This window comes from Kogia breviceps, chromosome 2 (genome assembly GCF_026419965.1).
Source record: "Kogia breviceps isolate mKogBre1 chromosome 2, mKogBre1 haplotype 1, whole genome shotgun sequence".
NCBI lineage: Eukaryota > Metazoa > Chordata > Mammalia > Artiodactyla > Physeteridae > Kogia > Kogia breviceps.
The window spans coordinates 56655341-57685000 of NC_081311.1; the positions used below are offsets into that span (position 1 = coordinate 56655341).

Below are 1029660 nucleotides of genomic sequence, written 5' to 3' on the forward strand. Positions count from 1 at the left end.
TAATGAAGGCACGTGGCAAAACAGGCAAATGTTATAGCAGGACATGAATTGAAAAATCAGGCTCCATTCTCACTGACAATGTAAGAGGTTATAAGGTGGCTGTTACCACCTTAAGTGTGATTGTGGAAAGAAATAGAGACCGCTCAAATTAGAACAAGCAAAGGCTATTTATTCCCAGCTTGCTACAGCAAAGGAGTCAGCCATCATCACTTGCCTTTGGCGGACACTCAAAGGCAGGTGGTGGAGTGAGAAAGCTTTATAGTGGAAAAGGAAAGTCTTCAGGTATGCCCTGATCAGAGTCTGTTAGCCTGGGGAAGCTGTTAGGTGGGTTGACTGGCAATGGGGCATCCTCTGTGTTTGGTTCGGAGTGCGTATTTGGCTTTCTCTGGTTGGTCCTACTAAGCTGGAAGCTGGGGCAAAAATTAGGGAAGCTGGCAGGCATTGATCAAGTCGTGACCGTTTGGGGCCAAGTGTTAGAAGGGTTGTTTGGCTTCCGGAATTAGCCATTAAATGCAGCTGCTGGCTTAGAGGAAGTTAGGGAATGAAGAAACATCAGGAATATTCTTCGAGACAATGACCCAGTCCCTTGGATGCAACGTATGAAGAAAAGGTGTTTGTTGGGATAGATGGGTGGAGGGCCTGTTTTAAATTAAAATAATCTCTAAGAGACTTTTGTAGTCAAATACAAGAAAAAAAGTTGTAAGAGACATTTGGAAAACAATTGAGATTTGAATATGGATTCAGAGTTAAAAGACATTAGGGAATTGTTTATGATGTTAGGGTGCCAAGGGCATTGTGTAGGGGTTATGTGTGGTGATGCAAGCTTAACTCTTTGGAGGTGCAGTGTCTGATTTCCCTTGAAATGGTTCGGGAAAACGTAGATGATGCAACATGGCAAAATATTGTAGTTTTAGATCTAGATGGTGAGTACCTGGGTTTTCATTGTAGAAAAGCAAGCTAGGCTATGTTTGAACTTACAATAACGCTTAGAATGGAGTCTGTTTTGATCTAGCCTTATTAGTTCTACTTACTTCATGCAACCACCATTATAATTTATACCTACACAAGCAAAAAATAGATTTGTGTTTCCTTTCATATTTTTACCTAGACAAAATCATAACCTAACTACTTGGGTTCCCCCCCCCCACCCAATGCCATGGGGTTTTTTCCATATCAGAGTATGTGGATCTGATTTTCTTTTTATGACTACACACAGTATTTATTTGGATGAGTAAACTTTTTTTTTTAACCATAGATTTAATTTTAAAACATAGACTTAGTTTTTTTTGTTAAAAGCATTGTCTAATTCTACTTTCAAAGAAACTGTGAAGGAGGTGTTAATGGAAACAGGCTGGTTGCTTGACCAACGATGCACAGCCAAGTAAGAGAGAACCAAGTGCTGAAGCCACGTTCGTGTTGTTTCCAGAGCTCTAGAAATGGGGCTCATAAAACGAGGGCTTTCTCTAGCAACCCCCTTTGGGCACTGATTTATCTTTGGCCTCTGAGAGACTGATCTGTCGCCTGGTGTATAATTTGGGGGCACTTACTTGATCTAGAGTCGAAAAACCTCAACTACTGTTTTGTATCTAACAATGGATGAGTTACTTTAAACAATTATCTCTGACTTTTAGTTTCCTTTTCTGTGAATGGGGCTACTACTTCCGTACAGTCAATAAGATAATATCTTTGAATGATGAAGAACAAGCAGAGACCACTGCCACCAGTAGAGACTTTGTCCCACACAGTGCACTACTCTCATTCTGATTCAGGTTTCTTGCAAGTGTGTCTGGCAGAGGCATCTGCCTGCCTCTAGCTGCAAGGGAGCCTGAGAAAGCATATTTGGATGTCTAGCTTGGAGGGGCAGGACCCACTAATGTGAGGACTTTCCCAAATAGAGGAAAGATATTCACAAGTTGAGCAGCTCCAAATATAACAAATCTATACCAGGAATCTAAATGTCTTTAAATAAATAATGGTGCGTGCATAACATGCAATATCATGTGGCCATTTTATAACATATTTTGAAGAACATTTAACAGCATGTGAAAATGCTCAAAATGTTTTATGAAAATATATGCAAAACCATACACTGAGGATGGTCTCAATTTTTAAAAGCATGCATAGGGGAAAAGCCTTGTGTCTATTTGAGTCCCCTGAGAAGCAGGTGCCAACATGGGATTAGACGTGCAAGAGGGGGATGTGAAGGATGAGGGGGAGGGAGTTGGGCATGCAGAAAAGCCTTCAGACTGGAGGCAAGCCTGTCTCCCGTGAAAGAAGAGAGGAAGGAAGGGCTGAGTAGGAAAAGCCTCAAACCGAGGTGCAGTTCAGAGAAAGTCTCAGCCAGGCCAAAGGCCCTGAGCAAAAGCTGCTCTTTAGAAGAGGCCCGTGTTTGGCAGGAGTGGGCCAGCCCTACGACCGACCTGTGCCGCCGCCCAGTCACTGCCTGGGAGCAGCCCAGGGGAAGCGTGGCCTCAGGGTCACGGGGCTGTAGCTGGAAGCTGTCAGTCTGGGGGACTGTGTGCCCATAGCAGGCTCTCTTGAAGGAGAGTGAGAGGCACACCTCCCCGGCCACCACAACACGTTGATAAAAGGAGGGTGACTTTTGAGCAGTGCTTTGCACACAAGAAATACCATGTAGCAAACGACAGTCATTACAACTGCCTGAGTAACCCATTTGCTACTCTTTTGAACCCGATTGCTGGGAAATATCACGCGTGTGCACAGTGTACATAGATTACAAGTGTGTGGACAGCAATCACCCGGCAAGCATCCGTGTAACCAGTGTCGGGTGGAGAGCAGAACACTGCCAGCCCCATCCCCGGAGCCCAAGCGGTCCCCTTCTGTGGACACAGGGATGGCCCCGGGTGGTAGAGCAGTTGCTTCTGTGCTTCCTTAATAGCTTTACCACCTGCGTTTGCTCTCTTTCCCCATGTACCACTGTTTAAAATTCAGTTTGTAATTTGTTTTTTATGAAAATTTGCCTTAAAAGAGAGTGAGAAGGTTTCTGAAAACACTGAAGCTGTTTTCTTTTCTACTGTTCTTTAGCTTTGAGCTATACGTCTTGGTGCTTTGGACAAGTGAGGGTCAGTCATCTGGAAAACTAGACCATTTGTATGGAGGACCTCATTTTGTGATTCTGATTTTAATTAACTCAGATTTCAAACTCTCATGTCTTCTGAGGGTTTCTTCTTCTATTAGGCAGATCCCACCATCCCTGAGTTTAGGTTCTGTGGATTATAAAGATCCAGAGGTAACTCGGGGACCCTTTAGAATAAGCCAGATCCTAAAATGTCAGGACTTAAAGGAAACTGGGGGCTTCCCTGGTGGCGCAGTGGTTGAGAGTCCGCCTGCCGATGCAGCGGACACGGGTTCGTGCCCCGGTCCGGGAAGATCCCACACGCTGCAGAGCGGCTGGGCCCGTGAGCCATGGCCGCTGAGCCTGCGCGTCCGGAGCCTGTGCTCCGCAACGGAGAGGCCACAACAGTGAGGCCCGCGTACCAAAAAAAAAAAAAAAAAAGAATTTAACTAGAAGGGACTGCTAGAAATATACCGTCAGTTGCCTAGTGGAGTATATGTATTTTTCAAATGTTGTATCAACAAAGCTGCAATTTTGAGGTGTCCTGCTACTGCTGTGTGTAGGTAGGAGCCCAAGTCAGGATCTTTGCTTGGGGGAAAACCTCCCAAGAAGCCCCTCTTAGCTGTATCCATGTGAGATCAGTGGCAGCCTTGCCTCCGTGTGTGTAAAAGGTCTCGAACAAAACTTCCAAGCTTCCAGGGACCAGGTGGTTCAACGTGCATTCCTCTGGGGAGGCAAGTTACTTGGATTTGCCCTTAGCCTTAAGCCTCTGCAGCAGAAAGCCACTGTGAAGAAAGGCTCTCCAGGGAGATGATGTCATGGTGAGGGCTCTGGCTGGCCCCAAGGACAAGCTGAGGACACGACAGAGCCGCTGAGGGTACATGGGATCTTGGTATCTGCTTGTGACCTCGGTGGGGATCTGAACCGTCAGGAACACCATCCTATTTGTGGGCAAGAGTGTGTCTTACTGTTCGGGGGCCAGTGGTCAGAGGCAACATTGTATAGAAGCAGCAGAAGTCATGGAAGCTAAAAATGGCAGCGGATGCCCGATTCTCGCCCCCAGGAGGCTTGGGAAAACAGGCTGAGCAACCTCGGGATTCCTGGGCAACTTTAGGGTGATAGTTGGAAGAGATCCTGGGCAGGCCTACTAATCTGGAAAGCAAAAGGTCAGGCATAGGTCTACATAAAAATGCTACAATAAAATGTACTGCCACCGTGATTTCATAGAGCAGGCCAAATGCTCACACAGAGGTAGGAGATAGACAGTCGGGTTCCTCGAGTCCCTGGGCTATCCTCTGAAGACATTGCACAGTTCGGCCCTACAGCAAACCCTGATGATGAATCCTAAGACTTTTTAGGGAGACATGATGCTGGGCTTCAAACATCTGAAGGACCATTAGAACCGGGCCCAAGGAGAGAAGTTCCCAGAGGGAGAGGAGATTTCTGCTCAGTGTGGGGAAGAGCTTCTCGACCACTGCACCTGTTTCATGGTGCAGCGCAGCGCTGAGACCCCAGGCTGGGCGATGGCTGGCCCGTGAATCAGGCCACGTGTTCCCAATACTGCCCGCCTCACCCTGGGCCCATTCCTGGCTGGGTTTTCAAGTTGCCACTCCCAGCCTACACACAAAACTAGTCTGGGGAATCACAACAGCTCCAGACGCCATTCCCCAGATGTTCCTCCATGACTCCTTTCAGGTGGAAGGACCCCATGTCCAGGATGACATGGGACCCTTCTGTCTGCTCTCTGGGCTCCCCAGTCCCCAGGGCAGGACTGCTTCCATCAAAGGGAACCCAGTATGAGGCAGACTTCAAATTCTCTCCTGCATTGACTCTTGGGAATGCATGTTTGGGTCCCTGAAGATAAGCCCTGTTGGGAGAGGCTGAGAACACAGCCTAGAATGACCAATTAGTGCCTACTTCTTTTTTTTTTTTTTTTAAACATCTTTATTTGAGTATAACTGTTTTACAATAGTGTGTTAGTTTCTCCTTTACAGCAAAGTGAATCAGTTATACATATACATATGTTCCCATAACTCTTCCCTCTTGTGTCACCCTCCCTCCCACCCTCCCTATCCCACCCCTCTAGGTGGTCACAAAGCACAGAGGTGATCTCCCTGTGCTATGCAGCAGCTTCCCACTAGCTATCTAATTTACATTTGGTAGTGTGTATATGTCCCTGCCACTCTCTCACTTCGTCACAGCTTACCCATCCCCCTCCCCTTGTCCTCAAGTCCATGCTCTAGTAGGTCTGTGTTTTATTCCCATCCTACCACTAATCTCTTCATGACATTTTTTTTTTTAGATTCCATATATATGTGTTAGCATACGGTATTTGTTTTTCTCCTTCTGACATACTTCACTCTGTATGACAGACTCCAGTTCTATCCACCTCATTACAAATAACTCAGTTTCATTTCTTTTTATGGCTGAGTAATATTCCTTCTTAAAAATGACTTCTTAATGAAGTCTTAATGACATTCCTTGGAAGTAAGACAAACAGCAGCAAAGAGGATTGTTTCCACCCGAGGCTGCCTTCTAGAGAGAGACTTAAAGAATGACTGACACCTGCTGTCCTGGCTTCCTTAATAAGCCTGACTAAACTACTTGTATGAAATTAGTGGGAATTCTGACCTAGCTTAAGGTATGTATATTGAGTAAACCATTTGAATTTTCTCTTTTGTATGACGCACTGAAATATTGCTGAAAACAGACATCCCTTCTAGATGCCAGAACTTATTCTTTCTTTCAAGCCAAGGGAGTTGGTGTTAAAAAGGATTCTGCCTCTGAATCACTGTGACCTTGATAAAGTCACCCCAGTTCTTTGGGTCTCGGTTTTCCCATCTGTAAAAATAGGGTTTGGGGAAAGGGAACATGGAAGACTCCCCCCTAGGTGAGCAGTCAGCCTCGTGAGGAGTCCTTGACGATGTGGAGTCTGCGGAGGAGCCTGTCGCCAAACTGATGCCGATTGCCCACCGGCTCAGGGGCTGCTCGCCCTTCGGATAAGGGTGGCTGGCACTCTGTGTGATGGTAGTGATGCCTCTTGGCCTGGACTGGGATGGGTTTAGTTGGGGTCATGGGGAAAGTCGTTCGGGGTTGAGCTGGGTCTCAGAATAGGGTCTGCCTGTAGGAGCTGCACTCTGACTAGGGCTCGGCCTCCCTCCTGCATCCCCTGTGCTTAGCTCCAGAGCCTTAGAGCAGAGCTGGCACTCTACTGTCTCCCTCCCCAAGGCCTTATTGTAGTAGGGGCGAGGCTTCCACTTCACTGGCTAATGTCCTGCTGAGGTCCAGTGGGCTGAATGAGAGTCTGATTATGACTCCTACACTTTTTCAGGACTTTAAGACACAATTTTGTGAAAATAAAGGCACTTCCCTGCCCAAGTTATACTGACCGGCAAAAAATTATTTCTGATCCATGATACATTTTGAATTAAACATACCCCTCTGAACTTATAACAATATGGCCTGAGTGAGCTTCACTTTCTGATTCTTTTTGAAATTGGATTTTTTTAAATCACAGAGATAACATATGCTTACTGTGGAGCATTCAAATAACACAAAAGAGTATAGTGTGAAGAAGCAAAGTCTCCCTTTGTTTCCAGAACCTTCCAGAACGCTCCTTTCCCACTGTGACAGCTATAAGAGTTTGGTGGGTACCTGCCCAGATTGTCCCAGTGCTTTTACATGCGTATGGTCTTTTTACACTTACGTGGGATCATACTTTACTGTATTACTTGCTCTTTTTTTTAAATAAAGCAAACGAAATTTATGTGAACTCACTGCAGTAAGAGAGACCATCACTTTGACAATCTTAGCAGTGTCTCAGAAGGGGAAAGTCAGAAGTTGGGTAATTGTAAAGCTTTGGCTCTAGGCTCAAGTGATTGGAAACTCAGATTGGCACAGTTCATGGGACAATAGTTTAGGATTGGTAACAGTGAGGCGAGAGTCTCGAAATGAGTCTTGATAAGTACATTGTAAATTAGTTTGCAACTGACTTGAATAAATTGACTTGTAGGAATTTTTCTTTCTTTTCACCATTTCGGGCACTTTTTGTTTCTTTGTGGAGATCCAGGTTTCCATCTGGTATCATACTCCTTCTGCCTGAAGAATTTCCTTTAACATTTCTGTAGTATAGGTCTGATGACAATGACTTTTCTTAATTTTTGGTGACATGTAAAAGTCTTTCATCTTCTTTAAAAAAAAAATTCAAGTGAATTTAATGTCATATTTTCTTTGTGGTAATTTTAAAGCCAGTCAGTGTTTGTGAAGCTACTTCTGAGGGTATTATCTGTTAATGACATAGATATGCCTTTTCACCGTGTTCCATACTATAAAGCTTAAGTACCTGTACTTAGTTATTTCAAAGCAAGGAATTATTTTTTTGTCTCTGATTTTCTCTGTCTTTTAAAAAACTGAGGTGAAATTCACATAACATAAAGCTTACCATTTTACAGTTACAATTCAGTGGCATTTACTATATTCACAGTGTGTACAACCATCGCCTCTGTCTAGTTCCAAAACATTTTCATCATCCCCAGGCCGTCAATCCCTATTCTCCCTCCCTCTAGCCCCTGGCAACCACTAACCTGCTTTCTATCTCTATGGATTTACCTATTCTGGATATTTCATATATATGGAATCATACAACACACGGCATTTCTGATTTCTTTCATGTAGCATAATGTTTTTGAGGTTCATCCACATTGTAGCATCTATCGTACTTCATTCCTTTTATGGCTGAATAATATTCTATTGTATGGATATATCACATTTTATTTATCCATTCATCCATTGATGGACATTTGGGTTGTTTCCACATTTTGGCTATTATGAATAGTGCTGCCATGAACATTATTTTACAGATATCTGTTTGAATACCTGTTTTCCATTCTTCTGGGTATATATCTAAGAGTGAAGTTTCTGGTCATATGATAATTCTGTGCTTAACTTTTTGATGAACATTTATTTTTTTAAAGAAAGAAATGCAAAATTTTATTTGAGTCAAATTGAGGATTATAACCCAGGAGCAGCATCTCAGAAAGCTCTGAGAACTGTTCTGCCGTTAGAAGTCAAGGCACAGTCATATAACTTTTTTGAGACAGAGGGCTGTACATTAAATGATGTATTATTGACAGTTTACACACCTCAGATTTAAGTGTCATCTTGGCCCCTTACAAGATCAAGAAGGAATGTTATCTTTTTTTTTTTTTTTTTTTTTTTTGTTGTACGCGGGCCTCTCCCTGTTGTGGCCTCTCCCGCTGCAGAACACAGGCTCCGGACGCGCAGGCTCAGCGGCCATGGCTCACGGGCCCAGCCGCTCCGCGGCATGTGGGATCTTCCCAGACCGGGGCACGAACCCGTGTCCCCTGCATCAATAGGTGGACTTTCAAGCACTGCGCCACCAGGGAAGTCCGGAATGTTATCTTTTAAGGAGTTGTTTTGTTGATGCTGGGAGAAGGTTACTCTTCGTGGTTGAGTAGGTTCTCATCTTCCTTTTTTAAAAAATATGTGTTTATTTATTTGGCTGCATCATGTCTTAGTTGTGGCTGGTGGGACCTCCGTTGCCATGTGCAAGATCTTCGTTGTGGCACATGGGATCTTTGGTTGTGGCATGCAAACTCTTAGTTGCAGCATGTGGGATCTAGTTCCCTGACCAGGGATCGAACCCAGGCCCCCTGCATTGGGGGCTTGGAGTCTTAGCCACTGGACCACCAGCAAAGTCCCTCATCTTCATTTTTAAAAGATGTTTTCATTGTCATAAAATTCTAGGTTGATAGTTTCGGGATTTTTTCACTTTCTGCTTTAAAGATGCCATTCTGTTGTGTTCTGAGTTGTCTGGGTTTATTTGGTATATGATTTGTTGCCATTAATTTTAGAAAAATTTTGACCATTAGTTCAGATATTTTGTATGTTCTTTTTCTTTTCAACTTCTATTATGCTAGACTGATGTTATTCCACAAATTTTTAATGTTGTCTTCTGGGTATTATTTTTTCCCATTCTCTTTTCTCTTTGTGTTTCAACTTAGATTATTTCTGTTGACCTGTTCTTTGAGTGTAATGATGCTTTCCTCAGCTGTGTATAGTTTGCTATGAGCCTGTCAAAGCAATTCTTCATTTTTGACATTAGTTTCTTATATCTAGCATTTCCATTTGACTATTTTACAGTTTCATGTCTCTGCTGAAGTTCCCCATCTACTCCTGCAGGTTTCCACGTTTTCCATTGGATCATTTAACATATTAATTGTAGTTATTTTAAATTCTCTGATAGTTCCAAGATCTGGGCAATCTCTGAGCACAGATCTGATGATTACTTTACTCTTTTGATAACAAGTTACTTTATCTTTCTTTTAAAATGTGTCTTGACATTTTAAATTTAATGCTAAACATCATTTTAGAAGACTAGAAGAGACTAGATAAGCAGTATTTGTGCCCAGAAATGGGCATGCCTCTTCTGTCAGGTTATTAGTATGGTGCGTGGAGTCAATCTAATCATGAGATGGGCTAGGTTTTTATTTTTTTAGTGATGTCATTCCCCCGGTATATCACAGACTTCAGATTCCTTTAGCAGTGGGCTGTTGTTAACTTCTGCTGAGAATGGTGTCTGGGGTGCCAGAAGGTTTTTCTCAGTGTTCCTGCTGTACCATCAGGTTTGAGAAGTCCCTGCATACCCATGACACAGAGAGGGGGTTTCTCCATGCATTGCCTCTCCTTCAGTGGTAGACTGATGTTACTTATTACTTGGTGCCAGGTTCATGCTGGGAGTGGTAGAGGGGGATTTCTGTTTCCCTGGTCATCCTTAGTCTTAGACAGGTTCTGTGTATGTGGATTGGGGATTGGGGTTTTTTTCCAGCATTCCCTCTTCTCTTCCTCAAGGCAGCCAAACTCTGCCTTGTATCTGCAGTTGGTCATGGGCGGAAAAGAGTTTCCTGCTGCTCTCCTGGTGGTAACAGATGTGTGCTTGATATAAGCCTAGGCTCTGGAGTTCAGAAGGGTTTGCTTTTTCATTGCTGCCTAGTATTCTAATAGTTTGGGTGTGTCCTAATCTAGTTCATTATTCCCTTACTGATACAGACATTTTTGCCATAAAACATTATAAAAATGGTGCAAGCCACTTTATCTACCATGAATGTTTCCCTAGAATAGATGCCCAGAGTGTAATTTCTGGGTTGAATGGTACACAGTTTAAAGTTTTGTTAGATGAAAACTGAATTCCTTGATTTTTCTTTTACTTACTATATTTATCTTCCTTCAAATTAGTATATATAAAAAAAGCTTTTATCAGAATGCCAATATAAAAATTATATGTGCCTCTGATATAGAAAAAAGGAGAAATTGTCATTTAATGGGGTTTTTGCGACATTGCCATTCCCTGTCCTAAAGCACTATGTGATGTTCTTACCATCCCTCTTGATGTCTCCTCTGTACGCCCTGCTGGTTAAGTGCAGAGCCTCCAGGTCTCATTCTCTGATGGCCTGGACCCTGCTTGGAACACCTGTCCCTTCACACTGCTTCCAGAGCACCTCAACCCTTATCTCTGTGATGGCTAGTGACAGTTCAGATCTGTTTGAATTTTTTTATACCATTACTTTAATTTTAAAAACATGCTTATGATCCCTAGTTTATATCATAGTTGAGAATATTTAGCAACACCTCATTTGTATAAAGATTCTTTTACCTAGCAACCTCAGTTGTCTGAAACAGTCAGAAAAAGGAAAAGGAAAAAAGCAGTGAAAACAGATGCCACAAAGCCCATGCACTAAACTTCATGACACTGCATTTAAAAATCCCAAACCCGGGGCTTCCCCGGTGGCGCAGTGGTTGAGAATCCGCCTGCCGATGCAGGGGACGCGGGTTCGTGCCCGGTCCGGGAAGATCCCACGTGCCGCGGAGCCTGTCGTCCGGAGCACAGCAACGGGAGAGGCCACGGCAGTGAGAGGCCTGCCTACCGCAAAAAAAAAAAAAATAAAAAATAAAAAAAAAAAAAAATCCCAAACCCTTCCAGGCAAAAGTGTGTTTGAAATAGGCCTTGACCTATGTGCATAGCCTCTGGTAAGAGGACAGGAAATGAGAAGCAGTCTCTGGGGATAACTATCAGAAGCCCAGCTCTCTCTGTTCTGTCTCTTGGACAGCCAGTCTTCACGCTGGGCTGGGTGGACCGGGTTGTTATTTATGGCCTAAATCCGCATTGCCTCTTTCATCCAGGGACCCACTCAGTCCTGGGTGATGGTGCAGATTTGGATTAGAGAATCCTTCCTTGTCATGTCCCACCCTCCCTGGTTCCTAACTGGCCCTTCCAAGTGCCAGTCATTGCTCTTATTCATTGAACACCTGCATGTGCTGGGCACAGGGGAACAAAGGTGAATAAGACATGGTCCGTCCTGAGGAGCTCACAGCCTTGTGGGGAGGCAGGCCTGCCACGCAGCTATGCGTGGACGCCTGGGCGCCGTGGTAGAGCTCTGTTGAAGATTGTTCCAATTCAGGGATTTTTCAGCTGTCCTGTTTAGGCTGGATATGGGACAAGGGCAGGCCCTAGGGCCACGATGGCTCCTACAGGCAGGATCCCTGAGTGCTTCTGTCTGGGCAGAGGTTCTGTCAAAAGATGAGTGATAAGCAAGAGATAGGCAGTGGGCAAGTGTTGTAGCCCATCTCTGCAGAGAGAGCCCCTCCTTGCCAGCATCATTTGAGCTGGTGGGGGCCATGGTAGTTGAAAGAAGGTAGAAATGGGGCAAGGTGGTGAATTGCTTGTCTGGGGAAAGGGATTCCCTTGAGTTGAGTGAATTTTGGTCAAAGACACCCCTTCGAGACATGTCATTCTGCTGTGATGCCCTAGTCGGGGGGGGGGGGTGTCTCCCAAGGGCTCACCAGCCTTATTGGTTTGTGTCTTTTCTTCTCTTTTTTATTTTATTTTTTATTTTTTATTTTTTATTTTTTTGGCGGTACGCGGGTCTCTCACTGTTGTGGCCTCTCCCACTGCGGAGCACAGGCTCCGGACGCGCAGGCTCAGCGGCCATGGCTCACGGGCCTAGCCGCTCCGCGGCATGTGGGATCTTCCCGGACCAGGGCACGAACCTGTGTCCCCTGCATCGGCAGGCGGACTCTCAACCACTGCGCCACCAGGGAAGTCCTCTTCTCTTTTTTAAAGTCACTTTTGGGACCCCAAAGGACAAGGACCATCAAAAGGGGACACTGACCGTAATGACAGAAAATTACTTCCATCTGTCTGAGCCAGTTTTAGAAGTTTTCACAGGGAAGCTAAAACTTCCTGGATGACAAATGAGACAAGTGAGAAGGATTTGCTGCACCAACAGTGGGGCTGGGCGGGAGGGGTAGTGAGGGGAGTGCAGTGCAGGTAGAAAGGCCAGGAGGGCCAGGGCGTGGATGGGGTCAGGAAGGAGCCCAGCTTTAAGGATGGTGGGACAAAAGCATGTAGAAGGGAGAAAGTGGGATAATTAATGGTGACAGACAGAAATGTGGCGTTTTCCCTGGGAGTCTAAGAATTTCACAGCAATGAGTGAGGGGACTTATATAATCACATTTGTGTTTCAGAAAAGCTCACGCCAGGTTAGAGCTAATGTTTGTCTATTTCAGAACTCAAAATACTCCTTCCTGGAACTCCCTGCTTCCTCCCTTCTCTTCCTGGCCTCCATATCTGTAAACATTGTTTTGAAAGGCTACGCACAGTGTGCCGTTTGGGCTCAAGGGGCCAAGTCCAGCGGCAGGAGGAACATCACTTCAGAGAGACTCCACAGGAGACAAGGTATGATAATAGCAGAAGAGACAGGGTCTGTGGTGCCCCTTCAAGGTTAGGGCGGCAGCCGGGGCGGTCACTCTTCCATTAGCATTTGGAGTGGGAAGAGGCCTTGAACCCAAGCTGATACCGCCTAGCTGCATTTCAGCTCCTGCAGGCTGTCACTTTTCTAGAGGCCCTGTGCTCTGGGCTCAGCTCTCCAAGCACGTAACATCATCAGCTCAGTCATGGCAAAAACCTTCATGGAAACCACAGTGGATCAGGGTGGGAAAAAGCTTCACGAGAAGAGCAGTTGGTATCATAGGGTAACTCGTGGCTGACAAGTGTGGGGAGAAAACATAAGCCAAGGGGTGGGGACCTGTGAGCCCTTAGAAGGGGCACTGCCATCAGTGCCATGCCCATTTCAGGGTCTCCACCTGGACTGCCAGCCCTGGTGGCTGTGGGTAGAGGGTTCAGAGCCTGCCCCATCTCAGGGCTCTCTCTTCTCCTCCTCCCACATGCCTGCCTTGAACGTGGACTTGCAGAGTCGGGGATTTGTAGGTTATGCTGGGCGGGGGGAGCGGCTGTCACTCCATTGCCTCTGGACGGACCCTGCTGTGTTATCGCCCAGGTCATGCACCCTCCAGCTGGCTTTCTGATGGAGCGCTGACAGTGTGCCAGGGTCTTTTCTAAGAGCTCAAGATACAAGGGTATTGAATCAGACATGGGCCCTGCCTTTGAGTTGCTGACAGCTCCCTGATGATCCCGATGCTAGGAGGGTTCATCACCCTCACACAGAGAGTCATGGGGAACGCTCAGCCTCTGTCAAGACCGGAATGTGCACTGCATTTAGAGATGAGCTCCCAGCAAAAACAGGCCTTTTACTGAGCACCACTGTCATCTTCTGTAAGCTTGAGATTGCAAACAAATGTATATGTTAGTTAGGGAATCACTCAGTGTAGTTTAAAACAATGCATGGGAATTAGCAAGGATTTAGTGGTTACTCTCAGGGAGGGAGGGAATAGACTAGGGGAGGGGCACACAGTTCTTAGGGCCTAATTCTGCTGCATAACAGGGGCAGTTGGTATCCCACAGCAGGGGCATCTTGTAGCTGAAAAAAGTGGGGGAAGGTATAAGCCAAGGGGTAGATTGTTTATTTCAGTGTATTACCGCCTGGACTGTGACCTCATCTTTAACAGGGCTTTATCTGTGGGATCCTTGTGAGGCCTGGCTTGTGGGTGGGTCCTGTACAGAGATATTTAATTTGCTTCTGCCGGTTAACCTAGGGACATCATCGGCTCAGTGTCAATTTTTTGAGTTCCCCAAATATGAGGGGAGTATGTATTTCAACTCCAAAGACTCTGAGTCCTAGACCTTGGTTAAGAATTCTCTGGGGACTGTCTTCCCGTGTGAACTTTTCTAATTTCCCCTTTACCTGAGAGTAAGTATTGCTTTTAGGGAGTCTCAATTTTCTGTGTCTGTGTGAGGAGGGTGTTGGTCCCAGCACCCCCTGTCAAGGCCAGAGGCTCTGTCTCCTCTCCCTGCATGGGCGCTGAAGGTCAAGCTTCCTAAAACGTAGCCCTTCCTACCACATTCTCCCACCTTAGGCAGCTACATACGGCAGCTGTTTATGGTCAGTGCTCTGGACTTCTGTTCCCTTGGTGCTCCAGCCCCTGGGGGTGTTTCCCTTACCTTCTTGCAAGCTCAGCTATGCATTAAAATTAAGTTTTCTAAATTATACCCAACATTTTCTAGGTGTTTTGTTACAGAAAGCTCTTCTGGTTATCCTGTTTGCCCTCATGCCAGAATAGAAGCCTCATGGGCACGGGCATCTTACTTTAAAAAAAAAGAAGATCTGGGGCTTCCCTGGTGGCGCAGTGGTTGAGAATCCGCCTGCCGATGCAGGGGATACGGGCTCGTGCCCCGGTCCGGGAGGATCCCACATGCCGCGGAGCGGCTGGGCCCGTGAGCCATGGCCGCTGCGCCTGCGCGTCCGGAGCCTGTGCTCCGCAACGGGAGAGGCCACAACAGTGAGAGGCCCGCGTACCACAAAAAAAAAAAAAAAAAAAAAGAAGATCTGAACCATAAGAGTAAAATAGTTGGGTTTGCTAGAGTTAGGTAGGGGTGTGTGGGCATTCATACTCAGTATTTTTTAGTTTGTTAAAACATTTCCTACTCAGTAAACAGAGAGATCCTACTTCATATCGAAGGCCCCTTTCTGTTTCCAATTAGGAAGAGCTTTAAGTCTATGAGCCAGTTTCCCCCTGCAGCAGGAAGGGTAGGATTCTTTGCTGTGAGAAATGTTTCAAGGCTCAGGACAAGGAGCTTGGCTTTGTGGATACAGGGCAGTAGAAGTTACAGGCAAAGTCCCTGGGACCTTAGCCCCTTATCTCTGGCTGAAGGAGTAGGAGCTGATTCAACACGCATCACCGGGTATACATTCATCTGTCTAAGAAGTAACCAGCTCTTCTCGTCAGATGGGCCATCTCTCCATCAATATGGGGTGTGACCATTTGGGGAAATGACGGCAAACCCTCATCCTACCCGCAGCCTCAGCATCAGATCGTACCCTGGTGGCCAGGTGGGGAATAAGTGGCAAAGTTAATTTGATTGCTACTTCCTTCCTTCTTCTGATCCCTCCTTGTCTCCACTTTATTCAGGGCAGGTAAATAAAACTCCTAAAGAGACTAAAGGCATCCAAGGAGACACAGAGTCAGGATAGTTAGATGTGGCATCTCCGGGAATACTACCGTCTCTCAGGTATGTTTGGGAGGTCTGCAGTGAATCGGTTTTTTTTTTCTTAAAAGTGTGAGGACATACTGCTTGACTAGCAATTAAGAGGAAAATCAAGCCCTGTCGATTTCAGATTGCCCTCCAAAGTGGCTACTTTTAAATGCATGTGTTATACACATTCACATAAAAAGTACAGGAAAAGGTATCATGAACCAAGGAAATTGAAACACATACTTCAGTGATAGAGGTTAAAAAAAAAACATGAAGGAGATCGTCTCTATTCATTTTAAATTACTGCAAAAACAGCTCTCGTGAGCTCGCTGCTAAGAAAATGTCTTCAAGGTTGAATTTGGGAATTTCAATTCACTGAAATATCTCGGAATTGTTGCCCATTCCTCCTGGGACCTTGTTGCTCCTGTCTGCCCACCTCTGGTCCTCGTTTCCCCTTCTTCGTTTCCCATGTTTTCTTCTTGGCGAAGCCTTTCCAGATAGAGGGAGCAGCACGTGGCAAGTCAGGAGAGCTTCCCCGTGGTCTCACATCACCTTCCCAGGGGACGTCTTCTGTGTTTTAACACAGCTGCCATTGGTAGGGCTGTTTCCTCCTCCTAGTAGCCGAGGTCTTGGGGTTGAAGACGATTTCCCAAATATCAGGTTGCTTTCTAGCAGCTGGCAGTTGGCAGTTATCTCTTAGGGCCAGGTCTGCCCTCCCCCTCCTTCCATTCCACTGAAGCCAGCCCCTCAATCACTTAGGACTCAGATCCAGTCCCACCTTCTCCAGGGTCCAGGAGCGTTGCCCCAGCTGTGCCTCCTCTCGTAGGCATTTCACCGTTCTGAGAAGTGGCATCGCTTTTATGGTCTGCACCACTCATTTTACTCAAGGGACCCTTGACCGGAGGACAGTTGTGGCCTCTGGGAACACTGTTCTGTTCAGACAAGTCTGCCATTTGGGGAGGAACATGAGTGGAGTGGAGGAGAAGTAAGGGGATATGCACATGACAGCGAGTCACTTGAGCAGAATACTTTCTAGAGAACAACACAGTGACAAATGTCACAGCCAGCCCCCACCTGCACCTCCGCGTTGCTCATTTGTAGACACAACAGACCCTGCCTTACTCAACTAGTTTCACCTCTGTCTCTTCTCTCTCGAGATCCTAAATTTAATTCTTCGGAGGGAGGGAACACTTTCATCTTTTACATTCCTTTGACACCTAACACAGGGTTGGGTGTGCCAGAGGTTTACCAACAAATGCATGTTGAATGAATGAATGAATGAATGAGTGCTCTGAGTACCAACGAAGACCTCTGTTCCTCAATTCCCAGGCATCAGGTGACCATCTCAACATCCATAGTTGTTTTTTTTTTGTTTGTTTGTTTTGTGGTATGCGGGCCTCACTGTTGTGGCCTCTCCCGTTGCGGAGCACAGGCTCCGGACGCGCAGGCTCAGCGGCCATGGCTCACGGGCCCAGCCGCTCCGCGGCATGTGGGATCTTCCCAGACCGGGGCACGAACCCGTGTCCCCTGCATCGGCAGGCGGATTCTCAACCACTGCGCCACCAGGGAAGCCCCATAGTTTTTTTTTTAATCACCTCAAATTCAGGATGTCTCAACTTCTCCTCTTCTGTTTTTTTCCTTTGAATCTGCCCTCCTTCCTGACTTTCCCAGAAGAACCCTCAATAATTTTGGAATCCTTCCTCTCTTGGTACCTAAATCACCAAAGCGCATCGAGTTGGTTATTTTCTTTTGCTTCCATACAGCCACAGCCTAGGTTTAGGCTCTTATCACCCAAGCCTGGACTCTTGTAAAAAGGTTTCTGCTTCATTGCCTTGTACAATTCAACTGGGCTAATCTTCCTAAAACATTTCTTTATTCAAGTCACTCAACCACATTTAAAAAATAAAAACGTTGACGGGGCTTCTCTGGTGGCGCAGTGGTTGAGAGTCTGCCTGCCGATGCAGGGGACACGGGTTCGTGCCCCGGTACGGGAGGATCCCACATGCCACGGAGCGGCTGGGCCCATGGGCCATGGCCGCTGAGCCTGCGCGTCCGGAGCCTGTGCTCCACAATGAGAGAGACCACAACAGTGAGTCCCACTTACTGGGAGGAAAAAACAAACAAACAAACAAACAAACAAACAAAAAAACATTGACGGCTCTCGTAACCAGCAAAATACCATTCAGATGCCTTAGCCTGCACTCAAGGCCTCCCCAGTCTGACTAGCTGGTTCCTAGCCTCCCTCTCTACCTGTACTTTGCAAAGTTCCTGTCTGGCTGGACTGGTTTGCTCACTGGCTCCCCCAGCAGGTCTCTGGCATTTTTACATCTCTTTCTTACATCTCATCCTGCCACACTGCCCTTTTTGTTGGGTCTTTCCAAAGGCTGCCCGGTCAAGGCTCAGCAAGTTCAGGTCCCATCTCTTTAACCCCTTTAGCGCCAGCCACTTGCAAAGACCGCAGGCTATTTACCCTTGAAGTTTTTGAAGCTTAACCTTCAGGACCCCACACTCCCAAGCTCTGGGCCTTATTTTATTTTATTTTATTTATTTATTTATTATTTATTTATTTATTTATTTTTTGCTGTACGTGGGCCTCTCACTGCTGTGACCTATCCCTTTGCGGAGCACAGGCTCCGGACGCACAGGCCCAGCGGCCATGGCCCACGGGCCCAGCCACTCCGCAGCATGTGGGATCCTCCCAAACCAGGGCACGAACCCGTGTCCCCTGCATCGGCAGGCAGACTCTCAACCACTGCGCCACCAGGGAAGCCCCTGGGCCTTATTTTATATTTGTAATCTTACGTTATTCTTCTTAGAGAAGATCTCCCAATTTTGTAAACTTCCAGCCTCCACCAAACCCACACCCATCTCTGCTCCTGACCATGGGAAACTCAGTTGCTGTGTAACTGATCACAGTTGCACAGCAAATGAGTAACTGTGGGGCTGAGTTTGCTTACAAGTGTCTTATTACAATAGGACTGGAACTTCTGGAAGCTCACAGCTCACAGTCTCCTATTTCTTTTACTTCCGTTTGGATCAGAGCCCCAAGAGTGTGTTGACATGTATTTTGTGCAAAATTTAAGAGCTCCTGGATGGAGCAGAGACATGGACGGTTTTGCCCTTGGCAACAAGAGACATATTGTTGGGAAGATTAAGTACACATGATTATGAAAGGAGGAGGGAAGGTAAGTACCGTAAGAGAACTACACATAGTGCGCTCCTGGGCCTGGTGTTGTACCCACAGTATCCCCACATCCCAGCAGGGTATCCCGGATATGCTGGGAGGGGGCAGATCAGCAGCCAGGCCTCAAGACTGACAGTAAGGTAGTGGGGGGAGGCTGAGCTTCTTCCTGGTGCTGGGCCTACCACCCTCCAACCCTGGACCCCTTCACAGTAGCTCATGAGGCCCCGTGTCCCTGGCCTTGCCAGCCAGCTCCTTCCTGGCTTCCCCAGCAACTCGTGGTCCGAGGTCAAAGTGTTTCCCAGGCTAGCTTGCCAGTGTGCCGGGCTTTTAGGAGAGCACTTAACTGCTTTTGCTTTTGTTTCTAAATCCCTTTCTGTGCCCATGCATCGATTTGAGTTTGTGAAATCAGTGAAAGCAAAACACCAAATCTCTACAGTTTTCGTTGGACAGACAGAAAAAGGGGAGAGAACTTGGGGAGAGGCCCTATGTGTGTGGGGTTTTGAAGTTAAGCTTCATTAGCTTCAAGGCTCTAGCCTCTAGTCAACCTCGTTCTTCCTCGTGAGCTAAACTGTTCCCATTTTCCTTGATTTGAAACCCCTCACTATCATCTCTTTGAAGAGTTCCCTTTGCTACAGATGCTGAATCCCCATTTCAAGTGGAAAGAAATATACGGAGAGGCTGTGGCTTGCTGTCTTGCTTGGGAGTCAGGAAATCAATTTCCTTTCCTGAAAAATTGGTACTTATGCTGCCTTCTACTAGGGAAGTCGAAGAGTCTAATGTCACCCATCTGCTCCTTTCTCTGCTTTCACTGCCAAGCAGCTCAGAGCTGCATTTTGTGCGCAGTTAGTTAACTCCAGTCCCCTGAGGCTAATTCTTTGGGATTTTATTTCTCTACTCCCTGTCTACCACCTGGCTCCCCCCCCACCCCGCACTGCCCCCCATTTTGTGTTAACAAGCTTTGGTTCTGTTATATTTTAATAGATTTATATAGGTCAGTTTGAAGCTTTTGCTGAATCCTCATTTCACCATTCCCCATGCCTTTTCATCTACTCCCTTTATGAGAAACCTGGGCCCACCCCCAGCTGGGGACCCATGGTGGCATAGCTTTCTTCCCTTCAGGACTGAGAAGGGTTTTCTCCTCAGCAGTGGCTTCTCATGGTGGCTCCTTCCATGCCTGACAGCAGCTCTGAGGCCTGCTTCCGACCCAGCTTCTGAAAAACAGCTTTAGGAGGCTTTTGCGTTTGTGGGACCCATGTTAGGCCCTGGCTCCCTAAACCCTTGAAAGGACTGCCTGTTTCCCCCTTTCTCCCCATCTTCCAGCCTCTTTCCTGACTTGGGAAGAACTGCACCTGAGGACGGCTTCTTTGTAAGCTCTTCTTCCTTGCCTTCCTCTCTCTACTGGTGACTTGGGCCTGGGAGGTGGGGCCAGTCTCAGCAGGCCTGGTTGCCCTGGCAACATGGGTGGGGCTAAGCCTACCAATGGATGAGAGTTATTCAAAAACTCTCAGTTGGTCTGCACCAATTAGAAAGGTTGCCAGGGCAGCAACTCTAACGACATTTCACAGATGAGGATCGTGGCTTGATCAGAGTCGTTCAAACTGGGATTAAAATGAAGAAAGTGTATCATACTATCTGCCATGATAGCTCCAGTATCACCTCCTACTGTAAATTGGAAATGCCAGGCCTGAGAAAATCTCAGAGATGCGCTCACCAGATGGCCAAACACGGCCTTATTCTGATCCAGGAGAAAAATCTAATGCCACAGTCCACTTAGAGCAAGTCTTCCAAAGTGTGGACTTGAGGATGCCTGAGTCAGAATTATCTAGGATGCTTGTTTCAAATGTCAAGTCCCAGGCCCCCTACTTACTCCTGGGGATGGGCCTGGGAAGATGAGTTTTTAAACAAGCTTCCCAGGTGACTGCTGTTTTGAGGACCACAGATTTGGGGGATGATATATCTGCATATATAGATATGCAGGAATGGGCAGAAGATTATAATATTTACAGTTAATTTTTAAAGATCAACTTTATTGAGGTATAATTTACATACAATAAAATATGACCATTTAAAATGTATAGTTTGAAGGGCTTTGACAGATGTTTACACTTTTGTAACCATCATCACAATCCAGATAAAGGACTTTTCCCTCATTCAGTCATTCCCCACCATTCACCCCAGCCCTAGACCCACTGATCTGCTTTCTGGTCCAACAAATTAGCTTTACCCTTTCTAGAGCTTCATATAAATAGAATTATGCAGTGTGTCCTCTTCTGTATCTGACTTCTTTGCTTAGCATGTTTTTGAGATTCATTCATGTTGTTGAATTTATCAATAGTTTGTTCCTTTTTATGGCTGAGTGATAGTGCATCTAAGACTAGGCTCTTAGTCTTGATATACAAGACTCTGTGTATATACATTCACTTGATTTGGTTTGGGTTGTTTCCAAATATTGGCTATTATGAATAAAGTTGTTATAACCATTCTGCAATCCATCCAAAGTTAATTTTTGTGTATGGTATGAGGAAAGGATTGAGTTTCCCTTTTTTTTTTTTTTAACTGTACGTGGGCCTCTCACTGTTGTGGCCTCTCCTGTTGTGGAGCACAGGCTCCAGACGCGCAGGCTCCGCGGCCATGGCTCACGGGCCCAGCCGCTCTGCGGCATATGGGATCCTCCTGGACCGGGGCACAAACCCGTGTCCCCTGCATCGGCAGGCGGACTCTCAACCACTGCGCCACCAGGGAAGCCCTGAGTTTGCCTTTTTTCCCCCTCAACTAGTAAAAGTGTATAGTTGTTCCTGCACCATTTATTGAAAAGACTCTCCTTTCCCCCGTTGAAAGTCAATGGACCGTATTTGAATGGAGTCCATTTCTGAACTTTATGTTCCGTCAATCACATGGCTTACCCTTAAGCCAATCCCTCACATTGTTGTTTTTTTTAAAAAAATAATTTATTTATTTTTGGCTGCGTTGGGTCTTGGTTGCTGAGTGCGGGCTTTCTATAGTTGCGGCAAGCGAGGGCTGCTCTTCGTTGTTGTGCGCGGGCGGTGGTTTCTCTTGTTGCGGAGCACAGGCTCTAGGCACGCGGGCTCAGTAGTTGTGGCACGTGGGCTCAGTTGCTCCGCAGCACGTGGGATCTTCCCGGACCAGGGCTTGAACCCATGTCCCCTGCATTGGCAGGCGGATTCTTTTTTTTTTTTTTTGCGGTATGCGGGCCTCTCACTATTGTGGCCTCTCTGGTTGCGGAGCACAGGCTCCGAACGTGCAGGCTCCGTGGCCATGGCTCACGGGCCCAGCCACTCCGCGGCATGTGGGATCCTCCCGGACCGGGGCATGAACCCGTGTCCCCTGCATCGGCAGGCGGACTCCCAACCACTGCGCCACCAGGGAAGTCCACCCCCCACCCCCACATTGTTGATTACTGTAGCTTTATAATAAAACTTAAAATCAGGTACTGTGAGTCCTTCAGATTCTATTTTAGGTTCTTTGCATTTCCATGTAAATTTTAGAGTCAGTTTATCAGTTTCTACAAAAAGGCTGCTGAAATGTTGATAGGGATTACATTGAATCTGTAGATCAATTTGGGGAAAATTGACGTTTGGTAATATCAAGTCTTTTAATCCACAAATATGGTATATCTATTTATTCAAGTCTTTTTAAATTTTAGGATTGCTTTGTAGGTTTTCAATGTGCAGATCTTGCATATATAGTTTTGGCTGTTCTTATATCATTTTCCAGTTGTTTGTTGCTGGTATGTAGTATATGGAAATACTATTGATTTTTGTTTATTGACCTTGTATCCTGTGACCTTGCTAAACCCTTATTAATTCCAGTAGCTTTGTGATATGTTCTTAAGGATTTTCTACATTTACGATTATGTCGATGAATGAGGACAATTTTACTTCTTCCTTTCCAATCTGTATATCTTCTTATTTCTCTCTTCTTGCTTTATTGTGATGGATAGGGTCCTCAGTAAAATAATGAATAAAACTGGTAAGGACATTCTCCTGTTCTTAGGGGAGAAAGCATTTTATCTTTCAGCATCCTGTGTGATGGTAGCTGTGGGATTTTTGTAACATCTCACATAACCACAGTACAATGATCTGAAGCAGGAAATTGACATAGATTTAGTACCATTAGTGAATCTGTGTACCTTATTCAGATATCACCAATTGCCCCTCTAATGTTGTTTTTCTAGCCCAAATCCAGTCCAGGACCCCACTTTGCATTTCATTGTCATGTTTCCTTTGTCTCCTCCAGTTTGAGACAGCTCATGACCTTGGTACTTTTGTAAAGTGTTATTTTGCTCAGTGTTCCTCAATTGGCTTTGTCTGATATTTTCTCCTGACTAGGTTGAGGTTATGCAGTTTTGGCAGGAACACTGCAGAAGTCATGCTGTGCCTCTTAGTGCATTTTATCAGGAGGTACAAGGTGTCAGTACATGTTATTACACGTGTTGTTAACTTTTTTTTTTTTTTTTTTGCCGTGCGTGGGCCTCTCACTGCTGTGGCCTCTCCCGTTGTGGAGCACAGGCTCCGGACGCGCAGGCTCCGTGGCCATGGCTCACGGGCCCAGCCACTCCGCGGCATGTGGGATCCTCCCAGACTGGGGCATGAACCCGTGTCCCCTGCATCGGCAGGCAGACTCTCAACCACTGCGCCACCAGGGAAGCCCTTGTGTTGTTAACTTTTAACATTTGCTTAAGGTATTGTCTGCCTGGTTTGTCCAGTGTAAAGTTGCCATTTCCCTTTTACAATTAGTAAATATCTTCTGGGGACATTTATTTTTTTGGAATTTTAATTTTTTTATTTTATTTTATTTTTTTTTAACATCTTTATTGGAGTATAATTGCTTACAATGGTTTGTTAGTTTCTGCTTTATAACAAAGTGAATCAGCTATACATATACACATATCCCCATATCCCCTCACTCTTGCGTCTCCCTCCCACCCTCTCTATCCCACCCCTCTAGGTGGTCACAAAGCACCGAACTGATCTCCCTGTGCTATGTGGCTGCTTCCCACTAGCTATCTATTTTACATTTGGTAGTGTATATAAGTCCATGCCACTCTCTCACTTCGTCCCAGCTTCCCCTTCCCCCCCACCCCATGTCGTCAAGTACATTCTTGAGTAGGTCTGTGTCTTTATTCCTGTCCTGCCCCTAGGTTCTTCATATCCTTTTTTTTTTTTTTTTAGATTCCATATATATGTGTTAGCATACGGTTTTTGTTTTTCTCTGTCTGACTTACTTTACTGTATGACAGACTCTAGGTCCATCTACCTCACTACAAATAACTCAATTTCATTTCTTTTTATGGCTGAGTAATATTCCATTGTATATATGTGCCACATCTTCTTTATCCATTCATCTGTTGATGGACACTTAGGTTGCTTCCATGGGGACATATTTTGAGACCAATGAAATATCTCCTTTTTATCATACTTTTAGCATCCATTGAAAGGCTTTGCCAGAAATAATTATTACCATGGTATTTCCCAAATGATTTTCTATTTTCATTTCTTCTACATGTATAAATTGGAATTTTACTGAAAGGAAGAGCTATCCCTTCTCCTTCATTTATTCATTATAACAGTGTGGACTCATGGATATTTATTTCATTCTATGGGTTATAATCCATTACTACTCTTATATTTTCTTATTTAAAATATCCCTGACCTGGCCTTTGGTAGCTCCTTCAGTTTGGTTCCTGACAACTTGACATGCTCCCATCATATATGTGATTTGGATTTTTTTGGTCACTAACTGATATTCCCCCTGCTTATGGGAAGCACTTTCTTTCTTCTTCATATGCCTAATTTTTTTTTATGTATGACATTTAAAATCTTGTGTTTAGTAGTGCTTTATTTTGTTGCATTACTTTAAAGAGTGTTTGGTTTTGTTGTAGCAGACAGTTAAGATACTCATGGTTCATATCAATCCTTTTCAAGCTTATTCTTTAAGTTTTAAAGAGCAGGTCTATATTTTCCTGTACTGTAGGGTTATTTTAGCCACACTATTAGGACATGACACTTATGTGATTTCTACTAAATCCCCTATGTATTCAGCAAAGTTCCTCCACCTATTGTAGGAGCTAAAATGATTCCCAGCCTTGTGTGAAGTCTGAGAATTGTTTGGCTTAGAGCTCCCTGGAAAACTGTCTTTCCTTGTTAGTTGTTTTCTACCAACCTCATTGAGTTTTATCCTATGCATGCTCAGATTTGTATTCAGCCAAACATTTAGACTCCTCTGCAGATTTTTGGAGCTCTTGCTCTGCAAAGCTCTCTCCTCTCCAGGACTCTGCCGTGCAAATTCTAACTGCTTCAGCCTCTCCATGTAGTAAAAGCTCATTATGGTGTTAATTTGCATTTCTTTGATGGCTAATGATGTTCAACATCTTTTTATATGCTTATTTGTCATCTTTATATGTTCTTTGCTGTAACATTTCTTCATGTCTTTTGCCCATTTTCTAATGGGATTATTTGGATTTTTTTATTGTTGAACTTCGAGCATTCTTTATATATTTAGAGATGAGTCCTTTGTCAGATATGTGATTTACAAAATTTTCTCCCAGTCTATAGCTTGTCCTTTCATCCCTTTAACAAAAGGTTTTCATTCTGATAAGTCCTGTTTATCCATTTTTTTCTTTTCTGGATTGTCATGTCTAAGGACTATTTTTTGGTGTTATGTCTAAGAAGTCTTCACCAAGCTCCAAGTGCTGAAGATTTTCTTCTGTTTTCTTCTAGAAGTCTTGTAGTCTTACATTTAAATCTATAACCCATTTTCAGTTACTTTGCACATAAGATGTGAGGTTTAGGTCAAGGTTCATTTTTTTTTTTCCTACAGGTGTCTTTTAGTTGCTCCAACACCATTTGTTGGAAAGACCATCCTTCCTGCATTGGATTGCTTTGACATTGAAAAAAATCATTTGGCTGTACTTGTATGGGGTTATTTCTGGGAGCTCTATTCTGTTCATTGATCTTTGTCTGTTACTCCAACAGTATCACACAGTCTTGATTACTGAGCTATGTAATCAGTCTTGAAATTGGGCAGAGTTATTTCTCCCACTTTATTCATCATTTCCAAAACTGTTTTAGCCATTCTAATTCCTTGGCCTTTCCATATACATTTTAGAATAACTTGTCTATATCTGAAAAAAATCTCCCTGAGATCTGGATAGGAATTTCTATCTACATATCTATCTATGTATCTATGTATCTATCTATCTCAACACTCTGTTGAGTGTACTAATCCATGAACATGCTATGTCTATTTATTTAGAACATTCTTAATTTTTTCATCAGCATTTTTTGTTTTATATTCAGTCATGTATGTTTGTTATATTTACACTCAAGTATTTAAAATTTTTTTAAGCAATTATAAATGGTATGATATTTTTTAATCTCAGCTTCCATAGCTATATAGTAATACAATTGATTTTTATAAGTTGAACTTGTATCTTACAATCTTACTATTAGCTCTAGGAGATGGGTGTTGTTTTTTGTTGGTTTTGTTTCGGTATATTCCCTAGGTTTTCTATGTAGATTATTATGTCATCTGCAGATGGCACAATCTTATGTTTTCCTTTCTGATCTTTATGCCTTTCATTTCCTTATTGTATGTTATTTAAGCAAACTGGCTAGAACTTTCAGCACCATGTTGACTAGCAGTGATCAGAGCAGACATCCTTGTCTTGTTCCTGATCTTAGGGGGGAAACGTTTGATCTGTCACCATTAAGTATGATGTTAGCTATAGGGTATTTTTTATAGATGTTCTGTTTTTCAGCTTTATTAGGGTATAATCTCAAATTAAAATTGTATATATTTAAAGTGCACGATGTGATGATTTGACATACTTATACTTTGTGAAATGGTTACCACAATCAAGTCAACACAACCATTACCTCATATGGTTACCTTTGTTGCTGTTGTGAGAATGCTAAAAGTTTACTCTCTTAGCAGATTTTAAGTACACAATGTAGTGTTGTTAACTATATTCACCATGCTGTACCATTCTCAGATCCCTAGAGTTTATTCATCGTATAACGGCAGGCTTGTGTCCTTTGACCAGCATCTTTCCATCTGCCCCTGGTAACCGCTATTCTACTCTGTTTATATAAGTGCAACTTTTAAAAAAAGTTTTCACATATGAGAGAAATAATATGGTACTTGTCTTTCTCTGTCTTACTTATTTCACTTAGCATAGTGCCATTGAGGTTCATCCATGTTGCCGCAAATGACAATATTTCATCCTTTTTTATGTCTGAGTAATTTTCCATTGTATATGTTATACCACAGTTTATTTATTCACTTATCCATCAATGGACACTTAGGTTGTTTGCATGTCTTGGCTATTGTAAATAATGCTGCAAAGAACATGGGGCATGTACATCTTTCCAAGTTAGTGTTTTTTTCTCTTTGGATAAATACCCAGAAGTGGAATTGCTGGATTATATGGTAGTAATTCTATTTTAAATTTTTTGAGGAAACTCCATACTGTGTTTCATAGTGGCTGCAGCAGTTTACCTTCCCACCAACAATGCTCAGGATTCCCTTTTCTCCACATCCTCACCAACACTTATTTCATATCTTTTTGATGATAACCATTCTGACAGGGATGAGGTGATATCTCATTGTGGTTTTGATTTCCCTCATGATTAATGTTGTTGAGCATCTTTTCATGTATTTGTTGGCCATCTGTGTCTTTTTTGGAAGAAAGTCTATTCAGATCTTCTGCCCATTTTAAAATCAGATTGTTTTTTTACGACTGAAGTGTATGAGTTCTTTGTATATTTTAGATATTAGCCTCATATCAGATATATGATTTGCAAATATTTTCTCCCATTCAGTAGGTTGCCTTTTCATTTTGTGATGGTTTCCTTTGCTGTGAAGAAGCATTTTAGCTTGATATAGTCCCACTTGTTTATTTTTGCTTTTATTGCTCATGCTTTGGTGTGATATCCAAAATATCATTGCCAAGACCATTGTCAAGGAGCTTTGTCCTTATGTTTTCTTCTAGGAGTTTTGTGGTTTCAGTGTTATGTTTAAATCTTTAATCCATCTTGAATTAATTCTTGTGAGTGATGTAAGATAGGGGTCCAATTTTACTCTTCGGCATGTGGTTATCCAGTTTTCCCAATGTCATATATTGAAGAGCTTCTCCTTTCCCCATTGAGTATTCTTGGCTCACTTGTCAAATATTAGTTGACCATATATGCAAGGGTTTATTTCTGAGCTCTTGATTTTGTTCCATTTGTCTTTGTATCTATTGTGATGCCACTGCTGCACTGTTTTGATTACTATAGCTTTGTAATATAGTTTGAAATTAGAAAGTGTGTTGCTCTTTTTCCTCAAGATATTTTGGTTATTTGTGATTCCACACAAATTTTTGGATTTTTTTCCATTTCTGTGAAAAATGCCATTGAAATTTTGTTAGGGGTTACATAAATTTATAGATGGCTTTAGGTAGTAGGAACATTTTAACAATATTAATTCTTCTGATTAATGAACATGGGATATATTTCCATTTGTTTGTGTCTTCAATTTCTTTCACCAAAGTCTTGTTGTTTTCAGTGTACAGATCTTTTACCTCCTTGGTTGAATTTATTCCTATCTTATTGCTTTTGATACAACTATGAATGGGATTGCTTTATTTCTTTCTCAGATATTTCATTGTTAGTGTACAGAAATGAAACTGATTTCTGTATGTTGATTTTGTATCCTGCAACTTTACTGGATTTGTATACTAGTTCTATGACTTTTTTGGTGGGGTCTTTAGGGTTTTTTATAAATAAGATCATATCACCTGCAAACAGAGACAGTTTTACCTCCTCCTTTCTGATTTGGATACATTTTATTTCTTTTTCTTGCCTAATTGTTCTGACTAGGACTTCCAGTACTATGTTGAAGTGGTGATAGTGGGCATCCTTGTCTTGTTCCTGTTCTTGGAGGAAAATCTTTTAACTTTTCACCATTGAGTGTGGTGTTAGCTGTGGACTTGTGATATATGGCCTTTATTATGTTGAGGTATGTTCCTTCCATACCCAATTTGTTGAGGGTTTTTTATAATGGAAGGATATTGAATATTGTCAAATGCTTTTTTTGCATCTATTGAGATGATCATATGATTTTACATATCATTTTATTAGTTGGTATATCACATTTATTGATTTGCATGTGTTGAGCCATCCTTGCATCCCAGGGATAAATCCAGCTTGATCATGGAGTGTGATCCTTTTAATGTGCTATTGAATTTGATTTGTCAATATTTTGTTGAGAACTTTTGTACCTATATTTATCAGGGATGTTGGTCTCTAGTTTTTTTTTTCCTTGTAGTATCCTTATATGGGTTGGTATCAGATTTCATTCTGGCTTCATAAAATGAAATGTGTTTGGGAGTGTTCCCTTCTATTCAGTTTTCTTGGAAGAGTTTGAGAAGGATTGGCATTAATTTTTCTTCAAATGTTTGGTAGGATTTGCCAATGAAACCATCTGGTCCTGGGCTTTTCTTTTTTAGGAGGTTTGATTACAGATTAGATCTTCTAACTCATTGTTGGTCTGTTCATATATTCTGTTTCTTCATTATTCACCCTTAGAAGGTTGCATATTTCTGGAAAGTATTACACCTTTCTAGGTTTTCGAATTCACTGGTATATAATTGTTCATAGTAGTCTTAGGATCTTTAGTATTTCCATGGTATCAGTTGTAATGTCTCCTCTTTCATTCCTGATTTTATTTATGTGCAACTTTTCTCTCTTTTTTCTTAGTCTAGCTAAAGGTTTGTCAATTTTATCATTTCCAGAAAAAAGAAGCACCCCAGTTCTTTATTAAGAAGTTCCCCTTGGACTTCCCTGGTGCTCCAGTGGTTAAGACTCCGTGCAGGGGGCACAGGTTCGATCCCTGGTCGGGGAACTAAGATCCTACATGCCGCAGGGCACGGCCAGAAAAAAAAGAAAGGGCTCAATAAATGTTAGCTGTTACTATTTTCTAAAAAAAGAAGTTCCCCTCTATTAGTATTCTGAGAGTTTTTAATCATGAATGAGTATTGAATTTTGTCAGATGCTTTTTCTGCATCAGTAGATCTGATCATATAGTTTTTCTTCTTTAGCCTGTCAATATGGTAGATTGCATTGACTTTCAAATATTGAGCCAGCTTTGCACCCCTGGAATAAACCCTACTTGGTCATAGTGTATAATTTTTTAAACATATTATTGAATTCCCTTTGTTAATATTTTGTTAAGGATTTTTGAAGGATATTGATTTTTTTTTGGCAATTTGTTTGTTTTGTTTTGGCATCAGAATAATACTAGCTTGATAAAATGAAGTTGGATCTTGAAGAGCCATATGCACCTCTCTATTAATTGTAGTATTATTCACAATAGTCAAGATATGGAAACAAACTAAATGTCCATTGATGGGTGAATGGATAAAAAATTATATTTATATATACAATGGAATATTATTCAGCTATAAAAAAGAAAGAAATCCTGCCATTTGCAACAACGTGGATCAGCCTGGAGGATGTTATGCTAAGTGAAATCATCCAGACACAAAAAGACAAATATTGCATGATCTCATTTATATGTGGATTTTAAGAAAGTAGAACTAATAGAAGCAGAATGTAGAATGATAGTTGCCAGGGACTGGGGGCTGAAGGAAGTGGGGAGATGTTAGTCAGAGGATACAAACTTTCAGTTATGAGATGAAATAAGTTCTGAGGATCTAATGTACAGCATGGTGACCATAGTTAACAATACTCTATTGTATACTTGAAATATGCTAAAAGAGTAGATCTTAAGTGTTCTGACCACACACACACACACAAAAGGTAACTATGTAAGGTGATGGGTGTGTTAATTAAATTGATTGTGGTAATCATTTGACAGTGTATACATGTATCAAATTATCATGTTATACACTTTGAATATATACAATTTTTATTTGTCAATTATACCTTAGTAAAGCTCAAAAAAATGAATTGGCAAGTTTCCTCATCTTCTCTTTTCTGGAAGAGATTGTGTAGAACTGGTGTTAATTCTTAAGTGTTAGGCGGAATTCAGCGGTGAAGCCATCTGTGCCTGGAAATTTGTTTTTGGGAGTTTTAAAATTATGAGTTCAATTTCCTTAATAGTTACAGGGCTATTCAAATTATCTGTACTGTATTGGGTGACTTGTGGTAGTTTGTGCTTTTCAAGGAATTGGTCCATTTCATCTAAGTTGTCAAATTCATGTGTGTAGAGTTGTTTGTAGTATTTCCTTATTATTTTTTGAAGTCTTCTGGTTCTGTAGTGATATCATCTGTTTCATTCCTGATATGGATAATATATGTCTTCTCTCCTTTTTTCTTTGTCAGTATTGCTAGAAGTTTGTTGATTTTATTGAGCTTTTCAAAGAGCCAGTTTTTTATTTTCTATGTTTTTTGTTTTCAATTTCATTTATTTCTGCTATTATTATTATTGTTTTCTTCCTTCGGCTTGCTTTTGGTTTAGTTTGCTCTTCTATTTTTAGTTTCTTATTATGGGACATTAAACTATTGATTTGAGGCTTTTCCTAAATGTAAACATTTTATTTAGTGCTATAAATTTTCCTTTCAGCACTGCTTTAGCTGCATCACACAAATTTGGGTTATATTGTATTTCCCCTGTCATTCAGTCTAGTGTTCATCCTTTGGGCCAAGGGTCAGTAAACCTCAGTATAGGGACAGATAGTAAATACCTTAGGGTTTGTGGGACTATGACCTTTGTCACTCCTACTCATCTTTTTTTTCCTTATAACATTTTTTTAAAAAAACTTATTTTTTAGAGCAGTTTTAGGCTCATAGCAAAGTTGAGAGAAGGGTACAGAGATTTCCCATATACTTCCTGCCCCCACATTATCAACATCCCTGACCAGAGTGGTACATTTGCTACAATTGGTGGATCTACACTGACACATCATTATCATCAAGAGTTCATAGTTTACATGAGGGTTCAGTCTTGGTTTTGTATATTCTATGGGCTTGGACAGATGTATAATGACGTGTATTAAAGTATTATACACAGTAGTTTCACTGCCCTAAAAATCCTCTGTGCTCTACCTACTCGTCGCTCCCTCCCCTCAACCCTGGCGACCATGAATATTTTTATTGTCTCCATAGCATTGCTTCTTCCAGAATGTCATATAGTTAGAATCATATAGTATGTAGCCTTTTCAGATTGGCTTCTTTCATTTGGTAATATATGTTTAAGATACCTCTTTGTCTTTTCACAGCTTGATAGTCCATTTCTTTTTGGCTCTGAGTAACATTCAGTTTTCAGATATACTATACAGTTTATTTGTCCAGGTACTGAGGGGTAACTTGGTTGCTTCCAGGTTTTAGCAATTATGAATAAAGTTTCTATAAACATCTGTGTGCAGGTTTTTGTGTGGACACAAGTATTCAATTCCTTTAAGTAGGAACATAATTGCTGGATCATATGGTAAAAGTATAACTAGTTTCGTTAGAAACTGCCAAACTGTCTTCCAAAGTGTCTGTATCATCATTCTACATTCCCAATAGCAATGAATGAGAGTTCCTGTTGCTCCACATCCTCACCAATATTTGGTGTTGTCAGTTTTCTTGATTTTGGCCATTCTCATAAGTGTATAACATTTTAAAACTGTACAACCATTCTTAGCTTGCACACTATACAAAAACTGGCTTGTGGAGCTATAGTTTGCCAACCTCTGCTTTAGACCCATTTCCCACCATTCACTTCCCGAGTATGTCTATAGCCTAGAATGGTACATGTCCTGGCTGCGCTTTTTTACTACTACTACTACTACTACTACTACTACTACTACTACAACAACACACACACACACACACACACACACACACGCGCACACACACACACACACAGAGTTAATGCCTTACTTCTTCCAGTTTCTCTACAACTTTCTCTTTTTTCAGGACTCATTTCAGTTCTTACGATGACTTTCATGAAATTTGTTCTGTCTGATTCATTCTACACCTGACTCTCTTTCAGAAAACTTACTGCATATAATTTTGCTAACACTATTTTATGCTGAGTGCATACTGCCATGATTTACCACTTTACTGTTCCAGGTATCTTAATTTATTTCTGCAACTAGATTGTAGGTCCCTGGAGAGCTAAGATTTGTCTTAACAACTGCAATGATAACAATGCTTTGTTTTAAGACAACCCTTTTCTGGTTTATAAAGTGTTCTTGTGGCCTTTTTCTTTTTAGTTCATCAGAAGAACCTTGTGAAGCAGTCTGGGCAAGGAATTTTATCTCTAGTTGACAAATGAAGAAACTAAGGCTCAGACGGTTGACATTGTCCAGGGCTCATGACTAGTAAATGACAGATCTAGAGTCCAGTGTTGGCCATTTGCTGCGTCAGCACGCTGACACCCAGCAGTGGACGGGCACCCTGAATGCCCTTGGTCCAGCCTGTTGAATGAATGCCTGATGCTGAGAGTCTTTGTCCATTTCCCTGGTGGTGTCATCGAGTCCCCCACATCCATACCTCTACTTCCTCCGCGCTTCCCCTGCTCTGTTTTCTGCTGCGTGCTACTGTTATTTTAGGGAGAATTTGGGCTGTCACCCTCTAGGAAGAGATTCTCAAAGTAGGAACCTTGATGCTTTCATATTTGGAAAATTTTTCTCCAGAGAAAGAGGGTTCAGCCTGAAGTGTGCTCATTACCTGGAACTGTTCTGGGCTAGAAAAAGGCCACATTCCAGGGGAAGCCTTATCCCCCAGGGATATTTTACAGCTGCCCCGTGGAGAGACCTTCCCCACTGTCACCATGTCCTCCATGGGAGCGCACTGAGGGTGGGGGACTGGGCCTGTTGGGCTCTGGCACAGGAAACTGCCTCTTTCATAGTGTGGTCTCTGCATTAACAGAGGAGATGTTGGTGGAAAAACCAGGGATGGGGTTTTCACAGCGTCAGCAAGCAACTTGGCAAACATGGGAGTGAAGGCAGGCCTGATCACCTCTGCTCTGCAGCAAAGACCCCGTACCTGTCCCTATAGTGAGCCCAAATGCCTTACACTTAGAAGAAGTTCTTCAGCCTGTGCCTGGGATTTCAGAATGACCATTTTCCCTCTGGACGCCCTAAGCCCAGGCCTGGACCTGCCTGGTGAGGGGCCAGTGGCCTTGCTCTTTCCATGCAGGCGTGGCTCCCATAGGCTTGCCCACCTCTACCCCAACCCCGGAGCCAGAAGACAGCCTGGGCAAGATAATCGGCCCTGCTGGCCGTAAGTCCAGCTCCCAAAGGTAGGACTTTAAAAGGAGAAGCTTGGTGAGTTCCCTGATGGTCCAGTGGTTAGGACTCGGCACTTTCACTGCCATGGCCCTGGATTCATTCCCTGGTTGGGGAACTAAGATCCCCCAAGCTGTGTGGCGTGGCCAAAAAAAAATAAAAGGAGAAGCTTGTCTGGACTCAGGCAAGGAGGCTCCCTGGAGCACATGACACACATACTCAGGTCCTGAGGGGCCCTTTCTTTGGGGTTCAGCAGTTATATATATATATAAATTTAATTTATTTTTATTTTTGGCTGCATTGGGTCTTTATTGCTGCGTGCAGGCTTCGTTGCTCCACGGCATGTGGGATCTTCCCAGAGCAGGGCTCGAACCTGTGTCCCCTGCTTTGGCAGGCGGACTCCCAACCACTGTGCCACCAGGGAAGACCTCAGCAGTTATATTAATTCAAAGAGGACACAGCGTCCTGCCTGGATAAACTCATTTTCCTTTAAGGTCCCTTCCTTTGTTCAGTCCTCTACAATCCATTGTTTCAGTCATTCGAGTCTTCCTGACTTCCTCCTCCTGAAGTCTCTGAGGGCTGGAGACTTTGGGGGGAATAAATAATAAATGATGCTACTGAGTGCTGAGTTCAGGTGACACTGTTCTAGGTGCCTACCTCGCATTAACTCAACCCTCACGACAACTTCCTGAGGCAGACACTCCACTTAATCTGGAATTTTCGGAGGAGCCCTGCCTGCTTACCAAAGCACGCAGTAGGGCAGGAGCCTGGAGTGGAGCTCAGGCCTGTGCCCTTGACTCCCACCTTCTACTGTGCCTCCAATCTGTATGTCGATCGGGGAGATTAGGTGCAGATAGAGAAACCAAGCCTGGCTGGGATAATCATCAAATGGATTTCTGAAGGCTAAGTGGGGCTTGTGAAACCTCTGAGAGGATGGATTCTGGCTGGACGCTCCTGACCCCGTTTCTGTCCCTACACACTCGGGAAGACAGTGTTTCTCAGCCTACCTTTCAGTTAGGCCAGTGGAACATGGGGGGAAATAATGTACAGCGCTTCCAGGCCTGGCCCTAAAAGTTCCCGCCAGATCCTTGGCCTTCATTCTCCTGTGAGAGGGAGTCTGGGACAGGGGAGCCACACTGTAGAAACAGCTGGGCCCTGAGTCACCGCTGGGACGAGTGCTGCCCTGCGAGCTGCCCAGCCTGCATGGAGCTGCATGTGATTGGGAAATAAACTCACTGCGTGAGCTGCTGAGAGGTCAGCGCTTGTTTTCTGGAATGACCTAGCCTATTCTGACCAATAAAGCTAGAAAACTAGGCTTGGTGCCTTCACACTCAGACACAATGCCTTAAATCATATTCCAAAGCTGCTGCCATGGAGATAGCAATGCTACCGCTGCCAGCGTAGATACACTGACTTACATGACCGCCACTGTGACAGCAACCAGTGGACACTGTGGATGGAGCCTCTGCTGGGCCGCATCTGGAGAGCGGGGGCTGCCTCCCACCTGCTCAGGTAGTGGAGTCTGCACAGCCTAGATGGTTATGATGTGGTAGTCCTGCCCTCAAAGGGCTAACTGTCCAGTTGGAGGAGTGAGAACTCATAAAAGTCCACTGTAACAGAAAAGGAGGTGGTGAGTCTGTGAGAGAAGAGAGATGCTGGACTCTGATTCCTGCAAAGAGAGAAGCTTTTAGGTCAGGATGAGCGATTGTATGTGCTCTTGGGTTTCTGGGATATTGTCTAAATCTGTGTCAAATTAAGTCACTATCTTCTGTAATTTAAGAGCCTAAGGAAAAATATTGAAGATAAAAGTGGGCACAAAAATTATATTTATTAACAACAACAGAAAGTCCCTACAACCCCAAACTCAGTGTATGTATAGATATGGACGTACACACTTCACCCTGCTCTCTAAGTTCATTAACTTCCTCCCCTTCTGGACAGCCTTATTTGGCAGAGTGAAGTGAAAGGCAACTTTATTTGTTGCTGTGACTCTAAGCCATTACATTTTTTCAGGTCTTTTATTAATGAACCCAAAGTACTACTCTTTTTCTGTCGGTACTTTCATTAATGACACAATAACAGCAACATCATCAGTGACTCTACTGCTATTCTTTTTTTTTGCGGTACGCAGGCCTCTCACTGCTGTGGCCCCTCCCGTTGCGGAGCACAGGTTCCGGACGCGCAGGCTCAGCGGCCATGGCTCACGGGCCCAGTCGCTCACGCGGCACGCGGGATCCTCCCAGACGGCGGCAGGAGCCCGCGTCCCCTGCATCGGCAGGCAGACCCCCAACCACTGCACCATCAGGGAAGCCCCTCTACTACTATTCTTTTTTTTTTTTTTTTTTTTTTGCGGTACGCGGGCCTCTCACTGTTGGGGCCTCTCCCGCTGCGGAGCACAGGCTCCGGACGCGCAGGCTCAGTGGCCATGGCTCATAGGCCCAGCCGCTCCGCAACATGTGGGATCTTCCGGACCGGGGCACAAACCGGCGACCTCTACATCAGCAGGCGGACTCTTTTTTTTTTTTTTTTTTTTTGCGGTATGTGGGCCTCTCACTGTTGTGGCCTCTCCCGTTGCGGAGCACAGGCTCCGGACGCGCAGGCCTAGCGGCCATGGCTCACGGGCTTAGTCGCCCCGCGGCATGTGGGATCTTCCCGGACCAGGGCACGAACCCGTGTCTCCTGCATCGGCAGGCGGATTCTCAACCACTGCGCCACCAGGGAAGCCCTTTTTTTTTTTTTTTTTTGCGGTACGCGGGCCTCTCACTGTTGTGGCCTCTCCCGCTGCTGTGCTCCGGACGCACAGGCTCAGTGGCCATGGCTCACGGGCCCAGCCGCTCCGCGGCATGTGGGATCTTCCGGACCGGGGCACGAACCGGCGATCTCTACATCGGCAGGCGGACTCTCAACCACTGCGCCAACAGGGAAGTCCCTCTACTACTATTCTTGATCGTCGCTTATTGCGTTCAGTGTCTGTTAGTGTTCTGAAAAAAAATTCCATTGTGTTAAAATGCTCTTTCAGACAGGTTTAATGGCTAAGACGGAGGGCTGTTAACATGGACTTCCCCACACACATTCTTGTTTTTTCGTACCCACCAATCATTCATTCTGAAGTCTACTTCCCTGGTTAATAACGTAAAACATTACATTCATTAGTAACCATTTAAAATATAATCCCTGACAAAATTATCACCATATTAATTTCATACTTTTGTTATATGCTTGTGTTCCCAAATCTTCCTGGCTCCCTTGAAGGTTGCTATTCTGCAGATCTTAATAAAGGACAGCAAAAGGCAGGAAACCAATTTTATGGAGCCTAAATAAATTATGGGACATCTCCCAGTGGAAAACTACATATTTGTAGAAAATAGTGAGGGGATGGCTCGTGTTCTGATACGGAATGATCTCCAAGATATATTAAGAAAGAGCCAAGCACAGAACAGAGTATAGAGAATGCTCCCATTTTTGGTGTAAAGGAGATGTTAGAACGTGTGTTAGCTTGCAAAAGCATGAAATACCTCTGGGTGGAGGTATACAAGAATGAGGAAACATTTATTACCTGTTGGGGCAGGGGGAAATTGTGTGGCTGAGAGGCTGGGTTGAGGGGGAGAATTTTCAATGTATCTGCTTTATTTTTACACCCTAAATACTCCAGTGTGTATTTGCTAAGTGTGAGACCTTCTCTTACGTAACCACCATGCAATGATAAAAATATGGAAATTTAGCATGAATATACTATCATCCAATCCACAGTCCATATTCTGGTAGTTTCAGCTGTCTCAGTAATGACTTAATAGCCGTTTTTTCCTGAGTCTAAGACTCAACTCAGGAGCATATGTTGCATTTAATTTCTTTTAATGTGTATTTTAGTTTCCTTTAATTTGGAATGCTTCCTATGCCATTCTTTCTTGTCAGCAGCAGCAGTGATTAAGCCTCTTTAAGCAGCTTCTCAGGAATGCTGAGACATTGTCTAGAGGTAGTAAGTGGGAGCTAGAATAGTAGAGCCTGAGGGATGGCTTGTCAGCTTCAGCGTGGTTTGTGGCCTAATATGTGGAACCCTTTTGAGGACTCCTTGGAATAGTGGAGTTCTTCTGGAGAGGGTGAGAATATGCTCCTGGTGCACAGGGATGGGTGGGTGGGCTCACAGTCATCATAAATTGGGTCCAAGTGGAAATTTAACCTTATTTTGGGGGCACAGGCCGGTAAGGCTAGGTGACATTCAGATTACATTCTTAGGTACATTTATAAGGGGAGGTTGTCTATACTTTTCATTAGAATATTTTTTAGGCTTTTTATTATGTGACATTTTAAACACATATAAAAGCAGAGAAAACAGTTTAATGAACCTCCATGTACCTACTCACCACCTGGCTTCGACAATTATCCTTCTTCCATTAAGCTCTCCTTCTACTTTTTTCCCATGAAAAATTTTAAGTAAAATCCCCCATATGTCTTTTTTTGTTTGTTTTTTTTTTTTTTTTTTTTTGCGGTATGCGGGCCCCTCACTGCTGTGGCCCCTCCCGCCGCGGAGCACAGGCTCCGGACGCGCAGGCCCAGCGGCCATGGCTCACGGGCCCAGCCGCTCCGCGGCATGCGGGACCCTCCCGGACCGGGGCACGAACCCGCGCCCCCCGCATCGGCAGGCAGACTCCCAACCACCGCGCCACCAGGGAAGCCCCCCCCATATGTCTTATCTTTTTACCTTCAAATACTGCAGAATATATTTCCAACAGATAAAGGACTTTTTAAAAACAGGACATGCTACCACTTCATTATTACATCTAGTGAATTCATAATATTGTCTTAATAAAATCTAGTATCAGTGCATATTCCATTTACAATCTCTCATGAATGTCTTTTTGCAGTTGGTTTATTTGTACTGAGATCTGAATAAGAAGCCATTCTGATGTGGTCCTACAGGACAGCAGTGGAGGAAAATAGTCCCAATGGGCAGAACTTTACCCAGTGCAACTGGCTATTCATTTGCCTGAAATTAGAGGTGACCAGAGGTATGGATCTACTTTGATTCATGGGCAGTGGCTAATGGTTTGGCTGGCTGGTCAGGGACTTGGAAAGGACACAGTTAAATGATCACAATGGGGAGGTTCTGGGGAAAAGGTGTGTGAATACATATCTTTGAATGACCACAGAATGTGAAGATCTGTGTCCCAATGGTCACCTAAGAGTAATTATACAAGAGAAATATTTTGGTAATCAGGTGGATAAAATCATCTGTTCTGTGGATGTTAGTTACTTTCTTTCCCCAGCAACCTCTGTCCTTACAAAGGCCTCATGATCGAAGTGGCCAAGGCAGCAGTGATGGAGACTGTGCATAGTCTCCACAACAGGGACTGTCCACCTCCTAAAGTCTCTGTCTACAGTCACTGCTGAGAGGCTAACCTGCCAACAACAAAGAGCAACACTGAGCCCCCAACATAGCACCATTCTTCAGGAGAATCAGTGAGCAACCTCCTTCATGTAAGGGGTGGTATTTTAATCTCACTGACACAGACACCTTTCCTGCCTGCACTATTTTTTTCCCAAACTGGTATCCATGCACTGACAAAATACCTTATTCACCAAGTTGTTATTCCACCTTGCATTACTTGTGACCGAGGAACTCATTTTACAGCCCATGAAGTACAGCATTGAGCTCGCGTTCATGGAAGTCACTGGTCTACTGCATCGTCTTGATTACCGTAGCTTTATGGGAAGACTTGAAAATCAGGTAGTGTAAGTCCTCCTACTTTGTCCTTCCCTGAAATAGTTTTCTGGCTATTCTAGATTCTTCGCATTTTCTTATAACTTTTAAAATACGCTTGTCAATTTCTACCAAAAAAACCCTGCTGGGATTTGAATGGGATTATGTTGAATCTGTAGGAGAATTTTGAGCGAACCTACATCTTAACAATACTGAGTCTTCCAACCCATGCACATGGCATAGCCCTCTATTTATTTGTCTTCTTTACTTTCTCTTAGCAATGTTTTGCAGTTTTTTGGTATACAGGTCTTATGCACCCATTCTGTTAAATTCATTCCTATTTATTGTATGGTTTGTGATGCTACTGTGGCTTCAGGCTGGGCTTCCAGAAGGGCTATGACTTCTACTTGGACTAATGCTGGGGCTGCTTTGACTCTGGCTCCTGGCCGACTGCCGCCGTGTCCAGGCTCTTTTGCTTCCTCCATCACTTCATTGTTCGGTTCCGTAAACGAGTTTCCTCTTCTCTTACAGATTTGTTACTTTCGCTATCACCTTCATTATAGTCTGGTTCAATAGCAGCTTCATCAGTTTCTCTAGTTAAGTTGGAGGAAGGTCAAGAGGAGTGGCTTAGCTGGGGTTTAGGCTGGATAGCATTCCTGCTAATTTGCCCATTAATCTGCACATTTTCAATCTGTGTCTGGTGGGTTAAGAATATGTAATATGTAATGTATTGCTACTTGATTCTTTGTCGTCCCTTGTTTCTAAGATGTGCTTCTCATGATCCTTATAAGGATTTTTATCTACAGATTTTGTCTCTTCACTTGAGCATTTAGTGTCATAAGTGGCTTGTGATCATGAAATTTTTTTTGTCTCCAGTGGGAATAGAAATACTTTTTGGGGGAATGTTCTATTCTTTTTTAGGCAACTCTTTCTCTTCCCTCAGCTTATATTTCTGTTGACATGCAGGAGCTATAGGTTTTTTTTTTTTTTTTTTTTTTTTTTTTTGCGGGCCTCTCACTGTTGTGGCCTCTCCCGTTGCGGAGCGCAGGCTCAGTGGCCATGGCTCACGGGCCCAGCCGCTGCACGGCATGTGGGATCTTCCCGGACCGGGGCACGAACCCGTGTCCCCTGCATTGGCAGGCGGATTCTCAACCACTGCGCCACCAGGGAAGCCCTATAGGGTTTTTTTTTAATAGATTGAGAAAGTTTCCTTCTATTCCAATATTTTGCTGAGAATGTTTTTTTAAATCATAAACAGTTGTTTCGTTTTGTTAAGTTTTTTTCATCTCTGTTGGTAATCATGATTCTTCTCTTTTATTCTGTTAAATTCTGTTAATTTTTCTCTCTTATTCTGTTTTTCTCTTTTATTCTGTTATTCTGTTTTATTCTGTTAACTACACTGATTTTTTTCAAATGTTAAGCCAACTCTGGATTCCTGGGATAAACCCCACTAAGTCACATGTAGTATCCTTGTTATATTTTGCTGGATTCAATTTGCTAATGTTTTGTTAAGGATTTATGGTCATGAGAGATATTAGCCTGGAGTTTACTTTTCTTATAATAACTTTTTTTCTTATCAGGATTATATTGGCATCATAAAATGGATGTGGGAAGTGCTCCCTTCACCTCTTTTATGAAAGTGATAGTGTAAGATTGGTGTTATTTCCTTAAATGTTTGATAGATTTCACCAGGGAAGCCATCTGGACTATTTTTTTCTTTTTCTTTTTCAAAAGAATTCAATTTTTTTCGTAGACATAGTATCATTTAGATGATCTCTCTTAAGTCAGTTTTTATAATTTGTCCCTTTGAAGGAACAGGTAATTTCATTATGTTGATGAATTTTGGAGGCATAAATTTGTTTATATTATTCATTTTTATCATGCTAGTGTTTGTAGGACCTGTAGTTTTGACTCCTCTTTCACTTCTGATTTTGGGTTTTTCCTTGGTAAGTCTGTCACAATTTTTAAAGACAGCTTTTGGTTTAATTGGTTTATGCTACTGATTGTGAATTTTCTATTTCATTATTTTTATTCTTGCCTTCATTTTCTACTTTATTTATTTTGGGCTTAAGCTGCTCTTTTCTTTCTACTTTCTTACTCTGAAAGCATTTAGGTTGCTTTTAGGCCTTTTTCCTTCTAAGCACTACTTCACCTATTCTACAATTTCTTTTTCTTTTACACTCCTACTTGTGTCTGTTCCTGGGAGGGCACTGAGGAATTTCAAAACCTGAGCAGCTGTAGCCCCCTCTACTGTGTCTCTTCATCAGATCTTAAAAAGGGTTCTGTGAGTTTTGGACTATTTAAAACCAATTAAGTGTGGATTTTTATGTAATTTCTTACTGAATCTACCAATTGTATCCTTCTACATTAATAAGACCTAGAGCAGTTGACTGAGTGTTCTAGAGGAAGAAGTTTGTGTTTCAGATTTTGTCTACTCTCTCCTGCGTCAGAAAAGTTGTTGCTAAAAAGGGCCTCTCTTGTCAGCCTCCTTTTTCTCTTCTAGTTTTCTTCATGTGAACTAGCATAAACTCTAGCTGTACCCAAGTTTTTTTGGTGTGCATTAAGGAAACTACCTCTTCATACTCATCAGTTTTGTTAGAGAAATGGGCTTCTGGATTTGGTTCCAATTCAGTAGGATTAAGAAGTGGAAATATATTGAAATGAGGATAAAGGGCATTTTAAATGATATCAGAAATCCTATTTGATGAAATAAGGGCAAGTTAGTTTCTGCTCCATTTCCCCCACATCCCATTTTAAAACAGGTGGCCTTTTAAAGACAGATGTTTTTGTGGTAATGGACATTTGATACATTAGCCTTCCTGGACTTGCTCAGCAGGGATACAAACCTTGCCAAGTGACCTGGGGGTGTTTCCCCTGAGTCAATTTAGCAATTAAATATGGAGAGGAAATGGATAATCTTATAGTCTACAGATGTCAGAGGCTTCCTTCTCACCCGTTCTCTCACCCTTTCTCTCTGTATTTTCAGTTTATAAGTCTTTTTGAAAAACGTTTGGACTTCCATTTCCAGGATATAGAAATTCTCAAGAGATCATTACTCTCTTTGTGACAATGCAAGTAATCTGGATGTACTGCAAAATTTTAGTTGTTAAAAATCCACCGGAATTTAAAATGAACTAAATTCCAGAGTAGAAAGAGCCCTTGCTAGGAGAGTGAGACATGAGGCTGCTTTCATCAAAGTGGTATGACGGATAGAAGAGCAGACCCATCATAGACAGGGGATTTTTGAATGTGCATTGAGAAACTAGCTGAACAAGCTAAAATTTCCATGAGCTGGCATGATGTATTAAAATCCCACCCCCAAACTTAAATGCTAAATGGCATCTATCTGCCAATTCTTATCTGTAGGGCTTCACTAACTGCATGACCATGGCCTGGTGAAGGTGGAGGACAGGAAATGAGGGTGGATAGAGATTTCTTTTGGAACACTCACCTATTGTTTCCTTCTAAGTCTTCACTGAGTACAAAACAACGGCAGGGACAGGAAGGAGGATAGGGGGAGAACCCCTCAAGGCACACATGCCCACCAATTCTTTACCAGTGAGCACACAGTCAAAGGTAGAAGACATGTGAAAAAGCAGGAAGATGTGACCCATAATCAAGAGGAAAAAATAGCCAATTGCAACAGAACCAGGAATGACCCAGATGTTGGAGTCAGCAGACAAAATCTTTAAGTATTATAACTGTGTTGAAGTATTTACTGGAAAAGATGGGCAAAATGAATGAAGAAATGGGAAGTTTCCACAGAGAATCTGAAGCCCTATAAAAGAATGAAATGGAAATTCTAGAACTGAAATGAAAATTTTAATTGAAGGCCTTACCAGCAGACTAGATACAGCAGAAGAAAAGATCAGAAACTTGAAGACAGGTTAATAAAATTTATCCAAATTAATGCATAAGGAGAGAAAAAGTAAATTGAATTTAAATTAAATTTTAAAAGTTATAGCAGAGTTTCAGAGAACAGTAGAACAACATAAAACACTATAATATTTACACATTTGGAGTCCTTCAAAGAGAGAAGAGAGAAAATGGGGCAGAGGGAATCTCTGAAGGGATTGTGCTTGAGAATTTTTAAAAATTAATGAGAAATACGAATATATTAATTCGCAGATTTTAGAAGCCCATGAAAACCCAAGTAGAATAAATATAAGGAGGTGGCTCAGTGGTTAAGAATCCACCTGCCAATGCAGGGGACACAGGTTCGAGCCCTGGTCCAGGAAGATCCCACATGCTGCGGAGCAACTAAGCCTGTGTGCCACAACTACTGAGACTGTGCTCTAGAGCCCACGAGCCACAGCTACTGGGCCCTCATGCCACAACTACTGAGCCCACGCGCCTAGAGCCCATGCTCCACAACAAGAGAAGCCACCACAAGGAGAAGCCCGTGCATGGCAAGAGTAGCCCCTGCTCAGTCGCAACTAGAGAAAGCCTGCACGCAGCAACGAAGACCCAGTGCAGCCAAAAATAAATAAATAAATAAATAAATTTAAAGAAATAATAAGTATAAGGAAAACCATACCAAGGCTCATCATAGTCAAACTGCTGAAAACCAAAATTAAAGAGAATATCTTAAGCACAGTAAGAGAAAAAGGACACATACATTTAAGAATACAATAATAAGAATGATGGCTGACATCTAATAAAAACAGTAGAATCCAGAAGACATTGGAATGGCTTCTTTAAAATACTGAAAGAAAAAAAATCATTCAAAATACATACTTCAAAAATGAAAAAAAGTTAAAGACATTTTCCCACATAAAAAAGCTGAGAGAGCTTGGCTCTAGTAGACTTTTATTACAAGAAATCATGAAGTTCTCAGGCTAAAGGGAAATTATTTTTACAGGAAGCACAATTTTTCCCCATTATTATAGTATGATTAGCATCTTTGCATATAGTTGTCTGAACTGCTGAATATTTTCCTAGGATTTATACTCTAAAGTGGAATTACTAAGGACAAAGAATATGTTTAGAAATGTTATGTTACAACAACAGGAACTACTAGTAAGCTGATCTATCTCTTTGCCAATTTTTCCTCAGTACAGTCAGGGCTAATGTCAGTCTGAACTCACTGTGAGTTATAAGTTTAAGGAAGCTTATAATTGCAAATAAAGCGTATCAGTCTTATTTCCTTTACCACTTCAGAAAAGTCTTCAACTAAGTAGGCAGATACAGACAACACTTTAAGACAATGGTCCTCAACTCCCTTTGCACATTAGCATCGCCTATTCATATGAATATTATTAATTCTTAATACATGAAAGTTTTAATGTGAATTGATGTGAATTCAGTTTAATATGAATCCTCAGGGACAGTCATGGGCATCTATATATCTATATTTTAAAAAATTCTCAGCTAATTCCAATGTGTAGCCAGGCTTAAAGGACCACTGTTTTAAAATTTTAAAATGTTTGGTCAGTGTCTAGTAGACAAATGAATTTTAACTGTTGACCTGTTAAGTACCTTTGATCTTTGTTTTCTTAGGACTTGGATTTACTTCTGATCATGGTTATACTTCAAAACTAAGGTTGATGGATAAAATGCTCAGTTCAATTTGAATTTCAGATAAACAGCCAATAATTTTTTAGAGAAAGTAAGTCTCATGTATTGCAGGTGACATGCTTATCCTAAAAATTATTGGTTGTTTATCTGAAATTCAAATTTAACTGGGTATTTTGTATTTTTATTTGCTATATCTGGCTGCGCTTATCATAGTTATACTTCAGGATACAGCCTGATTTTCTGTGGCATTCCCCAGCTCTTACCAAGGACTGGTGTTGGGACTCTTTGTTATATGAAGAGGTTTGTGTTTATAGTAAGTTTCAGGTTCAGATTCTCTCTGCCCAGGACAGAAAACTACATTCATCAGCCTTCTGAAATCAGTCCACAAAGAAACTTTCAACACACTCCATGAGGTCTTGGTGGCCCCTTGGCTTGTCCTAATGTCTGTTGTGGAAAGCTTTTACTTGGTGTAGGAGGGGGTTCCTAATGGCCATAAGGTATTCAATCCCCTCTTTAGACATAGAAAAAGAATCTTCTAGCACTTCTGCCTGCCAGTGAACAGAACATGTGCTATGGAGTAGGCTTTTGTTCAGACAGTAGTCCCCGGAACCCGTTAGCTATGAGTAGGTAAGGGGAACTGATGCCCATTACCTCAGGAAAAGGGTACAACAGGGCATGTTGTTTGTTTTGTTTTGTTTTTGAGCGTGTGTGTGTGTGTTTAGAAAATGCTCCTGGGGGCTTCCCTGGTGGCACAGTGGTTGAGAGTCCGCCTGCCGATGCAGGGGACACGGGTTCGTGCTCCGTCCTGGAAGATCCCACATGCCGCGGGGCGGCTGGGCCCGTGAGCCATGGCTGCTGAGCCTGCGCGTCCGGAGCCTGTGCTCCGCAACGGGCGAGGCCACAACAGTGAGAGGCCCGCGTACCGCAAAAAAAAAAAAAAAAAAAAAAAGAGAGAAAATTAAAGAAAAAGAAAATTCTCCTCCTCCCTCTAGTAGTAAATCGCAGAGAGGGTAGACCAAATTGTACAAGCTGCCCTGGGGTAGGCGGGTGTGTGTGGGGCGGCTCCTGTGGGGGGGGTATTTAGACCTTAAGTTCAGTGGCTCCTTGAAACTTGAAGTTAGGGGGACCTGGTGAGGTCAAATGACACGGCCCTGCCCACCACATTCCGGTAGGGAAGAACCCCAAGGGATCCAGAAAGAGACCAGCCAGAAAGGAAAGGGGAGTCTGGAAGCCCTGTTGGATTCAGAGGCCCCCACCCCCAGAGTGATTTGATGAATGATAGCTAAGTGCGTGGATAAGAACTACAGAAGAGGTGAAGTCTCAGAGCCAGTAAGAGCATCATGTCATCAGCAGACCACCTGAACCAACCTTGTAGGATTGACTTTCAATAGCGACACCTTGTGGCGGCCTCTAGCAATGGCAGCAGAGAGCTGAGCTTTTTTCCTTGTCCACGTAGCGCCAGGAAGCGGCACCCAAGGAGTAGGATACTTAGTGCAGGGGAGGAGGGAGGGCTCCAGAGGGAGAGCCTGGACTTCCTGTAGAGAAGGGTAGCTGGGTGCTTAGGCAATTATGGCAGGTGGTATACTGGGTTCACATCCTAGTTCTGCCTCTGTGAGGAGTTGGCAAGGTACTGCATCTCTTTCTGCCACAGTTTCTTTATCTGCAGAATGAGGATAAAAATAGTACCTATCTCTTGAGGTTGTTGTGAGGGTTAAATGAGTTAATGCATGCTAAAATAGTGCCTGGCACATAGTGAGTGCTCAGGAAACTGTGCAGGCTGATATTGTTGTTAGGAAAGATAAAAAGAGATGAGATGATACTGGTGCCCAAGTGAGCTGACGCCATAAGCTCAGAGGCAGAAGCCTTGATTCTCACTTCGCAGATGATGCAGCTGACTTTCAGAGAATGAAAGTGACTTGCTCAAGAGCATGTCGCATGATTTGATGGACAATGATTTGAACTCTGGTCCTCTGATCTGACTTGTGTTTCCTGAAAGCTTGAAATTACCTAACCTAAAAACCAGGTCTCTGTGATTCTTCAGGCACGATTGGAGTCAGATCCAAAGCTATTTTAATGGCAAATGAACCTGAAGCTGAAGTGAACCACACAGAAGAATAAAAGCCCCGTTTATATCACCTCTGATTTGTTTTCCTTGCTCCATTGTTTCTTTTCCATCTTCAGTGCTTCTGCCTTAGTGTAACCCTCATGTCTCAGCTGGACTCTATAGTCATCTCCTAACTGGTTTTCCTCCTCCTGGTCCTCCTCCCCTCCACACAGCTAGAAGGGTGGTCTTTCTAAACTGTACCCCCTCTCGAGGCTTCCAGTGTCTGCACACCTCCTCTGAGACTGTCCAGACTGTTGAACTGTGTGTAATCAAACCCCAGTCTCCTCAGCTTCTTTTCCTGCTACTCTCCCAAGAGCAGGTTCTCTTTCTTTCTGTAACCAAAGCATTTGGACCCTTGTACAGTACCACTCACTGTGTTATATTTTAACTGTTGTTTGCACTCAGTGGTTCCAGGAGACTGTGAATTCATTGATGGCAGAGATCATATCGGATCTGCTGGTGTCCCTCAGTGGCTGGCACGGCACCAGGTTAGGAAGTGTTGATGAATGGGACACATCATCCTGGGGCTCATTTAGGATACAGAGGTGGCCATTCCTTGAGTTTAGGATCAAATGCAACTCTTCAGTGCATCATGAGTATTATGAAAGGGATGGGAAGAAAATAAATGACCCTTATATACTATATTGATGTGCCAATTCTATATCTTTTAACCTAAAACATTGCAGTTTGGTCTTTATAAGAGCTCTCTAGTCTACAAGCAAAACAAACAAAAAATTTATCATTGCCAGAATTTATTGAGGTACGTTGTGGTGATATCAGCAACTGTTCAAGTTGGAAAGCTTAGGCAGGTCCCAAATGGCAGTGAGAAGCCAGAGCCCTGGGGCATTCTGAGGGTTTCTCTGGGCATGCTCGGGTGCCCGCAGCAACCCAGCAAGTCTGCTAACCAGACTCCCTGGCTTCAATCCAAGCTTAGTTACACTGGCTGTGTGACTTTGTACAACGTCCTCAGCCTCTCTGCGACAATTTACTTAGCTATAAAATGGGGATAATAATAGCACCTCTCATAGTGTTATTGTGAGGTGTTAATAGCTACAGAATTCTCAGAACAGTGTCTGGCAAGTAGTAAGCGCTACGCTACACACGTTAGCTCTTATTACTGCCAACCCAGGAAGCTCAGTGCTGTTTTTCTGAAAACTGGGTACCATACGATCAGATCTGTCCCCTGAGTGGACTAGTTCATGAGTAAATGTGCCCCCTTTTCTCTGTCTATCGCTTGTCTCACCACCTTTGCTTCTCGTGGTGTAGTTGGGAGTGCTTTGGGTTTTAAGACAGGAGGGGACCTGAGCTCTGGATCCTGGTTGGCGCCTATCAACTGTGTGAACTTGAGCAGTTCTTTCATCTCTTGGGGCCCAGGGTCTTCTGTTAAATGGATGGTTGGACTAAGGTGATTGCTAAGGATCTTCCAGCTTGGGATTCTTTGATGCTTCAGCTCTTCCCCCACTGCTACCTCAGAGCTGACCATTCATCAACCCCTTAAAGAGAGTGGCAGGGGGGAGCCCCCTTCTGGTGCGGCCGAGGGAGCCTCAAGAGCGCCAGGCTCCACATCACACCGTAGAGATGTGATGCCAGATGCTCAGCCTGTGGGTCCTGCCTCCCAACCTGGGTTCTGCTGAGGCAGAGGATCCAAGGGTTCCTGATGGGTTAGGTGATGATCACTCCTTGGGTGTCCAGTGTGGGACTCGGAGATCTTGTCCAGTTGCCAGTTAAGCAACATTTCAGCAAGACTAAAGTTGCTTAACTGGCAACTGATGGCAGCCCATAAGAGACTGAGACTGGCCTCTTTTTTTTTTTTTTTAACATCTTTATTGGAGTATAATTGCTTTACAATGGTGTGTTAGTTTCTGCTTTATAACAAAGTGAATCAGTTATACATATACATATGTTCCCATATCTCCTCCCTCTTGCGACTCCCTCCCTCCCACCCTCCCTATCCCGCCCCTCTAGGTGGTCACAAAGCACTGAGCTGATCTCCCTGTGCTATGCGGCTGCTTCCCACTAGCTATCCCCCCTACGTTTGGTAGTGTATATATATGTCCATGCCACTCTCTCACTTCGTCACAGCTTGCCCTTCCCCCTCCGCATATCCTCAAGGCCATACTCTAGTAGGTCTGTGTTTTATTCCCGTCCTACCCCTAGGCTCTTCATGACATTTTTCTTTTCTTAGATTCCATATATATATGTTAGCATACGGTATTTGTTTTTCTCCTTCTGACTTACTTCACTCTGTATGACAGACTCTAGGTCGATCCACCTCACTACAGATAACTCAATTTCGTTTCTTTTGATGGCTGAGTAATATTCCATTGTATATATGTGCCACATCTTCTTGATCCATTCATCTGTTGATGGACACTTAGGTTGCTTCCATGTCCTGGCTATCGTAAATAGAGCTGCAGTGAACATTTTGGTACATGACTCTTTTTGAATTATGGTTTTCTCAGGGTATATGCCCAGTAGTGGGATTGCTGGGTCGGATGGTAGTTCTAGTTGTAGTTTTTTAAGGAACCTCCATACTGTTCTCCGTAGTGGCTCTATCAATTTACATTCCCACCAGCAGTGCAAGAGGGTTCCCTTTTCTCCACACCCTCTCCAGCATTTATTGTTTGTAGATTTTTTGATGATGGCCATTCTGACTGGTGTGAGGTGATACCTCATTGTAGTTTTGATTTGAGACCGGCCTCTTGCTTGACGTGCGCTCCTCAGATGCATAGCACAGGGCTGGATGCACTGTAAATGTTCACTAAATATTTTTGAATAATGGTAATAAGCCCGTGGTAGGATGTGGCTGCTGAGAAACCTAATGTCATCTCAGGCCGCATTAATAGAAGCATGTTAAGTAGAAGGAGGGAGGTGATAGCCTCACTGTTGCATGCTGTAGAGACCTTATCTGTCGAACTAAGTTTCATTTTGGTTACCCACTAAGGCTCCATGAGAGCTGGTGCTTGGCTTTTTTGCTACTGTATTGCCAATAAGAGCATTGTACCTGTCAGATACCAGACTTGCAATAAATCTGTTGCCTGCCGGACAGGGGGAGGTCTTGTTCTCCTTCCAGATTGCAGGGAGGGTTGTCGGCCTCATGAAGAGCAGCAGAAGTAATTGGTGGATATCTAACCCACCTACACAGCAAACCCTGAGAATCTTCCCCAGATATCTGAATGATGCACATCTGTGTTTTCTCCTGCCTAGCTAACATCCATTCCCCCTTTTAGTCACAGTATCCTGACTTTATTTTGGGAATCCCATTGAGGACAGCCCTGTGGGACTTGTTGATTCTGTTGAGTACAGCCTGGGTGGGACCATTTCTCAAGGAGCCCTGGGCTCCCCGTCTCAGAGTGACACACAACTCGGGCTAGGTTTTTCCAGAGCGGTGGCTCTCACAGCATGGATTCCGGACCAGCAGCACCAGCCCTGCCTAGGAGCTTAGTAGACGTGCAAAATTCTGGAGTCCTACCTCAGAATCAGACACTTTGGGTGTAGAGCCCAGCAATCTGTGTTTTAGCAAGCCCTGCAGGGTGTTCTGATGTTAAAGTGGGTCTTATCGTTATCTGAGGGTTGACTCTTGATTCCACCCAAACACTGAAATCAGTTGGCACCACGTTTTCCACTGGTGGGGAGTGGGGTGTGGGGACTCGGGGGGTGTGACCCTCAAGACACTGCCCAAAGGCAGAAACAGAGACCCAGATGTGGAGGACAAACGTATGGACACCAAGGGGGGAAAGTGGCGGGTGTGGGGGGGGATGAACTGGGAGATTGGTATTGACATACATACACTGATGTGGATAAAATGGATGACTAATAAGAACCTGCTGTATAAAAGATAAATTTTTAAAACAGACACTGCCCAGGGGTTTTTGCTCCTAAGATCTCTGGAACCTGTCCTGTCAGGGACCCAAGTCTTCAGATTTTCTTCAATTCTGTGAGCTTCCCCAATCTCCAAACAAGTTCTTTAATTTCATTCTTTCAAAAAAACATTTGCTTCAGTTAGCTAGAGTCAATTTCTGTTTCTTAGAATCAAAGAGCCCACTGACACTGGATGGGAAAGATTTGGTCAGATGACTCATGGGTCCCTTCCAGCCTGGCACATATTGAATGAATGAGTCAATAAATGACAGATTGATGGAATTGAACCAGATCTCCTCTAGTCCGAGCTCCAAGAGAAAGTAAAAGTAGGGCCGGGGGAAAAAAAAAAAAAAGAAGGTGAAGAGTGTGACTCGGTACAGACTCCAGCCAGAATCAGAAGCTTCTTCCCTAGACCAGGATTTTCGAACAAGCACTGGGAAACCTGCCCCAGCAAGAGCTTCTTTATTGACTGGCCAGTGACCTTAGGAAAGTCGTGTAACCTCCCTAGGTCCCATTTTTCTCTCTCTGAAGGAGAAGATTATTCTGTGCTCTTTGCTCATCCCTCTTCTGGAGCTAAATTAAAATGCCTGTGTGACTAAGAGCTGCCTTGGGGAGGCCCAAGTGGATGCTGCCTGTTGGGCTCTGTGAGCGATTTGACGAAGCAGTCTCCATCTTGGTGACTGGGGCCAGATGCTTCAGCACAGACCCTGCTGACTCATCAACAGCCCTGCCTTCCCGAGGGCTGGGCTGGGGTCAGCTCTGAGCTAGTACCATCTGCCTTCCCAGAAGCGCCCTGCTGGGGTGGTGCGGTGGAGTGTGGGCAGGGCAGGAGGACTGGATATTTAGGGAGAGCACGCAGGGGTTCTAAAGGATGGGGAGTTTTTGTAGCTGGTGTGAAAATTCACTGGAAGTGAGACTTTTCTAAGGAGAAATTGGATAAATGAGTGTCTACACATGGAATTCAGAAGGGTTGTGAAACTCACATACATTTGGAACAGGAAGTGTTCAAAAGCGCCAGTTCACGATGTTTTCATGGCTGTTTGGGGGCCGTCTGGGGGGCTGAAGAACCAACCAAAGTCAGGAGCCTGGCAGCACTGCGGTTTGGAAGGATGGGCTAACAGCTCTCCTATCTTTGTGCCCTTTGGTTCTCCGTCTGTACCTCTCTCACCCTCTCTTTGCCTCTCTGTCATTCTTCTTGGTCTCCCAGTCTTCCGGTTTCAGCTTCTTGTTTCTGCATCCTGCCTTCTCTGCAAGAACTCATTTTGGTTGCAAATGACTGACACCCAATCATAACAACTTGGGGACACAGAGAGGCTTTATTGGCTCTTGGAATCAAGTCCTAAATTTGAGCAACCAAATCTGCCAAAGGGGAGACTGCAGCTAGACTTCAGGAATGGCTGGAACCAGGGCTTGAATCTGCTGGCAGTCTCATCTTTGCTTGTCTCTGTGTGCTGGTTTCACTGTCTCTCAACGCTGACTAGCTTCTGCCACATTGTGCATGGGAAATACGGCTGCCAACAGGGCCCTTGGCTCATCTTTTGCAGTTCCCACTACTGGAGAGGGGCTGGGCTGGTTTTTACTGTCTGGATCCCAAGTTGAAGTAAATAGGAAACTCAATTGACTAAAAAAAATCATAGCTTCAAATCATGACTGTCCTAGCTCTGCCAATGACCACTGGGTGACCTTGCAAAATTTACTTTGCCTCTCTGAACAGCAGTTTTCTCATCTGAGAAATGGGGATGAACACAGTTCCCAGATCGGCGGCAGTTATCGCCTGGTAGTTGGGAGTAGAGAGGCTTTGGGGCCAGACTGCCACGCTCCAATCCTAGTTTTCCTACTTAGAAGCAGTGTGACCTTGGGCTGGTCCCTTAACCTCTGGGTGCCCTGACTTCCTCATCTCTAAATAGGGGCAATAATAGCACTTACTCATGGGGATGTTTGAGGATTAAATGAGTTCGTGCACCTAAAGAATGTAGAGTAATGAGTGCATCTCCCAAGCCATCAGTGCTGCCATCTGTTCCTTGCTGCCTCCCTCCCTAGCTCTTGATGACATTTTTGCAGGGTCTCTCCATGGCTGCTGCTTAAGTAGAATAGACGGTGACTGGTGAGCCATCCTCTCCTCCGCTGGTTGCCACTCTACTCCTTTCTCTGCTACTCAAGAACATGAGTAAGAACCAAGATGTTCTTACAGGAATAAATCTGAATCTCTTCTAATTTACATTTTAAAAGTTAATCATGCTTGAGCCTTGGTTCCCTATTATTATTATTATTATTATTATTATTTTTTTTTTTTTCAGTACGCGGGCCTCTCACCGTTGTGGCCTCTCCCGTTGCGGAGCACAGGCTCCGGACGCGCAGGCTCAGCGGCCATGGCTCACGGGCCCAGCCGCTCCGCGGCACGCGGGATCCCCCCGGACCGGGGCACGAACCCGTGTCCCCTGCATCGGCAGGCGGACTCTCAACCACTGCGCCACCAGGGAAGCCCGGTTCCCTATTATTAATGGATTGCTTTTAAGGATGGATTCTGAGCACTGTGTCAAGTGTTCCACATCCATTATTTAATTTAATTGTCACAACAACACAGCAAGGCAAGTGTTCTTCCCCCTCTTGTACAGATTCAGAAAATGCACCTCAGAGAAGAACAGTAACTTGCTAGAGGTCACGCGTCTGGCTTATGGAGAAGCTGAGACTCAAACCTCCTTGTCCAGCTCCAAAGCTCATGCGTATGCTCAGCTCCTGTCTTAGAGACACCTTCTGCTGGAGGCTGAGCCGGGCCCTCCCATCTGCCTGTCTCTCCTCTCTACTCTGAGTCTCAGTCCTTGTTTTGCACATAAGCTGATCCTCTGCTGGCTGGGGTTTCGTCTTGTTCACCTTTGCCCTCCTCTGGCCTGACAGCTGTCCCCAACTAGATGATAGACTTTGCGTGCCGTACGTTGTACCTGCAATCTCCATCCCCCTCACATCCCTCCCAGAGGTCAGGGGACATGGCAAGTGCTCTGAAAAAGCCCCCTGGCTCTGGAGACTTGGGTGGAGGAGGCAGATGAAAAGGAGCGTGTCCGTCCCGCTCCCCTCCAGGCGATGGCGCCAGTCTGCAGGCCAGGCCTGGTCCCGGAGCCGCTGTCCCTGGCTTAGAGGGGGGCAGCACAGCCCCAAGCCTCCTCAGGGCCCCCGTCTGGAGAAGCACCAGTTATTGGCATTATCTGTGGGATGAGCGGCAAGGAGAGAGACCCAGGGGAGCAGCAAGACAGTAGCATGGAGTGTGACCATTCGTGAGCCCCGCCTTAAAGTGCAGCGAGGGCTCAGGGCTCCTGCTTTCTTGGGGGACAGCCAGGATGGCTGTGCAGCCCCAGCCCTGCAGTACTCAGGGAGCTGGGCCCCTCTGGCCCGGACGTCAGGACTTTTCTAAGCCTGAGATGCTCTGAGCACAGCCTGCATCCTGAATGCGGATAGTAAGAAATAATAACTGAGGCATATCCCAACCCGGGGCTGGGTATGTGCAGGGGGTGGGATGGGGAGAGGACCCTTGGACCCAGGCCCCCAATCACAAAGGGCCACAGATTAGGCTTGAGACATAATCTCCAAATCAGAGCATGTGTACGATGAGGGAGCTCCCCTGACAGGGTACAAGACAGGCCAAAACAAGTCCAGTTGTTAAATATGAGCGCTTACGATGGACCATCATTTTTGTAAGGCAGTTAGTTATCACATGTCTTCATGTTTGTGCATGCCAGAGGCCTCAGAATGGCAGAGGCCTGGCCTCCACCCGCCTCTCAGAGCCCAGGGCGCTCAGTGTCCCCTCCCCCGCCTTCGTTCTGCACAGGCAAACCCGAGGCCCTGGGCCCATGCCCGATTGGTCTTCCCTCACATGGCAGGAGGGAGCTAAGTAACTCCAAGGTCCCCTGTATCTCTATTTCCTTGAAAAATAAAATGCAGAACACTTCTCAGAGATGTGGGGCTTCTGAGAGTCACCTAAGTTAGGACTACTATTCATCCATTCACTCATTCGGGAATGACTGGTCACTGCCATGTGCCAGGCCCCCCTGTCAGGGACTGAACCCGACAGATACTGCTTCAGTGGGATCTGAGGTTTAGTGGGGGAAACAGACAATTGAGAAGGCAATCCCCACACCGTATGAGAAGTGCTCCAATGGGGGAAGTACACATGGAATATCAAGGAGAGCTTCCTGGAGGAAGAGGCACCTAAGGTGATGGGAAATTAGCCAGGCTTGAGAAGTGAGGGGTGGGGTTGGACACAGGACTTCAGAGCCTCCTTGTTTAGCTGGGGCAAGGCCTGCCTCTTTCTCCTCCCTTCTTGGCCACTCATTGCAGGGACCCATGACCCGGGATGGCAGGAAGTCTGTTTCCATCTGTCCACGTCACTGCAGTGTCTTGTGCAGAAGGGTCAAGAATCTTATAAAAGCTGTCAGCCCTCTCCACAGGAAAAATATATCCGTATGAGTCCACCCCCAACTCGGCGCACACTGCAGGGTTCCGCGGCGCACAGAGAAGCCTGGAGAGGCCCCATGGATAGAGGCAGAAGAGGTGGTGCGTCGTGCTCTACTTTGGGAAGCACCTCCCATTCTGAGCTGCCCGCCTACCAGCTCCAGTGACTCTGACACCGAGGGTCCTTTCTGCTGCCTCCCTTGTATGGACAGGGTGGGGAGGGGGTGGAGGTGCCTGGCTTCTCTCCTTGCTGCCCTGGCACAGCTCTGCTGGGTGGGCCTCCTCCCCAGGGATTCACATGTTTTTGGTGAAGACAGGCCCCCTTCTTGGCCCCCAGTAAGCGCCCACAGGATGCCTGGTGAAACAGCATTTGCAAAATGCAATGGGCCCCACCGGGGCTGGCACGACTGGGTGAGCTATGCCTGGCTGGGCCGCCTCCCTGCTTCTTCATCTGGGGACTCAGCAGGACAGGTTCCGCGCTCACATCTCCGGGCCACTGTGGGCTGGGGCTTGCTCTCTTTTGTCCTGCTGTTTGTTCAAGGGCCCTGCAGCAAGTCCTGGCAGAGTGCTGAGGATGACCACGGGTCTTTTTTTTTTTGTGTGTGTGTGTGGTACGCGGGCCTCTCACTGTTGTGGCCTCTCCCGTTGCGGAGCGCAGGCTCCGGACGCGCAGGCTCAGCGGCCATGGCTCACGGGCCCAGCCGCTCCGCGGCATGTGGGATCTTCCCGGATCGGGGCACGAACCCCCGTCCCCTGCATTGGCAGGTGGATTCTCAACCACTGCGCCACCAGGGAAGCCCGACCACGGGTCTTAATAGCAGAGATTCACGGTCATGACACCAGGCCAGCATCTCATGCTCTGAGGCTCTGTGTCCCAGACCAGAGGGCAGAGAGACGCAGCACCTCGGAGGAGAAGAAGTCTCAGGGCTCAGAGTGAGAAGGCTGTGGTGCTGGCCTTGTTGTGCTGTTACTATCTGCTGGGTTTGGAAAAAGTCCTTCAAGCACTGTATGGACCTTAGTTTCCCCTTGTATAACAAAATGCTAATATTCACCATGACTTGGGGACGCTATGAAGGTAGGAGATAATAACAGCTACCAGTAATAACAATAGCTGCCAGTAATAACGATAGCTGCCACTTATCAATGCTTGCCATGCCAGCTTCCATGCTCAGGACTTTCCATACGTGAACCATGCACGTGGGTTATATGCGTGAGCCTTTGTGAGCCATCTACATATGGAAGGGCACGTGGCTACTGAGGGGAGGGGATGAACACTGTCATGGGCTCGCCAGACATAAGTGAGCCCCAAAGCAACCTCAGGCCTCCTGTGCAAACCTGGACTGAGTTCATGTCCTCTCTGGTCCTCAGTGTTTGTCAGTGAGGAGGCTGGGCCAGACCACCCCTAAGGGTCCATCCAGCGAAACAGTCTGCAGAGATGCAGAGGGAAGAGAAAAAAAGGAGGAGAGCAAGGTTAGTGATGACGGGGGAAGATGGGGACCTGGTCCAAGATCTGACTCCCTAAGGGACCCAACTTGCACTGATCCTCTTCAGCAATGATTCTCAGCCCCAAGGAGAGTGTGGTCCTTAGTGGCAGTGACTCAAAATCACGGAGGGCCTTTTGCAAACGAGCACACTCTCCGCCCCTTGATAGTGGGGATGCTCCTTCTTGGGGGGTCCGCCGCAGGTGTCACAAACAATAAAGGTGGACTCCGGCCCCAGGCTCTGTGAAAGTCCTGGAAGGACCCTTAAAGCTAATCGAAAACCTTACTGAACACCTTGCCCGCCCAAACCTAGGTCTGGTGACCATTGTTCACTGTTTGCAATGTTATTAATATTCACAAAATGCCCCACAATCCTCCCCACCCACAATTTCATCTTCCTTCTCTTTGCAATTATTTCCCATCTCCTGCCCTTCTCCCCGACCCAAGGCAAGTAAAAATAAGAGGCTTCATTTAACGAGCACCCACTGTGCGCCATGCACTGTGTTAAGTGTGCATTGCCTCATTGAAGGGCTCTGTGAGGCTGTGTCATCATCATCACAGTAATCTGAGACACAGGAAGTTTAAGTAGCTGGTCTGAGGTCACACTTAAGGAGTAGCAGAGCCCAGATGCAAAGCCAGGGCTGTAAGACTCTACTGGAGAGACTTTTTTTTTGGTTTTTACTATCCCTTGTGTTGATCTGTCATGGCCAGTGTTCTGCTTCTGACTTAAGGTTGGTGGTGATGTCTTCCCCAGGACAGTGGCCGGTCCACATTTTGTCCCTCCTGCCCTCTTGCCTAATAAAGCTGGGGGAACCCAAATGTCCCCAAGAGAACCACAGGCAAGTCAACTGCTTGTAGCCTCCACCTCTGGCTCAGGGTCAGCCCCTCCCAGGCACAGCAGGGCTCAGACTTTGGGATGAAGGAGGCTGAGAACAGTGGGTGGAAATGGATGTGTTTCTTCCTGTTGGCATTGTTCCCTGGGTGTGGGGAGGACTGAGGAGGAAAGGTAGGAGGGGGAGGAGTGGGTCCTCCGAGCATCAGGTTAGCTCAGTGAGCTTGTCTGTGTCTTCTTCAGGCCCACAATGATGGCCCTGTGCCTGGCAGACAAGAGAGAGGCCCGGCGACACCCAGGGAGCAGGTGTTCCTGGTGCCAGTCGTTACCTTCCTTTTGGGGAATCCTTCCTATCTCGCTCAAGACTCACTCTCCCTGTCTCTTAGGAAAGGAGTGATATAGCCCATTCACAATACAGAACAAAGGGCAGTCAGTGCCTCACAGCTCGGTGCTCCCCAAGGGTGGTGAGAGGCAAGGTGGGAGCTGCGTTGCAACTCTAAAGTTAAGGGAATGGCCTCCATGGGTGGAATATCAAGTGTCAGTGAGTGGCCTGGGGGAGGGTTATTCTGAGGCTGAATGCTGCTGCTGCTGCTGTTCTCAAAATATGTTTATTTAGCTTTTAGGTTTAATTTGCAAATGCCTACCTTCAGGCCCATACTCAGTGGATTCTCAGCAGACTCTCCCAATCCCCTTGATCACTGACTTCTGGTAACCCTGTGCTCTGGAAACCCCTCCCTGGCTCCTCCACGGGTGTCTCCACTAGCAAGTAAGATCCCCTTCCACATCTCCATTGTTGGGGGCTTGGTTCTGGGGGCCACCCAGTCTGTGATCCCAGGCCCAACGGGGGCAGAGGGGTGTGACTTGGGGAGACCACGACCACTGCCCTTTCTGCTGTCAGCCCCAAAGCCTTGGTTTCATCCCTAGTATGTTGTCTGTAGTATGGGCCACACCTCCAGGTCATCGGGACACCTTCTGCTTGGCAATCCACACGGGCAGTGTGCTCCAGTGGAAAGGGCACTGAACTCAGAGTAAGGAAACCTGGGTTTGAGTCCCATCCCTGTCCGCCATCTTTCTATCATGTGATCTCGGAGCAAGTTGTTTTACATTTGGGGCTCTCAATTTCTCCTCTTGACCCACTTTGAGAGAATCAAATGAGATAGTAAAAGTAAAAGTACTTTCAAACTGAATAGGACTTATGTTGGCTAGGGTGCTTTCACTGACCAAGTAAAAGAAAGCAAAATTCAAACTGGCTTACATAATAAAGGAGATATCTTGGCTCCTATCATTGGAAAGTCCAAAGACTGGGCAGGTGTTGGCACCATGGCTTCTCTGTGCTTCTCTCAGCTCTGTCCTCCCCCTGGTGCTGGCTTCATCCTGAGGCTCGGACTGAGGTGGCTGCAGGAAGGAAGCCTTGTTCTCACTACAGCCACAGGAAAAGAGAAAAAGGGATCCTTGAGGAGGGAAATGTTTCCCCAAGTCATCCACCACCTGCCCTTGTAGATCCCAGGTCTGAATGGGGTCATGTGTCTGTAATGGTCTCTGGGGAGGCCCCCAGCAAGTAGCACTCCTTATCTCCGTCTGAGTCATTCAGATTTTGATATATAAAACAAAAGAGTGAGACTTCCCTGGTGGTGCAGTGGTTGAGAATCCACCTGCCAATGCAGGGGACATGGGTTCGAGCCCTGGTCCAGGTAGATCCCACATGCCACGGAGCAGCTAAGCCCGTGCACCACAACTACTGAGCCTGATCTCTAGAGCCCGTGAGCCACAACTATTGAGCATATGTGCCACAACTACTGAAGCCCACACGCCTAGAGCCCTGCTCCGTAACGAGAAGCCACTGCAATGAGAAGCCCGTGCACCACAACGAATAGTAGCCCCTGCTCGACGAAACTAGAGAAAGCCCGCGTGCAGCAATGAAGACCCAACACAGCCATAAATAAATAAACAAATAAATAAATATCCTTCTTTAAAAATAATTAAAGAACAAACGAACAAAAAAAACAAAAGAGTAAAATACTACCTTTAGTCCTGTATTCTTGGAGGCTGTAACCTAGTGTAAGAACATAGCGGACCTGCTTCCGGAAAGCTGCTGTGCCCTTCCCTGGGATTCCCAGGTCATGGCTGAAGCTCCAGTAGCCATATTGTGGCCTTGAGGGTAGAAGCCACCTTCCAAGGATGGCAGAACAGAAGGACTGAAGGAGCCTGAGCCTCTGATCATTTCAAGGAACTGCCACACCAGCTTGGGCTGTCTGTCTCTGACTTCTTTTATGTAGAAGAATAAACCATTAGTCTATTTAAGCCACTGGGCTTAAAAAACTAGGTACCCCTGTGCACATTTTTTTAAGTTGATATCCAAAATTTTTGATAAGTTTAAATAGTTGCAAAGGATGTAATTCTGACTTATTTGAAACTGTTAACATTCTAAAACTGTCACATCACTTTAAAATGTATTTAAAGACATTAAATTTCATAGTAATCTGATATCATCATCTATTTAAAAATACATGAACAAACTCTATGTATCTTACAGAATTTCTTTCTAACATATTTTTAATGCTTGAAAGTCTTTTATAGATTACATCTTGTGTCTCTGCAATAAAATTAAACACACACACAAATTAAAATTTTTTTTTATTTCTTGTGATCATATATCTCCAAAGATTGAATATGTGTCCTGGATTGAGCCATATTATAATTTTTAAAATTAATTAATTAATTTATGGCTGCACTGGGTCTTCGTTGCTGCGTGCGGGCTTTCTCTAGCTGCGGCGAGCGGGGGGCTACTTCATCGTTGCGGTGCGCGGGCTTCTCATTGCAGTGGCTTCTCTTGTTGCGGAGCACCGGCTCTCGGCGCGCGGGCTTCAGTAGTTGTTATTACAATTTTAATGAATATACAATTGAGCGAAACAATATTAGTGGGACTTCCCTGGTGGCTCAATGGTTAAGAATCCGCCTGCCAATGCAGGGGACACGGGTTTGATCCCGTGTCCCCTGGCTCCCACATGCTGCGGAGCAACTAAGCCTGCGCGCCCCAACTACTGAGCTTGCGTGCGACAACTAGAGAGAGAGCCTGTGTGCCACAAACTACAGAGCCCATGCGCCCTGGAGCCTGCACGCCACAACCAGACAGAGAAAACCCGCACACCACAACTAGAGAGAAGCCCACGTGTTGCAAGAAAGATCCTACATGCTTCAACAAAGATCCCACGTGCCGCAGGTAAGACCTGATGCAGCCAAAAATAAATAAATAATAAATAAATCTTAAAAAAAAAAGAGGTAAGCACTAGGAAACTTTGCTCACATAAGCAAGTAAATAGGAATGGACATATTTTATTATAAAGTTGTCATATATATAATTCTTTGAACTTTTTATGAGTTACATGCTTAAAAATCATTTGATATACATCAAAAACCATTTTTTAACATTACATCAGCTAATAGTTTGACTAAGTCCTCAAGTTTTGTTGAAAGCAAAGAATTAAGAATCATTGATTTGCAAAGGATTTGCAACCCAATCATTAGAGTTATTCATGTTCTCAGTTTCTGGGAATTATATCAAAAAGGCGGGCTTCCCTGGTGGCACAGTGGTTGAGAGTCCGCTTGCCGATGCAGGGGACACGGCTTCGTGCCCCGGTCCGGGAAGATCCCACATGCCGCAGAGCAGCTGGCTCCGTGAGCCATGGCCGCTGAGCCTGCGCGTCCGCAGCCTGTGCTCCGCAACGGGAGAGGCCACATCGGTGAGAGGCCCGCGAACCGCAAAAAAAAAAAAAAAAAAGGCTATGTGCCAAGACCTATCAAATGACTATTAATTACCATCTCATTCCTTTACAGAGGGACATATGTTTAAACTGATACTCACAAAAAGAGCTGGGAAATATCCAAACATAAATTTCAGTTTACCCTTATCATCGTAATATTTTTGATGAAATGCTTTTGTCTCAGTGAAAGCTTTAAACATATTTTCATCTAAACCTTGGAAAATGTTCATCAGATATCCTAGGTGGCAAAGCTAGTTCTCATTGCCAAACCAATTAACCAAGTCAAGTTTACTTATTTTGAAATATGACACACATTCAGAGAAGTTCACTACGTAAAACTTTATGGGTCAATAAACAACAAACAAGCAAACACACATAATTATTGCTCTTTGCCAGCATCCCGGAAGCCCACCTCATGCTTATTCCGACTCACACTTCCCCTCCCTTTGTCCTAGAGGATTCCACTAGTCCTGACTTTATGGTAATCATGGTTTTCTTTTTTCTAATTTTTCCATGTACATACTCACCCTTGAACAATACTGTATTGCTTAATTCTGATTTTTTATAAATAGAACCTTACTGTATGTTTTTAAAAAATGTGTGTCTTAACATTATGTTTGAGAAATCCATGCATATATTTATATGCAATGGTAGTCTGCTACATTTTCATTTTGGTATAGTTGTCCATTGTACAAAGTTATCACAATATATTTATCCATTCTGCTATTAATGAACATTTGAGTATTTTCCATTTGGGGATTATGAGAATCATGTTTCTATGAATAGGCATTTTGTTCCACCTAGGAATAGAATTGCTGAGTTCTAGCGTATGCCTATCTTCAATTACAGTATGTAGTGCCAACCTGTTTTCCAAAGTGGTCGCACCAAAATTATACCCCTACTCTCATTATGAGAGTTCCTGTTTCTTCACATCCTCACTCACACTTGGATTCATCAGTTCAAGCAGTACACATTCATACGTTTTTGTATCTCTTGTATATTTGTCATTCTTCGTACTTTTGTACTTCTTGTACATTCTGGTGGGTATATAGTGATATTGCACAGTGATTTTAATTTGCATTTCTCTGATAGTGAATGGGGCTGAGCTCCTCCTGTGAATTTCTTGTTCAAGACTCTTGCCATTTTTCTACTGGAATGTTTGTTTCTTGCCGTTTTGTAGGAGTTCTTTTTGTATTTTGGATATGATCTCATCATCAGTTGTATGTGTTGCAAAGATCTTCTCCCTCTCGGTGGTTTGCCTTTCCAACTTTTAAATGGTTGTTTTTGGTGAAAATGTTCTTAACTTAACGGGGTCTGAATAGCAATCTTTTCCTTATTTGTTACTGCTTTTCGTGTCCTGATAAGGAAATTTTCTCCTACACTGGCTCCATGAAGACAGTCTCCCATATTATCTTCTAGAAGCTTTATTGTTTTCTTTTACATTCAGGTATAGAATACACCTGGAGTTGATTTTTGTATGAAGTGTGAAGTAAGTGTTGTTTAATACCCACCTCCTGTACAGATAGCCAATATTCCAGTTTTAGTTATCAAAATATTGTCCCTTTCTCACTCTTTTATAGAGCCACATTTGTTAAATTGTGTGTGTGTATCTCTGTGTGTGTTTGTGTGTGTGTGTGTGTGCACATTGCAGGGTATATGGATTCTCTGTTCTATTCTTTGGATCTATTTGTCCAAACCTGTGTCAAAACACTGTTTTAATTACTGTGCTTTTATAACAACTCTTGATGTAAAGTAGAGTGTGTTCCCCCAACTTCTTCTTGAACATCTTGGCTATTGTGTTCATTTAGGTTCTCCAAGAAGCAGACACCAAGATGGTATTAAAAATTAATAAATAACTTTTATTAAGGGAAATGTTTATATGAGAGAAAATAGGAAGGGAGCTTGCTAAGGCTGGGAGAACTGTCAGACTGTAACACAAGTCTGATTCCAAGTAAAGCGAAGAGAAGATTGGGAGGAATCTTTCTAGGCTACTGTGCAGTCAAAGAAAGTCTTGACCAGATTATTGGGGATTCCTAGAGCCAAAGATGTGCATCAGAAGGGTCCTGTGTCTCCCAAGAATAGGTCTGCTTTGGTATCCCTGAATGCATTCACTGATTGGCTGGGAGCAGCCCATGAGAGGTGTGGCCTCAGCACAAACTTGGTGATGAATCTCCAAACAGTAGCTGGGGCCTTTGGTCAATTACCCTCCCTATAGTTGGAGGTCTCTAAGATACAGTCATGGCTAACACAGTCTACCCTTGTGGTGGGCAGATCTACTTCTCCAGACAGGTTTAGAAAACAGCTCCTATAAGTTTCCCTATTAAGATTTGATCAAGATTACATTAAATCTATGGATCAGTTTGGGAAGAGTTATCTTAAAATATAGGTCTCCCAATTCATGAACCTGGTATACAGCTTTGTTGATTTGCATCTTCTTATATTTATCTTCATAGTGTTTCATCATGTTCTGCAAGGTCTTTTAGTTTGTTAGATTAATTCCTAGATATTTGATTTTTTCCCCTCTTTGTTGCTGGTATATACAAATGCAATTGATTCTTGTATATTGATCTTTTATTGAGCAACTCTGCTAAAAACTCATTATTAATTCTGACCATTTATTTGCACATTATTTTGGATTTTCTCTGTATACAATCAAATAATCTGTTCCTGGTTTTTTTATTTCTTCTCTTTTAATCATTATGCCTTTTATTTCTTCTTCTTGCCTTACTGCACTTGCTACTTCCTGTACAGTGTTGAACAGAAATGGACATATTTGTCTTGTTCCGAATCTCAAAAGGCCAACTTTCCACATTTTATTAGTAAATTACATTATGTTGTATACTTTTTGTTTACTTCCCCAGATTCATTCTCCACACTTTTCCCTCTGCATTGTGCTCTGGGAGGCAACTTACAGAGAGTCAATGGTCTCCATTGCCCTTTCCCTTTAGATTGGTTGTGGCCAATCTAAAGACACTGATGTGAGATAGGGTGGGGAGGGAGGAGAACTGAATTGTGGTATTTATGCCCTATACTACCTCATTTCCGTGTCATGTAGATTTGGTGTGTCCTTCTACCAAAGGCCACAGCTTATGTCATGTAGCCTTCTCCCTGTAGCCACTTTTTCCATTTTATAGTAATTGCTCTCTTCTCTTCCCTCTTCAGGTCCTTTCACCCATTTACTAGCCCAGGATGATACATTATCCATTGTTAACTTCTTTAAATTCTATGCCATCTATGTAAACAGTTACTGTATAAAACTCTCTTCAGGACTTCCCTGGCGGTCCAGTGGTTAAGATTCTGTGCTTCCGCTGCAGGGGACACAGGTTCAGTCCCTGGTCGGGGACCCGAGATCCTGCATGCCTCGAGGTGTGGCCAAAAAAGCAATTTGCTTTCAGCTGGGTGTCCAGAGCAATTGAAGTTTACTGTACATTGTTATGTCGGTTGCCTTTATCAGATAAGGGAGTTTACTTCTATTTCTTTTTGGCTGAGGTTTTTTTTTTTTTTTAAATGTGTGAATCGATGTTGAATCTTCTCAAATGCTTTTTATGAATATATTGAGATGATAACATGATTTTTATCCTTTGTTTTCTTAATGTAGTATATGGCACAATATTAAATCATCTTCGTATTCTTGGAATAAACTCAATGTGGTCATGAGTTTATACACTGTTGAAATTAACTTGCTAATATTTTATTCATGAATTTTGCATTAATATAATATTAAACCTCAAGAACAAGATTTGGCCTGTAGTTTTCCTTTCTCATACTGTTTTTTGGTCAGTTTTGGTATCAATATTTTATAGGCCTCATACTATGAGTTGGATTATGTTTCTTTTTTTTCTAATATCTGGAAAAATTGGTAAAGATCAGTGTTATTTCTTTCTTTTTAAAAAATTTTATTTTGTTGTTGTTGTTTATTTATTTATTTATTTATTTATTTATTGACCATGCCATGCAGCTTGTGGGATCTTAGTCCCCTGACCTGGGATGGAACCTGGGCCCTCGGCAGTGAAAGCGCAGAGTCCTAACCACTGGACTACCAGGGAATTCCCCAGTGTTATTTCTTTTTATTTTTTTATTTTTTTTTTTTTTTTTTTTTTTTTTTTATTTTATTTTTTTTATTTTTTATTTTTTTAACATCTTTATTGGAGTATAATTGTTTTACAATAGTGTGTTAGTTTTCCCTTTACAACAAACTAAATCAGTTATACATACCCACATGCTCCCACATCTCCTCCCTCTTGCATCACCCTCTCTCCCACCCTCCCTATCCCACCCCCCCAGGCGGTCACAAAGCACAGCGGTGATCTCCCTGTGCTATGCAGCAGCTTCCCACCAGCTATCTAATTTACATTTGATAGTGTATATATGTCCCTGCCACTCCCCCACTTCGTCACAGCCCACCCCTCCCCCTCCCCATATCCTCAAGTCCATGCTCGAGTAAGTCTGTGTTTTATTCCCGTCCTACCACTAACCTCTTCATGACATTTTTTTCCCTTAGAGTCCATATATATGTGTTAGCATACGGTATTTGTTTTTCTCCTTCTGACTTACTTCACTCTGTATGACAGACTCCAGGTCCATCCACCTCATTATAAATAACTCAGTTTCATTTCTTTTTATGGCTGAGTAATATTCCATTGTATATATGTGCCACATCTTCTTTATCCATTCATCTGTTGATGGACACTTAGGTTGCTTCCATGTCCTGGCTATTGTAAATAGAGCTGCAATGAACATTTTGGTACATGAGTCTTTCTGAATTATAGTTTTCTCAGGGTATATTCCCAGTAGTGGGATTGCTGGGTCGTATGGTAGTTCTATTTGTAGTTTTTTAAGGAACCTCCATACTGTTCTCCATAGCGGCTGTATCAATTTACATTCCCACCAGCAGTGCAAGAGGGTTCCCTTTTCTCCACACCCTCTCCAGCATTTATTGTTTCTAGAGTTTTTGATGATGGCCAATCTGACTGGTGTGAGATGATATCTCATTGTAGTTTTGATTTGCATTTCTCTAATGATTAATGAGGTTGAGCATTCTTTCATGTGTTTGTTAGCAATCTGTATATCTTCTTTGGAGAAATGTCTATTTAGTTCTTCTGCCCATTTTTGGATTGGGTTGTTTGTTTTTTTGTTATTGAGCTGCATGAGTTGCTTATAAATTTTGGAAATTAATCCTTTGTCAGTTGCTTCATTTGCAAATATTTTCTCCCATTCTAAGGGTTGTCTTTTGGTCTTGTTTACGGTATCCTTTGCTGTGCAAAAGCTTTTAAGTTTCATTAGGTCCCATTTGTTTATTTGTGTTTTTATTTCCATTTCTCTAGGAGATGGGTCAAAAAGGATCTTGCTGTGATTTATGTCGTATAGTGTTCTGCCTATGTTTTCCTCTAAGAGTTTGATAGTGTCTGGCCTTACATTTAGGTCTTTAACCCATTTTGAGTTTATTTTTGTGTGTGGTGTTAGGGATTGTTCTAATTTCATACTTTTACATGTAGCTGTCCAGTTTTCCCAGCACCACTTATTGAAGAGGCTGTCTTTTCTCCACTGTATATCCTTCCCTCCTTTATCAAAGATAAGGTGACCATATGTGTGTGGGTTTATCTCTGGGCTCTCTATCCTGTTCCATTGATCTATATTTCTGTTTTTGTGCCAGTACCATATTGTCTTGATTACTGTAGCCTTGTAGTAGAGTCTGAAGTCAGGGAGCCTAATTCCTCCAGCTCCATTTCTCGTTCTCAAGATTGCTTTGGCTATTCGGGGTCTTTTGTGTTTCCATACAAATTGTGAAATTTTTTGTTCTAGTTCTGTAAAAAATGCCAGTGGTAATTTGATAGGGATTGCATTGAATCGGTAGATTGCTTTGGGTAGTATAGTCATTTTCACAATGTTGATTCTTCCAATCCAAGAACATGGTATATTTCTCCACCTATTTGTATCATCTTTAATTTCTTTCATCAGTGTCTTATAGTTTTCTGCATACAAGTCTTTTGTCTCCTTAGGTAGGTTTATTCCTAGATATTTTATTCTTTTTGTTGCAATGGTAAATGGGAGCGTTTTCTTAATTTCACTCTCAGATTTTTCATCATTAGTGTATAAGAATGCCAGAGATTTCTGTGCATTAATTTTGTATCCTGCAACTTTACCAAATTCATTGATTAGCTCTAGTAGTTTTCTGGTAGCATCCTTAGGATTCTCTATGTATAGTATCATGTCATCTGCAAACAGTGACAGCTTTACTTCTTCTTTTCCTATTTGGATTCCTTTTATTTCTTTTTCTTCTCTGATTGCTGTGGCTAGAACTTCCAAAACTATGTTGAATAAGAGTGGTGAGAGTGGGCAACCTTGTCTTGTTCCTGATCTTAGTGGAAATGGTTGCAGTTTTTCACCATTGAGAACGATGCTAGCTGTGGGTTTGTCATATATGGCCTTTATTATGTTGAGGAAAGTTCCCTCTATGCCCACTTTCTGCAAGGTTTTTATCATAAATGAGTGTTGAATTTTGTCAAAAGCTTTCTCTGCATCTATTGAGATGATCATATGGTTTTTCTCCTTCAGTTTGTTGATATGGTGTATCACATTGATTGATTTGCGTATATTGAAGAATCCTTGCATTCCTGGGATAAACCCCACTTGATCATGGTGTATGATCCTTTTAATGTGCTGTTGGATTCTGTTTGCTAATATTTTGTTGAGGATTTTTGCATCTATGTTCATCAGTGATATTGGCCTGTAGTTTTCTTTCTTTGTGACGTCTTTGTCTGGTTTTGGTATCAGGGTGATGTTGGCCTCATAGAATGAGTTTGGGAGTGTTCCTCCCTCTGCTATCTGTTGGAAGAGTTTGAGAAGGATAGGTGTTAGCTCTTCTCTAAATGTTTGATAGAATTCGCCTGTGAAGCCATCTGGTCCAGGACTTTTGTTTGCTGGAAGATTTTTAATCACAGTTTCAATTTCAGTGCTTGTGATTGGTCTGTTCATATTTTCTATTTCTTCCTGGTTCAGTCTCGGCAGGTTGTGCATTTCTAAGAATTTGTCCATTTCTTCCAGGTTGTCCATTTTATTGGCATACAGTTGCTTGTAGTAATCTCTAATAATCTTTTGTATTTCTGCAGTGTCAGTTGTTATATCTCCTTTTTCATTTCTAATTCTATTGATTTGAGTCTTCTCCCTTTTATTCTTGATGAGTCTGGCTAATGGTTTATCAATTTTATTTATCTTCTCAAAGAACCAGCTTTTAGTTTTATTGATCTTTGCTATTGTTTCCTTCACTTCTTTTTCATTTATTTCTGATCTGATCTTTATGATTTCTTTCCTTCTGCTAAATTTGGGGGTTTTTTGTTCTTCTTTCTCTAATTGCTTTAAGTGCAAAGTTAGGTTGTTTATTCGAGATGTTTCCTGTTTCTTAAGGTATGATTGTATTGCTATAAACTTGCCTCTTAGAACTGCTTTTGCTGTATCCCATAGGTTTTGGGTCGTTGTGTCTCCATTGTCATTTGTTTCTAAGTATTTTTTGATTTCCTCTTTGATTTCTTCAGTGATCACTTCGTTATTAAGTAGTGTATTGTTTAGCCTCCATGTGTTTGTATTTTTTACAGATCTTTTCCTATAATTGATATTTAGTCTCATAGCGTTGTGGTCAGAAAAGATACTTGATACGATTTCAATTTTCTTAAATTTGCCAAGGCTAGATTTGTGACCCAATATATGATCAATCCTGGAGAATGTTCCATGAGCACTTGAGAAAAATGTGTATTCTGTTGTTTTTGGATGGAATGTCCTATAAATATCAATTAAGTCCATCTTGTGTAATGTATCATTTAAAGCTTGTGTTTCCTTATTTATTTTCATTTTGGATGATCTGTCCATTGGTGAAAGTGGGGTGTTAAAGTCCCCCATTATAATTGTGTTGCTGTCGATTTCCCCTTTTAAGGCTGTTAGTATTTGCCTTAGGTATTGAGGTGCTCCTATGTTGGGTGCATAAATATTTACAATTGTTATATCTTCTTCATGGATCGATCCCTTGATCATTATGTAGTGTCCTTCTTTGTCTCTTGTAATAGTCTTTATTTTAAAGTCTATTTTGTCTGATATGAGAATTGCTACTCCAGCTTTCTTCTGATTTCCATTTGCATGGAATATCTTTTTCCATCCCCTTACTTTCAGTCTGTATGTGTCCCTAGGTCTGAAGTGGGTCTCTTGTAGACAGCATATATATGGGTCTTGTTTTTGTATCCATTCAGCCAGTCTGTGTCTTTTGGTGGGAGCATTTAATCCATTTACATTTAAGGTAATTATCGATATGTATGTTCCTATTACCATTTACTTGTTTCGGGTTGTTCTTGTAGGTCTTTTCCTTCTCTTGTGTTTCTTGCCTAGAGAAGTTCCTTTAGGATTTGTTGTAGAGCTGGTTTGGTGGTGCTGAACTCTCTCAGTTTTTGCTTGTCTGTAAAGGTTTTAATTTCTCCATCAAATCTGAATGAGATCCTTGCTGGGTAGAGTAATCTTGGTTGTAGGTTTTTTTCCTTCATCACTTTAAATATGTCCTGCCACTCCCTTCTGGCTTGTAGAGTTTCTGCTGAAAGATCAGATGTTAATCTTATGGGGATTCCCTTGTGTGTTATTTGTTGTTTTTCCCTTGCTGCTTTTAATATGTTTTCTTTGTATTTAATTTTTGACAGTTTGATTATTATGTGTCGTGGCGTGTTTCTCTTTGGGTTTATCCTGTATGGAACTCTCTGTGCTTCCTGGACTTGATTGACTATTTCCTTTCCTATATTAGGGAAGTTTTCAACTATAATCTCTTCAAATATTTTCTCAGTCCCTTTCTTTTTCTCTTCTTCTTCTGGGACCCCTATAATTCGAATGTTGGTGCGTTTAATGTTGTCCCAGAGGTCTCTGAGACTGTCCTCAGTTCTTTTCATTCTTTTTTCTTTCTTCTGCTCTGCAGTAGTTATTTCCACTATTTTATCTTCCAGGTCACTTATCCGTCCTTCTGCCTCAGTTATTCTGCTATTGATCCCATCTAGAGTATTTTTAATTTCATTTATTGTGTTGCTCATCGTTGCTTGCTTCCTCTTTATTTCTTCTAGGTCCCTGTTAACTGTTTCTTGCAAATTGTCTATTCTATTTCCAAGATTTTGCATCATCTTCACCATCATTATTCTAAATTCTCTTTCAGGTAGATTGGCTATTACCTCTTCATCTGTTAGGTCTGGTGTGTTTTTATCTTGCTCCTTCATCTGTTGTGTGTTTTTCTGTCTTCTCATTTCGCTTATCTTACTGTGTTTGAGGTCTCCTTTTTGCACGCTGCAGGTTCGTAGTTCCTGTTGTTTTTGGTGGCTGTCCCCAGTGGCTAAGGTTGGTTCAGTGGGTTGAGTAGATTCCCTGGTTGGGGGGACTAGTGCCTCTGTTCTGGTGGATGAGGCTGGATGTTGTCCTTCTGGTGGGCAGGTCCTTGTCTGGTGGTGTGTTTGGGGATGTTGGTAACCTTATTATGATTTTAGGCAGTCTCTCTGCTAATGGATGGGGCTGTAGACCTGTCTTGCTCTTTGTTGGGGATAGGGTGTCCAGCACTGTTCTTTGCTGGTCCTTGAGTGAAGCTGGGTCTTGGTGTTGAGATGGAGGTCTCTGGGAGATTTTCGCCGTCTGATATTACGTGGAGCTCGGAGGTCTCTTGTGGACTAGTGTCTTGAGGTTGGTTCTCCCACCTCAGGGACACCGCCCTGGTGCCTGGCTGGGGCGCCAAGAACCTTTAATCCACACGGCTCAAAATAAAAGGTAGAATAAATAGAGAGGAAAGAAAAGGAAGGAAGGAGGGAGGGAGGGAAGGAAGGAAGAAAGGAAGGAAGAAATGAAGGAAGGAAGCAAGAAAGCAAGGACGGAAGGTGCAGAGGAAGAAAGGGAGGAAGGAAGAGAGGAAGGGAGGAAAGAAGGGGGAAGGAAGGAAGAAAGGAGGGAAGGAGGGAAGAAAGGAAGAAAGAAAGGGAGAAGACAGAGTAGTATAAAGTATAGTTATTAAAATAAAAAATAATTATTAAGAAGAAAAATTTCCTTTTAAAAAACAAACAAACAAACAACAAAAAAAAACCAAAAAAGCAAACAAACAAACAAAAAACAGAAAAATGGGTCGGTCTAACCCTAGGACAAATGGTGCAAGCAAAGCTATACAGACAAAATCTCACACAGCAGCACACACATACACACCCACAAAAAGAAAAAAAAGGGGAAAATAATAGTATATCTTGCTCCCAAAGTCCACCTCCTCAACTTGGGATGATTCGTTGTCTATTCAGGTTTTCAACAGATGCAGGGCACTTCAAGTTGATTGTGGAGCTTTAATCCGCCGCTTCTGAGGCTGTTGGGAGAGATCTCCCCCTCTCCTCTCTGTTCGCACAGCTCCTGGGGTTCAGCTTTGGACTTGGTCCCGCCTCTGCGTGTAGGTTGTCCGAGGGCGACTGCCCTTCGCTCAGACAGGACGATGTTAAAGGAGCAGTTGATTCGGGGGCTCCAGCTCACTCAGGCTGGGGGGAGGGAGTGGCACGGGGGCGGGGCGAGTCCGCGACGTCAGAGGCCGACGTGACGCTGCACAGGCCCAAGGCGCGCCGTGCGTTCTCCCGGGGAAGCTGTCCCTGGATCCCGGGACCCCGGCAGTGGCGGACTGCACGGGCTCCCGGGAAGGCTGGTGTGGAGAGTGACCTGTGCTCACACACAGGCCTCTTGGTGGTGGCAGCAGCAACCTTAGCGTCCGACACCCGTCTCTACTGTCCGTGCCGACAGCCGCGGCTCGCGCCCGTTTCTGGAGCTCCTCTACGCGGTGCTCTTAATCCCCTCACCTCACACCCGAGGAAGCAAAGAGGCAAGAAAAAGTCTCTTGTCTCTTCGGCAGCTCCGCGCCCGGTTCTAGGGCTCCTTTAAGCGGCGCACTTAATCCCCTCTCCTCGCGCCCAGGCAGCAAAGAGGGAGGAAAAGGTCTCTTGCCTCTTCGGCAGCTCCAGACTTCTCCCGAACTCCCTCCCGGCCAGCCGTGGCGCACTAGCCCCCTTCAAGCTGTCTTCACTCTGCCAACTCCAGCCCTTTCCCCGGGATCCGACTGAAGCCCGAGCCTCAGCTCCCGGCCCCGCCCGCCCCGGCAGGCGAGCAGACAAGCCTCTCGGGCTGGTGAGCGCCGGTCGGCACCGATCCTCTGCGGGAATCTCTCCGCTTTGCCCTCCGCACCCCTGTGGCTGAGCTGTCCTCCGCGGCTCCGGAGCTTCCCCCTCCGGCGCCCGCAGTCTCCGCCCGCGAAGGGGCCTCTAGTGTGTGGGAGTCTTTCCTCCTTCTCGGCTCCCTCCCACTGGCGTAGGTCCCGTCCCTATTCTTTTGTCCCTGTTTATTCTTTTTTCTTTTGCCCTACCCAGATATGTGGGGAGTTTCTTGCCTTTTTGGAGGTCCGAGGTCCTCTGCCAGCATTCGGTGGGTGCTCTACAGGAGAAGCTCCACGTGTAGATGTATTTCTGATGTCTCTGTGAGGAGGAAGGAGATCTCCGCGTCTTACTCTTCCGCCATCTTTAAGCCGTCTGTTATTTCTTTTTAAATGGTTAGTTAAACTCTACGTGGAGGGCAAATGAACCAGAAAACTGAAGCAGTTCAAATTTATTTGCACTTAATAACATAGCCTCAAATAAATAAGTTAAAAATTGACAAAAAGGGAAAAAATGACAAAGACATTACTGTAGTTCTCTAATAGATATGGACTTTTAAAAAAAGCATAGCTGTGAAATCATCATACCCAGCTATATTAACACTAGTTCCTTATTGTCATCTACTACCTTGTCCAATTTAAGCTAACTGTGGTTTGTCTTGGTTTTATCATCATCTGCCTGAACTTTTCACTTGGTTGGTGAACTCAGTAAGAAAGGGCTGCAGTGGGTGCAAACGACCCCTAAGGCTCCATCTTAATACCAATTGCCTAAATTGGCTAAGGGTGCCCCTTCACATGCTGGTCTCAGCCCCTTTTCTTGCCTCTAGACCGTTCAGGTGAGTGACACTCCCTGGCAATTGACAACTCTCGTGAGACATAGTAATTCTCACCTGGGGAAGACAGGCACAGCCCAGCAAGGGCTGGGGGTGGGAGGAGGAGGTGTGGGTGGATTAGCAGATCTCTCTGCTGGAGACGGGTGCCTCCCTCCACCCCCTCCCCACCCCCAGGAAATCACCGCTTGACCCAGCCTTTCCCAGAGTGTGGACTGAGTGACGCAGATAGTACACAAGATGGTTCTAGAAGGGACACAGGCATGGCTCTGATAATAGCGTCTCACAGCGCGAGATAGTTATTCCCCTTTTCACTCTCCTCAATACTTCTGAACACAGTAAGAAGAGAGTCTCGTTTGGTGTTTATAAATTTTCAAAACTGCTCTAACCTTTGTTCATCTCTGTCTCTGACAGAGAGAAAACTGGACTTCAGGCAGGCAGTGTCTGGTTAATAATATTTAATAAATTGTTTGCTTTTCTTTGTGTTTGTTTTTGCAGTTATCTCCTAAGTAGCAGCTAACAGCAGGTTACAAGCATTGTTGTGAATTGATTCTCACCAACAACCCTATGAGAGGGGTTCTAGGCCCCCATTTTTCAGTTACAGAAACTGCAGTTCAGAGAATTTCAGTAAATACCCAGAGTCACAGGGAGGAAAGGGCCGAGCTTGAATTCAATCCAGAACCCATGTTCTTAGCGGCTACTCCATACCATCTCCTTTGGGACAGTGATGCTGTTTCCTTTAAAAATTCTTCAAATTAAAGTGAACCAATTTAAATATTAATTCTTAAGTAAAGAGTTAAAAAGTAGAGGTACTAGTTGAAGAGAGCAAAAATTGAGACAGAAGTCCTGGGAAGATCCAAGTTTGGGAAATATCAGCTTAGCCCAGGCTCCACCATCCTGTCCCAAGGGCTACAAGTCTCTGGCTCTGGTCTGGGTCACAGCCAGGACTCAGTGCAGAGCTGGCTGGGCTGCAGGGAGAAAGCAGGGGCCCATTCTGGTCCCTATTTAAAAGCTGTTGCAGGGTAGCCCATCCTGGATATGGACCGACATATTCTTGTATCTCTTTTGTATTTTTTCACCATGAAATTGAATAATATGGGATATGATGGCATACTGTGTGATAATATAATACAAGAACACAAACCAGGGCTTTTCCTAGCAAACCTAGCCTAATGGTGATTGTGAGGTTGAATGAGTTAATACATGTCAAGCATTTAGAACAGGGCTGGCACTACATATGTGCACTTAGAAGGATGTTTGGCGTGAGGATGGTTAAAAGAGGATGAGAATGGGTTGAGGGCTGGGGACTAGGGGCTCTCTGGGTCCCCGAGGAAACAAATCCTTAATGAGCTCCTACCGGTGGCAGCTCCACAGTTGATCTGTCTCATGTGTTTCAGGACTTGCTTGGTTTCAGGTGGTTGCACAGACCTGCAAGGGCCAGCTGGGGAAACACCGAAACAGTCTGTCCTGGCGCCTGAAGAAGCAGCATCTGATGGGGCTGCCACGCACCACCAGAGGCAGGATTCCACCTCCAGAGGAGTGGAACGTTAATGAGTTCCTGTATCAACATTCATCAGATACCTGTCCTGTGTTGAGAGCTGCACTAAGCTGGCTCCCGAATCGAGGAGTATGTATCGTTTCCAGAGATGGGTACCATCAGGCAGAAGTGGTCTCTTAAAGCTGGAAGAAGGACTTCTCTGGTGGCACAGTGGTTAAGAATCTGCCTGGCAATGCGGGGTTCAATCCCTGGTCCGGGAAGATCCCACATGCCGCAGAGCAACTAAGCCTGTGCGCCACAACTATTAAGCCTGGGCTCTAGAGCTGCGAGCCACAACTATTGAGCCCATGAGCCACAACTACTGAGCCCGTGAGCCACAACTACTGAGTCCATGTGCCACAACTACTGAAGCCCGTGCACCTAGAGCCTGTGCTCCGCAACAAGAGAAGCCACTGCAATGAAAAGCCCACGCACCACAACGAAGAGTAGCCCCCACTCGCCGCAACTAGAGAAAGCCCGCGCACAGCAACGATGACCCAACACAACCAAAAATAAAAAGGAAATTAAAAAAAAAAAAAAAAAGGCAGGAAGAGATGGATTCTTGTATACCTCTGAATGAGTCAGCCTAAGACCAAGAAGATGGGATTAGGCAGGAGCCCAGGTTGCCCAGTAAGACCAGGTGCCGGGAGGTGGGATGTGTTTCCATTCACCTGCTGGGCCCTTATCTTTTGCAGAGCTCTGCAGGGTGCCTACAGACCTGCAATTGGTTCAAGAGCAAGGCCTTGTATAGAATGAACATGGGCATGGCACTTGCTAGTTATCTGACTCTGCACAAATCATTTTATCCCTCTGGGCCTCAGCTTCCCCATCTGTAAAATGCAGTTTGTTATAGTACCTCCCTTCCAGGGTGGCTGTGTGGACCAAATTAGATAAGGCAGGAAGTGCCTGGCACTTAGCAGGTGATCAATCAGTGATAGAGTCAGATCACTGTTATCAGCAGTGTCATCTCTTCTGTACTGAGGGCAGGGCAGGGCTCTAGAGCTTATTTGACAGGTTACCCCAGGACACAGGCTGCTAAAGGACAGAGCCCTATTTTCAAGCCCCAGTGCCCCCTACACTAGGTAATATGTTCCAGGTATGAGGTGATGTCCAGCCTAGGGGTCCTCTGAACTGACCACGAAATGAGACAATGAAGTTCAGGACCCAGAGGGTAGCCTCGGACCCCTGTATGCTCAGATAAACAAGGATTTGTTTTGTTTGCTTTATGTCACCCCTATGGACAAAAATGTGGCCAAAGCATTCATTTGGGCGTGGGCAGGGGATTAGTAAACTAATGAAGAGGAGCGTTGCACCTTTGTGGCTAAAGCTAATCATATAGGTTTTAAATGAGATGTTCCTTGAATTTCCATATGTGTGTTAGATGCACAGAGGCTCAGGAAAAAGTCTTTTATAGGGTGAGACCTACACTGACAGTTCAGCGTGAGGCTCTGGAATCGCACTGCCTGGGTTCAATTCCTGGCTCCACCACCTACGAGCCAAGCTGGGTGGCTTTCTGGCAGGAATCAACCTCCTCATGTGTAAGACGGTGATGATAGCGGCGTCTGTTTCACAAGGCTCTTCAATTCAGATGAGGCTTAATTGAGGCTGTGCTGTATAATGCATTTAGCACAGGGTCTGGCAAACAGGAGCTGCTCCATAATGATAGCTATTACCATATTTAAGACACAGAATCTCACTTAAACTTATAAGATATTATCTTTGCAGGCCAAATATCAACAAATTGTTCTCTCCAGTTGTAGACATGACTGATAGCTCAGTCTGGAGCCCTGGTGTCTTAAGCTCCTAGATGCCTATTACCTTCTGGAACCCAGCCCCTGCCTCTTGTGTGTCTTTATATCCCCCAGTCTCCACCCCCTCCCATCCTGCCCCAGGCCCAGTGCTTAGCACAGTGGGGGTCTCCATAATGCCTGCTCTCTAGAGCTGAGTATGCCATCCATCACGTGGGGGAGGTGTTCCAGAGGACCAGCACAATGACAATGCCTGAGTCTGGGGCCAAGGAAAATGAAGCCAAGGAGGACCCTGTCAGACAGACACCTGGCTGTGACTTCAGCAATGCCCTTTTCTGATTAAAAGTGGTGCTTTCAGGGAACTTTCCAGGCATGTCCCATAATTGATGGGATGCTAACAGCACACAGCAAGACTTAATACAGCTGACATGGGTAGGTCATTTAGTCCCTTCTGACTCAATTCTCATCTCAAAAAAATAGGAATAAAAAATACCCGCCCCTTTAAGGTTTTGTAAAGACTGTTTCTCTCTCTGTCTCTGTCTCTCTCTCTCTGTTTCTCTGTCTCTCTGTCTCTGTCTCTCTCTGTTTCTCTCTCTCTGTCTCTCTCTGTCTCTGTTTCTCTCTCTCTCTCTGTCTCTCTTTCTCTCTGTTTGTCTCTCACTGTCTCTGTCTCTGTTTCTCTCTCTCTGTCTCTCTGTTTCTCTCTCTCTGTGTCTCTCTCTGTTTCTCTCTTTCTCTCTCTCTCTCTCTGTTTCTCTCTCTGTCTCTGTCTTTCTCTGTCTCTCTCTGTTTCTCTGTCTCTCTCTGTCTGTTTCTCTCTCTGTCTCTCTCTATCTCTGTCTCTGTTTCTCTCTCTGTCTCTGTTTCTCTCTCTCTCTCTGTCTCTCTCTGTCTCTCTCTGTTTCTCTCTCTCTCTGTCTCTGTCTCTCTCTGTTTCTCTGTCTCTCTCTCTGTTTCTCTCTCTCTCTGTGTCTCTATCTCTGTCTCTCTCTGTTTCTCTCTCTGTCTCTCTATCTCTGTCTCTCTATCTCTGTCTCTCTCTCTCTTGCGTGCGCACATGGTTTACTAGTGATGAATTTTCCATCTTTCATCCTGACAGGCTGGTGGGAAAATAGGAGAGCCCAGAAGTCCGTTTTTCCCTATGTTAATTCGATCCTGTAAAGCTCCCCTCTTGACCGCAGCCTCTGGAAAGAAGGGGTCGGCATGCTGCTTGCTGGGCGAAAGGAGATGGATCATTAAATATGGTGGTGATGATCCTGGTGATTCATCACCCCGGTAGGGTGACGTCAGCCACGTGGGAGATTCATGAGCTAAAGGTAATCCCTCTCTAAGGGCAGACACGTCAGAGGCAGATGCAGAGCGCAGCTCAGGTGCTTGCTGTGAGAAAGAAGGGCCTGCTCATGACTCCATCCCCCCACCCCCCACTCCTGTGGGGTCTGGACAGCTCTAGCTCAGCTCTGATTCGTCAGGACTCTAGTGTCCTCTGGGCTTTTGGCCCTAGCCAAACTCCAGTTTCTAGCCTTGTCGTTTACAGAGCTGTGTCACAGGGACTTCCCTGGTGGCTCAGTGGATAAGACTCCGAGCTCTCAATGCAGGGGGCCCGGGTTCGATCCCTGGTAAGGGAACTAGATCCCACATGCATGGCTCAACTAAGAGTTCGCATGCCACAACTCAGGAGCCTGTGAGTTGCAAGGATGGATTGAAAGACTCTCTGTGTGAAACCGCGTTTACATGTTTAAAGTGTCAGAATGGACTAGAATATTGTCATTGTTAGACCAGAGTTTGTCCCCTTCAGAAAGTTTGTCCTCTCTAAGTTGGGCCTTCAGCATCTCTGGCGTCTTCCTGGAGCTTTTCCCTCTTCCAGGTCTGTCCTTACCCCCAGTTCTAAGGCTTTTCTCTCCCTCTGGGATGTGAGGGAAGTGAGACTACACCTCAGAATGGGGAGATTCAGAACTTTCTGCCCGTGGTCGTCTCGCTGCTCTGTGTGACCTTGGATGAGTCCCTTACCCATTCTGTCCAAAACCACCGTAGTCTCTGATGTGAAGGTCGCCCTGCCCCGCCGGCCACAGGGCTGGGAGGATCTGGGAGAGCCTGTGTGTCACAGAACCTGATTCAGTCACCCGATGTCAGGAGCGCTGTAGCCACAGTGACTGACAGCACAGACGCAGAACAGTTTCCTTCACTGAGAATGTTCTGTTGGACAGCGCTGCTTCTGAGTTTAATATTTGTTCACAGTTTTTTTTTCTTTTGAGTTAAAACTTGCATACGTTGAATCTTATCACTCCAGAACGTTCCCTCATGTCCCATCCCAGTCACTCCACCCCCAACCGCAGAGGTAACTGCTGGTTTTTTTGTTTGTTGTTTTAATTAATTTTTTTTTTGGCTGCATTGGGTTTTTGTTGCTGTGCGTGGGCTTTCTCTAGTTGCAGCGAGCGGGGGCTACTCTGTTGCGGTGCGTGGACTTCTCATTGCGGTGGCTTCTCTCGTTGCAGAGCATGGGCTCTAGGCACGCGGGCTTCAGCAGTTGTGGCTCACGGGCTTAGTTGCTCTGCGGGATCTTCCTGGATCAGAGCCCGAACCCGTGTCCCCTGCATTGGCAGGTGGATACTTAACCACTGCGCCACCAGGGATGCCCTCAAGTCTCTTTTTCTTTCTAAAGTTTTTCAGTTTAATTGGATATATAATCATATCATCTGCAAATCATATTACATCTGCTTCCTCCTTTCTCATATATGTGCCTCTTCTTTTTCTCCTTATCTAAGTGCACTAGCTTGTCTTTCTGGGACGATGTTCAGCAATGATGTTGGTGGCAAGAATCGGCCAACCAATAGGAGGGGGTCTTTCGTCCTCCCTTGGCTGCCATCAGACTCTCTCAGGGGAAGGGAGTTGGCGGTGGGAGGCCTCTGTGGACAGGCAGTCCTGCTGCAAAGGCCCTCCCTGACCACGCCCTACACACCAGGAACCCCAGCCTCCCCAGCTCCCTAAGCCCCACCTGCTCCACCCCTCATAGCCCTGCTCCCATGGCATAGGACATATTCACTGTGTCTCTCCTCCAGGAGAATGGAGGCTCTTCCAGGGCAGAAACAGGTCCTTTGTTTTCCTCCAGCCTAGTGCCCTGCCTGTCACATAGGAAGCACATAATCTGTATGTGGAAGGCAGATAGACTTAGGCTGTCTCCTGTAAAAAATGTCCTTCCAGGGGCTTCCCTGGTGGCACAGTGGTTGAGAATCCTCCTGCCGATGCAGGGGACATGGGTTCGTGCCCCGGTCTGGGAAGATCCCACATACCACGGAGGAAAAAAAAAAAAAAAAAATGTCCTTCCACCCAACCACCCCTCCCATTTTTTACAGCCCTTTCTGGTAACAAAGCCCTTTCATATACTTTATCCTCTCACTGAAAACCCTGCCAATGTTTCCTTCTTAATTCTCTTTTTTGCAGATATGGAAAAAGAGGCTCAGAGAAGTTAAGCAACTGGCTCAAGGTTGCTCAGCTAATAAATGGCAGAGCAGGATCCTGTCATAGCCTTCTGGTTCTTTCCATTGAGCTGTTCTGCTGCTTAGTCGACCGTCCCTTGGGAAGCAGCTCTGGAGATCTTCCATCTTAATAATGAAACGTGACTTTTAAAAAAGCTGTCAGCACAGGGGGAAGAAGGGAGTGAGTGAGGGAAGTTGTGCCCCCCCCCAGAAGTTGCTGCTGATTTTGCCCCTGCCAGCCAAGGGTAGGTTTGTGTGGGTGTCTGGGAATATGGGGTAGGGCTGGGGGTGGTAGGGCTGGTGGGTGAGAGGGGTGGCAGCCTGGGCAGTTCTCAACTCATTACCCAGATGAGCTGCCATGTCTTGGAGCCCGGAGAGTGATCCTACGTTGGCCACTTGGGTTGGTGGTTCTATGGAGGGTAACGCAGACCTCTGGGCGCTGGCCACCAGCCCACCCTGCACACGCAGTCCTGTTCTAGCCCCGTTGGGATGGCACAAAGGAGAGAGGAAGTGCACCCAGTCCTTACTCTCAGGGGCCCACGTTCTGAAGAGAGAGAAATAATGTAGCGCCTACTATGTGCCCGGCCAGAGGCTGGCCACCTCACTTCCATCACATTTCACTTAGTCCTCGCCTCAAATCAGGAGTGAGCTGTAAGGATGCCCATGAACAGAGTCGCAGAGAGTGAGGGTTACAAGTTCCTCCCCCACACCAGTGTCAGAGCTGGAATTCTAGCCCTGGGTCTGCAGCGCCCGTGCTCTTTCGTTGCACCTTGCTGAGTTTGCTAATGCAGACAGAGAAATCCAGGGTGGCCGCGCTGGGCCCCACCAGTGGACGGAATCTGGGAGGTTTGTCCGGAAGGCGAACTGGAGGAGCATGCATGGCCCTGGGGAAAGGCAGAAAGGAGGCTAGAGCAGGCTCTGAGCAGGATGGGTAAACAGTTTGGTCTGGCAGGAAGGAGAGCTGAGAGGGATGAAGCCCAGGCTCTGTGTTAGAGGGTGATTTCTGAGTCAGCAATCCTGAAGGCCACGTTCCCTGAATGCTGACCTTGGCAAAATGGTCATTAGCTACTTTTTCATCCCCTTCCTCAGCCCAGACTGGCTTCTGATCCCATGAGGCCTTTGTCCTGCCCCGATGCTGACTTGGAGACAGCGCTGCTGGTGGCTTTTTCCTTCCCTGGCCTGGTACAAGGCCTCCTGGTGTCATTGACTCCCCTCTAACCAAGCGAAGTGGAGCAGCGATCCTGAGTGGTGGCCCGCCGTTGGGCGACTCGATTTCACTATCAGGATGGAAAATCTTCAGGGGTTATTATTTTCCAAAGGGCTGGCCACCTCCCGCCCCCATCTCCATTAGTGGCTCCTTAAACGCCATCCAATATCCTGGTGAAGATCGCTTTGAAACCAAATCTGGTGTCCCCCGCCTCGCCTTAATCCCTGTAAGCCTCCTGACCATTGCTGAGAGCTGACCCAGCACTGGCCCCCTGCGGCTAGATCCTAAAATGACTTGGCTTGGGAGGTGGGACAGAATGAAAGTGGAGGCTCACGCTTCTGGGATGGACAAAGAGGGATGAAATCTGAGGCCACTGCCCTTAGGAATTTGGCTCTCCTTAAGCTGTAGGGAACAAGTGATCCCCAAATGCGGACACCCTCAGCAAGCATGAAGAACACCCCGCCAAGGATGAAATTGACACAGAAGAGTCCTGCCACATTGGAAGATGGGGTTCTAAGCTATAAAACAAGATTGCAGGAGCCAGTTCCCCTTAAACTTTCCTGAGGCCAAGGGCCTCATTAGCTTCCTAACCCCTGTCTGTTTTACCCCCAACTCTTTAATCTACCCCAGAGAACAAGGACATCAGATTAACGCCCTGGAGACCTGTCGTGTTTCTCAGCAAGATTTACACACGCGTCCTCTCTCTCTCTCATCCCTTCTCTTTCCCTCTGCTCACTGAAGACCATCCTCCCAGCTTCTACCCCCTGCCTGACCCCTTCCTCTAGGCTAAACCCAATGTCTACTTCTCCCCTAGGTCTCCGCCGATGCACTCTCTGTTCTCAGAATGCCAGGAACACTTGGAATATGATTTTATCCTCCTGCTGCTGTCACTCTTTTTGCTCCTTGTTCTGTGGGCACTGCACACTTCTCTCTAACTCAGTGACAAACTCCATGAGGACATGTGTTCTCCTTCTCTGTTATCCCCCTGTGCCTACGTCAGGCTCGGCACTTGATTGAGAATTTTGAACACTTGATTGAGAATACTTGATACACTGAATGCTTGATTGAAAATTTTGGTTTCCTATCTCAAGAAATCATTCCCAGTTGCTTAAAAAAAAATCCCCAAAAAACAAACCCAAAGAAGGCAAAATAGAAGGAATGTAATCAGGAAGTGTTGGGATATTTTTCACAAGATGTTCTAAGAATGCCTGCCTCTGTGTACGTGTGGGCGTGCTTGCCCTCAAAGATATACACGTGGTACTTTGGATCCAAGGCAAAATTAGGCTCATTAAGAAGATGCTTGCTGACCACCTGCATATGGATGCACCCTCACCGTCCTGAAACTGTCCTCATTTGAGATGCTTTTCTTTGCATGTGTAACAAGCTCACAGTGACGACAGGGGGCTGAGGCTGGAATGCCTAATGAGCTGAGGATTAAGAAATGATGTGATAGCATCTCACAGACTGCAATTAACACACGGCCTCTATTATGTCCTATCAGAGCCGAGTCTTCTTGCTGACAAGTAATTCCCCCAAATAATCACTTGTCTTTCAACATCGTGATGCGAGGACTAATTGTGCAGAACTCTCGCCTAGAAAGGCTACTGGAGCAATTTAGGGACAATTACTTGGGGCCCGTGGCTGCTGGGCACAATTACCTGGACTTGAACATGTTGTGAGTGAGACCAAGCAAGGGGAATGAGGCCTTGGCCAGGCATTAAGGTGGCACCTGCCCAAAGCTGCTGGCTTCCTAGTGGGTTTTCTCAGAATTAACGTGATGCCCTAGAGTAGACGAATCAGGCTCTCATCAGGAGGATTTGAAAGGACTTGGATCATTTTTTTTTCTTAGATGATGGTAGTCTGTAGACAAATTAGAAAATATAGATAAACAACAAAACCACTACCAACATCTTGGTTATAGTATAGTCACCGTCATCACCAGTACCACCACCACCATCATCTTCATTGTCAGCAAAGTTGTTACCCTTTAAGAGCTTATACTCCATTCCACATACTTTGTGAGGCACCTTGAATATGTTATCTCTAGGTCTAACAATAATCTTACGAGGGGGGTAGTCACAGTCCCATTTTATAGATGGGAAAACGAAGACTCACACCTGTCCCCACTCACACAGAGCAATAGCTTTTAGAGGTGAAATTTCAGTTCAGGTCTCTGTGTCTAAAATTTGTGTTGCCATGCTTGTTTTTGTCCTCATCTTTAAGGTGGGATAAGGACCGTTTCTCCTCTACGTAGTTGTGAGAGTTGAAGAAGATGCTGAACGTGGAAGCTTTGCAAACTGTAAAGTCTTGAATAGGTTCAGGGCTTGTTAGGCAGTGCCTGGCATCCATCCAGGTACCATACCCAGCTGTCGAGTAAATAAGCAATATTCATTGAAGGTGTTTAATTGGTTCTCATTGAGAAGATGAGCATGGGAAGGTCTGTTGAGTGTTCTTCTGGGTAAGGGGAAGGAAGGGAGAGGAGCAAAGCTAAGTCCACGGCATGGACATCATGAGTTGAGAGGAAAGAGAATGACTCAACCAACTGGAGTGGCGATTGCTGCGCAGTGGAAATATCCTGATCCTGCCGGTCAGTCACCCCCAAGAAGTACTTATTCAATATCAAGATACTGTGCTTAATAAGCCACTGTGGCCTCAAAACAAGTTCCCTAGTTCCTTTTCCAATCAGATTCTCAACTTCTTATATAAAAATTCTAGAGCCACCGTGGGTGCTGGGGAACAGGAGGGCTGTAAGTTTGAAGTGTGGAGTGAGCACAGGTAAGGGTCTAAGTGTGAGAGATAGACCAGAGCCAAACTTGAAGTGATGTTCTCTCTGCTTCTGTGTCTGCCTTCCTCACTGCCTCTCTCGCCTTCCTTTCATTCTGCCTCTTGATTTAGGAAGTATGTGGAATTCAAAAGCTTTTCCCCTCTCGTGTGTGTCTGAGTGTTGGAATCAGGAATGGGTTCTAGTATTGAAAGGCAGAGGTAAAGGGGCCCCGATATCCTAAATGTCTACCTAGTACGCCAGCCAGGTGACCCGCCAGGCTTGGACGCTGAGCTCTGCTCCCATGTTGGAGATCCTGATGGCAACTTGAGAAATTAATTGAAGTTCTGTTAGGCAACCCTCTGCCAGGGCACCTCTCCAGCCTCCTGTGGCTTCTGCATTTGTCTTGGAAGATCACCAAGCCAGGAGTGGAGTTTGACCAAAAGTAGGTGGAATTGACTCATAAGGGCTAACTCAGGCAGTCACTACCATCCAAAAAAGAAAAGAGAAGGTGGATGTGGAGAAAAATTAGGCAGAATCAATAAAGATGGTACATTTCTGGGAAGAACTTACAGCCACAGCCCGGGGAGGGCAAGGCTGGCTATGTCCAGAAACACCTATCCTCCTCCACCTGGGACCACGGAACCTGAACTTGACCTCTACATCCATACACCGTGTAGGAGAATCCTCCAGGCCCCAGTGCCGAGCCACCTGGATCTGTCCTGGCATGCACAAGTAACCCAGCTGGTGATGTCATGGGGGCTGCTCACACCGACCAGGTGTCTTGCAACTGGCATCGCGACCCTGTGGTTAGTGAACTGGGAGAAGCAGGGAGCCAATGATGGCTATTCTGCTCACCGGTGTTCGGTGACACCCTTAGAGGAGACACCAGTGGCCATGAACTTTCTTTCTTGGTGCTGTGTTCCGTGCATCAAAGACCACTTCTGCCTTCATTCTTGAGATTGTTGCTGGGCTTAATAGAGAAGGGGGTGTTTGTGGGCATTTGCTCTAGGGAGGTTTTTAGAAGAGTGATGTGAGGAGGGAGGATAATGGATGGAGGAGATTTTCTCCATGGGAAGGGACGAATGAAGGTTTAGGAAATTGAGCTGCTGAGTTGCAGTAGTGAACGCATACTTGGATAATTTGAGCTGCAAAATCACATGGGACAAAAAAAAAATGTGTGTAGACATGTAATCTAATTGGAGTTCAGCACCAGGAATCTGCCAACCTGTTAACCACTATCGATTAGTGGATCTCAATGCTGATGCTGTCACTCGCCCACAGGCAGTGGAGTCTGCAGGGATTTCCAGGGGAAGAGAGGAATGCTGTACTCAGTGTCTCCTCCCTGTTCTATGGCACTTTGTTCCTCTACTCTGTCCTGTCCTGCAAACAGGTTATCACAGGAAAGAGAGAGAGATCTCTTCTGGTCAAAGTGGGACTTGCCCCCTGGAACGTGAACTTCAAAGTTATCATACCCCAGCTTAATTCTCTACCTAAAGATTGAGAGGGTGTCTCCCTAATATCCCACTTAGATGGGCTCACATGAGGTGAACCTCAGAAGTAGCACACTTAAATAACAGAATCTCCGGGGATTCGGCCGTGGAACCCTATCAAGCCCTGGTCCAGGTCTGACCCAGCCAAGAGTCCAGTGGTGGTGCCCTCATGGGTCTCCACTCTGGAGTGAGACGTCAGGAACCATTTCTTTGAGCCCCTGACCCAGGGAGTCCCTCACTTTTCATCCTGTTCCCTCAGCCTCTGTGTCTATCAAGTTCTACCTGTTCCTCAGCTGTGTTCCATCTCTATGTTTCACAGGACAGGAACCACTCTCTCCTTGCCTCCATTGTTCCAATCTGTCAAAACACTCGATGAGGCTCTAGAAGTCAAGTTTTATGAAGGATGTGTGAAGAATGATGGCATGTTCCAACCGGAGAAGAGGAGATGCCAGAAAGAACCATCATCACTCTCTTCAACCCACTGGTAGGTGGTGTGTGTACCTGGAAGGGTAATCAGATTTTGTGTGGCTCAAGAGGTAGAACTAAGATCCATGGGTGGGAGCTGGAGGGGGACAGGTTCCAGGTCAGAATAAGGAAGTTAGCAGCTACAATAGATAGGAGCTGAGCCATGGTTCAAGCAGCTGATACTGGAGGAAGCTGGCCCATCATTTACATTATCTTCGTCTTCATCATCTGTATCATCATCACCATTTACTGAGCACGTACTGGGTGCCAGGCCCTCTGCTAAGCACTTCACCTGCATGATCTCAGTTAGCGTCCCTTCTGTGTACTGTCACCTCCTTTTCTCTCCCCATCCCCTAGCCCCTCTGGCTTGTAGTTTTGGAGAGGTTTGGAGATTGGAACAAGGAATCTGGACAAGGCTTGAGAGTCTGGGGAGAGATTGGTCCTGGTAAGGAGGTGCTTACCGAACTGTAGGGCTTAGGAAACAAAGTATTTTCCCGTTGCAAAAATAGATTCACCCTTCTGTATCTGATAAGCGGGCCTTGTCCTTAGTGGAGTGAGCAGATAAATGTGTCCTTTGGCTCAGCCTTCCCTTTTTGATCCTCTTAGCTGCACATGCCATGAGATATACCATCATCACTCCCCTTTCCAGCATCCTCCACCCCAACCTGCATGGAAAGCTGCACATAGAAATGAGTTATGCACCAGTTTATGCGTAATTTTAAGATTATGGTTTCCTCTTCCAGGGCAATTGTTTTCTACCAAGCTGATTTCTCATAATACGATGAAGATCTCTGTTCCCTTATTACTGAAAGAATGTTATGGTTCTGAGAGCAAGTGAGAGTATTTCAGGGGGCTTGGCAGGGGGCTTGGTCCCCTTCAAACCGTGCTACATGGATAAGTGACAGGACAGGATAAGGATGGATAGAAGGAAGAATGGGGAGTTATTGTTTAATGGGTACAGAGCTTCAGTGTGTGATGATGAACGAATTCTGGAGATGGGTAGTAGTGTTGGTTGCACGACATTTTGAATGTACTTAATGCCACCGAATTGTACATTTAAAATGGTTAAAGTGGTAAAAGTAAAGAAACAGCAGCTAGGGGCTTCCCTGGTGGCTCAGCGGTTGAGAGTCCGCCTGCCAATGCAGGGGACGCAGCGGCTGGGCCCGTGAGCCATGGCCGCTGAGCCTGCACGTCCAGAGCCTGTGCTCCGCGGCGGGAGAGGCCACAACAGTGAGAGGCCCGCGTACCGCCAAAAAAAAAAAAAAGAAACAGCAGCTAGTCATAACATTTGGAGACATGGGGTGGGTAGCTAGCAGGAGAAACAGTGAAAGTGTTCAAAGGGATAGTTTCTTTGTCAAAATCTTGTCCATTGCTGGAGGAGGTGCAAAATGGTGCAGTCCTGATGGGGAGCAATTGGCAACATTGATCAGAATCACAGATGCTCATGCCCTTTGATCTCACTGCTATTTATTCTATTTATTCTAAGAGCGTGCTGCTCTTGTACAAAATGACAATGGACAAGGGTCTTCCCTGTAGCAGTGTCGGGAGTAATGGAAGGCTGGCCTTGGGAACAGCCCACGTGTCCACCCAGAAGGTGCTGGTGAAAGAAACTCGGATAGAGCCACACCGTGGAATACAATTTAGTTGTAGAATCTGTCCATAGTAAAGATTTATCGTAAGGTAAAAACATCAAAGAATAGAATAGTGTAAATAGAATGCTACCTTTGTGTAAGAGAAGGGAAAATAGCTGAACACATGCATATTGTGTGTGCATAAAGGAACACTGGAGGGAATTCCCCAGCGGTCCAGTGGTTTAGGACTCTGCACTTTCACTGCTGAAGGCCCGGGTTTAAAAGACAAAACAAAAAAAGGAACGCTGGAGGATACATAAGAAGCTAAAGAAAGTGGTTGCCTGAAGGAGCAGCAGTGAGGAAGGGAGTGGGTGGACAGACACAGGTGGGCACTAGACTCTCATTGTGTATTTGTATATTGTTTTGAATTTTTAATTGAATGAATAAATTACCTAGTTAGTTTTCCTAAAAAAAGAAAGGATGATTAGGAAGGCCCTTTGCAAACTCTAAAACACGCTACAGATATAAGAAGTTAATATGAGAAATAATTATGATAATAATGCTTTAACAGCTACTATTTCTAGGTGCTATGCTAAATACTTTATGATCTTCTTTGTTCCTTATGCAATGATCTTCATTTTTATAGATGGGAAACTGGCAATCAGAGGAGTTAATTAGATTGTCCAAGGCCACGCTTCTAGAAAGGTGCAGAGCTGGGATTTGAACCCAGATCTGTCTGCTGCAACACGTGGCTCTTGACTGTGCCATACGTCCCATCATGCCATTGCCCCATGGTAGATTTTTCTTACACGAGAGCTTTCTTTATTTTCCACACTGCCAGCGCTTCTCCTGGCATTGACAGGGCCATTTTCCAAGTAAAGCTCTACCCTTAGTAGTCTTCTATGTGCCATTCTTGGAAAAACCCAACACCTTGACGCTGCCAGTCGGCCCCAGGCCATGTAGTCATCCTGTCTTCAGGAGGTATTTTTGGTTGCAATTTTCTTACATTATCCGGAAGGGTGCCATGATTAGGCACAACAGTTCTTCGCGGTTGCTCCTCACCTTCCTGAAACGTCCAGCCAGGACCACACTGGCTCCACCGCCTAGGATGGAGCCCAGGAGCAGGTTGTTATGGAACACGTCTTTAAAGCGGTTAACGATTTAGGAATGACTTAGCAATGAAGGCATTATGCACACATACGCACAACAAAACCTTCTCCTGTGTTCAGACAACCTCAGAGCCGTGCACTTAAACCTGCAAATAGGGCTGAGTAATTACATAGTCCCAGAGGAGGCCGCACAGTCAAATGAAAATTTGGTTGTAAAAATAATTAGATCACAGGAGATTTAAAAATAGGGTCCAGCGGTAGAGCAGCAGGCTGCATCCTCAAATGACTTCACAGAAGGGACCCCAAGTTGAGAGTAAGTTGAGATGCAGAAGCCCTGGTGTTTGGCAGATGGAAATTCCAGGCTACATTGCCCAGGGCACATGTCTGCTGCTGGTGGGATTGCCAGAGGGAAGGAGAAGCCTTTTCAAAAGATTCCATCACGGAAGTTTGCAGCCTGAGAATGCCTGGCGTGTTTCCATAAATGGACCCCAAACCACCCTTTCCCCAGTACCATGCTTGATGACCTGTCTCTGCCACAACAGTTTATACATTTTTAAAGTTAATGGTGCTCTGTGCCCAGAGAGCGAGGCAACTGACGTGCAAGTGCTTCCCTGGAGGGGTGAGTTATGTGATGTCTTGTGGAAACTGAAGGACCAGTTTGTTTCAGGATAAATGGCCTTATTGTGTTCTCTTTTTCTTGTCTCAGCTGATTTCCCACAGCCAGACTAGCAGGTTTGGGCATAGCACTGGGGTAGGAAAAAGAAAAAGTAGTGTTTTGTTTTGTTTTGTTTTGTTTTTGGCCACAACTCTCAGCCAAGGTATCTCAGAATATCATCTCCCCTTAGGCCATCTTGTCAACCCAGGCTCCGAGCACGGGGTGACAGTTCAAGTCTTCCTGACTAAACCAGCGTTTCTAGACCTCTTCCTGGTAAAGTTTGTTGGTGGTGGCCTGGCTTTTCCTCTCAGTGGTGGGTATGTGGAAAGCCCATGATACTTCCTACAAAGATGTCTAGGGTGGCCCGTGCTTGGATGGGGAGAGAGAACTCTGATAAACAAGTCCCTGAAAGTAGATACTCTGTCTGACCATCTCGGTGGGGGGTTGCATCAGAAACTTCGGAAGTACTGGCACCTGTGTTGCTCTCGGGCACAGCTGTGGCCTGTTAGTGAGGCCGGGAGGTCTCCCCTGGTTGGTGACAGTTGGCATTTGTCACTCCCATTGGCCTATGCTGGGAGGAGTTTCTCTTTCCTGTAGCGACTTTTAGTAAACACCTCACTGAGATGCTGCTTCTGCAATTTTGTGGATCTTTCATAGAGTTCCCAGCCTGCTTCCTGGCAGCTCTTTTTTAAAATGAAGTATAGTTGATTTACAATATTGTGCTCATTCCAGGTATACAGCATAGTGATTGAGTTATTTTTTTCAGATTATGTTCCATTATAGGTTATTACAAGATATTGAATACAATTCCCTGTGCTATACAGTAAATCCTTGTTGCTTATCTATTTTACATAGAGTAGTTTGAATCTGTTAATCCCATACTCCTAATTTACCCCTTCCCCCCTCCTTTTCCCCTTTGGTGACCATAAGTTTATTTTCTATGTCTGAGTCTGTTTCTGTTTGTTTGGTTTTTTTAAAATTAATTAATTAATCAATTTATTAGTTTTGGTTGTGTTGGGTCTTTGTTGCTGTGTGCGGGCTTTCTGTAGTTGCCGCGAGCAGGGGCCACTCTTCGTTGCGGTGCGTGGGCTTCTCACTGCGGTCGCTTCTCTTGTTGCAGAGCACGTGCTCTAGAGTGCACAGACTTCAGTAGATGTGGTGAGTGGGCTTAGTAGTTGTGGCTTGCAGGCTCTAGAGCACAGGCTCAGTAGTTGTGGCACATGGGCTTAGTTGCTCCGCGGCATGTGGGATCTTCCTGGACCAGGGCTTGAACCCGTGTCCCCTGCATTGGCAGGCAGATTCTTAACCACTGCACCACCAGGGAAGCCCTGTTTCTCTTTTGTATATAGATTCGTTTGTACTATTTTGTAGATTCCACATATAAGTGATACAGTATTTGCCTTTCTCTGTCTGACTTAACTAAGCATAATATTCTACAGGTCCATCCATGTTGCTGCAAATGGCAGTATTTCATTCTTTTTTATGGATAATATTCCATATATATATATATACACACCCCACATCTTCTTAAGCCAGTTGTCTGTTGATGGGCACTTAGGTTGCTTCCATGTCTTGGCTCTTGTAAATAGTGCTGCTATGAACATTGGGGTGCATGTATCTTTTTGAATTAGAGTTTTTGGGTTTTTTTTCCAGGTCTATGCCCAGGAGTGGGATCTCTGGATCATCTGGTAACTCTACTTTTAGTTTTGTTAAGGAATCTCCATACTGTTCTCCATAGTGGCTGCACCAATTTACATTCCCACTAACAGTGAATGAGGGTTCCATTTTCTCCACACCCTCTCCAGCATTTATTATTTGTAGACTTTTTGATGGTGGCCATTCTGACCAGTGTGAGGTGATACCTCATTGTGGTTTGGATTTGCATTTCCTGACAGCTCTTTTAAGCAAAGTGTTCCCATATTCCTAGAGTTGGGAACTCACTGTAGGGACAGTTACACCTGGAGCTTCTTTCTCCCAAAGGAAATGTTACCGGGTTTGCAGAGGGAATTCCGCAGTCCTTGGTGATCCTGTCTGATCCCAGATGGCCCTTGGGAACAGCTCCAATTCTCCTTCTTGTGTCCCACTGTGGTGTGGGCTAGCCAGGCGAACCAAATCCCGTGGATAAACTGGGTGACCTGCTGCTCCCTGGGATGGGGGTACAAATCGTCTCCATCATGGCCCCCAGGTTACTTTCTGTTGGTACAGCAGAGTCTTGTTCAGCAAACACAACTGAGGTATGAGTGCAGATGTCAAACTGGTTCCAAGAATTTATTTATACTTTCACTCTCCAGGATAGACCTCTCCCACTCTTTTCTTCTGCTGATGTGGTGCAGGTCTTGTATGTCTGCTTTAGGGAAGGCAGGTCTGATGGCAGTAGCTCCCCAGATACAGGAATATTGGTTTCCCACAGGTGGCCGCTCTCCTATTCACACTCCATCCTCCAAGGCAGGCTTCTCAACACTATTGGCATTGTGGACCAGATAATTCTTTGTTGTTGGAGGCTGTTGTGTGCATTGAGGTATGTTTAGCGGCTGTCCTGGGTTCTACCAACGAGGTACCAGAACCAACACCCCTCCCCACTAGATGTGACAACCACCAATGTCTCCAGACATTGCTAAATGTCCCTGGTGGGGGGTTGGGAGTGGGGTGGCGAAATCACCCTGGTTGAGAACCACAGCTCTAGTGATGCCTGCTCGGGGTTCCCAGCAAAGGTCACTCCACCTGTGTTTGGTTCTTTGCTCATGTTCCTACCATCAGGGATGCTTCTCTCCTCCCCAGGGAAGAAGCCACCGGATCCTCCTCCCACTGAAACTTTCTCTCCCAGGAATCCTTCCCTTACCACCCACTCCTGCCAGCGTTCACACAGGACCTCTGCACGTTTCTATGGTAGCTTTGACCATGTTAGAGTGGCCATTGCTTACGCATCTGTCTGAGCTCCTAGGGATCCAGGACAGGGTCCCTAGTCTAGTTTGTAGCCCCCGTGGCCAGTGGAGTACTTGGCACATAGCAGGCGCTCAGCTGAGCAGGAGCCATGAGGCTGTGACCGCAGACCATGGGGTGTATCCTCACTTGAGGGTTGGTACATCTGGTCACTTAAGACGGTCACGTATGCATTGGCCCCATGCTTTTGAAGTTGATTAAATAGCATGCAGTACTATTTCTTGGGGGTAATAAAGTTCTCTTCTACTCTTGCCGAGGTAGTTCTTAACCCCCTTAATTCATGAAGTGCATTCTTCGTGAATGTACTTCAGGGGGCCTGCAGAGCCACTGAAAGTTCTGTGTATAGGTGCAAACAGGCATTGATTTTTTTCCCCCCTGGGGGTGGGATCCCATAGTTTTCATCAATCTTCCAGATTTATCCATGAGTTAAAAACTGTTACAAAAAAACACCTGTTACAAATAGTTGCTTTAGCCAAAGAACCGAGAGCTAACAGTCTAAATACCTACTACTGGCTCAGCTGAGGGCTTGTGGGAGACACAGGGACGCCCTAGACTCAGACTAGCTATGAAACAATGAAAGATGATTTCAGGGCTGAACTGCACAGTACAGATTATCAGTGCAAAGGGGTTCTAGACAGGAGGATCAATTATGATGCCAAGTTCACTGGTGTCTGTGGAAGACACTGGGAAGGTCCATATGCTGTAGGGTTGTTGACTTTCAGGTTCTTTGTTCCAAAACTTTTAGTGACTAGGAAGAAAAGTGGTTAATTATCATTATTTGTGATCACTTCTTTAACATCGATTCATATATACTAGAGAACCTGCTGTATACAAAGTTCAGTGTCTATTACTCGGAGAGAAAGTACAGCTTTTTTAGAGGAAAAAAAGCTTGGCTTCCCATTGGCTCTGCCATGTGGGAGCTTGGGGCTTTGGACAAATACTTCACCTCTAAGTCTCAGAATTTCATCTGTAAAATGATGATAATGAAATCTAGTTTTGTGGAACCCATCCTTGTGTCAGTCCCCTTCTATCGGAGAAATGCCCCTTCCCTATACTGGTCGTGAGGTTTTAATTGTGGGTCTTGATTAGAATACCCTACGTCCCAGGCTAGGTAGACACTTGACCGATGCTGTCACATCACAGTGGTCTGTCCTCCTGAGCTCACTCGTGGGCTGGGTGTGAGGCTGTGACTCAAACTTAGCCAGCCAGAGCCCTTCCAGTGGGAGGGCTTTTTTTTTTTTTTCCAGTGGAAGCTCCATCTCGGTCCTCACTTTCCACTTAGACTGATTTAAATTGAGGTGGTTTTCTGTAACAAAGTACCTACATTGTGAGGTTTATCAAAAAATAGAAATAATATATAGAATAGTTAACAAGGTGTCTGGCATCTAGATACTAAAAATATACATTAAAAAAAATAACAACAACAAAAAAATAACAAAAAATAATGTTACAATTAAGAAGGATCTCTATTTACCCCGTGTTTGAATTTGGGCTCCTGAAATGTGTTAGGTACACCCTTCTTTTGTGTCTTTGCTCACGCAGTGTTCTCTGCTTGCAATGGCTGCCCCTCTTCACCCACCAAGACACTTATGTCAGTTCTACTTATTCTTATCTTAAAGTCTATTTTGCCTGATAATAAAACAGCCAAACTGCTTTCTTTGGGTTAGAGTTTGTCTGCTGCGTCTTTCCCCAGTCCTTTACTTTCAGCTTTTCTGGATCTTCAAATTATAGACGTGTTTCTGGGAAACAGCACATTCCTAAATAATTTAAACCCACTCAGGTGATTGTTTCTTTTAACTGGTGGGTTGAATCTATTTACACTTACTGAAATCTCAGATCTGTTTGAATACATTCTATCATTTTTTTTTTTTATTATTTCTGTTTATCCTACTTTATGCTGCTCTCCCCCACCCCCTTTTCTGCTTTCTTTATTTGCCTTTCATCCCTCTTTGATTTGGGAGCGATCCATTCCATTTTTATTCTTTCAGTGGTTACTCCTAAAATTTTAACATGTTCACTGGACTTAATCTCAACTTGATTCATACCTCTAACCCTCGTACAGACAAATCTAAGTATCTTCATATGGTCAACCGTGTTGCACACTCTCTAACATGTTATTGGGTCTGGTATTTTGGTTCCATCTTGTTTTGTCCTGCCCAAATTGGTCATTAATATTGCTGTGGCTGTTTTAGAAATTAGTGCGTACAGACTATTACCCGTGTGGTAGTCAATATCTTTGCTCATCAGCGTTTCTTCTTCATTCCTCCCTTCTGTGTTCCGTTTCTTGCCCCCTGAAGTTCATCCTTCAGAAATTCTTTCAGGGAGAGTCTGTTGGTGACAGATGCTTTCGGTTTTCATTTGTCTAGAAACATTTTATTTCAGCCTCGCGGTTGAGTCACAATGTAGTTGCGCACAGAGTTCTAGGTTGACAGTTATTTCCATTCAGTCCTTTGAAGATACTGTTCTGCTGTCCCTGGATTCAGTTTTGCTGTTGAGAAGCCTGCTAATTGTCATTCCTCCATAGGTAATTTCTCTTTTCTCTGTTGTTGCTTTTCATATTTTACTCTTTGACATTGGTGAATTATGGTTTCTCTACAAAGCATCTGTAGGGTTTGGTTTTTTTATTTGTCCTGCCCAGAACTTGTGCTTCCTGAATTTATGAAGTCTTGTTTTTCATCAGTTCTCAGCCATTATCTCTTTGAATATTATCTCTCCTTATTCTCCATGATCATTTTCTGGAACTCTCACTAGATACCATATGATAGACATTCTCCTTCTATCTGCTCTGCCTGCCAAGTCAGTGCTCTTATTTCTATCTTTTTCTTTTTGTGTACTGAATTCTGGGTGTGTTTCTCAGGTCTATTTTTATTTGCCTAATTCTTATAGTCCAACCGAGTCTAATTTGCTATTTATCCTAATCACTGAGTTTTAAAATTTCAGTGGCTATTAAATTTTTTTTCCCATAAATTCTTTTTGGTTCTTTTCCAAATCTGCTTGTATTTTGTTCCATTGCATTCCATTCACTTTTTCTATTTCCTTCTTTTATACCTTTAATAATTTTTAAAATTAATTTTTATTGGAGTATTTTTGCTTTACAATGTTGTGTTAGTTTCTGCTGTACAGCAAACTGAATCAGCTATACGTGTACATATATCTGCTCGTTTTTGGATTTCCTTCCCATTTAGGTCACCACAGAGCACAGAGTAGATTTCCCTGTGCTATACAGTAGATTCTCATTAGTTATCTATTTTATACATAGTAGTGTATATATGTCAATCCCAACCTCCCATTCATTCCACCGCCACTTCCTCCCTTGGTATGCATACATTTGTTCTCTATGTCTGTGTCTCTATTTCTGCTTTGCACATAAGTTCATCTGTACCATTTATACCTTTAATAATTTAAAATAACTAATTTTATATTCTCTCTTATTATTCATTTACCAGAAGTTCTTGACAGCCCTAGCTGATCTTGCTTTCCTTTTATCTATTGACATTTGCCCCGATGTGATTGTTTTTTCATAGGTTTTGAAATTTTGGATTGTGAATTCCTATTCAATGAAGCTTTATCTTTGGGAATCTTTCTCATTTTGAGTTGAGGATGTGTATCTTCTTTTACAAATTTTTTTTATTCTGGTCAATTAGTAAGCTTTAATGTGTATACCAGATGCCCAGCAAAGTCTTGTCTTTGTTGATGATATGTACAACTTACAAAAGGATAAATAAATCTCCTTACCGCCCCCCTCCTTTTACTGGTAGTGGACCTGTTTCTCTTCCGCATTCCCTCTAAGCATTTTTGCTTATGAATCTGAGATTTTCACTGTTGTAGAGACATACATTCGTGGGACAAGAGAATGTGGCTGGCCTCAGGAGAAATGAGCAAAAGTTCTGGAAAGGGGGAAAAGAGGATGGAACAATCCTTCAGTCGCAGGAAGAGAGAAAACATTGAACAGGAAACAAAGAGGAGTAAACAAGACTACCGTCATCTCTGGGTTGAGAGAGGGGAGCAAAGACAAGGGTAGTATGCTAACACATATATATGGAATCTAAAAAAAAAAATGGGTCTGATGAACCTAGGGGTAGGACAGGAATAAAGACGCAGACGTAGAGAATGGACTTGAGGACACGGGGAAAAGGGGAAGCTGGGACGAAGTGAGAGAGTGGCATGGACATATATACACTACCAAATGTAAAATAGCTAGCTAGTGGGAAGCAGCCGCATAGCACAGGGAGATCAGCTCGGTGCCTTGTGACCACCTAGAGGGGTGGGATAGGGAGGGTGGGAGGGAGACGCAAGAGGGAGGGGATATTGGGATGTATGTATACGTATAGCTGATTCACTTTGTTATACAGCAGAAACTAACACACCATTGTAAAGCAATTATACTCCAGTAAAGACGTTAAGAAAAAAAAAAGACAAGGGTAACATGACAAGGGACCAAAGAGGGGGGCAGTTATCTCATGTGTGGAGGATAAGAACTTGGAGAAAGTGGGAAGAGGTATATACCATGTTTCTGCTTTTATTAATGATAGCAGAGCACAGTGAAAAGCCAAGAGTTAACCATGTACCAGGGACTGTGCTAAGAGCATTATCTGGATTCTTTCCTTTGATCCTCATAACAACTCATTGAGGAGGCACTTCTATTCTCCCTAATACACAGATGAGGACACTGAAATTCAAGAAGCTAAGAAGCGTAACCCACACCCCACAGCCAGAGAGAGGAGCAGAGCTGAAATTTGAACCCAGCTCTGTGCAACTCCCGAGCAGGAATATGTAGGCACTTCAGGGCTGAGCTAGCACTTGCACTGGGTTATGATTCAAAATACTTTAATATAGGTGGTAGCTCCTCCAGGGAACCCACATGCGGTGGTAGGGAGAGCTGCCGAGGATGGGGAGACCCCGTTTATGGAAATTGTCAAGAGCACAAAGCACGTGGCACGAGGTGGGTGCTTAATAAATATTTGCCTAATAAACAAACAGGTTTTTTCCTTTGTAGAATTGGGGAGCTGAGTCCTGGAGCAGTGGAATAGGATGTGTTAGGTTGAGAGGCTTTCCTCCCCGGCTTCTCCCGTGGCTTTAAAGTCCTCTTCAGTCACCTGGAGAGACCAGTGTCCTGGTCCTTTTTCCTGGTGAGGAGGCTGGGCTGGATGGGATTTTTTTTTTTTTTTTTTTGTGGTACGCGGGCCTCTCACTGTTGTGGCCTCTCCCATTGCGGAGCACAGGCTCCGGACGCGCAGGCTCAGCGGCCATGGCTCACGGGCCCAACCGCTCCGCGGCATGTGGGATCTTCCCAGACCGGGGCACGAACCCGCGTCCCCTGCATCGGCAGGCGGATTCTCAACCACTGCGCCACCAGGGAAGCCCTGGATGGCATTTTTTTTTTTTTTTTTTGCGGTATGCGGGCCTCTCATTGTTGTGGCCTCTCCCGTTGCGGAGCACAGGCTCCGGACGCGCAGGCCTGGCGGCCATGGCTCACGGGCTTAGTTGCTCCACGGCATGTGGGATCTTCCCGGACCAGGGCACGAACCCGTGTCTCCTGCATCGGCAGGCGGATTCTCAACCACTGCGCCACCAGGGAAGCCCCTGGATGGCATTTTTGAGAAGCATGTCATACTGCAGCTGACACAGTGATGAGGGGCTGCTGCCTGGCCACTTGGACACTCGCTTGGCTGGGTGACCGTTTCTAGATATCGATCGTGCCGAGTCCTATGATTATCGGTCTCCATCTTGGTGACGAGAAGAGACCACCTAATGAAGGGAGTCCTCCCTTGTCTCCATCTCCTGCGCACACAGCCCAGGCTCACCCCCAACCACTGTGGACCCCGAGTCTTTCGGGTTGGAATGTCCAAACTGTAGGGTCTCCTCAGACCTGTGCTTTGCAGGTAGGCCCAGCGTCTCAAGTATTCATTCTCCTGGGAAAGGAGAAAACCCAGAGTGATGGGAGTTAGGAGGGTGGGGCATAGTGTGGGAAGGTGCACTGCCAGGAATTTGCCACCGGGATTCTGTGTCTTTCCTTTAGAAGGGAAACGATTTATTTCTTACTGCAGAAGCTTCGGAGCCCCCTTATACTACAGCTGCAAGCTGTCTGCTTTGCCAGGGAAGCAGAGCACCCAGAAGAGGCCACCAACTGGGCAACTGTGTGTCCCTTTGTCTTCCTTGTATCTCTGGTCTCCTTATTGTCCTTCCTTCCCTCCCCCCTCCCTCCCTCCCTCCCTCTTTGTGTCTTTCTCTCTCTCTGTTCCCATCTCTCTCCCTCTCCTTCCTTTAACTCTTCCTGTTGTCTCTCCCTCTCCTTCTCTGCTCTTCAAGTCCCTCTCCCATGCCTCACACTTTGCTTTCTGTGGACTTTTCCATCGCTCCACCCACCTCCTAACGCCTTCTTTCCCTCCAAAGGCACAGCACGGCACCAAGTCCTCTGTCCTCCCTTGCCCCACCATATGCCCTGAGAAGGTCCTGGCTTGCCTGAAGCCCCAGGGCTCATACCACAGAGGTCCTTCAAAGCTCCCTTCTGGGCTTCAGGCTGCATCCGGGCTCCAGGGAGAGGCCAAGGAGCTGGGCTGCCAGATGCACCTGCTGAGTTTAAAGTCCCCCACTGGGGAGCGTTTCTTGGGCTACCTTGGATGCCTGGCCCCGAAGGGTGCCCAGAGGCCCCGATACTGTGGGGACGAACTCCCTGGGTGCCTGCTATCAGCCTGGGGGGCCTTCTGAGGCCCTCTGTGCTGACCCACCGCAGGGGCTCCCTTGGCAGCGGGCTCCCAATGGAGCAAAGGGCCCCATGGGGCTCAGAGACCCAGATCAGCATTTTAAAGAAAGGTCAGCCAGAAGGGATTTCTGAGACCTGCTGGGAATAGAGGGGATGATGGCCAGGGAAGTTCACCAGCCCCAGGCCCCCAGCAGGCCCATCTGCTGCCCAGGTGGCATTTGAGAGGGCAGGAAAGGCACAGATAAGAACGGGGGAGAGTTGGACTCCAACTTCAGCTCAGTCACTGGTGAGCGAAAATTTGGGCAGGTTATATAATATTTCCAAGCCTCACTTTCCTTCCTTTCAAAAGAAAAAGTCAGAGCAAATGATCTCTAGAGTCCTTCCAGCTCTAGAGTTAGGATAGTCCCAGGAGGGGCTGAGGGCTGGTTGACCATGAGGCTGACATTGTCCACTGACCCCAGGAACAAATACCAGCTCTGTGTGTGACTCCGGATGAGGCGGGTACATAACCTATTTGAGCCTCAGTTTCTACATCTGTATAGTGGGGGTAATACCTACTTATGGGATCCTGTTAGAATTAAACCAAGAAGGAAAACACAGCACTTCTCGAAGGATGAGCTGTGTGGCCCCAGGTGGTATACAGGCTGACTTTAGCTCATCCTCCATCCTGGCACTCAATGACAAAGTCAGGCCCTGCTCAATCCTTTCTCAAACCCTGTTGTCACGGAGACAGTTGGAGTGACTGCAACACGTCGATATCACCCGCCAGCTTCTCCGTTTAGCAAAGGGAGTCAGGGCCTCAGAGTAAGGGCTGGCTGTTGACAACATCAAGTTCTGACTTGATAACATCGTTTTTATTTATTATGTCTGTTTTTACACTTTCCTTCTGTTTATTATTTATTTCTATGTTTGTATTTTATCTTATTTACTTTAATTTTATTTCTTATTATTTATTTACCTTCTGTGCATAGCAATGCTGGTTTTCCACGAAGGTAGTGTTATAGAATATCCTTTTGATATAAATTTGAGTAGGTAAAAGCAATCAATTGGAGACAAATATTAAGTCATAGTACAGGCAGCATGATGATATGGTAAAAGTTGTGAAGGCAATATAAGAATTGGGGGAAATGTTTGCATTAAATCTGGGGACATGTCAAGTGCTTCCTTTGGTACCTGACCTCTTTAGTGGGTAATCGTGACTATTCCTGCCCTTGAAGGAAGGGCGTGTACTGCCACATGGCATTTCTCTGCCTGTCACCTCAGCTCCCACCTAGTGCTGATGACACCGTCTCCCCAGAGTGAGCCTTCTGGGCGTTGCAGTGTGGGGATAAATCCTGTTCAGTCTTTAGATTGGTTCTGATTCAAATGGTCTCTTCCCACTGAGTTTAATGGGAAGTCATTTCAATGGGTCACCAGATTATGAACCATTGAATTTCTACACTAATGATGAAGGGCTTGGAATTCCCATTTGAGCCATTGTACTTTAACCAGAACATGTATTACCTTCTGAAGTAAATGCCACTTATGCATATCAGCCAGTATGTCTCAGTATAGTGTCACCAAGACAGATCTTGACAGAAGAGTCAGGAGCAAGTGAAACCAAAAGCTGTTAAGTCCATGACTATCCATCACCCAGGGAGTTCCCAGAATGGTTAGGACAACTTGTGCATTACTTTGTTCAACTCACAGCTTTCAACTTTGTTACAAGGAGGGAAGAACAACATGAGATTTACAGATAAGCAAAGGGATGTTTCTGTAAGCCTGCAATCCAGCACAGCGACTTGCAGGGAATGCATTTAGCACAGCATCCTGGGGGTCCCCGGGGCTTTCTGAATGCAAAGACTCAGCCATGTGCCCCGGGGGTATCTGCCTCTAACAGTCTGCTCTGTCCCAGCTGCATAGTGCAAGGGATGCCTACTTTTTGCATAGTGCATACTTTCTAGAAGTATCTAAAGTATCCAAAGTTTGTGCTCATATAAGCCTATGTCAGAGGTCCCCAGGGAGGAAGAGCTGGCGCCAAACAGCTTCAGCACCTGGAGAAACCAGAGGTCACTGCTCTCTGTGTTTGGACTTGTAGGCACTGGCACAGCACTCTCTCTGGATTAGTAAGACAACTGTGCAGAATTCCCCTTGGTGGCAGACTCAAGGACTCAGCTTGAAACATGGCAAGCTCCTTCCATAAAGACTTGTAATGAATTTTCCTCTTGAACTCAGCCACCAGTTTTTGGAGCTGTGTTTCCTTAATGACTTATTCTTCTGCGACTCCCAGGATACTGCTGGATTGGAATTTTGTCTTATTTTGTTTGTTTTTGCAAAAATATTGCAAAAGCAGAATTTCTTGGTTTCACACAGGTAGCCTTAACTCTCATTAAAATACCATGGTTTATAATTTGTTAAACCATTAAATTATTATCTCATCTTTGGGAAGCAGGAAGCTTGGCAACTGTGGGATAGATACTAAAGTTGAAGAAGGGATGTGACTTCAAGGGGGGCCAACTGTCAGTGTGAAACAAAGTGATCCTGCTCTGGGTAATGTTAGGCCAAAAGCAGACATCCACGGTATGAGTCAAAATGAGAAGTCAGTGAAACCCACAGAGATGTCTGACTTTTGACTCATCTCTCCTTATTCTCAAGAGGGTTTGTAAGTGGGAAGGATGGCCTCAGCATTGTCCTTTTTTGCCAAAGTGGCAAGAGCTTCTAGGCGGAGGCAGGATTAAACCCCTTGATTCATCTGCAGAGTCCATCCCGCTTATTTTTATATTTTTTTCTTTTCTTATTTTTTTCCTTTGGCTGCACTGCACAGCATGAGGGTTCTTAGTTCCCCGACCAGGGATCGAACCCGTGTCCCCTCCAGTGGAAGCACAGTCTTAACTACAGGACCACCAGGGAAGTCCCTCCATCCCTTTTATAATGTAGTCAGTCGAGTACCTTGGAGCACGAGGGATGAGGAGTTGAGTTCTAGGCTGCCCAGATCTTGAACCAGAGCTTTCGCAAAGATCAAATCAGGGACCTTCTAAGCAAAGGATGAGAAAGTCTATTGGTCTGGGAATCAGAAGAACAAGTGAGGAGTACCGAGGAGAACCTCTTTCCTTTGGTGCCTTCTTTTCCCACTGTGAAAATGGGTGGATGAATTTTTGCCCTGCTTACCTCCCGGAGGCAAGGTACACAGTACTGATGTGCTGATGGGGTGACATTGCTCACAGAGATGAAAGGGAGGTGGGAATTTCCAGAAGTCTGATGGGATGGAAGTGGAAGACGAATTCTAAGCAGGGCATCGTCCATGAGTTGGGCCTACTTTGACCCAGCCATGGATGTTATCAGTAGTTTAGGGAAATGAAGGCTACATTCTTTCAGTTTGTATATTGGCTGGCATTGGGAACAATGACTGAGAAAGATATGCTGGAACCACAGACACTATTTTCCCCAGAACCATTGGCTTTCATGTGTGAGAAAAGGGGAGAATTTTCTGTGGGTGCCATGTCCTGGCTCCCAAATTCTTCACTCGGAATTGGCTGATATGAGGTCCCTGATATAGGGGAAGGCTGGGAAGTAGCTCACAGGCATGTTGGCTTGGACATGCACCCTCTCTAGAAGACATGTGCTGGGGTTAGGAGTAAGAATGTCTGTGGAAATCTTCAGGGCATATTTTTGACTAGTATGAATCACTGACACAGGTTTGGGACTTATTTAATAAGTTTTGGAATAACCTAAGTGTCAGCAGTATGCCATCTAATAGAATATTATTCAATTATTTAAAAAAAAGTATCTATGATATTTAATGACATGGAGGAAAATGCTTACAGTGTAATGTGAAGGGAAAATAGAATAAAAATTAGATGTTCATTCTAACCCTAATTTTGCAAAAATACACACTCAAGAAAACACATGAAGGAAATATATAAAAATATCAATAATGGTGGGAGTTCCCTGGTGGCTCAGTGGTTAAGAATCCACCTGCCAATGCAGGGGACACAGGTTCAATCCCTGCTCCAGGAAGATCCCACATGCCCGTGCGCCACAACTACGGAGCCTGGGCTCTAGAGCCCGTGCTCCGCAACAGGAGAAGACACCCAAATGACAAGCCCTCGCACCGCAATGAAGGGTAGCCCCCGCTCGCCGCAACTAGAGAAAGTCCATGCGCAGCAACGAAGACCCAACGCAGCCAAAAATAAATAAATTTATTAAAAAATATTAATAATGGTTATCTGTTAATGGTGAGATTCTAGGTGGCTTTTTAAATTTTTTAACAACTGAAAATAATAAGTTCCTTTATTAAGAAATATATTTTGGCTGCTGTTCCAAACTACAAGATAACAGTGACAAAGTGACAGTTTTTTCCCCCTCTCACTTAGTAGGGTGAGCTAAACAACCATGGGCTGATGTCCTAGCTCTTTGGTGTTTGGGGGACCAGACTCCTTCTATTTGTTGCGTGCTAAAGAGGCAATTATTCAACCTCATGAACTAAGATCACATCCATATTCCAGCCAGTGGGGAGAAGAGATGGGAAATAGAGGGCATGTCTCTTCTTTTTAACCGTACAACCTATAGAGTGCATGTAGTATCTGTTCAGATTCCACTGGCTAAAATGTAGTCGCATGGTCCACACCCACTGCAAGGGAAACTGAGAAATATAGGTTTTTTTTTTCAAATTATAGATGGGTTGATAAGGATATAAGGTCAACAGATAAAAGGCAATTATATTTGTATATATCTAGGTGATTTTTATACTCTTTTATGAAACTTTATGAGTCTGAATTATCCTTATAAGTAGAAAAATATATTTATAGTAAACAAACCCCTCAAAGCTTTGCTCTCTGAGTCCCTCTCTCCATCCTAGGGACCAGTGCTCCCTTCTGGTACTCAGAGGCCCTTGAGCATGGTTTCAAGGGATGTGCTGCAGTGGCCTTCTTCTTTTGTTATAAATCACAAAGAGATAAATTTCTCCAAAGGTACAGTCTCTTGTGATAACTCGACAGATCTAAGCCTCAGTTTCCTTGCCAGTAAATGGGAGAATAGCTACTGCCCTTTCTGACACTACAAAGAGATGATAAAGACTAGGGTGAGGAAAGTGAGAGTACTATTAGCTGTTCAGAAGATATCACAGTGGTAATTTAAGGAGTGTTAGGTCACCAATAGTAGTTATAGCTTAGAAGATCTGACGTCAAAATCGTGGTAACAACGTGAACCCTGTTAGCGCCTTTATCACAACAGTGTATTTGCTAGTTGGACTGACAACTGGATAATTAATATTATTGTGGTTGTAGATTTCTACGGCAGAGTTTTCTCTTTGGAATTTTCATATCTCAAATTTCTGTTTTAATAAGCCCCTTTTTTGAACATTCACAAAATAATGTCATGTGCCAAGAAGAACCACCAGAGGGCGCTAAATCACTTACAGAGTTCACCTGGCTTCTTCAGAGCGGAATCACCCAGATTTATGTCAAGAGTATGGGAAGTAGATCTAGGCCTGAAAAAAATGAAATCTATGTACGTTAATTGTGATGTTGGGCCGACATTTAAGTAACTAAGCTTCTTTGTTCTCCTTGACTATTACTTCAGTCTCTCTGCCTTTTTAGTTTGTGTGTTCATGCACTTTTATTTATTTCTTTTAAATCGGTTGGGATTGTTCAGAGTAGAATAATTTAGACACGTGAAACCCCAGTGTGCTGTGATGGCTGCCAGAGGCACATGTTGACATGATAAAGAGGCTGCCCTCCTCACTGAGAAGCTTATAAATGTGACTAGAAATAAATAAGTGGCTTGTATTGTTTTCAGAACGGGGTAGGTTGGAATTTCTACTTTCCTAAAGACTTTCAGTTCTAGTGCAATGGCTCTGAATTCCCAGCCTGCAGACACACCTACAAGAGGTGAAATGCACTGGGGCAATTTGTAGGTGCTTCTCTATAGCCTTCACATTCCCAAGGCCATCCCAGGGAGTGGGAAGGTGGGGAGTGGGCGTGCGTGTCAGGGTTCTGAGGGCCCACCGGCCTGGAGCGGCTCTGTAACGCCCTGGAGTCTGTCCACACCCAGCAGTCTGTGGGTCCATGTGGCCTGACGTGTAATGGCTGCAGCAGAAGGCAGAGGCACTGTGTTTCAGTTTTCATCCCAACTGAGGGGCCTCATGGGGTGCAGGACAGCAGTGTGGGTCAGGGAGCGACAATCTTGCCTGTACCCACCTCCCCCCGCTACACAAACACAGGGACTGGCTTGGGGGTGGGGTGTGGTCAGAAGCTCTGATCTGTGTTTGGCTGCTTGTTTTTGGGTCACAGTAATTACAAAGAAGATCTGTATGTTTTCTTTTTCAACCTTACAAACAATCCTTTGAGGTAGGCAGGGCAGTTCTTATTTTTATTCCAATTTACAGATGAGAAAGCACAATGAATGAAGTGGTACCTAAGGTTCCCTTTAAGTTTGAGGCCTAAATTGGTGAGGTCAGGTGCCAGGTTTTCTGAAGTCTGTGGTTGGTAGGGAAGTAGCGGGAGAGCCGGGCCACGGCCTGATGAGGTCTATTTCTGGTGGGTGGTGGTGAATGGTGGCCACTCTCTCCTTTGGTGCCCACCAGTCAGGAGGTGGTGAGGACTGGGGATTGTAGGAATAGTAGTTTCTTGACTTTGATGGTGAGGGTCTCTGAGAATCCTGACTAAGCCTTGTTTTTGTGTAACACGTAAGTTGCTACAAGCTTCAGTCAGCACAGGGACGAGTGATGAAGAGAGCAGAGGAGATGATGTCTCAGGGGCCTCCCAGAACCTCTGGAAGAATGATGAGATGATGAAGGTGATGATGGAGGAGAAACACAGCTGGGGCGATAGAAGTCACAGCAGTCAGTGGCCTCTTGCTACTAGCCCCTGGACTGGTGTCTGAAGGGAACCCAGGCTGTGGGGAAAGTCCAGGAAAGCCTGGAGGGCATTCATTGGTTTGTGGAAGCTCAATTATAGGAGGGGAGGGAACCCATTCTGGGGGTTTCATATCCCACTGGGGAGACAGTCCTATCCTTTGCTGCTCTTTTCGTGTTATGGGTGTTTTGTTTTGTTTTGTTTTGTTTTTTTGGCGGTATGTGGGCCTCTCACTGTTGTGGCCTCTCCCATTGCGGAGCACAGGCTCCAGACGCGCAGGCTCAGCCGCTCCGCGGCATGTGGGATCTTCCCGGACGTCCCCTGCATCGGCAGGCAGACTCTCAACCACTGTGCCACCAGGGAAGCCCGGGTGTTTTGTTTTTAAATTTCAAATCTAAAATGTAAGGAAAGTCCTTAACTTTCCTGGCATATGCTGAGGCCCAAAGGCAGCAAAGTACAGCCATTTAGAAGGCTAATAAATCAAGGAACCAAAGGGCCTCAGCCACCTTCTTGCACATCCCCCGAGCACTTCTGGGGCTGATCCCCCCAACCCAGTGCTGGAAAGGACCCAGGGCCTCTGCATGCATGGGGCTGATGCGGCAGGGATGTGCTCAGAGTGGTTTCTGAATGTGGAGGACCAGGCTGCGGGTACCATGTGGGTGCGAGACAATTTCACTTTCTGGAAAATATTGTCTGGAGCTCCCTTTTACATACTGCTTTTGAGGACCAAACACTTAAGCACTCTTACCTCATTCCATTTCCCCTTTGACTTTGTCCTTGACTGTACTAATGGATGTGTGTCCTGAGCCCAATGAATGTACTCTGAATCAAGCAGGAGAAGGAAGCTTCAGACATCCCCTTGAGCCTCTCTGCTGAGGAGCATGGCCTCCCTTGCCCCATCCTCCCCTGCATCCTAGGGCCTCCAAGGGCAAGGGGAGGGGCTGAACTCTGGCTCAGGCAGAAACAGCACAGGCCTATACAGTGAAGGATGCTAACTTGGCCTTCACCACAGAAAGGCCTGAAAGCAACCCGAGAATTCCAATTAGGCTTAAACTGATGAGCTGGAAACTTTGGGGAAACCACTGTGGGCGATGAGGGGAGAATGTGATCATCTTCCTTTTAATTAGTGCTGGAAAAATTTGTGGTCCAGCTGGTAGCATAAGGAAGGGCAGTGTCCAGAGGGAGCAAAGGTTGAGAGTATCAGAAGGGGGATTTCCCCTGGTGGTTAGGGAGAGGCTGCTGAACAAACCCAGACACCTTCTTCACCTCTAAGTGGGGAGGACAGAAGACCCTAAATGGGGAAAGGTGGGCTTTAATGGCGCTTGGAGCTGCCCTTCTCATACTGATGGAGTCTGAGGCTGAATAAAAGGGGAGTGACATTAGGGAACTCTGCTGTCTATAGGAGCTTTCACTGTCCCTGAGGTCAGGTCTGCCCTGCCCATCTTTGCCTACTCTCTTAGGCAGCCTCTGTCGCTTAAAAAGGAAAAGGCATAAAAACCACCTGCTGCTGTCAAAGGCCACAGACCACCTGCCAGGCCCCTGCATGGCCCTGCTTTCCAGAACACAGGGGGGCACTGGGGCACCTAGGAAGGCGACAGGGAAGAGTGACAGGGGTTGGTAGGGGTCGAACGAGGGTGTGTATCCTGGAGAAGGGTCCTCCTCACTCCCGAAGCCCGAGGAGCTCGGGGCATGCGGCCTGTGCAATCAACAGCTGGTCACTTCTCCCCTCCCCACTGGGGGCTCCTTTGGGAGAAATGGCCTGCCACGGGCGCCCAGACATCCTCCCCTCGGGTCCCCCAGGGCGCTCGGCTGGGGTCGCAGCACCTTGGAGAGAGGTGTCGGGTCCCGCGCCTGGATTTGGGGCTACCTTTCGCACTGCGGCTCAGGGGTGCGTGCCAGGCCGTCGCCAAGGGGTCTGCCGGCCCCCTGCCCAGCTCGGAGCCGAGGCGAGCCAGCGCGGCGAACCTCCTCCCCTCCCGTTCGGGCGGCCTGAGCCCGCGCCCGCTCCAGTTGCTGCAGCTGCTGTTGCTGGCGGCTGCGGGGAGCGCGGGGCGCGCGCAGGAGAGGCTCAGGCGGCGAGGACGGAGACGAGGAGGAGCCTGAGGAAGCGGGGAGGAAGATCGAGCGAAGGCCGAGGAGGCTTGGCGGCGCGGCGGCGCGGCTCGGGGATCCCGGGGACATGGGCTAGCGGCGGCGGCGGCGGCGGCGGGCCGGGCCAGGCGCGGTGAACCTGCAGCGGCCCGGCGCACACCGGGGCGGCGAACGGGAGCCGAGCGCAGCCGGCAGAGGAGGGCTGGCGCGGGGGCGCCCGGGAGGGGGCTGATGAGACATTATTAACGAGTCGCCGCCTAAGAAGCCCAGGGCTGCGGGCTAGCGGCGCGGGCTAAGTGCGGGGAGGGTCCCGGGCCGGAGCGCGGCGCAAACGCGTGGCGCACCGCGGGCGGGCGGCGCGGCGCGGCGCGGCGCGGAGGGCAACCGGGCCGGCGCGCAGAGCTGGGGCGGGCCCTGGGGCGGCCCGTGGCGCCCCCTCGTTCTCGGCGCTCTGGGCCCGCGCAGCCCGGGGCTAGCGGGGCTCGGGCCGGGGAGGGGAGCTGCCTGCGCGCTCCGTCCCCCTCCCCCCTGGGCGGGCGGGCCGGCGGCCGGGGGGAGGGCGGGCGGCGGCGGCGGCGGCCCGCTGTATATATCTCCGCGCACCCCGCCAGGTCGCGCACAGCTCCCCGAGCCCAGGCGCCTCCCCGCCCCCTCCCCGCGCTCCGCGGCGGCGGCGACAGCAGTAGCAGCAATATGGCTGTTGATGGGTGTTCGGGGTGGCGCTGGCGGCGGGAGGAGCTCCCCCAAGCCCCTGCGCCGGCTGCCCGTTGCTAGCTATGGCAAATGGTGGCAGCGGCGGCGGCAGCAGCAGCGGCGGCGGCGGCGGCGGAGGCAGCACTCTTAGAATGAGTAGCAATATCCACGCGAACCTTCTCAGCCTAGACGCGTCCTCCTCCTCCTCTTCCTCCTCCTCTTCTTCCTCCTCCTCCTCTTCCTCCTCGTCCTCGGTCCACGAGCCCAAGATGGATGCGCTCATCATCCCGGTGACCATGGAGGTGCCGTGCGACAGCCGGGGCCAGCGCATGTGGTGGGCTTTCCTGGCCTCCTCCATGGTGACTTTCTTCGGGGGCCTCTTCATCATCTTGCTCTGGCGGACGCTCAAGTACCTGTGGACCGTTTGCTGCCACTGCGGGGGCAAGACGAAGGTAACGCGCGCCCCGGCGCCTCCCCCCTGCGCCAGCCCCGCCGCTTCTCGGCGTCCCCTGCAGCCCACCTCCTCGCTTCTCACAGCGCCGTGCCTCCCTCCGTCCCTGCCTGCCTTCCCCTCGCCGCCTTCCCTTCCCTCCGCTCTCCTGGCGCCCGCCTGTTGGGGCTTCGGGCGGCGCGCCGGGGGTGAGGAGTTGCCCCCAACCGGTGCGCTCCGAGACGCGGACGCCCAATCCCGTTCCCTTGTTTATTGTAGGGTTGTTTGTGGCTGCGGCTGGGGCCGGGGTGGGAGGTAGGGAGAGCCGACTCAGCGGGCACCGAGCAAGCTGGGGGCCGTTCGGTGCGTGTTCCGCGCGGCTCACCTGCCCGGGCTCGGCTCCTTGTGGTGGGCGAGGGGGAGCACGTCAGCCCGCACTTTAGAAACCTGTTGGGGAGATGAGTTCGTAAAATCAGAAGGGCAGGAAAATCCTTTGAGAAAGGGAGGACATCTTTTGGACTAGGGAATCCCAGGGGAGGAACATGACCAGAGGACGTGCGGGGGACCTGGAGGGGCGAGAGAAAGTTGGGGAGATGCATCCCAGTTTTGGAGGCAACCCGCGATGCTGCCACTTTAGGAACGTGGCGAGGTCGCAAAACTGATGTCCCCTCCCTCTCCGACTCTTGGAGCAGACCCCCACCCCCACCGCAAGTTCTTCGGCATCTGTATTCTCGCCCCCCTGCCACCGCCTTCAGGTCCCCGGAAATGCCCCCGGCAGCGTGGAGCTAGAGCGGGAGGTCCGTCCGAGAGCCCGCTGAGGCCGAGGTTTTCACGCGAGCCTCCTCCCCGACGGCTTTTGAGGTGGCTGGATGTCGACTTAAGCTATTCCTGGCGCAGAGACGCCCACCAGCACCGAGGCTCACTACACCTTATGTATGGTTGCTAGGCTGACTGCCTGGTCTGTCGCCGTCGTGTCCCTAGAGATGTTCCCCCCCCCCCCACAACTGGCTGAAGGTGAGAGGTGGTGGGCAGTTTTTCATAGAAAACTGCAGGATAAAAAAGAAAGAAATGGAAAAAAGAGTGACCAAGCTGTTTTCTGTTTGACTAATTTTTAATCTAGGGGACTAACCAGCGCCAGCATTTTCAGAGGGAGGGAAGCTCAAAGGGGAATAGGAACAGTGCAAGGCCGTGGCACATCTCGGTGGGAATGCTCACACCTTTTCTAATAAAGTTAATCCGAGGATACCTCAAACTTCCACGGGGCACAGCAACTTGTAGCAGCTTCCTTAATTACTACGGGGAGGGAGTAGGTAAGATGGGGGCTATGGGTGACACACAAGGGTGAAGGGAAGCTCTCTCTCTCTCTCTCTCCTGATCATTAATTATACATTGTGTTGGGTGCTGGAGCTCAGCTGTGTTTTGTGGTAGCACATTTGTGTTTTGGAAAATACTGGTGTGTTGGAAATAAGGGAGAAAAATAAAAGCCATCGTTCGCTTCCTCCTCCTCCTACTTCTCTGGAGACCTCCAGATGTTAGTGAGTCAGTTTTCTCTGGAGTTACCTTCTTGGCCATAGCAGTTTCTCCTTACTTGTCAAGGTGGAAAGCCACCCACATTCCAGAGAAGCCATTAGGTTAAGCAAAATCCTAACCCTGAGACCCCCTAGACCCAGCCCCTTGCCTAGCCCTCCTGACCAGTGCTTATTCATGTAGCCTTCTTATTCACACATTCCCTCTCCTCTGCCTCCCCACCAGTCTTTAAGTCTGCGAGTGTTTTTCCTTTACTGAGATTCCGTGCTACCCTTAGAGGTAGAACTTGTAGTTGCATTCATCTCAAACGTTTTCTAGACTGAGTGATTTTAGGGAACTTTTTAAACGATCTCCTTATCCTTCAGGAACTGGGTAGGCTTGATCATAATGAAAACTTTTTTTCAGTGAGTCAAAATAAGTTTCAGTGTTTTTGTGATCCTGGGGTTTTAAACACAGCTTCTAAAGTCTTTTTTTACTCTAGGGGGTACATCAGTGCTACTGCAGTGCTTCTGATGAAATGCTGATTGGATCGTTCACATAAAGAGTCTCTTTCTTAAATGATGACCAAAAATAACCTCTGTAAGTTTTCTCAAGAAAATACGTTTCTGGCAATGATCACTAGAAAGAAAACAATCCCTATATATTAGGCTATATTTTGCAGCTCCAAGACGTGCCGAGTTGACTAAACTGGAACTTTCTACAAAGAATCATCTGGGACGAGAGAAGCTTGCAGTTGGTTGGGAAGATGTGAGGCCAGTATAGAATGAGATCACGTCACTTGGTACCATTAGAGTCCCCTTTAAAACATGCCCAGAATCTCTTAATACTTGTTCCTTGACTTGCTCGATTAAACAGTGAGTGTAGCGATCTCATTTTGACCAGTAGTAGTTACTTAGGCCTTTTATAAGCTTTTCTTTCTACTCTTGAGGTCTGTATTTTTTACTGCAATCATTCTTTTTTTTTTGTCCTTCATTCTTTTCGCTTTCCAAGTATTTGGTAGTCATCAAGATGCTGTTCAGAAGAATGCATTTGGCTTCAGTTTGGAATAATTATTTTCGTGTTGGGTTTCTCAAGCAAACTAAGGCTGCTTTTCCTTAGTATTCTACAAGCCCTCAGATACATTCACCCTGATCCTGGTTCAGCCCCAAGATGGTTTGACCCAGAGCTAGGGTCCAGAGGAAGGCTGGTCTTTTTAGCATCTGAAAATCTAGGGGAATAAGTTTCAGCAGGAGCTCCAGAATCACAAGCATTTGGCCTCTGGGACTGCACCATCCTTTTTGATTAAAGGAACCTGAAACTGGATGTACCTCACGAGGCATCTCATCCTTAGCTCCTTTGGCCTCCGAATCTCAAATTGTGAATGACTTTACTATTCTGAAAGGAATAGTTATGTGGATTTCTTTAGCAAATAAAGAAGAAAGAGAATCCAATTTTCCCCCATTTGGGAATTTGGGCACAGTCATTCCAGTACTATATTCTTTGCTGTACTTTTTCACATCATTGTTTGTTTCTCTGTTGGGTTTCATCAGAGCCCTCTCTTTACTTGGCCGAGACGTTTCAAGGTCTAAGCCAGTCGTAGACTGTAGTGAACAAGGAGCGGCTCTGGCAGCCTGAATAAGGTTGTGACCTTGAAGAAGTAGTTTAACCTCTCTGGTCTCTTTCCTGGTGTGTAAAATGTGGGATTGAGTTCTCTGAGTGCTAATGTCCCTTCCTGCTGTGGGACTCAGTGGAAGACAGTAGGAGTTGGCGATCTATGGGTAAAGTTTCTAGCTCAGAACATGTTCTGTAACTCTCCAGACTCGGAGTGCTTATGTGTCTTTATTTCCATCTTCTGCTCTTCCTCCAGCCCACAATCTGCTTTTCTTTAAAAAGCCTGGGGAAACTGAGGCCAGCTTCCTATGGAGCTGTGGTTTGCAGTGGGTCATAGACTCATCCTGCTGTCTGTTGGAGCTGTCCTCCCTGTAGAAGTTTGGGCTTGATTAAGGTTGGTCTGCATATAATGAATTATGGAGGTTTGTCTCCATGGCTGTGTCTGAGAAAACAACACGTTTTCTCTGTTAGACTCGTGACTAATATAAACGTCAGATCCCATTACGGCTTGGTAATTACCCAGGGTCTGGCCTGACGCATCATCCAATCAGGGCTGGAACTTCAGTGCCTCAGAATTCTTGATTCCAGATTGGCCCTGGTGCCTCATCTCATCCTGGAGATAGTCTGCATCGGACGAACTTCAGATGCCCCTTCGGATCACTGAGGGGGGCCTTGGAGAAGTGCTCAGGTCCCAGGCACAGGGGCATTCCAGGTGACCTTCCCTTGTTCTGAGAACTTTTGCTCCTTGTTCCTGGCTCTCCCTGTGAGAAATGCACACTTCCCTAGAGATGCTGCAGTCAGACAGACCCGAGTGCAAATCATGGATTCCACACTTGTTAGCTGGGCATCTGTGACTGGCAGCCCTGTTAAGCATGGTTTCTTCACATGTAAGAAGAGCATAATGATGCTTGCTTTGTAGAATTCTTATAAGGAGTGACAGTGCTGGGTATACAGCACCCAGGAAATGCCTGGCACTTAGCAGGCCTGTAAATGGGAGATATCATAGCTCCACAAAGTGGCAGGTTTTACATTTTCTCCTCAATTCCTTGAACTTCTGGCCCTGGAAGGGCACAGACTACAACAAATAGAACTTTTGAACCAAAAGGGACCTCTAGACCCTGGAGTCAATTGTCCTTGGGTCAAACAGCCAGTTAAGGTCAGATTGAGATTTGGGCTCATAGCTCTTGGCTGTTGCAAGGCTGGCAGGTCGGGGAAGGGCAGCCTAGGAGGGCTCCATGGCTGAGGGCTTGGCAGGATGGCCAGTGCTTTGATGGCGGGCAAGTCAGTGGATGAGCATGTCATCGTGGGGCTGCAGGAGCTGCAGACCTAGCAGAAGTGGAAGGTTTGGTGGACAGGGGTGGCTGTCTAATGTCCCTTGAGAAAGGATGAATTCCACCCCCGTTCTCCCCAGTCCAGAGCCCACAGACCTGTTCCCCTGACGATGTAACAGTTTCCCCACCAGGGTGCTCTCTACTCAGACCAGCTTTACCCTGATGGCCTCCAGAGTAGTATTTCCCCAAGTGTGTTCTGTGGAGCACTTGCCCTTGCAGTTACCTTGTGAAACAAAATTGTAAGTCAGGGCATATCTGCAACCCCCACTTGCGGAGTCACATCATGCGCTGGGAGAAATCCCAAGGGAGAGGAATTGGTTAAACTGCTCTTGGCCGTGCTCACTTTGAGCAACAGGGCCTAGATGTCACGCTCGCCGTGTAGCACCCCAAAGTCAGCCTGTGACCTTGGGCAAGGACGTCACCGCTTTGTGCCTCAGTCTCCTCATCTGTAAACTGGGGGTCCTAGTAGAGCTCAGCTCTTTGGGGTAGGTACTCTCAGGGACCCCACTTTATAGCACTTCCTAGGAGGACACTGGTGACTGCAAGCTATGCGTTGACCCTACTTCCGGGTGCCCAGGGGCCTTGTCCAAACATGCATCAGGAGGAAAGCAAGAGCTGCCCTTGTGTTTGGCCTGGGGGAGAAAGGATTCCAGGGGCAAGGCTCACCGCTATCTTCTTCCCTGGATGGGGACATTCACTGTGTGCCTGGTACAGAGAGTGCTTACTTTGGGTATCTCTTTCTGACCAGGGCAAAAGGAGCCTGGTGCTGAAGCAGTCAGGTTGGCATTGGATTCCAATGCCAGGACCTCCTTCCCAATGTGGGCAGCAGCGGTGTCCCAGCTCACAGTGGCAGTGGCCGTGCTAGCCTGCGAATCACAGCAGCCATCTCCACCTTCCTGGGGCTTCAGAGCTGTGGAGCCCCTGCAAGGATGCCTCTGTGGTTCCGGTGAGAAGGGCTGTGTGTGTGCCGTGATGCCGCAGCTCCTGGAGCCCTGCGGGGAGCACTGGTCTCCATGAAACTTGCTGGGGGGGTCAGGCAAGGTCAGCGTCCCACAGGACCTCTGAAATCACACAGCCTTTCTGTGCACAGCAGGGAGCAGATCAAGAGAGTGCCCTTTTTTGAGATGCTTCTGAGTGGGTGGAACCCTGGCCCTGGGCACAAGGAGAAGGAGGCTTGGGGGCCCCAGCCTGAGAGGCAGGGGTGTCCCAGCACTCCGGGGAGAAGGCTCAAGGGATGTTCAGTTGGGGTATTAGATCTGTCCCTCCCATGGCCAGAGAGCATCTAGTCCGTCCACTTCTGGGGCCTCTCGCACCTTTACATGTACACGAATCACCTGGAGAACCATTAAAATGCAGATTCTGATCCAGAAGGTCCAGGGTGGGGCCTGAGACTCTGCATTTCTTTCTTTTTTATTTTATTATTTATTTATTTATTTATTTTTTGCGGTACGCGGGCCTCTCACTGTTGTGGTCCCTCCCGTTGCGGAGCACAGGCTCCGGACGCGCAGGCTCAGCGGCCATGGCTCACGGGCCCCGCCGCTCCGCGGCACGTGGGATCTTCCCGGACCGGGGCATGAACCCGTGTCCCCTGCATCGGCAGGAGGATTCTCAACCACTGCGCCACCAGGGAAGCCCGACTCTGCATTTCTGACAAGACGCACGTGATGCCAATGCTGAGCCGACCATGCTTTGAGAAGCAAGGATCTGGTCCTTGCCTCAGTCTCCAGGCAGTCCCTCTCTGAAGACAGGGCTGTTTTTAAATATGGAAATTCTCAGCTCTTCAGCAGTGGGAAGGGATGAGAAGAGGAAGGTTCCCTGTGCCAGGAGAGCCAGGTGGAGAAAACTCGGCTCAGGCCTCTCCGCGTTGCTGCAGTTCAGCCTGGGTGCTCCCTTCTAAAGCTGATTGTTCGGGTGTCTGCTCCCTAGGAACCCACAGCGCTGTTGGTTAGGGGTTGGGATGTGGAGACCAGAGCAGCATCCTGCAGATCTATGGGGGTGGGGTCTGTACGTCGCCCATCGGGCTGTGGGCTCTCCTTCGTGGCAGTGGGTCACGCTGCAAGGGGACTTTCCGCAGTCCCGGATGGCAACTCAGCCAAACCACCTTCTTGCAAAATTAGAGGCTCGTGGTGGAGCCAGGGCTGCACTGTGGCAATGCTCCGGGAAGCCAGCTGTTGGCCGCTCCCTCCGGACTGGTTGAAGTCAGGAGGCAGTAAAACTGCCAGCCTGATTTTCCATAGGGACCTCAGTGGGCTTTTCCAAACGCAGGGTGCAACGTTGAAAGGATTGGGCTCAAGACCTGATCACGGAGTGGGGAGAGACATGCAGCACTGTGCTGTGCTACCCTCCAGTGGTACTTCTCGAGAATTCCAGCAGATGAAGCTGGAAGTAGCTCCTTTTCTCAACATACTGTCAGGGTTTTCACAGCTCATACTGTCAGGACCTTTTTCCTGGAGACGTGCTTTTTGGGTTGTTCCATCGTCAACGGGGAGAACCTGGAATAAACATTTATCAGGAGCATCGTCAGCTTAAATGAAGGCCTTGGCATGATGCCCGGCACACAGTAGGTCCTCAAATACATCCTGTGGTCATTAGTGTTGTTGTTTTGAGTTTTATTACATAGGGAGTTCATCCTCTGTTCCAGGAACCAAGCTAGGTGCTAGGGATAAAAATAAGACCCAGTTTGTTTGATGGAAGGGATAGAAAAATTCAGTTATCTTCTCATGGGGTATGCACATGTCTGGTCTCCAAGTTGCCTGCAAACCCCCTGAGGGCAGGAACTGAGTCATATAAATACAAGCACAGATATATGTTGGGAGGGCCCTTCCACAGTGATCTGTGGGAGGCTGTGTGGGAATGTTGTAGGTGCAAATACGTTTTGCTGCTCTTTTGGGTAATTTGTTAGACGCTATGGAGAAACTGGGCGAAAGGGATGGGCTTGACTCATTTCTGGATTTTAATTATTCATGCCACCCCGGTCTCCCCTGACCTGTGGGTAAGAAGAATTTGTTCACGATGAACACTTGTTCATGAGGTAGATGAGTCAGGCAGGAGGCAGAAGGACAGCTTCAAAAGGATGGCTGCTTGAAGATGGAATTTGCTTTGTTTTTGGTATTATTGGGGGCATTATGTCTAATTGCCAATTTGGAAATGTAATTGGCACTCCGGGTCCGGAAGGGATATACTTCACGTTGTCAAGCCGAGCCTCTGAATCATCTCCCTATAAGATCTCATTACCTGTATGACTAATGCTTCTTTACATGGACAAAAGCAGAATTATTTCCAACATCTCATTTACTTGGTATTCTTTACGCTGTTTCGTTGGCCTCCCTACCAGGTTTTCCCGGGGACCAGATCTGGCTGACGCTGGGCGTTTCAAAGGTAATTAACAGGAACGGTGTGTTCCTTCATTCCGCTCTTCATCCTTTCCTTGATCTCCTTTCTTTCCTGGTGATTCCCGCCAAGTCCAGGAGCAGGGGGGCTGAAGTTTGCAGGTTAGTGGACAATGAATAGAGGCTTGATCTCGCAAGCTGAGAAGCACGTGGAATTGTGACATCACAGGGGCAGAAAGGTGCTTTGGGGTCGGGGTCCTACCTCCTCCCCAGCGCCAGTGCTGGGAGCCCTCAGCCCCATCTCCAGAGGGGACAGGGGTGTTCATGGCCTTCTGAGGCCACCATTCCATGGGGCACAAACCCACCTAAGCATGAATGGAAGAGTCTTTCTCCTTGCGCTAACCCCTCTTTGCTTCTTGGCTGTTTCTAGGACACACAGAACATGTCTTGGTAGGTGATAGATTTCAAACTCTAAATCCGGCCCAAGAAGGCCCAGCACTGGGTGGGGTTTAAGTGTCAGCAATATTCTTGAGATGTAGAATGCCCTTAACTTTTGTTGCTACCGTGCAAGCCACCTTCTTTTTCTCTCTGGTGACTGCCCGATGTCCTTCTTCCCCAGGGGCGGGGAGCTTTCTCCGTGCCCTCTTCCCCACGGTTTACACAGCAGCCTGTCCTGGCTGTTGGTTCTGGTGGTTTGTCCTGTGCAATGTGTCAGGTCTTGTCAGATGCTGTGGGTGAGGATTTGGCCATCCCCGAGCCATTGGGTCGCCTCTTTGTCACTGGAATATGCCCAGTGATCCCAAAGTTCAGCTTCTTTCAGAGTTTAGTGCTGGGCTTGGCTGAGAGCAGATGTGATTTGGGGGCAATACCAGGGATCCAGATGTAGAGTGCAGATCCTTTGTTAAGGAGCCCGCATTGGACTCTGCTTTGTGGGTGTTGGCTCTTGCCAAAGGAGAGAGAGCAGACAGTGATCTTGAGCTTCTTTTTGGATCATTTACAAATACAGCTGCTCCTAGAGTTGAAGATTATTCCTCTCCACCTGCTCATCTTATCCCTTCTTCTCTGGGCTTCTATACACTACTGCTGCCATTTCTCCTATTTTGCTGAGCAGAAAGAAACCAGAAAAGAAAGAGAACATACAAGAGGGGAGGGTGAGGAAGGGCAGGGGGGAGAGGGAGATGTTCACACAAAGAAAAGTAGAATTTCTCGTCTGGGAGCTGGAGGTTGGATAAATACATAATTGGATGGATTTTGTTTTTAGTTCCTTCCCCTTTGTCTTAATGAATAAATCATGACAAATGACCTCATGCCTAAGGTGTGCAGCATTAGCATTGTATAAAGACCAGTGGAAAGAGTGCTTTCCCTTTCGGAACAGTTTAGCTTTTCAAGTGAGTTCCCTCTAATGAACTGCTAGCGTGGGGCCTGTGTGGCCCTGTGGCCCAGACACCAGGGGTTATAAGGTTTCTGGGGGCTCTTCCTCTTCGTGTACCTGTTTATGCAGGAGCAGAATTCTTCTCTTTGGGAGAAATTGCTGCATGAGTTTGTTTTCCCTTTACATGACTTTGGAAAGTAGACTTTTTTGTGGCTCTGGAAGGGGAAAAAGTAGATGGACAATGATTAGCAAATGGAGAACTCAGAGATAAGGGCCCTTAAGGCTCAGAGGAAAGATTTGGAAGATGAAAGGGTTTATCTGAGGGCCGGGGATTTTCATGACCAACATTAGCTGGCCACCACTTAATACATTGTTTTTCTTCTTTGTGCATCTGGGAGCACTTTCCTCCCAGTGCATAGAGGAATTGCTTTAGCTACCCATAAATTACGGCCGTTTCCCTCATAGATTGTGGCAGCCACAGCTGACCAGGTGGTGAGACTCTTGAAGAGTATAGGAATGGTGTCTCGAGCTGAACCCATAAGAGAAGTCAATAATTTGCCTGTCTTAAAAAAGAAACCCATTTCTAACGTTCACGTGCAACCCTATTTTCCCTGTAAGATTTCTTTTTCAATTTGTGTTCTACACTTTTGTCCTTAATCCTAAGTGTATATATATTCACTGCAGAAAATGTAGGCAAGACAGAGAGGTGTTTAAAGAAAAAAAGGACACCTCACACCCACCAGGATGGCTACTACATCCAAACCCAGAAAACAGCAAGTCTTGATGAGGATGTGGAGGAATCGGAACCCTGGTGCACCGTGTGTGGGAATGCACCGTGATGCAACTACTGTGGGAAACAGTATGGTGGTTTGTCAAAAAAATTGAAAATAGAACTACCATATGACCCAGCAATTCCACGGCTGGGTATATATCCAAAAGAAGATACTTGCACATCCCTGTTCATAGCAGCATTATTCGTAATAGCCAAAAGGTGGCAACAACCCAAATGTCCATTGATGGATAAATGGATAAACTAATGTGGCATTTACCTGCAGAGGAATATTATTCATTTGGAAAAAGGAAGGAAATTCCGACGTGTGCTACAACATGGATGCACCTCGAGGACATTATCCTAGGTGAAATAAGCCAGTCACGAAAGCACAAATACCGTGTGATCCTACAATACTTATATGAGGCATCTAGTTGCACAGACACAGAAGTAGGATGGTGGTTACCGGGGGCTGGGGGAGATTGTTGTTTAATGGATATAGAATTTCAGTTTTGCAAGACGAAAAGGTTCTGCACAATAATATGATTATACTTAACACTACTGAACTGTACACTTAAGTTGGTGAGTTGATGCCCTGTTTCAGATGACCACAGTTTCTGTGGCAAAGGAGAGGGTATCTGATGGGATCAGTAGCTTCTGAAATACCTGCCTCTCCCGCACATCGTAAGCAGCTAGCACATCAGACCTGCTGAATAGTCTCTTAGGTTATATAACATTAATCAGATTATGCTACTGGAGCCATGTATTAAATTTGAACTTGTCACACAGCTACATTACATTAACACTTCATAGATCCACAGAGTGGTAGGAGGTAGTTTTTGGGTGTTATTGAGCAAATTGGTGATGATGGTAGGACTTGACGAGGCCCGGACAAAAAATACTTCCTTAGACTTTCTATATTGTAGTTTAACTCTTATTGGAGGGTGCAGACATCTTGCAAGTATTCCTTACAAAATGAACTAAAAATTTAAGACCGTAGTTTTTGTATCTGCAGGACCAAACAGTTGATTTATGGCCATGAACCAGATAGGACAGAGATTTTTGAAAACTCTGGGAAGCTTTTCATTTTCCAGCGACAGGCAATGCAGGCACTCTGTTCTTAATTGGTCCCTTCTTTAAGTCAGGAGCTGAAATGTCATCATGCAAATCTCTCCTGAGTTGCATGGAAACTAATAAAATCACGAAGGTTTCTATTTGTACTCTATGAACACAGACTGTAATGAAACTGAAACAGCTATCTCCAGGGATGATGCTATTTTAAATGCTAGGCAAGGCTTGACAGCAATTTTAATGGTGAAAAGAGAAGCCAGCAAGTGAGCGCTTCCGTTCTTTCCTCCCTGCCCCACCAGTGACTTTTCATCTCTGCTTCTCTTTGCTTCCTGACCTCTGAAAGAATTCACTTAAAACAGAGACCTGTAGGGCTTCCCTGGTGGCGCAGTGCTTAAGAATCCGCCTGTCAGTGCAGGGGACACGGGTTTGAGCCCTGGTCTGGGAAGATCCCACATGCCACGGAGCAGCTAAGCCCGCGCTCTAGAGCCCACAAGCCACAACTACTGAGTCTGCGCACCCCAACTACTGAAGCCTGCGTACCTAGAGCCCGTGCTCCTCAACAAGAGAAGCCACCGCAATGAGAAGCCTGTGCACTGCAACAAAGAGTAGACCACACTTGCTGCAACTAGAGAAAGCCAGTGCGCAGCAGCGAAGACCTAACGCAGCCAAAAATAAGTAAAATAAGTAAATTTATATTAAAAAGAGAGCTGTAATTGCTAGGACAGCCTGTCTACCACCTGTTTTATTTTATTTTATTAAAAAATATTTATTTATTTGGCTGCACTGGGTCTTAGTTGCAGCACGCAGGATCTTCTTTGCTGCTTGCGGGATCTTTAGTTGCAGCGTGCAAACTCTTAGTTGCAGCATGTGGAATCTAGTTCCCTGACCAGGGATGGAACCTGGGCCCCCTGCATTGGGAGCATGGAGTCTTAGCCACTGGACCACCAGGGGCGTCCCTACCACCTGTTTTAGAAAACAGCACCTGATTCTCAAACTTTCTCTCTTGGCCTTTTCTCTCCCTCTTCAGACATTGCATTGATCTCCACACTTACTGTCACTTTTGTTTTGCTAAGTCTTTCTATATGAACTGGAGTAACTGGCTTTTTAGGGAAAAAAATTAATAAACTCTTGAAAGTAGTTAACTATGCATGAAGCACTCTTTTAAAACTCCTTATGTTTATTATGGTGTTTAAACCTCAACACAGTCCTGTGGAGTGAACACCTTTATGATTCCCAGTTTACAGATAAGAAGACTGAGACATACATAATACTTTTTTTTGGGGGGGGTAACAAACTTTGAGTGTTTACTGTGTGTCTTGTAGTTTCTAAGCTCTTTATATTATTTAATCCTCACAACAACCCAGTGAAATAGGTGGTATCATCATCCTCCCTTTACAGGACAGAGGCGTGGAGAAGTTGAGTGACTTGCCCAGGGTCACACACTAGTGAGGGAAGAGCCAGGTGTAAATCCAGGCAGGTGGGCAGTGGAGCTCACATGTCTAACCCCTGCACTGTTCACCTACAGTCTTACGTCATACCTCCTGTAGTGGTAGGTGGGCTCTGCTCAGCTCATCCCTGTCACGGAGTGAAGGAAACTCTGAAGACATAGGACTGAGGGGAGGAGTCATTGTGTGGAACTCAGGCGTCCATCCTTAGGTTAGATGTGAGATCCCTTGGGCAAGTTCAGAGAGTTCTGTACTATCCAGATAGAAATGAACCTTAAAGGTTATCTAGTCCTTTTACTCTCTCTATGCTTTGGTTTCCTTTGCTGGAAAGTAGGTTAATTCACCTTTTCTCTACCTGGTAGGCAGGTGTGCTGTGTGCAGTTGTGCAGGTTGCTCACTGCACAACTATAGGGCTGCTATGAGATTCACATCAAATAATACATGATTGCACTTCATGAACCAGGGCACATATACCATATCCCTGTGCTGGGGGGTAGGTGGAGGCACAGAATACTTATTGGGGCATTTTTCTGAGTATCAGTCTTCCTAGAAGTTTTGGATAAAAACATAGTTTTAATATTAACACATATATGGAAGTTATTAGGACAGTAGGATGCAGAATTCAAGCATATTTTAAAAACCTTGAGAGGGGCTTCCCTGGTGGCGCAGTGGTTGAGAACCCGCCTGCCGATGCAGGGGACACGGGTTCGTGCCCCCGTCTGGGAAGATCCCACATGCCACGGAGCGGCTGGGCCCGTGAGCCATGGCCGCTGAGCCTGGGTGTCCGGAGCCTGTGCTCTGCAATGGGAGAGGCCACAACAGTGAGAGGCCCGCATACCACCAAACAAACAAACAAAACCTTGAGAGGTATGTGTGGAGTTACGGGGACACTCATACGCAGAAGAGCGCGGAGTAGTGAAATAGTTTGACACCCACCAGCAAAGGCTTATCAGTAAACTCTGAACCGAGCATCCTAATGTGGAAAGATGCCTTATTATTCCCACATGCTATTTGCTCATATCTCAAGCTCCAAAACTGTGTTATTAAAAGAATGGAAATTCTATGAAAAGCAAATAAATATCTCTGAATTCCCTGGTCTGCTATAAATAAAGTGCATTTTGAATGTCAGTGGGACAGAGAATTTAATCTGCACACTGAGAAGGAGGTAGTGGTAGCTTATTCAGTGGTTATGAATCTTTCCCTTAGAAAGATCGATTCCTTGCCCCTCTCCACCTCCATGGCCTGAAAATACATTATTGTATCACATTATGGATTTCTTTCTAGACCATTGGGCATTGTGGCCTTGTGCCTGCCAAACCCCATGCACAGACTATTTGCTAGAGGAGACGAATGGGTCGGTCCATGAATTTTTATGAGCGTGGCTGTCCTTTTTCCACGGACACAGGGTTGTGTAAGACATCATTCCCTCCTTCGGAACACCAGTAGCCACACTGCATTATTCCAGGGGCGTCATTCACATCACAGCCGTGAATGATGCCCCTGGAATAGTGCCGCGTGCAGCTCGCACGTCCGTACACGTGACTTTTCTGGGCATCTGGCTGGGTGGGTGTAATAGTCACACGAGAAATTAAAAATACAGTGTGAGGCCCGTAGTTCTTCACGGCCAAACAAGTAAGAGAAACATCAAGAACCTGAGATTCAGGAAGGGTGGAGAACACTGAGAATCGGTCCGAGTGGGGTGGCCAGAGAGAGCCCACTGGGGGTGGGGGTGTGTGCAAGCGGACCCAGCCTGCCCGTCCCTAGGCCCAGCCCCCAGGGCAGGCTGCTTCCATGACTTCCGAGCACTGTGATGTAGGAGGCCTCCCTGGCCCCTATGCTTGTTCTTAACCTGAGCCTTTGAGACGGGGGAAAGCTCGGGTGCCATCCCATGAGTGTTCCTAAGGTCCGTGGACAAAGAATAGCAAGACCCCGAGGATTTGGAGAAGTCCTCTGTTGCTAGCTGTGCTATTTTTAGCTCCTTCCCACGGCCCCTGCTGTCTCCAGGTGTTTGTCCGCAGAGCACCCTGTGCCTGCCCAGAGAATATGGTAGTGGGAGAGCCCGGGCCGGCCTGCTAGGCTGCAGCTGTCCAGCCACCAGGCCCAGTGGCCGGGCTGGGTCTCGGAGGCTGGCAGGCTGCTGCTGGTTCTGGGTGAGGAGGCTGAGCCCGAGTAACCAGGGCCACCGTTCACCACTCCTCCCCGAACCCTGGTGCGTTGGACAGACTCAGGGGCCTGGCGATGGGCCGGCACGGGCGGGCGCTGCTTCCGCTCTGGAGCTGCCTGACCGTGTGCAGGGCGCCCAGGCCTGGGCGACATGCCTGGCCTGGGAAATGTGGAGGTGGTCTGGCCCGTTCCGCGGCTGGTCCAGACGTGGTAGAAGGCCGGTAACGACCTCACGGGTGGCCCGCCCCTTCCCTCCCAACTCTGCGCTCTGCCTCCCACGTCCTTCAAGGATGGCTCATGTGCTGGGAAGGTTAGCTTCCTGGGAAGCCTTCTCTGCTCACCTGGGTCAGGGCTCACCCTCTCCTCTGATACGCCCACCTTGTGCTCTCCGTCGGCGTGAGCATCGTCCATCAAATGCTCTCTGTGGACGGGGCTGGTGGTTTTCCTTTTCTGAGCTCCTGTGCCTCCTCCAGGTCGTCCTGGGGAGTGGGCAGTGGGTGTTGGTGGTCAGTAACAGTGTGGCCTTCTCTTGTCTTCAGAGAAGGCCCCCAGTGAGCCCTGGTATTCATGCTTTGGGGTAGTGGTCCCTTTTGAATCAGGGCTGGCTCCGTGACTTGCTCGTAATCAATAGAACATGGTGGCAATGATCCTGCAGTTTCCAAGACTAGGTCAGAAGAACCCTTGCAGCTTCCCTCTTGGCCTTTTGGAACACTGGCTGAGGAGAAGCCAGCCGCCGTATAAAGAGGTCTGACTACCCTGAGAGCACCATGTTGTGAGAAGTCCAGGTCACTTGGAGAGGCCTGGAGGATGTGCTGCCTTGTGGGGGTGGGGAGGGAGACTCTCCAAGGGGCACCAAGGCACCGGACATGGTGGGAAGAGTCCCTCTTGAAAGTGAATTGTCCAGCCCCAGCTGACATGAATCAGAGCTGAGCCAGCCAGTGCATCCCTCCCTGAATTCCTAAAAAGCATTAACAAGATAAAATGATTGTTTTAAGCCACTGTACTTTGAGGTGATTTGTTATGCAGCAGTAGATGATTGGAACAAATAACTACTATTAAAGGGTGGTCCTTCCACAAGATCTGGCTCTTGCCCTCTCTCTGGGTTCCTCAGACTGTCTTCCCAAGCTCCCTGCACCCAGCCATATAGGACTTTCTTCACTTCATTAAACTTTTTGTTTCCATACCTCTGGGCCTTCACACATACCATCCACTCTAGATGGAATTCTCTTTCCTTATCCTCTGTCTCCTATGCCACTTAGCTGAGTCCTGTTTATCCAGTGATGTGCTGCTAAGTGTTTAATCTCTAGGAGGGAAGCCCCGATTTGTTGCATTTGTCAGTTCCCATGGTGTAAGTACTCTCACCGTGGCTGATTTTAAGATATCAGCATGATGGCACAGAACATGGAGGCAGGTATGTTAACCACGTTATGTGGAGGCTGAAGCTCACAGAGGTTTACTTTCTTCTGTAAATCATGGGCAGGTGTGGATTCTGGTCTGCTTGGATTCAAAGACCACGCTCTCTCCACTCTCCTCCTTTGTTCTCAGGAAGGACCTGGAGCCCACCACGAGCACAGGTAACACCACTGCCGGGCTGTCCCGTTTCTTCTAGACTAGAGGTCCTTCCATTGCTTCTCTTGAGTTGCTGCTGGCTCTTCCTCGTGCTTTCCACACCTAACCAGTCACAGATGCTAATTTCTCTCTTGGACCATATTATGGTATCTAGATTCTTCTGTGGTGCATGCAGTAGTCACGGAAGCAGTGAGCTAAGAGGGGCCTATGAGTCTATTTTGAGTCTTGATTAACAAAGTGTATTAGGCTAGGCCAGCTGCTGTAATAAGCAACCCCAACCTGTCAAGGACTTAATACAGAAGTTTATGTATTGCTCGTATAAAGTACTATTGATAGTGTATGTGGAGGTTTGGGGGGATGGGGTAGGGACTTGCTCCAAGCAGTCATTCAGGGTTGGCTCCTTATACCTGTGGACCTGCCATTTCTAGGGGGCCCCTAAGGTCTCTGCTGAATCCCCTGTATCCATCTGACAGATGCAGAATGAGAAGTAAGGATCATGAGGTATGGTTTTGTGAAAGTAGTCCTGGAAGTCATTCACATCACTTCTGCCCGCACGGTCCAGTGGTCAGAACTCTCACATGGTACCTTAACTGCAAGGCATCCTGGGGAAGGTAGTGCACCCAGGAGGAGTAGGAAATGGAATTAGAGAACACCCAGACGGCAGAAGGGGCTCCAGAGTGCCACTGGGTGAGGGCTTTTGCTGTCCATAGCTGGCTCTGCCATAATTAACGATGACCAGATGACCATGGCCCAGTAGTAACTCTGGATGTTAATACTGAATATTAATATTCAGTGTTGAAATGGAATATTCGGAATATAATACCGAATATTAACACGGGGTGCTATAAGGCATCACACACGCTGTTGAGCACTCTACATGCTTTAGCTCACGTAATCCTCTCAAAAAGCCTGTGTCGTAGATATTATTACCATTATCCTCATTTTATAGCTGAGCAAACTCTGTGGCTTGCAGTGGGTATAGCATGTGTCCAAGGGGTGTCACTTAGTACGTGGCGGGACTCCATTCAAACTTAGAATTTTCTGGCTTCAGAGTGTTAACTCTTAGCCACTTCCTCGCTGCTCTGGGGTTCCCTCAACTCTCCCCATTCTTGTCCCTGCCTTCAGCTTGTAAGCTACTCTGCTTCCTAAACACCTTCAGAAACAAAGGGACCAAGGGGCTTAAATGCCTCCTCCCTCCACATCCCAGGGAGAACAAAGAGAAAGACAATGTCACCAGGTGACATTGTCCCTTGTTCTCCACCAGGGCAAGGGGTGGTGTGAATTGACATCCTCCCTATGATGTGAAAGGATTGTCCTCCCCTCAGCTGTCTCCCGCTTTGGGTATTACCTTGGGCTCTTTCCCTGGGACGTCAAAAGCAGATGCGGGATGAACGGCAGAGGCTGGTTCCCCGGTCCCTTGCCTTCCCCCACCGTGGTGAAGTGCTTCACCCTTGGAAATATCACTTCCCTTTAGCCCATTCCATCCAGTTCAGATGTCATGTTTTAGCAGAGTGAGTTCAGGAGTTCACTGCTGAGACAACAGGGGATATTGAACGTGAATAATAACGTGAGTGATGTGGCTGCTCTTTTAAAACCCAATGGAGGGAACCCTCTTGCACTGCTGGTGGGAATGTAAACTGATACAGCCAATATGGAGAACAGTATGGAGGTTCCTTAAAAAACTAAAAATAGAACTACCATATGACCCAGCAATCCCACTACTGGGCATATACCCTGAGAAAACCATAATTCAAAAAGAGACATGCACCACAATGTTCATTGCAGCTCTATTTACAATAGCCAGGAGATGGAAGCAACCTAAGTGTCCATCATCAGATGAATGGATAAAGAAGATGTGGCACATATATACAATGGAATATTACTCAGCCATAAAAAGAAATGAAACTGAGTTATTTATAATGAGGTGGATGGACCTGGAGTCTGTCATACAGAGTGAAGTAAGTCAGAAGGAGAAAAACAAATACAGTATGCTAACACATATATATGGAGTCAAAGGAAAAAAAATGTCATGAAGAACCTAGGGGCAAGAGGGGAATAAAGACACAGACCTACTAGAGAATGGACTTGAGGACAAGGGGAGGGGGAAGGGTAAGCTGTGACAAAGTGAGAGAGTGGCAGGGACATAGATACACTACCAAATGTAAAATAGATAGCTAGTGGGAAGCAGCCACATAGCACAGGGAGACCAGCTTGGTGCTTTGTGACCACCTAGAGGGGTGGGTAGGGAGGGTGGTAGGGAGGGAGACGCAAGAGGGAAGAGATATACGGGGATATATGTATATGTATAACTGATTCACTTTGTTATAAAGCAGAAACTAACACACCATTGTAAAGCAATTAAACTCCAATAAAGATGTTAAAAAAAAAACCCAAAAAACCAATGGACCGGAACGTAAGTATCCAAATGGACAACATCTCTCATTCCAGTTAGCTGGATGTAGTTAGCAAGAGCATGCCCTCTGGAGCCAGGCTTTGTGGGCTCCAATCGTAGTTCGCTACTTGCTGACTTTTAGACCTTTAATGAATTGCCTACACTCTCAGGGCCTCAGTTTACTCACCTGGAAAGTGGGACTAGTATTAGTAATCACTTCATGGGGTTGTTGGGAGGATAATGTGTGTTAATTACTTAGAGTAGCATCTGGTACATCACAAGTGCTAGATAAGTGTTAGTTATTATTGTTATTTCACTTTGGTCGCTTTTGGGAGACTGACTCACCCTAACATGGACCGTGACAGTCACCTCCTAGGTGGTCACTCTGTTTTCCAGAGGGATGGCTGGCATGTCTGTCCCCCTGCTGGGATGTAGCCTTCCTGAAGTCTGGGACTCTATTCTGTCCATCTTTGCATCTGTGGTGCTTGAGATTGGAGGTCCTATGCAAAAGTTGCCTGAAGTATTGTCCCCATGTTGAGGGCTCCAAGATGACAGGGACCTTTTTATGTTTATCTCTGTTTCATTAGCAACCCACAGCAGTATCCAGCATCACAAAATTCTTCTCGTATAAATGTAGGACTGAACGAACAAATGGTTTCATCCTTACTTGGAAAATGAAGGTCTCTCCTTGGGAACAGGTTGGTGGTAGCATCGGTGCGTTCTTTTGAATGTTTCTGGGGTGACATCTCTCAGCATTTGAAAGTCAATTTGATTTTAGAAAACTGTCCAAGGGAGTTTGCAGGCAAGTATAATGAACAAGAGAGGAAGCCAGTGTGGGTAAGGTATTTCTGGTCTCTCAAATGTGTAATTATGATTGCATATAAGAATCTGAAAGTTCTGGGTGGTGTGTAAATTACCTCTGTAGGCGATTTCCAAAGAAAAGTTCTGGAAATGCTTTGAGTTTTGGCAGCATTGGAGCAAATGTGTCATTGCCCCTCCCCCCTCCCCACTGCAGGGGGGCAGCACTCGTTTATTTATTTATTTATTTATTTACTTTTGGTGGTACGCGGGCCTCTCACTGTTGTGGCCTCTCCCGTTGCGCGGAGCACAGGCTCCGGACGCGCAGGCTCAGCGGCCATGGCTCACGGGCCCAGCCACTCCGCGGCATGTGGGATCTTCCCGGACCGGGGCACGAACCCGCGTCCCCTGCATCGGCAGGCGGATTCTCAACCACTGCGCCACCAGGGAAGCCCAAGCACTCGTTTTTGAATGTTAACCTTTGGCCTCTTTAAATACAGGCTTGTGAACTTTATAGCCTAGCCCTGGAGTTGGACAAAAGTGGGCTTGAATCCCAGCTCCACCTTGCACTAGCTTGGTAGCTGTGGACAATTAACCTTGGCAAGCTCACTCTCTTCATCAGTGAAATGTGAGTATTGAAAATACCTGCCACGTAGGGTTTTTTGTGCAGGTTAAATGAGATGATCACCTTGAGCACTTAGTGCGTCTTTGGTGCTAAATCGATGGCTCCTGTTATGATAAGATGGAATGTTATTTTGACCCCTCTCCTCGATCCGTAGCCATGGATGAAGATGCCGCTGAGATGAGGAGGAAGAGACCGTTTGAGGGTTCATGGTAGCCAGGGGCCAGCAGTGAGTACCAAATGAGGGTTGGATGAGACAATTCCGAGGGTCCCCAGTGTTTTTGTAAGGATTTTGGTTTTGCCTCTATGTGTTCTGCCCTGCACCACCTCTTTCCTCCACCTCAGCAGATGGAGATAATAGCAGAGGGATAAAAGGGATGGAAAGTGTTGGAGGGCCCAGAAGGAGCTTCTACCAAAAAGGCTGAGGGTCTGCGAAGAGGCTTTTGAGTCTGGTGGGCTCATCTGTCTTCTCTCCTGGGCAACCTTTCCATCCTGTGAATGCCCACAGGGGCCCAGTGAGCTGTGAATGGACCAGGGAACCTTTGGGGCTCTAAGGGCCAAGAAGAAGGCCCTTCTCCAGCCTCAGCCTTCCTGCCAGGGTTACTTGTTATTTGAGTTTCCCCCATTGAGGAACACATGTTACTGCTGCACTGAGGCAGGCCAGGTGCCTGATTTAAGGTTTATATAACCTCTAGTATTTGTCCTCAGACTTCTTCCTCCATTGGGGATTATGTATTCTGAGGCACCAAAAACATCTTTCTGTACACCGAGCTCCTCCAGGAAGACTTCCGGATCGTCTTTCTTTCCCCTCCCACGCCCTCTTATCTCAAGTGTATCCGGCCACGGTCACTCAGTTAAGCAAATAGTTTGTTTTTCGGCAACTTGTCCTACACTGGGGTGGGCTCTGAAGAGGATCCCCCGGGCATCACTCATGGTGGTGCTTCCTTGGGGGAGCCCACAGTTGATTTGGGGCTGAGGGGGGGGACGGACATGGGCGTTCTTTCTTCCGCCTCTGCAGTGAGGTGGGAAGGGTGTGGGATTTGGGCGCCAGAACATGGGCTCAGCTCTTGCCTTCCGCACTGATGGGCTGTGTGGTCTTGGGCAAGTTGTCTGCTTTCCCCAAGCCTCAGCTTCCTTTGCTTGTAAGATGAAGACCACAGAGAAAGTTCTACCTAGCACATGAGAACTAGTCAATAGATAGTGGCCACCATGTTGATTATGGATCCAGGTGTAATGATGTCATTTATCAGAAGCAAATGTATTCAAGCCACCATGAGTCACCTTATACAAAGCACTGTGTTAGGTGGGGGATGGAGAGCAGCCCCAGAGAATGCCACACTGCTTCACTTGCCCAGCCCTCTGGCTAGATTTTAAGCTCCTAACTCCGGATCCTTTGGGATTTGGCACACGCTGGCCTGTGGGCTTCATTTACCTCTGTATCCCCAGAACCAAGCATGCAGCCTGACACAAGGTGGGCACTTGGTGGAAATTGGCGAATGAATGAACAAATGGGCATTCAACAAACTCCTCCTGATGAGTTGACTAATAATGCGCACTGGTTACATTTATATTTTGGGCACTGAGTCTCTTTCTTGTCTGTGGCTTCTTGAGCACTGAGGGTATTTAATTCCCTCTTGAAGCTGAGGTTGAACCTTTCAGGACACCTCCACCAAGAGGAGACAGGCGTTTGTCCAGGCCTGGGTGGTGGCAGCGGGTGGGCGCCTGGGGTGAGCCTTCAAAGGCAGCCTCTCCCCACCCCACTTGGCCGTGGCTTGGTCCGGTGTCCTGAAGTGTTCTCACGGCCGGCTTCCCCAGAAGAAAGGGTATTTTGTGTGCTCTGTGTGTGTGTCAGACAGCAGCTTCCCTTCCACAGACAGCCTTTGCCTGTGTTTGCTAAAATGACAAATTCGTTCTTTTCTCCCCCTGCTCCACCATCTTCTCCTTTCATTCCCCGCGTGAAGGGGCCTCTGTCGGGCCAGCCACCGGCTCTGGTGAGGGGAGCCGAGTTCCTCATCACACTGTGCTGAACAGAATTACCGCAAATGGGACGGAGAAGGCAATTTTAGCTCGAATGCAAAAATCCTGTCAGAGAACAGAGCGATCATCATTTTTGTTTTGGGGGGGGGTAGGGATGACCGCACAGAGGAGAATCAAGGCATCTGTTTATACTAATTAACCCCTAGGTGGGAACTTATGCTGCGTGAGCCAAGCCACGCAGTTTGGGTTCCCCTTGGAACCCAAACTCGGCCCAGATGCCTCCCTGGGCTTCCTGATTTACTGTTACCCCCATTGGGTCTGATTTTAAGAGGTTTATTAAAAAAATTATTTGGCTGCGTTGGGTGTTTGTTGCTGCACGCAGACTTTCTCTAGTTGTGGCGAGCGGGGGCTACTCTTCGTTGCGTTGCGCGGGCTTCTCATTGCAGTGGCTTCTCTTGTTGCGGAGCACGGGCTTTAGGCGTGTGGGCTTCAGTAGTTGTGGCATGTGGGCTCAGTAGCTGTGGAGCACGGGCTCTAGAGTGCAGGCCCAGTAGTTGTGGCGCACGGGCTTACTTGCTCCGCGGCATGTGGGATCTTCCCGGACCAGGGCTCAAACCCGTGTCCCCTACATTGACAGGCAGATTCTTAACCACTGTGCCACCAGGGAAGTCCCGGGTCTGATTTTAGACAAAAGCATTGTTTCGGGCCTGATTGGCTTTGAGTTCTTTAAGGAGGCACAGTGTGTACTGAAGAGAGGCACAGAGCACCTGGGGTGGGGCCGCTCAGTTCCGGTCAACTAGGGTTTATTGGGCTCCTGGGAAGTTTTAAACCCTGTACTGCAACTGGGGGAAGGTTGAGCCAGGGGAGTTGGCATTTCTTGAGAGCTTAAACTGTGTCGTCTTCTGAGCTGGCTGCCTTGCAGCTTAGCTGGTAAAATTTTCATAGCAACACTGAAGGGCAGGTGCTGTTCGGGAGCTTAGACTCAGAGAGGTTAAGTCATCACTCCAGGGTCACACAGACCTCCCAGGAGGTGGAAGAGAGACCTTGAGAACTTCCAGCCCTATTGTGGGGGAAAGAGTTCCAGACCGTTTGTAGTTTATTCCCACAATAAACAGTTATTGTCTGCCTCTGCCTGGTGCAGGGGATCCAGAAATGAATCAGCCCCAGCTTTGTCTTCCTGGGAGCAAACAGCCACTAGAGGAATCTTCACCTTCATTGTTTTGTTTGGGGCCGGGAGCTGTGTCAGGGATGTGTGCGGGGCAAGGCAAGGAGGTAGAGCCTCATTCTCAGTGGTGAGAGAGGAGGGCTCCTCCTCAGAATGTCACATTTGAAACATGCCTTGAAGGATGAGAAGGAATCTGCCAGTCTTTTCGACTTTCGTTTTCGTTTTTAAAATTGAGGTCTAGGGTTTCCCTGGTGGCGCAGTGGTTGAGAGTCCGCCTGCCGATGCGGGAGACACGGGTTCTTGCCCTGGTCCGGGGGGATCCCGCGTGCCGCGGAGCAACTAAGCCTGTGAGCCATGGCCGCTGGGCCTGCGCGTCCGGAGCCTGTGCTCTGCAACGGGAGAGGCCACAACAGTGAGAGGCCCGCATACCGCAAAAAAAAAAAAAAAAAAAAAAAAAAAAATTGAGGTCTAAATTCACACAGGGCATGCACAGATCTTAAGTATTGAGGTGAGTGAATTTTCAGATATGTATGTACCTGTGTAACCTCCAGTTCTTGGAGGCAAGAACGCCGCATTGCGTTCTGTGTTCAGGCAGAATGATGAGATGCCCGTGAATTCCTCTGAGGAATTCAGGGGAAATGGAGCTCGATGATCCTCCACAAATCTGGTTTCCATCATAAGGGAAAGGAAGATGAATATTCATGGATCTTGATCTCTTTCTGTATCATTTACATTTTGCTTTCTCTGGATTTGAGGCTCCCACCTGCCCCTGGGTTCTGAAGAATAATTGTTTCACGGATCACATTCTTCCTGCCTTGGGAGGAAAAGGGGAGAAGAAAAGAAATTAGGGGAAGAGAAATTGACTGCATTCCTTGAATAGTTTAGTCAGCTTTGTGCACCCGTCTAAGGATACTCTGGTCTCTGGCCACATACATGGAATGTGTACGTTGTCTTTGGGGTTTGTGGGAACGAGGCCTGGTACTGAGCCAGATGTGCTGTTTCCTCCATACCTTCTCAGAAGGAGTGTGTTTGGATCTGGTCCATGAGTGGGACCAGAGGGAACCAACCAGGAGAAACCGGAAAGCCGCCAGGACTCCCATCTCTTTCTTCCTTGAACCCTTTTAGCTTTCAACGTAGAATCACTTAAATCATGTAAGGAGGCAACTATATGCTTGACTGTTTTGCAGACCTTGATCTCCTCTGTTGGGTTATGATCACATGCCTTGTTCTTCTCTCGTACTCCTCCCCCTGCTCTCCTGGTCCTGTCTGAGCACACAGTAAATCACCCCATGGGTGCTTGTTGTACGCACTGATTTTAGTGTCTTTGGTGAAGTTGTCTGTGGTTTGCTATTACAGGGTCGTGGAATTGGATTATAAGGTGATAAGCTGATATCTGGTTACAAGCCAATGGTATTCATCTCTAGACATCTGGGTGCACATTGACCCTGGTGAAGAGCATAGGACAAGTTGAGAAAAAAAATCGCAAGAGCTCACACTTTTGAGAAATTGCTGTGTACCAGGCCCAGAATGAGGAGTTTACGTAGCTGAGTCAGTTATGATGCTTTTGATCGCAAGTAGCAGAAATGATGACTTTAATTGGCTTAAACATTTAAAGGACTTCATTGGCTCATGTAATTAAAACGGTGGGTGACTTCACGTGAGGCTTCATCCAGAGGTTCAATGATGTCTCCAAGGACCCAGTTTCTTTCTGTCTCTCCAATCTACTTTCCTTAAAGGTGGCCTCATCTTGAGGCTGCTTTGTCTCTGGGTTCCAATATGGCTGGCACAGCTCCGGAGGGTACGTGTTGCTATGTTCGTGCATGGCAGGAAATACAGCACCTTTATTCCAGCATACCTTGCACAGGTCCTGAGGGTCACTCTAATCAGATAGGCTGAGGCCAGGGGGTACGGTCAGAGTCTTCAGAACATGAAAGATCCCTGAATGGAAAATAGGGTCTGCAAGGAAAGGGGAAGATGGACGTTTGGAAAGCAGTCAACCAAAGTCCCCTACACATCAGGGTCGAATTTCATCTTCACAGCACTCTCTCGAGGTGGGCACCGTTACTACTCCCATTTACAGATAGGGAAACTGAGGTACAGTGAGGCCAAGTAATTTGCCTGAGTGCACACAGCTCGTGGCTTGAGCCAGGAGTTGAGCCTGCAGTTCTGACCGCTTCTGACTCTGACTCTGACTCTGACTTCTGACTCTGAGCCTGCTATTCTGACCGCTTCGTGGCATTTTTCTTTTCTTTTTTTAACCAAGATAAAATTCAGCCTTCTAGGGCTTCCCTGGTGGCGCAGTGGTTGAGAGTCCGCCTGCCGATGCAGGGGACACGGGTTCGTGCCCCGGTCCGGGAGGATCCCACGTGCCGCGGAGCGGCTGGGCCCGTGAGCCATGGCCGCTGAGCCTGCGCGTCCGGAGCCTATGCTCTGCAACGGGAGAAGCTACAACAGGGAGAGGCCCACGTACCGGAAAAAAAAAAAAAAAAAAAAAAAAAAAAAAAAAAAAAATTCAGCCTTCTAACGTGCACAATTTCAGTAGTTCTTAGTATATTTGCAAAGTTGTGCAACCATCACCATCATCTAGTTCCAGTTTCATCACTCCAAAAGGAAGCCCTGTACCCATGAAATGGCTGTCACTCCCCATTGCCCCTCCTCCCAGCCTCTGGCTAATCTACTTTGTATCTCTGTGGATGGGCCTAATCTAGACTTTTCATATAAATGGAATCACATAACATGTGGCCTTTTGTGTCTGACTCCTTTCACTTAGCCAGCTAGCTGGTTTTGACTGGAATCTGCTGTGCCTGACCTCAGGATTCTTCCTTCCCGTCTTACCCATCGTGAAACGGACAGGGCTGCTGGTGGGCTGGGGAAGAAAGAGATTCTGTGCTAGAGAGAGACAGAGAGAGGGAGAGAGCCTCCGCAGATGGGCTCTCTGTTTAATTTTGGGGAGCCACCAGGCTGGGGCTCTGTGAGGGGGGTCTCTGTACCCCAGTATCTTCCAGAGGTACACAGTGAGGGATCATTCTGCTTTCTCGAGCACCCCCACACGCCAGGCACTGTTTGAAGCCCTGGGGAGAACGGTAAGGAAAAGGGCTGGGGTGGGGTAGGAGTCACATAATCAACAATCCATCAATAAATAGATGAGAAAATTGCCAGTGGCACAACAGAGAAAACTGGGGGATGGGATCAAGGTGCTTGAGGGGCTACCTTGGTGAGTGGCCAGGGAAGGCCTTTCTGAGGAGGTGTCATTGAGCTGAGACCTGCTTGAGGATGGAGGCGGCCGGGCAGAATTGGGGGGGCGTCACGTGCTCCAGGTCGAGGAGCGGCCGGTGTGGGCCCCGAGGGTGGGGACTGGGTGGAGGTGATGGTGACTCTGCTACCTTGTTTCCACTTTTCCCAAGTGGTGCCTCCCTCACTGGGACCTTCTTTTACCTGCATCTTCTGTTCTGAAAGGGTTTGAGCACTGCCAGAAGGTCATGGTGAGATTCCTCCCTGAAGGCTAATGACCTCTGTTTGGGGCTTTATCTCTATGTGTTTTGAGACTCGAGCCCAGACTTCCTCCTGTTTCTGAGTCAGACCCGAGGGTGATGATCAGCTGTTTGTTTATTTAATTTATTTATGTTTTAAAGAAAAATGTGATCATTCAAAGACTTTCATGCTCTTTCTCTTTAAGTGTGTTGTCGTCCAAATTCCAGAGACTGTTGGCCTAGTCTAGATAAACACCCGATGTCACTCGCCCCTGGGAGCTCTGTAGGCTAATGTCTTGAGTCCGCCCTGTCGCTAAGTGGAGACAGAGGGGAAGATGAGGTTCCTGCCTTTAGGGAGTCTGTATAGTCAGTAGGAAGGACCTGACACACAGCATAAAACCCATACCCCAGCAGTCCTGGGATGGCTTGTTCTGGCAGAGATGGGAAATAAAGCAGTTCCGGGCAGGGGGCATCGGGAACGTGCCTACCATGGGTGGTAGTGGATTCAGGAATGAACGAGACATCCGCCATCCCTGGCTTCAGGGCCAAGTAATCCCGTTGTCAGGGCCTGATGGAACAGGTCAGCTCCCTCTCCTATAGACATGTGCGTGCATGGGCTGGAAGCTGCAAGGATGGGGAGGACGTAGAGAGGCGGATGGCAGCGTATTCTAGGCCACAGGGACCCTAGGAGGGGAGATGGAGGAGGGGTGAGAAAAACCAGAAGCCCTAGGAGGGCAGGGACGGGTCTCCGTTGCTCATGGCTTAACCTCCAGTGGCTAGTATGGTGCTGAGCCTGGAGAAAGCGCCCTCCCTTCTTAGGTGGAGTGTGTGTGTGTGTTAGTTTCCTATCACTGCGATGACAGATGACCATACGCTTAGTGGCTTTAGATATACCACAAATTACTCTCCTCCAGTTCTGGAGATCAGAAGTCTGTAATCGGTTTCACTGGCTGAAGTCAAGGCATCTGCAGGGCTGCTTCCTCCTGGAGGCTCTGAGGGGAGCATCCTTTCTTTGCCTTTTGCAGCTTCCATCAGCCTCCTGTGTTCCTTGCCCTGTGTCTTCTTCCTCCAGATGCCAAGCGCATCACTGCGGTCTCTGTTTCCACCATCATATCTCCCACGATCTCTTCTGTAGTCAAATCTTCCTCTGCCTCCCTCTTGTCAGGCCCCTTGTGAGCACATTTAGCCCCTGGATAGGGGCTACTCTCCCCATCTCAACAGCCTTCAGTTCATCACACCTGCAGAGCCCCCTTTGCCATGTAAGAAGCCTTCTCACGTCCTGGGGATTAGGACATGGACATGGCAGCGGGGCATGCCGACCACAGCGTGTAAAGGAATGATGTTTTTAAGGGAAGGAGAGGGTAGGGGACTCCAGGAAGCGCGTGCAGCAGGGGGATATTCCCTCTCCAAGACCCCACCCAGCTACAGCCCAGGGACATGGGATTGCAAGGTCCTCCGAGGACCGAGCAGCACCTTGAAGACAGAGGTAAGGAGAACAGTCCTCCCCTCGGCTGCAGCACTGCCTTGCTCCTCCTGGGCTGCCCCGCCTCTCCCCATTCTCACCTCTGGGTGAGACTAGGTTGCTTCTTCAGTCTCAGAAGCATCCTACTCACACCCTGTTCCGACATTCAGCTCCTTCCAGACTCCACAGTTCTTCTTCCTGTCTTGTTTCCCTTTCTATCTGATAAATCCCTGTAAGTATTTGCAAAAGGTTGCCTAAAGATCTCGCCCTGGAGGTGTCCAAAGTACAGTGTCGCATGCCCTGTCGGGTCAGGTGAGTCAGACTCCAAGCTGGCCAGGGTGATGTATTGGAGGCAAACAGTCACAGGGAGGGAGAATGGGGCAAAGCCACTGCCTTGGCCGGCTGCAGGTGAGAGCAAGGGTCCTTGGGAACGTCAGCATCCCCAAAGTTCTCAAGGTGGCACCAGCACCACCAAGATGGCTCTTGGCAAAAGTTTGTTGGCCGAACATGGTAAATCACTGGTGGCTCGGCCTGCTTTAGAAAGGGAGGGCTTCAGGTCACCAAGGGGGCCCAGTGATGGAGTGGTGCTGTCTGCTCATTTCCTCTCGACTTGGGGCCCCAGAAAAGACTTAGGAAGAAGGGAACTGCCAGAGCAGACATGTCTTGACTCTAAGGAGGGGGCGCCATGTCAAGGACCTTTGGGTCCCTGTGCGTTTCTCTGGAGGAAGGGCTGGTACCTGACCGTCTCATCTTTTCTTTACTGACAGTAGGGGTGGGACGCAGGGCAGGGTGACCCTAAAGTTAGAGCCAGTCTGGCCTTTTAGCAGTTTTAGCTGCAAAGGGATGAGGGCAGGGGAGGCCAGGGGGTCTGGGGAAGGGTGGAGGGTGGAACCTGAGGAGGAGACCCAGGCCACAGCTCTTGCGCTGTGGCTGGAAAATGGTACAAGTGGACACATCTGTGGCTGTGTCCCCAGAGGTGGGGTGGTGTTGCGGGGAGTGTAGATTCAGCCCTGGCCCTGCCACTTACAGCTGCACGACCTTGGACAAGCTGTGTATCTGTACATGTTGGTTTTCTGTAAGATGGGCCTCTCCCTCGTAGAGTGTGCGCCCATGCAGTGAGCTGATACCGGGGAAGCAGGTGGCATTTAGGAAGCACCCTAAGTATGAGCTGCTTCTGTTAACATTGTCGTGTTTCTGCGGCCCCATGGCCTGCAGGCCTTTCTGGCCTCCAGAAAGGGGAGTGGGAGATGGTGCCCGCCCCCTCCCCCAGCCGTGGCAGAGTATGGGGAGGCTGCTCAGGCTCACTCCCCTGAGACACTGCTGGGGACTATCCCAGCAGAAGCCAGACGTTGCCCCAGAAGCCCACATGCCCTGTGTGTGGGGGGCACTTAGCAGAGGGCTGCCAGGCTACCAGGCCCCATCACCCGGCCTCTCCAGGGGCCGTCAAGGAAGAGGGACGTGGGCAAAGCCCATGTTTGGAGACAGACCTGGCTTGGAGACCAGTGCAGTCCCTCCGTAGTTCTGTAACTTCTCCAAGCCTCAGTTTCCCCATCTGTAAGGTGGGAATCATGCCCAAGTTGCTGGGGTGCTCTTAGGCTTAAGGAAAGATGAGGGTGCCATTCACGGAGTCCTTCCTGGCAGCAAGCAGGGCGCCAGCTCTTTCCTGTATTATCTGCTTGCCCTTCTTGCAGGAGGGCCGCCTGTGCAGCCCGTGGCAGCTAGTGAGCACCCAGTGAGGGACCTCTTCTCCCAGGTGGCCTCAGAGGACCTTGCAATCCCGTGTCCCTGGCAGCAGCTGGGTGGGGTCCTGGGGACGGAACATCCCTCTGTAGCTTACTTGCTCCAGATGCTGGGGTGGCTACTGTTAGAACTGCCCGTTTTTATGGCTGTTTCCTTGTGTTCAGCCTCCGGGCTGTTTTATGGGTCACTGTGTTCTTAGAGCCACACCTCAGGTGGGGCCAGTCCTCTGGGATGCCGCAGAGCCTCTAGGGGCCAGTGGCATATGGTGGCCACCCCGAGCTGCCCGTGAAAGGAAGGGGCTGGGGGAGGACCAAGGCCATAAAGCCAGGACCTAGGGTTTCCAGTCACCCCGAGACCCTCAGAGAAAAGCGTTGGATTTCCAGGCACCCACCTCTGATGAGAGCCATCTGCTAATGTTTAGGAAGGGCGTGACTGCCTGGTTTGTGTGCTCTGACATCAGGTAAACTCAAAGGACCTGAAGGGGAGAATTTGATAACTTTTATTTTATTTTATTTTATTTATTATTTTTTTTTGCGGTACGCGGGCCTCTCACTGCTGCAGCCTCTCCCGTTGCGGAGCACAGGCTCCAGACGCGCAGGCTCAGCGGCCATGGCTCACAGGGCCCAGCCGCTCCGTGGCACGTGGGATCTTCCCGGACCGGGGCACGAACCCGTGTCCCCTGCATCGGCAGGCGGACCCTCAACCACTGTGCCACCAGGGAAGCCCTGATAACTTTTAAAAAACTAATAAATGCCATGCCTGCCAATTGTTTTTTTGAAGAGGCTTATTTTATTTTATTTTTTTTCAATTCCTGTTTCTCTGTTCCTCACTGTCCTTGACAAGAAAGGCTTTTTTGTGTGTCCACTGTGGTTTTACAGGGAGCAGTTTGGTGCAGGGTTAAAGGCATGGGTTTAGGGTCAGACAAATTGTGGTCTGAACCCTGTCCTCCCCGCTCAACAACAGCTTTGACCGTCATCACCCGGCCTAGAGGAGTGTTTACTTGGCTGTGAGCAATTACTTCCTAGGGGTCAGGAAGAGTCAATGTCCTGACATGTGTGGGGTAGCCCCAGACAAACAAGAATTGCCCAGCTCCCAGTGCTGGCAGCTTCCTTAGAGAGACGCTGTTAGCGGGTCCCCAGTAACATCTGGCGTTTATTGCACACTTTTATGTGTGGGGCACTTTTCTAAGAGCTTCAGATTAGCCCTGTCAAGTAGGAAGTGTTTTATACTCCTTTTAGAGATGGAGAACTGAGGTTCAGTACCTCGTCCAAGGTCACCATGCTGGGAAGGGATAGAGCTGGGATTGGAAGCCAGGCAGTCCGCCGCAAGGTTTGCACTCCTGTCGCCAAGCTGTATTGTTCTGAGGCTGTTCTGTCTTCAAGAGACTACGGTTCTGCATGAGTATCGGGCAGCCCTGGGAGTGGGGGTCTGCGGAAGGGGCAAGAGGTGGCCCTTCCTGCTGTGTAACGGGAGAGGGTGGGTGTGAGCTCAGGCCTACATGTTGCGCCAGCTGTTCTCTACCCACCCACTTTTGACTCCTTCCCCTAAGCAATGGCCAGGACCCCAGAGGGTAGGGGTGGGATGTCCAATCATTGAATGAATCTGCATCCCACCCCCCAACCCAAGCCCCACTAATATAGATGCTCGGTTGAGCATCTACATGTTTGATTCTCAAGCTCTGGACCACATCCTTGCAGTGGGACATCTGTCCCAGCCTCCTGATCAGTGGAGATGTTTTTCTCAGTCCTGGACCCTGGCTGCCTTCCTGGTGCTGTGGAAATCCATGCTGAAGTGGTGGAGAAAGGGAGGCAAGCATGATCGAAGGAAGCCCAGAGGGAGGCTGGCCCTGCAGGGACTCCTGAGAACTCCGGCATCACAAATACCAGGGCCTGTTGCTTTATTTTTAGCAGTTTGAGGGGCCCTGAGGGTAACAGGGGGATGGGGGAATCCTATTTTTTGCTCTGTCTTGCTAATGGAACCTAGAGCAGTTTTTATGCCTGGTTTGTTTTGCTCTGAAGTCTGTCCTGCCTCCAGCCCCACACTGTATTTTTCCTTCGACACAGCGTGAAGGAACACGAATGATGATGTCACCCTTCGGGCTTGAGGTCTCCCCTTCCTACCAGCTCCCACTTCTCCTAGGAGGAAGGTGGCCGTCTCTCTGATTTCATGCTCTCCCCCATCCTGGGCTCCAGCAAAAGCAGCCAGCTTTTCTACCAGATGAATGAATGTTCCCAGAGGTGTTTCCTGGGACTGCTCTGAGAATGTTCCCATGCCTGCCTTGGTTGCTTAGAACCCTTGAGTCCGTGGCAGGGATGAGGGCTGTTGCTTGGCAGGAGGGGCCTACTGAGGTCTGGACAAGTGAAGGACAGCATGTGGGGTGCTGGTCCCAAAGCTTTAGGACTGCTTGGAGTGCTCAGGAGATGGGGACCCAGTGCAATGGTAGGATGTGAAACAGGGAAGCACTTCCTAACTTAGTACACTCATTTTTTCCCTCTCCACCGTCAACAGTAAAAAAAACAACAACAACAGCTTTATTGAGACATCACTTATATACCATAAAGTTTACCCATTTAAAATGGTTTTTAGTATATTCACAGAGATCTGCATCCATCACCACTATCTAATTCCAGACCATTTTTATCCCCCCGCCGAAAGAAACCCCTTATCCCTGGGCAGTCACTCCCCATTCCCACCCTTTTCCCAGCCTGGCAGCTGCTAGACTGCTTTTGGTCTCTATAATTTGCCAGTTCTGGCCATTTCATATAAATGGGATCATACAGTATGTGACCTCTCTGATCTCCGTGTCATGCTGCAAGAGTGAGCCTCATGTCCTTTTCTCTGAGCACTTCTGTCTACAGTAGACACGAGAGTCATCAGAACCTGAAAAGTTAGTATCACAAGGACATCTTTCTCTCCTACCCCAGGCTTTAGTGCCCTGGTGGGGATGGGAGACGCCATCATATTTTGCTGTCATGCATTGGTGAGTTTCATGTGCTTCGCAAGTTGGAATAAATTCAGAAGGCCATCAGCCAACTGGAATGGTGAAACGTATAAAGGATGGTTCCATTCTCAATGCCCCTTAGTGTGGTATAGTTTCGATGGGAAGCAAGGTTAGTTTCTTAGGTGGCATGGATCGTCTTGCAAACAAAGGAGCAAGGGCTGGGCATCTACTGTTCATTGCTTGGAACTCAGTGCTGCCTGGATGTACACATTAGCCTGGTCTGTGCCATCTGCTTTGGCTCTTGGTCCAAATAACTGGCTACATCTCTTGACCAGCTTGACTTTGGCCATGTCCTCGAAGTCCAAGAAATTGCCTTGAGGTCCACATGGTTTCTGGTTGAGGCACCGGCCAATAAAGCGGCCTTGATGCTTACCAGGGCCTGTGGGGAGGGGAGGCCCCATGGTGATGACCTCTGACAATAAACATACCTTTGGAACTAGGCTCTGGCCTCCAAATGCAGGAGCTGCTTCATCCTGGGGCTGGTGGGAATGAGCTACCAATAGATACTTTGGTTCCTAGATTATATAAGAGGTACACATGTGTACTCCAAGGGTTTAAAGGTGCGAGTCTAAGGTGATGGCATCATTTGTGCTTGATTGGCCAAACCATGGGCTGGCTGCTTCCTTATCCACGTCACCAAACAGGTACGGAGTGCCTGTCACCCACTCATCCATGCCACAAACTTGGCTTTGAACATAGGTTTAATTGTTGCTGCTTTTTGATGAGATGTTTGCAATTGTCCTTTCTTTTCACCCACAAGGCCTTGGTGGGGATGAAGATCGGGATGGTCCCTGGTGTCCTGGGACGTGAATGTGTTGGTGCAGCCATGGGAACTTGGGCAGACCCTTCATATGTGAGCCTCTCTGTCAAGAGCTGTGAAGCTCAGATGAGATCATGTTTCTGAATATATTTTGGAAAGGTGGAAAGGGCTGGCCGTAAAGCCACGTGGTCAGACCTCCTGTGCATGAAGGGCCAGGATGAAGTCTCTCCTTTGCTTGGCAGAGGAGAAAATTGCCTTTGCTCAGTGGGAGGGACCTTTGACCATCTCAGTCTGGGGAGAATCATTAAGTGCCCATAGGTGGCTATCGCTGTGTTAGGCAGCTTAACAAGTGGTTTCATGCCCTGTAGCAGGGGGCAGAGTGGTGGCATGGAGGGGGCGTAAGGGCTGGAGCAGAGGCCCTTGTGCATACCTGGCTCTGTCACCTTGAACACGTGTGTGTGTGTGTGTGTGTGTGTGTGGTAGCAACTTCTCTATATATCCTAATACCTAAAAGGGCTATTGTGAGGACTGAGGAAATGTGTGTAAAGTGCTTGGAAATGCTCAATAAATCCTGCTTGCGGCTCCTCCTTTTCCTTTTGATTGATCTGTTACCCTCATTTCACAAGTGGGGAGACCCTGGGCCACTCTTCATCTTGTGTAACAATAGCGTGGGGTGGGGCATTCCCACCTCTGTTTAAATACCCCCCGGGAGTGGGAAGCTTACTCCCCACCGCGGCACCCTGTTCCAGTTGGAAACAGTTTCATGTGCATCTTGGATTATGCTGAGGTGGATGGTGAAGTGCTTACATTAAAATAATGGCTGTTAATCTTGAGAAAATGATATGATTGACCCCCTTCCCACAGGTGTGGGATGATTTTTCATGACATAGAGGTGGGTTGACAGTCAACTTTGTCTTGACTTGATGTCTCCTTCATAACAGGTGAAGGCCTGGGGCATTTTAGGGACTGGTGAGCGTTCGGGATGGAGGTGGAGGAGATTAGCTTAGCGAATTGTAGGGTTGAAGAGAAAAGGTGGCCTTCAAGAGAGCACTGGAGCCAAGGTAGGATGACATCATTATGACTAGGGTCACAGGCTTGCACTTGACCATGAAAAATCAGCATTGGGTTGGGGTGTCCAGAGCTGTGCAGTCCTCTGTTAAAACACATTAAGGACCTATTGTATAGCACAGGGAACTATACTCAATATTTTGTAATAAGCTTTACAGGAAGAGAATGTGAAGAAGAATATCTATCTATCTATCTAACTGAATCACTGTGCTGAACACCTGAAACTAACATGATATTGTAAATCAACTATACATCAGTTAAAGCAAAAAACAAAAAAACACATTAAGGGGGAGACAACCATGAGATGATCTCTTTAATTGCTGAAAAAGCATTCCAATATAATCCAGTTGACACTTCATGAGAAAACATCGCAAATTCGGCACAGAAGAGAACTTTCTTAATTTGGTGATGGATAGCTACTAGAATCTGTAGCCAATGTTATTCTTAATAGATAAACGTGGGACAAATTTCCTTCAAGTTAAGAATAAGATAGGAACGCCCACGATTACCTCTGTTTGACGCTGGACTGTAGGTCCGAGCCAGTGCAGTAAGACAAGAGAAAGACAAGAGAGACACGAGCCACGGACAGGAGGAGATAAAAGTGTCATTATTTGCTGGTGATCTGATCATCTGGCTAGAGGAAATCCTAGACTCTGAATCTATAAATTATTACAAGCAACAGAGTTCGGCCAGGTGGCCAAAGGTCAAGTATGAAAACGCATGCCTTTCTCGTAGACCAATGGCAAGTAACTGGAAAACAGAGTAGAGGAAGCCAGGGCTCTGTGTAGTGTGAGGGGTTTTGACATTATCCACGTGGCATCCATGGTGGCGATTGTCTCCTTACTTGTCTGTGTACAGTGCAGTAAAAGACAGATACCTTTATTTTGATTTTCACAGGGGAGGAACCTGTGACTCTGAGAGGTTAAAGTGACCTTGCCCAAGGTCCCTCTGTGCATAGGAGGCAGCGCTGGGACCCGGCTTCGCAGGGAGATCAGTGCTCCTTCCCCTGTGCTACTCTCCACCACCCTCTTGAGACCTCACCTTCTGTACCAGTTGGTCTCGTCCTCCGTTGCCCATCTCTAATAGAGGCAGAGCTGGGTGGGGGCGATGGCCCAGAAGCATTCATACCAGGTTAGAATGTACTCTGTGATTTCTTTTATGAGCAGCAGCTTGTCCTTCCTAATGTGCTTATGGGTGAGATGCTGGGTGGGGTTAGCTTTGAGGGTGCCCGGCCTGAGATGGGAGGAGAGAGGACAGAGGCCAGCAGTTGTTGGGTGTGCTCTGGGTTCCGTCTCTCTCTATTTTGACTTGCCTGCTTTCCACTGCTTCCTCTTAGTCCGGTTTACATCTTTGCTTTCTTATTTCCTTAAATGCCTCTTCAACAATTATAACAATAACATACGTTCACTGCAACTGGTAGAATAATAACACAGGAGAAAAGGTAGTCCTGTTTCTTCTTTGACAGCTCTCTGCTGCAGCTTCACCCACTGGTGGTAAAAGCCTCATAGACATTCTCCCAGTCATTTCTCCTGGTGCAGACAGGATTTCCATTCCTTCAGTGGGAATTGACAGGCTCTGTGCTAGATGCTGGGGTTACTATAGTGAGCAAGAGACAAAAATCCCTGCCCTCGTGGAGTTTACCATCTAGAAGGTGGGAATATCTAATAGTGAAATGTCTAAAGTGTCAGCCAATGGTAAGTTCTGTGGAGAAAAATAAAGCTGAAAAAAAAACCCCACCCCACCTTGTAATTTTTTTTTTTTTTTTTTTTTGTGGTATGCGGGCCTCACTGTTGTGGCCTCTCCCGTTGCGGAGCACAGGCTCCGGACGCGCAGGCTCAGTGGCCATGGCTCACGGGCCCAGCCGCTCCGCGGCATGCGGGATCCTCCCGGACCGGGGCACGAACCTGTGTCCCCTGCATCGGCAGGCGGACTCTCAACCACTGCGCCACCAGGGAAGCCCCCACCTTGTAATTTTGAATGAAGAGGTCAGGGTAGAATTTACTGAGAAGGCAAATTTTGTACAGAGACCTAAAGGATGTGTGGGAGACATGAAGATCTCTGGGGAGGACCAGTGAGGCTGAGGGTAAGTGCAAAGGCCCTGTGCCCGGATTGTGCCTGGTAACGCACTCCGTCAACTGGAGCAGAGTGTGTGACAGGAAAAGAGGTAGGAAATGAAGTCACAGGGAGAGGGGGTAGGAATTGGAGGAGGGAAGACTGTGCAGGGCCTTGTGGGCAAAAAGGGCATCTTATTATGCTATTTTCCCTCACAACTTGCTTTTCTTATTTAATAGTGCATCACAGACATCCCTCCAGGTCCACAGATAAAGATCTCATTTTTAGAAACAATTGCCAAATATTCATGTACCATAATCGATTCAGCCATTCTCTTAAAAAATTTTTTTTACTAACTTTTATTATTTTTATTTTATCTTTTTATTGAGGTATAGTTGATTTACAATATTATATTAGATTTAGGTATACAACATCGATTCAAAACTTTTATAACTTATACTCCATTTAAAGTTATTATAAAATATTGGCTATATTTCCTGTGTTGTACAATGTATCTTTGTAGCTTATTTATTTTATCCATAGTATTTTGTACCTCTTAATCCCCTCCCTACCCCTGTCTTGCCCCTTCCCTCTTGCTTCTGCCCACTGTCAGCTGTTCTCTTTTAATGGGCTTTCAGGTTGTTTCTTTCCCCACTAAGGCAGCGCTGTAATAAATATCTTCGTGCATGTTGCCTTCCGTTCTGGTGCTTTTATTCTACATGTTGGAGTGTGGGATTTCTAGGTCAGGGGCACGTGTATATTTAATTTTAATAGATAGTGTTAGATTTCTCTCCAGAAAGGCTGTAACTGCTTTCTATGATAGAACTGTTCCTAAGTCTCAGATGGCTCGCTTTGTACACAAGTTGCTAAATAGCTACTCTGAAAAGAGGGGAAATCACACCTACCAAAAAAGGACAGCCCTGGAATCCTTCTTCTGGTGGGAAGGTGTGTGGCCTTTTGGAGTGTGCTGCTGGGAATAATATCACCTGCTCCTTTGGGGAGCTTGTATTTGATGGCTGTGACGTCAAGATAGCCGAGAAGATGAAAACACAGCTGTTGCTGTGTTGTTTGCATTATGGCTAATTTTCCATATGCTGAAAACAAGCACAACAGCAAGGAACAGCGTGGCCACAGATTCGCACCTTGTCATGGGATACCGACTCCTGTTCCTGTAGCATCTTAAGGGTAAGGCTTCCTCCTAGTGTCCCATCTCGTGCGCCTGTGAATGCTGGTAGAATGGCGGTGGGCATGTGCTTGCCCCCCGCCCCCATCCCCCCCCAGCATTCCCAGTGGGATCTCGTAAACTTTGAAGCCGACTTCTCGTCTGCTTTATTGCTGTATGTACTTGGATGATTTGTACTGTTGCACATTCAGGCCGTTTCCTGTCTGTTGCAATTCAAACAATGAATAATCTTGTGCATGAGTCTTTTGGCACATGTATGAGGATATCTGTTGGGTAGATTTCTAGAAATAGAACTGCTGAATCAAAAGGGATTTGCTGCTTATGTGTTGATAGATATTACAAAATGGACTTCCCTCTGGAGAGGGACTGGTGTCCCCATCCGAGAGTGCTGTCGGCCACACGGGGTCTTGTCGCACGTTTTGATTTTGCCGGTCTGATGTGTGAGATGTTGTATCTCATTGCCATTTCATTTTGTATCTATTTCTCAGGAGTCAGGACAAACATTTCATCAGACCGGCAAGAGATATTTCTGTTTTATGTCTGTGAACCGTCTTTCAGATCCTTTGTCCTTCTTATTTTCCTGGTGGATTCTTAGTCCCTTATCTGGCCCCTTCTAGCATGGTCTGTCCACATTATGAGGACCTGTAACCCTCTGATTAGATAACCTAATCTGTCTGACTAGTTAGAGGTCGATCCACATCGCCTTTATCATCAGGGGTGAAAACCTAGGTGTTGGAGAAAAGGAGCTACGTCTCAACAACAAACTCAATCATGGTCGCCTTTGGGCAAGTGTGTGTATTGACTCTTCCTCAAATAGCTTAACGCAGACATAACAGAGAACTCTTTGACCCTGACGTCCATCAGCCTGGGAACATCTTTCATGTGGTCTCATTTTTATCCTATCACAGGTTTGAGGAACTCTGAGGAAACTTGGTTGTTTGTCACTATAACGTCTTTCTCCATTTGCTTGAATTTACAAGTAGCTCCCTTGCTGGAGTTTTTGAAGCAGTGACTCCACTGGGTCACTATACCAGTCCAGCTGGCTTACCTGCTATTGCCAACGACCCCCAACTTCAATAACTTAACACAATAAAGGGCATCTTCCACCTCTGTGATATTTATTATTAACACCACGAGAGTGTTCCTGATGGGGCAACCTCCCAAGTGTCCGGTCAAGGATCCAGCCTCCTTCTGTCTGTGCCTCTGCCCTTTCTAGGTCCCCAGAGGCTGCCTCTGGGTGCCAAGCTGCCAGAGGGGAAAAGAGAGAAGAGGATTGTGTGTGGGAAGGTTTCATGGGTCAGTTGCTCTGCCCACACGCCACTGGCCAGAATTCAGTCTTGTGTCCTGATTAACCGGAGACAGGCTGGGCGGTGGAGGCCAGCGTGTGCCCCGGGTGGTCAGTCGTGACCCCAGGTGCCTGGTGTGCCATGATCTCTGAGCACTATGTGGGACTTGAAAGTTTCCAAAGTGTCTTCTCAAGTGTGATCTCACTCCATCCTTTGACAGTTCTGCAAGGGAGAGGTAAAATGGATGTTTTTAACCCCTATTCAGAGCCGAGGAGGCCACGGCCCAGGGAGGTTGGTATCCTCCACAAGGTGGGGCACTTAGGTATGGACACAGGTGCAGGGAGAGTGGGCTCAAGAACAAAGCTCTCACCTGGCTGGCCCTTTCTGACATGACACCAAGCAGTCACCTACTCTGGGCATGCCTGAGCCAACATTTGGGCGTGGGAGAACGGGGCCGTTTGTCAAGGGGACGGTGGAGGCTGGCCCGAGCGTATCCTCTACCCTGGTGTGTGGTGAGAGGGGAAGGTGTCTCTCACCCTTTGGACATACCAGCCAAATGGCGAGGGGTGACAGCACTGCTACTGGCAGGAAGGCTTGGCCAAGGTGGCCCACGTAGGACAGAACCGCAGTAAACCTGGCACCTGCAGGGGAGCTGTCCCTCACCTTGACATTGTCCACCGTCCCTTTCTTATCATTTGCCTGGGACAGTAGCGTGGAAATTGGGGCTCTCCTCTTCACACTCCCATTTCCTTTTATTTAATTATTTTGCAGCACCTGATGCTGCAGTGAGATCAGCATGTGAGCCGTGATATCTCATCTGTTCTGTTTTGAGCAGCAGGGAAGCCAATGTGGGATGATGCCGTCACCTCCCCTTTGAGTAAGGACTGTGCCTCCAAGGGTCCACTGGGTGGACCGAGCACACTTTGGATGCTTTCTTCTCCAGGGTGGACGCCTGGGTTTCCTTGTAGGGTGAAGGACCTTGAACTAACCTGGTCAAAGCCTATAGGGACAGAATCATAGGTGGATGCATGGATCATCGAGGTAGCAAAGACAGCACCAAGCTACAGAAAGAAGATGAGGTGTCAAGAGGCCACTGTGCAGGACTTGGCACTGTCAGGCCTAGCTGAATGGGACTAGAAAACCACTGAACTTGGTGTTCTCATCTGTGCAAAAGAAATAGCATCTTTCCCATCATTCTCACTGGTTCTTATGAGGATCACATGAGATGATAATGTGTATAAAAGTGCTTTGTAAATGGTAAAGCATGCTGCAGTATAAGGTATTATATTAATAGTGACAGCTGTCCTTTGCAGTGGTGGTGATTCATTGGGGGTCAGAGCTCTCATCATTGTTACCGTTACTGCCCCACATTGTACTTCAAAGCTGCAATTACTATGTGCAGTTTCCTTTGATACTTAATGATCATGGAATGTTAGTACTGGAAAGAATCTTGGGGATTACCTAGTCCAGCCTTATCACTTTGTATGTGGTGCAACATCTGTGGAGGGGAGGGACTTGTCTGAGGTCCCTGGAGCCCGAGACTCAGACCTTCAGTGCTACAGAGTGGGCTGTTGTGCTCTTTTGGGTCAGCGATGCCCTGTGCTTTCTGAAGAGGCTAGGAACCAGGAGCTTTGGGTGGGATATTTATCCTTAGTCGTTAGGTGGAGTTGCTGCTCTGACTCACGTCTGCTGACTCACACCCCACTCGGAGCTCCACTGCTTGAGGTTCTGGGCGAATGGGGACAGTGCTCTGAGGAGAGGCTCAGATGCTGAGAGAGCTGGGCATAAGGTCCAAGAAAGAAGGGATAGGAACTGAAGTGGTTTGCCAGCAAGGAAAGGAGACCAAGGCAATTCCAGAGCCAGGCAGGCAGAGGTGCCCCTGCTCCTGACTGTGGACCCCACCCTCCTTGTGACTGTCTGTCTGTCCTCCCTGGGGGGCACCAGCCACCAGGGCACTGTCAGGAGGCATAGCTGCAGGATGGGGAGGCCCCTTCTGGAGAGAAGACTGAGGGATGCTTTAAGTATTCAGAGGACAGTCAGGCTTACTTTAGATAGAATAGGGACCAGTGGGAGGAGGTTCTGGCAAAGCTGACTCTGGCCTCGTATTCATTATTCATTCACCCCTTAGTTGAACCCTTTACTGCTTCCAGGTCTTGCCCCCATGTCGCCTTCTAGATGAGGCCTACAGGAACCCTGCTGTTCCAGCATGTGACTTGCACCCCCATGCTTTGACCTCTCTTTCTGAACTGGATTCACCATCCAAAATGTACTGAAAAATTGCAAGTTCATACAGAGAGCTTCTGTCTACCCTTCACCCAGTTTCCCCTGATGTTCACATCTTAAAGACCACAGAAGGGAGCAAGGCTGGAAACCAAACATTGAATGTTGGTATAATGCTACTCTCTGAACTACAGACCTCCTTCAAATGTCACCAGTTTGTCCACTCACGCCCTTTTTCCTTTGTAGGGTCCGATCCGGGATCCCACTTTGCCTCTCCCTGACACATCTCCTTAGTCTCCTCCAATCTGTGACATGACTTCGTCTTTTGTGACTTTGACATTTGTGAAGAGCCCTGCTTAGTTATTTTTGTAGACTGTCCTCCAATTTGGGTTTGTCTTATGTCTTCTTGTGGTTAATACGTACTGATTTTATTTACTGTTTATTGGGTCTCTCCCTGAACTGGATTGTTGGCTCCCCCAGAACAAGCATCCTGGCCTGTTTGGTTCGCTGATGTACCCCAGCCCCCACTGGAGTGCCTGGCACACGTGCTGCATTGATATTGGTCAAGTGACGGTTGAGGTGATGAACTCCCCAGCTTTAGCCAAGCACCTGACCTGGAGTGAGACAAACCCAGAGCAGCTGGGTGCCGGCAGAGCCTTGGTAGGTGGCTGGGCTTGGTGGGCCCTGAGGCCTCTTCCAACACTGAGATTCTGTGATTTTATAATCAGATTCTGTGATAGATGAGCTCAAGTTCATAAAATTCCTCAGGCGTTACCTGAACAGGTGCTGGCTGTGGAATCCTGTGCTGGGCACCTAGGATCCAGGCTCTGAAGTGCATTTATATCCCCTGTGGGCCAAGAGCCCAGGGAAATGCATGAGAAGGACCAGTGGCCATGATGCAGACAGTTATTGGTCTAGAGTCTGGACTCTACATCAGTGGCTCCCAAATTCCAGCCTGGTTCAGAATCATCCAGCAGACGCTGTGAAAACACAGATTTCTGGGTCTTACCTGCGGAATTTCTAATTTGCTTGGTCTGGTGTGGGGCCTGAGAACTTGCATTCCCAACAAGTTTCCAGGTGATGCTGATCCTGTTGGTCCAGGGACCCCACTTTAAGAACCGCCGCTCTAGATGTTCAGAGGAGAAATAGGCCACTGCCAACGAGCAAGGACCAGGAAGGCTTCACGGAAGAGGAGGTGAGGCTGGAGTAGGGTGGGATTTACACTGGTGAGGGTGGGGCTTCAGTCACGCACAGCTGTCACATGCAAACCGTGGGTGCCTTTTGCCTGCCTTTGCCCTATTGGCCTCTGGCCTCACTGTGGCCTTGTCTGGCCTTCTCGGTACCATGAGCAGTCTTGGCCGGGGAATCTGAGCCCGCAGAAGAGGAGTCTGACTAAGCCTTTGACAAGAGTTGACCTTGGCTGGCTTGGATGGAGTCACTCTAAGGAATGGATGGGCCCCATATTGCACAGGCTGTCTGGATGTGTTTATTTGCCTGGGCCGTGCCCGCTGCCTGCTGACACCGTCAGAGGTGTTGCTGTTGGTCTCCGTGGCTCTATTTCTGTTTTCCTGTCTGGCACCAGCTCAGCGGGGGCAGATGAGGTGTGTGGCTACCCTTGCTTTCTTTCTGGCTCCATGTTCTTCTTGAGGCTGGCCCTTGGTCAGGTAGAACATTTAAGTCTCACTAGAGTATCTGCTGTGGAAGCAGATGGGTTCTTTTCGGGAGAGAGAAATTCTGAAGGAGGAAGAAAGCCTTCAGGGAGATAAATAATTAAATTATGTTTGGACTTAACACACAGTGATGATAGGAATGTTTACACGTGTGTGTGTGTGTCTTTAAACATCCAGAATCATTTAGGACTTTTAATTCCTTTAAGTGACATTCAAAAATTGGTGTTAGAGGTGAGGGGAAGCATCAGCAAGCTTGGGGAGGCCATATTGCTTGTGCTGTTGGGACACCCTGGGCAGGAAGGCAGCATGTCATCCAAATCATAGAACCACAGTTGGGACAAGAGGGACGTCAGGGTGCTTCTGGTTCAACCCCATCATTTCAACCAAGATCTTGAAAGGCTAGCTCTGCTCAGATGTCACCTCCTCACCTATCCTTGGGCAGACCAAATGGCTCTCTCTTTCTTCAGTGGACCAAAGTTGCTTTATAACAGACTTCTCTTATACGTAGTTGTGTATAGGATCAGGGATCAGCAAATTACAGCCTACAGATGCAATCCAGCCCACTGCCTATTTTTGTAAATAAAGTTTTATTGAAACACAGTTGTGCCCATTTGTTTATGTATTGGCCACGGCTGCTTTTGCACTACAGTGGCAGAGGTGAGTAGTTGCTACGGAGACCCGATAGCCTACATTTTTGACTGTCTTGGCCCTGTATAGAGAAAGTTTGCCAGCTCTGGCACCAGAAAGCAAGCTCCTGGAGGGCAGGAATGGAGTTTCATTTACCTTTGCATCTTCTTTTCCTCACTCATAGTAGGTGCTCAATACATATATGCTGACTGGGCTTGAAAGGTAGTGGGTCACTTGGTCAGTGGTTGAGTGTGCAGGGCTGGAGCCACCCCCTGGCCTCCCCAGTCTTCATCCCACTGTTGGACCACTCTGTGCCCCAGTTTTCTGTTTGGAGAAAGAGGATAATATTGTCTGACTTGCTGAGTTCATTGACTTACAGTGAGGATAGAGCAGAACACTAGAAGACAATTCTAGTAAGAACTGCAGGGCTAGCTTCCAGTCTTCCTGATGATTCTAATGTAGCTCAGCACTGGATTTCTCTTTCCGAAACTCTTGCATTCTGGGTACCAACCTCTCAGTGGCTTCCTTTTGCCTATAGGCAAAAATACACAATGAGCCTTTTGTTCATGACCCTTTTTTTTTTTTTTTTGCACTCTTTTTAAAAAAGTTTTATATCTGAGTACAGTTGATGAGCAATGTTGTATTAGTTTCAGGTGTACAGCAAAGTGATTCAGTTATACATCTACATGTATCTATTCTCTTTCAAGTTTTGTTCCCATTTAGGTTACTACAGAATATTGAGCAGAGTCCCCTGTGCTATACAGTAGGCATTCATGACCCTTCTTATTTTGACCCTGACCTGCCTGTCTTGATCTGTCACTCCTCCAGTGCCACCTGCTGCATCCAGAATTTTCTGCATATTTATTGTTCCTTTACCTGGGACCCTCCCCCCTCTCCTCTTCCTGCTTCTCTGCTCTCTGGTCTTGCAGGTCCCCCTTATGCTGACCCTGCTAGAGTCCTCTGACCTTGACCAGCATGAGTGACTCTCATTGCCACCCAGTGCAGTGTTTTTTGTTGCTGTTTTTTAATCCTTGTTGATGCTTGTTAAAAAAAAAACAAAAAAACCCAGAAGCCCAGACCCCAGACCCATGGACGTAAATCTCTAAGGGTGGGATCCAGGCTTCTTTTTTTTTTTAACAAACTCCTAGTATGGTTATGATTGTGACTGAAGTCTGAGGAATGCTAGGTTAAAATAGACTGCTTTGCAGTAGTAATCTTTTTATGGGACTCTGTTTTCTCTTCAAATAAACTAGAAACATCTTGACAGCAGAGCTGGGTCTTATTTTTTTTCAGAGTAGCACATTTATATGGAGATTAGGGCTGGGAGGTGGTTTGTTGGGGAGATTACCCCCTGCATCTGGGAGACGCTCTGTAAATGTTTGCTTGTCGATCGAGACAAGATAGGAAAGTGCTCGGGAAAGCAAAACAGGTTCTGCAAAGCAGGGGGTTATTCTCAGGAGCAGGCCTGATATATACCTTCTACTCATTCTGTAGAAGATGGCCTCCGAGCCCTGGATGCTTGGTAGCCCAGACACAGAAACGCAGCCCCCCCCCCCGCACCCCCCAAGAATGCTCACCAAGCAGAATCCTGTGCCTCTCCCTAGCTTTGTTCTCTTCACTTTGATCTCCATAGGCTGATGCGAAAAGACTCCTTTTTTTCCTCCGCCTTTGATTTATCCCAATAATGCAAAGCCACAGAAGTGCACGCTGCCGGGGAAAAGTTTGCTTGGATGTTTAAGAATGTAGAAGAGGGTTTAGCTTGTATAATGAGTTTTGCTTTCCCATTTAAAATGCTCAGAGAGAAGTGCAAACGTTTCATCTCTGCTCAGCAAGTTCTACTGCCTGTTTACACAAGCCTGTCCTCTGCGTCCTCAGAAAGGGCTTCTTGCCTTCTTCAGGGTGTGACACCACAACCTCGGTGCTGGGTCTCCAGGCAGACACAGTGTTCATGTCTTCTTTCCAGTTACGTGGCAGGAAGGTGATATTTCAGAACAAATAATCAAACAGTGCTTTGTTTAGAATCATTGTGTGAGGTTATTTAGAACACGGTGTTGCCTTCATACTGTGAGAAGACAGTATGTTTATAGACCACCCATCAGGGTTGTAAACCTGAATCCTGGTTAAGGCTCTGTCTAACTGGAGTAGACAATTCTTAGTCTGTAGTGGAAAGAGATAAAACAATAAAAACCAATTAAATAAGAACAGGACTAGGAATCAACAGTGAGGGCCGATTTAGGAGAATTCTCTATACTTTCTTAGACATTTACAACCATCGAAGCTTATATGGGAACCTTGACTTTGGCAGGCAAGTTCTTCGATGGCATGTGGATAAAAACTTCTTTCTCCAGTTGTTTCGTTATCAGCATGTTTTATGTGGGGGAAAAAATGTAGGTTCTAGAACTGGCTCCCCTCCTCGCTCATGATTTTGCTCCATTAATAGTAGGCTTAATCGTTCCAATTTATTATATTAGAGGCTTATTGCTTAATTTAAAAAAATTGAATGGATTATTAGCTTTCTAATAAACAGTAACATTTACTGTCTACTGATGAGGGCGCAGATCGTTTAATTTATTACTGCATCCCTGTTTGTTCATGAAACGGAGCACAAGCTATTACCTATCAGAAACTGGGCTTGTTGGCTGTGCTCCTGTGAAAGTGGACAGCAGGGGAGGGGTGGTCTGTGTAGGACCCAGGATATGTTTCATGTGGAGCACAAGACGAGGCTGTCAAACCTGGGACACTACAGTCTGTGTCTAAATGCTAAAATCAGTTTTTCTCTGTCGTCACCAGAACCAAGAGCACGGGTGGGTATAGCTCAGTGGAGTGACCACGTGGTGTTTCATTGAAGACAGATCTGGCATGGAATCTCTCCAATGATGGCTGTGAACTGACTAGTTTCAGAGTTGCAAGTGGAGAGTGTTACACGCCGATTTCAGAAAAGTGTTGCATGAAAATTGGAGCCCTTTAGTATATAGAGGGGACAGAAAATGTGTGTTGATAAACACATTGTTTGATCTGGACATTCAATTTCATGGTGATAGAAAGTGTCCTTGGTCAAATTGGCTTCTATTTTTGACAAAAATGAGGTCCTGGAAGGCCAGTCTGGCTCATGCGCTGTGAGAAGGAGGTTTCAGAAGGGAGTTTTGGTGTGTTCCCCCGCCAGAAACAGCACTGCTCTAATCGTTTGATCGCTGGAGGCTTGGTGCTGGAGAATGAAAGCATGAGTGAACTCAGTCTTTGTCCTCGAAGGGTGTGTAGTCTGATGGGACAGACAGCACACCTGCAAAGAAGGGTGTAACCAAAGGTGGTCAGGACCTGGGTTCTTGGATGCCAAAGACCTCCGAAGACAGGACAGGAAAGCCATTCATCCAGAGAACTCAGGAAGCATGTAAGCTGACTTACAAGGATGGGCATCTGAGCCCATCCTTGATGAATATACATTTTATAAACAAACAGAGATGGACGAGGTAAAGGGAACAGAAAAAAGTGATCATGTGCACAGCTTGTTCAAGGCAGGTTCATGAGTCTTTTTGGAGAGCCTGTTATGTGCATAGAGCTCCATTCAAGTGAAAAGAATGAGATAAGAGCTTGGTATAAAACCAAGCAATATTCCCTGTACTTATCTCCACTCCTTACAGAAATTATTGAGAATAATAAACGTTGTCTTTAATTGCGTTAATTTATTTGATCATGACAGCCACCCGCTGCAGTAAGAATCATAACTGTTCTCACATTTTTGAAGAGGAAGACGAGATGCTTGCAGTTAAGTGACTTGCTTAGGTTCACGCAGCCGGTGTGTCATGAAGCCAGGGCTCACAGGTGCTAGCCTGACCCTGGAGCCTGTGCGCTTGGCCACGGCCCCATGCACTTCCACTTCTCACCCCGCGGTCCAGTGATTCACTTGTCTACCAGAATGTGAGCAGTTTGCGAGCAGGGATGCGGTTCTCTCCTCTTGGTTCCCCCGTCGTCCAGCAGACTGTTCCGCACGTGGCCTGAGCTTGGTAAATGTAGGCTGAGTCCAAACGATGTGCTCAGCTCAGAGAAGGCTAGGGAGGGCATTTCCGGGTAAGAGAAGTATGCGAACAAAGGGCCAGAGTGGGTAAGTGACAGGGCAGTGCACGGGATGAAGGAGGCTGGTGTCCCTTGGACAGGAGCATGGCGTACAAATAGGGAGCTGGAGGCGTTGCTGGAGAGGTAGCTGGAGGCTGTGGTGGGTCCTAAGGACCAGGGAGTGCTGGCTTTTCTGGGAATTTCTCAGGGTCTGAAGGATGGGGTTAAATCTCCAACCTCGGAGGTGACAGCAGATGGCCAAACCCTTCCTCAACTCACTTGTCGGTGTCTCTATCAGAGAGAGAGGCTGAGACTGAATGACCCACAGCCTGGATTCCAGGGAACATTTTCTTGGTTACAGACACTTATGGAACAACTTAAATGTACCACATTCTTTTTTTTTTTTTTTTTTTTTTTTTTTGCGGTACGCGGGCCTCTCACTGCTGTGGCCTCTCCCGTTGCGGAGCACAGGCTCCGGATGCACAGGCTCAGCGGCCATGGCTCACGGGCCCAGCCGCTCGGCGGCACGTGGGATCCTCCCGGACCAGGGCACGAACCCGTGTCCCCTGCATCGGCAGGCGGATTCTCAACCACTGCGCCACCAGGGAAGCCCAAATGTACCACATTCTGTGGCTAGAGAGGCAAAAGAGGATTGCTCACAGACTAATGCTCTTATCACATATATATTGGTGCTTGTTGTTGAGGGAAGACTAGGTGGGTGGAGGGGACCAAGGCTGGCCCCAAGGCATTCAGGGGGCTATAAAAGAACCAGCTCGTAGACTGACAGCAATTCTCTGATCTTGAGTTGCTGACTGGTACAGTACCAAAGATCTGCTCTCTGGGTGTTTTGTAACTGAGCTAATCACCTGAAGAGATCACCCAGTTGTCACCAAGTCACGTCCTTGGTAAAGGATGATAAAGCATGACAAACGAAAGAGGAAACAAGTTAATCATCCCATCCCATAAATCAAGCCCCTGCAATGTGTCATTTGTGAATGAGGCTTTACTTTTCAGAAATGGAAAATTCCTTTGCAATCTGCACCTCCTCAGTGTCTCCTACTTGGATGTGGTCATGACTGAGGGTTGGAGACCAGGCCTTTAGGAAGTGGGGTTGAATGTGTTGGCCTTTCCTGTGGAGCCAGTGCTGAGGCTGAACTTGGAAGGTAGGTGACAAGGATGGGCTGTCTCTGGGAGAACCCCAAAGAGCAAAGAGGCAACACCCCTGTCTTCTGCCACAGAGCCAAGGAGGTTACCCCAAAACTCAGGACTCACCTTGACCCTGCTCTGCCTGTGTGGAAAGTTAAGTCACTGATCAGAGAATGGTGGACCAGTTTCCCTCAAAGATGGTTTCTTTGTCATGAGACTGATTATTGTGTTACAGATTTCAGATCTTAGAAACGTAGAGCAGCATGGGCTCCAAGGCCAAAACTGTTATTATCATTTCTTCTTGGGATTAGAATCTCCAGGTATTAGACCAGTCCCCGGAGATCCTGCCTTCTGCACTGGTGTCCCCGTGTGAGAAATGGTACCCACCCAGGCTCTGTTAAGCCTGAATTTGCCAGGACCTGGATTCCAGTACCACCTGTGTCCCCATCCATCTTTCTGTGAAACTTGGCCAGTGATATACATTAACCTGATCTCTGATGCTCTCCAACTGCTCAGAATGGAGTCACCTGTGGTCAGGCCACGATGGGGCTGAAAGGAAGAAACCCATCCCGGGAGTCCAGGGAACAGAAGCAAAGGGTCAAGACCAAGGCGGAGTGGGCAGAACCACAAGGGCCAGGCTCTGAGTGGTCAGAGGTCAGCCAGAACAGCCCTGCTCATGAGTTTGGCATGGAGATGCCCATTAACCATGACTGTCCTGGACCTGTGAGTGATATTTATAGCCAAAGGAAGATCGGAGGCCCACAGTGCTGCTGAATAAAGCAGGAGGGGATGGAGATGCTGGAATTCTGTCACCTCGCCAGAGTCAACTTTGCCTTGAAAATTGGCAGGTGGGGCTGGTGGCCAGGCATGGGTGCAGGCGAGGCACACAGGAAGTGGGGCCTCCCCTGCTGGCCGCTTGCCCCATGCTTTGGGGCCATGCCCCTAGCTAAGCAGTCACATGTCTGTTAAATAAAGTTGGCTGAGAGTCTCATCTTAGCTAGATGGAACCAAACACCTGGGTGTCTGCCAAGACCTCAACCACTCAGGTCAAGAAGGCCCCCCAGAGGGGCATGGCTCTGAGAGCTGCCCTCGTGGGTGTCCTGGCAGGGGCAGGTGCTTCCTTGCAGTTGGTCAAGAGAGGGCAATACGGCTTGCTTGTCTTGGGGATTCCAGATGGGAGTGATGTAGGGTGTGGCAAAGCAGAGGCTGCTTCCTGGCGCGTGTGCATTTCTTCCAGCTCCTAAATTCCACCTTGAAGATAATGATATTAATACTAATCGCTAGCAATTGTTAGGCTCTTATTCCACGTATATTAACACATTTACGCCTCATAACAACCCTGTGTGGAGGGCCTGGTTGTTTGTGTTTTACAGAGGAGGAAGCTGAGGAACTAGGAGGCTAAGTGACTTGCCAAGGGCACTCGGCTAGTGAGTGTCAAGGCGGGGGGCGGTGGGGCGGGACAGTGGAGGGTAGGGTTGGATTCAACCCCAGGCCCACTAACTCCAGAGCCGTGCACCAGGCTCAGTGTCAGTGTCTATGACCTTGAGGATGGGCTCTGCTTTGGCCCTGGTGGGGCTGGGTTGAGGCACGTTTGTTCTTGCTGGAGAAATTGCCAATCTTCTCAACCCTTGAAAAATGTGAGAAGTGGAACCTCAGCGCCGTATCCCAAGGGCATGTCTCCTGGTTTGCTGAATTTTTAAAAAGAGGTTTTACTTTCTCTTTCTTGCCTGGTTATAGGAGACGGATGAAGGCCTGTAGAACCAGTCTTTGTCCTGGCTCTCTCGCCTCCCTCCTAAAACTCAGATGCTCTTTGAAGTTCTCCCTTCACCTGTCTAGGGGTGTATGCACCTGTAGTCAGAGCCAGAGAGCAGGGCTGGACTGGACAGGGCAGGTGGTCCCTCCAAGGCTGTCCTCCATGTGACCCCTGTGAAGCATTCCCAGTCACCAGCCCGAGGTCGCTAAGGACTAAATGGGGATGGCCACGTGAGGAAGGATGCCTGTTCCCCAGGTAAGGAGAGAGTGGTGGAAGGGGGCAATTTGGGCTCAAGTCTGTGTGGCCCAGGCCCCTGAGCCTTTGTTCAGACTGGGGTGTCAGATGGATCCTGGTGTCTGTGCTGGCTTTGCCTTCTAGCAGCCTGGAATCAAGTAGGTACTTCACAGATATAATTTCTAACTAAGCATGGTCGGGCAGGCAGGTGTTAGAGTCCAATGCCTGGGGTCACTAGTAAGCCACGTGACCTGAGCCACTTGGCTTTCAGCAGGACCAGCTACATAACTTACAAGGGCCAGTGCAAAGTGAAAATGCGAGCCCCTTGTTCAAACACTATTAAGATGGTGACTTAAAGCAAGCATGGGGCCTTTCTAGGTGCAGGGACATGTGTGACTACACAGATTGTACTCAGTTTTCCTCCTTGTAAATGGGGATAGTCGTATATCCTTCACGGGCTTGTTGTGAGGTTTAAAAAAGATAATAGGGCACTCAGAGCATTAGGCCACAGGGTGAAAGCTGGGTGTGTGTCAGTGCACTTTGCTAAGTGCAGTGTCACAAATGTATAGCCTCTTTTTGAGCAAAGGACTGTGGAAGGTGAAGGGAACCTCGGTAATGACACATGAAAATTATGAGAAATTCAAATTTCAACATCCATAAATAAAGTTTTATTGGAACACAACCATGCACATTCATTTATGTATCTTCTATGGCAGAGTTGAGTAATTGCACAGGTGGTTACAGAAAAGTTTGCTGACCCCTGAGGTGTAGGATAAAATTAGGCTTCTCGGCACAGCACCTAAGGTCTCTGTCACTGCCACCAGCCGCCAGCCTGCCTCCCCACCCCTACCTCACTTCTTTTGCCCTTTATGCTCTTAAGAACCCCCAACCCTTTCGAGGTCCCTTGCATGGGCCATTTTCACCTCTGTGCTCTGTCCCTTCTTTTATCTCCATCTTTGCCCTTCCTTGGCTGGACGTCACTGACTCATCCCTGCAGAAATCATCTCCTCCAGGAGGCCTTCCTGATCTGCGTCTCTGGTTTAGTGACACCCTGCTCTGGGACTCGCTGTTTGGAAAGGAAAATATAGAGAAGCCCGAGAGCTTGGGGGTAGGGAGCTCAGCACAAGGGAAGCAGCACAGGGGGTGGAAATGCCTCACCCAGTGAGCAGATGTGGATGGGGTGGGACACACCACGCCCTTGAGGAGTGGACACGTAGACTCACAGACTGTGGCTCTGTCCCCGTGGGGCTTCCATTCCAGTGGGCGAGACAATGAACGGGAACATTGACACACATGTGAGGAAGAGTTTCCAGTGCTCATTCGTGCTCTGGAAGCAGGGTAGGGTTGGTGGAGGGGCGGGTGGTCTAGATGAGGAAGCCAGGAAGGCCTCCAGGAGGTGACGTCCAAGTCCCGAATGAGGCAGAGCACCGGGCAGACAGGAGCTCTGGAGGGAGGGGAAGAGGAGGTCTCTTCTGATGCCATTCCTCCCCTTCCGCTCTTTAGCCCGAGGAGATGGTGAGAGGCGGGGAGTGCTTCTCTCCTCCCCAGGCCCAGAGCATCAGCAGCCTGAGGAGTCACGCCAGGCTCCCAGGTCAGAGCCCTCCCTTGGGGGTGGGCTGCTCCTTCCATTAGGCCCCTCCCCAGAGGCTTCTGGCATTAATCTGAACCCCGGGACTTAACCAGCAGCCCCTTTTTGCGGTCTGGGGAACGACTCTAGGAACTTCAGCCTCAGACTCAGTGCCACTTCAAGAGGCAACACCGAAACCCAGAGAAGTTGGGTCCGTTGGTCACTGGGACCAAGCAGAGCCAGCACCGGTATCCTGGGCTCCTGACCCTCAGAAAAAAGAGATCACTCATCTTTTGACTTTACTGGGGGGAATACCAGGAGAAATCAGTCCCCAGGGTTGAGATAGGCCGGTAGAGGCCATTGGGAAACCCTTCGGATCCACACACCATCCAAGAGAGAGGCCCGGTGGCCAAGACAGGCTGCTTCCTTGAAGAGAATCCTCCCACGTCTCACCGGTGCTCTTGGCTGGAGGTAGCCCGAGGCGCTGTCCGAAGCTGTTGGCCTCTCATCCCCACTGGTTTAATTTAGCTCCAGTCCTGTGGAAGGCTGTGCTAATTATAGCCCACTGGCCAAGCTGGGAGCTATAAATAGGGCGGGAAGCACCTGTTTGGTCGTTAGTAGGCATTTATCAAGGTACCTACAAAGGCTTCAGGCTTTGGGCTGGGCCTGGCGTGGGCACAGAAAGCACCTAGAACCCTGGAACCTTGCTCTCAATATGTAAGGGCGTCAGAGGGAGCCAGTGTGAACAGTGCGGGCGGGGGCAGGTCTAGAGCGCGCTTTGGGCGCCAGACTGTGAGAGCTCAAATCTTGGCTCTTCACAGCTGTGAGACCTTGGAGAAGTTACTCAAACTCTCTGTCCTTCAATTTGTTTCATCTATAAAATAAAGCCTTAATAATATGTACACAATAAGGATGCTGTCCCATTAAATGAGTGTATGTGTAATATATTGTACATATAGATTTATATAAGTATTTACTCCTTATAATACATAATTATTCTATTATATAATCTAATTATATACTTATATATATATATATATATATATATAACGTATGCATATATATGTATACATATTTAGAAAAGCCTGGTATCTTCGGTATAAGAAAATTATTTATTGTTTATTACTGTTTGAAATGGCATGTGGACAGTCATACACCACCTGCCCAGGAGTGACCATCTTGTGCAGAAACTTTGATCTTGGAAGAGTGCTGAGTCTAGGGCCCGCCCAGCCTTTGATGACAGGGTGCTGTGTGACAGTTAAGAGTATAGATTAAATTTCAGCTCTGTTACTTCCCATTAGGCATGTTACTTCCCATCTGTAAGTCTCCATTCTTCATCAGTAACACGGGGCACCATGATAATGAGCATTTCATGGAGTTTTGTCAGGACTAAATGAGATGAAACCTGTAGAGCACTTAGCACACTGCCTAGTACACAGTGTCTGTTAAACAGTGTAATTCGTTATTGTTGATCCTCCTCTTCTCTGATGACTTTGGCTATGACAGCATCTCCAGGCTAATGTATTTATGTCCCCTGGACAATGGGGCCAATACCTTAGTGGGCAGAGGGCAGCAGTCCTGAGATGCCCCAGCCTGAAGATGGGAGGCTGGGTGGTCTTCCTTTGCAGTGCTCTTATCCAGCTGTTAGCGCCTCTCCTCCTGGGCCCCAGGGCACCCTCTCTTAACAATGCAGTTTGCTTCCGGTGTCTCTGTCCTTGTGCCCCAGCTGGGTTCTGAGTGCCTAGCCCTGGACACAGCATGGGGTGGGAAGCATGTCCCAGCGGAGAGATGTGTTTGTCGTGACAGAGGAAGAAGGGTTCAAGGGACGGGGATTGTCTGCTTTGTATGGAGAGAGGCAAGGGGTGGAGGTAGGGACAAGATACCTGGGAGCCCTCCTGGGAGAGGGACCCTATTCGTTTCATCCTGTGCCGCAGAGCAAGGATATCAGGTGGAAGTGTCAAGGAGTCTGAGTTCCATTACGGAAAGGGCAAGTTGCTGGGCCCTGGGCCTGCTTGAAGGAAGAGGCCTGAGTGGAGATATGACCTGGCATTTAGCCAAGCTAGTCAAGGCATGCAGCATGGGTCCCACCCCACACCTACCGAGCCCCCATCTGATTTTTTTTTTATGTACAAAAGACATTTTATATATATATATATATATATATATATATATATATATATATAATATATATGTATATTTTAACTGCTTTACAACTTTGTATTAGTTTCTGCTGTATAACAAAGTGAATCAGCTATACGTATACACATATCCCCATATCCGCTCACTCTTGCATCTCCCTCCCACCCTCCCTGTCCCACCCCTCTAGGTGGTCATAAAGCACCCAGCTGATCTCCCTGTGCTATGCGGCTGCTTCCCACTAGCTATCAATTTTACATTTGGTAGTGTATATATGTCCATGTCACTCTCTCACTTCGTCCCAGCTTACCCTTCCCCCTCCCCATGTCCTCAAGTCCATTCTCTACATCTGTGTCTTTATTCCTGTCCTGCCCCTAGGCTCTTTAGAACCATTTTTTTAAAGATTCCATATATATGAGTTAGCATATGGTATTTGTTTTTCTGACTTACTTCACTCTGTATGACAGACTCTAGGTCCATCCACCTCACTACAAATAACTCAATTTTGTTTCTTTTTATGGCTGAGTAATATTCCATTGTATATATGTGCCACATCTTCTTTATCCATTCATCTGTCGATGGACACTTAGGTTGCTTCCATGTCCTATCTATTGTAAATAGAGCTGCAAATGAACATTGTGGTACATGACTCTTTTTGACTTATGGTTTTCTCAGGGTATATGCCCAGTAGTGGGATTGCGGGGTCATATGGTAGTTCTATTTTTAATTTTAAGGAACCTCCATACTGTTCTCCATAGTGGCTGTATCAATTTACATTCCTACCAACAGTTCAGGAAGGTTCCCTTTTCTCCACACCCTCTCCAGCATTTATTGTTTGTAGATTTTTTGATGATGGCCATTCTGACTGGTGTGAGGTGATACCTCATTGTGGTTTTTATTTGCATTTCTCTAATGGTTAGTGATGTTGAGCATCCTTCATGTGTTTGTTGGCAATCTGTATAGCTTCTTTGGAGAAATGTCTATTTAGGTCTTTTGCCCATTTTTGGATTGGGTTGTTTGTTTTTTTGATATTGAGCTGTATGAGCCGCAGCTCTCTATATTTTGGATATTAATCCTTTGTCAGTTGCTTCATTTGCAAATATTTTCTCCCATTCTGAGGGTTGTCTTTTCATCTCGTTTATGTTTTCCTTTGCTGGGCAAAAGCTTTTCAGTGTCATTAGGTCCCATTTGTTTATTTTTGTTTTTATTTCCATTTCTCTAGGAGGTGGGTCAAAAAGGATCTTGCTGTGATTTATGTCATAGAGTGTTCTGCCTATGTTTTCCTCTAAAAGTTTGATAGTGTCTGGCCTTACATTTAGGTCTTTAATCCATTTTGAGTTTATTTTTGTGTATGGTGTTAGGGAGTGTTCTAATTTCATTCTTTTACATGTAGCTGTCCAGTTTTCCCAGCACCACTTATTGAAGAGGCTGTCTCTTCTCCATTCTATATCCTTGCCTCCTTTATCAAAGACAAGGTGACCAAATGTGCATGGGTTAATCTCTGGGCTTTCTATCCTGTTCCATTGATCTATATTTCTGTTTTTGTGCCAGTACCATATTGTCTTGATCACTATAGCTTTGTAGTATAGTCTGAAGTCAGGGAGCCTGATTCCTCCAGGTCTGTTTTTCTTTTTCAAGATTGCTTTGGCTATTTGGGATCTTTTGTGTTTCCATACAAGTTGTGAAATTTTTTGTTCTAGTTCTGTGAAAAATGTTATTGGTAGTTTGATAGGGATTGCATTGAATCTGTAGATTGCTTTGGGTAATATAGTCATTTTCACAATATTGATTCTTCCAATCCAAGAATATGGTATATCTCTCCATCTGTTTGTATCATCTTTAATTTCTTTCGTCAGTATCTTATAGTTTTCTGCATACAGGTCTTTTGTCTCCTTAGGTAGGTTCATTCCTAGATATTTTATTCTTTTTGTTGCAGTGGTAAATGGGAGTGTTTCCTTAATTTCTCTTTCAGATTTTTCATCATTAGTGTTTAGGAATGCAAGAGATTTCTGTGCATTAATGTTGTATCCTGTTACTTTACCAAATTCATTGATTAGCACTAATAGTTTTCTGGTAGCATCTTTAGGATTCTCTATGTATAGTATCATGTCATCTGCAAACAGTGACAGTTTTACTTCTTCTTTTCCGATTTGGATTCCTTTTATTTCTTTTTCTTCTCTGATTGCTGTGGCTAAAATTTCAAAAACTATGTTGAATAAGAGTGGTGAAAAAAATAAATAAATAAAGGGTGGTGAGAGTGGGCAACCTTTTCTTGTTCCTGATCTTAGTGGAAATGGTTTCAGTTTTTCACCATTGAGGACAATGTTGGCTGTGGGTTTGTCATATATGGCCTTTATTATGGTGAGGAAAGTTCCCTCTATGCCTACTTTCTGGAGAGTTTTTATCATAAATGGGTGTTGAATTTTGTTGAAAGCTTTTTCTGCATCTACTGAGATTATCATATGGTTTTTATCCTTCAGTATGTTAATATGGTGTATCACATTGATTGATTTGCATATACTGAAGAATCCTTGCATTCCTGGGATAAACCCCACTTGATCATGGTGTTTGATCCTTTTCATGTGCTGTTGGATTCTGTTTGCTAGTATTTTGTTGAGATTTTTGCATCTATGTTTATCAGTGATATTGACCTATAGTTTTCTTTTTTTGTAACATCTTTGTCTGGTTTTGGTATCAGGGTGATGGTGGCCTCGTAGGATGAGTTTGGGAGTGTTCCTCCCTCTGCTGTATTTTGGAAGAGTTTGAGAAGGATGGGTGTTAGCTCTTCTCTAAATGTTTGATAGAATTCGCCTGTGAAGCCATCTGGTCCTGGGCTTTTGTTTGTTGGAAGATTTTTAATCACAGTTTCAATTTCAGTGTTTGTGATTAGTCTATTTATATTTTCTATTTCTTCCTCGTTCAGTCTCAGAAGGCTGTGCTTTTCTACGAATGTGTCCATTTCTTCCAGGTTGTCTATTTGATTGGCATATAGTTGCTTGTAGTAATCTCTCCTGATCCTTTGTATTTATTCAGTGTCAGTTGTTACTTCTCCTTTTTCATTTCTAATTCTGTTGATTTGAGTCTTTTCCCTTTTTTTCTTGATGAGTCTGGCTAATGGTTTATCAATTTTGTTTATCTTCTCAAAGAACCAGCTTTTAGTTTTATTGATCTTTGCTATTGTTTCCTTAATTTCTTTTTCATTTATTTCTGATCTGCTTTTTATGATTTCTTCCTTTCTGCTAACTTTTTTTTTTTTTTTTTTTTTGTTGTTGTTGTTGTTCTTTCTCTAATTGCTTTAGGTGTAAGGTTAGGTTGTTTATTTGAGATTTTTCTTGTTTCTTGAGGTAGGATTGTATGGATGTAAACTTCTCTCTTAGAAGTGCTTTTGCTGCATTCTATAGGTTTTGGGTCATCATGTTTTCACTGTCATTTGTTTCTAGGTAGTTTTTGATTTCCTGTTTGATATCTTCAGTGATCTCTTGGTTATTTAGTAGTGTATTGTTTAGCCTCCATGTGTTTGTATTTTTTACACTGTTTTTCCTGTAACTGATATCTAGTCTCATAGCCTTGTGGTCGGAAAAGATACTTGATACGATTTCAATTTTCTTAAATTTACCAAGGCTTGATTTGTGACCCAAGATAGGATCTGTCCTGGAGAATGTTCCATGAGCACTTGAGAAGAAAGTGTATTCTGTTGTTTTTGGATGGAATGTCCTATAAATATCAATTAAGTCCATCTTGTTTAATGTGTCATTTAAAGCTTGTGTGTCCTTAATTTTTTTCATTTCGGATGATCTGTCCATTAGTGAAAGTGAGGTGTTAAATTCCCCTACTAATATTGTGTTACTGTCGATTTCCACTTTTATGGCTGTTAACATTTGCCTTATGTATTGAGGTGCTCTTATGTTGCGTGCATAAATATTTACAATTGTTATATCTTCTACTTGGATTGATCCCTTGATAACTATGTAGTATCCTTCTTTGTCTCTTGTAATAGTCTTTTTTTTTTTTTTTTTTTGCGGTACGCGGGCCTCTCACTGTTGTGGCCTCTCCCGTTGCGGAGCACAGGCTCCGGACGCGCAGGCTCAGCGGCCATGACTCACGAGCCCAGCCGCTCCGTGGCATGTGGGATCTTCCCGGACCGGGGCACGAACCCGTGTCCCCTGCATCGGCAGGCGGACTCTCAACCACTGCGCCACCAGGGAAGCCCAATAGTCTTTATTTTAAAGTCTATTTTGTCTCATTTGAGAATTGCTAGTCCAGCTTTCTTTTGATTTCCATTTGCACGGAATATCTTTTTCCATCCCCTCACTTTCAGTCTGTATGTGTCCCTAGGTCTGAAGTGGGTCTGTTGTAGACAGCATATATACAGGTCTTGTTTTTGTGTCCATTCAGCCGGTCTGTGTCTTTTGGTGGGAGCATTTAATACATTTACATTTAAGGTAATTATCAATATGTATGTTCCTATTACCATTTTCTTACTTGTTTGGGGTTTGTTATTTTAGTCTTTTCCTTCTCTTGTGTTTCCTACCTAGAGAAGTTTCTTTAGCATTTGTTGTAAAGCTGGTTTGGCGGTGCTGAATTCTCTTAGCTTTTGCTTGTCTGTAAAGGTTTTAATTTCTCCGTCAAATCTGAATGAGATCCTTGCCAGGTAGAGTAATCTTGGTTGTAGGTTCTTCCCTTTCATCACTTTAAGTATATCATGCCACTCCCTTCTGGCTTGCAGAGTTTCTGCTGAAAGGTCAGCTGTTAATCTTTTGGGGATTCCCTTGTATGTTATCTGTTATTTTTCCCTTGCTGCTTTTAATGTTTTTTCTTTTTATTTAATTTTTGATAGTTTGATTAGTATGTGTCTTGGTGTGTTTCTCCTTGGATTTAACCTGTATGGGATTCTCTGTGCTTCGTGGACTTGATTGACTCTTTCCTTTCCCATATTAGGGAAGTTTTCAACTATAATCTCTTCACATATTTTCTCAGTCCCTTTCTTTTTCTCTTCTTCTTCTGGGACCCCTATAATTCGAATGTTGGTGCGTATAATGTTGTTCCAGAGGTCTCTGAGACTGTCCTCAATTCTTTCTATTCTTTTTTCTTTTTTCTTTATTCTGCTCTGTGGTAGTTATTTCCACCATTTTGTCTTCCAGGTCACTTATCCATTCTTCTTCCTCAGTTATTCTGCTATTGATTCCTTCTAGAGAATTTAAAATTTCATTTATTGTGTTCTTCATCATTGTTTGTTTGCTCTTTAGTTCTTCTAGGTCCTTGTTAAATGTTTCTTGTATTGTTCCATTCTGTTTTCAAGATTTTGGGTCATCTTTACTATCATTACTCTGAATTCTTTTTCAGGTAGACTGTCTATTTCTTCTTCATTTGGTTGGTCTGGTGGGTTTTTACTTTGCTTCTTCATGTGCTGTGTATTTCTCTGTTTTCTCATTTTGCTTAACTTACTGTGTTTGGGGTCTCCTTTTCGTGGGCTGCAGATTTGTAGTTCCTGTTGTTTTTGGTGTCTGCCCCCAGTGGGTAAGGTTCGTTCTGTGGGTTGTGAAGGTTTCTTGGTGGAGGGGACCGGTGCCTGTGTTCTGGTGTATGAGGCTGGATCTTGTCTTTCTGGTGGGCAGGACCGCATCTGGTGGTATGTTTGGGGGTGTCTGTGAACTTATTATGATTTTAGGCAGCCTCTCTGCTAATGGATGGGGCTGTGCTCCTGTCTTGCTAGTTGTTTGGCATAGGGTGTCCAGCACTGTAGCTTGCTGGTCGTTGAGTAGAGCTGGGTCTTAGCGTTGAGGTGGAGATCTCTGGGAGAGCCCTTGCTGATTGATATTACATGGCACTGGGAGGTGTCTGGGGGATCAGTGTCCTGAACTCAGCTCTTCCACCTCAGAGGCTCAGGCCTGACACCCAGCTGGAGCACCAAGACCCTGTCAGCCACACGGCTTCTTCACAATTAGTTCCGTTTTCACACTAGGCAGAGGGAAAAGACATCTTTAGATGTAACAGCAGTGAAATAGCTCTGTGAGGCTCCATTTCTTAGATTTCTTTTCCTTTTGTGATTCATCTAGTTCCACTTGCTCATAGGGTGTTTTGTGCAGAGGCCTCATACCCGGCACTTCAGACCAGAGTTCCTTGTGGGAAACTCCCCCATCTGATTTTTAACAAGGTGCTCAGCTGTGGGCATGGAAATTGGAGGAGCCCTGTTCTAGACCAGTGCTCCGTAAGCCAGGAGCCACTTTTCCCAATCTACCGCTGGGAAAACTCAGGCTATTATGGGCCTTGAGCCTGGTTCTCAAAGTTCTGCTTCTCTCCCTGGGTCCCCGGGAAGCACTGATTCTGTCCTGGACCAGCAGCGTCAGGCCCTCACCTGTTAGAAATGGAAATCCTCAGACTCCCCTCCAAAGCTGGGGAATGAGAAGCCCTGGGGTGGGGCCATGTGGTGGCATGTTAACCATTCCTCTAGGTGGCTCTGAAGCACTTATGAGTGTTGGGAACGTCAGAAGCTCCCCAGGTGATTCTTGTTTGCGGCCGGGATTAAGAACCAGTGCTTTAGGCCCATGGACTAGGCCTCAGTTTTCTCAGCTGTATATTGAGTAGAATAACCCCCGTTTCCCTACCGGTGCAGTGAAAGGGCCTGGGGGAGCCTTTCATGTAGCTGTCTGGGACTTGGAAAAGCACACAGCAGGAGACAGGCTTCCATCTGTCAGGAAGGGTGCACCGAGATTCCTGTGCTGAGGGGAGGCGGGGTGGGGTGCCCACTATGGCCTTAGGGGTGGAATTGTAACATGGTGGCTGGCTGATCCAAGTACTAAAGTTCTGTAAAGACGATCCCCTGCTTGCTGCAATAGCTCTGCTCCGGGGAAGGAGATTGCTGTTTCCTTGAGAGCCCAGTGTAAGCTGCCCTCGCTGCCCCCAGTGCCTAATTCTGGCTCTTGCTCTTAGTGGGGTCCTTTGCTCAGTGTTGGGGAGACGATGAAGCCTGCTCCACCCCGGGCTCCCTTGGATGAGGATGGGTGGGGCCTGCTGCGGAGCTGGGCCCCCTGCCTCTGAGTACTGGTGGTGGCAACAGTGAGGTTTAGAGAAATATTTACCCAAAGAAATACCTCTGCTATGCCACTGCCCGTCTCCCAGGAAGCTGGGTAACAAACAGAGAGTTCTGGTTGTAGTTTATGGTGGGGTTGAGCTGAGCCTTCCCAGGGCTGGGACAAGGCAAGGAAAAGGGTGGTGCTTATGGTCTCCAGTCCTAGGCCCTGCAGTGGCTGGCATCTCAGGGCTCATGGAAACAGCCATTCCAACTACGAAGGAGGAAGCTGCATGTATGTTTTACGTTGGCTTCGAAACCAAATGTGGAATGTAATCATAATCTAACGTTAAAAGCAAGATTGCGTGCTGCTTCCCACGCGCCTGGAGGTGCTGTTCTAAGTGTTACCTCATGTGATCCTCAACCACCACCCCATGACCTATGTGCCATTATTTCTCCCATTTTACGTAAGCACTTGCTCCTCAGGGGTCTGTGATGGTCAAACTCTGCTACTCGCAGATGGGGAAACCAAAACCCAGAGGTTAGGTACGTGCCCAGGGGTCATAGTGAGTGACCAGCAGAGACAAAATTAGAAATCGGGTCCTAAACATCAAAGCATATGTTGAAAAACAGAGGGTTTAGCGAAACCTCTTCTTAATTTCCATTCGGGAATGACTTAACACAGAATGCCTGGATTATGTAACACCAGAAAAATAATTCACAGGATATTTGTTCTGAAAAGATTTACGGGAGATCGTCTAACACAGTGTATGATCAGGTCACCCAAGATGGCTGTTCTTTTGCTCTGTGTGTATCCCCTGCTTCACCTACATTCTACTCACCTGACCTTCCTACATGCTTTTGCCCCCAGCCCCAGCTAGTGATTGTCCTAATCTTTAGGTCAGAACAGCTCCACCTGTAACTTATCAAAGGAGCACGGAGGGGCGTGCCCCTCTGTTAGTTTCCCTGGTAACTGATGAGCGAACCTGATGTCAATTATCCCTATAAGAGGGGGAGGTTTCCTTTCTCCTTCTGGGAGAGACGCCTGCCGCCATGTTCTGTCCGTCGTCTGCTGTGCACAGTGGAGGTGACGCTCCCGGACCTTGCTTGTAAGTTCTGCCCTAGCCACTAAGCCGTTGACGTCCCTGTCCCTGTCACTGACTCTGGGCTCTTTCTTCGGTCTTGTACCCGGGCAAGCTCAGGCCTCGCAGGCCTGCGGGGTGCAGCCCAAGAATTGGCGGCGTCGGCCCAGAGACCGAGGAAACTCCCGTGAGTGCCGAGGTGTTGGGAAAGAAGGGTGGGGAGTGGAAGGTTGGGCCTGTCCACGACCGTGTGGGGCTCGGAAGTTGCGGGGCTCATCGTGGGGTGGCCGTCCACTGATATTACCAAACACGGGGTCTGGCGGTTCGCCGCCCAAAAGCCAGTAAGGAGGCAAGGTTGGTGGAAAGGAAAGTTTGCTTTATTTCGGAGGGCAGACTCCTGTCTGAAGACTGATTTCCCGCCGCTGACAACCGCTAGACAAGAGCGCTTATAGGCGGAGGGAGGGGGGCTACATGTGGCAACAGCACAGTTTGCTTTGACGGTCGTCTTGAAATCCATCGTGCGGTGGTTTGACCAGCATCATCTTGATTGCTTTAAGTACAGTTAACCTTCTGTTCCAGGGTCGGTTTGTTCCCATTTCTTTGGGGCTAATTCTCAGATTTGTGGCTGCTTATGTCCTGCCTGTGGTCTGGTCATCACGTCGTTAACTTCTTCCACCTGGTGGGGGTTTCGGCATCTACAAAACTCGCAGGATACGGCTCAGAATATTATCTATAGCCCTTGAAGAGCAACCGAAGGTCCTTGTCTGTGCTTACTAACCTGTTTTTGTTTTGTCCTGTTTGAACGCTTGTCTTTGCTTTTCCGTTTTCTCACTTCTCTGATTAAAGTTATTCTTTGGCTAAAGTTTTTCTACAGACAAAAGGCAGGTGGAGGACATGGTGGGGATGGACCATAGGTCCTACTTCATTGCCCTAACTTATGGAGCCCAAAGTTTGCAGGGGAAGTTCTGCGTTGGCTGTCCACTAGTATGGGGGGCCCTGTGGTGGCTGTCTTTGATGAATGGGGGCTGCCAGGAGTTGTGGAGAAGAGTGGCTCCTAATGGCTCTGCTGTTGTATCAAAGTGAGCCTTTTGTAATTAGCTAAGCTAGCTTTCTAGAAGGAATTGGTATTTCCCTGCTTGTACCTTTAAGATGTAAATTATCTACCTGGGCTCTCAGGAACTTTAATCGTACATGATCTCTAAGAGCAAAGAAAAATGAGAGAAGTCTTAAAACTCTAGGAATAATTGTTTTGGGAATGTCTGTCTATAATAGTCTCTGTAGATACTGGTAACTTGAAACTAAACTAAGTTAAATGAAGAGAATTCATTGACTAGCTGGGCTATTTCAAACAGGAAAAACCTTTGGAATATTAATTGCTGGGTGGGTCCAAGTTTACTGGCCTTGGTAGGGGAGGAAGGCTAAAGTGTAAGTTTTCCAAACGGGAAATGCTGGTATGACAAACAGTTAACAATTACTTGCTTCTTAGTTTTTGCCAGAGATTAAGATTTTTAAGGGTTAAGATTATCAGTCATCTTTCTAGTTGTAACCAAGTCTCTTTATTGATTACATTGTAATCAGGTGTTTAACCGTGCCTTTTTTAAGTCTTCTGTCAGATATAGATGTTGTACTTCGATGCTTTTGAGAAGGTCCTTCATCTTCAAGAAGATTCATAAGAAGGACTTTTGACAAGTACAGGTCTGTGATAAATTTCAGATTATACTGCTGAACTGGGTAAGAAATTAAAGAATTCTAATGGAAAACCTAGTGGCTTCATTAAAAGTTAACAAAGGGATTTGTTACTGAGTGAACTGTTGAATATGGTTATAATTTTTATGGTTTTTGTCTGGAGTGTTACTGGTTTTGACCTGTTTTCCAGATATACGGAAGCCTTTCTGCTCAAGTTAGTTATGACTTAACAAGAGTTGGCTAAACCCCACCTGTGGGTAGAATTGACACATTTTCCTTTTCTCTCTGCCGGGTTCCTCCAGAAATGAGAGACCCTTGGGTTCCCAGCAGCCTTATCAGGCTAATGGTAAAAACTGTCTCCTGGCATATGCAGGAATCTCATGTTTTGAGAACCTCTAGAAGAGAGAGACCCACCCAGGTGGAGTCTGTTGGCTTTCCTGGCCTTGAGAGGCCTCTTGGGAATTCAGCCGGAGGCTCCATCTGAGGAGTTCTGTGAGAGCCAGTTTGGGGGAGCTCTGTGGTCAATTGACCAGAGTTAATTTACAAACAAATTAGTCTTGATTTGGCTATGTTTGGTGGAGATGAGGGTGATTTTAGAGAGAAAAATACTGTGTTTCAGTAGGTATTAAAATTCTAGTTCTGCTAATCAGACTTTCCAGTGCTTTCAGACTTTTAATGTGACTGCTGACACCTGGCTAGGCCAACAGTATTTCTTTTAGAGCCAGGGCCTTCCCTTCCACATGGGGGTGACTGGGTTTGTGAAAACCAGGGGTGGCCTTACCTTCCTTATAACTGAACAGGGCCCTTTTGCCATTGACTCCCTCTCCATTGACCCCGTAAGCACTTGGCTGCAGAATTTCCCCACATGCTGGCTAATGACTGTTCTGAGCATACTGGGTGTACAAGGTGTACTCGGCATACTAGGTATCGTACTCTTGATCCTCTCTGGCGGCTGCTGTCTGCATTGTGTCTGTGGTATCTGGTGGCAGTGCCCCCTACGTACCTGACGCCGGAGATAGGGCAGAAGAGGGGCGGACCAGGGATGTAAGGGCCATGCAGGTTATGTAGGGGGGAGAAATGTATGGTCAAGCCTTCCAAGATGGCTGTTCTCTTGTGCTGTACATCCCCTGCTCCACCAGTGTTTGCTTCACACTACTTACCTGATTGACCTTCCTACGTGTTTGTCCCTTCCCCAGCTGGTGATTGTTCTTTTCAAAGGGGGCGGTGAGGGGTGTGCCCTTCTGTGACCTTTCCCAGTAACTGATGAGCAAACCTGATGTTAATTACCCTTATAATTGGTAACCTCCCCCTGCCCCCGCCCCCCGGGAACGAAGGCTGCAGCCACTTCAGGCTCTGCCTTCCACCGCACATGGTGGGGTGTCGCTCCAGGACCTTCAGATGTGTAAGCTCCCCTGTCCATTAAACCACTGATGTCTCTGTCACTGACTCCAGGCTCTTCAGTCTTGAAGCTGGTCAAGTACAGGCCTTGCAGGCCTGGGGGATGCAGCCCAACACACAGTAAATTTGAAAGATTTTAGACCATGTCCCACAGTAAGAAACACATTGTACAGTGTGTGTATATATATGTAATGTGTATATTACATGTATATGTTTATATTGTTGGATTATATTTATGCCTATGTATGTCCGTATATCTATATAAAACATCGTTCTATCTACCTACGTGTATATATGTAATCACAGAAACGGAAGTTAAGGGAATAATGGCTTCTTACCACATGGACCAACTTGATGTTTGTTCTGTTCCAAAAGATACTGCTCATAGTGGATTATGTAGATTTCGTGATCAACTAGTGGGACATGTCCTTCCATTTGGGAATTAATGGTGTGGCCCAGCTCTCTCATGCTACAGGAGAGGAAGCTGAAGCTTTGCCTCATTACATATGAGGCACAAATCTGGGACTAGGGGCCAGCTTTACTAATTGCCATACCTACCCTGTGCTGACCCTCCCCTACCTGAGGCTTTGCCAAGAACCTTCTGGAGCCATTTGACTTGTTCTGCAGTTTCGTGCCCACTCTTTTCCTTCTCTCGTGGATGCACTGTGAACCCGAGGCTCCCAGGCCTGGCCAGGCTCTCTCTGGCCAGCACCCGTCCCAGTGCTTTGCACCTCTGCTGGTCGCTGTTCTTTTCTGCCCCTTCTGAGAACCAGAGTGTGGTTTTTGAGATGGAATCCCAAGATATGGGGATGGTGGAACTCAGTGTAGGCATTTTGAGAGAGAACTCATTTATCTGTGTCCACAACCCATCGTTCACATTTCCAAAATTCCCCAAGCTCTGAAAAGTGAGAGTTTTTACCTATTGTGGAGGCAAACCTGCCCTGAGCTGATACGGGGCTGATGCTGGTCTCTGTTCACACAGCTCAGTGCAAAGAGCCAGACGTGTTCCGAGCGTGTGGCCCAAACCCCACAGATACGCCTGATTTATTTTCTAAAATCTGAAATAGATTCCCGTCCCAGGGTAAGGGATTGTGGACCTGTGGATATATTTGACGTATGTGTGTGAGTGTGTTATTGATTAATCAATGAATGTTTATTGAGAGGAAGGAGTGCTAGGTGGCAGAAAGTGCAGGGGACCAGTTATCAGAAGGTTGCCTGTTAACAGCTACAAAATGAAGCTCAGAGGGTTTTTTGAGGGTGAAGTGAGTGATGGCTATGAAAGCATTTGGGAAACTAGAGTGGTTCCTACCTGTGTAAGGTGTCTGGGGCAGTGCGGTTTCTTTAGAAAATAGAATTGTCTCTAACAACGCACTTCCAACTTAAAGGCCCGTGTGTGTGTGTGTGTGTGTGTGTGTGTGTAGGCTGCAAATGTGTCACTTATTTTGCTGAGCCACGGATGAGGAATAACAAAGGAAAATACAGTGAGACAGGAGTGTCTCTGCCTTTGTTGTAGTTTCTTCTCACATCTACTGTTCTATTTCTTTCTTTGTTCATTCTTCTTTGTAATATTCAGATGTCCTTTCCTAGAGACTGCTGACTGCACACAATCGTGCACTTTTCTTCCTTACTGTTAGTCTTGTAGGTCATTAAAACTTCGCTGCTGCTTTTTTTTCTTTCCCAGTAAAGTCAAAATTTCAGTTTTTAAAGCTTCTACTTTCGAGGGCCCTGGGAACTCTGGGCTCCTGAGACTAGAGGACGGTGTATCCAGTGTTCATTTAGCTACAAGAGGCAGGCTTTGAGAAATACTCTGATATGTCTAAAAGAAATCAGGCTGAGTACGTCAGACTTCAAGCCAGGAATGGAAGTGTGGCTTTTACCAAGGCCCAGGAGACCAAACTTTAGGCCCTTGCCAGGTGGGAAGTTGGAAGTGAGAGTTCTGCCTAAAACCAGCCCCTCCAGGCGGGCTCCATCCTCAGGAAACAGGTAGTCGGCAGACACCTGCCAGAGAGCCGAGGGAACACACCAGGGGACTTGCCTGTTTTGATTTTTGGCTTGGGGGTGGGAGGATGAAGCAGTGTCTCAGGTGAGAATTTGTAATCGTAAATCTGCATTCATGCAGTTCAGCTTTGAGTTTGTACTGCCTGTGTGGCCCAAGAAACCCCAAGCTGTGAAATTAGTCTGATAAAATTTGGGGTTGGTAGTGCCCCATTGTGTCTGTCAGAAGCAAATGAGAATCATCTCTGGAGGGCTGTACCCATAGCTCAAGCTCTGAAAGACTCCTATAGGTAAAACCCCCCTTCTGACACAAGTTTTTACCCTCAATTACAGAGCAGATGAGGTAGCAAGTCCCCATGAATGAAAGTCAGCAGAAACAACAAACAGAAGAATCAGACCCCCAAGGGTTTCAGATAGAAGACCAATTGGATATATCTATATAGTGTCTTTAAAATGTTAATAAAGTAAAACAAGTTGAAAAAAAATGAGCAGGAAACACTATACTAATTTTAAATCTATATAAATTTGAATAAAAACAAATAGAACATCCAGAAATGAAAAATATAATTGAAATTGAGCATACACTGCTCACCGTTAGGTATGTGCTTTCACAGGTTCTTATTAGAAACATCAAGATAGCAATGCTGAATAAGGATACATCAAAGAACATTGAAAATGTTAATTTGCACAGTTTTGTACGATTGAATGCATTATAATAGAAAAAAGACGTGGAAGCCAGGCAGTCTTTCATTTCATGGCTGTGTGACCTTGGGTTACTAGTTAACCTCTCGGATTCTTGGTTTCCTCTTGTGTAGTCTGACCCCACAGGTTTGCTGAGGGTTCAATTAGATAGTTTTTTGCAAGGGTCTCGATTTCCCTTTTCCCTGCCCTTCCTTTGATTCTGGAGACTACATCTCTCCCCCACCTCCCTCTCCCTGGGGAAGGGTCCTGCAGTTTCCTATTAATTAAATTAGCTCAAGTGAATGTGAGGGGACTGTGTCATAATAGCTGAGAGTTCCTCCTGGGACTTGTACGTGTTCAGGAGCTACACACATTCAACTGGAAGCTCGTGGGGGAGTGTGGGTGCTCTATAAGGAGGGGGCTGGGATGGTTGAAAGGCAGGCCGCCAGCCAGAGGGGTCAGTTCTAGGTAGCAAGGCTTTGGCTAGGCCTCCCATTCCAGGGTGGTGAGGGATGGCGGGGTTCTGACTTTGAGACGGGCCTGAGTGTGCTTAATATGCCGACAGATACGGCCTGCAAATCCTATCCCCAACTAACCTAATCCCGGCCCTTGGGAAATCTGAATTTTGCATTGAACTTGAACTCTACTTCAGGGCTCAGGCCCAATCTGTTACAGTGCCGTGCAGGCATCATGTGTCCTGTGCTCTTGGTCAGCTCTCCCAGAGAACAGGACCTGCCAGGACTGTCCCAGGGCCTGAGTGCCTTGGACCGTGGGGAGGAAGAGGGCAGATGGCAGGAGCCTGGTAGGGGTGTCCAGAGCTTCTTCCCTCCCTTTCTCTCTCCTTGCTTTTCTCTTCGCCTCTCTCTCCTCTTTTCACTTTCTACCCACACATTCTTCTTTTTCTTTCTCTCCTTTTTTTTTTTCCCCCTTTTATCTCCCTTCTCTTCTCTCTCTCTCTGGCTGAGAAATGCAAGAGTGTATTTTTTTCATTCTGGGAAGTGAGTACAGTGAGAATTTGGGGGGTAGGTCTCATCTGGGCTTGGCCTGGACCCAGGACAGTGCTTGGCACACGGTTAAGATGTTAGAAGCTGTCCAGTGGGGTTGTCCTGGACCTCGGAAAAGCTTCTGGATCTTTCCTGGTGTGAGTCCAAGTCATGGCAATGGAATTCTACCCAGGAAGGGAAGTTGTGAACCTGAGCAGCGCTGGCCTCAGGGAGGAAATGGTAGGTCCCCCCTCCCCAGTGACGTGGGCCCAGCCAAGCCTTGGAACGAAGCATGGTCAGGCCTGTGGATGACGTCATCTGCCTTCCGTGGGACAGCTGCAGCTAGCAGGACACTCAGAAAATGCCAGCAGTAACTGGAAACTTTATTTTCAAGTGCTTCCCACAGCATTCGCAGATGACGAGGCGTGTTTCTGCCATGAGACTTTTCAGGTGGCTGCCCTGGACACCAGGGCGATGTGAAGCCCCCCATCTTCCCTGGGGCAGGGCTCCTGGGGGTGGGATGTAGGGACATTCCCCAAAGGGCTTGCAGTTTTATGTCAGTGTGATTCCATTTAAACAGGTCTTCAGAGCCCATGGGATCCATTCCTAGGCAATGCTTTTCAAGGTCTCTTTTTGCTCTTCCATGAAAAGTGTTTTCTTCTTATTCACCTATCTCTGCTGCCTAATCTTCCCTGTGCAGCAGGTGAACATAAGAGAAATGAAGCAGAGATTTAGAGAAGAGACTATTCTGTGGAGACTCAGCAGCTGCCTTGCCATATCTGAAGGTCTGTAATGGGGAAGAGGCATCGGCTCGTTCTGTGTGTCCCCTGATAAGAGAATTAGGGCTGTGGGGAGGCCTATTTCATCTTGGGATTCCAGTGGGGGTGGGAGCTCACATTGCCGCACCTGCTACGGAACAGCCGCAGTGCAGTGCACTTGCTCATAAGCCTCAGGTGTTAGAGACCGTTTATGCTTCAGCAGACAACCTCTAGCACAGAACCCCGATAGTTACTAGTTACTGGCCACTTATCAGTCGGGCCCAGTGCTAAGTGCTGTCCTGATCAACTCATTTCATTCTCACGACTCTTCCGTTGGGTGGGAATGATCATTAACATCATTTTACAGATGGGGATAATTGACTCAGTCCAGTGGCCCAAGGTCACAGGCTGGTAAGTGGTAGGGGACTGAGTGGAATCAAGGTAGTCTGACGTTGGAGCTCCCCTCCCCCTAGCTCTTAAACTACCGGGATTTACTTCTCAGCATGGTTTTAGTGTGGGTTGAACCCGCCAGCCTTTTCTTGCACACTTTTTTCTCTGCCCTCTTTTTATTGTAATCCTAACTGTCACATTAACCTATTAGTTTCTTCAGTTGTTGAGAAGATACCCCTTTGGGAAACTGCTCTGCTGAGAAAGCTCTGTCCCTGTCTCAGTGTTCAGCTCTTTTAAGGGAGCGCGTACTATGGGAGCTGTCATCTAAAAATGGGCTGGCTCCGCGCTACAGGGATTCAGGAAGGGGAAGGTGACCACTTGCGGGAAGCCGGTGCTGGGTGTTGGGCGGGAGGACTAGGGGACAGCTGAGGTCCAGCCAGCGAGGACAGTCACTGAGCAGGGGCCTTGATGGGGCTCCCGCTGTCATAGAGATGGTGCTGCCAGAAGTGTGACTCAGCTTGGGGAGGTGGTGGCACCCCAGCCCTTCTCACCACCTGCCTGAGTTATTGCAGTTGCCGCCTGGCTGCCCTGCTACGTTCACTTTGCTCCCTTCTTCAGGCTGCCCTGAGTGCAGCTGCCAGATGAATCTCCCAAATGCTGATTTCATGATGTCACTCTGAACTCCCCTTCCTCCCCGCTGTGCTCAGAAGCCTGAGCTCCTCTGCCCTCAGACCCCCCTTGCCTTTCCCATCTCCCCTTCCTCGTCTGTCCCCCACAAACCCTACTCCACCTGGCTTGGTCTACACAGTGCCCTGAACAAGCCCTCCTGACACACTTTTCCTTATCTGAGGTTCCTTCCTCCTCTCCCAGGTGTCCAACTTCCTTGTTCGTTCGGGGCTCCGTTCATTCTTTCATTCACTCAACACTCCTCCGTTACGAGGTGACGCAGGGCCAGGAAAAGGCTGGGAAAGCAGACATAACAAGACAGGTCGCCTGCCCTTGAAGAGCTCTCAGTCTAGGCTAGCGGCACCTATGGGAGCGCCTTTGATCAACGCGGTGAGAGCTACTCCAGGCTGTGTACAAAGCCTCTTCCAGGAAGCCCTCAGATTGCTCCATCACTGTGAACTCATCCTTTGCTGGAGTCTTATAGATCCCAGTCTCTGTTCTCTTTCAGTGCCTTGTTTTCTGCCCTGAAAAATTCACTTTCTTTTATTGGCAGTATCTCTTGGACTTTATCCTAAAGGAACATACCACGGTGCTGCACCATGTGCCTATTAATAAGAATATGTGTTTATATTGGGGTCTGATTACGAAATATGCCCCTGATTCTTGTAGTAACAGTATGGGACAAGCAGAACAGACATGATCAGCCTCGGTTTGCAGAGTGGTAAGGCACATGGCTCACAACTGGCGGAGCCTAGACTGGGGCCTGGGGTCTTACCTTGTGAGTGCCCCACAGCCTCACAGAAGGATGAATGGATGCAGTCCCTTCACCGTGGACTCCCCCCTAGGCCTGCAGTGGGTGTCAGATGTAAGTTAGGGTAGGATGAGAGAGTGGAGAGGAGAATCTTGCAACTGAAATCCAGGGCATCCATTAAGGAGCAGGGAGGTACATGGGGGTGATCTAGCCTTGTTAGATAAAGGGTGCTCCATTCTCCTAATTCTTATTCAGGCGTTTCACTTCTCTTCCTCCATGGAGACTGAGAATAGCTGATGGAGCTAGATGAGGAGGAATAGGGAGGTGGGAGGTGGGGCTGGACTTGGATAGCATGGATGAGCAGAGCCAGGTGAGCAAGGCCTGGGGACAGAGGCAGTCAGGGGGCCTGTCACCTCTCCCTGGAGTTGCACGAACCCTTGGGTTTCCTTAGCACCCAGAGAGGAGGAAAAGCTTCAGTCCCGACCACCTAGCTTAAAAGTTTCGAATTCTATGCAGTTCTTTAAAGTATTTACTGGAACTGAAGACAAGGTAAATAGAAAATGGAATTCCAGCTCCCTCTTGCCTTGGCTATCGGTTGTTGGTTTTGCAGTTATGGTGAAGGTGCTGCCTCTGGACACTAGCTGGTTGGAATGCTCGGGCTTTTGAAGCTCAGCTGTTTGAGCTACCTACGTGTTTAAAAAAAAAAAAAAAAAAAATCTTGCCTTGCTTTAACAGGAACAAAGTGTGTTTCTTTAGCCCAGGCATGAATCAAAAATAGTTGGTTTTTTTTTTTTTTTTTCCCTCAAGTTTAAAAATAAAAAAGTCACCTTTGGGCTGAGATCAAGAATGGAAAATTTCAGGGCATAAGAGTAACTTTTTTCCATCTGTTCTGGCAAGGGACGTTAAGGCATTTTGATGGGAAGTGGTGTGTAAACGTCAGTTGTGAGTCCTACTACGTTGCTGCTTTGCAGTGTCTACTTGGTTAAGGTCTCCTCAGCAAAAGGCCCCCTCCCTCCTCCTGGCCCAGCTGAATATGCAGAGTGTAGGAGAGATGTGTGTAATTGAATATAAGCAGCTAATTGGAATAGGTAAAGGAGGAGGTTATTAAAATTAATAGAAGCTTCAATTTCTACAAAGCTGGTTTTATCACATAAAGTATGGGTTAGTACCCCCAAAAGATTAATTACTAAAGCTCTAGATTGGGTAGTGACAAGTGTCTAGAGAACTGTCAGGTCTAGGGAATTGAATTGGCAAGTGAGAATAAGGATGGGGACAGGTCTGAATTTTTATTAGAAAAAACATTCTGGGTAGTCCTTGATTACTGTAGTTAATTTTGAAGTGTATTATGGTTAAAGCTTTGCCTCTTAGGCTCTAGTTTTGCATTTCAATATTAAGGTATAAAGAAACTGTTTTATGTGTGTCAATTTTACTGTTTCTGACCACATCTGAGCAAGTAAACTTTGGTGCAACAGACTCTGCCTCAGATGTTAATTCTAAAGTTAGAAGCTGCCTCCAGTGGATGCTGAAGTCGGTCACACAAAATTCAGGTGCTTGCTTGAAAAATCCCAATACTCGGGAGGCTGGCACAGTCTCTGGTGGAAACTTGGGCAGCTGAGCCTCCCTTAGGATCCCAGGATTATTAGGGTGTGGCATGTCAGCTGTGGACCAGGCTCTAGATATACACATCAACACATGACTTTTGCTGAATCGGCATGCACAGAGAAAAGACAAATCATGATGGACAAACCCTCAAACCACCAATCCAGGCCCCCTGGGTTTCCATCTCAACTTTGTTACTTACTGGCTATGTGACCTTGGGCACAATGAGGCACAGCAGCCTTGGTTTCCTCATCAGTAAAATGAGGGTGTCTAATCATCTATGCTCTATGGTCCTTTCCAGATCCCAACCCTGTAATTAACAAGCCCAAGTTCAAAGATCCAAGTAAGAGCTTTAGCTCTTCCTTACCTGGGCTGTTTGTAGTGATCAAAATTGATAACATTAAATTATTTTTATTGGTATAGTTGATCTACAATGTTGTATTAGTTTCAGGTGTACAGCAAAGTGAATCTGTTATACATATACATATATCCACTCTTTTTTTAGGTTCTTAGATAGGCCATTGCAGAATATTGTGTAGAATTCCCTGGGCTATACAGTAGGTCCTTACTAGTTACCTATTTTATATATAGTAGTGTGTTTGTGTCAATCCCAATCTTCCAATTTATCCCTCTCGCCCCCCCCCCCCCCCGCCTCCCGGTAACCATAAGTTTATTTTGGACATCTGTAACTCTGTTTTGTAGATAAGTTCATTTGTAGGCTCTTTAAAAGATTTCATATAGGGCTTCCCTGTTGGTGCAGTGGTTGCGAGTCCGCCTGCCGATGCAGGGGACACAGGTTCATGCCCCGGTCCGGGAAGATCCCACATGCCGTGGAGCTGCTAGGCCCGTGAGCCGTGGCCATTGAGCCTGCACGTCTGGAGCCTGTGCTCTGCAATGGGAGAGGCCACAACAGTGAGAAAAAAAGATTCCACATGTAACTGATATATTTCTTTGTCTGACTTCACAAAGTATGACAATCTCGAGGTCCATCCATGTTGCTGCAAATGACATTATTTTGTCCTTTTTTATGGCTGAGTAATTTTCCATTGTATCTGTGTACCGCATCTTCTTTATCCATTCTTCTGTTGATGGACTTTTAGGTTGCTTTCTGACGACATGTTTTTTAAAATGCCCCTTCTGGTTTAAACAGCCATTGCCTTAAGCTCTGGGATTGCCTTCCTCACTCTGGCTCCTTCCTTGACAGCCTCTGGACCCCCCCTGAGGCCAGCTCCTAAAAGGCTCAAGGTCTGGCCGTGCAGGGGGTCCTCCTCCTAGGCTCACATCCATCCTGATGGTCGTGGCCCTGACTGACTTGTCATTAAACATCTTGACTGTCCCCCTGGCTTAGGAGTACAGTTTCTGGGTGGACTCGGCACAAACAGCAGAACTTTTCTTGGTCTCTCTTTCTGCACCTGAACATAGAACCACTCGTAAGCAGTAGAGTGGAGGGAATTGTGAGGGTGGGTTTTGAAGTGGGACCACCTGGGTTCATGTCTTGGCTCTGCCACCTGTCAGCCATGTGATCCTGGACAAGTCATGTAGCCTTTCTTTCCTCAATTCATTGCCTGCAACATGGAGATTATAGCAGCACCTACTTTATCGAGCTGATGGTGAGATTGAAAAATATATGAACTACTTAGAATAGAATAAACATAGAAGGGATAGCTCTGTGTGCATGCATGCGTGTGTGATCTCCATATATGCACCTGTATCATAGGGCTTTGCTGTGTTCTGTATCGAGTGAGATAATGTGATGAGAAGGAAGGAGTCTTTCACCTGTCTCAGGCTCTCCCAAAGGTCATGCTCTCCTCATTTTCCCAGTGGATGCAGGTTGGGCCTGTGGGGACGGGGAGGCTGGCTAAAGAGCTCTGGTTCCTTTGCTGAAGCCTTGGCTTGTGGGAGGGCCTAGGCTCCATGGCCCCCCGGTTTCCTAGTGTCTTTAGGGACTTTGGAGGTGCAGGCAAGCGTGCTCAAGGTGGAGGCTGGGTCCAAACCTCACTGCCCCACCTCTCCCCCCCACCACCCCAGCCTGGCTGTGGGCCTGGCAGCCCTGGAAGTATGTCTCTCTTAGAGTGTCCTGGTCAGGGTCAGGAGGTCCAGTGCTAAGGTTTAGTCTGCAGGCGAATGTCATAACGGCACTAGAGACCGCTTGAGTGCAGCTCTTGGGGGCTGAAGAGCCAGCTACTTTAGTGTCCGCGAAACCCGACACCTGCATCCCGAGCCACCGCCACTTAGAAATGAGGGCCGCAGACTGCGTGGGCTGGAAGCCACCTCCATGTTCCTGGTGTAGGTCATGCTGATTCTCTGGTCCCGGGTTCATCATCATTGATAGGGTGGAATTAGCTAGATCAGGGGCTTCCAAACTTTTTTTTCCCTTGGGACCTACAACGAGCGATCCATTTTCTTCTTCAACCCAACACGCCCATCCATGTATGTAGTGAAAGGTTTCATGTAGCAGCACTTCCTATATGCAATGGTTTCTATTTTCTATGCTGCTAGGTGGTTTTCTGTTTCAGCTGAAAAATGCCAACTGTGAACTATTAAACTGATTCTGTGACCTGCTCATGGGTCATAACCCGCAGTTGGAAAACATCAGGTTAATTGAGAGTTGAGGGCCCTCGAGTGCTGTGTGCTGTCTGTGGTCCTGTTGGGACAGCACTGGGGGAGCAGTGGCTTCTGGCTGTTGGGACAGAGACTGTGTGAAATGTCTAGTGGATGATACCAACCAGATTTTTAATTCCAGAGGTGGAGCCAGGAGCTGCTGCTTCTGTTTTGGTCTTTTCCTCGAAAACAAGTGGGTATTTACGTAGACTCCAAGGTTACAATACATGTAGGGTAACCAATTCGGTCCTGGAGAGGCATCCACCTGCCCCACCAGGTGGTGACTCTTGAGTTGCTGGGAAGGTCTGGGGTCACAGGGGAGGGGTCAGGGTCATGGTGGTGGGCATGCAAGAGTTTGGAGCAGAAGCTACTTAACTGACATGTAAAAAGTATTTCAGTATTTTAACACTGGTAGTGTGCTGCACCAGTGCAGACATCTGAATTTCAGCCCCGGCATATGCCCTGTTGCCTTAGGTTGTCTTGAAGAGACCACCATTATGGACCAGCTGAGGGTGGTCTGAATGCCTCCTGAGTGTTGACAGGGCATGGGCTGACCAAGGGCATGGAGAGTGACTGGTCTTCTGGGGCTGAAGCCCCCAGGCAAAAATAACCCATCAGGCCTTTTCAAGCATGTGGCCAGAAGTCAGTCACCACATTTCCCGGTGTAGCATTGGAGCCTTAATATACACTGCTGTGTTATGATGAAGCTGTATCAGCGGCTCTCCATCTAAGGCTTTTAGGTCACAACTACTCTAAAGGAAGAAAGACTCATTAGAAAGTGTATTGCTTGGGGAGGCCCTGAGGCCCAGCAAATGGGGACCTGCCAGGAGTTCTATGGAGACGCCTGGCTTGACCCTTACGTCCGAGCCTCTGCCTCTTGGGTTTATTTTGTGTCTCTGCTCTCTTCCACCTGGATGGGAAGAGATCTTATTTGGAGTTCCAAGACTGCTGTTGAGATGTGGCAGTGTTCTCAACTGGTAAGGGCAGGCCTAAGGACAAAAAGGTAGACGGTTAATACCAGCTGTACTGTAGGAACCTATCTTCTTGGAACTGGCCAGGAGCCTGGCTTCTCTCCCTTGGGACACCTGTTATCTAAGGCACTTTCCAGTACTGCATTGGAGCTGGTGAACCACGGGTCGGAGGTCTCAGTTGCTCTCTTTCAGGGCTTTGATGGGGTCCCCTCCCCCAGCATCATTATGATCAAATGGATCTGATGAGATAGTTGTCTACTCATGGCTGGGAGGGGAGTGGTCCTCAGCACACCCCTGCCTCTAGGAGTCTGTATGCTGAGGGAGGTGCCACCCGGGCATCACCTGACTCCTGGCACCTGACCTTCCATTTGTGTTCTTGTTTTTGTAGTATCAGAATTACAGACATTCCACGAGTGACCTGCCAGTTACCTGCCTGGAGACCTTTTCTGAGCCTTTTTCATTATCCTGACCAGGGGGCTAAGAAGACTCGCTTCAGAGCTTTGTTGTGAAGATGCAGTGAGATAGAGAATCTAAGAAAGCTTTGCAGATTATTCAGCTCAAGGGGAAAGAAAATAATTTAATTACTGTTGTGACTGTTTAGCATTTCTTATCATCTGAGTATCCAGATGTCTCATTTGACCGGTGCAGGCTTTCTATAATTCCAGTCTGGGATGTTAGCTTGTTTGTTTAGAGAATGATGTAAAGAGAAAAAAAAATCACTTCCTGGGCAGGCTGAATTTCTTAACCTGGCCAGATGCTGACTTTTCTTTTGAGAACATGGAGGAGGGGGATCCCGAATCTCCCAGCCCTTCTTCTGGTAGTATGTTATTACTGTTTTTTTTTTTTCCTACATTTTCTGTTTATCTCTGGAAACCCTAAGGAGGATGAGAATTACATTATCCATCACTGCACAAGAGTCTCCCATGAACCACATAAGCAGTATTGAACTGCACACCTGTTTCCTATAAACCCAGTCGGGCTAATGGTATAGACCTGTTTCTGTCACCTCTGGCTGTCTGGGTGTTTGTATTTATCTACACGTTCTTCTTGCCCGGGGCACACGCCATATAGGAGAAGCTTGTGCCCTCCCAGCTGGTGGATGCCCGTAACTCATGAACTCAACATTGAAGGACCAATTGTGGGCCTTGATTTATAGTGCTTCTGAAAGCTTTGAGGCAGGATTAAACTGCTTTTGGCAGTGAGTGACAGCTGCCAGGATTGAAATAATGAGCCCGGAGCCCCCGATTCTCTGCAAACTGCTCTGGAGTTAATTTCCTTGCATAGCTCTTTTTCCCTTCCAAAAACCTGTCTCTTGTGCTGTTCTTTGCTTAGTATATGTCACAACCATCTCTGGCTCTTTTGCCGGACTTAATTGCCAGAATTTTCTGAGTGAGTTATTTATTTTCGTCTCCAACCAACCAACTATTGCTGCTAGAGGACCAAAGTGATCATATGCTTGATTGCCTCCATGACTTTCAGTCTCCATCCTGGCAGGGCCCATAGGAGATGGGTTGGAGGCATTGGGGTATGATTGTGCCTGTGGTCAATGGGCTGGAGGCTGGAGCTGGGGCAGTGCTCCAGCATTTGTGTCTTCTTAGGATGTTTTTGGCTCCCAGATGTGCATCCCAGCAGCGTGACCATTGGGTATTGACGGAAGATGGTTCCCTGGTGTTGGGCATGGGTCACTTGGCTGGGTGTGTTCATGCTAATCTTAATCCTCAGTTCTGGATGGATCTGGTCCATATCTCCAGTGTCCTGGGTTCCGCTTGATGCAGCATGATCATGGCCTTGAGACGAATGAAGAGTGGAGGCCCTGCCTCATTGTATCAGCATCTTCCTCAACAGCACAGCTACTTCTGTAGGAGCACCTTAGAGGTGACAGAAGTCTACCAGCTGAGTTACGATTTTTAAATTTTTCCTAGTCACTTTGAAGGCTCTCATTCCATTTTTAAAGAGGAAGAAACAGGCTCAGTGAGGTTGGGTGATGGGCCTAAAGTTCCCCAGATGGTAGGTGGTAGAAAGTGGCTTGAAACCCTGATCTGAAACCCAAGCTCTTTTCCTGGCCACACCATGTATTCACTCTGGATTCTCGTCCAGGCCTCTTTGAGAGGAGCTCAAAATGCTTTAGAAAACCTGCATTTCGCTATTGATTCCTTATCAAATATCAGTGTTTGCTTAAGTTAATTCTTGGGTAGTGATAATCAAGACTGTAATAGTTCATTGGGATTGACCTGGATGGTTCCAGAACAGAACTGGAGGCCCAAAACAGAGCCCAGATTTCTGGCTTCTCTGGTACCACCTGCATCTCTGGGTGCCCCCCTCGTGGGGTGTGTGTGTGTCCAAGGACCACAGGGGAGCACAGTTTGGATCTCTGTACTGTGCCCTTTTCATCTGTTTAATTTAACCTCCAAAGCGTTACACCACCTTCTCGGTGCCAAATGGAAAATGATGTTTTTATATTGCTTCGTACATCATTCTTAACTCCAGCCTGGGGGTTGGGATCTTGGAACAATTCAAGATGCTCGGTAATGGGCTCTGCTTACAGCTATGAGAAGCTCTTGGATTTTTTTTTTGTCATTAAGTTGGCTGAACCAGCAGAACTTACGGTTTTACAATTGCTTGTTTTACGTTCAGTTCAGAAAGACAAGCTTTAAAAAGCACGTGACGCTGAAGTGTCATTTTAGTAAATGTTTTTTTTTTTTCTGTTAAAAGAGGTTGAGGCTTCCGTGGTGGCGCAGTGGTTGAGAGTCCGCCTGCCGATGCAGGGGACACGGGTTCGTGCCCTGGTCCGGGAAGATCCCACATGCCGTGGAGTGGCTGGGCCCGTGAGCCATGGCTGCTGAGCCTGCGTGTCCGGAGCCTGTGCTCCACAACGGGAGAGGCCACAACAGTGAGAGGACCGCGTACCCCCCCCCCCCAAAAAAAAAAAAGAGGTTGACTCTTCCTTGATTCTGATTTTCAGGTTCTCTCTCCGAGGTCTCCATTTTTTTTTTTTTTTTTTTTTTTTCTCCTGACTTGTGGTGATTTCAGTTCTGGATACTCCTTATAAGAGTCAGAAATGACCTTTGATACATAGAGTTTTATTTGGGTTCAGATCGAGGCCCAAGAATCACTGGAGGCGTTGTGTTTGACTCTGCCATATAGTCGCCTGGCCTGTGAGGAAGGGTCCTGCTCATCCTTCCCCTAAAGACATCAGTCATATCTCACCAACTCCCAGTTATGACCCAGACACCCAGCTCACTTCCCTGGCATGAGTGCTCTCCCCTTCCCATCAGGGGAATGCCTGATAAATGCCTGTTTCTGTGGCGTACACCTGTGTGAGGCCTCAGGGAGGCCTCTGTTGCTGGCATTTGACCTCCTCCTTTCCACTTCAGACTTTTCAGTGGGGCTGGGCTGTGCAGCCATCTGTAAGCTGAAAACCATAGTGTCCCCTTTGTGGCAATCACCAGAGCCATCCCTGGAAGGAGAGGGTGACTTCTGAATACACATCTGCTGTCTGGGTGATGGCTGGAGTAGGTGAGCTGGCTAGGTTGGACCGTAGGGTCCTGGTCTTTCCTCAGTGCTCCACACGTGTTGTCCTCAGAGGAAGGGGTCTTCCCTGAAGGATCAAGGCTGCAGCAGCAGCTGAAACCTGGCTGGAATCTCAGAGCATCACTGTACTCATCAAAAGCATTGAATTAAGCCTGCCTCTCAGTAGCGTGGTGTTCCAGTCGCTGGGCAGGATGAGTTAAATTGGAGACTGTTCCTGGCCCGTGTGTGTGTGGCTCCTAAATTTGGGTGGTACTTTCCTGGAAAAAGCATTGATCATGGGGCTCAGGGGCTTGGGATCCAGTTGGCTTCTACTCTTTGTTTTCTCTGGGTCTCAGTTTTCTCATCTCTAAAATGGGGCCATTAGAAACTGGGTGCAAAACCATGACCCTTAACGTTACACACTATTATAGGTCAATATTACATCTCAAGAAAGCTGGAAAAAAAATTTTGGTGTTTCTGAGAATTTTCTACTGTAGTCTTTAAAAAGGGAGAGAAGGATGAAGGTGAATCAGCCCCACCTCCATCTCTTCCTTCAAATATAGCAGCAAAATCCAAAGTCACCCACACTGTGCAAAACATTTAATAAACTTGTGCAGGGTTTTCTGTCCTTGCATGATGTGTGTTTTATTCAGTATAAAAATTGTGTCCTCCCTCCTTTTTTTTCCCCCCCCTTTTGTCTTACCCGGTTACATGGGGATCTTTCTTGCAGCTTTGCTAGTGGAAGAGATCTGTTGGCAACTTTCAGCAGGTATTCTGTGAATTGTTCCACATGGAGATATACTTTTTGATGTTTTTGTGGGGGATGTGAGCTCCACATCCTGCTCCACCATCTTGGTCTCCTGCCCGCCATCTTTTTTTTTTTTTTTTTGGTGGTACGCGGGCCTCTCACTGTTGTGGCCTCTCCCATTGCAGAGCGTAGGTTCCGGACGCGCAGGCTCAGCAGCCATGGCTCACGGGCCCAGCCGCTCTGCGGCATGTGGGATCTTCCCGGACCGGGGCACGAACCTGCGTCCCCTGCATCGGCAGGCGGGTTCTCAACCACTGCGCCACCAGGGAAGCCCTGCCCGCCATCTTTGAGTCAGTTTTGTACTCCATCAGTTTGTCCCATGAATGGCTGTGTTGATCCCTGACGTCAAAACCTTGGGGGCCTTACCTCTGGGAGGCAGAGCTTGGGGAGCAGGACGTGGGACATGCTTGGATTGGAGGGGGCAGCATAGAGTACCCCCCAGGGACTACTACCTCCTCTGCTTCTCTCAGGGTCTTATTCTCACACTGCTTTAGCATCTGTCCTTTCCAGACGTAACGATTATGTCCCTATCTTACCTTGAAAATTCCCCACCTGGGAAAATGTACCCAGAGGGAGCATACGCAGCCCTTGCCACTCCCCAGCCGCCTCCTGCCTAGACACAGCCTGAGTCCCTGGGGAGAGGCATGCCCGACTCTGAGATACTTGCTCGGGAATGTTTTCCAAGGCCTCTTCTAGCTCTTCTGTTCTGTGGGTCTCCACGAGGTCACACTGCCAAGACGGGCATGCTGACAACTGTGTCGATGGCACAGCAGGTACGTTCATCCAAGAGACAGAAGAGAAAGCAAGGCAGGAGAGAACAGTGTGAAGTCCCAGAGGAGCCCGAGGCCCCGGGGGCTTCCCCGTGCTTCCAGCAGCAGAATGAAGACAGCTCCGGAGGCCTTGGCACCCCTGGGGAGCAAACATGCTCAAGTCTACCCTGTAGGCGTTGAGAGAGACAGCTCCAGCCAGAACCAACATGGGAGCCTCTGGGGAGACATCATCCAATACCGCCTGGGAGCAGGGCCAATCCTCCATCTTTTCTGACCCCCCCATCCTCCCCACCAGGTGCACCCAGACTTCCCCCAGAGGCAGTTCTGTCTCTGCCTCCTCCTCCTTTTTTCTTTGCTCTACCCTGGCCCTGGTGGTGAGCAGATCAGCCATGAGCATCATTGCCCGGCTCGGGAGAGCCTCTTGGATGGCTAGGGTCAGGGTGCCTGCACGGCCCCTGAATCTTACATCTTTCTTCATCTTTCTCTCTCCCCTCTTAGCATCCTCCTCTTTTGAAAGAGAAGCTGTTATCTCCCTGGATAAACTAGCACTTTCACCCTCCAGCATTGGCAGTGGAGAAAAATACATGAAGTGGGCAAAAGGTAGCTGAATGTCGGTGACTGTCCAGTTTTACCTGTTTCCTGGGGAATTTCTCAGCTCTTGCTGCTACCACCAAGATACCAGTTTTAAGGGGGCACCATTTTCCTTTAACTATGGTGACCCAAGCTTGAGGCTATGGTTCTTCCACCTTTGCTTAATTCCTTTTGCACGGTCACACCAGGTGTGTTGGTTTGGCCTCCCAAAGGTGGTGTACAGATTGTTTTAAATTTTTTAATTTAATTTTTATTTTGTATTGGGGTATAGTTGACTTAGTGTTGTGTTTCAGGCATATAGCAAAGTGATTCAGTTATACATATACTTATATCCATTGTTTTTCAGGTTCTTTTCCTATACAGGTCATTACAGAATATTGACTAGAGTCCCCTGTGCTGTCCTAGTTGATTATCTATTTTATATATAGTATGTATATGTCAACCCCAGTCTCCCAATTTATGCCCCCCACCTTTCCCCTTTGGTAACTATAAGTTTGTTTGTTTGTTGTGGCGGTACGCGGGCCTCTCACCGCCGTGGCCTCTCCCGTTGCGGAGCACAGGCTCCGGACGCACAGGCCCAGCGGCCATGGCTCACGGGCCCAGCCACTCCGCGGCATGTGGGATCTTCCCGGACCGGGGCACAAACCCGTGTCGCCTGCATCAGCAGGCAGACTCTCAATCACTGTGCCACCAGGGAAGCCCCCATAAGTTTGTTTTTGAAGTCTGAGTATGTTTCTGTTTTCTAAGTAAGTTCATTTGCATCACTTAAGATCCCATATATAGGTGATATCAAATGATATTTGTCTTTCTCTGTGTGACTTCACCGAGTATGATAATCTCTAGGGTTGGTCCATGTTGCTGCAAATGGCATTATTTCATTCTTTTTATAGCTGAGTAATATTCCATTGTATACATGTACCACATCTTTTTTTTTTTTATTTTTTTATTTTTTTTTTTTTTTCGGTATGCGGGCCTCTCACTGTTGTGGCCTCTCCCGTTGCGGAGCACAGGCTCCGGACGCACAGGCTCAGCGGCCATGGCTCACGGGCTTAGTTGCTCCGCGGCATGTGGGATCTTCCCGGACCAGGGCACGAACCCGTGTCTCCTGCATCGGCAGGCGGATTCTCAACCACTGCGCCACCAGGGAAGCCCAATGTACCACATCTTTATCCATTCATATGTCAATGGACATTTAGGTTACTTCTTGTCTTAGCTATTGTAAATAGTGCTGCAGTGGACATTGGGGGTGCATGTATCTTTTCAAATTACAGTTTTCTCCAGATATATGCCCAGGAGTGGGATTGCTGGATCATATGGTAGTTCTATTTTTAGTTTTTTAAAGAACCTCCATACTGTTTTCTATAGTGGCTGTACCAGTTTACATTCCCACCAACAGTGTAGGAGGGTTCCCTTTTCTCCACAGATTGTTGTCCTGTAAATAGGACATCTGTCACCTGAGGCACTGAGTACCAGGCACCTGGTCCCTTCTTTGGCTTCCTATGGGGCTGGAAGGACCCTCCAGGGACATTTTTTTCCATTCTTCTTCCTCCATGCAATACTGTACCAGTTACATTCTAGAGACATTATTTGCTCTTAAATGGTCTCAAGAAATAAGCCCAACCACTTCTGAAAGTTTTTCTAAATTGAGGGTTGCAAAAAAAATTTTCTGTGAAGGGCCAGTTAGTAAATATTAGGCCTCGTGGGCCATGCTGTTGCAGCTACTCAAACGTGCCTTTGTAGCATGGAATCAACCGTAGACACTACGTAACAGTTGAGCATGGCTGTGTTCCAGTAAAACTTTATTTACAAAAACACTGGGCCATATTTGGCCCATGGGCTGTTAGTTTGCTAACCCTTGTTCTAAATGATCGTCTTTGGGGTCAGCCCATTTCCTTTGGTCTTGCTGATCCTGAGTACTGCCTGAGTCAGATCATCCAAGGGGAAGGCAATTCCATGTTGACTTCCCAGCCTCTGCTTCGAAACTCTTCTCCTAGAATACCTGCTCAGGAGAGGGCCTGGGAGGTTCTGGGAACATGTGCCTTCCATGCAGAGGGCTAACTGTGTATGGAAAGGTTGGCTGTCACCCCCAAATTCCAGTTGATCTGGAAAAGCCATGCAGAGGTGGGCCTGAGTGGGGGGCCCAGTCCTGGGTGAGGCTGAATTACTGTAAACGCTCAGACACTTGGGTTTCTGGCTCCATACCCCTTCCCTGCCTTCTTAAAGCCAAGAAAAACGAAAGGCAAGGCCTGTCCAAACTTGGGCATAATATTTAAGGTTTAGTGGGTAAAGTGAAATATAATTGACCAGTTCCACTCCCTCAGCTGAGCCCATCTGATTCCTTAATAAATCATGGTGGGGATTGCAGGGGGGCTCTTTAGTAAACTTGGGGTAGACATCTGGACTCCAGGAGGTTAGTGGCTTCTAAGAGGCAGATTCAGCATGATGTTTTTCAGCTCATCTTTGCACAAGTTTTTTTTTTTTTTTATGGAGATTTGAATGCTTCCACCTAAACACCCTTGCTGTTAGCCTCTTTCATTTTGACAGAGGCGTTTTCTTCCTCTACTCTGATGGATTATCCAGGCTGGGCTGGGTTCCTGTGTGGAGTTATGGGCACTCTTTAGGGGAAACGTTTGGTGTGGTAGGAAGATCATGGTTTCTGGCACTAGATTTATGTCTTGGCTGTGGGTCATTTCTTGTAATGGTCCCAGGCAAGATCCTTAACCTCTGAGCTTTAGGCCTCACCTGCACAAGAGGGTGATGACACCATCCCCACTGTTGCTGGAGGACTGAATGGGGGTTGGTATGTGCACTCAGTAGGTGCCCTATAGAGGAGAACAAAAATTCAGTTGTAAGAACCAGGTCTGGTTCAACTATCCAGGTCTGTTTCAACACCTTTGAGGCTGTCTGTGCTTTCCTGACAAGTAACCCCCCAGCAGTAATATTTTTGAACTGTGAAGGAGGCCTGAAAGGGCCGGCTACTGCACGGTGAATGGGCATTTCTGAGAGTTGGCCTATCCCTTTTTCCAGTGAAAACAGGCAGTTTGGGAGCCAGGCAGCATCAGGGGGAAGGGGCATGTGTCTGAGAATCCTTTTTTTTAAACATCTTTATTGGAGTATAATTGCTTTACAGTGGTGTGTTAGTTTCTTCTTTATATACATATACATACATGCCCATATCTGCTCCCTCTTGCGTCTCCCTCCCACCCTCCCCTATCCTACCCCTCTAGGTGGTCACAAAGCACCAAGCTGATCTCCCTGTGCTATGTGGCTGCTTCCCACTAGCTATCTATTTTACGTTTGGTAGTGTATATATGTCCGTGCCACTTTCTCACTTTGTCCCAGCTTACCCTTCCCCCTCCCCATATCCTCAAGTCATTCTCTAGTAGGTCTGTGTCTTTATTCCTGTCTTACCCCTAGGTTCTTCATGACATTTTTTTTCCTTTGACTCCATATATATGTGTTAGCATACGGTATTTGTCTTTCTCTTTCTGACTTACTTCACTCTGTATGACAGACTCTAGGTCCATCCACCTCACTACAAATAACTCAATTTCGTTTCTGTCTATGGCTGAGTAATATTCCATTGTATATATGTGCCACATCTTCTTTATCCATTCATCTGGTTATGGACACGTAGGTTGTTTCCATGTCCTGGCTATTGTAAATAGAGCTGCAATGAACATTGTGGTGCATGTCTCTTTTTGAATTATGGTTTTCTCAGGGTATATGCCCAGTAGTGGGATTGCTGGGTCGTATGGTAGTTCTATTTTTAGTTTTTTAAGGAACCTCCATACTGTTCTCCATAGTGGCTGTATTAGTTTACATTCTCACCAACAGTGCAAGAGGGTTCCCTTTTCTCCACACCCTCTCCAGCATTTATTGTTTGTAGATTTTTTTGATGATGACCATTCTGACCGGTGTGAGGGGATACCTCGTTGTAGTTTTGATTTGCATTTCTCTAATGATTAGTGATGTTAAGCATCCTTTCATGTGTGTGTTGGCAGTCTGTATATCTTTGGAGAAACGTCTGTTTAGGTCTTCTGCCCATTTTTGGATTGGGTTTTTTTTTGGATATTGAACTGTATGAGCTGCTTGTATATTTTGGAGATTAATCCTTTGTCAGTTGCTTCATTTGCAACTATTTTCTCCCATTCTGAGGGTTTTCTTTTCATCTTGTTTATGGTTTCCTTTGTGTCTGAGAATCTTGAGACATAATTTTCTTGTGTGAACTTTTCCAGAAGAAAGGGGCAGGAGTGATGTGGGACTCTGGATGTTTTGGAGTACTAGCTTTGCAGAGCTAGTTTTTAAAATATTTTTTATTGATGTATAGTTGATATATAATATGTAAGTTACAGGTATACAATATAGTGATTCACGATTTTTAAAGGTTATACTCCATTTATAGTTATTACAAAATACTGGCTCTATTCCCCATGTTGTACAGTATTTCGTTTTATACATAATGGTTGGTACCTCTTTTTTTTTTTAATTGGAGTGTAGTTGCTTTATGATGTGTTAGTTTCTGCTGTACAGCAACGTGAATCAGCCACATGTATATGTATATCCCCTCTTCCTTGGATTGCTTCCCATTTAGGTCACCACAGAGTATTGAGCAGAGTTCCCTGTGCTGTACAGTAGGTTCTCATTAGTTATCTGTTTTATACACAGTAGTGTGTATATGTCGGTGCCACTCTTCCAATCCATCCCGCCTTCCCCTCCCCCTTGGTGTCCATACGTTTGTTCTCTATGTCCGTCTCTGTTTCTGCTTTGCACATGAGTTCATCTGTCCCACTTTTCAGTTTTGCTCCTGTCCTTGTACTGGTGTTTTTATGGCCTCTTGGGGGCCGAAGCGTTCCCGTACTCCCCTGCTGTGAGGCACCTTCTGTCCACACACCGCATGCTTGCTCTGCTCCCTGTGTCCTGAGAGTCTGCGCTGGGCACGGGCTACGCTCCCCTTTTCCTGGCCGGTGGACCAGGGCTTTCTGCAGGGCTTCCGGGCTGCCCACGGCACTCGGGGAGCCAATGGGGGGCAGTGAGCTGGGAGTTCAGTGGAGGAGGGAGGCCTTGCAGGCCCAGAGAGGGGACAGGACGAGGAGGAGGGGCCGCGGGGGAGGAAGATGGCAGTCGAGATAAGCTCTCACTTCCACAGAGAGTGTGTGATCCCAGACAGCCTCACACAGACTTCCCTCGAAAGGAGAAGGGAGTGAGAAAATGTAATTTTAGTGTCTGGCTTTTGACCGACTCCCTGCGGCGGTTCCTTCTGGGCTGTGGCACTGAGTGTCTCCCTTCCCCTGCGAGGGTCGGAGGGGCCGGGATAAGTGAGTTCAGATGTCTCCTGGGGAAAATCTGCCAGGAGGAAGTGGAGAGTGATATGTGTGTGCCCTAGGGGCCTGGGATGTCAGGACATGGAGGTGACATCAAGGACACTGTGGGAGAGGATTTGGGGACAGGGTAGTGGGGTCGGCAGCCCAACTCAGTCTGGACTGAGCTATATTGGGTCTCTGTTCCTCCCCCGAGGCATCGGGCGATGTTTTCCAGGCCCTGTTCCGTGGCCCTGCTGCCAACACAGGTGTGCATTTTGGTGGAGGCCTACCGGCCTCTGTGCAAAACTAAGGCAGTGGAATCTTTCCCTGGAACGGAACCCTGCTGGGAGGTGCGCAGTCCTGGGAGAATGTGTTCCGGGCAAGACCTGGGGGGGGCCTCTGTGCCCAGCTGCCTTGTGGCTCGTGGCACAGGAGATGCCAGGCCGTGTACACTGCCCGCTGGACGCCTGTTGCATCTGTATGTGAAAATCGGACTCAGATTATAAACCAAAGCGAGCCCTCTGCCAAACCCTGCAGCCCCCTGTTAGCCCAGAGAGCACTTGGTGATGGCCTAGGGCAAACCGACTTTACGTTTTCATCCTACTTTCCGTCCCCTCACTGCCAGCTAACGCGTGTTAGGGGAGTAGAATTTAAATACCAGTCAGTGGAAAAAATATTATTCAGAAGATAAATTGAAAAATGCATATAATACACGTCTGTGCCAGATATAAATTACTTTATCCACATCACTACACCTGTCCATTAACCTGGAAGAGTTGCCTGTGGCATGAAACTCTCTTGGGAGGTCTTCCCAGGGAGCCCAAGTATTGGGAACTGTTGCAAGTGGAACTTAAATGGTAGCATACAGATAAGAGCATCTTGGAAACTTCGTGATTTTGTTTAAATTCATCTTTCAAAAGGTTCTTCATGGATCAGGAAAATATGCCATCTTTGCCCTGTATCTTTTGCGTCTAGTGTGGTGATGGCCTGGGGGAGGAAGGCTGGGTAGTTGAAGGTCTCGTGATTTTTGTTTTCCTATATTGGAAGGCAATGCTGTATGGAAAGGGGTTAGACTTTTTTGGTGTGTCCCCAGAGAGCAGAGTAAGGTGGATGTTGGATGAATACAAGGCATCACTTTCTAGCAAAGCATTTTCATTAAAAACATGGACTTCAGAGTCAACTGGATTGTGGCTTGAAAGCCAAATCTAGCACCTACTAATTGGGGACCCTCGGGAAAATTCACTTCTGTGGGTCTCAGTCTCTTCAACAGGAAAATGGGGAGAACTGTAATGAAACACAACCTCATGCTCTGAAGATGAAAGGGGAATGTAGAAGAATATGATTAGCTCATAGTTAGGGCAATTCAATAAAGAGTGGGCATTATTTTTTTTCTCCTAGTTTTTTTTTTTCCATTCTTTTACTTCCAACCTTGTCATATCTTTTTAATGCTAATGTATCTCTTGTACACCCCATATTCATGAATTTCTGTTAATCTAGTTGATCACTGGTACCTTTTTAAAAACATTTTATTTATTTGGCTGTGCTGGGTCTCAGTTGGGGCTCATCAGCTCCTTAGTTGCGGCTCGCCGGCTCCTTAGTTGTGGCATGCAACTCTCAGTTGTGGCATGCGTGTGGGATCTAGTTCCCCAACCAGGGATTGAACCCAGGCCCCCTGCATTGGGAGTGCGGTGTCCCAACCACTGTGCCACCAGGGAAGTCCCCAAGAATGGGCATTAGTGCTAGAACGTAAGATAGTGAGGGTAGCAGCGGTAAGAAAATTAGCTGTACTATAAAATTAAAGTTGCCTTGTGGTGCTGCAGTGGGATGGGGCAGTTGGCGGGTAGTGAGTGCATCATCATCCCTGGAGGTTTTGGCAGCGGGTGGGAGGCTGGCTTCTCAGGAGTGCTGCCTGGAGATATATGGGCGAGATTTAGGAGTCACTGCTAAGTAGGTTCAGTGGTCCTCAAACTTGGCTGTGACCATCTCAACCACCTGAGAGGTTCTTTTTCCTCTAAAACAGTTGTTTTTGAAAATATGCACTACAAATAATTCAACACCAACATTCATAGAGGAATTTTAAAAATAATAATCTCAGCATCTCAAAATAACCATCTTGAACAGTAAGAGAAAAATCACTAAAGAATCTTTCTATGGATATACACAGCTGGAAGGATTCATAGATCATAGATTGGCAGGAATAATTTTGGAGTAATAGGATCACACTCTACATCCTAATTTTAACGAAGAGTATTAATTTCTTTGGCTTAATTTTCTATTAGGACACATCTGAAGGAAGTGTTGAGCTCTGGGTAAATATTTCTTCATTGAAACAGATTTTCTAAAAGATCTAAGATTATGAAAAATATTAAAAGGTTGGAGTCATTAGTTTTTAGAAAAAATTTATTGAAGTAGAGTTCATTTACAGTGTTTAATTTCTGCTGTGCAGCAGTGATTCACTTTCTGTTAACTATTTTCAGTTTTAGACTTGAGTCCATACTATAAACGATGAAATTAGCATTCATATACTTCTACTTCCTGCCACTGCCTTATTTTAGCAATGGTATTGTTTTTCCATTGTTAAGGTTGATAATATTTAGTAAGTCCCATAGTTGTTTAGTCTCGAGCCTTTCCCCTATGTAGGAATTCAATTTTCACTTGTATTATTTCTGTCTCCAATTTATTCAGCAATCTGAAATGGTGTTATTTTGGTCTTCAGTATGCTTTCTTTGATCTAACTGCTTTGTAATCTAACTTTTCTTGTTTTATTGAATATGTATTCTGATGAATTTCTTCTGTAGCATTAAGCACTAGTTGGAAATTTCTTCTGTTTCTTTGGTTTTAGTCTTTCAAGACAGGGTTTTTCATCTTCTGTATGTCATGTTCTATATTTTTCCCCCTGTAGTATGTGTATACGTACAAGTGCCGTGATATTTTTTTAATTTGCTTATGCTGAATGTGGGTAGCTTTGTCTGGTCCTTCTAATTGTTCTGATACCGTGGGCAAATGCTTTATGACTCCTTTTGGAGCTTATCGATAAACCCCTGCCTTGGTATCTGAGCTGCAATTTGACATGGTTTCTGATGTCTGATGTGGGGAACATGGGCATCTGGGAGGGTCAGGGCTCAGAGCTGTGTGTTCCTTTGGGTAGGACTACATTCTGCTCTCCTGAGATTTTGTTAAATGTCCTATTCCAAGGTTCATTCCACCCATGGGGGATGTACCATCTTCCATGAGGAGGTGCCCTTGACATTTAGATGATCCCCTCAGTTAAGCTTTGAGCCCTGGTGTCTATGCTTCTATGAGGGAGATAGAGGAGGGATCCCGGACTCCTCACACACTGTTTCATAGTCCTCTTCCTAGCAGTTTCCAATTTGTCCCCTCATCTCTTTCCCTATCGGGTCAGAAAAGGGAAAAAAGAACAATGCAACCATAGCCTGCTTCTGTCCAAACATGTAGTAATGAGTGAGAAGTCTCATGATTTTGGCCTCACCAGTAATGCTCCTGAGGGGTGGGGTGGGGACAGGAACCTCCAAGTCATGCCAGATCCTCTCCCCACAACCTCGCCCGGGCCTTCCCTTTTAGATGTTGGTGGCATTCCTTGTTTGATCACTGCTGGTTTTCCTCCCTCCGTTTTGTTTTCTTTTGCTTAATTGTAATTGTGTGTTGGGACAGGGAATTATTGCGATCTGGCTCCACTCTGCCTGCCTTCTCTAAAAGACTGAGTATCTTTTGAAGAATATTGTTTCCCATGCTAAAGCAGATACATTGACTCAGACTCCCCTAGGGTTGGAGCACAGGAATCTATATTTTAACCAAGTTTCCAAGGCAGTTTTAACAGTCAGCCAAGTGTAGGATCCATTTTAAGTTTCCTATAAGAGTCTTTCCACCCCTAAGGTGCTGTGATTCATTCTGTTCTTTGAGAAACAGGGAGGGGGAGTTAGCAGCGGGATTCTGGCAGCTCTTTTCCCAGATATTCTCAGTCGTGGTCTCCCCTCATCATGGAGGAAGGAGTCACATACTAATTATTTCCTTTTTGAATGGTAGGTAGGAGGGATGAGGTTGGTGGGTCATCTAATTCCTGCTTTCCACAGTGACCTAAAAGTACCCTCTGTCTTTTAGAAGACTTGCCTTTGAGTTTGTTACAGATAGTTGTTCTCGACTGTGTTAGGATCACTTTACAAGCTTTTAAAATACTGATGCCTGGGTCTTACCCTCAGAGGTGCTGTGTTAATTGGTCTGGGATGGGGCCCAAGTCACTAGCCTTTTCTTAGAGCTCCCCTAGGTGTTCTAGCTAACTAACCTGCTTCCAGGATTGAGAACCAATGGTTTGTTCTTATTTCTTTTTTTTTTTTTTTTTTTTTTTTTTGTGGTACGCGGGCCTCTCACTGTTGTGGCCTCTCCCGCTGCGGAGCACAGGCTCCGGACGCGCAGGCTCAGCGGCCATGGCTCATGGGCCCAGCCGCTCCGCGGCATGTGGGATCTTCCCAGACCGGGGCACGAACCCGTGTCCCCTGCATCGGCAGGCAGACTCTCAACCACTGCGCCACCAGGGAAGCCCTGTTCTTATTTCTTTAGTGACTCATGACCCTTTCTCCATTTCCTTTACTTACCCTCCAAGCCTTGGTTATGGAACATGTATTTTCCACCCACTAAATATTTCCCAACGTAATGTTACTTGTCACAGTAGAGTGTTCTGGTTGAAAGCGTGGGCTTTGCAGTAATAGACACCTGACTGTGGATCCTCTTTGTGCCCCTATTGCCTGAGTGACCTCGGGCAAGTAACCGAACCTTTCCATTCCTCAGTCTCCTTGTGCAAAAAAGGGATTTCAGATCTACCTTGTGCCGTTTTGAGGCTTGTTCTGAGGACCCACCCAGATTAGTTTTGAATGACATTAACTACATGTTATACCAGTTTTTTTTTTTTGTTTAGTGCTTGCCTGGTATATTCTGTCTCCTTATTCTTAGCCTTTTAATAAAATTTTGTTTTAGATTTGTCTCTTGTAATCATCTCAGTTGAATTTTGTTCAACTTTTAATCCAATCTGATAATTTGTCTCAATAGGTAAATTTAATTTGTTTATTATAATTGCTGATATTTCTGAGCTCTTTTCTACTGTTTTATTATGGGTTCCTGTTGACTAGTTTTTTTCTTTGCTCTTTGACCTTTCCTGTCTTATGTGGACGGATGGTTCCACATCCGTTCCTTTTTTTCTTTGCCGGTTCACAAGCTGAAGGTCACACTATTCTCTTAGTGATTTCTCTTACATTCTTAGCATACATACTTAACCAAAAATTTTTCTAGGAACATTGAAAGTGATAGTATTATTAATAAAATACTGTATATAAAGGATGCACAGTGCCTGACAGTCATTAAAATGCATATTAATTTCCACTTACTAGTTTCGCTCTTACTACTGCCAACACTACAGTTAGCATTAATATCATTTTACCCAAAGAGCTGCTAAGCATCATTTTTATCCGTGAGTACATTGTCAAGATACTGAACATGATGAGAATTATTCAGAAGAATTTCTAGTCTGAATAGTGATGGTTTTTCCCAAAGAAGGGTCTGTTAGGTAGGAGCATTATGTCTCGGTGCCTTTTGTGTCTGGGCTCATGACAACATCTTTTGGCAGGAGTCTTCTCATTTACAAAATGTTACACTGAGTGTTCAGTGAGAGAAATCTTTTCAAGTGCTTAGCACACAGTAGGTGTTCAATAATCGGTCACTGTTTTATGGATACCAAGCTGAACTTCCCTTTTCAAACATCTTAGCCTTGACTCATTATCTTACCTTGTTCACCTGAAAGCCAGTTCTGGGTGAGTGTCCCTCTGGCTCTGTTTGCCTCACTGAAAGCTCCTGTGGGCTGAGCATTGTGGTAACTGCTCAGCGCCACCTGGTTGGGACACAGCCAGGCAGGAGGCAACGCAGCACTGGGGAATCGATCATTCTGGGAGGAATTATTGGTGAATTAGTGGAATACTGCGAGGGACAGTCCAGATGGAGGTAGGTGTAAAGTAGAGCTTTGTTGGATGGAGTTGTTTCTGCACAACATATTCATCTCCTTGGGGTGGGAGAAAAAAGAAACAGCAGCTCCTCGCCACTCTCCGGAGTGGCAGGTGGGAGAGGACAGGTGGGAGTCTGTGGGCCCCCTCAGCTGGCTTTTTTTAGATGTACCATCAGGTACTGCAGCTGTATCCCTACTGCTCCCCGGTAATGCAAAGGGCAGATTACTAAGCAGGGCTGGGCTGGCAGCGAGCTTTGCTCTGTTTTCCCTCAGCGGCTGCAGCGTTCCCAGAGGTAGCTGGTGCAGATACTCTGAGAGGGGACGATGTCCATGCCCGGTGCCCACAGGCTGAGCTCAGAACAGAGAAGCATGCCTAGGAATCCAGCCCGTGGCTCCCCAGTGCCTGGGTCGCCTGCCTCTGATGGACCCTGGAAATAGCAAGATCCTGTCGTAGGGTGAACCTGAACGTTGGTGGATGAGGGACCTTGCCAGAGCCAGGTCTCATCCCTGAAGATGTCTTCCAGATCGACCCATTAGAGGACAGAGTTCCGGTCCCCAAGCCTCAGTTCTGCTTTATGTCCACAATATACTGTCTGGGATGGTCTAGGCCACTCACTTATCCTGCCTGGGTGTTTGTTTGTTCCCTAACCTGTACAATTAGAATTACAGGTATTTAAGTGGATCAGGGGTCAGGAGTTGGGACCTGGGTTTTAATTCCAGCTCCATCACTGCGTGACCTTGGATAAGCCATACTGACATGGGTGCTCCACCGTCTGTAAAGTGCAATGTAACAACACCTGCCCTGGCTACCTGGGCCAGGGAAGTTGGGAAGGGCAGGTGAGAGAGTGGCTTGCCAGGCTCTGGAGTTGGGAGAGAGTTAAAGAGAAGAGGGTTTCTTGGGGTCATCTGCTTCTTACCTAGGGTAAGGAGAGCTGAGATATGGATGGTGCAAGTCACAGTTCCCAGCCTCTTCCCAGGAGTCCTTCTGGACTAGCCAGCCTGTATTTGAATCTGTCCAGCCCCGCGAGTAGATGCAGGACCATGACTGGAGGCATGCGGGAGACAGATCACTGCTCTGCAGGAAGAGGGACCCTCTGGCCGAGCATCTTAGTCTTGGAGGTAACTTCTGCTAAGCAGGGACTCGGTGCCAGGGCCTGTGATAACCCCTTCTCTTGCAGAGTCCAGTATCCCACCGAATCAGCATCCTAGTAACCAGCGCTTCATAGGCATGGACCAGTCAGACTAGATGCTGCCTGTGGAGCTAGAACAGGATCCTAGAGACTCGCTGTTGGGTCAGGCTCTAACCCTTTAGTCTTTAGGCTGTGGAAGATCCAGTGGGGTCCATGGAGGAGGGAGCAGGGTTGGCACACTTGGGGGCTCATAGACTGGGAACTCATGATCTGGCTGGGCTGTGGAGAGCTGGCTTCATATTAGCCGTGGAGTTTGGTACTGGCACGCTTCTAGATGGATATGAGGAAACTGAGGTTCAGAGAGGTTAAGTGACTTTGCCAAGGTCACACAGCTAGTAACTTGGGATTTGAGGTCAGGTCTGGCTAACGAAAAGAGTAAGCCGGGGGTAATGATACCAACAAAGGCCCTAGGGTTAGAAGGGGACAGAGAAAAGGGCTTATGGGGCTGCTTCAGTGGCCAAAGAGCTTGGCAGGGAGTCCTGGCCCGTAAGACCACAGTGGGAGTTCCTGGGTGCTGCTGGCCAAGGGTGAGAGTCTGAGTATGTATGAATGTGTGTGCAGAGTCTAGGGTATAGCATGTGTATAAAGTGTGTGTGAGTAGGCTGTAGAGTGTAGCTTATGTCTAGAGTGTAAGTGTGTGTGTGTGTGTGTGTGTGTGTGTAGGGTGGGGATTGTGTATGTGTAGGGTGTAGAGGGGGTCTAGAGTTGTGTGTGTGTGTGTGTGTGTGTAGAGTGCCTCCCAACGGCCCTGCTCTGCCAGCAGCTTGCTCATCCATCATCATAACAGAAGCCCCATTCCATTCCCTCTGAGCCCCACCAAAAAATTAGAGTGAAGGAGAGCCATAAAGAACATTCACGCCTGCAGAGGATCAGGCAGCGTTTTACGGTCCCAGTGGCCCATTGTGATGATTTGGGTGACAGTGGGGCCAGCGTTGCCACCAGAACTCTTAATGGCTCCTTAGGAACGGTTATGTTCTGAATAACAGATTGTTTCCAGTTTCTCAGTGCTAGGTAGATTTTTTTTTTAAGTATATATTCTTTTTAAAGCAGAATGGAAGGAGGAGGAGATTGAGAGATTTCAGGTATCACAGAGTCAATTCTGAAGCTCTCAGACGAAAGAGGGTTCTGAGTGATTTTTGTACTTTGGCAGTCATGGGAGGATCCTAATATGGAAGACACTTTCTAAACAGGCTCACGTGCCTCTGACTGTGGAAGAGAACTTCTCAGGCCCTTCTGGGGCTTTGTCCATGGTTTGGGGAAGGTGGGCCAGTGGGGAGCTGGCGGGGATGGGCCTTCTCCTGTGGCATGGCTTGGGCACTGCAGGTTCATCTTGATTCTGCTGAAGAGCACACATCCCTTGAGTTGGCATGTGGTGAGGCATGGCAGAGGATGGAGCAGAAGGTAGGGCATTTCTTGTCCCTGGAACTAAAAGTGAAGAGGGAGGGTGATACGAAAGAGAAGCTTGGTTCTGGAGAGAATTTGCAGATCTTGGGAGTGTCAGAGTTAGGTGACACATTTCCTGCCAGCTCTGGGGTTCTGTGTGTTCCCTTGTAGATTTTAGAATCGTTGCTACCCAGTGTTTAGGGCCGTCTCTGGGAAATAAAAATGAACCCAAAATAATGTGCACAGGGACTTCGCTGGCAGTCCAGTCGTTAGGACTCCACGCTTCCACTTCAGGGGGCACGGGTTCAACCCCTGGTCGGGGAACCGAGATCCTGCGTGCCTCGCGGTGCAGCCAAAATAATAATAGTAGTGGTGATAACAATAATAATAATGAGCACCTCAAGGAAATGAATGAGGGTCAGTAAGCTTTTTTCCATTTCCTTCTCTGTGCTAGTCATTATCCTTGGTTGTCCAAATTGCTCAGAAGTGAGATACCATATTTGCCCCTAGGACCACACACTCAGCCCCTAGGACTCACAGGAAGCTATGAATTTGTTTTCTGTTTCTTAGTCATTGGCTGCGTTGAATTATGTACCCTCCCTGTATCCAACAGGAAGCATCGTCAAGATGGCTGTGGAGAGAATGGTGCGGAGTTTGGCTGTTAGGAGGAAACTGACACTACTAACTATTAATTGAGGAACTACTGTGGTGGTCTAGATAGTTGATTTTTAAAGTCCAGGTGATGACCTTGTCAGATGGGCGTCTCCCCACCTCCAATTGACAGTGTAATGGTAAAAGCATGGGGGACAGACTGCCTGGTTTCAGTACCCTCCCCCCTGCCCCCACCAACTAGCTGTAGCACCCTGAACAAGTTACTTAACTCTCTCTGCCTCCACTTTCTCATTTCTATAGTGGGAGTGATACTAATACTACCTACTGCCAGTCTCATAATACTGCTGTTGCAAAGAACAGATATGTCCTTAGATGTAAGGCCCTTAGCTTTAGTATCTAGCACATTCTAAGTGCTAAAATACATACATATATATATATATATATATATATATATATATATATATATATATATATATATATAGGTTTTACTCTCATCAGTGAGGAGATGGGAGCTCGGTGAGGTGAGGAACTTGCCTACAGGTCGTTTACTGGTACCTGAAGGAGCTGGAGTTCACACCCAGCTTCACAGGGAGGCGGAGAGTAGGGATCACGCCCCAGCCTTGGCCTCGGCCTGCTTCTACTCTTACCAGCCAGATAGGGGAGAAGAGGCAGGATCTTGACGTTGGAGGTGACGTGGTAGAGAGCGGAGAGGCCCTTTGTCCTCGGGGGCTCAGTCTCAGTGGCATTGTCTTCAGCGCATTTTGAAGAACACTGGGGAGAAAGGCCACGGCAGGATGTAAACCCTCTGTGAAAGCCGTGCTCTCAGATTTTAACAGGAAAAGGAGCTGGCTTCCCTCTGATCCTAGAAGCCAGCTCCCAGCCCTTACCTGAGGGAAAATTCTAGACCATTATCCCTAGACACAGAGTAGTTTTCAAACTGAATAATTACACACAATGCACCTGCATGGTGCGTTTTCCTTTTCTTTGTCTTTTTTTTTTTTTTTTTTTAAAGCTGAAGTAAAGCTTCTATCTATATTTTCAAAAAGAAGGTGATAAACTTGTTGACCCAAACCCGGGAGGCCGAGAAGTGCTGGATGCATGAACAGGTACATGGTGGCCATTTGGACTTTTGAGCCCTGATAGGAATTTTGTGGTATGTTAGTGTTTCTTTCTGGAATCAAGATTCACTCAGTGCACTGATACATTGTTGGATACTGGAGTGTGTATATGTGTGTAGATCTCAAGTGATTATAATGATTTCATGCCTCACCTTCATATAACATCTTCATGTAAAGATCGGTGCTTGGGAGAGTCCCACAACCCTAATAGCAACCCTGTAGGTTATAGGTTGTAGAGTTAGGCTGTAAGTATGGGTGTAGGTTGTGCTTGTAGGTTATAGGTATGGGCATAGTTTGTAGTTAGATATAGGCTATAGATTATAGCTTGTAGACATAGGTTGTACATGTGCATTGTAGGTATGTTATTGGTTGTAGATATAGATTGTAGGTTGTAAGTGTAGGTTGTTACAGGTGTAGGTTGTAGGTTATTGATGATAGATGTAGGTTGTAAGTTATAGGTGTAAGTTGTAGGTGAAGGTTATAGATTGTAGGTGTATGTTGTAGGCTCTAAGTATAGGTTGTAGGTGAGAAATAGAACAAAGCACTTTTCAATTCTCAGAGTCACATGCCTTTGGAAACAGACAGACTTGAGCCTAGAACCCAGATTGTTTGGTGTCACGATCCCTGATCTTTCTGGGTTATCTGTTCCTCCTTGAGAAATGAGATATGTTTCAAAGGTGGTGTTTATTTTTTGCTGTTGTAAATACACATAAACATAGAGGAGGGACCTTGTCTCTGGTTACCTTTTGATGGATTTCCTTCAAGCCTCTTGGTACAGAATTTCAAATTACTTCAACTTCCTTAGCTATGACTATACTGTTTACCCAATTTTGTATGCTGCCTCCCCTCCCATTATTATAACAGACATTTTCTGTGCTGTTACAAGTCTAATATTTTTTGTGACTGCATGCTATTCAGTGTGGCTGTACCACCATCGCTTAGCTTTTCTCTTGAGTGGGGTATTTAGGCTGTTTGTACTGAGTGGCTTTCTAACTAAGGAAACAGCAGTCATCTTAGAGCTGAGTTTTCTTGAAGATGGTATCTTTAGAATTCCAGGGGTGATGTGGAGCTGGGTGTTTGTCACGCCCAGGAGAGGCTGGGGAAAGCCTGGCCTGGGGTTACATGGCCGCCTGGCTCAAGTGTGCCCTTGGCAGGGGCTACCCGCCCCAAGGCCAGCACTAGGTAGTATAGTGGGCCAGCCTTGGGGTCGATGGAGTGAGAGGGGAGAGTTCTCCCTTCTTTAGGCAGGAATAGGATTTTCAGGCACAGAGCTAGGGAGAATGAACGCCTCTCGGGGATTTGGTTTTTTAGAGGCAGTAGAGGTGGGCACAGGGTGGGAAGGAGCAGCCGTACATTTATGACCTCCCCACATTTATCCCTCTGGTATTTCTGCTCTGAGTTGTCAACAAGTAACAGGCAATTCTCTCCCACAACCAAAGCTTAAGCAGGTGACGATCTATCCTCCTGTGTCAGGGCTTGGGAAACCCTACTCTGTGCTCATCAGCGGGATCTAGAGGGCGGTGTTTCCAGGTTTCAATGAATATAAAAAGATCTGGGAAGAAATATACTGACCCTAGTTCCTTCCCACCCAGTGGGAGCATGGTTTGTATGGGGGTGCGTCTCTCTTTTCATTTGCTGCTCAGTCCCTCATATGCTGCCAGCCTCTTGCCCTCCTCTCTTGGTCACATGGTCCAGAGAGCCCCCTGCCCTGCAGGGGACAATATGCCCTCTTTGACACATCATGGGGAGGCTCAAAGGCATCTCGATGGAGACAAATGATGTGTTAGCACATGCCTGCTTGGGGAATCCTACTGCAGTTGACATATTGTGCGACGCCCGGCAGGGTTTGTATCATGCCGAAGCGCATGGCAAGCCTCTTCTCTCTCCCAGCGCCAGTTCAGTGCATTTCCCCCCCAGTTGCTGCTTTTTTAGGCGATTATTTCTGATGCATATTGACTTGTGACTGGAAAATGTTTGAGAGGGATAACGAGCTGGGTACTTTTCTTCTTCATTTTTCTTTGTTATTGTTGAATTCATACGGGTAACTGGGTTCTCCACTTACACTTCATTGATTCCTGAATTTAGGGGATGGCTCTGTAATTGACGATTTCCTCCACCCATTGTGGCGGAGAGCAGGACTACACCTGTGGATGCTGACTGTGCTGGAAGCTGTTCCACTCCAGGACCAAGGTTCTTGTCTGAGACAGGGGCACTTGTGCCCAGCCCTGGCTCGATACAGCCGAGTGCTTGTGGGCAAGTCCCTCACTGCCTCTTGCTGGGCTCCGGTTTTCCCTTGCTGCCCTAGCGGGTATCAGACCAGATGACACTGGGGTGCTGGCCCTCCCAGTTCTTACAATTTCCAGGCTGGGGTGGAAGCCCTTTTCTTTGGTGGCTTGGTGTGCGAAGACCCGGGCCTTTCACAGATGACATTCACAGATGACACCACCGACCCTGTGTGTGGTCTTGCCATTGTTTTCCCAGGAGGCCTGATAGATGTGTGCTGAGTCACACATAGGCTCAGCCAGAGTCCCTTGTGACTAAGCTGTGCGTTTTCAGGAGGACTGGCAGGGCTGGTGGTGCAGCCTTGGGACTGGGATAGTCTGAACCCAGTGTTGCCCGGATGGGGAATAACCCGTGACCTTGCCCGTGTGGGTGAGGGGCTGCACGTACTGACCTCACCTCCTCCCCATTCCGGTGCCCTTGGCTGTCAGCTCGGCTTATGCATAGCTGAATTGCTCTTGCTTCAGATTATCATGGAAAATCTTACTGTCTAGTTCTTAGGACAGGATTAAGTAGAATAGGTGTTAAAGGTTGCCAGCCTTATTTACAATCTCTTGACTTTTTATTCACCCCTGTAGGCTGTAGACAAGCCGGATGCTTACAAGAGTGGCAGAGACTTGGCATTTGGAATCGGGCACACCCGAGTTTGAAGCCCAGCAGTGATGCTTTGGGCTGTGTCGCCTTAAACACGAGCCTCCCTGAGCCTCTGTTCACCTTCTGTAAATGGTAGAAAATCACATTGACCTAAGAGGTTTGCTGGTGAAGACAGAGTGAGCGAATGCTGGGGTTTGCAGCATCCTGACACCCGTGGGATGCTTTTAGGTGGGACCCAGATGAATTTCTTACTATAGTTGTGTATCTGAATACGCTCATGAAAAAATAGAAACGGCACATCAGAGCTCGTGATTTCACAGATATTATTGCTTAGGACATGCTAATTTTACAAGAAGTGAGACAATTTAAAGTTGATTTAAAGAATAACGGGCAGTAAATTTTAGTGCAGGGCAGGCAGACAGGAATCAGGAAGGTGGGCGAGTAGGACGGAATTTTGGGTACTACCGAGCTCTGTTGTGCTAAAGATCTCATATAGAATACATGGTAGGAGCAGAGTCGGTGTGTCTTTGCTTTCTGTCTGCTCCTGGTTCGGGGAAGGTGGAGGGCGCTGGTGTAAGAAGCTCAGAGAGAAAAATTGCCGGTAGCTCAGCTTTGTGTGTTGCATCAGCCTGACAGGGGGTGCTCTCCACTCCTGGCTGTGGGTCCTGCTAAGTGAGTAAGGACAAGACAGCCACTTTTCCAGATCCTTCCAGGCAGGTGTTAGTCATTAAAGAATTAGAGCCCTCGAGCTAGAAGAGATCTTTCAGACAATCTACTCCATTTTATAGAGTAGACTTTGGTGATTAAAAAAGTTATTTTACCAAAAAAAAAAAAAAAAAAAAGGACCCAGAGACATAGACTTAAAGACACAAGTAGTTTGTGGAATGGCTGGGACAAATCTTCAGGCGTTTTTCCCTGAAGATCTTTTTCCTCTGCTGCTTCCCATCATGGGCAATAGCTTCATTGTTTGTAGTGTGTTCTCAGAAGAGGACCCACCTGGACTCAGATGTGTGTGGATGAAAAGCGTTGCCTGCCATGTCAGCAAACAAAGGATGCTGTGGCGATAAAGCCATCTGCTACTACCACCTCCCCCCATGGCGAACCTGAGGGGGACTCAGGATGGGAAAGAACAGGATACTGGCCGTAGACAGCTAAGGTGCATATCAGAGGAATAATTTCAGTGAGCCCAGACTCTTGCATCTACCCATACATAGAAAAGCGCTAAATTCATTAACTTGAGATACCTGGTTTTCTTTAACTGTTATCTTTTGATGTTCCAACTACCTGGTCTTTGTTGCAGAAACCCGCATATGTCCCGGCTCCTTCCTTACCTCTTTGGAGCCGTCCCTCAGAGCTCTCTGAGAGGCTACCTCCCGGGCTTGAGTCCTCAAAGTCTGCCAAATAAAACATAGTTCTCAGCTTTTAGGTTGTGCATTTTTTTCAGTCGACGTGTGTAAGTCCAGGACCATGAGATCTACTCTTCAGCATTGCCTGTGTTTCTGTGTTTCTCCCATTGGCGAGAGGATTGGAGATCTAACGGTTTAGACCTCGTGGGAAGGAGAGGAAATGAATTTTAAAATCACAAGGGTTGGCTTTTTGTGCCTGCAGTGTTGCAGACTAACAGTGTGACCTGGGGCTGCTGCCGACCTCCCAGCGCCTGAGTTTTGTCCTCTAGAAGATGGTTTGACTTATGCAGGTTTGAATGACAAGATGGGGGAAAGCCTAGTGCCTGGATCCCTCGGTCAATGTAGTCGAGACTGAGGTCGATCTGTCAACTGTAGACTGAGCTCATGACCTCCCGGCTCCCCAACCCACGACTTTCCTGACAGAGGCTCCTTCTGGTGCCTTGCATTGGCCTGGTCCCTGTCAGCTTGGGGACTCGTAGTCCTTTTGCCTGGGGAGGTTCTGGCACGATGGGTGGCGTGGGTTAGGTTGTCTAGGAATTGAATCTCCCTTAATTACACTACTTATTTCCTTTCTCAAGATTTCTAGATAATAGTCTGTAATTTTAACTCAGTCATTCATGTGTGTAATTATCTTGGGCTAGGTTCTAGGGATGCAAGGGTGAATTAGATATAACCCTTGCTTGGAACAAACTGTCAGGTCGGGAGCGCTGTCGGGAATGCACAGAACATTATGCTTCGATGAGGATAGTGTGGGGTGCCGAGGTGGGGGACCAGAGGAGGAAGCCACCTAACCCAGCCTGGGAGAAGGCGGCAGGGAGGGAAAGGCTTACAGATGAGGCAGGGCCTGAACTGGGTCCTGGGGTGTGAGGGGTGTCGCATGCCGTGCTGATGGTGGTGGGCATGCAAGAATAGTCCCTGAAAGGCCCGGAGGGGACAGGCTGCAGGGCATAGGTGAGAAGCCCAGGCAGCGTGGTGCAGGGAGTGAGGAGGTGCAGGCAAGAGTACAGGAATGGAACTCGGCATGGGACAGGTACCCCCCCAGCCCCCCCCACCCTGCCCCCCTGTCCTCCTAACCCCCCATCAGGTAGGAGGTCTCGGGGAAGAAGGGTCTGCATGCTGTGCCGTTTCTGAGTTCTTATTTTTTTGTGTTGCAAAATATACATACCATAACATTTGCCATTTTCGCCATTTAAAAATACATGATCACAATGTTGTACAACCATCACTGTCATCTAGTTTCAGAACTTTTTCATCACTCCAGATGGAAACCCCATACGCATTGGCAGTCACTACCCATCTCCTCCTTCCTTTCGCCCCTGGAACCACAGATCGACTTTCTGCTTCTATGAATTGACTTATTTTGGATATTTCATATAAGTGGAATCATACAAATATGGCCTTCTGTATCTGGCTTCTTTCACTTAGCATAATGTTTCTAAGGTTCATCCATGTAGTATGTGTCAGAATTTCCTTCCTTTCTATGGCTAAATAACACTCCATTGTGTGGATACATCATGTTTTGTTGATCTGATTATCTGTTGGATGGACATTTGTGTTTCCACCTTTGACTGCTGTGAATAGTGCTGCTATAAATGTGTACACATTTTTATTTTAACACCTGTTTTTAAAAATTAAGTAACTGATTTTTGGCTGCGTTGGGTCTTCTTTGCTGCACACGGGCTTTCTCTAGTTTCAGTGAGTGGGGGCAACTCTTCGTTGCGGTGCACGGCCTTCTCATTGCAGTGGCTTCTCGTTGCGGAGCGTGGGCTTCAGTAGTTGTGGCTCGTGGGCTCGGTAGTTGTAGCTCCAGGGTTCTAGAGCGCAGGCTCAGTAGTTGTGGCTCGTGGGCTCTAGAGCGCGGGCTCAGTAGCTGTGGTGCACGGGCTTAGTTGCTCCGCGGCATGTGGGATCTTCCCGGACCAGGGATTGAACCCATGTTCCCTGCATTAGCAGGCGGATTCTTAACCACTGCGCCACCAGGGATGTCCTTAACACTTGTTTTCAATGCTTCTGGGTATATGCCCAGGAGTGAAATTGCTGGGTTGCAGTGGTAATTCTGGGTTTAACATATTGAGGAAATTGCAGGATTCTTGAGGGTACATTTTGGCTCCACCCTCTGCTCAGGGTCGCGCCCTGCTCACGTGTGCTGTTAGGTACCAGCTCTGAGAGATGGACTGAACGGTTACCCTGTGCCAGGCAGGGTTTTGCATCCTCACTAGTAACCCCAGGAGGTGGGTGCTGTTCCTGTTCCCGGTTTTCAGATGAGGAAACTGAGGCTCAGAGTGGTTGAGCATCATACCCAAAGTCTTGCTGCTGGTGAGTAGTGGATCTGGGTCTGAAACCCAGACAGCATGCCTCCAGAGCCTGGTCTTGCTCTCACATACCCCATGATGCCTCAGGATGGCAGTGTCCACAGATGAGGTCACAGGCTGAGCCACGTGGGGGCTGGGTGGGGCTCCTGTTGTATGGTGGGAGGCTGTGTGCAGCGTGGAGCCCTCAGGAGCCCCCTGAGTGTGAGGGCCACCTGGGGCCCATTCAGCTGTACCCACACCCTTGGGTCTTTTTTTTTAAAACCGTGTGCCTCCACCCCGCACCTTGCTGCCAGCCTCAACACCGTTCTCCCTTTCAATAAATGAAAATGGTCTGTGGGCTCTCCTAGAGGTAATACCGTAGGAAGCCCCTGCCTGCCTGTCGGTTCAGTAGGGCTGGGGGCAGGGGTGGGAGGGAGAGAGAAAGCTGTCCTCCAGCAGATCTGCGGACAACCCAGGGGACCATCAGGCCTGTTGCAGAGGTGACTGAGTCGGGCTTGGGCTCTGGTGTCTGAGGTCTCCCCAGCCCCTGTGACTGTCCACAGCACAGTCTGCTTCATCTGCTGTTGTATTAGCCGCACTTACAGAGGCTACTCCACGCTGGGACTCTTAAATGCTTGTTGAAGAGCCCTTGCGTGTTCCCCTGGCTGAGGCTGAAGGTGGGGAACCCCGGGAAAGGGACGGCCCTGGCCTGGGAGAGGGGGAAAGCCCTCTGGGAAATGAAGGGGAAGCCCCAAACCAGTTTGTGGTGTGGGAGCTGGCCCAGATTATGGTTCACAATGCAAATCTGGGAGCATGCCAAGGGCCATATTAATATGGCATGAGGCAGTAAGGGGACCCGCAAGCTTGAAACCGGAGCTCTGGCCTAGAATGGAACTGAACAGCGAGCCTTGTCTTAAAGGGACATGACATGCTCCCAGAAGTATGTGCGACATTATTTCCCTCTAGTGCTGTTTACTATATTTGCATACAATGCCCCTGAAGGGTTTAAAAAGGAAATGGCAGTGTAAGATGGGAGGTGGTTTTTTTGTTTGTTTTTTTACTGCACATGGTAGCAATAACAACATTTAATGCTGTTTGACTTTAATTATTGTTTCTTTTTGTTACCTTGGTAAGAGATTGAGGGGAGGTGGTGGGGAGAGAGGGGGAGAGGAGGAAACCTACCTCCCTATGTCTGTCCTCTCCCTGATACTTTGCTGAAATCTGTCTCTGCTAGACCCATTTAGAGGTGAAATAAAACGAATAACTTCAAAAGCTCAGAATCACTAATACAACATAGAATTCTCTGTTCAGAGTGTCAATTTGGACTCTTCGGCTCTTGTGATTGAGTTCATGGCTGCGCTCATTGTTTCCATGGACAAGGGCAAGTCAGTGCTGTTTCTTGTTGGAATATTTGGACCACTCACATTTTTCTGGAAACCAAGCAACTACAGAGTGCAAATGTCTGGATGCTCTTGGCTTATGAAGAAGAAAAGGAATGGATGTCAGGGATTCACTTGAAAGTGTAACCTCCATCCAGATGGTGTCCTAGAGCATCTTCCTAGACACTAAAGGAAGATTCAGCTGTGTATAGTATAGTTTTAGTGTTAAGTTCATTTCAGAATACTTCCTTTCTTTTCAAATTGGTGGTCCACTATGGTCATTAGGATGCTTTTGGCCACACGTCATGGGAAACGCTGACTCACACTTCCTTACTGGTTAAGCTGATTTATCTCCCATAAGTAGAACAGAGGTGGTTGGGGTGAGGGCTCTCCAGTGTGAATGGCTCAGTGGCTGAGTGATGTCTGGGGCCCTGGCTCCTTCTGTGTCTTTGCTCTGCTGTCCTTAGTGACAGTTTCACCCTAAATCTGGTTCCTCTCTAGGCTGCAGAATGCCTGCAGCAGTTCTAGGTATCACATCTGGACATAGCAGTGTCCAGATGGGGACCACCCCTTCTGTTGAGGGCTTTATAGAGAGAGGAAACCTTTCCTGGAAGCCCCTCCAGCAAGTTCTCCATCTGTCTCATGGACCAGAACTAGGCCAATTGTCCACCCCTAAGTCAGTCGGGGCAAGTGGGATGGGAATGCCCACTGATATTGACTACGTAGGACCTAGCAGCTGGCGAGGGAGTGGGCTCAGCTTGCCTGAGGCCCAGGGCAGTGGAGAAGAGTGGTAGGAACCTGACAAGAGAGGGCCAGGCTAAAAAAGAGGAAGAGGGTGATGTGTAGCTGTCTCTTTTATCCATAAGTAGCAAAAGGCAGCTCATTTACCTGAATGTACAGGGCATCATGGAATGCTAGAACTTAGAAGGGAAATAGAGACGATCTACCCCAGTCCCTTCATTTTACAGATAAAGAAACTGAGCCCCAAGAGTCAGGGCAACTTGGCCAAAGTCATCCAATTCACCGTGGAAACCAGGTTCCAACTGTGTGGGCATGGTGGGCCGGTAGGGGTGTTCTGGCTGATGTTACACAGCTTGTGGAAGAGGACCAGAACCCAGGGAGGGAGAGTGTTGGCAGGCCTTCTGGAAACTATTTGTAGGGCCCGTCAGTTTCATTCAGTGAATGTGTCGAGCCACCACTGAGTCTCTAATCCTGCTTTCTCTGGGTGCTACAAGGAAAAGTACAGAAGGAAGCCTCAAGGTGTCCACAAGAGAAGTCCAACCCACGAGGGCATAGCCAAAGCTGGTATGTGTTCTCCTCTGGGGACACTTCTCATTTTGTTCTCACTTTTCATATTCTCACTTCCCGATTCCAAGGACTTGCAACAGATTCTAGAACACAACAGGCACTCCATAAATGCGTGTGGAATTGCATCAATTAAAGCTGCACGAGGCCCAGAAAATGTTGATTTCATCTTATTTTAACCTGTACAAGGCGGCTATAAAATTAAGTCGTGGTAGCAATTCTCTAGACAGGATTTTCTAAAGAAAAATATTAAACCACCCACCTTCGGGAAAGTGAACGTGTTTGGCCTCATTTGGGGGCTGTGTGTGGGTCTTGATGGTTGGGCAGTGACCTTGCTAGGGAATCGGGCAGTGATGTGGGTGCAGCCTGCTGGTGCTGAGAAAGCCTGCAGCTCGTATCCCTGCAGGTCATCCATGACTGCCCTTGACCCCAGTGTCTAGAGGAAGTGTGTCCTCCTCTTGCCACCTGCATAATCCTCAGGGCACTCCTCAGAGCCTTCTCATTGTCAAGGTGGCTCTGGTTGTCTATTGCGGTCTGCTGTCAGTTGCGGAAAATGTAGGTGGGGGAGTAAGCTGGTGGACAACTAGACCCAGATCCTTGGTCCCTGGGTTCCACCCTAAATAAAGCAAAAAAGCAACCCACAGCTGCCTTAGTGTGCCTGGCATTTTCGTTTTCTCCTCTAGAACCGAGGCACCATGGCTATAAATCATTCAGAACTCAGAACATCACACCCCCCCCACACCCCGCCCCACCCACCATGTCAAGGTTTCTAAAATCAGGTTCTGGTTTCTGTGCGATCTTGAGAGTGTCATCAGAAGCTCCAAAATATTTGAAGGTTCCCAGAGGAGAAAGGAGTAGACTTCTTATTCTGAGAGAGTATAGTTTGCACATTCTTGGCTCCCTCAGCATTTGGATTCTTGAGTCCGGTCAGTCTGCGGAGGGGGAGCGAACACCGTCAACACTTCTTCTCTAGTCGTGCAGATGGAAAGTTCTCTGCATCTGTTTTATTACTCATGAATTCCACGTTCTCTGCTGACGCCTCACGTGGCCCTGCTGCTCGCCTTTGTGCGATGGAGACCTGTCTTGCTTTATAGGTGGTAACAGCTGAGTTCTCTGTAGAGTGAATTTTTATAAAACAAATCCTGTTCTCACATCAACTTCAGTTGGACAGTGAAGGTAAATTTCCATGGGGGGAAATATGGTTTAATCATTTCTTTTTTTACTCTTTAATTGAACTATAACAAGATACTGAAAAGTGACCATAAATACCATAAAGTCCAGGTACCTGTGCAAATGGACCACACCCAAGTAACCTACACTGAAATCAAGAAACGGAACATCTTCAGAATGTCTTGAAATACACATGCCATGTATCTCTGGTTGTTTATGTTCTCTCTGGAGCATTTCTGCATTCCAGTGTTCACTCCTCTGACACCCACACACCTGCTCATCACAAGACTGGGAATTTCTCTCCCGCATGGGGTTACCTGGCTTGCATTTCCTATGTCCCAGCTTCTGTCTTTGTCTTTTTGTATGTGTATTCATATGCCTCCATTTTAAGCAAACCCAGCATATGAAAAGCCGTATTTACCAGTGAGATCAACTGTGGGCAGCCTTATTTAACACCAGTGTTGCTTTCCATTTAAAAAGTGTTTTTTATTACTGTTCAAAGGGGCGAACTCCTCTCTAGCATTTATAAAATGATTCACCTTAGGAACCCATAACTATTTATCAAGCAACTACTATGGGCCAGGCATTTTGGCAGATACTTTGTGTTTATCTGCGATGTGAGTGCAGTGGAGACGAGATCAAAGGTTGAGTAAGACATGGCTGCTCTTAAGGATGTGCCAGTCTAGGGGGAGACAATGTGCTTGACCGTGAACTTGCTACATAAGCGAGATATCAGAAGAGTTATGGGGGGGGGGGAGGGAAAAACCACCCCCACCTGAGGGTGGGGAAGGGGACATGTTAACACAACAGCATGAAGACGTCACTCTGACCATTGATGGAACTCGCGCTTACATTTCTGACATGAACAACAGGGAAAGGAGTCTTACTGTGCTTTGAGGGTAGGTGCTGCTGTTTAATGCATGAAGCTGACTCAGAGGGAAGATGGGGGGTTTATTACAGGAAATTAGAACTCTCTGTTAGCAGTTCTGTAAGTTAAAAATGGGATACGGTGGGTTTACTTAAACAGTTGGCTGCCCTGAGACCCATTTCTCGTGCAGTTGGCAGCTTGGCAGCCTTTGAACCTTTGGAGATTGTGCTCCGAGGGCAGAGGCCGGAAGCAGGACCTAAGCGAGGCTCCTCAAGCTCTGCGCCCTACAGATCCCGCCCCACTGCCGGCTGCCTCTAGCCTTCCTCCTGGGCAGCAGCAGCTGTGAGGTGTTGGTTGAGGGGCTGTTGCTAAGAAAGCTGTTTCAGCTCGCCTTGTCTGACGTGTGTGTTTAAATTAGCATCTTTCGATGCAATTCCCAACAGCTATTCGATTTTGAAGCTACTAGGGACTTGGGGGCAGGTGGGGAGTGTTGAGGCGGAGAAGAGACGATTTGAAAAGGCAAAACATCTTGGGGGTGGTGTTTTAAAAAGTTAAAGGAAAGAATGGCAGCCGGGAGAAGTGCAAGTGGCAGGCATGGCTGTAGAACCCCTCTGTAGGATCACAAAATGCCCCCTCCTCTGCCCCAAGACGCTAGAGGAGGCCCCGAGGAGCCAGTTGGAAATGGCTTATGTGGGAACATATGGAAAGCCCTGAGTCCCCCTTAAGGTCCCCAGAAGTCAGTGTATTGAGTGAGGATTTGGGATGGGCATATCTGACAGATAACCCACCTCAAAGGTAAGAGGGGTTGGGTGTTTGGGAATCTGGATGTGCTACCGGGGTGGGTGAGTGTCATTCATCTACCCAGTCATCACTCCCATCGGACCAGGTGAAGAAGGGGAATCTAATAATAAAAATGATGATGCTTAAAACAGATAATGACAGTGCTCACATTTATTGGGTACCTCCTGTGTGTCAGGAACTGAGCTAAGAACTTCTTATCTTTTAAGTTGTCCTATCCTTCTAGCAGCTCTCAGAATTGGTTCTCTGGTACCCCATGGTTTACAGGTGAGGGAACTGAGGCACAGAGAGGTTAAGTTACCTGCCCCAAGTCAGCACAGCAGCAAGTGGCAGAGCCGAGGTTGAAATCCTGGCTTCCCAGCATTAGGGTGCATGCCTCTAACTTTGCACTTTGCTGTCACCAGGAGCTAGGTACCAGAATGGAAACTGAGGAAACCAGATGAGAGTAAGAACGTGGAAGGGGAAGACAGGAGATAGGGCTCAGAGAGGTTTGCTGAGTTGAGGATGGTGTCTCCTGTGGCTTTTTAAAGGTTGCATTTGGATGAGAGTGACACAAAGGTGTCAGTCTGTCCTGGACATTATCTGCCCCTAGAATCCTGTTCACCCTGAACATTCCAAGCTATTGTATACCTCAGGGCCTTTGCATGTGCTGTTCTCTGTGGCTAGAATGATTGTTCTACCTACTTTTTGTATGCTGGCTCCTTCTCATTGTCATGTCTTAGCTTAAAGCCGCTGGGATAGAGAAGCCTTCCTGACCATCCAACAATACTCATTCAACAAATATTTATGGTGTGCCCATGCACATTATTCTAGGTACGTGGAATGTAGTAATGACACAAATCAGTAAAGACAGATCAGTGCTCTTAAGGAGCATAATGTATTGAGGGGAGACAGAAAATACGTAATAAACACACCATGTAAGAAAAATTTTTGCAGTGTGTGATACTGTTACTCTCTATTTCAGCAGCCCGTCTGCTTCTTTCAAAACCCTTAGCAAGATTTGTAATTATTTTCTTTGTTTACTTGATCCTTGTCTCTAACCTCCCGTGGTAAGTCCCATGACGACAGGGACCTTGGCTGCCTTGGTCACCGCTGTATCCCAAGTGCCCAGCTCAGAGCCTGACCCATAGAAGATGCTCAGTAAGTGTTTGCTGGGTAAGCAAATGAGAAATAAAGCTCTTGGCCCCTTTGGGGGAATAACCGTACTGAGAAGTTTGGAAGAATTTTTTGCGGCTGAGCCTTTTGGGGATTTGATGTCTTCTGGAGGCCAGGGTGGTTGGAATAACTGATACCCGTGCCAGCACGGGGACATCATCTGAGCCTTGGTTCATGCCTTTCCCTCAGGGCAGTCCTGGAGAAAGTCTCTTGGATTCCTCACAGGTTGCCTCTTTAAAATGGGGACGGTGAATGCCTTCTCCTCTCAGTAAAGGACAGGAGAGAGGGCAAGGGGGCAGGCTTGGGGTGAGCTGGCTCCCGGGAGCAGAGGAGTGTATGGTGTGGGATGCCCAGTGGCTTCCCCTGGGGTGAGTGCTGCACTGAGGCCAGGCCGAGGGACAGTGGAGGACACGCCATCCTCGTCTCCATTCCTGGGTTGGCGTGGGGACGAAAGAGCTCACATCATTGTGCTTGAGATGGTATTACACTCATTAACTTATGATAGAAGCTAATTTTAGGGAGCGGTGCTACATGCTGGATGTCATGCCAAGCCCTGTATGTGCGGCCTCTCACTGAGTCCTCGCTGGCACCCGTGTGGTGTGGGAACCTGCCAGGTGAAGGGACTTGCCCAAGGTCACACAGCTGGTGGAGCTGGGAACCCCAGCCCTGCCGGGCCCAGACCTCACCCTATACACCCCCCCAAACATAGTCCCTTTTCTTGTTTTTAGTGTCACCAAGCAGAAGGCAACTGCATTGTCAGAGACTCCTAGCTTGAACCTTAGAAAAAAATTTTGCATTCTGTGTTTCACCAAGGAAGGCCTTGACCTGTTGAGACAATAGAATTGCTTGGCTTTATAAGCACTCGTGTTATTGTTCTTGCTATTACTAATAAAAGCTATAATAACTCAGTCTTTGGGTTAGAGAAGCAGCAGGAGGAGCTGAGTGGCCTTGGTTGGAATGGTTAATACTCTTTTGCATTCTCCTCTCTATTATCCAGGCTAAGGGGATGAGAACAGGTACCCGCAAATAATCATGAAAACAATTGATTATCTGCTCCCTGGGGTGTTGACTAACAAATAGGGACTAAGCCTTTTATGAGGCTGGCCTTCCAATGTGACTCCCTTCCTGGTGATCTTTAGCAAGTGCAAGGTGGGAGTTAATCTCTGCTCTGCTAGTCAGGGTTGGAGAAGCAGTTTTTGCGCTGACCTTTCATCTCAAGTACAGATGGTGTGTGGATCTTGTCTGCAGCCAAGGTGGAGCTAGTGCTGTTTTTCCCCTTTCTAAAGTATCTTGGGTGATGGAGCAAGTTGTTTTAATCCCCCCTGAGTATTTTGTCGGCTGTGCGGCTGCATGGAAAATCTCAGTGGGCCGGTCCAGGCCAGCCCCACGCCAGCGTGTCTTCGAGCTCTTGCGGGGCTGACGTGGCGTGCAGCTTGAAGGGAATGGTAAGGTCATAAAGGCCGGGGACGAGGGAGTGGACGGAGCCAACGGCACTGTCGGGTAACGTTATATGGAAGATGAAATCGCAGCGTGGAGTCGTGAGATGCCAGGCAGGGGAAAGAGACCTCAGCATTTTCCATGATTAACTTTCTAATAGTAACTGTGTGTGTACAGCCGGTGCTTAGCAACTGCGAGATGATCTCCCCGGAGTGTGCATTAATACAGGCGCACGTGGCTTCCCACCATGGTTGGGTTTTCCCTATTTTGCTTCTATTGCCGGCCCACTGAGCCATCGGGGAGGTCATACCACAAACCTGCTGTCCCTGATGGCAAAGTGGGCAGGCAGCTGAACTTGTCGTCTCTCTTAATTGATCTATTCCCTCTCCCTGAAATCCCCAAGCCTTACGTGACCACAGAGCTCCCTCTCAGCAATAAGGCAGAAAGAAACATGCTGAGTGAGGTTACCCAGAATTGGGCACAGAGCCCCCGGGTCTCCCTTCTGGTCCTGTGCTCTGGAAAGCAGCCCCTTGCATTTTCTCTCCTGTCTGCAGTCCCCTCCACGTACAGGTGATGGAGAGGCTGAGAACACCTCTTAGGCATTTGTGTCTTGTGTCGTGGCCTGTTGGGGGGGGCACCCCGTGAGCCCTAGCTCAGCAGAAAGACCAGCAGGTCGTTGCCCCTCTGAGCCTGGCTGTTTCCAGAGGCTGCGATGTGTAGCTAGTAATGAAGTGCCCGTACCCTGCACTAGTGCTTCTGTTGCTTCCTGGAATCTCCAGCGATCCAGATCTATGTGTTCGGCCTTGGTGCAAAATCACTAGGAGCCTGGGCTCCTTCCGAGGGACGCCAGTGTCCCCATGCCCACGGAGCCCAAGACACCCATGCTTGGCGTTGGCCTGTGTCCTCCAGGGGCTGATTTGATTGCCCGGTTGCAGCTATGTAATTGCCTTCTGGTCCTTTAATAAAGGAGGGCTGGGTTCCGGTTACATTATCTCCTGAAACAGCGTGGTATAGGTCTCGTGGCAGGAAAGGGAAGGAGAAATTCTTGCCGTAGGACCCAGGGCAGAGCCCTTTTCATCCCCATCTTTGTCCCTCCAGCCGAAGTTTGCAGCAGGAGGAGAAAGCAACAGCACCTTCACCCACCAACACACCTTCCCTGCGTTCACACTCGTGTGCACACCCACACATGCTCACTTGTGCCCACATACTTCCACTCCCCGATCTTGCACGCTTGCCCACACACCGGCAGCTCCCCAACCACACCTCCGTGGTGGGCCCTGTCCCCCTTGGCCCACTACACACTCAGATGCTCACCCCATACCCGATCGCCTCACATGGGCATCCCCGCTATATCCTCTTGCACTTTGAAGGGGTTCCTTGACCGGCTTTGGGGCACCTGAGCCACAGAAATGTGATGAGACATGAGAAATGGAAAGTTCTGCAGGTGTCCTGCTCACCGATAGCAAAGGAGGGGGGAGGAAGAGGCAGGGGTCTCGGCTGCTTCTCGGGAGTGTCGGGGGCTCAGAGGCTTTGGCTTCGTGCGGTGCTTCTGGGGGAGGATCTTGCGTTCAGTTAGCCAACGTTTGTTGTGCCCCACGGTGTGTCAGGCACTGTCCTAGGTACTGGGGACACTGCAGAGAACAAAGCAGATGCAGGCCCTGCGCTCCTGGGTTTGCGTTCCAGCGGTGGAGACAGCCCGTAAAAGGGATCTTTAAACAGGATAAGTCAGTTGGTGTTAGGTGCAAACAGACAAATAAAGGTGGGAAAGGGAAAGAATAGTGATGCGGAGGGTGCTGACTTACACAGGGCAGTGAGAAAAAGCTCTGTGGTAAGGTGAGTTTTAAGCAGATAGGTACTGGGGAAGAAGGAACAGCAAATACGGATGTGTGGAGGGGACCTGGGAGGGCTGGAACGCAGAAAACCTTTGCTCCTTGATGCTTTGTCTGCCTCAGTGCTGCAAGGGGCTGCTTCTGTGTTGTGAGCTATCTGTGTTGGCTGCGGCCACGACCAGATGGAAAGACCTGGCCCTTCCCTGGAGCAGCTCCTGGCTAGCAAGGTGGCCAGCAGGATGCATGAAGGTTGTGCTTGCCCGAGAGGGATGTGCCTGGGCTGGTGGACCCAGGGCCTGGTAGGCGGGCACTGCATAGGAGGCAGCTCTTTAGAGGAGCTGATACTTTACAGAATCTTCAGGAAGGAGAGGAAATAGCCTTGAATGAGAGGAAAGAAAAGACATTGCCGGCAGAGGGGGGTGACCCACAAGGATTTGGGAAATGCCACCCGCACGATGTATGGTGCGGCAGTGCTGTTTACGCCTGCAGTCCTGCCGTGTTTGTGCCGGGCCAAGAGGGGAGCAAGACAGGTCTAAAACATGTCCCCTGGCAAGCGAGCTGACGCCGTCACGGGGCAGGTCCTGAGGCTGCCTGTCCCCGTCTCCGGTGCCCAACTGGGAATGCCTGACCCTCACTGCTCCCCATCCTTCCTGGTCATCATTCCTGGCTCCTTCCTCAAAGTGGTGGGGGCCAAATTTCATGTCTCATCGGTTGGATCTCACCTTCTGGCCGGTGTTGCTGTTTGAGAGGCAGGCCAGGGAGGCCTTTCTGGGGAGAAGCAGAGAAGGATGGAGACCTCTGTATCTGCTTCTCAGACTCCAGTCACCCCCCTCTCTTTTTCAGGGGGTACAGACTGGTGGTCTCATAGCTTTATGGGTTATTTCTTTTTTGGCATTAATTGCCTATATTAACAAATAGTTTTTCCGATTTAAAAAAAAAAACTGGGTTTCTAGCTTTCCTTGGAAAAAAAAGATGGAAGATGGACACTTAAGGGCCTGTGTTCTCGTGGTGAGGATTGGTGAGGGAGAGCAGCTACGGCCCCTGCCACGCAGAGCCCCTTTCTTGCCATAGCAGCCTGGTTCCGGGGGGCCACACGGGCAAGCTTGCACCCCATTTTTTGCATTAAGGAAACAAACCCAGGATTGTGCTTCTGCAAGTTCTGCGGGATTGAGCCCTCAAACTCTTTTTTTTTTTTTTTTTTTTTTTTTTTGTGGTACGCGGGCCTCTCACTGTTGTGGCCTCTCCCATTGCGGAGCGCAGGCTCCGGACGCACAGGCTCAGCGGCCATGGCTCACGGGCCCTGCCGCTCTGCGGCATGTGGGATCTTCCCGGACCGGGGCACGAACCCGTGTCCCCTGCATTGGCAGGCGGATTCTCAACCACTGCGCCACCAGGGAAGCCAAGCCCTCAAACTCTTGCAGGTCGTTCTCATTTCCCAAGTAGAAGCCAGTGTGTGGGAGCTCCTCTCTCTGTTGACCTGCTCTGGGACAGCTGGATGTCATTGTCTATCAGGAATAATGGGGGAGAAGTAGGAGTGGGCAGGGCTGTAGACTGCATTGTTGAAAGACACAGCCCACATCTCTCGGCATCTGTAAAAATGGTGCCTGGTTGTGGGTCAAGATGTGAAGGTCAGAGGTCCCTTCTCAAAGGCTGAGCAGAGAGAGCTCATGGGTACAGAGGGTGGGGATGCCAGGGAGGCCTCCTCTGTTTCTCCCCAACTGCCCTCTCATCCCAGTCCATTCACCAAGCTGGGTCCCCAGTGAGTCTTGCTAGGAAGGAAGAAGACGTGACTGAAAAGGTCAGGGTCCAACCAGATGGTCATCTCTCGCCTGCGCCCCAGAGCACTGGATTCCCTGTGGCTTCTGGGATTCACACATGGTCCGTTTCAGTAAGTGGGCAGCCCGGGGGTGGGCTGGGAGGACGCACTGCAGTGGGAACTTGCCTGTTGAGTCTTTACTGTCATGGGGAGCCTTGTTCTGTTCTGTGGTCCGTGCTCTGAGAAGGAGACTGAAGTCACAGCACCTGGGCAAGCTGCTTTGATGGGACCACGTGTGGATTAGGTGTCAAATGACCACCCGGAGAATGTGCCAATGGGGCAGCCAGGACCCAGAGCAATTTGCTTCCTCCTTGCCAGTGCTTTCCAGGGTCTGGTGTTGGCCTGCGGTTTTTGGTGAGACCTGGCCTAACTCTGAGGGCAGACCAGCATGTCTTTGGGTACAGAAGTCTAGCAGGTGGCACTGCCAGGCCCTCTGGACTTTGAACAAGGGCTGATGCGCCAGCGTGGGTGGTGGGAGGAGAAGCCACACGCTGCCCGCCGCCGATGTTAGTGGGGAGGCTCCAGGCCTGGGTGCCAGGTGGGTAAATTGATTTTCCAGCCTGCGGAACTTCTAAAGATAGGCTTGGGTGGTGCTCTCCTGGCACCGGGAGTGATGGGCCATCTGTGAATCACAGGCCCGCCTGCTGTGGGAGTGCAGGCTCCGGGCAGGCAGCACCGTGGTGAGACGGACCCACATGCAGGAAAGGAGGGCTAATGCAATGAGGGGTGAGTCAGCCCTGCTTGCCAGGCCTGGGTCCCCTCCCAGGCCACTCCGAGGAGGGGTTCTGCTGCCTGGCTCCGGAAGGGTTGCGGCTGCCTGTAATTTACGTGGGTCCTATGGCTGGGTGGAGCAGATAAAAGCCCTACTAGAATTAAATGAATCGTCAGTGTGGTTTGTGCTTCTCTGGCCCACAAGCCTCGTATAGTTAAGAAAATGGATTGCTTGGTTTATTTTTTAAAACACCGTTTGAAGTCCCTCCACGTTCACCCTGAATCATCCTTTCTCCCCTTCCTTTTCCACGCTTTTTTTCTTTGAGCTACTTGGTTGGCTCTTTTGGGTGCTTGTGACACACACATTTATGCAGCACTTTACAGTTTGCAAAGCACTTTCAGGCAGCACGTATTTCCTGAGCTCCTTCTAGGTGCTGGACAAGTGCTGGGGAGGCAGCCCTGAATAGACGGACACCGTGCTTGCTCTCAGGAGGTGGGGATAAGCTATTACTAGTAACACGTAGGGAGACAACAGTGTGAAGTGATACCACGTGTTTCTTTAGGATGGTTGGGGAAGGGCCTCTCTGAGGAGGAGACATTTGACCAGAGAGCAAACCAACCAGGTGGAAATTTGAGGGAAAAGCCTTTCAGGCAGTGGCAACAGTGAGTGCAAAGGCCCTGAGGTAGGAATAAGCTGGCTTGTTTCGGAGACAACAAAAAAGCCACTCTGAACGGAGTTTAGAGCACGGGAGAGGGGAAAGTGCTGTGGAAGGAGGAGGTTGCAGGGGCTGCGTCTTGTACGGCTTTGCAGGCAATGGTGAAGAGTCTGGAATTCCTGCTCAGTGTGGTGGGGCGTTATTGGAAGGGTTTAAGTAGCCACGCATGTGATCCGATGAACATTTTTAAAAGCTTGCTCTTGCGGCAGTGAGACCAGGAAGTGAGGGTGGGAGTGAAGCAGAAGGACATATTAGGAAGGCTACTGCACTTACCTTGGTGAGCTAATGATGTGACCGTGGATTGGACTCTAAGGCTCATTTCAGATAATCCATCTCCATCTTTACAGCAGCCCCAGTAGGGAGAGAAAGGAAAAACAGGTTCAAAGGGTACCAATGACTTGTCCCATGGCCAGTAAGCAGCAGGGCTAAAAATTGCCACCAGAGCCCCTGTACGGGGACTTCCACAACTCTCCTCACCTCAGCTGTGGTGTCTCAGGAGGTCTCCCGCCTCTCTTGCACGACGTGATGCTGGGTCATGAGCAGGAGTGGGGAGGGTCCCTGTAGCCCCTGTATTAGTTTGCTACAGCTGCCGTAACAAATACCACTGACTGGGTGGCTGTTTGCAAGAAAGAGGCAGAGCACTCCAGATTGGTAGGTGGCAAGTTACATAAGCAAAGGAACTTACAAACCAGGCTTGCCTTGGGCGGCCTCTGGATGAGTAGATCTCCCCACCTACCCACCAGAATCTTAAAGTTTCTGTGGAGGCCTTAACTGGGTTTAGTCACATACACCATCCAGATGGTCTCAACACCTTGCTCTCTCAAGGCTGTGTCCTTGGAACAGCTCCCACTATGGGAACAGTGAGCAGAACATACATTCTAAGGACAGAGGAAGGAGTGAGGAGCCTCTGATTGCCCGGGTGCAGCTCACGGGTCAACTGGCGGTCATGTCCTCTCCATGACCTCCTCCAGCAGTGGCTTAGGCAAAAGAAGTTGATTTTCGCATGATTCTGGAGGCTGGAGGTCTGAGATCAAGGTGTCAGCGTGGTGGGTTCCCTCTGAGGCCCCTCTCCTTGGCTTGCTGATGGCTGCCTTCTCCCTGTGTCCTCACATGAGCTTCCCTCTGTGCTTGTCTCTGTCCTCATCTGCTCTTCTGAGGACACCAGTCATATTGGATTAGGGCTCACTGTAATGAACTCATTTTAATTAATTACCTCTTTAAAGACCCTGTCTCCATATATAGTCATGTTCTGAGGTCCTGACAGTTAGGACTTCAACATGCTGATTTTAGGGGGACAGACACAAATCAGCCCTTAACAGCCCCTATCCTTATAGAGCCAGCTCGGCAGGCAGCATGGAGTTTACACGAGATGCTCTCCCTTGAACACTCGGGACCCGTACTCGGTTTGTCTCCAGGATGACGATTGGCCAGCATGAAGATATTTGCAAGTGTTCACATGCAAGAGTCCAGTCCCGGTGCCATAAGCATGGGAGGGCAGATGGTGTCCCCAAAGAGAGCAAGTGCCTTGTGTTTGTGCAAGGTGGTGGGTGGGAGCAAAAACAAACTACGGCATCTCTCATAGCCACCTCACAGCACACAGATGATGAGCTGTTTGCCAGGTCAGGTGGTTAAAGAGCAAAGTTACCATAAAGAATATCCTTTTTTTTTTGAGCACTTACTAAGTGCAAGGCACTCTCCCAGTCATCCTGTATGCCTTATTATTATTATTATTTTTGTGATACGTGGGCCTCTCACTGTAGTGGCCTCTCCCATTGCGGAGCACGGGCTCTGGACGCGCAGGCTCAGCGGCCACGGCTCACGGGCCCAGCTGCTCCGCGGCATGTGGGATCTTCCCGGACTGGGACACGAACCCGTGTCCCCTGCATCGGCAGGCGGATTCTCAACCACTGCGCCACCAGGGAAGCCCTGTATGCCTTATGTTGACTTCACAGAAATCCTGAGCTAGATGATATCATTTTTATCATCCCCATTTTAGAGATGAGGGAACTGCACCTTGGTAAATTTTAGTAACTTGTTTGTGCTCCTTTGGCTGGGTGGCAGTGGAGTGGGGATCGGCACAGGCGCTCCTTTCTGGTCCCAGAGTCTATCAGACTCCTGTGAAATGCTTCTTTTAAGAACTTGTCCCAGAAGAGAATGGATGTTTCAAGTTTTGAGTTAGACTTGATTTTTGTGGTGTTGCAGAAAGTAGACAGATTTCATCTATGTCCGGTGTTTAACTTACATGTGAGGAGTTTTTACAGTCAGTGTTGCTCAAAGTGGGGTCCGTGGAGCAGCAGATCAGCATCACCTGAGAATATGTTAGAACTACAAACTCTCAGGCCCGACCCTGGGTCTACGAATCTGAGTCAGAATCTGAGGCTGTGATCTATCCCGCACTCTGTGGTTTAACAAACTCTCCAGGTTATTCTCATGCTTGCTCAATTTTGAGACCACTGGTCCACATCGACCCCAACATACTAGCAGGAGTTTGCATTTGGAAATCCAAGGCTGCGTATCTTCAAGGAGCCAGATTTCAAGCCTTCACATAGGATGAGGACTTTGCCAAAGTCGGTTCTATGTGATGTTAGTAGGTGTTATGCCAGAAAGGCGTTTGTGGTCAATGTTTGAGAACTATGGGTTTCTTTATTGCAGACCTTTAATTGTTGATTACTCTTTTGCTCTTTTTGTGGAGGTACTGATGTTAGTGTTTCCCAAAGTTTAGTTGACCATGAAATCCTTTTTTTTTTTTTTTTTTTTTGTGGGAGCAAATAACAGGACTAATGTTTGTGAAACGTTGCACTCCCTAGAGGCTTCTGGGGGAGATACAAGTGATTGAATTGGGATCTTCATGATGGTGAGTTTCAATCAGTAAAGTAAGCAGTATTTACTCGTAGGTGTGCTGTGTTCCTTCCTGTGGCAGAAGCTACAAATGATTCCAGAAATGAATAGGGGTCATTATTAAACACCTCCTCTGTGGCAGGCAGATTGCAAGGCCCTGCAGCTTTAAGGGGTTGATACCATCAGTCTCGGTTACCAGATGAGGAAAATGAGGCACAGAAAGGCGAAATTCCTTGTCTTACAGCTGGTAGGTGGTGGAGCTGGGACTTCGTGAACCCCAAATCACATCCCTTCCTCTTTCTGTATCACCGCATGAAGCTTGGTGGGGGAGGGAGGCAGGAGCCGCTCTTGGAGCAGAAAGCCAGACCCTGCAAGTGACAGCTGGGAGTGGATGCTGTGCAGGATGAGGCCCTAGGAGGCCTGAGGCCCTGCAGCATTGATAATAGATGAGGTGGGCAGCATTTGATGAGCCTTCAGCACAGTTTTCAAAAAACAACAGTAAGTATTTTTCTGACTTAAACGTAACACATGCTCCTGGTAGGAAACTCTAAAAATACAGAAAAGTATAAAAATGCATACCCATTAAGATGACTTTCATTAAAAAAAAAAACGGAGAATAGTTGAGGATGTAGAGAGATTGTAACCTCTGTGCATTGCTGGTGGGAATGTAAAGTGGTACAGCTGCTAGGGCTGTTGCTTAGAAAATGAAGCATAGAATTACCATACGATCGCACAATTCCACTATTAGGTATATACCCCAAAGAAATGCCAACAAAGATATTTGTATGCCTGTGTTCATAGCGTTCCTCACCGTAGCCAAGTGGTGGAAGCAACCCAAGTGTCTACTGACAGAAGAATGGATAAGCAAAATGTGATTATATACACTGGGATATTAGCTTTAAAAAAGGAAGGAGATTTTGACACATGCTACAACATGGGTGAACCTTGAAGATACTATGCCAAGCGAAATAAGCCAGTTACAAAAGTACACATATTGTTTGATTCTACTTATGTGAGATTCTTAGAGTAGTCACATTCCTAGAGACAGAAAGTAAAAGTGGTTGCCTGGAGTGAGGATGAGGTGTGGGGAGGGAGAGTTATTGTTTAATGGGTACAGCGTGTCAGTTGGGGAAGATGCGTTCTTGAGACGGGTAGTGGTGATGTCTGCATAACAGTGTGAATATACTTAATGCCACGGGACTGTCCACTTAAACATCTTTAAAATGGTAAATTTTATGGTATGTGTATTTGACCACTACGTTTTTAAAAAGTATAAAAATGAAAGGAACTATTATACCCCAGAGACGATTGCTGTTAATATTTTGATGTTTCGTATCAATCTTTTCTCTGTGCATTTAGATGCATACGGAGATCTTTTCCCATTTCATCAACACTTCTTTGAAAGTATGCTTTTTAGTGATGCATATTAGTTTTTCAAGTAGATGCACCGCAATCTACTTAAACAGATGGCTAACCTATGTAACCGTCTCCCTACTGTTGTTTCTCTAAGTTAGTTTCGGTTTTTCAGTGTTAGACTGTGTTTTAGCTAAGGTTTGTATATGTCCATTGTCATTCATATCAATCTTTGTGCATTTAGATGCATATAGAGATCTTTTCCTGTGTAATCAACAGTTCTTTGAAAGTATGCTTTTTAGTGATGCATATTAGTTTTTCAACTAGATGCACCGCAATCTACTTAAACAGATGATTAATCTATGTAACCGTCTCCCTACTGTTGGTCCTCTAAGTTTCGGTTTTTCACTGTTTCAGGCTGTGCTTTTACCTAAGGTCTGTATATGTCCATTTTTATTCACTTCAGATTGTTTCCTTAGGACAGACTCCTAGAAGTGGAGAAGTGCATGTTTTTAAGAATCTCTGTACGCCTTGCCAAGTTGCTTTCCGGAAGGGTTGTGCTGCTCTCACGTGGTCTCACCCAAAGTGTGTGAGAAGGAGTGTCTTTTCCCTTTAGCTTTTTCCGCCTTCCTGGAAGGGGGAGCCTATAGGATGCAGAGGGGGAGGGAGGGGGAGGGGAGGGAGAAGGAGGGGGAGAGACAGCCTGGTCCCTGCAAACCTCAGAGCTGGGTCTTGGCCTGTGCATGTTTTCTCTTGGGCAGTGAGTGGGCACCTGGTTAGTGAGCCAGGCCAGGGCTGATTAGTGCTGTGAATGGCCAAGGGTTCTGAGCCTGCCTGTGGGAAAGAACAGCCGGTTCAGGGATAATCCCTTGATTTTGGCACTGTGGTTCCAGTCTAGAGATTTTTATCAGGGCTGATTGCCAGGCCAGTCCTGGGCTGGAGCAGTGCCGGCAGTGTGCTGAGCCAGTCAGTTGGGTTCACTGAGCCTCTCGATTTGGCCCTCTGATCTTATTTCGGTGTTGGGGCCGGGAACATTTGAAAGCCATCTCCATGTTGCTTTTCTCCAGTTTACCCTGGTATTCTGTTTGAAGGAGTGAGAAAACAGTGCCCACTTTCTCGTGGACATTTTTCTATTTAATGGGGAACTAAACCAAGTTGCAAGCATATATATCTTCCTATGATGTTCCATATAGTCATTTACCTTTTGAATGAAAGAAAAAGAGAGGCTGCAAAGCATTTTCTGTTTTTTAAATTTTAGAAGTGTTTTCGTGGATTGTAGGAAAAAAATGTTTGCTTAATTACCCCAGCCTGTTGGGGAACTAGTGCGCTGTTCTTTATTCTGAGCTGACAGGATTAACATGGGTCTGGAATGAATGGCTGGTTGCTCTGGAATTAAGCTCTGTGATGGGTGGTGGGAGGGGCTTAGAATTCTGAGCCTGGGAGCTGGCTTTAGAGGAAGAAATCTATCTCCTTTCTTTTAATGTCCTTCTCCCTTTTTCTCTCTCCAAACATTTAAAAGTTCCCCCCCCCCATACTTGGGAATGTCAACTCTGTTTCCTTGGTTTCTCTGTGTATGTAGGAAGTCTCCCAACAACGCCCTCTAAAACATCCTTTTGATTTTGGATTGTTGTTGACAGGAGTGGGGCTCCCTTGAGCTGCACCCCCTGGATGTGGAGACGATGGAAGGAAACAGGATAAGTCATGGGCCTGACGATCAGGTCTGTCCAAGGAGGCTCACTGTTGGTCTTTTCAGATCCTTCAGAAGAAAGTCTTACTAGCTTTCTAACCCCCCATGAGCCAGTGGGGTTGAATTCACCAAAGAGGGATGGGGAGCCATGCCACCATTTCCGAAGAGGTAATGAGAGAAAAGAGTATGTCTCTCCCAGGCAGCATGGTTTTCAGGACCAGCTTTCTCTGTGCCTTTTCTAGTCTGTTGCCACATCCTAGTGATTCTCCCTCAGTCGTTCCCTGTGTACATTGCTCCTCTCCATTGCCTAGTTCAGGCTTCCATTGCTGCTTGCTTGGACTATTGCAGTAGTCTTCCAGCTGGCCTTACAACTTTCTCATTTCTGATTAGTCAGACATCTGACTACCCAATTAAACTTTCTAAATGTTAGCTGATGATTTCACTTTCCTCATCAGATACTCTTTCCTGGCTCCTCACTAGCCAAAGGGAAACAAGAAGCCCAAACATCTTTTCTGGGTGTTCAAAGATCTCCATAATTCCTCCCTGTCTCCCCTTCCCCTTTATGTCCCTGTCCATGCACTTCTGTTTCCTGCTTCATGTGGTAGCATATTCTGTCCTTTTTTGTTCCCTTGTCTGTTTGCCCCTAAGTCCCACTGATATTTCATAACGTGGGTCCAAAGCCAGCTCTTCCAGGATGCTTGCGTTTTTGGTGCTTAAGCCAAAAGTCATCTCACCCTCCTCTAACCACCACCCTCCTCCTCCACTCCCTCGCTTAAAGCACTAAAATTTTTGGACCTTTTGTTAGTTTTCTGAATACTGGTCTTACGTCCTCGAGTTTTGTAAAGCTCTGATTCACTGTTGCGTGGGGGTGCCTTGTGCATGGCAAATATGCCATAGTATTTGATGAATAAAGGTACAGGTGACTGAGGGTGTCTGGTGGTGATCACCCTTTATTTTCACCCTGCTCTCACTTGGGCTGGTTCCTGCTGGTGACAACTTGCTGCCCAGGTACCACTTCACTTACTAAGCACACTCGTGTATTTCCAGACATGTAGTAAGGGGCAAGCGGGTTAGCGATTCATGGGTAGGTGGAAGAGGTGATCGCCTTGAGAGCTGCTGACTCGGCCACCTGCTGCTAACCTGGGGGGCACCTCTGGGCTCTGAATCAGTGAGTGGATGGCACGAATGAACAGTTGGTCATAGAATCTCAGGGGACCCAGATCTTCTGGATCCATATTTCCCAGCTTTTAGAAGTACACAGCCCAGGGCCTCATGGGGAGTGCTAGAGCCTCAGTATAAACATGGCACATTTTCCTGGAGAACCAGTTCTTCTTGAGGGTTTAGGGATACATATTCTTTAATATTCAATCACAGTTATCACTGGGAGGAATGCAAACATGCAGGTATTTTAAAAGAGAAACTGTAACACTTTAAAGAAGCTTCCTGCCTGCGGAAGGCTTGCTTCAGTTTCCAGCCCGGGATCTGAGGTAGGGAGGTCAGTGTTCATTCTTCTCACCTGCAGGGGCTGTGATGGAAAAATCTGTAATGATTTGGCTTGTTCAGCCACCCCTGCACCTGGTTGCTTGCTAGTTTCCCCATCACCACCTGCCTCCCCACCCCATGGCTGATCTTCAGCAGAGTGTAGACTGTGATGGAAAGTTAGACTTGGGGAGTGCACAGAGCTGGGATTGAATCCCTCCAGCTGTACAGACCCTGGATCCAGATGGACGTCGGGGGAAGGGACATTGGTGCTCCGTCTTGCCAGAGGCGAGACATGAATGCTGGAAACATGGTAAGACTGAAAAGTACATGTGGAATAAATTACATAGCTAGGAAGGTGTATGCCCATGGGGGTCAGTATGAGAAAAACGCTTCTTTCCAGCAGGAACATAACCAAAAAAAAAAAGGGACAGTTGGAAGCACTTCAGCTCATGATGCCACTCATTGGTACCGGCTTCTGGAGAGACCCTCCAGGGGCAAATCTCAGCAACCTGTGCTCCTCCCCTCCTTGCACACCACCCATCTCTTAGGTGTGCTGAATGTTGCCTGGCTGTGTGACCTTGGGCAAGTCTCGTGCCGTAGTCCTCAGTACCTGACTTGTAAAATAAGTAAACACGTAAAGATGCTGTAGCAAAGTTTTTTGGTGCTTGATACCTTGTGACTGACCCTTCCTGCACTGGAGAATCCCACAGCACTGACAGCAGTTCCAACATGGGAATGGACCGGTCATTGGCTCCCTGGGGTTTTCTGAGAAACTGTTTAAAGAATGCCAGCTTCCATGCAGGCAGGGACATGCCTGATTCACCCTGTAGCCTTACCTGCTGGAGCAGTTTCCCACGCAGAGTAGGTGCTGGGCTGGTATCTGATGGCCGGATGCAGGAAGTAGGTCCATGAACATAGGGGGGGCAGACAGGACCCAGAGGATGTGCTCAGAACCTCTGAGAAACTTACTTGCTGAAATGGTGTGAATTTTATGACCTCTTCAATTCGAAATAAAGCTACCAGGCTTTTCTGGATCCGTCTTTAGGAGCTTAAACTAAAATCTGGGTTTCGTGGAATGCTCTACCTGGGGTGGGTGGGTGGGTGGGAGTTCCCACATCTAGCTGTGTCTAGAGTGTATGCGAAGTGACCTTTCTCTCCAAGCCACTGGTACTGGGGGGAGAGATGAGTGTGATCTCTCTTTAAGGTGTTGAACTAACTTTCTGAGCCTTGGAAGAAAGAAAGAAACTTCGATGTGTATTAAAGCAGAGTTTGATGTTAAAATTTGGCCAATTCACTTTTTTCTTTATAAATCAACATCAGCCTGGCTATATCCACAGCGTTCATTTCGGCATAATGAAATCCTTCATTATTGTTTCATCGTGAGTTTTCAAGTTTGAGCAAACTAAAATGCCTTTGCTTATTTTAAAATGCCCAGGTAGATTGGAATACTGTGAAGACATATTAGAAATTAATTTCATCATTAAAGAACAGAGTTAAAAACAAAAAACCAATGTTTGAGGGGATGAACAAGTCAGTCTTTGAAAGGCAGGCTGCCATGCTTCTTCGTGTAGATTGCTTTCGTTGGACCAGTAATTACTTTTAGTTACTGGCCATCACCTGTTTACTAGTGAATCACTGACACTCTCAATTGTGTATTACCATTTATGTATTTTCCTCACATGAGTTTGGCCTCCTTCTCCAACAGACTTTTTCTTAAGTATAGTAGACTTACCATAGTATGTAGTACATTGTTTTCAGGTATACACATATGATTCAATATTTTTATAATTACCCACCATATAAAGTTATTATAATGTTATAGCCTATATTCCTCATGCTGTATTACATCCCTGTTACCCACTTACTTTATAAATGGTAGTGTAGCTCTTAATTCCCTTCACCTGTTTCACCCGTCTCTCCACCCCCTCCCCTTTGGCAATCACTAGTTGGTTCTCTGTATCTGTGAGTCTGTTTCTGTTTTGTTATATTTGTTGGTTTTTTTAGATTGCACATATAAATGAAAACATAGTATTTGTCTTCCTGTATCTAATTTCACTGAGTGTAATACACTCTAGGTCCATCCATGTTGTTGCAAATAGCAAGATTTCATTCTTTTTTATGGCTAAGTAACATCCCATTGTATGTATGTCTACCACATCTTTATCCATTCACTTGTTGATGGGCACTTAGGTTGCTTCCATATCTTGGCTATTGTAATTAATGCTGTAGTGAACATAGGGGTGCATGTATGTTCAAATCAACGTTTTCATTTTCTTTGGATAAATGACTAGAAGTGGAATTGCTAGATTATATGGTAGTTCTATTTTAAATTTTTTGAGGAACCTCCATACTCTTTTCCATAGTGGCTACACCGATTTATATTCCTACCAACAGTGTATGAGGTTGCCCTTTTTTCCACATCCTCACCAACATTTATTTCTTGTCTTTTTGATGATAGCCATTCTGACAGATGTGAGATGATATCAGTCCCAGGTGTGATGTGTCTTTTGTGCCTTTGTGTACCCTATGTATTCATTACTCAAAAAAACAAAAAGACTTAACGATTCCTAAGGTGAAGAGGTGATAGTTTCCCCTATGAAATATCCTTTTATACTTCCCTGAGATACTTGAAGTGGCTAGGTTAGTTTTCATTCAGAAGATGGATTTTATTATTACCTTTTAAATGAAGAAGTCTGTTACTACTTCATCTCCTTCCTTAACCTAGAAGGTTTGGAGTTGATGTATCTGCAGCGTTTTAGCCAGCAAGAGTCTTCACTTGTCTATGCTTCTTTGATAGAGTTGCTAAGTGGTTTTAGACAAACCAAGTTGAAAGGTCTGTATTATACACTCATGATGTTTACCTTCATCATTGTCATTGAGTTTTTTTTTTTTTAATTTATTTTATTTTTGGCTGCATTGGGTCTTCATTGCTGCACATGGGCTTTCTCTAGTTGCAGCAAGTGGGGGCTACTCTTCGTTGCGGTGCGCAGGCTTCTCATTGCGGTGGCTTCTCTTGTTGCGGAGCACGGGCTCTAGGCGCGTGGGCTTCAGTAGTTGTGGCTCGTGGGCTCTAGAGCACAGGCTCAGTAGTTGTGGCGCACGGGCTTAGTTGCTCCGTGGCATGTGGGATCTTCCCGGACCAGGGCTCGAACCTGTGTCCCCTGCATTGGCAGGCGGATTCTTAACCACTGCGCCACCAGGGAAGCCCTGTCATTGCGTTTTTTATTACAGTGACTTCTATTCAGTATCTATGTGGGGGTGGGGAGGGGTCCCTGGAGCTTTACCCATGTTATCTCATTTAATCCTCACAACAGCTTGGCAGGCAGATATTATTGCCACTTTCGAGGAGGGAAAAATGAGACCCAGAGAATTTAAGTGTCCTGCCCAATTACACAGGGAGGTTAATGGTAAATGTGAAAATTGAACTCGGTGAGGTGGCAGTTTAGGCTTTGCCATCAGACAGACCTGGTCCTTTTCTTGATGTCCGTGGGGGTGCCAGAGTTGTAGGGGCCATGTTCTCTCCTTCCAGATCAGACGCAGCTGGAAGTCTGAGGGTGAGCCAAAAGGTATGCGGTTAAATCTGAGCCCCGATTCCTCTGGGAGATCCTGGTGGAAAAGCGCAGGGTTAGACGAAGTTTTCAGAGAAGGCTTCCTGGAGGGAGAGGACTCTTTAAGGGCCTAAAACATGGGAGCTTTGGGGCAGGTAGGGTGAGGGATGGGCATTTTGAGTGGAGGAAATAACCCGAGAAAGGGTTCAGGGGCCGCTCGCTCAAGCATTCTGGCCTCAGTCTTCCCGTCTTCCTGGGTACGTTTAACTAGGAATGAAGCAGTAAGAGAAGCATTTCCTCCACATGAGAAAAAGTGCTATGAAGAACAGGCTTTTCCGGTGTCAGGAGCATGATTATCAGTAGGAATGTCGGGTAGAAAGTTCCTTTGTGACTTTCTCCAGGCGCCACAGCTGTTGTGTTTCATGGTAACCTGATACAGTAGAAAGAAGTTTCTGGCGTCCTCAGATGTGTGGTTTAGTCTTCGCTGGTAGATTTTTCTGCTGTGTGGCTTTGGGGCTGCCCCAGAGCCTCTCTGTGTTTCTTGGGTCTCACTTTCCAGATCAGGGGTTAACACTGGTTATTTCCTTGGGCACTTCGTAGCTCTAAAATGCCTGAGTGTATGATCTAATCGTGATGACACGCAGTAATAGTGAAATCCCTGCCATATCTGAAATTTGAATTACGTCCTTATGAGTGGAAAAATTGTCTCCTGGGACATCTTTATTTAACTAGGACATACCTGACCCTGAGCTTACCCTGTGGTCTGAGGCCTCTGCCTGCTGCTGGTCCCTCCCCCCTGGGTAGCAGTGCCTGTTTGGTATTTGAGGGCTGTGTCCTGGGACATGCCTAGGGCTCCCCTGTGTGTTGGCTTTCTTTCCTCTGCAGAGACCAGGGTCTGGGAGGCAGGGTTGGAGGGCAGTGTGGGCTAGGGAAGGAGGCCCTGAAATGACAAGCTCAGTGAGTCACTGAGCGTCTGCTCCAGCTGCAGAGAGTCAGGGAGGGGGTTATGGCACTGCCTCAGGCAGCAGGCAAGGGACCATCCATGAGATGGCATTGGTTCATTGTCAGGGGGTGGCACATCCTTCCAGGGCACAGGCTCGGAGGAGTGGGTGCAGAAGATTCACTGAACTTGGAGGCAGGACAGCAGCAGGGTTCAAGGGGGTCTCTGCTGTGTATCCCTGAATCAGAGCGAGGGCCGTCAAAGTGAGATCATGCAGGCACCATGAGTGCTTTACAGAAGTGATCTTATCCCATCCTCACAGCCATCCCAAGAGGGAAGCACTATTATCAGCCTCAGTTTGTGGGTGATGAATCTGGGGGCACAGAGAGGTTAAGCATCTTGTCAGAAGTCACCCAGCGATAATTGGGCTGAATGCTCCTGGCCCTAGGAGCCTGTGGGCGTAATCACTGCATCAGTCTTAAACTTGTATTAGAAACACCTGGAGAGCTGGGTCCCACCCCCTAGTTTCTGATTCTGATTGAGTCTGGGATGAGCCTGAGAATGTACATTTCTACTAAGTTCCCAGGTGATGCTGATGCTGTGGGCCAGGGACCACATTTTGGGAACCACTGTTCTATACTCATCTTCCCCATCCCAGTCTCCTTGCCTGTGAAATGAGAGGGTTGGAGTCTCCTACCGTGAATGCCATCCTCTAATCATTCATAATTATGTTGAGTTTTGGCCAATTTAATTTATGACAGAGCAGTAGCAGTTTGATCAACTTGCCTACTGCTACTGTGTTTCTGTCATGTCTCCTTTTATTTTTGACAATTTGCTGTTATATGTTTTGATGCTTTCTTAGTCAGTGCATAAAGTCCCTGACTTCTAGACATTCACTTTGGATTATACTCTTTGTTAATATAAAACCTCTTGTTTTGTCTAATATCTTTTTTTCTTTAAAATTTCTATATTTGGATACCAATGCCTCCAACATGGCATCATTCCTTTTACTTGATTTCTGCTAACATATTTTGGTCCATTCTTTGAATTTTAACCTCATTTTATCACTTTGTTTAGGGTACGTTTTTTAAAAAATGTTTTATGTACTTATTCACCATATATTATACCATATGTTTTATAGTATATACGTGTGTGTGTATTCTAAAAGTGACTGTGTCTTGGCTTGCTTCTGTGTTTTTTTTTTTTTTTTTTTCTGTAGTACACGGGCCTCTCACTGTTGTGGCCTCTCCCGTTGCGGAGCACAGGCTCCGGACGCACAGGCTCAGCGGCCATGGCTCACGGGCCCAGCCACTCCGCGGCATGTGGGATCTTCCCGGACCAGGGCACGAACCCGTGTCCCCTGCATTGGCAGGTGGACTCCCAACCACTGCGCCACCAGGGAAGCCCCTGTGTGGTTTTTTTTAAATGTTTCTTTGTAGACTCCTTTGTCTTGAAAAAATGAACCATTTAAAATTTTGTTTTATACTTTTTTCAGTACGTTAGAATGTTAGCTCTACCTTTGTTGCTTCTCAGATGCTTAAATTGTTCTGCAACCATAATTTGCTAATGGTTAATGTCCAGAATGAAACAGCCTCTGTTGACTCCCTACCATGTGAGGTAAATAACTATAAGCTTTTCCGTCTTTTCATCCCCCACCCCTATAATGTTACATTCATGCTTTTAGTGTGTAATCTGGTATTTTAAATCTCTACTGTGTTATTACTATGTTTTTTACCTTGTTTTCTCTTTAAAGGAGTTTTAATTTTCATTTGGTTAGTGATAATATCACAGTTATAACAGTTATTTAGACCTACTGGATTTGAGTGTTCATTGCCAGATCTTTATTCCCACGGGCATCCCCTACTATTGAATTCCTTATTTTGATTAATGTCTTGGTCATAAATATGAAAAGCTTAACACCTATGGAGCCTGCCTGAAAAATTTATTCTGATTTGTTGCGCTTTCTTTCTTCCAGTATGAATGACAACTTGGCCCTGTTGTTGAGTTTTGCAGAAGCCAGATACTTGCCTTGGTTTTCTTCCTTTCATAGGTAATCTGCCATCTTCTGTTTGGATGCTTTTATGTCTTCATCATGAAATAATTTAATAAACATATACCTAGTTGTCAGCGAGCCTTTTGACATTCAGACCTAGGTCTATCTTCACTGTTAGAAAGTTTTCTTGTATTTTCATTTCAATTCAGTTCATTCTGAATTGGCTGCCTTTCCTCTATATCTGCCATCTTTTTGTATAACCTGCTGTCTTAGATCTTACAGTATTTCTGCTTACATCTTTGTTGTTCTTCATTTGGGGAGTGCTTTTTAAATTTGTCCTGTACAATGCCTCTTGTTTTAAAGTAAGTTCTCTTAACTTTTATTGCATACAGAGAATAGATGGTTTCTCAATGCTCCAGGTATTGTAGGAGTTATTGTGTACTGAGAACTGTGTTCTAGGTACTGTGCTAAGCTTTTGCATGCTTTACCCCCATATAATCCTTAGAACGAGTCTGAGAGGCATGTGCTTTGAGTGTCCTTACTCACTGTATAGATTGGAGAAAACAGATGCTCAGAGAGGTTGAACGCTGCTCAGCCTCACCTGCTAGTGAGTGCTGGGGCCAGGGTTCAGGGTCATCCAGTTTCACAGCAGAGGCTGTGCTCTCGGCCACGATGATAGATGCCTTTCCAGCCAGTAATTCTTTTCCAAATCTCTTTTTCTTCATTTTGAGTGCTATGTTCTCTGCTTTTTGTGTTGAATGCTTTCCTAGCTCTGGTGGAAGGTTCTTGTGTCTTTCATCCATGAACGTGGACAGTGTTTGCCCGTAAGTCAGGAGGGGCAGTTCTCCTGGGTCCCTTTTACTGTCCAGCTCACCGCTGATACAGTGTTCTTCTCGGCTTTTCCATCAGAGCACAGGTTGATGAAGTGAGGTCTTATAAGATCCAGCAGACTGTAAGGCCAAGCGAATGAGCTCGAGCTATGAGTCGTTCCAGAAGAGAAACTTAATCCGTGTGATATTTCTTCCTTGCGTTCGGTAAGCCCATTGCATCACGAACCAACTGTTTACATCTGGCTCGCTGTTTGACCTGGCCACTGTGCCAGGTACAAACTGTGCTTGGACTTGTGCTCCTTCCTGGAGCTGCCACCTGCCATGTCAGGGACGAGTCCCTGCCCCCAGCCGGTTCTCTTCTTGGCGTGTCTGCCATGTGATTACTGGGGCTTCCCAGTGCTGTGCTGAGGCTCCCTCGTGACGAGAGGGACCTGGTGTGTGTGGCTTCTCTGCCCTGTGCCTGGCTCACCGTCCGGTTCTGTCCTCCAGTCTGGGCAGCTCTGCTGCGTGGGTCTCTATGGCCTCCACTCCTGGTTGCCCAGCCGTTCTGCCACTTCTCACTTCCCCAGCTGTGCTGCGGCAGCACAGCTGCCCCAGGGGCCCACTGCCTTCTCTCTTTCCTCATCCCCTTTTCCCCCCAGAGATTCTTTCAGGTTTCTGGCACAGGACTGGCACCTATCCCAAGTTTCCTGAGCTGTGCAAGTTCCCCAGGCTTGCTGTACTCGTTTGGTTACGTCAACAGGAATCTGGACAGAAGGGCATTACAAGCGTGTGCCAAGTTGCCATGGTGACTTGTCAGTGGACAGTTCCCTCTGAGGCTGGCTGAAGGGCTTTTCTTCCCTCCATTGGCTGTGCTCCTGGGGGTGGGGGCAGGTCACTGCTTCTGCTTGACTTCTCCTCTCCTTACCTTCTACTTGAGTCTTCCAATTTCTCCCTTTCTCTCCACCTTAAGTCTTAAGTCTTAGCAGGAGAAGATGACTAAGGCCTCTGGATTTGACATTGAGTTGGATAAAAGCCATTGCAGCCTCAGCTGCTGTGACTCTGTGGCAGCACTGGTCCTGGTGACTGAAGTCAGGTAAAACTACGCTCTCTTTTAGGAGATCAAGAGACTTTCTAATAAGGAGTAGGTCCTTTGCCAGCTTTGCTTACACATCACAGGCTCTCAGGCTAGGAACTCAGGGTGTAGAAGCCTGTCTGGGGGTTTCTGGAACCCAGAGGTGGATGTCCTCGTGTGGCATTGATTCATTGTCGGGAGGCAAGAACAGCAGTGTCAGGAGTAGACAGTGTGTGTGAGCTCGCTCACTCACTCTCACAGGGTGTGGACTTGGTGTACCATTTCCAAACCCATCTGGCTCAGATGCTAGGCACGCTCACATCCTTGAGGTTTAGTTGATTGACAGTCACTTCTACCAAGGTACCTGACGCTCGTGAGGAATCAAATGTGATATGCAAACAGCCTTCGCTCCCAGGCCAAGAAAGGATGATCTTTCCCCATTGGATGTTGATTATTCATAAATGACAGTTCATAATAAAGCACTGTCTGCTTTCAGAAAATTCATTAAGCATGTTGGTGGCATTTTTCAATGAAAACTAGGACAGAAAACCAAGAGGGGGCACGGTCAGATCAGTGGTTAACTCCTGGGCGAGCCTGAGGTTTGCTCTGAGATGCCGCTTGCTGTCATGCATTGGCCATTATGTAAAGACCTGGGTGGAGCGGCGGGGGGGTGGGGCCCTGGTCCCTTCGTGTGCTTCGCCAGCAGAGTAGATGGTGATGACCTTGTGAAGAGAAAGAATCAGGGAGAGCACGGTCAGTGGGTGGGGGGCTGGTGGGAAAGGGGTACAGGAAGCTCAAGGAGGGGAAGACATTGAGTGGATCTTTGGAGAGGTTGAGTTTGAGGTACCCACGAGATAGCAGGTACAGACAGCCAATAGGCAGCAGGATTGGGGAAAATATGTCCACGGGGGTGCAGTGGGTGGCACCAGCCTCCTATTTAGCCCTCTGGGAAACCCACTTTACATTTTGGAACGTCAGTTACCTTCCCTATAAAGTGAGAATGTTCAGAGCTGCCTCACAGTGCTGTCATGAAATCAAGTGAGCCAGTAAGTATAGTATTGCTTTGAGTGCCCGCTGTTCTGGAAGGGTGCTCAACATCTCTTCCTCAAAGAGTGCTGTTTCTGGAATAATCTCTGTAACAGTGACGAGGAGTTCTCTTCTTTGGAAGGCCTGGCCCCCGTTGAGGATTTTGATGAGAAGGGTAACAGGTAGATGGGTTTTTGTTGTTGTCTGTTTTTGAGGTAGCAGGGAAAGGTCTGGAATCCAGGATGGAACTGAGGGCTGGCCAGGCCTTGTGGTCAGGTGGGCCACGCGAAAAAAGTCTAAAAACCAGAAAGGCAGGACAGGCCACGGAGACAAGGGAGCCTTGTTAAGCTGATGGGCGGGATGTCAATGGCCAACAGCCAGTCTTCACAAGTGTATCCTCTTTCCCAAAACATGTAAAACACAGAACCACAGAGCATAGGGCACTTCCAGGGTACAGCTGCATCGAGGACAGTTCAGGCACCCCGGGGCCAGGGAAGTGGAGGCGGGTGAGAGTCATCAAAGCAATCTTACTGGAGACTACGTGCCATATAAGACTGTCCACACCCAGTGAGCCTTCTTCTGAGGCCTCCAAGGAGAGGGCTATGCTGCTTGATCAGAGTGATGCTTGCTGAGAATCTCTGGCAGATGGTCTCAGCCAGTCTTGGTGGCAGCAAGCTTCCCAGGGAGGAAGACTTCCAGAGACTGGGAGCCTTCTGGGAGAAACCAGAGGCAGCAAGGCAGAAACGGCTCAGCAGCCCTCTGCTTCCTCCTTGGAGAAACCAGATGTCTACCTCTGGCCTGAGGTTTCTTGCCACCCTTTGCTCAGCCCCTTGGGCTGGGGCCAGAGCATAGCTACTGTGTCCACCTGCACCAGCCTCTAGGGCAGCAACTTTGGCTTGGGCTTCCTCGTGGGTGTCTCAGGGGAACATTCCAGGGAGTTTGCTTTTTCTCCCTTTCACAGGTGAGAAAACGGGGCCCGAGAAATCAAGGGCCCTTGTCGGCTAATGTTCTTGTTGGAGCACTCACCAGGGGTAACAGGGCAGGCCGTGTTCTGTCCTCCGGGCAGTAGGCAGCCATTGGGGGCTGAAGAGCAGGACAGGTGGTATGACTCAAGGTCGGACAGTCTGATGCTGGAGGACACAGAAGGGAGACAGACCAAGGTCGGGGCAACCAGCGAGGAGTCTGTCTAGTGATGCAGGCACGAGGCCACAAAGTACTGTGCTGGGGTGGAGCTGGGAAGTTTGTTCAGATGTCTAGCCTATTTCTTGGGGCTCAGCCCCAATATGTTAATAATGCTAGGAATTCTAACTTGGCTTTTTAAAAGACTGTTTTTTCTTTGGCGAACCCAAGTATTGTAAGTTGAATTATGTCCACCTCCAAAAGATGTTGAAGTCCTAGCTCTTGGTACCTATAAATGTGACCTTATTTGGAAATATAGTCTTTGTTTTTTATTTTAATATTTTTAAATTGAAGTATAGTTGATTTACAATGTTGTTAATTTCTGCTGTACAGCAAAGTGATTCAATTATACATATCTATACACACATTCTTTTTTTTATACTTTTCCATTATGGTTTATTATGGGATACTGAATATAGTTCTGTGCTATACAGTAGGACCTTGTTTATCCATTCTATATATGAAAGCTTACATCTGCTAACCCCAACCTCCCGTTCTATCCCTCCCCCAAACCCTTGGCAACCACCAGCCTGTTCTCTGTCTGTGGTTCTGTTTCTGTTCCATAGATAGGTTCAGTTGTGTCATATTTTAGATTCCACATATAAGTGGTTTATATGGTATCTGTCTTTCTATTACTTAACTTCACTTAGTATGATAATCTTTGGGTCCATCCCTCCATGTTGCTGCAAATGGCATTATTTCATTCTTTTATATGGCTGAGTAATATTTCATTTTGTATGTACCACATTTTCTTTATCCATTCTTCTGTCAGTGGACATTTAGGTTGTTTCCATGTCTTTGCTATTGTGAATAGTGCTGCTGTGAACAGAGGGGTGCATGTATCTTTGAGTTAGTTTTGTCTGGATATATGCCCAGGAGTGGGATTGCTGGATCATATGGTAACTCTATTTTTAGTTTTCTGAGGAACCTCCATACTGTTCTCTGTAGTGGCTGCACCAGCTTACATTCCCACCAACAGTGTAGGAGGGTTCCCTTTCCTCCACATCCTCTCCAACATTGGTTATTTGTAGGCTTTTTAAATGATGGGCATTCTGACTGGTGTGAGGTGAATACCTCATTGTAGTTCTGACTTGCATTTTTCTAATAATTAGCAATGTTGAGTATCTTTTCATTGGCCTATTGGCCATCTTTAGGGAATAGTTTTTGCAGATGATCAAGTTAAGATGAGGTCATTAGGGTGGGCCCTAATCCAGTATGGCTGGCGTCCTTATAGAAAAGGGAAATTTGCACGCAGAGAGGCACACAGGGAGAATGCCACGTGAGGATGAAGGCAGAGATCAGGGTAATGCACCTACAAGCCAAGGGATGTCAAAGATGGCCAACAAATCACCAAAAGCCAGGGGAGGGGCATGGAACAGATTCTCCCTCACAGCCCTCAAAAGGATCCAACCCTGCTGACAGCTTGATCTCAGACTTCTGGCCTCTAGAATGTGAGGCAATAAATTTCTGTTGTTTAAGCCACTCAGTGCGTGATATTTTGTGACAGCAGCCCTTGGCAAATGAATACACCAAGCTTTCCAGACCCCATTTTTCCACGCCCTGGAAAACTGCTTCCACTGATGTCAAGGGATCATTGTGTGACCTCCTGACCTGGTAAGCCCTTCCCATCTGGTTGGCAGAAGCTACTCTCTGAGCCACAGGGAATCCAGGTAGCTCCTATGGTCAGAGGCTGCCAATTTCATAGCCTGCCCTTGGCCCTCAGCTCAAGAGGGGCTGGGAGATGAAAGCTAGGGCCTTGTTGGGGAGTTCAGTCTGGTCTGCGAGACACGCAGACAGAACAGAGGCCACTTTTTAAAGTCAGGTGCTATGTGGTGAGTTTCTCTGGCGTTCAAAGTCTTCTGCGTGGTTATCGCATTCTACTGAGTGACTGGGTCAGTTGTGTGTTTATCCCCCCCAGCCCTGTATTGATTTTTCAATGTTCGATTCCATCCCCTTTATATTAGTTACAAGGTCCCCGAGGGCAAAAACCTCTCCCTGTCTTGTTCACTCGAGCACAGAGGAAGCCAACATTTGCCTGGGGCTTGCCTCCTTCAGCAGGCCCGTGTAGGGTGTTTTATCAGCAGCATCCTCATGGTGCAGGGGAAGAAACCAAGACTCCAGGGTGGAGTGACTTCTTCACTGTTTCACAAGCAGAGCTAGACACAGGGGTCCCCCGGCACACAGTAGGTTCACAGGAAATGTGTGACTTGGTTGGCACCATATCAGAGTTGCATGTTTAAGGCTGCCCTTAGTGTTCCATAGGTGCCAAGCTCATGTCCTTGGCGAAGACCCACGAACCGTCAAGGACAGGGATAACCTCTTAGCTGTAGCCCCTGGGCTCCCAGCCCTGCTTGGGCACACACTCCCCTCCTGTGCTGACTGACAGGCATGGTGTCAGTGTGCGGCCTTTTGCAGGCAACGGTTGGAGGGTGATGAGCTTTACAGATCTACCCGCTGCCTAAAATTGAACCACACACATAATTCACTCAGCGTACTTGCTCAGCCGGCCCTGCCTTCTCTCTGCCATCCAGCCTCCAGCTCACGCTCGACACCTTACAATTCTGGACTTCTTTAGCATACAGTGGCGTGGCCGGATTGTCCCAAATTCCTGACCTTTGGGCCTTGGGTCCCCATGGGTAGCTGGTTGTCACCTGAACAGCAGGCTCTGGCCCAAGGTGAGGCTTCTCCAGTGTTCTGCAGCCTCTCCTCTGCTTTTGAAGCACGGTGCCTGCCTGGGGGCCGATGGAGAAGGGGATGAGAAGCTGCCCCTCCACCCCGGAAGGGGCAGGGCTCCTGGCCTGCAATCAGGGCCCCCCACTTAGCCTTGCTTGAAACCGACAGTTGTCATTGTTTCCGTTTAAAGGACCCGACCCAGTGCCAGGAACTGCGGGGGTGTGAAAACACAATTGCTATTTCTAGAGAGACAAGACCAGCAGAAGATTCTAGTTAAAACTCAGACTTGTGTTCAAGTACCATTTCGAATCCCTCTTTACTAGCTTTGATCTGAGGTGAATGATTTCATTTCTTTTAAGTTCTTTGTAAACTTTTACAAGGTTTCTGTGAGCAGTCGCATAGCACTCAGCACATTGTAGGTACCCAGTAAATATTACCTTAAGGTACTCTGGCCCCTCCATCTCCACTGCAGTGATTAGAGCTGACCCAGAGACAGTGCCTGCTGTGTGCCAGGCACCTTTAAAGGGGCTTTATAAGTGGTAACTCATTTCATCCACACAGGAGCTCAGGGAAAGACCGAGGCACAGAATGGTTAGAAGCAACTAACTGTCTAAGGTTCCAAGGTGCGAAGCTAGGGTTTGATGCAGGCAGTCTGGCCCCTGATCTGTACCTTTAACCACCACGCTCCACGGCCCTGCTGAGACCGACCTATGGGATCTTGGAGAACTTCCTGATAACTCAGTTTCCTCATCTTTAAAATTGGGATGATGCGGGTACCAGTTGGGGACCCTTAGGAGAAATTTTTGAGCTTTGTAAAGGGTTTAGGAGGATGCCTGGCATGTCCTAGGCACTCAGTAAATGGCAGCAGTTCTTTCAATAAGAAACATATGTGCACAGGTGACCAAAAATGCAAAGTGTCATATGCAGGACGCCCACAGGATGATATAGCTCTTTTATTATAGGTGGATAGAGTGTGGAACTCAGCGTGGCTGGATTAGGAGAGATGGGGCAGGGATGTTCCAAGGGAGGGGGTCAGCTTGGGCAGCGGAGGTGGGAAAGCAGAGAGCCAGGAGGCCAGGGTGCCAGGAGCACAGTCTATGTGGGAACGCTGGGTTTGGGAAGTCAGGCTGGGGACTTTGGCTGTGAATTTTGACCTGTGAGCCGTGGGGAGAGACTGAGGGTGTCTTATGGCGGTGAAGACGCCATCATGCTTATGGCAGATCATTTCAGAGTCTGCTGGCCTGTTAGCAGTTGGCTGTCATGGTTGGGCGGGACTCCTCATTCATTCAAATGTGCACCCATCTCTGGTGAACAGAGCAGTATTCACAAAGGGAGGGAACAGCAGGGCACATGGGATGCTTGCCCAGTCCTGCCATCTGCTATCCTAAGGGGCTGCTCCCCCGATCCTGGACACATCCAAGGCTACGAGTTTACTGCCTCTCAGCTGCTGTTTGTGTCACAAATGCCTGTCCCACAAGGGGCATTAAAAATATCCCAGTGGCTAATAGCATTTCTCAAAATAACTGCTTGCAAAGTGCTTTGCTGGGGCGAATGGCTACTAAAATTGGACTCCCTGGAGTGAGTGAGTGAGTGTGTGTGAGTGAGTGAGAGAGAATTTTAAATCCATTTCCCCCTAAGTGAGGCCCACAGTTGGTGCCCTTTTGTTCTGTGATTCCTCCTGTTGTCACTGGGTGTCCCAGAGCCCTGTTTACCGGCTCGCTCCTGCCACGCCCTCTTCCAGCCCCAGTCCTTTGCGAACTGGAGCGGCTGCTGCCCTACATTGCCTGGCTGTCCTGCTGCTCCGAGGAGCAGAATTTTGAAGAATCTTGGTGGGGCGGGGTGGCCTTATTGTGGCAGCGGCCTCATTCCTTGGTGTGCCAGGTAATAATAGCATATGCGGTGGGGGGAATCTTGCTCAGTGCGCAGTTCAGGGGGGAAACTGGGCCACAGAACAGCCAGGCAGCCCTCAAGGTGCCCTAGTAACGGAGGGCACAGAAACACAATTTTCCAGGCCCTCATTCCCGGCCGAGGCTCTTCAGTGGTCTCCAGGACCGGTCCTTGGGGGCACCAGGTGATCAGGTCACACAAGGCCAATCACTTCTTTCACTCATAATACAAAAGGGAGTGAGGGTGTCCTTAGAGCAGTTACAGAAACAAAGTGAATAGGCACTTGGGGCGGGGGGGATTTGGTTGAAGGACAAAGGGAATTTGAGAGCCAGAAGCAGGTTTTCCCTTAGGTTATAGCTGCATTGAATGAGGTGGGCCTCAGTGTCCCCATCTTTGAAATGGAACATTCAGTGACTTATTGAGCAAGCATCTTTTGAGTGCTTGTTGGGGGCCTGGCTCTATAGTAGACACTGGAGTTACAAAGAGTGGTTTAAAGTAAAAGCCAGCTCAGGAAACGTTTACAAGCCAAGTGTGCTGTGTGTGTGTGTGTGTGTGTGTGTGTGTGTGTGTGTGTGTGTGTGTGTGTGGCAGCTCCACAGGGCCCGGGGTTCTGTGTGGTCCAAGGTGAGAAATGGCCGCTGCATCGCTGTGTCTTCTGGCCTTGTATCGTCCCTAGAGATTTGGGTCCTGGAGATGAGAGCCTTATGAGTGTTTTTACCAGAAATGGAGGCCCAAGGAGGAGTGAATTTCCCATTCCCCGTAGGAGAACTGTATGTGATGGAATGTTTATATAGTAGGAGGAGTACAGGCTCTGGAGTCGGGTGGACTCCCTGACCTTAGGCTAATAGCTTAAGCTGAGGGAACTGACTCCTGGCAGGGGAAAGTGACTTGCCAAGGTCATGTCTGAGGTGAATGAACCTGGGACCCAGAACTGAGTTGGTTGACCAGAGGCCAGGCCTTTTCCTGTTATACCTTGGTGCCTTCATTTCATTGTATGAAGCAAATCATCAACTTTAATCATGCTACGGAGATCTTATTTTGTACTTCATCACTTTCAAGTCACTTTCTCTTGTGATCTCCTAAGTCCTGCTTTGGGAAAGCCAGATTTCCATATTCTGGGCCTGCTGATATAGAAGGGTCGCTAGATTTAGCAAATAAAAATACAGGATGCCCAGTTACATTTGAATTTCAGATAAGCGAGATACAATTTTTTGTTTTAAGTTATGTCCTCTACAATATTTGGGACATACTATTTTAATAAATTATTTCTTGTTTATCTGAAGTTAAAACATAAGAGGGTATCCTACTTTGACTTGGAAACCCTACGATCTCTACCCAGTGCCCCAAGATCACACACAGGCTGTGGGGCCTCTCTGCCCCTGCCTGAGACTTCTGGCGTTACTCAGAGGCCCCTCTGCCTGGAGGGGGGAAGGTGGTGGAAAGAGGAGGGTGGCCCTGAGCATGGATCAGGCATCCCCGGCTCCTGGCCCAGGTGTCAGGGAGGGACTGGCCATCCACACGGGGCTAAAGGGAAGTGGCCTGTAAGCTGAGAGGGTGGCCGAGATGTCCCTTTTTTTTTTTTTTTTTTTTTTTTTTTTTTAATAACTGGAGAATAGTTGAAGTGAAGTGTCAGCAAGCGAGCTGTGTCCCTGGAATACGAGGTCTGGGGAAGTCCTGGCAACTTTACTCCTGAATTAGGAGCAGGGTCCCCTTTATCCCACTGGCTTCCTGAGAACACTGCCACCTGGGCCTGAGGAGCACCCGGGCTGTGGGCACTGGCTGCTCAGCTGGGCCACGGCACCTTCCAGGACTGAGGTGATATCCCTGTCTGGCCCTTGGGCTCTGGGTCTGTTCCCTGGGGTTGGAGCCCGGCAGCTGCAGTCAGCTCAGGGGAGGATAGGGCAGTGGGATACGCCCACAGAGCTGCCTCTGAGCTGCTGAGCCGAGCTGCTGCCAGCTCCTGTAAGCTCAGCCTGTTTGTTTAGAAGAGGCCTGAGAAGGGGGAGGCTGTTAACAGGCTAGGTGACAAAGGGACGCTGGCCTGGCTGCTCCGCCCTCTCAGCCTCACCCTGCCCTGCCCCCTCTACGGGTCCTGCATCTTTGTCTTCGCCGGCCCAGACACTGGGCTCCAGAGCAATTAGAGGTCAGCTGCTACTCTGCCTCATTCCCTCCAGCTCCCCACCCAGGGTCCAGGCTTGCTGCTCCTGGGTGTCAGGATGCTGTCTCTCCCCTCTCCGCAGAGCAGCTTCCTGTTGGGGGAGTTCATCCCCGCAGCCGTTCCTGGAGGGTGAGCAGTTGGCCATAACCTTGATATGGTGGCTTTTCTTCATGTTGACCGGGAACAGCTTTTGAGGGTCTTCAGGGGTAACAGATTTACCATATCGCCTGCCATATGGTGGACATCCATGGGCCACCTGAGGACCAGTGGCCTTTGCTGTGTAGGTGCATAATAAGTGCATGGTGAACCAATACATGAGAGAGAAAAGCACAGTAACTCCGTATGTAGGAAGTGTCTGATGATAAAGGTTGAGGCCGCTGGTTCTCAAACTTGAGCGGGCATCAGCATCACCTGGAGACCTTGTTAAAGCAGACCAGCCCCAAGTCAGGATTCCTGGCTCCATAGTCGTGGGGTAGGGACCAAGACTTTGCACTTCTAACAAGTTCCCAGCTGACACTGCTGGTCCAGGGCCACACTTGAGAATCACCAGCTAAAATGATTGCCCTTCTCAAATGCCTTGCATTTCCATTCGACTTTTATTAAAATATTCATTAAGTAACTAATTAAACAAATCTTCATTGACCTACTGTGTCCCATGCACCAAGTTTGGGGGATAAACAGATAAAAATGGCCTCATGGAACCCAGTGTGCAACAAGGGAACTGCACATTAAAAACAACTGCCGGGCTTCCCTGGTGGCGCAGTGGTTGAGAATCCGCCTGCCGATGCAGGGGACACGGGTTCGTGCCCCGGTCCGGGAAGATCCCACATGCTGCGGAGCGGCTGGGCCCGTGAGCCATGGCCGCTGAGCTTGCGCGTCCGGAGCCTGTGCTCCGCAACGGGAGAGGCCACAACAGTGAGAGGCCTGCGTACCACCAAAAAAAAAAAAAAAAAAAAAAAAGCCAGCTAATCTAATTGGGAAGTACAATTAGGAGTACAGGAGAAGGGGCAATTGGGAGGGACCTCTTCGAAGGCAAGTGTGATAGTGTTTCTTTCTCTCTGTGTATTGCACTTCTGTGTGGTTTGTCTCCCCGGTTGACCTGTGAGATCCCTAAGGAAAGAGTGTGAGGTGATTTTTTTTTTTTTAACATCTTTATTGGAGTATAATTGTTTTACAATGGTGTGTTAGTTTCTGCTTTACAACAAAGTGAATTAGCTACACATATACATATGCTCCCATATCTCTTCCCTCTTGCATCTTGATCTTCCTTTTTTAAGTGTGTTCTAGTTCTGGGGACACCATAGGCAACCAAAAAAAAAATGTCTTTGCCCAAAAAAAGACATGTTGGTATCAAAGAAGTGAATGCCTAATGGTGGAATTTCAGACCCAAGTGTTTGTGGGGGCCTACAGATTTGGATTCTATTATATATGCCTACTTCTAGGGCTGACCTGACAGAGACCAGCTTAAGCAGGAGGGCACCCTCCCTGGTCCCCAACATCAACTCACTGCCTGAGTTCATGGGGAATGCTGCAGGATTCTTGAAACCTGCCATGTTCTTAGAAAGCTCATTTCCAAGAGCGTTAAGTGGTCCTGAGCTGAAGCTTAACTGGGGCTTGTCTTGGCCTGAGGGGAAACACTCTCAAATCAGGGGAAGAGGCCCAGGTAACTTTCTTTCTTCACAACTTTGGGGTCTGAGGAGGGACGAAAGCCCCTCCGTGGTGACTGCTCAGAGCTGTGAGCTCCAGTTGGAAGGTGTGCTGCTTGTTCTGAACAGGGCCAGGAGAAACCCTTGGGCCTTGCCCGGGGCCAGAGCTACCTTCCCTGGGATTTTTTCCTCCACACACCCTCACTGTGTCCTCTTTGGCTTCAGGAGTAGGAGACAGGAGCAGAACTAAGCCTGTCCTCCCCATCCTTCATCACAAAAGTATTCATAATAGCTCTTACTGCGTGTAGAGCACTGTTCTTTAAAAACACCTTAGGTTCATAATAGATTGAAAAGGGTTAAGAGAGGTGAAGAACAGTCAGTGTTGTTGGAGCACACGCCCTCAGACACAGTTCTGAAACACTCTGCCTGTGTTCCTTCCTTTAGTCTTTAAAACAACTCTCGGAAGTGGAGGTGCAGTTGGCCCCATTTTAAAGAAAAGAATACTGAGGCGGTGGGAATTTGAGTACGTGTCCCAAGATCTCTCCAAAAATAAAAGGGCAGCATCAGGTGTGGATTCCGTGAGACTCCGGAGCCTGGGTTAATTGCTGTGCTGTCCTACTCCAGACGATAGTGGGGAGGGGCAGGAGGAAGATGAAGGCGAAGATGAGGGCGGAGCAGGCTTTGATTTGTGCTCTCTGCTCCTCCTGGACCCTGGCCTCCTCCATATAGAGTCTGTCCGCCTGCTGCAGCCTACATTAGCCCCTCTTTCCAACCTCTGTTTTGACCTGTTATGGACATTTAATTTGGTTGGGATGATGATGATTACTATTATTACTATATCTCTATCTTAGTACGATGGCAAAGCCCTCGAGAGCAAGCACTGGCCTCAGGCTCCTCCCTCCTGCCCTCTCAGGACACCTTATAGCAGAGGTCAAGGTAGGGCTGATCAACAGTCTGGCTCACCCAGAGCCGGTACCTGGTCCACACCTAGGGTGACCAATCATCCGGTTTGCTTGGGACTATGGTGGTCTTAGCACTGCAAGTCTGGCATTATGGGAAACCCCCGAGTCAGTCCTGGGCAAACCAGGACAGGTGGTCACCCTATACCTCATTTGACAGATGAGGACACTGGTGCCTGAGGCGAGGGGGGGCGGTGTGAAGCGTGACCGGAGCCTCACCATGGTTCTTGGTGGAGGCTGGCTCCAGGGGCTGCTCCCTGGTTCCTGATCCAGTAGTCTCTCCTCCTGCAGCCTCTAGAAGTGAGGCTTGGTCTCCTGCTCTGCACTTTTAAGACACAGCTTTTATAGGCAGCTGCTGTCTTCTCTCTGGATTCCCTGATGTTTCTCATCCTCTTTTGGAAAAAAACAACCCCCAAAATCAAGAAGCTTTGGCTAAAAGCTCCTGGTGGAGCACTTGTGATGTGCTAGGGGTTTATTGGGGTAACTCTTTGAGGGGCAGTATGTGTGCTCTAGGGGCTTATATTTAGTGAAACGGAACTCGTTCTTCGTGAATCACACAGTGATTGTTCAACAGGGGCAGGGGGCAATTGACAGGTTCTCACGCTCAGATCCTGGAAAACCCTGAATTCTAGGCCAAAACTCTCCGAAGTGGGATGTACAAAACTGTCCTTTGGAATATGGGAAGAAAATATTAAAGTATCGATTTCTATTTCTATGATCCTTTTAATGACTTTCTGCGTACACTTTATAGTGTATGTAATATTCACATAGAATGGTGTGTGATGCGTGTACATATGCACACATGGGCGTGTATGCTGATGGGGGCTGCTCTTCCAGAATGCTCCCCATACTTCTAAAGAAGAGCTGTTTTAATGATGAGATCTCTTGGCTGGAGGATAGATGTTAGAATCTGTTTCAGCAGGGGGAGGTCCAGATGAAGAGAGTATCGGTGTGAATTGGCTTAGAACATCCTCTGTTGATGTTTAACTGAGGCAGATGGTACTTGAGTGCCTCCACGGATGGTGTGTACCCTGTTTATGTTAACACGTCTCAAGAGAGTGGTTCTGTGCACCACAGAGGTAGCTTCCTGCAATCAGCTTCGTATACCTTGTGTCATCACATCTGGAGCAGGATGAACGTGTTAGTTGATGAGTGATAGGAGGCAGTGGTTGATAAAGCAGTGGTTCTCCAAGTGGGCTTTTCAGACGGACAGCCTAGAGAATCACCTGGGAAGTTGTTTGAAATGCAAATGCTTAGGCTTCACCCCAGACTCCTGGAATCAGAGACTGGGGGGTGGGGGCCCAGCACACCTCGTTGCGGCCAGCCCTTCAGGTGATTCTGATGCCAGGCAAAACTGAGAACCGCTGAGATACCCTGGCGGGAGCATGGGGTTTGAACCCTGGCCCCTGCTGGCTCTGTGGCCTTGGGCAAGTTACTAGTGGCCTTCTAGGAGACTTGGTTTTCCTATCTGACTAATGAGGGGTGTAACACCTCTTTCCTAACTTTAGTATGAGAGTGGAAATAGGAGATAATTGGTGTAAAGTGCTGAGCACCATGCAGAGCAAATAGGAGTGTTGGCCTCTGTTATTGTTTTTCCCATTAATTGGATGGGGGTGGTAGCAGCTTCTGTTTATAAAAAAAAAAAAAAAAAAAAGCCCAGAAACATCTGGTTCCCAAATTGCTTCCCTCGCTAGCTCTGTGACATTGGGCAAGTTGGTCTCCTTCTCCATAAAATGTGCCTAACCACACCTGTCTATCAATAATAGGATCAAGTGACATGAGTGCTTTGTAAAATATCCAATAGAAATTTCTAGAGAGTTATTTATTGGGGTGGCTTGTTCTTTGTCCTCTTGGGAGATATAGCCCCTTTTCCCAAATAATAAAAAACCAGAAATCTCACCATGCAGGACCTGCAGGCTGGGTCCCAGAAGGCTTTTTTGCCCCCAGGACCACTTTATTTTTTTTCTCCGTGCCATTTCTGTTCCCTCCCATCCTGATCCTACCCACCAAATCCTGTCTTCAGCTTGCTTTCCCTTGTGCTCGGATGTTGAGCCCCTATTAAAATGTCAACCGCAAGCCATGAACACTGCCTGGCTTCCTGGAGGAGGGGAGGGTGGTGGGAACTGTCCAGCATGTCCTTTTGTCATTACGATAATTGCTTGGGTGGGCCCTGCCAAGACATCAAATAAATTGCCTCCTTCCCTAAGTGTCTCAGTGCTGTTTTTTGCAACGTGAATTGTCCCAGTGCGGAGATAAGCTTTGCTCATAATTTCACCAGATTCTTAAATGAGGAAAATGGGTAAACAACTTTCCCTTCCCCACACACTCCCACTTTTTTTCCGTGATGGTGTCCAATGACAACACATCCATCACCAGAGAGGCCTGGAGCCAGCCAGCACAGGCTGCTGGAAGGCTCCTGTCTTCTCCCGAGTGCTGAGGGACCCGAGAGGGTGTCTGCAGAGCAGAGATAGAGCCAGAGAGCTTGGGGAAGGAGAGCCCTCCACCCTGGGATTTACCATCGGGAGGCAATAGCTCTTCTCTCTGGGAGGAGAGGCGTGCCGCTGTCCTCCTGGTCGCCTGCCTCAGTGAGCCACACATTGATGAAGTGAGGGCTTAGGTCATAACCACGACTCCTCATTAGGCTGTTGGTGAATAAGGACAGCAGGAAAAATGAGTTGGGCTGTGCAGTGGCATTTGTTTACTTTCCTAGCAAAAATGCCGAGACATCCTTCCCCTGGAAGCGTGGAGGGGAGAAGGGTCAGAGTGGAGAGATTTCTGATATGCTGTTAGTGGTGCAGCCAGTTAAAAAGAAATTAAAACAGAAATCTCTGCCGGCTGCTGGAATGCAGGCATCTCCTCTCCTGACCCCTCTAAACCCTTGAACAAATTAATTGAATGCATGTTGACTGGGGGGGGGGGATCAGCTCAAGGCTTAGATACCAGTTCTTTCTGTGGTGGGCAGAGAGGGGAGGGGTGTGTGTGTGTGTGTGTGTGTCTCACAGCGGGTATGGGGGTGAGTTGGGGGGCAGTTCAGAAACTGAAAGGACATTTGAGCATTTTGGGGTAGAGGAGACAAAATCTTCTGGAATTTCATCTTGAAGAGAATCAAAGGACTGGGAGGGAGACCCTCTCTAGCCCTGGAGAAAAGAGTTTTCAGGATGTGAAGCACTCATGCCTCCAAATTCTTCTTTGTAGGCTCCCAAGCCTCAGGGCTGAAATGAGCATAAGGACGTCCTTTGTGACTGAAGAGTCTTGCTGGAAGGGGGAGGGAAAGGTCCAGAATGGTTGCATGGTGCTGTCAGTTGGCAGGGAGATGGACAGGATGACTTTGCCCTTTTGCCGTGTCACACGTTTGTTCAGAAGCTTTCTCCCCTGTGTGGTCAGGTGACCTGGGAAAGAGGCAGAAGGACGAGGCTGCTTCCCCTTCCTGGGACCTGGACGTTTTGGGTCACCTGGGTTCCTCCCTGATCTCGTCAGGTTCTCAGCCTGCCTTCCCCACAGCCTCTTTTTGCTTTTCTAGATTCTCTCTTATAGAACTTAGAAAACAGCAGCTGTGGCCCTTTGGCCCAGGGATCCAGGACGAGCATATTATCGGGGTCAGGGTAGGTGAGCAGGCATGGAGCAGAGCCTTGCCCTGTCTGCTTCTGGCTGCTGCTCTGTCCCAGGGACGGTGGTGGCCTCCCTGGCAATGCTTCTCACCACACACTGAGCCATAAAAAAATTCAGCTGCAGGGTTACCAAATACTTATCTGCCTGATGAATGAATGCTTGCAGATTCTTAGGAATTCTCTGCTCTGATTAAATAAAATTGAAGGAGGGGAATTGTCTTCTCAGCACTTCAGCAAAAGGCAAGTCAGGGTGGTTACTTTCTGCCTGGGATTTGTCCCTGGGAACAGCTGGCGTCCTGTAGAACTCATCTGCTTCATGGGTCATCACCGACTCTATACTACAGAGTTCTGGACTTTGCCCAGGTTGTGGTCAAGAAGGGTAGCTCTAAGACCAGTATCCCTTTACAGCTGGTAAAGCAGTGTCCCATCGGATCCCGACTCAAATGTCCTCAACCTTGGGTAGCGTTCTGTCTTCATTTTCCTTACCTGTAAAATGGGAATGATAGTAATGCCTTACTTAAAAGATGATTATGTGATATATATCAAATGCCTCACCTAGTAGGTTCTAAGAAATTTTCACTATGATTGTTACTTTATTTCTACAATACCGTGATTGAGTATCTCCTTGGATTTGGAAAGGCATGATTTTGGAGGCCTGCTTTGTAGGCTGCTGCCTGCAGTTTCTAGGAGTTATCGATTGATCGTTCCATTAGCATGCCCGCTTTTTGTTCATTTATTCATTAATTCAAGGCTGTTGGGTCCATTCTTTAACAATTGGACCCCTGCTCTTAAGAAAAATATGCTTTCACTGGGGAAATAACACGTTTACACTCTCTCCGTATGTGTGTGTGTTCTAATACGTTCATCATGCAGGAAGAGAAAAGGTTCATAACGGTTGGGGTTACTAGAGATGGGGTTATTAGAAGGCTTTACCGGGAGGGGAAACCTGCATAGGGCAAGGCATGAGGCCAGCACTTAGGAGAAGCCTGTAGCAGCCCCTGTGGTTTCAAAAGGATTTAGAGAGGGGAGTCACAGCCTACTGTGCAGCAACTCTGAGGCAGGCTTAGGCTTGAAATATACAATTGCAGATACAGTCTTCTGCCCCAGGCCTGTGTTTGCTGAATGTCCTGCCCCTGGAGAAGGGGGACCAGTTCCTTATTTGCCTGGTGTGTTTAATAGTATGGCAAAAGTAAACACACCTGTGCCTGAGTGTCTTTGGCTCAGCTGTAAGAGCCCCTCTGCTGCAATCTAGGAGGGAAACATGGTGCGTGGGATGGGATCATACCAGAGTTTGAAGACTGGGATTTGCCTGCTGGAGCCCTGGGTCACCATGACATACCCACCTGCAGGTCAGAAACTGGAACTGGATCCCTTGGGCAGATGGGAGGCAGCAGGGCCAGCCCTTCCCTTTCACTGGCCTGTACCAGCCCAGGTCTGGTGGGAAGGAAGGGACACATCCTGATGTCTGAGTGGTGCCCTGCGGCTTCTTCGTTGGTGGCTCTGTCCCGCTGGGGGCAAATGCCAGCGTCACAGTTGATACCCCTTGGTTCCCTGGTTGGCGAAGCCAGCGGGTCCTGAGGGATGTGCATTCGGCTTTTGTCTTGGTTGAAAGCCAACGTGTCCCAAGGGACCATTCTCCTCGTGAGCCTGTTCAATCCGTCCATCGATGAGCAAGTATGAGCAAGTATTTTCTGAGACTCAAGGTGTCAACTACTGAAAAAAAAGTCTCCCGGCCTGGCTCTGTAGGGGGCACAGGAATTATCAGGCCGGGATGGCCTCCTCTACCCAAGGAGCCTCCACTCCAGTCAATCGAGGGAAGCGAGAGAGAGAGAGAGAGACACAGGAAAGGTTCAACAGCAACTCGTACTGGCCTCACAGATGAGAGATGCATGGGCAGCAATTCAGATGTCCTAAAGCAGGACCTACTCAGTCCAGAGCAGGAGTGACTGGCTGGCCAATGGGGCAGGGGGTGGGGTGGGAGGTAGGGGGGAGCCTGCCTGTGCTCAGCATCTGTGTCTCTTTCATTAACTGCTTACTGTGAGAAGAGTGAAATTCTGCATCTTTCCAGACCCCAATGAGGATGCAAAGTATCTGAGGACATTCTTTTCTATTTCCTAGTCCCCTCCTACTGCCTTCGGACGTCTTATGGGCACGGTGCAAAATATTTGCAGAGAACAGAAGAGTGCAAAGTGGCAGAAATAAAATCGTTCATAATCACACCAGAAACATCTATTCTTCACATTTTGCTTCATTTTCTCCTAACAATGTTATCATGCTTTTTTCTTCATAGTGCCGAGATCATAGACTACATGCAATTTAGTGTTCTGCTTTAATCCTTAACATCGTCATATTATCAGCATTTCCAGGTATTACTGAGACTCTGTAAACATATCTTTAAATGGCTTATATGTCGTGATTTGGATACTCACCCCTTTTCTTCATATTTCTCCTTTCATTTTTCTTTTTTTTTTGTTATCATAGAATTACACTGGATATCTTTCTACAGAATTATATACATTACTTCATTTGTTCACTTATTTAAAACACTGAGTGTCTGCAGTGTGCAAGACAATGTGCCGCTTAGCCACGAGAGAAGGGCTCTTAGAGTTGGACATCGGGAATGCTACGGAAGGACTTAGGAGGAAACCATCTGAAACAGCAAAGAGGCACATAGATGCACTACTTAAGAACATGCAGTTTTGTGGTGCTGGTATCTGTAGTCACTATCCCTGGCTTGTCATAGGACCATGGGCAGGTTAATTGTTCTGGGCCTCAGTTTCCATGTCTGTAGTCACTATATGGGTTTGAAGCTGCTTCCTGCCTCCAGCAGTCTGTGGTTCTACCTGGAAATGTAAGATCACCCAAGGGGCCCTCTTTGCCGATATCTCACTGAGGCTGTGTTTGGAGCATTCCTGGTGCACAGATGCTGCTGATGGGCCTGGACATAGCCTGTCATCTTCCCTGCTTGGCCGTGATCACAGTGTTCATTTGCTCAGCTTTCTTTTTGCATAAATAGTTGAGGTCTTGACTGCAGCCCAGCCCTGTTTGGAATTAGCACAGACATAGTAGAGTTTTATAAAACTGTGAGCAGAGCAACCTAGGAAGGAAGACTTCACCAAGTGCTGACATGCCAAGAGAGAGGTTCCCCTTTAAAACTGGATCAGGGGGCTTCCCTGGTGGCGCAGTGGTTGAGAGTCCGCCTGCCGATGCAGGGGACACGGGTTTGTGCCCCGGTCCGGGAAGATCCCACATGCCGCGGAGCGGCTAGGCCTGTGAGCCGTGGCCGCTGAGCCTGCGTGTCCGGAGCCTGTGCTCCACGACGGGAGAGGCCCCAACAGTGAGAGGCCCGCGTATCGCAAAAAGAAAAAAAAAAACCAAAAAACTGGAGCAGGGTAAATCTTGGACATAGGGGAGGAATTCGTAACACGTTAAGCCCATGATAAACTTGGAGAATGCATCGTCCTGAGAAATGTCAAAGGCAGCAAGCTGCAAAGACTTTAAAAAGATGCCATAAAATTAAAGGCCAGAGGGTGTCTGGTACCTGCAGGGTGGTTTTTTTTTTTTTTTTTTTTTGGCGGTACGTGGGCCTCTTACTGCTGTGGCCTCTCCTGTTGTGGAGCACAGGCTCCTGATGTGCAGGCCCTGTGGGCCCAGCCGCTCTGCGGCATGTGGGATCTTCCCGGACCAGGGCACGAACCCGTGTCCCCTGCATCGGCAGGCAGACTCTCAACCACTGCGCCACCAGGTAAGCCCTGCAGGGTATTTTAGTTGGGTGGTTTTTTGTGGCAGTTCCCTAGACCCCCAAAAATGGCCCCCTAATTTATGAGGTATTCTGTTTATAAATAGCATGCTTGAGACAAGCTTGCATGTTTAAACAGGGACTGAGAGACCAGCTAATTTCCTAAAGATAGCAGTTTCTCCCTGGAGAAACTTTGCTAGCTCAAAGCACTTAATTTTTAACAATTCACATGGAAGTATCTGGTTCAGGGGATTGACCGATACTCAGCTAACTCTTGAATGACTGGGGGATCCAACTATAAATGCATACAGCAAGGAGTGTGGTTGAGTGCAGGTATCTAAGTCATAAATGACAAAGTGACATCTCCTATCCCTTATTAATAAAAGACATCCTTAATCTATCAGGATGCGCTTTCCAGCTAAGCCAAGATGCAGGCTCAGCGTCCTTAACACAGTGCTCTAAGCGGCTGCTACCAAACAAATGGAGTTCATTTGCTCCTGGAGTAAAACCTTCTTCTCATTCCTGGGCAGAGGGGCATTCTTTCTCCTATGGGCAACACCATATAGGAAGATAAATCAGCATCTAGAAGCTTCCTCGGTAAGCACGGACATGTGGTAGACTGATAAATTTCCTTCTTCTAGGGATGGTTGTCCAAGGAATTGGGTGCCATCTTGCGTAAGACCAGTGAATGTGGAAAAACATAGATATCCTTTTTGCTGTCAGTCACCAGAATGAAGACTGGTTCATATTATGATAATGCGTTATGTTGTAGGCACACCCCAAAGGGCCTACCCCTGTGTTTTGTCACATGTTCTCCATAGCAACACCTGTGGGTTAAGCAAGGTTGGTATTGCCTCTGTGGAGCAGCTGATGGAGGCTCAAGGCAGATCAATGAACTGCATGAGGCAAGTCACACAGCTAGTTTTCCCTGGAAACCAGATGTTCCTGCCTCCAGGTGCCAGTTATCTTGGTATGCCTTAAAATTTTTTTTAACCTGTCGAGTTTGTGCTAACATGACTTCCTCTAGGGCAGGCTCATGTCTTATTTATTTCTCTGTCTTTGACTACTTTTCTACCCCAATCCCAAGGACTAGGACTAACACACAGGAAGTGCTCAAGAAAATATTTATGGTATATAAGTCAGCAGATGATTCGTTTGTTCATTCATTGATTCACGAAACAGGGAGCTGCCCCTCCCCTTCCATGCTGGCCTGTCCCCTTCCCTTCTTGGAATTAGCACAGACATAGTAGAGTTTTATAAAACTGTGAGCAGAGTAACCTAGGAGGGAAGTCTCTTCACCAAGTGCTGACATGCCAAGAGAGAGGTCCCCTTTAAAACTGGAGCAGGGTAAATCTTGGGCGTAGGGGAGGAATTCCTGAGCTTTAATCACAAGAGCAGCTCTGGCTGGGAGGCTGCCCGGGCACATGCATCTGTGCAGCCAATGATGACATTATCTGTTCACTGGAGGCTTTCTCCCCCACGAAGGGGCTAGTCCTTAAGTCCTTATTTGCAGCCCTTGACAGCAGGAGCCACAAGCTTCTAACCAGCTCAGGACCTGGGGTGAGATCTGCTTGGGTCCCGAATAGAGGGATCTCTGCACAGAAGGACTTCCAGAAGAGTGGCAGCACCTCTGCTTCAAAGGGTGGAGGACTGGGGGAACAGGGATCCCCATGCTTGGCGCTGGGGCAAGGCATCAGGAAAGAGGCCCAATACCAGGAGGTGTGGAGGGGTAGGAGGTAGACTGGATTTAGGGCTGGAGGGAGGGGTAGGAGGGCCAAATAGCTTAGCTCCCCAACCCCTCTCTGGACCATCTTTGTTTTTCAGTTATAATGTGTCCTTTTGGGGATGGTCTTTGGATATGTGCTAATTATAAATTGTCCTTCATTGCATTCCGAGAGTTCTAATAATTAGAATTTCTAATTCCAGTCCTCTGAGCTGCTCCCAGCAGCCTCATCCTGTGAGAGGAGCACTTGACACATTTGCTGTCCTGCTGAAAGTCACTGCAGGAGGCCAGCAGCATGCGGCCTGCAGGAAGGATCCGGATTTAGGGAGCAGGCATGGAAACCTTTCCCCAGAACCTAGTACAAATGTCCCGGAAGCTCTTCTCTTTGTGGTCTGTTGGTTTTTAAAGAGGAATATTTTCAAGGCAAATGGACAGGGCAGGGTGGTCTAAGGAATAGGCCCCTGGGCTCTGGTCCTAGCCTGGCCAGAGCCTGTGGGACTGTGGTCAGTGAACCCTTTGGACCTCAGTTTGCTCTCCTATAGACTGAGGGAATCAGATCTGTGATCGCCCAGGGCCTTACCAGTTCTGAGATGATTTGAATCCATGATATGTGGAAATCATGATTTCTTACTTGGAGCTATCAGATCCCATAGTGACTCTGCCTGGGTCAGCCACATGACTTCACTTGCATGCAGTTTATTAAGAAGATATTAAATAACTTGGTTCCAGGTCAAGATAAGAGCCTAAGCCTTGTGTTTTTTTCCTACCCTACCTCATTGTCTTGCTTAACCTCCCCCTAGCCTTGGTTTCTTCGTCTGTAAAATGGGAATGATAATACTCAGAAGACAGTTTCAGGAAACTATGTAAAATGCAAAGCACTAGGCACGCATGAGGGCTCTTCATATGGTCACTGCGGCCTTGCACCCATCCTTTGGAAGAGGTGCTTTATGGTTTCTTCACTGTCTCATCCCTCACAGGGCTGCTCTCCTAGAGATGCTTTAGGAGAGCAGCCCTCATAGCAGTTCGGTGCCCAGGATTGTGGTGGGGAGAAGATGGGCGTTCCAGGTCCTACTCTAACTGAAGACTCACGCTGCCTTGCCAGGGAGTCACCTTGTGGGAACTCAGACGTGGATGTTAGTCCTGAGATAGCCCTAGGAGTACACCCTGCCTTCTTGCCCACTGGTAACGGTGAGCATGCTTGGAGAGGTAAGATGTTTTACCGGTACACAGCGTATACACTCTTGTTACTTTATTTACAGATAGGGGTAGGATATGGGTAAGGTACCCAAGGCCATGCAACCAGTAAACCGAGAAACAAGACAGGGGCAGGTCAGGAGTGGAAGCTTCCACCTCCAGGAAACAGCCCAACAGCCCGATTGCATCACCCTCCACCCTCTGTGCGCTTCTCTTGCTGTTGTCACAACCTGCCCTCCAGGTTTGTCCCGTCAGGGCTCGTGCCCCAAAGCTGCCCTTGCTAGTTCGTATCCTCAAGCCTTAAACTTTCACGGAGAGAGTGTTAGTGCTGGAGGGACCCTTAGATGTTGTTTGGCTCATCTGTTTCAGTTAAGTGTTGCTGGAATGGGGGCTAAAATGATTGAGTGGCTCCATGACCACATAGCCTGTTGAAATAGCCTGGGATGACCAGCTCTCCTGATTCAAGGACCCTTGAATCCCTTGCGCGTTCTCCTATACGCTACTGCCTTTCTTTCCTTGAAATTCCGTCAGGGGTCATACACTGGTGAAAGTGAAGTACAAGGCTGTTTTGTTTGGCTGATCTGTATGAGAAAGGAAAAAAAGAATTTGAAGTCTCTAGACAGGACATGCAGCACACTTCCCGTATTAGTCAGCTCGAGCTGTGGCAACACATACCCCAGATTGGGTGGCTAGAGGACAGACATTTATTTTCTTACAGTTCTGGAGGCTAGAAATCTGAGATCAAGGTCCTGGCAGAGTTGGTTTCTTCTGAGGACTCTCTCCTTGGCTTGTAGATGACTGTCTTCTTCCTCTGTCTTCACGGGGTCTTTCTTCTGTGTGTCTGTGTCCTCATCTCCTCTTCTCATAAGGACACAGGTCAGGTTGGCTTAGGGCTCACACTAGTGCCCTTGTTTTAACTACTCACCCCTTTAAAGACCCTGTCTCCAAATACAGTCATATTTTGAGGTATTGGGGGTTAGAACTTCAACATATGGATTTGAAGGGGCCGATTCAGCCCCTAACAATCCTTCTCATATTACCTTGTGTCTGATTTACACCATTTGGGCATTTGCGTCCAGCTCTGTCTTTATGGGGGTCTTGGTGAATGATGAGGAGAGACCCCAGAGTGGAATGAGCATCCCAGGGGCACTGGAAAGGGGAAGTAGAAGGGGCTGCTCATGACCCCCCCCCCCTTTACTCCATGGACCTGCTCAGTGAGAACAGAAGGATCCAGTCTACTCAGAACACACGCCTTTTGGGGCCGATGGGGGAGCTGGTAGTCCTTCTAGGGAGCGTAGCTGATTAAAGTAATCATATTAACTGGCTCTTAAAGAGACGTATTTATAGCCATGGTGACACATTAAGGATCTAATTTGGATCAGGACTCTGGGAATCTTATTTTTAGGCCCAGAGGAGAGCCCTGCAGGCAGGTGACTAGGAGGTCTCCCAGGGACTTTGTGTTTATTCTGTCCCACTGGAGACTCTAAAGGTTGGAAGAAATTCACAAGGTCCTGTCAACGCACCCTTCCACCTGGTGCTTGAATCACTGCTCCAAGTGTCCCCACCGAGGGACCATCCAACCTCCTCTTAAATGCCTCCCATATTCCATCCAAGATGGCCATCCTGTCCTAGGTAAGCGAGGAAGAACTTTCTTCTTTTTAAAATCTTCCGTCTGCTGGTCTGGGTCCACCCCTGGGGGTGGAGAGAATATATCCCCCTATTTGGCAGCTCTTCAGAGGCCTTGGAGACAGGGCTGAAGGTCTGCTGGCCGTCGCTGCTCGGGGCTGATGACCCCACTTCATCCTTCAGCAGCTCCTCTTAGAATATAGCTCCTCTAAGAATATAGTTCCACCTTGTGTTTTTCTTTTTTAATTAATTTTTGGCTGCTTTGGGTCTTTGTTGCTGTGCGTGGGCTTTCTCTAGTTGCGGCGAGCGGGGGCTACTCTTTCATGGTGGTGCACAAGCTTCTCATTGCGGTGGCTTCTCTTGTTGCGGAACACGGGCTGTAGGCACGTGGGCTTCAGTAGTTGTGGCACATGGGCTTCAGTAGTTGTGGCTCACGGGCTCTAGAGCACAGTCTCAGTAGTTGTGGCGCATGGGATTAGTTGCTCTGTGGCATGTGGGATCTTCCTGGACTAGGGCTTTAACCCACGTCCCCTGTTTTGGCAGGTGGGTTCTTAACCACTGGACCACCAGGGAAGCCCTCCACCTTGGTTTTTTGAAGAATGTAAATGTTCAGTTCTGGAGTCCAGGACCTTCCCCAGGGCCTGCCTCATGGGACTGCTCCAATTCTGGATCCAATGAAACTTGGCCATTTGTAGTCAGCTGGCCTTTGTTGAGGAATTTTGGGGAGAACAGGCTACTTCTAAAGAGAAATCACTCAGCAGGTGCTTTCTGTGTTATTGGCTTGGTGAGGAGAAAGATGGAGACTGAGGATTTTGATAGAGGGGGCCTGACCCAGGTGAGGGGCAGCGCTGTGCCCCTGTGGGGACCCACTCAGGCCACAGCACTGAGGGGATTGGCCAGAGAACCCTGATGTGTGGTCCTTTTGAGAAAGGAGCACCTGGGCAGCTCTGGTTTGCACATTCCACTCTGCCCACCCTGAGAATGATGGAACCCCTTAAGCCACACTTGTGGTGCCCCTGACGGGGGGAGCCTAGGGTGCATCTCGTGCAAGGCTGTGTCCCCTGGATCACAGTGGGCACCCACAGCGTCACACAGTGAATTACCTTTACTTGAGCCCCAGCTCTGCAGCTGACCCACTCTCCCCGAGACCTTGAGCGAACATATCCTCACTTCCCGGACCTCCAGCTTCTCCCTGCTTCCTTTGTTGTTTTAAGGCTGAAACACGATGATGCCTGTGAATACACAGCAGCTCCAAAGTTCTCCACAAACGCCACCGATGGAAGATTGGGAAGCTGCCTCTGTGTGCACAGATACTTGTGTTTTAGTGCCTAACAGCAACGGCACAGAAAGAAATAGTTTTCAGATGTGGGAAAGTCAGACTTCAGAGGATATTTTGTAAAAGCTGTCATAGTATAGGATTGAGCTGGTGGTCCAAATACCACTTTTTCTGTTTCTTTTTAAAGCCCTATTTTCTATTAAAGGCAAGAAAACCGTGTGCGTGTGTTTGTGTGTGTGCATGCGTGTGTGGTGTGCATGTAGTGCATGCGTGTACATGTACTACATGCATGTGTGCGCACGTGTGTGTATGTGTGTGTGCATGTGTGTATTCTTTGGACACCCCGGGAATGTTCCCTGTGAGCAGGAATGCCTTCTTGCCCACGCCCCCTCCCAACCCCGGTTTCCTCCTCTCACCTCCTCAGCTGGCATAGTTACTCACATTGCCTAAAGGAACGCAACAGAAGAGTCCAAGTTTCGGGATAGACAAACGGCTGGAAATTGCACTTCTCAGGGAAATGGCTTTTGGTGACTCTTCTAGAGAAATTCCTGTCATTTGAAACAAGATGAGAGTTTCCCAAGGTAGACGCCAGCAAGATGGCAGATCCTGTGGGCTGGCTTTTAAAAAGGATTAAATGAGTCGTTCTGTATGGCTGGGGTTCTCATCAAGTGGCTTCTTTTCAGTCTTCTGCTTGGCTTGCCGCTGAAAGGAAGGTTCAGGAATTAGGTTTTTCTTGTCTGTCCTCACCATAGAGCCACCGCTGTGAGGTCTGGCGGTGTTCCCAAAGAGAGTCTGGTCCGGATGTGTGGCCTTCGGTTTACGTTTCTGGGTGAAGCTCCTCTCTTCGGCTCACTCTTCCTCTACGTGGAGACTCCCTCTGGGTTCCCCACCGCCCCAGTCCTCCCTGTGCAGTGTTTAGTGAGGGTCTTTAATGATGTGGTTCTGTGGCATCTCCTCCTTGGTTTGCTCTGTCAGATTCATTGCTGGACCATCGAGTCAATGAGCTCAGGGCCTGGGTCCATCTTAGTCGTTGCTGTAGTCACGACGTAGTGTAGGCTGTCCATAATCACTTGCGGGATAAGTGAACATATTTCCATTTCTAACATCCTCTGCAGAATGGGCACACGGGTGAGAGAGCTCCACCTGCTTCTCTCTCCCTGTTCCCTGCAAACAGTCTGTGACTAGTGGAGAAACTGGCCCCTGGGTTTCTGACCCAGCCGCCAGATCCTACATCCCTCCAATAGAGGCACAAGTAGGCACCTGCCCTTTGCACCCTCGCTCCCCCTGATGGATGGGATTAAAAGAATCTTCATCGCATCATCAGGTGTTCATCTGCTCTTAGCTGATGAAAATGGGGGGAAAACAATTTGCATCCCCGGACAGCCTGTTCTTGATGCAGTTGAAGAAAGACTGAAGAGCTCTCCGTGACTTGCTGGCTTATGGGGTCCTATTTTTGCCTCAAACGCACGGTGAATTGCTGTCTCTCTGCCACCAACCATCAGCTGGAAAATCCATTAACAAATTAAAATGCCCTTCAGAGTCAGATCGGCTTTAGTTTCTAAATGACCTTACTTTTCATCACCAGTGCCGTACAGGTTTGGAAGCTTCAGCAGTCGCCGAATCTCGTTACTTGCTGAGGCAGCAGAGAGCTGGGGTTGTACAGTTGGGCCAAGCTTCCAGGTTCATGGGTGATCCCCTCTGGAAGCCTTACTGGTTTCTGAGGGTCTTTGTGTCCCCTTCGTTCACTGGCCGGTCCCAGGTGATTTCTCAGTCAGCTTCACGCAAGTTCCTACCCCAAGAGTTTTCCGTCACTGCCAGCTAACTTATTCTAGGTCCTCAGGAGTTCCTTCTGGTGACTGTCGGGTTCGGGGGCCTTCTGCAAGACAAACTGAGAACGAGACACAGTTCTCAAACCGCCACCAACAGGCTGGGTTATCCTTGGGTGGTTAGAGAGCCGTCCAGAGCCTTGTCAGCCCTCCAACTCATCCCAAAGCAGAGAAGCCCTCCCTCTCCAATAAACTGGAAGGCCAGGCCTCTCATTCTCATAATTTGGGGATTTGGATGTTGTGTAGCTGTTTTCCTATCACCTCTGTTTTCTGGAGCTGCATCCTGTGTTGTCTAACTTTGATAAGCTGGAGGAGAATCAGGCTTCCTCTTGGGGCCTCCGTGGTGTTGGGTGGGGAGAGAGTAGGGTTAGACAGGCAGCTCCTAAAACAGCGCTGAGGGGCAGCGACAGCCAGCCAAGAGCGAGGAGCAAAAAGGAAGGTCCTGTGAGTGCAGGTCTGGGGGTTCAAACCGCTTTGCTTTGAGGGACTTGGGGTGAGAAGGGGTCGTTCGGAGAGAGGGGGATTGTGAAGAACTTGGGCTTGCCTGCAGAATTTATCGTTCTGCTTTCTGCTCACACAGAAGAGTGAGAGAAAACAGTTTGCCAAGACCAGGCTGGGTTAAGGCTCCGTGTTAGTAAAAAGTGTAAGAAACATTTATCGGGCACCTACTAAGTGCCAGGAACTGGGTACTCGGCACAACTCTGTGAGGAAGGCCCGAGTATTATCTGCATTCTCCTGATGAGGAAAGTGAGTCTTCTAGGGATGCTGTAACGAAAACCACAGACTGGGTGGCTTAAAGCCAACAGAAATTAAATTTCTTACAGTTCTGGGGGCTGGAAGTCCGAGATCTAGGTGTCAGCAGGATTGGTTCCTTCTTAGGGCCGTGAGGCAGGGATCTATCCCAGGCCTGTCTCCTGGGCTTATAGATGGGCCTCATTTCCCTGGGTCTTCACATTGTCTTCCCTGTGTACATGTCTGTGTACAAATTCCTTCTTCTCAGAAGGACATCAGTCATACTGGACTGGAGTCCCCCCAAATGGCCTCATTTTAGCTTAATCACCTCTTTAAAGATCTTATCTCCAAATATAGTCACAATCTGAGATATGGGGGGTTAGGACTCCCATGTGAATTTTTTTAGTGTGGGACACAGTTCAGCCCATTACAGGCACAGAGAGGCTAAGTAGCTTGCCGGAGGTCACACAGCTACAGGATTAGAGTTCGGGACAGTCTGACACTAGAAAGCCCTAGTTCTGTCCATATAGGGGAAAAAAAAAAAAAAAAGGAAGACATGCCAAAGCAGGGTTATGCAAATTGTGGTCTATTTTAAATGTTTACCTGACTCCTATAAAGGAGTGCCTTTGAAAAGAAAAAGAAATCGAACACAATATGATCTTGATATTCAAAGGATAATTACTTAATATGTAAACTTAATATTAATCACTGGAGTATTACAGGGGTGAGGTCTGGTAACAGGATCAAGTCTGAACTTGATAGGCAATGGTACCTTTTCCTCAATCCATGAGTGCATCTCCTTGGATGCATATGTAATCTCCTCAGGGATAGCTTTGAGGTCTACATTCGAGGCCCCCTGTGAACGGAGAACTTGTCTAGTGGCCTTCTGCACCTCCCTGCCTGCTTCAGGTGGCCTTTCTGAAACTTCGTGATTCCCCAATCTCTGGTCTGGAACCGCTGTGCTCTGCTCCCTCCCAAGTCTGGCAACTGGGGTTCTGGTCTCAACTCTGCCAGGAAGCAGCAGTGAGTGACCTTGGGAAGGTCAAATGTCTCCAGCCTACCTTCCCTGTCTGCAAATGGAGGTGTTGGAATAAAAGGTGACCTTTATGGGCTCCGGCAGCTCCAGACATCCCCACGACTCTGATGCTGTGACTAAGAGCTCTGTCATTCGATTCTATGGCTGCACATTAAGCAAAACTGAATTGCAATGTGTGGAACCCCTATTGGGTCATCCTCGATGGCACCCAGAACCCCTGGGTCTTCTAGTCGCCTGGCGTGACATCCACCGAACACTTCTCTGCCAACATCATTACGGATGACTGTGAGGGAGACAGATCTTCCATAGTGAAAAAACGCAATCAGTCAAGAGGGCTTGGTTAAAGCAAATGTATTTGGTGTGGAACCTGTCCTATCAACAGTGTAGCAATAGCCTCTACAATGTAAGATTTGTTTTAACAGATGGATGTGTAAGTCCAGGAGCCATGGGAGGTGAGTGTGCCTGTCAAGCAGAGGTGGCAATAGCTTTATCACATGGTGTCCTTCAGTCTGGCCCAGGGGTCACCCAGAGATCTTGAGAGAGGCTCTGCCTTCTTCCAGCTGGGTTTTCCCTGTGCTCTATCTTTCTTTTTTCCTTTTCTCTATTTTTACTTTGTTCTTCCTCTTCCTTTTCCTTTCTTTTTCTCTCCTCCATCCCTCTCTCCTTCCTTCTTCCTTTTTTTCTTGTGAATCCTGTTTATGTGATTTAGGCTTCACTTTCTCCAGGCTTCCAAATCAGAGGTGATAACTCACCTCACTGGTGGGCCTCACCAGTCCATGTATCATAACGTGAACGCCTCTGCGCTATGAAGGGGCATCACAGCATAGGGAACTCTCTTGCGTAGGTGGGTTATCTGCTCACGTTCTCCCCTCTCTCTTACCTCTCTGGCCCCTTACTATCTTACTGGAGTCAGATTTACCCTGTCTCATGCACTACTCTTTCTATAACTGTTGATGCTGTCAATGATTGACTATAAAGCATACTGACTCCTTTCTGGAAAGTCATTACAACTGAACGCATACCTGATATTTATGTTTGTGGGCTTGGTTGATCTTTGTCTCTCTGGAGTGTAAGCCCTTTGAGGACAGGGAACCTCTCTGCCTTTCCCACTCTTACACTCCTGGAGCTTTGCACAGTATGTGGCTTATACTAGGTACTCAGTACACGTTTGTTAAATGGGTGAGTGAGATCATCTGGGTTTTCTAACCACCCTAGGTGGTAGGTGGGTGGGTATGTCAGTCTTCTCTTGGAGCTGAAGGAACACGTCAGATAGCCGGGTGGCTTTCCCAAAGCATCCCCACTAGCCAGCAGATGACACAGGCCTGGGCTTGTTCCATTCAAGGGGACCACAGTGACACTGGTCCCTCTCCTGCCTGTGGGGAGCTTCCTGTCAAGTTGGGGAGATCACGTGAAGGGTCATGTGAGGAGCCTGTTCTCATTTGTGTGAGGGGTGAGGCGCGGGCAGCCAGGCTTGAGAGAGGCAGGGAGTTCTGAGCCAGGGGCGGCGGGTCAGACCTGAGCCGCACGGCCTGTCGTTGCCTCCCCCTTTGGCAGCTGTGGTCAGTTCCTGCTGTTCTGGCCAAGGGTGTGCCTTTGCTGGACTCCCCACCTCCTGCTAGCTGAGCCTCCACCAGAGCGCCTGCTGGGGTGGCCTCCTTCCCTACCAGGGCAGATTTCAGTCTGTCCTTTCCCTCCCAGCATCCCATGGACACCTCCGTAGGTGTGGACTGCCCAGTCATGGGTGAGGGGCACCATGCGTTAAGACCACAAGACCACCCCTGCTGAGGGGTGGAACTGGAAATCTGGCAGGGGCTGGCCACTCTCATAATATAGGCCCAGGAAAGGCCCATCCCTAAAAAGGTTTTGTTTGTTTTACATTGGAGGAAGGTACCAACGCTCATTAGATGCCTGCTGTTTGCTGGGTGCCAATAAGATGCTTTGTATACGGTATCTTATTTAATCCTTCCTACAGCCCTTTGAGGCTGGCACTGTTATTATCCCCATTTTAGAGATGAAAAAGCTGAGGCTCGATGTGTTGAAGTGACTCACCCAAGGTGGGCGCAGCTCTTAAGTATCAGGGTTCGGATTCACACTCAGGCTCCTCCAACTCCACACGCCCCCTCAAGTACTTCCATGATACCATGATGCTTCCTAAGACATGAGAAAAGCTAGGCAGCTCCAGAAACAGGGGTGCCATCCTGAAGCCAGAAGGGAGGGCCTGGACAAGATGTCTTTCTTTCCATTTGCATTAAAATGTGCTTGTAGCTGTAGACTGTCTGGTGCCTTTGGGCCAGTGGCTGCCAGCTTTGCCCCTAGCTGAATCTCCAGCCTCAGAGCCCTTCCCACAGCCCGGGAAGACCAAGCAGTTTGCTCCCAGCATTCTTGGAAACCAGCTATGGGCAAAGAACCCCGTTTCTGCTGAGTTCTCCCTGCTACTTCCAGCCTCACCAGAGACCATTTTTGGGCTCCAGGTAAGGGCCCAGAAGGATCCAGGCCTGGCCTTCTCAGAGTTTAATTTCTGGGTTGCTAGTGTGTGTGTGTGTTCCATTTTGGGTATACTTATGTCTCTTGTCTGGTTTTGGTTTAGAATTTGTGCCATATCCCTTTGTTCCTTTCCCCTGTGGGTTTACACAACACCATAGGCCTGTGTATTGATAGAAGACAGGTGCTTGGCCAGCTCAGCCCCTGGAGCTAATGGAGGGAAGCAATGAATTAAATGAAACCAGATAAGCAATAATTTAGAGACTTTCTATCTAAGCCCTCGGATGTAATTTCCTCCCATGGCAGATTTATCTTTTCAATTCTGTTCAACTCAGACCAGTATTAGCATGGCTTTCCCCTTACTGTTCGCATACCGGTCTGGGTTGGCTGCCAAGGACATGGGTACCCTGAAGTCCCGAAGAGAGTTTGCCTTAGAGGACAGGGCCCGGCTCCTCCTTTTGGCCCTGCCTCTCACTGGCTGTGTGACTTCGACTCACTCACTTAACCTCTCTGAGCCTAGGAAGCCTCATTTCTCAAATGGGTATTCAGTAGTGATACCTGAATTATGTGTAGGCAAAGGACAGTGCCAGACCTAGGATTTCTAGATGAAATGCTCTAGCTTACTTAGCATGCCTCAGGTTTGTTGCTTTTCCGTCAGCAAGAGGCTATGTCTTTTTTTTTTTTTTTTTAGCCCCCACCTCCTTTTTTTGAATTGAGAGCCATTAAGGTTTAAAAGTAATTAGGAGGCTATCTTCCTGGCCTCCGTGCATCCTTCAAGTATCATCTCCTGACCTCCCTCTCTGTGCACTAATATCGTCCAGAAGGGGAAAGGGTAGGATTCCTGGTAGGAATGGAATCATTACTTGTAAAAGCCCTCCCACGTCTCCAAGGGCTTGCAGGTGGAGGATCTGACATAAACCTCCTGGAACCCCTGAGAGAGAAACAAAGCTCACTCGCCCCATAGCCCAGATGAGGAAACTCCAGTTCCCAGAGACTTCAAGCAATTCCCAGAAAATCACACAGCAATCTGATGGCAACAGCTGGGCCAGAATCAGGGATTTTGACTCCCGATCTGGTGCTTCTCAACCTTTAATGCGTTCAAGAATCTCCTGGGGATCTTGTGAAAATGTGGATCAGGAGGTCTGTGGTGTGGCCTGAGATTCTGTATTTCTGACAAGGGCCCAGGCAATGCTGATGCTGCTGATCTGTGGACATGGCTTGGAGGAGCAAGGGACTCCATAAAGTTAGGAGGCTGGGCTCTTTGCAGCCCGATCAAGTGGAGTGAGCTCTCCTGTGTAAAACTTTCGCCACCTCCTTACTGTTTTGTGTACCCTCAACTCTTTCCCGAGTTTTCTTTCCCTTGTGCTGGGAAGGCCTGGGCTGACTCCCCAGTGCTTCCCGGGCCATTTTCTCCAGTTTCATCTTGCTCAGGTCGCACCTCAGTCGGTTTCTGGGGGGCCCCCTGGCTCACAGGCCTGCTGCTCTGGGCTCACAGTCCCCAGTCCATGGAGAGTCGACGCCCGAATTAACTCCCTCTCGGAGCGATCTGCCACCCGGAGTGCTAACCCAGTTTGTATTTTTAGAGTGTGCTCCATCAGTTACTTAACTTGCAGAGCGGCTCCTCCGCTAAATGGAGAGGTACCGGAGGGGTACCGGCAAGGAATGTTCTTCCTCAGGCTTTTGCGAGCTGCGCCCTCCTCCTTCCCATCTCTCCAGAGGTCAGAGTCCTTTTTCCTAGGCCCTGCATCCTTATCATTTAGGATTGAGAGATTATCCACCCCATTTGGTAGATGTGGTGTAAACATTGAGGCCCAGAGCGGGTGTCGGGTCAGGCTCGGGCTGTGCCGTGTGATGGTGCCAAGAAGTAGGACTCCTGAGCCCTTCACCTCCCCGCCGGGGAGAGGTCATGGCAAAGGGGCATCTTCCCAGGCGGAGCAGAGCCAGGCTCTCTCTGAGCCACTGTTTTGCAGACGGGGTCTGAAGGGAGGTCAGTGGGGGCCGTGTCCCGTGTCCCCCTCAGGTAGAGTGAGTGCCTGGCTCTGATTTTATTTATAAAGTTCAGCTGGAAAATCCACACGCTGGGAGACAGACGCCAGGGCCACTTTTAAAAAAAAATTTTTTTAACATCTTTATTGGAGTATAAGTGCTTTACAGTGGTGTGTTAGTTCTTCTTTATAACAAAGTGAATCAGCTATACATATATCCCCGTATCTCTTTCCTCTGTGTCTCCCTCCCTCCCACCCTTCCTATCCCACCCCTCTAGGTGGTCACAAAGCACAGAACTGATCTGCCTGTGCTATGTGGCTGCTTCCCACTAGCTATGTGTTTTACGTTTGGTGGTGTATATAATGTCCTAGAAGCCAGGGCCACTTAAGCCTGTGGTTTCTGCCACACCCTCCCCACCCCAGGGGACCTTTAGACTGCAACTCCAGACAAGTGGCCAAATGACTTGGTTTGAGTTTCATTAGGTCTCTGCCACCCCCGGCAGAGGTGTTAATGAGTAGCACCCTGCCAGGAGGCCGGCAAGAGGCAGACTGGTGTCCAGGCTGGTGGGGCCGGGGAGGCCTCTCTGGGTTGGGGGCAGAGAGCTGCTTTGAAACTCAGGGGTGACACGGCCAGCAGCTGGGCCTTCTTAACACAGCTCTGCCCCTGGACCCAAGGCCCCTGGATGTGACGACGTCACCTGTTCTTCCAATTAAACACGAACACCAGCTGTGTTCACAGCACCAGGCAGGATGCTAAGTGTTAAAGTCTTGGAGAGGAGAGGGGAGGGGAATGAATAGGGCACAGTCCCTTTCTGGGAAAGCACGCTGGGTATGTCTGTAAAGGTAAAACCTAAAAGCATCGGGCAGGCTGTGCATGCGTGTGTGTGCGTGTGCCCGTGCATAAAGGTGTGTATGGGTCTGTATGAGGATGTAGGCATGTATGGGGATATGTGTATGTGTTTGTGTCTTTTCAAGTGTGCATATTTGTGTTTATGTGTGTAAATGTCTGTTAGTGTGTATGTTTATGTGTTAGTGTGCATGTGCTTGTGTGTTTGCCAGTGTGTGCATGTATCTGTTGGTGTTTGTGTACCTATGCGATCATATGTTGTGTCAGTGTCTGTGTGTATGTGTGCATGTCTGTGTGAATATTTGAGCCTGTGTGTGTTTAATGTGTGCCTGTGTTTGTGTCTCTGTATGCATGTGTCTGAATTTGTGTGTCTGTGAGCTCACTTTGGATGCGATGCTGGAAATGGACAGTAGGTGAATGGTAGAGAAATCTGCACCCTGTCCCATCCAGTATTGTAGCCTCGCTAACCCTAAGACTCAGGACACCCCGTGTCTGATCCTGACCCTCACTGTGTGACCTTGAGAAAGCCACTTGGCCTCTCTGGGCCTTCCCTACCGATAAAAAGAAGACACAGAATCATTTTACAGGAACCATTAAATTCTGCAACTGAACAAGTTACTCCACAAATGGCAGCCTAGGACAAGTATTATGATAGAAGAGCAAGCACAGTGCTCTGGGTTTTGAGAAAAGAGGGAAGGTCTGGGAAGGCTTCTTGAGCCTTGGTCTTGAAAGATGAGTGGAGGGAGAGGCAGAGGAAACAATGCAAGGAGAATCTGAGAGGGAAGGGGGCACAGCACACTTTACTCATTCATTTAACCAACATTAATATAGCATTTACTATAGAGCAGGCATTGTTCTAAGATAGAGGTTGGCATTTTCTAAGAAACGGCCTGCTGGCAATCTGGCCCACCCCCTGACTTTATAAATAAAGTTTTATTGGAACATCCATGCCCATTTATTTACATATTGCCTATGGCTTGCACTGGGCTCCAGGGGAGAGTTGAGAAATTGCAGCAGAAACCACATGGCTGGCAAGGCCTAAAATACTGTTTGGCTCTTTACAGAAGAAGTCTGCTACCCCATTCCAAATCCTTTACAAATGTGGACTCATTTAATCCTTATAATTTGAGAAGGTATTATTGTACCCACTTTACAGATGAGGAAACTCGAACTCAGAGATATCAAATAATGTGCCTTAACTGCACACAGGAGGTAGATGGGATGTGAACCCAGGTGGTTGGGTTCCAGAGAGCCCGAACTCTGGCCACCGTGTTGTGCTGAGAGCAGCCCCTGGAGAAGAAGAAGAAGGCTGAGAATATGTTGAGTGTTGGTCTTCAGAGCACTACCTTGACCTTGCTAGGCTTTGAACCAGGGCAGTGATATCTCAGAGCTCTGCTTTGGAAATTGCCATAACTTGAATATTCAGGGACTAGCCAGCCAGGTGGGGGTATCGGTCTCCAAACTTTATCTCTTAAGTTCTAGATAGTTCTTGGAGGCAACACTTGCCTGCCGTTGGCTGGGCACTTCTCACAAGGGTTTCTCCCTAAGGCTTCCTAATTTAGTCATTATTGGTCATTGTTTGTACAGTTGCCATGTGCTATGATCTCCGTCTTACTTGCCTGTCGTAGATCATACATGCTTGGAAGGCCTGAGTTGTGTCTTTCTTGGTGTGTTGTCCAGGGGAGAATGGCTTCTCGTGAGGCGGGGGATTCCAGGGCCACAGTCCTATCAGGACTGTATCCAGAGGGCCTTCCACAAGAGCAGAGAGTCATGAGCAGGAGGGACCAGTGATGGTAGCAGATGCTGTCAGTGCCCTGCCCGTGTTCCCCAGCTTTCTCCATTCCTATCCCGCTCAGCTGCTCCTAATGTCAGCACCTCCCATGCTTCTACCCTTGCTTCCTGGAGCTAGAGTGAGCCAGGACGGCTGGAAGTGCCCAGGGGCAAAGCCCCCAGGAGCAGCCCCAATCATAGACTCCGATGGGAGTATAAATACCCCAGATTCTGGCCCTCAGGTGGCACAGCTCTGAGGCATGTTCTACCCCAACGCTGCCCACAGAACTTTCTGTGATGATGGAGATGTTCTATGTCTGTTGTCCAATATGGCAGCCACTGGCCCATGTGGCTGTTGAGCTCCTGAAATGTGTCTCATAAGACTGAGGAACTGAATTTTTAATGTTAAGTAATTTTTATGTAAGTAGCCAGTAAGCAGGCACCAGCATGGTGCCTGCTGTGTTGAGCAGGGCCACTCTGCGGTGCCTCCCAGGGGTCCCCGGCAGGACTGAGCCCCCGGGAATGTCCATCTCCGGGTCCTGTCATCAAACTCTGCATTGAATCTCACCTCCCCCCTCCCTAACTGGTTCTTCCCTGGAATTGCTACCCAAATAAAGTATAGATCTTCTTTGATCTTCTATGATGGGGTTACATCCCAGTAAACCCACTGTGAGTTGAAAATGTCCTAAGTCCAAAATGCATTTAATACACCTAACCGACTAGACGCCATAGCTTAGCTTAACCTACCTTAAACGTGCTCAGAACGCTTACATTAGCCTACTGTTGGGCAAGATCATCTAACACAAAGCCTGTTTAATGATAAAGTGTTGAATATCTCATAATTTATTGAATCTTGTACTGAAAGTAAAAAAAAAAAACAAAGGGCTTCCCTGGTGGCGCAGTGGTTGAGAGTCCGCCTGCCGATGCAGGGAACACGGGTTCGTGACCCGGTCCGGGAAGATCCCACATGCCGCAGAGCGGCTGGGCCCGTGAGCCATGGCCGCTGAGCCTGAGCGTCCGGAGCCTGTGCTCCGCAACGGGAGAGGCCACAACAGTGAGAGGCCGGCGTACCGCAAAAAAAAAAAAAAAAAAAAAAAAAAAAAAAAAAAAAAACAGTAGTAGTTGTGTTCAGTGTGGTAAGTGTATCAGTTGTTTACCCGTGCGATTGGGTGGCTGACTGGGAGCCATGGTTTGCTGCCACTGCCCAGCGTCATGACAGTATCGTTCCATACATGGCTAGCCCAGGAAAAGATCAAAATTCAAAATCTGAAGTATGGTTTCTACCAAGTGTTTATTGCTTTTGTACCATCGTAAATTCGAAAAATCATAAGTTGAACCATGTCAGGGACCACCTGTATTCCTCCAAGCCATATGAAATTGCCCTTTTCATTCGGTGAAAAAAATGTTTGAATGTCAGTACTCTCATGATTCAGTTTGCACTGAAGTCCCCACTTTGGCTCTGCGTCTGGGGGAACCCAGCCTCACACATGGGGTGTCGAGGTTTATCTTGGTTCCCGTGTGCAAGCCGTGGGAGGGCGGTTGAAGTCATTCCCTGCTCTCGGTTCCAATTCCGGCTCTGCGTCAAAGTAGCTGTGTGGCCTTGGGCAAGCCACTGACCCTCTCTGTGCCTCGGTGAGGATGCTCCTGCCTGCACGTCTGCCCTACCTGCCTTGCCGAATGGCTGGAAGGAACAAGGGAGATCATGGAAGGGGCTGTTCATTAAAAGAAATGAGCACAGTGAGAACGGAAGGTACCCTCCTGTGTGGGGCTGCTCCAAGGTGCAGGGTCCCAGCTGTACTCTCTGGGTGGAAGGATGCCTGCTCATGGATGACCGAATCTAGGCAGTATGTGTCTTTGATGCTATAGGACTGGCACCCCTGGCTGCCCCAGGCCTCCCGATGGGAGTGCCTGAACCTGCCTTTGTGCACTTGGGTCTCTTTGGCAGGGAGCACTCAGCAGCTAGCATGAGCTCCTGAGCAGGAATGCTGGGAAAACTCACCCTGGCTGCTGTTAGATCAGGGAAGGGCCACGATTGAACGGATGGCTGCTGAGAGCCTCACATTTGTTTCACTTGTCCACAAAGTTGTAAACAATTTAGCTAGGTGGTGGTTGTGAGGCTTTTAATTTTCAGATTTTTTCCTGAAATGACACTGGACAGGACAGGGGCATTGTGCTTGCTGGCATCGTGGGTTTTCCTAGCTCCCTCCGTCTTCTTGAACTTCCTAGGGGTTTGTTCTTTCAACTCAGACTGACCTTTCTCAAAGCTTAGAGCCTTCCAGAATGCCCAGGCTGGAGGGAGGCCGATCCATCAGGGACTTTCAGGAAATCTTTGCTCATGCCAATAAGTGTAGTAGATGGAGTTTATATGGGGAGCTGAGTATACAGGTGTTGGAAGACATCCAAAGTCAAGCGGGAAACAGAGAGGCAACCAGGAAACCGCAATAGCGGGAAGCTGCTAGCATCCCTAGGGCTGGAGAGACAGTGGGAGCTGGTTTCCTGGAGCCCAGGATCCAGCAGCACTTGGAGATGTGAGCCCTTTGGAAGGCCTGCTGGCTGGGACAGGACCACAGAAGGAGGGGCTCCCTGGGGAGGGCAGGAGACTCGGAGGTATTAGATCCACTGTGGAGACACCACCCAAAGCAGCAAGAGGTGAGAGAAGCACCCTGGTTTCTCTTCTTCTTACAGGCGTAATAGTCTTCTACCTGGATTCCTATTGGCCAGACCTACCAGAAGGCAGAGGAAGGGAGCCAGGGGAGTATAGAGGAGGAGTCAGGACTGGGGCTGAGGGCAAGCAGGCAAAGACTAGCATGGGGGCCTGAGGAAGAGCCTTAGGGTAAGATATTCTCATCCTGGGGCCTATGGATGAGCTTCGAAGTCTGTGCACCTCTAGGAAATGTAGGTACTATTTTTCTGTGTATGCTTGTGCATTTTGCTGGAGTCAGTGTCTTTCTTCAGATTCTCAGGTTGGTCTGAAACCACCAAAAGATTCAGCATAGTCAATAATCCAACCATCTTGTCTTATGCTTGGGAAATCTAAGGGCACAGATAAACACCCACAGGTTCCTATTCTCTTGGTTCCTATATGTATACATATATCTAGATATCTCTATCTATTATATATACTCTAAGTGGCTGTGGGCCTTCAACTGTCCCAGCTGAGCAAGCCTGTTAGGGAAAGTCCCCTCTCTGCTCTCTGCTCCTCCAGAACCAGCTATGTGTCTCCTCAGCCTTCCTGATCTCAAACACACAGGCATGCTCCTGCAGCCCGTGGCAGCCATGCTCCAATCTGCATCCTGGTCTAGGTGCACCACACACTGTGTGGGGCAGGCAGAGCTGGCACTGGAAATAGAACCCAGTTCTCCTTCATGCAGTCTCCTTCCTTCAGTAAACATGTGCCTTACACCTACCATGTGCCAGGCATTTTGTTAACTAATTCATGGGGAGACAGTGCTGATCAGGAGAGATGAGGTCCCTGCTGTTATGGGGTAGACATAGAGTCAGAAAGTAAACCGAACAAAAACTCAAGGTAATTCCTGGTTGTGATAAAGGCCAAGAAGATAACAGAAAAAGGTGATGGGATAGAGTATTGAGAGTGGAGTGCGGGAGCTAATTTGATGGGGGAGGCCTCTCCTAGGAGATGTGAAGGAGAAGAGGGAGTCAGTTTTCTAAAATCTGGAGAGAGAGCATGTCTGATGGGAATAAGGGCCAGTGCAAAGGCCCTGGGGTGGGAATGAGGGAAAACAACAACAAAAGTGGGCCAAATTAGAACTCCTGCCTTTAGAGTTTTTGACTAGTCTGACATTCCCTGCCCTGCCTCATGTAGAATCTTCTTGCTTTAATGGGTGAATGAGTGGCAAAGCACCCCTTCCTTAGCCAAGCCCTGTTCTTAGCAGGGTGTCTGGCAGGTGGCTGAAAGCTGGCATTCTGCCTTCTGAGACCGTGGCTGAATTTTTCTATTCTCTCTGAGATGCCAGGAGGATGGCAGATTGTTTCTGTTCAGGCCATCAGTTGCACAAAAGCCCCGAGATCAAAGAGCACGGGCTTAATTTATTTTATTTTGCAGAGGAAATCATGCTTCCTTGGATTGAAAGCTCTGAAGACTAAAAGCTGAATGGAGAAGGGGGGATTTTGGATTAAATGAATGGGCTGTCCGGCTCTGACCCCGTTTCCACCCAGCACAGCAGTGATGGGAGGGAATTGCATTTCGGCGCTCTCTGTGTTGGCCACGGGGCCGGTCACTTCTCCAGCCTGCCCCTTCCTGGGGTACAGGCCTTCTGTGCTGGTCAGGCTTGCTGGAAGTGTCCTTGAAGGGAGCGCATGAGGAGGGGTGGAGGGTCCCAGCGTGTAACGGCCTCATGCCCTGCCTGAGTTCATCTTGGCCCCTTTAGGCCTGCCTAACGCTACCCTATCCCCTCATCAGTGAGGGCAGGTATAGATCTAGGTGAAGGTCACTTTAATTTTTTTTATGAACCCACAAAGTGTGAATGAATTGGGAGGAAGATCCTCTGGCCTGGAAAGAAGCATCAAAACAGGGAATTCTGAGGAGGCCTGGAGTGGGGAGGGCAGGGGGCATTCTGCCTCATCGGTGTGACCAGTTAGGGCTGTGATTGCAGTGAGTGGGCAAGATGTGTCCACAAGAGGCTTGGTTCCAGGAGTCCTGGGTTGGCTGCATGTTTCATTAGCTGGGTGACCTGGAGCAGGTTACTTGGTCTCTTTGAGAGGTCTTGGCTTCCTCACTACTAAAATGGGGGTAGTGATACCTGTCCGTCGTCCTTCGCAGCATTGATGTGAGGCTCCAAAGGGGTATAGGGCTTGAAAGTGCTGCCAGGCTCATAGTAGGTACTATCTGTTTGTTTAAATGAAAGCATGCACAAATCACTGCAAGAGATCAAAGCTGGGGCTTCCCTGGTGGCACAGTGGTTAAGAATCCGCCTGCCAATGCAGGGCACATGAGTTTGAGCCCTGGTCCGGGAAGATCCCACATGCTGCGGATCAACTAAGCCCGTGTGCCACAACGACTGAGCCCGCGTGCCACAACTACTGAAGCCTACGTGCCTAGAGCCCGTGCTCCACAACAAGAAAAGCCACCGCAATGAGAAGGCCATGCACCACAAGGAAGAATAGCCCCGCTCGCCACAACTAGAGAAAGCCTGCGTGCAGCAACGAAGACCCAATGCAGCCAAAATTAAATAAATAAAATAAATTAAAAAAGATCAAAGCTGGTATATTATTCTAGAACTTCATGACTATTTGGAACCAGGGTTCATATGACAATAACAGAGAGGAAGTTAAGGTGGATGGTTACAAGGTACCCGTGGAGATCCCCCATCCCAGGGGCTTGGCCAATTCTTTCGGGCGCCCTCGTTGCAGGATGATGTGTCTTGGGACAAATTGCAGACTGCCTTGCTCACATAGGATGGGTACCTTTGAAGCACAACTGGGGTGCTAGTCCTGTTCATGGATGTCTTGCTCCTTTAGACTGTTTTAGAAAAGTGTTCCAAGGAGGACCATAAAAGAGAATAGAGCCAAGAGTGATGGAAGGCTCCAAACATGGCATTTTGAGTCTGTTCCATGAATTAAGTAATTACATAATTAATCACCAAATGAAGAAGGAAACGATGAAGGCATCAAGGGAGAACACATTCATATGCAGTGATTGCCAGCAAACTCAGATTTTAACATACCCTTATGAACAAGGGATGAAGGATCGTCTATGTTAGGGCTGATTGAAAGAGGTTCAGCACAGCTTTAACACAGAATGAAAAACTGGTGAAAACAGCTAAAGATAGCCACAGACCTTTGTACAACAGTAGGCCCAGGGTTAGACGATGAAGAGGATGGGATATAGTATGTCTACTCGGGAAAGGTGACTGTGTTAGCAGAGAAACAAAATGGAAAGTGAGCATTTCTGTGCTTTCTCTCTGTCGTCACCTAGAATGACCCTCTTTAGAATGAAAAAGAGCAAGTCTGTTTCAGGGAACTGGAGAATCACTTTAAAATGCAGTTCTGGGTCCAGGTGAGTTCTGTGGCAGGGTCTTGAAATACAGTGTGGATGTGATGGTAGAGTTGCTGGGGAAGCGGGGGGAGTCTTTTGATTGATCTTTTTATTATGGGTTATATTTCCCAGCTCCTTTGCTTGCCTGGTAATTTTCGATCGGCTGCCAGACATAGTAAATTTTACCTTGGTGGGTGCTAGATATTTTAGTACTCCTATAAATATTCTTGAGCTTTGTTCTGGGACGTGGTTAAGTGACGTGGAAACAGTTTGCTCCGTTTGGGTTTTGCTTTTAAGCTTTATTAGATGCGTTAATCTAGGACTAATTTTTTTCCCCACTACAGAGGGAATAACCAGTCTGATCACCTGTATTAGTTTGCTAGGGCTGCCACAAAATATCACAGATTGGGAGGCTTAACAATGGAAATTTATTTTCTTACAGTTTTGGAGAGACTAGAAGTCTGAGGTCAAGGTGTTGGCAGGCTTGTTTCTCCTGAAGCCTCTTTCCTTGGCTTACAGATGGCTGTCTTCTTGCTGTGTCCTTATGTAGTCATCCCTCTGTCTGTGTAATGGAATATTACTCAGCCATAAAAAGAAATGAAACTGAGTTATCTGTAGTGAGGTGGATGGACCTGGAGTCTATCATACAGAGTGAAGTAAGTCAGAAGGAGAAAAACAAATACCGGATGCTAACACATATATATGGAATCTAAGGGGAAAAAAATCTCATGAAGAGACTAGGGGTAGGACGGGAATAAAACACAGACCTACTAGAGCATGGCCTTGAGGATATGACGAGGGGGGAAGGGTAAGCTGTGACAAAGTGAGAGAGTGGCATGGACATATATACACTACCAAACGTAAAATAGATAGCTAGTGGGAAGCAGCCACATTGCACAGGGAGACCAGCTGGGTGCTTTGTGACCACCTAGAGGGGTGGGATAGGGAGGGTGGGAGGGAGGGAGACGCAAGAGGGAGGAGATATGGGAACATATGTATACGTATAGCTGATTCACTTTGTTATACAGCAGAAACTAACATACCATTGTAAAGCAATTATACTCCAATAAAGATGTTAAAAAAAAAAAAAAAGAAAATAAAAGGACTTCAGCCCTATTGGATTAGGGTCTACCCTAATGACCACATTTTGAAAAATTATCCCATTAAAGACTCTATCTCCAAATATAGCCATGTTCAGAGGCGCAGTGTGGGTGGGGCGCGGTGGGTGGGTTAGGACTTCGACGTCGGAGTTTTGAGGGAACTCAGCTCAGCCCATAACAGTGTTTTTATTTTTGAGCTTTTCTGCTCTGGCTGGTGCGACATGACCTATTCCCAACCCCACGCGAGTTCTGGAAGATGTTCTCTGTGCTCCTTCAGAGTGTTTCTCTCCCCAACCTTGGGTACTGAGTCTCAGTACTTAGCTAAAGACTCAAGGGGGCCTTTCTGCTGGTCTCTGGAGTGTTGTCTGGACAGCTGTCTCCTCTCTGGTGCCCTGCCCTGTGAACTCTAGGTGCCTGGGCCTCCCTGGAATCCCAGCTCTGTCCAAGATCCCTGGGCTCTGCCTGGGCCCCTTTCTCTGTGCCGTAGCCCAGACACTCCCCAGGCTGGAGGCTGCAGCAGTTGTGGGCCTATCTCATTTGTTTGGCAGGGATCTCTGTCCTGCCCTATCTGGGCTCCAGTGTCTGCAAACTCTTGTTTCAAGTGTCACGACTGATTTCTGTAGTTGTTTCAGGAGAGTGGGTAAATCTACTCCCTGCTACTTCCTTTGGGGAGTCTTTGAATTGTGGGGAGTCCCTCTAGTGTTCCAGAACTTCTTGTTGTTTCTGGTATTTCTCAGTGGGTGTTAGAAGATGGGTTCTGGAATTCCTATTCTAATGATGTTGCAGCTTATCACTGGGAACAATGTTTGATTGGATGGTTAAGCCGAGTGCTTGTGAGCCCTTGGAGATGCAAGTGGTGGTCGCAGGAGCCAGCCTGGTCTCCATACACACAGGTCAAGCTGGACCTGCCAGTTACGAAGGAGCCAATGTCAACATGTAGGGCTTTCTTCACCTTAAGTCATGGCTATGAGTTTTTTACTACATACCAGGATTTCCTTTGTGCCAGGTTTTGTGTTTATAGCAACCCTGTCAGGCAGGTGCCAGCATCCCTGTTTTCCAGGTGAGGAAACTGCAGGGTGCTGAAGGACATTTCCCAAATCTAATGTTTGAGCTCAGTTCTGCTGGCCCTTAAACAGGTTGCTGTATTGACCAACATCTTCATCAGCATCTTGATTAGGGAGTATCCAAGAGCTGGAACTTCAACCCAAATCAGCAAAATAAAAACAGCACATCAGATGCAAGGTGAAGCCTCCTTCTTTGTCCCTGCATTGAGTTAAGAAAACATCCCCAGAAGCAGGTGGCAACTAAATACTTATTCCAGGAAAAGGCCTCATTTTTAGAAGGGAACTTAGAGATTATTCAGTCCGCAACTTACAGCTAGGGTTGCCAGTGGCCAACAGCTTTTGTGGGGGTGTCACTCTCATGGTATGGTGGTGTCACACCAGCTTCCCTGGCAGAATTTCCTCTTGGTGGCCCCAGTCTTCATTGTGTGAAGGGGCTTTTCGTATGATGAGTGTGCCTTTTCTAAAGTGTACAATTATCCCAGTAGCTGGATGAACACAACCTTGTAGATTATAAATAAATCATCGCCTCATCACCGTCAAAATGTCTTTGACGCTCGGGGGCTTCCCTGGTTGCGCAGTGGTTGAGAATCCACCTGCCAATTCAGGGGACACGGGTTCGAGCCCTGGTCCGGGAAGATCCCACATGCCGCGGAGCAACTAAGCCTGTGCAACACAACTGCTGAGCCTGCGCTCTAGAGCCCGTGAGCTACAACCACTGAGCCCACGTGCCACAACTACTGAAGCCCGCATGCCCACAGCCTGTGCACTGCAACGAAGAGTAGCCCCCGCTCGCCTCAACTAGAGAAAGCCTGTGTATAGCAACGAAGACCCAGTGAAACCAAAAATAAATAAATTGAAAAAAAAAAAATCTTTCATGCTCCAATTAAATTAACGCATTTACTTTATTCTCTAAGAAACTTTTCTAAAAGTTTACCCTCATGACTCCATGTAGAGAAGAACCCTGGTTAGATGTCAACTGCTTTGCTCTCATAGGCGCCTGCCTCACTCTCTCCTTTGAGTGTGACTCCCTCCGTGTGATCCTGGTGCCTGATCGGGGGTCCCGTGTGTGGTCTGGGTGACTGCACGAGGCATGAGCAGCCTTAACCCATTGTGTGGGGGGACCCAGACTGAACCAGGTGGGGGGCAGGCAGGGAGAAAATCAGAGTCTGGTAACTTCTTCCTTCCAGCAGCCAGGTAGGGAGTGGTAGGGGAGGGCAGAGTCTTGCTGAATTTTGTTAAAAGAGCACTTTGCTCTCTTGTAATGCAGATCATGTCCAGAACACCAAACAAATATAGGATCTGTGCTTTTATTTTCACTCTCAGCAAAGTTTTGGTGGGAAGGAGGCATACATTAGGTGGGGTGTTTTGTCAGAGTCATGGGTGTTCCACCGAAAATACGTGTTAGGCCTAGTTGCCTGTGGTGAAAAGATCTGTGAATTTCAAAAACAAAAAACAAAAAAACAAAACTTTTGTGGAAGTACACAAACTTCTGTTGACTGCAGGTTTGTCATTGAGCTATATGCCCTGGGAAGAAAAAAAAGCAAGCACACAGGTCTCTGGAAATACAGGTGCCCCGACATGGCAATGGCTGGCAGCCTTGCCCGTAAGCAGGAGGAGCAGTCACTAAAATATGTGGTCCACATGCAGAGACTGCCCACACCTGGGCAGGTGAGCGCCTGGCCTCTGTTTGAATACACCCAGAGTGTAATAACCCAGTGCATTCGCCATGTCTTCTGGAAGCCGTCTGTGTGCCCCAGGCTGGAAGTGAGCTTCCTTCCTCTGTACCGCAGTCGTCCTTCACCTATATCTCCGCCATTAGGGCTCTGGTCACTTTCTGCCTGGGTTTGAGTTACATACCTTCTTACCACCTTATCTGGTCTCCACCCTCCTTTGAGGGCCGGGCCCAGGACCAGGTCATCTTTGTGACGCCTTCAGGGCTGTGCACGTAGCAGATGCCACCTCTTGCGCTGGTGGGACAGAGCGCCTTTAGGGTCCAGTGGTTCCTTTTTCTTTTTTTTTTTTTTTATCTGCCTAATGTCCAGCCAGTGTATTGCCCAGGGTGAAAAATAAGAGGATGATTCTTCCCTGTTTGCTTCTGGGGTGTCTCTGGGTCAGGCGGCCCTTGTATTTCAGGGGCCCAGGGCTGATGCGGAGTGGCGTCAGCTGGGATTTGGGCTCAGCCAATGAGGGTTTGGGTCTGTTGCGTTAGCTGGCTTTTTGTCATGGGTCTCATGTGACTCCTTCCCTCCCTCGGACTCAGGACAGTGTGACCCTTTGTGTGGATCTGAGGTAGGACATGACTGGTGGATCTCTGAAATTTCTAAGATCTATTAGAGGCAGTACATCCTGTTACTAATAGGATGTCTTAAAGTTGGAAAATGAAAAAGAGGCTTTTTATAATAATTACATGTTTATGATATGAAACTCAGAAAATACAGAAATTTTAAAGAGAAAGCAATCTCGTGTAATTCTGCAGTGCAGTGATCATATTTGGGTGTATTTTATTATAATGAAGTATTCTGAAAACGTGATCAGATCATACGATATGTAAAGCTTTAAAATATATTTATTATTTAAAATGTAAGTAACATATATGGTAAACATTCAAATGATTCATGAAGATATAAAATGAAAAGTAAAAGTTTTCTGCCCACCCATCCACCCTAATCCCTGAAATTTCTCTCCAGAGGTATCTGCTCTTCAAAGATTATTTTATATCCCTCCATGGGTTTGGGAGAGGGGATGTGGAAAAAGAAATGCATATACTAGCTTTTATAATCCCCAGTAGTTAAAGCTTATTTGTTACTTTTTGAACCTAGAAATACATAATGAGCATTTCCTCCTGTTGCTACTGATGTTTCAAAAATATTTTAATGACACCACCACAGTCCGTCATGAAGATGTCCCATCTCTATTCTCTGTGGGAGATTTAGTTTCTTTCCAGTTTGTTATTAAAAGTAATGCTTTAAAATAAAAACATATTTGCATATAATTTTGCTTTCCCCCCAGCTTATTTTTTTAGGACGGATTTCCAGAAATGGAATTATTACAGTAAAGGACAGAAACTTCTATGGCTGTTGATAAATACTGTCAAATTATGATACATTTTTTTCTATAGAAATAAGACCATTTTTCTCGCCCATAAATTCTTTTTGATGTTTTGAAGATTAAAAATGTAAGACCTGAAGACCTGCTGTTTATAAAAAAAAAATTCAAACACAGAAGTATTTGCAGTGAAAAGTAAAAGGCACCCCTCCCTCCTCAACCTCCCATATCTACTCAGAAATAGGCCCTGATAGAGCCAAACTGGGAATTGGATAGACCTGAATTTGAATTTGGATATTACTGCTCATTAGCTGTGTGATGGTGGGTTAATTATGCACTCTCTGGGCTGTGGTTTCCTCATCTGTAAAATGGGTGTGCCAACAATTGCCTCGTCAGGAGGAAATGGGTGTGTGCAGAGGTAGCCACTATTATCGTTACCGTCTTTGTTGAATGACTGATAGCTAGTTTCTGTGTGATGTGTAATCCACAGACTCAGTCTGAAATTGTGCTGAAAAGCAATCCACTCGTTCTGATGAGTGCTGGCCCTTCTCCGCAAGAAAGCTTTTAAATTTGAGCTGATGGAATCACAATGCTGTGAGCTCCCCAAGTAGGGGGACAGTGTTTCCAGCAGCTTGGGGAGCTTCAGCTGTTCCACTGAGCTTCGGTTTGTGTCCTGGTTTGGTCCTCCAGGCCCTTTGAGTAGCAGGAAATCATCACCCCATTATTAGGATGGATACCCTGGCTTACTATTCCTGAGAAATCTGACGTTAGGAAGAGAAGAGTCAGGCAAGAGAAGTCCCAGCTTAGATGGGCACTCACTGAGTGTCCCCTTGAAGTGTCAGCTTACTCAAAATTGTAGGCATGACACCATAAACCCTGCTGTTTATGTAGTACGAAACTCTGCACATATCTTTAGTAACACTAAGCCTTGGGTGGTTTTAACAGCATCTCTAATTATAACCTTTTTAACCTTTACCACGCTGCCGCGCCATCCTGATTCAAGTGTCAACGGTGAGCGAGGCAGTTTCACCCAGTGGTGGCAGTGCGGATGAGAAGGGGCCACTGAAGCTGACCTTCCGGGAAAAGAAGGTTGAGCCACTACTTAGAAGTCTGGGGACCCAATAGACCCCTGTCCTGGATCCCAGGACCCAAAACATCCCATGTGGTCCTCAGGCTGCACTTGTGAGATGAAAGAGCGAGGGTCCGGTGTGATTCTGGGGGAGCCAGAGGAAAGCGTTTTCTTACAAGGGTGTTTCCGTTTCATCGGGCTCAGCAACGTTTTGTCAACCTGATCAACAGCTACTCTGAGTGGGCCTGGGAGAGGGGTGTGTGGGCTCTGTGAGAGATCTGTCAACAGGTGGGAACATGAAATTATTCCATCTGTTTGTTAGACGTTTATTGAGCATCTTCTATGGGAGAAACCAAGCTTGTCATATTAATGGCCAACCACTGAATACTAAGAGAGTGTGGGCACTGGTGACGGGTTCTGTGGAGATGGACCCGAGTTTGGACTCAGGAGGTTTAATAGGGATCAACCCCTGTGAAAGGAGGGGCGGAGGCAGGAGTGGCCACAGGGGCGAGAAGAGAGCTGGTACAGGCTCCAGCAAGCCTCGGCCAGCCCAGCATGGTTCTTAGGGTGAATATTGCCCAATAAAGTTGGTCCCTTTGGGCCAGAAGGGCTGGTCCTCTGTCTCCCCACCTCACCAGATGCTGACGGTCCCAGGAAGGGTGTGATCTTGGGTGAAGCTACTCCCTGCAGCTGAGGCTGACCCTGACGGAGCCGACAGCTGGAGGCTGTGTGCTGACCCCCACCTCCCTGGAGCTGGGTAATGCATCCTTCCTTGGCGGGGTATGGGGCCAGGGCATCCCACAGGCAGGCACAGCTGAGGGTGGAGCTGGAGCTCCACCTGTACCATGAAGGACACCTTGGGCTTTGGCTATCATGGAGGAACAGGGAGAGCTTCCAGGGAGGCAGAATGGTGTGGGCAAAGGCATGGAGGTAGGAAAACAGCGCATCTCGAGCCAGAGTCAGCATGAAAACCATTGCAGCATGGGCATCTAGGTAGAGACCTGTCAGCACTGAGAAATGGCCCAGGGGGCCACATCTTGTGTGTGACCTTCCCAGTTGTTTGCTCTCTAGTGAGCCTGTAAAGCCTGTTATTTCCATCACCTTAATGGGATGTGTCTTTCCAAGTGCCCCGGGATGGCCTTTGCTCCGTGTCCTCCAGCCTGTTCACTCGGGCAACTGGGGAGATTATCTGCTTCTTTCTGTGCAGAGCCTGGATTTTCAGGGCTCAGACTTGATGAAGGTGGAGGTTGACTGCTGGGGCAGTGGACCAGGGCCTTGAGCATCTCCTTGACCTGGCAGCTGATTTTGGTTCACCGCTCTTCTGAGGTGGGTGTGGGGGATCCCGATAGAGCACCCCACCTTCCGAGAGTGGAGGGGCTGCCCTTGCCCTCTGACCGGCATCTAGGAGAAGCCGCCAGCCAGGCGATCGTATTTGCTGGGCATCTCATAACCCCCGCAGATGAAGAAAGACTGGTCTTTGGCCTGACGGCTTGGTTGTTTTGATTCCTGAGACAGCTCTGGAGCTGAGGGTGTTTTGGTAGGTGGTGACTCTGTTCAGCTTCACTGGTGGTCTGGGGATTTCCTTAGCCAGGCTCTTGAGGCATTAGGGACGGTAAGGAAAGAGCACGGGGACAGAGAAGCATCATCCCTTGAGACAGCTTCCCTGGGCCCAGCCAACTCCTTCCCGGCACCTGCCTTCCTGCTCGGCATCCTCTTCTTCCACTGTTCCTCTCCCAGCCTCCCGCCTTCCCCTGGCTTTCTAGCCCATGCTGCCACTTGGCCAGTGAGGTCCACACCTTGAGTCCTTGTTGCATGAAGTTGGATTTCCTCTTGAGTGTCCTCAGTGGCCCTGGCTTGGGTGCCGTCGTGGTATTTTGGGATTTGACAAAGGAGGAGAGATGGAGTGGCCTGGTGGCCCATTTGTGGTTAACTTCCCTCCTCCTTGATTGATGACTGCAGTGACATGTGTGGACAGCAAGCAGGTCCCCAGTGCAGCCCCATGGGATTGAGTTTCCCGAGTTATTCCATATCGGCCGTCAGGAAGCCAGACCGCTGGCTGCTAAGTGTGCCAGCTTGTACCTGCATGGTGTTTGGGTTTCAGCCCCTCCCTTGCTCCTCCACTAAATGCTCCGTTCTCGTAGGAAATGTTGCATAGCTAAAATAACTACTCCACAAGTGTAGTGGTAGAAGTGTCTGAAGGTAAAGTTAATTAGAAATTTTCATTGAGGGATCTTGTTGACATTGGTCCTTCCTTGATTTTGTTTTTCTGATCTACAAATGAACTGTAGGGATCTTGGTACATTTTTAAATTTTCCATATGTACTTGCATCGTGTGTTTGTGTGTGTGTGAGAGAGAATTTTTCTATGGAAGATCCTGAATGAGTGTTTCCCGTTAAACTCCCAGCCCAGCTCAGCTAACCCATAGGGCCTGCATCAGCTCAGCACACAAGATATTCTTGGAGCTGGCCTTGATAGAACTCTGAGATACTCGCCACATTTTTTTTTCCTGTGGTTTTGTTCTGAACTGGAGCAAAGCTTGTTTTCTCTGTCTAAATACTGCTGGGTGGTTTTTGCTTTTAGGATTCTGTATTCTGGGCCTGTTTAAGGCGAGCCTTGGGCATCTCATAGATGCTCCTGCGGCTGCAGTTGTGTTGCTATAGAAACCCAATCTCATGGCTTGGCGTGGGGCCTTTTTAGTCCTCCATGTGCTGCCCCTGACCTGGGAATAACGGTGATGGTGACCTCTTTGCTCCCGGCCTGAGTCGGGAATTCCCTGTGCCAACCAGCAAGGCTTTTCAAGGCGCCGAGCATGGTGACCACTACGGGGAGTCGGGAACTCTTGGGGGAGGTTTTTCCCCTCGTTCAGAGGCAGTCTTCACCTTCGGACAAGACGCCCAGCTGCTCCGTCAGGCTCAGCAGCGCTCACGGGGGCAGGGAGCCGTTGTGCCTTTGGGGCTTCCTGGGAAGCCTGCAGGATAACCTCTGGGGTGGTTGGGAACACGGGCTGATAATCACCCTAGGGGACAGCCTCCCCCTCATAACATGGAGACGACCAAGGCATATCACGTGGCATTTTATATCTCACGAACCAGCTGATAGGGTAGTGAATATAACTGCCGTGTGTCGAATTAAGGTGGCTCCAAGTCAGCTGACAGGTGCCGTTTCATTAGTAATTCCAATCAGAGGTGTTAGTTACTATCTAAGGGTGTAGCGGCTTGGCCACCTACACCACACTTCATCTGGCCGCCTGAAGCTTTTGAAGAAGAGAAGGGAAAGGTCTCTCTCGTCCCTGCAGCTCATCCTTGGAGAATTTACTTCGGTGAAACATTGGGTGATTCTCAGGACTGAGTCTTTCCCCAGAGCAGGAGGAGTCTGGACAAGTCACCGCAGTAGTTCCTCAGGTGGGAAAGTCTCGGCCCTATTAAGCTGCTACTATGTGCTTGTCACCTTTCTAACGTATATCCTTGTATTCTCGAAACAGCCAACTGTGCTGGTCCCATTTCTCAGCTGAGGAAATGAGGCTCAGAGAGGTTAAATGGATCACCAGCGTTCACCCAGCCAGGAAGTGGCACAGCTAAGATTTGGCTCTGGTCTCTCGTTCCAAACCCCGATCCCTTCAGTTCCACCTTGGAGCCAGTGCAGGGCCAGGCAGACCTGATTCCTTGTGAGCTGAGGTCTCCGTATTTCTCGAGGGCTCTCACGCTCTCTGATGGGCAGGTATCTTACCCTGTCCTCTGGCTCCCAGGAAGCCCCGCCTCGATGAATTCCCCTACAAAGAATTTTCCAAGCCACAGCCACCACTCATAAGTGGCTCTGAAAATGACCACCAGGGATTTGGTGATGGATCTGAAGGAAGTAAGTGTCTTTGGATTCTGTGGATGCAGGGGCTTCAAGACCAAGAGGAACAGAGCCCCTGCCAGCAGGAGCATCCCAGGAGCCTGCTGGGACCACTGAGAAGACCTTTCTCTTGGGAAAACACGTGTTATGGAGGCAGTCCGGCCCCGCAGTGGGGGACTGGTGGCCCCCAGGGCTTTTTCTCTTGCCTGGTTGCCCTTCTCTGTGTATCCATACACTTCTGGGTCCTGGGTGACCCTGGGCTGTCACCATGGCATCCGTGTCGCTGGGCAAACACATCCGCTGAAAACCAAACATGTTAGGCAGGAGTGTCCTCCCTACACCTTGGCCACCTGTGCAGAGTGAGCCCCCCTGCCCGGCCAGGACGGGAGGAGGGGACAATGCTGGGGTAAACAGCAGGTGTCCGACACTTAGGGAAATGGGTTCAGATTCACACTGGAGAGGATCTGGAGCCCCAGGTACAGAGGTCGAATGTGCTGCTTCCCGTTGCCACCTGCCCTACCTCTGGCTTGGGGAGGGGAGGGGGGAGGGAACCAGCCACTCACAGCGCTGAGTCAGTGCCTGCGTGGGCGGAGGGTGGTGGTGGTGGATGAAGATAAAAACTGCCAGTGGCACTCGTAGGGAGCAATTGCCACGTGCCAGGCTCCAGGAGAAACCCCTTAGGTGCTCTCTTGCTGGTCCTCATAAGTAGCCCTGGGAGGCCAGTGCCCATTGTACAGTTGAGGAAACGGGCACGCCGAGCCATTAAGCCACTTGCCCAGCGTCTTCTGGCTAGTAAAGTGGCAGATCCAGAAGGCCAGGCCGGGCTCATCTGACTTTAACCCTGGGTCCCCCTGGGTGGTCGGGGCTGGAAGGACCACTTAGGAGCTGGGGCAAGAGAGGGCTAACGTATGGAGTGCAGGCAGCCCGGCTGGGAGGGTGAAAGGACCAGTGGGGCAGCAGTGACAGCCAGCGATGGAGGTGACACAGGTCCAGATGGTGAGGGGAACGGGGGTGCCCTGGGACCGGGAACCCAGGCCGGGTGTTCCTGCTTTGCATGTTCGCTTGGCTTACCTCCTGGGTCTGGGGAATTTACTCCTTGGGGTGGCTGCTGTAGCCTGGGAGTGGGTGGGGCCCAGAGTGCAGGTTGAACGTGAGCACAGCGGGTGGCAAAGAGGAATGGCCTTGGGTGGCTGGAGCCACGTCTTGACCGCATGGGCAAGGAGGCAGCTCAGAGCACATGGACCTTTCCAGTCTCCTGGGGAATCTCTTTCCTGACACCCCAGCCCCCTTTAAGAGCTATGAGTGGCCAAGCCATCTCCACTGCTGGTTCCTCGAGCAGAGGAGGCTCTCCAGCAGAACCCCCAGCTGTTCTGAAACCGCGTTCTGCTGTTGTGGCCTTGATAGAGTGACTGGGCCCCCGCCATCCCCCCTCTGCCAACTGGGGACCCTATCTTTGTATGCGAGACAGAAAAAGTCTCAACCTATTGTCCAACCCTTCCATTTATAGCCACCAAATAATTAAGCAGATTAACCTGTCCTAGATCATCAGAAGGGGCCACCTGGCTGGTGGGCTATGTGGTGAGTCTGCAGGGCTGCCACGTGGCTAATAGGTGGAGAGAGGAGAGTTCAGAAAGCCTCTTGTTGATGTTCACGCTTCATTTCTTCCCATTGTGTGTTTGGTCAACAGAAGGATTAAAAATAGCACTTAGAAGAAAATTCTGTCCACTGGATGTGACCCTGGGGGGCTCTTTATATCATATTTGCTAGCTTCTCAGCTAACACAGTGTGCTCAATTCTAAACAGCCCTAGGAAGAAGCCCAGCAGAAGACTTAAGGTGTCCCCCTCCCTGGTTGGGTCTTACTTTCCTTTGTCAAAGACCCAAGGACTCCTTGGCCAAAGCCTGTGATAATTCATCAGGTTCCCCCCTTGGTACCCCCAGTGTATGCAGTGTATCACCTGAAGACATTCTGGTTATGATACTTCTCTACCCTCACTCCAGCTCCTCCATGGTTCCCTATTACCTAGAGGGTAAAGTTCAGACTCTTGGCTTGGCGTCTGAGACCCGGCCTCAGCCCACTCTTCTGACTTCATAACCCTGCTCTTCTAAGCCACCTTCAGACATTCAGGGCTCCCCACGTCTCTCGTTAGGGGGGCTGCCTCTCTGCATTTTGACTTCTGCTGGGGTCCTCTTTCACGTCCTCTTTGCCTGTTCCGATCCTTTTCACCCTGCACAAGCCAGTTCACGTTCAGTCTCCTGAGATTTTCCTCCAGTCTTGGAATGATCTCACTTTTTTTTCTGGACCTTTAGAGCAATTCTGTCCAAACACTTTCATTTGGCAATTGATCATGTTCTGCCCGGCAGTATCTTCCCCACCATTATTTCAAAGAGTTATTTAAATATTTCATCAGCGTTTAAATCTTCATATTTGTCCTGCCGCCTCAACTGGACTGAGTTTTGTTGGAGGGTGAAGCGAGGGTTGTAGGCTTCTCCAGCAGGCAGCTGAGTGTGGCCGTCGCCCCGCACAGATTCCGCAGCCTCCTGTGTTTCATGCTTGCTCTGTTTCTTACTAACCACAGGACCTTAGGAAAGTTTTAACTTCTCTGTGCCTCAGTTTTCCCACCTATAAAATGTGGATAAAAATCACACCTACCTCAAAGAGTTTGTAAGGATTCAAAAAGGCAAAGCAGAGCTTAGAACAGGGCATGGTAGTGTCTGCTGAGATCTTTTGTGTGCCTACTTCTCCTCCACCCAGCCCCAGGCCACTGCCATGGACATAGTTGGACAGGCCAGATTTGTTTATTTATTTATTTTATTTGGCGTCTGGTCATTTATACAGATGAGAAAGCTGCAGCCCAGTGAGGGTAGGAGGGTTTCTTAAGGTCACACAGCAGGAAGGTGGTGGAGAGCCTAAGGTGGCAGGACGGAGACTCCAGTGCTTCCAGGGCCCCCAGGCCTTTCTTTGCATATGCTGCCCCATTGAGGGGCTTTACTTTATAAGGGGCGCTGAGAAAAAGCTTATTTTATGCTTGAACACCCTTCCCCTGGAGCAGATGGCCTGGGGTTGGCAAGGATACCACTGCCCTGCAGGACTCCAGGGGGAATCCTTCACATCATATTCTATGGGAACGGCCTCTCCTTGAGGTGTACAAAGAGGCCCTGGGATGGGAAATTTCCAACAAGCCTCTCATCGTACTCCTGGGCATGGTGATGGAGCCCGAGGCCTCCTGCAGCTGGAAGACACACAAGCATCAGAGCCTAGGGGTGCCATTCATCCTGCTTGGACAGGTTAAATCCTCTGAAGGTAGAGGCATGGCTGTTCTTTCCTATATACTTCCCATCCTTCCGTCCCCTGGCTACTTTCTGAAAGACCCCTCAGGGCTTGGGGAGGCATTTCAAGGTGGTGAGCTGTTCCCAAACACCTTCCCTGCCTGCTTTGTGCCAGGGGAGGAATCAGAGGCTGGCTGGGGCATGTGGTGTGATGAGGTGCACAAGGGTTCCAAGATCGATATTCCCCTTCCTGCTCCCCTAGCCCAGGAGGGAATGAGGTGAGGGGGTTCAGAACTGGCAACATCTGAGCTAAGCCTTGAAAGTATTTTCCAGGCTGCTTTTCAAGTGGAGCCAAAGGTGCTAACTTTCAGATAGATTTGTGATAAAGCAATACAGTAAAATATGAGATTCATGAGAGAATCTAGGTGGTGATTATTCAGGTGTTCTCTGTAAAATTCTTTCAACCTGTGTCTTTCAAATTTTTTGTATAATAACACATTGTGGGGAGAAGGAGTGAGGACTTTGTAGCCAACTGTCCATGTAGCCAGTCCCTGCTCTGCACTTTGCCAGCTCTGTGGCCTTGGACAAGTTACTTAACCTCTCTGAGCCTGCTTCCTCATTTGTAAAAATGAGGCTAATCAGAACATATTTGAGGGTGGTGAGATAGCGCATTTGAAGTACTTTTTAGGCAAAGACTTATGACAGTGACTGATGCGCTTACTATCCAACCAATAAATATCAGGCATTATTATGATTATCGATTAGACAGCTTTGTTGGGATGGGCTCTTAGAAGAGTACTTTGGATTAGGCAATTAGAAGGTTATTAGTAACCCGAAAGAACAATTCTAGGAACATGGTGGGGTGTGGAGGAGAAGCCAGAGAAGGGGTTTCAACAGAGAGGAAGGCGGTGGAGAAGTCAAGGCAGTAAGTAGAGACCTCTCTTGCAGAAGGCTTGTTAGAAATTGGAGAGAGCGCTGGGGTGAGAGCTTGAGAGGAACAGGAATTTGGGGGACAGAGGAGACTTTGCTTGTGGGCCCACAGGAAGAGAGAAGAAGGACAGGAGGGAAGGAAAGTTATAGACGTGCTGCCTCGCTCCTGACGGTGTGGTTCCGAGGGCCAGCAGCAGCCGCGCCACCTGTGAGGTTAGAAAAGCAGAATGCTTGTGCTCGTTAGGGAAGCTCTGAGCTGGACCACACTGTCAAACTGCTGGACGGGAAGGGCGTGGCCAGGCTCCGGGCGGCAGGATGCGCAGATGCTCAGTCTCGCAGCCTGAGTCAGGAGGCAGAGTCAGATGGTCCAGCCAGGCATTTTGTCACCTTTCCCTGGGGTCAAGGAACCTCAGATGGGGCCACCCGGAAGTGTTCTGTTGCCCTTTCTCTTGTCAGTCTGCTCTGACAGAAGCGGTGTCTTGGAGGAGCTGCGGGGCCAGTGCTCCTTGCACTGTGCGGTAATAAAGCAGGGGACGTCTAGCCGGCGGACCTGACCCTCTACACTTCTAGGGAGTTTTGGAACATCTAATCCAGGGAACACTTCCAGGGTTTGTGCCATCTTCAGGGTGTCTGCGTTTTACAAATTAGATGCCAACAGGAAAATTGAATGTCCATATGAAGGTACAGATTTCTAGCTTCTCTTGAAAAAAATCAACTCATCTGGCCACATGGGACCTGACAGTGATCTGGATCTGAGTGGCAGCTGTCTCCTTGGCCTGGGCATATGCTCTCTAGGTCACCATCGTCCCTGCTGACCCTCTCAGTCCTATGTCTCCAGCCTAATCCTTTAAAGCATTTGAGTTCGTCACCCCTGCTGTCATGCAGCCTCTTACTTTTAGGAAGTGGCCAGTGGCCAGCCAGGTGAAGGGACATGCCCAAGGTCACCCGTTTTGTCCACAGAGCACAGTCCTGGATCCCAGTGCAGGTCTCTTGCCTCTGTATCTTGTAGCCCCACCCTCTGTGGGTTTCTAGGCTCTGCCACCAGAAGCCCCATTCAATCTTTTTTAAAACATTTATTTCTATTTATTTTTGGCTGCATTGGGTCTTTGTTGCTGCGTGCAGGCTTTCTCTAGTTGCTGCGAGCAGGGGCTACTCTTTGTTGCAGTGTGCGGGCTTCTCATTGCATTGGCTTCTCGTTGTGGAGCGTGGGCTCAGTAGTTGTGGCGCACGGGCTTAGTTGCTCTGCAGCATGTGGGATCTTCCCGGACCAGGGCTCGAACCCGTGTCGCCTGCATTGGCAGGCAGATTCTTAACCACTGCACCACCAGGGAAGCCTCCCCCCTCCCCGTTCAATCTTTATGAAATCCCACAAGCCTGCTCCAGTGGCCGTTGGTTTGGGCTCTCAGGGGCCCAAACAGTTGCATTAGGTACTGTATGTACAACTGTTTTATGAAATTATCACGAACCAAGTTCCCCTTGGTGAGTTGCTCTGAATTTTCTATCCACAAATGTTCCTAGACCTTTTCACTCCAAAATTTTACCTGTTGAAAAACCTATTTAATAGGAACTTTAAAAGACATTTGAAAAACCAACCGTAATCCCACCAGCATAGCATAGCAGCTGTCCTGTCTTTCATGTTTTAAAAAAAGCTTTTAGTCACTGAAAAAACTATTCTTCTTTTTATCCTGTGCCACTGACAATATATATTTTAAGTCAACTTCCTGCCTTCCACCCTTCTTCCCTCCCCTCCCCCTTTTTCATTCCCTTTCCTTCCATCCTTCCTCACCTGATAACCTCTGGGTAACACAATGCTTCCATCCTACATTCAGAGTTTATCTACTGAAGGAGGATACAGTCACCCGAACCTGCTCAGAAAGCGTCCCAGGCCCACCCTTGGTAATGGAGCTCTCTGTTCTGCCGCCTGGCTGACCAGATAACTTCCATATCCTTGGAGGCAGAGGAGGAGAAGCTAGGCCTTGGGTGAGCTGGAAACACCTCTCTAGCCCTTGCTTTTCCATCTCAAGTGTCACATTTTGGCTGAGGGATTTTGTGTGTGTGTGTGTGTGTGTGTGTTGGATAGGACTGGAATGGTAGAGTTTTAGGCATCAGGAACCCCTCCCTTTCTAGCCTGGTATATTGAGGTAATTTTCTTTTGATGCTTCTGACCCATAATAAGTTGTACACTTGATATAGTCATCTTTACTATGTATGGCATTCTTAGCATGTATGTATGTTCATTTCAAACAGTCATTGAATTGTATGCCAGAAGGCATATTTCAGTACACGGTCATAATAAAATGCAAATGGCACTTCCCTGGGAAGACCATACTGTGTGCTGCTAGGAACAGCCCATGCTTTTGGTGCTGTAGTAGCTGTGTGACCTTGTGTGAGTTACTTTACTTCTCTGTGCTCAGTTTTCTTTTCCATAAAATGGAACTGATCGTTCCTAACCCTGCTGGGCGGGTTACTTAAAGAAGATACAGTATGTAAAGCACTAAGCAGAAAGCCAGCAAACAGAGCAGGGATTCCAGTTCCCTCCCCCTTCCTTTCCTTGCAAGTTTTCTTTAGAGCTTGAGAACCTGCCAAAGAGTTAATAATCTGTTAACACTTAAGTGTTCCAGGGAAGCTCAGACTACAAAGGACTGCTTTTCCAGAGGGAAGAATCTTCTTGAAATGTAAATAGTCAACTCCAGTTGAGGTTTTTAACTTTGGTAAGCCTCTAGTTTAACCTTTTTTTTTTTTTTTTGCCCAGTTCTACCTGAGATTCTGGAACTCTTCCCCATTTGGGTCTTGATTGATAAGTGTGCAGCTTGTGAAGGTCAGCTTTGCTGGGGTCTTCCTGATTTTCTTAGGAATGGACTTTGGACTGGGCAGTTGTACAAGCCTCCTCCAGCAGCATTTAGGGGCTTCTGGGGATCCGATTCTGGCTTCCCTTTCCGGTTCAGACATGCTCTTCACCTGCCAAGACTGATTCACTGCCTCCATTTCTTGGGGGTCCTTTGGTGGAATTCCAGTCATGGTCTAAAATTGGGAATAAAATCATTTAAAAAGCCCTCTCGTTCTTCAGGATTCTGGGTCCCCAGCAATCGAAGGCTGAGGATTCTTCACTCTGTCACTGCCTGCTGGCTGAGCTGGGCTCTTTCTCTCCCCTCTCTGGTCTTTTTTGTCCTGGTTTGCTTGTAATCTGAAGCCTGTAGGATATATTTAACCTTGGGGAGCTGGAAAATTTGGAAACCTAAATCAGCTAGCAACCCAGTGTTGTTTGAGCATTGTCTGACATCCATGTGCCTGATACCTTTGACGTTAAGTCATAAACTCGTGGTGTTACAGATTCTGGACATAGACGGAAACGTTAGTTCAGGCTTCAGGGTCTCTCGAAGTGCGGGAAGCACACGGTGGGTGTTGTCGGTACCTTCCAGTGATAGGTGGACAAGACCTTGGATCATCAGGCAGAAGAGAGTCCCTTTTCACTTTTCTTCCAGTCCTGATTATCTCAGGGAGAGGGTCTCATTTTGGTGTTTTGAATACCTCTCAACGCTCTGCCATATTGCTTTTTTTTTTTTTTTTTTTTTTGCCATGTCCCCTTTGAACAAAGGCACGGCCAACCTCAGGCCGTGAGCCTTTCCTGGCAATGGCATCTATCTGGAATTTCCTGACCTGATTTTGTTGTGCATTGTGGTTATTTTGAAAGTTATCTTCTGTTTTTTCATAAGTAGCATCAGTTTTTCACATATGGCAGTGTTATAAGGTTTTATTAAAACATATTTAATTAAAAAATGAGTCCGCTTAAAGAAAAGGCTTAAGAAGTTAATGGTGCTGGTGGCATGCAGGTAGGGCAGAGGTTGTGATGGGTAGATGTGAATAGTTTAGGAGGCACTGACTGAGTCCTTCTCCTGGATTAGCCCCCAAACTGCTGACCTTGACTCCATTTCTGACCTCACCATTGACAGATCATATCGGGTTAGCTTCCCCCAGCCAAACAGTTCCTTGAAGGTGGAGGCACTGTCTTTTTCATCCTCGTCATCCCGTGCTCCTCACAGGTACCATGACCTATTGTTATCCAGCTATTTAACACACATATTGAGGGGCTTGTTCTGGTTCTGGGGGTCCAGGAGTGAGAGCCAGCATGTCTCTGGCTCGCAGGGCTTGAGAACACTTGAGATGCTGTGTTGAATGTGGACAGTCTTCCTATGAAAGAGTTCCTGCTCCATTCGTAATGACCCAAAACACACCTCACACAAACAGGTTGGCCTCTCCACAAGGAGAGGGTTGACCTGGCATCTCGACGTTGGCTGAGAGATGTGTGTGGGGACGGGGTTCTCAGTAATGGCTGCTTCTCCAGAACATGATATCACTGGGTTCTGGTTGCCTCGGACTCTGTTCCACACTCTCCGGGACCAGGATCCTTGCCCAGGAGCTGGTCAATGCGACAGGAGGGTTACGTGTTCTGGTGGAGGCTGATTTCTTATCAATCGCTTCTTCCGTGGGGGAAATGGTCCCGAAACTGAGAGACAGACGTGCCGCAGATGTCAGAGGGTGTGCTTGGGCCCCTGCCCTCCTCAGTGCTCCACATGGCTCCAAGGCTCGCCTTGCTGTATTACTTCAACGAGGCAAGTACTGTCGTTGTGTGGTTGGGAAGCAGGAGGAAGCTCACACTAGCTGATGATGTGGGCATACAAGTCCTCTGTTGGGTGAGGGAGGGGTTCCTTTGAGGCGATGGCACATCGGTGCCAGAAAACGTTTAGTGGTGCTTCCCAAAGAGGAGGCATTCTCTGGCTGGCTGTGGCTCTGATTGCACGGCAGTTAACCTTTGTGGCCTGGGATCCAGGCTTGGGACAAGTAGAACATTGTGCTATACTCAGGCTTGATGTCCCTCTGTAGGTTGGTGATGCCAGAATGATCTGTCAAAAAATAAAATCACTTTCTTTGAAAGATTAAAGCAGGCATTACGATCGTCGCCTGATTCTCGAGTCCCTGACCTTCCTCAGTTTTGAAATATGAAGTCATTGTTGCTTTCGTATTATGAAGAGACTTAGCTGATCTTTCCTCACCCCTGACCCTACTCTATCCCTGACCTTGACCCCTCCATGACCCTCACTCAATCCCTTGCCTCACACCATTCTTCACACTATCCCTCTTCCGCATCCCACCCCTGGCCCCTCTCTAAATAGTCTCTCTCACCCACACATAGGATAACAAAGTCTGTTTTGCGTCTTGCTTAATAATAAGAATGTTGAAAGTTTAACACTTTATTTTTTAAGTTGTACTAGAATGTCCCAGCTTTGAGATGACGTAGTGTGGGGAAAAGGCTGGATTGAAAGTGGGGGCCTTTGAGTTCCCTGCTTTCTGGGCCTGGCAGGGCCACCACCTTGCCATGCTTAGTACCTGGGGCCTTTCATGTTCATGGGGCTCTGTTTTCTCATTGGCCGTGAAAGGGATTTGGGCCAGACGAATGAGTCCCTTTATTTCCCGAAGTCAGTCTGCTCCTTGGTGCGACAAAGGATGCCAAAGCTAATCTCCAGGGCCTCTTCCCATTTTAAAGTTCTGTGAGTGTCTGACTCTGGGTGTTTGGGCTGAGTTCCAAAGGTGTGAAATGAGGAAGTAAAATCAGGATAACGGCTTGTTGTGGATGAACTTCATGAGGAAGTTACCATAATAAAGCTCAACAAGTGAGCAGGGCCGTCTTCATCTTGTTCACCGCCGTAGGCCCAGCCCTGGGCCTGTAACAGTGCCAATAAAAACAGGCTGATGGAGTGAAAGAACACGAGGTGATTGTGTGAGTTTTGTGCGAAAAAGGTAAACGAGCTCCAAGGAGGCAAAGTCCTTTTGGCTTCTCCTTAAGCATGACCTCACCCTAGTGACTCGAAGGTGCCGGCATGGGAAAAGGAAAGAGAGCAGTAGTGAAGATGTGGCTCTGAGTATGGAATCCTACAAGTGGGAGGCGCTGGCTGTGTGCTCTTCCAGTCCAGGGTCCCGGCCTCCCAGTCCTTCTCTGTCTGTTGCCTAATAGCACAGACTTTGGGGGGAAGCTGCAGATAGCCGGCAGTTGCTGCTGCATTCATGTTGCAGCTGTTGAGACACCCGTTGGCTGCAGCTGCCCTGGGGCTGAGCCCTCAGCCTCCACTTAGTGGTCTGCGGTCACCGCTGGAGTCTTCAGACTGGCTGGAGCCGAGGTAAACCAGCAGAGGGGTCCCAGGCTTGCCCGCCAGCTTGGAACCCTCCCCATCCCCTGTCCTTACACCCCCTCTGCTTGGAAAGTCACAAAGGGCCGGGAGCAATCCCTGAGGTCCTCTTCTGCTTCCCAGGGCTGAAAGAGTATTCCTGGGATGCCACAGGCCTAGAGAGAATTGTATTTCAGTCCTCGTGCAGAATTGTAGAATGTCACAGTGTCGGCCGTTTCCCTCTCCATACTTTTTTTTTTTCCTTCTTCTTTTTTTTTTGTGTTACGTGGGCCTCTCACTGTTGTGGCCTCTCCCATTGCGGAGCAGAGGCTCCGGAAGCACAGGCTCAGCAGCCATGGCTCACGGGCCCAGCCGCTCCGCGGCATGTGGGATCCTCCCGGACCGGGGCACAAACCTGCGTCCCCTGCATCGGCAGGCGGACTCGCATCCACTGTGCCACCAGGGAAGCCCCTCTCCACACTCTTTTGATTGTCTCGCAGTCCGAGAATGAGCGCCATCTATGGTCCCTCCAGTGTTCGGTCTGGGCAGCCGAGACCAGCAGGAGAGTGAATATCAGCTGTATTTGGTTGGGCCCAGAGGGGCGGGAAGCTGGCGCCTTGATACACTGCCTCTAGGAGGGCCACCGGGACAGCTGATCTGAGCTGGAAATTGATGTCTTAGCTCCTGGAACTGATGCAAGTGGGGGACAGTTCAGAGGAGGGGGCAGCTGCTACCCCTAAAAAGAGTAGTTCTCTGCAGCCTGGAAGGCCAGGGTGGAATGTGACCTAAGAAAAGCGTGAAGAGGGCAGAGAGGAGTGGGGAGGCTTTATTGTGATTCTTGGTGATCTGTGAATGGTAATCAAGGCATGTTGATGGTCAAGGCCTTGACCTTTGTCAGTTAACATACTCCCTTCACCAAACTTAATCAAAGCCCACTCTGTGCCAGCCCTGATATGAAGGTGCATTGTACTGAGACAAAGATGAATTAGGTTGAGTGGCTCTGGTGGGAATTGCACTTAGATAGGCTGGTGAGGCTCGTGTGGATGTGATGTTGAGTGGATGGCTTCCCCCTGCATCCTCCATGGTCAAGGTGATCCCCTTTGTGAGGTCCTCCTCGATTCTGCCTCCAGAAAGTGCCTGTTTGGTTTCTTTTCCTGGGGAGTGTCGTGCTGATACTTGACTAGCTTTAGCTTTCCAGGTGGATGTTCTCAGTGGTGTTGGTAGAACCCAATTGTGAGCTTAAAAACAAGGGGCTAATTAGTGGGCCAGAAGCTGTGAAGAACACCTAATTAAAATAGAAGGCATTTGAGTTGAGCTTGGCAGTGTAGGTTAGGATCCTGAAAGTCAAAGGAGAGGAGATGATTCCACAGTGAGGGAGCAGCAGGAAAAGAGCACAAGTGCATGGTGTGCTGTGGGAATGAGGCCTGGGCTGCCAACACAGAGGCACCCGAGGGGCAGTGAGACTGGGAAAGTGGGCTGGAGACAGCTGGTCAGGTCTTTAAATGCCGAGCTAAAGACTCTGGACTGAATTTTGCAGGAAAAGGCGATTTTGAGGGAGGGGCATCACGATTGGCGATTGTGCCGAGAGAAGCACAAATGGGCAAGTAGAGACTAAATTGGTGAGGCAGGAGCTCAGGGACGCTAGGACGGTTGCGACAATGAGCTCCTGGGTCAGGACACGACGGGAGAGGATTGCTGCCGTGGACCCAGTGAGGCAAGGCCTGAGCTAGCACCACGCGGTGGAGGCAGGTAGGTGATGTGTGTGATATTTGGAAGTAGAAGCCACAGGCCATGTGTACCCAGCAGCAACCTGGACACTACTGCTGACAGCGACATTATTTAGAGCATCTTGGGAGCCAGGCACTGTGCTAAGCCCTGTACATTATAATCAGGTTGAAGGGCAAGGACCATGTTGTATTCGTTGCATATCTCCCATTTTGCTGTTGTGTTGTAGGGGTTCATGACGACGAAGCCACAAAACCAGTCGTATCAGTGAATTCGTGTCCATTTTACAGTTGAGAGAACCGAGGCCTAGGAAGGGCAGTGAGGTGATAGAACCAGGCTAGTACCTGCAGGCCTCCGGACTCCCCGTCCAGTGTTCTTCCCGTGTCGTTAGTTCCCGTTTGAAGATAATACCTTCTTTTTGAAGCCACTGTCAGCTCTTGCTTTGGCTCTGACTTTTTTTTTTTTTTTTTTTTTTTGCTGTACGCGGGCCTCTCCCTGCTGTGGCCTCTCCTGTTGCGGAGCACAGGCTCCAGACGCGCAGGCTCAGCGGCCATGGCTCACGGGCCCAGCCGCTCTGCGGGATGTGGGATCTTCCCGGACCGGGGCACGAATCCATGTCCCCTGCATCGGCAGGCGGACTCTCAACCACTGCACCACCAGGAAAGCCCACCCGTGCATTTTTAAATGCTCTCCTGCCTTTGGAGGAAGGTCCTTGAGAACAGCCGGAATCATTAGGGTGCTTAGTCATCTGGCTCAGCTCAAGGGGACCCAGGATCTCGGCTCTGTTCTCAGTAGAAGTCCTGCCACGGGGGCAAAGCCAGAGGGCAGCCTCCCTGACCCACCAGGGTGCTAGGCCTGCATCCTCTTGGTCCCTGACTTGTTAATGAGCTTTGATTGCTTGTTGCACACCTACTGCATATTCATTAGGCACAGTGCTAGGTGTAGATATGTATTTATATCTATATCTATAGAATATATATTCTACATAATATATAAATATATATTTATATGTATGTAATATAAAATATATACACATATAAGAATATATATTCTTATTGATGTGTTCTTATTGATAAATGTATGTTAATATATTCTTACTAATTCTTACACCCTGGAAAGAGAGGCTATATTTTATTGTCTGAGAACCGCCTGTGAGCATTCCTTCTGTAAATTGTTGAATGAATAAGTAAATATAGGCCTTGATTTCTAATCCCAGAGACCCCTTATGGGGATATGGCAGATCCCTGTGATGAGAGCACACGCCCACTGCCAGCCTGCCTGAGCTCAGCTTGGCTGCTTTTTGGCTGTGTGACCATGGCAAGTGCCTTGACTTCTCTGTGCCTCTGAGTCCTCATCTACAGAATGGGAGATGTTAGTCCTAGTTGTAAGGATGAAAAGGATGAGTGCAGGTGCATGGCTTAGATTCATACCTGGCCATAGCACGTGCTTTATATGCATCAGTAGTAATGTACCAGACATATCCAACATCTCACAAAATCCTCTCAAACTCCCTGCAAAGCGTCTCTTATAATTTTTATCTTACAGCTCAGACACTTGAGGTTTTGAAGGGTTTAGTAATCTGCTACAGTTTGCGTGGCAAATTTAGATTTTACTATAAAACAAAAGAAAAAGTGAGGCAGATTTGTACTCTATGACAGCATGCCATTTCTCTGGCTAGATTAGTTCTCAGTTCTAAGTCAGAGGCAGAGATGTGGATGTTCCAGAAGTCCACTCTCCTGGCCAGAGACTAACGTGCCGTTCGTGGGTCGACTGGACATTTGAAATTAGATGCTGGTGTTGGAAGGGATGAGGGAGGGGCCACTTAACTTCCAGGTTTGGGGAGGGGAGTTACTCTGCTCAGTCCGTCTCAAAGAATCAGACCCCTCTTATTTCTCAACGGCCTCAGAGGGGGAACAGCATCCTGAAAATCTCATGATCTGCTGCAGCAGAAAATACGGTCTTGACCCACCTGTGAAATATCTGAAGGTTTCCAATTTCACAACAAGTCTGTGAGCAGCCAGGCCTGGGTTGGCATAGATTGGAGAGGCAAAGAAGGTGTTTGGTTCTTTCTCTCTCTCTTTTTTTAAATTGCTGTGGCCTCTAAGCTTGAGAATACAGAGTCCCCATCCCCCGGTGTCCCCTTTCTCTCCATCAACAGTGACGAGCTGTGTCCACATTCCCTTCCTGGCACCTTCCTAAGGTATTGGGCACATAACTGTGTCTGCCTCTTTCGAGAATAAAGATTATACCCCTTATTTTTCCAAAAGGAGAGGGGTATAATTTGTGACTAAAACCAAGGTGCTCAGACTGTGAAAATATCTACTGCTTGGACTTTTCCCTGTGGATTAGAGAAGGCGTTTCTAGCTCAGACTCAGAGGAGAAAAAACTCTTCGTTTGTCAGCGAGAAGCCCTTTATGAGTGTCTCCTAGTGAGAAATGGGACCAGTGGAGCCAGGATGGGGGAAAACCAAGTCTCCTTAGTTTATTCATTGACTCTCTTTTTAGACTAGAAAATAATCACATGCTTTTGGCCAAAACCAGCCCTGGGGCAGGAATCCAGCAAAACATCATACTAATCAGGTAATCTAATTTCCAAAGAGAGACCCTAACTCAAACTCCCCCCAGCTAGCGGAGATGACAAAAAGATCAGAGAACAGAGGCCCATTGTTCCCTTGAAAAGGTCATATGGACACCGAGGAAGGTTAGGGCTTGGCCAGAGCTTCATCTGGGTTCTGTGCATGTGTGTGTGTGTCTCATATCTGTGATAGTGAGAAACACTGTATCTAGGGGAAAGGGTGCTACAAAGTGGGTGGCTTGAATAAACAGAAACTCATTCTTTCATAGTTTTAGAGACCAGAAGTCCAGAGTCAAGGATTCGCAGGACCATGCTCCCTCTGAAACCTGTAGGGGAAAATCCCTCTTTGCCTCTGTCTAGCTTCTGGGGTGGCCGTCCATCCTCAGTGCTCCTTGGCTTGCTGCTGCATCACACCAGTCTCTGCCTCTGCCATCCCATGGCCTTCTTCCTGTGTCTCTGTCTTCACATGGTGTTCTCCTTCCTGTTTTCCTCTCCTTCTTTCATAAGGACACACGTGATACTGAATTACGGGCTCACTTGATTGCATCTCCGAAGACCTTATTTCCTAATAAAGTCATGTTCACAGCTGTGGGGTTTAGGGCGTAAACAAATTTTGCGCGGACACAGTGCAACCCACTACATGTGCTTTGCTTGACTGCTGGAGAGAGGGGTCAGGGTTTTTTCTGCTAGTGTGAGGAGATGAAGAAGTTGGGGTTTTCCTGCCGATCATGAGTCCCTGGAAGGAGGAGGAAACCTCAGGTGGAGGACTTAAGCCTTGAAGGTCCTTTTTTTCAGATCTGTGTTTGCCTAAGTGGGGTCCCGAGACTAGTAGCATCAGTTGAGAACTTGTGAGAAATGCCACATTCTTAGGCCCCACCCCAGACCTATTAAATTGGAAACTCTGGGGTGAAGCCCAGCCACCTCTGTTGTAACAAGTCTTCTAGGTGGTTCTGATGCTATAGTTGAAGAACTCTTCTTTTAAATTCTTACCTTTTGTCCTCGCTGCAGTGCTTTCTAATGGGATTGCCTGTGGATGCTGGTAGATGTTTTGGGTTAAAGTAGACAGTTCTTTCGTCAAATGAGTTTGTATTGGTCTAAGTCAAACAAGTTCCTTGACTAGTTCTGAGCTTTTGATAGGCTTTATGGTCCAAACATTGACAATTTCCAGGAAGGGAAACAGTAGCATTTCCAAATTTCATTGATAAAAGAACTGTCCTTTTTGTGCAGAGTATCCCATTGGACTGGTGTTCTGTAGAGTACACACTGGGAAACACTGCTCTTATCTGCATGTGAATGCATTCAACAGACTTTTTAAGAATCACCTTCTAAGAACCAGGCCCTGTGGTGGGGGAATATATCAGTGAAGACAGTCTCCCTCTCCCTGGAACTGAGAACTTGTGCCAGGACTGGCAAACGGCAGGCCAAGTCTGCCTGGCCATCTGTTTTTTTATGGCCTGCTAACCAAGAAGGGTTTTTACATTTTTTAAAGATATGAACAAATTTTTAAATGAAGAATATTTTATGAAATGTGAAAATTAAATGAAATTCAAATTTCAGTGTCCATAAATAAAATGTTTTTGGAACACAACCACTCTCATTTGTTTACATTTTATCTCTGACCACTTTTGTTCTATGGTGACAGAGTTGGACATTTGCCAAAGAGATTTTCGGCTCTGATAGAGTCTAAAACATTCACTATCTGACCCTTTACAGAAAGTTTGCTGACTCCTGGTCTCCTGAAGCAGAGAGGCTGTGGACAAGTATTTGTGGGTGCCTTGAGTGTTCTGGAGGAGGACAGGGATCCCATGACCAAAGAGCTTTCCTCACTGATGGTGGAGCTGGAGGGGCCGTTAGGGAAGGCTTTCTGGAGAGAGATCTTAAGGATGAGTGGGAAGTCTGGAATATGACTGGGTGGAGAAGGTTGTTAAAGGAAAGAGTACATGCAAATCCACGAGTCATAAAAGAGAACCACTCATGGAAGGAACGGAAGAAAGTCCAGCATGGCTGGAGAATAAGGAAGATGAGTCCGAGAGTGGTGTCATACGTGATCAGATGCCAGGCAAGAGCCAAACATCCGGAGCGTCCTTGAAGGCCATGCTGAGGGTTTTGAACTTTACCCTGAGAGCAGTGGGGAGTCATAGAAGAGTTTAAGCACAGGAATGATATGAGTGATGGAAACTTTGAGAGATCTCTCTGGCTTAGTGTGGAGGATGAATGGGGCACTGGAGCAAGAGTGGACACACCTTATAAATAATTATGAAGCTTAGCAGTCGATCAGGAGAGAGAAGGTGAAGGTGGAGAGAAGTGTGTGGATTTGAGATGCAGAGGCTTTCTGTGAGGCTCACTGCCCTCCTGCTGGGCCCTGTGATGGCCTGAAGAACCTTCTTTCCTACGTGCTGGGCCCACATCCTGTTGGACCTGATTTATTAATAAGCATTGATTGCTTGCTGCACACCTACTGTATGTCCGTTAGGCAACAGTGCTAGATGTACAGATATATTTATGTAGAATATAAATTTATATTCTATAGGTGTAAGAATAAGAATACATATGTTTTTGTTATATATATTGATATTATATAGATGTAGATATAGATATTTATCTAGAATATATATTTATATTCTATAGATATAAGAATTAACATATATATTCCATTGAGTGTATTCTATAGACTATATATATATATTCTGTAGATGTGAAAATTAGTATCATATGACCAGGTATCTGACCTCAAGATTCTTAGTTGGGAGGAAAGATGGATACTTGAACATAATGAGGGCTAATAACCAAAGGAACAAGTAACACTGAGGGGACAGAGTAAGAGTCGAGTGGACATCACTGGGAGGTGTTAATTCTGATGAAGAGATCTGGAGAGGCTTCGTGGTGGAAGTGGTTTTAAAACAGAGTCTTGAAGAATGTGCAGGATTTGGAAAGGTGGGGAGGTGTAATTCATCCAACTGGAGCAAAGCAGTGGACTTGTGACAGTGTGAGGTGTGTACAGTGAAGGGCTCGGGGAGCAGTGTGGCTGGAATGGGTGATGATTGGAGGCTTATGGAGGGTGAAGAGGTGCTCCTGAGGCTCCTGTTCTGGCTTGGAACTTGACCCAGACTCCTGATTACTTTAATGTTCTTGCCACCTTAATCGAGGCTGTGCTGAGGCCATGAGCAGCTCTCAGGAGTGAATCGGCAGGGCAAGGGAAAGCTCTGTCTTTCTCTGATGACCAGGGGCCTTGTGTACCTCATTTCATGACCTCCCAAAGCAGGTGTAAAGGATAAAAACACATCCCCTCCCCATGACCTTGTTTACAGGCTCAACCCCTTGCTTCGAGCCCACAGAGTAAACTGTTGTATCAGCAAGTCCTCTGGGGGAGGGGGGTTCCTAGCCCATTCATTCTATGGCTGGTCTGACTGTGCTTCATCTCTGCTTCGACTTTCTTCTTCTGGGGGGTGCCTGTCCCGGCTGTGGCTCAAAACCAAGGACTTGGTCATCTGTCCTCCGTCCTTCCTTCCTTCATTCCTTCTTCTCTCCCTCCCTCCCTCCCTCCTTTTTTTCAAAACAAACAACTTTTAATTGAAGTATAGTTGATTTACAATGTTGTATTAATTTCAAGTGTACAACAAAGTGATTTAGTTTTATATATATATATATTATTTTTCAGATTCTTTTCCATTATAGTTTATTACAAGAGATTGAATGTAGTTCCCTGTGCCATACAGGTCTTTGTTGCCTATCTATTTTATATATAGTGTGTATCTATTAATCTCAAACTCCTAGTTTAACCCCCCTTCTTTCCCCTTTGGTAACCATAAGTTTTTCTACGTGAGTCTATTTCTGATTTCTGTTTTGTAAGTATGTTCATTTGTATCTTTTTTTAGATTCCATGTATAAGTGATATCATATGATATTTATCTTTCTCTGTCCAACTTCACTTAGTATGATAATCTCTAGGTCCATCCATGTTGCTGCAAATGGCATGACTTCATTCTTTTTTATGGCTGAGTAATATTCCATTGTATGTATATGTGTGTGTGTGTATATGTATGTATACATACTACATCTTCTTTATCCATTCCTCTGTCAATGGACACTTAGGTTGCTTCCATGTCTTGGCTATTGTACATAGTGCTGCAGTGAACATTGGGGTGCATGTATATTTTTGAATTAGAGTTTTCATCTTTTCCAGATATATGCCCAGGATTGGAATTGCTGGATCATATGGTAACTCTCTCCTTAGTTTTTAAAGGAACTTGCACACTGTTCTCCATAGTGGCTGCACCAACTTACATTCCCACTAACCAAGTGTAGGAGGGTTCCCTTTTCTCCACACCCTCTCTAGCATTTGTTACTTGTAGACTTTTTGATGATTCTGGCCATTCTGACTGGTGTGAGGTGGTACCTCATTGTGGTTTTGGTTTGCTTTTTTCTAGTTATTAGTGATGTTAAGCGTCTTTTCATGTGCCTTTTGGCCATCTGTATGTCTTCTTTGGAGAAATGTCTATTTAGGCTTCTGCTCATTTTTTGCTTGGGTTTTTTGCTTTTTTCTGATATTGAGATGTATGAACAGTTTGTATATTTTGGAAATTAATCACTTATCAGTCACATCGTTTGCAAATATTTTCTCAAATGATGCAGCTGACAAGAACTTTCAATGAAGTCCTTTCTGGTTCTTGGTCCTGTTGTTCAGGGCTGTGACACAGGGTTATTTGCAGTCTGAGTCTTCTGTCCTGTGCCAGAAGATACTTAATAAATGTGGGTGATGATGACAGGTCCCTTAAGAACAGTTTGGCTGATGTATTTTTAAAAGACTTCTCAAAAATTGTGAAATACAACAAATACACAGAAAGGTGTATAAAACATGAAAGTAATAAAAGTGAGTAATCATGAGAAAATTCATGTAACCAACTGGGTCAAGAAATAGAATATGCCGGTATCCCCAGAATCTTCTCCATGGGTCCCTTCTCCTTGTCTGGCTTCTCACCTTTGATGCATCAATGCTAAGAAATCCTAGTAACAACTCTCTGTCTAGCTTCTGGTCAGAAAATCAGCTGCAGAAGAAGAAAAACAGAGCCTTTGGGATTCAGGCAACCGTCTGACCTTTCTTGCAGAGCTGCCCACACAAAGGCGGTCCTGTCTCCATGAGTTCTAGGGGCCCGGCTGACAGTTGTTATGGAAACGTGGGCTCGCAGGATGCTGGCTCAGGTGATGGCCACAGCACTCAGACAGGAGCTCCCATCCTGTAGCGCTCTTCTCTCCTTGCAGTTGTTATATCCTTATAGTAGGAGGCTTCTGAGGTTTAAAAGACGCTTCCTCTCTCGTGTTACCTTTCTCCTGGTGCAGCCACACCTCAGCATGGTAGCTGGAGCACTAATGGAGGGAGAGAGTGTTGCTTTTGGTCCAGGGGAGATGGTGGGTCCTCAGGTGAGAATATAGCAGAACTAAGGGTTCAGTAATAATTCACTAACAGACTTGACTTGCAGCCTTCTGACATTGTTTGCCAACTGCTTTTTCTAGCAATGGCCTTGGGCGCCTCTCTGATTAGAGTTTGTGTCTGTGGAAGGAGGCCCATCTGAATAGGCACGAGGGGAGAAACAATTTCCATCAGAAGAGAAGGCTGAAAGGCTTTGCCCTGTCTTCCGGGAGAAAGGCATGTGTGCCTTTTGAGATTTCAATTCTTGAATCACTTCCCCCAGTAGCTCTTCAATGTTTATACTGGGTGCATCGCAAATAAGATTTGCAAATTCAGAAAATTGGGGGCATAGGGAGGGCTTCTGTGGGGAGGGAGGCCCCTGTGTTAGCGAGTATGTGGGTTGCACACACTTTCTTTTGGCTTCCTGTTGACTATTTCTGACTTCATCTTTGGGCTGGACCTGCTGCTTTGTCAAGTGTGCCCTCCTAACAGAGGTCCGGAGACAGGGAAAGGGTGTGGGTGCCCCGGGGGGTCGCAAGCCGCCACGTCCAGACACTCCGTGTGCTCTGTCTGGGTGGAAAACCTCATCTGAAGCCAGACTGAATCACACCAGTTTCTAAGACATTCTTCAACCATGTTAGGCAAAAGAGCCCCCCGCTGACATGCTGGGGTAGAAGGAAACCTGATATAATTTTGGAAAAACCTTCTCTGAGAAAGAAGGTTCTCACAGCCGCTGAGCCTCTCCCCAGTGTTCAGGGTTGGAGGGGGTCCCAGGCCACAGGGAGGAGATGGATGGGTCCAGGGGTGCCAAGGGAGAGCTGAGGCTTTGCAGTGCTGGGGTGCTCGCCTTTCCTAACTCCCAATTGAAGGAAGGAGAAGCAGTTGTCAGAACCCGACAGAAATAGAAGTCCCCTCCCCTCCCCCCGGCTGTTGAATTATTGTCATTATTTCACACTAACAGCCAGGCCAGACTCTATTGTATTTGGCTGCTGTGTTGGAAACCCAGATCCAGACTAGGGTTGTGGGAACCCAGAAGCAGGGGAGCCTGGGGTTTCAGAGCCCAGCCAGGCCTCTGAGGCCGGTACAAGCTCAGAGCACAGGGAGACAGGCTCCTCTGCAGACCCGGTGGTCTGAGCCTGGGTCCTCACGCTGGGCGGCTGGTAGCATTGCCGGGTCTTGAGTAAATCTGTATGCCTGGTCACTTGGCCATCTTCCTGCCTCCCAAGGTCTGTCTGACCTGCTAGGCCTTGGTTTCCTGAATGAGGGACATGTTCCGCATTGGGAAAGGCCGTGGGGGACGACCTCATTGTAACAGCTCTTTTGACCTGAAGCCGAAACAACATCCAAGTTCAGCAAACGGAAGAGGTAGAAAAATATTCAGTTGGTGAGGTCTATAGGCACATATTGGATTAGGTCCTAAATCGTGGTGGAAATCTTCCTGGAACGGGACAAATCCTTTTGTAAACAAGAACATTCATCTTTTTTTTGACTGACGTGCCTGGTGAGGCATGTGCTTCTCAGAAGCCCAATGACATCTACTCTTGTTTGGGATTTAGTGTTTGTATTTGAAAATGTAGCTGCTCTAAGGAGCAGCAATGTGGGAGCCAGTGCTCCCGTTCAAGCTTCAGGTCATGGAAACTGGCCTAGTTGAACCAGGACATCAGTGGTGCCGGGAAAGGGCTTGCTTTTCCAGTGCCTCCTGAGCAGACTTTTAATTTACTTGATCAGTACATAACCTGTTAATCACTTGCTGTATGCCACGCACTCTGGCTATTTAAAAAAAAATGGACCTTGACTTCGAGGAGCTTTCAGGCTGCTTGGGGCAATCTGACATGCATGGATGAAAAGGCAGCTAAGGCTGCCGGCCAGGGCCTGTGCAGTGTTGAGAGAGAGGAGTGTATTGTGGGCCCTGGAGTCGGGACAGGGGGAGCAGCGGGGGTCTGTCACCAGGAAGACGGCTTCACTGGGCCCCTGGGGTTTGATGTAGCAGGATGAAGATGGGTGGAGAGAAATGCAGAGGGCATCCCAAGGGTGGGAACCGCTGGCCCAAAGCTGTGGAGGGCCAGGTCCTTTGAGAGAAGCCTGTTGGGTGAGGCGGCTTGGGGAGGAGCAGGCAGGCCTGAAGACCAGGCCGTGGGAGTCTGAGTTGTATGCTATGGGCAGTGGGGACTGGGGAGAATTTTGAGATTCCAGAAAATGTGAACAGAGTGAAAACAAAGCAGAAGAGAACAAACCCCAGAATTCTTTCAATCACCTTTTTTTTTTTTTTTTTTTTAACATGCGCTTAAATCTCCACTATGTGCTGGCCACTGTTCCAGGCTCTGAGAATATGGAATGAGCAAATCCGGCCAAGGCCCTGCCCTCCTGGAGCTTACCCTCTAGTGGAGATTGATGGGGAATAAGCACCCCCAGGTATAATGTTTAGGCAGTGGTAATGGTTATGAGGAAGAGTGCAGCAAGCTAAGGGAATGGTTTAGGGCTGTGGTAACAGTGGCACTGTTTCTGGGGAGATTGTTTTAGGTGCTGTGCATTTCCTGCTACAGACGCAGTGAGGGTTTCAGAACTCTCAGTGAGGCTGGGAACTCAGGACCCTGTGGTGTGACCCTGAGCTGTGAAAACTGATGCATTCCCTTCTCCCCTGGTCTCTGGGCCTGTACTAGATGAGCTGTTGGAGCCCCGAGGGACCTCGTCTCCGTCCCCTGGGTCCTACCTTTCCTGGACCCAAGGCTGTCCCTGTTTGACCTGACAGACACACTCTGGGCTCCATGTAGGGGGACCTGGCTACTATGAGGATGGCCTGTCTGGGCCTTAATTTCCCCTCTGTAGCATGAGGACTAGGTGAGTGGTCCCTAGACTTTCCATGGGGCACTCAGTTAAACTTTAAAAATCATAGAGAATTTCACAGGGTTGCCAGTTGTTTATTTTGACAGGCAAGAAAGAAACCGTCAGATGCCAGCTCTACCACCATTGTCATGTCATTCAAAGGGCATGTTAATATCCAACCAAGGAGTGATGACATAATGTCAAAGAAAAGGACAGTTCTTCCCTGGGGAGGAGTGTTGGCTGTCTTTCACTGACACACATTACATTGTGCTGCTGTTTTCCATTTCCACACTCTGTCCTGGAGCAGCACTGCTGTGTGGACCACGGGACCAGAGGGCCTGAGAGCCAACCTCCCAGGATGCTTTGCTGTGGGGAGCCAGATCCTCTTCCTGATCCTCAGGTGGCGATGGGCTCCCTTCCTTTTTCTGCTTCTCCCCCTCCACTGTCTCTCTCTCTCTCTCAGTAACTCCTCTCCAGAAGTGGGGACTCTCCAAACTGTCCTGGGCTTCTTCTCAGGAAGTGGGAGAGAAGAGGAGCCCGTGATCTCCCTGACCAGATGAACTGGTCCCTCAGACATTGAAACTCTGCGTCTTCGGGTAGGATTCAGTTGTTCCCCGGTCATGTTCACATCCTTGTTTTGACTCCATCTGCCTTTTCCCCACTAACTTGAGTCATACAAGTTAGCTTGGCTGTGATTTGGAGACTTCTGCTTTTTTTTTTTTTTTTTTTTTTTAATGAAAATGAGGGTCTTGGATTTCCTATGGGTCTTAGTTATCCATATCCAGTCTGTCTTGTTTAGAAACAAAGCTGGCCACCGCTTTGGTGAAGAGGAGAGAGGTGGGGTTTGCTGTCTGGCAGATCTGAATTCCCGTCCTGATGAGCTCTTTATTAGCTGTGGGATCTTGGGTAGATCATTGTCCGAGGTCACCTAAGTGCCTACTCTGGCACTTAGTGGATAATACTATTTACTGAGCTCTCACCACCTGCTTTGCCTTCATCATCATGGTTGCTCCTCACAGAGGCTCTCTGAAGAAGGTATCTGCAAGCCCGTCGTTTGGTTGAGGACCCTGAGGCTGGATGGGGTGGAGTGACATGTGCCAGCTTGCATAGCGGGTACGAGGGGAAGCCAAGAGGCGGACTCCGGGGGCAACACCTGTGCCTCCCACCATTCTTGCACCGTCTCTCAGCCATGTGTGGGCCTACCCAGTCTCTTATATGAACAAGCTGTGTTTCCTTGCAGAGGCCCCCAACCCTTCTATGACCCTAGGCTTCTTATTGAAGGGAGGGAGTCAGCCTGCATAAGTTCTCAGGTCCCTCACAGCTCTGACCTCTACAGATCTATGACTCTGAGATGCATTTCATTAAAAAACAAACAGAAAAACAACAACACAGTTTTTTGAAGGGGTTTGAGTGCTCTCTTTGAAACAAGAACTCACACTGGGTTGCTTTCCCATACAATGCCAGATTCTTCCTACAAGGAAAAGGGATTTGTATTGAGCGTATGGGCCTGAGTGGGATTTATAAGGGCTGCTCCGCTAACCGTAGACCTTCAGAGAGCCTCAGAGCCTCAGTTGCTCATCTTAAAATGGGCATAATAGTGCCTAACTTGCAACCTTGTTAACAGGGTTAACCAAGAGAATACAAGGCATTCAGAAAGCTACATCCATTATCACTCTTTCTGTGCTTATGGTCCTGACTCAGACTTGCCTGCTATGGTTACAAGTGCTTCCTCAACTGGAAAACAAATGTGATTTTTGTCTTCTGACTGGGGCCCCTGTGATAGTTTTCTTGCATCTGTGGTTCTTGAGCCATTCTCCCAGGACAGGGCAGGCTGCCCTGCAGAATGGCAGCTCAACCGCCATGTCTTTGCAGGTGAGCAGGCAGCAGGCAGGCTTGGAACCGGCCCGGTCGCTCTGGCCGAGGGATCAGAGCTGAGGTCTCGGCTAATCCAGTTCCAAGTCTCTGAGGTCCACATAGTGAATTCTGGACTGTCACTTACATGTTCCCATTTTATTAAGCTAATTGATTGAGAAGGAGGTCTTTATTTTGCAGACGTGGTGTATTGGCTGAGATGGATGCATCAGTCCTGAAGTTTGGACTGATGGGTTGATTTACTAATTTTAAGCAGCAGATGTGGCCATTTGAGAACACGTCTCACCACGGGATATGGTGTGTAATGGGTCAGTTTATTCCCAAATTGGCACCCCTTCCTCTAGGCCATTTCTCCAACCCCCTCTCCATACATGGTTGATTATAACCAGATGTCTGTACTACAGAATTTTGTTATTCAGAAGCCATAGGGTATAAGATGGTTGTTTCAGTGCTAGTAATAGCAGCATTTTATAAGGAGATTCCATCTCTTCTTTGTACGTTTTGCCTATCCTGAGGCAGCAAGGAACAGAAAAAAAGACATGGCCTTCGGTCTTAGAAGAGGCTGGATTTAAATTTCAGCTCTGCCGCTTACAAGATGAGTGATCTTGGCAATGACCCAACCTCTCTGAGCCTCATAACATTCCTACCTTGCAGGCTTGTTCTGAGGATTAAATAAGATGGTGTAAAACTGCCAAGGAGAGAACATGGCTTGTAGAGACAAGGAGTCAAGGATTTCCTGAGAGCCAGCTGCCTCCCCTTAGTCCCCAGGGCACCGGTGAGCAGCTTAGAATGGCCCTGAGAAGGGCCAGAAAGGACCCCCATCCTCTCCCAGCATCTTACACCGCTGGGATGGTGCAAGTGCAGGACTCGCAGTCCAGATGTCAAGGTCAGGCGGTTTCAGAGCTAGACAGAACCTTGGGGAGCGTTTACACAGCCCCTTTGAGTTTGAAGCAAGGAAACCTGAGGCACAAGATGGTCATCGACTTGTTAAAGGGCACCTGGCCGTTTTCTGCTGTCACCTTTCTCCTTCCGCGGTGACCTGTGTCTTCACACACAGCACGGGGGATTCCTAGAAGTGAGAATCTGGACACTGCCCCTGGAAAGCCATAGCTAAAAATGCACGTGACGATGAGGTGTCTTAACAGGCAACACGATGGTTTTTTTTTGACATCCCAGAGCAGTTGGCTTTGTCCGAGCTTCTTTTTCAGCTCCTGCAGCCTGAATCTGTACTCGCCCTGCCCCTTCCCTGGATGTGTAGCCTGTAGTTAGCAGATGCAGTAGCTGTCGGATGGGTTCCTCTGGCACAAACCTGGTACCCCATGTGCACGTGGGGTCCCGGGGGCTGGATGAGGAAGCTGCAAGGTGCAGGGGGAGGCTCCGTCCTACAGGGAGAGGTCGGATCATCGGAACTTCCCAAGGGCAGAAACCGATTCCACCACCCGCGGACGGCAGTTCCCGGTGGGGGCCTGAGTCTTCTGGTGCCTCGTTTCCCCGTCCCTGAGTGCCAGAGTACTTATCTCCTCCCTTCTCTCCCTTTGTAGAACTCTCACTGTGAAAATCCCAGCTGGTGGTGCCCACATGCTGCTTTATTTGCTTGAGCTGCTTGAGGTAATCGGCCTAATCCCTCATACACAAGGATTATCGGTACCTGGGAGAATCCCAGGGCTGGGCCACCCTTCCAGGATATGAAAGAAGCCGTTGGGGGCAGGGGAGGACATTTTCCTCTTGGCCGATTTCGAAGGGGTCGGGGCGGCTGGAGGACCGTTTCCCAGCCGTTCGGCCTGGCGAAGACCTGAGGCAGAGGGACAGGATGGTGGCCTGCACGGAGGTCCCGGAAGCCCAACGGGTTTATAGGTGTTGATGCTCAGGCGTTTCTGGGTCTTAGGGCACAGGACGCCATCATCATTGCCATGAAATAGAGCCTCTTCTAAAAGCTAAAACAGGCCTCTGGGTTTTTACTCCGTGGAGTTCAAACGTTTTTTTCCTCAGAAAACCCCTTTACTCAGGTGCAGTCTAGCACAGAACCTTAACAGGTGAAAACTACGCAACGTAGCGGTGCTTTGATTTTCACGGGGGCCCGGGGCCTTGCCGCCTCCGCCATCCCTTGCTAACCCCCTAAGGCACTTGAGAGAACACAGCGCTGGACTCTGAGGGACAGAAAACTATGGGTTTAGCCCACTGTTTCCCCTCATTTCCCAGATGGGGACTCTGCTCACTCAGAGAGTGTTAAGCAACTGGCCAGGCCCACAAAGCGTGTGCCTGGCAAAGCCGGGGCTAGAATGCAGGCCTCCTCGCTTGCAGCCCGGAGCTCTTGGCCCTGCTACTATCCTTCTAATAGGAGACGAGGACCTCTGTACTCTTGCTTTGTGGTCCATTGAGGGCAGCTGCACGCCAGGCTGCAGGGTCGGTTTTGCTGGGTGAGAGGGGGCAGGAAGAGGCGGGGAGCTGCTGCTGGGGATGGGGTGAGGTTGGGGGTCTCGGGCAGACTGAAGCAGGCTCCGTCAATGCAGGCTCAGGAGAAACGGCTTTTTGATGTCGACCAGGGAGATTTGAGGACAAAGTGAGACCGTGAGACACCGGGGGAAGACAGGTGGAGGTTTCCGGGTCCTTCCTTTCCCCACAGCCCTCTGGAAGTTGAGCAGCCAGGAAATGCCCCAAGGCCCTGGGCAGAGAGAGGTGCAGGCCTGGGGCTCCCAAGGACGGGAGATGCTCTGGTCGCCGTCAGTGCCCCACCCCTCGGGTGCCCCAGGCCCTGCAGTCTTGGGCCAGGATTCCCTGTTAAGGATGCAGACAGCATGAGGGAAGCCGGGAAGCCATCTCCTCCTTCAGCGGCATCTGTAATAGAGAACCTCAGTGCTGAGCCAGGAGGGCTCACAGCCTGTCAATTCGACCACGTTCATTTCCCATCTGCCGCTGTGCTCCATGCAGGCTGAGCTTTGGTTCCAAGCTGGTTCTTGGTAGAGAAAAAGAACCGTGTTCCTGTGTCCTTGTTTTAACCACCCTCTTCAGGCACAGGGACCTTGAAGAAGGGTCTCTGCAGTACACGTAGTACCCAGAGGTGGGCCGAATTAAGTGTTCCTGATGGTGACAAACCTCTCCTGGGCACTTTGTGACAGCCCGTAATCCTTCTGTGGGCGTTATCCCTGGGAGGAAGTCAGCTCAGGTGCTTGTCTCCTTTTGGCGCCAGACAGAGGGGTTTAAATTCTGACTGTGTCTTCCCGGGCCAGCTGCTTAACCCCTCATCTGCAAATGAGCGCATTCGGATCCACCTCGTAGAGTCACTGGGCCGGTGCTCGGAAACGGTGGCTGGTTATTGTCATCATCTTTCCTTATTAGTAATGTTATCTATTCTAGTTACCGTGCTTGCCAGCAGTTGACTTGCCATCTGCTACAACTCTCCTTCCCTCCTTCCCTACTATTTATACTTCTATCCTCCCTCCCTCCCTCCTTCCCTCCCTCCTTCCCTCCCCCCCTCCTCCTCTCCTTTCCTCCTTCCCCCGTCCTTCCTACCTTTCCCCAAGATGTATCAAGTGCTTACTTAGTCTGAGCTCATAGCGTTTCATTGTTGAGGATACAGCAGTGAACAAAAGAGACAAAAATGTTTCCCCTCATGGAGCTTACAATCAATCAGTGATGATTAAAATGTTCAGGCTGCCAGCTGGTGGGATAAATGCTCTGGAGAAGCGTGGAGCATAGATAAGGGGTGATCGGACCGAGGAGGGGTTGGAGGGCCGGGGTGTCATGTTCAAGGGGGTGGGCAGGGAAGTGCTCACCCATACGGTGAGGATTTGAACAGAGTGCGAGGTGAGGGGGCAGCCGTGGCTGTCTGGGGGCAGGGGAGCAGCCAGTGCGATCAGCCCCAGCTTGGAGAGGGCCTGGAACATTCTGGCAGCACAAGGAGGCCAGTGCAGCTGGAGCGAGCAAGGGAGTGAGTGGGAGGCTTGTCGGATGACGGCAGGAGCAGGCAGACGGGGGTTGCACTGTGTGAAGTCTGTGACTTGTCCCTCAACTGGGATGAGAAACCCCAGGAGGGGGTCGGCATGGCAGCGACATGATCTGACTTACATTTTGAAGCGTAGCTCTCCTCCCAGGCAATCTCTGCTTAAACAACTTGCCAGATCTAACTGAAATGTAACTAAACCCGAGGCAGACTTGGAGCTTTGCAGGGAGTGGGTGGCCTCAGCAGGGATGATCAAGGTGACTCTGGAATCATCCTCCATCCCTACAGGTGTGGTGCCCGGGGTGGCCCTGGCACGTGGGGGTGAGTGAGCCCAGCTGGGCAGGAGCGGCAGAGGCTCATAGGGAGGGTGTGGCCAGCACAGCGGGCCACCTGGAAGGACTTGGCAATGCCAGCATTCTGTTTGTGCCCAGGGAGATAACCGGGCCCTGCCCAGCAAGGTGCAGGCAGGTGGGGATCTGAGAGTTGAGCCACGATGTCATCTTTGCCCACCCTTCATAAAGAAGTTGGTACTTTGAGAAAGTGCTGCCCTCCACCTTACCCCAGATTACATGGCGGGATGTATCTCTATTTACAGAAGAGGCTTTGGGAAATGAAATGACTAGTCCAAGGCCATCCAGAAAAGCTGGACTTGGGTATCTTTTGATCCTCAGAGCTCTTCCTACCACACCACAGACTTGAGGCTCCCAGTATAGTGGATCCAGTGAAGGAAGGGTGAGAGACAGGCAGCCTGGATCTGAGGAGAAGCGGTGGGGCCCCGGGGTTAGCACCGGCCTGCTCTCCCACGCTGAGCCAGGGCACCTCCCACTGCTGGGGAAAGCTGGGACGTTTGAAGATGAGACGTGTTGCCCTGTGGGGCTCCCACACCCAACCCCCATACCAGGCCAGGTGGAGGCTTCCGCATGCCCTGGGAACGCTCGGGCTCCGGATTGCAGGCTGGCGAGGCAGGGATCTGCTTGGGAGCGATGGGTTCCCTTGGGCTAGATTTGGTGGAATCATCCTCTCGGGGAGGCAAAAAGAGGGAAGAGAAAGTGAGCCAACTGGGGGTTTGTGTCTTGGCTTGGTGGTTCCCAGGTAGGCAGGGTGGCACTGGGCGTGTGACTTCCCTCCAGGCCCTCCATATTCGGGGTTGGCATCTGAAGGCATGGCTGAGGTTCCGTCTCAGGCTTTGGTCTTTGACCTGGTGCTTCGGGGGAAATGCCCAAACATCCAACAGGTATGTGTCCAACAGGACAGTGGGCACCTGGCAGGTGACTATGGTCCAGTCAGGCCTTTGGCCGCAGGGGACATAGTAGGGGCGAGGCCCTCCGTGGCCATGTCAGAAGTCACTGAGGGGGATGGGGAGAAGGCAAGAAGGGGTGAGGCCACGTGCCCAAGCCTGGCCTGTGAGAGGCTGCCCGTGTGGGCCTGCGATGGCAGGGGGCTGCCGGCCACCCTGCTCTCCGGTGTCCACGCAGCCTCCTGTACTTGCACCCTTGCCCTACAGCCCTCCCCATCCTCCAGTCCAGGCTCTGAGATTAGAGACTGTCAAGTGTTGTCCTCAGGAGGCAGCTATGGCTTCTTTTGCACAAGACTCTGGTGGGAGAGAGGGCAAGACGGAGCCTCCGGAGGGTGGCTGCGACTGGACCTCCGCTTTCCAGGACATCCCCAGGCCCCGCCCAGTCTCATCTTTTCCCTGTCCCTCCCTCCTCCTCATTCCTCTCTTCCCTCAAAGGCATCCTTTTCTCCATTTCAGAAAATCTCTGATGGTCTGTTTGAGGCTAGGGTAGCTGGAGCCTGTAACTGGTGGGGTTCTCTCTTACACTCAGGGCCAGTTCACTCGTGACACCAGGGGGAGCCTGTCTGGCCCAACTCGGGAGTCCTCCTGGCAGAGTGGCGGGATCCTTCTCTACAGTGGGAAGTGGAAGGTGTGGGGATGGATGGGCGCCCACTTTGCGGGGCACGGGAGAGAAAGCAGTGCACTGGGACCCAGGGGGCAGCCTCCCTCTGGTCCTCAGTCGCCTCATCACAATGGGAAGTTGATCTAATGGAGCGTAGAGTCAGAGGGATCTACGAGGTCACTTGGTCTAGGGATGACTCTCTGTAGGAATCCCTGCCCCCAATGTCCTGGGGCAGTGCCACACAGCTCCTGCTGGAACCTGTCCAGAAGTTGGGCGTCTTACGTCCTGGTGGGCTGTTACCTAGTTGAAGCCTCATAGCTGTTAGAATCGGTGCTCATTTATCCTCTGTTCTGTAATTATTTATCACGATGTCCCTCCCAGAGCCCCCAGTCGACGGTGCGGTTTTAACTGAATATCCTGGAGCCAACCCATCCCACAGAAGCTGTAACTACCACATCCCAAGCCCTGTGCTAAGCACTAGTGCGTTGCTTATCTCACATAAGCTTCACCACCACCTTCCTGGGGTCTGCATGCCTGTCCCCATTTTACATGGAGGAGGCTGAGCTTGTGAGCTAACACGTCCCAGGTAGCCAGCTTGTAAGTGGCAGAGCAGACCTAAGCCCAGATGGGCTTGCTGCTTCCAGCGCGAGTTCTCAGACTCTGTGTGCCTTCCCCTGAGAAATGCCTGCTCTCAGTCGGCCTGTCTGTAAAATGGGGATAATTCCACCTGCCTGTCGTATTTATTACAAGGTCTAAGCAAGATAATGCAGAGAAGGCACTTAATTTTTACTTGCTGGCCCCCAGTTCTGGCTTGGTAAATGGTGGTCAGTCGCTATTGTAATGGGCTCTGTTCCTTACCAGTCCTCCCCGCAAACCCACCCCGTGTGTCTCCAGCAAGACCACTTAACCTCTCTGGGCCTCCACCCCCTTTCTCTGGAGCAGGAGTTACACCTGCTCCCGATGAGGGTTGCTTGGCCAGAGTGAGGTCAGTGGTGCAGAGGGGCTTTCCCTCCAGGCCAAGGAGCGCTGACGTGGTGGCCTGGCATCAGGCTCTGTGATGTGCTCGCCTCCCTGCTCCCCCAGTCCTGCCCCCACAAGTAATTAATTACACTCACAACATCTTGTGTAAGCAAATAATAATGAGAGCATTATCTCCCTTTAGTCTGTGTTTTTCCTTGCCTATCGTAAAGTAATTAAAATAATGAATGACTTGTAAAACAGTAGGTAAGAGGGCTGGCGAGAGAGCCTTATCTGCCGGTATACCTCTTGTGCTCTGAATTACTGATGCAGTGAAACCACTGTGACTGGAGAGGACTCCGTGATGCCCGGCGCTTTGCATGCCGATCCCCTCCTCCAGGGTCAGCCAGGTGGCTGGGGAGCCTGCACCCACCGGATTGAGGAGCAGAGAGCTGGCTGGTCCTCCCCAGGCTGTGTCCCTGGACAGGCTCAGAAATGTCTCTGGGAGGCACCGCTCAAAAGGAGCCATAGGAGCCTCTGATTTGAGGACCTTCTCTTCGCCCTGATCTCTTGCCTGTCTGGGCTAAGGGAGAGACCAGGATTGAGCTGAGGGTTACGATCCATGTTCCATTTCACATCGGGGCAGTGATGATCAAGTCAGGTCAGAATGATTACAAGCAGTGGTGCTCGAACTGGGATTCCCAGAGCAGCAGCGGCAGCATTACCTGGGAACTTGATAGAAACGGGGGTTTGGAAGTGGGGCCCGGCACTCTGTGTTTCCACAAGTCCTCCAGGTGGTTCTGACACTGAAGTTTGAGAACCACCCCTAGAGTGTGTGCGCTTCCAGGAGAAGAGGGAGGTGGTGACACGAATTCAGGAGACATGTACTGTGTTCTAATCCGGCCAACCCCTAGGGGGCAGGCAATATTGTCCCCATCGTACAAGGGAGGGGCAGGAGACCTGCATCTACACCTTCGGTTACTGAAGGGTGCCACGCATCAGGGTCTCTTTCTCTTCCAGGACTCCCACTTGTGCAGTCTCCACGTGGCTGAGACTCGGGGCCCTAACAGGTCATTGGGACTGGCCTTAGGTGGCTTGGGCAGCTGGCTCCACAGATGTCAGCAGGCGGTCCCCAAATATGCCCACCCTGTGCCCCTGCCCCAGGCCTCCTTTTGGACTGTTGCAGCGCTGGGGGGCCCAGTACACTTGGAAATTAAACACGAGCGCCTGGTGTTACTGATGCCCCCATCAGTTTGCCCAGCCTCCCTGAGTTGGGGTGGCTGGCGGGGAAGAACCAGGCATCAGGAGCAGCTTCCCGCCTGCCTACAAGTCCCCAGGAGGATGACTCACTCAGTGCCTCCCAGCTCTCCTTTCCTCGTTCTGGCCCACCCCCTCTCAACTGCAGGTAGATTTTCACCTCTGCCTTTGGATTTTCCTCCTCACTGCAGTTCACAATGATCACCAGGGTCAGTTTGTTAATTAATTCTAGCATTTTAAATGATAAACATAATTTTGCTGGCATCTTTTTAAACATCTGTGTCTGCAAAAATATTCTCAGTGGTCATTTGAGTAGGGGCCCCGGTTACATTTAAGTTTTAGGCAATGAATGTGTTTCTAGTATAAGTATGTCCCATGCAATATTTGGGACATACTTATACTGAAAAATTATTTGTTTATTTGAACGTCAAATTTTGCCGGCAACCCCTAAGTCCAGGCTCTATAGTCAGTGAGGGGCTGACGGTCATAATCCTTTTTATTCCTTCTTTCATATTTATTGAGCCAGCCATATACTAGCCTCTCTTTTAGGCACTCAGGATTCAGCAGTTGGGGGAGACAGACTGTAAATGAAATAAGTAAGAGAATTATGGGGTGTGTTAGAAATTTTAAGTGCTTTGGAGAAAAACAAAGCAGAAAGGCAGTGCTGTCAGAAGACAGTTGGAATTTTAAAAGGGTAGCCAGAGAAGAAGTATTGAAAAGGTGATATTTGAGCAAAGATTTGAGAGAGGTGAGGGAGTAAGCCATGACCCTCCGTGGGAGATGAGTATTCTAGGCAGAGGGCACAGTGCATGCAGAAGTGTACAGTCTAGGACCCCATGTGGGGCTCAGTTACCTGATGAAGTCAGCCTTGATCCTCGAGCACATTTTTAGCTACAAAGGGGAGTTTATTTCCTCCTGTAACTAAAAAGGTCTGGCATGGATTTCAGGCACAGCTGGATCCAGGTGTTCAAATGATGACATCAGTATTTTGCCACTTCTCCTAGTTTCCTCTGTGGTGGCTTCATTCTCAGGGAAGGATTACCTTTTTTATTCTTCTAGCAAAAGTCCCAGGCTTGAGTCATACTGGGTTGGCATGGGATCACATAACCATCCTTGGCCCAATTGCTGTTGCCGGAGGGATGGACTGGTCTGATTGACCAGTCTCCATTCCTGGAGACAGTGTGGACCTTCAGTCTCTTTTGAACCCCACAGACTGAGATGAGGAGATGGGGATTTATTTTAGGAAAGTAGGGTGCATCTGTGAGAAGGGTATGAAGGCTGGGCAGGTGGAGATTACAGAATGCTGACCTCACTTCCTGTCTAGCCACTCTGTGACCCTAGACAGGATGGTTTCCTTCCTGAGTTTTATGACTTTTTTCTTTAAAATAAGAAGAGAATAATTTTATTCTTCTTTCTTTCACAAAGATATTTTAAGAGGAAACAAAGGAAAGATCCTTTTTAAAAAGATTAAAAAAAAACAATCAAAGCCATAATCCGTCCATTCTTCCCAACCCCTGTACCTTCAAACCAGTGCCCACCTCAGTGGGGGCCCGTCTAGCTTTGATTCTTTTGGGTAGGTTGTGTTTTTTAAATCCACTTGGTGGCTAGTCTCAACCCTTGTTCTGTCTGTTGCCAGGAGGCCCAGAAGATTAACAATGGCTCAAGCCAGGCGGATGGCACTCTCAAGCCAGTGGACGAAAAAGAGGAGGCGGTGGCAGCCGAGGTCGGCTGGATGACCTCCGTGAAAGACTGGGCGGGGGTGATGATATCTGCCCAGACGCTGACCGGCAGAGTCCTGGTGAGTTCACAGCTCCCTCCTCACACGAGGAAGTCTGCTGTCTGGTCCGTGATCTCTCTGTTTATGGGGATGTGATGTTTTCGCTGGGTCTTCTCCAGGCCATTGGCTATTGGGAGGTGGGGGTGAAGGGCGAGTGCTTACATGTGGTCATACGGTCATGTGGGGTCTTTGTGCACAGCTGAGCCAGTGATGTGTGGGGCATTTGCAGAGTGGGCTACTGTTTGGGGCAGAAAGGGTCTGTTGGAGAGGATGTAGAGCATTTCCTCTGCTTGCAGAAGAGGTGTGCACGTGTACACACACATGCACGCAGCGGGTCAAAGAAACGTGTGCTCAGAATTCTGCAGAGGCTCCATAAATGCCGGAGTCCAGGGAGTTCTGAGTGAGTGAGTGTGTGTGTGTGTGTATGTGTGTGTTTGGTGGCCTTCTGAGGATGTTACTGTTGTTCTCTGGCCTCCATAGTTTTCTAGTCTCCTACCCTGTGTGATCAGGATCCTGCTCCTGGTAGAAAACCTCAGTCATGCTGGTAGTGAAACTCGTTGGCAGCCCACCTGAGACTACTGGCCCCGTGTTTGGAGCGTTGCTCGTGTGACCTTACTTCTGAGGAGGCTGTCTCCTAGCCCCACCTGTAGCCTAGGCTCATCCTGCCCCAACTCTGTGCATTTCCCGCATTCTCTCCGATCTGCTAGTGTGGACCTTGGCTTCACTGACGGGCCTCCTGAGCTCCTGCTTCTTGGCAAGGCTTGTGGGTGGGACAAGCCTGTAGTGACCAACCATCCCTGTTTACCTGGGGGGCCTGGGACATGGTTCTTTTGGTGCAAAGACTAGGAAAGTTGTGGGCGAACAGGCACGAGCCGGTCACCCTGGTCAGGCCAGGTTCCTGCCGTAGGTGGGCTCCTTCCCTGGGTAGCCCTGTCCACCAGCTTTCTTGAGTCTGATCAGAGTCAAGAGTTTCCCTGAGAAGGATGTTGCATTCCAAATAACTTGTGATTCTGGAAGCTGTTTTGTATGGGCTGCCCTTCCTGGACCTGATGCTGGGGCACGGTCACGAGTCATTTGGCTCAGAGGTAGAATGAATGGGGGTGTCCAGATGGTTGGGGGGATCAGAGATCAGGCAGGGAAGCTGGAAGATAGACGCCATCGCTCTTGACGTTTCATGGCAAAAACTCAATGGAAGGTGACCGTAGATGTTGGGAGATGGTGAAATTTCACCCATCAGAATCCTTCTTGGGGGGAACTCTACATTATGTTTGGGATAAATAGCTCACAAACCGCTGGAGGGAAGGAGTAAGTCACTGAATGTCATGCTTGAGTCACAAAGATGATGGCCAAAGAGGCTTCAAGGAGAACAGGGCTCTGTTAACTGAGGGACCACTGGGAGCTGAGCCTTCTGAAGAATCTGGGTATGAAGCCCTGGCTGATGTTAATTGGTGGCAAAATAGAAAGTGGAGCAACTTAAAGCTGGGATTTTGGAAAGGAGGAGGGAGAAGGTGGTGAGGCCAGTTGCCGTGTGGAGGAAGATGGAGGAGGGGGGGACAGTCTGGGTCGGTGGGACCCACGAGAGACTGGGCAGTCCTGAGTGTCTCATGAGGAACTGAAGGTGGCTAGTTGTGGGCTGTGCTGTGTGACCGCCACCCTCCTCTCCCCTCCAGAGCCTTCTGTAAAGTCCCTGTTGCTTTTTCGCACTCGTGTGTGAGTGGATTCTGTGTGGAAAACTTAAGGAGGTTGAATTCTAGGTCTGGGCATTCACATGGGATGAAATAGAGGCAGTGTGTTCTATATGTACGGCGGTGATGGATGGGAAACAGCAGACAGTTTGGTTGTACACATGTGATGCCTGGTGCTTCCCTGTGGCCACTGAGGACCGATTCTGATTATCTTCTTCAACATCATCTAAGAGATACACCTAAGAGATACTGAACACCAGCTCTGGGCCAGGTGCTTTTTCATCCCCGTGAAAAACAAGGGATGATCCTGATTCCATTGCATCGTGGATGGAAGCTATCGAAGGAGTGTCTGGAGGAGAAATGCTAGGAGTATACACAATGCGTGTGAGTGTGTGGTGGGGAGGCCCCTGTGGGGAAGAAGGGGGTCAAGAAAGCCTTCACAGGGCTTCATGGGGGGAAAGCCTTTGAGCTGAAACTTCCATTTCAAGATGAACCGAGCACATTTGATGATAGAGACAATAACAAAAATGAAAACATAGCCGAGCTTGAAAACAAGGGGCTACTTAGTGGGCCAGACGTTGAGAAGAACACCTAATAAAACAGAAGGCATTTGAGTTGAGCTTGGCAGTGTAGGTTAGGATCCTGAAAGTCAAAGGAGAGGAGATGATTCCACAGTGAGGGAAGCAGCAGGAAAAGAGCACAAGTGCATGGTGTGCTGTGGGAATGAGGCCTGGGCTGCCAACACAGAGGCACCCGAGGGGCAGTGAGACTGGGAAAGTGGGCTGGAGACAGCTGGTCAGGTCTTTAAATGCCGAGCTAAAGACTCTGGACTGAATTTTGCAGGAAAAGGCGATTTTGAGGGAGGGGCATCACGATTGGCGATTGTGCCGAGAGAAGCACAAATGGGCAAGTAGAGACTAAATTGGTGAGGCAGGAGCTCAGGGACGCTAGGACGGTTGCGACAATGAGCTCCTGGGTCAGGACACGACGGGAGAGGATTGCTGCCGTGGACCCAGTGAGGCAAGGCCTGAGCTAGCACCACGCGGTGGAGGCAGGTAGGTGATGTGTGTGATATTTGGAAGTAGAAGCCACAGGCCACGTGCACCCAGCAGCCACCTGGATGCTACTGCTGACAGCGACATTATTTAGAGCATCTTGGGAGCCAGGCACTGTGCTAAGCCCTGTACATTATAATCAGGTTGAAGGTCAAGGACCATGTTGTATTCGTTGCATATCTCCCATTTTGCTGTTGTGTTGTAGGGGTTCATGACGAGGAAGCCACAAAACCAGTCGTATCAGTGAATTCGTGTCCATTTTACAGTTGAGAGAACCGAGGCCTAGGAAGGGCAGTGAGGTGACAGAACCAGGCTAGTACCTGCAGGCCTCCGGACTCCCTGTCTAGTGTTCTTCCCGTGTCGTTAGTTCCCGTTTGAAGATAATACCTTCTTTTTGAAGCCACTGTCAGCTCTTGCTTTGGCTCTGACTTTTTTTTTTTTTTTTTTTTTTTTTTTTTTTTGTGGTACGTGGGCCTCTCCCTGCTGTGGCCTCTCCCGTTGCGGAGTACAGGCTCCGGATGCGCAGGCTCAGCGGCCATGGCTCACGGGCCCAGCCGCTCTGCGGCATGTGGGATCTTCCCGGACCGGGGCATGAACCCATGTCCCCTGCATCGGCAGCAGGACTCTCAACCACTGCGCCACCAGGGAAGCCCAGCTGTGACATTTTGACATTACTGTCTCTGAGCCAATTAGATCCTGAGGCTGCTTGACCTGATTCTTTTAATATTTGTGTGGACAAGCATGGTGCACCCAGGCCTCCTTGCCTGGGACTGCCCATGAGGCTAGCTGCTCTCCGAAGGTCTCCTTGGAGAAAATGCTGCCTGGGCTGCTCTGTTGCAGTCAGGATGGAGCAGTTCCACTGCCCAGAGAGCAGGCAGCTCAGAGTTCAGGCAGTACCTTCAGAACAGGCCTCTCTTGTAGAGAAGGCAGGTCCTTGCTCTGAGCAAGGAACCGATTTCATATTGCAGGCTCCATGCTCAAGGGAAAGTAGCTCTGCCTGTTCAGAACTCAAAGCTGTGTTTGTCCTGAACTGCCCCAATGTTTATCCTTGCAACAGTGGGACTCAAGCGAGACTAGACACCAGCTGTGCAGTTTCCCTTTTCCATGTTTAATGTGTTTTCCTTGACACACGGCTCAGGAGCTTGGGCCCTCCACATCTGGGCCCCTTTCTCACCTGTCTTTGTCACAGATGAGAGTTTCAGAACCAGGGCATGGTGGATAAGGCACAGCTGGGGAAGGATTCTCCAAGACAACCTCAGCGTATCAGTAGATTCACTGGTTGTCTAGGATCTCTCAGATGAGCACATCATTCATTCAGGAAGCATTTATTTGTCACCTGCACCAGGCACTATTCCAGGCTCTAGGCATAGGGCAGTGAGCACTAGAGATCCAGGCTGTGAATTATTTACGTTGATAAACTAGATCAAAAGTTGTAGAGCTCAGTGTAAACAGTGACAAATGTGGGTCACCATTTGCAGGTGCTTTTAATAGTTAACACTTGGAGCTTCGTCAGCAAAGTGAGCAACATTCCTTGACCAGTTCGCAGAATAGCCTGTCTTTGTCTTGTCTCTCTCCTCGGCACTCAGGCTTAGCTTTACAAAAACAGCAAGACTGCATAGGGCCTTCTCTTGGAGCGATGGCTGAGGGATTCTGTATCAGAGTGCACCCCCGAAGTGTCAAGGATTACTGCTTCCCTTATCTTTTTGTAAAAGTAAAAATATTTATTATTTTCTGAGTGTTAAGTTGGTGTGTGCTTAATTCAAAATTTGGGATACCAAATTTTGATCAGTTTGATCATTTGATATACCAGATGATGATCAGTTCCACTTTGGGATTTGGAGTTGGTCCACAGTGAGGGACATTTCAGTGTTGCAGTAAATGCCATTGCGATGCCTCCCGGCTGTTAGGGTGTTGCTGGGGACTTTGTTCACTACATCTCACGTTATCTGCTTATGCACAGACGTGGCTAAGTTCTTTGTGCCAGGATTGCTGTGGTCCTCCTGGTGAACCTCCAGTGAAAAATCTAAATTGGGAAAGGGATCCTGGCCCTTTTTCTGTAGTGGCTGGTGGGAGCCAAGTTTGTGGCCAATTGAAAATACACAGCATCTCAGGGTTTGCCTTCTATGTATTCACAGCCTCCTGGCTTCGTCTTCAAGTGTATTCTCTCATTTCCCTTTTGCCTCCTATTTGAACTTAACATGTGTGTGGTTATATGCTCCATAGAGTTTTGTGAGCCGAATGAAATCTTTCTAAGAGTAAGGCACTACAGGCAGACCTGGGAGATATTGCAGGCTCGGTTCCAGACCACTGCAATAAAACGAGTATCGCAATAGAGCAAGTCATACGAATTTCTTGGTTTCCTGGTGCATATAAAAATTATGTTTACCGTATACTGGAGTCTTAACTGTGCAGTAGCATTATGTTTTAAAAAAAGGCTATACATACCTTAATTAAAAAATACTTTATTACTAAAAAATGCTAATCATCATCTGAGCCTTGATCGAGTCATTTACTAACATCAAAAGATCACTGATCACAGATCATCATAAGAAATGATGAAAAAGTTTGAAATATCGAGAGAATTACCAAAATGTGACACAAAGGCATGAAGTGAGCAAATGCTGTTGGAAAAATGGCACCTATAGACTTGCTTGAGGCGCGGTTGCCACAAACCTTCAATTTATAAAAACAAACAAACAAAAACAAAAAAACACAATATCTGCGAAGTGCAGTGAAGCGAGTTATGCCTGGATATATAAATAAAAAGGGCAAGAAGCACACAGAGTGGGCTTTTGTATTGTTTGGTTGTACTTTATAGAATCATAGGCCAATATTAATATTAGAGATAGTCTAGTTCAGGGTTTAGTTTTTCTGTAATGGGCCAGATAGTAAGTATCTTAGGCTTTGCAGGCCATAGAGACTGTCACAAGTATTTCACTCTGCCATTGTAGTTTTGAAAGCAGCGCAGACAATACATGGGTGTGAGTGTGTTCCAATAAAACTTTATTTATAAAAACAGGTGGTGGGCCAGATTTATTTCATGGGTCATAGTTTACTGATTCTTGGTCTAGTTCACCTCCTCATTTTATAAACTAAGAAATTGAAAGAAAATTTTTAGGAAGTGGTTTCCTAAGACAATATAGTATAAGAGTGACACTACCAGTGAGCCATTTATAATGGGGAAATTTATTGACATACAGATACATACAAATAAATGTAGGTGCACACACACTCATACTATCTCCATTAACACCTTGTTTCTGAATATTCATATTAATTTCCACATTAATCTCAGAGCGACTGTCTCCTTAAAAAACTATGTATTGTGGACAAGCATGACCTCATCTCCAGGTGTAAGCAAAATCTATAAGTGGCTGGGCTGTGTAGCTGCTCAGCCCCTGTACAGATGCAGTCTTTTGTGCTCACTTCAAAGACTGGTCTTGCCAATATAGCTGTTAGCTCCTTGAGCAAAGATAGAGCCTTTAGAATGATTCTTTTTTGCTTATTTTTCTCATATTCCCATGCTACTACATTTAAATATTGCTCCAGGAAACATACACATTTAATCCATGAGCTGAAAATATATGCTACTTGCTTTACTGTCTGGGGGATGATTTGTTGAAATAAGTAGGAAGAAAAATGCCAGTCTTTCCCTTTATCTTCCTAAATATACTGCATGTGTGGCATTTTATATTAACATAGTATGCATAGCCTGGACCATTCTCTCCTTATCTCCTAGGGCCCCAAAGAAAATATGTAACAAGTACGCCTTTCAAAGTGAAATAATCCTATTCTTCTAATAGAGTTAAACAGATACTTTCAATGCTGTGCTGTTTGCACCTGAAATTGGACAAGTTGAACAAAATGGAGGGCACATGGGCACAGCTTAATCATAGGTGACATCAGTGACTTCGTTTCTCTCTTTAGGTGCCTCATGGTCCTGGTGACAGTTCTCATTAGCATCCTCTACTTTTTGTTTTCAGGGGTGCCTGGTTGCAAGTTCACACATACCTCACATTTCCGTCTCACTCTCTCTTCCTCACCTCTGCTCCCTTCCCTTTCCCCCTCCCCTTTTTTTTTTTTAAAACATTATAGGCAAATCTACATAAAATGTCTATATCCCCTGCAGATGATGCCCTATGTAGCAGAAAGATCATAGGTTGCATGGGCTTGTAGTTTTACTAAGAATGCCCCCATAGTGAACAGGTAGATCCTGCTTTATGTGCAGTTGGGAATAAATTGAGATCTTGTTTGAGTTCATTTTAACTCTAAGTGAGGCTTCTTTTAAAGGAACCGAGTGGTAATCCACCCCCTCCCAGGACTTAATAATGGCTCTTTATTTTATCCTGTGCATAAATAGAGTTTATATTTGGGGTATGAATCAGTAAATCAAAGAAGGTATGCTTTATTTGTATTATTAAACATGAAAGTTTGTCTCTGATGAAAGGCGCACTAGATTGCACTGGATTTGTTACCTGGGACCCAGCATCATGGGGTGAGAAAACAAGTCAGAGAAGTCACTTGAATTCAGCCGGAACCCATGTGTAGGTAGTGAGCTGCCTGTCACTGGAGGTGGTCAGAGAGAGGCAGGATCTCATTTGGTGGCGCCGTTGCTGATGGTTGGTCAGACTTCATCCTCATGGCTTTAGTTAGGTTATACAGAAAACTAAGAGGTCAGAGATGCTCCAGAATAAAAACGATTACCCGGAAGTTGAACAGACTTCGTTTCTTATCCCCGTTTTGAGATTGTCCAATGTGTATCAGCATGTGAGGCTCGAAGAAGTCCTGCAGTAAGAAAGCAGAAAGACTTTGGCCCAGCATCTCCCACTCCTGTTTTACCATGAGACCCTTTCCCCATGAAACATCTGTGGGCATCACAAAGGACACACTTTGGGAAACATTTAACCAGCCCAGGGATTGTCAAACTGTAACCCATGGGCCAAATCTGGCTCACTGCCTGTATTGTACAGCTCACAAGCTCAGGATGGTGTTTACATTTTTAAATGGTTTTTTTAAAAAAATCTAAAGCATGTTCTCTGACATGTGAAAATTATGTGAAATCAAATTTCAGTGTTCATAAACAAAGTTTTATTGGGCCGCAGCCATGCTCATTTACATATTGTCTGTGGCTGCTTTTGCAGTGCACTACAGCAGCAGAATTGAGTAGTATCCACAGAGTCCAAAATATGCCACCCAAAAATAGTCACTGTTGGGTCCCGAAACTGAATGCATTTGCCAACTCCCAATCCAGATCTTCAAGTTCCCCGTCCGCTCTGTGACTGGCCACTGTAAGTGGCCAACAGGACTTGCTCCCATGATTCAAGGTGGTGGATAAGATGTACCATCTAGCCGCTTCTTACAGAGACCCTCCCCATTTACTTCCACAAGCTCAATTAAATGATATGGTAGAGATGGGGACACAGAGGCCAGAGCCAGGTAGCCCCCCAAATTCCACAGCTGGCTCAGCATAAGAATTACCCCTTCCCAAGGTCAGTGGAATGTGTCTGGGAATTCTCCAGCAGGGTCACTTTCTGTCTCCCCCTCCACCTGCCTGCATCTCCTGCAGTCAGTATCCCCAAGGCCCCTCCCGGTAGCCCAGTGTCTAGTCCCTACCATGGAAGACACCCCTGATCCAGACCTGCAGGCCAGGTGTCTCAGCCGTGCCAGCTGCTGGACTGTGCTTCCAGTCTGCAGGCCATATGCTCAATGCGCCAGCCTCTTCAGCATGTTCTGTAAAGAGCAGCTGTTAATTTTTACTAGCTGGTGGGTTGGCTCCTCTGGCCTCCCGCCGTGAGAATGAAGGAGAGTTTCAGAAGTCAATCCTAGCAGAGTTCTGGAGAGAGGAAGAAACTCCGGGCACAGGAGCGGCTTGATTCGTGCCGGCTGTTCATCCCTGGCTCCCATGGCCTCTGGTGGCAAGTATGGGGTTGGCCAGAAAGTTCGTTCGGGTTTTTTTTCCCTTACGGAAAAAGCCGAACAAACTTTTTGGTCATCCCTATACTTACGCTGCTGCTGCTTCTCTCCTCTGGGGATTTTGCTGGGAGTGGGTGTCTGTTTTGTTCTTCTGTCTCATCCATTTGTTTGCTTATCCATCTATGGCCTCTCATCCATCCATCCATCCAATCCACATTATTTCATTGGTGTTCCCTGGCACGCAGAACTGAATGTAGCACCCAGTCAGTGGATGCCCGATAAATAAGGCAGGACACTCAGGGCTTTCCCTTGTCTCTGTTCACTCTGTTTCAGCTTCTCTGTCTGGGCTGGGAGATAAGAGTCCTGCCCCTGGCTGATCCAGCATCATCTGAATCGGGGCTTTTACTCTCTCTTGCTCTCCATCTGGCCTGGTGTCTCATTTGATTGGAACCAACAAGAAGGATAGGTGGAGCACTTAGCATCCCCAAATCGCCAGCTCCTGCTTTTCCTCTCTCCCGGGGACGTGCATCCTTGGGAAGGGATGCCTTGGCCCGTGGAGGGCTGCGATGTGTGGTACTTCAGGGCAGTTAGGAACCCAGCTTCTGCAGTCATTCTGCTGATTCTCAGCTCTGCCACCATGTAGGGCTTTTCCTCTGGGCTAGTTGCTTCATTTTGGTGCCTCAGTTTCCTCATCTGTTCAATGAGCATAATACTAATCCCTGCCTCTTAATGATGTTAGGAGGATTTGATTCATCAACATATGTAAAATGTTCAGAATAGCGCCTATTACGTGGTTAGTGCTTAATTAAACATTTGCTGTTATTATTTTTGTTATTATTGAGTGAGCATAGTCACCATGTCATGGAGGAAACGTGCTGGTATGCAGACACACAGGGGTAGGGAGTGGAGGATAAACCCTTTCCTGTGACAGGGATGGAGCAGCCCTTAGACCTCACCAAACCTCAGATGTCGTCTCAGAGTGCTGAGCTACCTCTGGGCATGGCCATCTGAAAAGGGGTCTGAGTATCCCAGGATCTAGGCTTGGGTCCAGCCAGCTGATGATGTTTGGTCCATGCACACAAGTCAGGCCCTGTCGTTTCTGAAGCTGGCTCATACCAGCCTGACTCATCATCGTCCAGTCAGCCAGGAAATTCTCACTTCATATAGCTGTCCTAAGCTGGGGCGGGGGGAGGCGCGGAGGGCTGGCTGGGCTTTCCCTGGGAGCTGTGCATTGTAGGCACGGGTGTCACAGGAAACACCCTGGCAGTATGACAGATGAATCTTGTGGAAAGAGGGTCAAGTGTGCTCACTGTGGTTCCTGTATCCAGTCATCCCTGGATGTGGGGTGAGACCGACAAACACAGAGCTGGTTTCAGAGGGCACGTCAGCACTCTCTGATGTGGGGAGATGTCTTTAATGTCCATTTTGGCAGGCAGCAACCACAAATCCGTTGGAAGGACGCAAGGAAGTGTGTTACGTCACTAGAAGATAAGGACACACGTTCTACTGTACATGCCAGGCATCTCCTCTGAGCCATTCATCCATTTTTTCAGACATTCCTGGAGCACCTGCAAGGTGTCAGATGCTATTCAAGTCACTGGACACATATTGGTTCTTCTAGAGAAATCTGTAAAGTGAAATCATCCCAAGTGGTGAAAGTGAAAACGTTATGTTGCATTTTGCTACAGTGCTTCTGGGTGGCAAGGTTTTTGAAGTAGTTTGGTGATAAATCAGAGTCTGTGACCTCTCCATCCATCCTTGGACGGGCCTGGGGGCCCAGGTCTTCTAATCCTGATCATATATCCTGTGTCTTCCTGCTCCTGGACACGAGGGACCTGAGTTTAACATTATATGACTAATGTTAAACTAACTCCCTCCCTCCCTCCCCCTTCCCTCCCCTTCTCTCCCCCTCCCTCCCCCTCCCTCCCCCTCCCTCCCCCTCCCTCCCCCTTCCTCCCCCTCCCTCCCCCTTCCTCCCCCTCTCCCAGCCAGTAAAAGCTGGCGCCCCCTGGAGGCCTTGTAGGAAACAAAACACCTGTATTTGGAGCCACCATCTTGGGCTGGGACACTTTTCTCACCTAGCTTTTCCCCCAGGGCCTTCGGGGAACGCTGATGGTATAGCAGCCCCTATTTGTCAGAAAAATATCCTTGTGGACTGCGACTCTCCTTGGAGCCTCCACTTCAGCTGTGAAGAAGTTTGTTTAACAGGGAGACTCAAAAACAGATGATGATGACAAAGTTACCAGCCACTGTCGTTGCTGGGAAGCACATGCTTGGAAAGTCACACTTGGGACCACAGGCGAGCTGATGCTTCCAAGTTTACTTACTAGGCCATGTTTCGGAGGAGGCAGACTGACTCGTGCCTCCAGGCCCCAAACACCCCAAATTCGTACACTAGAAGCCTCATTTTTAGGTACAGAATGAGGCTTTTTCCAGAAAAACAACTACTTGAGAAGAATGACAACAGAAATCCACCATTTGCCCTAAAAATTGTTTTGCAGAAAATGTTCCCGTGTGTTTGAGTAGCGAGGGAACTAGGACAGGACATTTGCTTCTCTGTCTTTAGGAAATTAGGGCACTTGAAAACTCAATTAAATGCACCCAGGCCTCTTAAGCACCAGGGCTATCTTTCTGCTCGTCTAATTAACTGTAGTTCATAAAATTGGCCCCGTGCTGACATGGAAGGCACTACAAAGCTGAGGATCCAGGGGCCTGAGTGGAAGCTTGGTTCCTGCTTCACAAGCCTCTGGGGACACAGATCTTTCCTGAGGACATCCGGGTTACCTGTCAACTGTACGTGCCTCCTTCCAGGGCAAGCAGACCTCTGGGCCTTCCTTGTTTGTCGGAGGTGGGTTAATCGGGACAGTAAATGGGCTCGGCATACTGCTTTCTTGTACCTGTAGAGAAGCCAGGATCCAGAGAATTAATCTGAAGGGTTGAGAAACCATCACCTTCCCAGTCTGCTTTAGTGAAGAGGCTGAATTTTGATCTTTTCCTCATTGTTCTCTTTTCAGCTTTTTTTTTTTCTTTCTCTTTGTTTCTTGGTGGCTGTTGAGGAAGCAGCTGTCCTAAGGGGAACAGGGAGCCTCTCATTGAAAAGGAGAGAGGAAGACAAGCCCCTGTTCCCACATCAGCCTCCCTCAAATTTCGGCTTTGCTTACACTAAAAATAGCTGGAAACGGAGGCCAAAATGACAAAAAAGGGGCATTTCACAGGGTGGAGGCTGCCGGCTCCCTGGTGGCCACATGAGGCTGCTGGGTGTGTTAGCCACTGGGCCCCAACTTGCACAGGAAGGCGAGGGGTGTGGAATCCCATTGGGAGGGGGCCAGACCATTCTTCTTCTGTGTCATGCGAGATCTATCTGGAGTTAATTCTACTAGCCGGGCACTCACAGAACCTTCTGCCTGGGCTTATGGCCCAGGGGTGACAAATAACTTCCTGTGAAGGGAGAGCGGCTGATTTCAGGGGCTGCTTAATCCCACAGACCCCTGCATGGGCTCCCGGGGCAGCTGCCATGAGGCGGGCGGTTTGGTTTCTTGGCCACCTTTGACCTCTGCAGGAAGAAAGCTTAGATCATCGGAAAGAAGGAAAAGAGTTTACTCACCTAGCTTCACTCAGTGTGTCAGTCTGGGCCTTGGGGATTGGTGATGGTGTTCGAGATCAATTTGGGATATGAGAGCAGAGGTGAGCATCGCTTCCTTTCACCTGAGGAACTGTGATCAGCAGAAAACTGTTCTTTTTTTAAAAAAATAATTTTTTAAATTAATTTTTTTATTTTTATTTTTTGGCTGCATTGGGCCATCGTTGCTGCGCACGGGCTTTCTCTAGTTGCGGCGAGTGGGGGCTACTCTTCATTGTGGCGCGCGGGCTTCTCATTGCGGTGGCTTCTCCTGTTGCGGAGCATGGGCTCTAGGCACACTGGCTTCAGTAGTTGTGGCACAAGGGCTCAGTAGTTGTGGCTCGTGGGCTCTAGAGAGTAGGCTCAGTAGTTGTGGCACACGGGCTTAGTTGCTCCACAACATGTGGGATCTTCCCGGATCAGTGATCGAACCCATGTCCTCTGCATCGGCAGGCGGATTCTTAACCACTGCTCCACCAGGGAAGTCCCAGAAAACGGCATTCTTAATTTGGGCTCTGACATGACATTTCTGGTGACCTTGGACAAGTCCATTCCCTTTTAAGGTTTTGATGTGTCTGTGGATAAAATGAGGGAGTAGCAATAGTCTGTTCCCTTGAGTCCAAAATGTTTCTATGTTTTCTCATTCCCTTTACTGTCCTGCAGTCAGCAAAGGCAGCAGGGGTCTCTCAGACCTGTGGTGCACTTGGCAATGTGCTAGGCACTGGGAGAGCTGCAAAAGGAGAAAGAATAGTCCTTTCTTAACTGCCAGAGCAACTGGAGAAATGCAGGAAATAGTCAAGGACCGATCCTGCCTGGCCCTCCCCTGGCTTTGTGTTTCATTAAATAAAAAAAAAAAAAAAAAGAAACTATCCTTGTGTCATTAGGCCTCTGCCTGTCACTTGTCTCCTGTGTTTCTTTTCCTCCTGGACTCCTTTCCAGGTGCATGTCCATATGCAGAGAAGGGAAGCATCTGGCAGCAGGAGCAGGGCCTGTGACCGTGGAGTTGGGCAGGAGGGAGGATGCCTCGGGAGGAGGTGTCACATCCTAAAGTTCCTCCCTGGAGAAGTTGGCTTCTTTTAAATCATTTCAGTCTTGGCTACCCCTCCTTGAGCCACCTTCCGATAGTCAGAAACCTCTGAGGGCATCACATTTTGCCTTGGTAACCCCCAGGCACCAGAAGCCTTCTTTCCGATAGAGCAGCCTCTGCTTGGGGCGACCCTGGTTGAGGTGTGGCCTCTGTCCTTTGCTGTTTGCATCACTTTGATGGAAGTGCTGCTGGAGAAAGTCTGAGTTCCTGCCAAGTCTGTTCCTCTTCTGGGCAGAAGCAGCTCCATCTCTTCCTACCTGTAAACGTTTCATAAGAGGCATGTTTATTTAAAATAGGGACTCTGGCAGAGGCCCCCGGGAGGGGTTGAGGAGCAAGGAAACGTTACCATGGTGAGAGTCATTTTTTACTTTGGGAGCAAGGTAACTAATGTGCCCAGGGGGCCGGCGGGAGCTTCCAGGCTAGCCCCCAAATGTACAGCAAAGGTGTGAATAATGTGGGTATTAGTGGGTTTGATGTTGCAGAGTTTCCCCCAGATGAAACTTTATTTCACGTGGACTTCTTAGATGAGCTTGAAAAACAACCACAACAAATCCTCATTTTGCTGCCTATTTCAAGCGTTTCCAACTTGATGAACGTGATTTAAGCAAAGACTGTCCATATCCTTGGGAGTTAGGAGTGAGCCCTTCCTAGAATGCTAAATGACTAAACATCATTGTTCCTCTTATCTGTTGTGCCTGATTTGCAAACAAGTAGATTTCTCTGGGGGTTTTTCCTAGAAAGTTTCGGTGCTGAAGTTTCATAGGTCTCTGGACCAGAGGGAGTTACTGTGCCGGGGGCTCAGGGTTCTCTGCAACAGACCAACCTTGTAGAGGCAGTTCAGCAAACCACCCTTCCAGCCTCGAAAAATCCAATTCTTCTTCCCCAGGTTACGGTGGAGAGATCCAGATACAGAGAACAGAAATAAATAAGTAACCCGATTCTCTTTCATGTAGCTCTCTTTTAGACACAACCTCTGGTGTTAATTATTTCTGCTGTAGATTTTGTCAGCCTTGGAATCCCAGTCCTTTTGCCAGAGGTGATATATTTTAGAGATGAAAAATGACATGAAAAACAATCTGCTTTCCTGAAAGGTAATTTTGTGTACATGAAACAGACACATTAAGCCACTTACAAGTGAGATGTTTGTTCTCGGGGATTTGGAGGAAATCTGAATTTCTAACTCTGGGCTCTTTAATAATTTTCAGAAGAACTGAGGGTAATAAATGTCTTTGGACTTCCCCAGGCTGTCTTTTCTTCAGTGATCTCGAAGCATTTGAAAAGGAACAGAATTCTCTACCTTGATGAAATCCTTAAGAGGAGAGAGGGGACGTTGGCCCCAGGAGGAGCTTTTTAGCAGAATGAGGGAACCTAAGGTAAAGAGGTCCAAGAAGAATGTACATGGTCACTTTCGGAGCTTCAGACATGGGTTTAACGGAAGGGCCTTCCAGCCAGTTTGTTTCTTCATAGGCTTGGTTGCTAGGGCTTGGATAAAATACCAAGGAGAAAAGGAAAGAGATAGACCTTAGTTAAGGTCTATCTTAAGGGTAAGGGTATCTGTAATGAGAATACATGTGACATGCAGCATTTTATAACTGTGCTGGTCAAGGATTAGGAGAGATCTAGTCCAGGGATGATGAATAGGTTCCGTCTCTGGGACCCATTGTGATTAATCAGTAGTGGTTACTGAGGATGCTTTGCTGAAGATTCAAGGCTCAGCAACAGAGAAATAATTGGGGCTACTGCTCTACAGAATGCTGTGATTGATTAGTGATGTCTGCCATGAGCAATGGCTTGGAGGGTGGCAGTACCAGTGTTATTTCTGCCTTATTCTGCCTTAGTTATCTCTGTTCCCTATCATTTTCCCTGAAGTTTACTTTGAGTGATTTAAGTGAGGCTTGTCCATGGTCAGTCAGTCCCAAGCAGCAAATGGTCAAGAACCCATGTTTCCTGACTCTGTCTAGTATTTGATACCCTAGCTCCATAGATTAGATCTCAGAGGAGCAGCAAGTTGTCAGCTTCCTGGATGAGACTTCTTTTTTTTTTTTTTTTTTTTCTTCATATTGCAGCCTGACTTCATATTTTTCCATCTGGAGACTTTCTTTAGTGTTTGGAGAGGTGGGAGGGGGTAGATTTCAGATCCACAGTGATCCTGCAAACAGAAATGCAAGCACAATTTTCCCATTTATTAGGTCTACTCTCAAAACTCTTCTAGCACAGAGCACAGGTTGCTTACAGTCCTCCCTCTGCAAAGCTTTCCCCTCAGCCCACTCCCAGGGTTCCTTTCTCCCCATCTCTGAAGATGCCTTTCTCCACATCCCACTCCCCCTGCACCATAAAAAGCCTTTGGTGGGGGGTTGTTCTGCCATCATTTCCTCTCTTGCTTCAGAAGCCTCAGCTGCTTTTTCTTCCTGTTTTCTTCCTTTATGTTTTATCTCTTCAGGTATTCATGCTCACGTCTTAATGGCTATGCTTGCAAAGATAAATACATTTTGCCTCTGACCAACAGCAATTTCTGCCCTGACTTGAATTGAGAAGTCTGTAAGCGTTGCTGGGTGGGAACAGCGGTAGAGTCCTCAGCTTCGTCCTGGGGACCGTAAAAGTTTGCTGAGCGTTTATTGCCTCCATCAAGATGAAAATGGGATTCCAAGCCTTCAAATATGATAGATAAATAATAAGGAAGACTCTAGCTTTTGTCAGAGCAAAGTTCTCTGTACCAGTTTTATAAGTCTACCAATTATGTCATTCTCTGGCATCTATTTCATTCTGATGTAAAAGAGAACCTTCTCTATGGACTCATGCAACACTGTGGCTGGATAGACGATTTCAGACAATTGGTAGATCTTGGGAGAAAGCTGACAAATCATGTTCTTAAGCCATAACTCACCCCCACACTCCTCACCCATTCCTTAATTCTTGTTCCTTCCCTTCTGGTATGATGGGAATTGGAATAGAAAACTCCAGTAGCTGTAAGGCCCAGGCTGGGTTTAGATTCTGGGGTGGTGATTGGTAGGGCACTGTAACAGACAGGACTGCAGTTTGAGGTACCAGGCTGTCTTTCACCTTTGAGGTGGCTAGGATTCTTTGTCACAGTTGAATTTGCCATCTTGGCTTCAGTAACCAGCTGCATACAGATGGGAAGAGCTCAGCCTACATTTCCAGGCACTGCTTCGGAGAGCCCCATGTTTCACCTTCACAAGTTGCCCCTGTGCCACTCTGGATGGCTAGGGAAGTGTCCAGCGAGTGCTCCCTAGAGCTTGTTTCTAATTTGAATGATTTTGTGGGAGACTGATATAGACATCTTACATCATAGCAGTAGCCACGTCCTGTGGATTTGCCCTCCATGCTTCTGCCTCCATTGTCCTGGTTTAGACCCTGTGACCTCTTCCTTGACCCATTATAACAGCTGCTGTGTCACACTCCCCATTTGCTCCATCTCCTCCCTTTAGTCCACCTTGCATGCCATTGTCAGATGAACTTTCCCTGAAGCCAGCTTTGCTTAGGTTCCCCCATGGCTCAGAGACTTTCAGTGGCATCTCATGGCCTGAAGCCCAAACTCCTTATGCAGATGGTCAGAGCTGACCATCATCTGGCCCCCCACTCTCTTTCCATACAGCCTTCCCTCTCTTCTCCAATGTTCTTGTGTGTTCAAATCCCACTACTCTTTAAGATGCAGTGTGGGGTCTTCCCCTCCTCTGTAACTCACCACTCTTCAACACTATTCACATACACTTGTGCAGGTGACCTATGTGTCCTATTAAAGGCATCACCCAAGTGGTTAAGAACACTGGCTGCAGAGCCAAGCTGGTCGAATTTGACTTTTGGTCTGCCATGTACTAATGTAACCTTGGGCCAGTGGCAGTCCTACAGACAGCGCCTATTTTGTAGGATTATTATGAGGACTCGGTGAGCTAATATGTATAAGGTGGTTAGAACAGTAACTGGCACACGCTCAATATTATATAAATTGTTTGTTAAACAAATACAGTAAACGGTAAATAACTTGAGAATAGGAAGCATGTATTTTAATATTATAATCCCCTTTGTCTTGCAGTGGGCTAAAATAATCCTGAGCCGGATTGCTGTGAGAATGAAATTAAAAGAGAGGGAAAGCACTTTGTCACTTCTTCGTTCAACTGATATTATTGAGTATCTGGAAGTACCAGGCACCCTGCTAAGTAGTTGTTAATGATCAAAATGGAATGAGATATTGTTTTGAATATTCAAGGAGCTCACAGTCTAGGGAAAAAGAGTTGTAAGTCAGTATCTAAAGACGTTGATTATGACCATATGGAAGACAAGTGACAAACATTATTCTGTTCTCATTCCCATGTTACAGATGAGAAAACTAAGGCACAAAGATTTTTTTAAAAAATTAATTCTTGATTGAAGTATAGTTGATTTACAAGGAATTTAAAAAATAACTTAGGAAAGACCATACATCCAGTAAGCATCAGAATGGGAATTTAAACCTGGGTTCCTGTGACCTGATGGCCTAGACTCTTGCCACTGTACCATGGTGCTTCTCATTCATGAATGAGTGAAGGAATGAATGAATGTGTGAAAGAATACATTGGACCATCCCAAAGACACATGGCTCTGGGAAGAGATCATTCCAGGGATTCGCCTTATAGGATGAGTTCTCAGTCATGTTGGAAAGATGGTAAACCCCTGAAGTCATGAACATTTGTCTAGCCAAGTACTTCCTATGGTGGACTGTTGGAGTGATTTATTTCTTCCGTTTTGGGGGCCACGTCACCCCTCTTGTCTTACCTCGATGCACTCCAGGCATTTATCTCTGAGGCAAGGATGGTTTTAGTTTCTGCTCCTTTGGGTAATACCCAGGACAAAAGGTGGATGTGACAATGGAGAGAACCGGTATATTACCATTCCCTCTCTAATGTTGCATCATAACGGGACCATTTGGAAGGTTTCCATAGGTACAGGGACAATGCCTCTCCACTGGGCTTCATCAGCCACTGAATAATCAAGACGTCAAGGTAGAGTCTGGAGCGAGGCTGGCTGGTTTCCATGGCAACCACGGCTTGCCTCAATCCTGCTCACACACTTCCCGATTTCCACGCAGGCATGTGTTTGTTTATTATTGGCTTAACCCGAGAGTGCTCAAGTGGCTATGTAGGTGCTGTCTGTACCCTCACTGCTGAGGTCACCCTCTCAGTTTGGAGATGGACCCACAGGTAGATTGGCCAGAGGCACAAGATTTGCCGCACCAGGAAACGCTCTCCTTTAGGACCTAGATCTCGTGCTGACGTCATCATGGTGATGGCGATCGGGGGTGGGGAAACTTAGAGATGCCCGTCTAGGACCATTAGAGTCAGATGCCATGTAGAGTCTTGCAATGAATCACAGACTGCCCTGGAGAGCTGATGGTGATGTGTGTACCTTTCATAAATGGATGGCGTGTTGTTCTTCCCTGGGGATGCCCATGGGCTGGCTGAGCCTGCATGGGCTGGAGAAGCTCTGGTCATGGCTTTCCAGCATGGGAGCCACTAACCCCAGGTGGGTAATGATCATTTGAAATATGGGCAATCCAAATTGAGATATGCTGTAAGTATAAAATTTAGTACAAAAATTTAGTATGAAGACTGCAAAATATTACTGATACTAATAATTTTTATATTGATTTTATCTGAAAAGGATAATATTTAGGATGACCTAACCAGAACCTAATCTAGGTTAAATAAACTTTATTAAAATTCACTTGTTTTTACTTTTAAAAAATGTGCTCCTAGGTGGATAGGGGTGATGATTTTACAACAGTGTAAATGTACTTAATGCCCCTTCACTGTTACATTATAAATCGTACATTATATGTTTTACCACAATTAAAAGAAAGCAAAAAGGGGACTTCCCTGGTGGCGCACTTGTTAAGAATCTGCCTACCAATGCCGGGGATACAGGCTCGAGCCCTGGTCCGGGAAGACCCCACATGCTGCGGAGCAGCTAAGCCCGTGAGCTACAACTGCTGAGCCTGCGCCCTAGAGCCCGTGAGCCACAAGTACTGAGCCCACGTGCCACAACTACTGAAACCTGCACGCTTAGAGCTCGTGCTCCGCAACAAGAGAAGCCACCTCAACGAGAAGCCCACGCACGGCAACGAAGAGTAGCCCCCGCTCGCCGCAACTAAAGAAAGCCCGTGTACAGCAATGAAGACCCAACGCAGCCAAAAATAAATAATTAAATATATATATGTATATAAAAAGAAAGCAGAAAGAAAAAAATGCCCAATGGGAAAGGAACCCTCTCTTCCAGGCCTCTTTCTTAGAAGTCTGGACCATTTTTCCAAAATCCCGCAGGACACCTCCCCATTTTATCTCATGAGCCAGAATGGAGTTACATGCTTGGTCCTAAACCAACTGCTGGCAAAAGAATTAGACCACCTGGCTGGCTCAGACTGACTAGGGCTACCGAAGAATGAGGGCAGGGTCTCTGTGATGTGTCACCCGCATCCCTGAAGCAGGGCTCTCTAAAGGAAGGTGGGTAGCCAACACTGCAGCCTTAAAGCACAATGTACAAGAAAAATCAATGTATGTGAGCTGCGGGTAAAAGCGATTTAAAAACTTCTTTCTCCTACTTGGAATATTATTATTTGTCTTTAAATCTGGCTACAATTGTGAATAAATCAGTTAAGTGCCCCCTAAATTGGGCATCCTAGAAAATTTAGAATTTATGTACGTGGCTTGTATGATATTTATTTTGACGGGGCTGCTCTGTAGCATTCGTGGCTAAACATGGGGTCTGGGGTAGTCTCTCCTGTTTGTAAAGTTTGTGACCTTGGACAGGCTGCTTTACTGGGTCTCGTTTGCTTCGTCTGTAAGATGGGAATAACAGTAACATCTACATCCTAGGGTTGTGAGCTGAGCTGATACATGTAGAGCACTTAGAACCGAGTCTGGCCCATAGGAAGAACCTGAGAAAGCTCAGCTCTCATCAGAAGCAGGGGAGGGCCAGTGGCTGTTCCAGAGCCTGCTCATCACAGCTCCTCCAGCAGGCAGAGTGCTGACTCTGAGAAGCAGAGGAATCACCCCACAGGGAGCTTTTAATAAGAGGTGGCTGATGAGTACCTGATGGACGGCTTTCCTTCTCTGGATGGGGTTGGCCCCCAAGTGACTCTTCCTGGATGAAGGGTCTCCTCCTGAGTCTTGTATCACCTTTGAGGAAAACAGAAAGGGAAGTAAAAGATCCAAAAGAGGAAACCCCTCGTTGGGTGCCGTCTCATCAGGACAGGTCTGAATTAATTGAACTCAAGCCTACTGTGCTCCCTCACTTGGCTCCCGGATGAGCTGCTGCGTGAAGCTGGGTTGCTCAGCAACCTTGCTCTCAGAGTCCACTTTCTGACCCTTTTTAGGAGCCCTCCCTATCAGGAAGGTGTCTGAGGGGGAGGCATGACCTGCCTTTCAAGTTGTTTCTGCGTCAACAATTGAAGAAAATAAAATCACAGTTAATGTGTGTTTGCCCTCGCGATTGTTTGGGACACGTGGCGGATTTGAAGGGACCTCCGGGGAACGTCGGGGTGTTCTTTACGTCATTGAACCCTAGATCACAGTCATTTGGTCTCGATGAACTCTAGTCTCATTTCAAATTGCTACCTACTGCTTAGAGAAATAGAATTTCAGTGCTAGGAGGTACCATACAGAGTATTGCAGGGACGGAAACTGAGGCTTGGAGGGAGCAGGCTATGTGCCCATGTTTACACAGCAAATTAGTGTCATTTTTCTGAAGGAGTTTTCCCTATATTTTCTGTAACGTTCAATCATTTTGAAATAAATTTCCTCTATTTTAAATTGCTCCTATTTCCTATTCTCTGCATCTTTTCATTTTTCTTTACAAACTTTGCTTATTTATTTTATTTATCATCTATCTTCTCCCATTGCCCCTAGAATTCCTACTAGCTCCTTAAAAGCAAGGATTTTTGTCTGTTTGGGTCATTGCAGTATCATTAGCATCTAGTTCCTGGAATATAGTAGGTGCTGAATGAATGAATCTGTTGAAGGAAGGGATGAGAGCTAATGGGTCTCAAAGATCTAGCTAGTTCAGAGTCCCTGGAGAGAAATAGGAAAATCACTTCCACCCCAAATGGCACTCGAAGGTCAGAAAGGCATAGAGTTGCCCAGGACTAAGTTATAAATAATCGCTCTTGAAGAGATCCTTAAGTTTTGGAATTTTGTGCTCTTTTGAAGTAGAGAAGTCATTTCCCATCATCATGTTCACTATACTGCTTGATGTACAGAGCACACAGGGTGGATGCTTGGGGCATCATTCCTTCAAAACAGAAGGCGTCTTTCCTATGAAGTTCCAGTAGGGTTTCACTAGGTCAGGGAAGAGACGCAGGTGTTCCATATGAAGGGATGCTGGAATCAAAGCTGTGAACATAGAAGCCTGCTATGTGCTAGGCTCTGAGCTGACCTGTGGCTTACGTATGAGTTCATTTGAGGGAATAAGCGTTCGTGAGTAGGAGAGGAGGGAGAGAAGGATTAATATTTTTTGGTGGGTTCCTAAAATGTGCTTTCATTCTTTGGAAAGGTAGGTTGAGCAAGAAAGTAATGCAAGAAGAGAGTCTTTTCAGAGGGCTCTAGATGAGAGGATTCCTTTGTGAGGGAAATGAAGGAAGGAAACAGAGGTGATTCTGTGGCTGAACCACGGGCTGAATGAAGACCTGAAATAAGAGAAGTGCTTGTCAAAATCAGCGTCCAGGCTGGGGTTCCTAAGAAGACTGGTGGGGAAGGGGCTGACCAAGCGGAGGGCTGGGTGTGGAAGCCCAGGAGGAGAGGCAGGGTAGAAAATGCGGAGTGTTCTTCATGTGGGCTACGAGAAGAGGATGGCTCTGAGTATGATGCCTTCAACCTAATGCAGAATTTTCAGATGATGCTATAAAACTTCTGAAATACTTTGAAAAAAAATGTACACTCACACATTCCTTCTTTTTCTCCCTCTGAGATGAACTCTAACCCCAGCTTATAACAGATGCTAACATTCATTGAAGATTTACTAAGTGCCACATAAGATGCCAGGTGTTTTCCCTATGTTACCTCTTTAATCCTCAGATCTCTACCATGAAGCGAGTACCATGTTCATCCCCATTCTATGGACCCTATAGGTGAGGACACTGGCATGGGGAAGCTGTCACTTGCCTTAGTGGCGGCTCTGATAAAAATGCTCACCCATGTAGACCTGAAATGTTTGCATGAGAAACGGTGGAGCATGGGGTTATGGGACAGCGAGGAGGAGCTGCTAGCCCTTGAGCTGGATGTAGTCTTGATACGATTTTATCTCATTAAGGAAGTAGTTACCAAGAGGTTACATACCCTTTAACTCCTGTAATTCTAGATCTGTAAGATAGCTTTAAAAGCTTTTAGTGTTACTCTTCCAAAATTAGAGGTTGCTTTATGAAAATTTCTCTTTATTTCTCATTTTACTGTTGTTCATTGGGTTGATTTTTTTTCTGCTTACTTTTGTCCGATTTTCTCCTTTCTGCATCCTAGAGGGCTTTCTCAATCATTTCCATCTCTTTCTTTTGTATCACTCTTGTTTTCTCCTCTTAGGTATTTATCCAGCTGTTTTCTTTACTTTTCCCTTTTCTCTCTGTACCTATTAGTATCCCTTAAATACCCATGAAAAAGAATTCAAGTGTGTTCTTATTGCTTATTGAATAGAGAAGAGTTTTATGCTTTAATTTTAAAATTGTTGATGATTTACTACGTCTCTCTTTTAAATACAATAACATTAAATTGCTTTTTAACTTAATTAGTATCAGAAGAATATTCTGATTCCCTAGTGGACTGTGTCCTTGTTGGGGGCGGGGAGGAAGACTCACAGCTGTCTGTTAAACAGAATTTGGTCCATTATCTTTCTTATTACTCCATTTAACATAGAAATTGTTAAACGACTTTTTTTTTTTTTTTTACTATGTCAGGGGAAGGCCTTGTTATTCCCCAAACATCAAATAAAACAATGTGAACCAAGAACTTCTGAATAGAAACAAGACAATCACCAAGGGTTTCATCAGCATCTCATCTTGGTGACTGTAATTGAACAATGAAACCGAATGTATGCGTGAGGGCCATGGAATGAAGCTTTTAATTTGAATCCGAGGGTGGGGTGAAGAGCTGTCATTTACAACATGACACAAATAATCCTACAATGAATAATAATGCCGTCTTTGAAATTACTTCCTTACATCCTTTCTGCCAAGTGATCACCATAGATTAGTTGGTTTATAATGAAGATGAGAGTGCTTTATATTTGCATACAGTGACCGTTCACTTGTCAAGGTGTTCTCTCACTCGCTATCTTGTTTGGTATTTGAGGGTTTCAGATGTCCCGGAAGTAATGAGATTGAAACCAAGATCTCTCTTTACAATGTGGAAGCTGAGGATCAGAGAGGTTATGTCACTTGCCTTATGATATACAGCAAATCAACAATGACAGTTGACTTATTTAATCCAGGTCTCCAGACTCCAGAGCCAGGGCTTTTTCCTGAACGCATATGGCGGAGGTAGACCTCATCCTATCCATTGTGCTGGAAGTAGAAAACAGAACTCAGTGAGGTTAGCTCACCAGCTTTGCACCCCTCACCTTAGCAAGAGACAGATTACTCCTTCCTTTCCCTGAAGAGTCGAGACAAAAGCAAATGTCTTAAACTCTTCCTAGCTGAGCCTTTGGCCCACCCCAGACACTTGTGAGATGCGGATGGGGCGATGAGGGGGCGCAAACAGAGGAATCACAGAAAAGCGGCATCCTCACCACCTTGGCCAGATCCCGATGAAACCCTTCCTCCTGGAGGGGGAGAGTCAGTGCATTTATTTTCATGCCTTGACTCCAGGGCACCCTGGGGCTGTGGTGACCAGCACTGCTTCTGGTGGATGAGGACAGAGTGCTCTCAGAGCTATGCCTTATTTTCTCAGATTTTAAGCAGTTTAAATGCTGGGGACTTCTTTGAACTCCCTCTCTTCCTCACCTCACTGCCAGAAAAGAACTTGCTGGCATTTTATTTTATTTTATTTTTTATTTTTATTTTTTTCGGTACTCGGGCCTCTCACTGTTGTGGCCTCTCCCGTTGTGGAGCACAGGCTCCGGACGCACAGGCTCAGTGGCCATAGCTCACGGGGCCCAGCCGCTCCGCGGCATGTGGGATCTTCCCGGACCGGGGCACGAACCCGTGTCCCCTGCATTGGCAGGCGGACTCTCAACCACTGCGCCACCACGGAAGCCCACTTGCTGGCATTTTAGATCTCAGTGTTCCAGTGCTTCATTTAAAAAATGAAGCATTTCATTTTTTAAAAAGTTAAGGAAAAAACACAAACGTATATAGCAGTTAATAAGATAATTATTTTGAAATTAGACATTTATTTTCTAGGAAAAAAGGTTTCTGGCTCTTCTGGTATTGGTAGACGCTTCCTCCTCCCTCAGGGTGACTTTCCAAATAATGCCCTGAGGTGACCATCCTTCCTCATTTACATTTATCTGAGCCATTCAAGGTCCTCAGTGATGCCTGGGATTACAAAGTGGGTGCTGTCCCATTGCAATGCTCCACCTGGTGTGTTCCATTGCTTCATTTATCTCTGCACCCAGTACTGACTCTCCCAGCTACAAGGGGAAATTGAACCTGGTGGCTTTTGTGGTGGAGAAGGTCTACAACACCCAATCTCTACCTGAAACTTCCCAGCCCCTGTTAGAATACAGCTGGGTACCCTATTTCCCTGGATGGGGGGCTTCGCTCGTGTAGAAGTACGGCCCTCAGGGTGGTCAAAGCACCCCCCATGTGCCCTTTTGCTTACCCTGCTGTCTTGGCCATGCCAGCAGCAAGAGTGCCCAGGACCTAGAAGGGCCAGGACAGCATCCTGTCTGGGCACACGGGGTCTGGGTTACTTTGGATTTAGCAGGCAAGGAGTCTTGTTCCTGACGTGTATTCAGTCAACAAATTCAAGGGTTCTGGTAGGCTGTGTCCTTGGGAAGCAGACTCTGAGACAAGGTGAGTGTGCTTATCAGGAGTATTTATCAGGGAGTGTCCATAGGACCAGTGCCCATAGGTGGAGGGCAACAAGGCAGGATGGCATGGAGGTTGGCCTGTTGCAGCCTCAGCCAACCCCATGGAGAAAGCTGGAACTAAGATGTTTTGCCAGCATTGCCATGGGATGAGCTGAAATGGGCTTCTGTTTCCTCGCCCCAATCGGTCATAAAGGAGTTGGGCAGTCCCCAAAGGGCATGACCTTGAGCCAGGCAGCTCTTTGCAGCTGAGCAAACTCTGAAGAGGCTACCCACAGCCCTCCCAGCAGCTGGGCAACAAGGTTTCTCATGGTTCAGGCGCTGTGTTGAGCCACTGTGGGTAGAGTTGAAAGGCTTGTCTCTGTCTCTAAAGTGCTTGACGTCTTGTGGCTCAGACTCCAGCGTGATGGATGCCATCGTGGAGGGATGTACCTAGTGCTGCTTGGTAAACCCACACATGTACCTGATCCTCCACAGCCCCAGGACTCTCCTCAGCATAACTGTGAGGTATACGCTAGCGCCCCATTTTGCTGATAAGGAAAATGAGGCTCTGAGATGTTGAGGAACTTGCAAAGGTCATACAGCCATTTGGGGAAGGCATCAGGATTCAAACTCAGGTCCAACTCTGAAGGCTCTGGGCTTCCCTATATTCAAAATTGCCTCTGAAATTAGAGCCAGCAGGGTTGTTGCGATTGTGAGGGTTCAGTAGCCACCCCTTGGCCCTTGCCCAGCCTCACCGCTGTGCCTTTGCTCCAGCCGTTACCCCGCCTGGGATGCCATTTCTCCATGCTTCCTCCAAGAAGCCTTCCCCACTTCTCCAGCCCATGGGGCTTCTACCTTTTCTTGTTTTTTGTTAGCTGGCCATAATTATGTTCTCTGTTCGCTGCACTTGCAATGTTCTCATGTCTTCTTGAGAGGTCTGTATGTCTCCTACCTCATGTACCTGTGAAAGCAGATGTGGGGCAGACCAAGGCATCAGCAAGTCTGAAGGAGACCAGTGATCCCCATGTTTACTGAAGGAGGGAGGCCAGCATTAAAGGCTTTTGAAAGCAGGTCTGGTTAAAACCCAAAGGTTCCAAGGCCTTGATGTCCAGCCTCTGTGACCTACCACTTAGTCAAATGACTAAGGACGTGTTAACAGGGAGAAATGTGTAAATGTTTAGAGAGCAGTGAGTTGTGAGCTATAAATGGCCCTGGCATGTTTATAAGAAATGAGCAGTCCAGAAGAGAAACCCCAATACCTTTTTTTCCCCTTGGATAGAATTAGGGAGTGTTCTGGTTGTGAAACATTTGGGCCTTGGCAGTCTTTTGATGTCGCGCCTTGTGACAACTGCTTGCAGAGTGAGCTTAGGCTAGCTTCAGTTAGCTCGGGGCCACGTGTTCCCGAAGGTAGGCTAGAGTTCAGAGTAGATTCCCTTAGTGGCTATTTGCAACTCCACCATCCGAGGGTTTAGAACTCTGGTCATTGGAGTGCCCGGCTTTGACACTGGAGGAGAGTTTGTCTCTACTGATTTTCCGCTACGCGTGGTACTCCAGGTCTGGGTGATTGTGGAGAAGCATCCAGTGAAGGACACTTAGGGTGATGCTCACTAAGACATTGACATATATCGGGACCCATCAATATCTGTTTCCATCTCTGTCTGCCGCCATCCATCCTTCCTGCACCTTCCTCAGCAGCCTGCCACTGGGCTCCCTGGTCACTGTGCATGTCCCCCTCCTCCTGCCTCCGGTCCTTTCTGCCACCAGGGGTTCCTTCGGCCAAGGATGCTAGTGTGACCTCTTTCTAAATAGTCCTGCTCGAATCTTCAGGGGCAAACTCGAAATGGCACCTCTTCCACAAAGCTTTCCTGGACCCACCAGCTAGCAGCGATCGCTGCCTCTTCTAAATGCCATTTCAGTCAGTGAGATTCGGTGAGAAAGTGGGAGCCATCTTTGTTTTGTATCAGCTGGCTGGGTGGCTAGGTGAGTAGACAGGTGAAGAGATGAATAGAAGGAAACATGGGTGGAGTGTAGTGTAGTGCCTCCTGTTTAAAAAAAAAAAAACACAACGTTTCAGCTTTCTTTATCTCATCTGTCAGTGGGACTAGTAACAGCAGCACCTACCTCATTGTGTGAGAATTAAATGGGGTAGTGCTTGATAACCTGGCGTTGGATGAGTGTTAGCTATTGCTATTGTTATTTTTGGAAATAACTCCATAAGATGTACAACCCGATGAGAAAATAATTCTTTTGAAAATTCTGTACTAAAATATACAATTTCTAGGGCTTGTATTTCCCCGTCTAGACTCACTCCCTTATGTTACTGATGAGGAAACAGAGCCCAAAAGAGGGAAGGGAGAGACTTGCCCACACTCTCAGAGTTGGTGGCAGGCTTAGTGTTAAAATATAATTTTCAGAAGTTAAAAATGTGACTCATACAAATATAGAATGTGCACACATCAAAAGTTTCATTTAGCTCCCTAATGAAGGAATCAACAGAATAGCAAAATGGAGTTATAGGTGCTGGGGAAAGAACATTGGAATAGGATTGCTAGATTAGATATAAAACTAGTTAAATGTTTTACAGGGCCATAAAATCATAAACTTTGAGATTATCTTTTCCACGGAACAGAAATAATTTGCATTTCTACTGGGCAAAACTCCATCCTTGAACATGCAACTTCACAGACTCTGAGCCTTTAATCGAAAGTAAACAACAAATCAAAGGCACTTTCCCCTATGTAATTAAATATTCCTTGGGTGGCTGTCAAACAGTGCCCCAACTATGACATTGAAAGGATGTGCTGCCTTTCTTGTGCTTTAATCCTGATGATAGAGCCAAGTCTTCTCACCAAACCCACTCCTCCTCCCTCCTCTTTCTGCTTTCTGCATGGAGTCTGGGTCCTCTTTACCACTTCCTCATTGGCAAAATGAGGAATGTAATACCTCCCTTGTGGGCTGGTTCAGCTCGTATATGGCTTGGCATTGGGCAGGTACATGGCAGAAGGTCACATAGTCCCAGTGCTGGAGGAGCATGACATCCACAGGAGAGGCAGACTTGTGCACCACCGTTTGGCAATGGCTGGGACTGGAAGAGCAGAGTGCTACGGGAGCCTAGACAGAGGAGTTGGTTGGCAGGGGAAAGGAAGAGAAGGGACCAAGACAGGGATGTTAGATATGGAGTTTCCAAGCCCCACAGATCAGGTGGTTGGTGAAAAAAAAAAGGCAGGCATGGTTGACCAGGTGAATGGCCTATGCAGAGACGTAGGGAATAAAAAATAAGGTACTTTTCATTGAATGGATCTGTGTTGAGCTTCTGTCATGTGCCAAGTCCCGTGTTTGACCCTGGGGTATGTGAAGGGAATGGAGGAGATGGGGACACTTATTGGTGAAGTAGAAGACAAATCCTAGTCCTTTTGGAGTGTTATAGGACACCGGAGTCTTGGGTACATTTGGGAGAAGGGGCGAGAGGTGGGGTGGTGTGGAGACCAGTCAGGCTGGAGAGATGGGAGAGCCTGGCCTTTAGCTGAATGATGATATGGATGATAACCCTTGACCAAATAATTCATTTTTGGCTAGAACCTTCTTTATGCAGAGCCTACGGCTGCCCTCTAGGGAAGGTGAACACGTGTAAGCAATGGTGAACTCCTCAAGAAGTTTACAATTTAGCTGGGGAAACAGGACACACTCACAGGAAAAGCCAACAGTGTGTGATGGTGGGTAAAGTGGCTGTTGCCTCAAGGCTCTGGGGAGGAGGGGAGCTCTTTGTGGCTTGGGTGGTCAGGAAGATTTTCCAGAGAGGAGACCCTCTTGATTGGCTTGGGTAAACCAAAGAGCAGGGAGGCATTCTGGGCAGGGGAATGGCTCCCAGTAGAGACCTGGAAGCAGGAAGCTTTTCCAGGATTCCTGGGGGAAGAGTTTGAGCAGGTGCGATGGGCCAGGTGGTAAAGCACCATGAGTGTCCAGCAGAGGAACCAGGGTCCACATTGTATCTTGTTAAAAACTCAGATGCTGTTAGGGGCTAGGAAGGTCATGCAGTGAGGGAAGAGGGCCTGGTAGGGGCCTTGATCAGTGGAGCGAGAGTCTTCCCAGGGGAAGGGAGCAGCTGCCTCGGAGCTCTAGCCAATGTGGCCATGTGACCAGTTTGTGATTTTTCAAGGGAAGTCAGAAATCTGCATTCTGGTAAAGTCTGTTGGTTTTTCACATGTTGTCAACTAAGTGAAAAAAAAAAAAATTGAAGTCATTCCATGGGTCAACAAATAGATGTGACCTGCGGGGCTCCATCCTGTCACTTTTCTGCAGGCAGTGTGATCATCGAAGGTCCTTACAGCCTTGGGTGCCACAGGGCAGGTGGTGGAGGGAAGAGGGGGTTGCTGACCTGGAGAACTGAGCAAGGAACAGACAGCTTCCATTTTGGGACCATGTGCAATTGTGGCCAGGGGTCACAATACCGAGCAGGGCTCAGCCTGACCAGGAACCACAGCCCCAGAACAGAAGAAAGACTGAAGGAAAGGGAGTGAGGTGTCTGGTTCAGAGTTGGGTGAGCAGTGCAAATCCAGTTTCTTTTCTTGTTGTCTTTAAAGAAGCCTGGATGGTGCTGCTGAGGAGGGCAGGAATGGTTCAGGGTCTTCATATGGTGGGATTGTGAGAAAAGCGGTAGACTGTTGAGTTGGGAGGTCAGGGTTGTAGGAGTTCCTGCTGTTTACGGGGTACCCACATGTGTCAGCCACTTTGTGCACTTTCTCACTACCTCTCCTAATTCTCCAAGCTGCCCGGTGAGTAGAGAATTCTGTGACTTGTTCACAGTCAAGGTGACAGAGCTGATCAATGGCCAGGCTGGCACTGGAACCCAGGTCAGTTGATTCCACAGGCCAAGTCCTTTTCCATGGACGCCACTACTGCTCCTGGTGCATGCTGTGTCCCTCCCTGTGCTCCATATCTCACCCATTGACCTTGGATAGGTCATTTCCACCTCCTCACAGAAGAGCAAGAGAGGAAACCTCAGGGTTTCCTGACGTTGCTCCAACCTCAGGGTGCCATGCTTCTGCAATTGAAGTATTCATATGTTGGGATTTTATGATTCTAAAGGCCTTTGAACAGTTAGCTTCAAACAAAGAACTAGGAATCAGAGATGTGTCATCTTCAGATAGGCAGTGGCAGCAGTGTTGAGAATGCACTTGGCAGCCCTGCAGGAAAGAATGTGTGCTCATCATTCTTGGAAGGGCTTTTTGTAGGAAATAGGTACAAGGGTATCTAAAAAACAGATATTTCCGCTTGGCTGTCGCCGAGGCCCCAACCTGGGGGCCTAGCATGCAGCTTCTGCTGTTTTCATCATTCTGCCCTTCTGTCTTCTATGAATGTTCATAAACCCCCCAAAGGACCTGCAACTTCAAAGAGAAATATAATTGATGCGTTAAGTCTATTTTTGGCTGGCTGGGGTTGGTGCACATCCAAAATGAAAGCATTAAGTTTTACATCTATTTTATATCAGCTCCTCTCTCCCCCAAATCCATTAAAAGATAACAGAAACAGAGCTGTCTTCAGACAACATCCAATTGGTTCATATTTGGGGGACCAGTATGTCATGTCCCACCTTGCTGTAGCTGAGACACGCATTTAACCTTTACAAGGAGCCACAGAAAAAGGCACAGCAAAACTTCCTTTTGCCCTTAGAGATTAGAGGAGGATTTTTCTCTCAAATATGGAACTGTTTTTCTGACTCAGCAGGAGAAGGAGGTGGATATGAAAGCAAAAGATGTTCCCTTGCCTTGAAGCAAGTATTCTGGGTCATGGATCTTATTGATCAGGCTTATGCAATTGGACATTTCTCTTGTACCCACACATGTTCTCTCTCTCCTCTATCTCCTGCTGCCTCAGTAACTTCCAGAGAGATTTGTGAAGGTAGGAGGCAGCCAGAAGATGGGCTTCTGGAATCTTGCTGCACTTACTGGGTTGGGTGGAGAAAGGCAATCCTCAAGGAAGCACATTGGACCAACAGAGGGAGTTGGTAAACCCGTCAATCAGAATTGTTCCTTGAAAATTCTCAGGTAACTCCTGTCCTCAGGTGATTCTAATGTGTAGTGGGGCAGAGAAGCAATGGACCAATGGCCTCAATCAGACTGACTTAATGTGCATCAGCCAGAGCCATGGGAGCCCAGATTCTCATAAGCCCTCGCCTGAGTCTAGAGTAGGGGTTCACACCTGTCTGCTGCTTGGAATCACCTGGAGAACTTAAAAAATTTCCAGTGTCTAAGCCCACCTTCAGAGATTCTTACTCAATTGGTCTAGTTGGGACCCAGGAAGCCGCGTTTTGTGAATCTTCCCAGAGGACTTTGTTGTGATTTCCACTCTAGAGCAGAGTGCTTCTCAAACTCTGATGTGCAGAGTTTACATGGGGATCTTGTTAAAATGAAGATTGTGAAGACCTAAATAAATGACAAGACATACCATGTTCATAGACTGGAAGACTCATCAGTAAAGATGTCAGTTCTCCCTCAATTTCTCTATAGCTTTAACACAATTCTAATCACATTCTAAGCAGGACTTTTTGTAGATAAATATAAGCTAATTTCTAAATCTATATGAAAAATCAAAGTAGCTGGAATAGATAAAATAATTTTGAGAAAGTATATATTTGGAGGAATCACATTACCTGATTTTAAGATTCATTACAGACTACAGTAGTCAAGACAGTGTGGTATTGGCAAGGGAATAGACAGGTAGGTCTGTTCCTACATGTCTATATAGAGTCCAGAAATGGGCCCACAACAAATATGCCAATTGTTTTTTGACAGAGGTGCAAAGGCAATTTGATGAAGTAAGGATGTTTTCTACAAATGGAGTTGAAACAATTGGACATCTGAAAGAAAAAATATATATACCTCGACCTAAACTTCACAGTTGTACAAAAATTTACTCAAAATAGACCACATATATATAAAAGTAAAACTCAAACTTTTAGAAGAAAACGGGGATATCTTTGTGGCCTGTAGTTAGGCAAAGAGTTCTTAGACATGACACCAAAAAGACAATCCATACAAGAAAAATGGATCAATTGGACTTCATCAGAATTAAAAACTTTTGCTCTGTGAAAGACTATTTTGAGAATGAAAAGACAAGTTACATACTGTGAGAAAATACTTAAAAATCACATATCTCACAAAGGACTTTGTATATAGCCAGGGTATATAAAGAACTCTTCAGATTTCTCTCTTTCTTTCCTTTTTTTTTTTTTTTTTTTTTTTTTGGCCGTGCCTCACAGCATGCAGAATCTTAGTTCCCCAATCAGGGATCAAACCCACACCCCCTGCAGTGGAAGCATGGAGTCTTAATCAGTGGACAGCCAGGGAGAACAAATGGGTAGATACCAGATGGGGAGAAAGGGTGGGGTGGGATGAATTGGGAGTTTGGGATTGACATATATACGCCGCTGGGTATGAAATAGATAACTGACCTGTTGTGCAGCACGGGGAACTCTACTCAGTGCTCTGTGGTGACCTGGATGGGAGGGAAATCCAAAAGGGAGAGGATATGTTTATACATATGTCTGGTTTCCTTCACTGTGCAGTAGGAGCTAGCACAACATTGTAAAGCAACTATACCCCAATTTAAAAAAACCCACAAAAACTCTTAAAATTCACTAGCAAGAAGACAATTAAAAAATGGCAAAAGACTTGAACGAACACTTCATCAATTGTTAGTGTAACAATTTGCAAAGCACTTCATTGGAACTGGCTCTAGACTAGGTTAAGAGGGTCCAAGGAAGACAAAATTGCATTATTCACCTCAGTACAGTCTGTCAGAGTTTTCTACTTTTCTCAAAGCTCTTATGTATTATTCTCTTTAGATACCCTACGTTTTTGTGGAATCCTAGGCAGGGGTTCATCTCCCTATCTTACAGGTAATAATCACGAGACCCTGGACAGTTAAGGTCATAGAGCTTGTTAAGGGAAGAATAAGGAGGAAGCTGATTTCTCACCCACCAGAGTGCCCGGGATCCCTGTGAGAGGCATGTCAAGTGGGCTGAATCTTCACAGAGCACAAAGCACAGGCAATATAGGTTCTCAGGACTCTTCCGGGGAGTCTGCTGCAAGCTCACACACCAGCTCGAAGATGGCAGTATCAAAGGCTGGATGGAGGTAAAGAGCAAGGGAAGGGGGAAAGAAGAGAGGAAACCAAATGTGACTCAAGTGTAGGTTCTAGTACACGATGACTCTTTGTCAAGTGGCAAGTCTGCTGGAAGTCATACACTCACCAACTCCTAATTATCTTTCCTCTGTCCCCAGTTAGAGGAGGTCCTGCATGAAAGTTGCAGTGTTGAATGAGAGGTTCTTTAGCGTCAGACCATCTAGGCTTCACTCCTCCTGCAGCTGATGGCTACCTTGTTGAGGGATCTTGAACAAGTCAATGAAAGCCTCATCTCTAGATGGTCCCTGGAAAGGGTATCTGGGTTGTTCAACGTTTGGGAGTGGAAGATGTCCGGGAATTGCCATTGCCTGCCCTGGAATGGCAGTGAGAGGAGCCAGGGACCTCCAGGACAAGGGGGACCTATTTCCTAGGTTCCGGCGTTGGGGTGTGACATTTCATGCCTCTGTCATTTGCTCCAAGCGTCATTGCCCTCAGTTGTGCTTTGGTTGATAACCTTAGTTGATTCTTCTATGCAGACGGCTCTTGCACCTCAATTTTCTTGACAATGACTCCTCAACAGTAGCTTCCTTGCAGCATACAACCTCAATTAATCCTTAGTTAAAATACCACAGAGATGAAAGCCTTTTTTCCCTTGTTCCCTTTTTCCCCCAGAGCAGATTGGACTTTGTGCAGCTCCCTTGGAAGAGGAGTCAGCTTTGAAAGCAGGTTCAGATTCTAGCCCAGTTCCTATTTATTTATAGCCCAAGTTATTTCAGCAACTGCTGTCAAGTAAAAACTCGGGTGAGAGGGAGGTAAACATGCCAGTTCTATTTCATTGTCCAAGCAGCCCTCTCTGATGTGACGGAGGAACCATGCCGCGCTGGGGCTGATCCTGTCTGCTGGAGGGTTGGAGACCAACACAGTTAAGACCTACTCCCCATTCAGTCCTGGGTATTCAAGTTATTGTCGCCTCTAATATATGGTGAAAAAAGCAAGAAGTTATGAGCCAGAGCATCCAATTCTGGCTTGGCCACTTGCTGGTTCCATGACTTGTGAAAGCTACTTAGCTTCTTGGAGTCAGGATTTACCCATTTAAAAATGGCAGCGTTACTAACTACAAACACAGATGAGCTCATATAAGCCTCCAGGACAGTGCTCGGTAGACAGTGGTTTCTTAATTCCTCGTTCACTGAAGCTCTTTGAATGAATGAAGTCAGACCGTGGAGAATGGAATGAATAAATGAACACATGTGTTCATCAGAGATCATTGAGAATCTGCTAGGCGTCAGACATTATGCAAGCCGGTGGAGAAAATTCGTTTTTGTCCCTGATTTCCTAGAGCTTACGTGGTAGGGAAGAAGAGGACAGTGAACCCAGAAAGGTACAATCATACATATTGATCAGTCTCTTTTTAAAAGACCTGGAAGAGAGAAGAGGGTGGGGGTAACTTGTCCTGGCGAGTAGTTAAGGGAGTTGAGGCAGCAGCCTTTGAGCTGAGACCAGCAAGGGGGATGGGAATTAACTGGTAAAAGAGGAGGGAGAACAAGTGTCCAGTCCTGAGCTGTGCGTTACTCAAGCAAGGAAAAATAAGGCCGGGAGACCCAAGTGTGTTGAGCAAGGAGGGGCCTGGCTGAAAGGAGACTGGAGAGAAGGGTAAGAGCACACAGGCCTTGCATCTTATCCTGGGTACCCCAGAAAGCCGTAGAAAGGTTTTAAACAAGGAAGTAATGTAATTCTGTGTATTAAGACCAGTTGAATTGAATAAAAGTTTATAAGAATACAGTGCCTTTTTATGAGAAGAGCGCATGCTCTCAGTGCTCAGGGCTGGCCTAAGGCAAGGGTGGTGGCCGCTGATGATTGTCTTTGGTTCTCCCTGACTCTGGTCCTTTATGGAACTAGGGACAGGCTCAGCCTCTGGGGTCTGTGGGGTTCTGCCCATCTGAAGCTATAGACTTTCCCATGTCTTGGGAATCCCTGAGAGTGGGAATCCAGAAGATGTCAGCTGTGTGGCCTGAACTGGAATTCCAGCTTGATCATTTGATTCCGCTGTGGCTTCAGCTGGAATAAGCTGGGTTGAGGAAGCTCACCATGTATTTTTCAGGGGGAAAAAAAAAATTCTTTAGAAAGTTGAAAGACTCTCAGTATTGTGAGTCACCTGACAGCATAGGGTTAGAATTGTCTGCCTCTTGGCCTAGTGATCTTGGTGCTTTTGTCCCCCTACTGGGAGATAAGTCAAAGTAAGCCAGCTGTGCCTCTTTCCTCCCACTGATGGGAGGACCCCAAACACTCTGAAAGGGGACGTATGTCCCCTGCACCCACTTCAACCTGATCTGTGGAATGGCTTGGCCTAGAGAGAAGCAGGTTCTCTTTTCCCTGTGTTCTTCCTGTTTGTTTCAGCAAAGAGTGTCCAGGGAGAGAGATTCATCAAAGGCCCATTGGACAGATGCATATCTCTTTATAAGCTAACCATCCAGGGGAGAGTCCCCTCTAACTAAGAGGAGGGCATATGGCAGAATGAGATAAGGGGAACTCAGGCAGACAGGCAGTGGCTCCTGGGTCCTGCAAGGCTGCCGCTGCCCTATTGGCTGGCGGCCAGGCCTGAGGCAGGACGTCGGCCACGATCCATGCAAAGAAGTTCTCACATTTATTCAGAGCCTGCTGTCTTCTGGCCTTTCCTCATGCCATCACATTTATCCTTCTCAGTGATGTACCAATTTTAGATGGAACAACTGAGGCTCACATAAAGTGCCCAAATTCACATGGGCAAGAAGGGGTTGATATAGACTCAATGTTTGTGTCCCTCCCACACCCCAAATTCATGTGTTGAAATCTAATTCCCAGTGTGATGGTATTTGCAGGTGGGGCTTTTAGGAAATGATTAGGGCATATAAGGACAGAGCCGTCATGGGATTAGTGCCCTGATAAAAGACACCCCAGAGAGCTCCCTTACCCTTTCCACCATAGGAGGACACACAGAGAAGATGACCATCTGTGAGCCAGGAGGCAGGCCCTCACCACATCCTGAATCTGCCGACACCTGTACTTGCACTTCCCAGCCTCCAGATCTGTGAGAAATGTGTGCTGTTTAAACCACCCAGCCTATGGTATTTTTGTTATAGCTTCCCGAACAGACTAAGACCCAAGGTAGAACTGGATTTGGGTGCAGATCTTTCTGGCTCTTTCCACGTTGTCTCATAGACCATTCCAGCTTCCTATTTGTGTGTGCACGTGGAGGAAAGGGTCCGTGATGCGGTCCTCCCAAGCATGTCCTGATGCTAAAGCAGTGTGCTTGGGTGGGGGCGGGTGCAGTGAAGGGGCATTGGATTGGGAGGGTCTGAGTATTGCCTTTGGCCTGTCAGCAGGCCGTCATTTTCTCCCCAGTGAAGCAGGGTCAGCATACCCACCTTGCCAGCCTGCTGGGAGCCTGTATGAGATAATGGATGTGAAGGATCTTTAGGGAGGAGAGAGTGCAGGAGAGGAGGCTGAGGTGCAAATGGACAGCCAGGACTGCCAGCAGCCTGATGGGGGAGAGCCTGGTCCTGGCTCAGCTCCAGGGGGATTCAGGATTGGGCCATGCTTTGCCTGGGCTGGGTCAGAAACAGCGTTTCCTGAGCCCACGTCACCAGTTTCCATTTGCACGGTGGAGGGAGTGCCGGGGCCTGCTGCTCCTGCCTGGCCACACCTGTGGGCCCTCTCATCCCTGCTGCTTCGAGCCCAGAATTAGCCGGGGGCAGCTCTTGGCCCGCAAGGTGGACCACACGGGCTGGCTTTGAGCAGTGGTCACCCTGTCCTGTCTGGCCATAGAAAGTCCCTTGAGCTGCTCCCAGCTGGAGCCAGTGTTCCCGCTGATGACCTGGACCTTCGGCCCCTCCAGCTTGCCGCCTCCTGCTCTCACCTTCTCCTTGCAATTTCTCTGCAGCTGCAGTGGGAGGTGGTGGAACAATTAGATGGCAACACCCTTCCAATTGCCTCTAATCTTCAAGCTCTCAGAATCTCATTAGTTCCTGTGCTTTCCTGCTCTGCCTTCCTGTTCTTTGCTGCAAGCATATCCAGGGGCCAGCCAGTTACCTTGTTGCTGGGGGAAAGATGGAACCCCGGGCATGTGGCATGGAGACCTCCCCAGCAGATAGGTCTTGGGTTTGGGAGCACACACCGGGACTCCTCCAGGCCTGTCCCACTTCAGGCCCACCTTCTTTTTCTTGTCTGCCAGAGCAAAGGGCTCTGGATTCAGAATTAGGCAGCCTGGGGCCTGGTCTGAGATACGTCCAAACTTGATGATAGTGATGATAGTGTTACAAATAGCACTTAAAATAGCTGTCATTTACCACTTGCCTATTTTGTGCCAATTTAGACCCCATGTCGTTTCATTCTAACAGCATCCCTGCAAGACAGGCATTAGAGCCACCTTACAGATGAGAAAGTTAATGCTCAGAGAGGTTGAGTGATTGCCCAGGTCAAACAGCTGGAAGGTTACTGAGCTGTGGTTTGTGCCCATGTCTTGGTGACCCCAAGCCCAGCTCTGTCCACCAGGGCGCGCTGACACATGACTTCGTGGAGCCCCAGGTCGCTCACTTAGAAGCCCCTCCAGGGCTGTCAGGGCTCCAGATCATTCCAGTTTCCCTCACCCTGGCAGTGAGGAGGCCCAGCCCCCTGACCACACCAGTGTCCTGGCTCCTTAGTTCCTCCCTCATCCTCCATGTGTCTGCACAGAGCCCCACTCTACGGCTGTCTGAGCTGGGCTGTGGGCTTTGGAAAGTGCTGGACATGGAGGAAGCTCAAAGCAGCTCGACCCAGCTTCTCCCGAGTTTCCCTTTGGAGGCCTGAGAAACACATCTCTGAAGTGGATAGGAAGGTGAGAAGAAGCAAGAAAAATGGGGAAAGGAAGACTAAAGACCCCAGAAGTGCAGAGGGCGCCCATCTCCCCAAGTGCTCAGGGAAGTGTCCATCTTAGAGTGGCCTGAGCCGGGGGAAGGGCAAGGGCGAGGGGAAGGAGGGGGTGCCCTCCCTGGTGCTGCAGAGGCCAAGGTGGAGTGAGATCCTGCTAGCCTTGACTCCGTACTTCCCTAAGGTCAGTAGAGACCCAAACCAGGAAGGCTTCCTTAGCCTGGACAAAGCCCCACGCTCTGCCAAGAGCTGGGCCTCCCCATACTTGGGAGGACTGGGAGGCCCAGCAGCTCTCCATCCCCTGGGCCCACAGAGGAGACAGTTGTTGGAAGCTGTTCTCTCAGTCTGCCGTGGCTATCCTGCTTCTCCCCCAGGCCCCCATCCTTCCTCCAAGGCCCACTCGCTGTCACCTCCTCTGGGAAGTCTTCTCTGCTTGCGCCAGAATCATGGCTCCAGACCTTATTCTAGAACATCTGTTACATTGCAGTCTACTTACCACTTTATATATGTTTTCTCCTTTTCTCTAAGATAAGACTGTGAACTCTTAAGCCTGGGACAGTCTCTTCTTCTGTGCTTAGTCAGTCCCATGAAATACTTAAAAAAACCCTGGCATAATTGAGCATACACAGTGAGTTTATACTCTTGTGTACTTAGATTATTTTCTCTTTCTTTGTCGTAGGTATTACTAATTATTCTTATTATTGTTTTGCTCTTAGTTGTTTCTTTTTTACAGCTTTGCTTCCCACTGCTTTTCCCTCCTTGGCGTTTATTTGTTTATTCAATAGACAGCCATTGAGCAACTACTACGTGTCAGGCACTGTTCTAGATGCTGGATATGCAGAAATGAACACTTTTTAAGTTTTATGCAACTGGAAAGCACAGAATTAGGGCTGACTTAGGGTGAGGCTTAATTCATCAGCTTAATGATGTCACTGCTGGAGCTGAGATCCCCATGGGAGTTCCCCTGGGTGTTGAGTATTTGAGGGGCCTTTTCCTGGGCACACCTCAGGTCTTTCTTGAATGAGTGGTACATCTGGTAATGATTGAGGCCATCCAGGCTCACACACGCTTGTTCCTGCAGTTGGCGCCTCCACCTAAGGTTTCATGAGAACACTCTTTTTTTAGGGGAGCAGGTGTGTGGTGGCTTCTGGATCCCAGACACTGTCTTCCGAGGATTCTCCGAGAATTGCACCTCTCCAGTCTGGTTTGGCTGAGGCTGTTTTTGTCACCCCCACAGGGCTGTGTTGTTTGTTCCTGGAGCAGAGAGACATCTGTCATCCTCGCTGAGCCTCGACAGATGCCACATTCAAATAAGCAGCACCCGTGTAAACACTCGCACAGCAGCAACAGCTTTGTCACGGCCACCCTGGCTCAGACACTGCACCCTCATTTACCTGCCCTTCCTCCTGCCGGAGACACCTTGCTGTACCTCCCTGCCAGCCCATGTTCCCACACTGCAGGTACAGGACCAACGGTACCTGTGTGTGCTGAGACGCCCAGCAGACTTGAGCAAGAGGGTTTGAGCCTAGGAGATGCGAAGAAGGGTCTCTCCGCAGAATTGCAGGTTGTAAGCACCTGCTGGGCAGTGAGCACATCTCCGCCTCTCTGGCTTGGAACGGGGCTTGGATGGTTGATCCTGAGCATAATAGGAAAAGCTCACAGAACATCGCCTCCTCTGGGATATGAACGAGTCTTCCTAGAAGAAGCGTCTCACGTGGCCCTTGTTATCTTCAGGAGCGAGAGCTTAGGGAAATGGTGCGGGCACACACTGATAATGGGGCTTACGTTCAGTATTAATGAGGAATTGAGGATGCTCTGCCCATATTATGAAAGAGGGAAGGCTTGACTGAGGATGGCTTCTAAAGCAAGACGTATATGAGGCAGCTCTTACATGAAGAGAAGGACGAGGGTGGTAGGAGAAGAAGCAGGCATACCTTCTTGGACAGTTGTGTGAAAGTCTCGCAAATATTTTTTTTTTTTTTTTTTTGGTGGTACGTGGGCCTCTCACTGTTGTGGCCTCTCCCGTTGCGGAGCACAGGCTCCGGACGCGCAGGCTCAGTGGCCATGGCTCATGGGCCCAGCCGCTCAGCGGCACGTGGGATCTTCCCGGACCGGGGCACGAACCCGTGTCCCCTGCATCGGCAGGCGGATTCTCAACCACTGTGCCACCAGGGAAGCCCTCGCAAATATTTTATAATGATGTAGAGCATTTCCTCTTTATAAAATCATCCTAGTTTTTGCTACTTTATCACTCCCTCCCTGTGGGTGTAGCAGTAATAACCCTGAAAAGGCATCTGTGGACTTGTTTTGGAAAAGCCTAGGTTGAATGTAGGGGTAGTAAGGAGTATCCTCCTCCTAGGCCAACTCCTGGAGGGGGAGGGCAGCCTAGCAAAAGGGCCTTTGAGAGGAGAAAGAAGAGGTGAGTCCGGGGATGGAGGGTGGGGCAGTCATTTGCTAGGTCCTAGGCAGTATCCCGGTGCAGTGTCCTAGGTGGGGCGACGGTGGGGGAGATACCGGTTCATAGATAACATCCTGCTCTGGTGGTTGGGCGTGGGAAAGTGCGGAAGGAGACTGGTAACTGGATTCAGCCAGGTCTACTCGGTCAGTAAGTGCTACTCTTTACCATGTATACTTATGGAAGATCCTAGTGGAAGAAGACTGGTCTCATTGTGAAAGCTTCCTGGAAGGACTTCTGATGAGTGTGGTTATATCTCAGCTAGAGTTGTGTAGCTCTGGGATGATGGAGAACAGTATGGAGAAGTACCGGTTCCGTGGCTGTCAGCTGGGCTGTAGGGCGTCCTCAGGGCTGGCTCTCAGCTGACCCTCACCACTCCTCCTTAGACCGCCCCCCTCTCTGAAAGAGCTCTTCTACTTACATATTTTTCTTATATGGTGCTTACGCTTAAATATTTTATTTGGAAAAGGGAATCGGGAACTAAAACATTTCTTTGTATCCTGAATCAGATCATCCTCAAGCTTCCTCTGACTCTAAGCTGATTTTGTGACTTGCTGTTTCAGAGACCTCAGCCCGCTTCGCCTCATCTTGCTTTTTATCTTTAGGCTCCCCTTTCTTTCTTAAGCTGACATTTGAATTCCTAAGTGGTTCTTTCTGCTTTTCTCCAGATTATATTTGTGACTAATCCTTCTCGTGTTGTTTTAAGTAATGGAGAGAATCTGACTTCAGCAGTAAACCTGAGAGCCTTCTTCATAACTATGGAAGTTTCTGGAATCTACAAAACATTCATTTGTGCCCAAGAAACTGAAGTTTAAGAAATACTGGCTTTTCCCTTAACTTAAATGACTGCCTCCCATGGGGAATCTAATTTTTTTAAGAAAATCGCATATTCCAATAAAGGAGATTCTTGGATTGGATAAACAATGATGCTGTTTACTTAAAAAATGATTCTTTATTCAGCTATAGAGAAACCTGGGGAATAGAGGAGGAGAAGTAGCACTGAATGGAATTTGCAAGACTAGATTTTTAAATCAAGGCTCAATTTGTCATCTCTCCTTTTCAGTGAACCCTACATAAGCAGAGTTAATCAGACCCTCTTCTGGACCCTTCGAAAGCCCAAGAGTGTCAGGGTGCAAAGCCTGGTTGGAAAGGGATGGAAAGTCTTACCAGCAGGAATGCGTGTACTGTCTGGGATTTTTTTGTATGCAAATGAGAGAAATCTGGTTCAAGCTGCTTAAGCACAAACAAAAATAAAAACAAAGGGAAAGGGCTTCCCTGGTGGTGCAGTGGTTGAGAGTCCGCCTGCCGATGCAGGGGACACGGGTTTGTGGCCTGGTCCGGGAAGATGCCACATGCCACGGAGCGGCTGGGCCCGTGAGCCATGGCCGCTGAGCCTGTGCGTCCGGAGCCTGTGCTCCACAACGGGAGAGGCCACAACAGTGAGAGGCCCACGTACCACAAAAGAAAACAAACAAATAAACACACACACAAAAATAAACAAAAGGAAAGGGTAGGGAGGAATTTGATGACTTTGGTAACTGAAAAGCCCAGAGGTTAGGTTTGGCTTTTCTTTTAGCTGACTCCAGGCACTTGAAGGATGTCTCTTAGTCCCTTTTTCTCACTGGTTCACTCCATTTCTCCTTCCGTCTCACATTTCTGCCTCTGTGTTGGTTTTATACTTTCTCCACGTGGGATCCTGCAACAGAATCAAATGCATTTCATATTCACTTCTTACCCTTAACTCTCAGTGGAAAGACAACTTCTCTTTTACATACAGAAGTTCCAGCAAAAATCCCAGAACTGACTCTCACTGGAACAGGTTGGTTCACATAGGCTTGTTTTTGAACCAGTTACCATGGCCAGGAAGATGGGTCTCCTGCTCTTATTGGATAAACCTGGTGGGCACCCACTCCTGCAGCTGGGACCCATGCTGAACCACAAGGATTGAGAGCGGGCGATTGTTTTGTTAGCAGAGGGGCAGTGGGTGCTAGGCAGGTAAAGACAATAGCTATTCACTATGCTGTGGTTGGTTAGGTAGGTTAGAGGAGCCAGCCCTGGGGTGATCCATGTTTGCCAGCCAATCCTGCTAGGCAGTGTCTTCCTGTTTGGTTACCTGCAGCGTATCTCAATTGTTTGCATGGTCTTCCTGCCGTCTTGCTCCTAGATACTGGAAATTAGGCAAGCAGAACCTAATTTACCACTTGGATCTGATGTATATAAGACCAAGGCAAGCTCTGTGCCCACACTTCTTCCCCAACTGTAGAGATAACAAATCACTTCCACGCAATATGATTAATATTAATTATTGGCCATCAATTGAGAGCTGATAACTATTGGAGATTTAAGAAATTATCCATCCAGTTTTGTCTTTGAACTATTTAATTTTATTAATTGAACAATTTTTTATGAAATACTTACAGCTGCCTGTTAATAAGTACTTACTATGTCCCAGGCAGTTGTGTGAGTGCTCTGTAAACATCAAGTCAGGTCTTCTCAACAACCGTATGAGAAGCACACTTAGCCCTATTTTGCAGGAGAAGAAACAGGGTCAGAGCGTTCTGTGACCTGTCAAAGGCCACGCAGCCTGGAGCGGGCAGCATGCTTATGTGCTTGTGCTGGGCTTGACGCTTATGGGAAGGATGCGTAAAGCCGTGGTTCTCTGCCTTTGAGCAGTATGGAACTGCTGTGTGTTTATCGTTACATAAAAGAATGAGTAATATGCTTCTTTGGGCATAAAAAATAAAACAGAAGGAAGTGATTAATTTTGCCTGAGTGTAGTCTCGGAGGCAGGAAGGGACATTTGAGCTAGGCCTCGATGAATGAGGAGGAGTTTCCCATGGGGGTACAGTACAGAGGGAATTGGTCCTTTAACTGAGTAATGCATCAGTTTTGTATGAGATGGAGCTGCCCGTTTTAGGAGGTGTGATATCACCTTGGACTCTGCCTTCTCATTTTACCACATGGCCAAAGTATTACACATTTGTGTAAGTTCAGATTCTTTCCTTTGAGAAGAATAGAAACCCCAGTGCCAGGTGGATTAAACAATAAAGGAGATTTAACGACTCGACTCATTGAAAATCACAGAATTTGGGCTGGTGTGGGGTGAGCCTTCATCTGCTGGTTGAGCACTCTCACCCAGGGTCTGGTTTCTTCCCATCTCCCCGTTCTGTCTTATGAAATGGCATTTTCATCGAATGCTGGCTCCTTTTAGAGCCCTACAACGGCTGACAAATCTCCTGGAGCTGTGTGCTTCCTTGGTTATGCCCACCTGGAAGGAAAGGTGGTTTTGTCCCAGCATTCCCAGCCAAAGACCTGAGAGTCACTCTGATTGGACTGGCTTAGGTCACAGGCCCAGCCCTGAGCTGATCACTGTGGCCAAGGGACAGAGCCCACTGATGGAGTCAATTTCTTTGGAACTACATGAATCCTCAGATGAGATTTTGGGGACTGATGGAAGGAGGAAGTGGACAGTGGATGCTGGGAAAGCTTTAAAGAATGTTCACTATGGCACTCAAGTTTTTATATTCTCTTTCTTCCGAGCGGTGAAGGTGGCATATACCTACCGCACATTACCTTGGATGCTCAAGCTCTGGGCTTGACCTTGGGCAATCTGGTCATGAACTACCTTTCGTCTCTCCCTAGTTTGTCTTCTGGACCAGCTTGCTTTGATTTGGCCTGAGGACACCCACTCCCTATTAGACTGTGATGAATTTTGTGGACAGACCAGGGTTCTCTGGGTAGGATGGCATAGATACCACACCAAATGGTCTAGAACTTCACAGCAGCTGATTTCTGAGGCCTTTTGCAGAACGTCTTTCTTAAAAGAGGGTAAAAAAATCTGCCACAGCATTTTCTAAAACTCTTGCCGACCTCTAATCCCACCACTCTCTCCTTCCTAGTGGGGTCGCTAAATTTATTCTCAGTCATAGAATGGCAAAAAAGGGGGCTTCCCAAGATGTCTTGCACTGATGAGAGGAAGAAATATGCAAGGCCACTAGCCAGAGGTGGCGGATCATGGATTAAACTGAGGCGGGGTGGCTCTAGAAAGGCTGGGTAGTTGGAGGAGAGCAGGCCCAGTCTCGAGATGAGGTGCTGACCCTTTTTAAGAGGCGGTGTGGGTGTGGCGTGCGGAATGCCGACTGTAGCCAGACTGCCCGAGTCTGAGCTTGTTTCCAGGCTGTGCCTGGATTCATGTCCCGGTGCTGCCATTTACTAGGCCTGGATCAGGAATAGTCACCAGGTTCCTTCTTCCTTTCAAGGGGGGTGTTTTCTGATGTGTCCTCTTGCCATTTGGCTCCCAATCTACTTGGGAGGGTGGTGTCTGTCATTTTCTCTCTTTGGCCTCAATTGTTTCCTCTGTAAAATATGGATAAGAAAAATGTCCACATTATAGGGTTGTTGTGAGGATTAAATGAGTTAGTATGTGGAAAACACTTGGAACAGCGGCTAGTTAACACAAGCGGTGAGGATATTTAGGTATGTCTTGTATGTCTTGTAGGGCTGCTGTGAGCTTTACAGTCATTACATATATATTGTCTGGCCTGTAGTAGAAACCTGATAAATGTTAGCCATTATTAATAATAATTATGTTGATTGAACTGCTTAATAATTGTGTGAGTCATTGGAATACAACTTGATCATTTCTGGGGTGTTTGCTGCTAATATTGTCCCCTTGGACCTCACACCTACTCAATGATGGGGCTCCTTCTTTTGTCCAGTGGATCTCAGGAGAGGGTTGAATGCCTTCCCAGGGTGTCCTAATGGGACTAGGACAGGACCCATGGAGAGGAGTTTCCCTGTCCTGACCTTGTCCCCTTCCCGTCCCCACCTAGCCTGGGGGCTTCCCAGCCATGTCTCAGGGCCTCTTTTGAAATGCATGTGGTTCTCATCTGTAATACCCTGCTTGTCCCATTAATCTCCTTTTAAGCTTCATGAAAAATACAAAGGGCTGGATCAGGAAATAGTCACCAAATTCTAATTTTGCATTCAGGGGATTGTTTTCCAGGGACGTGAAGAGACTGATGTTTCCCGTTTGGCATTTGGTTTCCCAGCTAAGTCGGGGAGAGCTGTCACCTTCTGAATTATCTACCACTTTACAAGGTTGCGTCTGTATTTTGCATCTCATGTGTCTGGACCTTTTGTTGCTTCTCTATATGCTCCTCTTCCTACTGAATGTCAAACTGTACTGCCCAGAGGGAGCACTAAGAAATTTCTTTTGATACGACCTTAGAGCAGCAGGAAGCCTAGAATTTCAGGTACCCACCTTATGCATATTCCTTAGACCCTGACCACAGAACAGTGCTCACTGCAGAAAGAATAGTGTTTCTTTCTTTCTTAAAAAAAAAAAAAAAAGGAAAAACAGGAGAAAATGTTTATTTCTATGCACACAGGAGCCAACCAAAAAAGTATCTAACATGTTAAATGGTGCAAGTTAAAGGCTTATAAATCTAACTTAATAGGGGGAAAGGGAGAGGGGAGAATTGGCTTCTATGGGAAGAACAGATAGGTTTCTTTCTTTCTTTCTTTCTTTTTTTTTTTAAGCTGTGCCTCGCGGCTTATGGGATCTTAGTTCCTCGACCAGGGATTGAACCCAAACCCTCAGCAGTGAAAGTGCAGTCCTGACCACTGGACTTCTAGGGAATTCCCACAGATAGGTTTCTTCTGGAAAGATAAACAGGTTCTTTGGAAAACAATGGGATATAAAGATGTTTGTGGTAATATTTGTCTGTACATGGATGAGTGGTCTTTGCATCTCCTTCAGGGTTGTAAAACACCCCACGGAAGGGATTTATGGTAGGTTTAGAGTAGTGTTTCTTGGACATACTCTCTCTCTCCCTCCAAGGTCCTGAATTCTAGATCAGTTCACTGTTTAATATGGTAGCCACTCACTGACTATGGCTATTTAAATTTAAATGAGGGCTTCCCTGGTGGCGCAGTGGTTGAGAGTCTGCCTGCCGATGCAGGGGACACGGGTTCGTGCTCCCCAGTCCGGGAAGATCCCACATGCCGCAGAGCGGCTGGGCCCGTGAGCCATGGCCGCTGAGCCTGTGCATCCGGAGCCTGTGCTCCGCAACGGGAGAGGCCACAACAGTGAGAGGCTCACGTACCACACACACACAAAAATAAATAAATAAAAATAAAATAAATAAATAAATAAATAAATTTAAATGAAATTACAGGTTCAGCTACCCAGTCGCATTTGCCACATTGCAGGTGCTCAATAGCCACAGGTGGCTAGTGGCTACCGTCTTGCACAGCACAGAGAAGGAACATTTCCATTGATACAGGGAGTTGTGCTGGACAACATTTAGCATAAAGGAGAAAGGGAGAGGGAACTGGCATATGGGTGTTAGCGTTTAGCTACAAAGTACCACAGACCAACAAATATTAAATATTCCTCTTTTTTGGGCTTCCCTGGTGGCACAGTGATTGAGAGTCTGCCTGCTGAGGCAGGGGACATGGGTTCGTGCCCCGGTCCGGGAAGATCCCACGTGCCGCGGAGCGGCTGGGCCTGTGAGCCATGGCTGCTGAGCCTGCGTGTCCAGAACCTGTGCTCCGCAACGGGAGAGGCCACACAGTGAGAGGCCCACGTACCTCAAAAAAAAAGAAAAGAAAAGGTTTAAATATTCCTCTTTTTTAACTCTCTGCATCTATTTCCCCTGCAATTTACAAGCACCAGGAGAAATGAGAGACTATTGTTCCCTGATCTAACATAAACATTCCATGAAAATGGGATTTATTTTCTCTTACAGAGAAATATAAATGCATATTTTGTTACCTAATATGAACAATGAGCTTGGACAGCATATTACATGTGTTTCAACCCATTGCTGACTGGTATGCATGTGGCCAGAAAGGCAGTGTAGAACCTTGCTTATATTAGAGAGAGAGAGGGGTTCAGGAAAACTACTAGATATTAAATATTTCTGTCCAATCAGAACTGTAACATTTTTGTCTGTTGACTACTTGGTGGGCAAATCTACTTAGGACAACCCAATCTACTAATTCATCTTAAAAAGCATACATCAGAGGGGTTTCCCTGGTGGCACAATGGTTGAGAGTCCGCCTGCCGATGCAGGGGACACGGGTTCGTGCCCCGGTCCGGGAAGATCCCACATGCCGCGGAGCGGCTGGGCCCGTGAGCCATGGCCGCTGAGCCTGCGCGTCCGGAGCCTGTGCTCCGCAACGGGAGAGGCCACAGCAGTGAGAGACCCGTGTACCGCAAAAAAAAAAAAAAAAAAAAGTACACCAGAAATGAACAGACATGCTTTTGATGATACTTCCTGCTGTTTCGTTGCTATTAGTAAATTACCAGACACCACCAGATCAAAGAGATAAACATCATTGCATGAATATTGCAAAAAGTCTGTGGATCTCTTGGGGACCCACCAGACCTAATTTTGAGAATGACTAATTTAATCAGTTTGCAGAGTTTAATACACATACTTGGACAAGGGTTCTGAATCCTTCTGTCCTTGGGAGGAAGGAAAAGCAGAGGGGGGCACTGGCTGGCTGGGCTAACAAGAAAGCACAGGAGGATCCAGGGCTGCCCCTGAGAGCTGAGGTCTGACGGCCAGAGCCCAGCGCAGGGAAGGGCTGATATCCTGCCCAAGACAAGCTTATCTGGCAGTGGCTGGAGCCTTTGGTGAGTATGAGGGTCATTGTGTTCCAAATCGTCTGTGGTCAGCTTACCAAATAGGCTGGTGTCTGGTGGAGAATATCTGTAGAATTGTCCAGAGACCAGAAGTCTCAGGACAAGAGGGTAATCTTCTGCATATGTCTTTGTAGTCGTGAGCTAATTATGGCATTTTGGGAATTTCAACCCCTGGTAAGGGTCATCTTTTTGGTGCCATTTGACCTTTAGTCCCCTCAGAATTGACTGATGACATTGAGATGAGAATTTCTTGTTACTGATAAAGCTCTTAAAAGATTTATAATACTCTAAAAATATCACAGTAATAAGCATAATAATATCTCTAGACTTTTGCAGCCTTTGAATAAAGTCCCCCCCCACCTCTGCAAAGCATTATCCTAGTAGTTTTCAAACTCTCTTGGTGTCGGTGTCCTTCAAAATCTGTGCAGATGAAACCGTAGCTAGGACCCAATGTATAGTGCAGATAAAAGTGGAGTGTGGCGAGGAGAGAGAAAGGGTAGAGCCCCGCTCACTGAACCTCTACACCCCCCGCCGCAGACCCTCCCCGAGCCTTTGAGTCAGCCCATGTCCCCAGCGAATGATCCAGAGCATAGCCCAGTAAGTGCTCGTGGTCAGCCGGGTGCGTGTTCTGTCCTCCTGTCATCGCAGTGACGTGGTGCCCCTGGAATTAGGGAAGAGGCTGATGAGAGAGTGGCCCGCACACTGGCCCCCTTCAAGGAGGGTATGTCGTGACAGGAATGCAGTGGAAGGGACTCATCCAAGGTCACTGTGGGGGTAGGGTCTGGATTCTCCAGAGGCTGTTTTCTAGAGTAGAGCATGTACTCATAGAACTTGGCTCCTTAGGCTCATAGCATTCTTACCTCGTAGGCAAGGTAGAATTTTTGAGCACTGGCCTCCACGTAGCCTGTCTTCAAAGTGGCTGTGTGCTTCACGCAGGGGTTCTGTTGCGAAGACCCTCAGGAGATTTTCCAGCCTACCTTGAACTTCATCCGGGCTGCTCCAGTTCCTCTTGCTTTGCAAACGCAGGCGTGGGCATCTGGAAGCCCCTGCTGTTGTCATCCGTTGTACTCGTTTGGCTTCTCACTCTGCCACCAGGAACAAAACAACTGCAGTCATCGTGTTAGCAGGTGCATTTGGCTCTTGCACATGGATGAATGAACGTTGTCTTCCAAGGACTCTTTGTCTCTAATGTGTCATGTGCCAGTGCCTCAGTCTTCTTGCCTGTTAAATGGGTATATAAATAATTCTGTGTACGCTGGAAGATTAAAGTCTTTAAAAATGTTGATTTTAGGTCCAGAGAGTTGGAATGGCTTGTCTCCATCTTAGAGCCAGTTAACTGCCATGCTCCATAAAATATCATTACTGCTCTTGTTCTGAACCTGAAAAAGAGAAACCAAAACTATGACCTCTTGTCTAAACTTTGTTAATGATTTTCAGATTGACTCTATATGCCAAAGAACTGCTGATCACTTTCTTACAGGGGAAAGCTGATGATGGGGAGGAAAGGAACTGAGTTTATTTACTGAACCTGGTTTCCCTGCTGACTCACCCAGGGGTTGGGAACAACATCCTGAGTCTCCATATCCACCATAGAGATGAGGGGGGATGTTACCCTTTTGCCCAGCCAATGGGGGATGGGGTAGACTTCCAACGATTGCATTAAGAAAAAGTGAGTTGCAGAGCAAAGGAACTCCTCCTCGAAGGCCAATTCAATCTTAGTAATCTTATGAAAAGCCTTCCTGGTTTAGAATCAGCTCCAAGAAATTTGGCACTGGATTTTAGATTTGCTCAGTGAGAACAAGAAGGAAGGAGATGCTGCTTTTGTCTGAAATTCCAGGACCTTCCTTTGCAAGGCCAGCAGTGCAGAGATATACCCTAAAGAACAGTGGCTACCTGTTCTTGGAATGGAAGCAATTAATTTGGTCTAATTGTGGCAATTTCTAGGAGTCACTGGGAAATTCAGCAGGTAATGGACGTGCTCCTGTCTGTCACATCCCTACTGGAATATTCAGTATTCTCCTTTTCATACTTATCAGCTAAGTGAATTACAGAAATACATTTCAGGAACCTGCTGGGGGTAAGAGCAGGGATATAAAAACCGCCTTCTTTCCCACCAGACGAGTCCCAACAGTACAGGTAAATGTCACACTTGTGTTAAAAAAGGCCACTGATTCCCAGCAGGCTGTGAGCAGGGCCTCTGTTTCCCAGGACTGTGCCAGGCTCACCTCCTTTTCCTGATACCACCCCTTGTTGGGGCCTCCATGGGTCTTCCATTGGGTGAGGGGCTTGTGGGTGTCCAGGTCTGCAGGCAGACACGCTTCTACAGATCTGGATCAGAGGACAAAAGACAGAGGTTGAAGGACATTGGGCTGTTGTTCATTTTCCCTTCTCTCTCTTTTTGCCTTATGCTTAGTGTTTCCAGCAGCTGATGGGGGACTGTTCTATCTAGAGTAAATGATCCAGGTGTAGTATTTCTCACACCCTATTTCAGAGCATACTGGTGCCCCTCAGATGATGGGAAGGCTGCATATTCTGTTTTCCTCTTGGTGAGTTTCATGCACATTTACCTTAAAGACCGTGCAAGTCCTGTAGTAAAGTGACCTGGACGAGCTTGGCTCTGTTTATCCCAGCAGTTCCCAGGCCGACCAGGTTGCTGGGGTCTTGATGTTGCTGTCCTGGACTGCCTCATCCTTTGAATAAAGCTCAGGTTCAGCCAGGTAAATAGCAAGCTTGGAAGTTTTCAGCCTCTAGTTTTGTGCCTTTGAGCAAGTTACCTAACCATCGCATGCCTCCGTTTCTTTATCTGTAAAGAAGATGATGAAAAGTACCTACTTTATAGCGTTGTCATGAGAATTAAGTGCTTCAGTTAGGCTCTTAGGACAATTCCTGAAATATAATACGGCCTATATTTATTAGCTGTTATTATTCATCTCATAAATTATTATTTTCTAAAGGCTTTTAACACTGCTGAGTATTGTTATTGTCGTCTTTTCATGTCACAGAGCGTGGCATAGTATAATAATCCTACCTTGGGTGAAAAGATGGCAAGGCACCATTGTTTTATTTAAGCCTCATGGCCGTCTTACAAGGAAATTGCCGTTGTCCTGTTTTATGGCAGAGGAAACAAAGCATACCTGAGCGGTAGAGAGACTGGTCCTAAGTCACACAACACATGGAGGATTCAGAGTCAGGCCGGCTGGCTCCCCAGCATCTCTGTAGAGCTGCCTGTCAACCAGCCCTTGATGGCGCCCAGAGACAGGAGGCTGGTGTCAGCTCTGGTAGGAGGCACCCTCCCAGTGGGTCCTCCTCATATGGCAAGGGAGCCCTCAGTTCAGATTCAAATTCCGCCCCTCCCTAGCTGTTTGCCCTTGTGCGGGTTGCTTGACTTCTCTGATCTTCAGTCTCCTCTGCTGTAAAATGGAGAAGGTAATATCCACGTCTTATGTGCACAGTGAGGCTAATGTGCACATGCTGTGGGAGGGTCATGTACTACAGGCCCAGCGTGTCATTAGTGCTCAGTCAGTCTCAGCTCACAGTGATGCTCTGCATTGGCTTTGCACCAGGCTGCTTTACATGCATGATCTCGTGTAATCCTCTTGACACCACTGGGAGATCTGTACTCTTCATTTTTCAGGTGGGGAAACTGAGGCTCTTTGCGATTAAGTGACTTGATCAAGGTCCTAAGGCCACAGATTATGAAGTTGAGGTTGAAACACCAGCAGCCTTACTCTGTGGAAACCCCTTTCCCCATTCATCTTCTTCAGAGCCATGTGCTAGGATGCTTACAGGGCTGCTGTGTGTCCGTGTTCCTTGGTCAGCAGTGTAGACTGGCAGTGGACACTTTAATCATGTCTGTGTAGGACAGTGCTGTCACTTGGGCTTGAAGACAGTGTTCTGGGCCAGGAGAATAAGGTGGAAGTCTAATGCTGTTTCCCTAGGAAGGATGTACCAACTCTGGTCTTGGGTCCAGCAGTTCCGTCAGAGATGGTGACGCGTTCATGTGCGCATGCTTGGCTGGGTCAGAGTTCTTTGCCACAGTACAGGACCCAGAAACCCCAGTGAACTTGTTTACCTATTTAACAGTCCAAGTAACCAGAAGAGACACCTTCCTACAAGGTGAACTGAGGACGTCCTTAGCCAGTCTTTTAGCTGATTGGGGAAGAGCCCAAGCATTGCAGCACGATGAGAGAGAGACTGCACAAGTTCCTAATCTGAATTCTCCAGATAAGCTCTAGTTAATAATGATTTCAAAACCATGGATGCCCTTCAACTTGAGGAACAAGAGCAAAACCAATGACCAGAGGTTCAGATGCAAGACAGGAGGAGGGACTCTTTCAGAGTCCAGGGAAAGAACTCAGGGTGGGTTATTAAGGGAGTATTGACTTGGATGTGCTGAGCAGTTGGAATGTTTCTGTTTCCTAGACATGAAAACACACTTGACTTTGCATGACTGGGCTTTAAATTGCTCAGTGAAGCGTCACTTGGTGTTGGCCGAAGTCTGTAAAGACCCACAATTTGGGAAGAACTGTTGCTGCAGTATTCTCATGTTTCAGGGATGGTTGTGGAGAACAGCAAGTTCCATCACTCAATGGAAGCACATTTTCTCAGGATATCCCTACTCTACCTTCTTTGGCTCAGGGTCCTGTAAGCATCCCTGTGGGGAATGGGAGTACATACCCAACGGTGGTCAGTACCTGAATGTGCCCAAGATTTGGGTCCGGGGGGATGGAGCCAGGTGCAGCTGTGCAGCCATGGGGGTGAGGGATGAAGGCAGAGCCGAGGCTGGAAGGGAGTGGGGCTGTCTCCCTCATTCGTTGATCCAGTCAGCATTGACTGAGTACCCACCATGTGCCAGGTGTTGTTCAAGGCATGGGCATAAAGCCGTGCCATGGGGACAGCAGGAGGGAGGGCAGGGCGTGCTCCAGTGGGAGCTGAAGACCTGTATGATGATGATGCTTCCTTAATAACTCACTTTGGTTCTTCTCTACTCTCAGAGCCAATTTAGCAGGAAAAACACTTTACTTCTTCCTTCCCTCCCTCCCATCCTAGCATCTAGCATTTGGTATTTATTTTGCCTTTGTCCGTCGGACTGAAGGGTGGACACGGGCGTGAAACCCATAACTTCATCTTTTTGGATTCAGTTTCTGAATGGAGTGGCGGGGCAGCGGGGGGCGGGGGGCGTCTTCCAGACCCGCCGTCAGCCACGTCCTTCTCAGGGGAAGCACCTCCCCCTGAATCTTGGGTTTGGTTTTTCTTTCTGAAGGAACTGAGTCCATGATTGCAGATCAGGGCGGCATCACCTGGTAAAGTGGAGCCAGGAGACGTGAGCTGGAGAATTGAGGCACAGTTCTAAGTGTCAGGGGAGCAGGGTAGGTGTGAGGGTTCAACCGAATCATACATGTAGAGAATTTAGAACCATGCCAGACATGTAGGGGGTCCAGGAAAAGTTGGAAACAAGTAACACTGGGAAAGAAATCAGGAAACCCATGGCAGTCATTCATTTAATATTCATACATTCAGTCAAGAATCATTTCTTAAAAACCTAAGTCAAAAGAGCATGGGGAAAAAAAAAAAAAGAGCATGGGTTCTGGAGCCAGATTGCCTGGATTCAAATCCTGGCTGTTTTATTTACAGCCTTGAGCTGTAACCTTAAGCAAGTTTCTTAATAATTCTCTGTGCCTCAGTTTTTCGTTTGTAAAATGGGAATAATCAATAATAATAAATTGAGGTTGTAATAAGGACTAAAGGAGGTTAGGAGTTATGTATGTTTATTAGTATCTTTTTGTTCATTTGTTCCATTGCTCTTCATTGGTCTGGTGGTGTGATCTAGCCAGTGGAGACAGGCAAGGTCCCTGCTTTTACCAGTCTTATATTCCAGTGGAAGAGCCAGATTATCAAAAAAGCAAATAAACTGATAAATAATACATTTTAAGATAGTGATAAGTGCTCTAAGGAAACAAGAGAATCCTGGGAAGTGATTGATAAGGGGTGAGGATCAATAATACACAGAGACGGCGAAGGGAGACGGAAAGACCCCCACAAAGATCATTCTGTTGAAAAACATGAAATACGCAAATTTTTAGAATTTATCACATACCCACACACAGAAGAGGAAGGGAGAGAGTACTCCTTGAGCCTCCAAGAGAGGCAAGCAGGATGAGCAGTCCCAAATAAATACAGTTAAATAAAGATTGATTCTGGGGCCAGACAAGCTTCAAGATAATTATTTCTCATGGTAGTGAATCATTGTGTCTCACAAATGAATTCATCTTTTATGTGTTCAGTTCCAAAGGTCCTTGATAGATGGATTAATCCTCCTTTTCACCTGGCTTCCTTCACCTGATCCCCTCACCTCCTTGAATTGGAATGAAGGGCTGTTCATTTGGAAAAATCTGTTAAATCCCAGCTCCTAGACTTTGCACTCTGTCTGGCTTGGGTTCTGCCTCTTAGGGCTTGAGCCCTCAGCCATCTCTGCTGTCTCCATTTGTGCCCCCTTTGGGTCTGTAGCTGAGGCAGGAAAGCTCACCAGGTGTTCTAGTGGCTCCTGTACCTTTCCCAGCTCCCACAGTTGTAGGAAGGACGTGGGAACCTAGGAGCTGGGCAAAGCATCACTTCCAGGCTGAGGCAGGGGATGCCCATGTGGTCCAGGGCAAGATGGCAGAGCTTCCGTCAGCCTGGCCCCCATCCCTTTGTCTTCATGGGTGGGTGGAGCAGACCCTTATCCCCTTGTCTTCGTGGGTCACTAACTTCCTGGCTTCTCTGGGCTTGAAGGACTTGTTACTCCTTGTATTTTGTAGGCATTCAAAAACCTCTGCCAGCGTGTTGCTCAGCCTTGAATAGGCCTGCTTCTCTTAAAGTTAACTTTTCCCCTCTTAAATCAACTTCCACACCTCTTCCTGCCTAATCCCTGTATCTGACTTCCCTGCTTTATTTTCTGTCTCGTATTTGCCATTCATATGGTATTATCTTATTTAAGTGTTTATATATTTTCTGTGTCCTCTCACTAGACTATAATCTTTCGTCTGTTTATACATCACCGTCTTCTCGGTGCCTAGAACAGAGTCTGGTGCAAAGAAGATGCTCAAAAAGAATGTGAATGAATAAAACAAAAAAGCAGACTCACAGATCACAGAGAACAAATGAGTGGATCCCGAGTGTGGGAGCAAGAAGGGGGCAGGGGCAAGACAGGGATAGCGGGAGAAAGGGTTATTGTGTGATTATATGAAATCATGTGTGCAAAACTTTTGAAAATTGTAAAGCACTATAGCATTTAAGAATCTTTAATTTGGTTTTTTAAAAAGTGGAGGGCTTCCCTGGTGGCACAGTGGTTGAGAGTCCGCCTGCCGATGCAGGGGACACGGGTTCGTGCCCCGGTCCGGGAAGATCCCACATGCCGCGGAGCGGCTGGGCCCGTGGGTCATGGCCGCTGAGCCTGCGCGTCCGGAGCCTGTGCTCCACAACGGGGGAGGCCACGACAGTGAGAGGCCCGCATACCACACACAAAAAAAAAATGTGGAAAAAAAAATGTGAATGAATGAATGCCATTTGCCAGGGAGGCATCTCCCCTCCTACCTGCCACTTCTCCCGTCCCCTTTCCCCTTCTTCAGGGCTCGGCTGTGTTGACTTATTAGGCAGTAGAATGTATGGTCAGGACGATGCACTTCAGAGCCAGGCTGCTGGGGCTTCAATACAACGGGCCAGCTTTATGACCTTGGCCAAGTTCATCTGTGCCTCGGTTTCCTCATTTATAAAATCCGAGAGGAGCAGTACCTAATGCCTAGGATTGTTTTTCAGATTAAGTGAGTTAATATATGTAAACGGCTCAGAAAGTGCCTCACTCATAATAAGGGGCCTGTCCCCTTGGCAGCCCTATCAGTAACCTAGAGGACTGGCCTTACTGCTCACCTGGGAGCCCTTGGGATCCATTCAGCAAGAAGATACAGCCACACTGAACCCTGGTCCTTAGACCCCATCCAACCTAGGGAAGTGGTCCCTGAGAAAAGTGATGACCCGGATGAGGGCAGAAGGTCCTTTTCTCAAGGTTAAAGCTCTCCATGGCACACGGAGGCCGCATCCTCAAGGCGCTGTCCTTTTCCCTGTCCTTCAGCAATATTTCCATAACGTTACTAAAAAGTGAGGTATGCTGGCCAGATGGGTGACACTTTCCAGTGATGGGGCTTTGCTCTGCTCCTCTGGGCACGGAGAACTTGTTCAATTACGTACCACCCCTGCGAAGGGCCCAATCACAGGCACACACATTAGCTTCTGCTTATACCCTTGCCGAGTCTCTCTTGACAGGAAGGAAATGAATTTACCTCGTGTCACCTCTGTAGTTTGCAAGCAGCCCTGGCTTCTGTGATAATAGCACCTTTTGCGTTTTGTGAGACCAAGCAGGAAATGTTCGCTTGGTGACCAGCCCTTCGTGGTCTGCGTGTTCAAGCCTGGAGGTGGCTCGAGCTGATAGTTTGTGCACAAAAGGCATTTGGAACAAACTGCCAGCACAGAGTAAGTGCATAGGGAGGCTAGCCGTTGTTCGTTATTATGGGTGAGTTGCTTCCCTCACCAAAGGGGGAAGTTGGGGTGCTGTGGAGGCCTAGAGAAGCAGGCAGGGAGAGCGGTCTCTGTGGGCTGGGCTACTTTATGTACAGTGAGCTTCTTGAGAGAAGGAATTCTCCCTACCATACGGTTCTGAGTTCTGCTTAGGAATCCCCCAGCAGGCCAGAAAGGGAGATGGGAGTGAAGTCTGTGGATGCTGTGGTTCCTTCCAGAGCTCTCAGGCTGAGCTGATAAATCTAGCCTCGAAGGGAGTGTGATTCCTGGTGAAGGGCAGCAGCGCTCCTCTCTCACCAGCCCACGCCCTCTCCACTAAAAGCCCTGACCCTTGAGCAACCTGTCCGGCGGGAAGCCACACCTCCTCGCCCACCCCCTCACAGCACTTAGGAACACAAGGGCTCTGGGGGACTTCCATCCAAAGAACTATGCCTGAGAGCCCGGGAGGGGCTTTGCCTTGACCTGGAAGAGGACAGGATTCCATCAGCATATCTTTTGGGAAATTAGCAAACCAGTATTTCCCCAACCATTTCCTTGGAGTTTGCTGTTTGACTTTTTTTTTTTTTTTTTTGCTGTACGCGGACCTCTCAGTGCTGTGGCCTCTCCTGCTGCGGAGCGCAGGCCCAGGGGCCACGGCTCAGGGGCCCAGCCGCTCCGTGGCACGTGGGATCCTCCCGGACCGGGCCACGAACCCGAGTCCCCTGCATCAGCAGGCAGACTCCCAACCACTGCGCCACCTGGGAAGCCCTGCTGTTTGATTTTTGAAGTGGATACATTTCCTGTCTCCAGTGAATTCCTGGGGGCAATGTCAGCTTGTCCCTGTGTGGATGGGGCCATGAGGTCCTGGAAAGCACTAGCAGTTTGGTCTGATCTAGGTTCAGAGGCTGAGCAGAGGCTGGGCACTACCTCTGGGCCCTTTCCTGCCCTTCGTAGCTGCCCTGGCTAGGCGTCCTGGGACACAAGGCACATCTGGAAGCTCCACTCTTGAGGGAGGGCACGATGGTCTCCTGGAGGTTTGGGGCCCAAGGTCCATGGGTTCCACTCATCCCCTGCCCCCAAGCCCACAGCCTCAGCCAAACCCAGTAGTTGTAGCAAGAGACTGGGTCTGGCCTGTGTGGGGACCTGATGTTCTGCTTGTAAGGAATGAGATCTTCAGAAATTGGGAAAACCAGGCAAACTGCCATGTCCTTCCACTGTGAAAACAAATGGGAGTGGGGGACGAGGGAGGGGAGAAGTCAGAAACAGAGACACCTGCAGAGAGATGGAGGAGGGGAGAACTAGAGAGACAGTAGGCAACAAGAAAACTTCTTGGAAAAAGAGTCAGACAGTGAGACAGACAGACACACAGGAAGGAAGGTAGTAAATGGTCACGTTAGCCATGAAGTACATGCTGAATTAGGTACCAGGCGCCGAGATGAGCTTTGCATATTATATCTCGTTAATCTTCACAACAGTACTATTAGGGTATAAGTGCCATTCTCATTCTCTTTTTTATAGTAAAACAATGGACATTCAGAAAGGTCAGGTGTCTTATCTAAGGTCACACAGCATTTGGTGGCGATTCAGGACTAGAACCTCGGTCCACTTGACTGCAAAACCCATATACTTATCCCGCTGCAGGGATGCCATGACCTTGGGAGTGTGGCCAATGTGGCAGAGCACCTCTGAGCCCTGTTGCATGCCCAGACAGTGAGAGACATTTGGCACTCTTGTTTGTAGTAGAGATGTACTTGTAAAGAGACTGCAGGGAAAGCAGGTGGGGGAGAGTATTATGCATCTCACCTTTGACCCCTGTGTTACTTAGGATGCTTTGGGGGAACCAACAGAGAGAAGCGTTTTTCTGCACAAAAAGAAGTCTAGACGTAGGTAGCTGCTGCTGCCAGTTCAGCTGCTATATCGTGTCAAGGCTGACCTCTTTAGGATGTCAAGATTCTCTGGCTTTTCCCTCATGGTCACAAGATGAATGGGTGGCATCAGACTTTGTGTGTATTTTAGGAAGAAGAGGGGGAAGGGCAGCATCAGGTTAAGTCGTTCCCTCCTCCTTGTTATCAGCCTTCTTCCCATGCAGAGTGTATGACATGGCCATCCATAGCTGCAGAAGAGGTGATTAGGCGGGCTTTAAGCCTCTAGGACAGGCAGGAATCCGCCTCGGGTGAGCCCAGCTACAGTGTCTGCCATATTCCAACAAACCAATGAAGCCCACACCCAGGGGTAGGCCTCCCCCCGCACCTCTCTGCCCCGGGGAGCAGGGGGCAGCTCCTTTAGCTCCAGGGAAGTTGCAGGCGAGCCTGGACTTGTGGCCTCAGCTGGGTAGAGGCAGGGGCACTCAGCTCCTTCCAGCCCTGCTGCTGCTGGAGGTGGGGATGAGCCCCACCCTGTCTGTCATGTCTGGAAAACCAGGACTGGAGTCTCTCAGCTCTCCACTGCCTGCTTTCTCGGCAGCCAGCTGCACGGCTCACGTCCCACGAGAGGCAGCAGATTAGATCAGTGAAGGAGTGAAAAAGCTGGGAAGGGAGCGGAGGAGGAATGAATGTGGATTTGACAGAAGTTTCGAAAATATCATAGTATTGATTTGGAAGAGACACGGGAGAGGAAATGTAAGAGACGGGTGGTGAGAGGCTTGCCTGAGCTGGGCGTGAGAGAGGCTGCCTGTTTTTTGCTTGGAGGTAGCATCCGACCAGCGTTTCTCAACCAGTTTTTCATTGCTGCCTGCCTAGGGAGCCTTGTTGTACATTTTTTTCCCCTAATCATCATCCCCCCCGTCCCCCGATGAAATTTAATTAATTAATTTTATTTATTTATTTTTGGCTGCATTGGGTGTTCGTTGCTGCGCGCAGGCTTCTCATCGCGGTGGCTTCTCCTGTTGTGGAGCGTGAGCTCTAGGCTTGCGGGCTTCAGTAGTTGTGGCACGCAGGCTCAATAGTTGTAGTGTGTGGGCTTTAGAGCGCAGGCTCAGTAGTTGGTGGCGCACGGGCTTAGTTGCTCCGCGGCATGTGGGATCTTCCCGGACCGGGGCTTGAACCTATGTCCCGTGCATTGGCAGGCAGATTCCTAACCACTGCGCCACCGGGGAAGCCCCCGATGACATTTTAACATCATAGACACACAGTATATCTGTTTACATACTGTATCTATATCTGAGCTTATACCTAAGAGGAGTGAGGTGCTCCCCCCTGGCCCCCATACCCGTTTTTGCCTCCTTGGAGGAGATATGCCCCATTGAGAATATGTGCACTAGACACATCTCTGGGGGACACATATGGGCTTCCTTGGGGAGGGGAAGATCTGGCCCCACTCTCTATGCTCGGACCTACTTGTGCAGAGGAGAGTGGGGAGGAATCTCCCATTTCTTGAGCAGCTGTTATGTGCCAGGCATCAAGACAGGTACTCTAGAGACATCTCACCCGATGGGTCAGAGCTGTGACCCCATTTCACAAATGAAGGCATCAAGGTTCAGAGGTGCACCCCTCCTTTGAAGAGACCAGACTTGCCCAGATGAGCGAGGTGACACTCTCCCTGTGACAGGGTATGGCTGAGTGTCAGATGGGGTTCAGAGCTGGTGAGGTAAGGGAACAGAATGGGCTGGAGTCGGTGCTGGCGCTTTCTGGAGGAGGTGGATGGGAACAGGCTTTGAAGACCCAGAAATGAGAAGGGGAGGCAGGCCAGGCAGTGGGGACAGCAGGGAGGTAGGAGGCTGAGGGCCTGGGTGGGACCCTGGCCGAAGCTGAGGATTCTCACTAGGGAGCTGGGGGAGCCCAGGGTGGAGCCATCCCAGGCAACAAGCGGAAGCCCCTGGGAGGCCTGTTTATTCTACGGGGTCTGGTTGGAACGTGGTCTTGAGCCAGGAATCCAGACCCGATGCTGAGCACGGTTGGCAGGCGGCATGAGGACATTTTCTTCATGGGTTAGGGCAGGAGATGCAGACATAAAAGGCAGGAATCGGGGGTTCCTAGCTCAGAAGATTTTGGAAATTGGGTGGTCTTTTCAGAATGTCCCGGTAGGGGAAATCTCTGAAAGAAAGTAGCAGAGTCTGTGACTGAAAAAGACTAGAATCTTGTTTGCTTGTTTTCCAAAGACCCTCCGGCTCACTCACCTTTTCCCTTACAGGGTGATGTACCTCTACAGCACACAGGTAGTTACCTGGGCTCTTTGGGATGTGGTGATCAATGAGAATGGGCTCCTGTAGCAAACAACCCCCAAATCTCAGTAGGGCGGGGCCACAAAAGTGTGTTTCCCACTCATGCTCTTGCGCTCCGTGCTTTATACCGCATAGGCTTCCGGAGCCTGTGTTGTCTTTCCCCAGAGCCTTATTTTCACATGTGCTCCCATTGGTGCTGCAGTGGGGGAAGAGAGTGCGGGAAGGATTGTGCACAGCTCTGGAAGTTTCTGCCAAGATGTGACTCCTGCCACTTCTGCTGACATTTCATGAGCCCTCGTTGGTTTCCTGGCTTAGCCTAACCTCAGAAGGGGGCAGGGAAACGTAATCCTGCATGTGCCCATATGTGAAGAACAGGAGATATTTGTGAACAGCACTAAGGATGACCTTGATGGTAATAAGGAAGGATGAAGATATTAAACTGATTTTTCAGGACCGAGGAGAAATCCTTTTTCCCTCTGCGTTCTCTCTGTAGCGCTCTGATTCCCTCTCCATTAATGCTCGTATGTGCTGTTTGGTAAATATCTATTTGTTGCCCCAAGTAAAGTTAAAACACCTAAGAGCAAGGAATATGTTGAATGAGAGGCCTACAAATACTCATTGAGGACCCACACACTGTACCAGGCATAGTGCTGGTAGACAGAACAGAATCCCAGTTGCTCAGGGCGGTGCGTCTCATGAAGGTGACAGATGAGTTGCCTCTGGCTTCCAGGACACCCTGGGCATGCCTGTGTCCTAGCACTAGTCCAACCGCTTGTTGACTGACTCGCTAGGTTAGAAATGGGAAGTGGGGTGGAGGAAGCTTCCAGAAGAAATGGCCCGTGAACCAGTGGCAAGCACAGCCCCACACGTGGCAGGTATGTGATGCGTTCTTTGCCTTCACAGTACTTTCCTTGTGTGATGGCTCATTCGTCCTCTTATTCTGCCTGTTCCTTTAGGTAAGGCGGGTCCTGCTTGTGCTAGTGAACAGGTGGCTAAGCAGTCTCAGAGTTGGCCCATCAACCTGGTCGGCTTAGTTCCTTAAAGATGGGAGCTCATCTCTCTGGCTCTGTCAGCTGAGCTGTACCTGTCAAGTTCAGGCTTCCCATCACTCAGCTCCCAACGCTATCCATCAAATGTTCTCAAATTGGTGGAGCTTAAAAATGACAGCCATTTGAAATTGAGTAGAATTCAGTATTATTAAAATAGCATTCTAAATTTTAATCTTGTGCACTGACTCTTTAATAGCTTCTACTTTTGCTAAAAATTATGGGCCATGCTCACAGACATTCAATCTAAATACTGTCAGGCAAGACTGATTTCTCTTCCAGTATCACCAGATTCTTCCTTTCTCCCTCTCTCACTCTCCCTCCCCCCTTTCTTCTTCCCTTTTTTTTTTTTTTTAAATTTTAAAGTACTGAGTTAATTTTTCACTGCTTGGTGATTTGACAGGATAAGAACTATAAGAAAGAGAGCATATCTTTATTTACAGCCCCTTTATTCTTTATCTTCTGGTCGTTGGCCTGCCTTCCAGTCTGTCCGTTGACGGGGGAAGGCAGGCTCCCCTGTGGAAGCCAGATAATGATTATTTTCTTCTGGGGCTTCTTTTCTCATTGTCATGATACCAAACAAGTTTAGCAATCGGTACTGGTGCCCTACCCACACATGCTCTTTCAATATTCAGTCTCTTTGTACTTGCCAAAGTCTCCCAGGAAACACTGGCCCTTTATGAAGGATGCCTCTCCCTTCCTGATGCATCCACTACTATTTTTCTTTCCCACCACCCCCTCCACCCCGCCCCCAACGGCTTCCTGCCCGGTTATCTTTGTCCTCTCATTCTCATCCCAGTTTCTCACCTTGAACCAAGATTGGGGTGGGAGCCATGGGGGGTGGGATCGATAATGGGGAATGGACAAGGGTGATGGTGATAGAGATGAAAATGATATAATAAAGCTCATATGTCATGTTGGGGCCATACTACAAAGGTTTGAAAAAACCATGCAAGATGAAACGGTTACATTTCTTAGAATAATGCTCCTCAAGTACATCTTAATTGCTAGATTAATTTACACATACAAAGATCCAGGCTATATGGAGCAGAAATATCTTCAGTCATTTCTATTTAGAGATGGAGCCATTTTTTAAAAGTCTTATGATTGAAGCTCTCCCAAAATGTTTCGTGAACTGTTGCTGTGGGCCAGTACTAGGTAACGGGGCTATAGCGGTGAACGAATGAGATAAAAATCCGTGCTCTTTGGACCTTACACAGTGTGTGAAAATAAACACATTTCCAAGTAAAATGTGTGTAGGTCAGGTGGCATAATAAGCAGCCCGGAGAAAAATAAAACCAGGCAAATGAGAGGAGGTGCAGTGGGGTCAGGTGGGTGACTTGCAAATCTTCCCTGGGGCATCATCGAGTAAATAACAAGGGATCAGTATCTGAAGAAGGTGAGCAAGTCTGTTGGGGCTCACTTTATCTTCTTGTTTCAGTAATTCACCTAATATCGTGTGTCTTTTATTCATTTATTCATTCAAGAGATACATGTGTTGAAACCCTTTTATATGCTTCCGGCAGTTGTGAGCTGAGAAGTGGGTTCTACCTCTCAAGGAGCTCATAGCTTAGTCTCAGAAGCAGGAGAAATGTGCCAGTTACACATCACACTCACATCCTCTTTAAAGCAGATTCTCGATTAGGCAACACTTCGGCAGCTGCAGAGTGACTTTATAGTATTCTCAGGTAACGCAAGTGCTTCTCCTCAGAAATATCCTCTAATGCAGGATGTACTGGAGCTGTTGCCCGGGGAAGGCTGTTGCCCAGCCTCCCTCTCAAGAAGGCTGGGTCCTGCAAGCAAATGTTGTGAGGCTCTCGTTATCATTTTGAGCCCAGAATGAGTCGAGGGCTAAAAATGGCGCAATTTCATTGCAGTGTGGTAGTTGGAATTTATGCACAAAGTTTATTTTTGAACTGTAAGCATAGGACTGGTTTGAAGTGATGTGGTTTGAAAGATCTGTGGACCATTTGCCAGGCTATTCTTGGTGCAAGTTGTGCCTCATCCTTTTAGTCTATTAAGAGGGGCACCAACAGACCCTCTGTCCAGGGCAGTGTAAGGTATTAAGACTCACATCCTCCTTATTACACCTGTGCCTTTACTCTTTTACCTTCTGGAATTGGCTGGTAGAATCAAGACCCACCTTGACCATTGTGAAGCCATCCTGGAGCTCCAGGCAGGAAACAGAATGAAAATGATATGTTTACTTTAGGTTTTTTGTGGCCTCTCCCGTTGCGGAGCACAGGCTCCGGACGCGCAGGCCTAGTGGCCATGGCTCACGGGCTTAGTTGCTCCGCGGCATGTGGGATCTTCCCGGACCAGGGCACGAACCCGTGTCTCCTGCATCGGCAGGCGGATTCTCAACCACTGCGCCACCAGGGAAGCCCGATATGTTTACTTTACTCATAGCTGATGAGTCTGCATTCTCTTTGTAAGGGCCCCACCTGGTCAAAGAGTGAAGAATCGTTTTTTGTGTTAACTTCATCTTCGAAACTAGAAAAGTTGTCTTTAACTAGGTTAAGGCAGAGACTCATCGCTAGGTGAATCCAGGATCTCTCTGAGTTTGTCTGAAATTTGGAAGCTAAGACAAGGCTAAATGTCTCTCTTCTGAGAGCCACGTGCTTGTGGTTTCTGTTTCTCTCCTTTCAGTCTCTAACCTGTCTTTTCCAGCCTCCTCGCTGCCATCCCACAGATACGTTCCTAGTTCCCTGTTACTCCCAAACTCTCCTGGCTCTGCCTGGTGACCCCACACATGCCCAGTGTTCCATACCTGGTGCTCTGGGGAGGGAAGCAGATGGCGGGGCTGTCTATCCTGCCGCCCCGGGAGGCAGGTGGAGGGGCAGCTAGAGTTACAGCAGCAGGTGGGGAGGTGGGGTTTCAGGGCTGAGCCTGAAGGAGATAACAAATCATCCACGACCCTGGGGCAGAACAGCTCACCTGGAACCAGCCCTGCTGGTGGAAGGTGGCAGCAGCTGGGGGCTGCTTCAGCCTCCTGAGCAAGCAAAGAACAACATTGGGCGGGTGACTGGGAGTTGCTGTGTTTATGGATTACCACTCATTGCTCACCACCTCATGTCTTTGCAAAGGGTTTTTTTTTTTTTTTTTTTCCCCACATGTTTCTTTGATTCAGGGCAACTTCTCATTTCTCCCCTCCCCTCGCCTCCCCTGGCCAACTCCTGTGTCCCCTTTAGGTTTCAGCTTTGAGCTAAGCGCCCAGAGTTCAAGCAGAGTGCCCCCTTTCTCTGTGCTTCCACAGCTCCAAGCTCTTGGCCAGTTACACTACTTCTGAATTTGCCTCTGTAATCCTTTTCCCACACTGGGTGGTGACGTCCTTGGTGACTGGGACTGTGTCTTGTCCCTCTTTGTATTTCCAGGGCCCCGAAAAGTATATCTGGGGCTGTGACTATTTGTAGCCTTGAGTAAATCCCATCTATGTTCACGATATCATTTGATTAATTACAGACTTCTTTTGATGATCCACTAAATGAAAGGGCGTGGCAGCCTGGAAAAGCCAAAAGAGCAGATGATCCAGAATTGATTTCTTTAAGGCGTTGCAGCCTTCCATAGGGCAATCTAGGGGGAGGGGACAGATTATCTATCTTCTTGATCATTGCCATATTTATTAAATAAAAATTAGAATATCGATGGTGTTTAAATATCAATAATTATACAATGCCTTTCACTGCCTCTGTCTTCAGCATCATTTCATCCTTATCGGTTCCAGTCAAGATGGACAAGATTGTTTATGGAAATGGATATGTTTCATTCATTGACCCACTGTTGCCATGATGCCCTATAACATAAAGCACATTTTATAAACTGAACATAAGGATGATCAGGATTATCGAAATTATTAGTTATTATATTCTTCATGCTCAGATCTGCTGCCAGTCAGTGTTAGGAGCCTGGGAGTATGCCAGGCGGGGTGAGCCAGGCCAGTATGGGATTTAAAAGTTTTCCAGGTAAGTCACATGTGATCACTGAGCTCTTTGCTGTTCAAGCAGGTGCCTGGCAGGTACATCAGGGAGGATGGAGGGGGAGGGGACAGTAGGACACCAGCACTTGTTTGAAGCCAGTCTATGTTACTGCCTCCTTTAGTCTAGATTCTATGTGGCTATGAACACTGGGAAGAGAACTGAGCTAGACTGAGAGTGACGGTAATGACACCAGTGTCATCTTATTTAGCTCCATCTCTGTGCCACGTTAGTGTTCACCCTTCAGCATTCTGAAGGTACTGTTTCCATTTTACAGATGAGGAAAACTGAGTCCTCATAACTGAAGTCCCCTTTCCTACGTCTTGCAGCTAGTAAGAGGTGGAACTGGGATTCAGAGTTCTCCCCAGCTGCTTTCCCACACTTTTCTCACTAAACCTTGTCCCCTGAAGAGCCAGCCTGGGCTGTCTTGAATTTGCTGTTCACTGGTAGCTGTGTGACTTGTAGAAAGTCACATCACTCTCTGGACCTCAGCTACCTTTTCTGTATAATGGGGATGACACTAATTGTCTGCTTTGGAGGGATGTTGAGAAGATTGAAGGAAGTAAGGTGCATGGCAGTGTTTAGGAAAGTGTTGTGGCTTCAGGATCAGATGGGATCCTTCTCATTGCTTGTCTTCCATACTGACTGCTGAACTTCCTGGGTCATGGGCTGGGAACACTGAGCATTCTTCACAGGAGCCAAGCTTTTGGAGCCTGGGCTTTGGAGGTCTGCACAGCTTGTGTCAGCCTTGTGAGCCTGCTGAGCTCCTCTGGAAGCTGACAGAGTGATGGAGAAGCAAGTGGGGTGTGGTCTCAAGCATGGCTGAGCAAGGGGTGGTGGAGAGTGGCTCTGTTGTGGTGGGAACTGAGGGAGCTTAAGCTCTCCATGGCTTTTAGGGGAATTGTGGCCTTTGTGGTTCTACTGTCTTTCATTTTAAGAAATGTCCGAGTTCTTTTTATGTTGAACTCAGTGGGTGGGTGAGTAAACAAACTTTCCCATCTCTTATCTGTCTCCATCATTTGCTCAGGAGGGGGATAGAGGAAGCTGATAATAGGAGCAGGAGAAGGAAGGACATCCATGCAAACCAGGATGCAGGAGGGAAAAAGAAGCTTTCATCGTTGTTAAGTGTGACTTGGAACAATAATAACAATGAACACCATTATAATATTAATAATAATATTTATACTTGCTGTGTTCTTACAATGATAGATGTACTTCGTAAGCAGTTTAGGTGTATTACTTATTTAATTTTTAAAGAACCTTATGAACTGAGTACTATTTTATGATCACTTTTATAGATGAATGAAATGAGACATGAAGAGGTGAAAGAAATTGCCCCAAAGTGCCTCCTCTTAGGTGAGGAGTTAGCTTCACTCTTGATAAATATTCTCTGCCATCTCTTTGCAGTAGGTAAATTAGAGAATAGAAGAATTAACTCATTTCAGGATAGGAGATTCATGTTGCTCAATTTCTTATTATCCAGGCCAACAGAGGGGAGCCAATGATTCCCCAGGTAATTTATGTTAGCTCTGGTATGCATTATGAAGTTCTTTTTGATGATAAGTTTGGAGTCAGGAGCACAGTAGGTGGGGAAGCCCAATTACTGAGCCAAAACACATTTATTCTCAATAACTGCATTATTTGAACATAATTCCAAAGAGTCTCTCTCCCTTTCCGCCTTGGCAATCTCTTCGAAGTCGTGACTTCCTACCAGCCTTTGTCCACTTGTCTCTTTCAGGACCGTGGACAGGGGCCTGGGTGTTGGTGTGGGCAAACATTTTAGTTAAGCTATACCCATGTTCTTGGCTCAGTTTCTTTTCCACGGGACGTTTTTCTAAGCCTTATAGAAAGTCACACTAGCATCTTCTGAGTACACACATGCTGACATCAGAGTGTACGATGCTTTAAACAGTTTCCAAGGATAATCTGCAGAGTGGGTAATGGGCCTTTTTCTGGCTTTATTGGGACTTGATGGGCTTGATCCTTTGCCTTACACTGCGGCCTGCCTGCCTGAGATTTTGGTCCTACAGTGTGGTTGGTTCTAAAATCAAAGAAAGAAATAAGCATGTACCCATTCTTCAGTATCATAGGTGATGATAATATAAATTTATCGAGTGCTTGTTGTGAACGAGGCGATGCCTTGAGTACTCTGCATGTTTTATTTTACTTAATCCCCACAAGCACAACAGTCCTGGGCATTGTGGATATCTATTGCAGTTTTATAGATGAAGAAAACGAGACACAGAGACTAAATGGTTTCCTTGAGGTAACCCAGTTAGGTCGTGAACAGTGGAGTAGCGTCCGTACACTGATCCTTGGGGTCATCTTGTGTGTACTCCTCTGGGGTCCTCAGAATAGAAGGGCAGGGATAGCCTTTTCTGGGCAGAAATGTAGGAGATGTGGTCGTATTTGATGATAGGACTGATGCTCAGTCCCTTGTTCTGCTAATGATCCGAGCTTGTCCAGACAGGAGGGCAGTGATAACTCCAGAAGCCAGGGGTGGCAGGTGAAGTTGCCTTAGGAGTCATAGGTGTGGGCCCAGAAGCAAAGATGGGTGCGCCGTGCGGAAGGGTTAATAGGCACCACCAGTCGGGATCATTTTGCTGCAACATCTGTTGCTAACCCACTGCTGGGAGAGGGAATGTCAACCCTGATACTGCCTGGAGTAACTTTTAAAACCGAAAACATTCGCATGTTGCAGTGAGGACTGGTGTCCTGTTGGTTGGCTGACATAAATCCCAGTTTCTGCTGTTTCCCCACTGGTGTGTTTGCATTTGTGTCAGGCATACTGGCAAGGGATGACCCATATGGATGGAGGGCCAGCTCAGTTTGGTGTCAACTAGTCTCATTAATAACTACAGAACTGCAATATCATTACTAGATGGAACCTCAGATCCTTCTCGAAAACTCATTTTTATACAGCAGAGGAAGCTGAGTCCCAGAGTGGGAAGGCAGGACTAAAAGTCAGTGTTTGACCACCCCTAATCCGATGCTCTCTCCATGACTATGCTGTCAAACCTGCAAACATGATTAATATCAATAACAAAATATTATCAGTGGTATTAATATTATCAATAAAGCTTCCACCAAGGGTTAAGCATTGGGCTGTATGCTTTGAAGTTTGTCAAGACAAAGAAAGCAGTGGTCCTTCTGTCAAAGAGGGGATTGAAAATTTGGGGTTTGAGATACTGGGAAAAAAAAAAAAGATATCACCGTTATCATCACCACCGTCACCATCAAAGAAACCTATTTTGAGCACTTATTATGTGCCAGGCACTATGCTGTGTGCTTTATTTATACTGTGTCTTAATTTAAATTTCATGGCAAACCTATTATTAACCATGGTTACAGATTGGGTTCAGAGGCGTTAAGTAACTATTACAAAACCTTCCATTATGAAGCTCCACATGGGAGATGCAGTTAATCAGGTACACTAGATGCTTAGAAAAAAACAGAACAGTGAAGAGGCTTCGCAGAGAAGGTGAGACTTGCAGGGGACTTGAGCTAAGCTGCAGAGATTGATTAGGTTGGTGAAAATGAAGAGGATGGGCAGGACCCTCTAGAGAGTGCAGAGCACCTGAATGGTTTTTGGAGTGAAGAAGGTGGAAGGTAGACCGGGGAACAATGTGTACAATGGTCTGAGGAATTAATGAATGACCTTCCAGTTGCCTGAGCACATTCCCTGTTCCAGGCCTCATGCAAGTGCAAAGGTGGCCCTGGGCATACAGAGGTGAGAGAAACAGACCTTGCACTAAAGAATGGGGGAGAAGACCCTGAAATAGACAGCCATCATCCTGACGGTAAGGGCTGGACAAGGCGCAAAGTTGAAGGGGTCATGGGAGTTCTGCGGAAGGGCATCAACCTGAGACCTCGATGGCTTGCTGACGGATTGGGCTTTATATTTAAAAGCCAGAGGGATAGCCAGGGAAGGATTCTGAGTTCGGGGGTGACCTGGGCAGGTCATCCATTTGGGGACACAGTGCTGATCCTGTGGAGGAATGCCTGGAGACTGTTGGGGCAGTGCAGGGAGCACAAAGTCCCAACTGGTGATGGTGACTGGCCTTGAAGGTCATCGTGTCTCCTTGTGTGCCCGTTCCCTGCCTGTGAGCAGGACAGGGAACACTTCTGTGAGTGCCACCCCTGGCATGGTCGGCAGCCAGGGCTGCAGCCTGAAGCCCAGAGCTCCCCACAGCCACATCCAGAGGCCAACAGGGGATATTACTCCACACGAAGGCTGCTTCCCCTCTGCGGCTGAGCTGGGGGCGCGTGCATTTACTGTGCCAGCCATCGTGCCCTCGTCAAGTCCCAGTGCTGAGACTGGGCGGCTGCCAAAGGGCAGGCTTCCGGGAGACCGGGCTCACTGTGGGGGGAAGGAGGGGAGGGACGCAGCTGGTGCCAAGAGAAATATTAACTTGACATTTAGCAAAAGAGTGAATCCATTTACCGCGCTGCACCAGTGAGGTGTTTGCCTCCTGAGTCACCTCCTGTCTTCCTATTGTCTTTCCTCTTCCGTGGTCTGACCCAGCTAAGGTCTTGGCAGTTGAAATCAGCATGATAATGAAGGAAAGGCTTCTGGTCGGTTCAAAGTTAACATCTCTCTCTCCTTGTCTCTCTGTCTCTCTCTGTCTCTCTCTGTCTCTCTCTGTCTCTCTCTCTCTCTCTCTCTCTCTCTCTCTCTCTCTCTCTCTCACACACACACACACACACACACACACACACACACACACACACACACACACACACACACCCATAGGATCACCAGAGCTATAGTGATTTGTTCAGAAATCTGCCTCTCCCTGGCTCCTTCTTTGATAACCCTAAATTTGCAGCTCCAGCCCAGACAACTTGGGACACTTTGAAGTGCTTCCACTTTGGCCTGGCTTTTCAGCTACTAACGAAACCCATTTCCAGGCAGGATGGAGCATTGATTGAACTCTTGCTGTGTACCTTCAGGAAAGCTAAGAACATGACAAAAATCACCTACATAGCCATACAAGGATTTTAGTATTTACAGGGCTTTTGCCCTTTCATCATCTCCCAGTGGCTTGGTGAGATGGGCAGGATGGGTGCCATTCTCGCTGCAGAAACTAAGACCTGGATACTTACAATGTGCCGGACTCGGTACTGGGTTCTTTCATTGCATTGCATGGACCCAGTGGGGTGGGTCTAGTTGTCCTATTTAATAGATGAGGAAACTGGAAGAGTTTGGGAATTTTCTCAGCTGGGCAGTCCAGAGCTAGGAAGGATGCTATATCTACCTGACTCTGATGCTGCCATCCCACTCCTGCAGGGAGCACGGACCAGTCTGGAGAGTGGGCAGTGTCCTGGGTGCCATGCTCTCTGGTCCCATCCACTCTGGTAGCCTGCGGTGGTGCGTGGTGAGTCCAGGTGTTATAGGAGGAAGAAACATTCCTTTTGCTTCAGTGCCCACCCTGCCCCCAGAACCTCCAGAGAAGATATTGCTTCTTATCCTCTTGTCTTGCAGAAACTGGATCATGGCAAGCATCTGAATACCTACCTCAGGACCAGTCAGAAGCTCATAGAAAGCTCAAAGATTGAACTTTTCTTCAATCACTGAGTTATCACTCTTAGCTTTCCAGAGCTATCTACACATTCATATTACCCCCTCTCACAGCTTAGTAGGTACATGATAAAGCTCTTGCTGCAAAATTATGTTATTCAAAAGTGATGGCCTTGAGCTCAGTTAGGGTATAAGAAGCAAACCCACACATCCAGAGCAAAGTGCTGTTCTTTTGGACCCATCCTGTGCCTGTGTCCGTGTCCAAATGGGTTCCCAAGTTGGTAGTGGAGTGGAAAGGCCAGAGCTTACCATTGACAAAGGCTTTGTTCGTTCGAGTCTCTTCCCACCTCAGACCCATTCTTCCAAGCTCATCAACACCCTGCCAGGGAGTTCCACTTGTCACTAAAGGGAAAATCAAACTCCTGGGAGCTTTGGTTTCCAAATGAGAGGACCAGTCACTTCTATGAAGTGCCAGTCTGTTCTCAGTATGAACACCAGCCTCAGACCCTTTGCCCTCCATCAGAGGTTGATGGGAGCCCAGTGGTCTGCTGATCTTAGTTTGGTTCAGCTAATTACTTGGTCCTGGCTATCATTTTGAGACTGAATAAATAAGTCCTACTGCTGGTGGAGAACTTGTATTTTTGTCCAGTGCAATGGCTGCCAAATATGGTTGTTTATTAGGACTATCTAGGGGGGTGTTTATTACTATGCAGATTCCTGGGAACTGCTCTACATTGAGTACATTAGAATTTCTAGAGTCTGTATGTATTTTTGACATCTCAGTCCTCCTTCCAGTGTTTGGGGAACAATGACCTCATTTATCTGTTGGCTCCCAGGCAGAGGAAAATTTTGCAGCGAGATATCCTCCCAGTTGCTCACTCCGTCTCTCACGCTGACAACTGTTATTCTCCTTTTGAGGAGCAGGGCTCTCATCAATAGCTCAAGGTGACTCTCTTCTGGCCCATCTTCTCTTTCCAAAGCACAAGTGGTAGTTGCGTATGGCACTTGTAGGATGCTCAGAGGACAAAGACAAGAAACCTTTGGGTTCAAACAAACACACCTGTGCCACATCCCCGGTGAGCTGCCCAGTGTTCTGTATCCCCTTGTTGCCTCTGGTGATGATTTCATGATGAACTTGGAGCACAGACTGGAATTCAAGAGTTGCTAAGTAGATAACAACATACTAAAGTGTCCCAAGACTGTAAAGTGCTAACCATCGTGGAGAGACATTTCATGACCACCACATAACCATGGATTCTCCCATTCTTCCAAGGCCTCTTGCAGTTGGGTGGACTAAGAACAGAAATGACATGTGTCTCTTCCATCCTGAGTCAGTGAAAAGCCCCTCCCTGCTTCCCCGTGCTCACTCTTACCCTCTCATGGCGATCGCAGAAGCTGTGTGTTGAGATGGTAGAATCACATGATGAAACCAGCCTGGATTCCTAGTCATCTCTTTTAAAGAAGCTACCTTGGAGAGCCACCAGACCCAAAGTGACTTTGCATGAGTGAGAAATAAATGATGAAAAGTTAAGTTTTGGGGAATTTCGAGTTTCTTTGTTACTGCAGCGTAACCTTACCTATCCTGATTAATGGGCCTCGTATCATCTGCAAGCCGACTTCCCTCGTGCATGAAGCTACTAGTTCTCAGTATTTGTAGGTTCCTTCTCCTCCTAAAGACTGAAGGGAACCAGAACTTTCTAGGAACCCTTTCAAGCTGCAATAGTGATTTACTGAAGCAGAAAGAAGATGGTTATTCTGAGCCACAGAAGAAAAAAAAAACAAACTTAGGACTGTTGTCTTCCTCCCAAAAAGGAATTAGAAATACAGGCATAGGGACAGGGACAGAAAAAAACAACACTGCCTGATCTGGTGTGGACGTGTTCTTTGAAAGTATTAATTGTGCACTCATGATGTTTAAAAATATTAATTTAAATGCACACAGCTTGTAAGTCTCTTCTTATTCTGTCTGCTGGATGACTTGGGACAAAGCTAGCTGAGAATTAATTAATGAGTAACTAGCTATGACCTGTGGCTGACAAGATCCTCAGAACTTGGGCTTCTTTGAGCTGCTTTTCTACCTGTGGGAGAAGAGGTTTCCTATTCAGGGGAATTTTACCGTGTAGCAGAATTACCTAATCTGATCCTTTGTCCTCTGACAAGGGCAAAAGTCGCTTATTTAGGAATGGATACTCATGTGGTATTCTTGGAGCTGTGTGTAAGAGGCTTACTTGGCGTATATGATAGAATGATGTTTAGTGTAAGGTACTCAGGAAGAGGTCTTTTGTGCATCATAACATCAGAATGGTCTTCTTTCCATTGTGATCCATCGCAAAGCAAAAATTTCCACTGTGAGTAATGCATCTCTTTACCTTAAAGATACATCATCCCCAGAAGTGATCTGATTAGATCTAAATGCCTTCCTAGGGAGAGCAAAGTAGTAAGTCATTAACAGCATAAATATGAAATTTCTTTAGAAAAATCCCTAAGAGAATGGACAGACACAGTCAGATCCATTTTTCTCTTCAAATATTTTCTCGGGCCGTTTCTCTCTCTTTTCTCCCTCTGGGACCCCTATAATGTAAATGTTAGTGCACTTGATGGTATTGCAGAGGTCTCTTAAACTGTCCTCATTTCTTGTCGTTCTTTGTTCTGCTTAGCAGCAGTGTTTTCCACTACTCTGTCTTCCCGCTCACTGATCCATTCTTCTGTATCATTTAGTCTACTGTTGATTCCTTCTAGTGTACTTTTCATTTCAGTTATTGTATTCTTCATCTCCGTTGGGTTGTTCTTTATATTTTCTAACTCTGCTGAAAAGCTCTAACTTTTCGCTCTGTGCATCCATTCTCCTCTCGAGTTCTTTGATCATCTTTACAGTCATTACTGTGAACCTTTTCTCAGGTAGATTGCCTGTCTCCACTTCACTTAGTTCTTCCTCTGGGGTTTCATCTTGTTCCTTCATCTGGAACATGTTCCTGTGCCACCTCATTCGGTCTAAGTTGCTATTTGTATTTTCACCTATGTGGTAGGTTAGTTACGTTTCTCGACCTTGGAGAAGTGGTCCTCCGTAGGAGGCATCCTGTGCGTCATAGCAGTGCACTCCCCTCTCATCACTCAAGCTGCGTGCCCTAGGGGTTCCTCCTAAGAGGGCTGCGGGGGTCCTTCTCTTACGGCAAGCTGTGTGGTTGGTCTTGTTGGCTTGGTTGGCCCTTAGCTTGGTTGGTCGTCAGGTCCTGCCTTGTGTGGAGGCTGCTGGCTGCTGCAGTGGTGCCTGGTCACAAGGTGGCTGGTTGCTGGATCCTAGGGGGCCCCGGGGTGAGTGCTCGCTCACTGGTGGGCAGACTTAGGGTCCCGAAGACTCTGGGGCTGTTGCCCACCCACTGGCAGGTGAAACCAGGTCCTGGGGTTAGTACCAGACTACTGGCAGGCAGAGCTGGTTCCTGGAGTCTGGCTGCAGGGCCCAGGGATCCCAGAGCTGGTGTCAGATCACTGCCAGGTGTGGGGCGGGAGGGTTCATGTCACAGTTGGGTATGGGGCCCGGGGTGTCCTGAAGGTTGCCTTGGCCTGCTAGTGGGTAGGGCCATGGCCCAGCTGATCCCAGGTTTGGGTCTGGCCTGTGTTGCGAGATTGTAGTTTTCTTGCTTCTGGAGTCTGCCCCCTGATGGGTGAGGTTGGTCTAGATGCTTGTGCAAGGTTCCTGGTAAGAGAACCTTACCTCCCCTGGTGGGTGGAGCTGGGTCTTGGCCCTCTGGTGGGCTGGGCCATGTCTAGGGGCATGTCCAGAGGCAGGTGTGGGCTCTTTTGTCTTTAGGCAGCCTGTCTGCTGATAGGTGAGGCTGTGTCTTCACCCAGTTAGTTGTTTGGCCTGAAGTGTCCCAGCACTGGTGCCTACAGGTTGTTGGGCAGGGCCAGGTCTTGGAGCTAATGAGCTAATGGCATCACCAGCTTGTGAGGTAGAGGGAGCTCCCAGATATGGTCGTTGCCAGTGTCTGTGTCCCCAGGGTGCCCTGCACAGGCCCCCCACCCCCTACGACTCTCCAGAGCCAGCAGGTAGGTCTGGCCCAGGCTTTTTGCCCTGGGTCCCAGCGCACATGAGGTTTTTGTACGTACCCTTTAAGAGTGAAGTTTCTATTTCCTCCAGTCCTGTGGGGCTCCTGCTGACCTTCAATGCCAGATGCTCTGGGGGCTCATCTTCCCAGTGCCGGAACCCCGGCCTGGGGCGCCCGATGTGGGGCTCAGAACTCTCACTCCTGTGGGAGAATCTCTGCACTATAATTATTCTCCAGTTTGTGGGTCACTCACAGGGGAGTATGGGATTTGATTACATTGTGAGTTCGCCCCTCCCACCCATCTTGTGGTTCTTTCTTTAGGTCTTTAGTTGTGGAAGATCTTTTCTGGTAAGTTCCAGTCTTTTTCCTCGATGGTGGTTCTGCAAATAGTTGCGATTTTGCTGTGTTTGTGAGAGACTGTGAGCTCAGTCTAACTGGCCGCTGTCCCGTCAGATCCGTTTTTATGGAGGATGTGAAATCACGAGGTGAGCTGCTTAAGGACAGAGTGTGGCAGGGTGAGCCATGAGCAGGATGCTGCAGTGAAGGACCCAGGCAGCCTGAGAGCTCTGACCTTGGACAGGGAAGTGCATTTGGGCCATAAGAGGTCCAAATTTGTTCAGGGTAGGCCATGGGTGCCTGCCTTGGTTTGTCATAAAGGTCCTGTGGGGTCGGGTTTTTTTTTTTTTTTTTTTTTTTTTACATTAAACACAGGCTTCCTAAATGTTTTAGAGCTGTGTTCAGGTTTTTTTCCTGTAACTTTCAGGCTGGAGTCATGTCATATCATATATTGGTCAAATGATCTGTCTGCTCTTCTCAGATGTAGTGGGGTTGACAGGTAAGAAGGAGAGAGAAGTGAGGCAGGGTCCAAATCAGAAAGTGCTTACCTTTGTGGATCCTGGCCGGGCGAGTGGCTGGGAGGAGGGCAGGAGTGGGTAGGCCTGCCAAGGCTCTGACATTTGTATGTTGAGAAGGGTTTGGCCCAGAGACACAGAGTGCCACCAGAAAGTTACCAGAACTCCTCCTTCCTTCTGTTCCTTCAAGTTTGCCTGGGGTCCAGGCATCAGCTTTAGAGTTCAAAGCCACAGACAAATTCAATTCTTAGGGAACTGTTCCCTTCCTTTCTTACAGAAAAACCTTCATTAAGTTTTGGGGATATCACCTCCCTTTTGAAGGCATCTCATATCCAAATTAATCCCACTATTTCTTGTGTCCCCACTGTGTTGACATCCACTTTCCCATGGCACTTACCAGACTGTGTTTCTTTTGGGCCAGTTAGAAGCTCCTTCTCTGGAATTCCCCTTGGGGGGTCTCTGCCATTTCGTTTAGAAAAAAACATGTTGATGAGTCTTGAGAACAAGGGGTGAGACCTCAAGGAGAACGTTCAGCTAACAAAAGATACCATCAACTGCCTTTTGCAGAGTGTGGATTCTGTTACCTGGAGGTTCTTATTTGTTTGGTGAGCACCAGAATTAGTTGAGTAGGCAGTTTGCCTGTAGATCAGGGCAGGGCTGAATTGTCCTGCGTCAAAGAGGCTGTGTCAGTCAGGTTAGGCCGTGCTACGCTATAGTAACAAACAGCCCTGGCAGTGGCATAACACAAGAAAGGTTTATTTCCTGCTTCTTACATGTATAATATCAACCACAGAGGAGAGGGGGGAGGAGAGAGGGGGAGGCTCTTCATTAAAGTCACTCGGTGAACCAAACTGAATGAAGCTCCATCTTGGCATTTACTTCCCATATCGTCCCAGCCTAAGATAATGGTACACCTCTAGATGGAAAGCTTCTATCCAGAAATGGCACACATCACTTTGCTTATGATTCATTGGTCAGAGCAAGTCACTGGCCACACATAACTTCAAAGGAGACTGGAAGATATCCACCAATTGCCCAGAAAGAGGAAAGAATTGCAATATTTGTAAATATCCCTAATGATGTCCATAGAGGTGAAGCTCAATCTAGTGGGAAGGTGAGGGTCAAGGGGCTTTTGGAGGGAGATTGAGGGACTTAGGCTTCTCAGGACCATGTTTCTACCTTAGGGGCTGTGTGGGGAAGGGTCAGGGAAGGAATCCTTGGTTGAACCATGGCCTAGAAGGAACTGGGTAAACTCAACATCTCCTGTTAGACCCACTTGTCATGAGGTACTGGATTTAAATCCCTTCTCCACCTTACCTGTGAAATCTTTGAATGGTCTGTGTTGTTCCCTAATGCCTGTGTCTGGGAGCATGGGGTGGAGGGCAGGGCAGGAGGGAAGGTGTCAAACAAGTGCCACATCCAGGATGTAAGTCATTCAGGGCAAAACCAGAGGCTGTACACACGGCACCAGGCACTGGATAAACCAGATGGCCGCCATCTGAGTTAATGTACCTGTTATGTTTCCTCCTAGATCATAAATTCCTCAAGGTCAAGGACTGCTACTTATCTATATGCATGTCCCCTGCAGAGCACAGAAGTACTCTGGATGCAGTAGGTGCTCAGTTGCTTGCAGCTGGTTTGTGGGTGAACGAGTAAACGAGTGAGTGTGTTTCTGCCTCTCTTCCCTGTGCTCTGAAGCCATGCTGTGGACCGGCAGCCAGGGGAGGATATGGGGCGGACCAGAAAAGGTCTTCACTCAGGGAGCAGCTCTCCTCACTCCACATCCAGCCTTAACTTCTAACCCTGTTAGAGGAACGAAGGCTCCCACTGCTCTTGAAGTGGGATATAGAAAGCTTCCTCGACTATTCTCGCCTGTGCTGATGGACATTTGGCTCCAGAGGGTGGCTCCACCTGTACGCCGAGAGGTGGATGGCAGTGTTGGGGCCCTGGACCAGGACATGGTTGGGGGATGGGAGGCAGCGGAGTGAGACACATGGGTGTTGAGGGTAATGGATAGGAGGCCATCGCTGAAATACCTTCCTTCACTTACCCACTCATTCATTCGTTACTCACCCCTTCATTCATTCATTTATGACGTCATTCATCCCCTCTGTCATCCGCAGTGATAACATAGGATAGTGCACATGGAGCTCCTGATACAATGCCTGGCACCTGATGTGTGCAAGTAAATGTGTTTGCTCATTCAATCATCAGCAATATTTTTAGAGTATCTGTTTTGTACCAAGCATTCCACCAGACTCTGGGAAGAGAGCAGAGGACAAACAGACCAACAAAGGTCTCTTCTCTTATGGAGCTTGCATTCATGTGGATAAATGGGGTTGTTATTATTTTGAAGTATTCATGATGTTCTGGGAGTCCATAGAAATTGACAGTATGGTCTCGCTTCTGAGGGAGATTAAAAACTAGTGGGAGGGACTTCCCTCGTGGCACAGTGGTTAAGAATCTGCCTGCCAATGCAGGGGACACGGGTTCGAGCCCTGGTCCGGGAAGATCCCACATGCTGCGGAGCAACAAAGCCCAGGCGCTACAGCTATTGAGCCTGTGCTCTAGAGCCCGCGAGCCACGACTACTGAGCCCACGTGCCACAACTACTGAAGCCTGCGCGCCTACAGCCCGTGCTCTACAGCAAGAGAAGCCACTGCAATGAGAAGCCCACGTGCCGCAACAAAGATCCAATGCAGCCAAAAATAAATTAATTTAAAAAAAAATTTAAAAAAACCTCCAAACTAGTGGGAGACAAAACACAGGAGGCACGTGGAATATAAAACACAATGAGGAAGCCTGTGAGGGGCCCCAAGAGCTGTGTGGGCAGGGCTGTCAGACTCTGGGTGAGGGAGCGCTCTCCATGGGCTTCACTGCATGCTCTGCAGGGCAGAGAGGCAGGGAGGGCTCTGCTGGGGGTGGGACAGGGGGAGGGGTGAAGGGGGGTGGATTCTGACTGCAGACTGTTCTACCCCTTCCCAGCTGTGTGACTGTGGGCAAGTTACCTAACCTCTCTGAGCTCCGTTTCCTCCTGTAAAACCTCATAAGGCTGATGTGAGTTAATTTGTGAAGCTTTTGGAGCACTGCCGGATACGGAAAACCACTTTATACAGGCTTTTTTTTTTTTTTTTTTAATCAATACATGAATAAAGGTTGGGGGGCGAGTGGGGATCCATATTGGAAGGTGTGGCCGGCCATGTGGAAGAGAGCCCTGAGTAGCCCTGAAAGATGATGGCTAGACAAGAGCCCGCTCGGATGCCCTTCCCCAAGGAGCCATTTAGTTCCCTTCATTCGTGCCTGTCCCTCTCCCTCCTCTGTCTTTTTCACACTTTCCTGTCTATGGTCAGTATCTAGTTCACCTCTGGACCCCCGGTGCCTAGCACAGTGCTAGAAAGACAGATGGTATGTCAAGACTGTACAATGACCAATGAATATCCTCTCATCAGTGTCACTGGACTTTGCATCGATTTATTCAGGAACCAACCTCTGTCTTCCGGGTCCCCAAACTCTCACCTGGGGGCTTGAGGCTTGCAGCCTAGAAATCCTGGTATTTCTCCAACTTCCCCGTCTACTGAATGTCATCCCATCACTGACCTCTTGGTCTTTCTCTGAGCCTCCCCCAGGGCACAGAGGGGAGGCAGGTCTCCCCTTAGCAGGATACCCCTCGATTCGTGGCAGGTGATAGGTGGGAGGTGGGGCCGGACTTGTGGGAGAGCAGGGGCATCCCAGCAGCTATTGCCACATTATCCTTGGATAGTTCGTTTTCCTTTCTGTCCTCCTGAGGCCAGTAGTAGTAATAGTAACCATCATCATCATCACTGTGACAGCAAAGAGGGTGGAGTGTTCCCTCGTAACCAAGCACTCTTCTAAGTACTTTACCTGCCTTGAAGCAGATGTTCCCAGTGTCCCATCCACATTCCTATGGCCAGTCCCAGAGGTCTCTTGAGGGTGGATTCTGAAGGTGGACTTCGTCTGCACAAGTGCCTCCCTGCTTCTCCTGTCCGAGGGTGCTCTGTCTCCGTGAGAGCCAGGCCTGAAGTGCCAGCAGTGACCCTTTAGCAATGATGGGTGGGTTAGTGGAACAGATAACCCAACTCTCACCCTCAGTGGGACAACCCCCCTTGGAGAGCCCCTGGAGAGACTGAGCCCCGGTTGCCCACCGTGGGAATGGAATAATCGACTCATCAATGCACCCATCACTGGTTTCCTCCCTTGTCTGTTTCACCTCCCTACACCTTCCGTTTTTTGCCTGGAGCATCTTCCAGATAAATTACTTGTACCAGGTGTTGGAGCAGGGCTCCTTTTAGGAGGAATTCTGCTGAAGACTCCTATTATTATCCACATTTTATATATGCAGTAAAAGAAGTAACTTGCTGAGGTGACACAGCTGGTAAGGGGTACAGCCAAGGACTGAACCCGGCCCAGGTCCAGAGTCGCTGTCTCTAATGACTGTGCAGTCCCTCCTCTCCTTCCGACTGTGACTTTTGAGTCAGGTGCTTCAGGCTGTTGGCTCCAAGTCTTGGGGCCCCCAAAGCAGACCAGAATTGCCCCTACATCCCTAGCTCGGTTTCTTTGAAAACAGTCTGAGCAGTAATGCTCCATCTGGTCCAGACAGAAGCCCTAGTCCCTCCTTATTGTGTCAAGGAGCTGCCAGCCCCTTCCCCCCTTAGTGTTTGCTGGCAAGACACAGTAAAAGCATTCCTCAATTAAAGGCGCAGTGAAATGACACTTGAATTCTCTGGGGAACAATTCTGCTATGATGGATAAACATGTTAATTACTCAGAATTTAACCTCCAGCTGCTGCCTTTGCAGAGCTTTCTCCTCTCAGCCTGAGCCTGAGGCCTGGTGCGGTGGACTCTCCGGGAGCTCTCTCTGGCCCCCAAAACCTCCCCATCCCTGCACACAGCCAACACCCAGTAGACAGTAAGTGGAGAGATCCAGAGCATGGGCTCTGCATGCTAGATGGCTTGGGTTCGAATCCCAGCTCTACCACTCATAACCCATGGATCCTTGAGCAAGTACTTCAACCTTGCTGTGCCTCACTTTTCCTATCTATAAAATGGGTTGCTGTGACGATGAACTACTTTAACATTGGTAAAGGATTTAAGGACTTTGATGCTTCTGCGCTGTGAAAGGAAGTGTTTGCTGTGCAGATAGCCGCTTCGGGGGCCCAGCTCTCCTCCTGCAGGATCTGCTGGGTTCTTTTTTCTTTAACATCCTCACTACCTTGCTCCAATCTTAGTGAACTTGAAATTCACTTTTCCCTGAGCCTAATTTCACCCCTCCCAAAGGAGAGTGGAGTGAGGCACATTTGCAGTCTTTTAGGATGTGAGTAGGCACTGACCATTTGTTCACTTGTATATTCAACATTTAAAGTGTGCCTACTAGGTGCCAGGCCCTACAGCAGAAGCTGGGGCTGCATCCTCCAGGCAGACGTGGCCCGTCTTCTGCCTTTCCTACAGAAAGGCGGAAGCACAGGGAAACATGTGCTGCAGCCTGGAGTGGTGGGTGGTATGACAGAGGCCAGAACATCCCCCCTGGTGGTATCCCCTGCAGCATCCCGGTGATGCGGGCAGCACATGGCAGTGTGGGTTTTGGAATCCAGTCATAGATTCCAATACCCACTAAGCGTCTTTGCCATGTGATCTCAAGCCACGCGTTTAACCTCTCTACCCCTCAAGTTCCAGCTCAGAAATGGGGACAGTAATAGGGCTGAGCTGATAGGCTTGTGAAAATTCAGACAAAATCTCAAGCGTAGTCACTGAGAAAGCACTTTGTAAGTGTCAGCCAGTAGGATGACACCGATATTGTTAAGGATAACCTCTGTAAGTGGGAGTGTCCTCGCCTAAAAATAGCGCCTCCCTCACTGAGCTTATGGTAATTAAATGAGAAGATGGGTACAAAACATTTAGCACTTTCTGGGTGCAAAGCACTGCCTGGTGACATTTACTCAGGGCTCTTTTTGGCCAGTGCCCCTCCTCTCTCGGCTCCTACCTCACCTGGGGGCGCCCCACCTTTCCGTTGCAGCCCCAGTTGGGCTTCATATTCCGCAAGGAGACTCCAGCCTTCAGGTTGCCTTGTGCAGAATCATAAACTTCTGGGCTCCCCAGGCTGGAAATGTCTTGCTGCTGATGGGATCATTAAGAGTGCCAGCCAGATCTGATCTCCGTATTCGGAGGTTTATTAATATCACCTCGAATTTATCTTCCCTGATGGGGAAATTTTGTCAGCATCTGATAAAAGCGAAATACACAGCAGCCTTGTGCCAACAAGAGCCCTTTCTCTGTCATCAGCTGTTAGCAGAAAGCTAGTGCAGCAGCCTGCAATGGGGCTAATGAAAATGGAGGTGGGGAAGAGAAATGAGTTTTGTGTCTTCGGTGCGGAACTTGTGGACTTCAAAGCTCCTCCAGGGGTCCCCTCCCACAAACTGGGCTGTGAAAGTCAATTTCAGAGCTGCATCTCCCTCTGAGAGCATATGCCTCACCCTCCAATACCCATCTGGACACCACACTCCCGATGAAACCATGCTTGTCCCCTCTGAACACTTCCGTGCATCCTGCTCACCTTCCAGTCTAGGATGCTACCATAAAAGAATATCAATGAGTGGAGCTGGCTGCCGATGAGAGGAGAAAACAGCATCTTGGAGGAGTGTAATAGGGCTTCAGCGAGAAGGATGCCGAGTTGAACCGCTGAGAAAGTGGGGCCCTTAGCTTGTGTTAGCTGAGTCAGATGGGATGTATCTAAGCGGGAAGATCCTCTAGGGCAGAGGAATCAGGTCGTGATTCCAAGGCAGTCTTGAGTTGTCCTGCTGATGACCTGGCAATAGGAAGCCGGAGGTGGTAGGCAGTGTCTGGGGAGGCTGGACTGATGTATGGTGCTGAATGGAGGAGCAAAGTGCTTTGGAAGCTTCTAGTTCAAAGGCATTCTTAGTCCAGTATAAAATGTCCAATGCCCTCATTTTACTAATGAGGGCAGGAAGCCCAGAGAGGGCAAGCTGTGTGTCCAGGATCACACAGTAAGTCATTGGTGGCAGGGCTAGAACTAGAATAGGTATCTGGCTTCCCTGTCAAACAGTCTTTCCATCAGACTGTATTTGTACTTTTCTTCCATATTTGGTTAACTTGAATTGAACTTTTTTACCTGCCAAGCACCTGTTAAGCAGGGGATGTTCTTCGTTGACCTTCACAACAGCCTTGGGGAAAAGATGCTCTTGGTGCCTTCTTTTGACACTTGACATCGTGGGGCTGGGAGAGTTTAAATGACTTGCCTAAAGCCACAGGCTAGTAAGTGGTGGATTCAGGGCTCCAACCTAGCCAACTGGCTCCAGAGCATTGCTTACAGTCAACGGTCCAAACCAGTGTTTCTCGAAGTGGGATGCCTAGAGGAGCGGTGTCAACCTGGGAACTTATTAGAGGTGCAAATTCCTGAATCAGAAAATCTGGGGGTGGGGCTGGCCATCTGTGTTGAGTACGTTTGAGTTGATCTAAACTATTTCAGTCATAAATCTTCCCACTTTCAGAGTGAGTCTTCCTTCCCATGCTCTGTAAACCAAATTGCTGACTTATCAGGCCCGAGGAAATTTACAAGGTAGCTGCTACTTCTCAGCAGCCCAGCTTCTGGTGGCCTCTTTTAACAGTGGAATTATTCCAGAATCCTGGGTTTGGCATAGGTTTTCCGGCACACAGAGGGGTTAAGTGTGCCTCTGAGCTTGAAGACAGCAAAACTGTCATTGCTGAACCTTCTGTTGGCCAGAGGGGATTCTGAGAGTCCCATCTGATTTCCTGTGAACTTGGACAATCTGGTCTAGTCAAGTGGAAAATTAGCAAACTGGAAAGGAATGGGACACAATTTGAGACCAAATGTTCAAGGCAACCAGGGTGCTGCCAGACTTCTGAGCGTAGATCTTGTGAAGCCATTAGGAATCCCATACTGGAGATGTTTTCTTCTTGATTCAACAGATACTTCTCTTGCACCCACCAAATGCCAGGACTGGGAATAGAAAGATAGAAAGATGAAAGGATGTGGTGGGACCCACAGTCTAGTGTGATTATCTAGCGGTGGGATTCTCTACTGGGGAAAGTACAGTGGCTTTTAGTTGATGTGGTTGGTAATGTCTAGTTAATAGAGTGTCATAAAAATAAATTCCCTGATTACCCCATTGGTGATCATTGATACTGCATACTGATGAAGGCAGCACTTTTTTGGTGGTGTGGGATAAAAACACTGCAGTCCAGTGAAGGAGGATCTGATGAAGACTTCATTATTTAATGAACCATGTCCTTGTAAACAGCTGTGGTATAAACTAGCCAGGACAGTTATGCACGTTGGATTATGTCTGCAGTAAATTGATTCTACTTTATTTGATTAGGTTGGTTCTTCAAAGACAAATTCTTCCAAGTTGGGTCGGGGGAAAAAAAATCGCCATTCAGACTTTGCTTCTAACCTTTAATCTTTGAAATGCTTTTGCTCTCCAATCTTAAGAGGAAACACCTGATGGCCACTCTGTTATCAGCAAGAGAACCAAGAATAATTACGTGTTTGCAATAGGAATTGGCGTGCTCTGTACAAGACTCACACAGTCTTCTCTGGATGAGCGTGCCCACAGGGGCAGTAAGAGACAGGCCAGAGACTGACCACTCCTTCGTGAGCCCCCAGAGCAGCCAGGCTTCAGCTCACCAGGCCGTTATCTTCCTCTACATAGAGTCAAATATAGGCCCGCAGGTGGACATAATGAAAAGAAATGGGATTGACGTGAAATTCTTCCCCCAACCCCATTCTGCCATTTTCAGCGTATTAGGCACTATCTCATTAGTCCATGATGCATTAGTAGCTTGTGAAAATGAAGTTAATGGGTCATCACCAACATCAGTAAAAAATGAAAAAGAGTAAAATAAAATATTATAGTGCATCTCAATATATTACTCATAGTAAGAGTAAGTATTGCTTCATGAAACTGTATTTTGGTTTTGTGTATGTATGGGCATGGGTGTGTCTATGTGATGTGATGTGTTCTGAACCGTGCTGGAATTCCCAGTGTCTCTGTAAGTGGAACAGGTGACTTCTGGCTGAAATGCATTTCCTATAACAAGAGGAGCCCAGAAAGGCTAGAAAATCACTTGTGCCAGATGTGGTCTCTAAGGTAGTGAAACCAATGGATGAATATTGGAATCATTAGTGGTTTTGGACTTGTTAAGACAGGGTACACCCAGTACACTTAGCCTAACTACATGTGATGCATTCTGATCTATTCCATTCCCATTCCCATTTTATTTATAAAATGTTTGTCGAAAATCATTAGGTAGATCAATTTCATGACCCACCAATGGGTTACAATTTAAAAAAACCCCACCAGATTAGGTTACATTCAAATTCCCTTTCAACCCCAAATACTGTAAAACCAATATAAATCACCACTATATTAGGGTGTAAAATTCTGTGTGTAGCAGACTCTTAGATAAAGTTGTTTTTAACCTTCCTACTAGCTCTGTGTGGAGTGTTTCCTGCCTTTACTGTATGTTTGCCTTTACTGGTGAGCCTTTTCTTTTCATAATTACCTTGTTCTAGTTGTGGCCTTTTCTTCTTGGCCTAGTCTGGTTGGTTGCCGGGCCCTGCCTTGTGAGGATGTTGTAGGCTGATGGATCTTGATGGGGCCCCGGGGCTAGTGCTGGCTGGCTGGGCAGAGTCAGGGTCCCGGAGACCCTGGGGCTGTTGCCCGCCCACTGGCAGGTGAAGCCAGATCCTGGGGTTAGTACCGGACTACTGGCAGGCAGAGCCGGTTCCTGGAGTCTGGCTGCAGGGCCCAGGGATCCGAGAGCTACTTTAAGATCATTTGTTCGTGGGGGTTCCTGATATAGTTGGCTGTGGGGTTCGGGGTGTCCGGAAGGTTACATTGACCTGCTGGTGGGTAGGGCCAGGGTCCAGCTGGTCCCAGGGTGCGGTCTGGCCTGCTTTGTGGGGTTGTAGTTTTCTTGCTTCTGGAGTCTGCCCCCTGACGGGTGAGGCTGGTCTAGAGATTTGCTTTTGCTTCGGCTTCCTGGTGGGTGGGCCCATGCCTGTACCCTGGTGGGCTGGGCTGTCTAGGGGGCGTGTCCAGAGGCAGGTTCTTTAGTCTTTAGGCAGCCGGTCTGCTGATGGGTGGGGCTGTGTCCTCACGCAGTAAGTTGTTTGGCCCGAGGTGCTCCAGCACTGGCGCCTACAGGCTGTTGGGTGGGGCAGGTCCCAGGTTTTGGCTAATGAGCTAATGGCACTGCCAGCGTGGGCTTCTGTGCTAGAAGGAGCTTTCAAGTATGGCTGCCGCCAGTGTCTACTCCCCAGGGTGAGCTGCAGCTGCCACCGCCTCTCCAAGGAGACTCTCTCAGGCCAGCAGGTGGCCCAGGCTCCTAACAAAGAATTGCTTTTGCCCTGGGGCCCAGTGCACATGAAGGCTGTGTGTGCCCTTTAAGAGTGATGTCTTTATTTCCCCTAATTCTGTGGGGCTCCTCAGTTAAGCCCCCGCTGACCTTCAAAGCCAAATGCTCTGGGGGCTTGTCTTCCCCATGCAGGACCCCCCCCACCACCACCCCCGGACTGGGGAACCCAATGTGGGGCTCAGAACTCCCACTCCTGTGGGAGAACCTCTCCAGTTTGTGGGTTGGCCACCCAGGGGGGATGGGATTTGATTACGAGTCTGCTCCTCCGACCCATCTCGTTGTGGTCCTTTCTTGATGTCTTTCGTTGTAGAAGATCAACTGAAAACCGTCTGTTATTAATCAGTCATTGGTTCACTTGCTTGCTCATTCATTCCACTTATTACTTACTATGTACCAGATACTGTGCTACACCATGGTGATATAAAGTTCGTAAAGTAGATAAAACGTGGCTCCTGCCCTCAAAGAGTTTGTAGTTACAGGGACACTGAGTAGGTTTCCTGCTTGCCCTGAGGCCCATAGGGGAGGAAGGACCCTTGAACTTCGTCTCTAGCACATTCTCCTCGATGTTCCTGGGTGAACTATTTGGCCCTAAAGTCAGTCCAATAGCAGAGTTTAAGATGCTGCTCTTAATAAAAACTAAACTCAAGGGCTTCCCTGGTGGCGCAGTGGTTGGGGGTCCGCCTGCCGATGCAGGGGACACGGGTTCGCGCCCCGGTCCGGGAAGATCCCACGTGCCGCGGAGCGGCCCGTGAGCCATGGCCGCTGAGCCTGCGCGTCCGGAGCCTGTGCTTTGCAACGGGAGAGGCCACAACAGTGAGAGGCCCGCATATCATAAAAAAAAAAAAAAAAAAAAAAAAAAAAAAACTAAACTCAAAATGAACACATGTTGGGAAACAAAGGCTGGCTCTGGAGGCCCTGTCCCCTCTTGGTCCCTCTCAAATGTGTCAGGAACCCTAATTCCTTGGGTATTGATTAATTTCCTATGTAGACCACTGATCCCGTGGACTGACTTGTAGGGACTAATAAGATAAGATGACTCAGAGTTGGGAGCTAATCAGATTTCTTTTGTATAGACTCGCTTTATGCTAGGGTTTAAGGAAGGACTCTTGACTTGAGTCCTGGAAGTGCTATGTTTAAACATCTCCCAGATGGTTAGGGGCGAGCTGGGCCCAGGAGGGTGGGGGGCACTGGACGTTCCTTAAGGCTCCTGGGTAGTGAGAATCCCATCCTCAGAGGTCCCTGTCAGTGTTGACCCTTGAGGGTGACCACATGTCAGTTTAGAGTCGTGTCCTACATTTTTTTATGGTTATTTTATTGCCCTGCAAGACTATATGCTCCTGGAAAGGAGCAGCTCGCTGACTAGGCTCCATCACTCCGTGACTCTGAGTTGCTTATCTTTCATACATAAAATGGGAGCAAGTCCGCCCCCCACACCCCCACTAGCAGGCTCGAGGGGAAGGCTAAGTGACCACCTGGCCCTCAGGAAGGGCCGTTACCCTCTCCCTCCAGCCCGTGCCGCCCCTCAGAAAGCCAGCACTTGGCACATGGCTTGTACCCCCAACCTGAGGACTCCCTTTCCTCCCCTCAGTCCAGCCCTGGAAATATCACCGTGTCATTAGACCTCCTGACAGCTTTCATCCATATTTCTCTTTTTCCTCTTTACCCTCATCACATGCTCTACCCCTCATTCTACTTTAGGCCAATCAGCCAGAATTACAAATACTTCCCCAAACCTGAGGGGCTATTGGAGTTCACAGCTCCCTGCTTCTGCTTGTGGTTTACCCTTTGCCTGGGGGCTTCCCTCGCACGCCCCACGATCAGCTCACCCCAGCACTCTCCACACTGAACAGAATGACCTCTTTGTGTTCTTCTCTCGTGAGTTTCTTCACTTGCTCAGTCACAACAGGGGCCAGCCCCTAGTGAGCCGTGCACAGCTGAATTTGAGGGTTGAACCTAATCATGTCGTCGAGGTGGGATGCGAGTGGCTGGGTGGGGTGACATTCCCACTAAGTTGCCATACCGTGGCTTGAGTGAGCCCCAGGAGACCCATGCACCCCAGGAATGTGTGAGGTGGGCCCACTGAGATGATCTCCTCCAGAGCAGGCCGTAGTCAGGGAGGTAGCATGGCTTGGGGATGGAATAAGGTTCTCAGGCCTCTGAATGAGGCAGACAGAGTCCCGTCCCGTGGAATATGCTGTGCTAGTTTATGTCTCTTACACTGAGGGCTACAAGACGAGGGAAGGCCATTCCCAGTGACTGGCCCGGTTAGGTAAGCCATTGGATTCTGTGACATTGAAGCTGGAAAGGTTTTGCTGGATCACCTCTAGTCCAGCCCTCTCCCTTTACGGATGAACAGGCCGAGGTCCAGAGCTAGGGCATGACCTGCCCGAGGTCAGTGAGAACTATCACTGCTAACATGTGGGGTGGCAGCTGCCTGGGCCGAGAGGAAAGGGGGCCTGTTGCTACTTCTCCTCCCGCTAGTTGCCAACGTCTTTCCCGGGAGCCAAAGAGACAGGGAGGAAGCAGCATCCGTTGCCATGGAAACCAGCCCACAGCAGGAGCAGGCTGCTCTCCCCGCTAACTGCAGCTCCTTTAACAGGCGCTGATGCTGGTTCTGCTGCTGGGCCTTGCTAGGGGCGCTGGGACCCGTCACCACATTTTCTAGGAGAGAAAGCTGGAGGAACACGTCTAACATAAATGGGACGGGCTTAGCAAAGTGGGCCACAGTGCCCTGTGCCATTCTTTTTGCTTTCTCACACCAGCTTCTCCTCTGTCAGAGACTCCAAACAGGATTTAAGGAACTTTTTAGAAAGAGATCAGCCTTGAGCCGGAGTTTGGCCTTCAGATGCCAGAACTAAACTTCTGAACTGCCAGCAGCTCTGCCTGGAAGGGTCTGTTTGTCAGACCTGCCAGAAGAAAATCTAAAATGAAGAGTTGGAGCTGGGGGAAAGAGAAAAAAGAAAAAATTTACTTTGCTTTCAGGCATAGTTAAATCTCCTAAATGAACCAGGAGTTAAATTGGGGCTTTAAAAATCGATAGGCTTTCATGTTTGTGTGGGACCGAAGAGTTCAGGGGTTGGGAAGGGCCTTATTAGGTCATCTCATCCACCTCTCTGCCTCCAGGCCTATTCTAATCCCTCTTGTATATACAACTCCGGAGAAGATGACATCATGAGCTCCCACAATAATTTGTTCCACTGTCTAACAATTCTCGATCTTAAAACCACCTTCCTTACAGCAGGGCCAGATTCCTCCCGCTGCCTCCAAAGCTTCTCTGTCTGTGGTCCAATGCTGCTCAGAAGCAGCTGGGATTTTTATGAAATGAGTGTGGGCTTGGGCCTATCGTCAATGTTCAAGTCTTGCTGTTTCCACTCATAGGTAAAATGACCTTGGACAAGCCACTTAACTGTTCCAAGACTCAGTTTCTTAATTTAAAGAGGTCAGTGTGAAGGTTACAGGAGGTAATACATGCAAATATACCTAATACGGCACCTGACATTTAGTGACGCTCAACCAAGGGGCCGTGTTTGTTGGCCTGGGGGTGCTATGGTACCAGCACCTTTTGGATCAAGACCTCAAGTATTAACCTTTCGGTTGTTGGATCATAGAGTTGTTGGGGGGATGGGGAAGTGGGGCAGCTGAGGGGAACCTCTTGGGGCTTGGCCATTGACTGTTTGCCAACCATCACAAGAGGTTTCAGTATTTTAGAGGGCTGTTTGTTTGGTGGAGCCAGTGCATCCTGTGTAAAGGATCAGCCCTGGTGGTGCCTTCAGAGATGCTAAGCAAACCCCTACCTCCACGTCTTTGTGCCACTGGTACCCCCCCCCCACCCATGCCTTCACTGCCCTTTTGAATCCCACCCAAATGACCCAGCTCAAATTCAACCTCATACATGACTTCGATTCAGCTCTAAACCCATAAAACTCATGGCCTGCGTTCTTACTCCAGGAGGGAAGAAAGAGGGAAGGTTGTTTGTGCGTGACCAATTGAGCCATTGGCTGAGTCAGGGGATCACAGAGCATTCAGCCTGAGAATCATAGATGAAGAAACTGGGCCAGAGAGGGGCAGGGGCAGGGGCAGGGGCAGGGGCAGGGGCAGGGGCAGGGGCAGGGGCAGGGGCAGGGACTTGCCCCAGGCCATCCCAGTCATCAAGAACAGGTAGAACCTCGGTCTCCAGACCCACCGCCTAAGCTGCTTGTCCAGTACCCCGTGAGTGAGGCTGTTCCTTCAGCCTGGAATGAGAACAGAGTCAGCCCCCACCCTGTGTAGCACCCTCCTACCCTAGCACATGCTTGCTGAGTCACTCGGAGGGGAGGCAGATAAGGGAAAAACACACACCTTTTTGGAGATGGCATGCGTCAGTTGGGAAAACTGAGGCCAGGCAGTAAGAGTGAGTAAGGTCTCCCATGCAGCTCCCCTTCCCCGTACTCACACAAAGGTTGGAGTGCTGGGGAAATTAAAAGCATTGGTGTCATTCATACCCACCTGGGCAAGGGGGCGAACTTTCAACCACATTCTGGATGGGTGAAGTTTTACTATTGATTAGATACCTGCTTGGCTTAGCTTCTATAGAACCTGTTTCAAATGGAAATTCCTTAGACAGACTGGTTCTGCTGTCAGGGAAGTGCTGACCAGCCTCTGAAGCACCTGGATTACAGAAACATCTGGAGGGGGTTATTCAGGCTAAGAGGCTATGAGATAAATGTGTTTGTGTGTGCATGTGTGTCTACAATCCCTTTTGCTGGCTGCAAATTCTGTCATTGCATCATGGAAAAATTGCTTCCGAAGGAAAGTAGCAGGTGCAAAGATGCTGATGTTGGAGCCATTGAGGAAACAGTTTTGGTCACCAAAATGCTGTTTATGCACTGGGTTGGCACGTGATTGGCGCAGATGGGGAAAAGACCGTGGAGATGGCCAGGCTTCTTTGGGTGAGGGACACAGAGTGGGTCCTGGAACAGTAGGGGACGGAATAGGATTGGGAAACATGTCGCTTTGGAGCACACAGGGTTGGAGTTCAAATCCGGACTTTGCTGCCTTCCAACTTACTGGCCTTGGGCAATTCCACAACACTTGAGGCTGCCTTGTGGGTAGGGGCTCAGTGTAAATTCCAGGTTCCTTATCATGGGGCTTCCAAGGATAACTATAGCTGGGTACCTCAGGGGAAAATGACCCAGAGTTTTGAGCCTTTCAGCCTCAGGCATCAGAGTCAACTCGGGAAGAAGTATGTATGGTGGTGGAGAGACCTGCACATAAAGTGACCCCTTGGGCTGCCATTGTGGCCACATCTCAGGGTTAGGAAACTGCCAGCTGGTCTGCTTCATTTGCTGAGCTCTGACAAGGCAGCAGCCGGAATCATCTTCTTTGCTGGAATCTGGAACAGCTGCTGGGATTTAATAGTGTACTGAGAGGAATTACCTGGAATCACAGCAGGCATTAAGAAATGGGAATGCATTTCTGTAAGCCCAGCTAATGGTTGAGTGAGAGAGAGCAAGGTCTTTCCTTCCATGGGGGGTGAGACGCGAAAAGGACTGCCCTGTGATTGTGCTCTAAGTATATATAAGCAGCGATTTCATCTGGGTGGTGCTTGGCATGGGACTCGGGCCAGATAGTGTGTGAAAAGGAATGACTGAATCTGGTTGGGGGACCTCCTTTTAGGTTAGTTGCTCAAGGAAGCCACCGTCTCTGGGCATCTAGGGAGTGACAGCTGTCTTGGCCAGTACATGAGGACAGCTGTGGACGGCACAGTGCTCTGAGCCCGTTTTCCTGCTCTCTCTTCCTGGTTTATGTGGCATCAGAATATCCCATTGGTGGGCTTCCCTGGTGGCGCAGTGGTTGAGAATCCGCCTGCCGATGCAGGGGACACGGGTTTGTGCCCTGGTCCGGGAAGATCCCACATGCCGCGGAGCAACTAAGCCCGTGAGCCATGGCCGCTGAGCCTGTGCGTCCGGAGCCTGTGCTCCGCAACGGGAGAGGCCACAACAGTGAGAGGCCCGCATACCGCAAAAAAAAAAAAAAGAATATCCCATTGGTGTCTTCTGTTTTAATTCCATTCCCCAATATTTAGTTGGCACTCCCATGGGACATCACCCTGCTGGGTGTACCGTGCCTGTCTTCTAGTGGTTTAAAGTCTTTTGGGGAAATGTGATTAATGAACGTGCAAATATTAGACAACAATAAAAGACAGTATAAACTATGGTTATAAGTAGAATCTAAGCAGGATAGATATGTATAGGGCCGATGTAAATGTCCTTGGAGCTTAGAAGAGGGAGAAACTTCTGAAGTCTGGAAGAAGACTGGCTTATAAAACCAGAGGCCTGCCCAGCTGATTGGAAAGTGCACCTGTTGCAGGGGGCCATGCCCCTTCTGCTGACATGGAATTTGATGAACTTTGAGCCTGAGGCAGTAACAGAGCCTGGGTTTAACAGAAGGAAAGGGGTTCTGCCTCTTCCTTTTGCAAGCTGAGAGTTTCATCTGGCTTGGGGACTGCTTGGATTTGCCATACATGTGCCATGGTGGCCTGGATAGGTGGCCACTTGACTCAGTACCGAAACTGGCTGCCGAGTGGTTTCCAGCTATGACTCTGGCTAATGAGATTGGATTCAAAGTGAGTTGCAGATCATTGAATGTCAGTGAATGATGGCCATTTAGCTCTTGTGCACCTCCTCTGCCCTGCCCTGTGTCGTGCCGAGCACCAAGAGATCCCAAGCCGAGGGTGACACCCAGTCAGTCCAGTCTCCTAGGTGTCTCTGTGGTCCATTTGCTCCTCACCTAGTTCAGGCCACCATCACTTCTTGTGTTGACAGCTACAGTCATGGCCTAAAAATCTGCTGACATTCCCTCCTCGTTACCCCTCCCCATCCAATCCATTCTTCTAACAGTGGCCAGGGGACCTTTCTAAAAATGGTTTTCTAATCATGTTAATTCCCTTTTAGAAACTTCATTTGTCCCCATTGTACTTACAAGAAAATCCAGTCTCCTTATCACATGTCATCTGCTCCTGAACTTTTCTCTTTCTCCATGTGCTTCTCATAATGTAATTGCAAAACAAAAAAAACAACTGGCCTCTACCCATGTGGACCCCTCTACTGGGAATGTCTCCCCTCTCCTCATCCATCCCCCACCTTTTGCCTGGCTCCCTCCTGTTCATCCTTCATGAGCTTCATCCCTTACCAGACCAAGATGCCTGCTCCCATCCCATACCTCACAGCTTGCTGAACTTTGCCTTTGAGGCATCTCATGAATTGCCATATGTTATCTGTGTAGTTTTTGTTTGTCTGCTTGTTTGACATTTAATGTCTTTTTCCCCTCCTTTCCTCTTTCCAACCCCTCACAAGGTCCCTGAGGGCAGGGACCCCCATCTTGTTGGCTACTCCTCAGGACCTAGCTCATAGCCTGCAATTCAGCAGGATTTGGCACATGCTTCTAGAGGTGGTGGAGCCTTTGGATTTCTAGAGCTTCCTCGTAGGTTCCCACCATGTGTCCTGTGGACCAGGGAACCACTGGAATTGAAATGAGCTCCAGGCAACTCAGCCAGATGTTTCTGCCTTTAGATGAGCTTTATGCCCAGCCGCAGAGCAGAAGAAACTATGTCGACTCATAAAGCGGGCAAATTTATAGTGGAAATCGGTGGGAGAGAATAAATATGAATCCCCATGATGTCAGTTTATGGGCTGCTTTATAGATTGTAATCACCCATTTAGAGTTTACAGGCTATTAATTTTGTTTGCAGAGAGCCAGGACGCCTGGGGACAGAATTTATAGGGCTACGTGTGGTGTCAGACATGTGGACCCAGGACTTCAACCCCTGAAAGGTTTTGGAAAGAGAAGGATAAGCAGTCTTTGAGTGGTTGGGACTCAGGGCCCTTACCTCTAGCTCTCCTCCTGGCCATCAGTTTCTAAACATTGAAAAACAATTTTGTTCACTGTTTTATTATTTTAATTTTACCTTAGTCTTCAGGGGCCCTCCTTCCTGCAAGCAAAGTGGCTATGTGGAATTTCGCATTCAGCCCTTTGTAGAGAGGGCTCCCCTTCTGAGAGCTTGAGGAGGTCTGAGGAGAAGCGGTGGTGGGTTGGACGGAACTGGGTAGAATCCAGTTCTACCCCTCAGCGTGTGATCTTGAGCCAATTTTTGTCGTGAATTTTTTGAACCTCCTTTTCTTCCTCTGTAAATTGTGACCCCTGTCCCCAACCTCAAAGGGTGATTGTAAAGGTAAGGGGAGATGAAACAGGAAAAGTACTTGGTACTCAAAAAGATTTATAGGTAATAAAATGATAATGATGATTGCTGTTTTGAAGTAAGCCTGGTTCAGTGGGAACAAAGTATAAGCTAAGTGTCAGGACAATTGGTCCCAACTCTGGGTGACCTTGGGCAAGTTAGCCTCCCTGATCCCAGATTCTGCATTAGTGAAATGAAAGATTTGATCGTGTAAGTGACGCTGCTCAAAGTATGGTCTGTGGACCAGTATCACTAGGTGACTTGTCAGCAGTGGAGATTCTCAGGCTCCACCCCAGGCCCTCAACTCAGAATCCTGTGAGTAGGGCCCAACCATTCACATGTTAACAAGTTTTCCAGCTGGTTGGTGGGTACAGTGAAGTCTGGGAAGCATTACTCTCTGGTAACTTCCGGCTCTAACACGCCACGTCCACAGCCCTAACATCACATTTGATGATGGCTCCCCGTGAAGCAGTCACCCCCGGGGCCTTCCTCCTTGGGGTCTTGGACCGAGGTGGCTTTTGGCAAGAGGAGAACAGAGTGGAGCAGGAGAATGAATGCAGGATTCTAACTCAAGACTCAGTTGGGATTTGAACCCAGGTTGCCTGATGCAGCCTCTGACTGTGGAGCCACTACTTTGTTGCCTCTCAGTAGTACGGCCCTTGCCTCCTTCTTACCTAGTGACCTTGACCAAGTTATTTGTACTCTCTGGGCCCCATTTTCCTCATCTGTAAATGGGGAGGACCGGGACCTCTTTTATAGGGTTGTTGTGGGGATTACATGAGTTATGTGAGAAAAGTGCCTCTAGGGCCTGTACCTCACCAGCACTGGGTATATTTGCTGCTGATATTACCATTAGCATCCTCCCCCTCCCTCCTCCTCCTCCACCTCTTCCCTTCCTTCCTCCTCCTCCTCCTCCTCTTCCTCTTCTTCCTCCTCCTCCCCCTCTTCTTCCTCCCCCTCCTCTTCCTCATCACTGCTTCAAGAATATAACTATATAGGTCTTTGAGTAAAATGGAAGGTATGAGAGGGGCTTCCCTGGTGGTGCAGTGATTGAGAGTCCACCTGCCGATGCAGGGGACGCAGGTTCGTGCCCCGGTCCGGGAAGATCCCACATGCCGCGGAGCGGCTGGGCCCGTGAACCATGGCCGCTGAGCCTGCGCGTCTGGAGCCTGTGCTCTGCAACGGGAGAGGCCACAACAGTGAGAGGCCCGCGTATTGCAGGAAAAAAAAAAAAAAAAAAAAAAGGAAGGTATGAGATTGGAACTCAAGTTTCCTAATTTGCTCTGTGACCTTGGGCAGGTCGTTGAAGCTTAGATGGTAAAATGGCCTCATCTCTAAAATGGGAATGTTTATTTATTCTGCTGGTATTTACCGTCTATCAAGTGCTGACACTGGGCCAGGCCTGGGCATTGCAGCATGGGGCAGGCAGATGTGGTCCCTGCCTTCTCTCTGCCACTTTTTCTGAGCCCAGGGATCGTGAAGGGATTTGGTAAGATCATACATGCGAAAAAGCCTATCATGGTTGTTAATCATCATCATTTTACCAGCACAGACGCAAAGCATGTCTTGGAGTTGAACAGTGTTGACCATTCTTGTGCTGATGGACCCATTAGAAAGAGGAGGAGGCTTTGCCTGGACAGCAGTAGATATACTTGCTTCCCAGTAGCCTGACCAACTCCTGTACCCTTTGCCTAGAGGGCTTCCCCTCCGTGTTTTGGGCAGTCATTGGAGGTATTCCTCCAAAAGCTGATGCAGAGGTGAGCCCATGTCAGCCTTTACCAGGTCTTCTTTGAAGTCTTTATTCTCTGCCTGCACACGTTCTATCTTGGAGGTTTCTTCGGAGACCAAATTAGGTGCATGAGTGCATTAGGTGACTCTGGAGTCTTTGCATCAAACAGGAGGTTGGAGCTGCAGAGGGGCAAAGGATGGGAAGGTAGGTCCTTTAGGTGGTGTTGGTTGGATTTACTTTTGAGAAGGTGCTTTAAACATTTATTGCGGGAATTGTACTTGGCCTTGCCCTCAGCCTGCCTGTATGCAGATGAGGTCTGCCTGTTGTTTAACTCTGGGCGATTAGAGGAGGGAGGTAATGACATTTCCCCTAATGCCGCATTTGAGGTGCAGCAATCCTGCCAGTCTCTGGGGTCTGCAAGAGCCCAGCTCCTTTTGGGGAAAGGACCATACTTGTCAGGGCCGCCCTGCCCCAGCTCACCTTGCACCTTTTGAGTTCAAGTTTGGGCTCCGTGCTTTGAGCAGGGATCTGTTTCTTCCGTTAGCCTAGGGCTTCATAGAGTGCATGCTTTGGGCTCAGCCCTCTGCTAGACAGAGGAGGAGAAAAAAAGATGCCATGGGCTCTGCCTTCCAGGAGTTTGCTCTCGCACTGGTGAGGTGAACCAAAGTCACAGAAATAATACCACTATTTTCACGAGGTGTAATGTAATTTATGATTTGCGTGGCATAGGCAGAAGGAAAGAGCCTTGAGAGCTGGGGGATATGGGAGGGCTTTGTGGAAGACATGGTGCTGTAGCTGGACCTGATGGATGGAAATACAAATGGGTGGGTTTTCCTGGGAGAGAATCAGGCAGATCCAGGCAGACACTGGGTGATTGATTAATCCATAACCGTAGCACTAGTAGTGGGTGCTTCACTTCACCAGTGTAGGTGTGCAAACAAAATCATTTCTAGTTTTTTTTTTTTTTTTTTTTTTTTTGTGGTGCGCGGGCCTCTCACTGTTGTGGCCTCTCCCGTTGCGGAGCAAAGGCTCCGGACGCACAGGCTCAGCGGCCACGGCTCACGGGCCCAGCTGCTCCGCGGCATGTGGGATCTTCCCGGACCGGGGCACGAACCCGTATCCCCTGCATCAGCAGGCGGATTCTCAACCACTGCGCCACCAGGGAAGCCCCTCATTTCTAGTTTTTAATCTTCTAATTAACTGAAATCTGACTAAGTTTCATCTACATGTTTACCTGGGGGGGGGGAGTTCCCCCTACTCTGGGTTGGGCAAAGCTGTTGGGTCTCAGAAAGCACCCAGTCCCAGGCTTCTGGACACTAACATGTGTGCACCTGGTCCTTGCTGAGATTCTTATTGTGACATCCGAGTCCTTTTGGCTTTGGGGCTCTGCTGCATCTGTGTTGCCCACGGAGCATGGGAGTTTGTGGGCAGACAGGAAACTTGTATCAGTGGTACATCCTCCCCAGGGTACCATGAAGTCACCCCCTCACTGCTGTCTCACTGCAGCCGGAGGATGTGAATCTCTTGCTCACCTCCTACTTCTCCTTAGTCTTCTTCTTCCTCTCCCTCTCGTGTGGTGCTCCCAAAAGTCCTCTCCACCACCCGTCTCTTTTATGAATCCCAATGAACCAGAAGAAGGGCCTTTGTCATCAAGCCACCTATATTTTCCCATCTGCAAAAATCTTCTTGTTAAAACCGCTTGCTAGATGTGAGCAGCCTACAGGGAACACAGACATAAATCGGTGTTTCTGGAACTTACGCCACCACACATTTCAGAGCCAGAAGAGCAGGAGTAACATCTGTTAAGTAGCTGAGGTCGATCCTGCCCTTTGGGCAAATGCTGATTGCTCAGGCTGTTCTGGATTCAGGTGCTGAGTTCTTCAGGGGCCAGGAAGGACCAAGATCAGGCAGCTGGCCACCATCACCTCTGGGTGACTTAAGACAAAGGCAAATACTTCTTTGACCCTTCACCCCAAAATGTCCTCCCTAAGTCATTTTACCATCACAGCACACATTGGCCGTGCCTGGAAGACCCATTCTCCAGAACCAAGCAAGTAAGGAGAGAGTCCTTCTCCAGCTGGCTGTCAGTGTTGCCTGCTCCTGGCCTTAGGCACTGACTGAGGAGATCTGAAGGACCAGGGCAGAGAGTGTGTGGAGACCCTGGTACTCAGAGTCCTTCTCTTGTGGAGGTGAAGACAGGAGTTATGACTCATAGTGAATGGGGGGACTTGAGTGGGATCATTTCCAGAGACCTTAGAGCCTCTAACACATGCTGGTTAGCTATTGCTAAGCCATAACAGATGGCAAGATAATATTATTTTTCCAATCATTTGCTAATCACATTCAGTTATTCTCAAATACCTCCCCTAGTTGAGGAAGATGCCTGCAGGGTGAAGATTGTGGCCTCATTCTCTCTCTTTCCTACTTTATCTTCTGCCATTTTCCCTTCATATATTTCTGGATGATGAGACAGTCCTGCTCCGTGAGAGGGGAAAATCAGGCAGCTGCGGTGTGATTTGAAGGACCCATTATGTTCCTGTGGTCCATCAACATGTCCCATTGATGCCTTAGCAGTGGCCTGAAATGTCCATGTTTGTTGCTTCTTTGGGTCAAGGCATGAAGACATCTGTCAAACTGCCTGCCTTATCTCTGATATGGAAGAAAAGAAAGGATGATAACCTAATTTAATATGAAAAGTTAATAATGTGTTGAAGTCAGTAGAGCTGAAAATGAGTAGATTGAGTGAATATGATTCTCAATATTATTGCTGATAAAGAAACAGTATAGTTTCATGCTTAAGAGCACAGACGCCCAAGTCCATGGGCTCAGTGTCTGAATTCACTAGATTGGACAAGTTACTTAGCCTCTTTGTTCATTAGTTTCCTCATATATAAAATGTGGGTGATATTAGTACTTATATCATAGGGTTGTTAATAGATAATACTCTTGGGTTAAGGTTTATTTATTTTATTATTATTATTTTTAACACCTTTATTGGAGTATAATTGCTTTACAATGGTGTGCCAGTTTCTGCTTTACAACAGAGTGAATCAGTTATACATATACATATGTTCCCATATCTCTTCCCACTTGCATCTCCCTCCCTCCCACCCTCCCCATCCCACCCCTCTAGGTGGTCACAAAGCACTGAGCTGATCTCCCTGTGCCATGCGGCTGCTTCCCACTAGCTATCCTCCCTACCTTTGGTAGTATATATATGTCCATGCCATTCTCTCACTTTGTTACAGCTTACCCTTCCCCCTCCCCATATCTTCAAGTCCATGCTCTAGTAGGTCTGTGTTTTATTCCCGTCCTACCCCTAGGCTTTTCATGACATTTTTTTTTCTTAGATTCCACATATATGTGTTAGCATACGGTATTTGTTTTTCTCCTTCTGACTTACTTCACTCTGTGTGACAGACTCCAGGTCCATCCACCTCACTACAAATAACTCAATTTCATTTCTTTTTATGGCTGAGTAATATTCCATTGTATATATGTGCCACATCTTCTTTATCCATCCATCTCTCGATGCACACTTAGGTTGCTTCCATGTCCTGGCTGTTGTAAACAGAGCTGCAATGAACGTTTTGGTACATGACTCTTTTTGAATTATGGTTTTCTCAGGGTATATGCCCAGTAGTGGGATTGCTGGGTTGTATGGTAGTTCTATTTGTACTTTTATAAGGAACCTCCATACTGTTCTCCATAGTGGCTGTATCAATTTACATTCCCACCAACAGTGCAAGAGGGTTCCCTTTTCTCCACACCCTCTCCAGCATTTATTGTTTCTAGATTTCTTGATGATGGCCATTCTGACCGGTGTGAGGTGATACCTCACTGTGGTTTTGATTGGCATTTCTCTAATAATTAATGATGTTGAGTCTTCTGCCCGTTTTTGGATTGGGTTGTTTGTTTTTTTGTTATTGAGCTGCATGAGTTGCTTATAAATTTTGGATATTAATCCTTTGTCAGTTGCTTCATTTGCAACTATTTTCTCCCATTCTGAAGGTTGTCTTTTGGTCTTGTTTATGGTATCCTTTGCTGTGCAAAAGCTTTTAAGTTTCATTAGGTCCCATTTGTTTATTTTTGTTTTTATTTCCATTTCTCTAGGAGGTAGGTCAAAAAGGATCTTGTTGTGATTTATGTCATAGAGTGTTCTGCCTATGTTTTCCTCTAAGAGTTTGATAGTGTCTGGCCTTATATTTAGGTCTTTAACCCATTTTGAGTTTATTTTTGTGTATGGTGTTAGGGAGTGTTCTAATTTCATACTTTTACATGTACCTGTCCAGTTTTCCCAGCACCACTTATTAAAGAGGCTGTCTTTTCTCCACTGTATATTCTTGCCTCTTTTATCAAAATAAGGTGACCATATGTGTGTGGGTTTATTTCTGGGCTTTCTATCCTGTTCCACTGATCTGTATTTCTGTTTTTGTGCCAGTACCATACTGTCTTGATTACTGTAGCTTTGTAGTATAGTCTGAAGTCAGGGGGCCTGATTCCTCCAGCTTCATTTTTCGTTCTCAAGATTGCTTTGGCTATTCAGGTTCTTTTGTGTTTCCATACAAATTGTGACATTTTTTATTCCAGTTCTGTGAAAAATGCCAGTGGTAGTTTGATAGGGATTGCATTGAATCTGTAGATTGCTTTGAGTAGTAGAGTCATTTTCACAATGTTGATTCTTCCAATCCAAAGAACATGGTATATCTCTCCATCTATTTGTATCATCTTTAATTTCGTTCATCAGTGTCTTATAATTTTCTGCATACAGGTTTTTTGTCTCCTTAGGTAGGTTTATTCCTAGATATTTTATTCTTTTTGTTGCAATGGTAAATGGGAGTGTTTTCTTAATTTCACTCTCAGATTTTTCATCATTAGTGTATAAGAATGCCAGAGATTTCTGTGCATTAATTTTGTATCCTGCTACTTTACCAAGTTCATTGATTAGCTCTAGTAGTTTTCTGGTAGCATCTGTAGGATTCTCTATGTATAGTATCATGTCATCTGCAAATAGTGACAGCTTTACTTCTTCTTTTCCAATCTGGATTCCTTTATTTTTTCTTTTTCTTCTCTGATTGCTGTGGCTAGAACTTACAAAACTATGTTGAATAAGAGTGGTGAGAGTGGGCAACCTTGTATTGTTCCTGATCTTAGTGGAAATGGTTTCAGTTTGTCAGCATTGAGGACGATGTTGGCTGTGGGTTTGTCCTATATGGCCTTTATTATGTTGAGGAAAGTTCCCTCTATGCCTACTTTCTGCAGGTTTTTTATCATAAATGGGTGTTGAATTTTGTCAAAAGCTTTTTGTGCCTCTATTGAGATGATCATATGGTTTTTCTCCTTCAGTTTGTTGATATGGTGTATCACATTGATTGGTTTGTGTATATTGAAGAATCCTTATATTCCTGGAATAAACCCCACTTGATCATGGTGTATGATCCTTTTAAAGTGCTGTTGGATTCTGTTTGCTAGTATTTTGTTGAGGTTTTTGCATCTATGTTCATCAGTGATATTGGCCTGTAGTTTTCTTTCTTTGTGACGTCTTTGTCCGGTTTTGGTATCAGGGTGATGGTGGCCTCATAGAATGAGTTTGGGAGTGTTCCTCCCTCTGCTATCTTTTGGAAGAGTCTGAGAAGGATAGGTGTTAGCTCTTCTCTGAATGTTTGATAGAATTTGCCTGTGAAGCTATCTGGTCCTGGGCTTTTGTTTGTTGGAAGATTTTTTTTATCACAGTTTCAATTTCAGTGCTTGTTGTTGGTCTGTTCATATTTTCTATTTCTTCCTGGTTCAGTCTCGGCAGGTTGTGCATTTCTCAGAATTTGTCCATTTCTTCCAGGTTGTTCATGTTATTGGCATAGAATTGCTTGTAGTAATCTCTCATTATCTTTTGTAATTCTGCAGTGTCAGTTACTTCTCCTTTTTCATTTCTAATTCTATTGATTTGAGTCTTCTCCCCTTTTTTCTTGGTGAGTCTGGCTAATGGTTTATCAATTTTGTTTATCTCCTCAAGGAACCAGCTTGTAGATTTATTGATCTTTGCTATCGTTTCCTTCATTTCTTTTCCATTTATTTCTGATCTGATCTTTATGATTTCTTTCCTTCTGCTAAATTTGGAGTTTTTTTGTTCTTCTTTCTCTAATTGCTTTAGGTGCAAGGTTAGGTTGTTTATTTTGAGATTTCTCTTGTTTCTTGAGGTAGGCTTGTATAGCTATAAACTTCCCTCTTAGAACTGCTTTTGCTGCATCCCATAGGTGTTGGGTCATCGTGTCTCCATTGTCATTTGTTTCTAGGTATGTTTTGATTTCCTCTTTGATTTCTTCAGTGATCACTTCATTATTAAGTAGTATATTGTTTAGCCTCCATGTGTTTGTATTTTTTACAGATCTTTTCCTGTAATTGATATCTAGTCTCATAGCGTTGTGGTCGGAAAAGATACTTAATACAATTTCAATTTTCTTAAATTTACCAAGGCTAGATTTGTGACCCAAGATATGATCTATCCTGGAGAATGCTGCATGAGCGCTTGAGAAGAAAGTGTGTTCTGTTGTTTTGGGATGGAATGTCCTATAAATATCAATTAAGTCCATCTTGTTTAATGTATCATTTCAAACTTGTGTTTCCTTATTTATTTTCATTTTGGATGATCTGTCCTTTGGTGAAAGTGGGGCGTTAAAGTCCCCTACTATGATTGTGTTACTGTCGATTTCTCCTTTTATGGCTGTTAGTATTTGCATTATATATTGAGGTGCTCGTAGGTTAGGTGCCTAAATATTTACAATTGTTATATCTTCTTCATGGATCTATCCCTTGATCATTTTGTAGTGTCCTTCTTTGTCTCTTGTAGCAGTCTATCTTTTAAAGTCTATTTTGTCTGATATGAGAATTGGTACTCCAGCTTTCTTCTGATTTCCATTTGCATGGAATATCTTTTTCCATCCCCTCACTTTCAGTCTGTATGTGTTCCTAGGTCTGAAGTGAGTCTCTTGTAGACAGCATATATATGGGTCTTGTTTTTGTATCCATTCAGCCTGTGTCTTTTGGTGGGAGCATTTAATCCATTTACATTTAAGGTAATTATCGATATGTATGTTCCTATTACCATTTTCTTAATTGTTTTGGGTTTGTTCTTGTAGGTCTCTTCGTTCTCTTGTGTTTCTTGCCTAGAGAAGTTCCTTTAGCATTTGTTGTAAAGCTGGTTTGGTGGTGCTGAACTCTCTCAGCTTTTGCTTTAACATATATTTAGAGCAGTTTCTGGAATATAGTAGGTACTACATAAGTATTTGCTAAAATGCTCTTGCCCAAGGTTACACAGCTTGTCTTTGAAGACCTGAAATTATAATTGCACTTTCTCAGGACCACATAGATTTTTAGGAGCCAGTCGTTTAAATCTAAAGGAATGTGGCCAAGACATTTTGATGGGGTGGTGTGGACCAAGGAGGGCTGGTGAGGAAGTTCTCTGTCAGAGCACATTAGAACACTCAGGGAGCTTTTGAAAACCCCAACTCCCTGTATCAGTTAAATCAGAATCCCTGCAAGTGAGGCCTGCTCCTTAGTATCTTTAAAATCTCTCTCAAATGATTCTGATGTGCAGCCAGGGTGTTGAAGTAGGGGTCTACAGCTTCATAAGTCTTATAAAAGTTGCCTTGCCATCTTGTTGAAATAGCTTCTATTCCTCAGCCCCAGCTCTTCTGACTCCATAGGCTGAGCGCCAAGAATTGGCATTTCTAGCCAGCTCCCAGGGGGTGCTGGTGCCCCTGTTCTGGAGGCCACACTGAGTGGCAGGTTTAGAGCCTAGTATTGGAGGCAACGTGCCTTGTTTGGTCCACCCTGGAAAGTTGTGGCAGCCCAGTGGCAACATAAGATTTACACTGACATCTCATTATGGATTTTTCTAGAATGGGGGTTACACGTGGGGAAGTGGAAAGCTGGGTTTAGTAGTAGAAGTTTGTCAGAAGTCCCTGCAGGGAATTCCCTGGCAGTCCAGTGGTTAGGACTCTGTGCTTCCAGTGCAGGGCACATGGGTTTGATCCCTGGTCAGGGAACTAAGATCCCGCATGCAGTGCGTGCGATGCGCCCCCCCGCCCCACCAAATAAAATAATAAATAAATAAATAAATAAAATTGCAAACTTGTTTAAAAAAAAAAAAGTTGTCCCTTCAGTTTAGGAAAGTGACCTCATTAGACTTCAGAATCTAATATGAGACAGTGATTATTAAGCACCTACAGTGAGCTAGGCCCTGAGGGGATAAAAGGAAAACAAGACTTGCCATGAAGGAGTTTACAAGACACACACCCTTGAAAAGGCAGACAGCTGTCTTAACAGCTCAGTGAGAGACAGAGACAGCTCTCTCATATCAGAAATGGTGAGAAGGAACAGCCAATTCTTGTTCCCTCTTCTAACTGCCATCATAAATGAATTCATTCAATGTTCGTAGCATAGTGGGTATTATTATTTCATTTTTGAAGCTGAGGCCAGAAATTGACGCCAGAGAGGTTAGATAACTTGCCCAAGGCTACACAGCTTCTCAGCGGTGGAATGGGGATTTGACCTCAAGATGGGTCACAGGACATCGTTAGTTAAGTGCTTAAGGAACAGTGTAGTCAGGGAGCAATACAAAGGTGCAAAAACAGAATTCTCAACCAAGAGCTTCCGGAATTCATTGAAACACCCTGTTCCACAGGTCTGGATCTGTGGGTGGGGAGCAAGTTGCTCCACCTTTTGGTGGAAAGGGGCTTGGAAGTCAGAGGGACTGGGGCTGAATTCCCAGGTCTGTGATGACCTGCCTCCTGGTGACAAGGAAGTTAAATGGGAAACTACTATATAAAGGACCCAACCCAACTCCTGGCACACATTGTGCCTTCAGTATTTGTTAGCTCTTCTCCACTGGGCCCACTGCGACTCTCCTCCCCGGCCCTGGACTCTGGGATGAGAGGCCACTCTGCCTGGCTTTAATTGGTTTTGATTTGCCCCTGAGCTCCCCGGGCTCTCTGGGACCCTGCTTTCCGGTGGCTTGAAAACACTAAGCCATTGTGAGATGTTTGCATTATTGTGATTTAAAAGCATCTTGGATGCCTCTTGTAGCTTTTGCCAGTTTCTCAGAGAATTAAACATTTAGTGCCCAATCACAGTTTGTAATGTTGGATGCACATGGAATTACATGCACACCCCCGGGGGGTCAGTTAAAGTCCTTTGGAAGCCAGCTCACAGTAATCCATCAGCACAGGGTGGTATCTTTGTGGTTGGTGAAATGAGGAATGTTTATAATTTGGTGGAGTGTACCTCTGAAAGGAGAAGATGGAGGGAAAACAAGGTCTGCAATAAAGGGAAAAGCTTGGCGTGGATGCAAGAGGGAAAACAAAATCCCTCAAAAGTGGATCTTGTTTACCTAGAAACAGATTTACCTAAAATGTTAGAGGAAATTTGCTTCTGACGATTATCCTTATGGTTCACCATTTCCTTTGTTTTTTTTTAACATCTTTATTGGAGTATAATTGCTTTACAATGGTGTATTAGTTTCTGCTTTATAACAGAGTGGATCAGTTATACATATGTTCCCATATCTCTTCCCTCTTGCACCTCCCTATCCCACCCCTCTAAGTGGTCTCAAAGCACCGAGCTGATCTCCCTGTGCTATGTGGCTGCTTCCCACTAGCTATCTATTTTACGTTTGGTAGTGTATATATGTCCATGCCACTTTCTCACTTCGTCCTAGCTTACCCTTCCCCCTCCCCATATCCTCAAGTCTATTCTCTAGTAGGTCTGTGTCTTTATTCCCGTCTTACCCCTAGGTTCTTCATGACATTTTTTTTTCTTAGATTCCATATATATGTGTTAGCATATGGTATTTGTCTTTCTCTTTCTGACTTACTTCACTCTGTATGACAGACTCTAGGTCCATCCACCTCACTACAAATAACTCAATTTCGTTTCTTTTTATGGCTGAGTAATATTCCATTGTATATATGTGCCACATCTTCTTTATCCATTCATCTGATGATGGACACTTAGGTTGCTTCCGTGTCCTGGCTATTGTAAATAGAGCTGCAATGAACATTTTGGTACATGACTCTTTTTGAATTATGGTTTTCTCAGGGTATATGCCCAGTAGTGGGATTGCTGGGGTCATTTGGTAGTTCCATTTGTAGTTTTTAAAGGAACTTCCATACTGTTCTCCATAGTGGCTGTACCAAGTCACATTCCAACCAGCAGTGCAAGAGTGTTCCCTTTTCTCCACACCCTCTGCAGCATTTATTGTTTCTAGATTTTTTGATGATGGCCATTCTGACCGGTGTGAGGTGATACCTCACTGTGGTTTTGATTGGCATTTCTCTAATGATTAATGATGTTGAGCATTCTTTCATGTGTTTGTTGGCAATCTGTATATCTTCTTTGGAGAAATGTCTATTTAGGTCTTCTGCCCATTTTTGGATTGGATTGTTTGTTTTTTTGTATTGAGCTGCATGAGCTGCTTGTAAATTTTGGATATTAATCCTTTGTCAGTTGCTCCAGTTGCAACTATTTTCTCCCATTCTGAAGGTTGTCTTTTGGTCTTGTTTATGGTATCCTTTGCTGTGCAAAAGCTTTTAAGTTTCATTATGTCCCATTTGTTTATTTTTGTATTTACTTCCATTTCTCTAGAAGGTGGGTCAAAAAAGGATCTTGCTGTGATTTATGTCATAGAGTGTTCTGCCTATGTTTTCCTCTAAGAGTTTGATAGTGTCTGGCCTTATATTTAGGTCTGTAATCCATTTTGAGTTTATTTTTGTGTATGGTGTTAGGGAGTGTTCTAATCTCATACTTTTACATGTACCTGTCCAGTTTTCCCAGCACCACTTATTGAAGAGGCTGTCCTTTCTCCACTGTACATTCCTGCCCCCTTTTATCAAAGATAAGGTGACCATATGTGCATGGGTTTATCTCTGGGCTTTCTACCCTGTTCCTTTGATCCATTTTTCTGTTTTTGTGCCAGTACCATACTGTCTTGATTACTGTAGCTTTGTAGTATAGTCTGAAGTCAGGGAGCTTGATTCCTCCAGCTCCGTTTTTCATTCTCAAGATTGCTTTGGCTATTCGGGGTCTTTTGTGTTTCCATACAAATTGTGGAAATTTTTGTTCTAGTTCTGTAAAAAATGCCAGTGGTAGTTTGATAGGGATTGCATTGAATCTGTAGATTGCTTTGGGTAGTGCGGTTCACCATTTCTTATGGCATCCAGAGAGCATAAAAGTTGTCTTGCATTCTTAGCAATGGTTGGTTTGGAGAATTAGATCATTTGTAGGTCAATATATTTCCATGAAATTTAAAATAGGTTAATATCCAAGTATTTCAGCTTAGCTGTCTAGGAAGAAGAAGGGATCTTTTTCTTTTTTCTTTCTTTCTTTCTTTTTTTTTTTTTTTTTTAAAGTAGGTTTCCTCATTTCCTAGCTTAAATTTGCCTTCAAGGTCTTAACCTCATCTCAAAACGAAAGAGGCCCTGTCTGAGGAAGAAGCTGTCCTTTTTTGTAGTGCTTTGTGACCTAAGTTAGTGAGGCCTGCTGTTCTCCTGGAATTTGGGAGGAGGCTGCCAGCTATTGTTAACTGCCAGGCTGGGCGGGGGGAATCAGACATCAGATGGTGATGAGATGGACTAGAGTTGTGGTTCTTAATCCTGGCTTCATCCTGTTCCAATCCTCTGGGGAGCTTTTGAAAATCCTGATGCCCAGACCCCACTCCCACTAATTAAATCAGAACCTCTGGGGTGGTCCAGCTCCCGAGGATATCAGGGAGCAGTTGGGGCTGAGAACCACTGGATGGCATGCCCCTCTTACCAGGCTCCTAGGGGTTTGGGTTTGAGAGCACTGCAAGGGGTTTGGAGGAGCTGGGGAAAGAAGGAGATGCTAGCTGGGTGGCACCTGTTTCTCCAGGAGAGCTGGACTAAGCTGCAAAATTCCCCAAGAAGAAGGGAGTCTTGAAGGAACATTGCATCTGTTGTTATGCATGAAATGGTCATTAAAATATTTCCTTCCGGGAATTCCCTGGTCCGCCAGTGGTTAGGACCAGCGCTTTCACTGCCGGGGTCCGGGTTCAACCCCAGGTCTGGGAACTAAGATCCCCCAAGCTGCGACGTGGCCCCCCCAAAAAAATAATAATAATAATAATAAAAACAGAATAAAATATTTCCTTCCTAAATTTCCTTGATTCTAAAATATAACGCTGGGGTGGCGACTGGCTCCCGAGTCTGAAAAAAATAAAATAAAATAAAATAAAATAAAATATAACGCTTAGTAAGATGTACCACTGATTTAATAACTGCTTTTTTTGGATGAAAGGGATAGGACAAAATGCTATATTAAATATGTATTAAAATATGCATTGATGGTAAGATAAATCTCTACTTCACAATCATTCTGTGTTGGAAAATGTGACTCTTGGAATTGATCTAATAACATAATGAGACTGATTCAAATACATGTGCTCATTTAATCCTCACGACAATCCTTCTAAATAAGTGCTACCGTCTTGTTTTATTATGGGGTAGGGAGTTAAGGAACAGAGAGGTTAAATAATCGGATCCAAGTCACAGAACGGGTCAGTGATGGAACTGGGATTGGAATTGAATTTTGGTTTTCAGAAGTAGCACAGAAAATGTAGTGAGAGCCAAGGCTGCACGTTCTCAGGTTTCTCTCCTTCTTCAGAGCCCAGGGAGATGGCTTTCCCTTAACGAGGCAGGACCCTACTATACAGTTGCTCCTGTTGTGTGCTGCACAAGGGTACATGGCTGAGGAAATGAGTGGGTGTGAAAATCTGGTTTGAGTCCCTCACCAGGCCCTGAGCTCAAAGGGTTTGTTTCTTCTAATTCCACAGGGGCTCAGTGTGAGCTGGTGAAGACTTGCCCTAGGAGAGGAGCCAGTGGAAGTGAGTGGGGCCTCTGTCCCCCTTCCCGGTGGCTCTTTCACTTCTGTGCACGGCTCTGTGAAGAATCAGTGTAGTGGACCTGTTTGATGGAGGAGGATGAGGGAGAAGGAATTTGAGGTGCTTCAGGCTCTGGGGTGTTTGCTGCTGTGCTTTCAGGAGAAAGTCTGTGCTTTCGCTGGCAGTTTGCTCCAACAAGCATGGTGGAAATGCGGGAGAGCGGTGGGCTGACCGGGAACCAACAGCTCTGAGTTCCTGACCCCAGGCCCTCTGGCGCAGATTTCGCCTCCTTTGTTTTTCCCTTTTCTTGAGAGCTCCTTGAGGGGAAGGCAGACTGCATGTCTTAGGAGCTGCATTCCAGAACAACCAGGGTAATGGAAAGTACAAAAACAACTTAAACTCGTTTTCAAAGCTTGATGAGTTGCACCGACTTCTCAGAAAGCGTCCATTTGGACCCAGAATGTGATGTAACATTTTGCAGCTCACTGGAGGAGGGCCAGTGGGTTACACAGCTCCAGGCATGGGCTAGATGGGAAATCCAGACACTAGCCTGGTGAGGGAGGCCTTTTTGCTGCTCATCTGGGCTGGTAAAGCAGCAGCTCCTTAAGACCCTCGCTGGAAGCCTTAAAACGTTGCTCTGTGGGGAGAATTTCAGACTGGGGGGAATGTTGAATCAACACATGCAGCTGGCAGTACAGTGATGTTTCAATGAGGGATGTGGGTGGCTGCAGAAAGCGGGGTGGGTAGGGGTTGGAGGGTGTGGTCCCTATATCACATTCCCCAAAGCACACAATCTAAATTATCACAGTTTGCAGGCTCTGCAAACGAATGTTTAAAAAAAGCCCCCAGGATCCCCTGTGCAGTAAGCCTGCGTGACTGTAGAGCCAACTGGAGAGCAGATGTATGTAGGGAAAGAGCTACAACAACAACAAAATTGGTTATTCCAAAGACTGCCTTATTACTCCTTAAACAGGGAGGCCCATCTGATGCTCTGGGGTGCAGATTCCTTGGGTGCCTGGAGGGTGGGTGTTGAGGATCATCTCTGCCCTGCTGCCCACGGGGAAGATCTCCTACAGACTGTCCTCCCTGCCCCCCCACACAATGGGAGCCCAGAGTGGCTGTGGGTTTGGTGTTCATCGCTCCAGTGGGCACTGGAAAGGGCACCCCTGGATGCTGAGGCCCCTTCCTCTCTAGACTTGCTGGCCATCAGGCAGAGAGTGACAGGGAGCCTTAAGTGAGGGGACCTTTGGGAGGTCATCTGATTCAGTAGGGCCTGAACTCAGCTGGCTGTTAGAATCACCTGGGGATTTTTTTTTTCAGTAGAGTTACACTCCACTTCCTCATTACAGGATGTTTTGTGGAGCCTAAACTTCCATTTTTAATACACTTCTTGGTTATTTCTTTTTTTAAAAAAAATTTGTTTAGGCTTGCAGCATTTCTTCTCCTTTTTAAAAAATATTTATTCATTTGTTTGGTTGCACTGGGTCTTAGTTGCGGCTCGCTGGCTCCTTAGTTGCGGCATGTGGACTCTTAGTTGTGGTATGCGAACTCTTAGTTGCAGCATGCATGTGGGATCTAGTTCCCTGACCAGAGACTGAACCCGGGCCCCCTGCGTTGGGAACTCGGAGTCTTATCCCCTGTGCCACCAGGGAAGTCCCGCTTCTTGGTTATTTCTGATGGTTTGGGTGGCCCCTCTGAGAACTCCTTCCTCCTGACTCAGACAGGCATTTGAGGCCCCTTAGTTTTCCTTGTTGACAAGCTTTCTCTGGCTTGCAGAGCACACTAGTTTACAGTCATTGTTGAATTCTTCTGAGACAATTCATGAAGCTGGTTTGGATGCCCAAGTAGAGGTTGCTGGTTTTGGGTTTTTTTTTTTTTTTTGGACAACTTCGAGGGCCTGCCTTGGGAGGAAATGGTAAGCTGAAGGCCTTTGGGATGGATGCCAGTTGGTGCCCCGAGGGTTAGTCAGCATCACTTGGTGTCGCTTCTGGGACCGCTGTGTACATTCATTTGGGGGCCAGTTAATGCACAGCTCCCTTCATTTGGGTTTTCCTTTTGGAGTCCAGGCAGGAGAAATTAACAAAGAGAGGAAGTGCATCTTCCTTTTTCCACACCTGTGATGTTCAGATCCTGGCAATAAAGAGGCTGAGGAATGGGAGAGCAGATATAACCTGGCTGAACAAGCAAGTGGGTTTTATTTCTTTTCAACCCTTCCTCTGATAGGTAAAGGCTGTCTGGTTTTGTACCATCTGTCTTAAAGCACGGCCAAATTAATTATGTGTGTATTCAGAGCTTTACTAGTCTTGCCACCAGACACGTGCTCAGTGCCTTACAGTTTACAAAGCGGGTTCACGTACTAATCTCCTTGGACTTGATGAGATGATGATTCAATGGGTTATAATTCACCAGAGCAGCACCAGGCACCGTACATGGCAACCATGGAGCTTGGGTGAAGCTGTCACTTGCATGAAAGAAAATGATAAAGGCTTGTGTTCCCCAAAGCAGAGGAAGAAAAAATAGCTCTAACATTTCCATTGAGGTTCTTGCTATTATAATATATCTTTAGCTCTTTAATAATCTCGTGTTTAAGATACCTAAGAATTTTGGCAACAGCATCCTGTAGATGAAATGTGGATTGAGATAAGTGATTGGGCTCCACGTTGCATTATGTTGGTTATGGTAGAGCCACCTGTTGTGGCTCTGTTCTTGGGACAATAGACAGTGGGACTCTGTGTTGGGTTTTGGGGTCCTCTGGAAGCCAGAAGGCTGTGATTATAAACTCTGCCTCCCACCGTCTCCTCTGTATCTCAGCAAAGCCTTCATCGCAGAGACTAGGTCCTCAGTCGCATAGTGGGGGGTGGTCTTAACTTCTGGAACGACGAGACAGGTCTACATCCTCTTTAGATGTCTTGCGTGCAGTCAGGTGAATGGTTCAAAGGCAGACAGAAGTTCAGATTCACAGTGGGCTTCTCCAGAGCCCCTGAAAGAGCTTTGCTTCTCTCCATATGAGCCCCCTAGACATTCCTCTTATGTTTTATAACCCCCATTAAGCAGGTTGGCATGTAGGACCTCTCATCTGTTTCCTTCCTATCTCCAAATCACCTGCTTGAGAAATGGGATTGACACATGCTAGGGTAGAGCTGCCATCCTGTTAGGAGAGTAGCAGTTAGGCCTGGTGGATGCTGAGTTCACCCCAGTGGGGGGCTGGCGACGGCGGCTGTATCAGGCTGACTAAGGGAGATGTTTGTCATTCGTCAGACTTTATTGTAACTGAAAGTTATGGAAAAGTTGTCATGTCTCCAGCAGAAAGATCAGTCAGGGCTAACGAGCCACCACTTGGGGTAAGCCTGTCCGATTGTCCCCCTTCTGACACGTCAATTAGACTGTTTTAAAGGTATACTTCTGTATTAGTTTCCACTTGCTGCTATAACAAATGACCACAAACTTAGTGTCTTAAAACAAAAACGAACTTATTATCTCACCGTGCTGGAAGTCTGAAGTCTAGAATCAGTCTCACTGGGTTAGAATCGAGGTGCTGGCAGGGCTGGAGGCTCCGGAGAGTACATTTCCTTGACTTTTTCAGCTTCTAGAGGCCGCCAGCATTTCTTGACTCATGGCTTCTTCCTCACATCCCTCTGATCTCTGCTCCTGTTGTCACATCTCCTTCTCTGACTCTGAGCCTCCTGTTTCCCTTTTATAAGAACCCTGTGATTACATTTAGTGCCCACCTGGATAATCCAGGATCATCTCCCCCATCTTAAGAGCCTTAACTTAATCACACCAGAAAAGTCCTTTTGGTCATGTAAGGTGACATTCACAGGTTCTGGGGATTAAGATGTGGACATCTTTGGGGGACTGTTATCCTGTCTACCCCAACTTCCAGTCAGTGATTTCTCTGTTTTATTCACCAAAGCCTCAGGGAGAGCTGCATTTGCTCTTTTAAAAAATTATTTTTAAGAGATAAAATGTACTTGCAGAAAAACCAAAGAAAACCCCAAAAACCTATTTAAAAATGTGTCTTCACCCCTGGTTTGTAGTGTTCCATTTCCCCATTTCTTCTTCCCAGAGGTGAAAGCTGTGTTCATTATCATTTTTCTAGTGTATCCTTCTGGTGAGAATGCATGCATATACAAGTATATATGCACACATACATGTGCATATCTGTATAATTCCCATTAAAAAAAAACAACGATAGCTCATTTTCATGCTACTAAACTTCTTAATGATCTGTTCATAGCAGGATTTTGTACCTACCCTTTTTAACAGCTACATAGTTTTCCATTGCGTTGATGTATCAGAATATATGCTACCAGCCAGCCCCTTGTTCAGAGACCTTATGGTTGTTTCTAATCTTTCGCTGTAACAAACAATGTTATAGCAAGTGCCTTCTTACTTTTTTTTTTGCACACGTGTGCCAGTTTATCTTTGGCGTAATCTCCTACAAGTGGCATTGTTGGATGCCAGGTTATGTGCATCTTCAACCTAGATAGTTATTGCCACATTGCCTTCCAAGAGGAATATATCAACATGTACTTGGAGACTGTGGCCCCTGGGTGTGGCCAAATGGCAAGCTCAGCAGGGCCCTGCTGTGTCCGTTCCTGATCACCCCTGGGACACCTCACTGTAGACTTATTTCTGACCAATTCCACCCTCACTCTGCAGTTCAGTCCAGGATTTACGAGTCACCCCCCGCTGGGTCAACCACTGCAGACCTGGACCCAGAGTTGCAACCAGGAGGGACATGGCCGTTCAAAAGTATATTCACGAAGAATCCCGTTCCAGGATAGTATGTCAAATGCTGGGGACATGACACTGTCTCTTTGAAAACCACCGATTGCTTTTGTCTCTCCAGATTGCTAGAGCCAGACAGTGTTGAGACTTTGACTTGAGGACCAGGGTGGTGGACGCTTCTGGAAGGAATGGACCTGAAAGAGGCACTGCATGTGCCAGAGATTGCAGCCCCGCTGGCTGCCTGGGGCCAGAGTGCTTGGATGTGACACAGCTATTATTTGTGAAAGAGATTTGATGCTTCGTTAGAGAAAAACCGTGTACAGAAACCCTGTAGAGGTTTCTTAATGGCACTCTGATTAAAGGAGCAAACAACCTAAATGCCAGATTAGTAGCATTCCGGGAAAGAAGGCGCGATGGGGATTGCGTTTCTCTTTCCTCCTTTCCCGCAGCCTTGTTTGGCAGCCTACATTTGTCACTTTGAGCAAATGAGAAAGAGGCTGGCTGATGTAGCAGAGAAAGAACTGGGAAGCAGAGCAAAGCATTGCTAGTCCAAGGGGGCAGGTGAGAGAGTCTGACTCCCAGAGTCTGGACAGTCTGGTGGACCACCTTGGCATGCAGAGGTGTGCTGGCGTGCACCTGTCTTTCCACCAGGAACCTTCCAAAATGGTTGACAGGGTGGGGTGAGGGGCAGCCGTCAGGACCTTTGGGTGACAGGCTGTCGTGCACGCAGGTGTTTACCTCTCCTCTCCTTTGACCTCAGAACACACTGGAGCTGTTATCAAGGGGACCAAAACCCGTTTCAGGAGCTGTGGTTGTCCCCTCTGTCCTCCTTTGTGCACGTTGATTATGGCGATGGTTAGATGTCTTTTGGAAGGGGTAATATATCTGGATAGGGAAGCAATTTGGGGGAGGGGGATTTGAGAATCTCTCAATGGGCAATAAGGGACATTCTCTAATACCTTGGCCAAAGCGACTGTGGCTCTTGAAACACACCAAGCTTGTGGTTGCGTCACGACCTTTGTCATGCTGTTTCCTCTGCCTGAGTGCTCTTCCCCTGGTCTTTCATAGGTAGATTCCACTATGTTGTTCAGATCTTGGGGAGATGTCCCCTTGCCATTGGATATAGCCTGTGCCCCTGACTCTTGCCACTTTGCTCTTGATTTCCGCCATAACCCTTAACACAGCCAGGAGCTACTATTTATTTGTTAATTTGATTGTTTTCTTGCCCTTTGGGTTTTTCCCCACTGGAATGTAAGTTCTAAGAGGGCAGCGATCTGGTTAGTCATCTTCAATGCCTGTAGGGGTCAGAGTCCAGTCAGGAAAGCAGGGTGGATGAGAGAGGGAATTTAATGTGGAGAGCAGAAAGGTCAACTAGGCCACCACAGGACCACCCAGAGGTTAGGAAGAGAAGAGAACCTGGGCCTGGAGGGGCCAAGGATGGAGATGGTGATTCCACTTCACTGCTGGAGGCACCGCCTGATGGAAAGGGAGGAGGAGAGGAAGGCAGCAGAACAAGCCCTGGCCAGCTTCTCCGTCCCTCGGCCCTCTGGCGCCCCTAGTGCTCCCATTGGCGGAAGCCAGCTGTGAACCAGTTGTCAAGGCTGCCACCAGGGACACATACAGTCTGTGGAGGTTACCCGCTGTCACCAAAACCACGGCAGGGGAAAGGTGGGGAATCGATCTGAGAACGCACATGACTGGCACCTTGCTCCATCCCCAGCATCTCTGGGGTCCTTGGCACGTAATAGGTCCTCAATAGGTTGCTGTTGAATGGATGAATGAATGGCATACACCAGTGCACACATATCACTACTGATATCAGTTCTAATTGGGCGGATCCCTGTTAAAAAGCCAGACCCGAGAAGGGAGCAGCTCTGAGGCCCTGGCCTCATGGGTTCTAAGCCTGGTGTGTCTTCTCTCTCTGCTGCCCTAGTCCCGGGTTGGGGTGGGGGAGGGAAAAGGATTCTTATTTCTGAAAATAACTTTCTTTCCTGAGTCCTTTAATCCGAGCCCGCTGATTCTTTTATATGTGCAGAGTTATGTTACTTGAGGAATTCCTTTGAAGACAGTTTTAAACTCTCCTTCCTTCGTTCAGTTTTAAAATTTGTAACGTTTGGGACCCTTCCCAGAGTCCTGGATTTATACATGGCCTCAGGGTGTTAAGGGACCAGAGCTAAATCCCACATTCCCTATGATCTCTGTCTGGTGACCTTGGGGGATTGATTCAACTCCTAGGAGCATCTATTTGTCTGTAGGGTGGAACGCCTTGGGGGGAACATGAAATAATGAAAGAAACACTCCAAGTAGAGCGCTGGCACAGATGAGGCTTGATAATGTTGGTTCCTTTCCCATTCCTGCCCACCCCCCCAAACTGGGAGGTGGCCCAGGTGGCCCCTATTCCAGGTCCCACCCATGGCTCGTCCCAGCTTCTGCCTGGATTTTCAGTTTTCCTCCTGCTGACTCTCCTCCATGGAAGAGTTTGGTTGGAGCAAACGCAGTGGTTGGCCACTTATTAATATATCTCCTTGTCGTTGTGACACTTTGCCCTGCTAAAGGAGTGATTGTACGTTTTCCGTGAATTTGTCTTTAAGGGTTTTCTGCCTTTAAAAAAACCTGTAGTGTGCCTAAACTGATTGATGTGGGTAATCGATGGAGTGCGTGTGTTTCCTTTTTCTTTGTTTGCTCTTTCTTTCTGCTGAGGTGGTACCTTTTGCTGCCTTACCTCAGAGTTCTGCTCGAGGATTGAATGTTGAGCTGCAACAATTTTTCCCATTTCAATGTTAGGGTTGACACTGGTTGCTCCCTAAGTACCTTTTATTATTGGAAATCTCTGCAGGTTCAAGTCCAGAGACTTTTATTTAAGTCTCTAATACAACAATGATGCCCACCTGTAATTAAGACATTTCTGGAAGTTACTTGGATTGAATTGCAGACTGGAAGGTGACAGCCTGTGGGAGCTGGCACGACGAAATTCATGGGAAAGAAATGCACAGGAAGCTGTAGTTTGGGAGGAAAGTGGTGTAGGGCGTATGTGTTTAACTTCCTAAGATTTCTCTCTGAATCGCTAATACGATGGTAGATGCAGGGTGTATTTTAAAAATGCTGTACGTCTGGTGAACATCCCGTGTGTCAAATCTCCTGACCATCGTTCCACAGCCACTCCTAGTCAGCCTCATGAGACACTGCTGAAAAATATGCTGCAGCTTTCCAAACAGTTAACCTCTCCCCTGTCAATTTGCAGGATGGGGCTTAGTCAAGCTTGTGATGACACAGCCTCTTCCAGGCTTTGAAGAGTACTGGTTAAGTCTTTTTGTCCCCTGCTCTTCAGAAGCAGAGTCATTGTGTTTTTCTTTGTGAGAGGCACCATCAGGGCTGTCAGAAAGTGGAATTTCCCACAAGACTAGAATTTCATCAGGTTTCCTTCATGACCTTAGTACTTTCAGCTTTAAGGGACAAACTTGCCCTATTTTGAGTGTTGAAGGAAAACAGCTAACTCCCAATTACGGGTCTGTGCCCTTAAGCAATTGTGAAATAGCATTTAAGGTCATGAAGAAATAATTCTCCCTCAGGTGCCCCTTTCCACACGTGAAGGAAGTGAAGTTCTAAGGGCAGCGGTCCTGGGCTGCAGGAGTTGGGGGCACCCAGGCCCTCAGACCCTCATCTAATGGGAGGTTGTAGAGCCTAATTTGACTTCTTTCTCCAAGCACTCTCTTTCCTATTACATCTTCCATGTCCTTTTTATTTTAAAAGCACTTTAATATGTTATTTCCTTTAATCTCTCCTGCAACTATATCTGTTTAAAGTTATGATGAGATAATAGTATTCTAAATAGGACTCAATTTAGAAAAAGAAATGTGAAGAAAAGTCATCTTCTGGGAGAAAACCTATTCATGGGCCTTTTACACATATTTATTTTTTATACTATCATAGAGTAAAATGGACTCCCCCCCCCACTTCTGTGTATAGGTCTACGAATTTTAACACATGCAGAGCTGCATGTAATGACCATCATAATCAGGTTGCAGAACTGTTCCTTTATCCCATAAAGCTCCTGCCTTCCGCCCATAGCCCCTGGCAAAACCACTGGTCTGTTTTCCATCACTGTAATTGTCTTTTTGAGAATGTCACATGAGTAGAATCCTCCATATGTGACCTTTTGAGGCTGCCTTGTCTTATGGGCCTCTTTTGATTGACGTAGATACTCATCCTTTGGGGTCATCTGTATCATTATTTCCTCCTTTCGTTCTCAGCTTGGAAGCATTTGAGTGGTTCCCTACAGTAGCACTTACTCAGGAGTTGATAGAGGTTTTGGTAGAATTGGTAGAGGTTGATGGGCAGCTCTGAGACCTTCACTTCTGTCCCAGACACTGACACCTAGTGGGCCCTTGGTAACTTCCGGCTGCTGTCCGTTCGTCTTACATAAGTCAGGTGTAGGCTGTGTGCCTGGAGGGAGGCCAGCTGGAATTCCAGGTGCCTGCTGGTAATTAGAATATTATGCGCTCAGCCAAGTGTGCTGGAGTCACGTCACGGGGCTGCTCAAACACAGCCCACACGCTCGTTGTGGTGGCAGCAGGAACCGCATGAATGCCCTAGGGAGCCCCGTGCCTCTGGGGCCAGGCTCTGCCAGGAGAGTCGGGCTGTCTGCATGGGGCGAGAGGCTGCTCGGTTCAAGGCGGAGAAGGCCCTGCTCCGGTGTGGATGCCTGCCAAAGGAGGTGATTGGGAGACTTGGTTTGGTGATCTCGATCTGACAGCCAACAGGAGACACCCCAGGAGCTGGAGGAGATAAGCCCGTCAAGATCCTCCCAGCTGTTTCAGGCCCAGCGTCGTCACTGTGGAGAGGCAGGGCTTTGGTCCTTCCAGAAGGGAAGCGAGCACGTTGCAGCATGCTTTCTCAAAGCCCCAAGGAATCATGGCTTTAGCCTGCATGGAACCAGCCGGTGTTGTCTGGTCAGCAGATACGTGTCAATCTGTCTTCTTGTTTAGCCAGCGGGTTGTGTGCACTTTTGTGACACAAGCCTCAGGTTGTGTTATGGAATCCCATCTCTTGGTCTCTCAAAACAAAACAAAACACCCATGTTGAAATGGGGGCGAGAATAGCCTTTTAGTTTAAGCCTCAGATCTCCTGTAATCAACAATCTGTCAGTCGAATGGCTATAACTGATAGCTGCTATTAACCATTATTGAGAGGCATACAGTGGAGTCGTTTAAGAGCAGGCCTCTGGAGCCAGACCGCATGGGTTCCAAGTCCCACCTAGGCCTCTGGCTGGCTGGGTGACCCTCAGGCAAGTTGTTGACCTTTCTGAGCCACGGTTTCCCCACTTGTAAAATGGGGATGGTAATAGTGCCTCCTTCGCTAGTCAGTACATGGAAAGCAACTAACAAATACCAGCCTTTCACCGGAAGTTAATCTTGAGGACTCTGTGTCTGGACTCTTCACCAGGGTGTTGCCGTGTTCAGATTGAAAACTGCTCATGAGTCTAATAGTCTCACTCTTCAGAGAAGAAAGCTGAGGTCTACGAAGGCTGAGTGATGTGTCCAGGGGCAGAGCCAGGGCTAGAGACATCCCTTGGCTCTTCATCCCTTTCTTCACAATGCAAAACAGCAAGCTGATGATCTGTGTAAACCGGGCACTTGGTTAACTGGAACTCTCCATTAACTTGGCCTCTCATGCCTAGTTAAGACGAGAGTAATTAAATTTTAGATCGACAAACCCAAGTCACTGGAGGAGGCTGTCACTCTGGTCGAGTTTTCACGCTAAGCATATTTTTACGGGGCTTATTCATCTGCGTGATGAGTGCCATATATGGCATGTGGAGGAGTTCACGGTGAACCGGAATGTTTGCTAAGCAAGAACTTGGTGTTCTGTGACCAGGAGAGGTAACGGAGTTTACTGCCACTTGATCCCCTCGGCCAGCCCATCTGGGTGAACTTGTTTCTCCCTGGTGTTGCTCTTTCCATCAAATTGTTCCAGTGACTAACAACCTGGTTTAGTGATGACAAGTTTCTTAATAGAGGAGCTCAAGATAAGGCCGTGTAAGTCCCTTCGCCCTGAGAGTTTGCTGCCTGCCTGTTGAGTGATCAGGGACCTGTCAGCTTTGTGAGCTGACGTGTGAGGCACTGGTAGTGGGGAAAAGTACTTGCTGTGCTTTCAGCTTGTACACGTGTTCCTTCCAGGGACCCTCTCTCTCTCTCCTTGCAGGCGATACTCATGCCAGCTTCCATCTAAAAAAAAATTAATGCCTTTGACTTAGAGATACATTTTCTTAGATGCACAGAAGGTGTTTAGAGTTTTGGGTTTTGCTCAGTCTACGAATCAGATAATTCCCTTTGTCCATCTGAATGATCTGTAGTCAAATTTAGAATCCCAGACTGGGATTTCCTGTCGCTGATGGAGTTTCCAGATGAGGGGACATCATCTACCATTGCTAAAGTGAATGTGACGGACAGGAGAGGAGGAATGAACGTGGGTTCAGAGCCTCTCCGCGCACGTATAGCGTCTGCTCTCCTGGGGCAGGCTCCGTGAATGCAAGGATTGTTTGTCGGGTGCTTCTCAATTATCTGTGTAATACGTTCCGACAAAGCAGAAGTTGATTGTATGCACAGCAAAGGGACTCCCTCCACGTGTGTGTCTTTGCTTTTTCATTCATCTTATTAGAGGGTTGCAAACCCTGAAGCGTGAATTAACTGGGTCTGTGGCTGAATGAGTTGAGATTTGCCGAGCAGGCCCATTCAGGAAACCGTCCTCTGTTCCCTTGCTGTTTACGGTGTACAGACACCCTTCCTAAGTGAATGTGGCGTTTGTATTGGATGAAAGCCGTAGCTCAGGATGAAACGTGATTACATGTCTACTTTAATCCTCAGCAGGCAATGCTTTCCACTTAGGGTGTTTTAAAGGACATGTGTACTGGTGGACTCACACGATATTTGGGTCAAAGGCATTTGTAGACAGAGATGGAAAGTAGGAACCATCAGCTTAGAAATCTAACCTCAGGAGAGATGGGGGTCTGACTGAGGATGAGGATGCATAAAATTTAAGTAGCCCACCCCCCATACATACATATATATGTGTGTGTGTGTGTGTGTGTGTGTGTGTGTGTATATGCACACCATCTCTAGCCAAATTTACACAGACTTACTGATAACCTAATAACATTGCTGTTTGCCAGGGGATTTCACAGGTCTATAAATTTCATGAATTCTAATGTCTCACTCTGCAATTTTAGAAACGAATGGGCTACAATTAATTGGGAGCCTTTCTTCCAAGGGAGTATTGGAATCACTCTTAGCTGCCATGCAACACTGCTTGTTTATCCATAAGACCCCCACAAGTTGCACCAGAAGTCACTCTAGATGACACTGTGAGAGGTTAGTGTTACCAGGATTTTAGATGACCGTTGTCCCAGCATCGGGTGTTATAGACTCAGTGGTGAGAGGGTTATGTTTCCTTTTACATTCTGTTTACCACCGGCTTGGTTCTGTCATATTGTTAATGCCTCTCTAAATTGTAGTAATCAGCCTCAAGCTCTGAGTCTTTGCTGGGGTAACAGTATCAAGATAGAATCTAGATGATCTGGGTTTTCCTTTTTCCTATATATTAATGGTTCCTTTCTAGTTAAGGCAAGTGAGACGAGCTTTCAATTCCTGACAGTAATATAAAGTTCCATTTGAGAAACACATTTCGAAAGATGCGGTTTCTAGAGAAAGATTGGGACTTCCCTGGTGGCACAGTGGTTAAGAATCACCTGCCAGTGCAGGGGACAAGGGTTCAAGCCCTGGTCCAGGCAGATCCCACGGCTGTGGAGCAGCTAAGCCCGTGTGCCACAACTACTGAGCCTGCACTCTAGAGCCCGCGAGCCACAACTACTGAAGCCCATGTGCCTAGAGCCCGTGCTCCACAACAAGAGAAGCCACTGCAATGAGAAGTACACGCACCGCAGTGAAGAGTAGCCCCCGCTCCCTGCAACTAGAGAAGGCCAGCGTGCAGCGAGGAAGACCCAATGCAGCCAAAACTAAATAAATAAGTAAATAAATTTATTAAAAAAGAGAGAAACATTGATAAATAATTGTGCAGGTGGAACCCGGTTATAACATGTTGTCTGTTGGGATAGGATGTGAGTGATGGAGGTTAGGAGACCTTGCCATCGAAGATGATGAGTGCTCTGATTTTGGGGGGTGGGGAGGACAGTGGGGATGGGCTCCTCTCCCACCTTGTAAACATTGCCACCCTTTCCAGCAGAGAAACGCTGATTGCTAACCTTTAGAGGCTAAGCAAGTACCTTTCCTACGTCTCATGTGATCATCCAGATAACCCCATGAGGTGTGTATTGCTACGATCCCTTTGTTTCAGAGATGTGGAAGCTGGTGCTTACCGGTGGTGGCTGACTTTTCCAAAGACACTTGACTGGGAAGGAGCGGAGCTGGCATTAGAACACAGGCAATTGGATTCCAGATCCCCCTGCTTCACCCTTAAGCCACATCCCATTTCACACCTAATAACACCCCAGGCAAATGACCAGGGAAACGGAATAGGAGAAAACTCTAGGCATTCCAGTTTACTACCTGTTGGCAAACTGAGTTTATAGTGAGGAAAAAGGAAAACACATTTAAAAAAGAAGAGAGAGAGAGAAAATACCAATCTAAAATTAAGCAGTTGAAACCTGTATGTAATCCCCATGTGACATCTTAATTTTCACCTCCGTTTCACTGTCCCTTCCCTGTTTCCCTCATGCCAATGACTGTTAAAGATCGATGGATATTCTTGAAATTCCTGCTTTGCTCATTAATGGTTAGATTTGATTATTCTTTCTCTCAAGTCTGGACCACCAAAGCCTTTGGATTTGAAATGCTTGGCTTGGCTATCTGCCAGTACTTATACATTGATGCGAAGGTTTTTTAAACTTTAAATGAGGGATCCTTTTGCAACTTTGCTTGATTGAGAGTCTGTCAGCAGTATTCTTACATATTTAGAATGGCCATCGTAGGATAATATATGCTGTCTGTAAATATACAGGATGTTCAGCTCAGCTGAATGCATTTACTCTTTTTTTAAAATAAGTTTTGTGAGTCAATTTCAAGACCATCAGGATATTACTTAATGTTGGTAGATTTTTTTAAACCTCTAAGAACATAATTAACTCATTTTACAAATTGTTAATGCTTATAGAAACTCACGATAAATGAGACCACTTAAGACCATTTCATAAGAAAGCAGGAAAAGGCAGCTTGTTAATGCTGGCCCCATTCTCTGATATTGTGAGAAATGAATGTTTATCACTAGTTGCTGTAACCTTCTTTTGAGAATTCTTTAGAAGGCAGTTACATATACATTTACAGAGAAATAACGCTGCAGTTGAGCTCAACGTTTTTAGCTTTAACAGTCGTAACAAACGGGATTACAAAACCATGCCTCATCAGTCAAAGATATGTTTGAGTTGGTTCTGCTCAGTTTTTAACATGCTTGTATCACAACGTTGCCCATTTTGAGAAATACAGAAAAGTATCGATGGTCAATTTCAACTTCTTTTCGGTTGCATTTTACTCTGCTCTCCAAGAGGCCTGCAGGATTTTGGTCTGGGTACTTTAGTTCTAGTTGCTTACTATGGGGGTGTATTTGCAGCTAAGAGTTTTAAAGTGTACCCCTAGTCACCTCTCCCAAGCCAGCAGGACGTGTCCTCCTCTTCCCAAGCCCCGCATTTCACCCCTCTCATCAGCGCTTGGGCTCTGTCATGTTGGCTTTGTCCCATTCTCCAAAGGTTTCATACTTTCTCGTCACTGGGCTTTCTTTGCACATGCTCCTCCCTCTGTTTAGAGGATTCTTGCTCTTCTCATCTCCCCCTCGAGTGCACATCTTTCACCTGGATAGCACCCATGTCTCCTGCAGATGTCAACTCAGGGGCAGCTTTCTCGGGAAACTTCCCTTCACCCTGTTCCTTTGTTAGCGGCTCTCCTAGGATTGTGCACTTTCACACTCTCATCTCCGATTGGGTTCACTCATTCCTTGAGGGTGACTGGGGGATGAGTGTCTACCTCCGTCAATAATTTACGTTCCCTGAGGGCAGCTGCAGTCTAGCTTTTGCTATAGTTTTAATCCTCCTCAGCATCTAACTTTGTGCCCAACCCATAATAAGCCCTCAATTAAGTATTTGTGGAATATGTAAGTGGATACGAGTGTCGGCCAACCTCTGCCCTCGGTGTCAGGGAATCCAGCTCTCCATCACCCCCCTTCCATTCTCGCTGGCGTGGCCTCTGATTTTGATCTAATGTGGCAGGTATGTGAAGGGACCAGATAATTCCTGGCATTCGCTGGAATTTATCGGGAACTCGACAGGAAGAGTGTCCATCCCTGTCAGTCTGTACACCGTGTGTCACTGTCCTGGTCCTGGCGAGTTGGGGGACCACTCAGGTTTCTGCCAGGGCAGCAGGACCTCCAGGCTGCAGTGGACTGGCTGATCAGGATATGGAACTCTGCCTCTTCTACCTTCTTCCTCAAGCCAGGCTGTGGTGGTTTTAAGTTCTGTCTAGATAGCTTGGAGATGGTCAGGAGAGGAAATAAAGTCTTACTGAAACTACTGATAAAGAAAGAAGAAGATGCAAGTGAAGAAAGGAAATGGACATTTATAAGCTACTCACTGCGTTGCAGGCTGTGTGCTGGTACACACACCCATTGTTTCCTTTCCTTCGTCCATCATCACAGATGAGGAAGTGGACAACCAACAAAGAGAGGAAGGGATCTTTAAACGTAGGCCTGTGTGGCTCCAAAGCTTGTGTATTTTCCACTCTACATGCTTCCAAACTTCTGTCCGCCCTGGTCTGATTCCAAAGGTAGGGAAGCTCATACTGCCAGAGGTGGGAGTGTATTTGGTCCCAGGGCCACTTGTGTCTCTCATCAGTCTTGTTATTTGCAGACTGGAGGCTGGGAGGCAGCTGAGAAAGGCGGAATGGGCAAAAATTATTCCACAGCAGGAGCCTGTCCTCCTCCAATTCCCTGGCCGTCCTCTAGTCAACAGTCTGACGATGTGTGAGCTTAACTTAGAGAATTCAAATACACCTGCCCTGCATGTGCAAGCGTGCGCACACACACACACAGGCACACACACACACACACACACACGTGACAGGTACTTCTCTGAGAGCCAGTGGGTTAAAGATCAAGAAAGGCTTCCCAGAGCAGCACTTGGCTTGAGAGCTGACGGATGGATAAGAGATCTGAAGAGAGAGGGGTGGGATGAAGGGGGTCAGGGAGAATGTTTCAGACAGAGCGAATCACATTTGCCCAGGCCTGGTGGAATGTGGAGGAAGGCAGACCTGAGTCACCGAGGAAAGGCCATTGTAGCTGGAGCTGTAGAGGGAAATGGAGCCTGACCTGGATGACAGGGCAGTGACAGGGACTCAGTCTGCACAGATCTTGTTCTGCCATCTGTCAGGCAAAGAATAAAGGGGGTGAGGAATTGGATCTAGGAGATGGAAGGAAAGTGGGAAAAAGTTGAGGCGAAAGGTTGCGACCGGAATTGAAAATAGTGTTTCTAGGCGTATTTAAGGATAGCCAGTAATAAGGGTTGGGCCAGTGAAGCCTAACAATGAAGCTAGCTTTCCTGTTAACCTGCCCTGAAGTCTCCCTTCCCTGAATGCCCGGTCCCTTTATCATCATCAGTCACAACATCCAGGCACATCGCTTGGGATGTCTTAGGGAAACTCCTTCGATTTTCCTCACAACCCCCCAGCCCTAGGCAACCACAAATTTATTTTTTATTTCTGTAGATTTGCCTATTCTGAACGTTTAATCGAAATTGAATCACACAATATGCGATCTTTTGTGCCTGACTTCTTTTACTTAGCACAGTGATTTCAAATTTTATTCATGTTGCAGGATGTAGTATCAATTATTCCTTTTTATTGCTGCTCTGCTACTTCTTGACCCCCCGAGGAAAGCATTCAGTCATGGGGCAGTTGTCAGTCAGTTCCCACGTGTGGTTGGAACAGGGTGCCACAGAGTCAGTGATTGTCTGCAATGCATTTGGACCCCCATGGTCTAGATCAGGTCAGCGTGGACACAAGCCTCTCAGTTCCTCTCTTGCCCTGCTGAGCAGCAGCCATCTTTGAGCTGTATATTCCTGTTAATGATTCTGGGTCTTGGGCTATGAGTATTCTTTCTGTCTGGGCCGCCATGTGCAGTTTTTGTAGGTTGAGCACTGCCCAAAAGTGCCCAGCTGAAGGCACAAGAAAGGGCTCAAATAAAATCTGCATCCCACTTGCCAAGCCATGAGCTCTAATTATGGGGCTATATTTCATCCAAAGGAGGAGGGGTCCTTTTCCTAACGCCCACAAAACTTTGTCAGGGCTTCCAGCAGGGGTGCCCTGTCATTGGCATTTGTCAGAGCTGAGATCTTAGGCCCAGTTAGCATGTCTTATATTTGAGTTAAGATTTAGATAGTGACAAGATAGAGCATGAAATTACAGGTATATTTCTGATTTATGGATTTGTTCCCAAAGAAAAACATCCCCTGCTTTGTGTTTGGAGATCTGCAGCTCTGTTAAGAGCAAGAGGGATTTTCAACCTCTCTGTTTTCTCCATCAGTTCTCATCTGAGTTCTGACATCTCTTGCTGTTCCCAGCTGTGTTTCTAACTTTGGGGTAGATCATTTCTGTGGTTGAACTGGTGTTACGAAATAATTTTCACAACAAGGGTAAAATCATGACTGTCGGATATCAAAATGAATACATGTTAAAGATTTTCTTCTACTTCCTAATCCGTGAAGGAATCAGGCAGATGTTATAACCGCTTGAAAAGAAGAGACACATTTGTAGATCAGAAATATAAGAATGAATGTGCATATGTGCCCAAACTGTTTTTTCCACAGGGGGGAGGGAGTAGTCCATTGAACCTCTCTTCGACAGGACAGAATTTACATGTCTTTAGACAAGAATTATTTGCATTACTATCATTTATCTACAATTTACAGAATTGCAAAGTAGCTTTCATACAGTCAGAATCAGATAACCCAAAGGGGTGTTCTCTAGGGTCTGACAATGCATCTTTTTCTATAGAACCACACATTTTCCCCTCCACTGGTGATTCATGGCATCTCTGGCACATTGGTGCATGTAGATAAGCTTTTATTGTTCCATTTGAGGTTTCAAGATGAGGACAGTGTTTCCCTCAGGTCCCAAGTGGCCTTCGGTGGGTGGTGTCCTTTGTTGGAGGAAAAAGAATCTGGACGTTCTCAAAGACACCGAGGTTGGTTGAAAGAGCAAGGGTGAGATGCACAGGAAAGTTTGAAGGGAGGAACCTGTTAGACCAGAGACTGGGGACTAAGGCCTGTTTTTTATTCTTAAAATAATTACACACTTCCTGTGTGACCTTTGGGCTTGCCATTTATCTCCCTGCCTCTTTGAGACAGGAAAATAAGTATTATTTGTAAAGTGCGTTGAGTTTCCCTGATGAAAGGTACCAGTTAGCCGGGAAGTGGTGTTATTACTTTGTTCAGCCTTGCCCTTTGTATTCCTGCTGGGTAGATTTGTCTTCCGTCTCCTCTCTCTCCCCACCGTTAATTTCCACTGTAGCAAGTGAGGCCCCCGTCATGGGATTAAATATTTTCAATGGCCGCTTTGGGATTTTTCCATTTACCTTCGAAAAATCTGTTAGAAAAAAAGCCCCAAACATCTACCCCAGTTTCTTTCCTTTCCTTTAGAATGTTTAAGTAAATAGATGATGGAATAATTATTCTAAGTGTAGTAGAGTGTCACATTGTCTTAGAAAACTTGCTATAAATTCAAGATTAGTCTTGCCACAGCTTTATGGAATTCTTCAGCTCTGCCAGGCAGGACTTTCCTGCCCCAGTGCTGCAGGTGGCGGAAAGGAAAATGTTGGAGCTTCCAAAAAAAAAAAAAAAGTGGTGACATTTCTGAGACCTACAAGCCTAGAAATGACTCCATTACTATTAATCACAAGGGGATCTTCAGGTGTATTTTTACTCCATGAGAAAAAGCCACTGATTTCGGAATGTCTATAACCTTTTCAGTGTCATGCGCTGTGTGTCTTCTCAATCAGCTTCCATTCACCAAAGTGACTAGCAGTGGGGTGGCTCATAGTGGCTGGAAGACTTATTCTCCTTTTGGCTATGCTGCTTTTCTAACTTTGCTGTCCCTCAGTTTTCCCTCCGAGCTGAGGTCATATTCTGTTACAAATTGAGTCACGTGATTCTCAACTTCTACCACTTCAAATCCCTTGTACCTTGCTTCAGTTGCTAAGTTGCTTTGGGTGACCCAGTAAGGCACGGAAAATGATTTTTGTCTTCATCGCCGTGGCAAGTTTCCTAATACTCTGCTGAGGCTGGACTTTGGAGACTGCTTTGTGATTTCCACACAAACGTAGGAGTGAGCAGCAGCATTTCAATCCAGTGCACTGAATATTCTCTGCTTTACAGGATACAGTGCACTTAGGATTACATTTCCCAGTTATCTCCTTCCTTCTTCCACCCTCCCTCCTTCCTTCCTTATTTATTTACATCTTTATTGGAGTATAACAGCTTTACAATGGTTTGTTAGTTTCTGCTGTATAACAAAGTGAATCAGCTATACATATACACATATCCCCATATCCCACCCCACCTTGCATCTCCCTCCCACCCTCCCTATCCCACCCCTCCAGGTGGTCACAAAGCACCAAGCTGATCTCCCTGTGCTATGCGGCTGCTTCCCACTAGCTATCTCTTTTACATTTGGTAGTGTCTATATGTCCATGCCACTCTCTCACTTCATCCCAGCTTACCCTTCCCCCTCCCCGTGTCCTCAAGTCCATTCTCTATGTAGGCATCTTTATTCCTGTCCTGCCTCTAGGTTCTTCAGAACCAGTTTTTTCTTTTTTTAGATTCCATATACATGTGTTAGCATACGGTGTTCGTTTTTCTCTTTCTGACTTACTTCACTCTGTATGACAGACTCTAGGTCCATCCACCTCACTACAAATAATTCAATTTCATTTCCTTTTATGGCTGAGTATTACTCCATTGTATATATGTGCCACATCTTCTTTATCCGTTCATCTGATTATGGTCACTTAGGTTACTTCCATGTCCTGGCTATTGTAAATAGTGCTGCACTGAACATTGTGGTACATGACTCTTTTTGAACTATGGTTTTCTCAGGGTATATGCCTAGTATAGTGGGATTGCTGGGTCATATGGTAGTTCTATTGTTAGTTTTTTTTTTTTTAATTTAATTTAATTTTATTTTTATACAGCAGGTTCTTATTAGTGATCAGTTTTATACGCATCAGTGTATACATGTCAATCCCAATCGCCCAATTCATCACACCACCATCCCCACCCCCCTGCAGCTTTCCCCTGTTGCTGTCCATGTTTGTTCTCTACATCTGTGTCTCAACTTCTGCCCTGCAGACCGGTTCATCTGTACCATTTTTCTAGGTTCCACATACATTCGTTAATATATGATACTTGTTTTTCTCTTTCTGACTTACTTCACACTGTATGACAGTCTCTAGATCCATCCACGTCTCAACAAATGCCCCAGTTTCGTTCCTTCTTGTGGCTGAGTAATATTCCATTGTATATATGTGCCACATCTTCTTTATCCATTCATCTGTCGATGGGCATTTAGTTTGCTTCCATGACCTGGCTATTGTAAATAGTGCTACAATGAACATTGGGGTGCATGTGTCTTTTTGAATTATGGTTTTCTCTAGGTATATGCCCAGTAGTGGGATTGCTGCATCGTATGGTAATTATATTTTTAGTTTTTTAAGGAACCTCCACACTGTTCTCCATAGGGGCTGTATCAATTTACATTCCCACCAACAGTCCAAGAGGGTTCCCTTTTCTCCACAGCCTCTCCAGCATTTGTTGTTTGTACATTTTCTGATGATGCCCATTCTAAGTGGTGTGAGATGGTACCTCATTGTAGTTTTGATTTGCATTTCTCTTATAATTAGTGGTGTTGAGCAGCTTTTCATGAGCTTCTTGGCCATCTGTATGTCTTCTTTGGAGAAATGTCTGTTTAGGTCTTCTGCCCATTTTTGGACTGGGTTATTTGTTTTTTTAATACTGAGCTTCATGAGCTGTTTATATATTTTGGAGATTAATCCTTTGTCCGTTGATTCGTTTGCAAATATTTTCTCCCATTCTGAAGGTTGTCTTTTCGTGTTTTTATGGTTTCCTTTGCTGTGCAAAAGCTTTGAAGTTTCATTAGGTCCCATTTGTTTATTTTTGTTTTTATTTCCGTTACTCTAGGAAGTGGATCAAAAAAGATCTTGCTGTGATTTATGTCAAAGAGTGTTCTTCCTTTGTTTTCCTCTAAGAGTTTTATAGTGTCTGGTCTTACATTTAGGTCTCGAATCCATTTTGAGTTTACTTTTGTGTATGGTGTTAGGGAGTGTTCTAATTCCATTCTTTTACATGTAGCTGTCCAGTTTTCCCAGGACCACTTATTGAAGAGACTGTTTTTTCTCCATTGCATATCCTTGCCTCCTTTGTCATAGATTAGTTGACCATAAGTGCGTGGGTTTATCTCTGGGCTTTCTCCCTTGTTCCATTGATCTGTGTTTCTGTTTTTGTGCCAGTACCATATTGTCTTCATTACTGTAGCTTTGTAGTATAGTCTGAAGTCAGGGAGCCTGATTCCTCCAGCTCCGTTTCTCTTTTTCAAGACTGCTTTGGCTATTCGGGGTCTTTTGTGTCTCCATACAAATTTTAAGATTTTGTGTTTTTGTTCCGTAAAAAATGCCATTGGTAATTTGATAGGGATTGCATTGAATCTGTAGATTGCTTTGGGTAGTATAGTCATTTTCACAATATTCTTTCAATCCAAGAATATGGTATATCTCTCCATCTGCTGGTATCATCTTTAATTTCTTTCATCAGTGTCTTATAGTTTTATGCATACATGTCTTTTGTCTCCCTAGGTAGGTTATTCCTAGGTATTTTATTCTTTTTGTTGCAATGGTAAATGGGAGTGTGTCCTTAATTTCTCTTTCAGATTTTTCATCATTAGTGTATAGGAATGCAAGAGACTTCTGTGCATTAATTTTGTATCCTGCTACTTTACCAAATTCATTGATTAGCTCTAGTAGTTTTCTGGTGGCATTTTTAGGATTCTCTATTTATAGTGTCATGTCATCTGCAAACAGTGACAGCTTTACTTCTTCTCTTCCAATTTGTATTCCTTTTATTTCTGTTTCTTCTCTGATTGCTGTGACTAGGACTTCCAAAATTACGTTGAATAATAGTGGTGAGAGTGGACAGCCTTGTCTTGTTCCTGATCTTAGGGGAAATGCTTTCAGTTTTTCACCATTGAGAATGATGTTTGCTGTGGGTTTGTCATATATGGCCTTTATTATGTTGAGGTAAGTTCTCTCTGTGCCCATTTTCTGTAGAGTTTTTATAATAAATGGGTGTTGAATTTTGTCAAAAGCTGTTTCTGCAGCTATTGAGATGATCATATGGTTTTATTCTTCAATTTGTTAATATGGTGTATCACATTGATTGATTTGCATATATTGAAGAGTCCTTGCATCCCTCGCATAAATCCCACTTGATCATGATTTATGATCCTTTTAATGTGTTGTTGGATTCTGTTTGCTACTATTTTGTTGAGGATTTTACATCTATATTCATCAGTGATATTGGTATGTAATATTCTTTTTCTGTAGTATCTTTGTCTGGTTTTGGTATCAGGGTGATGGTGGCCTCATAGAATGAGTTTTGGAGTATTCCTTCCTCTGCAATTTTTTGGAAGAGTTTGAGAAGGATGGGTGTTAGCTCTTCTCTAAATGTTTGATAGAATTCACCTGTGAAGCCATCTGGTCCTGGACTTTTGTTTGTTGGAAGACTTTTAATCACAGTTTCAATTTCATTACTTGTGATTGGTCTGTTCCTATTTTCTGTTTCTTCCTGGTTCAGTCTTGGAAGTTTATACCTTTCTAAGAATTTGTCCATTTCTTCCAGGTTGTCCATTTTATTGGCATAGAGTTGCTTGTAGAGTCTTTTAGGATGCTTTGTATTTCTGCTGCGTCTGTTGTAACTTCTCCTTTTTCATTTCTAATTTTACTGATTTGAGTCCTCTCCCTCTTTTTCTTGATGAGTCTTGCTAATGGTTTATCAATTTTGTTTATCTTCTTAAAGAACCAGGTTTTAGTTTTATTGATCTTTGCTATTGTTTTCTTTGTTTCTATTTCATTTATTTCTCCTCTGATCTTTATGATTTCTTTCCTTCTGCTAACTTTGGGTTTTGTTTGTTCTTCTTTCTCTAGTTCCTTTAGGTGGAAGGTTAGATTGTTTATTTGAGATTTCTCTTATTTCTTGAGGTAGGCTTGTATAGCTACAAACTTCCCTCTTACAACTGCTTTTGCTGCATCCCATAGGTTTTGGATCATCATGTTTTCATTGTCATTTGTCTCTAGGTTTTTTTTGATTTCCTCTTTGATTTCTTCAGTAATGTATTGTTTAGCCTCCATGTGTTTGGGGTTTTTTTTACATTTTTTTCCCTGTAATTCATTTCTAATCTCATAGCGTTGTGGTCAGAAAAGATGCTTGATATGATTTCAATTTTCTTAAATTTACTGAGGCTTGATTTGTGACCCAGGATGTGATCTATCCTGGAGAATGTTGCATGTGCACTTGAGAAGAAAGTGTAATCTGCTCTTTTTGGATGGAATGTCCTGTAAGTATTAATTATATCTGTCTGCTCTATTGTGTCATTTAAAGCTTCTGTTTCCTTATTTATTTTCATTTTGGATGATCTGTCCATTGGTGTGAGTGAGGCATTAGAGTCCCCCACTACTATTGTGTCACTGTCGATATTCTCTCTTATAGCTGTTAGCAGTTGCCTTATGTATTGAGGTGTTCCTATGTTGGGTGCATATATATTTATAATTGTTATATCTTCTTCTTGGATTGATCATTATGTAGTGTCCTTCTTTGTCTTTTGTAGCATTCTGTATTTTAAAGTCTATTTTGTCTGATATGAGTATTGCTACTCCAGCTTTCTTTTGATTTCCATTTGCATGGAATATCTTTTTCCATCGCCTCATTTTCAGTCTGTATTCATCCCTAGGTCTGAAGTGGGTCTCTTGTAGACAGCATATATATGGGTCTTGTTTTTGTATCCATTCAGCAAACCTGTGTCTTTTGGTTGGAGCATTTAATCCATTCACATTTAAGGTAATTATCAATATGTATGTTCCTATTACCATTTTCTTAATGGTTTTGGGTTTGCTTTTGTAGATCCTTTTCTTCTCTTGTGTTTCCCACTTAGAGAAGTTGCTTTAGTGTTTGTTGTAGAGCTGGTTTGGTGGTGCTGAATTCTCTTAGCTTTTGCTTGTCTGTAAAGCTTTTGATTTCTCCATCGAATCTGAATGAGATGCTTGCCGGGTAGAGTAATCTTGGTTGTAAGTTCTTCCCTTTCATCACTTTAAATATATGGTCCCACTCCCTTCTGGGTTGTAGAGTTCCTGCTGAGAAATCAGCTGTTAACCTTACGGGAGTTCCCTTGTATGTTATTTGTCATTTTTCCCTTGTTGCTTTCAATAATTTGTCTTTGTCTTTAATTTTTGTCAATGTGATTACTATGTGTCTCAGCCTGTTTCTCCTTGGGTTTATCCTGCCTGGGACTCTCTGCACTTCCTGGACTTGGGTGGCTATTTCCTGTCCCACGTTAGGGAAGTTTTCGACTATAATCTCTTCAAACATTTTCTTGGGTCCTTTTTTTCTCTCTTCTCCTTCTGGAACCCCTATAATGCGAATGTTGTTGCGTTTATTGTTGTCCCAGAGGTCTCTTAGGCTGTCTTCATTTCTTTTCATTCTTTTTTCTTTATTCTGTTCCACAGCAGTGAATTCCACCATTCTGTCTTCCAGATCACTTATCTGTTCTTCTGCCCCGTTTATTCTGCTATTGATTCCTTCTAATGTAGTTTTCATTTCAGTTATTGTATTGTTCATTTCTGTTTGTTTGTTCTTTCATTCTTCTAGGTCTTTGTTAAACATTTCTTGCATCTTCTCGATCTTTGCCTCCATTCTTTTTCCGAGTTCCTGGATCATCTTCACTATCATTATTCTGAATTATTTTTCTGGAAGGTTGCCTATATCTGCTTCATTTAGTTGTTTTTCTGGGGTTGTATCTTGTTCCTTCATCTGGTAAATAGCCATCTGACTTTTCATCTTGTCTGTCTTTCTGTGAATGTGGTTTTTGTTCCACAGGCTGCAGGATTGTAGTTTTTCTTGCTTCTCTATTTTAGTTTTTCAAGGGACCTCTATACTGTTCTCCATACTGGCTGTATCAGTTTACATTCCCACCAACAGTGCCACAGGATTCCCTTTTCTCCACACCCTCTCCAGCATTACCTTCCTTACTTTTGTTGGGGTTTTTTTGTTTGTTTTGTTTTGTTTTGTTTTTTGCGATACACGGGCCTCTCACCGCTGTGGCCTCTCCTGCTGCGGAACACTGGCCCCAGACACGCAGGCTCAGCGGCCATGGGTCACGGGCCCAGCTGCTCCGCGGCCCGTGGGATCCTCCCGGACCAGGGCATGAGCCCACGTCCCCTGCATTGGCAGGCGGACTCTCAACCACTGCACCACCAGGGAAGCCCACCTTCCTTACTTTTGATAGATTATTTCCCAGCCATTCTAGCCACACTGATCATCTGTTTCTCACTTCCTAAGGCTTTTATTATCTGTCCTACTGATAGTTCCATTTAATCATACACAATCTGATATGATTGTTAGGCTCTTTTTTGGGTATTCATTTTGTCAGTCCATGGGACATATATATTCATTAAAAGAGAGAATCATATTTTGTTTCTCTTGTGTCCTCTGTAGCACCTAGCAGGTAGCCCAAGTTACTATAGGTGCTGAGCAAATTCTTTCCAAGTTCTTAAATGCACATGGCATTGGCTAGACATGCACTAAGTAGACTGTCACAAAGGTCAGAGCATGCTGATTGTATACATATAATCAGCGAGACTGACTTGAGAAATAAGCCATGCTTTTGTTTTGAATGGGGGTGGGGTCCGTGTGATTGAGCTAGATGGCATTTATTAATGGAAGGCTATAACCCTTTAATTATTTAGATGGAAAGGAAACATCTCCAACATTCTTTTGTCCCTTAGATGAACTCTTAGAAACTAAAAGGACTCAACAACCCACTTCCGTGGGGGTAACTGTAGATTTCTCAGGCAGCTTTGAAAATCAGTACCTGCCCACTGACCCACGGTGCTTTGGGTCAAGTGCAGAAGCAGGGTGACCAGTTAGGAGAACAGTGAAAGAATCTGGTGCCTTGGCGTTCGTTTGGTGCAGTGGGAGTGGGGAGAAGTGTGATTAGCTGAATCTGTTTAGAAGGTGTAGAGCCACTTATGTGGATAAATGATCAGGGCCTTTGCAGTGATGCCAGAATCCAAAGAATGAGCCCCAGGAGGAATGTCACCCTCAGTTTGGAGACACTCCCTGTCCCTGGAGGGGAGGTGTCAGGGGCAGATCTTGGGGGCTGGTGTCCGTGTTGTAGTCAGTCCCAGCTTCTCTGTCGGGTTGGCATGTGGACTGTGCGATCCTCTCAGCTACTTTTCTGCCTGGGGAGAGAGCATTGATCATTCAGAAGTTCAAAAATGTATTGGCTAATATTAAAAATAGGAAAAAGAATGCGGTAAAGTTCTTTTGTTGTTGTTGTTGTTGTACGTGGGCCTCACTGTTGTGGCCTCTCCCGTTGCGGAGCACAGGCTCTGGACACGCAGGCTCAGCGGCCATGGCTCACGGGCCCAGCCGCTCTGCGGCACGTGGGATCTTCCCGGACCGGGGCACGAACCCGTGTCCCCTGCATTGGCAGGCGGATTCTCAACCACTGTGCCACCAGGGAAGCCCGGGGTAAAGTTCATTTTAATAACACATTTTATTTAACTCAATGTATATCCAAAATTCTACCATTTTAACATATAATCTGTATAAAAATTATTAATGAAAAAAAGTGCATCGGGCTTCCCTGGTGGCGCAGTGGTTGAGAATCCGCCTGCCAATGCAGGGGACACGGGTTCGTGCCCCGGTCTGGGAAGATCCCACGTGCCGCGGAGCGGCTGGGCCCGTGAGCCATGGCCACTGAGCCTGCGCGTCCGGAGCCTGTGCTCCGCAATGGGAGAGGCCACAACAGTGAGAGGCCCGCGTACCACAAAAAAAAAAAAAAAAAAAAAAAACCCAAAAGTGCATCGGCTAATCGACAGTCCCTTCGTCCTAAGCCCAGCCACATTATGGAAAAGCTAACAGTACACCTCTGCTTTTCACATTAGTCAGCTTCTTTATTGTGTGGGGCTGGGAACCTGTGCTTCTGGCATAGAGGTCCAAGGGATGCTTCTTCCTCTTAAGATTTGGCTCGGAGCTCAGCCCTGCAAATGTTGCTGGTGGATGGAATGGACCGAGATAACAGCTTCTCACCTCCTCCTCTGTTCCCCTGTGGGACAGAGGGCTTTTTCCAGGGGAAGACAAAGCTCTCTCTTTGGCAAGGACAGCTTGCTGAGAACTTCTTAGCAGATCCCAGGACAGAGACCACAAAGAGAAGGGATGAACCAGGCAGCTGGCAGACATCTCAGGAAGGAGTGGCGGGTGTAAAAATGTCACCTCTGTGCCATTGACTGCTGTGGGATGTTGAGCCAATGAGCCAACGGCCCTGGGCCTCAGTTTCCTAGCTTATAAAGTGGGTGTGATAGTAATAGTGCTATCTTCTGAAATGTTTTGTAGAGATTGAGTTAATATAAGTAAAATATTTAGAAGAGTTGCCAGGCACAAAATATGTATCATATACATGTTGACTGCTATTAATATTATTTATGTCATATGTTATATATTTATTGTATTGAGTTGTTACAGAGTTATTATGTTATTAGCATACCCCCAAGCCAGGCCCAGTCACTAGCCTTTTGTTATGGATTTGGTCCAGGGTGGTTTCTGGATCAGTCAGTCTTGCACAGATTTCCCTCCTCGTACAAACACCTCGAAGTGAGTGCCTCTTACACCTAGATCTGTGCCGGAAACTTCACATCCCTGAGCCACACACCTGCAGTGTCTGTCACAGGGGTGAAGAAACAGAAGCCCAGAGGGTTAAGAAACTACCAGGGCCACACACACAGGTTTAAAATGAGGTCTTCTGACTCCAAGCCCAGCCCCCTCTCCATGGTCAGCATTGACAATGCCAGGTCAGCGAGTGTTTGCTCATGTCCTCTGCACGCCCACTGAAGTGGGAAGCACTCTCAGGCAATTATTCCCGACCTGGATCCAGAGTCTGAGTTTGCAGGTCTGAGGTTAGGCCTCGGCATCTGCACCTTAGCTTCAGAGCATACTCCCGGCACACAGTGGGAGGTATATAAAAAGGATGACCTCAGCTCCCGAGCAGTCTGGTCATGGAAGTGATCATCTAATTAAATTAAAGGGCATAGCAGGCACTGATTCTGTGCACATCTGCTGCGCCTGCTCTGAGAAGCAACCCGGTTAACTGGTGAGGTCGTGATACACATTGTCCATGCTCAGAAAAGGATGATGTCATGGGGACAGGAGTGGCTAGAGGAAGGTTCATGAATGGAACTCCACAGACTGGTACGATTTGTGAATGTGGAGGAGAGGGGCGAGGACAGTGCGCATGGTGACACCGTTTGAAGAAAGGTTCAGAGGTGAAAGGAATATGGCATGTGACAGGGCTGGTGAGGACCCCTGCTGGCATTTCCCCCCTCTCTCCGGTGAAACTGAAGACCTTCCCTGCAAGAGAAGGCTGTTTCACGTTGCCTTCTTGTGCCTTCACCAAGGGGACCCTAGGAGGAGAGATGGAAGGGGGGAGCATAACCTCACCGTTTACTACAACGAGAGGCAGAAAGGAGGTTGCATGAATGGATTAGATCTCGGTGAGTGCTGGACCTCCCTTGCCGTTTTCTCTTTCCTGGTGACAGCGTTACATGTGCCTCTCTTCTCACTCTCGTCCTTCTGCTGAGTGATGACTATACCAGTGTAGCTTGCTGAGATGTTCCTGCAGAAGGGAAGGATGTCCCTCTGTTGTGTGGGGTTTGGTGTGGTTTTATGTCTCTTGCTTGTGAGTAGCTTGGCCAGGTGTGCCCTCTCTGGGGCAGCGGCCCCTGAGTTGAAGGCAGACCCTCTGGGCATTTCCCTTCCTTCTTTGTCATCCATCCTCCTAATTTTGCCTCTGTCTCCGATTCATGGAAGGACCCTGGACAAGTCAATTCCTCAGTGGGTCCCAGTTTTCTCCCCTAAAATTCAGGCCCGGAGCAAGAAGATAAAAGTTAACAGTCAATGACTTTTTTGAATCCTTGGAACTGTCTTTGGTGCTCAGTTTTCTTGGCTTTGAAACTTCCTTCCTCACTATTAGGTTCCTGAGCAAGGCCCAGATTTCCTGGGCTCATTCTGCTTGGAAACCTTCTGCTAGACTGGTGCTGGTTAAGAAGTCTAGAAGTGAATCCTGATACCCGCGGCCATCCCTTCAGATCTCAGTTGATGAACTTTCAGTTGCTGAAGGCTCTCTGAGGTCTAAGGTCTTCAAATAGGAAGAACCTGCGTCTATGTGGTTGACCTTCCCTGACCATCCAGTGATCATCCGTGAAAGAGATTCTCAGGTGCTAAGCCCTTCTGTACGCAAGGTAATCGTCGCCAAGGTTTTGCACTGAAGAAAAGATCTGAACAGGGACCCCGTGATTAGTCACTGTTGTCTTAACTGCAAAGGAAGCCACAAGCATCACTTTCATCTAGAGGGAGAATCTCCTGGCACGGCAGGCACCTTGGCAAGCCAAGTGCCACCCCCATCTTTATCTTTATCATTTCCCTTTTCAGCTTCTTCCCGTCAAAGCTCACCACGAGGTCACCTGTGGTGGTGAGGTTTACTATACAATAGAAAGGAAACCCAGTGGCACTTGGCTAACAGACCAAGCATACTCCATGTCCTCTGATAATCGATAATTATTAGTCACCTGCGTTCTCCCGAAGTCTGTACCCTTGCCTCCCTTTTGTGTCTCTGGGAGAGCAAATGGAGCCAGGATTAAGCAGCCAGGGTTTGTGAGGCCCAGTGTGCTTTTGTTTGTGCCTTTGGCTTATGGGCTGTCTTTGTTGGATGAAATAGTGGGCCTTCCACTAGGCATGGCTCAGCAACTCTGCTGGTGTCTGTGCTTTATTGAGCAATAAATTAATACAGAGCACTGCCAAGAAAACAGATAAATGGATAGGACAGCAGACACATTTTTAACAAGGAAAATGGCTTTGTTTCTTACTAGCGTCATTTAAATGATTAGCTCGGTAATTGTGTGTTCCTTGATTGGGGGTGGAGGAGGGGATCCTGATTAAACACATGTATGGGAGCAACTGTGTGGGCATCCTCCACGGATTTAGGGAAGAGGAGATTTGTTTAGTATCCTAGGTCCTGGGAGAGGCTGGCATTTTCATCATGTGTGATACAAATCCTGCCTGGGTTTTAAGCCTATAAATAGCGTGTGGTTCACGGCTGGCTGTACCTACAGGCTGTGGTCAGGATAGTCACACTTGAAGAAGTTAGGAGAAATCTTTTCTCATTTGTCACGGTCATTAACTGCATCCCCTGATTCATAATGGCAAGAGGGAAGGAGAAAGGAAAAGATAGACTCCGTGAGAGGAAGCTCCTTGTTTGTAATGCAAATCTCAACAAAGCCCGGAGAAATTTTAGATGTCATCATAAAGGTGAACCTTCAAAACTCAAGAGAAAGGCAACAGAAAAAAAAAAATGTCCTTCCCTGTCCTGCATGTACATATAAACATCACATTGTGCATATTTTGTCATAACTAATTTCTAGAAAGGGTCCTCTCCCCAACAGAATATCAGCTGCATAAGGGGGCTCTGTCCCTTGTTCTCTGTGATGTCCCTCCTGCTGGGAATGTTGTCCATAATATAATAGGAGGTCAATACATACGGGTGGATGAGTGAAATCATAAGTGGACTGTTTTCCACCCTCCAGTTCTACCCATTATTCCTTAATAGCTTAACCAGACTTATACCAGCTCCTTCCCCAACAGCTCCCAGCTGAATGACCATGCTCCCCTCTGCTCACCTGATTAATTCTTTTCTTTTATATTGGAAATTGAGTCCTTGCTGTGGACCATCTTTTCCATGGTCTCAATTTGACATTAAAATCTTAGAGTATTGATCTTTTTAAGATCCATTTCACAAACCTTTTCAGGTTGCTGTACAATTTTTATCTGCGTTTCTCTAAGAATAGATGAGTTGCATAAATGTGAATTCATCTCGCAAGTATAATAGCTTATCATAATAGACCCTTCATGTAATAAGTACATCAGAACATAATTTAGCCTTTATGGGATTTTTTTTTTTTTCTGCTTCAAATGATTGGTTTGTATATGCTTAATCGTTCAGAAACGCATGTGACCGACTGCCAGATTTTTGTTTTAGAAAGACAGAAAGAGAAGAAGAATGGGAGGGAGACAGGAGGACAGGGAATAAAAGAGAAAGAAAATATAGATGTATATTGATATCCCTGTCTTTATTGTAAGTTCTGAGGACTTATAGCTATCTTATAGAAAATATTTACAAAAAGTAGGTGTCATAGGATTGGAAATTGAAGAGGGTAGACAAATTGATGCTTTTGTTAAAACAGAATGTATCCTGGTGATTTCTGATAAAGGGAGCTTTTCAAGTTTTCTCATCTCGGGTGCTTATAATGTTCCCATGTATCTCTTCTTGGTAGGGGGCTTAAAAGAAATGGCAGCTCTTTGCCAAGGATTTGCTTTGTTGGAACAAATCATTTGCAATAGAAATGCATTTACTAAAATAAGTGCCATTTTAAATGTAGCATGCTGTACCCCTGGCAAAGAATCTTAAAGATGACTCAAAGCTTTTTTGAAACACTGCCATGTAATTAAAGAAAGCTGACTTAATGATCTAACTTTTTTTTTTAAAATGATCTAACATTTAACAGTATTCTTTACAGTTTTACTCTTGGATTGGAAAATAGTTGCAAAAATAGCTTCATTTAATTAGAATGTGAAACATAACACACATACAGCTGTGTGTATATATATTTACTTCATTTTACAAATTATTATTGGTAGAAATAGTCCACCTTGTGTGACCAAAAAAATTAATTTAGGGACTGTGTTTTATCCTTCCCATTCATTCATCAACAAGTATTCATTGAGGACATGCCTTATGCTGGGCATTAAGAGGAATGTAACATTCAGAACACAGCCTCAAGGGGCTTGTACTGTAGTTGGGGAGACAAGACACATACACAAAAATAGTTAACCATCTATATCAAGTAGTATGGAATAAAGTGTCCTCAGAATGTGAAAACTGATATGTGCTTTGGAACATCAAGCAAGAAGAAGCAGGAGAATCTATACATCAAAGGGGGAATTCCTATATAAAGCACTTACTATGTTCCAGCCACTGATCTGTGTGTTGGGGAATAAAGCAGGGGCGATACAGACCATATCTCCGTCCTTACAGAGTTTATCTTCTCTCAGGGTTAGATAAGCAATGAACAAGTAAAGAAGTAAAGAGACAAAGTAATTTCAGCTCAGGGAATGATAAGCCAACAAAGGAAATGAACAGTGTGAGGGGACAGGCCAGTGCAGTTGTGTACCTGTGTGCACGGGCTCTCTCACTAGCACACCCATGACACAGCTTTTAGGAAGGATTGTCAGGAAAGGCTTCTATGAGGACCTGACCTGAGCTCAGACCTGAATAGGGAAGGGAGCCTGCAGATGGGTGGCATTCTATCCTTGCCTTGGAGGACCAGCAAGACATGGTTTGGAGGATGGGAAAGGGACAGACATTCTGAAACATTTCTGAGCCTGGGGTTGCAGTACTTTGTGTAATGTAAGAACTCAGTAAATATTCCTTGAGTGAATCAATGAATGATATTGTCATCTAGAAGGTTGGTAGCTGTTTATAGGTGAGGGTTTTTTTTCATCTTCCAGTAAGATCATTCTGGAATGTACTATTCAGTGTGCCCAATCGGCAGACATCGTGATGGAAATTTATTTATTTAACATTTATCGATAGCGCACTTACTACGTGGCAGACGCTGTCTTGAGTGCCTTACAAATATTAACTTATCTCATCCTTATAACTCTTTGAGGTAGCTGCTCTTCTTACTCCCCTCTGATGGATGTGGGAACTGAGGCATAGAGCGTGATCTGCTCAAGTTCACATGGTGGTGAGTGTCTGAGTGAACAGTTCTAGCCCTTAACCATCATGTTCCTTTCCACGAGAGGAGGGACCGACCATCCGTGTCACTCAGGACACTTCCAAGCATTGTCATCCTGGACTGGTAGAAAGAGAATGGGGACCTTTCCTAATTGTTTAAGGGTCTAGAGCTATGCTACCCCAGAGGATTTTCTGCAAGGATGAAAATGTCCTCTCTGGGTGCTGTCCAATACAGTGGACACTAGCATGTGTCTGTCAAGCTCTTGAAATGTGGCTAGTGCCACTGAGGAACCGAGTTTTCAAGTTTTATTTAACCTCAATTAATTTCAATATAAACCTCAAAACTAAGGCAATATAAAATATTTTTCTGTTAAGCACAACTTTGTTGTTTTAGTAGGACTACTTTGCACTAAATGTAACAAATGTGGCATCCCAAAAGAAATTGTTGTATTGCAGTGGGTGTGTTGGGTGCACAAGTTGTGTTTAGTATCTCATTAATAATTTTTGATAATAATTGCATGTTGAAGTAATGAATGAACGAATTCCCTCCTTGATGTACAGATTCCCTTGCTTGATGTTCCAAAGCACATATCATTTCTCACATTTTGAGGACACTGTATTCCACAATACTTGATACAGATATTTAACTATTTTTGTGTATGTGGTTTATCTCCCCAACTAGACCACAAGCTCCTTGAGGCTGTGTTTTGAATGTTACATTCCTCTTAATGCCCTTAAGTGTTTTGGATATAATGGATTAAATAGGAAATATTGAAAATGTGAATATCACTTAAGTTTTTAAAAAATGTGTGTACTAGGAAACTAAAGATTACAAACGTGGCTTGAATTCTATTTCTGTTGCATGGCACTGGCCTACAGTTCACCCTGATGCAGCTGCATAGGGTGCTTGAACAGATAGGAGCTAGCTATTGTGTTTAGGTAGACGTTGAGCCATCATCCTGATGAGCTCTTCTCCAGGGACTTCTGGGTCCTTACTGTCCTCATTCCTGTCCCCAGTTCCCAGAGACCAACATGTGCTGCTGTTACTAAGGTTTTGCAGACGGACTGCCACAAGAAGTTTGTGGAAACTCATACATTTACATGACCCTCGTTTGGCTGAAAAAGATGTGGATTTGGTTGGAGCTGGGGGCTCTCCAAACCAGACCCTACTTACACCTTCTGCTCTTGCCTGTTTCCTGGCAAGGACTGAGGCCCACATTGCCACTGGCAGGAAGCAGCCGTCTACCCATCCGCATGCTTGAGGGCCGAACCCTATACCTGGACCCAGAGGTGCCAAGGAGCAGGGGAGGAGATGGCTGTGCTTGCTCCAGGGACCCTGCAGAGCCAAGGAACAGGCTGCCAAAAATAGTCAGGCTACTGATGCTCAGATGGCAGGAAATGGTCCAGTCAGTGCCAGGCTCTGGCTCCATCCTAGCCGTCACCCTGTCATCTGTGTCCCCCACCACCCTGAGGTTCAGCATGCCACAGCCTCCCTGCTGGCCTTGGGTACAGAAGAGGAGTGTGGGTGTGTCGGGGGAGAGGCGGGCCTCCTCAATGACTGGGTTCACTGAGGACTGCTCTTCCAGGGTCGCTGCAGTGGAGATGCTGGGGAATCACGTAGTTCCCCATGCGCCAGCACAGAGCCCTGACTCTCCGTGTTGGGCTTCACGGACCCATACCCTCAATTGTCATTGCGTGTTTCTGCCCTAGGATGCCTCCCAATCACTGCTCAGGTGACCACAGATTTCAGATACATGCTGTCAGTGGCTCTTAGCCCAGGCTGCACACTGGAATTACCTAAGAGCCTTATTTTCTAATACATCAGAAAAATACTGATGCCTGTTCCTTCCCCTCTGAGATGCTCATGTCATTGCTCTGAGGTGCAACTCGGTGATCTGCGTTTTAAAAACTTTTAAGTTCTTCTTGCCAGGGAGGAACTGATGCATTAAATAGACCTCTCTCCAAATGTGTCAGAATTACAGAGTATGGGGGCAGGGTGTTGCTTGTTGAAAATGCAGAGTTCAGAGCCCTTCCTCAGACCTTTAGAATCAGAATATTTGGAAATGTATTTTTTTTTTTTTTTCCGGTATGCAGGCCTCTCACTGCTGTGGCCTCTCCCTTTGCGGAGCACAGGCTCCGGACGCGCAGGCCCAGCGGCCATGGCTCACGGGCTTAGTTGCTCCGCGGCACGTGGGATCTTCCCGGACCGGGGCACGAACCCGCGTCCCCTGCATCGGTAGGTGGACTCCCAACCACTGCGCCACCAGGGAAGCCCTGGAAATGTATTTTTAACAAACAGCTTCAGTGGATCAAAGAGATACCTGCATTTCCATGTTCATTACAGCATTATTCACAATAGCCAAGATATGGAAACAACCTAAGTCTCCACTGATGGTTGAATGGATAATGAAAAATGTAATAAATGTCTATATTTATATATCTGTCTACAATGGAAGATTATTCAGCCATTAAAGAAAGAAATCCTGCCATTTTTAATAACACGGGTGAACCTGGAGGAAACTATGCTAAGTGAAATAAACCAGACACATGAAGACAAATACTGCATGATCTCACTTACATATGGGATCTAAAAGTCAAACTCACAAAAGCAGAGAGAGTAGAATGATGGTTTCTAGGGTCTGGGTGATGGTGGGGTGGAGGGCCGGGCAGATGTTGGTCTAAGGGTACAAACTTTCAGTTATCAGACGAATAGCTTCTGGGGGCCCAATGTACAGCATGGGGAGTATAGTTAATTATGCTGTATTGCATATTTGAAATTTGCTGAGAAAGTGTTCTCACCACCCACACAAGAAAATGGTAACTGTGTGAGGTGATGGATGTGGTAATTAGTTTGATTGAGGTAATCATTTCACAGTGTACACATACATCAAATCATCACGTTGTAAACCTTAAATATACACAATTTTTATTTTGTCGTTTATGCCTCAATAAAGCTTAAAAAAGAAGCAAGCAAAATGGCATCGCTAAGTATTTGCTCCCATCTCTCCCCTCTTTATTATTTTGTGCGGAGAGCATGTGACAGTGACACAGGCCCGAACTCCCCATGAGTTAGAGTTCACCGTGGGATCAGGGGCTGCGTTGCTCTTTTCACCAAGAACCAGTTTTGAGAGCATGCTGTGTTAGATGCTCCTCCAGCGTGCATGTGCCACTTCCCATGGCCTCAGGAACTGGTTTTAATGGGCTGCTCTTGATCTGACATCTTGATATCCATTTTTCTTCTTCTCAGCATCCAGTGATTCAGTTGGAGTGGATCAGTCCCCATCATCTCCAGCAATGAATTAGTCATATTCTGCCATCCAAGACCTTTTTTAAGAAAACTCATTCATTAAGGTAGCACAGGCGTCGTAGAAAGGCTACCAGCTTCTGTCTTTCCTATGTCTTTCCTGTATTGTGCAGATGGCATGAGTGTCATGTCATACAGTTTCCTGTATGAGAGAGAGAATTTGTAAGACATAATGGAGGTTTTAGACATCCTCATTCACCTGTTGCTGGGTCAGGTATATCAGGTTATTAAACAGAGAACAAGAAAATTTTCTGGTGTGTCTTTAAGTGTTCTAAACCATCTTTTCCCATCTTCTGGATATTTAACAGCCAGTGTGTCAGAATGCATTAGGCCTCTGCAATCATCCAAGTGTCTTAAATTGGATGACCATACTCTTTGTCCTCTGCAAAGAACACCCCTGAGAACGAAAAGGAGTGTTCTTAATAATTATTCCGGGATACCAGGCACACTGGGATGTGTAGTCAGCAGAGGCCTAGAGACCTAACACAATCTCTGCTGTAAAGATCTTCTAATCTTGGCTTATTAAAAATGGGATCAGAAGCTGATATAATAAGCAAATTCCTTCCATGGTATTCCTGGCCGGTGATCTCCTGCATCTACTTGAATATCCCCAGGGACAGAAAGCTCAGTATTACATATAGCAGCCTACTCCATTATTGGATGATCCTTACTGATTAGAATGTAATAAAAGAATTTTCCAATATGGGGTATAAAACTGGAAGATATGCTAATAATGTATAGTAAAGCAGTAAACATAGACTGTCCATAGCGATGGGAGAGAGGGTTGCTTAGAGTTTGTGGGGCCAGTGGAGTCACTGACTACCGTTTGTGTCCTCATTTTTTTTTGGGGGGGGGTGGTCTCCCATCACAGGCCTCCAAGAGCACTTTTCAGCCTTGATGCTTGTTCACTAAGGAACTCAGAAAAAGCTGATGAAACTTCAGAGTTCCACCAGGGAAGGTGTGATGGGGAGCGTTTCTGGGACCTTGGAGACCTCATAATCCCAAAATCAGGAAGTAGCTTTGGCGTCTTGGGTTAAAAGAACAAAGGCAGGGAGCCGAACATGGATTTGAGGCCCAGGTCTGCCTATTTCACGGTATATTTAAGCTCCCCGTGCCTCAGTTTCTCCACCTTCAGAATGGAGATAGCTCTTCCTTCTTGAGGACGGTGGGTCTTCATTCAGCTCGGTGTGGTCAGTGTTTCCCCTGCCCTCTCTCCATGCTGTCATGGAGATGGGTAGCACCATCTGGTCCCTCTTTTCACTCAGCAAATACAAATGGGACGGTGGTTCAGAAGCTTTGGACGTGCTGTTTTCTGTGTGTGAAATGCTCATCTTATTCTAGTTAATTCTTTCTCATCCTTCTTCCTCAGGGACGTCTCCGTGGACCCCGGGTCAGCAAAGCTCGCTTCTCCTCCTCGTTAGCGCCCTTCTCGCCATGTGCAGTTTTTACTTGTGTGTCTGTCTTTCCTATAGGCTGTGAGTTTCATGCAGGCAGGGCCCGCTTTTATTCTCTGCTATATATCCAGGCATTGCATATAGCTTGCTATGCAGTAGTCCCTCAATAAACGTTTGTGGAATGACTAAGGGAATGGTGGGGACACAGACGTGAATGACATAGTGTCTACCCTCAAGGAGATCATATTTGAGAGAATGAGAAGAAAACTGGTGATTATAGTAGAGAATGGGGAAAATTCCTCAGTCAGAGTCTCCCCAGACTCCTTCAGACGCCCCCCTCAGTGGAGCAGCAGAGGAAGGGTACTTTTGGGAGAAAGACTAAGAATTGTCACCCTACATGCATCTGAGTGGCTTGATTTTTCTTTTCTTTTTTAAAAAAAAATTGATTTATTTTTGGCTGCATTGGGTCTTTGTTGCTGCACGCGGGCTTTCTCTAATTGCAGTAAGCAGAGACTTCTCTTGTTGCGAAGCACGGGCTGTAGGTGTGCGGGCTTCAGTACTTGTGGCATGCGGGCTCAGTAGTTGTGGCACACGGGCTTAGTTGCTCTGTGGCATGTGGGATCTTCCAGACCAGGGATTGAACCTGTGTCCCCTGCATGGGCAGGTGGATTCTTAAATGCTGCGCCACCAGGGAAGTCCTTGATTTTTCAATAGAAAAGCAAACAAAAAAGAAGAGGAAAAAGAAACAAGGCTTAAAAAAATTTCAACCACCCTGTGTTGATAGCATTTACAACAAAATCTACAAAGGCAACTTAAGTTGATCAGCGTGACTGCTGTGGGAGAGATGGTGTCAAGCAGACCCACATTTTTATGAAGGTGGGGCAGACCAGCGACTGCCAGAAGGTTCTTGCACGGGTGGAGCCCAAACAGAGGGCGCTGGTCTGTCCTCCCTCTGTCTTAGACATGTCTGGGGAGAATGGGCAGAGCCATGGCCTTTGGTTCCTTTGTTTTTGGAAGCCATGTTGGCAGCTGTTCTTCTTTCACACTGTTTCTTTCCAGCAATAAAGGAAATCGTTTTTTGATGAGCTCCCATTTTCCCTTTGTGGGACTATTGATATATTTGGAAACCAAGTCTCCTCAGCCTTTACAAATCTATAATCCTGGGTGGAACTAGGACTTCAGAAATCTAAGCCTACATATTGGAAATGGGTATTTGTTTATAAATTTATTTTTGTCTGCGTTGGGTCTTTGTTGCTGCATGCGGCCTTTCTCTAGTTGCGGCGAGCGGGGGCTACTCTTTGTTGCAGTGTGCGGGCTTCTCACTGTGGTGGCTTCTCTTGTTGCAGAGCACAGGCTCTAGGCGCGCGGGCTCAGTAGTTGTAGCTCGCGGGCTCTAGAGCACAGCCTCAGTAGTTGTAGCGCACGGGCTTAGTTGCTCCACGGCATGTGGGATTTTCCCACACCAGGACTCGAACCCGTGTCCCCTGCACCGGCAGGCGGGTTCTTAACTACTGCGCCACCAGGGAAGCCCCCGGAAATGGGGGTTTTAGTCATTTTCTTAGCAGACGTGACATCATATACTAAATTCATGAGGTAGCTTTCTGTGGGGGAAGATATGTCAACTTAATTAAAGAAAAATCTTGCTGGCATTGACTAGCACATCAAACTAGAGTGTGAAAATGGTTTTGAATAATGTTGCAAGATAAAGAGTTCTAGCCAATTTTGTTTTTCCTTCCAGAAGTCTTTGAGGTATGTTTTTATAGATATTTTAAGGGAAATTTGTCCAAATAGTGCATACCTAAAATAACCAATTTAAGATGTTTTTCCATCCATATTCAAAAAAGAAAGAATATCCTGAAAGGATAAACTTTATTTATTTATTTATTTATTATTTTATGAGGGTTTTAAAGCAGGGGTTTCTCAAAATATAGTCGTTCAACCGGCAGCCTCAGCATCACCCGGATCTTGTTAGAGATGGAAATTCTCAGGCTCCCACAGAATCAGAATCTCTGGGATGGGTTCAGCAATCTGTGTTTTAATAGGCCCTGCAGAGAATTGTGATGTGCGCGCAAGATTGAGAACTGCTCTTAGGCTGGGGCACAAAGGTCTCAAAAGGCTTTTGATGCTAGGAATCTCATCTTGGTATCTGTGATCCTGCCTTGCAGAAGAATGAAAGCTGACGTTCATGTTGTATGAAACAGGGGCCTTCTTCTCCAGCTTGGTATCCCCTTCCAGCTCAACCCCGAGCCCATAGTGGACACTCAGCAGATGGGTGCCATGAATGAGGGAATGGAGAACGGAACGAGGAGTTCAGGGGAGTGAACGGAGTGGATGGAGAGGGGAATCTGCTGATCAGGCTGGGGCTGAAATGCACTGCTGGTGGACTTCCCTGGTGGCGCAGTGGTTAAGAATCTGCCTGGGAGAGAGGGAGATGCAAGAGGGAAGAGATATGGGAACATATGTATATGTATAACTGATTTACTTTGTTGTAAAGGAAAAACTAACACACTATTGTAAAACAGTTATACTCCAATAAACATGTTAAAAAAAAAAATATGTGGAATCAAAAAAAAAAAAAAAAAAAAGAATCTGCCTGCCAGTGCAGGGGACACAGATTCGAGCCATGCTTCATGAAGATACCACATGCCATGGGGCAACTAAGGCTGTGTGCCACAACTACTGAGCCTGCGCTCTAGAGCCCACGAGCCACAACTACCGAAGCCCGCGTGCCTAGAGCCTGTGCTCCGCAACGAGAGAAGCCACCACAGTGAGAAGCACGCGCACCGCAACGAAGAGTAGCCCCCGCTCGCCGCGATTAGAGAAAGCTGGCGCTCAGCAATGAAGACCCAACGCAGCCAAAAATAAATAAATTAATAAATTTTAAAAGAAAAGAAAAGAAAAGAAATGCGCTGCTGGATTATGACAACAGAGCCCACAAACCCCGAGAAGGTGCTGGTTCTCCCAACATGGAAACCGAAAACTTGTCTGTAAGAATTCAGTGGTAAATATACAAAATATTTTTTCTTTTTTCCTCTGAGTAAGAGAAGGAGGGAGAGAGATCAGAAGCGGACAATCTCTAGTGCCTTCTCTTTGGAGACATGGATTTCACTCGGCTGTAGAACCTAATGAAAGGTACTTGCTAGTTTCATTCTTAGCCCAGATAGTGTTTGCCAACTCCAACCCATTTGTTATGGTCGACCAGGAGTCAGTTCTACAAAGGAGAAAATGCAATGTGATGCTTTCAGAACCAAGTCGTGCATATCAGTGGCCACACCTAGCATGGGTGGGTAATGGGTTCTGAAGCCTGGTCAGTGTTGGTGTCAATGTCATAATTTCAGTTCAGTGGCTGTTCATCGTCTTTAGCCAACTCCCTTGGTGTTGAGGGGCTTTGATGCACTACTTTCTAGGGTGCATTCCAGTCCTTTTTAAAAGCCACCCCTTTGGCGGCAAAATCATTACTGGAGAAGAAGGAAATTTTAGGTTGTTTCTAGGTGTGACTCTAGGGTCCCACTAACACACTGAGGGCCTGTGATCAAGTCATTACTGCAGCTTGGCCTTGAGGTTTAGACTTGGAGACCCAGTGCCTAGTCCATTACCTTTTAGAGGAAATTGTTATGTGTTTTTAAAGTGGTTATAAGCCAAGGGCACACTCCTGTTATTTATTTTCTTTTTTTTCTTGTGGTCAAGGGCACATTTTTAAAAAACTCTCAATCATGTCTGGGACTTTAGCTACAGTTATCGGAAGACAAAGTAGGTTCTGGCTCCAGTCAGCTGCCTGACACCTGAGAAAGTCATAGCCCACTTTGTGCATCAGTTAAAGATGAGGATGGGAGGGGGAGGGGAGGGTGGGGACTCATATGAGGTGTCTATGGCTAAATGGGGAGAGATTCTGGAAACTAAAGGAGAAATTCGAATTAACTAAGGGGTAAGGTCAAACATCTCAGGCAAGAATCACATGTATGTAATACAGGTTTCTTGGAGATAGCAACTGCTATTGAAAGGAGAGATGTTTGTATCACTCTGAGAAGGTGATTATATTTGAGATTTGAAATATATACTGCTGGATTCCACTTGCAGGTTCTCAGAATTTTTCTTCCATTTTTTTTTTTTTTTTTACTGTAGTAAATACACATAAAATAAGATTTTATCATTATAGCCATTTCTAAGTGTACAATTCTGGGGTTTAAGTACATTTGCAATTTTTACAACTATCATCACTTTCAATTTCTTTTTCATTAGCACAAGCAGAAATTCTTTTTTTCCCTGGTTTTGTAAATAAAGTTTTATTGGTACACAGCCATGCCCATTTATTTATGTGCTGTCTCCGTTGGCTTTGCACTATAGCAGGGGTCCCCAAGCCCCGGGCCGCTGACCGTACCATCAGTGGCCTGTTAAGAACCAGGCCACATGGCAGGAGGTGAGCGGTGGGTGGCGGGCGAGCGAGGAAAGCTTCATCTGGCTCCACATTGCTCTCCATTGCTCACATTACCACCTGAACCGTCCCCCCCATCACTCGAATGACTGCCTGAACCAGACCTCCCCACCCCCAGTCCGTGGAAAAATTGTCTTCCATGAAACCCATCCCTGGTGCCAAAAAGCCTGGGGAGCACTGCACTATAGTATCAGACTTGAGTAGTTGTAACAGAGACCCCGTGGCCTGCTGGCCTAAGATATTGACTATTCAGCTCTTCATAGAAGAACAAACAGAAATTCTATACACACTAAACAATATCTTTCCATCCCCACCTCCTCTGCGTCCTGGCAACCCCCCCTTCTACTTCTGTCTCTATGAATCTGATTGTTCTAGGTGCCTCGTATAAGTGGAGTCATACAGTATTTGTCCTTTTGTGTTTGGCTTATTTCACTTAACAAATGTCCTCACGGTTCATCCATGCTGTAGTATGTACTAGAATTTCCTTCCTTTTTAAGGCTGAATAATATTCCACTGTATGTACAGACCCCATTTCGTTTATCCATTCATCCGTCAGTGGACATTTGGGTGCTTCCACCTTTGTCTGCTGTGAACTTGAGTGTAGTACAGGTGGCTGTTTGAGTCCCAGCTTTCAATTCCATTTTTCTCTTTAATATACTCTAAGAACTGGCAAAATTTGAAAAGTAGGGCAAAGATGGCCATAAATTTAGTCCTTAGTGACAATAAGTGGCAACTGGTGACCTGACAGTGCCACAGAAGTTTTCTCATCCTATGAACCTAATTAAATTAACAGTCCAGTTGGCCAAACTCACATGCACTTAAACCAGACAATTTCTGAAAAAGCTCATTAGCTGCAATCTTGGGAGCTCCACCAGCGGATGGAATGTTTTCCCCTGGGTTTTTCAATAATTAGACAGGAAAGGTCTTTCCAACTTTAGACCTCAAATGGAAGATTTTTGTCTTGTTTGCCAAGGCAACGGTTTTCATGCCATTGGTTAAAATATGCAGAAATCAACCTTTAAAATTTTATGATGCAGTGGCATAAGATTTCAGTGTCATTAACCCTCAACTCTCAGGAAGGACACAGGTTTTAGGGAAAGTTGTCTGTCTTAATGTTACTATTGCTTTCCATCATTTCAGTTTCTTATTTCAGTTCTGAAAAATTTAGACCTTAGAGGAACACATTGAACTCTTCTGTATTTTTAAGTTGTGCAGAATGAGATGAGCATGGTCAATGAAATCCAGGATGTAAGACAAATGACCTTCCTGTGACAGCTGGGGACACTAGCCTGCAGAAGTTCACACAACTCACACTCAACATGAATCCTCAGAGGGGAAGAGAGTAGGCAGTTGACTTATAACTTTAGGTCCCAGATTCTTCTTTGAGGAGCATAACAAACCAAGAAGAAGCCAGACCCTCCGTATCTATTTGTATTAGTCACTTTCTCCTCCACCCTCTCCAGAAAGCCAACTGTGTACTTAATTTGTATACCAGCAGACGCATGGTTTATAATAAACTTGTTCGTAGCTTACACTAAGGAGGAGCCTTATTATTTTCCAGGTCTTCTCTGTATCTATAGTCATTTTGAAATTACTGCCTAATTTGAACATGGACAGAGACACATTGCTGGGAATGTAGTTGGTAAACAAATATTGACAGATGTCCAGCATTTGTGATTAATTAGCAGAGTATCCGTTTGTCTTTGTGTTCTTTGTTTTTTGTGTGTGTGTATGTACATACATATATATATATATTCATGTCCCATTTATGCATTTATATTTATATTATTTTGTATCATGCCCCCTCAGGACTTGGGCTTCCCTTTGTTCCCTCAGATTCCTAGTCCTGATCCTAATCTAAATTCTCAACCTCTTCACATAACACTCCTGACATCTCCCATCTCAACTGAACCTGTTTTTCTTAGAGCTGTAGTTTCCCTCACTTCTCTGTATGGAGGTGGCTTGTTTCTCCATAGCCCAGGGATCACTGGACACTCTGGCCCTCCATTGCCTCTTCCATCCTGTGCAGACCCTTTTCTCTTGAGGCCCCTGCCACCTGACTAAATCCCCATTCTAGCTACTCTCCCTGTTGGTGTCATCTACCGACCTCCAGGCCCCTCTGGCCATCAGCTTCCAGTCTGTGCACCTGAATGTGCTAGCTGGCCCCTGTGTATCCCCCATCCTTGTCCTCCTGACTGCAGTGATGTTCAACCCCGCTCCACTTCAGCAGGGGTCCCTTGGATCCTGCCATCACAGGGAAGGATTTAAACTCCGAAGTCCCACGCAGTGAGGGTTCATATCCTTCCAGCTTTCTTTTTCTTTCACTGCACCCAGTCTCCAAACCCATTCTCCAGTCTTTTCTCCGTATGCTTATTTATTTAACAAATGTTGATCGAGACACTTTGCTAGCTCCTGGGAATTTAATGATGAGTAAAAATGGATATGCACCCTGTGTTCATAGAATTTGCAGTCCAGTAGAGGAGAGAGGAATTAATCAAACGATTAGACAAAGAAACGTAAAATTGCTCCCGGGCTAAGTGCCACAAGGTACAGACTGTGCTCATGGGGGACTTTCCTATATTATGTGGGCAAGGAAGTGATGATGGAGTTGAGATCTGAAGGATGGATAGTCTATGAGGGGAAATAAGTCTTCCAGGAGGAAGGGAGTGCTTGTGCAAAGGCCCTGTGGTTGGGTGGTTAGGGGTGTGTGCACACACTAAATAAGAACTGAAATTTCCATTAATTTGGGAGAAAGTGTGAGATAAAGCCAGAGAGGAGGAAAAAGGCCAGAGTTTTCAGGGTCTTCTAAGCTGTGTCAGGGATGTTTTTCTTCATACCAAAAGCCATGGAAATCATTTGCAGCAATTGAGGGGGGGGGCCTTGCCATTTTATATCACGTGTCCTGAAAATCCAGTCCATTCTGCACTGAGTATGACTTTATAGTATTGCATTTTTGGAAACACCAGATTTGAATGCCCACAAAATCACAGGCATTTTTTTGGTAACTATATTCTTTTATTACTTTAAAAATTATAATGATTGAAAAACTCCAGTCAGTATATTCATCCAATGAAATTCTTTTTTTTTTAACATCTTTATTGGAGTATAATTGCTCCACAATGGTGTGTTAGTTTCTGCTCCACAACAAAGTGAATCAGCTGTACATACACACATGTTCTCAGAGGCATTTTTACTAGGCTTCCTTACATTTGCATAAAGCACAGTTTTACTCTTATCTGGAAGTCCCATGTATTTTATTTTAATGCTATAAGTCTAAATTCCGACTGCTGAAAGCTCCTTTTTTCTCCTTCCTTTCTTTCATCTCCTTCCTTTTTTTCGTTGCACTTCAACTATCGTTTGGAGTCTTGGTTTCCAGTGAATCCACTTGCGGCATTTTTGTGTAAGCACTTAACGTAAGTCAAATGTAATGTGCCAGAATGTTAGGTTGGAAACTTAGGGGACATTTGGCTGTTTAAATGGCGCTGTCAAAATATTGGTTTTATACTTTACAAATCTTTTGTTATTTAGGATAACAAAAATACCTTTTTTGGTAGCAAGATTATGTCTTCTCCTATTGAGAACAGCTAATAGTTCAGGGATGAGAAAAACATACTACTAATCTTGCCATATAGTGAAGAAAAAGAAATCCTTTCCCTTTTCCCTTGAGAAGAGATTGAGACTTACTGTGAGCTTCTCAGGGTAAAACTGGCAGAAACATAGGCTTTTTAGAGAATCACCGAGGTAGGAGGAGAGGGGGCTGTGTCAGACCACCACTCAGTGCCCTGTAGCGACGGCAGAGTTGAGGCACAGACTCAGGAGGCAGCAGCTGGTGGGTCTAGGTTTTTAGTTTTGTGAGATGAAAAGCTACAGGGGCAACTAACTGTGCTACTGGAGACGCAGACTCTGAATCCGAGCGTGCATGGAGTCCATGCTTGTGGTTTTATGAAAGAAGCAAGCCTCTCTGACACAGATCAGCGACACATGCTATTGCCATCTTATAATATAATTATGCAGACATGTCATACAGTTGGCATAAAAGAGCTCTGCCTTTTCAAGCCAAACATTTTTCATCTTTCAGTGTCTACAGTAACCTGTCAAGGTCCCCATTGGATAAGCATCTGTTCTAATCCCACCATTTCACAGATTGGGAAACTGAGTCCCAGAGACATTACGTTATGTGCTCGAGAGCATGCTGCTTATCGGCGCAGAGTGGAGATTCAAACCCAGGCGGGCCTCCCTACTGGAGTCCTGCGTTCTCCCCGCCACGTGCCAGCCACCCCATGCACCTGGTGTCTGCCCTTCCCTGGAGCAGCCGGGTGGACCTGGAGCAGCAGGAATTCTCCCTTCCTCCTCCTTGGTTCTCCATTCCCCTCTTCCTCTTCCACCGTGGGAGTTTGCAATGGCGGTGGTGTTATTTCTAGGCCCCCTCCTTCCTTGGACTTCGCAGAAGTGTCTATTTATATGTGTAGCATTTATAAAATTCACAAGGACTCCTGAGTAATTTAAACTTCTGGATTCCATGCTCGTTGAGGGCAAAGATCAGGCCTGACTTAGCTGTTTCAGTTTTCTATTTCCCTCTCTCTCCCTCTGGACCTCAAGCAGAGGTCCTCAATAAAGGTTGATTGTAGAGTTGTTAAATTTGCCAGACCAAACATTATAATTTGGATGCTGGAATGATGTTCTCTCTCATAAACAAACCGTCCCCAGATTGTTTGGCCTTGGGAGTCCTCATGTCTTTTTTTTTTTAATATATAGTGAATTTTATTGTGTATAAATTATAGCTCAATAAAAAAAAGTATTGTGCCTTTGGGATCCTATATCAAAAATTGTTCATTTTCTGAGGGGTCGCTGCTGCCAGTAGCTGGCTAGGCCCTGATGAAACATGCAGAATAATTAACTAGGGTCATTTGTTCTGCGGTGAGCTGAGTAGAATGTGTAAAACCCGCTCAGGAGAGGATTAATTCATCCTCCTCTCTGTATTTTTTAGAGTACTCCTCGCGCGATTCTCAAAGTGTGCAGGCCTCATACATATGTTCTAATGGGCTAATTGTTAAGGCGACATTTGTAAATTAATCTCTGACTTGAGCTAAGTGGTTTTCTCTAACGGGTTTGATTCAGTGACTCCCATTCTTGGCCACACATCAGATTCACCGGAGGAGCTTGTTAAAAATAGAGATGTGCAGCCTCCCCCTCACCCCAGTTCTCAATTATCTGGTCCCCCAGTCAGGTGAGGGCTTTTAAGGAAAGCTCCTCAGGTGATAGGATTTGAGTGGCAGCAACCTTTGTGACCCTCTGCTCCAAATCCATGTCTGAAGGCCCATGTAGCCTTATGTGTGGGTTTGAAAGCATTTGGGCCTGAACACGAAAGCTTGAAACCAGGTTCTAGAACAGGCAGTATCTCTGAAGAGCCAGCTTGCCAGATTCATTCACCTCCGTCTCGCATCAATGGATCTGTCTTCTCCTTGGGGAGCTTCAGTGACCCGAGGGAGGATATTCTGTGCCTCGCCATACTGTTTTGCATTTTTCTGAACGTTCCAAGACATTTGGAAGGTTTTCAGGGTCTGCTCGAATTTCCATCGTGAAGATGGCTGTGTCTTTCTCCTCTCTGCTCGCCATGTATTGTCAGACTTTTGTTTTTATATAATTTTCCTGCTTTTTAAATTTTTTTTTTTTTGGTGGTACGTGGGCCTCTCACTGTTGCGGCCTCTCCCATTGTGGAGCACAGGCTCCGGATGTGCAGGCTCAGTGGCCATGGCTCACGGGCCCAGCCGCTCCACGGCATGTGGGATCCTCCCGGACCGGGGCACGAACCCGTGTCCCCTGCATCGGCAGGCGGACTCTCAACCACTGCGCCACCAGGGAAGCCCTTTAAATTTTTTATGATTTATTTATTTTTTTGGCCGCCCAGCACGTGGGTCTTAGTTTCCCCGATCCAGGGATGGAACCTGCGGCCCCTGCACTGGAAGCATAGAGTCTTCCCACTGGACTGCTAGGGAAGCCCCATATCATCAGACTTCTTGTGTCAGGTGTTGGGGACAGGCATTCTTTTAGTATACTGTGTGTGTGTGTGTCTGTGTGTCTAGCATTCTTCCATACAAACACATGTCATGTTTGATCTTAGAGTTTTGAAAATAGATGACTCACGGGCACCATTGTCCCAATGACATTTATCAAACTGCTTTTGATTTTAGGAATCTGGTACTCTATAAATATCACTCAGGACTCAGTACCACCACACAGCATATGGGTGTTTGCAGTAAACCTAAGAATATGGCAGTTAGCACTACACCAGGTAGCCAAGGTGATTTGGTGAACCCAGACTACCAAGAGTTAGGAAGGCTGGCCGGGCTCTCATGACAGGCGCAAGGTGTGCCGAGAGGGACTGCTCACCTCACCCCTTGTGTCAGACTGTGTCCGCACACTCTCGTTTGCGACAGTACTTTGTAAAGTGCTTGGTCACCGTTAGGGGTGTTCTGCGACTCAACTGCTAGATGGCGAGTGTTTCCCGGTCCCTTTTCTTGGTCTCCTCTTACCATGTCCGTTGGGCTGCATTGCCCCTGGTCCCTGGGACTGCAGTTGCCCACAGAAGGATTCCCAGTGGCCCTCCCCCTTAATGAAGGGATATTAGAGTAGCCATAACACGTCGGAAGAAGGGACGCTTTGAGAAGGAATTGGCTGTTGAGACGAGAACCTCTGTTGTTCCTGCCCTTCCCTAGCTCCTCCATTTATGTATGTCCCATCTAGTCCATATCTTACTATATATTGACTCTACCTGTGCCCTACAATTGAGCACTAATTGCATAATAGCATAGGACTCATCTGTGTAAGGGTTACTGCAGAAAAAGAGCATATTTTATGACTCCAGGTGGATTTCTTCCTTTTGTTTTTCCTAGGGCCTTGTGCATAGCAAATGTGAAATACTTAGGTGATTATTTGGGGATGCTCTGTAATGTAACCATTCCCACTTAGGCTAAACTCTAATCAGTTTGTATAGTTGGACTGAAGTGTTTCATTTTTAGAGTAGGGTTCTCAGACAGTGGGGTGTTTGCCAGAGAGAGAAAGAGAGATGAGAGATGCAAGATGAGAGAGAACTAGCCCTTTGCTAGGGCCCTGTAGAAGACTCATCTCTGTTGGATTCCTATTTTCATGGCCAAATCCAAAGGATTGATTCATTATCTGCAGCACCTGGATCCGGGTTGACAATGTCATCAAGCCTGACATGATAAAGAGCCATTTAGCAAGTTTAAAAACCGCACGCATGGTGGCCTCGATACTGAGAAGCAGGTCCTCCCCCCTCACATTGATCATTTCGTGCCTGGAGGCAGGTGGGTGGGGGATGAGGATGGGACAGTTCGGACACCCTGTACCTCGTTGACAGTCTTCCAGCTGAACGTGTGGACCCAAGAATAGGTCCACTCCTCAGAATCTTCAGCTCCTGGGAACTGTGGAACCATCTTCCTCCTGGGTTTTTCTCCCTCCCTTATCCCGTCAGAGCGATGCTGATATTTGACTTTGCATCTGAAGAGAGCAAGAGGCCTCCCCTCCCGTCACTGGCTGATTTGCTTAAATAAGCTGTACATTACTCCCCATCACAGAGGCAGCTGGGACCCATTAGTGTCAGCTACTTTGTCCCCTCCCATGCTGGGAAATCATCATCGTTGCAGGAGAGCTTAGATTTTTGAGCCCATTTCAGAATGATGCAGATACAGTATACAAGAACTTTTTCCCTTTCTTTTCCCTTTCTCTCCTCCCCTCTCCCCCATCCTCTCCCCTCATCTTCTCTCTAGCTTTTAATGGCCTAGGCCTGCACAGCCCGCTCTCAGAGAAGCTCTGTACTCACGGATGCACATACACATACACAGAGCCAAATTGACAAGAGATTAGTCTTGCATCAGCTGTTTATGAATGAAGAAGAGGTCCTTCCCCTCTGATCTGGCCACACCACTTCTCCTTGCAGCATTTTGAGAATGAGGTCAGGGCCCAGATCTAACTGCTTAATGTCTCAGAAATAGCAGCACAGATCAAAATTAATCTTAAGCTACTTGATTTGCTGCCTCATTCAGATAATAGAGGGAAAAGCAGAGGCCTCTTGATGTTTTTGTTTGTTTTTGTGTATAACTTTGCAAGAAATGAATGAATGAATGAGTGCATGTGTGAGGATAGAGGCTGAGGTGAGCCTGCCAGGAGGATTAGCCCTGGGCCGAGGGTAATAACTGACAGACTGCAGGAGTTTCCTTGGATTCAGCTGGAGCCCGTTTCAGTTTTTAAAACAAAATGGAAGAATAAAATCAGCCCCGGTGGTGTATTGTTTTAATACTTCCTTTCATAAGGGGAATTCATCAGATGCTATGAAGCCACATATTCCTTTTATAATATCCAGTTGTTTCAACTGTCAGTTGTCTGCTTTGTAGCCCACCATCCATGGAATGGATATAGCTCCATGGAATTTTGTAATGTTTTAAGTGAATATGTATGCAGAGTTCATTTTCTATCAGCCAGTTTGGCTCATGTGCATGTGAACATACACACACACGCACACACACACACACATACACACACACGACTCCATCATGCCTAATCGTCACATAAATCGAGACTCACCTCTATCCACCAGCCAGTGCCACAGGGATGTCAATTTGAAGATATGCCGAAGAGGCTGACACTTCTCACACCCTTCACCCTGCAGTCCCTTTAGGATATTAGCACGTCTACTAGATATTTATTGCCCCCTGGCATTATGTGTGATGCTGGCGTTTATTTTTTTGTTCTCAAGCTTCATTGTTGGCTCTTGGCATCTTTTATATTTTTGTACATCCTTTTAGTTGCACTCCTAGGCTCCTCTGTGAAGGCGTAAATAAAGAAATTAGAGTGTGGAGTGAGGACAGAAGTGTCAGCATCAGCCTCATCTGCTGCATATTCGTTTGATGGACTTTACTGTGACAGGTATCCTTTGAAGGAGATGCCAAAACTGTCTTTTGTATCAGTGGTGATTAATTTTGAGTGAAGAGTGTAAAGAAGAACAACGTTGTCATATACCTGGCCAATCGTATTACCTAATTTGGCTTCCTGCGCCTAAACTGTCTCTAGAATACCCGAGAAGTAGTACAACCACATGCCGACACACACGTTCATGCAATGAATATAAATATGCATACATACGCATATACGGACATTTATACGGACACCAAATTTGTGCTTTTTTTTTTTTTTTTTTTTTTTGGCGGTATGCGGGCCTCTCCCTGCTGTGGCCCCTCCCATTGCGGAGCACAGTCTCTGGACACACAGGCTCACAGGCCATGGCTCACGGGCCCAGCCGCTCCGCGGCATGTGGGATCCTCCCGGACCGGGGCACGAACCCGTGTCCCCTGCATCGGCAGGCGGACTCCCAACCACTGCGCCACCGGGCAAGCCCAAAATTTGTGCTTTTTGATTAATATTTCTTGTACAGAAACTGAAAGTAAGTTAGTAAATTAGTGTTTGTTTAGGGTCGGTGGTAGGAACAGGTATTAACTGTTAATGGGCAGGAGGGATTTTTCCAGGGTGATGAAAATGTTCTGAAAGTAGATTACACTGCTGGTTGCATAACTCGATAAATTTACTCAAAGTCACTGATTGAACTGTACACTTAAGATGGGTGAATTTATGGTATGTAAATTATACCTCAGCAAAGCTGTTAAAAATTGATGTTCCCTGTCTCTGAGTTCCTTTGGGGCCTAGGTTACATATAATATGAAAAATTGTATCACTGCAATTTTTTTACCTGCTTTTTTCCCACTGAAGTGTGTTGACTTCAGCTGCAGAGAAGCTGGACCCTGAGATAACAGGGCCAGATGAAACCCCAGTGCCCAGGGATACAAAAGTCTGCCCTGCGCCCTGTTGGCCAGCAGTGAGGTTGCTGTCCACTGCGAGGTGAGGAACCGTGCGCAGGGAAGTATGCGGGCGCAGCAAGGGGACGACGTTGCCAAGCAGGCCCCTGAAAACACCATGTTCCGAGCTGCAGCTGCATGTGTCCAAAAAATAAATAAGCAAACTTCCCAGCATTCAACTCTTAACTGATGGTGTTTTTCTCTTCTTTTGCAGGTGGTCTTAGTCTTTGCTCTCAGCATTGGTGCACTTGTAATATACTTCATAGATTCGTCAAAGTGAGTATTCAATTATGTTGTCTTGCCCTCTTCCCTAAAACCATCACGAGCCTTTACATCGATCAGTTGATTTACTTTAACACCAACCTCTGCAAGAGCCTCCTGAATGTGGAAGACTTTTGGAGGAAGGCAGGGCTGTCTGTGCGGATTTTCTGAATGGGAAAGCAAGCTCTCACGAGGAAGACTACTTTGATTATGCTGGCCTAGGAGGGCGGGAGAGGAATCTGAGGTCATCATACCTTTTCCCTGGGTATTACTGATTTTCAAATAGTTGTTTCCTGGTGCAGTATTTGCACTGAAGATGTCAAGAGGCCAAGAGGGCTCTGATGTGAATTTGCAGCCTCTGAGAGAGTCATGGTGTCCAGTCAGTGAGGGTCTGAGCCATTCTTGCCATGGTGGTAGGATCCTTTTCTTGTGAGGGTTTCCAAAGCTTTACTCTTATTGGAGGTCAGCATAGAAAGCCTGATGCTCTCCTTTGTGCCTGCCAACTGAATATTCAGCTGAAGCATCACTGGCTGGTGCTTCTTGACTTGTGAAGGTAAGGAGATGGGATGGAGGAGTTTGTGATGACTCCCAGAGGTGGAGGCCCATGGCCATCTGACGTTTCCTCTAGTGGACACTCGTGCAGACCCCTGAGGTGCCAGCTGAGTGAACTGGTGCTCTGGGCTGAGCCTGGGGTGGGGTCTGTCTGAGCCATGGATGGGAAAGGCTTTGAAGGAGGCAGAAGGGGGCACTGAGCAGAGCTGCTAGGTGGCAGCCAGTTCTGCCCTGGTTCCTGCACGTGTCGCCCCCTCGGTACATCGTTTGTTCCAAATGTTCTGTCACAAGCTTGAAGTTGAGAGCATTTGGGAAACTGGAGCTGAGCTGGTCTGACTCCTTTCTGTGGGGACATGCACCTGATACCTGGATGGTGGCCTTGAGCTCTTTGCCTACATCATCCACTGTAAGAGTGTTTTTGATTCCCTGAGCCCTCACCCTGGTATACCTGGTTGTTGGAGTTTGATCTGAGGAAACCTGTTTGGTATCCCTGTTGGCTCAGAGCCTGGTGTGCTTGAATTTTGAGCTTAGTGTTCTTTTTCTGTGGCTCTTTTTCTGTAGTAATTTCATGCATGTCTAAACTCTGAATTTCTCAGAGTTACTGGTCACCAGCCAAAGGATTTTGTGCATTTGGGTGTTGAGCCAAAATCATGCCAAGGAAAATAAAGAGAACATCATCACCTGTCTCTGGGAACCAGCCACATCTAGAATATCAGCGGTCTTTCAGCCCATGCCCATGTACAAGGCTGGGCTGCCCTTGCCCATCTTAGGTGGAGGGGCCTTTAAAAGTCCTCCAGGAGTTGAGATTCCACGCACTCTTCCATCAGCTCCTCCTGGCCGAGAAAGAGAAGAGTTTTTTTTAAGTTTGGAAAACTCCAGTTGGTATGTCATTGAAGGTAAGCCCCATTTAAATATCTCCTCTTAATAATTCTTGATCATATTTGAATTGAACCAAAGATCTTTTAAAGCCCCTGGTCTTACTTCTCCATTTTCTCCCCAGGGGTGAGGAGTATTCTCACAAGTCATGGGGTGCGTACGCTGCCAACTTCTGTGCCGGGGCTCAGAAAGTAGTTTCCGGCATGTAGTCTTTGAGCTCCAGCAGGCAAACCCTTACGTGGAGGTGAGTGTGGTGATGGGCCAGAAGGACAGATGCCTTGGCGCCTTCTTTCCTTGTCTCTTCCTTTTTGCTCCTCTGTATTTCTCAGAAATAAAATGCTCTTGTAAGATGGATTTGAATTGTGTCCTTTTTTACAGTCTCCACTATGGGGAGATCTTTTGCTCTGTAGTTCTTGGTGTTCTCAGCTCCACATGAAAGGAGGGAAAGGAATAGACTCTCCCAAGGCAAGACCCTCTCCCCTGGATGCCCTGCACACCACTTCAGTGTCCTTTGGATTTAGTTGTGATTCTGCTGAGCCTGGGAAAGCCAGTACTGGGAACCCTCTCTGGTTCTGGTTTCTTTTATGGACTTGCCAAGAGTCCATTCTAAGGATGGACTTTCGGTCCTGTGCTCAGCTTTTCCCAGCAAAAATGCCAAGAATCTGAGAACCAAGCCTGTCCTCACTCTCCCTGGGGACTATTCTAGCCTCATCCTAATCTCAGTCTTTCTTCTCTGTCACTAAACTGAGCGGTTTGGCATAGTGAGCCTTTTTGTTTATAAGAAGATCTTATGTTTATTTGTGTAGCCCTTTCTGCTTTTCATTGGAATGGCTACATTGGGTTCTGAGGTCAAACCCCAGGAGTTTGTCCTATGGGGGACCTCATCAGCATCGTCAGTACCAAGGGTCTGCTGTCTTCCTGGGGAAAGCCAGTAAGGATGCTTACTGTGTAAGTGAGGGGATGAATTAAAGTAGAATCTAAAAGTTACCTCCACGATAAGCCATAGATTCATTCCCAGGAATGAAAAAAGAGCCCGTTAGATAAATTATAATCAAGCATAGTAAACAAGAAGTTCTATCCACATATAAGATGCAAATGAAAAGCGGGTAAGAAAGCAGAATGTAAATTCTTAAAATTCATCCCTCCTTTTCATTCAAAACTGTCGCCGGTTTTACACACTCGTGGTCTGGCTGGCCATCTGGGCATCTGGGAAAGAGAGCTTCGAACGTCTCTTGGAAGTTACGCTAAATCATCACCTTGGAAAAAAGTACCTCGTATTCTTCAGATGAATTTTAGTTAGTATTTATACTCTTCAAATAAATAAATCAAAAGACAGTGCATAGGCTTTCCCTTGTGTGAGCCTAATTGGGCAGACATGGTCCGTGAAATGGCTTGTCTCGGTGAGTTTTAACCAAATTGGTGGGGAATGCCCCAGCAGCGCAAGTTCAAGATGTGAGGCTCTCTGACCTAGCCCTTTAAATAGGGCAAGGAACGCACTTTAATATCGAAAACAGGCTCTGTTGGTCGGCTCTGCTAACTCACTGTCAGGGCAGGCCAATGCAGGTTGTATGAGTGGACAGGCAGTTCAGATCAACATCATGATTGGTGGGTTTATGATTTTCTTAACCTTTCAAAGCTTATTTCACCATCAAGAGGCAGCACGTAAGTCATTTCCAAAGACTTCTTCTCCCAAACTTCTTTCCTTTTCCATTGTTAAGTCAGGATGGATCCCTGAGTAGGTCTTTTACATTCAAGGGTTTGGGAGGCCCTTCTTTGGGTGTAATTTTCTTAGAGTGGTCACCCCAGAAGAGTCACTTGTGCAGCCTCAAGGGATTACTATCTGGCCGAGACAGATTGTGCTCAGAGCTCCTCGATTGGAAAGCCAAAGAGAATGACATGAAACTATGTTAACATTATGCTTCTTCATCCCAGCAGTAGACTTTCTAGAAACACCCAAGCAGAGGGAGATGTTCCACCCAATCTTTGGATGGACACAGGTGTCAATTCCTTAACAGACACGGAGAAGCATTAAGCCCACCACACACAGTAGTATCTCTCCAAAGACATTAAATGGCCACACGAGGCAGATACTATCCCAAAAAACTCCAGTTCTTTTTCCTTCCAGTTTTATTGAGATATGATTGACATACAGCCCTGTAAACTTAAGTTGTACAGCATAATGATTTGACTTATGTACATCATGAAACGATTACCCCAATAAGTTTAGTGAACACCCAGCATCTGATATAGATACAAAATTAAAGAAAAAGAAAACTTTTTTTCCTTGTGATGAGCACTCCTAGGATTTACTCTCTTAACTTTCATTCTTTTTAAAGGTGCCCAATTTAAGGCACTCCAACTTCTAATTTTGACATCTCTCGATACCTACACCCCCTGCGTTACTCCCACATACTCTGATCTTGTGTGAAGCAAAGATTTTTTAACAATTGTACAACGAAGTCAGAAGTGCCCCGAGACGCCCCGTGGGTGATAATGTCACCATTGCTGGTCCCATCCCTGTCTAATTTCCTCCCTTTGACATAGGATCAGTAATTCTTCTCTAATAGATAAAGAAAAAAAAAAGACTCAAAGATGTCAGTGTGAGGGCAGGATTCATGGACTGCATAATGCATCAGTTCCTGCTGCTTCTAGAATTTCAAGGGAAGAACGTTGGAAGAGGTAGAGGCTCAGGGACCTGGGTATTTGCATTTTTTCCCATGGGTATTCTTGGAAAGGATGACTCACCTGTGTGAAGATATTCATCCCTTTGATTCATGTTTAAACTCCACTACTTCTTATGCTGCAGTTCAGTGGATTATGAATATTTAACGTTGCACCCACTGAAAATGAAGGTCAAGTCCTGCTCACTGGTGACTTCAGTGCTGGCTTGTGTCTCTAAAAGGCATGCTACCTGCTGTGAGCAGAGTAAAGCTGAAAGGTTATACATTGTTAAATTTTTCCTTAATGACTTTATCTGCTCCAAAATGGCTGGTACACAGTGGGGGCACCTTCTGACTTCACCGGTCTTTGCTCTTGGCTTCTGGTATCAGCAGTGCTGTTTTGGGGGGTATGGACATTAGGAAGGGGAAGGGAAAAGCAGCACAAATTTTGGAGAGCATCCAAAATTTGGACCAGATTCCAGGATGACAGTGGTGTTGCGATGTGAAAGGGGCCTTCCCCCAGTCTTTAGAATTTTACATTTGTACTCAGTGATTCATTCATTTTATATCAATTCATTCATTCCTTCATTTGAGACAGCTTCAGTGTGATCATGCTGAATATTTTCCACACGGTCAAATTGCTTGAGGTTATGGTTAAAGAAAACTATCTTTAAGATTGCAGTAGAGGGCTTCCCTGGTGGCGCAGTGGTTGAGAATCCGCCTGCCGATGCAGGAGACATGGGTTCGTGCCCTGGTCCGGGAAGATCCCACATGCCGCGGAGCAACTAAGCCCGTGAGCCATGGCCGCTAGGCCTGCGCGTCCGGAGCCTGTGCTCCGCAACGGGAGAGGCCACAACAGTGAGAGGCCCGCATACCGCAAAAAAAAAAAAAAAAAAGGAAAAGAAAAGAAAAGAAAAAAAAGATTGCAGTAGAAATTGACCAGATTGTTTGCATAGTCTCTAAAAATAACATGGGCATCATTGATGTAATGGGATACCAAGAGCTTTAACAGAACTGGCTAGTTACCCCACCATTTTACCTGCCCAAATCTTCACACAGCCAGGCTCTAATCCCTTTGCCTAGAAATTCTCCTTAAAAGGGAAGAGAGGGGGCTTCCCTGGTGGCGCAGTGGTTGGGAGTCCGCCTGCTGATGCAGGGGACGTGGGTTCGTGTCCCGGTCCGGGAGGATCCCGCATGCAGTGGAGCAGCTGGGCCCGTGGGCCATGGCCGCTGGGCCTGCGCGTCCGGAGCCTGTGCTCCGCGACGGGAGAGGCCACAGCAGTGAGAGGTCCGCGTACCGCAAAAAAAAAAAGGGGGGGGAAGAGAGGGCCGGGTGGTGGAGGGAAGAACATTCACTGATCCTGTGCTGTGTCAAGGTATAGCGCTAAGCACTTTAAAATGAATTATATGTACGGTCTCATTAAATTCTCCTAGCAACTTGATAGGGTGGGTACTATGACCTTTCCCACTTTACAGATGAAACTGCAATATTTGCCCAAAACCATGCAGCTAGTAAGTCGTGGAGCCAGGATTTGAGTCCATGTGTCTGAAGGCACCTCTCTTCCAAGTCGGGAAGTAAAATTCCAGAAGTGGAAGTGACTATGCGGGTCCAGTGAGATGTTTCACGAGAGGTCACGTAACTTCATCCTGCCAATTCATCTGTCTTGTTTTTCAATTGTTCTTCATCTCCCCATTTCGCACCTTTGGGGCCAAGTCTGCAAGGCAGCTGTGCTCAGGAGGGCCCTGTGAGTCTTCTCACTGGGACATGGGGCATGTGGGCCATGTGCTATCTCATGTCTGTTTGGGCCTTGATTCATTTCCTAAACTGTGGCTCTAAAAATACTCTCTTCCCTTTCATCTCAGTGGGGGGGGGGGGGCAGCATCTCATGATGGACTAAGGTCTAGTTAGCAAAGAACAGGGAAAGTTGATCATGTCTTAAGGACCCCTCCGACTTAAGGGATTCTTTCCCGGTGGAAAGCCCTTTTGCCCTCCCCATCCTTACCTAGGTCTCTGAGCCAGTTATTTGGCAGACTAAAGTACATAACCAGAGAGGCTCTGCTTCCCCATTAGTTTCTTTTGTCTCTTTAGAGAGTTGCAGGGTATAGTTAATTTGTTACAGTGGTGCATTGTATGCTTACAGAGTTAGTTAGTGCATTGTGTGCATATCAAACCCGTGGACTTTAGGAAAATTTGATCCCAAGGAGGTTTCTTTGGAGGTCTTTGAAACCGTGTAAGATATCCAGCCTCCACCTCGTCTTGCACACAGGTGTTGACCTCGTAGTGGGCACCTGACAGAGCTGTGAGGACAGTGTAGGTTACTTCCACGATACTGCATTGTAACCTGTAAAGGACTGTGAATGCTACTTTCACTGTCAGCATTAGCAAACCCCCTGCCCCATAGCAGGAACAGCTGGGCAGCCCGTGGCATCGAGAAGGAAGCTCACCATTTTATTCTGGACCCAGCTCCTTTATGGAGCCTGATCTTTCTGGTAGTGTTCTGAGAAATCTGCTCCAGCTCTCCGCCTTTATGCCCTTTTCGAGAAGTTGTGGCATGCATTTAACCTTTGTCGAGGAAGTCAACACAAATCGCTGTGGGTGTAAAGCATCTCCGTATTCTTTCTTTTTCCTTTTAAAATACTCCCCCCAGTTTTCTCCATCCCTCACTGACATTTTTACTGCCAGGCTTTGGTTTGGAAAATTATGGGTAGGGAAAGTTCAAGGGCAGGATGTTCAGAACAGCACTGCACATCTGTGAAGGGAGCACGACAGGAGAGCCAGCAGCAGTTGAAAGAATGGCATGTCAGATGGTGGAGGAGGCGAGCCCACTGCAGGCTGGGGGAAGAGGAGACGCCTTCGGGGCAGAGAGGCTGTAAATAACTCCCAATGGGAGGTCCTGTCCCCTTTCAGAATTTAACCTTGAATGGTAACCCTTGATTCTCAGGCATGGGAGCAACCCGAACTCAACCATCCTACCTCATCTGGTTTTGCAAATTGCCCTTCTTTCATCAGCGGGCTGTAAACCTGGTAGAGAAGACAGGTGTGCCAAGGGAGTAAGCGCTCTTGTTCCTTCTGTCTTCCACGCTGTGCAGTGGTCTCGTCTTCCTTGTTCACTTCTCACTTTGAGGGAGACACAGAGGCACCGCATGCGACCGCACTTAGAAGCACCAAGGGAACTGCTCATCTTTGGCGTTTCCTGAGGCAAAAATCAGGGGCTGTTAGGAGCGGGAAGGAAGATGGAGCTAGACCTTCCAGACTTACTGCAAAAGACAACTTTAGAATAAAATGCTAGAACTTGAAGAGGCTTCAGAGTCCACCTGGTAACACTGTTCCCTGTGCCTCAGGGTCCTCTCCTGCCGAGTGAGGGCTGAGTGACCTTCTCAAGGTCACTCAGCCAGCCAGGGGCTGAACTAGAGCCAGAAGTCAGAGCTCTTCCTGCCCAGTCCAGTCTCTTCTCTACTTGATCTTTTGGTTTCTTTCTACTAAATAAAAAATGAATAAAGATGTGATAGTGAATATTATCCATTGACTAGCAGTGCCAATAATGACCTTTTACGCAATTTTGGAGTTTCAGACTGTTATCTTGGGGGAAACTTTAGGGACATGGAAAAGAACAAAGATAACCCCAGGTGGAAAAGACCAAACCCAGCCAGGTGGGTGCTTGGGAGATTAGTTATTTCATCCCTATGGCAAGAGGCTTTGAATTTCTTGATTTTATGGTCCTGCTTTTCTTTCTTTCTTTCTCTCTCTCTCCTCTTTCTTTCCTTTCTTTCTTTCTTTCTTTCTTTTTTTTTCTTTTTCCTGTACTATTTCAGAGGGGAAGTAAGAGTTCAGCTCTGTTGTGGAAGGTTGACCAGGCTGAATGCATTGGTCTCGGCTGTTTGGAATTTGTTACACATAACTTTTGAGGACATTTTGCCCCACTGCTCATTTGTTTCTCCTATGAAAACACTATCTGATAACTATTTCTATAAATCCATATCTACTCTACCCTCCAAAATTAGAATGAATTATTTCTTTTCTTTTCACCACTCTCTAGAATTTAAAAAGAAACCTTTGGATTATCTGATGCTCAGCCCTCTGGCTTTTTTTTTTTTTTTTTTTTTCTTTAAAAAGAATGATTGTTTCAGGGCAAATGAAGAAGATGCATGCCCTTTAAGACCCAGTTAGCTATCTATGTCTTCTGCAATTAACATGTGTTTATACCACCAGAGGGCTGGATCTTCTCCCCATTGCCCAGCTCTGGTCCTTTACCTAAAGCCGCAGCCAGACATGCATTCAGAAACTGCCAAAAGATCAGTACGGAAGCCAGCTGGAGGGAAAGGTTAGAGCTCAGAATGGCTTAAGCCAAACACAGGGACAGAACTCATGCTTAACACAGGCATGGTTATGCTGAGGTGTGGTGTTGACAGGTAGAACTTCATCACGGGTTTTATGAGCTGCACACAGACGTGACCTCTGCCTTTATTTTTATTTCTCTTTTCCTTCTTCCTGACAGCCTGACAAATTAAAGCTTTGGGGAGACCCTGGTCAGTGATGACGTATTTGTGTTGTAAAAATAGAATCCATTGCAGTAAGGATGCCCTTGGGACTTTTTGGATGTACATGTCACTGTTCCCAGAATTTGGGAGAAGGGCATGTGGATGTTTGTGTGTGCATGCATGTGTGTACGTAGGGGACAATCCTGCCCCACCTATAAGTGGATGGGAAAGCATAGCATGGGCGGATTGGCCACCAGTCTCATCATAATAACAGAGATGGGGCTGAGAGCCATGTACCTTAAAGGTATCAATAAAGTAATAGGTATATGTTAAGTACTGACTGTGTGTGAGACACTTTTCTAGGTATTGGGGGATTTCAAATACTATGGATAAGGCTAGATTTTTTTCCATTAAGACGTTTAAATTATATATATTTTCACAAGGTTCAGGAAGTCCAGCCATAAATATAGGAAAAATGAGATAACAAGACAAGATAACAAGTGAGGTATCACTAGGCTATATAGCATCAATTTCTAACATGAGCTTTGCTGACAATAAGTGCTGAAGGTTCAGAAGCTGAAAAGATAGCTGGATCTTATAGAGTGTTTGGGCCCTGGGGAGATTTTGAGTTGAGGAGACAGAAAACTCAGTCTCCTCCCCACCTCTAGGAATCCATAAGAGGGGCTCTCATTATGGCACACACTTTGGCCTCTTGGATTTTGTTTTCAGTATGTGCTGAGTGCAGCGAAGCCCTGCCTTGAAGTTGGCCACTGAGATTAAGGACTGAGAATGCTTTCAGAATGGCATAACAGAATCAGAAAAGCAAACTGTCTCTAGTGGTGGTGATACCTATTCTCCAGTTGCACATGATGAAAACCTTTGGACACTTTTTCAGAAGTGGCTGGCTGAAAGGCAGCTGCTCCGTCTTTTTGAAACTGAGGTCAGGGTGTAATGTGCCTTACAGGGACCTCATTTATGAATTTGCCACGTGCAGAGCATCCAGGGGCATGGGGGGATGACAGTCCTGGTTAAGTGAGGTCATGCTATGGGCAAACCCGCCATGGCTCAACCCGAGATGCTGGCCTGGAGACCAGCATTTGCCTGGAGGGGCTGCATGGTGATTTTCATGGGCTCTAGGTACTTTTGCCTTCTTGGGTCTCTTTCTCCAAAAAGAATATTAAAAGTTAGGGCTTCCCTGGTGGCACAGTGGTTGAGAGTCCGCCTGCCGATGCAGGGGATACGGGTTAGTGCCCTGGTCCGGGAAGATCCCACATGCCGCGGAGGGGCTGGGCCCGTGAGCCATGGCCGTTGAGCCTGCGCGTCCTGAGCCTGTGCTCCGCAACGGGAGAGGCCACAACAGTGAGAGGCCTGCGTACTGGAAAAAAAAAAAAAAATTAAAAATAAAAAAAAGTTATGTTTTACTGCTGTGTTCCTATAAAGATGAGTATAATGCAGGCTAGAGTCATTATAACCTATTCATTGTTATATTTATTTTTTTCTTCTGGTTTTAAAGAAATTGGAATTCATCCATTTTTGTGGTTGGCTAGAAGTGTGGTGGGCCCTCGGCCCTGGGTCTGCGGTGCCTGATGGAGAAGTTGGCTCTTTTTCCTCCCCTTCCTGTTAGCCCCAACCGTCTGGAAATTTTCACAGATAAGAAAACATGCCCAGGGACAGACGCCTCTTACCACACCCCTCCCAGTGTCATCTAATCGTTTCAGATGAGAAAATAAAACTAAACATTCCATTTCAAACCACGCCTTATGATTTGGCTTTGGGAAATATTAACGTCAGCAACCCATCATTTAATAAAAAATGGCACCCGTGGATATGTCAATTTTTAAAAGAAAACCGAATAATCTTGCTTTCCTGTTGCGTTTTGGAGACACGTATGCTTTGTCCATTCTTATATCTGAAAATGAGTCTTGCCAGTGTAAGAGGTCTGTTCACTGAAAGTACCACAGTAAAAAAGAACATTTCCTGCCCTGAGGTTTGCAAGCTTAAGTAGAAAGGGGTGGGCAGATGTTAGAAATGAGGCAAGCAGGTATGTGAGGGCCCGGAGGAGCTGAGAGCCCGAGCCTTCCCTGAAATGACTTCCCCGCTCCGGCTGGCTGTCCCCAAGCAAAAATACAGCCTTGTACAGGCAGATCTTCCCCTGAGAGAGAAGAGAAGAAATTGGACCTTCATGTTGGATCTTCAGTTTTAAACTATTGCCCATGACTCCACCACTTGTAAAAGTACTCTATGGGCCAAACAAAACACCTCCGTAAGCCGTTTTCAATCTCTATTCTAAACTGTCTCTTTTTCTGGTCTTGAATTAGCTCTGCTCTCTGAGTGCCAGAAAATATTCTTAACTCTTGGACCTCTGTCTCCCAAAAAGGGGCCCTGCTCTCTCCATGGTGAGGAGTCCTTGGTCTCTACACACCCCAGCTTGTTTCCCATTTAACACATCTTCCAACGCTGCATAAGTGAATGTCCACCTTTCTCTAGGCAAATACTGTATGTCATAGCAATAAATCACCCACAGCTTACTGTAAATCCCCAAAGCCACATATCACTAACTCTACATCAGCCCTGAAAATAACGTCATTAGGACCTCATAAACATACACTCTGTTTATTTAAGAACTGCAAGAGTTTTTTAAACATGGTTGCTAAGTCACAAGAGTGTATTTTCCAGGACATAAATGGAAGTGAACACAACTCCCTTAAATTGTCAGATTCTTTATAAGAAAAGAGGCCCAAATCTGTCTGTTCTACTGGTGTATTAACCTGACCAAAACAGTTGATTATACTAAATGTGTCAGTGTTGATAATTGCTCGAGACTATTTTCTGACTTGCTCGGCTAAATGGGCACATTGCATGAACCTTGCTTTAATTTCTAACATATGTGGGTATAAAAGCATGGGTTAACATAGATAAACCCTAGCTGTAGTTTCTTCACCCTTAAAGTTCCCAATTTGCTGAGCGTTAGGGTCAACTGATGAAACTCTTATGGCCCCTTCAAAAACAAAACCAAAAACATCTGTGGACTTTCTTCCCAGATACGGTCTCAAGTCTGAGCTATATCGCTATCTCCTGACTTTTCACTTTTTACATGGAAACTTGGCAGTTAATTTTAGGATAGCATTAGGCTCTGCTTCAATATAGAACCCAGAGCTCAGATATTTTCAGAGCTGGAAAAGAGATGACCATTCCATTATGATAACCCTGATTCTAGTAGAGCTGCTTCATCAGTCTGATGTCCAAATGGAAAATACTCAGACTCCCTTTCACTGATCATTATTCTCTCAGGAGGAAACCATAGGTAGGCCTCCAGGGTCTGTCTACCTATTAGATGTTGGAATCTACAGTAAGGCATTTGTCCTTCTCAACAAAGATATTCTACCCATGTTCCTAGTCATGCAGACCTCCTATTCAGACAGAGTCCCCATTTCTTCCTTTGAGAGCTGGTGTTTTTACCTCGTCCTCCCGGCCCCCTCAGAAAATGCAGAAAATGAACCCACAGCCCAGTTTGAGATACACTTGATCTTGATGCCCTAGAGGGAACTGCAGGGTCCTTATGTAGAGAAAGGTGAAAACATGGGGCTGTCGGATGACTCCACCTGGCACATGCTTTTTCCTCTTGTAGCAGGAGCAAGTGGGCCAGGGGTGCATTAAGGATTTTGCCCTCTTCATAATAGCATGAACAGGAATAATAAGGCAGGGTCTGTAAAGAGCAGCATTAATAATTGAGATGTGCTCCGGGCAGCCATGCAGCCTGGCTGTGCCTTCGAGCACAGTCTGTTATCAAGTACGTGGTGAGGCTGGTGGGTAGGCAAGGAGGGGGCACGTGGTGCCTGTGTGTCTCATGCATGCGTGTACCTATGCTTGGAGGAGGACAAATGAGTAACAGGTGGCAGCTACGGCAAGTAAAATGATAGAAAGCGCTGTGTGTAGATTACTATGTATGATGGTGGTGGTTCTTTTGTGGGTCAAGCACCTTTTTGGGGATTTGATGAGCGCTATAGGAATTTTTGCCTGCCAGGGACCCTCGAGTTGGTCCATGAACCCTAAGCTAAGGATCTCTGCTCTGTAGATGACCCTTGGCTCATGTGCTCACTCATTCCTGTTTCTTGTGTCATTAAGATCAGGTGGCAGGCAGAGGGCAGTCTTCATAGCCAAAGATTAATCGGAGATTGATTGAGAACCCTCCCCCTTCTGTCATACAAAACATGTCTCAGGGCTTCCCTGGTGGCGCAGCGGTTGAGAGTCCGCCTGCCGATGCAGGGGACACGGGTTCGTGCCCCGATCTGGGAAGATCCCACGTGCCGCAGAGCGGCTAGGCCCGTGAGCCCTGGCCGCTGAGCCTGCGCGTCCGGAGCCTGTGCTCCGCAACTGGAGAGGCAACGACATTGAGAGGCCCGTGTACCGCAAAAACAAAACAAAACATGTCTCAGTGTGAGTTTCTCTGCAGTGGATATCTCTTCTTCTTCTTCTTTTTTTTTTTTTTTAACATCTTTATTGGAGTATAATTGCTTTACATTGGCGTGTCAGTTTCTGCTTTATAACAAAGTGAATCAGTTATACATATACACATGTTCCCATATCTCTTCTCTCTTGCATCTCCCTCGCTCCCACCCTCCCTATCCCACCACTCTAGGTGGTCACAGAGCCCGGAGCTGATCTTCCTGTGCCATGTGGCTGCTTCCCATCAGCTATCTATTTTACGTTTGGTAGTGTATCTCTTCTTGCGTCATACCTTTTCCCCCCACTGCTTTGGAAATCTTGAAAATGTAGGGGCAATGCTAATGAGACTAGGGAAAGGAGGCCCTAGACTCCCAGCTATTCCTTTAATACCAGGCAACACAGAAAGCAGTATGTAAAGCGGGATGGGTCTATAGGGCAGAGCCTAAATACTCTTTGTTTTCTGCATCTCTTATACATTTTTTTTTTTGTGTGTGTGTGTGTGTGTGTGTGGTATGCGGGCTTCTCACTGTTATGGCCGCTCCCGTTGCGGAGCACAGGGTCCGGACGCGCAGGCTCAGCGGCCATGGCTCGCGGGCCCAGCCGCTCCGCGGCATGTGGGATCTTCCCGGACCGGGGCACAAAGCCGTGTGCCCTGCATCGGCAGGCGGACTCTCAACCACTGCGCCACCAGGGAAGCCCAGCACCTGTTTTTAGGGGAAATTTTCCTCCTTGATCTGTGAGTGAGGGATGCACATAATCTCCAGCCAAAACCACTCCTTCTGAGACCCAGCTCTGGAGCACCAGGACCCGGGCGTCGTTGGGGGGTACCCAAACAGACGCACAAAGCACCTGCCACCTCTCCGCAAGGCTGTGACTCTTCCCCACCACTGGAGAGTCACTGGGGACCATAGTGGGTGCATCCGACCAATCTTCAGACCAGTTTGACAGAAAACAGAAGAGGGGCTTCTGAGAGAAGCCCCATCTCCCCTTAATTCCCTGCCTCCTTTGGATTTCTTGCTGCCCTCACCTGTCTCCAAGCTGGTCGACTGTGACAGTTTAATTGGTTCAGGGAAGGCAGGATGGGGAGAAGCAGGCATGGGTGACTGGCCTTCTGGAAGAAGGAGATTCCCCGGAGATGAATGAGGGGAACCCTGACAGACAGGCTTCAGAGGGCTGCGTGCAGGCAGAAGGTCACTGACCCTTGCTTGAAAAGAGCATTAAGTGAAGAGGAGACTTTTGCCAGCTCTCTCCTCCCCGAGCTGACCGGGCTAGGATTGTACATTCCCGTGTGTCGTCGATACCTCGTCCACTGAGGGGCGGGGTGGTCGGCTGGGGGCCTCTGGCTGGGAATGAGAATGGGTGGAAAGGAAAGGCAGTGCGTCCAGTGGTTAGCAGCAGGCTCTGGAATCAGACCTTCATGGACTTAATCCTGGTCTACCACTTTAGTGCTGTGTGTCCTTGGGTAAGCTGGCTAACCTCTCCCAGCTTTGTGCAGTAGGGTGAAAACGCTGCTGAGGGATGATGCTAATGCCTTCCTTGGAGCAGTGTGTGGTGAGAACTAGGTGATGCCTGTAAAAGCTCTTAGTATACTGCCCAGCATGAAAGTGGCCAAAAAAGCATTAGATAGGATTGTTACTGTCCTTTTGAGGTTTGTTTTGAAACTTTAAATCAGGTCTTTAAAGAGACACGATGTGAACACATTAAAGTTAAGGGGACAGAAAAACCCAAGATGTATTGCAAAGCAGCGACGTGATTAATGATCAAGGTAGAGTGGGCAAGACCTGAGTGTCTTAAAATTGCAAAAGTCTCAGCTCGTTACTGATTTGTAAGAGCGTTAGAGTGGGCCCCAGCAATCATCTTTAAAAAAAAAAAAGGAGATTGAACAGCCTTAGATAAAAATATTGCTCTGGAAGGTCAATGTGCTTATGTGACACTTTTCTTTCAGTAATATATACAGATCTGCATATACTGTGTAAACATAAGTATGTCCTGGTTTGTGATGTAAGATATATTTCTTCCTGTGGGTTTTGCTAGAAAGCAGTTTGAGAAACACAAGCTTTGAGTCCAGAAGAGGGCATGCTTTCTGGGCTGCAGTAATTTAGGGCATCTTCAGGTAGGAAGGGAGACTAGGTGTGGGTCCCCAGGCATGGGTGGAACTTAGATAATACAGAAGAAGGGGAGAGGGTGAGCAGTCCACAAGACCACTCACTTCTGACACCAACTGCAGGTTCAGGGAGCTCCCCACACCACCCCCAGCTTTGATAATCTGTTAGAAGGACCACAGAACTCATTGAAAGCTGTTATGCTCACAACCAGTTTACTACAAGGAAAGGATCAGCCAAGTATGTGTGTTAGCATACGGTATTTGTTTTTCTATATATGGAATCTAAAAAAAAATGGTTCTGATGAACATAGGGGCAGGATAGGAATAAAGACACAGACCTAGAGAATGGACTTGAGGATACGGGGAAGGGGAAGGGGAAGCTGGGGCGAAGTGAGAGAGTGGCATGGACATATAGACACTACCAAACATAAAATAGACAGCTAGTGGGAAGCAGCCGCATAGCGCAGGGAGATCAGCTGCATGCTTTGCAACCACCTACAGGGGTGGGATTGGGGGGATGGGAGGGAGACGCAAGAGGGAGGAGACATGGGGATATATGTATATGTATAGCTGATTCACTTTGTTATGCAGCAGAAACTAATACAACACTGTAAAGCAATTATACTCCAGTAAAGATGTTTAAAAAAAAAAAAGTGAAAAAAAAAGAAATCAGCCAAGGGAAGAGACTCACAGGGTAGACACAGGGAACATACCAAGCCCAGAGCTTCCACACTGTTCTCTCCCTTTGGAGTCATGGCAGTGGCACTTTTCCAGCATTGATGTATAACAGAGTATGAGGAATTTTGCAAACCTGGGAAGCTCACTGAACCTCAGAGTTGTTACTGGGACTCAATCACATAAACCGGGGTGACTGCTCACGTGGCTGACCTTACTCTTCAGCTACTTTGGAGCTTGACAGATTCCACGTGACCCAAAGCTTCCACGTATATCACACGGTTGGACTTCCTTGTGTGGTTTACCACCCTCCCCCTGCTTCCAATCTTATTGTTACTACCTACCTGATCCAAGACCCCCAGGCAAAGACTTTGCTCAGACATGACATCCCAAGGACTGAGAGAATGCCTCCCAGCAGCTGAGGGCCAAGGGAAGACTTCTCTTGGGCAAGGCTAACATCTTTACAGCAGAGTCAATGGGGGGACTGGGCTGGCTGGAGGGAGGGGTCTCTCTTGGAGAAAACTGGGGGTGGGTCTTTCGTTCACACGCATGAATAGTAGAGGAGAGGGAAATACTACTTTAGAAAATGTGGTGTTTCCCGGGTCTGTTGATGTCAGCAAAATCACCATTGAACGTGATTATCTGTCCCCTCAGTCCCCATGTACACCCAAGCTGAATAACTTGTCAGGTGAGCCTGAAGCTGGTAAAATGAAACTGGGCACAGGGACCAGGAGGGGGGCTGCTGGATGCATGCTCCCCACGTGACCGAGCTGCCCGGGGTGCAGTGGGCCTCTGATTTCACCCCATTTGCTGCCATCTCAAAGTGACCAGGAGTCTTCCTGTGCCCTGTTCCTCTGCAGACCCAATGGATGGGTCTCCAGGTGCCCTTGGCAGCTTTGGTAAGGAGAACATCTGTCTCCCTGCTTCAGTTTAACTTCCCTACTGGAAGGCTTGATGAGGTCAAAACCAGAAAACACTGAGACCTCAAGCTGGGGATAAAATGCAGATCCGGTGTATCATCAGGCCATGCTGCCTGCTTGCCACCTGACAAATGAGACAATCTCCAGCCAGGGACAGTTTGTAATTATGCAATCAAATTAACTTGGATTTCAGCTTAATGAAGTGCTTAATGTCCCGAATGAGGCCGAGCCCTAATATTTAGAGAAACAAGCTGGACCCCAGGAAAGCAAAGAACAGACTTCAGTTAATGCCTATTAGTATTAATTGTGCTTGCAAAATAAACCTTTTCAAATATTCATCCTCTCATGTGAGGCAGTCCAACAGTTTTGATGTATTTTTACTAAGGGGTTTTTCTGCTGTGGCTCATAAACAAGACGGTGGAAAGAACATTTTACTGGAAATGTCTGTTGAACTCTACATCTTAGGGCATATTTCTTAACTTCATAGGATTTCAGCTTTCTCAGTTGGACAATAGGAAAAATTCTCCTCTCTTTCTCTGAAATTCCCATTTTTCCCCCCTAGAAGTGTTTTGTTTTAGTTAAAAAAAAAACCCTGATACTCTGAAGGCAGGTAAACCTGGTTACAAATCCTGACTCTGTCACTTACTAGCTGTGTGACCTGGGGAAAAAAGTAACCTCTCTGAGCCTTTGTTTGCACAACTCTAAATATGGATAATAATCATTCCTGCTTCTTAGTTCTGAGAACAGTAAATGAGATACTGCACATAAAGCACTTACTACAGGACACAGGACATACTGGCACTTATTAAATCTGATGATGATAAGATAAATGTGAAATTATTTTCAGTATGAATTATACATCACTAACTTGGTATCAGTAATTTTTTTTTTTCTTTCATTAAGATGATGATTTCGGGCTTCCCTGGTGGCACAGTGGTTGGGGGTCTGCCTGCCGATGCAGGAGACGTGGGATCGTGCTCCGGTCTGGGAAGATCCCACATGCCGTGGAGCGGCTGGGCCCATGAGCTATGGCTGCTGGGCCTGTGCGTCTGGAGCCTGTGCTCCTCAACGGGAGAGGCCACAACAGTGGGAGGCCCGCGTACCGGGAAAAAAAAAAAAAAAAAAAATGATGATTTCAATAAATATTTATTGAATGGGTATTATGTGCCAGGCACTACATTAAGCACTGGGCACTTACCGATTGTAGTGTCAGAGGGAAACGGGCAATAAACACGTCGACAAATAAATAAATAAGTTGATGATCATTGCTGGGAAAAAATCAAACTGGTAATGGGAAAATCAAGGTTTCTTAGCTTTTTTTGTGCTGAGGACTCCTTTGGTGGTCTTGTGAAGACTATGACCCCATCTTTCAGAATATTTATAAATGCATAATATAAAAACATTGGATTACAAGAAAACCAGTTATATAGTTATCAGAATATATAAAAAAATTCATTATTGAGTATGTGTGCTTCTTGATTAGTGCATTATCAAGACCAAGAGCAACGGTTCTAATACCCCTATAATTTTAAAGTAGGATTAATGTAAATGACATTTTGAGATATCTGCTTCTGTTATAATCGTATATGTAACTATCTGGGATTTTTTATTGATAAGAAAGTTAGAAGTATCATTAATACTCTTCTAGTTTGTCATTCACACATATATACATATATATATGTATATATATAGAAATGGCAAATTTGAGTTAGAGGTTCATAAAAGTAAAGGTGTAATTTTTCTCATCCAAGTTCACAGACTTCCTAAATATTATCCAAGGACTTCTTGGGAATCTGTGGCCCCTGGGTAAGAACCTTTGCAATAGAGAGTGATTTGTGATGGGGGCTGAGGTGTTTTACTGAGAGATGAATCATGTGATTTCTGCTTTTAAGAAGCCATTCTGGACATATAGATTAACAGAATTGAATTGAGAGTTCAGAAATAAACCCATACATCTATAGTTGATTGATTTTTTTAATAAAGGTGCCAAAATCACTCAATGGGGAAAGAGTAGTAGTTTTTTAAAAAAGGTGCTGGGACAACTGGTTAGCCATTTGTGAAAGAATGAAGCTTGTTTGACCCTTACCTTACATCATATACAATATTAACTCAAAAGGGATCAAAGACCTAATGTAAGAGCAGAAACTATTAAGCCTTTAGGAGAAAACATAGGGGTCAACATTTGTGGCAGTAGATTTGGCAATTAATTCTTAGGTATGATACCAAAAGCATAAGCAACAAAAGAAAAATATAGATAAATTGAGCCTGATCAAAATTTAAAACTTTGGGTTTCAAAAGACACTACCAAGAAGTGAAAAGCCAACACATAGAATGGGAGAATACGTTTGCATATCGTATATCTGATGAGACTTGTATCTAGAACACGTAATGAACTCTTACAACTCAGTAATAAAATACAACCCAATGAAAAATGAGCAAAGAATAGATATTCATTAACACATTTGTCATCAGGGACTTGCAAATCAAAACCACAATGAAGTACCACTTCACACATACTAGTATGGCTGTAATAAAAAAGATAGCTCATAACAAGTGTTGGCAAGGGCAAAGATGTGGACAAACTGAAACCTCTGTAAATTACTGATGGGAATGTAAAATGATGCAGTAGCTTTGGAGGGCAGTCTGGCAGTTCTTCAAAAAGTCAAACATGGAGTTGCCGTAAAACGTGGCTATTCCGCTCCTAGGTATATACCCCAAAGAAATGAAAATATATGCTTATGTAAAACTTGTACCTGAATATTCATAGCAGCATTATTCATAATAGCCAAAATGTGGGAACAACCTAAATGTCCATCAATGGACAATTGGATTAACATAATATGGTATATCAATGCAATGGAATATTATTTGGCCATAAAAAGGAATGGAGTACTGATACATGCCACAACATGGATGAACCTTAAAAACACTGTGCTACGTGAAAGAAGCCAGTCACAAAAGACAACATATTATATGACTTCACTTATATGAAAGTCCAGATTAGGTAAATATATAGAGACAGAGGATAGGTTAATGTTTGCTTTAGGCCTTGCAGAGTGGGAAGATTGGGAATTGATAGCTAAAGGATTTCTTTTCTTTTACTAAATTTCGGCTGTTTTATTTTTATTTTATTTACTTTTTAATGTTTATTTTTAAATTTTTATTTTATTTTTGGTTGCGTTGCGTCTTCTGCGTGCGGGCTTTCTCTAGTTGTGTCGAGTGGGGGTTACTCTTCTTTGCGGTGTGCGGGCTTCTCATTGCAGTGGCTTCTCTTGTTGTGGAGCATGGGCTCTAGAGCTCAGGCTCGGTAGTTGTGGCACACGGGCTTAGTTGCTCCGTGGCATGTGGGATCTTCCCGGACCAGGGATGGAACCCGTGTCCCCTGCATTGGCAGGCGGATTCTTAACCACTGCGCCACCAGGGGAGTCCCTAGGGTTTCTTTTTTGAGGTGATGAAAATGTTCTAAAATTGATTGTGGTGCTGGTTGCACAACTCTGTGAATATACTAAAAACCATTGAATTGTACACTTTAAATGGATGAATTGTGTGGTATAAGAATTATAACTCAATAAAGCTGTTAGCAAAAATAGTCATTTTGAGTGTGATGCAGAGAATAGAGTATAAAGCACAAGATTTTTTATCTTGCAAAGAGAGTATTTGGGAGGCTGTTTCCTTAGGCCCAGCTGAGAGGGTGATGTCTTGGGCTAGGAGCAAGGCAGTGGAAGTGGTGAGCACATACTGTGGGGTATCATGGAGAGAATGTGCTGTTTAGTTGAAAATAGAAGTCAGGAGTGACTTCTAGGTTGTGAACCTTAATAACTAGTATTTTCCTTATAGAAGACCAGAGTTTCAGTTCTAGTCTGTAGAAATATTGAGAGGATTAGTGGTTAGACCTGAACACTACAAAATTTCAGAGAGCTGGGTGGCAAGGTATTATCATCATCAATTTCATTGTAACTTTTAACAGGGAAGAATATTCATTGTGTATATGCACACACACATATTTACATGCATACTCATGCATTTAAGGCAAGAACATAAAAAGCACACACTTCAGAAAGCCAAGGCAGGGCAGAAAGAATGAACTACTGACCTCACTACTTCTCATGCCAATGCACATTTGTTCAATGGAAAGAGATCAGCGTAAGTAGGAAAGGATCTATTCAAGAATTTATGTATCTCAGACATGTTCATCAAGCATAATGTGTCAGTACTCTATTCCTTTTTATGGCTGAATAATATTCCCTTGTATGGATATAACACATTTTGTTTATCCATTTATCTGTTGATGGACATTTGGGTGTTTTTCACCTTTTAGCTATTGTGACTAATGCTGCTATGAACATTTGTGTACAAGTATTTGTTTGAATTCCTATTTTCAATTCTTATATACCTAGGAGTAGAATTGGTGGGTCATCTAACAATTTGAAATTTTTGAAGAATCCCTAAACTGTTTTCCACAGTAGCTGTACCATTTTACATTCCCACCAACAATGTGTGAGGATTGCAATTTGTCTACATCCTTGTCAATGCTTGGTTTTTTTCCTATTTTTTTGTTTTGTTTTTGTTTGCTTATAGCCGCTATTCTTTGTCTTTGATTTCTGGAGTAAAAGCAGCTTACCCCCAGCATTTGATTTCCACCCTGGTTCATGTGAGGGGGTTTGCTCCATCTACCATGACAGTTTTAGGAGTGGGCCAGCAGGGCAATGTGGGAAGAGCAGGTCTGCCTCTTTCTAGGAGTGTGACCTTGGGCAAGTTATAATCTCTGTGAGTCTTAGTCATTTCGCCTGTACAGTGGCCATGATACTACCTACCTTAACACTAAGGTGAAGGTATGAATAACTTCCTAGCACATGCCTAGAAGATAGTAGGCTGAATAAATTATCTTCTTTCTCAACAATGAATACCGATAGAGGGAAAGGGATGGATTTTATATAATCTGCTTTTAAATTCTTAGGATTTTGGGTATTGAACTTTATCATAGAGTGTTTTCTTTGCAGTGGGTTTCCTGCCAAATCCTTGATTAAATTAATACTGATTTCTTCCCCCCAACCCCCGCCCGGTGTGCGGGCCTCTCACCGCTGTGGCCTCTCCCGCGTGCTCCGGACGCGCAGGCTCAGCGGCCATGGCTCACGGGCCCAGCCGCTCCGGGGCAGGAACCCACGTCCTCTGTATCGGCAGGCGGATTCTCAACCACTGCGCCACCAGGGAAGCCCTACTGAAATTTTAATATATTTATTCTCTATATGTGTACCTGTTGAGGGGGGTGAGAGGGATGAATCTGTATGACAAAATCAGGAAGATAAACTGGGTTACCTCTTGATCTTGAGATTCCTCAGGTGGGTGAGCGATCTTTGTTTACTTTCCAGTGTCCATGGTTCAGGATGGACTTGGAGTGGTTATTGATCAGAACATGGCCTTCTTATCATTCTAACAAAATGAAAAAGCTGTGGCCCACAAGCTGCTTCATTAACTTTGGAAAAGTCAGCAAGTATTTATATTACTCATGATGTAAACCTGCATCCCTACATAAACATTTCAGCTACATCTTCTAAGTAACACCCACCAATAAGTCGCAGCGATACCGTTTTCATGGGGGATGTTTTTTTCTCTTGGTCTCAGGTGCTGTAGGTCCTCACATGGCAAGTGCTGAGGGGCACTCCTCCCTTGGGGTTTGGCCCTGATGGAGGGAGGTGCCTCGTGACTACAGGTGGCTTGAGCTGGAGTTTCTGATCACTGGCGGTGGTTAAATAATGGGAAGAGAATGAGAAAAGCAGGAGGAGTGTTTAGGCCCAATGCCCAAATAGCTCAGAGCGTGGTAGACCAAGGAGACACCTGGACAGACTAATAATTTTGCATGCCTTCAAATTGATATTCTTTACATATTTAGTAAATATTTATTTAGCAAAGAGACTAAGCTTCCTGTTGGGGAAGAGAAGGAGGGGAGGAGGAAAACTGCTGCAGAGGTACCTCTGAGGCTCTGGCCAGCCACCTCAGCAGTTCAGAGAGCCTCTGTTGGTCTTTGAATTTGTCCTTACAGAGTCTTACCTCTTCACAAGTGGATTGTCCACGTCTTCTTCCTAATCACGTGTAGTCAGTACTGTTGCTGATAATCCCATTTTTTGATCGTGTTACTTTTCCAGTGATCTCTCAGGCATCTTATACATTGAACCCCAGGACACTGACCGGTTGGCCCAGCCCCTAATTCACCTCTGGCCGAGAATTTTCCAAAAACTTCTTAATGAAATGCTTACTCTGTGGCAGGCATTGTGCTCAGCCCCGTGTAAATGTCACCTTAATTCATCCTCACAGCAGCTTGTAAGGTGGACGACACTAGTATTACCCCCATTACAGGTGAGGAAACCAGGGCACAGAGAGGTTAAAGTGGCAGCTAGGATGTGGCACAAGGAGGATTTGAATCCACATCTTTAACTTTAATCCCTACATTTGTCTTGGGCAAAATTGCATATTATTTCTCTCAAAGTCAGGATTCTAGGTCCTCTGATAATGATAACAAGTGAAAGCAGTTTGGGGACAATTTGATCCTAAAATATCACACGTACCAACCCTAGTGATTTATTTCAGAGCAAAAATGGTTATAATCGTGAAGTATAAGTATACATATAATATAATTCTTTCTGAGAGCTGGTGGGAGCTACCCATGTATAAAGGTGGTGCTGTTTTAATTTGGTTGCTAGGAAGTGAGCATTGTGGCATAATTTGCATTCGGCAGTACTCTCCAAGTCCCTGACTGACCAAAGCTTTAGAATGATGGGACTCTGAAGTTCGCAGGCATCTTCGGGGGCCTGGTGAACCTCAGAACCAGACCCTGGGTTTAGTCAGACGCTCAGCAGAGAAAGTGATTGATCGCTTTTCCTATTGCAGCTAATTACCAAAAAAATGCCAAGAACTTAACAGGGAAAATTGTCCACCTTCTGCTTTTCTCCATGGACTTTAAATTGCTTGATATTCTGTCTGTTTCCAGGGTGTTGACGTCAGTGTTAACGGCACGCACAGAATAATTATTGAATATGCCATAAACTCCATGCTATGGTCTGGCAAAGGAAATACTGCCCCAGGGAAAGGGGAAGTTGGATTATATAAAAAAAGCAATAAGCTTTTCCTTAATTACTCCCTAAGAAGGAGAATTCTAGCTTTTAAGATAAACTAAAAGTACAAAAATAGCATATTTTGTAATGAGGGAGGTGCATCTCTCTCTTAGAATACTAAAATTGTTTTCTGGACATTGGCTCTTTGTAAAACGGAGACCATAAGAATCTCCAGTTATGGCTCCAGGAGTGTGTGGCCGTCCCAATATCCCCCCCACCCTTTTATCTGAAGCCCCTCCTTCTGGGGTGAACAGGTTTCCTCAGAGCCGATATGATGCATTGCTCTTCTCTCCTGAAAGCATCAAGTCCTGGGCTGAGCAAGGGAAAGATAAATGACTCTCTGTCGCCATGTTGTAAGTTACTCAGTGCTAGTTGTCAGTTTTTTTCTCCCTGGGAAGGGTTTGAAATGAGATTGTTTTCGACAGACTGTCCATGATAAATGATTTTCTGAGTAAGAACTTGCTTTCAGTGCTGAACCTCACCAAATCACCCTGACAAATGTTTGTGGCTGCGGGGGACCTTCTGTTGCCATCTCATGCTTGGGGTGGGGGGTGGGGGAGTGGGAGGCTTGGATCTCCAGGCAGAATGGGTCCCATAGGCTGTCTCCTGGGTGAAGTCAAAAGAGGGACAGGGATCTTTGTTTCTGGGCTGTGCATTTCCTCAGCTCCTTTCTGCTGATGTTAACCTTTCAGCTGAAAATCCAGAATATTCGAGATCTGAGAGAAAAAGTGGATAGACGAAAGGAATGGACACATCTGTTAGTTCTGGGCTCTGCTGTTTCCATGTTAGGAGTGAGGCCACTAATATCAGTTATAAATAGAACAGCGATATGTACACACAGCGGGGGCATGAACCTTCTAGGCGATGTTTTCAACCTCTTATTAGTCTGTGACCCTTCCTGAAAAATTGTAAAAAGAGCATGCTCTCCTTCAGTATTATTTAGCATTTCAAAAGAGATTAAATACCATGTCTAAAGTCACAAAGGGCTGGAAGAGCATGCCTGTTGCAGCTGTTCAGAGCCCTCCTTCCTCCCCTAGATTCTGGGAGAACATGGGCCTCCTGCGTGATGGTTGCATGTCTCTTGGCAACAGAGGGCCCAGGGCGTTGGTAGGAAGGTACCTCTAGAGCTAGAATCTGGGGTCTGAACGGCAGCATCACAGAGTTGTTTAGTCAGGGCCCACGTGAGATAACGATCCTTCAGGAGGGGTCCATAGTGCTGTCTGAGCTGTGGACGGGACCTCAGCAGTTTCGGTTTCAGAGGAGGTTGTTCCCCTCCTGTACGTGGGCATGTGGCCACCGTGGCTCCTTGGCTGCCTGCCGGGTCCTGGTCCTGAAGTCACAGGAGGAGGGCCACAAACGCCTCTCCAGTGATGGTTACACAGTGGCCCACGGCCCAGGCCAGCACTGTGCGCTGCCTGTGGCCGACAGCAGGAGTGTCCCAAGCCTCCCGCTGCCTGGGTTCAGAGAGGAGACACAGTGGGATGCTATACTGAGGGCCTGTGCTAGGGAAAAACTGGCTCCCAGGTGGGTGGGGGCAACAGCACACCCCAGAAAATTACTTGGGATACCAGTTGGCTTCTGTTGTGACTTCAGAAGCCAGGCCTATTGAGAGCTTGCCCGTCATGGTGGTCTCCTGGGGCAGGCGGAGCAAGATGGGCCATGCTCCCCCTCCCCACCTAGTGCTTCCTGAAATGATACCCCATCTTCCTAATAGCCCCTTTGTACACACACACATGGGTAAACTGAGGCCTGAGAGGAAATGTACATGCCAAGACCACCCGGTTGGTCAACTTCAACGCCAGCCTGTTTTGCGGCAACATCCATTCCCCTCTGTCTGTCCTCACCCAGCTCGGATCCTCTCTGCTTGGTGTGCCCAGTGACGTTCTCCCCTCTCTCAGGATGCTGCAGGGGAGGTACTCAGCAAGGCAACATCGCTAGTAAAGCTGAGAGTCAGTAGCCTAGCACTGCCTACTGGGTTGACACTTTTCATGCATCCATCAAACATTTATTGAACCTTATTATGCACCAGGCTCTGTGCTGGGTGCTGGGGCCACAGAAGAGAATAGAAAAAGTTTCCTGCCCCTGAGGGGCTCATAGTTTCAAATGGAATCTGAAAACTGATGGTAGTGGTAATAACAACAGCAACAGAAGTATATTGAGCGCTTACCCTGTGCTCGTCCGCAGTCGAAGCATTTCCTTCTTATCAGCGCATCTAAGTCTCATCACTATCACCATCCTCACTTTATAGGTGAGGAGGCTGGGGTTCAGAGAAGGTAAGGTGCTCCCCAAGCACCACATCAGTAATGGGTGGCACCACCGCCACCTGAATCCTGGGAGCTCCAGCTCCAGGGATGGATGCTCTAAACTGGCACTCCAGCGGAGGTGGGTCTGGGACAGGGTGCGTGTAAGGGCAGGGAGTGGTCAGCACCTTGGTGGGTGAGGAAAAGCTGCGCCAGGGAGCTGATGCTTGAGCTTGGGTCCCGAGTCTTCCCAAGGTGTCCTGGTCTTTGGCATCATGCACTGGGCTCAGGTTCAGGTTCTAGGTGCTGGGATTGCCCCACAGCCCTTTCTTGTAGTGTGAGGACCCTGCAGAGGAGGCGAGTTTTCCAGTGTTCTCCCTCTAGATCCAGGGACTTGGGAGCTGTATGCAGAGAGGAGAATTTGTATATCTATGTGCTCAGCTCTGTTTTCAGAACAGACTTTTTTTTTTTTTAAGTCACCATAGTGTGGGATCAAAAGCCGTTTAGGGGCTTCCCTGGTGGCGCATTGGTTGGGAACCCGCCTGCCGATGCAGGGGACACGGGTTCGTGCCCCGGTCCGGGAAGATCCCACGTGCCGTGGAGCGGCTGGGCCCGTGAGCCATGGCCGCTGAGGCTGCGCGTCCGGAGCCTGTGCTCCGCAACGGGAGAGGTCACAACAGTGAGAGACCCGCCTAGCACAAAAAAAAAAAAAAAAAAAAGCCGTTTAGGAACCTCTGAGAAGTAATGCGGCTCCTCCCCCAAACTGGGGTTAAGAGTCACGGGCCTTCGACCATGCCTTGTTGGTTAGAATAGAGATTGGAATAATTGACTCTCTGTTTTGGGAGCAGACACATCTAGGGCTTATTAGATGAGCTGAACCCCAGGTGTGTCTGGGTCCGTGGAACCGTAACATCCCAGATGTATAGCAAATATGGCAAAAGGAGAGAGACAGAGGCAGAGACCGAGGCCGACCAGCGCACGGGAAGCTCCCCTTTGTCTGTGCCCCAGCTTTAGCAGCAGGCCGATAGCAGAAGCGTGGCAGGGAAAGCTGTCCAGACCCTTCTGTGAGCACCAGGTTCGTGCTGGGAGAGGCAGCTGGCTTGCTCAAGGACCACCCTATTCTGGAACTTGTCTGATGTCAGGTGGGTATACCAAGTAGCGACACTTCCCATATCCCTACTGTCCCGAATCTCTGGCTCGTTGGGCTGTTTGGTTCTGCAAGTGAGCCAGCATCACCAAGGTGCTCCTCTTCACTTTGCCCATGATCTCTCACCCTCCTTGAAAATGTGCCGCCTCGGGAAGTGTGACCCTCGGTCAGGGGACAACCCCCCATGGCCTGACCCTCCTGCCTTCTGGGTTTCCTTCCACCACGTCTCCGTGTCCAATCAGGAAGTTATCCTAGGAGATCACCACTGTCATGTGGTTCTCATTCTTGCTTCATCCTGGGCACATTCTCACTCTCCTGCCCTCTCTTTTAAACTTGTTTTGTTAAAGGCAGTTTCTTTAACTGGAGAGTAAGGCTGAGAAGTAGGACTTTAAAGATGACAGTACAGGTGGGCAGGAATCACCTGAGCAGTGCCAAGGTGAGCAAGTGGCTGGGTCAGTATCACCCAGAAAACCAACGTAGTCTCTCACAACATGGTCTGATGAGAAAAACTATGACCGCTATAAATGGCTTCCAAATTATAGTTCTTCATAGCCAAAGAGAAACGTCATATAAGTATTTAAATGCAGTTCAACTCTGCAGTAGCATACACAGACCAGATCCAATTCATAACATAAAATCAGATATCTATCTAGAGAACGGCAATCAGCTCCAATCCCTGACCTCATCCCAGCTAATTACACTAAAGGATTTTTTTTTTTTCTTTTTTCTGGGAGTCAGGGCAACTTTGCCTTGGGAAGCAGAAATGCAGAAATGGGGTCCTCTTGTCCCCATTGTTTTCCTGGCCTTATTTCCCTGGAATCTGGCCAATAAAACAGGAGCCAACTAATCAGGATGTTTCTGGAATTATTGCTGCTGTTCTGGAAGCCCCAGCAGCCAAAGGATCTAGAATCATTCCGTTGGTGTTCACCCCAGAGGGCCAGCTGGCTCAGGTAGAACCAGGCTGTCTTTGGGATGGAGAGAAGATGTGATCTTGCAGCAGGACCCCTGGTGGCTGTCTATGCGGGCTCCCTCGGGTCACTTTAGTACCTTTACAGTGATGCAACTTCACATTTTATGTGACTGAAATATTCAGACCTTGCTTATCATATTATGTTGGGTGGGAGGGGGCGGTAGGTTAGAATGGGTGGGGAAGCAGAAGGTTGGAGGTTTATTTTAAATCAGATTGGGCATTTCCCTATGAGATCCATAAAAATGATTATAAGCTAATACGGTGCTCAGAAAAGAGGGCTCCTACTATCTGATTCTTGTGGATTTCCTAGGGACCATCCCAGCCTGATTATCTTTGTAGAATAGTGACCTTTATCTGTAACAAAGCCTGAGATGCACCTCCCAAAGACTGGAGAGCAAGTTCGCTGCTAATGAGCCTAGATTCACCTTTTCTTCTCCTGTAGAGAGGATTTTCATTTTGCTTCTTCTGTAGATGAATGCTATGTGCTTTCATGTATTATTTTGTTTAATCAATTAATAATCCTGGAATGAAGATGTTATTATGACCATCATTTTACAGATGAGGAAATGGAGGCTCAGGGAAGTTAGGATGCTGGTCTAAATTCATACAACCTGTAAGTGGCAGAGCTGGGATTTGAGTCTGCCTGGCTCCAAAGTCTAGATTCTGCCACTTTGCATCATAAATGTCCTTGTGATGCAGTGGTTAGGTGTGCATGGAGTAGTTCTTTAATGCTTAATGCCCTTTTTTTGGAAGGTGGTGGTAGACATAGACCTCCCTTTTTTTTTTTGAAATTTTTATGAAAATTGTATGAAGTTATGAAATTTATGAAAATTGTAGACCTGTGGGTGGGCGGGAGAGTCAGGGTACACCTTGACCCCACAGTTTTGCACTCAATTTCCAGCAGTCTAGGGGACTGTGGACCCCGTCTGTGGATTTAGTAGGCCTAGGGGAGTCCTGGGATCTCAGGTTAAGCTAATTAGGGTTTGGGGAGCTTCATTAAAAGTAAAAGATTCATGGAAATCCCCTGGCAGTCAGTGCTTGGGACTCAGAGCTTTTACAGCCAGGACCCAGGTTCATTCCCTGGTCTGGGAACTAGGATCCCACGTGATGCGTGGTGCGGCCAAAAAAAAAAAAAAAAAAAAAAAAAAAAAGGTAAAAGATCCATTAACAATTTTTAAAGAAAACGATTGGGTGGTTGGAAGACCATTTCCCGAAATTTCCTTTTGGTTCTTTAGGAATAAAGAGCAGGGAAGGAGAAGGAAGATGGAGGGGAGATGAGAGAAGGGGAGAGGAAGCAGGCTGGCTGGATGGCATTAAGGAATTATCCAGCAAGCAGTAAAAGCAATTTGCACTGTGAATAATTAAGGTTCTTCAGCCCCTCCGGAGTTGGCTGAAGCACCATTCACAAGCACTTTCTTCTTTCAGGTTAAAATTAATTGGAGTGTTGGTTTATTTATCTTTTCCCTCAGTAAACCAAATGATTCATCCTGATTTATAAACTTTCCACCTATGCACTGTCTGTTAGGGCCAGTGGGGGTGAGTGATTGATGATTTGATTGTACTCCCCAGGGCCAATGTTTGCAGAACCCAGACGCAGGTGGCCGGGTTACTGACCGCTAGAGACTTCTCAGAGCCTGGAATCTCTAGTTGCTTTGAAAAGGGAAAACAGCTGGCCTCATGAATGTGGGTGTCTTATATGTCTTCAGGCACCCTCTTTTGTAGAAACTGCAATATATGGCTAAAAAGGGTGAGGAGGATTATAGACCCAAGAGCTTGGGGGTTTTTATATTTCAATATTAGAGTTTCATACCCACCGGGAAAGATGCTTAATACAACTCTGCTTCTTGTATTTAGAGAAGATGCTCGGAGAAGGTCCCCCTAATATTAGAGTGGCCCATGTAAACGTGCACCACAACAACACAGAATTCTTTCACGTGGCTTATCTCCTCTGCTAGAAGTTTGTAATCTCCCGAGATTTCAGAAATAAATGAGACCAGGAAACATATTTCAGCTCTGAGGAGGTAGAACACCCATCCCAGATCCTGTCGGTCAGCCTTCTGAGACAGTCCAGAGGAGACCTGACTCTGCAGTGATCCTGAGAGGCCTCGGAGCACATGGCTGCTGCTGTGGCTCTAGATTCTGACCATGTGGGGTAGACTCTTTCCTCTAGCCCTGCCCAGTGGAATGACCTTGACAAGAAAGACTAGAGGTTAAAGCACAGCTTTGGCGGCCAACTGCCTGAGTTCACATCCTTCCTGACCACTCACTGGCTTGATGAACTTGGTCTTAGCCTCTTCTCTGTGCCTCACTTTCCTCCTCTGTAATAGAAAGATAATAACATAAATCGTAACACAAACAAGGTTTTTATGAGGATTAATTGAATCAGCATATGGAGGCACTTAGAACAGTGCCTGCCATATTTAGAGGATTAGAACTGTGCTCTCAAGGAATTTTAGTTGTTGTTATTATTAAAAAAAAAAATTTTTTTTTTAATTTATTTATTTTTGGCTGCACCGTGCAGCATGTGGGATCTTAGTTCCCTGACCAGGGATTGAATCCATGCCTCCTGCATTGGAAGTGTGGATTCTTAACCACTGGACTTCCAGGGAAGTCCTCATTTTAGATATTATTGTTATCATTTAGACTCAGGTTCTCCACTTGTAGAAATGTGCTGATGATACTGGGGTTGTCTTGAGGATGATGAAATAATGCAGCCAGTGTGCTGATAACAGTGCTTGGTCAGAGCATTCCTGCTCATCAGTGATTGCAGCAGTGGTCATAACTCCAGTGACAAGAAACACATCAGTGGGTCTTGGCAGTTCCCACTTGGATTAAGACTTGAGGTTGCTGGGAAACCTTGTAGCATGTCAGAGCCCTTAAAAATGTTGATCTTGACCCGCCCTGTCCTAGGCGGCTTCAGTCAGTGCCAAAGCTTACAAGACCTGGACAGTATGTCTCTTGGCACCCAAGATGCCAGGTCTGCCTGGGTATAGGATTTACACATCTATCCACCAACCCTCAGTTTGGGCACAGAGAGCCTGAGTGCCTGTGTCCTTTGTGTGTTAAGTTTCTAGTAATAGGGCTGGTAAAAAAAAAAAAAAAAAAAAAAAGCTCACTGGTAATAGTGCTGTTGAAAAAAGTTCACTGGTAATAGTGCTTTGAAGAAATGAATGTATTAGGGTTCTTCTTAGAAGAATGATTTTAAGATTATATTATGCTGATGGAAAGCAGAAAATAAAATCAATGCTCCTCTGTAGGCCTTGTGCTCTAGAAGGGTAAAATTAATTTATGAAGCATATCTGTGAAGCAAAGGCTCCAGAGCCGTGGCTCCACTACTAATTCTGGTGACAGCAGCAATGTAGAGGAACGATGGTCACTAGATGAAGAGACCCCGACAGGCGCTACAAGAGCAGAGGATCTGAAAGACTTGGGGATGGGTCTAAAAAGCAAAAACACATTTTAAAAAAAGGAAAAGGTCTCATAAGCATTGAAATCTGACCCGCAGGAGAGCAAGGACCTTCTTGAGATCATAGGTATTTGTGGGCTGTCAGTGGGATTGGGCAAAGCTAATTGCCTCTGTCTCGTTGATGTGGTTGAACCACAGGGTGGGCTTAGCTCTGAAGGGCCTTCTTCCTTCTTCCTGGGCTAAGGAGAAAATGCCCATAGGAGTCAGGCTGGACGTAATACAATAAGAAGTGGTGGGGACTGGGGTCACCTGTCTACAGGGGACACCCACTCAACTGTAGTGAATTATTGCCCAGTAGGAACATGGAGCAGGTCTTTCAGATCTTCTTTTTATTCAAGTGATTCTGGAAATAAAGTTGTTGGGTTTTTCTTTCTTTCTTTTTTTTTTTTTTTTGATGTAATACTTATGATTTTAGAAAACCATATGGTTGGCCATTTGGCAACCTTTGACTCAGACCAGGGAGCTAGCTTTGTATGTGCAGGGCAGCCGTTGGTGTCATCTGGGAACAGCGGGCTATACTCCTTCAACTTTGGCCACCACCCCCTCAGCTGTCAAAAGAGAAGGGCTCACAGCTTTTGGGGGACCTGATGGAGATAGTCTTATCTTCCAAGCTTCTCCATCCCATCACTGCCAGTGGTGGTCCTAGAATTCCATTCCAAAGCTTACACTTCTCATCCTTTTCTGGAAAGCATCCCTGCAGCCCTTCCATTAAAACATAATGGAAATTTCTATTATAAATAGGGTGACAGGTACACTTTTAGTGTCTTTCAAAAATATTTTGGTCTCATGATATTCCTGTCCACCAAGGACCCAAGGGAGTTATGGGATGTTTATGTAGAGGTGGGCCCCACTTGAGAAGGAAGAAGAAAAAAAAACAAACAATTCAGAATGGAAATTGGGAGTTGACTATTCTCAGCACAAAAGGATTTTTCTCATTATAAAAATTTCCATCCCAAGGTTCCATCACAGTGTTCTTGTTGAATTTACAATAGGATTTAGTTTATAAATCAATTTGATCTACACATAATTTTTAGCAAAACATCTGCAGCATAAATTGAGGTGCACCTGCACTTCATACCACTTTTTTCTCATTTTGTTTTTCATTTTCCACTTTGGTCTGTCTGTGTCATCTTTAAGTATCTCTATGTTTTCGTTCTTATAGTTTCTGGGGACTTCAAAGCAAACCCACATATTAAATGTAGGAGGCCAGAAACACTCTCCATAATTGGATAAATGGATCATAATTCCTCTTTCTTTAATATGTACCAGTTGTTGGGAAGAGATGATCAGGGAAAAAGTGGGGGAATGAGATGATGGAGATTGATCTGGTATCTATAACCTCTATAGCCAATACTGAGAAAGTAGGGTTTATCAGAACAACTTCAATAACATAATGGAGGCCTCTGCTCTCAAGATTTTCACATATGAACTTTTCATTTGTGATGATGTGGCAGAGTGGAGTCTTAGAGACAGGGCTTAAAATCCTGGCTTTTCTAGGTACTAACAATGCAAACTTTCTGCGGCCCATTTTCTTTTGTGTGAAATGGGAGCATAATGCTTTATCTTGAAGTATAGCTGTTGAGGATTAGATGAATGATGTGTTCAAATTCAAAGTCACCTACAAAGCCAGTGTCCAGCTTATAGCACTCATTTGATAAATGTTGGTTCTTTTTTTCTCATGAATGAGTTCATGGTGAATGAATTCCTTCTCAGGAAGTAATTCCTATTTAGAAGGCTTTTGGAGCTGATGCCTAGAACTGAAGAAAGCTACATCTTTCATTAATTTTAAGATACAGTTTTCTCCCATAGTTTAATAACATCTTTAAAATCAAGAAATGTCTTTATAATTGATGGTTTCTTAAGGCAATAACTGGCACATTTTTTCCTTCTTGGGGGCACATAAAATAGTGGTCCATCTTCTCCTATTGATGACAACTTCGATTCAGTGAAAATGAGTATTTATAGTTTTAAAGGTGAGGCTATAGTTATACTTTACATGTGTAACGTACAACTTCCTCTTCACCTCCTCCCACTCCTCTTCCTTCTTCTTCCTCTTTTTCTTCTTCTTAACAGTTTTATTGAGATATATCTCATATACTATAAAATTTAACCATCTGAAATGGTTCAGTGGTTTTTAGTATATTCACAGAGTTGTGCAACTATCACCACAATCTACTTCTAGGATATTTTCAACACCCCCAGAAGAAACTCTCTATCCATTATCACCCATCCCCCAACCCCTGCCCCCAATCTTTCCAACTGGGACAACCACCAGTCTGCTTTCTGTCTCTATGGACTTGCCTATTCTGGACATGCCACATAAATAGAATCTTATAATACATGACCTTTCGTGACTGGCTTCTTTCACTTAGCATATTGTGTTCAAGGTTCATCCATGTTGTGGCATCCAAATAATATTCCATTGTGTTGCTATACCAAAGTTTCACCATTTATCAGTTGGACATTTAGGATGATTCCACTTCTTGTCTATTATGAATAATGCTTCTATGAGCATTGGTGTACAGGATTTTGTATGGATATATGTTTTAATTTCTCTTCAGTATATATCTATGAGTGGAATTATTGGTCATAAAATGTCTTAGCTTGGGCTGCCATTACAAAATACCTTATACTGACTGCTTAAACGACAGAGAGATTTATTGATTACAGTTCTGAAGGCTGAGAAATGTAAGATCAGGATGTCAGCATGGTGAGAGCCCTCGTCTTGGCTTGCAGACAGGCACCTTCCTCCTGTGTCCTCACAGGGCAGGGGAAGAGAGAGAGAGAGAGAGAGAGAGAGAGAGAGAGAAAGAGGGAGAGAACAAGCTCTCTGTATCTCTTCTTATAAGGACACCAATCCCATTTTGAGGGCCCCACCCGTATGACCTCATTCAAACCTAATTATCTCCCCATCTCCAAATCCGGTCACGTTGGAGTTTAGGGCTTCAATATACCAATTTCAGGGAGACACAATTCAGTCCACAGCATATGTATCTCTATGCTTAACTTTTGGAGACCCTTTGTATTATCAGCTCTGTTCGGGCTCCAGTTTTTATAGTTACCCTTATGAGTTTACTATGAGTCACATAATCTGCAGCTCATAGGTGCTAACACCATGGTCATTCATTTATTTATTCAACAGAAACTTAATTACCTGATCTGTGCTGGATACTATAAATCAGCAAGCCAGTAAATATGATCAGGGAACATTTATAAACTAGTGGGGGGGGGGCAGGCAAAAAAAAAAAAGCAAAAATAAAACAAAAATATTTTAGAAAAATTTCTGTTTTCATGCCCTGAAAATAAAAGAGGAGACCAGTCAAACAGAAGATCGCGGTGGCTTGACATAATGGGGTGATAAAGTAGGGAGTTAAAGAGAATAAAGACATTTTGGGCAAGACTCACTAATGGACGGATGTGGAGCAAAGGAAGAGGAGGAACAAAGGATCCTTCCAGATGTTTGGCTTGAATAACAGGTGGTGCTGTTTACTGAGAAGGGGAGAGCTGCATTGGGAGTAAGCTGTTTGGGGAGAAAGCAGGGTTTTTGTCATGGATATGTTAAATTTGACAAATCTGTGAAACATGGAAGAAGGGATATCAGGTGGGAAGTCGGATCCAAGAGTCTCGAACCTGGGAAACACTCTGGGTTGGAGTTATACTTTCAGGAAATAAAAAGATGATTTTGAACTCATGGGATATGTGGGATCATGCAAGGGAAAGAGGAGAAAGTGGCCCAGGGTGGAGAGAGGAAGGTCTCCAACGTTTAGAGACTGGGCAAAGCAGGAGCAGCCTGGATGGGAAACTGAGAAAAGAACACGTGACCCAGGAGGGTGGGATGATGGAAGTCAGGGGAAGAGAGTGTTTCAGGGAGGAAGAAGTGGTCCACTGCCAAATGCTGCTGAGACATCAGGGAGGACAAGGGTCCAGGGTCACCTGCAGAGTTTATAACACTGGTGTCGTTGGTATCCTCGACAAGGGCAGACTTAGCAAGTGGTAGGGAGGGGGCCAGTGTGAGGTAGACGGAGGATGGAGCTCTTGTGGGAATTTGACTGTAAAGACATTGAGTCGAGAATCTGAGTGGGATGTGGGATCAAGGGAAGTTTTGTTTTATACAGTGGAAGACAGCTGAGCACGTGTATATTTTGATGCCAGTGTTCCAGTCGTGAGGGAGAGATGGCTAGAGCAGCACAGACAGAACAAAGCTGAAAGAGCATCATCCATGGAGGGTGTGGCCTTTTATAGGAGGAGGGGAACTTGAGCCACTGGATGAGGTGGCAAAGAGGAGGGACTGGACTGCTGTGAGTGCTGGTGTGGAGGGCTGCTGGTAGGAAAGAGTGAAACTCGATCTGATTTCACGAATTATTTTTAATGACAATATGAAGTGAGGCCATCAGCTGAGCATGATGGTGCAGAAAAGGACATGAGAAGTTAGGGAGGAGAAGAGAAACTATGAAATAATGGGAGATTAGAAAGCAAACCAATTCAAGAAAAATAGCAGCTTGCCGGTTAATAACGAGTGTCAGTTTGCAGTGTAACATCATGAATGTAAAGTGAACCCAGTCACTTCAGTTGTGTGGTTTTTATCCAGGAAATTTCAGCTACCCAGGAGCCCATGGGGAACAGAGGAAGAGTTAAGACCATCGTGGGGAAGGACTTTTGTTAGGGATGAAGGGTGGCTCCAAAGGGATGATGATAAGGCTGGACCGTGGAAATTAGGCTGGATGAAGAGGGGCGTGAGATGAGGCAGGAGCAAATGGCTGGCCAGGGGCTTGGGAGTTTGGAGGTTTCCCTGAGGTTGAAGAATGATGACAGTGGGGACTCTTGAGCAGGTGAGCCCAAGAGGTAAGAGGTCATGGTTGAAGAATGGGATGTTTGGGCTCATGGTATCAGATGTGCCACAGGCGCTGTTCCTAGCCAGGTCCAGAGCATGTCCATGGAAGTGGATGGGTGGCATGCAGTACAGGGAAAGGTCACAGATATAAGCACAGCAAGGAACTGAGAGGCCAACCTTTCTGATGGTTCATCTATGTCACAATTATCAAGACGATGAGGGGAGGTGGCGTGGATGGGGAAGACCATGAGCCAGGAGCTGGGTCCTTAGTCATGCCCCTTAGATCCACTTGTAATTGTGTGTGTGATCAGGATACGTTTTGCCACCCTGTTTCTTGTGCCTTGAATGCAGCTTCGAATTTAAAATCGAGGTACAGGAATCAGAGTTTCAGAAATTCAAGTCCGTCCCTTGCAGCCCCTGCTTTATGTTTTAAGGGTGGTTGTTTGGATGACCTGTCCTTGGAGATGTGGGTGCTTCTGCCCTCACAAGTGGCTTCTTCAAGCCTCCTCTGCTGCTGCCTTTGATTTGCACTAGAACATAAACATCAAAGATTTGATTAAGGAGAGAAAGAGGAAAAGAAAATCTAAGCCCAGATGCTGAAAGGTACCTTGCAGGTCTCCATCCTCAGCTGCATTCCACGCATGTAGGACCAGAGCTGGTTTTGCTCTTTTGCAGTGTGCCCTGTGAACGAGACCACATTGTTATTTACACATCATAATTGTATCGTTGCACGTCATAACAATGGGATTTCAACAGTTATTATTGTACCTTCTAATTATGTGACTACTCAGGCTCTCACCAGTCATGTAATTAGGTTTAATTACATCAACTGTGCAAATAAATGATAGTCAACTACAAATTACTTAAAATAAAATCCAGAATTGTGCCTACGTTGGATGTTGCCCCCAAAACAAGGCAAGAAAACAAGTAAAGGAGGAAGGCTTATGAAACCAATTAGCAAGTAAAAGGAATGATGTGTTCTGGACAGATCTTTAAGGATGATGGTAGGGAATCAACTTGTCTAGAAGTTTGCTGTCATATTTTCCTCGAACAGAGTGTGCTGGTAAGAATTGAGGACGTCAAAGGCAAGAATATTGATACGCCTTTGCCACGCCCCAGAGCAGGTAGTTTTTATTTCTTTAGTAAGGAAAGGGGGAAGGGGAGAGAAAGGGGGAACAAAGGGGAGGAGGTTGATGAGAGAGAGAGAGGGAAGCGTAACAAATTTGGCCTTTTGTCATTGAAAACAGTACAGTACGATTTAATGTGGAGCCCAGAATCAAATAAATTTGAACAATTCAAGTTTATTATTTAAAACTTGCCTTTAGTCCTTATCTACCTCACTCTGGCATTTTTGACTTTCTCTTTTCTTCACCCTTGGTTTTGTTTTCCAAACTCCTTCTGAGGTTGTTATTTGAAGTTAGAACTTTAGGGCCAAGAGCCTGGCATGGTCTTTTCAAGACTAAATTTGTGAGACCAAAAATTAATAGGAGAGACACCCAATGTTTGAAATATGGAACACAGAATAAATGTAGCACTCATGATCATTTTTCATTTGCATTGTCTCTAGCTGTTGGATAGTTTTGGACTGGGGTGCTGAGATCAACTTGAAAACTGGGTGCTGTATCACAGGGGACCAGTTTGGTTTTGTTTTTGTTTTCTTTCCTGTGGAGGCATCTCAGAGTAGTGGCCATGTCTGAAAGTAAGTTTTCTGTGGCTCAAGTCTCAGAGCCAGAATTGAGAATAGTGGTAAATGTCACAGTGTTCTCAGCTTCTGAGAAGGGCTACCCTGGTGCTTCTAGAGAGGAGAGGCAGAGAGCTTTCTGTGGAGGTGGGAGCTGCACCCATCTGGGTGCAGTGAGCCAGTGGGGACTCTTGAGCAGGTGAGCCCAAGAGGTAAGAGGTCATGGTTGAAGAATGGGTTGTTTGGGGTCATGGTATCAGATGTGCCACAGGCGCTCGTGCGCCACAGGCGCCCATCCCAAAGGATGGGCCCGCCACCTTTGTGCTCCAACAAAGGGATATAATTGGTAGGTGCCATTTAAGCACATATATACTTAGGGAAAATTACCCTCTGGGCTTGGCCGAGTACTGCATAACCACCGAGCACCAGGCTTGCTCAGCATCTGCTCCGGGACCTTACAGCGGTTGACAGGATGAGGATTACTTCAAGAGTACCCATAATGGCTGGTGAGTGTACTTGACACTGCTATAAAAATAAGACTTGATGCTGCTGAGGGTTAGATTGGGGGGTCAGTGTACTGGGTTAGCTCTCCCCTGTGCATTAAAAATGAACAAACTGCATAGCTACAATAGCACACATGAGGAAAAACAAAGTGTGTTTAAATCTAAAACGAAGGCATATTAATGCATTCTCTTCTCTTGTGGGTTCTTCTATGGAAGCCCCCATATGGACAGTGGAAGCTAAGGGACCTTAATCTAGACATATTCATCTGTCCCTTGGTTTCTCCATAATCCCGGAATTGTGTTTCACTTTCTGTGGGGCTATGATGGCACTCATTCCTACATGGAGGTTAATGCCTGTTAAGTTCAACCCACAGCTATGGAAAGTGGCACCCAGGAAAGGGCTGTACAGTTGTGTTGGAAAGTTCAGCAAGCGTGGAATTGGAACTAAGAGAGAGGAGTTGGGCTGGAACTTTGGGGCCCAAATATCTCTTTCCCCATCTCTCCAAATCCACCCGATCCAATAAAGTGAAGCCAATGGTAATCAGCGGGTTTGCAACAGTGTGCCATTCCACTCTCCACTTCTCAGAAACTTAGTGTGAAATGGAAGATGTGCTGATATTAAGCAGCCAAAGCTATTTTCTAAATGAGAGTAGAAGAACCTAGGGGTAGGACAGAAATAAAGACGCAGATGTAGAGAATGGACTTGAGGACATGGGGAGGGGGAAGGGTAAGCTGGGACGAAGTGAGAGAGTGGCATGGACATATATACACTACCAAATGTAAAATCGATAGCTAGTGGGAAGCAGCTGCATAGCACAGGGAGATCAGCTCAGTGCTCTGTGTCCACCTAGGGGGGTGGGAGGGAGACGCAAGAGGGAAGAGATATGGGGATATATGTATATGTATAGCTGATTCACTTTGTTATAAAGCAGAAACTAACACACCATTGTAGAGCAATTATACTCCAATAAAGATGTTAAAAAAAAAACGCATAAGCAGTTTGCACAAGTCAACTTGCTGAGCCGTTATAATCTGCATCCCAGATTCTCAGCCCTGCACTAGCCTAGCCGCTCCTGGTTTGTTCTTCTAAACAAATTCCATTGCAAAGATTCAAGTGCGCTCTACTGATGGGTAAAGGCAAGAGCCAGGAGCTAGCTTCAGAATCCTACAGAGGCACTTCCCTACCTAGGCATCTATGGTATGCATGCAATTCTGGCGATAATACGCTCAAGGAAAGACATTCTACAAAACGCATCTCATAAGCGCAGGAAGCACCACACAAACTGAACAGGTATTAGCAAAGAAGGGAGGGGAGGGACCCCACATGGCCAGTCACCAGGAAGCAGCCATTTCTACAGCCAGTATTTATCAGATGGTCATGAGGTCAGGTGATGGCTTAGCTAGCTATCATTAAGGGATTCTGACTTTAGTTCCATTTTCCTCTCTCTAGGACTGTAAGCAGTTTCTGTATTTACTGAGAACTTACTATGTGCAACGATTACTATTTTACTCAGCACCACTGTGATGTCCTCCATTTGATGGATGAAGAAAGGGGGCCTCACAAAGTTTAAACATGGTTACTAATTGGGACCAGAATTTGAACTCCTGGTCTGAATCCAGAGTTCTTTCTCTTCACTCCAAAATGATGCATTCCTGTTATATGCCAATATCTGTGGAACCCTGGATAATTCATCATTGTAAGCACATTTTAAGTATGGGAGATTGGCATGGGTGGGTTCAAATTTATTTAGGGGCACTTTTTTATTAATGTACATAATAAGAAGGGCTTTGGATTAATAGGCTGTCAATTTCTTCTTCACATAACCTAGGAAGGCAATTGACAAGGAAATGTTCTGTTTTGCCTTCAAGTGAGATTGGAAGTATGTGATTAAGTGTAAATCAAAAATTAGATGTCAAACATCTTTCCAGGTGCATATATTATAGACTGTTCAATTATCAAGGGACTCCTTATGTTGGAATAAGAGAGATGAAAATCCCGTGATGTGGGTACAAAAGTCATATATACATAGGAAGTGAGGTGGGAGCAATCTCATGCTAATAATCGTGGTTTGACAAAGGAAGCACTATTATTAACCAGAGGCTTAATCTTATTGAGGTTGAGATAGGACTTCAGTCCTCTCTCCCTCCTTCTTCCCTACCTCTTGCCTCCCTCCTCTTTCCCTCTCTCCTCTCTCCCTCCTTATTCCCTCCCTGCCCCTCCCATTCCCTCCCTCCCTCCCTCCCTTCCTTCTTTCCCTTCCTTCCTTTGGACCTCCATTTATTTGTTTATTCATTTGGCAAAGTTTATTGAGTCCTACCACGCACTATGTTCCAGGCACTAGTTTAGGCTCTGGTGAAGCAATGAATAAAACAAGTTTTCTGCTTTCATGGAGCTTGCATTCCAGTGGCAGTGGACAAAAATGTGGGGATTTGGAGGAACAGAAAAAAGATTATTATGGTTGGATCTTAGTGGGCAAGAGAGATAGTGATGTATGGAGAAGGAAACTTACGGCAGAAACAGAGGAGTTCCACTGTGCAGCGAGACCTGCCCAGGACAGATGGAAGCTTGGCTCCTGGCTTCACATTTAACATCATCAACGGGAAATGAGCTAATAAACCCTTACTAGGTGCCAGTGACTATCTAAGCGCCCGTTAGATTTTAACACAACTCCACTCAGTGGATTTTAAAACATCTCTACCAAGTTGAAAAACAATGAATTCAATGTCAATAATTCTAAAAAATCCTCTTATGGAATTAACAGTGAGGACACAATGACATTATGTTTTTCATGTTTTGGGTTTTTTTTCAGTTTTTAACAGTGGTGATACTGTTCTAATGTAATGGCCTTAGCACTCATCCATACTTTTTTAAAAAAATAATTAATCAATTATTAATTTTTGGCTGTGTTGGGTCTTTGTTGCTGTGTGTGGGCTTTCTCTAGTTGCGGTGATCTGGGGCTACTCTTCGTTCTGGTGTGCGGGCTTCTCATTGTTGTGACTTCTCGTTGTGGAGCATGGACTCTAGGCACGCAGGCTTCAGTAGTTGTGGCACGTGGGCTCAGTAGTTCTGGCTTGCGGGCTCTAGAGCTTAGTAGTAGTGTGTAGTAGTAGTGTGTAGTTGTGTGTAGTAGTAGTAGTAGTAGTAGTAGTAGTAGTTGTGGCACACGGGCTTAGTTGCTCCGCGGCACGTGGGATCTTCCTGGGCCAGGGCTCGACCCCCTGTACCTTGCATTGGCAGGCAGATTATTAACCACTGTGCCACCAGGGAAGCCCCATACATACTTTTTTATTATTTATTTATTTATTTATTTTTCCCTTGCGGTACGCAGGCCTCTCACTGCTGCGGCCTCTCCAGTTCCGGAGCACAGCGCGCAGGCCCAGCGGCCATGGCTCACGGGCCCAGCCGCTCCGCGGCACGTGGGATCCTCCCAGACCGGGGCACGAACCCGTGTCCCCTGCATCGGCAGGCAGACTCGCAACCACTGCGCCACCAGGGAAGCCCCATACTTTTTTAAATGCAGAAAAGTATTTTATATTTAATGGGATTGTTTTTAAGCTTTAAATTAAACTAGTGTTCTTCCTATTTATTGTGAAACTGGCTCATTTGCAGATGGGTCCACTGAATGGATCCATTTGTTTTGTTTGCTCTGTTCACACTATGATATCATGCTGTTCATAGTTTCATCTGAGCTAAAGTGGTGTTTTGATTCATAGAATTTTGTTGCTGCTCATAATAAATGAATATCATTACATCTTTGCTTCTCTGCTGTTAGCTCACACATAACTACAGATTGTCTTTAGAATTGCTTACACAGAGCACCGTGTTTCAGAAGCTAGTGACAACTTTAAAATTTTTTACAATTTCATACAATTTTAGAAAATAATACTGATTTTTAAAAATCCATTTACTATTTAAGGAGAGAGATGGCTAGAAGGAGCTGTCCATCAAAATATATGCTGGTTTGAGAGGACAAATTAAAGGGAAAGTCAAAGTTAAATGATTTAAATGCTTGGTTCAGAGACCATCTCTAAGGGAACCTTCACCACATGTGCAGTCTGGAGTGATAGCTGTGATAGGACTGATCTTCATCTATCTAAGACTGCATTAAATGTTACTGTATTTTTCGGAGGTTAGAACGCATTATATTCAGCACTATTTGAAGAGTAGAGCATGTTCCATATCCAGTAAGACTAGTCTGTTTGCAGGCACACCTTTGGGGTTCAAATCCTCATCTGAACTCACCCCCTGTGCTATTATGGGGATCCTTAATTTGTCTTTTCTTACTTCAACACTTGATTCTTTGGATTGAGTTCCTGGAGAAGTGGTTAAGCAAGTGTGACCTGTGTTGATATCTCTGGATTTTCAATTTATGCTGCTAATATGCTTAATGTCAAGTTTGGGTCAACCTTCCTGATCCAGAGCACAAAATATAGATATCATCTGAAGAAAAGAGAGAAGAATGAATTGAGACTCCGGTCATCTCTATGTATTATTTCCATCCTGGCCTCCCTGCGATAGAGGATAATACTCATCTAAAGAGAAAAATACAGATCCATTAGTTTGAGAGAAATGAGTTTTAATTTAGTCTTAGGCATTTCATTTTGTGATAGCTAGTAACACAGAGAAATCAAATGCCCCAGTGGAGAACCTCCTACCGTAGGATTCAGAATCTCCTGTAACCCTCTCAGGGCTTTGGCTTTTCACAGCTAGTGGGTCAGTTGGCTTCAATGAGTGGTGAATCTTGCTATCTCCAAGACCATTCCCATTCTAAGGCTTAGAATCTTCTCCTTCCCACATCTTAGGGCAGATAAACTGTAACTCTCCTGGAACATAGGAGGAGTCTATAAATTAATCTTTTGAGGACACTGCATCTACTAGGCATTGTCGTAACATCATGGCTGATGTAGTAATTGTCATACTATTTAAGTTCTCAATCCATACAGGATCCTGGGGCCATTTAAAGTCAAGTGAGAAGTTGGGATTTCCCTAGTAGGCTTGGCACTCATCTTGGTGCTATTGGATTGTGATCAGTTTTCTCCAGATCCTTCCATATCCTCGCTCTATCCTTTTATGTTTTTCCTCTTCCTTAAACATTTGTTGAGGGTCTACTACTTGGGCACTGTGCTAGCAGGAACACAGACATGGAAAAATAACCCCCCAGCCCCTGCTTAGGGAGCTCATGATCTATAGCAGAGAAGGGAGAGAGATGGGCAAACAGAAAAATGACCACTGAGTGAGTTATGAGTGCCACAGTGGAAGCACCCATGAAGAAAGGGAAAACCCAGAAAAGGGCTCAGTTACCTCCAGGCGAGGGGGGGATTAAGGAAGGCCTCCTGTAGGAGTTGACCACTTCTGTGTTCCAAGGTGAATAAGTAAAAGTTTGCAAGTGAATAGCATGGGTGTGAAACAGAAGGGTCAGTTCAGCAGCCCATTCTTTCTTAGCTGGTGTTCATTCTTACAGATGCCGGATAGTTCTGTAAATTTTCTGTTTTCCATTGGTTAACAAATTCCTAAAATATATATATATTGCAGTTAGGATAGGACACTTCTTCATAGTAGGAGCTTCTGGCTCCTCAGGGAATGGTTTGAATAACTCATTTGTTTCCAGTTTGAGCTGTTCTGGTTGTTTGTCCTTTAAACAACTAGGGGAAGATGGAAGTTCCAGACTCTTTATGAGCCCAAGCCACCTGCAGGTTATAACTGCGTTAGCTTAACAGCAAGGCCACATCTTCTATTTCAGGGAAGATTGAATTGGCTCTTCCTAGACATTCATTTGTGAGGCTTCAGTTTGAGGAGATTTTATTCCTTGCACATTTCTCCATTTTTCTTTTGTTTTAAGGGAAGCTTCTCAGAAAGATAAAACAGTTGAAATGTTTCTTGTAAAGTCATTGGCATTCTAAGGATCTATCTTTACTGCCATATTTGGGCCTTGACTTTACTTCCAATAGAATTGCCTAGGAGAGGCATCATTTTAGTAGGTAGAGTGGATAGGTACCCTTGGGTGATTTGGGGGATGCTGCAAAGACCTCTCTACTCCAAAATATCTCTCCTTCTAACTTGCAATTTACCTGAAATTCTACAATTATGAATTCATTCTTAAAGCCTTTTAGGTTGTTTTTTAAAATCTAAATATCTTTTCATATCATCTTGTACCTTAATTGAGCAGGTCTCGGTTATTGGCTCCTTAGTATGGGAAGCACTGAGCTCCAGGAAGGGAAAAGGAGAGGCTGAAAAAACAAGCAAAAGGATAGCTTAGTCCAGGACCAGCCTTAAGTGGGGGAGGTCATTATAACATCAGCAGCATTACTCAACATAACTCGTTACTTGACATCTGCTTACCTGAGGAGATTCCTGTGGGTTAATTCTAGGAGTTTCCTTATCACATTAACTATATATATATATATATATATATATATATATATATATATATATATATATACACACACACACACACACACACACACGTATGTATGTATGTATATATATATATTTTTGTGTGTGCGGTACGCGGGCCTCTCACTGTTGTGGCCTCTCCCGTTGCGGAGCACAGGCTCCGGACGCGCAGGCTCAGCGGCCGTGGCTCACGGGCCCAGCCGCTCCGTGGCATGTGGGATCTTCCTGGACCGGGGAACGAACCCATGTCCCCTGCATCAGCAGGCAGAACTGTCTATATTTTTTGACAGTTGATTCTGTCTTGAGAGATGGTCAATGAATATTTGCACAGTAGATAAATGACATCTCTGCCTTAGCTGATGCTCCTCTAAGAAAGGGAGGAGGGTAGCTAATATTGATTGGCATTGCTAGTCTCTCTTGTACCGCTTCTGTATCTTTTGGAATTAAACACATTACTACACAGATAGCAGGGGCCAAAGAAATGCTTTTTAAAGAAATCACTTTGTATATAATTTTTGAGCCTCCTATCACCACAAATAGAATACTAGCCTGACATCTGGCTAAGGTAAAATGAAGCAGACAAATAACTGATTATTTTGTTATTATAACTTGATCTTGAAATAGTTTCAAGAAGTTGCAAAACAATACAGAGTTTTTGTGTACCTTTCCTTCATTGAGAGTACTGCATATTACATAGCTGTAGTATGTGGTTAAAACCAGAAAACTGACATTGGCACAAAATTTTTAACTCACATACTGACCTTTTTTGTGTTTCTGCCAGTTTTTAGAAGCACTTTTTTTTTTTCTGTATAGTTTGAGGACCTTTTATCGCATGTTTTTATATTTTTAACCTCCCCAGTAAGAATACAGAACTCTTCCATTGGCACAAAGAAATTCCCCTATGAGAAACTAAATTTTAAAAAAGATCAATAAATTGAAAAATATACACCAACATTTCTATAAGGTCACATTAATGAATTTTAAAATTAGTACTAATTAAATTAGTACTAATGGTACGAATTTTAAAATGACAGATCAAGGTTTGAAAGCCACTAGAAACTTGTAATTCAATTGACTACTTGTGAATATAGTATATGTGGGGTTTTTTTTTAATCACTTTTTTGACTCTCCAAATAAAAGCATCTTCGAACCTCAGTCACTTCTGTTGATCAAGATGGAAACTTGCTATCTACGGAAAAGTTTTTCTTACCGTGTCATGTTCATCTGAAACCACAGGTGGATGGGTTCATATGGATGTGCACACAGTTATTACTGCTTCTTGGCAGGAGCACAGGTTGGCAAAAGGAGCAGGTGAAGCAGACCTACTTACTGAGTTTTTGGGGAAGACATTTCAGAACATGGGCAGGAGCTCTTAGCTCTTGCGATTTTCTGGTTGGTTTCCATCCGATAAGTACCAGGAGGGTAACCTGGGGAAGGTGATGCGGCCCTAATGCTCTACTTCGTATTGTGTAGAAGAGTTAGGGCTAACACTTTCTCTGCTCATTTTCCAAAGAACTTGGTTAGCAATGCCACCAAATCCTCACACTCCACTGCCTCTTAAATGCCTGGCAAATCCTGTGTACATTGAGGCTGCTACAAGCATGACAGACTGTTTTTCCTTCACAGAGTCCTGTTCTTTATGGGTTTCGATATCCTCAGACCCCAGAAGGTTGCCTAAGAATATGAATTCTGGGAGGCGTAGCTTTCTTTTGGTTTGAGTCAAGACAACAAGAGGGAAAAATATCACTTCTGATAGTATGCTTTCACTTTAAAAAAGGGAAAACATACCAAGTATGTTTGATGCTCACTTAACTTTCAAGGAGAAGGGTCGTGGGGACTCTGTACCCTCAGCTGATGAAGCAGAAACAGTAAAGTTTTGTTTATATGGTGTTGTGACCATGTGATCCTGCTTGTCCGGTGGATTTTCGTTTGTTCCAAATCCATTCTCATTTGGAGTTTCCGTGAAGCTAGGACAAGTGTACAAATGCTGACACGGAGAAAATGAACCCTCTGCCCTCAGACTTGTGCAGAAAAAAACATGATAAACTAAACTCATAGTAGGAACACAGACCTATCACACTCTCTTGAAATGAGGCCATGCCTTCCCAGTTGATCCTGACCATTTCCTTGAGTGTCTGCTAAACAGCACAGTAAAAGTCGCTTTAGAGAATATCAGTCTGTTTCCCTAAACCTAGCAGAGTGCAGGTTACAGAAGAAGAAGTCTGGAGAAATTTGTTGAATGAATGTACAGACTGTTATCTTTTTGTTCAAAACTATAGAATGTTTTTGAAAACATTCAACTTAAACTTTAAGGTTTTTAATCAATAAAAGGGAAATCAATTGTCGTCAAGTGGAAAGAGCCGCACCTTGAGGTGTGAGAAAGGGGGTGCTGGGAGGAATCTACTGGTGTCCTTCCATATATTCCAGGGGTCCTGGTGGATGTCCAGCTCTCCCTGAGCACGTAAGCTTGAGAGCATGCCTGCTCATTCGCACGGGGCCTGAATCCCCTCTCATGGCTGTAATCACACATGCAGGAAAAGTGAAGGCTGAGCTCCAGAACATTTTAGGAGAAATACTATCTCTGGTCAGCACCAGGAGGGAGAAATCCACCATCCTTTGAGTTGTGTTCAATGTGTCAGGGATCACAAGAGGCAAAGCGGGGAGGAAAAAAGAAAACAGATGTTATGTAGAGTAGGCCGTTCCCAGGAAAGCAGTCCTCAGGTATGGCCTGTGGCCTTGGTATCAGAGGGGGGCATGATGGGCCCCTGCTGAATCAGTAGTATTTTTATTTCTTTAAAAAGAACTTTAAACTCCTGTTATTATTATTTTTGCTGTTCAATCGATTTTGATAAAAACACTTTCGGGAAATCTCACCTGTAATTAAGTTTCCATGAAATGGTCAAGGTATACGGGGTGAACTCACTTCTGACCTGCCTTGCATGCTGAGATGATGAAAACATGGCTCCCCTTGGGAGTGGGTTTAAATTCAGAGTCATGGGTGGCTTTCGGGGTCACAGTAGCATAGAGTTACCTATGCTTGCACCACCCTGAGCTTTCATGACTGTTGGGATCCTTCAATGCCATGTTATGCTTTGGGAGTCACCATGAGCTCTGTAACCAACGTGTTAAGGATGTTGGCTCTTAACTGTCTGTATTTATCTGACCAGCTCAGCTCTGCTTCTGTAATGAACCATAACCCAGGAAATCATGGTGTGTATCTTCATGTAACTGATGCATTGCTTCTCCTGAATTTTCAAAACATCAATGTTAAAGAGCCTAATGAGGTTATTTGTTGACACAACATACATTATAACAAGACCTGCATATGAAAGGATGGCCAGGGAAACCATCTGGTCAGAGTAACGACCAGTTCTGTCCTCCCCTTCCCTCCTCTGCCTCTCCCCTCCTCATCCCCAAAGCTGCCTCTTTTCGTGCGTAATGCCAGTGCTCTGTACAGTGTTCTGTTTAGAGTGGTTTGAACATTTTTCTGCCCGTGTCCTTCATTGCCGAAGTAACTCCCCTCTCTCATGTCGACTCTTACCCAGGAGCCGCACTGCAGACTCTCTGATGTAGGTCTTTTCTGCATGGCAGCTAAGGCCAAGCTGTGATTTTCATTGCATGATGCAACGTCACCCTTTCGGTTGTCGCCTCCAGGTTAACCAGATCCTTTCCCTGCACTGCCCATGCATGTTGCGTTCTTCCCCCAGGGCCCGGACCTGAATGTAGTGAGTGCCGGGCATGCATGGAATTGAAGCGGCGAGCATTCTAATACAATGAAGTTCTGGGGTCTAAGGTTCTCTTTGCATATCCTTGAGGGCCCCCAGTTTGCTGTGATATCACAAAGGCCTCTCAGTCCCTTGAAAAATCTAGCCTAGAACCTTGGGAAAGAGAGAAATGAATCTTCTGTTTTTAAGGATGTGCTGAGCAAAGGCTAACAGCAAGGAATTTTGAAGTGAGGGTCAGTTTTCCAAGTAACAACTTACCTACAGTCCTATAGATAGATGCCCAGCTCTGCATGGGTGGGCCCAAAGTGACCAGAGTTACAGTACCTTATCGCATCTTTCTGAACATTATTACCTTGTTTGCTTTTGCTTAGATCCAATAATTTAGATGTAATCTTTTGCTTAGATCTAAATGTATATACTTAAAAAAAACATCTTTAAAGCTAACTGTCCTGGGGAATACAATCATGGACCTTTCTCTTAAATTATTGTGTAAACAGGAATGCCACTAATTCAACTTTAAAAGACATGAGATGGTAGTACTAAAAAGGAATATCATGTTCGTTGAAGCCTGTTGGTGTTGTATTTACATTATTAATTTGTAATTGTGATCATTTTCTCTCTTTGAAATATATTTTTGCCTTAGGGCTTATGGCTTTCTTTAAAAATGTTCTTTTTTTTTTTTTTAACATGTTTTTGTCTCCTCGTTTTTACTCTCATTTATTCTCAGAAGGAACTTTTATATAGCATACTTGTCAGGGTATGTTTTCTTACTGGAATTTTTTTGTTATTTCATATAAATAGAAACATTTTAGATGTACGCTGGCTGTAAATTGAGAAAGATGACAGCTGGGCATTAGCACGCTCTGATAATCCTAGGGTATGAATGAGGGTTCCTAGAGATTCCTGTTGGTACTAGCTTGCCAGCACCCATTAGATTAAAACTATGCACTAAGCAGTGATAATGACACAAAATTGAAAGCTTTGTATCCTGTCTTTATTTTTCCCTCATGAATCGTGATTTCTGCATATCTGGGGGATTTAGCAGATTGAAGCTTTTGCCACACCTTTTTCTCCTCTATTCTGTTAAACATGTCCTACTCGCCCTATAGAAATAGGCTTTACTTAGAATTTCATAGCATGCCCTTTTGGTAGCCAGCATAAAGGTCCTTTGAATGGAAGCATTTCCCTTTCTGTAAGGAGCTTAGATGGAATTATTGTGCAGACCTGTGCAGAGCGGGTGATGCTGACCAGCATGTTGAAATGCTCTCACTTGCCCAAGCTTTCATCTGGGAGTTTGATAAATGAAACAACTGATCCTTCTTGTGAGGTTCTTCAGCAGAGACCCATTCCTCTTTCTCTGAAAAACACAGTGCTTCTGGATAACATGAAAGGATTTCTGAAACCCAACATAGAGTGAGGTAAATGGATCCATTTATAGAGACAAAGGAGAAAATCATAAGGAATCAGATTTCTCAGGGCTTCCCGAATCCCTCCCAGAGATGGTTTTACAGTGATAGGGAAAACAGTTCCGGAGAAAATCAAAGATATGGCAATAGAATTAAAAAGAGGACTTGCAGAAGGAAGGAAGGAAAAAGAAACTTCACCCATTGAACATGTAATTCATGATATTCCTTTCTAAATTTGGATCTAAAACTCAAGTGGACACCACTGATATGGTAGAAAGAGCTCTTCTTTTCTGAGGCATGAGCAGAACTATTTTGATAAATAAGTGATTTCCAATGTTAACTGGAAGCAAGCAGGAAAGAAAACAATGAAGGAAAAGAAATGTTCCAAGAGATAAGAAGTTGTTTTCATGAAGTAGTTAAGAAGGGTATTAAAAAAGTGTATACTTGAAGATAACGCTTGTGAAATCCTAGGATTTAACAAGTTGTTACCACTTTCCTTGCTAGTGATGATGATTTGTTTCTAAGGTAACTTGATAGTCCAGGGTGACATTGGTCTCCATGGCCCAGGTCGCTTTGTGGCATTCCTAAGGAGTGACGTCTGCTTTGTACTCAGCAGACTCAGGACTTCTAATCGGCAATATCTCAGGCTCTCCTTTTTGGCCGTGAGGCTGCTGGGCTCTCAACAAAACTCCTAAATAGGAATACTTGCAAAACTTTCGTGCCTCAGCTGTCGGCCAAAGACAGAGCTAAGACACAGCTATTTTAATTCCTTGTGTAATAAAGGTATAATTGTTTCCTATGCCAGATGTCAGAGAGACGTGTACCAGATCTTTCTCTGTGTCTTCTTAAAAAAAACAAATGAAAAAAAAAAAAAAAAAAACCCACAGGATGTCAGAAATAAAGCTATCATAATTATTGCTTTAGCATCACATATACATCCATGTGTAGCTTTTACACATGGATGTATATATATATATACATATATATATATATATATATTCACCACCAGCGTCCTGGTGGTGAATATATATGTTATGTGACAGTGTTTTCTAGTCTTCAAAGTGAAGTGACAGGTAAATGGGACAACTGCTCTTTACATAGATATTTTTTTCCCATTATTTTTCCTGAAGAGTCTTGGGCCTCCTACAGTTGGTGCCTGGTAGGTCCTCAGTGTTGGCATTCTTTGTCACTGTAGCCCTTTGAAGGAGACCACTGAGGGGACTGCTTGCCATTCTGCTTGGGTTCCGATGTGGCTGGGGGAATAGCAGGGTTGAAACTGTAGTAGGTCTCTTAGGCGGCCAATGGAATATTGAATTTCATCAAAGAGAATAGGAAGGGGAGCTGTCTCATGCATCCTTATTACACCCATCTGGTTAGACTGCCAGACTGGGACCCAGTACAGGCTTCCCCACTCTAAGTCCTGGCAGGTAGACACACAGCAAGGAGGCATTGCCAAGGTCAGGCTGTCCAGGTGTACTGAGATTATGTTGGGGAGGAAGACAGGGATGGAAATATAGGGCATAAGCTAAATGGGAGATGAGTGAGTGACCTGGAAATGCCCAGAAGAGTCCAAGACAAACATCTGGAGAAGAAGACTCAGAGAAGAATTTTGAAGTCTGCACCCAATAACAGCCCAAAGAGGTCCACGATGATTTGAAAACCTGTTATGCTGTGGAAATCCCAACCCACCTGCCCAACCTTGCCCTTGATGGGCCAGCCTTTGTCAACAGAGGGATCATGCTTTTTCTGAGGAACCTCTCTGCAATCAGGAGAGCTTCTTCTGTGGGGAGCTTTGAGGCTGAAGCACCTTGAGACTGTGCCCCAGGCTGTTCCTTAAGGATGCTCTCTCCTTAAGAAACAAGCACACCAGGCAATTGCTCCTCAATGTCTAGAACCTGATGATTGGTCATTACTAGTTAGAGATGGTTGTTTACGGGCCTCTTAAGGCAGGTATGATGACATTTAACATCCAGGGAAAAAAAGGCATTGGAGGCAGAGGCAGTGGTGGGATGAATGCTCAGTTCTTCCTTCCTCAAGTCTAAGCTTTCATAGGCATGAGAGGAGTAGGGCTCTAGGGTTCAGAGGTACTGCCCCACCTCCCCCATGCCAGGCAGTATGTCTGGGTTCCTTCTCTCCATTCAGACCTGGGACTTCTTTTTGCCCCCTTCTTCTCCCCATTTCTAATCACCCCACCCAGGCTGTCCGGTTTTGTGGATGGCCCCAGAGTGAGGTTGGAGTTGGATGGAGAGCAGACATCCATGCTGCAAGGCTATGGATATGCACACAAGTGTGTGTCCACCCATGGTTACCACCCCTCGCCTGTGCATGGTTCACTGACCCTGCCCTTGAAGAACTCAGTCTGTTTTGTAATATTTGTGCGTGAGTATGTACGCACCAAGGCTGTTTGAATTATGTACTCCATCATGTCCTTCCACTAGAAAAACAAGAGTTCACTATAGAAAAACTGGCTCGAGTCAGTGGAGGTAGGGAAACAAGGGAGTAAGAATCAGTAGGGACAAGCCTCTTAGATAGCCTCATCCACCAGAGGGCAGACAGCAGAAGCAAGAAGTACTAAAATCCTGCAGCCTGTGGAACGAAAACCACATTCACAGAAAGATAGACAAAATGAAAAGGCAGAGGACTGTGTACCAGATGAAGGAACAAGATAAAACCCGAGGAAAACAACCAAATGAAGTGGAGATAGGCAACTTTCCAGAAAAAGAATTCAGAATAATGATAGTGAAGATGATCCAGGACCTTGGAAAAAGAATGGAGGCAAAGAACGAGAAGATGCAAGAAATGTTTAACAAAGACCTAGAAGAATGAAAGAACAAACAAACAGATGAACAATACAATAACTGAAATGAAAACTACATTAGAAGGAATCAATAGCAGAATAACTGGGGCAGAAGAACAGATAAGTGACCTGGAAGACAGAATGGTGGAATTCACTGCTGCGGAACAGAATAAAGCAAAAAGAATGAAAAGAAATGAAGACAGCCTAAGAGACCTCTGGGACAACAATAAACGCAACAACATTCGCATTATAGGGGTTCCAGAAGGAGAAGAGAGAAAGAAAGGACCCAAGAAAATGTTTGAAGAGATTATAGTCGAAAACTTCCCTAACGTGGGACAGGAAATAGCCACCCAAGTCCAGGAAGCGCAGAGAGTCCCAGGCAGGATAAACCCAAGGAGAAACAGGCTGAGACACATAGTAATCACATTGACAAAAATTAAAGACAAAGACAAATTATTGAAAGCAACAAGGGAAAAATGACAAATAACATACAAGGGAACTCCCGTAAGGTTAACAGCTGATTTCTCAGCAGGAACTCTACAACCCAGAAGGGAGTGGGACCATATATTTAAAGTGATGAAAGGGAAGAAGTTACAACCAAGATTACTCTACCGGGCAAGCATCTCATTCAGATTCGATGGAGAAATCAAAAGCTTTACAGACAAGCAAAAGCTAAGAGAATTCAGCACCACCAAACTAGCTCTACAACAAACACTAAAGCAACTTCTCTAAGTGGGAAACACAAGAGAAGAAAAGGACCTACAAAACCAAACCGAAAACACTTAAGGAAATGGTCATAGGAACATACATATCAATAATTACCTTAAACGTGAATGGATTAAACGCTCCAACCAAAAGACACAGGCTTGCTGAATGGGTACAAAAACAAGGCCCATATATATGCTGTCAACAAGAGACCCATTTCAGACCTAGGGGCACATACAGACTGAAGGTGAGGGGATGGAAAAAGATACTCCATTCAAATGGAAATCAAAAGAAAGCTGGAGTAGCAATACTCATATCAGACAAAATAGACTTTAAAATAAAGAATGTTACAAGAGACACGGAAGGACACTACATAATGATCAGGGGATCAATCCAAGAAGAAGATATAACAATCATGAATATATATGCACCCAACATAGGAGCACCTCAGTACATAAGGCAAATGATAACAGCTATAAAAGAGGATATCGACAGTTACACAATACTAGTGGAGAACTTTAACACCTCACTTACACCAATGGACAGATCATCCAGACAGAAAATTAATAAGGAAACACAAGCTTTAAATGACACAATAGACCAGATAGATTTAATTGATATGTATAGGACATTCCATCCAAAAACAGCAGGTTACACTTTCTTCTCAAGTGCACACGGAACATTCGCCATGGTAGAACACATCTCGGGTCACAAATCAAGCCTTGGTAAATGTAAGAACATTGAAATCATATCAAGCATCTTTTCCAACCACAACGTTATGAGATAAGAAATCAGTTACAGGGAAAAAAAACCTTTAAAACACAAACACATGGATGCTAAACAATGTTACTAAATAACCAAGAGGTCACTGAAGAAATCAAAGAGGAGACCAAAAAATGCCTAGAGACAAATGACAAGGAAAGCATGATGATCCAAAACCTATGGGATGCAGCAAAAGCAGTTCTAAGAGGGAGTTTTATAGCAATACAGTCCTACCTCAAGAAATAAGAAAAATCTCAAATAAACAATGTAACCTTCCACCTAAAGGAACTAGAGAAAGAAGAACAAACAAAACCCAGAGTTAGTAGAGGGAAAGAAATCATAATGATCAGAGCAGAAATAAATGAAATACAAACAAAGAAAACAATAGCAAAGATCAATAAAACTAAAACCTGGTTCTTTGAGAAGATAAACAAAATTGGTAAACCTTTAGCCAGACTTATCAAGAAAAAGAGGGAGAGGACTCAAATCAATAAAATTAGAAATGAAAAAGGAGAAGTTACAATGGACACCGCAGAAATACAAAGCATCCTAAAGATTACTACAAGCAACTCTATGCCAATAAAATGGACAACCTGGAAGAAATGGACAAATTCTTAGAAAGGTATAACCTTCCAAGACTGAACCAGGAAGAAATAGAAAATATGAACAGACCAATCACAAGCACTGAAATTGAAACTGTGATTAAAAATCTTCCAACAAAGAAAAGTCCAGGACCGGATGGCTTCACAGGTGAATTCTATCAAACATTTAGAGAAGAGTTAACACCCACCCATCTCAAACTCTCCCCAAAAATTGCAGAGGAAAGAACACTCCCAAACTCATTCTACAAGGCCACCATCACCCTGATACCAAAACCAGACAAAGATACTGCAACAAAAGAAACTTATAGACCAATATCACTGATGAATATAGATGCAAAATCCTCAACAAAATAGTAGCAAACAGAATCCAACAACACATTAAAAGGATCATACACCATGATCAAGTGGGATTTATCCCAGGGATGCAGGGATTCTTCAATATATGCAAATCAATGTGATACACCATATTAACAAATTGAAGAATAAAACCATATGATCATCTTAATAGATGCAGAAAAAGCTCTGACAAAATTCAACACCCATTTATTATAAAAACTCTCCAGAAAGTGGGCATAGAGGGAACCTTCCTCAACATAATAAAGGCCATATACGACAGACCCACAGCAAACATCATTCTCAATGGTGAAAAACTGAAAGCATTTCCTCTAAGATCAGGAACAAGACAAGGTTGTCCACTCCCGCCACTATTATTCAACATAGTTTTGGAAGTCCTACCACGGCAGTCAGAGAAGAAAAAGAAAAGGAATCCAAATCAGAAAAGAAGTAAAACTGTCACTGTTTGCAGATGACATGATACTATACATAGATAATCCTAAAGATGCCACCAGAAAACTACTAGAGCTAATCAATGAATTTGGTAAAGTTGCAGGATACAAAATTAATGCACAGAAATCTCATGCATTCCGATACACTAACAACAAAAGATTAGAAAGAGAAATTAAGGAAACAGTCTCCTTCACCATTGCAACAAAATGAATAAAATACCAAGGAATAAACCTACCTAAGGAGGTAAAAAGAGCTGTACTCAGAAAAGTATAAGACGCTAATGAAAGAAATCAAAGATGACACAAACAGGTGGAGAGATATAAGAGAGATACCATGTTCTTGGATTGGAGGAATCAATATTGTGAAAATGACTATGCTACCCAAAGCAATCTACAGAGTCAGTGCAATCCCTATCAAATTACCAATGGCATTTTTCACAGAACTAGAACAAAAAAATCTTAAAATTTGTATGGAAACACAAAAGAGCCCAAATAGCCAAAGCAATCTGGAGGGAAAAAACTGGAGCTGGAGGAATCAGACTCCCTGACTTCAGACTATACTACAGAGCTACAGTAATCAAGAGAATATGGTACTGGCCCCAAAACAGAAATATAGATCAATGGAACAGGATAGAAAACCCAGAAATAAACCCATGCACCTGTGGTCAACTAATCTATGACAAAGGAGGCAAGGGTATACAATGGAGAAAAGACAGCCTCTTCAGTAAGTGGTGCTGGGAAAACTGGACAGGTACTTATAAAAGTATGAGATTAGAACACTCCCTAACATCATACACAAAAATAAACTCAAAATGGGTTAAAGACCTAAATGTAAGACCAGACACTATCAAACTCTTAGAGGAAAACATAGGAAGAACATAAATCATAGCAAGATCTTTTTTGACCCACCTCCTAGAGTAATGGAAATAAAAACAAAAATAAACAAATGGGACCTAATGAAACTTAAAAGCTTTTGCACAGCAAAGGAAGCTATAAACAAGACAAAAAGACAACCTTCAGAATGGGAGAAAATATTTACAAACAAATCAATGGACAAGGATTAATCTCCAAAATATGTAAACAACTCATGCAGCTCAATATTAAAAAAACAAATAACCCAATCCAAAAATGGGCAGAAGACCTAAATAGACTTGTCTCCCAAGAAGACATACAGATGGCCAAGAGGCAGATGAAAAGCTGTTCAGCATCAGTAATTATTAGAGAAATGCAAATCAGAACTACAATGAGTTATCACCTCACACCAGTTAGAATGGGCATCATCAGAAAATCTACAAACAACGAATGCTGGAGAGGGTGTGGAGAGAAAGGGAACTGTCTTGTGCTGTTGGTGGGCATGTAAATTGATACAGCCACTATGGAGGTTCCTTAGAAGACTAAAAATAGACTACCATATGGCCCAGCAATCCCACTGCTGGGCATATACCCAGAGAAAACCATAATTTAAAAAGACACATCCACCCCAATGTTCATTGCAGCACTATTTACAATAGCCAGTCATGGAAGCAACCTAAATCCCCATCGACTGATGAATGGATAAAGAAGTTGTGGTACATATATACAATGGAATATTACTCAGCCATAAAAAGGAACGAAATTGGGTCATTTGCAGAGACTTGGATGGACCTAGAGACTGTCATACAGAGTGAAGTTAGAGAATAACAAATATCATATATTAACACATGTATGTGGAATCTAGAAGAAAAAAAAAGAATCAGTTGGTCAGGACTCCTCAGACAGTTTGGTGAAAACTGAACCAGCACTCATTTGGCAAGACTCTGTTTTATGTAGTAGCTTAACTGTTTTATTACATAAAAGTTTCTGGCAAATATGAACAGTAATTCCACTTCGTTAACAACTGTGATTGAAATAATTGTAGTCTGTAGGTAAGCTGGAGAAAACAAGCATTAGTGGGTAGGTTGTCTTGGACATCATTCCAAGAGTCCAACAGTGAAGAAATACATAATCTATGGACGTAGAATTGGAAGAGATGTTTAGAAGACCTATGACTGGTTCATCCTCCTGCCTCTCCTCCACATCCATGCTAAGCCAACCAGGCAAATGAAACTCTTTCCTCTGCTCAAGACCTGGAAAGAGGAGAATACACAATGTTCTGTGGCCCCTCATTAAAGTGACTCATGGCTTTCTCTGCCAGGAAATCTTGGTTAATTATTTAGTATTTATGAGACTTGTATGGCTGCCTTCATGGAAATATCGTTTTTCAGGTGTTTCTTTTTTTTAAATATTACCCAAAGTTAATGCTGTAATATATAGAATCACACCAGATGTCAGCTCCCTGCAAATCCTGTTGGGCATTTGAATTATATCACAATACCTGATAAGGAGGCAATAAAGCAGATACAAAAATATAGAATGTGAAATAACTGATTCTGTCAGTTTTTGTTCATTTGGATGATTGCCTTTTGGGGCATTTTTCTACAAACAGTTCTTATTGTCGTTATTGTTATTACCTTGGTTTTTAAGATAACTATCACTTGTTCAGTAAGTAGTCTTCACTCATTATCCGATTTCATTCTGGCAGCAGCCTTTGAGGTTTGATCCTTATCTCCAGTTTCCAGATGAGAAAACCAAGGCTTGGAGAGGTCAGATTGTGTGCCCACAATCGTACAGCTAGTAAGTGATAGAGCTGGGATCTCTTCCACTGAACTCCAGAACTACCTAAAACTGCTAACCACTCTTGAGGTCAACTCACATTTTGCTTTTAATTTACATACTTGGGTGCATTAGTGAATGAAAAGATTCGGGATGAAGATGAGGAGGGGAACCTAAGCTCAGATAGGTATATTGAAATTTTTTGAGAAAATTTAGAAGCGCTCCATAAGAAAGTGACAGAGATTTCATGAAAACAGATGGTCTGTGTGTTTAATTGAGAAATCCAAAGTGTAAGGAACTGACATCTTTTGTTCTCTCCGACAGCGATCTGTGTCACTTTCTTTGTCTCCTAGAAGAATGCTTAATTATTAGGACTCATCATTCAGGTAGATACCCTGAGCCATAGAACTGCTTTGAAGTCTACTGCTGTCATTGTTCCAGGGTTCTCCAGATCACTCAAAGCTCAAGAAGACAGAGCACATAGGATTCCAAAGAGTAGTGAGGGTTTATATACTACCTGTCCTTTTGTTCCAGTTCATTTCAACATGACCCTAATGAGGAATATGCTTGTGGCTGTTGGATTACATCTCATCAACTGAGCAGAGGCATAATTAGAAGCCTGCTGCTGTCAGAAAGATTAATAGGCCGATTGATACAAACCCATAAATGAAGATTTCCCAGCAAAGCCATTTAACCAGCTGGCTGGAGATCATGATACAGCAATACTGCAAGTAACAAACAGTGTTTTCTGTTCACATTAGAACCATTGCAAGGTCTAAGAAAAGTGTTTTATGATAAAAACAAAGGGCCCATTCTGATGTTATTATCATTAGTATTGATTAATGATTGAACAAAAACTTACCCATCAGCAATAACAACATCTTAGAAGATAACCACTTCAAGATGTTCTATGATAAGATCACAATGATGGTGAACAGAAGAGGCCAGTTTGTGTTTGGTAAAACTAATAAAAACTACACAACTTACTGAATACATGCCCCACCCAGTATAAATGCCAAAGCACCCAAATTGGAAAGATTAGCTCTTAAGTACACAGCTCTGTCAAGGGAATTAAAATGTAGGCACTGGGAAAAGCCACCAGATAGAAAGCTTTCAGCTTGGATCCATTCAAGACCTGGGCAGTCCTGAGGTGCTGTCCAGTTTAGAAGACAATGTTCTACGTAAAGATTCTTGCTTTCTCAATGACTAATTAGTATCACACCATTCACACAAAATCCACTATTGTTATTAGCTTGCAAGATATTTTTGCGATACCTAAAATTATATGAATGATAAAATTGATTTCTAATTTGGAGTACATTGTAAAGATTTGCCTCCCTTTTAAAATGTCTTGGTCTCAAATATTCTGATTAGCTAGGTGCTTTTATTTCTATTTTGTGAGCAGGAAAACCAAAGCACTTTGCTTGTCTGATATATCCTAATGTTATCAGGAAAATCTCAAATCACTTAGAGTTACTACCTCTCATTTGCAGGTAGGTTTCTTAATATCCATGATTATATAATGTCATTTTTCTATATTGATTGAATGGAATGGGATGCAAAGCTTATTTATTGTCTAATCCATGATTAGAAGTGTTAAAAGTATCTAAATATTATCATCCATTACCGTATTCATTCCTTTTCTTCTAGAATAAGAGAGGCTGAGGCATCCATCTTTAGGCAGATGGATAACGAGGAGTTATTTCTCTATAAGCAGAGGAACTTAGCCTTAGCAGATAAGGTCAAGCTTCATGACACCACTACCATTCAGGATCCCAGGAAGGACTTTTGGGGATTAGGAATGTCCCACATGACAGTCTTTACAGAGGAGGGTTAGATACAGGTTAGAGAGTTCAGCTTTCTCTGAATTTTCCCAGACCATTTGATAAACACATACATGTTTTTCTAGGGCAGTTTTACCTCTTCCCTCAGTCAGTCATACCCCATTGTCAACCTCTGTTGCTTTTATGTAAGCTCCATGGCAGGCCCTGTAGATAGCAGATACCATTCTTATGCTTCTTTTTCCTCTCCAAGGATATGGCAATTTATCTGGAAAAGTAAGGTGGTATGGCACAAAGGATACTGGGTCTGTGTCCCAACTCCACCACTTAGCTACATGATCTTGGGTAGGTTTCTGAGCCTCTCCTTCTCTTTCTGCAAAATGGGGATTAGAACAAAATGTCTGCTACTATATATTTTGCAAAGTTGTGAGGACCAAATGCAATAGTATGTGTAAACTTTATACAATTGCCAGGTATTATTATATTGAATTGAATGAGGATTAACATTCCGAGACAGTTAAGAATTCCTTGCTCCTAGTGCTATAAGAATTCAGAGATGGGAGAGTTCAGTAAGGGCAGGAATAATTGGCCATGCCATGCCTTTTGGTTGGCCTTGAAAGCTGCCTGAGGTTTGAACACAAAGAGGGAGGAGCGTTTGAAGAGGCCACAGCAGAAGCGTAGAGTTAAAATTAGGAATATGGGGGGGTGTCACATGCATGAAATTATGAAGATACCAGCTTGTGGCAGCAAAGGGCTTTGACATGGAGCATGGTTGAAAATGGGAGATATAGGGTGAGGCTGGGTTTTAGAGGTTTTTCTCAGCCAGACTTGGAATTGATGCATGAGGCAGGAGAGAGCCATGATGGTGGATGAATGACACCTTTTAATTAAATTAATCCGGCAACATTGCCGAGGCGAGACTACGAGAAGAGTCTGGAATCATGAAGCTTATTGTATTGATTCACGTCTGTAGCGTGTGGGCCTGAACTCTGGTGGTCCATAATCCTGATGGGAATTGAGAAGGCTCCATCCAATTTAAAAAGGGACTCACCACAAGAGTGAGGAGAATTTAAATGTTGGAAATTATTTCACAAAGTGCTGTTCTGTTCCTCAGCTAGTCCCTTCCCTCCCATGTGGTTATTTATTAAATTATCTCGGATATTTGCTGCTGCTGTTCCTAAAATGCTTAACATCTCTTTCTCTCTCATAAATGATGGTCTCCATAATCTCTCCCAGTCCAGCCCTCATCATTTTTTCCTTTTAATCTTAAACTAAAAATGTGCTCCTCAGGCACTCTCTGGTTGTTAATTCGAATGTCATTGGTGAAGCTTGCATGGTGGCATTGTAATTACTTCCCTGTATTGTCTTAATTCCCCACCGCCCCCATCGCCCTGTTCACATCTGAAAATGATAGTCTCTGTTCAACCCCTTGATCTCAGCACTTAATTCAGTGGTAGGCAGGTGGTTGTGTGGGGATGGGCTTGAATGCTTAATCCTCTTTGTTCAGGTCTGAATAGGAATCACCTTGAGCAGCAACACCTGTAAGGAGTGTGTAGTTGCAGGAAAGTTCTTCAAGAGCTGTGGTTCTCAAAGTGGGGTCCCCAGCTGAGCAGCAGCATCTGGGAAATGCAGATCCTCAGGACCCCATACCAGACAACTGTATCAGGAGCTCTGGGGTGGGGTCCACCAGTGTTTTAACATGCCCTCCAGGTGCTTGCTAAAGTTTGAGAAACACTGTTCTGGAGAAATATTTTCAAAGGGTTGGAAAGCCAGCCTCAGAGAGTTAGGAAAACGGACTTCAGAAAGTCCCAGGGAAGTTTTAGAGGCTGAGAAGAGGCAATTACATCCTTCTTGGAGATGATACGGGCATCACAACTGCTAGAAGTGAGATTTTTGTCCTTAGTCCCCTGCCCCTTAAAAGAAAACCTGGGTAGTCATTGCTTGCCTCATGCTTTGGAAAGATAAGTTCTGAAGTCAGTCTTCAAGAAGGACTGTTGGATCTTCCTGCTCAAAGGTCTTCGTGGGATACTGTATTGTTAAATAGGTGAAAAAAGAGATATACTTCCCACTTGGGTGAGTATCATTTTCCTCTGTAGAGACCTCTAAATACTTAGGTTATGTTTACTACTTGATGGTCAAGAGGAAACAAGGGTTCGTATTCCAACCTCTGTTCTATGCTGAAAGTTTATCCCATCAGGAGCAGCTTTTTATTGAGGTTCTTTTGAAGGTGCCCCAATCATAGAGTCCTGATCAAAATGCTAAATTTGCCTAAGGTTTTAGTATCACAGTTGATCCATGGACTATGGGAGCCTAGTAATGAACAGTCCATCAGCTTACCAAGTATCTTATCTCCTCTAATTAGTAAGTCATTAGTTAACCAAGAGCAATTTAGGGAAAGTCAGTTCTACTACCAGGAGTAGTGTTTTTATTGCATTTCTTAAAACTCTTATTTATTTATTTATTTTCTGTTGGCAACATAGGTCCATGAAAAGCCTGTTCTGATGCGGGCATGCCTCATCAGAATGGCGATCCAAATTTAAGTGTGTAATTCAGAGTCACTTTCCTTTGTAGAAAAAAAAATAAAGTGATTTCTAGCTCTTAAAATTTCTAGACGAGGACCTCTTCTATTTTACACAAGAAGGAAGAGGAGTTTGTATTTCATTCTCCATCCTACAGTGAGCATTAATCATTAAGATAAAGTCTCTTTGGGAGGAAAATAAATCCTGGCTGATATGGCCAATCCTTTTGCTGTTTAATTCTGTATTTTCTTTTTGTAAAAGATCAATGAACTTCTCCCTGGGTTGTTTCCATTTGGGGAATGAAATGATGGGGCTTTAGAATCTCTGCTCTGTGGTCTTTGATTGTGTGAGTCCATGGACTAAAGGCACTCAGAGAACTTATCTTGGAGGGGATCCTGATAAACCGTTCTGATGCCACTTGAGAAAACTAGGCAGGACATTTCTCCTTGGGCTCTTATGGCAAGCAGGGAAGAGCTGAGAGAGATAGAAAACAGACTCCCTGATCACTCTGGTCCTACTGGGTTCCTGGGGGCTGGCCCTCTTCTGTTTCAGAATTTCCTGGTTCTCTCCCCCTTCTTCATCTGAGTGAAGTGGCTCGTGTCACTGGTGAGCTTCAGCCAGAGGGAAAGCCGCCAGCACCAGCAGCATAATTTACTTCCTTTATTGTTTCAGCTCAAAGTCTAAGGCTCAAGGAATGATATAAAAGGATGATTAAATCAGTTCTCTAAAGTTTTGAAAGAAAGACTAGAGAAAAGGTCTGTTATGGTTTCAACATTGTTCTCTGTGAGTCAGGAGTGCTGTTGAGGTATATTTGTCAACAGAATGTCCTTTAGCATCAGGCCCTCTCATTGCTGCCTTTAGGGCTGGGCAACATAAGAGGGAACAGCAGAAATGACAAGGAAGTCAAGAAACAGTGCAAATAAGTTGTTACAGCCTAATTCCTTATACTCTTTCAAACATCTACTTCCATTTGTGTCGAACCGAAATATCCTCAATGGCATTGAGCTAACATCTCTTCCCCCACTGTTCCATTCTCTTCCACAGCCCAGCAAATACTTTCCCTGCTCGATGTATTTCAAGGTTACTACGAAATTAACTACAGAAGCAATGGAATTCATGGGAGCTAGGGAACTCATAGGACCCTCAAATATACCACCAATAACTATTGTGAGAGCAATAGTAAGGTTATTGTGTGGCCTTGGTGAAATGATAGTGGGTTTTCCATAATAGACTTGAGAACCAAGACTTTCTCTCCATCCCCTAAATTGTGTATACATCAGTCTTGATGAAAACGAATTTATAATGCACAGCTAAGTCACTGCTGGCACAAGGGAAGATGTGAGTGCAATACAGTATTTACCAACAGAGCCCCCCAATCCTCCCCCCCACACACACACTGTTTACTCTTCACTACTTCTGTAGCACGTCACACCAGTGGCTTACATAGCACAGAGGTGCATTGTCTCTTCATCCCTTGGGAACTGTAGTGGACTTCTGGTCAACCTAGTTCATGTACTTCTTTTCCTTGCAGCTAGAGTAGCTAAGAACTCTGACACACGTGGACCGCGTGGGTCTTGTTCTTGAAACAAAACAAAATGCCATCATGGCTTGGGAATTGTAGAAGTGTCACTTGTTAACTCCAGGCCTGAATTCTCCTTTTTTCATTGAATCAATACCTGAGTAGGAGACCAGGCCAAGAGCAGGGTGGGCTGTGGTGTTTAGTCTCTTTTGCTCCTGCCTCCTTTCAGCATTGGACTAAGCAAACTCCATGCTGTTTTTCCTCCCACTTTCCCTTAGTGAAAACCTAGCATTTGCCATTTCCTTTATGCAAGAACTGTTTTTCAGTGTTGGTTTTTTGTTCACTCCGCTTAGTTTGTAAGTGCAAATGTAGATTCCTCTTCATGCTTGTCTGGAGGGTTTTCCACATATTTGTGATTTGGGAGATGACAAAGGGCATGTTTGACTTGTAATACAGATGAAGAATGGATAAATCCGGTGCATGTAACATGATCGGAGAGTCCCACAGACTGACTCACCCTGCCTTTAAGTGGGCCCTGCATTCTCATACTGCACAGATTCCTGCCTGTTGAACAACCAAGCATTGCCATTACAGAAGTACAACTATACTAACTGGTATTGTGTACAGCGATTTCCAAAGTGGTGATACTCGGAAATCCTCCATCCTGCACTTCTCAAGCTGGTCCTTTCCTGGCCTGGAGGTCCATGTTGCTTCCCATCTGGGGAAAGTATTTTACTTCTCTCCATCCTCCCTTCTCTCCCTCACCTCACCTTCTTGATGTTCCTGGCCTGAGTGGTACCATTTGCTTACTGATAACAGTATACTGTGACTTTTCATTCACAGCTTTGAAAGGCTTATGAGGCTTTCCTGCCTCCCACCCAGCCCAAACCTTGGGACTTTTCACACTCTGATCCTCTGATCAGTTTGATGCAGGAAAGCATATGGAAGCCATGTACCAGTTTGTATTGTCGTACACTTTTGAACTGCCTACTCTTGAACAAAGTAGAGTGTGCTGGGGATTTGCATTGGCTGCTTGATACACGCAAAGGCAATTAACCTGCATGCGCCCCCCCCCAAAAAAAAAATTAACCCTTAGAGTACTGCTTCAATATATTTGTTTAATGGTCTTGAATTTTACCAGTTGGGCAATGCTGCTTTCCCCAGATCAGAGTGCTGCATTTAAGTCCATATTGAGTCTAGCCAGAACATCAACCAGGATCCTCTCCTCCACAGCTTTCCTGAGATGCTCCTGGGTCCTTTCTTAGTAATCAACTGATGGCTTTTAAAAGGTCTAAAACCCAGCCATTATGTTTAATTGAAAATGGGCTTCATTTCTAAGGTGCTGGAGAGTAGGAGGGACTGCTTTTAGCTTACGTTTGTGTCCTCTAAAAGAAGTCAGTTCTTTAAGGGTTAATATGAAATTGAGGAATTTGGTGCTTTCTTCTGCTTGTCCTTCCTCCAAGGTGTCTGCATGATCCTCTTTCTATTCTTAGGTCAACTGTTGAATGATGATGAAAATAATATATGTATAAAACGATGGAAACAAATAAAAGAACAAAAGACTGTATGGTTGAATGGAAAGACCCCTTGGCAATGCTTGCTTGATGATCACAGGGGATAGAAAGACCAAATGTTTCATTTTATGAACGTTCATTTTGTCCTCTACCCCAAGCACCACCACTGCACAGCAATGTGGAAGACTTGACGATGCTTTTCATTTACCTCTTGCTTTTTCTTCTTCCTGTCTAATAGCCCAATAGAATCCTGCCAGAATTTCTACAAAGATTTCACATTACAGATCGACATGGCCTTCAACGTGTTCTTCCTTCTCTACTTTGGCTTGCGGGTAAGTTTGAACAACACTGCCCAGTAGCACAATGAGGCATGCGAGTCTTATCCCCAGGGACCATTCCGTATCAGCCATCTGGTCCCGCAGGCAAGATGAAGCCCAGTGTTTCCAGGGGAGACGATAGATCCGCGTTCTGATTTTCTGTGCGAGAGCCCTTTCCTTAGCTCAGCATTTCCTGAAGTACGTGTTAATTTTGTTCCGCGCAGAAGAAATAGGCATTGAAATAACTATTACACCTCTACTGGTCTACTGTTTTTCATCTCTCTAGTCACGCATGAATGCGTGGTTACCTTAAATAGGAGGGAAAAAAAACCCTTCTCCTCTTAAAATTATGCTCATCAGTGCTCACTTAGCTGAATCCTGAGAGAACAGTGAGTTGTGAGGGTTGAATCAAGGGGCTAGACTGGTAGAATTTGCGGCGGGGGGGATTTATACTAGACCCTGTATATGAAGGGAGCTGTACGGAGTGTAGATTACAGAGATTGTGTGCGTGGATGAATGCATACATACATGCTTTATTTATAGTTATATTTACATTAGAGACTTTAAGAAAGATGAGATAATTCAAACTTCCCTACGATGCCGTTGAAAACCACAGAAAAATATACTACCTGATCTTTCTCCAAGGCTAGCGTAGCTTACAGTCACTCTCTAGAAAAGACTAGAGAGTGTATGCAAATTCGAAGACAAAAATAGCATGTGATTGGTGTAGATATAAGAAGAACATAAACTCTCCCTCCAGGCCCCCGTGAAAAGCCAAAACGTACCTACCCTTTGGCAAAAGAGTACAGTTTGAATGCCGGCACCATGCTTCTCATTTTTTTTTTCTCTCTCTCTTCTTTTTTCTTTCCCCCAGTTTATTGCAGCCAATGATAAGCTGTGGTTCTGGCTGGAAGTGAACTCTGTAGTAGATTTCTTCACGGTCCCCCCCGTGTTTGTGTCCGTGTACTTAAACAGAAGTTGGCTTGGTAAGTCAATCTCCCTTCCTTCCTTCTTACTGGTTTCTGAGCCATGGCTGAAATATAGAATCAGGTGCGTCAGAGGACTGGGAATCCACAGAAAGAAAGTTTTGTGGATTCATACGAACAACTCCTGGAGTTTTAGAAGCTGATGGTGAGAGTCCTCTTGGAAGCAAGCACTGGCCCAGAAGGATGTGTACAGCGAGTGCTTCAGAGAATGTTTTATCATTGTTGAAGCCCAGGGGTCATCACTGTCACATCCAGGACGTCTCCATTCATGGTTCTGTCACTTTTCATTCAACTGGGAGTCAGGACTGGATGAAGAAGCCCATGGGCACAAGGCCAACTTTCTGAGTAGCTGATTCAGGTGCCCCAGAAGGTCTGCCTGCCAAAGTTAGCTTCTGTCTGCTTCTTAGTTTTGTGATGAGTAGGTCCTGCATGGTTTATTTATAGTTGTGAGTTCCCTTGTGGGGTGGGAGATAAGGTAAGTCTCTAGGGTCACCCTCACCTTGAGGGAGATCAAGCTCCTTTCCTGTGTTGCAGGAAGAGCTTTTGCTGGAGCTGTGTTCACACCTCACTTCCTGTGTCTGCTTGGCAGGTCACTTCCTGTTTCAGGATTAGGATAATCTGGTGGGAAAAGGAACTAGCTCAGAGGATGGTCATGACAGCCAGAGGCTTAGAGAGACAGCTTCGGGGTTCTCTTTGCCACACTGAATAATTTCCTCAGAGTGTTCCTGCTGTCACGGGTCTACAGGGGAAGAGGGGAGACTGAAACAGGTCTCAGAGGACTAGTTGTGGGATCCTTCTGTCTTTATTTTCAGAAATTTTTGGTCTTAACCTATTTTTTTCAAAGTAATATATATATGTATACGTGTGTGTGTGTTTGTGTGTATATATATATATATATATATATATATATATATATAAATAGTATCAATATTCAAAGATGCATAATGAAAATATTAAGTGTCTCTTCCACCTGCATCCATCACTGCCCTCTCCCTGGGATGCTTAGCGTTATAGACTTTCACATCTTTCCTTCATGCTGATTTCACCACAAACAAACATGGATGTGCACACATAACAGTGTTTTAGAGGTGGTGGTCTTTGTACAAAATCATTGTATCAGTCACATTGCACTGCAGTTTGGCTTTCTTACTAACTGATAAATGACAGCCATCCCTTCAGCTCTTTAATGATTCGTTTTATGGCAATTGCACAGAATCCCGTACGTTGCTGTACTGCATTTATTGAGCCATGGTCCAAATGATGCACCACATGATTGTTTACTTTTCTGCTATAAACAGTGGCCTAGTCAACACTCCCATCCACATATCTGTACAATTCTATCTCTAGAGAGAATTCCTGGAAGAGGACTTGCTGGATCAAAGAGAATGTACATTTTCATTTGTGAAGATATTAATGGAGAACTTTTCAAAAATGTTGTATCAAGATATGCTTCTGCTAGCAGTGTGTTTTGATGTCCTTGCTAGCGCTGTATAATTTATTATATACCTAGTATCAAGTATTTTAAAAATAAGTATCTTTTATATACAATGTATGCAGTAATCACATACATACATGTATGTGTGTATCTCTGTGTGTGTATCTTATTTGGATTCTATTTTCTACTAGTTTTCTCATTAGCATTGTATTCAGTTGCTGAGTGGAAATGTTTTCCTTCCTGATCTGAGGGGTGCTTGCTTAGATGGGGCTTTCTTGCCAGCACGATGAGACCATTAGAGCTGCACACCAATCTGAGAAACATCCTGAGTGTGTGCTTGCTAATTTGCTCTGGTGCCTGGGGTCCCAGCCATTTCAGCTGAGCTCTTAACCAGCCTTGTGACCTGAGGAACTCACTCTTCTTCCCTCAGCCTGTTGTTTTTCATCTGTGACATAGAGGTTGGGTTAGACAGTCGCTAAGTTTCTTTCATTTCAGAAAATCTCTAAGCCTCTTGCATCATTCATGGGAAATTTGAGGAAATTTGGGATCTTGGTTGTTGCAGAGGACTGAGAAGTTAGTGAATTAAATCACCAACATACCTGGGTCAAGATGACGTATGGACTGCTCACCGGGGCTCTTTCTAAACCATCCTGTTGTGAAGAGTTCACACAAACACACCCCCCAAACAAATAGACAAGGAATGAAGGAAGGGAGAGAAGGCAGAAGGGAGAAAGAGAGTGGGAGGGAGGAGAGAGAGAGAGAAGAAGGGTGGAGGGGGAAAAAGGAAGAAGGAAGGAGGAAGAAAAGGAATCTGCCTTCTCTTCCTGGCTGGGTTCTAATGCCTCTGTGCACTTGAACAACCACTCACTTTTCTGGACCCTCAGTTTTCCCACCAGAAAAATGGGAGGTTTAGACTGAGTTACCTTCCAGCCCTCATACCTCCTGAATCTGAACTTTATGTCGGGGTTCCTTGTGGTCCTAGAAGATGGAGAGGACCCCTACCTGACTGTGGTGGAAACATCCCTTCTCTGCAGCTGGTAGGGCTCGCCCCAGGTCAGGGTGCGGAGCCGGGTGTCCTTGCTGTGAGTGAAACACTCCCTGGAATCTTAGTGTTGGGAGGGCTTGGGTGTTGTAAAAAAACAACCCAGGCCTTTCTGTGGATGATGTCATCCTGATTTTCGGAGGTGTGTTCTGATCTAGTGAAAATCAATCTGAGAGAACAGAAAAATGGAAGAGAGAGAAGAGAGAGGGTAGGGGAGGGATAAATTAGGAGTTTGGAATTAGCAGATACAAGCTACTGTACATAAAATAGATAAACAACAAGGACCTACTGTATGGTATAGGGAACTATATTCAATAATCTGTAATAAACCATAATGGAAAAGAATATATATGTATATATATATACATATATATATATAACTGAATCACTTTGCTGTACACCACAAACTAACACAACATTATAAATCAACTATAGTTCAGTTAAAAAACAAAAGAGGGAGAAAAGAGTAATGAGACACACTTTGCTTCAGTTGTTGTTGCTCTTCGAAAAAATATGCTCTAGAGTGTGCTTTAATTTGTTCGTGAATTGAACAATGTTTATAAAGCAGCTACTATGTGCTGGGCACTTTTCCAGATGATTAGGAAACAACAATGAATAAAATAAGCAGCACCCCACCCTCTGACATTGCAGTGGGGGAAGAACAGGAAACAACAAGCCTAATAAATAAGTAAATTACATAGTATGTTAGGAAGCATAAGTGCTATTGAAATTGGAAACAAAGACCAGCAACCTTTGGGGCTATGAAATAATAATAACAACAACTAATAACCTTTCTCCTCTTGCAGGAGAAAACATCTTTAATGGAATACTTTTGGTTCTTTGGTAACTAAGCCCCCTGGGTAAAATCCCAAACTGGTCTGCCTGTTATGGAAGAGAATTCAATATAATGATATTCAAGGAGGTTCCTGCATCTGATTTAATACATGGATTATTACACTGTGAAACAATTATTGTACCGGTGAGCTGCCAGAGATAAAATGAACATTCCCATGAGGTATGGCTTATAAAGTAAAAGGAATAATCCCATCAAACAGGGCATTTCAGAAAGTGCTGCCCTCCTCTTAGAAAATGAAAAGTACTGCCTTTACTGGCTGAGGTTTGGGACAAGATGCAGGAAACTGAAGTCTGTCCCAGATCTGCACACACTTCTTGAGACTGTTCAGGAGTAGAGGGCTATGCTATATAGCTGGCACCGTGGAGGATAAAAAGTGAAATGAACACCAGGCTCCCCCTCCCCCCCGCCCTTACCTTTTCTGGAGCATAACTTGCATCACGTTTGATTTCCTATTCTTAATATATGGTTGCGTATTGTATAGTACAGTATTTATTTACTTTTTTGCATGCATCATCTTAGTGCATTGGACAGTATATTACTAAAAACAGCTAGTATTAATTCTAGCTGGGCTATGTGCTGGGCGCTCTGATAAGCCCTTGCAAACGTGAACTCAATCCTCATAGTAAACCTATGAGGTAGGAATTATTGTCTCCATTTTACAGATAAGGAGATGGAGGCTCAAAAGGAGTTAACTTTCTTGTCCAGGGTCCTGCAGCCTGGGAGTAGGGAAAGGCGTGCTTTACCCAAGATCTGGTCTGACTTCTTGTCCTTTCTCTTAGGCTGCTCTTCTGCCTCTGTCCTTACCCTTGAGAGATTTGGGGTTTTGAGGACTGGGTTGGGAATTACTAAGCAGCTTTTGCCGCTTTATGTTGGCATCCCTCTATTTCATCCTATCTCATAGAAGCTTCACTTGAGGCAGGCAGGGAAGGGAAGAGATCTTGCTTAAAAACACACATAGCTCGTGTCTCCTTTTCTTCTCACTTTTCCTCGTCTACCTCCAGTTTCTAGAACTGCCATTAAGACCAGGGAAACAAATAGAGCTAGCGTGCAGTCGCCTGAGTCCCAGGGTACCCTAGCAACTTGGGGATTGGACCAGCTCCACCTGAGAGGAGGAGACGGTAACCGATATATAGGTAGATACTGGGGGCTCCTGCAGGTCCTAGGTCAGTAGAGCTAATTGGATTGGTATCATGTTCTGGCCTCCACCACCTCGATTCACATCGTGCTCAGCCACTTGCCAATGGGTCGCTTTGAGCACAGTCACTTTCCCTGTCTTAAACTCAAGTCTTCTCACCTGTCCAATGGGGATAATAATAGGACTCACCTCAAGGAGTTGTAGTGGGGGTTCAGTGAGGGAATGAGTGACCACATACATAGGACGAGCTTCATGAACAGAAGCCGTGATTATCTCCAGCCTCTCTTTCTAACCTCCCTATCATATTTTAAAGTCCCAGAGAAGAAAACAAACCAGAATGGAACCAAAAATAAGGCAGTGGATGTGAGGACATCCATGTCAGCAGGCAGCAAGTCGCTGCTTATTTTAATTCCTGTTCCCACACACTCGCTTATTCACAAAATCCTCACTAAAATAAATGTACCTTGAAATGAGAGATGAATCTTATTTTGAGACTCGAATAACATGCTCTGGGGAGAACACTTTTGTCTGTTTGTCTCATTCTTGTGGGAACTATGTCCCCAAGGTAGGTCAGTGGGCTGTGCCTCCTTTGTTTATTGATGTGTTTTTGTTGAGGGTCATCTTGTGGGGTTATTAAAGGAAGAGAGTGGAGGAAAAGATAAGAATACACGCACCAGCCAGTCATTTAACTGGCTGTTATTGAGCACCTACTGTGTGCTCAGCCCTGGGATAAGAGGAACACATGCTTGCTTGGCCACCTCCTTTCTTAGTTTTACTGTGATTTCCAACATTGCCCCCTCTTCTCTGACTGATGAAAGTAGGGTATGGTGAACAGCCCCAGTCACTGAACTGTGGTCAAAAACTAAACCTGCTTCTCTAGTCTGTGTTAGACCTGGCCTCAGACCCTTTAGCAAACTCTGCTGGAAAATAGAAAACTCTGCTAAAAAATAGAAAAACGAGTTAGTGCTCAGTCATAGGGCAATTAAAATGATGTAGAGTATCTGCTTATAAATATATGCCCGAGCAGTCCCTTTTTGTGTCAAAAGGTGATAAAAACAGGACTGTTAAAAAAAAAAAAAAAGTACAGGTCCTTAAAAACAACAACAGCGACAGGACAAAACATAGTTCCTGTTTGAGACCAAGGTTTCAATTTAGTTTTGGAACCAAAATAAACACTCATGCAACAACAGCAGGTAGCACTATCAGCTATATAATGACGTCCGAAGTTGCGAGGTCCAGGCTGTACGGGCCGTGGCAGTTCAGAGAAGAAAGAGCTCACGTGGGTGGAGGAAAGCGGGGAGGCGTCGAGGGGCTGGGGCTCTGCTGAGGCTTGTGATGATGGGTGAGACAGAGTGGGAAGCAGCGAGCATTCTGTGCAGGAGAGGAGCCTGCCCTGTCTGGAGAATGGCAGGGGCCCACGGATGGTAATCCCACCTGAGATAAAGTGTTTTTACTGCGTGCCAGGTATCAGCCTCACAACCCTGCCAGATGGATGTGTTTCTGTCCTATTGCTGCAGGAACAAATTGCCACAGATGTCGCGCCTTAATACAACACCCATCTATTATCTTACAGTTATGTAGGTTAGAAGTCCAACATAGGTCTCTCGGGGCTAACATAAAAGTGTCTTCAGGGCTGTGCTCCTTTCTTGAAGCTCTAGGGAAGATTCCATTTCCTTGCTTTTTCCAGCTTCCAGAGGCAGCCCACATTCCTTGGCTCATGGTTGCTTCTTCCATCTTCAAAGCCAGCCACAGTGGGCTGAGTTCTCACACTGCATCTCGGATCTTTCTTTCAGTCCTCACCTCTCTCTGCTTCTCTCTTCTGCCTCCCTCTTCTACTTTTAAAGACCCTCGTGATTGCATTGGATCCATCTGGATAATCCAGAATAACCTCCCCATCTCAAGGTCAGCTGATTGGCAACCTTAATTCCCCTGCTATCTTAGTTGCCTTTTGCCATGTGAGTTATCATATTCACATGTTCTGGGTGCTAACATGAACATCTGTGGGGGCATTATTCTATCTACTGAAAGGGGTATTCCTATTATTCCCATGCTGCCAAAGAGGAAACTGAGGCTCATAGAGGGTAAGTGACTTGCCCAAAGTCATAGAGAGCCAGGAACTGTTAAGTTGGGACCCATGCCCCTGTTCAGACCTGTCAGTGGCTCTACATAGTGCTGTGGGGTCCAAAAGCTCTAGTAGGCATTTAGGGCCCTCTGTGCCCTTGACTTTTTGCACTTTTCCAGCCTATCATGGGAGGAGACTCACGGGGAGATCTTGTTTGGAACCAGAGAATTTACCCCTCCCTGCGTTTCTATCTAGCATTGAGGTTTTTTTTTTTTTTTTCCCCTTCTCTTGGGAACAGATGAATTACTAGATAGATATGCCTGTTATCATTGTACTTAAGCAAGTTACAGAGATCTGGGCACCCCTTCCTGTGAGGCTGTAGTAACCGAGAAGAACGTGTTTGGTCTGCATATCCTTTGCTTAAAAGCCCTCTTTCCTTAGAGCTCATGCTTTCTTGCTTTTTTTGGAATTTACTTAAGAGTACAGAGAAATGGAATTGGAGAATGCCAGATGAGTGAATGAGTTGTGATGGTCTGTCACCATTTTCCCAAGGAAAGCATTGTGTGGGGTCAGAGCCCCACTCTCCCCTTTAGTGATCAGTCTTTCAGGGGGGCTCGGCTGAAGGGCCAGGAGTCTCTGTGTTGTCCATCCACTTTCTAGGGCGTCTCACCCCAAGGCCCCTCTTTTGCTGGAGGAATCCCACAACAGGTGAGGTGAGGTTCATATCAGAACCTTCATTAACTAAACTCTGCATTGGGGGAGAGTAATCAAGAATGAAAGCCTTTGGCTGGTTTCACTTTCTGGACATCAGTAATTTTTAGTGTATTGCAATTCAAAACAAAAACAAAACAAAACACCAAAAACGGAGTGTGACTTGGGCAGAGAGTGGAGGCCGGTGCCAGGCACTCAGCCCTGCCTCTCCTTCTGCTTAGACTTCCAGCTGCAGCCCCACCAGGCTGTATCTGCCCTGCTCACCTTCCCTCGTCCCTGCCTCAGGAGTGAGTTTTTTTCCCTGCTGCTCTGAATATCATCTCTCCCCTCAGGAACGCACAGCTCTAACCCTACCTCCTATGGGAAGCTTTCCCATCCTCCCAGCTGGAATGAATTCTTCCCTGACCTTTATTTCCTTTGCTCTTGCGATTAATGTTGTAAGAGCTGTATAATCAGTCTGTTTTCTACTCTCAGTTCGAACTCAAGTTCTGTGGGTATTGTGGCAGAGACCTTGACCGTCTTGTGTTTTTGCTGTGTTCCCAGTGTCTGGAATGGTGCCTGACACACAGTTTGTGCTGTTGAATGAATGGGTGTCTTCTTACACTAATGATAGTAATGAACTTGATTGCTTATTAAGAGCAGGCACAGGGCTCAACATTTCGTAGGCATTATCTCAGTTAGCATTTACAGCAACTCAATGAGTAAGTACTGCTAGTCCAATTTTACAATTTAGGAAGCTGAGGTTTGGGGATTAGGTAACTTCCCCAGGTAGTAAATGGAGGATCCAGGACTCAGCCCAGGTCAGTCTGATTCTGGAGTCGGTGCTTTAAAAATGGCTAAGCCAGTGGTTCCCAAAGTGTGGTTGCCAGACCAGTATCATCAGCATCACCTGAAAACTTGTGAGAAACGCAGATTCTTAGAACCCAACCCAGACCCAGTGAATCAGAAACTCTGAGAGCTTGATCCAGCAATCTGTGTGTTTTACAAGCCCTCCTGGTCATCCTGATGTCCACCCAGTTTTGAGAACCACTGTCCTAGTCTGTGCTCGGGTGGTTTTCAGATTTGGTTGTCTCTTAGAATCCCTGAAGAGCTTTTAAAACTCACCATGTTCAGTCCAAACCTCCAACCAATTAAATGGGAGGATCTGGGTTGGGAGTGGGGGAGTGACTCAGGCTCAGCACTTTTTTTTTTTTTTTTTAACACTCCCCAGTTGCATCTAAAGCACAGTAAGGATGAGAACCACTTGCATATATATGTATCTTCTAACTATGACTGTTGAATGAATTCTTCCCTAGAAGGGTGCTTCCTAAGCTTCAACGTGCCCATGAGGCACCAGGAGATCTTATTCGAATGCAGTTTCTGATTCAGGAGGTGTGGGGTAGGATCAGAGACTCTGCATTTCTACAAGCTCCAGAGGATGCTAATGGTTCTGGACTGGGGACCAGACTGTAAGTAGCAAGGCTTTCTAGCCTAGACCGTGCTATCCAATAGGATAGCCACTAGCCACATCTGACTATCTAAACGTAGATTAAAATAAAAATAAAAGAAAAACTCAATTTTTCAGTCATACTGGCCACATTTCAAGTACTTAAGAGATCCACATGACTAGTGGCTAAGGTATTGGACGGCACAGATAGAGAACGTTTCCACCATCGTAGGAAATTCTCTTGGACACCGCTGCACTCGGATGTGAGTCTTGTGTTGGAAAGTACCATGAACTTTTACTTTTTGTACCTCTGGGACACTCTTGCATTCAGTGGAAGCTTAACAGATGTTTATTTAAGTTATTTTTAGTGGAACGTCCAATGGTACCAAGTCTGTATAGAAAGGAAGTAATTAACTTTCTTGGACGGATGCTAGGGAATTCATTAGTATGGTGTCAATGAAACCCCTCACCACCCTACCCAAATGGAATTAAATGTACGCAAGGCGGGAGTAGGCAAAAAGGTATAATAGAGGCCCTGGCAACAGCCCCAACTTCATCGCCAGGACTACTGCAGTCGAAATGGCCTTTTGGGCTCTGAAAAGAAAGGACTCTGGTTCCCCCTACAGGACTGTACTGGAGTTTGATGGAATAGTGTGAGATTAAGTCAGATGGAAGAGGAAAGGGCGCCAAGTGAACTCAAACTCAAAACGGGCAGTTTGTGGCTAGCAGAGAGGTGGGTAGGCTCACTTTGCCCTCCCATAAGGTACCTGGCATCTGATAACTTGACTCAACCACAATGACCAAGGGGGTTCCAGGTCACAGTGCCCAAGGTGTGGAAGGAAGGGCCTTTGAGAGTCTCCAGAGGTCACCTACTCCATAACTGAGGCGGCTGGACTTTCAACTCCTACATCTAGATTGTCTAAAGCCCAAAGCCTCCTAAGTAAACCCCCCACTATAGTCAGTGGTTTCATTTAAAATAATAATGATAATAAAGCAAATTAAAAGTGTGACTTCTCTTTTTGGGGTCTGATGTCTGGGGGCAGAAGGAGGTTGAGAGAGAGAGAGACAGAGCTTTAAAAGAGAAAGGTCTGGGCTTCCCTGGTGGCGCAGTGGTTGAGAGTCCGCCTGCTGCTGCAGGGGACATGGGTTCGTGCCCCGGTCCAGGAAGATCCCACATGCTGTGGAGCGGCTGGGCCCGTGAGCCGTGGCCGCTGAGCCTGCGCGTCCGGAGCCCGTGCTCTGCAACGGGAGAGGCCACAGCGGTGAAAGGCCCGCGTACTGAAAAAAAAAAAAAAAAAAAAGAAAAAGGAGAAAGGTCTGTAAGCAGAGTAGTGATAGATGTGTTCACATTATACATTTATATGTACGTGTATGTATATGTATATATGTGCATATACATATATAATCTATCATTATCTCAGGTAAGCTTACAAAGAATACTATGAAAGAGGTGTCATTTTATAAATGGGGAAACCGAGGCATAGAGAGTTTCAGTAACTTGCTAAGAGTCACAGAGTAGGTACGTGGCACAGCCAGGCTTCGGACCTGGGCAATCTACCTCCGAGGTCCATGTTTCTCAATAGTATGTTATGCTTAAGCTATAAGCTTATCTAGCCATAATAGTTCCAACTTTAAAAAATTAGTCTAACAGTCTTGTCCAATCAGATGAAAGACTAAAGCTTCCTCCTTGCCCCTGACAAATCCTACCAGAATTGAATTGGTACTCCCAGGTGAGAAAGGTAATTGAGAGGAAAAGTAACTCATTCCATTCTTTGAAAGAATTGAGTTAATAACAATTCTATAACTTATCAGCTTTCAAACTATTTTTTTTTTTTTTACCAGCCCCTCTTCTGAGCTTCTTGATTTATTCTCTACTAGGCATCAAATGAGCAAAAATCACCCATGTTACTACTGTTAGTCCATCTTGAATGGACCATCGTGTTAGAGAATATGGGCTCTACAGTTTGCCTGAGCTTTATTTTATTTTGGAGGGGGGCAGGAAGCCTCAGTGGCACATTCATCTCGGCAACGGCGTTGAGACTGAATTGCTGTAGTGGGACAAGACAGATGAATTCATTAAGTTCTGTCCCTGTGATTGGGCTCCGAAGAAGGCAGCCCCAGCAAAGTGGAATGCTAAAGGTTTTAGATGTTTGTCAGGAAGCTGATTGCTGTTCCAGTAGTTTCTGTAGCTGAAACTGCCTCTAGGGAAATTATTCCCCCGTAAGAGATTTCCAATTGTGTTCCCTTGATATTGCCTTGTCAGGGACATGCTTTAAATAAGATGCCCTCTGTAGGTAGCAGAGATTCTAAATCCTCTCTGACTTGTACAGCTCTGTGATATGCCAAATTGGAAATAACATTCTAAAATGAATGTCTTCAAGGAACACATTCAGCAGTAGGTTTTCATCGATGCCAAACCCTCTCCAGATGGCTGTACTTCATCTGGGGTATTATTGGAACAGTCTCCCCAAGCAACCTAAATCTCTAGGACTGGACAGATATTTACCTTCCCATCATCTTCAAAAAATGGATGCCTTGATTCGTCTCGAGGAGATCAGGGCCGTGATGGATTGACCGGGCTAGCTGATCCAGTAGGGAGACAATGAACACTGGGAAGCAGCTCCGAGACACTCATGCACCTATTCAACTGAACACCTACTGGGTGCAATTCACTGATTCCTAGGAGTGGCCCACGGATGGGGAAAACAGCTCTGCCTTAAAGATGTTGGTAATTTAATTGGGTGGGTACTTTATAAGGAAGAATGAACAATACATGTCCAGGAGTTCAGAGGGAGGAAAGTTGGCCATCCCAGCCCAAAGTGGATGCCAGGTATCTAAAAAGTAAGCTGTACTCTAGAGCTGTACTGGCCAGCACATTACCTGGGAGCTCGTTAGAAGTGAAACTTCTCGGGACCACATCCAAGCCTATAGATTCTTTGGAGAGTGGGGCTGAGGAATTTGGTTTAATAAATTATCCAGGTAATTGCCATATTGGGTTGGCCAAAAAATTGGTTTGGGTTTTTCTGTAACATCTTATGGAAAAACCCGCAGGAAGCTTTTTTGCCAGCCCAATACATGCTGAACTGTGTATTAGATACACTAGTATATTAGTGTATATTATAATATACTTGACAGTACATTAGAATCGCCTGGGGAGCTTTGAGACTTCCCTCCCCACCTCCTCCCTCCACTCCCGCCCGCACCAGGCTGTACTGCAGACCAAGTACATCAGAATCACTAGGGTGGAACTCAGCCATCGTAATGCTTTAGAGTTCCCTGTGTAATTCCAACGTTCGGCTGAGTCTGAGAAGCCCTGCACAGGCGTGGTTCTTAAATCAGGAACATACCCGAATACCCGAAAAACTTAGGAAACAAGAACAAATGCATGTGATCCCCTTCCCAGATCTATTGAGTCAGGGTCTCTGGTCATCATTAAGGAGAGTTGCTTTAGAACAAGGACACTACGTTTTCTAGATGGATCAGTGGCTTTCAAACGTTGGCGTGCATCAGAATCACCTGGAGGGCTGGTTAAAACATAGATTGCTGGGCCCCATTCCCGGTTTCTGATTCCGTGTGTCTGGGTTGGGCCCTGAGGATGTGCATTGCTAACAAGTTCCCAAGGAACAGCTGATGCTGTTAGTCTAGGGCCACACTTTGGGAACCAGTAGTCCATCCTAGCATGAGGCTGACCATGATTTCTAGTAGTGGCTGCTATGCCAGTTTCCAGGATTCTCATATTCTAGTGAACCTTACTGTTTTTACCTACCAAAATATCAGTATCTTTATTGATGTAATCCCTTATTTCAGTATATTTTTGAAATTAAAATGTGAGTCATTTACATCTTGAGATATACCCAGTGTATTATATTCTACAGTATAATTTCAACTTGAACAGAGGGGCCCTCTTTAGAAAGACCTCTGATCTTTCATATGTTAACTCTATTCTAAGGTACTCCAAGTCCTGGGTTACTAGTGAGAATAAGGACCTTTGTTTGTATTTATTAGTCACTCATATTTCCTCCAGAGCCAGTTTGGGTGGATATCTCTTCCTAAACTCCCTTGAATTGGGATAGCGTTGGCTCATTAAGGAAAATAGGAAGAGGATGTGTTGGCGATTTGGAAAGAAGAGGAGAGAGGGGAGAAATCCCAGGCCCAACTCCCATCCCTTCCCTCAAGCCTGCCCTTCTCCCTCATCTGAGATAGAGTCCCTCAGCTCCCTTCTCCTGGAAGGGATTCTGTTAGGGCCTGACCCCTCTCCTCCCCAAGGATCATTTATTTTAACAAACCTTCTTTCCCAGTCGTCCTACCTGGAGATGCTGAGATGCCTAGGCCTGGACCTGGGCCTGCTGGCCAAAGTAAGGGCAGATGATGGGTGATGAGCAGAACTCCATTTTTAGTGCAACACGCTGTGTTACTAGAAATAAGTACCAAATACCAGCACGACACCACTTTGCTCCCATATGACAAGCACTATATTCAACTTCTCTTTTCCCAGATAAGAATTGAGCAACCCACTCCACAAAGGGCACTGTTTACTTGAATATTTCCTGGGTGGATTGAAAAACATCCTCCCAGCCCGACCAGAGCCACAGCGAACGCTTCCCTTTTGCAGAAACTCAGTCTCACAGTCTTTGACCTTTATATTCTCATGCCGCCTCCCTTTCCACCCGTTTGTCTGCCTCTTTGTGAGTGTCTCGCCTCTCTTCTCCAGCCACCCCTACTTACCAGCCGCTCGGACCCCAACTGCAGATACATCCCATCTCCACAACTTTGGTAGTTGCCCTGTCTAGCTGTCTTCTCTAAATATTTACCTGAACTCAACCAGTTATGATCTGGACTCTTCTACAACTATTATCATCTGTATCTCGAATGGGCAGTCTTCTGATGTTGGCTGTGTTTTTATAAGGAATACGTACAAGTCCTGGCTCAACTAGATCAGGAATTGGCAAGTCTGGCTCACTACCTACTTTTGTAAATAAAGTTTTATTAAAACACAACCACCCACTCATTTACATATTGTCTTTGGCAATGAGACAGAGACTTAGGGCCCACAAAGCCTAAAAGATTTACTATCTGGCTTTTTACAGAAAGTTTGTGGTCTGACCCCCTGCTCTCTAGATCAGCAGCTTTGTTACGTATTCTTGTACATTCCTCTAAAGGTCTGCACATAGTAGCTACTAAACAGTTTTGATAAATTGGGCATGAACTTCCCTCTGATATTGGTTAGAAAGGTACTAGTAATAAAACAAAATCTTATATTTGCTGTTTTATTGTTATTATGATTAGAGTTACCATGTATTATGTAGCAGGTATTGCACCAAAGTCTTTCTATGCTTTCTCCTTTCATCCTCTTAACAGCCCTATAAGACAGAAGAACCTGGAACTGGGGGAGGTGAACTATCTCCTTAGCTCTGACTTCTGAAAGTGATGCAGTAAGGGTTTGAACTCAGGGCTTTGTGATCTTAGAGCCTGCGCTTTTAATTACTACTAGGTACTCACTGTTCAGTACTAGCCCTTATATGTGAGGAGAGATGGAAATCTTCAAAAACCCTACCAAGGAGATAAGGCACATAAACAAAACTGGCATATGGTAAAAAGGGAACTAGGAAGAGGCAGTGGCCCTGAAAGCGAGCACTTCCTTAGATTTTGTTCCTTGGGCCCCTCACTCACCTTACCCTAATCTCAGCCCTAGTTTAAGGAACCCTATTATATTGTTATTATCTTTTTCACTTGTTCTTTCACTCAACAAACCTTAAAACAACTGTAATATGTTAGTTGCTTTGCTGGGCTTGGAGTTTAAACCGTGAGTAAGATATCTTTCCCCTGTGACGGGAAAGACAAGTCTACAAACCCCAGGCTGTAAACCCAAATGTTTACAGGGACAGGAAGATGACAAATGAGCGAAGCCTGACAGGGAAGGCTGTCTGGCTGGGTAGTGAATACTCCTCTTAAAAGCATAGCCGTTGATCACCTTTGGCTGATTCTTGCCATATTGACACCTTCTCAATGTCCAGTGACAACTTCTCCCCCAACCTCTCCCTCTCCCCGTCTGCCCTCTGTCCTTCCCCCCACTCTCTCTCCTGCATCTTCTCCTCACCATCCTCCTCCTCCTCCAGATCTATTATTTTTGGCTACAGTTGACTTGTCTTTTAGAAACTGATATAGGCTATTTCTGTGCCAGGGACACAGGAAATTCTGGTGTCTTCTGTATACAATATGGTCTTCTTAGACTGTTTTCCCTCTTACTACATCTATTGTCTGGTATCATTATAAAGCCTATGACTTGGCATCTGTTGACAACACTGAACTGGTTACAGCAGGTTAACAACTAAATATTCTTAATATGGTAGGTGAATATCTTAGGCAACTTAAGACACTGTAACTTGACTTTGCAAACCACGTCAGAAATCCTTTCCCAAATGTTATGGCCACTGGAGCAAAGTGAACGTTGTCTGAGGCCCTCTTATTCCGATTCTTCGTTTTTAAAATTTATTTTAGGCTATATGCCTTTGCTTTCCTCCCATTAGTCGAAGCACTTCTAGTCTGGTGGAGAGGAAGGGCCAGGTTCGATTGCAAGCACAGAGGGACCTATGAGAAACACAGATGCTACATGCTTTTACCTGTATTTACCTGCCCCCCGGTGTCTGTCCTCTTCCAGTAAGTAACTCAGGGGCTCTCCCCAGCCCCTCACTTCAGCACCGTTATTTTCCAGGCCACTGTTCTGCGAAGATTTGCTGTGTCGTGCTGCCACCTAGTGAGAGAAAGTAGGAATGGACGCCATAAGAGCTGCTGTCCTCAGAATTCGCTCTTGAATCCTGGTTAATTAACCTCAGCTGAAATTAGGTCTAAGGTGTTTTTCCTTTTTAAAGAATTTAATTAATTTATTTATTTAGTTTGGGCTGTGTTGGGTGTTCGTTGCTGCGCGCAGGCTTTCTCTAGTTGCGGCGAGTGGGGGCTACTCTTCGTTGCGGTGCGTGGGGTCCTCATTGCAGCGGCTTCTCTTGTTGAGGAGCACGGGCTCTAGGCACGAGGGCTTCCATAGTTGCGGCTCGTGGGCTCAGTAGTTGTGGCGCACGGGCTCTAGAGCGCAGGCTCAGTAGTTGTGGCGCATGGGCTCTAGAGCGCAGGCTCAGTAGTTGTGGCGCACGGGCTTAGCTGCTCCACGACACATGGGATCTTCCCGGACCAAAGCTCGAACCCGTGTCTCCTGCATTGGCACGTGGATTCTTAACCACTGCGCCACCAGGGAAGCCCAGGTCTAAGTTTTTGATGCTGAGAAGATAACCCATCCCTCAAAGGGTCCCCAGACTAGGTATAGAAGCCTGAAAAAGATGACTGTCAGTCCAGTAGCTAGGATTTTGAGAAGAAGGCATATGTATTCAGGCTAAACATGTGCTGAAACCACTCCCCTAACAAAACAAAATCTCAGCAGGCATCCAACACAGGTCTAGGAGTGGAATTCTAGCCCGAATCCAGAGTGAAGATGTTACCTGTTTCATTCAAGTGAAGGACCATCTTCAATTGTTAACATAATCTTTTTAAGCCCAGGAGGATATTTTCCTCCCATCTTTTGACTGAATTGGTTTTGGATTTGAAAGAAATACTGACGTGATCTGTCACTTTCCTTTTCACACATCAAGCTGTCAGCTTACAAAAATGAAAGAATTCACAGATTCTGAATAAACATGCTTGTCAAACCTAAACAGAAATAGGAACTTTGTTAATAAACTTGAGTGGAGTCACAATACATATACGTCAGTATAGCAGCACCTATGTATGAAACAGAAACTGTGGTGTTGAAATGAGATGCCTCTGTGTTAGTATTATTATTTTACTGTTTCCTCCTGGGAGGCGAGTTAGCAGAATATTACCATTGATTACCATTGGGTGGGTTTCAAAGGTCATTTCTGTAGAAGATAATAGTGCTTTTCATATAATACGCTTTCAGTCCCCTAGTAGATGCAGAATAATATGAAAAGAGGTGGAAAAAAGTTGTGAATATTTTTTATTCTGAATTGTATCAACTCATTTTAGGGAAGAGAAAACCTGTTTATTTTTCCTGTTATGACATTTCTGTCATTTCCTTTGACTCTCTGGCTGGATTTCATCTTGGCAAAGTTGAAAAAAATATATATTTTAGATGGAAAAAAAAAAAGAGGGGAAGAGACCAGAAGAGGAGTGAGAGCTACAATAGAAGGAAAAACAGAATTCTGGATGCCCTCTTGCCATATGGGAAGTTTAGAGATTCCAAGGAGGAAACACATTTGAGCAGTTGGCTGTGTTATTCCAGGGATAACAGGAATCCTGGAAGTATTTGTGGTTGGTGAAGGGACACTTCAGTTATCTGACTCTGGCTGCTAGAATGAGACAGTTGACAGGGCAAGAAAAACAAATACCCATGGGTGCAGATCTCCTTTTGTCCAAATTGCTTCCACGGGGTATAGGTAGCAAAGGAAAGCAACTGCTTCCGGAGGGGAAAGAGCTACTGAGTCATCCTGGAATTAGGTTTCCAGAGCCCTACAGGTTCCAGGATCTTCAAAGATGATCAGTAGCGTGTGTGTGCGTGCGTGTCCAGGAGGACAAGGGGCGTGGTTTGTGTGTATTTGTGTGTGCTTTAAAATAGCCAACCCATGTTGGAAGTTGCAATCTGAAAATGTGTGTGGAGAAAATCTTCATGATTCTTAGCTCTAATGGGCCAATTTATGAAGCCAGTGATATCTTTCTTCTCTGCTGGTGTGTGTGTGCAGCCTGGCCACCCTTTATGCCAAAGACCTTGAGCAGACCTTGGCTGAAACCCCAAGGTATACTCCCTGTTCTCTGTCAGCAGTGATCTGTGGAACGGATTGCCTTGGGCAGAGTTCATGTGTCGTTCAGGAGACGATGCATCAGGCTGCAGAGGCAGAAGGAGGCTGCCTTATGTCCAAGGAAATGAGTGAATCAGAAAGCCAGATGGGGGCCACCTCTAAGGACGTGAGGAATCGCAGAGAGCAGAACTGGAAGCACTTGGGAACAATGTGTCCTTTATTGTACTTACGAGAAAACGGAGGCCCAGGGATGCCAGGGAATTGGCCCATATTTCTTCTACTAATTAATTAATTCTTCCGTGTACTCCACAGTGATGCCTGAGTGCCTCTCGGGCCAGGCTTTGTTCTCAGACCCGGGGTTATGAAGTAGGCAAGTGTCACACAGGGAGCAGAAGCTTGTCACAAGTCAGTCTAATAAGCGAAACCTGATTGAGAGCCAAGAGTCTAGAGGCAGAAAAAGGTGGAAAGGAGAAAAAGAGATCTACCTTGGTGCTGTACAGTTTGGGCACTGATTTGACAGTCTTTAATAATGATAATAACTGTCAGTGTATAATGGGAAGTTAGCCCACGTAACATTTCTTAGCACCCACCAGACTTGTCATTGCAGTGGTACTTGTAAGATTATTTTTTAGTCTCCCTCTCCTGCTCTGGACCCCGACTGTGAGTCCCACCATGCAGGTACCTTTCTTGGCTCTCTGTTGTATCCCCAGAACCTGCCAGAACACTTGACATATGGTAAATATCCATTCAGTGAATGATAAAATGACAAGGGTGCCCAAGTTCCATTCTATAAGATAAAGCTCAGCAAACTTCTATAAGGAGCCAGATAGTAAATGTTTTAGGCTTTGGGAGGCCAGGTGGTCTCTGTCACAATTATTCAGCTCTGCCTTTGTAGCAGGAAAGCTGCCATAGACAATACGTGAAAGAATGGGCATGGCTATATCCCACCAAAACTTTGAGGACACTGAAATTTTAATTTCATCCAATTTCATGTCCATGAAATATTATTGTACTAATGTTTTTGAACTATTTAAAAATGTAAAAAAAAAATTCTTGGCTTGCAGGTTGTGTGGCAAGAGGTGAAAGGTCAGATTTGGCCCACAGGCTACAGCTTACCATCTGCTGCTATAGGAGTAGCTTAATGGTGAGCGTAAAGGTTTTATGAGATTTTTAATTGATTGATTGACTCATCCATTCAAGCATTTATTGAGGACGTGCTCTGTGCCAGGCTCTGTACCAGGCAATGGACATACAGCAGAAATAGGACACGGTGTCTGTCTTCAGATGGTTTAATATCTAACTGAAGAAGATACATGTAAAAGTAAAAGTGTAATGAACATATATAGAGAAGTAACCGAAGCTTGGCACAGGGAAGGAGCGGTCAGTTCTATTCCATTGGCAGAGATGGTGTTGTTTGCAACACCAAGGCCTGAATGATGCCCAGGAATAGACAGGGAAGGAGCCATGTGAGGAAAGGTTCCGAAGCAGTTTCTTTTATGGGGCCTGAATCCCTCTCCTGCAGGTAGGTGTGATGACAAGGCCCTGGAAAGGCAGCCCTGGGAGGCAGGGGCCATTATTGGCCAGGACTTGGAGTCACGTGTGAGGGAGTTTGCAGCGTGCATGTCTGATCTTGGAATTGTCTCTCTGAAAATCTTTGAGAATCCAGAAATCTACAGGAAAGCGTGTGGAGAACACCCTGTGGGGAGAAATCAGGAGGGAAGTAGCTTGGAGATGGGGGACTACTTGAGACTACTCAGAATCTAAGGGAGAAGTCATAAGGACCTGTGTTTATTAATGCAGAAGCAGGAGTTATGGAGAGGTTGAGGGGATAAGAGAAAGATTAAGGAGAAAGACCCTAATAGGCCTTGTGACTGATGGATGTGTGGAGGATCGGAGGGGGGGGGCGGGTAGGAAGAATCTAGAATGATTGGTTTGGGTTTGGATGTCTCTCCATGAATGGTACCATCACCCTCACAGAAAATAGTGAAGGGGGGCGTGTTTTAGGAGAGGGTAATTGGCTCTCTCGTGCTTCCTTCTTTGGTGAATTTTTAAAGAGTTCTCCTCATAAGGTTTAATTCCTGTATCTATAGAACAGGAATAATTATTTCTGTACTTCTCTGGGGAAACAGAATTGGAATGACCGGCCACTCTCGGCAGTCAGAGTGATGATTAGTCAGCAGTATAAAGACGAGGTCGTTATCCTCAGCAGGTCAGATCTTTGAAGGAGGAGTCATGACAGCGTAGTAAATAAGAACCATACTGTCCATTTCATTAATGTATGTGAGGCACTCTAAAATCAATTGGGGATTTCCAGCCTATACCTTTCAAATGTCACAGGTATCTTTCCAACATTCCCCATTTACAGATTGGAAAATCAGTGTAGATGGAGTGATTTTCCCACCGTCTCTAAGTCAGTTTGCCTGTCGAGTGCTCAAAAGCTTTCTGTGCGTTCTCTCTCTTTGCCCATTGGAGAGTGCCAGTGGATTTTTATTTTTGCTTTCCACGTAAGTTCCACGAATGCCATGTTAAGAACCATTGTTTTAAAAGTTTCTGGATACTTTTCATCTAGGTAGAGACCAAAACAATCACCTTTGCTGGTGACTTTTATTCTTTACTTTTTTTCGTTTTTCATTTTTTTCTTACACTTCATTTTATTTTTTTTAATTGAAGTATAACTGATTTACAATGTTGTGTCAGTTTCAGGTGTACAGCAAAGTGATTCAGTTATACATATATATTCTTTCTCAGATTCTTTTCCCTTATAGGTTTTTACGAGATATTGAGTATAGTTCCCTGTCCTATAAGTAGGTCCTTGTTGGTTTGTCTATTTTATATATAGTAGTGTATATATGTTAATCCCAAACTCCTAATTTATCCCTAGCCCTCCTTCCTTCTCCTTTGGTAACCGTAAGTTTCTTTTCTATGTCTGCGTGTCTGTTTCTGTTTTATAAATACGTTCATTTGTATCTTTTTTTGGGGATTCCACATATTAGCGGTATCATTCTCTGTGATTTTTAGGTAATTTCCTTAGAGATTAAAAAAGATTTAAGAAGAAACATTGCAAACTCCTCTCAGTTGGCTTGGGTCTGCCCAGTCTCCATCTTGATCAAAACTAGAGGCAAAGATATCATCTCTACATTGTAGTCAGAAAACAATAAAACTCCCTGTCTGTTTTATTTCCTGACAATGGAAAGTGGTCCAGGAAAACATTAGTAATGATACAAGTAACATAAGGTTAGATTCTAAAAGGTTTTGCATAATACTTTTCTTGTCCGTCTGTTTCTGGCCAGTCTTAATTAAATAATCTGTTATACTCCAGCTAATGGTTTATTTCTCTATCGCCAACACTTTTGCAATCTTTCAAAATACTTGTGGGGATTCCATAGCAAATGGCCTTAAATACCAACTTAATTGTCTGAGAGATTTTATTTGCTTATTAGAACTGTTGGGGCCATAGCATTATCTGCATGGGGGAGTAATTCCCCTGCTGCAGTCACTTTTACATTTCCTTGCTCATAGGATTATAGCTCTTTTTATATAAAAGGATGCTTGGAATGGGGCCACTCAGAGTACCAATTTTGGGTGCTTTTAACTGGGCCCAAAGTAATAATAATTTGAGTAGACTCAGTGTACCTCTTGGAGCCTGGAAAAAGGCAGAGAGAAAAAGCAGGATTTGGGGATGTAATTCGAGATGAATACATGATTCAGCAGATAATGCATTGATCGTAGCTCTGCGCTTGCCTTGCATGGGGTGCTGTGAAACAGAAGACAATTTCAGCCTAGAGTAGCTTATTCCTGTTATGGATGTGGGAATTCAAAATATCCGTCTACAACAGGGGCGTAAAGTCTTTGATGAGTATGATATATATATATATATATATATATAACAATATATATAACAGATTAATACATATTAAACACAGTTTAATACATAAATATATTTGTAAATATATTTATGTAAAATGTATATAAGTATAGCTTTATACTTACACGTAAATCTGTAAATGGGTAAAATTTACACATAAATATGTAAATGGATAAATTTTACATAGAAACATGTAAATATAAATAGGTAAATAGAACAGAGGAATGCATAAACATTTAAATAATAACACTGAAGAGTAGCCATGAGAAGATGTGCGCTGTACACACAGATGCACTTTTTACTTTGGATATAATTAACACGTTACCCATGCGTCGATTACGTGAGACACACGCATATCTGTACACACACGTAATTGAATTCAACTTAGGAGCAGAGTAATTGAATGATTGAATCTCATGTGCCTGACTTTCTCAGATCAGGTATCTTGTTGGCACAAGGCAGTAACTAATATTAAAACCAGTGGAATATACCAGTAGTTCCAAACGGAAAATCCTCCCTGCTCACCTTGCCCTGAGTGAATGAATACAGCATCAGCAGAACAGCTCTTATTTATTTCCCTACCCCACATCTGTCCTTGAAGCCTATCACATGGGCCAGGAATGGCAAACAGGCAGACAATGTTTCCATCGTCAGGCGGCACCAGCCAAGCCTGTGACTGACCTTACTGAGTGGATGAAAGAGCCTTGGAGAGACTGCGCCTCCTAGAAAAATACGCTTGTAAGTTAAGAGCAGGGTGTCAGCTCCCTGTGGAATTTCATGGCGAGAGTGAAAGCAGACCTGAATTTTGAGCTGTTGAGTCTCCTGCTTGAACATTCAGTTCTTAGCGTGAAAGAAATCTCAGTGCCAAAGGGGAGTATCCATAGGAGAGGAGTGGCCTGTGTGTGTGTGTGGGGGGGTGGGGGTGGGTAGCTGATGGATCTGCATTGGTGGTAAACATATAACTCGAATGGATTCACCCCCTAAAAGGCAGGCTGTTGGAAGCCCCCTTTGGGGAAGATCAGGGCACTGGAGGAGAGCCTTCCCTGTTACTCGGTTAAGCTCCTTCTCTTTGGCTCCCTCCTACAGATGCACAGGAGATGGAACTCATCCAGATACCCATCTACTCACCCCTTCATTTCATGTCGTTTTGTTTCATTCAACACACATTTATTGTGTACCTGCTATGCTCCAGGCACCATGTTAAATCTTAGTGAAGTTACTAAAAGGAAACTTCAATATTTAGTGAATTAATACATGAGTGAAAGAACAAAAGAAACGGGACAGTAATTTAAGAAGAAAGAGAAAAGGCAGTGATATAGTAGAAGAAAAGAAAGAAAGGAGGACATGGTGATACTGGGCTATTTTTTTCCTAATACAAAAGCAAGAAATGCGGTAGCTTTTCATAACTGGCCTAGAATGCCATCTTGGGGGCTTAGGAAAAAATCAAAATGTATTAGAGCTCTCTTTAGACATTGGACAGCTTATGGAAGCATCTAAAATTGCTGGTGAAATTATGACCTTGTAATTCATAATATGTATTATATATTACATATTATGTAATATATATTATGTAGTATTATATAATACATATATTATGTAATATATTATATAATAATATATTATGTATTATTATGTGCTACATAATATGTGTAATATATTCCTTAGCACTCAGTGTGATTTATGTACCAAGTCAGTTGCTTTAAAAAGGAATGGGGAGAAAACTCACACAACAGAAAGTTTATGAAGTGTTGTTATTTTTAATGTATAATTCTTTCACCTAAACCTCTATTGATAGGAGGGGTGGTGTGCTGTGGGTCAAGGTGATCGGCACAGTTCTTGCAGTGCTGGGTGGGGGTGTAAGGGTTACTTACTATGCTTACACACTGGGGGCCAGGCTGCAATATCCAGAACACAGAATACTGCCCACTCTCTCCTAAAGAGAGCCATCATCTTGAACCCCTTCTTCTCCTGAAATTATACCTGAGCATCTCCCAGAACTTGACCTTGACTTGCATTAAACCCAAGCAAGGAACCTAACTTCCTCTGGGAATCATCTCTCTCTGGAAGATGAAGGGGCTCTGTAGGACATTTGTTAGGAGGCCATAAGTGGGATTTTCACCACGTTTTTTTAAGTCAGCATGGTTTTGATCCGTGTTATGGAGCTACCAAGGGAAGGAGCCAGGAGCAGGCTAGGACCCATGGAGGAGGGACTGTGGGAAATATCAGATTCATACAAGTCTTCCTTCTGTGAGAAGGTGGAGGGAGAGGAGACCCTGCAGCCCAGTGATGAGGGGCGAAAAGCCCTGCACAGGAGTCCAGAGACCCAGTTATGGTCCAGGCTGGGCCCCTGCCAGTCTCGCTGACCTTGAACAACTCACCTGTGTAAAGGACGTGAGCTCTTGCCTTTACTCCCTAAGGGAGTTACTATGAAGATCAAAGGAAATATTATCTCTTTTAATCCTAAGCCAGCGGCTAGGGTCATTATTTTTCTCTTGCTCTCCCTGTTTCATTTTCCTCTCATTGCACGCAGTCCTTTTACCTCAGTGAAGATTCTCAAGGATGATGACCTGACTCAGACTTCCTTCCGTCTCAGTGTATTTTCTTTTGTTCAGTCTCGTTTCTGTCTTTCCACTTATTCCTGATTGTTTTCTCTGAGCCTGTTAGAAATCTGGTCACTTTCCTGTGTAGGACCTGTTCATACTCCTCCTTTGATGTGATCACAGGCTTCTCTAGATCAGACCCTTAAATTCTCCTGACTCATTTCCTGTCTGCCCCTAACCCATGGGGCACCAGAGGCCAGGAGAATGGAGGCAGCTCATAGCTGAGCAGAGGGCCTTGCTGGGGCGTTTGGGATGCAGGTGACCAGAGGCCATTGCTCACTGCACTGGTCCTGGAGAGGGTGCCAGGATGCTGTCCCTATTAAAGGCAGTGGGGCTTGGAGGACACTGTGGTGTCCTGCTCAGAACCTCCCAGCCTTTGGCCATCCCTGAGGAACCTGGCCTAGGATGACAGGCTTTGACTTTGGTTGGTAACGTTGCTTCTCCAAAACCCTAAACATGCTTCCAGTCCCTACAAGATCAGTTCATATTTTATTCCAACACGCAGAAGATTTCATTTTATGGGATTGAGTAAAAGAAGTCTGGACATCTTAATTGCATGTTTCCAAAGTAATTCTTTTATAATTTTTATTAAAATGACACATTGTCATATAAAAGAAATGGAAGTAACACAGTAGATGCAAAGAATACATCAAATAAACTAAAACATCATAAAATTTTTGATAACATTAGGTGAAGATCATTTCAGACGTCTTTCCACGCATTAGATAAATGAATGTTAGATAAACAGAAATTCATATAAAATGAATTCATACTACACATGCTGTTTTAAAAATAAAAATGTCAAATTTAAGTTTACTTGAACATAACAGGAAAAAAGTTGAACTGAAGGAATGGTTAGACGTTGGTAACTTTTAGTTCCTAAGACATGTGGGTATGATTGGGAGAAACCAATTAGGAAAACTAATGGAGGTGGAGTCATGCTTTAACTTTTTTTTTGTTAATTTGATGTAATAATGATGAACCTTCTGCTGTGAAAGGAGAGAAAGTTACCACGTTTACATTTCCTCCCACATGATTCCCCCTCACAAATTAGTTATTTTTAATTTGTCAAGGTTTTATAACATTCTTTTCTGGAACTAGAGTTCCCATTTTCATTTGGTCTTAGTTAACTATTTTAAAGTGTGAAGTACTCACCCCAGGTCCTGTTTTTTCAGAGCTTCTTCTTACTGTTTTAGAGCAGATGGTAGTGGGGAAGGAAGATCCTTGGATTCAGGTTTATTCACGATGAAATCTCTGGTGTGGGAGGTGTGGCTCAGGGGAGAGGAGGCCTGAGCAGTGACTGATCATGGACTTGGGGGATGTAGAACAGTGCAGGGGTGTTGTTGGCCTCTGGAGCTGGACTGCCTAGCCTTGAACCCTGCTCTATCACCTAATTGCCTACCCTTCCCCCTCCCCATGTCCTCAAGTCCATTCTCTACACCTGCATCTTTATTCCTGTCATGCCCCTAGGTACTTCATAACCATTTTTTTGGGATTCCATATATATGTGTTAGCGTATGGTATTTGTTTTTCTCTTTCTGACTTACCTCACTCTGTATGACAGACTCTAGGTCCATCCACCTCACTACAAATAACTCAGTTTCGTTTCTTTTGATGGCTGAGTAATATTCCATTGTATATATGTGCCACATCTTCTTCATCCATTCATCTGTCGATGGACACTTAGGTTGCTTCCATGTCCTGGCTATTGTAAATAGAGCTGCAATGAATATTGTAGTACACGACTCCTTTTGAATTATGCTTTTCTCAGGGTATATGCCCAGTAGTGGGATTGCTGGGTCGTATGGTAGTTCTATTTGTAGTTTTTTAAGGAACCTCCATACTGTTCTCCGTAGTGGCTGTATCAATTTACATTCCCACCAACAGTACATGAGGGTTCCCTTTTCTCCACACCCTCTCCAGCATTTATTGTTTGTAGATTTTTTGGTGATGGCCATTCTGACCGGAGTGAGGGGATACCTCATTGTAGTTTTGATTTGCATTTCTCTAATGATTAATGGTGTTGAGCATTCTTTCATGTGTTTGTTGGCAATCTGTATATCTTCTCTGGAGAAATGTCTATTTAGATCTTCTGCCCATTTTTGGATTGGGTTGTTTGTTTTTTATGATATTGAGCTGCATGAGCTGCTTGTAAATTTTGGAGATTAATCCTTTGTCAGTTGCTGCATTTGCAAATATTTTCTCCCATTTTGAGGGTTGTCTTTTCATCTTGTTTATCGTTTCCTTTGCTGTGCAAAAGCTTTTAAGTTTCATTAGGTCCCATTTGTTTGTTTTTATTTCCATTTCTCTAGGAGGGGGGTCAAAAAGTTCTTGCTGTGCTGCCTGTGTTTTCCTCTAAGAGTCTGATAGTGTCTGGCCTTACATTTAGGTCTTTAATCCATTTTGAGTTCATTTTTGTGTATGGTGTTAGGGAGTGTTCTAATTTTACTCTTTTACCTGTGCCTGTCCAGTTTTCCCAACACCAATTACTGAAGTGGCTGTCTTTTCTCCATTGTATATTCTTGCCTCCTTTATCAAAAATAAGGTGACCATGTGTGTGTGGGTTTAAATCTGGGCTTTCTCTCCTGTTCCATTGGACTATATTTCTGTTTTTGTGCCAGTACCATACTGTCTTGATTACTGTAGCTTTGTAGTATGGTCTGAAGTCTGGGAGCCTGATTCCTCCAGCTCCATTTTTCGTTCTCAGGATTGCTTTGTCTGTTTTGCATCTTTGTGTTTCCATACAAATTGTGAATTTTTTTGTTCCAGTTTTGTGGAAAATGCCAGTGGTAGTTTGACAGGGATTGCATTGACTCTGTAGATTGCTTTGGGTACTAGAGTCATTTTCACAATGTTGATTCTTCCAATCCACGAACATGGTATATCTCTCCATCTATTTGTATCATCTTTAATTTCTTTCATCAGTGTCTTATAGTTTTCTGCATACAGGTCTTTTGTCTCCTTAGGTAGTTTTATTCCTAGATATTTTATTCTTTTTGTTGTAATGGTAAATGAGAGTGTTTTCTTAATTTCTGTTTCAGATTCTTCAACGTTAGTGTATAGGAAGGCAAGAGATTTCTGTGCATTAACTGTGTATCCTGCTACTTTAGCAGATTCATCGATTAGCTCTAGTAGTTTTCTGGTGACGTCTTTAGGATTCTCTGTGTAGTATCATGTCATCTGCAAACAGTGATAGCTTTACTTCTTTTCCAATTTGGATTCCTTTTATTTCTTTTTCTTCTCTGATTTCTGTGGCTAAGACTTCCAAAGCTATGTTGAATAAGAGTGGTGAGAGTGGGCAACCTTGTCTTGTTCCTGATCTTAGTGGAAATAGTTTCAGTTTTTCACCATTGAGAAGGATTTTGGCTGTGGGTTTGTCGTATATGGCCTTTATTATGTTGAGGTAAGTTCCCTCTATGCCTACTTTCTGGAGGGTTTTTATCATAAATGGGTGTTGAATTTTGTCAAAAGCTTTTTCTGCATCACTTGAGATGATCATATGGTTTTTCTCCTTCCATTTGTTAATATGGTGTATTGCATTGATTGATTTGCATATATTGGAGAATCCTTGCATTCCTGGGATAAACCCCACTTGATCATGGTGTAGGATCCTTTTAATGTGCTGTTGGATTCTGTTTGCTAGTATTTTGTTGAGGATTTTTTGCATCTATGTTCATCAGTGATATTGGCCTGTAATTTTCTTTCTTTGTGACATCTTTGTCTGGTTTTGGTATCAGGGTGATGGTGGTCTCGTAGAATGAGTTTGGGAGTGTTCCTCCCTCTGCTGTGTTTTGGAGGAGTTTGAGAAGGATAGGTGTTAGCTCTTCTCTAAATGTTTGATAGAATTTGCCTTTGAAGCCATCTGGTCCTGGGCTTTTGTTTGTTGGAAGATTTTTGATCACAGTCTCAATTTCAGTGCTTGTGATTGGTCTGTTTATATTTTCTATTGCTTCCTGGTTCAGTCTCAGAAGGTTGTGCTTTTCTAAGAATTTGTCCATTTCTTCCAGGTTGTCCATGTTATTGGCATAGAGTTGCTTGTAGTAATCTCTCATGATCCTTTGTATTTCTTCAGTGTCAGTTGTTGCTTCTCCTTTTTCATTTCTAATTCTATTGATTTGAGTCTTCTCCCTTTTCTTCTTGATTAGTCTGGCTAATGGTTTATCAATTTTGTTTATCTTTTCAAAGAACCAGCTTTTAGCTTTATTGATCTTTGCTATTGTTTCCTTTATTCCTTTTTCATTTATTTCTGCTCTGACCTTTATGACTTCTTTCCTTCTGCTAATTTTGGGGATTTTTTGTTCTTCTTTCTCTAATTGCTTTAGGCATAAGGTTAGGTTGTTTATTTGAGGTGTTTATCGTTTCTTGAGGTATGATTGTATTGCTATAAACTTCCCTCTTAGAACTGCTTTTGTTGCATCCTATAGATTTTGGGTCGTCTTGTTTTCATTGTCATTTGTTTCTAGGTAATCTTTGATTTCTTCTTTGATTTCTTCAGTGATCTCTTGGTTATTTAGTAGTGTATTGTTTAGCCTCCATGTGTTTGTATTTTTTACAGTTTTTTTTCCTGTAATTGACATCTAGTCTCATAGCATTGTAGTTGGAAAAGATACTTGATACGGTTTCAATTTTCTTACATTTATCGAGGCTTGATTTGTGACCCATGGTAGGATCTATCCTGGAGAATGTTCCATGAGCACTTGAGAAGAAAGTGTATTCTGTTGTTTTTGGATGGAATGTCCTATAAATATCAATTAAGTCCATCTTGTTCAATGTGTCATTTAAAGCTTGTGTTTCCTTATTTATTTTCATTTTGGATGATCTGTCCGTTGGTGAAAGTGAGGTGTTAAAGTCCCCTACTATGATTGTGTTACTGTCGATTTCCTCTTTTATGGCTGTTAGCATTTGCCTTATGTATTGAGGTGCTCTTATGTTGGGTGCATAAATATACAATTGTTATATCTTCTTCTTGGATTGATCCCTTGATAATTATGTAGTATCCTTCTTTGTCTCTTATAATAGTCTTTATTTTAAAGTCTAATTTTGTCTGATGTGAGAATTGCTACTCCAACTTTTTTAAATTTCCATTTGCATGGAATATCTTTTTCCATCCCCTCACTTTCAGTCTGTAAGTGTCCCTAGGTCTGAAGTGGGTCTCTTGTAGACAGCATATATATGGGTCTTGTTGTTGTATCCATTCAGTCAGTCTATGTCTTTTGGTGGTAGCATTTAATCTTTTTACATTTAAGGTAATTATCAATATATATGTTCCTATTACCATTTTCTTATTTGTTTTGGGTTTGCTACTGTAGGTCTTTTCCTTCTCTTGTGTTTCCTGCCTAGAGAAGTTCCTTTAACATTTGTTGTAAAGCTGGTTTGGTGGTGCTGAATTCTCTTAGCTTTTGCTTCTCTGTAAAGGTTTTAATTTCTCCATTGAATCTGAATGAGATCCTTGCTGGTAGAGTAATCTTGGTTGTAGGTTTCTCCCTTTCATCACTTTAAATATGTCCTGCCCCTCCCTTCTGGCTTGCAGAGTTTCTGCTGAAAGATCAGCTGTTAACCTTATGGGGATTACCTTGTATGTTATTTGTTGTTTTTCCCTTGCTGCTTTTAATATTTTTTCTTTGTATTTAATTTTTGATAGTTTGATTAATATGTGTCTTGGTGTGTTTCTCCTTGGATTTATCCTGTATCCTTGGATGTGTCCTTGTATTTATCCTTGGATGTATCCTGCGCTTCCTGGACTTGATTAATTATTTCCTTTCCCATATTAGGGATGTTATCAACTATAATCTCTTCAGGTATTTTCTCAGTCCCTTTCTTTTTCTCTTCTTCTTCTGTGACCCCTATAATTCGAATGTTGGTGTGTTTAATGTTGTCCCAGAGGTCTCTGAGACTGTCCTCAATTCTTTTCATTAATTTTTCTTTATTCTGCTCTGCAGTAGTTATTTCCACTGTTTCATCTTCCAGGTCACTTATGTGTTCTTCTGCCTCAATTATTGTGCTACTGATTCCTTCTAGAGAATTTAAAATTTCATTTATTGTGTTGTTCATCGTTGTTTGTTTGCTTTTTAGTTCTTCTAGGTCCTTGTTAAACATTTTTTGTATTTTCTCCATTCTGTTTCCAAGATTTTGGATCGCCTTTACTATCATTATTCTGAATTCTTTTTCAGGTTGACTGCCTGTTTCCTTTTCATTTGTTTGGTCTGGTGGGTTTTTACCTTGCTCCTTCATCTGCTGTGTGTTTCTCTGTCTTCTCATTTTGCTTATCTTACTGTGTTTGGGGTCTCCTTTTCGCAGGGTGCAGGTTCGTAGTTCCTGTTGTTTTTGGTGTCTGCTCCCAGTGGGTAAGGTTCATTCAATGGGTTGTGAAGGCTTCCTGGTGGAGGGGACTGGTGCCTGTGTTCTGGTGGGTGAGGCTGGATTTTGTCTTTCTGGTGGGAAGGACCGCATCTGGTGGTGTGTTTTGGGGTGTCTGTGAACTTATTATGATTTTAGGCAGCCTTTGTGCTAATGGATGGGATTGTGTTCCTGTCTTGCTAGTTGTTTGGCATGGGGTGTCCTGCACTGTAGCTTGCTGGTCGTTGAGTTGAGCTGGGTCTTAGCGTTGAGATGGAGATCTCTGGGAGAGCTTTTGCCATTTGATATTACATGGAGCCAGGAGGTCTTGTTGGACCAGTGTCCTGAACTCAGCTGTCCCACCTCAGAGCACAGACCTGACATCCGGTCAGAGCACCAAGACCCTGTCAGCCACCTGGCTCAGAAGAAAAGGGAGAACAAAAGAAAGAAAAAATAAAATAAAGTTATTAAAATAAAAAATAATTATTAAGAATAAAAAATTAAAAAGTAATTAAAAAAAAAAACTAGAGCAACCAAGCAAAAAACAAATCCACCAGTGATAACAAGTGCTAAGAACTATACTTAAAAAAAAAAAAAGGACAGACAGACCCCTAGGACAAATGGTAAAAGCAAAGCAATACAGACAGAATCACACACAGAAGCATACACATACTCACAAAACAAGAAAAAGGAAACAGATATATCTATCGTTGCTCCCAATTGTGCACCGACTGCCTCAACTGGGGGCTGATTCGTTTTCTATTCAGGTATTCCATAGATGCAGGGTACATGAAGTTGATTGTGGAGATTTAATCCACTGCTCCTGAGGCTGCTGGGAGAGATTTCCTTTTCCCTTCTTTGTTCACACAGCTCCTGGGGTTCAGCTTTGGATTTGGACCTGCCTCTGTGTGTGGGTCGCCGGAGGGCGTTTGTTCTTCGCTCAGACAGGATGGGGTTAAAGGAGCAGCTGATTCGCGGGCTCCAGCTTGCTCAGGCCGTGGGGAGGGAGGGGTACGGATGCGGCGCGAGCCTGCGGCGGCAGAGGCCAGCGTGAAGTTGCACCAGCCTGAGGCGCCTTGTGCATTCTTCCGGGGAAGTTGTCCCTGGATCACGGGACGCTGGCAGTGGCGGGCTGCACAGGCTCCGGGAGGGGAGGTGTGGATAGTGACCTGTGCTCGCACACAGGCTTCTTGGTGGAGGCAGCAGCAGCAGCCTTGGCGTCTCATGCCCGTCTCTGGGGTCTGCGCTGATAGCCACAGCTTGCGCCCGTCTCTGGAGCTCCTTTAAGCGGCGCTCTTAATTCCCTCTCCTCGTGCACCAGGAAACAAAGAGGCAAGAAAATGTCTCTTGTCTCTTCGGCAGCTCCCAACTTTTTCCCGGACTCCCTCCCGGCTAGGCTATCCGTGGTGCACTAACCCCTTCAGGCTGTGTTCACGCAGCCAACCCCACTCCTCTCCCTGCGATCCAACCGAAGCCCGAGCCTCAGCTCCCAGCCCCCGCCCGTCCCCTCGGGTGGGCAGACAAGCCTTTCGGGCTGGTGAGTGCTGGTCAGCACTGATTCTCTGTGAGGGAATCTCTCCGCTTTGCCCTCCGCACCCTGTTGGCTGCGGTCTCCTCCGTGGCTCCGAAGCTTCCCTCCCGCCACCCGCAGTCTCCGCCCGTGAAGGGGCTTCTAGCGTGTGGGAACATTTCCTCCTTCACAGCCCCCTCCCACTGGTGCAGGTCCCGTCCCTATTCTTTGTCTCTGTTTATTCTTTTTTCTTTTGCCCTACCCAGGTATGTGGGGAGTTTCTTGCCTTTTGGGAGGTCTGAGGTCTTCTGCCGGCGTTCAGTAGGTGTTCAGTAGGAGTTGCTCCACGTGTAGTTGTATTTCTGACGTATCTGTGGGGAGGAAGGTGATCTCTGCGTCTTATTCCTCAGCCATCTTGAAGGTCTCCCCTTTCCTTGTTCTTAGACTAAAACCCCGTGTCCTCCACACAGCCTGCAAGGCCTGTCCTGGGGTCTCCTGCCCTCTCCCAGCCCCGCTGACTGCAGGTGGGGGCATCCTTGCCCTTTCTTGGCTCTGAGCGCTGCACCTGCCGCTCCCCCTGCTGGACGTAATGCTCCTGCTTCTCCCCTGGGTGGCCCTTTTCTCACCCTCAGTTCTCACCCATCTCTTACCTCCTTAGAAAGGCCTGGTCTGTCTGGCCACATTGTCTAATGTGCCCCCCATAGAAGTTTGTTTACTTTGTGACCACATGTAGCAGTTTGTAATTATTTGTTTGGTTATTTATTCTTATAGTCTGTCTACCCCTCTGGACTGTAATTCCTTGAGTGCTGGGATCATGTCTGTCTTATTCAGTGCTACACAGCAGAGAGCATAATGCCTCACACCAGCAGGGGCTCAATAAATAGTTAATGAATGAAATATTTATCTATCTATGTCCCTATGGGTAGGTAGCTGTACAGATATAGATCTATATATCTTTTATCTACCTTTCTATATCTACCTACCTATCAATCTACTTACCTACCTGTATATACCTTACTTTTTATTTCACAGGCTTATGCTAGTGTTAGAGGATTTGGGTGGAAACACACACACACACACGCACACGCACACACACATACACACACACACACGCTTTTTAGAGATCAGAAAGTAGCAGGCTGGCTTTGTACACATACAGATAATAGGTAATCACCAAGTGGCTTGAATTATTCAGGCAGCATTCCTACCTGCTAATCATCCCATTTTCTCTCCACATGACAGTTATCTGAGTCAGTACGAACTTGAATCAGGACCCTTGTGGGAGTGGTTAGAGCAGGAGACTTGAAAGGCAGGTGACATTCATTGAGTGTCAGCTGTGTGCTACATAGTGTTGGATGCTTTGTGCTGTATTTTACTCCATCTTTATAGCAACCTACAAACTAGAGTCATTTTACCATTATACAAATGACACGGGGAATATTATTTAATCTCTCAAAGGAAGTAAGTGGCAGAATTAGGACTGGAGGCTCCTGCCCATTAGGTAATGCTGCAGATTGCAAGGATCCCTTTCTTTGGAGATACGATCTGAATATACGGGTGCCAGAAAGAGTAATTTCAAATTGCAAGCTGACAGCAGGCTGAGCCCAATAAATGAAAAGTAAGAGAATCATCGGTGTGGGTTTGAGTTCACCACGAAAGGAGGTGAAATCAAGAGGTTTGGGCGGAACTAAGGAAACTTATTTGTCAGCAGAACTGGGGGCGGGGGGTGGTGAGCTGAAAATTATGGAATGCTTTTCTGGGTAAAATTCATCAGTCTCAGGCCTTCTTTTCCTGAAATGTGCATCATGGAATTTTGGATTACAGAGAAAGTTGCTAAGCATTATAGAAAAAGAGCACTATGGTAAAGTAAGTTTGGGAATTCCTAGTTTAGAGGATTTCTTAACTGCAGGAATTCTCAGAGACTTTAATATGCTGGTGCACATTGTCAATTTCCAAGGACAGGATGTGGCATCTCTCTGGACCTTTGGTATCTTCAGATGCCCTTGGGGTAGTGTACTTCTACCTGACATGGACCTTTGGTGACTTCAGAGGCGCTTGGGACAGTGTACTTCTGCCTGACATGGACCTTTGGTGTATTCACAGGCCTTTGGGGCAGTGTACTACTGCCTAACATGGCCTTCCAGGCGTGTTAGGGAAGAGCCTGACCATCTCCTTGTTCCCTCATAATAGCAATAGGCCCTCTGGAAATGGAGGCACAGTGCCGAGAGCAGTGATAATGCCAGGTCATTTCTATATACTGTTTCATTTAAGCCACACAAAAACCCAAGAGGTAGGTTTTATTATTCCTTGGGCGACGTGCCCTGTTGGTGCCCCTATCCGTATCCTCTTGCCCTTACCTATCCTGCAGGTGGTGGTGGCTGGATTTTGAACTGTCAGCATCAGCATTTCTTTGTCTGAGATCTTTCTCCAGTCACTGAAGCCTGCTTGTGGGCTGCCACCAGGTCATAAGCACTCGGGAATTAATGCTCCCCTCAACCAGTGGAAAGCTCTGCATGTACCTTCTACACGGGCTGATGAGTCCCCCGCAGGATTCTGCTACAGGGGCCACAGTGATACTTGCTTGATAAGCTCTTCATTGCTGCCTTCTTTCCCATCCCTTTCTCATGTCCTTACTCCCCTACTGGTGTTTCCTGAGATCACCCCCCAAATAAACTATGTGCAGCTTCTTTTCTCAGGTTCTGCTTTGGAAGAAGCCAAATTAAAATATCCCATTTTACAAAAAAGCAAAACAAAAACATAATAAAAAAACCAGAGTCTCCAAGACGTTGCAGAAGGTAGCTCAGCTCACAGCTTATAAATGACAATGCCAAGATTTAAATTTAATCAGTGCATTTATTGAGCACCTACTATATGCCTGGCAGTAGCCTAGATGCTGAGATGACAGGACGAAAAAGAACCCTCTGTCCTGAACAGTAAACTGAATTAAATTAGTCCAGACCTGTCTTCGAAGTCTCTGCCCTTAACCAGAGTACTCTACAAATTCTCCAAGCATAGACATTTGACCCCTTCTAAGCTAGGAGACCCATGTCACTGTGTCAGACCCATGGTGACCCCTGTGTCAGAGCTGATATTCAGCTCCTACACTGCCCTCTAGGCCACCCCAAAATGTATCAGATAAAGTCCTTTCGTTCATGATAAATGCTGGAGAAAATTGCAGGATTCTCTGGCTCAATGATTTTCCTGCTCAGTGTAACATCTTTCTTAATTTATGAGTTGCAGTTAGCATTTGTAAAAAGAAATCATTCTACAAGATGAGGCCACTGAGGTGTAACATCTTGTTCCAAAGCTGTCCTCCTGGTGTGAGTGGGATCATTTGGAAATTAGGCGTCTTAATAAGCCTAGTGCTCCAGCATCAAATGCATCTGGTCCAGCTGGGCGGCCAGGCTCTGAGACAGACACAGGGAAGTTTACAGGAGTGAGTCAGTGCTCCATAGACAGTAGCCTTTGTTCATGGTTATAAAGTAGCTACAGAAACTGTAGATTTATGAGAATGATTTTTAGTTTTCCCTTTTTTTGACTATTTAAAAAATATGATTTCTTTGTTCATGAGTGACCTCTAGAAGCACAGAGACACATAATTATAGAAATTTGATGTGAAAGAGACATTAGAGATTATCTACTACTAGTTCTTCAAGTTCCTTGCTTCCTTCTTCCTCCCCCTCCCTCTGTCCCTTCCTTCCTTCCTTCCTTCCTTCCTTCCTTCCTCCCTCCCTCCCTCCCTCCCTCCCTCCCTCCCTCCCTCCCTCCCTTCCTTCCTTCCTTCCTTCCTTTGTTCCTTCCTTCCTTCCTTCCTCATAAGGAGAGAAAATGACTGGTCTAAGGTGACAGGGTATGCTGGAACATTACTGAACCTAGAATGTACTTAGTTCAAACTGTCATAACATATGTTCTTTCCATACCCACCAGAAGTCTTAAGTTTTTATGCTTTTTATTGTCTCCTCTGTCTCTCTCAGCACTTCTGACATAAGAATCTAATGAAAGGAAGTCTAGATTGTCAACCAGCATTAGGTTGTTGCATTATCTGTGGGTTTCTGTCCTGTGGACCATGCTCTGAGCACTCTTAAGCTATTCATAGTCTGTTCCAAAAAAGTGATTATTCATTTGCTGTTTTTCATTTTTGCTTTTCTGTTATTGTTTGTGCTTCATTATAGTGGGGACCATGTCTTACAGCGTTTCTGGCCCTAACAGCTCCTCAAAAAGGACCAAACATGTAATAGCAATGCAGTGAATTATTGCTGATGAATTCATTTCTTTTATCTGTATTCTTCCCCTTTGTTTGCTGGGTTTGAAACTGGTGCCCACTGATTTCCTCCCTTGTCCCCTCATGCAGTCAGTGAGATGGCCACAAGGAAGGCATCTGATGGAAGAAGAGGAAAGGGCTGGCCTCTTTTACCCCCCTAATTGAATAGTCAGTCCAGAACAATGGTGGGTTGATTTTATTTGCAAACCCACACCTCAGGCAGTGGATAAAGAAAAACAGCATACGTAATAATGGGAGTGTGTTGTTCATTTACATCCTCAGTGCATCTGTGACAGGAAGAATCCACTGATTGTTAATGATAAAGGAGTGACCCACCTTATTTATTTTCACATAAATCATGTTTCGGCAGGCGTTTTCATAGTCCCAGACCAGCTTGCTGCTGTTTGTCTTATCTCTGAGATTGTCCCTTCTGTGGATGAGCTATTTCGTAGAGATCAAGCATCACTGCTTAAGTGTGATCCATCTTCATCAGTGAAGTCATATACTGTAAGGACTTTCGAGATGTTATCTATTGCCACATGACCATTAAGCAGATGGTTTTGTGCCTCCTGCCCTCATTCTGTGGAAGGATGGCGATTTCACTCCTCATCTCCTGTCACTCAGAGCCCGTAGGCCGAGATGGGTGAAGCTGATGGAACTGACGGGGGTCAGTGATGCCTGCCATTAAGACTCAGATCAGGGACCTCCTTGTGCTCAGGGACAAATCAGGGTTAAGGATGCAGGCTGAGACTGCAGATGGCTTATTTCACTAAGCAGTGCTAAATCTGGGTTGGAACTGGGCAGCCCCACAGCACAAGGTCTTGCCTAACAGGTACTGTAACTGCCTGAACCGGTCGGCAAAGGTTTTGAGTGTAACAAAACAAAGGGTTTACGAGCTAAGCCCAACTTATATTCATTTCCTCATTTCTTCAACACGTATTTAATGAATGTTACCATGTGCTGGACACTGAGGATATGAACAGAAAGAGACAGAAGTTATATAGCTATTTATTTGTAGGAAAACATGTGCTGATGAAAGCACACGAGGCAAGGACTTTGGAATCACAGAGTGGGACTTGCTAACTTGCTTTTGATCTGAACAAATTGTTTTATGCCTTTAACATAGCTGTATTCAGGACTTATTAAAAACATGATGCACGTGGGGAGGGGCGTGACAGTCCATCCTTTGGCAGAAACTCTTTCTCCTCTTAGGTTAAAAAGATTTCCAGATCCTCACAAATCAAAACCAGAGATGTGAATCACCTTTCTTCAGCAAGGGAAAATCATTTTAAGAAAGAGCGATGTGCCCGGCTGTGCATTACAGATTATATACAAAGAAGAGAGGTGGAGCCCCTGACCTTGAGGAGTTCATAGTCTGAAATGATGTATAAATGCCTGAATTAAGCTAGGAAAATAAAAAGAGCATGATATCAGGCACTAAAATGAGTGTTACAGGGAACTGAAGGGAATACCAAGAGTTACTAACTTGAAAAAGCACCTGTTGGCAAATTAACTATTCCTTTCCTCCCATCAAAGTGTCGTTAAATCAGAGGTTGGCAAGCTATGGCTTGCAGGCTAAATCTGGTCCTCCACCTATCTTTGGAAATAAAGTTTTATTGGAAGGTAGTCAACCCCATTTTCTTACTTACTGTCTGTGTGGTTTTCACACTACAGTAACCAAGTTGAGTAGTTTCAACAGAGATTGTGTGGCTCACAAAGCCTGAGATATTTATTATTGGTCCTTCATAGAAAAAAACGTTGCCACCCCTGATTTTGATTGTCCAAGTTTATCCTGTTGTTAATTTAAAGCATCAGAACACAACATAGCTGGTGGCAAATTAATTCCCCCCAAACCAAGCACTTCATTTTCATCCTCTCAGTTTACCTTAAATTAATTTTGAGCATCAGAATGAAACATAGCCAAATCCTGGGGAACCTGAGGCCCTTATGAAAATGTTTTTACTGACCTGAGATTCAGTGTTCTGCTTTCTGCCTTTATAGAGAGCTAAATCAAGAGCATCCATTTGGAAGGAGTGCCTCTGTTCTTTGTAAACTGTAATTGAAGATGTAATTCACTGTGTTCCTCAGTCTTTATTCAAAGCTGCTGGCACAAAAATTCTGCTTGAATTTAATTTTAGGTTAACGTTGATCTCTGAATTGTCTTTATCGGTTTTCCCAGTTCACAGTCACAACCCTGGTGTATGTTTCTCTCCTGCCATAGGTGACAGAAAATGCAGAGCCAATTAAAGAGAGGAACTTAGTCATGGACTCATTGCAGGTGCCAGGGCTGGGACTAGGGCGAGGCAAGAGAGGGAAATAGGGTGCAAAATTTAAGGAGGCACTCACTCTTGAGGTGGCGAAAGGCCGGGTTGGCCTTAAAAAGAGGTGCTGCTTTAAATTTTGTGCCCTAGGTGCCTCTTAGACCTGGCAGATGCCTGGTAACATCCATCCCCTCTAATTCCAGAAAGCAGGAGCCCTGTCCTAGTTTATCCCTATATATGGGTTTTGATTTTTTTTTTTTTTTCATCATGTAAAGTGATTCAGGTCCTCCTTGCAGTAGAAAGGGGTACAGATCTCAAAAAATCAAACCTGTGTGCACTTCAGTGACCACGGACTGCCGTCTGTCCCCTGTGGGTTCAGATGTCAGGCAGGGGGGAAGTGTGCAGGGCTCTGTGTCAGCTTCCCAGTGGGGGCTCAGCCTGGGAAGTAGGGTTGGGGAGGGTTAGGCCAGTTCTGTTTGTTGAGCTCAGGTTTTCATCTTGGGGAAGAGGTGGGGATATTGGACAAGGCTGGATTCATTTGTCTCCAGCGTCACACGTGGTGTGCCAGGACAGACAGAACCTGTGACTTTGGAAATGGAAGAAACTACAGGGACCAAGAAATTCAGTGCTACTGGGTGGTGAGGGGGAGGCTGGGGAAGGAAGAGGGGGCCGAATCACAGACTGCTCTGCCCTCTTAGATGGTTAGTTCTCAGGAGGAAGGAAGGAAGGAAGGAAGGAAAAGAGGGAGGGAGGGAGGGGGGAAGATGGCATACAGTGCAGGGAGGCAGATGAACTGGAGATTAGGCAAAATTTTCTTGAACAGCTGAACCAGGGACCAAAGCAAAGCATCGTTTTCCCTTGTAATTTGAGGTCTGTGAAAATGCCACAAGCTTCTAGTTTCCAATTTTAGAAAGAGTAGAAGTGTGAGGAAATGACCTGGAGGCACTTAATTCAAATGATCTGGGATTTGGGGAATAAACTGTAGTACAAGTAATATGTGCCTGGTCATAGGTTCACCCTTGACATTTGTCTTCCCTGTTTCAGATCACGGAGGTTGGATGGCTGTTTTGTCAGCTAAAAATAGGGCCATGGCTTGCCTGCAAGTGGAGTTGGTTTTAGTTCACAATTTGCTTCCCAGTTTGCCCCTTTCTCCTCCGTCCTCTGCACCTGCCCTCCTCCCCCAGGCCCAGGTGGAGATCTAGTTTTTCTTTCACCCCTATCAACCCCTTATTTTCTAAACGAGTGATCAATGACTCCTAGGCAGTTGCGCATTTTAATAGGATCAGACCATTAGACCCAAGGAAGAGTGGTCAAGTATGGGGGCTTCAGAGGAGACCAGGAATGAGTACTTATGTAACACATTTTCTGGGTTAGGTGTTTAAAAACACATGTTAAATCAATTTATTTTCCCAACCCCTTAGAGGCATAATTATTATCTCTGTATTTTACATGCAGTAGTAGGCTTGCAGGTTTCATATAAGTAGCCCAGGTTCTCAGAGTGGAAGCTAGGACCCATATCTATCTGATACATAGGTCTTTCTTACTATGTAATGCTGCTGCTCTAATGGTGAAATTTCAGACACCAATGAACAAGTGAGGGGAGAGGTTAATCTGGAGGCCTTCTGCTAAAATAAAATGATATATAGGTGGTCCTGTCTAGCTAAATACAATTGTACATCATAAACTGCTCCACAAGAGTGTAAATTCCTTGGGGATGGATTTATAGCTGATCTTACTTGCATTTGCAGTGTGTCTAGCTCAGTATCTGACTCATAGTAATAATAATAGCAAACACTCTCTGATACTTACTATGAACCAAGGACAGTTTTAACTGTTATAGATACATTGTTTTATGCCTGACAGTCACCTTATGAGGTAGGTTACTGTTACTATTCCCATTTTATAGTTGAGGAAACTGAGATACCGTGAGTTTCTCAGAAGGAATTTGTAAATGTTCATTCCCAAGTAATGGCAGAGCTGAAATTTGAATCACATCGTTCTGGGTCCAGAGTCCTGCCTCTCTTCTAAATAGGTGCTTAATTAAAATTTGTAGTTGAATACAGGTACTGTCATATCAATTTCTATAGGATCTAGGAAATTGGATATCTGTTGATTTCACCAAAGAGATCGATCAATTGTGTCAGAGTTAATTGCTTGGTCAATATTTTTATTTTATTTTATTTATCCTTTATACAGCAAGTTCTTATTAGTTATCCATTTTATACATATTAGTGTATACATGTCAATCCCAATCTCCCAGTTCATCCCACCTCCACCCACTCCTCTGCTGCTTTCCCCCCTTGGTGTCCATACATTTGTTCTCTACATTTGTGTCTCTATTTCTGGCTTGGTCAATATTTTTAAAAGAATGGATTAATATTCTTATGATTTTCTTTACTGACTCTCCCACTACCACCTACCCTGTTCTGTAGATGAGGGACAATATTCCATGTTGGCAACACTGGACCTTCAGGAACAAATAAAACCCTCACTGAATTCCTTAGGGCAGACGACATAGGGTAGCAACCTTGGGACACACTGGACCATTTTTCACAGTACACATATGCCCAGAGAAATGAGCCCAAATTCATTTGAGTGTATGCATATGTTTACGGAGAATTCTTTTTAACTTAAAAAAAATTATTATAGGAAACCCTGTTTTTATGGCAGACAGGTTTATTTTGAGAAGTTTTTCCCATTTTAAGGGTCAGGGACTTGAGGCAGGGTTTGAGTACATTTCCCAAGAGCATGTGGATCATAAATGGAGATGCCAGGACCCAAATCCCAGCAGTCCGGCTCCAAAGGCCACTCCAGTGGGGTCTTATAAAGAAGCTGGCAGACCTATTCCATGGAGATAGGAAGGGATTTGGTTATTGATGCTGGGAGGCCAGGTTGCCCACTAATGATGGGGCATCTATGAGTGGGAGATAGACCAATCTGTCCAGGCCCTAGGACTTGGGTAGTTGATGGAGGAGAAGTTGCTGTGTACAACCCTGTGTCAGTCCCTGTGCGGGAGCATTGTTTAATCTAGACAGTCATGTGTGAAGTAGGTATTATAATAACATCTCTGTTTGAGAGATGAGGAAACTGAGGCTAGGGGGTCACGTAACTTGTTCAGCTACACAGCCGTCATAGCAGAGCCTGAATACGATTCCTCTGCTTTCCATTAAACAGTTGTTTTTCTGAGTCATTGGGATTTCCCCGCAATCCTGTCCACTCAGAGCTGGGAGGGAATTTATAGGGTTATAGCAGAGGACCTATATGAGAGACATCAAGTTCAGTGGTCCCCAAGTTGGTACTAACAGCCTCTATTTGAATACATCTGGTGACCTCTCACGAGGCAGCCCATCTCAATATTTTTAGTAAGGTATGTTAGACATTGATAAGCTTCATGGATCTTGATGGTACAATGAGTTTTGACAGATGTGTGCACCAGTGTGAAATAGTCTATCACCTGTATCAAGATACAGAACATTTCCATGACTCTGAAATGTTTCCTCGTGCCCCTTTCTAGTCAATATCTGACCTCTTCCCTCAAACATAGGTGATCATTGTGCTGATTTCCAGCCCTATAGATTAGTCCTGCCTGCTTTTTTTTTGTTTGTTTTTGGGTTTTTTTGTTTTTGTTTTTGCGGTATGCGGGCCTCTCAGTGTTGTGGCCTCTCCCGTTGCGGAGCACAGGCTCCGGATGTGAGGCTCAGCGGCCATGGCTCACGGGACCAGCCGCTCCGCGGCATGTGGGATCTTCCCAGACCAGGGCACGAACCCGTGTCCCCTGCCTCGGCAGGCGGACTCTCAACCACTGCGCCACTGGGGAAGCCCAGTCCTGCCTGCTTTTGAACTTCGTTTAGGTGGAATTAGACAGATATTCTCTTTTGTGTCTAGATCCTTTCACTCAAAAGTAAGGTTTTTGAGATTTATACGTGTTGTATGTATTGGTAGATTATTCCTTTTTATTGTTAATACTATCCCATCATATGTATATGCCACAATTTGTTCATCCAGTCACATGGTGATGGACATTTAGGTTGTTTCTGACTTCTGGTTATTTTGAATAAAAAGGTTAGTTAGGGACATTCTTGTATAAGCGATTTTGTGACATATGTTTTGGCTTTTCTTCTTAGAATTTCTGGGTCATAGGATAGATGTATGTTTAACTTTAAAAAAACTGCCGAAGAGTTTTCCAAAGAGGTATACCATTTTAAGGTTCCACCATTAATGTATGAGTGGCAGCTACTTTGTTTCTCTGCCAACAATTAGTATTGTCAACTTTTAAATTTTAGCCAGTCTCATGGATTTGTAGTGAGATTTCCTTGAGGTTTCAATGTGCATTTTCTAAGTTCTTTGTCAGATAAGCACATTGCAAATATTTTTTCCCAATCTGTGACTTATCTTTGAATGATCTTTAAATGTAAAATGAAGTTTTAACATTTTAATGATATTGAATTTATCACTTTTTTTTAACAGCACCTTTTGTTTCCTAAAAAAATCTTTACCTACCCCAGTGTCCTCAGGGTACCCTCCATTGTTTCTTTTTAGAAACTTTATATTTAGCTTTTACATTAAGTCTGTGACCCATCTCAAACTAATTTTGTGTATAGTATTAGGAAAGAGTTGAGTTTCATTTCTTTCCCTTTATAGATATCCAGATTTTCCATTACTATTTATTGACAAGATGCTCCTTTTCTAATGGAATTACATTGGTACTTTTGTTGTAAATCAATTTACTGTATATATGTGGGTCTATTTCTGGATTCTATTCTGTTTCATTAATCAGCTTGTCTTTGTTTAGGCCATAAAACATTGTCTTAACACACTTACCACATGTAGACTTATAGTTTTTATCATAAGACAGTGTTGTATTTTGTCAGATTTTTTTCCTGACATCTATTAAAATGGTCATATGAATTTTTTCTTTGAATTAATTAATTAATTTATTAATTTTGAATTTATCCATTAATTTGAATTTATTAATTTTTAATTTATTAAATTTAAAAAATTTTATTTTATTGAAGTATAGTTGATTTACAATGTTGTATTAATTTCTACTGTACAGCAAAGTGATTCAGTTATATATATATATTCTTTTTCATATCCTTCTCCATTATTTTTATTTTAAGTTTTTATTGAATTTGTTACAATATTGCTTCTGTTTTATGTTTTGGTTTTTTGGCCACAAGGCATGTGGGATCTTAGCTCCCCAGCCAGGTCTCAAACCCATACCCCCTGCATTGGAAGGCTAAGTCTTAACCACTGGACCACCAGGAAAGTCCCTGCATTATGGTTTATCACAGGATACTGAATATAGTTCCCTGTGCTATACAGTAGGACTTTGTTGTTTATCCATTCTATATATAATAGTTTACATCTGCTAATCTCAAACTCCCAAACCATCCCTCCCCCACCCCCTCTCCTTTGGAAACCACAAGTCTGTTCTCTATGCCTGTGAGTTTCTGTTTTGCAGATATGTTCATCTGTGTCGTATTTTGGATTCCACATATAAGTGATATCATATGGTATTTGTCTTTCTCTTTCTGACTTACTTCACTTAGTATGATAATCTCTAGGTCCATCCAGGTTGCTGCAAATGGCATTATTTCATTCTTTTTTATGACTCAGTAGTATTCCATTGTATATACGTACCACATCTTCTTTATCCATTCCGTTGTCGATGGACATTTAGGTTGTTTCCTTGTCTTGGCTATTGTGAACAGTGCTGCTATGGACATAGGGGTGCATGTATCTTATTGAATTATACTTTTGTCTGGATATGCACCCAGGAGTGGGATCGCTGGATCATGTGGCGGCTCTATTTTTAGTTTTTTGAAGAAACTCCATTCTGTTTTCCATAGTGGCTGCACAAATTTCCATTCCCACCAACAGAGTAGGAGGGTCCCCTTTTCTCTTTGTAGAGATGTTTTTAACTGAAGTTTTGATTTCTTTAACATATGTGGTTGTCTAGATTTTCTGTTTCTTCTTGTGTCATTTTGAAAAGTTGTATTTTTTTAAAAATTGTCCATTTCATTGAATTTTTAAAATTATAGAGGTAATATCGTTCATAATAGCCCTTCATTATCTTCTTAATGTCTGTAGTATCTGTAGTTATGTCTGTCATTTTCAGAAGACTCTGGGTGTTAAAAAGTTCATCTCCCATCAGTTGTTTCATTTTCCTCACATTAGATTCCTTTCAAATCAGCAACAGATCATTTTCTTCGCTCTTTACGATACTTGTTATGCTGTTGCTGCAGACTAAAAACATTCCCCTCACCACAACCTTTATCTCTTCTCACCTGTCCATCTGCTGCTCAACCCTTAAGATTCAGAATTAATGTGAACCCCCTTCTGATACACACGTCACAACATATTCCATGAACATTCACATCCAGATACACGTATATGTACCACACACATACACACATACTCATATAGATAGCTATTTAATGAGTTTCCTTTGCAGCACTTTACCCAAATTACTAACTTGTTAAAACTATGATAAAATCTTTATATTGCTTCTTTCTCCTACTAGACTGTAACATCCACCAAGGCTGGACTTGCATTATTCCTGTTGGAAGCTGAATACTCAGTACCCATCACAATGCTTGGCACATAATAGATGCTTGAAACATCATGGTTGGGTGAATGAACTAATCTATTCTGAGGAGAAATAAGTTGTTCCCTTTGAAAATTCCATCTAATAATTTTAGTTTTTCTAGAAGGCAGTGTGAAGGCTGGAAAAATAGGTAAAGGCCAGATTATGGGGAGCCTTGACTAACAACCTACAGAATCTAGATGTTTCTCTGTTTATATTTTTCATGTTTTCCCTCTGTCTGTCCCTGCTATATTTTTGTTTACACTCAGTGCCTTGGGGGATAGAGGGGCCTGGCCTTGGTAATGAGGGGAGATGCTGAGAACTACAAGATGGGAGTGTGGGGGGCGAGGGTCTTTAACAAGAGTGTCTGCTCCTGTCTCCCTCTGTGAGGCCCAGAGTTCGTCCTCTGCCTCAGTCCTACACATAGGATTAGCAGAGGATTTGCATATTTGGGTTATGCTGGTGGTAGGATGGGAGGAGTGGAGCCGTTGGTTTTTCTCTCTAGTTGGTTATCACATCCTATAAAGGAGCCCTCCCTTTGAACCATCCATCATCAGACAGGATCACCAAAATAAAAGAAATGGCCCAGCGGGGCACAAACTGCAGCCTCTCCCACACTGTATTCTGAATCCCCTGATTTACGGAATTACGGCCTTTTCTCCTGCCATTCCCCTAAACCATGTCCAAAGGAGCTTATGTGGTAATTTACAGAACGAAGCTGATGGATCAGCTTGCAGGACATCATGGATCAGAGCGCTCCCCTCTCCCCTCCCGACTGCCCTTCTGATGCACTTCATGCCTCTGATGCCCAGAGCCTGCTGGGGTTCTTGGAAGTTGGCGGGTGGGTGAGGGAGGGAGAGAGTGTCGATTTGCTCCACCAGGACGTAGATGCTGGTGAGCCACACTGTGCTGGACAGGAGGACCTGTCTGTAGCACAGGTCAGAGAAACACAGGTCCTTCCAGAGCATCAGCTTGTGCAGGAAGTGAATTAAAGGGAACCTGGATCCCAGCCCAGCTCTCTGCCTCCACCATGATCTCCAGTAAGATTCTGGTCTACCATCACCCACCCAGCAGCTCCAGCACAGAGGTCTATGGACCCACCAGGCGCCGCAAAAAGTCCCTGGGAGATTTGTTCCATAATGGCTTCCGAGTGAGGTCTGGGCCCAGCGCTGCTGAGAAGGAGGAACCACAGAGCTTCTGGCAGTCGGTGGTGTCTTGTTGCAGGGTTTGCGCCTCTTGGGGTAAGGATCCCCCCAAAAGCATCCCGTATTCCAAGAGGCTGCCCAGGAAAGAAGTGCCCTCTCTGCGGGCTAGTGGACAAGTGATGGGCTTCTTTATTCCTCTGTGCTTGGCATACCCCCTGAGTGCAGATGAGCTGGGCCAGGCAGAAATCCTGTCCTTCCTTTTTTAGATGAATATAACTAGTCTCTAGTTATCCTGAGTGTTTTTGAGCTATTAAAGAATATATTTCAGAAATGTTGGGGAAAGCTTGGTAAATGACGGGAATGGCTTCCTTTTCATTTATTAAGTGGTAATAATTTCCAGTGAGTCGGCATTTTTCAGGAGAGGTGTTTGAAGCTATTGACTATTTTTTTTTTTTTTCAGTGACAACAATGCCGTTTTGGTTTGCTTTCTTCTGTCCTCATATTGGGTCGTGGCAATGTTTTCTTGCCTGTCTTGGATGGTACTTCATTATTCTCACCCAGCAGAGATCATAAGAGATATCCTCTGGACAGATTTTCTCGTCTCAGCTGCTTTCTAATAGGGATTTGGTTTTATTTGGGCGTCCGTAATATATGGAAGTTTGAAATAAATGACTTAACTTTGCATTTCTGTATCTAACGATACCAGTCATAGGAAGAGATATCTTTTATTTCCAGAAAGGTTAGTGTTACAAGTAACTTCTTTAAAATGAAGTATAGTCCCTTTGACACCCAGCTTAAGATTCTGATACGGATAGGCCCAGCTTGAACTCTCTCTGTATTATACAACTATGTAGAGCAAAATTCCAGTTAGCAAGCAAGCGATAGGTGAGTGCTTGTCAATCCTTTTCATTAGAACTGGCATGAAAGGCCTCCTTGGGCTGTAACATCTGCATGGACTTCATTCAGAATCTAAATATTCATGTCCCCATGTCTGTGACCCTAGATCTGTTGACCAGATTGTTCCATTCCCTCTCCCTTCACTTCAGGAAGGAACTGCTTTGTGCTTTATAACATCCAGCATTGCCCAGGGCCGATATAAAGGCAGCTAGAGAGATGAGTGAAAATGATGAGATTATTAAAGCTAAGAGAAAATAGACCATTTCCCAAGAAAGAGTTACGTGAGTGAAACCACAGCTTTAACTTAGTATTCACTCTCCTTACTTTACCCTGGAAAGGGGTTCATTCATTCACTTTCAGTAGTGAGAGCTGACTATGTGCCCGTCATCACTGTTTGGGAGGATGACAGACCCAGTGGTGAACAGGTGTATGAGGTGCCGCTGCAATGGAGCTGACATCCTGCAGAGGAAGACAGGCAAATAAACAAGCAAATAAACAAGCAAATATGAACATCGTAGATTGTGATAAATACTCTAGAGAAGAACAGAGTAATGGGGGGGCGAGTCCAGATTGGGTGGCTAGAAAAGACCTCTCTGAGGCAGTGTCAGTTGAGCCAGCCTTGCAGTGATCTCTAGGGGAAGAACATTCCAGAAAGGAATGGAAGGGAAAGCCCTGAGCTGAGAATGAACTGGGAGATACTCAAGGAGCAGAGATGCAGTGTGTCAGGGGTGAGGATGGGGAGAGTAGAAATGAAATGAATACGGACTAGATCATGGAAAGCCTTCAGAGCAAAGTAAGGAATCTGAACTGAAGCCGTCTGAGGGCTTTTAGCCGGAAGCGATGTGATCTGATTGATGTCTGCAAAAATCACGCTGGCTGCTTCTAGGAAATGGATGGTGGAGCATAAAAGTGCAGACCAGCTTGGGGGCTGCTGGCCAAGTTAGAGGGAACAGTGGCTTGGACCATGGTTCTGCCATTGGAAAGGGAAAAGATGAGTTATTTTTTATGTGTATTTAAGAGGTGAAATCAACAAGATTGATGTGTTTACTTTAAAAAAAAAAATTGTTTCCTTTCTGGCTCCCTTATTCAAATAGGAGACTGTCAAGCAGGAGCTTCACCCCTTTGCTTTCAGGATCTAGGACAGTGAGTGACTGGTACAGAGAGACACGCACTGCACATGCATGGCATGAATTCATGAATGAAAGCATGAATGAATGGGTGAGAATCCCAGTTGGAATATCAACCGATGTTTAGCATCTGTCAGATAGGAAGCAGGACCCGGGATACGGTGGGGCACAGAACAGCCTGAGCAATTATCGAGGGAAAGGATTTGAAAAGGTCAGGCAATCAAGCACCATTTATAAAACACAAGTTCTAACTGGAGGAGCAAAAGCCCAGGGGCATTTGAGAGCAAGAAAGACAGTCCTCTCCCTCCAGCTGGGAAGAAGAGGCCCTGATTCTCTCTGCGTGGAGGGTGAGAGCACGTGGTCTGGGCAGTGATACAGCTGGGGGATGTGGGAGGTGGAACCTGGGGAATAGCAGCAGGGTGCAGGGACCACCCTGTAGAAGCCTCCCTGGGATTGTGTCTGTCCCTCTTTACCCTGATGACTCCTGTCATCGATTTGAGCTCTCGAGCTGCAAGGCCAGATGACTATGACCTTGTCAGACACTACAAAAATAATTGCTTGGGCTTCCCTGGTGGCGCAGTGGTTGAGAGTCCGCCTGCCGATGCAGGGGACACGGGTTCGTGCCCTGGTCCGGGAGGATCCCACATGCCGCAGAGCAACTAAGCCCGTGAGCCATGGCCGCTGGGCCTGCGCGTCCGGAGCCTGTGCTCCACAACGGGAGAGGCCACAGCAGTGAGAGGCCCGCATACCGCAAAAAAAAAAAAAAAAAAAAAAATAATTGCTCTTCAGGATTTACGTGGGGGTGGAGGGATTGGAAATGACAGAGGTTTATTTGAACCTTTCAGCTTTTTGGATTTAAAGATTAAGGAGCTAAAGGGAATGGAAAACAGCAAATCGGAAAGCCCTGGCCGGCTTTCCACCCTGGGCTGGGATACGTTTGCTTTTGTGTTTTCTTAGTCTTGTGCTCCAGTGGGAGCTTGCTTGCAGGAATCTCCTGAGTCCTTTCTGTCCTGGGATAATGGGGACCCTGAATGGTGAATGATTCGTCATCGACCAGCAGGTCCCTCAGTCTCTTGTCAGTGTAGCTATTTGCTTCCATCTGAGAAAGAGGTCGTCCTAAATCCCTTAACTTTTATGGTTGGCCAGCACTAAAATTACATGGCGATAGTCCTCAGGATGGCCTAACCTGGTTGTTCAGGCCCCAGGTGCCGAGGGTGACCCTCTGAAGGGACAGCAGTGGCCAGGGGTCCTCTCTGCCTAGAGCCGCTGACCTCGTGTTCCTGAATCTTTGCCAAGGACGCGGGGCTCAGAGTCAGAAGGCCTGTCCTCAGTCCTGACTTGCCATTAACTTTATAACAACAGCAACAAAACATTATGAATAAAAATAAGAATTTTTAATAAGTATTACAGAAAAATTTAAAAACTCAAGAAAATTAATGAAATCCAGAAGTCCTACCTCCATATCACAACCACTGTCATCATTTTATGTGTTTCCTAGTTTTTATTTTTCATATACCTATAGTTTTATCAGAGAGAACATGCACTTTATATTCCAGTTTTTTAAAATGTTTCCAGTTTGCTATTTTTTTTATTATGGTAAAAAATATATAACATAAACTTTTCCATCTTAACCGTGTTTTAGTGCACGGTTCAACAGTGTTAAGTATAATATATTTGCATTGTTGTGAAACAGAACATTTTCATCTTGCAAATTTGAAACTTCATACGCATTAAACAACTACTCTTCCCCCCCCACCCCACTCCTCAGCCCTTGGTAACCACCATTCTACTATGTCCGACTTCTTTAACTTAACATTATATCATAAGCATTTTCTTTGTTGTTACATTATTTTTTGACTATAATATCCCATAGAGAGACTATATTTAAGAAGACCTATTTTTAGATAGCAAGCTGCTTTCTTGTTTAATGAATAATTTTGCAAGGAACATCTTTGTTTCTGTAGCATCTTTCTGTGTTTTGTTATATTGTCTTAGGTTTCATTCCCAGAAATGTAGTTTGATTTGTAATGTGGAATTATTTTCTGAAAATGCTGTATCAATTTACAATTCCACCATAAATTATAAGACTATCTCATTATAGGGGCATCTCTAGTAGGTGAAATTCAAATACATTGCTAGTTAAGCAGAATAAACCAAAGTTACTATATTTTTAATTGACATATCTTTTATTTCAACCAAGTGTAATAATTTCTAATGTTGTTCACTAGTTATATTTCCCATTTCATGACAAGCCTCCTTATGACTTTTTGCCTATTTATGGACTAGTGATGTAGTACATGTTCTTGACATCATGAAGACTTTATCCTTATTATATCATATTTGATTTAATTATTTTTCTAATAGATATGATCTTCATTACTTTCTTTTGACGTGTAGAATTTTGATATTTTTATGGTGCTGATTTAAAAATTTTTATGATTCCTTCCACATCTGAGTCTAGAAATTCTTCCTTTCTTCACAGGGCTAATAAATATGTAATTATATTTTCTTTGGTTTTTTTATGGCTTATTATTTATATTTAATTTTAATTTTCATCTCAATTTAATTTCAATTATGGTAGGAGGTGACAGTTTAAATTGATCTCATTGTGAACCAATTGTTCCATCATTATTACATAATGCTTGTCTCGCCTTGAGTTGTGATGACTTCTTTATCATATATTAAATTCTTCTCTATATAATACAATCTATTCTGCTTATCTTTAAAAAATATTAATTTGAATTTTTTTTTTTTTTTCTTTTCTGCATTGGGTCTTTGTTGCTGTGCGCAGGCTTTCTCTAGTTGCAGCGAGCAGGGGCTACTCTTCATTGTGGTGCGTGGGCTTCTCATTGCAGTGGCTCCTCTGGTTGTGGAGCACGGGCTCTAAGAGCATGGGCTTCAGTAGTTGTGGCATGAGGGCTAAGTAGTTGTGGCTTGTGGGCTCTAGAGCGCAGGCTCAGTAGTTGTGGTGCATGGGCTTAGTTGTTCCGTGGCATGTGGTTTCTTCCTGGACCAGGGCTCGAACCCATGTCCCCTGCATCGGCAGGCAGATTCTTTTTTTTTTTTTTTTTTTTTTTAAAAACATCTTTATTTGAGTATAACTGTTTTACAATAGTGTGTTAGTTTCTCCTTTACAGCAAAGTGAATCAGTTATACATACACATATGTTTCCATATCTCTTCCCTCTTACATCACCCTCCCTATCCCACCCCTCTAGGTGGTCACAAAGCACAGAGGTGATCTCCCTGTGCTATGCGGCAGCTTCCCACTAGCTATCTAATTTACATTTGGTAGTGTATATATGTCCCTGCCACTCTCTCACTTCGTCACAGCCTACCCTTCCCCCTCCCCATATCCTCAAGTCCATGCTCTAGTAGGTCTGTGTTTTATTCCCGTCCTACCACTAAATCTCTTCATGACATTTTTTTTCTTAGATTCCATATATATGTGTTAGCATACGGTATTTGTTTTTCTCCTTCTGACTTACTTCACTCTGTATGACAGACTCCAGGTCTATCCACCTCATTACAAATAACTCAGTTTCATTTCTTTTTATGGCTGAGTAATATTCCATTGTATATATGTGCCACATCTTCTTTATCCATTCATCTGTCGATGGACACTTAGGTTGCTTCCATGTCCTGGCTATCGTAAATAGAGCTGCAATAAACATTTTGGTACATGACTGTTTTTGAATTATGGTTTTCTCAGGGTATACGCCTAGTAGTGGGATTGTGGGGTTGTATGGTAGTTCTATTTGTAGTTTTTTAAGGAACCTCCATACTGTTCTCCGTAGTGTCATAGTATCAATTTACATTCCCACCAGCAGTGCAAGAGGGTTCCCTTTTCTCCACACCCTCTCCAGCATTTATTGTTTCTAGAGTTTTTGATGATGGCCATTCTGACTGGTGTGAGATGATATCTCATTGTAGTTTTGATTTGCATTTCTCTAATGATTAATGATGTTGAGCATTCTTTCATGTATTTGTAGGCAATCTGTATATCTTCTTTGGAGAAATGTCTGTTTAGGTCTTCTGCCCATTTTTGGATTGGGTTGTTTGTTTTTTTGTTATTGAGCTGCCTGAGTTGCTTATAAATTTTGGATATTAATCCTTTGTCAGTTGCTTCATTTGCAAATATTTTCTCCCATTCTGAGGGTTGTCTTTTGGTCTTGTTTATGGTATCCTTTGCTGTGCAAAAGCTTTTAAGTTTCATTAGATCCCATTTGTTTTTTTTTTGTTTTTATTTCCATTTCTCTAGGAGATGGGTCAAAAAGGATCTTGCTGTGATTTATGTCATAGAGTGTTCTGCCTATGTTTTCCTCTAAGAGTTTGATAGTGTCTGGCCTTACATGTAGGTCTTTAACCCATTTTGAGTTTATTTTTGTGTGTGGTGTTAGGGAGTGTTCTAATTTCATACTTTTACAGGTAGCTGTCCAGTTTTCCCAGCACCACTTATTGAAGAGGCTGTCTTTTCTCCACTGTATATCCTTCCCTCCTTTATCAAAGATAAGGTGACCACATGTGTGGGGGTTTATCTCTGGGCTTTCTATCCTGTTCCATTGATCTATATTTGTTTTTGTGCCAGTACTATACTGTCTTGATTACTATAGCCTTGTAGTATGGTCTGAAGTCAGGGAGCCTGATTCCTCCAGCTCCATTTTTTGTTCTCAAGATTGCTTTGGCTATTCGCGGTCTTTTGTGTTTCCATGCAAATTGTGAAATTTTTTGTTCTAGTTCTGTAAAAAAATGCCAGTGGTAATTTGATAGGGATTGCATTGAGTCTGTAGATTGCTTTGGGTAGTAGAGTCATTTTCACAATGTTGATTCTTCCAATCCAAGAACATGGTATATTTCTCCACCTATTTGTATCATCTTTAATTTCTTTCATCAGTGTCTTTTTTTTTTTTTTTTTTTTTTTAACATCTTTATTGGAGTATAATTGTTTTACAATAGTGTGTTAGTTTTTCCTTTACAACAAACTGAATCAGTTATACATATACATATGTTCCCATATCTCTTCCCTCTTTTGTCACCCTCCCTCCCACCCTCCCTATCCCACCCCTCTAGGTGGTCACAAAGCACAGAGGTGATCTCCCTGTGCTATGCAGCAGCTTCCCACTAGCTATCTAATTTACATTTGATAGTGTATATATGTCCCTGCCACTCTCTCACTTCGTCTCAGCCCACCCTTCCCCCTCCCCATATCCTCAAGTCCATGCTCGAGTAAGTCTGTGTTTTATTCCCATCCTACCAATAATCTCTTCATGACATTTTTTTCCCTTAGAGTCCATATATATGTGTTAGCATACGGTATTTGTTTTTCTCCTTCTGACTTACTTCACTCTGTATGACAGACTCCAGGTCCATCCACCTCATTATAAATAACTCAGTTTCATTTCTTTTTATGGCTGAGTAATATTCCATTGTATATATGTGCCACATCTTCTTTATCCATTCATCTGTTGATGGACACTTAGGTTGCTTCCATGTCCTGGCTATTGTAAATAGAGCTGCAATGAACATCTTGGTACATCAGTCTTTCTGAATTATGGTTTTCTCAGGGTATATGCCCAGTAGTCAGATTGCTGGGTCGTATGGTAGTTCTATTTGTAGCTTTTTAAGGAACCTCCATACTGTTCTCCATAGCGGCTGTATCATTTTACATTCCCACCAGCAGTGCAAGAGGGTTCCCTTTTCTCCACACCCTCTCCAGCATTTATTGTTTCTAGAGTTTTTGATGATGGCCAATCTGACCGGTGTGAGATGATATCTCATTGTAGTTTTGATTTGCATTTCTCTAATGATTAATGAGGTTGAGCATTCTTTCATGTGTTTGTTAGCAATCTGTATATCTTCTTTGGAGAAATGTCTATTTAGTTCTTCTGCCCATTTTTGGATTGGGTTGTTTGTTTTTTTGTTATTGAGCTGCATGAGTTGCTTATAAATTTTGGAAATTAATCCTTTGTCAGTTGCTTCATTTGCAAATATTTTCTCCCATTCTGAGGGTTGTCTTTTGGTCTTGTTTATGGTATCCTTTGCTGTGCAAAAGCTTTTAAGTTTCATTAGGTCCCATTTGTTTATTTGTGTTTTTATTTCCATTTCTCTAGGAGATGGGTCAAAAAGGATCTTGCTGTGATTTATGTCGTATAGTGTTCTGCCTATGTTTTCCTCTAAGAGTTTGATAGTGTCTGGCCTTACATGTAGGTCTTTAACCCATTTTGAGTTTATTTTTGTGTGTGGTGTTAGGGAGTGTTCTAATTTCATACTTTTACAGGTAGCTGTCCAGTTTTCCCAGCACCACTTATTGAAGAGGCTGTCTTTTCTCCACTGTATATCCTTCCCTCCTTTATCAAAGATAAGGTGACCACATGTGTGGGGGTTTATCTCTGGGCTTTCTATCCTGTTCCATTGATCTATATTTGTTTTTGTGCCAGTACTATACTGTCTTGATTACTATAGCCTTGTAGTATGGTCTGAAGTCAGGGAGCCTGATTCCTCCAGCTCCATTTTTCGTTCTCAAGATTGCTTTGGCTATTCGCGGTCTTTTGTGTTTCCATGCAAATTGTGAAATTTTTTGTTCTAGTTCTGTAAAAAAATGCCAGTGGTAATTTGATAGGGATTGCATTGAGTCTGTAGATTGCTTTGGGTAGTAGAGTCATTTTCACAATGTTGATTCTTCCAATCCAAGAACATGGTATATTTCTCCACCTATTTGTATCATCTTTAATTTCTTTCATCAGTGTCTTATAGTTTTCTGCATACAAGTCTTTTGTCTCCTTAGGTAGGTTTATTCCTAGATATTTTATTCTTTTTGTTGCAGTGGTAAATGGGAGTGTTTTCTTAATTTCACTCTCAGATTTTTCATCATTAGTGTATAAGAATGCCAGAGACTTCTGTGCATTAATTTTGTATCCTGCTACTTTACCAAATTCATTGATTAGCTCTAGTAGTTTTCTGGTGGCATTTTTAGGATTCTCTATTTATAGTGTCATGTCATCTGCAAACAGTGACAGCTTTACTTCTTCTTTTCCAATCGGGATTCCTTTTATTTCTTTTTTTTCTCTGATTGCTGTGGCTAAAACTTCCAAAATTAGGTTGAATAAGAGTGGTGAGTGTGGGCAACCTTGTCTTGTTCCTGATCTTAGTGGAAATGGTTTCAGTTTTTCACCATTGAGGACAATGCTGGCTGTGGGTTCGTCATATATGGCCTTTATTATGGTGAGGAAAGTTCCCTCTCTGCCTACTGTCTTCAGGGTTTTTATCATAAATGGGTGTTGAATTTTGTCAAAAGCTTTCTCTGCATCTATTGAGATGATCATATGGTTTATCTCCTTCAGTTTGTTGATATGGTGTATCACGTTGATTGATTTGCATGTATTGAAGAATCCTTGCATTCCTGGGATAAACCCCACTTGATCATGGTGTATGATCCTTTTAATGTGCTGTTGGATTCTGTTTGCTAGTATTTTGTTGAGGATTTTTTTTTTTTTTTTTTTTTTGTGCGGTATGTGGGCCTCTCACTGTTGTGGCCTCTCCCATTGCAGAGCACAGGCTCCGGACGCGCAGGCCCAGCGGCCACGGCTCACGGGCCCAGCCGCTCCGCGGCATGTGGGATCCTCCCGGACCAGGGCACGAACCCGTGTCTCCTGCATCGGCAGGCGGACTCTCAACCACTGCGCCACCAGGGAAGCCCTGTTGAGGATTTTTGCATCTATGTTCATCAGTGATATTGGCCTGTGGTTTTCTTTCTTTGTGACGTCTTTGTCTGGTTTTGGTATCAGGGTTATGGTGGCCTCATAGAATGAGTTTGGGAGTGTTCCTTCCTCTGCAATTTTTTGGAAGAGTTTGAGAAGGATGGGTGTTAGCTCTTCTCTAAATGTTTGATGGAATTCACCTGTGAAGCCATCTGGTCCTGGGCTTTTATTTGTTGGAAGATTTTTAATCACAGTTTCAATTTCAGTGCTTGTGATTGGTCTGTTCATATTTTCTATTTCTTCCTGGTTCAGTCTCGGCAGCTTGTGCATTTCTAAGAATTTGTCCATTTCTTCCAGGTTGTCCATGTTATTGGCATAGAGTTGCTTGTAGTAATCTCTCATGATCCTTTGTATTTCTTCAGTGTCAGTTGTTGCTTCTCCTTTTTCATTTCTAATTCTATTGATTTGAGTCTTCTCCCTTTTTTTCTTGATGAGTCTGGCTAATGGTTTATCAATTTTGTTTATCTTCTCAAAGAACCAGCTTTTACTTTTATTGATCTTTGCTGTTGTTTTCTTCATTTCTTTTTCATTTATTTCTGATCTTTATGATTTCTTTCCTTCTGCTAAATTTGGGTTTTTTTTTGTTCTTCTTTCTCTAATTGCTTTAGGTGCAAAGTTAGGTTGTTTATTCGAGATGTTTCCTGTTCCTTAAGGTATGATTATATTGCTACAAACTTCCCTCTTAGAACTGCTTTTGCTGAATCCCATAGGTTTTGGGTCATCGTGTCTCCATTGTCATTTGTTTCTAGGTATTTTTTGAATTCCTCTTTGGTTTCTTCAGTGATCACTTCGTTATTAAGTAGTGTATTGTTTAGCCTCCATGTGTTTGTATTTTTTACAGATCTTTTCCTGTAATTGATATCTAGTCTCATAGCGTTGTGGTCGGAAAAGATACTTGATACAATTTCAATTTTCTTAAATTTGCCAAGGCTAGATTTGTGACCCAGTATTGATCTATCCTGGAGAATGTTCCATGAGCACTTGAGAAAAATGTGTATTCTGTTGTTTTTGGATGGAATGTCCTATAAATATCAAGTAAGTCCATCTTGTGTAATGTATCATTTAAAGCTTGTGTTTCCTTATTTATTTTCATTTTGGATGATCTGTCCGTTGGTGAAAGTGAGGTGTTAAAGTCCCCTACTATGATTGTGTTACTGTCGATTTCCCCTTTTATGGCTGTTAGTATTTGCCTTATGTATTGAGGTGCTCCTATGTTGGGTGCATAAATATTTACAATTGTTATATCTTCTTCATGGATCGATCCCTTGATCATTATGTAGTGTCCTTCTTTGTCTCTTGTAATAGTTTTTATTTTAAAGTCTATTTTGTCTGATATGAGAATTGGTACTCCAGCTTTCTTCTGATTTCCTTTTGCATGGAATATCTTTTTCCATCCCCTCACTTTCAGTGTGTATGTGTCCCTAGGTCTGAAGTGGGTCTCTTGTAGACAGCATATATATGGGTCTTGTTTTTGTATCCATTCAGCCAGTCTGTGTCTTTTGGTGGGAGCATTTAATCCATTTACATTTAAGGTAATTATCGATATGTATGTACCTATTACCATTTACTTAGTTGTTTTGGGTTGTTTTTGTAGGTCTTTTCCTTCTCTTGTGTTTCTTGCCTAGAGAAGTTCCTTTAGTATTTGTTGTAAAGCTGGTTTGGTGGTGCTGAACTCTCTCAGCTTTTGCTTGTCTGTAAAGGTTTTAATTTCTCCATCAAATCTGAATGAGATCCTTGCTGGGTAGAGTAATCTTCGTTGTAGGTTTTTTTCCTTCATCATTTTTAATATGTCCTGCCACTCCCTTCTGGCTTGTAGTTTCTGCTGAAAGATCAGATGTTAACCTTATGGGGAGTCCCTTGTGTGTTATTTGTTGTTTTTCCCTTGCTGCTTTTAATATGTTTTCTTTGTATTTAATTTTTGACAGTTTGATTATTATGTGTCTTGGCGTGTTTATCCTTGGGTTTATCCTGTATGGGACTCTCTGTGCTTCCTGGACTTGATTGACTATTTCCTTTCCTATTTTAGGGAAGTTTTCAACTATAATCTCTTCAAATATTATTTCAGTCCCTTTCTTTTTCTCTTCTTCTTCTGGGACCCCTATAATTCGAATGTTGGTGCATTTAATGTTGTCCCAGAGGTCTCTGAGACTGTCCTCAGTTCTTTTCATTCTTTTTTCTTTATTCTGCTCTGCAGTAGTTATTTCCACTATTTTATCTTCCAGGTCACTTATCCGTCCTTCTGTCTCAGTTATTCTGCTATGGATCCCATTTAGAATATTTTTCATTTCATTTATTGTGTTGCTCATCATTGCTTGCTTCCTCTTTATTTCTTCTAGGTCCTTGTTAACTGTTTCTTGCAATTTGTCTATTCTATTTCTAAGATTTTGAATCATCTTTACTATCATTCTGAATTCTTTTTCGGGTAGACTGCCTATTACCTCTTCATTTCTTAGGTCTGGTGTGTTTTTATCTTGCTCCTTCATCTGCTGTGTGTTTTTCTGTCTTCTCATTTTGCTTATCTTACTGTGTTTGGGGTCTCCATTTTGCAGGCTGCAGGTTCTTAGTTCCCGCTGTTTTTGGTGGCTGTCCCTAGTGGCTGAGGTTGGTTCAGTGGGTTGAGTAGGTTTCCTGCTTGGGTGAACTAGTGCCTGTGTTCTGGTGGATGAGGCTGGATCTTGTCTTTCTGGTGGGCAGGTCCATGTCTGGTGGTGTGTTTGGGGATGTTGGTAACCTTATTATGATTTTTAGGCAGCCTCGCTGGCAGGCAGATTCTTAACCACTGTGCCACCAGGGAAGTCCCTATTCTGCTTATCTTTTTGTGATTTTTCTTATTTTGTTGCTTTGTGGTAAATGTGGCCTCTATGATTTCTGTACTTTGGAATTTGGTAAAATTTCTTTGTTGCCTAGTACATGGTCAGTTTCATGACTGTTCAAAGGTTGCTACTGAAGAGTGTGTTCTTTATTTACTGGGTATAATATATGTATGTACCTATCTGTCCATCCATTCAGATAGATATATACAAATATATCCCAAGGAACTAAATGTTATATGAACATTTCTTATTAATTGTGCTTATGTTTTGGCTAGTGTCTGAAAAGTGAACATTAGAGTCTCCTACTGTGACGTGGCTTTGTCAGTTTTTGTTGTTTGATCCATTCTTGCCAGATTTTGTTGTATATGTACTTCAAAGATATAGTCTTAGGTGTGTAAAGTTTTTTCACTGTTACATATTCTTGGTGGATTTCTCCGTTTATGAATATGAAGTATTACTCTTTTTTTGGTACATCTTCACAGTAGCTGCCACTTTATATGATATCATTATTGTTCTGTTTGCCTCTTTTTCTTTGGTCAGCATTTGTCTGGTATATATTTCTAACTTTCCTTGTTTTCAATGAATCTCTTAAATTCAGCTGGAATGGATTATTGCTGTTTTATATTATCTGAGTGTCTTTGTCAATTAATAGATAAATTTAACTCACTCAATTTTGTTGTGATTACTAAAAAATAATTCTTTTTGCTGTTGCAGTAGTATTTTATTAATACTAGTTAATATGCTTTTTTCTTTTCTTTTTTCACAATTCTTTTCCTTCAATTGGATTGATCAAATTCTTTTGTTTTTTTTTCCTTCTGAGATTTGGAATTTATAATTCCAGATGTATTCTTAAGTTGTTGATACACATACTTAAACTTAAAATTTTCTATTAATATGTATAATTAATAGTACTTTCTCCTGAAGCAAGACAAGAACTTCAGCACAAGTTTCTGACCTTCACTGCCCTCTCCTCCATCTTCCATGTAGTATCATCTAAAGGTTTTACTTTTAAATCATTATTATTATTTCTTAGTTTTTGTAATATTCAGTCAACACATAAACTAATCAGTTACTTTCGCTCTTTTCTTCCATTGCTTCTTGTATCTCACTTGCTTTTGGATTTATTTTTCTTTCAGCTGGTTAAGTATATCTTTTTTAGCTCAAAATAATTTCTCCTGAAAATTGTGGCGATATTTTTCCTTTGTTTTCTCGAATCCAGTGCAGCCAGGAGAATTCTGACAATAATTTGATTCTCATTGCTTTGGGGAGTTTATATCTTTGCATTGGTGCTCTGAAATGTCACTGTAATATGCCACAGTTTGGGTCCTTTAAAATTATCCCTCTGGACACTTAACAGACCGTTCCAATCTAAGGATGACCCTTAGTTCCTTGACCAGTGATTGAACCCAGGCTCCACCAGTGAGAGCTTGGAGTCCTAACCACTGGATCGCCAGGGAATTTCCAGTTTTCCTGCTTTCTATTGCCTGTATTTTTTCCTTCTGGAAACTCAATTACGTAAATGTTAAAAATTCTACACTTGTCTTCCTTGTCTCTCAACGTCCCTTTTGTACTTTTCACCCCTTTTCTGCTTTGTATGAAGAGACGTCTGTTTGATAGTCTAGCCCTGTAGTTTGTATGTAGCTGTATCCATTCTTCTAATAGTTGGCTTTTTAAAGTTGTGATGTTTAAAACATTAATTTCTAAAATATCTAGTTTATCTTTGCTGAGTTGACATATTTTCTTACAATTCTTTGTTTTTCAATCAAACTTTTTCTAAAGTTGTTGCTTTGTTAATGTTGTATCATTAAGTGTAAGTTTTGCTAGACTACATGCCTTTCTTAGAAGAAAGCTTGACTTTCCTCAAATATTTGGTGATTCTTGATTTCTTGCTCCTCTTTGGATTTGAGATTTTCTGTTAGCCTGTATTAGAATGCTGTCTTTGCTTAATGCACCTTGTCTGTGGAGTGATGGGGTGGGTGTGTGGCAATGTATTTTGGTCCAGTAACTGATCTTACAGCTTTCTTCTAAGAGTCACCAGTTCACGTGGGATATTGCTTTAACAACTACAATGCCCACGCTTACTGCTCTATCCTGGCTGCTCCTATTTGGTACCTCAATCCATCAGTGAGTTGTCCCAGCCTCCCACTTCCCAGTGTTGGTCACCTCATTTCATCTTTTGAACAGTTGCTTTCTCCTTATCTATGATTTCCCCACCCCACCAGGTCCCACCAACCTGTCTTTGTGAAATTCCTTATCAAATTTATTGACCAAGAATATTTCTGATATTTTGTTTTTATTATGTTATATATATGTTTCTTACTATATACGTTATCAGGTTTCTCCGCTTTGCCAAGTTAATTTCCAACAGAACATCTACTTTTCATTTACCAGCGTTTTGCGGTTTTCTCTTAACGTGCTGTAGTTTCTCTTCCCTTCTTCCTGCCCTTGTGGGATTTTGCTATTTTTCCCCCCTTTAATATTATTTTAGTAAAGTTTTGAGAGGAAGCAGAGATAAATCATTCTGTTCAATCTGTTAGGGTTAACCAGAATGCTCTGGATTCTTATTTTAATTCACGGATGAATTATATACGTTGGTACTTTATGTAGAACTTTTGCATCACTAATCTTAGTGAGATTATTTTACTTTTGTGTTTTGAGAGGCAGTTTTTGGTACCAGGTTATGATTATTTTATAACAAGTTTAATAGCTTTGCCTCTTTTTGTGTATCTTGGAATAGTTTAGAGTTTCATTAAAATGTAAATGTTTTAAAAAATTTAATAAATTACATGGGTACAAACTCTCTGAGGGGAAGATATTAATAAAAATTTCAATTTATATCTCAGTTATCATCCTGTAATGGTTTTCTTTTTTGTGTGTATGAATTTACAAAGTTTACATTTTTTGGAAAGTCATCCCTCTCAGTGTGGATTTCAAATTTTATTAGCCTGAAATTGTGCATGACTTTATTTTCTATTTGTTTCTTTATTGGATAAGCATGTGTTTTGTTTGTTTGTTTTATTGTTGTTATTGTTTGCCCCCATAAAATGATTTGAAAATTTTTATCACTTTTAATCTTTATTAGTTCTCTGATTATTCAAGTATAAACACTAAAGTAGAAATCATCTTTTCTTCTATGGTTGTTAAGACTACTTTTTTCCTAAGATCTTGAGCTGAATGCATTATTTTATAAGTAATCTATTATTTTACTATGGATTTTTTCTAATTTATAGTTAGCCAGTATGTTCTATAAAAGTAAAGACACAGGGTGCTTAATGGATATAGTACTGGTTTTAGATTACTCAAGAGATTACTCAGGGAAAAGGCAATTTGCTAACTATCTGGGGAAAAAATAAAACTCGGTCCCTTTGGCACACTATTAACCAAAATAAATAAATACATCAAGACAGATTTACAAATTAAAGGTTACAAGAAGAAAAGATACCCTTAATGGGTGGTTCCCACACTTGGCTGCACATTAGAATCATCTGGGGAGTTATAAAAAATTTCTGCACCCAGGTTGTCACCCAGACCAAATAAATCAGAATATCTGAGGGTGGGAGATAGGCACCAGTGTTGTTCCAGAATTTCCAGGTGACTGCAATGGCAACAAAGTCTGGGAACCAGTGCCCTGCAGTTTTGTTTTCTCAGTTTGGTCTCTGACCAGAAGCATCGGTGACATCGTAGAGTTGGTTAGAAATGCAGAGCATCAAGCCCCATCTCAGACCCATGGAACAGAGTCTGAATGTTAACAAACTCCAGATGATTCATGTGCACATGGAATTTGAATAGCTGGTCTCTAAAGCAGGCTTAGCAAACTAGGCTCCATGGCCTATTTATTTGAATAAGATTTTACTGGAATACAGTCACGTGCATTCATTTACATGTCATTTACAGCAGAGTGGGTAGTTGTGATAGAACCTAAAATATTTACTATCTGCTCATTTGTAGAAAAAGTTTTCAGTGCTTTTCAACCATAATGGCTCATTAGGATCATCGAAGAGCTTTAAAATTCCCTCTGCTTGGCTGTACCTCAGACCCATTAAGCCAGAATTGGGGAAGAGGAAGTGAGACCCAGGTATCAATAATTCTTAAAGCTTCCCAGATGATTTAAACGTGCAGCCAAGGTTCAGAACTCGCACCCTAAAGATACAAAGAGAAAACGTACATGCATTTTAAAAAATCTGTTTTTTACGTTGGAGGTGGCCATTTTTTAATATTAAAGCAAAGAGACAATGATGGAAGTCTGATGTATTTGACCATATAACAAACTTTGGAATTCAGGGGGAAAAAAAACCACCTTAAACAAAATTTAAGACTTAGGAAAGAAAAAAAACCTGGAGCAAAATTAAAAGAAGAATGATGAACTGTGGGATAAAATATATAACATATAATATTCTCATTATGAAAGAACTCAAATATAATAAAAGAATAAGATGAACCCACAGGTAATCTGGCAGAGACTATTGTAAAGCACTTTAAAGAAGAAAACAAAATGACTAATAATTATGTGAAAACACAGTTAACTTCGTTCGTTAACCTAGAAAAGCAGAATAAAACAGTGATGGGCTGTATTTGGGGTTGAGGCCTATCAAAGTGGGACTCCTACTTTCCCTCCCTCCCTCCCTCCCTCTCTCTTCACTCCCTCCCTTCCTTTCCCTTCCTTCTTCCTGGCTTTTCCTAATCAGAATACTCAGTCTGATGGGGGGTGTAGGCAAAGGGCATTTCCCTACTGACGGAAATGCGAATTGTTAGGAGAGTTTGGCAAGATGATCACAAGCGCTGGAAGTGCTTACTTGAGTGCTGGTGTTTGGAATCAGAACTGACTGACCAAAGGCTGTGCCAGGGCAATAGTTACGAGCTTGGGTTTTGTGGCGTTACATAAATTCGGGTTGAAATTTGTGCTGTGCTGCTTACAGACTGTGTGAGCTGGACACGTTCTCTAGTCTGTTTATCCTTAGCTATTTTCTTCAGTTGTATGGATTAAATAAGATAGAGCTAAAGGTTTAGGCATGTAGAAATAATTAAAAATAGCAGACGATCAGTCATAATAGATTTACATCATTGTCAACATCATCATTTTACCAATAATTTAAAGTAATAATAACACTATTTACCGTGTGTGTGTGCGCGTGCGCGCGTGTTTGTGTATCTTTATGGGCTTCCTATTCCGTCTTGTTGACTTTTCTGTGTAGTTGTGAACAATATGCCGTTTCAATTCCATAGCTTCATACGGTAAAATTCCTGTTTGTCGAGTACCTCCAATGTGTCTGCCATGCTTTAGCAGAATACTTAGTCTTCTGGCACACAATCTCCAGGGGAGGTTTTAATGCCCGTCTCTGAGAGAACAAGGGCACTGTGATGGGGTGGAGGGCTCAACTGTAGTGCAGCTGTACCAAAGGCCTTGTCCATCCCACAGGCAGCTCTGCAGCTGGATGGCCCTTCAGCATTGTCCCAAATCCAGGCAAGGCAGCAGACCTTTTTCCCCATATCTACCAGCCATGGGGGCCACCCCTGGCAAGGTTGCTCTTCAGGAGCCAGTGATGAATAAAGATCCTTGGAAAAGGGATCTGGGCTGTGCTCCACAGCATCCCCAGTAGCTCATGCGTGTTATTTATTTAATATAGTCTCATGACCACCTAGAGGGGCGGGATAGGGAGGATGGGAGAGAGACGCAAGAGGGAAGAGGTATGGGGATATATGTATATGTATAGCTGATTCACTTTGTTATACAGCAGTAACTAACACACCATTGTAAAGCAATTATACTCCAGTAAAGATGCTAAAAAAAAAAAAATAGTTCAATACACACACACACACACACACACACGCACACAATATAGTCTCGCATATGATTCACTAGTATTTTATGTAGGTTTCTTGTGGTTAGTCAACAGTCATTAGTGTGATGAGCTTGCCATTTTTTTTTTTTTTAACCTATGTCCAGGTAATACGACTTTTCTAACCAATACAAAGTACAGAAAGAGAGAGAAAAGTGCATTTTTTTACTTGACTATATAATAGAGAATATTGATATGTAGAGAAGTTTACTATTTTTTGATAGTTTAAAGGAACTTGCTCATGAAACTATCTAGACTTTTGGAGAGCATAATTAATATGGTATTTTCTTCTTCACAAGTCTGTTATAGCCATTTTCTGTTTCCTAAAAAATAATTTTATTTCAGAGATTTTAAATTATATAGAATAAATAATAAGAATATAGTGTTATAAAGCAAAGGAGATGAATAATTTGTCACTTTGGCATTGCCCATCCCACTGCTTCCTTTTCTTGGCCTCTTTATGGAATCTGAGGTTGCTGTCTATCCTCTTTCAGGACCTCTCTGAATATAGCAGCATGACCATTGGTCAAGGCTCTTTCCTGGTTAGGCTTCTTCATATTTCCTAAGAGTGTCAGCCCTGGCTTCTGTCAGGTGAACTTTCAGAGTCATGGCTTTTCCGTTTAGTAAACAATGTGTAGCCTCAGAGTTCCGAATGCAGAGCGTCTAACCTTTAGCTCTCTGCCATCTAATTCTCAGAAGTCTGATTCATTCAGTTCAATTCAAGCAAGTAGTTACTGAGTATCCACCTTATGCAAGGCACTATTTTAGGTACATGGAATACAGCCATGAACACAGTAGACATCAATCCCTCCCCTCCCAGAGCTGGTGCTGTGGATAAGGAGACAGAAAGTAAACTATATAAATAAGTAAGATGCTAGTGCTTCATGCTGGGGAGAAATATAAAGCAGGCAAGTAGAATAAAGAAGTTTTTTTTGGAGGGGGCATTGGACCTGATGGGGGGGGAGCTGCACTTTTAGACAGAGTAGCCAGGGAAGATCTCCCTGAGAAAGTTATGTTGATTAACCACCTGAAGGAGGTGAGCGAGGGCACCATGTGGCCATTTGGGAAGGAGCATTCCAGGCAGATAGAAGAGCATGTGCAAAGGCCCTGAGGCAGGAGCATCCGTACACAGTCAAGGATCACTGAGGAAAATGGCTAGATCAGAGGCAAAGTAGTATGAGTGGGGGGAAGAGGCCAGCAGGTCCAAAAAGAACGAGGGCTGGCCTTGCTTTAGGTTCTTGAAGGACTTTGACTTCTACTTTGTGTGGAATGTGGGCATTGGAGGCTTTTGAGCAGAGGAACGGCATGATCCATTTTACCTGGTAACAGCCTCACTCTGGCTGCTGTGCTGAGAATAGACCACAAGTGGTCCAGGGGAGAAAGCAGTTCGGGAGCTGCTGTGAGCTGTGGCCTGAAGGATAGACACTTCAGACCAAGCATTTCTCCAAAGTGTCTGGCTTGATCTGAGGAGAATATGTAGACTGAATATTTTTAGCCCTATGTAGAACTTTGTTTCTCATTTGCATTAGTGAAACCCAGTGCCGTGTCAATGACCAACACAAGGCAGTCAAATAAACAAAGCCCACCATTGTTCAGCCAGGGAAAATGTTGCTCCTACAGCACCCCAGGCCCCTTTGGCAGGGAGACGTTTCTCTTGAGTCCCCCTCCTGGGATAACCTCTTCTCCTAAGAACCAGCTTATTTTCCTCCTTTATCTTAGAGTGCCTTCCTGCTTGCTTTCCTTGGGAAAGAGTTCAGACCTAGATCTACAGTTTACCTCTAGCGAGAAGATAGGACCTTGTGACTGCTGCATTCTTTTTCTTTCTTTTTTTTTTTTTTTACTACCTGTATTTTCATACACCTCAATTAAAAGAAAAGTTTTTATTCTATCTTATTTTTGTGAGTCGCTTTAAAATATGACAACTAACCAATAATACAGGATGCAAAAGGCATTTCTTCACGATAAGAAGAAATCCCATTCAAAGCATGGGCCATTTGTATTCAATTTTTGTTCCCGTAAATGAAAATGCACACACTCTCTCTCTCTCTCACACGCACACATACACACACACACAATTTTTCAGGATGAAACTATTAGCGGCTAATATGTTACTAAAGCATCCTTATATCCCTGACTGGTTTCAGTATCAACTGCCAGTCTTTTTCTACCTTGAGCTTCTAAATGTGTTATTTTATCTCCCAGCGATATGTGACAGTGATGCTGCAGTCAGATCAGCCATCCAGGTTGGGCTGGATGCTTTGGACCAACAGGAGAGTTTATTAACAATTCACTTTCCAGCCTGCACCACCCCCCATTCTGATTAGTAAGACTTAACGAACTTCTTTGCAAATGTTTTGTTCAGACAATATATTTTCTGAGAGCTTGGATATTTGAAAGTATTTTTTGTTGCCCTTATACTGTTGAACAACTACTTGACAGGGTATAAAAATCTTGGGTCAGACTCTCCTTGTTTTAAAATTCTGCGTGTTGCCCAGTCATTGCTTAACACTTACTGTTAAGTAATGAGATCTTAATTACCTTAATGGTAACCCTCTCCCCACCCTGACACTTTTTGATTTTTATATCTTCATTTATTTTAATACTTGAAATTTGAAGGGAAAAACAATAAGATACTTCTTGGTGTCAGTCTCTTAGAGCTGATCGTTCATTTTGCCTTTTAATCTCGAGTCATTTTTTTCATATCCAGAAAGTTCAATCCTGTGATGTCCTGGCCGCCACTTATGATCTATGTGTTGTTTGCACTTCCCTTTGGAACACATTTTATTCATTGGTTGGATCTCTGTGATCTCCACTCCATTTTATTTTCTTAAACTCCATCTTTTGTCTTCCCTTTTCTCTGCCTTGTGAGATGACCTACCTCTCCATTGCGTCCTCTACATCCCGTTGTTAGCAGTGTGAAGTCAACCTTTCATCTGCTTGGTTAGGACTGGGTTTTTGGCTCCTGAGACTTTTATTTCATCCACATCCCTTCTCATCTCTGCACTTTCTTGTTGAATAAAAGTAATGTGAATATCATTCAGAATAGAAGGTGGATGTTTTCTGAAAAAAAATCTTCTGTCCATGAAGGTAAATCCTTTTAGATGAGAAAATTTCCTTTTGAGCCACATCCTTTTGTCCCTCTTGAGCAGTGAGGTCTTTTCCTTCTGTGGGCTTTAAGTTAGTTTTTCCTTGTCACCTTATGCTTGAACAAGGAGTCATCTAACTGAGCCCAATATGGAGCTGTTTAGGGGAGAACTTCCGGTCTGTCTCCTTTCCTTGATTCACCCTGGGGTCTCGAGAGAATCACCACCACTTCTTCCCACCACTCTGCACGCCTCCCCGCTTTACTGCCTCACATACTCGGCCGAATAAACTCTCACCCGTGGACATCGAGCTGCCCGTCCACGACTTAGCCCACTCTGTGCTCAGCTCCACACATGGCACATGCGGAAGCTTAATAAAATGCTTTGAATCCCCTTAGGAGTGGGTGTGATATTGAAAGTGTCTCAAAGCTGTAATAAAGTATTTTGTAAACAGTTCTCTTGCACAACTGCCAAGATTCAAAGCCCATGAGTCATTCAGACTGTTTTTGACTCACAAATTTGATCTCAACAGAAATACATTTTACCCATGGCTATTAAAACACAACAATAATTTGTATTTTCTTGACTCCTCAATTGTGTCTTCCTTCCCCATTTCCCTCTCTCTCCTGCTACATAGAAACACTGGCTCTTCTTCTCCATTCAAGAGAGGTTGCTGATTAAGAATGGAGAAGCATGTATCTTGACATTCAGTAAAAGTAGAATTATATAAGTTTTGAATCCTGAAGTATATGGGGTGTGATATCTTCATGATTTGATTTTTTTTTTTGATTGGAAGAAAAATATAGAACCTTGTAGGAAGCAGATAACACAGTGGGCTATACTCTTCATTTTATCGGAACTGCAGATAAAGATTGGGGAAAAAAAAAAAGAAAATCCACTGAAGAGGTGAGGTTATCTGATTTGTTTCTAATCTGCTCTTAGCACAAGGGTTTCCCTGAGCTATCCCAGTATTTTTCAGAGACAGAATCCTCTCAGACAACCATGTAACTTAGAAATAGTGCTTTAAATCAGAGATGGACACATAAGAAAGCTCAGTAAACTGGGCTCTGCCCACCAGAATATCCTCTGCAGTGGCTCCATACAGGGACCCTTTAATGAAAAAGTCAGGTTACCAGCTGAGATTAAACCAGTCGAGGATCAGGAGGAAGAACTACATCCAAGGTGCGGTGTGGTTCATTCCTCTGCAGGAATTTCATATCCCATTAACCTCGGCAGCTGTAAATCCAACAGCAGTGTGTGGGCATTAAAACCACACATTGAAAATAATGCATCTCTATATCATTTCTCTTTCCAGGTTTGAGATTTTTAAGAGCTCTCAGGCTGATCCAGTTTTCAGAAATTTTGCAGTTTCTGAATATCCTGAAAACAAGGTAAGATGTTCTTTTTCATATTTTTTTTTGTCGTTCTGGTCCCCAGTGCCACGTTGTAAATATCAGGTGTGTGTACTTTCATCATGGTAAAGTTAGAGTTCTTTTATGCACAGAGAGAGTGATCTAACACAGAAACCCAGGGAAAGCCTAGAGGTCGGGTCTTCTGCAGGGCGGGGACTCTATGGTAAAGAGAAAGAAACAGCTGTGTATGGGGGGAAGTAGAGACAGTTTGGGGGGACCTTGTGGGGTTGCTTGGACACCGGCCGCAACACCATGGAGAGAGGTGCACAGTGGGTGGGGGATAGGTCCGCTCATTGATTGGGAAGTCCTTGCTCCCAGGTTTTAAACCACCCCTTTATTACATCACTAAATAAGAAATTGAACCTGGCCATAAAAGCAATGGAAGCAATGCTCTTTGAGAGGCAATCACAAACCTCATACGGCAAACAGAAAATCATTTCATTTCAAAGTACATTCTAGATGTTCAGTTTATAGCCCGTGTAGCCCCTGGGGCTTGCTCTGTGAATTGCCTTCAGGGGAATATCTAAAAACCTCCCGCCGAATGCACCATGACTACTTCTGTTAACTGTATTATGATCTGGAAAACACTACAGGACCAGGAGAAAAAAAATCCCCCAGAGACCCCTTTCGTGAGGACCTGCAGGTTCTCAGAGCCAGCCGGAAACCAGGGCTGCCTTGATGAATAAACTAATAAAAGAGGTTGGACGTCCTTTAATGGAGAATAAGTACAGGTCATAAATTTCTCTCATAGGAAATTACACTTTGAGAAGCTCACTGCTAATGTTCCATTTCCTCTTTGGTTGGCCTTAACGTGTTTGATAAATGATGAAAAACAGGACATCTCTATGTTTGTGATTTGTAATTAATACACCTGCATTTTGGAGGAGCTTGGATTCAGCATTGTTTTCCCAGTAACTGAGTCTGGGACTCAGCTTCCTGAATATGTCACATCCAACAAATGTGACAGGCTTTCCTCTTTGGGTCTTAGTGTGTTTTGTTTATTTTAGTTTGTTTTAATTTCAAATTGGTTTCCCCTCGCTAACTATTCATCTACGTGAATGGGGGAATAAATTCTCTTCCTATTAGTGAAGTTAAAAAGAAAATAGGCTTCCCTGGTGGCGCAGTGGTTGAGAATCCGCCTGCCAATACAGGAGACACGGGTTCGTGCCCCGGTCCGGGAAGATCCCACATGCCGCGGAGCCACTAAGCCCGTGAGCCATGGCCGCTAGGCCTGCGCGTCCGGAGCCTGTGCTCCACAACGGGAGAGGCCACAACAGTGAGAGGCCCACATACCGTGCAAAAAAAAAAAAAAAAATATATATATATATATATATATATATATATATATATATAATGAATATTGTTATCCTTCGTATTTCTTCTGAGTGACAGTAACCTTCATTTCTACCTTGTTATGACTTTTCTATGCAAGGGACTCATAGTCCTCTTGAAATTAAAATGGTCAACAAAGCTAGCAATCCTCAAGTTTTGCCTGTATCGTATTTGCTCCACTACACTGTACTTTTACAGGTAGACTTGGTGAGGACCCAGTGGCAATCACAGGAGCTGTATTTAAGAGATACTTGCGGGGACGGTGTTACGTGGAGTCATCCACACTGTCTAACGTGGTGTAGTGCCTCTCCCTCCCTGTTTCGAGTTTACTTGTTTAGGGGGCTTTTAATGCTCTGACGCCAGCATTTTAAGAAGGTGCCGGGCTTCCCTGGTGGCGCAGTGGTTGAGAGCCCGCCTGCCGATGCAGGGAACGCGGGTTCGTGCCCCGGTCTGGGAAGATCCCACGTGCCGCGGAGCGGCTGGGCCCGTGAGCCGTGGCCGCTGCGCCTGCGCGTCCGGAGCCTGTGCTCCGCCACGGGAGAGGCCACAACAGTGAGAGGCCCGTGTACCACAAAAAAAAAAAAAAAAAAAAAAAGAAGGTGCCGTTACTCTGAGGAATAACATTCCTCGTACTCCACGTGGATCTTTCCTGGACTTGGGAGAACGATGAGCCATCTGAGTAAAAACTATCTTTTTCTAGGCTTTTGCCAAGAGACCCGCCAGCTTCCCATTCCTTGGAAAAGACTCCTTTCCTCTGGTTGCAGGAAATAGCACTAGCACTAGCATTCACCAGGGGAAACATTCCACCTGGTGACTCTACAATTATGGGGGTTCGTTCTCCCAGTGCAGAGGGGGGAAAGTCTGAAGCAGCGAGTGAGGGAAAGAGGGGACTCTACATTGGGAGAGTCACGGGGTGGCAGGCTACTGGGATGTCTGCCATCCTAAGCCCCAAAGAGCATTTCCCCAAGCACCCCCCTTACCACAGAATTCAACTCCTTGTGTTATGGGAGGGTGGTTTCCATCACAACCACACACTTGGATTGTCTCAGTTCCTGTCACAACCAGGGACAGCATCAGGGTGAATTCAAGCCTGAATTGAGCACCCATTTGTGCAGCAGCGAGATGGGTGCCAGGATTGAGTCCTACTTTCAGAGAGCTCCCTGGGGGAGGACTGACCCATAGTGGGGTCGGTGCTGAGGGTCCAGGTACACCCAGGGCTTGGGAGGCGTGGAGGAGAGCGGTCAAGTGGGGCTCGGCATGCGTGTGAGGCAGTCAAGGATCTTTTCAAGGCCAAGGGGGTGTCTTCGGTAAGCCTCGTAGAAAGCCAGGTGTCATTCTGGTGGTGCTGGAGGTCAGGCATGTGAGAGGGAAGGGTGAGTGGGGTGACTTCCAATCAAGGACGCTGCAGGAAAGCACGTAAGTGAGAGAACATGGCCTTTGGGGGAACGTTGAGTAATTCTGTGCTCTTGGAGACTGGGGTTTCCATGGTAGGAAGAGAGAAAGATGAGATTAGGGCAGGGAGAGGCCAGATCACCAGGCACAGACTGAACCTTCATCTGATTGTAAGAACTCGGGAGGTCTAGAATAGCTCTCTGAGCCCGTTCCCTCTCCAGCTGCCTGGCTGGCTGATGGCGGCGCCTTCCTCCTGTGAGCCCCAGGCACAGATTCCCGCAGGCTCTGCCGCAGAGAAACAGAAGACTTGGTCCTTGTAGGGCTTCATACCTTGAGGGATTTCCTGGTAACGCCTCTGTACTTTGCTGCTTTCACAGGGACCTTCCAGGAGGGTGGGTGGACTCCCGTCATCATCTTTCTGGGGGTTTTGTATCACTTTCTCTAGGGGCCAGTCCCCAGCAACCTGGGGTATTGGGTAGCGGTGGAGACATTGAAATGTGATTTGGAATAATGATATGAAATTGTGGTTTCATGTTCCGTTCTTCAGCTGCCTCTCCTGGCCCAAAGTGGGAAGAGACAGGGCAGAGAAATATTTGGGGGTGGGGGCGGAGAGAAAGAGAAAGAGGGGTGGGGAAAGAGGGAGACAAAAAGGATAAAGAGGTCAGGAGAAGGATGACAGAGTGACCAGGATGACAGAGAAAACAAAGTCACAGTAACGGGACAGCATCAGGGTCATTCCCCAAACTGTCAGCCAACAGAAGGGCCTCAAAGGCCCCATGTCCTATAAATGGCATATTGAAGGGGCCACTGGGAGACCTTGTGCCATTGTCTGAGCTTTTGGCAGTTCCTCAGTTGCCCAGGAAACTGGCAAGCAGACTCATACAGTCAGAGCAAAGGAAGCAGCTCTGTCTAAAGGCTGTCATTCCATACCTCATTTAATGCTGATGATGGAGATATAGATATTTATGATGGGGACATGGAACACCTAGAGCTTTTTTTTTTTTTTTTTAAAGTAGTTGCCTTACTGTTTCCTCTAATTATTAAAGTGTAGTGTAAACATTTGGACAATATAGAAAAGGGTAAAGCACAGAGATAACCTCTCTAATATTCTACCATGTCACTTCCATTTCCCACATAGCATTCCACTCTATGTATGTACCATCATTTACCTAAACAACACATTTTGTTTTGACATTTTGGAAACAAATCACTGTACTACATATATTACCTCAGAAACGGCTCCAAGGTTAAAGTTCTTGCAAAGAGTAATTGGTATAGAGACTGCAGGCAGAGGCCACATCGTGAAGGCTCTCAGATGTCATGGGTTTGAGTCGGAGAGCAAGGAAGAGTGGTTGATGGGTTTGGGCAGGAGAGGAACGCGGTCAGGTTTACATTTTAGAAAGATCCACTATTCCACCAATCGTACAGAGAGTGGGTCTAAAACATCTAAGCCATAGACCAAGAGACTAGTCAGGAGGCAGTCGTCCAGGCAAGTGGTACTAGGGACTGGCCTTCGGAGAAGAAAGAGAGAGAGGGATTGAGAGATATTTAAGGGTTGGAATTGACAGAACTTGATTTTGCTTCACTCTGTGTCTTATAGTTCAGGCCATTCATCCCCGTGGGGTACAGTGCAGTTGACTTTGAGGGGATTGCACATCTGTCCAGCAAAGGTAACAATAAAACAAAATAAGGGCATTGGCACCTGTCTCTATTCTCAGCCAGAAACAAAGAGGAAAATACTGGTCAAGTAGAACAGAGATAAATTCGTATTGCTTTTTGGAAAGAGATGATGTTTTCAGTCTCAACCCATACATGTCTTGTTAAATGCACTGAGAGCGGAGATGGCCCCCAGTGGTTCTGGGTTATCAGCTGTAATCTTGGAAGAAGACAGACATTCATTCTTCCAGTATCTACAGAGACAGACTCTCTCCCCCAATATCTGCGGAGTCCTCAAAAAGGTCTCTGATCTATAAGAACAGAAAAGTCTCTGTGCCTGCCCATGGACAATGATTCACTGTATATCCACTGATACAAATTACTGTCGTGGCTAGTGAGAACTCATGGGGCAGGACCCAGAAATGATCACGGAAAACACGAAAATGAAGTTAGGTTCTCACGCTAACGTCACAATCTATCCCTTATCATGAGGGGGCTAGAACCTGAATAGTTGCAATCATTCTAAGCATTGGGAACTTGCCCTTTGGTCCAGACCCCTGGGCTTGGCCCTGAAGTCTGTGACTATCTCCAGTGGCCTCTTGCCATGCAGAGCCCACAGCCCTGTCCTGCAACCCCTTCCCTCTTTCCAAGGAGCCCCCTTCACCTTGGCGAGGTTCAAATTTCAGAATATGGAGAAAGTCCACCAAGAGTTAATCTTGTGTCTCTTGCACAGAGCTTGTAGGTGATTGCCTGGTCATAGAGTTTCATTTGAAAAGCAAATTCCTAATACTGGGCATCTGTAATGATGCAGATGCCATAAAAAATAATCAGATTTCAGGGCTTAATAGGGGCCCTTTCAGCAACAATGATTAAATGTTCTCTACACAAGAGAGTGCTCCCTTAAGTACTATTAGTATCACTGTGACAATCAGAGATTAATAATCACCATATAAGGTCGTTTTTCCAAAGCACCATGAGGCTCGGAGGCACCAGTAGTTGTCATCTCTCAAGAGGGCCCCACATGATTATTGGTGGGACACTGCTTTGATCAGTCTCCAGGGATCCAGGACTGTGTAAGTGAATCACCTTGGCCCTTAATTATCCTCTGAGAAAAAGAACGACACAGGCTTCCCTGAGATCTCTCCCTTTGCCACTGGCTACCTGTCCCTCATCAGTCTCTCTCTCTCTCCAAGGTTAGTGCACCTCGGAGGGCTTAAAAGGCAGGGGCAGGGAGGTTTTGCTTTATTTTGGCTTCCTCTTGAGAAACTAGTTGGGGACAGGATGTGGTGATAGCCTCTATCCTCCCTGGGGCAGTGCCCTCTGGCCCCCTTCATATCCTCTACACGGGGTGTGGGGGAGGCACAGCTTCGCTTTCGCAACAAGCAAGACTTTCTGGTGGATCTCAGGCTGTGACTGTGTTCTACACTGTAGTGGCCAAGAGGGCAGACTCTGGAGCCAAACTGCCTGGGTTCAAGTCCCAACTCTGCTGCTTACCGCGTTGAACTTGGGTCCGTTTCTTAACCTTGGGACCGCCTCATAGAGTCATTATGAAGATTTGATGAGTTAATGTACGTGAGGCACTTAAAATGGCGGTGCACATGGTAAGCCCTGTGGAAGAACTGTGTTATAGCCATTCTTATCACTGTGATCTTAAACTCTTAGAATATAAACCATTGGTTTCCCTTGAGAAAGAGGTGGGAGCGGCCGGAGACCACGCTGTGGGCAGTGTAGGCCCCTCTGAGGAGATTGAAAGAGACAGAGTTCTTTTCTGCATGACGCAGGTGGGAACACAAGAGTCAAATAGAAATCTGAAACGATGATGCCTTAAGACAGCGGGATGGGTTACCAATGAATAGCTGGAGGTGAAGGAGACGTGGGTCACTTTGTATGGCCCGTGGGTCGAACCACTTTAAGGAAGAGGTAGGGGCTGGACCAGGCTTTGAAGAAAGGGAAATATCTGGATAGATGGGGGAGGGCTTTCGAGCTGAGTAATAGCATAAACAAAGACTTGGTGAGTAAGTTTGGCTGTGATGGAAGTTGCAAGGTTTGTGTAGAAAGAATCGTGGTAGGAGGACCTGAAACTTCAGAGGGTGTTGAAGGTGGGAGTTTGGACATAATATTTTACTCAACAGGAGCCTTTGGACAGGGCAGTGACCTGCTGACAGCAGTGGTTGAGGAGCTGTACACCCAGTAGGAGTGAACGGGGTGAAGGCAGATGAGACGAGTACAGAGGGGAGACCAGCTCACTGAGTGCAGATTCTTAGAGGCCCTGCTGTGCGCCAGGGACTCACTGCTCCCAGGGTCCCTGCCGACAAGACCCCTACCATCGGGGAGCTAAATATCTCGTGAGTGCCAATCAGTCTTTCTCAAGGAACACTGGTGGGTGCTGAAACTTTTAGGTATAAGGTTGTTGGGGAATAGGATATTCATATGGTCTCAGAGCCCCGCTTCCCAGATGGCATATTAATTACAAAGGGAAATGGGCACCTCTCACTGGCGCCATCTGGCGTTTCCACCTTCACTAGGTGACTGGACCTGGTGCAATTGAGTTGGAATTTCCTGGTGCGATGCCATCCAGGCGGGTATTCTCAAAAGACGTATTGAAACAGGATCTAACGAGGTGGGAACAGTCGGACAAATCCAGAATATGGGACATTCTGGATGACAGCTGGCCTGGGTGCACAGAAAATTAAATTGGCACTAAAAACAGATTTAAAAGGGTGTGTGTATTGGTTGGTGGTGGGGGGGTTACTTACAAATTAAAGGCGAATAAAGCAGAAAATGGCACACTGAGTAGCCATTACTACTTAGGCCAATCAGCCCACTGCCTGTCTTTGTGAATAAAGTTTTCCTGGAACACTGCCACACCTATTCCTTTTCAGGTTTCCCAAGGTGCTTTTCTGCTCCAGCCGGAGAATTGAGTAGTTGCAACAGAGACTTTATGACCCAGCAAAGCCTGAATATTTACTATCTGTCCCTTTATTAGAAAAGTTTCCTGACCCCTAGATTAAAGCCACATAATAATCAAATGCAGCGCATGAACCTTGATTACTTCCTGAATCAGGGTGAAAACATGAAAGCATCAGTAAACCTAATTTCGGAGCAACTGGAGATATCTAGATTAGGAGTGCCTGTTAGATGACGTTACTGAATCCGTGTCAGTTTCCATAGGCAGGACAATTGTATTATGATTGTGTCCACAGTGTCCTTCTTAGGTGTTCAGTGCTGAAGTATTCAGGGGGTTGTGTCATGATGTCTACAATATGCTTGTAAATGGTTCAGCCTGAAAAAGGGGGAAAAAAGAAGAAGAGAAAACGTATAGAGGTAAAGCCAATGTGGCAAAATGTTAACGGGTTAATCTAGGTGAAGGGTATCCAAGTGTTCATTATATTCTTCTTTCACTATTTCTGTAGATTTAAAGATTTTCAAAATAAAAATTATTAAACCGTCAGACGGCTTAATTTAGGGACCACTTTCAGTGACTCAGAAGTCATCTTCCTATAGGCTCTGGCCTGAGCTACTTATGCCACCTTTCAGATCCTTCCCTTATGGTGGCTCTGGGGGGTTGGGTGTGGGAGTGGACACGAAAGAGGCTTTGTTCCTCTGGAAGGCAGCCCCAAGTGAGTCTTCTTCTGTAACTTGGGGATTTTGCTTGTGTCTTTTGCACAGTAATTCCATCAAGCTGGTGAATCTGCTCTCCATATTTATCAGCACATGGCTAACAGCAGCTGGCTTCATCCATTTGGTAAGTATCCTTGAAGACGCTTCAGTGCTGGCGTTTCTGGAACGAGGCCCTCTCTGAGTCATTTTATTACCTGGGAGACAAACTTCAGCCCAGCTGTAGAATGCAAAAAAACCGAGAAGCAGCTGCACAGTTGTCTAAATTTCCAATCCTTTTACCCCATACTAGTTCCAGATTGTGAATCACGATCACACCCTTCACCTGCGTTTTTCAGCTCACCTGAATTGCTATGGGGGCTTTCATTGCTTTTTTTTTTTTTTTTTTTCTTCTGTCTGCAATAACCCAAGCCAACCACAAGATGGCAGTGCTTCCTCAGCAATCACCAGAAAAGGTTGGCGACAAGGTTGCAAGTCTGGCCCCCATCTCTTGGTAAACAACAAATTCAGATTCCTCAATTTCCCTCCACTTCCCCCTTACAAAAAGCCCTCTTCGATTCTTTGGCCCGATTGCTTGTCAAGTTATTTCGTGTCTCAAAAATGTTAATTCTTTTAAATTAATGACTCCAAAGCCTTATATTATTGTCAAGCTGTTCTCACCTTCCCAGGGTAGATTTCTGCCTGCTTTCTAGGGAGCATAGCTATTGTGGGAAGTGTGTTTCAAACAAACACAAAGCTTTAAAGCTAGAAGGAGCCTCATCTAACTTGGAAGCTTTGGGTAAAGGTGCCTTTCCCTTGCTGAGCCTCTGTCTGCATAAGGGTGTCTGCATAAGGAAGCATTGTTACCCCTCCCTCCCATTGGGATTTTTGTAATTGTCATCCAAAGGAAGACTGCCGGTGGTCTATCACTCGGTCACTAGATCTGATGGTTTCCCACCCGCTCCTTTATGCTGATGGTATTCTTGGCTGAAATCACCCTTAGATAATCACTCTAATTCTGCCAAGTGCCAAAAATCACAGATATGGAGGGTTCATCGGCTGTTTTCAATAAGCAGTGACCTCACCTTACTATTGTGGGAAGTACCTTCTGCTTCACCAGGAAACCTCCATGAAAAGGGCACGTTGAGGACAAGCATTGATGTGTGAAAGAGGCCAGGTCTTGGGGCTTCCCTGGTGGCGCAGTGGTTGGGGGTCCGCCTGCCGATGCAGGGGACACGGGTTCGCGCCCCGGTCCGGGAAGATCCCACGTGCCACGGAGCGGCTGGGCCCGTGAGCCATGGCCGCTGAGCCTGCACGTCCGGAGCCTGTGCTTCGCAACGGGAGAGGCCACAACAGTGAGAGGCCCGCATACCACAAAAAAAAAAAAAAAAAAAAAAAAAAAAAGAGGCCAGGTCTTGGAAACTTACATTCTGCAGAGGCAGAGTTGGAGGCCCCGGGGTGAGGGGGCCTGGGGCTGCCCATGCACAGGGACCACCCTGGCAGGTCACAGGCGTTGGCCATCCAGCGGATTGTAGGGTTGGGCCTCTCTCCTCTAAAGTGTCTCTCCTGCCTGCCTCACGGCTTTGTCGGCAGATCGTAGATGATGGGAGGATAGCAAGTGTTTGTGAGCCTAAAGCAGAGACGGGCCAACTGCAACCCTGGGGCAGAAGCTCTCCACACCTGTTGCCTCTGCCTGATTTCCTGCTGTGCCTTCAGAGTTGAGTTTTCCCTACAGGGAGCAGGAAACCCTGTGGTCCACAAAGCCAAAAATTATTGACCATCCGGCCCTTTACAGACTAAGCTTGCTGGCCCTAGGTCTAAAGGGTGTGCAAGGGGAGATAGTTCTCATGAGCTCACTTTTTGTGCTTCCAAGGGAGATTTCTGCAGTTTGCAGGGCAGAGCCATCACCGATCTGCTGCAAAGCAAGGAAAGCCAAGTCAGACTGCAAGAGATGCTCTCTGGGGTTCCTTCATAGGATCTGAAGGAGCAAGGTCCTTCTGGCAGCTACTTGGTCAAAACAATGAAAGGAGGAGGTCCCCTGTGGGAGGGTCCAGAATTTCTTTGGGCCGGAGCAGGAACTCAAGAGAAGGGCCAGGGCGGGCCTCTTTGGCTCTTTAGTGCATTGCCTCTAGCCTCACGTGGGCTAGAGGTAATGCCCCTAAAGTTCAGCTGGCCTCAGATCTTTATAACGATGAGAAGAAAATGGACTCTGGATAACTTCCTCAGTTCCTTCCCTTCTCTGCCTCAATCAGCTGGGCAGGCGTGTCAGCGTGGCTTTCACTCCATTTTCTCCACTACCTGCTCAGGGGTTGTGAACGTTGCTTACAGAGTTCGGTTCAGGGCAGCAAACTCCCGGGGCTGAGGATGCTGTGCATCCTAGGTGCTGGGGCTTCTGTGTTTCTGGTTTATTACGCCTGTAATGTTCTTCCTTTCTCTAGGTGGAGAATTCAGGGGACCCATGGGAAAATTTCCAAAACAACCAGGCTCTTACCTACTGGGAATGTGTCTATTTGCTCATGGTGACCATGTCCACTGTTGGTTACGGGGATGTGTATGCAAAAACCACGCTCGGGCGTCTCTTCATGGTCTTCTTCATCCTCGGGGGACTGGTAAAAACTCTTTTCTTACAATGCTGATTTTTGTGGTCATTAATATTTTCTATTATCCATTTTCTGAAAGCTGTGTATTTGAGACTGTGTTTCTGCACTAGAGGCAAGCGACTGCCGTAGTGTTACAATCCCGTTAAGTCAATCCAAACGCCATGGTGACTTTTCTGCATATTTCTTTGGTATATTGAATTTGTTACCCTGAGACCCAGGCACGGTGTCCTTGTGAGGGACAGCCATTTAGCCCGGAGCAAACCTAATTGTCTTAAGAAAGTGAGGCTCACTTATCAAGTGAGAGTGTCTGTGCCTTTGTAATATAATTCAGCATCTGATATTCTGCAAGGACACTGCTGTCACTTGACCGGCTAGATACTGTTGATACTCTGTAGACAGTTTGCGGTTTCAAGAGTTCCCCGGCCCCTTCCCCCTCCCTGAACTTCCAACAGACACTGTGGCTGGGGCCTTGCTCTAAAGAGGAGTGTTCCCACCCCGGAGGAAGGAGAGCCCACTGGTCTCCTCTGGATGGACATCACTGTGTGAGCTGAGTATGGTTTTGTAAACAGCCAGCCAACTCCCTTACACAGTATTTTCCCTCCCCCTCTGTAAGTCAGAAAGTTGCACTATTTGCTTTTCTGGTCTGTACAGATCATCGCGGTGGTTTATGATGTATTGTGCTTTTCAAGGGGGATTTCTGGCAACTCATCGAGGGTGGCTGCATTTTGTCTTTCAAAGTAGCTCATTTGATGTTTAGATTTTTGCTGTGTGTGAGGTAAGTGATTAAAACCCTAAATTCACACACAGCTTTCACATATGTACACCGCACATGCATTTATTTAATGCATCCACGTCTCTGTTTTGTATGCATATGGCATATACATTAGAAAAATGTATATAAATGTACGTGTGGTGTGTACATCAGCGCAGTATTCTCACAGTACCCGTGAGGTCCCTGCAGATGAGACCCCTTTATCCAGCCACAAGCACAGTGTTTGTTGGACAAAACATGGCAGATTTGTGTTTCTCCTTGCTATCCTTTCCTATATGATTTCTTAAATTTACGTTTTGTGCTTTTTAGTGATTTTTTTTTAATGGAAAAGTTTATATATTTTTAAATCTTCTTTTGGTGTTTATTGTCTTTAATCATTCATAAAGGCATAGATTCTCATGTGAACTATAATTAGAAAGAAAGGCCTTCTCTTGAAATAATGTGTGTGTGTGTGTGTGTGTGTGTGTGTGTGTGTGTGTGTGTGTGTGATTTTTCCAGGATTCATTCCCTTTTTTCTATTCAGGAAGAACTATATGTCAATTTATTTATTCCTGTCTCCTTTACATTTTTCTTGACTGTGATTTTTTTTTTTTTTTTTTTTTTTTTTAGTTGTCTAATGTTTGTTTTGTCCTGTGTATTTGCAGGAGCTTGCCCTTTTTGTGCTTTTATTTTTTTTTTTTTTACAATCTAACATATTAATATGTACCTTTGTAGTTCTAGCCCTTTTGTGTTTTCAGATCTTAATACCCCCACCCCCTTCTGAAAAGGTCACCCCCTTTCTTTGGCCTGTCTTTTTAGTCTCTCTTCTGTCTCCTATCTTTTCCTCAGGCCATGTTTGCCAGCTACGTCCCTGAAATCATAGAGTTAATAGGAAACCGCAAGAAATACGGGGGCTCCTATAGTGCGGTTAGTGGAAGAAAGTAAGTATGCCAAGAGGTTTTGTTGCTTCCACTGCGGTAGAATCCTCTCTGCATGCCATTTTTTTTTTTTTTTTTGGCTCTTGTTTCTTTGTTTCATGCATGTAGGCAATGTTTGCCCGCTACGTGCCCGAAATTGCTGCTCTCATCCTGAATCGGAATAAATTCGGCGGGACTTTTAACAAACATGGAGGCAGAAAGTAAGTCAGTTGCATTAAAAAAGATGTGGTTGAGTGACTTTCAGAGCCCCTGTGGCGGAGACACCTGAATCCTGCCCCTCCCCACCCCCCCGAAGGGCCCCATTCCGTGTAGGGTGTGATGTCAGAATTACCCCCACGAAGTTATCACACGTGGACCAACTCCTGAGCCTTGTTCCATGCACAACTCTCTTGCCCACCCATCTTTCCAAGAGACACGATAGATTTATCCTGGAAGGGGTCCATGTGTAACTGGGGTCATATTTTCTGTTCTGATCCCTAACACCTAAGCCCAGCTTGCTCATTCTTTATATTAATCAGGTGAGTGATTACATTCCGGTCCCTCAGATGAAACTGATGCCATCCTATGGCGTTTTTGTGCAGCCATAACATGGGCTCCTACTCCCACAGGGAAGTCCTAAGGAGGGCAAGATCGAGGTCACCTTGGCACTGTGGCCACCGGGGAACCAGTTCTCTAGCTAGGAGGCACCGAGCTTGTCCTCAAAGGGACTGATTACTCAGTTGAAATTCCTTCTTGGCAAGAAATACTATATTTATGGTACGTCAGGGCACGGCACGCTCTTCCTGATGCATCTTTCATTTGGCTTCCCATTCATGAATGCTTTCTTTTTTTTTTTTTTTGCGGTACGCGGGCCTCTCACCGTTGTGGCCTCTCCCGTTGCGGAGCACAGGCTCCGGACGCGCAGGCTCAGCGCCCGTGGCTCACGGGCCCGGCCGCTCCGCGGCATGTGGGATCTTCCTGGACTGGGGCACGAACCCACGTCCCGTGCATCGGCAGGCGGATTCTCAATCACTGCGCCACCAGGGAAGTCCCATGAATGGTTTCGTATTGGGGACTGTTTTGGTTTGTGCTCGCATCATTTTGTCAATATCGGTGTAAATGTGTGGGTCCATTGTCAACCGGAAGTTTTACTGCTAAGTAGGTGCAGGGCCTTGACTGTTCTGTCCTCCCGTCTGGAGAGGAGGAGGTCGGAGGCAGGCAGGGTGGAAGCAACCATTCTGTACTGTTTTCTTTGATTTTTCTTTCTTTCTTTTAAAAATACATTTATTTATTTATTTATTTATTTATTTTTGGCTGCGTTGGGTCTTTGTTGCTGCACACGGGCTTTCTCTAGTTGCGGCGAGCGGGGGCTACTCTTCGTTGAGGTGCGCGGACTTCTCATTGTGGTGGCTTCCCTTGTTTTGAGAGCATGGGCTCTAGGCAGGTGGGCTTCAGTAGTTGTGGTGTGTGGGCTCAGTAGTTGTGGCTCGCAGGCTCTAGAACGCAGCCTCAGTAGTTGTGGCACATGGGCTTAATTGCTCCACGGCATGTGGGAATCTTCCTGGACCAGGGCTCGAACCCGTGTCCCCTGCATTGGCAGGCGGATTGTTAACCACTGCGCCACCAAGCAAGTCCCTGTACTGTTTTCTTTTTAAAGCTTTTTCTTGGGCCCTCAGCTTTGTTTGCTTTTGAGGTTTTGCTTTCATTTTAACTTCCATGCAGTTAGATATACACATCTTTAATGTACAGCTCAAGAATTTGTACCTATGTACAAACCCAAGAACTACGCCCCAGATCAAGATGCAGGATTTTTTTTAAAAACTTTTAATTTCATATTGGGGTACAGTTGATAAACAATGTTGTGTTAGTTTCCGGTGTACAACAAAGTGATTCAGTTATACATATACATGTACCTATTCTTTTTCAACTTATTTACAAAACAGAAACAGACTCACAGACTTACAGAGCGAACTTATGGTTAACAGAGGGGAAGGGTGCGGTGGGGCAAGGGAGAGTTAGGGCGTTTGGGACTGACATGTACACACTGCTGTATTTAAAATGGGTACCCAACAAAGACCTACTGTATAGCACAGGGAACTCTGCTCAATATTCTGTAACAACCTAATTGGGAAAAGAATTTGAAAAAGGTGCAGGCTATTTTAATTATCATTCTCCTTCCCAGTCACAGAAGTTCCTATCACAGAACTAGGATTTTGTTTTTGTTTTTTAAATTTCATACATTTTTAAATGAACTCTTGAATAGCCTATTTTGTTTTTTAAGAGAAAAATAAAAGCTGTAGCATCACATCTCCATCCATCGCCTGACGGTCACATTGGAAGGAGCCACCCTCCTCTCCCATCAGTGATCTCACTGCATCCTGAGTTCAGGTGTCCAGTCCTCCATTCAGAAAATGAGGAGATGGAAAAAAGGACTCATTTTCTGGAACTACCCACAGGACATCCATTTCCTTTCAAAGGCACGGAGGCCAGTGGGCGTCTTTTCCGTGGAGGCAGCAAGTTTCCCCACCTTCCCTTTGATGGAGCCCTCCTCCTCCTATTATTATAACAGCCCTGGATGAGATGAGAACCAAGCTGTTCCAATTTCTGGGCCATTGGTTGGATCCAAAAGGCCAAATAAGTCCAGCGATTTCCATTGTTCATTTTTTCTGTGCCAAGAGGAAAACAGCTTCTCGGTTCGTTTTGCCTGAAAGGTGCGGACAGGTCTCCATAAAGCAGAAGGCATTCCGAGGGCTCAGGTTGCCTTTATGGCCTCCCCACCCCACTGTCTCAGTCAGCCTTCCCCTCTCACTCACTGCCCCTGAAGAAGTCAATAAAATCAATTGCCTTGACGCCAACATTGACAGTATTTCCTGACTCTCACTCCACATACATTTTGTTTTTTTCTCCAAAATAGCTGCCATAGTCCAGTGTGGGTGGGCCTGCTGGCTGGTGCCTTTTGTTGACGGGTGACCCAGAGGAGGCCCTGAGACCCACGGTCGCTCACCCGCTCCAGTCCCATCCGGTTGTCCCTTGGCCTTGGCAGCTCCAGTCAAACCCCCTGCGTACTGACGGCTTGAGATCACAGACTTCCCGCAGCTTTTGTTCTGGCTCCGTCATCATCTTTTATCACCGGTTTTAGCCTGGTTCTCTCTCTCTCTCTCCCTCTGTCTCTTTTTTCTTCTCCCTTTATGAAAATGCACACTTTGCTTTTAATGTTCACTCTGGGTCTCCGAGGTCCTCTGACCCTGCGGACAGAAAGTACGTTCTGTCATCAGCCCCGGGACTGTTCGCTTTACTTTATGCATTGTTTCCTGGTTCAAAAGCTAATTACTAAGTAGTTTAAAGAAGCCCTTTGGTCACTTAGATCTTTCATCAGAAAATGTAAGCCTGGGAAAGGAACGGTAATAAAGGGCCATTAGCACCCTTTGTTTGATGTTGTTTTTCCAGTCAGTAGAACAAGATTGATGAAATGTTATGTTTGGCCAAAATTTGAGTTTTCATTTGGAATTCAGTGTTGAGAGAATGGGCTGTCAGAATCAATAAGTTTTCTTTCGCTTGGGATACGGGCATGTGGTAGTAATTAGCAGTATAAGGTCTTTAGTTGAGCAACCAAGCATGGATTCTGGCAGCAAACATAATGAGAAACTACAGTTGTTCTATTTCTAATGTCAGAAAGTTTCCAGATAAAATTAAATGCATTTGCAAAAGGAAAGCAGCTAAACTTTTTTGAAAGATAGAGTTCGGACTCTTAAAATAGCACACTTCGCCCCGTGTTTTTGTGTATGCATAAATATATGTGCTATACCCATGGACACACATACGTGTATCTTTTCTCCCTGAGATTCCTCAGATGGATGTCCAGAGAGTAATTAAAACGTACACATAGTGAAGGGATTAGTTTACGTGTGCACATTTTGCTCAGAAATAACCTCTCTAACAATGCATTAACTTGTCAGAGAGCCCAAGGTAATGTGTAACCCAAAGCTGAGGAGACACACGACTTGGAAATTCAAAGGTTATTGAAAGTAAAGAAAAATTTAGGTAGAGAACCACGGGGTTTTGTTCACGCTGCACCCAATTTCAGGATATTGGAGAAGATAAAGATTTCGTTGGCACATCATTTTCAGTTCTAAAATATGTGTTTGACATAACGTAAACACTTCACGTAGCATCCCCAGAGCATCCTCACCGGCAACACGGCATCCAGGGCCCACAGAGGCTCACGCCAATGTTCTCATCACCATTCCCCACCTGACCTCCCACAGGACACCCAGAGCCAGCAGTAGATGTGGGAAGATGTGTGTGAGTCCTTCTCTAGTTTATCCATTATGAGGTAGGGGGTCTCCTAAGATAGGGACTTGGGTGTTGATAACCAAAGGTCCAGTCAGTCAGTGTCCAGGCAGGCAGTCTCTCTGAGTCGGAGGTCTTGGGGACAGTGAGTCTCTTAGGCTGAGACTTCAGATCTTACTCAGAAGAGTAGCTCTCCTGCAGCCCAGCCTGCCTCTCGAGGCCACTGCCTCTGCCTCCTTCCCTTCCTGTAAGCTCCAAGCTGCTCAGAGGTGGGGGAGTGGAGGGGTGAGGCTCCCATGGCCTTTGGGGTCCCAGTTTGCTCTTCTTCTTCCCACAGCCCCTGCTGTTTCCCCCAGAGGTTTCTTCTCTGCTTGTGACTCAGCTCACTCCTGGTTCGTGTATGAGAACTGACAAGATCATGGTCCGAGGTCACGTGGCCAAGGGCCATGGAAAATCATCAGCCAGAGAGAGGAATCCATCTGCCTTAACCCCCTTTGTCAGAGGCAGCTGGGCTGGGGACCCATGCAGACATTGTACTTCCCATGACGGGCTCCTGGGGCCCGAAACTGAGGGAGTCCCAGGCCAGGTGTTTGGGAGAGGGGAGGATGGGTGGGTTTGGATTATTCTACTGATTCCTGGTAGCCAAATGCTAAGAGGACACAGAGAGAGAGATGGACAGTTGAGAACAAGGAGTAGGGGAAGGGGGATGGGAAGCTGAATGTAACTTACTAGGAGGAAGATCCTCCAGTGGACTGAGGAGTCTGTGCCCCTCTTCTTGTAGGGGAATAGTTGTCACAGACTAACCTGGCTCTGGTTCCAGTTCAAGAAAGCTGCCTTGAAAGCTGTGGGGCAAAACCAAAAACGGCCTAAGATTCTGTTTCAGAGCAAAACAGTGAAATGTAAATGCCGTGGCTTCTCTTAGACCTCCTCCGTATATAGAAAGAGGAGTGCCACATACTTCTGGAAATTAGAACATGAATCGATATATACCCCAAGCCCTGGGACTGCCTTCTATGACAGTAATAATTACTACCAATTATATCTACAAATGCTTGCATCCTTCCCCACCCTCGTGGCAACCATGTGAGGAGGGTATTACTATCATCTCCATTTGCAGCGACTTGCCTGACATCGCACGGCTAGTAAAGGGTTGATCTGGGATTTGAACCCAGGGGCGGTCTGCCCCACTGGGCCATGCTCCTTCTCTGAATCATCTCTTGAGACCCCTCTCGGCTCTAAACTCCACGATCCTATCATTGTGTCCTTTCCTCCACCTCTACCCACAGTAGGGCCAGAAGATCGCACACACAGTGACCAGGAAGAGAAAGGCACCACGAGCATCACTTTGGGCCCGTCTCCCCCTTCTGCTCACCTAGTGCCTCTAAGGAGCCTGGCCTCAGCGTCAAGGACAAAAAGGTGGAGACGGGACAAAACCATATCTTCCTGATTTTTCTCATTTGGTTAGACTGGAAGTGTATTTACCTCTTGAACATGTCTAACAATGAGGGGCTCTGCAGGATGGACAGGCAGATCACTGACCAAAATGAAATTTGTGCCTTATTTGTGGGTTCCAACAAGTTCCTCCCCTTCCTGGGGAGGTCATTTCCTAGGGGACCAGCCACGGTGGATTGTAGTGATCTACCAGGCTTGGGCTCCCTCCTGGGCAGAGCCTGCCTGCTTATCATCCGGAGAAGAGCGTTCTCTGCCCAGGCAGACGTATCCACCTGGGTCCTTCACTTCCCCAGCTGGTCTGCACAGCTCAGGGCATCTCTTTGATGGTGGTTTCTTAACTGTCAGTGAGAACTAGAGTAGCAGGTGTCCCTCCTGGAAAGTCTTGGGCAAGATACATACACTCCCTGGCTTTATTTCATAGCTTTGAGTGGGAACCTCAGCCTTTAACCCTCAGGAGGCTGAGTCCTTCAGGAGGGAGTTTGGGTAGTCTATCTTCAACCTCAGGTGTGGCCTCGGGGTTGTACGATGCAGCCTTAAAGCTGTAGAGGTGGGCAGACTTTACCATGCTTTTCCATTTAAAAATGAACCAGAGTGCTTTATTATGTGCCTCAATGTCAGTGCTCATATTTTACAAAGCATTCAATAATTTAGAACACAATTTCAAGAAAGAGAGCACAGTTACCTGCCACACTATCCACTCCTGTTATCACCTTCGCTGGTTCACTCGTTGTGGCTGCAGACATTCAGCCAGTACCACGTGTCGGGCAGGTTGCTGGGTGGTGTTGGGTGCCAGGGATTCAGTGGTGAGCAAGTTACACACGGCACCTGTCACGTGGAGGTTACAGTCTCCGGGGGGGCAATGGCAATGGCATTGACAGACAATGGCAAGGGTAGGACTAAAGAAAATGCCAAGTACAGATTTTAATACGTGTGGCAAAAACGGAAAAGACCTAAGATGCTGTTATAGGGCAAAACGGATTATTTACAGGGATAAAGTGGTCCAGAGAGGTGACCCCTCAGAGGAAGGGCTGTTACAACCTGTTCAACAACTACCTACCCCAGCTTTTGTTCCGCCTAGGTGAAGGGGAGCTAACACCCTAGGTTTTAAAATTCATATTACGGGAACCCGTCCTGAAACCCTTGGTCTTTCGTTCTGCCTCCAAGAAACTAAGTCTTAAAATATCGTTTCTCTCTCAGGCCTAGTTTGCCTGCAGTAGTGTCATCCACTGACTTACCAGGAGAGGACATCCTGCTTCCCATCCCTGCTTCCTGCTTATCAGGTCATTTAATTTTGTGTCTTTCCTCTGATCAGAAATAAGCCCTTCATCTCCCTCCACATCCTTTGTTCTTTTTTGAGACCACATTCTATTCCCTCCTGCCTGGCTGTCTTGTATCAACAGGAAATTCCATTTTCTCCACCACTCAGGTTTTGCCCACCTGGTTCTAGACCACTGTTTAAAAAAAGAATTGGAAACTTAAACAGTCTGCTGCACCAGAACAGGGATTATTTCTTTACAAAGACTCCTTTAATCTACCCCCGTAGTCCATTTCCTGCCCCCAAAGAGAACTAACGTGAGTCTTGCCTTCATCTTCATCTAGTCCACGTGTGTTTATTGAGTGCTTGCAACATGCCAGACACTGGGGATAAATGTATTTCTACACACCCATAAAGATCTCCAAATACACCACATCTGTCTTGAGCTATACGTTACATTATTGGGCCACCAAAGTGGTCGGGGAGTTCAAACTCAGAGCTTGTATAAACCTCCCCACTTGGTTCCCAGAGGTCACAGTCTCCCTACAATAACACTTCTCTCTCTACTCTTTCTGAGAAGGCCTGACCCCAGTGCTTGGGAAGAGGACGTGGGGTTAATTCATGGGCTGAGCCCCATGTCCTTTCCTTTCCCATACACGTGTAGCCTGGGCCACACTCCCTCCCACTCCTCCACGGCCTGTGCTGCTCCTGGGAGGCACGGTCCCTATAAGATGCCATTTATGATTTCTGCATCCCAGACATCCCTCTGGTTGAAATGTCACTGAAGCTTTGCATCTTATACAAACTTCGAGCCCTTGACAAGTAAGCCATTCAGCCCTCTCCTCGCGGGGTCCACGTGATTCCCAGCCTGAACTCGCAGCAAGATTTTCAGATTCCTAGATTTTAAAAGCCATAAATTAGCAAATCATCAACATATCACCAGGAAGGATCATCTGGTAGCCATTCTAGTCAGAAGGAAACACAGGCCCCAATAACTGATCTTCACAGAGATATGAAGAACTGTAGACAGACAGACAGAGTAAATAGGAAGACAAACAGATAATTCAAGTTGACAGGCCATCTTGGACTGATTAGGCATTCTGCTTTGATTAGCATTAAACTTTTGGGGGAAGAAAAAAAAAGTGAGATTGCCCTAATACTTAGGAAAAATGACCCCTTGACTACTTCTGAAATTCAGTACCAAGGGGCAGATACCAAAAGCAAGTGTCGTTTGATGCTGTATTGTGTAATGTAAAGTGCCAGGTATCCCTTTCCAGTGAGAGGGGTCTTGGTGGGTGTGGATGTGGGAGCTTCTCTCTTTGCCTCTCCTTTGTAAGTCACATCTTCAGTCCTTTTTCAACTTGAAGCTCTATTCAGAGAGACTTGGGTGCATATTAAATCAATCTCCTGATAATACTAATGGAAGGAAGGCTGTCTCCCTCCCCACTACCCCACGGCGCTTCTCTGCTGTCTCTCTTCCCTTCCACACGCTTATCAAAATGTTCCAGCTATTGTTCTGAAAACAAGAATAGAAAGGTAGGTGGGAGATGAACTGTGTACCTTAAAAAATCAAGTCATATTCAGACTTAGACTTTCATTCTCAAATATTCTTTCTTCATTAAAGAAGAAGAATTCTGAATATGACTTTTCTAATTATAATCCCTGAAGATTCTTTCCGCTTAACCTCACATTTGATTGAGCGAATGCTTCCTGGGTAGATTCTGAATGTAAAGAACAAACACAACCAGCCAAGACTGAGTTGCCCCGTGTTTTCTGTCATCCATTCTCATAGAAGTCTTTCCAGAGTCGTGCACAGTGGTTCCCAGTAGATCTGGTGTTCATTCCACTGATGCTGCCATCCTACACTGAAAATAAACAAGGAAACTTGCTAACTGGTCAAGTCCAGTGACTCTTTTTTATTAAAAAACAATCTTTAAAGGCTCCTGCAACGTGAAACCCATGGAAACTTGATTCTGTACCTCCATGTCTGTTACTGGTATTGGGGAAACAATGACCTGCTCCCACCTCCAAAACCACAGGGGCTGCTCCAAATGTGGGCACCGCTTGTCAGTAAAAACAATCTTATCTCCCCCACTCTACCGTCTCAGTGAGGACACGTGTTCAGAGATAGATGCATGTGCATCTTGTGAGAGGTTTTATGGCCTTAGCCACTGACCTCAAAGGCAAATAAATGCCAGCTAGTATGTATATAGAACAGATTTAGGAAAGCTCCTATCCCAACATATTTGCTCAACGAACAATTATTTGAGCCCTGTTATGGTCCAGGCGCTCTGCTAGGTGCTGTGGTTAAAAGGATGAACAAGGAGATGTGATTCTTGCTCTCCTGGAGCTTATCTGAGACTTGGACCAATCAGAACCATCCAAGGAGCCAGTAGCCAATAAACAGAAGCTGGATGACAGAGGAGCATCGTCCCCGTGAAATGCTCTTTTGGCAGGAACTTTGTTCAATAAAACAATGAAGGTATAAAACAATCATGAAGGCTACAAGCATTTTAGAGGGAATGCTCCTAAAAGCAAGTTGATAATTCACATTGTTAGATGTACCCATTAGAGTAGTTAGGGCAAAGGTAACTGTGGGGTGACTCGTGCATCTAAAAACCTATGGGTCTAACGATAGACACAGTGAAAGAGGGGTGTGGAAAGATTTGGGAGGTAGGGGAACTGCTGCTGCCACCCTGAGTTCCGATCCTTTCCATATCTGACAAAGTCCATCTGTGGCATCTTATGCCTTAGCAAGAGCTGGAACTGGTAGACTCCTCCCAGTACTTATGTGTGTAACAGATGGAGGCTTACCGTGTTGGGGTCTACACAGAGTGGATGGCTAGCAACATATGCTAGCTGGGGCAACACCCCTGGGTGTGGCTGGGGAACGAGGCCAGGATGTGTCAACTTGATTGTTGTTCTGGGAGGGTCAATCCCAGCAGCATATGTTCTAGGGCCATGATGCATTGTTTACCAGGGGTGTTCAGGAAAGAGGTGGGACTCACTTTGCACATCGAAGCTAGAATACCTCCCCTCTACAAGGCAAAATTAAGAACCATTTCTTTGCCTGGACTCATTCTCCCCCTATTCCACCTTCATCCCCAAAGGGTATAGCTGACTTTTGCCTTCATCCTCTCTTCTCTTGGTGCCTCTGTTCAGAAGCATCATTACCAAGTGGAAACAGGCAAATCTGATTTGATCTGAATAGAAGAAAGTGCTGTTCAGTGCCTGGATTTCTCTGTAAGAGCAGAGAACCACCTAGGATAGGAAGAATCAGGTCAAAGAAAGATTCGCTTACTTAAAAATGGCCAGAGGCCACCAAGCCCTGCAGTAGTGGATGGATAAAATGCAGAGGAGTGAGGGTGTTGGGGAGAGACACAAGGAAGAACCAGTGTAATTTGTGAGAAGTGGGCAATTATGGAATTGCTTACTCAAGAAGCTGTATAAGTCCTCTTCCAGGAAGGAAGGAAGGAAGGAAGGAGAAAAAAAACCAATAGTGGTGATAAAACCTGCATACTGGGTTATTGTGAGAATTCAGTGAGAAGCTAAAGTTAAAGTAAACAGATGCTGCAGTTAGGATTCTTTGGGTATAGGCAACAGAAACTGATTCTTGCTGACTTCAGCAGAAAAGGAATTTTCTTTTTGGGAGGTTAGAGCATCTTATGGCATTCAGAGGAAAGCTGAAGATCCTGGAAAGGACAGAGATTAGCTAGAAGAGCAGCCCTAGGATCCAGCAGGCAGCAGTTCAGTGAAAGTCCTTACAGGGTTTCACCATCAGGATCAGTCAGTTCCCACCGTGAACTTAGTGTCCCTTCGTTTAGGACTGAAAAGCTCTGGTTGGCCTAGTTTGGGCAGGGAACCATGGTTAAAGGTCCCAAGACTACATCGGATTGGGGACGGGTGGTTCCCCAAATTAAAAATGAGGTGCTATACTTTAGGTTAGACAGAGCCCACGCTCAAGATGAGAGGCGGCTTCTTAATTACGTGCACAAGCAGCAGGCTTATCTGCATGTCCTCTTCTCATACCTCTCCCCCCATCCTTTCCCCAGGCCAAGGTTTAGGTTTTTGTTTATTCTTATCACGGACGCCATTGTAAACAACCAGAGCACTGGGCCCTCACCATGGTCCTGATCAGTGCATTTTTCTTTGCAAGTACTTTGAAGACATTGTCAAAAAAAAAAAAAAAAAAAAAATGTGTGTGTGTTTATGTTTGTGTGTGTGTCCAAAACATATCTAGCACCTAATTTTAAGAATCTGTACATTTAGGTAACTGCAGTCTCTTTCTATAGCCAAATCCAATGAGGAAAGATCAAAAATTAATTAATTTATAAACCCCAAACTCTTTAATTTGACATCATTTTAAAATTTAAATTTAAATATAAACTATTTTAATTTTTCCAAAAAAAATGAGGTGCTGTTGAAAGGAGGGTACATGCTGGACTGGTAAATATAGCCAACGTCTCCTGCTCTGAAGACTCGAACTGAGTTCCCTTTTAGACAACAAGCTACAAAAGGTGTGTGATCAGTCCTCGTGCCTGGTGTGATTATGGAGGTCTAATTGTGACTTGGGATGGTGGAGGTGCAGATACAGATCCCTCTGTGTGGTTTAGGTCCTGACTGTCTGCATAGGATGAGATACACTCTCTTCGTGCAGAAAGCTCTGGTCTTCTCAGGCTGTCCCAGTGTTCTCCGTTGGGGAAATCAGTAGTCTGTCCTCTGACCTTGGGGCTCTGTTTTACAGAGGTGCCTTTGCTGCACTGTTGGGATCTACTTGCTCAGCTTCTGACCCCATTTAGGGAAACAGCTAAGCAGCCTGTCTCCTCCAGCATAGCTCTGTTGACAGCTGGGTAAGGTGATTACTTTATTCTCTTCCTCACTAGGAGGGAAAAGACATTTTCTTCCTTTGCAATTAGCAAGGTACTAGATGTGGGCCCTGGGTAGACAGTTATCCGAACCTCCTTGGTTTTGTTTTTGTTGTTGGCTTGCTTTTGTTTTTTCATCTGTTTTAACAGGAAATGGTTAAAACCAGGCTTTGGGATCATGAGCTCCATACATGCTCACAACTGTTTCGTTTTCATTTTTGTCCTCTTTACATGTACTGTCCTCTCACAAAGGAGACACGGTGGTAGATCGGAGGTGACAGAATCAGCCAACGATCTGCAGGCTTGCAGTTAACTAAAATTTCTTCTACACTTCCTATGCCATAGGGTGTCCAAGCCAGGCACACTTCGCCAACTGTTCCATTAGTCAATAGACAGTTCTTTTTTTTTTTTTTTTTTTTTTTGCGGTACATGGGCCTCTCACCGTTGTGGCCTCTCCCGTTGCGGAGCACAGGCTCCGGACGTGCAGGCTCAGCGGCCATGGCTCACGGGGCCCAGCCGCTCCGCGGCATGTGGGATCTTCCCGGACCGGGGCACAAACACGTGTCCCCTGCATCGGCAGGCGGACTCTCAACCACTGCGCCACCAGGGAAGCCCAATGGACGGTTGTTGAAAGCCCAGCAAGTTTTGGGGGTCCTGAGCTAGGCCGCAGGGTGGCATGGAAGGACGGGGCCCACACAGCCTGGAGTTAGCTTTTGTTTGCTGAAGATGATCACCCCACATGGAAGGCAGTTCCTTTGGGACGGGCTCTTGGTACCAGCGACAGTGGGAAGGCAGAACTAGGATTAACCTTCATTCGGGCAGTGGGGTCATGAGCCTTAAGGGAAAACCTGGGTAACAGTTGCTCTAAAGGACATGCCCCAAATCAGGGGAAGTTACCTGATGAAGCAGCCACAAAGAGCATTATGAGGTGAGGCAGAATATAAAGCCCAGAATATTCCAGAGTCTCAGCTTGCATGAGAGACAGAGTCTTGGAGAGAGAGTTACATAGATCCTGAATGGTTTCAGTTCAACCTAGGAGGGAGAGCGTGAACTTTGAGTATGGACCACTGTGTGATTTGGGTCGTGAGGTCTTTTGTCACCCCTGCCCTGCTTTCTATGTGATAGAATGCTGTCGAATTCCTTTGACAGGTCCTTCTTAAAATTCATTCCCATCAGATGCAATTTCCAATAGTGGGAGGCGCTGGGAGTGAGAGGTAGGACGAGGAAAGCATGGTTAGAAGCCTCAGCAGAGGGACAGAAAAGATTCTAGCATATGTATTTGATATAAATATTATAGTTTTACAGAGGCATCTAGGTCAATATATGCCACATTTCATCTACCTCTTTGACAAAGTGAGTGCAATGTATTCAGGGAAAGCTGTATAGGATTTTCAATTTACTCTGTATGATTTATTGTGACAGGATAGCTACGGGTTTTTTAAGTTCTTTATACTTGTTCCAGAAAAGATGGATATAGTAGCTTTAAAAATAAACAACCCAGAGCTGTGCATTTTACATTGTCTTCCTAGAGTGAGGCTCAGCTAAAGAGAGATTTGAGACCTCCCGGCCCTCGTGGGACGTGATGCAGTCGACTTTGCCTCAGTCTTCACTCTTTAGCTTTTTTTTTTGAGGGGGGGTAAACAGGGGACTGAATTAGGAAGCTATTGCAGATGTCTAGAGAAGATAGGATGGCATGGACTAGGGTGGGGACAGAGAACTGGAACGCCGAGAGAGGATTCAGCATCATCTGTGGGTGCAGCCCTGTCAGTCTGGGTCTCTTCATTTTCTAGTGACTGGCCCTGGGCCACACAGGACAACCCCCAACCCACCCCCCGCCCCAGTCTCCTGATTCCTAGCCCAGGCTCCTTTCAGAGGCACCAGCTGCTTCGGTTTAGAAGACATCAAACCGAGGGGGGCTAGGTCTGCCCTTGCTCCGGCATTCATCTTGCACTGATCTCTGGACCTCTGTTTCCATATCAAAATAATGCAGGCACTAGACTAAACATACACCAAGGGCCGTCCTGAGACTAAGAAAAACATGAGAACGTGGAAGGAAGCCTATCATTGTCACTTTTTCAAAGGCCACTGGCTTTAAGCAACATTACCGGAGTCTTTTTAAAAGTGTGTAGATATTAGTTCTCATTGAGCTACACTCCACCTCAGTGGAACTCTGGATGCCTCATTTGCTGGAAGCTTGGGAAGCTTTGTCTGGGAGACCCCACTCTGTCGTCTTATGCTTCCTGCCATAAGTCAGGTCTCCTAGGTGATCCATTCTGAAAGACACCAGTGGAACTGAGTTCTGAAACTGCAGTTCCAACTCAACTGGGGCATCTACAAGAGGGTGTAGACAGATTGAGGATGATGTACAGGATTTCTTTCTGGAAGTGGAGATGGTTAATAATGGGAGGGGCACACCAATGTGTATTTAGTGAAGACGTACCCATGAAATAAGCAACTGGCAGCTTTCTGGTGAAGCTGATAGAGTTCGTAATAGTCGAGCATTCTTCTTCTGATTAAGTCGCACTCAACCCCTTGATGCCAAGCCTGCTCCATGGCACACTACTGTCACCCACTCCTAATCCAATCCATCCTATGTTTCTGGCTCTTACCCAAACCAGGCATGCTTGCTTACACTGGATGAGTAACTCCTTCCCACAAAATGCCATCGGCTACTCCTTTGGCATTTAAGATGGTTCCTCATGTATCTGAGTTGGATCTTTTAATCCAAGCCATTAAAATTAGTTTATCCCAAGAAAGAGTTGTTCACAGGACTTGACAGAACTTTAAAAACCAGAAAGACCATCACATCAGAAATGGTTAATGATTTAGGTTTGTTGGCCATCTTCACAAACTGAGTGGCCAGGCCCTGTAGACATCCATCATTAAGATTGCTGGTAGTCTAAAAAAGTTCAAGTCCAGAGCCACAGATGGGAGGAACATTAGAGCCCTTCATAGCTCACTTTCCTAAATATTCTCGGTCGTCAATGAATCGTTTAGCTTTTTGTTATCTTCTGGACCCTTGGGCTGGACATGGCATAAAATGTCTAAAATGGACATTTATATCACCTTGCAGCTCTTTGTCTTGCCAAATTGGGTGGCTTCAGTTAAAAACTTGGTTTAGAGTTTGTTGTCACTCAGCCTTTGCTTGTCTTGAGCTTGCTGGCCTGGCTGATTAGATGTAGCTAGAATCTAGTGATACCACAAAGTGGGGATGCTTTAAGTGAGGGCCTCTCTCCTGGCCCAGGGAGGACCCTCCAGCATCTCCTCCACCACGTGTCTGAGAGGACCTTTTGTTGGCCCAGCCCTGTCTGTCGTGAAGGAGCAGAAGCTGAAATGCCCAAAGCTCTGCTTTCTCCATTTCATCACCTTTGTCTTTGAGAGAGTTAGGGTCTGAGACCTGGATCAAATGCTGGGCAAGTCACTTTACCTGCCGTGGGACGTCAGGCACATGACTTAAGGAAATTGACGTTCAGAGAGGTTATTTGAAAAGATACAGATAGTAGCAACACAGGGTTATTTGAGGATCAGGTGAGAGAGACTCCAGGAGCCATAGAGCACCTTGTATCTGTTACATCCTGATTTACAGATATCACATGAATCCTACCATTTAATCATTCTTAAAATGGCCCAGACTCTTTACTAGGCCCTTTACATGTATTATCTATTTAAATAAATCCTCAAGGTAACCTCATGAATCAGGTACTAGCTCCAGCCCCTCAGAGACTCTGACATTATAGTTGTAAAATGCAGAATTGGTACCTTGCCCAAGACTATTTGGTTATTTAGTGTCAGCTGAGCTATCAAAGTATCAAAGGGCTATCAAAGTATGAATCTCACATGGTAGATTTGTAGGCGTCAAGGAACTCGACAGAGAGAATTTTAGATGAAGATCTTTTTGGCATTTCTCAAATCATGCACCGTGAACAACCATCAGTCTGCTTCCAAGGAGGGCACACCCTGCTCTCAATCTTAGAGTATTTTCAATTATATTTTCAATCACTGAAGATGTGAGAAATTCTGCTTCTCTTCTCCCAGCAATAACAGCTTTCTTCAAACTATTGCCCGTGGAATTTTCGAAAGTCCTGAAAATATTTCTGGAAAATAACATTTCCCCTTTCACCCTCCATCCCTTGCCCTCCTGCAGGGCCCCTAGTGCTCCCTCTGATATGGGCTGGTGGGAGCAGATCTTCTAATGCAGATGTTGATTTAGAGAGGCAGCTTCTCTCCATCCATCTATTCTAACTGCATTCAAACATTTTCAATATGTGGGCTCCTTGATAGCTTCCACTGTATGGAAAACAAAATGGAGGGAAATGATTATTGGCACAAAAGGAGGAAGCCGTAAATCTTCAAATCAGTTAGAGGACAGATTGGAACAATATGGGTTCTCCAAGGTTGCCATGATAGTGTACTTAATAACTCTTCTTGGGCAAAAAGGCAGTCTGCTTTCAATCAATCTCGCTTTTTCTGAGCAAAAATACCAATTATGTTGAAGGAAGATTTTTTTTTTTCTTCCTTTTTGATAAAGACTGCTCTCCACCTCAGAAATCATGCTGTAGCTTAAAGATATATATTTTCAATTGTCTGGAATGGTATTGGACAGCTAGCACCGAATTAGAAAAGTCAATCCTTTTTTTCTCCCCTCTCCTGCCAACATTTGTCTACTTCTTAAGAGAAGTGAAAGCTAATTAAAGGTTTAAGGGATAATATTGACTGCATTGGAATATATTTTATATGTACCCAGCACATTTTCAACTAAGAGAACCCTGTCTCTTTCTAAGGCTGAATAAATCAGCTGGCTGAATCTTTGATTCAAGGGTAAGAGGGTGGACTCATCTCCTTCCCCTCTGCTTCCCACACATCTGTCCTGGAGATGAGTGAGCTCAGAAGAGGAAAAGGGAATGCTGGCAGATGTTCATTCAGTTCTTTGCATACAGGATAAGAGGGATGAATGTTCTGGCATTTTCCCTGGACCTATCATTGATTTGAGTCTAGCTCTGAATGATAACCAGGCTTATGCTGGTATAGAGAACTTTGAGCTTTGCAGGGCCTGGTGCAGGAGGCTGGATGGGTAGTAATAACCTCTCAGCTCCCTCTTCAATTGAATGGGGATAAGTAGCTTGCCCAGAATCACACACATCCTTGGTGACAGAGCAGGGAATGAAATCTGGCTTACTTTCGGGAAGAGTTCCAATCATGTATCTGTCCTGCAGAGGTGCCCATACATTGGATTCATGCTGGCCTTGTTCTCAATGACGGAAGTTTGTAGGCAGAAAACGTTAGAATTGCCTCCAAACAGCCCCACTGTCATTTGTGGAGAGGCCAGATATCAGGAGGGAGATAACTGTTTCTCAACCACCTTCTGAACATACTTGGCAAGTTCAAAATCAGAAGTCTTATTCAGAACATGCATTTTCACTTGCAGCCTGTTTTGTCCATATAAATGCACGTTCGCCACAAGAAACAGTTTAAGAATACGACCTGATGAAAATGTTTATAGTCCAGTTGTTCAACTTACATCGTGTATTCTGACATACATACTGTGTGTTTCAGAAGGAAGTTAGTCATACGGGTTTGGGGGCATAAAATTTGAATCAGTGGCCAAGGGACCTCCCTTAACCTAGTAGGTACTGGCTTGAGAACAAAGTGATTATATTAAAACGTCTCTTCTGAGGGAGACCATTGACATTCCACAATCCCCCCTCCAAGGGCCTCCACTTGCCCGATCGCTAAGTGCAGCACCGTAACAATAACAGTCCATAATGGTGATATTATTAACTGCATCATGCATATTATTGATTTACTCTTTGTTCTGCATCATTATCCTTTCACCAATGAGTTTACTGTATTATTCTCACATACTTAGTCAAGCACCAAATTACACCGAAAAGGGCAGGCTCTTGTAATGGCATCTAATGGAACATCGCATAAGCAATCATCGCTGCCTTCACTTAGGGGCCGCCTCCAGCCAATGAGCTTTTCTGCCTTATTGGAATGTGTACAGAGCAATTATGAAGTGCAAGGGGCCTGGCCATCCTAAATTTCCCCACAAAATTACCGTGCTTCATGTTCACCACCTGCCCATGCCTCACAGCCCAGCCAGGGAGTCAGCCTCTGTCACTGTCAGCCTGAGGTGCACAGGGACCTGGGCTGAGCCTTTTGCTACAGTTTCTTTACTAGAAGCCAGCAGATTTTTTTCTCCACAGTCAGTCACGGGGCTAACTCTTGCACCAGAGAGCTTCCTCCTGACTAAGCATCGTATGTAACAAGTATAAGTGGCCATAGTATATAGCCCAGTGTCAAAGTCAGATTGGTCCAGGAGCCCAAAGATGTCGGGGAGAGTCTTCTTCCTTCCAGGAGCCCTGGAAGATGGGCTTATCTCTTCAGGGGGAGTTACCATCTCTAGAAACAGAAGTCCAAACCACCCCGAAATAAAGATAGACAATTCCATCTTCATCATCCCTTCCTAGCTTTTCTCCCCATCCTGAGGTAAATTCCTTTGTTTCTCGTAGAAATCCCAGGCACCCTAAGGAAGCAGCTGTCTGGGGATGCACAGCCTGCCTGCGGCACTATCTCAGATTCCATAGGTGTCCCATCCCTATTTAGCCTTGAGTAATGCTCACTTACTGTAAAGTGTTACATGCCCCTGTTGTCGGAGGAGTTATGGCGGAAAAGTGCAAAATTTCCTTTTTACTGCTCACGGCCAGCAGAGCCCATAATGTGTCAAGCTGCACATTAGCCACCCTGATAAAAGTCGGCTTTCTTACACACAAAATCATCATTTCAACAAGATTTGTTATCTCATTACCTGATAAGCTCTATGTCATAAACCAAGACTCATCCGGTAAATCTCCCGGGAGGACGCTTTGTGGGCAGAAAGGGAGAGATATGAATCTGCAAGGGACTTGATAATGCAGCATTTAAGCTCAAGCATAATGTCACTTATTGTTAAATGCATAAAACCACTTGGCCGAACGGCTGGGCTTTTAATAGGATTTTGTGCAGCGTCAGGTGAGAAGCCATATGCTTTTCTGTCAAGGAGTCTCTGAGCACCTTCCAGCCCCGCTGCTTTGCCTCACCGCCCTCTGGGGAGGGGAGCTGGGCTTTACTGAGCCTCCTTGGGGGAGACGAATGCTCCCCTGCAGCTGCGCGCTTCCTCTGTCTGGCCGCGGGTGGGTGCCGGGGCATTGCTGGGCTGGCCTCATCTAACTGGCCTCTCCCATCCAGGCACATTGTGGTCTGTGGACACATCACGCTGGAGAGCGTTTCCAACTTCCTGAAGGACTTTCTGCACAAGGACCGGGATGATGTCAATGTGGAGATTGTCTTTCTTCACAAGTAAGAGGCCCCTGCTGTTTCTAGACCCTCCAGCCAACCAGGCACCTCGAGGGGGACGCCTCAAGTGCCTGTAGGAGGGGTGATGTGAGGGCGGCATTCGGGGGGCGGGGCAGAGTTGAATCAGCCACGATCCCTGCTGGGCTCATTGGAGAGGATGTTCTGGAACCGATGGAAAGGAAGCAACGCACTCATTCAGTGAATAAGAGCAGTATCTGTCTCTGTGGAAGCAATTCTGGCAAGTAACAGTGGGGTTCATTATGGGTCAAACACGTCATTACTGTCCCCTCAGCTGTCTGGATCTATGCGATCCAGGTGTGTCCACAGTGTCTGGTGTGGATGATTAGCCGTATGGTGTAGATTCTTTATGAGTGCAGGACTGACACAGTGACCAAGCAAGACAGAGACAGAAGAGGAAGCAGGGTACAGGGTAATAGCAGTAGTAACAACGACAACTGTCTTTCTTCAGTGTAGGACACAGTGCTGGTCACCACAGCCTCTCCTGAAATCAGCAGAGGAAGTAAGGAGTACATGCTTGACTCAGAGTACAATCTGAATCCTGACTCAACCAAGCACTGAACAAGTTCACCTCCCTGGGCCTCAGTTTCCACATCCATAAGATAGGGAGATCACTGTGGTTTCTTGGGCTATTTTGAGAATGAAAAGAAGTAATCCATTCCAAGTGTACAGAGGAGAAGCAGGCACAGAGTAAGTGCTCAGAAAACGTTAGCTGTTACCAAGAGAGAGAAAATACATTAGGCTGCCCAGTGTACTTAGGAGGTAGGTCTTATCAAGTTTGTTTTACAGGTGAGGAAAACAAGTTCTTTGCCTGATCCCCTTTTAGGTAGAAGGTAGTCCACAACAGGGATGGAGAGTCGGGGGATACAGGCATGTTGACGTGGGTGGCACCCTCTTCTTTTATGGAGGTGGGGCTATCTTGGGGGCCAGTCTTAGCCCCATGTTGCCAAGGGACAAAGCTCACATGTTGGTGTTGGCTCCATGTGGGGTTGACCACCCAGGGCTCAGTCCTGCTCTGAGATCCCAATGAGGTTGACTCTCCTACAGCTATCCGGTGCATCTCCTTCCTTTCGGCATTTGTGAATATGAAACTGACCATGTCTGAGCGCCAGCACTTTGCTTCTTAGCACTGACTTATCCAAGTTCTGAAAAGGCCAGCCAGGCCATGGGCCCAGGAGCAGCACCCACAGATCCAATTAACTGCTTAGCCACCGGTGGCCAGCTGTGGGGCCCGTCCTCTGCTGAGCATTTGGAAGGTTCAAGACAAGTATAGTGTATAGGTTCTGCCCTCATCTTGGTTTGGCATTTCAAGATGAGCACGTGTGCAACAGTTGGAGCACGGCATGGATCCTCTAGTAGACAGACTGATGTCAGTTTAATCAAGTGGCAGAATCACACGGGCCGTCTGTATCGGGGAGAGCCCACCACTCCTTGTGTTTCCGGGGCAGGCAGGCTTCCTGAAGGAGGACTGACTTGTGGATCTGGAAGACAGGTTGGATTTGCACAGGCAGCTGCTCTTCTCTCACCCACTGCTTTAGTCTGAATCAACAAGCTGGCTGTTAAGTACTTCAATTGCTGGGATTCACCTTTGTGTCCCCAGCATCTATCAGTGTCAGCCTTGTCATCCATGGCCCAGTTAATTAACCTCTCAAAGCTTTGGGTTAATAACATACCTTCCTGTAGAGCTGTTTTGAGGTTTAAATGAATTAATACTTGTCAAGTGCTTCGGATGGTGGCTACCACATAGTAAATGCTCAAGAACATTAGCGGTTATTATCATGACTGAGTACTACATAAATGTTAGGCGAGGGTTGAATAACTCAGTCCTTGGCACCTAGTAGGTTCTAAGTGTCATCTCCCAGTGCCTAGCTCAGTACTTGACAGACAGTGGGTATTTTTTTAATCTCTGCAGAAATAATAAATGAATGAACAGGTCAACCAATGTTTTAATCCTTGCCCTGCAATGGGAAAGATGGCTGTGTAGCTCAGCACCAAGAATGATGAAGAGTGTACACATGCTGAATCAAGAACGGTACTGAGAGTGGATTAGCTCTGTGTATGGCTGCTCAGAAGTGACGTTTCTTTGATCCGGGCCCTGGGGAGTGAAAAGTCCATGAGATGGAGAAGCAGGGAAAAAGATTTTAATGGAAGGAACAGCAGGAGGCTCTGCCAGGAAGACTTTTGGCTAATCCCGGATGTCACAGCCTCAGTTTCTCCATTCATAAAATAGGGATTCCATTCATCCTGAAGTTGAAGACATTTTGCCCCATAGGCCTCAGACTCTGTAAAGGTTATGAACCTCTTCATTGTAACTTCGTACTGGTTTTGGTTTTCAGTTGGGCTGGGGTTTTACTTCTCTTGAGTGTGAGCCTCTTATTTATGGCCAGAAAGGGGGCTGCTTTGAAGGTGAAAACCTTTTTCCCATGTCCCTCTCTCTGAAAATTGGAGGGAAGGGAGGACATGGAGGCTGAATACCTGAGTCTGTTACATTAATGGCTGTTTTTTCTCTCCCTGCCCAGCATTTCCCCTAACCTGGAGCTTGAAGCTCTCTTCAAACGACATTTTACTCAGGTGGAATTTTATCAGGGTTCAGTCCTCAATCCACATGATCTTGCGAGAGTCAAGGTAAGAAGGAAGAAGTGACTTCTGCTTTTACTCCATCTGGGGGGTGTGACTCTGCGGTGAAGGGACATGAGTTCCAGGGTGGCCAAGAGTCACCTCCATACCCCTAATGAGATAAATCAGATACTACCAACCTTGGTATCACCCTTGCACTGGTCCCAGGACTTTGTTCTGCTGGCACATGGTAGACCAGCTATAAGCATTCCACATGTGGACTTGTACATAACATGCTAGGCATCGCTGGTTGCCTCAACATCAGCACTGCTAAAGGAAGTAGACCAGTTGTATGGACTCAATATATAACATAGCAATCAAGTAATTCCCATTTTGACTACTTAAATTGGACTCAGTGTAGCTCTGAAATCTGTTTTTTACATCAGAAAGGAACATTAAGGAGACACTATAAAATAAAGTTTACCCAAGCCGTAACACATTTTGAGCTTCCTTTTTTCCTCACCAAGGACTAAAGGTGCAAAACTAAATACTCAGGTATCTGATAGCACTTGGTAATGGGCTAATCTTTCTTTCTAGAACCTACTAAGTTAGAATCTTCTTATAAAGCACGCCAAAGGCTTATAAGGGAAAGGGATACAGCAAAATGGCATCTGCTACTTTACTCATTTCACATAGATTTTGTAAGCACGTTCACTATTTGCACGCCAGTGGAGATAGATTAATATTTTGAATCCACTGACATCTAAATGCTTACTGTGGTCACCACATAATGCAGTAAATAATGGAATTGGCAAACATGAATAAGCCAGAAGGATTTGGGTAAATTCTTTACTTTATGAAAGAAAGAAAACTAGAGACAATTTGTGACATACCATGGAGGAAACCATGGCCTCCCACCAAATGCAAGAATGGTCTGCTGTAAGTACAACATCCCAAGTAGGACAGACCTGAGCCAGAATGGGAATTCTTATGCTTACAGAGTCCCGTTAATCTTAATATTATCCAGACCTGATCCAAGTTATGTCTAATGTGGAATCTTATGGGAACTTGGGGAAAATAGTTATTGTCCATGGACCTGATTTAGATGCAAGCAATTCTTTGCACAACTCCTCATCCCCTCAAAGGAATAAGCCTCTGTTGGCACACGTCTAGATAAGTCAGTAGGTTGTATTTCGAGGTCATCTGTAACACATCATTTCATACATATAGATTTGTTGTCTTTTGAATATCTGAATGCTAATTGAATACTAAACAGTACTGAGCTGTTATCTGAGTTAGGGCTCTCATTTCCTCTTATTCCACGGTTAAGATGTGAAAAAAGGTTAGGTGAAGGACTTTGGAGTCTAAATTTCTGAATCCCCAATGACTCAGTTAACTTGGTAGCCTGAGAGAAGAGGTTTAGCCCACCTAACGCCATTTCCTGACTGGAAAAGTTAGGATGATGGTGCAGATGGTGAGGAAAGGAGGTAGAGAGGGGACTGAAAGGCTTAATTAATTGTTATCTCAAGAAATCCAGAAAGCTTACATGTAAAAGGCTGTGCAGAATGAGAAGTGTAGCTACCAAGGTACACATTGTCCCCTCCGACAGCAACAAGATGAAATGTTTATATCATAACAAGAACTTGAAACCTACACTTTTGACAAAAACTATAATCTCTCAGAATTATTGTTTTTTTTCTTTCCTTGCAAAGCACCAGGTTCCTCCAGAGCTGTCAACAGAGAGAGACTGCAACCAAGCATGGCTATTTATATGTTTGTGTTCTGTGATTTTCCTTTTGGTGTCTTAGATAGAGTCAGCAGATGCGTGCCTAATCCTTGCCAATAAGTACTGCGCAGACCCCGATGCTGAAGATGCCTCCAACATCATGAGGTAACCTCGGGGAGGTGGGAAGGCTCTGGGCTGGGTGCTGTCTGGCTCTCCTGTTGGGTCCTCTGCAGAGCACTGTCTCTGTGGGACCTTCTTTCCTCATTAGCCACCCTACAACTAGCCATCTGCATAGGCCTAAGGCAGGGTGGGGAACTGAGGCTGTGGTGGGTACAGAGGGCAATGACACAAGGCCTCATTAACTGAAAGCTCATCCTTAAAACATAGGAGCTCTGGGGCTCACAACCAGTCTTGGGGTGGAGGACTAGCAAAGGAAAGATAGATTTCATTGGGAGTAGGCCTGAACTCAGGTACCATGTTCCCTGAGGGGGGGAGTGGGCCTGAGAAATCTGAACTGTAAAACGATTTCATTCCCGGGAGACAGTTTGGAATCGCTAGAGATATTCTTGGTTGTCATAGGTAGGGGGCAGCGCTGCTCATGTCTGGTGGGTAGAGGCCCGAGTTACTGCTCAACATCCTACAGTACACAGGACTGCCCCCAACAGCAGAGAATTAGCCGGCCCCAAATGTCAATAGTGCCAAGGTTGAGGAGCCCCAGGTTAGAGCTTTCCAAGTGTGTCTATAGCACACATAGATGAATATCTCCCACAAAGAGGGGTTAACCAATCAGCTTGTTTCAACCAGTTTCCGCAAATGAAATAGTTTTTTGTTTTTGTTTTAATTATTTTATTTATTTATTTATGGCTGCGTTGGGTCTTCGTTGCCGCACACGGGCTTTCTCTAGTTGCGGCGAGCAGGGGCTACTCTTCATTGTGGCACACGGGCTTCTCATTGCGGTGGCTTCTCTTGTTGGGGAGCACGGGCTCTAGGTGCGTGGGCTTCAGTAGTTGTGGCGCGCGAGCTCAGTAGTTGTGGCTCGTGGGCTCTAGAGCGCAGGCTCAGTAGTTGTGGCTCACAGGCTCAGCTGCTCTGCGGCATGTGGGATCTTCCCGGACCAGGGCTCGAACCTGTGTTCCCTGCCTTGGCAGGCGGATTCCCAACCCCTGTACCACCAGGAAAGTCCCCTGAAATAGTTTTCTTCACTGAATGCCTCCTCAGTGCTTTGAATACTAATATGAATTTCTAAGATGATGTTCTATAGAGAGTTCCTCAAACCTATTTGACTACAGGCCCCCTCACCCTACCTTTTTTTTTTTTTTTTTTTTTTAAATACAGAACATCTCCTGGCAGAGGTGGGGGGGGGGGGTCACTCTTTGGAAAACACTTCGCAGTGCCTTTCTCGTAAATGCGTAGGGCCCATCTAAGGCCATTCTCTGGCCAACTCCTGCTCCTTATTCTTTTCTTATTTCAGAAGAAAATTGTTCCATTTTTGTTCTTTCCATAGACCCATATTCCAGACATCTTGGGACTGTGAAATGACTACAGAGTTAAGATATTTTGCTCCACATAGTGAAAACCCTTTTGGATTCTTCTCTCCTGCAGCATAAATTGCAGGAGGAGGGGGTAATAAAGAGAACCTTCTGGAGAAAAGATGAACCAAGAGAAAACATTTAATTCCCACTAGATTCCCAGGAACTCTTGCCTAATTGTGAACAGCCATCCTTTGGGTCTAGACCAAGATTCCCCTCTCCCTACAGCTTGGTTTACTGTGTCCTGGGAATTTACCTGAGGCAGAGGGTAGGGAAGGTGCCTTTGCACCGTTACAACGCTCGCATCTCCTTTGCTTTGCTTTCACTCAGTGGCCCCAGGCGACATGAGCCTTCCCGTCAGTGAGGGGGCAGAATTCCTCTGAAGCACATTCTCCACTCAGCATCTGGTCAGCAACATCTGGCACAGTGTTCTCTTTCTACTCACTTTTCTTCAGCAGTATGCTTAGTGCAGTCATCTTGAGAGAGTTGATGCATGGACTCCTGTAGGCACTGGGCTTGCCAGGCTGCAGGGAGATGGTAGAATGCGGACCTGCTTCCACACCTGAGCCTGTCGCCTAACTAGTCACAGCCCCAGCTTAGGGTGCATCAGTTGGCCCTTTCCTTGAACTAGGATTTGTGTCCTTCACGTTTTTTTGTGTCATTTGAAGTGACAAAAATGTAGGTTTTCAGGAGCATTATTTTCAAAATTTCAAATGGAAAACCAAAAGAAGATGAAGCTTAGTGTTTTACCCCACAGAGAAATTTAGGGCTGGCACTGCCTTTTTTTTTTTTTTTTTTTTTTTAAGTGAATAATTGAAATGATAATAGCTTTGAGGTGGGCATTTCTCTTAATCAAAATATTTTACTTAAGCCCTGACTACAGTAGGGTTAATATGAAGACATACAGGGTACCTGGGTGATTGGCATGATGCCAAGGCATAAAAATGACTGAAAAAGGTAGTAGCAGAAATGTGATTCAGCCATTGATTAACCAAATCAGAACTGAGGCCCAGGAAGCAAAAGGAAATGGGAAGCTCAGGGTTAAAAGAAGGGATCTGTCTTTCCCTTATTTGTATAATCCTCCTTTCCCCTTAGTTTAATGAGACCAGTCTGCCCGTTTTGAAATTAAAATGTCAAAGATCCATTTGAAATGAGCTAATGCAGAAAACTGGCTGATGCTGTGAACTGAATTCCGAGGGCTGACAGAGGCTCAGAGTCCTTGAATTACAAGCATGGGCCAACACAACACTTTTTCAAAAATGAAATGAAATCCTTCAAGTGCAAAAGCCCAAAAGGGTGAATTTGTGCAGGGAGAGGCTTCTGCGTGACCCATTTCCCACATTCACAAGTGGTAGCTCTTCAGACAAAACTGCTCCCCGGCTGCCTCCTCTCCATCTTTGCACGAAAAGGGATGAAGCATAGGGCATTTCCTGGTGGGAAGTTGCGGGGTGGTCATGATCGGTGCACTTGCATTTGCGATTAGGCTTAGGAGGTGGGCCTTTCTGTGGAATCCCAGTCTTTAGCCTTCCTTGTCACAGAAGGAAATGTACAATGTCATCTCTGACAGAGTGGGTAATGACAAAAACCACAACTTGCATGTGGAGAGAGCTTTTAATGATTTCAAAGCATTTTCACATCTGGTTTTTCATGTGCTGCTCATACCAAGCCTGTGAAATACATAAAGCAGGTACCGTTGCCCCCAGTGCCCAGATGAGGAAACAGTCACAGAGAGTCCAGGGGTTTCCTGAAGGTCACTCAGTTTGTTAGTGTAGCAGCTGGGACTGGAATGCAGGTGTTTCTGTTCCTCTGCTCCCGGCCCCTCCCCTTGCAGCACAGTGATTGTGGTGGGGAGCAGGAGGGAGGGTTAGAGTAGTAGGGGCTGGCAGTAGTTAATACTGAGTAGGGACTGAGAGCAGTTTGGGGGAATTTTCCACCAGCCCATGACCTCCCCAAGGCCTTGACACTTAACTGTAACCAGCATCCAAGTCATTGTCTAGATGCTGTTAGCTATCGCAGGCTGAGTCATGTGATAGGATAGACCCATCCTAAGAGCCCTGCTCAGAAATCATTTTTGTGACAGTGGCCATGTGTGCGTGACAATTAGAATCATTTGTCAGGCTGCTTGTATGATTTGTCACGTTGTCTCATGTTGTTAACTTGGAGAATTGGACTCAGAGCAAATCGTTTCCGGGCTCCTCCCTTGGGTATGTGAGATGGCAAACCTCTGTTGGCCCCATGAGTCGAGCTTGTTTTATTTAGAGGCAGGCCTATGTGGGCAATGAGCCCGTGACCCCTGCTCCAGAACCCCCATGCCCGGTACACACATGCCATCACCAAGACAGACCATGGGACCTCTCTCTTCTTTTATGCCTAGGACACGGTCTGTGGCCTGTCTGTGATTTCCTTTTCACATGACCACGGGGTTTGGCAGTGGAAACACAGTGTAACCTGGGCCAGTGGCTGCAACCCCTCTGAAGGTCCAGGCTGCTGGCCCTGCGTTCACTCCATTTGGAAGTAATCAAATTAATCTTCCCATCAGACTCCAGGGGTGAGGCACACCCTGGCTCAGCTTTTGTTCTTTTCTTTTTCAGAGTCATCTCCATAAAGAACTACCACCCGAAGATAAGAATAATCACTCAGATGCTGCAGTATCATAACAAGGTAGGGCAGTGAGAGCCTGTCCCAGGCTCAGCGATGCACGATGCTGCACACGGGGGTCCAGGCTCTTCCCCCTTCCCAGGCAGCCACACACGCATGTGCAGGCGTGCACAAGCACACACACACCAATGCAATCCAAAGGCCTGGGTGAATGAAGAGGAGTGGTGGGTACAAACCTCCCTGGGACATTTCTTCAGTCCAAACACCTCGTCTGCAGTTGGTCACTGGAGAGAAACTCCTTCACGTATTGACTCATTCGTTCAGGAAGCATCTGTTCGTTTCCTAGGTTCAGAAATATGGATGTGTCTTTAGATCCCATTCCAACAACTTCGAATTCTTATGTGCCGCACTCATTTCTTCCATCGGTGTTTATTAAGTACTACTATGTGGTCAACAGTAGGCCTCACCCGCGCTGCCCAGCCCCAGTGGAAATAGTGAAGCCCTGTTCTGTGCCCTCAGGGATATTGCAGTCAAGGTGTAGAGGGTCCCAGGCAAGTGAGAGCACTTTTCTATCTGAGACCAGGTGAACTTGGCAGGAGAGACCACGCGCTGGGTGGAAAATGTGGAAAACGGCATCCTCGAATTCAAGATGAGAATTTGCACCGTTGAATTTAGGAAAATAGTTGGCTATCCAGAGATTAAACATAAAGGAATTTTCCTAGTGTTACAGTTTACAGGGAGATCAGGAAGAAAACAAACATTGGAGTCTATGCTGTCTTCCTCGTGATTACTTCTCCATAAACCAGAGTCCTGTCTCTCATTCAAAGGCAATGCTCCTTTGCTCAGCCATCAGTAGACTCCCAGGAAAACAGCTTTAGGGGAGGGAAGGTGGCTCCTTTCTGTGTTTGACATGGAACCAGTTATGAGAGACCGGAGGCTGCTCAGTACCTGCCACCAGGTGTCCTGTCTGGACAGAATCACTCCCTGCTGGGCTGTGAGTGATCATGTGTCCCATCTTATGGGCCATTATTCCCTACGAAATAGGCAGTCCGGTGACCCAGAGGGGACTCCCTTCTGCCAAATGCGCCAGTGCCATGCCATTATTTCTGAATTGCTGGCGAGCGCTGCCCCATTTCGCTGTGTGGAAGCCCATCGGCGGCGTTGTTGACTGTGGAGCCTGCTGTCGGTGACCGAGCTGCCGTGCGGGCTGCTGCCCAGCCCTCCCAGGTGGCTCCACTGCAGGCTGTGCTGTGCTCCAGCCAGTGGGTTGGGTGGTGGGCACCCAAGGTCACAGTGTCCTGTTTGTCTCTGGAAAACCCAGGACACTGAAGAGAGAAAGTGAGGGTATTGGTAACTCGCCGGCATCGATCTGGAGAAGTTCTTTGACAGCAGCGCGCGTTCGGTGGAGGTGAATTTTATGAGCAAGGCTGTGGCCGGTGACAGCTCCCGAGGCAAGGAACTCTCTCCCTCTTTCCTTTGTGATTTGAAATTTCATTTAGTGTGGGAGTGCTTTAAGCTGTTGTTTAGATTTGGGGCTGAATTTAGATTGAATAGGAAAATTAATGTTGTATGTTTAGAAAGGGATGTCAGGTCCTTTTTTTCTCCTTCCAATGAGTGCTAATGCAGCATCTTCAAGGAATTAAGGAGGATTCTTGTGATTCTTGTCAAATTCAGAAGTAGTTCCATGGACCTAGGATCCAGGTGGCACTGGTCAGTATTCACACGATCATAGCAAGCTTATCATAGCTAGCTGAACATCTTTCACAAACCTCTGCTTTATCGTTATTCAAAAACAGTGATGAAGACATCAACCGACCCATGATTATTTGCTTAAAACGCATTTTGTTTAGAACCACCCCAATCTATTTGGGTTTCAGAGTTAGGAAAAGTCACTTTTGAGACTTTGTCCTTATAAGATGTGTGAGAGTGAAAGGGACATAGTGACTTTGTTACAGGGCTCTTTATCATTTCATTTTTCTCTTGCAGAGAAAGAACAGGAAGTCCACTGGTCATTATTTGTCATCTCATTCTTTGAGAACTGCAAATAGACATTCTTCACCTTGCTTTACAATTTTGCTGTTGGTTTTTTTTTTTGTAATATCTTTATTGGAGTATAATTGCTTTACAGTGGTGTGTTACTTTCTGCTTTATAACGAAGTGAATCAGTTATACGTATACAGCTGTCCCCATATCTCTTCCCTCTTGCATCTCTCTCCCTCCCACCCTATCCCACCCCTCTAGGTGGTCACAAAGCACCGAGCTGATCTCCCTGTGCTATGCGGCTGCTTCCCACTAGCTATCTACTTTACATTTGGTAGTGTATATATGTCCATGCCACTCTCTCACTTCGTCCCAGCTTACCCTTCCCTGTTCCCATGTCCTCAAGTCCATTCTCTAGTAGGTCTGTGTCTTTATTCCTGTCTTGACCCTAGGTTCTTCATGACCATTTTTTTGTTTGTTTGTTTAGATTCCGTATATATGTGTTAGCATATGGTGTTTGTTTTTCTCTTTCTGACTTACTTCACTCTGTATGACAGACTCTAGGTCCATCCACCTCACTACAAATAACTCAATTTCATTTCTTTTCATGGCTGAGTAATATTCCATTGTATATATGTGCCACATCTTCTTTATCCATTCATCCGTCAGTGGACACTTAGGTTGCTTCCATGTCCTAGCTATTGTAAATAGAGCTGCAGTGAACAATGTGGTACATGACTCTTTTTGAATTATGGTTTTCTCAGGGTATATGCCCAGTAGTGGGATTACTGGGTTGTACGGTAGTTCTATTTTTAGTTTTTTTAGGAACCTCCGTACTGTTCTCCATAGTGGCTGTATCAATTTACATTCCCACCGACAGTGCAAGAGTGTTCCCTTTTCTCCACACCCTCTCCAACATTTATTGTTTGTAGATTTTTTTGATGATGACCATTCTGACTGGGGTGAGATGATATCGCATTGTAGTTTTGATTTAATTTTGCTGTTTTTTAAGGTCCTTCTATCTACCCTTACAATATTATTTTTCTTCCTCTCTTGGTACTTTCTCTGTACCCATGATTAGATGCCCAGAGATCTCCATCCATTAAAGCTTGCTTTCAGGAAAGAACCTGGTACATACATGTACACTTATATCACTGTCAGCATATTCCAAAGAATAGTTAATTCCGTAATTGGATATCAGATTTAAAAGATAAAGAATTTTCAATCTCCCATGACCTAATGATGGTGCTATTCTAGGACCTAGAGGGATGTAGGGAAGCTGTCTTCTTTCTCTGCATATAAAACTTGTTCTGAGTTTGTCATCATAATAATCTCAGACATTTGTGTCATATTTTATGGTTTTAAAAGAGCTTTGACATCCACTATCCCGTTTAGTCCTCATTTGACCATCTGTGTATTTTAGTATCCCAGTGTGACTTCAGACCGTGGGTCTAAGCTCTGTCTCAGACAGAGCATCTCTGGTGGGTACAACTCATGGTCACTTGGCAGCCAGTGAGCTAAGAGACAGAACTGCCAACTGCCACCTTCTCATTCAGTAGAGCCACAGGCTGTTGAGCGAAACTGTGGTTCCTCTGAGTAGGATTTATAGAAGGATGGAGGTTCTCCAAAGTGGATCTGTTTACCCCCAGTAGAATTCAGGGAGAGAAACACTCAGCCTTACCGTCTCCCAGCATGGAAAGGAGACGACACAGGGGCATTGTCTGATTTGAGTGCAGATGGCTTAAAACTCTTGAAGGAAAGAATGCTTTGGGACATCTTGGAAAAGTTGACTCCTGATGACTTAGCTGTTAGTTAGTGGACTTTTAAAATGTTCCCAGCGGACTCTACAGAAAGAGGTCTTTGTCTCTGACCTGAAGCCAAGTCCCAGTGACTGAATGGAGATACAAGTTCTTTGAGCTTTCTCACTGTAAACCCTTACACTTGAGCAGAAGTGTTGAAGTGTTTTCTCTGAGACGACCTTCTTTCTTCCTCATGGCGGCTTCCCTAAAATTGCATGTGTAGTGAGAGATGGCACTGGGGCTGGAATTCATCTCTCCTGGTTTCCATGACAGCCTGTTTTCACATTCCCTTCACCTCAAACAGAGGGAAGGCCCAGTCCTGTTCGTCCTGCCTTAGCAGGGCTGGTTCTCCAGATGAGAGAGGATTTGCCTCTAGACTCCTGTGTAGTCACGCTGGCATCTTCCACTGGACACTGGACCCAAAGTTCCCTCAGATGAAAAAGGACAGAGTTGCCAGAAACGAACAAGTTGAGTTCCTGGGTCAGTCACCCTTCTTTGTTTGTGCACATAGACCTTTCAACCTTTGGCATGTCCCTTGTGGCTCCCTGCCCCACGACTGGAAAAGATACAGTGGCCAAAAGAGGAGGCTGAGAAATGAAACGAACTTGACTTCTCTGTGTAATAACATGTAAAATATGTCTAAGGAGGTCAATACCAGATGGGTACATGAGGGACCCAAGACGTAAAATCCTGGACTTCACACCCTAGATGGCGTATGGGGATGTGAGAAACCATCTTAAAAAGATTTGTTTGTTTATTTGAAGTTGCCATGAAGGTTACATAGTGTCTGTCTGGGGCTTGGACCACCCAAGTCTCCTTTCACACTTGATGATTTACTTGTTCATGACTTAGATTTAATTTCTCCTCATTCTTCTCAGATGACGTTCATGCAAATGAATATTTCTCCACTTAGCCTGATGTATTCCCTACGATGTCAGGGAAGTAAAGGGGAAAAGTGGCCTTCTTAAGCCAGTGAGGGGTATAGGGAGAGAAATGGGATAAAGGACAGAGCTAATTGCTGGAACTGAGTCTATGATGTGGGAAGGTCTCTGCTACTCAGTTTGACAGAAATTCCCATCTGCTCCTGCCTACACATGGGACTATTTTAACAGCCCTCATCAGGGAGAATCCTCCAGGAGTAAACGCTGCCGGGTTAGGATTCACAAGATTGTTACAGAACCGGATTTTGCAAGAGGGGATTTCACGAGAGTGGTATTTCGGAAAGCCAAGCACAGAGCCATTGGACTTGGTCCTGGCTCCTCAGGGGGGTCTTCCATCTCCTCCTGGCAGCACACCTATTGTATATTGTCCTGCATATATACCTTGATGCTCCTTGCGTCTGCTCATATGTGGAGGGAAACAGTAATTTCAGGGTCATAGAGTCTTGGCATTAGCGGGAACCTCGAAGGCCTCTGACTCAGCCTCCTGTGCAAAGCAACAGTCTATCTACTGAGACTTGGAGAAACGCGCACTGAGTTTTAGGGGAAAAGACCTTGCATTTCTGGAGGCAGCTTTGTCCGTTTTTTAGACAAATTACATCCTTAGAGATTTCCTTTATAAAGCAAGCTTAAAAAGTGCTTTCTTGTGGTATACACCAGTCATTCCTAATTCTGGCACTTGGAACAAAGCAAGACAAGTCTAATCTCTCCTCATCACAGCAGTACCTGAGGTGTTCGCAGGTAACTATCCTGTCTCCCTGGAGGAGTGGCCCTTCTTCAGACCAAATGCTGCTGGCTCTCTTACCTGTTCCTCCAAAGACGTTTTCTAGATCCCACGCCTCGTCTTATGCTTGTCATTTTTCTCTGGGAGTTATTCAGTTATCAATTTCCCTTTTAAAATCTGACTGTCACAACTAGATCAAGTGCCAGGGAAGTAGCCTGACCAGTTCACAACAGAAGGAAACCTTTGTATTTCCCATGATCTGAAGACCATTTCTAACAAGCTAGAGCTGGCTTTTTCAGTAATCTGTCACGAGATTGACTTCTTTTGGGGAGTTTTAGTTACCCACGCACAAGGTGGGTTGTTGTTTTTTTTTTTTTCTTTTTTTTTCCTGTCCCCTCATGTCTGCCAAGTAAAGGCTTCACATTTTGGATTTAAACAATTGATTGTTTTCTTTTAACCTAAACGCTGTATTTGATATTAAGTTCTTTTAAATCTTTTCTGGTTGATTTTTTTGCCCATTCTTCCAACTCTGGAGAACTTTCGAACCTTGCTTCTTTCATCCACCGTATCATCTCTGACTCTCTGCTTCCTGCCACTTAAAAATAATTGGATGAACATGCCTCTGGGTCCTCATCGCAGGGTCTGACCTCACTGTTGAATAGGATCAGTCCATCTGCAAGAGATTGCAACACGTCTCCACTGTGATATGCCGGATGATTTAGGGCAGTGCTTCTTGAAATGCGGTTGCTAGCTCAGCAGCTCAGCGTCACCTCGGAACTTGTGAGAAATGCAAATACTCCAGCCTTACCCTCCCCCCAAAGAATCAGAACCTGTGGGGGAGGCCCGGCAGTTCGCGTTAGTACAGACCCTTCAGGTGATTCTGAAGCCTACTCAAGCTCGGGAGCCATGGAGCAGGAGTTCTGGGAAGGCAGACAAAAAACGAAATCTAAAACACCCAGGCGTCTGGCAGTCTTAAGGCTTTTTGAGGAGCCAGTTTAGAGCAACCTAGCCAGACATCCTAGTAGCACGGGCTGACGTGTCTGTCACAAGAGGAAATGCCCTCTGGACTCTATTTGACTCAATGACAAACCCAAGGGGAGGACTTGGGCTTGGTAGGTACAGAAGCAGTGTTCCAGAGAGACTGAAGTCTGATGAACAGAAGAGGTGAATAAAGCAGGAAACACCAGACCCCGGCAAGGGAAAGGAAGGCCGAGTCTGGGTGACCCTGAGCTGTTGGGCAATGCTGCATTTCCCAGAGGAGATTTTAACCAATTGAACATTTAACGAAGAAAGGTCTCATACCTGTTTTTGTTTCCGCAGGCCCATCTGCTAAACATCCCAAGCTGGAATTGGAAAGAGGGAGATGATGCAATCTGCCTCGCAGAGCTGAAGCTGGGGTTCATCGCCCAGAGCTGCCTGGCTCAAGGCCTCTCCACCATGCTTGCCAACCTCTTCTCCATGAGGTCATTCATAAAGGTAACGTCTCGTCCTATTAGAGCACATTAGCCCCGGATTCAATTTGTCGTGGGGTTGAGTAGAGAGCACAGCTTAAACTCAAAACAGATCGGCGGGCTTTAACCACTTTGGTTAAGGAGAAGTTCCTTGTTACAGATTTGGGCACGAGGCCAGCTTCTTTCAAAATTATGTTTTTATTTTTATTTAGCACATCCACGGCCATTAAATGATTGTTCAAAGCACAATCCTCTCTTTTTTTTTTTAGATAAACCACATGTTTATCTATCAACAAAGTCTCCACTGTTAAAACAAAACTATGATTTATATACATTCCATATGGCACCAGAGCGCCTAAAGAAAAGAATTCTCCTTTTGCTCTTTTACATCAAGTGGCTGGTGGACCTCTCACTGTGCAGAGAAATGCAGACCATGTGTTTGTGCCGAAGCCCAAACCCTAACAACATAATTCATTTATTTATTTCTGCACAATCAAGGAGGCCAGCGGGGCTGACATGCCATGGTTGTTTGAATGGAGAGTCAGAGGAGGAGCTAACTGAGTCGTGGGCAGCGGGGCCCTTTACACCGTGAGACAGGCAGTCTGGATATGCTCATCCCCCGGTCAGCGATTCACCCCACAGGGCTGGCTGCTCAGCCCCTCCAAAGTGGCCCCTGCCCACTGGACCAGCTCAGACAAAGAAAGACCCAACTCTGTCCTCACAGGCCAGGCCAGGAGTGTTTCCAGGAGATCAGGTTGAGGGTCCAGGACCCTACCAAGAGGGCTTTTGGAGCTCTTAGTGATGACAGCAGTCCTTATCCCTGCATTGCTCAGCCTCGACGGTCAAGGTAGCAAACCGGTGCAGTAAATCCTGTCTCGTTTGGGGCTCCCTGATTTGGCGTTGGTGGCCTTTAGCTCAGGATCTGGCCTTATATTCCCCTCCCTGTTATTCATTTATTTACATTCCCCTTCCTGAATTACTAGTGGTTGAGGTGGGAAATGAGTGTGTCACCGGGAGGTCCTGCAGAGGGGCCAGAAACTCTGAAATCGAAGGTGTGAGATCTCCAGCCTTTTGCTGCCTTTGTTGCTGTGTCCACCACCGGCGGTGAGTTATTTGGTGAGCTTGAGGAAATGGCCCTGGATGCAGTGAGAGGGATGTGTGGGAAGGATGAAGATGCAGGTGATGAACTAACTCCACGTCAGGGCTCACCCTTGGCGTCCATTAGCTGTGTGACTTAGAACAGGATTTCTTTCTAGGTCCTCACCCTCTGTACCCACCTCATTTACGTTATTTAGCCAATTTATGGTTAACATTACTCTACGTAAAATAACAAATTGTTTTGGAGTCCGTTCAATCACTTTAGCGATGGATGCCTTGAATAAAAATTTCTTGACTTACTATATGCCCAAAGACCTTGACTCCGCAGAACTCCTGGCTCAGACCCAGCTCACAAATAAGGACATGGCTTTCCTTTACATGGCTTCTTTAATCCAGGCTGCCAGTCCCCTGCCTGGATACCGCTGAATGTAGGCAAAAGGAGGCGGCAGGAAGGTCTTTGCGGCTGGCCTTAGAGACAAGCCGGAAAGCCAGAGGCAGCCTGGTGTCTCCCAGGGCTCTGACATTCAACACAAGGAGCCCAGACCAGGATAAAGGACTGTCACCAAGAGAGCTCCTCTGGCTCGTCCAGCCAAGCTCCGGGGGTTTCTTCCAGCAGGGGATTACCCACAGGACCAGCACATGTCTGAGGACTTGGGCTATGCTTCCTGGTGTTGATGAACATGGCCTTGGCAGGGCCCCACCACACATGGGGCACTTGACATGCGTATGTTTTGATTTTGTGGTGCCTGCCTGGAAACCAGAGCTGCCTGTCAAGAAAATTAATAAAATGGATGTGATGCTGATTCTTCAGTGTTATTAGCAGCAGGGAGAAAGAACCTCTGTCCAACTTTCCTCAAGACCCTGAAGGGCCTCACCTCTGCAGCCAAGGACGTCCCCTCCAGCCCAGCTAACCCCACTGCCAAGTTCCTGTTTAGGAGGGCCTGTGGGAGAGGCCCAGCCAGGGCCTGGTGTAACTCAAAACACATTTCCCTCCCAGGGTTCATGTTACCGTGTTCTTTCTGTCCGGGACCAACTCGTCCATGTTTGGAGGTAGCTCTCTGAATATGGCCTTTTGACATTCAGGTGATCTTTGTGTTGGAATTTGCTAAGGCACATGACCTGGAAACAACAAGGCTTCCCCTCATATTTTGTTTTCATTTGAGATAGAGACAGTTGAAAGCACGTGCTCCCCGTATTCTGTAGTGTCCTCTTTGTGCTCTCCAAATCCCAGACCCTTGTCTCTTTCAGGTCAGAAGACACACCATAATGATGCTCTCCTTGGCATGTTTTATATATTAGCTCCCATTCCAGGGATCACAGAGCCTTTACTTATTTCTATTTGGGGGTGTTGAGTGGAAAAGGGAATCTGTACATGGATAACTGTTTGCAGAAATGGCTTCCTTCCCCACTGTCCCCTACAATGTGTCCTACAGCAGGGAATTCATCAGCACGTCCATGGGGACAGGCAGGCCTGTTAGGATGGAAAGAGGTGGGATGAGGCTTTGGCAGCATCTGGTCCCTTGAGAACGCTTAGCGTTTCTGGAAGCCAAAGGTGGAGTGTGAGCTCATCTTCTCCCTGACCCTGGGCAGGTATGGTATCTGTTCTTTACTCCTAGAGAGTACATGGTCCTCTGCCCCTGCTGCAAGAAGAAAGAACAAGACTGAAGCAGGGATGATATTTCACAGTGACCGTGCACCAGGCTTTCAGAATGCATGAGACCAAAAAGCCAAGACAGACAGTGAGGGTAATACGCTTCCATGAAGGAGAGAGGGACTACGGATACATGGAAGCTACCAAAGAGACCCAGCCCTGAGGTACCAGGAAATACGGGGCAGCACCTGTTTATCCTTTCAGCATGGTCGCTTTTGCCCCAGGGCGCCAAGTCATTGCCCCTGAAAGCCTAGCTCTGAATTGATCTAAACTTTTTGGGAATCTGTTTATAATTTTAGCCCACATCTTTGGGGATAATGATTTCCTTAAGAATTCCTAATTACTATTAAAGACTTGTTCCTGGCTATTTGTCCTTTGCTCCACTTAACCTTCCAGACATGACCTGTGCAGTTTTCTGGTGTTCTGGGGTTTGTTTAACAAATCCATGCTAACCTTACAGACAGTACCTTTATGAAAGAGGCTCAGGCTGGCCACTCAGGGGTCCTGTGGCCCAACAGCTTGTTGCCCATGCAACAGGTGAAGCATTTTGTCCAGCAGCACCCAGCTCTTGCCCTTGAATGCCTTGAAGGAGTGCAGGCAAATGCCCTGATCCCTGTGACTTGTCAACATCTACGTTATCAACCAGGCCCAGAACATCCTGTTTGTTGACCGATATCTGATCTCCTACCACCGGCCTGTCAGGTTCAAGTGAGAATTTTCCTAATGTCTTCTGGAAAGACCAAGACAAGGAACTTACTTAGCCTATCAGTCATGGCCTCATCCGTGAATAAGTGGCCACATGTATCTCTCCTTGGCATCCTCGCTTGGATATAATTTAAGATCCACTGATTAAAAAAAAATTTTTTTTGGGGGGGGTTTAGAGTTAATATTACCATGTAATATTTAACTTTGTCTTCAGCATATCTGGTTTCAAGCTGGGGCTTGACCTGCCGTCTCTGTGAATTGTGCTATTATTTTTACTAGGATTAGCTGTCCTTGGACATGCTAAATTATGTGTGGGGGTATTATGTGTTTTAGAGGGTGATTAACTCTTAAAATTTCTTTTCAGTCCACACTGAGTCTTCAAATTGAGCACATTTATTCAATAGATTGTTCTCAGGATCACCAACGATTTTAACTCTGCTAATCTACCATTTTCACACATACACACACACACACGCACACACACACACACGGCCTAGAACATGGTATGTAGTCCATAATTATTTCTTGTTTGAATAAATCAATTATGAAATTGGAGGAAGTACACGATACACTTCTTGTGTTTTTTCCGTATTTTATAAGATTTGGAGTTTATGGGTGAAATTTACTTAATATTGATCACAGCACAGTCCCCTCCATCACATTTTCTACTTCTGAATGGGGAAGCACTAGGGAAATCAGGCCCGTCTTATTCAGATTGTATCTTGGTTGAGGTGGACTTTGCTGGACCTGGAAACCATTTGTTCAGTATTGCTGTTACCATATTGCGATAAACTGTCAGCAGTGCAGAGTCCTGGCACTAATTGTAGCCGAGGGAATTGTTTTTAGTCCCTTCATTTTGGGTTATGTTTATGTGCATATGTGTGTTTGTATATATGCGTGTATTAAAACATTATGGTTTAGGAGCTGGAAATAGAAATCAAGAATCTTTAATAATAGCTAGAATATACTGGGTTCTAACTTAGTGCCAAGCCCTATGCTAAGTGCTGTATAGGCATCATCTCATTTAATTCTCACAATGACCCCGCCCAAACCTGGCATTATTATTATCACCTCTTTATAGTGGCAGGCACTGTGGGTTAAGGGAAGTTCAGCAACTTGTGTGAAGATATAAAGCTTGGAATTGAGAAACTCACATGTTAAACTAGGTACACTGGTTCCAAGTATGTCCTTGAGTATACCTTCATAACTTTCTGTAGCTTATTTTATGGGAAATATTGATTCAGTAGAGATTCCCCAGGCACCTACCACATTGCAAGCAGTGTGCTAATCACACTGTCATCCTTATGGCTAGGAGGCACTCATAAGTTTCAGGAAGCTTCTGTTCTGACTGAGATGTATGGGCACATGTTTGCACAGCCCCATCCTGTGGGTTTTGTTGGCCTTTCTCTCTGGCCAGCTCTATGTAACAGCAGAGGTCACTGCATCAAGACAGGTGAGGAATTAGCCTAGGCTGGGATGAGTTAAGGTGGGAAAATGAACTGGGCTGTCAAGAAGGAAATGACATTACACTCCGCTTTATTCAGGGGGTGAAGCGAACTGGCTTAAGTAGGTGCTTCTGGGAGATAACAAGCGATTCTTATTGGCTAATGGGTGTAAGCTCTGGAGACCAGAGACGTTCATCTAGATGAGGGAAGGATGTTAGAAGCAGGGGTCCACCCTGTGTGGAGTGGGAGAGTGGTGGGTGACAGAATCTCTGCAGCGGGGCCAGGGCTCCACCTGATAAGGCTGGGATCTAGGTGGCTTTCTGCTCCAGGAGGAAATGCTAATGGTGCCAGAGTAGAGGGTTTGCCTGCAAAGTAAACCCACAGGGTGTAAGTTAGATAGTGAGGTGCAAACTGTTGCTTTTTCCATACCTAAGGGCAATGTGATCACCCTGATCACAGATGGTATCATGACAGTGGGCTTCTGCAGACATCCTTTGTCAGTGGAGAGCTTCTCCCGCTACAGGTATACTCACTTCCTCAGTAATCTCGTGTATTCTCGGGAGTCCTAGATATATAGATGACTCCCAGATTTATATATCTATCCAGAACCCGATCCCAGTATCATTTATTTAATTGCTACTCACCATCTTTATTTGAATGTTTCATCTCCTCTGAGACGTAAGCTATCCAGAATGGAATTCCTGTTCTTTTTCTGTAAACCTGGTCTTCTCCCATTGCACTATTGGCAAGGTCATCCTTCCCGTTGCTCAGACTAAAGCCTTTGGATTCCACCTTAGCTCCCGTCTTCCTCTCACGTACCATATTCAATTCAGCAGAAAATCCACTTGGTTCGACTTTGAAAATAAGCCCAGAATCTGAGCACTTCTCACTACCTTCACTTTACTATCAGATCCAGACCAACATCATCTGTCTCCTGGAGTATTATACCAGCATCCTAATTGGCCCCCCTGCTCCGCCCTTATCCCTCCCCTATTCTGGTCTATTCTCATTACAGCGTCCTTCTCAAGCATGAGTCAGATACCGTCACACCTCTGCATAAATCTCTCCACAATGTCCCAACTCATCAGAATAAAGTCCTTACAAACATCTATAGGTCTCAAGCAGTCGGGTTCCTGTGACCTCACTGGCCTCATCTCCTAAATACTCTTCTGCTTCTAAACATCATCCACACTCCATTTAGCTAGTCTAGGAATTCTGCATTTGTTGTGCCCTTTGCCTGAAATGCTCTTCCCCTAGGTAGCTGCATGGCTTCCCTCCAGTGAATCCCTCATATCCTTGCTCAGTGTTAATTTCTCAGGGGGATCTTTTTCTAAAACATTAGAATTGCATTTTGAAAAAAGAGATTAAAAGCAAACTTTTAGTTGAAGTATAATATACAAACAAAAGTGTGCATCTGATAAATGGATAGCTTATTAAGTATTTACAAGCTCACACTCTCATGTAACCAGGACCCAGATTAAGAAACAGTATATTATTAGTAACCCAGCAGCCCCTGTTTTTAAAGCCAGAATGCAGTGTATGTGTGGGTCTGTTTTGGGGCTTTCTTGGGAGCATTGACATCTCTAAAATGTTGAGTTCTCCAGTCTGTGAAGATGGTATACCTGTAATGAAGGGATGCTTTGTGAATCAACAGTTTTCCTGGCAAATATAGGACGATCAAGAAGAAAGTGACCAAACTCATAGATTTCTCTGGGACTTCTGAGGGTCCCTACAGGGAGTAGGTGTCCCCCTTCACCAGATTCTCTAGGAAGGATCTAGATGTTCTCGTAGGCTTCATGGGGTGAATAAAGTTACCATGTGAAAAAAACATCAAAATTGCATTTAAAGAATTTGCATCCCCAGTCCTGCCACACCCCATACACGCACATCCTTGTCGGCTCTCCTGGCTTTGTTTTTCTCCACAGCATTTGTTTATTGCCTCTTTTCCCGGAGACACTGTAGGCACTCTGAAGCCTAGAGCTGCTTGCTGTATTCCCAATGCCTAGAACAGCACCTGACTCATAAGAGGTCCTCAGTACACTCATGTCGAATGAATGAATGAATGGCTGGAGTCTGGCGTGACCAGCCTTTATCCCAGATAGCTGGGTGGGGCCGGGACCAGCGGAGACTTAGAATTTGGGGTGATTTTGGTGCTGAAACCTTCTTTCTTTGCTACTGTACGTGGCTCCTTTGCCAAATTAAAGAGCTTTGACTCCATATAGAAACTTGAACTTGCAAAGCTTTATAGTCCTTGGCGAGGATGCGTGGAGGCTGGTTAGATTTGGTTATAAACCATTTCGATTGCCAGAAAATCCAGTCGGCGTGTTGTTTAAATTCACAAATCAAAATAAACAGCCATGGATTGAAATGAATTTGCTAAACCTCAGTATCCCATTTGGGTCAACATCATTGTGCATCCCCTTTCCTTCCTGCTTGAATCTCACTTAGATCAGGGGCTCTGTCTGCCTCCCCCGACGCCTTTGGCTCTGCGCAGGATGACTAACGCCCACCTGAACGTAGAGCAACTTCCCTGAAAACGATGTCAAATGAAGAAAGAATTAATCGATGAACTATTAACAGGGATTCTGTTCTCCTCTGGCCCTGGTAATTTCTAGAACATTGAATTAAAGAGTTCTCAGACCTTTACAAATTCTCAAGGCAAACATTATTAGCAAAGAGAAGCCCATACAGCATGTTAGAAAATTGCCAGAAAATGTCAATGGAATTTCTGAATAAAACAAAAATGGTTGAAACTCCCCTTCCCCATCTTCTCCCCTTCTCCCTCCCTTCCTCCCCCTAACATGATTAGAAAGTCATTTCATGTGTCTTATATGTTTGGTCAATCAAAGGCAAACATACATGATTGATGGTGACAGGGAACACATTTAATTCATTATTCTTTACTTTGCAGCAAAATGATTTGTGTAAACTGTCTGCCTAGCATTAAAGGTAAAACAAACTTAGAAACCCCAAAATGTTATATTTTTGTCTAATATTTTCCTTTTGGTTTTATAGCTGTAATCACATATGGATTCTTTTATTTGGCTCTTGGCAAGGACTGAACAAAGGGGAAGCAACACAGAAAGATTACATAATATACAGAGCCCTGTGCCTGTTGAGGAGGGAGCCACAGAAACTGCAGTGGCCATGGCCAGGACTCAGCGTGAAACCCAGGAGAAGCTACCGCTCTCCCTGGCCCTTATCAGCTGGCAGGATATTGTCACTAATGTGAAGGAAGGCCCTCTTGACCAAGCCTCTGGTCCAACATCAAAATGAGCTCCTTCAGAGATTATTGGCCTTTTATTAATTGAGTTCATTTCTGAGTGCACCTGGGCATCCACCTGGCCTTTCCCCCGCCCCCTTACAACTTCTAACTTAGGTTTTATGGGTGCTACCCACCGTCAGTGATTTTTCAAGCAAAAATCTCAAAATGCTATTAAACTCTTAGGAATAAAATCTCAGATTCACTTATTAGAGCTCTTGGTTATCACTGCCCTAAAGTGATACCAAATATAAATCTATGCCCAGAATGATGATGAGGAACCTGGAACTTTGAGGTGGCCATTCTACATATCTAGCGGGTGCAAAGTGAGAAACCACCATTGGTTCGATAAGGGAGATATTTTGTCAAGATCTTTGAAGTTATCATAGCACTCTAAGTGTGCATAGCACTTTAGAAGTTATAAGATATGCATTTAACTTAAATTATTTTAATTCGATACACAAGTATCGAGTATCATTTGGGAAATGTGCCTAATGCAGAGTATCTGGCATTTCTGACCCTTTCTCCCCTGTAGGGTAGGAAAAAATAGGAGAAGAGGAAATAGAAGATGATGCTGGATGGGCTTTGATAGAGCAAGGACCATGATGATGCTAGATCGTTGGGTTCTTAGCTCAGTGCTTTCCCCACTGTTACACGTTGCTTCCCCTGGAGAAATGTCTCAAATATGAACGCTACTTGGTTTTGTATTCAAATCAATAGCTTCTAAGAACAGAATTCACTTTGTAATATTTGTAAAAGTGGTATCCTAGGTTTCTGCAACCATGCCAAACTACATGCTATAAAAATTAAGACATTTTTCAAAAGTGGGAAATTCTTAAACATCTGCACCCATTCCCTCCATGGTACCTTAGTCTGGAAAAGACCCAGGCACTGTTGTTTTCCCTAGATCGTAAATGCCTTGTCACGTGGGAGAATTTGTTGCTCAAGTCAAGTGCCGCAGTGGATCAGGGGAGGGAGGTGATGACCTATTTGCTGAGGGGGAATGTAAGAAAGCTCAAAAGCATAGTCCCAACCCTCTGAAGGAGGGCACAGGTGGGTCAGAATGCAGTACGGTAGATTTCCAATCGGCGGTGGGGAGGGCGTGCAATCCAGAGGGTTAAACAATGCCGAGAAGTGGAAGAAAGGAAAATTTCTAACACTGTCTTTTCCAGATAAAGTTTTTAATTTTGAAAATTTTGGAGATTTCTCAAAATGTTAAATAGAGAGTTTCCATATGACCCAACAGTTCTACTCCTAGGTATCTTCCCAAGAGAAATGAAACCATATGTATTAATTTTCTCTGGCTGCTATAATAAGTTACTGCAAACTTAGTTGCTTACAACTGATTTTTTCTCTTCTTTTTCTGGAGGCCAAAAGTTTGAATTCAGTTTCACTGGACTAAAGTCAAGGTGTTTGCAGGGCATCTAGTTTCCATAAAACTAGAAAACAAGTATTCTGCCTCTAAACTATAATAGTAGGACAGCCATAAGACAACAGTTACAGGCATTCCCATCCCAAAGGGGAGAAAATGGAAGGAAGAAACGAGCTACCAGCCCCAAGTACCTTCAAAATCCAACCAGACAAATTACATTGGGTTTTAAGATCTGGGAATAATCCTCTGTGGCTTAAAATTGGCATTAGGTAATATGATTCCTCCAAATGTGTTCTTTTTCAAAGTTGCTTTGGCTATTCTAGTGTTGTAGCCTTTTCATATACACTTTAGGGTCAGGTTTTCTATACCTACAAAAAATCTTACTGCTTTTTTGATTGAAACATGTTCAACCTATAGACCAACTTGGGGGAGCATTGGCATCCATGAACATGGATTCCAACCCATGAACACGGTCTCTCCATTTACTTAGATAATCTTTAACTTCTTTTTTTTTTTTTATTTTTTATTTTTTTATTTTTATTTTTATTTTTTTATTTTTTTAACTTCTTTCATCAGTGTTTTGTGGTTTTCAGCAAATGGATTCTGTACATTTTTGTTAGATTTATACATAAGTATTACATTTTGGGGGAGATATTGTAAGTGGCATTTTTAAAAAATTCAGTTTCCGATTGTTCATTGGTGGGATGTAGAAACGCACATTATTTTTCTACGTTGACCTTGAATCCTTAACTCTGTTACACTGGCTGGCACTTCTTCCAGGATATGGAATACGTGGAGTGAGAGTGGACATCTTTGATTTATTCCTACTCTTAAGGGGAAAATATTCATTGTTTCACCATGAAGTATAATGTTAGTTGTAGGTGTTCTGTAGACGTTCTTCTTCTGAGGTTGAGGAAGTTCTTTTCTATTAACAATTTGATGAGAGTTTTTATTGTGAATGGATTTTGAGTTTTGCCAAATGCTTTTTCTGCATCAATTCATATAATCATGTTGTTTTTGTTCTTTACACTGTTAATATGGTAGATTACTCTGACTGATTTGAGAATATTGAACCAGCCACCGTGCATTCCAAGATAGACCCCACTTGGTCATAGTGTGATTTATTTATATCTATATCTATTTCTCTCTCTCTCTCTCTCTCTATATATATATATTTATTTATTTATTTATTTATTTATTTATTTATTTATTTATAGGTAGATATATAGATTTGATTTGCTAATATGTTTGTGAAGATTTTTTATGTCTGTGTTTGTGAGTAGATATTGTTTTATAGGTTTCTTACACTGTCTTTGTCTGGCTTTAGTATCAGGGTAAAGTTGACTTCATAAAATGAGTTGGGAAGTCTTCCCTTCTATTTTCTGGAAGTGATTGTGTAGAATTGGTTTTATTTTTTCCTTAAATGTTTAGGAACATTTCACACTAGTGAAATGATCTGGGCCTCAATTTCTTTTCCCAAAGGTTTTTAAAGACTAATTTAATTTCTTTAATAGCTGTAAGTCTGTTTAGGTTATTTATTTAATCCTGAGTTGCCTCAGTTTGAGGTTTTTGAAAAATTTAGGAATTAGTCTAATTTATTTGAGTTGCTCAACTGATGTATGTAAGTTGTTTGTAGTTTTCTATTATTGCTTATCTAATGTCTGCAGGGTCTGTAATGATAACCTCTCTCTCATCCTTGATTTTCTGATTTGTGTCTCCCTCCCTCCCTTCCTTTTTTTTTTTTCCACTTTTTGTCAGTCTTACACATGTAAATTTTGCTGAACTTTTCAAAGCTTTATGGTTGCATTATTTTCTTTATTTATTTATTTTTTTTTTTCTGCTTACTTTGGGTTTATTTTACTCTTCTAGCTTCTTAAATGAAGCTTAGGTTATTGATTTGATACTTTTCTTTTTTAATATAAGCATTTAATGCTATATATTTCCTTCTAAGCACTGCTTTAGGTGCATTCCACAACTTTTGAAATGTTGTATTTTCTTTTTCATTTAGTTAAAAATATTTTATAATTCCATTTGAGACTTCTTCTTTGACCCACGCACGGGTTATTTAAATGTGTGTTGCTTAATTTCCAAGTATTTAGAGATATTCCTCTTCTATTTCGATTATTTATTCGTGGTCTGATTCCATTATGGTATGAGAACCTACATTGTATGATTTCACTTCTTTTAAATTTGTTAGTGTGTTTTAATTTTATTTATATTATTTTTGGGTGCATTGGGTCTTTGTTGCTGCACATGGGCTTTTCTCTAGTTGCGGCGAGCGGGGGCTACTCCTCGTTGCAGTGTGCAGGCTTGTTGTTGTGGTGAGCGGGCTTTTCAATGCGGTGGCTTCTCTTGTTGCAGAGCATGGGCTCTAGAGCACAGGCTCAGTAGTTGTGGCGCACAGGTTTAGTTGCTCCGCGGCATGTGGGATCTTCCCGTAGCAGGGCCTGAACCCATGTCCCCTGCAATGGCAGGCAGATTCTTAACCACTGCGCCACCAGGGAAGCCCTGTTAGTGTGTTTTATACAGTCTATCTTGGTGAATGTTCTATGTGAGCTTAAAAAGAATATATATCCTGATATATTGCTGGGTAGAGTATTTTATAAATGTTCATTAGGGCCAGTTGGTGGATGGTGTTCAGTTCTATGCCCTTGCTGATTGTTTTTTTTTTTTTTTTTTGGTTGTACGCGGGCCTCTCACTGTTGTGGTCTCTCCCCGTTGTGGAGCACAGGCTTCGGACATGCAGGCTCAGCGGCCATGGCTCACGGGCCCAACCACTCCGCGGCATGTGGGATCTTCCCGGACCTGGGCATGAACCCATGTCCCCTGCATCAGCAGGAGGACTCCCAACCACTGCGCCACCAGGGAATCCCCCCTTGCTGATTTTATGTCTACTAGTTCTACCCATTACAATGAGATGAGTGCTGAGTCTCCAGCTATAATTACGGATTTGTTTATTTTAGTTCTATCAAATTTTGCTTTGTGAACTTTGAAACTCTGCTGAGTATATGTATGTTTGGATTGTTGCATTTTCTTGATGAACTGAACTTTTTGTCATTATATATTGTCCCTAATATCCTTGGCAATTTTCTTTGTTCTGAAATCTGGAAGACTTCAGATCTGACTTAATAGACCCACTCAATATTTCTTTTTGATTAGTGTTTTCATGAAAAAAATGTATCTGTTCTCATGATTTTTTTGTTTGAACCAAACTAAAAATATATCTTTAAATTCTAAGTGATTTCCTTATAGCCAGCTTATGGTTGGGTCAATTAAAAAACTTATTCTGTGAATCTCCATTCGTTAAAAGGTGTACTAGACCATTTACATAAAATGTAATTATAGATATAGTTGGATTATATCTAATATTTTCTGTCGATTTTCTCTGTTTTAGTTCTCTTTATTTTCTTCTTTTGGGTTATTTTGAATATTTTTAGATTTCATTTCATTTATAGTGTTTCTTATTATATAGCTTTATGTAGTCTTTTAACTGATTGCCCTTGGGATTGTAATGTACCTACTTAACTTTCCAAGTCTGCTTAGATTCAGTGATTCACCAGCGTAATATAGAAACTTGCCAACCTATAGGTCTCTTTACCCTCCCCATTTTTTGTTGTACTTGTGTTGTTGAAAACACCATCAGACAATACTAAAACTTTTTATTTTCCGTCATCAAACATATTTTAAAGAACTCAAGAGAAGTATAGTCTTTTATATTTATTCTAATATTTCCCATCTCTGTTGTTCTCTCTTCATTCCTGATGTTCCATCTTTCCCCTTGGAATCATTTCCATTCTGTCTGAACAACTTCCTTTAGCAATTCCTTTAGATCAGTCTGTTGGCAACAAATACGATTTTCCTTCATCTGAGAATGTCTTTATTTCATCTTCATTCCTGAAGGACATTTTTGGTGGGTACAGAATTCTGGGTTGACTAATCTTTTCTTTCTGTACTTTAAGTATGTAGTTTCACTTCCTTCTTGCCTCCATGGTTTCAGGTGAGAAATCTATAGTCATTTGAATTGTTAACCTATAAGTAATGAGTCATTTTTCTCTGGTTACTTTCAAGATTTTCTTTTTGACTTTAGTTTTCTCTCATCTGATTACACTGAGTTTAAGCATTATTTCTTTGGGTTTATTCTTTGGGGCCTGAGATTCTTGAATCTCTAGGTTTGTCTTTGATAGAATTTGGGAAGTTTCCATTCATTATTTCCTCATGTATATTTTCTGTACCATACTCTTTCTCCTCTCCTTCTGGAATTCCTATGACACAAATACTGGACTTTTGAATATACCACAGGGCCCTGAGGCTCTATTCATTTTTTTTCAATATTTTTTCTTTGTTATTAAAATTGTACAATTTATATTGATCTAGCTTCAGGTTTATTGATTCTTCCCTTTTTTATCTCCATCCTGTTATTGAGCCTATCCACTGAGTGTGCTGGTTGTTATATTTTTCAATTCTAGAATTTTCACATAATTATTTTTATCTTGTCTCTTTACTAAGTCTTTCTGTCTTTTAATTCTTTACAAAAGTGTTCTCTCTTAGTTATTGGAACATTTTATAATAGCTACTTTAGGCTCTTATTAGATAATTCTAACATTTGTGCCATGTAGGCACTGGATGCAAGTTGAGATTCTTTTTTTTAGTTATTCATATGCCAAGTACTTTTTTTATGGTGTTCTCGACACTTTGTTTTGTTATTATGAAATTCTGGGTCTTGTTTAAAACTTGCAAACACATTGATAATTTTATTGTGGCATGTAATGACCTGTTTTATTTTAGACTGAAATTCTGGCCAAGCTTCTATGGGTTGTAATTCCAATATGAGTTGCATTTTCAAAACATTGGCAGTGCTATTTGAATCTGTCCCACATCAATCTCAAACTGGGTGATAGTTTACATTATGCTTTAGTCCTCAAAATCTATATATGCTCTGTAGGGTCAGTTTCATCCTTGCACAGCTCGGGGTGAGCCCAGGGGTTCCTAAGTAATTGTAAGGGACTCCTTTCTTAAGTCCTCTTTCTCTGTGATCTCCAGGGGAATTTGAGCTTCCATGTGGTTTTCCTTTTTATCCTCTGACCAGAAAGCTGGGGCTTTAGCTACCCTGGTTTGTTATACACTTTCTGCTACTGTGTCATCACCTGGGCAAACCAGTGGGAGGACAAAGAGAGACAAAAAACAATAGGGCTTTGCCTCACTATCTTTGGACCTCAGACCCTCTAGCCAGAAAAGTTTCTCCTATCTCCCATTGCCACTGCTGCTACTGCCGGCACTGAGTGCCTTAGGGGTGGAGGTGCAAGAAAAGAGAAGAAAAGAAAGAAGAACCCAAACCATGATTTTCCCATTCTCTCTGAGTGTTAGGAATTGCCTCTACCGGTCTTTGAGCCAGAATGAGAGCTTCTCTTGGGGCTTTGTCTTCCCACGTTCTTGTCTTCATTTACAGGTTCTGGGCTTCCTCAAAGTCAGGTTAGAGGATACCAGAGCAAAAACAATGGTAAACTCACTGCTGATTTGGTGGTACTTCCAACTCTGGTTATTTTCCCTAATCTGTTTGCTACCGTTTGTCTCAGAGACTTCAAATAGCTGCTCCATGCATTTTGTTCAAGTTTAACAGGTGTAATCAATGAAAGACACAGGGTGGAGTGTCCTTATTCTATTTTATCCAGAGCCCCAAAACCAGATATCACTTTAGAAGCAATATTCTATGTTTGTCCTTTATAGCTGGACCAGGGAGAATATTGCCTCTAAGGCAGTGTCATCATCATCATGTCCTTTTAGCGTATTCAGTAATCACTCTCTTTGGGGTGAGTTTGAAGTAATCCACCTTTTTCATCAGAGTCTATGAATAACATAACCTGGCAAGCTGCATTACTGTGGAATCCTGCGCATCTCCTGGTAGAACAATGGGAGGTGGCTGTTTCCACTTCACACTCATTTGGCTGATTTAGAGAAACTTTGGGACACCTGTAAAATGACGCTGAGATCAATTTAGGCATCCATCTGCCATCTTGAAAAATGGCACGCAATAAAACCTTTCAACTGGGTATAATTTTTGCAGTGTGTATCAGCTGCCACATGTATCCCACGGTAGCAAGAGTGATGCAGGCCCACTGATTAGGGTTTCAAGTACTAAGAAATACAGGTGTCCTGCCTGCCTTGATGCTGTGCTTTGTGTACACTGGGGGATGGGAAGCAGGCTGGGAAGCGGATGGAATTAATTGACATTACATAAGTGAGAGATTATCACTTCCTCCCTTTCCCCCATACCGTGTCAGCAGGTAGCGTATCTCCGCCCACCAAAAACTAACAGCTCTATGCCCACTGACCTTGGGGTGCAGAAGCTCTTTGTTGTGGTCAGTCTGCAAAGAGAAGTCTATGTTTATGCCTAGCCTCCCTATTTATGGTGTTGCTTTTTAGGACAATGGATTTAATTAGTTTCTCCTCTTTTTCCTAGACTGACAAATATCATTTCTTAAGGAGTTTCTATTGGTTTCCTGTTTCAGCTGAAGTCTGGCAGTGAGAAGGCCATTTATTTTAATGGTTGGGTATTTTTTCTTCTCCTTAAGTGGACTAGGGAGGAAAGAATCAGTGAAAGAGGAATATTCGGTACCTCTTTCAGAATTTGGATTAGGTATTAGACTTGATCATCCAAAGATCTTGGATGGTGTCCCCCTGTCCAGATATATCCATGGAACACTGTGTTATTCAGATGTGCCAGCGCAGCCTCACCCTTCCTGTTCTCCCTCACTCGTGAAGTGTGCGGGGAGTTGTGAAGCCATGCAGCGGGCAGAAGGCTGGGCTTGTGGGGGGTGTTGTAAGCCTCTGAATTAGGACAGGATTTGTTGTAAGACCTCGCACTGCTTGCTCAAGCTTTCTGAGCTTGATATTCACCCACAGTAAAAAGTGGAAGAGCCTAGCAGATTGTTGGAGAGATTACCAGTACGTGACGGTACGTCACCCCCTTCTTGTTCCTTAGGGGTTGGTGGTACTGTTTGGGTTGCGGTTTGTGATGAGATCCGACACTGGATTAGGATTGGGTCACTGATGGGAGAACACAGAGGGAAGAACCTAATCTAAAGCCACTCTCTAGGGTGGTGTAAAGGCATCCCTCCCTATACTGCTTACAATTTTGTGTTGCCAAAATCTTTGTAAATGACTGATATTGGGCTCCCCCAATATTCTGGTGGACCAAGGATGTGCCAGGTATCAGTTCAGAATCAGTCTGAACTGATACCTGGCAAACAAAGAGGAAAGCCATTTACTAGGAGGGAGGATGAAAGATGAAAGTAGAATCTAGTGAGTCTCCACTGGAGGGATGTGGGCAAGAGTCAAGCCCAGAAATTGGAAGTAGCTAATCCAGTCTACCCATCAGGGTCTTTTTGTCTCAGGGCTCCTTTCAGGAGACCAGGCTGGGTCTTAATGTCCACGTATGACCTTTCTCCTATTTGGGGAGACAGTCAGTTCCTCCAAATACCTAACTTCTCTCTTGTCATCCTATCTATTCACAGGGAACTTGCTGGCCACTAGGGAAGGGGAGGGGGAGGAAGGACCTCCAGGGAACACTGCTGTCTTTTGGGGATAAACTCAAGGTACTTAGTTTTTCTCCTCAGTCCAGAGGATCATTTGTTGATTAGTGACGTTGCAGGTTTTAGCAGTAGCAGCTAAGCAATAGGAAGCCATGAATCACTGGCTCAGCGTCTAACTGGCTATGTTCCCTTGTGCAAGTAGTAGAGATGTCTTCGTAATCACCATCACCAACACTCATTATTTATGTTAGAGCATTTATAGAACATCTACAGGGTCCACACTCAGTAAGTGCCATCTTTTAGTATGATTAAGCCGCCAAAGCACCTATCACATAGGAAGCACTCAGAAAACATTAGCTGTTTGCCAGGGACTATGTTAGGTGTTTCACATGGATCACCTCATTTCATCTGTCTTCCTAGGAAATAGGTACTATTGTTGCTTTCATTTTGCAGGTGAGGGGATTGAGGCTTGGAGAGGTTATACAACTGGCCCAGTACGTTCAGTGAGGCTGGGATTTGAACCCAGAGGCTGCATGTGCTTTGGTACTTCCTACATTGCTGCTGCTCTCAGGATCATGGCCCCTCTTAAACAGAAACTGCTAAGGCCAGCTAAATACCTCAGCAATTTATAAGCTGTCCCCTTTCAGTCTCTGAACCAAATATCATTTAGATGAGGCCTAAAATCCACTCCAGGAAGCCGCAGAGGGGAATTTCGAGTCATTTCTAACTTCCTGTGAAAATATTCTCTAGCTGGCAAGGGATTTTTCCAGGTAACAGTGAATACACAATAAAGCGGGTGCCTCTACCTTGGGTACCTGGCTCACAACCCATTTGGCTTCCCAATCACCCTGATACCTAAAGCTAACAGAATTTATGCTCGCGGTTTGAATGGCTCTGTTCAGCCAAAAAGCAAAAGTTTATGGCTGAAACCCTTGGCTCTGATACGAAATCTAGTCTCTTTGGCTCGACTTTATTAGGCTATATTGTACAGCGATATGAGACATAAGTATCCAGAATCTGCTGTCACTAAAACAGGACTGAGTTGGCAAACATTTTTGTCCTCTCACTCAACACGGTGTCCTAAAATGGAAAAGTTAAATAGAAATTAGGGATACAAATAGGAGCCATTTCCTGAAACTTTAATTTTAATTGAATTAAATAGAGCTGTGTCATTGTTCTCTCTTTACATAGCCCACATTGAAGTGGAGACTAAGTTATTATTGGGGTCATTGGATCAATGGAGAGGGACTGGGTAGATCAATCTGGATCCCTGAAATATTGTTTAGACTAATTATCACAGCAACCCTAACACTGGGATACCTATCTTGTGCTTAACTACCTACAGACTTGCTCTGTAACTGGCTCCAATATTTAGTGATACTCGTAGAAAGCATCCTTTTTCATCTCTTATTCAAATCCTTTGGGCCATGATTGATTCTTTGGTCCTCAAAGGCATGGTCCTCAAAGAGAATACTTGTTCCATGTTCTTCACTCTCTTTGGGAATACCTTTGCTACTGTACGTGTGGTCCATGTTTGGGGAGTATTTGTGTTGCCTGGGAGCTTGTTAGAAATGCAGAATCTTAGACCCCACCCCAGGACTACAGGAAGCACATTTTACTAACACCCTTGGGTGATTCACATGCTCTTCAGAGTTTGGGAAGCACTGGACTCACAGCCTTAGACCTGCCCACTGGTGAGAAACTACCCTGTGTTAACTTCAGTGGATGCAGTGGGATTCTCCCCAAACTGTCTAAAATATTGAAGATTTTGCAAACACATAGGTAGGTAATTCTCTAATGGTTTGCCTTATCAAAAGCAACCTCATAATTCCTGGGCTGATTCAAATGCTTTTCTATCTAACTCCTTTCTTTTTCTCCCAGTTCTTAATTAGTTAATAGTGAACAGTTGTTTTGGGTCTCAGTTTTAGAATTTAGGAGTAATGGAATTGCCAAATGCAGCCTTTGCTGGGCTCAGTCTATTTCCTGTTGAATTGTTGTTTGACCCTACATTGGAATTCAGGAGTGCAATCCAGAAGATAGAGGGCTAGGTCACATGGGAAAGAGAGCATAGTCATGAGACGGAGCAAAGGGGGCTCCTCTCTGCAGGGAGTGCGGTGGGACTCCTCGCTAGTAAGAGGCAGGACTCCTGTTAGATGGGCAAATACACCAGTTCCTGAGAGTCCCTTCTTTCAAATGCAAGCCTCCAAGGTATTGGATCTAGAATTTAGAAAACCATAAGCCACTTGCTAAGTAGCCCAAGATGTTCTGTGATGACAAAGTTTCCCAGAAATGTACTGCTCAGTAGGAAGTGTTCTGGGAAGTTTAAAAATCACCCGACTCGACATATTCCCTATGAGATGCCAAGAATGCAGAGTTTTTCAGCATTCGGGGGGCAGAAATTGGTTCCTTTCATGGTCAACACTAAATGCTATGAAGTTATCGGCACTGACTTGTGATTAGATGCCTGGAAAAATTGTGCTTGTTTCTTTGTGTCTCTTTCTCCAGTTTTGTCTTGCTCAGTTCAATTCAACAGATATTAATTAAGCACCTCTTATAAGCACCTCATAAGGTAGTATGCTGCTTGTTCTAGAAGACACAAAGTTGAATGCCTAAGGGAGGGTCTCGTGTTCCAAAATTCCACTTTATTATAGTTCTTGTCAGATGTTAGAAGAGACTCAGCTACTATGACGGTAGCTAATGACAACTAATGCGTACTGAGTGCGTCCTGCCAACCAGGGAATGTTCTAAGCATTCTTTATCCATTATCTCTTTTAGCCCTCCCAAGCTCACCAGAGGTGGGCATGATTTCTGTTCCCGTTAAGGCAGGGCAGAGCACATCAATTTGGGGAAATGAGGAAATTCCTCACAGACGAGGTGGCATACGATGGGAACTTTATAGGTAGAGTTGGATCTTGACAGCTGAAAATGGCCACAGAGAGATTTCTGACAGTTGTAGGATCAGGGAAACGAAGTGGTGGGAGATCAGAGGGAGGGAGTTTTTAGAATAGCATTGCTGGTCTCCATGAGCTGCTCCTCGAAATAAAGGATTCTGTGACTTATTACCATGTTTTCCCTGTGGAGATTTACAATTCATAGTAACATGTGAAATACTCTGAGTTGCACTAAAAAACTCCCCAGTTTGGCTTTGTGAAATCCAGCACTTCCCAAATGTATTTCATCCATTCAACAAATATTGAGCTACTGCTATGTTCCATGCACTGTTCCAGGCTCTGGAGACTCAGGTGAATTCTTCTGCCTTCAAAAAAACCTATATTTTAATGGGGACACCATAGAACACCCTCTTCACTCTCTTATGTTCAAGGTGACACCTGTTAGTAAGTTCTGTCGAGGCTACTTTGGGAAATCTTAGTTGGGAATAATCCTTCTTTACTGGAATTTGGGGGAAATTGTGAGAAGTAAGGTTTGTAAGATAGAGTAGGACCAGCACAACTGCAAATGCGGTCCGTGAATGGGTGCCATGAACTGTTTGCTACTCATCCACGATGTGGCAAGTACAGAAAATGAGAGGAATGCTTAGGAACTTTTAGAGCAGTTTGACAGATTAATTTTATATTGGTTGAATCTAATGATAGAAATTTTGGACTTGTATTTTACATGTCTTGTCTATTCTTTTTTTGGGAAATCATTTCTGTTAGATTTTGCAGAAGTTTGAGTCTGCAAAACGATGGATACTAGAAATAAAAACAAAACCCTGGTCTCTCACCCCAGATGGGTTGAGAAGCTCTGTTCTGGAAAATCCTGCCTGCCAGGGACTGAATTGTTCTCCTGAGGATTGCTTGGCAGGCGTCTGCTTGAGAACACTTACTTGCTGCTTGCCCTACCCAGATGAGAATTATTTTTAGTAGTATTTTAAGAACCTTATTATTTGAAGCACAAGTGAGGATGTTCTTAACTCTTATCAAGATTGCAAAACCAAAGTCCTATTTGGACAGATAGTGAATAGGCCCATCTTTAAAAAGGCCTGGCAACACTTAAGCGTAAATACCTTTTCTACATTGGAGAGGAAAAAAAGAAAAGGGTAGAACAACCTACCTACGTATTAAAAAAATTACCAATTTCCTGCCACATAGGCCACACTTTCTGAAATAATTTATAAATAATAATTATTTTTAAAAGTTCTCGTATCACTCTTTCTGTTAACCCTTCCTTTAACTTCAGTTCCTCTGGCATTCTGTGTTTTCAGAAGTAATCTAAGTTGATGTAACATAGGGGGGAAAATACCCTGTCTGCTCTTTTGCATGTGGTGTGGTCTGTTGATCTCGCTCTGAACACTTCATGTGGGCTGATCTTTTTTTTCATAATGCTTGATGGAAGAAATCTCATTTGATAGCCTGCAGCCCACTAGTCTGGGATTAAGAGATTTGGTGGAAGTCCACACCAGAATTAATCTTTGGAGTTGTTTATTCGTTCAGTGCTGAAGCAACCAGTTATCTTGCATTCCATCAAATTCCCAATAATGTGTTTTAATTGACATTGTCCCAAAGCCTTTGGAAAAATCTGAGATCCTTTCATTCTATTCTCACATTCTGGAAAATACAATGTGAAATAGGCCATAAATGTGGAATGCCAAATCATTATGGGGTCCCTGAAATCCAGTGCTGCTCTCGGAAGGACAGCCAACCTGAGTCCATATCCAAGAAGGACAGCGTTGATATGCAATTTGGCACAGAGAAGAGATATGTTTTTTTTTTTTTTTTTCGAAGAGCTATATTCTGAAAAGGTGCAAATCACTGTTGGTTTCCCATCTCTTCTGTTTCTTTCCTTTGTTTTCAACTTTATCACCAGTTTCCTCCACCCCCCACCCCCCACCCCACCCCCAGAAAGCTGTGCAGCAAGGCTTTCTCTGTTCTGGCACTCCTGAGGAGCTAAGCCAGCAAGACTCTAACATTTTTGTTTTTTAATTCTATGAGTTTATGTTGAGGCGAGGAAGAGAGGGAGAAAGAGCCTCATGCCCGCTGGTAAAAACTGCGGCAAGTTTGTTAACGTTGGAACACAGAGGGAAATGAAGGAGGAGAGAGAGAATCCAGGAACTGGGTCAGTGATAAAGTCTTCTTAAGTTGTTAAGTTGGAATTAATTAATTAGTTGGAATTAATAACCTTCAGTTGTCCTTAGCCTTGTTCTTTCCAGCAAGAAATGATTAGGTGCAACATTGAATCAGGTTTTTCCCAGTGGCAGAGCATGCCGTTGAGGGATGGGGATAAAGGACCCCACTCATTTTAGTGACCAGCCCACACGCTCATCACCCTAAGAGCCCATCAATGCTGATTCCATGTTTATTACTGGAATTAAGAACTTGACACATTCTGTGGGTGTTCTGTTTTTTGTGGGCGTAAATATGTTTTTGTGGAATCTCAGATACGTTGGCCAGTTCCTGTCAGTGCGCTCTGTTTTAGACTGTCACATTACAGAGGACAGTGACAATGTATTGTGTAATTTATATGTACAAATATTCATTCAGATGTAGCTAATTGATTCTAATTAAGGACTTTTATGATTTAAAACTATACATCCTTTAGAGCAAATATATCGAGAATTTGGATAGATTTTTAAAAAATCTTAAATGTATTAAATACCTGCTATTACAATAAATAGTCTTCTACTACCAGTTTTGGGCAATGCTGGTGTGTATGTTACAACTCAACTCACCTCTTCTTATTGCAGCTATTAACATAATGGTCATTGATTTTTATAATTTTCTCTTAGTTCATTATATTTGATGTGCACAACATAACGTATATTTGGATTAAAACAATGTACTTGTTTTCAATTAAATAAGGATTGCTATATGATAGTCTTTGGAATTATTTATACGACTCTGGAGGTAGGGATGGACTTCTGCAAAATTATTTGGCTGTAATCAACACAGTTATCCAGACTCTTTGCTGGAAACAGAAACCGCAGTGATTATAACATACCGCAGCTGGGATGGTTGATTTGTCGCATTCACTGGGCTGTTAGTGTCAGGGAAACACAGTTTCACCCTAATCAGAGAAAGCATAAAATATAAAAGGTGTCATCACTGACCCACTGTTAGTAACACATGCAAAATCTGGTAGCAAGAAGGTGTTACTTTCCCCCAGAGCCAAGGCTGATGTTTCCAGTTTGATGGTGCCTTTGGTGGTGGAGCCGTCGGCCCCCAGACTGGTGTACAACCGTTTACTTAAGGGATTGAACTAGACTGGTTGAAAAATTAGATAATGAAGGGCAGATAAATAAGACCATGAGAAGTGTGGACGAGCGAGCCTCACGGCTCGTATCTCTTTTCTCACTGAAGATCTGCGAGTGTTCGATGAATAAGGACCCAGAGCACATCACCTGCTCATCTTTGCTAGGTGCTTTTGTGAAGCAGCGGGAGTTTGATGTGACAGCCAGAGGAGAAATTGCTGCCTCAGGAAATGCTTTGCCTTTGACTGATTGTTGAATGGCTGGCAAATTAATTTTGGCACCTTTCCCTAAGTCATTTTGGTCCCATTCTTTCATTTTTCTGCTGGGTAGTGTGTATTCACATTACAGTTAAAAATATTTCGACAACACAAATGTGGAGAACAGCATGTACTATTTTAGGCAAGAAGTTGTAGGCTGGGATGGTTCCATTTTATAGAATAGAAATGATGCCGTCGTGCTCTGAGAGGAGGTCTGAACTCTCCTTTCAGCTCGACTTAAAATCAATATTACTTCTCACTGACTTCTCACACAGTCAGGGGCTCCAGGGTTTAAGATCTTGCGTTCTTGAGGAGCTTTTCCTCTTAGGTACTTACGTTCCGCAAACCCTCCAAGCCCCCCAAAGTCCTAGCACCACTGCTTCTCTATCTATTTACCCTGTCAATCTCTATCAGGAGATAATATGGTGGGTGGTTAACAGTATGAACTCTGAATCCTGTTTGTACCACTCATTGGCTTTGTAACCTTTAGTGGGTTATTGAACCTCTCTGTGCCTCTGTTAAAGGGGACTTATAATGACAATGTCATTAACACTTGACGTCAAGTGTTTTAAACACAACGTATTGTATTTTATACTAATTTTTCCTTCCCTAAGAACATATTTGATTACGGCTAACAAAACTAAAAGGAATGTGCGTTTTGCTTTTGCTTTTTTCAAAATAAGTGAAAGGTGCCATGCTTGAGACTTAGAAAGGTAAACTTTGATAAGAAGGGGTAATTGAAGCCCTTGCCTCGGGATGAAGGTTGAGGTTCTGTTGTCTGCGTTTGTGACACATTACAGTGTCTTAAGGCTGGGTGCTCTATCCCTGACTCTCCTGATGTGATACCCTGTTCCTGTCATTGTTCTGCCACAGCTTGTCCTTCTTGATCTTAAGGATTAAAGGGTGTACATGTTAATTATAATTACTGATTCTCCTTGTATTATACGTATTGGTTTTTTTTTTTTTAAAAAACTTACTTGTTGTAAAATACATATAACAAAATTTACCATTTTACCATTTAAATCATTTTCAGTAATTTTTTTTTTTATGTGTGTGGGAACATTTATCAGAACCTGAAAAATGTGTTAACTTATCAATAGGGAAATTGTGTTAAAGATGTAGAAATCTTAAAGGGTTATAACAATGAATTTAAACTCCTCAGCTTTTAGACAGTCCATTCAGTACTTCTGCATCTCGCATTATACATACCATCTGAGCATCTGCATATGTCTGTGGAAGAGGCATTTTGCTTTCCAGGAAAGTTCTGTTCATTTTTTTTTTTTTTCCAGTTTTTTGACTTTTAGTCCTCAAGCATTTCAGATCAGCCACAAACTTGCAGGAAAAGAATGTGGAAAAAAATCAGCAAAAGTCAGATATATATCATCAGATATATCTTAGACAGCTATATCTGATGCTTTTTCTGGCAAAGAGAAAAATATGGGAAAATAAATACCAGTTTAAATAAAATTCAGTCAGTAACTAGAATGGCTCATAAGATACAGAATATGCTCAAAAATATTTGCTGAATTAATGAATCAATGAACAATTTATGCTTAGTTCAAAAGAAACATGAATATAATATTTGTATCCTAAAAAGGATTTATTTCTACTTAAAAAGTTTAGTGATGAACCTACAGTAAAATTTGGTCTCAAGAGTAGTTCCATTGGGACATAGAGGCATGAAAATAATGACCATAGCTAAAAGAACCAAATTAAAATCATATTAATTGAGGAATAGCACCGACAATCAATAATGATTGAGATAAAGCTTCATATTTTCATTATTTTTGAAAGCCAAGTGGAATATTTAAATGAGCAAAATAAGCAACATAAGCAACATATTATAAAAGGAATGTCCCTGCTAAAAGAATAGGCTGAATTCTTCTACTTCAAGAAAACTATTTGCCCATAAAACTCAACTATGAGGATTTATAATTGGCAATCCCTCCGATACTATCCTATTTACCAATAAAAAATTATGATAACATAGTGCCCCAAATATTATATATTTCAAACTATTTACTAATGCAGACTAAACTTTCTTCATATTAGTTGGAATTAATAACCTTTGCTTATGAAGTCAAGAATATCTTTTCTTTGAAAAACTAAGTTGAACTCTTATGAGTCGGGGAAATTAAAAAGTTTGTGCTTAGCTAAACACATAGCAGTTAATTTTTAAAATCATAAAGTTTATCAGTAGAAAAGGTTGAGTCCTTTTGTTTTGAAAGACCCCACTCTGAGGAAGACTAATTTGTAGATGAACAACCCATACCCAGCAGTATTGCGTAGCACATGTCTAATGTGTGGTAGTAGGTTAGAAGCAGCACAGACTAATGAGTTTAACCCACATGATCTAATAACCCAGCCAGAACACAAAGCAGACATAACGTAGAAGCAGGGAGCATTCAATTTATTTCTAAATTATTCCTAGCTTTTGTATTCCAGAGCATCACCAAGTAGATGGTAGGTGTGCATTTCTCACTGTTTCCAAGTCTCTTTCATTTCCCCCAGTTAACTGACTATTGGGTCATAAGCAAGATGCCTTTTTTTTTTTTTTTTGGCTGTGTCTGGTCTTAGTTGCGGCATGCAGGTTCTCCGCTATGGCGTGTGGGCTTTTCTCTAGTTGCAGCGTGTGCGTTTTTTTTTTTTTTTTTCCTCTTTCTCTAGTTGTGGCACACGGGCTTCTCTCTAGTTGTGGCATGCAGGTTTTCTCTCTCCAGTAGTGGTGCGCAGGATCCAGAGTGCGTTGCCTCTGTAGTTGTGGCATGAGGGCTCCAGAGTACGTGGGCTCTATAGTTTGCGAAGCCCAGGCTCTCTAGTTGAGGCGCAGGCTCAGTAGTTGTGGCACACAGGCTCAGTAGTTGTGACTCGCGGGCTCTAGAGCGCAGGCTCAGTAGATGTGACTGCACGGGCTTAGTTGCTCCGTGGCATGTGGGATCTTCCCGGACCAGCGCTCGAACCCGTGTCCCCTGCATTGGCAGGCAGATTCTTAACCATTTCGCCACCAGGGAAGTCCTACATTTTACTTTTTGTGATAGTCAAGGTGGTGTTGGAAAAATCTACTTTTTCCCCAAAGTAGAAATAGATATGTTGTTTCATGTTATATATATATGCTCACTGCAAAAGCCTTCAGGCAGTACAGAAATCTGCAGAGAAAAAGTGTCATTCTACATCTCAGAGATAACAACTGTTACTGTTTTGGTATAAAGCTTTCTAGATTTTTCTACGGCTTTACGAACATTCAGATAATTATAGTGTATTGAAAAATAGGATCAGACTACACACACTATTTAGTAATGTGCCTTTTAAGGTAATTTCTCTTTGAAAATATATACATTTTCCTCATAATTTTTAATTGCTTCCCTGTATTCCATGGTGTAAACCTACCATTTGTGGTTACTTCTAATTTCTTGTTCTAAGTACAAGAAGGATGTTCTTGTATATGTGTATGTGTATACTTATCTACTTGTTTCTTTGCTATGAATACTTAAAATGGAATTGTGTAAAAGAGTATGCACTTTTGTACATTTTGATAACAATGTAAAAATTGCTCTCAAAACTTTTTATCAATTGTGGATGAGTGCCCATGCCTCCACATTCTTGGAAATCATACAGGTTTAGGAAGAAGTGGTGCTTTAGAGGGGACATCCGTCTAGTCTATGAGTTTAGGGGCATGGAAGGTTTCACATGGTGATGGGGTATGTTCCTGGTTGTTCAGGAAGGTCGCCATGACACAACCAGTGCATTCATTTGTTTGCCAGATGGGGTGACCCCACTTTCCTTTTACTATCCTATCTTAAACCCTTCTCCTGTGTTCTTCTCCCTTAGATTGAGGAAGACACATGGCAGAAATACTACTTGGAAGGAGTCTCAAATGAAATGTACACAGAATATCTCTCCAGTGCCTTCGTGGGTCTGTCCTTCCCTACTGTTTGTGAGTAAGTGACCACTAACCATATGCTCTTTGGCGTTCAGAAACATTTAACGTGTCTCTTGAAGGAAATGCACCCCACCTGTGGCCAGCACAGTGGGGACCCTGGACAATTACCAAGTGTCCTGTGCTCAGCCTTCTGTGATGAAGGGGAAGGTGGGTCATTATATGGCCCCTGCCTTGGGGATTTCTGCTGGCTCTCCTTTCCCTCCAGTCCTGAGAATCTCAGGCTTGGACTCATCATTTGACCTAAATTATGAACTGCAGTTTTCCTGCATATCTTGAATTAATGCCCCTGTGATGTAGACACCTGTATGAAGGGTAGCATGAACCCATGCCTCTGATTTTACCAGGGCAAAACCAAATCTTGCTAGCACCTTGATGAAAGAAATTTTAATCTCTTTCAATTAAGTCAGATCATAAAGACATCAGAGAAGCCACTGTTCAAAGTGCTTTTGCTGTTTCCTGAGGCAGTGTGGAACCAGCCGTACACAGAGAGGCCTTGAAATAGTCCTGAGTGGTTTAGCCCCGAGATGGACAACTGGTATATGTTATAGCAATAAAAAGGCTTAGCATCTCCTTATACTGGCTCAGCAAGATGGATTTGAGCAAGGGGGTAGCCCCAGCCTGCATGAGCCCTTGAGGTAGAACAGGTGATCATTTAAGGGGTATGACGTCAGGAGCTCCAGGTGTCCCAGACCCGAAGAATCTTCCACCAGGACGATCCCTCAGATTCCCCACCTACAAGCTCAGATGTTGCATGTAAGTCAAACAGGGGTTTTGTCCCTATGAAAACACAGACTCCCTGGGAATGCTGAAACATGAAGCCCGATACTTTGACACTGTAGCAAAGAATTTGGTAAACTCAGCCTCACTGATAAAAACTGGGAAGAAACAGGGGAATCTGGGAACCCACTGGCCTGAGGAGGAAGAGCTCTTCCCTTGTGCTGTCTGCCTGCCTGCAAACCAAACCCACCTTCTGGAAAGGGTGGCCTGAAGAGGACGGTCTTGGGGGGCTCTTGGGTTCCTCTGTCTCATAGTTTGCTGTTCTGTGCACAGCAGAGAGGGGCCAGGGCACCTGGTAGCTTGGTGTTTGCCTGTCAGTGACTTCTGTCAGTGAGCACAGCAGGTGCGCCCTGCCTGTCCCTGGGCCCGGACCCTAAGCAATCCAAAATGGTTTGACTGTTTACTGAGATTTCTCACCCTGTCTCGAAGCGAAAGTTTAAACGCTAAATGGACTGGAAAAGGGCATAGGTAATTGATTCCGAAGGAGTTATTTTCCGAAAATGGATGCCCTGTTTTAACTCCCATGTGTTCTGTTCTTTGAGAGCTATTTCTCTTTCTGCCATAAAGAGTTAACCACTCAGAGGCACTGGGTCCTGGAACACTGAGGCTGTCCCAGGGGATTTTCTCTATCTTGGAGAGTGGGGTGCCTAGGATAAAAAGTCTAGGAGGATTCAGGACTTATATCAGAAGCTGGTCCTATGAAAAGGCAATTGAGGCCTCTTAGGTCCGATGTAGATGTGGTCTGAGCCCACAGCAGAACTGCCAACACCTGGAGGAGTCCTATGGCACCTCGGGCATTAGCAGTGGAGTGTGTGAAGTCCCCTTCCTTGTCTTTGAGTCTCCTGGGCTTGATTGGTGCCAACATGAGTGCTGCCTTGCAAATTCCTTAGTCCACCTCCCTCCCTCACCCCCTTCCTGCTTTCCCATTGCTTCTCTTATTTTGCTTCTGGAAACTGAGTGAGTTCATTTTAAGAGTGTTAACCTGGAAAGTTAGAACTGCTCCCTCTAGAAGTTCCAGCTGGGATACCTGTGGGGTCAGTTTGACTCACGTATTTGTCCTACACAGTGTCTCATTTCTTAAAAGTTAGTCGCCAATGTGTCAAAAAGGTGGTTCTTCACGTAAAAACTAGATTCCTGGCCTCTTTTGAAAATCTGATGAACCAACACGGGACTTGCATTTCTGCCGAATGCTAGGGGACTCCCGTTTGCTGTAAGGAGGGGTTTAGTGAAGGACCTCCCCTCCCTGATGTCTTAAACTGGCCAGATTTGCATTTACATCAGGGCCTGGCCCCCTCGATGTGTGTGTGAATTTGCCAACTCTGACCCGTTGGGTGTGTGAAACTTCTCTGCCCTTTGGAGCCCGGGTCAAGAGCTGGACACTAGTCTGTAAGTATCTCCCTTGACTGATTTGCATGTTGACAACATGTTCCGAGAAGGAGAAGATCCCTCAGACATACCTTGTTGTCAGAGAATTTGGTGTTTGTTTGGTACAGCTTCTGGAATACAAAAACAAAAAACAAAATACCATCATGAAAAACCTTCTGATGTGAGTGAGAATGTGTGCAACTGACTGCTATTATTCGTTTAACACAATGATACAGCAGAGGTAGAAATAATCAATAAAGAAAGGACACTTAATGAGATTTAGGAACATCCCAAAACATTGAAGCTCTCCTCAAGCATTTGATTATCTGGAGGCTTAATTATCTGTGTTTTCTACTTTAAATTAAAGAAAAGCCATAACTCAGAGTTACCAGCAGTTTAATGATAACACTCTTCAATTCAGGTTAATTAAAGCACAGCCGTAATTAGAGTGTAGGGTTGTATATCACCAGGCTGGCGCATAAGTATTTTCATTACAGTGAGGATTGGCTATTCAATTTCAAGATGACATGAAGGACGCCAAAATATATTTTCAGCTGGTTTATGTAGAAGAAAAAGAGTTGGAGAATATTCTGGGTATAATAAAGCACTGATAAAATACACAGATTTTCAGAGCCGTCTCTGTAATTATGCACGGCATTAAAACAATATGCAGCCAATAACGTCTTGAAGCATGAAAAGAAATAAATTTGCTCTTCCCTTGGGCTGCCAGAGTGCCCCCTTGCAGGGTAGGATCACCACACCGAAAAGATTGGAATTTTTTCAGAAGCTGGGAGAGTCATTCAGTGAAAAACTAAGGGGGCAGGATTAACGGGTGCAATCTGAGGTGGTTTCCCAAGAGAACAGATATGGGAGGAGGCGAGAGAGATGGGGCAGGAGGCCCCCAAGTTGAGCTTTTTAAGAATTTCGAGCAGAGAGAGGCTTTCTCCGGCTCAGGTAAGACTCGCACCAGCTTCTCTGCACCAGCCCTTGGCCTTCACGTGTGTATCACCAGAAGACGCAGCTTTGTTCCGAAAGCAATAACTAATTCAGACAAAATGCAGTATCATTTCTAAATATTTCACTTACATTTTCTCATTGAATCCTCACAACAATCCTGTGACGTTTATGTGACTATTACCATCCCTGGTTTATAAAGGAGGACCCTGAGACTCAGAGGACATTGGCGTCCCCTTCCAAAGCCACCTAGCAGACAAGTTACAGTACCAGGATTTTTTTTTTTTTTTTTTTTTTTTTTTTTTTTTTTTTTTTTTTTTTGTGGTATGCGGGCCTCTCACTGCTGTGGCCTCTCCCGTTGCGGAGCACAGGCTCCGGACGCGCAGGCCTAGCGGCCATGTCTCACGGGCTTAGTTGCTCCGCGGCATGTGGGATCTTCCCGGACCAGGGCACGAACCCGTGACCCCTGCATCGGCAGGCGGATTCTCAACCACTGCGCCACCAGGGAAGCCCCAGTACCAGGATTTTGATGCTGGGGCCTTGTGCAGTTGGGAACAGCTTGGAGGATGTGGTAGGTGAAGGCTGGCTAATTAAGAATCTCCTGGGGAGCTTATTTAAACAGAGAGGATTCTAGGTTCCATCTCCAGATTTTAATATCTGGGGTAGATCCCCCAAATCTGCATATTTTTTTCATAGGTAAGTGGGGGTGATTCTGATTCAGTCTGATGACTGGGGACCCCCAGCAACCCCATTCTCCACACCACAGGCTGGAGTAACTTCTTATTGCAACTTCGGGCTCAGTCACTGGAATGTTTCTGATTTTTGCCAAATCATAGAATTGTAGGTGGGCCACATCTTACCAGCTAATGTTAGGATTTGGGCCTTGGTGGGCGCTTCCCCTCCATTGCTCCTCCTTCACAAAGTGGACGAAGGGTATTCTGCAATCTCCATGGGTATAGGAATGAGTCTGCCCTCTACCATGCCAGGCAAACTGCTGACTGCTCTCCCCACTCCCCACGCCTAATCCAAATCAGAATAGGAAAAAGACGTGGGGGTACTGAGCCCTTTAATGCTCTTAGTCAGGTTTCCACTGGGGATCATAAAAGCAATTCCAGGGAGGGGAGAACAGTTAAGCACCAATTGCAGAGAAGGACAATTTAGGGTGCCACAAGCCAGGTGCCTCTTGGCCTTGATGGACAGCATGGTGGGTGTGTCCTGGATCTTCCTCAGGACGCTCTTAGGGTGTTCCTTTTAGGTGCCAGCAACTCCTGAGCATCCCCCTGTGGTTTTGCATAGCTGGCCTGCCCCTGGTCTATGTGTCAGTAAGATGAAGGCAAAGGAGCTATGGGATCTGCAAGAGAGGGTGCAACGCGCTGTTCTCCGAACACCAGGAAACCACCCGGTTCCTTTTCCCTCCCACTCCCCAGCTTCCTCAGCAGGTGACTGTGGAAGGTGCAGATGGCCAGTGCCAGCCAAGCCTGCAGGAAGCCGGGGCTGGGGTATGAGGCTGTGTTTGCCACGAAGGGGTCCTGTTTGTGAGTGGTTCAAACAGTAGGATGCTGTGTGATGTCAGGTAGTGTGAGCTGTGGAGTCGCAAAGGTCTGGGGTCAAACCCACCTGCTGGACGTGTGATTTGGGACAAGATAGTTGATTTCGGCCCACCTCCTTTTTTTTGATAGTTACCAGCTGCCTGACCTTGGGCTTCGTGCTCACCCCAGTTTCCTCGTCTCTAAAATCGGAATGATAGAACTTGTCTCTCAGTACCAGCTCATGTCCTTTTCCCCTCTCCTGCCTATCCTCTTCCCACCACCCTTTTATTCTGCCCACTGAATATAATATAAACACCAAGAAAGGAAGAAGTCTATCACGACGTTTCCAGGTTTTATTTACTCTTACCTTTTAGAAAATTCTGCCATCGGTCACCAGCCAGTTAGTTAATCAGCTAGCTATTTCATGAGCTCGGGGTATGTGTGCCAGTGTGCCAGGCATGGTGTAGTTAGATTTGCACCATCAAATACATGCTCCTTAAAAGATTAATAGCAATACTTTCAAATGCCAAGGAAAAGATTCTGTTTCCCTGCAGCTGCTGCCTTCTGAGAGTTTGCAGTCTGGTGAATGAAAATAATACCCACCCTCAGGGAGAGATGGGTGCCCACTGGTGAGTGTTTGATGGAGGCAGACAGCCGGGGGACAGATGCCGAGAGCTCCCTGCAGGCTGGGGTGGCCAGGAGAGGCTTCCTGGAAGAGATGATGCTTGAGCGGTACCTTGTATGGAGGTTGGGTTCAGAGAAGGAATAAAGAGGGGAAAGGGAATTGTAAGTGATAGGCGACCAGGAGGCTGGGAGCCACAGAGAGCTCTCTCAACACCCAGGTCTCTGAGATTTTCCAACGAGAACAAGTTGATTTCCCCTTTAGATTGATTTCCCCTTTAGGAGAAGGAGAAAAATCAGAGTTCTTTTGACATGTGATGTTTTCAGGGGGAAACAGCGATAGGGTTTTTATTATGAGACCTAGCAAATGAGAGGTTGTACCCCCCCTGCCTCCAGGTAGGAAAGTGAGGGCAGAGGAGGGAGGTGGGGAAAGATGAGCAGAGGAAGCCACAGGTTCACAGGTTTGGCTACTGCAAGAATGCCCTGTGCCAGGTCCTGAATCTCATGGCGAGCAGATCAGTCAGTCAGTCAGTCATCACTTGCAAAATATAAACGCCTAATTGTATCAGGTTTTATAGCTCAGAGGGGATTAGGACAAAAGATGTATTTGAAATACTGCGTGTCTCTGTGTCCCCCTGCAGCTGTTACAATTCAGATTCGATGTGGAGTATTTAATGCCTAGGTAGTTTGAGGAACTCTGACCAGATCTTCCCTATGCTAAAGGGCAGGAGTTCTGTCCTCCGGCCCAAATGCAAGCCTGGACGCTTCTGTGCTGGTTTAGACAGTGTGGGGTCTGCAGGGCATGGTTCTCCTTGCCCTCATCCACCCGCATTCAGGGCCCTAACGTTGAGAGAATCACGCTCTCGTCCTGTGTTGTTTGGCATGGACAGATCTTCCCAGGGAAGCCACTTGAGGAAACTTAAATTTAAGACTGCCTAGAGGAAGCTGGGTCTCTTGGCCAGTGAAAGCTACAGCTAGTTTCACTTGAGTTCTGTGAAATCAGTAGTTCTTAGAGAATGGTATCCGGATTTGAACATGGAGCAGAAAGAAGTCAGCAGATTCTATTGTTATATGGTAGATTTATTTAGCCAGGCTGCAGAAATGAACATTTTATGAGAATTTATGGAGAGGCTTGAGTCTCATCTTTAAAACGTATTTTTCCTCAAAGAACTGGCCCTATTCATCCAATTATTTGGGGGTGTTATAATTAGGACTGAGCATATATGAACACAGATAGGAATACAACGTTTATGATTATTTCTATTACAGGGATTCAGAAGATGACCGATAATCCTTCCACATGTGAATAAACCAGTGGCCATAAATCTATTAAAACCCTTAATCGAAGGCTACGGGGGCAGTGGCAATTCTAGAATTCTCTACAGGAAGGGTCAGGGAGGCAGTCCAGTAGGAAATACTGGGGCTTGACTTGATGCTGGGTACACATAGCAAACACACAGTTTACATTTTCTATTTCTGAGTAATCATAATAGCAAAGCTTTCTAAAAAATGCATTTACTGACATTTTAGGCAAATGTTAATTGTCCATATGAAAGAATGTAATTATACTTAACTTCAAGTGTCTTAGGTGTGCTAGTAGAGATATTATGAGAGTGGGTGTGTTCGAAGGTGAGGGTGTTCTGAAGCCTTCCCACTCCACCTCTATGAAAGCTGCTGGGAAATCTGAACAACATTTTCATGGGCATTTTAAATCACTTCCATTTTCCTGGTTCCGAGTCTTACAAATCCCGCTGGTTCAAATTTTCTTTAGCTAGGTGTTTCCATTTTGAGAGCCTATCATTTTAAATCAAATCTCCTAAATGTGAATCTTTTTTTCATTTTAGCCCCTAGATCCTAAAGATCTGGTTCCCCCAATGCGCAGTATTTACATCCTCATCTACTCTGATTACATGTATCAGCCTGACATTCCCAGGGTCCCTCTGGACAACTGAAGATGGGCTGGCACCTTGGGGTGGAGCTGGGTTTGGGGAGCACAGTGAAAGTTGCCTCTTCTGTCCTTGTCACTTCACTCCTAGGTGAGTCATCTTTGGCAGCCCCAAACCACACCTGTGCATACCCTTCCTGAACACATTAGAAGGTGCAAACTCTACGACAGGTTTCTATGCTTAATTCACACCAACAAGCAATCTTTCTAGTCAAGGGGGCTGATTTAATAGCAAGAACAATTTATTTCCCTCTGGGTAGGTAGAAACAGTTGGGACTCTAATTCTTAAGAGCCTTTGTTCAGGAACATTTGGGTTGAAACTACTGTAGTTAACAGATGATGCTGGCAGTAAAGAAAAAAAGAAAAGTAAAGAAAAAGAGGGCTTTGTATAATGTTGTCAGATTTGGTAGACCTCTACTTAATAATTATCAAGAAAGCAATCTAACTTTTTTCCTTGAAAAAAGAAGTCATTTCTATTCCGCTGTAATTATTTTTGCAACAAGTGGCAACTTTCTGCATTGGACATACTGGAACATTTTATTTTAGAAACCAGGAATTAAATTCTTGCTAACTTATGGCTGATTTCATCCTGTTTATCACATTGTGGAAGCAACCTTGTTTCTCTCTTATACTCTACCTCACGCTAAGCCTCCTTTCTCTTTCCCACCCCAGGTCTGTGTATGTTTAAGCCATAAGAATGACTTTAAGGATTGGATGAGCAAAAACGCATTTTTGCTTTACCAGAAAAATGGTGTAAACGATGCAAGTAAATATTTAATTTCAGGGCATCAATTCTAAGTGGTCCAAAGGCACATCCTTTGTAACAGGATCTGCAGAGGGTTCCAAGGAGGAATCGCTGTCTGTATCTTAGAATTGTACTTACCTCATGTCATAGCGGATTGAAGGCAAACATTAGATTCCCAGAGCATATCACTGCTATTATTCCCTCTACGCCCTTCTTTTCCTATCTGTCTGCTTCTATCCACCAAGTTAAAAAGCATCTCGTTTAACAATGCTAGCTCACTTCCAAGCTTTCTCTGCCTAAACTAGACTTTCCTAGTTTACCACTTTATCTGTTGTAGATAATTCTAGCAACTCATGAGCGTCTGCTCCCCATTCTTTCATACATTTACTTAATCAGCATTTACTGAAAGCTTACTCTTTGCATTTTGCAAACTACCAGTGAGACAAGCATACATCTTGCCCTGAAGAAGCTCAGTGTAGAGGGCAGAGAGGCAAGTAAGCAAGTAATTACCACACCCCACCGTACCCACTCCCTGTTTACTCACCTTGATCTGCCCTTCCCCCCAGAACCACAACAGAGGCTGTACCTGAGCTGCAGCCTTAAACCCAGCACCCTGACCTTCACCAATTCTCTGTGCCAGGAACTCACGAAAACCGAGAGTCGTAGTTCTGTTTCCGGTGTAAATTGTAAATTACTCAAGATTTGTACTTCGCAGACATCCAGAGGATACTCAACTAGAGTAGGGAGTAATAGCTTAGATGCCCATAGGGGGCAGGCAGTTAGCAACAAAGAATTAGAATGAGGAGGTCCGAGACAATAGGGGGTGGTGGAGACTGTGGCACATTGGAGAGCACATGTCCCATCCAGAGGGGTAAGTGCTTTGCAGCTTCAGTCCCTTTTACCCGTATGGAATGTGGCTCCAGTATGGCCATATCTGATTTATCAAGGAAAGCTGAAAAGCTTGCTTTTATATGAAATCACCTGTTGGTACCTAATTCTAGAATTTTTTTTTTTTTTTTCTTAAAGGCTGTACTGACCAGACAGAACATGTCTGCATGTTGGGTTTCTGGCAACCGCTTCATTTCCTTTGCTTTTATAAGAAGCATCTGTGTAGCATACTGCCTTGAGACTTGATTTCCACTTTTGACATTTCTACATGAAAATTGTTTAACCTTGAACAAGTTGTTTGATTTCCACTTTTGGCGTTGCTCCATAAAGGCCATTTAACCTTGAACAAGTTGCTTTTCCTTCTTCAGACCTCAGTTTGTTATCTGTACTAGAAGGGCAGGACCAGCTAATCTTGAAGTGCCTGAGTCTGAAAATCTATGGTTGTGGCACTGTTTGCGTGTACAGGCATACCTCTTTTTATTACACTTGGCTTTATTGCACTTTGCAGATACTGCATTTTTTTTTTTTTTTTTTTTTTTTTTTTTTTTTTTTTTTTTTTTTTTTTTTTACCAATTGAAGGTTTGTGGCAGCCCTGTTTAAGCAAGACTGTCAGTGCCAGTTTTTCCAACAGCATTTGCTCACTTCATGTCTCTGTGTCACATTTTGGTAATTCTCACAATCTTTCAAACCTTTTCCTTATTACTATATTTGTTATGGTGATCAGTGATCTTTGATATTACCATTGTAATTGTTTTGGGTTTTTTTTAGCAATAGAGTATTTTTTAATTAAGGTGTGTTCATTGATGTTTTAGACATAATGCTATTGCACACTAATAGACTATAGGGTAAACATAACTTTTATATACACTGGGAAACCAAAAACTTCACCTTACTTGCTTTGTTGTGATAATTGCTTTATTGTGGTGGCCTGGACGGAACCCACAATATGTCCAAGGTCTGCCTGTGATCACTTTGTTTACATCACTCTGTCCCTCTGTTCTTAGTCCCTTTGGCCAGTGAACAAAGGCTTGTTTTAGGTCAGAGCATTCTTAAAAAGAGGCTTCTATAAGGCCATGTAGAAAAACTTTAGATATTGATTTGAAAGTTACAAAAGAGGACTCAGATGGGCTGGTCCACCCTGTGCTAGGTAAGGAATATGCCCAAGGCCATGTAGGTTTTATTGACTTTTCTGAGTTAGGAGGCGCCTTTCTTTTTATATCTAAGTGGTAAATGATATCGTAATAATAGCTAGGAAGACATAATCCACCATTACTATGAACTGTTGCTTCCCTTCTCACCAATAGGGTCAGGTCATTAAAGCAATTAAGATTCTTGATCCCATGAACCACTAGAATCCCAAATCGGAGTGGCCATTACTCATAGGATTTCAGCAAATCAGCATCTTCATGATCTATGCTAAGTTAAGATCAGCTTTCTCCTTGAGTTTGGCACTTAGTTGTAATTTACATTAGAAAGTGGTTACTTAATCTGGTAATTTGTTTCAACAAATATTGCATAAGCCACCTGATATTTTAAACAATTTAAGCTCCAGAGGTAACAGCCCCATAAAGGGTATGTGTTAGCAGTGCTCTATGGAACATAAATTAAGAAGAGCATTTTTCCAACTGTAGTTGGGTATGTGGGTTGGTGTTTCAGCAAGCTGCATAATCAGCACAAAACCCAGGTCATTCGAGTGTGCTGGCAGGAATCAGAAAATCTGCAAATCACTGGGAGAGCCTGGATGGAAGTGGTCCTTTGAAATCTGACTGTCTGTTTACAGCAATACAGGGGATCATGACCTCGCAGGCAGGAATGAGCAGTTGGTCTTATTCCCACTGCAGAGCTTGAGGCCTTCACCAGCACCTTACCTGCAAGCAACACATACACGGGGCCAGTGCATCTGATTGTGTCACTTTTCTATTTAGAACCACAGGGGATCATGACCTCGCAGGCAGGAATGAGCAGTTGGTCTTATTCCCACTGCAGAGCTTGAGGCCTTCACCAGCACCTTACCTGCAAGCAACACATACACGGGGCCAGTGCATCTGATTGTGTCACTTTTCTATTTAGAACCAACCCAGAGCCTCCCATTCCACTTAGAATAAGCTGCAGATTCCTTGCTGTAGCCAGCAAAGTCTTTATGACCTGTTCCCACCTCGTTTCCTGACCTAATCACTGTCACCCTCGACTTTGCACACTCAGCTGCAGCCTCGCTGGCCTTAATGCTGGTCCTCAAACACCCCGACTTCCCTCCTACCTAAGGGCCCTTGCACTTGCTGTTTCTGCTCCCTAGAAAGCTCTTTGCCCAGATCCTCTCATTGCCGGGCAGATGCGGTGAGACAGCTTGGATGGAGCCAGGAGTAACAGTGCCGTCGTCATGTGCTTGTAGGGCCTTAACTATACTTACACCCCTACTTCCCTATCGATACTTTTGAGCTTTGAGCTTTTTTCGGCTGGCAATAAGATACTGGAATGTCCCCCCAGGGCAGAAACCGTTCCGAGCAAACAACAAAGGCCTGGAAAACAGGACATGTCTGAGACATGCCCTAACCGCGAGCAAACAAGTATGGCGGGGGATAAGACCTCGAGCAAACAAGTATGGCGGGGGATAAGAATGATTAAGCCAAAGAGTTTAAAGGTCGCCCCAGCCAACCATAACTCATGTGACTCAACCCCCCACCACAAAAACACGAAAATGTAAAGTAGGCATCCGACAGCTAACCAATCAAGGAACTAGAGCCAAGACCCCACTCCGGTAAATGTAAAGTAGGCATCCGACAGCCAACCAATCAAGTAACTAGAGCCAAGTCCCCACTCCGGTCCGGAACAAACAAACCAATGAGAAAAAAACCCTTGATATATCCACACTTTGCATAATGAAAAATGAAAGCTATAAAATGTATGTGATTCCGCTTGGGGGGGGTTCCTCTTCGGCCTCCTGCGTGAGGACCAAGGAACCCCGGTGCACCGGCCCCTCATAAATCTCTTGCGTGTTGCAGCGACTCTCGACTCTTGGCGGTTCTTGGGCGAGCTGGGATCCCTCGGAGACCGTCCAGGTCTAACATGCTGGGATGGTTACCATCATTCCGAGCGCACAGGGGTTTGCTCAGAGCAACAATATGAGCCATTTGTACAAAAGACCGAAATGGTATCCAGATAACAGGCCCAGCTGCTCCAAATACCTCCCTCCCCCTGCAGTTAACATTTTACTACCCAACCGAGTAACTAATGAATCTGACCCAGCATAAATCCCCAGGCACAAATCCCTGCTTCAGGTCTGTGTCTAGACATCCAGACCTGAGCGCAATTTGCACTTTGAACATTCAGCACCTTATCACTCGTGAGAAATCAAGTTGAATGGGGAGGATGGGAGGTGTGGCTCGCATCCCCCTCCCTCTGGCACAGTGACTGTAGAATGGGGGTCCCTTGGGTAATGACCCCATCAGGAGATGGAAGGGTCGTAACATTGTTTGTTCTGTGGCTCTGGTCGTTCTGAAGCACTGACTGCGAGGTGTCTCCGTCTCATTGCAGGCTGTGTTTTGTGAAGCTCAAGCTTCTAATGATAGCCATTGAGTACAAGTCCGCCAACCGAGAGAGCCGGTAAGTTTGCCATGACCCAGCGGCTGGCTGACATTTATGATGGTAAGAGTGCAGCCCGGGAACGTTCAGTCCACTTCTTTCTTACGCATTATTTACTTGTTTGGATCCCTAATGCAACACCTCTCTGACTCGAAGGCACATTTCAAGGTGTGTTCAGGTAGACATTGCCGCTTCTATCCCAGACACGCCTGGCACCCCAAGCCCCACTGGGCACCCAAAGAATATTTTTCCAGGGAAAGGGATGAGGCATCCAGATCTCTAACCAATCATGCCAACTTACACTTTTCACCCTCCAAGTATAAAACCAGGGACAGACCCTGTCCTTAAACCCATTTTTACTGCTGTGATCAAAAAGCAGGTGGACTCTGGCCTCCTTCGTCGCAGGCATGGGGCAGAGTCGTGATGGGAGTTTCCAGCTCTCTTGATAGCCACATTACAAGCAGCCTATTGTGTACCGTACGTTTCTCTCCCGGTGCAACTGAAATCCATGTGGCATGAATATCAGCTTCATGTAAATTAGCCAGGAGAGCAGGGCTTGGAGGCAGGAGCCCTCTTTATTTATTTATTTTGCACTTAATTATGTGCAAATCAGACTGATGAGGGACTGGGTCTGGTCGAAATAGATAACACCCCAGTCAATATATGAGTTTGTGCTGAAAGAAGGAAGCGTTGCATTAACAAGGAATTTTGCTGGAGTACTGTATGCATTACAGACATAAGAGAGATGATTTTTGCTCCCCAGTTCTTATCAATAGTTTTGGAAGAGAGCTCACTGAGAAATGCTCAGGCTTGTGTCCTCTGAAAGGACAACCATGCTTTCTTCCTAGCTATGCTAAAAAGTCTTCCTTTAGGTGCCCAAGGGAAGGGTGCAGATACCCTCCAACATACGCCTTAATAACTGAGCAGAGTGCAGGGCAAGACTAGAAGGTTCCTGCTATCATCATTTAAGGAGTTTTCATTATCTGGGTGAATGACTCAATAAAGCCCCAAATGTGCACTCTGTGTCTCTATGACCAAAAAAAAACCACACACACAAAAAACAAACACTGGATTGTAAGCCAGTCAATCCAATGTTCTCTGTTACCTTAACCACCAGATCAGATTGCCCACAAAGTCAATCTGATCACATGTTAAACTATTTTGAAAATCCAAATCAACCAAAAGGAAGACAAAATGGTAGATTTGGTGGCCACATGGTAGACCATGGTTGTATCAGTTAACAACTATTTATGCAGATAAACATTTTCCTTCTCTGTGGTGGCAAAGTGAAAAATATTATTTGCAAAAAACCCAAGAACCCTTGGCTCTTTGCTGTTCTGTTCAACAGATAAGGTGGATGTTTCTGGGATTGCGGCTTGCCCATGTTGTTGCTAATATACACCTGTACCTGTGTAGGGGAAATGTGTATCCTGGGTTTCCGCAAATGATATTGTTCATGTTGCCAAGTCAGTAAATCTTTGTGCACTTCAGTGTTCTCTCTTTACCACTTCTGTGCATCTCTTAAGAAAAACAAAAAAAAAGGAGTCACGATGCAAGTGATCCTGAATAGCGCTTCTCCACCATTCTGGAATAATTTCATGGCAGTAGACTGCACCCTGAACCTTGACCAGCCATCTTCCACCTGCCACCTTTTGGTCACAAGGAGGGAGAGAGAAAGGCTGTTAATGGTTCGGTGTGAATCCACTGTCACCATTCTAAGAAAAATAACTCAGAGCTTTCTCTGAAGACACAATCTTTTCTTTGATGGATGTTCCCATTAATTCACAAATCTGAGATGTTTTCAACGAAGCCAGATTTATACATACAGTTTTTTTAGAATTTTCTTTTTCAGAAAAGGGAGAAAAGAACTTGTTTGGCTTGGTTTTGGCTTTCTGTGTGCAGCTGCCAGCTTTAATCCTCAAACGTGGCTTGGTCTCAGTGTGGAAGCACATTGGTTCTTTTGGAAAAAGGTGTGCTGGAGGGAATGTGGATCATGCCTCCGAGAAGACACAGGACTTATACACAATATCCGTGTTAAAAAGAGCTGAGTTCCTGACCTTCCTGAGATAATAGTTTTGATTTTGTTTTTCATTTAAAAATGTCCCCTTTCCCTTCCTCTCCCATTTCCTAAGTGATCGGGTGTGAAAATTCGGAGAACCCTGCTTCTCTTTTCCACGCCCACCCTGTGCCTCTGACCTGTGTGAACTGCCTCCTCTGTTGCTGTTATCCCGTGATACTGTTTCCACGCTTTGTTGAAAAACCTTGTCTTTACACACATCCTTCAGATAATTTGAAACAAAGGTTTTATTCCTTCTATCCTTCTGGTGTCAGTCAATTGATTATCCAATTGTTTGATTTTCAATTCTTTTCTTGTCGTTTTGCAGAAGCCGAAAGCGGTATGCTCTCTTCGTTAACTTTCCTCCCAACTTCCACCCTCCGTCTTCACGTCTAACCACAGGACTAACCCTTTGCCAAGAATTCAGGAAGACAGAGATTATACATATATGTGTATATGTATATATAATCTCATTCCCTTGTCGAGTATATACATATATATGTATATATATGTATTTTTATATACAAACCTCTCCAACCAGAGTCCATAAAAATTGAAAGTAGCATATTGCTTTTCTTGTTTGATTTGTTGATTCTTTTGGATGACGCACTAACTTCTTTGCAGGAAACCTACACAAAAACAGAGGCCCAATCCTGTTTTCAGTCATGGCACCACCGATGGGAACAAATGCTATTAGAGTTGACAAAGGAGGACGCTTCTCTCCAGCCCTTGGTGTCTGTTTCTGTCCTGTCCTGATGTGTCTTGGTGCCATTTGTCTGCATACCACATCCACGTTCCTAGTGACCTCCTTTGCCCTGTGTCCGGTTTCCAGTTTGTAGAGCTGAATTTGTGTCCTTTTATCCACAAAACAGAGACCAAGCCCTTACACTTAACTCTTCTTCCTTATGCTAATTTTGATGATAACATTTGACATACTTTCTCTCTGGGCCAGTACTCAGTACAGACTTAGAACACCGCTACTAAATCTCCAGATCATCACATTTGATTTACTGAATGAGTACTGTTTACTGAGATGAAGTCATCATGGCTTTCTTTCTTCCCAGTGTGTTTGGGCATATTTCTTACTATGAAGTATCTCAGCTTTCACCATGTGACCTCACCCTGTTTTGCTGCTGTTTTATGTTGCACGAAGCATGACCAAATCCTCATCGATAGATTTTTTTTTTTTCTACTTTTTGGGTTAATATTTCCAATGTTGTTTTCTCGAAGACAGTACTGTTGAAAACATACTACTGAGATGCCTACTCGTTCATCTTCTCTAGAGTTGTTTTGCTCTGTGATTGTAATCACTGTCATGTGTTAGTGTTTATAATTGTGTGTGTGTGTGTGTGTGTGTGTGTATTTGTCTGGAACTCTTTCCAAAGTCAGATTCTTCTGTGACTTTCTTGAGTAGAGGTGGCTTCCTGTCAGTTTGGTATTATTGATATGATCCAACTGCGAGAAGTTACTGCAACACTTTGCATCTTCAAAGGTCCACAGTGGTTGCACCTCTGCTGTTGGCTTTTGGTCTTTTGAGTGCTTTTATCTTGTGGTGAAGGCATGTTGTGATGTAGGCATGACTTGTCATGAAGCGTATCAGAAAGTGACACAGCTTGCTCCCAGAACCAAATATCCAGCATGGTCCTTCCCAAATTAGCTCTCTTCCCCATCCCGTATGGCTACTCTTTTCCTTATGTGCAAAAAGGATTTTAAAATGCCATTTCTAAAATTACTGAGATGGATTCAGGCTAAACAAGTCCTTGACCCTGTCACTGGCAGACCACAGTGGCAGTCATTTGAGTGTGACCAACTGGGAGCAATCTTTATTATGCTGTCTCTGTGTCAGTGAATTGGGCTCAAATATATTGAAGCATAGACTACACACTGTGTAAGAGCACACACTGTGCTCTTACATATATTCTGTAAGAAAAGTGCGTGTGTCTAGTTGTGTGGGACTCCAGCAGAATATATTTTAAAGCATAGAAGTAATGAAAAGTGTCAGAAAGGCAATAAGATTTGAGATTTGGGGTTTCTGTAGGCTGTGCCCTAGCACAGCCCATAAACTGCAGGGCACCAATTGGGTCAAACAGAGTCCCACGCAATAGCAATCATCTATGACCTTGTGTGGTCAGAAAGGCCACTTCCCAGTGGCATGATTCATCTGGGCACAGCATGAGCTGAAGTTCTAGATGGTTCTTATCTTCTTGCTCTAGTTAATGAAGTCCCATTAGCTTGCTAGACACAGATATAATTACCATGTTATCAAGTACAAACTATCTTCTCATGTGAGTGATATTTTTGTAATTGCTCAGGGAATGGTACGCTACACCTATCAAAATTGGGGGGTGGGGAGGAGAGAAATATGCACCTGTCATATTTATCCACAATGGATAAAAGTTTCCTTTTAAAAAGTATCTGTTTCCATTGAATTACTGATCCTTGGTTGTCTCCAAAAACAGCAAACAAGTAAAGTTTATGATGATTGAAGAAGAGATAACTAGATGTTTCCCAGTTGTTATGCAGAAGTGGTGGAGAAAGGGAATAAATCATTTTGCCCCATCAAGCCCCAAATCTCCAACCTGACCAATGTTCAGCAAGAGGTACACCGTGAAATGAGTTGCAGCTTGTGAGCTGGAGCTCCCTTCCCCGAGGAACCCGACGGGATGTTTCCCTGTTAGACTGAGCCCTGCTAGCAGTTTCATGTGAATGTATTTCATATGTAAGAACTGACATTTCAGTTTCTAAGTGAGTGGTGTTTTCAATATTGAAATCCATTGTTCCAGCTCCCCAAGTGACATGCCGTTTATATCTGTGTATATTTACATATTTATACTGAATGCACCTGGGAGATTCTTAGCTCATTTGCCAACCCGCTAGAAGAGGTGTGGTCACTCCTTTGATAGGCCCGACTGGTAAGAAATGCAGCTTACTCTTTGAAAGAACAGCTGTGACTACCTTTCTCTTTATTAGAGAGGGAAGGAAGACACTTTTGGAACTGAGACCACAGCTTATGGTTTTCATTCATTCAACAGATAGTTGAAACATGCCTGTTGCATTCAGGGTTCTAAACTGGCTACTCTGAGAAACTTGTTTACAAAAGTAAATAAAATAGGATTGTGTTTTTTCACTCTTTTACTTAACTATGGGTTCCCTACAGAAAATACATCTTTGCTTCATAGAGTGGATAAGGGGCCAAAGAATAAGTCTAGTTTGAGAGCAAAGGAAAAAAAGAGAGAGCGAGCAAGAATCCGTGGGGAAGGGACCACACCAGCCCTTTGCCTCCAGCTGTTACTGAATGGTTTCAGTTGAAATTAACAAGGTCATAAAAGAAAGAGGATAATTTATAGTTCCTTGAACTGAGAGAAAGTCCACCCCTGCCAAGAAGATGTCCCCGTTGGAATTCTGCTAATTGATATATGGACTTTTTTCTTAGAGATTTTCTTGATTCTTCACATGACACATCTTGAAGTTTATCTCTGATAAGCTAGTGAATTAGACAAAATTGGAGCAAAAGCCTGATTTAAAGTGAGGCACAAGGAGGGAGACTTTTGGCAGCCGTAGGAGCCAAACAAACTTAACATTGGATAGTCTTTTGAGATCAAAGATCTTGGGCAAGATTTACATATTCCCATTAGAAGGTCAATAACATATTCTAAGGGTAGCAGGCATTTGGCAGGAAAAAAAAGTTACTTCTGTCTAGGATCCTTATCTTTTTATATTTTCAAAGAGAGGAGGATTTACTCTATTTAAGCTTTCTAGATTTGGAATGTGGATAGAAGACTCAATGTCTAAAATATCAAAAAGAGTAACATTTCCTCAGAGAGACTTTGAAACTTAGTACCCTTACGCAGGAAGTATTATATGCAAAAGGTCCCCTGAAATCAGGGACACCTGCTTCTTTACCAAACCCTTAAATCTGTGAGTGGAATCCAGCACAACGAGCTTCCTTATGTATCTAGATGTCTTTCCTTCATTGTTCTCAAGAGCTGACCTCAGTCTTTCAGTTCCTGCCCAGAAGGCTGCCTTAGCCTGATCGGTATACTGCAAATGATTCAGCCTCACATCATTACATAGAGATGATGTAAAGCCTCTCCCCCATGTCCAGAAGAGAACTAGAGGGCATCCTGAAATCCCATGGTCAGTGATGTCCTTGGAGGTGCTTTCGGTACCTTAATCAGCCATGAGGTTTAAAGAACAGAGAGATACTCCACTGTGCAACCAGTAGGCAGTCCAAATGAGCCCATCTCCAGATGTGGCGCGGAGATAAAATGTTTCAGATACTGCGGTCGATACAGAGGTCTTTCAATGCCACTGGGATGCCTCCTAGGTAGTTTATTAGCACCAAAGACAAAATGAGAGCTGTGATGCTGTGAGAGATTATCTAGCTCTTGTTTAGTTGTTGTAATTACCTGGCTTACTATTAATAGTGACCGTGTATTAAGAACCTACTATGTGGCCCTCACTCTGCACATAGTATGTACTTTAATTCTCTTATTGACACTTTAAGCTAGTGATTGTTCACCCCATTTTACAGATGAGGAGAGTGAGGTTTATCGGCTGGTACATGCCCAAGGCCAGGACCTGAGCTCGGCTGCCCGACACAGGCACCTGCCCCCTTAACGGCAGCGAAACTGAGATTTGAACACAAATCTGCTCTACGTCAGTGCCCAAAATCTTTCCCCTCCGCCACACTAACTTGACTAAAGCAAGGCTTGAAGGCTGTAATAAATTATCTCAACCTGCCATCTCCAGAATGACAGTCCCCGAATTCTCACTGTAGGCCAATTCTTATTCACTGTTGCTAAAGAACAAAGGAAATGAAAAGAAACTTTCCATTGATGGGAACCGTGACACAATGGGCTTGATCACTGGAGTGCAATTAATGAAGCGTATGATGTAAAAAAGGGAAACAGGGTTCTGTGCGAGGCTTGTTTTGTGCATATATGTCACCAAGACATTGATGAGTGTCAAATTTCCTCTTTTGAATTGCATTGTTAAAATCATGATAGGATTTTTTTTTCCCTCAGAAGCTTTTTTTTACACCCTTATATGAATACACATCAAAATGTAGGCTTATCCAACTTTAAGGAATTAGTTCCTTTAAACTCCAGAAGAACCCAGAACTTTTCATGTATGTCCCTTTATATTATTCTGGGGTGTATAGTCCTTCACCCTGTAACTTTTAATCTCATTATAGACAGGGTATTTTGATAAGAAGTCCTGTGTTCCATTCCATGGGGCCAGCTAAAGTGATAATTTTGGCATTTGGGGAGCATTTTTTTTTTGCAATAATAAATAATAAAAATAATCACTAATATGCATTGAGCTTTCTGTCCATCATCTCCCTTAATCCTCTGAAAAAAGACTGTGCTTATCTTCATCTCCATCTCATAGGTGAGGCAGTTGAGTTCTAGGAAGATTTAGTACCTTGCCCAAAGTCAGACAGCTACTGAATGGCAGGGCTGGAATCTGGACATAATTTCTGATTGCAGAACCAGGGCACAGAAGAACTGCCATGCAGGCAAGGGGGTAGGAAAGTGCAAAATCCAGCATCCTGCCTTTCTACAACATTCCACTTACTCGGATTTGAAAAAGGGATCCATCTAAACTGTGAAAAAACTCTGACCCTTTTCCTCCCATGATCCTGAAAAGTCAGAGGGCTCTTAAACCAAGGTGAAGAGCTGTTGTAGGGGTGATTGGGAGGTGCCCGTATGGAGCTTCTGCTCATCGCAAGCTGTGCTGTTAGCATGGCCTGCTGCTTCCTGACTGGCGAGGAGTCTCACTGTTGTCCGTGGTTCTAGGGCAGAACACTCAAATCTTCATGGACTCTTGCTATTATTTAGTGTTAATCGCAACGGTGTCGCAGGATTGGTTTCCCCCGTCAGGTCTTGTTATGGGTAATGATGGAACTTCTTGTGACCACAGACATTTTGCAGTAAGGATCTGCTGTGTGTTCTCCGAACAGAACAAAGGTTCGTCTGCGTCCTTCCTGTCTGGCTACAGACACGTCACTCTGTTGGCCGCGGCCCTTTTTGGTAATGGTTTTACCAGCAGTAAAAGATTACACGTTAAATACCATTCTCTGTTTTGATTGTTCGAGACAGTTGAGGACTTCCTTTAGCCTGATTCCAAAGGTCTATTACCTTAAACACCAGCTTTTCAGATCACAGAATACCTCTGTCGTATCTGGTGCTGCATTTACAATGACTCAATTCCATGTCCATTAAGCCCAAAGCCTCATGTCAGTCTCTGTGTAAGATAGCCCTGTATTCTGCTTTTGATCTGAAGACAATTAAACTTGTTTGTTTTGTCCATTTATTAGATTAGGATGCATTTATCTCTTCTGTCAGTCCAAACACAAGTTGGTCAGCTAATCTATTTATACCACTTTGAAATAGGACAGGGTATATTTAGGTTCATATTTCCCTGCAGGGGAAGTTTTTTTAGGGATAATTTGCATTCGTTTTCTAATTACAGTTGGCCCCAATGAGGATATACTAGACACATACCTTAATCAAACACTCCCATACATCTTTGCAAACAGCAGACTGGAATTATGAAGTATTTCCAACTGCTGGCATTTTTCTTTCTCATTGTTAGGGTGGGTCCAATTCTTTCTACCTAGGCTGCACATGGAATCCACTTCCATGTCCTTATCAGTGTCATGCAGATGTTCTGTTTGCTTCTGCATGGGTTACAGGTGTCCCGTACCATTCCCTGCAGTAGTATGTGGTGTGCATATATGTATGTTTCTGTATGCATATAGGGGTCCCATTAACGCTCTGTCATCTAATGGAAAATTAGCGTAGCCATAGCTCTATTAGACCAGTAACACTCAACATTGACCGTCAACAGCAATTTCCAAAAGGATGTATTATTAGGAACTTTGCTTCAAATCAGAAGCCCATGGCAATCCCATTGTGCAAACCTGGCCCTAAAACCTGGATCTGCTTTGATATCTGCAACTGGGAGTATGCCACCCTGGGAACTGGGCAGCAGACCTTTATGATGGCGTCATCCAATTAAATGTGTGGGACAGTGGATGTCAGGCTGTAGACAAAATCTTCGGGGAAAGCATTAGACTAGTGGGCCCCCTATAAAGTTAACAGTATGCTGTAGCCTTCAAGGTTTTCTTCAGAACACGACCTCATAACTATGTCTTCTTTCTTTGTTTTTGTTCACTGAGCAGTATATTAATTAATCCTGGAAACCACCTTAAGATCCAAGAAGGTACTTTAGGATTTTTCATCGCAAGCGATGCCAAAGAAGTTAAAAGGTAAGAGTTTATTTTTCACTTGCCTTCCTTTTTGGCTCAGACATATGTATCTCCATCCACTGAGATATGCTTTCAGTGTGTACTGGGCCCTAACCCCGAAGCTTCTTAACGTGTCTGTGGGTATCAAATGGTGCTGAATCTTAGGAAAAAGAGACTGTGCTTTCAAATGCTTCCATGGATTCCTCTTCACACAATCAATTCCACACCTCTGAATTAGAATAATAACATTTTAGGCCTAGGAGGCCCTAGATACCTGCTCTTTCATTTTCCAGGGGAGGAAAGTGAGTCCCAGGGAGCCTAAGTGATTGCTCAAAATCATCCTGATTCTTGATGACCCAGAACAACACAACATAGGATAACCGGCCCCTTGTCTAGTGCTCTTTGCTTAATATTATCCAGGCAGATGGACTCGAGAATTAACCGTTTTCTACTTTAAGTGCCACGTGGAATCTCAAAAGGTGTGGATTAATTTCAGGTGAAATACTAAACCGGCTGTATTTTTATTGGTGGCCTTCTAGGTAAGTGGCTGAAGTTGTCAGGTTCACTTCTTAAGCCTCTGTAGGTACAGCCCAGGATTTCATTGGCCTCAGTGTTTCATGACACTCTTACTAGTATCCTCAAACTTGTCTAAGGAGCCCAGGAAATCACAGGGTTTTTTGCAGAAGAACACCATGGAATTGTTGTTATATTTGATTCTAGCCTGTGAACTAGGAAAGACTTACTAGTAGAAAATGTGACTCAGATGGTCAGACAGGTCACTCAGCTCAACAACGTTACATAACATATTTTAAATAAATGATGAATTGTCAAGATCTGTCATTTTTATATAAGCCAATTGTCTTCATTCAGTGAGCTCCTCCTCAAAGCCAGGCCTGTGCTAGGTGATCTGTGTTCTTTAATGCTACTCCTCAAAATAACCTCATGAGGTAGGTCTTCTAAAGCTCTTCAGGCTTTGGTTTCCTCATCTGTGAAATTGAGACAAATGATTTGTTCAAGGCCATGAAACACATAAGCAAGTGGCAGAGCCCAATTAGAACTGGTCTTGCCTTTTCTAAAACCCACATTTTTCGACCACACTTAATAATACTAGCAAATTCTTATGCAGAGTTCAATCAATGTGCGCCTGCCCTGTTCTAAGAACCGGGTACCAGGTGTTGATGAACTCATTTAATCCTCTCGACAAACTCAGACAGGTGCCATTACTATTCCCATTTACCTGCGAGGAAACTGAGGCACAGGTTGGTAAACTAACTCACCCAAAGCCACGCTGCTAGCGTGAAGTCAGGATTTAAAACCAGGAAGTCCCATTCCAGAGCTTATGTTCTTAATTATTTGCCAAGAGGTGAGCCTGCCACGCTGAGATTTGATAACTGACACTTATTTTCTTCTTCTTCACCCACTCTTACAAACTAGCCATACTAGTTATAAAAGCTTTTAGGAAAAAATGGGGTGCAGAGGCAAAAAAAAATATCCTTGAGATTGAGGGATCTAATGATTTAAATTTACTTCTGGAAATTGGGAAAGGATTGCCATTATTCAGGTGTGGAAGAGGAAAACCTCCTTGTCTAGTTCCTGGATCCTCACCTTTTCCAGGAGTACCCCCTGAAACTGGGGTCACCTGAGAGAGGAAAGTGAGGGTAAATGAGACTGAAGCCCCTCCAGGTCTTCTGGGAGAGAAGGTTGTGCCCCCGTCCAAACTGCGAGGCACAAAAGCCGGAAACAGCATCTCAGCACCATGCATGGGGGCTGGGAGCACAGCGGCACCATCGATCACATGTACCTCCCAGATAGCAAATATAATATGAAGCTCCCATTTGTGTAATTCTGTTTCCTATTGCATCTCTCACTAATGAATGTCACAAATACCAGGCAGTCCAAAAAACAAATTACCTCCTATATTAGGGAGTGCAATATGTCTCATTTCAGTGCTTTATGGTATTCACAAATACATGCTGACACAATCAGCCTCAAAACCAGCCTGTAATTTTCCATGGTGTGTGATGTGTCAAGAGCAAATGCTGTCAGTTAGGGGATTTCGAATAGAGGAAGACTGCAGAAAACCACAGAAAGGACATCGGAGGTTTGAAGGAAACTAAACAAGTTTTGTAAAAATGGAAAAGTAGGTTATGATGATCTAGTATTGAGTTTGCACCCTCTGCTGCAAAAAGGCAACGGAAAAACTTAATGGATTGTAGCTCAGAGAAACTTTCAGATGCAGTGTTTTAGGAAAAGAGGAGTGAAAGCCTCCAAGCGTTCGCATACTCCTTCATTTATCAAATGTGTGTAGGTCACTCACTTCTGAGACCACTCTGTACTAGGTGCCAGGGAAGCAGTAGTGAACCGTGGGGAGAAGGTGCTGCTCTCATGGGCTCACGTTCTGGCGGGGAGAGAACTGCAGTTTTGTTTATTCGTGGTGCAAAGAATTAATGCAGCTGCCACTGATTTAGATTGGAGGTAAGTGATGGCTGCTCTGAGGGACAAAGATTTGAGCAGAGATGGAGGTGATGGGAAAGAATCCATCATACAGGGATCAGAAGGGAAGAGGAGACACGGTGGGAACAATTTTGTCATGTTCAGGGAACCTAGGGGAAGAAAGGGGGCTAGATGAGGTTAGAGGGAAAGGCAGGAGATCGTTTCCATAGGACTTTTTTACAGAGGTTGTGTTAGTATAAAATGGAGTCATGGGTGGTTTTAAGCTGGGGGGGATGTAGTCTGATTTGTGTTATTAAGAGGTGTTTCCATCTGCGTGGTAGAGGATAGGATGTAGTAGGGTGGGAGAGGAGGCCAACAGACTCACGGACTAGTTCAGGTGGGACATGATAGCTTGGGCTAGATTGGTGAGTGGAGGTGGAGAGAAGTAAGAGCAATTCAGGATATATTTTAGATAGTCTGTAGGACCCACTGATGAACTGGATATAAGAAGTGAGGGGAAGAAGAGAAATCAAAAATGGAGCCTAGATTTGGAGCTTATGCAGTTGGGGAGATGGTGGCTCCATCTTACTGAGATGGGGAAAACTGGGGAAAGAGCAAGTTTGAGGTGGTAGGAAATCAAGAATTCTATTTGGACTAGGATAGGCAGGTAGTACATACTAAACATGCACATGGAGATGTCATAAAGCCAGCGGGACCTGAGATTCTGGCATTCTGGGAAAAGGTGAGGGCTGGAGATGTAAATTTGGGTGCAGTATCAGTGAGGGTCCTGGCGAGAAACAGATGACACACTTAAATGGGAAAAGGGAGGAGAGTTTTATGAAGGAACCATATAAAGCTGTGGGCAGAGAGTTAAGGGAAACTAACAAGGGATGGCAAAGCACCCCAGAGCTAGCAACAGAGGGGAGACACTCTCAGCCCTGGATCTGCCTGGCTGCCTGGCAGGAGCCGTGTCCTTCAGTAGAGAAAGGTCACTACTACCACTTTCAATGACCACCCTCCAGTCTCCTGCTGTCCCCTCCCATTGGCCAAACAACAGGAGAACCTGAGGACAAGGAGATCCTAAAGGCCAGCCTTGCAGGATGCAGATCTGGTCTCGATGATGCTTGGGGCCAGGTCACCAGCTGTTTGGAGAAGGGGTGGAAGGAGAGGGAGTGGTGAGGAGGGCAGAGAGGATTGACTTGGGAGGAGAAGGTACGGGGGGTCGGGGGGAATCACGAAGAGTGTGAAAAGGCCCCCGGAATCCACAGCCATGGATTTCAAGTGAGATCAGTCGGCACAGAGGTGTGTCCTTTCCCCAGCAATGCTCAGCTGCTTGGGTGCAGGTGTGCAGTAGGGCGGGGCTTTGCCAGGTGAGCATGAGAGGCAGAGATGCACGGGGAAGAGAATGGTGCCTGCAGAGTAGTGCCACTTGGCAAAAATCAGCTGGGGCTTAGGTACTCTGCTCCCTTCAGCTGGGGGAGGGGTGTGTCTCCAGGTCACCACTCATTAACTTTACCTTTCTGGCCCTTCGAATATTTCACTTTCAGAATCCAGCTTTAATTCGTGAAGTAATCATACTTTATCTTTTCAATAGTCTCTTCAGACTCATCATCCTCTCACTGTCTCTTTAGTAGAGATGTATTAAGACCTTGGGCTCTGGCACTAGACTGTGTGGATTTGAATCCTGGCTTTGTCACTCTTAGCTGTGTGACCTTGGGCAGGCCACTTAACCTCTCTGTGCTTCAGTTTCCTTATCTGTAAAACAGAGATAATAATATCTCCTTCAAAGGATAGTTTGAGGATCAAATATGTTAATGCTTATAAAATGCTTAGAACAGCTCCTGGCCTATAATCTGTGCTCTATAAATGCTAGCTGTTATTTTTGTTACAATTATTATTATGTGTAGCATCAAATGGGGGAGAAAATGGCCAAAGGAAGTGGAAGCGAAATCACTTCCTCCTTTCCTGTCCTTCCCCTTTCAAGGCAGGTCATCACGGATTGGGTTCTTGGCCACATTGTCACATTGTCACTCAGACAAGCAGTCAGCTACCTTTCCTTTTTTTTTTTTTCTTTTTTTTGCGGTACGCGGGCCTCTCACTGTTGTGGTCTCTCCCGTTGCGGAGCGTAGGCTCCAGAGGGCGCAGGCTCAGTGGCCATGGCTCACGGGCCCAGCCGCTCCGTGGCATGTGGGATCTTCCTGGACCGGGGCACGAACCCGCGTCCCCTGCATCGGCAGGCGGATTCTCAACCACTGTGCCACCAGGGAAGCCCTATCTTTCCTTTTTTGCAAGATGGATGAGAACTGGCATTTAAATAGTGGATGAGCTGCTAGGGTGGAAAGAACTTTGGGCTTGGATTTAGAAGTCCTGGAGCTGGCCAGGGTCCAGACAGAATGACTTTGGGCAGGTCACAACCTCCTCAATTTACAGATGAGGACACTGAGTCCCAGGGACTTTGACTGCAAGATCTGCAAGACCTCTCCCAGATCCCAGAGTCTTAATGTTGGTTTCCAACCAGTACCAGCCATAAATGAAGTCCTGTGAAAAACAAAAAGGAACCAAGAATAAAATGGTCAAGAATTGTGTTTATTTCTTTATAGCCCGGGTCAAGGAAGGACTGTGTTTATCCCTGGCATTCAGTTGCATGTTGGGAATGGTGAAGGTGGTGAGCCAAGCATTTTGCTAATGGCCTTATCCAGAGGGCTGTTCCAATGAATTTTATGACAGTATCCCCCAGTTTTGAAAGGACACAGGCCCCCAGTGCGATTCTTCTAGGCCCTGTGCATTTTATTTTGTTTCATTTATTCCTGTGCATTTTACTTTTTATTTTTAATTAATTAATGTATGTACGTATTTATTTATTTATTTATTTATGGCTGCATTGGGTCTTTGCTGCTGCGTGCGGGCTTTCTCTAGTTGCAACGAGCGGGGGCTACTCTTCGTTGCAGTGCACGGGCTTCCCATTGTGGTGGCTTCTCTTGTTGCAGAGCACGGGCTCTAGAGCACAGGCTCAGTAGCTGTGGCATTGCTCCACGGCATGAGGGATCTTCCCGAACCAGGGATCAAACCCGTGTCCCCTGCATTGGCAGGCAGATTCTTAACCACTGTGCCACCAGGGAAGTCCCTATTCCTGTGCATTTTAAATAGTGCTCCAGGGCTTCTCTGGTGGCGCAATGGTTGAGAATCTGCCTGCCAATGCAGGGGACACGGGTTCGAGCCCTGGTCTGGGAAGGTCCCACATGCCGTGGAGCAACTAAGCCCGTGAGCCACAACTACTGAGCCTGTGCATCTGGAGCCTGTGCTCCTCAACAAGAGAGGCCATGACACTGAGAGGCCCGTGCACCACGATGAAGAGTAGCCCCCGCTAACCACAACTAGAGAAAGCCCTCGCACAGAAATGAAGACCCAACACAGCCAAAAAAAAAAAAAAAAAAAGAAAAATAGTGCTCCAATGACCTTGTTTTGTCTCATCCAGAATATCTCCGACACAGCCAATGGACCTTGTAATCATATATTAACATTTGAGTCACAGGAGAGGATTTTCTTGTTGGTTGCTTCCTCTGGGTCTCTATCCAGCCCGATCCTATAATATCCTCTCTGCCCACCCCATCCAAGGGGTCACGTGAGCTGTGCTCCTTAGTAAGAAGAAAACCTTCAGTGATGATGTATTCTCAGGCCTGGATGGTATGGGAGTGAGTCCAGCCAGCTTGGGAGTAAATATGGGCTATGATACCCCAGAAGGAATTCAACAGAGGGCCCCTTTGACTTTCCCTTTCCACCTTCCTCCTCAACCTCTCTCGCTCTGGCTGACAAGAGAAGGTGCTTTCCAAGTGAGTAGGCTAATATTTTTATTTGACTGAGAAATGTCATCCTTGTGCCCCTTTAATACCTATTTGACCAGACCGTGAGGATGTCGGAGATGTATTTAACTTACCGCCAAGGGCCCAGAGCTGGTTGCCCATGTGTTCTGATGAGCAGCATTTAGAGCTGTTCTCCAAAATGAAAGAGGAGCGAACAGATGTGATATGTCACGTCAGCAATCTCTCTCCCAGCTCCTTTTCAAATAAAAGTTTATGAAGAGAAGCACTAACTCAAATCGCAGAATCCTGTGTTTGAAATAAATGGTCTCGCAACAAACATTTCCGTCTGTAAACGTCTAAACCTTTCAGAAGATTAAAGGAAATTAGTGCTGGCGTGTTTCATTAATTTGGCACCATGGTGGAGGAAATGTGGTCCTCATTTCACTTGGGTGGATTATGAAACGTGTCAGTTTTTCCATTCTTTTTCTCCAGGGCATTTTTTTACTGCAAGGCCTGTCATGATGACATCACGGATCCCAAAAGAATAAAAAAATGCGGCTGCAAACGGCGTAAGTAGTGTTTCTTTCCCCCTTCCCTCCCTCTTTCCTTCCTTTTTTCCCCAAATTCATTTCCCTTCTCCTTTTCCTTTTAAAGAAACACTAAACATCAAGAGAGTTCTTGAATATGTTTATGTTTCACCCTGCAGTTTAAAGAGACATGAAATTAATACCTATCCTCACTTGATCAGAGCAGAGGATGGAAAATCACCACCATCAACACCTCGGTGTGAGCCTCATGCCTAATCCCCACTTCTTGACTCTGAAGGGATGCCTAGGTAGATGTGTCCAGTCAAACAGAGCAAATGCAGTGTATGAGGAGGAGGGCAGCCAAGGCCCTGGAGGAGGGAGGGGTTTTGCGTAGTGATTTCCGGTGGATGGGAGGCTGTCAAGTGTAAAGCTGGCCGTGCTAGGGCTGACGGGAAACTGGGTCTGAGGATTCGGTCTCCCAAACGGGAGCTGACTCTCTTTGCATTTGGGATTCCTGCCAGTTTGGGTACCAAAGGCCAGAGTTTTCAATTGTGATACCCTCAGACTGGCCCAAGGAAGGACCTTGGTCATCACCAATGGGCTTTATTTGCCGTTGCCCCGGCGACCAACCTCAAAACACCATTGCTCTTTGGGATAGACTAGATGGGGCTTGATAGCTCCTGACATATCGTCTCAGACCCCTCACTGGGACTTCTTGAGAAGGATATGGTAAATCAGGAATGGTGGCTGGTGAGGTCTCGAAAAACTAGGGCTTAAAGTGAGGTTTGCAGTCATTATGTTGCAGTGCCTAATAGAATTTGTTCACAACCCTGGAGGAAACAACGATAGTGATGCCTTCCTTCCCATGGTGATTTAATGTTTCCAAAGCTCTTTATGATCATTATTTTTGGTGTTCCTCACCATAACCCTGCGTAACTGGCAGGTGGTGTTATGAATCCCATTTTACAAAAAGGGGAAACTGAGGCTCCAAGTTTCATGGGAGGATGAGATTGCTGAGAGTCACAGAGATCCAACAGACAGGGGTTCAGGCTCACCCGAAGGCTTCTCTTGGTGCTGTGCCCTAGTCTTTTTTCTAAGAGAGAAGGGCAAGGTGGGTGAAATTGGGTCTGATGAGTAAGAACCCAACTATAAAGGGTCACCCCGTAAAATACTTTTTCACAAGCACACACCAGACAGAAGAGCACCATATTCCTGAGATACGCTGACCGGAGCCAGAGCTTCTTTCACAGAAGCCGTAAAGGGGAATACAAGGAAATACAAAATGAGTGAGATATAAACACCACTCTGCTGGAGCATGGAGGAGACACTCAGCCTCGTGGGCAAATACCCAGAGAAACACTCTTGGTCTAGAGCAGTTTCTGTAGAAATCTTCTTGAGCTGCTTCCCAAGCTTGGGGCAGCTTAGGGTCCACTGTTTGGCTCCCCCTTCTCCACTGACTTAACACACATGGTCCCCTCCACCCAGCTCTGACACCTCACCAAAATGAGTATCCATATGTCAGGGCAGGAACCTCTAACTTCTTGGGGCCTAAGAACTCTCCAGTTCCGACAACCTACCAGGAAGAGCATCCAAGGGCCTATACAGGCACAGAACAAACTCACTTCCCAACCAATCCCCCAAACTCCGTAACTCAAAAGGCCCTTCTCACCAGGCAGTGAGAAGGCCCAGCCCAGCTCAGTTATCTGAAACACAGCTCAGCTGACCAGGCATCACCCAGCTCACTTCCATCAGAAGGAACACAACATCCCAAGGCAGAAGTACATGAGACAGAGTAACAAATACAAGAGGATGAACCCATGTCAGAAAACACTGCAGTGGAGAGGGTTGGGGAATGTAGGAGAGTATTGAGACCAATGACCCCTGACCAGATATTTGCCAGAGAACCTGGTCCCATGGTGGTGGGGGGGGGGTATCAGTGAAATGACAAGGCTACTTTCACGTGTTGATCAGTCATTCACATATATTCGAGTGCCTTCTTTGTGCAAGGCGCTATTCTGGGTGCTAGGGATGGAGCAGTGAATGAGATAGTCCCTGCCCTCCTGAAGCCTTCACTCTAGTGAATGGAGGCAAGCAGTGATCACAGAAGTAATTAAATGCCTTCAGACAGAGACAAGTGCTCTGAAGAGAGAGGAGGCTGCCTGAGTGTGTGGGGGACCTTGTAGGGGTGCTTCTTTAGCTAGAAAGGTCTGGAAGACCTCCTTTGAGAGGTGACACTGAAGCTGAGACTCAGTCCAGGTAGACAGAAGAGCAAGGGCAAAGGTAGGGGTAAGTTAGTGGTGTTTGAGGTAAGGCAGAAAGGCCAGTGGGGCTAGTGGGACTGGGGAGAGGGTGGTAGGAGACGAGGTCAAAAAGGCAGGCGGGGGCCATAGGAAGAAACGGGGTTTTCGTGCTATGATAAATAAAGCCATTGGAAGAGTTTAAACAAGTTAATGACCTCATCAGTTCTTATTTTAAAGGATCTCCCTGGTGGCTGGACAGAGAACAGGCTCTAGGGAGGCACGAGTGGAAATGGCAGGAGGAGGAGCGAGCGTCTCTGACTCCTGCTCTGATGCTGGAATGTTCCTCACAGGGCACTGTCTATAGCAGAACCCAGCAGACTGATTTTTAAGTCCCTAGAAATCAGGATTTGGCCTCTAGGATATTTTTCCATCTTGGTTCCAGGCAAGCAAACGGCAGCTGACTTTAACTTCATCCTGGAGAGAGAGGCACGTAATTGTTCGAAATAATTCTGCTCTCCTCATTACCTTTAACGTTGGTTCAGCGAATGAATCGAATGATCTCCCATCCTGTGCGGCACAGATTGCTACAAAAGGACTGTCTCTGCAAAGCCAAGCCAGTGTGACAGGGTCTTGATCTCTCTCTCTGCACCCCTCTCCCCTCCTTGGGCTCCTTGTCTCATAGAGGCCCTCAGCTGTGAGGTTAATGTTTGATAACAATCAGAATTGTCCAACTATCGTTCTTCCTCATTAAAAGGTCATAGCCTGTGTTACAGAGGGCGGGTTGTGGATGTGGATGTGTAAATTGTGGTTCGAATAAAACGAATGATTAAACATGAACATCCTAGGGCATACCAGGCAGGTTAGGAAACTGGCGAAGGTAGATTTTGGTTGCAAAGAAACTTTTGTTAGATGTAGAGCTAGAATTATTAATAATGCGGGACAGGGGGGTTCCTTTCCTGCTTTGAATGCACATTGCCTGGTGCCCTAAGTTGGAGAGGGCAGCTGCCCCATAGTCAACTGCCCAAACCTGTTAGGGCAGGTATTAATAATTCACCCTGGAATGATAAGTTTCCGGGAGGGCAGAGCTGATGACATCAGTGGTCTTTATCTACAGTTTTCTAACCCTCCCCTCCCAACCTGGCTTTTCCCTTTCCAAATAACCCTCCACCCAGCCCCCAACCTCCCCATTCACCTTCATTCAACAGCCTTAAACATCTCGCGTCATACTATCTGGAGAAATATCAAGTGTGCACACTCCATTTTTGGAAATCCTCTGGTAGTATAGTTTAACTTTTGCATTTTTTTTTCCCCATTTCTTCATAGTTCTCCATCAAGGAAGAGAGTCAAACTCAGCTGTCTGGCCAAGGAGCAAGTTCTCAGAATCTACTATTTACCTATTTTCTTTTTCTGTATAACAAACCCAGTCTAATGATTTACATTTTCTCCCCCAGCCTCTAAATATTTGCCGAAAGGTGGACTCCTAGGGGACAAGTCATGTCTAAATTGCTGTGTTTGAAGGAATTTTCTTTAACTTCTAATCATTGACATATTTTTGATTTATTTTCTTTCTCTTTGCTGCCTTGGAATACTGCCCCTACTCTATTTTAACTGCACACTGGTAGTGATATATTGTGAGTAAAACGGGTTCCCAGCAGCCCGGAGTCCAGTTCCCCCTGTCTTTTCTCTAGAAGAGATACTTCTTTTATTTTCTGTACAGTTGCAGTTTCTTTTTTCTTTTGGTATTTATGTTGCATGTAGCAGTGACATCATGCCCCAACTCGGTCTGCAGAGTAGCCTGGAGCTGGAGAGCCCTGCAAGCAGGGAACCCCTCTCTGTTCATCCACCTGCCCCCTCACCCCACCCAACCCCCGCCAGCCTCTTGCCAGCTTCTGGCGCTGTCTTATTTTTCCACTTGAAAATAAGACCTTAACAACAGTGTTTCTCTTGAAGGCCTTGTCTCAGGACCTTTAGGGGACACTGAGTCAGCTGAGGTAATTACCACTAGCTCTAGATGCTTCGTCAATTGGGGTTCATTGTCATGCTTGCCTTTGATAAATTATACTTGGTCTCCTCTGCTATTAAGCTTGAATCCCTATCCTGAAGGAAACACATATGCTACATATATATTCCCGTGTTGTGATATATATGATATGTACCAGTACTTTATATGTAAAAATGTAAATTTTTATATATAAGGGTAGAGATACTTTATAGAGAGAGTGATGTATTTATTACACCATATGTGCCTCTCTATACGAGAAAGTGCTTGAGAGAGAATTAATTGGACACCCAGCTTTGGGACTGTAAGTATCTAAATTGCCTTACTGGAGACAAGTATTTCAACAGTGGTAATTATTTCCTATAGTTTATGAAGCACCTTGCTTTAAAATAAAATTTCTCCCTCAGTAGTACCCACTAGGACATACCTAGTTCCTCTATGGGTGTTAGGCATCTTGCAAGATCCATTTACTTGTTTAAGGAAGAAAAAGATGGCTTGAAGAGAACATTCCGTTTCATTAGTGAGCTATGTAGAAGCCAGAATGAGTAAATATAAGTCTCTGAGCCCCTGAATTACTCCAGGAATAGGATCACCTCTCCCAGCAAGATGTGGCAATTGACGAGGAGCTTGTAGGCCAGTATTTCTGTGTGTGACTTAGAGCCGTGCTGCTTTCAGTGGCACCAGCGCTGAGCATCCGTCTTTACTCACCTACAAGAGACCCAACCTGTAGACCAGTCCCGCAGCCCTGGAGTTTGCAGGAGGTGTCTCCGCACCTGGTCCTCTCCTGCTCCTTTGCAGAAGAAGAGGCAAGTCGGTCATCTGGTTTGGGCTAGTCTTCACAGTTTGAGGGTATGGAATGCTCAATGTACCAACAAAAACAAAACAAAACAACGACCTTCTTCGGTTCAGAGCAAAATTCTGCCCAGATTGACTCCGTGGCTCCCTTTATCTGCAGAACACCTTGAAAAATGACTTGAGGGCATGAACCACTTTCCTACCTGCAGAGCACTGCCCACTGTATCTAATGATCTTTCAGAACTGGAGGGAAACCGTGATGTCAATCAACAAACAACTCTCGTGCCAAATTCCTCTGTCCTCTCCAGCCACAATATGGTATTGAGGGAGGGTCAGCTAGTTTGGTGTGCTCTCTGCTGCTGACATTAACCAGCCTTTTCTTTCCGTTCTTGGAAAACCACCTGAAAGGTCGTTCTCCTTCCTCCAGAAGCTAATCAGAGGAATTTTGCTAAGTGAAGACATCATTCTTCATTTATAGGACCTGAAAGAATGCTCTTGGATTCCCACTGTCCCATCAAACATATGCCTTCATCATTCACCTCGGTGGACTTTTTCTTCCATGGATATTTTAACTTAAAATGTTATTGCTGCCGAGAATATGAAGAGCAGCTCCAGAGTTAAGGCTTGGAAATAATCCTGCCTTCATTGGGTTGATTTTAAACAGGAAGTTGCAATCTGACAAGTGTCTGTGAATTGAATGGCAGGGTTTTTTTTTTCTTCTGCCCCAGGCTTGCCTTGAATTGCTCCATCTGAAACCTAAAATATTTTTTCCCCAGCAGTTGAGAAATGCCACCTGAGCTTTTCAGTTCAGCACTGCTTTTCCTGCCCCTTCCAACTCACCCTGGAAATTAAGATTCTACAGTTGGAAACTGGCTGACAGTTTGGTTGCTGGTGCAGGAGGCACATGGAGCTGAGAGCAGGATGGAGTCCAGCCCCCTCTTCTATTCCAGGCTTGGCTCCGAAGGGCTAACCAGCAGAGAACCTGAACTTGACAACCGATTATCAGTTTGACACAAAGAAAGCGCAGTAACTAAGCCACATCGACAGCAGCCCCTTTACAGGTTTTCTTTCTCATGATTGAGACCTTTGAATATATAAGAAAAGTTGTCCGAGAGTACGTCTGCGAAATCTTCTAGTTCTCAATCTTCCAGTATATGGCTTTGATGAAGTCCATGAGGGAAATGCTTTTATTTTGTCTCTACAAATAGCACTAGGAAGTCATAATGGAAACATTGGATGAATATCTACTTCATCGTGGGGAAAGCAAGCGCATAAAAAGCTTTTTCTCAAACTGTTAAACTGCTAGGATAGAGTTCTTGGAGGAGAAAGGTGAGACCCAGGGTCTTGGCAACTGCATAACCTCTTTGCATCTTTGGTGCCAGCCCAAGAACAAGAACCTGATGATGTGGGCCAAGGAGAAAACTGAGTCTGCAGAGGCTTCTGTTTCTGCTTCCTCCGAGTTAAGTCGGCCAATGGGGGCAATTAATTGAGCATAAAGTTCCAAGTGTACTAAAATGGAATGGCAAGTAGCTGCAGCATTAACACCTCTGAGACACACACACACACACACACACACACACTCACACTCACACTCACAGTCACACTCACTCTACCTCCATCCCTCCCTCCCTCTCCCTCTCCCTCTCCCTCTCCCTCTCCCTCTCCCTCTCCCTCTCTCTCTCTCTCCCTCCCTCCCTCCCTCCCTCCCTCCCTCCTTCCTTCCCTCCCTCCCTCCCTCCCTCCCTCCCTCTCTCTCTCTCTCTCTCATCTGTTCCTTGTCTCAGGAAGTTACAGCAGGGCTTTAAGGAGACCCAGCCAGCTGGTGCTGTGTCTGCAGAGCCGATGTGCTTGCAAGTTGCCACTTTTGAGCACTCTAGGACCATGTCCTAGAACCTCTCTCTCCTTCATCTCCTCTCTTTCCTAAACATCTGCTGTGGATTGGGAGAAGCCATTGAATTGAAATGACACTGCACGTTTCAGTTCTTAAGAGGCACACAGCGTCCTCTCCCAGCTAGTTCAGGTGCTCTGTTAACTAGCTGCTCTTCCACACAGATCCACTAGATGTCCTCACAGATCTACTTAGTATTACCGTTGAGATCCGGGGGAAAACTCCCTTTTCTGAGGATTGAGATTGAGGAAGAGAGCACTGGGTGACTCGATAGAAAAGAAAATCAGCAAACACCAGAGCAGAGAGGGCACTTTATGTGGCCAGGGAGTAGATAGGAAACTTACTTCTGTTTTAAATAAACACTGAAACTTTCAAAATTGCTCCTTGAAACCTGACCTTGGAAGTTTTAAGTGGCACTCTGATATCTGAAATTAACCTTCGAACCTACATCAGCTCTAGAAAAGGAAACAATCATGAAGACATGGAAATAAAATACCGGTGGTTCTGGATATCCACAGTTCACTGAAACAACGCTGAAGGATTAGGAAGCAGAGAGCGTCGAGGGGGATGAGGGGTGGTATTTTCCGAAGTCGGAGGTCCACGACTTAATTTTGACATAATTTTATTTTACAACTTGAGAGTGTAATTTTACACACAGACTATCCACTTCTCCTGGAACAGCTACCACCAGAGAGGCAAATCCTCATCCATTTTTAGTTAAAGAGCTTGTTCGTGACTCACAAAATGGCCCAGAGAAAGGCCCTTCCTGGCTGGGACACACATCCTTCAAGCCTGATGGATCACAACCACCAGATGGGAGGTCAGAATGGGCCTCACCTTTTAAGAAGGTGGGACCCAGAAGGATGTAGGTGAAGACACCCGATAGGGGGTCAGTGAAAATGGACTATTCCAGAAGTAAAGCAAAAGAGCCAACCTCGCAGTTGGTGGCACCTCGGTCTAGACATTGTAATAATTCACAAAGGTTTGTCAATGTGTGGGGCTCAATCATTTTTAACTGTTTCTGTCCTGTCTTTGAGCCTCTCATCCATCATTCTTGCTGATTTTTTGTTTTTTTTTTCCCTTTTTTGTGGTAGTGCTTGTTTGTCTTCTGAGATTTCTATTTTGGATTTGGTGTGACTGTAAAACTGATGACTGGGAAGGAATGAAGAGAAACAGCATGTTTTCTTTTTTATGCATATACTGCTTTGGAATGTGAGTGCTTACAAGTAACATTTAATCTTCTTATAGCAAATGGTTTTTTTGCTGCTTTGATTACCAATTTCAGCTTGTTCCTGCATGCTAACACTATGAAATTTTAGAACAATGCATGGTCTCCAGAAGAGCCAACAATAACAATTGCAAACAGTCCCTGAGAGGCACTGGTTTGAAGTTGTGTTTCCTCCTGAACCCTTATCAAGTAGGAGGTTTCAGTCACCCATTATGATGGGCTTACCTCTGACAAAATCATTTTGAAAGTTATTCCACCCCCATCCTCCCTCCCTCCCCTTGTCCTTAAAGATGGTATATATATAAGAACTTTCTTTCCCTATAAATGTGTCAGAGTCTATTATTGCATATGAACCCAAAATGGCAGTATGGAAACGAAAACCAGGCACTGTTGCTAATGAGAAGCATAGCATTTCAGAGTTTGATGGGCTTCTCTTCTGCTACAGCATTTGATTAAATTTTTTTCAAAACAATTTATCTACAGCGAAACAAAAAAATCATCTTCGTTTCCCTCCTCTGTATAAATAACGAGTCAATATTTCCAGTAAAAGAACTGAGAAGGAAAAAACAAGCAAGTGGTCTGCGAGTGGTACACCAGATCTGGATGCATTTAAAATAACTTTATTTTCATGTCTTCAACTGAAGACTGTTTTGCCTTTCTCGACTTCAACAACTGCTGTTTGGGGTGTCTGGGAAATCCCACCATGCCTTCTAAATTCTTCTGATTCAAATGCTATAGTGGAACTTGTTTTTCTTTTTTTTCATAAAAGCTAAGCTCAGGAATGATGTCCCACGCATTGAACAGGGCTGGGGCTGCATGATGATGATCTGAACAACTGACTAGCTAGGATGCTAAAAGAACATGTCGCTAAAAGTGTGAGCCAGGATTATAGGAATGGAGTTGCTGCTGAAGGGATCTCTCATTCATCTGCCCCAGTGCCTGTTCCTCACAATCATAATGTTACCCCTGCTTGACAAATAGACTGTATGGCACGTCATAAAGGTCTTAGAACAGGACTTGACCCATTGGAGAGATTAAACCCCTCTTCCTGGTGACTAACGTTCAAAACCACTAGCCATATTTTAAAGTAAGAGTGCAACCATTTCTCCACCAAGAGAAAAAACGATGGGGGAAAAATGATTTTCCCAGTGGAAAGTGTGAGCACAAGGGAATAACACCTCTCCAGTTCAGCTGACTATTTGGCTGTGATGCTTGGGATAAACATGAATTCTTCTCCCATCTTGCGAAAGGAGCAGGCAGGTTCATGCTAAGGATAAACCAAGATGTTTGCCTGCTGTCGCACCAAAACGAGGTACAAAAAGCTTCTCTTGCACTGAAATATAAATTGGCTTGAAGGGTGAAGGTGCAGGGCCTTGAGAGCTATTACAGTGATGTCCAACGAGTTCTGTACGTTAGCACTCAAGTTGGATTCCCAGGCAGTGCAGAACCTGTGATATTAGCTTGAGAGGAGCTATCAGTGCCTCATGCAAATCTTAGTAAGATATTTTATGTGGGATCTATTCTCTCATTTCATGTTTTGTAATTTTTCATCTATTTTTGGCCAATATTTTCTATATAAGAAAAAAATATGGTTAACCAATAGCCCGATAACTTTCTGAATTTTTTTTGCGGGGGGGGGGGGGGGGCGGGGGCGGGAGAGAAGAGCAGATGCGATTTTCAGATTCTCTCAGCTTCAAGCAGAAAATACACCCATGAGTAGCTAAATGCATTGCAGTAGACCAACATCTCATATGCTTTGGGTGATTTCTTATTTGTGAACTGCCTTTAATGTCAAATAGGCAGCGTTAGCCTTGAGGAGCTGCACTTCTTATATGGACAGATTTGGGTATTTGCTCTGTCAAGAGTAAATTTAAATTCCTGTAGGCATCATGTAAACTCACTCTGGGGAAGTGCAGCAGAGGCATCCTCAGATTCTATATTAACACGTAATCGTTTCATATCTAATTGGATGAAAGCTTGTCCCAGCCTCTGCCTAATGCCCAGAAATGGATGGAAATTAGAAAGCCCACATACTAGATATTTTTGCATCTTGCAAAAACCATTTATTGTACGCAATAAGCAATTAATTGATTGGCTGTGTGTATATTTTGTCCTCCTGTATTAATTGTGCCAGGGGAAAAAATGTTGGTTACATTTTTGCTGTCTCTAATGTGTGCTGCTTCTCATCCAACGAGCCGATTGTCATCAGCCATGTCCTTTCCCGTGGTCACCCGCTTTACCTAGGGTAGAAAAATAATATGCAACAGCCTTGGGGGACTCTACAGGCAATTGATATTTTCTCTGCTTTTTCCAATGTACAACCAAAGTGTTACCAACAGTTCTCTCTGCATTTTTTTTCTGGGTCAAGACTGTTAACGTGAACTAAGACCTGTGTTCAATCCCTTCAGCTCCCTTCCAGCTGCCTTGCTGTGTGTGACGTTGCCATTAACTACCGCTCTTCCTCTCGTCTCATCCAACCCCATGGTTATAGCCAAGATGTCCATCTACAAGAGAATGAGACGGGCATGTTGTTTTGATTGCGGACGTTCTGAGCGTGACTGCTCGTGCATGTCAGGCCGTGTGCGTGGTAACGTGGACACCCTTGAGAGAGCCTTCCCACTTTCTTCTGTCTCTGTTAATGATTGCTCCACCACTTTCCGTGCCTGTAAGTTTAACCCCAGCACATACAGTTCCATGTCTGTGCTGTCTGTGGCATCACCCCTGTCTTGTGTCGTGCCCTGTGGTGCTGTGAGTCAGTCGGGCTGATGTTTTCCTCCCAGTGTATGTGGTGATGTGTTGCCCTCACTGCCTGTGTCACTGTGTACGTGCTGGGGAGGCCTCCCTCCCTATTCTGTGAACTTGTGTTTCTTGTAAGAGCGTGCAGGCTGTGATATTATAATCCAGTGATATTATTCCTCTCTCCTTTAAGTAAATATGCTTGGAAATTAATGTGAAAGCACATCAAACACTATATTGATACAGAGATGCATGGAAAGGTATATCTTACTATTTGGGGAAAGGGGTTAGACATTGGATTGGGTCGAAAGGAGGAAGGAAAACGGTTTCGAGAGAGCAAGCTAACTCTGGCATGAAATTGCTTTTAGTGAGCTTGGATACTTTCCAAAATATAACAGGGTTTCAATGCAGATTTTTTTTTTTTTTTTTTTTTACTGTGTCCCCCTAACCTGTATCTCATTCCTCCAGTGCCAGATTGCCTACTTTGCTCTGAAAAAGAATCTGCCAACCTATACAGACCGCTGGTTTCTAGAGCTTCCCCTCAAAAAGATGACTCATTCAAAGGATCAGTCCATTAATATCTTTCATTTTTTTTCCTAGAAATATAGCCCCCTGTTTAAGGTATCTTGTAGCAATTGTGATTCCAAATAACAACAAAAATCATAAGCCAAGAAGCTCCGTGGTTTCCTTGGGTCCATCGTGCAGCCTTGGGGTCAGTCTTTGCGTCCTGCGAGCTCAGAGGTGTTCAGGAGTCTCTCAGGGTCTTGCAGTGGCAGCTGGCGAGGCTGAGCTACACCAGATTCCCGAGCGCTTTTCCCTCCCCCCACGCTATCCTTGTCTTCAGCATGGACTTTGCTTGTGTTTTACCGACGTGGTACATGGGTGATGCTACTGAAAGCTCCAGCTTGCTCACTGAGGAGGCTCGTCTAAGGGCAGAAGAGGTTGTGCTTTGCTTGAGGACTTGGATACCTTACAGTATGGCTGTCACCTTATTTTCACATTTTTGGTAGCATGGGCGGTAGAAGACAGTCTTTCTGTGTTCATCCCTTCCTCTTGAAAGCATCCACCGCGTTTGCCGGTAACCATATTATCCGCTCTCTTTTCTTCCAAGTGCCCAGAGCTGGTTGAGTTATAAATCTTCACCGGCAGCAGTTAGTTTCTACTGGCACCGAGGAGGGAAGAGAGCATGCGGTCCCAGCATGGTGTGCTTGTGCGGCAGTGATCTATGGGGCGCCCAGGGCTGAGGGAGCCCCCACATCACTGTATGCAGTGGAGTGTGCCATGCCCAGTGCTGATGTTTGAAACCACAGTTCGGGTCTGAGACATTATTGTACTTAGAGCGGTCTTAGAGGCATTTGGAAAAGTTCGACCTAGGACCAGAAAATCATCATCGTCTCTGATTTATGATTCACTGCTCCATCAGAACAGTGCCAAGGGACGGGATTCGTTTTTTTAAAGTGATACCGAATAGACGTGGTGTTGAGAGGGAGTTTGGACTTTGCCATCATATTGGCCTAAAATCCTAGGAAGGAAATTTCCTTTCAGTCTTTCTTGCACACGCCATCGTACATGCCCTTACTCCTTTATTCTCATCACAGTTCTGTCTGGTTCATATGGCACCACCAAGGCGAACTCGGTCACAACCATATAAAGAATTTGTTTGTCTGCGATGTATGGCAGGACACCAGGTTCAAAGACAGGGGCTGGGGAGGAGGAGTGGAGGGGTGAGTTGTGGTGGCCCAGTTTGGCCACATCTCTTTGATTGATGGTGGTGAATGTAAGTACCAGCCCCCTCAGTTACCCATCTAAGGCACAACTGCTACTTTCACATAACTGCTAGGCTCTAAAACCTTGGCCAGAGATCCAGTGGAGAAAAGGAAGGAGCCACTCAGGCTCTCAACTAAGGCCTGTGGTCATGTCTTGGCACCGGCCACCCATACCAATCACAGCAAATCTGTGTCCCCTATGTGAGGCCCATGATACCCAGTGTGTGCAATTTCCATCTTATCCCGGAGAAACCATAATTGGAGGGATTTCTCAGCTCTGCAATTTAATCCAAGTGTTGATGGAGGCCAGGAGGAGAAAAACTTGGGGTGGGATGGTCCCGTCTTCTCAGAAACATCCTGGGCATGAGACTCCTGTCTTTCTACCCCTCCAGCATCAGCTCCACCATGGAAAATGTGGAGCTTTGGGCTGTGTGTCGAAGGCGTAACCGGTACTGACAGCTTGGGGGGGGTGAGGTTTGCCTCCTCTGTTTTCATCAGTCTCCCCGCCGTCGTCACTCCGTCAAACAAAAGCAGATTTCATCCATCCCTGTGTGAGTCCACTCACCTTTGACCATTAATAATAAGTTAGAAAAATCCATTCCAATTTGAGCCCCTTCGTGGGCCCACATAAGCCCTTCTTCTCCAATTAAAGAATGTCTACGCAGAATTCCTCTGGCAGAGCTCCAATAGCAATCCCCGGGCTTCCCTCGCTGGTGGTGGGGTTGGGTGGTGCCCATTGGACAGAGCTGGTTGCCTCAAAGATCAGTGGTGAGAGTGGGCTTTTCATTAAATATGAGCAGATGTGAAACGTAGAGGGTTTGACAATTAGAAATGGCAGGAGAAGGGCCCTTGAATCAAAGTGAGGTCAGATGGGCGGATCAGATTACTTCTCTTACATTCTTTAGTTGTTCTGAAAATCATTTTGAATTAGTGTCAGCGGAGCCGTGATGGGTTTTGCCCTTTGTCTTTTATGCTGGGGCTGTATTGTTTCCCAAGACACTCATTAAAGGTCATTATATTATTACAGAGCTTGCTTTGGTCGCAGTTTCCCAGTTGAGCCAGTGTGCTCTGGGGACTGTCCGATTCCTTCTCTTTTGCCTTTCGTCTACCTCTTTACTATTTTTTTTTTTTTCTTATAAGGGGAAAGATTTCCGTTTTCAAGGGACGGTAAATTGAAACACAACGTCCCATTATGTGTTTTCTGAAGTGGGAAGAGAAGTAGCCAGTTCCCAGAGGAGTGGCAAATATATTAAAAGTGTTCACACAGTCTTAGAACTCTGCTTCCTAACAGCAAGCCCTGCATGTACCTCTCCTTGGAGGTGTGGCCCATTACACGTTCCCCTTGTTGCTAAGTCACATACTTTTCTAACGCTTGTCTCCTTCCGTTGAACTCACGGGATGTCAGGCCACACTGTGCTGACAAAAAGATTTGCAGAGAAGGAGGACTCCTTTACAGAAGACTTAAAAAGCAGTAAGAGAAGTAACGCAAAGAGTGACCAGTAAGGACTCATCACAAGACTATTCTATTTTTGGCAAGACTGAATCATTCAATATGGTGGGCTAGAATTGGTGTGCAGAGCATCATTTTTGGATCGTTCCAATTTTGCTTCTACTTTGGATGATCCCGGGCAAAAGTACCAGCTCTCTTAAAAGACGCTAAGATGATACGGGCCCCAGACTTTCCACAAGTAGCTATGTTCTGGTACTGTCAAACAGAAAATATATGGCTAGCGACATCCTCACACCCATCAATATAGATTGAGGTTCTAATCTGTTCCACTTCCCCCCCATATAATTTTGTAAAATAATACCTTTTCTCTGTTCAGAATTTATTCTTGTTATTTCATTCTTGCTCGATATCTGATTGCTAAGTCTAATAGAAAGGGGACAATTAAAATTACGATGCAGTGATAACATAAGACCCTATTGATTCAGACCTGCTGAGGACTGCCTGACATGATACTGGTCACAAACCATCAGTAACCCTGCCATGAACAAATTAATCATGTGCTCGAAGAGAAACAGATCTTTAAATTTGCACTTGGAGATAGTTTTAGCCAAAGGACATGTGTGATCACTCACGCCAACCTTTCAATTTACCAATAGTTTAAACCTGCACAATTACATGCACCCACTTGCAAACTACTGTAGCTAATTTTAAGTGGTGCGCGACTTTTCTTTCGGGTGTAAATATAATAATACAAGGGGGCATTCAACTCCAATGGTTCGGTGGAGAGGAGAAGTCCAATACGATTAGGTTGAAGGGAGGCATACCAAAATCAGTTTAGTGTAATCTTGAGTCTTGTCAGATAATAAACAAATATCAGCCTATCCTGAGTAGCCTTTGGTTTGTACAGGCAGAGAATTAACATTGTCAATAGAACTAAAGTCACTCTGCTAAACTAATGGCATCTCGAAGTACATAAAATCAGATACTGGGGCAGGGAGTGCAAATAGCTCTAGGAAAGTGTCTATAATAGTACACACCCTGTGCTGACAGTCTCCAGTGCCTGCTGCAGGGAGATTTAATTTAATAAGCTGCCTTTAAAAATCAACAGCCCATAATTGTCTCAGTCCTTTTCTGTAGGTATAGTTTTGGGCGACTTTCTCAAGCTCCCCAGTCCTAAATTTTATTTGTTTATTTTACTCTGGACCTTGAAAACAAAGACTCTCTCTTTCCACTACCACCATCAGTGATAGAAAGTCAGAAAACGGATAGGCAAAGCACACTCAGCCCAAATCAGTTTAATCATTGTTCTCCCTGTATTTTTTAAAGCCTGTTTATTCTGGGTCTGCAGACTCATGCTTACTGTTGCGGTGTCTGTCTCTCTTTCTGTCTCTCTCTCTCTCCTTCTCTCTCCCGCCCCCACACCCCCCACAATATCCATTTACTGCTGCTAACACTGAAGCATGCTTTGGATTCTGTCCTAGCTCTTTAGCTACCCTTGGCCCATGTGTCCTGATTCGGCCATTTGCGCTTCATAGCAGGAAGTGAAAACAGGAAGGCAGCTTGGCCTAGGCAACCATTTAATCATTCCATGAGTAATGGACCTGGGAGAGCATCTTAGGGCACTTCTGTTGTTAGAAGGCAAGGCTACAGAAGCCAATGGCTCTCCTTTGATTTTCTGGTAGCCACATTCAGCCGCGGGGTGACACGGAGCACGACGCCTTCCTCCTTGCTTATATGGTGGTCAGCTCATTGTAAGGCAGCCATCATGCTTGGACAGAGTTTCCTTTGAAAAGAATCCTTTTAACTGCCCATCTCTAAAGAGCTCCAAACAAACCATGTTTTTATTCATAATAAATGAGTTTTTTTTTTTTTTTTTAGTCTAGTGTCAGGTGAAGTAATTGACTTGCATTTTGAGACCCTGTTGTACTCTCCTCCTCCTCCAAAATAGTTGAATTCTTTAAGATAAATATGCTGTGAAGAGGCACCCCATGTTGATGGAAGAGAAGGGGAAAAGTAGGCAAACAACCGCCAACTTTTCACAAGAAATCCTTCGAAGCAGAGCCTGGGAGATAAGAAGTAGAAAGGTCAGAAAGAGGAAAGGGTGCTCTGTGTTTACGCCCGTCACTTGGACACCTCCCTCCCCAGGGATATGATGCTTTAATAAGTGACTGAGCTCCTCAAGGACGAACCAGAAAAGATGTTGGCATGCCACAAGTAAGCTAGGCAGAAGTCCTTATGCAAGGTGACATGGAAATTATGTTTGCATTTTTATTTCAGGACAGTGGCCAGTTGTCACCATACTCACCCTGACAGCTCCTACCACCAGGCAGTGGACTCTGCCTCTTACCTCCATGGAGGAGGGGAGAAGTGGCCAGTTAGCTCTCCATCTCCCCCGCCCCCTGCTATCTCAGGCGACAGATGCCAGGGCCAGCCCGCCTTTCACTTGAGCTTTCTTGTCAAGGCTGTGCCTTGAGCCCAAATCCTGACCTTTACTGTATGAAATCGAGTACTGATGAACAAGCAGAGGTTTAGAATTAGAGCAGGCTTGGAGCAAATGTCAAGTCCATCTCTGCTTCCCTCCTCCACCTGCACCAGGAGCCTGGATTAAACCCAGGCTGGAGTTTGCAGCGCCTTAGGCTTTATGGGTCTGGGGAGACATAACTTATTAACAAAGAGTTATTAAATTTTTATCAATTTCACAACACCATGTAAATGCCTCCTATGAATCTACGTTGTATTCATTATCATTTAAAACGTTAATTAAGTCAAAGTTGCATTTAATTTCTCTCTAAATGGGCCTTTGGGAAGAGGCTTTTAGAAACATCTGTGGAAGCGTGCAGCTCGTGGAGACAGGGAATCCCCCAGCCCGCATTCAGGACAGCGCCCCGAGTTGACTGCTATCGCGTGTCTGTGGCTAACTTGTTGTGATGCGCTGGGGCATTGTCTTGAATTAGCATCAGACCAACGATGGTGTAAAGCCGTCGGAGAGAGGCTTGCAGGGCGGTGGCCCAGGCTGCACCGCATCCTGCTTCCAAATCCCATCCACGCGGAAATGAGCAGTTGATCGGCAGCGTTCTGGTCTCAATCAGACCTGGGGACCCTCCCTTCTCATACGGTGCCCATCATTTCAGTTGGATGCTCCTTGATCTGAGATGGACATTTGTCACCTGGCCCAACAAATTTAGGACATTTGCCAGCATGCTTACCGGCAAAGTTCTCAGTGCTTGGGATCTTTGATTCGCATTTAAGCCTAGAAGCGATGGAGCACAGAACAGCGTAATGGGAACCGCTTTCCGAATAGAGTGGATGTAGAGATTACAAACAGGTCATACTCATCGGTGAGGAGGAAAGAAGAGTGAAGCCTACTAAGATTTGCTGAAAAATTGCTTTCCTCTTCTGAGGCGAGGTTGACACCTCTGCTATTAGTGTCTGTGTATTCCTAGGAACCGAGGCTTATGTGGTGGTGCTGGGAAATGGCCATCTGCTTAACTTGGATTCACGTTAAGACAGACGTAGTGTTTACTCTTACTGTATGCAGGGGACTATGCCAGCCCTGCAAGGGGATGTGTGTATGTGGATACGTGTATGTTAGTTACTGTTGTTATTGTCAAATTGAACCCACACGTAGCATTTGCTGCATTGCAGGCACTGCTCTGTGCCCTGTACTGATATTATTTAATCCTTACCATGGGGTAGGTAGTAACTGTTATTTGCCGTTGAGGCAACTGTAAGCTGAGGCATCTGTGCGTTGACAGATGAGGCAACTGAGGCACAGAGAGGTTAAGTGACTTGCCAAGGGTCACACAGCGAGTCAGTGGTGGGGCTGGCATTTGAGGATAGGCTGGACGGTTGGAACTTCAGTCTAGGGAGCCAACTGAGCTACTCATTTCCTTACTCAGTTGAAGAAGATGGGTATGTCGGTCTGTCTCCAAGGGAGAAGAAAGACGAAGATTCCAGTCCTGAGAGCTGGAGACAGTGTGGGGGGCGTTGTGAGAGAGGGGGGGGCAAAGTGCTTGGCAGTGCAAAGGCCCAGAGGTCACCTCCTGTTGGTCAGCCGAGGAAAGGTCCCACAGGAGAGGACAGTTCAGATGTGCCTTGGAGGATGGGAGGCAAAGGGTGTCCTGCCTGACATCTCATGAGAGAGGGCCTGGCAGTGGAGGGGGGTGCCGAGGGCTGGAGCCTCCTGTCTAACAGCTGGTCACCCAGTTTGGCTGGAGCTTAAGACCTGTGCTTGGGAGCAAGGGGAGAGGAGCCTTGGAAGGTGAGTAGGGCCCTGTTATGGCACTGTATTCACACGTAATACAATAGAAAGCATTCAAGGTATTTGATCAGGAGAATGAGCCACAGAGGCTTTGTTTTGGGAGGACTTCGATGGCGGCTCTGGGAAGAGGGGCTGAAGCTGAGGGCCTTGGGAGCCATCCTGTGAGGGTGAAGAAGACCAGCGGTGGGCCGGCCGGGGGGACTGGGGGGGGCATGTGCTAGGAGGAGGCAGGAGTGAGCTGCTCCGAGAAGCCTGAGGAAGGAAGACGATCTAATGGCCTCTAGGACTCCCAGCTGAAGCACATTATCCAAATATAATTCCAAGAAGTTAAAATCATTTTAAAGAGATTTTAATTGATGGCGCTGAAGCAGTTGAATTCCATTAGTTAAATTACTGGAGCTTAATTCTCCCCAGCTGACTCAGCAGACATTGTGCTTCCCATCTGGGTTCCGTGGAGTCGTTGTCTTATTGGAGAATTTCCTGAGATCTTGGCTGGGCCTGGAGACCTGCTGGACTGTCTCCACTGCCCCTGGTCTTGGGGATCCACTCCATCTAATTTTTTTTTTTTTTTTGAACCAGTATTTCTTCTTCCCTTACCAGCCTCTGCATTTCCAACAAGACCCACATCTTGAGTGTGTTGATGGGGGCAGAGCCAGGCAGCTCTGAATCGCTGGCATGAATGGCCTTGAACCAGGCTGGGCGTCAGAAACAAAGCAATGAGGGCCACCGGCTGGGACATGTGGCCAGCTCTGAGGGTCGTGGCTCGAGCTGCCTGTGGTGGCTTCAGTTAGAGCTCCTGGGGATTCTTTTTTAAATCCCTGTGTATGGCAAGGTGCCTTTCTCCTCCCATCTTTCTCAGGGAGACAGCGTGTCTCCTTCCATCTATGGAGGGAAAAAAATAATGAAGTGCTTCACATCCCATTCACTGAAAATCCGCTGTTGTTTCCAACCACCATCGGACTCTGGTGGAAATACAAAACACATTTCCTGTGAAGTACGGCCACACAAAATCCAAGGAAGTCGTGTGGCATTTCTAAGTACCATGGAGCAATTTTCTTTTTATTTCTCTGTGCACAAGAATTTGATCTGCGTTCATTGTGTCTGTATGTCAGCACCCATGACTGGAGATTTATGCACACCTTTGACCCCAGAGGGTCATTGAAACAGCACAGAAAAGCACGTGACTCCTGAGCTCCCTCGAAGTGGTGGAGCGTGCGTGCTGAGAATGCCAACTCCTGGCATTATCTCCGAGATTTTCTCCTGAACCAACATTCTTTTCTTTTTTTTTTTTTTTTTTTGCCACGCCGCACAGCTTGTGGGATCTTAATTCCCTGACCGGGGATCAAACCCATGCCCGCTACAGTGGGAGCATGGAGTTCCTAACCACTGGACTACCAGGGAAGTCCATCATGTTGAATTACCTAGGTAATCAAGGAATCCTCCATCCTTACGTTTGCTTACCAGAGTTTTGCTTCCCTAGCCAAACACCTTTCCAAGGGGGAATGTAACTAGACAGAAACAAGTTCAGCATTGTCAGACCCACACAGTTGAAATTTCAGAGAGCATCGAAGACCTTTTTTTTTTTCTTTCTTTTTTTTTTTTTTTTTTTTGTGGTACGCGGGCCTCTCACCATTTTGGCCTCTTCCTTTGCGGAGCACAGGCTCTGGATGCGCAGGCTCAGCGGCCACGGCTCACGGGCCCAGCCGCTCCGCGGCATGTGGGATCCTCCCGGACCCGGCACGAACCCGTGTCCCCTGCATCGGCAGGCAGATTCTCAACCACCGCGCCACCAGGGAAGCCCGAAAAGACCTTTTTATAAATAGTCAGTGCCTGGTTTGCAGAGAGCTTCTAGACATAGCCCGTAGGTTTGTTTTGTTTTGTTTTGTTTTTGTTTGTTTGTTTTTTACTGAGGAGACATTGTTCTGATCCCCAGCTCAGATGAGCTGGGGAAACGGTCTGAAGATTCCAAAGTGGCCTTCCTTCTCTGACCATTTCATTTGGTCATCCGCGGGAGGAGCTGTCCTCCCACAGCCAAGGGAAATAGCAAGAGAAAAATTCTTCTGGCCTCTTGCAGTAAAGCTGAAAGCCCTGCTTTTATCCCGTTCAACATGGCAGGGTGAGTACTACCGAATACTCCAAAAGCTACAGAGAAAGCCCTGTGCAAACTCAAAGTGGGAGCTTTTGAGGCAGGTCCGCATCAGGGATGATCAGGTGCACTGAACGACTTTGAAATGACATGAGAAAGACTGCTGCTCAGAGCTGGGGCCACACAACATGGTACCTGCAGGGGCATCTGTAGACCACAGAGCAAGGGCCATCTTCTGGGAGTGGAGCTGACTGCTTGCCTTCATGTGATCTTCCTTTTGGCCCTTGCCAGCTTTCTGGGCTGGAGCCAGTTGGATTGCACTCAGTCAAGAAAAGACCTGGGGGCTGCCTGCCTTCCCTCCAAGGCCAGAAATGTACTGTGCTAGAATCCTTGGCTGGGCTTTGTATGTTGGCAAGAATACCTGAGTAGGAAGTGGCCGGAAGGATTCCAGTTCAGTAAATATTTGATGAGTGAAAGAATGGATAAATGAAGGGATTCTCAGCCATTAGTTAAAGGGATAGATGGTCAGCCAGAAGCAGGACGGCCCCGGATCTGTGGCGTTTCCTAAAACTTTCTAAGCCGCTTACAATATAGTGTGTATGTAGATACAGATAGAAATATAAAGATGTACATATAGATACAGATATATAGATACATATAGTGTGTGTGGATGTAGATATAAAGATAGATACAGATATATAGGTATATAGTGTGTGTGCATATATAAATATAGATATATATAGTGTGGGTATATATAGATATAAAGACAGATACAGATATATAAATATATATAGTGTATATATATATATATATATATATAGGGTGTGTATTTATAGATATATAGATAAAGATATAGATACAGATATATAGATATATATATAGTGTGTGTGTGAGTACAATCTTCTTGGATCCCAGTTGGAGATATCCCACAATTAGGATACAAGAAGATTCACAGGGGATAATGTAGCAAGAAAAAGAAAAACTAGGACGTAACTGAAGGATCTTGAAAATTATCAGCTAGGAGGTACAATCCATATTCTTTGTGAAGGTTAAACATTGGGAAAGAAGATCTAGAAACAAAGACTGAAAAAAAAATCACGGTAGGCAAAAACCCACCAATGTTTCAAGTGAGGAGAGACGGGGATACCACCACACAAAGTGCCCATGTGTATGTAGAGCATGTATCCTAGAAAATCAGGACTTGTGACATTTGCATTCCGTTTTACTAATTTTGATGAACCTGATCACTTCATGTGAGTCAGGTGGCACAAAAATAATAATGCATCAGGTGGGACCAATATGAGAAAAGGGGCCCGTTTGTAGAGAGCTGTAGCCATTTGCAGATGACCAAGTCAGCCTACCAAACTGTGGAGACACATTTGAGGCCACTCTTAACTGTTAAGATCATTGACTCTGACTTGAGGTGGGCAGATCCAATCGTATAGCACCCAAGTGACAGTTCCTCCCACCTTGAGGTGTCTGAAGGCTGTGTGTCTCATGGATATTTTCTGTTGTGTCATTTTTCTGGGTATTCTGCTCGAGACCAGGAGTAGGCAGGGGGCTTTCTGGATTGCTCATGGACCTCTCTCAGGCTGCACCCAGCATTCCCTTACCTTTGAGTGGCTTTGAATTGCTCTCTGCACTTTCTCAAGGTTGATCTGGCCATAATTTCCACATATGGCTTGTAACGTAACCACCTGAGAGAACACGTCCAGCAGGGATGCTTCCAAGCCAAACCCCTAAACAGGTGTTACTGAAAAGGGAGGTACAATGACCTGCAGAGAAAAGAGACGTGCAGTGAAAATGACAGAATGAAACTTGCTAAGAGTGCAGACAGGGATGAGGTACAGACTCAGGTCATGTGGCCTGGAGGTCTTGGCACACAGATGCGAAATATGCGAGGTGCTAGTTGCTGGAAGGGCCACTCCTTCACGGATTTCTTCCATGAAGACGAAGATGGGTTCTGATAGGCAGACACCTCCTGTCTTTTCTCTGAATCATAGTAGGGGATTCCCAAGCCATTCTCCTCACTGTGCGGTGAACTAAGTGATCTCCTTGGCAATTCAAGCCTGAAATTCTAGGAAAGCTTAGGGCAGGGAAAAAGAAGGGGTGAGATTTGTGTGTTTTCTGGGGACCTTGAAATCAGTCCTGGTGCAGTTATGTTTTGATATGTTCACTAAATGGATGCTCAGTGGATGCTGACTGCTATAATAAGAGTAATGCCTTACACATGTATGAGTCCTCATACTTCTCAAGGCACCTGCATCCTCTTATTTTATCTAGGCAATCCCAGAATAGACATCTTCCCTTACTGTAGTGGGGCTTTGGGCCAGCTCCAGAACCTCTCTATTCCTTAGTTTCCTCATCTGTAACATGGAGATAATAATAGGACCTATTTCATGGACCAACTGTGACTCTGTGTCTCATCATGCATCATCTTACTAAAACTACCTTAGGACTTTTCCATCTCTAAAATGGACATAGAGTTAGTGACGTGGAGTTAGTTCAGTGTGTTTTCGGAAGATGAAGGTTGGAGAGCAAACAAGAGGGGAACAGCTGGTGGGGAGAGAGAGCATTTCTTTTAAATTCTCTCCAGATTTCTTTCCTTGATGGGGTTCTTGATCCCAACCCATCTTTGAGGTCTGGATGGCGTTAAGGCTTCACATCATCACCTTTTCTAAGTTTCTTTATGAGCAGTTGGGCTCTGCTGCTTGTTGACTTTCCCATTAGTGAGATTAGTGCAAAGATCCGGGTCAAGACGGTGCCCAAATCTTTCACCCACGCCCTGCCTTTGCCTCTTTCTTTGAGCAGACCTGACGTGAGGACAGGTCTAGAGATGGATAGTTGCAACGGAGAGCACAAGGTTCACGAAACCCCAAATAGTTACTACCTGACCTTTGCAGAAAGACACTTGCTGACTCCTGCTTTACGCACACAGTTCAATGGCGCCATCTCTGTGATGACTTCTTGACTGCCCCCCCCCCTCCCCAACTCAGATGGATCTCTCTTCTGTAATTCTGTAACAACTCCTATAAGCCTCATTTAGAGCAGTTTTCATCTTGGGCTTTTTAGAAGTAAGCAACAAGCCACAGACAACTCTCAGTGGTCTTCGGATTCCTCTCAACGTATTGCACACAGCAGCCAAGGCGTACAGTAGGAATTCAACACCTATTTGCTGAGTAACATGCACACTGTGTCAGGATTATGTTTCCATGGCTTATTAGGCATGTATCTACCGTAAAGAGGATCTTGAGCCTAGAGGTCTCGCTTCTTGTTCTCTCGTGCCATCTTGACCCAAACAGTTGTTTCTGAACAGCTGCTTCCTTTGGCTGCTGGAGCACTCTTGAAGAGCTGGGTCTAGAATTAACCACTGCTTTTTTTTTTTTTTTTTTTTTTTGCGGAACGCGGGCCCCTCACTGCTGTGGCCTCTCCTGTTGCAGAGCACAGGCTCCGGACGCGCAGGCTCAGCTGCCCAGCCGCTCCGCGGCATGTGGGATCCTCCCGGACCGGGCCACAAACCTGCGTCCCCTGCATCGGCAGGCGGACTCCCAACCACTGCGCCACCAGGGAAGCCCCAACACTGCTTCTTTTGAAGAGAGCACATCTCTTTCACTGCTTCTGATGGGCATCATGTTTGAGGCCCGTGGTGCTCTGTGGCGGATGTGGGGGTGCTGACGCACTCCCTTTCAGAAGTCATCGGGTCTTTGCGTCTCGGTGGGTAGAGGTGCAAGTTAGGAATGCGCGGCAAACCCATTGTTTCGCTCCTTCCAGAGCGACCTCATTCTGCCCCCTTCAGGTCCGCAATACGTTCCTAACTCAAACAAGCTCCCTTCATCCAACTCTGACTCCCCGTTAATTGAATTTATCCCAACTGCTCTGCGGGCCAGGCTTGCATCTTTCATCGCTCAGACCCCAGTCAGCTGCGGGGACCTTCTCTTGCTGTGCTAACACTCTGGCTGACCCACTGGGAGTTATGTTGAGGCAGGGCAAGCCCCCAGCTCAAATCTCGACAGCCCTAAGCTCCCAGAGTCCGCCACAGCCTCTGCATCTGCCTGAACTTGCTCCTGGCAACCCTGTCTCTCCACACAAGTCGGAACCAGCTGAGGTGGGAGATGAGATGCTCTCTGCCCATGCTGGAGTCCCTCCTCTTCAAGTCCCATGTGATAAGTAACTGGAGATGCTTTGGGTTTACAGGAAGCACTCTGACATTTGATTCTCTTAACACGTATGCCTTAGCCAACTTAGGTGGAAGAACGGAATGTAAAGGGCACAGTTTCCATCAGAAATAACAAAATTGAGTGTGTGTGTGTGTGTGTGTGTGTTTTAAGGGATGCCCCTTTGGTTGCTGCATGAGCAATCTTTTTCATTGTAGTTGTTAGAGATTAAATCTCAATAACTTCTTGAAATTAGAGTGGGCTTCCCATCAGCTGAATGGGCAGTGACACTCACCCGCTTCCAATAACAATCCAAGAACAGCCCTACCTTCTTCTTAAGCTCTTATCAGCGTGGTCGTTCTGCTTGAGATCAAATCAGGGCCACATAGGAACTGTCATTTTTCACTTACCGTGCCCTTTGATCCCATTTGGGATTTATTCGTTTCAAATGAAAAATCCGATTTCTATTGTATACATCTATCCTATAGAATGCTTTTTTATTTTTTTCTGTTAGAGATCAAATCAGAGTTGTCAGTAGTATGGTCATTAGTTATCACCACCAGATTTTGCAGCCCACATTTTGTTTCTGTTCTTATGAAATCATAAGCCTTCTCTGTTGCATAACGATCACTTGCAGTGAAGCTACAGTGTGCCTTTCCTGGGTGCTTGGGTGTTAATTTATTCCAAAGTTTCCTTTGAAGATATAATCAGAGTCACCTATCACACTCCTGTTCTTCCTTTTATTGTGTTCCTTTGCTATCGCGTTTGTGTGATCTTTTTCCGAAAAAATGACAGCTACTGTTTGCTCACTCTATCAGTGACTTATATGCTCCATGGCTCCTCTATTGCCATTTTAAAAATATAACATTTTATAGATGTAATCTTAGTTATTTATAACTCAGGTTTTGTTATATGAGAAAATTCCCTAAACGACACCTTGGTTCAAGTACAGTTTTTAAAGACGGGGAGAAATAGTCTCTGCAAAAACACTTTCCTCTAAATTGTGAATGAAGGGAAAGCTCTCTGTTGGTAAGATTATAATGCGCGTTTCCTGAGTTCTTAGTACATCGAAATGTATGAACATTATTTTTATGTAAGCAATCAAGTTGTGGTGTTTAATAACATGTTGTTGGAGGAAAAAGAGCTATCCCTTTTGATTTATTTGGATATTTACTGGGTGACTTACAGTGCTTTACGTATTAGAATCAGTTTATCAACAGTTAACATTCTAGGTTTTTATATAACCATACTTCAGGTAATAGAGCATTATTAAACTGCAACCAGTGTGTTAGAAATCTGCCGACTGGTAATAAAATTCTTATGTATAACAGCAGCTGAGAAATACTGCTGTATATTTATGCAAAGATTGCAAGATAGATGATGGCCCGCAAACTGCAGAGGGCCTCGAAGTGCGGAACTACCAGCAGGTGGCGCTGCTCTTCTATAAATGAAACCGTCTACCAGGACTACTCTAGGTCCTACCCCCCCACCTCTACTCTCTGCTTTTTCTTTTCCAGATTCCTCTCTCCTTTAGTTCTCTACAATGACTGTCTAAAACTATGTTCACTTGTTTGTTTGTTGAGGAGATAGTTCTCCAATAAGACAACACCTTTTAATTGCTAAGATTTCCTTAAATTCAACTTGCTTGATTTAATGCTCATTTGGAACAAGTCCTAGTTAAATAAACATTACTGTTTTAAAAAGGTAACTACACAATACCAGATTCTTACCCCTAAGACTGGATTACCTCTGCCATCTGATCATTGTTATGTGGCAAGTCGCATTTTTAACTACTGTTTATTTATACAAATTAATTCCCTAGGCTTCATTCCATACCAGTATAATGAGGGACATTTTTATAAAGGAGCCTTTTGGGGCTTCCCTGGTGGCGCAGTGGTTGAGAGTCCGCCTGCCGATGCAGGGGACACGGGTTCGTGCCCCGGTCCGGGAAGATCCCACGTGCCGCGGAGCGGCTGGGCCCGTGAGCCATGGCCGCTGAGCCTGTGCGTCTGGAGCCTGTGCGTCCGGAGCCTGTGCTCCACAACGGGAGAGACCACAACAGTGAGAGGCCCGTGAACCGCAAAAACAAACAAACAAACAAAAAAATGGGGGCGGGGCTTTTGTACTGGATTGGTGTGCTATATAAAAATAATTTTAATGTAGTGCTCTTTCATCAAGAATTGCTTTAGAATCCAAGTTAACCAAAGAAGGTTGCTTTTCTCCTTAGGCCAGAATTAAATTTCTGACAAACAGGATCAGAGGTTTTGGGTTTTGTTTTGTTTTGTTTTTTCTTTTTCGATAAGGTTGTCCACACAAAGACTGATCAGCTTGTCAGTTTGGGCAACAATGAGTGAAAAAAAACAAATATACAAGCAAAACTTACTTTTATTTATTTATTTTTTCATCCATGCACAGGTTATTCTTCAATCTTTTAAATTTATTTAAAGACACAACTACATCTTTTTACTAAGTTGTTTTGTTTTTTTTTTCCCTTTAACCTATAGTACTGCTTTTGTACAGGGTGTTTGGTTATAAACATGGCCTGTTTAGGAGACAGTGGATTTACTGAGGTTATGAAAGGGGAGAATTAAAATACATTCGAGGATGACTCCTATATTTGTTTACTTTCTTAACTGTTAAATGCTACCTATAAAGAAATTTGGATGCAAATATTTTACTCTTTTTGTAAGTTAAAATTTCCAAACTATTAATTTTGGGTATCCAATAGGAATTTTCTCTTTTGAGTTTTTTTTAAAAAACTTTTTCTAGGCATACTGGGCTAAGGGGTGTAGGTTAGGGATCCAGATGACATCATGTACGTTCTTATTTTATTCATTTATATGCTTTTGACAGAGAAAATCCTGAAGTGTTATTGGTTAGGTGAAATCCAGGAATAGAGGATTGGGGGTGGGGGACATTCCTTCTCAGTGAATCCACTTGGAAGCACTGGTCTTGTTGAAAATGTTTTTTGAAGTATTGACTGCCATCAGTTTTCTTGTTAAAGCCAAATGCTGACGGCTTCCCTTCCAGTTCTCTTTATAGGGAGTGGGGTGAACGTGAGTAGCTGAAGACAAGAAATAACCATCCCAGTGTAAAGGTTGGATTTACCTGGCTGGGCTATGAAGAAGCAGCCTTGTGAGTTTCACAGACCCCTTTCCCAGGCATTAAATAACTTTATTTTCCTGTCAAATATACCCTCTAGAATAAAATCGAGACCTCCAATGGAACTGGACCCTTGCCAGCATCCTCCTCCTTATTAGTACCATGCACATATGTGTGCATCTTATCTTGGACCCTTATAACTTTGAAGTGGCTGGAAAGGAAGTGGGCCGAGTTAGGGGGATTTCTGATAGACTTTTCCAAGATGCAAACCACCCACTATCCTCTCTGAATCTGAGTATTGAAATCGAAGGAAAAATAACTTTCAGAGGATTCAGATTATTACCAAGAATTATCCAAATTCTGCCATCTGGAATTTAAAGCTTTATAGTATCTGCACCCTATATCCCCCAACTATGCCCTCAAATAAACCTTCCTGCTCCAGCCAAACTGCTTTTCTTATAGTTCCTGAGCTTAGTGCCTCCCCACCTCCTTGCCTTTGCTCCAGCAGCCCCCTCCACCTAGCATGCCCTTCCCACCCTTTGCTGCCCCCCCTAGTTTATTCAGCGTCATGGCTTAAGGGCCCCAGCACGCCAGGCCCTGTGTTTGGTTCTGGGGATGTGCAGGTGAATAAGGCTGACATCTCTCTCGATCCAACTCTTGTTTCCAGTCTTATTTTCCCTAACCATCCAGGCCTACTAGCACGTATTATCTACAACATTTCATTTAGCCCTCACCTGACATTATCATGCAACACTTTTCATACTGTTATTTCATATAACTTGTGAATTTTATATAGATATGCATGCATCTTTAATGCAGTTGTCTTATTTCTCCAGATAGACTTGTGGTTCTCTTTTATTGTGCATCTTTAAAAAGATTTTTGAAAAAAAAAAAAAAAAGAAAAAGCAATGCCCAGCGCCTAGCCCCTCGGGATTTGTGTTGAATTGGTCTGGCGTTCTGTAGAGTTCTCCAGTCCATTTCATAGAAAGGCAGAGTTGAGAACCACTGAGCTGGACCACACTTTCCTTGGAACAGGAATCCTGCTTTTCCTATTCGGTAGTGCTTTGGAGTTGAGTGTGGTAGGAAGTTCTGGGTATTTATTTGTGGCTGTAGGGTTATGAGGCCTTCAGTCCATGGCTGGTTCCTATGAAATCTGTCAAGTAACAGAAGAGAGCATTAAGCCCAGAACCATTACAGAGCAGAGCTGAAAAACTCCTATGCTTAATTAATGCCAGTCCTGCAGAAGGGGAAGAGGCTTGCCAAGGCCACGCATTTGATCTAAGCCGGGACTAGACCCTAGAGCTCCTCCCTACTAGGCTGTGCTTTTTCCCTCTGCAGTGCCACCTCTGGCAGCTAGGAACTATTTCTTAGGAACTTTACTAAGGGCTCAGCACTATTGAGAGATTCAGAGGTGGGGAGACCACGTAAAGGAACTTACAAGTCTAGTTGGGGAGGACATGTGGAAATGGAAAACAAACTATAATGCAAAAAAAATGAGATGTCAGAGGGGTGTGAGATGAGAAGTGCCAAGGCACTTTAAAGAAAGGAGGGATTCCACCTTGTTACGGTCATCTGGGAAGGCTTCCTGGAGGAAGCAGGCTAACCTGTCTCTTGGTGGGTGGATAGAGTAGGGAGGAAAAAGGAAGATCTGGTGGGAAGGAATAGAGGAGTTGCTACACCTCTACCCCATCATCCCCTGCCCCTCCCATCACCTCCCAAGTACGTGCCCCCACCCCATGACCTCCCACCAGAAACTGAAGGGGAAAAGCCCCTCACAAGCAGGCAGCATGAATTTCCTGTAATTTAGAGGAAACAGTGGCGTTTCTCCACATTTCCATCTGACTTTGTTATTGCTCTGAACGGTCCCAGCCTTCTTCAGTTGAGGCCCATTTAAACGTTTTCTGGCTTTTCTTGTTTTTATGACACTATGGCATAGCCTAATTATTTTGACCCGAGCAGTTCCTTGGGACCATATGCAATATGGGACAAAGGTGACCATCGAACAGGGTGCAGAGAACGGGGATGGGGGTGGTGAATCTCATCCCATTCTAGCGCCTGGATACCGGGTCAGTTGCTTGGGGCAGAGGAGAGATTGTGAACCCATTTGAGTAGAACAAAGTCAAAAAAAAAAGAAAGCAGATTGGCACTGTGGAGAAGGATCCAATGACAGAGAGCTCTAATTGCTTTGGTTTCTCAAAGCCAAGATAATGATGGGTAACATTTATCAAGAGCATGCCAAGAACTCTTCTAAGCACTTTTCAATCTATTCTCTTTTTTTTCACTTTTTTTCACTCTATCCCTCACAACAACCCTCTGGAGAAAGTACTCTGATTATTCCCATCTTATAGGTGAGAAAAATGAACTTAGGCAATTTACCACATACCCAGGTTCAGACCTAAGAGCCCACAGGTTTCAAGGCCTGGGTGCTTAACCACTACCCTCACTGCAGCTCAATATGAGTTGACGTATGTAGAGGGATCTTCCAGCCTTACAATCCTTATCTCAGGGGTAGCAAACATGAGTGCCATTGGAGTCAGAGCCAGAGATGCTACCATGGGGTACCTGCCATATGACTGGGGGGTCCGGGAGGCAGCCTGGGGATATTTGAGCAGCTGGTGAGCTCATGTTCCCTGAGACAGTTCCCTTCCTGGAATGCGAGTCTAGTCTTCTGCAAGATTTTAAGACGGAAGTGAGAAACCCAGACTTTTTATGGATAATCTTCAGACTCAAAGATTGTCCTGCATATAGGATCCGATGGAACAGTGGCAGGGTGGTGTCAAGCAGAGCACACCAAGACAGTATTTGTCCTCAGACTGTCAGCATGTGGCCGCTGGTTATCTCATTTACCCCACAGCATCTCCAAATCTTGGTGTCCTTATCTGTCCAGCAGGGATCTTGTGACATTAGGGTGTTGAGTAACTTGTCTGAGATCAGAGCTCTAATGAGGGTTGGAGCTAGGACTTGGGCGGTTGCCCTGACTCTAGAAGCCCATATCCTCATGCTATCCTCATGGGCAGAATTCTGACAGCAAATGATCTGGATTAGAAGTCAGCAGACCTGGATGCTTCTGGGTCTGCATATTAGTAGAGCCTTGACCCCAAAGAGGGTGAGGTCTGCTCACCCCGAAACCTTGTCCAGCCCTGCTTCTGCATTCCATACCATGTTCTCTAACTGTGTTGGCCAGCAAGGGCCCACCGTGCACTAGCATTTTAAAATGTTGCAGAGACTATGTCCGAAGATAAATTATCGTAGAATACAGGTAATGATTTTATAGTTTGAGAACATCTTTAGAAGGTGACTGTGCCCTTAAGAAATATACTAAATGCTGTGTTTAGTGTAAAATCATAATCCAGACTGGTCCTTACCTCCCAAGGTTAAAAGCATACAGTATTTCTAAAGTGTTGTGACAGGACATTCTTCATCAGGCCATGCAGTGCACCTGGGTTGCACTAAAAACCCATGCATTTTACCTTTATCTGAGTTTCAGAGAAAGTATCAGTGCAACCATCTGGAATACATATTAGAATGCTAGGGGGCTCTTGACAAAACTGGCTCAATGGCAGATAGGGTGTTTATGGATGAGCTGATAATAATAATGATATTAATAATAATAATGGTCCTTATCTGTATAGTGTCTTATGGTTTAGAAAACAATTTCACATACACACAATTAGATTCTAGGCTGATCTTCAAATAGAATTATTGGGGCAAGCATTAATTCTAAAAAGGTAAACAGCAAAGTGAAAATGGAAATGAAAATATGATTGACATTTTCTGCCAGTCATGTTTATTTGAAGCTGTTTAGGGAGAGGAAAAACAAAAAGAGAAGGAAGGTAACAATTCAGTCAACACATATAAGCAAATAAAAGCTTTTACCCCAAAGTGGAAATGTAAATCAGTACTGTGTTCAGCAGGAGGATTTGATGTGAGCTGTGAAATTAAGTCTGGGAGAGACCTGACCCTTTCTCTCTCTTCTGTTTCTCACCCTGGGCTGGTGGCAAATCTCAGATTCCTGAGGCAGCATGATCTTTTCTCCACTCCTTCGGGTGTCTGACAATTTGTAAATCCACCAGGAAGCCTTTCTTGCAAGGATTTTCCTGAAAAATTTCATGCAAACAGCATGAAGTGATCAAAAGAATAATTCATGTTTGATATTTGCCTTGTCCAGTTTGGAACAAGGGAGCATATAGACACACATGCAGAGACAAACTAAGGTAACTTCTCTGTAATGACAGGCAGGGTGGCAGAACCAGCATCTAGAATACCCTTGAGAGATGGACAGGGCAGGGCTGGGACCAGAGGGGGAAGAAGGAGGCACTTGCTTTGGGCACCAAATTTAAGGGGCACCAAAAACCTCAGTCATCAAGAAAAATAATAGTTCAATGCAGTAGTTTTTAAAAAAATCAAAATGCAAAAAATATCCATGATGAATATAATGTCAGAATTTAAGATAAAGACAGGATAAATAGCGATTTTAATGCTGACATTTAAGTACGGAATTGCACAAGTCAGCAGGGGTTAGAATAACAAATGGCACCTCTGCCATCTATGTGAGCACTTGATGTGCGCCAGGAACAGGGTTCAGTACCTTACAGGCATTTTCTCTTGATACATTTCAGAGGGACCCAATTTGTCCTACAGTAAATCCAAATCTATTTGATAATAAAGTATATTAGAGAGTTCCTTTACAGGCTCCATAAATTCCATTTCAGTCCATTTTATCTTTGTTAAACATGTGAGTTGAAAATTACAATCCCTTTATTCACAATGATCATTTTAGACACACAGCTCAAAAAGATAAGCATTAACTTTAAAAAATATATTAATATGCTTGTATCTATTAAGAACCATTGCTTTGTAGTCTCTAGCTGATGATTTTTATTAAGTATACTGCAGGAGGGGGAAAAAAAATCAAGGATAATTATAAATTCATAAATACATCATTCATTGGCGTTAAGTGATTTCCATGGATGGATGCAGAATTATCTATTTCCTGAAGAAAATCTCAGAGATGTTCTGATTAAGCCCATAATCTAGTCTATGTGAAATTCTAGCCAAACTGATGGGGCACATTTTCTTGTCTGAAACTACCTTTGATAAGAAATGCATTACAAACTCATCAGTTTGGCTTCCTGTTAACAAAAAGACAGCAGCCGTCTGGATCATTCTGGATTCACAGTGAAACTGCCACACCATGTATCCTCCAAGTAAAGCTGTGCAAGTTTGACAAGGGGCAGATGAATCCAGGAGTTATTGTACAGGGCTTTAAATCTACGCGGCAGCTGACGGTTGAAATAATCATCTATATATCGCTCTGAGCTAACCGGGGAAAGGTTGACACTGTATATTTTCAACAGATCTAGTCTAATGTTTAATCTTTTGTCTTGGATGGGCTCTTGCTGGGTGGACTTGGAGCACACACTGACAGCTCCAAGGAATTGCTCGTGGTGGATGTGGTTTGCCTTCATTATCGAAGTGCACAGTGGATGAATCTAACTTAGCTTGCGTTGGAAAACGGGAAACTCACCTGACTGGTCTCCCCCAGTACAAGGGGTTCTGCAGGTTGGGTGGGAAGGACGTTCCAGTCTCGGAACCACCTCCATCCCTCCCGGATTCCCCACAGCTGTGCACTTGAAGTGAGTTCCGTGTGTGTTGCTTTTATTATCTCGCTGTCTCGGCAGAGTGGGGAGAGCGTTGTCCTTTTTGAAAACTGGAAAGCTAGGACAATGTGAGAAGATACGTGAGATAGCCAAGCTTTGCTGATACATGTATCAGCAAAAGCCTTGGCTATCGAGGACCAGCTAGTAAATATGTTACACTTTGTGGGCTTCACAGTCGCAATTGCAGTTATTCGACTCTGCGTTGTAGAGTGGAAGCAGCCATAGATGCCAGGTAAACAAATCCCTGTGGCCGTGTTATGAGAAACTTTCTTTAGAGCCACTGCAATTTGAATTTCATATCATTTCAATGTGTTACGAAATATTATTCATCTTAGATTTTTTTTTTCCCCCTCACCATTTAAAAATGTAGAAACTATTTTTAGCTCATAAGCTTTACAGAGATATGTTCCAGAGTATAGTTTGCTGATCCCGGAACTTGACAAATATAAAAAGAAGGAAGGCAGCTGTTGGTGCCAGGAACTTGGCAGATTTCATGCCTATTCTGCAACTCAGCCCCACACACATGTACTGCATGTGTCAGGGCTACGAGGAGGAGTCAGGTACGCTTTTTGGCCTCAAAGTCTTTACCATCTTGTTGGTGTTGGGAGTAGGACAGAAGGAGAGAAGGAAAGGAAAGTTGAGAAGAGGCTGTTTGGGTTGAACTCTTGTACAATTTTTTTCTGTTTGATTCAAAGTAAAAGTTTTCTTCTACTACCTTCCCCATCTCCAAACTCCATAGCGATAATTCAAAGAAATTCTTACATTTCTCATTTCCATTGTGTATTCGCTTTTAGATTTCCTTTGTTCTTTCCTGTGTCTCATCTCTGAGAAGCTAACAGCGAGTGATCTTTGCTTGAGACTCTTTGCCCTTGAGGCGATGGAGACAGTCTATTCTAAGAAAAGAAGAAAGAAAAGAACCAAAGGCAACCAGATCTTCAAAGGGACTTTTCTACCAAATGCTGAGCAGGGCAAGAGCATTGGGCAGGTTATAATGACAGCTCAAGTTTTTAGTAAAGATATTTTAGCTAAGATTCCAGATAGGGGATGTTGATGAATGTTGGACTCTAACCAGGATACATATAGAACATGAGGCTATGGTTTGGGATGGGGTGTGTGAGTACAGCAGGTACATCTAATCCACCAAATTTGATTCTCGAAGATCTGTTAGGCCACAGTATTTCTGTAGAGAACATTGCAATCCAGGTCATGTGGATTCCGTTAATATATTTGTAGAGTATTTCTTCTCCCTCCCATGTAGGAGCTGAATTCTCTCATTACTCTGTGTTGATGAACTCAAACTTACACAATTCAGATTTCCTAGGCAGTGAATAGAGCCAGAAATATACCCTGTGATTAACTTCTGCATAACCTATTGTTCCTTAAAGTCTCCCTCCCCATTCTCCTGTTAGCTCCACAAAAACCAGAAAGGAAAAACCTCCAACAAGCCTCCCCTTCCCTGCCCCCTCAGCCTACCTTGGGGTGCTACTCCCTGTGCCTGGGCTCTGGCAGCTTGGAGATTCTTTCCACCCTCATTTTACATAATAACAGGTCATTGTTGTTTCCTGCCTACATCCTCTAGGTTTCCCCAATAAATGCATTTGCTGTTTCTCAGCTAGAAGTTGTGAAATTACCCTGCCTGATAATGTATATGGTAAAGTGATGGTTCAATGATAGAGAGTTATATATATTGTGTTGGTGATATTATTAGTATTATTGTTGGCATTTCTTTTGATAGGGAGCATCCTTCATTTTTTTAATTATCTGTGTATTAATATCCACCGTGATCTTTTGAAACGAGTAAGCTTTTTTGGGGGATTGATTTTATCAATAATACCTCAAAGTCTTCACCAAACTTCTTGGTGATATATGTTGTCCCAAGGTTGCCAGACCTGAAACTCTAACTCAGAGGATATACCCACCTTAACTTCCCTGTGTTCCGACCTCAAGCTGCCCACTGACCCTGTAGGCGTAGAACTTGGCTGCGATGCCTGTCTTACCCTTATCTTCGCTGCACGACCTCACTGATGGTCCCATGGCGTTCCCCACTGGGAGACTCATGCTGAAACAATAGTCAGGTGCTCCTTTACAGCAGTTATAGGACCGACCTCACAGTATGGGTTATTTATCTGGCATCTGTTATTCTTGTTACTGTTGTTTTGCCTTCATTGCTTATGGAAATATTCATACCCTCTCACCGGTCTGGTTTGAGTGACAGACAGCCAGGATTCTGATAGTCTATGATTGTAAGACAGGGAACATCCCTCTGTAAAAAGGGTGCCATTCTATGCTTCAACCCAGGGATTGCTCTTTCCTGGCCACATTGTAAGACCTCAGAGTTAACTAGCCCAGATTTCCTGGTGAAAGTCTTAAGCAGTTGTACTAGAGAGAGGTTGGCTCAGCTTGGAAGTTTTGTCCATTGTGAAATACTTTATTGCAAAATGACTGTACTACTGTGACTTGCATGATTTTTCTTGGGGGGATGAGAAGTTTAATAAACCCACAGGAAACAAGAAAGCACACTGTTCAATCTCTAGTCCAACGATTTCATAAATTGCCATTTTCAGTAAAACAACATTCACATCCTACAAGGCTGAAAACACACACCCGATTTTCACTGATGTCACTCATGATACAAGGAGATGCTACACGTCTCCCTTTCCTAGGAGTGGCAAACCCCTGGCGTATAATGCAAGTTAGGTGGCAATATCACAGCCAAGGGGGCTCACCAAGCCAGCGGTTTGAGATGAAAGCGAGAGTTTCACATGGAGGGTTGATGAGTTGGACTGTAATAATTATTCAGTAGGATGCATTTTTAGCAGGTTTCAGGAAAGTAATGGGTCTGGTCTTCCTGCAAAACTGAGTTTTCTGTGTCTGTGTATTTCATAGGGGAGGGGAGAAGGGCACTCTGTATGTTGGAGGAGATGATAACACACACAAGATTGCCTGTGACATATTATCCCATCTGATGTCGATGACATAACACAGCAAAAAGAATTTCAAGAAGTCATCGGGGGAAAAGAAAAGAAAAACCCTGCAATTCAGCTGTGAGGGAGGAAACTTCCATTTTAATTTAAGACTATAGTTCTAGTCAACGTTAAAACTGGTTTGGAACTTTTCTAATGAAAAATTTCATCAAGGATTAATTTCGGTTTCCTCTTCTTGTTATTGTTTGGCAGTGAAGGTTGGAGCTAGATCACGCTATCCCAAAGACCCATTTGAGTTCAAGAGCACAACTCACAATTCTCGGCTTGTGACCGAGCCAGGTGAAGGAGTTTTGGAATCCATCCGAAGTTTTAATAACTGCACCTCTCCATGTTCTACTTTAACATGCTGAGCTCAGTGGGAGAAGAAAGATGTACTACTGTGGATTTCAGCATGCATTTAAGCTTGTTGCGCAGCAAAATACCAAAGAGAAAACCCATAGAAAACAATAAATAATCATTAAAACTACCCTAACCCCAAACTAGCAGCTTGTACAAGACTTCAGTCAGAAGCCCTGTTAGCTAGATGCATTTGCGTTCAAGCCACTTTGCATGCCTCTTACTCTGAGTGATTCCAGTGTGAATAGGACGTTACTAATGATCTGCTAAGTGTGTACAGATGTGGGTTTCTCCAGATGTGGTGATTAATAACGTAATGGAGATAGCCAGTTGACTCATGTTTGTGGGTTGTTTGCCTTCTATTACGTTTCCGAGTTAGTTTATTTGCTTTGAACTATTTTTTAACTGCAGCCGACAAACGCATCTTTAAGTCTCAAAGGGCATCATCCCCCTAAACCCTGTTGAGGAAACAGGGAAAAAGGAATGTGCCCCCAGGCTGGAGCTGAGCATTGGGTCCATCATGGGTTAGCACTGGACTACTTAGGAAAGTTGGAATTGTGGCCCCATTTTACTGGAAGTACCCACAAAGAGGCATTGGTGAACCTTGACACAGTGTTTGCAAGCTAGCTAGGCCAATAACGAGAGGGATTTCTGTTTTTAAAAAAATCCAGTAAAGTATATGATCATCTTGAAGTGAGCCCAGAGTTCTGGCCAGTGTTTCTAGAAGATGTTGCCTTGCTTTTGCTTAAAAACAGAATGCTGATGAAAAGTTGAGTAAAATGTTGTTACAGATGTTCAACTCTGCATTAAGGCTGTTGGAATTACCACCACATCTTAAATCAATTCCCAGAACATTGTCTGGAGGTTATGTCATTGAAATAATGAATCCTCTTTAGTCAAGTATAAGCAAACATGTTAAAACATCATTGTAACTTTAAATTAAATTCCAGTGCAAACCAAGGGATCTGAAAGCTCATTAGACTTGCCTGACATTTTTCTAGCACTGAGTCTTCCCAAACTGTAAAGCTGTTAGTTTCGGTGCCTATTAGACAAGCGAGCACTGGGAAGTTACAACAGCACATTAAGTGTTATACTTAGGGATGTGCAAAAACAAGCCCTTGAATTTTATTAGTATTCTGAGATTGGATGGAGTTCAGCTCCTATAAAAATTCCACATTGGATTCCTGAACTTGTTTGTGTTTTAAAGAAGCTGGTAAGTCAGGTTCCTTTAAAAGATCTAATCTTCCTACGGCTACCACAGCAGGGCGACTCTAGTGGACATGCTGTAGACAGGGGTTTAGTGTAATTAGCCAGAAACCAGGCTAACTACGAACCTGGAAACGTGCGTTGGCGTGAGGTTGCAGCCCATTCCTTCAATACTTGTCTTTCATGAAAGTGAATTTAAGTCTCCCTTTTAATTCCATTTTTATTCCTCTCATGTAGTCACAGAAGCCATGAAATGAAAATTATATTTTATAACTTAACTAAAAGTTTTCCTCGATCTGCTTTCTTTAAAATTGCAGAAATTGATAGAATCCACATAAAAGGATAATAATTAAATATGGTTTATATCCTACTTAGGAGACAGCAGTTATCACTGCTCCTCCTGCGGGAACTAAGCCGTATGTGATGGTCTCCATTACACAACGTTCGTATATTTAAGCTGGAGACATTCCCCCCCCACCCCCGTCTCTTCAGGGAAAAGATCTGCATTTCCAGGCCATGAGTACAGGAGGAAACCTTTGAACATGCGTTTCATTTAAGAGAACAAATCCCAGTTTAATGCAGTATGATTATGATGGATGATCTTTCTGAGTTGTGATGAAAATAAATCGTTTCCTTGCATAGAAGGAGACTTGACTTTAAGCACCAGAACAAGGTGTTTCCCTGGAGCTGGTGAACAGGTGTTAACTTTCAAGTCTCCCATCTGAAGATGACTGCAGGTAAACAGACAGTGACAAGGTGCAAGGTTAATGGGCACTTAACCAGAGAGGGTTATGTATCGTTGGCCCGGTGCAAGTGGGAAAAGGAAAGTGAAGAAAAAGAATCTAGCAGAAATGCCAGTGCGTGTGACTTCTTAATGACTGTAGACTCATTGTATAATTAGACAAAACCATGGCAACATCTGGTGGCCTTGAATAAAACTCGCCACATAGACTAGGTTAGCTAAAAGACCTTTTTGGATGTCACACAAGAAGGCTTGTGTGATAGAGAAGAAAAGAATTTCCACCTCCTAGTAGATCAATTCACACGCACACATGTTTTTGAGTACATCATGCTACTCAACTAATCTTGGTCATCGTGAACACAGTGCAACCATCGCAAGTGGTCCATATTAAAAGATGACCTTGTATGATGGGGGTAGTCAATGCAATACTTCTACCCCATCCTAAGGTGGGGAAAGTGCAAAAGTACACTTACACACACACACACACACACACACACACACACACACACACACACACACACATTCTCTCTCTCTCTCTCTCTCTCTCTCTCTCTCTCTCTCAATCTCACTGCCTTTCTACCCCATTATTGCCTGGGATGCCTGGCCCCCTGTCCTATGAAAGGAAGATGAATGCAGGTCAAGCTCAGAGTGCCTGTTTGCTTGCTGAGAGATGCATATCACCTCTAAGTGATTTTTTTCAATACCATCTATGTGGCTTGTATTTATTTCCTTTAATCTTTTAAGTGCTATTTAGTCTCTGTGTGATTTGCTGTGGATACTCGTTTCTGATAAGATGCGATATTCTCCGATATTCTCCGAGCCACATAGTTCCTGCCTGGAGCCCTAAGTGACTGATACGGTTGCAGCCTGAGCCTGGCCCTCTGGGGGGACAGGACGTGGGGAGCAGGTGGTAGTGAGTAAGGGCTGTGGGCATTTGTAGGTGCTTTTTTGCCTTCATTTCTTCTGGTCATGCTCTCATCTCCAACCACATTCTTGTTCCCTCTCCCTGTGTCAGCCAGAAGTTAGACAACCCCAGACTGACAGAATGAAGGAGTGTACCAAGAGTGATACCTGAAACAGATTTGGAGGGTAGTTGGATTATTATTATCTCTTTGGGACCATGTATCATAACACACTAAGTGTATTTAGGGTTTTCAGGGAAGTACCGTATCATGCATGTTCTGATATGGGTCTTCCTGGATAATATCAAGTAGCTGAGATGGCATTTCCTCCCCCCACCTAAGCCTTGTACACCTTTAACATATATCAAGCTTCTTTTGATGTTGTCGCTGCTAATATTTCTCTTCTTAGCTTTAAGGTAACTGCGTGTTATTTCGAGTTTCAGGGGTGCTTCCTCCCAGTCTGTGTTGCAGTCAACAATAAGAATCCGAGGATCCTATTTTTCCTTCTTGACATTACAGCTTTAGCCTGTATTGTGGGGCGTGGGGAGAGGAAGACTAGGATTTTGCTGCTGGTGCCCTTGGGTGACAGGCTGGGTAGGCAATCTGCTAATTATCTAGCAGCTCTCTTAAAAAGAAACATGATACAGGCTAATACATCTCCAAAGCTTATTAGTGGGTGTCTTTGGGCAAAAGCAGTAGACTGTGCTGTGTTGTTTGTGAGCAGAACTTTGGATCGCTTAGTGATCTCTGTGGTTTAGACATTTGGAAAACAGCCTGTGGTTTCCAGTTCCCTCTGCTGCCCTCCTTCCCTGCCCCTCCTCAGAGATAGCATTCAGTGGCAACCTCCTTCATTTGGGCGCTCTTCTCTGGCCTGCTTCTGCAACCTTGCAGCCCCTTCCTCCCATCTTAATGGTTTAAGAAAGGATCCCATGCACACAGGCCCTCCCTCTTGGGAGGTGGAGGGATGAGAGCTGAGTTGGGCTGGGATTCTTGAACCAGAACATACCAGTGTTCCCAGTCCTGATGGACTGAAACATTGGCGGTTAAGGCCTCAAATCCCTGCCTCCTTCCAAGGCTCTTTCCTCTGGCATGTAGGAATTAGGACCTGGTTACATTGGTCCATTTGCAGAAGCAGCCAGCTGGCAGCTCTTATGCTGCTGCTTCAAATACAACTTTATTTCTGATTTTGGTTACAAGAAAACCTATTTGGTTACCCAGCAAGAGAAAGTAACCAAAAAGAAATTCTAAGCAGAATGATGGAGTGTTCCTATATATATACATGTATATATACATATACATGTATATATATACATACACACACACGTGTGTGTGTATACACATAAATGTATTGGTGTACAGATAGATTATAATTTCTTTTCTCTCTAATGGCAGGGTGTTTTCACGCTGTTTTAGTCTGTTTAAGTTGCATGTTCAAATGCTGGAGTGTCAAGAGGTGATGCTCTCACCTTTTCTAAGCTGACCTCTTTGACTAACGCATTGGTCTTTGTCATTGGGTCCTAAGAGATGGCCATGAATTCCTAGTGAGTGACTGAGCCGTGAGTGTGTGTCCTTTGATACCTTGCCTGTATTGCACAGTCTGCCCTCAAGCTGTTCATAATCTCATGAGCTGCCTGTATTTCCAGTTGAAGATGAGCAGCCGTCAACACTGTCACCAAAAAAAAAGCAGCGCAACGGAGGCATGCGGAACTCACCCAGCTCCTCGCCTAAGCTGATGAGGTAAGGATAGGGGCCCGGGCCACGCGGTGGGTCCACCGGTGGGTCCCCCTCTCGCTCCATCTCCTGTCCTTGCCCCCTCCCCACCCTGCCAGACCTAGAGGCTCCCCTCCCCAGCAGGCTCGCGGCAGAGGAGGGGACGAGATCGTTAGATGGCTTCTTAAAGGCTGAAGTATTTATTCTGTCAGCTTGTCAGCAGTTAATGATAGAGCTGAAAAAATTCTGTCATGAAAAACAGTTTGAAAAGCTGTTTGAAAAATACATAGGCTTTAAAGTCTGAGCTGTCACCAAGTCCTGTCTATGTGTAGTTCCTAAACAGCAGTGGCACTAATGACAGCGGCAACCAATCAGAGGAACCCGTGTGGTTAGTTTGCCTCCAGCAAGTCTCTTTCTGCTGGAGTCCCTCCGAGGACTGTTTTCTGTACTTAAGGCCATATGTGAGATGTATCATCACAATCAAAAATGAACCTGAAGATTACCTTCTCTTTATCCTGTCGATTGAAATCAAATTTCTGTTAATTGATTTTGACTGATAAAAAAGTCTAATAATCTGTGGACTTGCCAAAGCAAAGTTCAAAAGTAATCCAGTTCTGCTCAGGCTAAAAGCAATATTAATTATGAAATAGAGCTTGTGTGCACTCTTTTTCTCTCTCTTTCTCTTTCTCTCCTCCCTCCCTCCCTCCCTCCCTTCCTTCCTTCCTTCCTTCTCTTCTTTCTATCTTGACTGCAGCTTCCTCCAGGAAATGGCAAGTGAAGTCAATTTTCAGTAGAATTCTGTTGGATCCTCTTCTTGGACTCTACATCTTTCATCTTCCTTTTTCTGTCTTCGATTCATCTGCCAATCCCAGTGCTGCTTTCCCCCATCATCCTAGCTCTCCAGCACCTCAATGAAACAGGAGTGATTTCAGATTTGCACTGCTTTCCCTAAATGGTTCCTACCATGGAAACACCTGCCATCTTGACGATAATTTCTTCTTTTCATTGCCATTGGCTGCTCTCTTCCCTTTGATTATTGATAAAAAAAAAAAAAAAAATCACAGCGATTTCCTCCCCCTCCTCCCCTTCTCCAAGCATTTGCATCTTCCTGCCCATGACCACCTTTCTAGGATGGAGAGAGGGCAGTCCGTCTTCATGTGGTTGAGGACGCATGTCCCAGGAGAAGACTCGGCCAGCCCCATGTCCTTTTCCGTCACCATCCTCTCTTCCTGTTCAATGTTTCCTTGACAGTTCTCTGCCTTCCCTTCACTCAGTCTTGCTCGGGTGTCGCTGATTTACATGCTTGTTTACAGTTTATGAGGAGGAATAAAATGTGCCAACTGCCAAGCCTCTCCCTTTTATGATGCCACTTGCCCTGGTCACATCCTCTCTGCATTTACTCACCTTTAGGTAATCGCCTCATCTCATGCTCATAGTTTTATCCATTGAAAGTAAAGCCCAGGCGCTTTCTTTTGCCTAAATTTAGAGAAGCAAATAAATAAATAAAGAGAAGTCTGGAAAATCTGAAACCTTTGGAGCCACATTCCCTGTCCCTGTTTGCTATGTAAAGTATGGCTCATTTCTCTGATCTTGAGTAATAATAATTCTGAGGAGTTATACTGTTTTCATATGCTTCAAAGCTGTGTCAAAGTTTTGCTGCTTAAGGGTACTTCTTTCTTCTGCTGGCTCTTGGGTACCAAGATGACAGGTCTTCTGTACGAGGTGGAAGCTTCTTTAAGTCGTAGCCTTCAGCAAAACATCAAATTACCGAATCCAGGGTAACATACTTCTACACAAATGCCTTTCCTGTATATATATTATACTCTATATATTAAATACTTTAGTGTTACACGCTACATTTTATGTGCAATAGAAAGTGATGGTTTGAGGTAGCCTTGGGGGGACTTTTTTTTCCACAAGCAGAAAAAGCTAGTATGTACTGTAACAAGTATGGTTTTTACAGGACTTTCTGCCCGAAGGCCTTTGTAAATAAGTAATGATCAACAGATTGGCTGTGGGCTTTTGAAAAGCATGCCTGTGTCAGTTTGCATGATGGGGGAGAATTTTCAAAGTGGGTCTTGCTTTCATTGCCTGTCGGAGAGGGGCCGAGGAAGGCAGTCATCCCAGGCTGGAGCTGTCTGCTCCGCGGTACATCAGAATTGCTAAACGTGGGTCAGGCGGTGACCTGAAACTTGCCAAGCTACAGAACTCGGGTTTCTGGTGTTGGTGCCTTTGGGCTGCTGCTATGGCCATAGCTACTGTCACCAGGGCACTTTACTCCACCAGCCCAGGACGACCTCAATTGCTGCTCAGGTGGAACGGGCTGTCCCATGACAAGTCAGAAAATCTCCGACACTCCTCCTTCACCTTGACTTTCTGTATTCCAGGTACTCTACAGACTCTGTCTGGTGTGGGACCCAAGACAGGGTGTTTGTTGCCCTTCATTTCCCGTGTAGGAACGAAGAGCCCACGGGCGATTTGGTTTGGCTTGGTTTGAATCCCTGGCCCTGGCCGTGAGGTTGCCGGGGCTTATTTTTTTCTAGCTCCCTCTTGCTAATTGACAGAAAACAGAGGGGTTCCTGTACCGCCTTGAGGTTTCTCTAGGTCCTCCCCTGCAACATCTTCAAGCACTCCCTTTCTACTCTGCAAAAGATAGGACTCCCAGGTCCTATTCCCTGTGACCTGAAACATCCATAAAGGAGGCTCACGGCTCATTTGAAGTGGGTGTTTCGACATGAGTTCGAGGCGTGCTGCTTGAGCAGAATCGCTCATTCTGAACGCGAGCAGGTTTTAGTGGCCTACGGGCAGTGATAGGAACAGTTCCAAGAGAAACTGGAGAGCCCAGAATGGGCTGGGCTGGGCTTTAATTTACCACTGTGGCCTCTGCAAATAAAACAGGCTCCTGCGTGAGGGGGTCCTCGCAAGCCATCTGCCAGCAGGAAATGCTACAGGGACTCTGCACTAATGGTCTTTGTCTCCCCTTTGTTCTGGTAGCAGGGTCTACCCTGGTTTTTCAGTGTCACGTAACTGTCTGCGCAATCATTAGATGAACTGCCTCTCTTTGTGTGTCTGGATCCCGAGGCCGTATGTTTTGTAGTTGCCCTGACACAGGAAACAACCCTCACGGCCAGGCTGAGCCAGACGGCGCGCGTCTGCGCTCCAAGCCCGGGGTTTGTGTGTCATGATAGAGACCTTTGGCTTCAGATCCTACAAAGGAGCAGGCTGAGGAGTTAACCGGGGCCCTGTATTCATCTCCCTGTGGGTCTCTTAACAGGGAATTATTTAAGGAGCCTCTCCTAGTTTTCCTCTAAAATCGCCAAGCACCTATTGCCCCGTTCTCCCTACTCAGTGAGTGGGTTTGTGCCCTGTCAGGAAAGTTCTGTCTTCCTTCAGTTGTGAGGCTCTAGAGGGCAGGAACTTTGTCTCTGAATAACTAGGTCAAGGGTTCTTAATTTGGCGGCCTCCCAGACCCCATTGACTCTCTAGTGAAATCTGTCTAGAAAAGCTCTCTAGGAAAAAGAAAGTTCGTTGGACACCATTTTTGACTCCAGTTGAAGGAGATTCTTGGATTCCTAAATCCTGGCCCCAGTTACTATCACGTTTGGTTCTTCTCACAACCACCTTCGAGGAGTTACCTTCACAGATGCTTTTTGGCTGCTGAGAATATGTCTTCAGTGGGTAGATGGTAATGGGGGAGATGCCCAGGCTCCCACACTGTGTCCTCAAATGCAACCCGAAAGGTTATGCGTTTTAGCTGCCTGCTTCTATTTCTTTCCTCAGATTAATTCTTATCTGGGAAATGTTTAGAGGGAGCCTACCGTACTCAAGGTGTTGTGGAAGGTCTTCGAGGGGTGTAAAGTAAGATGGATTACACTCTTCAAATTACATGGGTTACATGTCTTCAAAATGCTCACAGTTTGATGTGGGAGACAGACAAGCATATACAGCAAAACGGAAGAAGGACAGAGTAGAGACCTACCAGCATGGGCTGTGGGACCAGAGGGTGCCCTCATTACCTCTGGTCTGGGAGGCTGAGCCTGGCTTGTGAAGGATGAGGAGAATTCTCGACTAATAGCACTAGCCACCCTTGTCCATTGTTTACTAGGTGCCAGGCATTGTTCCAAGAGCATTAGGCCTGTTCATTCATGGAATCCTAACTACAGCTCCAGGAGCAGGGATTGCTCTCTCGTCCATTTTTCAGATAAGGAAATTGAGTCCCAGCGATGTAAAGAGTAGTAAATCTAGTAAGTCTTACCTAATTGGGAAGATTTGAACCCAGATGGTTTGGTTTCCAAACCCATATTATTTACTGCTGCTTTCTTCTGCCCGATGAGGGGAACGGGAAAGTGCTCAGGGCATTGCAAGTGGCTTGATGTGGCTGGAGAAAGGCATTCTTAGAGTTGCATAACTGAAGTTGGAAATATGGGCATATTCTGGCCCCCAGTCATGAAGGCCTTTCCTGTCATAGGCCAAAACCTTGCTGGTTTTTGAGGAGGCAGTGCCCTAACTTGTGTTTTGGGAGGATCACTGATGAAAGTTTAAGGACGGTTTAGAACCCTCCATCACGGCCTTCTGGAGACCCCTGGTACCTCTGGGTACCAAACCGTTCAGGGTCTGCTTTAGAACAGTGGACCAGACGTGGGCTAAACAGTCTTCCCCAGAAGGACACACAGCATTCCTGACATAATGACAGTAACGCCTCCTCCCTCAGGTGCTAGAGGGGACCTGGTGTAAGATACCACGGGCTATGAGGATTTACCCAGGATGTGTCGGGTGGACGCTTTACACAAAGAGATAGCCCCCAGCGAGGATAACTGACAGCACTAAAAACAGATATTGAATGCTGTGAAAGGAGCTTCATGTCATAAGACCCAGAAAACATTAGATATTTGTTTTCTGAATCAGAGTGCAAATATGATTGGAGTAAAACAGATTATCCTCTTGGGCCCTAACTGATCATTGAATGAAATAAACTCATCTGCTTGTTAAGTCCCAGCCTCTCCCTTTTGACGCATACCTCTCACGGGATCTTTTTGTTAGGACTGCCAGCTTGAAAGGTTGTAGTAATAGAAAATGGCAAAGTGGCCTGAGCCCACTCAGAGTTGGGGACAGAATGCCACTTTCCCAATCTCTTTCGCTGGGCAGAATGAAGAAGGAAGGCCAGGACAGCTTAGCTAAGTAAATTCACCTCTTAATGCACAAACGCACAGCAAATGACAGGCCCTCACGGGACTGCAGAAGAAAGACATGGTGGATCTCATCATCCCAAGGCTTGGTGGATTCGACACAGGTCCCTGGACACATTGCATACACAGCAGAGGGTCATTATCCTGTCCCCTCATTTCAGAAGCATGTTGTCCACTCTCCTCCAGGACTGAAGAACATGTCAGCTCTCCCGGTTTGTCTCCCAGATAGAAAGGCAGTAATTTCCTTCTTGCTCTGAGGATGGTGGCTGTCTAGCGAGAGATGACATACTAGGGGGCAGCAGTTCTTGATTGTTTACTTCTTGGGCAGGAAAAAAAGAAAAAAAAATGCAAGTAGAGAGATACAGAAAGTTTGGCCAGAGTGGCCTGAAGGTTTTCTCAAGGTGGCTCCAAGGTTGGCCATCCCGGGGAGATGGGGGTGGGGGGTAGGGGGCAGCCGTGTCTCAGGAGAGACGAACATTACATAGGACAGTGGAGGCAGCTTTGAAGGATGAGTTAGGGCAGAATCCCAAAGTCAGGATCCTTGCGACCTAGCAGGAAATAGAATTCACCCAGAAATAAAATGCACCCAAGAAAGAAGCAGATCCGTTGAGTCAGAACCATTTACGGTGCTGAAAACCTAAGTATGGGCCGTTTTGAGGAGACCACCTGAGACCCCCTCCAGTCGCCTGTGGCTGGTGCAGCCAGAGACCCATGCATGTGACCGGCTGCTCCTGAACGTTGCACTGAAGGACTTAGTTACTACCTGCGACGTTGTCTTCTGTGGAGTGGAAGAAGCAATGGGAAGCAAGGTGGGTGGAAAACTGAATTATAAGCATTGCGCTTGCTAAGAAAGAATATTTCATTTGCTTTCCTATGCTTGTTTATTTGCTGACTAGCTCTTGGAGGTAGACGTCAGCAAGAGTCATTTGCGTGGCTTCCAGGTTAGGAATGTCTATCAAGTGTTGACACAACCCCTCAAGTTCCAGAGAGTCGCAGAGCGAGAGTCAAGAGCAGGTGACCTGGGTGCACTTTTGTCACCAGAGCTGCATTCTCCATTTGAATAGCAGGGCCAGGACTACAGTGGGGCGTGTGAGGTGCCTCCTTCAGTTTTGCACCGAGGCCCCTCGATGGCTTCACTCTGATCCCGGCCTCGTTGAAAAGAACCATAGCCTTCCAGTCCGTATGTTGCAAATAGTTGCTAACTTTGGTAGGATTGCCTCAAACCACAAAGCCTCTCCCTTTGGGCAAAGCTTTACAGCAGTGAGCCTCAAATTTTAGCATGCCATCGCATCATCTGGAGCACCTTGTTGAAACAGAGCTTGATTCAGCAGGTCTGGGCTGGGCTGGAGAACTGCATTTCTCTCAAGCTCCCAGGTGATGCTGAGACAGCTGGTGTGGGGTCATGCTTCGAGAACCACCGCTTCCAGCAATCAGAGCAATGGGAGGAGCTTCACGTGACGGGGAACCTTCTCACAGACATGTTCAGCCCTGGCCCTGGAGCGCTAAACAGTTGTTAAGAACAACTGTGTTGACCGCATCGGACATCAGACATGAGTCCTGTCTGCTGATCAGTTACAGCAGCTGGCTTCAGGCACATTCCAGGCAGCCTGACTGGTTAGAGACATACTACAGAGTCTCCCTTCCTTCCGATCACGATGCCCTAATTTCAAGTACTGCCCCTGCAAAGTGGAAAAACAGCGCAAGAGCCTTGATTGTTCCTCAAACAAATTGTTACAAGATGTCAAAGGCGAAGGGGCTCTCCCTGGACACTTTTTCTGGTCTGCTTAGAGGGTCTGGGGAGTTTCTGTTGAATGATTTGAGATGTTCAGAGATCAGAGATCATTCATCAGCTTCTCTTGGTAGTTGGTTGTCTACCGGGTCCTCTGCTGGGTTCTGGAAATGTGTGGAAGAGTAAAATGGGAGTTCCCTGCCCTGAAGAAGATCACCAACTAATGGATAAGACAGTTGTGCAAATTACTGTCTCTGAAAGAGCATGTTACTTCTGTTAAGAGCTCCCAGGAGGGGAAAGCCACGTCTGTCTCTGAGGTTATGGAGGAGGACAGCACAGGAGGAATATTTGAAGCAAACCGGGAGGCTTCAGAAGTGTTCTGGTACCCTTACTATGGTGCCTGACCTAACAGATACTCAGTAAAATCAGTCTTTGCCACTGGGGTGAAAGGCCTGCAGAGGCATGAGAAATTGCCCAATTTTATAAAGCCTCCCGTTTCCCGGGGAGACTTCTGCAGAGTTGGCCTCAATCTAGATGGGACACTTGTAATGATAGGAAAGGCCTTATCATGTGACGAGAAATGAGGTCCTGAAAATCAAGCAAGGGAAAGGATGCAATTTTAAAACCATTTGGTAACTTTCCTCTTTCATACCTTTTGTTTGTCGGTTTGGTTTGGTTTGGTTACTTGTACTTTTATGTAAACTTCTGAAGTCCAGCATCAAACCCACTGCCACACAAAAAAATTCGAATTTTCCTCCAAGCGGAACTGAGCTCTTTAAAATATAATGCCAGCTTCCTCACAGCAGGTTTGCTAGAAAAAGAGATTTGTGGTTTTGCTTTAGGCTGTTGTCTTCGAGGCAAGCTTTTTGTGTGTCTGCTGTAGCTGGGCATTTAGTTCACTTCCTGAGATTAATTGATGGCAAGCGGCATTCCTTGCTCTGCAAACCCTCAAAACAATGATCTTTTATTTATTTTTTTTTTTTGAAGTCAGGTATGCTTAATATCTAGCTACGGACTTTGGAGGTATGAGCTGAGATTCAAGAAGCATAGCTATGAAAAATTTAACTCACTGGAGCTCCTCGGTTGTTATAAAAATGTGGGTATTCCTAAATGGAGTCTTCACATATTGGGACAAGACAAAAACTCACCCAGCCTTAGTTGATTATTGAGGCTCTCCTTAGCACATTGTCCTGGCAGGGGGCTCATGGGGAAATTTTCTACTGATAATTCACACCAGCTGTGCATTTCATAAATGGCCGCCATGCTGCTTTTCTTTTTTGCAACGTAGGGGGGCACTGTGGCTTGGCGCTCTGCAGTGGGAAATGAGCACGATCCGGCTGCCTCCTGCAAGTGGGAGGGGGTGAGACGGGGGCCATGCTGCACTGACTTCCAGTTAAGAAGACCTCTCTGGGCAAAGCAGTGTTCTCTTCCCACTAACTGTCTTCTCCACATTAGTTATCCACTCTCTTTCCCATCTGTATACCAGTGGGTGATGATAACAGAAATTACCTGTAAGTGTCATTGTGATGAGTAAATCACAAAATGTAGGTAAAAGTTTTAGCACAGCAACATTTGTAAGAGCTCAACCCATGATGGCTAGTCGTCTTAGTAGCAACAGTAGTAGCAGTAGTAGTAGTCTAGTAGTCAAAGTAATAGTAGGAGAACCCCACACCATTCTCTGTTTCCTGTCTCCTTTCACCATTGTAACAGCTACAAACACATAAGTGAGTTCTAAGCAAAGTATAAAGAATGATAATAATAGTTATGATAATAGTTATGATTATCATAATAGTTATGATAATAATAGTTATGATAAAAATAGTTATAATAATAGTTAACCTTTATTGAGGGCATGCTCTGTGTCAAGTTCTGTGCTAAGTGCCTGCCATGTCTTCACTCAGGCAACCCTCAAATTGAATCCATTAACTAATGATGATGTTCAACATTCCCATTTTACAGATGCAGAAACTGAGGCACGACACAATGTAGCAAGTGGTAGATGATCCAAAACCTGATGAAAGACATTTTGGCTCTGGAGCCAGTATACTTAATCACTGAAGAAATAGGTGGTTTTCTGCCCTCAGTGGTATCCACTTCCAAACACTCCCTTGGGGGGTCAACTCTCTTGGTTCCACTGAACAAATTAACTGGCTAGTGTCCGGGTTTCTTGTTTTCTTTGGTTGGACTGTCATAAGTATTGTTCCTCAAATGCAAGTTAAAGACTGGGGAGAAGTTTCCTTCCAGATAGAGCAGATCCAATTGTGTATGTATGTGACCCAAACTCTTTCATGAAGATACTGTGTCTTTCTGGTATGTTTCCATGTATTCCTAAACTGACGGCAGGATGCTTTTCTCCTTTAAATGAACAGCTGAGCCCTACGGTGCGAGAAGGACAGCCAGGGTCATCAGTGGAGTGACATCTGGTACATGGTGCCCATTTTTCTTTAAGGTGCACTATTGTATTCATTTGCTCAGGCTGCCATAGCAAAGTACTACAGACTGAGTGTCTTAAACAACAGAAATTTATTTTCTCACGGTTCTGGAGGTTGGAAGTCCAAGATCAAGCTGTTGGCAGGGTTAGTTCCTTCTGAGGCCTCAAAGGGAGGCTCTGTTTCAGGCCTCTCTCCTTGGCTGGTAGATGGCCATCTTCTCCCCATGACTTCACATCATCTTCCCTCTGTACATGTTTGTACCCAAATTTCCTCTTCTTATAAAGACGACAGTCATATTGGATTAGGGCCTACCCTAATGACCTCATTTTAACTGAATTACCTCTTTAAAGACCATATCTCAAAATACAGTTACAGTCTGAGCTACTAGGAGTTAGGACCACAGCATACAAATTTTATGGGGGCGGGGGTACAATTCAGGCCGTAACAACTACACAGCAGATCCACTTCACCTCACAGTTTTACCCTAAAATAAGGCTTGTACGTTGGCTAAGTGGTAAGTGACAAATGAGCCTTGAATCAATCATGGTCCCTTTTGGGGGAGTTGGGATTACTTTCTGAGTTGAGGCAATACATAAAATAGTTAAGATGTGAAAGGCAATATCTAGTATTGGGCCTCGGTTCCAACTAAATCTTTTTTTTTTTTTTTTTTTTTTTTTTTTACTTTTATTTTATTTTTTTTAACATCTTTATTGGAGTATAATTGTTTTACAATAGTGTGTTAGTTTTCCCTCTACAACAAACTAAATCAGTTATACATACACACATGCTCCCACATCTCCTCCCTCTTGCATCACCCTCTCTCCCACCCTCCCTATCCCACCCCCCCAGGCGGTCACACAGCACAGAGGTGATCTCCCTGTGCTATGCAGCAGCTTCCCACCAGCTATCTAATTTACATTTGATAGTGTATATATGTCCCTGCCACTCCCCCACTTCGTCACAGCCCACCCCTCCCCCTCCCCATATCCTCAAGTCCATGCTCGAGTGAGTCTGTGTTTTATTCCCGTCCTACCACTAACCTCTTCATGACATTTTTTTCCCTTAGAGTCCATATATATGTGTTAGCATACGGTATTTGTTTTTCTCCTTCTGACTTACTTCACTCTGTATGACAGACTCCAGGTCCATCCACCTCATTATAAATAACTCAGTTTCATTTCTTTTTATGGCTGAGTAATATTCCATTGTATATATGTGCCACATCTTCTTTATCCATTCATCTGTTGATGGACACTTAGGTTGCTTCCATGTCCTGGCTATTGTAAATAGAGCTGCAATGAACATTTTGGTACATGAGTCTTTCTGAATTATAGTTTTCTCAGGGTATATGCCCAGTAGTGGGATTGCTGGGTCGTATGGTAGTTCTATTTGTAGTTTTTTAAGGAACCTCCATACTGTTCTCCATAGCGGCTGTATCAATTTACATTCCCACCAGCAGTGCAAGAGGGTTCCCTTTTCTCCACACCCTCTCCAGCATTTATTGTTTCTAGAGTTTTTGATGATGGCCAATCTGACCGGTGTGAGATGATATCTCATTGTAGTTTTGATTTGCATTTCTCTAATGATTAATGAGGTTGAGCATTCTTTCATGTGTTTGTTAGCAATCTGTATATCTTCTTTGGAGAAATGTCTATTTAGTTCTTCTGCCCATTTTTGGATTGGGTTGTTTGTTTTTTTGTTATTGAGCTGCATGAGTTGCTTATAAATTTTGGAAATTAATCCTTTGTCAGTTGCTTCATTTGCAAATATTTTCTCCAACTAAATCTTTAAGGAGTTGTCCGAGAGCCCGTGAAAGTGATTCTCTTTGTCGTTTTGTAAACTGATAATGTTGGGATGCTTTGTTCAGGGAGGTTTCTGACGGCCCTCCTTTCCTCCCCCAACCAAAGCACTATTGGTTGTTGCGCTCAATGGCAAATGCTTGGGCTTTCTCCTATTAATAGAAAGTCCAATCTAGAAGGAGAAGTTCCTGTAGACGAGTAGCCTAAGCCAGCCTGTGGTGCTTACATTGCTACAGGAACAGACATGGCAAAGAAATGTATCCTGTCTGGCCCAAAGTAGCTGGTGACTCTCGTGTTGCTGAAATCAATCACGTTCCGAGCTTCCTCCCAGACGTCTAGTGTCTAGTGAATCTAGTTAATGAGGAGCAGTTCTAGTAATCAGTCTTCAATGCGTCTTATCTCCCATCTTTGCTCCCAAAACAACTTTTCTATGCTTACTCCATGCCCTCCAGCCTTTTGATACCCAGCAGTGGTTCAGTATTTCCAAAATCCTTCCGGTCAGCGCTCGTGCATTGAGAGAAGAGTGCTTAAAGGTCTTCTAGGCTCACCCAACATTTATAATGAAATTTATAATGAAATCCCCTCTATATTCACAGCTCCTCAGGAATGTCTCAAATGATGAGAAGTCCACTGCCTTGGGAAACAACCCATGTCATTTTTAAAATACCTTCCATTTGTATAACATTCTTCCTTTCTGGAAACTTGAGTTTGGCTCTATCTAAATCCCTAGTCTGAGCTCCGTTGGTCATATCAATCGGTCGAATCCATCTCTTCCACTTGACTCCCATCGCACATCTGAGGGCAGCTCAGGTCTTCTGTACCTCAGGTCAGGCAATACGACATCTGCAGCCATGGTTTTGGGTGCCTTTCTTTGGCTCTTTTCTTTTGGGTCTCAATCCTCTGGATGGCTCCTAGTGGATCATGACTCTAATATGCTGAGATTCCTCCTTACCTTTCAGGGCTCAGATCAAAAGTTATCTTCTTTGCAAAGCCTTTCTTGATGTTACTCAAATACCAGGCAATTGACAGCTTTCCTGGTGTTCTCAGACCACCTTGTACATTCACTTTGCTATAACACTTACCACAGTGTATCACAACCGTTGATGGACATTTTCTCTCCCGCTTGCTGTATTATAACCCTCTCTTTGACTAGGGACTGTGCCTTCATCATTGCTGTATCCTCCATTCCCGGCACAGAAGAGGGGATTCCTGTTTATTGATTGCTTTGCTGATTCAGGAACCCAGAGTTCAAATTTCAGGTACCATGGCTGATCAGAAACGGAAATATCTTTGTTCAGGGAGGTTTTTGATGGTTTTGAGATCAGCCCCTTTTAGTAACATCCTGGATGACCTATATTTAAATGATTCGGGGCAGGCTGAGAGGCTTGCAGGAAGTACGGAGTACAGCGTGGCTTACCACTGAGACTTCCCTGATGCTTCTAGATGTTCCAGTGCAAATCCTGGCTTACAGCCCTAGTGTCAGATGATACCTGGTGTACCTAAATCTCTACCCTAGTTATGAGGCTTGACATTAAAAAGCTGTCTTTTTTTTCTTTTCACTGAGGGACAATTGATCCTCAGTCTTGTTTATTTACTTTTCTTTTTTTTTTTCAGTAGGAAACATTTTTTTTTATAGATCTTTATTGGAGTGTAATTGCTCCACAATACTGTCTTAGTTTCTGTTGTACACCAAAGTGAATCAGCCATAGGCATACACATGTCCCCATATCCCCTCCCTCTTGAGCCTCCCTCCCATCCTCCCTATCCCACCCCTCTAGGTCATTGCAAAGCACGGAGCTGATCACCCTGTGCTATGCTGCTGCTTCCCACTAGCTATCCATTTTACACTTGGTAGTGTATATATGTTGATGCTACTCTCCTTTGCCCCAGCTTACCCCGCACACCCTGTGTCCTCAAGTCCATTCTCTATGTCTACATCTTTATTCCTGCCCTGCAACTAGGTTCATCAGCACCATTTCTTTTCTTTTTTTTTTAGATTCCATATATATGCATTAGCGTACAGTATTTGTTTTTCTCTTTTTTTTTTTTTTTTTTTTTTTTTTTTTTTTTTTTTTTTTTTTTTTTTTTGTGGTACGCGGGCCTCTCGCTGTTGTGGCCTCTCCCATTGCGGAGCACAGGCTCCGGACGCGCAGGCTCAGCGGCCATGGCTCACGGGCCCAGCCGCTCCGCGGCATGTGGGATCCTCCCGGACTGGGGCACGAACCCGTGTCCCCTGCATCGGCAGGCGGACTCTCAACCACTGCGCCACCAGGGAAGCCCTGTTTTTCTCTTTTTGACTTACTTCACTCTGTATGACAGAATCTAGATCCATCCACCTCACTACTGATAACTCAATTTCCTTTCTTTTTATGGCTGAGTAATATTCCATTGTATATATATACCACATCTTGTTTATCCATTCATCTGTCAATGGACATTTAGGTGGGTTCCATGTCCTGGCTATTGTAAATAGTGCTGCAGTGAACAATGTGGTGCATGTTTCTTTTTGAATTATGGTTTTCTCAGGGTATATGCCCAGTAGTAGGATTGCTGGGTCATATGGTAGTTCTGTTTTTAGTTTTTGAAGGAACCTCCATGATGTTTTCCATAGTGGTTGTATCAATTTACATTCCCACCAACAGTGCAGGAGGGTTCCCTTTTCACCACACCCTTTCCAGCATTTATTGTTTCTAGACTTTTTGATAATGGCCATTCTGACCCACTTGAAGTGATACCTCATTATAGTTTTGATTTGCATTTCTCTAATAATTAGTGTTGTTGAGCATCTTTTAATGTGCCTCTTGACCATCTGTATGTCTTCTGTGGTGAAATGTCTATTTAGGTCTTCTGCCCATTTTAAAATTAGATTGTTTGTTTTTTTGATGTTGAGCTCCATGAGCTGTTTGTATATTTTGGAGATTAATCCTATGTTGTTTCATTTGCAAATATTTTTTCCCATTCTGAGGGTTGTCTTTTTCTCTTGTTTATGGTTTCCTTTGCTGTGCAAAAGCTTTTAAGTTTCATCAGGTCCCATTTGTTTATTTTTGTTTTTATTTCCATTTCTCTAGGAGGTGGATCAAAAAGGATCTTGCTGTGATTTATGTCACAGAGTGTTCTGCCTGTGCTTTCCTCTAAACGTTTCATAGTGTCTGGCATTACATTTAGGTCTTGAATCCATTTTGAGTTTATTTTTGTGTATGGTGTTAAGGAGTGTTCCAATTTCATTCTTTTACATGTAGCTGTCCAGTTTTCCTGGCACCACTTATTGAAGAGGCTGTCTTCTCTCCATTTTATGTTCTCACCTCCTTTGTCGTAAATTAGGTGACCATATGTGCATGGGTTTATCTCTGGGCTTTCTGTCCTGTTCCATTGATCTATATTACTGTTTTTGTGCCAGTACCATACTGTCTTGATTACTGTAGTTTTGTGGTATAGTTCAAAGTCGGGGAGCCTGATTCCTCCAACTCCGTTTTTCTTTCTCAAGATTGCTTTGGCTGTTTGAGGTCTTTTGGTTTCCATACGAATTGTAAAATTTTTTGTTCTAATTCTGTGAAGAGGGCAATTGGTAGTTTGATAGGGATTGCATTGAATCTGTAGATTGCTTTGAATTTGTAGATTGCTTTGGGTAGTATAGTCATTTTCACAATATTGATTCTTCCAGTCCAAGAACATGGTATGGTATATTTCTCATCTGTTTATGTCATCTTTGATTTCTTTCATCAGTGTTTTATAGTTTTCTGAGTACAAGTCTTTCACCTACTTAGGCAGGTTTATTCCTAGGTATTTTATTCTTTTTGTTGCGATGGTAAATGGGAGTGTTTCCTTAATTTCTCCTTCTGATTTTTTGTTGTTGGTATATAGGATACCAGCGATTTCTGTGCATTAATTTTGTATTCTGCAACCTTACCAAATTCATTGATTAGTTCTAGTAGTTTTCTGGTGGCGTCTTTAGGATTTTCTACGTATAGTATCATGTCATCTGCAAACAGTGACAGTTTTACTTCTTCTTTTCCAATTTGTATTCCTTTTATTTCTTTATCTTCTCTGATTGCCATGGCTAGGACTTCCAAAACTATGTTGAATAAGCATGACGAGAGTGGGCATCCTTGTCTTGTTCCTGATCTTAGTGGAAATGCTTTCAGTATTTCACCATTGAGTATGATGCTTGGTGTGGGTTTGTCATATATGGCCTTTATTATGTTGAGGTAGGTTCTCTCTGTGCCCATTTTCTGGAGAGTTTTGATCATAAATGGGTGTTGAATTTTGTCAGAAGCTTTTTCTACATCTATTGAGATGATCATATGGTTTTAATTGCTTAATTTGTTAATGTGGTGTATCACACTGATTGATTTGCATATATTGAAGAATCCTTTCATCCTTGGGATAAATCCCACTTGATCATGGTGTATGATCCTTTGTTGTTGGATTCTGTTTGCTAGTATTTTGTTGAGGATTTTTGCATCTATGTTCATCAGTGATATTGGTGTATAATTTTCTTTTTTTGTGATATCTTTTTCTGGTTTTTGCATCAGGGTGATGATGACTTTGTAGAAATTATTTGGGAGTGTTTCTCCCTCTGCAATTGTTGGAAGAGTTTGAGAAGGATCAGTGTTAATTCTACTCTAAATGTTTGATAGAATTTGCCTGTGAAGCTACCTGGTCCTGGACTTTTGTTTGTTGGAAGATTTTTAATTACAGTTTCAATTTCATTACCTGTGATAGGTCTATTTATATTTTCTAATTCTTCCTGGTTCAGTCTTGAAAAATTGTACCTTTCCAAGAATTTGTCCATTTCTTTGTGGTTTTCCATTTTATTGGTGTGTAGTTATTTGTAGCAGTCTCTTATAATCCTTTGTATTTCTGCAGTGTCCGTTGTGATTTCTCCCTTTTCATTTTTAATTCTGTTGATTTGCATCCTCTCCCTTTTTTTCTTGATGAGTCTGGCTAATGGTTTATCAATTTTGTTTATCTTCTCAAAGAACCAGCTTTTAGTTTTATTGATCTCTGCTATTGTTTTCTTCATTTCTATTTCATGTATTTCTGCTCTGATCTTTATGATTTTTTTCTTTCTACTGACTTTGGGTTTTCTTTGTTCTTCTTTCTCTAATTGTTTTAAGTGTAGGGTTAGATTGTTTATTTGCAATTTTTTAAATTTCTTGAGGTGAGATTGAATTGCTATAAACTTCCCTCTTAGAACTGCTTTTGCTGCGTACCATAGGTTTTGGGCTGTCGTGTATTCATTACCATTTGTTTCTATGTATTTTTAAATTTCTTTGATTTTTCCAGTGATCTCTTGGTTATTTAGTAGCACACTGTTTAGCCTCCATGTATTTGTGTTTTTTACATTTTTTTTTCCTGTAACTGATTTCCATTCTCATAGCATTGTGATCAGAAAAGATGCTTGATATGATTTCAATTTTCTTAAATTTTCTGAGGCTTGATTTGTGACCCAAGATGTGATCTATCCTGGAGAATGTTCCATGTGCACTTGAGAAGAATGTGTGTTCTGCCAGTTTTGGGTGGAATGTTCTATAAATATAGATTAAATCTATCTGGTCTATTGTGTCATTTAAAGCTTGTGTTTCCTTATTTATTTTCTGTTTGGATGATCTGCCCATTGGTGTAAGTGGGGTCTTAAAGTCCCTACTATTATTGTGTTACTGTCAATTTCTCCTTTCATGGTTGTTAGCATTTGCCATATGTATTGAGGTTCTCCTAACATTTATAATTGTTCTATCTTCTTCTTGGATTGATCCTTTGATCATTATGTAATGTCCCTCCTTATCTTTTGTAACAGTCTTTATTCTATTTTATTTTATTTATTTTATTATTATTTTTTTTGCGGTACGCAGGCCTCTCACTGTTGTGGCCTCTCCTGTTGCAGAGCACAGGCTCTGGACATGCAGGCTCAGCGGCCATGGCCCATGGGCCCAGCTGCTCCACGGCAGGTGGGATCCTCCTGGACCAGGGCACGAACCTGTGTCCCCTGCATCAGCAGGCAGACTCTCAACCACTGCGCCACCAGGGAAGCCCCAGTCTTTATTTTAAAGTCTATTTTATCTGATATGAGTACTGCTACTCCAGTTTTCTTTTGATTTCCATTTGCATGGAATATCTTTTTCCATCCCTTCACTTTCAGTCTGTATGTGTCCCTAGGTCTGAAGTGGGTCCCTTGTAGACCCATATATATGGGTCTTGTTTTTGTATCCATTCAGGCAGTCTGTGTCTTTTGGTTGGGACATTTAATCCATTTACCTTCAAGGTGATTGTTGATATGTATGTTCCTGTTACCATTTTCTTAATTGTTTTGAGTTTGTTTTTGTGGGTCTTCTTCTTCTCTTGTGTTTCTTGCCTAGAGAAGTTTCTTTAGCATTTGTTGTAAAGCTGGTTTGTTGATGCTGAATTCTCTTAGTTTTTGCTTGTCTGAAAAGCTTTTGATTTCTCCATCAAATGTGAATGAGATCCTTGCTGGGTATAGTAATCTTGGTTGTAGGTTTTTCTCTTTCATCACTTTATGTATATCCTGTATATCCTGCCACTCCCTTCTGGCCTGCAGAGTTTCTGTTGAAAAATCAGCTGATAACCCTATGGGGATTCCTTTGTATGTTACTTTTTGTTTTTCCCCTTGCTGCTTTTAATATTTTTCTTTGAATTTCCTTTATGTTACTTTGATTAATATGTGTCTTGGTGTGTTTTTCCTAGGATATATCCTGTATAGGACTCTCTTTGCTTCCTGGACTTGGGTGACTACTTCCTTTCCCATGTTAGGGAAATTTTCGACTATAATCTCTTCAAATATTATCTCAGACCCTTTCTTTTTCTGAGACCCCTATAATTCGAATATTGGTGTGTTTAGTGTTGTCCCAGAGGTCTCTGAGATTGTCTTCAATCCTTTTCAATCTTTTTTCTTTATTTTGCTCCTCGGCAGTTATTTCCACCATTTTGTCTTCCAGCTCACTTATTCGTTCTTCTGCCTCAGTTATTCTGTTATTTATTCCTTCTAGTGTATTTTTCATTTCAGTTATTGTGTTGTTCATCTCTGTTTGTTTGTGCTTTAGTTCTTCTAGATCTTTGTTAAACATTTCTTGTATTTTTCTAAATCTGTGCCTCCATTCTATTTCCTAGATTCTGGATCAACTTTACTATCATTACATTGAATCCTTTTTCAGATAGATTGCCTATTTCCTCTTCATTTATTTGGTCTTGTAGGTTTTTACCTTGCTCCTTCATCTGTGACGTATTATTTTGCTGTCTCACTTTTTTTTTTTTTTTTTTAATGAGTGGAGTTGTGTTCCTGTCTTACTGGTTGTTTGGCCTGAGGCCTCCAACACTGGAGTTTATAGGCTGTTGGGTAGATCTGGGTTTTGGTGCTGAGATGAGGACCTCGGTGAGACCTCACTCCAATGAATATTCCCTGGGGTCTGAGGTTCTCTGTTAGTCCAGTGGTTTGGACTCGGAGCTTCCACTGCAGGAGCTTCAGCCTGACCCCCGGCTCATGAACCAAGATCCCGCAAGCCATGTGGGGTGGTTAAAAAAAAAAAAAAGAAAAAAAGAAACAAGGTAAAAAATAAAATTAGACTAAGCAACTAATAGATATGTTAGAAAGAATATAAAAATATAGATGAATCAACAACCGGAAGGTACAACAGTACCACAATAGTAAAAAAGAGGAGGAGGGAAAAGGAAAATTTAAAAAGGGGGAAAAGGCTTTGGCTGTGGAGAGCAGGGCCTAAGCAAGGGTGAGGTTTGGGTGATGGGCGGGGCCAATGCTCAGGACCCACTGGGCTGGAAAAGGCCCTGGGGGCTGTGGGGGGTTAGGCTTAGGCTCAATGGAACAGCAGAGGCCCAGACATGCCCCCCACCCCTGGTCTCAGAGGGTGGGGGACCTCACCTGGGGGCCCAGCAGGCTCCCTGGCCCAAGTGGGCAGGGCAGTCGCCCTCTGCTCCTCTCCCACTCCTCCCGAGGGCCCCTCCCACCTGCCTCTCCTGATCTCCCTGGCCTCAGGGGCACCAATCTTGTCTGGCCTCCACTTCTCCTCCCCTCTCAGTCCCCCCACGCCCTACCAGTTCACTTGGGGGTTCCTCCTGTCTCCTTGGGCATCAGGGTCCTCCACCAGCGGCCGGCAGGTGCCCTAGTTGTGGGGAGATGCTAACTCGGCATCTTCCCACCTTATTTACTTTTCTAGGATGAGGGTTGGAGGCCAGAGTAACAAAGGGATGATTCCTTCCGCAAAAGACAGGGAATAAAAATGTATCTCCTCTCCCTCAAGGCACATATGTTCTGAAAGGAATTTTGGCCAGCTTACTACAGCAGTGGCTTGCTTGCTAATATTATATGAATATAAATCCTGAATACACTGGGGGCAGGTCTCAGACCTCCCTGAGATAATACCTCCTCTCCAACCAATAAACAACCTGGCTCTGTATCTTCAGGGAAAATTTAAGGTCCTCTTCCAACTGAAATACATTCTTCTAGGGCTGGGAAGAAAGTCCATTCTGTTCATTTTCTCAGACCTCTTCTTTATGGTGTGTAGTGGATATCTATAGAACTCTTAAAGAGTCTTCAAGGACAAAAATATTCATATTTGATCTTGCCCTGATCTGTGACCCATTCTTATCAGCAAGTGCCTTTTTATTTTAGCATTTTTGACTGAGCTCAGTATTTGAAAGGTGACCTGCTGGTTTACAACACCTCTCACATTCCAACAGCCCATCTACTGAGATGTTGTTCCGAGCTAACGGTTCTTCTCCTTTTAAGATCAGATATGACAGTTCCTATAGTAATCTAGCGTGTTCATTGAAGATAACTTTGCAGGATGGCTTCACATGATATTTGTCATTTGGTGTAGCCTAAAAGAAAATTCTCAGGAATAAATAAATGCAGTAAGAGTCTTCCCATCTTAAGTGGGATTGGAAGGCCTATTAGGAGGGCCATGGTAGAGATCCTGAAGACTTAATAATAGGTCTCTGGACCATGTAGGAGGGATTGCTATCCCACTGTCTTTGTTCTGAACATACAAATGAGAAATATCAGAGAAATTTTAGAGGAAGAAATACTAAGAACTAAATAAAGTTCATGCTTTAATGCTTGAAATAGATGGTTTAAAAGGTAAAATCACTTTACAGTAAATTTTGGAATTTCAACTTATTTGTATTTGCTATCTTGAATTGACAAGATTATTCAGGGAAAATGGCTCCACTGCACAGATAGCCAACTATGCCTGGGACATTGTCCTAACTTTATGCAGTCATTCTTGTAGAAACCCAAATGCCTCCCTGAAAACAGAGGTGCAGAATCTCTATCAGAGATAGAATCTAGACAATGGATATGGGCCAAGATGCAGGATTATATTTCTTACGCTGTAAGCTTGTTAGAGCTGCCTGATTCTATTGTAATTCTTGAGGTTATTGGTAAGGCTCTGCCCATCCACTGGAGGGGAGGCCTCTGTAGAGGCATCTTTCTTTTCCACCAGTAAACAAGGCAAGAGAGGGTGACTGGAGCTCTGAGAATTCAAGACAAGTTTATTAAGATGCCTCTGAGCTTGAGGCTCTCATCTAAGGAGTGTGGCAGTTGGGAGGTGAAGGTAGGGGTAGGGGAGAGCATCATTGGACAGTTAGTGCAAATACAGTTGTCAAGGCAAGGAGAGAGGGGAGTGTTTAGTATTGAAATCATGTATTCCAGATGTGGGCATTTGGTAGTCAATCTGCTCTGAAGTGACATGCTGCTGAATCTTTAAAGGGCTTCAGCCAGGGAGAGCAAAATCTGATTGGGCAAATTGCTAAAATATTTAAAGTGCAGCCTGTTAAAGCTTTTACTGCGAAGAGCATCACGTCAGAAGTTGTAGTCAGAAGGAGCGAGTAATTGGCTTTCCATCCTCGTGCCAGTCAGTCAGCATGAGGTTCTATTCCTATTCCTTCCTCTTCATTGCCAATGCTAATAACAACACTTCAGGGTGTGTGTGTCTCATGGAGAGATTGGATAGCTGGTAAAATGAGAATAGAAGGAGTGAGACATCCATAAGAAGGGAGACTAAATCCACAAAGTGATGAGAAGTCCGTTTTAGAAAAAGGGGAACGGGAGAGAAAGGCAGAATTACTACCTGACAAAGGTCACCTGCGTGTACAGGAGGTGGTGGTGGTCTGAGGTAGTTATCTTTCAAAGGATGGATTCTGCAAGCAGATGAGTGGCCTTCAGTGACAACCACTTCCTCTGCATCGTTCATCTCCTCTGAGATGGAACGCAGGGGGCACTTTCATTTATAATTTATCACATTTTCCACTTCGGTTTTCCTGTCCTTTTCTCCCCAGGCATGACCCCTTGTTAATTCCCGGCAATGATCAGATTGACAACATGGACTCCAACGTGAAGAAGTATGACTCTACTGGGATGTTTCACTGGTGTGCACCCAAGGAGATAGAGAAAGTCATCCTGGTGAGTGACAGATTGCAGAATTGAAGCCATCCGCTTCTGTCCCAAATTATGTTTACTAGGAATGAGATTTTCCTAACTGGATGGTGGGGTGATAGTCCCTGCGCCTGATTATTTTTGATACTTAATATTCAGGACATATATTGAAACAGCTAGAACTCTCATCAGAACATGACCTGAGAGTGGAATTTTCAATCACTGAATATGTATTGCCTCATTACCATAGGATGTGAAATGCATCATGGGAGGCAGTATGTACCATAACTCCTGTGGACATGGCTCTGGGGCCAGAGCCTGCCTGTGCCATTAGCTGTGTGGCCTTGGCGAGTCACTTGAGCTCTTTACACTATATCTCTTATGTGTAAGACGATGGAATGAGAATGACCTTAGCTCATAGGATTGTAGTGAAGATTAAAACCCATATGTTTTAATAAGTTTATAGGACTCCATAAACTTACCTATTGTTATTATTATTATAATATATTAAATGCCATGAAGAAATCGGAATGCTACCTGTATTGTCATTCGTTTATAACAGTGTCTTGTATCCTTCTAGATAATTGATTTGCGTATTTGTGATCCTTCTTAGCACACGATGTAGGCAGGCAAATCACATTTGCTGATGATGACAGGATGACCGTGGTCCACCTCGTGAAGGCTGGGGCTCAGAGCCCCGTTTCCTGGTTGACTCCTCGCAAGAGCAGCAGTGGGCTTCTTCTGGTCTGTCCCAAGAACGTCAGCATAGATAACAATCCATTCTACTCTTTAGACTGGTCCGATTAACAGCTTTAGGCTTTAATGCCTTCATCGGCTTTCCTACCATTTATTGTCTTGCTAATCCATGAAAAATGGATTAATAATCAGGAAGTTCAGATGGAAAGGTTCTTTCTCCCTTGTGCTTTCTAATCCCCAGATTGCTGTGGCCTGCTCCTTTATGCCAACCAGGAAAATCCTATCATTTCTGATGTCATGGCCACCCTTCCTAAGAAAGGACCGTTCCAGTTCCTCAGAATGGCTTTGTGCTCTAATCCACTAGATTTTTCCCTGTGTTTTTTTCTGAATGTGTGTGTGATTTCTCAATTTAATTATAATTGAGCATTAAGAACCAATACAGCTTTGTGCTGGAGGCTGTCTGGGAGGTGTGAAAGTTACAGACAAAAGCACAGAAAGTCAGAATTCTTAGGAAACAGCCCCTGTCCAAGGAGTGCAAATGGTTTTCATCACAAAGCTGCTCCATGTATTTACATTCTGATGTTGTATCTGCCCCACTTTTGCTCTAGGGATATAAACTCATCCTGGTGTTACCCACCTGGGGGACAGGTCAAAGGCTTGGTTGGCATTGCGGGATCCAAGGTTTTAATGGCTTGCCTAGATAATCCCGAGGAGTGCGTGGCTGACTGACGTTCAGAACCCCCTGCCAGCACCAAAGGGTTTAGTGAGGCCAGTTACTACTCCCCTCACCTGAAAAATAACATCAGTTAACAAAACATTTATAACACACCTATTACATGTTGGGCACTGTTCTTGTTGCTGGGGGTACAACTCCTGACAACGACTGGTCTCATAGAGCTTCTGTTCTAGTGGGGGCAAAGGCCAGGTCTCCAGGTAGGCAATGAGTATGTAATAACATTTGAGATATTGATAAAGTGCTATGAAGCAAATAAAGTGAGGTCATAGGCTAGAAAGGGCCTGGGAGGTGCTGTTTAGACAGTGTGGCCCACAAAGCCTTCTCTAAAGTAACCCTGCATTGGGGGCTTTCCTGGTGGCGCAGTGGTTGAGAATCTGCCTGCCAATTCAGGGGACACGGGTTCGAGCCCTGCTCTGGCAAGATCCCACATGCCGCGGAGCAACTAGGCCTGTGAGCCACAGTTACTGAGCCTGCGCGTCTGGAGCCTGTGCTCTGCAACAAGAGAGGCCACGACAGTGAGAGGCCCGCGCACCGCGATGAAGAGTGGCCCCCGCTTGCCGCAACTAGAGAGAGCCCTTGCACAGAAATGAAGACCCAACACAGCCAAAAAATAAAAAAATAATAATAATAATAATAAATAAAGTAACCCTGCCCAGAGATGAGGATGCTTGGAAGAGCCAGCAACATGAGGATACTTTCTGGGCACAGGATACTATATGCTTTAGGGGTTAGAAAACATGAGATGGCCGTAATTTTGAGGAAATGACCATCTAATTAAAAGATATAAATGTACCATGAAACAATATATTCAGAGCTAAGTGTTACAAGGCACAAAGTGCTGTTTGAATCTAGTATGTGTTTAAGTGGCTGGGGAAGTCTTATTGGATACAAACAGTTGATCTTGGAAGGGGTTTATGGCTATTAAGGCCCCACTTGGACTAGGCCCTGAAGAATGTGTAGGAAACTCAAGATACACACATAAGAAGTTTCTCTTCATAAGAAGTTTCTGCGTCTTAAACCTGGCAGAATCAGTCTCCCCAAGGCTGAGTCCCAGGAATTGGGATCTTTACCAGGTTCTCCAGGTGATATTGCTGTGGCTGGTCTAAGGATTGGTGTTTTGGTCCCCAGATCTAATTTCCTGCGGTCAGCACCTGTGCCTTGGCCACTCTGCTAATTGATGCCTTCCCTGCCTTCCTGTTCTAGATTTCCAACCCCTATTCTGGACCCGCTTGGTATTCCTCAGGCTTGCTGAAGGGTTGACCAGTCAATTAAAATTAATCAGGGGTCCCATCACGGCACATTACAAACTGGTTCACCCTCTGCTGGTGGTACCTAGGCACACACACTTCCATGCAGCCAAGATAACTAACTCCAGGCATCATCCATGAAGCAGTGATGTGGGGTGTGACTCCCTAGTGGGTCCTCCTTGGTCACCATTTATAAGACATTTTTTTATGGCCTCCGCCTGAGATGTCCCTGTACTGTTGCGGAGAGAAACCAATAATGGTGACAGCCCCTGCTTTAGTCTAACGATCAGGGAGTGAACGCTTGCTTCTTCCTCTCCTTGGGGGTTACTGTAATAACCCTGACATTATCGTGAATTGCAATATTGGCATTTAAACAATCAATACACTGGTCAATTCTAGGGATTAAATCGAGCAGAGTTTGATATGTGCAGGGGACATTAATATGCCTCCCCAGAAGCATCGTAAGCCACATGGGGCCATCCAGACATGCAGTGGGTGGACAGGGAGGAAGAAAGCCAAGATGGGAGGCACCGGACCAGAAAGAGGCAGAGGAAGGCCCACAACTGGCCTCCTGTGTTACTTTCTGCATAAACACAGTGAGCAGAGGGGCCAGCAGTAGCTAATCATGCACATTTCCTGGGAAGCTCTAACTGGGGTGATTTATTCTTTCATTTGTCCCCTTTGTAAATACAGGCCTAAAGTTGGGGGAAGACATGGGCTTGTTGCCCTTGCTGTTCTGATCCCTTTAGTGGCTGTTTGGGAGTCTTCTTCTGATGACTTCACACAGGTGGCCACTCCAGTCATGTCCCTGGAAACCCCAAGGCAGCAGTAGACACTGGTCAGCAAACTCTCTCTGGAAAGGGTCATATAATACATAATTTAGGCTTTGCTGTCCATACGGTCTCTGTCACAACTAATCACCTCTGCTTTTGTAATGTAAAAGCAGCCACAGACAATACCTAAATGAGTAAGACTGGCCGTGTTGCAATAAAATTTGGTGGAATTTGAACTTAATATAAGTTTCACCTATTATGAAATATTCTTCTTTTAATTTTTTTTTCAACCCATTTTCAAACATAAAAACCAATCTAAGCTCACTGGCCATAAAAAAGCAGGCGGTGGACCCGATTTGGCCCGTGGGCCAGAGTTTGCCAGCCCCTGCCTCAGGATATCATGTTCTACCTACTGATGCAGTGATGTCCTATGAGATCCCCGTTGATGAGTCTAGAATTTGGAACTCATTTCTCAAGCCGAGGCCAGCATGCGTCTGACTGTTTTATCATCATCTCAGCAACAGAAGCAGAGAAGGCAGCTCATTTTATCAACAATTTCCTGGAAACGAAGACTTCTTTTCCGAGTAACATAAATATTGCTATTCCCTCTTATTTTCCCCCTGAAAGTTCTGCTCTTATGTATGGATAGCATATCTTCCTTAAATCCTCTCAGAGAAGGTAGTGATACGTGTGAATATATGTTTGCATGTATTTATTTCACCAATGTAATTTATACACACATACTCTAATTATAAATGTATATGGCATGTATATAACATGAAGAAATTAAAAATATAATAGCACATAGTAAGCACTCGGCAATTGTTTACTTGGTATTTTGCACAAGTGATTTTTTTCAGTCCTTTTCACAACCCCATGAGGTCTTCTCTCCAATGCTTGTGCCCTTCTCCCTCCGGCAGACTCGAAGTGAAGCCGCCATGACCGTCCTGAGTGGCCACGTGGTGGTCTGCATCTTTGGAGATGTCAGTTCAGCCCTGATTGGCCTCCGGAACCTGGTGATGCCACTCCGTGCCAGCAACTTCCACTACCACGAGCTCAAGCACATCGTGTTTGTGGGTTCCATTGAGTACCTCAAGCGGGAATGGGAGACTCTTCATAACTTCCCCAAAGTGTCCATATTGCCTGTAAGTCCAAAGTCACATTAGCAATGCTTTTTTCTTCTTTTCATTGACAAAAGAAAAATCCCAGATGGATAGAGTGGTTGTAGCTTTGATCATGCCTCTGCTTCTTGATCTGGTTATGGACCTGAGGACTCAGCCCTTCCCCTGTGCTCTGTCTAGGAATATCCAAACCCTGGGAGAGCTTATTAAAAGGGATTTGCAGGGCTTCCCTGGTGGCGCAGTGGTTGAGAGTCCGCCTGCCGATGCAGGGGACACGGATTCGTGCCCCTGTCCGGGAAGATCCCACATGCCGCGGAGCGGCTGGGCCCGTGAGCCATGGCCGCTGAGCCTGTGCGTCCGGAGCCTGCGCTCCGCAATGGGAGAGGCCACAACAGTGAGAGGCCCACGTACCACAAAAAAAAAAAAAAAAAAAAAAAGGGATTTGCAGCCAAGTTCAGTCACTCCCCAGGCATGGAGTTTAGCTGGTATCAAACATATTAACCGTATCAGTGTCTATACAGTCTCTCTCTTGCCTACCCAAACCCAGCGCTTCGCAATATGATAGTACTTATAGCGGAATTTATATGAGGAACTATTTATTTATGACGTTATTTATGACGTTATGAATGCTGGAGAAATCTTATTTTACCATGTTCTGTTTTTAACTAAACGTATTTAACAGAGTTCTTTATCTCTGTTGTACAAAAGGCCATCCCCTTCTGCTGGCCAACCCCTCCCTCCCTCCTAGTCATTTAGAAGCTCAGTAATGTTTTCATGAGATTGTGTGTGTATGTGTACCTGTGTGCACATGTGTGCGTGTGATGTTCTTGATTACAAAACACTAGGACCCAAATCTCAAAGGAACAATTTGGGACTCCACAGTTTAATGAGAGGGCATGGGATACGTGATCTGGGAGTCACATAACTAGCTCCTTCCCAATCGTTAATCAATATATTTTCCATGAACTTTCAAATAATTGTAGAGCACTGTACATTTCAACCTTTGATATAGTTCTCCAGGTCACAAATCCATGCAAATATCACTTATACTCCAAACAGTTTTCTTAGAAGTTCACATCCCTAAAACTGAGGAACACAGATTTTATTCTCTATTTTAAGAAGTCTGGATTTTTTCCCCCTTACAGAGCTGAAATTTGTTATTTCTATTATCAGCTTCTAGAACCTCGGAAATGGAAAAAGAAGAGTCAAGTAATATAATTCAATAAGGAAGACGTAAGAATCAATCCACAAGTAGTGCCCATTCGTAGCTATCAATACCATGTGTCCTAACGTATGCCTGGCGCAGTGGACACTCAATAAATATATAAAGAAGTGAGAAAAATATAGACAGATATCTTTTGGCTGCTGGGCCCCAAATTCACTGACTTAGTGAACACATGTGGTTAAAAATAGTCACCTGCAGAAAAATAGTCATATACATAAAAGAGCATAAACAAATACATACCTAATTTCAGAAACATGATAGTTGTGATTACATATTTCCATGATTATTTTCCTACATGTGCTCTCCATATGATCCTTGGGAACAATGGACTAGAGTCTAAAAGTATTTTGTAAAGAGCTTATTAGTTTTCTGGGATATAGGAGTCTATGTATGTGTGTATGTGTATAGTGTTGGGTGTGTGGGTGTGATGTTTTCTGGGTGTGTGTGTTTGTTGTGTGTGTTTCCTTCTGTATGCTCTTGTACGCGTCCACTCATCTGCCTGCATCTATATGAATGCGTTCTCCTGTCTGCAGGGCCTTTTCAAACCCTCCAAAATTTATCACACTCGAACACAACATATTGGTACAAAATGGGCCTTCACCTATGTCTCCGCATATTTCATTGTTTAAACGGGGCCCCAGATGTAGGACCAGCCCAGAGAAACACAAGGCGTTTCTATGTGTGTCATTTGTATTTCTTGAGTTTTGAAATCATGCGTGTACAGCTGCACAGGGATTTTCTTATATCACAATTACTGGGGGATTCCCTACAAGGTAAAAATTAAAGGAATATGGATGTAAGGCAATTGAGGCTTATACACTGGTGAAATGATTCAGGAAGATGGTCAGACTTCTTTTGTACCAAAAGACCCTAGTAAAAAAGGGGAGACTTCTCCTTCTCTCAAAAGATCCTGCTCTGGAGCTTGGAATTAGTAGCTTCCCAGCCCCGTAGCACTAAATGCCTCTTCCTGCATAATTCCACTTTGCAGTTACATTTTGGAGGCTGGGAATAGAATCATGACTGCCTCCGAGTTATGAAAGGGGGCTGATGGGCTTGATCTCTGCAGCCAAGTCCAGTCTTCTCAAAACCCCCTTTCCAGGAAGGAGAACGAGAGGAAGACATCCAGAGACATAGGCAGTTGACAGACCCTCTCCCTACACGGTCAGTGAGCTGAAGACAGCTCAGGTCTCCATGAAGGCAAGTCAGAAGCTGGATTCAGGTTGGAGGATCGAGGAGGCTGGTGGCTGGCAGTGAACTCCAAAATGATGCCCTTGGGGCCCTGTCATATGGGACGGCCTGATTAGTTCTTCTCTGGTCCCTCCCCACGGAGGACACAGAGCAGATGGGAGTCATGCCCCTCTCCTCCAATCCTAACCCTTCTATTTTACCAGTGGCTGCATTCCTGGCCTCTGTCATTACCTCCTGGATCTGGCGACTTGTTTTCCACTGTTTTTTGTTGTTATGGGATTTTTGTAAAAATCTGTTTACTGGCTTGTTTATTTTTAATTACTCCGGTAATAATCAAGTATGTTCTTGTTATAAAATATTCAAACAAAGCAGATGTATATAAAGTCAAAAGCAAACTTTTCCTTCACCCCCAATCTTATTTCCCTCCCCAGGGGTAATTACTGTTATTAATTTAGTGTGTACTTTTCCTGAACTTTCTCTCTGAGTGTACGTACATTTATAAATACATTCATGCATCTACAGTTCTATTCTGTGGGTTTCTTGTTACATAAATGAAATCATACTTTTTGAATTGTCTAGAACTTGGTTTTTTTGTTTATTTGTTTCACTTGCCCCTCTGTCTTGAGATGCTTCCAAGGCAATACCTACATGGAGAGGTCTTTCAATCCCTTTACCTGCCGTATAGACTCCCATTGTATATATATCTGATAGTGTATTTAACCATGCCTCTGTTCTTGGACAGTTAGGTGATTTCCTTGTTTGTCTCTTGCTGAAAATACGCATTAAAATCATATACCTGAAGCTTCACCCCTTTACATATCCCCTTTGCAAGATGCACGTTAATCCCACTCGCTCCCACATCCTCCAAATTCAGCCCTACCTCATCACACCTTGCTCGCTGGCTATTTCCTCTTGGCTGCTTTGGGAATTCTAGTTGGAGCTGCTGTCTTTTTGCCTGAGACAGAAGTGGCCTGCTATTAAATAAACAGGCATTTGAAAGCCCACCCCCTCGTTACATTCTGAAAGCCAGAGGTTGCCACAGGACAGTTACTTAAATCAAGACAATTTCCAGGCAGGAAGAAGATATAGAACCATGGCCTAATTCCTCTCCCTCGTTAGTTAGTAATAGCTTGATTGAGTATCGAGAGCAGCCCTAAAATGCTGCCATCAGCACCGACTACCCTTTAGATTAACACACAGCTCCTATTCCCTTGAATGTAGTTAGGCTAGCTTAATGTCAAGGCATAAAAAAGATACTTGTTAAATAATTTCCCAAAGCTCCGGCTCAATCTTTAATTTGTTTTTATTCTTCTCCCCCCTCTTTCCCTCTTGTCCCTCAGTCTCACTTTTGCTTCTCCTTTTTTCTCTCTCTTTCCTCTATGCCAAAGGGTACGCCGTTAAGTCGGGCTGATTTAAGGGCCGTCAACATCAACCTCTGTGACATGTGCGTTATCCTGTCAGCCAATCAGAATAATATTGATGATACTTCGCTGCAGGACAAGGAATGCATCTTGGCGTCACTCAACATCAAATCTATGCAGTTTGATGACAGCATCGGGGTCTTGCAGGCTAATTCCCAAGGTAAGGACAGCCTCTCTGCTGTGCCTACGGGGGACAAGGGCTGGCAAGAGGGATATCCTTCACTCCGTAATCCACAGAGGCTCGCATCAGGCTGCCTGGTAGAGAAACACACCGTGGCTGCCATGGCTTTCAAAGGGGCATCTGCTGCCTCTTCTTGCCAGCCCGGGCAGTTGGGCTTGAGACCCTAACACCCACACTCTCAGGAGGCCGTCTTCCCCAGAACTAATCCAGCCTTTAAATGCCACCCCCTCAGCCTTCGCAAACAGCGGCTTTAGGACCAGGGTTGCCAGCTAAATGTCAGAGCACTGAGGTGATGCTGGCTGAACAATTCCCAGTGTTTCTCCCCAGCATCTGTTTTTGCCATTGACCTCTGTTAAGCTTGGCCGTTGTTACAGCTGCATGGGGGTGTTAAGCTCTGCGTTGTTATCGGCTGACCAAGGGACAGTGGTCTCTGGAGGGTGGGGAGTCTATGGACACTGAAAGTCATTTAGCAGAAGGTGACACTTGTCAGCCCATGCGTTCTCTATAGGAGGCATGACAGTGTTAAATGCCACACATCTGCCACCTCTGCTCTGCCCTGGTCTTCCCTGTCATTCGCTCTGGGACCCTGGGCAGAGGGTTCCAAGTAAAGATGTTGTCTAGGAGCCTCAGAGAGGCGGCACTGCAAAAACCCTGCAACGAACACCTCACTCATCAGGGCCTTGGCAGGGAGGGATGTGAAGCGTTTTCCGCCGAGTAACACCTCTGTGTGGGCTTGCCGTGAACTGCAGGATCATTGTCATATGCGGTCTACTGGATAGGCGGCATCGGGTGCCTGATAGGGACCCGAATGCCATCATTCCAGGAGTAAAGATAGAGAGCGTACGGCCCACAAAAACTATAGCCGCTGGGCTATGAAGCACCATCTTACCGATATGATAAAGCTCAGCTCGATCCTGCCACCTAGACCCATGTGCTACATTATCTTTTGCCAACTCAGCATGACCACCACCTCCTTCTAAGGCCCTCCCCGACGTTGCAGTGAAGCCAGAAACAATAGTTTCCAGAAGCCCCTTCTCTGCCTGGTTCTGGGCTGGAGTCTGCCAGTGAGAGAGGGGCACTAGGGTGAGGTCTGGAAAGTGGAAGAGAACAACAGGTCTTGATTTTTGGAGGCAGCTGCAGGGTTCAAAGCAGCGCTCAGGGGAAGCTTTGAGAACCACTGGCTTTGCTGCTAGAGATGGAGACTGGTGTGTGGGCTTCGCCGAGGGTCCTGAGGTTCACAGCACCTTCTGGTGAAGTTCAAGAGAACCTTCGCCTTGGTGCTACAAGTGGAATGGCTAAGGGTAGCCTCTTTGACTTTTGCTCCTCCAGCCCTGCCCCTGGCTGTGTCAACCTCTAATTTTCGCCGTACCTGGAATAGAGTGGCTTCTATTCTTGACATAACCCTGGCTGATACAGCCTGAAGCTTGGTTCTGACATCTCCACTCCAGCCCCTTCTGCCTCTCCCCCAAATCTAAATCTTGGTCTCCATTTGCTCGGCGGTGCCCACAGGACAGAGCAGTTGCTGAGGCCCTAAGAAAGGAGCCTTAACTCTTTCCTGCCTCCTGCACGACCTGCTCAGGGAGCCGAGGTGACAAAGGATGGAGGAGGCAGTTAGCTGGCCTTCTTGGACGGGGAAGAGGCAAGCTAGCTCTTGGTTCCTGCCGCTAAGTAGTTGATCTTCACTGTGTGTCTTCCCACCCACACCCCAGGGACTGTTAGAAATACAGACTCTCATGCCACACAGACCTACTGGGTCAGAATCTGCATCCTAACGGCGCCCCCAGGTGACTCGTGTGCACTGCTTTAAGGCACAATAAATCTTTACGCTAACAGCACTGGGTCCAGCGAACACACACTGACCAACCCCATTAGATGCTCCTCGTCTCCTGGCAGGAGCTAGCAGAGGGGATGGAAAGAAGTAGAAGCAGGGGAAGTGCTCCTTCCAGGTGGAGATGGAACCGAATAGTGGGGGGAGGGGCAGGAAAAGACTCCCTTTCCCCAGCATGCCTGTTTCCTCGCAATTCAATAATCGTGATTTTCAAGGTCCTAGATTAGACTCTCAACATATAATATAGTCACATATGCATCCAACATAGGTGTTCCTTCCAGCTCTCTTAAACCTTATCCCAGCCTATCAGATCCTTCTGATGGCCAAACTGGTAAAAAATACTTCCCCTCCCCTCTTCAAACACTTACTCGATTCTCAAAAGCCTTCTTTACTGTTGTTTTTTTTTTTTTTTTTTTTTTTTTTTTTTTTGCGATACGCGGGCCTCTCACTGTTGTGGCCTCTCCCGTTGCGGAGCACAGGCTCCGGACGCGCAGGCTCAGCGGCCATGGCTCACGGGCCCAGCCGCTCCGCGGCATGTGGGATCTTCCCGGACCGGGGCACGAACCCGCGTCTCCTGCATCGGCAGGCGGACTCTCAACCGCTGCGCCACCAGGGAAGCCCCTTCTTTACTGTTTTTATCACAGGAATAAGCAAGAATAGTAGGTCTTGGAGGGAGAGAAGGAAGAAATGAAAAGAGAACTCATTTTTTCCTGCAAAAAAAAAAAAAAAAAAGGGCTCTTATTTTGTACACACACACACAAACGCACGCACACACGCACACACACACCAGAAGGGGCAGAGAATGTGCCCTATGGCCGGTGGTGGTTTTCAGAGACTCCTGGTTGGCATTGGAGTGGAGTGGAGTGTACATCCCCCAGTAGCCAGCAAGCATTCTGTTTGGCTCTCAATGAGCGACTGTCAAAGCTGTAGCCCCACTGAGTCCATATTTCCCATCGTTTTCTTACTCTCTCTGCTCCTCTCTTGTCCTTGGTTTCTAACACTTCCCCTTTGGTGACACTCTGACCTTCCAAAAAGCAGTGGTCCAGTGGTGGCCATCAACACGGGAGGTTGCTTCCTCCCCGATGGCTGAGCGTTGTAAGTTCACCTCTGGCTGCTCACTGTACAGCCCACGCCTCAGGTTCCTCCCAGCCCATGGGGTCAGATAGACGAGCTGAGATTCCCGGCTGCCCCCCTCCTTGAGACCCTTTGTGACCCACCGGAACGCCCACTGTCCTCAGATACTTCTCTTACCCTTCATCTGGGCATTTGGCATGACCAAACTCCAAGTGGATTGGAATTACAGACTACAAAATGGAGTTCGTCTTACCCTTTTCATTTCAGGGAACAAATCTAACTTCCCCGTGAGAGGGAACTACAGAGATTTCTGGCCATTGGCACCCCACCTTTCATCACTCTTTATTCTGTAGTCCTTATGAAGCCCATTCCTTTGTTTTGTCTCGAGAGCTATGTTACCATCTCTCCAGAGCACAGCAGGACAGAACTGTGGACCCAGGACAGATGTGTGTACTCTTGGGCCAGAGTATTCATGCAACCTTATGGCGAGTTGTTCTAACATGAAATGAAACAAGAAAATGTGTCTTGGGGCTTCCCTGGTGGCGCAGCGGTTGAGAGTCCGCCTGCCGATGCAGGGGACACGGGTTCGTGCCCCGGTCCGGGAAGATCCCACATCCCGCGGAGCAGCTGGACCCGTGAGCCATGGCCGCTGAGCCTGCGCGTCCGGAGCCTGTGCTCCGCGACGGGAGGGGCCACAACAGTGAGAGGCCCGTGTACCGCAAAAAAAAAAAAAAAAAAGAGTAAAAGAAAATGTGTCTTAACATTGAGGAGGTGGAGCCTTCCCTGGGATTTGTGTTCAGACACTTGCCACTGCGTGTTATTTGCTCTCCTAGACTCACAAAACCTCTTTTCCCTCTTCTCTTTTCACATTCCCTTTTAGTGTCACTGTTCTAGCCCACCTGGTGTCAGGACTGGCCCAACCTAGGGATTCTGGACCAGATACTTTCTGAAAAGATCTGAAATGTGATGGCTGATTGTCAAAAACAATTACAGAGAAAGGTGGCATACCCCATGCTGGACGGTATATCCGATGTGACAGTTGGGTCTATGAGATGCAGTTTTAATATACAGCAGGCAAGACTGCAGTGACAATTATATAAAGCAGGTGAAGCCACTTCTTGCTGGTCAGCAAACATCAGCTCAGAACCACTTTACAGCTCTTTACCAGCAACTAAGTGCCTTTATTTACAGAGCGCCTGTCACTTCCCTTTGGCTGGAGAGCTGGTGTATTATTTAGCACGCATTTATCTGGGGAAAACATTTCAATTTAAATCAGCTGGTACAACGGTGGCTCTTGCCAGACTCTCTCCCTGTGGTTCTAAAAGACAAGAACTGAGTCTGATCTTGGAAAGGAGGGTAAACAGAGGGAGGAAAGGTCTATTCTTAGAGAACCACTTGAATCAGAACCTGAAAGGAAGGATCATGCGATTGAATTTCCCATTATGCTTTTTTTGTTGTTGAAGTATGATAGTTGATTTACAAATGTTATATTAGTTCGGGTGTATAACGTAGTGAGTGATTCAGTATTTTTATAGATTATGCACCATTTAAAGTTATTATAAACTATTGGCTGTATTCCCTGTGCTGTACAGTGTATCCCTTGTAGCTTATTTATTTATTTATTTGCGGTATGCGGGCCTCTCACTGTTGTGGCCTCTCCCGTTGCGGAGCACAGGCTCCGGATGCACAGGCTCAGCGGCCATGGCTCACGGGCTTAGTTGCTCCGCGGCATGTGGGATCTTCCCGGACCAGGGCACGAACCCGTGTCTCCTGCATCGGCAGGCGGATTCTCAACCACTGCGCCACCAGGGAAGCCCGCTTATTTATTTTATACATAGTATCAAAAGTTTGTATCTCTTAATGCCCTACCCCTATCTTATCCTTTTCCCTTCCCTCTCCTGACTGGTAACCAATGGTTTGTTCTCTATATCTGTGAGTCCGTTTCTGTTTTGTTACATACATTCACTTGTTTTATTTTTTACATTCCGTATATAAGTGATAACATACAGTATTTGCCTTTGTCTGACTTATTTCACTAAGCATAATACCGTCTAGGTCCAACCATGTTGTTGCAAAGGGCAGAATTTCATTCTTTGTTATGGCTAATATTTGTGTGTGTGTGTGTGTGTGTGTGTGTGTGTGTGTGTGTGTGTGTGTGTATGCCACATCTTCTCTAACTACTCATCTATTGATGAACACTTAGGTTGCTTTCATATCTTGACTATTGTAAATAATGCTGCTATGAACATTGGGGTGCATGTATCTTTTTGAATTAGTGTTTTCGATTTCTTCAGATATATAGCCAGGAGTGGAATTACTGGATCATGTGGTAGTTCTATTTTTAGGTTTTTGCCATTATGCTTTTATATTGAGTTATGAAATAAGCATTTATAGTTTCTTCCTGCTTTTAACCTTCCAGTAAGGGTATGTCTTAAGGGAAAGAAAGAGGAATAAGTGAGTGACCATTATGTGTCAGGCACTAGAGCACGCAGGACACAAACAGCTACCATATTGGACAGTGCAGGTCTAGAGTATAGGCTTACTGCCTGGCTAAGGGTTTGGATTTATAGGAAGATGATGATTAAATCCATCTTTTAGAAAGATAGCAGACAAAAATATGAGCATGGTTTAGAGGTGGAAAGAGATGGTGGAATGAGCTATATGAGAAGACTACTGCAACGGACTAGAAGGGATGAGATGAGGGCTCACGGGACAACTTAGTGATGTTAGTTGTGAGGACAAGACAGAAATTGAGATAGATTTGAAATAAAGGGAATAGCTGTCGAAGACTAGTTGGTGGGAAGGAGGTATGGATGAGCAAGGACGAGGAATTGGGAATGTGTTTCGAGGTTGGCCACGGGGCGGATGTAAAAATGATTAAGTTTGCAAAGGACCCAGGAGGAGAAAGAAGCTTGGGGCAGAAGGTAAAACAATTAGGTCCTGGTTCATTTGAGTTGAGATTTTCTGCAGAATATCCAGTGAGAAATAAGAACATATGGTTACAGGGATAAAGTTAGGTTTGAAGCTATAGACGCGGAGTTTGTTCGTGATGGACAGTGTATGGGCCTTGAGAGTGGATATTTTCCAGGGAGACAAGGCAGGGCAACTAAGAGAAAAATGGGCCATTGTGGAACCTTGGGAAACATCAACCTTGAAGGGACAAACAGAGGAAGAGAATCCAGTGAGAGGGGCTGAGGACATAGATTTTGGGGGGTAGGAGTGGTGGTATGAAGGTAAAGGAGAAGAGTGTTGAATAAATTCTAGAGTCACGATACGATCTAGAATGTATCCTAATTATTTCTCGCTGTGTGTGTTTTCTTGAGCAGACTGAGCTCTTTGAGAGGCAAGGACTCTTCCTCATCTTGCTAATCTTCGTGTCCCCAATCCCTCTAGCATAGGACCTGACACAGTGTTGGCATGCCAGAAGAATTTGCTGGGCTGAACTGATTTGAAAGGAAACAGTGATTAGCACTGTCAGATACTGCAGAAAAGTCAAGTAGATGAGGGCCTAAAAATGGCAACAGTGCATTTGACCCTCAGGAAGTTTCCAGTGATCTTAGCAACAGCAGCTGAGTAGCTTGTTGCCAGTAGAAGCAAGCATTCGGGGACTCAAACCTTAATGGGAGGTGAGAATTGGAGATGCCCTATATTTCTCTTTCAAGTGCAGATAGGGGGAGAAATAGGATATTTCAGAGGAGCTCATCAAAGAAAGGATTTCCTTTTTGTTTTTAGAAGAGGGAGAAATACACCATATTTGTTGGCTATGGTAGGCTAGGGTGAAGCCCCATAGAGGGGCAAAGTTTGAAGCTACAGGAGCGAGTTGTTAAATGATAAAGAAGGAGCTAGAGAGAAGCAGGAGGGATGATGTGTCCTTTAAAAAAGAAGGAATGATCCTTGTTCCTCTGAGTCAGAGGGCTGGATGGGGAAGATGAAGCTGGAGGAAACTTCAGTCTGATGGCCCCTCCTTTCTTCATGAAGCAACCAACTTGGCTTTCCTTGAGGAGTTAAGTGGGCCAGTTGGGACAGGGAACTGATGTGGTAAAGGTTCAGAGCAGACACCATGGGAACCACGTAAGGAAAGGACTGGATTTAGGTGAAAGCACCATGAGCATTGGTGAGGACCAGCTGGGGTTGGGACCATGATAAAACCAGTCAGCACTGCCCTGCAGTTTTCTCTGCAGTGCTTTGCAAAAAAAAAAAAAAAAGCACAGAAACTAGAAATTGGCTTTAGCTTGGGATGGAGACTCGGAGGAGGCAAAGGATTCCGTGGTTGGTGCTGTTGAGAGAATATTAAAATGAGTGTCCCAGGGTCTAAGATGGTAGGTGTAGAAGTTAGACCAGAGTTGGGGCTTCTAGGCAGAGAGGCCGAAAACGAAGCGAGAAATAAATCTCTCCGAGGTCAAAGAACGGGCACGTGGAGTTAAAGAGTGCCAAAGGGTGGGAGGTTTGATTAGAGAAAGGATGTGATGACCTCAGAGAATGAAATATTCCTTGCAGAGCCAGAACAGATCTCGGTCATGTTCACACTAAAACAGTTCTTCTCCACAAGGACTCTGAGCCCAAAGCAGAGCCCATCTGTTCACCACCATCACCCTCACCACCACCACTACCATGGCCAGCACGACCACCAGCAACCATAATAATAATGCTTATGCTTCATGAATGTTTCCTGCTGTTATGTGGTAGGTGTCTTGTCAACCAAGACAACAGGGATTTCTTAAATCACCGGTTTTCACCCTTGGCTGCACATTGCAATCACTTGAGAAATGTTAAAAAAATATCAACGCCTGGGTTGCCCCTTAGCAGTTGTGACTTAGCTGGTAGGGGGTGCGACCCGGGCATCAGGAGTTTTCGAAGTTCCCTGATGATTCCCAGGTGCAGCCAGGGTTGAGAACCACTGCCCAAGTTGGACCTCAGAGGAAGTGTATGAAGTAAGAGGGTTACTCTTTTGATTGTAAAGAGGAAGAAACTGAGGCTTTGAGAAGCTAAGTAATCATTTTCACCTGAGTCTCCTGGCTTCCTGGGAATCCCAACCTTTAAATCATTTTGCTTCTTTATAACAATTCTGTTATTTAAACCTGTTGGTCTCCCTTCTTCCTTTCACATTTTTGTGGATGATCATTCGCTTTCCCAATACTGAAAATCCTTCAGTGGAGAAAAGGGCTAGGAAGACAGTGGGAAACCAGGCTCTGGCTTTTGCCCAGCTGGCTACATTTGTCCTCTTGTTTCTGTCGTATGTCTCAAGGCGATAAGTAAAGGATGTTAGTTGCCCTGTGGACAGGCCTTCTTCTTGACCACAGCTTTTGAAAGGTGGCGGGGCTGAGATCCAGCACTACACAGCTATCAAACAGCAACGTCGCCCACCTTCAAAGCCAGCAGGGTGCCCCTCCCAGTCCCTGGGTCTCTTCAAGAAGATGGAGCTGGTGTATATCAATGCCTGGGCTAAATTTGGATGCTGGTGTCACGGTTCCCCTCTTGTTCTTTTTCCTGTTATAGCTGCATTCATCTGATTCATGCTACCTGTCCTGAAGGTGTCAGTCCAATTCCATGAACATTTACTAAGCATCTGTCATGTGCCCAGACTGTGCACGGCAGACACTGCTGGGGAGTCGGGGGTCCTAAAGCACATTCCTGGTCTTTGCAACCTCCTAGGCAGATAAATAACTCTGCTTCGGAATGCTGGTTGATTCCCATGGGAGAATTACCATCTGTGGAGGCTAACACTAGGGACAGGAAGAGAAAGAGAGTGGATTTGAGAGACACTCCGGGAAAAAAGCAGAGGATTTCAGCAGTTGGAAACGAATAGATCTGGCTGCAGTCAGAGAGCAGAACAGAGGAAAAGGGGCAGAGGTACATGGGGACATGTTTGAGGGGCAGCAGTGAGTACAGTTGGGCAGGAACACAGTGTGTGTATCGGGCAGCTCGGGGACAGGAGGCTGAAGTGTGGCTTGGGCATTGAGAAACTTTTTTTTTTTTTTTTTTTTTTTTTAGTGAGGAAGCTGTAAATAATTTTTTATGAGTCTGTGAGTTAGTTAGGAAGCTGTAAGTAATTCAGTAGGCACCGGGGAGCTACGGAAGGTTTCAGAGCAAGAGAGTGATGGGATTGGACCTGAACTTTAGGAAGATTGACCTGGCAGCCCAGTGAAGCATTGTTCAGAGTGGGAAAGAAGAGGATGCAGGGAAACTGGGTAGGAACAGTGGTTACCCAGGAGGAGACCAGGAACCTGGAACTGGAAAAAGAAGGAGAGGATCTAGTGTAAGACGAGTAGGTATAAAACAGACTGTGTGAATGTGAGCTTCCTTCCTGGTAATGGAGGACAGTGGCTGCTCATGGGAAGAAGCCTGCAGAGAGGAGGAACTGGCTGCAGAACAAAGCAGTGTCGGTTGTGTTGGGCTTCAGTTGTGATTCACTTCCGCGTGGACTTGGTGGAAAAATCCAGGTGAACCTGAAAAACAGATGGGTGGAAATGAAGTCCTGAATCCAGGAGAGGGTGACAGTTAGAGATCTGCCCCATTGCCCATGCTCTAGGGGCCGAGAAGAGCCTCAGGGGAGAGGATAAGGAAAGGGAATTGAATGGCGGATGTCTGAGGAGCATCTTAGAAATGACAGAGGGAACCATTGGTACAAGCCACGGAGCCACAGCTGAGCTGAGTTCCCAGTGCTCCTGGGGAGGGAGGAGCGTGTGTCTCAAACTTGGGGACAAATGTCTGCTGCCTGCTTTCTCTTGCCTCTTCTAAATGAATGTGTCTATATTTTATGCCTCTTTACAACCACAAGTTTAAAAAAATTATAGTGGACTTACATAAACACGCCGACAGGCACTCAAGCACAAGACACACGTACACACACACCTTAGTTCCTACAGCCCTCTGTGACCCTCAGGCACAGTTACACTAAGTGATGTCCACATATAAGCAGACGCTCTCCTTTGTCTGAATTTCAACAAAGGTTAAGAGCCTCAAGTAGGGAATGACATTTTTCTTTGGAAGCATGACTGTAGTCCTTGGAGAGACAGCATTAATTGGGGGCATAGGGTACATCCTGAAGTCTGAGATAGCTTTTACCGTTTCAGGGAACAAAATGTGACTTCTGTTTTATATATGGGGGAGATCATGTGAATTAAGATCTCTAAATTATACTGGATCACAGGAGTCAGGATTCAAAAGGACCTTCCTAAACTGGAACTTTGGGACAAAATCCATGGGATGGAATGGAATGAAGACTGCTGAGCATTAAGTTTCAAATAATTACTCAAGACAGGCTGGATAAACCTTGCTGATAGAGGTGTAATTTATTTGGAGCAGTGATTGTTTCATCCTGGCCAGTCTGAGAGGGAGTGTGTCAAGAGCTATGAAGATTTGAAGGAAGACATTGACAAACAGGCAGTGCTGCCAAGGGGGCGACCAGAACAGGGAAATGCTTGGACTCTGTGTCACTTGCCCAGCGGTTAAGAGAACGGGGCCTGGGGACCAAAAGGGCCGTCTTCTGCTCCAGTGAACAAAACCAGGATCGATGCCTAATGATTAAGGAGAACCAGATTTTAATCCCACATAAGAAAGGCTGCCTAAACACGTAGTGAGCGTCCTATCTCCGCATGACTGTTTACCAAATGGAAGTTCCTGGCGTGATCTTTGTGATGTTGGGGAAAGTAGATGAGAGCAGTTCTGTGGTCCTTTGTAACTGAGGGTCTCTGGTATTTTCTTGATTCTGATGACATAGAGCTCTGTGTTTTAGAAGATCTACATTCTTACTCCAGAGAGAGAGCTATGCTGTTCGGCGAAATTGGGGTCATAATGGGTCTTTTAGTGGAAACTTTCACATCTTTCCAGAATGGCACTGTCTTTGTGTCTAAGATGGGGAGCAGCCTGCATTGGGGTGAGCAGCTGCACATCTGGCTTTTCCATTAATTTGACAGACCACCCCCATCTTCAACTCCCATGTCACCCCTCAACACCTGCCCTTCCCAGTTTTCTCCCTTCCTCCCCTCCCCCAAGCCTCACCCCCTGCACACCTGGGCTGCTCTTGCTTGCAAACATACCCATACACATATCCTACACACATTGTCCCTCCCTGAAATCAGAGAAGCCTTTTTTCAGCTGCTCCCCTATAACATTTCATTACCACAATATCCTCTCTCAATTCTGAGCCGGTGGTGGGGGAGAAGCCATTCCTCTTTATACCCACCCAACGAACAAAGCTCAGCGCTAAAATATTTTTCTTCAGTTGTAACTGAAAGGGCTGTTGGCTTCCATCCCAAAAACCAGAAAGACAATTATACTTAACTGTTTAGAGATTTATAAATACCACACTGGAGTAGCCTCTAGGTAGTAACTTTAGATACCCAGCCCAATAACTTTCTTTTATTGGTTTGTGATTTAGATCTTATTTTCAGTCCTCTATAATAAGAGGAGTACATTTCATTAAAAGAGCTTACTAAACAATAAAGAAAATCTGGCTTAGGGCTCCGAGCGGGTCTCAGGTACAGAAAAGGGTCTGCCCTGTTCCATTTCTTCTGCAGACATCATGAGACAGATCTGAGCACAGTGGGGTAGCTGTATTTCAGCAAAGCAGCCACTGCAGCCGTTTTCTAAATGACTTCAACTTGGGAGATTTTTCCCACACAGCATATTTCACCACCTGGGAGATGCTCTGAAGACTGCCATCTACTAGTCTGGCAATAGATTCCCAGTGAAGGAAACAAGGAAAAGCAACCACCGTCACGACAATAGCTGTAACAAGAGACTGAGGAGTGAGGGCTACTTTCTGAACCCATGGAGGTTTTTAGGCCCTCCGTAAATGGAGGTCTAACCAGGGGAGTGAATTGGGGAAGAGAAAGTAAAAACGGACAATACCGCGTATTCCTTCCAATGGCCTGCTTAGCAGAATTCTCTTCTGCTGTGCTCAGTTTGGGACAACTGCAGTGAGAGGAAATCTGAGCTTCAGAGACAGAAAACAGATGTGGGGTGGAGTTGGGGTGGGACTGAGCTCATTGTCCCAGCGTCAGGCTTTCATGAGCTGCTCTGCTACTCGAAGCTCATGTGCCTAGTTAAGGCTCCTTTTAAAAAATTATAATTCCCCCTTTTTCTTCAGGTGAGTCATGCACCAGGCACATTCATAGACAACATTTCATTTAATCTCCCCAATAAGCTACTCAGGCAGAGGTGATTTATCTCCATTTTACAGATGAGAAAACTGAGGCTCAGCAAAAATTCAGTCCAAAGTCTCTTAGCTCGGATTCCCAAACTGTCTGATTCCAAAGCCTTGTGCTTTTCTCACTACATCAGTCTGCCGCATAAAAGAGAACAAGTGTTATTCTGATGGAAACGGGCCTGAATCTATACATCTGCTTTTCGGGGTCATAGAAGCATCCCTGGGGACAAACATTTCAGTGAAAGGAAAGCTCTCAAGGCATTCCAGACTCCCAAACTGCTTCTTGCAGTCAAGGGCTGACTTTGTTTTGAACATTCTTGTCTCTGGGCATCCCTGTTTTGTGGGTGCCTTACCCTCCCCACCCCAGCAGTCAGAGACACTAGGATCCTCTTGGTCCCTGACTTCATTGCTATGACAACCATACAAACAACAGCAGAGGTGGAAGAAGAGTTTTTGCTGAGCTGCCTCTGTGAACAGTATAATTGCTTGAGCTTTGTTTCCCACTGTTAATATAGACTTGATATTGGAGCTGCCAAAAAGAGGGTGGAAATTTTGAGACCCAGATATTGCTTTCTTTTGTTCAGAAACTTATATAAAATATTTCCAGGTTTTATCTCCTCATCCCACTTTCCGGGTGGAAGTTTCCATGGAAGACAGAGAATGAACAGACCACTCTGGCCCTCAAAGCCTAGGAGTTCAGGCTGTATGTTATGCTTAGAAAAATGGTCCAGATAAATTGTCCTGTGGGAGGAAAGTGCGGTTGTATAATCAGAGGAAGGCGAAAGAAATCTTGTCATCCCACAGACTCTCGGAGGCCCCTGATGAGATTCCAGATAAGGATCCAGCAGTTCTTTTCCTGAGCAGTCAGTTTAGGAAAGTTGCCTGAGGTTAGTCCCTGCTCTTTCCATGATCCATGCCATCATGACACTAAGGACATCTATAGGCAGAAATGACACAGATGTGTAAAATAAGTTGTATGGCACAAGTTGAATGCACATATTTAACGATATGGGATCTGGAACATTCCAGAGCACCTTGCAAAATGCATGGTGTGAGTCATTTGTAATTTGCTGAGGCATGAATGTGATCCATATGCTATGAAGATAGCACGCATGCCTCAAGCCAGCAAATGAGCCTCCAAACCATCCAGTGTGTTTTTGTCTTTACCCTTCCTTTTATAGGTGAAAACTCATGTGAAGTCCTAAAACCTTTATTTCCCTTTAAAAAAAAAAAAAAATGGCCCTGCAAAGAAGCCAACTGATTTATAAATGACTGTGGTTCTGGACTGATAGAATATTTAAGGGTATGAGTGGTTATAATTCATGGAATTCTGGAGGAAATTGTCCCCCCAGTTCTGGAAAAGCAGTATAGTAGTCCTGGAGTGTCTTATCACATATCTCCTGTAAAGAATTTCTACTGCATATTCTACAGGCCACATGGATGTCCCCCCGCAGTGTGTTATAAGAAGGCAGAATTTGCTTTGAGCTGCAGTGGTCCAGAGGTGGGGGTAGCTCCAGAGTAAGTGGAGTTGAATTTGAAAATAGTTATGATTATTGTAAGTAAAGGGGCTACAGGCAGATGGAAAGGGCTGGGGCAGAGTGAGGAAGGCCACACAAGCAGGAAAGGCCAAGTTTTTTCATGACAGACAGTTGGCTATGTGTCTACTAATGACACTGCTGAGGGACTTAAGGATCTCAGGGTGTCAAAGGACATGATGGTAGGTGAGGTCACTGTTAACTTGGCTAGACCCTCAAAGAATGGCCTTTTCTGTCAGCTTACTGACCTTCCCGCTACCACCAACTGTCAGAAATATACTTAAATGCTTAGCATAGCACCTCACACCTAGTAGATGCTTAGTAGAGGTGAGTGGAGTGAGCAGATAAATGATTTAGTCCCCAAACCTGTTGTTTGCAGTCTGCTCTGTCTTAGTCTGCCCTCAAATGAGATAAAGCAGTTCGATTCCTTTACTAAATACCACATCCTTTCCTTCCAGGCTTCATTCATTCTCCGACATTCATTTGATAGCTGGGTACTGGGCCAGGGCCCCAAAGATCGAAGACGCTGAAGTTGTCAGTAGGAGCCGTGGTCGGACTTGCCCGAGAGTTCTCTAGTGCAAATCATCCTACTCCCTTAACCTTTGCTAATAGCCCCTGACCCTCAACATTTTACTGGCCTCATCACAGGTATATTGCACAGGACCAGCCCCAGGCCTGAGGAGGCTATAGCATTGAGACCCTCAGAGTTCAATAATGTACAGAAAACATCTCTACTGTCTGCTCTAGGGGGCTTGGAATGGTTCCTCAGCACTTCCCTGGCCACGTGGAGATGGACGCTCGCTCCTCTCAGCCATGGGCTGGCGAACTGTGCTCTGTCACCTGGGCGGGGGCAATTAATCAGATGGGTTTTGTTGCTCTGCTTAATGATGGTGACTCCCAAGTGGGGCTGTCAGAGGGATGACACCATGGTGTAGGGTCAAGGGACAAAGTGTTAAATCCTACTTAACGTTAGTCATGTGGTATTCGACTTTGGATAAACACTCTGATTTCATTTCTTCATCCCTGAAATGGGGTTTGTTAGAGTAGCCCCACCTAAATATCCTGAGGGATTGTGTGTGAATCCAAGGAGAGGATGCCTACAGATTGGTTTTATAAAACATCGAGGGCTTGAGAAGTCGCATTTTGCAGTCAGGTTAGTCATGGTGTGTGAGGGCTCTAGAACTGAAAACTTGGGTTTGAATGCAGCTCTGCTACCTACTAGGCCTGGGCAAATTATTTAACCTCTCTGGGCCTCCGTTTTCTCACTGAGAATACGCATTGTACCTGGCTTCTCCAATTTCTGTGAGGTATAAATGAGATATAGGGCTTTCTCTAGTCTGTATGGCACCTTTACGTGAGTCAGAAAAAGTCACTCCTTTCTTTGAGATACTTTACTTGCATCTGTTGAAAAATTCTCATAATGTACTGATGACGTTTGAACAGTATGCTTTTCTACCATCTGCTAGGAAAAACATTATAATAAGTATGCAAATATATCATTCCATGGTATGAGTGGTGCCCACTTTGATGAGCTGTTGTTCAGTGTCTGAACTTCATAACCGTACGTGGCAGCCCTGAGTGGATGGATGTAAAGCACTTGTTACCTAGGGTGTAGTTAGAGATCAAGCAACGTTAGCTTTTTTGTTATTAATATTGGATAGTTGTACCGTTTTCTTTCATTTGGTCCCCCAAAATAACAGTTAACAAGTTAGGGTTAGCCATTGGTAGGGAAGTAGATGATGGTGGAAACCAAGACACCTTTGGGAGGTGAGCAGTCCAGGTGAGGGACACTTAACAAAAGCCTACAGAGTGTTGAGGAAGGATGGGGGCAGATTGACAGTGACCCCTGGGATTTCCCCTCTGTAGACAGGCCAGTGTGCTACCACTCAGTGGAGCTTTTTAGGAAGCAGAAAGGCGAGGCCTCGGCTCAGCGACGGAAGACCTCACGCACATCTGCTCTGTGGCAAGCTGGTTATGGCAGGAGTCCTGACATTTGGGTGAAATGACATCAATCCAGAGTTGCTACTGGCTGAGTGGGGTTCATACTGCTCCAGCTAGATGGTAGGTGGCACCTGGCCTCCCTCCTTTTACCTCTTTCTCCCTCAAAAAAAAAGTAATTTTGGCCCTCAGCCTGAGGCCCTGGGAATGATTTGTTCTTCGTTGGGAAAGGGGTTTTGGATGCTTTTAAATACCTAGTAAAATGATGACAGAGAGAAGTCTCTGTCCCTCCCCTACCTCCCCGTAGGTGTATGCAGAAATATTTGCATACACATGCAAGAAGTTTACCCAGACCAGTGGCTTTCCACCTTAGTTGCACATTATAATCAACTGGGGAACTTTAAAACCCTGCCATGCCCAGGCCGCATCCCAGAGCAAATAAATCAGACTCTGGGCATAGAGTGCAGGCATCAGGGATTCCACGGTGCAATCGAAGTTGAGAAGCACAGGCCTAGGCTCTTCGTTACCAAAGGTAACCATCTGTGAGCCTCATATCAGGGCTGTGGACTCACTAGGCTTAAATCTCCATAGACCGGCAGCCTCCTAAGGGTGATTTCTAGGAATTTTGGGTGGTATATAATGGACATTATGAAAATGCTGTATGTATGAGAAATGACCTTTGACTCAAGGACGTCTACATGTTCCCCAGCCTTACACCATCTCGATCCAGAAAGAGCAGAGGAAATAAACCAGGGGAGTATGCATGGAGGAGATCAAGAGAGGTGGGGGCGGTAGGTCTCAGAAGGCCTAATTGGCATAGGAAATGGAAAAATTTTGAAAATCAATCAAACCCTGGTTCTAATGACAAGGAAGGACAGTAAATAATGAGAATGTCAGGTTGAAGTTTCACACTTAATCTATAAACCTACTTTTAATAGGTCCTCAGGCGATTATAAATTCACAGTGGCTTTCTTTTTATTGGGTTATATGAGGCTGTTCCACATTTCTAAAGGAAGCCCAGGTGCGTCTCTTTTAATTAATTAATTTATTTATTTATTTTTATTTAGGATACTGAAGAATTTTTTTAAACCCTCCTTTTTATGAACATTAATTATATACCGTGTAAGGAAGCAATTGCCTCTATGTTATGAAATATTAAATCAAAATGCTTACCATTCCCAAATGTCGCAGAGATAAATACAGCAGTATTTTGAAGCCCCTCTTAGAGCTATTTTGCCTGCAAATTTATTGTTTTGTCTCCATTTTCAGAAAGCCCTGTTTTCTGTGAAGTATAGCACTCTAGGTAGTTTTTAAGGCTCAAACTCCTCTGGAGTTGCCTGTGTCGGCAACAACTCTTATGTAGATGGCACACGAGGGATGGCGTGTTGATCGGCTCCTTTAAGATGATGAATGGGCAGAGAGTGTTATTGTCTTTGATTGCATGCCTTACATCATCTGTATGTAGGAATAAGAGGGCCATACTTTATCTTTAGCCATTTTATAAATATTTAAGTCCTTATAGTTGCCTAAAGATATTAAAGCATATTTTACGGTAGTCAGAATATAAATATTATATATAGCTCAAGATACCAAAGTAGTTTAATGAATTCATAATTTTCTGTTCACATTTATTGGAATGTGTTTTATGTTCCAAAAGTTCCATTTAAGGAATAAGATACCATTCTGCTTCCTGACAACACACCAAGTGTTGGCTGGCGTTTCGGGTGGGAGTCTCAGTTCCAATATCTATAGAGCCTTTCATTAGGAAGCAAGGAGGCAGGAAGTCAGGGCCCTGGGATATGTTTCCTCCATCTCCTCATTTAAAACTATATATAAATAACTTTCTGAATAAACAATTCTGGCGCTTATTTAAATCATTAAAGCGTTCCAGAGAGAAAACTTTTTATAGCCCCTTTCCTCTATTTCAAGGAGATTAATTCAGAGAACTTAAGTAAGAACAATAAAGATGTAGTTTGCAATTTTCCCTTCCTCCCCACCCCCTTTCAGAAACAGGGACACAGACCCTGCTGACCAGTAGACAGCCCAATTCAGGGTATTATTGCTTTGGACAGTGCTTTCCCAATGCATTCTGAACATTTCTCCCTAAGTTAAAGAGTCCCAGCTTGCTCCTTCCTTTTCCTAAGTGCAGATAAGTGACAGGGAGACTATTACTGCACCTCTTTTCAGTTTTCCAGTGAAATATAAAGACTTTCCTCTTTAATATTTCACAAAGTTTCTCCAGCTCCCAGCGGGAGTCCATGCTGGGTAATGTTTGCTAATTACCAACAACAAAACTAGACATACAACGCTGGTAAATTACCTGACCCTTTCCATTTTAATGAGACAACAAGGATTTCTCGAAATGATGTTGTTTCACTGGTTAATGGTGTCAGCAATGTTGTAATTGTGGGTTGAGACACATTAGCTGAACAACCACATGTGGAAAGGGCTTTCTCTCGACAAGCCCTTTGGAGACTAGAACCATATTATCATTAAGCCTCTGTCATTTGCATGCTGCTAATCACTTACTTTATTATCCGGCATATCCATTGTCTTTCTTTAATTGCTCTTTAAATTAAAATTTAAAATAGTTCTAAAGCCCACAATGACTGGGATAGCATCTTGATTATGAAGATAACTTCAAGAAAATGGAACAACTGGTAACATATTGCCAAGATGATAAGCGAGTCCCACTGTTAGGTACCGTACCTGCAGGCCCCAGGGGCCTAATTGTGGCAGTTTCTCTTCCTTCAGCCCATACTGTTTGTTTAATAAATGGTTATTTATGGCCTTTTTGGCCATTATAGCAACTTTGCAGAAAGTACATCCTTCTCATTGGTTTGGGCGCTGAAATTTCATTCTCCAGGCAAAGGTATAAAACAGAATTGAAAGGCAGGAACTGCACTACAGCTTGTGAGGGCCTCTGAAAAGAGGCCCTCTTGATTCTCCTTGCTTCTTTATTCTGTATGAGTTTATTATTAAAATTTAGGATTGTGAAAGAGACATAAACTTCAGAGCTGAAAGGAACTTTATAGAGTCATCCCCGTTTTACAGGTGAAGAAACTGAGGACAAGGGCAGTTGCCATGACTATCATCACGCAGCAGGAGATGAAACTGGATTGTCTGTTAGCGAGTGGATTGGATGGAGGGCTCCTGGAGGGAGGATTATAGCTTATGGACTGCTCCTGAGACAGGGCATTGTCTCATGCTCAGAGATGTAATGTGCACGCTGCACGGTTGTCGTGGCGCAGTGCATTTAGTGCGTGTCTCTTGTATGCCGATACTGGTGTGTTTTTTGATGTGAACTATGTGCTGTGATACTGGAAGGGAGGGCTCCTGCCTTTCACTTCTTAAGAAGATGACCCCAGGAATGACCGCGGGCATTCCTGAATATTGAGTGATCAAACCCAGAGTTATCATGATTCCAATATTATATACAGTGCCCCAGAAGTAGGATGACACGTTTTTGAGAGTCAGAAGTCATTGGGACATTGCCTTATGGGCCTCAGTTTTACAGATGGGCAAACCAAGTTTGTTTAAGACATTGAATCTAAATTGTCGCAGGGAGTTAGGGGATGACCTGGAGCTAAAACCCGTGTCCGTTCCCCCCCCCCCCCCCCCGTACACGGGCCTCTCACTGTTGTGGCCTCTCCCACTGCAGAGCACAGGCTCCGGACGCGCAGGCTCAGCGGCCATGGCTCGCGGGCCCAGCCGCTCCGCGGCATGTGGGATCCTCCCGGACCAGGGCACGAACCTGTGTCCCCCGCATCGGCAGGCGGACTCTCAACCACTGCGCCACCAGGGAAGCCCAACCCGTGTCTTTTGATTCTCTGTTTTTCTGTCAGCATTCCCAGTGTATCATTGACATCATCATCATCATCAAAAATAAGTTAGTACTGGGCTTCCCTGGTGGCGCAGTGGTTGAGAATCTGCCTGCCAATGAAGGGGACACGGGTTCGAGACCTGGTCTGGGAAGATCCCACATGCCACGGGGCAACTGGGCCCGTGAGCCACAACTACTGAGCCTGCACGTCTGGAGCCTGTGCTCTGCAACAAGAGAGGCCGCGACAGTGAGAGAGGCCCGCGCACCGCGATGAAGAGTGGCCCCCGCTCGCTGCAACTAGAGAAAGCCCTCACACAGAAACGAAGACCCAACACAGCCAAAACTAAATAAATGAAAATAAATAAATTTATTAAAAAAAAAAATAAGTTAGTACTTATAAAGTGCTTACTCTGTGCCAGGCATTGTTATAAGCAGTTTATCTGTATTATTTAACTCATTTAATCTTCATGACATATTACTCTTCCATTTTATAGGTGAGGAGACTAAGACACAAAATTTAAGTACATTGCCCCAGATCATAAAACTAGGAACCGAAGGAGGCAGCACTCAACTCAGGCAGTCTAGCTGCAGAATTCCTGTTCTTAATCACGATGTTATGGCTCATTTCAGGATGTGGTCAAAGGATATTGATCATGGTGTAAACAGAGATGTTCAAAATCAAGCTAGCACCAATTGGCCTCTTCTTTAGTGACGTTCTATGTGTGTGGGGGATGCCTGACTCTCAAAATCCAAGATTCCAGTTACATATTCATCTGCCAGCATCATATATGCAGGAAAGCCTTTCAGACTTCAAAGAAAACATTTACAGTGCTTTCTTTTAAAAGACCACCAAATGTTTGGAACGTCAGCCACTATCTCTGTCCAGGCGTCCTGTCTCTAGAACCTGTCAGAGACAGCTGGCTGAGAGTTGTCAGTGATGGGATTCTGCTCTTCCTGAATTGCAGGGCAATGCCTTGGACCACTTGGCAAATCCATCTTTTACAGCTACTTAATTTTCTGTGCACTTAAGATATGGGTGTTTTACTTTGCTTGTGATTTCCTAGCTCTGGTTTTTGCTACGCTGGCCATTGGTTTGTACTAAGCCAAACAACTGGGGCCCATTTGGCATTTGGTGTTTTAAATGTAAAAGGACATTTGAAGTACATGACAAATGCTGAAAAACAAAGCCCATAACACTGAGAACATAAAGATACTGTTTATAATGTAAAGGTGGTTACATTTTCAGTCTATCTATCACTTTAATGAGCTCTTTGCATTTCTTTGATTAATGCTCATAAAAGGGGGAGAAAAAATTGATGTAATGGAAACAAAATGGTATATAGTCTTGGCAGCATTAGGGTTTCTGTGTGTTTTATTAGTATCCACTTCGTATTGCTGTCTTGCAATGTGTACTTCTACCTTTTCCCTGGCATAGTATGCCTCTAGTTTACTGGAAATGTGATCCAGCACAAAGAAGTCTCTATATTAGTGGCAAAACAGCCTTTGTACTCTCTGGTGGCAGCAAAGAGGGAGAGTCCAGGATAGGAATTAAGAGGTGGTAATAGTAGTAAAGGAAAGGCTGATGTAGTTCATGCCATATTGAAGTGAAGAATCCAATAGGTATGAAGAAAAGAAAAGAGAACATTAAAGATGCTTTAGAAACATTTAAACATTAGGTAGTAATTGGTACACAATCAGTAGTAATTCTTACAGTTTAAAATAGTGAATAAAGGGGAAGGGAAAAGTGCAGCAAAGATATCTTTGTGAAGTAACTATATGGGGGGGGAGAAAAGTTAGTCAAGGCAGGCTTCCTGGAGGTGGTGAGGGAGGGGCAGGAACTGAGTTGGGGGCGAAGGGAAGGGACAGCATATCTGAAGTGGGTAAGACTTGGTGAGAGTAGGGATGGGAATCAGCAAATGCCACACTTCTGTGCTGGAAACCAGCTCTGACTGCTCCTCCCCTCCTCGGTATGCACAGAGCATTGTGGGTTTCCATGGGCTCTTTGGACCCATGTAAGCTCTCAGCATCCTTTGCTCTGAGATTGAGTGGCTCTTACAACATTGTAGGAAGTTGAAATGGTACAGAACTGGGAACCTTGAAAACTCTATTTTGCTCTGTTCTTCTAAAGCCCCTTAATCTGTAACTTTTGCTCACTTCTATCCCAGAGCATCAGTTTCTCCAAATTCATGTAGGTCAAAATGACCTTTAGGGTTGTTACAGTTCATCAGCATGAGTCCCTCCACCGTGTCAACCAGCTGTTCTCAACCCATGAAGATGACGTGAAGTTGTGAGGTTTCAGGCTCTTTTCTTTTATTCATTTATGATTTTGGTAAATTTTCTTCTCCTTGCACAAATGAAATACATTTCTTTTTTTTTTAACATCTTTATTGGGGTATAATTGCTTTACAATGGTGTGTTAGTTTCTGCTTTACAACAAAGTGAATCAGTTATACATATACATATACATATGTTCCCATATCCCTTCCCTCTTGCGTCTCCCTCCCTCCCACCCTCCCCATCCCACCCCTCTAGCTGGTCACAAAGCACGGAGCTGATCTCCCTGTGCCATGCGGCTGCTTCGCACTAGCTATCCACCCTATGTTTGGTAGTGTATATATGTCCATGCCATTCTCTCACTTCGTCACAGCTTACCTTTCCCCTCCCCATATCCTGACGTCCATGCTCTAGTAGGTCTGTGTTTTATTCCCGTCCTACCCCTAGGCTCTTCATGACATTTTTTTTCTTAGATTCCATATATATGTGTTAGCATACGGTATTTGTTTTTCTCCTTCTGACTTACTTCACTCTGTATGACAGACTCCAGGTCTATCCACCTCATTACAAATAACTCAGTTTCATTTCTTTTTGTGGCTGAGTAATATTCCATTGTATATATGTGCCACATCTTCTTTATCCATTCATCTGTCGATGGACACTTAGGTTGCTTCCATGTCCTGGCTATCGTAAATAGAGCTGCGATAAATATTTTGGTACATGACTCTTTTTGAATTATGGTTTTCTCGGGGTATGTGCCTAGTAGTGGGATTGCGGGGTCGTATGGTAGTTCTATTTGTAGTTCTTTAAGGAACCTCCATACTGTTCTCCATAGTGGCTGTATCAGTTTACATTCCCACCAACAGTGCGAGAGGGTTCCCTTTTCTCCACACCCTCTCCAGCATTTATTGTTTCTAGAGTTTTTGATGATGGCCATTCTGACTGGTGTGAGATGATATCTCATTGTAGTTTTGATTTGCATTTCTCTAATGATTAATGATGTTGAGCATTCTTTCATATGTTTGTTGGCAATCTGTATATCTTCTTTGGAGAAATGTCTATTGAGTTCTTCTGCCCATTTTTGGAATGGGTTGTTTGTTTTTTAGTTATTGAGCTGCATGAGTTGCTTGTAAATTTTGGAGATTAATCCTTTGTCAGTTGCTTCATTTGCAACTATTTTCTCTCTTTCTGAGGGTTGTCTTTTGGTCTTGTTTATGGTATCCTTTGCTGTGTGAAAGCTTTGAAGTTTCATTAGGTCCCATTTGTTTATTTTTGTTTTTATTTCCATTTCTCTAGGAGGTGGGTCAAAAAGGATCTTGCTGTGATTTATGTCACACAGTGTTCTGCTATGTTTTCCTCTAAGAGTTAGATAATGTCTGGCCTTACATTTAGGTCTTTAACCCATTTTGAGTTTATTTTTGTGTGTGGTGTTAGGGAGTGTTCTAATTTCATACTTTTACATGTACCTGTGCAGTTTTTCCCACACCACTTATTGAAGAGACTGTCTTTTCTCCACTGTATATTCTTGCCTCCTTTATCAAGGAGAAGGTGACCATATGTGTGTGGGTTTACCTCCGGGCTTTCTATCCTGTTCCATTTATCTATATTTCTGTTTTTGTGCGAGTACCATACTGTCTTGATTACTGTAGCCTTGTAGTATAGTCTGAAGTCAGGGAGCCTGATTCCTCCAGCTCCACTTTTCGTTCTCAAGATTGCTTTGGCTATTCGGGGTCTTTTGTGTTTCCATACAAATTGTGAAATTTTTTGTTCTACTTCTGTGAAAAATGCCAGTTGTAGTTTGATAGGGATTGCATTGAATCTGTAGATTGCTTTGGGTAGTAGAGTCATTTTCACAATGTTGATTCTTCCAATCCAAGAACATGGCATATCTCTCCATCTATTTGTATCATCTTTAATTTCTTTCATCAGTGTCTTATAATTTTCTGCATACAGGACTTTTGTCTCCTTAGGTAGGTTTATTCCTAGATATTTTATTCTTTTTGTTGCAATGCTAAATGGGAGTGTTTTCTTAATTTCACTCTCATATTTTTCATCATTAGTGTATAAGAATGCCAGAGATTTCTGTGCATTAATTTTGTATCCTGCTACTTTACCAAATTCATTGATTAGCTCTAGTAGTTTTCTGGTAGCATCTTTAGGATTCTCTAAATATAGTATCATGTCATCTGTAAACAGTGACAGCTTTACTTCTTTTTTTTCCAATCTGGGTGCCTTTTCTTTTTCTTCTCTGATTGCTATGACTAGAACTACTTCCAAAACTATGTTGAATAAGAGTGGTGAGAGTGGGCAACCTTGTCTTGTTCCTGATCTTAGAGGAAATGCTTTCAGTTTGTCACCACTGAGGACGATGTTGGCTTTCGGTTTGTCACATATGGCCTTTATTATGTTGAGGAAAGTTCCCTCTATGCCTACTTTCTGCAGGGATTTATCATAAATGGCTGTTGAATTTTTTCAAAAGCTTTCTCTGCATCTATTGAGATGATCATATGGTTTTTCTCCTTCAGTTTGTTGATATGGTGTATCATGTTGATTGATTTGCGTATATTGAAGAATCCTTGCATTCCTGGAATAAACCCCACTTGAGCATGGTGTAGGATCCTTTTAATGTGCTGTTGGATTCTGTTTGCTAGTATTTTGTTGAGGATTTTTGCATCTATGTTCATCAGTGATATTGGCCTGTAGTTTTCTTTCTTTGTGACGTCTTTCTCTGGTGTTGGTATCAGGGTGATGGTGCCCTCATAGAATGAGTTTGGCAGTGTTCCCCCCTCTGCTATCTTTTGGAAGAGTTTGAAAAGGGTAGGTATTAGCTCTTCTCTATCTCTAAATGTTTGATAGAATTCGCCTGTGAAGCCATCTGGTTCTGGGCTTTTGTTTGTTGGAAGATTTTTAATCACAGTTTCAATTTCAGTGCTTGTGATTGGTCTGTTCATATTTTCTATTTCTTCCTGGTTTGGTCTCAGCAGGTTGTGCATTTCTAAGAATTTGTCCATTTCTTCCAGGTTGTCCATTTTTATTGGCATAGAGTTGCTTGTAGTACTCTCTTATGATCCTTTTTATTTCTGCAGTGTCAGTTGTTACTTCTCCTTTTTCATTTCTAATTCTATTGATTTGAGTCTTCTCCCTTTTTTTCTTGCTGAGTCTGGCTAATGGTTTATCAATTTTGTTTATCTTCTGGAAGAATCAGGTTTTAGTTTTATGGATCTTTGCTATCATTTCCTTCATTTCTTTTTTCATTTATTTCTGATCTGATCTTTATGATTTCTTTCCTTCTGCTAAATTTGGGGGTTTTTTGTTCTTCTTTCTCTAATTGCTTTAGGTGCAAGGTTAGGTTGTTTATTCGAGATGATTCCTGTTTCTTAAGGTAGGATTGTATTGCTATAAACTTCCCTCTTAGGACTGCTTTTGCTGCATCCCATAGGTTTTGGGTCGTCGTGTCTCCATTGTCATTTGTTTCTAGGTATTTTTTGATTTCCTCTTTGATTTCCTCAGTGATCACTTCGTTATTAAGTAGTGTATTGTTTAGCCTTCATGTGTTTGTATTTTCTACAGATCTTTTCCTGTAATTGATATCTAGTCTCATAGTGTTGTGGTCGGCAAAGATACTTGATATGATTTCAATTTTCTGAAATTTACCAAGGCTAGATTTGTGACCTAAGATATCATCTATCCTGGAGAATGTTCCATGAGCACTTGAGAAAAATGTGTATTCTGTTGTTTTTGGATGGAATGTCCTATAAATATCAAGTAAGTCCATCTTATGTAATGTATCATTTAAAACATGTGTTTCCTATTTATTTTCATTGTGGATGATCTGTCCATTGGTGAAAGTGGGGTGTTAAAGTCCCCTACTATGGTTGTGTTACTGTTGATTTCCCCTTCTATGGCTGTTAGTATTTGCCTTATGTATTGAGGTGCTCCTAGGTTGGGTGCATAAATATTTACAATTGTTATATTTTCTTCATGGATCGATCCCTTGATCATTATGTAGTATCCTTCTTTGTCTCTTATAATAGTGTTTATTTTAAAGTCTCTTTTGTCTGATATGAGAATTGCTACTCCAGCTTTCTTCTGATTTCCATTTGCATGGGATATCTTTTTCCATCCCCTCACTTTCAGTCTGTATGTGTCACTAGGTCTGAAGTGGGTCTGTTGTAGACATCATATATATGGGTCTTGTTTTTGTATCCATTCAGACAGTCTGTGTCTTTCGGTGGGAGCATTTAATCCATTTACATTTAAGGTAATTATCGATATGTGTGTTCCTATTCCCATTTTCTTAATTGTTTTGGGTTTGTTATTGTAGGTCTATTCCTTCTCTTGTGTTTCTTGCCTAGAGAAGTTCCTTTAGCATTTGTTGTAAAGCTGGTTTGGTGGTGCCAAATTCTCTCAGCTTTTGCTTATTTGTAAAGGTTTTAATTTCTCCATCAAATCTGAATGAGAGGGCTTCCCTGGTGGCGCAGTGGTTGAGAGTCCGCCTCCCATTGCAGGGGACACGGGTTCGTGCCCCGGTCCGAGAGGATCCCACATGCCGTGGAGCGGCTGGGCCCGTGAGCCATGGTCGCTGAGCCTGCGCGTCCGGAGCCTGTGCTCCACAACGGGAGAGGCCACAGCAGTGAGAGGCCCGCGTACCACCAAAAAAAAAAAAAAAAAAAAATCTGAATGAGATCCTTGCAAGGTAGAGCAATCTTGGTTGTAGGTTTTTCTCCTTCATCACTTTAAATATGTCCTGCCACTCCCTTCTGGCTTGCAGAGTTTCTGCTGAAAGATCAGCTGTTAACCTTATGGGGATTCCCTTGTGTGTTATGTGTTGTTTTTCCCTTGCTGCTTTTAATATGTTTTCTTTGTATTTATTTTTGATAGTTTGATTTATATGTGTCTTGGTGTGTTTCTCCTTGGATTTATCCTGTATGGGACTCTCTGCTTCCTGGACTTGATTAACTATTTCCTTTCCCATATTAGGGAAGTTTTCACCTAGAATCTCTTCAAATATTTTCTCAGTCCCTTTCCTTTTCTCTTCTTCTTCTTCTGGGACCCCTATAATTCGAATGCTGGTGTTTTTAATGTTGTCCCAGAGGTCTTTGAGACTGTCCTCAGTTCTTTTCTTTCTTTTTTCTGCTCTGCAGTAGGTATTTCCACTATTTTATCTTCCAGTTCACTTATCCGTTCTTCTGCCTCAGTTATTCTGCTATTGATCCCTTCTAGAGTATTTTAAATTTCATTTATTGTATTGTTCATCGTTGCTTCCTTTCTCTTTAGTTCTTCTAGGTCCTTGTTAAATGTTTCTTGCATTTTCTCTGTTCTGTTTCCATGATTGTGGATCATCTTTACTATCATTATTCTGAATTGTTTTTCAGGTAGACTGCCTATTTCCTCTTCATTTGTGAGGTCTGGTGGGTTTTTACCTTGCTCCTTCATCTGCTGTGTGTTTTTCTGTCTTCTCATTTTGCTTATCTTACTGTGTTTGGGGTCTCCTTTTCGCAGGCTGCAGGTTTGTAGTTCCCATTGTTTTTGGTGGCTGTCCCCAGTGGCTAAGGTTGGCTCAGTGGGTTGAGTAGGTTTCCTGGTTGAGGGGACTAGTGCCTGTGTTCTATTGGATGAGGCTGGATCTTGTCTTTCTGGTGGGTAGGTCCACATCTGGTGGTGTGTTTTGGGGGGTCGTTGGCCTTATTGTGATTTTAGGCAGCATCTCTGCTAATGGATGGGGCTGTGTTCCTGTCTTGCTAGTTGTTTGGCATAGGGTGTGCAGCACTGTAGCTTGCTGGTTGTTGAGTGAAGCTGGGTGTTGGTGTTGAGATGGAGATCTCTGGGAGATTTTTGCCATTTGATATTACATGGAGCTGGGAGGTCTCTTGTGGACCAGTGTCCTGAAGTTGTTTCTCCCACCTCAGAGGCACAGCCCTGATGCCTGGCTGGAGCACCAACAGACTTTAATCCACACGGCTCAGAGTAAAAGGGAGAAAAAAAGGATGGAAGGCAGGAAGGAAGGATGGAAGAAAAAATAAAGTAGGATAAAAGAAAGTTATTAAAATAAAAAATAATTATTAAGAAGAAAAAAATTTTAAAGTAAAAAAAATAATAACATGGGACGGTCAGAACCCTAGGAAAAATGGTGAAAGCAAAGCTATACAGACAAAATATCACACAGAAGCATACACATACACACTCACAAAAAGAGGAAAAGGGGACAAAATAATATATCTTACTCCAACGTCCACCTCCTCAATTTGGGTTGATTTGTTGTCTATTCAGGTATTCCACAGATGCAGGGTACATCAAGTTGATTGTGGAGATTTAATCTGCTGCTTCTGAGGCTGCTGGGAGAGACCTCCCGCTCTCCTCTTTGTTCGCACAGCTCCTGGGGTTTAGCTTTGGATTTGGCCCTGCCTCTGCTTGTAGGTCGCCTGAGGGCATCTGTTCTTCGCTCAGATAGGACGGGGTTAAAGGAGCAGCTGATTCGGGAGCTCTGGCTCACTGAGGCCGGGGGGAGGGAGGGGTACAGATGCGGGGTGAGCCTGTGGCGGCAGAGGCCGGCGTGTCATTGCACCAGCCTGAGGTGCGCCGTGTGTTCTCCCGGGGAAGTTGTCCCTGGATCCCGGGACCCTGGCTGTGGTGGGCTGCACAGGCTCCCGGGAGGGGAGGTGTGGACAGTGACCTGTGCTCGCACACAGGCTTCTTGGTGGCGGCAGCAGCAGCCTTAGCGTCTCATGCCCGTCTCTGGGGTCCGCGCTGATAGCCGTGGCTCGCGCCTGTTTCTGGAGCTCCTTTAAGCGGCGTGCTTACTCTCCTCTCCTCGTGCACCAGGAAGCAAAGAGGGAAGAAAAAGTCTCTTGCCTCTTAGGCAGCTCCAGACTTCTCCTGCACTCCCTCCCAGCTAGCCGTGGTGCACTAACCCCTTCAGGCTGTGTTCACGCCGCCAGTCCTCTCCCTGGGATCCTACCGAAGCCCGAGCCTCAGCTCCCAGCCCCCGCTCGCCCCGGCGGGTGAGCAGACAAGCGTCTTGGGCTGGTGAGTGCTGGTTAGCACCGGTCCTCTGTGCAGGAATCTCTCCGCTTTGCCCTCCGCACCCTGTTACTGCGTTCTCCTCCACGGCTCTGAAGCTTCCCCCCTCTGCCACCAGCCGTCTCCCCCCGCGAAGGGCTTTCCTAGTGTGCGGAAACCTTTCCTCCTTCACAGCTCCCTCCCACTGGGGCGGGTCCCGTCCCTATTCTTTTGTCTCTGTTTTTTCTTTTTTCTTTTGCGCTACCCAGGTACGTGGGGAGTTTCTTGTCTTTTGGGAGGTCTGAGGTCTTCTGCCAGCGTTCAGTGGGTGTTCTATAGGAGCAGTTCCACGTGTAGGTGTATTTCTGATGTATCTGTGAGGAGGAAGGTGACCTTCGTGACTTACTCTTCCGCCATCTTCTCTCCTTTCTGAAATATATTTCTTTTAGAAAATTTGGCAACTATTTATAAACAAAAAGAAAACAAATATGAATTCCTTATAATCTTAGCATTCGGACATAAGAAAGGTAACGTTAGTCTTGATTCTGCAGATATAAATATTTTACCCCCCAAAATGGATCATACATAATAGTATGTACCTGTTTTTTCCACAAAATTGTATCATGACCATTTTTTCCATATCATGAAATGTTTTTCTGCATTATTTTTAGTGGATGCATACTTAATCAGTTTCCTAAAACTGGACATTTAGGTTTTCATTTTAATACTGTTACTTAATAGCTACAAATGAAGACATTGTAACCAAATCTCTAATATAAAGAAATTTGGGCTGTGCATATATTTTTAGAAGTGAAATTGCTTAGGCCAAAGGGTATGTCAAATTTAAATAATTTGATCTGTGTCGCCAAATTACATCTTATTTTTAAGTTGTAAGATGAATTCAGAGGGGGTAAAAGGCAATTGAGAAGTTGCGGAAAATTCATCATGACACCATGAGCTTTTGCACAAATGAAGAGGTTAGACCAGGTGAATATTAGGTTTCTTTACAAATCTGTGTTTGAGTTGTAACTAGTCTCCTCCCCTTCCCCCCTCCCTTCCTTATTCCCTCCCTCGTTCCCTCCCTCGTTCCCTCCCTCGTTCCCTTCCGACCCCCCTTCCTTCCTTACACCAACCCTTCTGAGAGACAGGTTCTTACTTAGGGACAGTAAGTTCTTTAAGTTTACTTTAAGGAAAGAGACTGTCTGCTTGGAGAGACAACTCTTGCAAACTTATTTGTTTCATGTGTGTGAGACTTGTCTAAGTGCTGACTATATCTTATGAAACTTAATGGACAAATAGCTATAGAGAACTTTGGTTGATTGATTGGTTGTTAGTTGGTTGGTTTAGTTTCCTTTGGTTTAATTTAGACCCAGAACAGAAACTCTAAAAAAGATGGAAATACCTTATGCAGCTTCCCAATGCTTTCATTAAATACAGTCTCTAGAAAAGAGTACTGTTAAAAATATCAATGTTACTTATTGTAAATAAAGAAATTGACTCAGGTCTTGTCTCTGGTCACTGGAAGTGAACAAGAAACCTTGAATGACGATATAGTCACTTGTTTCAGTAGAAACTCAGACATGCATGAGCCATTTTACCAAGAAAAGAACAGAGGTTTTTCTCAGTTACTATACTATTTGGGCAGTTTGGTTGCAAGTGATAGAAATCCAACCCCAAAGCCTTAAATAAAGAGGAAGTCATACAACTGGGGTGTCTCTGGCGTTAGGCACATTTGAGCCCAGGAGCCTGAGTGATGTCAGAGCTCTGTCTCATTCTCTTTACCTCTTGATTCATTTGCCCTGTTTTCATTTGTCCCCTGGTGAGCTAAATGCTCACCAGCAGCCCCGTACTTACATCCCTGTGGTTTTGAAAGCATCTTTAGCATTGATTTCATCAGGTCTTGGGGAGAACACAGATTGGCCCCCACTTGGAGGACAAGTGGATCTCTAAACCAGCCGTGTGTCCAGGATGATGGGGATCCATAGTGGAGTCAGGGTTGCCCCCCTCCCCTACCCACCACCAAACACTGGGAATGGGTTCCTCATGTAGAGAAGAGGTTGAAGGGGAACACGTAACAACAGAATCAACTGTCCTGGCTCTGCCACCAACTGATCCGCAACCTTAGACACAGTAACTTCGCTGCTCTGAGCCTCAGTTTCTTCATCTGTAAAAGGGAGGTAGTTATTAGAAGATTTCCAAAGTTCTTGCATCCCTAACAGAGTGATTGGTAAAGAGGCAAAAAGAGACCCAAATGGTATAGTTTAGGTTTCTCAGAACTGCCTATTAATGTAATTTCTAAGCTCTGTGTTTAGGCTCTGGGTAGAGGACAATGATCAGCTCCAAGCTCATGAGTTACCTGGAACAAAGCAGATATAACACAGTTGAAATTGGCAAGGGTGTTCCCTGCCCCAGCTTTCGAAACAGCATTGACCTCCAGCAACCTGTCGGGGGCTGGCACCACTTCCAGCTCCTAAGTGGAAAGTGCTCAGTTAGAGTAGCCTTTGGGCAGTGTCAGGAGAAGTTTCTGCCTTGACAAATAATCATTTTTTATTGAGTCAACACTGGTCAGCTCCTGGCTCTCATGACTCAGGACTCCAACTTTCTGGAAAGCCACTGAAAACTACTATGAAAAACTATTTATTACAAGGTTCGACTGAGGATTTCCCTTGGCCGGATTTCTCTTGCAGACTTTTCTAAAAAAATCTATTTCCCAAGTCAAGCCTGGGCACGTGGATTTTTCCCCCTACAAGTTAGAAGGCAATCATGCTTCTGTACCTGGAATTTTCTTTACTACAGCTGCTGAAGAATTTTGTTGGAATACATACTGCAAAAAATGACTGCTGGGGCTTCCCTGGTGGCGCAGTGGTTGACAGTCCGCCTGCCGATGCAGGGGACATGGGTTCGTGCCCTGGTCTGGGAAGATCTCACATGCCGCAGAGTGGCTGGGCCCGTGAGTCATGGCCGCTGAGCCTGCACGTCCGGAGCCTGTTCCCCGCAACGGAAGAGGCCACAACAGTGAGAGGCCTGCGTACCGCAGAAAAAAAAAAAAAAAAAAAAAAAATGACTGCTGTGGCTATTACTGTACTTGCTCAGGGGAGCTATTCAAATGCCTCATTTATTGGAGCTTAATAGATTACAAGTCCAAATTGAGTCTCATGATATAAGCCTAATCAAGTTCTAATCTGCATAATTTTCCCATAAGCAGCAATGGGAAATTTGGATAATTTATGTTTCAGCAGTTGCCAATCATGTGTTAAGTAGCATTGTTGCATTTACTTATCAAAATATTTTTATTGATCTTCAGTTCATCTGACATTTGGCTTTGGATTTTTTTATTTTTCCTGGCGGTAACAGGAAATTTAATTCATCTCCTAGATGATGTAATATGAGATGTGTCTCTTGATTTTAACATGCCTTTATAGATCATTTTTAACGGTGATCTTTCCCTTTTACAACTTCATATTGAATACCTGTCTCAGCAAACCTAGATGACTCTGCCTAATTTATTTCTCTCGTTTAACGTAGCATATGGATTTCTAACCATCATTTATATGCACACAATAAAAGATAATTTGCCCCACCATTTGAACCAATTCCTTTATGTTAAATCTATGGGGGTGGGGAGGCGCTTACCTTCATTTCTCCATCTATTTTAGGGGAGGTGATTTATAAGAATTTCCATCTCCCTCTCTCCCTGGAAAAGCTTGGTGATTTAACTAGGGAAGATTTAGAAAGTACTTTGTGTTTTCCCCCACGGAAAAATACTGTAATAAAGCATTTATCATATGTACTGAGTTGTGCATGCTACCATACCAAAGCAAGTTAAGCATAACTCCAGTGGGTCCCAGCTGTTATCTGCTATTGTTTAAAAGTGAAAGCAGTAAAAGGGTGAGACTGGCTCAGGCCTCAGGCTTGCCTGCCAAGCTCAGCACATGAGAAAGAGAGACCATCACACACAGAGGGAAGGCAGCATGGAGCACAGTGATCCTGGGGTTCTGAAGTCAGACTGTCTGGCTGTAGCCCCCAGATCTGCCACTTACCAGCTGGGGTGTTGGAGGAAGTTACCTGACTGCTCTGAATCTTATTTTCTTCATCTACAAAGTGATAATATTAGCAGTTCCTGTACTTACAGGGTTGTTGAGAGGAATAAATGAGGTGGCCCGTGAAAAAACCCTTAGTGCAGCTTTGGCACATAATAAGAAGGAATATGCCATGGTGACTTAGAGGAGGCTCTGGAGCCAATTTACCTGGGCTGAGATCTAGATCTGCTCATTCCTAAATGTATGCGCTGGGTCAAGTTGCTTAACTCTGCTGTGCTTCAATTTCCTCATCTGTAACATAGCAGTATCTACATAGGATGGCCGTATGAACTAAAGTTAAAACATGTGCAGATTTTAGTACATGCTGAGCACTCAGTAAATGTTGGATTTTACTATTTTTTTTCTTAAGGTTCTGCTTAAGCCTGACTTCTTCATTCTCAAAATTACCTTAGTCAATCTAGATCCAGAACATTCTTGCCTTTGCTTTGAGTTCCACAAAGGTGATGACATTGAGTCTTTCTCATTTTCAGATGTACTCACAACTACATTACCCTGGAACCCTTTTCTAGCCATGCCCTCTGGTAGATCTTATCTGAGTCACAGCCTCTCTTTGCTTGTAACCACAGGTGCTCCTGGGATGCTACGTCTGTATGCATGCATGCAGCAGGTACCCAAAACAATTACTTTAAAAAATGAAACCTTAGCCATCTTGTTATTCCCGAGCCTCTTCTCCTTGAACTTCTTAGGAATAGGTCAAGTGTTTGTGTTAAATTCTTTCATGTGAAGCCATCCAAACTGAAATGCCCTTGTCAAATTTAACTCTAGGTCACTTAACCTTCCAATAACTTCCCTGACACAGGCCAAGTGCTGCCTGCCATCGAATAACCAATCCTAAAAAAGAAAATAAGTACTACAGATTTTGTTCAGCTGAACCCAACAGTGGAGATGGTTGAGAACACAAATTCTGGAAAAGAATATAGAGAGCAGTGAAAACCATTTTTTCAAAAGCCTGAGAAACCAAAGAAGAAAGATTATGTCCTTAAATAATTAAAGGAAGTGGGAAATTAGGTCTAGAAAACAGAAGACTCCAGAGAGTCTGCAGTTGCTGTAAGGCATTAAGAACCTTTCTTTCATGAAGACTGGACACCAGTTTTTCAACATACCTAAAGAAAATCCTAGCCATCCAATATCCAAAATACTCCGTCCTTAAATACTTTAGGCTGTATTTTTATCACTGGATTGACCTGATTATTTCTACCAAAATATATCCACACTGCTATCGCCTTCCCATTAATTTTCCAGGATTTTTCTCTATGTGAAAATTCTTTTAAAAATCTCTACCAAAAGCTGCCTCAGGTCTTTATCCATAGGGAAGGGGGAGGCAGTGGATGCTGTTCCTAGCCAGAATATTTAGTGTGTACTGAGTAAAATATTAACGTTGGTAGTCAACATTTTTTTTGTGTGTGTGTGTGGTACGCGGGCCTCTCACTGCTGTGGCCTCTCCCATTGCGGAGCACAGCCTCCTGACGTGCAGGCCCAGCGGCCGTGGCTCACGGGCCCAGCCGCTCCGCGGCATGTGGGATCTTCCCAGACCGGGGCACAAACCCGCGTCCCCTGCATCGGCAGGCGGACCCTCAACCACTGCGCCACCAGGGGAGCCCGGTGGTCAACATTTTAAAGTATTTTTTCTTCATACCAGGCATCGTACTAAATGTTTTAAATATACTATTTCATTTTATTCTCACAACTGCCCTGTATAGTGGGTAATTCCAGCTTACAGACAAAGGAACAGAGGTTTGGAGAGTCTGTGCTCTGCTCTTGGTTATGTGGCTTATAAGTAGATGAGCTAGAATTTAAACCTAAGACCTCTGACTCCAAAGCACATGCTCTTAGCTATTCCACTCCGTTTCTTCTCTGTGGGCCAGGCATTTTGTAGACAACCTGGGATGTTTAAATAAATAGAAAACCCAGTCTTTGACCTAAAGTTCTCCTGCAGCATATGGAGTGAGCATGCTTTGGCAGGGGGCAATGTTGGGCCCATTTCTGCCTGATGCCAAAGGAATAGAACAAGTAAAGTAAGCCCATCCTATCTGCCCCTGAAGAGTGAAATGGGGAGAGGTTTTCAGTGTAAGGAGTTCAGGTAGTCTTTAAAGTTATCTTTAGCCCCAAACTTGCCTCCCATGTCCATGCTCAACAGAGAGGAAAGGGAATACATCTAAAGAACCAGGAGGCCATCTTGGTAAGAGCTTGGGTTGTAGTTAATTAAACTTGAATCTTTTCCTGATTGAGAACTTCTGATTCCATCTCTCCAATGCCAACATTCTTCATCATCTCTTCTGGCAAAATAAGTGGTTGTTTCTAAAATTAACTTCCCGAGTGTTAGTTCAACTAACGGAAGGAGCGTTTCCCAGTTTCACTATCCTGTAGCTGTAGATCAGGGTCCCTGGAGGATATTCCATGTGCCAGTGCTTTCACATGCAGAACTGAAGCACTGCTTTATGTAGAGGGACTTAAAATTCAACCAAAGATGTACCCACTGCAGCTAACAAAGGGATGGGGAGGAAGACCATCAGGGACCTGGATACCATTTAGACCTACCCCTTTATTAACAGCTGCTATGGTAAATGGGGGTAGGTGCCATCAAATGGCACCAAAGGCCGATTGCCTCTTCTCTTTGGAAGGAAGGTGCCTGATTTTCTGTTCTTTCCAAGGCCACTTCAGGAATCTGGGTCTGCTCTGCCATTTCAAGCCACAAGTTTCCCATTATAGGATCTCTAAGAATGAAACAATGCTAATAAATTCTGTTCCTCTTTAACACAACTCTTCAGGAAGGGCCAAAAAAAGATAAAATCTATTTCTGTTATCTTTGCCTTTGCTTATAAAAATGTGTGGCTATAAAAGTAGCAAAATAAAAAGTGACATTATCATTGCTGAAGTTTTCTTTCCAACAAAATCACCCCGTTCTTGGGGTCCTGTTTAGGAGAGAGAAAGACATTTAATGGAGAGATGTCTTTGGACATCCACCATAGTTTGTCAGTTGCAGATGCTAATGGAACCAGGCTTGGCGACCGAAGGGGAAAATGGAATATGAAAGCAAAATGAAAGAGGCCTATGAGGCAAGCATGTCATTTCTAAATGAAGGTTTCATGCAAAGGAATTGAGTCTTTTCACAGCTGAAAATGGAATCTTTAAATAAGATAAAATAAAAGGATGCTTTGGTTTGTTGCCGGTTCTGTAATGAAATACAGTTTTCCTAATACCGTGTGACCTGCATTTTTACCTGTTTTATGGGTGCTGGTCCTTGACGTACAAACCCGTATTTTCTCAAGTCAGCATTTGATGATGGATGTCAAAATACAGGCCATGTATTATGCATATAGCATTACCGATTTAAGGTGTTTACTTGTCAACTTGAAGAAATTCAAAAACGTCACATCCACTGAATCTGCACAGCTGTCACTTGCAGTTTTTCATGCTTTTGAATGAAACTTCTGATGAAAACAGTTTAGTTTTCCCCCTTCACTATTCTAGGGGAAGAAAACAGCAAGTATTTCAATTGCGTGTTCTTGGTTACATGGTTGGCTGAAAAACACACATTCCAAAGTTTAGCAAGATGGACACTATACTGTCATTCAAAGTTACTTACCCTGTGCACAGGGTATCAGTATAAAGAATAAAATTAAGTGCAATCAGGGAGTGAATGGTAAATAAAACTTTTTTTTTCTTTCTGAAAATATGACACTCCGATGAAATTTATACACAGGAGAGCAGAAAACAGGAAAACTCGTTTATATTTTTCTGGCATTTCATGCATGATGTACTTCCAAAGCAACAGGCAATTATGATCACCTGTCATTTCATTCCTGGTAGATAAAGATTCACACATAACCTTCATGCCAGAAACAACCCAGTCTTGTCACATTACCAGAGAGAGTCACTAATCTGGTCACACAATCTTCAGAAATTTGTTCTTGGAAACTTCGCAAGTGACTGTATCTGTAATTCCCTAATCCATTGATAAGCCCAGGTAGCCATCCACTATGGGCAAAGAAGAGAAAACAAAGAGAACGTGAACTTCTGTCTGCCTGTTCTATAAGGTGGGGAAGGCAATTGGGCATGGTGGCCAGTGTGGAGCTGGCGGTGCCACTTGCCACGTGGCCAAATTAATTTTCACCAAAAGAATGTATGAAGAAAATAAATGTATCATGTTTATACGGCTATGTACCTCCTTAAAGAGGCAGCCATTTGGCCTAGCTGGGATGCTTTCTCACCCTCCCTAAACTTGAAAATATGGTTGGGCCAAGCTTGTTCTAATATGTATTGAGATTTGGGTCTGAGACCCAAAGAAGCCCAAACTGCAAAAGTCAGAACAAGTAGGCTACTCTCCAGTTTACTGTGCCCACATCTACCTTACGGAGTCTGTGTCAAGCACACTGGGAAGTTCAAGGGTCCACTATAAGCAGGTGGCATATGCAGCAGTCAGGATGATTTCAGCTACAAGTAAAAAAGACTCCTCAGTTTGGCTTCAACAAAAGGGGGGAAAATAAATACACACACACACACACACACACACACATATATATATAAAAATATATAGTTGTACATATATTGTGTATATATAAATATTTAATACAAAATACATAAATATACATAGACATTATATATAATCTCATTATTATGTGTATAATATATATAAAAGCTCATTACTACATTTTATATTATAATCTCACTTATAAATGTATAAAATCTCATGTAGTAAGAAATCCTGAGATCAATTGGTTTTGATTCTAGGGCTGGTTAATTCAGGAACTAAGGACAGTTCTTCCTATCATTCAGTCTTTTTATCATTCACTTCAGCCAATTCATTAAGTTGGCTTTGTCCTCAGCTGGCGCCCATCCTAGTTACAAGACGGCTGCTACAGTTGCAGGTACTACAGACACAAAAGCAATGTCCGGTGGATCAAAAGAGAATCTCTTCCCATGTGATATTTTTTAAGAGCAAGGAAACATGTCCTCAAGCCCCCAGGCCGATTTCCTCCCACTTCCCCTTGGCCAGAACCCTGTCAAAGGCCCAGGTTTAAGTCCCTCACTGGCAAGAGAATAAGTAATCAGTTGGTTTAAGATAACAGTCAGGGGCTTCCCTGGTGGCGCAGTGGTTGGGAGTCCGCCTGCCGATGCAGCGGACACGGGTTCGTGCCCCGGTCCGGGAAGATCGCACATTCCGCGGAGCGGCTGGGCCCGTGAGCCATGGCCGCTGAGCCTGCGCGTCCGGAGCCTGTGCTCCGCAGCAGGAGAGGCCACAACAGTGAGAGGCCCGCGTACGGCTAAAAAAAAAAAAAAAAAAAAAGATAACAGTCAGGATAGGTTAGGTTATGCTGTGGTAACAACAACAACACAAACAACAACAAAACAAGTCTCAGTGGCTTAAAGCCACAGAGATTGATTTTTCACTCAGAATGCTTTGTGTGTCTGGGCTACTGTCCAGGGCTGCTGCCCAGCCTTCATCTCCATAGTAACCCGTGTTCCCACTGTTGTCACAGCCTGGGAAGAGAGATGGCAAGTCAAATACTTGTACCAGAAGTGATGATATGCGTTGTTCCGTTTGCTTTTCATGGGCCAGGGCATTTCCTATGTCATGTGGTCATATCTAACTTCAAGGAGGCACAGAGGTACGGATCCTCATGTGTGCCTGAAGGAGGAGGGGAACAAGAATCTGTGAGCAAGATCAATAATTGGTGTGTAAAGACTGGTTCTTAGGGAACTGTCAAAGTGGGTTAGAATTTTTTATAATGGTCTCCTACTTTGTTCTTCTGAAAACAACTCATCAGAGCTTATCCTGGGGGTGTTAATTTTTGACTTGTAAATAATGCATATGTTACTGTTTTATTGTGTATATACACTATACTTTCATCATTTCCAAATTTTCCACATTTCTGATTTTTTCTTTTTCCTCTCTTTCCTTCCCACTAGGGTTCACACCTCCAGGAATGGACAGATCCTCTCCGGATAACAGCCCGGTACATGGGATGTTACGCCAGCCCTCCATCACAACTGGGGTCAACATCCCCATCATCACTGAACTAGGTAGGAGTGAATGTCAGCTTTGGGTGGATTTTTTTGGTCCTCTTTTCCAACCATGCAGGATATAAGGAGGTTGGCCTGAGTCTTAGCTATTTCAGTGTGGTAGGCTCTAACGGGGTTTGTCTGGGGGGAGATTGGAGAAGGGTATGGGTAGAAATATGACACATGACCCAAGGGAAAACTGATCTATCTTTCCTCTGAGGTGAATAGATAGTTTCCTTATGCTGGTCACTGTTTTCAAAGGAGCGTGAGATGCAGGGTTTGAGATTGGGGCATACATTAGGGAAGTGGGGGGAAGGGAGGAAAGGTATGGTCCAAGGATTTTTTCCAGTGCTTCTCATTGGAAGCATCTGTGGAAGGTCCCTCCCTGGAGGTACAAAGCCTCAGGTCCAAGCCAACCCCATTTTGAGAACTGCGTAGAAACATTGGGCTAATATGTGATAATTTTACATTTCATCTATTCTAGTTGAGATTTTCAGCTAAAGGCCATTTTCAGTGACTGCCGCTTTGGTCCAAAAAGTGATGGGGTTTTGAGGGCCATGATCACTGGCCAGTGGGATCCAGCTTTTAACCTGGCCATGGCACTCCCTGCTCCTATTTGTGAATTTGCAAAACTGCTATGTGGTCTCTTCCCCCGAAGATAAACACTAACTACCTGTGGTCCTGGGTCCCTTTACTTGAGAATGTCTCCTCTGTTATTCCCTCACTCTTTTCTTTTTCTGTACTTTCCTCCACTCCCTTTCCCCAACCCTTAACTGCTGTATCCCATTAGCTAAACCTGGCAAGTTGCCTTTGGTATCAGTCAATCAGGAAAAAAACAGTGGGACGCACATTCTAATGATAACTGAACTGGGTAAGAAGCACTGTTTTCTTTCACATCAGTATCTCCTTTTGTTTTGTGGTTCGTGTTTCCAACTATCATCAGCTTGTTTTTTATTTCCCCGGCTGTAACAGAAAGGCTACCCCATGGCACTGCTTTGAATGTGTTTTATTTGTGGCTCTGGTTGGAATCGACTGTCTTGTTCTAGCCTTCCTTAATGATTTTTTCCCCACACAGTATCCGTAAACCTTTGATCACACCCATCTGACCTGGCAGTTGTTTCCAAAGCATCTTTGCTCTAATTCATTTTCTTTGGCTTGGGCCTTTTTTTTTTCATGTGTCTCCCTGGCTCCCCCTCCCACCTTCTCCCTTCTATTCCTCTTCCAACACACTGTCAGTTTGACTGACATGTCTTCACAGCTCTCAGAGGAAGTCAAGGGAGAAATATAAAAATTTTAAGATAAGAAACCTAAGACGGTGCCTTCCCTCCAGCTGTTTATTTTCCTTTATTCTGACTTTATTTGCCTTTTTTTTTTTTTTTTTCCTACTCAGCCCTTTTTCAGAAGCTCTGGTTCTGAAGCCATAACAGCAGCCAGCTCGTAGGGGACCCTTTCTTACTAAAGCCAGGTCTTAAGAAAGGATGCAAAGGATGAGCTTAGCAGCCACCAAGGCCCAGCCCTGCACTCTGACCCCCCACTCCGCTGGCCTAGAGCCCTCTCTTGGAGATTCGGAGCAGACTCATCTAGAAGATGAAGACCTGCGGTCGTGATGACATTTGTCAGGCTCTTCCACGATTCCCCATGACTTGGTTAATAACTCTATGAAAAGCACCCATCAGCAGCAGGTCTCAGAACTGGGGACTGATCTTCTAAATAGAGAAAGCAAGTGCTGCTCGATGGAGGGTAGATCGAGAGGTAGGGATCATCTGCCTTCAAATAGCTCACAAATGAAACTAACATGCCATTTTCTTGGCCCCAAAATATATTTCAAAATAATAGAGCAGGCTTTTAACACAGTAATCTTGCTTGCCAGGTGTCTGGAAACAAAGGAGTAAATTGTCCACCATTCAGCACAGCATTATTGTTGATGTAGCTATTTATCAGGACAAATTCACTCAGGTCAAGGAGTGTCACACTTTTTTCTGTTTCTAACAGTAGGACAGGTGTCTTTTTCATGTTTAGAGAAGTTGGCTAAAAGCGTAGGCTTCTGGATTGCTCTTCTCAGAACCTTAGGGTGGTAAGGGACCCAGGGTGCTTGTGTGGCCCAGACTTCTGGTGGGAAAATTCATCCAAACATCTCTGTCTCAGAAAACTTCAGCAGCATTTCAGCATCACCACTGCCAGGAATTTCTTTGTCTGTTTGGAATTCATGCGCTGCCAGCTAACTGGGATATCTTTATTTGTGACTAGTAGAAAAGAAAAAGCGTGGTGCCCCCAATCTGAGGTAACAATTGAAGTATTCAGTTAGCATAATTGAGTCTCCTGAAGCCTTTGTCCCCCACCAGATTTCTTTTATGAGCTCAGAGAACCTTCCATGTGTTCACATCACCCTCACCTTCTGCCTTAAGCCCAATTTTCCTACTCGTCATACTGCCTTTAGCACTCAGACCGTCATCTTCTGACCACCTCACCTCCCCCTATCCCCACAAATATTTACTGTTTACCTACATGTTCTGAGATGTCTTCTGCATTACACTAGGCCAGTAAAATGCCTTTCAAAAAACACAGATGGCGCAAGGTCAAACAAGTTCTTTAAACTGTATAGTATATTCCAGTCTTCACGCACTTGGGGAACCCCAATTGATGTTAGTGGGTCCAGGCTTCCTAGAAATTCCACAAGAAGGAAATCTGTTTGAAGCTATTTAACCTGTTTCCCAGTTGTATTTGATCACAGACATTTTGGGGTGACTGTTTTCATCACCTCTTAGCACCCACATAATTACTGTCCTGTGAAATGGGTTTCAGGTAAACACTGGCTGCTCTCCCTTTGAGACTAGGTAACCCAGAACCCTGGCTCCTGCCTTGGAGTTCTTTCCCAAAGACTCGAATCCCTAGCTGGCTGACATTCTCCAGTCCTCTGTCAAGTCTACCAGGCCCTCCCCATCGTCATGAGAAGAGGTAACCGACACTTCCTTTAGGCGGTGTCCATGTGTACGCCCTCCTCAGCTCTAACAGGTAGTTAAAACCAGGTCCCTCTGTATCTTGGCCCAGGTTCACATGTTCCCATTCACAAAGCAGGAAGACTAAACCGTGGCCCACAGCATGCTTCTGGGTAAATGAAGGGAGGAGAGGAAAAGCTACCGCATGACCCTGGCAGGATCCCTGAGCAAGGCCTTACTTACGTGCTTCTGAGAGGGCAAAGGGAAGCTGGGAATTTTCGTAGTGTAAACAGAACATGGACAGAACGTGAAATCATGAGAGCAGCTACCGTTTATCAAGGTGCCGGGCCAGGTTCACCAAGCAGAATCTCATAGGAGGCTCCTGACAGCCTCAGGAGAGCTACTAATATTTCCCCCATTTTACAGAGAGAGAAACTAAGGTGTAGAATGATAAAATGCTTTACTCAGGGGAGTTAGTGACAGGGCCTGGATTCAAAGCCCAGTTGTCAGATCACTAGCCTGTAGCTCAAGCACTGCGAGGACAGTGGAGACCCAAATGTGAGAAACGTTGGAAGAACAGAGAGCAAAGATTTTCCCCCATTAGGATCTTCCTCTAGGGAAACAAGATGGTGTCATTTAAAAATAATTCCATGCCCAGCCTTTTATCCTATTATCATTTATTCTGCCTCATATGATAAACAAACAAAAGTTAAAAACAACAACAAAAAAAGAAGTTATCTCAAAAGTTCCTTATGGAAAAAAAAAATTAAAACAATAACTCTAGGAAAGAGAATTAGCTGCTGATACCTTTAGAAAGGAATCAGAAAAAGGAAACCTCATCTATTCTTTTCCTAAAAGCACCATAATTATTCCAGAAGTCACAAGCGCTCATCTCCTCCCCCACCACACACTTTCCCCGCCATTACTTGCTCTGCAAAACTGATAATTTCTGATGCCAAGATGGGAATGGAAATTAATTTGTCATTTAATTTTTAATAAGTTAAAGACATCTCGGTGACACAACCAATCAGTCTGCACGTGCGTGCCAGAGGAGTCCTTGAGGAATCCTCAGATGGAAATGAAATACAACATCAAATGTGGCGTCTGCTTGAGCTGAAGCACATAAAAGACTGAGCTGTTTAGGAGGGAAAAGGGAGAACGTGGGCATCCCCAAGCACCTCGGAATGCAGAGCAAATCTTGGTCAGCAAGCAGCCGAAGACAGCCAGGGGTTCGTCCTTCGTATTGAACAGGACTCGTTGGGTTTGGGCCTGGATTAAGGGCCAGACACCAGGCACTACCCAGACCCATCCCCCCACCCCGGGCAGGCTGTGGGTGGTGCCAGAGGGTGGATTCCTTTTGCTATTTGCCTTTGCTATGCTTCCCAATCTATTGCTCTCCGCTCTCGATAAATTGCTTTCTTTCCCTTGTGGCTAAACTTCCCATCCCAGCATGGCTCCTCATCCTTGAAATATGTCCACCTCTCAAAGGACTTAGCCACCAAAAAAACGCTTCAGAGTGTTTTTCGTCACGATCTAAAACTATACCAAAGAATTGACCAGCACTGTCCACCGGCTCCACCAGCCTGCCGTGGAGCACGTCTGCTTGACGTCACTGCTCTCCAGGCCTAGGAACCTTGAACGAGCACCTCGGAGCAGTCCATTGAGTCCCACCGGCCCCCACCTTGAGCTCCATCAACAGCTTCTCCCATGCTTTTCTTTCCTTTTCAGTGACTTCAGTGTTTCCAAACCAGTAGCCTGCTCTTTCTCTGACTCTGCCGCCCGCATGGGGTCTTTTGATCTAATTCTTACTTTACGCTTTTCCTAGTGAACGATACTAATGTTCAGTTTTTGGACCAAGACGATGACGATGACCCCGACACAGAGCTGTACCTCACGCAGCCGTTTGCATGCGGGACAGCGTTTGCCGTCAGCGTCCTGGATTCACTCATGAGCGCGGTGAGTAGGTGGGGGACACGGGGACCCAGGGACAGAGCGCCTCCAGCCTCCAATGCATGAGAGGCATGGGCTGGAGCTCGAACTTCTGGAGAGCTGAACCACACCAAGCTTGCCGTCTGGAAGGGGATACTGATATTATTTAAATTAGCACACAGATAGCCATCTGATGATAAATTCTTGAAAGTGCAACGAAGGCTATGAGTAAATATAGGTAAGCACTTGATGTGGTCTCGGGATCAGAGAAAGATTTCTCCAAAGAAAGAATATATATTTTATGTCAAGATCTGAGCAATAAAGATGGGAGATTTTATGGGGAAGAGAATCCCCCAAAGAAGGACAGCAAAGGTAAAGGCCTCGTGGGGAGAAATGTACCTGACAGGCTCAAAGAAGGCAAAGAAAGCCTGGGTCGCTGGGCCTCAGTGAGAGAGGGGAAGGGGAGGACAAGGCAGAGTTGGACCCACAGGACCTCGAAAACCATTTTCATGTTTTTGGTCTTCCTCTTAAGAGCAGTGAGGAGGCATTGAAGGGTTTTTAAGTTGGCAAGTGATGTGATCAGGTTTATGTCTTGAGGGGATTGCCCGGGCCAGGTAGGTGGAGGATGGCTCAGGAGGCAAGATAGCAGCAGGAAGTCTGAGTAAGGGGCTCTCGTAGCGTGGAGTAGGGTAGAGCCCTCGGGGCTGGAGGAAGGTGGATGGGTTTGAGTGGTGTTTGTCAGTAAAATCGAGAGGACTTGGGAATAGATTGAATATGACTCAGTCCTGGGCGAGGCGTGGGTGTGAGGCAAGGCCTGGCCTCTTCTCTGCCCCAGTGAAGGCGCAGAGTGGTGGCAGAGAGAGGAGGGTGGTCTGGCCCAGGGATCCAAAGCACCTTCAGTTTCTTTTATAACTTGATATGCATCAAACAATCAAGGCATTTGTGTTTTCCCTTGTGAGACCAAAATCAAATGACAATTAAAAAGTAGGTCCCATCTTAAAGAAGCCATCTCGAGCTACAAAAGGCAAAGCAGACTAGAATGGAGATCATGAAGTGTTCCCACTGAGTGGCTTTATTTATTGTATAGAAAAGTCTTTTTATTTGGGAATTCTCAACTTCACTCTTTTTATAAATACAGACATAGGCTGGATAAAAACTGACCTTTGGAGAAACCACCAAAAAAAAGAATTTTATTGAATCCATTAAAACCATAAACATAGCCCAGAGAGTTTTTATACACATATATTTCTTCAAATGCTTAAGAAGGCTATTATCAAAGAAAAAAAAAAAAAGAAAAAGAAGGCTCTTCTCCTGCATGTGTTAAACAACTGATATGCTAATTATGCATTATTCTCATCTATTCATTAAAGCTAATCCCAGAAGGACCTCTATTTGAGGAAAGAAAAAACATAAATCTTTTTAAGACTAATTTAGGTTATTCTATATTCCTGAATGTGGTCCAACTACAAGCATATCTTAGTGAAAAATCAGAATTATAGATTTAAAAATAAATATGAAACAACATTCATCTGAATTAAGGTTGACTGGGCTTCCTGCCATCCCACTGCTTTTGCCAAGCCGAGAAGGAGAGAAAGCAGTCCTTACTGAAGGCCGTCTTGCTTTCCCAGGGCTCACGACCTTTCTCATGGTCTGAGACTACTGAGCCTCACCTTTCTATCTGCCAGTGGTGTTGGGCTTAGTTTGGGCAAACTCCCTAAGCAGGCCAGAGGGCATGATGGAAGCAACCGGATGTGCTTATTACAGTGCTGTATTCTCTGCAATAGTCCTCGCAGTCTCCAAGTCCACTTTCAGACAGATTTCTGTAATTCATCTCCTCGGAAGTGTTTCATTTTATTTCTGATCCTAATCAGACAGATTTCAGAAGACTGTTCTCACTAAAAGATGATGGAACAGTTTATAGTCGATTTTTTTCAGAACTGTAAAATACTCGATCCAAATTTGTAAAAATCCAAACTTACAAAATTGTTTCCACAGATCAGACATGCTGTATATTCCAGGTGGGACCAGCTACATAATTTGAAAGCCTACTTTTTCAAAAGTTACTAAGAATTTCAAAATGGTGACAGCTAGAGCATTGAACCAAATGAGGGGCTCTTCTGAGCATGGGCCCTGGGTGACAACGCAGGCCACACACCCGTGAAGCCAGCCCTGGTTCCAAGGAATAAAACTGTTTGTAGGCGCCAAAGCACTTCACCTCTACACAGTCAAGGGGGCACACTGTGGCCATGGGGTAGGAGTGAGTTGCACATCTAGATTTGAGTTGCACCATTGCTGTAGAGAGAAACTCAGCTGAGAAATCAAAGTGGGTTGGTTTGACATTTTTAAAAAAATCTGTCTCTAATCTCCTTTGAAATGCAAACGAAAATGTTTGGGAGAAGGTGGCTAAGGCGTGTATGAATACAGTAGTCTGCTAGCAAAGCAGCACTTCTCAATTCCAGCCTGGGAAACAGCGGTGTCAGGAATCTAGGAACCATCCTTGTCATGATCAACAGCAGCATAATTTATTGAGGGTCCAGAACTGTACAAAGCGCTTCATTATTATTATTGCAGACAATATTATTTTGGACAATAATGTGAATCAGCCTGCTTTAAGTGTGGAAGCAAGACCTATTTAACTGATCCGCTGTTGTGACTTCTCAAATCATTACTCAAAATGCCTATCCACTTATTCCAGGCCTTGTTTTCATTGTCTAGGATAAACAAGTTCCACAGTGAGGTCGCAAATTGGATCTGGTTCAACAGACCCAATTGGATCTAGACCTTCTGATTACTTGTGATTTCTTGGCATTCCACCCCAACCCTAATTTATGAAAAAAAATAGGAGATTATCTAGTACCAAGGCAGTAACTAGAAGGAACTAAGAGCGTTGGCAGGAATATAAATTGAGAAAGTGAGACTCCAAACAGCGTGAGCTGGAGGTAAGCTTCCATCTCAGGAGTCGCTTACAAGCAATATCGCTACATCCACACGCACGTCTCTTTAGATGTCTATGATCTCCTTTTTCTAGCGCTCCTCCCCAAATTGCCATATAATCATGTGTCTAAACACTCTCTGAATATTGTCCTTCATAATTCAACTCCTGCTGCTTACTGCTTCATTTGTGAAAAAGAATAATGTTTTGATTCATCACATGCATTCCTAGAACAGCTAGGGATGATACAGACATGGCCTCCTGGCTTTTTCCTGCAAATCAACAGCAGAAATACCTGAGGAGAGGGAATAATTACGCTTATGGGTATATGCCTCTGAGACGAAGAACACAAGAAATGTATTTTTCAGAATGATCCAGCTTGATGCTCATACACACATGAAAAAGATGAAAGGAAGCCTCTTGGTAAAACTGGCTCATGAGTATTTAGATTTCTTTTCCACACAGCACCCACTTTCCCCTACCCTCACCCCAGTTTGAGTTCTACCTGGACCCTCCCTAGAAAGAAAAAAATTAGTCAGGGGCTCAAGAGCCAGACTGCTTGCACGTGGATCCCAGCACTGCCACCTACTGGTTGTATAACCGTAACCTCTTTGTGCCTTAGTTTTCTCATCTTTAAAATGGGAATAATAGTAGTACCTACCTCACAGGACTGTTGAGATGATTGAATGAGTAATGAGTGCAGTGCTTAGCACATGGCAAGCTCTATATGCATTTACTGTTATTAATCAATACATTATTGGGCACTTACTAAATGCCAGGCACTATTATTCATGCTGGGCATCCAGCAGTGAGGAAGAAAGATAAAGACCCTGCCCTCGTGTGGTTTGAACTGTCATTCTAGTGGGCAGTCACTAGGTAAGTGACAGTAGCTATGTCAGTGGGTACCTGAATACTATCAGATAAGGATAACTAATTTGAAGAACATAAAATAGTTTGAATGGGTGTGGAGACCGATTTTAGCCACAGTGGTCAGAGTAAAGCAGTCTTAGAAGATAACTTGGAAGCTGACGCTGCAAATCAGAAGAGAGCAGCTGGGGGTGAGGGTAACTAGCTTTCCAAGGCAGAGAGCTGGCCTCTCTTCCAGAAATAACTGAACTTATGTTGGTAAGACTGGAGAATAGGACCATCTGGAAGATGAACCACACGATTCACTCTCTTAACTGTACCTGCATGAAGGGCTGAACCCTTGAGGTGCGTTACTGAGAAGGCTGAGTTCTCAGGCAGCCTAGTGCCATGTGACATCAGTTACATCAACAAATGCTTCCTCTGTGGCTCTACTCCTTACACTCCACTCAAGAGCCACCATTTAGGCAGTCTAGCGCACAAGGAGACAGACAGTCCATGGTCCACCGTGCAACAGATGAGCTAGCACCGCTGTCAGCATGGCAAATGGACTCAGAATATGCCACTGCTGTCACATCAGGCCAGGCAGGCCCGGGATGGTAAAAAGAAAATCAAATAGTTCTCATCCCTCATGAAAGAAAAATACTAAAAATAAAAATCTACACCATGAAAACTAGCAAATATAAAAAATGGCAGCTATGACATGGAAAATGACAATTTTAGAGCAATTATAAACGAAAGGCAAAGTGCCATTAAAGTTAAGGCAATGTTATTAAAAGATGTGTTAATTTTCAGTTAAATTTTCTATAAAAGACCAATTAGTTTAAAAGGCTTGACAGCATTAACTGTGAAACATAAGCTCTGGTAATTATACTTCAAAAAAAATAAAAAGAGGAAGATGCTCCAGCGTGTTGGAGAATCAGGCGCAGAGGGGCCTCCATGGAGCAGGCTAGATGGCGCTGCGGGCTCAGATTTCCCTGGTGTTGTCTGCTGGTCCTTTCCCCAGCATTTCTGGGTTTCCTCAATGTCTGATATTCTGTCTACGTACAGAATCTGAGAATCCCCGAAGTTTAGAGGCTACGGGGTCACGCGTGTGATCTGGGCCAGCTCTCTGATATTAGAGCTGAGAACGCAGAGGCACAGGGAGAAAGGGATTTTCTAAATTGGTTGCACCATTAGCTGGTCGTTATTTTTTATAAACAAAAATCCTTTATTGAGTATTTGTTGTGCATTAGAATTACACAAACTATCTCATTTAACACTGTCCTGTAATCTGGGGTTTGTTTTGTTTTGTTTTAATCCCTGTTATATGGATGAGGAGTCTGAGACCTAGAAAAGTTGGGCAACTTTCCTATTGTCATAGCTATTGAAAGGCAAAGCAGGGGTTTTCGACTACAGGAGCTGAATTCTGAAGTCTATACATAGATCCAGGGGTGCCGTGTCGCCATACTTAGATGATAGGCTGCCCTGACCCGATGTGGAAGCCTGACCTTAGCACCGGGAAGACGGACCCCCATATTCCTTAGACTACACAGGTCTCTGGATCCCAGGCACTGAGCAGGACCCTGGTGAACTCCATTCTCTTAAACTCCCCAACAAACATGTGACCCCGGAACAGCCACTGCAAAGGCCTCTAGCCAAAGCATCCCTGAAGACTAGTCCCGCCAGGGTTGGAGGTTCTATGTGAGACTCTAGCACAGGCATAGTAAACATGGGCTATGGTAGGGCACAGAAAAGACTAGCAGTACAAAAGCGTAGGAGGCAAAGGATCACACCTACCTATTACAGAATTCTGTGTTTCTTCAATCTAGTGTTTCCCTTAACCCAGAAAAGAATTGTGCCTTCTGGGTCAGGTGAATTGTAGAGAGGTTTATTCTAGCTGCCACATCCTACACAGGAATAGTCTTTGGTGGTTGGCATTTGAAGTCCTAGCACCTGGTTTGCCCCCATGATGCTGAAACAGTCACTTCCTAGGCAGAAAGCACTAGATGTGATATTTAATTGCAGACTGCTCTGTACTCTGTGAGTGGTACCCTGGCCCCAGAATGAAATGGGTGCCCTCCAAAATGGCTGACTGGACATCCTTTCTCAGGAGAAGCATTGTCTTTCCACTGAGTTGCTCAGATCACAAAGAGACCTTGAAACATGCTCAGAGCATACCCATATGCAGTGCTCAAAGTACTTCCCTGCAGCTGAATATTGGGGCATCAAAATGGGAGCAAGAGTGCTCTGCTAACAGACATCATTATTCTCTGCCACAGCAGGTACTGTGGCCCAAAGCACTGCTCCTTGATGCCTGCATGAAAAAAGAGAAAGGAGAGACATCTGGGATGTAGTCCCAGCTCAGGGGGCAGAGAACTGCGTTCAGTGTCATGAGTGGTTCCAGAATTTTTCAGGGACCTGTAAAATGCTCTGACCCACCCTGAAATTATACCCCTTGATGGGCAATTTTGAAAGTGACACACTCTTGGAGTAGCGTACACTTTCAGTCCAAACCAAGATCCAGGGATTAGTAGGTGCTCAATAAATGTCAGCGACTGATTGATCGAAAAGATTATGCTGTTTCAGTGTAACTGATTTCAACACAGAAGGGGAAACATGTTAAGGTCAAATCCTAAAGATTTGACGAAACAATAGCCTTTCATGATGACCTTCCTGACTTACCGTAGCAGAGCAGAACTTAGAGTGTTCTTTGTTTAAGAACCATTGACTGTGTTTTCCTTAGATGATGTATTCATGTTCAGTTGGAAAATTTTGAAAGCTCAGATATACATAAAGAAGAAAATTTAAACAAATCACATTCCCAACACCCAAAGATCAGCATGGTTAGTATTTTGGTATATTTCCTTCCAGATGGGTAGATAAATATGGAATCACCCAGTTTTATATCTTGGTTTTTTTTCTTTTCAGTTATTATTTTTCTCAGGGTGTTTAATCATGTCATACTCTTGGGTATCACTGCAAGACCACCATAGGACTTCCTGAGACTCTGACATATGGTTGTTCCAGAATCTACTTAAACATGATCTATTGTGGGGCATTTCAGTTTTTAATTTTTTTATTATAACAATAATTAACCCTGTGATGAGTGTTACTGTACGTAAATCTTTGAGCAAGAAGCAACTTATTATCTTGAGGTAAACTTAACGGGCTTTTAATAAATGTGAACATATTTAAAGCTCTTGGTAAACATTGCCAGATTATCCCCCAGAAACAATTGTACCAGTTGCACTACCATCACTGTGGTGTAAATGCCATCTCTTGCACTTTAGCGGGCACTGATTATCATTTTCCTTAGGGGGCCCTTTAATTGTGTTTATGGTAGTTCTGAAGTACACGTAATTTTAATTTGTGTGTATATATAGCCATGTAAATGCATAGTTTCTTTTGTGAATTCTTCTATAGTTTTTATGCCTAAAAAGTGCTTGCTGAACAAGAGAACTCATCAGGTATCCTGAGATTGGTTAAATATTCAGCTATATTTTCATCAGGTTGTTTGTGGCTATATTTTTTGCCTTTAACTATTTTATAGCATTTACCACCTTCTCCCCTCCCAACTGTATTGAGATATAATTGATTTATAACATTATGTAAGCTTAAGGTGTGCAGTGTTACATGTATATATTGTGAAATGATTACAACAGTAAGGTTCATTAATCCATCACCTCACCAGCAATTTTTTGTTGTCATTGTTGCTGGGAACTTTAAACGTCTAATCTCTTGAGCATTTTTCAAATATTCAATATGGTATTGTTAAGTGCGGGCACTATGTTGTAGTACGTTATGTCCACAGAATTTATTAATTCTATAACTGCAGTTTATATCCTATGACCCCCTTCACTCATTTCCCCAACCTGTACCTCCTGCCCCTGGCAACAACCAATCTGTTCTCTGTTTCTGTAAGACCCATTTTATTTAGATTTCACATATAAGTGAGAGTATACAATATTTGTATTTCTCCGACTTGTTTCACTTAGCTTAATGCTCTCAGGATTCATTTGTTGCATATGGAAAGATTTCCTTCTTTTTATGGCTAAATATTATTCCATTGTATACATACCTCATTTTCTTTATCCATTCATCTCTCACTGGATACTTAGGTTGTTTCCATGTCTTAGCTATTGTAAATAATGCCACAGTGAACGTGGGGTACAAAAGCTATCTATCACTTTGAGATAGTTGCTTCATTTCCTTTGGATATATATCCAGAAGTGGAATTGCCGGATCATGTGGTAGCTATCTATGTTTGTAATTTTTCAAGGCGCCACCATACTGTTTTCCATAGTGCCTCTATCGGTTTACATTCCCATTAGCAGCATGCAAAGGTTTCCTTTTCTCCACATCCTCACCAACACTTGTTATTTCTTGTCTTTTTGACAATAGTCATTCTAACAGGTGTGAGATGATATCTCACTGTGGTTTTGATTTGCATTTCCCCGATGATTAGTGATGTTGAGCATCTTTTAAGGCAGCAGTCCCCAACCTTTTTGGCACCAGAGACCGGTTTCGTGGAGGGCAGTATTTCCACAGATGGGGGCGGAGGGTGGGGTAGAGGGGATGGTTCAGGAGGTAATGTGAGCAATGGGAAGCGGCAGATGAAGCTTCGCTCGCTTGCCCCTCCCCCCCCCCCCCCCCCCCCCGCCACTCACCTCCTTCTGTGCGACTCGGTTCCTAACAGGCTGCAGAAGGGTACTGGTCCACGGCCCGGGGGTTGCGGACCCCTGTTTTAAGGTACCTGTTGGCCATTTGAATATCTTCTTTGGAAAAATGTCTATTCAGTTCCTTTGCCCATTTTTTAATCAAATTTTGGGGGTTTTTTTGGCTACTGAGTTGTATAAATTCCATTTACTACCTTTTTTAGAAATTTAGAATAAATATATTTTCATAGTAGAAAATATATAAAATAAATACAATTATAGGAAAAGATGAAAATCAGTCAGAATTCTGTTACCAGGAATTAATCACCATGTAAAATTTGGGGATACTAAATACATAATATTTTTACATAACTATTACATAATACTAAGTATTTAGTATTTATATAATACTAAATATTTTTACATAGCTATAACTGTATCTGTGGCAGACTGCACTTTTAACATGAGTTTTAGATCATAGTGTTTTTTGGATCCTGCTTTTTGAATATTGTAATGTTATGTCATGTAACATAACATGCTCTGAAAGCATAATATTACTATCTGTACAATGTAAGTCACATAAGTGTATCATTACTTAATCATTACCATATTGTTGAAAAAAATTTTTTTCCAGATAACCAATTTCCCCTAAATCATTTGTTGAGTAAACATCCCTTCTCCATGGTGCATTATGCTTTCCTTATCATATTAAGAAATGAAACAGCAAACTTTTTTGTAAAGGGCCAGATGGTGAATATTTTAGGCTTTTGAGAGCTGTACAGACTGTTGAAACTACTCAATTCTGCCATTTTAGCACAAAAGCTGAAAGCATTTTAGTAAACAAATGGGCATGTCTGGATCTCAATAAAACTTTATGTAAAAAAAAAAAACAGGTGGGAGTCGGGATTTGGCCCAAGGCCCTGATTTTCAATCCATTCTGGTTGATCTTCTAATTTTTAATATTGCCTACAATGTTTAGTTATAAAATCTTTAATATTTATTATAATACCTCAGAGGACAATTTCATAAACTGTTTCCAGAGGAAATTTAGCATACTTTTATCAAGTTTAAAAACATAACAACTCACTAAACTCACTAAATATCCTCTTGCTATTTCATTAATTGATGCTTTATTATTTCCTCCTTCTGTTTTTCTAAGATAAAAAAGAACAACAAAAAATTCTTTTAATACTTAGAATTATTTGCTGAAATTCTTTCATATTTAATAATAAAAGCATTTAAGGCTCTGAATTTGTCTCTGTAGCTTTGGCCTCAATCCATGACATTTTTTGTGTGTGTGTGTGGTACGCGGGCCTCTCACTGTTGTGGCCTCTCCCGTTGCGGAGCACAGGCTCCAGATGCACAGGCTCAGCGGCCATGGCTCACGGGCCCAGCCGCTCTGCGGCATGTGGGATCTTCCCAGACCGGGGCATGAACCCGTGTCCCCCTCATCGGCAGGCAGACTCTCAACCACTGCGCCACCAGGGAAGCCCCATGACATTTTAATATGTCATTTTCAAATAGTCTTTAATTTTTAGTACTCTGTATTCTGAGTTTGATCTCCGTCTTGACCCACAGTTATTTAGGATACTTTTTTTTTTTAAGTTGGAAGTGTTGGGATATTTACTTTTGTACCTACTACTCTATTTTTTTTAAAAATATAGACCATACGGCTTATACTTTATTATATATATTGAGATTTTATACTTTGGGCCATCAATCATACTTTGTAATTATTGTTTGGACGCTATCTAAAATGTTACGAAGTTTAGCACAAATCTACTAAATACTCTCATTACATCCTTCATTTCCTTATATTTTGGTCTCTTTGAGCTGTGAAAACAAGAAACACAATGATATTTCACATATCAATTTTACATATGACTCTCAGTCCATGTTTAATTTGCTATAATGGCTAATTAGTTTTGCTGTCTATATTTCAGTTATAATATTTTCTCCATAAATATGTTATATATTTATTGTAAATTTTAATTATGAACATAGAGTTAAGTCGCTTAATGTAATAATTAAAAGTTTTCCCTTTAAATATACTTTTCTTTGCCTGTTTTGTTTTGTTTTTTCCTCTTTATCTCTGAGACACCAGAATTTGATTTTGGTTTTTGAACAAGTTTGAGAATCTTTGCCCTTTTATCAAATCATTTAGCTCATTTATGTTTAGTTATATAAACTACAATGCTAAAATTTTGCAGTATGCTTTATGATTCTATAATTGTGTCTTTATCAGTCTTTGGGTACATGGTCTATATTTTGTATGCTTCTTTTCTCTAGTGATGTGAAAATTATACATTCTATTTTTAACTCTAGTTAGTGGTTACCAGACACTCTATAAATATACTTGAAACTATATTTTCATAGTATTATTATCTACAAAAATGTAGTAGCTCTTGATTCCTCCCTCTATAAGATCAGGGAATTTACATGTCTTAACTTTCATCCTCTTTCTCCTACCTAATTTTTCTGACTTTTAAAAATAATTTAATATTACTGTATTAATAGATAATTTTGTCATATTTTTTCTTTCAAGAATTACTTTTGACATTTGCCTTCAGTTTTGTAGTAATATATCCTTTATTAAATTCCATGTTTTAATATATTTCACCAGTATTTTTAAACAAAATTTGCACATTTTTAAATTTTTTAAAGTTTAAAAAGATCTTGAAGGAAGATGATTTTGTTTCCGAGTATTTTTTAAATGAAGTAAATCTATAAATGCTTAGGTACCTAGAGATAAAAAATATTTCTATTGATTTCACAGATGATCAACAGTTTAGCTATGTGTAGAATTCTTGGAATAAATGTGTCCTCTCAAAACTCAGTTGATATAGCTCTTTCCTAGATAAGTCTCTGGCTAACTTGATCTTGTACATTTTTTTTTCCTTACAGCGTTGTGTTAGGTCACTTTTTTCCTTTACTATTTTAAATTCAAATGTTCATCTAGTACAGGTCTAGGTGTTGGCTGCATTCACTCGGTGAACCATCTTCATCCTCATCCTCAGTTCATTCTTCAGCTCAGGACAGGTTGTATTCATTTGTTTCCTTGCTTGCTTGCTCATCTTTACCTGTTTGAATTTTGTTTACAACTTTCATTTGTGAACACTTGTTATTTATCAATTTGACCTCTGTTGTCTTTCCTCAACCAGCATTCTCATAAAAAAAAAAAAAAAAAAAAAAAAAAGGAAAGGAAGGAAGGAAATCTCTGCACATTTCTCTATGTAGTTGTTCAGGTGATTTTCTTAGTTTTAATTCCACATTTTTGTGCGTGTGTATGTGTGATTTTCAGTTCTACAGCTTATTGCTTTTTTTTATTGTGATAGGAACACTTAATATGAGATCTACCCATTTTTAAAAAATTAATTAATTAATGTTTTGGCTGTGTTGGGTCTTCGTTTCTGTGCGAGGGCTTTCTCTAGTTGCGGCAAGCGGGGGCCACTCTTCATCACGGTGCGTGGGCCTCTCACTGTTGCAGCCTCTCTTGTTGCGGAGCACAGTCTCCGGACACGCAGGCTCAGTAGTTGTGGCTCACGGGCCTAGTTGCTCCGTGGCACGTGGGATCTTCCCAGACCAGGGCTCAAACCCGTGTCCCCTGCATTGGCAGGCAGATTCTCAACCACTGTGCCACCAGGGAAGCCCGAGATCTACCCATTTAACACATTTTTCAGTGTGCAATACAGTATTTTTAATTACTGCTTCTTAACAGATAAAAATCTGACCATTACAAGTTTAGTTACCTTTTAACTCTTTTTTAAAAACACCTTTATTGAGCTATCATTAACATCATGCAATTCACCCATTTAAACTGTACAAGTCAATGATTTCTACTATAATGGCAGATATGTACAGCCATCACCACAGTAGATTTTAGAACATTTTCATTGGCTCAGAAAGAAACTCCATATCCTTTAGCTATCCCCACTACCCCTCTGTCTCCTTCCCCCCAGCCCTAAGCAACATTAATCTACTGCCTATCTTTATAGATTTGCGTCTTCTGGACATTTTAGATAAGTGGAATCATATCATATGTAGTCTTTTGTGACTGGCTTCTTTTACTTAGCATAATTTTTGGAAGGTTCATCCATGTTGGAGCATGTATTAGTACTCCATACCTTTTTATGGCCTAATGATCATGCATGGATATAACACATTTTGTTTGTGCATTCATTAGGTGATGGGCATTTGGATTATTTCTACCTTTTAGCTATTATGAATAATGCTGCTATAAACATCCATGTACAAGTTTTCATATGGACATATTTTTCATTTCTCTTGGGTATATACATAGGAGCAGAATTACTGGGTTATATGGTAACTTGTCTAACCATCTGAGGAACTGCCAAACTGTTTCCCGAAGTGGCAGTATCATTTTATATTCCCACCAGCATTGTGTTAGGGTTCTAATTTCTCCACATCCTCACCAACTCTTGTTATGATCTTTCTTTTTTATTTTAGCCATCTTAGTGGGTGTGAAGAGGTATCTTATTGAGGTTTTGATTTGCATTTCCCTGATGGCTAGTGATGTTAAGCATCTTTTCATTTGTTTGTTTAACAGTTGTATATCTTTTTCAGAGAAATGTTTATTCAAGTATTTTGTCCATTTTTAAATTTGAGTCACTTTTGTTTATGTTCTTGTGTTGCAAGATTTTTTAGTATGTATTTGGATACTAGACCCTTATGGGATATATGGTTTGCAAATATTTTCTCTCACTCTGTAGGGTTTCTTTCCACTTTCTGGATAGTGTACTTTGTACAAACAATTCTCAATTTTGATGAAGTTTAATTTACATATATTTTTTCTTTTGTTGCCTATGCTTTGAGTGTCATATTTAAGAATCAGTTTTCAAATCAAAGTTCATAATGATTTACCTGTATGTTTTCTTCTAAGTGTTTTATAGTTTAACCTTTTATATTTAGGTCTTTGATCCATTTTGAATTAATTTTTGCATATGGTGTGAGATAGAGGTCCATATTTATTCTTCTGAATGTGGATACCCAGTTGTGGTAGCAACATTTGTTTGAGAGACTATATTCTTTCTCTGTAGAATGGTCTTGGCACCTTTGTTGAAAATCAGTTGATACAAAGTATATGAGTTTATTTCTGGACTCTTAATTTGATTCCAATAGTCCATGTCTATCCTAACGGCAATAACATACTCTTGATTATAATAGCTTTGTGGTATATTTTAAAATCAGGAAGTGTGAGTCCTCCAACTGTGTTTTTCCTTTTAGTTTTTCCATTTCTGTAAAAATGGTCTTTGGGGTTTTGCTAGCCATTGCATTGAATCTGTAGATTGTTTGGGGGAGTGTTGCTATCTTAAGAATGCTAAGTCTTCCAGTCCATGAAGTTGAGATGTCTTTCCATTTATTTATATTTTCTTTAATTTATTTCAACAATATTTTGTAGTTTCCAGTGTACCAATCTCGAACCTCCTAAATTTATTCCTAAATTTTCTATTCTTTGTGAAACTATTATAATGAGAATTGTTTTAACTTAATTGTCTTAATTTCATTCTTATATTGTTCATTGCAAGTACATAGATATACAAATGATTTTTGTGTATTGTTTTTGTATCCTGCAACCTTGCTGAACTCATTTATTACCTATAATATCATTTTAGTGTATTCTTTAGGATTTTCTATTTACAAGATCATGTCTTCTGTGGATAGAGATAGTTTTACATCTTTGTTTTTGATATGGATAACTTTATTTCTTTCTAGCCCTGGCTAAGACCTCTAGTGCTATGTTGAATAGAAGCAGTGAGACTTGGCTTCCTGGTCTTGTTCCTGATCTAAAAAGAAAGCATCCAGCCTTTCACCAATAAGTCTGACGTTAGCTGTGGGTTTTTAATATACGCCTTTTATCAGGTTGAGGAAATTCCCTTTCACTACTAGTTTGTTGAGTGTGTTTATCATGAAAAAACATTGGATTCTTTTTAACCATTTTTTTATTATGTTCATTTTAATTTCAATATCTTACATTTAAAAATAATTGAATAAGCTGTATGGAGTCAGCTTTCTTACCATCTGATCTTTTACTTGTTATAGATCCTCTATATTTTTTAAAAATTGATTTTGATTCTAAAACAAATGCTTCCTAAATTTTTCTTTTACATCTTCCAGAACTATTTAACCAATCAAAAGAATGCTTTTCATTTATATCTTAAATGCTGTTGCTCCCTTTTTAAAAATATTTATATTGGCTCGCTCTTTCTCTCTGTACATCGGAGCAAGGAGAGGTCTGTTTTTCAGTGTACGAGGTCGTGAATGTTCTGCCGTCCACATTTCATGCCGGTGGACTCCTCCCTGGGTGTTGATCTAGAAGGGTAATTATAGCACAGAGGCCTTTGTCACAGTTCTGTGTCCAGCACTCCTTCATTTAATGTGCTGCAGAGCTGGGGTCGGGAGCTGGTCTTCTGCTTCTGATGATAGGCTGTTGGGCTGTAGGGAAGGGGATTTACCTCTGAAGACTTTGGGAAATGTTTTTACATGTGCCCTGAACCAGCCTCCACGAGAGTTCACCTGTGTTGGCCAGTCCTGTGGAGGCTGTCACAGTCTAGGATGCAGTCCCCCTTGACCCTCACTGGGCCTTTGCTCAGTCTAAATGGGGTGTTGTCATGGAGGCAGCCTGAGAAGTGCAGATGCAAGGGTAAAATGAATGGCCTTGGTTTGCACCACCCCCCTCTCCCTGCCACCACCAACCCACCAAAAAGAGCCAGAAAAGATTTTTTAAAAGGGAAGATTGGGAATGGGTTGACCAGTCCTCTCCTCAACAAAGGCCTGAGTCTCTGATATCAGGCCAGAAAGTATTTCTCAGTGTTTCCTGTGCATGAAGCACTTTTCTAAGTGCCTTGCACATATTGGCTATATAGTCCTTATAACCACTCTATTATATTTTACAGATCATGACACTGAGGCCCAAAAATGAGAAATAACTTTCCAAAGTCACGCAGCTACTAAGGGGTGAGGTCAGCGTTAAACCTCCAGCCTGCCTCTTACCCCTTAACCGCCCCAGCAACATTTCCTCCCTTACTTGTTCTTGTTCTGCTTCTCTGCCCCAGGGCATATCTGAGCTCTGGTAGATGATACATTCTCCTTAGGGTCTGACTGGTTATGACTCACACTCCTAGTTTCCTTTGCTACTGAAATTTTGTTATCACTTTGGGTATTTTTGTGAGTACTTCAGTGAGGAAAGTGATTCCAGCCTGGCTATCAGTAACTCAGAAGTGCTCATGGAATTCTTTGCGTATAAACTTGATCTTAATGACAGTGCTTATTTTACGGATGAGAAAATCAAAGCCCAGGATGATTAGACAACCTCCCCCAAGACACAGGACTAATGATGGCCAAGCAGGAGAGAATTCATCCTTACCCCACTAGATTTTTGCCAGGTGAACTGTCCAAAAAACTGCTGAAGTTAAAATGCAGCTGTCTTGCCTCACCTGCTCCCAAAGGTCCATCCGTCCTCAAAAGCCACAGGCAAACTTTGGCTTGATACTATTTAGCCTGTTTGATTTCTTCTTACACTGGAAAATGGAAAAGAGACCCTTAACTGACATTCTTCTCAAATTAGGCTGTGTGACAAATGTCTTTTTGAGCTCTTTTGTTTGACATCCTGTTAATTTTTTAAAGCTCCCATTGTCTTGTTCCTGACAGACCTGTTCTGTTTCAGATGTGAGACAAATGTACACGTGTAGAGGGAAACTTCTTTAATAAGCTATAGTCACCTCAGACCACTGAGGTTACGTAAAAGCAAAAACACCAGGGGATCTACCTTGTCGTAAGTTGATCTGGCATATTTAATTGACAGAGACTTCTGGTTTAGCCTGTTATCAAAGCATGTGATAAAATTGTTGAATGTGTGGCCTTAATGATGCTCTTGGCATCTCGTTCCAACTGAGAGAGAAGTTCTGCCATTGTTGGAAGAAGAGGCAGCTTCCTGGCACTTGGGTTACAGGGAGCTCAGAGGCCATCTGCCTGGGTCGGGCTGCATTTTCTTAAACACACCCAAGGTCCCTGAGCAAGCAGGAGAGGAAGCCATATTTACATCCCAATTAGTACCGATTATGATAAACACCAACCATTTCGACGTTAACCCTTAAATAAAAATCCCCTAAATCAGTTTTTAAAAGTCAGGCTCTCGTGGCAGAACCAAGTAGGAGAGAAAAGAATTGAATAATTGGAGGCTGCTGTCTTTTCACTTCCCACATAAAATTATTTGAAGAGACAGGCCAGAACTTTAAACAGGAGATATCAAGGAAAGTTGTAATTTGAATGTCGGTTGTCATGGCTTTAGGATGTTTGCTTAAAGGAACCCCCCCCCCCTTCTCTTCCCAGACATACTTCAATGACAACATCCTCACCCTGATACGGACCCTGGTGACCGGAGGAGCCACGCCGGAGCTGGAGGCTCTGATTGCTGAGGAGAATGCGCTGCGCGGGGGCTACAGCACCCCCCAGACGCTGGCCAATAGGGACCGCTGCCGCGTGGCCCAGTTAGCACTGCTGGACGGGCCCTTTGCGGACCTGGGGGTGAGTTCCTGGGGCAGAGGGTACCTGAGCTGGCTGTTTGGGAATGGCGGGATCCAAATGTGTCAGACGGTGACAAGCTAGGTCTCTGCCTTTGCTACTCTCTACAGGAAAAGAACTGTAAGAGGTGATGCTCATGGCTTACTGTGTAGCAGGCACTGGGCTTTACATGTATTCATTCATTTTAATCCCCATGGTGACCCTTTGACGTAGGTTCTCTTTTCAGACGCTTTAAGGAAACTGGGGCTCAGAGAGACTGAGGACTGGCCCTATAAGGAATTTGCACTAGGGATCCTGGCTTCAGAGCCTGTGGGCTTACTGACTCCCCTCAGGTACCTTCTGCCACAGATGGGAGGCATCGGGGTGGGGGGCAGGGGGGGCCGGGTTCCAAATGCAGCCAAGGCTGGGACACTTTTCTACAGGTCTTAGCATGACTCAGGGCTACTTAACCCCAACTGCACATTAATAGGTCTGCCAGAGTGCCTGAACCAGGCTGGTGTGTGCAACCCAAAGGGAGACATCGGTCGCCTCTGCAGCAGTGGGGGCATGGGGGAGAGTGAATGGGTCCAGCCTCAGAATTAGGTGACCTCGGTCTGGAATTAGAGACATTAAAGAATCCACACGAGACGCTGTTGGTTTGGCCAGCGGGTCTACGTGCACATAATAAGCTGTGGTGTTCTGAAAACCACCAGTGCTGAGGTCATGCCCAGAATCCTGGGGGCTGAGTACAGCCATCAGTGGTTTTTAAAAGCTCCTCGTGGGCTATTACTTCTGAGGCTGGACCCAGTCACCCTCCCCCATGCCCCTGCTGCTGCAGAGGGACCCATGCCTCCCTTTGGGTTCCACACACCAGCCTGGTTCAGGCACTCTGGCAGAAGTATTCATTCTTGACCCTTATTCCCAGCCCAACTCCATGGATGCATTCAAGGGCCGTAGCCACCAGTCTTGGGAGCCAGTAAACCCATTGTACAAACAATAGTGCCACCCAGAAAGTCCAAATAGTGGAAAAGGAGCCAAGGAAAGGGTCACTTTCTCCATTTCTTCTGAAACCCTGATGCCAACTAGCACTATCTTTTAGTTTGGTTATGGGCAGGGATCTATGCTAGACTGGGCTTTTTTAAAAGGCCACCTCCATAGCTAGTGGCTCCTTTTACCATCATTTACTCATTGATACATCTTAAAAGAATCAAGACTTTAAATAATGATAAGATCTGGCTCCTTTTGTGTTCTCTAATGTGATGCCCGTCTGAAAATTTCGGTAACAGGAAGGACAGATGCAGTCACTTTATTCCCAGTGAAGTCAGCCTTCGGTGCCCTTCCTATAATAATATCTTCCTGACGCCAACTGGCTGCAGGAAGCCAGCATTTCTGAGTGAATGAGTTTGCTTTCACATTCCGCATCAGGCCCCAGACCCTTGGAAGGTGACTGTGAACTGATTAGAACTGTGAATCCCAGTTATTCAGCCTGCAGACCTCCAGCTCCTGGGGAAACACATTCCCTTCCACCCTTGCCATCTCTGAGGTCTGTAAATTGTGCTTTTCACACAGTCCTTCTCTGAAAGAGTCTGTCACCATAGTACCTGGTGGGGTCTTTTCTCCTGGCAGTGATTTTCATTATCACTCGAGCAGTTTTGACAACACGGTCAGATCACAGTGACTACAGCTGAGCTGGGGCTAAACAGCATCACCATTTTGCAGAGCTGGTTTCTTCTCCTCAGCTGAACAGACATCTGAGACCTTCAAGCTTACACCATCACTTAAAATAAGGAGAGGCCCCATCTCCGTAGAGCTCTCATTGCTGCAGATGGAAAACTAGAGAGAACCAGAGGAAAACCCAATATTATCTGATCCCCCCAAAATCACTGGTATTGAGGTGTAGGCTGTAAACCACACTAACTTCTTCAGCTACGGTTCCTTGGAACAGACCCTCCGACTCAGGAGACGCTGAAATGAGCTTTCATTAAAAAGCCCTTTTCTCCCCGGGACCTCTCCTTTCAGGCAAATAAAAATGCTTTTTCTCTCTGTTCTTTTGTTGACTCCCAGGATGGTGGTTGTTATGGTGATCTGTTCTGCAAAGCTCTGAAAACATATAATATGCTTTGTTTTGGAATTTATCGGCTGAGAGATGCTCACCTCAGCACCCCCAGCCAGTGCACGAAGAGGTGAGTATGTTTCCACTCCCACCCGCAAGGCAGAGACATAAATGCCCTCTCCTGTCCCCCACAATGAGGGCAAAGGTCTACATACACGCTCTCAATGTGCAAATTACTCTGCCCACATTAAATCCATCACTGAGTTTGTTGGTTGTGGGAAGCTTTTTTCTTTAATTACTAATAGCAGATATAAAGACATTGTGGGAAAAATTCAAGTTTCATGGGATAGCTCCATCCATCACCTAATCACAGAAGTCTGAAGGCAAGCATGTCCTCCAAGCTCCTGCTACTGGGATCATTCTGTTGGTACCTAATATAGAAATATTTCATATTGCTACTGTTTAAGGTAAATGATTCCTTTGCCGTGTCTTAGACACCTATATATATATAATTTTTTTTATTGAAGTATAGTTGATTTGCAATGTTGTGTTAATTTCAGGTGTACAGCAAAGTGATTCAGTAATACGTGTGTGTATATGTTCTTTTTCATAGATACCTATCTTTTTACTTAATGTATTTTTCAATTGACTTACTTTTATATATGTATTTTAAAGAAAACTATATATTATTACCTGAAGCAGAAAAAAATAACATTTCATATATGCTAGCTATATTTTTCTAATATGCATTAAAGTACATTTATAGCAGCCTAAAATTAAAAGTACATCCTAGAATTGCCAAAATCAGTGTGTTTATGTAATATACCCCAGGAGACAATGCCATAGAGATGAGTGTCTCTCAGACCTGCTTGCATAGTAGAATCACTGCAGGTACTTTTTTAAAGTAGTTTGATGACTCTGACTTAACTGGTATGGAATGAAAATATGTAGTTTTAATGCCCAGAGATTACAGTTGAGCTGGAATTGAGCATAATTGCTGTACACCAGTGGGTTCTCAAAGTTAGGTGAACATGAGAATCATCTGTAAAGCTTGTTAAAACACAAATTGCTGGACCCCATGCTCAGAGTGTCTGACTCAGTAGGTCTTGGGTGGGGTTGCTTAAGAATTTGCATTTTAACAGCAAGGACCTACTGTATAGAGCAGGGAACTATATTCAGTACCTTGTAATAACCTATAATGGAAAAGAATCTGAAAAAGAACATATATATATATATATATAGAGAGAGAGAGAGACAGAGACAGAGACAGAGACAGAGACAGAGAGACAGAGACAGAGACAGAGAGAGAGAGAGAGAGAGAGAGAGAGAGAGAGCTGAATCACTTTGCTGTACACCTGCAACTAACACAACATTGTAAATCAACTATACTTCAATTTAAAAAAAGAATTTGCATTGTTAGGAAGTTCCCAGGTGATGCTGATATGTCTGGCCTGAGGACCACAATTTTGAAATCCCCTGCTAGAAATGAAACAAAGTGATTTTTAGTTATGTCTGGTGTTAACCAGGGAAAAACATGATCAAATTGAGGAGAACAGTTAAAGCCTGAGGGACATATAGGCAGGGAGGTGTTTTACATTCTTCCATTAAGTGAAATCCTCTACCAAGGTTGATTTTTAAAAGATAAAGAGGGAGGGAGGACTAAGATTTTGCTAGATCATGGTAAACAAATATCCTGTGACATATGTCTGAGATTTTGAGAACATTCTAGAATGAGAGACGCGGTGCAGTCCTGGAAACCTCCTGCATGCACTCGGGCCACTCAGGATCAGAAGGGAACTTGATATTGTATTGAAAGGGGTACGCAGACCACAGGAAGTACCGTTTGGTTCTCCCATGACTGGCGCTAATTCAGCATCTCTGCCAGGGCTCATGGCTGACTCCCTCTGTTGAGCTAAACAGAGGAAGAGTTTGTTCCACTTGGAAGATACTGTTTAAGGCCTTGGACCAGCTGCAAGTCCATCTCCCAGATCCTCGGGTAGACCTGGTTTGGTTCAGAGGTGAAATCTCCACCGAGTTATCCTCATTCTATGACCTCTTTGCTCTCCGCGTCCAGGTATGTCATCACCAACCCCCCGTACGAGTTTGAGCTCGTGCCGACGGACCTGATCTTCTGCTTAATGCAGTTTGACCACAACGCCGGCCAGTCCCGGGCCAGCCTCTCCCATTCCTCCCACTCGTCCCAGTCCTCCAGCAAGAAGAGCTCCTCCGTTCACTCCATCCCATCCACAGCAAACCGACAGAACCGGCCCAAGTCCCGGGAGTCCCGAGACAAACAGAAGTACGTGCAGGAAGAGCGGCTCTGATATGTGTATCCACTGCCTCCGTGTGTGAAACTGTATCTGCCACTCATTTTCCCAGTGGGTGTTTCCAACAGTAACTTTCCCCGTTTTCCCCTGTAGTCCCCCCCTTTTCTTTACACATATTTGCATATGTATGATAGTGTGCATGTGGTTGTCATTTTTATTCCACCACCATAAAACCCTTGAGCACAACAGCAAATAAGCAGACGGACCAAAAGTTATTTATGATTCTAGGGGAAAAATAACCCTAAGGCATGCTCCAGACATAAATAGCTCACTGCAGGAATGAGTTCACAGATAAGAAGGGAGCGCCTGTGATCCACATCAGTTATGCAAAGCAAGTTTAGTTAATGTCGAAGAAAAGTTTATTCTGATGTATAAGGATTATCAGGGTGCTTTGGGTTTTCTTTTTGTTGTTGTTGTTTTTCTTTCTTTCTCTCTCTCTCTTTTTTTTTTATATACACACAATAATATATACACACGTTTGTTTGAAACAAGCAACCAAAACTTATTGGTTTTTTTCCACTCTCTGGGCCGAAATATCGCGAAGCATTTGCAAGGCTTTTGCCATTTGTGTAGATGATGAAGCAGCACCTGCTTGTTAGAACGTTGGAGATTTTTTTTAGTTACTCACCAAGGCCTTTTGTCCCAGAGCTAGCTTCCTTTGGGAGTTCATGTGAACATTTCTTCCCTTACTGTGGAGGAAAGAATAGTTCCCTTCGTGGAAGTATCAAATGCTAGTCATTTAATTTAAGTGAAAAGAGGTTTGATTGCATATTAAATTGTTATTCTGTCTCCTTATGCTGCCATATGAATAGCTGTTTTTTCCTCTCACTTTTGACATTTGGGATGAAAAGCCATATGTATCATAAATATCAGATGTAAGTCATTAAAAACTGCCTTCCTGGGACTTTTACATCTTTTAAAAGGTGAATTACTTACCTTATGTACAGAATAAATAATGCTCAGGAAAGAGCAAGTATTTTTCCACGCATTCTCAGGGGACCTTTTTACTCCCCTTTGTTTGATTAGTTAGGGCCCCAATGCCAGGGAGGAGCAAGGGCTGGGGCCGCGGTAGAGAGAGGAAGATAAACCCAGCGGCAGATCATGTTTTTCTAGGAGCCGACACGCTAAATAAATCAGAATGTAGGAGGATCAAGCCACAGTTGACTCAACAAAGACAAAAGCCAGCTACTACCTTCAGCTGTTGGCACAGCTGCATGGTGCTGGCTGTCCCAAAGCAGAAAGCTGGTGGGAAAAATTCCTCATTGTCAATTTCTTTAACGTAGCCAATCCACTTAGGCAGGTGAATGACAGTAATAGAGAACGACCCCCTTGTCATTACCAGATGGGAGAGAAGAAAAAGAGTGCAACAGTGAGCCAAACACGTTTTGCTGTAATTATTTTTTCTTTCATTTTCTTTCTTTCTTTTTTTAAAGTTAGTAAGCATGAGGGAAAAGGTAGAAAAATAACCCTTTTTTCCATATACAGTTATCAGACATTTTATGCACGCAAATCATGCTTTAGGCAGTACAGTAGTAGTTAAAAATCGGCCAACTCCACCATGACCAAATTCTTGTATGGATGGACTAGCCCTGGGCTGCTATATACGTATTTGAAATGTTTACTTGAAAACAAATTCCATCAAACAGCATAGGGTGGAGGGGAGGAGAAAAATGTCACAGCTGTAACCATCTCGAAAAAGGTGTTTTTATGGTGAATGTTTTGGGTTTAGATTTTTGGATCCCCCTGTTCCCCCCAAGCATGATAGTTTTGGAGATTTGCTTGCTGTGTGAATTGACAAGCACTTTTACTGACAAAACGGTGAGGCTCAGTCAGCACGTCCGCCCCCACACCCAAGACAGAGCAGTGCAGTGTGCAATTAGTATTGGGGTGGGGAATCATTGTATACATGTATATTAAAAAGCCCTATGAGTGGAAGACTTTTTTCAAATTATTTTTGTCCCTATATATATTGATTTATATATTACTTATAACTATCTTTTTATATATAACTCTATATATACACATATATACAGATATATGTGTGTGTGTATATATATATATATAAGCACATACACACACACACACACACACACACACACACACACACACACATCCCCTAGTTTTGGATCATGAAGAGCTCTTCATGCGTTCTTTGCAAAGGAGGTTATAAAGTTATGCCCTCAGAACATTTATAACTATAAGCATGTGCCAGTTAAAGTGCTCGACAGGAAATATGACAGTTTAAAAGCATTGTAAAACTCACATAGCTTACTTCTCTCTCTAAAGTGCAACAAGGATGAATAGAATGGGCCAAGGTATGACAATTAATGGTTCTGCATGACCTAGCCACTGCTGGGGGTTTTCTTCTATAACGTTGTCCTTGTGAAAACTTTTGTGAAATTAAAAAAAAAAAAAAAAAAAAGGAGTTACAAATTTTATTCTGTTATTGGTTTGTTTATTTTTCTTTCTATCGTTCTGTTTGTGGTTTTATTTATTTTGCTTTTTTTTTTTTTTTTTTTTCCTCCCCATCTCCCCGCCTCTTCCCTTTCCTTCTTCTCCACCTTCCCCCACTTTCTAAATTGCTCAGCGCAATGAGGCTGTCCTGCTGCTACCGCTAGACCCCTTAGAGTTTGTTTTGGTGTTCCTGGGTTTGGGGTTGGGTAATCTGGGGGAAACTTCTCTCCATCTGGCTTGCCTTTCAATCTGCACGTGGCCTCCCCGCCCACCTTGGTACCTTGCTCCAAGTCCAAAAGCATTTTCCCATCCAGAAACCCAGCTTCCTCCACTTCCCCCCATTATCACCACTCCAACCCAGTCCCCCATCAGTCTGTCCACATTTCTGTGTTTATCTTGGCAAGACCGACTAAATCAAGCGATGATGCCAGGCGATGACGCTTTTCTGGAAAACATTTGCAGCTATTCCACTTGGCAAAACTTGCTTCTCGGTAAATCGTTTGCCCTCCTTTCAGTTTATACCAGGAGGGTTATTAATGGTAAAGAGCATTGGTCTCCTTGCAGTTGGATCAGTATGACCCCCAAATTAAAGCTGTTCAGCTGGATATATCAACTCGGTAGCCCACACCCAGTCATCTGGGGGTTGATGATTCAGTGTCTATTATTACCTGGGTCTCTTCTCCCACCTGCCTTTCAGACATTTGTGCAATCCCAACCAGAGATTGGGCAGATAGAGAGAAGTGAATCCAAAATGTGTTTTTTATACAATCTGTTAGCAGTTCTGATGAGAGGACCTTGTGACGGGAATGGAGTGGGAACAGACTGTGACTTGTGATGAAATTTTGGGATTTTCCTTGGACTTCAGGCGTACAGTTGAGAGTTGATTGTACTTGGCTAATGATATGTTCAGTGATGAAAAAGGTATCATTATTACTTCTATTTTTTATGAGCCCAAACTACTATATTGTTCTTTCCTCAGTTGAATGAAGAATCTCTTCCATGGGTTTTCATGTGACCCCAAATTTCTCATCCTTCTTTCAGGTTCTCTTAGGAAGGAGGCATACAAGGTTTTCATATGACGTCTCTCCTCTTCCCCCTTTCCACCCCAAAAATAAACAAGTTGGTCAGGGTGGAAAGTGAAAGAGTTTTTGAAGAGAAAGGATGTGCACTTAAAGAGAACGATAGCTAGAAACTCAATTATCTGCACCATTCTGAAAGAGAAGCAGTTTGTAAGCCATTCAGTTCAATTTGTTTTAGGCTTTGAAAGGGGTGAACCTTAAGTAAGTGGATAGGCCAGGAGGCACAGTGAAACCCTCTCAGCCTCAACACTCAGCTGATCATGAAATCTACATCCCTAATATCTGCTACCCAGGGTCCTTCCTGAAGCCAGTTCAAACGGATAAAGAGAAATTTGGACCCTTATAGTTAGATATCTACCATTATTGGGAGAGGTTTCAAATTCTATTACGAATATTACAGGTTATGACCCAGAACCTTACTCTCAATAGGTCCTCAATAAATATTTTTGAAATAAGTTGACCTTAAAAATTCTTATACCTTTAATCATTTGATAAGTTATCTTCACCTCCTTGGCTTATCTTAGCCAATTTCACGGAATGCCTGTAGATGGTTCACAATGCTGTCATGCTGTTGGCACTTTCTCAAGCTGAGTACACAGCTTCTGAGAAAGGGGAACACCCCCGTAAGTTCAGTGAGTGGAGAGACTGACTCTGCCTCCCGCCAGCATCCTCAAGATCCCAGATGACCAGAGGAACCTTTTGACTGGCTCTTCTTCAGCATGGGAAAAGCCGAAAGGTGTCTGCATCCCAATAGAGACAATTAAATCAACCTGCCAGGTTCCTATAGCAACAGGCTCCTGAAGGAGAAAGAAGAGAGTGCAGAAACTTCAGGGTCTGTGGAAATCAAGACAGGGTAAAAAAAAAAAAAAAATCAATGTCTCAATCAGCTTCTTTCAGCCCACCCCTGCTTTGTCATAAGGTGACGAAGTAGCTGTGGGCACCTGTCACTAACTTGGTAGACTATCTCCCACCAGGAGATTGTACATCCATCACATAGGGAGGTGAGAGGAACCGCCTGAAAGGGAGGAGTGAAAAGTCCTACCCTTGGGGTGTCAGCTGGATCAAGCCACAAAAGAGGGCCAGGAGGGAGCAGTTGTTCTGCCTAGGGAACGGCAGCATTAGCCTTACAGTTAAAAGGGGCAAAGAGAGTCATACTGGACAGTTGCAAAGGAGCGAGACAGTTTTCAGAAGTAAAAACTGCTCTGGTTCTGGTGCAATTTTCATTTCTGTGAAATAACCATACTTTGCCCATGGAGAGGAAAGGAGGCAGTATGTGTGGGTGGGGTCCTCTGGCCCCTTGGGGTCTGCTAGGCAGGGGGCGGGGGAAGGCCAGACTAGCTCTCAGAAGTGTGAGATGTGAAACCACACAGCGTTACCTTTGAAGGCTTGAGCTCCTTGTTAGCTCTTACTGTTCTCAACTGCTATCTCCTTTCTCTCTGAACTTCAGCTTGTGGTACAGCGAGAAAAGGCCCAATTATTCCAAGTACCTTTGCTGTATCATCATCTCCCCTTTCATGCTCTCTTCTCTGGAGAGTAGTTAAGCGAAAAGGCCAAATCCCACAGCACTGACAACCCACAGAGCCAGCAAAGAGACGCTGTTGTCACAGTGCAGCCTGTTGCTCTGCTTCTGGGTCCCCAGGCAGTTATGTCAGCCCAGGTCTCAAGCCCTTCCCTGCCGTAGCCTACTCCCTTGGGATTCCTCATGGCTGGACGGAGTCCTGACCCTTATTCTAGACCCTTGAATGTCAATGATGAAAGTAGCAGTGGAAGATGCAGATGGCTTGCAGGTGGGGTAGGGCCCCTGTCAAGTTGAAAGCCAGTATTTCAGACACAAGTACCACTGAAGGGTGTCACTCCTGCCTCTCCTCCCCTTCCCAAGGAAGGCTACCCAACCGAACCCTTCTCCATCATCTCTGCTGCCAAAATCCCCTTTCTTCTGGCCAGCACCCAAGTTTATACACCTCAGTCCTCCACCCTAGTTTATCTGCAACCACACCAAAAGGTATCACCTATCCTTATGTTGTCCTTTAGCCCTGAGAGTACTCATATCCATGCTGACCTTATACTAAAAACTAACAAACGCCAAGTGCTTACCATGGGCTAGACACTCTTCCAAGCACTTTATGTATATTAACTCATTCAGTTCTCAAGATAACCTCTGATGTAGATGCTGTTAGTATTTCCATTTGAAAGATACAGAATCCAAGGGACAGGTTTGTTCAGCGGGCACCCAGCCAGGAAGTGCCAGAGAGGTATTTCAAACTAAAGTCCATGAACTTTATGCTATAATGCCCCCTAATATTACTAATAATACTGATAGTCTTAACAGTTCACATTGACTTACCATGTATGTGGATAAGTGCTTCATGGACACTAGCCCCTTTCATCCAAACAACACCATTAGGAAGGTCCATTAGCCCCATTTTACAGATGAGAAACTGAAGTTAAGATAAATTATGGAACAACCCACTCGGAGCCACACAACTAGTACATGAGAGAACCAGATCCCCTTGACCTTAACCTACTGCTCTATGCCATCTCCTTGGTTGCAGTGGATGGCTCATGGCATCCACTGGCCTTGGTAGGTGACACCTACCAGGCTGGCCTTGATAGGGGACACCTCCCAATGGCAGTGCCACATCTCTCTGCAGTTATTTTCTGGGTTTGATCTTGTTCTACCAGATCACTTGCCACAGACTGTTAAATGCCACTCCTTCCCTGACTTCAGGCACGTCCTACAGTCTATTCACAGTGATGACATCATGCATCACATCTTCAAGAAGCTTATTAACAAATGGATTTCTTTTTCTTTGGCAGGGAGGAGGCCCTCAAAACCAGATCCATTGCCCTTCTCATCCTAGGGATGAAAATAAAGCCCCCAGAAATCTTTTGGGCTCGTGGGCTGAGGCAGGGAGAGGAGACCAGCTCAGGGATTTGGATCGACCCTGGACCACTTCAGAACTCACGTGAATTCCTTCCCTGAGTACTCTTCCTTAAGGCCAATTTTGTAGGCACCCAATGGTGCGGCTTCTTTGGAAGGCACAGTCCGATAAACCAGTGTCATTGTCATAGCAAAGCTCTCTCCATTGGGGCAGAATGCTTGGCAATCGTTAAAGTGTGGTTCCTCTCAAGCCCTTTGGGAGAAACACCTTCGCCCCGAGACATTTTAGTAAAATGCTCAGAGCATTCATCTATTTCCATTTCTTCAGCATCGTATCTAACCAAGTCTCCAACAAAACAGCTGTTTACATCTTACGAGGCACCCGAATTAAAAAGCCTGTTTCTCAGGCATAACGCAAACCTCAGCTCATCACCAGGGTACACTTTATTTAACACAACTCCTTTTTGCTTTGAAGCTGAATGGCCAAAACACAGGGAGAACTCTGCTTAGATTATATTTATGGCAAGAAATGTAAAAGGAAAGAGAGAAAGAAGCTTAAATGGGGAAATAATGCTCTCTTTCTTACAGACAGCAGGAGGAAATTGATATTCTCTCTGCCGTGAAAGGTCAAAATGCCAACTTTGAATTGAACTGTAAAGACTAAATTCTGAACAATTATTCTCTGCAGCAGTTGTAAAAGTTTCAGCAAATTGCAGCTGTCTTAGGTCTTTCACCCAGAAGGCCTACTCATTTCCATCAGTAGAGTTCACTCTCCCTTCCTACCTGGCATGTCCAACCTAGCACTAAAACCCTTTGCAAAATCTGTCCACAGAAGGGCACGGCCAAAATCAAGGGCAGCTCAGGCGAAGAGCACAGACACTGGGTTCAGCTCTTCTGAAAATCACCTTTATACATAAACCGTTGGAAAAAGTCATAGTTTGAAATTGTTTCAGCGGCCTAACGATGCTTTTAAAACATGATAACCATCATACTTTACTCCTCTCTGAAAGGTTAGTTTAATCGTAGATCACAAAAAAACTGGTTTCCACAAATGCATAATGGTTCATCTGTGTCACACTTGAACTAAATGCTTTTTTAAATGGGACTGAAATTATTTTGATGTGTACACAGTCCCAGATTTCTATACAACCTTTTTTAACCAGCCCATCAGGAACCTTGCCTCTACAGCTTCATTAATAATTCAGATGTGCTGATGACTTTAAAAGATCTATGGAATTGAAGCTTAGGAAAAAAAAAAAGCTCTGCTTGACAAAAAGATAAATGAATGTAGAAAGAAGCTGTAGGAGTCTGGCAAGCTGTAGATCATCTCAGAACAGATTGTAACTTTATCATTCTGTCAGGGGGAATAATTTAAAGCACTTAATCAGTTAGCTTCACTGTGAGGATGTAGCATTATGAATTCGTATCGTCCAATCTGTTCAAATCAAAGTGAACTTAATTATAATAGGTGAGAGAGCCAGTGCAGGAAGGAGAGAGAGGGGTGGAGAATGTTCCAAGAGGCAGGAAGTTTCCTGGGGGGTGTAAACCAAGTTGCTGAACAAAGGTTAGTGAGTGAGCTTTCACCAAGGCTCATCCTGGCTCCCGCTCGGTTTCTACAATGGGGGCTCAGGGCACTGGACACAGCAAGAGGAAGCATGATCCAAGGAGGGACAAAACAGAGTGGTCATGAGCTGACCATACGTACCGGATCTATAAATCATTAGCCATGCAGGGACACACACACACACACACACACACACACACACACACACACACACACACACACACACACACACGGTCCTCTATCATGATCAAGCCAGGTGAGCAATTTTGTTAATGAATTCATCCAGGACCACTGACAAGGCAGTTATAAATTGTTCTGATAGGGAGAAAAGAAGGCGGGAGAGGCCATTGTCTCTATAGCAGTGGGTGTGCTTGAAAGCTTTTTCCCTTTTTCTTTACTTTTCCTAAGCTACTAAAATGAGGCATATGATTCTCAAGTTAGAATGCACTATTTGCCCCAGTCCCTTTGTATCTGTACACATGGCTGATTTCCCAGAAAATTCCAATCGTAGAAAGAGGCGGGGATGAGGGCTGAGTCTTATGAAATAGCACTAAACTTCCAGGAGGATGCTAGGCCATTTTCATCCTCACCCCAGCCTCTGAATGCCCTGACTCAGCATTCTCTTTCGGCCATCTCTGGATTTAGGGTGGAAATGAAATGACCAGACTTTGTCCAGCTCCCTTGTTGACAGCTTGGGTGATTATAGTCGGTTAAGATAGTGCCACTAGGAATTCTTTTCATAACTTTATAGCAACATAGAGTTTTCTTTCTTGAAATTAAAGCCATCTCAAAAGCCTCTGAAAACATTGGTTGCTATTCTGATTTTTCACCCTCATTGACCAGCAAAAATCTGTGGGCTTACTTTAAGATCCCCAAAACTGGCTGCAGAAGAAACAAAAGAGTGGTATGATTGAGATATACCTTTAAGTATGCTTGTACAAGCAAAGAAGGAGGTCTTGCATCAGATTCTAGATCACTCAGTCTGTGGAAGGGACAATGTCCCTCAGTTTCCACTCAAATCAATGGATGCACAAATCTTTCTTTAGGTGCAATGCCCATACCTAATATTTGTTATATTCGTCATCTCCTCGCTACCAAAGCTTTTTAGGCCAAGAAAGGAACCCCAGAGAACACTGCCAGTTAGTCTTCCAACCCCTCTTTATTCTCTGAAGTCCACCCCTGGTGCCTCCAAGTCCCAATAGCCCATTGGTTCATCACTTGCTACGGGCAGCTGATGTTTCAGGTTCCAGGGTCTCCCTACACTGCACTGTCTCTCTTACCAATTACTCACTGTCAGCTTCTCTCGATTACCTTTTTTGCATTTTTCAATGAACTTTCCAAAGTCTTTGCCCTAGGACTAATTAAGCTTCTCATTTCTCCTTCTTGTTCTCTATCCGTTTTGCCCTTTAGCAGAAAAGAAATGGTTTACAGATGAACCGGATAATGCCTATCCCAGAAACATTCAAATCAAGCCCATGAGTACCCACATGGCTAACCAGATCAACCAATATAAATCCACAAGCAGCTTGATTCCACCAATCAGAGAAGTTGAAGATGAATGTTGACTCCCAGGAGACCAGAACTATTTTTTTTAAAGCCTGACAAACTTCATAAATGGTGACGTGACTTTTCTTCCTCTTACATGCTGAATCACTGGTGGAAACGTTAGGATAAGCAAGAATTGCAAGAAAAATAAAGTAGACAGATCTTTTTCTTTGCCTTGAATATTGCTTCCATGTATTTTGGAAAAGAAAATGATTTCATTTATATATGAACATACTAAAATAGTCATGTATAGCCTCTAGCATTTTAAATTATTTTTATTTATTAGAAGGAAAATATATTTTTTCTTTTTTTTTCCATTGTCATATATATTCCCTATATCTAACAATGCAAACTCAAAAGGAATGTGGCCAGACTCCTTATGCATATTTCTCTTCTTTGTCTCTTTTTCTTTGAGGAGAATGATGGTCACCACCACAGTTAATTATAATTAAGGGAAATGGATTATTAAGACAACTTTACAATGGTCCAATAATGTAAACATGTATTTTAGTAAATTTAAAAAAGAAGACAAAAGAGGGCAGGTGAATTTCCTAGATGGGTATGTATTTTGGCTGTACTAACACCAGCTCTTAATAAATGGAAAGTTACTTATTTTCGAAAGTCATATTTTTGTAGTTTTAGTTTTCATCCTGTATTTCTCACCTTTTGTTCATATATTTAAAGGGAAGACCTTCTTGCAGCTTTTCTACAAATGCCAGATCGGGTTTACCCTGCCAACTAACAATACCAGGAGGGTTGCGAGCGTGCCTGGGACATGGAAGTTGAGGACCAGATGCACGGAAGACATTTCTCTGTTTGTTGTTCTAATGGTGGGGACTCCTTCCTACATGCTGTTATGCTTCTCATTTCATATCTCCAAACCAACCAAGCGGTAATCGCAACTTCGGAAAGGTCTGGTGGACTCTCTCCCCATTCCCCAAGTGCAGGGCTTTTAGCCTGAAAGTTTGTAAACACCAATGAATAGTTTTACTTAACGATAGGATATGATAACACATTCATGCTATTCACTGAGTTTTTGTGTAAAAGCCAGAAAAGTTCCATGATCAAGGAGATGACTTTTGCCCAGATCTAAATTGTTCAGGCCTTCCTTTAGTTGCTGGGACAAAACACACGAACTTGTTACAGCAACCTAAAGAATAATAACGACAAAAGGACAGCAATGAATGCACTTAATACAGACTGTTAGAAAAAGCCTTTGAAAATTACCAGCAATGAAATCTAATGTATCAGCCACTTCAAACTGTGGTCAAAAAGATTTTTCTAACCATCAGACACAATTCCGGTGTCTCCGAGCTCTGCTGTTGCTTGCATGCTCAGTGTAATGGCATCCCAGCAATTGTTCCATTCCAAATGATTTTCAACTTCAAAATGATCAATCTTTGATAGGAACATCAGGATCTCTGGAGCAGCATGGATGTGCTAGTGATTTTTATTTTCTTAAAAATGTAAACTGTGGACACTTGAAGAAACCAAACTAACCAGAATATCCCCCAAAGTCCCATGCTATCTATTCCATTAGACCATGACCCCGTGGTACGTAGTATGTTACAGCAAATCAGATCAGAGCCAAGCAATGAAATCATCATGAAAACATAGGTCCACTAAGTACTCCAATTACCAACGTAGGCAAAATGAGCTTCCACCTCTGTCCCGTCCCTGCAGAGCCAATGTAGTTGTGTTTCCACCTTGTAGGCGTCATCCTAAAGTGACTTGTCAGACTGTGGTTACCCTGTCGTCACATTTTTGTAGAATTAATTCTATAAAAGTATCGTGAATATAATGTATGTCCAACTGGATTGTTTAAAAATTACTTATAATCAATCACTAGTCTACTCAGCAGACTAAAATGACGTCAGCATTCTCTTCAGGCTTATAAACATTTCTTGGGTTCCAACAGAAGTAAAATGGGTTTGTGGGGCGAAACCCTTGCTGAGAGTTGACAACTTTCCTGGAAGCTAGGCCTTCTTCTACGTAACGACTTTGTATTGGGTTCACCTTAGCACATTCTTAGTACATAAATCCACGCTCTTCTTTCCTTCATGAACCCTAGTGCATTCCTGATAACTTGATAACCATTTCTGAATTTGTCTTAACTATTTGGTCTCCTCTGGCAGGCACTGGTGGCCACCACCTAAATGCTCTTCCGTTAGAGGAAGTTAGGCCACGGTGTCCCATGCCTGCTGCCCTCTCTTCCTCATCTCTCCAAACCAATGCACATTGGAAACAGAAGTACAAACTCCATGCCCTTTATGGCTAGAGATTTGAATCTAAGCTTCTTTTTTTTTTTTTTTTTTTTTTTAAACCAAAATGGCTAAGATAGTTTCCTGGAGCAAGGGGTCCCCTCCAAAAACCAATTGGCAGGAATCCATTTTCTTCTAAGGTAGAGCAAGGTTGTGCTGTTTTGCCTTTGTAATAATGAATTGTTTGGGGCCAGAAAATGAAATAAGGCATTTTTTAAAGGGAGTATACAAAATGACTGGCTGGTGGCTCCTTTGGCAAAAACTGGTACCCAGTAGACGGAAAGTGAAATGGAAACAGAAACGAGATCATAACATCATTGAAGGGCTTGAAGGAATGCCAGAGCTTCCTGATTTGTTTCTATTTGTTGAGCCCTCTGGCCCTGAGGGAATCCTCAGCTCACCACGCTCTGACAGACCTATCTTCCTGGCTATGTTCAGCACAGACCAACGATGGCCATCATTGGTCTAGTCCATGTTATAAGGCTCTGAGGTCCCACCCCAGTTTAGGATTCCAGAAAAGCCATTTTCCCAAATTAGTAACTCATGTGCTTTGGGAATCAAACTCACCAACAGGCTGTTTTAAAAGGAGAAAGCACCTACTGATAAAAGCATCGTCACTATCATCATCTTTCTCATTAAGAAAACTTTTGCTTTCATCTGAGCAATTTTATATTTTAAAATAACGCCTTGAACCAAGATAAAACACCTTCAGTAAAAGTGGTTGTGACTAAGGCATGTTGGGGAACACCCAGAAGCTCTTTCCTTCCAAAGCTTGGGGCATCTTATAATGTACTTTGTATAAAATTTACTTGAGGACATTAAATAAACAGGGAATTAGAACTGTTTGGTTAGGATTAGAAAGGGAGAGAGTGAGAAGGTATAAGAACATGGGGCATATTTTCATGTTGTAAAGCGAAGAGTCCAAGTTTCCTACTTATGGTTTAATACGAGGGTTCACAAGCTACATCTGCAAATAATTAGCTATACACTTCGAAAATGTTCTTTCAACTCTCTGAGTCTCAGTGACCTCCTTTGTAAATGAAAGTGATTCATCTAGATGACTCTAAGGTCCCTTTCAGATCTGAGAGGATGTGCTATGAGTTCAAAGCGGGGGCGGGGGGTGGGGCATGGGAACAAGCCAAGCCCCTGGAGACAGTCTTGTCCTGTACTAGAATAATGGTCCTTCGTGCTGCACCACCCAAGCAGTCCTCTTGAGGGTAGTGCCTTTTCTGCTCTGGACACATAGCAGTTATGTCCATTCCTCTGCTTTAGACTTGGGAGTCTCCTTAGGTTCAAAACGCAAATTTCAAAATTCAAACTCACCTGAATCATGTTGATCTGATTATTCTGTGTGTTCCTAGCGTTTTCTTCTCAATCTCATCCTGGCCTGCCTTTTTTACTGGCTCGAGGCTCAATTTCCATCAATCCCTTTATTTCTAACCCATATCTCCAATCTCCAATATGTAGTTAGAGGCTCACAACCCCCAGATTTCTGCAGTTTTCCTCATTTTTATTTCCACATGTGGAGCTGGGCACTAGGAAGGTACCAGTTTTACTTCTCACTTCATTTCCCGTCCTCTGTTTATTTGATTTTTTTTTCCTTTCATTAGTACACCAACCATTTCTTTCCTACTTACCTTCATAAGTCTAATTTTCATCTACCATGTTTCTTTGTCAAAGAGAATCTCAGTTTTAAAAAAAGGAAGGAAGAGAGGTAGAGAGAGAGAAAAAAGTCAAACCAATTGCGACGTGAGTCACCTTACTTATAGGCGACTAAACACATCATTCAAATTGGACGTGGAATTCCAGTGCAGAATCCGTCCATTTACTATGGGGAGCAGAGGGAAAGTAAGATGAGACTTCAGGGAAGGAGCTGGAACGTAAATTGTCTTAAGGGCCAAGCTAAGAGGTTGAGCCTTGCTCTAGAAACTCATGGAAAGCCACTAAATGTCTTAAACAAAGAGTGACAAACACCAATATCTGTGCATTTTCTAGGTTGTATATTTTGCAAAGTCAGTTCTTCCTACATGTTATCAAGAGCAGATATGCAGAGCTGAACATTTTCTCAGCAGCATGGAGTTCTCAAGGGTGCAAACTCCAAGTCCACAGCTCAGCACATGAAGTCCTACCTTCCTCAAATAAATGTTATAAATCCTACTACTTGTAGAAGGTCAAATGGCAGGGTAGGGGCTGGTGTGGGGGCTGCTTTGAGGGCTGGCTGTTGGGGTCATTGGCTGTAGTTCTGGAAAAGGTTCTTTGTGAAAGGAACACTTAATTGGGACCTCAATAGAGGAACCCTGTGGAGGAATAGGAAAGAATGCGGGCAGCTGAGAACTGTTGCGTTAATTAGTTCAAAGTAGAAGAAGCTGAGCACGATCTATAAAGGCAGGCTTTTAAGGCAGAAGGTATGGGGAAAGTGGAGCTGAGAGGAGGGGGTACGGAAGGTCCTGTGGATTTGGACGTGGGAACCACAGAGGTATGTACACAGTGGGGTGTATGGCTGGGTTCTCCAAAGGAGGAAGGGTAGGTGTGGAAGATTTTTTTGAAGGCAGAAAAACATGGGGGCTACAACCATATTTTTTTTAAGGGCTAAAAGGAGCTAAATAAGTAGGTACTCCTGGAAAAGGAGACCTGGGGTACTCCAGAATCAGAAAAATGGGAAACCAGAGACGGAAACTTTAAGAAAGAGAAGGTGGGTCATCCTTGAGGTTGGAAATGAAGGTGTCGGAGATAGCGACTCAGAAGTAAAGGGACGCACTTGAAGAGGGCAGGGAATTTGCTTGTTTGTTTTATCTCCAGAGCTGGTCACGAGGGCCGGCCTGGGTGGGCGGTCAGTTGGTCGCTCTGTGTTACTTTGGATGCCGTAGGCAATGGAGGTTGGATAGGACTTCTAGGTCACTGGAACCCTTCCTGGAGAAGGATCAGAAGAGAGGGATCTTCAGGTGTGCTTTTTCTTTTGCCTCCCTGTTCATGTCATTCCATTGTTCCTCATCTCTACACACTGGCGGCTTTGGTTTCAGCATTCCTAAAACAAATGCAACAATCCCTTTGCTTTAGTGGCTTTTCTGGACAGGCAGCATGAGGAGAGAGGGTTTTTGGCTTGGTGAAAATCATTGTTAATTTCTAGGTCGATTTCAAATCTAAAAAGCTTTCCTTTGGTCTGTTTTTCCCCTCGAGGGCTTCTGTGTTTCTTCTCCTCCGCCTTGCTATTCAGCAGAACAGGGACAAAAGTGAGACCAAAGTGCTCCAGTGTGCTTGCCTTAGGAAGCCTTCCTGGGCCCCCTGTTCAGAGTCTTAGATGGAAATGTCCACACGGCACCGTCATATGCCCGCCAGAGCAAACTAGAGCGTCCGTCACGTGGGATTCAGGGTCAGTGTGAGAAAGGCAGCCAGCAGGTAGGGGAGGCCTGCCAGCAAGGTTGACGGAGCCCCATTTCCACACTAAACCAAAGCTTCCTGCCCCAGAGCAGCCTGCCCCCCTCCTTTCCTTCCGCTGAGCACAGCCTGAGACACATTTGACCAGAACTGCAACATTTCCAACAGGAACCAAGGTCTGCCGGGATATCCTAATTAAAAATGTTCCATTCCCAGGTGACACAGTCACATGCTGCCTAAAACTTCTGGCCCACATCCCACCACCCAGATACTGAAAAGAAACCTTCCCCCACTTAACACCAAAACCTGCACTCAATGTTTCTTCAGGGGACAAAGAAAAAAAAAAAAAAAAGTATGCTTATATAGAGGTCAGCCTACAAGTTCATTAAGGAAAAAGAGCGTGGCTTATTCATCTGTCTTTCAGACGTTTGATTGTTGGCATTATGGTGGTGGTGATAATGATGATGATGATGATGGTAATGATGATGGTAATGATGAACTTCTATGACCTATAACTGGGTTGGAAGAGAGACTAAATGCTGGTGCTCTGAAATGATCTACTCAACTCTGTCATCTGTAACAACCAGTGATAACTCTCTTGTCTTGTAAAAAGGGTTTGTACATAACTTGTACATGGTCTCATTTTGTATTTTTCGCAGATTAAAAATTTATGTATTTGTGTTCTAAAATGGTGAGCGTGCCTTGTGTCTCTGTAGCACCCGCACATCTGTGGGGAGGGGGGGAGTGGAGTCTCTGAGTTTCCATCAGGTTGCTGTAGGCAGCTCTCCCTGAAGGCAAAGTTATGGACTGATAGGAGGCATGGGAATGGCCTTCCATTGCCTTTCCAGCTTTGAGTGTGAACAGAGCCCTGCACCTCCAAGGAGACTGTCAGTGGGTACCAGCCCAAGACCGCAATGGATGGCGTGGGGGGAGGAAGAGCTGCTGTCATTAGATGTGGTGCTTGGGAATCAGTCCCTCCAGGGTCACACCATGGCCAGAGGGCCCACAAGCTCCTGCAGAAACCTCCAGCATGCAGGTTGCTAAAGAAATAGGCAGCCTTCAGGAAGGCCCCTGGAAAGCTAGAATGTGTCTGTCCTCAGCCACCTGCAACCAAGCTAGTTACCCTTTCCTGATATCTGCATAGCGAAGCAGTGCTCTTTTTCCTTGCATTTAGCTTATCAAGACAGCCTTTAGGAGTTTTGATGCATCCTGCCCCATACTCACCCCCCACAGAGAAATTAATGAAACTTTATCGCAAGGCAAAAGAAGAAAGACAATGACAACAACAACAAAAAAACCTCTTAAAAATTGGTGCTGTGGTCTCAGGGCCATCATTTAAATCATCTTCAGAATCCTAAGTTTGAACTCTTTTAGGGAGGCCGGACTTCCAGAGTTAAGGCTGGTCTAGCCTGGAGGGAAAGGAAGGAGCTAGAGAATGGAGAAAAGCCACCCACATTGTATGTATGTAATGTATATAATGTTTGGCATTTAATGTATTCTAGAGATTGTCTCATTTGTTCCTCAGCCACATATTTACTGAATAGCTATTATGTTCACATTCCTCTACTGGGAGCTGGGGATACAACAGTGAGCACCATCACGACCCCACTCCAGTCTGGGTAGGGGATAAACAGGTCGTAGTCATGTATTAAAAATTAACCTGGGCTTGGGCTTCCCTGGTGGCGCAGTGGTTGAGAGTCCGCCTGCCGATGCAGGGGACACGGGTTCGTGCCCCGGTCCGGGAGGATCCCACGTGCCGCGGAGCGGCTGGGCCCGTGAGCCATGGCCGCTGAGCCTGCGCGTCCGGAGCCTGTGCTCCGCGACGGGAGGGGCCACAACAGTGAGAGGCCCGCATATCGCGCAAAAAAAAAAAAAAAAAAAATTAACCTATAGGGGTTAGTACAGTATGGCATTGGGAAGGCATAAGAGAAGCACTTAGCCATTTCAAGAACAATCTACCAACTGACTGATACTTTGAGAAACAAATTCCTATTCTACAATAGCAGCCCAAACCAGAACTCATTCCCAGGGGTCAGCAAGGAAGGTTCACCTGTCAGAATGTGCCAATTCCTGACAGTCTTTGGACCCTGGTTTCTCAACTTGCCTTCTCCAATATTTGCTAACAAATCTGAACGTTGTTGGGGAATGTAATTGCAGAGCATATGGTCCCCATTAGTTAGGCAAACTCCACTGCCAAATTTGACTCCAAGGAAGGAGTCTGCACAAAGGATGAAGTATTAGGAAGAGATTGACAGTGACAGAGAAAGCAAATGAAAGAGATGAGACAGTAAGTTACAAAATAGCAGGCTCGACATACCCAGCGTGATGAATGTGGAACATATTTTTCTATTTGTTGAGAAAACAATATATGTGAATTTGTGCTAAAATCTCCCTGTAGCAAAAATCAAAGTAGACCATTCACCAGAATCAATGTTAACTGCTTTGCAACGGCGGATAAGATAGATTCTGCCTGGAAGAAAAACTGGGGGGAACAGAATAGAGTGCAAAGGAAATAAAGCATGAATGATATCAAAATGTAAATATGGGCTCAGGACTATTTTAAATGTTAATGAACCAGGGCTTTGAGAGAAGAAACAGAATCTCATGCTTACTAACCTTTCACATTCAGAGAGTCTGAAAATGTAGGCTAAGAATCAGAGATAAGAGGTCCCCTGAGACCTGGAAAGAATGATTGGACAAATGGGGCCATGGGGTATCATCAGGCAGAAAGCAGTTCCCCTGTCCAGTCCAGCTTCTGAAAACTGCAGAGGAAGCAGGGCTGTGCCTGCACCCAGGCTTCTTGGCCTGGTCTTTCCAAAGAGCTAAAGTAGGGGTCTTCTCATTCACTGCCCACCTCATGCACCTTGGTTTTCAGTCTTTTGTAGTGATCTCACCCATACCTAATTTGACAGATTTTTTTTGCGAAGTCATCATTTCTTGTTTTTTTAATTGAAATATAGTTGATTTACAATGTTTCAGGTGTTTAGCAAAGTGATTCAGTGATATATACATACTTATATCTATGTGTCAAAGTGATATATACACACATATATCTATGTATCTATATCTCTATATATCTATTCCTTTTCAGATTCTTTCCCATTACAGGTTATTACAAGATATTGAATATAGTTCCCTGTGCTATACAGTAGGTCCTTGTTATGTAACTATTTTTTATATAATAGTGTGTATCTTTTAATCCCAAATTCCTAATTTATCCCTCCTCGCCCCCCTTTCCCCTTTGGTAACCATAAGTTTGTTTTCTGTGTCAGTGAGTCTATTTCTGATTTGACAGATTTTTTAAAAGCAAGTTACCTTAATCAGGTCTTTCTGAAAATAACCAACTTTGTTTTTATAGCATCAATAAGCTCTTTCTCGTCCTTCTGTTTCTTTGGTTGACTTACTATTTAATTCAACTTCATACTACAGTAACAGGCACAAATGTTTCAGTGGCTTGGGACTGCTGGTAAACTCAGCTGGTGAAAGCACAAGGAGCAGCCCACAAGGCATAAAATGTCAGTGGACAGTGGACAGCAGTGCGCATGTTTACAGGAGAGTGGAGAGAGGGCAGCAGCTAACCCAGCTAGTTGATAAGTAGTGCTCGGTTATGAGGGCTTCTAATAGAAACAATTGGAGGTCTCTATCAATGAGAGGTGAGTTAAATGAATTTATTCATACATTCAGTGGAGTACTAGACACTCAGTACAAAGGATGAAGTAGATTTATGTATATCAGGGGTTGGCAAATTATGTCTTATAGGCCAAATGTGGCCTGATGCCTGTTTGTAAATCAAGTTTTATTGGAACATAGCAATGCCTTTTCATTATATATCATCTCGAACTGATTTCCTGCTGTAACAGTAGAGATGAATAATTACATCAGAGACTGTATGACATCTGTAAAGTATTTACTATCTTACTTTTTACAGAAAAAATTTAGACTCCTGACCCATATTGCATACAGGGAGAAAATAAAACATAGTCGGATCCCATTACTGTTAACTGATTAGGTATATTTATATATTCATTAAAATTTGGAAGAAAATAAGGTTGAGCCATAAATAATGATTGTGAAGTTAAGGCAGAGGCAGAGGGGAAAAATTAAGAGACCTACGAGGGACTTTTGCTTTTCACTTAATACATTTCTGTTTTGTTTAGGTTTAGGTAGATTAAACATGCATAACTATCATCAGGAAAAGTGCTTAAGACACTTCTTTTTAGGAAAAATGAATGTATATGGGCCTGAGACCACAAACGATGTAGGTAGCTTTATCGGGATGGGAATGAAGTTCTGTTTGCTGCATAGACCTTTCTAGGGCTCTCATTTCCTAGTTCCTTATTTCTAAGTGTTCTATATACAGCAGGCAAGTATGAGACACGGTGACATTTTCTCCTCCCTTCAGAGCATGCTGTAATTGTTGGGCTCTGGACCTGCCAGGCTAGCAAGCATGTGTCTTATTCCACCACACACTGTTCCTCCTGTAATTGCATACCCAGCACCAGCACAGCACCCTGGACTGAGCTGCCGAAATCCAAGCTCCAAGGCTACCCTTTTCCATAGGCTTCAACTTGGCAACACTGGCCTTGATCATGGCCTTATTCTGTTTTGCAGTCTTTTTTGCTTTTTTTTTTTTTTTTTAACAAGGCATCTTCCCAAGAAATGATGTGTCTTTCTAGGATCTTTTATCAATTAATTAAAACAAAAATTATTAGTTAATCATAATAGATCATACATATTAGTTGCACACATGTTAAATGTATAAAATTAAGTAAACAGTGAAAATAGGTCTCCCTCCTATTTCTCAGTCACCCAACTCCCCTCCTTATGGACAATCATGGTTAATAGTTTCTTCTTCATCCTTCTAGAAATAGTTTATGCATATACAAGCATAATCCAAGCATAACATGCTATATACTTTATATACATTCTATATGGCTTTTTAAAAACTATATAATGTATAGATGATTTTTTACTCCATCCATCAGTCTTTCTAAGGGCTACATGGTATTCCATGTAAAAAGTAATTTATTTAGCCTTTCTCCTACTGACAAATATTTAGGTTGTTTGCAGTCTTCTTCTATTTCACCCACAGCTTCAATCCTGTGCCTATATCTTGGTGCATGAATGTGAGCTTAATAGTAGGGGAAATTCCCAGAACTGGAATTGCTCTGTCATTTTAAAAAACATTTAGTAGTATTAATGTTGCCCAATTATCCCCCAAAGGAGATGTCTTAAATCATAATTCTACCGTTTATCACGGAGTCCCAGGTTTCCCACACCCTCTTCAATGTGGGATATTAACCAGAATGATTCTCACTGCAAATAACAGAATACCTGGCTAAAGTGTCTGAGACATTCCGTGTTTATTCTCTGATAACATGGAAATCCAGAGGTGATGCGGCCCCAGGGCTGGTTGACAGCAGGAATGAGCCGTCTTCACCGAGAGTCTTGGGGTTTCTCTGCATCTTTGTGCCCTACTGCCTTCTGCAGGTAGGCAGTGTCTGTGCTCATGGTCAACAATGGTGGCAGTTAATTTAGCAGCCTTGTACAGACACAACAATGTCCTGTGAAGAAGAGGACATTTTCTCTTGTGGGACCCTTCAATATAGAGGAAATGTTTTCTAGAGAAAGCTGGTACATTTCCCTTCAGGTCCTGTTGGCCACGATGGGGTTCCAGGCCCACACCCAAAATAGTAACCAGAAACAGATCTGATCATTATGCGTTTGACTTAGACTTTGGGCAAGTATGGTTTATCCATGTTAGACTGGCAGGTGAGGTCACCTGCACCGTACATGGGGACAGGTGTAAGAGGAGAGGGTTGACTGCCATGCAATATGAGAGAAATCTGGGAGTGATATAGAAATTTCTGTGTCTCAATTTTAGTGATGGTGGTGTGCTTGTATAAACTTGTCACAATTAATGGAACGCACAGTGAAAATCAGTGCATTTTATGGCATAAAATGAGATGGAGATATGGCATATCTCAATAAAATTGACTAAAAAACAAAAGACATTATAAAATGACAACAATCAAGACTGTAGTGCTGATGCATGACTTGAAAGACGGAGTAAAGAAATAGAATAAAGAGGCCAGAAATTTCTCCCAAATATCTGGTAATTTAGAACAGGATAAATTAGTGGAGAAAGGGTGGTAATTCAAATGATATTGAGTTACTTGAGTAGTCATGGGGGTAAAATAAAACTTCATGCCTGTTAAGAGTTAAATTGTTGGAGTCCTAACCCCCCCCCAAAAGACTTGTTGGAGTCCTAACCCCTGTAACCTCAGACTGTTAACGTTACTAGGAAATAATGTCATTACAGATGTAATTAGTTGAAATGAAGTCACATTTGAGTAGGGTGGGCCCCTAATCTAATATGACTGATGTCCTTAGAGGAAGAGACAGAAACACAGATGGAAGATGGCCATGGGAGGGTGGAGGCAGAGAGTCTGCGAGCCAAGGAAAACTGAGGATTATTGGCCACCACCAGAAGCTAGAAAGAGGCAAGGAAGGCGTCTACCCAGAGTCTCAGAGGGAGCCTGGTTCTACTGATACCTAGATTTAGGACTTCTAGACTTCAGCACTGAGGGAGAATAAATTTTTGTTGTTTTACGTCACCCAGTTAGTGTTACTTCCTTATCATCCTAGGAAACTAATACAAGACTTACCTAACTCTTTCTGCAAAAAGTAAATTACTTGCAAGATGAATAAGGTCTGGATCTGCAGTGCAACATTGTGCTCCTAGCTCACGATATTGTATTATATACTTAAAAATCTAAGAAGGCAGATCTCATGTGAAGTGTTCTTACTGCAGTCAGATAAAAATAACCAGATAAATAACTGAAGAATTGAAAAGAAAAAGTAATAGAAGAAAATACGCCAGGCATAAAAAATAAATCTCAGATTGAAAGGCATTTTAACTATGACATAATATTCAAAGGCATAAATTAAAGCTGTAAATAACTAAATTACTTTTAAAATATTCATATCAAAAATAATAAAGTTTTGTATATAATAGCATAAATCCACTTGTCAAAAGACAAAGATGATGTTTTTATTTCTGATAATCACAAACTAGTAAATTGTTCCAAATGTTCCAGTGAGAACAGCTAGGAAAGCTATCTACCTGTCTATCTACCTATTTTTTCAAAGAGAAAATGTTTGCTGAGGGCACTGGTGAGCTACAAAGACAGTGACAAAGGTCAAGATTTATCACTATGTATTTAACGCTTTTTCATGTAACTTTAAATGGATTCATTTTAAAAATTTCACATTGTTTATGTTTGTTTTCCACATATAGAGATCCATATATATTATGGTATATTGACCACATATCTAGTGACTTCCCTAAATTTACTTATCAATTCTAATAATTTGGCTTTATTCCTTTGTGTGTCCTACATACATAATTATATCTGCCAACATGGGAGTATTATTTCTTTATTTTCAGTTATTATATTACTTTTTTTTTGGTCTTATTGCTTTAGTGAATACCTCCTGTACAGTGTTTAGTAGAAAAGGTATAGTGAACATACCTGTGTTGTTCCCAATACCTGGGAGTATATATCAATATATCACGTTTTCTTTACCCATTCATCTGTTGATGGACACTTAGGTTGCTTCCATACCATGGCAATTGGAAATAATGCTGCTATAAACATTGGAGTGATTGCTGTGCTGGCTTTTTTTGGCTTCCATTTGCACGGAATACCTTTTTCCATCCCCTCACTTTCAGTCTGTGTGTGTCTCTACATCTGAAGTGATTCTCTTGTAGGCAGCATATACATGGGTCTTGTTTCTGTATCCCTTCAGGCACTCTATATCTTTTGGTTGGAGCATTTAGTCCATTTACATTTAAGGTAATCATTGTTATGAATGTTCTTATTGCCATTTTGTTAATTGTTTTGGACCTGTTTTTGTAGGTCTTTTTTTCCCCCCCTTTCTTTTTTCCTTCTTCTTTGGTTCTCTTCTCTTATGATTTGATGATTATCTTTAGTCTTATGTTTGGATTCATTTTTTTTTTTTGTATGTGTATCTATTACAGATTTTTGGTTTGTGGTTACCATGAGGTTTTTGTATAGCAGTCTATATAGGTACATGATAGTTTTAAGTTGCTGCTCTCTTAATTTCAAATGCCCCTGGCTGGGTTGGTTTATGGGCCCTGCCTTGTGTGAATGCTGCTGGCTGCTGGTTAGTGGGGCCTGGTCACAAGGCAGCAGACTGTAGAACCTCAGGGGGCCGTGGGGCTAGTGATGGCTCACTGGTGGACAGAGTCAGGGTCCAGAAGACTCGAGCTGTTGCCCCCTCCACTGGTGGGTGAAGCCAGGTCCTGGAATTAGTGCCAGACTACTGGCAGGTAGAGCTGGGTCCTGGAGTCTGGCTACAGGGCCCGAGGTCCCAGAGCTGGTGTCAGATCACTACTGGGGGTTGGGGGGCCTGGTTCCTGACACAGTTGAGTATGGCATCTGGGGTGTCCCGAAGGTTGTGTTGCCCTGTTAGTGGGCAGGGCCAGTGCCCAGCTGGTCCCAGGATAGGGTCTGGCCTGCTGGGGGATGGTGGTTTTCTTGCATCTGGAGTCTGCCCCCTGGTGGGTGAGACTGGGCTAGGCTAGAGCAGGCTTCCTGGAGGGCAGGGCTGGTGCTGGCCAACTGGTGGGCGGGGCTGAGTCCTGGCCCTCTGGTGGGCAGGGCCATGTCTAGGAGCATGTCTAGAGGCAACTGTGGCCTATCTGCTGATGCATGAGCCGCGTCCCCGCCCAGTTAGTTGTGAGGCATCCCAGCACGGGCACCTACAGGCTGTTGGCGGGGCCAAGTCTCAGCGCTAATGAGCAAGAGGGAGGAGCCCAAGAGAGCGCCCTGGCACGAACTTCCACGCATAGGAGGAGCTCCCAAATATGGCTGCTGCCGGTGTCTGTGTCCCCAGCCTGAGGTGCAGCCCCTCTGCCCCCACCATCCCACCCCTCCAGGAGACTCTCCAAGACTAGAAGGTAGGTCTGGCCCAGGCTTTTGCCCTGGGTCCCAGGGCCTGTGAGATTTTTTGGGTACCCTTTAAGAGTGGAGTCTCTAGTTCCTCCAGTCCTGCAGGGCTCCTGCAGTTAAGCCCTGCTGATTTTCAAAGCCAAATGCTCTTGGGGCTTGTCTTCCTGGTGCGGGACCCCTGGGTCAGGGAGCCCGATGTGGGTCTCAGAACTCTCACACCTGCGGGAGAACCTCTGCACTAAAATTATCCTCCAGTTTGTGGTTGCTCACCCCGTGGTTGTGGGAATTGATTATATCATGAGCCTGCCCCCTCCTACGACGAGATGTTGACTCTTGAAACTGGGTGATGGATACGTAAGGTCTATTATACTCTTCTGTTTATTTTTTATATGTTTGAAATTCTCCATAAAGAAAACTTAAATTTTTTGACAGCACCAACTTTTAGTAAGGTTTTGGAGTAACTAGTACTCAAAGATACCAGTAAGTCAGGAGATTGGTACACTTTTGGGTAGAAATATAGCAATCTCAAGTATATTTGAAGGTGAGTATAATATACCACCAACCAGTTCTTCTTCTACCTATATGCTATAGAGATACCCTCACAGATATATACAAGGAGGCAGGCAAAATACTTTCAAAGCAGCACATTTTTTGCATGTGCAAAAAGTTGGAAGCAATGTAGATGTCCATCAACAGGAAATGGATGGATTGTGGTATATTCATCAAATGCATTTCAATAGAGCAGTAAAAGTTAATGAACTGTAACTATGTAAATTAACCTCCATGACGCACAGACACAATCTTGAGGTGGAAAAAAAAAAAAAGAAAATGGAAAAAAGCAAATTTTAGAAGGATCCATTTATTTTATATAAAGCTTTAAACATATTTAACAATGTTATGCTCACATATATAAGATTAATTGCAGATGGTATAAAATTATAATGAAATGTAAAAGAATGGCTGGCACTGAATTTTGGATAGTAGCTACTTGTAGAGGAGGGAGGAAACGTGTTTGGGGAAATATACAAAATGGGCTTCAAAGATATTGGAACTGCATTAACTGTTATGCTCGGTTTTACACCTTACACAAGTGTTTATTTTAATATTTTATATCATTTTCTTATGTCTGAAGTTTCACAATTTAAAAATGTCAAAATATGTGAAGGAATAAAATAAAGGTTATAAGCTTGGTGGCGTATTAGCACAAAAGAGGAACCATAGACCCAGTCAAGGCACTCATAGGGAGCTCCCTGATAAGGAGATATTTGTCTTGAAGGATGCAAATGAAAAGAATGCTTTCTTCTATGAGGCAGAAACAGAAAAAAATGTTCAAAGTAAGTTGTGTCATTGTTTTCTTGGGCCAGCAGGCTAAATTGAAGCAGCTGACTTTCTTTTTTAACAGCTGAGGAGCTAAGAATGTGGGTTTTTTTTTTTTTTTTACATTATTTTAATGGTTACATTTTAAATGGCTATATAAGTATTTACATAATGTCCTCAGTTTTGCCTCTTGGCCCATAAAACCTAAAATATTTACTATCTGGTACTTTAAGAGAAAGTTTGTTAATCCCTGGAAGTTTTTTTTAAAAATGAAGTATCGTTGGGCTTCCCTGGTGGCGCAGTGGTTGAGAATCCGCCTGCCAACGCAGGGGACACGGGTTCGTGCCCCGGTCCGGGAAGATCCCACAGGCCACGGAGCGGCTGGGCCCGTGAGCCACGGCCGCTGAGCCTGCGCGTCCGGAGCCTGTGCTCCGCAACGGGAGAGGCCACAACAGTGAGAGGCCCGCGTACCAAAAAAGAAAAGAAGTATTGTTGATTTATAATATATGAGTTTCAGGTGTACAACATAGTGATTCAGTATTTTTGCAGATTATACTCCGTTATAGGTTATTACAAGATAATGACTCTAATTCCCTGTGCTGTACAGTATATCTTGTTACTTATCAACCCCTGGAACTTTAAATGCTTCTTTCCTAGTAATTCTGGGTGTATCTTCTTGATCCTGGGACAGAAACAAAAAAAACACTTTTAGTGTAAAACTTCTTATGGTCTCAAGGGAGTAAATGCAGGTTTATATTAGTTGCAAAGCACAGAAATATAACTTAAACTACCTTAAGCAAAAAGAGTGAACTGTTTGATTATGAGTCTAGAAGTTCAGGGTAGTGGCTTCAGGTGCAGCATGATTCACATGCTCAAATGATAAGAGTTTTGTCTCTGGGTCCCTAGACTCTGCTTTCCTCCGGGTGGACTTTATTATCAGGTAAGCTCTCCCACTGTGATGGAAAAGACAGCCAACAGGAGCCCCAGGCTTATAATTGAGCAGCTGTGCAAATTGTCATTCATGATTGTTCCAGGAAAAGTCTGAGGATACATATTCTTAATCCTGGATCAACCGTCCACCCCTGGATCTGGGGGCAAGGGTGTCTCATTGGTTAACAAGGCCACAAAGTGTAGGAAGATTACAAGACTTTTACACAAGAAGGAAGAATGGGTTCAGGTGTCCCCTAAGCACTAGATGGCGGACACTAGTTTTGTTTACCCCACAGCTATTCCACCTCTACTACCCCTCCGGCTTCAAGATCCCAAGGCTGATACACTGACTTTCCTGCTCTTTGGGTGTAATACATTCTTCATATACTTCCTATTTAGTCTGCTCACTTTTTGGGTGCACCAAGTATTTGGATTCACTCTGTTTTGTTTTCACTACGTAGTTTTGACTCCACGTTTACCATCTCCTTGTAACTCAGTGACTTTCTTGCTTAGATTTCTTAGTGACACTTGTGAAAATTCAGCTCTTTAGATTGCTCCTATTCTATCCATATTAGAAATTAGTGGGAATTGTGATACAGGCATAAAACCTACAATGAACTGATATTTGGAATACCTACAAGATGAATAAACCTTTGCCTTGCCATATTTTCAACATAATTTAAAAATTTCAGATGGTAATCCACTTCTTTAGCCAGTTTTACCAAAGTCCAATCCCCAGCTATAGTAGTGGGACGAGGGAAAGAAAAGAAGGAGGTGAGGAGGTAGAACTATTCTGCCACATTTATAGTGAAATCTGGCTGAAGACGGTTGACTTAAAACAAATAGACTGCCAGTTATTTCTCCAGCAAAAATGAGTTTATTTGGGATCAGCAAAGGATTGTAATTCAGGGTCTGCAATCATGACGAGTTAAGTACAACTCCCCAGTGAAAATAAAAAGAACGCTTTTTAAAAAGGGGAAGAGGGGGAATTCTCTGGTGGTCCAGTGGTTAGGACTCTGCACTTCCAATGCAGGGGGCCCAGGGTTTAATCCCTGATCGGGAATTAGGATCCCACAAGCCGCACGGAGTGGCCAAAAAATTAAATAAAAAGGGAAGAGGAAGTTGAGGGGGCTATAGTAAACAAAGAGCCCATTGGAGGAATTGAGAGTTCGAAGTATAGTGACTTTTCATTGGTTGAGTTGTGACAGTCTCTCATTGGCTGAGCTCTTGCCAGGCAAGAAGCAGCAGCATTTCTTGTTTCTGTTGGGCTCCTCTATCATCATAGCACATGAGACTTACCCCTTCTGGCCTCCTGACGATTTTAATTGAGGTTTCTGTTTATTAATGTTTATAAGGCACGCCTCCTCAATTCTACATAACAGTGTTCAGCCTTCATTATTGTCATTAATATTAGAACATATAGTCTTTCCCATGCCAGGCAATTGGCATGGGCAAAATTCTCAGGTCCTGGTACTCTCGCTTAAAGCAGGAATTCTATCTAAATAATAAGTTTTGTAGAAAAAAAAAAAGAAAATACACACAAGTATGGACTACCTCAGGCATCAGATCTGGGGAAGTGATGTAGAGATTTCAGAAAACTTTCCCATTTGGACTGAGCCAGACTAGTCGTGGCTACAGAACCAACCATTAGGCAGCCAGCTCCAAAGAATACCTGTCAGCAACTCTCTTCCCAGCATCTGACACAATCACCCCCAGCCTCAGGTCATATTCCCCCGCTCCTGAGTGTTTCTCAGTTACATAGGCTCGTGGCATGTGAGTAATCACTCCATCTCTGGCATTGGAACTAACTCCCCATCAACGGGTGCATCTGAGCTTTCCCCTGCACAATTTTCTAATCAGGAGCTAATTGTCCTAGTCCCAGCTGTAGTGGCCCCAAACACAGTGGGTCCTCTGTGATTGGAAGTCGCTATTCAAGCAGTCGGAGTCCTGGTGTCAGCCATTTAAAGCAACTATTCTTCCAAAACAAGCACTGAAGGACGAATCTCAGTGCAAATCTCAGAAAGCCCAACTCCACCCCCTCTAACTCATCACTATGTACACTACATCCCCCCTTCTCCATACTGACGCCAGGTCACGTTGTCCACAGAGCATAGCACAGCCAGGAAGGCAGCTGGGTTATCTGTAACCAAACTGCCTGGATTTGAATCCTACTTTGCTGTTCATGAGCTGTTGGCCTCTGTTGCACCTCTGTTCCTCAGTTTCCCTGTCTGAAAAAATGTGGATAATAATTACCTTCAGTCATTATTATGGAGATTGTGTGAGTTAATATTGGTAGCCTTGCTTAAGACAATGCCATGCACATAGTGCTGTATATGATGATCAAAGAAACAGCCCATCAAATGCTAAGTCTTCTTTAGACATAGCTGTTAGTTTCTAAGCCGTCACATCTGCATTTCCAAAAGCAGAAAAGGAAAGCTGTCAAGGATAATGACAGGCAGAGGAGGAACTGAGCAAAAAGGAAACCTGGAAAGGACAAATCAAAAGGCCACTACATATCCCATTCCAGGAAATAGCCTTGAATCTGTGCTGGCTCCCATGAAGCCAGGATCTAAAACCTCGACCCTCACCCAGAGAAATGGACTTAACAAGAGAGAATTAACAAGCTCTGCCCATTAAAAAAAAAAAAAAAGAAGAAGAAGAAGAAGAAGAAAAACCAGAAGTCCCTAGCTGTAGCTACTGAGACACTTCCCGGAGGAAGGTAGCTGACTTTTTATCAGATGTGTCACTCGATGAAATAATTGCTGGCATTAATGGTGTAATAGCAGTCTGCTCAGAGCACTGTTTACCCATGTCTGTTCTATCTTTCAGCTTCAAAGTGCCCATTGCCTCATAGAGCACATCAAAATGACACCACTGTTGTTACGGACAGTGGCCTAATGCGAGACACAGAAGTCAAGTGATTTCTCTAGACAAGCAAAAGAAAAGATGATCTTTCATGGAGAAGCAAGGCTTGTGTGTGCGTGCACATCCTGAAGCTCCATCTTTTTTTTTTTTTTTAAGAAGATGTTGGGGGGTAGGAGTTTATTAATTAATTAATTTATTTTTTCTGTGCTGGGTCTTCGTTTCTGTGAGAGGGCTTTCTCCAGTTGTGGCAAGTGGGGGCCACTCTTCATCGCAGTGCGTGGGCCTTCCACCATCGCGGCCTCTCCCGTTGCAGAGCACAGGCTCCAGACGCGCAGGCTCAGTAGTTGTGGCTCACGGGCCCACTTGCTCCACGGCACGTGGGATCCTCCCAGACCAGGGCTCGAACCCGTGTCCCCTGCATTGGCAGGGAGATTCTCAACCACTGCGCCACCAGGGAAGCCCTGAAGCTCCATCTTAATTCACAGGTTGGGGAAACGGAATTGGATTGCAGATTTATCCACTTTCAGGAAACACTAGCATCTGAGGAAGGCGAGGAGTGATGAGACATAGATGAATAAAACCAAGAAAGAGGTTACAGAAAGGGCATGGTTTTTGTGGTTTTACCAGTAATTTGTCCCCATATTGCTGGTGACCAGACCTCCTTGTTAATCAGGAAAAGTATGGAATTGATTGTGACTAAGAGGACACAGTCTTTTACCTCTACTCCACTTCAGCAAACTAGTTGTACTTCCATACCTTTATCTGGCCATCTCCCTCCACCTCTCCTGCCATCCATTGCAAGAAAGTGACATTGAGACATCATAGCATCCTTAAATTCCTTAACTTTGGATAAGACTCCCCATTAATCATCTCCATCCCGGGATTACTTCTACCCTCCCTGCGTTGTTAATGTCGGTCAATCATGTCAGCTGCACTCTTAGACTCCTTAGTTTTATCTTCTTCTTTACCTTTTGCTCACTATCCTGCAAATTTCACATATTCTGGATCAACATAGACTTTTCTCTTTGATTCTATCCAATCTCACGTCGAGAATATGATGACCGTGATCATGGACTACTTTACATGCTTAAGATTTCCAAGCTCACCTGGGCCCATATTTCTCCATAATCCATTTCCTCATCTCTGATCAGTTGCTTTTCATATTTCTATAGCAGCCCTTGGTGAAGTTCAGTGTGCATAATAATACCCAGTTGAGGGGCCTATTAACATACACATTTCTGGGCCTTCTTTCAAGAGATTCTGATTCAATAGATCTGGGGTGGAGGCTAAGCACTCATAGTTCTGACAAGCTTCCAGGTGATATTAATGACATTTGTCCACGGGCTGCGTTTTTGAGTAGCAGTAATATACAGCCCCTGGCATACTGTCAACTTTTGTTATATAATTGCTTTAAAGACCTCAACCCGTTCCTTTCCCCACTTCAGCTGACCTCTTCTACTTGGCAAAACTAACAAAAATTACTGTAAAATACAAATGCTTTTAACTTACTTTCTTGGCCTCCTAAACTTATGTTGTTTTTACCCAACCCTAACCTTTCCCTTCATGTGTCAAAGGAAGAAGTAGTGGCTATGTTGCTAGCTTCTTGAAGTAGAAGGGACAATGTGAGGTTTACAGACAAAGACCTGGGTCTGGTCTTTAGCTGACTTACTCTACAATTTGCCCTCAGCACCACAGGGAAATAAAAGCAGGAAAGGTTAGGGACTTTTTCCTGGCCAGACCGCATCTAGAAAATGGGAATGTGCATTGCACATGGAATAGTAGCAAGAGCAAGGATCCTGGGGCCAGGTGGACCTACAGTTATATACAAGCTCTATCATTGCCTACCTGCGTGGCCTTTGAAAAATCATCTTAACCTCGTCTCCTAAATGCTGTTTTACTGATTATTGTGGATACAAATCTTTGACCACAACTTTAGCAGCACAAGAAATATAACTTTATTTTTCTCCAATGTTTAAAGCCCCCACTTGGCTAGGGGACAAATACTCGATATCAGCCATTTCAAGGATTTCCCTTTTCTTTTCCCAAGGTTTTTTCTTTGTTCTTGGGGACTCATGTAGTTTTAAGGTTTGGGAGGATTTCTCATCCTGGATTAGTCAAGATCTATCCACACTGACATCTGCTGAGATGTCCATTTCCATCCAATCTTTGGTTGTTCATGAATGATGAATGTTGCCCCTGAGTCAGGTCTCATGCGTGAACCGGAGGCCTCATCAGACCTACCCCTATCTGAGCTAGTTTCATGCCCGTTGTGGGTATCCAGGAGCCAGTCTCCCTGGCTTTCTTTGGCTCTCAGAAATTTGGTGGGGCTCTTTAAGACCCTTCCTCACTTCCACGCCACTCTCATCTTGAATCCTTCTACTGTCCTTGCATCTTGTTGAGACACCAGGAACTCTGTGAGGCTGCCAGTAGCCAATCAGCTTGGGCACACCAGGGTGTCATTTCTACCCAGGCCTTATTGTTCCCCAGGGCTCTAAATGAGAATCAGAGACACAACTCTCTTGGTTTTCAGATTCTCTATATCTATTTATTTTTGAAAATTAAAGGCATATCCTCTTTAAAAACCAAAAGCCTTTTCCTCCTGCTTCTGTAACATTTATTCTGTGAATCAATGAATGCCACAAGGGAAAAGGCTAGTGGGTACAAAGATATTGTAGGAAAAATGTCAATTAGTATTTCAAAACATCTCAGCCACATGTATAAAGTGGGATATGATTATTTTCAGGCTTACTATGAGAATTCAATGCCACAACACAGGTTAAGTACATAGCAGTATCTGATTTAAAACAGAAACTAGATAAATATTATTTCCCTTCCCTTAGTTCTTCCCACCTTTCTGACCATTTGTCTTTTCCTCAATGGCTTTTCTTCCCCTACACTTTCCCTGCCTTTTATTCAAAATCTAGTGATTCCTTAATTGTTATGTATTCATCTCCCCAAACTTTCTACTTTTTGCAATTCTCCTGAACATCCACAGACACCTCACACTCATCTGGTCCAGAACTGCACTTGATGCTATTCCCCCAGATTGCTTCTTCATCTTGGATTTCCTGTGTCAGTCATAGCACAACATTCATGACTCTGCTTAAGAGAGAAACCTAAGCATCGATCTTGATATCTTCATTCTGCTCCAACACCTCCCACATCTAATCAGTTCTCAGTTAATGAATATTTCCCCATCCTGACCCCTCCTATCTATTCTCACAGCCACTGGCATAGCTAAGGTCCTCAACAATTCATATATCTTTTCCTCCTAACTGGTCCCCCTCCTTCCTTCCTGTTTCTGGCCACCCTCTAGCCATCCACTGACAATATTCTGTTTCTAACACTTAGATGTGATTTTGTGATCCTCTCAGAGCAACTATTTACACAGTGGTGCTTCATCCCCTACAAGTACTGGTATTTAGAGGCCTTGGCTATCTACTGTCAATTTCCATGTCCATTTTTAATCCTCTCTTCTTTCCTTTCTCCTTTGTTCTTCACCCACATACCAAATCGGTGCTCGACATTGGTGTTCTAAAAATAAACTTGAGGGCTTCCCTGGTGGCGCAGTGGTTGAGAGTCCGCCTGCCGATGCAGGGGACACGGGTTCGTGCCCCGGTCCGGGAAGATCCCACATGCCGCGGAGCGGCTGGGCCCGTGAGCCATATAGTATATACATAAAATATGGTAGTGAGTTCCTATAATAATGTCACATTGATAATGGAAAAGCAAAAAGAAAAAGGGATAAAGAAAAAGCTAAGCAGCAGTACCCTGTCTACACTGTTGACCTAAAACGAGTAGGCTTCCAGACACTTCTCCAGCAAAGATGGGTTTATTCGAGATCAGCAGAGAATTGTAATTTAGAGTCTGCAACCATGGCAAACCAGGTGCCAGTCCTTGCTTGGTGAGAAAACGGGGAACGAACCAACTTATAGAGGGGAAAAGGAAGTTGGGAGGGCTATAGTAAACAGAAGCATCCATGGCTTTTCCTTGGCTGAGTTCTTGCCAGGCATCTTCTTCCTTCCTGTTGGGCTCTGCTATCCTTGCAGAGAGTGAGAGTGTGGTCTCTTGACTCTATTTAATTGAGGCTTCTGTTTATTATTATTTTTTTTACACTTCTCCCTTTCGATCAAGATCTTCCTCTAAAAACATCACTAATCAGGAGTCAGGTTTCCCAGTTTCTGTGGCTTTTTGTCCCTCAGTGCCAGGAAGGACCTTGCCTGAGTGTAGTGTTTCACATGGAAGGGAAAGCATACAGACTGGAAACCTTTTGAGGTAACATTTGAGTAACGAGGAGGGGTAGGGGGGAGAACTTTCGAGCACGTTTTATCACAGACGTTGGAGATCTTGAAGTGTTATACATCATCATAAAAAACTTGGTGGCCAACGCCTGGTCAGGATATCTTGGAAAAGCTGTCTCATCAGATGTTATGTGCTTCAGTTCTGGGAAATCTGTACTTTCAGATCACCAGATGATGTGCAGGCCAGTCAAGGGTTGGTGCTTTCTTTAAGTGTGTCATGTGAATCCAAGAGTGTATTCCTTGGAGTTTGGTGGCATAAGTGTTGCTTAGCAGTACTTGATAGAGGCCTCTCCAGCAAGGTTGAGGCGAGTTCTTCTGGAGGTATCTTTTCCAATAGACAAAATCTCCAGGAGGTAAGGTGTGATGCTTAAGGTCTTTGTCTCTAGGGAGTGCACTGTGAAAAGATTGCTTTACCAAAGCATGGTTATTTATTTATTTATTTATTTTTAAAAGCATCAACTTTATTTATTTTTCTATTTTTGGTTGCATTGGGTCTTCGTTGCTGTGCACAGATTTTCTCTAGTTGCAGTGAGCGGGGGCTACTCTTTGTTGCAGTGTGTGGGCTTCTCGTTGCAGTGGCTTCTCTTGTTACGGAGCACGGACTCTAGGTGCGTGGGCTTCCGTAGTTGTGGATTGTGGGCTCTAGAGCGCAGGCTCAGTAGTTGTGGTGCACAGGCTTAGTGGCTCCACAGCATGTGGGATCTTCCTGGACCAGGGTTCGAACCCGTGTCCCCTGCATTGGCAGGTGGATTCTTAACCACTGTGCCACCAGGGAAGTCCCAAAGCATGGTTATTTTTAATAGAAGCAATTGGACCTTTATAATGTTGTAGGATCTCTCCTTCTATAAGTTGTGAGTCAAAAGAAGGAGCCAAGTGTATTGGGCATCCTTTGCATCTCAAAGGGTGAGATTTTATGAGCTCCAAAAGGGGTAAATCTGAGATTTAGAAGGACCAATGGCAATGCTTTTGGCCAAGGTATTTGGAGGTCTTCTACAATTTTTACCAATAGTCTTAATAATGCCTTTAGTGCAGTAGAATAAACCAGAGGATTGAGGGCAGTAAGCACAGTAAAAATGCTGTAAAACTGGGCAAATAGTACAGGCTTTTCCAAGTACCTGCCCAGTAAAATGGGTTCCTTGATCACTGTGAAGTTCAAGAGGACTTCCATAGGTAAAGATAATTTTTTCCATGAGGACTTTATCCACAGAAGAGACAGTAGCCTGTCTGCAAGGGGTGTCTTCAGTCTAGTGTGAAAACACTGTCACTAAAACATATTTATATCCATGAGACAGAGGAAGTTGTATGAAATCCTTTTGCCAGACCTCCAGTGGTCCATTAGGCAGTTTAAAATATCTGGGAGCAGTACCAACAAGCTTCCCTGAGTTGTATTTTAGACAAGTGGGACAAGTGAGAAAGGTACATTTTGTCGCCTTGTTAATGTTTCCCCACCAATATTGATTCATGAATGCTATAATTTTGCCAGTAGACCAATGGTTTAATGCATGCACATTGCTGAAAAGTGGGAATTTTAGTCTTCAGTAGGATGGGGTTGTTATTTGGTCCAAAGCAGAGCTTTCTCTTTTTATCAAACCAGCAATTGTTGAATTTCCACTCTTGTTTTTCCTTTTCTGGGTCCAACTGTTTGGCTTCTCTAGCCAGTTTTCTAAAGCTATCATTTGAGGAAATATCCCTTTGGACCATGACAGAGGTTTGGCTGCTGTTAGTCCCTTTTATTTCCTTGAGGAAATATCACCAAGGTGATTTCCTTTACCTCCCAGAGAGTCAAAGTTTAGAATGCTCTGGAATCTTAACAGCTAAAGTGGCAGGTAAAGTATTGCATCCAATGATTCCTGAACATAGGGGTCACGTTAAATTTTATTTCTGCTGAAAGTAAGAAAGTCACATTGCTTCTACAATATTCCAAAATCATAAGCTACTTCAAAAGCATATCTACTATCTGTTTTGTCCTTGGCTACAAGCCCTTGTAAGAGTGTATAATTCAGCCTGTTGGGCAGAAGTAGCCATAGGTAAAGGTGCTGCCTCAACAACATCAAAAGGAGTTGCAGTAGCACACCTGGCGCAATATTTGCCATTGTCACCTTTTAAATAAGAACCATCATAGAAGCAGGAGAAGTCAGTTTACTCAGAGGAGCTTCTTGTAAATCATCACAAGGAGTAAGGAGGTGATCAGTTAGCGTTAAGCAGTCATGAGGAATTTTGTTAATGATGGAGGGGAGAAAAGTAACTGGGTTAAGGTTACTACAACATAAAAGGATTATGTGAGGAGTAGTTAACAAAAGGACTTCATAGGAAGTGAGGCAACTGACTGAGTAATGTTGAGTGCGTGCGAGGAGAATTCAGGAGGGCTTCTACTACATGAGATACTAAAACAGTTAAAGGGGATCCCACCACAATTTTCTAGGCGGTATTAATCAAAAGGGCAATGGTCATAGTTGGTCTATGGCAAGGGTGGTATCCTCGTGCCACAGGGTCCAGTTACTGGTTGTGACACCCTATGGCTTGATGGTGGTCCCTGTGTTTTGGGGTGAGTACCCCAAGAGCATTCTCTCCCCTCTCATATACAAAAGGAAAAAGAATCTCATAATTGGGATGCCCAAGGGCATATGGGTTCATCAGACTCTCCTTTAAGGCCTTGAAATCTGTCTTGTCCAGTTTTCCCCATAAAACTGGGTCAGGGTTGTTATAGCTTAGTAAAATATAGTGAGGTTTGGCCGTAAGAGAAAAATTTGGAATCCAATTTTGACAATAACCATACAGCCCAAGAAAACTTCACAGCTGGCACTCAGTTTTGGGTTTGGGGAAACTTAAGACATCATGAAGTCTATCTGGGTCTAGATGTATCCTGAATTCTGATAGCAGATGCCCTAAATACCAAACCCGGGTTACAGAAAGCTGAAAAAAGATTTTGGTGACCTTATGTCCCTTTAAGGTTAAAAGCTTTAGCAAGTGGATACTCTTCCTATGAGAAGGCTTGAGAAGGAGAGCAAAGAAGCAAATCATCCATATATTGCAACAAAATTGAACCTCTAGGGAACTTTATATTATCCAGATCAGCCTTCAGGATTTGTGAGAAATACAAAGGACTCTCAGTAAAACCTTCAGGCATTACTGTCCAGGTGAATTTTTTTTTTTTCTCAAATGGAGGCAAAAGGTATTGGCTAGCTTCATCAACTGAAATATTAAAGAATATTATCTACGAACTGCATAGATCAGTTATAGTAAAGAATTTACATCCAATGGGAATGGATGCTAGTGAGGCAGGAGTGTTAGAAACAACAGAGTGTCCAGGGATGACAATGTGGTTTAGTGCTCAGAGATCCTCAACAAATCTCCACCCTTGGCCGTAGGTTTTCTCACCAGTAAAATAGGGGTGTTACAGGGACTAGTACAAGGGACAATGAGGCCTAGAGACTTGTAATCTTCTATTATGGACTTTATGCCTTGAACGCTTCTTTACTCATTGGGTATTGATTAATTCTGGGAAGAAGTTCTGAGGATCTATTTGAATCTTGACAGGAGGTGCACTGAATTTTGCCAACACAGGTTGGAGATTTTGCCCATAAGGAAGGTGGTAGCTGATTCAACAGGGACAGATGGTCACTGTTTTCAGAATCAGCTCTAGTACCATCAAAGAAGGAACAAATAAAACATGTCAAAGGGTCATTTAATTCACCTAGTTGGCTGATTGGATGACTACTGCCAAATTCTAGAATTGCTTCCCCTTTTGAGAGAAAGAAATTATGGCATGATACTTCTCTAAGAAGTCTCAGCTTAATAAATGCATAGGGGCTGAGGAACTAAAGTGAAAAAATTGTGTATCTCTTAGAGGGTCTAAGAAAAATGGAATAGGCTCAGGGACAGGAACCTCTTGAGGTGCATTAGATATCCTCACTATTTGAACTGGTTTTGAACTCCAAGGCAGGGGCTGCTTTATAATGGAGGGGTTGAGCACCCGGCCTGTGGCTCTGGTGTCAGTTAGGACTGGAGTAGATTCATCCCCACTCTGGAGAAATGTCTCTCCAAGCTGATTAAGAGGGAAGATTGGGAAGAGCCCCTGTACTTCCTCAGAGCCCGTCATTAGAATTGGGAGGGCATTGGAAAGGCTGGTTAGAGGGTTGAAGCTGCCTAAGGCACTTAGATTTGTAATAGTCCCTTTTCCAATGTCCTGGCTCTTTGCAATAATAGCAGAAACGAGAAGAGTTTTGGTTCTGTTTAGGAACCTTCATCTGCTGGGGTTGATGATTAAGAATTTTGGTGACTTATCTAGAGTGTGGGAGAGCTGGTTTGCCAGATTCACTGAATCTGGAGTGGACACAGTTTGCCATTCCATCCTGGTCCTTTTTAATGGACGAGAAAAGTCCCGGTTCAGCCCATTAATACGCATAGAGTTAAAAGCTATGCAGGTAGAATCAACACCTGAAGGAAGACCAGAATTTTCTTTAAAAATAATCTGCAGTTGATTGTAATCTTCATGAACAGGTTCACAAGACTTTTGTGTGCAAGCCTGAATTTTGTTCTGATCAACAAGCTTCGAAAAGCTCTAGGAATTGCTTGATGAAGTTGCCTAGTAATTGCCTGGGCCTGGTCGTGGAAGTTAGCGGGCTCCCTGGTCGTAACTCTAGAGATCTTCCAGGATTTTCCCAGTTAGTGTTTTTCATCCAGTGCTGATCCTGGCCTTCACCAATAAGCATATGAACCAGCCAGCATAAGTCAGAGAGACTCAGCTGCTAAGTTTGAATGATTATATTAAGTTCCTCAAAAAATCCATGAAGATGTTCAGTTACTTTGGGGAAATCTTTGACTATGGCTCCCAGTTCAGCTTCAGTCCAGGGAATATAAGAAATAAAGGGTTTAGCTTCTGGAGCCTCAGGAGGCTTATGTTTAAAGGGATAGGGTCTGACAAGTTCAGAGGAATAGGTAGTGGGAAGAATTTCAGAGAAAAGGGGAAGTTCTGGTGAGAAACTTAATACAGGGGAATTTAGGGCATAGAGGAGGCATCATAGGCAGGGAAGAGGAAGATGGCTCCAGTGGCAGAGCCTGGCCATGGGGCCAAGGGAGAGACACAAGACTGTGCTGGAGGGAGAACCTGAGGCAAAGAAGCCAAGGAAAAGAGTCTGGGTTTCAGGAAGCATCTTATCTTTCTTTGTTGGTTTGCCTCAGTTAATCTTAAACTCTTATTCTTCAGAGAGGCAATTTCAGGCACCTGATAAAGTTTGGAAGCTTCCAACTATCAATCAAAATAGGCATACCACTCCGTTCCAGAAATGTTGAAGTTATTGTAATCCAGTTTGGTTGTAAGGAAATTAAGTTTGGGGATTTCAAACGTTCCCTGTAATGTCCATTGATATTCTGAATTGCCTTTGGTCAGGCTGGTCCATTTAGTTGGAAATGCACATGAGGAAAGACTGCAGTTTTTAAATGTAAAATCTGCCAGAGTCCCCATTTAGTTGGAAATGCACATGAGGAAAGACTGCAGTTTTTAAATGTAAAATCGGCCAGAGTCCCTGTAGGAGGGGTGCCCTCAAAATATTTAGATAACTGAAATTCCATTTCTCAGAATTTTTTCTCCAGAGTAAGAGAACAATTTTCAAATAGCCTAAACAGCTTAACACCACACAATTCAAACAGCTTGCAACTCAGCCTGCAAGCTAATACCAGCCAGTTCTAAGGAAATAGCTTGGTCCTGGAGAAGCCAGGTCAAAGACTTTTTCAGCCAGTTTCCAGAGAACAGCCTCTATTCCGAAGGAATGGGCTGATGGCTTCTCAGTCAGCTTCAGCTGAAACAGTCTGATCTGAGAATCAGGCTGAAGTGCCAAATGAATACTTGCATACAGACCAAGACCTTAACCACAAAAAGAAAACCTTAAAATATATCCTAAAAAAAAGTTTGGAGAGCTTCAAATGCAAAGAGGGAATGAGCTTGGATCCGGGAGAAAGACATACGTTTGAGCTCTAGGGTTGGCAGTGAGAGAAGCAGTGAGTAACAATGGGCTCAGCTGTGGATATTGTACCTGTTTGCTCACCAGCCTGGAGCTTTTGGGGGTCTTCCCTGTCCTTGTATGGGCCACCAAAATTTTGACCTAAAACAGATAGGCTGCCAGATGTTTCTCCAACAAAGATGAGTATATTTAGGATCAGCAAATAATTACAGTTTGGAATCTGCACACAGGGCAAGGGCAAGAGAACTCTTTTATAGAGGGAAGGAGGAAGTTGGGAGGGCTGTAGTAAACAAAGAGTTCATGGCTTTTCATTGACTGAGGCCCTGCCAGGAAAGAAGATGAGTCTTTCTTTATCCTGTTGGGCTCCCTCCCTCTCTGTTCTCCTGACTCTATTTAATCGAGGTTTCCATTTTTGTTTTTGGTTTTGTTTTGTTTTGTTTTGTTTTTACAACATCATCATAGTGTTTATTGCATAGTCCAGTGCTTGAAACATAGTATATTCTCAACTAGCAGTTCCTGAGGAAATGAATGTGCCCTTGGAGGCTTCGCTGCTGCTCTCCTCTCCACCTTGCTGGGACATCCCAATGGGTGAAGATCACATGATGCCACCACCTTAGGCATGCTGCTGGGAATTTCCCACTTTCCCATTTGTTTTCTACCTGGCACAATCATCCTCATTTTTCAGGCTCAGCTTAAATATTAATTTCTCTATTAAGCCTTTCTTGGCTTTGTAGATTCTTTCTCTATTCCTGAGAAATTAATCCTTTCCTTCTGTGTACTTCCACACCCCTTGGTGAATGCATTTTCCAGGTGCTTTAGCACTAAGGATTCATTATTTGGTTTATGTATTATATCTTACTCTTTCATTACAAAGTGAGCTCCTTGAAAAGCCTTCTTTCTTTCGATTATAGTATCAGCATGCATAGGAGACACTGAATTTTTGTTCAGTTTATTTTATTCAGTTTAGGTGGGTAGAGAACTTGAAGGCAAGAAGATTAAGAACTGTTAACTCAATCGCACACATTGAACAGGTATTCCTGGATTTAATTTTTAAGCAAAATATATGGTTTGCCATTCCAGGATGTTAGAATTATCTTTACTTCGTATTACTTCCTTCCTCTTATTGGCTCATCTGTCCCAAACATAAGGAAAATCCAGGTCCTTTTTCCCCAGGAGTATTTGAGGGGAAACCAGACTTCAGATACATGGATTTCTTGCCTCCAAAACTTGCAACATTCCAATGAACAAACATGCATTTGAAGACCCTTTGTCCAAATCAAAGCAGTGATATAGATCAAGTTGCAGTAGAATGGGAGACTAGTTGTGGAAGGTCAAGGGAGTGTTGTCCTCCTGACACACAGAGATTTAGAACACAGTGGGATGCTAGTTCTGCACCCCTTCCCAAATATACCGATTTAGTTACAGTATATTGTAGTTCCTGAGACACAACATCTGCTCACTTTACCAATGAATGGTTGAAATACGTGGTCCAGTATTTGAAGGTAAACACATTTCCCCACCTGTTTGCACAGGATTTCTACAAAGACAAAAGCTAACTCTTCTTATTGGCAAATTTCCTACCCCTAGCTCGAGTTCATCCTGTTGCTTTATTGTAATTTATGTTCCTCCAGGAAGATAAAAAAGGCACTCCAGAAATTTTGGAAACCAGTTTCTCAAGTTGCTTGCACCGAGAGACTCGACTGAAAAACTGTCCCACCATCCCTGACATACCCTAATTCCTAAAAGAACACTATCTATAGCCCAGCTGGTCTCAACCCTCAAATGTGGAAGCTAATTATTGAAGTCACATCCTCCTTGATTTAAAATCTTTTAATGGACAGCTTAGAAGCTTGGCCATCACTTCTCACCTGCCATAGTGTCAATCAGTTGGAGGAAAAAAAAACATTTTTATGTCAATCAAGAAATCCTTGGGGATGTTGTAACCTGTTATGATGCATTACCCTTTGACCACTGTGACTTAAAGTCTCTGGCATTAAAGAGCATGTGCCAGAAATAATTAGAAGCTAATCTTAATTGTATTCACATATAAATGAAGCATTCAGCATGGGAGTGTTTATACTGTCTGGATGAGAAGGCTGAGGAGTCCATCTTCCTTGGTGCCACCATCAGCATACCTATTAATCAAATATAGTGAGTTGAGATTCAAAGTTATTGCCCTAACACTGCAAATATTTAACACCAATGTGATTACTATTATCCTGTATTAATGTCCTGCCACAGGTGTTAACAAGGCTAGCATAGCAAACTGACTAATTCTCAATGCCCCTAGCACCCTGTGGTGAAAGAGATGGATTCTCCAGGAAACAGCCATTGTGGAAAACAGCAATATATAGGGCTGAGGTTGGCCTTACACATCTTAGTGGTTACAAAAATGTCTCCCCAACCCCTTGTGAGTTAATAGCTCACTAAGTTATGACACTGAATCACCTTATCTCTCCCAGTAACTGCTCTTTTGTGCCTGGGCTCAGGGGCATTCATCCGAATGACACCAACCTCAAGATCGGAATTTGGGCTTTAAATCTTGAGCATGTGATGTTTTTCTTTATGCGCCAGATTTCAGAGAGCCCAAAAGAAGAGAGAGAATCACCAACACACACCTGGCTTGCACTTGTTCACAGCTCATCTTGGCCATTGCAACATCCTGTCCTTAGAATGACCTTGCAGAAAAAAGAGAGCTAAAGGGAATAGCTACAAAAATGAGAATGGCTGAGCAGTAAATAAAACAACAGGAAGGCAGCTAGGGGCCTCAGTGCCCAGACTGAAGCAGAATGAAACAAATTCATTATACTGTAAATTACTCACACTGTATGGGAGTCTATTACGAGGAGTTTGTGAGAACTGGGAAAGGAGGGTGGATTCCAACTATATTCAGAGCCCATGGACCACTCTGACATCTCCAGAGCCAAAGAAATCTAACTCCTGATGGATTGTTCATGATTGTAGAGGGTGAGGAGAGTACCTAAATTAAACCCTCAGGTAGCCCCTATCTTTGGTGTGAAGTATAGTACAGGTCTTTCTTCTGCATTTGGGCTGAGAATGCCTGAGGATAATTTGCCATCCTCAGGGCCTAAAACATGGCCAGCCAGAGTGTCTAGTGCTCAGTATATTTCTGTTGACTTCCAGAGGGTTGTCCTGAAGTGTTAAAGCACTTAGAACATAGTAAGTGCTCAATAAATATCAGTGATTCAGTAGCTGACCAACCACTTCCTGCATGGAAGCTTCCCCCCTCCACCATGGATGTATAATCCACATGACAAGATATATGAGCCTTCTCATTCTCACATAACTGCTTCATTCATTAATTCTCAATCAATTCATCCATTTAATAAATATTCGTAGAGCAGTTCCTATGTGCCAGGCACCATCAATCACATGTTCTGGAGTCCATAAAAAGCTTTGGCATCAGATGGACCTGGGTCAAATCCCAGCTCTGTAATACTGAGCTTCAGTTTCCTCATCTGCAAAATCAGCATAATAATAATTCCTCCCTTGAGATACTGTGAGGATTAAAAGAGCTTCTGTAGTGAGATATTTGGTGCAGAGCTTAACACATGGTAAGCTTTATAAATGCTTAAATAAAGCCTAGGAGTTTCAAGGCTTCACCTAAATCCAGGCATCACTGTGACCCTTACCCTGCTTTACACAGCCCTTGTTAATTCTGCTTTCCTCTGAACTCAATTAGTACTTATTGTCTGTCCTATCAAATTTAGGTCTTGGCTTTTTGATTCACTTGGTAGCCTTTGTTCCTTGGCCTATTATTCCATGCATCTCTAACTTTGACTTTGCCCATGGAGAAATATAATTGCAGAGGAGCCCAGACTATGAGCAGGTTAGGAGCTGGGGACTGAGTGTAGATGAAGATCAATGCAGGAAAAAGCTCATCTTCACAAAGGTAGAGTGAGGCTTGATGAAAGATAAATAGAATCCTTGCAGGGGAAAGCAGGATGAATCCCAGAAAGGAGAGGAACAGATGTGTACCTGATAGCTATCCCAAAGAGAGTTGGCATATTCTATAGTGTGAGGAGTCCCCTAGAGCATGGGGACTCTTTGGGGGGAAGTTGCATGAGGACAGAAGTTCACAACACCTGAATGGGGAAAGAGAGTTTCCTTGTGAATTATGGGGGACTCAGCATAGTTGGGGGCCATCCACTGTCATGTTTACCAATTTCTTTATCCCTAATCTTTAATTATTGTTGGATGTAAGCAACTTTAGTTTCATTGGTAGGAAGACAATGTCCCATAGTGACTTTACCTCTGCACTTCCTGAGACCCTTGGCACATCTGGATGTCCAGTCATAGGCTGGGATCCAAGAATACAATTCTAAAGAATAGACTGATAAACGTAGCAGAGAAAGAGCAGCAAAAAAGTAGCAGAAGGAAATTAGAAAGAGGCAGTGATGGCCCCTGAATTTCAATGTTGTTTTTATTTTTAATTTTTTAAAATAAATTTATTTTTATTTTTGGCTGCATTGGGTCTTCGTTGGTGCATGCGGGCTTTCTCTAGTTGTGGTTAGCGGGGGCTACTCTTCGTTGTGATGTGCAGGCTTCTCACTGTGGTGGCTTTTCGTTGCAGAGCACGGGCTCCAGGCATGGAGGCTTCAGTAGGTGTGGCACTCAGGCTCAGTAGTTGTGGCTCGTGGGCTCTGGAGTGCAGGCTCAGTAGTTGTGGTGCTCGGGCTTAGTTGCTCTGCGGCATGTGGGATCTTCCCGGACCAGGGCTTGAACCCGTGTCCCCTGCATTGGCAGGTGGATTCTTAACCAAGGCGCAAACCAGGGAAGCCCAAGCCCCTCACTGCTGTTTTTAAAGTGGGATTCTTTTTTTTTGGCCCAGCTGCTCTGCGGCACGTGGGACCCTCCCAGACTGGGGCACGAACCCGCGTCCCCTGCATTGGCAGGCGGACTCCCAACCACTGCGCCACCAGGGGAGCCCTAGAGTGGGATTCTTAACCCTCTGAAATTGTGAGCAGTTTTATGTGGGCATTTTTTTTTTTAAGAAGAGGGTCAGTAGACTTCATCAGATCCTCAGAGGACTGTGAATTACCCTTGCCTTGCTTTGCTCAGAGGAATGATGTGGGATGGTCTGTGATCCCTTCACATCCACTGAACATTCTCAAGGGCTGCCACTGGGGACAGGAAGGGAAGGACAGAGAATATAGGGCCAGTTCCACCCACCCCACCCTAACCCCAACTTCATTAAGAGCAATTTTTAAAACTTATTTTTTTCACATAGAAATAGTTTTACACTATACAAAAGTTGGAAAAAATAGCTAGAAAAAAATGAAGTGTAAGATTATCTAGCTGAAGAGGGTCCTCTTGTATCCACTTCTACCTTGTAGGCAGATAGGCAGGCATCCTGTAACAGAGGGCCGAGTGTCGACTCAGTGTCCATGGCTTCATCCTGGATTGCAACCACACAACATACTTTATGCTTTATTGATTTCTCAACTGATGACTCTATTTCTCATTTCCTGTTTTCATTCTTGCTATGTGGACAATGTGATACTTATTGAAGACTACTGAGTGGCATATGAAAAATATTTGATTAAATCCTACATGAAAAAAAGTAAAACCTAATTATACAAAAGCTTCCTGAGAAGTAATGAATAAAAGGCAAATTATTTGAGATGTTGCACATCTTTATGATTCTCCTGGTTATTTCTTGTGGCTACAAGATGGCTGCTGCTGCTCTAGCCATCATATCCACATTCCAGCGTGAACAAAGTAGGAGGAATAAGGAGAAAAGGATATTGCCTAAATCAAGCAGCAAAAACTTTCCCAGAAATCCCACAGCATGATTCTACACATTGATTCTATACATTGGCCAGCACTTTGACACATGACCAGACCTGGCTGGAAAATAGATAAAGAAAAGGAGGTTAGGAATGGGGTTGGGGCCAGCCAATCAATAAGTGCTCCAGGTGGTAAATGAAAAGTCACCCTAACTTTTGGTCTTGAAATAGTCTATCACAGTAACCACTGAATTAAGTCAGGCCAGACTATAAAGAGAAATTTTCTCCCTTCCTCCCTCCTTTCCTCTCTTCCCTTTTTCTCTCTTCTGTATTATTAAAGCTAAAATTTCAAGTGCTGCCTTGACAACTTTGAGCCTCTTTCGGCCCCAAATGCCTAGCTGTGAGTTTCCCTGGTCTTGCCAGATATGCCCCACCTCCCCAGCCCAGCAGGGAAGCCTCCCTCCCTGACAAGTTCCCTGATCAGCAGAATCAGCTGCGCCTTACCTGGTCTTCAGCCTAATGGGTTTCACCTCCCCATCAAATCGTGAAATTATTCAAACAAGCCAATCACATCCCTCCACGTGAACGAAGGGTTACCTCACTCTCTTCACCACAAAGCCTGAATCCCAGTCCCTGCTGGTTTTCTCTACCCCCAAGTGCAATCCTTGTGTGGTCCCGCCTGGCCTGAGGTGTCCTCCTCCCCTTCTCTGTGAGTATTTATGGCTAATAATCTGTCTGGTGCTGGGTGCTCAGCCACCTACTGTTTAGGGCGGAGGATTCGTCCCACGTCAATGGGGTGCATAGGAGTTGATCAGAATACCCGTATTGGCATCACAGCAGTGAACAAGATATACTTAGGCCTTGCCCTTAGGTGGCTTACCTTCTTGTGGGAAAGATATTTACTTGTATTTTGTATTTGCTGCTCCAAATACTGGTGGAGAGTACTATGGGGGCCTGTGGTGGGACGAACAAATCTAGAGCGGAGTGTGTGTGTGCGTGTGTGTCTGTCTGTCTGTCTGGAGCAGAGAAGTCCGGGGTGAGAGTGAGTTACCCAAGCAGAGGCATTAGAATAGTGAGAAGGGGGGATTTTTAAGTTCAGTGTGGCTGAAGCTGAGTTTGAAGAGCTGAGAATAGAGAGGGGAAAGTTCAAAAGAATTGCTTGAAACAGAAGCTGGAGAGGGACCCAGAGGCCAGGTCAAGGCAAGCCTTCTCAGCAGAGTGAAGAAGTTCAGGATTTCATGAGCAAGCCCTGGTTTGCTCCCTTCAGCAGGAATACACGGATGGACCTTTGCTTTTGGAAAGGCCTCTGTGGCTTCAGTGTGGAGGACGGGAGGGCACCAGGATAGGGAACTGAAGAAAATCAGGGAGGCTGTGGCAGTGGTCTAAGCAGCGTGGCAGAACTTCACTGGAGGGACTGTCTGTGAGTTCATGGACCGTAGAGGCAGAGAAAACAGTGGCCTCTTAGTGTGACTTTACATTCAAGGGTTTTTGTTTTTACCTTCCTCATAAGGGGCAGGGAAAGGAAAGTTACCTGCTCACATAGGACAAGGGTTCAATTGCTCTTGGTACAAGTTTTATATTAGAACTCTCTGCATCTGCAAGTAAAAAAGAAAAATACAATCCCAGTGGCTTACACAAACTGGACCTGTGTTCTCTTCCAGAGAAAGGTGGTTGGTTCAAAGAAATCAGAGCAGATACTGCTTTTGGAGTTGCCCTCATTGTCCCAAAGAGGCTGCTACAGCTGCATCCATTCTGCATTCAAGGCAGGAGAAAGGGTAAGTGGCAAAGGCTGTGCCGGCTTTAGCTGACTTTATGTATCCTCATAGCAGGAAAGAAAAATATTTTACGAATGACCTTTCCCAAAAGACTTTTTTGCTTATTCCTCATGGACACTGGCTGCCCCTAGCTGCATGGGAAGTTGGGATGGCAAGTATCGGTTTTCATGATTCTCTAGAAGGAGGCAGAAAGCGAGAAGGGTGCTGGGAATGGCGATTCAGCAGCCAATCAATGGTGTTTGCCACAAGTGCATTACAAGCCCGGGTTATATTGGAGGGGAAAGGGGAAGCTGTGGAGGCAAGCACGTAGCAGAGGTCAGTCACAGTCGTGAATTTTATGAAAGGTTTGCTGGGAAACTACATTTAAGAAAATATACATGGAGACGACAATTCCCCTGACAGCACGACCGAGTGATTTGCAATGTACTTGCATTTCATGGCCCTGGTTCCAAGTACTGTCACTCACTTTCATGTCAGACACTTGAGTTGTTTCAGAATCACCAGGCTGGCCCACGATAAAATTACATACACGTGCACACGCAGACCCTTTAGGACCCCCCAGCGTATGGTGAGAAGCGTGCTTGCTCTTCTGATGGCTGTGGCATCAGCACTATGGATTTGTTTGGGCGAATGTGCTTCTTTGTAAGACTGGAACTCCAGGAAGATTAAAACTACCTCTTTGCCCCAGGTCTCTTGCTGTAAGCCTGGAGTCTAAAGTCCTTGAAAGCAGTTTTATGCCCATGGTATCATGATTCTCATGGCAATCCTGCAAAGCAGGCTTTGCTCAACATTTTAGAAGAGGAAACTGACCCAAAGAAATGAAATGATTTGCTCGTGACCATCTAGTAGTGTGTAGGGGTCAGCAGTCTGCTCCAAAGGAAGACTTCCTGTGTACAAATCCAAGCTCTTTCTAATTCTGGGTGATTCAAAAGACTTTCAAGGTAGCAGCAGAGCAAGGTCACTGAGAAATGAAGGAAGACCAGCAATGATGAACTTAATTATAATTCTGGTTTAGGAAAATCTGGGAAAAAAGCTGTTCTGTCTGTGTGCTAACAAAGCACCCTGAAACTTAGTCACATAAACCACCAATTATCAATGTTTTATTATGTTCATGTATTCTGTGGTTCAAGAACTCAGATCACAGTGGGGATGGTCTATCTGCTCCATGATGTCTGGGGCCTCAGCTGGGACGAGTTAATGTCTGTGGGTTACTCCACAACTGGGGATGGAGACTTTCAACTTACGTGTCTGGCTCCTGGGCAGGGGTGACTCCAAGGCTGGGCTCAGATGGGACTACTGACTTAGGCAGCTATGTACAGCCTCTCCAGGTGGCTTGGGCTTCCTTTTTTTTTTTTTTTTTTTTTTTTTTTAATTTACTTTTTATTGTATATTAGAGTATAGTTGATTTACAATGTTGTGTTAGTTTCAGGTGTACAGCAAAGTGATTGTTATACATATATGTATATCCATTCTTTTGCATATTTTCCCCTATAGGTTATTACAGATTATTGAGTTCTCTATGCTATACAGTAGGGGTCCTTGTTGATTATCTATTTTATATAGAGTAGTCTGTATATGTTAATCCCAAACTCCTAATTTATCCCTCCCCCCACCTTTCCCCTTTGTAACCATAAGTTTGTTTTTGAAGTCTGTGACTCTGTTTCTGTTTTGTAAATAAGTTCATTTGTCTCATTTTTTTTTAGATACCACATATAAGTGATATCATATGATTTGTCTTTCTCTGAATTACTTCACTTAGCATGATCATCTCTAGGTCCATTCATGTCGCAAATGGCATTATTTAATTATTTTTTATGGCTGAGTGATATTCCATTGCATTTATGTACCACATCTTCTTTATCGATTCCTCTGTCGATGGACATTTAGGTTGCTTCCATGTCTTGGTTACTGTAAATAGTGCTGCAGTGAACACTGGGGTGCATGTATCTTTTCAAAATATGGTTTTCTCCAGATATGTACCCAGGAGTGGGATGGCTGGATCATATGGTAGTTCTATCAATATTTTTAGTTTTTTAAGGAACCTGCATAATGTTTGTACCAGGTTACACTCCCACCAACAGTGTTTCTCCACACCCTCTCCAGCATTTACTGTTTGTAGACTTCTTGATAATGGCCGTTCTGAGTGGTGTGAGGTGATACCTCATTATAGTTTTGATTTGCATTTCTCTAAAAATTAGCAATGTTGAGCATCTTTTCATGTGCTTTGTGGCCACCTTTATGCCTTCTTTGGAGAAATGTCTATTTAGAGCTTCTGCCCATTTTTTGATTGGGTTGTTTGTTTTTTTGATATTGAGCTGCATGAGCTGTTTGTATATTTTGGAGATTAATCCCTTGTCGGTTGCTTCATTTGCAAATATTTTCTCCCATTCTGTGGGTTGCATTTTCGTTTTGTTTATGATTTCCTTTGTTTTGCCAAAGCTTTTAAGTTTCATTAGGTCCCATTTGTTTATTTTTGTTTTTATTTTTATCACTCTAGGAGGTGGATCCAAAAAGATATTGCTGCAATTTATGTCAAAGAGAGTTCTGCCTACATTTTCCTCTAGGAGTTTTTATGGTATCTGCTCTTACGTTTAGGTATTTAATCCATTTGGAGTTTATTGCTGTGTTAGGTGTTAGAGAATGTTCCAGTTTCATTCTTTTACATGTAGCTGTCCAGTTTTACCAGCACCACTTATTGAAGAGACTGTTTTTTCTCCATTTATATTCTTGCCTAGTTTGTTGTAGATTAATCGACCATAGGTGCATGAGTTTATTTCTGGCTTTCTATCTGGTTCCATTGATCTAGATTTCTGTTTTTGTGCCAGTACCTTACTGGTTTGATTACTGTAGCTTTATAATATAGTCTGAAGTCAGGGAACCTGATTCCTCCAGCTCCATTTTTCTTTCTCAGGATTGCTTTGGCTATTTGGGGTCTTTTGTGTTTCCATACAAATTAAAAATTTGTTTGTTCTAGTTCTGTGAAAAATGCCATTGGTGGGCTTCCCTGGTGGCGCAGTGGTTGAGAATCCGCCTGCCGATGCAGGGGACACGGGTTCGTGCCCCGGTCTGGGAAGATCCCACATACCACGGAGCGGCTGGGCCCGTGAGCCATGGCCGCTGAGCTTGTGCATCCGGAGCCTGCGCTCCGCAAAGGGAGAGGCCACAACAGTGAGAGGCCCGCGTACCAAAAAAAAAAAAAAAAAATGCCATTGGTAATTTAATGGGGATTGCACTGAATCTGCAGATTGCCTTGGGTAGAATAGTCATTTTCATTATATTGATTCTTCCAATCCAAGAACACAGTATATCTTTCCATCTGTTTGTGTCATCTTAAATTTCTTTCATCAGTGTCTTATAGTTTTTAGAGTACAGGTCTTTTGCCTCCTATGTAGGTTTATTCCTAGGTATTTTATTCTTTTTGATGTGATGGTAAATGGGATTGTTTCCTTAATTTCTCTTTATGATCTCTTGTTGTTAGCATATAGAAATGCAAAAGATTTCTGTGTATTAATTTTGTATCCTGCAACCTTACCAAATTCACTGATTAGCTCTAGTAGTTTCCTGATAACATCTTTAGGTTTTTCTATGTATAGTATTGTGTCATCTGCAAACAGTGACAGTTTTACTTCTTTTCCAATTAGTATACCTTTTATTTCTTTTTCTTCTCTGATGGTGGTGACAAGAACTTCCAAAACTGTGTTGAATAAAAGTGGACATCCCTGTCTTGTTCCTGATCTTAGAGGAAATGCTTTCAGCTTTTCCCTGTTGAGTATGATGTTAGCTGTGGGTTTGTCATATATGTCCTTTATTATGTTGAGGTAGGTTCCCTCTATGCCCACTTTCTGGAGAGGTTTTTTTTTTTTTTTTTTTTTTTTTTTTTTTTATCATACGTGGGTGTTGAATTTTGTCAAAACCTGTTTCTGTCTCTACTGAGATGATCATATGGTTTTTACTCTTCAGTTTGTTAATGTGATGTATCATACTGATTGATTTGCAGATACTGAAAAATCCTTGCATTGCTCAGATGAATCCCACTTGATCATGGTGTATGATCGTTTTAATGTGCTGTTGGATTTGGTTTGCTAGTATTTTGTTGAGGATTTTTGCATCTAAGTTCATCAGCAATATTGACCTATAATTTTCTTTTTTTGTGGTAACATTGTCCTGTTTTGGTATCAGGGTGATGGTGGCCACATAGAATGAGTTTGGGAGTGTTCCTTCCTCTGCAGTTTTTTGGAATAGTTTCAGAAGGATAGGTGTTAACTCTTCTCTAAATATTTAATAGAATTCACCTGTGAAGCCATCTGGTCCTGGACGTTTGTTTGTTGAGAGTTATTCAATCACAGTTTCAATTTCAGTACTTGTGACTGGTCTGTTCATATTTTCAATTTCTTCCTGGTTCAGTCTTGAAAGATTGTACCTTTCTAAGAATTTGTCCATTTCTTCTAGGTTGTCCATTTTATTGGCATATAGTTGCTTGTAGTAAACTCTTTTGATCCTTTGTATTTCTGTGGTTTCAGTTGTAATGTCTCCTTTTTCATTTCTAATTTTGTTGATTTGATCCATTCCCTTTTTTTCTTGTTGAGGCTAGCTAATGGTTTATCAATTTTGTTTATCTTTTTAGAAAACCAGCTTTTAGTTTCATTGATCCTTTTTATTGTTTTCTTCATCTCTATTTCCTTTATTTCTGCTCTGATATTTAGGATTTCTTTCCTTCTACTCACTTTGGGTTTTTTTTTTTTTTTTTTTTTTGCTCTTCTTTCTCTAGTTGCTTTAGGTGTAAGGTTAGGTTGTTTATTGGGGATTTTTCTTGTTTCCTGAGGTAAGATTTTATTGCTAAAAACTTCCCTCTTAGAGCTGTTTTTGCCATGTCCCATAGGTTTTTGTATCATCATGTTCTCATTTTCATTTGTCTCCAGGTATTTTTTTATTTTCTCAGTGATCCATTGGTTGCTTAGAACATATTTTTTAGCCTCCATGTGTTTGTGTTTTTTACAGTTTTTTTTTTCTTATAGTTGATTTCTAATCTTAGCATTGTGGTCAGAGAGGATGCTTGACATGATTTCAATTTTCTTAAATTTACTGAGGCTTGCTTTGTGGCCCAGCATGTGATCTATCCTGGAGAATGTTCCATATGAACTTGAAAAGAATGTGTATTTTGCTGCTTTTGGATGGAATGCTCTATAAATATCAGTTAAGTACATCTCGTCTAATGTGCCATTATAGGTCTGTGTTTCCTTATTGATTTTCTTCCTGGATGATCTGTCCATTGATGAAAGTGGAGTGTTAAAGCCCCCCACTATTAATGTGTTACTGTCAATTTCTCCTTTTATGGATGTTAGTATTTGCCTTATGTATTGAGGTGCTCCTATGTTGGATGCCTATATATTTACAATTGCTATATCTTCTTGGATTTATCCCTTGTTCATTATGTAGTGTCCTTCCTTGTCTCTTGTAACAGTCTTTGTTTTAAAGTCTCTTTTGTCTGATATGAGTATTGCTACTCCAGCTTTTTAAAAATTTCTATTTGCATGGAATACCTTTTTCCGTCCCCTCATTTTCAGTATGTATGTGTCCCTAGATCTGAAGTAGGTCTCTTGTAGACAGCATATATATGGGTCTTGTTTTTGTATCCATTCAGCCAGTCTGTGTCTTTCGGTTGGGGCATTTAATCCATTTACATTTAAGGTAATTATTGACATGTATGTTCTTACTGCCAACTTTTTAATTGATTTGGATTTGTTTTTGTAGGTCTTTTTTCTTCCCTTAGTCTTTTGTTCTCTTCTGATTTGATGACTATCTTTAGTGTTGTGTTTTGGATTGCTTTTTCTTTTGTGTGTGTGTAGCTATTATAGATTTTTGTTTTGTGGTTACCATGAGGTTTTGGTATATATATGTACAAGGTTGTTTTAAGTTGCTGGTCTCTTAATTTCAAATGCATTTCCAGTATCCTGCATTTGTACTCCCCTCTTCTCATGATTGCTGGTTTTGATATCATATTTGTGTGTGGATGATTTCCTACCTTTATGTTTGCCTTTCCTGTTGAGCTTTCCCATTTGCAATTTTCTTGTTTTTAGTTGTGGCCTTTTCTTTTCCATCTTGAGAAGTTCGTTTAGCATTTGTTGTAAAGCTGGTTTGGTGGTGCTGAATTCTCTTAGCCTTTGCTTGTCTGTAAAGCTTTTGATTTCTCTGTCAGATCTGAATGAGAACCTTGCTGGGTAGCATATTCTTGGTTGCAGATTTTTCCCTTTCATCACTTTAAATATATCATGCAACTCCCTTCTGGCCTACAGAGTTTCTGCTAAAAAGTCAGCTGCTAACCTTATGGGGATTCCCTTGTATGTTATTTGTTGCTTTTCCCTTGTTACTTTCTATATTTTTCTCTGTCTCTAATTTTTGTCATTTTGATTAATTTGTGTCTCGGTGTATTCCTCCTTGGATTTATACTGTATGGGACCCTTTGCGCTTCCTGGACTTGAGTTAGTGTTTCCTCTCCCACATTAGGGAAGTTTGGCTATTATTTCTTCAAATATTTTCTCAAGCCCTTTCTCTTCTCCTTCTGAAACCCCTATAATGTGAACGTTCGTGCATTTAGTGTCATCTTAGAGGTCTCTTAGACTGTCCTCATTTCTTTTCATTCTTCTTTCTTTATTCCATTCCACAGCAGTGATTTCCATCAGTCTGTCTTCCAGCTCACTTATTTGTTCTGCTGCCTCATTTATTCTACTATTGATTCCTTCTAGTATATTTTTCATTTCAGTTATTTATTGTCCATCTGGTTTTTTGTTCTTTAAAGCTTATAGTTCTTTATTAAATATTTCTTGTATCTTCTTCATCTGTGCCTCCATTCTTTTTCTTTTTTTTTTTTTTTTTTTTTGCGGTACACGGGCCTCTCCCGTTGCAGAGCACAGGCTCCGGACGCGCAGACTCAGCGGCCATGGCTCATGGGCCTAGCTGCTTTGTGGCATGTGGGATCTTCCCAGACCTGGGCACGAAACCACGTCCCCTGCATCGGCAGGCGAACTCTCAACCCCTGCGCCACCAGGGAAGCCCCTCCGTTCTTTATTCTGAGATCCTGGATCATGTTTGCTATCATTATTCTGAAATCTTTCCCCTAACAGATTGCTTATGTTCGTTTCTCTTGATTGCTCTTCTGGGGTTTTATCTTGTTCCTTTTTCTGGAATTTATTTCTCTGCTGTCTCATTTTGTCTAACTGTCTGTTTTTGTGATCTCCATTCCTCAGGCTGCAGGACTGTAATTCTTGGTTTTGGTGTCTATGCCCTGGTGGGCAAGGATGGTCCAGGTGCTAGTGCAGGCTTCCTGGTGGGAGGGACTGGTGCCCACCCATTGGTGTTTGGAGGTAGGTCTTGTCACTCTGGTGGGCAGGGTCATGTCAAGGGGTGTGTTTATAGGTGGCTCTTGGCTCAGGACGACTTTAGGCAGCCTGTCTGCTGATGGGTGGGGCTGTGTTCCCACCCTGTTGGTTGTTTGGCTTGAGGCGTCCCCACACTGGAGCCTGCAGGCTATTGGCTGGGGCCCAGTCTCCGTACCAAAATGGCAACTTTTGGAAGAGCTCATGCCAAAGGGTATTCCCTGGGGCATCCACTGCCAGTGTTCTTGCCCCCACAGTGAGCCACAGATGACCCCCACCTCCCCAGGAGACCCTCCGAGACCTGCAGGTAGGTCTGGCCTAGGCTCTTATGGAGTCACTGCTTTGCCTTGGGTCCCAGTGCATATGAAAACTTGTGTGCCCCCTGCAAGAGTAGAGTCTCTGTTTCCCCCATTCCCATGGAGCTCCTGCACTCAAGCCCTCCTGGCCTTCAAAGCCGAATGCTCTGGGGCCCATCCTCCTGATGCCAGACCCCAAGGCTGGAGAGCCTGATGTGGGGCTCAGAATTCTCCCTCCTGTGGGAGAACCTCTGCAATATAATTATTTTTCAGTTTGTGGGTCGCCCACCAGGTAGGTATGGGATTTATATCATGAAGGTGCCCTCCTACCATGTTGTGTGGCTGCTTCTTTGTCTTTAGGTGTAGAATATCTTTTCTGGTAGGTTTGAGTCTTTTTTGTTGATGGTTGTTCAGCAATTAGTTGTGATTTGGGTGTTTTTGTGAGAGGAGGTGAGCTCAAGTCCTTCTCCTCTGCCATCTTGTCTCTTGTCCTTGGGTTCAGTCATGTATTCAGTCCAGATGGTCTCAACAACACCTTGCTCTCTCAAGGCTGTATCCTTGGGACAGCTCCCACTGGGGGAACAGTGGGAAGAAAGACATTCTAAGTCAGGGGAGCGTGTGAGGTGCTTCTGAGTGTGCGGGACCTGCCTGCAGGTCAACTGGCAGTCATGTCCTCGCCATGACCTCTTACGAGTTGCCAGGCTGCAGCCCCAAGGACTCCATGGCAGGAGCCTGGCTTGGGCTTCCTTGCAACACGGGCCTTAGGGTAATTGGATTTTTTACATAGTGGCTTAGAGTTCTACATGATTGTGTTCCAGTGAACAAGACAAAATCTGAGTGGCCCTTTGGAAGTCACATAGTGTCACTTTCACTGTACTGTATTGGTTGCAGTAGTCTCAAATCCATCTAGATTCAAGAGGAGGGGATTCCTCCTGATGAGAATTGTATCAGAGTATTTGCAGCTGTGTTTTAAAACTAGTACAGAAGCCAGTCTATATTAGTTACCTTTATTTTGAATTGATATTGAGGATGAGAAATGCATTATACTTTTCAGAGCTTTTTATTTCTAAATGTATTTATCTGGCCCTAATACTATCACTTACTAACGGTGTGACCATAGAATCCTACCTATTGTCTCTGAATCCCATTATCCATATCTTTAAAATGGAGATAATACTTATACCTACCTCATTGGGCTTCTGTGAGAAGGAAATGTGACAATGTCTGCAAAGGGCTTAGCGAGAACATATTATTCCACATTTATTCAACACATACATTTAGCATTTATGTGCCAAGCTCTGTTCTAAGTGTTTCACAAAGATTACCTCATTTAATCCTCATTTACCTCTACAACATAGACAGTGTTTTTATCCCTATTTCAAGGATGAGGAAATGGAATGGTCACAAAGCACGTATGTAAAGACCAGGACTTGAACAGAACAACCTGGCTCTGGGGTGCATACTCTCAACCCCTCTGATGTGCTGCCTTTCAGTAGACAGTACAGATGTGAATTTAGGCATGCATATATCATTTCTTGAGCACCCACAAGTAGTAGTATGAGCCCAGGATTTTGGTTTGTACAAAGGATCTGTTCATCTAGAACAGGGGTCTGCAAACGATGACCATGGTCCAAATCTGGACAGTCCTATTCAATGTGTATTACTCAAGGCTGCTTTCATGCTATCACAGCAGAATGGAAGAGTTGTGACAGACTGTATGGCCTGCAAAGCTGAAAATATTTATTATCTGTCCCTTTGTTGAACAAAGTTTGCCAAGCCTTAGTCTAGACCTTACCTGAAACAATGCATTATCCCAAATTTCTTGGAATTTCAAACATGTTGAACCTTGTCCTCATCCTTGTTAATTCCTTACTTAACAAGTAGCTATAATAATATATGGCAGTCATGGTTCTAGACCCTGGAGCTACTTGGTGAATAAGAGAGGCATGGTCCTTGCCCTCAGGGAGTTTGTGTTCTGCTGGAGGGAAATTTAAAAAAAAACAAAACACAAAAAAATCTGCAAGCAAAACCAAATGATTGTAGATTATAACGACTGCAATGAAAGAAAGAAATAGGATAACAGGTAACTGAGGTTAGAGAGAGGATTTCTTATAAATAGAAGCCATTGTGGGTGAGAACTCTATTACTGCAGCTAAAAGCATTCCAATAAGGAGCTATGTGGAGAGGAGAAAGGATGAAATTGTCATCTCTGAGAGTGGAACAGAAAGTTTATTAGGAAGTGTGTGAGGATGGACGCTCAGTGTGGAGTGCCCACCTCAGGATGTGAATTGAAAGTGAATGGTCAGCCTGACTGTATGATTTTTCCCTTTTGCAATCTGAAGCAACTTGGATGCAGACATGGAGAAAGCAGGGAGTGAGTTCAACAGAAGTTGAGTTTTTGGAGGATAGCCGTAAGTGGAAATAAGGGGAGAGATGCATGGGCAAATTTAGCCTGGAGACAGATTTTGTTTGGCTAACCCATTGTATTAAAACTAAGCATTTGAATGACTTTCAATGGAACACAATTTGGTTTACCATGTCCCTAAACATTCTTGCTATGTTCTGTCTTGCCTGTTTCACTTGTTTATGTTTTTTGCCTGACCCCGTAAACTTCTGAGATTGCAAACACTGAATTATAGTAATAGATGACAGGCTCTTACCTGCATGAGGAGAGGATGGAAGGACAGAAAACTAAAGGATTATGAGAGAATGGTAGGATTAATGAATTGGAGACTGAACTTTTGATGAGGTCAGATGAGAGCTAAGGAATTATTAAAGTGAGGACTGGAAATATAGCACAGCCTCTTAAGAATGGAATATTAACAATCAAGATTCTGAAGGTAGTTGACTGCTGTTTACAAGGTAAAGAGTGTGACACTGGGAGAGGGTAGCTGAGGTAGGGAGAAGCAAAATGTTACATGCATATACAAACATATACATGAAACACGTGCATAGAACGTTCATATATACACATATATAAATTCATACACACAGGCTGGAAATGCTTTTAAGAGCTACCTGGCATTCAAATTTAAGAAAATATCTCCACATAATGAGGATGTACTCTTTTATGGGTTTTCTAGACACATGATGAAAAGAGTCATTAGGCAACAGCCCAAATGCAATCAGCCAAAGGCAAGCCTAGGCTAGAACACGAGAAATCCATTTTCTGACAAAACAACTTTTCTTTCTTCTATAGAAAAACCAGGGTAAATGAATTATTAAAAACATACCTCGGGCTTCCAGAGACCCCAAAACAATGACTGCTGCCTAGGCTGGTGTCTCCCCATATATCTATGGCTCACCATGTATATACAGGTGAACCATATATCTATATACAGGTTTCTATATACAGGTTTCCCCCACTAACTGAAAGTAGAGCCACGCTATGAAACTTTTCATAAGCCAAAATGGTATAAAGCGAAACAGCAATTACTTTAGGACACCTCTTGCTCACTGACACACTAAATAAATGGAGGTGAAGCACAGATGCTCACACAGTTCAGAGCTATGGGGGCTTGACACTGAGATGTGGAGTGTTGTTCCCGGAAGAGCTTGGCAGTGCCACTCTCACTACTTGGGGTGAGGGATGCCTCTGTGAGGGCCCACTGCAAAACACATGCTGATGCTCTTTGTGTTTTTCACCTTTTCCATAAAAGCAAAACTCTTCAGATTTCTTTCAGTTTGAAATTGGTACTAATGTAGGTCTTTCCTAAACGTAAAGTGACATAAAGCAAACTTTTGAAAAGTGGGGTATACCTCTATATCTCAGCACTGGTGTCTCCAGGCTATTGGGTGGAGCCAGGTCTTGGTGCCAGTGAGCTAGGGGGAGGATTCCAAGATGTTGCCCAAGTGCTGGCTTCCTCCAGGTGGTAGAACCAACTTCCAATTATGGCTGAGGCCAGCGTCTACGCCCCCAGGGTAAGCTGCAGCGGCCACCCCCACGCCCCCCACCTCTCAGGGAGACTCTCCACGTTCAGCAGGTAGGTCTGGTATAGGCTCCTATAGAATCACTGCTTTTACCCTGGGTCCTGGTGCCTGTGAGATTTTGTGTGTGCCCTTTAAGAGTGAAGTCTCTCGGGCTTCCCTGGTGGCGCAGTGGTTGAGAGTCCGCCTGCCGATGCAGGGGACGCGGTTTCGTGCCCTGGTCCGGGAGGATCCCACGTGCCGCGGAGCGGCTAAGCCCGTGAGCCATGGCCGCTGGGCCTGCGTGTCCGGAGCCTGTGCTCCGCAGCGGGAGAGGAAGAGTGAAGTCTCTCTTTTCCCCAGGCCTGTGGGACTCCTGAAATTAATCCCTGCTGGCCTTCAAAGCCAAATGCTCTATAAGGGCTCATCTTCCTGTGCAGGACCCCCAGGCTGAGGGAGACCAACATAGGGATCAGAACTCTCACTCCTAAGTACAGGGAGGACCTCTGCACTGTAATTATTTGTTGTGGGTCACCCACCTGGAAGTATGGGACTTGATTTGATTATATCGCGAGTGCCCCCCCATCTCATTGCAGTTCCTTCTTTATGTCTTTAGTTGTAGAAGATCTTTTCTGGTAGGTTTCAGTCTTTTTCATCAGCGGTTGTTTTGCAGATAGTTGTGGTTTTGGTGTGCCCATGAGAGGAGATGAGCTCAGGGTCTTTCTACGCCATCTTGGTTCTGCATTTCAGCAAACTTCCTTTTATTTTGTAAAGTAACATATTTTTAAAATTCTGGGGACAAGAATTTTGTAAACATATTTGTAGGGACATTATTCAGCTTACCACAATAACACAGATATAAAATTTTAAAGTTAGTTGACACTTTTAAACTTTAAAGTAAACTTTCAAGGCAAGTAACTGAGCTGACTTCATGATTCTTGAAACCCTTAAGCACTTGCTGGGCATAAAACTGTCAAGAGTGGATTATGAGGATTTAATTGGTGAAAGCTGGGCTATGAGTCCTAAGTAGGAAAAGAGAGGAAGTATCTGCTCCATTACTTAATATCTTACGGGAAACCACCTGGGAAGTAGATGTATGTCTCCTGGAGTTTGACCACTGTTAGATCCATGTCTGAGGAATCTCAAAGAAAGGACTGTGGCTGCTGACCTAAGCATCAGGGTCAAGGGAAAGTAAAGGTCTGCATTTGAAAATAACCCTGCACCCAAAAATGCATGGCATCGTGTGTTTCCTATGGGCCCACAGAGGGCCATCAGAGGAAAGAGTGTGAACCTGGGGCCATTTAAGAATTCTACCATTGAGTATCACCTAGGGTGGTGATAGGATTCCAACAGAGAGGAGTCTGGGAAGAGGAGTTCTCCAACAAAATAAGGCTGGGCAAAGGCCTGGAGGAACAGGTATATTCTCACATCACAGGATTACAGTCAGAGGAACAGAAAACACCTATAAGAGAAATCATCACTTTAAACTCCACTCTACCTGCCCTGTGAAGGGAAAGGAATCCTTCTTTAGAAGAAGTTACTACCAACTTGCCTCTCTACATTTTTGTTATATATTTATAAAATAAATTGATGGAATTGGACATGAACATGTAAAAAGGTGCTCGATATCATTATTCATCAGAGGGATGCAAAATAAAACCACGATATACTATATATATATATACTACTAAATACCCTTGAGAATGGCTAAAATTAAAACAAGTGATAATATCAGGTGTTGGAAACGATGTAGAACAAGTGGGATATCTTATGTCTGGGGATTCCCTGAAGGTCTATGACTGAGAATTGGGCTGTACTTGTACAAGACAAGATTATTTGTAAGTTCCCAAAGAGCAGGTTCTACAGTGATGAGAATAAAGTATTTGGTAAATTATTTGGAAATATTTTCTAAAGTAAAGGATCCACATACACTATAACCCAATAACTTTACTCTCTGATATGAAGCCAATAGAAATGAGAGCTTATATATGTCAAAAGTAATGCACAAGAAAAATCATAGAAACTACAATTAAACACCCCCACCTGGAATCAACTGTTGTGTCCATCAAGAATGGAATAGTAAATAACGTGTGGTAAATTCAGACAATGGAATAATACACACACTGGGGGGAAAAAAACACAAACTACTGATACACAGGCCAATATGGATGAATATAAAGACATCATAAAGTGAATAATACTAGACACAAAAGAGTACCTAAAATGTTATTTCATTTATATGAAGATTTAAAACTGATCTGTAGAGATAGAAAATCAGAATAATTGTTACCTCTAAGGGACTAGTGACTAGGAGAAAGCATAAACAAGTCTTCCAGGACCTAGAAATAGTCTATTATCTTGATTTAAATGGTTGTTACATAGTCATTACACATATGTATTAATGCATTTAATTGTAAACTTAAGGTTTTTGAATTGTTTATGTTATATATCAGTTCAAAAGAATACTCGTTAAACAAAAATACAGGACTATCTAACCAAAAACTGAGAGAAAATAATACATAAAATAGAAACAGACCCATTGTGACTTGGTTGACAAAGGCCTTAAAATCAATGTGATTAGTTTATTCAAGACAATAGAGATAAAGATGGCCAAAATGAAAGATGGAAAATGTCACTAGAGTAGCAGAATCTATTAAAAAGATCAAAGGGCTTCCCTGGTGGCGCAGTGGTTGAGAATCCGCCTGCCGATGCAGGGGACACGGGTTTGTGCCCCAGTCCGGGAAGATCCCACATGCCGCGGAGCGGCTGGGCCCGTGAGCCATGGCAGCTGAGCCTGCACGTCCGGAGCCTGTGCTCCACAATGGGAGAGGCCACAACAGTGAGAGGCCTGCGTACCGAAAAAAAAAAAAAAAATCAAATAAAATTTCTAGAATAAAAAAAAAAATACTATATCTGGATCTAGCTTTTAGCTATGATAGAGAAACTGTTACTGAACTAGCCTTCCCACTATTAATTTTTTAAAAAACCCACAAAAGTTTATAAAGCATTGGACAACAGGAAGCACAGGACTGATCCCTGAAGAAGAGAAACCTAAGAAGTAGCCCACACTTAAGACTGATTGTCTTAGATCTCTGCCTGAGGGCAATTTTTAAATCATGGTGCAGTAAGCTAAGGTCCAAACTGAGTTCAGTCATCTTGCTGAACTGAGGAGGTGGAGATAAGAGTTTGGGGCAGCTGAAGAGACTGGAGTCTGTGAGTAGGACATGGGACAGGAGGAAGCTGTGCAGAGATGAGACCCCAGAAGTAGGCATGGCAATTCCCTAGAAGTCTGTGACTAAGTGTTGGGCTATATTTGCACAGAACAAGATAAGCTGAGGATTTCCAAAAAGCAAGTTCATCAGAGATGAGAGTAGAACAGAGAAACCTAGAGGTCACACAATGCTAGGGAACAAGGCAAGTTCAGCTGTTCTCATTAACTCCTTGTTGACATCTCAGGCAGCCGACTGAGATACCAAAAAGGCCAAACCTTAAGAATAGGGAAAAAAAAAAAAAAATAGGGACCTACTCTAGAAAGCCTCCTCTAGAGATCCTCCCTAATAAAGTCTAAAGCCAAGACCTGACAAAATCTATGGAGAGGGCAGAGTTTGGAAGATGAGTCCTTCCAAGTAAAAAAAAAAATTTATTTAAAAAAGTTTAGGATTTTCATAGGTCTGCCCTAAGAAAGTACAAAACCAAGCCTATACAAATTCAAATTGATTAACCCATAAGTGAACTGTATACTTGAATAAACAGCAACTTTGTAGAGGAATGTAATACAGTCTAGAATCTTTCCAATGTATCATCAACAATACCTAATAGAGAATAAAAATCTACTAGATATGGAAAAATAAGACAAATATAGCCCCTAGTCAAGGAAAAAGAAATAGAAAACAGACATAAGTTGGCCCAGATCTTAGATTTAGCAGACAGAAAGTGTGAAACAACTGTTACAAATATATTTAAAGAACTAAAACAATATATATTCAAGGAGTTAAAGGGAAATATGGTTTTCTTAAAGGAAAATCTATTCAGAGAACTGGAAACTATAGAAAAAAAAAACAAATGGAAATTCTAGATCTAAAATGCTGAAATGGAAAAAAATAAAGGATGTGCTTAATAGACAGTTTCAGATGACAGAAGAAAGAGGCAAAGCAGATAGATGAATAAAAATTTTCCAAACTTAAAACAGGGAAAAAAGAGTTGAGGAAAAGCGAACAATGCATCAGGGACCTGTGGGACAATACCACACAGCCTAAAATATGTGCAATAGGGGTCTCAGAAGGAAGAAAGAAGATGAGGCAGAAAAATATTTTGAAAAAATACTAGCCAACCTTTCCCAAATTTGATTAAAAAATTACTTTTCTGAGATTCAAGAAACTCATAAAACCCCAGGTAGAATACACACACACACCATAGCAGAAGACAGTAAAATTACTGAGTAAAATTTCAAGATAAATTTTGAAAGTGTAAAGAGAAAAAGACACTTCACACTTTTACATGCAGGGAAATAATAACATGAATTAACAATGACTTCTTAAAAACAAGTCTAGAAAAACAATAGAATGTCATCTTTAAAATGCTGAAATTAAGAAATATATATCCAGTGAAAGGATCCTTCAAAAATGAAGGTAAAATTGTTGGACAAACAAAACCTGAAAGAATTTGTCAACAGCAGACCTGCCCTATAAGAAATGCTTAAGGATGTTCAGCCTGAAGGAAGATAATACCACATAGAAATTCAAATCTACAGGAATCTATAGCAAAATAGTGTGAAGTGCATATCTATTACAGTGTTCTTTGCAAAAGCAGAAAATTGGAAACATGCTAAATGTCCAACAAAAAGATGTCATTCAATTTCATTGTGTATCTCTTTAAGAAAAACTACAAAGGCATTAAAAAAGAAATGAAAGGTCTAAAGGACATGAGAAAATGTACATTATATCTTACATTTTTGGTCTTCTTTATCTGATAATTTCTGAGTAAATTGTGTGAAATATTTCACTGTAATTGTGTGTGTGTGTGTGTGTTGTCATTGCATACATATGAGTTCATGGTTTTTATATAGTCTTGATAAATTGCTGCTTCTATCTGTAGTCTTTATATTTCCAATCATACTTTTTATATTAAATTATATTGTTGATATTGACAAAGCCATACTAGTTTTCTTGTAATATTTTCCAGATTATTTCTTTTAATTGTTGTATTGAACTTTTCTGCATCATTTTTATGGCATTTGCTTGTAATTGAGTGGGTTTCTTTCTATTCAGTCAGATAGTCACTTAAAATTTAGAATTATTATTATATGATTACCTTTTCTAACCACAGTAAAATAAAGTTAGAAATACAAAATTATAGATAATGAACATAAATTTGGAAATGAGCATTCCTGTCTTTAACACTTGAATTGGAGAAGAAATCACAAGGAAATTTTGACACATTTAGAATCCTAACAGGAATATTGCATGTAAAACTTGTGAGATGCAGCTAAAGTATTATTCAGAGGTAAGTTTATGTCAATCTGTAAAGGTTTTGTTAAAAAAACATTTATTTGGCTGTGCCAGGTGTTAGTTGCAGCACATGGGATCTTTAGCTGAGGCATGTGAACTCTTAGTTGTGGCACGTGGTATCTAGTTCCTTGACCAGGGATTGAACCCGGGCCCCCTGCATTGGGAGCACAGCGTCTTAGCCACTGGACCACCAGGGAAGTCCCTGTAAAGGTATTTTAAAATTAAAAATTACTGAAAATAAGAGGTAATCCTGCAGCTGTGTAAGACAAGCCAGAACAAAACAAATTATGAGTGTGTGTCAGAGTAAGTGAAGTGAAGAACAAAATAAAGTTAGAAGCAGAAAATAAAATAGAGAATAAATAGGTGACAGTAAGCACAATAAACTTAAAAGCTTTTTATTAAAAACGTCAATAGCATAGACAAATCCCAGGTCACATAGATGGGAATGACAAAGGAAATAAATGATATTAGTAAAGGAAAAGAAGGCTGAAGTCTAGGTAACTCTGGAAAGAAAAAAATCATTTAAAACTATGCTGAGTAACAACAATAAAATTGAAAAATGTAGATGAAATGGAAATAGACGAGGAAATTACAAGTTGCTACACTAAGAAAATTGAAGACCTGAATAAATTAATAACCATCAAAAACTGAATCAATTTTTAAAACCCCTTCTTCCTTCAACAACAGCAAAATAGTTTTATAGGAAATGTGCTACCCTTCAAGAAACAGGTCTTATAAATTGTTTCAGATTATAAAATGGGAAAATGTCCTCACTCTCTTAGGTTAGTATAATTTAGATAATCAGATGAGAATAGATCAAGACAATAAAATTGCAGATTAGTTTTATCTATCAACATAGATGTAAGAATCCTATATATAATATTACTAATTGTATTATATACAGAAGTCAAACATTTATATTAAATACAGTAGAATGAATATATATTTATATATAAGATTAATATATGTGATGTATATGGTTTAGCTGCTTATTTATGAGAGCTATGCAAGAATAGTCCATTATGATGAAAACCCTATGTATCCTATATTACCATTGAATATATTAAGTATCTAAACATTATATTTAGGTGTTAAGTATATAATACTTTCATATATTTATTAAATGAAATCAATACATATATTAAGAAATTTATATCTATGTTAAAACAAGAAAGGATAATTTCATATCGGGAAATCTCTCTGTAAGTCGTGAGATAAAGAGAGTAAAGAAAAGGGTATATGGTCATTTTAATAAACACAAAAGGAATTTAATAAAATTTAACATTCATCGTGGATATTAAAAGAAGGCAAAGATCTTACCCAAATGCAAAATGAATAAATCTTTCTCTTATATGATAAAATATTATTTCTCAAAAACCTACTGAAAATAGCACACTTAGTGGTGTAACTTTAAAGTTAGAAGCAAAATTAGGAGTCCTGTGATTGATGCTTCTCTTTAATATTTTATTGGAGTTCCTAACCAACACAGTAAGAGAAGAAAAAGAAACAAAAGGTATAAATATTGGAAAGAAAGGGAGCAAACTCCTTTCTTTGAGAATTTTTTTCTACAGTAAATTTTTTTTCTACAGTAAAAATTTCAAGAGACTCTACAAAGTATTAGAAATAAAATTTTTAAGTAGAAGATCAACATAAAAATTAGTAATATTTCTATACGTTGGCAGTGACCAATTCAAAAATACAATTTAAGAACTGTAATTCCCAACAGCATCAAAGCTTTTAGAACATCATGGATAAAAGAAATAAACTTTATTGATGGACATGAAAAATATCTAAATAAATAGAGAGAGATACACTGTGTTTAATCATGAAAAGTTTCAATCTTCACAATTTAAAAATTTTCTCTAAATTTATGTATAGATTACATGCAATTTCAATCAAAATGTGTGAGGGAAAATAACTTCCATTAATGCTGGAAAGCGAAGGGCAGATAAAATGATGAAGAATGCTTGCTGTGAACCTGTGTTCAAGTGCCAAGACAGACCACTGTCAACAAACAACTCCTTGGATGGAAGCCTTGGGTTTTCATGGCATGTGATAACATCTTCAAGTATAGAGGAATGGTAGTGCAACAAGAATTTAGTACTATTTAGATTCGTCAGCACCCACAATTGCACACTCCCTCAGAGCCATTGGATCAGTGGTTTTGGTCTCAGTGTTTATGCCTAACAAAAGCAAGCAAACACTCATTAATGTGTAAGAAGTATGAATCTAAACTTCATAAACAGGAACAAGTTCATTTTTTTTTTAAAGTCAAATAAAAAATGATCCTTTCACAACACCAAAATGTTGTAAACCAGAAAATCTTTCTTCTCCTCTTGATGTAAACTTTTCTTTTCTCTCAACCCAGTGTTTTTTTTCATTCAGCACCCTCCACATAGGAAATGAACATACATTTCTGTCATTGACCTGAAATGATTCAGACTCATTTAAGAGAACCAGGAGCTAATTAGAGGTGATGACCAATGAATGACATCTCCAAAAATTGATTTGAAAACCATGACCTCTGCCTGTGGTTCTGTATCTAATCTCTGATAGATAAAACAGAGGTAAACCCATTTTTGGCAAGACTTATTATTGTACAGATTTGGAGGAAATTATGGTCCCTGACACTAAACTGGTATGAAACATATCAGCTGTGTATATAACACTAGTGCACTGAAGTTCCAATCTTCAGGGAGAAATCAGATGTGGGAGGGATTTTGACTTGAAATTCCTAACCCCATCTATTGAAAATTCACCTCATCAGCAACTATTATTTGAGTATACATAGGGTGCAAATTGCTACATGAGGTGCCTGGGGTACATTTGATGACCTAAAGAAGACTGGGGGAAAATGTAATATGCATTCATGCAACCTCCCTCAGCTGTTTTCCAGGGTTATTAAGTACTCAGCACCATAAACTTCTACTTGTTTCTTTAAAAATTGTTAAAGCTGAAATGCCAGCATGTCAATAGCAGAGTAATATCCAAATCATATCTTATTCCTTCCAAGAGGCTGGAAAAGACAACATATATCCCCCAACGAGGACAAGACTAATCATGGAGCTAGTGCCAAGCCTGTGGAGATTTCCCCGGGGAGCTCATCACTTTATCACATGTCACAGCTTTGTTCAGTTTCAACATTGCTCTCCGGAGCAGATTCCCTTCCACAGGCTCCAAAGGGGAAAGCGTTTCCTATAAAATCTACCTTGGACAGGGCTGGCCAGGTTCAGGGATCCGTGGTAGCAGCACACTAACAAAACAGAGGGCTACAGAGGCCATTCCTCCATTGAGAATAGTGATTTGACTCATACTAGCATCTGGACCAGAAACTGGTAATTCACGGTCACTACTTGATTGGGGAATTTATGCAAAATAGTACTGGCTGCCAACAGCTCACATGTCATTCCTTGTTACACTTTCAAGTCTTCTTCCTCTCTTCAGATGCCCAGCTATGACAAGCTTTGGGAACATAAGCATGTTCGCCTGCATGTTTGCACACACACATGGACACACATTTAGACAGGAGGTTATCGATACAGTTGGCTGCTCTGCTTCTGTAATCCTTGCTTACCTAGATCACGATGCATAACTCAAAGTCATAGAAAGCTGCGAGATTTTGCATTACTGCCTTTCTCCTACACGTAGATTGTTCAAGAAGGGTTAACCCTGTCACTTCCCCACCATCTGTAAGACAAAATATCCTCTCAGCTTTGATCATTTTGAACCAGTCCTGAAAGTCCAGAGAAATGCATTGATTTATCCATTCAGGCTAGTTTCAATTAAACCTCATGATGGTAGAGAACAGCACGCAGCGCCAGGATGCAACGTGTTGAGAAATCACAGCCGCACATTGGTTGACTTGGCCTGAGGTCACCAGAAACCAAGAGCTTCCACTAGTAACTGAGATCTCAGGCAGATAAGAGTGATGGAGAATGGACCCCATAGAGAACACAGCATTGGCCACAGGGTCAAAGATTCCTGGGGTTCTTTGGGGTTCCTCAGGGAGCAGGTGGAACTCTTCCCAGCTCTAAAACTCAAAGGTTGTGACTCAGAGTTGGCTCTGTCTTGCTAGCCAGAGGGGGGCAAATGTTCACTGAAGTGGCATTGAATTGACCTGGCCAGAGATTAAAATGTTCTTTCTCTCCTTTATTCTCCCAAGTTACACTGTACTCTCTCAGGCCACACTTCTGAGAGAGCAAAGATGGATAACAAAGTGCTGTTAAATATCCTGCTGACAATGTATAGAAATGAAGAGATTGTCAGCAAAGGCTTCTGTGAAGCTTGCAGGGACGGGTGAGGGCAAATGTTTTCTGAAGTACAGTTGTCACTTTGTGTTAATAACTGCATCTGACCTTTCCCTGACAAAGGCTCTTTGCTGGCTTCCACACTGAGCGGCCAGAATGATTTAAAATTTAAGCCCTGACAATAGGGGACACGCTGCACTTTGTTTTCTCCAAAACTTTTGCCTGTCATGGAAGTTCTGCGGAAGGCAAGAAAGAAGGGTGAAAAATCACCCCAGGGCCACTCCGTGGAATAAGCTATGCTAGTAACTAAAAAGCCTCATGCTTGCAACTACAGTTCGAGCACTTTAAAAAAAAATCAACTAAGGCACCATTTCTTCTTTTGCCTCAGGGATAAGTGACTAAAAATAACTAATAAATATTTGTGAATCCCTTTCCTCCGCTAAACCTGGCTTAACCTCCCACTAGAGGCTCCCTCTCCACTAAAACTGATCTTTTTCTTCAACCCCAACTCTTAAATTGATGTCTTGGTCCAATTCTTGTTTCATATTCTGCCTACCAGCTTTCCCGTAGCCTTGTGTGCTTTGCTAGCCCGCTATTCCCAGAGCTATTGGCGCTCATTATGAAGTCTCTTTGGAGATTTATGGTATATTATCCTCAGCTGTTATTTAGCCAGAATCTTCTCTTTTGCATCTGCATGAACCTATCTAGCTTGTGTTGTCTCTAGAAGCAATAAAAATTCAAATTTTAAATGTAAATTTAAAATTTACATTTACATTACATTAAAAAATTTACATGTAAATTTTAAATGTAAACCTAGGAGTCAAAGACTCTGTGTTAGGTCTAAGTGAAAAGAAGTGAAGGGTCAGCTGTGAGCTTTACCCTCAATGTACTTCCGGTCCAGTGGTGCAGAGGCAGCTGGGGTAGAAGCTGATGGAAGAGGCCATTCAAGGATGAGGAGATAGCTTTCAGGTTGAGGTCAGTGGGAGGTAAGACCCAAGATCTACAGAGTCCTGATGCTGAAATTCCTTCAGTTTATATATGCCCAAACTGGGGCCCAACAGATGAAACTATTTGCTATTGGCAAGGATCAGCACAGCCAAGATGGTATAATACTAGTAGGAACTAACAGTAACGATTGCACACGCTTTATGAGCTCTTGCCCTGTGCTAAGAGCTTTACATGCAGTCACTCTTGTATCCTCACCACAATTCAAGAGGTTGGTCCTGTTGTTTTTCTCCAGGTTTATCGAGGCTGAAATTGAGACATTAAGTGATTTTTCCAAGGTCACAGAGTTAGAGAGCGGGTGAGCCAGACTGAGAGCCCAGGGCTCTGCCACTGTAGTCTGTGCAACTCTGTTCCTCCCTTCTTGCTCTAACTTCCTTCAAAGAAGAAGAAAAAACTAAAATGAAGTTAAAACGCCTTACTGGTATGCATGATTTCCTTGCTCTTTGTGGATCCTGACCCTGGTGTCGCTGGGTTCAGGGCCCCAGGTGTCATTAAAAGCGTCAATCACAGACAAGATCTTTCATTAAACGGCCTTGGTTATTACCTTACTTGTAAAATGAGAGGGTCGGACCAGATAATCTCCATGGTCCCTTCTGGTTCTCACAGTCTATGATTCTGTGATTCCAAACCAAAGGTTGCCATCCTCAAAGACTGTAAATTTCAACTCCTTTCACAAGCCCTAAAGAGGAAGGAAAGGAAAGAAGAATCGATTGCATGCTTGTACAAATTTAAGTAATAGAGAACAGAGATGCTACCCTTGTGAATTCCTGGGTGATATGCATGACTTGGAAAAAGAAGAAAAGTATTTCATGCAATACCATAGGGCACCCTTAGCTTAGCCTTTCTTCCTGAAATAAAAATACAACTGAGTTTTTCAAGTTAGTGGGTTGATGTATCACTCTGTTCCCCCTCATCATTCTCATATGATTCAACAAACATTAGAGAGAAATTTTTCTGCTTAAATTCCTTCCTGCAACAGAAGTAAATGTCTTACTTTTATAAAATACATTTCTTAAAGATAAAATACAGTTCTACAATGCTGTTTCAGATGGATTTGCCATAAGCCAGATACCCTTGTTCAAATAATGGACTATGAACATAATCCATCTTGGGGAGTCAGGATGTACAGAACTTGGTCTTATTAAGGTGTTCTGTCATGAGGCCCAGTCACTGATACAATGAATTGTTTTTCAACTGGGCTGTGGCTGCCACCATAAGTCTTCGGCTTGAATGAAAAGGCAATTAAGAAAGGAAGTTGGAACAAGAAACTCAAACTAGATACTCTTCTTTTTCTAGTGCTAACATAATTAAAATTGTGTTTAACTGCCAGTTGGCTAAGACTAAATAAAAATGTGCAGTTAAGGGCACTGGTGAGGCCAACTATCTCTCAAAAACTCTCTCTCCTGCTAGTGCCATTTGATTCTTTTCTTTCCTGCAGAAGTTTCTTTTAAGGTGTGGTAAATTCTGCGTGTGGGTAATGGAAAAGTTGCACATCCCAATTCCCCATTTCACAATCCATAGTAATTTTAGAGTTAGTTGGCTCTGACAGACATAATGTACTTTCTGCTGCTTCACACAGGGGCCATCAGGGTGACTGTGTTCAAAACCCATAGCCCAATTTCCTTTCTTACGTGACCATGGTAAGAAAGCCCTAGTCTCCCAGGAAAGCAAAAAAAAATTGTATTCCATCAAGGACGGTATTAGTAATCTATTGCTATGTAATAAAGTACTGCAAAACTTAGTGGCTTAAAAAAATACAAAATTATTGTCTCTCAGTTTTGAGGGGGTCAGGAATTTGGGTATGGCTTGGTGAGGTCATCGATCTGAGGGATCAGGGTTTAACTGCAATAGGATCTGCTTCCTAGCTTACTCCTTGGTTGTTGTCAATCTTCAGTGCCTTGAGGGCTGTTGGACTGAGGACCTCAGCTCCTTGCTGGATGTTGGCTGGAGACCACCCTCGATTCTTTGCCACATGGCCTTTCCAGTGTGGCAGCTTGTTTCATCCAGGCTAGCTAGACAGAGTCTGCTAGCAAGACAAAGTCACAATCTTTTGTAACCTAATCATAGAATTGTTATCACATCACGTTTCCATATTCTATTGGTTAGAAGTAAGTCACTAGGTCAGTCAGTCCATACTCAAGGGGAGAAGATTATACAGGGGTGTGTATACCAGGAAGGTGGAGATCACTAGGAGTCATCTTAGAGGTCATCTACTACAAGGAAAACTGTGCTTCCAAGGCTTGACCAATCGTCATACAATAATTAAAAGCTAAGGTCTAATCAGTTAGCCTCCTTCCCAATTTTTAGAGCAAAATCGTCATTCTAGGAAGAATAGAATCATCAGTTATAGGTGCTCCGTCTCATTTCCACTACTACCTACACATGTGGGATCTTCACAGCTACTACCTGAAATGGAATCTTTTCCTGGATAATCATTAAAATTACACTGTTGCATTATTTCTCAGAACTTACACTAGTAACTCTTATGGTTTAGTTGCTGTTGATACGGGTGTGACCTAACATATACAAAAATATTCTGAATCTACCAATAAATCCCTGTGGCTACTTGGGCAAGTCATCTCCCCACTTTGGGTCCAAATTTGCTTCCCTAAAAAGCAAGAAGTTTACTTTAGATGGGGACTAAGCTCCCTACAGTGTTGTCATTATATGGTTTTTATTTTGGGTCCATCAAAAGACGCACTAATGAAAACCTGGCAGGATTTCTTTATGATCAATATGGTCAGCTGATTGCATCCAGTGTCTATCTGTTAGGGTTCTCTAGTCTAAACAACAGAAATGGACTCTCATTAACTAGAGTTCAGAATTATGGTTTGAGGGAGGAGGGAATTTATTGGAAGGATAATGGTGGAGGGGAATCATAGACTGAAAGGAAGAGTAGAACAACTGGACCACTGGAAGGGAAGCAGCCAAGCCCCCTCTAGGGCTCACAGCAGTGGGTCCATCTCTCTGGGGCCCTTTCATATTGAGGTATGGCACCAAATGTCTTATATTCCTGTATGTCTTCTCTGATTAAACTGATATTTAAATCCATAGGGGAGAGATTCTGATTAGCTCTACTTGGATTATCATCCTACCCTGCTGTCAAGGGAAAGAGTCTTATGATTGTCCGTCCCATCAGAACAAGTGATGGGGGAGAAGCATTTCCCAAAAAGAGGTCATGTTGAGTAGATTAAAGCAATTTATATCACTACTTTCAACCAAAAGGATGGCTGGGGCAATGGACATTTGTAGGAGATAAGTTAGGAACATGTTATCCACAAAATTTAGTGGCTTAAAAACCTAAAGAATTATCTCACAGTTCTTGAGGGTCAGGAGTCTGGACATGGCTTAGCTGGGTCTCTAGCCTTATTTATGGGTCAAGTTAGGGTTAGTCGAATCAGCTTTGATCTAAATATGGCTTCCTCAATCAGTAGTACTCAACAGTAGCCACATGTAGTCTGTTGGAATGTAAGCCCCATGAAGTCAGGAATCTTTGGTTTACTCAGGCATCACAAGTGTGTAGAACAGGACCTGGCATATAGTTGACTTTCAATAAATATGGTTGAATAAATGCATTGAATGTACTTGGCTGGTGCAAATGTACACTGGTGCCAGTGAAGCATATCTCACACGGAGGTTAGATTCCAATGACAATTTGTAATGGGGAGCTGCATGTCATAAAAATGACCACATGATGAATAACATGGGGGGGGCTTTCTAAACCTCACTGAACTTTGACATTTTTAGCCATTTTTCTACATAATAACTCCAACAGGGTTTTTTCTTTCTGAAGTTTCTTTTATCTAGCACCGTAAAAGTGACTCCTTTGCACTTACTGGCCACGATGTATAAAAATGTGTATCATTAAGCCTTTCATGACAGGCCTCAAGAACCAAGGCCTGGGCATAAGCAGGTTCATTTGTCCTGTCTCGTCCATACTCTAGGATGTACACTTGTGCCTATGCTGCCATTTTGGAAAATATCAAGATCCTTAAAGATGTTCATGGGACCAAGTATGATTCCAATTTGGAAATTATCATAAGAAAATAATCAGAGCCCTATAGGGATGTATATTGCAGTGTTATTTTTAATAGTAAAATTCAAACCTATTAAAATGCAAAATAGAGAAAGGTTAAATACTTTATGTATATAATTAAATGTTCTGCAGCTTTTGAAATTCTTGCTTGTTGGTAGTAAAATGTTACCATACCCATTTTAGCAGTGGGGGAAGTTAAAGATAGATTCAGTTCCTTGTACAATGTTCAAGTGTCATATAATCCCTATGCTGAAAAGTTGACCTCTGGTCATTTAGTACAACTCTAGCTTAATGTGAGAGTCTTCTACATACTGCTTTAAGGGGTCCTCTGACTTACTTGCTACCTCCCATGGATGGTGTGATTGACAGAATAAAGAGCCCCTCAAAGATTTCCACGTCCTAATCCACAAACCTGTAAACATGTGATCTTAAACGGCAAAGAGGAATTAAGGTTGCAGGGGGCATTGAGGTTGCTAACCAGCTGACCTTAAAATAGAGAGGCTTTTTTGGATTATCTGGGTGGGCCCGGTGAAATCCCAAGAGTCCTTAAGAGGGAAAGAGGGAAGTAGAAGAAGAGAGTCGGAAGGGAGATACGACTCTGGAAGAATGGTCAGAGGACATGGGACATTGCTGGCTTTGACGATGGAGGAAAGGGGCCACATGCCAAGGAATGCAGGCAGCCTGTAGAAGCTAAAAAAGGTGAGGATACTGATTGCGCCTTAGAGCCTCCAGGGGAATAACTGCCCTGCGGCCATGACTTTAGCCCAATGAGACCCTTTTACACTTCTGACCTCCAGAACTCTAAGATGATAAATGTAAGTCACTAAGTTTGTGGTAATTGGTTACAGCAACCATAGGAAACTAAGACAGATGGGTAGTTTTTCATTTCTCAAAACTACTTCCATATTTCAGACCTTGCAAGGCAATGTGGGAAAAAGGACTAAATATTTATTAACCAGGAAGTCCCTGAAAGATGGGCTTTAAAATATATTTCTGAGGTCTCACCTCGAATCTTGACCTAAAACCACATCCAGTTCACTGAAATGATGTAACTGATCTTAGCATATGGTCTTTCTTTTGGCTGTCTTGGTTTGGATTACCTCTCACACGTGGTGGTATATAGTGCCTTGAATTCCTCTGCTTTCTAAAATTCTTAGGCACAAATCTGGTGAGAAATAAAATTTCTTTGAATACGTGAATAGACTGTAATAATTGATGAAGTTGAAGAACTACTCAAAGGCTTACTCATAACCTATAGCCTGGGCTTCTCAGGGATTTAATTAAGAGTGTCTTCCTCTCACACGGTTTACCAGCCTTAAATTGTTAGAGAGGAAATCAAGGAGTCATCAAGTTACATGGTTACATATTAATCATTAGATGTTATAGTTGGTCATAGATATATTATTTATTACCTTTTTATGCATCAAATGCAATATTCAGAAGCACATAGACAGTTACATAGATTCAGGGGTTTCTAACCTAGGAAAAGTGGGCTCGATTTCTCTGTGTGCCTTTTGTTTACTTGCATGAACCAAAAAAATGCGTATCTAATTATGTCAGGCCATTACCCAACAATGCGACTGCTGCAAAGAGATCACAAATTAACCCGCAAGAATGGAAGGCAACCCGGAGTTTTTTGAGAGCAATCTTAGAGCTTGGAGAATTCAGAAACCAAGTAAACCTTCTGACATAACTATAAAATGTGGTATAAACCCTAGAAAAAAATGGCCATCTTGAAAGGGTAACAGCACTTTTATGAGAATCCCAACCGCACCATGGCAACATCAACCCGTCAAAGCAAATGAAGGGTAGTAAAAGTAAAATTAAACATGATGGAGGGGACACCAGCTTGCTAACAGCTTTCCAAGCAGTAAAGCTTTCAAATGTTATCTCTTCATTGGTCTGTTCAATCACACATGCCTGCTACCAAGCTTTATCATATTATGTATCTTTCTCATCACTGCAGCCTGCCACCGGTTTGATGGACTTGTCTGTATATTCACAAAGGAGGGAAAGAGAGCGTTCCCCTTCCCCCAAATGCAGCTCCCTCCTTGTGAGCCCTCATCTCTCTCCTGTAATTCTTCTCTCCCACTGTCCTCTCTTGCCCTTGTTCTGGGGTCCAACATGAGTCTCTCTGGCATAACAGAGGTTGCCGCGCAGCTTTGAGCTTTAGGGACTAAAAATAGATCAAAGCCCCATCCTACCCTGAGTCATCCAAAAGACAGATTCCAAAGAGCGTCTGACTTTGTCCTCTCTTTGCTTCTAAAAATCAGCATCCTCCTTTCCTCATGGTTCTTTTTCCTCCCAACTAATCCCTCTTCCTTACCGCTTCTCCGACCTCCTGCAGGGAAAATTGTGAAGGCATTTTCATGTGTTAACTCACAGACTTGCTAATCCCCTGGACTGAATGCCTTTGCCCTGTTTTCAGGGATGCAGAAATCTTAAGGTTACATTTATTCTCTGACCTGCTCAACCACCAGGGAGTCAGGGCAAATTCTGGCCTTTCAGTGCTTTAAACTTCTTCCCGACTCTATTTTCCAGTTCTAAACAAATAAGGTTCCCATTCATTTTGTGTGCAGTGTTTGCAATGCCAAATACCTAAGCCTGTAGACCATATGAGTTATTCAACTGTATGGGAAGGAAAAAGAAAAACAAATGACTAATCAGCCAGCTAAGGCTTCCCATAGCCCACACAGTGATGAGGAGATTCAGGGGGGCGGGGGAAAGCTGGGATACCATGCTGTGGTGCTTACACATAGTCAATAGGGGGTGGAAAGGGAAAGGAGAAACCAAGAAAAGAAAGGCAACGTTGCTGCAGCCAAGTGTCTCATAAAATTGCCATGTTTTAGCCTGAGTTTATTGCCTGTTAGTGTGGGTAATTGAATTGCTTTCTCTCCTGTGGGCTAGTATGAGAGCCTACCTCCTTTTTCTATGATCAGCATTAAAGGGTTCCCAGTTAAATCGGTTCCTTTGATTCATTCATCCATTCAACACATACTTATTGAGACTCAACAGCGTGCAGAGTTGGACTTAGAATGCATTTGAAGTCTGAGGAAGGGCAGCACTGAACTTAGCCATGAGTGTGCTTCAGAGAGAAGATGCCTAAATGTGCTGTGATGGCTCCCAGCAGCTCTGTCTCCAGATGTTTCTCTCCATGGCCGCCTCCTATGAGTCGGGTTTCAGGCGTTTGGTTGTCCTGGCTTGAGCTTCCAGCCAGGAACCCAGATGTCTGCATTCGCTGATTTTCCATCTCTTTTTCTACTCTTAGAGGGTTATTGCAGCCTTCCGCACTTCCTGTCTTCAGTGGCTGCTTAAAGTACGAACACTTATTGAGGGGAAATATTGAAAGTATGAATGAGATTGTGGTTCCAAAAAGAGCCCATGAGAATTCTGATAAGTTTGATTTTGTGGTGTGACTGCACGCACGCGCACACACACTCCTGTTGCTTTATTCTTTACTTAAATGGATCCTAATATTTATAATCGAATCAGTCAGCCATCTTCTCCCAAAATGTAAGAAATGGTTTATCTAGTTGATGATGCCAAAGCCAAAACATTGTAGTTCTTGGAGGGTCCTCATGTAAACTGAAAGTCACATGAATTGAATCGTATCATCACGGAAACCTGGTGCCGAAGGCAGGGTTGAGAGGTGGATGAGCAGAGGACTGGTTTTCTACTCAGTCTCTTACAATTTACTCTGTGGCCTTGGACGCGTCACTTTCATTTTTATTTATTTATTTATTTATTTTAAATATTTATTTATTTTTGGCTGTGTTGGGTCTTCGTTTCTGTGCGAGGGCTTTCTCTAGTTGCGGCGAGCGGGGGCCACTCTTCATCGCGGTGCGCGGGCCTCTCACCGTCGCGGCCTCTGTTGCTGCGGAGCACAGGCTCCAGACACCCAGGCTCAGTAGTTGTGGCTCACGGGCCCAGTTGCTCTGCGGCACGTGGGATCTTCCCAGACCAGGACTCGAACCCGTGTCCCCTGCATTGGCAGGCACACTCTCAGCCACTGCGCCACCAGGGAAGCCCCATCACTTTTTTTTTAAAACATAGATATAAATATAAAAACATTATAAACACAAATATATACCTACCTATATCTTTAGCACCAATCATATGTGACCGTCTTGTACTAATTGTATTAGTGTGATAGGGCTGCCATAACAAAATATCACACATGAGGTGGTAAACAACAGAAGTTTATTTTTCCTCAGTTCTAGAGACCAGAAGTCCAAGAGCAAGGTGTTGCAGATCTGCTTTGCTCTGAGGCCGGTCTCCCTGAGAATGGCTGACCTCTGGCTGTGCTCTGCCTCTGTCCTCATGTGGCCTTTCCTCTGTGTGTTCCTCTGGTGCCTCTTCTTCTTGTATTGGCCTCTTTTGGACTTAATGCCCTCTTTATCTCCAAATATGGTTACATTCGGAGGTGTTGGGACTTCAGTATAAGAATTTAAAGGGGCGGGGGATAGAATTCAGCCCATAACACTAGATGCAAGGGAACAAAAATAAATGGGGCATGGTTTCTTTCCCTGAGGATCCAGTCATTGAAACAGAAATAAAGTTAATTACACTATAGTGTAAGACGTGTAGCGATAGAGGCACATACTCAGTATAGTGAGGGCACAGAGGAGAATCAGCAAGTCAAGGCACCTTAACTCACAGAGAGAACCAGGAGGGAGACAGTGTTTGTACTGGGTCTTCCCATCTTAGTAGGAGTTCTCCAGGTCAATGGGAAAGGACGAGGAAAAGAATGAGCATTTGATATGGGTGGATATTTAGGTTCAACCCAGTGGCCCAAAAAGGCCAGTGCTGTCTCATATTAAGGACCTCCTCTGTTGGGAGGAGAGAAATGTGTCCCAGCTCTGCTTAGCCAGTTAGATCTCTAACTGGTCTAAATCTCATACAAACCTATTTAAGCTGTGGTGAATTTTGTACTCTGTGTGCAGTGCTGTCCTAGGGCCGTTGAAGACAGAAAGGACACTGACTCTGTCTCTTCATAATCTGAATAGGGAGATCAGAGACAACTGAAATAAATTGAATAACATTACAAGACAACAAATGAATAATTTGAATAAAAATAACAAATGAATAATTCCAAAGAATATTTGCCTCTTTCCCTCTAGATAAAAAGGATAATGTTATACTGAATCTTCTTTACATTTTGCTCAAGGAATCGAACGGTCTATGACAGTGTTTCTCAAACTTGAACAATATATTTTAAAAATTCACAGATCCTCCTTGTGTTACCTTAAATTATTAATGTTATGTAAGAGCGTAGATGCAAGAGCCACAGTTCCTGGGTTTGAATCTTAGATCTACCATTTATTGGTTATGTGACCTTGGCCAAATCATTAAACTCTCTTTGCCTCGGTCTTCTCATCTGTGAAATGGGGATGATAATAAGACCTATATTCATAATAATGTTATGAGAATTAAATTCGTTATGAGAATTAAATCGTTTTATTAAGTTCTTTTTTAAAATTTACAATGTTGCATTTAATTTCTGCTGTACAGCAAAGTGACAGTTATATATATTTTTAAGAAAAATTTTGTTGAAGTATATAGTAAATTTACAATGTTGTGCTAATTTCTGCTGTATGGCAAAGTGACTCAATTATACATATATATTTTTTCATATTCTTTTCCATTATGGTTTATCAAAGGATACTGAATCTAGTTCCCTGTGCTATACAGTAGGACCTTGTTGTTCATCCATCCTATAAATAATAGTTTGCATTTGCTAATCTCAAACTCCCAAACCCCCCCCCCCCACCTCCTTGGCAACCACCAGTCTGTTCTCTATGTCTGTGAGTCTGTTTCTGTTTCATAGATAAGTTCATTTGTGTCATATTTTAGATTCCACATATAAGTGATATCATATGGTGTTTGTCTTTCTGTTTTACTTTGCTTAGTATGATAATCTCTATGTCCATCCATGTTGCTGCAAATGTCATTATTTCATTCTTTTTAATGGCTGAGTCATATTCCATTGTATATATATACCACATCTTCTCTATCCATTGATCTGTCGATGGACATTTAGGTTGTTTCCATGTCTTGGTTATTGTAAATAGTGCTGCAATGAATGTAGGGGTGCATGTATCTTTTCAAATTATAGTTTTGTCTGGGTATACGCCCAGGAGTGGGATTGCTGGATCATATGGCAACTCTGTTTTTAGTTTTTTGAGGAACCTCCATACTGTTTTCCATAGTGGCTGCACCAATTTACATTCCCACCAACAGTGTAGGAGGGTTCCCTTTTCTCCACACCCTCTCCAGTATTTATTATCTGTAGACTTTTTAAGGATGGCCATTCTGACTGGTGTGAGGTGGTACCTCACTCTTGTTTCGACTGGCATTTCTGTAATAATTAGTAATTATTGAGTATCTTTTCATGTGCTTCTTGGCCATCTGTATGTCTTCTTTGGAGAAATGTCTATTTAGGTCTTCTACCCATTTTTCGATTGGGGTGTTTGTTTGTTGCTATTTAATTGTAGAAGCTGTTTGTATATTTTTGAAATTAAGCCCTTGTCAGTCGCATCATTTGCAAATATTTTCTCCCAGGCTGTAGGTTGTCTTTTCATTTTGTTTACGGTTTCCTTTGCTCTGCAAGAGTTTATAAGTTTGATTAGGTCCCATGTGTTTATTTTTGCTTTTATTTCCATTGCCTTGGGAGACTGACTTAAGAAAACATTGGTATGATTTATGTCAGAGAATGTTTTGCCTATGTTCTCTTCTAGGAGTTTTATGGTGCCTTGTCTTATATTTAGGTCTTTAAAGAATTTTGAGTTTATTTTTGTGTCTGGTGTGAGGGTGTGTTCTAGCTTCATTGATTTACATGAGACTGTCCAAGTTTCCCAACACCACTTGCCGAAGAGACTGTCTTGTATATTCTTGCCTCTTCTGTCAAAGATTAACTGTCCATAGGTGTGTGGGTTTACTTCTGGGCTCTCTATTCTGTTCCATTGATGCATATGTCTGTCTGTGTGCCAGTACCATGCTGTTTTGATTACTGTAGCTTTGTAGTATTGTCTGAAGTCTAGGAGTGTTATGCCTCCTGCTTTGTTCTTTTTCCTCAGGATCTTCTTTTTATTTTCTTTTAATCCCCTTTTATGAACTCCTGAGAATATGTAGTCAGCCTATGGAGTTAGAGACCCTAGTTTGAGTAAGGAGGTATCCCATATATGCTAATGATCTCTGTGAAGACTATACAGGAGGATGGTTGCATGGGAGTGCAGCTTATACGTGTGGGGCTACAAGGTACTCACACATGTACCTCTTCTTTGTATTTCTTTCTTTTAATTATAGTTAATTTACAATGTTGTGTTAGTTTCTAGTATACAGCAAAATGACTCAGTTCTATATATCTTATATATATATTTTATAAATATTCTTTTTCAGATTCTCTTGCATTATAGGTTATTGCAAGATATTGAGTATAGTTCCCTGAGCTATACAGTAGGTCCTTGTTGTTTACTTATTTTATATATAGTAGTGTGTTTACCTATTTTATATATAGTACTGTGTATGTGTTAATCCCAACCTCCTAATTTATCTCCCCCTCTCCCCTGCTTTTCCCTTTGGTAGCCATAAGTTTGTTTTCTATGTCCTTGAGTCTATTTCTTTGTATTTCTTTTGAACAGAACTCTAGGTTCTGGAGTAACCCAGAGTTACCCATTGGTATGATGAAATCTTTCATAAGTGGAGATGTCAAAGCAATTATCTTACGGCTTTCTGAGTTTCCAACTCTATATTACAGTCAAATCGAACCTGGAAGCTTCTTTCTCGTGGTATCCGTTATGATGCAATTTGGCATCCTCTCCAGCCTAAATCAATACATTTTATCATTAAAAAGTTCAACCTCTTTGTAAAGAGCTTGGTTTTCAGCTTGGTTGGTGTTGGGGCAGAAATGCCTTGCTGTGCTGGCCTGTGGACCACTGGCTCTTAATGAAACCCTGCAGAATGTGTGTACCTTTAAAGGAGAGAATCATGGAAGGCCGGCATGCAGTAAGAAATGACCAAGTTCAACCTCTTTGTTTTACATGTTGAGAAGTCAATGCTGACTTCTCAAAGAGAGCACAAACCTTAAAAAATCATACTTATTGAGTGTGAAGAGTAAACATGGAAAGTCTGTCTTTTCTTGTTAGAAATACTGTAGTCTGGTTCAAGGTGCTCTGGGATGGTCCCGGTACTTCCATCATTTGGCTACAGGACTTTGGCTCAAATGTGGGAGGTTTCTTGAATGGTTGGTTAATGCAGAGAGGCAGATCTGACTCCCTTGTCCTGTTTTCAGGATGCTCAGGCCACCAAGCTGTCCCAGCCTTTGTCATATGCCATCACATGTGTGTGTATGTCTGTCCTCTTCTAGTACAGAATTCCCAGATTATATGAATACGTCTTGTTGGCAAAATGATTCTGTGGTCAAATAATTGTTGAAATGCAGAGTTAAATAGTGAACATTCCCTAGGACTTCTTAGAACATTTAATATGCCCACATGCATTGCAAATCTCCACCAGGGGCATAAGCAGGATGTTGCAATTCACTTATTTTTTTGAACCAGAGACTTGTATTTTTAGGGCATATCTGGTAGGACCTGGATAAACACTATGTTACCTAGATTTTAATCCCCTGTCCACAGTTATGACTTAGTCCTCCTTGTGCCCTAAACTAAGTGCACTATGCTGGGCACATGACGGGTTACCAAACATGTTTAATGAAAGAATGAGTGAAGTTCCGTGTTTTCCCGAGTTCTCAATTTGCTCATCTGCCATATGTAGAAGTAAGATTACATGTTATTTTGCTTGGTGGTTTTAACATGTTCAGAAGGAGAAGGATTTGAATGAACATACATTGTTAAACTGGGAAATACTTTGTGTATTTTGTGTTACCATCAATATCAGAACAACCACTACCAATCTATTACTATTAGTAGGTGCTTCACAGAAAATTGTTTCTTTTAACCTTTGCTCTACATGGAGTATTAAGTATCTCATAAGTTTTATTACCATAATATATATAGCTTTTAAATAGAATCAGGTAGAATTAAATAAAATTTACCAAACATATGTAAATGGATCATTTGCTGGATCCTTGCTTTCTAAGTTGCCTAGGCCTGAAAAAAAGGGTACTCATATATCTAGACAAATATTCACCTGCAACCCTCATTCATCTGGTTATAACTATATATAATAATTATTACTACAGCTATATGTGTGTATATATTTGTTTTGTATATATATGCATATACTAACTGTTCAATAAATGTGTGTGTGTGTGTATATATATATGTATATATATATATATATATATATGCAAATATGATTTATCAAGCAATTACTATGAGCCAGGTATGGTGACAGGCACTTTTTTATTTATTGTCCTCATCCTCACAATAACTCTGCAAAATCTGGCATTATTATCCCTAGTCTAACAAGAGAAATCTAAGGCCTAGAAATGTTTGATAAGCACCCAGAAGTTTAGGGACCCTGTGCCCTAATTCTCCAAAAGAATCCTCAAGATGTACTTGCTCAGCCTAAAACAGACTTGCTCATATCTTGCATTTATACCCTGATAAGTTATGGCCCATGCCCAGCACAAGAATATCCAACCGGAATGGAGGGCTGACAGTAGCCAAGCAACAGAGAGTAATATTTGAAGCCTAACACTGTATTACTGTAACTCAAGACGGCCCAAGGCCCAGAAGAAGGGCAGTTTGCCTCAAGTCACAGTGAACACTGACACGATGCCATCACACACCTGGCATTATTCTCAGCTTTTTACCTTGCTCACAAGCCTCACGATAACCATACATGGGCTACAATTATTTAAATCGTTTTGCAGATAAAGTAAAACAGAGGCCTAGAGAGTTAGAGCAATTTGCCCATGGTCACAGAGCTGGTAAATGACCAGCTGGGACTTGAACCCAGGTAAAGCTAAATTTAGCAGCCGGGTGCTTAACTCCTAAACTAGTACAAGCAATCTTAACACACCTACTGCCTCCTTAAATCCTGCTCCACCTCGGTTGCCAAGTCCGAATCGATCCAAGGGTTCTTGCAACCATGTTTTCTTGTAACCATTACCTTGTGATGTTGTATTACCATAACTGTCTCCCTGGTGAGCCAGTGGTTCTCCCCTACGTGCCTCCACAAACCCCCGTCGAAGTCGCTGGACCATAGGCGTTCAGCTGCTCTCCCTGGCAGTCCAATCCTCCTCTTCCCCACTGCTCACACTACGCCCAGAGCTCTGCCTTCTGATGTAAGGTTTACAGGGGGGTCATCACCACACAGTTACCCTCAACCTTGCAGCGCTGACAGTGCAATCCTCTGTCTGCCGATGAGCTGAGCGGTTCCTGCCATGGGGCTGTCTGGACCACATTTGGCAAAATCAGGTTATGACCCTCATGCCTTCTAACCAAACTCAAACAATAGAGCTCTCCATTACCCAGAATGGGAGCACAGTTTTCTCCGGCTTTCCTGCCCACATGCTGAGATTCACACAGAAGCCACAAAGCTAGAGGGAAAATATCTCAAGACAAAATGCTTTTGTCCCGTCTCCTTAATTAAAGAGTTGAACTTGTTTTATAGAAGGCTCTTGGAAACCAATTATAATATTTCCTGCATATATATATATTTTTTTCACTAAGGAGCGTGTTCCCAGTGTTATACCTGGCAGGTTTGTCTTCTGGGTAGTCAACATTTAATCATTTTATTTAGTCAGCAGATAGGGTATAAAGACTGATGTAGAGATCATGAGACACTCAGACAAGGCACAAAGCCCCTGTGTGCTATTAATGCTGACCAGGTGAGGAAGACCCTCTATCTCTTCTCTCTTTTTTTCTCATGACATACTATTATGAAAAAACTTCCAACATACAGAAAGTTAAAAGGATTTTACAGTGAATAACCCCCTCACCCATACTTAGGTTTTATTTCACTTGCTTCATGTCACATCTATGCATCTGTCCATCCTTCTATCCAGTTACCAATCCATCTTATGTTAAAGTGCATGTTAAGTAAGTTGCAGACTTTGGTACACTTCACTCCAAATACTTCAGCACACATAGCTTTAATTGAATTTAATATTCATGGGCTTCCCTGGTGGCGCAGTGGTTGGGAGTCCGCCTGCCGATGCAGGGGACACGGGTTCGTGCCCCGGTCCGGCAGGATCCCACATGCCGTGGAGCGGCTGGGCCCGTGAGCCATGGCCGCTGAGCCTGCGCGTCCGGAGCCTGTGCTCCGCAATGGGAGAGGCCACGGCAGTGAGAGGCCCGTGTACCACCAAAAAAAAAAAAAAAATTTAATATTCATTTATGTTTCTCTCTTACTTGTGACTTTTGAGGTAGAGTTTGCTTACAATAGTGTAGAAATCTTAAGTGGACCCTCCACTGAGTTTTGACATCTGCATACACGTGTAATCCAAACCGCTATCAAGGTATAGAATATGACCATTACTACAAAAAGTTTCCTCATGCCACATCCTACTCAATCTACAACCCCACCTCCCCGGGGGCAATCAATATTACGATTTTTTCCCCAATATAGATTAGTTTGGTTTGTTCTGGAGTGTCATATATATGGAATCATAGAGTAGGTACTCTTTTGGGTAAGTTTCCTCCCTCAGCATAATGTTTTTGAGATTCATCCATATTGTATGTACCAGTAATTCAGTCGTTTTTACTGCTGAGTAGTATTTCCTATGTATAGATATACCATAGTTTGTTTATCCATTCACCTGGCTATGATTACCTGGGCTGTATCCAGATTTTGGCTCTTGTGCATGAAGCTGCTGTGAATTTCTGCGTACAGGTCTTTGTGTGCACATATGCTTTCATTTATCTTGGGTAAATAGTAAAATTGCTGGTGATAGGGTATGTGTATGTTTAGTTTTATAAGAAATTGCAAACCCTTTTTTCAAGTAGTTATCTCATTTTACACTCTCGGCCATCATGTTTGAAAGTTCAGTTTGCTCTACATCCTCACTGACGTTGGGTGTTGTCAGTCTTTTTAGCCATTCTGGTGGTGGTATACGTATCTCACTGAGGCATTAATTTACATTTCCAAGATGACAAATGATATTGAGCCTTTTGTCATGTCCTTATGGCCATCCACATATCTTCTTTTGTGAAAAGTCGTCTACTCAAAACTTTTGCCCATTTTTTTTTTTTTTTTTTTTAAAGGAAGGGTCGGGCTTCCCTGGTGGCGCAGTGGTTGAGTCCGCCTGCCGATGCAGGGGACACAGGTTCGTGCCCTGGTCTGGGAGGATCCCACATGCCACGGAGCGGCTGGGCCCTTGAGCCATGGCCGCTGAGCCTGCGCATCTGGAGCCTGTGCTCCACAATGGGAAGGGCCACAACAGTGAGAGGCCCTTGTACCACAAAAATAAATAAATAAATAAATAAATAAAAATTTTAAAAAAAGGAAGGGTCTGGTCAAACCTTTCCCCTGGTTCCAGGGAGACCAATCTACAACCTTGTGCCTGTGCTTGTATTCAGAAGCCCCAATCCATTCCTGCTTCTCTAACCCCTGCCCAGGCTCAAAAGACCCTGAAGAGAGAATTTTTGAAATAAATGTTGATCACACTCCTCATTTGTTGGGCGCTGCCAACAGGCAGCAGGAAGGGACGGCTTGTTAGCAAAGCCTGGCCCCTTTGTGAGATGTTTGCAGAATGACTGATTTACAAGAAAGTGGTTCCTGGTGGGTGCATGCAGGTGGAACTGATGCAGATCGATTCCAGTGGTGCTAACTGATCAGCTGTTTAAACTGGCAGGGAGAGTACTCAGTGACAAACATCATTCTCCCCCTAAGATTACAGATTAACTTGTTGGGGTTTGCTGGGGTGTGTGACAACCTGGAACCCAGCCTCAGAGGAGCGGAGGGTGGCTGGGCCTTCAGGGATGCCTCTCTGGGATGCACTTTCCTGTAAGGCTGGACCTGGGCAAACAGCACTCTGGGCTGGAGGAAGAGAGATCCCATCTAGGAAAGGGCAGGGATTTTCATCTTTGAAATTCATCTCTACCCCCTAGGTGAGGGGGCCAGATGAATTTTAAAGGGGCCTCTCCTGTTCCTCTTTTCTTTTTTCTGTTAGCTATTTGCTTGACCTCATGGCAGGCCCATGTCTCTTCCTTTCTTCACATAGAATGAGCACACAGAAAACCATCATTTTCTTCCCTCTGGTCACGGAGAAAATTCAATGTCCTCAAATCCAAGCTCTTTCAGGTTGAGGGGGCACTGTTTTGTTTGTTTTTAAGGCTCTTCACTTTGTAGCAGGATTACATTGTAGCACCGTTTAAGCATTGAGGTATTTGCCTTTACAATATTAATTACAAAACTTGATCCTGACAATTGGGAGGGTTTAGGCTGAAGAGGCCAGATAAGGTGATGAAGATGAAGAGGCTGGTGTAACTGTGGCCCAGTCATGGCCACAACAGGAAGGCCTAGCCTAGCTCCAAACTCTAGCACTTATCTTGACCTCTTGCTCACAAAAGCTTTTTCATACATGATTTCATCCTTGCAATAGCTTCACGTGATGCACAGGGCCCACCATCTTATACATGGGAAAGCAGAAATCAGAAGGCATCCGTAAGTAGATGCTGAAAGTGGTGAAATCTGACCTCAAATACAGGTCTTTCGGTATTAGTATTTCTAATTACAGCTCTGGAAACCTGAATTAGCAGGCTAAATAACGTATGTGCTACATGAAGTGCCTGGAATGGCATTAAAGAAGGTGGTGGACCTGCTAACAACCTGCAAATTAACATTTCAAAAGGATTTGTTTCTTCAGAACTCGATACTGTTATTCTAAAGTGCTACTGGAGGAATAACCAGGTGAGAGCTGGAACAGGCTGCAACCAAATATTAAAACGTAGTGTAAGGCTCCAATAATTAAATCACTGTAGCCCTAGGGATAAACAAACAGACTAAGTAGAATAGGTGACTTTATAAAAGCTTCTAGCTGGTATTTGAAAAGGCAAAATATAAAGGAGGTATCAAGAATTTGTAGAGAGAGGATGGGAAGATTAGTCAATGAATAATTCTGCAACCATTGGAAACTTATTAAGCGGAAGAAGTATATTTAGATCCTTAACAGATGATATGCTCCAAAATAAATACCAAATATTTCAAGATTTAAATGGAGAAACGCAAATTATAAAACTCTTTAAAATATTGAGGTGATGAAATCATTGGATTAAGAAAGACTCTCTTAGCAGAAAAGCAAAGGAAAAATCACAAATAAAAATATTCATAATGTATAAAAATAAATTGCTATGTATTTATAAAACAATACAAAGAGTAAAAGCCAACAACGAACTAGGAGAAATAGTTGTAAAAATTATGCTGATGGGCTAATATCACAATATATAAAATCTTGTTCAAATAGATAGAAAACCAAGAATCTCAATGGTTATATTAAGGTCAAGAAATGAAGAGATAAGTTATAATGGAGGAAATAAAAAGGTTAAATTAGCTTTTCTGTGTAAATCCACCAGTAAACAAAGGAGTAAAAATTAAGATAATGGGATATTTTTCATGGATCAAGTTAGCAAAGATGAAAATATGATAATACTTAATGTTAGTGAAAATATGATAAAGCAGACACTCTCATACACTTAAGGTTGAAGGTTAAATTGTATGACTTTTCTGGTCTATATGCCTATATATTGACCTCCCCAGTCTTACCTTATATAGCTTTCCCTTTGCTCTCTGTTCTAGGATGAGGGGAATTTATTTTTTTCAGTTGTCCTCACACAGATTTTCCATATGCCTAGAAAGTTCTCTGACTTCTCCCCTCTCCCCTCCCTCTCACTTCCTCCTCCTCTTCATTTCCCTCCTCTTCTCCCTTCCCTCTTCCTTAGTCTCCCCCCTCCTCCATTTTCCTTGCTCCTCCCCTTCTTCTGTGTTTACCCCTTATCCCTTCCATTCTTTCCCTTCCTCTACCCCTTTCTCTCCATCTTTTCCTAGTTGAGACTTACTCATCCTTGAAATCTCAGATCAAACATTACTTACTCAATGCATTCATCTTATTCTCCCTGAAAGTGTCACATTATTTGGTTATTTGCTCTCACAACACCTTATAACTGTCCCATATAACACTAATCACAATGGAAATGTATATATTTGTAATGGTTTGACAAATATATTTTTCCCTCCCAGAATTATACGGACTGTTGTCACCTTTAGTCAACACTCAATCCCCCATATCTAGCCCCAAAAAGTGAGTTAATACATATTTGTCGGATGCTTTGACTTTGACTTGCCAAAACGTCACTAGAATAAATGGAGGCTTAAGCAAAGCTAACTTGATTAAACCTATGGCAGTAAGGGAGAACGTACCCCAACAGAGTCTTAGTCATGGCACAAAAGAGGATGGTCATGGGTAGACACCTCTACAATTTGAGGATCTGGGCTCAAATGGTTTAAGGCAGGTTTAGTGTGAAGATCTGATAGCAAATGGCCAAAGTATGATGCAAGAGCTTAAGATTGGTGAGCGCTGCAAGATAAGGATCTTTAAGAAAGTCTTCTGAGTAAAAATAGTTTGATATGTGAGCTGTTTGCTCCTGTGAACAATCTATTGTTTTGACAAGAAGGTCTGTTTATCTAGATGGGCAAATTAATTATTCATATAACTTAGTTTTCAGACAAGTTCTGAAGCTAACAGTGAAGTGATTTATTGCTTTATAGCCTTATCTTCGTGGGCAATAACTTCCAGGAAGAAAAAGTAAAATCATGTTGCTAGAACTGTCTTTTGAGTTCTCAGTCCTGGGAGTTAAACTTTGTAACCACAGGAGATCTCTGTTCTGAGATGAATAAATGGAATGTCATTTGGGCAATACATAACAAGGTCCTTAGAAATGTTTTTTACAAAATTTTCTAGTAGCTCCTTTCTAAGAGTCTATCATTAAAAAAAAAAAATTAGGAACACAAAGTTTTATGTATGGGGTTTGGAAGTGTCTCTTTGGGAAATTGGGGCAACCATTAACGGGCAACATGACCCGCCCTTGGGAGAAGAGAAGGGCTAGAGCTTAAGAGGGGGAAGTAGAGGTGAGGGAAAAAAAAAAAAAAAACAACTGCCAAGCTTTCATCCATTTATGGAAACTGGATTCATTATCTGTTGAGGGATTCTCCTCTGCCCCAAACTGGTCACATATTTATTAAAACACACACACACACACACACACACACACACACACGACTCAAACTCCAGGAACGTCTACCATTAAAACTGTCTCCGCAGTTAATCAGTGAGTGGTAGACACGTGGCTCTCAGTTCATGTAAGAGAAGCAATCACCTGAAGAGACTGCATGGTGGGGAAAATGCTACAAATTCTATGTAGTGACAAGGCTAAGGTTTTTTCCCAAATATCTAGAGCTCTTTCTTTGACTCTTTTCATAACAATGCATATAATGGGTAAAACTCACATTTTCTTTGGTATTTTTGGTCAAAGAAATGTTTTGTTTTGTTTTGTTTTCATACCGAAATCTGCAGTACTGAGTGTGTGGCAACTAAGCCCCTAGATAATTAGCAAGATTGTAGGAGGTGAGCTGTGATTCTTTCTGAAGGCATAGCTCTTTATGGTTGGCCTTATATCCTGAGGTATGAAGGCAGCTTCCAAATAAGATCCCTGACATTAAGAGAAGTGCTAGATGATAAGAGAGAGACAACATCTGGTTTTCTTGAAAGGCATGACAAACTACAGATGAGACTTTTTTTTTTTTTTTTTTTCTGGTACACGGGCCTCTCACTGTTGTGGCCTCTCCCGTTGCGGAGCCCAGGCTCCGGACGCGCAGGCTCAGTGGCCATGGCTCACGGGCCCAGCCGCTCCGTGGCATGTGTGATCCTCCTGGACTGGGGCACGAACCTGTGTCCTCTGCATCGGCAGGCGGACTCTCAACCACTGCGCCACCAGAGAAGCCCCAGATGAGATATTTTTGGTTAAAATTACAAGCTGCTTTATGAGCACTGAGGAGAAAAAGTAGTTCCCACCAGGACCTAAGATGGGGTCATTAAGAAAAAATGACAGACAAACCCCATTTCCTGTTTTTGATATTGTTTGTAGATCAAGGATTTGTATCTGGATTGTTTTAGAACGGCATTTCACCAAGTCGTCAAAATGTCTTTGTGGACAAATATGGGGTTGACATACTCAGTAAGGTGGCTAGCACTTGGCTGAAGTCCAAAAGGTATGGATTTAAATATTAGTTTTAACCTGCATTATTAATATATTCATTTCAACCTGGGGCTATTCAGAATAACTGTGAACCGGCAGAGGTCAGTCATAGTGCAATAAAAGCTTTTTTTATGTAGTGCGAACACCCTGTTAGATCAACGTTTATTCAGTGTCAATTAAAACTCTATGTCCTATAACAAAAAATCTGTAAATACCTCCTGTCTCTCAATATTCTAAAAAGTCTTAAGATTTGATGGTTTGATTATGATGATGATTTTTTTTTTTTGGGTCTGAGTTACCTGAAGTCAAAAGCTCCTGGGTCAAAATATACAGCTTCATTGAATTATCTAAACAGACTTATATAGACCCATATTTTCATAGTACACATCAGCGTCACGTCTATTTTAGCCAATGATTGTTAACTTCAACAAGCAGCTCACAAAACTTGTAAATGAGCTGGAGCTAATTATGAAACAATTAGTCAAAGTCTATGAAAATAATAAATGAATACCGTATTGCTACATCTCATTAAAAGAGTCATTCGCCTAGCATATATCATCATGTTCATATCGCTCCAATCACACCTAGATCATGTTAGAAAGTCAGGCTATTAACATGTGATGATGTCATAACCAATAAGGTTATGGAAGTCAATTACTTTGTAATTACACATAATGCAAATCTCATAATGTATGTGGTAACCAGTTAGAAAATAGAACATAACTTTTAATACCACAATATAATACATTCCATAAAAGTTATGGGAAAATATCTTTTATTCCAGTGAAGAGGTAACTTTTGGATTCCTGAATTACTAGGCAAAATCAGCCAGCCATGTGGGGATGGGAGCAGAAAGTTCCAGGCAGAAGGAAGGAAGGAAAAGTTCTAAAGAGGGAATGAGCTTGGCATATTCTAGGAACCAAAGAAGTCTTTCATAGCTGGAGTGGGGCAGAGGGGCTAGAGTGACTCTGTTTGAGGCTAAGAGGTGGGCAGGGACCAGTTCGCATAGTGACTTGCAGTCCAAGGGGAAGTTGGGTTTTAGTCTAAGCAAAGTGGGAAGCCATTGGAGGGCTTTAGGGAGGAAAGCAATATAAACCAATTTGTTTTTAAAAGGGTCCAACTTGGAGGTTGAAGGGATTATGGAGTATAGATGAGTAAGAATAGAAGCAGGGAGACCATTACAAAACTAACGCAGGGACTTCCGTGGTGGTGCAGTGGTTAAGAATCCACCTGCCAATGCAGGGGACACAGGTTTGATCACTGTGGTGATCGAACAGCATGTGGTCCAGGAAGATCCCACATGCTGTGGAGCAGCTAAGCCCATGCGCCACAACAACTGAAGCCTGCACACCTAGAGCCTGTGCTCTGCAACAAGAGAGGCCACAGCAATGAGAAGCCCATGCACAGCATCGAAGACCCAATGCAGACATAAGTAAATAAATTTATTTAAAAACCCCCAAACTAATGCATTAGTCTACACAGGAAATGGTGTTCGCTTGCCCTAGGGAGGAAGCTGAAAGATAGAGAGAAGTAGAGGCATTTAGGATGTAGTGTGAAGGTAGACCTGAGAGGATTTGAAGTTATGGATGAAGTGGAGTGTGAGGGAAAAGGATGCTTCAAGGAGAGCTCCTAGTTCGGGAGCTTGAGTGAATTTAGTGGATGGTAGAGCTGTTAAATATGTATTAAAAATATATACTGAGTCGTATGGTAGTTCTATCCTTAGTTTTTTAAGGAACCTCCATACTGTTCTCCATAGTGGCTGTATCAATTTACATTCCCACCAACAGTGCAAGAGGGTTCCCTTTTCTCCACACCCTCTCCAGCATTTAATGATTGTAGATTTTTTGATGATGGCCATTCTGACCAGTGTGAGGTGATACCTCATTGTAGTTTTGATTTGCATTTCTCTAATGATTAGTGCTATTGTGCATTCTTTCATGTGTTTGTTGGCAATCTGTATATCTTTGGAGAAATGTCTATTTAGGTCTTCTGCCCATTTCTGGATTGGGTTGTTTGTTTTTTTGATATTGAGCTGCATGAGCTACTTGTAAATTTTGGAGATAAATCCTTTGTCAGTTGCTTCATTTGAAAATATTTTCTCCCTAGTATCCCACTACTGGGCATATACCCTGAGAAAACCATAATTCAAAGAGAGTCATGTAACACAATGTTCACTGCAGCTCTATTTACAATAGCCAGGACATGGAAGCAACCTAAGTGTCCATTGACAGATGAATGGATAAAGATGTGGCACATATATACAATGGAATATTACTCAGCCATAAAAAGAAACGAAATTGAGTTATTTGTAGTGAGGTGGATGGACCCAGAGTCTGTCATACAGAGCGAAGTAAGTCAGAAAGAGAAAAACAAATACTCTATGCTAACACATATATGTGGATTCTTAAAATTAAAAAAAAAAGGTTTTGAAGAACCTAGAGGCAGGATAGGAATGAAGACACAGTTGTAGAGAATGGACTTGAGGACATGGGGAGGGGGAAGGGTAAGCTGGGACAAAGTAAGAGAGTGGCCTGGATATATATACACTACCAAATGTAAAAGAGATAGCTAGTGGGAAGCAGCTTTATAGCACAGGGAGAGCAGCTCGGTGCTCTGTGGCCACCTAGAGGGGTGGGATAGGGAGGGTGGGAGGGAGATGCAAGAGGGAGGAGATATGGGGATATATGTATATGTATAGCTGATTCACTTTATTATAAAGCAGAAACTAACACACCATTGTAAAGCAATTATACTCCAATAACAATGTTAATATATATATATATCCTGAGCATCTACTGTTTGGAGGACACTTTGTTGGGCAAGATATATTTTTCTAACTTCTAAAATACTTTTATTACTAACAGATTGTGGATGCAAATTACATAAAAATTGTCATCAATATTTGTATTTTATTTGAAATAGTCTTTTTTTTTAATTTTGAAAAGTTCCTATATATTAATGTGCTTTTCTGTGCCTAAAAATATTCTTTATTTTAACATCTTTATTGGAGTACAACTGCTTTACAATGGTGCATTAGTTTCTGCTTTACAACAAACTGAATCAGTTATGCGTATACGTATATTCCCATATCTCTTCCCTCTTGTGTCTCCCTCCCTCCCACCCTCCCTAGTGCACCCTTCTAGGTGGTCACAAACCACCTAGCTGATCTCCCTGTGCCATACAGCTACTTCCCACTAGCTATCCACCCTATGTTTGGTAGTGTATATATATTCATGCCAACCTCTCACTTCATCACAGCTTCCCCTTCCCCCTCCCCATATCCTCAGGTCCATGCTCTAGTAGGTATGTATCTTTATTCCCATCCTACCCCTAGGCTCTTCATGACATTTTTTTTTCTTAGATTCCATTTATATGTGTTAGCATACAGTATTTGTTTTTCTCCTTCTGACTTACTTCACTCTGTATGACAGACTCCAGGTCCATCTACCTCACTACAAATAACTCAATTTCGTTTCTTTTTATGGCTGAGTCATATTCCATTGTATATATGTGCCACATCTTCTTGATCCATTCATCTGTCGATGGACACTTAGGTTGCTTCCATGTCCTGTCTTTTGTAAATAGAGCTGCAATGAACATTTTGGTACATGGCTCTTTTTTTTTTTTTTTTTTTTTGCGGTATGTGGGCCTCTCACTGTTGTGGCCTCTCCCGTTGCGGAGCACAGGCTCCGGACGCACAGGCTCAGCGGCCATGGCTCACAGGCTTAGTTGCGTCGCGGCATGTGGGATCTTCCCGGACCAGGGCACGAACCCGTGTCTCCTGCATCGGCAGGTGGATTCTCAACCACTGCAACACCAGGGAAGCCCACATGGCTCTTTTTGAATTATGGTTTTCTCAGGGTATATGCCCAGTAGTGGGATTGCTGGGTGGTATGGTAGTTCTATTTGTAGTTTTTTTAAGGAATCTCCATACTGTGCTCCATACTGGCTGTATCAATTTACATTCCCACCAACAGTGCAAGAGTGTTCCCTTTTCTCCACACCCTCTCCAGCATTTACTGTTTCTAGATTTTTTTATGATGGCCATTCTGACAGGTGTGAGATGATATCTCATTGTAGTTTGGATTTGCACTTGTATAATGATTAATGATGTTGAGCATTCTTTCATATGTTTGTTGGCAATCTGTATATCTTCTTTGAAGAAATGTCTATTTAGGTCTTCTGCCCATTTTTGGATTGGGTTGTTTGTTTTTTTTGTTATTGAGCTACATGAGCTGCTTGTAAATTTTGGAGATTAATCCTTTGTCAGTTGCTTCATTTGCAACTATTTTCTCTCTTTCTGAGGGTTGTCTTTTGGTCTTGTTTATGGTATCCTTTGCTGTGCAAAAGCTTTGAAGTTTCATTCGGTCCCATTTCTTTACTTTAGTTTTTATTTCCATTTCTCTAAGAGGTGGGTCAAAAAGCATCTTGCTGTGATGTATGTCATAGAGTGTTCTGCCTATGTTTTCCTCTAAGAGTTTGATAGTGTCTGACCTTACATTTAGGTCTGTAATCCATTTTGAGTTTATTTTAGTGTATGGTGTTAGGGAGTGTTCTAATCTCATTCTTTTACATGTACCTGTCCAGTTTTCCCCGCACCACTTATTGAAGAGGCTGTCTTTTCTCCACAGTATATTCTTGCCTCCTTTATCAAAGATAAGGTGACCATATGGGCGTGGGTTTATCTCTGGGCCTTCTATCCTGTTCCATTGATCTATATTTCTGTTTTTGTGCCAGTACCATACTGTCTTGATTACTGTAGCCTTGTAGTATAGTCTGAAGTCAGGGAGCCTGATTCCTCCAGCTCCATTTTTCGTTCTCAAGATTGCTTTGGCTATTCGGGGTCTTTTGTCTTTCCATACAAATTGTGAAATTTTTTGTTCCAGTTCTGTGAAAAATGCCAGTGGTAGTTTCATAGGGATTGCATTGACTCTGTAGATTACTTTGGGTAGTAGAGTCATTTTCACAATGTTGATTCTTCCAATCCAAGAACATAGCATATCTCTCCATCTATTTGTATCATCTTTAATTTCTTTCATCAGTGTCTTATAATTTTCTGCATACAGGTCTTTTGTCTCCTTAGGTAGGTTTATTCCTAGACATTTTATTCTTTTTGTTGCAATGGTAAATGGGAGTGTTGTCTTAATTTCAATTTCAGATTTTTCATCATTAATGTATAAGAGTGCCAGAGATTTCTGTGCATTAATTTTGTATCCTGCTACTTTACCAAATTCATTGATTAGCTCTAGTAGTTTTCTGGTAGCATCTTTAGGATTCTCTATGTATAGTATCATGTCATCTGCAAACAGTGACAGCTTTACTTCTTTTCCGATCTGGGTGCCTTTTATTTCTTTTTCTTCTCTGATTGCTGTGGCTAGAACTTCCAAAACTATGTTGAATAAGAGTGGTGAGAGTGGGCAACCTTGTCTTGTTCCTGATCTTAGTGGAAATGGTTTCAGTTTTTCATCATTGAGGATGATGTGGACTGTGGGTTTGTCATATATGGCCTTTATTATGTTGAGTAAAGTTCCCTCTATGCCTACTTTCTGCAGGGTTTTTATCATATATGGGTGTTTTATTTTGTCAAAAGCTTTCTCTGCATCTATTGAGATGATCATATGGTTATTGTCCTTCAATTTGTTAATATGGTGTATCACATTGATTGATTTGTGTGTACTGAAGAATCCTTGGATTCCTGGGATAAACCCCACTTGATCATGGTGTAGGATCCTTTTAATGAGCTGTTGGATTCTGTTTGCTACTATTTTGTTGAGGATTTCTGCATCTATGTTCATCAGTGATATTGGCCCGTAGTTTTCTTTCTTTCTTTCTTTGTGACATCTTTGTGTGGTTTTGGTATCATGGTGATGGTGGCCTCGTTAGAATGCGTTTGGGAGTGTTCCTCCCTCTGCTATATTTTGGAAGAGTTTGAGAAGGATAGGTGTTAGCTCTTCTCTAAATGTTTGATAGAATTCAACTGTGAAGCCGTCTGGTCCTGGGCTCTTGTTTGTTGGACGATTTTTAATCACAGTTTCAATTTCAGTGCTTGTGATTGGTGTGTTCATATTTTCTATTTCTTCCTGGTTCAGACTCGGAACGTTGTGCATTTCTAAGAATTTGTCCATTTCTTCCAGGTTGTCCATTTTATTGGCATAGAGTTGCTTGTAGTACTCTCTCATGATCCTTTTTATTTCTGCAGTGTCAGTTGTTACTTCTCCTTTTTCATTTCTCATTCATTTGAGTCTTCTCCCTTTTTTTCTTGCTGAGTCTGGCTAATGGTTATCAATTTTGTTTATCTTCTCGAAGAACCAGCTTTTAGTTTTATGGATCTTTGCTATCGTTTCCTTCATTTCTTTTTTCATTTATTTCTGATCTGATCTTTATGGTTTCTTTCCTTCTGCTAACTTTGGGGTTCTTTTTGTTCTTTCTCTAATTGCTTTAGGTGCAGGGTTAGGTTGTTTATTTGAGATGTTTCCCATTTCTTAAGGTAGGATTGTATTGCTATAAACATCCCTCTTTGAACTGCTTTTGCTGCATCCCATAGGTCTTGGGTTGTCCTGTCTCCATTGTCATTTGTTTCTAGGTATTTTTTGATTTCCTCTTTGATTTCTTCAGTGATCACTTCGTTATTAAGTAGTGTATTGTTTAGCCTCCATGTGTTTGTATTTTTTACAGATCTTTCCCTGTAATTGATATCTAGTCTCACAGTGTTGTGGTCAGAAAAGATACTTGATATGATTTCATTTTTCTTAAATTTACTGAGGCTAGATTTGTGACCCAAGATGTCATCTATCCTGGAGAATGTTCCATGAGCACTGAGAAAAATGTGTATTCTGTTGTTTTTGGATGGAATATCCTATAAATATCAATTAAATCCATCTTGTTTAATGTATCATTTAAAGCTTGTGTTTCCTTATTTATTTTCATTTTGGATGATCTGTCCATTGGTGACAGTGGGGTGTTAAAGTCCCCGACCATGATTGTGTTACTGTCGATTTTCTCTTTTATGGCTGTTAGTATTTGCCTTATGTATTGAGGTGCTCCTAGGTTGGGTGCATAAATATTTACAATTGTTATGTCTTTTTCTTGGATCGATCCCTTGATCATTATGTAGTGTCCTTCTTTGTCTCTTGTAATAGTGTTTATTTTATAAAGTCTCTTTTGTCTGATATGAGAATTGGTACTCCAGCTTTCATCTGATTTCCATTTGCATGGAATATCTTTTTCCATCCCCTCACTTTCAGTCTGTATGTGTCTGTAGGTCTGAAGTGGGTCTCTTGTAGACAGCATATATACGGGTCTTGTTTTTGTATCCATTCAGCCAGTCTGTGTCTTTTGGTGGGAGCATTTAATCCATTTACATTTAAGGTAATTATTTTTTTTTAAAGGTAATTATTGATATGTATGTTCCTATTCCCATTTTCTTAATTGTTTTGGGTTTGGTATTGTAGGTCTTTTCCTTCTCTTGTGTTTCTTGCCTAGAGAAGTTCGTTTAGCATTTGTTGTAAAGCTGGTTTGGTGGTGCCGAACTCTCTCAGCTTTTGCTTGTCTGTTAAAATTTTAATTTCTCCATCAAATCTGAATGAGATCCTTGCTGGGTAGAGTGATCTTGGTTGTAGGTTTTTCTTCTTCATCACTTTAAATATGTCCTGCCACTCCCTTCTGGCTTGCAGAGTTTCTGCTGAAAGATCAGCTGTTAACCTTATGGGGATTCCCTTGTGTGTTATGTGTTGTTTTTCCCTTGCTGCTTTTAATATGTTTTCTTTGTATTTAATTTTTGATAGTTTGATTAATATGTGTCTTGGCATGTTTCTCCTTGGATTTATCCTGTATGGGACTCTCTGTGCTTCCTGGACTTGATTAACTATTTCCTTTCCCATATTAGGGAAGTTTTCATCTAGAATGTCTTCAAATATTTTCTCAGTCTCTTTCCTTTTCTCTTCTTCTCCTGGGACCCCTATAATTTGAATGCTGGTGTTTTTAATGTTGTCCCAGAGATCTTTGAGACTGTCCTCAGTTCTTTTCATTCTTTTTTCTTTTTTCTGCTCTGCAGTAGGTATTTCCACTATTTTATCTTCTAGGTCACTTATCCGTTCTTCTGCCTCAGTTATTCTGCTATTGATCCCTTCTAGAGTATTTTAAATTTCATTTATTGTGTTGTTCATCGTTGCTTCCTTCCTCTTTAGTTCTTCTAGGTCCTTGTTAAATGTTTCTTGCATTTTGTCTATTCTATTTCCAAGATTTTGGATCATCTTTACTGTCATTTTTCTGAATTCTTTTTCAGGTAGACTGTCTATTTCCTCTTCGTTTGTTAGGTCTGGTGGGTTATTACCTTGCTCCTTCGTTTGCTGTGTGTTTTTCTATCTTTTCATTTTGCTTATCTTACTGTGTTTGGGGTCTCGTTTTCACAGGCTGCAGGTTCTTTGTTCCCGTTGTTTTTGGTGTCTGTCCTCAGTGGCTAAGGTTGGTTCAGTGGGTTGTGTGAGTTTCCTGGTGAAGGGGACTAGTGCCTGTGTTCGGGTGGATGAGGCTGGATCTTTTCTTTCTGGTGGGCAGGTCCACGTCTGGTGGTGTGTTTTGGGGAGTCGTTGGCCTTATTATGATTTTAGGCAGCCTCTGTGCTAATGGGTGGGGTTGTGTTCCTGTCTTGCTAGTTGTTTGCCATAAGGTGTCCAGCACAGGAGCTTGCTGGTCTTTGAGTAAAGCTGGGTGTTGCTGTTGAGATGGACATCTCTGGGAGATTTTCACCGTCTGATAGTACATGGAGCTGGGAGGTCTCTTGTGGTCCAGTGTCCTGAAGTTGGCTCTCCCACCTCAGAGGCACAACCCTGACACCTGGCTGGAGCACCAAGAGACTGTCTTCCATATGGCTCAGAATAAAAGGCAGAAAAAATAGGGAGAAAGGAAGAAAGAGGATAAAATAAAATAAAGTTATTAAAATAAAAAATAATTATTAGGAAAAAAATTTTTAATGTAAAAAAGAAAAAATACCCAGATGGTCAGAACCCTAGGACAAATGGTGAAAGCAAAGCTATACAGACAAAAATCTCATTCAGAAGCATATACATACACACTCACAAAAAGAGGAAAAGGGGAAAAAATAATATCTCTTGCTCCCAAAGTCTACCTCCTTAATTTGGGATGATTTGTCGTCTATTCAGGTATTCCACAGATGCAGGGTACATCAAGTTGACTGTGGAGATTTAATCCGCTGCTCCTGAGGCTGCTGGGAGAGATTTCCCTTTCTTTTGTTTGTTCGCACAGCTCCTGGGTTTCAGCTTTGGATTTGGCCCCGCCTGCGTGTAGGTCACCTGAGGGCATCTGTTCTTTGCTCAGACAGGACGGGGTTAAAGGAGCAGCTGATGTGGGGGCTCTGGCTCACTCAGGCCGGGGGGCGGGAGGGGTACGGATGCGGGGCGAGCCTGAGGCGGCAGAGGCCGCTGTGACGTTTGAGCAGCCTGAGGCACTTCATGCGTTTTCCCGGGGAATTTGTCCCTGGGTCACGGGACCCTGGCGGTGGTGGGCTGCACAGCCTACCGGGAGGGGAGGTGTGGAGAGTGACCTGTGCTCGCACACAGGCTTCTTGGTGGTGGCAGCGGTGGCCTTAGCGTCTCATGCCCATCTCTGGGGTCCGCGCTGATAGACGCGGCTTGTGCCCGTCTCTGGAGCTCCTTTAAGCGGTGCTCTTAATGCTCTCTCCTTGCGCACCAGTAAACAAAGAGGGAAGAAAAAGTCTCTTGCCTCTTCGGCAGCTCCTGACTTTTTCCCGGACTCCTTCCCGGCTAGCCGTGATGCACTAACCCCTTCAGGCTGTGTTCACGCTGCCAACCCCGGCCCTCTCCCTGGGATCCGACCTCCGAAGCCTGAGCCTCAGCTCCCAGCCCCCGCCCGCCCCAGCGGGTGAGCAGACAAGCCTCTTGGGCTGGTGAGTGCTGGTCGGCACTGATCCTCTGTGAGGGAATCTCTCCACTTTGCTCTCTGCACCCCTGTTACCGTGCTCTCCTCCGAGGCGCTGAAGCCTCCCTCTTCCGCCCCCCGCAGTCTCTGCCTGTGAAGGGGCTTCTAGTGAGTGGAAACCTTTCCTCCTTCACAGGCCCCTCCCACTGGTGCAGGTCCAGTCCCTATTCTTTTGTCTCTGTTTCTTGCCTTTTGGGAGGTCTGAGGTCTTCTGCCAGCATTCAGTGGGGGTTCTGTAGGAGCAGTTCCACGTGTAGATGTATTTCTGATGTATCTGTGGGGAGGAAGGTGATCTCCATTTCTTACTCTTCTACCATCTTCTCCAGAATCCAAACAAATATTCTAAGTAATCTTTCTTTCTTTCTTTCTTTTTTTTTTTTTTTTTGCCTCTCTCATTATCTTGTTACTGTTAACATAGATCAGGGGTTGGCAAACTTTTTTCTGAAAGGACTGAGACAGTAAATATTTCAGGCTTTGCAGTCTCTATGAACTCTGTGGCAACTACTCCACCCTGATAATGTAGTGTCAAAACAACCATGGACAATACATTAAGGAAAGAGTGTGGTTGTTTCAATAAAACTTTATTTATAGAACAAGCAGTGGGCCACATTTGGTCTCTCGGTTGTAGTTTGCTAATCCCTGACATAGACTACAGATCCCCGTACAAGACAATGTTGAGTGCAAAAGAAAATCTAGTTATGAATAAAGAAACCAAGAACTTACTTACTGATTGACAAAAATGCACACTGGAAGCTATAGTTGTCATTTATTTTTTTTCTCCCAGTATTATTTTAATTGTCCTTCTTCTGGTTTCTTGAGGATCCCTCACTCCACTTAATCCTACGACTATAAATCATGGCACTTTGTTCTCTACCACAATGGTAGGTCCTTACCCACGTTGGCCAAACTGAGTAGTCCCTTCCCAATGGTCACAGTGACTGGGAGGTAGGCACACGATTCAAGCAAGGCCAGTTAGAATCTTCCCTGAACTTGATATGTAAATAGTAGGAGACAGTTTTCTTCCCTGAGGGTCTACTAAGAGAGGGGGGCTGAAGATCTTTAACTTATACTAGCTATTTTGCCAATCTTTTGGTCAGTGCTTGTGTTCAGAGCAACTCCAAGCAGAGATAAACAGTCAAGAGCCATGGCGACATTGTTTGGGAAGTTTAATCCAGCTATGTCCAGAGCCAGAGACATGCCAGGACTTCCTGGTTATGTGAGTCAGTGAATTCCATTTTAGCTTCAGCTAGTTTGAGTTGAGTTTCCATCAGTTGCAGACAGTAGATTATAGACAAAAATACTGCTTCATTGAATCTGGAAGGGGATAATTAACATTTGAATTCCTTGAATGTGCCAAGCATAATAATGCTAATCTTAGTTAAACTTAAAATAGCTTTATGTTTAAGGTTGAGAGAACAGGGACTCAGAGATAAGTGATTTGCCTGAAGTTACGTAAATTTTTGGTAGAGTTATGATTTGACTGCTAATATTTTTGACTCTGAAGACCATGCTCTTTATATGGTACTAAGGAAGCATAGAAATTAAATGAAAAAATAGTAAAATATAAGTTTTGGATTTCTCAATATTTCCCTTAAACTGATTTCTTCTAGGGCTCCATAACTGAGGGAGAGAATAAATATGATTCTTGAAGCATCAGAAAGATTAGATGTAGTATATGACCTGTTAAGCAGTCAATCATGGATAGCCTTTCAAAGCTTCTTTGAATCCTAGAATGGGATGTTTCTAGCCTAACTGTCTACAGGCGAAAGCTGGAAAATGTTCCTCTTTTTCTCCTGCTTAGGGAGACCAGATTTCATATGTATGCAGGAAATGAGGCACCAGGCAAGCCATTCATTTCCATATCTCTAAGTGGGCTGTGTGAGCTTGACAAGGAAGGGCATGTAAGGGATATAAAATCACCATCAAAGATTCATGCTGAGGAAACTCTTCTTGAGAGCTGTACAGAGACAGAAGTACAAGAGGGGCTTCTTTATAGGTGGAAAGAGGTGATAATTAAACATAATTTGTAGAGGGAAATAAACGGTGATGGACTTGAATCCTTTATAGCAAATGTAAATTTCAAGGCAATTTTGTGTGGAGAAGTAAAAAGCTATAATATATGGCTGAGTGGTATATGCTGACAGTAATGGTCCTCTTGTGCAGTGAGTTATTAAAGAGTTTCATCTCGTGGTTTTCAATAATGAAAAGGGAGGCAGTCTGGGGGCATTTTCTGAGATACGTCCCTTGTGTTGATGTAGCTTATACAACCAGTAGGTTATCTCAACAGCTGCATGGAAAAGGTTAAATTTGCTAAGGAGAGTAAAAGACTAAAATGTGAAAAGCATCCTATTTTAGAAAAATGTATTATGTCTTCTAAGAGACTAACAAACTGTGACCTTGGGCAAGTCATTTAATCTCTATGGGTGTTGATCTCTACATCCAGTACAAGGATCTTATCCATGGTTTTTTCCAACTCCAGTAATCTATGATTCCTTCTTATGGTAAAAATACCCTCTTGGAATACATTGGAAGCAATGTCAGGGACATTTTGCTTGGAGTCATTTTCTCTCTCTCTTCCCTTATTTTTGAAATGGATTCTAGAATCAGCTCCAGGACTGCATGTCCTCCACTGAACAAGATACAGATAGGGTGAAGAATCAGAGTCATTTCACAAAGCTTGATGTTCAAGCTTTCACAAAGACCTACAGAAGGAAAACTTGTAGGGAAACCAATAGCTCCGTTTCACTGGGTCACAGTACGAATGACTATGGGTTTGGGATGTGCTTGAATAGTCCTGGCTTGTGAGGATTGGACCTTGAGGAAATGAGAAATGGGATTATGAAAGAAAGAAGAGATCATTTATTTTTGATAGTTTACTGCATTTATTAAACTTCTGGGGGTTGAGTATGGAAAGTTAGTATTAATATATCATGTTTTAAAGAGCATAATCATTCATGTTCTAGAGCAGAACTATTTTACTTTAGTATATTTGTCAAAACTGATTAACCAATGTTGACTTGTGATTGCTAACTAAAGTCCAAACTACTCAGATTTACTTAGTGTTTACTTAATATCCCTTTTCTGTCCCAGGATTCCATCTAGAATAGAACATTACCTTTGGTCTTAATGACTCCTTAGAGCTCTTTAGAGTATGACAGTTTCTCAAATATTTCTTGTTTTTGATGACTTTGACACTTTAGGGGAACACTGGTCAGGTATTTAGTAGCATGCTTCTCAAGTTGGGTTTGTCTGCTTTTTTTTTTTTTTTCTTATCTTGATTGCATTGGGCTTGCAGGTTCTTGGAAGACCACAGTGTTTGTAAAGTGATAGCTTTTTCACATCATATTGTGCATCTGCTACCCATATTATTTATCACTCAAGATGTTAAACTTGATCACACGGCTGAGGTAGTGTTTGTCAACTTTCTCCACTGTAAAGTTACTCCCCTCACTTTTCTGTACTATATTTAGAGGGAAGTCAGTCCCTCCCACAATTAAGGGAGTGGGGAATTATGCTCCACCTATTTGATGAGAGAGTAACTATATAAATTGTCAGGAATTCTTCTGTATGGGAGATTTGCCTATTCTTATTAATTAATTAAATTATTTATTACATCACTATAGACTCAGATATTTATGTTTAGATTTATACATTGGGTTATATTCTCATACATGTTATTGATTTTATTGCTCAAGGTTGTAGCTTTGGACATTGGTAGCTCTTTCAGTTCGCTCCTGTGTCCCTCTGACATACCCTACTGGTTTTTGTTTTGTTTTGTTTTCTTTTCTTTACTTTCTGACACCGTAAGATGCTCCAGGCTCATCCCGTTTATCCTTGCCTTGGCTTTCAAAGCTGTCATTTCTCCTGGAAGCCCTAGTTTCTTTTCTTGGAGAACGATGTTTGAGGGAGGGAGAAACAGGGAATAAACTTTTAATGGATACAGAGTTTCAGTTTGGGAAGATGAAAAAAGTTCTGGAGATGAATGGTGGTGATGGTTGCATAATAATGCAAATATCCTCAATTAATGCCACTGAACTATACACTTAAAATTGTTAAAATGGTAAATTTCATCTTATGTATATTTTACCACAATTCAAATATGCTTTGTTTAAAAAACAAAGAAGCCTTCCAACTTGTTTCCAATGAATGAGAGTTCCTGTTGCTCCACATTCTCAGTAGCATTTAGTTGTCAGACTTTGTTTTGGGGTTTTTGTTTCATCTATCCTAATAGAGGTGTGCAGTGATATCTCATTCTTGTTTTGATAGTGGTATCTCATTGCTGTCTTAATTTGCACTTCCCTAATGACATATGTTGTTAAGTGTCATTCCATATGCTTGTTTGCCATTTGTATATCCACTTTGCTGATGTGCTTGATACTTTACTCTTTCTAATTGGCTTATTTTTTTATTGCTGAGTTTTAAGAATTCTTTGTACATTCTGGATACAAGTCCTTTATCAGATATGTGATTTGCAAATATTTTCTAGCAGTCTGTGGCTTTTCATTCTCCTAACAATGTATTTCACAGAGCAAGTTTTTAATTTTAATAACATCCAACTTAGCCATTTTTTCATGGATCATTCTTTTGGTTTTTGTACCTAAAAGGTCATAACGAATGTATATCATACTAGTTTTCTTCTTGAGGTGTCTATGTGTAAAGAGAGATGTCCAGTTGTTTCAGTAGTATTCATTGGAAAGACTACTCTTTCCTCCATTGAAGTGCCTTTGCACCTTTGTTAAAAATCAGGTGATTATGTGGTATCTATATTCTCTTCCATTGATCTGTGTGTTTATTCTTTCACTAAAACTGCACTGTCTCTAAAAGAAGTATAATAAGGCATATTATACTTTAAAATTTAATTTTTATTTTATATTGGGGGTATAGTTGATTCACAATGTTGTGTAGGTTTCAGGTGTATAGCAAGGTGAATCAGTTATACATATATCCATTCTTTTTCAGGTTCTTTTCCCATATAGGGTATTACAGAATACCGAGCAGAGTTCCCTGTGCTATCAGTAGGTCCTTGTTGATTATATTTTATATATAGTAGTGTGTATATGTTAATCCCAACCTTCTAATTTATCCTTCCCCCAATGATTCCCCTTTGGTAACTAAGTTTGTTTTTGAAGTCTGAATGTTTCTGTTGTATAGCCATTATTTTGTATTTTCTTATTACTTTTGGCCATGCCACACAGCTTGCAGGTATATCATCTTTTTAGATTCCAAATATAAGTGATATCATATTTGACTATTGCTGTCTGACTTACTTCACTTAGTATGATCATCTCTAGATCCAACCATGTTGCTGCAAATGGCATTATTTGATTATTTTTTATGGCTGAGTAATATTCCATTGTGTGTGCACATATACATATGTAGGTGTGTGTATACATATATATATATATATATATACATATATACACACACACACACATATATATATATATATATATATATATATATATATATATACACACATACATACAGCACATCTTCTTTATCCATTCATCTATCAACGAACATTTAGGTTGCTTCCATGTCTTGGCTATTGTAAACAGCACTGCAGTGAACACTGGGGTGCTTGTGAATGATGGTTTCTCTGGAATGATGGTTTCTCTGGATATATGCCCAGGAGTGGGACTGCTGGATCAGTGGCTGTACCAATTTACATTCCCCAAATCAGCATAGGAGGGTTTCCTTTTCTCCACACTCTCTCCAGCATTTATTGTTTGTAGACTTTTTGATGATGGCCATTCTGACTGGTGTGAGATAGCTGCAGTTTTGACTTGCATTTCTCTAATAATTAGTGATGTTGAGCATCTCTCCATGTGCTTCTTGGCTATCTGTATGTCTTCTTTGGTGAAATGTCTACTTAGGACTTCCACCCATTTTTTGATTGGGTTGTTTTGTTTTTTGATATTGACCTGCATGTACTGTTTGTAGATTTTGGAGATTAATCCCTTGTCAGTTGCATTGTTTGCAAATATTTTCTTGCATCCCATAGTTTGTCTTTTCATTTTGTTGATGGTTTCCTTTACTGTGCAAAAGCTTTTAAGTTTAACTAGGTCCCATTTGTTTAGTTTTGTTTTTATTTCCATTACTCCAGGAGATGGATTGAAAAAGATCTTGCTGTGACTTATGTCAAAGAGTGCTCTGCCTGTGATTTCCTCTAGGAGATTTATACTATCTGGTCTTACATTTAGGTCTTAAATTGATTTGTGTATGGTATTAAAGAATGTTCTAATTTCATTCTTTTACATGTAGCTGTCCAGTTTTCCCAGCACCACTTATTGAAGAGGCTGTCTCTTCTCCATTCTCTATCCTTGCCTCCTTTATCAAAGATAAGGTGACCATATGTGTATGGGTTTATCTCTGGGCTTTCCATCCTGTTCCATTGATTTATATTTCTGTTTTGTGCCAGTACCATACTGTTTTGCTCACTGTAACTTGTAGTATAGTCTGAAGTCAGGGAGCTTGATTCCTCCAGCTCTGTTCTTCCTCAAGATTGCTATTTGGGGTCTTTAGTGTTTCCATACAAATTGTAAAAGTTTTTGTTCTGTGAATGATGCCAGTAGTAATTTCATAGAGATTGCACTGGATCTGTAGATTGCCTTGGGTGGTATGGTTATTGTAACAATATTCTTTCAATACAAGGACACAGTATATCTTTCCATCTGTCTTCTTCAACTTCTTTCATTAGTTTCTTACAGTTTTCAAAGTACATGTCTTTGGCTTCCTTATGTAGGTTTTATTCCAGTGTTTCTTAAAATTTCGTGAAACTACTTCAGTTTTTTTCTTAGGTCACAAAGTCCAAGCCGCTAAGATTTCTTCATTACATTTTTCTAGAAATTGTACAGTTTTAGTTATCAGTTTTAGATCTATGATCTGTGATGAGTGAGTTATTCACTGTATATGGTGTAAGATTAGGGTTGAGATTTATTTTTTCAATATGAGGTCCAGTTGTTTTAGCACCATTTGTTGAAAAGAATTTTCTTGTTCCCATTGTATTTCCTTGGCAGATTTGTTCAAAATCAACCATATGGGTGCAATACTATTTCTGGACTCTCTATTCCATTAAAGTATATATCTAGCACACTGTTTTAATTACTGTAGCTTACTATAAAGTCTTAGCTAAGTAGTTTTACACTCCAGGGATCAACACTTTCAAAATAGCCTTGACTATTGTGGCCTTTCCACTTCCATAAATTTTAGAATCAAATTGTCAAAATCTCTTGGGATTTTGATTGAGAGTTCATTGAGGCTCCACATTATTTTTGGAAAATTTGGCATTCTAACATTTATTCAGTCTCTAGATGTAGGAACACTGTATAATTCTCTCAGTAATATTTTTCAGTTTTCAACATACACCTCTTGTACAGATTGTCTTATATTGATCTGTAAATATTTCACGATATTGCAAATGGTATTATTTTTATTTAATCAATTATCAGTTGCTAGTATAGTATATAGAAATACTATCAATTGTGTATATTAACACTGTGTCATCACTCGTCTGTTTGCATAGTTTTTTGCAGATTCCTTGGATTTTCTACTTAGATGATCATGTTATCTACAAATACGTATAGTCTTTATTCCTTTTCAATCTGTTCATTTTTTTTCTTACCTTTACCTTATTGCACTAGTTAAGATCTCCCACACAAAATTAAATATTGTGCTGGTGAGAGCAGACATCCTTGTTTCTTTCTTTCCTATCATGGACATAAAGCATTTAGCCTTATGGATGATGTCAGCTGTAGGTTTTTCATTAGGTTGAGGAATTCTTCTTCCTACTGAGTAATTGAAAAGGACATAAGTAAGTGGCAAGGTATAGTTGCCATGGTGTACTGTCAGTGCAATGCAGTTCCAAGCGAACTTCCAAAAGGCTTTTTGGTAGATATTGAAAAGCTGTTTCGTAAAGGACCTAGAAATGCTAAAACAACTTTAGAAGACTTTGAAAAGTTGGAGGGATTATACTAGCTGACTTCAAGAGTTGTTCTAAAGCTACAGTAATCAAAACCTGTGATGTTCGAGTCAAGATAAATGAATAGACTAGAGAAACTAGAAATAGATATGGTTAGTTGACTTTCAACAAAGAAGGAAAAATTACTTGATGGAGAATAGCTGTTTCAACAAATGCTGAAAAAAGTTGATACTGATATTCCAAAAAAATGAAAACTCAAACTCTGGATCTAAATATAATACCTAAAACTATAAAATTTCTAGAATAAACTGTAGGAGAAAAGCTTTCTTACCAAAAGGAGAAACCGACTCTATCCAAGTTAAGGACTTCTGCTCTTCTACAGATACTGTGAAGAAAATGAAGAGATAGGCCACAGAGTGGTAGGAAATATTTGCAGTCAGTCACCTATAGCTGATAAAGGACTTGTGTCCAGAATATATAAAGAACACCAAATATTTCATCATAAGAAACAACCCAATTTAAAATAGGTATAGACTATTTTATGGCTAGAAGTCCCAACATAATATGTATTATGTTTTGGAGACAAGAATAGAGAGAGAATGAATGAACAGCAAGAAGAGTAACACAACAGGGCTTCCCTGGTGGTGCAGTGGTTAAGAATGCAGGGGACATGATCCCTGTTCCGGGAAGATCCCACATGCCGTGGAGCAACTAAGCCTGTGTGCCACAACTACTGAGCCTGCACGCCTAGAGCCTGTGCTCTGCAGCAAGAGAAGCCCCCACACAGCAATGAAGACCCAATGCAGCCAAAACTTATTAATTAAAAAACAATAAAGTAACACAACAGCACCCAAACTATATTGCCACACTGTGTATACACCTCAGGGCATTGTCAGTAAAAAGAAGATCTACGTATTCACATCTTTGCCTCAGAACCTGCTTCAGGAATTCAGGTAACAACACTAGGTTTGTCAACAACAATATTGGAAACAAGAAGACAGTGGAACGCTTGCAAAGTACAGATGGAAATTCTTTGCTTCTAGAATTCTATGCCCCCAAATACTGTCAGGTAAGGGTGAGTTTGAACTCAAGTTCTAGAGTTTAGAGGCTGTGTCTGAAAATACGTACTTTTTAGAGGCTGAATTACATCAAGAAAGGAAAGTTAATCCAGAAAAAAGCAGGAGTATGTGTGAAGATACAGTTAACAGAAGTGAGAACTACTCGTTGCTAGGTCTAAATAAGTATTTGTTATGAAAAGAAAGGAATCTTAACAATAATATGAACTAATATTCTAGGCATTTTCCACACGGACATTGGGCTGGAGGCGAGGGGAAGAAAACTGAAAGCATGTGAAATTTTTACATTGGTCTGGAGGACACATAGTTAGTTACTCATTAGCTGATTCCAGACTTTAAATGAAATAAAAACTACAGCAAGTTACAGAATTACCTCACATAGGGACTGCTCAGTTAATGATGTTGGACCATACAGGTCTTGAAATAGTATACCACTTTTTGGACACCACTCTTTTTGTTTTCCAGCATAACGATATCACCTAAAAACACACTATGCCCTCTGAGACGTGGTGTTTTCTAAGATGTTATATTTTCAAGCAGAGCCCTTCCCCAATTTACTAGACACACTTTCTAGTCAGAGAATATCATATGAAACAAATTTAAACCGCAGGTCATGCATGGTTCAATGAGCCACAGAGTTTTTATTGGTGAATTTGTGCCAAGTGAGAAGGATGAAGAGTTGCTTCTTCAGTCTGTGCACTTTTTCCATATGTTTCTAGACTTACTCTTTATTTTTCCTAAATTGCTGTTTTTCTGTTCTTTGATTTTATTCATAAGAGTTTGAGTGCATGGTAAAAACATAAACTCCAACTGTTAACTAAGAAAGTGTTAACCAAGAAAGAGGTGGAGAACGATGAATGCACCTTCCAAAGAGCGAGCCCTGGCCTTCTTCTCCACCGAACACCACCTACTCTAAACTTTTCTCTTCATTCTATGGAAAGTACAATAAATCTGTATTACATTATGTATTTACTGGGCTTTAAAGTATTGTTTATCATCTCATATAAAGTTGTTTAATTGTTCAATGTACATATTTCTATTTGTGCAAATTATGTGGGTCTCTAGGCTTGAAATGAAGCGCATCTAATTTTTCCCATTCCCAGTTGATAGAGAGGAGTTTACCTATTTCAGCTCTAACATGTAAAAGAGCTTACAAGTCACTGCTGTCGGCAGTGCAAGAAAAACCTAGGAAAAGTGAAAAACAACAACTGTTCTTGAGCCTGTCAAAGAACTGGGGTCACAGGGAAAACTGTCCCGCTCAAATCAGAGAGATTGGTGCATCCAGAGAAATATAGCACTAGAAATGTGCTTAACCTGGAGGGGAAGCCACAGGTTGTATAAACACTTCCTTTAGTAGTAATCTTGACAATTTGCTGTAAGCTGAGTGCTAACTAGCTTGATCCTGACAAATTCCTGGGGGCTGCAATCAGAGAGTACTTACACTGTTTGGGGCTTTCCTTCTAGGAACCCTACAGCTTTGCACAGCATGGATTCAAGAAAAATCTCCTGCGGCTCTTGACAAGGGAAGGGGGAAAGCAGCCAGGGTAAGCCTCTCATTGTCTTCTCTATAACAAAGACTGACTTATCTCATCTGGGGAAAGAGATTTCCTTCCCCTTGTAGACCCTTCTAGCATTTGTATTTCACCTAAGAGCAGAAAGACAAAGTTAACAGAGGACAGAACTTCAAGGAAATATACTGGGAACTTGGTACAAGGAAGATGGGAGGAGCTATGTGCCTTGAAGAGGGACAGAAACAGTTGGGAAGGCCACTCCCTGAGACAAAGCTCCACGAAAAGACTATTTCTTGCCTCCTTCCTCTGCACCCAACAAACATAGCAGAGAATTATAGCAGAGAATTATAACTGAAAAGCTACAAAACATAGACCCCCCTCTGAGAAATATGAATAGGACAAAGAAAAGCCTTAAAGCCAAAAGAGGAAACAAATAATGACACTAAGTAGTAGAGACTCCACATTCCTCTATAGCAAACATTAAAACAGTCCAACTCATAAACCATAAATCCTGCCCTTAAAAGGTCTATTTACCTGTAGCTACTCTTGATACATGACAACGTTTACTTTTTAATTAAAAGGCATACGGAAAGGCAGTTTGGGGAGAAAAAGCAATCGTCATAAGAGATTTTAAAAAAATGGGTAGTGTCAGCAGAGTTGTGGAGATTTCAAAAGCAAATGTTAGAAATCAAAAACAGAGTTGAAGAATGCTTTTGGCGGCTCATAAGTAGACTTAACACAAAGTTAAGGAAAGAATTGGTACACTTGAAGGTAGATCAAGAACTGGCAGAAAGAGAGAATGGGGCAGAAGAAGAAATGTTTGAGGAAGGTAATAATTGCTGACATGGTACCAAAATTATTGACAGACACCAAACCACAATTTTCAGAAGTTCAGAGAACACCGAGTAAGATAAATACCAAAAACAACCACACTTAGGTAGGTGTATTATCTTCACCTGTAGAAAACCAGAGACAAAGAAAAAACTACAGAGGGAAGAAAACCTTCCCAATATAGGAACAAGGGTAAGAACACAGCAAACTTCTCATCAGAATATTCTTATCAGAATCTATGCAAGCAAAAGTAGAATACTGTAAAATGTTGAAAGAAAATGGCCAACATAGAATTCAATGCAATGTCTAGCAAAAGTATTTTTTTAAAGTAAAGGAGACAGAGAGACACTTTCTCAGACAAAAACATAGCAAACTTGTTACCAGCAGCACAGTCCCATTAAAAAACTAAAAGAATTTCTTCAGGCAGATGGAAATTATCTACATTAAGAACTTGGATCTACCTAAAGGAAGGAAGAGTGTCTGTCAGAGAAGGAATAGAGGTAAATATTTTATTACTCTTTATTCATCTAAAAGACATCTTTTTGTGCAAAGCAATAAAGGAACAATGTATTGGGTAACTATAGCATATCAGTAAGTGAAATGTATTACAGAAAGGTCACAAAGGATGGTTGGAGAAATTGAGAATACTCTGTTATACGGTCCCTGTACTATACATGAAGTTGTATAATGTTACTTGAAAGTCGATTTAGATTGTTTGTAATCTATATATTGTGAACCCTAAGAAAATCACTACAAACATTTTAAAAGGAAATATGATACATCAAGAGGAGATAAAAGAGAATCATATAAAATTCTCAATTTGAACCAAAGGAGACAGAAACAGGAGGTAAAAAGAAGGAAAGAACAAATGTAATGTTTAGAAAATGGTTTCAAAGATGGCAGATTTTAATCAAACGATATCAATAATCACTTTAAATATTTAAAGTCCACGATTGTCAGACCAGAGGAAAAAACAATTATGTGCCATCTAGAAGAGAGCCACTTTAAATATAAAGACTCCAGCTAAAGTAAAGCAATGGTAAATTAAGCTGCAGTAACTATACTAATTTCAGATGAAACAGATTGTCAGGGATTAAACAAGGATGTTACATAATGATAGAGGGAAGTCAGTTCTCCAAGAACACATAAAAAATCATAAACATGTATGTAACTAACAAAAGAGCATCAAAATGCATGAGACTATGGAGACTTCAGCACAACTCTGTCAGTAATTGATAGATTAGGTTAGGCAGGCCAAAAATCCGTAAAAACACAAGTGACCTGGACAGCACTATAAATCAATTTGATGAAATTGACATAAGTAGAATACTCCATCAAACAAGAGTAGAACACACATTCTTCTCAAGAGCACATCAAATAGTCAGCAAAATAAAAAGAATGATATACTAGGCCATAACATACACCTTAACATTTTTCAAAGGATAGAAATCATGTAGAGTATGCTCTCAGATTACCACAGAATCAAACAAGAAATCACTAACAGAAATATATAGCTGGAAAATTCCCAAATATTTGGATATTAAACAGCACACTTCTAAGTAATCACCAAGTCAAATAAGTTTCAAAGAAATTTTAAACTAAATGAAAATATAACATCAAAATGTGCTTAGAGGGAGATTTATAGCATTAAGCACATGTATTAGAAAAGACGACAGATTTGCAGTTGATTACCTAAATCTCCATCTAAGAAAACTACAGTAAGAAGAACCAATTGAACCTAAAGCAAGCAGAGAAAGAAATGATTAAAAACTAGAGGAGAAAGCAACAGAAGTTAAACTAGGAAAACACAGAGAAAATGAATGAAACCAATAAGTGCTTATTTGAAAAGATGAATAAAAATTGATCAGGCTCTACACAGCTCAATCTGAAAAAGATGATACAAATTACAAATATCAGGAATGCGACAGGGGTCATGCTACTCCCAAGGACATTAAAAGGATAAAAAGAAGTACTATGAACAACTCTATGCCCACAAATTTGATAACTTAGATAAAATGATCTAATGTCATAAATTACAAAAATGAGCAAATCTCTCTTAAGGAGAGTCATAGATAATCTGAATGGTACCACAGCTATTAAAGAAACTGAGTTCATCATTTACAGTCTTCCAAAAGTGAAATCACCAGGTTCAGGTGATTTAACTGGTGAATTCAACCACACTTTTAAAGAAAAAAAATGATACCAATACTCCACAATATCTTTAAAATATTATCTTCATGAGGGAACACATCCCAACTCATTTTAAGAGGCCATCATTACCCTAAAACAAAAACTTGGTAAAGAGACTACAAGAAAGAAAACTACAGACCCATATAGCTCATAAACATAGACAAAAGATTTTTAACACAAGTAAATTGACTCCAGCAACATATGAAAAGGATAATAGAGCACTACTGAGCAGAGTTCATTCCAGGGAGTCAAGGACAGTTTGATATCATCAATCAATCAATCAGTGTTAGCAGACTGAATAAAACCATATTCTCATATCAACAGATACAGACATTTAACAAAATGCAGCACCCATTTAGGATTTTTTAAAACTAGAATTAAAGGGAATTTCCTTAACCAGTGAAGGATATATTAAAGAAGGCCTATAGCTAACAGTATAAGACACTGAATACTTGCTTCCTAAGTTTTGGAACAAAAAAAGATGCCATCTCTTACTATATATATACAATATTATAATAGAAATCCCAGGGTAGTGGGATTTTTTTTTCCTTTTTTTTCCTTAAGAAAAGGAAAAAAATGAAAGTACTTTTATTCATGGATTACATGTCTGTGTAGAAACTCTACTATGTTATAAAAAACAAACCCTTGGAATTAATAAGGGGGTATGCAGCAAGGTTACAGGATACAAGCTCAGTATACAAAACGCAACTACTTTCCTTTACATAAGCAAACAAACGATTGAAATTAAAAAAATTTAAACCCACCATATATAATAGCACCTAAAAAGGAACTACTTAGTTGTAAATCAAAAAAATATGGACAGGATCTGTATGTGGAAAACTATAAAACACTGGTAAGATAAATTTTAAAAAGATCTAGGTAAATGAAGAGAGAGTCAAAACTCATGCATTAGAAGTTTCATAATTGTTAAGATGTCAGTTCTTCCCAACTTGTTCTATACAGTTGCTGAAATCCCAATCAGAGTCCCAGAAAGCTGTTTTTGGTAACTAATTCTAAAATTCATAGGGAAAAGCAAAAGACAGAGAACAGTTCCGCAATACGGAATCAAGAAGGACAAAGCTGAAGGGCTCACAGTACCAAACATCAAGACATAAGAGGAGGGAGGAGTTGAGGAAGATGGCAGAAGAGTAAGACGTGGAGATCACCTTCCTCCCCACAGATACATCAGAAATACATCTACACATATAGAATACCTACTGAATGCTGACAAGACCTCAGACCTTCCAAGAGGCAAGAAACTCTCCACGTACCTGGGTAGGGCAAAAGAAACAACAGAGACAAAAGAATAGGGACGGGACCTGCACCAGTGGGAGGGAGCTGTGAAGGAGGAAAGGTTTCCACACACTAGAAGCCCCGTCGTGGGCGGAGACTGCGGGTGGTGGAGGGGGGAAGCTTTGGAGCTGAGGAGGAGAGCGAAGCAACAGGGTGCAGAGGGCAAAGCGGAGAGATTCCCGCACAGAGGATCAGTGCCGACCAGCACTCACCAGCCCGAGCAGCTTGTCTGCTCACTGCCGGGGTGGGCGAGGGCTGGGAGCTGAGGCTCGGGCTTTGGTTGGAAGCTGGGAGAGGACTGGGGTTGGCTGCGTGAACACAGCCTGAAGGGGCTAGTGCACCAGGGCTAGCCAGGAGGGAGTCCAGGAAAGGGTCAGGAGCTGCCGAAGAGACAAGGGACTTTTTCTTCCCTCTTTGTTTCCTGGGGCACAAGGAGAGGGGATTTAAAGGAGCTCCAGAGACAGGTGCGAGATGTGGCTATTGGCAGGGACACCAGAGACAGGCATGAGATGCTAAGGCCACTGCTGCTGCCACCAAGAAGCCTGTGTGCCAGCACAAGTCACGCTCCACACCACCCCTCCAGGGAGCCTGTGCAGCCCGCCACTGCCAGGGTCCCGAGATCCAGGGACAAGCTCCCCGGGAGAACGCACAGCATGCCTCAGGCTGGGGCAACGTCACGCTGGCCTCTGCCACCACAGGCTCTCCCCCCACCCCGTGACCCTCCCTCCCCCCAGCCTGAGTGAGCCAGAGTCCCCAAATCAGCTGCTTCTTTAACCTCATCCTGTCTGAGCAAAGAAAGGATGCCCTCAGGAGGCCTACATGCAGAGGTGGGTCCAAATCCAAAGCTGAACCCCGGGAGCTGTGTGAACAAAGAAGAGAAAGGGAAATCTCTCCCAGCAGCCTCAGGAGCAGCAGATTAAATCTCCACAATCAACTTGATGTACCCTGCATCTGTGGCATACCTGAATAGACAACAAATCAACCCAAATTGAGGAGGTGGACATTGGAGTAAGATATATTATCCCCTTTTCCTCTTTTTGTGAGTGTGTATGTGTATGCTTCTGTCTGAGATTTTGTCTGTATAGCTTTGCTTTCACCATTTGTCCTAGGGTTCTGACCATAACAGGTTTCTTTTCTTACTTTATTTTATCTTATTTTATTTTATTCTCCCTATTTTTTTCTCCTGAGCCATGTGGATTAAAGGCTCTTGGTGCTCCAGCAAGGAGTCAGTGCTGTACCTTCAGGACACTGGTCCACAAGAGACCTCCCAGTTCCACGTAATATCAAACGGTGAAAATCTCCCAGAGATCTCCATCTCAACAGCAACACCCAGCTTCACTCAACAACCAGCAAGCTACAGTGCTGCACACCCTATGCCAAACAACTAGCAAGACAGGAACACAACCCCACCCATTAGCACAGAGGCTGCCTAAAATCATAATAAGGCCAACGACTCCCCAAAACACACCACCAGACGTGGACCTGACCACCAGAAAGACAAGATCCAGCCTCATCCACCTGAACACAGGCACTAGTCCCCTTCACCAGGAAACTAACACAACCCACTGAACCAACCTTAGCCACTGGGGACAGACACCAAAAACAACGGGAACAAAGAACCTGCAGCCTGCAAAAACGAGACCCCAAACACAGTAAGATAAGCAAAATGAAAAGATAGAAAAACACACAGCAAACGAAGGAGCAAGGTAATAACGCACCAGACCTAACAAATGAATAGGAAATAGGCAGTCTACCTGAAAAAGAATTCAGAATAATGATAGTAAAGATGAACCAAAATCTTGGAAATACAATGGAGAAAATGCAAGAAACATTTAACAAGGACCTAAAAGAACTAAAGAGAAAGGAAGCAATGATGAACAATACAATAAATGAAATTAAAAATACTCTAGAAGGGATCAATAGCAGAATAACTGAGGCAGAAGAACGGATAAGTGACCTGGAAGATAAAATAGTGGAAATACCTACTGCAGAGCAGAAAAAAGAAAAAAGAATGAAAAGAACTGAGGACAGTCTCAAAGACCTCTAACACCAGCATTCGAATTATAGGGGTCCCAGAAGAAGAAGAAGAGAAAAGGAAAGAGACTGAGAAAATATTTGAAGACATTCTAGGTGAAAACTTCCCTAATATGGGAAAGGAAATAGTTAATCAAGTCCAGGAAGCAGAGCGTCCCATACAGGATAAATCCAAGGAGAAACACACCAAGACACATATTAATCAAACTATCAAAAATTAAATACAAAGAAAACATATTAAAAGCAGCAAGGGAAAAACAACACATAACACACAAGGGAATCCCCATAAGGTTAACAGCTGATCTTTCAGCAGAAACTCTGCAAGCCAGAAGGGAGTGGCAGGACATATTTAAAGTGATGAAGGAGAAAAACCTACAACCAAGATTACTCTACTCAGCAAGGATCTCATTCAGATTTGATGGAGAAATTAAAACTTTTACAGACAAGCAAAAGCTGAGAGAGTTCGGCACCACCAAACCAGCTTTACAACAAATGCTAAATGAACTTCTCTAGGCAAGAAACACAAGAGAAGGAAAAGACCTACAAGAACAAACCCCAAACAATTAAGAAAATGGGAACAGGAACACACTTATCGATAACTACCTTAAATGTAAAAGGATTAAATGCTCCCACCAAAAGACACAGACTGGCTGAATGGATACAAAAACAAGACCCATATATATGATGTCTACAAGAGACCCACTTCAGACCTACAGACACATACAGACTGAAATTGAGGGGATGGAAAAAGATATTCCATGCAAATGGAATCAGAAGAAAGCTGGAGTAGCAATTCTCATGTCAGACAAAACAGACTTTAAAATAAAGACTATTACGAGAGACAAAGAAGGACACTACATAATGATCAAGGGATCAATCCAAGAAGAAGATACAACAATTGTAAATATTTATGTACCCAACATAGAGGCACCTCAATACATAAGGCAAATGCTAACAGCCATAGAAAGGGAAATTGACAGTAATACAATCGTAGTATGGGACTTTAACACCCCACTGTCACCAATGGACAGATCATCCAAAATGAAAATAAATAAGGAAACACAAGCTTTAAATGATACATTAAACAAGATGGACTTAATTGATATTTATAGGACATTCCATCCAAAAATAACAGAATACACATTTTTCTCAGTGCTCATGGAACATTCTCCAGGATAGATCATGTTTTGGGTCACAAATCTAGCCTTGGTAAATTTCAGAAAAATGAAATCGTATCAGGTATCTTCTCCGATCACAACACTATGAGACTAGATATCAATTACAGGGAAAGATCTGTAAAAAATACAAACACATGGAGGCTAAACAATACACTACTTAATAACGAAGTGATCACTGAAGAAATCAAAGAGGAAATCAAAAAATACCTAGAAACAAATGACAATGGAGACACAACAACCAAAAACCTATGGGATGCAGCAAAATCAGTTCAAAGGGGGACGTTTATAGCAATACAATCCTACCTTAAGAATCAGAAATCATCTCAAATAAACAACCTAACCTTGCACCTAAAGCAAGTACAGAAAGAAGAACAAAAAAAAAAAAAAAAAAAAACAACCAAGGTTAGCAGAAGGAAAGACATAAAGATCAGATCAGAAATAAATGAAAAAGAAATGAAGGAAACGATAGCAAAGATCAGTAAAACTAAAATCTGGTTCTCTGAGAAGATAAACAAAATAGATAAACCATTAGCCAGACTCATCACGAAAAAAAGGGAGTAGACTCAAATCAATAGATTTAGAAATGAAAAAGGAGAAGTAACAACTGACACTGCAGAGAAAGATTGCTACCAGCACTCTATGCCAGTAAAATGGATAACCTGGAAGAAATTGACAAATTCTTAGAAATGCACAACCTGCTGAACTGAACCAGGAAGAAACAGAAAATATATGAACAGACCAATCACAGCACTGATATTGAAACTGTGATTCAAAATCTTCCCACAAACAAAAGCCCAGGACCAGATGGCTTCACAGGCGGATTCTATCAAACATTTAGAGAAGAGCTAACACCTATCCTTCTCAAACTTCCAAAAGATAGCAGAGGGAGGAGCACTCCCAAACTCATTTGACGAGGCCACCATCACCCTGATACCAAAACCAGACAAAAATGTCACAAAGAAAGAAAACTACAGGCCAATATCACTGATGAACATAGATGCAGAAATCCTCAACAAAATACTAGCAAACAGAATCCAACAGCACATTAAAAGGATCCTACACCATGATCAAGTGGGGTTTATTCCAGGAATGCAAGGATTCTTCAGTATATGCAAATCAATCACCATGATACACCATATTAACAAATTGAAGGACAAAACCATATGATCATCTCAATAGATGCAGAGAAAGCGTTTGACAAAATTCAACACCCATTAATGATAAATACCCTCCAGAAAGTAGGCATAGAGGGAACTTACCTCAACATAATAAAGGCCATATGTGACCCACAGCCAGCATTGTCCTCAATGGTGAAAAACTGAAACCATTTCCACTAAGATCAGGAACAAGACAAGGTTGCCCACTCTCACCACTCTTATTCAGCATAGTTTTGGAAGTTCTAGCCACAGCAATCAGAGAAGAAAAAGAAATAAAAGGCACCCAGATCGGAAAAGAAGAAGTAAAGCTGTCACTGTTTGCAGATGACATGATACTATACATAGAGAATCCTAAAGATGCTACCAGAAAACTACTAGAGCTAATCAATGAATTTGGTAAAGTAGCAGGATACAAAATTAACACACAGAAATCTCTTGCATTCCTATACTAATGATGAAAAATCTGAAATTGAAATTAAGACAACACTCCCATTTACCACTGCAACAAAAAGAATAAAATATCTAGCAATAAACCTACCTAAGGAGAAAAAAGACCTGTATGCAGAAAATTATAAGACACTGATGAAAGAAATTAAAGATGATACAAATAGATGGAGAGATATGCCATGTTCTTGGATTGGAAGAATCAACATTGTGAAAATGACTCTACTACCCAAAGCAATCTACAGATTCAATGCAATCCCTATGAAACTACCACTGGCATTTTTCACAGAACTAGAACAAAAGATTTCACAATTTGTATGGAAACACAAAAGACCCCGAATAACCAAAGCAATCGTGAGACCAAAAAATGGAGCTGGAGGAATCAGGCGCCCTGACTTCAGACTCTACTACCAGGCCACAGTAAATCAAGACAGTATGGTACTGGCACAAAAACAGAAATATAGATCAATGGAACAGGATAGAAAGCCCAGAGATAAACGCATGCACATATGGTCACCTTATCTTTGAGAAAGGAGGCAAGAATATACCCTGGAGAAAAGACAGCCTCGTCAATAAATGGTGCTGGGAAATCTGGACAGGTACATATAAAGTATGAAATTAGAACACGTCCTAACACCATACACAAAAATAATCTCAAAATGGATTAAAGACCTAAATGTAAAGTCAGACACTATCAAACTCTTAGAGGGAAATATAGGCAGAACACTCTATGACATACATCACAGCCAGATCCTTTTTGACCCACCTCCTAGAGAAATAGAAATAAAAACAACAGTAAACAAATGGACCTAATGAAACTTAAAAGCTTTGCACAGCAAAGGATACCATAAACAAGACCAAAAGACAATCCTCAGAATGGGAGAAAATAGTTGCAAATGAAGCAACTGACAAAGGATTAATCTCAAAGGGTTACAAGCAGCTCATACAGCTCAATAACAAAAAAACAAACAACCCAATCCAAAAATGGGCAGAAGACCTAAACAGACACTTCTCCAAAGAAGATATACAGATTGCCAACAAACACATGAAAGAATGCTCAACATCATTAGAGAAATGCAAATCAAAACTACAATGAGATATCATCTCACACCAGTCAGAATGGCCATCATCAAAAAATCTACAAACAATAAATGCTGGAGAGGGTGTGGAGAAAAGGGAACACTCTTGCACTGTTGGTGGGAATGTAAATTGATACAGCCACTATGGAGCACAGTATGGAGGTTCCTTAAAAAGCTACAAATAGGGCTTCCCTGGTGGCGCAGTGGTTGAGAGTCTGCCTGCCGATGCAGAGGACATGGGTTTGTGCCCCGGTCCGGGAGGATCCCACATGCTGCGGAGCGGCTGGGCCCATGAGCCATGGCCACTGAGCCTGTGCTCTGCAACGGGAGAGGCCACAACAGTGAGAGGCCTGCATACCGCAAAAAAAAAAAAAAAAGCTACAAATAGAACTACCATATGACCCAGCAATCCCACTACTGGGCATATACCCTGAGAAAACCATAATTCAAAAAGAGTCATGTACCAAAGTGTTCATTGCAGCTCTATTTACAATAGCCAGGACATGGAAGCAACCTAAGTGTCCATCGTCAGATGAATGGATAAAGAAGATGAGGCACATATATACAATGGAATATTACTCAGCCATAAAAAGGAACGAAACTGAGTTATTTGTAGTGAGATGGAGGGACCTGGAGTCTGTCATACAGAGTGAAGTAAGTCAGAAAGAGAAAGACAAATACCATATGCTAACACATATATATGTAATCTAAGAGGAAACAAAAAAAAAGCTCATGAAGAACCTAGGGGTAGGACAGGAATAAAGACACAGACCTACTAGAGAATGGACTTGAGGAATATGGGGAGGGGGAATGGTAAGCTGGGACAAAGTGAGAGAGTGGCATGGACTTATATACACTACCAAACATAGGGTGGATAGCTAGTGGGAAGCAGCCGCATAGCAGAGGGAGATAAGCTAGGTGCTTTGTGAACACCTAGAGGGGTGGGAGGGAGGGAGACGCAAGAGGGAAGAGATATGGGAACATATGTATAACTGATTCACTTTGTTTTAAAGCAGAAACTAACACACCATCGTAAAGCAATTATACTCCAATAAAGATGTTTAAAAAATAAATAAATAAGTAATAAGAGGAGGACACAAGATGGCAGAATAGAAGGACTTGAGCTCACCTCCTCTTTCGAAAACATCCAAATCACACCTAACTGCTGAACCACCATTGACAAAAAAGACTGGAACCTACCAAAAAAGATATGCTATATCCAAAAACAAAGGATCCACAATAAGATGGTAGGAGGGGTGCTTTCCCAATATAATCAAATCCCATACCCACCAGATGGGCAACCCACAAAGTGGAAAATAACTATATCACAGAGATTCTCCCACAGGAGTGAGAATGAGCCCCATGTCAGGCTCTCCAGCCTGGGGGTCTGGCATCAGGAGGAAGAGCCCCCAGTGCATTTGCCTTTGAAGGCCAGTGAGGCTTGAGTGCAGGAGCGGCACAGGGTCCACTTTTGGCAAGCGCACCCAAGGTTTCACTTGCATTGGGACCCAGGGCAAAACAGTGACTGTGCAAGAGCCTGGCCCAGAGCTACCTGCTGGTCTTGGAGGGTCTCCTGTGGAGATGGGGGTCAGCAGTGGTTCACAGTGAGGGCAAGGACACCAGTGGTGGAGGCCCCAGGGAATACTCATCAGCATGAGCTCTCCCAGAGGTTGCCATTTTGGCATTGAGATGGGGACCCACCCAACAGCCTGCAGGCTCCAGTGCTGGGATGCCTCATCCGAAACCACCAATGGGGTGGGAACACAAACCCACCCATCAGCAGACAGGCTGCCTGAAGTCATCCTGAGCCAACAGCTGCCTATCAACACACCAGTTGACGCAACCCTGTGCACCCAAGGGACAAGACCTGGCTCCACCCACCAATAGGAAGGCAGCAGCCAGTCCCTCCCACCAGGAAGCCTGCACAAGCTCCTGGAACAACCTCACCCACCAGGGGGCAGACAGGAGAATCAAGAAGAATTACAATCCTGCAGCCTGAGGAACAGAGACCACAAAGAGAGAAAATTAGACAAAATGAGATAGCAGAGAAATATGTTGCAGAAAAAGGAACAAGATAACACCCCAGAAGAACAACTAAGAGCAGTGGACATAGGCAATCTGCCAGAAAAGAATTAAGAGTAAAGATGATCCAGGATCTTGGAAAAAGAATGTAGTCACAGACCAAGAAGGTACAAGAAATGTTTAATAAAGAGAAGCTTCAAAAACAAATCAGAAACAGTTAACAAAATGCACTATGAACATACATACCAATAATTACCTTAGTCATAAATGGATTAAATGCTCCAACCAAAAGACATAGACTGGCTGAATGGATACAAAAATAAGGCTCATAAATATGCTGTCTCTAAGAGACCCACTTCAGATCTAGGGACACATACAGACTGAAAATGAGGGGATGAAAAAACTTATTCCATGCAAATGGCCATCAGAAGAAAGCTGGAGTAGCAATGCTCATATCAGACCAAAGAGACTTTAAAATAAAGACTGTTATAAATAAAGACTGTTATAAGAGACAAAGAGGGACAATACATAATGATCAAGGGATCAATCCAAGAAGCAGCTATAACAACTGAAAATATATATGCACCCAACCTAGGAGCACCTCAATACATAAGGCAAATGCTAACAGCCATAAAAGGAGAAATTGACAGTAACACAATAATAGTGGGGGACTTTAACACTCCACTGTCATCAATGGACAGATCATTCAGACAGAAAATCAATAAGGAAACACAGGCCTTAACTGTCACATTAGACCAGATGAACTTAAGCATCAGAATACACACTCTTCTCAAGTGCACTTGGAACATTCTACAGGATAGATCACATGCTGGGCCACAAAAAGAGCCTGGGTAAATTTAAGAAAATTGAAATCATATCAAGCATCTTACCTGACCAAACACTGTAAGATTCGAAATCAACTACAAGAAAATAACTGTGAAAAACACAAACACGTGGAGGCTAAACAATATGGTACGAAACAACCAATGGATCACTGAAGAAATCAAATAGGAATCAAAAAATACCTAGAGATAAATGGAAACAAAAACAGGGTGATCCAAAACTTTTGGAACACAGCAAAAGCATTTCTAAGAGGGAAGTTTCTAGCCATACAATCTTACCTCAGGAAACAAGAAAAATCTCAAATAAACAAACTAACTTTACACCTAAATCAACTAGAGAAAGAAGAACAAGTAAAACCCAATGTTAGTAAAAAGGAAATCACAAAGACCAGAGAAGAAATAAATGAAATAAAGACAAAGAAAACAATAGAAAAGATCAATGAAATTAAAAGGTGGTTCATTGAAAATGTAAACAAAATTGATAAACCTTTAGCCAGACTCATCAAGAAAAAAAGGGACAGGGCTCAAATCAATAAAATTAGAAATGAAGAAAGAAAAGTTACAAAGGACACTACAGAAATACAAAGGTTCATAAGAGACTACTATAAGCAAATAAATGTCAATAACATGGACTACCTAGAAGAAATGGACAAATTCTTAGAAAGGTACACTTTTTCAAGACTGAACCAAGAAGAAATTGAAAATACCAACAGACCAATCACAAGTACTGAAATTGAAGCTGTGACTGAAAAACTTGCAAAAAACAAAAGTCCAACTCAGGCAGCTCAATAACAAAAAAACAAAAAACCCAATCCAAAAATGGGCAGAAGACCTAAATAGACATTTCTCCAAAGAAGATATACAGACTGCCAACAAACACATGAAAGAATGCTCAACATCATTAATAACTAGAGAAACGCAAATCAAAACTACAGTGAGGTATCACCTCACACCAGTCAGAATGGCCATCATCAAAAAATCTACAAACAATAAATGCTGAAGAGGTTGTGCAGAAAAGGGAATCCTCTTGCACTGTTGGTGGGAATGTACATTGATACAGCCACTAGGCAGAACAGTGTGGAGGTTCCTTAAAAAACTACAAATAGAACTACCATATGACCCCACAATCCCACTACTAGGCATATACCCTGAGAAAACCATAATTCAAAAAGTCATGTACCAAAATGTTTATTGCAGCTCTATTTACAATAGCCAGGATATGGCAACCTAAGTGTCCATCAACAGATGAATGGGTAAAGAAGATGTGGCACATATATACAATGGAATATTACTCAGCCATAAAAAGAAATGAAACTGAGTTATTTGTAATGAGGTGGATAGACCTGGATTCTGTCATACAGAGTGAAGTAAGTCAGAAGGAGAAAAACAAATACCGTATGCTAACACATATATATGGAATCTAAGAAAAAAAATGTCATGAAGAGCCTAGGGGTAGGACGGGAATAAAACACAGACCTACTAGAGCATGGACTTGAGGATATGAGGAGGGGGAAGGGTAAGCAGTGACGATGTGAGAGAGTGGCATGGACATATACACACTACCAAATGTAAATTAGATAGCTAGTGGGAAGCTGCCGCATAGCACAGGGAGTTCACCTCTGCTCTGTGACCACCTAAAGGGGTGGGATAGGGAGCGTGGGAGGGAGGGTGACGCAAGAGGGAAGAGATATGGGAACATATGTATATGTATAACTGATTCACTTTGTTGTAAAGGAGAAACTAACACACTATTGTAAAACAGTTATACTCGAATAAAGATGTTTTTAAAAAAAAAAACCACAAAAAAACAAAAGTCCAGGACAGATGGCTTCACAGGTGAATTCTATCAAACATTTAGAGAAGAGTTAACACCTATCATTCTGAAACTATTTCAAAAAATTGCAGAGGAACACTCCAAAACTCATTCTGTGAGGTCAAAATCCCCCTGATATGAAAACCAGACACAGATAACAAAAAAAGAAAAACACAGGCCAATATCACTGATGAAAATAGACACAAAAATCCTCAACAAAATAGAAGCAAACTGAGTCCAACAATACAGTAAAGAGGATCTTACACCATAATCAACTGTGATTCATCCCAGGGATGCAAGAATTTTGCAACTTCCGCAAATCAATCAGTGTGATTACACCACATCAATTTATTGAATAAAAACCATATGATCATCTCAACAGATGCAGAGAAAGCTTTTGACAAAATTCAACACCGATTTATGATAAAAACCCTCCAGAAAGTAGGCATAGAGGGAACTTACCTCAACATAATAAAGGCCATATATGACAAACCCACAGCTAGCATCATACTCAATGGTGAAAGCTGAAAGCATTTCCTCTGAGATCAAGCATTTCCTCTGAGGATGTCCACTCTTGCTACTTTTATTTAACACAGTTTTGTAAGTCCTAGCCATGGCAATCAGAGAAGAGAAAGAAATAAAAGGAATCCAAATTGGACAAGAAGAAGTAAAACTGTCACTGTTTGCAGACGACATGATACTACAATACATACAATACATACAATATCCTAAAGATGCTACCAGAAAACTCCTAGAGCTCATCAATGGATTTGGTAATGTTGCAGGATACAAAATTAATACACAGAAATCTCATGCATTCCTATACACTAACAACAAAAGATCAGGAAGAGAAATTAAGGAAACTATCCCATTTACCATGACATCAAAAAGAATACAATACTTAGGAATAAACCACCTACGGAGGCAAAAGACCTGTACTCAGAAAACTGTAAGATGCCGATGAAAGAAATCAAAGATGACCCAAACAGATGGAGATATACCATGTTCTTGGATTGGATGAATCAGTATGGTCAAAATCACTGCACTATCCAAAGCAATCTACAGATTCAATGCAATGCCTTTCCAATTACACAGAACTAGAACAAAAAATGTTTAATGTGTTTGGAGACACAAAAGACCCTGCATAGCCAAAACAATCTTGTGAAAGAAGGACAGAGCTGGAGGGATCAAGATCCCTGACTTCAGACTATACTAGAAAGGTACAGTAAGCAAGACAGTATGGTACTGGCACAAAAACAGAAATATAGATCAATGGAACAGGATGAAAAGCCCAGAAATAAACCCATGCACCTATGGTCAATTAATCTACAACCAAGAAGCAAGAATATACAATAGAGAAAAGACAGCCTCTTCAATAAGTGGTGCTGGGAAAACTGGACAGCTGCATGTAAAAGAATGAAATCAGAACATTGTTTAACACCATAGACAAAATTAAACTGGAAATCGATTTAAGACCTAAATGTAAGACCGGATACCATAAAACTCCTAGAGGAAAACATAGGCAGAGTACTCTTTGACATAAATCACAGCAATATCTTCTTCAATCCATCTCCTAGAGTAATGGAAATAAAAACAAAAATAAACAAATGGGACCTAATGAAACTTAAAAGCACAGCAATGGAAACCATAAACAAAATGAAAAGACAACATACAGAATGGGAGAAAATATTTGCAAACAAAGTGACCGACAAGGGTTTAATTCCCCAAATCTACAAACAGCTCATGCAGCTCAATATCAAAAAAATAATCCAATCAAAAAATGCACACAAGATCTAAATAGACATTTCTCCAAAAAAAAAAAAAACCCAAAAACATACAGATGGCCAAAAAGCACATGAAAAGATGCTCAACAGTGCTAATTATTAGAGAAACACAAATCAGAACTACAATGAGGTACCACCTCACACCAGTCAGAATGGCCATCCTCAAAATGTCTACTAATAATAAATGCTGGAGAGGGTGTGGAGAAAAAGGAACTCTCCTACACTGTTACTGGGAATGTAAATTGGTTTAGCCACTATGGAGAACAGTATGTGTTTCCTTAAAAAACTAAAAATAGCATTACCATATATTCTGCAACTCCAATCCTGGACATACATCTGGAAAAGACAAAAACTCTGATTCAAAAAGATACATGCACCCTAACATTCCTAGCAGCACTACTTACAATAGCCAAGACATGGAAACAACCTAAATGTCCATCAACAGATGAATGGATAAAGAAGATGTGGTATACATATGTGTGTGTATGTATATATATATATATACACATATATATGTATATATATATATATACACATACATACACACCCATACATCCAACAGAATATTACTCAGCCATAAAAAAGAATGAAAGGATGCCATTTGCAACAACGTGGACGGACCTAGAGATTATCATGCTAAGTGAAGTAAGTCAGAGGAAGATAAATTTCATATGACATCACTTAGAGGTGGAATCTATAAATTGATACAAATGAACTTATTTATAAAACAGAAACATACTCAAAGACTTAGAAAACAAATTTATGGTTACCAAAGGGGAACAGTTGGGGGAAGCATAAATTAGGAGGTAGGGATTAACATATACATACTACTATATATAAAATAGATAACCAACAAGGACCTTCTTGCATAGCACAGGGAACTCTGCTCAATATTCTATAATACCCTATATGGGAAAGGAATCTGAAAAAGAATGAATATATATAAATGTATAAATCACTTTGCTGTACACCTGAAACGAACACATTGTAAATCATATATACTCACATAAAATTTTTTAGAAAGCAAAATAACCCTATCTGATAAAGGACTTGTATTCAGAAAAAAGCACTCTTACAATGGATTATTAAGAAAAAATACTTTGTTAAAAAGTGCATACCATTTGAACAGATAATTCACCAAAGAGTGCATATGACTAAATGAGGAATGAAAAGATGCTAAACATCTCTACAGAATTGAAATGAAAATTAAAACCATATGAAAAACTGTTACACATCCAACAGAATGTCTAAAATAAAAAGACCACCAACCTAAGTCTCAGCGAGGATGTGAAGTAGCTAGACCTCTCAGGACATTGCTGGTGTGAATACAAAGTTATATAGCCACTTTAAACATCTTGGCAGTTTCTAAGTATTTACACTTACCTTTACCGCTGGTCCAGCATTCCCACTTCTGAGTACTTATTCTAAGGAAATGCAAACATAGGTCTGTTGAAAGATCTGTACTCAAATGTTCACATGGGCTTCAGTCTTCATAGCTAAAAATGGAAAATAAACCAAAAGTATATTATTTGGTGAATTAATAAACTTATTGTGGCATATCCATTCAAAGAATACTACTCAGCAGTATGAAAGTACAAACTATTGAAATAATCAACATGATGAATCTCAACAGCATCATGCTAATAAAAGAAGCCTGGGGCTTCCCTGGTGGCGCAGTGGTTGAGAGTCCGCCTGCCGATGCAGGGGACACGGGTTCGTGCCCCGGTCTGGGAAGATCCCACATGCCGCGGAGCGGCTGGGCCCGTGAGCCATGGCCGCTGAGCCTGCGCGTCTGGAGCCTGTGCTCCGCAACGGGAGAGGCCACAACAGTGAGAGGCCCGCGTATCACCAAAAAAAAAAAGAAGCCTGACACAAAAGACCATCTTATATGATTCCATTGGATTAAAATTCCAGTAAAATTAAAATTCCAAAATTACAGAAATAGGAAGCATCAGTGGTTGCCTATGGCTGTCACGGGAGGATGTTGACTGCAAAGGGGCAGGAGGAAACTTGTGAGGGTGATGGAATTTTTCTATATCTTGACTGTTGTTATTAAACGACTGTACATATGTGTCAAACTCATAAAGTTATACATTTAAAATTCGTGTTTGTTTTTTTTTCTACGTGAAGTTCACCTCAACAAAGCTGATAAAAAAGAAAGGCTCAGGAATGACAGAGAAAATAAAGAACTATTTTTCTTTGGGAATGAAGAGCTGAGGATAATATAATAAGCCAGTTGGAATACTTTCATTACATCAGATTCAGAAGTGACTACTAGCAAACTCTCCTAGTTTCACTGGTTTGTTTCCTTTTCCTTAAGATTAAAGGTCAATTTTTCCTTTATTGGCCAAGAACCTTTAAAATTTCAGGTTTGATGAGAAAAGGGTAAAGAAATGCCAGTATTCTCTTTTCCTCATTTCTGTGGGGAGACAGTATGGGGGAGGGGGAGTTTGCGATTGGGCTGGTAAAGTCCTCCCCCTCACCCCACGAACTCCAAGCTTGATTGTCCTGCCCCACCATAAGACTGGGATCAGATGTGAGCCTACAGAAGGAAGGACATTGTGAATCTTGCCCTTACTTGCCTTAACCGCTGCTCAGGCCTAAAAACTGTCTAGCTATAAAAGATCTGTAGCACAACAGGAATTGTGGACTCAAGATAATTCTGACTACAGTGAAAAAAGCCCAGAGGCGAAGGTAATCATTTTCAGCTTTTCTTGTTAGCTTGCTACACACGTATCAATGGCTTCATTATCAAACACGGTCACACAGAAGTATTTAAAAGTTTACTTCTATTTGGAACATCTTTATTCCATCCTTTTATGGATTTTTTTCATCTTCCCTGTCATCTTCAGCATTTGCAGCCCTTCTCAAGAGAGAGGAAGAAAAATATGTTGTGTGTACAATATATGATGATTCAACCCTGTTGCTATCAGCACGCACAGGAGAGATGGGGAGTCATAAGTTATGAGTTATCCCTCACTCCCTCATTCACAGAGATAAAAACATAGAAATGCCATCCCAACATTGAGGCAAGATATACATATCAGGAATGGCGGAGAACAATAAATTTGTCCCAGCAACTCCAATACTCTTTCCACAATAAAATGGTAGGATGGAGGGAAGCAATGGAAGCCTTTGGAATAAAATCACTGTGCCACCACATTCAATCTTTATTTGGATAAAAATTCTCCCTGTATTTTCAGTGTTCCAGTGGCTACAGGGATCAGAGAACCTCTAACCACACCTATCTGTACATGGAATGGGTAGATTCAAGTGGATGGTTCTCTGGTTCAAGAGCTAGATTTGCTTGTGGGGTTTAGGGGACCATGAGACACTGCAAACTTTGTGAGCAATGACCCTAAGAAAGAGCTTCGGGCTTCCCTGGTGGCGCAGTGGTTGAGAGTCCACCTGCCGATGCAGGGGACACGGGTTCGTGCCCCGGTCCGGGAAGATCCCACATGCCGCGGAGTGGCTGGGCCCGTGAGCCATGGCCGCTGAGCCTGCGCGTCCGGAGCCTGTGCTCCGCAACGGGAGAGACCACAGCAGTGAGAGGCCCGCGCACCGCAAAAAAAAAAAAAAAAAAAAGCTTCGACTTTGTAACCTTGAACCCATTCTTCACCACACTCAGTACAAATGTGCGTCCCACAGCACTACCCATGTTAATTTCTATGCACAATGGCCTATTCCTGGATTTGGGGCTTCAAGATCCTCATTTAAGTGTTTTCCCATATTGTAACTTTGCATATTTGGAGCTCTGAAAATCATAACAATCAATTCTGGTCTTTGTATGAGATAATCACTGTCCTACCAAAATTCACCCCCCAAATTGCAATTCTACAGGAATTTGTGAAGCTGTGGTATTAAAATCCCATAAGATATATGTAGAGTAACCCCATGATATTTACAGTTCCATATATTTTTCTCCCCAACAACATGTAGCTCTTTAAAGAATGTACTTAAAAATAGTAAACATATTTCAAACTTTCTTACATGTCCAAGTCCTGTCATACATTCTCCTTGAAAAGCAGCATGAGAACTTCGAAGAAAAAAATTAAAAGACCATTCCAGAAAGGTTTTACACGTGGACTCTTGTTTGTGGCAAATTCATCTTTCATCTTTAGTGAGACTATTAGAACTGCACTGGAACCTTAAAGACTGTTAAGATGATTAACAGCCACATTTAATAGTTGTTCCGGTAGCATTTTGACAAACATTTTAATTTTATATCTCTCAAGAAAGCCCATAAAACAGCATGACCTAAAATTTTTTAACAAATATATTAATAAAAATTTAAACAGGCATGTATTACTTATGCTATTTTGAGTTAATTACATAATAACATTGCCTTGTATACACCTTAATTAGATTAAATATTGATCAGTGCACTTTCCCACTTGCCACTGATATTTCATTAACACATAATAACTGTCTTGTTATATCTAGATGTAACTTTAATTCAAGAGTCTGGCTGGAAATGAAAAGTTACAGAAAGATGTACAAAGCTAGCCCTTTTATACATAAACAGGATTGGAAACCTCAGCCTATGAATTAAAGCAGGGAAGAAAAATTAAACTCTACCTATTTTAAGGATTTAAAGTAATTAGATCTATGAACAATGATCCACAATTTTTTTTTCCATAGGGTTTCAGAAGTCATATCAGTTAGACTAGGTTCATCTATAACTCTGTATTAAGGAAAAGGTTATGAAATATTACAATTATTCCTGAGGATTATGGTCTTTGATTATTTCAGAAAAAGAACCTAGATTTTAAATAGCATCGAAGATTTCTTAGCATGTGATTAAGGCTGTTTATTTTCATGCTGATGAGCTGAGAGCTGTTTCAATGGGGAGATGCTGTAATTTTCCCATGATCTGGAAAATAATTCACGGCACTTTTTAATGTTGTCATTAACTGTCACGTCTCTTGAGTTAAATATGAGCCCTGTCATTTGGAAGTCAGAAAGCAGCTCCTAAATTTCTCAATTTCATTAGCAATTGATTCAAATCATTTCTCGAAAATAGTCTGAATTGACATATGAATTGTAGTGGGTTCCTCAGCTTGGTGATTAATTAATCAAGCCATCAGGTTCACATTAAACTATTTATCAATCTTACGATTTCCTGCTTTTCAGAAAAAATTAAACAGCACTCTAATGATATTTTATGAGTTTTGAGAAAAATTAAAATGGGACCAAAAAAATAATCTGTCTTTCCTAATTCATGAAGCTCCATGATGTCAATTTCTGTAAGGCAAGACACTACAAGGAGGAGATGGGGCTGGAATCTCTACCCCAGGGAAGGCAGGGTCATTTCTATAGGTCTCAGTTTCTTCATCTGTAAAATAAGAAAATTGAACTAAATAATCTCTCATTATCTCTCACTTTCAAAATTATGTTTGTCTGTGAATCAAAATGTAATATGATAGTTATGGTTACTTTTAATTTTACTATTTTGGTATGTGCCATTGTCCTTACATTAAAAACAAACAACCTGGGGTTACTGACAGAGTCTTAAAGACTCCACATTAAAATTATAATTGATGTTTTTGGATCAGCCATGGACACTGTTCTGCAATTTGCATTTAGAATACAATTTTCTCCTCAAGGCCACGTTAGTCTGCGTTTTTTCTAACGGGCTATTATAACAAGGGACCACAGTCAGTTGCTTTAGCCCAGAACGACAGTATCAACTTTTCCAAGATTGGGCCACACCAAAAGCTGTTTGTTGGCTGAGAAAACGGCTGGCAAAACATCATGTGTTTGCCAATTTAATCTCAAACTTTGCTGAGTTCAATTACTAGCTAGTTCTTTTCATAATAAACCACCAGCCAACTGAATTCAGCCCCCTTTCTTTCAAATTTGCTCTGTGTATAACTACAAAACTAATGTCTCATTCTACACAAATCCCTCTGGCATTATTTATAGAAAACTGAAGATTCTCTCTTAAAGCTAACTGCGTTTTAAGTGTTGGGCTGCCTCTGGTGTCCTAGGACAGAGACTGCAAGCCACACAGGAAGAACCCTCCGTGTGCAAGGCACTTTCCGTGGACTTCCATTCCCGGCCTGCAGTGCCGGGACAAAGGCCAGAGGAGCAGTGTCTAAAACGACACGGGAGAAAACTATAATTCGAAAAGCTACACGCACCCCAATGTTCTTTGCAGCACTATTTACAATAGCCAAGACATGGAAGCAACCTAAATATCCATCAACAGAAACAAATGGGACTTAATGAAACTTAAAAGCTTTGGCACAGCAAAGGAAACCATTGCTAAAACAAAAAGACAATCTATGGAATGGGAGAAAATATTTGCATATGATGTGACCAACAAGGGATTAATTTCCAAAATATACAAACAGCGCATACAGCTCCATATCAAAAAAAACCCCAAATAACCCAATCAAAAAACTGGGCAGAAGATCTAAATAGACATTTCTCCAAAGAAGACATACAGAAGGCCCACACACACATGAAAAAATGCTCAACATCACTAATTATTAGAGAAATGCAAATCAAAACTACAATGAGGTATCACCAGTCAGAATCACCCAAGTCTACAAATAAGCCATGCTGGGGAGGGTGTGGAGAAAAGGGAACCCGCCTAGCACTGTTGGTGGGAATGTAAATTGGTTTAGCCACCATAGAGAACAGTATGTGTTTCCTTAAAAAACTAAAAATAGCATTACCGTATGTTCTGCAGTTCCAATCTGGGAAAGACGAAAACTCTAATTCAAAAACATACATGTACCCCAAGGTTCCTAGCAGCACTATTTACAATAGCCAAGACGTGGAAGCAACCTAAATGTCCACTGACAGATGAATGGATAAAGAAGATGTGGTACATATATACAATGGAATATTACTCAGCCATAAAAATGAAAGAAATAATGCCATTTGCAGCAACATGGATGAACCTAGAAATTATCATACTAACTGAAGTGAGCCAGACAAAGACAAATCTCATCTGATATCACTTATATGTGGAATCTAAAAAAATGATGCAAATGAACTTATTTACAAAGCAGAAATAGACTCATAGACATAGAAAACAAACATGGTTACCAAAGGGGGAAGGGGGCGTGGGGAGGGATAAATTAGGAGTTTGGGATTAGCATATATACACACTACTATGTATAAAATAATCAACAAGGACCTACTGTGTAGAATAGGGAAATATATTCAATATCTTGTAATAATCTGTAAGGGAAAAGAACTTGAAAAAGAATATCTATCTACCTATCTACATAACTGAATCGCTTTGCTGTACACCTGAAACTAATACAACATTGTATATCAACTATACATCAATAAAATAAATAAATAAATAAAATGGCAGGTAGTTTTCATGGCTCATCTGTCAGCCCACTCCCTTCTCAGGAGGGTCAGGGGATTCGTAGAAATGAAATGTCTTTTTCCTCCATTTCTTCTCATTCTCAGGGCCAGATGTGGCTGGTTCCCCCTGCACAGCATCAGCTGCAGAGAAGCGGCCTTGGACTGACAGAGGACCACAGAGAAACTAGACCACAGCGAAACCACCCCAAGAGGGGTCTTCGTGGAGGCTGGGTGAAGCGACTTTTCTCTTCAAAAGCAGGGAAAATGCCTCGCATCCTGGGGAAATTTGGGGGTCTCATCTTGGACCAGAGTGGTGCTGGGAATCCCCTACCTCTCTACCCCGGCCACAGACACACATGCATTTTATGGATAAGGAGAACAAGAGCCAGAAAAATAAGTAACTTGCCCAAGAATGAAACTTTTTGGAAAGCTATGTCCTATAGGGGAATGGGATGGAAATGGAAAAGCAGAAAGGCTATTTGACACACAAACCCACAGAGGATCTCATGTTAAGACGTTACCTCCATACTAAGTGAAGTAAGTCAGACAGAGAAAGACATATCATATGATGTCACTTATATGTGGGATCTAGAAAAAATATGATACAAATTAACTTACTTACAAAACAGAAACAGACTCACAGACACAGAAAACAAACTTATGGTTACCAAAGGGGAAAGCAGCGAAGGGACACATTAGGAATCTGGGATTAACAGATATACGCTACTATTTCTAAAACAGATAAACAACAAGGACCTACTGTATGGCACAGGAAACTATATTCAGTATCTTGTAATAACCTATAATGGAAAAGAATCTGGAAAAGAATATGTGTGTGTGTGGCTGAGTCCCTTGGCTCACCTGAAACATTGTAAATCAACTACACTTCAATAAAAATAAACTTTAAAAAAGAGACTTTATCTCCAAACGAGGTTATTCACACAATTGCTAAGATGCGTGACAGAACTGGGGAGAAAATAAAGTTCATCACACAACCCAACACTTGTGTTCCATTGTGGAAAAATACTGTCTATAACCCCTATTTTATCAATTCTGTGATTATCTTATGTGTAGCAAAACTATATTGCATTTTTGTAAGTTAAAGAGTTCATTTCTTCAGCATATTTTAAAATACAACAAAATATTTTAAAATATAACTGTTTCAATTTCACTCCTTCTCCCCCCCCCAATATACCAGAAGCCCCAAGAAAATGGAGAAGCCTAGGCCTCTTTGGACCTCACATTTGTACTGGGCATCCTTCATTTTAGTCTACACAATGCCAGAGTCAAAGACAAAGCCATGTATAAAGGGAAAATAACATATGGGAAAGGACGTGACAGGTACCAAATGAACCACCCAAGCCCTATGACAGCCTTGGTCCATTGCCAAAAGACACCTTCAATTATATTAATTAAGAAAAGGAAAAATCCCTCACCTCTACATCATATCCTGCTCCTGCTATTTTGTTATAATGCACTTGTAATGCCTAACTATCCCGAGCCCTTTCTGGAATATGCCATGCTTTCAAACTCCTGGGCTAGCACCATGAGGATGGAAAGGAATTGCATTTGCAAATGTCAGCCTACCTCATCCATCTCCCCTCATTCAAACAATACGCATTTGAGGTTCAGCAATTGTAGTTATATATTTTTCCTTAATGTTTTTGTAAGGTAATGGTTCTCTTATCTGAAATTCATCAGCCTGCTATAAATTTAAAGTCCATTACTGCCAATAGAGAAAAGCTAAGCACCAAACCAACCACTTTCAATAAATTTGCACTTATGCAATTGAACTGATATGGCCTCAGAGGAAAAGGTGAAACTCATCTTGAGATATTTAAGTTAGTCTGAGTCACTGCTTCGTCTGGTGTTAAATAGGATCCATCGAGAAATGTAGGGCAGTACTCATCAGCCCTGAGTTGTAAGAAGAGATTTTAGGCTGAAAAAAATTCTGTCTCCAGCATTCATTATTAGGCGGTGTAATTCTAAGAAACCACTGGCTGGCTCTGATATTTGACACAACTAAATGCTACAAATGCAAACCCTGATGGATGAATATTTTTATGAACAACATTAATCAGGCTTGGGCAAGCCCAAGGCGTAGACATTTGTCATGTCCAGTCGTGAAGCTGCAAGTGAAAATGTCTATACACTCAGAGCCAAGAGGGCAATTACAAACATTTGCACAAGGCTTCAGGATTTACAGATAATACTGCTTTTACTTTATACACCCACGTGGATAAAACAATCGTTAGTTACCATCTCCTTTCCTGATGAGGGAACTGAGGCCCAGATATGTGAAATGACCACCTTTACCAGGTGTGTGAAAGCAGTGACTTGATATCATGTCCTCCTGGCTCTGTGTTTTTGGCAGTGGAAGATAAAGAACACACCCAATTCATGCTCATGATACATGAAAGCATCACTGTCACCATGGCAGACCACAGGGAATGATCAGTGTGAATTGTTAAGCTGTCGCCTCAGTGATGCATTGCAAACAGTTTCCCTGGAGAAGTAACAAGTTCCTGACCACAGTATTGTATGCAGATAAACAAACACATGCTAAAACAAAACAAAAAACAAAAACCCCAAACCAAAATCCCACCCAGTTTAGCAGCCTCAAAAGGCTGCCAGGATCTCTTGGTGAAGAAGGACATCTGGATCAGGAGCCAAAAGAATAAAATGTACTCTTTGGGTACAAAGAATCACTGCTGCATCTCGCTCGGAGGTTCAGCCTCCACAGGTTGACCACCTGAAGCAGTTCAGCTTGGGGAGAGGGGTCTGCTGGCCAATTAGAGTTGATGGTTTTCCAGGCAGAAGACAACATGACCAGGCAAAGAGCTCCCAGGCTATTAGAGACTGAGGATTTAGAAATTTAAGATAAGTTCTATTTATGGTTGGAAAAAAAACCACCTCTCTGTGGACTCGAGCATGGGAAGTTTAGCTCCCAGGACATAATGAGCACGCTACAAGTTGTAGGGGCTTAGCTGTCAGACATCCACACACACAACCTAAACTCTCCTCAAGCCCTTCTCCCATCCCCACCCTCAGGGCCCATTCTGAGGCCAGAACTGGCATCACATACCAGTTGCAAGAACTGAACAGCATTTGCACTTAATTGGACGATATACATTATTCATGAGCCTTGAGTCTGTGATGATTTTGGCATTCATTAGGGGGGAAAATGGGGCATTGGTTTTCTTGGTACAAAACATTCCGTATTAAACTTCATTTGCAATCCACTTTTCAATGTGAGGAATCAGAAATGCTTTCAAGCAAAGTTAGGAACTATGAAATAGCTAGAGAACAAGCAGCAGCAACTTCTAAAGGTGGCGAATAAAGGAGTAAAAGCTGGGATTCCCCGATGTCTCAGTACTCACAGCTCTAAGCTCTGAGTATCGGAGAGGGAGAGTCAGCCTAAAATTCAGGCAGGGGAATGAAAATTGCAATGATAGTAATGATAAATGTTTGTATGCATATACGTAGACTTACGTACACATATACTATATATATTATATACCAACATCTATATTTTATATTTCAATATATATAGGTATACACACACACACACACACACACACACACACACACACACACACATACATGCACACATATATATTCAAAATGTATTTCAAAGCAGTGGATGAGTTGTGCAGTTTTTGCCCTACCTCTTTCTTTCCAAAATTAAAGGCATCATCTTCTGCGAGATAAATGAGGCCTAGTTTAGGGTCGTAGCATGCCCTTTTTCATTCCATTTGGAATAACAACTTCAAAACCTATCAGAAGCTTTTGTAGACTGAGGTTGAATCTGCCTAGTTTCCCTTTTCACAAGTGTATCTAGAGCCTCAGAATTGGGATCAACGAAGCCAATCACTTTAGTTTGCAAATGAAGAAACTGAGGCACAATGAGGGGCCCCGGAGCTCTAGTGCTCAGGGGATAAGAAGTGAAGAAAATCGGACTTCCTTGGCAACTTCCGTGCACTCCTGCCCCACATGGTCACAGCTCCCTGGGAAAGCCTTTTTTTTTTTTTTTTTTTTTTTTTTGCAGTACGCAGGCCTCTCACTGTTGTGGCCTCTCCCGTTGCGGAGCACAGGCTCCGGACGCACAGGCTCCGCGGCCATGGCTCACGGGCTTAGCTGCTCCGCGGCATGTGGGATCTTCCCGGACCAGGGCACGAACCCGTGTCTCCTGCATCCGCAGGCGGACTCTCAACCACTGCGCCACCAGGGAAGCCCCTAGGAAAGCCCCTAGGAAAGCCTTTTAAGTCAGAGGCTTTCAAGTCAAATCTGGTGCAAACGCTACAGGATCGTGGGCAAGGCTCTTCATCTCATTAAGCTTCCATTCTTCAATTGTAAAAGAAGATACATTTTGGAGGTTTGTTAGAAGGTTAGAAGAGATAACCACAGGTAAAGCCCTTAGGACAACGCCTAGCATACACTAAACCTCCATAAAGATTCCCTGTGATTGTCCTATTTTCTTTATTATAAAGTCTGAACACACAGCTCACCTGCACAATCTAGCTATTGCTTGCTAGCTGTGCCACATTGGTGACATTTGTCTAATTTTCTCAGTTAGACGGGGAGTTCCTTAGATCAGAGTCGTCTTGTGACTGTCCCACTTAGTATTCTCCGTGCCTGGCCTTAATTCAGCTAGTGGGTGCTCAATAACGATAAGAATTGTGTTTTACACGGTGGGACAGTTTGCAACATGGAGCCCTTTCATGCACCCCCTATGATGACAATGTACCTGCCATCCTGCCATCAGAAATTGGTGCCGACTGTGCTTTAATACTAAAGAAAAATCCCAAGTACGAGACTATTGACAAGCAATGTTCCCCTCTTTGTCTCAGTGATTGCTCACAAGGGCCCAGGCAGGCAGATACCACCACCCCCATTAAATAGAGGAGGACTGAGTTCTGGGGGAAAAGGAGCTATATGCCTGAAGTCCAGCAACAAAGGGATGGGCCTGGAAAATAATCTCAGGGTTCCCACCCTACATGCAGCATGGATTCCACTCGATACCCCTTGTCTTGGGGTAGACTCACTGTCTATTGCTGTGGGTTCAACACAAAGCAAGGTCCCTGTTTAAGGATGGTGCTTTCAGAAGAGTAGGATAAGTAGGTTGGCTCATTTCTGAAAGTATTTTATTTGAGAAGGCTCCAAAGCCTTCTCAAGGGACTGAGAAGGTGATCAGACAGATTAATAAGAATGCTACAATGCTTCCACTATTGTAGCATTCTTATTAATCTGTCTGATCACCTTCTCAGTCCCTTCTCAGTAAAGGGACTGCCCGTCACTGAGGTCTGAAGCGTAGCTCCAAGGGGCTCATCACGAAAGCGGAGTTTCTTGGAAGTTTCCCGTTAAAATTCATGTCCATTTGGGTCAACCCCACATTAAAATGTGTGTTTCTTTTAATATACGTTTCCTCTTCAATCTAAAGGAAAATAGATATTCCAAGAAAATGCACCATTTTTTCCTACAGTTCAGGCCACCCCTGGCCCACAGCTATACACCGAGATTCAAAAGAATGCTTGAGGGCTATCTCTAGAGTAATCCCCAAATCTCAGCTTCAGCCCACATGTGTGATTATGACCCCACAGCCTACGATCATCGGGGCACAGCTAATGGTCCTCAGCGAGGGTGAGGGCGTGCCTGCAGACAGCAACCGGGCTGACCCTCCGTCAATTTTTCTTAAGGAGCCACTGAGGATGCCCGCTTTCCCACAAAAGCCCTAAGAGCAGCCAAACGCATTTCTCTTCTGTCCATGTGTATTAATTCCTGTTTCTGTAATGAGATACAGAAGAGAAAAAAGGGGAAGAGGACTGATGTAGAATCAGATTGGGCCTGATGAGTTATGGAGCCTGCCTTCTCATCAGCGATGTAAAACAGCCCGGGCTCTATTTACTGCTGCTGTCAGCAGGATCGATAAATAACATTTTCAGTGACAGGAAGAGTGATCGCGTGAGCTCATTGAAATGAAGGGGAGCCAGAGGTAGACGCAGACAATGGCCTTTTTCTCTCCCTGCCCTGGCAGGAGTCACCTGTTTGGCTGGGAGAGGCAAAAGGGGGTATAAATTCGGTCTGGCTTTTAAAAAGGGAAGAGGATGCATCCCCAGGAGGAGGAGAGGGCTTCTCTGCTGAGAGGGGAGGCGAGGGAGGGCAGGGTCCATTGTCACCATCACTTCCCTCCTGTATCGAGCCACACCCTGTCTGAGCTGATAAGCCACCATCAGCTGGCCCGGGTGGGCAAAGCCCCACCTTCCTGGCCACTTCCGAGGGAGGTGTTTGACTTATTGTTTCTACTTGAGCAAGAGTACAGGGTTAAGGTGGAACCCAGAGGAGATTCGACTGACTGCCAGAGGGCAGAGAGGATGCTGACCATTAAGAAAGGCCTCCGTGGTTAGAGGGGTGAGGTGAGGTGACCCACAAGACAGCAGAATTCCAGTTCCCTCCAGCAAGAGTTTGGAGGTCAAGAATTGACATGATCACAGAATCTCCACTTTGAAGGAATCTCTGAGGTAATCTTGTCCAACCTCCCACTGAACATCAGAATCCCCTCCTCAGTACTCGTGAGGGGCAGACCCAGCCTCTGAGCACAGGGGGACCACGGACTCTTTCCATCATAGGCGCCCTCCAAGCTGCAGGGGTGGCTGAAGCAGCCGATGCAAGGCAGCAGCCGCAGCAACCCGCAGTCTGTCTGCTTTGCAAGGCAGGTGAGACTGGCATTCTGCCGGTGGGCTGGGATACCAGGTGTAGCCAAGTGGCCCCCGCACAGCCCCTCCTGCCTTTGCTTTGGGGGCAATTTGCAACAAGATGCTCTCAGCTAAAAGCAAAGTAAAGAAGCTCAGTTTCAGGTACAGTGAAAAAAGAACTTTGAGGACTTCATTTGGAACCTTCCTAGCATGTTCATTTGGGCTAAAAACCATGCGCTGTTAAGAGTCATTTATGATATCTCAGACTCTTTGCGGCGTTTAAGAGTTTTGGCAGAAGCCAGTGTGATAGATCCAGAAGCATCTGGGGGAGAGAGGAAGAGAAAGGAGGAAGTCATTAGTGTGGGAGAAGAAGAAGGGCGGGCAGAGAGAGGAGAGAGACGGATAGAAAGAAAGCAAGAAAGGAAAAGGGGAAACGGGGAAAAAGGAAATAGAAGGAAAAAGAGAAAAAAAGAAGAAGGGGGCCGAGCAAAAGGAGAGGTGTGAAGGGAGTAGTGAAAGACCCTTCAGGAAATCCTATTCTCAACTCTGCTTCAAATTTATAAACACTGTTAATTGGATGGAAGACGACATCACCAAATAAAGCTCTTCTCCAGACACTCTGTTGAAAGGTGCCAAGAAATAGAATCAGAAGATTATATATATAATCATAAGTCAAGCTCTCCCTTGACTTATCATGGGGTTATGTCCCGATAAGTTCATTGTGAGTTGAGTACATCATAAATGGAAATGCATTTAGTTCCTCTAACCTACCAGACATCACAGCTTAGCCTAGCCCACCTTAAACATACTCGGAACACTTACATTAGCCTACAGTTGGGCAACATCATCTAACACAAAGCCTATTTTATAATCAAGTGTTGAATCTGTCATGTAATTTATTGAATATTGCAATGGAAATGAAAAACAGAATGGCTGCCTGGGTACTGAGTAGTTGTATGTTGGTTGTCAGTCAGGGCTGACTGCGAGCTGTGGCTGCCACCCCCAGCATCATGAGACAGTCTTGCAACACATATCACTTGCCCAGGAAAAGATGAAAATGAAAAATTCAAAGTACAGTTTCTACTGAATGTACATTGCTTTCACGTCATCGTAACACTGCAAAATCGTAAGTCGAACCATCGGAAGTCACAGACAGTCTATATGTATATTCCAGACTCTAATCCCAAGTATTCTTTGGGGAAATCCAATGAAATCCTTCTGGCTACTGGAATATGTCATAATTAAAGTCCTTATTAATACTCATAATAGTGGGTGCTTACTAGATGCCATGCATTGTTCAAAGTACTTATCAGTATTACTGCATCGAATCCACATGCCGGGCCTACAAAATTGGGGCCATTACCGTGCTTATTTTGCCAGCAAGCATAGAGACTGAGTAACTGTCTAGGGCCACAGAACCAGGAATACAGGAGCCAGGATTTGCTCTGAGGCAATCTGGCTACAGAGTGTAGGCATTGGACCACCTTACGATTCTGCCTCCCAATTACTTTTGTATCATTCCTTCATTCATTCAAGAGACACTTACTGAGCTCCCCATCAGCCAGGCTCGGAACCTCCCCCAGCAACAACACCTGGGCACAAAGGACACAAACAAGAACAGGCGCAATCTCAGCTCAAAAGGACAATGGGTCTGATGGAAAAGAGCTCACGATGAAAGGTAACTGCATGGTTATTTGTTTCCACGCTCTCAAAAAGATAAGCAAGATAGGCTCACACGAATTTGCATTTCTAATAAGCTCTCACACAATGTCAGTGTTGCTGGTCTGGGGAGGAGACCTAGACCTAGACTATCACTGAGAGGTTTCCAGGTGAAGATGCAGGAGCAGAGAATGTCCACAAATATGGAGGCAATAGGCAGATGCCACTTGGGGAAATGGAGGTGTTGGCTGGAACCGGAAATGTAAAGCTGGTGGGGGAAAGGAGGTGATGCTGAAGAGGCAGCTCGGGGCCAGGTAAACGTTAACAGAGCTTTCACCCAGTCCAGGAGAGGCTCACTCACCACTAACGATCCCACTGAGGTACCACAGAGGGTGTTGTTTCCAGAAGATGAAGTCATCTTCTGACATGAAAGGCAAGTCAGACTTCCAGTCACTTAGCAGTCCTTCCTCCATCTTCTCTTGGAGAAACTGCCTCAGGCTGGACCGACCTCATGTTTCTGTTGCTGCATGAGAAAAATAAACATGTACAAGTTAATGATGGGGTTTTGTCCAAGATAAAACCCAGCTCTTTATAGGGATCACATGTGTGACTGCTTCTGCAGATGGTTTTGAGAGGAACTGGAAGGTCCCAATGGCTGCTAAAGAGGTTCCAAATTCCACTATTGTAGCATTCTTATTAATCTGTCTGATCACCACGGGACTCCTAATTACATGCACATGTGTATGCAGGAAAGGTAATTTATTACTATCAAATCCTCCTGAATACAGTTGTAGAGAAGGGTTTATCGGGATATCTACTTATCCATGACTGGGGTTGAGGGAGCAGAGGGTCGATCTGGCCCCTGTTAAATGTCTTCACCTGCACAGAGGTCACTGCTCTCTATGCTCCCCAGACTGTGATAGACATGCACACACAACTGTGTCAGGATCACTTAGATGTACACACAATCAATTTGATACTCACTGACCAGTTCATTTCAGTCCATGTCATAGTTGCCTCAGGGCTCATATAGGCAGATATATATATTCTCTCCAGAACTGTCGTATGGCCCCAATCTCCTAACAAAATTTTAGGAGGTGTATCTCAGGGGTAGAATGGGAGGTTGGGTACCTCAGTGGGTGCTCATTACAAATAAGTAAATATACAGCATGAAGAAAAAGAGAGGAGTGGAGACCACTCAGAATGGAATGGGAGAGAGAGGGTCAGAAAAGGAAACAGATGGAGCAGTGCTGGGGCACTGAATGCAAACTCCTTTTTACCAGGCTCGTGGCCTAAGAGTCTGCCAAGGAAGGAGTGGGCTTGGTTGTGGCCCAGCAGAGGCATGACGGTACTACCCTGCTCTCTGAATGAGACAGCCTTCTGGCCTGGGATGATGGAGTAGGACAAATCTTTCAAGATATAAACTAAAACAAAAACAAAACAAAAATCCAAAACACACACAAAAAAATACAACAACAAAAAAAACCAAACCCACATCCTTTAAGCTCTGAAACATAATTCACAGTTTGAATTTTCTTTTCCTTCTGCCAAGAGGTACACTTCATTGAGTACCTTAAGGCATCTGGTAGTTATCCTGAGATGACACAGGTGGGGTGGTGGCATGAGGAGAGGTATGGATAAGGGGGTCCAATCCTCCCACCACTGCAACCACTGCTAATACAAAAAGTGACTCTTTCTTTTAGGTGTGGGGTTAGCAAGACCCAATGAACTTTAAAAAAAAAAACCCTCATCACATCTTGATCAACAGGGCTGTTAATGTTTTCTCTGTCTCTCAAAACCTGATACATGTCAGGTCCCCAGCTTGTTAACTGCTGCTCTGGCCATCACTAGTTCCTGCTTCAGATGGCTGCCACATTTATCTTAGCTTAATACATTACCATGCCAACAGAAGATGGTATATAGGGGCTCCCCTGGTGGCGCAGTGGTTGAGAGTCCACCTGCCGATGCAGGGGACACGGGTTCATGCCCCGGTCTGGGAAGATCCCACATGCCGTGGAACGGCTGGGCCCGTGAGCCATGGCCGCTGGGCCTGCGCGTCCGGAGCCTGTGCTCCGCGAAGGGAGAGGCCACAACAGTGAGAGGCCAGTGTACCCCCCCCCCAAAAAAAAGATGGTATATAGGTATTCTTTTATTATGCTCCATAGCATATTGAAGCAGGCTTCAATTTAAAGTGACACATCTAACTTTCTTCATCCTTTAATTTGACTCAGTGGCAACACAATATGGGCATAACAGACAAGGTACACTCTATTAGCAATTTTACAGTGAATCACTGTTAGAGTCTGTCATCTCAGTATTTTTAACTGAGTTGCATATGATCTAGTTGAACATTTCATGTGTGCCTGTATTTTGCCTCCTGCCAACCTGTATAGAAAGCACATCCAGCATGGCATATGAAATATGCGTGCATCCTCCCATGAAAATATTTATAAATACACAATGTTAATAGTGAAAAACTTGAGGAGACCTTCAAAATGGTGGAGGAGTGAGATATGGAGACCAGCTTTTCCCCACAAATACATCAGAAATGCATCTACATGTGGAACACCCCCTATAGAACACCTACTGAACGCTGGCAGAAGACCTCAGACCTCCCAAAAGGCAAGAAACTCCCCACATACCTGGATAGGGCAAAAGAAAAAAGAAAAAAACAGAGACAAAAGAATAGGGATGGGACCTGCACCTCTGGGAGGGAGATGTGAAGGAGGAAAAGTTTCCACACATTGGGAAGCCCCTTCACTGGTGGAGACGAGGGTGGGCTGGGGGTGAGGGAAAGCTTCAGAGCCATGGAGGAGCGTGCAGCAACACGGGTGCGGAGGTCAAAGCGGAGAGATTCCCGCACAGAGGATCAGAGCCGACCAGCACTCACCAGCCCGAGAGGCTCGTCTGCTCACCCGCCGGGGCAGGCGGGGGGCTGGTAATGAGGCTCGGGCTTCGGAGGTCGGATCCCAGGGAGAGGACTGGGGTTGGCTGCGTGAACACAGTGTGAAGGGGGCTAATGTGCCAAAGCTAGCTGGGAGGGAGTCCAGGAAAAAGTCTGGACCTGCCTAAGAGGCAAGAGACCATTGTTTCCAGTTGTGTGAGGAGATGGGATTTAGAGCACCACCTAAACGAGCTCCAGGTATGGGCGCGAGCCGCAGCTATCAGCGAAGACCCCAGACACGGGCATGAGACACTAAGGCTGCCGCTGCCGCCACCAAGAAGCCTGTGTGCGAGCACAGGTCACTATCCACACCTCCCCTCCCGGGAGCCTGTGCAGCCCGCCACTGCCAGGGTCCCGTGATCCAGGGACAGCTTCCCAGGGAGAACACACGGCACTCCTCAGGCTCGTGCAATGTCACGTTGGCCTCTGCTGCCGCAGGCTCACCCCGCATCGGTACCCCTCCCTACCCCTGGCCTGAGTGAGCCGGAGCCCCCACATCAGCTGCTCCTTTAACCCCGTCCTATCTGAGAGAACAACAGATGCCCTCAGGCGACCTACATGCAGAGGCAGGTCCAAATCCAAAGCTGAACCCCGGGAGCTGTGCAAACAAAGAAGAGAAAGGGAAATTTCTCCCAGCAGCCTCACAAGCAGCGGATTAAATATCCACCATCAAGTTGATGTACCCTGCATCTGTGGAATACCTGAATAGACAACGAATCACCCCAAAATTCAGGCAGTGGACTTTGGGCTTGCTTTCTGCACCTAATTTGGTTTTGGTGTTATGTTTATCTTAGTTTAGTATTTAGAGTTTATTATGATTGGTAGATTTGTTTATTGATTTGGTTGCTCTCTTCCTATTAAAAAAAATATATATATTTTTTTCATTTTCTCTTTTTGTGAGTGTGTATGTGTATGCTTCTTTGTGTGATTTTGTCTATATAGCTTTGCTTTTACCATTTGTCCTAGGGTTCTGTCTGTCCATTTTGTGTTTTTGTGTTTTTTTTTTAGTATAGATTTAGCACTGGTTATCACAGGTGGATTTGTTCATTTGCTTTGGTTGCTCTCTTCTTTCTTTTTTTAAATTACTTTTTGATTTTTTAAATTTATAATAATTTAAAAAAATTTTTTATTTTAATAACTTTATTATTTTTCTTTCTTTTTTCCTCCCTTTTCTTCTGAGCCGTGTGGCTGACAGGGTGTTGGTACTCTTGCCAGGTGTCAGGCCTCTGCCTCTGAGGTGGGAGAGCCGAGTTCAGGACATTGGTCCACCAGAGACCTCCTGGCTCCACGTAATATCAAACAGCAAAAGCTCTCCCAGAGATCTCTATCTCAACACTACGACCCAGCTCCACTCAATGACCAGTAAGCTCCACTCCTGGATGCCCCACGCCAAACAACAAGACAGAAACAGAACCCCACCTACTGGCAGAGAGGCTGCCTAAAATCATAATAAGATCACAGACAGCCCAAAACGCACCACTGGAAGCGGTTCTGCCCACCAGAAAGATAAGATCCGGCCTCATCCACCAGAACACAGGCACCAGCCCCCTCCACCAGGAATCCTACACAACCCACTGAATCAACCTCACCCACTGGGGGCAGAGACCAAAAACAACGGGAAATCTGAACCTGCAGCCTGTGAAAAGGATATTCCCAAAACAGTAGGTTAACCAAATAAGACAGTGAAAAACACGGCAGATGAAGGATCAAGGTAAAAACCCACCAGACCAAACAAATGAAGAGGAAATAGGCAGCCTACATGAAAAGAATTCAGACTAATCATAGTAAAGATGATTCAAAATCTTGGAAATAGAATAGAGAAAATACAAGAAACGTTTAACAAGGACCTAGAAGTATGAAAGAGCAAACAAACATGGATGACCTACACAATAAGTGAAATTAAAAATTCTCTAGAAGGAATCCATAGCAGAATAACTGAGGCAGAAGAACAGATAAGTGACCTGGAAGATAAAATAATGGAAATAACTACCACAGAGCAGAATAAAGAAAAAAGAATGAAAAGAATTGAAGACAGTGTCAGAGACCTCTGGGACAACATTAAGCACACCAACATGCACATTATAGGGGTCCCAGAGGAAGAAGACAAAAGAAAGGGACTGAGAAAATATTTGAAGAGATTATAGTAGAAAACTTCCCTAATATGGGAAAGGAAATAGGCAATCAAGTCCAGGAAGCACAGAGAATCCCATACAGGGTAAAACCAAGGAGAAACATGCCAAGACATATATTAATCAAACTATCAAAAATTAAATAAAAAGAAAATACAGTAAAAGCAGCAAGGGAGAAATAACATGCAATGGAATTCCCACAGGTTAAGAGCTGATCTTTCACCAGAAACTCAGCAAGCCAGAGGGGAGTGGCAAGACATATTTAAAGTGATGAAAGGGAAAAACCTACAAACAAGATTACTCTACCCAGCAAGTATGTCATTCAGATTTAATGGAGAAATTAAAACCTTTACAGACAAACAAAAGCTAAGAGAATTCAGCACCAACAAACCAGCTTTACAACATATGCTAAAGGAACTTCTCTAGGCAGGAAACACAAGAGAAGGAAAAGACCTACAATAAAAAACCCAAAACAATTAAGAAAATGGGAATAGGAACATACCTATCGATAACTACCTTAAATGTAAATGGATTAAATGCTCACACCAAAAGACACAGACTGGCTGAATGGATACAAAAACAAGACCCATATATATGCTGTCTACAAGAGACCCACTTCAGAGCTAGGGACACATACAGTCTGAAAGTGAGGGGATGGAAAAAGATATTCCATGCAAATGGAAATCAAAAGAAAGCTGGAGTAGCAATTCTCATATCAGACAAAACAGACTTTAAAATAAAGACTATTACGAGAGACAAAGAAGGACACTACATAATGATCAAGGGATCAATCCAAGAAGAAGATACAACAATTGTAAATATTTATGTACCCAACATAGAGGCACCTCAATACATAAGGCAAATGCTAACAGTCATAAAAGGGGAAATCAACAGTCACACAATCATAGTAGGGGATTTTAACAACCCACTTTCACCAAAGGACAGATCACCCAAAAAGAAAATAAATAAGGAAACACAGCTTTAAATGATACATTAAACAAGATGGACTTAATTGATATTTATAGGACATTCTAACCAAAAATAACAGAATACACTTTCTTCTCAAGTGTGCCTGGAACATTCTCCAGGATAGATCATGTCTTGTGTCACAAATCAAGCCTTGGTAAATTTAAGAAAAATGAAATCGTATCAAGTATCTTTTCTGACCGTAACACTATGAGACTAGTATCAATTACAGGAAAAAAAATCTGTAAAAAATATAAACACATGGAAGCTAAACACTAAACTATTAATTAACCAAGAGATCACTGAAGAAATCAAAGAGGAAATTAAAAAAAAAAACACCTAGAAATAATTGACAAGGAAAACACAACGACCCAAAACCTATGGGATGCAGCAAAAGCAGTTCTAAGAGGGAAGTTAATAGCAATACAATCCTACCTTAAGAAATAGGAAACATCTCAAATAAACAACCTAACCTTGCACCTAAAGCAATTAGAGAAAGAACAAAAAAACCCCAAAGTTAGCAGAAGAAAAGACATCATAAAGATCAGATCAGAAATAAATGAAAAAGAAATGAAGGAAATGATAGCAAAGATCAATAAAACTAAAAGCTGGTTCTTTGAGAAGATAAACAAAGTTGATAAACCATTAGCCAGACTCATCAAGAAAAAAGGGAGAAGACACAAAAAACAGAAATAGAAATGAAAAAGGAGAAGTAACAACTGACACTGCAGAAATACAAAGGATCATGAGAGATTGCTACAAGCAACTCTATGCCAATAACATGGACAACTTGGAAGAAACAGACAACTTCTTAGAAAAGCACAACCTTCTGACACAGAAGCAGGAAGAAACAGAAAATATAAACAGACCAATCACAAGCACTGAAATAGAGACTGTGATTAAAAATTGTCCCACAAACAAAAGCCCAGGACCAGACGGCTTCACAGGCAAATTCTATCAAACATCTAGAGAAAAGTTAACACCTATCCTTCTCAAACTCTTCCAAAATATAGCAGAGGGAGGAACACTCCCAAACTCATTCTATGAGGCCACCATCACCCTGATACCAAAACCAGACAAAGATGTCACAAAGAAAGAAGACTACAAGCCAATATCACTGATGAACATAGATGCAAAAATTCTCAACAAAATACTAGCAAACAGAATCCAACAGCACATTAAAAGGATCATACACCATGACCAAGTGGGGTCTATCCCAGGAATGCAAGTGTTCTTCAATATACATAAATCAATGAATGTGATAAACCATATTAACAAATTGAAGGAGAAAAACCATATGATCCACTCAATAGATGCAGAAAAAAAGCTTCTGACAAAATTCAACACCCATTTATGATAAAAACCCTCCAGAAAGTAGGCATAGAGGGAACTTACCTCTACATAATAAAGGCCATATATGACAAACCCACAGCCAACAGTGTTCTCAATGGTGAAAAGCTGAAACCATTTCCACTAAGATCAGGAAGAAGACAAGGTTGTCCACTCTCACCACTATTATTCAACATAGTTTTGGAAGTTTTACCCACAGCAATCAGAGAAGTAAAAGAAATAAAAGAATCCAAATCAGAAAAGAAGATGTAAAGCTCTCACTGTCAGAAGACACTGATACTATACATAGAGATGACATGATACTATACATAGAGAATCCTAAAGAAGCTACCAGAAAAGTACTAGATCTAATCAATGAATTTGGTAAAGTAGCAGGATACAAAATTAAAGCACAGAAATCTCTTGCATTCCTATACACTAATGATGAAAAGTCTGAAAGAGAAATTAAGGAGAACCTCCCATTTACCATTGCAGTAACAGTAAAAAGAATAAAATACCTACGAATAAACCTACCTAAGGAGACAAAAGAACTATAATAAGAAAACTATAAGACACTGATGAAAGAAATGAAAGATGATAGAAACAGATGGAAAGATATACCATGTTCTTGGATTGGAAGAATCAACATTGTGAAAATGACTCTACTACCCAAAGCAATCTACAGATTCAATGCAATCCCTATGAAACTACCACTGGCATTGTTCACAGAACTAGAACAAAAATTTTCACAATTTGTATGGAAACACAACAGACCCCAAATAGCCAAAGCAATCTTGAGAAAGAAAAACGGAGCTGGAGGATTCAGGCTCCCTGACTTCAAACTGTACTACAAAGCTACAGTAATCAATACAATATGGTACTGGCACAAAAAACAGAAAAAGAGATCACTGGAACAGGACAGAAAGCCCAGAGATAAACCCACACACATATGGTCACCTTATTTGTGCTAAAGGAGGCAAGAATATACAGTGGAGAAAAGACAGTCTCTTCAATAAGTGGTGCTGGGAAAACTGGACAGCTACATGTAAAAGAATGAAATTAGAACACTCCCTAACACCATACACAAAAATAAACTCAAAATTGATTACAGACCTAAATGTAAGGTCAGACACTATCAAACTCTTAGAGGAAAACATAGGCAGAACACTCTATGACATAAATCACAGCAAGATCCTTTTGGACCCATGTCCTAGAGAAACAGAATTTTAAAAAAATAAATAAACAATTGGGACCTAATGAAAGTTAAAAGCTTTTGCGAAGCAAAGGAAACCATAAACAAGACCAAAAGACAACCCCCAGAATGGGAGAAAATATTTGCAAATGAAGCAACTGACAAAGGATTAATCTCCAAAATTTACAAGCAACACATGCAGTTCAATATCAATATAACAAACAACCCAATCCAAAAATGGGCAGAAGACCTAAATAGACATATATCTAAAGAAGATATACAGAATGCCAACAAACACATGAAAGGATGCTTAACATCACTAATCAATAGAGAAATGCAAATCAAAACTACAATGAGGTATCACCTCACACCAGTCAGAATGGCCATCATCAAAAAATCTAGAAACAATAAATGCTGGAGAGGGTGTGGAGAAAAGGGAACCCTCTTGCACTGTTAGTGGGAATGTAAATTGATACAGCCACTATGGAGAACAGTATGAAGCTTCCTTAAAAAACTAAAAATAGAACTACTATACGACCCAGCAATCCCACTACTGGGCATATACCCTGAGAAAGCCATTATTCAAAAAGAGTCATGTACCACGATGTTCACTGCAGCTCTATTTACAATAGCCAGGACATGGAAGCAACCTAAGTGTCCATCGACAGATGAATGGATAAAGAAGATGTGGCACATATATATACAATGGAATATTACTCATCCATAAAAAGAAATGAAATTGAGTTATTTGTAGTGAGGTGGATGGAACTACAGTCTGTCATACAGAGTGAAATAAGTCAGAAAGTGAAAAACAAATACCGTATGCTAACACATATATATGTAATCTAAAAAAAAAGGTTCTGAAAAACCTAGGGGCAGGACAGGAATAAAGATGCAGATGTCGAGAATGGACTTGAGGACAGGGGGAGGGGGAAGGGCAAGTTGGAACGAAGTGAGAGAGTGGCATGGACATATATACACTACCAAATGTAAAATAGATAGCTAGTGGGAAGCAGCCGCATAGCACAGGGAGATCAGCTCAGTGCTTTGTGACCACCTAGAGGGGTGGGATAGGGAGGGTGGGAGGGAGACCCAAGAGGGAGGGGATATGGGGATATATGTACATGTGTAGCTGATTCACTTTGTTATACAGCAGAAACTAACACACCATTGTAAAGCAATTATACTCCAATAAAGATGTTAAAAAAATAGTGAAAAACTTAAACAAGGATGACACAATTGATTCTGGTCCAATATGCATAGTTATTATTGAATTTTTAAACCCATTAAAGCAAAGAGTCTAGAGGAGGAGCTTAAAGAACTAGGGACACTGCATCAGCTTTTGTGTTTCTGAAGCTCTTTCTGGGGGAAGAGATGGGGAGAGTTTTCAGTTAGCCACTAGACCATAGCAAAAAAACAAAAAAATCACTGACCTTTTTGTGACTGGGGTAGGAACCATTTTTTCTTATTTGTTGCTTTAGAAAATGATAAAAAGAACCTTGGAGAAAATTCAGATTTGTCCATAAGCACTACAAATTCAATCACAGTAGTATCTAAATAGATCTGAAAAATAACAGTGTATACACATACATATACCTGCACATGCACACATACACCCATGAGATACTACAGGGTATATATGTATATGTGCGTGCATATGCATATGTGTATATACAAATATATGTGTGTGTGTATATGTATTCATATATATACTTGAATATATACACTCACTGTGTGAAAAAAAGTTATATCTCATCTTCCACGTTCTCAAACTCAGTTTTGAGGCATTCTTCTCAACTCATTCCTTACTTGTTCTCCAAACAGTCTTGGATAACTGCCTTGTTTATGTTCCTTTAAACTTTTTAATTGGCTGTGCCTTAGCTTTATTTAGCAATGGTGCTTCATTCCTTGGGTATTAGTCGGTATCATTGCTAACAAAAGTGATAGAGCCTTTCCCGTTACACCAGCCAATGGATTTCTTTGCTGTTGTTCTTCCGCTTTGTTTAACCTAGTTTGAAATAGGTCATAGATATATAACTTGAAGTGATGCTAGATGCAGGTGCTCAAATGATGTTGTCAGGGCTCTGGCTATCTTGACATGTCGGGGTTCACTCCCCAGTGCATGATTATATCATTCTCAGATAAGTTCTTTCCAGGTGGTGAGAAAGATGGTTGTTAGCAGCCCCAGACCCTTATACTAATAGCTCATCATCAAAAAGAATAGGGACATTCTTTCAGTGTCAAGATTTAGAATCTCAGGGAGATTTCTGAATGGCCCTACTAGGTTCACACTGCCAGTCATTGGACTAATCACTGGATTTGTTTACACTTTGGGTCTAGCCTGGAGACTTTAGGCCACCTTAGGGTAGGGGGCTAAGTGGGATGCCATGATTCACAGCCCCATCAGAAACGCATGTAATGGTTGTGTGTTGGGGGGTGGAGTGGGAAGAGTAGCTTTCATAGAAAAGGGGAATTAGAAGTAGAAACCACCTCACCAACTTACCTACCCAGGTGCCTTAACTCAGATCACCTCAGATGGTCATCTCTATTTGACCACACTCAAGACTCTACAATCCTTTACCCTCCACCCAGGTGTCAACTTTTTTTTTTTTCCTCTCTCCTAAGCATCCTTTAAATCACAGATGACATTGCTCAGGACTTTCCAGGGAAGTCAGGAGTCAACAAGAGCCCAAGAGACAAAACACTTGCATGGCCAATAAGCCTTAAAAGAAGCAGTAAAAAAAAAAAAAAAAAAAAAAAAAAAAAAAAAAAAAGCAGATGGTCTCCATCCAAGAGTCTTGGAAAAGCAGCTAGACATTCTGTGCTCACTTAATAAACATGAAACAAATCACACACATCCACAAAATGGATTCTGCTCATGACCACTGGCTGGATCACTGGAAGAAGGAAAACATCCTTTCAATCTTGTTTCCTAGCCCAGTTCCTCTTTCCATCTTCAAATTGTCTTGCCATTGAATCTAACCCTTCTCTAGAATGACCTGTGGTGTAGTACATGGTGCCAAAGTTCTAGGATAAGACAGACTTGTGACGATCAGGGCAAGTTCCCTAATCTCTAAACTTGGCTTATCCTTTATCTGTAGTATCAGAATAAGAATATTTATTTCACAGGACAGTTGTGAGGCTTCAATCACTTAACCTCTTTAAGCTTCAATTTCATGATCTGTACAATGGGCATATAGTAATATCTTGTTCATAGGATACGTCAGAGTTGTCTATTCAATATCTGTCCTGCTCTTCTTCCTTAGTGACATAATCCCAGTTTTGGGAGGGAGGGCAACATGCATGATTTTTAAAAGACCCAGGCTTCCTTGCAGATAGAAGTGGTAGATGAAATATAAGTGGAACTGGTTAAGAGTGATGTACAGGAATCCTTTTAAAGGGGGCTGATACAGCTGAGAGCTATATTATTTGTCTTATTGCTTCTTTCTATCTGCAATTAGGATGTTATGTCTTCAACTTCAGCAGCTATCTTGGGCCCGTGAGGAAAAGACAAAGAGAACTGCTGAGACCTTGGCTCTGACATCCTTGAGTTGCTGAGACAATGCCAACAAACTCTTACTTCTAGATTTGTTGTTATTTGATTAAAAAAATCCATTTGTGGTTAGTCCTCTGTAGACAGGGTTCTGTTACTTGTAGCCAAACACAACATGCAATTGCACAAGATTTGTTAAGGATTCAAAGAAGTATTGTATAAAGAACTCATTGCAAAAATCTGAAATATTGAATCTAAGACACTTTGATGCTGTTGTTTTTCATTCTTACTAGAAAATGTCAATGGAATGTTTTCTCCCAACTGTGTCACAAGTGCCATCTGGCTGACAACAAATGTACACTGAGATTGATTTATGAGGTGCCTGATTTCAGAAATGTTAGGATGGGCAAATTGTCTATCTTAGAATCAGTGAAATAAAATAATAACAAAACCTACCATTTATAGAGCAATTCTTATTCATAAATGTAACAGTGCTGACACATTGCCAGTTATATGGTGGGTGTTCAAAGTGTTTTCTTTCCTTCCATTCTTATACCTTCTTCTAATGTAAGGGTAAGTCTGTGAAGGAGAAAGCAACTTCCTTCAATAATATGTAAATGATAATAATTTCCAGGTGCACTCAGGAGGTGGCCACAATGAACAGTGCCTTCTCACTTCAAGGAAAACCTCAACATGAATTTTGGGAAAATAATGAGTTTTACAGCAAACTGTCTTTTACAGGGGACCTGACAAGGCTGGTCCCTAATTCCAGTTGGCTCTTCAGAGTAGGTCTGATTAATGGGCTGGAATTAGTACTATTGGGACATACCAGTTCATTGAAATATTCAGAGTCTCCTATCAATGTCACCCTCCACCCAGGCCTGGTGGGGAGGCAGCATCCACCATCAGCGTTTCCATGACAATGAAGTACATTTAGTCAGCAGCACCTCCCGAGTAAATAGTAATCCTTCAGAGAAACAAGAAGGTCATTACAGCAACTTGTCAAATCAATGCAGAGGGTGTCAAGGCCGATTAAGGCATTTTCTCTCGCAGCTGACACAGTGTCAATAGTACTGGGCCATACTGCTCAGGCAGATGATTGAAGTGAAGTGCCCATCAGTCAGGGCGTTGAGGTGGACTAACGATTCCCCACGCTGCCTATTAGAGCTACATGAGGACTCAATCCTGTTTGCTGGCAAATAGAGAGAGGGAGAGGGAGAGAGAAGGGGAAAAAATAGTGACCTTGTTGCTTTGTTTGAAGCTGAACTAAATTGACAAGAGCAGCCAATCTGTACCTAGGGTGATTAACAAAATTAAGGACCACAACAAAGGCACCCAAGGTTTTAACATCTGTGCAAGGGCTCAGGTATGTTTATGATGGAGGAAGCTCTCCTCTGGTATTTAGGTACCATCCAGATATGTATTCTGAGCCAAGCCTCCTCCAAATGAAGCGTGGGTAATCCCATTAACACCCTGCCAAAGCAACATGTAAGGACACAAGGCACTCACTGGATATGCCTCCTCTACATCAGCTGGGAAGCCCACTCTTCTCAGTGGCTCTGGTTGATTATTTTAGACTTATGATCTTTTAATATATTTCCCTGGAGAAACATTTTGCCTTATTTTAAATCTTCTAAGGCCATGACTCCACAGCAATTTTTTCCCAAGCCATCCAATGGTTCATCAAAATAAGAGAAGTGCCTCATGGCAGAACAGAACTCCTGAGGAAGGAAATGAGCAGTGTGAGATTCTTGGAGAGAAATTATTATTTTTTTTCTAACTTACTGTGACATTTTATTCTTGATGCATTAAAGTCATGGGATCTAGTGTGAACAAATTAGAACAGTGATATCAAGGGTGAAAATTTTATATATAAATTACACTTAACATTTGCTAAGTATACTCTTTAATAACCCAAAACAAGGTTCATCATTTGCTTTTTTTTTTTTTTTTTTGTAAAGGGCCAGAGAGTAAATATTTTAAGCTTTAAGGACCTTATTATTTCTGTTGCAACCACTGAACTCTACTATTATAGCGTAAGAGGAGTCATAAACAATATGTAAATGAGTAGGGGTGGCTGTGTTCCAAGAAAATCTTTATATACAATAACAGGCTGGACCATATTGGCCTGCTGGCTGCAGTTTGCAGACCCTTGACCGAAAAGATTGTAGCATTTCCATTTAACCAGCTAACATTAATAGAATGCTTTCTATTCATGAGGCACAGGACTAGCTGTTAAAGATGGGACATAGTCCCTCCATTTGAAGAACGTGCAGTGTAATGAAGAAGACCGCTGAGTGCATAAATACAATATTGTACATTAGGTGCTATAGTTTAAAAAACAGAAATGAAAGTGATACATTCTTCCTAGGGCAAAAGAGGTCAGAGAAAATGATACAAAAAAGGAGACATTAGGGCTATACATTTAAGAAACTCTAGGTGCGTAAGGGCATTACAGATTTAGTGTGGCCAAAGTTTATAGTGTGTGTGTGCGGGGTGGGGGGAGAGGGAGGGAGAGAGACGGGAGGGTGCAGGGGCAGGAAACAAACAAGACAAGTGAAATGAGAGGGGAAGAAGACTTTGGGGGACAAAGTAGTTGTAGAAAAGACTGGAAAGGTTCCTGGGAACAAGATGAAGGGATCTGTATGGCAAGCTAAGGAATTCAGAGTTTTTTCATCTATAGGCAATAGAGAGCAATTAATGACTAAGCAGGGGAATAATGCAATCAGATGGCTGTGTGGACACAAGGAAAGTCTACACAGAGACTATTATAATAATTCCAGGCAAAAAGAATAAAATCCTGAATTAGGATTGGTCAGGGAATAGAGAGAAGGACAAAAATATGAGAAATGTTTTATAAACAGAATCTATCAACCGTCTCCTCTTAGGGATAGGGCAGGTATGGCTGAAGGGTTACCCCAGTATCTGTTCCAAGAAGGTTGGCTTTGGAGGAGTATAGGGCCTTGAGGAGAATTTGCACAGGGCCAACTAAAGCAGCACAGCCTAGGCAGAAATGTAGTCTAAAAGCATAGCCAAGAATGTCACCATGGAAACAGCTTTTAAAAGCCAAGTATGGAAGATGATCCAAAGGTAAGAGTGAGGTATTGGATTGCTGAGGTAAGAGAAGCTCATGAGAGTTCGTGCAGGTCAGGATGTAGAGCTGGAAATATGGTTGGGACAAATTGTTCAGAACTAAGGTGAGCAGGAGATGATTCCTTGCTTTGGTGAGGTGCCAGTGTGGGGAGATTTAATAATACATGGGCTCATACAGACTCACATACAATCAATAACACCAGAATTTCAAGAATTCTAGCTGGGCAATTCAAAGCAGGGTGATGTTAACAGAGGTAGTGAAGATGAAAGATGATGTTGGCGGAGTGATATTGAGTTTACTTTGGGGCATGATGAATTAGAAACACCTACATGCTAACTGGTAGTTTGTTGAATATAATGATACAGAGTTTAGAATTGAAGATATAATTTGAGACTAGTCAGTATGTAGCTCTTCTTGAAGCCATGGAAATGGATGAGAACACCCTCCCTCCCCCTCAAATGTGTCTGGGGAGAAGAGGGAGAAAAGTAGAATTCTATGAAAAGGACTTAAGCACTTACAGGGAGAACAGGGAACAGGGAAAGAGACAGAGAAAGACTGGTCAGAGAAGCAGGAGGAAAATCTAGAGAGAATAATGTTTCTGGAGGGGAGGGGAGGGGTGGTTAACAGCAAAAGCTACAGGAAAAGGAATTTAGTTAAAAACCCAAACAGAACAGAAAAGTTTGGGCTAATTGTTGGTAACCCTGGGTAAGAAGAGTAGTATGGATAAGAGACAGATTATCCTTGGTGGGGACTCAATGGGAGCCACTGTCAAGACTTTGGATGATAAAAAAAGATGAGAGGTACGGTAGTAACTTTAGAAAAATATACAGCAGCGAAAAGATATTTGAGAATGAGGCATATTTAGATATCTGAGGTCAGAAGAGAAGCCGATAGAGTGAAAATATTAGAGAGGAGACACAGAAAATCCAGGATAGGGCTTCCCTGGTGGCACAGTGGTTGAGAATCCGCCTGCCGATGCTGGGGACACGGGTTCGTGCCCCGGTGCGGGAGGATCCCAAATGCCGCGGAGCGGCTGGGCCCATGAGCCATGGCCGTTGAGCCTGCGCGTCCAGAGCCTGTGCTCCGCAACGGGAGAGGCCGCAACAGTGGAGGCCCGTGTACCGCAAAAAAAGAAAAAAGAAAATCCAGGATAATGTTTCCTAAATTAACCTGTAAACAAAAATTACCTGTGGGATACTTGTTTAACTATATTACTGGGCCCCAATCCAGACTTCCTAAATTAATGTTTCCACCAGAGGGACCTGGGCATCAGGTAGGTTTGGGAAGTTGCTCTAGGAATATTTGAGATTAGAGCAGTGGTCCACTTGAACTTGACTGTTCATTGGAATCAACTGAGGAGCCTTAAATATTATCAACGCCTGTCCCACCCCCAAGAGATGCTGATTTATTTGGTCTATAGTTCCAGCTGGGTATTGAGAATTCTAAATTTTCTCATATGATTCTAATGTGCAACTAACTTTGAGGTGTAGATGCAGGAAGATGAGGATGAGTAAAAATAAGTTGGGAGGAAGAAGGGAGGAAACTATACTGTTTCATATGTCTGTGGCCTCTGTGAAAGGAGTGAAAGGTTCCATATGTTGAGAATGAAGAGACAGAAGTGGAATGCTGGACTTAGGGAAAGAGGCAAAGGGAATGGATGGGAATACAAGAAATAAGAGCACTGGAGATGTTTCCTAAATAATTCCATTTTTCAACAGAGGGCAACTATTCAGAAATAGGGTAGCTAAGTGATTCTCTATCTGGTGCTGGGGTTGAGATGGAGAATGCAGCAATGTGACCGGGAGAGAAGGATTGAGGGGGAAGAGGGAGAGGAGGAGGAGGAGGAGAAGAGAAGAAGGAGGAAGATAAGAAGAAGACATGGTTACATGGGGATGGCTGTGATTAGTAAGTCATGATTTTAGTTTATGATCTTGTAATCTCAATTCCACAAAGTATAGCCACAGAGATGACTTACCCAGGTGGAGTGGAAGCGACTATCTTTGGAGTAGAGTTGGTTAAGGAACTATGAAGTTTGAGTTTGGGGATACGGGATTGCCTAATAGGATAAAGAACTTGAACTCTAGATTTGTCAAACTTGAATCTTAGACTTACTAGCTGTGTAACTTTGGGCAAGTTATTCAACCCATGGAAGCTTCAGCTTCATCTGTAAAATGAAGATAACAACACTTATTATAAAACTGCATGAAAAAGTGAGTGGTCAACAATGTCAAAGGCTTCAGGAAAGGTCCACCTAGATAGGAAATAAAGAGAAGCCTGTGCATTGGTCAACAAGGTGATTACTGGTGATGAGTCTCAATAGAGTGGTGAGGGTAGGAGCCATATGCTAATGGCTGCAAAGGCAAGTCATGAAGTAGAGACTCTTTCAAGAAGTTTGGTGAAGAGAAAGAGATATTTTATAGTAAACTTAGGAAAGGCATTGCCTGTGGAATACTTGATGGATTTCTATGATGATTAAATTAAACAACAAAATACTAAGTGTTTAGCCCAGTAGACACACAGTACTCAATAAAAGCTATCTATCATCATTATTACCACAGCTACTAACAATACTACAATTTTGTGGATGATAATGACTGAGTTGGGGAAATAGGAATGTCACATGCTTTATGGGTTTGGTGATTGTGTTGACTAACTGAAACTTTTATGACATGTGACCTAAAGTGGTGAAAGATATTTGAAATCAGGGCATTGTAATAGATACGGTGGGTAAGGTAGATATACAGGTAACAAGTTTTTAGACAGTGTTCTGACTATTTTGTTGTCATGTTTGCTGCTAAATTGAGGTTCCATGACAAGTCTATTTATAACTATTTTTTAAAACTTGGGGCCATTCTAAACATGTTTGATGAAATCTGTCTTTATATTTGCATCATGTTTCTATGCAACTTATCAGTTTATATTACTGACCTACTCAATCATATATAATAAAATGCTGCCAGGAATGGGGAGAGTAAGAGTGAGAGTGAGAGAATCCATCCACCCACCTCCCGTCCCCCACGAAAAAGTCTGAATAAGAGAAAGCATCAGAGAAAATCAGAAATATAGCTTTCATTACTCATCTTCACCCCTGCTGGGCACATGTTTCTATCCTATAACTAGGTAATGTACTTCAGCATCTGTGGCAGAAATCACTGCCACAGGTGTACTTCTGTATGGAAGGGCTGGGATCTAGAAAAGATCCAAAATGACCATTTCTGACAGGGGTCTGGTACAGTTAGTAAATAGGGAAACACATCCTACAACCCACCTTAGGGACAACCATGCAGAAGCCTAGTTATTTCTACAAATAGAGAAGAATCAGCCACCAAAAACAATGAAGGCTCCACAGTCTGGGAAGAAAGGCTTAAGGGAGAACTTGGTTTCACAGCATCTGTGAGCCAGACCTATTTCTGAGGCCCTCAGAGAACTGGGAAGAATTATTACAGTGACTTTTAGATGGGAAGACTGGGTCCAGGGGATGGAAGTTTAAGGGAGGGAGATATCCAGTAAACAAACAAACAAACAAAAAAGACATCTGTGTAGCCACAGATACAACAACAAAACAAATGAAAAATAGGCTGCTTAGGAAATAGAGATATTTTGTTTACAACTGGAGACTCACAAGATGAGATGAATAACCAATTGCTAAAGACCCTGTCGAGGGGTTTAGGAATGCTATGGGAGATTAGACTCTCATGTTCTTTTCTGATTCTGAGACATTACTTTTGATGTGTGGAAAATACTGGGGTCACATTTAATACTCGCATGCTAGGATGAACTTAACTTTTTCTTGGAGTAAGCCAAGACTTCATTGGTCAAAGTTCTTTCTGGCTAGACAGGCAGTAGGATATTATAAAACTCTGGGAAAAAGTTGTAAACAGAACATTTTCTTTTTGAAGAGGGGCTTCCATTTATACCTGTGGAGACATATCATATTAGAGAATGTAGTAGAGACTTTTAAAAGTGTATCTAATTTAATTTTCATTAGAGAACAGTGAGGTAAGTACTATAATCTCTATTTGTTGGATGAAGATATGGAAGGGTTAGAGTAGTTAAATAAGTCATGCTTGGTCACATAGTAGAAACCTGTATTTAAAACCATATGTATCTTATCCTATCATTTGGACTCTTATTGCTACACTCTATTGTTCTCACTTTCTGTCACTGATGAACTGCATGATTTTGGGTATACTACCCAAACAGCTTAAAATATTTTTTTAATCTTTGATTTTAAAATTGGAGTGTTGTTCTACAATGATACATTGAGAACTTCTGGGGAGTTGAAAACAATAGCAGCTACCTAGGTCTACATTTTGCATATATCCTGAAAATATAAGAGAGAACAATTAGAAGAACAAATAAGACTGTACAAACCCCACAATCTCAGCATAACTAGAACACAGAGAATTACCAAACTTCAAAATAACTGGGGAAATAACAATTATCAAATCCCAGTGATCTGTCACTTGTGCTCCTAACAAAAACTGTTTAAGATGAACAAGTTTGAAAAAAACTACAAGAAAATGAGAAGATGGAAGCTAAAGGTGGACAAAAATTTCTCAAAACCACAGCCAGAAAGAGAAGTACACTTTCACACCTTAGGTGTGAAAGTGCTAAAAAAAAAAAAAAAAAAAGTCTATTGACAAATCTGATTATTGATGACAAGAAAGGTGCTTAAAAGTACACATGATTTGAAACAGCAGTTTTTGAAAGGCATGGCTTCAGGGAGAGGAACAGGCAAAAAGAAAGGGAGACGAGCCC

General features: G+C 44.6%; 1 protein-coding gene, 1 long non-coding RNA gene and 1 pseudogene across 44 annotated transcripts in view; 1 reads left to right on the forward strand and 2 right to left on the reverse strand.

The window, feature by feature from the left end:
• Positions 1-39956: 39956 nt before the first annotated feature.
• On the reverse strand, positions 39957-58541 carry LOC131750335 (E3 ubiquitin-protein ligase RBBP6-like; annotated as a pseudogene).
• A 50224-nt stretch (positions 58542-108765) lies between these two features.
• KCNMA1 (potassium calcium-activated channel subfamily M alpha 1) lies at positions 108766-882221 on the forward strand. Of its 43 annotated transcripts, XR_010838921.1 has the most exons (33): positions 108772-109383; positions 329178-329339; positions 491274-491335; positions 539919-539942; positions 557358-557451; positions 558311-558422; positions 627289-627364; positions 635435-635510; positions 637801-637971; positions 639563-639654; positions 658720-658830; positions 661365-661470; positions 663210-663292; positions 667248-667317; positions 674016-674171; positions 701481-701590; positions 713948-714016; positions 723241-723327; positions 730032-730108; positions 740708-740881; positions 771245-771338; positions 792766-792889; positions 797235-797459; positions 801237-801429; positions 840083-840196; positions 840966-841046; positions 844937-845067; positions 861823-862017; positions 864058-864176; positions 866121-866345; positions 868660-868688; positions 875762-876455; positions 876581-882221. XR_010838921.1 is itself a non-coding variant. In XM_067025277.1 (32 exons), the coding sequence occupies exons 1-32, from the start codon at positions 109015-109017 to the stop codon at positions 875914-875916; spliced, it is 3966 nt and encodes a 1321-aa protein (XP_066881378.1). In that variant the 5' UTR covers positions 108772-109014; the 3' UTR covers positions 875917-882221. The 43 variants fall into 43 exon arrangements, 41 of the variants coding, with proteins under 41 accessions (XP_066881409.1, XP_066881411.1, XP_066881410.1 ...); XM_067025277.1 differs by having other exon boundaries at positions 875762-882221; XM_067025278.1 differs by having other exon boundaries at positions 875765-882221.
• Positions 882222-995455: 113234 nt separating this feature from the next.
• Positions 995456-1029660, reverse strand: part of LOC131750580 (uncharacterized) — a 60795-nt gene continuing 26590 nt past the window's right edge. Inside the window, exons 2-3 of the long non-coding RNA XR_009333918.2 lie at positions 1010114-1010275; positions 995456-995568 (exon numbers count right to left, since the gene is read on the reverse strand). This is a non-coding gene — a long non-coding RNA (uncharacterized lncRNA). The remainder of the gene's footprint in view (positions 995569-1010113; positions 1010276-1029660) is intronic.

Excerpts from the sequence above, each read along its gene's own strand:
- KCNMA1 (XM_067025277.1), top strand. The coding sequence starts at position 109,015 with ATGGCAAATGGTGGCAGCGGCGGCGGCAGCAGCAGCGGCGGCGGCGGC. Across the intron at positions 639,655-658,719 it reads AGTGCGGTTAGTGGAAGAAA|GCACATTGTGGTCTGTGGAC; the intron begins GTAAGTATGCCA and ends TCTCCCATCCAG. Across the intron at positions 667,318-674,015 it reads TGCTGCAGTATCATAACAAG|GCCCATCTGCTAAACATCCC; the intron begins GTAGGGCAGTGA and ends TTGTTTCCGCAG.